The sequence below is a fragment of the Balaenoptera physalus genome, assembly GCF_965194825.1.
Source record: "Balaenoptera physalus genome assembly, chromosome: 13".
NCBI lineage: Eukaryota > Metazoa > Chordata > Mammalia > Artiodactyla > Balaenopteridae > Balaenoptera > Balaenoptera physalus.
In genome coordinates this window covers 73,602,114-74,548,005 of record NC_138892.1, presented here as the reverse complement: position 1 = coordinate 74,548,005, position 945,892 = coordinate 73,602,114, and the positions used below count along the sequence as shown (strand labels likewise).

The following is a 945,892-nucleotide window of genomic DNA, read 5'->3' as shown; positions in this document are numbered from 1 at the left end:
CTTCTTTATCCATTCGTCTGTTGATGGGCATTTAGGTTGCTTCCATGACCTGGCTATTGTAAATAGTGCTGCAATGAACATTCGAGTGCATGTGTCTATTTGAATTACGGTTTTCTCTGGGTATATGCCCAGTAGTGGGATTGCTGGGTCATATGGTAATTCTATTTTTAGTTTTTTAAGGAACCTCCATATTGTTCTCCATAGTGACTGTATCAATTTACATTCCCACCAACAGTGCAAGAGGGTTCCCTTTTCTCCACACCCTCTCCAGCATTTGTTGTTTGTAGATTTTCTGATGATGCCCATTCTAACTGGTATGAGGTGATACCTCATTGTAGCTTTGATTTGCATTTCTCTAATAATTAGTGATGTTGAGCATCTTTTCACGTGCTTCGTGGCCGTCTGTATGTCTTCTTTGGAGAAATGTCTATTTAGGTCTTCTGCCCATTTTTGGATTGGGGTGTTTGTTTCTTTAATATTGAGCTGAATGAGCTGTTTATATATTTTGGAGATTAATCCTTTGTCCGTTGATTCGTTTGCAAATATTTTCTCCCATTCTGAGGGTTGTCTTTTCGTCTTGTTTATGGTTTCCTTTGCTGCGCAAAAGCTTTGAAGTTTCATTAGGTCCCATTTGTTTATTTTTGTTTTTATTTCCATTACTCTAGGAGGTGGATCAAAAAAGATCTTGCTGTGATTTATGTCAATGAGTGTTCTTCCTATGTTTTCCTCTAAGAGTGTCACACTGTCCAGTCTTACATATAGGTCTCTAATCCATTTTGAGTTTATTTTTGTGTATGGTGTTAGGGAGTATTCTAATTTCATTCTTTTACATGTAGCTGTCCAGTTTTCCCATCACCACTTATTGAAGGGACTGTCTTTTCTCCATTGTATATCTTTGCCTCCTTTGTCATATATTAGTTGACCATAGGTGCATGGGTTTATCTCTGGGCTTTCTATCTTGTTCCATTGACCTATGTTTCTGTTTTTGTGCCAGTACCATATTGTCTTGATGACTGTAGCTTTGTAGTATAGTCTGAAGTCAGGGAGTCTGATTCCTCCAGCTCCTTTTTTTTCCCTCACGACTTCTTTGGCTATTCGGGGTCTTTTGTGTCTCCATACAAATTTCAAGATGATTTGTTCTAGCTCCGTAAAAAATGCCATTGGTGGGCTTCCCTGGTGGCGCAGTGGTTGAGAATCTGCCTGCCAATGCAGGGGACACAGGTTCGAGCCCTGGTCCGGGAAGATCCTACATGCCGTGGAGCAGCTAAGCCCGTGCGCCACAACTACTGAGCCTGCACGTCTGGAGCTTGTGCTCCACAATAAGAGAGGCCGCGATAGTGAGAGGCCTGCGCACCGCGATGAAGAGTGGCCCCCGCTCACCGCAACTAGAGAAAGCCCTCGCACAGAAATGAAGACCCAACACAGCCAAAAATAAATAAATAAATAAATAAATAAATAAGTAAAAAAAAAAAAAAAAACAGACCCAACACAGCCAAAAATAAAATAAATAAAATTAAAAAAAAAAATGCCATTGGTAATTTGATAGGGATTGCATTGAATCTGTAGATTGCTTTGGGTAGTAGAGTCATTTTCACAATATTGATCCTTCCAATCCAAGAACATGGTATATCTCTCCATCTGTTGGTATCATCTTTAATTTCTTTCATCAGTGTCTTATAGTTTTCTGCATACAGGTGTTTTGCTCCCTAGATAGGTTTATTCCTAGGTATTTTATTCTTTTTGTTGCAATGGTAAATGGGAGTGTTTCCATAATTTCTCTTTCAGATTTTTCATCCTTAGTGTATAGGATTGCAAGAGATTTCTGTGCATTAATTTTGTATCCTGCAACTTTACCATATTCATGAATTAGCTCTAGCAGTTTTCTGGTGGCAGTTTTAGGATTCTCTATGTATAGTATCATGTCATCTGCAAACAGTGACAGTTTTACTTCTTTTCCAATTTGTATTCCTTTTATTTCTTTTTCTTCTCTGATTGCGGTGGCTAGGACTTCCAGAACTATGTTGAATAAGAGTGGTGAGAGTGGACATCCTTGTCTCGTTCCTGATCTTAGAGGAAATGCTTTCAGTTTTTCACCATTGAGAATGATGTTTGCTGTGGGTTTGTCATATATGGCCTTTATTATGTTGAGGTAGGTCCCCTCTATGCCCACTTTCTGGAGGGTTTTTATCATAAATGGGTGTTGAATTTTGTCAAAATCTTTCTCTGCATCTATTGAGATGATCATATGGTTTTTATTCTTCAATTTGTTAATATGGTGTATCACATTGATTGATTTGCGTATATTGAAGAAGCCTTGCATCCCTGGGATAAATCCCACTTCATCGTGGTGTATGATCCTTTTAATGTGTTGTTGGATTCTGTTTGCTAGTATTTTGTTGAGGATTTTTGCATCTATATTCATCAGTGATATTGGTCTGTTATTTTCTTTTATTGTAGTGTCTTTGTCTGGTTTTGGTATCAGGGTGATGGTGGCCTCCTAGAATGAGTTTGGGAGTGTTCCTTCCTCTGCAATTTTTTGGAAGAGTTTGAGAAGGATGGGTGTTAGCTCTTCTCTAAATGTTTGATAGAATTCACCTGTGAAGCCATCTGGTCCTGGACTTTAGTTTGTTGGAAGATTTTTAATCACAGTTTCAATTTCATTACTTGTGATTGGTCTGTTCATATTTTCTGTTTCTTCCTGGTTCAGTCGTGGAAGGTTATACCTTTCTAAGAATTTGTCCATTTCTTCCAGGTTGTCCATTTTATTGGCATAGAGTTGTTTGTAGTAGTCTCTTAGGATGCTTTGTATTTCTGCAGTGTCTGTTGTAAATTCTCCGTTTTCATTTCTAATTTTATTGATTTGAGTCCTCTCCCTCTTTTTCTTGATGAGTCTGGCTAATGGCTTATCAATTTTGTGTATCCTCTCAAAGAACCAGCTTTTAGTTTTATTAATCTTGGCTATTGTTTTCTTTGTTTCTATTTCATTTATTTCTGGTCTGATCTTTATGATTTCTTTCTTTCTGCTCACTTTGGGGTTTTTTTGTTCTTCTTTCTCTAATTGCTTTAGGTGTAAGGTTAGGTTGTTTATTTGAGATTTTTCTTTTTTCTTCAGGTAGTCTTGTATAGCTATAAACTTCCCTCTTAGAACTGCTTTTGCTGCATCCCATAGGTTTTGGATCGTCGTGTTTTCATTATCATTTGTCTCTAGGTATTTTTTGATTTCCTCTTTGATTTCTTCAGTGATCTCTTGGTTATTTAGTAACGTATTGTTTAGCCTCCATGTGTTTGTGTTTCTTACGTTTTTTCCCCTGTAATTGATTTCTAATCTCATAGCATTGTGGTCAGAAAAGATGCTTGATATGATTTCAATTTTCTTAAATTTACTGAGGCTTGATTTGTGACCCAAGATGTGATCTATCCTGGAGAATGTTCCGTGCGCACTTGAGAAGAACGTATAATCTGCTGTTTTTGGATGGAATGTCCTATAAATATCAATTAAATCTATCTGGTCTATTGTGTCATTTAAAGCTTCTGTTTCCTTATTTATTTTCATTTTGGATAATCTGTCCATTGGTGTAAGTGAGGTGTTAAAGTCCCCCACTATTATTGTGTTACTGTCAGTTTCCTCTTTTATAGCTGTTAGCAGTTGCCTTATGTATTGAGGTGCTCCTATGTTGGGTGCATATATATTTATAATTGTTATATCTTCTTCTTGGATTGATCCCTTGATCATTATGTAGCTTCCTTCCTTGTCTCTTGTAACATTCTTTTTTTAAAAGTCTACTTTATCTGATATGAGTATTGCTACTCCAGCTTTCTTTTGATTTCCATTTGCATGGAATATTTTTTCCATGCCCTCGCTTTCAGTCTATATGTGTCCCTAGGTCTAAAGTGGGTCTCTTCTAGACAGCATATATATGGGTCTTGTTTTTGTATCCATTCAGCAAGCCTGTGTCTTTTGGTTGGAGCATTTAATCCATTCACGTTTAAGGTAATTATCGATATGTAGGTTCCTATGACCATTTTCTTAATTGTTTTGGGTTTGTTTTTGTAGATCCTTTTCTTCTCTTGTGTTTCCCACTTAGAGAAGTTCCTTTAGCATTTGTTGTAGAGCTGGTTTGGTGGTGCTGAATTCTCTTAGCTTTTGCTTGTCTGTAAAGCTTTTGATTTCTCCATCAAATCTAAATGAGATCCTTGCCAGGTAGAGTAATCTTGGTTGTAGGTTCTTCCCTTTCATCACTTTCAGTATATCATGCCACTCCCTTCTGGCTTGTAGAATTTCTGCTGAGAATTCAGGTGTTAACCTTATGGGAGTTCCCTTGTATGTTATTTGTCGTTTTTCCCTTGCTGCTTTCAATAATTTTTCTTTGTCTTTAATTTTTGCCACTTTGATTATTATGTGTCTCGGCGTGTTTCTCCTTGGGTTTATCCTGTATGGGACTCTCTGTGCTTCCTGGACTTGGGTGGCTATTTCCTTTCCCATGTTAGGGAAGTTTTCGACTATAATCTCTTCAAATATTTTCTTTGGTCCTTTCTCTCTCTCTTCTCCTTCTGGGACCCCTATAATGTGAATGTCTTTGCGTTTAATGTTGTCCCAGAGGTCTCTTAGGCTGTCTTCATTTCTTTTCATTCTTTTTACTTTAGTCTGTTCTGCAGCAGTGAATTCCATGATTCTGTCTTCCAGGTCACTTATCCGTTCTTCTGCCTCAGTTATTCTGCTATTGATTCCTTCTAGTGTAGTTTTCATTTCAGTTATTGTACTGGTCATCCCTGTTTGTTTGTTCTTTAATTCTTCTAGGGCTTTGTTAATCATTTCTTTCATCTTCTCAATCTTTTCCTCCATTCTTATTCCGAGGTCCTGGATCATCTTCACTATCATTATTCTGAATTCTTTTTCTGGAAGGTTGCCTATCTCCACTTCATTTAGTTGTTTTTCTGGGTTTTTTTCTTGTTCCTTCATCTGGTATATAGCCCTCTGCCTTTTCATCTTGTCTATCTTTCTGTAACTGTGGTTTTTGTTCCACAGGCTGCAGGATTGTAGTTTTTCTTGCTTCTGCTGTCTGCCCTCTGGTGGTTGAGGCTATCTAAGAGGCTTGATGGGAGGCTCTGGTGGTGGGTAGAGCTGACTGTTGCTGTGGAGGTCCGAGCTCTGTAAAACTTTAATCCACTTGACTCTTGATGGGTGGGGCTGGGTTCCCTCCCTGTTGGTTGTTTTGCCTGAGGCAACCCAACATTGAAGCCTACCTGGGCTCTTTGGTGGGGCTAATGGCAGACTCTGGGAAGGCTCACGCCAAGGAGTACTTCCCAGAAACTCCGCTGCCAGTGTCCTTGTCCCCATGGTGAAACAGAGCCACCCCCCGCCTCTGCAGGAGACCATCCAACACCAGCAGGTAGGTCTGGTTCAGTCTCCCCCAGGGTCACTGCTCCTTCCCCTGGGTCCCGATGCACACACTACTTTGTGTGTGCCCTCCACGAGTGGGGTCTCTGTTTCCCCCAGTCCTGTCTAAGTCCTGCAATCAATTCCCACTAGGCTTCAAAGTATGATCCTCTATGAATTCCTCTTCCCGTTGCCGGACCCCCAGGTTGGGAAGCCTGACGTGGGGCTCAGAACCTTCACTCCAGTGGGTGGACTTCTGTGGTATAAGTGTTCGCCAGTCTATGAGTCACCCACCCAGCAGTTATGGGATTTGATTTTACTCTGATTGCACCCCTCCTACCGTCTCACTGTGGCTTCTCCTCTGTCCTTGGACGTGGGGTATCCTCCTTGGTGAGGCCCAGTGTCTTCCTGTTGATGATTGTCCAGCAGCCAGTTGTGATTCTGGTGCTCTCACAAGAGGGAGTGAGAGCACGTCCTTCTACTCTGCCATCTTGGTTAATCCCCTAGGTCACGTCAGTTGGATGAAGCCCTCTTGTCTTCAGTCCACACCAATCACCATCCGTGTGCTCGTTGTCTGAGCTCTTGCACTCCCTTAAGCTCAGGCAGCTCTGCTGATTCCTGCCAAGCTTGCACAGAACTCTTTGCCAGGGCTGAAAGGCCCAGAGGCTAAAGTCCAGTCTGTCTAGGGGCACCACACAGTCTTTCCTCTCCAAGCTCTTCCCCAGGGTGCTTCAAGGGAGCTGGGCATGGGTCTCTGCTATGTGAAGAACAAACCAAAGACCATCATTCTTTCGCAATCTTAAAGAGTTTCTCTTTCTCTCTGCTTCTATCACCCCTCTCCCCACGCTTCTACTTCAGCCTCTGTTGGCCGTGGGCACCTCCACCAGTGGGCTGAGGAGAAGCGCCAGGGCACCCAGCATCTCTTGAAGATGCAAAACCAGTGCAGCACAGGACGATGGGAAACCCTCTTTCAGGACATGCAGACGCCGTCCCAAGATGAGTGGGGCAAAACCCCGGGTGCTGTGAAAGCCTCCACGGCCCTGGAGAAGAACCTGAGCCAGCCCCTTCTGGGCCTGCGCACCCCAGCCACTGCCACGCAGACACCCAGTTCTCTCCTTATAGACTTTTTGTTGCAAAGAAGTTTCAGGTGCTTTTGTAGTTGAATTTATCACTTCTTAAAAATGAATTTCAGCAAATCCTTTTTTTTCTCTTTTTTCTTAATTTTTCTCTAGGTTTTTTTTTCCTATGCTTCAAACTCTGAAGAGTCTGACGTTATTGACTCTTTTTCCCCCTTGATTTAATTATAAAAACCACTGCACACAATTCATTGAAAACTTAATTATAAACATTGCCTAGAGTAGTGCCATGTACATAAGCCCACCGAATAAATATTACTGAGTAACACTTTCAAATTCATATTCATCTTACACTTTTCCATTCTAGATTATCTAAATAATTCTTTTTTTAATTCAAAGCTTAAAATCAAAATTGATTTGTCATGTCCCACTACAGCAAGTCCCCTACGTATGAATGAATTCTGTTCCAAGAGTGTGTTGGTAAGTCCAATTTGTTCCTAAGTCCAACAAAGTTAGCCTAGGTACCCAACTAACACAATCAGCTATATAGTACTGTACTGTAATAGGTTTATAATACCTTTCACACAAATAATACATAAAAAACACAAAAAAATAAAGAAAACATTTTTAATCTTACAGTACAGTACCTTGAAAAGTACAGTAGTACAGTACAACAGCTGGAATACAGGGGCTGGCATCAAGTGAACAGGCAAGAAGAGTTACTGACTAGAAGGGAGAGGAGGTGGGAGATGGTAGAGCTGAAGGATCATCAGCAATAGGGGATGGAGGTCAAGCTGCAGTTTCACTCACACCTGATGTTGACAGCATAGGTTCCAGTTCTTGCTGGATTCAATTCCATCTACCCTCTTGAAAGAAAAGATCCAGTGATGTCTGGGTAGTAGCTCTTTTCTTCTTGTCATAGATGACACGGTAGCACTGGATTCAACTCTGAAAGGCTGCTGCAACCTTTGTGTCCCATTCTACATTCAGGTCCTGTGCCTCAAAAACTAACAGTGCCTCCTCAAATAAAGAACATCTGCTTGCCATTTCCTGTGTCGTGAATCTCTTCATGTGAATGCATGTTCGCATCTTTGAAAGCTCACAATTTGAAGGTTCGTATGTAGGGAACTTACTGTATTTGGAAAGAACCCTTTTGTTCAGTCCAGAAGCCCTAAATGTTTCCTAAGCACCAGTCAAAAGGGGTGTTTCCCAACTCTGAGTGACACCTGAATACATGTCATTCACAACAAAAGGAGAGTTTCAATGTGTTCAGGCGAGAGGTTGAATAGAGAATCTTTTTAGTAATGAACAGAAGTGACTTTAATTTGGAGTTCAATTAATTTAACCTGTTACCAGAACTCTGCAAAGTCTCCTTGCTTTCTGTTGCAAGCCATATCTGCAACAATTGCGTCACAAATAATTAAAGACAGCCATTGTTTCTGTACTCTTGATCAAATATCCAAACTCCTGGAATTACTCTTACAAAAATACATAGTTTGAATTTTCGTTATTAATAATGACATTTTGAGCTGCATAGGCAATTAGTGATACCATTTTTCAGTTTTGCTTCTAAAATTAAATCACTGTATTAAAGGCATATAGTTATTAAAAAATCTTCGTGGCAATAAGACTTACAAATGAAACTATAGGGGAACTGTGCATAAGAATATACAACTAAGAACTAAATAAGTCAAAACAGTTGCAAAATTTTTATAGGAACTCAGTATAGAATGGAATGAGGAAGTTAAACTGAATGACTTCTAATCTGATGCTTTACAATTTTTTTTTTAGTTCAAGGGGGCTTTATAGAAAGAACAGGATTTAGGATATATAAAGCGCTACTTGAGATTTGCACATATAGAAAGATACAAGGGAAAGCATCAGTTCGGTGTATAACCAAAAAGTACAAAGTGTGCTTCTCTGTGTGTGTTTGGAGGAGGAAGGTTGACTGGGGATTACATAAAGATGTTGGCATGTCATGGACACTTGTTGGACATAACTATAGAGGCTGGTGGCAAACAGTGGTTACTCAAAGCCTTGAGGTGGAAACCAAGATCAGAATCTGAGCTGACGCAAACTGAATAATATCTGGGAAGACAAATCCAATTATGTCACGCCCAGGTTTAAACTTCTTTTATAACTCCTCACTGTCTAAAAGTTAAGTCCAAACCCCATAACAAAGTCCTATGAGGCCTTTCATGCTATGGATACAAGTTACCTTACTATATTCATCTTCTAATCCTAGGAAAATCCATCCATTCCAAATTTGCCCCATGCCTTGTCCATGCTATGTTCTTTTATTCCTCCATATCTTTCCTGCATAGTTTGTATGTCTGTTTTTTTCCTTCTCAACAAACCATTTTTCAACCTTCTATTCATCAAATCCAACTTTAATGGCTCATCTTAGAAGGTTTTCACTATTATGAGAACATTTCCTCTTCCATTATTTTGTTACAGTGTTCATTCTGGTAGTAATTACTTTTTATGGATCTTCCTCCCCTCTATTAGAGCTACTCAGACTCAGAGACCACATCATATTCATGTTTGTATTTGTATTGATTTTGGACCCAAGTCATATGATAGAAAGAGCTCTGTATTCATAGTCATAATATTCCTGTTTAAAAAATAAATATCTGAGAAATTGGATTAATCCATGAGAAACTGTATTTATAAATTGGATTCTCCAGAGGTAAGCCTCAAAGGTAAGACCAACTGTCTTCTGCTAGGATAATGGTACAAGCCCTCCTCATTGTAATAACCTAATTTGATGTGATGTTATAGGCAAAATTCTGTAATGGAGTTATAATTGATTATTTATTCTTTTTTCCAACTTTATTGAGTTATAATTGACATATAACATTGTATAAGTTTAAGGTGTTGTGACATTGTGAATTATAATAAGAAATATATATTTGGTCTTTGTCCCTGCTTCTAACACAGAGTTCATAAAGTCCTTGGAATTGTCTAAGCAACAAGAGCATAAACGTGTCATTTGTTATGGTAATGAGGTGAATTTCAGAACATACTTAAGAATGGCGGCTGGTTGTCAGGAAAACCAACCCTGCAATTAGTGGACTGGAACATTCAGTCCCACCTTACTGACCTCAGGGAGGGGAGAGGAACTGGAAGTTGAATCAATAGCCAATGGCCTAATGATTTAATCAATTGTGCCTGTGTAATGAATGAAACCTCCATAAAAGCCCAGAAGGACGGCGTTCAGAGAGCTTTTGCAATAATGATCACATGGAGGTTTGAGGAGAGTGGTACACCCCTTCCCACATCCATTGCCCTATTAATTTCTTTCATCTGGCTATCCTGAATTGTAACCTTTTTATAATAAACTGGTGGTGTAGTAAGTGAAATGTTTCTCTGAGTTCTGTGAATCACTCTAAAAAATTAATCAAACCCAAGGAGGGAGTTTTTGGAAACTCAGATCTTATAGCTAGTTGGTCAGAAGCACAGGTGACAACGTGGACTTGAAACCAGTGTCTGGAGACAGGGTGTGAAATCTTGTAGGACTAAACCCTTAACCTGTAGAATCTGATACTATATCTGGGTAGATAGTGTCAGAATTTCAATAAATCACAGGACACCCAGCTGGTGTTCAAGAATTACTTGGTATGTGGGACCTCTCCCCCCAGACATTGGAACTGGGTGTTAAAATGATCAGAACTTTTAGATGTACAATGTGATTAATTGATACACATATATATTGTGAAATGTTTGCCATAATAATGTTAGTTAACACATCCTTTATCCCATATAATTACCATTTTGTTGTTATTATGAGAACATTAAATCTCTACTCTCACAGCAATATATTTTAAAAACTCTCCAATGATCTTTGGGTTTACAAAAGTTGTGATTATTTCATCTAATATTGAGAACATTCAATTATTCTATAAAAGATAAGAAAAAATGGTGAAATTCTTTAAAGTGTCAAGCATAGATAGTAAATAAACTATTAGTTTATGATATATGGTTGAAGCTCACAGAATGTGAACCTAGGGATGGCATAAGAGATATAGTGTGGTATAGATGTGTTAAATATAGCATGGTACAACATAGGTAAAGTCATAATATATAGGAAATGTCAAGAGTAAATTAATAATCTTAATACATGACAAAGATAGGTAGAATCAATAGAAAATATGATGGAAAAAATTGTTATTTAAAAATAGAGGGACTTTCCTGGTGGCACAGTGGTTAAGAATCCACCTGCCAATGCAGGGGACGTGGGTCCGATCCTTAGTCCGGGAAGATTCTACATGCCACAGAGCAACTAAGCCCGTGCGCCACAACTACTGAGCCCGTGTGCCACAACTACTGAAGCCTGTGTTCCTAGAGCCCATGTTCTGCAACAAGAGAAGCCACCACAATGAGAAGCCTGCACACTGCAACAAAGAGTAGCCCCCACTCGCCTCAACTAGAGAAAGCCCACACACATCAACAAAGACCCAATGCAGCCAAAAAATAAATTAATTAATTAATTTAAAAAAAATAGAAAGAAGTGTAAAAACCAATTAATGACCATGACAGCCTTGGGCAATGATAACACATATTATGATTCCATTACAGTCCCAAGTTTTTTCTTCTCAAACCAAGAAACACAAATAAAAACTATAGTGGCTCATCAGGTTAATTGGCCTGCATTTTCTGATAGAACAGTGTGTATCATTGCCCCAGACACCTCTCATCTGTGGCCCCCTTATTCAAACCTCAGCTGTGTTTCTCATAATCATATCATAAACTGGGAGACCTGATACAGCAAAGAGAGAGATAGGACATATGAATTTTGCAGAAGAGATTCAGGTAGTGTGGTATTCCCAACTCTTAACCTTTTCTAAGTGTGCTAACCTAGTCCATCTCTTTTATCTGGTTTCACACTGATGTTTTAAAATTATTTAATTAACTTTAATGTGAAGTTAATTTTTTTTCTATGAGTCTTTCTGTTCCATGGGAAACAGGGGTCTTTCTGACACCTGGGATAGCTTGTCTGGTAGTGTACTGGGAGGCTACCATTGAAACAAGGTAATTCCCTATGTGATAAATAAGACCGTAGGCTCTATTGGATTCTTTGGGATCATATTGTTCAGGTGAAATGAATGAATGACAGAATAAATGACACAAGCCAAGAAGATAATCTTTTCAATTAAGAGAAAAACATTTATGTTAGCTAAATATTTATGAAACATTTAAAATAAAAGTCAGTGTGTGTGGTATTAGAGAATGTTCTAATTTCATCCTTTTACAAGTAACTGTCCAGTTTTCTTGGCACCTCTTACTGAAGAGACTGTCTTTTCTCCATTGTATGTTCTTGCCTCCTTTGTCATAGATTAATTGATCATAGGTGTGTGTGTTTATTTCTGGGCTTTCTATCCTGTTCCATTGATCGATATGTCTGTTTTTGTGCCAATACCACACTGTTTTGATTACTGTAGCTTTGTAGTATAGTCTGAAGTCAGGAAGCCTGATTCCTTCAGCTCCATTTTTCTTTTTCAAGACTGCTTTGGCTATTTTGTGTTTCCGCACAAATTAAAAAATTTTTTTGTTCTAGTTCTGTGAAAAATGTCAATGGTAATTTATAGGGATTGCACTGATCTGTAGATTGCCTTGGGTAGTATAGTCATTTAGATAATACTGATTTTACCAATCTAAGAACAAAGGATACCTTTCCATCTGTTTGTGTCATATTCGATTTCTTTCATCACTGTGTTATAGTTTTCGGAGTACAGGTCTTTTGCCTCCTTTGGTAGATTTATTCCTAGATATTTTATTCTTCTTGTTACAATGGTAAATGGGACTGTTTCCTTAATTTCTCTTTCTGCTATTTCGTTGTTAGTGTATAGAAACGCAACATATTTCTGTGTATTAATTTTTGTATCCTGAAAGTTTACTGAATTCATTGATGAGCTCTAGTAGTTTTCTGGTAGCGTCTTTAGGATTTTTCTATGTCATCTGCAAACAGTGACAGTTTTACTTCTTACTTTCCAGTTTGGATTCCTTTTATTTCTTTTTCTTCTCTGATTGCTGTGGCTAGGACTTCCAAAACTAATGTTGAATAAAAGTGGCGAGAGTGGGCATCCTTGTCTTCTTCCTGATCTTAGAGGAAATGCCTTCAGCTTTTCATCATTGAGTATGATGTTAGCTCTGGATTTCTCATAGCTGACCTTTATTAAGTGGATTAAAGACCTAAATGTAAGACTGGATACTATAAAACTCCTAGAGGAAAATACAGACAGAACACTCTTTGACATATAGCAATACCTTTTCAAATTCATCTCCTAGAGTAATAGAAATAAAAACAAAAATAAACAAATGGGACCTAATTAAACTTAAAAGCTTATGCACAGCAAAAACAAACAAACAAAAAAACCAAAAAACCCATAAATAAAATGAAAAGACAACCTCCAGAATGGGAGAAAATATTTGCAAATGATGCAACTGACAAGGAATTAATCTCCCAAATATGCAAATAGATCATACAGATCAATAACAAAAAAACCCAAACAACCTTATCAAAAAATGGGTAGTAGTTCTAAATAGACATTTCTCCAAAGAAGACATAGAGATGGTCAAAAGGCACATGAAAAGATGCTCAACATTGCTAATTATCAAAGAAATGCAAATCAAAACTACAATGAAGTATCACCTCAGTCAGAATGGCCATCATCAAAAAGTCTACAAATCATAAATGCTGCAGAGTGTGGTGAAAAAGGAACCCTCCTACACTGTTTGTGGGAATGTAAATTGGTACAACCACTATGGAGCAAAGTATAGAGGATCCTTCGAAAATTAAATATAGAGCATCCATATGATCCTGCAATGCCACTCCTGGGTATATATCTGGGGAAAGCCATAATTCAAAGAGATACATGCACCCCAATATTTGTTGCAGCACTATTTACAATAGCCAAGACATGGAACCAACCTAAATGTCCATCGACAGATGCATTGATAAAGAAGACGTGGTACATATACACAATGGAATATTACTCAGCCATAAAAAAGAGTGAAATAATGCCATTTACATCAACATGGATGGACCTAGAGATTATCATCCTAAGTGAAATAAGCCAAAGACAAATATCATATGATATTGCTTATATGTGGAATCTAAAGAAAATTATATAAATGAACTTATATAAAAGCAGAAGTAAACACACAGACATAGAAAACAAACTTATGATTACCAAAGGGAAGTGGGGAAAGGGATAAATTAGAGTTTGGGATTAACATAACTACACTACTATATATAAAATAGATAACCAACAAGGACCTACTGTATAGCACAGGGAACTATACACAATATTTTGTAATAACCTGTAAGGGAAAAGAATCTGAAAAAAAATACTGTATATAACTGAATCACTTTGCTATACACCTGAAACTAAGGCAATACTTTAAATCAACTATACTTCAATTAAAAAAAAAAAATGTTGTGATTGAGGAAATAAGTTCCCTGCTAAATACTAAGAGCTATAAGCCTTAGTATGAAAACCTTCGAGGGAGGTGGTAGGATGGAGTGGGGAAACCTTAACCTAGGAGGTGGAATGTGAAATCTAATCCGGCTTCTGTCAATTCCTATATGATTTACTTGAGTGGCTTAACTTTACTGAGCCTCAGTTTCTTCACATAACAAATGAGTAAAAAGCCCAAGAGGGTATTTTGTAGATGTGATCAGCATTTACAATCGGTTGCCTTTAAGTAAAGGAGATTATCCTTGATTATGTGGGTGGGACTTATCTAATCTTTAACTAAAGGCCTTTAGGGTGAAAACTGAGGTTTCCCTGAAAAGAAAGAATTTTACCTCAAGACACAAAAAGCCTGCCCTACAAATTTCAAGCTTGGCAGTCCCCGTAATTGTGCAAGCCATGTCCCTAAAATCTATCTATCTCTATCCACCATCTATCTATCTATCATCTATCCTATTTATCTATATCTTATTAGTCTGTTTCTCTGGCTACACCTTTCCTGGTAGAATGCCACAGAAATAGGAAAAGAATTTGAAATCTTCAAAGTGCTGTGCAAATTTAAGATAATATCATTCCAAATATATCTCAAGTATGTACTTTAAATTGATGAATGCAAATATATGTTTCTGTAAAATTTCTGTCAAAGGACACTGTAAGTAGTACTTTGGACAGAAATGCCAGTTTCAAAAGGGAAGACAGTGAAGAATAGTTGAACAATGCTTATGAACAATTGTTTTAATTACCAATTTTGTGAATCTTAATATAATAGCAAAGGTTAAAAAGAGGGGAGGAAGAACAATGCCATCCTTTACTCCTCCTCATCATTTAACATACATAATTGAGTAAATTGTCTATTTTGATTTTAACAGAAAGCTTTTAGTCTCAGACTTTTCGGCCAAAAATGAAATTCACGTTATTCATTAATCTAAAAATACACAGAACTTTCCTCTTCACCACCATAAGCCCTTACACTTCTCTTTGCTCTTTGTTACACTATAAAACTTGTCATTTTGGTTAGTCCAGCCCAGACAAGCAGTGATTGCTCCACCTAAGTGAGTATATCCTCAAATAAAAACTCAACAATGTGTTCTCTTTGTTCTGCTGAGTTCACTGTGAACATGCTAGTCAAATCTCTCAACTCCTGATTGGTAATCTAGCTGATCAACCACTTAACATTGTTAACTAAGCATATCATTGTTGAAACATGCCTCTCCTATCATCATTCCTCCACTTTCCATAGCCTCATATCAGAATTAGTCTTATTTAAAGACGTAGCTCATTTTGGATTAAAGTAATCCTTCTTGTTTATAAGACTTGGTTCAATGATTTTAGCTTTACTCCAAAAATTAAGCCCACCTTCAAAGAGTGAAGTCTGACAAATAGTAAATTTTGAAAAATACAATTCAGAATTGGAAGGTTGTTTTCAAATAAGCATTTCTAAAATTATTTGTCACAGTGGCCTCAATAGATCAAGTAATCAAGCTAGATAATATACAGTGATCATGTGAAGGAGAATAATGAGTACTAGAATGTTTGTGTTTTGATAGGGTTATTTAAGAAAAATCAGCCTTATAGCCATACCTCATAATTTATTGATTTTAAAAGAATATATATTCTTTTTATACATCCCAAAGTGGTCTGTGTGCAATAAAGCACAGTTCACCTGTTAGACTTGGTTATGGGTATAACAAAAAAAAAATAAACAAATTGAATTCAAGCCAAATGTTAAATAACACTTTAGTGAACTTCACAACTATATTTAGAATTGAATTTTCTCTAGTCTTTTTATTTTTTGAACATTTTTATTGGAGTATAATTGCTTCACAATGGTGTGTTAGTTTCTGCTTTATAACAAAGTGAATCAGTTATACATATACATATGTTCCCATATCTCTTCCCTCTTGCATCTCCCTCCCTCCCACCCTCCCTATCCCACCCCTCTAGGTGGTCACAAAGCACCAAGCTGATCTCCCTGTGCTATGCAGCTGCTTCCCACCAGCTATCTATTTTACATTTGGTAGTGTATATATGTCCATGACACTCTCTCACCCAGTCACATCTCACCCCTCCCCCTCCCCATATCCTCAAGTCCATTCTCTAGTAGGTCTGTGTCTTTATTCCCGTCTTGCCACTAGGTTCTTCATGACCTTTTTTTTTTCCCCTTAGATTCCATATATATGTGTTAGCATACTGTATTTGTTTTTCTCTTTCTGACTTACTTCACTCTGTATGACAGACTCTAACTCCATCCACCTCATTACAAATACCTCCATTTCATTTCTTTTTATGGCTGAGTAATATTCCATTGTATATATGTGCCACATCTTCTTTATCCATTCATCCGATGATGGACACGTAGGTTGCTTCCATGTCCTGGCTATTGTAAATAGAGCTGCAATGAACATTTTGGTACATGACTCTTTTTGAATTATAGTTTTCTCAGGGTATATGCCCAGTAGTGGGATTGCTGGGTAATATGGTAGTTCTATTTTTAGTTTTTTAAGGAACCTCCATACTGTTCTCCATAGTGGCTGTATCAATTTACATTCCAACCAACAGTGCAAGAGGGTTCCCTTTTCTCCACACCCTGTCCAGCATTTATTGTTTCTAGATTTTTTGATGATGGCCATTCTGACTGGTGTGAGATGATACCTCATTGTAGTTTTGATTTGCATTTCTCTAATGATTAAGGATGTTGAGGATTCTTTCATGTGTCTGTTGGCCATCTGTATATCTTCTTTGGAGAAATGTCTATTTAGGTCTTCTGCCCATTTTTGGATTGGGTCGTTTGTTTTTTTGTTATTGAGCTGCATGAGCTGCTTGTAAATCTTGGAGATTAATCCTTTGTCAGTTGCTTCATTTGCAAATATTTTCTCCCATTCTGAGGGTTGTCATTTGGTCTTGTTTATGGTTTCCTTTGCTGTGCAAAAGCTTTTAAGTTTCATTAGGTCCCATTTGTTTATTTGTGTTTTTATTTCCATTTCTCTAGGGGCTGGGTCCAAAAGGATCTTGCTGTGATTTATGTCATAGAGTGTTCTGCCTATGTTTTCCTCTAAGAGTTTGATAGTGTCTGGCTTTACTCTTAGGTCTTTAATCCATTTTGAGTTTATTTTTGTGTATGGTGTCAGGGAGTGTTCTAATTTCATACTTTTACATGTACCTGTCCAATTTTCCCAACACCACTTACTGAAGAGGCTGTCTTTTCTCCACTGTATATGCTTGCCTCGTTTATCGAAGATAAGGTGACCATATGTGCGTGGGTTTATCTCTGTGCTTGCTATCCTGTTCCATTGATCTATATTTCTGTTTTTGTGCCAGTACCAAACTGTCTTGATTACTGTAGCTTGTAATATAGTCTGAAGTCAGGGAGCCTGATTCCTCCAGCTCCATTTTTCGTTCTCAAGACTGCTTTGGCTATTCGGGGTCTTTTTTCTCTCCATACAAATTGTGAAATTTTTTCTTCTAGTTCTGTGAAAAATGCCAGTGGTAGTTTAACAGGGATTGCACTGAATCTGTAGATTGCTTTGGGTAGTAGAGTCATTTTCACAATGTTGATTCTTCCAATCCAAGAACATGGTATATCTCTCCATCTACTTGTATCATCTTTAATTTCTTTCATCAGTGTCCTATAATTTTCTGCATACAGGTGTTTTGTCTCCTTAGGTAGGTTTATTCCTAGATATTTTATTCTTTTTGTTGCAATGGTAAACGGGAGTGTTTTCTTAATTTCACTTTCAGATTTTTCATCATTAGTATATAGGAATACAAGAGATTTCTGTGCATTAATTTTGTATCCTGCTACTTTACCAAATTCATTGATTAGCTCTAGTAGTTTTCTGGTAGCATCTTTAGGATTCTCTCTGTATAATATCATGTCATCTGCAAACAGTGACATCTTTACTTCTTCTTTTCCGATTTGGATTCCTTTTATTTCTTTTTCTTCTCTGATTGCTGTGGCTAACACTTCCAAAATTATGTTAAATAATAGTGGTGAGAGTGGGCAACCTTGTCTTGTTCCTGATCTTAGTGGAAATGGTTTCAGTTTTTCACCATTGAGGACAATGTTGGCTGTGGGTTTGTCATATATGGCCTTTATTATGTTGAGGAAAGTTCCCTCTATGCCTACTTTCTGCAGGGCTTTTATCATAAATGGGTGTTGAATTTTGTCGAAAGCTTTTTCTGCATCTATTGAGATAATCATATGGTTTTTCTCCTTCAATTTCTTAATATGGTGTATCACGTTGATTGATTTGCGTATATTAAAGAACCCTTGCATTCCTGGGATAAACCCCACTTGATCATGGTGTATGATTCTTTTAATGTGTTGTTGGATTCTGTTTGCTAGTATTTTGTTGAGGATTTTTGCATCTATGTTCAACAGTGATATTGGCCTGTAGTTTTCTTTCTTTGTGACATCTTTGTCTGATTTTGGTATCAGGGTGATGGTGGCCTCGTAGAATGAGTTTGGGAGTGTTCCTCCCTCTGCAATATTTTGGAAGAGTTTGAGAAGGATAGGTGTTAGCTCTTCTCTAAATGTTTGATAGAATTCGCCTGTGAAGCCATCTGGTCCTGGGCTTTTGTTTGTTGGAAGATTTTTAATCACAGTTTCAATTTCAGTGCTTGTGATTGGTCTGTTCATATTTTCTATTTCTTCCTGGTTCAGTCTCGGCAAGTTGTGCATTTCTAAGAATCTGTCCATTTCTTCCAGGTTGTCCATTTTATTGGCATAGAGTTGCTTGTAGTAATCTCTCATGATCGTTTGTATTTCTGCAGTATCAGTGGTTACTTCTCCTTTTTCTTTTTTTTTTTTTTTTTTTTTTAACATCTTTATTGAAGTATAATTGCCTTACAATGGTGTGTTAGCTTCTGCTTTATAACAAAGTGAATCAGTTATACATATACAATATGTTCCCATTTCTCTTCCCTCTTGCATCTCCCTCCCTACCACCCTCCCCATCCCATCCCTCTAGGTGGTCACAAAGCACCGAGCTGATCTCCCTGTGCTATGCGGCTGCTTCCCACTAGTTATCTATTTTACATTTGGTAGTGTATATATGTCCATGACACTCTCTTACCCTGTCACATCTCACCCCACCCCCTCCCCATATCCTCAAGTCCATTCTCTAGTAGGTCTGTGTCTTTATTCCCGTCTTGCCACTAGGTTCTTCATGGCCTTTTTTTTTTTTTTTTTTTTTCCCCTTAGATTCCGTATATATGTGTTAGCATACTGTATTTGTTTTTCTCTTTCTGACTTACTTCACTCTGTATGACAGACTCTAACTCCGTCCACCTCATTACAAATACCTCCATTTCATTTCTTTTTATGGCTGAGTAATATTCCATTGTATATATGTGCCACATCTTCTTTATCCATTCATCTGTCGATGGACATTTAGATTGCTTCCATGTCCTGGCTATTGTAAATAGAGCTGCAATGAACATTTTGGTACATGACTCTTTTTGACCTATGGTTTTCTCAGGGTATATGCCCAGTAGTGGGATTGCTGGGTCGTATGGTAGTTCTATTTGTAGTTTTTTAAGGAACCTCCATACTGTTCTCCATAGTGGCTGTATCAATTTACATTCCCACCAACAGTGCAAGAGTGTTCCCTTTCCTCCACATCCTCTCCAGCATTTATTGTTTCTAGATTTTTTGATGATGGCCATTCTGACCGGTGTGAGATGATATCTCATTGTAGTTTTGATTTGCATTTCTCTAATGATTAATGATGTTGAGCATTCTTTCATGTGTCTGTAGGCCATCTGTATATCTTCTTTGGAGAAATGTCTATTTAGGTCTTCTGCCCATTTTTGGATTGGGTTGTTCGTTTTTTTGTTATTGAGCTGCATGAGCTGCTTGTAAATCTTGGAGATTAATCCTTTGTCAGTTGCTTCATTTGCAAATATTTTCTCCCATTCTAATGGTTGTCTTTTGGTCTTGTTTATGGTTTCCTTTGCTGTGCAAAAGCTTTTAAGTTTCATTAGGTCCCATTTGTTTATTTGTGTTCTTATTTCCATTTCTCTGGGAGCTGGGTCAAAAAGAATCTTGCTGTGATGTATGTCATAGAGTGTTCTGCCTATGTTTTCCTCTAAGAGTTTGATAGTGTCTGCCCTTACACTTAGGTCTTTAATCCATTTTGAGTTTATTTTTGTGCATGGTGTCAGGGAGTGTTCTATTTTCATACTTTTACATGTACCTGTCCAATTTTCCCAGCACCACTTATTGAAGAGGCTGTCTTTTCTCCACTGTATATGCTTGCCTCCTTTATCAAAGATAAGGTGCCCATATGTGTGTGGGTTTATCTCTGGGCTTTCTATCCTGTTCCATTGATCTATATTTCTGTTTTTGTGCCAGTACCAAACTGTCTTGATTACTGAAGCTTTGTAATATAGTCTGAAGTCAGGGAGCCTGATTCCCCCAGCTCCATTTTTCGTTCTCAAGATTGCTTTGGCTATTCGGGGTCTTTTGTGTTTCCATACAAATTGTGAAATTGTTTGTTCTAGTTCTGTGAAAAATGCCAGTGGTAGTTTGATAGGGATTGCATTGAATCTGTAGATTGCTTTGGGTAGTAGAGTCATTTTCACATTGTTGATTCTTCCAATCCAGGAACATGGTATATCTCTCCATCTATTTGTATCATCTTTAATTTCTTTCATCAGTGTCTTATAATTTTCTGCATACAGGTCTTTTGTCTCCTTAGGTAGGTTTATTCCTAGATATTTTATTCTTTTTGTTGCAATGGTAAATGGGAGTGTTTTCTTAATTTCACTTTCAGATTTTTCGTCATTAGTGTATAGAAATGCAAGAGATTTCTGTGCATTAAGTTTGTATCCTGCTACTTTACCAAATTCATTGATTAGCTCTAGGAGTTTTCTGGTAGCATCTTTAGGATTCTCTATGTATAGTATCATGTCATCTGCAAATAGTGACAGCTTTACTTCTTCTTTTCCGATTTGGATTCCTTTTATTTCTTTGTCTTCTCTGATTGCTGTGGCTAACACTTCCAAAACTATGTTGAATAATAGTGGTGAGAGTGGGCAACCTTGTCTTGTTCCTGATCTTAGTGGAAATGGTTTCAGTTTTTCACCATTGAGGACAATGTTGGCTGTGGGTTTGTCATATATGGCCTTTATTATGTTGAGGAAAGTTCCCTCTATGCCTACTTTCTGCAGGGCTTTTATCATAAATGGGTGTTGAATTTTGTCGAAAGCTTTCTCTGCATCTATTGAGATGATCATATGGTTTTTCTCCTTCAGTTTGTTAATATGATGTATCACATTGATTGATTTGCGTATATTGAAGAATCCTTGCATTCCTGGGATAAACCCCACTTGATCATGGTGTAGGATCCTTTTAATGTGCTGTTGGATTCTGTTTGCTAGTATTTTGTTGAGGATTTTTGCATCTATGTTCATCAGTGATATTGGCCTGTAGTTTTCTTTCTTTGTGACATCTTTGTCTGGTTTTGGTATCAGGGTGATGGTGGCCTCGTAGAATGAGTTTGGGAGTGTTCCTCCCTCTGCAGTATTTTGGAAGAGTTTGAGAAGGATAGGTGTTAGCTCTTCTCTAAATGTTTGATAGAATTCACCTGTGAAGCCATCTGGTCCTGGGCTTTTGTTTGTTGGAAGGTTTTTAATCACAGTTTCAATTTCAGTGCTTGTGATTGGTCTCTTCATATTTTCTATTTCTTCCTGGTTCAGTCTCGGCAGTTTGTGCATTTCTAAGAATCTGTCCATTTCTTCCAGGTTGTCCATTTTATTGGCATAGAGTTGCTTGTAGTAATCTCTCATGATCTTTTGTATTTCTGCAGTGTCAGTGGTTACTTCTCCTTTTTCATTTCTAATTCTATTGATCTGAGTCTTCTCCCTTTTTCTCTTGATGAGTCTGGCTAATGGTTTATCAATTTTGTTTATCTTCTCAAAGAACCAGCTTTTAGTTTCATTGATTTTTGCTATTGTTTCCTTCATTTCTTTTTCATTTATTTCTGACCTGATCTTTATAATTTCTTTCCTTCTGCTGGCTTTGGGGTTTTTTTGTTCTTCTTTCTCTAATTGCTTTAGGTGCAAGGTTAGGTTGTTTATTCGAGATGTTTCCTGTTTCTTGAGGTAGGCTTGTATTGCTATAAACTTCCCTCTTAGCACTGCTTTTGCTGCATCCCATAGGTTTTGGATCGTCGTGTCTCCACTGTCATTTGTTTTTAGGTATTTTTTGATTTCCCCTTTGATTTCTTCAGTGATCACTTCGTTATTAAGTAGTGTAGTGTGTAGCCTCCATGTGTTTGTATTTTTTACAGATCTTTTCCTGTAATTGATATCTAGTCTCATAGCGTTGTGGTCGGAAAAGATACTTGATACGATTTCAATTTTCTTAAATTTACCAAGGCTTGATTTGTGACCCAAGATATGATCTATCCTGGAGAATGTTCCATGAGCACTTGAGAAAAATGTGTATTCTGTTGTTTTTGGGTGCAATGTCCTGTAAATATCAATTAAATCCATCTTGTTTAATGTATCATTTAAAGCTTGTGTTTCCTTATTTATTTTCATTTTGGATGATCTGTCCATTGGTGAAAGTGGGGTGTTAAAGTCCCCTACTATGATTGTGTTACTGTCGATTTCCCCTTTTATGGCTGTTAGTATTTGCCTTATGTATTGAGGTGCTCCTATGTTGGGTGCATAAATATTTACAATTGTTATACTTTCCTCTTGGATCGATCCCTTGATCATTATATAGTGTCCTTCTTTGTCTCTTGTAATAGTCTTTATTTTAAAGTCTATTTTGTCTGATATGAGAATTGCTTCTCCAGCTTTCTTTTGATTTCCATTTGCATGGAAAATCTTTCTCCATCCCCTCACTTTCAGTCTGTATGTGTCTCTAGGTCTGAAGTGGGTCTCTTGTAGACAACATATATATGGGTCTTGTTTTTGTATCCATTCAGCCAGTCTGTGTCTTCTGGTGGGAGCGTTTAATCCATTTACATTTAAGGTAATTATCGATATTTATGTTCCTATTCCCATTTTCTTAAATGTTTTGGGTTTGTTGTTGTAGGTGTTTCCCTTCTCTTGTGTTTCTTGCCTAGAGAAGTTCCTTTAGCATTTGTTGTAAAGCTGCTTTGTTGGTGCTGAATTCTCTCAGCTTTTGCTTGTCTGTAAAGGTTTTAATTTCTCCATCAAATCTGAATGAGATCCTTACTGGGTAGAGTAATCTTGGCTGTAGATTTTTCTCCTTCATCACTTTAAATATGTCCTGCCACTCCCTTCTGGCTTGCAGAGTTTCTGCTGAAAGATCAGATGTTAACCTTACGGGGATTCTCTTGTGTGTTATTTGTTGTTTTTCCCTTGCTGCTTTTAATATATTTTCCTTATATTTAATTTTTGATAGTTTGATTAATATGTGTGTTGGCGTGTTTCTCCTTGGATTTATCCTGTATGGGACTCTCTGTGCTTCCAGGACTTGTTTAACTATTTCCTTTCCCATATTAGGGAAGTTTTCAACTATAATCTCTTCAAATATATTCTCAGTCCCTTTCTTTTTGTCTTCTTCTTCTGGGACCCCTATAATTCGAATGTTGGTGCGTTTAATGTTGTCCCAGAGGTCTCTGAGACTGTCCTCAGTTCTTTTCATTCTTTTTTCCTTATTCTGCTCTGCAGTAGTTATTTCCACTATTTTATCTTCCAGGTCACTTATCCGTTCTTCTGCCTCACTTATTCTGCTATGGATCCCTTCTAGAGTATTTTTAATTTCATTTATTGTGTTGTTCATCCTTGCTTGGTTCCTCTTTAGTTCTTCTAGGTCCTTGTTAAATGTTTCTTGCATTTTGTCTATTCTATTTCCAAGATTTTGGATCATCTTTACTATCATTATTCTGAATTCTTTTTCAGGTAGACTGCCTATTTCCTCTTCATTTGTTAGGTCTGGTGTGTTTTTTCTCCTTCATCTGCTGTGTGTTCTTCTGTCTTCTCAATTTGCTTATCCTCCTGTGTTTGGGATCTCCTTTTCGCAGGCTGCAGGTTCATAGTGCCTGTTGTTTTTGGTATCTGTCCCCAGTGGCTAAGGTTGGTTCAGTAGGTTGTGTAGGTTTCCTGGTGGAGGGGACTAGTGCTGTGTTCTGGTGGATGAGGTTGGATCTTGTCTTTCTGGTGGGCAAGTCCACGTCTGGTGGTGTGTTTTGGGGTGTCTGTGGCCTTACTATGATTTTAGGCAGCCTCTCTGCTCATGGATGGGGCTGTGTTCCTGTCTTGCTAGTTGTTTGGCATGGGGTGTCCAGCAGTGTAGCTTGCTGGTCATTGAATAAAGCTGGGTCTTGGTGTTGAGATGGAGATCTCTGGGAGATTTTCGCCTTTCAGTATTACGTGAAGCTGGGAGGTCTCTTGTGGACCAGTGTCCTGAAGTTGGCTCTCCCACCTTAGAGGCACAGCCCTGATGCCTTCCTGGAGCACCAAGAGCCTTTCATCCACACAGCTCAGAATAAAAGGGAGAAAAAATAGAATGAACAAAAGAAAGAAGATAAAATAAAATAAAGTTATTAAAATAAAAAATAAAAGATTATTAAGAAAAAAAGAAAAAAAAATTTAAAGTAAAAAAAACCCGAAAAACAAAAAATCAGGCTCACAGAACCCTAGCACAAATGGTGAAAGCAAAGCCATACACAAAAAATTTCACACAGAAGCATACACATAACCCCTCACAAAAAGAGGAAAAGGGGAAAAAATAATATATCTCGCTCCCAAAGTCCACCTCCTCAATTTTGGATGATTCGTTGTCTATTCAGGTATTCCACAGATGCATGTACATCAAGTTGTTTGTGGAGCTTTAATCCACTGCTTCTGAGGCTGCTGGGAGAAATTTCCCTTTCTCTTCTTTGTTTGCATGGCTCCCGTGGTTCAGCTTTGGATTTGGACCCACCTCTGCGTGTAGGTCGCCTGAGGGCGTCTGTTCTTCGCTCACACAGGACGGGGTTAAAGGAGCAGCTGATTTGGGGGCTCTGGCTCACTGAGGCTGTGGGGAGGGAGGGGTACAGATGCGGCGTGAGCCTGCGGCGGCAGAGGCCGGTGTGATGTTGTAGCAGCCTGAGGTGCGCCATGCGTTCTCCCAGGGAAGCTGTCCCTGGATCACGGGACCCTGGCAGTGGCGGCCTGCACAGGCTCCCAGGAGGGGTGGTGTGGATAGTGACCTGTGCTCACGCACAGACTTCTTGGTGGCGGCAGCAGCAGCCTTAGCATCCCATGCCCGTCTCTGGGGTCCGCGCTAATAGCTGCGGCTCGTGCCCGTCCCTAGTGCTCCTTTAAGCAGCGCTCTTAATCCCCTCTCCTTGCGCACCAGCAAACAGAGAGGCAAGAAAAAGTCTCTTGTCTCTTTGGCAGGTCCAGACATTTTCCCGGACTCCCTCCTGGCTAGCCGTGGCGCACTAGCCCCCTTCAGGCTGTGTTCACAGTGCCAACCCCAGTCCTCTCCCTGGGGTCCGACCTCTGAAGCCCGAGCCTCGGCTCCCAGCCCCTGACCGCCCCGGTGGGTGAGCAGACAAGCCTCTCGGGCTGGTGAGTGCTGGTCGGCACTGATCCTCTGTGCGGGAATCTCTCTGCTTTGCCCTCCGTATCCCTGTTGCTATGCTCTCCTCCATGGCTCCGAAGCTTCCCCCCTCTGCCACCCGCAGTCTCCGCCTGCGAAGGGGCTTCCTAGTGTGTGGAAACCTTTCCTCCTTCACAGCTCCCTCCCACTGGTGCAGGTCCCGTCCCTATTCTTTTGTCTCTGTTGTTTATTTTTTCTTTTGCCCTACCCAGGTACGTGGGGAGTTTCTTGCCTTTTGGGAGGTCTGACGTCTTCTGGCAGCATTCAGTGGGTGTTCTATAGGAGCAGTTCCACGTGTAGATGTATTTCTGATGTATCTGTGGGGAGGAAGGTGATCCCTGCGTCTTAGTCTTCTGCCATCTTCTCCTCTCTCCCTCTTCTCTAGTCTTTATGAAACACTCATTACATGGAATTATCATAAAAATAAGACTGTATTCTGTTGCAAAAAATAATAAAATACTGTCTTCATAGGTCTTTTCTATCTTTGTTTTTGGTTCTTGATTCTAAACATCCTTCCTTGAATTACCAAGCCTGTTAGTGTCTCATCTCAAAAAATATTATTTCTCACTGTCAAGCTTTTCCCATAATATAGGTTCTTCTGAGTAAAATGTTGATACACTTTGAAAATCTTGTAGCAGACAGAATTTTTTTAATTTTTTTTATAATTTTAAATTATAATTTGTAGAAATGTTAAAAATATTTAATTTTTGGCTAAATTCCAATAGGTCTTCCTTAATTACATATTATTATTATTTTGGGGGGGGGAATTTTTTTTTTTATTCAAACAGAAAGTCACAAAAATTATAATCATCCCCATCAGTGCACTCAGTCCCATGTAATTAATTTTTTGTTTTCATCCTGATCTTTTGTTAGCACTTTTATGAATTCATTAGTTTTCCATTAGAGTTCTGAAAATGTTTATTCATTCAGTTCAGCAGTATAGTCAGTTACCAGAAACCTGTACTTGTCAGAGTCTTTTCAATGAACTCCTTGAAGATGAAACCCTTTTATAGGAACAGTTTTGTGAAAGCATCAGAGTACACGCAGAACTGTCTGTAAATGACAAAAGACTTAAAAATGACCACGGTTAAAGATTTGACGAAAATTCATAATAATGCAATTGACAAGGAAATTTAATTATTTCTGAGATATACATTTTAAAGTAATAACTAGAATTATTACATATAACATTATACCAGAACATGTAAGATTTTTAGAAATTTCATGTAATGTCTAAAACATTTCTATTAACGTATTTCCATACAAATAACCCAAAGAAAGTTTTTTCTTTGCTTTTTTTGTTTGTTTGTTTTTTTATACTGCAGGTTCTTATTAGTCATCAATTTTATACACATCAGTGTATACATGTCAATCCCAATCGCCCAATTCAGCACACCACCATCCGCAACCTATTGAGGTTTCCCCCCCTTGGTGTCCATACGTCTGTTCTCTACATCTCTGTCTCAACTTCTGCCCTGCAAACCGGTTTATCTGTACCATTTTTCTACGTTCCACATACATGCGTTAATATATGATATTTGTTTTTCTCTTTCTGACTTACTTCACTCTGTATGACAGTCTCTAGATCCATCCACATCTCAACAAATGACTCAATTTCGTTCTTTTTTATGGCTGAGTAATATTCCATTGTATATATATACCACATCTTCTTTATCCATTCATCTGTCGATGGGCATTTAGGTTGCTTCCATGACCTGGTTATTGTAAATAGTGCTGCAATGAACATTGGGGTGCATGTGTCTTTTTGAATTATGGTTTTCTCTGGGTATATGCCCAGTAGTGGGATTGTGGGATCATAAGGTAATTCTATTTTTAGTTTTTTAAGGAACCTCCATACTGTTCTCCATAGTGGCTGTATCAATTTACATTCCCACCAACAGTGCAGGAGGGTTCCCTTTTCTCCATACCCTCTCCAGCATTTGTTGTTTGTAGGTTTTCTGAAGATGCCCATTCTAACTGGTGTGAGGTGATACCACATTGTAGTTTTGATTTGCATTTCTCTAATAATTAGTGATGTTGATCAGCTTTTCATGTGCTTCTTGGCCATCTGTATGTCTTCTTTGGAGAAATGTCTATTTAGCTCTTCTGCCCATTTTTGGATTGGGTTGTTTGTTTCTTTAATGTTGAGCTGCATGAGCTGTTTATATATTTTGGAGATTGATCCTTTGTCCGGTGATTCATTTGCAAATATTTTCTCCCATTCTGAGGGTTGTCTTTTCATTAACTCTAGGAGGTGGATCAAAAAAGATCTTGCTGTGAGTTATATCAAAGAGTGTTCTTCTTATGTTTTCCTGTAAGATTTTTATAGTGTTCAGACGTACATTTAGGTCTTGAATCCATTTTGAGTTTATTTTTGTGTATGGTGTTAAGGAGTGTTCTAATTTCATTCTTCTACATGTAGCTGTCCAGTTTTCCCAGCACCACTTATTGAAGAGGCTGTGTTTTCTCCATTGTATACCCCTGCCTCCTTTGTCATAGATTAGTTGACCATGGGTTCGTGGGTTTATCTCTGGGCTTTCTATCTTGTTCCATTGATCTATGTTTCTGTTTTTGTGCCACTACCATATTGTCCTGATTACTGTAGCTTTGTAGTATAGTCTGAAGTCAGGGAGCCTGATTCCTCCTGCTCCGTTTTTTTCCCTCAAGTCTCCTTTGGCTATTCAGGGTCTTTTGTGTCTCCATACAAATTTTAAGATTTTTTATTCTAGTTCTGTAAAAAATGCCATTGGTAATTTGATAGGGATTGCATTGAATCTATAGATTGCTTTAGGTAGTATAGTCATTTTCACAATATTGATTCTTCCAATTCAGTAACATGGTATATCTCTCTTTCTGTTGGTATCATCTTTAATTTCTTTCATCAGTGTCTTATAGTTTTCTGCATACAGGTCTTTTATTTCCCTAGGTAGGTTTATTCCTAGGTATTTTATTCTTTTTGTTGCAGTGGTAAATTGGAGTGTTTCCATAACTTCACTTTCAGATTTTTCATCATTAGTGTATAGGAATGTGAGAGATTTCTGTGCATTAATTTTGTATCCTGCAACTTTACCAAATTCATTGATTAGCTCCAGTAGTTTTCTGGTGGCATTTTTAGGATTCTGTATGTATAGTATCATGTCATCTGCAAACAGTGACAGTTTTACTTCTTATTTTCCAACTTGTATTCCTTTTATTCTTTTTCTTCTCTGATTGCCGTGGCTAGGACTTCCAAAACTATGTTGAATAATAGTGGTGAGAGTGGACATCTTTGTCTCGTTGCTGATCTTAGAGAAAATGCTTTCAGTTTTTTACTATTGAGAATGATATTTGCTGTGGTTTATCGTGTATGGCCTTTATTATGTTGAGCTATGCCCACTTTCTGGAGAGTTTTTATCAAAAATGGGTGTCGAATTTTCTCAATAGCTTTTCCTGCATCTATTGAGATGATCATATGGTTTTTATTCTTCAATTTGTTAATATGGTGTATCACATTGATTGATTTGCATATATTGAAGAATCCTTGCATCCCTGGGATAAATTCCACTTGATCCTGGTGTATGATCCTTTTAATGTGTTGTTGGATTCTGTTTACTAGTATTTTGTTGAGGATTTTTGCATCTATATTCATCAGTGATATTGGTCTGTAATTTTCTTTTTTTGTAGTGTCTTTGTCTGGTTTTGGTATCAGGGTGATGGTGGCCTCATAGAAGGAGCTGGGGATTGTTTCTTCCTCTGCAATTTTTTGGAAGAGTTTGAGAAGGATGGGTGTTAGCTCTTCTCTAAATGTTTGATAGAATTCACCTGTGAAGCTATCTGGTCCTGCACTTCTGTTTGTTGGAAGATTTTTAATCACAGTTTCAACTTCATTACTTGTGATTGGTCTGTTCATATTTTCTGTTTCTTCCTGGTTCAGTCTTGGAAGGTTATACCTTTGTAAGAATTTGTCCATTTCTTCCAGGTTGTCCATTTTATTGGCATATAGTTGCTTGTAGTAGTCTCTTGGGATGCTGTATTTCTGCAATGTCAGTTGTAACTTCTCCTTTTTCATTTCTAATTTTATTGATTTGAGTCCTCTCCCTCTTTTTCTTGATGAGTCTGGCTAATGGTTTATCAATTTTGTTTATCTTCTCAAAGAACCAGCTTTTAGTTTTATTGATCTTTGCTATTGTTTTCTTTCTTTCTTTCTATTTCATTGATTTTTGCTCTGATCTTTATGGTTTCTTTCTTTCTGCTAACTTTGGGTTTTGTTTGTTCATCTTGCTCTAGTCCCTTTAGGTGTAAGGTTAGATTGTTTACTTGAGATTTTTGTTGTTTCTTGAGGTAGGCTTGTATAGCTATAAACTTCCCTCTTAGAACTGCTTTTGCTGCATCCCATAGGTTTTGGATCGTTGTGTTTTCATTGTCATTTGTCTCTAGGTATTTTTTGATTTCCTCTTTTGATTTTTTCAGTGATCTCTTGGTTATTTAGTAACGTATTGTTTAGCCTCCATGTGTTTGTGTTTCTTAAGTTTTTTTCCCTGTAATTGATTTCTAATCTCATAGCATTGTGGTCAGAAATATGCGTGATATGATTTCAGTTTTCTTAAATTTACTGAGGCTTGATTTGTGACCCAAGATGTGATCTATCCTGGAGAATATTCCGTGTGCACTTGAGAAAAAGTGTAATGTCCTGTTTTTGGATGTAATGTCTTATAAATGTCAGTTATATCTATCTGGTCTATTGTGTCATTTAAAGCTTCTGTTTCCTTATTTATTTTCATTTTGGATGATCTGTCCTTTGGTGTAAGTGAGGTGTTAAAGTTCCCCACTATTATTGTGTTAGTGTTGATTTCCCCTTTTATAACTGTTAGCAGTTGCCTTATGTATTGAGGTGTTCCTATGTTGGGTGCATATATATTTATAATTGTTATATCTTCTTGGATTGATCCCTTGATCATTTTGTAGTGTCCTTCCTTGTCTCTTGTAACATTCTTTATTTTAAAGTCTACTTTATCTGATATGAGTATTGCTACTCCAGCTTTCTTTTGATTTCCATTTGCATGGAATATCTTTTTCCATCCCCTCACTTTCAGTCTGTATGTGTCCCTAGGTCTGAAGTGGGTCTCTTGTACACAGCATATATATGGGTCTTGTTTTTGTATCCATTCAGCAAGCCTTTGTCTTTTGGTTGGAGCATTTAATCCATTCACGTTTGAGGTAATTATCGATATGTATGTTCCTATGACCATTTTCTTAATATTTTTGGGTTTGTTTTTGGAGATCCTTTTCTTCTCTTGTGTTTCCCACTTAGAGAAGTTCCTTTAGCATTTGTTGTAGAGCTGGTTTGGTGGTGCTGAATTCTCTTAGCTTTTGCTTGTCTGTAAAGCTTTTGATTTCTCCATCAAATCTGAATGAGATTCTTGCCAGGTAGAGTAATCTTGGTTGTAGGTTCTTCCCTTTCATCACTTTAAGTATATCATGCCTCTCCCTTCTGGCTTGTAGAGTTTCTGCTGAGAAATCAGCTGGTAACCTTATGGGAGTTCCCCTGTATATTATTTGTTGTTTTTCCCTTGCTGCTTTCAATACTTTTCTTCGTCTTTAATTTTTGCCAATTTGATTACTATTTGTCTCGGCATGTTTCTCCTTGGGTTTATCCTGTATGGGACTCTCTGCGCTTCCTGGACTTGGGTGGCTATTTCCTTTCCCATGTTAGGGAAGCTTTTGACTATAATCCCTTTAAATATTTTCTCTGGTCCTTTCTCTCTCTCTTCTCCTTCTGGGACCCTTATAAAGCGAATGTTGTTATGTTTAATGTTGTCCCAGAGGTCTCTTAGCCTGTCTTCATTTCTTTTCATTCTTTTCTCTTTATTCTTTTCTGCAGCAGTGAATTCCACCATTCTGTCTTCCAGGTCACTTATCCGTTCTTCTGCCTCAGTTATTCTGCTATTGATTCCTTCTAGTGTAGTTTTCATTTCAGTTATTGTATTGTTCATCTCTGTTTGTTTGTTCTTTAATTCTTCTAGGTCTTTGGTAAACATTTCTTGCATCTTGTTGATCTTTGCCTCCATTGTTTTTCTGAGGTCCTGGATCATCTTCACTCTCATTATTCTGAATTCTTTTTCTGGAAGGTTGCCTATTTGCACTTCATTTAGTTGTTTTTCTGGGATTTTATCTTGTTCCTTCATCTGGTACATAGCCCTCTGCCTTTTCATCTTGTCTATCTTTCTGTGAATGTGGTTTTTGTTCCACAGTCCACAGGATTGTATTTCTTCTTGCTCCTGCTCTCTGCTCTCTGGTGGATGTGGCTATCTACATATTATTTTTAAATGTTATAAAAACTGTTAAGATATATTGAGATATACCTCAATTCACCTCTTCATTTTGCTATATAGCCACATTCTCTGTATCTTTTCTCCAATGAGCTCAAACACTCTGATAAAAAATATATTCTAAGGATAGCAACAAGAATTATTTTGCCTCCATAAAAAAAAATGCTCAACATTTCTAATTATTAGAGAAATGTAAATCAAAACTACAATGAAGTTTTACTTTACACCATTCAGAATGGCCATCAAAAAGTCTACAAATATTGAATGCTGGAGAAGGTGTGGAGAAAAAGGAACCCTCCTACACTGTTGGTGGGAATGTAAATTGTTACAGTGACAATGGGGAATAGTACGGAGGTTCCTTTAAAAACTAAGAATAGAACTACCATATGACCCAGCAATCCCACTGCTGGGCATACACCGAGAGAAAACCATAATTCAAAAAGATGCATGCACCCCAATATTTATTGCTGCACTATTTACAACAGCCAAGACATAGAAGCAACCTAAATGTTCATTAACAGATGAAGTGATAAAGAAGATGTGGCATATATATATATGAGGGTAATATTCCATATATATATAATGGAATATTACTCAGCCATAAAAAGAATGAAATAATGTCATTTACAGCAACATAGATAGACCTAAAGATTATCATACTAAGTGAAGCAAGCCAGAGAATGACAAATATCAGATGATATCACTTATATGTGGAATCTAGAAAAAAAATACAAATGGACTTATTTACAAAATGTAATAGACCCACAAACATAGAAAACAAATTTATGGTTATCAAAAGGGAAGGGGGGAGAGGGATAAATTAGGAGATTGGGATTAATATATACACATTACTGTATATAAAATAGATAACCAACAAGTACCTACGGTATAGCACAGGGAACTAGACTCAGTATTTTGTAATAGCCTATAATGGAAAATTCTGAAGAAGAATATATATATATATATATATATATAAAAATCACTGTGCTATACACCTGAAACTGACACAATGTTGTAAATCAATTATACTTTGTTTAAAAAGAATAAAGTATACATTAAAAAAAGAATAATTTTCCCTGGGTATTTGCAGGGTTTTGCTGGCTTGTTTTTGCTTTGCTTTTGCTTTTACAAATTTCTGGAAATCTGAAGTTTCTGGATTATGTATGAACTGTTAGAATTAAGATTTATGAGGATGGGGGTTATGTTCTTCCCTGCTGAACTTTCAGCATTTCATCTTGAGCTCTGTAAATATCTAAATTAGAGAATGAAGTAAAGGGAAAAAATATATTATTTTTTGTTCAAAGCTTGGTCTGATTATATATGAAGGCCTAGAATTCATAAACTGCCTTTATCTTTCTTTTACTGCCTCTTCTATAGAATTAACAGGATATCTCCAGAGCCATGGATTACTGCAGGGTCCCTCTGTGAAATGTCTTTGCTTCTCTTCCCTTTCTTGTTAGATGTGCTCCTAGAGGGCTTTAAGTTACTGATTAGGGGATGAGGTTCCAGAGTTTATAGAACAAACTTTGAAGGCAGCTTTGTTGCTCATTTCAAATGTGACATTGGGCATGTTACTAAACCTCTCCCAATGTTCGATTTCCTGTAAAATGGGGATAGTAATAATTCCTATCGCAGAAGGCTATAGAGGGTGATAAATGAGATAATTCATCTAAAACATTTAGTGCTGCTTGGCACCAAAGGAATCACTCAATAAATATTAGGTATTATCATTATTATTACTAGTACTATAATTATATGTCTATTTAACTGTAAGTTCCATGAGAGCAATAACCATTATTTTTTAAGCTTCATACCTAGCATAGTATTTGGTACATGTTTGTTGAACTGAACTATGTTTATGATCTACAGAGAGAAATGTGAAGAATAAATATTCTTCATTTTTCCTGATCTCTTGGATGGGGAAGTGTAGGGAGGAAACAATAAGTTTGGCCTATTGAACCATAATTGCTGACTGCCTGATCTATATTTCTAAACTAAAAGTTAAATTCCCAAATATTTAAAGCTGGGGAAATTGCCTTATAACATCAAAGTGAGAAAACTTAAATTTGAGCAAAAGCCAAGCAAGGATACTTGCATGCCTATGATCTGTTTTTCCTTGCATATACTTCCTAGTTTTAAAAGCAATACAGGTGAAGTAAGAGATGATCAGGAAGAGAGAGGATGAAGTGCCAAAGAAACGTGTTTATTTACTTTATTTCACCCTGTTATTACGTTGAGGGAATATTCCAATTGTCTTTGTAGCGAAGTAATTTCCCCACCCAGAAAGAAAACTATCACAAGGTGATTCTTCCACCATGGCTAGGTGCCAATCTTTCCACATTACTTGGAAGAAGTTTCAAGAAAGTTTCCTTAAAGAAACCCACTGTGTAAATGCATGATAATAATGAGTTGTAAGTTCATTAGAACTTCTTCCCCACTCACGAATTGTGAATTCCTTGCCAAATCAACCTTTATTTGCACAACTGCACGTTTTAAATAGCACATACTAAGTGCCATAAGTGGGGATAGTGATATTTTAAAATTCTCAATACAATTGGAATACTGATTTTTCTGAATTCCTTATGCAGCATAATAAAAGAATTTAAAATCTCATATATAGTCCACTTTGAGTACCCTCTTAGAGCTGTCAGCCCAGAACTCAACTGATAAAGTGATTCCACCTGACTAAAGTGGAGCCCATTAAAACATTACATCATGCTGTACACACTGAGCCAAGAAAGGATCTTCTCATATGGTACCTCCATGAGCAGCTTGTCCAGTGAATATTTCAATGACTCAAGCAGTAATGATTCTACTCTTGCTTGAGAAAATATTTTGTAAGCCACTTATCTTGGTCTTAGGATATTGAGACACAATGACTCTTCGAGCTGCACAAAACATTTGTGATCACCAAGTCCAACCCTCTTGTTTTTGAAGCTTATCCGGGATCTAGTTGGTGGAAGAACTGGAACTAAAGCCCAGGTTTTCTGTTCTTTTCACTCCTTGACACTGATTCCTATTTATTTAATGTAAAAATAAGTGAGTTTATTTATATCACTTCTATTCCTTCTGTAATATAATTAAGTGTGTATTTTCCAAGCAATTGTTTTCACATAAGAAAGTTCTTCAATTTCATATTTATGTTTTTGATGATATAGTATTTCTTCAGTTTTTAAAATATGTAAAAAAGTTAGAATTTTTCTCTTTCAGATAAATTGTCATTTGATAAAAATTTATTACATTTAAGTTCTTTAAAATACTAAAACTAAGTGAAATTAGTGCTACTCAGTGAAATGTCAGTTACTGATTGAGGGAATGTAGCCTAGGACCCATATTTTAAAGTAAGACTTAGGTATAAACATATGGACACGAATGAATATCTACTTTTTTACAACATTGCAGGTAACTGTTTCATTGTGTAGTAAACTAACAATCCCATTCTTTTCCAGTGACTATACTAGCAAAGCAAATATAATTTGAAGTTATAATTTCATTTCTCTTAAGCAGTCTGTGAAAACTTAGGTATTAAAATTCTTAAGATTGTCCATATAGAGTCAAATATTTTCCACGTGACTCTTATGGCATGAAATTCATGAGGGTCACATGTCCTTAACTGCTTTAGGGAGCACAGCCCCTGAGATGACTCTGTTTCTCTCAGAATTCTATAGGGCTTTTCCCTTATGAACAGCATCTGACTCCTCAACCCAAGGGACAAAAATCTCACTGGCTAAAACATCCAGGGAATTATTTGTCTTCTTTATCACCATCATCAAACAAGTTCTCCTCTTAGAATAGTATCAAACCCAGACTACATCAACCCCCTGTAACCTAGAGTGACATATCTAGGGTTTGGAGTCAGAACAGAACTGCGTTTAAATGCTGACTGCCATTTAATAGCTGTGTCACTGTGGGAAAATTAAGGAATCTTGCAGTGCCACAGTTTACTAATGTGTTTAGAAGACAATAATTCCTACTTTTCAAGGTGTATGTAAATAAAGTAATGTGTATAATCTGCCACCCAATAATGCCTAAAACGTAGTTGGTTCTGAATAAGTTTTACAACTTATATTATTGCCCTTTATACAACAAGTAATCCCTGCCTTCTAAGTCTTCAGGTACTTAAAGATCCTCATATTTCAAATGACCAAAACTAATGCTGATCATTAGGTGGCCATATTTTCTCAATATTTCTTTCTAGGCTATTTTATCTTCTTTTTAACACTTAGCTATCACATTTCTGGCATGTGCTCATTATGGTAAGACTTTTTAGTCTAGTGCTTTCCCTCTGTGGAAGACCAGAATCCTTAATTATGTACTTTCCCCTTAGCCACAAAGCCAGGAATTTTGGAGCTCCTTAAGAGGATTAATTCAACTTGCTATCTTTGTCATAAATTAATTGACAATATGTGCGTGGGTTTATTTCTGGGCTCTCTATTTTTTCCATTGGTCTATGTGTCTGTGTTTGTGCCAATACCATACTGTTTTGATGACTATACCTTTACAGTATAGTTCGAAGTCAGGGAGTGTGATACCTCCAGCCTTGTTCTTCTTTCTCAAGGTTGCTTTGTATATTTGAGGTCTTCTGTGGTTCCACTACAATTTTTAGAATTCCTTGTTCTAGTTCTGTGAAAAATGTCATGGGTATTTTAATAGGAGCTGCACTGAATCTGTAGATTGTTTTGGGTAGTATGGGCATTTTAACAATATTAATTCTTCCAATCCAAGAACACAGTATATCTTTCTATTTATTTCTGTCATCTTCAATTTCTTTCGTCAGTGCCTTATAGTTTTCAGAATATGGGTCTTTCACCTCCTTGGTTAAATTTACTCTTAGGTATTTTATTCTTTTTGATGGAATTGTAAGTGAATTTTTTCTTAATTTCTCTTTCTGATAGTTATTCTTGTATAAAAATGCAACTGATTTCTTTATATTTACTTCGGGTGAAACAGGTGAAAGGGATTAAAAGATACCAGTTATAAAATAAATGTCATACTGGAATGTAATGTACAGCACAGGGGAAATACTCAATAATATTGTAATAACTGCATGGTGTGTAATGTATTAAAATATCAAATCACTGTTGTACACCTGCAACTATACTTTAATAAAAACAAAAACAAAACAAACAAAACCTGATACCATTTTTGCACCAAAGCTGCCTTTATTTTAGACTGCTGAACTGAGGGCTGTTTTATCAGCAAATCAATGGCAAATCTGGATGTGGAAGCCAACAAGCTAGAATACCAGCTCTTTGTGACACTGAAAGAACACTTCCATTGACTGATTTCTTCTTCTATGGAGTTTCAACAATACCTTAGTGAGAATCTGCCTAGAGACAGGAGCACCTTCCTGTACTTCGATATGATGCATCCGCACACTCACAGACAATTCTGGATTGGCCTTAACTGAAGAAATGGGAAGCCGGGCACTCTACTTAAGAATGGCAAGTCAACCTAATTAATAATTGCACTTACTCCTAGCTTTCCTACAGCAATAGCTCTTTGTCTGTATTACTTAACCACTGAATATTTATGGTGTCGGTTTTTCTGCTTAGAAATAACTAGCTAATATTTATCAAATCCAATTTAGTTTTATTAGGTAACTTAATTTTGTCTAATTTTCCAGATCATTAGCATAATAAATAATCTGGCTCTAATTTCAATATATTTCCCCTTGGCACATAAATGGAAATGTCTCCATATTCTTCAGCACTTAGTGATTTTTGTTTGTTTGTTTGTTTGTTTCCTCATGGATGTTGAAAGGAAGAGAAAATAAACCCTTAAATTAATAAATGCTTATGTGATTTACTTTAATAATTCAGTTTTGTGCCAAAGCCCAGAATAAATTATCCTTTATAAACAATCTCTAAAACTATGAATTTAATGTTTTAATAGTTGAATGATATTAATGAGTGATGAAGAGAGATTTGAATAGAGAAAAATTATCAAAATTATCAAATGCAATATTTATGTATATAACTATTACCTAGGTGTGTGTATATGTGTGTGTGTATGTAAAATACACTGTTGAGGTAAATTTTGAATTGAAGCAAAATTTAATCCTATGATATAGACTGCTTATGGAGATACTATACTTATGAGGGTTTACATATCATTTTCTTGGCATTTTGAATTTGGGCTCCTCAATAATTAAAAATATTTTCCCTCCCAGTATAAGCTCAGTTATTTTTAAGTGTGTATTTTTTAAATGGAGGAGATAAATAGAAAAATAAACCAAATACTGTCCTGTTCAACCATCATTATTTATTACCTCAGATCTTCAGCTTGATGAGCATTTTTGCTTTATAAAATCTGTCAATCACTCTAAAGTGTTTATCTGCAGGTTTGGAATAAGGAAAATTTAATCTGAAAATAACCCAGTTCATCCTCAACAATTTGGAGGTTCTGAATTACCTATCCTAATATACAATTTCAGTTCATAATATTGGTACATATTTAATAACAAATATGTGGAATTCCTGTGGCTGTTTATTCTTTGTGATAAAATTCAAGATAGATTGTACTATAAATTTTTTTTTGATTATTAATAAATATCGAGGGTGAGAAAAAAAGTATTAAGTTGAAATAGAGTTTTTAAAAACTTATGTTTGCTCTCATTTAATGCTATCAAACTGTTGAGACATTACCAAGAACATGTTTTTCTAGCTAGTAAGCTATGTTCAGAAATGTTTTCCAGTTTAATACAAATACATGCATTCAGAAAAGGAAATTGCTGTGTCAGGTGTTTTTAGGTCCCAGGCAGATTGTTTCCTGTTTTGGAAATCACTGTGCCCAGTCATTCAGAGCTAAGATGATTCTATTTGCCCTCTAAAAGGCGAATTGGCTAGCTCAGTGAGAATGACTTCCAAATATTTCAGTGGAATTGAAGCTTAGTGTGTAAGACTCACTAGATACGTAAATATAAAACCATTTTGCTCTTTTCCTATAAATTGAAAATCTGCATTTTTATATTCTGTGATTTTTTACTTCTTCCATACTTAGTATCTTCATACCAAAAGAATTTTGACTTTGAATTTAAATTTTAATCTATGCTATCAATCTTATGAAATCTCTTTTAGTAAGATGAAACGTAAGTTTATAGTTACAGGAAATTCTTGGCTACTCACATTGATAGAGACTCAAAGTTTTGGAGGTCACATTTTAGTCAGTAACCCAGTTTCCCAATCATGTTTTCTATATAATCTGTTATTAATAAGCAAATTAATTGATGTAACTTTTCTATTACTCCCTACTTTTACTATATAATTTGCTTTGTACACTCAACACTCTAAACTTCTTTCCTTTGGTAAATGCATTATATATTTTTTTTTTGTAGAAATTTTCCTCTGACCACCTTTTTCTAGTAGGAGCTGCCAATTACTACCCAGTCACCTCTAGTTGTAGTGATTGGACCAAGCCAGGCTAATAGCAAGCATTCCCCAAGATTTTTCTAATTTAATCAGGGAAGGGACATGTGTAAGGAGATATTTGTTTACTAGATGCATTAACTAATTTGGGAATTTTCTGTGATCATTTATTATTTAGTGCTTTTATAAATTGATAACAAATTTCCTCCTTACATAACAAAACTAGAAAGAAACACATTGTTATATTTGCACCTTTTGTTAATATGGAATTTAACATTTTTAGGTAACCAAACATGTTTTATTTTATTGCCACTAAGTGTGTAAAGTTTTCTTGCTGCAGTGTTTGATTAATGCTCTCAATAATACATTACACTAATACTTTCCAAGTTTTGAGCATTTGTTCACTTACTTTTGCCAAGTAGTAGGTCATGTGCTTCAACTCTGCAATGATAGAAAATGGCAATTATTTTGCTGAGTTAATTGTGGAAAGTAATAATTCCTACCTAATAAGCAGAATTCAGTGACAAGGAGACTATTTCCTCACTTCCTTGCTTTGTTTAAGGCTCAGGACTACCTACTGAGTGGGTGAAGTTAGAAAAGCTATTTGCAATTGCTTTTAAAAAGAAAAAAATAATTTATGCACCTGTTGCACAGCTGTAGTGACAGCCTAACAGGGACAAAGCATGCAGGAAGTGTGCTCAGTAGTTATTTCTCTCACATGAGGTGCAAATGCTTTGCTGTTTTAAGAATTCACATGCAAAGCTTGAGGCTAACAATATCCTCAATGAATTTTTCTGTGAGAGAGTCTATTCTGCCTTTCATCTTTAATTTGTGGAAAGTAATAAAGTGTAGCTGATTTGCAAAGGTATTCATAGGATAACTTCATAAAAGAGCTCATAGAATGAAAAAAATTTTAAGGGAAAAATGAGAGAAAAACAGAAAGAGAAAGTGAATTTTGAGCCACTTCCATCATCATGGAAAGTTCTATTGAACAGTATCACTCTGGAGAGATTCCATTTTTATAAAAATACAGTTTCAAATAGAGCTTTGGATAAAATTATTAGATTCATTCCCAGTTTTATTTTCTCTTAGATCTTAAGATTTGTCTATCAAAAATAGAACAAAACCCAAAAATCATGATATGTTTTTACACTGGAATATTACTGAGCAATGCAAATGAACAAATTATAGGTACACACAAATATGGATAAACCTTTTTTTTTTTTTTTTAAAAAAATTATTTATTTATTTATTTGGTTGCACCAGGTCTTAGTTGAGGCACACGGGATCTTCGTTGCCGTGTGCAGGATCTTCATTGTGGCATATGAGATTTTTGTTTTTTTGTTTTTTTTTTTTTTTTTTTATGAAAGAAGCAATTTTATTAGATGAACTCATTTATTTGACACATTAAATCAGGCAAAGAAAAACATATGCACTGCATAAAAAGAATCACATTCTCATACTACTTGAACACATAGCAGTGGTCAAAAATAACGAATTGTGGAACGGATCTCAGGACTTAATGCAAAAAAACACCCTGTATAGAAAACCTTCAGGCTTCTAACTTCACTGAATCCAGTACTAAACGTGCCTCCTTATATTCCTCAGCTTCTTCCAAGTCTTTTTCACTCTCTAATAACTGCAGAAGATCAGTATATGCAGCTTCCAACCTGCGCTGGCAATCTGGGATCATCATCCGGGACTCTTGCAGGATCTCTGCCTGCTTTTTAATAGCATAATTTTCACCATCTTCGGCTTTCCTTTTTTCAATCTTTTCTTCTTGTTGTTTTGCTTCTTTCTCATACATCATTTTTTCTTTGACCAATCGCTTCACCACGCCGGTTTTGATCTTGATCTGCCTCACGTGAGGATCAGCCATGGTCCCTCGAGCGCCGCGGGAATCGAGATTTTTGTTTTTTAGTTGTGGCGGCATGCAGGATCTTTAGTTGTGGCATGTGAACTCTTAGCTGTAGCATGTGGGATCTAGTTCCCTGACCAGGGATCGAACCCAGGCCCCCTACATTGGGAGCATGGAGTCTTAGCCACTGGACCACCAGGGAAGTCCCTGGATAAACCTTATAATTGTAACATTGACCAAAAGATTTAAGATACAAAAGAAAACTATTAGTATATATCCTTTTACCTAAAGTTCAGAAAGAGGGATGTATACACAGTTGGTAAAAACAACTATAACAAAATCAAGGAAGGGATTATTATAAAGTCATCATAATGGTTATGGGCAGAAGGCAGAGGGAGGAGGATATACTCTAGAAAGCATACATGGGTGGGCTTGTAGGTTGCCAGCAATGTTCTATTTCCTACCTTGTGTGGCAGTAACATCTGCGTTTTTCTATAAACTCTCTTGAATGTGTTATATTTTGCAGTAAAAATAAGTTAAAAATCACTGTCATAGTTAGTTGAAACTGCCTACTTTTTTAAAGATATAAAATAATTTTTAAACTGATACACTGAGGGATCATTTGTAACTGCATGAAGTGTACAGATTTTTAGTATGCAAGCTACAATGTTACCTTTTAGTGATGAGAGGAAATCCTTCATTTAAAAAATGTTGGCAGTAGATTATGGTAAACATACTTAAATAGAAATAAGATGTTATTTCTTGTTCCCTGGCAGTTTACATAAATTGGATGGCATATTTTTATTCTATAAGTGTCCAGATGCTATAAATATCTTTACTAAGTTTGCTGTAATTTTCTTCTAGACGTCATGTCAAATAAAAGATTAATTGAGGTGTTTATGGATTTAAAAGTTGATACTGATTCAGTTGGAAGCATTAATTAAGAACAAGTTAGCACAAAAAATTCTCCTACTATCACTAAATCCCCATTAGACTCAAAATTTTCAGTTGAAAATGCTTCACATATTCAAAATAATCTCTTGTGCTACAAAATGTAAGGCTTTGGAGGCTTCATCCTCAGATAATTGTACAGCAAGAAGGCTGATTTGCACTCAGTTATTCCTATAACCCGAAGTGGTTATTTATAAGGAGATGAACCTGAATATATATGAGAACCCATGATTTGGAGCCTAACTACCCTTCCAACTTAATTCCTTGCTCCTCTACACTTCCCACTATGAGCTGATGAATATTAAGCTACTTGATGTTTTGTATGTCCATGCCTTCAACTGTAGTGTGAAGATTCCTTCGGTTACATGTTAGAAAAGTCAATTCAAGCTAGGTTAGGAGAAAGTAAATTTAAAAAAAAGTTTGAAAAAGATATTAAATACTTACTGTACAATTCCAAATCAAAAGTAGTAAATATTACTAAAATTTGATGATGTGGTTCCCACTGCATGGACTGACCCCACGCAAAAATACCTGCAATAGTTGTGGTTGGGCCTTACAGCCAGTCATACTGGGAGGCCAGCCCAGTACACAAGCATACATGTAGTATTCATAGCCCAGCCACAACAAGAGGGTACATGCAGCCCAAACAGGGGACACTTCTGGAGTACTGGGTCCCACATAAAGCCACTCTTTCAAGACTGGGAGATGTAGCTAATCTACCTAATATATAGAAACAAACACAAAAAAAGAGCTAGCTAAAATGAAGATACAAAGGAATAATTTCCAAGAGAAAGGACAAGCCAAAACCTCAGAAAAAAAAAACTAAACAAGACAAAGATAAACAAGCTACCAGAAAAAGAGTTTAAAATGGTCATAAGGATAGTAGCTGAACTCAGAAGAAGAATGGAGGAATACAGTGAGAACTTCAACAAAGAGATAGAAAATGTAAGAAAGAATCAATGACAGCTGAAGGATACAGTAACTGAAATTAAAAAATATATACTAGAGGGAATCAACAGCAGATTAGATGATGAAGAAAACATATTAGTAATCTGGAAGACAGGGTAGTAGAAATCACCCAAGTGGAATAGCACACAGAAAATAGGTTTTTGAAAAGTGAGACTAGCTTAAGGGATTTGTAGTACAACATCAAGTGTACTAACATTCATATTATAGGGGTCCCACAAGGAGAAGAGAGAGAGAAAGGGACAGAAAACCTATTTGAAGACATAATGGTTTAAAGCTTTCCTAACCTGATGAAAGAAGTAGACATCCAAGATCAGGAAACACAGAAGTCCCAAACAAGGTGAACTCGAAGAGATTCACACTAAGACACATTATAATTAAAATGTCAAAAGTTAGAGACAGAGAATCTTAAAAGGAGCAAGAGAAAAACATATAGTTATATAAAGGGGAGACACCAAAACACTATGAGCTGAATTTTCAGCAGAAAATTTATAGGCCAGAAGGGAGTGACACAACATATTCAAAGTGCTGAAAGAAAAAAAACTCACAAAGGAGAATACTCTATCCAGCAAAGTTATCATTCAGAACTGAAGGAGAGATAAAAGTGTTTCCCAGACAAACAAAAGCTAAAAAAATTTTATCACCACAAACCACTCCCCTTACAAGAAATATAATGTACTTGTTCAAACTGAAAAGAAGAACAAAAGCTAGATATACAATAAGTATGAAAGAAAAAAAGTTCACTGATTAAGGCAAACATATTGTAAAGTTATCGATCAAATACCTATATAGCTACAAGGCTAAAAGAAAAAAGTAATACAGTTATCTACATCCACAATAATTAGTTAAGGATACACAAACAAAAAGATGTAAAATATAGCATGAAAAACATAACGCATAGTGGGAGGAGTAAAAATGTAGTGCTTTTAGAATTCACTCAAGCTTAAGCAATGATCAACTTAAAATAGACTGACATATACATAGGTTGTTATATAAAAACCTCATGGTAACCACAAACCAAGAACAAATAATAGGTAAACAAAAATGAAAGAGAAAGGAATCCAAATATAGCACTAAAGAAAGTATAAAGAAAGTAATCAAATTGAAAGGGTAGAGAGCAAGAGAAAAAGAAAGGAATAGGGAACTACAAAAACTACCAGAAAACAAGTAACAAAATGGCAATAAATACATACCTCTTAATAATCACTTTAAATGTTTATGGACTAAATGTGCTAATCAAAATACATAGGGTGGCTGATTGGATAAAAAACAATACCCATCTATATGCTGCTTACAGGAGATTCACATCAGAGCTAAAGACACACACAGACTGAAAGTTAGGGGATGGAAAAAGATATTTCATTCAAATGGAAACAGAAAGAAACCTGGGTGGCAATACTTATTTCAGACAAAATAGACTTTGATACAAAGACTGTAACAAAAGACAAAGAAGGGTATTACATAATGATGAATCAACCAACAGAAAGATATACTACTTATAAGTATATGCATCATAGGAGCACCTAAATATGTAAAGCAAATATTAACAGACTTAAAAGATGAAATGGACAATAATAAAATAGTAGTAGGAGACTTTAACACCCCACTTACATCAATGGATAGGTTATCTAGACAGAAAATCAATAAGGAAACATTGGCCTTAATGACACATTAGAGCATATGACTTAATATATATGTATAGAACATTCCATCCCAAAGCAGAAGAATACACATTCTTTTCAAGTGCACATGGAACATTCTCCAGAATACATCACATGTTAGGTCAAAATACAAGTCTCAATACATTTAAAAAGACTGAAATCATATCAAGCATCTTATCTAACCACTACAGTATGAGACTAGAAATCAAATACAGGAAAAAAATAGGATAAAACACACAATCATTTGGAGTATAAACAACTTGCTACTAAACAACAAATAGGTCGCTAAAGATATCATTGAGGAAATAAAACAATACATTGTGACAAATAAATATGGAAACACAATGTTCCAAAATCTATGGGATGTAGCAAAAGCAGTTCTAGGAGGAAAGTTCATGTAATACAGGCTTACCAGAGGAAATAAGAAAAATCTCAAATAACAGTATAACCTTACTTCTAATGGAACTAGAAAAAGAAGAAGAAACAAAACTAAATGTTTGTAGAAGAAAGAAAATATTAAAGATCAGAGAGAAATAAATGAAATACAGACTAAAAAACAACAGAAAAGATTAATAAAACTAAGATCTGGTTCTTTGACAATATTAACTAGATTGACAAACCTTTAGCTACATTCATCAAGAAAAAAGAGAGGGCCCAAATAAATAAATTCAGAAATGAAAGAGAGGTTGCAACTGACATCACAGAAATGCAAAGGATCATAAGAGATTGCTATGAACAATTATATGCCAACAAATTGGACAACCTGGAAGAAATGGGTAAATTCCTAGAAACATACAGTCTTTGAGGACTCAATCAGGAAGAAATAAAAAATCTGAACAAACCAATCATTAATAATGAAATTGAATCATTAATCAAAAATTCTCAACAAAAAAAAAGTCATGAACCAGACAGCTTCACAGGTGAACTGTACATTTAAAAAAGAGTTAATATCTATCTTATCCAACTATTTCAAAAAATTAAAGATAAGGGAATGCTTTCAGCCTCGTGCTATGAGGCCAATATCACCCTGATACCTAAACCAGACAAAGACAGTACAACAAAAAAGAAAAAGAAAAAGTAAAAGAAATTTACAGGCCAATATCACTGACGAACATAGATGTAAAAGTTCTCAACAAAATACTAGCAAACCAAATTCAACAATACTTTAGAAATATCATACACCATGGTCAAGTGGGATTTATCCCAGTGGCTCAAGGATGGTTCAATATCTGCAAATTGATCAACGTGATATAATACATTAAAGTGAAAGATAACAAATCATAAGATCATCTCAAGATACAGAAAAAGCATTTGATAAAATTCACATCCATTTATGATAAAAACTCTCAGCAAAGTGGGTATAGAGGAAACATGCTGCAACATAATATAAGCCATATAAGCTAAACACACAACAAACAGCATATTCAACATGAAAAGCTGACAGCATTTTCTCTAAGATCAGGGAGAGGACAAGGATGCTTACTCTTGCCACTTTTATTCAAAATATTATTGGAAGTCCTAGCTATAATAATGAGACAAAAAAAGAAATAAAAGAATTCAAAATTGGAAAGGGAGAAGTAAAACTGTCACTGTCTGCAGATAACATAAAACTATATATAGAACACCCCAAAGATGCCCCCTATTAAAACTAATAAATGAATTCAGTAAGTTATAGAATGCAAAATTATTATATAAAAATCTGTTGCCTTTCTATACACTGTCAATGATCTGTAACACGATACTCTTTTTAAAAATTCCATTTAAATTGCATCAAAAGAATAAAATACCTAGGAATAAATTTAACCAAGGTATATGAAGACCTGAAAACTCTAAGACTGATGAATTAAATTAAAGATGATGCAAATAAATTGAAAGATATATTGTGCTCATAGATTGGAAGAATTAATATTGCTGAAATGCCCATGCTACCCAAAGCAACCTACAGATTCAATGCAACCCTTATAAAAATACCCATGGCATTTTTTTTAAAGAAATAGAGAAAATAATTCTAAAATTTGTATGGAAACACAGAAGACCCCAAATAGCCAAAACAATCTTGAGAAAGAAGAACAAAGCTAGAAATACCACAATCCCTGATTTCAAACCATACTTTAAAGCTATAATAATCAAATTAGTATGGTATGGGCACAAAAACAGACACATAGATCAACGGAGCAAAATAGAGAGCCCAGAAGTAAACTCATGCTTATATAATCATTTAAACTATGACAAAGGAGGCAAGAATATATGATGGGGAAAAGACAACCTCTCTTAAATAAATATTGTTGGGAAAACTGGACAGCTACACACAAAAGAATCAAACTAGACCACTTTCTTACACCATAACAAAAGTACACTCAAAGTGGATTAAAACCTTAAAAATATAAGACATGAAACCATAAAATATTTATCCTAGAATAAAACATAGAAAACACTTTGACATTATTCTTAGTAGTATTTTTTTTTTTAACCTCTCTCCTCAGGCAAGGGAAACAAAAAGCAAAAATATATAAATGGGACTCCTTAAATGAAAAAGCTTTTGCACAGTGTAGGAAACCATGAACATAACAAAAAAGCAACCTACTGAATGGGAGAAGATATTTGCAAATGATATATCTGATAAGGGAACAATATCTAAAATTTATTTTAAAAATTTATACAACTCAAAATCAAACAAACAATTCAATTAATAAATGGGCAGAGGACCTGAATAGTCATTTTTCCAGAAGACATACAGTTGGCCAACAGACACATGAAAAGAAGCTCAACATCACTAATCAATTTTCAGGGAAGTGCAAGTGAAAACCACAATAAGATACCACCTCACACCTGTCAGAATGGCTATCATCAAAAAAAAAAAAAAAAAAAGAAAGAAAAAAATGGTCAGAAGAACCTAGAGGCAAGATGGGAATAAAGATGCAGACCTACTAGAGAATGGACTTGAGTATAAGGGGAGGCGGAAGGGTAAGCTGGGACAAAGTGAGAGAGTGGCATGGACATATATACACTACCAAACATAAAATAGGTAGCTAGTGGGAAGCAGCTGCATAGCACAGGGAGATCAGCTCTGTGCTTTGTGACCACCTAGAGGGGTGGGATAGGGAGGGTGGGAGGGAGGGAGACGCAAGAGGAAAGAGATATGGGGACATATGTATATGTATAACTGATTCACTTTGTTATAAAACAGAAACAAACACACCATTGTAAAGCAATTATACTCCAATAAAGATGTTAAAAAAAAAAAGACAACAAATAACAAGAGTGATAAAGATGTGGAGAAAAGGGAACCATTGCGCACTGTTGGTGGGAACGTAAATTGGTATCGCCATTATGAAAATCAGTATGGAGGTTCCTCAAAAAATAGAAAAATATAACTATCATGTGATTCAGCAAATCCACTACTGAGTATTTACCCAAAGAAAACAAAAACACTAATTAGAAAGGATATATGCACCTCTGTGTTCATTGCAGCACTCTTTACAATAGCCAGGATATGGAATCAACCTAAGTGTCTATTGATACATGAATGGATAAAGAAGATGTGGTATATATATATATATACACACACAATGGAATATTACTCAGCCATAAAATTTTGAAATCTTGTCGTTTTCAGCAACATGGATGGACCTAGAGGGTATTATGCCAAGTTAAATTAATCAGACAAAGACAAATACCACATCATTCCCCTTATTTGTGGAACATAGAAAACAAAACAAACAAAAAAACTGAAACAGAAACATACTCATGGAGACAGAGAACAAACTGGTGATTGCCAGAGGGAAGGGTGTTAGGGGTTTGGGAGAAATGGGTGAAAGGAATTAAGAGGTACAAACTTCCAGTTATAATGTCACAGGGATTAATAAGTTTTTATGGTAATAGATGGTCACTAGACTTATTATGGTCATAATTATGTAATGTGTTTTAATGTCAAATCACTTTGCTGTAAACCTAAAATTAAGATAATATTGCAGGTCAACTATACTTCAATAAAAAGAAAAAAATTTGGCTTTGGATATTCACAAATTTTATGTATACTTCATGGGTAATTTTTTCTTCACGAGATGATACCATTTATATTGCTCTTCCAATGGTTTTTTTCATTTAATGAACAACATTCCAAGACATTATTAAAGAGTAAATTAGATGAATTCCTCGTTTTGTAATGGCTGCATTGTGTAGTTTGACATATAACATATTTACAGTTTTAAACAAGAATTTATGGACATTATACTGGGACTATCTCATGCAAAATTCAAGGTAAACTCAAACAACCATCAGGGAGAATAGAGGAAACAAGGCAACTCTGCAGCTGGAATCCTTTGACATTCCTTCTAGAGCTGTGTGATTATTATGTCTCTCAGGTAAAATTCCTCGAAGAGTATTGGGCTGGTCTAGCTGGAGTCAGGTACTACACTTTGTCCAATGAGGTTTGACCAAGGGGTCAGGATCACATAGAAAATAATGTGGCTGCCAACAACCAATACCTGAGGTGGGATGCAGAGCCTGTCTTGATTTTGTCTTTCTGGTGTTTATCCAGTGTCTTACCATCTCCATAGAAAGAGTTGTGACAAAGTATCTCTCTGTAATAAGTTGTCCTCCCCTAATTTTTCCCCTTTACTTCAGTGTTTTACTGATATCATGTGCTAAATTAAAAGATTATTTGTGTGACAGGCCCTGAAATTCAGGTTCAGAGTAGGCCAGCCCTGTGGAGCAGCAATGAGAGGAGGGAAAGGAAGCCTGTATGAGACCTGAGTCATAGATCCTTGCTTTCTGTATCCAATACACCCTCCCCCACTTGCTTTGTCTAGCTCCCAACCTGCATGTCCAGCTGCTTACCAATACCTTCATCTAGACATACAATGGATACTTCAAATCAGCATTTCCAACACTGAATCAGCCTTCTTTTCACAGACTTCTACTTGTTCTGGCTTACCTCAATTAATAGCATCTCCAGACAACTCCTTCCTCACTCTACTTTCCAATGTCACCAATTCCTGTCAGTTCTTCCTTTATGGCCTCTCAAATCACTCCACTTTTCTCCAGTCCATTGGCACTGCCCTAGTTTAGGCTACCATATTCTCTAGTCTGGACAACTGCAATCTCTAACTCATCTAATTTCTCTCTTGCTTCCAGTCATGCTCCCTACAATCAGTTCTCAACCCCGCAGCAAGTGACAACAAAATTTTTCTTGCAACTATTTTCTCTTCAGAATAAAACCTGGAGTCCTTAGCATAGCTTGACACAGGATAGCATTGCTCAGTCAGCTAGGCATTCCACAAATTGCCAGCTTCTTCCATCTTAGCCTCTATCTTCCTTCCTTATTACCCTTTTTCTCTATTTTCTTTTAGCTCCCTGATTTCTTGCCTATAGAGCAATGATTCTGAGCCTTGACTGCACATTAGAAAACTCACCTGGAGAACTTTAAAAAATCCTATCACCCTGGTCATCCCAGGCCAAGTAAATCAGAACCTCTGGGGGAGGGACCCAGGGATCAATACATTTTTAAAGCTTCCCAGATGATTACAACGTGCATCCAAGTTTGCAAGCCTCTGCATCTTGCTTATGTTTTCTTCCTCTACCTGACCCAATCCCTATCCCCACTTTGTTTATTCTCTCTCTCCCTCCCAAAGCTGCCTAGCTCCTACTCGTCCTATAGATCTTAGCTTATAACATGGGTGTACTGGGAAACCTTTCTTAACCACAAGGAATAAATTATGTGAATAGATGCAGAATTTTGAACAATGAAACTCTCAAGATCTTTAAATTCATATCTATAAATTATCGTTTGGACCATTTGATATCTATGTAATAAATATTTTGCAGAATTAACTGTGTTTATCAGGCCAACAATATACATTCCTTAATTTATTACCAACTGTCAGAGTTTGTGCTAGATGATTTGTCTACATTATTTCATTTAATCCTTTCAACAATCTTAAGGAAGTATTCAAATCCCATTTTACTGCTGAGAAAACTGAAGCTTGGACAATTTAATACATTTCCCAAATAAACACTAAAGCTAAAGTCTAGATACCAATACAAGTCATAAAAAAGCAGAATATAAAATATTCCCCAGTCTAAGTTTTTTAAAAAATCAAAGTACTGTATAGTAGCAGAAACATAATTTGCAGATACGTATTTTGAGTTTCAACTTTTCTAAAAATTTAAATGCCACAGAATAAGTCAATTTTCATTATAGCATAAAATTAATCAGACACAGTTAGTTGTTACATATTTTACAAAATATAATCTGTTGATCAAGTTACCTGGTTTTTTTCCTGAACATCCCTTTTTTATAAAACTCCTGGCAATGAAGTTGATGCATTATTGAGATAAATTGTATGTCATTTTTAAATGAATTATGTCTTTCTGTTGGTTTGAGTGCTATAAAAAAAAAAATCACACTACTGTGAATAAAAAGTTTTGAAATCCTTTAAACAATAAACTTTTTTGAAATGTATGTTTTTTAAATGTTAGATGCTGATGGAAAAAACTACTCAGCGGCATAGCAGAAGAAGAATAAAAATGCCTAAATATCAGCTAATGATTTTATGACATACACCAGTGTGTCTGATAAACACAAGATTCAGATAAGGGAAATGTCAACTTAGTTTATTTTGCTTTAAATTAGGAAACAGTTCCTTTACAGTTCTAATGTATACTTAATGGGGAGCCTTGTAAAAACAACAGTTAGGAATAAAAGCTTAAAACAAGATTTTTAGCAGTTTTAATGTTTCAGAGATCTTTGTATCTACTGCATGGTTAATAAACATTAAGGTTTCAGAACCAGAACATATACCTCACCCTTTTTATTCACTACCACTTCCTCTCTCCTCTCCTCTTCTCCCCTCCCCTTAACTCTCATAATCTCTCTTTATTTTTTCCAGCTTGCTCTGTGTGCTTACCTCCTGTATAATTACCATAAATAATCAGCAATGTAGGACCCGTGTGGTACAAATGGCACACCTTGATTGTGTTGTCAGCAACTACTTCAAGTGGTGGCAGTCTAAACATTTGTACTCTTCTTGTCACAATGTCTCATGTTTAAGTATTTCATCACAAGTAATTCTTTTAAAATCCAGTAGGTAAAATATCTGTATGTCTCTCCATGGTTAATACCTGACCCAAAAGCCACCTTCCCCTATCCATTGAAGTGTTGATTGGCCAAAACACTTGACTCTACATGCCTGGAAGGGGTGTTACCTACAGCTCAGAATGATTCCTTCAAATTAAAAACAAAACACACAAAAAACACAATTGTTCTTCCCTATTAAGAACTGAGCAGGGGAAAACAGAGGGTTTGTTTAGCTGTAAAACAAGTAAAACCAGGGCTATGTTACCTTCTACTCTGCCAAGGCTAAAGTAGGGCCATGACTTCAGGGATTACAAGATTCCAGGAAGGGAACAATCTGGCACTTTCTTGAGCCAGTTATTAATGTGACAGATAAAAAAATAACAGAGATTCCCAGTAAATAATAAAATACGCAGGAAAATCCCTTATTATTTGTTTCTTTGCCCATTCCCTGTCTTCATTGCCAGACTCAAGATTCTGGCGTTACTATTTCCTCTCCTTGTGCTCTGTTGAGTATTCTGTGGGTCTTCCCAACCACAAGACAATTTTTCATCTTCATTCTTCCCAAAGAAAGTGTGAGTTTCTTTAGCATGTAATAATGAATTCCCAGTTTTGAAGAGGTAGAAAACACTAATTTCCAAATCACTAGTACTACTCCGCACCCTCCTCCATCCCCACACACATATGGGGCCCAAGATGTGCAAAAGGACAAAATTATACTGTTAGATAGTACTTTATAAACCAGTCAGATTCCCTAACTCAAAAGTGAAGAAATTGTGGGTGAGAGAATTCATTTGCTCAAATTCACACTAGTTACTGGCTAACTAGAATAAGATTTAGAGTTCCAGTCGAACATATTTCCTAACTATTTATCTTAGTAAACTAATTTTGTTTACAAAATTTTATGACATCTTTTAATATAGTTGGAGACACCTGGGTCATCACAAAACTCGGGGTGGGATCACTGCCAAAGAGAAGCATAGGATTTAATTGAAATTTAAAAAAATTCAATTTTGTGCTGTTCTTATTCACAAGCTTCACTGATGCCAGATTTTTTTTCCTTCAGTGTCTGGGTTTTGTTGGCAGAAAAAATTACTCCCCTGGGTAATCTGTTTCTTTTCATAAATTTGTAATGCAATTTCAACTGTTGCATTTTCTTGTATTTTCCTTTGATTTGTCATTGTCATCCTTTCCAGTATTGACTAACCATTGCACACTGTTTTCTTTCTTTTTTTAATTTTAAAATTTAAAATTAAAAAAAATTTTTTTAATTTATTTATTTTTGGCTGCTTTGGGTCTTCGTTGCTGCAGGTGGGCTTTCTCTAGTTGTGGCGAGTGGGGGTTACTCTTCGTTGCAGTACACAGGCTTCTCATTGCAGTGGCTTCTCTTGTTGCAGAGCATGGGTTCTAGGCACGCGGGCTTCAGTAGCTGTGACCCGCAGGCTCAGTAGTTGTGGCTCACGGGCTCTAGAGTGCAGGCTCAGTAGTTGTGGCGCACAGGCTTAGTTGCTCCGCAGCATGTAGGATCTTCCTGGACCAGGGATGGAACCCGTGTCCCCTGCATTGGCAGGAGGATTCTTAACCACTGTGCAACCAGGAAAGCCCGCACACCCTGTTTTCAAACAAGATGGTACAGCTTCTCCAGAGAAACTACTGAGAAACTTGAGGAAGATTACCTGCTTATCTAAGGTAATTGCCTCTTAACTCTCTGTTTTTTGTAGCTCTTCTTCTTGACCCAGGTAGGTGGCTTCTGGAATAAACCAACTGGACCAAACCTGTTCCGAAAACCTGTCTTAAAAGGTCTTATATCAGCTTTGCTTCACACTCATTTGCCAAACATCAAATAGATCCCTTCTCCTCTTCCTTAGGTCTCCAATGACCAGCTGATTTAGATGTAGACTTCATGAAGTCCAGGCATAATTGTTCTTACTTTGAAGCATTTAGTTCAATGACATATCTATGATGTATCTATGTTAAGTGCTAGCTCTGTAAGCACATGTGGTGAGTGCTTCCCAAACGCAATTCCAATATACAATTCCAGATTCTCCAGTATCCAGGACACCCAACAGGCGCTACAACATATTACTTAGCTGCAGCCTGTGCTCTGGATCATGATACTTCTTCAATCCCAACCAGACCTTTACACTGGAAACTATAGGTATCGTTTTCCCTACTTTTAAATTTAGATATAACTAAAACATTGCATGCTTATATTTCAGACTGTGAGTTCCTTAAGGACAATGACTATAAAGCATTTAACTTTGACTTCCCAGTGACTAAAAGCCTGATGTTTTATGGGTATTTAATAAATGATGAATCAATAAATGAATGAATAAATAAGAAATGAATAAATGTGCTTTAAATCCCTCCCATACAAAGATAATGCTATTGATACTATACATTAATTAAGGCCAATTTTCTCTTCTGTGATAATTGTTTCTTTGCCCTTTCCCTACCGCAGCTCCCTTTCTTCATCTCCACCTCAAAAGGAGCTATCCCTTTTCTGCTATGGTCCAACATTGTAGGGAACTGCGAGGCTTGTAGAAGATGCTGGTCTCATATATCAAAATAATAATTTGACATGACCCAATAAATTATTGGATATTAATTAGGGACAATAATCAGAATTCCAATCTGTAAGCAAAACTAACATTCTTCATTAACAGATTATCTGGGGCCTGAACATTGAAAGGGGGCACACCATTTCAAAGTTGGGGAAGCTAGACTGGAACTCAGTTAGGAAAGGAATTGGAAGCAGAGTAAGAAGGAGTTATAATACCAACTGGTGTGAAAATAGATGGGAACTTCTAAATGCAACCACAGAGGCAACTCTTATCTTCCCCACCCCCTGCAAGGAGATTGGATTGTTGATGGTTACTCAGCAACCACACTCTTTTGCACATACCCATCTCAGTGACTTCTCATTTTTTCCCTTTTAGAACTGCCTTTGGTATTCATTTATTACTCACATTTCAGATATCAGCAAATGTACAGTTTGTTCTGAAATCTGAACCCTACTCAAGATGGTCCATCTGCTACAGAGAGTTCTGTGTCTCTGACCACACAGACTAAGGACAATAGCTATGGAAGAGTATTTTAAATGTGCAAATCCTTCACTGCTGAGTTCTACTTCTAGAAATTTAATCTAAGGAAATATTCAGAAATGTGCTCACACTGATTTCTCATTATTTATAATGTCAAAAAACTGTAAATAATCTTAAATAAAGTTATACACTAGAAATTGGTTTAGTAAATTATGATACCTCCATACAATCAAATACTTTCAACTAAAAATCGTCATGATGCCATATTAACATTTTTATTATCATGAAAACCTGATTATCATATATTCTTTTAAAATGCATACTATTTAGTTATTTTATTACATATGTAAGTATGCACATGAAAAAGTCCTAGAAGGATAAAAGTAAAATGTTAACAGTGGTTATCTTTGGGTGGTAAGATTATAGTAAGCATTAATAACTTTGTAGTTTTTTGGCATTTTCCTAGGTTTCTGATTTGGAAATATATTATTTTGTAACTAAAGCATTAATTTAAAAAAATAGAACAGGCAAAAGAGGAGATTAACTATTTGTTGGGAATTCAAGAGCAATGAAATTTCTCCCTTGTCTTCAAAATTATCTCTGCAATAAGCTTATTGATGTCTAAAATTTAAATTTAGAGACTCATTTCTTTGTTCTTACTATCTTTTGATATCTTTCAATATCTATATTGAAAATATATCTAAAAGGCAAAACATTCATTCCACTAAGCATTTATACAGATAGGAAGCCAATGCTTTTTAAGCTGTGTCTGTGAAATCAATTTATTAGATCTTAGCTTGAATATAAAATAAATTAAATGGAGTAGAATAGAAAATATCTGAGTTTATCCTTCCTAATAAAGGAAGGTATTATTTCAGGATACTTTAACTTCAGTTATATATGTGTGTATTGGGACATGAGGTAAAATGTATTCTTTATGGAAGGACATGGTTGATCAGTTTGAAATTCACTGTGATAGTGTAAACGCATAGACTAGATCTTCTCCTGAAATGTGTTTTTGATTGTGGCAGAAGATATTTGTGAAAGGGCACTGGATGTTTCAAGTGGTTAAATGGGAAATTCTTAGGTTTTAAGAATGCAGAAAGGGAGATGAGAGCATCAAAGGACACAATTCATTCTGTGGCTGTCTTTAGCTTCCTTTGGCTCACCTGGGGAAACTAAAATATAGCACAGAGCCCCATTTAGCAGTTGTAGTGGATAGAACTTTTATAGTTACTAAAGTTTAGGAATATAGGATCAGTGTAACTCATTGAGCTCTTTAAGATCTTACTATCTGTTGGTGTCTACTATTTGTTGGTACTTGTTCTGTGGTGTGAAAGTGAAACCATACGCCTCAGGTTAGGATTTGAACCCAAGGGCTGGGACTCAAACCCAGCCAAAATCCAGATTGGGATTTGAACCCATGGTCTTTTCATTAGAATTGTTCACCTGATGTCAGGGCTTACTGAGGCTCAGGTTCCCTGTGTTTCACTGCAGAAGGAATTCAGCAAGAGGCAAAGTGATAGGCAAGAAGTAGATTTATTAATATAGGATGCTTGTGAGAGATGCAAGTGAGCAGGCAAGGGGGCTCTGCCCCAAGAATTAAGTAGGCTACATTTTTATAATCAAAAGAAAGTGGGGAGGGGAAGAAGACCAACTTCTTCCTCATTCTTTGAGTAAATGTCAGGCTTACATCATTAGCTCCTCCTCAGCATCAGGCAGGAGAGTGTTTGACCCTATAAGGTCAAACTAGGACTGTCATGGCACTTATTCAAATCAGCAGACGAGTGGTACTATATACTAAAATATGTTAAGTCATCTCAGGTTTCAGTATAATGAGAGTCTTCCTTCTACTTTGGAATGTCACCTTTCCCTTGGTTATTCCTATCCTTGGTTCTAAGGATCATTATCTTGCTGGACTCAACTAGCAGAATGCAGGCCTCATTTTTTCACTTAATGGCCTGGGGCCTACCTCATGCTTTTATTAATGGCTTTATAGATAAGCAAGCCTGCTTTGTTCCACAACGTTCTGATAGTTTTCTTGAGCGATCATTAATGTACAGTGGTTTCCCAAAGTTCCCTAAGGTTCCCCCTCTATGTATAATCCCCTAATGGGATTTCTGAAACTACCTGTGTAACTGTCCTACTCTATCCCTATCAAAAGTGGTACTAATCTGCATAAACCACATTTATGGTAACTGAATGATCAAATATATTAATATACTTCCAAATAACATAAGGAAGAGACTGTAGTGCCTTCTTTGACCTTCTAGAATCCAAGAATCTAAACAGTTTGGGAAGTCAAAGTTTATCTTGACTTCTTATTCTGCACCAGTTCATGGATTTGCATCCTTTCTTGGATATTCTTTGTTGCTATACAGTCCAGAACTTCTCATCTGAGCAAGGGAATCTGGGGAAAAATACAGTAAATTGTCATGATTTTATGTGTTGCCTCCTCAATAGATATTTGCATTCAAAAGAGGACCTAGTACTGTTGAGAAAGATCTTTAGCACAGAAAAATGAGTCCAATCTGTGACAGGCCAGGAATATAACTGTAGTGGATATTTCTCATGCTTTGACCTTTGTAATCTTTTGACATCCTCCCCCAAGGTAGACATCTAAGCCACAGCCAGGTGACCTTAGCTCTGCTAATCACATGCATTCAGATGAGACTTTCAGTTGGAAGAGAGTAATGTGAGGAGGCAGGCATTGTATTAAATACATTTTTCTAGTGAAGGTGGTTGCAGCAGCATATAGTTTTCAGGGGAGCAGTCGTAGAGTCCTTGGTATCTAGTTCCCAAGGTCAGTGGTGTGAGTTGGGTTTTCTGTGCCCAGTAGGAGAGCAATGGGATCTTGGCTGTAGTGGTTCTGCAACGTGATTTGGGCTCTGTTTCTGGCTGCATTGTTTACAAACCTGACTTTCTGGCCGTCGTAGAAATCTGTGCCATTTCTAGTATCTCTTAACATGTTTCTTCTGCTTAAATTAGTTAGAATGAGTTTTGTTGTTTGTGACTAAAAACTTCAATTGGTTACTGTCTTCCTTCAAATCATATTATGTAAACAAAGGTGGGCAGGCCTTCCCTGGTGGCGCAGTGGTTGAGTATCTGCCTGCCAATGCAGGGCACACGGGTTCGAGCCCTCGTCTGGGAAGATCCCACATGCCGCGGAGCAACAAAGCCTGTGAGCCACAATTACTGAGCCTGCGCATCTGGAGCCTGTGCTCCGCAAGAAGAGAGGCCGCGATAGTGAGAGGCCCGCGCACCGCGATGAAGAGTGGCCCCCACTCGCGCAACTGGAGAAAGCCCTCGCACAGAAACGAAGACCCAACACAGCCAAAAATAAATAAATAAATAAATAAATTTATTAAAAAAAAAAAAAAAAAAAACAAAGGTGGGCAAACTATGGGAAAATCCACCGGTGATGTCAGGTGGTTCTTCCATGTACGTTGTCTAATACTTACCTACGTCTATTTTCTTTTTAGGAAGGAAAGAAAACAACTGATGGAAATCTATTATTTAACTTTTAGTTATTTATATAAGTGATGTTTGGTTAGAGTTCTTAAAGGTGAATTACTGAAGACTAGGATGAAGGCCTTGAGATATAAGTCAACTCTTCCTTTTGACATTTGCTGGAATGACTACTTTTTTTCATCTTTTGCTCTACTAGGAAGAACTTGTATTATTGAATTTACACTAATTAATGGATTCTGTTCATGTGTACAAGAAATAAAGTAAAAGAGTTATAAAGTAGATAAGTAGATAAAAAATTAAAATATGACATCCTTTTATTCATTCATTATAGTCTTTAAACTATAAAACATTAAACATTAAAAGCAAAATAAAAATTTCAAAGTTGTTTTCACTTTTGTATTGACCCAGTCTATCTGATAAATAATACAAAAGTATAATTTAATGTAATGCTTAGCACATAGAGATCAACAAATACTTTTAACTAAAAGAATAAATGGCTTAGTAAGGAGAACTGAAGGTCATGCAATTTTCATTAATTCAATCGGCTTTACAATCACAACAGCCAAACTTGCTGCACCATTGCTTCAAGAATTCTGTTGAATTCACATATTGGGAGGAGCATAATGAAAACCAAACATTCAGGTCATTAAAATGTTACACAGAAAAGACAATTTTAAAGTTTTTATTCTATATGCATTAGTGTGTGTTTCCTTTTTTAAAAGTATTTTTACTTTTAATTCTGAAAGATGAAGCTAACCATTTAGGAATTGTCGTATTACCTTTTTCTTATAATTTGCTAAGTGGAAGAGTTTTTGAGATTAGGCTTAAGTCTTCTAAGGCCCAATAGAGCAGATTAGTAAATATCAGTGACTAACATTTGAACTTTAATCATGATTATGATGGTTTAAGTTTTTATTAGCCACTTCTACTATAACTCTCATCAGCAAAGAATCTGAGTTTTGGTGCCATTTATGAAGAAAAATGGCTTTTTTGGCTTCAACATTGCAATACACAGAATGAAAGCATTGTGTGTACCATGAGACTTTTTAGGTACATGTCAAATTAGTGTAACTGTTAATTACATTTGGAAAAATGGGAGGAAAGTATAGATTGAAAATTCTGACCTGGAGTAGGCTGACAGTGAAAATAATTAAATAAAGTAAAATACATCTTGTCAACTCAAAAACTATCTATTTTCAAGGTTTTCTGGGTTAGAGGGCATTTTTTAAATTGCTTTCAACAAATGTTTTTGAAATGTTTGCAAAACTACTTGGAGGGCTTCCCTGGTGGCGCAGTGGTTGAGAATCTGCCTGCTAATGCAGGGGACACGGGTTCGAGCCCTGGTCTGGGAAGATCCCACATGCCACGGAGCAACTGGGCCCGTGAGCCACAACTGCTGAGCCTGCGCGTCTGGAGCCTGTGCCCCGCAACGGGAGGGGCCGCGATAGTGAAAGGCCCGCGCACCGCGATGAAGAGCGGTCTCCGCACCGCGATGAAGAGTGGCCCCCGCTTGCCGCAACTAGAGAAAGCCCTCGCACGAACCGAAGACCCAACACAGCCAAAAATAAAATAAATAAATAAATAAATAAAGTAGCTATTAAAAAAAAAAAAATGGATTAAAAAAAAAAAAAAAAAAAACTACTTGGAGAAGCTGAGCTAATGTTTCTTAAGCAAGGAGCTGGAAGGAAAAGAAGGGTGGTAGCAGGTTCCTGAAGTAAAACACTTCTGCCCAGAGTCAAGTTTATGGTGGCATTAAAGAGCAAAACTCTGGAGCTGGACAGATTTGGTCTCTGTGTTATTTAATCTCTCTATTTTTCAGTTTCCATATTATTAAATGCACTTACCCTTCAGGATTTTAAGTGTTAAATTAAAAGTACTTTGCATAGTACATAGAATATAATAAACTCCATAATAAATGGTGATGATGTGGTAACAATAAAGGTAATGATAATGCTATTTTGAGGGAAGCAGGCAAGAGGAGGGCAGTGTTTTCTATATGTGCTTGTCAATTCTCATGCTGCACATAGACCTACTAAAGCAGAACTTCAGGGCTTGGGACCTAAAAATATATATTTTTAAAAATCCCCTGGTGACTGTATTAATAGGTTAACTTTGACGACCACTGGAATTTAGTAAAGGTTGCTGACATCTTATCGACTTTTGTGGTGTGAAGAAAACTGCAATCAAGAAAAGAACTCATACTTCTTTACACCTATGTGAATCTCTAGATGTGTTATGAAACTACCTTACAGCTACACAAAAAGCTTGTGTGCTAGCTTAAATAATCTCTTCAATTAAAAAGTAAGTAAATAAACAGATCTTAACATTCTTAAGACCAATAAACACACTGAAAAAGCAAATAGCTAAGCCTATGTTGATTCATAAATAATATCTCTGACCAGTGAAGATATCAGCTGTAGGTGGTTTAGAACTCAAGTGAGACCCGAGGCAGAGTTTACAAACGTTATTTTCCTTCATATTCCTAATAGTTGTCTTCTAATCCTATTCTAGAAAGCTCAGTGTCACCATGGGGCTGCAATCCTAATTCTGACCCCATAGTTTTCTTCTCTGACAGATAAGGTGGACCCATGGACAGTTCTCTGCATCCTTAAGTGGATAAGACCAAGCTCTGGGGGTAAAAAGTGTTGGTGAGGATGTGGAGAAAAAGGAACCCTTGTGCACTGTTGGTGAGAATGTAAATTTGGGCAGCCACTATGGAAAACAGTATGGAGGCTCCTCCAAAAATTAAAAATAGAATTACGATAGACTCCAGCAATCCCACTTCTGGGTATATATCCAAAGGTATTAAAATTAGGATTTCAAAAAGATACCTGAACTCCCATATTTATTGCAACATTATTCACAATAGCCAATATATAGAAACAACATGTGTCCATCAAAAGATGGATAAAGAATATGTAGTATATACATTGAAATATATACAATGAAATATTATTCAACTGTGAGAAAGAAGGAAATCCTGCCCTTTGCAACAACTTGTATGCATCTTGAGGACATTATGCTAAGTGAAATAAGTCAGACAGAGAAAGACAAATACTGTATAATATCCATTATATGTGGAATCTCAAAAAGCCAAATTCATAGAAAGAGAGAGTAAAGTAGTGGTTACCATGGCTGGGGGTGGGGAAAATGGGGAGATGTCAGTTAAAGGGTACAAACTTCCAATTATAAGATTAACACAGGATTAAATATACAGGATTATATTTAATTACATAATTAAATATATTAAATCCTGTATATTAAATATGCAGGATTATATTTATATTATGCTGTATATTTAATTCTCAGAATATATAAGATTTTCTGTGCATATAAGATTTTATATGCACAGAAAAATGCTTATCTATAATCTATGCTTATAGTTAATAATGCTGTATTATATACTTGGAAGTTGCTAAGAGACATCTTAAAAATTCTCACCACAAAAAAGAAACAGCAAGGGGCTTCCCTGGTGGCGCAGTGGTTGGGAATCTGCCTGTCAATGCAGGGGACACGGGTTCGAGCCCTGGTCTGGGAAGATCCCACATGCCGCGGGGCAACTGGGCCCGTGAGCCACAATTACTGAGCCTGCGCGTCTGGAACCTGTGCTCCGCAACAAGAGAGGCCGCGATAGTGAAAGGACCGCGCACCGCGATGAAGAGTGGCCCCCGCTTGCCACAACTAGAGAAAGCCCTCGCACAGAAACGAAAGACCCAACACAGCCATAAATAAATAAATAAAAATTAAAAAAAAAGAAAAAGAAACAGTAAATATGTGACAGGACCGAGGTGTTAGCTAATGATACAGTGGTACAGATTTTGCAATATATAAATGTATCAAATCAACACATTGTACACCTTAACCTTACACAATGTTATATATCTATTTCTCAATAAAGCTGGGAAGAAAGGACTAAATTCTGAGATATCAATGAATGTTTACTGGACTGTAAAATAAAGAAAGCAAATGAAATTGCTTCACTTATTTAAAATGACTGTGAAGATTTACTGAAGTCCATGCATTTGCTCCCAATTTTGAGTCCATGCAATGCATTTATTTTAGGTACTTTTGGAATAATTTATATTGTCTGAACTCAAGTCAGTCACATGTTCTGAGATATATTCTACATAGGAGCATTACCTACTGTGATATACTCAAGCTTACCGCTCAGAGAAAAATGTCCTTTTAAAACATAATTTTAAAAGGATAAATCTGACTTCTGGAAGATTGAGAGGGAACTAGACAATGACCCTTTAGCAGCACGTTTTGGTGAGCATCAAAGGCAAGACAATAACATTAATAATGTAACATTTGTATAACACTTTACAATTTAGAAAAGGCTTTGCAAATGCTGTTTTACATTTTGAGTTTTGAGAACCCTTATTTTATTTAGTTTGACTTCTGTCGTCAAAAAGAAAAGGAAAAGAGAGCAACATTAAGGAATTACCTGCCCAAATATACAGGTATTAACTGCTGGAGTTGGATCTTTAGTTTCAATGCTCTATTGACTAAATGATGTTCATGACTTCAAGTCCAATATTTGCATTGTAAAAAGTTTATATGATCACAGTTTGTATGTAGTAGAGAAATACTAGCTTATCAACTTTTGGTGTTGATTCTAAAATTAAGGATGATAGTTCCTTTACAGAGGTTTTACTAATTGGGTCAAGGAACTAACTTATTGAATCCTCAACTAGGAGATAACTTTGTATCACAATTCATAGTGTTTCATAATATCCTCTGTGTCCACATAGAAATTTCATTGGTTTCAACAATTTTTTCTCAACAGGTAGTTAGAAAAAGAAAACTACCATATTAAGCACACAGATATATTGCAGAGATTCTTGTATGAGGAATAAGATTCCAAAATTAAAAGGGTAATAATAAAATTCTCATTGAATTAATTGCATAGAATGAGACTCAGATCCAATAATAATTACATAGTGTTTTAATAACACTTTATAATCACTAACTAGATAATTCAAATATCTTCCCTACAAAGTAGTGTGAATATTATCTTTATGGTTTAGAATTATCATTTCTGATTAAATGTTTTTATAAAAATCGTGCCACATCATTTTATTTATAGCTTGTTTCTTCTCGCTAATTTAAAGAACTTAACTTAGACATTAATTAAGCCGTCATGATTCTGTAGCCATGTGTTAATTTTCTGATATGTATGGAGGGGAATAAAGGAGAGGCATAGATAAAATAATGAGATTTACACTATAGGATATGTATACATATACAAATGTGTGTGTGTGCACCTATGCTAGATTGTGAAAACACACATATACACACATATACATACCCTGGGTAATTCATAAAGTCTCTCAGAATGTACTATTAACCATTTTAAATGGAAATCATTGGGAGCTGAAAGGGAGGCATGAAAAAATATTTGTAGAAATGAACTAAAGAAGAGGTAGCAGCTTTCCTAACCTGAACTAGATACAACAGCAAAATATTTTTGGTTTTGTTCTATTGTTGGCGTACTCTTTTAGCTCCAGCAAACTTTTCTGATAATGATACCTAACCAAAGACGGCAGCATATATTTTAAGAGCACTGGTTTTGGAGTTCAAAGACCTGGTATTTAAGGCCCAGTTCTACCATGTAACCTTAGGGAAACACCTTGACCATCATTTTCATCATATGTAAAATGAAACTAATTATCTAATTAGTGATTATAGAGTGTTAGGTGAAATGGTATGAAGTAAATCAAAACTGAAAGGGACTCAAAATCATGCTTATGACAGTTGATTAGAAAATAGTAAGCAATCACTGCAATTCCCTTGGCTTTTTAGATGGAGCATATATTTCAACTAAACTTGAATGTAATTTAACTGTAATATTGTTTAAGCTTATAGTAGAAATGTGCATTTTCTAGATTCAGGACACAAATTCTTTTCCTTAATTAAAAAAAATTATGCCTTGTTTAAAATCTCCAACAATACAGTGCAAAACACACTCTTGAGTGCTTGTCTGTTCCCACAGAATTTCCTCTCAGAGAATTTAACTTCTGTCTTCAATTTTCAGAATGAGTGGAGAAAATTTAACTTTATATGACATTTCCTTTCCTTTTATTTTTCAAATTATGAGAGGTTTCAAACTTACAAAAAGTAATAATAGTAGCAAATACTCATATCAGTGGCTAGGCACCAGGTTTGGTTCTCAAGCATTTTACATGTATTGAGTCATTAGATTTTCACAGTAACACTTTGAGGCAAATACATCAATTCTCCTCATTTTACAAGTGAAAAAAGTGAGGTTCGATGTTAGGTAGCTAATAAACAGCAGAACTGGGATGTGAATGCAGGTCACTTGACTCTGCAGTCTGGGTCTTAACCCTGTCACAATACTATCTACTTTGTAAAAAGAGAAACTAAGCCTCAAAATATGATAACTGTTAAATTTTGCCATGTTTTCTCCAGATTACTTTCTTCTTTGGGTGGCAGTAAGAAGATGATAAACAGAACAGAGGTAGTTGACCCCCATCTTGTGCCCCTTTCCAAATTCAATGTCTTCCACAGAGCGTTTCCGTAGAGCCAATATTAGTCAGGAAACTAGTAGTTTCTTCATCAGTGGCACAGTGTGTCTTTGAAAATTTAAGCCTGAAAATGCCATAAGTATATTAGAAAATTTGGTTTAAAAAGTTTAATTACTAGTTAGACGTTAAAAAAAATCATTAAGGTGTTTTTCAATTTTTGGTGGACAATTTGTTCTTCATTAGAAACATTTACCTTCCATTATACTAGAAGAAAATAGAAAGAACTGTATAAAATTCAGAACCAATTCAACCTGATTTTATCACAATTCAGTCATTATAATAAACTCCTTATCCAACATTCTTCTTTCCAAAGTGTGCATTCTCTTATGGGTTTCACTGTGGTACTCAATAGCAAGACTTTTATTATCAGTGTTTTTGCATAATTTAGATAGTGAATTTAAGAGTTAAGATTTAAGAATTTCCACAGGGAGAGATTAAGATGGTGGGGTAAAAGGATATGGAGGTCACCTCTTCCCATGAACACATCAAAAATACATCTACATGTAGAACAATTCTCATTGAAAACTAACTGGAAACTGGCAGAAGGACTCTTGTACAACCAAGGCTGAAAGAAAGATACACATGTAATTGGAATGAGAAGACCTGTGCCCCTGGGAGGAGACTCAGAGGAATAGGTAGATTGCATGAGTGAACACCTGCTCTGGAGAGTGAAAGTGTTGAGCCACAGACTGGGCATCCCAGTCCTGAGGCCCTATGCATAGTAGACAAGCCCCTTTGGCTGGTTGGAGAACTGCTGGAACAGACAGAAATGCTGGAGAATCAGGGACTCCACTAGAGAGGAGTGTGCAGGTGCTGGATGACCTCAAGCAAGGCAGAGAGGGATCTGCCCTAGCAGCTGCTAGGTTTCCCAAGAAACTGCTTCACCATGCTCCCCAGCCCAAGGTGAGTGAATGCCCAGACCCCACTCACTCCATGCCACAGTGCAACACTGGATCTAGGGTGACTGGGACCTGGGAAAAGACATGACCTTGGGACACAGAGGTAACCTGGTCTTCAGGCAGAGCCCAGGTGGGGCAGCAGTGGTCATTGTTGGCATTTACTCAAGTGGTACCCTAGAAGCAGCCCAGACTTCTGATGATGAAAAGCTGAAAACTTCCCTGCTAAATTCAGGAACAAGACAAGGATGCCCACTCTCACTGCTTCTATTTGACAAAGTATTGGAAGTACTAGCCACAGCAGTCAGACAAGAAAAAGAAATAAAATGTATCCAAATTGGAAGAGAAGAATCAAAAGTGTCACTATTTGCAGATGACATGCTACTCTACATAGAGAACCCTAAATTCTCCACACAAAAACTACTAGAACTAATAAATGATTTCAACAAGGTAGCAGGATACAAGTAATATACAGAAATCAGTTGTGTTTCTATACATTAATAATGAGATATCAGAAAGAGAACATAAAAAAAAAAACAAACCCAATCCAGTTTCATCAGAAGAAAGAAAGAAAGAAAGAAAGAAAGAAAGAAAGAAAGAAAGAAAGAAAGAAAGAAAGAAAGAAAGGAAACTAGGAATTAACTGAACCAAGAAAGTGAAAGACCTATACTCTGAAAACTATAAAACATTGATGAAGGAAATTGAAGATAATACAAAGAAATGGAAAGATAACCTGTGCTCTTGGACTGAAAGGATTAATATTGTTAAAATGGCAATACTACCCAAAGCAATCTACAAATTTAACAAGATTCCTATCAAAATACCCATGATATTTTTCACAGAACTAGAACAAACAATCCTAAAATTCATTCCAAGACCCCCATTGATTGCCCAAGTGATCTTGTGAAAAAAGAACAAAATTAGAGGTTATCACTCTCCCAGACTTTATATTACATAGCTACAGTAAACAGAACAGCAAGATACTGGCACAATAACAGACATATAAATCAGTAGAACAAAACAGAGAGCCCAGAAATAAACCCATGCTCCTGTGGTAAATTAATCTATGACAGAGGAGGGAAGAATATACAGTGGAGAAAAGAGAGTCTCTTCAATAAGTGGTGCTGGGAAAACTGGGAAGCTACTTGTAAAACAATGAGATTTGAACATTCCCTCACACTAAATACAAAAATAAACTCAAAATGGTTTAAAGACCAAATGTAAGACATGAAAATATTAAACTCCTAGAAGAGAACACAGGCAGAACTATAATTGAAACAAATAGTAGAAAAGGACAAAATGACAAAGCTAACCTACAGAATGGGAGAAAAGATTTACAAATGATGTGACTGACACGGGTTAATATCCAAAATATACAAATAGCTCATACAATTCAGTATCAAAGAAGAAACAATACAATAAAAAAATGGGCAGAAGATTTGACTAAACATTTTTGCAAAGAAGACATACAGATGGCCAACAGGCACATGACATGATGCTCATTGCTAATTTTTAGAGAAATACAAATCAAAACCACAATGAAATGTCACCTCACACCTGTCAAAATGACTATCATCCAAAAGACCACAATAACAAATGTTGGAGAGGATGTAGAGAAAAAGGAACACTTGTACACTGTTTGTGAGAATGTAAATTTGTGCAGCCACTATGGAAAACAGTATGGAGATTCCTCCAAAAACTAAAGACAGAATTATCATATGATTCAGCAATTCTACTCATGGATATATATCTGAAGAAGACAAAAACACTAATTCAAAAAGATACATACACCACAATGTTCATAGCAGCACTGTTTACAATAATCAAGACATGGGAGCAAACCAAGTGCTCATCAACAGAGGAATGGATAAAGAAAATGTGGTATTTATATACAATGGAATACTACTCAGCCATAAGAAAGAATGAAATACTACCATTTGCAGCAATGTCGATGGATGTAGAGAATATTATGCTTAGTCAGGTAAGTCAGACAGAGAAAGACAAATACTGTATGTTTTCACTTATATGTGGAATCTAAAATATAATACAAATGAATGTTATGCAAAACAGAAACAGACACACAGATATAGAAAACAAACTTACGGTTACCAAAGGGGATAAGGGGATAAGGAAGGGGAGAGGGACAAATTAGGAGTATGAGATCAACAGATACAAACTACTCTGTATAAGTAGTATAGATAAGTAATAAGGAAATATTGTATAGCACAGGGAATTATAGCCATTATCTTGTAATAACTTGTGATGGAGTATAATCTGACAAAATACTGAGTCACTATACTGTACACCTAAAACTAATATACTATTGTAAATCAACTATACTTCAAAAAAATAAATAAAACATAATAAAATACACAGAGAATTTAATATCTCATATTTTTATATAGCAAATTGTTTTCCCTACATTAGGAAAAATTCATATTTTTCTTACTGCCCAGCTCCTCCTTTAGGATAGGATTTTTATGATTTGTTGAGGTCTAATTGTCCATTTTTCTTAGTGCTTTTAAAAGTCTTGGCAATGTATTTTTAGCACTTTGAAAAGTTAAAGCAAAGTTTTATCTGGCTGTTTAATGGTTAGTATAATATCTACAATCCAGTGATTTCTGAATGTGAGCTAAAAGTTTCCCTTTTTGACAAGATATATTCAAGCTCCATTTAAAGCACATATTTAAGTCATTTAACAAACATCTATCAAGCTCCAGTTCCAGGCATTCCATTCCAGTGGGAGATTTTGTATTTTATTGGATTTGTCATCTCTGTCTTAAGTGTCCATAAAAATGGATTATTTTCATACATTAAAATGAAGCTACTGACCTTGTTTAAGAGAGTGTGCTCATGAAATGGCATTTGAATACAAAGGATGTGCTTGCCTGAGCTATTAGTACTCTTTAATCTGTTATAAATCAGTTTTTTCTCTCATGAAAAATGCTTCATTTAGGGATCCAACAAAAAGGTAATGAAGTCAGATAAATTTATCAGCCACTATTAAAGCTCCAACTCAGGTCTTTAATATTTTAAAACAGATGTCCTGTTATCTTATTAAGCAAGCAATCTAATTTCTATATATTTTGATATGAAATAAAAACAAAATAAAAGAACTTCTACTTATACATTCCCTTCTTGAGGTCTTAGAATAATTAAGATATTTTATAGAAAGATTCTTGTATAATTACTACTGTCAAATTAGTATTTTATATCAAATGTGAGACTGACAAAGATGCGCATTTTAAAATAGGTTGTTCAGTCTAGCCACAGTACATGCTTTTACAACAATGTGAGTAAATATGATTATTTTATACTAAAAGTAATGCATGCTGAAATAAAGAATGGTAATATAAGCCAATGCTTTGGGACACTATAATGAACTGAATGTTTTTGTCTCATCTAAAACTCATATGTTGAAATTACAACCCCCCCACCCCCACCCCCCAGTGTGATGCTGTTAGGAAGTGAGGCCTCTGGGAGGTGATTAGGTCATAAGGGAAAGGGAACAGTACCATTATAAAAGAGTTCTCAGAGAACTCCCTTGTCCCTTACACCATGTGAGAGCACAGCAAGAAGACATCTGTCTATGAAATGAAAAGTGAGTTCTCACCAGACACTGAATCTGGGGGGAACTTGACCTTGGACTTCTCAGCCTAGAGAATTGTCAGAAATAAATTTCCATTGTTTATAAGCCACTCAGTCTATGATATTTTTGTTATAGCAGCCCAAACAGAATAAGACAGACAGGATTTACAGTAAAATTAAACAAATAAATTGACTTAAACTATTGCTCTACTCAATAGCATTTATGAGGATATTTGTGACCTGATGCAGTTATATAAATCTTTTGTTTCAACTAGTGGGGAAAACACTCCACAAATTAATCTAAATATTAATTTATGTCAAAAGTAATTTTTAAGTATGAAGCTATTATAGTAAATATTAATGTGACTATCAGTGAAGAATAGAACAATTTTCTGGATAATGAATGCAAACCACTTTGAGGTGAATTGGTTATTAGTCTTTTCTTTTAGGTCAATAGAAGTCACAGAATTATTTATCATATCTCATACAACTTTGTCTATAGAAGCCTAACTAAAAATTCTTTTTTTCAATTCTAATATTTTTTAGGTATAGTTGATTTAAATATTATTTACAATATTATATTAGTTTCAGGTGTTTTATAGTGATTCCAAATTTTTATGTATTATACTCCATCATAAATTATCACAAGATAATGGCTATAATTCCCTGTGCAAAATAAGCATGTTGCTTAAGCAAACAAAAAACATGGATAAGCAAAATAACCATGTTGCTTATCTGTTTTATACATAGCAGTTTGTACCCCTATCTTGCCTGTCCCTGTTTTCCTCTCCCCAGTGATAACCACTAGGTTTTTTTTTCTCTATATCTGTGAGTCTATTTCTGTTTTGTTATATTCATTCGTTTTATTTTTTAGATTCCACATCTAAGTGATAATATACAGTATTTGTCACTCTGTGTCTGACATTCCATGAAGCATAATACCCTGTGTGTCCATCCATGTTGTTGCAAATAGCAAAATTTCATTTCTTTTTATGGCTGAATAGTATCCCATTGTTATATATACCAGATCTTTTTATCCATTCAGCTCTTAATGAACACTTAGGTTGCTTCCATATATCTTGGTTATTATAAATAATTCTGCTATGAACATTGGGGTGCATGTATCTTTTCAAATTAGTGTTTTCATTTTCTTCAGATGTATTATATATAGTTATACTAATTTATAATACCACCAACAGTGCACGTGTTCCTTTCTCTCTACATTTTTGCCAACACTTTTTATTTGTTGTATTTTTGATAATAGCCATTCTGACAGGTGTGAGGTAATATCTCACTGTGATTTTGATTTATATTTCCCTGATGATTAGTGATGTTGAGCATCATTACACATGTCTTTTGGCCATCACTATGTATTCTTTGGAAAAATGTCTATTCAGATTCTCAGCCCACTTTTAAATCAAGTTTTTTTTTAGGTTGTTTTTTTGATGTTGAGTTGTATGAGTTCTTTGTATATTTTGGATTTTAACCCCTTATCAGATATAACATTTGAAAATATCTCCTCCCATTCAGTAGGCAGCCTTTTCATTCCATTTGTGGTTTCTTTCACTGTGCAAAAGCTATTTTTTTAATGAAGTTCCATTTGTTTATTTTTGCTTTTTTTACCTTGCCTGAGAAAACATATCCAAAAAATATTGCTAAGACCGATGTCAAAGGCTGTACTGCTTATGTTTTCTTCTAAGAGTTTTATAGTATCCAGTCTTACATTTAAGTCTTTAATTCATTTTGAGGTGGCTTTTGTTGTTGTTTTTATATACTGTGTGAGAAAGTAGTCCAGTTTTATTCTTTTGCATGTAACTTTCCAGTTTTTCCAAAACCATTTATTGAAGAAGCTGTCTTTTCCCCATTGTATAGCCTTGCCTCTTCTGTCACAGATTAACTGTCCGTATAAGCGTGGCTATATTTCTATATTCTCTTTCTGTTCCATTGATCTATGTGTCTGTTTTCATGCCAGTTCCGTACTGCCATGATTATTTTAGCTTTGTAATATAGTTTAAAATCAGAGAACATGATATCTCTAGCTTTTTTCTTCTTTCTCAAAATTGCTTCGGCTCTGGGGTCTTTTGTGGTTCCATACAAATTTTAGGATTATTTGTTCTAGTTCTGTGAAAATGCCATTTTTATTTTGATAGAGATTTCATTGAATCTGTAGATTGCTTTGGGTAGTATGGTTATTTTAACAATATTAATTCTCCTAATCCATGACCACGGTATGTTTTCCCATTTGTTTGTGTCATCTTTGATTTCTTTCATCAAAGTTTTATGATTTTCAGAGTTAAAGTCTTTAACATCCTTGGTTAGGTTTGTTCTTAGGTATTATTCTTTTTGATGCAGTTGTAAATGGGATTTTTTTTTTGTTTTCTTAATTTCTTAAATAGTTTGTTAGTAGTATATAGAAGTGCAACAGATTTCTGTATATTAATTTTGTATCCTGAATTTTCCCTGATTTCATTTATAGGTTCTAATAGCTTTTTGGTAGCAACTTTATGGTTTTTATATATAGTATCATGTCATCTGCAACAATAACACTCTTCCTTTTTCCTTTCTAATTTGGATACCTTTAATTTCTTTTTCTTGTTTGATTGCTGTGGCTTAGACTTCCAATACTATGTTGAATAAAAGTGGCAAGAGTGGGCATCCTTGTTCCTGATCTTAGAGGAAATGCTTTCAGCTTTTCACCATTAAGTATGATTTTGGCTGCAGGTTTGTCATATATAGTCTTTATAATAATGAGGTATATTCTTTCTATACCCACTTTGTAGAGAGGTGTTCTCATAAATGGATGTTGAATTTTGTTAAAAACTTTCTCTGCATCTATTGTGATGGTCATATTAGTTTTATGCATCAAGTTGTTAATGTGGGGTATCACACTGTTTCATTTGTAGCTATTAAACCATCCTTCTATCCTCAGGATAAATCCCATGGCGTATGATTCTTTTAACCTACTGTTTAATTGGTTTGCTAATATTTTGTTGAGGATTTTTGCATCTATGCTAATCAGTGATATTGGCCTGTATTTTCTTTTTTTAAATTGTCGTTGTCTGGTTTTGGTATTAGGATGATTCTGCCTTGTAGGATGAGTTTAGAAGCATTATTTCCTCTTCAATTTTTTGAAATAGTTTGAGAAGAATAGTGTTTCTTCTTCTTTAAATGTTTAGTAAAATTCACTTGAGAAGTTGTCTCATCCTGGACTTTTCTTTGTTGGGACTTTTTTTTTTTACTGACTCAATTTCATTACTAGTAATTGGTCTGTTCATATTTTCTATTTCTTCCTCATTCAGTCTTGGGAGATTATACATTTCTAGGAATTTTTCCATTTCTTCCATGTTGCCCATTTTATTGGTGTATAACTCTTCATAGTAATCTTTTATGATCCTTTGTATTTCAGTTATGTCAGTTTCATTTCTGATTTTATTAATTTGTACCCTTTCCTTTTTTCTTCATTAATATGGTTAAAAGTTTACGAATTTTGTTTATCTTTCCAAAGAACTACATCTTAGTTTCATTGATGTTTTCTACTTTAATTTTAGTCTCTATTTTATTTATACTTGCTTTGATATTCATTATTTCTTTCCTTCTACTAACTTTGGGTTTGTTTTTTCTTTTTATAATTCATTTAGCTGTAAAGTTTAGATTGTTTATTTAAGAATTTGTATTGTTTCCTGAGGTAGTTTTGCATTGCTATGACCTTCCCTGTTAGAACTGCTTTTGCTGCAAGCCATAGATTTTGGAACATTGTGTTTCCATTTTCATGTCTCCAAGTATTTTTTTATTTCCTCTTTTGTTTCTTCATTGACCATTGGTTGTGTAGAAGAATATTGAGTAACCTCCAAGTGTTTGTGTTTTTTACAGATTTTTTTTTTCATGTGGGTAATTTCTAGTCTCATACTTTGTGGTTGGAAAAGATGTCTGATATGATTTCAATCTTCTTAAATGTATTGAGACTTCTTTTGTGCCCTAGTGTGAGATCTATGCTGAAGAATATTCCATGTGCATTTGAAAAGAATGTGTATTCTGCTGTTTTGGGTGAAATATTTTGTATGTATCTATTAATTCCATCTGGCCAAATGTGTCATTTAAGGCCAATGTTTCCTTATTGATTTTCTGTCTGAATAATCTGTCCATTGATGTAACTGAGGTGTTAAAGTCCCCTACTATTATTGTATTACTGTAAATCTTTCTCTTTATGTTTGTTAATATTTGTTTTATGTATTTAGGTGTGCCCATGTTGGGTGAATACATATTTATAACTGTTATATCTTCCTGTTGGTCAGTCTCTTTATCATTATGTAATGCCCTTCTTTGTCTCTAGGTACAGTCTTTGTTTTATCTGATATAAGTATTGCTATGTCAGCTTTCTTTTCATTTCCATTTGCATTCGATATATTTTTCTGTCTCCTCATTTTCAGCTTATGTGTGTCTTTAGATCAGTCTCTTGTAGGCAGCATATATATTTTTCTTGTTTTTGTTTTTTTTAATCCATTCAGCCAGGCTACATCTTTTGATTGGAGCATTTAATCCATTTACATTTAAATTAATTATTGATGTGTATGTACTATGGTCATTTTTTGGTTTTGTAGTTATTTTTTTATTCTTTCTTCTTTTCTTTTGCTTTCTTGTGATTTGATTATTATTCTTTATTGTTATGTTTGTTATATATTTTAAATTGATGATCTCATTTTGAACACATTCAAACCACTCTACATTTTTACATCTTTCTGTTTTGTGTATCCCTTAACTACTTATTGTGAATATAGATGCTTGCTTTTTAACTCTCCCACTAGTTTTATAAGTGGTTGATCTGCTACCTTAACTATATGTTTTTCTTTACCAATGAGATTTTTTCCTTTCATAATTTTTATGTTTGTAATTGTGGTCTTTTCTAGTCTGCTTAGAGGAATTCCTTTAACATTTCATTTAAAGCTTGTTTACTGGTGCTAAACCCTTTTCCATTTTGCTTGTCTGTGAAAAATTTTTTCCTTTTCAAATCTGAATGATAAACATGCCTGGTAGAGTATTCTTCATTGTAGGGTTTTTTCCTTTCATTACTTTGAATATTATGCCACTTCCTTCTGGTCTGCAGAGTTTCACCTGAAAAGTTAGCTAATATTCTTATGAGCATTCTTTGGGCTTCCTTAAAGGTTCTTTTTCCCTTGCTCCCTTTAAGATTTTCTTTTTCTTTTTAATTTTTGCCATTTTTATTATAATATGTCTTGGTGTGGACCTCTTTGTGTTCATCTAGTTTGGTACTCTCTATGCTTCCTAGATCTGGCTTGGACCCTTGCTTCTTGGAGAGATACTCTGCAATTTGTTATTGTTCTTCTGTTTGTGCACTGCCTACCCAGGGGGGTGGGTCTTGACTCTAGTGTGTTTCCAACCCACCTACCTGTCTCATTGTGGTTCCTGTCTATATCTTTAGTTGTAGAAAATCTTTTCTTCTAGTCTCAGGTTACTCTCATAGCTAGTTGCTCTGTAAGTAGCTGTAATTTGGGATTTTTTGTTTTTGTTTTGGGGACTTTTTGGGGGGGTAAATAGTTGTAATTTTGGTGTGTCCATGGGAGGGGTTGAGTTCAGTGTCTTCCTACTCCACCATATTGACCACCCCCTCTCTCCATGTATGATTTTAACTAGCATTTACTTACTACACATTAGGGAATAATCTGAAGATGAACTGTACATTAGTCCATAACTTCAAGATGTTGACAATTTAGAGGCTGAATTTATGGAAAAACAAGCAGTTATTGGTTAGCTCCTTTTTCATATGGAGAAACAATGGTAACTAGGATAGGCATGGTCCCTTTCCTCACAGACGTTACATTCTATTGAAAGATTCAGGCAGTAAATGTATATATAAATAAAAAAAAATAATTACAGCTTGTGATAATTGCTGAAGGGGAAATGAATAGTGTGTTGTTAAAGAAATAAAAAGGCAGATATTTTAGATGTAGTCAAGGCATGATGCTGTGTCCTGTGAGACATGGACCCAAATATGAAAAAGAGATAGCTATGATCTCCAGGAGTTACTATCTAGTGAAAGGCATACATTAAATATACAATTAACTACATGTGACATAATCAAATAAAACCATAAAAGAGATAAAATTATGTAATTTAGAAATGAAAAATCACTAAATAATTCTGATTGTAGTTAATCAGGAAAAGAATTTATGGACAAAATAATGCTGAGTTGGGTTTTGAAGGATAACTATGCTTCTGCTGATAGAATAATGAGTAACAAAAACAATATGACAAAAAGCAGAGAAGGGTGAAATACACTCCAGATCCAGGAGATGGTGACCAGTTTAATATGATAGAAGCAAAGGGAGTGAAGGTATGTGGAGAGATAAAATAGAGATGTCATAGTAAATGGAACTTAAACCATATTAGAATGAAAAGCAATTTTTATATATCTAATTAAGGAAGGAAGAAACAACCCTACCCAGTTTTGAGGAGAAGAAAATATAGTATACTTCTTGATGCTTTATTCTATGTGAATATGTTTCTTGTGAAAATTAAGAACGTCCTTGAAATCTATTATTTATCTAGATTGTCCAGGGCACTGTGAGTCCTACCTAATCCCTTTTCAAGGAAGAGAAGGAAAATAAATTTTCTTAGTAATACATTCTTTAGGCAGAGTATGAAATAGAAGAGGGCATTTATAATTAAGAGTAATATTGTTACACAAAATATATGCATTTTAGAGTGTCTTAAAAATTATTCTTAGAGTGGTGAAGTTCTTTGCGAAAATTATAACATCTCAGCCATTGTATGGAAAATCAAATTGAAGTGGTTATTGTATTGATGCATAACTAGACTTTCCTAAAGACAGAAAAAGAAGAGCAGTTTATTTTGTGGGGTTCAAGCATGACAGAAAGATCAACATGAGGAAGCTTTGAAAGAGTTGAATACTGTCAATTGTATTTTTAAACACTACCTAGTTTATGCAGGAGTTTTAAAATCTGGGCTCCATTAATGGGCATCAGGGGTCAGCAGAACTCCTTAAATCAAAAAACAATATATTTACATCTGCATTCCTCTTTTTAATCAGATTATTAAGGGGAGTGGGAGGTCTCATCCACCAGAGGGCAGACCGCAGAAGCAAGAACTAAAATCCTGCAGCCTGTGGAACAAAAACCACGTTCACAGACAGATAGACAAGATGAAAAGGCAGAGGGTTATATACCAGATGAAGGAACAAGAAAAAAACCCAGAAAAACAACTAAGTGAAGTGGAGATAGGCAACCTTCCAGAAATAGAATTCAGAATAATGATAGTGAAGATGATCCAGGACCTCGGAAAAACAATGGAGGCAAAGATGGAGAAGATGCAAGAAATGTTTAACAAAGACCTAGAAGAATTAAAAAACAAACAAACAGAGATGACCAATACAATAACTGAAATGAAAACTACACTAGAAGGAATCAATAGCAGAATAACTGAGGCAGAAGAACGGATAAGTGACCTGGAAGACAGAAGGGTGGAATTCACTGCTGTGGAACAGCATAAAGAAAAAAGAATGAAAAGAAATGAAGACAGCCTAAGAGACCTCTGGGGCAACATTAAATGCAACAACATTTGCATTATAGGGGTCCCAGAAGGAGAAGAGAGAGAGAAAGGACCAGAGAAAATATTTGAAGAGATTATAGTCAAAAAATTCCCTAACATGAGAAAGGAAATAGCCACCAAAGTCCAGGAAGTGCAGTGAGTCCCATACAGGATAAACCCAAGGAGAAACAAACCGAGACACATAGTAATCAAATTGGCAAAAATTAAAGACAAAGAAAAATTATTGAAAGCAGCAAGGGAAAAATGACAAATAAGACACAAGGGAACTCCCATAAGGTTAACAGCTGATTTCTCAGTGGAAACTCTACCAGCCAGAAGGGAGTGGCATGATATACTTAAAGTGATGAAAGGGAAGAACCTACAACAAAGATTACGTTACTCGGCAAGGATCTCATTCAGATTCAATGGAGAAATCAAAAGCTTTACAAACAAGCAAAAGCTAAGAGAATTCAACACCACCAAACCAGCTCTACAACAAATGTTAAAGGAACTTCTCTAAGTGGGAAACACAAGAGAAGAAAAGGACCAACAAAAAAACCCCCAAACAATTAAGAAAATGGTCATAGGAACATACATATCGATAATTACCTTAGCATAAATGGATTAAATGCTCCAACCAAAAGACACAGCCTTGCTGAATGGATACAAAAACAAGACCCATATATATGCTGTCTACAAGAGACCCACTTCAGACCTAGGGACACATACAGACTGAAAGTGAGGGGATGGAAAAAGATATTCCATGCAAATGGAAATCAAAAGAAAGCTGGAGTAGCTATACTCATATCAGATAAAATAGACTTTAAAATAAAGAATGTTACAAGAGACAAGGAAGGACACTACATAATGATCAAGGGATCAATCCAAGAAGAAGATATAACAATTATAAATATATATGCACCCAACATAGGAGCACCTCAATACATAAGGAAACTGCTAACAGCTATAAAAGAGGAAATCGACAGTAACACAGTAATAATGGGGGACTTTAACACCGCCCTTACACCAATGGACAGATCATCCAAACAGAAAATTAATAAGGAAACAGAAGCTTTAAATGACACAATAGACCAGATAGATTCAATTGATATTTATAGGACATTCCATCCAAAAACAGCAGATTACATGCTCTTCTCAAGTGTGCATGGAACATTCTCCAGGATAAATCACATCTTGGATCACAAATCAAGCCTCACTAAATTTAAGAAAATTGAAATCATATCAAGCATCTTTTCTGACCACAATGCTATGAGATTAGAAATCAATTACAGGGGAAAAAACGTAAAAAACACAAACACATGGAGGCTAAACAATACGTTACTAAATAACCAAGAGATCACTGAAGATATCCAAGAGGAAATCAAAAAATACCTAGAGACAAATGACAATGAAAACAGGACGATCCAAAGCCTATGGGATGGCAGCAAAAGCAGTTCTAAGAGAGAAGTTTATAGCTGTAGAAGCCTACCTCAAGAAACAAGAAAAATCTCAAGTAAACAATCTAATCCTACACGTAAAGGAACTGGAGAAAGAAGAACAAACAAAACCCAAAGTTAGCAAAAGGAAAGAAATCATAAAGATCAGAGTGGAAATAAATGAAATAGAAACAAGGAAAACAATAGCAAAGATCAATAAAACTAAAAGCTGGTTCTTTGAGAAGATAAACAAAATTGATAAACCATTAGCCAGACTCATCAAGAAAAAGAGGGAGAGGACTCAAATCAATAAAATTAGAAATGAAAAAGGAGAAGTTACAACAGACACCGCAGAAATACAAAGCATCCTAAGAGACTACTACAAGCAACTCTATGCCAATAAATGGACAACCTGGAAGAAATGGACAAATTCTTAGAAAGGTATAATCTTCCACGACTGAACCAGGAAGAAACAGAAAATATGAACTGACCAATCACAAGTAATGAAATTGAAACTGTGATTAAAAGTCTTCCAACAAACAAAAGCCCAGGACCAGATGGCTTCACAGGTGAATTCTATCAAACATTTACAGAAGAGCTAACATCCATCCTTCTCAAACTCTTCCAAAAACTTGCAGAGGAAGGAACACTCCCAAACTCATTCTATGAGACCACCATCACCCTGATACCAAAACCCTACAAAGAGCCTACAAAAAAAGAAAATAACAGACCAATATCACTGATGAATATAGATTCAAAAATCCTCAACAAAATACTAGCAAACAGAATCGAAAAACACATTAAAAGGATCATACACCATGATCAAGTGGGATTTATCCCAGGGATGCAAGGATTCTTCAATATATGCAAATGAATCAATGTGATACGCCATATTAACAAATTGAAGAATAAAAACAATATGATCATCTCAATAGATGCAGAAAAAGCTTTTGACAAAATTCAACACCCATTTATGATAAAAACTCTCCAGAAAGTGGGCCTAGAGGGAACCTATCTCAACATAATAAAGGCCATATATGGCAAACCCACAGCAAACATCATTCTCAATGGTGAAAAACTGAAAGCTTTTCCTCTAAGATCAGGAATGAGACAAGGATGTCCACTCTCACCACTATTATTCAACATAGCTTTGGAAGTCCTAGCCATGGCAATCAGAGAAGAAAAAGAAATAAAGGGAATACAAATTGGAAAAGAAGAAGTAAAACTGTCACTGTTTGCAGAGGACATGATAGTATACATAGAGAATCCGAAAGATACCACAAGAAAACTACTAGAGTTAATCAATGAATTTTGTATAGTTGCAGTATACAAAATTAATGCACAGAAAACTTTTGCATTCCTATGCCCTAATGATGAAAAATCTGAAAGAGAAATTATGGAAACACTCCCATTTACCATTGCAACAAAAAGAATAAAATACCTAGGAATAAACCTACCTAGGGAGACAAAAGACCTGTATGCAGAAAACTATAAGACACAGCTGAAAGAAATTAAACATGATACCAACAGATTGAGAGATATACCATGTTCTTGGATTGGAAGAATCAACATTGTGAAAATGACTATACTACCCAAAGCAATCTACAGATTCAAAGCAATCCCTATCAAATTACCAATGGCAGTTTTAATGGAACTAGAACAAATCATCTTAAAATCTGTATGGAGACACAAAAGACCCTGAATAGCTAAAGCAGTCGTGAGTGAAAAAAACAGAGCTGGAGGAATCAGACTCCCTGACTCAGACTATACTACAAAGCTACAGTACTCAAGACAATATGGTAGTGGCACAAAAACAGAAATCTAGATCAATGGAACAAGATAGAAAGCTCACACACCTATGGTCAACTAATCTATGACAAAGGAGGCAAAGATATACAATGGAGAAAAGACAGTCTCTTCAATAAGTGGCGCTGGGAAAACTGGACAGCTACATGTAAAAGAATGAAATTAGAACACTCCCTAACACCATACACAAAAATAAACTCAAAATGGATTAGAGACCTAAATGTAAGACCAGACACTATAAAACTCTTAGAGGAAAACATAGGAAGAACACTCTTTGACATAAATCACAGCAAGATATTTTTTGATCCACCTCCTAGAGTAATGGAAATAAAAACAAAAATAAACAAATGGGACCTAATGAAACTTAAAAGTTTTTGCACAGCCAAGGAAACCATAAACAAGACAAATAGACAACCCTCATAATGGAGAAAATATTTGCAAACGAATCAGTGGACAAAGGATTAATCTCCAAAATATATAAACAGCTCATGCAGCTCAGTATTAAAGAAACAAACAACCCAATCCAAAAATGGGCAGAAGACCTAAATAGACATTTCTCCAAAGAAGACATACAGATGGCCAAGAAGCACATGAAAAGCTGATCAACATCACTAATTATTAGAGAAATGCAAATCAAAACTACAATGTGGTATCACCTCACACCAGTTAGAATGGGCATCATGCGAAAGTCTACAAACATCAAATGCTGGAGAGGGTGTGGAGAAAAGGGAACTCTCCTGCACTCTTGGTGGGAATGTAAATTGATACAGCCACTATGGAGAACAGTAAGGAGTGTCCTTAAAAAACTAAAAATAGAATTACCATATGGTCCCACAATCCCACTACTGGGCATATACCCAGAGAAAACCATAATTCAAAAAGACACATGCACCCCAGTGTTCATTGCAGCACTATTTACAATAGCCAGCTCATGGAAGCAACCTAAATGCCCATCGACAGATGAATGGATAAAGAAGATGTGGTACATATATACAATGGAATATTACTCAGCCATAAAAAGGAACGAAGTTGACTCACTTGTTGAGACGTGGCTGGATCTAGAGACTGTCATACAGAGTGAAGTAAGTCAGAAAGAGAAAAACAAATATCATATATTAACGCATGTATGTGGAACCTAGAAAAATGGAACAGATGAACCGGTTTGCAGGGCAGAAGTTGAGACACAGATGTCGAGACCAAACATATGGACACCAAGGGGGGGAAAACTGCTGTGGGGTGGGGATGATGGTGTTCTGAATTGAGCGATTGGGATTGACATGTATACAATGATGTGTATAAAATTGATGACTAATAAGAACCTGCAGTATAAAAAACCAACCAACAAACAAAAACAACTAATAGTTAACTTTCTTTGGGTTATTTGTATGGAAATATGTTAATATAAATGTTTCAGTCATTATATGAAATTTCTAAAAATCTTATATGTTCTGGTATAATTTTATAAGTCAAAATTCTAGTTATTACTTTAAAATGTATGTCTCAGAAATAACTAAATTTCCTTCTCAATTGCATTACTATGAACTTTCATCAAATCTTTAACCATGGTCATTTTTAAGTCTTTTGTCATTTACGGACAGTTTTGGGTGTACTCTTATGCTTTTGCAAAAATAAAATGGTTTCATCTTCAAGGAATTTATGGAAAAGACTCTGACAAGTACAGGTTTCTGTAACTGGTAACTGACTATACTGCTGAACTGAATGAGTAAGCATTTTCTGAACTCTAATGGAAAACTGATGAATTCATAAAAATGCTAACAAAAGATCAAGATAAAAAAAATTAATTACATGGGACTGAGTGAACTGATGAGGATGAGTATAATTTTAGTGACTTTCTGTTTGAATAAAAAAAAAAATCCCACAAGGATTCAGAGGCAAAAAATATACAAATCAATTTTCACTGCAAAGTAAAGGACCTGTTACAGTGAAGAATTACTGCACTGAATGTCAGTATTATGACATAGTATGAGTGTGTTTCATGTTTGGTAATTGCAATCATTGTTGCTTTTGTTGTGGTCATCCTTGTACAATGCTTGGTGTCAGTTTATTTATCTCTTGTAAAAATAAAATACAGTGTGTGTGTGTGAAAAAAAAAATCTTGTATCCTGCAGCTTTGCTGAATTAAAAAAAAAAAAAAAGGAGGTGGTGTTTCCTAACAATGTCCATTGTTGGTATGTTGGATGGGATAATACTTCTTTGTGTGGAATAGTTCCAGGTTTTGAAGGACATATACCATTCTCCTAGAAGCCTGTCACTTATATATCAGTAGCAAACCCTTAGTCTTTGTGACAACCCAAAACAATCCCAATATTTCTAAACACTCCCTACAGCTCCTCATATTGAAAATCATGGATATTATATTATCCCAAAGAAGAGTAAGAAGCATTGCTTTCCAAAGCTTTTATTGCTTCATTTTTTGAAGAGCTTTCTTGCTTATGAGATGATATTTTTACAGAAAACAAAGGGATGGGACTGGAAATCTCAATTAAGTGTATTAACCGCTCTTGTGGGAGTATCTGAGAAAGAGAAGCAGAATAGCTGAAAGAATGTGGTATTCTGAATAAGATATCTAAGTTTAGTTTAGAAGTTCAAGTAGTTCCAGATGATGACAAGTTCACCTGTAGCCATGGAAGTGGATGGCTTATGCAGGTAGAGGTGAATATCATCAGAGATGAAGATGCCAAGGCACAAAATGGCCACGTTTTTGGATGATTAATTCACATGTACATTGAAAAGATTCAGAATGATGGCAGGACTTGGGACAAAGAAGAAACTATGTGAGGTAATAGAGATTTAAAAAGGGACATGTGAAAAGATATTTGTCACCTCCCGTAGTCAGGAAGAAGCAAATTAGAAAATAATAGGGTATTATTTTTCACCAGTTTGGTAAACATTAAAAGATTGATAATGTTCTGTACTGGGAGTTGAGCAGGCAAACAGATATTCTTATGTATCCCTGAAGGGAGTGCTACTATCTTTTTGATTAGACATTTGAAAATATCTATTAATTCTCCTGGCCCATTTTTGAGAAGTTATTCTGCAGGAACTTAGTTACAAATCTGTTTTTTTAGTTACAATTAACATAAAATTTTATATTATTTTCAGGTGTACAACATAATGTTTCAATATATTTAATCATTATGAAATGATCACCACAATATAATTCAGTTACCATTTACCACCACACAAAGTTGTTACAGTTTATTGACTATATTACCTGTGTGTACATTACATCCCCATGAATTATTTATTTTTATAGCTGGAAATTTGTATGCCTTAATCCTCTTTACCTATTTCATCCATCCCCCTATCCCTCTCCCCTCTGGCAACCACCAGTTTATTCTCTGTATCTATGAGTCTTTTTTCCATTTTGTTCTGTTTATTCATTTGTTTTGTTTCTTAGACTTCACATATAAGTGAAATCATACAATGTTTTTCTCTTATTTCACTTAGCATAATACCCTCCAGATCCATCCATGTTGCCTCAAAAGCAAGATTTTATTCTTTTTTATGGCTGAATAATATTCCATTGTGGTGTGTGTGTGTGTGTGTATATATATATATATATATATATATATATAGCTAGCACATCTTCCTTATGCATTTATCTATTGATGGATACTTAGGTTGCTTCAATATCTTGGCTATCATAAATAATGCTGCAGTGAATATAGGGATGTATGTATATTTCCAAATTAGTGGGGTTTTTGTTTTGTTTTGTTTTGTTTTCTTCAGGTAAATTCCCCAAAGTGGAATTACTGGATCATATGATAATATATCTTTAGTTTTTTTGAGGAATCTCCATACTGTTTCCACAGTGGTTGCACCAATTTACAATCCCACTAACACTCACAAAGATTTCCTTTTCTCTACATCCTCTTCAGAACTTGTTTTATGTCTTTTTGATAGTAGCCATCCTGACAGTTGTGGGATGGTGTCTCATTGTGGTTTTGATTTGCATTTCCCTGATGACTAGTGATGTTGAGCACATTTTCATGTGCTTGTTCACCATCTATATGTATTCTTTGGTGACTATTCAGATCCTCTGCCCATTTTTTATTTATTTATTTTTTTTTGGAGGTTGAGCTGTATGTATTTATTTATATATTTTGGATATCATCCTCCTATCAGATATATCATTTGCAAATGTCTTTCTTCATTCTGTAGGTTGCCTTTTCATTTTGTTGGTAGTATCCTCTGGTGTGCAAAAGGTTTTTAGTTTGATGTAGTCCTTTTAGTTTATTTTTGCTTTTTGTTGACCTTGCCCAAGGAGACAAATTATTTTAAATGTTGCCAAGATTGATGTCAAAGAGGCTACTGCCTATATTTTCTTCTAGTTTTATGGTTTCATTTAAATCTCTCATCCATTTTTGAGTTTATGTTTTGTATGGTGTGAGAAAGTTGTCCAGTTTTATTCTTTGCATGTAGTTGTCCAGTTTTTTCAACAACATGTGTTGAACAGACTGTCTTTTCCTCATGGTATATGCTTGCCTCTCTTGATGTAGATTAATTGACCATATGAGCATAAGTTTATTTCTGGGCTTTCTATTCCGTTCCATTGGTTTATGTGTCTGTGTTTGTGTCAGTACCATATTGTTTTGATGACTGTAGCTTTGTAGTATAATTTGAAGTCAGGGAGTGTGATACCTCCAGCTCTGTTCTTCTTTCTCAAGATTGCTTTGGATATTCAAGGTCTTTTGTTGTTCCATTACATATTTTAGGATTGTTTGTTCTAGTTCTGTGAAAAATGCCATGGGTATTTTGATAGGAGTTACACTGAATCTGTAGTTTGCTTTGGGTAGTATGGGCTTTTTAACAGTATTAATTCTTCCAACCCAAGAACACAGGATATCGTTCCATTTATTTGTGTCATCTTCAACTTCTTTCTTATAGTTTTCAGAGTACAGATCTTTCACCTCCTTGGTTAAATTTATTCCTAGGTATTGTATTCTTTCTGATGCATTATAAATGATATTGTTCTCTTGATTTCTCTTTCTGATAGTTTGCTATAAGTGCGTAGAAATGCATCATATTTCTGTAAATTAAATTTTTATCCTGCAACTTCACCAAATTGATTTATTAGTTCTAAGAGCTTTTTGGTTGGGTACAAATCTTTTTATAGCAGTGTTAAAAAATTGGTAACAATATATTTATCAATTGTGGGACAGTGCATTGATAGTATGGAATAATATGCTCCTACTAAAATGAACATTAGAAATAAGTGATTTAAGAGCAAATATCTATAATAAGTAAGAATTTTTTGCAGTTACAGAATTATATGTGGAGTAAGCAATAAAAAGGAAATAAATCCTGTATATATTGGTATGAAAGTAGAGAAAGGTTTGGAGATTACCCACCAATTTGATCACATGGGATATATTATGGGATAGGACTAAATGGAAAAGATAGAAATTATTAATGCTTTCCTTATACACTTTGATTTTTTTGACTTGTCAGTACTACTTTTGCTTTTAAAAATAAAATTATCATAATAAATAAAACATTTTCTTCAAAGGAAATTAAAATCTTATAAGAGGATAAAAGAAGTATACAAATAGCATCAAGAAGCAGAACAATTGATGGGCCTTGAAAGATCAATAAATAATCTATTGAGGGCATAGTCTAAGGAAAGACCTCCATGAATTTTTTCTCATGCTTAATAATCTTTAAACAAAAAAAAAAAATTCAAAATTCTAAGTTAGATAGTCAAGTAGACAATGTACGAGCAAGATCTACCTTACAGAAAATTTTTTTCTTTATATGTGTTAGGAGTTCCTTCAAACATTAAGAAAAAAAGTGCTTCAGAAAGCAATAAGCTCTAGATTTTGACAAGCAGTATTTAGAATTTAACAGGCACTCCATGGTACATGTTTCATTGCCTGAGACATATCCTTAAAACTATTCACTTTGTCTAGATATTGCCTAGAAACAGTGTATTGTTTTACTAAATACAGCCCATCCCTAGCCTTTGGCTATAGATACAGTATTTTCATGACAGTATTACATGTCATGAAAATGATAAAGAAAAATAAGAAATAGCAGGCATATGTGAGAGATGAAAGCTATTATCTCTCTTAACCCAAGGTCATGAAGAATTCCTGCATATGAATATTATGTTTTGCAGAACTGGAATATACAAACTACTTCTTTAGCCCAAATTGTCATGGTGTTGCTGGGTTGTTGGGGTTTTTTTCCCTTCATCTATTTAAGCTAATGCATCATGTTTGGAACTACAAACCTGGGTGTCATCAATGAACTCCACCCCTCATTTCCAGTTCCACAAGAACCATAAGTAGGTGGATAGGTGTGTGTTAGGGTGGTAGCCCTGTCACATCCATCTATCATATCCTTGCTCATCCAGTTGTTGAGCCAACAGGAAATTGCAACCCTATAAGGAATAAAGGAAAACATCCACTTAATCTTCAATGTTTCCAACTTCACTGGATATTAAGGGAATCAAATTCCAACTCTACAGCTTCTAATTGTATGATTTGAACACGTTATTTTATCTTCTAAGCTTCAACTTCTTTGCCTATGAAATAGTGATTGTATCCTCTTTGTAGAGCTTTTGTGAACATTAAGTGAGAAAATACATAAGTTCCTGGTGCAATGTCTGCTTAGAAAATATTGACTCATCTCCTCATCTACCTATTTTACTTACCTGACTTCTTATTTAAATTTTCTCTCACTCTCTAGTTCACTTGCTTTCTGTTCTTCCTGACCCTTTTCCTTCTCTAAATGCATATTCTTTCTCTGGAACAATTGTGATTCTTTTTCTCCCTTAATATTGCACTCCTTTTAAATTTTAGCCACTAGAGGGATAAATAATAAGATATAATTCCACTCATCCTGATCTCACTGGGATCAGAGGATAAAATCAAAGAATCAAAGAAGAATCAAATAACTACAGAATGTTGACGAGATATTAGAAAATATCTAATAAAACACGTAATATTAAATGGACTAGGTATTTAAACAAATATGAACAGTAAACGTTATAGTTTTCAAATCATTACCTCTACAATATATATAGTTAAAAAACTAAATTTTATTTTGCCTTGAAATTTTCCTCTAAGCCATTTTCTGAAAAAAAAAGACAAAAGACAAATGTGAGGGCAGAAAACTTTTAGCAACAAAGCCAGTTTGCAGGTTGTTCAATTCAAGTAATTTAAAGTCCAAAATAAATCCATACATTCAATTAAAAATGTATAATCTCTACTGCACAGCAAAGGAAACCATAAAAAAAAACCCAAAAGACAACACTCAGAATGGGAAAAAATATTTGCAAATGAAGCAACTGACAAGGTATTAATCTCCAAAACATACAAACAGCTCATGCAGCTCAACATCAAAAAAATAAATAACCCAATCAAAAAATTGGTGTAAGATCTAAATATACATTTCTCCAAAGAAGACATACAGATGGCCAAAAAGCACATGAAAATATGCTCAACATCATTAATCATAGAAATATGCAAATCAAAACTACAATGAGGTATCACCTCACACTGGTCAGAATGGCCATCATCAAAAAATCTGCAAACATCAAATGCTGGAGAGAGTGTGGAGAAAAGGGAACCCTCCTACACTGTTTGTGGGAATGTAAATTGATACAGACACAATGGAGAACAGTATGGAGGTTCCTTAAAAAAGTAAAAATAGAACTACCGTATGGCCCAGCAATCCCACTCCTGGGCATATACCCAGAGAAAACCATAATTCAAAAAGATACATGCACCCCGATGTTCATTGCAACACTATTTACAATAGCCAGGACATGGAAGCAACCTAAGTGTCCATCATCAGATGAATGGATAAAGAAGATGTGGTACATATATACAATGGAGTATTACTCAGCAATAAAAATAACAAAATAATACCATTTGCAGCAACATGGATGGACCTAGAAATTGTCATACTAAGTGAAATAAGCCAGACAGAGAAAAACAAATATCACATGATATTGCTTTCATGTGGAATCTGAAGAAAGGGTACAAATGAACTTATTTACAAAACAGAAGTAGAGTCACAGATGAAGAAAACACACTTATGGTTATCAGGGAATAAGGGGGGAGAGGTATAAATTGGGAGATTGGGAATGACATATACACACTACTATATAAAAAATAGGTAACTAATAAGAACCTGCTGTATAGCACAAGGGTAATGGTCTAAATGGGAAAAGAATCTAAACAACAAAAAAAAGAGTGGGTATATATATATAAAATATCAAATACCCTATATGATTAAAAGTACCAATTAAAAATGTAAACAGTAAAGAAATGACGAATTCATGTAAAATATCCAATCCAGAAGTTACACTTTATATTTATTCACCTACTTTTCACACATACAGCAGAGCCTTATTTCTGGATGCTACTTTGTATTTTTGTTTGTTATTTGTTCATTATTCTCTTATTTAAAAAAATGTTGCTCTGATAATTTGAGGACAATCTAGGCCTCACATAGTTTTACCACAGGAATGCTGCTGGCAGTGAGAGTCCTGTCTGTACCTTAGAGCTGCACTGGAGAGGACCAAACAGTTGGAGGCTCCAAGATTAACATTCCATCAAGATGGAAGTGTTCAAATATATTCTCGTGCTTAAGTTATATTTTAAGAAAAGGCACTTACATGTTTGTCCATATAATTCTGTGTATAATTGGCAATATTTAACATTTTAAACAACAGTTATAAAATGGTAATAAGTACATACCTATCAATAATTGTTTTAAATGAAAATGAACTAAATTCTTCATTCAAAAGACATAGGATGGATGAGTGAATTAAAAAAAACAGACCCATCTATATGCTGTCTACAAGACACTTGCTTAAGATGTAACGACACACACACGTTGGAAGTGAAGGGATGGAAAAGGGTGCCTCATACAAATGGAAACCAAAAGAAAGTTGGGGTAGCTATACTTACAACAGACAAAATAGACGTTAAAATAAAAGGCTTAATGGGAGACAAAGATGGGCATTACATAATGATAAAGGGGTCATGACAAGAAGATATAACATTTGTAAATATTTATGCACCCAATATAAGAGCACCTATATAAATAAAGCAAATATTAGCACATTTAAATGGAGAAATTGGCAGCAATACAATAATAGTAGGGACTTTAATCCCCCACTTACATCAATGGATAGATCATCCAGGCAGAAAATCAATAAGAAAACTGTGGCCTTAAATGAGTTTTACACCAAGGAACTTACTAGATATATACAGAAAATCCTATCCAAAATCAGTAGAATACATTCTTGTCAAATGCACATGGAACATTCTCCAGGGTAAATCATATGTTAAGCCACAAAACACATCTCAATAAATTTGAGAATGTTGAAGTAATATCAAGCACTTTTCCCAATCATAATGGTATGAAACAAGAAATCAATTACAAGAAAAAAAATTTTTAAATCACAAATATGTTAATATAAACACCATGTTACTGAACAACCAGTGGACAATGAAGAAATCAAAGAGGAAATTTAAAAATTCCTTAATACAATAAAAATGAAAATAAAACATACCAAAATCTGTGGGGATGAAGCAAAACCTGTTCTAAGAGGCAAGTTCATACTGATACAGGCCTAGCTCAAGAAGCAAGAAAAATCTCAAACAATCTAACTTTACATGTAAAGGACCTAGAAAAAGAAAAATAACTGAAGCACAAATTTAGTAGAAGGAAAGAAATAATAAAGGTCCAAGCAGAAATAAACAAAAGAGAGACTAATAAGACAATAGGGGAAAATCAGTGAAACCAAGAACTTGTTCATTGAAAAGATAAACAAAATTATCAATCCTTTAGCTACACTCACTAAGAAAAAAGCCAGGGCCTTTTTTATAGAAATTAGAAATGAAAGATGAGAAGTTATAACCAACACCACAGAAATAAAAGAATCATGAGACTGCTATGAAAAAGTATACACCAACAGATTAGACAACCTTCTAAAATGGATAAATTTCTAGAAACATATAATCTTGCAATACTTCATCAGGAAGAAATAGAAAATCTGAATAGCTCTATTACTTGTAAGGAGATTAAAGCAGTAATCAAAATCCTACCAACAAACAAAAGTCCAGGACCAGATGGCTTTAAATGGTGAGTTCTACCAAACAATCAAAGAAGATTTAATACTTCTCAAACTCTTCTAAAAAATTGAAGAGGAAACACTTTTGAACTCATTTTATGAGGCCAGCTTTACTCTAATATCAAAACCAGGCAAGGACACTACAAAAAAAAAAAGAAAATTACAAGCCACTATCACTGATGAACATGGATGCAAGAATCCTCAACTATTAGCACACTGAATCCAACAATACATTAAAATAATCATACATCATGATCAAGTGGGATTTGTTCCAGTGATGGTTCAACATCTGCAAATCAATCAATGTGATACATATTAACAAACTGAAGAATAAAAATCATATTATCATCTCAATAGATGCAGAAAATTTTTTTGGCAAAATTCAACACCCATTTACAATAAAAATTCTCAACAATGTTGGCTTAGAGGGAACATAACTACATCATAAAGGCCATATATGACAAGTCTATAGCTAACATCATACTCAATAGGGAAAAACTGGAAGGATTTCCTGGAAGATTAGGAAGAAGACAAGGATGTCCACTTTTACCACTTTCACTCCACATAGTATTGGAAGTCCTGGCCACAGCAATCAAACAAGAAAAAGAAATAAAAACATCCAAATTAGAAAGTAAGAAGTAAAACTGTCACTGTTTGCAGATGACATTATTTTACATATAGAAAACCTTAAAGACCCCACCAAAAAAAAACTTATAACAAATGAACAAACTCAGTAGAGTTTCAGGGTGCAAAATCAATATACAAAAATTTGTTCCACTTCTATACACTAACAGCAAACTATCAGAAAGAGAATTAAGAAAACAATCCCATTTATAATTGCATCAAAACATTAACCAATAATTTTAACAAAGGAGGTAAAAGACCTGTACACTAAAATTTATAAGACATTGATGAAAGGAATTAAAGAAGACACAAATAAACGGAAAGCTATTCTGTGTTTATGGATTGGAAGAATTGGTATCATTAAAATAGCCATACTTCTCAAAGAAATCTGCAGATTCAATGCAACCCCTATCAAAATTCCAATGTCCTTTTTCACAGAACCATTAAAAAACACTCCTAAAATTTGTATGAAACCGCAAAAGACTCCAAATAGCCAAAGTAGTCTTGAGGCAGAACAAAGATGGAGGCATTACACTTCTTGATTTCATGACTTTACAAAGCTATAGTCATCAAACAGTATGGTATTGATATAAAAACAGATATATAGACCAATGGAATAAAATAGAGAACCCAGAAAGAAACCCACGCATATATAGTCAATTAATTTATGACAAAGGAGTGCAGATTGTGTAATGGTGAAAGGATAGTCTCTTTACTAAATGGTGTTGGTAAAACTGGACAGCCACATACAAAGAATAAAATTAGACTACTGTCTTACACCATACACAAAAGATCACTCCAAATTGATTAAGGACTTGAATACAAAACCTGAAACCATAAAAGTCCTAGAGGAATACATAGGTGGTAAACACCTTGGCATCAATCTTGGCAACGTTTTTTTGGGGGATCTGACTCCAAAAGTAAAGGTAACAAAAGCAAAAGTAAATAGTAGGATTACATCAAACTAAAAAGTTTCTGCACAGGAAATAAAACCATCAACAAAATTAAAAGGCAGAATGGGAGAAAATATTTTTGCAATTAGATATTTGAGAAGAGGTTAATATCCAAAAATATATTTTAAAATTTATACAATTCAACAATGAAAAAACAATACAATTTAAAAAGGGGTAGAGGAATAAACATATTTCTAAAGAAAACATACAGTTGGCCATCAGGCACATGAAAAGATGCTCAACGTCACTAACCATTAGGGAAATGCAAATCAATACCACAATGAAATATCACCTCACACGTGTCAGAATTGCCATTGTCAAGTAGATAAGAAATAGTAAGTAATGGCAAAGACGTAGAGAAAGGGAATCCTTGTGCCCTGTTGGGGTGCAGCTATTATGGAAAACATTATGGAGTTTCTTCAAAAAGTTAAAAATAGAACTACTACGTGATCCAGCAATTTCACTTCTGGGTATATATCTAAAGAAAACAAAAACACGAATTCAAAAGGATATGTGCACCCCTTTGTTCATTGCAGTATTGTTTACAATAGTTAGGATATGGAAACAACCTAAGTGTCCATCAATTGATGTATGGATAAAGAAGATGTGAAAGACCCTGTGACAAGAAGGTATGTTTCCCATTTCAGGGAATGAAAGAAGAACTTGGAGCAAAGAAGGCATTATTCAAGAAGAGGCTCTGGAAGGAGAGAATCCAGATTGTTCAGGGTTTTATAGGCCAAATTAAGATTTTAGTTTTTCCCAAGAGTTACTGAAAGTCATTGAGAGAAGAACAATAGGATTAGAGTTGCATTAGGAAAATCACTCTGACTATTGTGACTAGAGTGGATGGGCCCAAGAGAAATGTGTGCCCATGTGTAGCATGACACATGTAGAAAAATGTTCATAGCAGTTTACTGTTCTTAACGGCCATAAACTAGAAACAGACCAAATGTTCATCAAGAGTAGAACGAATAAGTAAATTGTCACTTATGTATACAATGGATTTCTATGTAAAATGGGAATCAACAGACTAAGACTGAACACTACTATGTGGATGAACTTAAAGCACATAATGTTTTATAAAAGCCAGACACAGAAAGACACATACAGTGTCATTCTATTTGCATAAAATTAAAAGCAGGCAAGACTAATGTGTGGTGCTAGAAGTTAGGATAGTAGTTATACTACGAGTGGTGAAAGAGGGAATAGTTATTAGAAGGGAGCATTAGGTGGGCTTCAGTGCTGGCAATGCCCTATTTATTAGGTGGTGGTTAAACAGGTGTTGGATTTGTGACAATGTATTTCACCGTATATTCACACTTCGTGCAATTTTCAGTATATGTACACTGGAAAAAACATTTTTAAACTTTTTAAAAGAATAGATTGAATTATTAAGAGTTATTGAATGGATACAATGAGATTGGTTGGGAAGCAATGGCAGTAATCCAAGTGAGAGAAATGATTTCTCCTTGAACATTGCTAATGTGAAGATGGAAAGGAGACTTATTTGAGAGTTATTATTTAGGCGGCAAAATGAATAGAATTTGGTGCTGAATTAGATATGGACTGTGAGGAATGAGGAACTAACAAGGAGTATTCCTTGGAGCAACTGATTTTGGAAACAAAAGAAGCAGTCCTCTGTTTGTGAGAAGGGACAAGGGGTAGAACAAATGAGCTGTGAGAAAAGGCGAAGGAGGTAGGGTTGCATTTGTTCAGAGAGCAGAGACAGAGTTGTGGAGACTGAGAGAGTGAATGATCTAAAGAAATATGATAGGATTGCAGAGTGCTACTGAATCATCATAACTTTCTAGTGAACATTTTACTGTGAAGGGTGACTTGCTCCATCAACACTCAGCTGTTCCTGTCCAGGCATGAAGAGAACCAGTGATTAGGATCACATATGATTGGAGTTTTGCTGGATGGGTGTGATCAATATTGTTTTCAGGTAATATGATAAGTCAAAATAAATCAGTAAGAGGTTGGGGTACATTCCAACTTTCCATCCTCATCATAATGAAAGAGGATTTTCAATGAGCATCTATTCAAGTGTTCCCTGGGAATATGGAAATTCACTTGAGAAGGTAACAGAGATGAGGGAAGCCAGTGTGATGAAGGTCATAGGTCTCCAGAATTACTATTCCTCTCCTCTCTAAACATACCTTCCATTGTCACTACAACCACAGTCACATATTACTGTTTTTCCTTCTTATCTTTCTCTTTATTGTTCTTTTTCTACAAGTCCATTTCTCTTCCTCATGTCCTCTTCCCTTTAGGGGATTGTATGGAAGAAATAAAAGAAGTGGATCTGCCAAAATTGTGTTGGGATGCTGGCAGACTTGGGACTGGAGAAACTAAGTTGAGAGGAAGATTAGTGTTTTAACTTTTTGGACACATCAGTTTATACATAATTTTAGGCTTTAGTAACCAGTGGACCCATTGCAAAGACCCAATGCAAAGTCTATATGATTTAAGTGATATGCCAACTAGCATTTGGACACTAGGCAAAATTGCAAAAGAAAGCATTTTTACCTTTTTTTATGTGCCTATCTCCCTTTTTCTTTTGCCAATAGCTAATTTATTCATTCAGTTATTCAGTCATTTATTCCACAAACATATTGAGTAACTACTGATGTATAGTAATATATCAGACACTAAGCTAGTTGTCTTCTAACAAGTCAGACCTGGGGGGGGTCTCTTAATCCAAAAGGACCACCCCTCCCTCCTAAATTAGCCCTCTCTTTTCCATGACTAAATCAAAACCAACCATTTCCTGAGGGATGCTGATTAGATTTTTATTTAGATAACTCATACAAGTATATGCATAAATGGTAATAACTATAAGCATATGCCAGGCTCTCTCCTGAGCACTTTATAAGTATGAATACATTTAATCTTCACAACATACTATGAGGTAAGTAGTATTATTATCTCTATTTTATTTTATTTTTATTTTTTTAATTTTTTTTCACACACACACACTGTATTTTATTTTTACAAGAGATAAATAGACTGACACCAAGCATTGTACGTGGATGACCACAACAAAAGCAACAATGATTGCAATTACCAAACATGAAGCACGCTCATACTATGTCATAATACTGACATTCAGTCCAGTAATCCTCCACTGTAACAGTTCCTTTACTTTGCAGTGAAAATTGATTTGTATATTCTTTGCCTCTGAGTCCTTGTGGGATTTTTTTTTAATTCAAACAGAAAGTCACAAAAATTATACTCATCCTCATCAGTTCACTCAGTCCCATGTAATTAATTTTTTTTTTCATCTTGATCTTTTGTTAGCACTTTTATGAGTTCATCAGTTTTTCACTAGAGTTCTGAAAATGTTTATTCATTCAGTTCAGCAGTACAGGCAGTTACCAGAAACCTGTGCTTGTGAGAGTCTTTTCCATGAATTTCTTGAAGATGAAACCCTTTTATAGGAACATATTTGCAAAAGCATCAGAGTACACCCAGAACTGTCTGTAAATGAAAAAGACTTAAAAATGACCGCGGTTAAAGATTTGATGATAGTTCATAATAATACAGTTGACAAGAAAATTAGTTATTTCTGAGATATACATTTTAAAGTAATAACTAGGATTGTGACTTATAACATTATACCAGAACATATAAGATTTTTAGAAATTTCATGTAATGTCTGAAATATTTATATTAACATATTTCCATACAAATAACCCAATGAAAGTTTAGTATTAGTTGTTTTGTTTGTTTGTTTTATTATACTGCAGGTTCTTATTAGTCATCAGTTTTATACACATCAGTGTATACATGTCAATCACAGTCGCCCAATTCAGCACACCACCATCCCCACCCCACCGCAGTTTCCCCACCTTGGTGTCCATATGTCTGTTCTCTACATCTGTGTCTCAACTTCTGCCCTGCAAACCGGCTCATCTGTACCATTTTTCTAGGTTCCACATACATGCGTTAATATACGATATTTATTTTTCTCTTTCTGACTTACTTCACTCTGTATGACAGTCTCTAGATCCCTCCACGTCTCAACAAGTGACTCAACTTCGTTCCTTTTTATGGCTGAGTAATATTCCATTGTATATATGTGCCACAACTTCTTTATCCATTCATCTGTTGATGGGCATTTAGGTTGCTTCCATGACCTGGCTATTGTAAATAGTGCTGTAATGAACATTGGGGTGCATGTGTCTTTTGGGATTATGGATTTCTCTGGGTATATGCCCAGTAGTGGGATTGCTGGGTCATATGGTAATTCTATTTTTAGCTTTTTAAAGAACCTCCATATTGTTCTCCATAGTGGCTGTATCAATTTACATTCCCACCAACAGTGCAAGAGGGTTCCCTTTTCTCCACACCCTCTCCAGCATTTGATGTTTGTAGACTTTCGCATGATGCCCATTCTAACTGGTGTGAGGTGATACCTCATTGTAGCTTTGATTTGCATTTCTCTAATAATTAGTGATGTTGAGCATCTTTTCATGTGCTTCGTGGCCGTCTGTATGTCTTCCTTGGAGAAATGTCTATTTAGGTCTTCTGCCCATTTTTGGATTGGGGTGTTTGTTTCTTTAATATTGAGCTGTTTATATATTTTAGAGATTAATCCTTTGTCCGTTGATTCGTTTGCAAATATTTTCTCCCATTCTGAGGGTTGTCTTTTCGTCTTGTTTATGGTTTCCTTTGCTGTGCAAAAGCTTTGAAGTTTCATTAGGTCCCATTTGTTTATTTTTGTTTTTATTTCCATTACTCTAGGAGGTGGATCAAAAAAGATCTTGCTGTGATTTATGTCAAAGAGTGTTCTTCCTATGTTTTCCTCTAAGAGTTTTACAGTGTCCAGTCTTACATTTAGGTCTCTAATCCACTTTGAGTTTACTTTTGTGTATAGTGTTAGGGAGTATTCTAATTTCATTCTTTTACATGCAGCTGTCCAGTTTTCCCAGCACCACTTATTGAAGAGACTGTCTTTTCTCCATTGTATATCTTTGCCTCCTTTGTCATAGATTAGTTGACCATAGGTGCGTGGGTTTATCTCTGGGCTTTCTATCTTGTTCCATTGATCTATGTTTCTGTTTTTGTGCCAGTACCATATTGTCTTGATTACTGTAGCTTTGTAGTATAGTCTGAAGTCAGGGAGTCTGATTCCTCCAGCTCCGTTTTTTTCCCTCAAGACTGCTTTGGCTATTCGGAGTCTTTTGTGTCTCCATACAAATTTTAAGATGATTTGTTCTAGCTCCGTAAAAACTGCCATTGGTAACTTGATAGGGATTGCATTGAATCTGTAGATTGCTTTGGGTAGAAGAGTCATTTTCACAATGTTGATTCTTCCAATCCAAGAACATGGTGTATCTCTCCATCTGCTGGTATCATCTTTAATTTCTTTCATCAGTGTCTTATAGTTTTCTGCATACAGGTCTTTTGTCTCCCTAGGTAGGTTTATTCCTAGGTATTTTATTCTTTTTGTTGCAATGGTAAATGGGAGTGTTTCTATAATTTCTCTTTCAGATTTTTCATTATTAGTGTATAGGAATGCAAGAGACTTCTGTGCATTAATTTTGTATCCTGCAACTTTACCATATTCATTAATTAGCTCTAGCAGTTTTCTGGTGGCAGTTTTAGGATTCTCTATGTATAGTATCATGTCATCTGCAAAAAGTGACAGTTTTACTTTTCTTTTCCAATATGTATTCCTTTTATTTCTTTTTCTTCTCTGATTGCCGTGGCTAGGACTTCCAGAACTATGTTGAATAATAGTGGTGAGTGTGGACATCCTTGTCTCGTTCCTGATCTTAGAGGAAATCCTTTCAGTTTTTCACCATTGAGAATGACGTTTGCTGTGGGTTTGTCATATATGGCCTTTACTATGTTGAGGTAGGTTCCCTCTATGCCCACTTTCTGGAGAGTTTTTATCATAAATGGGTGTTGAATTTTGTCAAAAGCTTTTTCTGCATCTATTGAGATGATCATATTGTTTTTATTCTTCAATTTGTTAATATGGTGTATCACATTGATTGATTTATGTATATTGAAGAATCCTTGCATCTCTGGGATAAATCCCACTTGATCGTGGTGTATGATCCTTTTAATGTGTTGTTGGATTCTGTTTGCTAGTATTTTGTTGAGGATTTTTGTATCTATATTCATCAGTGATATTGGTCTGTAATTTTCTTTTTTTGTAGGATCTTTGTCGGGTTTTGGTATCAGGGTGATGGTGGCCTCATAGAATGAGTTTGGGAGTGTTCCTTCCTCTGCAATTTTTTGGAAGAGTTTGAGAAGGATAGGTGTTAGCTCTTCTCTAAATGTTTGATAGAATTCACCTGTGAAGCCATCTGGTCCTGGACTTTTGTTTGTTGGAAGATTTTTAATCACAGTTTCAATTTCATTACTTGTAATTTGTCTGTTCATATTTTCTGTTTCTTCCTGGTTCAGTCGTGGAAGGTTATACCTTTCTAAGAATTTGTCCATTTCTTCCACGTTGTCCATTTTATTGGCATAGAGTTGCTTGTAGTAGTCTCTTAGGATGCTTTGTATTTCTGCGGTGTCTGTTGTAACTTCTCCTTTTTCATTTCTAATTTTATTGGTTTGAGTCCTCTCGCTCTTTTTCTTGATGAATCTGGTTAATGGCTTATCAATTTTGTTTATCTTCTCAAAGAACCAGCTTTTAGTTTTATTGATCTTTGCTATTGTTTTCTTTGTTTCTATTTGATTTATTTCCACTCTGATCTTTATGATTTCTTTCCTTCTGCTAACTTTGGGTTTTGTTTGTTCTTCTTTCTCTAGTTTCTTCAGGTGTAAGGTTAGATTGTTTACTTGAGATTTTTCTTGTTTCTTTAGGCAGGCTTGTATAGCTATAAACTTCCCTCTTAGAACTGCTTTTGCTGCATCCCATAGGTTTTGGGTCGTCGTGTTTTCATTGTCATTTTTTCTCTAGGTATTTTTTGATTTCCTCTTGGATTTCTTCAGTGATCTCATGGTTATTTAGTAACGTATTGTTTAGCCTCCATGTGTTTGTGTTTTCTACGTTTTTTCCCCTGTAATTGATTTCTAATCTCATAGCATTGTGGTCAGAAAAGATGCTTGATATGATTTCAATTTTCTTAAATTTACTGAGGCTTGATTTGTGACCCAAGATGTGATCTATCCTGGAGAATGTTCCGTGCGCACTTGAGAAGAACGTGTAATCTGCTGTTTTTGGATGGAATGTCCTATAAATATCAATTAAATCTATCTGGTCTATTGTGTCATTTAAAGCTTCTGTTTCCTTATTAATTTTCATTTTGGATGATCTGTCCTTTGGTGTAAGTGAGGTGTTAAGGTCCCCCACTATTTTTGTGTTACTGTCGATTTCCTCTTTTATAGCTGTTAGCAGTTTCCTTATGTATTGAGGTGCTCCTATGTTGGGTGCATACATATTTATAACTGTTATATCTTCTTCTTGGATTGATCCCTTGATCATTATGTAGTGTCCTTCCTTGTCTCTTGTAACATTCTTTATTTTAAAGTCTATTTTATCTGATATGAGTATTGCTACTCCAGCTTTCTTTTGATTTCCATTTGCATGGAATATCTTTTTCCATCCCCTCACTTTCAGTCTGTATGTATCCCTAGGTCTGAAGTGGGTCTCTTGTACACAGCATATATATGGGTCTTATTTTTGCATCCATTCAGCAAGCCTGTGTCTTTTGGTTGGAGCATTTAATCCATTCATGTTGAAGGTAATTATTGATTTGTATGTTCCTATGACCATTTTCTTAATTGTTTTGGGTTTGTTTTTGTAGGTCCTTTTCTTCTCTTGTGTTTCCCACTTAGAAAAGTTCCTTTAGCATTTGTTGTAGAGCTGGTTTGTTGGTGCTGAATTCTCTTAGCTTTTGCTTGTCTGTAAAGCTTTTGATTTCTCCATCAAATCTAAATGAGATCCTTGCCAGGTAGAGTAATCTTGGTTGTAGGTTCTTCCCTTTCATCACTTTCAGTATATCATGCCACTCCCTTCTGGCTTGTAGAATTTCTGCTGAGAATTCAGGTGTTAACCTTATGGGAGTTCCCTTGTATGTTATTTGTCGTTTTTCCCTTGCTGCTTTCAATAATTTTTCTTTGTCTTTAATTTTTGCCACTTTGATTATTATGTGTCTCGGCGTGTTTCTCCTTGGGTTTATCCTGTATGGGACTCTCTGTGCTTCCTGGACTTGGGTGGCTATTTCCTTTCCCATGTTAGGGAAGTTTTCGACTATAATCTCTTCAAATATTTTCTTTGGTCCTTTCTCTCTCTCTTCTCCTTCTGGGACCCCTATAATGTGAATGTCTTTGCGTTTAATGTTGTCCCAGAGGTCTCTTAGGCTGTCTTCATTTCTTTTCATTCTTTTTACTTTAGTCTGTTCTGCAGCAGTGAATTCCATGATTCTGTCTTCCAGGTCACTTATCCGTTCTTCTGCCTCAGTTATTCTGCTATTGATTCCTTCTAGTGTAGTTTTCATTTCAGTTATTGTACTGGTCATCTCTGTTTGTTTGTTCTTTAATTCTTCTAGGGCTTTGTTAATCATTTCTTTCATCTTCTCAATCTTTTCCTCCATTCTTATTCCGAGGTCCTGGATCATCTTCACTATCATTATTCTGAATTCTTTTTCTGGAAGGTTGCCTATCTCCACTTCATTTAGTTGTTTTTCTGGGTTTTTTTCTTGTTCCTTCATCTGGTATATAGCCCTCTGCCTTTTCATCTTGTCTATCTTTCTGTAACTGTGGTTTTTGTTCCACAGGCTGCAGGATTTTAGTTTTTCTTGCTTCTGCTGTCTGCCCTCTGGTGGTTGAGGCTATCTAAGAAGCTTGATGGGAGGCTCTTGTGGTGGGTAGAGCTGACTGTTCCTGTGGCGGTCAGAGCTCCGTAAAACTTTAATCCACTTGACTATTGATGGGTGGGGCTGGGCTCCCTCCCTGTTGATTGTTTTGCCTGAGGCAACCCAGCACTGGAGCCTACCTGGGCTCTTTGGTGAGGCTAATGGCAGACTCTGGGAGGGTTCACGCCAAGGAGTACTTCCCAGAACCTCCGCTGCCAGTGTCCTTGTCCCCACGGTGAAACAGAGCCAGCCCCTGCCTCTGCAAGACACCCTCCAACACTAGCAGGTAGGTCTGATTCAGTCTCCCCCAGGATCACTGCTCCTTCCCCCAGGTCCCAATGCGCACACTATTCCATGTGCGCCCTGCAAGAGTGGGGTCTCTGTTTCCCCCAGTCCTGTCGAAGTCCTGCAATCAATTCCCACTAGGCTTCAAAGTCTGATTCTCTATGAATTCCTCCTCTCATTGCCGGACCCCCAGGTTGGGAAGCCTGACGTGGGGCTCAGAACCTTCACTCCAGTAGGTGGACTTCTGTGGTATAAATGTTCGCTAGTCTGTGAGTCAATCACCCAGCAGTTATGGGATTTGATTTTACTCTGATTGCGCCCCTCCTACCATCTCACTGTAGCTTCTCCTCTGTCCTTGGACGTGGGGTATCCTCCTTGGTGAAGTCCAGTGTCTTCCTGTTGATGATTGTCCAGCAGCCAGTTGTGATTCTGGTGCTCTCGCAAGTGGGAGTGAGAGCACGTCCTTCTACTCTGCCATCTTGGTTAATCTCTATCTCTATTTTAAAAATGAGAAACCCAAGGGATGGAGAGATTAAGTAACATGGTCATCAGGGAGGTGGCAGAGGCAGGATTCAACAAAACAGTCTTTCTCCAAAGTCTGTTTTCCTAATGTCACTGCTCAGGTTCAGCTGCTCGCCACTTGAAAGCCAATACTCAAGAGATGAAAGGGAAAAGGAAAAAGCTACTTTTTTTCAGGAAGCCAGAAACCTGGGGAGAATGTGCACTCATGTCCAAAAACCACCTCCAAATATTCTGCTCAGCCATGAAAGTTTTTAAAGGGAGAATCATCTGGGGAGGGGGGTCAGAGCCATTGTTACCTTCCACTGTGTGCAGATTTTCTTCTGATTGGTTGGTGGTGAGGTAACCAGGGCAGTGTTCCAGGACCCTTGTGCTCAGTCTGAAGTTATCATCCTCCACCTGGTTGGGGGCCTTTTCTCCTTCAGAAGAATTCAAAGGTATTCTGTTATATATATTCCTTGAGGAGAAACCAGGACCCTGCCCCATGGCTGCACTACTCTTTCTTGACTGCTCCTCTTTGTTTCTGCATTCCCTCCCTTCTCTGATAAGCAGCTGTTTGAATCTGCCCTTTGGAACTCAGGGAAGGTCAGGGAGGCTGAACGAACCTTATTTCCTACAAAAAAGAAACAGGGGACACGGAAAGAATTTATACCTGGGAGGACCCCACAGGGTCCTGCTGCATTTCACAAATCACTGCCCAACATAGCCTACACCTGAGGCTTGCTGTGAGGCGAGAAGAAGTGCTGCATTCTAATAGACTCTGTTATGGGTTGGAATTGAATTGCTTTAGCCTTTGAATTCACCCTTTTGTTCTTACCATCAGGAGTCTAGTGGTCGTTAGGGTGAAGTTGTTCAGTTGCTATTGAATTTTATGTAAACATTAAAGAAAGCAAAAGTCTATTCATGTCTCTAATTTGGAGAAAGACCTCTTTATGGTCATTGGGATTGATAATAATGAGGGTATAGGATCTACGAATTCCTAGGCCTATTGTATCTGACTTGAGGGGTGTTGACACCTACCCAGAGAAGTAGAAAGAGGAAGGATATACACTTGTGGGATCTCAGAAAGAAAGAAAACATGGAGCTAGGTGATCCAATTAGACAGTTAATGTGATATCTAATTTCTACTGAATCAGCAAATTATGTGGAACATTTATAATCAGCATCCTGTTGGGAAGACTGAGACCAGTGTATTACTTCTTAACTTATTCTAGAGAAAAGGAAAGAAGGTGGATGAAACAAATAGTATGAAATCCCACGATGCTCAAGTTTTTTCAGCAGAAAAGAAAAAAAATACACATTATAGTTTTACCTAGCAGTATGGGTTTAGTTTATGCAGATATGAAGGAGAGAATGCACTTCTTTTTATATCTCTTCCTCAGTGATTTCACTCATTCTCATTAATTCATTTTCATTCTTTCATTCATTCATTTTTGTTCTTTTGCGCTATTTTTATTCATTTGTTTACTCATCCATTTATGCACCTATTGAACAAATACTTTTTAAATGTCCTCCAACTGCCATGTATTGTTCTAGGTGCTATAGATATTGCCATAAATAATACAAGCAAATTCCTGGTCCAGAGTTCACAGTCTATGGAGGGCATAGGTAGTAGACAGAGAGAAACAACTAAGAAATTAATGAATAAGATAAATGGAGAAATGAGTTTCATAAATAAAACTGATGTGATAGAGAGAAACTTGTTGGGGGGTTATTTTAGATTATGTGACAAATGAATAAAATTGAATAAAAGGTAGCATGTGATAAATGTGATGACAGGATTTTAAATAAAGTGCTCTGTAAGCATTAAAAAAGAAAGAGTTTTGTTTAACTGGAAATAATTTAAGACATCCTTAAAGCTAGATAGAGTTTTGGTAGATGAAGTTGGTGGAAAAAAGACATTCCTCATTTGAGAAAGAAAATGAATAAAGGAGGAAATAAAAGGGAACACCTGCCATGTATAGCCAAAGGAATGAGGTGCAGAAGGATGGATGAGGGGTAAGGGGAGACAGCTTTTGGAAGCAAAGGAAACAGACTGCAGTCCTAAACATCATGAAACAAGTTTTAATTAAAAAATTCTTCAGGCAAAGGACTTGAATAGACATTTCTCCAAAGAGGATATACAAATGACAAAGAAGCATGTGAAAAAATGCTCAACATTACCAATAATCAGAGAGATGCAAATCAAAACCACAATGACACATAACCTCACATCTGTTGGAATGACTATCATCAAAAAGACAAGTGATAACCAACAAGTGTTGGTTAGGATGTGGAGAAAGAGAATCCCTGTGCATTGTTGGAGGGAATGTAAATGGGTACAGCCATCATGGAAAATAGAATGGAGGTTTCTCAAAAATTAAAGCAGAACTACCATATGAACCAACAATCTCATACCTGGATATATATTCAAAATAATTGAAAGCAAGGTCTTGAGATATTTGCACACCCATGTTCACAGCAGCACTATACACAATATCCAAGAGGAATAAGTAACCTATTCTTTCAACAGATGAAAAGATAAACGAAAGGTGGTAATACATACAATGGAATATTATTCAGCCTTCAAAAGGAAGGAAATCTTTTCACAAGCCACAATATGGATTAAACTTGAGGACGTTTTGCTAAATGAAATGAGCCAGTTTAAAAAAGACAAATTCTGTATGATTCTACTTAGATGATGTATCTAACATTGGCAAATTCATGAAAGTAGAATAATGGTTACCAGGGGCTGGGGGGAGGGGGAAAGAGGAGTTATTGATAAAATTTCAGATTTATAAGATAAAAAATACTAGAAATCTGTTTCACAACAATGTGAATGTAGTTAACTCTACTGAAAAATACACTTGAAAATGGTTAAGATGGTAAACTTTAAACTTTATGTTTTTTTATCACAATAAAAGTAACTCTTCAGTTACTTTAGTTCTCAAAATCGTTATGCTGCTTTTGTATTAAACTATTAAACTTCTAAGGTGTGTGTGTGTGTGTTAGGTTGCAGGAAAATATATGTATCTGTTTGGATCTACATTAACCTCATTTATCTAAACCCCACTTACATGGATCTTGGAAACTTTTCCCATATTGAGCAACAAGCTGTCCTAAACAAGGGGACTTTGATTATTGTTTCAACAGTTTTTATTACTCTTGAATTATCAATATCTGTGTTGCAAAAGTTCCCATTACATTAGTTTCCCAACAAAATGTCATCTGATTATAGGACTTCTTTTGCCTCACCCTGTGTGAGTTCTGACACATTTCTAGTGTAAACTTGTCTAACTTTATACATCTGCATAATGTCTAGACCCAATACTTTTTAAGTATTAAGTTTAATATATTCAATATGTAAAAATTAAATAATATATTTGATATATAAGGTTGTCTCCTCTTTTATACAGATCAAACTGTAATTAAATGATAGATCCAAGTGAATATCATTTAGTGTTTAATATTTTATTGCCTCATTGATGCCTTATCTATTTTATAGGCATTAAATTACAAAAAAATACATAAGGTGAATACTTAATCATCATATCACCTACATTAGAACACAAGTACAGAAATAAAGCATATAATTTTAAATATGTTTAACTCTGGAACCCTTGTCTATTTACTTTTATAATTATTGGGGATTTTTTGGTTGTTTTTGTTTTGCTTTGTGTTTTGTTTTTAGAACTTTTCTGCTGTAGTTATCTTCATTTTGTGTTAACACGAGAGAGATGCTTTTCGTTGTACAAAACTGGCTCACTTTACATGATCTGAACTTGAGAAGCTCATATTTCTCAGGTTTCAAGACAACATGCTAAATGTATGGGAGCACCTACTGGTGAAGGATGATATAGTCCTACAGACTGGTTTTATTGGACCTTGTAATTTAGACCAAGTTGGAGGGCATGAGGCTTATGAAGCCCTTAAGTGTATAATCAAGGGAATTCTGCTGCCAAAAAATGTTTATTGCTTAAATATTGCAAGAGAGTGGTCTTAGGCAAGAAATACAAGAACTGAGAAGACACTATAAAACAAATATACCATTTAGATGGGACCACAATATCTAACAGGCATAAAATTGTTTAGTATTGAGGTACTAAAAGGTTTCATGAGGGCTGAGATAAGGTTTGTCTCCTTCACTTCTGAATCCCTAGCATGGTAACTGGTACCTTGAATGTGTCAATAAATATTTAATGAATTAATAAATGTTAACCGATTTGGAATTTCTTCCTCAAAATATCTGAAAATTTGCCTTCTGTTCTCCTTCTCCCATAGGACCATATCCATCGTTTATAATAAAAACAAGGAAAAATATAATTTGTGTGATAAATTTCTTTTTTTGGATGAAAAAAAAATGCTTCTTTTTGGTTAACCAGAAACCCTGAGCCAGTTAAAAAATATACTACAACTTTAGAGTTAAAAACTGCAATAATGAAAAATGACCTAAACTAATCAAAAGGAAGGTGATGGGGAGTTGCAAAGGCTTTGTAATCGAATATTTCTAGGTTCAAATTTCAGCTCCATAGCTTAGTAGCTGCATTAGGTTGGATGAATTGCTTAACTTCTCTGTTCTCACTTTCCTTTTTTATTAGAGTTTTGTGAAGATTTAATGAGTCAATGTATATGCAATGCTTTGTGCCTACTTGGTAAATAATAAATAGCAGCTATTGAATTTTTCTCTGAATGAACGTACTCATTTTCCTAATTTTCAGTGGACTGTAAGCTTCTTGGGAGAGGGACCATATTTTATTCATTCCTAGAACATAGCACAGTGTCTGGCATAAGTTGGTACTTAATAAATAAATGTGTTGAATTAATAAAGAAAATAAATATTTAAACAACTATTTGGTGACTACTGTGCACAGTACTTGACAAAATTGTGCATGATACAACTTGTAACTGAGTTGTATGTAGACACCCAACAGAATCATTTAAAATATAGAAAGAGGATATTTTCTATCACTGGAATAATCTGTAATTCCTTTGATTAATCAAGTTTTTTCATGATGATTTAGGAACTCACAAGTAATGCTGAGCTCAAATAACTGCATACTGGATGGAGACTATATTATAATGTATTCACACCATAACCACATTGTAGCTTAGTCACATAGTGATTTTTACCATTAAGGACATTTTTCTCATTTGCTTTCATTAATACAACTACTACTCAACCCCTGCTTAAAAGTATAGATAATTGGTTTTGAAAATTTCACAGTAAAAACTGTAAAGCCGTTTTGTACTTGGTAATCAGGAAAGGCACCAGCAATGAAGAAGGGATGCTTTTAATAAAAATATTTTATACATCCACCTGAAAGTTCTCATGTGGCAAACATTACAACTCTTAATCATACCTAAATGTAAATCATCAGACCTGTAAATACTCTGGGTTATGTGAAAGTACTTTACACTTCTAAATGAAAATAATTTTGCCCATAAAGTAGTTATATCAAAGACATCTCTTTTAATCGATAGTTTAATAACCATTACCATTTTATGCGTATCTCAGAAGTGTGTAACATTCTCTGGATTGGTGTTCCAATGTGTAACAAATTTTTCTAGGCTTATGGAATCAAAAAAATATTCCAAACAGGTTTTAATAAGCTAAAACTATTGCCAAATATGAAATTATATTTGGAATCAAAGTCTCAAAAAAAACTAACATGTTCATTTATACCTTTACTGGAAGAACAAAATTTGACACAAAAACTAAATTACTATCAAGGGAAAACCATTCCCATTGGAAACAAATGTAAACTCGGGTTGAATTTCAAGATATATCATTCTCTTTGAGATTAATGGAGAAAGATTTTTACACATTATCTTGTCGACAAGAATGCACACTATTTAGACTCATGCTTGGCATTATATGCTGTAGAAATGTAACGCAACATTTTCATAGAATGCAACTTATTTTCCAAGTTTATAAGTTAACAAAAAAAAGCACATTTAAAAATCGAGCTCTATAAACTTACAGCTTTTTTTGACCAAAACAAAACAAAACAAACGGAAGTCAAAATAATTGGGGCAAATAGATAACATGGTAAAACTTGTTTGAAAATTGAAATATTCTTTCTTTTTCCTTTCCTCATCTATATTCAAAGATGGCTACTTCATTTCTCAATCTTGTTCACATTTTTCACAAAATATAACTATAAAAATAGTAAAATATGGTATACTCATTGGACCATTTTATAAACAGTTAAATGAAATATAAATACAAATTCAAATTAAAGATTTTTTCCCCCTGCAAGTTAGAGGATATTGGTCATGGAAGAAAATTCAGAAAAAAAAAAAAAAAAAAAAAAAAAAAGGCACAAAAAAGCACATGCAAAACATGTTTCTCTTAGAGCTTTAACATTTAAACTGCAGTGTGTATAGCTTTTAATACAGAATTTTAAACATCCTTGAATCCTGTACATTATAAATAATGAGTTTTTTACTTCAGCCAGTTGGTAGGATATATTAAATAAGGGCTAATTAAAACTCTAATATTTGTTTTGGCATTCTTTTCAAAGTTTCAAAACACAATATATTGGTTCCTAAATGCTTTATTTTTCAAATTAAGAAAATTAAGGCATAAAAATTATGTACATATTTCAAATGAAGACTTTTCATTTTCTTCTTATAACTTTAAAAATTAACTTAAGCTACTTGCCCCAGAATTTTCTCTACAGCCATATAAACTGAATAACTCCTAATATAGAACTTAGATTAATGAATAATTTTTATCAAGTTTAAGTTTTGGTTCCATGCATTTTTTTTTTAAACCTTTGATGTCTGCCTCACTTTTCTAATAGGAAGTAGTAGTAACTGACAAATGAATAAATGAACAGCTAATGATACTAACAGAAAAACTTAGATGTACTGGTTTTGATTTTATATTACATTCCTTCACATAAGGTGGTTACATTTATTGATAATTAAAAGTGTCTTAGCATGGAAGAATTGAAAATATGAAAATGTCATGATTCTATTACATGTTCTATTACAGGCATCATGAATGACATCCAGGTACTCTACCAGCTGAAAAAGTCTGAGAATCACTGACTTAGCATCTATTATGGCTGTGTCTAAATATGCAAATAAAATCCTAAACCACTAATAACAGCATTCCCATTTTCCCTGGCCTATCAACATGGTGGCATAGGCAGTAGGAAATTAAAATGGTAGTCCTGGCTTTCATACTTCCAACTCCAAGGCAATTGAATATATAAGATTTATTTCATATGACTATTCCATATAGATTCTTTCTCATTATGTTCAATAAATATTAAATTGATTTATAACGCAATTCCTCTTCTGAATGCTGGTTGTAGGGGTACATTAATATTGCGTATAAGTGCATAGCTGCTGAAAGATTTGCTAACTTTCCTGCCCTATTTTAAACCACAGATCAATAACCTTTCCATTTTGTACTTAAATTTCCATACCTTGTAAACAATAATCAAATAACAATAACACTAACATTACTAAATTTATTCTCTTTTCAACATCTCATCTAACTTTTATTGCTATTATAGCCCAGTTGAATTTCAAGGATAATAATGAAAATAGCACTGAACCAGGGAAACAGGGGAAATTCATTTGACCCCTGGATCTGCCCCTAAATAAACTGCATGATTAGGGCAAATCTGAGTGTCAATTTTCTCAAAAGCAAACTAGGAAAAAAAATATTTGCCTCAAAAGTTTGCCACAGGATTAAAATTAATTGATGTAAGTGAGGATTGTAAATTATAAAGTACTATTCCAATGTATGTTATTACTACTATCATTTTGAAAATCCCTCTATTCTATTATAGCACTGCTATTTTCAAAATGTGGTGGACTCCTCCTTTGGGGACAAAAACAAGCTAAGTATTTCTGGACAGAATTTGCAATAAATAATCCTTCCAAGTAAAGTAACAGGCTGAGACAAACATTGTTTGGATACTGCTTTTCTGTATTGGCAATTCTCTTTTTAAAATGAAAGTTTATTAACAAATATGTAAGAGTCTCATTAAAATGAATTTATGTGCCCACGAGATGCTCAAAATCTAAAATTAAAAATAGGATATTTTATACATATAAAAGAAGTATAGCCATGCTTTTTTCTTTCAACCCCTGCCATTAAAAGAATTTCTTTCGTATTGAAATTATCAAACTGTTAGCGGTTTTGTACACAGGTTTTAGTTGACCACTAGCAATAAAGGAACATGAATTCTAGCTGTTAAATCTAAAAACCATAAATGGACAGAAATGTTACTCAAACTTCTAATTTTCTGCACCTTGTTTCAACCCAAACACTGCTCTTAAGTTGTCCATTCTCAAGATATGTCCCATGTTTGTTAAGAATTTCAGACACAACACATACACATTAGCAAATCTAGTATTCATCATGAATTTACCTAGAAAATCCTGTTTTACATGTGAATTAGGCTTTCACTAGGAATTAGTATAAGCCATAATGACTAATCTTACATAATGCATTTGTTTATTTTCTTCTGAAAAGTCAGATCTTATATTTCCTTGATGCTAAAATCTTATAAAACATTTCTTGCTGTCTTTTTTTCCTCTCTGCTTAGCTTAACACAATACATGCCCTATAACAGTGTCTCTGAGCCTTTAACTAAAAATTAACTTTTAAAACATGTCAAAATAAGTTAGGATGTCTCATCTTCATTTTTTATTGTTTTCAGCACCGAGTCTTCTCCCAAAATTTTACATAGTTCATTGAGTCTCTGCTGCATTTTGGGAATTCCAGCTAGCTGAGATTCTAGCTTTTGTTTTTCTTCACTTAGTGTTAAACGAATAGCAGTGTCCAATTGTTCAAAGCGCCAACCTCCTTCACCATCAAACTGTAATAAATGAGTGTGGTATTTCCTGCATAATCAAAATGAAATAATATTATTAGCAATAATTACAAAAAGCCATTTTAGTTATAGATTTATCATTCTAATTGATATCCAAAGGCAAATTTTAAGTAAGCTGCCTATTTTACATTTGATTTTCAAGAATCCCTCAAAAGGTAAAGTATTGTGATTTTTTTTTACTCCAGAAGTCATTAGTCTAGCCTCTAGGAAATTCTATTGCTTGTATTAAATTTATTTTATATTCTGAGTATACGTGAATTGCAAAGGAAGACATACTGTTGCATCTATTTATATTCATAGTCCAGTATGAATAAATATCAAAGCATACTTAGAATGGGAATAATGAAAGGAAGCAGAGGGAAGAAAGTAAAAATTTAAAAGGCTATTAAAAAAATAACTAAGAAAAATAAAGGAAATACAATACCAATTCATTAGTACACTATCCTTTGGGAATGAGTTAGTCAAGTAAAAATTTCTCAAAAATTAAAGTTTTAAAACATTAAAAAAAAATGAACTGATAGAAATCTTCAGCTATCAATACTTCCATGCTTTCAAATAACTTAATCTCTTTTCTCATGGCTCAAGTTCATAATTAGGAACTTCAGAGAGGCATGGAGATGACTTTATTGATGAGACAGAAGGCAATTCACCTTCTCCTAAATGAAGGCTAAGGACACCAATCTCTGGGAATTGTAGGGTGTGTGTAAAGAGGGTAATCTGGCAGAGCTGTCCTTGCATGGCTGAGCCACTGCATTTTGTCACTATGCTGAAGAGGCACATGTTCTTATGTGTCCTCAGTTTTTGTCTTTCTCTTACAGTTTTTCTCACTTCCTGCTCTTTTTTAAGCTGTCATCAGTCATTATTTACTATGATCAGTGGGGGTATATCAAGTAGCTTTTACCTCCATTTTTAAACTGAGATATGATTCATATACCATAAATTCATCCTTTTAAAATGTAAAATTCAATGATTTTTGGTATATTTACAAGCTCATGCAACCATCAGCACTATCCAATTCCAGAATATTTTCTTCACCCCAAAAAGAAACCTCATACACATTAGCAGTCCCTCTCAACTTCTCCTTCTGCTCAGCCCTTGCCAACCACCAATCTCCTTTATGTCTCCATGGATTTTTCTGTTCTGGACATTTCATATATATGGACTCATACAAAATGTGGCTTTTTGTGACTGACTTCTTCCACCCAACAAAATGACTTCAAAGTTCATCTAGTTGTAGTGTTAGTACTTAATTCATTTTTATGGCTGAATAATATTCCATTGTATTACACATTTTATCCATTCACCAATTTATAGAAATTTGGGTTTCATCCCATTTTGTATGGATGGTTTTAACATGCTGTAAGATGGGGAAACTAAACTAAGTTAAACTATGTCTAAAAGAGTAAATATCACTCTCAATCTGAAGGCTGAAGTTCATGTGTTTGATAACATATGACAGAGAATCTTTTCCATATGCTTTTGAGTGACTATCTTTAGGGTTTTAAGTTTTCCAAAAATTTGACCTCACAATGGGTGGGACCTGACAAAAATTAAATTGAAAACAATGTATTCCTACATCAAGGGAAAAAATTTAAATGTGACAAAAGTGCTATTAAAATATGAGAGCTAAAACAAAAGTAATGGAAAAACAAAAGAAGGATGGTGATATAAGAAAGAGAAAAAATAGTAAAAAAAAATCATTTTGTTTATTTCATTCTCAACTTCTCTTGGGCTTTCCTAACCTTGGATCTACAACCAGGAGCAATTTTAGAACACAGTAGTTCAGATCTTGAGCAACTTCCATCTTCAATTTATATTGGAGGTTTGGCTCATCACTCTGGTCCTACAATATTATTTGGTTTTTACATGGGGGAAGAAACTGTATAGGTGTTTCATGACCTGATATTCAAAGGTGTGTTCTATATTATGGGCTAAAATAATATTTCAGAGTTTATCTTAGTCAGAGGAATTTAAAAGAAACCACTATTTTAACAGAGGCTCTTTGGAAATAATCTGCAGACATTCTACACAAATAAGATAAAGCACTGGATAGTGATAATTATAAAATTGTAATTTTATTCAAGAATCACATAATTTAATAAGCTTCTATAATTTTTGACCTCTTCAGATACTGGTATTGATTTTCATCTTTACAATCAACAATTACCCATTTGCTGTTATGCAGGAAAATATAATACATATTTTTCCTCTTCTGAAATCTTTTCAGGGAAAATAAGAATTTCATGTAGGAAGAAAGGATAATCAGAAATAATAGATTTCTACAACCTAAAATAACTAAACCAGTTCATAAAGCAGAACTAATGCACTTTTCAGTTTACGGGGAAATATACTATGGGTAGCTGCAATTAAAAACATGTTTTTCTTGTTAGAAAGTATAAAATTAGATTTTATTATTTGTTTAAAAAATTGTCCACTACCCACCTATTTGAATGGCCAAAATCCAGAACACTGACAACACCAAATGTAAAGCTGTGGACCAATAGGAACTCTCTTTCATTGCTGGTTGTAATGAAAAATGGTAGAGCTACTTTGGAAGACAGTTTTGCAGTTTCTTACAAAACTAATCATACATTTAACAGTACGATCCAGTAACTGAACACCTTGATATTTACCCAAAGGACTTGAGAGAACTCATGTCCACACAAAAACCTGCATATGAATGTTTATAACAGCTTTATTCATAATTGCTAAAACTTGGAGGCAACCAAATGTCCTTCAGTAGGTGAATGGATAAACAAACTGTGTACATCAAAACAGTGGAATATTATTCAGCACTAAAACGAAATGAGCTAGCAAGCTGTGAAAAGATATGGAAGAAAATTAAATGACTATCATCACCAAGTTAAAGAAACCAATTTGAAAAGGCCACATACTGTATGGTTTCAGGTATATGACATTCTGGAAAAGGAAAAACTGTGAAAACATTAAAGATGAGTGGTTTCTAGGTGTTGGGGAGGGAGGGATAAATAAGCAGAGCACAGAGGATTTTTAGAGCAGTGAAAATATTCTATATAATACTATAATGATAGATACATGCAATTATAAATTTGTCCAAACCCATAGACTGCACAACACTAAGTGTACCCTAATGTAAATTATGGACTTTGGATGATAATGATGTGTCAGTATAGGTTCATCAATTGTAACAATTATACCACTCTGGTGGGGGATGTTGATAATGGGGGAGGCTATGCATGTGTGGGCAGAGAGTATAGGCATACTTCTGTTCCTTTCAATTTTTCTGTGAACCTAAAACTAAAAAAAAGTCTTAAAAACAACAATAACAACAACAAAAACCTCTTTGTTCTTAAATTAAGAAAAAAAATGGCTGAATATGCTTCCAATGTCTCTTTAGGCTACTTGAATAGGAACTAAATGACAGGAAGGCATAATAAACCCATTGATAGAAGTCAGAAAAACACCAGGACTAAGAGCCAGAAAGGACTCAAGAGTTCTTCTGGCCTGGTTCCACAGGCATATGTCATAACTGTCTTAAACCAGTTCCTGTTGGTTTTATCCAAGGGGAAATCAGAGCAATCACACTCATTGACATGGACTCTACCTCATCCTGGACTAGATCCAGACTGCCTCTGGGGAGACTGGCAAATCAGGGTCCTAACACTCCAGATGCTAATTAATTCTTTAACAACAGAGAGACAAACTACAAAATTCCATAGAAAGGGTCACTTCATGAAATTCTCTATTTTCAGGTAAATTATCTGAGGAAAGAAAGATATGAAAAATCTGAATGTTTAAATAAAGTATGAAATAGATTATTATCTTCTCTATAGAAGTAGAATTCAGTCAAAGAAGTTTGAACAATTAAAGCCTGATGTGCACGGAATGCTCAGCTTACTCACAATTTTAAAGTAAACATTTCTATAAGGTAAAGGGTCTGGAAAGGCTTCAAAGACCCAAAGGCTTTAACTCAAATAAAGCTTGCTACTTAGTCTAGGTATGAAGTTGTGTATATAATGACAGCTTTGGCATAAATGTGATCAGCCACATGCCAAAAAATGCTCCAGTCAGAGAGAGAGGAAGAATCCTTCCTGTCCCTTGGGAAATAGGAGGCCAAAGCATATAGAGTCCATTATATAGTTACTAACATGTCAAAGGAAAAGATTTTGATTTATGAAATAGAAATGCGAATGTAGAGAGTAGAATGTAGTGTGAATGAAAAAGTGTTTTTATGATATATGCATGAGATACATTTTGAGTTCCTTATAATACATAGAGCAATATAGTAGAGTATAGGGAGTATGATCATAGTAAATTATTTTTCTCATTTTTCTAGCTCTCAGTTTCTTCATCTGTATAATGGGAAAAATTAGACTACCTGTACTCTATAGCGTTGTTATTAGGCTTAAATAAAATGAGCCTGGAATAGAATAGGTGCTGAATCTGCATTAGCAACTATTATTATGATGATGAATCAATAAAAGAGTAGGGGAATGATAAAAATGGTATTGTAATTTTTTAAAAAGGGAAAACCCCATTAGGCTTTTTTTTTTTCTTCTGCCCATTTTTGGATTGGGTTGTTTGTTTTTTTAATATTGAGCTGCATGAGCTGTTTATATATTTTGGAGATTAATCCTTTGTCCATTGATTCGTTTGCAAATTTCTTCTCCCATTCTGAGGGTTGTCTTTTCGTCTTGTTTGTAGTTTCCTTTGGTTTGCAAAAGCTTTTAAGTTTCATTAGGTCCCATTTGTTAATTTTTGTTTTTATTTCCATTACTTTAGGAGGTGGATCAAAAAAGATCTTGCTGTGATTTATGTCAAAGAGCGCTCTTCCTATGTTTTCCTCTAAGAGTTTTACAGTGTCTGGTCTTACATTTAGGTCTCGACTCCATTTAGAGTTTATTTTTGTGTATGGTGTTAGGGAGTGTTCTAATTTCATTCTTTTACATGTAGTTGTCCAGTTTTCCCAGCACCACTTATTGAAGAGACAGTCTTTTCTCCATTGTATATCCTTGCCTCCTTTGTCATAGATTAGTTGACCATAGGTGCGTGGGTTTATCTCTGGGCTTTCTATCCTGTTCCATTGATATGTATTTCTGTTTTTCTGCCAGTACCATATTGTCTTGATTACTGTAGCTTTGTAATATAGTCTGAAGTCAGGGAGTCTGATTCCTCCAGCTCCGTTTTTCCTCTCAAGACCGTTTTGGCTATTTGGGGTCTTTTGTGCCTCCATACAAATTTTAAGATTTTTTTGTTCTAGTTCAGTGCTTGTGATTGGTTGGTTCATATTTTCTATTTCTTCCTGGTTCAGTCTTGGAAGCTTATACCTTTCTAAGAATTTGTCTGTTTCTTCCAGGCTGTCCATTTTATTGGCATAGAGTTGCTTGTAGTAGTCTCTTGGGATGCTTTGTATTTCTGCAGTGTCAGTTGTAACTTCTCCTGTTTCATTTCTAATTTTATTGATTTGAGTCCTCTCCCTCTTTTTCTTGATGAGTCTGGCTAATGGTTTATCTATTTTGTTTATCTTCTCAAGGCACCAGCTTTTAGTTTTATTGATCTTTGCTATTGTCTTCTTTGTTTCTATTTCATTTATTTCTGCTCTGATCTTTATGATGTCTTTCCTTCTACTAACTTTTGGTTTTGTTTGTTCTTCTTTCTCTAGTTCCTTTAGGTGTAAGGTTAGGTTGTTTATTTGAGATGTTTGTTGTTTCTTGAGGTAGGATTGTATTGCTATAAACTTCCCTCTTAGAATTGCTTTTGCTGCATCCCATAGGTTTTAGATTGTCGTGTTTTCATTGTCATTTGTCTCTAGGTATTTTTTGATTTCCTCTTTGATTTCTTCAGTGATCTCTTGGTTATTTAGTATCGTATTGTTTAGCCTCCATGTGTTTGCGTTTTTTACGGTTTTTTTCCTGTAATTCATTTCTAATCTCATAGCGTTGTGGTCAGAAAAGATGCTTGATATGATTTCAATTTTCTTAAATTTACTGAGGCTTGATTTGTGACCCAAGATGTGATCTATCCTGGAGAATGTTCGTGCGCACTTGAGAAGAAACTGTAATCAGCTGTTTTGGGATGGAATGTCCTATAAATATCAATTAAATCTATCTGGTCTTTTGTGTCATTTAAAGCTTGTATTCCCTTATTTTCTGTTTCGATGATCTGTCCATTGGTGTGAGGTGTTAAAGTCCCCCACTATTTTTGTGTTACTGTCGATTTCCTCTTTTACAGCTGTTAGCAGTTGCCTTATGTATTGAGGTGCTCCTATGTTGGGTGCATATACGTTTATAATTGTTTTATCTTCTTCTTGGATTGATCCCTTGATCATTATATAGTGTCCTTCCTTGTCTCTTGTAACATTCTTTATTTTAAAGTCTATTTTATCTGATATGAGTATTGCTACTCCAGATTTCTTTTGATTTCCATTTGTATGGAATATCTTTTTCCATCCCCTCTCTTTCAGTCTGTACATGTCCCTAGGTCTGAAGTGGGTCTCTTGTAGATAGCATATATGTGGGTCTTGTTTTTGTATCCATTCAGTGAGCCTGTGGCTTTTGGTTGGAGCACTTAATCCATTCATGTTTAAGGTAGTTATTGATATGTAAATTCCTATTACCATTTTCTTAATTGTTTTGGGTTGTTTTTGTAGGTCCTTTTCTTCTCTTGTGTTTCCCACTTAGAGAAGTTCCTTTAGCATTTGTTGTAGAGTTGGTTTGGTGGTGTTGAATTCTCTTAGCTTTTGCTCGTCTGAAAAGCTTTTGATTTCTCCATCGAATCTGAATGAGATCCTTGCTGGGTAGAGTAATCTTGGTTGTAGGTTATTCCCTTTCATTACTTTAAATATGTCAAGCCACTCCCTTCTGGCTTGTAGAGTTTCTGTTGAGAAATCAGCTGTTAAACTTATGGGAGTTCCCCTGTATGTTATATGTCGTTCTTCCCTTGCTGCTTTCAATAATTTTTCTTTGTCTTTAATTTTTGCCAATTTGATTACTATGTGTCTCAGAGTGTTTCTCCTTGGGTTTATCCTGTATGGGACTCACTGTGCTTCCTGGACTTGGGTGGCTATTTCCTTTCCCATGTTAGGGAAGTTTTTGACTGTAATCTCTTCAAATACTTTCTCACATCCTTTCACTCTCTCTTCTCCTTCTGGGACCCCCATAATGCGAATATTGTTGTGTTTAATGTTGTCCCAGAGGCCTCAGGCTGTCTTCATTTCTTTTCACTCTTTTTTCTTTATTCTGTTCTGCAGCAGTGAATTGCACCATTCTGTCTTCCAGGTCACTTATCCGTTCTTCTGCCTCAGTTATTCTGCTATTGATTCCTTCTAGTGTATTTTTTATTTCAGTTATTGTACTGTTCATCTCTGTTTGTTTGTTCTTTAATTCTTCTAGGTCTTTGTTAAACATTTCTTGCATCTTCTCGATCTTTGCCTCCATCCTTTTTCCAAGGTCCTGGATCATCTTCACTATCATTATTCTGAATTCTTTTTCTGGAAGGTTGCCTATCTCCACTTCATTTAGTTGTTTTTCTGGGGTTTTATCTTGTTCCTTCATCTGGTACATAGCCCTCTGCTTTTTCATCTTGTCTATCTGTCTGTGAACATGGTTTTTGTTCCAGGCTGCAGGATTGTAGTTTTTCTTGCTTCTGCTGTCTGCCCTCTGCTGGATGAGGCTATCTAAGAGGCTTGTGCAAGTTTCCTGATGGGAGGGCCCATTAGGTTTTATGAAATATTATTTATAAAACATTTTTGTTCATTTTTCCTTAAAACAAAGCAAAAAAAAAAAGCTTTTTCTTTCCTGTGCTTTCTCCAACTTAATCATATGGAGGGATATCAAGTTGTGATATTTCTTTTTCCTGGATTTTTAAAAAAGAACTAAAAAGATGATGTAAATTATATAAATATATTCTTTCCCAGTGTATGCTATGGAATAATGACTGTTTCAGTTTAAAAAACTCACTGGAGTTTTCTACTTCTTTTCAGAATTATTGGAATGTGATGATAATTTTCAAAAAATTCATTGTTATAATGTTAGGTTTGGGGTACCTTTTGTTCTTCCATTACTGTTATATTAGTTCTCATATTTTAATAGCAGTGTTTTCACATTTCAATTTTTCCCTTGACACAGAAATACATTGTTTTCAATTTAATTTTGGTCAGGCCCCACCCATTGGGCAGTCAAATTTTTGGAAACCTTAAAACCCTAAAGATAGTTACTCAAAAGTATACAGAAAAGATCACTAATCTCTGTCATATGCTATCAAATACATGAACTTCATCCTTTAGCTTCAGAGCGATTTTACTCTTTTAGACATAGTTTAACGTTAACAGAAATACAGGCAGAAAATAACTGATATGTCTTATGCTCTATAGTAAAAAGTTTGGCAAAGTTATTCTTTCAGAAATATAAAGAAAAATCATCTATCATAAATGAGCATTAGAAACACTTACCAAAGAGAAGGCCTGTGTGTTATAGAAAGTAAGGAAATTCCAGTCCCTTTCGCAGCCTGAAATATCTTTCCTTCAACATCAATGCTGACAGCGCTGGTGCATTCATCCAGCAATGCATATTTTGGTCTTAAAAATAAGCACAAATACATTAAAATTTTTCATTTTGAATTATAATTCTTTCTTTGGGTAATATGAGCTGCAATGTTAACAATTTTAAAGGAGCAAAAGAGAATAATGACAATATTAAAGGTGATAAATAATAAAGCAAAAAAGCAGTCATTACCCCTCTTTGGACTAGAATTTCATATTCTTCTTAGATTTTACTTTTTAAATTAATTTTTATTGGAGTATAGTTGCTTTACAATGTTGTATTAGTTTCTGCTGTACAGCAAAGTGAATCAGCCATATGTATATATATATCTCCTCTTTTTTGGATCTCCTTCCCATTTAGGTCACCACAGAGCACTGAGCAGAGTTTCTTGAGCGATACAGTAGGTTCTCATTAGTTATCTATTTTATACATAGTATCAATAATGTATATATGTCAATCCCAATCTCCCAATTTATCCCATCCCCCTTTTCCCCCTTGGTGTCCATATATTTGTTCTCTACATCTCTTCTTAGATTTTAAAATAGATTTTTTGATACCTGCTCATAATACAATATGCTTTATTGCAGATGGGTGAATAATGAATATGAGGCAGAGGAAAAATGAGACAGCTTACTGAATGCACTTTCCTGGAGCATGCAGGTTCATTCTTGGTGACAAGGTTCTGACTAATTAACATGAAAAATACATTACACATAGTAGCTAACTATCAAACAGGTCACAACCCTGTTGGCAAACATTTATTGAGAAGATAATTTTATCAACAATGTGAGTACCTAATCACAATTAATGGAATTTCATTGATCCAAGACCCTGCAAAAGTAAGTATGCTTAATCTGACAAATTTAGAGTAGGCATTTAACCTAGTAACTTTGAGACCATTTTCTTAAGGAAAAAAATCAGTAAATAGTTTTCTGATTGTACTCAATAATTTTTTTTCCTAGCTCAATTTTTACTCTGGAAATGACTGTCTACTACTATCAGAGGCACCTACCATTTGCCACCATTTCCTTCTGATAACTCTCTCCCTTTCATTTTCACCCCACAGGACTTTATCTTTTTTCCCCTTTCTCTGTCTTCTTTCAAGCCTGTCTAGACTTATTTGGTACTCAGTAGCATGACTTAGTTTTGTTAATGGGACCAAAGGTCAACTCATGCACTGTCATTTATTGTTTATTTCAGGGTTGAAAATCAGTACCAAGTATTTACCAGGACAACTTCCGCTGAAGAAATTCTGATATTTTAGAATAAATGACAATGAAAGTCCACGACCAGATGGCTTCACAGGAGAATTCTACCAAACATACAAAGAAGAACTTACACTGATCCACCCCAAACTCTTCCAAAAAGTTGAAGAGGAGAGAACACTCCCAAAGACATTCTAATGAAGCCACCATCACCGTGATACCAAAAGCAGACAAAGACACCACCAAAAAAGAAAATTACAGGCCAACAACTTTGGTGAATGTAGACACAAAAATTCTCAAAAAAGTTAGCAAACCAAATACAACACATAAAAAAGATCATACACCACAACCAAGTGGGATTCATTCCAAGTTCACAAGGATGGTTCAACATAAGCAAATCAATCAATGAGATACACCACATCAGCAAAAGAAAAGATAAAACCACATGATCATCTTGAAAAATGCAGAAAAAGCATTTGACAATATTCAACATCCATTCATGATAAAAACTCTTACCACAGTGGGTAAAGAGGGAACATATCTCCACATAATAGAAGCTATTTATGACAAACCCACAGCCAATATAATAGTCAACAGAACAGTGCAAAGCTGAAAGCCTTCCCACGAAAATCTGGAACAAGATAAGGATGCCCACTCTCCCTCTTCTATTCAATATAGTAGTGGAAGTCCTAGCCATAGCAAGCAGGCAAGAAAAAGAAATAAAAGGTATCCAAATTGGAAGAGAAGAACTGAAATGAATTCAGCAAGGCAGCAGATTACAAGATTAATATACAGAAATGGGTTGTATTTCTTACACTAACAATGAAATATCAGAAAGGGAATGCAAACAAACAATCCCTTTCAAAATCACATCAAAAAATAAAATAAAATACTCAGGAATAAACTTCACCAGGAGGTGAAAGACTTATATGCTGAGAACTACAAAACATTAATAAAGGAAATTGAAGATAATTCAAAGAAATGGAAAGGTATACCACGTTCTTGGATTGGAAGAATTAATACTGTTAAAATGGCCATAGTACACAAAGCAATCTACAGATTTAATGTGATCCCTAACAAATTACCCATGACATTTTTCACAGAACTAGATCAAATAATTCTAAAATTTATATGGAACCATGGAAGACCCAGAATTGCCAAACAATCCTGAGGAAGAAGAACAGAGCAGGAGGCATAACCCTCCCAGACTTCAGACAATATTACAAAGCTACGGTAATCAAAACAATGTGGTATTGGCACAAAAACAGACATATGGATCAATGGAATAGAGAGCCCAGAAATAAACCCACACGCCTATGGACAATTAATCTTTGACAAAGGAGGCAAGAATACACAATGGGGAAAAGACAGTCTCTTCAGCAAGTGGTATTGGGAAAGTTGGACAGCTGCATGTAAATAAATGAAGTTAGAACACACCCTCACACCATACACAAAAATAAACTCAAAATGGCTTAAAAACTTAAATATAAGGCAAGACACCATAAAACTCCTAAAAGAGAATGCAGGCAAAACATTCTCTGACATAAATCGTACCAATGTTTTCTTAGGTCAATGTCCCAAGGCAATAGAAATAAAAGCAAAAATAAACAAATGGGACCTAAGCAAACTTGTAAGCTTTTGCACAGCAAAGGAAACCATAAGCAAAACGAAAAGACAACCTATAGACTGGGAGAAACTATTTGAAAATGATGTGACTGACAAGGGCATAATTTGCAAAATATACAAACAGCTCCTACAATTCAATAACAGCAACAATAAAAAAAAAAAAACCCAATTGAAAAATGGGCAGAAGACCTACATAGACAATTCTCCAAATAAAACACACATATAGCCAAAGGGCACATGGAAAGATGTTCATCATTCCTAACAATTAGAGAAATGCAAATCAAAACTATAATGTGGTACCACCTCACACCAGTCAGAATGGCTATCATCAAAAAGTCTATAAATAATAAATGCTGGAGAGGTTGTGAAGAAAAGGGAACCATTTTACACTGTTGGTAAGAATGTAAATTGTTACAGCCACTATGGAAAACAGTATTAAGGTTCCTCAAAAAAACTAAAAATAGAGTTGCCATATGATCCAGCAATCCCACTCCTGGGCATATACCCAGATAAAGCTATAATTTGCAAAGATACATGCACTTCTATATTCATAGCAGCACTATTTACAATAGCCAAGACATGGAAGAAACCTAAATGTCCATAGACAGATGAATGTATAAAAATGAGTATACACACACACACACACACACACACACACACACACACACACTGGAATATTACTCAGCCATAAAAAAGGCTGAAATAAGGCCATTGGCAGCAACATGGATGCAACTAGAGATATCATATGGATATATGTGGAATCTAAAATATGACACAAATGAACCTATCTGTGAAACAAACAGACTCATGGACATACAGAACAGACTTATGGTTGCCAAGGGGGAGGGGGAGGTTGGGGTTAGCAGATGTAAGCTATTATATATGGAATGGATAAACAAAAAGATCCTACTGTATAGCACAGTGAACTATGTTCAGTATCCTATGACAAACCATAGGAGAGGAATTTTTTAAAAAAGAATGTGTGTGTGTGTATATATATATATATATATATATATATATGTTATATATTTATAACCAAATTACTTTGCTGTACAGGAATAATTAACACAACATTGTAAATCAACTATACTTCAATAAAAAGTACATTGTAAAAAATAAAATAAATGACAATGAAAAGATACAAATTGAAACAAGTATTAATTTCTCATTCAGCATAAATAATTATTTAGCCCTGCAAACTGTTTTTCTATGATGGACTTGCTTATCAATAAGGTCCTGTTACCTACTGGGGGGGCAGGTATAGTCAGGGATAATAGATACAGGAGTCAAAGCCAACTTTAACACTCCATTTGACTTTAATATCAACTCTCTATGCAAAGAATTAAAAGATCATGGCAGGTTCCCCTTGACAACAGAAATAGTTTTGCTGGTTAGTTTTGGTTACTGTTGTGGTTTAAGTATTAAGCTTTATTTCTTTGTCTCAGAGTTGATTTCTGTTTGTGGATGATTTTCTTAAGTGGAAACGAGGGAGAAGAAAAGGAAGTATAAAACACAGAGGTTTGTAGTAAAATTTTCCTTTTTCTATAAATCTCTTTTCAGTAATTAATTTACTTATCGTATTCTGTCTTATTTTTTAGAGTACATTGAGCTAAACAGAAGAGATGCAATTTTAGAATTAGAAAAATAGTATATTTCTTACCATCCATTGTCATAGCAAACCCTAGCCTATCAGACGTAAGATGTATCAAACACTTTGTTTTCTTGGTGGGAAGGGTTGTGTGTGTGTGTGTCTGTGTGTACACATATGTAAGTATATTAAGCAATGGCTGTATGCTGAAACTGATATAATGAAGTAAAACATTAGGTAACATTGTTTCTCAGATTTTCCTTCCATTCTCGTTTGGTGCATCATCAGAAGAGTGAGCCTTGAGAAGGATCTAGTCTATTACCCATAAGAAGGGACTTTTCTGGTGAGTCTTTAAACATTAAAATTAAAATCCTCTCGGTCAAGGCCTGTTGGACCAGAGTCTGGCTTGGCACAACCATGTGGCTCACAGGGTCTTGGTGCTCTGGCTGGGTGTCAGGCCTGAGCGTCTGAGGTGGGAGAGCCGAGTTCAGGACATTGAACCACCAGAGACCCCCAGGCCCCACATAATATCAGTTGGTGAAAGCACTCCCAGAGATCTCCATATAAACGCTAAGACCGAGCTCCACTCAAGGACCAGCAAGCTCCAGTGCTGGACACCACATGCCAAATAAATAGCAAGACAGGAACACAACACCACTCATTAGCAGAGAGGCGGCCTAAAATCATAATAACTTCACAGACATCCCAAAACACATCACTGGACGCGGTCCTGCCCACCAGAAAGACAAGATCCAGCCTCATCCACCAGAACACAGGCACCAGTCCCCCCCACCAGGAAGCCCACACAACCCACTAAACCAACCTTACCCACTGGGGGCAGACACCAAGAACAACGGGAACTACGAACCTGCAGCCTATGAAAAGGAGACCCCAAACAAAGTAAGTTAAGCAAAATGAGAAGACAGAGAAATATGCAGCAGATGAAGGAGCAAGGTAAAAACCGACCAGACCAAACAATGAAGAGGAAATAGGGAGTCTGCCTAAAAAAGAATTCAGAGTAATGATAGTAAAGATGATCCAAAATCTTGGAAATAGAATGGAGAAAATACAAGAAACGTTTAACAAGGACCAAGAAGAACTAAAGAGCGAACAAACAATGGCAAACAACACAATAAATGAAATTTAAAGTTCTCTAGAAGGAATCAATAGCAGAATAACTGAGGCAGAAGAATGGATAAGTGACTTGGAATATAAAATAGTGTAAATAACTACTGCAGAGGAGAATAAAGACAAAAGAACGAAAAGAATTAAGGACAGTCTCAGAGACCTCTGGGACAACATTAAATGCACCAACATTCAAATTATATGTGTCCCAGAAGAAGAAGAGAAAAAGAAACAGAAAACATTTGAAGAGATTATAGTTGAAAACTTCCCTAATATGGGAAAGGAAATTGTCAATCAAGTCCAGGAAGTGCAGAGAGTCCCATACAGGATAAATCCAATGAGAAACACGCCAAGACACATACGAATCAAACTATCAAAAATTAAATACAAAGAAAAAATATTAAAAGCAGCAAGGGAAAAGCAACAAATAACATACAAGGGAATCCCCATAAGGTTAACAGCTGATCTTTCAGCAGAAACTCTTCAAGCCAGAAGGGAGTGGCAGGACATATTTAAAGTGATGAAAGGGAAAAACCTACAACCAAGATTACTTTACCCAGCATGGATCTCATTCAGATTCAACGGAGGAATTAAAAGCTTTACAGGCAAGCAAAAGCTAAGAGAATTCAGCACCACCAAACCAGCTATACAACAAATGTTAAAGGAAATTCTCTAGGCAGGAAACACAAGAGAAGGAAAAGACCTACAATAACAAACCCAAAACAATTAAGAAAATGGTAACAGGAACATACATATCGATAACTACCTTAAATGTAAATGGATTAAATGCTCCAACCAAAAGACACAGACTGGTTGAATGGAAACAAAAACAAAACCCGTATATATGCTGTGTACAAGAGACCCACTTGAGACCTAGGGACACATACAGACTGAAACTGAGGGGACGGAAAGAGATATTCCATGCAAATGGAAACCAAAAGAAAGCTGGAGTAGCAATTCTCGTAACAGACAAAAAAGACTTTAAAATAAAGACAAGAGAGAAAGAAGGACACCTCATAATGATCAAGGGATCAATCCAAGAAGAATATAACGACTGTAAATATTAATGCACCCAACATAGGAGTATCTCAATATATGAGGCAAATGCTAACAGCTATAAAAGGGGAAATTGACAGTAACACAATAATAGTAGGGGACTTTGATACCCCACTTTCACCTATGGACAGATCATCCAAAATGAAAATAAATAAGGAAACATAAGCTTTAAATGACACATTAAACAAGATGGACTTAATTGATATTTATAGGACATTCCATCCAAAACAACAGAATACACTTTCTTCTCAAGTGCTCATGGAACATTCTCCAGGATACATCATATCTTGGGTCACAAATCAAGCCTTGGTAAATTTAAGAAAATTGAAATCATAGCAAATATTTTTCTGACCACAACACTATGAGACTAGACATCAATTACAGGAAAAAAACTGTCAAAAATACAAACATATGGAGGCTAAACAATGCACTACTAAATAACCAAGAGGTCACTGAAGAAATCAAAGAGGAAATCAAAAAATACCTAGAAACAAATGACAATGAAAACACGACCGCCCAAAAGCTATGGGTTGCAGCAAAAGCAGTTCTAAGAGGGAAGTTTATAGCAATACAATCCTACCTCAAGAAACAAGAAACATCTCAAATATACAAGCTAATCTTACACCTAAAGCAATTAGAGAAAGAAGAAGAAATAAACCCAAAAGTTAGCAGAAGGAAAGAAATCATACACATCAGATCAGAAAGAAATGAAAAAGAAATGAAGGAAACAGTAGCAAAGATCAATAAAACTAAAAGCTGGTTCTTGGAGAAGATAAAGAAAATTGATAAACCATTAGCCAGACTCATGAAGAAAAAGAGGGATAAGACTCAAATCAACAGAATTGGAAATGAAACAGAGAAGTAACAACTGACACTGCAGAAATAAAAAAGATCATGAGAGATTACTACAAGCAACTATATGCCAATAAAATGGACAACCTGGAAGAAATGGGCAAGTTCTTAGGAAATCACAACCTTCTGAGACTGAACCAGGAAGAAATAGAAAATATAAACAGACCAATCACAAGCACTGAAAATGAAACTGTGATTAAAAATCTTTCAACAAACAAAAGGCTGGGACCAGATGGCTTCATAGGTGAATTCTATCAAACAGTTAGAGAAGAGCTAACACCTATCCTCCTCAAACTCTGCCAAAATATAGCAGAGGGAGGAACACTCTCAAACTCATTCAACGAGGCCACCATCACCCTGATATCGATACCAGACAAAGATGTCACAAAAAAGAAAACTATAGGCCAACATCACTGATGAACATAGATGCAAAAATCTTCAACAAAATACTAGCAAACAGAATTCAACAGCACATTAAAAGGATCACACACCACGATCAAGGGGGGGGTTATCGCAGGAATGCAAGGATTCTTCAATATACACAAATCAATCAATGTGATAAAACATATTAACAAACTGAAGGAGAAAAATCATATGATCTTCCCAATAGATGCAGCAAAAGCTTTCGACAAAATTCAATACCCATTTATGATAAAAACCCTTCAGAACGTAGGCATACAGGGAACTTACCTCAACATAATAAAGGCCATATATGACAAACCCACAGCAAACATCATTCCCAAAGGTGAAAAACTGAAACCATTTCCACTAAGATCAGGAACAAGAAAATATGCCCACTCTCACCATTATTATTCAACATAGTTTTGGAAGTATTAGCTACAGCAATCAGAGAAGAAAAAGAAATAAAAGGAATCCAAATTGGTAAAGAAGAAGTAAAACTGTCACTGTTTGCAGATGACATGATACTATACATAGAGAATCCTAAAGATGACACCAGAAAACTAGAAGGAGTAATCAGTGAATTTGGTAAAATAGCAGGATACAAATTAATGCACAGAAATCTCTTGCATTCCTATACACTAATGACGAAAAATCTGAAAGAGAAATTAAGGAAACAGTCCCATTTACCATTGCAACAAAAATAATAAATACCTAGGAATAAACCTACCTAAAGAGACAAAAGACCTGTATGCAGAAAACTATAAGACACTGATGCAAGAAATCAAAGATGATACAAACAGATGGAGAGATATACCATGTTCTTGGATTGGAGGAATCAACATTGTGAAAATGACTCTACTACCCAAAGCAATCTACAGATTCAATGCAATCCCTATCGAACTACCAATGGCATTTTTCACAGAACTAGAACAAAAAGTTTCACAATTTGTACGGAAACACAAAAGACCCCAAATAGCCAAAGCAATCTTGAGAAAGAAAAACGGAGCTGAAGGAATCAGGCTCTCTGACTTCAGACTATACTACAAAGCTACAGTAATCAAAACAGTATGTTACTGGCACAAAAATAGAACTATAGATCTATGGAACAGGATAGAAAGCCCAGAGATAAACACACGCACATATGGTCACCTTATCTTTGAGAAAAGAGGCAAGAATATAAAATGGAGAAAAGACAGCCTCTTCAATAAGTGGTGCTGGGAAAACTGGAAAACCAAATGTAAAAGAATGAAATTAGAACACTCCCTAACACCATACACAAAAATAAATTCAAAATGCATTAAAGACCTAAATGTAAGGCCAGACACTGTAAAACTCTGAGAGGAAAGCATAGGCAGAACACTCTATGACATAAATCACAGCAAGATCCTTTTTGACCCACCTCCTAGAGAAATGGAAATAAAAACAAAAATAAACAAATGGGACCTAAGTAAACTTAAAAGCTTTTGCATAGCGAAGGAAAGCATAAACATGACAAAAAGACAACCCTCAGAATGGGAGAAAATATTTGCAAACAAAGCAACTGACAAAGGATTAATCTCCAAAATATACAAGCAGCTAATGCAGCTCAATATCAAAACAACAAACAACCCCATCCAAAAATAGGCAGAAGACCTAAATAGACATTTCTCCAAAGAAGATATACAGATTGCTAACAAACACATGAAAGAATGCTCACCATCACTAATCATTAGGGAAATGCAAAATCAAAATTACAATGATGTATCACCTTACGACGGTCAGAACGGCCATCATCAAAAAATCTACAAACAATAAGTGCTGGAGAGGGTATGGAGAAAAGGGAACCCTCTTGCACTTTTGGTGGGAATGTAAATTGATACAGCCACTATGGAGAACAGTATGGAGTTCCTTAAAAAACTAAAAATAGTACTACCATAAGACCCTGCAATACCACTACTGGGCATATACCCTGAGAAAACCATAATTCAAAAAGAGTTATGTACCACAATGCTCATTGCAGCACTATTTACAATAGCCATGACATGGAAGCAATCTAAGTGTCCATTGATAGATGAATGGTTAAAGAAGATGTACTACATATATACAATGGAATATTACTCAGCCATAAAAAGAAATGAAAATGAGTTATTTGCAGCAAGGTGGATGGACCTAGAGTCTGTCATACAGAGTGAAGTAAGTCACAAAGAGAAAAACAAGTACTGTATGCTAACACATATATATGGAGTCTAAAAAAAAAAAAAGGTTCTGACATACCTAAGGGCAGGACAGGAATAAAGATGCAGATGTAGAGAATGGACTTGAGGACACAGGCAAGGGGAAGGGTAAGCTGGGACGAAGTGAGAGAGTGGTATGGACATATATACACTACCAACTGTAAAATAGCTAGCTAGTGGGAAGCAGCCACATAGCACAGGGAGATCAGCTCGGTGCTTTGTGTCCACCTAGAGGGGTGGGATAGGGAGGGTGGGAAGGAGATGCAAGAGAGAGGGGATATGGGGATGTATGTATACATATAACTGATTCACTTTGTTATACAGCAGAAACTAGCACAACATTGTAAAGCAATTATACTCCAATAAAGTTGTTAAAAAAAAAAGAAAAAGTACCCCCCCAAAATAAAAATAATAAAAATAGTAATCCTTTCAAAAAAATTAAAATCCTCTCAAAAAGAGTATACAATTTTGATACTCAATACTCCTTGCCAAAGTTCTCCATTTTAGTTAGCGCAAGTGCTCCACATTACAACTCAAATCTTGTTATTAATCCTTTGAGAATGAGGGGAGGCACTTTCTCATTATTATACGTTTCCTTCACTCGATTTTTTAAAAATTTTACTTTTAAAAAAAATTCATTTATTTTATTTATTTATTTTTGGGTGCATTGGGTGTTTGTTGCTGTGTGTGGGCTTTCTCTAGTTGTGGCGACCTGGGGCTACTCTTCGTTGCGGTGTGCGGGCTTCTCATTGCAGTGGCTTCTTTCATTGTGGAGCACAGGCTCTAGGCATGCAGGATTCAGTAGTTGTGGCAGGTGGGCTCAGTAGTTGTGGCTTGCAGGCTCTAGAGGGCAGGCTCAGTAGTTGTAGTGCACGGGCTTAGTTGCTCCACAGCATGTGGGATCTTCCCACACCAGGGCTCGAACCTGTGTCCCCTGCATTGGCAGGTGGATTCTTAACCACTGTGCCACCAGGGAAGCCCTATTTTTACTTTTTGTTGAAGTACAGTTGATTTTCAATGTTGTGTTGATCATTGCTGTACAGCAAAGTGATTCAGATATATATATACACACGCACACATTTTTTTTTTTCCCCTCCTCAGCCATGCTGTGTAGCATGTGGGATCTTAGTTCCTTGACCAGGGATTGAACCTGCACCCCCTGCATTGGAAGCGTGGAGTCTTAACCACTGGACTGCCAGGGAAGTCCCTATACATTCTTTTTTGATATTCTTTTTCATTATGGTTTATCACAGGATATTGAATATAGTTCTCTGTACTATATAGTAGGAACTTGTTGTTTATCCATTCTATATATAAAGCTTACATCTGCTAACCCCAACTTCCCACTCCATCCCTCCCCCAAGCCCCTCCCCCTTGGCAACTACCAGTCTGTTCTTTCTGTCTATGAGTCTGTTTCCATTTCATAGAGGAGTTCATTTGTGTGATATTTTAGATTTCACATATAAATGACATCATATGGTATTTGTCTTTCTCTTTCTGACTTACTTCCCTTAGTATGGTAATCTCTAGTTGCATCCATGTCGCTGTGAATGGCATTATTTCATTCTTTTTTATGGCTGAGTAGTAGTCCATTGTATATATGTACCACATCTTCTTAATCCATTCATCTGTTGATGGACATTTAGGTTGTTTCCATGTCTTGGCTATTGTGAATAGTGCTGCTATGAACATAGGGGCTCATGTATCTTTTTGAATTATAGTTTTGTCCAGATATATGCCCAGGAGTGGGATTGCTGAATCATATGGTAATTCTATTTTTAGTTTTCTGAGGAACCTCCATACTGTTTTCCACAGTGGCTGCACCAACTTACATTCCCACCAACAGTGCAGGTCCTTCACTGGATTTAGCATTTCTATTTCATTTTATTTTTTTTCCAATAAATTCTGCTTTTCAACTTGCTCATCTTCCCTCATCTTTCTGTGGAGCACTAAATTCTTTCCACTGTTATAACTTTATTTTCATTCAGTATCACATTATATCCAAAATATTTTAGATACAAAAGTTTCAAGTATTTAGTTTAAATTATATGTACTTAAAATCTCTTTAGGTTAGCATCTTTTATTAATGCCTGTTGTTTTTTCTTACAGAGCTTATCTTATTAACACACTGACATAGTGAGAAATTTATGATCATACCTTACATTACATCATATTACATTTCACCAATTATGCTAGGGATCATATTACTGAGTATTTATGGACGATGCTCAAACAGATTCAGGGTAATAGTGGGTAACAGCTGGTCATAAACGTCACACTGTAAAGTTTACTCTTGAATCTCACCAAATCATCTCAAAAAGGTCATTCCAAAATGCACTTCACTAAAAATTCTGAGTTCACAAATTTTGGTTCATACTTCTTTAGCTTGCCATATTCTTGAACTAACCGTGTCATTATTACAAATACCATGTTATTACACAATATTTTTTCATTAATAAAATCCAGGTATAACACAAAAATAATACATATTTGTATGATTTAATTTATATGAAATTGTAGAACAGGAGAAGTAATTTATCAAGATAGAAATCAGAACAGAAATTGTCTATGGAGAGATTTGACTGGAAAGGGGCATGAGAGACTTTCTATGGTGATGGAAACATTCTTTATGTTAATTGGGATATTGGTTACATAATGTATATACATTTGTCAAAAGTCATAGAATTGTATACTTAAATACATTTATGTATGTGGTACATAAATTTATAATAATAATAACACTAACGATAATACTAATAAATAAACCCTGGCTAGCTATTACATAATAGTACACATAATAGCATACAAAATAAAAAGAGGGATATAGGGAATTCCCTGGCAGTCCAGTGGTTAGGACTCTGTGCTTTCACTGCCACGGGCCTGGATTCGATCCTTAGTCAGGGAACTAAGATCCTTCAAGCCGTGTGGTGTGGCCAAAAAAAAAGAAGAGGGATATATAAACTGCAATATACTTTATGAAAGTAGTTACATTAAAAAATAACAACCAACTTTTGTATACCAAAATAGAGAAAAAAATTATACCAAAATTTTATGTTACAGGTAGTGAGACAACAGATTTTTTCTTATTTTTACTCATCTAATTTTCTACTTTTATAATATAAACATATAATTATATTTAATAAAGTTGTTTAAATTATTTTTTTAATGATAAATATTTTGTGTTATATTCTCACCAAAAAGGCTGAACCTAAATATAATCAAGCTTTTAGCTCTAATTTCCAGTTTACAAGACAAATAGGAGACTGAGGAAAGAGGTAAAGGGATCTCATGAGGAAGCAATCAGATCAATCTAGAAAGGACAACATTCTTACAGGACAACTGACCCAGTTTCTTTAACAAGTCAATGGCATAAAAGATGGGGGAAGGGGACAGAGGCAGGGAGAAGAAGAGACTCTTTAAATTAAAAAATAATTAAGAGATATATAACAACAAAATTCAGTATATAAAATTTGTTTGGATCTTGGTTTGAACAAACCAAGCATAAAAAGATATTTTTGAGACAATCAGGGAAAATGAATATGAACCAGGTATTACATGATTTTAAATGATTATTATCAAATTTTTAGTTATGATTATGATATATTGTGTAAGAAAATATCCTAATATTTCAGAGATTGATGCCAAAGTATTTAATGAAAAAATTCCATGATTTTGGATTTGCTTTAAAATGCTTCATAAATAAAAAATAGATAAATCAAGTGCTGTATTAAATCAGTGTGATAAGAATATGGGGTTCATCTTACAATTTTCTCTCTTAGATGAAGTTTTAATGGTTTTTCCATAATAAAAGATTTTTAAAAAATTGGTAGCCAACTTGCTGCTAAGTGTTTAATGAGGCTTACTTGATAATTTTTTTGTGTGTGGTCTTTATCAGCTTTTAAAAGTTCCCTATGAAGGTATTATTGCTTCCACTGCAGCTTCTTCAAGAGAATGGCATATGCCCCAGCTTATGGTCTGTTCAGGCATTCATGCACATAACTCTTGGGCTTTTTTGCCCAAGATATAAGTATTAAAAGTGAGTAACAACTCAGGTTCTCATTGCCAGAGGCTTAACGTAAAAAAAAAGGGAATTTATTTTTCACAGAAGAATAGGACAAAAAAGAGAAACAAATCAGAATAGCTTTAATATTTCTTTCCAATGTCTTATGTTTGGTACCTTGAATTCAAAAGGCTATGAAGCTGGTTGCAAATAGAAAAGTTTTATCAAGAGAAATTTTTTCCTGCATCTCTTTATTTCTGACTCCATTAAGACTTAGGCTGGTTGGTTCCTTTTTCCATTGGATATGCCTCTGATTTTCAAGGAGGAGAGCACTACTAAGTTTTATAGGCTACTGAGCGGTTAGAAAGTTAATTTAGTTTGAATTTAATAATTTAATTGAGAAGTATTACTGAATGTCTACCTCCTGTGTTCACAACAGTATAACAGTGGTTATGTATTCTTCACATTTTAAAATTAGTAATAATCCTACTTTCAAACTTAGGACATATAAAAATTTAATTTTGTCATCTAACATTACTCAACATAAAAAAAATTTTAAAAATACTTGGAGATTTCTGTCACATTAAAAAAATAACTTAGGAAATTAAAAAACTGTAAATTCTAAGCACTAGTTTTTCAGAAAAATATTTTCAGGCTAAAGATGAGGGCACGGAATCCTAGCCAAACATTTTTTGGTTACAACAATGGAATAGTCATTACTTGAGTATAATATACTTACCTATGATAAAACATGCGAGCCATGCCCATTCTTTGCTTTTCCCCTCCTGACAGGACATCTTTCCAGTCCATAACAGCATCCCATCCTTTAAAATATATATAAGTATATATTTTATAAGGCATCTTTTAACTAAAGAGAGCATATTTTACAGTTTTTATCTAGACAAGTGATTCCTAGCAAGTTTAAGTTATTAACACAAAGAACCTGATATTTCTCAGAAATGCTTGGATAAGCTAGAGAGCCTTATTTTTAAGCATTTTATTTTAGATTTGATATTTTTTACCAGTAATAATTACTTACATTGACAAAACGTCTTCTAAGAATTCCAAATACTGACACTCTGAAAATATCTTTGTTTCTGAATATCTCCAAAGAGTTGATAGACTTAATTTGGAGAGTGGTGGGAGAAAAGATCAACAGATTTGCATAGGCTTATTGCAAAGTCTACAAAGGGTATGACAGGAGCTAACTTAAATGGTTTCCATCTGCCTGGCACTTTATATGAGTTTTCTCATTATATATTTCACAACCTTATTAGGTAGCTATTATTAGTTTTATTTTATAAGTCCATAAGCTGAAATTCATGGAGAAATTGATATATCAAATTTTACACAGCTATATATTAGAGTTAGGATTTATATGCAGGTCTATTTATATGCAGGACTTTTCTGTTGGCTATTTATTCAAAAAGCAAGCCTTCTATTTTTTAAAAAAATAGGTTAGGTCAATACATACTGATATAGAAACGTACCTAGAATATTTTTTACATGGAAAACCAAATTGCAGAATTTTGTGTGTGTTTGTATACAGTTGACCCTTGAACAACACAGACTGAACTGTGAAATACTTAAACATGTATTTTTTTCAATAGTAAAACTACAGTACTATACAATTTGCAGTTGGTTTAATCCACAAATGCAGAACGGCAGATATGGAGGAACCTTGGTTAGAGACAGCCTACTATAAGTTATATGCAGATTTTTGATTGCAGATTTTTCGATTGCCTGCTAAAACTTTTGAGTTTAGTGGAACAAAGGACATGATTTATTTAAATATGTAAAATTAAAGTTTCCTTTGACTCAAATACTTTTCTCTTTTGCCTTCTCAGTTGGCAGGGGGAAAATTTTTTAAGCCCAGAACACTTCTCTACTGTATAGCAATCTGAATCTATTTTTCAAATCCTCACTTATGTTTCATAAATGCTATACAATTAAGTCATAGAGAAAATTTTCTTTCTACAATTTTCACTAGAAGCAAGAACACATATACATATATAAATTATGATTGCATTTCTGTAAATAAACACACATACACAACCTCTCTGGGAATAGAATTATGAGACTTTTACTTTCTAAGCTATACATTTTTATAATATTTGAAAATTTTATTATTTTAAAATTATTTTTATGGCTTTTCTTAATTTTGTAATAAGAAAAAAACGTTACTTAGAAACAAAACCATGCGGCCTATTAGGAAGACAGCCATATCAAGTATTTTTCTGAAGTGGGAATATCATAAAATGGAGCAGACTAGGCAAAGCCTTATTTTCAAAGAGGAAAATGACTGTCAAAACTTCACATACACACCACACACACACACACGACATTTCCAAATCCCAAAGTATTCAAGGCTTAATTTTTCCATTTGGAAAAAAATCCAGGCTCTTTGCTTTCTTTATTCTTCCTCAGCTGAATTTTCATCTTTATTAAAATTTCTAAATAAACTTGGTCAAAGGGAAAGGAAATAAGAAGTAGAGTTTCATTGTTTCTTGTGCCCTGGATTGAAAATAAGATTTTCCCTGTTTCCCAATGATACTCCCCAGTAGGGACCAGTGTTCATTCTTGGGCAAACTTCCAGGAATTTTCTATCTATTTAAAAACATAATTTTATATTAGGAAAAAAATCTCTAAATGCCATGTGGTTCAAAGTTCTTGCTTCTAGTGAAAACTGTTGAAATAAAATTTTCTCTATGACTTAACTTTATAGCATTTATGAAACATAAGTGAGGATTTGACAAATAGGTTCAGGTTGCTACACAGTGGAGAAAAATTCTGGGCTTAAAAAAATTTCCCCCCTCAACTGAGAATGCACAAGACAAAAGTATTTGGGTCAAAGGAAGCTTTAATATTATGTATTTAAATAAATCATGTCCTTTGTTCCACTAAACCCAAAAGTATTAGTAGGCAATATTTCATGATCAGAGAACATATAAATCAAAACTCTGAGTCATAATATCATCTCTGATGTTGAAATAGTGAGAATAAATTAGCTAAGAAGTGAACAGTTTTCCTGCTTCCTAAAGATGAACAAACTGCTTTAGTTCACGTCTGTTCATTAACACTTCTACTCCTTTCTATTTTGTAATCTCTTTGATGGAATAAAACATAGTTTTAAAATCCATCTTTTACTAAAGCCAAGAATATCTCTAAGCAAAGTATTAGCTAATCTTACTAGAACTTCAGCAGGCTTCTTCCAGAGTAAGTGATGTCCTTGCAAATTTAAATGCTTTCCTGCTTTGCTTTAAAACAAGTTTCATGTTTTAAGGACTAGGCAAGTAAAGTGGGTTTCCTTAGCTTTTTTTTTTTTTTTATGTGTAAGGATATAGCAAGTCTTATTAGCATCTAAGAAGCTAAGATAGCATAGAGCAGTGGCATAGCCTAATATAGAATATTGACTTTCAAGTCCCATCTGTGTTTGAATCCCTGTCCCACGACTTGCTGAGGGCCCTGGGGAAACTACTAAACTTCTGAATTTCATCTGTAAAAGGGAGTTGGTAAAACCCACATCATCAGGCAGTCACAAATATTAAACAGGATGACACTGTAAATTGCTTAATATGTTATATTCTGCAGAGTAAGTACTCAATAAACCATAACAATTACTATTACATTATTAAGGAAAATTCTGAAAAACAGTTCCAGAATTTCTTTTGACTTCTAAAAGGATAGAATATCTCATGTTTATTATAAATTTCTATTCAGATTGTTCGATTTCAAACTTACCCAAAATTAACAGGCAGCTATTATTCAGCCACAGTGTTTTAAAACTGGGGAAAAGTTCACCATATGAAACAAAAAGAAAACCTGCTTTCCATATTTATAGCACTTATGAATTATGATATTATAAACACAATAAAATAAATAGAATAATGCCTCTTTTGCCTAACTCATTTGCTTATTGTAAGGATCAATAAAATAATACATGTGAACTTTCTATATAAAATATCAAGTACCATCACACAAAGACAAAATATCATGGTATCAATATCAAGTAGTTCTATTACCTTTAGCAACTGATTCTTGCACATTTACTATGTGCCACTGTTTTAAATACTTTACATACAGTCTAACTTAATCTTCACAGAATCTTTATAAGGTAGATATTTATCCCCACTTTACAGGTGAAGATACAGAGAACAGAGCTATTTAAGATTTTTTTTTTCAACGTCTTTATTAGAGTATAATTGCTTTACAATGTGTTAGTTTCTGCTGTTTAAGAAAGTGAATCAGCTATACGTATACATATATCTCCATATCTCCTCCTTCTTGTGTCTCCCTCCCAGCCTCCCTATCCCACCCCTCTAGATGGACACAAAGCAGTGAGCTGATCTCACTGGGCTATGTGGCTACTTCTCACTAGCTATCTATTTTACATTTGGTAGTGTATATATGTCCATGCCACTCTCTAACTTCATCCCAGCTTACCCTTCCCCCTCCCCGTGTCCTCAAGTCCATTCTCTACGTCTGCATCTTTATTCCTGTCTGGCCCCTAGGTTCTTCAGAACCAATTTATATATGTGTTAGCATATGGTATTTGTTTTTCTCTTTCTGACTTAAGTCACTATGTATGACAGTTTGTAGGTCTATCTACCTCACTACAAATAACTCAATTTCGTTTCTTTTTATGGCTGAGTAATATTCCATTGTATATATGTGTCACATCTTCTTTATCCATTCATCTGTTGATGGACAATTAGGTTGCTTCCATGTCCTGGCTATCATAAATAGTGATGCTATGAACGTTGTGGTACATGACTCTTTCTGAATTATGGTTTTCTCAGGGTATATGCCCAGGAGTGGGATTGCTGGGTCATATGGTAGCTCTATTTTTAGTTTTTTAAGGAACCTACATACTGTTCTCCATAGTGGCTATATCAAGTTACATTCCCACCAACAGTGCAAGAGGTTTCCCTTTTCTCCACACCCTCTCCAGCATTTACTGTTTATAGATTTTTTGATGATGGCCATTCTGACGAGTGTGAGGTGATACCTCATTGGAGTTTTGATTTGCATTTATCTAATGATTAGTGATGTTGAGCATCTATTCATGTGTTTGTTGGCAAACTGTATGTCTTCTTTAGAGAAATGTCTATTTGGGTATTCTGCCCATTTTTGGATTGGGTTGTTTATTTTTGATATTGACTGCATGAGCTGCTTGTATATTTTGGAGATTAATCCTTTGTCAGTTGCTTCATTTGCAAATATCTTCTCCCATTCTGAGGGTTGTCTTTTCGTCATGTTTATGGTTTCCTTTGCTGTGCAAAAGCTTTTAAGTTTCATTAGGTCCCGTTTATTTATTTTTGTTTTTATTTCCATTTCTCTAGGAGGTGGGTCAAAAAAATCTTGCTGTGATTTATGTCATAGAGAGTTCTGCCTATGTTTACCTCTAAGAGTTTCATAGTGTCTGGTCTTACATTTAGGTCTTTAATCCATTTTGAGTTTATTTTTGTGTATGGTGTTAGGGAGTGTTCTAATTTCATTCTGTTATATGTAACTGTCCAGTATTCCCAGCACCACTTATTGAAGAGGCTGTCTTTTCTCCATTGGATATTCTTGCCTCCTTTATCAAAGATAAGGTGACCATATGAGTGTGGGTTTATCTCTGGGCTTTCTATCCTGTTCCATTAATCTATATTTCTATTTTTCTGCCAGCACCATACTATCTTGATTACTGTAGATTTGTAGTATAGTCTAAAATCAGGGAGCCTGAATCCCCCAGCTCCATTTTTCTTTCTCACGATTGCTTTGGCTATTTGGGGTCTTTTGTGTTTCCATAAAATTGTGAATTTTTTTGTTCTAGTTCTGTAAAAAATGCCATTGGTAATTTGATAGGGACTGCATTGAATCTGTAGATTGCTTTGGGTAGTATAGTCATTTTCACAATGTTGATTCTTCCAAACCAAGAACATGGTGTATCTCGGTAGTATAGTCATTCTCACAATGTTGATTCTTCCAAACCAAGAACATGGTGTATCTCTCCACCTGTTTGTATCATCTTTAATTTCTTTCCTCAGTGTCTTATAGTTTTTTGCATACAGGTCTTTGTCTCCTTAGGTAGGTTTATTCCTAGGTATTTTATTCTATTTGTTGCAGTGGTAAATGGGAGTGTTTCCTTAATTTCTCTTTCAGATTTTTCATCATTAGTATATAGGAATGCAAGAGATTTCTGTGCATTAATTTTGTATCCTGCTACTTTACCAAATTCATTGATAAGTCCTAGTGGTTTTCTGGTAGCATCTTTAGGATTCTCTATATATAGTATCATGTCATCTGCAAACAGTGACAGTTTTACTTCTTCTTTTCTGATTTGGATTCCTTTTATTTCTTTTTCTTCTCTGATTGCCGTGGCTAAAACTTCTAAAACTATTCTAAATAATAGTGGTGAGAGTGGGCAACCTTGTCTTGTTCCTGATCTTAGTGCAAATGGTTTCAGTTTTTCACCATTGGGAATGATGTTTGCTGTGGGTTTGTCATATATGGCCTTTATTATGTTGATGTAATTTCCCTCTATGTCTACTTTTTGGAGGGTTTTTATCATAAATGGGTGTTGAATTTTGTCAAAAGCTTTTTTTTCATCTATTGAGATGATCATATAGTTTTTCTCCTTCAATTTGTTAATATGGTGTATCACGTTGATTGATTTGCGTATATTGAAGAATCCTTGCATTCCTGCGATAACCCCCCCCTTGATCGTGGTGTGTGATCCTTTTAATGTGCTGTTGAATTCTGTTTGCTAGTATTTTGTTGAAGATTTTTGCATCTATGTTCATCAGTGATGTTGGCCTATAGTTTTCTTTTTTGTGACATCTTTGTCTGGTATCGATATCAGGGTGATGGTGGCCTCGTTGAACGAGTTTGAGAGTGTTCCTCCCTCTGCTATATTTTGGCAGAGTTTGAGGAGGATAGGTGTTAGCTCTTCTCTAACTGTTTGATAGAATTCGCCTATGAAGCCATCTGGTCCCAGCCTTTTGTTTGTTGAAAGATTTTTAATCACAGTTTCATTTTCAGTGCTTGTGATTGGTCTGTTTATATTTTCTATTTCTTCCTGGTTCAGTCTCAGAAGGTTGTGATTTCCTAAGAACTTGCCCATTTCTTCCAGGTTGTCCATTTTATTGGCATATAGTTGCTTGTAGTAATCTCTCATGATCTTTTTTATTTCTGCAGTGTCAGTTGTTACTTCTCTGTTTCATTTCCAATTCTGTTGATTTGAGTCTTATCCCTCTTTTTCTTCATGAGTCTGGCTAATGGTTTATCAATTTTCTTTATCTTCTCCAAGAACCAGCTTTTAGTTTTATTGATCTTTGCTACTGTTTCCTTCATTTCTTTTTCATTTCTTTCTGATCTGATGTGTATGATTTCTTTCCTTCTGCTAACTTTTGGGTTTATTTCTTCTTCTTTCTCTAATTGCTTTAGGTGTAAGATTAGCTTGTATATTTGAGATGTTTCTTGTTTCTTGAGGTAGGATTGTATTGCTATAAACTTCCCTCTTAGAACTGCTTTTGCTGCAACCCATAGCTTTTGGGCGGTCGTGTTTTCATTGTCATTTGTTTCTAGGTATTTTTTGATTTCCTCTTTGATTTCTTCAGTGACCTCTTGGTTATTTAGTAGTGCATTGTTTAGCCTCCATATGTTTGTATTTTTGACAGTTTTTTTCCTGTAATTGATGTCTAGTCTCATAGTGTTGTGGTCAGAAAAATATTTGCTATGATTTCAATTTTCTTAAATTTACCAAGGCTTGATTTGTGACCCAAGATATGATGTATCCTGGAGAATGTTCCATGAGCACTTGAGAAGAAAGTGTATTCTGTTGTTTTGGATGGAATGTCCTATAAATATCAATTAAGTCCATCTTGTTTAATGTGTCATTTAAAGCTTATGTTTCCTTATTTATTTTCATTTTGGATGATCTGTCCATAGGTGAAAGTGGGGTATCAAAGTCCCCTACTATTATTGTGTTACTGTCAATTTCCCCTTTTATAGCTGTTAGCATTTGCCTCATATATTGAGATACTCCTATGTTGGGTGCATTAATATTTACAGTCGTTATATTCTTCTTGGATTGATCCCTTGATCATTATGAGGTGTCCTTCTTTCTCTCTTGTCTTTATTTTAAAGTCTTTTTTGTCTGTTACGAGAATTGCTACTCCAGCTTTCTTTTGGTTTCCATTTGCATGGAATATCTCTTTCCGTCCCCTCAGTTTCAGTCTGTATGTGTCCCTAGGTCTCAAGTGGGTCTCTTGTACACAGCATATATACGGGTTTTGTTTTTGTTTCCATTCAACCAGTCTGTGTCTTTTGGTTGGAGCATTTAATCCATTTACATTTAAGGTAGTTATCGATATGTATGTTCCTGTTACCATTTTCTTAATTGTTTTGGGTTTGTTATTGTAGGTCTTTTCCTTCTCTTGTGTTTCCTGCCTAGAGAATTTCCTTTAACATTTGTTGTATAGCTGGTTTGGTGGTGCTGAATTCTCTTAGCTTTTGCTTGCCTGTAAAGCTTTTAATTCCTCCGTTGAATCTGAATGAGATCCATGCTGGGTAAAGTAATCTTGGTTGTAGGTTTTTCCCTTTCATCACTTTAAATATGTCCTGCCACTCCCTTCTGGCTTGAAGAGTTTCTGCTGAAAGATCAGCTGTTAACCTTATGGGGATTCCCTTGTATGTTATTTGTTGCTTTTCCCTTGCTGCTTTTAATATTTTTTCTTTGTATTTAATTTTTGATAGTTTGATTCGTATGTGTCTTGGCGTGTTTCTCATTGGATTTATCCTGTATGGGACTCTCTGCACTTCCTGGACTTGATTGACAATTTCCTTTCCCATATTAGGGAAGTTTTCAACTATAATCTCTTCAAATGTTTTCTGTTTCTTTTTCTCTTCTTCTTCTGGGACACATATAATTTGAATGTTGGTGCATTTAATGTTGTCCCAGAGGTCTCTGAGACTGTCCTTAATTCTTTTCGTTCTTTTGTCTTTATTCTCCTCTGCAGTAGTTATTTACACTATTTTATATTCCAAGTCACTTATCCATTCTTCTGCCTCAGTTATTCTGCTATTGATTCCTTCTAGAGAACTTTAAATTTCATTTATTGTGTTGTTTGCCATTGTTTGTTCGCTCTTTAGTTCTTCTAGGTCCTTGTTAAACGTTTCTTGTATTTTCTCCATTCTGTTTCCAAGATTTTGGATCATCTTTACTATCATTACTCTGAATTCTTTTTTAGGTAGACTCCCTTTTTCCTCTTCATTTGTTTGTTCTGGTGGGTTTTTTACCTTGCTCCTTCATCTGCTGTATATTTCTCTGTCTTCTCATTTTGCTTAACTTACTGTGTTTGTGGTCTCCTTTTCACAGGCTGCAGGTTCATAGTTCCCATTGTTTTTTGTTGTCTGCCCCCAGTGGGTAAGGTTGGTTCAGTGGGTTGTGTAGGCTTCCTGGTGGAGGGGACTAGGCCTGTGTTCTGGTGATGAGGCTGCATCTTGTCTTTCTGGTGGGCAGGACTGCGTCCAGTGGTGTGCTTTGGGGTGCCTGTGAACTTATGATTTTAGGCAGCCTCTCTGCTAATGGGTGGGGTGGTGTTTCTGTCTTGCTAGTTATTTGGCATGCAGTGTCCAGCACTGGAGCTTTCTGGTCCTTGAGTAGAGCTGGGTCTTAGCGTTTATATGGAGATTTCTGGGAGCGCTTTCACTGACTGATATTAAGTGGGGCTGGGAGGTCTCTGGTGGTCCAATGTCCTGAACTCGGCTCTCCCACCTCAGAGGCTCAGGCGTGACACCCAACCGGTGCACTGAGACCCTGTCAGCCACACGGCCAAGTACGTGGGGAGTTTCTTGCCTTTTGGGAAGTCTGAGGTCTTCTGCCAGCGTTCAGTAGGTGTTCTGTAGGAGGTGTTCCGCATGTAGATGTATTTTTGATGTATTTGTGGGGAAGAAGGTGACCTCCACGTCTTACTCCTCTGCCATCTTGAAGGTCCCCCAGCTATTTAAGACTTGATTCCAGAACTCTGACTTTGAAGCGTACATTCCTAATTACTGTACTACCCTGCTTCTTTTGATAATGTTAATGGGCTAAAAAATAATACATAAAACCCATGCAAAATTTAACCTAGAATTCTAGCTTGCTATTTCATTAGTTTTTCTAGGCTATCAAATTATATTTTTATCAAGTTATTTGAAAGTAATTTTGTTTTTTTGAAAGTAATTCTCTTTTGAGCTAATATGTATAACTGTTTTTCCTACTTTTTCAAAAGTATGTTTTATGTTGAAATACTACAGTACAGAAGTTTCTATATTTTATCTAATTCTCTATTTGTTGCTTTAGAGAAAAAAATGTATTGGTAAGACTGTGGGTCTGAAAATAAATAAGTTCTGTGATACCTACTTCTCAAATTATTACATTTAATGTAAGCTGAGAGCTTGACAGAAGAATATTTCTGTCATGAACTTTACATACATTTAGATTGACTATGGCCTCAGGGACACATGTACATTAAAATATGACCAAAAAAAAAAAACTGTTTTCAAATGCTAGCAGCAGATTTAGTAAAAAGCTTAGTGTGCTGCATGAAATATAACATAAGCAGAAAAGAGCATGTTAATAATGGAAAAGCAACAAAAGCTGTAAACGCCATCTTTACTTGCGTGCTTATGTTCCAACAACAGCATACATTCAAATTAAACCCAAGTTTATTTGTTAAAAATTAATTTAAATACATGAAAAAAACACAAATTATAGACTTTACCTCCTTCTCTTTGAACTATATGGTAGAGGTGAACATTATGTAGGATACAGTCTAGATCGTGGTCTGTATAGCCTTTATCATGCATGTCATCCACTGAATCTGGATAAATGACTTGATCCCGAAGACTTCCAAGAGACATGTACGGCCTGTAAAACACCAAGAACACAAGAATCTTAGTACAAAATCAGTTTCGTTTACTCAGTGTGACATCCTGGTGGTCTGAAAACTCCAGAGCAGACTTTAAATATCATATTTCTAGGATTATATTTATTACCTGGTGATGAGTATTTCTCAGGCATGGCAGGATAAAACGCTGTTATATTCATGTAAAAACATATAGAGACATAGCCACAAGAAAAGTTCCTACAAGAAATACTTGGATGTTTTCAGCACAGAAATACATACTTGTTCTGTTGTATTTTATAATTGTTGCTTCTGTATTTCATCTAAAACTATTTGGGTTAAACATAAAATTTGAGGTTTTGACCCAGCAATGTGAACAAACAAAACTTAAAAAATATCATTCACAGTAAGAGAAATGCACGTTAAAACTATACTGAGTTTCTTACTTAGCACATTGGTAGAAGTTTAAAAGCTTGACAACTCACTCAATTGGTAAGTCTATGGAGACACAAGGTACTTTCATACAATGTGAAAATGCAAAATGGTACAACCCTTTGGAGAGGATTCTACAAACCAATATATCATCTGGTCTTTGACCCACTTCTAGGAATTTATTTTAAAGATATACTTCCAAAAATACACCACCATCAACAAAAAAATGTGTAAAGTTATCCATTACAGCATTCTTTGTAACTGCAAAACATTGAGAACCTAAATGCGCATACAAAGGAGACTGACTGAATAAACTATAGAACCTGCACTGTGCAGCTATAAAACAGGATGTGGAAGATCTCTATGAATTGATATAGGGTGATTTACATAATATATTGTTAAGTTGAAAAGTAAAGTGCAAAGTAGATATATAGCTGGGTTTCTCAACAGTGGTATTATGGAGATATTAAATCAGATAATTCTTTGTCACTGAGGTATATCCTGTGTATTACAGGATGTTTAGCAGAACACTTGATCTCTATGCTCCAGATGCTACTAGCATCCACTGCAGCAGTGACAAAAAAAAAAAAAGTCTCCAAATATTATTTTGTCCCTTTAGAGGACAAAACCATCCCCATTTGATAGAACCACTAATATGTAGTATACCACTTCTATGTAAAGTGAAAGCAAAATAAGAAAATATACATCTGTCTGCTTATATTTACAAAAGGAAACAGTAAACCAGAAACTAATGAAATCAGTTACCTATAGGAGATGGGAGGAACAAGGCAGAATAGATAAGGGAGGGAAAGACCTCTTTAAGAATACTTTCTATATAGTTTTTACTCTTAGAATCATGTTAAAGTGTTATTATTTTTTTAAAAATTTAACCAGTAAAACGAAGGAAGAAACCCTAAAATTGAATACAAACAGAAACAAATTAACTGAAAAGTATATCAAATGAATAACATAACCACATAAAACAGGGAGGAGGGACTGATCCAAGTAACTTTCAAATTTGGTTACATAATTTCAGTTGAAAACCAAAAGAACCACAAAGAAACCTTAAAACTAATTGTTCATGTTTCTTGTTGCTATAGGTGTAGCAATTCTGAAACTATGTTGTAGGATTGACCAAGTAAGTAAACATTTTAATAACGTTACGAGGTAAGGCTCTCACTGTGGAAGAAGGAAGATACAAATATGAAATGTGGGAAGGGGAGAAAAATATACTGTAATGTTTAATTTGAATTAGAGTATCAGCATGAATTCATAATTTTTTGAACAAAAATCTATTTCCTCGTTCTGTGTACATTTGCTGCATCCTGATACTATCCTTTGAGAAGGTCACAACAGCATTTAGGAAGTATAGCGGGTTGAATTGTGGACCTCAAAGATATGTCCAAGTCCTAACCCCTATTATTTGTGAATGTGACCTTATTTAGAAAAAAAAAAAGGTGTTTGCAGATGTAATTAAGTTAAGGATCTTGAGATAAGATTATCCTGGATTAACCAGATGGGTCTTAAATCCAATAAACACCTTTAAAGAAGAGGAAAAACACAGGCAGGAAAGTCATGTGAAGACAGAGGCAGAGATTGGAGTTATGCTGTCACAAGCCAAGGAACGCCGGGCACCACTGGAAGCTGGAAGAGGTAAGAAAAAATTCTCCCCTTGAGCTTCCAGAAGGAGGGTGACCCTGCCAACACCTTGATTTTGGATTCCTGGCCTCTAGATCTGTGAGAAAATAAATTTCTGTTGTTTCAGACCAGCAAGTTTTTGGTTTCAGTAGATCTCGGAAACTAATGCAGGTAGTATTATTGCAAGAAAATGTGTAAACTGTATTGTATCATTAGAAAGCTATCAGATAAACCCAAATTGTGGGACTTTATGAATATACAACAACAACAGTCCTGCACTCATTACAAATATCAATATCATAAAAAACAAAGAAAGGCTAAGGAATTCTTTCACGTTAAAAGAAACTAGAGCAACATGGCAACTAAAATACAATGTATGATGATGGACTGAGAAAAACAAGTTATTATAAAGAATAGTATTATGACAATTGGAAAAATTTGAATGTGGAAAGTTGTTGGAGGAGGTAATCAAGAGGACTTCACTGCCAGTTGACCTGTGAGCTGGACCCAGGCAATCTGACGCTCCAACCCCCTTCCCTGACCTTGGAATGTATGCTCAACCCACAGTTCCCACAGTTGCCAACTATTTTCAAGAACACAGACTTGAGGGAGCAATGTGGTGTTGAGACCATACGGATGGTATACATGAGCGAACCCCATTAAAGCCTCTATATAAACTTTTAAGATTCTGGTGGATAGAAGTGGAGAGGCTCATCTTGAGGCTGCCCATGACAAGCCTCAAATGTAAATTCCCTTGCTTATTAAACCTGCCATCCACCAATCTGGAGTGGTCTGCCTCTTTCTTCTGTCTCTTCTTGCCCTCTGTGTACAAGGGCCGGTTTGAGAACCAACAAAAGTATGTTCAGATAATATTATATCAATGTTAATTTTCATGAATTTGATCATCATACTATGTCTATGTTAGAGACTATTCTTGCTCTTTGAAAATACTGTTCCTCATTGAGTAACATGGGTTTGAACTGCATGGGTCCACTTATACATGGGGTTTTTTTAATAGGAAATATTACAGTACTTCACAGTCTGTGGTTGGTTGAATCTGCAGATGTGGAACCATAGAAATAAAGGGCCGACTATAAATTATTCATGATTTTCAACTGTGCTGGGGTCAGTGCCTCTAACCTCTGGATTGCTCAAGGGTCAACTGTACACCCTAAAGAAGTTAGGGGTGAAGATTTATTTACAGCAACTTACTTAAAAAAAAAAGGTGTGTGTGTGTAGAGAGAGAGACAATTAAAGGTTTTAAATACAAACTGCGTTTGTAGATTAATTCTCTATCTATTTTCCCATAACATGCAAATGATTTAGTTGAAGGATAGATAGCACAAAAATTTATTTTATAACAGATTTAACTAACATTTGAAAATCAAAATATTTATATTTCAGTTATACATATATGCATTCATGTTATAAGGTTTGCAATGGAGTCTTTGCAAACATAAGGAATCTCTAGTCATATTTTTAAAATTGAGATATAATTCACATTATAAAATTCACCCTTTTAAAGTGTAAAATTCAATGATTTTCAGTATATTTACAAACTCATGTAAATATCACCAGTATCTAATTCCAGAACATTTTCTTCACCCCCAAAAGAAACTCCATACCTAAGAGCAGGCACTCCTAGTTCTTCCCTCCTCCCAAGCCCTGGCAATCACTAATCTACTTTCTGTATCTGTGGATTTGCCTATTCTGGAAATTTCACATATTTTCATATGTATGGAATCACACAATATGTGGTCTTCTTTCTGTCAGCATAATATCTTCAGGTTCACCTATGTTGTAGCATGTAGCAGTATTTCATTCCTTTTAATATCTGAATTAAATTCCATTGTATGGATACACCATATTTTGTTAATCTGGATATTTCAGTTGTTTCCACTATTTGGTTATTATGAATAGTGGGCATACACCTAGTAGTGGGGCATATGGTAACTCTGTTTAACTTTTTGAGGAACTGACCAATTGTTTTCCCAAGTGGCTGCACCATTTCTAGGCACTTTTCTTCTACCATGTTCCGTATGTCTTCTCCTGCTCTCTGATTTCTTTCCCTCTCCAGTCTAACCATATATTTTTTAAAAACAGAATTAGGACACAAAGTTATTTGTTTATTTCCATCATTTTAAGCATTTATATAATGTGGTATTATCTTAAATTAATATCTGGTAATAATAACAGTAGCATAAAACAGATACTGACCATCAGGACCAGTGAACAATTTTTTAGTCAGTATTCTGAGACTACTAAGAAGAAATACAAGGAAATATTGGGAGTCAGTACTTTAGCTAACTTACAAAGTGATGCCAGTTCCAACTTAATGTAAATCAGAAGTTTAGATATCCTTAGCATAAACCCCAAATATAATTCAATCCACAGAACAGCCATGACACAATACATAACTGAGACTGCAATAATTAAAATACATCTGAACATTCATTTCAATGGTGTTTCTACAGGATTCCATCATAAGACTTGATTAACTGGAAATATTTGATGAAATTATATTTTATATCTACATTTTGGGGAAGACAGTATAGAGTCATGGTTGTGATAATGGGCTTTGGAGAGATGGTTCTGGACTGGAATCCCAATCTCACCATTTACTAGCAATGTGACCCAAATTCTGAGCTATAGTTACGTCATTTGTAAAGTAACTCACTTTATTGCATTTGTTATGAGGATTAAATGAAGCAGTAGGTTTTCATAAAGCAATGTAGAGCACTTAGTACAGTACTACAGGTACATAGTAGGCATTCAATAAACCATTATGGAGACAAAAAAGTTCATTTCAACTTAGGTTTACGTTATCTACCTATGTGAAAGGGCAATATCTTAAAAAAGAGCATAAGTTTGTTTTCTATGACTGTGTGTCTGTTTGTGTTCTGTAAATAAGTTCATTTGGAAACAAACTTATGGTTACCAAAGGGGGAAGGGGAAAGTGAGGGATAAATTAGGAGTTTGGGATTAGCAGATACAAGCTACTATATATAAAATAGATAAACAGTAAGGTCCTACCGTACAGTACAGGGAACTATATTCAACATCTTGTAATAACCTATATGGGAAAAGAATATGCCACACACCTACAGTCAGTTTATCTTCGATGAAGGAGGCAAGAATATACAATGGGAAAAGGACAGTCTTTCAGCAAGTCGTATTGGGAAAGTTGGAGAGCCACATGTAAATAAATGAAGTTAGGACACATCCTCTCACTGTACACAAAAATAAACTCAAAATGGTTTAAAGACTTAAACATAAGACATGACACCATAAAACTCCTAAAACAGAACATAGGCAAAACATTCTCTGACATAAATTGTACCAATGTTTTCTTAGGTCAGTCTCCCAAGGCAATAAAAATTAAAACAAAAATAAACAAATGGGACCTAATCAAACTTACAAGCTTTTGCATAGCAAAGGAAACAATAAACAAAACGAAAAGACAACCAACAGAATGGCAGAAAATATTTGCAAATGATGTGACTGACAAAGGCTTAATTTCCAAAATATACAAACAGTTCATTGAACTCAAATACAAAACCAAACAAACCCTATCCAAAAATGGCCAGAAGACGTAAATAGACATTTCTCCAAAGAAGACATACAGATGGCCAATAGGCACATGAAAAGATGCTCAACGTCACTAATTATTAGAGAAATGCAAATCAAAACTACAATGGGGTACCCCCTCACACCAATCAGAATGGCCATCGTTAAAAAGTCTACAAATAACAAGTGCTGAAGAGGATGTGGAGAAAAGGGAACCCTCCTACACGGTTGGTGAGAATGTAATTTGGTGCAGCCACTGTGGAAAACAGTATGGAGGTTCCTTAAAAAACTAAAAATAGAATTACCATATGACCCAGCAATCCCACTACTGGGCACATACCCAGAGAAAACCATAATTCAAAAAGACACATGCACCCCAATATTCATTGCAGCACTGTTTACAATAGCCAGGTCATGGAAGCAACCTAAGTGTCCATCATCAGATGAATGGATAAAGAAGATGTGGTACATATATACAATGGAATATTACTCAGCCATAAAAAGGAACGAAATTGGGTCATTTGTAGAAACGTGGATGGATCTAGAGACTGTCATACAGAGTGAAGTAAATCAGAAAGAGAAAAACAAATATCATATATTAATGCATATATGTGGAATCTAGAAAAATGCTACAGATGAACTGGTTTGCAGGGCAGAAATAGAGACACAGATGTGGAGGACAAACGTATGGACACCAACAGGGGAAAGTGGAGCAGGGGGGCGTGGTGGTGGTGGTGGTGTGATGAACTGGGAGATTGAAATTGACATATATAAATTAATATGTATAAAATGGATAACTAATAAGAAACTGCTGTATAAAAAAATAAAATAAAATTCAAAAAATCAAAAAAAAAAAAAAGATACATGAACCCCTATGTTCATAGCAGCACTATTCACAATAGCCAAGACTTGGAAACACCCTAAATGTCCATTGACAGATGAATGGATAAAGATGTGGTGTATTTATTCCATGGAATACTACTCAGTCATAAAAAAATAATGAAATAATGCCATTTGCAGCAACATGGATGCAACTAGAGTTTATCATACTAAGTGAAGTAAGTCAGAAAGAGAAAGACAAATACCATATGATGTCACTTATATGTGGAATCTAAAATATGACACAAATGAACCCCTCTATGAAATGGAAACAGACTCACAGACATAGATAACAGATTGGTGGTTGCCAAGGGGGAGGGGTTTGGGGGAGGGATGGAGTGGGAGGTTGGGATTAGCAGATGTAAGCTTTTACATATAGAATGGATAAACAACAAGGTCCTACTGTATAGCACAGAGAACTATATTCAATATCTTATGAAAAACCATAATGGGAAAGAATATAAAAAGAATGTATAGATATGTATGAATGTGTGTGTGTGTGTGTGTGTGTGTATATGTATATATACATATATATATCTGAATCACTTTGCTGTACAGCAGTAATTAACACTGTAAATCAACTATAGGTCAATTAAAAAAAGAATATGAAAAAGAATATATATGTAACTGAATCACTTTGCTATACACCAGAAATTAACATAACATTGTAGCTCAACTATACTTCAATTTAAAAAAAAAAAGAAAAAAGCAGATACAAAACAATTTCTATTTAGCCAGCTAAAAGACATGTGGTTTTATTCCCATAGTAAATTTTTATTATTCTCAACATGATTAATAAATAATAAATACATAATTACCTAGATTTTAGAGAGTATATTCTGTTAAACACTTAAGTATCTCGTTTATCCAGAAATATTTCATTTAGTAACTGGAGCACCACTTAGTTCACTGTAGCAATTTATGGGACCTCAAAGGTATCAATATGCATAAGGCTGCCAAATGTTTTCTTTGTAAAAGGAATTTGAAGAAGCAAAACTTTGTAACTTCTAATTGGGAGATTGGGATTGACACATATACACTATTGATACTACGTATAAAATATACAACTAATGAGAACATACTGTATAGCACAGGGAACTCTATTTAATCCACTGTGATGACCTAAATGGGAAGGGAATCCAAAAAAGAGGGGATATGTGTATATGTATAGCTGATTCATTTTGCTGTACAGTAGAAACTAACACAACACTGTAAAGCAACTATACTCCAATAAAAATTAATTAAAAAAACTTTGTAACTTCGGGACTTCCCTGGTGGTGCAGTGGTTAAGAATCCGCCTGCCAATGAAGGGGACAGGGGTTCCAGCCCTGGTCCGGGAAGATCCCACATGCCGCGGAGCAACTAAGCCCGTGTGCCACAACTACTGAGCCTGCGCTCTAGAGCCCGCGAGTCACGACTACTGAAGCCCGCGTGACACAACTACTGAAGCCTGTGCACCTAGAGCCCGTGCTCCGCAACAAGAGAAGCCACCACACCGAGAAGCCTGTGTACCGCAACAAAGAGTAGCCCCACTTGCCACAACTAGAGAAAGCCCACACACAGCAGCGAAGACCCAACGCGGCCAAAAATAAATAAATAAGTAACTAAGTAAGTAAGTAAGTAAATAAATAAACAAATAAAATTTATTTTAAAAACTTTGTAACTTCTTTAAAAGATTCATTTAATATTATTTATGCCTTCTTTATGACTTCTGAAATCTGTCAATTCTCTTTGATGAACAGATATGAAAATTTATCTCATAAAAACTCTTAATTATAATTTTGTTTTGCAATGCTTAATTTCTTATTGTGTTTATAAGCCTAATAATATGTTGAATATGCATTCTCAAAATTTAAAAAAAGTAAAAACAGAACTTAAAAGAAGACACTCTGGGCTTCCCTGGTGGCGCAGTGGTTGAGAATCTGCCTGCCAATGCAGGGGACACGGGTTCGAGCCCTGGTCTGGGAAGATCCCACATCCCACAGAGCAACTAGGCCCATGAGCCACGATTACTGAGCCTGCGCGTCTGGAGCCTGTGCTCCGCAACAAGAGAGGCCGCGATAATGGGGGGCCTGCACACTGCGATGAAGAGTGGCCCCCACTTGCCGCAACTAGAGAAAGCCCTCGCACAGAAACGAAGACCCAACACAGCCATAAGTAAATAAATAAATAAATAAAAATTTAAAAAAAAAATGTTAAAAAAAAAAAAAGACACTCTTAGCTACTAAGTTTTAAAAAATTCAATCAGGATGAGATTTAAATTAAATGTCTACATAATTTGTTATTTGATTTACTGTTACTCAAAATGATTTAATAGAATATGAAAATTGCTATTTTGAAAATTTATGTGAAGGGAATATTGATGAAATTATACACAAATATTTCATAAAAGTATATATTCATTAAGGACCCAAAAAATATTGCTTTATTAAAGTTCCATTTTTTTCTCAATTGTTTTATGATCATGTGAAATGGTAAAAATAACACATTCTATATGTGTTTATTGAGGTACATAGCAACTAAGGATACTCTAATAATAGATTTTATTAATATAATTATTTAAAAATACTACTATAAAGTTACAACTGAATTCTCTGGAAAGGCTATATCAAGGAAATTGGGTTGATGTTGAATCTATTTGAAAGCACAAAAAAATGGAGGACCCTATATCCAATGTTTATACGATTAGTTTGCATGTGATCCTTTTTCCTGCTCATAGGCCTGGAATTTAACATTTTAAGTTAGCTCAAGTTTCTCTAGTGCTACCACAGTCATACATAATTGATAAGCACTTAAAGTACTCTTTACTAAACTTTCCTTTCTAGATATATAGGCCTATTCAGATTATCTTCTAAATAATTCAGGTAGATCAATTACCATGTCACTTGCTCTGGCCCATTACCATGTCACTTGCTCTGGCCCATTCTTTTGTTGTTTGTAGTCCAAACAACAAAAGAAATAGATTGCTTACAATTAGTAGATATCAAAAAGAAACACTATCTAGTTTAAATTTACTTTCTCTAAGTAAAATCCAGAATTACCTCTATTTGTTGTGGAAAAGATATTGGAATAAAGCTATAGGTATCATACTATAATTTAGATTATCATTATTTAAGCAATTATCAAAATTTCCTTTGTAATCTGAAATTAGTTTGAATGCATCTATATTTAAAATTGTTAATTATAATAGTAAAATTAAAGTAAAATTATTAGAGATCAAATCCACTCCCAGGGATTATGGCTTTTTACAGTTATATTACAATGTCTCAGGGTACTTCTATAATTTGTATTATACTGCCTACTTTTCTATATTAAATATCTGACAATATATGATTCTTGGCAAAATGTATTGACATTTATTAGGGTTTATACTATTCTCTATTTTTCTCTTTAATAGAGACAAAGTATGAAGAAGAAAGCATTGAGAAATGTTAGCTCTATACTTGAAGTCTGTGGAATGATCACCCAAAATGCTAAATATTTCATAGTCATCTAGAATTTAATTGTGAACAATATTGATAAAAATTTTATAGCAATACTCATGTATTTAAGGCATGAGATGTGTTAGGTTTAAGAATAAGGTACAGGAGAGTAGGGGCAAGATGGCGGAAGAGTAAGACGTGGAGATCACCTTCCTTCCCACAGATACAGTAGAAATACATCTACACATGGAACTGCTCCTACAGAACACCCACTGAACACTGGCAGAAGACGTCAGACCTCCCAAAAGGCAAGAAAATCCCCATGTACTTGGGTAGGGCAAAAGAAAAAAGAAATAACAGAGACAAAAGAATAGGGATGGAACATGCACCAATGGGAGGGAGCTGTGAAGGAGGAAAGGTTTCCACACACTAGGAAGCCACTTCATGGGCAGAGACTGCGGGTGGCAGAGGGGGGGAAGCTTCGGAGCCACAGAGGAGAGCGCAGCCACAGGGGTGCGGAGGGCAAAGCGGAGAGATTCCCGCATGGAGGATCAGTGCTGAGTAGCACTCGCCAGCCCGAGAGGCTTGTCTGCTCAGCCGCCGGGGCGGGTGGGGGCTGGGAGCTGAGGCTCGGGCTTCGGTGCTAGCCGGGAGGGAGTCCGGGAAAAGTCTGCAGCCGCCGAAGAGGCAAGAGACTTTTTCTTGCCTCTTTGTTTTGTGGCGCGCAAGGAGAGGGGATTCAGAGCGTCGCCTTAACGAACTCCAGAGACGGGCGTAAGCCGCGTCTATCAGTGAGGACCCCAGAGGCGGGCGCGAGCCACGGCTATCAGCACGGATCCCACAGCAACAGGGGCGCAGAGGGAAAAAGGGAGAGATTCCCGCACAGAGGCTTGGCGCCGAGCAGTACTCACCAGCCCGAGAGGCTTGTCTGCTCACCTGCCAGGGTGGGCGGGGGCTGGGAGCCGAGGCTCGGGCTTCGGTCAGATTGCAGGGAGAGGACTGGGGCTGGTGGCATGAACACAGCCTGAAGGGGTTAGCACACCACAGCTAGCCGGGAGGGAGCCCGAGAAAAAGTCTGCTGCCGCTGAAGAGGCAAGAGACTTTTTCTTGCCTCTTTGTTTCATGGCACGCAAGGAGAGGGGATTCAGAGCGCCACCTAAACGAACTCCAGAGATGGGCGTGAGCCGTGGCTAACAGCGTGGACCCCAGAGAGAGGCGTGAGCCGCGGTTATCAGCGTGGACCCGAGACAGGCAGGAGATGCTAAGGCTGCTGCTGCCGCCACCAAGAAGCCTGTGTGCGAGCAGAGGTCACTCCCCACACCGCCCCTCCCGGGAGCTGGTGCAGCTCGCCACTGCCAGGCTCCGGTGATCCGGGGACAACTTCCCCGGGAGAACGCACGGCGCGCCTCAGGCTGCGGCAACGTCACAATGGCCTCTGCCACCGCAGGCTCATCCCGCATCTGTACCCCTCACTGCCCCCGGCCTGAGTGAGCCAGAGCCCCCGAAACAGCTGCTCCTTTAACCCCGTTCTGTCTGGGCGGGGAACGGACGCCCTCAGGTGACCTACATGCAGAGGCGGGTCCAAATCCAAAGCTGAACCCCGGGAGCTGTATGAACAAAGAAGAGAAAGGGAAATCTCTCGCAGCAGCCTCAGAAGCAGCGGATTAAAGCTCCACAAACAACTTGATGTGCCTGCATCTGTTGAATACCCGAATAGACAACGAATCATCCCAAATTCAGGAGGTGGACTTTGGGAGCAGGATATATTAATTTTTCACCTTTTTCTTTTTTTGTGAGTGTATATGTGTATGCTTCTGTGTGAGATTTTGTCTGTATAGCTTTGCTTTCACCATTAGTCCTAGGGTTAGGTCCGTCCGTTGTTTTTGTTTGTTTGTTTGTTTGTTTTACTTAAAAACATTTTTTTTCCTAATAAATGTTTTCTTAATTTTTTTTCCTTATTTTCTATTTTTAGAAATTAAAAATAATTTTTAGTAAGTTTTTTTCATATTTTTTATTTTAAAAAATTAAAAAAATTTTTTCTTAATAAATTTTTTTCTTAATAATTTTTTTATTTTTTATTATAAAAAATTAATAAATCTTTTTTTAAAAATTAAAAACAATTTTTTTCTGAATACATTTACTCTTAATTTTTTTCTTATTTTTTATTATAATAGCTTTATTTTATTTTATTTTATCCTCTTTCTTTCTTTCTATTTTTTTCTCCCTTATATTCTGAGCTGTGTGGATGAAAGTCTCTTGGTGCTCCAGCCAGGCATCAGGGCTGTGCCTCTGAGGTGGGAGAGCCAACTTCAGGACACTGGTTCACAAGAGACCTCCCAGTTCCACGTAATACCAAACTGCGAAAATCTCACAGAGATCTCTATCTCAACATCAAGACCCAGCTTCACTCAATGACCAGCAAGCTACAGTGCTGGACACCCTATGCCAAACAACTAGCAAGACAGGAACACAGCCCCATCCATGAGCAGAGAGGCTGCCTAAAATCATAATAAGGCCACAGACACCCCAAAATACACCACCAGACGTGGACGTGCCCACCAGAAAGACAAGATCCAACCTCATCCACCAGAACACAGGCACTAGTCCCCTCCACTAGGAAGCATACACAACACACTAAACCAACCTTAGCCACTGGGGACAGATACCAAAACAATGGGAACTACGAACCGGCAGCCTGTGAAAAGGAGACCCCAAACACAGTAAGATAAGCAAAATGAGATGACAAAAAAACACACAGCAGGTGAAGGAGCAGGGTCAAAACACCCCAGACCTAACAAATGAAGAGGAAATAGGCAGTCTACCTGAAAAAGAATTCAGAATAATGATAGTAAAGATGATCCAAAATCTTGGAAATAGAATAGACAAAATGCAAGAAACATTTAACAAGGATGTAGAAGAACTAAAGAGGAACCAAGCAACGATGAAAAACACAATAAATGAAATTAAAAATACTCTAGACGGGATCAATAGCAGAATAACTGAGGCAGAAGAAAGGAAAAGTGACCTGGAAGATAAAATAGTGGAAATAACTACTGCAGAGCAGAATAAAGAAAAAAGAATGAAAAGAACTGAGGACAGTCTCAGAGACCTCTGGGACAACATTAAACACACCAACATTCGAATTATAGGGGTCCCAGAAGAAGAAGAGAAAAAGAAAGGGACTGAGAAAATATTTGAAGAGATTATAGTTGAAAACTTCCCTAATATGGGAAAGGAAATAGTTAATCAAGTCCTGGAAGCACAGAGAGTCCCATACAGGATAAATCCAAGGAGAAACACGCCAAGACACATATTACTCAAACTATCGAAAATTAAATATAAAGAAAACATATTAAAAGCAGCAAGGGAGGGCGGGACGAGAGAAGATGGCGGAAGAGTAAGATGCGGAGATCACCTTCCTTCCCACAGATACACTAGAAATACATCTACACATGGAACTGCTCCTACAGAACACCCACTGAACGCTGGCAGAAAACGTCCGACCTCCAAAAAGGCAAGAAACTCCCCCCGTACTTGGGTAGGGCAAAAGAAAAAAGAAATAACAGAGACAAAAGAATAGGGATGGCACCTGCACCAGTGGGAGGGAGCTGTGAAGGAGGAAAGATTTCCACGCACTAGGAAGCCCCTTCGCGGGCAGAGACTGTGGGTGGCAGAGAGGGGAAGCTTCGGAGCCACAGAGGAGAGCGCAGCCACAGGGGTGCGGAGGGCAAAGAGGAGAGTTTCCCGCACGGAGGAGCGGTTCCGAACAGCACTCACCAGCCCAAGAGGCTTGTCTGCTCCCCCGCCGGGGCGGGCGGGGCTGGGAGCTGAGGCTCAGCTTCGGTCGGATCACAGGGAGAGGACTGGGGTTGGCGGCGTGAACACAGCCTGAAGGGGTTAGTGCACCACAGCTAGCCGGGAGGGAGACCAGGATAAAGTCTGCAGCTGCCAAAGAGGCAAGAGACTTTTTCTTACCTCTTTGTTTCCTGGTGCGTGAGGAGAGGGGATTAAGAGCGCCGCCTAAACGAACTCCAGAGACAGGCGCGAGCCGCGGCGATCAGCGCGGATCCCACAGCAACAGGGGCGCAGAGGAAAAAAAGGAGAGACTCCCGCACAGAGGCTCGGCGCTGAGCAGCACTCAGCAGCCCGAGAGGCTTGTCTGCTCCCCCACCGGGGCGGGCGGGTCTGGGAGCTGAGGCTGGGCTTCGGTCGGATCGCAGGGAGAGGACTGGGGTTGGCAGCGTTAACACAGCCTGAAGGGGTTGGCGCACCACAGCTGGCTGGGAGGGAGACCGGGAAAAGGTCTGCAGCTGCCGAAGAGGCAAGAGACTTTTTCTTGCCTCTTTGTTTCGCTGCGCGCAAGGAGAGGGGATTCAGAGTGCCGCCTAAACGAACTCCAGAGAAGGGCGCGAGCTGTGGCGATCAGTGCGGACCCCAGAGACGGGCGTGAGACACTGGGGCTGCTGCTGACGCCTCCAAAAATCCTGTGTGCGAGCACAGGTCACTCTCCACACCGCCCCTCCCGGGAGCCTGTGCAGCCCGCCACTGCCAGGGTCCCGTGATCCGGGGACAACTTCCCCGGGAGAACACACGGTGCACCTCAGGCTGGTGCAACGTCACGCCGGCCTCGGCCGCCGCAGGCTCACCCTGCCTCCTCTGTACCCCTCCCTCCCCACGGCCTGGGTGAGCCAGAGCCCCCGAAGCAGCTGCTGCTTTAACCCCGTCCTGTCTGGGTGGGGAATAGACGCCCTCAGGCGACCTACACGCAGAGGCGGGTCCAAATCCAAAGCTGAACCCCAGGACCTGTGCGAACAGGGAAGAGAAGGGGAAATCTCTCCCAGCAGCCTCAGAAGCAGCGGATTAAAACTCCACAAACAACTTGATGTGCCTGCATCTGCTGAATAACTGAATAGACAACGAATCATCCCAAATTCAGGAGGTGGACTTTGGGAGCAGGATATATTAATCTTTCCCCTTTTCCTTTTTTTTGTGAGTTTATATGTATATGCTTCTGGGTGAGATTTTGTCTGTATAGCTTTGCTTTACAATAGCTTTATTTTACTTCACTATATTATAGCCTCTTTCTTTCTTTCTTTCTATTTTGTCTCCCTTTTACTCTGAGCTGTGTGGACGAAAGGCTCTTGGTGCTCCAGCCCGGCAGCAGGGCCGTGCCTCTGAGGTGGGAGAGCCAACTTCAGGACACTGGTCCACAAGAGACCTCCCAGCTCCACGTAATACCAAACGGCAAAAATCTCTCAGAGATCTCCATCTCAACATCAAGACCCAGCTTCACTCAACGACCAGCAAGCTACAGTGCTGGACACCCTATGCCAAACAACTAGCAAGACAGGAACACAGCCTCATCCATGAGCAGAGAGGCTGCCTAAAATCATAATAAGGCCACAGACACCCCAAAATACACCACCAGACGTGGACGTGCCCACCAGAAAGACAAGATCCAGCCTCATCCACCAGAGCTCAGGCACTTGTTCCCTCCACCAGGAAGCCTACACAACCCACTGAACCAACCTTAGCCACTGGGGACAGATACCAAAAACAATGGGAACTACAAACCTGCAGCCTGTGAAAAGGAGACCCCAAACACAGTAAGATAAGCAAAATGAGACGACAGAAAAACACACAGCAGATGAAGGAGCAGGGTCAAAACACACCAGACCTAACAAATGTAGAGTAATCAGGCAGTCTACCTGAAAAAGAATTCAAAATAATGATAGTAAACATGATCCAGAATCTTGGAAATAGGATAGACAAAATGCAAGAAACATTTCAGAAGGACGTAGAAGAACTAAAGAGGAACCAAGCAATGATGAAAAGCACAATAAATGAAATTAAAAATACTCTAGATGGGATCAACAGCAGAATAACTGAGGCAGAAGAAAGGATAAGTGACCTGGAAGATAAAATGGTGGAAATAACTACTGCAGAGCAGGATAAAGAAAAAAGAATGAAAAGAACGGAGGACAGTCTCAGAGACCTCTGGGACAACATTAAACACACCAACATTCGAATTATAGGGGTCCCAGAAGAAGAAGAGAAAAAGAAAGGGACTGAGAAAATATTTGAAGAGATTATAGTTGAAAACTTCCTTAATATGGGAAAGGAAATAGTTAATCAAGTCCTGGAAGCACAGAGAGTCCCATACAGGATAAACCCAAGGAGAAACACGCCAAGACACATATTAATCAAACTGTCAAAAATTAAATATAAGGAAAACATATTAAAGGCAGCAAGGGAAAAAAAACAAATAACACACAAGGGAATCCGCATAAGGTTAACATCTGATCTTTCAGCAGAAACTCTGCAAGCCAGAAGGGAGTGGCAGGATATACTTAAAGTGATGAAGGAGAAAAACCTACAACCAAGATTACTCTACCCAGCAAGGATCTCATTCAGATTCGATGGAGAAATTAAAACCTTTACAGACAAGCAAAAGCTGAGAGAGTTCAGCACCACCAAACCAGCTTTACAACAAATGCTAAAGGAACTTCTCTAGGCAAGAAACACAAGAGAAGGAAAACACCTACAATAACAAACACAAAACATTTAAGAAAATGGGAATAGGAACATACATATCGATAATTACCTTGAATGTAAATGGATTAAATGCTCCCACCAAAAGACACAGACTGGCTGAATGGATACAAAAACAAGACCCATATATATGCTGTCTACAAGAGACCCACTTCAGACCTAGAGACACATACAGACTGAAAGTGAGGGGATGGAAAAAGATATTCCATGCAAATGGCAATCAAAAGAAAGCTGGAGTAGCAATTCTCATATCAGACAAAATAGACTTTAAAATAAAGACTATTACAAGAGACAAAGAAGGACACTATATAATGATCAAGGGATCGATCCAAGAGGAAGGTATAACAATTGTAAATATTTATGCACCCAACATAGGAGCACCTCAATACATAAGGCAAATACTAACAGCCATAAAAGGGGAAATCGACAGCAACACAATCATAGTAGGGGACTTTAACACCCCACTTTCACCAATGGACAGATCATCCAAAATGAAAATAAATAAGGAAACACAAGCTTTAAATGATACATTAAACAAGATGGACTTAATTGATATTTATAGGACATTCCACCCAAAAACAACAGAATACACATTTTTCTCAAGTGCTCATGGAACATTCTCCAGGATAGATCATATCTTGGGTCACAAATCAAGCCTTGGTAAATTTAAGAAAATTGAAATCGTATCAAGTATCTATTCCGACCACAACGCTATGAGACTAGATATCAATTACAGGAAAAGATCTGTAAAAAATACAACACATGGAGGCTACACAATACATTACTTAATAACGAAGTGATTACTGAAGAAATCAAAGGGGAAATCAAAAAATACCTAGAAACAAATGACAATGGAGATACGATGACCCAAAACCTATGGGATGCAGCAAAAGCAGTTCTAAGAGGGAAGTTTATAGCAATATAAGGCTACCTCAAGAAACAGGAAACATCTCGAATAAAGAACCTAACGTTGCACCTAAAGCAACTAGAGAAAGAAGAACAAAAAAACCCCAAAGCCAGCAGAAGGAAAGAAATTATAAAGATCAGATCAGAAATAAATGAAAAAGAAATGAAGGAAACAATAGCAAAAATCAATGTAACTAAAAGCTGGTTCTTTGAGAAGATAAACAAAATTGATAAACCATTAGCCAGACTCATCAAGAGAAAAAGGGAGAAGACTCAGATCAACAGAATTAGAAATGAAAAAGGAGAAGTAACCACTGACACTGCAGAAATACAAAAGATCATGAGAGATTACTACAAGCAACTCTATGCCAATAAAATGGACAACCTGGAAGAAATGGACAGATTCTTAGAAATGCACAAACTGCCGAGACTGAACCAGGAAGAAATAGAAAATATGAACAGACCAATCACAAGCACTGAAATTGAAACTGTGATTAAAAACCTTCCAACAAACAAAAGCCCAGGACCAGATGGCTTCACAGGTGAATTCTATCAAACATTTAGAGAAGAGCTAACACCTATCCTTCTCAAACTCTTCCAAAATATTGCAGAGGGAGGAACACTCCCAAACTCATTCTACGAGGCCACCATCACCCTGATACCAAAACCAGACAAAGATGTCACAAAGAAAGAAAACTACAGGCCAATATCACTGATGAACATAGATGCAAAAATCCTCAACAAAATACTAGCAAACAGAATCCAACAGCACATTAAAAGGATCATACACCATGATCAAGTGGGGTTTATCCCAGGAATGCAAGGATTCTTCAATATATGCAAATCAATCAATGTGATACACCATATTAACAAATTGAAGGAGAAAAACCATATGATCATCTCAATAGATGCAGAGAAAGCTTTCGACAAAATTCAACACCCATTTATGATAAAAGCCCTGCAGAAAGTAGGCATAGAGGGAACTTTCCTCAACATAATAAAGGCCATATATGACAAACCCACAGCAAACATTGTCCTCAATGGTGAAAAACTGAAACCATTTCTAGTAAGATCAGGAACAAGGCAAGGTTGCCCACTCTCACCACTATTATTCAACATAGTTTTGGAATTGTTAGCCACAGCAATCAGAGAAGACAAAGAAATAAAAGGAAACCAAATCGGAAAAGAAGAAGTAAAGCTGTCACTATTTGCAGATGACATGATACTATACATAGAGAATCCTAAAGATGCTACCAGAAAACTCCTAGAGCTAATCAATGAATTTGGTAAAGTAGCAGGATACAAAATTAATGCACAGAAATCTCTTGCATTTCTATACACTAATGACGAAGAATCTGAAAGTGAAATTAAGAAAACACTCCCATTTACCATTGCAACAAAAAGAATAAAATATCTAGGAATAAACCTACCTAAGGAGACAAAACCTGTATGCAGAAAATTATAAGACACTGATGAAAGAAATTAAAGATGATACAAATAGATGGAGAGATATACCATGTTCTTGCATTGGAAGAATCAACATTGTGAAAATGACTCTACTACCCAAAGCAATCTACAGATTCAATGCAATCCCTATCAAACTACCACTGGCATTTTTCACAGAACTAGAACAAAAAATTTCACAATTTGTATGGAAACACAAAAGACCCCGAATAGCCAAAGCAATCTTGAGAACGAAAAATGGAGCTGGGGGAATCAGGCTCCCTGACTTCAGTCTATATTACAAAGCTTCAGTAATCAAGACAGTTTGGTACTGGCACAAAAACAGAAATATACATCAATGGAACAGGATAGAAAGCCCAGAGATAAACCCACACACATATGGTCACCTTATCTTTGATAAAGGAGGCAAGCATATACAGTGGAGAAAAGACAGCCTCTTCAATAAGTGGTGCTGGGAAAATTGGACAGGTACATGTAAATGTATGAAATTAGAACACTCCCTGACACCGTGCACAAAAATAAACTCAAAATGGATCAAAGACCTAAATATAAGGCCAGACACTATGTTAGAGGAAAACATAGGCAGAACACTCTATGACATACATCACAGCAAGATTCTTTTTGACCCAGCTCCCAGAGAAATGGAAATAAGAACACAAATAAACAAATGGGACCTAATGAAACTTAAAAGCTTTTGCACAGCAAAGGAAACCATAAACAAGACCAAAAGAGAACCCTCAGAATGGGAGAAAATATTTGCACATGAAGCAACTGAAAAGGATTAATCCCCAAGATTTACAAGCAGCTCATGCAGCTCAATAACAAAAAAACAAACAACCCAATCCAAAAATGGGTAGAAGACCTAAATAGACATTTCTCCAAAGAAGATATACAGATGGCAAACAGACACATGAAAGAATGCTCAACATCCTTAATCATTAGAGAAATGCAAATCAAACCTACAATGAGGTATCATCTCACACCAGTCAGAATGGCCATCATCAAAAAATCTAGAAACAATAAATGCTGGAGAGGGTGTGGAGAAAAGGGAACCCTCTTGCACTGTGGGTGGGAATGTAAATTGATACAGCCACTATGGAGTACAGTATGGAGGTTCCTTAAAAAACTACAAATAGAACTACCATACGACCCAGCAATCCCACTACTGGGCATATACACTGAGAAAACCATAGGTCAAAAAGAGTCATGTACCAAAATGTTCATTGCAGCTCTATTTACAATAGCCAGGAAATGGAAGCAACCAAAGTGTCCATCATCGGATGAATGGATAAAGAAGATGTGGCACATATATACAATGGAATATTATTCAGCCATAAAAAGAAATGAAATGGAGGTATTTGTAATGAGGTGGATGGAGTTAGAGTCTGTCATACAGAGTGAAGTAAGTCAGAAAGAGAAAAACAAATACAGTATGCTAACACAATATGGAATCTAAGGAAAAAAAAAAAAAAGGTCATGAAGAACCTAGTGGCAAGATGGGAATAAAGACACAGACCTACTAAAGAATGGACTTGAGAATATGGGGAGGGGGAGGGGTGAGATGTGACAGGGTGAGAGAGTGTCATGGACATATATACACTACCAAATGTAAAATAGCTAGCTAGTGGGAAGCAGCCGCATAGCAGGGAGATCAGCTTGGTGCTTTGTGACCACCTAGAGGTGTGGGATAGAGAGGGTGGGAGGGAGGGAGATGCAAGAGGGAAGAGATATGGGAACATATGTATATGTATAACTGATTCACTTTGTTTTAAAGCAGAAACTAACACACCATTGTAAAGCAATTATACTTCAATAAAGATGTTTAAAAAAAAAAAAGAATAAGGTACAGCTAAGTATTGCTGTGTTACCATAGTAATAAGTTAGCAATCTGAAAGCCATAAAATCTAGCTATTCATAATTTATATAAATGTACATTCTGGAACCAATCATGTCATCAGAATTTTTTCATGAACAGCAACAACTAGATTTGAGTCCTCAATGTGTAAGTCATTCATAATAGTCTTAAAATAAATATGTAGCAAAAAAGAAGAAATTCCCAACTGAAAAGATATATTTACCATTACTGAAATTACATTTCTAAGATAGGATATTTCTAGGTACCAAAGGAGATATGTGCACAGCCTTTTAAGAGCAGGGACTTTGTTTATTTCCAAGTAGTAATAAAAATACTGTTAGTGTAATAATCAAAGTACTCCCAAACTGGGAAGAATGCAAACTTTTTAAAAGTCAACTTTGTTGTATTTATCATTATATTAGATTACTGTATGAAATTCCTGATATTTGACCTTTCGACCTACAAAAATTGCAATTCTATTTGGTTTAACCTAATAATTGACTCATAAAATAATGAAAACTTTTATATGCAAAGGAAGATTTTTTCCATTATCATTTTTATCAATTAGCCTATAAAAGAGTTAAATATGAAAAAAATGCATCCTTAACATTTTTCCAAGTGATAAATAAAAATTAAAGCAAAAAATAAAAAGCTACAGGAAATCGGTTTTATATTTATAGATCTTTTAGAGATTTTTAAAAACTGAACTGTACCAATTAATACACAGGAGGTACTAAAATGTATAGTTGGTCATTCTGAGCCAATTGCCCAAAGATACTTATGCAAAGTTTACTTGATTTGAACCTAATAGTCAGAAAGCAAAGGAATACAAGTGAATTAGCTATAGCAATACTACTGAGCCTTATTCATGGCTAAAATAATTTCTTTTAAAAAAGATATGTTAAGTGACAAATATTTATTGCCATCACAAAGAAGATTTTGTGACATATCTAGTGCAAGCAAGAAAATAGTTTGCTTCCTAATTAGTATAAGAAGCCAGACCAATTTGGCAGTAGAAACCAAATCAGTGGAGATGTTCATTCACTCATTTATTAAATCATTCATCAGACATTCATTGCACAGTTACAATATGCCAATAGGTATACTACAGACTTAGTAGAATACCCCGCAGTGCTGTACAGAGTGTTATACAGAGACATGCCCTTTCTAGCTTATATTCTATAAAGATTTATTCAACAGTGACTCAAAAAGGGCAAAATCTGTTCCAGTGACAACTCCCTCTCCTCAAGTTCAGATTTGTCTAATTTGCGGGCAACAAGATCAGTGTATGTATAACCTTTTAGGTATGGGGCTCCATGAGTATGCCTGGATTAAGCCATATTACATTTTTCCTTTACTACAGTGCCCTTTCAGACCAACATTCCACTCAGGCTAGCCTGCATCTTACTTAAGTAAATATACTCCTTGTCCTTCAGAGGCTCTCCCTATCTTGTTTTGGCACCTAGAGATTCATCAAAAAGAAACAAAAAGTCCGAAAGCTAGAGACTCAATAGAAAACAGTCATCAAGATATCTAAAGTAGCACGACCCCATATTCTTATGTATGTCCTTTTCCAGATCACACCCTCATTTTTTAATCTGAGATCTTAGGCAAAAAGAAGAAAAGTAAGGATCACACCAAAAATTCTTTACTGACTATGAGGGCACCCTCTCTTCCATGGAGAAAGGAGGCAAATTAGGTCTTCTAACCTCCTTTCTGGTCTCATGTGCTTTCTGGTTCCTTAATAGGCATTATCTAGTTTTAAATGTGTGGATTAAACAATGCTGTTATATAACATAGTTCTCTTATCCCTCCAAAGAGGAAATCCTGGATTTGGAAGGCATTCATAAAGAAACAATTCAAAAGAAAGTTCATATTTTAAAATATCTACAGAACTTATTTGACACAGGCATGTCTTAGCATGCAGTACAGTTGTGGCAATGCTACTGTTACTAGTGTTATTTAAGTATTCTGTCCATTCTGCTGAACTTCCTAACACAAAACACAGTCTTTGTTGCAAAAGATAATCTCTTCTTTTGACAACTTAAAGGGTAAATAATAATTTTTTATGCCATAATGCATCATGAAAATTAAGATTTGCTTATTTTACTTTTCTTCAAGAAGTCTGATTTAAAACTATGGGTATATTTTTGAGAGATTATTTTATATTTTACAGAGAAATGGATTTTAGAAGAATAGGAAAGAACAGAGAACATATTCTAATTTGAAAGTGATTTGAACATAGTTTAATTTAAATGAATTTCACTTTTACACAAGAATATAGCTTCTTTCACATTAACATAAATGAATGACAGCCAAGTATCTGTGCAAAACTTTATGCTAAAATTGGCTTGGATTGCCCTGTACCCCAAGCATTATAAGGACCTCTGCTTCCAAACAATAGCTTGATATTAGTACAGATTCAGCATACCAAGCAAACAACCTTAACTGGTGATACTCACTTTCAAGGGCAGGCAGGAGAGTAGTAATTTTTCAGAAACATGTACCCTGCTGCTAGCAGTAAGCAAGACAAAGTGACTTTAGACTCAGACACACCAAAGTTCAAATGCTGGCTCCAAAATTTATCACTGGAATGACTTCAACCTCTCTAAGTTTTCTCATCTATAAAATAGGGATACTAACACCAAGTTTATGGGTTGTCATACAGATAAATCAGAAACATGTAATATATGTAAGCAGTGACTAATACATAGTAATTGCTTGTGTTAGTAGTAATAGACCAGAGATGCTCAGCCCTTGCTCAAGATGCCCTAGGATCCACCAATTATCTCAAGAGGTCATAAGATTGTCAAAATAAAAATCAATATTAATTCACCTTATTTAAGAAACACATAACCTATATCATTAAAGGGATGTGTGGAAATGCCATCAAAGAAAACAATGGATTACATGTTGGCACTTCTAAAAGATGAGATTTCATGTCATAAGCTCTTCTAAGAGAAACAGTTGAAGAATATAGAAATTTTTGGAAGTGAATGCAAACTATAAAAGAATGATAGTTTGTTATTCCCCATAAATTTGGGACAGTGTTAGAGAATCTTTTTATTTTATTAATTAAGATTAATTAAGACTGTCTGAGAAAATATTTTAAGGTCAAACAGTAGGGCTTTTTTTTTCTGCCTGAGGTATATATTTTTAATAAGATTATTTTATTAACCTGCAATAAGAGGCAGTGAATACAGAGGATTTGTACCCAAAGATTTAGTGAACTCTGACCCTGGCTTTAAACTGGTGTGCAACTCTAAGTATTAAAGTTTATAATCCCTTTGAACTCAAATTTAATCATTTAAAATAATCTATTTAGCATGACATGCAGAGAGTAATCAATAGGTACCGTTCATATGTTAAAAGATAGAAGTAATATTATCTATATTTAATTCTCTGTACAATCTAATTAGTCATGCTATTATTCCTGTGTACAACCAAATTTAGGATTTTAATGTTGTATTTTATTTAAAACTATGATTCATAACTACTTTATCTATTAAGCAGCATTTACATTTAGTCTAGAAGATTCAGTAACATGATAGTTGAATATACTACCTTGTGAATGAAGCAGTTAGTAAATAAATACTGAGCTGATAAATAATATGTTATTTATAATTTCAGAATATCTTCTGACCCAAAAAAAAATGAGTGTTGTAGAAACAAGTTACTGTCTTCTTTTGTTATGTTTTTCAAGAAGCACTAACAGACTAAAATTTAACCTGTTAAGACTATGTCATTTATTCAAAAAGAGGAGACGAGCTTCTTAGGTGGATACTGGGGAAAGGGCAGACCCCCAAAGTTCTACAGAACTTTAAAAAGTAATTCAAAGAACTTCAGCTGAAAGAACATCTTAGCAATGATTAAGGACCTAGGGGATGGATGCTATTACCTTCAGTATGTACCAATGACATAATATTAATAATAAATAATTGCTTTCCTCAGCTTGGTGTATTAGAAGGAGGGTGGATAGAACAGCCCTGCTTAGAAGGAAGTATCCAAAAAACAAAAACAGAAGACTCATGCTTACTTGAATCGGTGGCATTTCTGCTCTACTTAGACATTTGAGAAACATCCAATTTATGACAATTGTTAAAATTCTAACTTTCAAAACCCAGGTCAAGTGACATGCTGTTCTACAATATTTTTTCTCATTTTGAATATTTCTATAGCATTTCTTATCTTTCTTGAGGCATTTATTCTGGGTTTTATAGGACATAGTTGCATGTTTTTGTTTATAACCAAATTAGACACAAACACACATTGAGAGTGACTGTGTCTTTATTTATTCACTATCCTCTAAAGCATCTTCTAGCAGGGCATTAATAAACACTGATTTAAAAAAAAAAGAGTAGAGCATTGACAAAGAATAAAGTACAGTAATTTTCCCAAGATATGAAATACAATATCCCTACTATTCTACCCCCATTTTTTTCTTTTATTTTTTTCCTTGTTTTAAAAAATGTTTACTCAAATTTAATTCAATCCTTATAATCCTTTCACTTTCTTAACCTTTTACTTCTCAAACTTCAAAGTCAAGTATGGGCAGAAATGTGTACAAATTATCTTTTCATGCAAATTTGTGGGAAGTCTGAATCTATTTTAGATCTGTTGGCCTTAGTGTAAGTATTTGGGCATAAAGTTTACAGTAGTAAGAAGATCATGGTTAAAATTTCTGTCCCTAGATATTTCTACCAAGAAAGGGTAGTGACAGCAGGAGCTTTGGGAACAGAATTACATGGTGGGCTGTTGCCAAACTGGAGACCGTTGCTGGGGAGAAGAGAAATATGTGATGTATACAACTGATACCCTGGAGAGTTTTTTTTTAAAGTAGCACAAAGGAACCCAAGATTTTGCTGCCTTTTGTCAGTAAACAACTATTATCTCCTGTCTTGCTTCCTGCCCTCCCTTCCATCCTCCATCCCCTTCTTCTTTGTTTCCTTCTTCCCTACTTCCCTTCCTCTCCTTCATGCTCTGTTTCCCCAACCCCCACCAAATGTTTCAATTTCCCATTTTGGTAAGTGTTAGCATATAATAGTATTTTGTTAGCAAGTGAACTAAACAAATTAAAGATTGGGGTTCAGGGATTCCCTGGTGGTCCAGTGGTTAAGAATCCATCTTGCAATGCAGGGGACGCCAGTTTGATCCCTGGTCGGGGAATTAAAATCCCACATGCCGCGGGACAACTAAGCCCGCAAGCTGCAACTACTGAGCTCATGCTCTCTGTAGCCCGCGCACAGCAACAAAGAGCCCGCGCGCCACAACTAAGACCAGACGCAGCCAAAAAAGAAAAAAAAGAAAAAATGATTGGGCTTCAGAGTCTTTAATGGCTGAAGACAGAGATGTAGTAGGGAATTACTAAATGACTAATGAGCCATAAATTTGTGGATTAGTGAAAGCTAGAGCAGGAGATCATAAATCAACCTTTAAGTGGTTAAGACAAAGTGCACCAAGAACTGACAAAAGAAATTCAGGATCTGTATTCAAGTGTAAGAATTTTCCTGAGGGTCAGATGGCTAATACAGTAGGGAACAATGAGTTTCAACTATCAGTTTAAAGAGTGTAGTCACATTGCTCAGGAAATTCAGTCTCAAACAGCCTAAGCTTGCCAAAATAGTTTAAGAACTATCTGAGCAAAACTAAGAATTTTACCATCTACCATCCCAAATAACTTTTTATTTGTATTCTTGAACCAAGGCCCAGATTTTATTTTATCTGGTTCTCATTATTAACATTGCTGAAGTATCAGAAGATATTAACTGGGGAAATATGGAGGTGATTTCACAATTTCTCAGGAATTCAGGTTTCCCAACTTGAAACTGAGCCATAGCGGCTCTTCAAATTCTCTGAAAATTTCATTATTATTAAAAATTATTATTTTATTATTATTAAAAAGTTCATTATTATTTAAATTATTAAAAAAATCAGCAGTCCCAATATACTTAATCAGAACATTTTTTCCCTCGGTTTACTTTTTTTTCTGTACACTACATGACATTATTAGAAATCCACTTTAACAAAACCCACTCCTTTTTTCCCCATAAAAATAACAATTAATTTACATTTGATCATTGCATAAAGAGATTGATCCTCTACCAAGAAGTCTTTTAGTCACGAAAAGTGAAAACAGGGGGATTATTATAAAGGTCTGTTTGTGACTTATGAAGTTGATTCTGTAGGTACATAAGACTCAATTCTATATTTAATTTACAGGTTTTTTTCTGCCAAACTAGTACTTAACCTATATTCTATTGCTATAAATTAATGCAATAAGATACTAGATAATATTCATTAATAAGAATATCCTAAAAAGAAAAGTTTAAGATTATCTACTGACAAATATTTTGAAATAGGTTGTAGCAGCTTTCTTTTTTTTTTTAACTTTTTATTTTATATTGGAGTATAGCCAATCAACAATGTTGTGATAGTTTCAGGTGCACAGCAAAGCGACTCAGCCATACATATACATGTATCCATTCTCCCCCAAACTCCCCTCCCGTCTATGTAGCAGCTTTCTTTTAAATCATAAAGACACATAAGATTATTTTTAAACTTTTTTGAAAAAATCAATAGCTTTTAGAATACTAGACGTAAATACTATATTTACGCTCTCCTAGTTTACATATACATTTAAATAAATTTTATGCTCTTTTGCAAGATATTGGTCCTATAGGATTTTAAACAAATACAAATTTTCATGTTTCTAGAAGCTTTATAATCAAGATAAAATGACTTTTAACATTAATTATTTTAAAAAATTAAGCCTTAAAAAATAGACTTTCATTCTCATTTTTCTTAACTAAGGTGTAGTTGACCTTTTGCCTAGGCAACAGTAAACTTCATAATTAAGAAAAAGTTTCCTAGTGATTTATGTTTGTTGCAAAATAACATAGTTAGGTCTCCTGAGGGCAAAGACTAGAATTTTTGCACTTCTTTTTTCTTTTTTTTTCCACTTTTAAAAACTGTGGTAAAATACATGTAAAATAAAATTTACCATATTAACCATTCTTAAGTGTACAGCTCAGTGATATTTTTTCCAGGTTTACTGAGATAAAATTGACATATAACATGGTGTAAGTTCAAGTTATAAACATGTTGATTTGATATACTTACATATAGCAAAATAATTATCACCGTACTGTTACCTGACACTTATATTACTCACATAATTACCACTTTTTTTTTGTGGTGAGAACATTGGTCTACTCTCTTAACAACTACCAGTATATAATGTGTTATTAACTCTAATCACAATGGTGTGTATTAAATTCCCTGAACTTATTCAACTTCTAACTGTAAGTTTGTACTCTGGACCAACATCTCCCCATTCCCCCCACTCTCCAGCTCCTGGTAACCACCATTCTACTCTGTTTCTACAAGTTCAGCTTTTTTAGATTCCACATATAGGTGATATCAATACAGTATTTATCTTTCTCTGTCAGACTTATTTCACTTATGTTGTCACAAATGTCAGGATTTCCTTTTTCATGGCTTAAGAATATTCCATTGTGTATACATACATTCCACATCTCTTTCTAGTCATCTGTTGACAGACATTTAGGTTGTTTTCATATTTTGGCTATTGTGAATCATGCCTCAATGAACATGGGAGTTTAGAACATACAGTAGTTCTATTTTTAATTTTTTGAGGAAACTCCATACTGCTTTCCATAGTGGCTCCACCAACTTACATTCTCACCAGGAGTTCATAGGGGTTCCCTTTTCTCTACATCCTTGCCAACACCTGTTATTTCTTATCTTTTGAGATTAACCACTCTGACAGGTGTGAGGTGATACCTCATTGTGGTTTTGACTTGCATTTCCCTGATGATTAGTGACGTTGAGCACCTCTTCATGTACCTGTTGGACAATCTGTATATCTTCTTTGGAAAAATGTCTATTAAGATCCTCTGCCCATTTTTAAACTGTACTGTTTGCTTGTTTGTTTGTTTTCCTATTGAGTTGTATGAACTCCTTATATATTGTGGATATTGACCTCTTATCAGATATAAGACTTGCAAATATTTCCTCCCATTCCATTGGTTGGCTTTTCATTTTGTTGATGGTTTCCTTCACTGTGTAGAAGATTTTTAGTTTGATGTAGTTCCACCTGCTGATTTTTGCTTTTATTGTTTGTGCTTTTGGTGTCATATCCAAAAAATCATTGCCCAGACCAATGTCAAGGAGTTTTTCCTATGCCTTAAGAGTTTTATGGTTTCTGGTCTTACATTTAAGTCTTTAATCCATTTCAAGTTCAGTTTTGTGAGTGGTGTAAAACAGAAGAAGTCCAATTTCATTTTTCTGCATGTGGTTATCCAATTTTGCCAATACCATTTATTGAAGAGATTATCCTTGAGTAGTCTTGACTCTCTTGGCAAATATTAATTGACCATATGCAGGCATTTATTTCTGGGCCCTCTATTCTCTTCCATTGGTTTATGTCTATTTTTATACTAGTACCATACTGTTTTGATGACTATAGCTTTGTAACAGAGTTTGAAAACAGGAAGTGTGATGCCTCCAACCATGTTCTTCTTTCTCATGATTGCTTTGACTATTCAGGGTCTTTTGTACTTCCACAAAAATTTTAGGATCGTTTTTTCTATTTCTGTGGAAAATGCCATTGGAATTTTGATAGGAATTGCATTGAATCTATAGATGGCTTAGTGCAGTATGGACATTTTAATATTAATTATTTCAATCCATGAGTATGGGATATCCTTCCAATTGTTTGTGTCTTCTTTAGTTTCTTTCCTCAAAGTCTTATAGTTTTCAGTGTATAGATCTTTCACTTCCTTGGTTAAATTTATTCCTAAGTACTTTATTGTTTTTGATGCTATTGTAAATGGAATAGTTTTTCTTTATTTCTTTTCAGATAGTTTGTTGTTAGTGTATAGAAACACAATTGATTTCTGTATGTTGATTTTGTATCCTTCAACTTTACTGAATTCATTGATTTGTTCTAAATGTTTTTGGTGAAGTCTTTAGGATTTTCTACATGAAAGATCATATTATCTGCAAAGACAATTTTACTTCTTCCCTTCTGGTTTGAATGCATTTATTTCTTTGTCTTGCCTGATTGCTCTATCTAAGATTTCCAGTACTTTGTTGAATGAGAATGGTCAGATGGGCACCCTTGTCTTGTTCCTGATCTTAGAGGGAAAGCTTTCATTCTTTCACCATTGAATGTGATATTAACTCTGAGTTTGTCAAATGTGGCCATTATTATGTTGAAGTATGTTCCTTCTAGATCCAGTTTGTTGAGAGTTAATATTATGAAAGGATATTGCATTTTGTCAATTCTTTTTCTGCATCTATTGAGATGATCATATGATAATTGTTTTTCATTCTATTAATGTGGTGTATCATATTTATTGATTTGCAATGTTCAACCATCTTTGCATCCCAGGGATAGGCTAAAGGCTCATCAATATTATCTTTACAAATAATCAGTTCTTAGTTTTATCGATCTTTTCTATTGGTTTTCTGGTTTCTATTTCATTTATTTCTGCTCTTCTCTTTATTATTTCCTTCCTTCTGCAATCTTTGGACTTTATTTTTTCTTCTTTTTCTAGTTCCTTTGAGATGTAAAGTTAGGTTTACTTGAGATCTCTTTTCTTCTTAACTTATTGCTATAAATATCCCTCTGAGAACTGCTGTTGCCACATCACATAGGTTTTCATATATTGTGTTTCCATTTTCATTTCTTTCAAGATATTTTAATTTCTTTTTTGATTTCTTCTTTGATCCACTGGTTGCTCAAGAGTGTGTTGTTTAATTTCCACCTATTCGTAAAATTTTCAGCTTTCCTCCTGTTATTGATTGCAAGTTTCATGTTGTTATAATGGGAAAAATACTTGGTATGATTTCAATCTTCTTAAATTTGCTAAGACTTATTTTGTGTCCTATCATATAATATTCCTAGAGAATGTTCCGTGCATGATTGAGAAGAATTGTATTCTGCTGCCATTGGATGGAATGTCTGTATATGTCTACTAAGTCCATTTGGTCTAAATATTGGTTCAAGTCCAATATTTCCCTGTTGATTTTCTGTCTGGATGATCTACCCACTGTTGAAAGTGGGGTACTGAAGTCCCTAACTATTAATTTATTGCTGTCTGTCTCCCTTCAGATCTGTTAATATTTGCTTAATATATTAAGATGCTCTGATGCTGAGTGTACATATATTACAACTGTTATATCTTCTTGATGAATTGACCCCATTTTCATTATATAATGACCTTCTTTGTCTCTTTTTAGCAATTTTGGCTTAAAATCTAATTTTTCTGATATAAGTATAGCTATCCCTGCTCTCTTTTGGTTTCCATTTAGATGGAATAACTTTTTCTATCCCTTCACTTTCAATCTATGTGTGTCTTTAAAGCTGAAGTGAGTGTCTTCTTATAGCCAGCATATAGTTGGGTCTTGTTTTTTCATCCATCCAGCCATTCTATGTCTTTTGGTTGGAGAAGTCAATATATTTACATTTAGACTAGTTATTGACAGGTAAGGATTTACTAATGCCAACTTACTGTTTTCTGGTTGTTTTGTCTCTTGTTCCTTTCTTCCTCTCGTGTAGCCTTCCTTTGTGAATTGGTGATTTTCTGTAGTGGTATGCTCTGATTTCCTTCTCTTTATCTATTGTGCATCTACTCTAGGTTTTTGCTTTCTAGTTCCTATGAGGCGTATATAAAACATCTTGCAAGTTTTACTCTCCCCCTTTTATGTTTTTAATGTCATAATTTTTATATTGTGTATTCATTAATAAATTGTACTAGTTATAGTTATTTTAATACTCTCATCCTTTAACTTTTATACTAAGAGTTAGATGGTTAACACACCACCATAATACAGTATTAGAGTATTATGAATTTGACTATATATTTACATTTACCAGGGTTGTATATTTTCATATGTTTTCCTGTTACTAATTAGCAGCCTTTCATTTCAATTTGAAGAACTCCTTTCAGAATTTCTTGTAAGGCAGCTCTAATGAACATGAATTCCCTCAGCTTTTGTCTGGGAAAATATTTCTCCTTCATTTCTGAAGGATAACTTTGCTGATTATGCACTTTCTTATGTCTGAGAAATGTCTTTCATTGCTCAGTGTATAGCTATATTCAAGAACTGTATCTATATTATAAATGAAATCTAAAATAGCAAAAAATAAAAAATTTATGTATATAATTTTATTTGCATTAAAAGAGTAGATTCTATGATGTAACAGAATATTTTCCTCATGATTTTATGCTTTAAAACCTAAATAAGAAATTAAAATCGGTTTACTTAATGCATTAATGTCTGAAACTTAAACTTTGGCAGTAATATTTAGTTTTCAGATCCAGAACATTTCCCAAAAGGATTCTAAAGCACAGACAAAGAGACAATGATTCTGCTGTCACAGATGTTATCTATTTTGTGTTAAATATAAGTATTCATAGCACTGCTCACATCCAATATTTTTTTACTGCCAATACAGTTCTTCATCCTTCTACACTTCAGATAGCTTCCTACTACTCTGATAGGTCTTACTTTAAAGAAAAAGCCACACAAAGCCTCATCTGCATAACTACAATATATGATCTAAAAATTAGTCCAGTGGGCAGGACTGTACAAACAATTTCTGACAAAGGAAAAAGAGGAAGAGAGATGTGATAGCATCATACTTGATGTAACTTTTATATTTGCTCTTGTAATATAATTTCAGCATAGGTGCTCTATTAGGTTCCACAGAATAGTCCTCTAACACAGTAGGAGTACTTTTGTGATGTCGACCTAACCCAGGGTGATGACAGATGGAAAAATTACTGGGTCAGATGAATTTAATTTTAATTTTCTTTAAATTTAATTTTCTGTCACCCACAATAAATATTCCAAATTTTCAAGTATAACTTTCTGTTTAGACATCTGTAAATTGTTATGAAGGAAGATAGTTAAAAACTTCAGAAGAAAAATGTTCCTTTTAAATATTTCTATGCTTACTTTTACACTCATTATTAGAGTAAAATATTTTTAATTAAGGTAGTTTCAAATCATTAATTAATTATATAACAGAATTGTGATAAAGATTATTTCACAGAGGCTCTTAAAATATAATTGAACAATTTTAGAACATATGAATGTATGCAGCTTGATGGAAAGACTAGTATACTATCCAAGAACTATTAATTTTTTTGTGAGAAGAGATAATCTGACATCTAAGGCAATATACTTACTCTTTGGACTAGCCTGTTACTCCTTGAGACTAACATCTATAGTCTTTGAGTGTTCATTACAATGATGTGAAAATGAAAAGAATTGTTATTATCCTGGAAACTATTATAATCAAAGCAGTAAGAAAACTTTTTAGGATAATTTTCATTTCATTAACTGTATCTCTCAATAAAAACATGCTTAAAGATTACCTACAGAAGAGTTTAAGGAATCAAGATAATTCAAAAGCAAAAGGAAATTGTTCATTGTGATTTAAAAAACTTTACCTACCTTTGTGGAATATAGAACATATGTTGTGGAGGTGGTTTATATAGGATTCCTTCATACACAGGCCAGAGCCCACTTAAAATTCTGAAGAGAGAACTTTTCCCACAACCATTGGGACCAGTTATCAAAAGATGCATTCCTTCTTCTACCTAAGGTAAGAAATAAAATTAGAAATTACAATATGTAAAAATGGTTTCATTTGGCAGCATTTAAAAGGGATTTTTTTTTGAAACTTTCAAACACATGATAACCTAGGATGGGCAAGGAATCAAAGAAAAATATATCGGGATTGAGACCATCAAATTTGGCTTTTGACTATGCTCTGATGCTAAAAGCATCATAAAATAATCCAATTCCAAAGAAATGGATCTTCTTCGAATGAGCACTGACTTCCCAAAATTTTCATTGAGGTCTTGCCATCACATACTACACAAATACGTAGGAACATAACCACGTGGAAATAAGAAATTGTAAAATTTTAATTTAAATGAAAATAGATTAAATTTATTTTATTTATATTAATATTTGATTAAATTTACTTCAATTAAGATACAACTTTGTTGTATTTGTAAGTTGGAGTTCTACGAGTCAGCTGGGTTGTTTAATTCAGTAGTCTGAAATGTTACAGAAATCACAAAAACCCATAATGAGAGACATAAAATGATTCTAATTTTGGTTTATTCACAGATGGAGAAAATACGTTTATGAAATTAAGACAGAGAAAAGCAAGAAGACTGTAATTTAGTCTTATGTCTAGGGATGAATTAAGTTATTTATCAATTGTTGATTGGATGATTCTCTTAGAATCTTTCAGCTTATTTATCATTTAAATTTAAACAGTTATATTTTATGACTTCTTATTCCACCTAATAGGATCAGGAAGTTGGCAATGTGCTATTTAAAAGGTATTGTAAGGGTCAAGAAAAAGGAACATTATTTAAAAATCTGATTTACTTCTAAGAACAAATGATATTTTATAATCAGTGACTAAAAAATGAATATAGTATGAAAGTACAAGAGGCAGAAATTTACAGTATGTCTGTATATGTAGCTTTGTACAGTATAGATACAAATATCTAAGGTCCATGATGTAGAATACATTATGTTGAAAACTCAAAGGTGAAAGAGCATTACATTACTTGTATTATGTCACTATAAGGAACCATATCCATGTATATCCATTACTCATTTGCTGTGTATAACATAAGCTAAAATCTTTTTGCTGAAAGAAGGTGGTAGGGAGAGGAAGGGAGGAAGGGAAGGAAAAAAAGGTTGATATGAAGGTTAGATACAAGAACTAAGAATGTATGTAATAAATAAATGTAAAGCAAAAATGGTTCAGATTTATATTCTGAGTAATTAGTCATTTCCTCAGCAAACATTGATTGAATATCTAAATGTGCTTGACATTCTTCTAGGCACAGAAGATACAGTGCTGCTCAAGACAAAGTCCCTGTTCTTGTGGAGCTTACATTTCAATGGCAAAGACAGCAATAAACACATGAACAAAAAATTAACTAGTCATAAATGCTATTATGAAAGCAAAAAAGGAAGATGTGTTAGGGAAAGATGGTGGCATTGTGAGGTTGGCAGGGGAAAGGGGCTTCTTTTGATTAGATGGTCAGGAAAGTCCTCTTTGAGGAGATACCATTTTGCTTTAGCCTGGTGACAAGAAGCAACAAGTAAGATCTGGTGGAAGAGCATTCCAGGCAATAAAGATAGCTACCACAAGGACATAAGACAGGAGCAAGCTTGAGTCTATAAAATCTGATCACAGATATTTTTTTCTCCCTAATTGTAGGCAAACTGAAATGCCATTTTGATACAGTAAAATTTAAAAAAAATCCTGGGAAGAACCCAGAAAGGGTTTTGTGATTTGCTCTGCTCTTTCAGTAGAGAGAGGATTAAGAAAGTGTAATTCTGTAGAAGCATAAACACTTTTCAAATGATTTTTTAAAGGTATGTGCCATGGCAAAAGGTATATAAACAAAATATTTAATAGGGTCATTCTCTACTAGGAATTCTCAGAAATTTAACACATTTTGAGTCGTAATAGAAGACTTTTCTACATTCATATTATTTTTTAGCATAAGTTTTCTGATGTTTAGTAAACAGTGAGTGTGAGGCAAAAGAATTCCCACATTTACTGAAATTTTCTTCTCCAAATGGTTTTTTAATTCCAAAAGGTTAGCATAAGAACAAGAATGTTTTCCTCTAGAAACCTGTTTATTTATCAATCCATGCAGAGGAAACAAAATTTTCTATTATACTTTGGGGACCTGAGACTTTAAATAAAACTCCCTGTCTGACTCAGAAATAAATAATTATCATAAAAGTATACTATATTAACATATACCTTTGTAGAACCTCAAAATTTATGACACTTTCACTAGATTATTTTAAAATTCATTTTATATAAAAATATACTGAGCTCTGAATTTTTTCACAGAAAGAGTGTTATGTGTCCACAATAATGTATTTAGTTAGTAGGTGGCAGAATTCAAGACTCTCCCTCTATTTAATAAATGGAGCAACAAGAATTGATATTATGAAACTTAACCTGATGAAAAACCTCTATACAAAGTCATACATTATAAATTGCTAAAGTATTAGCAAATAGTTAAATATCCCATGTAGGCCTCTTCAAAGGCTTTATTTTAAATCTACTTAAGATTATGATGCATCATTAGCACCTTATTGCTACTTTATAGGTCCATAAATGGAAAAATAGATCCCAACCAAATTGTAGTTAAAACACAATTTCTCTTACGTTTATTAACACAGAATTTCTCCCTGTTCAGTACTTCTCATCCTCTTCCAGCAGGCTTATGCACTTTCAAATACATCTTTAATAATTAAACCTAGACTAAGGTCCATATTAAAATCATTAAATGCACATATACGGTCATGTTTCTAATTCTGTTATCAAGTCCAATCATGTCATTGTTTGAACTAAGCACAGATCACTACACTTGTCAGCAAATTATTTTGTACTTGAATTCCAAAATGTGTGTTTGAATTTTACAATACTTTAAATCAGGGTCTCAGATTTATTAGCTATTTTTTTACCTTAGTTTTTGTAATCAAGACAGAGTATTAAATAACAAATAACTATTATTCTCAACGGAATTAAAAGCTAAATTCCAATTCATGAATCTTCTGATCATTTTTTCCTAAGAGAAGATGTGATTATTGAAAATATAAATTAAATTTAGAGAATGTAAACTTGCTGATGACCTCTTCTCTCATATTTTAGTAAATATATAACAATATAGGCTTGTATTTTTTGAGTAACTCCTATAAGGAAAAAAAATAAAACGTATTTCCAGATATTAATTTCTGAAGAAATTTCCTATTGTTCCCAAAAGTTACTTTGTATAGGCTCTCAGTGTACTCTAATTTTGATTTTCAACCAGGCCATAAAGCAGTAGAAATCAAATTTTTCTTTCTCTCTGCTTTCTGAGGAAGTAACTGCATCTGTAATTGAGCCTCTATGCATACCTTTCTTGATTTCCCCTCCTTTCCATATGCTCCTCCAAGTATTTAATATAAGGTACATGAATTCTGAGTTGTTTTGAATTATTGTGTTGGCAACAATCAGAAGATTCTTGAATATCATCTTACTTTGAAGTTTAGCTTGGAAGCCACCACTTCTCCCGTTGGTGTAATTATGGGAACATTTTCACAAATAATTCCATGATCCACATCAATAACTTTTCCTATAAGTTAAGGAAGAGTTTAAGTTTCAAAAGCTATCATGTGTTATTGCTAATTAAATAACTTAAAGTATAATGTAGCATAACAGATAAATTCACTATAAAGATAATTCACATTAATGAATCATAGAAATAAATGTAAATATAGATATCTATATCTAAAGCAAAGTCTAATGTAAATTTGCACATTTTGACATATCTATTTGGAAAATCTCAGAAATATTATTTTACTATAATATGATGTTAATATCATAATGAGAGCAAAGCTAAACTCTATCTGGTATAACCCAGCCACACTGTTTATAACTACTTATTTCTCTAAATTAAACTTTCCTATAGAAAAAAAACACAGTTGCAAAAAGGAAATTAAGACATAGAACTATAATTTTTAAAACTATAATAACCAAACCAAATGATAGAATGATGGAGAACAATATGACATTAGCTCTAATTCTGTTATTTGAATTTTAAATGCAAACAATTCATTCTGCCATATGTGCAGTTTCTAAAAATAATTCTAGACATTTTGTCCTAAATAAAAGTAGCATAATATTTTTTATGGTAATATTAGTCACTACTCCTCAAAATGCAGCACTGACTTTAGGAATAACTGTTTAAATAACTAAATGTTGGTTCCTTACATCTGTTCAAAGCTATCTTCTAAAAAACTTTGGTTCTGTTGATAAACATTTAAATATAGAAAAAATACAAAAACATATGAGTTTAATACCTTTGATTTCCAGTGTCTCACTGAGGGGTAATTCTACGTTAGCTCCACTCTTGCTATGGTTTTCAGACTCTTGCAAGACAGCAGTTCTCTTATAAATGCCTCTTTTTACTTCATCAAAGACCCAAAACATGTTGTATACTCGAGCAGTATAGCCTGCTAATTCAGTTATCTAAAACCAACATAGGGAGAAAAAATAGTATACTCGAGACAGACTTTTAAACAAATATGCAATAATATAAACTTCTTGATTTAATGTTAAAGATCCTATTTTATTATACCTGAAAAGTAGATAGTACATCTGATAACTAAAACCAGTAACACTAAAAAACTTACCAAGAAAGCAGCATAGCAAGTCAACAGCTTAAGTTTGATTGGAATTAAAAAAACACATAAAAATTATTCATTCAAGTCAGGGTTCAAAGTGAAATGTAAAAACTTCAGAATATTAGTGAGACTTAAAAATCTTTCAAACAATTTTCTGATTTGGCCCCTGTTTGCATGAAAATTTGATTTCCAGAAATTAGAAGTTTTGTGAAAAGCTTAAATCCATTCAGTGAAATAATGATTCTTTATTTTGATATCTTTTTTCAATTAAAAATAGAAGATTTTAAGTAGAAGAAAAATGCATATTTTTCTTATTATGAAATGACATTTCTGAGTCAAACTGATTGTCACAATTCCTAAGTTTGGCCAGAGAAAATACCCCTGCAGGTGGATACCAATATTGGGCGTGAGCTCAGTGAAAAGCTTTAAATCCTTTTCAGTCCAAATCCCACAAAATTCAGTTTCTTTTCAAGCCAAACATGATTTATATGCCCAAAGAAAAATATTAAATATGACTTTTTTTCTAGATGAGATTATAAGATGAGATAAATCTCTGCTTTAGTTCAAAAGGCTCAATAGAGTGGTATCTTGCTCCTATTCTGCCAGTTGTCCAATTTAGGTTGAATCTCTGCTGCTTTTCTATTAAAGGAACACCTTGTTATCAAGGTGACTCATCTGAAAGATGACTCATGTCCTGTCAAGACCATCTTTCTCAGTGAAAAGGAAGCAACAAAAACCATTCTCTTACAGAACTGTTTAGTAGGAAATTGGTATCAATAAGCAAGGCATGTCACTAATAAATGTCTCTTAAACAATAAACTATGGACTAATACATTACCAACATTGTGTAAGATTTTTGTGTGTGCAAAACTTAAACAGTGAATGAGCAGGTATTATTGTTAAAAGCCTTCTACCACATGTCTCTACTGTGTGAGAGGTCTATAATTAGATTAGTATTTCATTTCTATATATTAATGTTATAGCTATTATATAGGATAATTTCTAAAATCTTATCTAGAAGAATCTCTTGAGTTCCCAAGTAGAGGAAAACAGAACTAAGGATTAACAAAATATGGATCCGAAAGAAACCTAAGTAAATATAGTTGCATTAAAAAAATCCGAAACAAATGTGGAGGTCAATTAAAGAAAGGCAGGAGGCATTGAGTTAGTAGACCAGGATGCAGGGATGAATGGGCAAAGAGTGTCAAAAAAAAAAAAAAAAATGAGAATGTGACTGTGGACAAATTACTTTGGGATATAAGACAAGGGGGTTTGTCTAAAAAGAAACCTTGTTCCCTCTAGAGCTAGTGGAGAATCCATGATGCTTTCATGTGCTTTCACAGGAGTAATAAGATTCTTTAGAAGTGAAAGTTCTATGATTCAATGCACATACAGGCAAAATAAAACAAAATGCAATCATTTCTTGTGTTGGAGACAATCTAGAAAAAAGAACTGATATTCTCTCTGTGACTTAGATAGCAAAGTGTTTGAATGTGAGATATATAAAATTTTGATTTCTCATTTAATTTTAATAATAAGTAATTTATTAGCTGAAAAAGCTATCCCCAAAACTGTGTCTCCAGATTATCAAAATTACTATTTGAAAAAAAAGTTTTAATTGAGTTGTCTTGCTTTGTGGCCCTAAACAACTGGTTTTACCTTTTTAAAAAAAAAACAATTCAATAAATCAGTTGTTAAATGAGATTGAAAAGTTTTGTCAGCAAATCACAAACTTTGCAACTATTTAATATAATTTATTCAAGGATAAGTTAATAGGTAGCTAAATTTATAATGATGCTCTGGCAATTTATATTGATGCAAAAGCCACAAGAGTATTAATAGTGAGAATGACTGTCCATGGGAATATTATTTAATATCTGAATTGAATAAAGTGATTTTTAATATTAACCCTGTGCTATCTGTAGGTCTTATTACCATTCTCTCAGCAAATATTTACTGACCATATACAATGTTCCAAGCATTAAAATAGATATTAGGAATGTAAAGATGAATAAGATAGTTCCTGCTTTCCACTCAGGGTCTTATGCAAAAGATAGACAATTATAATGTGGTAAAGCACCAGATGTACTATGAACACAGAGAAGGAAGACCCAGACTCTTCAGGGAAGTCAGAAAGAAAGTGGAATCACAAGATGGTTTTTTATACGTGGTTGGTAAGGCTTGACTTGTCCTGAAGTATAAGTAAAAGTTTGCAAGGTATATAAGTAATATTATTGGCTAACACTTATTAAAGTGCTTATGATCACAACAACTCAACAAAGTCATCACTATCATTATCCCCATTTTACAGATCAAGAAACAGACACAAACAGGTCAAGTTCATATAATTTGTAAATACTGGAGCAAGAATTTAAACTTAGGCACTCTGGCTCCAAAATCCATACCACCTTTGGTATTTTAGTAAAATTTAAGAGCAAATTTGGTAAAATTTGGTATTTTAGTATTTAGTAAAATTTGGTATTTTAGTAAAATTTAAGAGCAAATATGTCGTACTATAGACAGAAAAAGGAGTTGACAATTGAGAGTATAAAAATTGAAAGGTATTAGCAGCAATAGACTTGGGAGTTGTTGTCCTTTATCTTGATTATACTCTTAGCAAATTTTGGTAGAGAAAAGATGTTTCCAAAATAATAAACATATGTGGTAATTTACATTTTTGCGTGATTTTCATATATCTTATTTTAATCAAATTGATAACAAGAAATGCAAGTACCTCTTTGTATGAAGACATAATCCTTTCAATAGCATCAGCTCCAGAGGCCAATAAATTTCGAGCAGTGGTAAACGCTTCTGTCCGCTCACTAACCATAGCTTGCTTTCGATCATCCTCTAAATCTAAAAGCAAATTACAAAACTGTCGAATTTTTTAAGTAACTAAGTGTTTTGTTTTGTACTATGAGACTGTGACTAAAACAACCGTATGAAAACTTTTCATTAGTATCAGCAATTTCCTAGGAATTAATGAATTATTTAAAAAATAGTGTTTGTACCAGATTTTATTTAAATTTTCCTTTGTCTTATTATTTTTCTAGAAGGAGAGTTAGAAGAATTAAATCTATAGGAATTAAGACTATTTTCATTTAGCATTCTTTCAACCCTTACCAAAGTCAACGTCCTGCCCTTATTAGAGCTAGGTAATAAAATACTACTGATTCAGTCAATAAAATACCATTAACTAGAATCTAAGCAAATATTTCTAGTGTGATTTCTTTAATAGAAATGCAAAGTAGCTGACCCTCATACTAGCTCTGTCTACCTGTTTCAATTTTCACCCTCCAGTTTAGCAACACCCCAACCATGCAATATTCTGCTTATTCTCTGGTATTTGCATATATAATATTTTCTGACCTTAATATACTTTCTTTTTTGCCAAGCTCTTTCTTAAAGAGTTAGCTCTTTAGTACAGGTTTCCCTGGAAACCCTTGTCTGGCTTTTCCAGTGGACTATAAGTTCTTTAAGGGGCAAGACTGTATTTTATTCATTATTCCTAGTACTCACCAGAGTGTCTAGAACACAGTACTCCTTAATGTGTATTGAATGGATGGATGGATAGATAGATAAATATCCTAAATTGCTGTCAATGCAGAATTATGGTTAAGAGCCAGAAGTCAGACTAGGTTAGAGTCCAGACTCTACTACTTATTGGCAAGTAGTAAGGTTAGTAGAGCAAGCCACTAATCTTCTCCATGCTACTTTCTCATGTGTAAATGAGGGAAATAATAGTACTATCTCAAACAATTCTATCTCAGAGGGTTGTTGTGAGATTTAAAGGGGAAATACAAACAAAGTGTTAGCCTAATCCATGGTTTACAATAATTGTTCTTAAATGTTAGGTGTTATTATTTTCTCTAAGTGTTATTGTTATTATTGCATATCTACTCCATTTAGTATTATTCTTCAAAATTATTCTCTCCAGGTCATTACTTTAATCTTGGCATCAATTTGATTCTCTATCTGGTATTTCTATGGACTATCACCAAAATTCTAAATTGAAAGCTGCAAATTAATGAAGAAATTAGAATAATATAAATAGCCATGGGCCCACTTTGCTATTTATTTTGCTTGGATTTATCTCAGTGAAAACGGTTTTTTTTTTTTTTCTCCATGACATGCAAATATTTAACATGTGCCCTGCTATAACTACCAGATACTTTCACCTTTACTTGCTCATAGACAGCTCAGCTGAGTTTGAAAGGGATCCATGCATAATATAAGGTAAAATTCACTCAGCAGATATTTACTGAACAGCTGGATTTACAAGAAATTAGGCAAGGTGTTACCAGATATGCAAGGATTAAATGTAATTTTCAGATTCTTTCCTTAGGAAGCTTACAGTTTGATAGGAGAAAGAAGACAAGTTCCCAAATAACAATGCAGGGCAGCCTATGAGGAGAGTTAATATGACACATTTGAAGGATGCAAAAATAATTTCTTGCTGCAAGAGACAAGAAATGCTTCATGGAGGAGTAGACTGAGAGTGAGGCCTTGAAGACTGCATACAATTTTAAAAGATCACAAGTACAGCATAAGCAATGTCTCAAAGAAGGGAAATTTCAAGCAATGCCAATTGAATAATAACCTGGTCAAGTTACAGTATGGGTTGGTGTTAAGCACTGATTTTACTCAAGTATCAGAAAAACCATGAGTTCATGGGGACCTCCTAGCTCGAGAGTTAAGTACTGCTCCAGAGAACTATCTTTAGTTCCCTTGAAGTTAGTCTGTTTCCTTGAAGAATGAAAAAAGAAAGGCTTTGAGTGTTAGTATAAGTGATGAGAGAAAGACCTGAATGGCTAAATAGGCTGGGAACAGAATGTAGATATTCTTAAACACATTTAAATGTGTGAAAAATTTAGATAGCCACAAAAAATTAACAAAGGATTCTCAGCAAGCTACCAAAATAGTGATTGCGGTATCAGTTAAAGTGCTAAAAATAGTTTTGGCTCAGAGAATCTGGCTGATGATCTAAAATAATTATGGGATTTTATGAATTTGGGTTAAAAGGGGTTTGAATAATAGCTTTCACTGATAGCCTCTGTTAAGAAGAAATAACACTGATCATAAGCAAGAAGAACTACAATACTGCAGCTTGCGAAACAAAAACCACATTCACAGAAAGACAGACAAAATGAAAAGGCAGAGGACTATGTACCAGATGAAGGAACAAGATAAAACCCCAGAAAAACAACTAAATGAAGTGGAGATAGGCAACCTACCAGAAAAAGAATTCAGAATAATGACAGTGAAGATGATCCAGGACCTCGGAAAAGAATGGAGGCAAAGATCGAGAAGATACAAGAAATGTTTAACAAAGACCTAGAAGAATTAAAGAACAAACACCTAGAAGAACTAAAGAACAAACAAAGAGAGATGAATAGTACAATAACTGAAATGAAAAATACACTAGAAGGAATCAATAGCAGAATAACTGAGGCAGAAGAACGGATAAGTGACCTGGAAGACAGCATGCTGGAATTAACTGCCATGGAACAGAAAAAAGAAAAAAGAATGGAAAGAAATGAAGACAACCTAAGAGACCTCTGGGACAACATTAAACGCAACAACAGTCGCATTATAGGGGTACCAGAAGGAGGAGAGAGAGAAAGGACCCGAGAAAATATTTGAAGAGATTATAGTTGAAAACTTCTCTAACATGGAAAAGGAAATAGCCACCCGAGTCCAGGAAGCATAGACAGTCTCAGGAAAACCCCAAGGAGAAAAACGCTGAACACATAGTCACCAAATTGAAAAAAATAAAGACAAAGAAAAATTATTAAAAGCTACAAGGGAAAAATGACAACTAACATACAAGGGAACTCCCATAAGGTTAACAGCTGATTTCTCAGCAGAAACTCTACAAGCCAGAAGGGAGTAGCATGATGTATTTAAAGTAATGAAAGGGAAGAACCTACAACCAAGACTACTCTACCTGGCAAGGATCTCATTCAGATTTGACAGAGAAAGCAAAAGCTTTACAGACACGCAAAAGCTAAGAGAATTCAGCACCACCAAACCAGCTCTACAACAAATGCTAAAGAAACTTCTCTAAGCAGAAAACACAAGAGAAGGAAAGGACCTACAAAAACACACCCAAAATAATTAAGAAAATGGTAATAGGAACATACATATTGATTATTACCTTAAATGAGAATGGATTAAAGTTCCAACCAAAACACAGGCTCACTGAATGGATACAAAAACAAGACCCATATATATGCTGTCTACAAGAGACCGACTTCAGACCTAGGGACACATACAGATGGAAAGTGAGGGGATGGAAAAAGATAGTCCATGCAAATAGTAATCAAAAGAAAGTTGGAGTACCTATGCTCATATCAGATAAAATAGACTTTAAAATAGTTTTACAAGAGACAAGGAAGGACACTACATAATGATCAAGGGATCAATCCAAGAAGAAGATAAAACAATTATAAATATATATGCACCCAAAACAGGAGCACTTCAATACATAAGGCAAATGCTAATGACTATAATAGAGGAAATCAACAGTAACACAATAATAGTGGGGGACTTTAACACCTTACTTACACCAAAGGACAGATCATCCAAAATGAAAATAAATAAGGAAACAGAAGCTTTAAATGACACAATAGACCAGATAGCTTTAATTGATATTTATAGGACATTCCATCCAAAAACAGCAGATTACACTTTCTTCTCAAGTGCACACAGAACATTCTCAAGGATAGATCACACTTTGGGTCACAAATCAAGCCTTGGTAAATCTAAGAAATTTGAAATAATATCAAGCATCTTTTCTGACCACAATGCTATGAGATTAGAAATGAATTACAGGGAAAAAAACGTAAAAAACACAAACACAAGGAGGCCAAACCATATGTTACTAAATGACAAAGAGATCACTGAAGAAATCAAAGAGGAAATCAAAAACTACCTAGAGACAAATTACAACAGAAATACAATGATCTAAAACCTATGGGATGCAGCAAAAGCAGTCCTAAGAGGGAAGTTTATAGCAATACAAGACTACCTCAGGAAACAAGAACAATCTCAAATAAACAATCTAACTTTACACCTAAGGAACTAGAGAAAGAACAAACAAAACCCAAAGTTAGTAGAAGGAAAGAAATCATAAAGATCAGATCAGAAATAAATGAAATAGAAACAAAGAAAACAATAGCAAAGATCAATAAAACTAAAAGCTGGTTCTTTGAGAAGATAAACACACTTGATAAATGTTTAGCCAGACTCATCAAGAAAAAGAGGGAGAGGACTCAAATCAATAAAATTAGAAATGAAAAAGGAGAAGTTACAATGGACACTGCAGAAATACAAAGCATCCTAAGAGACTACTACAAGCAACTCTATGCCAATAAAATGGACAACCTGGAAGAAATGGACAAACTCCTAGAAAGGTATAACCTTCCAAGACTGAACCAGGAAGGAAAAGAAAATATGAACAGATCAATCACAAGTAATGAAATTGAAACTATGATTACAAATCTTCCAACAAACAAAAGTCCAGGACCAGATGGCTTCAAATGTGAATTCTATCAAACATTTAGAGAAGAGCTAACACCCATGCTTCTCAAACTCTTCCAAAAATTGCAGAGGAAGGAACACTCCCAAACTCACTCTATGAGGCCACCATCACCCTGACACCAAAACCAGACAAAGACACTACAATAAAAGAAAATTACAGACCAATATCACTCATGAATATAGATGCAAATATCCTCAACAAAATACTATCAAACAGAATATAAAAACACATTAAAAGGATCATACACCATGATCAAGTGGGATTTATCCCAGGAATGCAAGGATTCTTAAATATACACAAATCAATCAATGTGATACACCATATTAACAAACTGAAGAATAAACACCATATGATCATTTCAATAGATGCAGAAAATGCTTTTGACATAATTCAACACCCATTTATGATAAAAACTCTACAGAAAGTGGGCTGAGAGGGAACCTACCTCAACATAACAAAGGCCGTATATGACAAACCCAGAGCAAACATCATTCTCAATGGTGAAAAACTGAAAGCATTTCCACTAAGATCTGGAAAAAGACAAGGATGTCCACTATTATTCAACATAGTTTTGGAAGTCCTAGCCACAGCAATCAGAGAAGAAAAAGAAATAAAAGAAATACAAATTGGAAAAGAAGAAGTAAAACTGTCACTTTTTGCAGATGACATGATACTATACAGAGAGAATCCTAAAGATGCCACCAGAAAACTACTAGAGCTAATCAATAAATTTGGTAAAGTTTCAGGATACAAAATTAACACACAGAAATCTCTTGCATTCTTATACACTAACAATGAAAGATCAGAAAGAGAAATTAAGGAAACAATCCCATTCACCATTGCAACAAAAAGAATAAAATACCTGGGAATAAACCTACCTAAGGAGGTAAAGATCTGTACTCAGAAAACTATAAAACACTGATGAAACAAATCAAAGTGGACATATATACACTACCAAATGTAAAATAGCTAGTGGGAAGCAGCCGCATAGCACAGGGAGATCAGTTCGGTGCTTTGTGACCACCTACAGGGGTGGGATAGGGAGGGTGGGAAGTAGACATAAGAGGGAGGAGATATGGGGACATATGTATATGTATAGCTGATTCACTGTGTTATAAAGCAGAAACTAACACACCATTGTAAAGCAATTATACTCTAATAAAGGTGTTAAAAAAAAAAAGATGGGGGCTTCCCTGGTGGCGCAGTGGTTGAGAACCTGCCTGCCAATGCAGGGGATACGGGTTCGAGCCCTGGTCTGGGAAGATCCCATATGCCGTGGAGCAACTGGGCCCGTGAGCCACAATTACTGAGCCTGCGCGTCTGGAGCCTGTGCTCCGCAACAAGAGAGGCCACGATAATGAGAGGCCCACACACCGCGATGAAGAATGGCCCCCACTTGCCGCAACTAGAGAAAGCCCTCACACAGAAACGAAGACCCAACACAGCCATAAAAATAAATAAATAAATAAACCCAAAGTTTAAAAAAAAAAAAAAAAGATGACACAAACAGATGGAGAGATATACCATGTTCTTGGACTGGAAGACTCAATATTGTGAAAATGACTATAGTACCCAAAGCAACCTACAGATTCAATGCAATCCCTATCAAATTACCAGTGGCATTTTTCACAGAACTAGAACAAAAAATTTCACAATTTGTATGGAAACACAAAAGATCTCCAATAGTGAAAGCAATCTTGAGAAAGAAAAACAGAGCTGGAGGAATCAGGCTCCCTGACTTCAGACTATACTACAAAGCTACAGTAATCAAGACAGTATGGTACTGGCACAAAAACAGAAATATAGATCAATTGAAAAGGATAGAAAGCCCAGAGATAAACCCACGCACATATGGTCAACTAATCTATGACAAAGGAGGCAAGGATATACAATGGAGAAAAGATTGTCTCTTTAATAAGTGGTGCTGGGAAAACTGGACAGCTACATGTAAAAGAATGAAACTAGAACACTTCCTAACACCATACACAGAAATAAAGTCAAAATGGATTAAAGACCTAAATGTAAAGCCAGACGGTAGAAAACTCTTAGAGGAAAACATAGGAAGAACACTGTTTGACATAAATCACAGCAAGATCTTTTTTGACCCACCACGTAGAGTAATGGAAAAAACCCAAAAATAAACAAGTGAGACCTACTGAAACTTAAAAGCTTTTGCAAAGAAAAGGAAACTATAAACAAGACAAAAAGACAATCCTCAGAATGGGAGAATATATTTGCAAACAAATCAATGGACAAAGGATTAATCTCCAAAATATATAAACAGCTCATGCAGCTCAATATTAAAAAGAGAAACAACACAATCAAAAAGTGGGCAGAAGACCTAGACAGACATTTCTGTAAAGAAGACATACAGATGGCCAAGAGGCACATGAAAAGCTGCTCAACATCACTAATTATTAGAGAAATGCAAATCAAAACTACAATGAGGTATCAACCTCACACTGGTTAGAGTGGCCATCATCAAAAAATCCAAACGATAAATGCTGGAGTGGGTGTTGAGAAAAGGGAACCGGCTTGCACTGTTGGTGGGAACATAAATTGATACAGCCACTATGGAGAACAGTATGGAGGTTCCTTAAAAAACTAAAACTAGAACTACCATACGATCCAGCAATCTCACTGCTGGGCATATACCCAGAAAAAACCATAATTCAAAAAGACACATGCACCCCAGTGTTCATTGCAGCACTCTTTACAATAGCCAGGTCATGGAAGCAACCTAAATGCCCATTGATAGATGAATGAATAAAGAAGATGTGGTACACATATACAATGGAATGTTACTCAGCCACAAAAGGAATGAAAATGGGTCATTTGTAGAGACATGGATGAACCTAGAGACTGTCATACACAGTGAAGCAAGTCAAAAAGAGAAAAACAAATATCGTCTATTAAGGTATGTATGTGGAATCTAGAAAAATGGTACAGACGAACCGGTTTGCAAGGAAGAAATAGAGACACAGGTGTAGAGAACAAACTTATGGGCACCATGGTGGGAAAGCCCAGGGGTTGTGGTGGGATGAATTCGGAGATTGGGATTGACATATATACACTAATATGTAGAAAACAGATAACTAATAAGAACCTGCTGTATAAAAATAAATAAATAAAATAAAATTTAAAAAAAGAAATAACACTAGCACAGATGGACTGGTGTTCTGTATGGCATGGTAACTTCTATGTTGCTTTGGCAGATTATTATCTACTGGGCTTTCTCCATGTTTTTAAAATTATGAATTTGTAACAAAATTACAAATAGCTCTGGAAAGACTTCATTTGACTTATTCTACTGGTTTTTCTTTGGCAGGTAGTTTGAGAACAGTGCAAGAGTATTTTGTCATGCACACATTAGCAAATAACTTCTATGACAAGGCAAGATTCCTTAGTGTCAGAGATATAAATTCATGACCTAAAGCACTCGCCTATTTTGTATCCTAGGTAAACACATTTCATTTTCCTCACCAAATATTTAAAATATTTTTTCAAAAGTTCCACATTTAAGGATTTAATAGTTAACATATCTGCTCATTTTACTGCTAGTTTTCATCACTGCTAATAATAAGTATGTATTGAAACATAGTCACATCCGTTGCTATTTCACTGAAAAGATGAGAAAGAATTTTATAACTCAGGTTTAAGTCTATTAATTTTTAAAAGTTAAAAAAAGTAGGCTATTCTTTTGTACTTTTATCCTTTGCTTTTATAATCTGAGTTTATTTAATTTCATTTACATGTTACCTTTGTCATCTTAACAAATCTCAGCAAAAACTATAGCCTTACTCTACTTCATACCATATATAAATATCAACTCTAAATAGATTGATGTTATCAATGTGAAATGAAAAACCAATAAATTTCTAAAAGATAAAATTGGAGAGTATCTTTATGACCTTGGGTTAGACAAATGTTTCTTAAACAGGACATAAAACCATTAACCACAAAGAAAATGATTGATAAATTGAACTATATTAAAATGATAACTTCTCTTGGACACTGTTAAGAGACTGAAAAACGAAGAATCAAGTGGGAAAAGATATTTGAGATTTTTGTGTGTGTGTGTCTGACAAAAGACTTATTACAGAATACATAACAGCTCTCACAAATCAATTAGAAAAAAAGATAAGCTAATTTAAAATTAATCAAAAAAATTATCAGCACTTCATAAGAACAGCTATCCAAATGGCCAATAAATGAATAAAAAGTGCTTAATCTCATTAGCCATCAAAGAAATGAAAACTAAGACCACAGTAAAGTACCACTATACACTCACCATATGCCTAAGATGAAAAATGCCTAAACGAAAAAGACTGACGTCAAACATTGACAAAGATGTGGAGCGACTAGAATGCTCATGCGTACTATACGATACTATTTATAGAAGATTCAAAAACCAGCAAATATTAATGAATGGTCAGTAAAATAATTATCTTTGCTGTGGCATGGCAAGGGCAGGAGTAAGTGGAGTTGGGGTGGGGGGCTAATGATGAGGATAGGACTGGGAAGGGGTATGGAGGCTTCTGGGATGAAGGTAAGGTTCTATTTCTTCTGAGTTGTAATTATGTATATGTCTTAACTTGCTGACAATTGGTTGAGTGGTGCACTAATGATTGTGTCTTGTTCACATATGTGTTATACTTTAAAAATCATAACTACATATATGCATAGCTACTTACAGCTAAAAGTATGTCTTTGATATATATTGATAATTACTGTTATTGGTCGACAGGAGAGTAATCATATCTAAACTGACCTATAATATAACATTTTATTTGAATAATTTGACATTGGAATATGAGACATACTAATGCAGCAGGAGCTATGGATCTAATCTTGTTGCAGGTACATTTTGAGAATACAAACATCACCCATGTTACTAGGGTGATGGGTAGAATATAGTTCTATTCCTAAGAACAGTATCTCTCAGTTGCTACTTCTGATGTGCCACCTCACACTAGCAGATTACCAACACTGGCAGTGCCAGTGGCTTAGGTGCTCTCTTCCCTACTCGTTAGGTGTCTGTAATAAGGTCTGGCAGGAGAGACCTATAAGTAGCTTTCCCTGGCCTTGCCCAGAACTGCTCTTGATATAAAGAGAAGAAAAGTGAAAGTGGCCTATAACATTAAACAACTGAGATTATAGCTCCCAAGTAACTATTTTCTTCACATAATTTCAGTCTTTCTCTTAATATGAAGCAAATAAAGGGGTAATGTCCTCTATAAAGATAATAGAGATGATACAAAATTAACCATTTCAATACCCTTTTCAACCATTTGGTCCCATGATTACTTGGTCTCAAATAAGTTAAGTCCCTTATAGAATAAGTTCCAATACAGCTAATATAGAGGCAGCATAGTGAAGGGAAAAAAAGCAATGCACAAGGAATTACATAATGTCTTCTATCCTTAGTGCTTCCACTAACCATTTGTGTGACCTTAGGCAGACCTGGGGCTCCAGACTAGATCACCTGTAAGCTCCTCTTCTGACGTGAAAATGACATGATACCATATGCAGTTTTGTAATGTGAACTTGAATATAAATATTCAAACAAATATTCAAACAATTTATGTAGGCTATTCCTCCTATTTGCATCTTTACCTCCAACTTCCTAATCACTTTCAAATGCCTTGCTCTTTTAACAATAATCAGGCCAGCAAACATCTATTGAGCATTTCCTATGATGCAGGCATTGCTCTAAATTCTACACGTGGGATCTTCCTTAATCTTCATAACAACCCTGCTATAATTTCCCCCATCTTGGAAATGGGGAAACTGAAGTACAAAAAGGTTAAATGATTTGTCCAAAGTCACAGCCCAGTAAGCAAAAGAGCCAGCATTTGAACCCAGGCAATCTGATACCAGAGCCCACATAGTAAGAATGTAATAAATATTAACCGTTGCTTCCACCTAAATTCTTACTATTTGCCATGGACTGTTTCAAGGCACATTAAATACATTATTTATAATTTCATAACAATTCTGTAAAATTCTGTAAAATATATACATTCCTATAGTATATATAGGAATATATATTCCTATAGTTAAGAAAGGAAAACTGAAGCATATAAAGTTTCTGTAACTTTCTTAAGGATGGATAACTACTAACTAGCAGAGTCAAGATTTGAACAGTGGCCTGTTTCTTCCTTTACTCTTCTCTTTCTTTCCTCTTTTCTGCTTTTTCTCCCTTTTCTCTTTGCCATCCCTCTCTTACTCATCCATTTCTTTCCATCTATTTTTGCATTAAAATATGTACTATCATGTGCTTAATTTACCTCTAATGTAAGAGACAACTCAGGGCGTAAGTATAAATTAAGATTGAAGACTAGATTAGGATAGATAGTATTTAATTCCAAGACCTAAAGCCTCAAAGATAATATCATTATCTAAAAAAAAAATCAATTATTTTGTCTGAGTAAAATGATAACTTAATGTTTTCATGTGGTATGTCATCATCATCACAGTAACCTTAGAAATTACAGAAGATATTGAAGCATACTCTCTTAATATTATCATATGAATTCATTTTATTCTTCTATGAAATTCTTATATTGCTTTTCTTTTTATAAAATTTTCTTTTGAAAAGAAGCTTTAAGAATTATTTTGTTTCACTTGCATCAATGTGATTATTAGCACAATTTCAATCTAAAATTTTAATGCTGTTTCTTTAATTTACTATTGTATTTTCAAAATTTGTAGGATTTATTTTTAAATATCTTATTACATCACCTACAGAAGATTGTTAGATTGTTTGCATACATTGTTTACTTCTTACTGGTCTCTGTGGGGTTAATTTGTCACCATTAATAGCTGCATTTTCTCTGTTCTATGTTGAATACTCCAGGGTTTTCTAATAAGACCAGTTCTTCCAAAGACTAACAGAACAACACCATAATTTTGTCATTGGGGTAGTTTCTAATATACATTATACATGAAACTTTTAAAATATCCATAAACTGATGGATAGATATTCACTATGAATATCTGACAATTTTGTTAAATTTCTTAGTAAAACTAATCTAAAGACCATACATTTTTGTCTTTTTTTTCTCTAATACCCTTTTGAAAAAGCAATTTATTTTATTTCATTATGAAAGGATTAAATCTAAAAATACTAACAATGCCTTTTTCAATAGAAGCTTTTTAAAATGATTAAAACGAATTTTGAAAACATTGAATAAACAGATAAAATTCAGTTTTCCTAGTGGTCTAAATACACTATTAGACAGTTGAGTTGCAGAGTACATTTGGTATATGTATAGCACTTACCACAAGGGATTGACAAATCCTACTTTGCCAAAATGAACAATTTTAGGTTAAGAATGACTCAAATTTGACAGGTGTTTTTGTGAGAATTGGTAAAGCATTAAAGCACTGTTTTAAATATTAAAGCATATGGTAATTTTTTCCTTTTTATTGGATGACTTCAAACAAATAACTATTAATACTTAATTCTACACCAAAAGTAACTGTAAAATAGTGTGAATTCTGTTACATTTTTCTTAGTGTTGCCTTTTGTTTTCTAGGCAATAATTGTCACCATGTCAATGTTCTTGATACATGCTCTTGATACATTATTCTACTAAATCCTCACCACCCTACTCTGAAGTAGCCTTTCTGATTCTCATTTTACAGATGAGGAAACTGAGGTTTAGACAGTTTAATTAACATGACTAAAAGGACACAGACAGAAAGAGGGAAAGCAGAGTTGAGCAAAGCTCTGTCTCATCACAAAGCCCATGTTTTTGTCTAGCTCCTTCAACACTAAGACCAATTTTGGCCAAGTGGTTTTTAAAGAGGAGCGGGAATATTTTACTTCGGAAAAAGAGAGGAAAATGCTGCTTCTTTAATTAATCCCCTTCTGTCCTGCCAATTAAGACCCAAACTCCCATCTCAAGTATTACATAACATTTTAATATTGTCCTCCTTGTCTTTATCTTTCTTAGTTGTTCCAAAGGATGAAAAATGTTGATAAAAAAAACCACTGGGACAGTGATAGGATAGAATTAGACACCTGCAACTTTACAACCCCTATCCTCACAATACCACCAAATAGGAGGTTTTCTATATTACCTACAAGTAGAGGAGACCTTGTTCCATGGCATGAAGCTCTCCCTGAAACAGTATTATTAGTTGTCTAATGTAGTCAACCAACTATTCAAATCACAAATCAGGGAAGATCTAGTTATAGAATATTTATAGACTAAATGCATGCTATGTGCAGAACTGAAATTTACAACACATGGGGAGACTTTCTATTATACTCTTTTTGAAGGTATTAATTTGTGTTGAGTTGAACTGTAAACTAGAGAATCATTCTATATTAGGCAGTATAATTAAAATTGCTCACGATCAACTCCCAAAAACACTACATCAGAGATTTCTGAAATATCACAGAACTGGAAAGGTCTTTTGAGTCACTTCTTTCATACTGCTGGTCTTATTACTGGATGTTGCAAAGTCTGCCATTGTTTCTGACCATTAAGGACTATAGAATGATGGCTACACAATTCACTGACATAACTCCAGCAGTGACACCTTAAAGAGAAATAATCAGAAACATATATTTAATATTAAGCATAAATGCCATTACCACCATCTGCAAAGCCAGTTGCAGTGATAATAGGTAGAGCCACCATAATTAGTCCACTGCTGCTCCAAACATACTTCATCAAGAACTGCTCTATCATGATGTACCACAAACGTTTGGATAAAATGAGGTTCATCTGATTTGCTAAAGCTTTGTAACTTTTCTGGAGTTGCTTCATTTCTACCTATGGAGAGAAAAAGAGATACGAATTAACCTAGTATGAACTATAAAAATAAATAACGTATGCTTGAGAACTTTCTTTAAAGATAATTACATATTATTTTGTTTTACTTAGTATACTATTATCTGTGATTCTAACAATCAGTAAATACAGATTAATGTCAGAATTAGTCATTATTTAGTTGTAATCACACCTGTATTATTTTTTAAATGTCTGATATTCAGTAAATATAATGTTAAATATACATATATACAAGTGATTTATACTTATGTTTTCAAATTTATATGTATAAGATGTTAAAATTAAATGATATTCCGTAAGACATGAATAAACAGAACCTTATCCTTTTTGATTACAGCAAAAATATCTGAAAATAAACACATGACATGTATATGTGTAATTAGACTCCACTTTTGAACTAACTCAATTTACTAGGTTTTGTCTTAAATGCAAAAAGCCTACCACATGCTATAATTTATATCACTGAGCTCAGTGATTCAAGAATGACATAAATATGATTACTACAACATATTAAGCCAATTTTCAAGTGGGAATAGAAGTCCTAAATTTGCTTTAAATTTTCTTCTTCAGATTGGTACTACTATAAAATTTCTTTTTTTGTTGTTATTGATGATGTTTCAAAATTAAATAATTCTGCTTCGTAATTATAATACCATTTCAACTTTAGAATAACTTACTATTTCATTTGCCAAGTCATTTGTATTACGATTTCAGATGCATCACCTTAAAAAGTCTTTAATGTACTGCAAGTTTATGTAATCAGGTTAACTATTTAAGGGACCTGTTTAATGTTGAAAATCTTTAATATTTAAAAATAACATTCTGGAACTCCTTTTTTCCTCTTCATCTCTAATCTTAGCTTTTCCCTCTAAGCTAGACAAAATTTTATTTCACTACCTTTTTTTATTTGTGTCAAAATATGGTACTGAACATTAAGAGTAATGGAAATGCCATTTGTAAGCCACTCTCCTGCACTTCTTAGAACTGAGGAACTCCATCATGGACCAGGCATGCAAAATTGTCACACCTGTCTTTCATACGAAAGCACATTTTTTTCTCTTGAAAAACAAACAAACAAACAATGCCATCCTAAATTTTCCATCTCAGTGGAAGTATGTTTACTTAGTTTCCAAACATATATTTTCTTCAACGTTCTAGGACCATCTACTTAGGATTTCAGTTTTAAGAAAATGCTTTAGAGATAATTCTGAGCATATTTGGATAACTGAGACTAAGTAGACTTTTTTAGAATGCTGAAAATGTTATTTTCATGAAACTTTAGAAAAGTTTGCACTCTACATATAATTCTTTAACAGCTTGTGATTAAAAAGGGTAATGAAGCATATATTTTAATACAGGTTTGAATGTCATAAGAATCTAAAACCCTAAAGAAGTGGGTCCATCAACAGTACAACAGATGGTATCTAGCACTGCAGTGGCAGCTTGAACAGTCTCACATTTCACCCGTCACCTTAATTTCTTTCTTACCTTATGTCCTCTGTAGAAGGCAATTTCTTCAACATTGGCTATAATTCTGGAGTGCACATACCGCAAATAGCCTTTCCTATGAGCTTCTTCAGCCACCAATTTACCAAATTTGGGAGAGCAGGCTTTTAACACTTTAGCAGTGGCATATACCACAAGGCCTGCTAAAAGGGTGGGCCCAATTGGGCTTGCTCCTCTGGATGTAGCAGTCTTGATGAGTGTATAGGAAGTCAGGATTACATCTAAAATAGGTTTGGTCAGATTGGAATACAAGTGAGCCACAGACTGAGAGAACATCATAATATCCTCAGTAAGAGACTGGTCAGGGTTTGCCAGCCTCCCATCCATATTGATCACCTTATAATAAGTCTGATTTGTAAAATAGGTTTCATAGGCATGGTCGACTAGGCGAGTTCTGAAGGCCAAGGCCAATTTGCCCTCTAGGTACCTTATTGCACTGTTGACAAAGGTGGCAGGGATGGCTATCATAAGCCACTTGATTAATTTGATGATGAAAGTCCGAGGCTTCTTTTCCACAATGCTTTTCACGATTTTTCCATCCAAACCAGCTACATAGATAGACAGAAAGGTTCTTGAGATTAGAGCTACTGAGTGGAGGCAGAGCCATCCTGTCTCAGTGGTCACAAGTTTTGGGAAGAGAATTTTCCGAAGTTCTAGTAGCTGTTTGAAAAAATCTGCATTCACTCCAGGCGAAGGTTTTTTACAAGTGGCCTCGGTGCAATGCAGTATTTCTCTGTTCTCTGCAGCCGGGTAAGCTTCTTTTTTCTTCCAGTGGCCAGATTGCTTTAAACGCTTGCCAATGATGGGACAGAGGGTTTTCAGAGCATAGGCTGCAGCCACCACGCAGGCAGCCCTTTTAGCAGTCCTCGATCTGGTCCATTTCACTCGATCAGCTGCTGCATTTAGCATATGTATCATTTTCCCAGTTACCCAAACCGGCTTCAGAAAGAATTGGTTTTAAAAGATCATGCTCCCCGGGAATCCCAAGCAAATGTTTCAGAAAGTTCTACAGCGTTCCATAGTCTGCAGCGTTTCTCCTCTTCTGTTTTTTGTTTTTATTTTTTAAGATTTTGTTCTGTGACATGCAGCACAGCACAGACTCCACTGCGTCTACTGGGGATGATTCCCTCAGAAGCTCAAGCTGCACCAAGCAGCCCCAAGCTCCTCCCTCTCAGGCCCCTCATTGGCTGTAGGGGCGACGGGACCCCTGGAATCCTCGCTGCTTTCCTTTGAACCTTAAAAATGAAGAGAGAGCAAAACGAATTACATCCTTAAACAGTTCAGAGAGTTAAATGTCTATTTTTGGAGAGGTCGAATCAGGGCAGCTGCTGGCGACAAAACCTGCCCTAGCGACTGAGCATGCTCAGCGTCACTTAGAAACCCACAGAAGTTTCAGAAAATACATCACTTCTCTAAGGTTTTAGTAGATAACACAGAGGAAGAGCAAAAAGAAAGTGAGATTTCTAAGAGCTAAAAAACGAATGAGGGAGGAGGAACTGGGGAGATGAGAGAAGAGGGACACGAAGACCAACATATAATGAAAAGGGTATGGAATGAATCTGAAAGGGAGAGAGACGAAAGTGACAAATGGGAGGGGCACTGGAAAAAAACAAAGTATCAAGTACTTGGATCTGTTTTTCGGCACTCCTCCCTCCCCCATTAAATTTTTTTTTCCGTCTCTGTAATTTCACATGAAGTCCCAGAACCTATCAGACAAGTTGAGCCTATTTTTTTGTAAATAAATAGGAGATAAGTCTTCTGTATAATAGAAAATAATTCTTTGCTATGCGTCCATTCCAAAGTTTACTTGTCCTTATAATGAAAACCTTCCAGCCCCATAACTGCTATTTTTAGCAATAGAGATCTGATGCATTGGTGATTATTTACAAGGTGACTATTAAATAAATGAGAGCAGTGTTTCACTTCTACCACCCCCTTGTGTCCTTTAGAGTTGTTACTAGGAGGTATGTTACTTTATAATCAAAAGTTAACCATTTGGGAATCAAACAGGAGTTAGATGGTAGAAATAGCTTCTTCAGGATCTTACGTCATTTTGCAAGAGTTTCTTGTCTTTTGTAAGCTTTTGCTTTGTTTGTTTTGTTTAGGTTTACAGATAATCTACTGGCTACTTCCCATTTCCATTTTGATTACTTGATAAAAATCAAAAGTGTTTAAAAAAATTCTCTACATCCCTAATGGAGAATTTAACTGCTAAACAGTCAAGCAAAATTTTGATATTTTAAAAAATGTAAAAGGCATGTTTTTAGGCAAAGATGAGTTATTCTCAAAAATGCAAAAACATTTTTGTTTCTCCACTGCCCCCGTTCCCCCATACACAACATACACACACATTTCTAGTCAGTTGGAAGCCTGGGAAGATATGCATTAAACTGGAAGAGAGGTTGGCAAATTACAACCCAACCAGTGGGCCACATTTGTCCCACCACCTATTTTTATATAGCCCATGAGCTAAGAATAGTTTTTATATTCAAAATATGGCTGAAAATATATCAAAAGAAGAATAATATTTTGTGACATGTGAAAATTATATGAAATTTTTATTTGTGTCCATAAATGAAGTTTTATTGGAACACAGCCATACCCACTTATTTACTTATTGTCTTTCAAGCCACACCCATTTATTTACTTCTTGGCTTTCAAGCCACAGTGGCAGAACTGGGTAGATGAAATAGAGCCCAAAGTATTCATTATCTGGCCTCTGGAGAAGTTTGCCAAACCCTGTGCTAGAATATAAAACTTGCCTCAGTGTTGTGATTTTCATTATTCAGTTTACGGTGAATAAAGAACTACCCTCACTTTTAATAGTAACCATATTCTTAAACTTTCCAAACTCCTTCTTTTCCAGGTACCTATATGAGTTCCAAGAATCATCACAGATCTCTTTTCATTTGTTTGCATTCAATTCAGCAGATTTACTAATACATGAGTAGCAAATTCATGCAAGATTCTTTGATAGCTGGCCGTATTAGCACAGTAATCTATCATTTCATCAAGACTTTCTAAGTCTGTACATAGAGATCATAGTGTCATAGTGGTTATTTTCAAAAAAATTTTTGTTCCTAGTCTCATGCTTCTCATGTGTCAAAATAAGGCTGCCTTACATGTATAAATTTTAATTCTTTATGTCACATCTCCTGACTATGATAGGACATGTGGAGGGTCAGGATAAACTTAACTGGGGGTGATAGGAGGATGTTCAGTTGGCAGAACATGATACACAGAGGGATGCATGGGTCAGAAAGCAGCTGGCAGTCAAGGGAAGTGGCCTGCATCACTGGCATAGGACAACAAGATCAGGGGAGGAGCAGGGCAGTGGGAAATCTAGAAGCAAAGAAAATTAGAGACCTAAATATGCAGGCCTAAATATGTAGGCAGGTCAGTTTACCAACTGGTAATGAAGCTGGGGTACAGGAAAAAGCTTTTAAAGCCTGGAGTGAAAGCCTTGTTAGACTGAGGAACTCGGTATAAAGAAAATGATCAAGAAGAGAAATTTGGTTGCCAGAAATGTGATAGAAGGAAGGTTGAAGTCCAGTTACTAGAACAAGGGAAAAGGTCTATATAAGATTTAACTTGTTGTTAAGCCACTAAAGTACAGGCCTAACTATCAGCACTTAAATTCCACTCCCACCCTTCATCCCACCCTGCCCCCAAGGGTCAGGATTGATTTGAGCATCTGAGACTAGGCTCAAGCCTTCAGGAAAGGCAGAGATGATAGAAAACCAGATAGGTAATTCCAGTTGGAAATATATGCCATTTAAATAAGAAACTATGAATGTCAAAGTACTTCTTTCATTTTTTTATACTGGCATGATGCAATTAAAGCAACGATAATGTTAATTTGAGTTCCAAACTAGAGAAAAGTGAGGTGGAAAAAAAAAAATCACTGCTTACTATAGTAAACATAGTTCAGTCTAATTTCCACTCAACTTGTCAAGTTTACATGTTTTTATATGGGGAAGTATTAAAATTTTCTTAAGAGGGGAGAAATAATCTTAGACAAAGATATTGAAAGTAAATAAAAATTAAAAATAAGCAATAATTATTAAATTACTCTGTTCTCAAGTGAGATACTCTCAATGTCTGTGTCAAAGTGGATACTACCAATGTCCATGGAAGAGTAGGATTAAATACATTTTATATATGTTAGAGAACATATACATATATTTACATATATTAGGAAAACTATATGATTTATAAACTATAAAACGTAAGTAATTTTTTATAATAAAGAGATCTACATATACAGATATGTAAATAAAAATATATATCATGTAGATAATATAAGCTTGTGTGTTTAGATAGTAAATCACCAGAAAGTAAATAATTTTTAGTAATAAAGATAAATTAAGGTTTAAGAATTTTGGATGGATTTCCTTTTCAACAAATGCTAAATAATATTTTATCACTGCTGTATTTCTTTCTTGAACAGTTTCCTGACCCAAGAGGTTACCTAATTGCCCTCTGGCCCTAAAACAGCTCAGTCTTTGACTCTTATTATCTATCAGTCATGCTAGCCTTATTCATGTGAGGCATAACATTGATGATGAGATCTTAGGTCAACATTTCAGCTGTTACAAATAACTACCTAATAACTAGTCTAATTTTTTAGTACTTCACTGAATTTTTGTTATAAAAATCAGTATTTATATGATTACACAAGATATCTATCCTGGGACATAATCCTATTTTAGGTACTATTTCCTAATGACAACAGAAAATGTATTATATTTGAAATTATGAGATATTCCCCAGGTTAAAATGTGGAAAACAATAATGACAATTGGGAAAAAAAAAGTATTTTGTGCATTTGTTTGGGATAAGAGAGTCCTAGTTTCTAACCAAAATATCATAGAACACTTTGTAAGATAAATTTTTGTAAGGATATACAAACATAATACGGATATGAACAGCAAAACCCAATTTTTGTTTTGAGGTTTTTTTTCAGTAAGGAGTTTAAAGTCTTTGGGCCTTTACAGCTAAATTAAGTTTTGATGAAGTTCTCTCAAAAAATAACAAAATATACAGAATAATCAATTACTATAGTGCAATGTTTCTAATAGACAACTGTTTACAGAATATTAAAACTACAAGTGAAAGATTTTAAAGGATTTGGAGAAAGAGTGGTAAGTGGGAAAGGAAATATTATCTTTAGGATTATAGATCTATAACGTTGTCCTCTCTTTGTCTCCACCAAGTCTGGTCTTTGACCTGAAAGAAGAGGCTGAAACCAATACAGAACTAAATAAAATTATGGTGCAGGTGGTTTGAAACACTAACCCTGTGGCCACAATCCGATATTTCATTTACTTAGGTTTCCCTTGCCTGAGCTGTAAAATCTGTGCTCTTCCTCCTTGAGGCGGGCTGACTGCTTTCCCAGAGCTTCGCTTGCGGCTCTGTCAGGATACGTTCTCCGCAGAAACCGCAAAGGCTGTCGGGAGGCCCGGAAGCAGCCTACCCCAGGCCACAGAGGCTGTCGGGAGGCTGGGTCATACTCTCTGGAGCCGAGAAGGGGCCATTTGAGGCGTAAGAACCTGTCGCTCAGCCCAAGACGAAGAAGTCAGAGCAACAGCCTGTCGCGACCCCGGTGTCTTCTTGCTCCGAAGTTTTGAGGAGATGAATTGGGTCGGGGGATCCCGGTGAGTTGTACTGCTGGAGCCTGAGACTGTAGCATTTGAGTCCCTGGACATTCATTCCCGTAATGGCGCCTCTTCCGTTAGCCCTGGAGGGGAGTGCACAGACTTAGCTGGAAAGAACTTGTCAGGAGTGCGTCTTTCAATCGTTATCTAAGATGGGAGATCCTAGCACCAAGTCTCTATTCCTAAACCAGAAGCAATCCAGCTTCTTCCCGCTGTGTTTCCAAAGGCTTCACGGGTGGGGCTACTTTCCATGCGGTTCTCTGCTCGCCGTGTGTCCCGCGTCCTCCTCTAATGAGCACCTGAGCCCTTTTCTGCCTTCTTCCCGCCCTGCCCCTCTTTCTTGGGAGGGGTTTCTTTTGGGTCAATATATAATCTTTGCATGAATTTGCGAAGTATTATGGAAGAGGACATTCCTTGAGGCCCTTAAATACATTGATGGGGGTGGGCACTATCAACCATAAAAATCCAATATAGTTTGTTTTAAAGTGAGGTAAAATAAATAGTTTTTACTTTAATAACTTACAGAGAATTTACAATGTACTTTGTATTTAGGAGTAATCACATAAAACATAATGGGTTGGCAATTTAGTTTTATATAACGTATTCATTGCTATTGACCTTGGAGTCCATTAGGATGGAAATCATGTGGGCCTATAATTTCATTTGATCAAATTCCTTGATGAAAAAAATTGTTTTGATTGAAACTCTAAGCCATTAAATACAATTTTTTTTCACAAGTAGACCGAGGAGAGTGGTATATGGTTAGAATATAACACATTTAAATTCTAACGAATTTGTAAGAGGAAAGACAATTTTTGTATTCACCAAATATTGTAACTGTGCCCAATAATTTTAGCAGGCACATTTATCCTGTTGAAGAATATGTTAGCATTTTATTTTAGAAATTTATCTTGATTAATCCTGGCTAGTGTTCTACCATCAAACTTCCACTTTGGAGAAAAGTGAAAATTCATTTACAGGCTTCACAAGATTTAGTTGATATATGATTATAATTTCATACAATTTGATTATAATATTTTCTAAAATGTGAATATTAAATGAGTTATGAAGTCATTTTACAAATGCTTAAGCATTTAATGTGTTACATTTTAAGCATGAAAATGTAAAAGTGCTATTCTTATTCTGTTATATATCTCAAACTTCTGGTTATTCAGGGAGTAATATTTTAGTTGCTATTGGGAGGATGTAAAAGCAGTAAACCACAGGAAACGTGTAGTCAAAGACTGTGTTTCTCAAAGTGAGGTAGTGCTGTACCTGGAGGTATTAGGTACCAGGGGGCTTAAGAAACCACAGAAGAAACATGACACATCTCCTTGGAGCATCAGATCTCCTCGGAGATCAGAGAAAAATATATTTTAAAATTTAAACTAACATGGATACATTATAGAGAAAAATACAAAACTCTTGTGAAATTTTAAGATACAATATGTAATTTAAAATAAATTTTCTTGTGTATGGTGGGGGTGCAGGGGGGTGAATGGGCTCCTTAGGGTCAAACTGCAGATTTGTAATGAAAAGATGAGTACCTCCACTTTCTACTATAACAGTTGGCAAGATTAGTTGATCATGGCATCTGATCATGAGACCCTAAAGGGCCTCAGAATCCCAGACAATGCTTAGTAATCACTAGCAGCTGATTGGAGCTACTATAGAATAGAAATTTAATTCTTATCCCAGACCATCCTGGAGTACTTGTTTCTTCCCCTCTGATGTTAGGATGGTTTTGTGGTTGAAAATTTTGGGAACTGTTAGGAACTTAAAATATAGACAAGTGAAATAACTGGAGAACATTTACAGAGTCCCCTCAGAACAACTCCCTTATAACATTCAACATTAAGTATTCAACAAGTATGTTTTTACATGCCTACATGTTTAGGACATTGTTAAGCTGTATGGGGGGATTCAGAAGTGAAAAGATATAATTTTGGCCCACAAAAAGAATATATGGTAGAATGGTGAGATTAGAATTAGGTAAATGACTATAATACTAGATAAATAGCACTTAATATATAACAAGCACTGTTCTAAGTGCTTTTTGTATATTATTAGCTGATTTACTCTTAACAAGAACCCTATGAGGTATGTACAGATGTTATCCCTATTTTACTGGTGGGGAAACCATTAAAGTTAAATGACTCACCCAAGGTCACCTAGCTAATCAGTGACAGAGGATTAGAGAACAATGTGCTTAACCACTACACAGTGCTATATAGAAACGTGTATTGTAAAAGTGGCCTGTGGATAAATAAAGGGCTGCGGATATTTAGAGAATTGAGAAACAGGAAATTATGTTAAGCCTTGAAGGATAGCAGAACAAACACCACAGAGAAGCAGTGAAATACAGGTTCTTAAAAGTTGAAAAGGATGTGAGATAAATAATTGATCAAGTTGGAGACCTAACCTTTAGGAAGAGTTCTTAGAAGAGATGGATTGGGAGGGGAGGTATTAAAGAACTTGAAAGGATTATTTTGCAGACAGTGTGTGGGGGGGTCTGCATAAGGACAGGAAAACACTTAAGGGACTATACATTTTTGTCAAGGGAATGAATGAAGCAGGCTATAGCAAGTTTACATTTTGGTCATAACAACTTGATTGTATACATTAAACTGAAGGAGAGTATTCTTGTATATTAAATGGAACCTGATGTATGTTAAGTTTAATTACAGAATCATCTAATAGGAGCATCTTTATAGTTCCAAAGGTCTCTACAGTTTTTCTTGGCATTTGACTTTTTGCTGCTCTTCAGTTTAGAGACTCTACCAGTTATACATAAAATGCCTTTTGTGAGGGAAAGGGCTAGGGAAGAAGTAAGCTTCCCTTATTTTCCTTTTTAAATTACTTAACTTGGTTTGCCTTTAGTGTTATGGTTTGTGGACATCTTTGCAAGATGTCATAACATTTCATTTCAAACAAAGTCTCATTTAGGGTAAAGATATTTGATCTAAGCTGAAACTAATTTATACATCTCTGATAGCAGTTCCCAATCTACTGTCCCTGAAACTTGCTAATCAGTGATAATGTCAGGTTTTTCAATTTAAGGACTGTTCTAAAATTATATTCCTCTTACTTTTTTTTTTTTTTTTTTTAAAGATTTATTTATTGATTGATTGATCTACTGCCATGCTGGGTCCTCGCCTCTGCGCGAGGGCCCTCCCCAGTCGCGGCAAGCGGGGGCCACTCCTCACCGCGGTGCGCAGGCCTCCCACCGTCGCGGCCTCTCCCGCCGCGGAGCACAGGCTCCAGACGCACAGGCCCAGCAGCTGTGGCTCACGGGCCCAGCCGCTCCGCGGCATGTGGGATCCTCCCAGACCAGGGCTCGAACCCGTGTCCCCCGCACTAGCAGGCAGATTCCCAACCACTGCGCCACCAGGGAAGCCCCTCTTACTTTTTTTGATTTTAAAGTGCCTCACCCCCTTTAAGTCCTCTCTTGACAAAATTAAAATATCAGTAATTTGTCAGTCTTACCAATTAAAAAAATTATTTTTATTTGGGAATCATTGACCTAGAACTCTAATTTTTGTTTTATACTTTTTACAAGTCACTGCTGAGACCCTGTATTTTCCTAGTCAGGTTAAGGTGTAAATTTGAGAGAGGTCAGGTATAAGCACTGATGTTTTAAAATTTGGAAAAGGTTCTCTTTTATTTTCCTTATTTATTGATTGGTGACTTGTTTCACCAAATTCATAGCCACCTCAGAAATGAGGGTGGTAGGATAGAGGAGAGAAGTAGAATGTAAAGATGTAACCAGTCTTTGGGCCAGAATATGCTATTCAGAATGAGATCGCCTTTTTATAACTTAGATTGAAGAATGTGACCAGTGTCATAAGAAAGACACAGATTAAAATCTTGTTTAAATTTAGGTGAGGTAGAGGTTTGCATTTGTAAATGTAGGCCTAAAATGTTCACCTGTGCAAAACATTTGTTGAATGCTATGCACCAGGTGCTGTGCCAGGTCGAGGTACAAAATAACCGAAATTTAGTCTCTTTCTGATAGATTTATAGTTTATCGGGGGGAGGGGGAATATGACATGCTATTAAGCTTGAAAATGTTTAAGGTCAGAGGCCAAAATATGTGGTTTAAAAAATAAATACTGTGAATAATAGTAGAACATAGGATAGTTTTAGATAGGGTTTGGCAAATCAGAAACAAGTATGAAAGAAAGTTCAGATGGAGAAAGACAAAGAAGAAAATAAACATTACATAAGTAATTGGAGATAAGATTATATATTTAAATATTTTTAAATGTGTGTGGTATTTGCTTGACAGGTTGAAAGACAGACTGAGAAGTTGAAATTTGATCTGTTATTGAGGACTCATTCAAATTCAGAAGTAATGCAATGAAAGTGGTATTTTATGACCATTTGTGATATTAGTGGTGTGTAGGTTGGAATATAGCAGGGAAAGACTCCAAGATAGGAATACTAGTTAGGATTCTGCTTGGGGGGGGTAAAAAACAACTAATACTAATTTTCATTTTCTGATATGACTGTATATTCTCCAAATCAAATCAATACCAGTGCTAACTCATTTTAGGTACTGTGGGCTATGTGAATTTGGGTTAATTGCTAAACCTCTGTACAGGGGCAGATCCATGTTGTAAGGAGCCCTCTTTATGGAAAAAGAATACAAAATTGTGACTACAAAATTATGTACAGGGCTTGGAAAGGGCGTGCATATTCAGGTGAAGTGCCCTGAAGCTTAAGCTTTACAATAAATTGTCTTCACAGTAAATTAGCCTCTGTCTCTATACATCTCTTTCTTCATCTGTTAAATGGGGATAATACTTAAATGTACAGTGAACATCAGCTCAGTTGCTTGGGACAGTCATGGTTTATGCCTGTGGTCCTGGTGGCATGCCCAGTTCAGCTTTGGTCTTGGAGTTTTTTTGTTTTGTTTTGGTTTTATTTTTAATTGAAGTATAGTTAATTTACAATGTTGTGTTAGTTTCTGGTATACAGCAAAGTGATGATTCAGTTACACACATATATATACACACACACATATTCTTTTTCATATTCTTTTCCATTGTGGTTTATTATAGGATATTGAATATAGTTCCCTGTGCTATACAGTAGGACCTTGCTGTTTATTTTATCAGCACTTGCTGATAAAATTAAGTGTGCTGGGACTTGAGCAGCTTGGGGCAACTAACTTGCTGCATTGGGTGGGAAGTATTTAATGCTGCTATCCTTGCTGGCCGCTTGTTGTACCAGCTAGTTGTGCCATTGCATGCTAAGGTCGGAGAGATTTGTCCAGCCACCATGGCTGGGGTTGGGAAATTTTAGATTAGGTGTCAGTAAAATATCTATAAGAAATTGGGGCCTTTCAGTCCTGTGATAGAACATACAAAGAGTAGTAGGACTGTTGCTGCTATAGTGGTTTTGCCAACAATTATTTTCTTTTTTTCTATTTTTTGGTAATGCTTTTGTAATCTTTTTGGCAGCAGGGAGCTCAAATAAAGAAAAATAAATACTTAATGATAAATTAAGTTCTGATATTTTGTTTTTCAGTTAAGTTGATGTGAATCTGTAACTTGTGTACAAGATGTGTGCCAACATTTATCATCTCTCATGGTTATGTCATTGACCACATGAAAATCTGAAGCCACAAACCTACTGAAAAGCATCAGGATTTACTTTCAGATATAGTAGTTATTTTAAGGCGATTATAGCTGCAGACAGTAATTTGACACATGGAATTGAAGAACATTAAAGATAAAATTACTTCTGCAATAATAATATGAATACAAATTTGATGTGTCATAGCATCATGGGTAAAACAGGGTTCTTACTAAATTATGTACCTATGTAGCCAAGATATACCTGGAATTGGTTGTGGTTTACATATATTTCATAGTTGCATCCAAAGAGGCTTTATATTTTACCAAACAGAAGCTGCAGTTGTCACAGTTTCAAACAATTTTATATATGCACAGTTAATGTAACTGAATTACAGTGTTTTTGAGACAATACTAATGTTGAATACAAAAAGAATACTTCGGCATATCATTAAAAGCTTTCTCTCTTTGCTGCCTTTCCTTAATTGAATTTCATGAACATTTGAGTCCTTTAAGAATTACTTTATAAATCAGTCTGTTTGTCCTACATTGTTATTGAACATTTTTATAAGCAAGTCCTCTAAATTTTGATGACATTTTTTTCAAAAACAGTTGGAAATTTTTATTCAAAGTAGTCCCTAAATGGAGGGAAAAAACCAACTTTTGAAGGTTTTAGTGAATTATAATTATTGAAAATAATGTTTTTAAAACTTAATTGTGAATAGCCTGAAATATACACCTATGTTGGGGTATCATTCACATTCTAAAATCTCTTCCACTGTGTGACTCAAGAGATGGCAGCTCATGCTTATCATTACAGCCTGTAACTGTGAAACATTGTTTTCTGTGTGAAAATACTATAAGAATTCAGTCTCTTAAGAACTTACTTTTAATTAGCCTCTGTATTCTGAGTATTAGATGGATTTCTGCCTGTTGATTTGCCAAATTTTTTCACAATACTTTACCTTTTGTAATTCATACATCTAAAAACTTTTTTCTTGTATTACAAGAGAAGAATTTATTTAAAGCTATAATATTCTAAAATATATCATTACTATTCTTAACACATCAGGTAGACCTGCTTTAGTTTTGTGGAAAGCCAATGTAAGTACTTTTTCTAGGCTAGTTACTGCCCTGAATCTTAATAAGTCTGCTAGCTAGCAGTGCTAGATTATGATGTTTTCGGTTAATATTAATTTCGGTGTAACACGAACCATAAAATATTATTTTTCATTTTTTAGTTTTTGCTCTATTAATTTTATTTACATTTTCCACTTTTAATTACACATAAGGTATTATAAAATTTTAACAATCTAGAAACAGTTTCTCTTGCATGGTATCATGCCACTGAAAAAAATAAACTAAGCAGCAAACTAAAAAGCAAAACAAAATAAAAGAAACAAAAAAGAACAATTTAAGACTAACTGACAATTAAGGCATAAGACACCCATAGTTTTTAATCCCTAATGTAGTTTCAATATATCCTGCATATTCCATGTAAAATGTACTTCAGTATTCTTTTTGATATTACTTTGACAGCCTTATTACTTTTGTCTTTTTTTTTTTGAAAGAAAGTATTTCTTTAACATTTCCTTTAAATCTTTTCCTATTAGAAAGAATTGCAAGGGGCAGAATGCCTTGATACATTTCTGTAGTCAGCATGGTTCATTTTTTTTTTTTAACATCTTTATTGGGGTATAATTGCTTTACAATGGTATGTTAGTTTCTGCTGTATGACAAAGTGAATCAGCTATACATATACATATATCCCCATATCTCCTCCATCTTGCCTCTCCCTCCCACCCTCCCTATCCCAACCCTCCCTGTGTTACGCAACTGCTTCCCACTAGTTATCTGTCTTACATTTGGTAGTGTATATATGTCCATGCCACTTTCTCACTATGTCCCATCTTACCCTTCCCCCTCCCCATGTCCTCAAGTCCATTCTCTGTGTCTGCGTCTTTATTCCTGTCCTGCCCCTAGGTTCTGCAGAAACTTTTTTTTTTTTAACATTCCATACATCTGTGTCAACATGTGGTATTTGTTTTTCTCTTTCTGACTTCACTCTGTATGACAGTCTCTAGGTCCATCCACCTCACTACAAATAACTCAACTTTGTTTCTTTTTATGACTGAGTAATATTCCATTGTATATATGTGCCACATCTTCTTTATCCATTCATCTGTCGATGGACACTTAGGTTGCTTCCATGTCCTAGCTATTGAAAATAGAGCTACAATGAATATTGAGGTACATGACACTTTTTGAATTATGGTTTTCTCAGGGTGTATGCCCAGTAGTGGGATTGCTGGGTAGTATGGTAGTTATATTTTTAGTTTTTTAAGGAACCTCCATACTGTTCTCCATAGTGGTTGTATCAATTTACATTCCCACCCACAGTGCAAGAGTGTTCCCTTTTCTCCACACCCTCTCCAGCATTTGTTGTTTGTGGATTTTTTGTTGATGGCCATTCTGACTGGTGTGAGTGGATACCTCATTACAGTTTTGATTTGTATTTCTCTAATGATTAGTGATGTTGAACATCCTTTCATGTGTTTGTTGGCAATCTGTATATCTTCTTTGGAGAAATGTCTATTTAGGTCTTCTGCCCATTTTTGGATTGGGTTGTTTCTTTTTTTGATACTGAGCTTCATGAGCTGGTTGTAAATTTAGGAGATTAATCCTTTGTCAGTTGCTTCATTTACAAATATTTTCTCCCATTCTGAGGGTTGTCTTTTCATCTTATGGTTTCCTTTGCTGTGCAAAAGATTTTAAGTTTCATTAGGTTCCATTTGTTTATTTTTGTTTTTATTTCCATTTCTCTAGGAGGTGGGTCAAAAAGGATCTTGCTGTGATTTATGTCATAGAGTGTTCTGCCTATGTTTTCCTCTAAGAGTTTTATCATGTCTGGCCTTACATTTAGGTCTTTAATCCATTTTGAGTTTATTTTTGTGTATGGGGTTAGGGAGTGTTCTAATTTCATACTTTTACATGTACCTGTCCAGTTTTCCCAGCACCACTTATTGAAGAGGCTGTCTTTTCTCCATTGTATATGCTTGCCTCCTATATCAAAGATAAGGTGACCATATGTGCGTGTGTTTATCTCTGGGCTTTCTATCCGGTTCCATTGATCTATATTTCTGTTTTTGTGCCAGTACCATACTGTCTTGATTACTATAGCTTTGTAGTATTGTCTGAAGTCAGAGAGTATGATTTTTCCAGCTCTGTTTTTCTTTCTCAAGATTGCTTTCGCTATTGGGAATCTTTTGTGTTTCCATACAAACTGTGAATTTTTTTGTTCTAGTTTTGTGAAAAATGCCATTGGTAGTTTGAGATGGATTGCATTGAATCTGTAGATTGCTTTGGGTAGTAGAGTCATTTTCACAATGTTGATTCTTCCAATCCAAGGACATGGTATATCTCTCCATCTATTTGTATCATCTTTAATTTTTTTCATCAGTGTCATAGTTTTCTGCATACAGGTCTTTTGTCTCCTTAGGTAGGTTTATTCATAGGTATTTGATTCTTTTTGTTGCAATGGTAAATGGGAGTGTTTCCTTAATTTCTCTTTCAGATTTTTCATCATGAGTGTATAGGAATGTGAGAGATTTCTGTGCATTAATTTTGTATCCTGCTACTTTACCAAATTCACTGATTAGTCCTAGTAATTTTCTGGTAGCATCATTAGGATTCTCTATGTAGAGTATCATGTCATCTGAAAACAGTGACAATTTTACTTCTTCTTTTCTGATTTGGATTCCTTTTATTTCTTTTTCTTCTCTGATTGCTGTGGCTAACACTTCCAAAACTATGTTGAATAATAGTGGTGAGAGTGGGCAACCTTGTCTTGTTCCTGTTCTTAGTGGAATGGTTTCAGTTTTTCACCATTGAGAATGATGTTGGCTGTGGGTTTGTCATATATGGCCTTTATTATGTTGAGGTAAGTTCCCTTATGCCTACGTTCTGGAGGGTTTTTTATCATAAATGGGTGTTGAATTTTGTCGAAAGCTTTATCTGCATCTGTTGAGATGATCATACGGTTTTTCTCCTTCAATTTGTTAATATTTTGTATCACAGTGATTGATTGCATATATTGAAGAATCCTTGCATTCCTGGGATAAACCCCACTTGATCATGGTGTATGATCCTTTTAATGTGTTGTTCGATTCTGTTTGCTAGTATTTTGTTGAGGATTTTTGCATCTATGTTCATCAGTGATATTGGCTTGTAGTTTTCTTTCTTTGTGACATCTTTGTCTGGTTTTGGTATTAGGATGATGGCCTTGTAGAATGAGTTGGGGAGTGTTCCTCTCTCTGCTATATTTTGGAAGAGTTTTGAGAAGGATCGGTGTTAGCTCTTTTGTAAATGTATGATAGAATTTGCCTGTGAATCCATCTGGCCCTGGGCTTTTGTTCGTTGGAAGATCTTTAATCACAGTTTCAATTTCATTACTTGTGATTGGTCTGTTTATATTTTGTATTTTTCCTGGTTCAGGTTGTGCTTTTCTAAGAATTTCTCCATTTTTTCCAGGTTGTCCATTTAATTGGCATATAGTTGCTTATACTAATCTCTCATGATCCTTTGTATTTCTGCAGTGTCAGTTGTTACTTCTCCTTTTTGATTTCCAATTCTGTTGATTTGAGTCTTATCCCTTTTTTTCTTGATGAGTCTGGCTATGGTTTATCAATTTTGTTTATCTTCTCCAAGAACCAGCTTTTGGTTTTATTGATCTTTGCTATTGTTTCCTTCATTTCTTTTTCATTTATTTCTGATCTGATTTTTATGATTTCTTTCCTTCTGCTAACTTTGGGGTTTTTTTGTTCTTCTTTCTCTAATTGCTTTAGGTATAAGGTTAGGTTGTTTATTTGAGATGTTTCTTGTTTCTTGAGGTAGGATTGTATTGCTATAAACCTTTCTCTTAGAACTGCTTTTGCTGCATCCCATAGGTTTTGGGCTATCATGTTTTCATTGTCATTTGTTTCTAGGTATTTTTTGATTTCCTGTTTGATTTCTTCAGTGAACTTTTGTTTATTTAGTAGTGTATTGTTTAGCCTCCATTTGTTTGTATTTTTTACTGTTTTTTTCCTGTAATTGATATCTACTCTCATAGTGTTGTGGTCGGAAAAGATACTTGATATGATTTCAATTTTCTTAAATTTACCAAGGTTAGATTTGTCACCCAGGATATGATCTATCCTGGAGAAAGTTCCATGAGCCCTTGAGACGAAAGTGTATTCTGTTGTTTTTGGATGGAATGTCCTATAAATATCAATTAAGTCCATCTTGTTTAATGTGTCATTTAAAGCTTGTGTTTCCTTATTTATTTTCATTTTGGATGATCTGTCCATAGGTGAAAGTGGGGTGTCAAAGTCCCCTACTATTATTGTGTTACTGTTGATTTCCAGTTTTATGGCTGTTAGCATTTGCCTTCTGTATTGAGGTGTTCCTATGTTGGGTGCATAAATATTTAAAATTGTTATATCTTCTTCTTGGATTGATCCCTTGATCATTATGTAGTGTCCTTCTTTGTCTCTTGAAATAGTCTTTTTTTCTTTCTTCAATTTTATTTTTTTTACATGTATATTGGAATATAATTGCTTTACAATGGTTTGTTAGTTTCTGCTTTATAACACAGTGAATCAGCTATACATTTACATATATCCCCATATCTCCTCCCTCTTGTGTCTCCCTCCCACTCTCCCCATCCCACCTCTTGTAATAGTCTTTATTTTAAAGTCTATTTTGTCTGATATGAGAATTGCTACTCCAGCTTTCTTTTGATTTCCATTTGCATGGAATATATCTTTCCATCCTCTCACTTTCAGTCTGTATGTGTCCCTAGGTCTGAAGTGGGTCTGTTGTACACAGTATACATACGGGTTTTGTTTTTGTATTCATTCTACCAGTCTTTGTCTTTTGGTTTGAGCATTTAATCCATTTACATTTAAGGTAGTTACCGATATGTATGTTCCTATTATCATTTTCTTAATTGTTTTGGGTTTGTTTTTGAAGGTCTTTTCCTTCTCTTGTGTTTCCTGCCTAGAGAAGCTCCTTTAGCATTTGTTGTAAAGCTGGTTTGGTGGTGCTGAGTTCTCTTAGCTTTTGCTTGTTTGTAAAGCTTTTAATTTCTCCTTCGAATCTGAATGAGATCCTTGCTGGGTAGAGTAATCTTGGTTGTAGGTTTTCCTCTTTCATCACTTTAAATATGTCCTGCCACTCCCTTCTGGCTTGCAGAGTTTCTGCTGAAAGATCAGCTGTTAGCCTTATGGGGATTCCCTTGTATATTATTTGTTGCTTTTCCCCTACTGCTTTTAATATTTTTTCTTTGTTTTAATTTTTGATAGTTTGATTGAAATTGTCTTGGCATGTTTCTCCTTGAATTTATCCTGTATGGGACTCTCTGCACTTCCTGACTTGATTGACAATTTCCTTTCCCATATTAGGGAAGTTTTCAACTATAATCTCTTCAAATATTTTCTCAGTCCCTTATTTTTTTCCTCTTCTTCTTCTGGGACCCCTATAATTTGAATGTTGGTGCGTTTAATGTTGTCCCAGAGGTCTCTGAGACTGTCCTCAATTCTTTTCATTCTGTTTTCTTTATTCTGCTCTGCAGTAGTTATTTCTACTATTTTATCTTCTAGGTCACTTATACATTCCTCTGCCTCAGTTATTCCGCTATTGATTCCTTCTAGAGATTTTTGATTTCATTTATTGTGTTGTTCATCATTGTTTTTGTGCTCTTTAGTTCTTCCCGGTCCTTGTTAAACGTGTCTTGTATTTTCTTCATTGTATTTCCAAAATTTTATAACATCTTTTCTACCATTACTCTGAACTCTTTTTCATGTAGACTGCCTATTTCCTCTTCATTTGTTTGTTCTGGTGGGTTATTACCTTGCTTCTTCATCTGCTGTGTATTTCTCTGTCTTCTCATTTTGCTTAACTTACTGTGTCTGGGATCTCCTTTTCACAGGCTGAAGGTTCATAGTTCCCGTTATTTTTGGTGTCTGCCTCCAGTGGGTAAGGTTTTTTCATTGTGTTGTGTAGGCTTCCTGGTGGAGGGGACTGGTGCCTGTGTTCTGGTCAATGAGGCTGGATCTTGTCTTTCTGGTGGGCAGGACCACGTCTGGTGGTGTGTTATGGGGCGTTTGTGAACTTACTATGATTTTAGGCAGCCTCTCTGCTAATGAATGGGGTTGTGTTCCTGTCTTACTAGTTGTTTGACCTAGGGTGTCCAGCACTGTAGCTTGCTGGTTGTTGAGTGGAGCTGGGTCTTAGCGTTGAGATGGGGATCTACGGGAGAGCTCTTGCCATTTGATATTATGTGGGGCCAGGAGGTCTCTGGTGGACCAATGTCCTGAACTCGGGTCTCCCACCAAAGAGGCTCAGGCCTGACACCCGGCCGGAGCACCAAGACCCTGTCAGCCACACAGTTCTGAAGAAAAAGGAGAAAAAAAGAAAGAAAGAAAGAAAAAAATAAATAAAATAACATAATTAAAAACTATATGTTATTGAAGATTAAAAGAAATAGAAAAGTAATTTAAAAAAAGAAAGAAAAATAAGAGCGCAACCAAACCAAAAAACAAATCTACCAATGATAACAAGCACTAAAAACTATACTAAAAAAAAAAAAAAAAGAATAGACAGAACCCTAGGACAAATGGTAAAAGCAAAGCTATACAGACAAAATCACACAAAGAAGCATATGCATACACACTCACAAAAAGAGGAAAAGGAAAAAATATATATGCATTTATATATATTAAAAAAAAGGGAAGAGAACAACCAAATCAATAAACAAATCTACCAATGATAATAAGCTCTAAATAATAAATTAAGATAAATATAAAATCAGAAACAAATTAGATGCAGAAAGCAAACCCCAAGTCTACAGTTGCTCCCAAAGTTCACCACCTCAATTTTGGGATGCTTTGTTATGTATTCAGGTATTCCGCAGATGCAGGGTACATCAAGTTGATTGTGGAGATTTAATCCACTGCTACTGAGGCTGCTGGGAGAAATTTCCCTTTCTCTTCTTTGTTCTCACAGCTCCTGGTGTTCAGCTTTGGATTTGGCCTTGCCTCTGTGTGTAGGTTGCCTGAGGGCATCTGTTCCCTGCCCAGACAGGACAAGGTTAAAGTAGCAGCTGATTAGGGGGCTCTGGCTCACTCAGGCTGGGGGAATGGTGGAGTACGGAATGTGGGGTGAGCCTGTGGCAGGCAGAGGCCGGCGTAACGTTGCAACAGCCTGAAGCATGCCATGTGTTCTCCCGAGGATGTTGTCCCTGGATAACAGGACCCTGGCAGTGGCGGGCTGCACAGGCTCCCGGGAGGGGAGGTGTGGATAGTGACCTGTGCTTGCACACAGGCTTCTTGGTGGCTACAGCAGTACCGTTAGTGTTTCATGCCTGTCCCTGGTGTCTGCGCTGATAACCGTGCCTCACACCCGTCTCAGGAGCTCGTTTAGGTGGTGCTCTGAATCCCCCCTCCTTGTGCACCCTGAAACAATGGTCTCTTGCCTCTTAGGCAGGTCCAGACTTTTTCCCGGGCTCCCTTCTGGCTAGCTGTGGCACACTAGCCCCTTTCAGGCTGTGTTCATGCAGCCAACCTCAGTCCTTTCCCTGGGTTCTGACCTCCAAAGCCTGAGCCTCATCTCCCAGCCCCTACCCTCCCTGGCAGGTGAGCAGACAAGCCTCTCAGGTTGGTGAGTGCTGGTTAGCACCGATCCTCTGTGTGGGAATCTCTGCGCTTTGCCCTCTGCACTCCTGTTGCTGCGCTCTCCTCTGTGGCTCTGAAGCTTCCCCCCGCCCACTCCCCACCCCTGTCTCCACCAGTGAAGGGGCTTCCTAGTGTGTGGAAACTTTTCCTCCTTCACAGCTCCCTCCCAGAGGTGTAGGTCCTGTACCTATTCTTTTGTTTCTGTTTTTTCTTTTTTCTTTTGCCGTACCCAGGTACGTGGGGAGTTTCTTGCCTTTTGGGAAGTCTGAGGTCTTCTGCAGGCATTCAGTAGGTGTTCTGTAGGAGTTATTTCACATGTAGATGTATTTCTGATGTATTTGTGGGGAGGAAGCTGATCTCCATGTCTTACTCCTCCGCCATCTTGAAGGTCCCTCCCAGCATGGTTTTATTTCTTTCTGTATCTGTCTCTCTCTGCCCCTCCCTCACTCTCTCCCTTACTGTTTTCCCCTTTTTTCCCTACCTTCCCTCAATTAACCTTTTTTACACCTCTCTGTTTTACTTTATTCTTTTTGCTTAACAAAAAATAATGTAACAAATATCTATATTCTTTCTTCATATAATTGGTAACTTGTAGTGTTTTATGAAAAGGTTATGACCTACTGATTTTCTTTTTAGTATGTAGCTATAATGGCAACTAATAGTGTTCATTCAGGCATTTATTGAAAGAGATGGTTACAGTATGTGACTTTAAAAATCCATTTTCTAGAATGAAATAATAATTGTTAAAAGGATGAGCCTCATTCCCATTTCCCCACTCCCAATTCTCTGGTAGTTAAAATTTCAAGGCAATATTAGAAAAACTCTTAAAGTTATTTTTTATAAAGTACATATAAATTTCATGAAGAAACTGGCATTTGAACGGGGTCTTGAAGGTCCTGAAAGTTTTGAATAAAAATGGTGGAAGAAGTATCTATATATGAAGAAGAGTAGTATATATTTTATTTTTTTAAACATCTTTACTGGAGTGTAATTGCTTTACAATGTGTTAGTTTCTGCTGTATAACAAAGTGAATCAGTTATATGTATACATATATCCCCGTATCCCCTCCCTCTTGCTTCTCCCTCCTACCCTCTCTATCCCACCCCTCTAGGTGGTCACAAAGCACCAAGCTGATCTCCCTGTGCTATGCAGCTGCTTCCCACTAGCTATCTATTTTACATTTGGTAGTGTATATATGTCAGTGCTACTCTCTCACTTCCTCCCAGCTTACCCTTCCCTGCCGAGTCCTCAAGTCCATTCTATGCATCTGTGTCTTTATTCCTGTCTTGCCCCTAGGTTCTTCAGAACCATTTTTTTTTTAGATTCCATATATATGTGTTAGCATATGGCATTTGTTTTTCCTTTTCTGACTTAGAGAAGCATATATCTTAATTTGGTTGGGTGTTGGAATACATGAAGTGGAAGAATGGAAAACAAGGTTGAAATCTTAGTGATGGACAGGCTATGGAAGTCCTGTCCCTAAGTAATAATCAGTGCTGCATTTTATTGTGCTTACCATTATAGTAAAATATATTGGAGAATATTTGCATAAAATCCAGGAGACTTTAAAATATAAGTATGGTAGTTAAGTACATATTTAATATTGCAGTAGTCAAAGTAGCTAATGACTTCTGGGGATTCATATTTTATATATGGCAGGGTGTTTTAATTATGTGGACTTTTTCTTTTTTGTTAGATATAAAATTCCACGTAGTTTCCCCCATTATTTAGGGGTATGTTCTCCCATTTTTTCTATCTTTATTTTTCTCTAGCTTTATTGAGTTAATAATTGACAAATATAAGATATTTAAAGTGTACAACATGATGATTTCATATATGTGTACATTGTGAAAGTAATCCCCTCTTCAAGTTAATAACTATATCCATCACCTCACAGATTTTTTTTGAATTTTATTTTATTTATTTTTTATACAGCAGGTTCTTATTAGTTATCTATTTTGTACATGTTAGTTTGTATATGTCAATTGTCAATCCCAATCTCCCAATTCATCCCACCAACAACAACACCCCCCACCACCTTCCCCCCTTGGTGTCCATACGTTTGTTCTCTACATCTGTGTATATATTTCTGCCCTGCAAACCAGTTCATCTGTACCGTTTTTCTATGTTCCACATATATTCATTAATATACGATATTTGTTTTTTATATTTTTGCCTTAATTCACTCTGTATGACAGTCTCTAGATCCATCCACGTCTCTACAAATTACCCAATTTTGTTCCTTATTATGGTTGAATAATATTCCATTGTATATATGTACCACATCTTTTTTATCCATTCATCTGTCAGTGGACATTTAGGTTGTTTCCATGACCTGGCTATTGTGAACAGTGCTGCAGTGAACATTCAGTGCACGTGTCTTTCTGAATTATGGTTTATTTTGGGTATATGCCCAGTAGTAGGATTGCTGGATCATATGGTAGTTCTATTTTTAGTTTTTTTAAGGAAACTCCATACTGTTCTCCATAGTGGCTGTATCAACTTATATTCCCACCAACAGTGCAAGAGGGTTCCATTTTCTCCACACCCTCTCCAGCATTTGTTGTTTGTAGATTTTATGATGATGCCCATTCTAACTGGTGTGACTTGATTCCTCATTGTAGTTTTGATTTGCATTTCTTTAATAATTAGTGATGTTGAGCAGCTTTTCATGTGCCAGTTGCCCATCTGTATGTCTTCTTTGGAAAAATATCTGTTTAGGTCTTCTGCCCATTTTTTGATTGGGTTGTTTCTTTTATTAATATTGAGCTGCATGAGCTATTTATATATTTTGGAGATTAATCCTTTGACCGTTGCTTCGTTTCCAAATATTTTCTCCCATTCTGAGGGTTGTCTTTTCGTCTTGTTTGTAGTTTCCTTTGGTTTGCAAAAGCTTTTAAGTTTCATTAGGTCCCATTTGTTAATTTTTGTTTTTATTTCCATTATTCTAGGAGGTGGATCAAAAAAGATCTTGCTGTGATTTATGTCAAAGAGTGTTCTTCCTATGTTTTCCTCTAAGAGTTTTATAGTGTCCAGTCTTACATTTAGGTCTCGACTCCATTTAGAGTTTATTTTTGTGTATGGTGTTAGGGAGTGTTCTAATTTCATTCTTTTACATGTAGCTGTCCAGTTTTCCCAGCACCACTTATTGAAGAGGCTGTCTTTTCTCCATTGTATATCCTTGCCTCCTTTGTCAAAGATTAGTTGACCATAGGTGTGTGGGTTTATCTCTGGGCTTTCTATCCTGTTCCATTGATCTATGTTTCTTCTTTTGTGCCAGTACCATATTGGCCTGATTACTGTAGCTTTGTAGTATAGTCTGAATCAGGGAGTCTGATTCCTCCAGCTCCGTTTTTTTCCCTCAAGACTTCATTGGCTATTCGGGTCTTTTGTGTCTCCATACAAATTTTAAGATTTTTTGTTCCAGTTCTGTAAAAAATGCCACTGGTAATTTGATAGGGATTGCATTGAATTTGTAGATTGTTTTGGGTAGTATAGTCATTTTCACAATATTGATTCTTCCAATCCAAGAACATGGTATATCTCTCCATCTGTTTGTGTCATCTTTGATTTCTTTCATTAGTGTCTTATAGTTTTCTGCATACAGGTCTTTTGTCTCCCTAGGTAAGTTTATTCCTAGGTATTTTATTCTTTTTTTTGCAAGTGTGAATGGGATTGTTTCCTTAATTTCTCTTTCTGATTTTTGTTGTTAGTGTATAGGAATTCAAATGATTTCTGTGCATTAATTTTGTACCCTGCAAATTTACCAAATTCATTGATTAGCTCTAGAAATTTTCTGGTGACATCTTCGGGATTCTCTATGTGTAGAATCATGTCATGTGCAAACAGTGACAGTTTTACTTCTTCTTTTCCAATTTGTATTCCTTTTATTTCTTTTTCTTCTCTGACTGCCATGGCTAAGACTTCCAAAACTATGTTGAATAATAGTGGACATCCTTGTCTTGTTCCAGATCTTAGTGGAAATGCTTTAGTTTTTCACCTTTGAGAACGATGTTTGCTGTTGGTTTGTGGTATATGACCTTTATTATGTTGAGGTAGGTTCCCTCTCTGCCCACTTTCTGTAGAGTTTTTATCATAAATGGGTGTTGAATTATGTCAAAAGCTTTTTCTGCATCTATTGAGATGATCATACTGGTTTTATTCTTCAATTTGTTAATATGGTGTATCACATTGATTGATTTGCATATATTTAAGAGTCCTTGCATCCCTGTGATAAATCCCACTTGATCATGCTGTATGATCCTTTTACTGAGTTGTTGTATTCTGTTTGCTAGTATTTTGTTGCAGATTTTTGCATCTATATACATCAGTGATATTGGTCTGTAATTTTCTTTTTTTGTAGTATCTCTGTCTGGTTTTGGTGTCAGGGTGATGGTGGCCTCATAGAATGAGTTTGGGAGTGTTCCTTCCTCTGCAATTTTTGGAAGAGTTTGAGAAGCATGGGTGTTAGCTATTCTCTAAAAGTTTGATAGAATTCACACTTGAAGCCACCTGGTCCTGGACTTTTGTTTGCTGGAAGATTTGTAATCACAGTTTCAATTTCATTACTTGTGATTGGTCTGTTCATATTTTCTAGTTCTTCCTCATTCAGTCTTGGAAGGTTATACCTTTCTAAGAACTTGTCCATTTTTCCAGGTTGTCCATTTTATTGGCATAAAGTTCCTTGTAGTAGTCTCTTACGATGCTTTGTATTTCTGCAGTGTCCATCGTAACTTCTCCTTTTTCATTTCTAATTTTCTTGATTTGAGTCCTCTCTCTCTTTTACTTGATGAGTCTGGCTAAAGGTTTATCAAGTTTATTTATCTTCTCAAAGAACCAGCTTTTAGTTTTATTGATCTTTGCTATTGTTTACTTTGTTTCTATTTCATTTATTTCTGATCTGATCTTTATGATTTCTTTCCTTCTGCTAACTTTGGGTTTTGTTTGTTCTTTCTCTAGTTCCTTTAGGTGTAAGGTTAGATTGTTTACTTGAGATTTTTCTTGTTTCTTGAGGTAGTCTTGTATTGCTATAAACTTCCCTCTTAGGACTGCTTTTGCTGCATCCCATAGGTTTTGGATTGTCATATTTCTGGTGTAATTTGTCTCTAGGTATTTTCTGATGTCCTCTTTGATTTCTTCAGTGATCTCTTGGTTATTTAGTAATGTATTGTTTAGCCTCCATGTGTTCGTGTTTTTTCGGTTTTTTCCCTGTAATTGATTTCTAATCTCCTAGCGTTGTGGTCGGAAAAGATGCTTGATATGATTTCAAATTTCTTAGATTTACCGAGGCTTGATTTGTGACCCAAGATGTGATCTATCCTGGAGAATGTTCTGTGTGCACTTGAGAAGAAAGTGTAATTTGCTGTGTTTGCATGGAATGTCCTATAAATATCAATTAAAGCTATCTGGTCTATTGTGTCATTTAAAGCTTGTGTTTCCATATTAATTTTCTGTCTGGATGATCTGTCCATTGGTGTAAACGAGGTGTTATAGTCCCCTACTATTATTGTGTTACTGTCGATTCCCTCTTTTATAGCTGTTAGCATTTGCCTTATGTATTGAGGCGCTGCTATGTTGGGTGCATATATGTTTATAATTGTTTTATTTTCTTCTTGGATTGATCCCTTGATCATTATGTAGTGTTCTTCCTTGTCTCTTGTAACATTCTTTATTTTAAAGTCTATTTTATCTGATATGAGTATAGCTATTCCAGATTTCTTTTGATTTCCATTTCTGTGGAATATCTTTTTCCATCCCCTCTCTTTCAGTCTGTATGTGTCCCTAGGTCTGAAGTGGATCTCTTGTAGACAGCATATATGTGAGTCTTGTTTTTGTATCCATTCAGTGAGCCTGTGTCTTTTGGTTGGAGCATTTAATCCATTCATGTTTAAGGTAATTATTGATATGTATGTTCCTATTACCATTTTCTTAATTTTGGGGGGTTTGTTTTTGTAGGGCCTTTTCTTCTCTTGTGTTCCCCACTTATAGAAGTTCCTTTAGCATTTGTTGTAGAGCTGGTTTGGTGGTGCTGAATTCTCTTAACTTTTGCTTGTCTGTAAAACTTTTGATTTCTCCATCGAATCTTAATGAGATCCTTGCAGGGTAGGGTAATCTTGGTTGTAGGTTCTTCCCTTTCATCACTTTAAGTATATGATGCCACTCCCTTCTGGCTTGTAGAGTTTCTGCTGAGAAATCAGCTGTTAACCTTTTGGGGGTTCCCTTGTATGTTATTTGTCCTTTTTCCTTTGTTCCTTTCAATAATTTTTCTTTGTCTTTAATTTTTCTCAGTTTGATTACTGTGCATCTCAGCATGTTTTTCCTTGGTTTATCCTGTATGGGACTCACTGTGCTTCCTGGACTTGGTTGGCTATTTCCTTTCCCCTGTTCGTGAAGTTTTCAACTATAATCTTTTCAAATATTTTCTCAGGTCCTTTCTCTCTCTTTTCTCTTTCTGGGATCTCTATAATGTGAATGTTGTTATGTTTAATGTTGTCCCAGAGGTCTCTTAGGCTGTCTTCATTTCTTTTCATTCTTTTTTCTCTTTCCTGTTTCGTGGCAGTGAATTCCACCATTCTGTCTTCCAGGTCATTTATCTGTTTTTCTGCCTCAGTTATTCTGCTATTGATTCCTTGTAGTGTATTTTTCATTTCAATTATTGTATTGTTCATTTCTGTTGGTTAATTCTTTAATTCTTCTAGGTGTTTGTTCTTTAATTCTACTAGGTCTTTGTTAAACATTTCTTGCATCCTCTCAATCTTGGCCTCCATTTTTTTTCTGAGGTCGTGGATCATCTTTACGATCATTATTCTGAATTCTTTTTCTGGAAGGGTGCCTATCTCCACTTCTTTTAGTTGTTTTTCTGGGGTTTTATCTTGTTCCTTTATTTGGTACATAGTCCTTCGCATTTTCATTTTGTCTATCTTTCTGTGAATGTGGTTTTCTTTCCACAGCCTGCAGAATGGTAGTTCTTCTTGCTTCTGCTATCTGTCCTCTGGTGGATGAGGCTATGTAAGAGGCTTGTGCAAGCTTCCTGATGGGAGGGACTGGTGGTGGGTAGAGCTGGGTGTTGCTCTGGTGGGCAGAGCTCAGTAAAACTTTAATCTGCTTGTCTGCTGTTGGGTGTGGCTGGGTTCCTTCCCTGTTGGTTGTTTGGCCTGAGGCAACCCAGCAATGGAGCCTACCCGGCTCTTTGGTGGGGTTAACTGCAGACTCTGGGAGGGCTCATGCTAAGGAGTACTTCCCAGAACTTCTGCTGCCAGTGTCCTTGTCCCCACGGTGAGCCACAGTCACCCCCCGCCTCTGCAGGAGACCCTCCAACACTAGCAGGTAGGTCTGGTTCAGTCTCCTATGGGGTCACTGTTCCTTCTCCTGGGTCCTGATGCGCACACTACTTTGTGTGTGCCCTCCAAGAGTGGACTCTCTGTTTCCCCCAGTCCTGTCAAAGTCATACAATCAAATCCCGCTAGCCTTCAAAGTCTGATTCTCTAGGAATTCCTCCTCCCGTTTCTGGACCCCCAGGTTGGGAAGCCTGACATGTGGCTCAGAACCTTCACTCCAGTTGGTGGACTTCTGTGGTATAAGTGTTCTCCAGTTTGTTAGTCACCCACCCAGCAGTTATGGGATTTGATTTCATTGTGGTTGTGCCCCTCCTACCATCTCATTGCAGCTTCTTCTTTGTCTTTGGATGTGGGGTATCTTTTTTGGTGAGTTCCAGTGTCTTCCTGTCTATGATTGTTCAGCAGTTAGTTGTTCTTCTGGTGTTCTCGCAAGAAGGAGTGAGCACATGTCCTTCTAATCTGCCATCTTGAACCAATCTCTTTTTTTTTTGTTTGTTTTTGGTGAAAGCATTTAAGTTCTTCTCTCTTAGCAAATTTCAGTTATACAGTACAATGTTATCAACTATAGTTACCATGGTATACAGTAGATCCTCAGACTGTAGTCATCTTGTAACTGAAAATCTGTACCATTTTTACAGAGCTTTCCCTATTTCCCCCACCCTTCAGCAACCACTTTTCTATTCTCTGTTTCTGAGTTTGAACTCTTTGTTTAGATTCCACATATAAGTGTTACCATGTGGTATTTGTCTTTCTCTGGATCATTTTACTTATGATAATGCTCTTCAAGTTCATCCATATTATTGCAAATGACATGATTTCATTCTTTTTAAAGGCTGAATGACTTTCCATTGTGTATATATATACCACATTTTCTTGATCCATTCTTTCATTGATGAACACTTAGGTTGTTTTTGTATCTTGGCTAGAGTTAATAATGCCGCTATGAACATGTGACTAGAGCTATCACTTTGAGATATGGATTTCTCTTTGGATATATACCCAGAAGTGGTATTGCTGGATCATGTGGTAGTTCTATTTTTAATTTCTTGAGGAAACTCCATATTGTTTTCCATAGTGGCTGCATCAATTTACATTCCTACCAACAGTTTACAGGGGTTTCTTTTTCTCCACATCCTCCCCAGCATTTATCTTTTTTATTTTTGATAAAAGTAATCCTAACTGGTGTGTGGTGATAAATCATTGTGGTTTTGATTTGCATTTTCTTGATAATTGGTGATATTGAGCACTCTTTCATGTACCTGTTGGCCATTTGTATGTCTTCTTTGGAAAAATGTCTATTTAGGTCCTTTGCCAATCTTTAAGTTGGGTTATTTGGTTTTTTGCTATTGAGTAGTATGAGCTCCTTACATATTTTAGATATTGACCCCTTATCAGATATAAGATTTGCAAATATTTCTTCCCATTCCATAGGTTGCCTTTTCATTTTGTTGATGCTTTCCTTTACTGCGCAGAAGCTTTCTAGTTTGATGTAGTCTTACTTACTAATTTTTGCTTTTGTTCCTTATCCTTTTGGTGCCATATCCAAAAAATCACTACCAACACCAATATCAAGGAGTTTTTTTCTCTGTTTTCTTCCAGGAATCTTATGGTTTTAGGTCTCACATTCCAGTGTTTAATTCATTTTGAGTTAATTTTTGTGTATGGTGTAAAATAGTAGTTTAATTTTATTCTTTTGCACATGGCTGTGTAGTTTTCCCAACACCATTTATTGAAGAGACTATCCTTTCCTTATTGTATATTCTTGATTGTCATAAATTAATTGACCATATGTATGTACGTTTATCTCTGGGCTGTCTATTCTGTTCCATTTGTCTATGTGCCTACTTTTATGCCAGTACCATACTGTTTGATTACCATAGCTTTGTAATGTTGTTGGAAATCAAGCAGTGTAATGCCTCCAGCTTTGTTCTTTCTCAAGATTGTCTTGGCTATTTGGGGTCTTTTGTGGTTCCATACAAATTTTAGGATTATTCCATTTCTGTAAAAGCTTTCACTGGAATTTTGATGGGGATTGCATTGAATCTGCAGATCACTTTGAGTAGTATGGACATTTAAATGATATTAATTATTACAGTCCATGAGCACTGAATATCTTCCTATTTAGCTGTGATTTTTTCAATTTCTGTCATCAGTGTCTAATAGTTTTTAGTATGCAGATATTTCATCTCCTTGGTTAAATTTATTAAGTATTTTATTCTCTTTGCTGCCATTGTAAATGGGATTGTTTTCTTAATTTTTCTTTCTGATAGATCGTTGTTAATGCATAGAAATACAAGTGATTTTTGTACATTGATATTGTATCCTGAAACATTACTGAATTTTTTAGTTGTAACAGTTTTTGGTGGAATCTTTAGGGTTTTCTATCTATAATATCATGTTATCTGCAAATAAAGACAATTTTACTTGTTCCTTTCTATTTTGGATGCCTTTTATTTCTTTTTCTTGACCAACTGCTCTGGCTAGTATTTCCTTACTGTGTTGAATGAAAGTGGTGAGATTGGGTGCCCTTGTTCCTGATCTTAGAGGAAAAGGTTTTAGTGTTTCACCATTGAATATTAGCTGTGGGTTGGAGTGGTAGATATGGAGTCCAAACCCTTTGCTCCTCAGGGAGAAGCTAGGAGTTGGGGGTTCTCTCCCAACTGTATGGCAATGTGCTAGGGTAGGGTTTATGGTAACAGTGTGTCTCAGCCTTTCCTATTCATTTTAATGTGGAAATTTTATCATTTGTCCAATGTGAAGGAGTCACTCACCTAGTTTCTGGATCTCTTTCATAGGGAATACTCCAAGTGTAGCTGTACATTGGGTGTGTCTGTGTGAAGAGGGAAGCTTAGGAACCTCTTATATTGCCACTGTAAGGGAGCAAAATCTTCCACCTCAAAATGTCTCTTTGGCATGCGGATTATTTCAAGCTGAAAACATTCTAGGCCCAAAAGACTCAGGAAGAAACATTGACCTTCCTCCTAATTGCCTAAAAGAATTCAGATAGACGACCTTTTTCCAGAACAGAGCTATCATCAGAGATATCTACAAATATCGCCTAGGTGTGGTGTGGGAAAATTGGCAGGACCTACAGATCAGAGTCCACTCTGTGTCCCATTGTCTGCATGGCCCAGCAAACATTTATGTACCAAACATTTGCTTTTCCATCTCCATATGAATTGCCTTTCTCCCCTTTGAAGTCCCAAACCACTACTCACAACATCCTCTTTCATCTTTAGCTGAAGATGGTATTAAAGGTGAGGACTTTAGCCATTTTGGTGAGTTACTCAGTTTTCCTGGATCTCTGTCATGTATACATGTTATTAAACTTTTGCTTGGTTTCCTCCTGTTAACGTGTCTCATGTCAATTTAATTCTTAGACCAGTTATAAGACCCTGGAAGGGCAGAGGAAAATTTCTTCTTCTCTGACACAATCTTGGTTAACCCTTGGGGGCAAAAACTAACTTTGCTCTCTTATTTTAATGTTAATCTAAGCAAAACCATTAGAAGCAACTATTAGGAATATATATATATATATATATATATATATATATATATACTTCCAACATGCACACACAAAAATATATACATGCACATCCATACCTGACATAGCCAACTAAAAAAATCACTTTTTGATTGTCAACTATTTTAACTTTATTGTACAACATCTCTTTAGTGGACTTTGTACCCTTTGGCAGCCCAACATCTGAGCACCTTTTCTAAGCCTTAGGTATTTCTCACTTTATGAATTTTGATGATGGGCACAGCCCACTTACCTCTATAGAATCTGGAAAAAAAAAAAAAAAAACCCAGATACCTGTTTCAACCTGTTTTGCTGCTCGTGAATGGGCATATGATCTAAGCTCAGACCTTGATGTACTTGTCCTGTACCTTGAATCAGAGGTTAGTGACCCAAACAAATAAGACCTACAGGGCATCTATTGTAGTTGCAGGCAGTTGTAGGATCTGCAGCAGCATTGAGTTTTCAGGGTTAGTAATGCCAGTGATGCCAGAAGAAGTTGTTGTTCATTGTCCAGGTGTAGAAATGGTGCAGTCAGTGGTGTCCAGTGTTCACCAGTGCCAGCAGTGGTGTCTTTATGAGACTAATCATGGCATAATTTTGACTGTGACCCCACAGCTGCCTCAACTTCCTTGTTCTTGCCAGTTGCCAAATCTGCTTCCTCAGCCCTCTTGGCAGGTCTATTGGCTATCCAATTTCCCCCTTTTTTTTTATATCAATACTCAAAGAGAATTTATTTATTTTTTATTTTTATTTTTTTTAACATCTTTATTGGAGTATAATTGCTTTACAATGGTGTGTTAGTTTCTGCTTTATAACAAAGTGAATCAGTTATACATATACATATATCCCCATATCTCTTCCCTCTTGTGTCTCCCTCCCTCCCACCCTCCCTATCCCACCCCTCTAGGTGGTCACAAAGCACCGAGCTGATCTCCCTGTGCTATGCGGCTGCTTCCCACTAGCTAGCTATTTTACATTTGGTAGTGTATATATGTCCATGCCACTCTCTCACTTTGTCCCAGCTTACCCTTCCCCCTCCCCAAGTCCTCAAGTCCATTCTCTAGTAGGTCTGCATCTTTATTCCCGTCTTGCCCCTAGGTTCTTCATGAACTTTTTTTTTTTAGATTCCATATATAGTGTTAGCATAAGGTATTTGTTTTTCTCTTTCTGACTTACTTTACTATGTATGACAGTTTCTAGGTCTATCCACCTCACTACAAATAACTCAATTTCATTTCTTTTTATGGTTGAGTAATATTCCATTGTATATATGTGCCACATCTTCTTTATCCATTCATCTGTCGATGGACACTTAGGTTGCTTCCCTGTCCTGGTTATTGTAAATAGAGCTGCAATGAACATTGTGGTACATGACTCTTTTTGAATAATTGTTTTCTCAGGGTATATGCCCAGTAGCAGGATTGCTGGGTGTATGGTAGTTCTATTTTTAGTTTTTTAAGGAACCTCCATACTGTTCTCTATAGTGGCTGTATCAATTTACATTTCCACCAACAATGCAACAGGATTCCCTTTTCTCCACACACTCTCCAGCACTTATTGTTTGTAGATTTTTTGATGATGGCCATTCTGACCAGTGTGAGATGATATCTCATTGTTGTTTTATCCAATTTCCTTTTAATTTATTTTCTGTTTAAATTAACCAAAGATGCTTTCATTTCTTTTAACTAAGAATACTAAATGATGCAATATTCTTCTTTAATATAGGTAATTGAAAGTGACTATATCCAGTAAAACATTTAGACATAGAATACTTACTGTTTACTAGCATCGGGTGCCTTAATAATAGTCTAAAAAGTTCGGTTTAAGAAATTACCTTTGACTTTTACATCAGGATCCTTTTTTACTTTCACTGTGGTTTAGTGATTAGTAAGCTGATCTAGCAATTGGTCTTGAATTCCTAATTAATTTTTTCTTAGGCAAATAGGAACAGGGATTATGTAGTACATAGAATTTGGTGAAAGTCATAAGATAATGTCCTGGATAATGGAAAATCAGCCTGGAATAAGTTCAGTTGATTTATGCATATATTAAGACTGTAGAGAGGACTGGGGTTGGTGGCGTGAACACAGCCTGAAGGGGTTAGTGCACCACAGCTAGCCGGGAGGGAGTCTGGGGAAAAAGTCTGCAGCTGCCGAAGAGGAAAGAGACTTTTTCTTCCCTCTTTGTTTCCTGGTGCACGAGGAGAGGGGATTCAGAGCGCCGCCTAAACGAACTTCAGAGAAGGGCGCGAGCCGCAGCTATCAGCGCGGACCCCACAGCAACAGGGGCACAGAGGAAAAAATGGAGAGACTCCCGCACAGAGGCTAGGCGCCGAGCAGCGCTCACCAGCCCGAGAGGCTTGTCTGCTCACCCGCCGGGGCGGGCGGGGCTGGGAGCTGAGGCTAGGCTTTGGTCGGATCGCAGGGAGAGGACTGGGGCTGGCAGCGTGAACACAGCCTGAAGGGGTTAGCGCACCACAGCTGGCTGGGAGGGAGACCGGGAAAAAGTCTGCAGCTGCCAAAGAGGCAAGCGACTTTTTCTTGCCTCTTTGTTTCACGGCACGCAAGGAGAGGGGATTCAGAGCGCCGCCTAAACAAACTCCAGAGACTGGCACAAGCCGCGGTGATCAGCGCGGACCCCAGAGATGGGCGTGAGACGCTGGGGCTGCTGCTGCCGCCTCCATAAAGCCTGTGTGTGAGCACAGGTCACTCTCCACACCGCCCCTCCCGGGAGCCTGTGCAGCCCGCCACTGCCAGGGTCCCGTGATCCAGGGACAACTTCCCCGGGAGAACGCACTGCGCGCCTCAGGCTGGTGCAACGTCACGCCGGCCTCGGTGCCGCAGGCTCGCCCCGCCTCCTCTGTAAACCTCCCTCCCCGCGGCCTGAGTGAGCCAGAGCCCCCGAAGCAGCTGCTCCTTTAACCCCGTCCTGTCTGGGCGGGGAATAGACGCCCTCAGGCGACCTACACGCAGAGGCGGGTCCAAATCCAAAGCTGAACCCCAGGACCTGTGAGAACAGGGAAGAGAAGGGGAAATCTCTCCCAGCAGCCTCAGAAGCAGCGGATTAAAACTCCACAAACAACTTGATGTGCCTGCATCTGTTGAATACCTGAATAGACAACGAATCATCCCAAATTCAGGAGGTGGACTTTGGGAGCAGGATATATTAATTTTTCCCCTTTTTCTTTTTTTTGTGAGTGTATATGTACATGCTTCTGGGTGAGATTTTGTCTGTATAGCTTTGCTTTACAATAGCTTTATTTTACTTCACTATATTATAGCCTCTTTCTTTCTTTCTTTCTTTCTATTTTTTCTCCCTTTTACTCTGAGCCGTGTGGACGAAAGGCTCTTGGTGCTCCAGCCAGGCATCAGGGCCGTGCCTCTGAGGTGGGAGAGCCAACTTCAGGACACTGGTCCACAAGAGACCTCCAAGCTCCACATAATACCAAACGGCAAAATTCTCTCAGAGATCTCCATCTCAACATCAAGACCCAGCTTCACTCAACGACCAGCAAGCTACAGTGCTGGACACCCTATGCCAAACAACTAGCAAGACAGGAACACAGCCCCATCCATGAGCAGAGAGGCTGCCTAAAATCATAATAAGGCCACAGACACCCCAAAATACACCACCAGACGTGGACGTGCCCACCAGAAAGACAAGATCCAGCCTCATCCACCAGAGCTCAGGCACTAGTTCCCTCCACCAGGAAGCCTACACAACCCACTGAACCAACCTTAGACACTGGGGACAGATACCAAAAACAACGGGAACTACGAACCTGCAGCCTGTGAAAAGGAGACCCCAAACACAGTAAGATAAGCAAAATGAGACGACAGAAAAACACACAGCAGATGAAGGAGCAGGGTCAAAATACACCAGACTTAACAAATGAAGAGGAAATAGGTAGTCTACCTGAAAAAGAATTCAGAATAATGATACTAAGGATGATCCAAAATCTTGGAAATAGAATAGACAAAATGCAAAAAACATTTAACAAGGATGTAGAAGAACTAAAGAGGAACCAGGCAATGATGAAAAACACAATAAATGAAATTAAAAATACTCTAGATGGGATCAATAGCAGAATAACTGAGGCAGAAGAAAGGAAAAGTGACCTGGAAGATAAAATGGTGGAAATAACTACTACAGAGCAGGATAAAGAAAAAAGAATGAAAAGAACTGAGGACAGTCTCAGAGACCTCTGGGACAACATTAAACACACCAACATTCGAATTATAGGGATCCCAGAAGAAGAAGAGAAAAAGAAAGGGACTGAGAAAATATTTGAAGAGATTATAGTTGAAAACTTCCCTAATATGGGAAAGGAAATAGTTAATCAAGTCCTGGAAGCACAGAGAGTCCCATACAGGATAAACCCAAGGAGAAACAGGCCAAGACACATATTAATCAAACTGTCAAAAATTAAATATAAGGAAAACATATTAAAGGTAGCAAGGGAAAAACAACAAATAACACACAAGGGAATCCCCATAAGGTTAACATCTGATCTTTCAGCAGAAACTCTGCAAGCCAGAAGGGAGTGGCAGGATATACTTAAAGTGATGAAGGAGAAAAACCTACAACCAAGATTACTCTACCCAGCAAGGATCTCATTCAGATTCTATGGAGAAATTAAAACCCTTACAGACAAGCAAAAGCTGAGAGAGTTCAGCACCACCAAACCAGCTTTACAACAAATGCTAAAGGAACTTCTCTAGGCAAGAAACACGAGAGAAGGAAAACACCTACAATAACAAACTCAAAACATTTAAGAAAATGGGAATAGGAACATACATATCGATAATTACCTTGAATGTAAATGGATTAAATGCTCCCACCAAAAGACACAGGCTGGCTGAATGGATACAAAAACAAGACCCATATATATGCTGTCTACAAGAGACCCACTTCAGACCTAGAGACACATACAGACTGAAAGTGAGGGGATGGAAAAAGATATTTCATGCAAATGGCAATCAAAAGAAAGCTGGAGTAGCAATTCTCATATCAGACAAAATAGACTTTAAAATAAAGACTATTACAAGAGACAAAGAAGGACACTATATAATGATCAAGGGATCGATACAAGAGGAAGGTATAACAATTGTAAATATTTATGCACCCAACATAGGAGCACCTCAATACATAAGGCAAATACTAACAGCCATAAAAGGGGAAATTGACAGCAACACAATTATAGTAGGGGACTTTAACACCCCAGTTTCACCAATGGACAGATCATCCAAAATGAAAATAAATAAGGAAGCACAAGCTTTAAATGATACATTAAACAATATGGACTTAATTGATATTTATAGGACATTCCACCCAAAAACAACAGAATACACATTTTTCTCAAGTGCTCATGGAACATTCTCCAGGATAGATCATATCTTGGGTCACAAATCAAGCCTTGGTAAATTTAAGAAAATTGAAATCGTATCAAGTATCTATTCCGACCACAACGCTATGAGACTAGATATCAATTACAGGAAAAGATCTGTAAAAAATACAACACATGGAGGCTACACAATACATTACTTAATAACGAAGTGATCACTGAAGAAATCAAAGGGGAAATCAAAAAATACCTAGAAACAAATGACAATGGAGATACGACGACCCAAAACCTATGGGACGCAGCAAAAGCAGTGCTAAGAGGGAAGTTTATAGCAATACAAGCCTACCTCAAGAAACAGGAAACATCTCGAATAAACAACCTAACCTTGCACCTAAAGCAATTAGAGAAAGAAGAACAAAAAAACCCCAAAGCCAGCAGAAGGAAAGAAATTATAAAGATCAGGTCAGAAATAAATGAAAAAGAAATGAAGGAAACAATAGTAAAAATCAATGAAACTAAAAGCTGGTTCTTTGAGAAGATAAACAAAATTGATAAACCATTAGCCAAACTCATCAAGAGAAAAAGGGAGAAGACTCAGATCAACAGAATTAGAAATGAAAAAGGAGAAGTAACCACTGACACTGCAGAAATACAAAAGATCATGAGAGATTACTACAAGCAACTCTATGCCAATAAAATGGACAACCTGGAAGAAATGGACAGATTTTTAGAAATGCACAAACTGCCGAGACTGAACCAGGAAGAAATAGAAAATATGAACAGACCAATCACAAGCACTGAAATTGAAACTGTGATTAAAAACCTTCCAACAAACAAAAGCCCAGGACCAGATGGCTTCACAGGTGAATTCTATCAAACATTTAGAGAAGAGCTAACACCTATCCTTCTCAAACTCTTCCAAAATATTGCAGAGGGAGGAACACTCCCAAACTCATTCTACGAGGCCACCATCACCCTGATACCAAAACCAGACAAAGATGTCACAAAGAAAGAAAACTACAGGCCAATATCACTGATGAACATAGATGCAAAAATCCTCAACAAAGTACTAGCAAACAGAATCCAACAGCACATTAAAAGGATCATACACCATGATCAAGTGGGGTTCATCCCAGGAATGCAAGGATTCTTCAGTATACGCAAATCAATCAATGTGATACACCATATTAACAAATTGAAGGAGAAAAACCATATGATCATCTCAATAGATGCAGAGAAAGCTTTCGACAAAATTCAACACCCAATTATGATAAAAGCCCTGCAGAAAGTAGGCATAGAGGGAACTTTCCTAAACATAATAAAGGCCATATATGACAAACCCACAGCCAACATTGTCCTCAATGGTGAAAAACTGAAACGATTTCCACTAAGATCAGGAACAAGACAAGGTTGCCCACTCTCACCACTATTATTCAACATAGTTTTGGAAGTGTTAGCCACAGCAATCAGAGAAGACAAAGAAATAAAAGGAATCGAAATCGGAAAAGAAGAAGTAAAGCTGTCACTATTTGCAGATGACATGATACTATACATAGAGAATCCTAAAGATGCTACCAGAAAACTCCTAGAGCTAATCAATGAATTTGGTAAAGTAGCAGGATACAAAATTAATGCACAGAAATCTCTTGCATTTCTATACACTAATGACAAAAATTCTGAAAGTGAAATTAAGAAAACAGTCCCATTTACCATTGCAAGAAAAAGAATAAAATATCTAGGAATAAACCTACCTAAGGAGACAAAAGACCTGTATGCAGAAAATTATAAGACACTGATGAAAGAAATTAAAGATGATACAAATAGATGGAGAGATATACCATGTTCCTGGATTGGAAGAATCAACATTGTGAAAATGACTCTACTACCCAAAGCAATCTACAGATTCAATGCAATCCCTATCAAACTACCACTGGCATTTTTCACAGAACTAGAACAAACAATTTCACAATTTGTATGGAAACACAAAAGACCCCGAATAGCCAAAGCAATCTTGAGAACGAAAAATGGAGCTGGGGGAATCAAGCTCCCTGACTTCAGACTATATTACAAAGCTTCAGGAATCAAGACAGTTTGGTACTGGCACAAAAACAGAAATATAGATCAATGGAACAGGATAGAAAGCCCAGAGATAAACCCACACACATATGGTCACCTTATCTTTGATAAAGGAGGCAAGCATATACAGTGGAGAAAAGACAGCCTCTTCAATAAGTGGTGCTGGGAAAATTGGACAGGTACATGTAAAAGTATGAAATTAGGACACTCCCTGACACCATGCAGAAAAATAAACTCAAAATGGATGAAAGACCTAAGTGTAAGGGCAGACACTATCAAACTCTTAGAGGAAAACATAGGCAGAACACTCTATGACATACATCACAGCAAGATTCTTTTTGACCCAGCTCCCAGAGAAATGGAAATAAGAACACAAATAAACAAATGGGACCTAATGAAACTTAAAAGCTTTTGCACAGCAAAGGAAACCATAAACAAGACAAAAAGACAACCCTCAGAATGGGAGAAAATATTTGCAAATGAATCAACTGACAAAGGATTAATCTCCAAGATTTACAAGCAGCTCATGCAGCTCAATAACAAAAAAACGAACAACCCAATCCAAAAATGGGCGGAAGACCTAAATAGACATTTCTCCAAAGAAGATATACAGATGGCCTACAGACACATGAAACAATGCTCAACATCATTAATCATTAGAGAAATGCAAATCAAAACTAAATGAGATATCATCTCACACCAGTCAGAATGGCCATCATCAAAAAATCTAGAAACAATAAATGCTGGAGAGGATGTGGAGGAAAGGGAACCCTCTTGCACTGTTGGTGGGAATGTAAATTGATACAGCCACTATGGAGAACAGTATGGAGGTTCCTTAAAAAACTACAAATAGAACTACCATACGACCCAGCAATCCCACTACTGGGCATATACCCTGAGAAAACCATAGGTCAAAAAGAGTCATGTACCAAAATGTTCATTGCAGCTCTATTTACAATAGCCAGGACATGGAAGCAACCTAAATGTCCATCGACAGATGAATGGATAAAGAAGATGTGGCACATATATACAATGGAATATTACTCAGCCATAAAAAGAAATGAAATGGAGGTATTTGTAATGAGGTGGATGGAGTTAGAGTCTGTCATACAGAGTGAAGTAAGTCAGAAAGAGAAAAACAAATACAGTATGCTAACACATATGTACGGAATCTAAGGGGAAAAAAAAAAAAAAGGCCATGAAGAACCTAGTGGCAAGACGGAATAAAGACACAGACCTACTAGAGAATGGACTTGAGGATATGGGGAGGGGGTGAGGTGAGATGTGACAGGGTAAGAGAGTGTCATGGACATATATACACTACCAAATGTAAAATAGATAACTAGTGGGAAGCAGCCGCATAGCACAGGGAGATCAGCTTGGTGCTTTGTGACCACCTAGAGGGGTGGAATGGGGAGGGTGGGAGGGAGGGAGATGCAAGAGGGAAGAGAAATGGGAACATATTGTATATGTATAACTGATTCACTTTGTTATAAAGCAGAAGCTAACACACCATTGTAAGGCAATTATACTTCAATAAAGATGTTTAAAAAAAAAAAAAAAGACTGTATTTAAACTTTCACTTATCCCTAATTCTGTTGATCTTTATAATGTGGGAACTGCTTATACAATTGATATTTCTTTTTTCTCTTTATAATCTGGATTGTTTAGTGTTATTGCAGCTTCTATCACTTCTTACATTTCTGACTTTGGAAAGTCACTTTTCTCTCTGTGCCAAAGTTTTTTAAGTTTTTAAATGATGGAGAATAAACTAATCCCAAAGGTCCTCTCTAGCCTTAGCATTTAATGAGTTAATGAAGTGTAATTTGTTTCCTTTTTCTTTTGTAAAGTTTGAATACCAACAGTACACTTATGCTGCATGGAGCAGAATAGATTGGATTTATTGTTCAGTGACCTCAAAATAGTCAATTTAAGACATACTATTGGGAAATATGTTAAAGAACAAGTTCAGTAAGTGGCAGAGGACTTCCCTGGTGGTGCAGTGGTTAAGAATCCACCTGCCAATGCAGGGGACACGTGTATGATCCCTGGTGCAGGAAGATCCCACATGCAACAGAGTAGCTAAGCCCATACGCCACAACTACTGAGCCTGTGCTCTAGAGTCCGTGAGCAACAACTACTGAGCCCGTGTGCCACAACTACTGAAGCCCACCCGCCCTAGAGCCCATGCTCCGCAGCAAGGAAAGCCACTGCAATTAGAACCCTGCGCACCACAACGCAGAGTAGCCCCCGCTCACTGCAAATAGAGAAGAGCCTGCGCACAGCAACGAAGACCCAACACAGCCAAAAATAAATAAATTTATTAAAAAAAAATGAAGTGTCAGAGTCTGGGGATATTCAGTAACTGTCATTCATGTAGTTTATGAAAAGCATTTGGAAAACTGAACAGCTTTGTATATTCACAGTTGGTATACTTGGCAGGCAGTAAAAGGCACTGGTTAAAAATTTTAAAGCTAGATTTCTTGGATTTGAATCCTGGTTCTACCACTTATTAGCAGTATGACCTTGGGCAAATTACTTAACTTCTCTGTGTCTTAGTTTCTTCATCAGTAAAATGGGGATAAAAATAGAACTTACCTTATAGAGTTGCTATGAAGATTAAATGAGTTTATACATGTAAAGATTCTGGAGTATCTAGAATGGTACAAGATTTATGGTACTCATTATTAGCAATTTTATTTTCATGTTATTATTACATAATCGCATATAGCTAAAATACATTTTGTTATTTTACTTATAATTCTTGCACAAATCTTGAATTTGAGAGCATAGTTTCATGTATATCCAAAAGATATATTGTGTAGATCTGACTATATTATCAATGTTTTATAGCGTTCTGCTATTATTAATAGAGCAAATATTTTATAACTGTTAAATACCGCATTACCATTGGGATTCAGTGCAGTTTTTGGCACAAAGATTATGTGGTTTGAAGCACATCCATAATGAATACCTGTTTTTTAAAGAAGTTGTGAGGTTTCAGGTACACATAGCTGATATATTAAGGTAACTGAAGTTGCTCTAATAATAAACTTAACATTTCCTTAGATCCTATGTAGATTTTGATCTTCTCTCTATTCCATGTTGATTTCAGTAGAATATTGAAATACAAAGAAAGGCAAAGAAAACAGCAGTGTTGACCAAGAATATTGCTATCAGATGAGAATGTTTCAGTGATACATTCTTTCCAGTGCATTTATTTCTCTACTTATCTTGTTTTTTATAACAGGTTTATTTTATGCTTAATTATTCATCATAGGTCTAGAGTCTTTTTTATTAGTTCTTGTATTTTCTATCTGGGAAAATTTTGTGAAGCAGTATATATACTTTACAAATAATTTAAGAACATTTTCACAGTTGTCACTACACTTTTAGATTTTAATTCCAAGTCTTCAATTCAGCTAAAATGGCAATTGTTTTAGAGACTATTTCTTTAATCATTATATGTTTTATCATGCTTCCCTTTTCAGGACCAGAGTTCTGATCAAGCAGGAAAGGAGAAAGCAAAAGGTAAAGAAAATATATTTTTATTGTGTCTCATAGCCTTATGAGAACAGTGATCTTTTGGAGCAATTTTCCAAGGTTAATAAATTCACCTGAGTGAAACTGGAAGACCATCTTTCTTTAGTCTTCTTCCTTCTTGTAAATAGCTTAATTAGCTACCCATTTTGCTCAGGCAGAGAGTTAAGGATCATGATGATTCTTGTTGTCATCTAGTTCCAATATATCCCAAGTCTGATCACTTCTCACTAACTGTACTGTTAGCCCCCGATCCACATCGTTATCTTTTATTGCCCAGAGTACTATAATGACCTTATAACCTATTTCCTACCTTTTTTAGTGTTTTTTTAAAATTATTACATTGATTGTATTACATAGTAAAGTTGAGCATTTATATGCCTTGCAACTGAGCAGTATATATCCCAGAGAAACTTCCACAAGTGTACTTTATGTACATGCTTGTTTGAATCGTTGTTGTTAAGTAGCAAACAAAAAAGAAAGAGAGAAGGAGAAAGAGAGGAAGAAGAAGGACAGGGTACAGGGGAGAGAAAAGGGAGCACCCAAACATTCAGGAGCAGTAGAATGGTTAAGCAAATTGTGGCCTACCCAGGTAATGGTATAGCCATGAACTGTATCATCAGAATGTAATTAATGTAGATGAATCTCAAAAACAGAACGTTGAGCAAGCGCAGCAACTCACAGAAGAATACAAGCAGTGAGATTCCATTTACAAAAAGTTCCAAAACAGTAAAAATATGTTCAAAGGTGGTAAAATTTAAAGAAAAGCAAGGGAGTGATTATGATGTAAGCAGGATATTTGTTAACTCAGTGAAATGATACCTTATTGTAAGTTTAACTTGTATTTTCTTGATTACTAATGAAGCTGCCTATCTTTTCATTCAGGTTTTCTGTTTTTTGGGGTTTTTTTTTAACATCTTTATTGGAGTCTAATTGCTTTACAATGGTGTATTAGTTTCTGTTTTATAACAGAGTGAATCAGCTATACATATACATATATCCCCATATCTCTTCCCTCTTGTGTCTCCAGGTTTTCTGTTTCATGAGGTGCTTTTCCAAGTATTTAAAATTTTTTTTCTTTGGGTTCTTTGTCTTTTTCTTATTGTGTCTTTATACATTTAGGAATTCTTTGTCAGTTATATGTGTACTCCATAGCTTTTATTTTTACTTTCTTAATGATATCTTTGAAGGAAAGTTCTTACTTATAATGTCATTGAATTTATCAAAAAAATTTTTTGCTTTTTCTTTTACTCTTTTGTATTCTATTCTTCACACAGCAGTTAGTATGATTCTTTTTAAAACACAAACCAGAATTTATCATTTCCTTGCTTAAAAGCCTCAATTATTTTTCATTGCTTTTAGAATAAATCTGATTTAAACATATCTAAAAGGACCTGAAGATTCTGCATCCAGCCTGCTTCTCTGACCTTATTTTTTACTACTCGCCCTATTGTTCATTGTATTTCAACCACACTGAGCTTCCTTCTGCCACTCTTCTTCCCTTTCTCTGGAATATTCTCCCTTGAGATAGTTTTATGTCTGGCTTGTCAATCTTGGGTCTCAGCTAAAGTATCTCTTAGACTGGCTTTCTCTGATCACTACATCTAAATAGCTCCCCACCCTCCAGTTACTCTCTCTTCAGTACTCTCTCTTATTCATCACTCTTTTCAAAGTCTGGTATTTTCTTATATATTTCTTGATTCTGTTCTCTTCCCCCACCCCCTATTAACATATATTCATAAAAAAGGGATCTTATCACTTTTATTCATTCTGTATCTCCTGTGCCTAGAATTGTGTGTAACATAGGCACTCAATAACTAAATAATCTATGAATGTAATCTGTACCCAGACTATTTTTCAAAAAATAATCTAACTCTATTTGGATCATTCTTTTGAATATTTATAAGAAAGAAAAAGACTCACGGCCCTTTCCCAAAGTGTTGATCTCTAGTCATGTCACTTTCTTATTCTTTGAAAATTTCATGCCTTCCTTTGTCTCCTCAAGCCTGTCTTCCCCAACCCTGTTCTTTATCCCTTCATACTCATTAGATGACCTTGTCTCATATTTCAAAGGAAATAGAAACTATCAGATGAGAATTATCTGAAATTTCTATCACCAGTTCTATAAATCATCTTATATCTTCAGCCATCTTCTCTTTCCTTCCTGTAACTAAGAAAGTAGTTTCCTTTTGTCAAGGTCTCTCTATCTGTGATCTGGATTCCATTTACTTCTGCTTTCTCAGGGACCTCACTGCATCAATTACTTCACCCCTTTCTTGTATCTTCAGCCATTCTGGGTCAACTGGAGGTTTTGCATCGATATCATACATACTCAATTCTCTCCTGTTGAAACAAGTAAAAGCTCTCTCTGGATCCTTTCCCTTTTCTGCTATGGCCCATCCCTCTTATCTCCTGTTTGCTTCTCAGTACACTCCACTATACAGCTCTTGCTAATGCTGAAATTAAACTTCATGTTGTTCAATTCCAAGGATGTTTTTCAGTCCAACCTACTTTAGTATGTCATTATCTCCTGCAGTTTGCCATTACCTCCATCTTTTCTTTTTGTAGGTGTGTGAGATATAAACAAACCATTCAACACTTCATAAAGTGGACAGTCTCCATTTGGAGAACCGCACACCCCCTTTATCTCGAAACAAGCTCTTACCTTGCTTTCTTCAACACGTTGTCCAGATTCTATTCCTGTCTCTCTAGCTGCTTCTTTTAAATGGCTATTATCAAGTTAAAAATTGATTATTTCCTGAGGTTTTCTAACTATCTTCTAATTATTTTCTATTTGTCTCTACCAAATGAAACTTGATAGAAAAATTGAGCCTAACCTTGTCAGGTAAATCAGTCACATACCTTTGTTCTTTCTGGGAACACAAAGATTAGAGGCTATCATGATATCTAGAGTATGAGGATCCATTCTCTTCAGCACAGTGTCCCCTGAAATAAAGACTTACTTGCTTTGTAGATAGTCGTTGTACTGTTCTTCCTTATTCCTAGAACCTTATATTTCTATACTCTGGCTTACTCTTGACTCATCCATCTACCTTAGAAATAATTTCATAAGAAACCTTCCCTCTCCTTCTCTGCCTGACCTCCCACCACCTACCCATAGGTTGACTACCCTTTTGGGGTAGATCCTATAACATCTCCTATCACATTGTGTTGTAATTATTTGTGTCATTGTCTCTCTCACCATAGTCTTATTCATCACAAAGTATACTGCCTTAAGAAATAACATCTTAATTCTAAAATATCATCAATTATAAGATCCATAGTCAGTTTTTTCAAGGGGAAAAAATATTTACATCCTGAAGGTACTGTCATTTCATTGCTGAACCATACTGTGATCTTTTCTAAGACATTTAAGTCCAATTTGGGATTGCAAATCACTGAAACAAATTATAAACAGATATGTTTATCTATTGTTAATTTTGCATAACAACATGACATTTACTTTGTTGCTTGAGAACTGGTAAGTTTCTTACAATTCTTACAAGTTTTTTACAATCTTAAGTCTAAGTCTACAGTGTAAAAGTCTATTATAATTAATGGTATTCTGAAAGGTTAATGTGAAAGAGCTTTAATTTCTTGGAAAAGCGATACTTCCTCTTTAGTTTTTTTGCCATCTTGGACCTTCCTCATTTTTGATATCTCACATTTATAATAACGTTTATGGCCGTGTATTATGAATTATTAATTTAAGAGAAGATGTTTTCACAATTTGTTATAGTGTTAGTACATAGTAGTTGCTCAATAAATAAATTTTAAATAAATGCCTTTGAACTTGGTAAATTAAGGATATAATCTGAAAGAAAAGAATGAAGATAAGGAAGAATAATTAAGTTCAAACAACCAAGAAGAAAATAAATGCTGGATGAAAAAAGATAATTATGTACAAGTCTGGTTTAAAAAAAAAATGTAGTCATGGAGGTATAACAAAGGGAATTAAATTGCCTTTGGCTGCAGATTATTTCTCACATAGCTGCTTTCCCCCCCCCCTTCTCATCTCAGTTGACTTTTAATGGCACCCAGCTGAGAATATCTTTAAGGATTTTTATATCTATAGAATAGCACACTTTGTAGAAAAACAAATTTTTAGCCTGTCAGATTTGTTTTATCAGATTTTTAAAAACTTTCTACATTCAGATAATTTTTGATACCTGTGAATGGCTTTATAAAGTTCTGTTTTAAAAGTATTACATTTAACAAAAGAAAGATTATAAGAGGCTGTGAAATTTAGACTCTTTAGGCAAACTGCAAGTTATCATGATTGATTTTAATTTGTAAACATATAAAGTGTGTGTCACAAGAATATAAAAATATCAAGTCAATTATTTGATTGTATTATTGCTTTTTATTATTTTTGATTCTGCCTGAAACCATATAGTTGCTGCAATAACTTTTTATTTATAATTACTTTAGGAATATTTTGAAAAGAAAAGGTTAAAATCAAAAATGGAATTACTGGGAGTTTCATCCCCTGTCAAAAATTCTACTGTCAGTTTAGACCTCCTTAACCTGTATATGGTAAATCAGATATCTTGCCAGAAGAAAACACCTGGTAAGTAAGTTTTTCTAATACCATTTTGTTTTGATTCTGATGTGATTATAAGATTTAGTTCTCTAATAAGTGTAATATTAGAACTCAAAGGATGTGGAAAGTAAACTAATTTTAAAACTTGGTTGCCTGGTTAAATAAGATTTGTTAATTTTTGCTTAAAATCTGTTGTTTAATCCATTTACTTTTATTTTTAGGTTAAGTGTTATATAAAATTAATTTTATAAGGTATAGTTAGACTTATTACAGTGCAGCTGTTTCAGTTATTACATTATTCTGTCTAGGCAGATAGTTATCAAAGTTTAGCTAAAGAGCAGGAAATAAATGTATTTACTATCTTATACTATTTAGAGAATTTGTTTGAAAGGAAGAGCTGAAAGGATTTTCGTCTCAATGATCAGTTTCCTATCTCGCAATATGAATAATTTCTTAGGCATTCCTGGGGTATTAACTATGGTCGTCTAATAATTCAAAATAAAGTTCCTTTTGGCATGTACTTTGATTCTTTAAGTAAATAAAAAGTTTAATCAGAGTATTTTTTTCCTCTCTGAAGGGAACTTGTGTCTGATATTTAATTTTTAAAATAAATGCTAAAATGAGAGCTTAAAGAAATAAGAGAGTTCATAAATGATGGATAGAAATTGATCATACTGTTCTTAGTATCCCCTCTTTTCCTTTCTCTGCCGTTTTTGTTTCTCCCTCCACAGATGGCATTTTACACAAGTAAAAAACTTCTACTGTAGTAAAAGTAAATACGTTATTCATGGACTTTGGGAATAAAAGCTTTTGTTGTAAATCTGTTTGTTGAATTTACCTTTTATTTTCTTCACATATAATACAGTGTTATCAACTATAGTCACCACATTTTACACTAGATCTTCAGACCTTAATCATCATACAGCTCAAAGTTTGTGCCCTTTTACCAACCTCTCCCTATTTCCCCTACTTTCCAATCCCCAGCCCCTGGAAACCACTTTTCTACTCTGTGTTTCTATGAGTTTGACATTTTTTTTTTTTAAGATTCTACATGTAAGTGATACCATGCCATAGTTGTCTTTCTCTGTCTGGCTTATTTCACTTAGCATAATGTCTTCAAGGTCCATTCATGTTGTCACAAATGGCAGGATTTTCTTCTTTCTCAGGGCTGAAGAATATTTTATTTTATGTATGTACCACATCTTCTTTATCCATTCATCCATTGACAGACATTTAGGTTGTTTCTATATCTTGGCTATTATGAATAATGCTTCAGTGAACATGGGAGTGCAGATATGTCTTCGAGATCCTTTTTTCATTTCATTTGGCTATATATCCTGGAAGGGGGATTGCTGAATCATGTGGTAGTTCTACTTTTAATTTTTTGAGGAACCTCCATTCTGTTCTCCATAGTGGCCACACCAACTTATATTCCCACCAACAGTGCACAAGGGTTCCCTTTTCTCCACATTCTTGTTAACACTTGTTATCTCTTCTCTTTTTGGTAATAGTCCATCTGACAGGTATGAGAAGATGTCTTATTGTGGTTTTGATTTGCATTTCCCTGATGATTAGTGATGTTGAGCACCTGTTGGCCATTTGTATGTCTTCTTTGGGAAAATGTCTATTCAGGTCCTCTGCCCATTTTAAAATTAGATTGTGTATTTTTTTGCTAATGAGTTATGTGAGTTCTTTATATATGGTGGATATTAACCCCTTATTAGATACATGATTTGCAAATATTTTCTCCCATTCCATAGGTTGCCTTTTCATTTTGTTGATGGTTTCTTTTGCTGTGCAGCAGCTTTTTAGTTTAATGTGGTCTCACTTGTTTATATTTGCTTTAGTTGCTTTTGTTTTGGTGTCAAATCCAAAAAATCATTGCCAAGATGGATGTCAAGGAGCTTACCCTTTATGTTTTCTTCTAGGAGGTTTATGGTTTCGAGTCTTATAATTTTTACTTTTTTTTTTTTGGCCACACTATGTGGCATGCAGGATCTTAGTTCCCAGACCAGGGATCGAACCCTTGCCCCCTGCATTGGGAGTGCGGAGTCTTAACCACTGGAACACCAGAGAAGTCCCTCGGGTCTTATAATTAAGGCTTTAATCCATTTTGAGTTGATTTTTGTGTATGGTGTAAGATAAGGTCCCAGTTTTGTTCTCTTGCATGTGCTGTCCGATGATGAATTTATCTTTATGTATTTTCTTTCTCCCTTACTTTCTTTTCACTTATGCATTCAACATATGTTTACTGAATACCTACCATAAGTATTGTGTTGGATGCTGGGAATAGAATAGAAAGTGACAAGGTTGGGACACGATACCCCAAAATATGACACCTTGGCATTTTGAATATTTTAAGCTGAAGGAATTTGAGAAGCAGCATGTGCAGGAAGGATTCTCATGTGAGAGGTACCCTATACCTGGAGGAAAGGAGCATCTTTATCTCCAAGACAGAGGGGCACTGAGAGGAATCTAAATGAACAGGACTGCTGTTTCCCCCAGTTTACTACACTTTGCTCATACCCTTTTTTTGTCCTGTCACATTCTTCATGACTTTCCATTGTTCATCAAACCTAGCATTAAAATGCTCAGGTTTAAACACTTCTTTGGGTCTTCATTTTCTTTTGAAGTTTTCTATGTAAAACTTATATTAAATAAGTTTGTATGCTTTCCTCTTGTTAATCCCTGTTTTGTTACAGGGTCCCCAGCTGGGAGTTTAGAAAGGTAGAGGATAGAGATATTTTTACTCTCCTACAAAAGCAAGACTTTATTAGTGAGGACTCATGGCTGCAAACAACAGACATTTAAAAATATATACTTATTTAATGTTATGAACTGAATGTTTGTGTCCACCCCCCCTCCAAACTCATATGTTGAAATCTTAATACCTAATGTGATGATTCAGGAGGGACATTTAGGAGGTGATAATGTCATGAGGATGGAGCCCTCATAGATAGCATTGTACCCTTATTAAAGAGACCCCAGAGAGCTCTCTCTCCCTTTCTACCATCTGAAGGCACAGTGAGAAGATGGCTCTCTGTGAAACAGGAAGCAGGCCCTCACCAGACACCACATCTGCCAGTGCCTTGATCTTGGACTTCGCAGCCTCCAGACTGAGAAATAAATTACTGTTGTTTATAATCCACCCAGACTATGGTATTCTGTTACAGCAGCCTTGAATGGACCAAGCCACTTAACTAAAAGGAAGGGCTGTGGTGCAGCTGGGCCTCAGAGACTGCTTAAATCAGGGACTTGAATACAGCCAAGATTCTTTCTCACTTCAGATATTAGCTTCATTCTCTCAGACTGTCTTAATCATTGAGGCTTAAAACATTACCTTAAAACACTAATATTGCTCATCTCTCCTAGTTTTGCTACCAGGGAAATACTGAGGTTTGTTTCTCTGGTTCTGAACTTTAAAAAATTCCACTGGAGGGATGTTGCCTTGCCCTACTGGTGCCAGGGCCCAGCACTGGAACAATTACTTATTTTTTAAACTTTTTATTTTATACTGGAGTATAGCCAATTAACAATGTTGTGATAGTTTCAGGTGCACAGCAAAGCGACTCAAACCTACATATACATATATCCATTCTCCCCCAGGCTCCCGTCCCATCCACACTGCCATGCAACAATTACTTATAACCAGAGGGAACAATTATTAATTCTTCTTGGGTCAGATGGGTACCCATTATTTTTTCCAGAAAGGCAGGGTTTTATAACATAGAAAGTCTCCACTAGAACTACATAGTTGGTGCATGTGTAAAAGCATTTCACAGAAAAAAAGAGTTGTCAAAAGTACTGAACGGACAAAATAGAGACTTCTTCTATAAAGAGAGACAAGGATTCTGCTCTATAAAGTTTAAAAATCTAGTGAGAGAAATAGAGTTAATCAAGTACTACAAACTATGGTAAGTGCTATAATAGAGGACTTATATAGTGCTATGGGAATGTATCAGACAACATCTGATATAGTCTGGGGGTCAGGGAAGTCTTGGAGGAAGAAAAAAATAGAAGTGAATAAGTAGAGCCCCTTTCAGGAGGAATATATAAGATGATGAAGAAAAAGAGATGATTTGACTTACTATGATAGTATTGTAATGACTTCTAGCATATATATCAATAGAATGTAGGTGGTTTCAGTAAATTTCTAAAATGTACATTTATTTAATGAACATAGTATATCAAACAATGCTTTTAAAAGATTTTATTATTCTTATAATTTTTTATAAATTGTAATTGTAATTTTTTTCATTATAGAAACTGTGAGAAAACCAATCCACGTGAATATGAATAGAGACATAAAAATGCCTCTAAGAAAGCATGATATAGAACTTCCAATGTCGCCTCACTGTGTACCGTCTAACCTCTGCATTGATGATGTAGAAAACAAGTAGGTTTTAGCTAAGTTGTATATTATTAGGTATTTAAATGGATTATTATCAACACTCTTTTATTCATTGGAAAATGTACAAAGGATTTATCCTTCTAAGCTTCAGTTTTTATTTGTTCAGCTGTTATAATATTATTAAACTATTAAGACCTTTATCAAATGACCAAATGTCCACGCTAAGTTTTTTGTACACAGTTTCACTTTCTTTATCATAAAAATGTCTCTCTTATAATAATATAATTTTTAGAAAACTCAGTAATATTATGACCCTGGAATGAAGAGAGTTACTAAGAATTCCATATGTTTTCAAGTATTTGTGTAGAACCGTATGAATTTTAAGTAGATATAAAAAGATGGTCAATTTTATTGCCAGCTATATTTTTAACCTTAAAATTTTATTTTTGTTAGTATATACTCTCAAAGACTAAGCAGCAAGGAAGAATTTGATCCAGTTCAGGTGAGGTTTTTTTTTTAATTTTATTAATTATTTTGACAATTGTGACATGCCACTAAATGATATAAATTTTTCAAATACTGGAGAAAATTATAGTCCTTAAAATTATTCTTTTAAAAGTTTTTAATGTAAGGAACCTATACCTTAAGAATATTTTAACTGATTGCTTATGAGAAACAATTTGGAGTTCTGGTAAGGTAGACTAGGCCTACGTGTGCATAACATTTGATTCTGCTTGTTACTGACAAACTACAAAGGATAATTCATTTGGAGATTCCTACTTTGGGTTCATGTGATCATCGAGCAATTCATCTCTTCAAACATAGTGATCAGATTATTTTATTTTACATCAAATTGTGATTTTCAATATTCACATTGTTCCTAAGGTTATTTTTTAAAGTATTGCAAATGATTATTTTTTAGCAAATAAATTATTTTTAATTTAAACATTTTTATTTTTTTAAATTGAAGTATAGTTGATTTGCATGTCATGTTAGTTTCAGGTGTACAGCACAGTGATTCAGTTATATATATATATGTATATATGTGTATATATATATATTCTCTTTCAGATTCTTTTCCCTCATAGGTTATTACAAAATATTGAGTGTATTTTTCTGTGCTATACAGTAGGACTTGTTGATTATCCATTCTGTATATACTAGTGTTTATACATTAATTCCAACTTCTTAATTTATCCCCCCCTCCCTTTCCACTTTGGTAACTGTAAGTTTGTTTTCTATGTCTGTGGGCCTATTTCTGTTTTGTAGATAAGTTCATTTGTGTCTTTTTTTTTTAATTCCACACATAAGCTATATCTTATGATATTTGTCTCTCTCTGTCTGACTTCACTTAGTCTGGTAATCTCTAGGTCTATCCATGTTGCTGCAAAAGACATTATTTCATTCTTTTTTATGGCTGAGTAATATTCCATTGTAACTATAAACCACATCTTCTTTATCCATTCATCTATTGGTAGACGTTTAGGTTGCTTCCACATCTTAGCTATTGTAAATAGTGCTGCAAAGAACGTTTGGGTGCATGTAGCTTTTCGAATTATGGTTTTCCCCAGATACATGCCCAGGAGTAGGATTGCAGGATCATATGGTAGCTCTATTTTTAGTTTTTAAGGAACCTTCATACTGTTCTCCAAAGTGGCTGTACCAATTTACATTCCCACCAACAGTGTGTAGAAGGGTTCCCTTTTCTCCACACCCTCTCCAGTATTTATTGTTTGTAGACTTTTTAATGGCCATTCTGACCAGTGTTGGGGTGATGCCTCATTGTAGTTTTGATTTTCATTTCTCAAATAATTAGCAATGTTGAGCATCTTTTCATGTGTCTTTTGTCTACCTGTATGTCTTCTTTGGAGAAATGTCTATTTAGATCTACTACCAAGTTTTTGATAGGTTATTTGTTTTTTTGCTATTGAGCTGTATGAGCTGTTCGTATATTTTGGAAATTAATCCCTTGTCAGTCGCATCACTTGCAAATATTTTCTCCCATTCTGTAGGTTGTCTTTTGATTTTTTTATGGTTTCCTTTGCTGCAAAAGCGTTTAAGTTTAATTAGATCCCATTTGTTTATTTTTGTTTTTATTTCCATTATTCCAAGAGATGGATCCAAAAAGATATCACTGTGATTTATGTCAAAGAGTGTTCTGCCTATGTTTTCCTCTAGGAGTTTTATAGTATCCAATCTTACATTTAGGTCTTTAATCCATTTTGAGTTTATTTTTTACATTGTATTAGAGAATGTTCTAATTTAATTCTTTTACATGTAGCTATCCAGGTTCCCCAGCACCACTTATTGAAGAGACTGTCTTTTCTCCCTTTGTCATAGATTAATTAGCCATAGGTGCCTGAGCTTTCTATCCTGTTCCATTGATCTATATGTCTGTTTTTGTGCCAGTATCATATGTTTTGATTACTGTAGCTTTGTAGTCTGAAGTCAGGGAGCCTGATTACTCCAGCTCTGTTTTTCTTTCTCAAGATTGCTTTGGCAGTTTGGGGTCTTTTGTGTTTCCATACAGATTTTAAAAATTTTGTTCTAATTCTGTGAAAAATTCCATTGGTAATTTGGTAGGGATGACATTGAATCTGTAGATTGCCTTGGACAGTGCAGTCATTTTAACAACATTAATTCTTCCAATCCAGGAACACGGTGTATCTTTCCAACTGTTTGTGTCACCTTCAGTTTCTTTCATCAGTGTCTTATAGTTTTCAGGTACAGGTCTTTTGCCTCCTTAGGTCAGTTTATTCCTAGATATTTTAATCTTTGTGATGCGATGGTAAATGGGATTGTTTCCTTAATTTCTCTTTCTGATCTTTCATTGTTAGCATATAGAAATGGAACAGATTTCTATGTATTAATTTTGTATCCTGCAGCTTTACCGAATTCACTGATGAGCTCTAGTAGTTTTCTGGTAGCATCTTTAGAATTTTCTATGTATAGTGTCATGTCATGTGCAGTGACAGTTTTACTTCCTGTTTTCCAGTTTGGATTCCTTTTATTTCTTTTTCTTCTATGATTGCCATGGCTAGGACTTCTAAAACTGTGTTGAATAAATATCATATGATATAGCATATGTTTGGAACTTTAAAAAAAAGACAGAAACTGTGTCCACAAGAGTGGACATTCTTGTCTTGTTCCTGATCTTAGAGGAAATGCTTTCAGCTTTTCACTGTTGAGTATGATGTTATCTGTGGGTTTGTCATATATGGCCATTATTATGTTGAGGTATGTTCCCTCTATGACCACTTTTTGGAGAGTTTTTATCATAAAGGGTTGTTGAATTTTATCAAAAGCTTTTTCTGTATTTGTTGAGATGATCATATGGTTTTTATTCTTCAGTTTGTTAATGTGGTGTATCACGCTGATTAATTTGTGGATATTGAAAAATCCTTGCATCCCTGGTATAAATCCCGCTTGATCATAGTGTATGATCCTTTTAATGTGTTGTTGGATTCGATTTGCCAATATTTTGTTGAGGATTTTTGTATCCAAGTTCATCAGTGATATTGGCCTGTAATTTTCTTTTTTGGAGGTATCTTTGGTTTCTGTATCAGGGTGATGGTGGCCTCATAGAATGAGTTCAAAGTGTTCCTTTCTCTGCAATTTTTTGGAATGGTTTCGGAAGGGTAGATGTTAACTCTTCTCTAAATATTTGGCAAAATTCTCCTGTTAAGTCATCTGGTCCTGGACTTTTGTTTGTTGGGAGTTTTTAAATCACAGATTCAATTTCAGTACTTATGATTGGTCTGTCATATTTTCTATTTCTTCTTGGTTCAGTCTTGGGAGATTGTATCTGTCTAAGAATTTGTACATTCCTTCTAGGTTGTCCATTTTCTTGGCATATAGTTGTTTGTAGCAGTCTCTTTTGGTCCTTTGTATTTCTGTGGTGTTGGTTGTAACTTCTTTTTCATTGCTCATTTTATTGCTTTGGGTGCTCTCCCCTTTTTCTTTATGAGTCTGGCTAAAGGTTTATCAATTTTGTTTAGCTTTTCAAAGGACCAACTTTTAATTCCATTGATCTTTTCTATTGTTTTCTTGGTCTCTATCCCATTTATTTCTGCTCTGATCTTTATGATTTTTTTTCCTTCTACTAACTTTGGGTTTTGTTTGTTCTTCGCTCTGTAGTTGCTTCAGGTGTAAGGTTAGGTTGTTTGAGGTTTTTCTTGTTTTCTGAAGTAAGCTTGTATCACTATACACTTCCCTCTTAGAACTACTTTTAGCAAATAAAATTTTAATCAATTAGAAAATGCACAGATTGTGATTAAAGCTTGAAATATTAAGGTCTAAGGCTATATTATTACCCTTTTTTTCCTTTGAATTGCTAAAGTTATACTAGAGAAAGGTAACAACAGTGATACTAAAATCTCTTGGAAATCTTTTCACCTGTAATGTGGGTTAATGAAACTCAGGTTTCCCGTCTTTAGGAGATGGCATGTAGGAGAATGGGGCTTGAGGATGGAGGGGACCAAGTGTGATAAAGGCAAATGAAAAGGAACTCTTAAGTATAATCTTAGTTGATAACCTCTCTTGTCTTAATAAGTCTTGTCCATTACTGATGGGCTTGCCTTTCCTTGGGACTTTTTCTGCAACCCATGACCTTTTTGCACTTCTATTTTCACTTTTATCTTCTCTGGTTTTTACATTTTGACAAATCAAATGATTGTATCTTCTTTCATATAGTCATCACAAGTCATGGACTCATATAGAATGCTTGAACCTCAATTCAACAGAACAGAAAACTGCAGTTTCACTCCACCATCTTTTTCAGCTGAATTATCTTCCAATAGAAATATTACAGAACTAAATTTCATTCCCAGAATAGCACCTAGTCTTCAGAAAGTTGCATATGAAGAGAAGCAGAATGAACAGGTATCTTTGGATCACGAGTTCTTAGCATTTTGATATTATTATATTTTTATGATATATTCTTTTCTCTTTTTATAGATTTAAAAATATTAGTTGTGAATTGCTATAGATATAGCTAAAATAAGATATAAATTAAGTGTAATAGTTCCTCAAAGGTCAAAAACTTAATTCTCTGCACTGTAGAAGATTATGAATCCAAAAACTGGAGTGTTCTTTAAAAATCTTTGAAAAAAATCATTTTTTATAAAATTGATAGTGAAATTGAAAATCGTTCAGTGTGTTATATAGTAGTATGATTGTAATCACAGTAAATAGCTAGTTGGTGATGTCATGGTGGCCCGGTAGACATGTTATGGAAAGGCTCTTGTGAATAGCAGTACATAATCTCAGTGATATCATAGTAGCCTGTTAAAGTATGAGTTGTGATGGCTTGATTCTTTTTACAATTTGTCAGATGACAACTGGTTATATGCACTTCAATTATAATTATACAAATATATTTATATAGAGATGTATAGTGCTAAAATATTGTTCAATCATTGTGTGCTCTAAAGTAAAAATATGAAAATGTCCAAAATTTAAAATTCTGAAATATATCTGCCATAGAACATACCAAGAAATGATTTTTTATTAAATTTATATAGAGTTTAAAAATAAAATTATTAAAGATTACTAATGTATAATGATAGGAAAATGATTATATAAACACTGTCTTATTAACAGGAATATTTAGTTTTGAATTTCTCCCATTTTTAGCATGCAGTAGTTTTATGCCATATTTATGTATTTATTATTTTTAAATTAATTTATAATTATAAATTTATAAATTATAGTTATATATCATGCTATATTATAGTTACATATAATATATAACATGATTCAATTTTATTAAAGTATGTTTTCTGTTTTTCAGAAAAGAGAAAATGAAGTATTATGTTTCAGTGATATGTGTTAGCCTTATTAATTTGAGGACCCAATAATTTTTGAAAGATGCAGTGAAAAACATCCAATTACCCATTCAGTTTGTATTTTACAAGACTAAAACTTGCATCCTAGATCAGCTTATAACTCATCCTTATTCTGTTAAATAGTTTATAGGCTAGAGAATGAAATGCTCTGTAATCTCCTACTTATAGACTGCAGGTTAGTGATTATCTCCAGAGGGGTAAATAATGTTATTCTTAATAGGACAGAAGAGAAAAAGAGAGTTTAATGTCCCTGTCCAGGGCATATTGTCACATTGTGACCTTTTAATGAAGTATTTAATAGTTTATTTGGAGGGATTTCAAGAAAAGTGAGAAGAATTAAAATGAAATTATATGATACAAAAGAAAATGAGTTGAAAAAAACATGTTAGAAGAAAAAGTGGTCTGGGGCTCACTTCTCACTTCCCTAGAGAAGTAGTATTTGAGCCCATATATAATATACCCTTCTCTTTTGATTTGTTTATTTGTTTCTCACTTCAAGGGATGCACCTTTGTCTCTGCACCTCTGACACTGTCTCTCTGAGGCTGAGATGTGAGATGTATTATTAGACTTTATTTTCAGCTCTCCCTCACTTCAGACCTTTTTTTTTTTAAGACTTTCAGTATCTCTTTTTGTCTCCCCCTCTTTTTTTCCTATTTCTGTCACTGATTGTCTTTGGACTTGTCATTTCTATGTTTGATGACTTGTAGATAAATATATACTACAGATATAAACTATTATTGCTGGATAGATTAGTGCTGAGCCAATACAATATCTTATATTTATATGGTACTTTCCACATTAATAAATGGATTATCTCAACTGCTTTTCACAACAGTCTTCCAACACTTTCCCCATTTTGTATTCAATGATATTGGTATTTGGAAATATTAAAGTAGCAGTCTAAAATTACTCAGTAAATGGAAAAACTGAGATAAGTACAGCTGTTTTCTTGGGAGAGATCATGTATTTTTTGTCAGAGAAATTTAACTTTTATTTACTCAATACCCTGGTGTACTGGGTATTTTTTTAATCTTTTTTTTTAATCTCTGAGAAAATGTTTAGCTCACCATAGTATCAACCCTGTTATTTCAATAATTACTCAAATACTGATATTGCTTTCATTGTTATAACAGTATTTATTTTGTTTTCAATTAAGACACAATTACTTTCTTTTAGACTAAAATAATACATTTTTGTATATCTATGTTCACTTAAATGGCATTGTGATAAATAATTTAACTTGTATATATGTACATTTACCACTTTGGCAGGCTCTTCCTTTCTTTTTGCAGCTCAGTAGTGTTGATTATTCTAATTCCTTGGTTTCTAAATTAAATGAAAGTCAAGATACTTTCAGTCCATCATATGAAATAGCACAATTTGGACCATTACTTGAAAGATTAAACAGGTAAGCAAAGATGTTGAACATAATAAAGAACCTGTAGCATTCTTTCCTTGAATTATTAATTTGACTTTTAATAGATACAAATATTTTTTGTTAGAAATGTAAGCAGACCTAAATATTACTTCTAGAAAAAAAAACACTATCAGTAAAATGTAGCATTTCACTAAAACACTTGTAAGTAATTATTTTCTAATGTGCACATTTACCTTTCATTTATTTATTTTAAAACATATTTGGGGCCAAGGTGTTTTGTACCTGTTTTATAATCTCCATGAATTACTAGTTTCTTTTGCTGTGTCATAATCATATTAATTTCTTTTTCATATTTATGATAGTTGATCAGTGTCTTATTTTTATTTTCTAGATGTCTGTGTATAAACCCTAGTTATTTGTTTTAAATCCATTGAACTTGTCAAACCAGTTTGAATTACTCTTGGTAATTGTGGTGAGAAACCTTGACTCTGTAATCCTACCCCAGTCTTCTTCATGTTAGTAAACGGCAACACTATTCACTCAGCTGCTTAAGCCAAAATAAAAATTGTCCTTGATTCCTTCCTTTTCTTCACCTTCCAATATACATTTCACCAACAAAGTATTGTCATTTCTGTATTCTAATAAACTTTAAAATTATATACTTACATTTTCATCTCAAAGGGTTCCATCCCAGTCTAAGCAACCACTGCTTCTTGCCTGGAGAATTGTAATAGCCACAAAACAGTTCTTTTTGTTTTCTCTTTGTCCTGAGATAAATTTTTTTTACAACTTTATTAATGTATAATCAACGTACAACAAAGTGAACTTACCTAAAATGTGCACTTCAGTAAGTTTTGACCTGTGTTAAAAATAATGAACTTATTTATCATCTCCAGTAGTTTCTTGGGCACCTTTGTAATCGCTTCTTCTGGTCACTTCACATCCCTTACTCCCGTTCCAAGACAACTGCTGATCTGCTTTCTGTCACTATTGATTAGTCTTTAAGTGGCATCATACAATATGTTCTCCCTTTTTTTCGTTTAGCTTTTTTCACTCGGCATAATTATTTTGAGATTCATCTATATTGTTTATTGTATGTATCAATAAGTCTGTTTCTTTTTATTGCTGAGTAGTATTCCATTGTATGGACATAGCACAATTTATTCATCTGTTGATGGACATTTGGGTGTTTTTCTCCCAGTTTTGGCAATTCCAAATAAAGCTACTATGAACATTGATGCTGAAATCTTTGTTTGGACATATGCTTTCATTTATTTTGGATAAATATCTACAAGTGGAATAGCTGGGTCATATGGTAGGTGTATGTTTAACTTTTCAAGAAACTGACAAACTGTTTTCCCAAGTGATCTGTGTCATTTTTACATTCCCATGAGCAATGAGTGAGAGTTCCATTTGCAACACATACTTGACAACACTTGGTACAATCAGTTTTTTTAAATTTACACTTTAAATTTAGAATTTTTAAATTCTAGTCAACATGTAGTGGTGTCTCATTGGGGTTTTAATTTTGCATTTCCCTAATGACTAATGATGTTGGCATCTTTTCATGTGCTTACTAGCCATTTATGTATCTTTGGTAAAATGCTTACCCTTTTCATTTTCTTAATAGTGTCTTTTTGACACCAAACTTTTTTATGAAGGTTTTAATTTTGATGAAATCAAATTTATTAATATTTTTATTTATGAATCATGCATATGGTGGCAAAGTTAACAAATCTTTGCCTAAGACAAGGCCAGGAAGATTGTCTCTTATGTTTTCTTCTGTCTTGTAGTTTTCAATCTAATATTGTTGAGTTAATTTTTATGTATGGTGTGAGGTAAGGATCTAATTTCATCATTTGCATTTGTGGAAAGAGAAGAAAAACTTTTCCCCACTGAGTGCTTTGAGACTTTTGTTGAACATTAATTGACCAAAAATATGGTTTTTTCCCCTGTAATCTCAATTCTGTTTTATTTATCAATCATGTCTATCTTTGTTTGTCACACTGTATACTAAAGCTTTAGTATAAGTTTTGAAATTGGGACTTGTATTAGTCCTCCAATTTGTTCTTCTTTTTCAAAAATGTTTTAGCTTGTCTTAGCTCTTTGCATTTTCATATAAGTTTTAGGATCAACCAGTCCGTTTCTGGGGAAAAAAAGTTTAATTGGATTTTTATAGGGATTGTGTTGAATCTATAGATCAATATGGGAGAAATTTTAACATTTTAACAATAAAATTTAACAATTTTAACAAAGTGATTCTTCCAATCCATGAGCATGAAATGTTTCTCCTAATCGATTTTCTTGTATGTCATAGCAGCTTTATTCTTAATAGCCCCAAACTTGAACTAACCCAGAAGTCCATTAAGAATAGAATATTATATAATATTCATATAATGGAATAGTACACGGAAAAGAAAAAGAATGGACTGCTACAATATGTAATAGCAAGCAAGAACATGAATAAATCTCAACACAAAAAGAGAACCATTGTATAATTCAATTTAAGTGAAGCTCAAAGACAGGCTAAAATAATGTGTAGCAACAGTAATCAGAATGGTGGTTACTTTTCAGAGGTATGGACTTGGAGGGACATGAGAGAACCTTCCAGTGTGTTTGAAGTGTGGTTTTCTTTCTCTCCAGCTTTAATGACATATAACTGACAAATAAAAATTGTATATATTTAAAATGTTCACTGTGATGATTTAATATACATACACATTTTGAAATGATTACCACAATCAAGCTAATTAACACATCCATCACCTCACATAGTTACCATTATTGTATGTGTGGTAAGACCACTTAAGATCTACTCTGTTAACAAATTTCCAGTGTAAATATAGTATTAAGAACTGTAGTCACCATGCTGTACACTAGATCCCCAGAACTTATTCATCTTATAACTAGAAATTTGTACCCTTTGACCAATATTTCCCATTTCTCCCACTTCTCAGCCCCTGGCAACCACCATTCTACTCTCTGCATTTTTGAGTTTGGCTTTTTAGATTCTACATATAAGTAAGATCATACAGTGTTTGTCTTTCTGTGTCTGACTTTTCACTTAGCAAAATATCCTCCGTGTTCTTTCATGTTATCACAAATAGAAGGATTTTCTTTTTATGGCTGAATAATATTCCATTGTATTTAATCTTCTTTAATTTTTCTCAGTAATTTACAGTAGTTTTCAGTGTATAAGCCTCATGGTTATATTGTTAAATTTATTCCTACATATTTAATTCTTTTTATGCTGTTGTGATTGGAATTATTTTCTTTTTTTAAGTTTTATTGAAGTATAGTTGATTTATACTGTGTTAATTTCTGCTGTACAGCAAAGTGACTCGGTTATACACACACAAACATATATATGTATATATATATATACACACACACACATACATATATATTCTTTTTCATATTCTTTTCCATTATGGTTTATCACAGGATATTGAATATAGTTCCCTGTTCTGTACAGTAGGACCTTGTTGTTTATCCATCCTATATATAATAGTTTGCATCTACTAATCCCAAACTCCCAATCCTTCCCTCCCCCCCAGCACCCCCTTGGCAACCACAAATCTGTTCTCTATGTCTGTGAGTCTGTTTCTGTTTCATAGATATGTTCATTTGTGTCATATTTTAGATTCCACATATAAGTGATATCATATGGTATGTCTCTCTCTTTCTGACTTACTTCGCTTAGTGTGATAATCTCTAGGTCCATCCATGTTGCTGCAAGTGGCATTATTTTATTCTTTTTTATGGCTGACTGATATTCCATTATATATATATATCTTAATCCATTCATCCATCAATGGGCATTTAGGTTGTTTCCATGTCTTGGCTATTGTAAATAGTGCTGCTATGAATATAGGGGTGCAGGTATCTTTTTGAATTATATTTTTTTCTGGGTATATGCCCAGGAGTGGGATTGCTGGATCATATGGCAACTCTATTTTTAGGTTTTTTGAGGAACCTCCATACTGTCTTCCAGAGTGGCTGTACCAAATTGCATTCCTACCAAAAGCGTAGGAGGGTTCCCTTTTCTCCACAACCTCTCCAGCATTTATTTGTAGCCTTTTTAATGATGGCCATTCTGACTGGTGTGAGGTTATACTTCATTGTAGTTTTGATTTGCATTTCGCTAAGAATTAGCAATTTTGAGCATATTTTCATGTGCCTATCGGCCATATGTATGTCTTCTTTGGAGAATTGTCTATTTAGGTCTTCTGCCCATTTTTTGATTGGGTTATTTTTTTTTTGTTACTGAATTGTAGGAGCTGTTTGTATATTTTGGAAATTAAGCCCTTGTCCATTGTATCATTTGCAAGTATTTTCTCCTAATCCATAGGTTGTCTTTTCATTTTGCTTATGGTTTCCTTTGCTGTGCAAAAGCTTACAAGTTTGATTAGGTCCCATTTGTTTATTTTTGCTTTTATTTCTATTGCCTTGGGAGACTGACCTAAGAAAACGCTGGTACAATTTTTGTCAGAGAATGTTTTAACTATGTTCTCTACTAGGAGTTTTACAGTGTCTTGTCTTATATTTAAGTCTTTAAGCCATTTTGAGTTTATTTTTGTGTATGGTGTGAAGGTGTGTTCTAACTTCATTTATTTACATGCAGATGTCCAAATTTCCCAATACCACTTGCTGAAAAGACTGTCTTTTATTGTGTATTCTTGCCTCCTTTGTCAAAGATTAATTGTCCATAAGCATGTGGGTTTATTTCTGGGTTCTCTATTCTGTTCCATTGATCCGTATGTCTGTTTTTGTGCCAATACCACACTGTTTTGATTACTGTAGCTTTGTAGTATTGTCTGAAGTCTGGGAGGGTCATGCCTCCTGCTCTGTTCATTTTCCTCAGGATTGTTTGGGCAATTCTGGGTCTCCCATGGTTCCATATAAATTTTAGGATTATTTGTTCTAGTTCTGTGAAAAATGTCATGGGTAATTTGATAGGGGTCACATTAAATCTGTAGATTGCTTTGGGTAGTGTGGCCATTTTAACAGTATTAATTCTTCCATTCCAAGAACATGGGATATCTTTCCATTTCTTTGCATTACTTTCAAGATTTCCTTTATTAATGTTTTGTGGTTCTCAACATATGTCTTTCACCTCCTTGGTGAGGTTGATTCCTAAGTTGTTTTTTTTTTTTTTTTTGATGTGATTTTAAAAGGTATTGATTTTTTTACATTCTCTTTCTGATATTTCATTGTTAGTATAAAGAAATCCAACTGATTTCTGTATGTTAATCTTGTATCCTGCTACCTTGCTGAATTTATTTATCAATTCTAGTAGTTTTTGTATGGAGTCTTTAGGGTTTTCTATATATAATATCATGTCATCTGCATATAATGACAATTTTACCTCTTCCCTACCAATTTGAATACCTTTTATTTCTTTTTCTTATCTGATTGCTGTGGCTAGGACTTCCAATACTACGTTGAAGAGAAGTGATGAGTGTGGGCATCCTTGTCTTGTTCCAGATTTTAGCGGGAAGGCTTTCAGCTTTTCACCATTGAGTATTATATTGGCTGTGGGTTTGTCATAAAACTATTTTATTATGTTGAGATATGTTCCTTCTATACCCACTTTCATAAGGGTTTTTATCATTAATGGATGTTGAATTTTATCAGATGCTTTTTCTGAATCTATTGAGATGATCATGTGGTTTTTATCTTTTCTTTGGTTGACGTGGTGTATCACATTGATTAATTTGCATATGTTGAACCATCCTTGTGACCCTGGGATGAATCCAACTAGGTCATGGTGTATGATCTTTTTTATGTGTTGTTGGATTTGGTTTGCTAATGTTTTGTTGAAAATTTTTGCATCTATAGTCATCAAAGATATTGGCCTGTAATTTTCTTTTTACTAAAAAACCAATGGGTCAACGATGAAATCAGGAAGAAATTTTAAAATGCCTTGAGGCAAATGACAATGAAAACACAACCAAACAAAATGTATGGGATGCAGTAAAAGCAGTTCTTAAAGGGAAGTTCCATAGCAGTACAGGTCTTCTTTAAGAAACAAGACAAATGTCAAATAAACAACCTAACCCACCACCTAAAAGGATTAGAAAAAGAAAAACAAACAAAACCTAAAGTTAGCAGAATGAAGCAGATAATAAAAATCAGAGAGGAAATAAATAAAATAGAGATTAAAAACAATAGAAAAAAATCAGTATAACCAAGAGTTGCTTCTTTGAAAGGGTAAACAAAATTGACAAACCTCTGGCCAGGCTCACAAAGAAAAGAGAGAAGACCCAAATAAAGAAAATAAGAAATGAAAGGAGAAATCATAACTGATACCACAGAAATACAAAAATCCATAAGAGATTACTATGAACAATTATATGCCAACAAATTTGACAACCTAGAAGAAATGGACAACTTTCTAGAAACATACAGCTTGCCAAGACTGAGTCAAGAAGAAATAGATAACTTGAACAGACCGATCACTAGAAATGAAACAGAATCTGTAATAAAAAAAACAAAAACAAAAAACAACTCCATTCAAACATAAGTCCAGGACCAGATGGCTTCACAGGTGAATTCTACCAAACATACAAAGAAGAACTTGTACTGATCCTTCTCAAACTCTTCCAAAAGATTGAAGAGGAAGGAACACTCCCAAAGACATTCTGTGAAGCCATCACCATCACTCTGATACCAAAACCAGAAAAAGACACTACCAAAAAGAAAATTACAGGCCAATATCTTTGCAATTATTTTGTTAATATTATTTTTGGATTATTCATTGCTTGTATATAGTTATACAATTTTGTATATTGAAATTGTATCCTTTGACCTTGCCGTATTATTAGTTCTACTAGTAGTTTTATGAGTTCTTTAGGATTTTCACCATATTGGATTATGCTGTCTATAAATATAGATATTTTTACCTTTCCCCTTTCAATCTGAATGCCTTTTGCTTTGTTGCCTGACTGCAGTGACTTGAACCTCTAATACAGTGCTGAATAGCAGTGGCAAGAGTGGGCGTGTTTACATTGTTCTGAGTCTTAGGGAAAAAGCATTTAACCTTTCATTATTAAGAATGATATTAGCTTTAGGTTTTTTTGTAAGTGCCCTTTGTCAGGTTGCCCTCTATTCCTAGTTTATTGAAAGTTTTTATCATGGATTTTTGTCAAATGCTCATTCTGTGTCCCTTGAGATTATCATGTAGTTTTTTTTCTTTATTCTATTAATATATATAATATATTACCTTATTTTCAAATGTTAAACCACCTTGCCTTCCTGCGGTAAAGGCTGCTTAATCATGTTACATAACCCATTTCATAAAATGCTGGATTTATTTTGCTAATTTTTTAATGATTTTTACATCTATACTCATGAGAAATATTGGTCTGAATTTTTCTTTTCTTGTGATGTCTTTGTCTGGCTTTGGTAACAGAGTAATACTCCTGGCTTCATAGAACAAGTTGGAAAGCGTTTCCTCCTCTATTTAATGGAAGAATTTGTGGAGGATTGGTTATTTCTTCTTTAAGTATTTTTGCACCTTGGCTTTTCTTAGTGGGAAGACTTTTAACTAATAATTCTTTTTATTTTTAGTTGTTATAGGTCTAATCAGATTTTTAAATTTCTTCTTGAGTACTTTGTGTTAATGTGCGTTTTTATAGGAATTTATCCATTTCATCTAAGTTGTATAATTTGTTTGCATAAAGTTGTGCATAGTATTCCCTTGAAGTCCTTTTAATTTCTATAAGGTAAGTGTTGATATCCTTGTTTAACCTGTTTAATTCCAGATCTGTGTCTTTTCTACTTTTTTTCTTGGTCAGTATAACTAAAGATCTGCTAATTTTATTTGCTAAGTTTTGAGTTTCATCAATTTTCTCTATTTTTTTTCTATTCCATTGATTTCTGCCCTATTGTTTATGATTTTCTTTTTCTACTTACTTTGGATTTAGTTTGGCCTCCTTTTTTTCCTAGTTTCTTAAGGTGTATGCTTAACTTATTGATTTGATATTTTTCTTCTCTTTTAATATAGACATTAAAAGCTGTAAAGCAGTGCTTAGAGGTCAACCAATGATTAGTTGGAGGTTGTGTTTAAACACCTTGAGCTAATAAGACTTCCTCCTGGGCATAAGACCTTACATTCAGCCAGGTATGAGTGGATACCTCACATTCAGCCAGGATGAGTGTTATTTTTCAAAGACATTTTGAAAAATGTCTTTGAGTGGCATTGTTTCCAACTAGAAGTTTGCTGTCATTCTTATCTTAATATCTGTGTATATATAATATATAATTTTCTTTGTTTTTAAGATTCTTTTATCGTGGATTCTCTACCACAGATTTTTTACGGTGGATTTCTCTCCATTAGGATTAAGATGTTTGTTTTCTATTTCTTGTGTTTGGACTGTGTTGAGCGTCTTGGATCTGTGGACTTCTTACTGTTTTTACAAAATTTGGAAAAAATTCAGTCATTAATTTTTCAAATATTTTTTACATATTTTTTCTGATTGCTCTCTCCTGTATGTGCTCACAGCCTTATACATGTTTGCAGCTTTCCAGACCACCAGGGATGGCTGAGAGTTTATGAAAGCCTATTTGTTTTCTAGATTTCTCCATGAAATTTCTGGATCATTTTTTGCTTTCTCCAAGTATTATTAGATATAACTCTGTTTTTTGTTTTTCAGCAATTGCTTTAGATTTTATAGTATATATTTAATTTATCATGGACTGTCTTCAAGTTATATTATGCCAATTCAAATATAATATGAGACTTATAATGGTATGCTTCTATTTCTTTCCTTTAGCCTTTGTGTTTGTTGTATTCATACATTTTACTTATATATATGTTATAAATCCATTATTGTTCTTTTTGTTTTAGAGAGAGTTAAAAAATAAGTAAGCAATTTTTTATATTTAGTTCAAATTTATCATTTTTGGTGGTCTTCATTATTTTGTGCAGATCTAGATTTACATCTGGTGACATTTTGCTTCTGTTTAAAAGGCTTTCTTTAACATTTTTTATAGTGTGGGTCTGCTGGTGATTAATTCATCTCTTGTATATTTTTAAGTCTTTATTGTTCTCTTCTTTTTGAAAAATGTCTTTGAGTACCATTGTTTCCAACTAGAAGTTTGCTGTCATTCTTATCTTAATATCTGTGTATATATAATGTACAATTTTCTCTGTTTTTAAGATTTTTCATCATGGATTCTCTACCACAGATTTTCTACTGTGGATTTCTCTCCATTAGGATTAGGATGTTTGTTTCCTATTTCTTGTGTTTGGGCTGTGTTGAGCGTCTTGGATCTGTGGACTTATTGTTTTTACGAAATTTGGAAAATATTCAGTCATTAATTTTTCTAATATTTTTTCTGATTCTTCTCCTGTCTTCTTTGGGATCCCAAAAAATATGTAAAGTAGTCCAACTGAAGTTTTGTAACAGTTTGCTGATGCTCTATTTATTTTCCATTTTTTCCCTCTCCTTTCATTTTATATATATTGTTAGACCTTCAAATTCACTAATTGTATTTTCTTTGGTATCTAATACTGGTAAACTTATTCAGTGTATTTTTCATCTCTAGAAGTTTGATTTAACTCTTCTTTTTATTTTCCTTGTATCTATTCAACATGCTCAATCTTTCCTTTAGCTTCTTGAATATAGGGAATATAGTTAGGATAACTCTTTTAATGTCTTTATCTATAAATTATATCATTTTGTGTCATTTCTTAGTCTATTTCTAATAACTGATTTTCCTCCTCATTACAGATTGTAACTTTCTGCTTCTTTGCATTCTTGCGAATTTTGTTTAGATTCTCTACATTGTGAATTATCTTTTTGGTTTCTGGAAATCTTGTATTCCTATAGATCATCTTAAGCTTTGTTCTGGGATACAGTTTAGTTACTTGGAAGTAGTATGATTTTATTGAGGGTTGCTTTAAACTTTGTTAAGCAGGACCAGATACACCTTCAGTCTATGGTTAATTTGCCCTCTGCTGAGGCTATACTCTTCTGAGTCCTCTCCAATTTCCTTTGAATTACAAGGTTTTCCACTCTGGTTGATGAGAACACAAAATTTTCCCATCCTTGTGTGAGTTCCTGGAATTGTTCCATCTTCTCATGTTGGGTGGTTCTTTTCCCAGCCTTGACTAATTGCTTCATATGTATGTGCTGGTCAGTACTTGGTTAAAGATTTGAGAACTCTGTAGATCTCTGGAGCTTCCTCTTTTTGAAACACCCTCCTTCATGGTACTCTGCCCTGGGAACTCTATTTTCTGTAGTCTCCCTGAACCCCCAGCCCTATTTCCTCAAGAAGGGTAATCTGTGGGCTCTGACTAGGTTTCCCCTCCAAGTATTCAAGTATTCTGTGGCTTGGATACACTCTCAAGGTAGTAAGCTAGGAGCAGTTATAGGGTTCATTTGATTTGTTTTCTCTTTCTCAGGGATCATTATCCTGTTCTACCTGATGGCCCATGTCTGAAAATCATTGTCTCATGTATTTTGTCTAGTTTTTTAATTTGGTCAGTTGGGAAGATAAATCTGGTCCTTTTTGCTTCATTTGGGTAGTCAGAAGACCTGAAATTCATATTCACCCAGCAATCAGACTGATATTTTCCAAGGCAGAAAGCAGTCGATTTTACTTTTGTACTTGGAACCTTTCAATGTTTCTTATTGCTCTTTTCAGAAATAAAGCTCTGCATGATTTTTGGCCCTTTTGTACCTTTTAAGCCTTAAGTCATAAGTTTTCTTTTACTGATTCTAATCTAGCTTTATTCCTCTCCTTTTCATTTCCCAAACATGCTGCAGACCTTGCATTTGTTATTATTCCATTCCCAGGGTGTGCTTACTCCTTTCCTCACATGTCTAACCATTCTGTACTTTTAGCTTATTTATCACTTCCTAATTAGGGACTTTCCTGACCAAACTATCTGAAACAGGACCTCCAACATGTTATTCCATCACGTGATTTTGTAGCACCTATAAAGGCACTATAATTATCTTTATCTGTTTAATTCTTTATTTCTTTTATTCATTGTACTTATTAATGGTTAATTATCTTATTTGTTTAATATATTTGTTCACTAGAATATAAGCTGTATTGTCTCCTTACCACATAATAGGCATACATTAAATATCTGTTGAATACTCTTTATTAGATAACAAATTTATCCCTATTTTGGTACATAATTTTCATGAATTTTATATTTATCTATAGGAAAAATTAAATTGTTAAAGAAACTGGATGGATTTGTCTTAATAAGACTTTTAAATTTTTAGCATCATTTCTCTCATCTGTACAAGTAACAATTCTTCCCAACATTTGGTCCCCAACTCAAATGCCACCTGCCTGATTTTTCTCAATCAAAAGAATTTCTTCTTTCTATGTACTATAGTAACAATTTACTGTAGGATAGCACTTTTCACTTTCTAATTTTTTCTTGCCTCTTCTAGACTATTTCTTGTGAGCAATGACTGTGCACTATACACTTCTGTATTGCCCACATCTTTTGAGTTAGTGATTATCCTGAGTCTGAATGCTTAAGATACCCTTTTAAAATGATGATTTACATTTTGTAGTATGCTTTCTAACTTACTGAGTGCTTTTAAATTTATTTTCTCATTTAGAGTTATAGAAATTTCTCTGGTGTTAATGGTGTATGTTATTGCATACTATAGGTTATGCCTTTTGGTAATAACAGAGTAGCATTTTTCTGCCCAAAATACCAATAAGACCCATATTGAGAAATAATGTAGAATCATGATCTGTGTGCATTCATGGACAAAACATCTCTCTCTCTCCTTAATACCAAACTGAAATATTTTATCTCTCTGTCCCCAACACATGGCACACTGCCTAGAACAGAGTAGGTGTACTTGCTCATTAAATATTTAATAAATTAATTATAAATAAAATTGGAACTCAATCAGAGTTTCAGCAGTCTATGTTTTTCTAAATTTCCTTGGTACCTCCAATCTCTGGAACAAAACCAACCCCAAGTAAATTTGTAAATAGTCAAAGGCAACAAAATTCATAATACCTTGATTTCTAATTACTTTCCATGATAACTTTGATTCTTTAATACAAGTTGGATATAACTTAGAATTATGATTTATAATAATTTATAATAATTATGCATTAGAAGGGAATTTGCAAGCTATCTTGTCTAACATTTTCATCTAATCCATCTTATCTCTTGGCTTTATTACTTACGTATGCATTTGTAGTTATATTGCTCTTCCTTGGGAACTTCAGAGATAGTTTGTTAGGCTGAGTTCCTTGTTAGGTTGAGAAATATCTGATTTAATGTTCTCATAACAATTTTATTTGACATTTTAACACTAAGGGTAATTATTTTCTCTGAGCAGTCTTCACAGTGTCTTTCTCTGGTTAAATGGAGTGGCATTTAGGTACAGTGTTTGCCTAGGTAATTCTCTAGACATTATTATGGAAGACATACTATAGATTGGTCATATTTTGTTTTGTTAATAAAACAGTAAATTGAACCACATACTAGTTTTTCATGTTGCAGTACTAAACTAAGTGTAGATTATTTTTATACTCACTAAGGTATTAGAAGAGGATATTAGACAAATTTCCCCCCAAAGCAGTATTATTTATTTAAATTTTAAAAATGTAAACATGGTCTACTTAAATGTTAGCAGCTACTCAGTATGTTCTGTAAGAATTTAACTTCACGTGTTTCTAAATGAGAATGCTCTATGCTTTTCTTGCTAAATATATTTTTATTTATCCTAAAGTCCAGAAAATAGAAATTTCCTTACTAGGAGACCTGCTATAGTTGTAGGTGAATATTGTGGAAGCATGGATGAAAGAAGACAGTCAGACTTCATTACTGAAAAAAATTCATTACAACATATTTGGGGAGAAAATAGAAAAAAGTTTTCTAATGAAGATATGAACCAGCAAACCCCAAGCCTTCTATCAGATAATTGTGACTCTTTTATTAGTGAAAATATGATCAACTTATTAAACATAGATCAACAGAAGATAAAGAAAACCTTTGACAAGTGTGGTTATGACAGTGCAGTCATTAGTTCTGATAAAAACCATTTCACTGATAGATGCATTAGAAGTACTTTTACAGATCCAGAGTTGACTTCTAGTAATTCTACTTTTAATAGATCAAGTTTTCCAGAAAAGTGTCGACCAAACAAGAATTGTCAGAAAGAGTACAACAATAATGAAAGAAATAATTTTAGTACATCTTTTGAGAAGGATTGTTACCCAGCCAGCTCTGATAAAAAAGGTTGGTGTTATAGATGGAAAGTGTAATAATCTACTGGGGCCTTTTGTTTGTTTGTTTTCAGTTTTAATGAATATCCGTATGTGTGTGTGTGTGTGTGTGTTTGGAGGAACATGAAATTAAAAATAGAATGACATTCTACTATATGACATTGTGGACCAGTGGCATCCCTCTATATGGGTCATGCTAATAAGCTTCAAATTAAAAAATAGAAATTGTCTATGCTAAAGTTTTATTTCAGTGCATACTTTTATTTTTAAAGGAAAATTTGAAAGTGATTACCAAGAGAAGACATCCCAGAAAAAAACCCAGAAATATTCAGTGAACCATATGTAAGTTTTTAGGTAAATTTGGGGAATGCAAATTGGGACCTAATATAATACATGTTTAAGGATTAAACTGATACAAAGTGAGGTAAGCATAATGCTGTCTGAGGGTGGGCAGACTGGCCTCAAAAATCAATTGTCAGACCTTGGTAATATCACCCTAGTTGAGAGTTTGGTCCTCATATTCACCAGTGCAAAAATATCTTCTTATCTGAATCATAGTGTTAATTAGATTTGAGAAAACTGACTTATGTGTTCAGGAAATTTATTTACCCACCAGAATGTCAATTTATTAATTTACAATAAGAAATAGAAGGGTGACATATATAGGAATGCTTACTGGCATAATTTTCTTACTGAATATTTTCTACCTTTTGGCAGCTTGCCATGGGAAGGTTGCTTGGTTAATACAGAATCAGAACAAGGGAGTAATAGAATTCAAATGTTAATGTCATAAACAAGCATATCAACAATTTATGGGACTGACATTATAGGAAATTAAAGAAAACTTGTAGTTTCAGAATATGCCTAACTTTCTCAGTAATAATTATGATTTAATCAAATCTTTGTAATTGAAAATCATGAATTAGAATAGATTTTTATTTTGGAAGTACTTTCTTATGGAAATATGTAAAATATCTATTAATACAAAGAATTATTAGATGCCATTTTTATGGCATTGGCACAACAAATTAAAAAATAGATTCACCGCTTATTTAATAAAATCAACAACTTAGGTTCTTTGTTGTCAAACCTCCAAATATTCAGAAACTTATGAATGAAAAACAGGATGTTAAAACTTGAATTTTAAAACATATTTTATGAAAGTGATTTAGAATATGGCTTCCAAACCTGTGTGTGTGAAGATCCTCATCACTTGAGGGTTTTTTTTTTCCTAATAAATTTATTTATTTATTTATTTATTTATTTATTTATTTATTTATTTATTTATTTATTTTTGGCTGCATTGGGTCTTCATTGCTGCACGTGGGCTTTCTCTAGTTGCGGTGAGCAGGGGCTTCTCTTCATTGCGGTGCACAGGCTTCTCATTGTGGTGGCTTCTCGTTGCAGAGCATGGGCTCTAGGCATGAGGGCTTCAGTAGTTGTGGCTTGTGGCTCTAAAGTGCAAGCTTAGTAGTTGTGGCGCATGGGCTTAGTTGCTCCGTGGCATGTGGGATATTCCTGGACCAGGGATCGAACCCATGTCCCCTGCATTGGCAGGTGGATTCTTAACCACTGCACCACCAGAGAAGCCCAAGGGGTGATTTTAAAATACAAAATATCAAGTTTGACCTACACAAAATAAATAGGCTCCTTAAGATAGAGCTTATGAATCCTTATCTTTTAAAAAACTTCTCTTATAATTCTGACCTTTAACCAACTTTGGGAATCATAATTTAGAACAATAATTTTCAGAGAGAATAAAACACACGCTAATACTTTCTTATTTAAAACCCTTAGGGGTAATATCCCTTTGGAAGAATTGTGTTCTAAGCAATCATGGGACTTTGGAATTGGTGAGGTAAAGTACATCTTACATTATCTTTCCAATTAAGTAAGTTGTATTATCATGTCTTATTTTAGTATTTGAAATTTACTTTAAGGTTAGCTCTTTCTGAAAATTTTCTTTTTAGGGTAACTTTTTTTTAATATATTTTTTTACTCTGGGGAAATTATAGCTTAGATTGAGAAATAAAATTAACAACATTTCAGAAACTGTAATGTGCCTTATTTTAGTCAAACCAATATAGATGCATTTAAAGTTCTTTCTATAAGTCCTATAAAATTTATTCCAAGATGAAATTTCTTTAGGTTTAATTGTGTTACAGGTGAAAATAGTTATATATTTAAGAATACTAAAACATATATAAACATTGGTTACCTAAGTTGTAATCCCTGCTCATAATAAGGGTGTATGATTCAGTCATTCAAAAAACAATACACATTTTTTTCAAGAGCGCATGGGACATTCTCTAGGATAGGACACATACTAGGACATGAAACAATAAACAGTTAAGGAATAAGCACAAAGATGTAAAATATAACATAAAAAACCCCACAAAATGTAAGAGAAGGGAGTAAAAAATGTAGATATTTTAAAATGTGTTTGAAATTAAATGACTATCAGTTTAAAACAAGTACAGTAAGTCCCCTACATATGAACCTTCAAGTTGAGAACTTTCAAAGATGTGAATATGCATTCACGTGTCCAATCACATAAATTAGTTCATGTGTCTGGCATGCATTGTCACATGCATGCGTCTTCTAAAAGTGGTTGTGCTTTTGTGTACTTTACTCTACAGTACTGTATAGAGTATAGTAGTACAGTGTCTTTATTTCAAGCCCAGGATGTCTGGAAGCAAGCGTAAAAGCAGTGGTGATGTAGCTGGTACTGCTAAGAAGCACCAAGCAATAACAATAGAATTGGAAGCCCAAAGAAAGGATGAAGAGAGAAAAGAGGAAGAAGAAGTAACTGAAGAACTAAAGAGATTCACAATGCAGGGAATTTGGTAAGGGGACTTTCTTTATTTGAGGAGGCACTGTTAGTTTTTGAGGCACAGGACCTGAACTTAGTACATGAAAGTTGCAGCAGCCGTTCAGAATGCAATCCAGTGCTACTGTGTCATCTATGATGAGAAAAAAAGAGCTACTACCCCCCAGACATCACTGGATCTTTTGTTCAAGAGGGTAGATAGAATTGAATCCAGCAAGGAACCAGAACTTTTGTCATCAACGTCAGGCATGTATAAAATTGCAGCTTGCCCTCCATCTCTCATTGCTGATGATCCTTCAGCTCTACCATCTCCCACCTCCTCTCCCTCCTCCAGTCAGTAATTCTTCTTGCCTGTTCACTCAATGCCAGCCCCTGTATGCCAGCTGTTGTACTGTACTACTGTACTTTTCAAGGTACTGTACTGTAAGATTAAAAATGTTTTCTTTACTTTTGTGTTTGTTGGCTTTTTATGTATTGTTTCTGTGAAAAGTATTATAAACCTATTACAGTACAGTACTATATAGCTGATTGTGTTAGTTGGGTACCCAGGCTAACTTTGTTGGACTTACAAACAAATTGGACTTATGAACGCGCTCTCAGAACAGAACTCATTCGTATGTAGGGGACTTACTGTAGATATAATTATGGGTCAACATATGTGATCCTCATGGAAACCACAAGTCAAAAGCCTATAATAGCTACACAAAAAGCAAATAGCAAGGAAACCAAGGAATTACTAAAGAAACTCATGAAACCACAATGGTAGAAACAAAAAGAAAAAATGAACAGAGAAGAACTACAGAAACAACTGGAAAACAAGTGATAAAGTGGCAATAAGTACATACCTATCAATAATTACTTTAAATGTCAGTGTTCGATCAAAAGACATAGGGTGGCTGATTGGGTAAAAACCAAGACCCTCAATATGCTGCTTACAGGAGACTCACTTTAGGGCAAAAGACACGTACAGAGTAAAAGTGAGGGGATGGAAAATGATATTTCATGCAAATGGAAACAACAAGAAAGTGGGAGTAGCAATACTCATATCAGACAAAAGAGACTTCACAACAAAGGATATAACAAAAGACAAAGAAGGGTATTATATAATGATAAAGGGATCAAACAAGAAGAGAATATTATACTTGTTAACATATTTGCACCCAAAACAGGAGCACCTAAATATATAAATCAAATACTAACACTTAAAGGAAGAAAGGGACAATAATACAATAATAGTAGGGGACTTTAACACCTAACTGACATCAATGGACAGATTATCCATACAGAAAATCAATAAAGGAATAGTGGTCTTAAGGACACACTAGACCAGTTAAACTTAGTAGATATCTATAGGACAATACATCCAAAAACAACAGAATACACATTCCTTTCAATTGAACACAGAACATTCTCCAGGATAAATCACATACTAGACCACAAAACAAGCCTCAACAAATTTAAGAGGGTAGAAATTGCATCAAGCATTTTTTTCAGAACACAACTGTATGAAACTAGAAGTCAACTACAGAAAGAAAAATAGGAAAAGAACAAACACATGAAGACTAAATGACATGCTACTGAAAAGCAAATGGATCAACAATGAAATCAAAGAGGAAATCAGAAAGTACCTTGAGACAAATAAAAATGGAAACAAAACTTTTCAAAATACATGGGATGTTGTAAAGTCAGTTCTAAGAAGGAAGTTTATAGCGATATAGGACTTCCTCAGGAAACAAGAAAAATCTCAAACAGCCTACCACCTAAAAGAATTAGAAAAAGAAAAACAGAGATCAAAGTCAGCAGAAGGAAGGAAATAATAAAGATCAGAGAGAAAATAGAGATTAAAAAAATGGAAAAGATCAATTAAACTAAGAGCTGTTTTTCTGAAAAGATAAACAAAATTGATAAACATTTAGCTGGGTTCACCAAGAAGGAAAGAGAGAAGACTGAAATAAAATAAGAAATGAAACAGGAGAAATAAAAACTGATACCACAGAGATACAAAGAAATATAAGAGAATTCTCTGAGCAGTTATATGCCAACAAATTGGACAACCTCGAAGAAAGGACAAATTTCTAGAAACATACAGCCTGCCAAGACTGAGTCCAGAAGAAACAACTTTAACAGACCAATCACTAGGAGTGAAATAAAATCTGTAACTTGAAAAACTCCCTACAAAGAAAAGTCCAGGGCAAGATGGCTTCACAGGGGAATTTTACCAAACATATAAAGAAGAACTAATACCTATCCTTCTCAAACTATTCCAAAAAATGGAAGAGTAGGTAACACTCCCAAATTCATTCTACAAGGCCACCATTACACTGATACCAAAACCAGACAAAGTCAGTACAAAAAAGAAAATTACAGGCCAAATATTTTTCATGAATATAGATGGCAAAATCCTCAACACAATATTAGCAAGCTAAATCCAACAGTATATAAACAGGATCATACATCATAATCAAGCTGGATTCATTCCAGGGTCAAAAGGATGGTTCAACATTTGCAGATCAACCAATGTGGTATATCACATTAGCAAAAGGAAAGATAAAAATCACATGATCTTCTCAATATATGCAGAAAAAGCATTTGATAAAATTCAACATCCATTCATGGTAAAAACTCTCATCAAAGTGGGTATAGAGGGAAAATATTTCAACATAATAAAGCCTATTTGTGACAAACCTATGGCCAATGTCATACTCAATGGTGAAAAACTGAAAGCCATCTCACTAAATTCAGGAACAAGATAGGGATGTTCACTCTTGCTGCTTTGATTTACCATAGTACTGGAAGCTCTAGCCACAGAAGTCAGACAAGAAAAAGAAATGAAAGTTATCCAAATTGGAAGGAAAAAGGTAAAATGGTCATTAGTTGCAGATGACATGATACTTTATATAGAGACTCTAAAGTCTCACACAAAAACTACTGGAACTAATAAATGAATGCAGCAAGGTGGCAGGATACAAGAGAAAGTTTTTAAAAATCCCATTTAAAACTCACACCAAAAAGAATAAAATACCTCGGAATAAACTTAAGAAGATGAGAGACCTATACGCTGAAAGCTATAAAACGTTGATGAAGGAAATTGAACATAATACAAAGAAATGTAAAGATATCACATTTGTGGCTTTGAAGAATTAATATTGTTAAAATGACCATACCACCCAAAGCAATCTACAGATTTCATGTAATCCCTATCAAACACTCATGACATTTCTCACAGGACTAGACCAAATAATCCTAAAATTTATATGGAACCACAGAAGACCCTGAGTTGCCAAAGCAATCTTGAGAAGAAGAACAAAGCCAGAGGAATTACCCTCTCAGACTTCAGAGAATACAACAAAACTGAAGTATTCAAAACAGCATAGTACTGGCACAAAAACAGACACATAGATAAATGGAACAGAATAGAGAGCCCAGAAAGAAACCCACAAAACTATGGTAAATTCATCTATGACAGAAGAGGCAAGAATATACAATGGAGAAAAGAGAGTCTCTTCAACAAGTGGTGCTGGCCCAACTAGACAGCTACACATAAAATAATGAGATTAGAATATTTCTTCACACCATATTTAAAAATAAACTCAAAATGTTTAAGACCTAAATGTAAGACATGAAACAATAAAACTCCTGGAAGAGAACATAGGCAGAACACCCTTTGACATAAATTTTAGCAATATTTTGGGAAGTCTGTCTCCTAAGGCAAAAGAAATAAAATCAACAATAAATAAATGGGACCTAATTAAATTTAAAAGCTTTTCCACAGCAAATAAAACCATTGGCAAAACGAAAAGCCAACCAGCAGAATGGGAGAAAATATTTAGAAATGATGCAATCAACAAGGGATTAATATCAAAAAATATGTAAACAGCTCATACAACTCAGTATCAAAAAAAACCAAATAACCAATCAAAAAATGATCAAAGACCTGAACAGACTTTTTTTCCAAAGAAGACATACAGATGGCCAACAGGCCCATGAAAAGATGCTCAACATCACTAATTATTAGAGAAATGCAAATCAAAACAGCAATGAGATATTACCTCACACCTGTCAGAATGGCTATCATCAAAAAGTCTACAAATAACAAATGTTGGAGAGGATGTGGAGAAAAGGGGACACTTGTACACTGTTGGTGAGAATGTAAATTGGTGCAGCCACTATGGAAAACAGTATGGAAGTTCCTTAAAAAACTAAAAATAGAGTTAACATATGATCCAGCAATCCCACTTTAGTATATATATCAGGAGAAAAAGAAAACACTAATTTGCAAAGTTACATGTGCCCCAAAATTTATAGCAGCCCTATTTGTACTAGCCAAGACATGGAAGCAACCCTAGTGTCCATCAACAAAGTAATGAATAAAGAAGATGTGGGATGGATATATATATATATATAAACACACACACACACAGTGGAATATTACTTAGCCATTTGCAGCAATGTTGATGGCCTTATGGCCCTAGAGGATATTATGCTTACTGAAATAAGTCAGGCAGAGAAAGAAAAATAGTGTATGATATCATTTATGTGTAGAATCTAAAACATAATACATATGAATGCATATGCAAAACAGAAATTGACTCACAGATATAGAAAACAAACTTATGGTTACCAGTGGGGATAGGAAAGCAGGGAGGAACAAATTAGGGCTGTGGGGTTAAGAGATACAAACGACTAAGTATAAAATAGATAAGCAACAAGGATGTATTGTATAGCACAGGTAATTAGCACCATTATCTTGTAATAACTTATAACGGAGTATAATCTGCAAAAATACTGAATTACTATGCTGTACACCTAAACTAAATAATATTGTAAATCAACTATAGTTCCATTAAAAATTGCTTTCCAAGATTCTGTTAGATTTCAGTAATTAATACAGTAAATAAAATCAGAATAAACAAAACTGAATTATGTATTAATAATTTTCCTTTTGTTTGCTAATCAGTGAAAATAAATATTGTTTACCATCAAAAAAGAGAGAGAATGAGCTGCTAGAGAGATTTGGGAGTTCTCAAAGAATGGTGTCATAGGAAAGAAAAATGGGAGAGATTTTCAAGGAAGGGAATGTGGTCAATAATATTAGATGCTATCCTGTTACTCCTTTAAATAACTCATATTTCCTAAATAAGAATAATATAGATATATCCTCTTAAAGAAAGAATCATGAGCAGGTTAGAATCCTTAAAAAACAATCTCTACATCTATGGCAGCTTGAATGTGTCAGAAAAGAAAATAAGCTCACTGGTGGAACCTGAAGGGTATCAGGTGCTATGAGTTCTTTAGGTAGAGCAGGCATCAGCTTTTAATTTGTGATGCCTAGACAGGGCTAAAGGCATAGTGGAACCCTGGCTAAAATCTTAAATTTTACAAGAGAGACCAAGGCAGGAGTCACAATAAGAGAGGAAGAAAGGGATTGGAGCAGTAGAGGAGCTGAGCTATACCTGCCTACTGGTTGGGAAAGTTTGGGACAGGTAATTCCTACTGAGGCAGAATTAATGAAGAGATAGCAAACAAGCAAACCAAAACCAAAAATCAAACCAAACAAAAACTCCTCTTGCTTGGCAGATAGTAGGGTATGGGTAATTAGGGGTGTTCCAAGATCCTTTTGTTGGATGTGGAATGGAATAGGAAAGAAGAACATCTTGGGGGATATAATTTTTTTTTTTTCCGGTTTTCCCAATGAGTTTTATTTGGGCAGACCTGGGGACAGGGAGGGCCTGCATCTAAACGAAGGTGTTGGGCCTATTAGTGGTGAGGTGTCGCTTGTGCTGGCAACAGAGAACCTGGTAGGGCAGTGGGAACTTGATCTTGGAGTCGTGGAACTGCTTGACTGCTGGTCGACAGCACTTGCTGGCTGCGATCTCTTCTGCTTTTGTGATCTGGATCGAGTGGGCCCAGGCGCGGTGCCAGGCGCCCATGTCTTGGTAGCACTGGGTGACTGCACTGGCTGTGGTCAGGTCCCGGTACTCTCAGTGCTGTGGAAGTCATAGCACAGCCAGAAGCCAAAGTTCTTCACCCACAGGGGAGATTTCTCCAGCACCTGTCTACAGTAGACAATTTCCCCTGAATACTCTCTCATCTTCTTCAGCTGAGACACAAAGTACCAGAAGCAGGACTTGGCAACATGATTAGGTGCAAAGATTTGCATGCAGTAGAGGGGAGACATGCCGCATTTGGGGGTCAGCAGGCAATGCCCGACCACCTTGTACTCTGGAAGTGTGCCCGAGGCCTTCATGGCGCTCTATCCATGCTCGCTGCCACCCTCGAAAAGGAAACTACTTTATTATTTTTATGGAGGTATAATTGACATATAACAGTTATTTAAAGTTTACAACATAGTGATTCGATATGTGTACCCACTGTGAAAAGATCGCCACAGTAAGTCTAGTTAACATGGATCACCACACAGTTACAAATTCTTTTTCTTTGGATGAGAAATTTTGATATACTCTCTAGAAACTTTCAAATATAAAATACAGTATTATTAACTATAGTTGCCATCCTGTACATTACATCCCCAGGACTTATTTATTTTATAATTGGAAGTTTCTACATTTTTACCACCTCCCCTAATTTTGCCCATATCCCACCCCCCAACTCTAGCAACCACTAATCTATTCTATTTATGAATTTTTTTTCAGATTACATGTATAAGTGAGATCATATGGTATTTTTCTTTCTCTGCCTGACTTATTTCACTTAGCATGATGCCCTCAAGGTCCATCCATGTTGTTGCAGTTGGCAGGATTTCCTTACTTTTTATGGCTGAATAGTATTCCATTGTGTGTGTGTGTGTGTGTGTATATATATATACCACATCTTCTTTATTCATCCATTGATGGACACGTAGGTTGTTTCCATGTCTTGGCTATTGTAAGTAATGCTTCAGTGAACATGGTGGTGAGGATAATCTTTTTGAGTTAGTGTCTTCTTTTCCTTGGAAAAATACCAGAAGTGGAATTGCTGGATCATATGGTAGTTCTATTTTTAATTTTTTCTTCCAGTTTTATTGAGATATAATTGACATACAGCATGTATGAGTTTAAGGTATACGTCATAATGATTTGACTTACATACATCATGAAATGATTAGCACAATAAGTACAGTGAACATCAATCATCTCATATAGATACAAAATTAAAGAAATAGAAAAAAATTCCTTGTGATGAGAACTCAGGATTTACCCTATTTTTAATTTTTTTGAGGAAACCCCATTCTATTTTTCGATAGCAGCTGAACAATTTACATTCCCACCAACAGTGCACCCGGGTTCCCTTTTCTCCACATCCTTGCCAAGGCTTGTTTTTGCTTATGTTTTTGATGCTAGCTATTCTCACAGATGTGGTTTTGATTTGAATTTCCTTGATAATTCATTTTTTTAAGCATCTTTTTCTGTACCTGTTGGTTGCCTGTAGATCTTCTTTGGAAAAATGTCTGTTCAGGTTGTCTGCCCATTTTTTAGTGGGATTGTTGTTTTTTCACTTTGAGTTATATGAGTTATTTATATATTTTGGCTATTAACCCCTTATCAGATATATGATTTACAAATATTTTCTTCCATTCAATAGGTTAGCTTTTCAATTTTTTGATGGCTTCCTCTTCTGTGAAAAGCTTTTCAGTTCGATGTAGTCCCACTTGTTTATATTTGCTTTAGTTGCCTTTGCTTTTGGTGTCAAATTCAAAAAATCATTGCCAAGATGTATGTCAAAGATTTTGCCACTTGTGTATTTTTCTAGTATTTTGGTTTCAGGTCTTATATTCAAGTCTTTAATCCATTTTGAGTTAATTTTTATGTATGATATAAGATAGGGGTCCATTTTTCATTCCTTTGTGTGTGGCTGTTCAGTTTTCCCAGCACCATTTATTGAAAAGACTGTCCTTTCTCCATTGTATATTCCTGGCTCCTTTGTCATAAATTAATTGACCAAATATATATGGGTTTATTTCTGGGCTTTCTTTTCTGTTCCATTGGTCTATGTGTCTGTTTTTATGTCAATGTCATACTGTTTTGATGACTATAACTTTAATATTGAGATTATGAAATATGATGCCTCCAGCTCTGTTCTTTTTTCTCAATATTGTCTTCGCCATTTGGGTTTTGTTGTGGTTCCATACCAATTTTATGATTGTTTTTCTATTTCTGTGAAAAATATCATTGGAATTTTCACAGGGATTGCACTGAATATGCAGATGACTCTGACTAGAATGGGCATTTTAACAATATTAATTATTCCAATCCGTTATCATGGACTATCTTCCCATTTATTTGTGTCTTCAGTTTCCTTTATTAATGTGCTATAGTTTATAGTGTACAGGTATTTCACTTCTTTGGTTAAGCCTATTTCTAGGTATTTTATTCTTTTTGATACAATTGTAAATAAGGTTGTCTCCTTAATTTCTTATTCTGATAGTTCATTATTAGTGTATAGAAATGCAACTTATTTTTGTATATGGTTATGTATCCTTTACCCAAATTTATTTATTGTACAGTGTTTTTGGCAGCAGTGGAATCTTTAGCATTTTCTATATATAATATTATGTTATAAGCAGATAAAGATAATTTTAATTGTTCCTTTCAGTTTTGAATGCTTTTTATTTCTTTTTCTTTTCTTTTTCTTGTCCATTGGCTCTAACAAATATTACCAATATTATGTTGAATAAAAGTGGTGAGAGTGGGCATCTTTCTCTTGTTCCTGATCTTGGAGAAAAAACTTTCAGCTTTTCATCATTGAATGTGATATTAGCTGTAAGCTTGTCATACATGGCCTTTATTATGTTGAGGTACACTGTCTTTATACCCTTTTGTTACAGATTTTTAGACATAGATGGATGTGAATTTTTGCAAATGCTTTTTCTGCATTCATATCAATGATTATATGATTTTTACCCTTCATTTTGTTAATATGGTATATCTCGTTGACTGATTTGTGTTATGTTGAACCATCCTTATCCTTGGAATAAATCCTACTTGATCATGCTGTATGATTCGTTTAATGTTTTGTTGAATTCAGTTTGTTAATATTTTGTTGAGGATTTTTGAATCTATGTTCATCAGGGTTATTGGCCTGTAATTTTCTTTTCTTGTTGTGTTCTTGTCTGGTTTTTGTATCAAGGTAATGCTGGTTTTATAAAAGGAGTTTTGAAGTGTTTCTTCATCTTCTTTTTTTTGGAAGAGTTTGAGAAGGATTTATATTAACTTTCTTTAAATATTTGGTAGAATTCATCAGTGAAGTCATTGGTCCTAGACTTGTTTGTTGGGAAGTATTTGATTACTGATTTGATCTTCTTACTAATTATCAGTCTGTTGATATTTTCTATTTCTTCATGGATTAGTCTTGTAGGTTGTAGTTTCTAGGAATTTTCCATAAATTCTAGGTTGTCCACTTTGTTGGTGTTCAGAGTACTGTCTTATGATCACTTGTATTTCTGTGGTGTCAGTTGTAGTGTCTCCTCTTTCATTTATGATTTTATTATTTGAGTCCTCTTTTTTTGTTGCTGTTGGGTCTAAATAAGTTTGTTAATTTTGTTATATCTTTTCAAGAAAGCAGTTCTTAGTTTTATTAATCTTTTCTATTATCTTTTTATTTTCTATTTTATTTATTTCTGCTCTGAAATTTGTTATTTTATTTCATCTACTATCCGTAGGCTCAGTTCGTTCTCTTTCTAGTTCCTTGAGGTGTAAAGTTACTTTGTTTATTTGAGATCTTTTGTTTATTGATGTAGGCATTTATCACCATGAATTTCCCTTTTAAAACTGTTTTTGCTACATCCCTTAAGTCTTGTTATGTTGTTATTTCCATTTTCATTTGTCTCAAGATATTTTTTCTCTTTTGATTTCTTCTTTAACCCGTGATTGTTCAGGAGCATTTTGTTTAATCTCCACATATTTGAATTTTCCAGGTTTCCTCTTGTAATTGATTTCTAGTTTAATACCATTGTAGTTGGAAAACATGCTTGATATTATTTCAGTCGTCAAAAAGAATTTGAGACTTGTTTGTTTTTTGATATTGAGCTCCGTGAGCTGTTTGTATATTTTGGAGATTAATCATTTGTCTGTTGTTTCATTTGCAAATATTTAGTCCCATTCTGAAGGTTGTCATTTCATCTTGTTTATGGTTTCCTTTGCTGTGGAAAAGCTTTTAAGTTTAATTAGGTCCCATTTGTTTATTTTTATTTTCATTGCCCTAGGAGGTGGGTCAAAAAAGATCTTTCTGTGATTTATGTCAAAGAGCATTTTTCCTATGTTTTCCTCTAAGAGTTTTATAGTGTCCAGTCTTACATTTAAGTCTTTAATCTGTTTTGAGTTTATTTTTGTGTATGGTGTTAGGGAGCATTCTAATTTCATTCTTTTACATGTAGCTGTCCAGTTTTCCCAACACAACTAACTGAAGAGGCTGTCTTTTCTCCATTGTATGTTCTTCCCTCCTTTGTCATAAATTAGGTGACTATATGTGCATGGGTTTATCTCTGGTCTTTCTATCCTTTGCCATTGATCTATGTTTCTGTTTTTGTGCCAGTACCATATTGTCTTGATTACTGTAGCTTTGTAGTATAGTTTGAAGTCAGGGAGCCAAATTCCTTCAGCTTTGTTTTTCTTTCTCAAGATTGCTTTGGATATTCAGGGTCTTTTGTGTTTCCACATGAATTGTAAAATGTTTTGTTCTAATTCTGTGAAGAATGCCATTGGTAATTTGATAGAGATTGCATTGAATCTGTAGGTTGCTTTGGGTAGTATAGTCATTTTCACAATATTGAGTCTTCCAATCCAAGAACATAGTATATTTCTCCATCTGTTTATGTCATCTTTGATTTCTTTCATCAGTGTTTTGTAGTTTTCTGAGTACAAGTCTTTCACCTCCTTATGTAGGGTTTTATGTTTTTCTTTTTTTAATAAATTTATTGATTGATTGATTTTTGGAAGCATTGGGTCTTCGTTGCTGTGCATGGGCTTTCTCTAGTTGCGGAGAGTGGGGGCTACTCTTCGTTGAGGTGCGCAGGCTTCTCATTATGGTGGCTTCTCTTGTTGTGGAGAGAACACATGGGCTATAGGTGCACAGGCTTCAATAGTTGTGGCACATGGGCTCAGTAGTTGTGGCTCACAGGCTTTGTTGCTCTGCGGCATGTGGGATCTGCCCGGAGCAGGGCTCTAACCCGTGTCCCCTGCATTGGCAGGTGGATTCTTAACCACTGTACCACCAGGGAAGTCTCCCTTAGGTAGGTTTATTCCTAGGTATTTTATTCCTTTTGTTACAATGTTAAGTGGGATAGTTTCCTTAATTTCTCTTTCTGATTTTTCATTGTTAGTGTATAGGAATGCAAGAGATTTCTGTGCATTTATTTTGTATCCTGCAACCTTACCAAATTCATTGATTAGTTCTAGTAGTTTTCTGGTGGCATCTTTAGGATTTTCTATGTATAGTATCTTATCATCTGCAAACAGTGAAAGTTTTACTTCTTCTTTTCCAATTTGTATTCCTTTAATTTCTTTTTCTTCTCTGATTGCCGTGGCTAGGTCTTCCAAAACTAGTTTGAATAAGAATGGTGAGATTGGACATCCTTGTCTTGTTCCTGATCTTAGTGGAAACACTTTCAGTTGTTTACCATTGAGTATGATGTTTGCTGTGGGTTTGTCATGTATGGCTTGTATTATGTTGAGGTAGTTTCTGTCTATGCCCACTTTCTGGAGAGTTTTTATCATAACTTGGTGTTGAGTTTTGTCAAAAGCTTTTTCTGCATCTATTGAGATGATCATATGTTTTTTTTTTTTAATTTGTTAATATGGTGTATCACACTTGTTGATTTGCATATATTGAAGAATCCTTGCATCCCTGGGATAAATCCCACTTGATCATGGTGTATGATCCTTTTAATATGTTGTTGGATTCTGTTTGCTAGTATTTTGTTCAGGATTTTTACATCTATGTTCATCAGTGATATTGGTCTATAATTTTTTTTGTTTGGTATCTTTTTCTGATTTTGGTATCAGGGTGATGGTAGCTTCGTAGAATGAATTTGGGGGTGTTCCTCCCTCTGCAATATTTTGGAAGAGTTTGAGAAGGATAGTTGTTAGGTTTTTTCTAAATGTTTGATAGAATTCGCCTGTGAAGCCATCTGGTCCTGGACTTCTGTTTGTTGGAAGATTTTTAATTACAGTTTCAATTTCATTACTTGTGATAGGTCTGTTTATACTTTCTAATTCTTCCATGTTCAGTCTTGGAAAATTGTAGCTTTCCAAGAATTTGTCCATTTCTTTGTGACTGTCCATTTTCTTGGCATATAGTTGTTTGTAGTAGTCTCTTATAATCCTTTGTAGTTTTGTGGTGTCAGTTGTGATTTCTCCTTTTTCATTTCTCATTTTATTGATTTGCGACCTCTCCCTTTTTCTCCTGGTGAGTCTGGCCAAGGGTTCAATTGTGTTTATCTTCTCAAAGAACCAGCTTTAGTTTTATTGATCTTTGCTGATGTTTTCTTCGTTTCTATTTCATTTATTTCTGCTCTGATCTTTATGATTTCTTTCCTTCTACTGTCCTGGGTTTTCTTTGTTCTTCTTTCTCTAGTTGCTTTAGGTGTAGGGTAGATTGTGTATTTGAGATTTTTCTTGTTTCTTGAGGTGAAATTGAATTGCTATAAACTTCCCTCTCAGAACTGCTTTTGCTGCATTTCAGAGGTTTTAAGGGACATGTTTTCATTTTCATTTGTTTCTGTGTATTTTTTAATTTCTTCTTTGATTTTTCAGTGATATCTTGGTGATTTCCTACTGCACTGTTTAGCCTCCATGTATTTGTGTTTTTTGTAGTCTTTTTCCTGTAATTGATTTCCAGTCTCATAGCATTGTGGTCAGAAAAGATGCTTGATACAATTTCAATTTTCTTAAATTTTCTGAGGCTTGATTTGTGACCCAAGATATGATCTATTCTGGAGAATGTTCCATTTGCACTTGAGAAGAAAGTGTATTCTGCCACTTTTGGGTGGAATGTTCTATAAATAATAATTAAACCTATCTAGTTTATTGTGTCATTTAAACCTTGTGTTTCCATATTTATTTTCTCTTTGGATGATCTGTCCATTGGTGTAAGTGGGGTGTTAAAGTCCCCTACTATTATTGTATTACTGTCTATTTCCCCTTTCATGGTTGTTAGCATTTGCCTTATGTATTGTTGTGCTCCTTTGTTGGGTACATAAACATTTATAATTGTTATATCTTTTTCTTGGATTGATCTCTTGATCATTAGGTAATGTCCTTCCTTATCTCTTGTAACAGTCTTTATTTTAAAGACTATGTTATCTGATATGAGTATTGCTACTCCAGCTTTCTTTTTATTTCCCTTTGCATGGAATATCTATTTCCATCCCTTCATTTTCAGTCAGTATGTGTCCCTCGTTCTGAAGTGGGTCTCTTGAAGACAGTATATATATGGGTCTTGTTTTTGTATCCATTCAGCCAGTCTGTATCTTTTGGTTGGGACATTTAATCCATGTACATTCAAGGTTATTATTGATATGTATGTTCCTATTACCATTTTCTTAATTGTTTTGGGTTTGTTTTTGTGGGTCTTTTTCTTCTCTTGTGTTTCCCATCTAGAAAAGTTTCTTTAGCATTTGTTGTAAAGCTGGTTTGGTGGTGCTGAATTCTATTAGCTTTTTCTTGTCTGAAAAGCTTTTGACTTCTCCATTGAATCTGAATGAGATCCTTGCTGGGTGGAGTAATCTTGGTTGTAGGTTTTTCTCTTTCATCACTTTAAGTATATCCTGCCACTCCCTCTGGCCTGCAGAGTTTCTGCTGAAAAATCAGCTGATAACCTTATGGGGACTCCTTTGTATGTTATTTTTTTGTTTTTCCCTTGCTGCTTTTAATATTTTTTTCTTTGAATTTAATTTTTGTTAGATTGATTAATATGTGTCTTGGTGTGTTTGTCCTAGGGTGTATCCTTTATGGGACTCTGTGCTTCCTGGACTTGGGTGACTATTTCCTTTCCCATATTAGGGAAGTTTTCCACCATAATCTCTTCAAATATTTTCTCAGTCCCTTTGTTTTTCTCTTCTTCTTCTGGGACCCCTATAATTCAAATGTTGGTGCGTTTAGTGTTGCCCCAGAGGTCTCTGAGATTATCTTCAATTCTTTTCATTCTTTTTTCATTATTCTGCTCCTTGGCAGTTATTTCCACCATTTTGTCTTCCAGCTCACTTATTTGTTCTTCTGCCTTGGTTATTCATCCCTTCCATTGTATTTTTCATTTCAGTTATTGTGTTGCTCATCTCTGTTTGTTTGTTCTTTAGTTCTTCTAGATCTTTGTTAAACATTTCTTGTGTTTTCTCAATCCGTGCCTCCATTCTATTTCTGAGATTCTGGATCATCTTTACTATCATTACTTTGAATTCTTTTTCAGGTAGATTCCCTATTTTCTCTTCATTTATTGGTCCTGTAAGTTTTTACCTTGCTCCTTCATCTGTGACATATTTTTTTGCCGTCTCATTTTTTTTTTCTTTATGGGTGGGATTGTGTTCCTGTCTTAGTGGTTGTTTGGCCTGAGGCTTCCAACAGTGGAGTTTGTAGGCTGTTGAGTAGAGCTGCGTCTTGGTACAGAGATGAGGACCTCTGGGAGACCTCACTCCAATGAATATTCCCTGGGGACTGCAGTTCTCTGTTAGTCCAGTGGTTTGGACTCAGAGCTCCCATCACAGGAGCTTCAGCCCAACCCCTGGCTCATGAACGAAGATCCTTTTAGAGAAATGGTATGCATCCAAATTTTAAGCCTCTCTGTCCAGAAGTTCCTTAACTTCAGACAAGTTCTTTAATCTGGAGAGCCACTTGCCAGGCGCTTCCCAGACCCCCTCTCTGTGACCGCCAAACTTCTTTTTCCTCCAGACCCTTTAAACTGCCTCTAGGTATTTTTCTGATTTCCTCTTTCTATTGGTTGTTTAGTAGGATATTGTTTAGACTCTATGTGTTTGTGTTTTTTTACAGTGTTTTTCTTCTGGTTGATTTCTAATCTCATAGTGCTGTGGTCAGAAAAGATGCTTGATATGATTTCAATTTTTTTAAATTTCCTGAGGCTCACTTTGTGGCCCAGTGATCAATCCTGGAGAATGTTTCATGTGCACTTGAGAGGAATGTGTATTCTTCTGCTTTTGGATGGGATGCTCTGTAAATATCAGTTAAGTCTACCTGGTCTAATGTGTCATTTAAGGCCTGTGTTTCCTTATTGATTTTGTGTCTGAATGATCTGCCCACTGATGAAATTGGGGTGTTAAAGTCCCCCAATAATATTGTGTTCCTGTCGATTTCTCCCTTTATGGCTGTTAATATTTGTCTTATATATTGAGGTACTCTTATTTGGGTGCATATATATTTACAATTGTTGTATCTTCTTCTTGGATTGTTCCCTTGATCATTATGTAATGTCTTTCTTTGTCTCTTGTAAAGTCTTTATTTTAAAGTGTATTTTGTCTGATATGAGTATTGTGACTCCAGCTTTCTTTTGATTTTCATTTGCATGGAACACTTTTTCCATCCCCTAATTTTCAGTCTGTATGTGTCCCTAGATCTAAAGTGGGTCTCTTGTAGACAGAAGATATATGGGTCTTGTATTTGTATCCATTCAGCCAGTCTCTGTCTTTTGGATGGAGCAATTAATCTGTTTACATTTAAAGTAATTATTGATATATATGTATTTATTGCCATTTTGTTAATAGTTTTGTGTTTGTTTTTGTTAGTCTTTTTTCTTCCCTTCCTCTTTTGTTCTCTTCTCTTGTGATTTGATGGCTAACTGTAGTGTTGTGTTTGGGATGCTTTTTCTGCTTTATGTGTGTGTCTACTGTAGATTTTCAGTTTGCAGTTACCATGAGGTTTTGATATAGCAGTCTATATATAAGTAAGATTGTTTTAAGTTGCTTGTCTTTTCATTTCAAATGTCTTTCCAATATCCTGCATTTGTGCTCTCCTCTTCTCACAATTGCTGGTTTTGATACCATATTTTGTACAGATGATTTCCTACATTTACTGTTTGTTTGCCTTTACCAATGAGCTTTTCCATTCGTAATTTTCCCGTTTTTAGTTGTGGCTTGTTCTTTTCTGCTTAGAGAAGTTCCTTTAGCGTTTGTTGCAAAGCTCATCTGGTGGTGCTGAATTCTCTTAGCTTTTTCTTCTCTGTAAAGCTTTTGATTTCTCCATTGAATCTGAATTAAAGCCTTGCTCAGTAGAGTATTCTTGGTTGTAGGTTTTTCCCTTTCATCACTTTAATATATTGTGCCACTCCCTTCTCGCCTGCAGAGTTTCTGCTGAGAAATCAGCTGTTAACCTTATGGGAGTTCCCTTGTATGTTATTTGTTGCTTTTCCCTTGTTGCTTTTAGTATTTTTTCTTTATCTTTAATTTTTGTCAATTTGATTACTGTGTCTCGGCGTATTTCTAATTGGGTTTATCCTGCCTGGGACTCTCTGTGCTTCCTGGACTTGGGTGGCTATTTCCTTTCCCATGTTAAGGAAGTTTTCAACTATAATCTCTTCAAATATTTTCTCGGGTCCTTTCTCTCTCTCTTCTCCTTCTGGGACCCCTATAATACAAATGTTGGTGCATTTAATGTTGTCCCAGAGATCTTTTTGGCAGTCTTCATTTCTTCTCATTCTTTTTTCTTTTTTCTGTTCTGCAGCAGTGATTTCCACCATTCTGTCTTCCAAGTCACTTATTCGTTCTTCTGCCTCAGTTATTCTGCTATTGATTCCTTCTAGTCTATTTTTCATTTCAGTTATTGTATTGTTCATCCCTGTTTGTTTGTTCATAATTCTTCTAAGTCTTTGTTAAACATTTCTTTTTTTTTTTAACATCTTTATTGAAGTATAATTGCCTTACAATGGTGTGTTAGCTTCTGCTTTATAACAAAGTGAATCAGTTATACATATACAATATGTTCCCATTTCTCTTCCCTCTTGCATCTCCCTCCCTCCCACCCTCCCCATCCCACCCCTCTAGGTGGTCACAAAGCACCAAGCTGATCTCCCTGTGCTATGCGGCTGCTTCCCACTAGTTATCTATTTTACATTTGGTAGTGTATATATGTCCATGACACTCTCTTACCCTGTCACATCGCACCCCACCCCCTCCCCATATCCTCAAGTCCATTCTCTAGTAGGTCTGTGTCTTTATTCCCGTCTTGCCACTAGGTTCTTCATGGCCTTTTTTTTTTTTTTCCCCTTAGATTCCGTATATATGTGTTAGCATACTGTATTTGTTTTTCTCTTTCTGACTTACTTCACTCTGTATGACAGACTCTAACTCCATCCACCTCATTACAAATACCTCCATTTCATTTCTTTTTATAGCTGAGTAATATTCCATTGTATATATGTGCCACATCTTCTTTATCCATTCATCTGTCGATGGACATTTAGGTTGCTTCCATGTCCTGGCTATTGTAAATAGAGCTGCAATGAACATTTTGGTACATGACTCTTTTTGACCTATGGTTTTCTCAGGGTATATGCCCAGTATTGGGATTGCTGGGTCGTATGGTAGTTCTATTTGTAGTTTTTTAAGGAACCTCCATACTGTTCTCCATAGTGGCTGTATCAGTTTACATTCCCACCAACAGTGCAAGAGTGTTCCCTTTCCTCCACACCCTCTCCAGCATTTATTGTTTCTAGATTTTATGATGATGGCCATTCTGACCGGTGTGAGATGATATCTCATTGTAGTTTTGATTTGCATTTCTCTAATGATTAATGATGTTGAGCATTCTTTCATGTGTCTGTAGGCCATCTGTATATCTTCTTTGGAGAAATGTCTATTTAGGTCTTCTGCCCATTTTTGGATTGGGTTGTTCGTTTTTTTGTTATTGAGCTGCATGAGCTGCTTGTAAATCTTGGAGATTAATCCTTTGTCAGTTGCTTCATTTGCAAATATTTTCTCCCATTCTGAGGGTTGTCTTTTTGTCTTGTTTATGGTTTCCTTTGCTGTGCAAAAGCTTTTAAGTTTCATTAGGTCCCATTTGTTTATTTGTGTTCTTATTTCCATTTCTCTGGGAGCTGGGTCTAAAAGAATCTTGCTGTGATGTATGTCATAGAGTGTTCTGCCTATGTTTTCCTCTAAGAGTTTGATAGTGTCTGCCCTTACACTTAGGTCTTTAATCCATTTTGAGTTTATTTTTGTGCATGGTGTCAGGGAGTGTTCTAATTTCATACTTTTACATGTACCTGTCCAATTTTCCCAGCACCACTTATTGAAGAGGCTGTCTTTTCTCCACTGTATATGCTTGCCTCCTTTATCAAAGATAAGGTGACCATATGTGTGTGGGTTTATCTCTGGGCTTTCTATCCTGTTCCATTGATCTATATTTCTGTTTTTGTGCCAGTACCAAACTGTCTTGATTACTGAAGCTTTGTAATATAGTCTGAAGTCAGGGAGCCTGATTCCCCCAGCTCCATTTTTCGTTCTCAAGATTGCTTTGGCTATTCGGGGTCTTTTGTGTTTCCATACAAATTGTGAAATTTTTTGTTCTAGTTCTGTGAAAAATGCCAGTGGTAGTTTGATAGGGATTGCATTGAATCTGTAGATTGCTTTGGGTAGTAGAGTCATTTTCACAATGTTGATTCTTCCAATCCAGGAACATGGTATATCTCTCCATCTATTTGTATCATCTTTAATTTCTTTCATCAGTGTCTTATAATTTTCTGCATACAGGTCTTTTGTCTCCTTAGGTAGGTTTATTCCTAGATATTTTATTCTTTTTGTTGAAATGGTAAATGGGAGTGTTTTCTTAATTTCACTTTCAGATTTTTCGTCATTAGTGTATAGAAATGCAAGAGATTTCTGTGCATTAATTTTGTATCCTGCTACTTTACCAAATTCATTGATTAGCTCTAGGAGTTTTCTGGTAGCATCTTTAGGATTCTCTATGTATAGTATCATGTCATCTGCAAATAGTGACAGCTTTACTTCTTCTTTTCCGATTTCGATTCCTTTTATTTCTTTGTCTTCTCTGATTGCTGTGGCTAACACTTCCAAAACTATGTTGAATAATAGTGGTGAGAGTGGGCAACCTTGTCTTGTTCCTGATCTTAGTGGAAATGGTTTCAGGTTTTCACCATTGAGGACAATGTTGGCTGTGGGTTTGTCATATATGGCCTTTATTATGTTGAGGAAAGTTCCCTCTATGCCTACTTTCTGCAGGGCTTTTATCATAAATGGGTGTTGAATTTTGTCGAAAGCTGTCTCTGCATCTATTGAGATGATCATAAGGTTTTTCTCCTTCAATTTGTTAATATGATGTATCACATTGATTGATTTGCGTATATTGGAGAATCCTTGCATTCCTGGAATAAACCCCACTTGATCATGGTGTATGATCCTTTTAATGTGCTGTTGGATTCTGTTTGCTAGTATTTTGTTGAGGATTTTTGCATCTATGTTCATCAGTGATATTGGCCTGTAGTTTTCTTTCTTTGTGATATCTTTGTCTGGTTTTGGTATCAGGGTGATGGTGGCCTCGTAGAATGAGTTTGGGAGTGTTCCTCCCTCTGCAATATTTTGGAAGAGTTTGAGAAGGATAGGTGTTAGCTCTTCTCTAAATGTTTGATAGAATTCACCTGTGAAGCCATCTGGTCCTGGACTTTTGTTTGTTGGAAGGTTTTTAATCACAGTTTCAATTTCAGTGCTTGTGATTGTTCTGTTTATATTTTCTATTTCTTCCTGGTTCAGTCTCGGCAGTTTGTGCATTTCTAAGAATCTGTCCATTTCTTGCAGGTTGTCCATTTTATTGGCATAGAGTTGTTTGTAGTATTCTCTCATGATCTTTTGTATTTCTGCAGTGTCAGTGGTTACTTCTCCTTTTTCATTTCTAATTCTATTGATCTGAGTCTTCTCCCTTTTTCTCTTGATGAGTCTGGCTAATGGTTTATCAATTTTGTTTATCTTCTCAAAGAACCAGCTTTTAGTTTCATTGATTTTTGCTATTGTTTCCTTCATTTCTTTTTCATTTATTTCTGACCTGATCTTTATAATTTCTTTCCTTCTGCTGGCTTTGGGGTTTTTTGTTCTTCTTTCTCTAATTGCTTTAGGTGCAAGGTTAGGTTGTGTATTCGAGATGTTTCCTTTTTCTTGAGGTAGGCTTGTATTGCTATAAACTTCCCTCTTAGCAATGTTTTTGCTGCGTCCCATAGGTTTTGGGTTGTCGTATCTCCATTGTCATTTGTGTCTAGGTATTTTTTGATTTCCCCTTTGATTTCTTCAGTAATCACTTCGTTATTAAGTAATGTATTGTGTAGCCTCCATGTGTTTGTATTTTTTACAGATCTTTTCCTGTAATTGATATCTAGTCTCATAGCGTTGTGTTCGGAAAAGATACTTGATACGATTTCAATTTTCTTAAATTTACCAAGGCTTGATTTGTGACCCAAGATATGATCTATCCTGGAGAATGTTCCATGAGCACTTGAGAAAAATGTGTATTCTGTTGTTTTTGGGTGGAATGTCCTATAAATATCAATTAAGTCCATCTTGTTTAATGTATCATTTAAAGCTTGTGTTTCCTTATTTATTTTCATTTTGGATGATCTGTCCATTGGTGAAAGTGGGGTGTTAAAATCCCCTACTATGATTGTGTTGCTGTTGATTTCCCCTTTTATGGCTGTTAGTATTTGCCTTATGTATTGAGGTGCTCCTATGCTGGGTGCATAAATATTTACAATTGTTATACCTTCTTCTTGGATCGATCCCTTGATCATTATATAGTGTCCTTCTTTGTCTCTTTTAATAGTCTTTATTTTAAAGTCTATTTTGTCTGATATGAGAATTGCTACTCCAGCTTTCTTTTGATTTCCATTTGCATGGAATATCTTTTTCCATCCCCTCACTTTCAGTCTGTATGTGTCTCTAGGTCTGAAGTGAGTCTCTTGTAGACAGCATATATATGGGTCTTGTTTTTGTATCCATTCAGCCAGTCTGTGTCTTTTGGTGGGAGCATTTAATCCATTTACATTCAAGGTAATTATCGATATGTATGTTCCTATTCCCATTTTCTTAAATGTTTTGGGTTTGTTATTGTAGGTGTTTTCCTTCTCTTGTGTTTCTTGCCTAGAAAAGTTCCTTTAGCATTTGTTGTAAAGCTGGTTTGGTGGTGCTGAACTCTCTCAGCTTTTGCTTGTCTGTAAAGGTTTTAATTTCTCCATCGAATCTGAATGAGATCCTTGCTGGGTAGTGTAATCTTGGTTTTAGGTTTTTCTCCTTCATCACTCTAAGTATATCCTGCCACTCCCTTCTGGCTTGCAGAGTTTCTGCTGAAAGATCAGATGTTAACCTTATGGGGATTCCCTTGTGTGTTATTTGTTGTTTTTCCCTTGCTGCCTTTGTTTTGCTTATATTTAATTTTTGACAGTTTGATTAATATGTGTCTTGGCGTGTTTCTCCTTGGGTTTATCCTGTATGGGACTCTCTGTGCTGCCAGGACTTGATTAACTATTTCCTTTCCCATATTAGGGAAGTTTTCAACTATAATCTCTTCAAATATTTTCTCAGTCCCTTTCTTTTTCTCTTCTTCTGGGATCCCTATAATTCGAATGTTGGTGCGTTTAATGTTGTCCCAGAGGTCTCTGAGACTGTCCTCAGTTCTTTTCATTCTTTTTTCTTTATTCTGCTCTGTAGTAGTTATTTCCACCATTTTATCTTCCAGGTCACTTTTCCTTTCTTCTGCCTCAGTTATTCTGCTATTGATCCCATCTAGAGTATTTTTAATTTCATTTATTGTGTTTTTCATCATTGCTTGGTTCCTCTTTAGTTCTTCTACGTCCTTGTTAAATGTTTCTTGCATTTTGTCTATTCTATTTCCAAGATTTTGGATCATCCTTACTATCATTATTCTGAATTCTTTTTCAGGTAGACTACCTATTTCCTCTTCATTTGTTAAGTCTTGTGTGTTTTGACCCTGCTCCTTCATCTGCTGTGTGTTTTTCTGTCGTCTCATTTTGCTTATCTTACTGTGTTTGGGGTCTCCTTTTCACAGGCTGCAGTTTTGTAGTTCCCGTTGTTTTTGGTATCTGTCCCCAGTGTCTAAGGTTGGTTCAGTGGGTTGTGTAGGCTTCCTGGTGGAGGGAACTAGTGCCTGAGCTCTGGTGGATGAGGTTGGATCTTGTCTTTCTGATGGGCACATCCACGTCTGGTGGTGTATTTTGGGGTGTCTGTGGCCTTATTATGATTTTAGGCAGCCTCTCTGCTGATGGATGGGGCTGTGTTCCTGTCTTGCTAGTTGTTTGGCATAGGGTGTCCAGCACTGTAGCTTGCTGGTCGTTGAGTGAAGCTGGGTCTTGATGTTGAGATGGAGATCTCTGAGAGATTTTTGCCATTTGGTATTACGTGGAGCTGGGAGGTCTCTTGTGGACCAGTGCCCTGAAGTTGGCTCTCCCACCTCAGAGGCACGGCCCTGATGCCTGGCTGGAGCACCAAGAGCCTTTCGTCCACACGGCTCAGAGTAAAAGGGAGAAAAAAATAGAAAGAAAGAAAGAAAGAGGCTATAATATAGTGAAGTAAAATAAAGCTATTGTAAAGCAAAGCTATACAGACAAAATCTCACCCAGAAGCATATACATATACACTCACAAATAAAAGGAAAAGGGGAAAAATTAATATATCCTGCTCCCAAAGTCCACCTCCTGAATTTGGGATGATTCGTTGTCTATTCAGGTATTCAACAGATGCAGGCACATCAAGTTGTTTGTGGAGTTTTAATCCGCTGCTTCTGAGGCTGCTGGGAGAGATTTCCCCTTCTCTTCCCTGTTCTCACAGGTCCTGGGGTTCAGCTTTGGATTTGGACCCGCCTCTGCGTGTAGGTCGCCTGAGGGCGTCTATTCCCCGCCCAGACAGGACGGGGTTAAAGGAGCAGCTGCTTCGGGGGCTCTGGCTCACCCAGGCCGCGGGGAGGGAGGTTTACAGAGGAGGCGGGGCGAGCCTGCGGCGGCCGAGGCCGGCGTGACGTTGCACCAGCCTGAGGCGGGCAGTGCGTTCTCCCGGGGAACTTGTCCCCGGATCACGGGACCCTGGCAGTGGCGGGCTGCACAGGCTACCGGGAGGGGTGGTGTGGAGAGTGACCTGTGCTCACACACAGGCCTTTTGGAGGCGGCAACAGCAGCCCCAGCGTCTCATGCCCGTCTCTGGGGTCTGCGCTGATCGCCGCGGCTCACGCCCTTCTCTGGAGTTTGTTTAGGCGGCGCTCTGAATCCCCTCTCCTTGCGTGCCGCGAAACAAAGAGGCAAGAAAAAGTCTCTTGCCTCTTCGGCAGCTGCAGACCTTTTCCCGGTCTCCCTCCCAGCCAGCTGTGGTGCGCCAACCCCTTCAGGCTGTGTTCATGCCGCCAGCCCCAGTCCTCTCCCTGCGATCCGACCGAAGCCCGAGCCTCAGCTCCCAGCCCCGCCCGCCCCAGCGGGCGAGCAGACAAGCCTCTCGGGCTGGTAAACGCTGCTCGGCGCCGAGCCTCTGTGCGGGAGTCTCTCCGTTTTTTCCTCTGCACCCCTGTTGCTGTGGGGTCTGCACTGATCGCCGCGGCTCGCGCCCTTCTCTGCTCCTGTTAAACATTTCTTGAACCTTCTCAATCCTTGCCTCCATTCTTTTTCCAGCATCTTGTATCATCTTCACTATCAGTATTCTGAATTCTTTTTCCAGCAGATTGCCTATCTCCACTTCTCTTAGTTGTTTTTCTGGGGTTTTATCTTGTTCCTTCATCTGGGAGGTATTCCTCTGCCTTCTCATTTTGTCTAACTTTCTGTGATGGTGGTTTCTGTTCCACATGCTGCGGATTGTAGTTCTTGCTTCTGTCTGTCCTCTGGTGGTTGAGGGTGTGTAAGAGGTTGTGCAGGTTTCCTGATAAAGGGACTCCACTGGTGAGTGGAGCTTGGTCTTGTCCCTCTGGTGGGCAGGGCCATGCTGAAGAAAACTTTAAGCAGCCTATCTGCTGATGGGTGGGGCTGTGTTCCTGCCCTGTTTGTTGTTTGTCCTGGGGCACCCAACACTTTTGGATGAGGCTAATGGCAGCCTCCGGGAGGGCTTACACTAAATGAATACTCCCCAGAACTGCCACTGCCAGTGTCTTTGTCCCCACATTGAGCCACAGCCACCCCCCGCCTCTGCAGGATACCCTCCAATATTAGCAGGTAGGTCTGGCCCTGTCTTTTATGAGGTCACTGCTTTTTTTCCCCTGGGTTCTGGTCCACACAGAACCTTCTGTGCCCCCTTCAAGAGTGGAGTCTCTGTTTCCTCCAGTCCCATGGATTTTCTGTGATCAAACCCCACAGGCTTTCAAAGCCAGATTCTCTGGGGGCTCCTCCTCCCATTGCTGGACCCCCAGGCTGGGAAGACTGACATGGGGCTCAGGACTTTCACTCCTGTGAGAGGGCCTCTGTGGCACAATTGCTCTCCAATCCATGAGTCACCCACCTGGCTGGTATGATATTTGATCTTATCGTGATTGTGCCCTTCCTAACGTCTCATTGTGGCTTCTTCTTTGTCTTAGGCTTTAGGGTATCTTTTCTGGTAAGTTCTAGCATTTTTCTGTCCATGGTTGTTCAGCAATTAGTTGTGATTTTGGTGTTTCCATAGGAAGGGATGAGTCCACATTCTTCTACTTCACCATCTTGAGCTCAAGATAAAAGCTCTACATTTTTATTTCCCTCCCCCATTTTGTTTTTGATGTCACGTCTTACTTCTTCTTATCTTGTGTATCTATTAACAAGTTACTGTAGTTGTTATTTTTACTACTTTTGTCTTTTAACTTTCAAACTAGTATTATAAGTGATTAACGACCCTTACAACATTAGATTATTCTAAAGTTTACATATTTACCTTTACCAGTGAGATTTATACTTTCACATATTTTCCTGTTACTAACTACTGTTATTCTGTTTTGTCTTAAAGAAGTTCTTTTAACATTTCTTTTAAAGCCAGTCTAGTGGTGAAAAACTCCTTTAGTTTTTGCCTTTCTGGAAAACTCTTTATCTCTTCTTCTAATCTGAAGAACAAATTTGCCAGGTAGAGTATTGTTGGTTGGTAGCTTTTTGTTTTTTTTTCTTCCTGCAATTTGAATATATTTTGCCACTCCTTTCTGGACTGCAAAGTTTATGCTGAAAAACCTGCTGAGAGTCTTATGAGGGTTCCTTTATACTTAACAAGTTGTTTTTCTCTTGCTGCTTTTAAGACTGTCTCCTTGTTTTTATCTTTTGATAAGTTAATTATAATGTGTCCTGGTGAGAGTCTCTTTGGATTCATCTTATTTGGAACTTTATTGTCTTCTTGGATCTGGAGGTATGTTTCCTTCCCCACGTTAGGGAATTTATTGGCCATAATTTTTTCAAACCAATTTTCTGCCCTTTTTTCTTCTTCTTTTCATTTTTGGACCCCTATAATGTAAATAATGGTCCACTTGATATTGTCCCATAAGTCCCTTATGCTATTTTCACTCTTTTTCATTCCTTTATCTTTTTTGCTACTCTCATTTGATGAATTCCTTTGCCTTATTTTGAGTCTTCTGATCACTTATTCAGCTTAATCTGGTCTCTGTTGAACCTTTCTATTGTATTTTTTGGTTCCGTTATTGTATTCTTCAGCTCTGATTTCTGTTTGGTATTTTCTTATATTTTCTGTTTCTTTGTTGAAATTCTCACTTAGCTCATATGCTGATCACCTGACCTCAGCGAGCAGTTTTATGACTGTTATTTTGTAAGATATACACTAAATTGCTTATCTGCATTTCATTAAGGTCTTCTTCTGAGGCTTTATCTTTTTCTTTCGTCTGGAAAATATTCTTCTGTTTCTTCATTTTCCTTGACACTCTTTGTTGGTTTTTATGCATTAGAGAAAACAGCTACCTCTCCTAGTCTTGAAGGAGTGGCCACATGCAGGGGATGATCACTATGTTTTGACCTCACCCTAGGTCTTTGTTGTCTCTCAAACCTTTGTGATTGTCCAAGCAACCTAGTTCATTTTTAGTGGCTCCCAGTTGAGGGTGTGCCAAAACCACCAGGTTCCTAAAGGGGAAGATCTCAGTCAAAACATAGATTTAGTCTGATTGGAAGCTGGACCCTCAGCAAACAGCTTTTAAAGTACACAAATATACCTCTTCCATGAGAAAACTTTCAGATGGGAATTTCTTTCTGCTCCCTCTGCTCTGAGACCTGATGTGATAGCCAGTTGAGAACTGTTTCTTTGTTTGCTACCATCCCATTGAACCTGTGAAAATAAGCGCTGCTGACCACCAGAGCCAGGCTGTCAAGGGATGTGTCCTTTGGGCAGCAGCCTCAAAAGTCAGGGTGCCAGATGTGTGCACAAACTCTTTTCTGGGAGATACCAATGTCAACTGAAAAGAATGCACAACCTAAAAATTGAGAATTATGTTTTATTCAGCAGGCATACTGAGGACTTAAGCCCAGGGGACAGCCTCTCAGATAGCTCTGAGGAACTGTTCCTTAGGGGTAAAGGAAGAGCCAGGATATATAGGAGTTTTTGCAAAAACAAACAGATTGTCAGAACATCAAAGGATTACTGTTAATTAAAGAAAAACCAGACATCTCAAGTTAATAATATAGCACTTTTCTATGTGTGGGAAGATGCAAGTATCTGGGCTCATTGAAATCATTCCTTTGATATGCACCTTAACTGTCTAGGTCCAGTATCCTGTTTTCTCCATCCTGAATCCCTCAGGGTGCACCTGTGGTGCAGGGGGTTGGGGAGGCTGCAGTAGCTGATGGCTTGATGGCTGCAACATCCTTTGTTTACTGATTTAACAAGTGACATTCTTTGTGACAACCTAGAATAAGACAGAGGGAAAGGGCAAAGATGGCACCTGCTGGTCTCTGTGGTCTTTGAAAAGTATTTCAGTCTGTCTCTAAATGTGTGTCAAATAAGAAGCCTGTTCCTGAGGCTGAAGATTTAAGATAAGCAAATAAGCCTCTCTCACGGAAACATTCGGGGTATGTTTCAGTCTGCTACCTCTGTGCTGTGCCCTGGGGGAATAACTGGTTAAGAATTCTTTCTCCATTTGTTATAGTGCTATAGGACCTACAGATGTAAGACCCATTGGCTACCAGAGCAAGGCAAACAAGGGGTGGAAACCACAAAAACTGGGGCACAGATGTGTGTACAGGCTCATCTCTGGGAACAAGGCAGAGAGAGAGCATGAAGATAGTGCCTAGACTCTGAGATCTCTGGAGAGGATTACAGTCTGCTCTTAGATATGAGTTTAATTAGAAGCCTTCTGTTCAGGCCACATCTATGATGTTAAACTAATAGGCTTCTTTCACAGAAAGATTGGGTATGTCAGTGGGCTATTTCTGCTCTAGGCCCTGGGGAGTAGTCTTGTGGAGCTTGTGCAAACACTTTGAGAACTGTTTCTCAGTTTCCTATAGTCTTGTGGATCTCATGGACAAAGGCTTCACTGGCTTTCAAATCTTGATGTTTGGGAGGCTCATCTCTCAGTTGCAGGTCTTAGAAGTTCAGGAACCAAATATAAGGTTCGAACCATTAGCTCTTCATGGAGAAACTTGTAGTAAGTTCCTTCCTGATTGTGGGTTGCTGCACCTGGAGTGGGGGTTATGGTGTCTCAGCATAATCTGAGATTGAGTCTGTCCTACCTGTCCTACCTGCTTCAATGTGGGTTTTTTCTAATTTGGCCAATGTGTGGGAGGCTCTTGGCTAGTTGAGGGTTTTTTTGGGGGGCAGGGGAGGTTCTTTTAGAAGAAATTGTTCTGTGTGTAGCTGTAGATTAAGTGTGTCCATGGGAGAAGGTGAGTTCAGGATCCCTCTACATTGCCATCTTTAACTGAAACTTATTTAATTTTAAAATAGTAGAGGAATACAGTTTAAATATGATAGTTTAAAATGGGAGGATAATCACTAGAGAAATGCAGACACATGGAAGAACTTCAGAATGCAAAAGGGTGGGGATGTCACACTAGGAAACCTGATCAAGGTGGGAAAAAATGAGAACACTTCTACATAAACAATAAATGTAAAATGTAAGGAATGAATGAATCCTGCTTAGCAATATATTAAATTTTATTAGAGGATTGGTGTTTCTTATCAAGATTAGAGGAATATCAAATTGAGGAGACGAATATCTCTACATATTTTTTAAGAAACATGTAGAACATAATAATAAAGGTTGAAAATAAAAAGATAGCAAAAGATATATATATATATAAAGAAAATATATAGTATTAGGGACAGTATAAATGCAATAAATGCCCATTTAGAGAAGAGAAGAAGAGAATATAGAAAGTTATTGATCCATACCAATAATGAAATCCTGCTGAGCAGGCATTGTGAAGGCTTGCTGAACCTACAGAATGGGGGAAATTCCTTGAATAATTCAGTTTTTTTTTCTATTTGGGCTGCTCTTTTTCTGTTTTTCTCTCTCAAAAGATCTGAAGTTGGCATTGTAGTATATGTCTACCTTGGGGTCTATGTAGCTTTCTCAGCTTGTGGGTTCCTGGTACAAGTTTGAGACTTGAATGTTTTAAGTATTGAGCATACAATACTTTTTTATATATATATACAGCAGGTTCTTATTAGTCATCCATTTTATACACATCAGTGTATACATGTCAATCCCAATCTCCCAATTCATCACACCCCCACCCCCACCCCCTGCTGCTTTCCCCTTTTGGTGTCCATACGTTTGTTCTCTACATCTGTGTCTAAATTTCTGCCCTGCAAACCGGTTCATCTGTACCATTTTTCTAGATTCCACATATATGCGTTAATATACAATATTTGTTTTTCTCTTTCTGACTTACTTCACTCTATATGACAGTCTCTAGATGCATCCACATCCCTACAAATGACCCAATTTCGTTACTTTTTATGGCTGACTAATATTCCATTGTATATATGTACCACAACTTCTTTATCCATTCGTTTGTTGATGGGCATTTAGGTTGCTTCCATGACCTGGCTATTGTAAATAGTGCTGCAATGAACACTGGGGTGCATGTGTCTTTTTGAGTGATGGTTTTCTCAGGGTATATGCCCAGTAGTAAGATTGCTGGGTCATATGGTAGTTCTCTTTTTAGTTTCGTAAGGAACCTCCATACTGTTCTCCATAGTGGCTATATCAATTTACATTCCCAACAACAGTGCAAGAGAGTTCACTTTTCTCCACACCCTCTCCAGCATTTGTTGTTTGTAGATTTTCTGATGATGCCCATTCTAACTGGTGTGAGGTGATACCTCATTGTAGCTTTGATTTGCATTTCTCTAATAATCAGTGATGTTGAGCAGCTTTTCATGTGCTTCTTGGCCATCTGTATGTCTTCTTTGGAGAAATGTCTATTTAGGTCTTCTGCCCATTTTTGGATTGGGTTGTTTGTTTTTTTAATATTGAGTTGCATGAGCTGTTTGTATATTTTAGAGATTAATCCTTTGTCCGTTGATTCGTTTGCAAATATTTTCTCCCATTCTGATGGTTGTCTTTTCGTCTTGTTTGTAGTTTCCTTTGCTTTGCAAAAGCTTTGAAGTTTCATTAGGTCCCATTTGTTTATTTTTGTTTTTGTTTCCATTACTCTAGGAGGTGGATCAAGATCTTGCTGTGATTTATGTCAAAGTGTGTTCTTCCTATGTTTTCCTGTAAGAGTTTTATAGTGTCTGGTCTTACATTTAGGTCTCAAATCCATTTTGAGTTTATTTTTGTGTATGGTGTTAGGGAGTATTCTAATTTCATTCTTTTACATGTAGCTGTTCAGTTTTCCCAGCACCACTTATTGAAGAGACTGCCTTTTCTTCATTGTATATCCTTGCCTCCTTTGTCATAGATTGACCATAGGTGGGTGGGTTTATCTCTGGGCTTTCTATCCTGTTCCATTGATCTATAATTCTGTTTTTGTGTCAGTACCATGTTGTCTTGATTACTGTAGCTTTGTAGTATAGTCTGAAGTCAGGGAGTCTGATTTCTCCAGCTCCATTTTTTTCCCTCAAGACCTCTTTGGCTATTCGGGGTCTTTTGTGTCTCCATACAAATTTTAAGATTTTTTGTTCTAGTTCTTTAAAAAATGCCATCGGTAATTTGATAAGGATTGCATTGAATCTGTAGATTGCTTTGGGTAGTATAGTCATTTTCACAATATTGATTCTTCCAATCCAAGAACATGGTATATCTCTCCATCTGTTGGTATCATCTTTAATTTCTTTCATCAGTGTCTTATAGTTTTCTGCATACAGGTCTTTTGTCTCCCTAGGTAGGTTTATTCCTAGGTATTTTATTCCTTTTGTTGCAATGGTAAATGGGAGTGTTTCCTTAATTTCTCTTTCAGATTTTTTCATCATTAGTGTATAGGAATGCAAGAGATTTCTGTGCATTAATTTTGTATCCTGCAACTTTACCAAATTCATTGATTAGCTCTAGTAGTTTTCTGGTGGCATCTTTAGGATTCTCTATGTATAGTATTATGTCATCTGCAAACAGTGACAGTTTTACTTCCTCTTTTCCAATTTGTATTCCTTTTTATTTCTTTTTCTTCTCTGATTGCCGTTGCTAGGACTTCCAAAACTATATTGAATAGTGGTGAGAGTGGACATCCTTGTCTTGTTCCTGATCTTAGAGGAAATGCTTTCAGTTTTTCACAGTTGAGAATGATGTTTGCTGTGGGTTTGTTTTCTGATTTGGATTCCTTTTCTTTCTTTTTCCTCTCTGATTGCTGTGGCTGAAACTTCCAAAACTATGTTGAATAATAGTGGTGAGAGTGGGCAACCTTGTCTTGTTCCTGATCTTAGAAGAAATGGTTTCAGCTTTTCACCATTGAGAACAATGTTGGCTGTGAGTTTGTCATATATGGCCTTTATTATGTTGAGGTAGGTTCCCTCTAGGCCCACTTTCTGGAGAGTTTTTATCATAAATGGGTATTGAATTTTGTCAAAAGCTTTTTCTGCATCTATTGAGATGATCATATGGTTTTTATTCTTCAATTTGTTAATATGGTGTATCACATTGATTCATTTGCATATATTGAAGAATTCTTGCATCCCTGGGATAAATCCCACTTGATCATGGTGCATGATCCTTTTAATGTGTTGTTGGATTCTGTTTGCCAGTATTTTTTGAGGATTTTTGTGTCTATATTCATCAGTGATATTGGTCTGTAATTTTGTTTTTTTTGTAGTATCTTTGTCTGGTTTTGGTATCAGGGTGATGGTGGCCTCATAGAATGAGTTTGGGAGTGTTCCTTCCTCTGCAATTTTTTGGAAGAGTTTGAGACGGATGTGTATTAGCTCTTCTGTAAATGTTTGATAGAATTCACCTGTGAAGCCATCTGGTCCTGGGCTTTTGTTTGTTGGAAGATTTTTAATAACCGTTTCAATTTCATTACTTGTGATGGGTCAGTTCATATTTTCTGTTTCTTCCTGGTTCAGTCTTGGAAGGTTATACCTTTCTAAGAATTTGTCCATTTCTTGCAGGTTGTCCATTTTATTGGCATAGAGTTGCTTGTAGTAGTCTCTTAGGATGCTTTATATTTTTGTGGTGTCTTTTGTAATTTCTCCTTTTTCATTTCTAATTTTATTGATTTGAGTCCTCTCCCTCTTTTTCTTGATGAATCTGGCTAATGGTTTGTCAAATTTATCTTCTCAAAGAACCACATTTTAGTTTTATTGATCTTTGCTATTGTTTTCTTTGTTTCTATTTCATTTATTTCTCCTCTCATCTTTATGATTTCTTTCCTTCTGCTAACTTTGGGTTTTGTTTGTTCTTCTTTCTCTAGTTCCTTTAGGTGTAAGGTTAGATTGTTTATTTGAGATCTTTCTTGTTTCTTGAGGTAGGCTTGTATAGCTATAAGCTTCCCCCTTAGAACTGCTTTTTCTTCATCCCATGGGTTTTTGGGTCATCGTGTTTTCATTGTCATTTTTCTCTAGGTATTTTTTGATTTCCTCTTTGAGTTCTTCAGTGATCTCTTGGTTATTTAGTAGTGTATTGTTTAGCCTCCATGTGTTTGTGTTTTTTACAGTTTTTCCCCTGTAATTCATTTCTAATCTTGTAGCGTTTTGGTCAGAAAAGATGCTTGATATGATTTCAATTTTCTTAAATTTACTGAGCCTTGATTTGTGACCCAAGATGTGATCTATCCTGGAGAATGCTCTGTGCGCACTTGAGAAGAAAGTGTAATCTGCTGTTTTGGGATAGAATGTCCTATAAATATCAATTAAATCCATCTGTTCTATTGTGTCATGTAAAGCTTGTGTTTCCTTATTAATTTTCTCTTTGGATTATGTGTCCATTGGTGTAAGTGAGGTGTTAAAGTCCCCCACTATTATTCTGTTACTGTCGATTTCATCTTTCATAGCTGTTAGCAGTTGCCTTATCTTCTTCTTGGATGGATCCCTTGATCTTTATGTAGTGTCCTTCCTTGTCTCTTGTAACATTCTTTATTTTAAAGTCTATTTTGTCTGATATGAGTATTGCTACTCCTGCTTTCTTTTGATTTCCATTTGCAGGGAATATCTTTTTCCATCCTCTCAGTTTCAGTCTGAATGTGTCCCTAGGTCTGAAGTGGGCCTCTTGTAGACAGCATAAATATGGTTCTTGTTTTTGTATCCATTCAGCGAGCCTGTGTCTTTTGGTTGGAGCATTTAATCCATTCCCGTTTAAGGTAATTATCAATATGTAAGTTCCTATTACCATTTTCTTAATTGTTTTGGGTTTGTTTTTGTAGGTCCTTTTCTTCTCTTGTGTTTTCCACTTAGAGAAGTTCCTTTAGCATTTGTTGTAGAGCTGGTTTGGTGTTGCTCAATTCTCTTAGCTTTTGCTTGTCTGTAAAGCTTTTGATTTCCCCATCAAATCTGAATGAGGTCCTTGCCGGGTAGAGTAATCTTGGTTGTAGGTTCTTCCCTTTCATCACTTTAAATATGTGATGCCACTCCCTTCTGGCTTGTAGAGTTTCTGCTGAGAAATCAGCTGTTAACCTTATGGGAGCTCCCTTGTATGTTATTTGTCCTTTTTCCCTTGCTGCTTTCAATACTTTGTCTTTAATTTTTGCCACTTTGATTACTATGTATCTCCGTGTGTTTCTCCTTGTGTTTTTCCTGTATGGGACTCTCTACACTTCATGGACCTGGGTGGCTATTTCCTTTCCCATGTTAGGGAAGTTTTCAACTATAATCTCTTCAAATATTTTCTCTGGTCCTTTCTCTCTCTCTTCTCCTTCTGGGACCCCTATAATGCAAATGCTGTTGAGTTTATTGTTGTCCCAGAGGTCCCTTAGGCTGTCCTCATTTCTTTTCATTCTTTTTTCTTTATTCTGTTACTCAGCAGTGAATTCCACCATTCTGTCTTCCAGGTCACTTATCCCTTCTTCTGCCTCAGTTATTCTGCTTTTGATTCCTTCTAGCGTATTTTTCATTTCAGTTATTGTATTGTTCATCTCTGTTTGTTTGTTCTTTAATTCTTCTAGATCTTTGTTAAGCATTTCTTGCATCTTCTCGATCTTTGCCTCCATCCTTTTTCCGAACTCATGGATCATCTTCACTATCATTATTCTGAATTCTTTTCCTGGAAGGTTGCCTATCTCCACTTCATTTTGTTGTTTTTCTGGGATTTTATCTTGTTCCTTCATCCGGTACATAGCCCTCTGCCTTTTCATCTTGTCTATCTTTCTGTGAATGTGGTTTTTGTTCCCCAGGCTGCAGGATTGTAGTTCTTCTTGCTTCTGCTGTCTGCCCTCTGAACATACAATACTTTTTAAATGGTTGAATAATGGGGTTGGAGAAGAGGCTCTGCTCTATAAAGTTATTCAGGACCCCTAGCTGGTAGGGACTCTGCTGTCTTTTAACTGGTAGCTTTCCATGTTTGCACTGTATGTTGAAATCAGAGGGAAAAGGAAGTGGAGGATTATGCAGAAAATTTTTATAGACCAAGAATGGTAGTGATCTGCACCATATTTGCCAATGACCAGAACTTAAATCACTTGTTCAAACCAGCTGCAAGGGGGGCTAGGAAATGTAGTTTAGCTGTATGCCTAAGAGGAAGGGGAAACAGGTTTGATTGAGCAGCCAGACAGTTTCTCTTTTATACTACCTATCAATCTAAAAAACTATATCCCACCAACAGAGAATATTTATTTTCTATGGATCCGTGGTACATTTATAAACATAATTCATATATAGTAATAAGCCATAAAGAAACTCTAAGATATTTATCTATGGAGAGATTCATAGCCACATTCTCTAGTAAAAAATCATTAAAGTTGTAATCAACAGCAACAACGAAAGTGTTTAACCTCCCTTACCTTCTTGGAAATTAAGAAATGCTGTGGGTTTAACAAAGAAAAAGAAAAAAAAGAAAAAAATCGAAAGAAAATGCAAATTACATAGAAATTGATGAAAATCAAAGCCAGTGGTGTGTTATACAGAAAATTTATACCTCTAAGAGCTTTTATTATTTAGAAAACCTGAAAGTAAATGAACTGATATCCAACTTAAGAAATTAGAAAGAGAATAGCAGAATAGATTTTCAAATTGCTTTAATATCTTTGTCTTTTTTCAACTACATTTGCTAAGGTTACCTGAAGCCTTTCCTTTTTTCAATAATTTATTTCTTGGTAAATGTCTATTCTGTTGCTTGCTGTTTCTAAACCAATTTAAATTTTATTTCATTTTATTGTTCATCACAGGCAAATTTTTCTTTGTGATTTTAAAATCATCTTAGTGGAATTAAAGTAATATGAAAGAAGAATGCTATAAGATGAATTGGTGTGGTTAAAAAGGAACTATAAGTAGGTATTATTTTATATACTTTGGAGTTGTTAAAATTTTGTTTTTCTTCTAGATTCTGAGGGAAGAAAGAGGAATGTGTTCTTTAAAAGGCAGGATAACATCTACTAAGAAAACCGGTCAGTATAACTATAAGTGAATTTTATTCTTTTAAAAAACAACATTTTAACAGAAATTAGTTAAATTTTAAGGTTTTTTTAGAGTTTTGCAAGCAAATATATTTTATAAGTATCTTAGAATATATTAATAATGCAATTGGCTCTTTAAAATTAATTTTATCTTCTATAAAATGTTATACATGATGAATATATATAATATATATATACAACTTACTGAATAATAAACAGATACCTTTGTACTTAGTTTGTATAGTAGTTTAAGAAATAATACATAATTAGTACTTTTGAATATCTTCCCAATTGCATTGCCTATCCTGCCCCCTAGTGGTAACTCTTTTCCTGAATTTGTTTTTTGTGATAGCACATATAGACTTTTCCAATTGCTTGATTTTGAGCTTTCTGCAACAAATTGAGTCAAACTCTATACATTTTTCTGCAACTTACTTTTTGTTCACCCAGTAATATGTTTTGAGGTTCAATCACCCTGACACTTGTGACTCTAATACAGTTCATCATTTGTTTTCTCCTATATAGCCTTCTATTGTGTGAATGTAGCACAATCTATGTATGCATTTTCTGACAAAGATTATTTGAGTTGTTTGTAATATTTTGCTATGATAAACAATGCTACTTTGACAATTTTTGACATTTCTCCTGGCACACATGTATAAAAGTTTCTTCTAGGATATAATTCTAGAAGTAGAATTGGCTAGTTCATATGATATGCACTCTTCTAACTCTTCTTCTAATGCAAAATTGTTTTCCAAAGTAGATGTGCCAGTTTAAACTCCCACTAGCAATAGGTAAAGAGTCTTAGCTGTTACATATTCTCACTAACACTGGGTCAGCTTTTTATCATTGTTGGCAATGTGATATCTCATTTCAATTTCAATTTATATTTCCCATTATTGATTAGGCTCATTGGCCACCCATATTTCATCTGTGAAATGTCTTTCATGTCTATTGTCCATGTTTCTTTTAGGAAGTTTGGCTTTCTTTATGGGATGTGTCTTTTGTATATCTATGTCCTTTATACCTTTTATATATCCTAGATTCAAATTGCTTGTAGACTCCTGTGTAGCAGATATTTCATATTTGAGTAGCAGATATTTCATATTTGAGTGGTCTTTTTATTCTATATTTTCTTTTTATTGACAGTACTTTCTGGCACTTTTTAGATATTTTGTGATAGAATGATTCTTCAGCATATCTAGTCTGTTGGGATACCTAGAAATCTTTATGGACTTTTTCCATTTTTACTTAATTTAACTTTTTTAATATGTAAAGCATCAATTTGGTTTCTATCCCTCTCCTGTCTGCCCTATTTCCTTCTGCCTCATATGAGTAGCTATTTTTTGTTGGTTTACTGTTTATCATTCCAGTGGACTTTTTTTCTAAATAAAGCCTGATGTGTATAAATGCACATATATGTGTGTCTTAGTTCCCTGCCCTTTTCACTCTAAATGTAATGTAGGATATTTTATTTAATACATATATTTTATAGATTAATTAAATGGATTTATTTAATAAATTTTCTGTAGATTTCCTCATATTAGTAGTGGACATTTATTCATCCTTTATTTATGCCCATTTAGTAATTCATTATGTGTATGATCTATAGTTTACTCAGTCAGTGCCCTGTTGGTGGACATTTAGGTTGTTTCAAGTATCTCTTTCTTACAAACAATGTGCAGTGAACAACTTTGAGCACATATTTCTTAATTGTGGAGGTACATTTTCAGGGTAATTTCTAGAAGTGGGATTGCTGAATCAAAGAAGAGATATATTGTGGGTTTTTTTTTTTTTGATAGTTATTGCCAAAATTTGATTTTCATAGAAATTGCCAAATTCCCCATTGCATCATTTTGTAATCCTACCAGAAATGTGCTTTTTATTCCACAGCCTCACCAACAGGGATTGTGGTCAAACTTAGGAATTTTTGTGAATCTTATAAAGATATATAGATAGAAGTTTCAGTTTGCACTTCTTTTTCTATGAGTGCAGTTGAGCATCTTTTAAAAATGTGTAATGGCTATTTGTGATTTTTTTTCTGTGAACTCTCCATTCATGTCCTTAGACCCATTGAGTTTTTACATATTTTTCTTGATATTTAAGAGCTCTTTCTATATTAATATTAAAGAGATTTAGGTCTTTGTAATGTGTCACAAATATTTTCTCCTAGTTTATTATTAATTTTTGATTTGTTTTGTCTGTTTTTACTATGCTTATGGTGTCTCCTGCTTTGCAAAAGGCTTAACATTTTTTATGTAGCTAATATTATCAATCTTTTCTTTTATACCTTTGGATTTAATTAGAAAGACTCTTTACACTCCCTGGTTACAAATGAATTCACTTATATTTTCTTCTAGTGTTAGTATGATTTTATATTTATGCACTTAGAGTTTATCCTGATTTAGGAGTTTATCCTGATTCAAGTTTTTAAAAATGCATCTTTTCCCTAGGTATTTGTAATACTACCTTTTTATGTATCAACTTTCCATATATACTTCAGTCTGTTCTGGGGCTTTCTTTACCATTCCATTGATCTTTCCTAATCTTCATGTGCTAATATCACATTACTTTTATTATGATTACTTTATGCTATGTTTAATTTCTAAGAGTTACACCTCCCTTTACACTTTTTAAAGAATGTTTCTGGCTATTTTTGATTAATTTTACATGTAAACTTTAAAATCAACTTGTGTAACTTCAAGGAAATGGTTTTTTTTTTTCGGGGGGCGCACACTGCTTGGCATGTGGGATCTTAGTTCCCTGACCAGGGATCAAACCTGTGCCCCCTCCAGTGGAAGCACGGAGTCTTAACCACTGGACACCGGGGAAGTCCCGCCAAGGAAATGTTCCAATTTTTATTAGAAAAGTACTAAATGTATACATTAATTAAGTGTGAATTGTCATCCTAATGATGTTGAGTAGCCCTATATAAGAATAAGGATGCCTTTTTATTAATTCAGTCTAATTGTATATCTTTAATAGTTGTTAAAAACGCCTTTATGCACTTTAATGTTTTCCTCAAGCAGATTCTGCATGTCCTTTACTAGATTTAGCTATAGGTACTTTTCGTTGTTTTTGTTGCTACTTTAGTGTGAATGTACACCCCATGTTTCTACATTAAGTAAGAGTCTGGATTTTGGACTTAGGCACCTGTGTGTTGATTGTTTTGTTGAGAGTTTTTTTAGAGGTGATTTTGAGGCAATTAGTAATTTGGGGAAGAGTGGTTATTGACATCTGTGGAAATGATTATTATCTTTCCCTCATATATCTTTTTTTGTACCCCAAAACACATAACATAAAATTCACCCTTCCAACAATTTCAAAGGGTACAGTATACCTCTCCTTCCCCCCAGCCTCTGACAACCACTATTCTGTTTCTATGAGTTTGAATATAAGTGTAATCATACAATATACAAATATTGTATGTAATCATACAATATTTATCTTTTTGTGACATTTCACTTAGCGTAATGTCTTCAAGATTCATCCATGTTGTAGCATACAACAGGATTTCCTTCTTTTATAATGCTGAATAATACTCCATAGTATGTGTAAACCACATTTTCTGTATCCATTCTTTTGTCGATAGACATTTAGGTTGCTTCCACCTCTTGGCTATTATAATTCTGCAATGAACATGGGTGTGCAAATATCTCTTCAAGATTCTGTTTTCAATTCTTTTGGATATATCCCTAGAAATGGGATTGCTGGATCATATGGAAGTTCTGTTTTTAAATTTTTGAAGAACAATTCATACTGTTTTCCATATCAGCTGCACCATTCTACATTCCCACGAATAGTGCACCAGGGTTCCAACTCCTCCAAATCAGTGCCAACACATTATTTTCTGGTTTTTTTTTTCAATAAGTAGCCATCTTAATGGGTGTGAGGTGATATCTCATTGTGGTGTAGATCTTTTAAAATGGTGAATCTTGCTAATGGATTTTGTGATATGGACCATTCTAGCATTCCTAAAATAAATCCCACCAAGTCATGATGAATTATGATTAAGTTTGCTATTCTATTTAATTTTTAATTTTTTTTGTTTTTTAATTTTAAATTTAAAAGTTTTAATACTTATATACAATTTTTGCATTGATCCTATAAGTGAGATTGGCCTATAATATGTATGTGTGTGTGTACGTGCATGTGTAATCTTTCTCAGATTTTGAAATTAGTGTTATGTCAGATTCACAAAAATTCTTTAAGTTCATACACATAAAAATTAAGGCTATTTGAAAGCTTTCTTGAAATTTGAATCACTTGCCTCTTCAACGCAGTCCCACTGTTTTATTGCAGATCCTCATCACTTCATAACTTGATTATTGAGTTAATCTCCTAACAATCTGCTTTCATATAGTTTCACCCTTCTTTAATTAATCCCCAATAGATGCCTTGGTAGACAGTCCAAAATTAATTTTGTATTAAAGTGCACCTCTACACTTTCTTTTCCCCCATCCCATATGCTATTTTTCATCTTGTCTTTTGGGAAATTGTTTATTCATCTTCCAAAACCCATTCTTTATCTTGTGCTTTCTCTATTACTCTTCACTAAATCTTTTTTCCCTAGAGCTCATCACACTTAGGCCTCTACCACTTTTGTACCTTCTATGACTTCTATTGTTGGGCCTAATTTTGTGACTATTTTTAAAAAATAAATGTATGTCTTTTTCTCCATCTCAAGAGTCTGAATACTTTGAGCTTTATGGCCACATATTCCTAAAAACTACTAAGTGACTTACATAAGGTAATTACTCAATAAGTGTTGAATTTACATTTTAATCTACATATCCTTTCTTACACTGTTAGAGGTAAGACATTCATTTAACAGACATTTGTCTTCTCTACTAATAACTATGGGTTTACTATACTTATGAACTGAATGAACCTTGTTGTTGGGGAATGCCCTTAGATCATGTTGTTAGTAAAATCCTACTGTTCACTTTTTTCTCTGCTTTCCACTGTTGAGGAGAACCTGCTTTGTGAGGGTATAAATTCCTTCTAGAATGATGAACTAAAGGTAACTGAATTTACCTAAGAAGTTCTCTCTACCTCTCAGCTGACTGATGGTTAGATTCTGTTACAGAAGGCATCAGATCTGATCTGAGGTATGAATAGTAGTCATGGTCTGTTATGTATGGGAGGACAGTGATTTAATATGTGTTGTTGCACCACATTCCATTACCTTTTTCTTTTTCTTTTTTTTTTTTTTTTTTGGATAGCAAATTCATTTTCACAAACAAGAGGAATGGTTGAAGCTACTGTTGATCTATAGTATTTATGCATTCTAGGGAGTCATGACCTACTTTTCAGGCCCTTTTTTAAACTTTACTTGTAATCATAAGAGAACACATTAGGCAGATAATGAAAGAATAACATACTGGATGCTTTGAGTTGAGTTTTTTTGCATACAGCTTTTTAAAAAATAAATTTAACAGTGTCACAGTCACCATCAAATTTCAATAGATTATATATCTTTTTATATTATTTTGAATTCATAAATGGCTTTAAAATTCTATAGTTATGAAATCATATTAAAGGTTAAATACAGTTTTGATTGTGTGATAAAACTTCATTTACTCAATTAGCAAATATCTGGTACCTTAACTTATTTCTCCTTCCTATAGATTGACACTTTAAATTATTTGCTCATAAAAAATGGTTTATTGTATTGGAAAAAAATCAATTCAATTTCCTCTGTTCTCCTTTCTTCCCTTACGTTACGTACCCTCATTTTACTTGTAGATACACATCTTTTACATGTAGAATAATTCCATAATACCCTGTCAAAAATGCAAGCTGCCACATATCAAAAATTTTAACTTTTAAAATGCTCTGTAGTATGTTAGCTAAACTTATTTACCAGCAGCTATCTTCTGCCTATGTACATATTAATAGGTACCATTCTTCACAAATTAAATCTTTATTTTCAGATCTTGATTCTTCACAGAGTAGTCAGTCTACCAGTTGCTCCCCAAGGCCAGCAGATAGTTGTTTCAGTTCTAGTTCAGAGATGGTAAGTTATGCTCTTTTTTTTTTGCTTGTTAATGTATGCTATACTAATTTAGAATGATTTGTATTTCTCATAATTTACCTTTTCATTCTGAAAAAAATAGTTGAGATAATAGTGAAAATAAATGTAAATGTAAACAAAAATGTGAAAATATTAAAAATGTAAGAAGAATGTAAATTAAAATGTAAGTGAGCATCATTCATTCATATTTATGAGATGATGAATATGTTCATTGTTATTTACAAAACCCACTCTTATTGAGATGTATGTGTATCTGATAAATGCATTCTTCTTTTAAAAGAGTTTTTAAAAGAACCCATTCACAATAATTGAAAACCTAAAACAACCAATAATACACACAAAAAGAAAGTCTCAAGACTTATGTGAAGAAAACTATAAAATATTATAATCTGAATAATTGGAGTGATATTTAATGCTGAGTGGGAACTGTAATCTGAATAATTGGAATGGCATATTCTGAGAGAGTTTCTCACAAATCACATGTTTAAATGGAATTCTCCACTAATTCTTCCATCTTCATTTCATCTACCTTTTGTCTCTAGCTCACCGTCCAAACTGCTCTTGCTGAGGAAGGACACCAATGACCTCTAATGATGCCAAATTCATTGGACAATTTTCAGTTTTTATTTTACAAGAATTTCTAACAATATTAGTAGAAATTATTATTTTCTTTTCTTGAAACATTTTCTTCTCTTTGCTTTTGTGATACACACTATCTTAGTTCCCTGCATACCTCTCTGAATGCTACTTTATGCCTTTGCCTACTTCTCTCCCACCTTTCCCTGTATATAAATGTTGTAATGTTTAGGGTTTGCTTCAGGAGCCTTTTCTTCTCTTAACCTACACTCCAAACTCTAGATGATGTTACATACTCCATTGGTTTTTTTTATACTATTACCTGGTTGATGACAATTCTCAACTTTATGACTTTAGCTTAGATCCTTAATTAGGTGTCCAATTTCTTATTGGATATCTTCTTGGATATTTCACAAAAAACTGAACACTCCTGATCTCCCCATATCAGTTTTTCTGATAGTTCCCATATTAGTAGATACCTTTTCTATCCACTCAGTTGTTCATGCCAGAAACTTTAGTTTGGCATTTCTTTCTGTCTCATCTGCCTTCCTTAACCATATTCATTTCATCACTTGATCCAATCAATTCTACCTCCAAAATAAATTGCATATTTATCTACTTCTCACCTAGGGTACTAGGTGTCAGTACCCTAATCTAAGGTACCATCATCTTGTTCTTAAACTATTATGGTTGTTGGCCAAGAGATCTCTCTACTTCCACTCTTGCCCCACTTTTTCTCTAGTTAACAGTCATCATGGTCTTTTGAAAACTTAAACTGAATGATGTTATTTCTATGTTTATTCAATGGATTCCTGTTTTACTTTAGAATCTAAACTGCTTTCAGTAGTGACAGGCCATGTGTGATCTAGCCCCTGGCTATATCTCCAACTTCTAGTATTCCTCTCTCACCACACTTTACACATACTGACATTCCACTTCCTTAGCTTATTGTCTCTTTTCTGCTTCAGCACATTTATATATTCTGTTTCTTACCTTACTGTTATTCATCCTTTAGGTCTCAGCTTAAATATGTCACTTATTTTGAAAACCCCTCCTTGGCTTTTCAATTTAAATTAGTTATGCTCTTGAAGTGCTTCCTGCTTGCTCTTCATAATGCTTTTTTCAACTTGTAATTACATATGCTTGTGTGTAATTATTTGATTAACGTCATTTCCACACATAAGAGTGTGTGCTGTAGAGAGCAGCAAATATGTCTGCTTCACTCACATTGCAGGTGCTGAGTATTTATTTCTTGAATAAATAAATGTACTGATCCTATTTTCTCTAATTTATGCCCAGCCAGTTTTAATGCTGTTTCTTGGGCTTACTTTTCTTATTTTAGTGCCAATCAGCTGAGGCCTATATCTCATTTTAGGTTTTTTTATGTTAACTTTCCTTTTTATTTTTAGCTAGAATAATCAATACTTCTATATATGATTTTTATTAAAACAGTATTTTGGTTAGTTCAGTAATTAAAAGATAAATTTTTCTTGAAGTTGAAAAATTCAAGCTACTAAATTGAAACCTAGACCTATTAAGAGTTCTTAAAATTTGATTTTTTATATAACAGTTTTGATATTTATTGCTGTTTAACCTTTCTTTTGTCTATTTGATCTCCTGTTAGCTGATACCATTCTTAATGAATCTTTTTTGAGACTGAGCCCGTGAAAGATACAATATAGATATTTTTTGACTTAATGACTCAATGAGTGAATATTAAAACAAATTATATGTGTTAGCTTTTTCTTTCAAAGTTATACTTCTACTTCACTCTTTTTAAGTAGTTGAAGAGTATATGTTGTATTTCATTTCCTCTCTGTGAAAAGGTAGTAGGGTGATGTCACCTATGAGTATGAAGACTAATAATAGACAAAAATCTTCTCTTTTTTGTGCTTTTGCATCTTTAATATAAGGATTATTATTATCATTTCATGCTATTTTAAAATCCGTAACCTTGATTTTAAAAAAAAATTAAAAATCTAGGTTGATTTGCCACCTGCCAAAGTCTCTTCTTTTTTTGAAATTTTCTATAATGTGAATTTTAAGAATGTCTGCTTTGAAGTGATTAAATGATTTTTTTTTAAATTTAAGCATCATTAACAGCAAAATTACTAAATTTCTTTTAGCCATCTGAAGATGAAGATCAAATTGAAGGTTCAAATAGGAGATCCATCAAACCAAAGAAATAACTACTAATTTTTATTTAGAAAGCATGGAGAAACTTCCATGTGATAGGATTATTAAAAACAATGCCAAAAAAAAAAAAAAGAGAGAGAAAAAAACAATGCCAAATTCCATAAACAAAATGAGAATTTTAACCAGTTCTCAATGAATAGTAATATAGATCAGTTTCCACAGTCTCTGTAATTCAGCACATATATTGCAAAACATAACCAATAATAATTGCATTCTACAGGTTGCAAGGTGTGATGCATGGATACAAACGGAGAGTGGACCTGTAATGGAAGAAAAATTAGATGCTGCCATACAATGTGATATAATTTCAAAATGTAAATGTAGAAAAGATGTGTCTTCTTTTTGTAACGTAGAAAAGTGCAATGAAAATATTAAGGCAGATACCACTGGAGGGCAGGAAATCCTTAAAAACAACTAATATTCTAAAACCTCAGCCTGAGATTTTGCATTTGGTTTAATGTTTAGAATTTTATTAACATAATAAAGAATGAGAATATTTTCATAGCTAAGCAACTAAGTGGAAGTATTCAGAAGATGTATTTTTTAATTTAATAATATTAATTTATGCTTTAATTTCCCATAGGTATTTTTAATAGCTTTAGTATGTCAAAGTTTTTTAGAAAATAATATGTATGTAAATTTACTATCTATCATTCTTATGGTGATTATTCATTACATTATGATATGCTGCTGTTTATGGATTAAAAATATGTTTAATTACTTCCTTCTTTGTTGCATTTATTTTAAAATTTAGTGCTGTTGCATCTTTCGGCAAAAATGTTCTCTCCCAAGAGCTTAAGACAGAAAATAATACTAAATAATACTAAATATGTTTTATAACTTAATTATAAGAATTTTCTTAGCTATTTCTCTTATTATACCATCATTAAAAATTCTGGCACTAATTTTTAGATAAAGTATTTTTTTCTAATTTGGAGAACATTTTTTCTTGGTGCTTATATTAATTCAGAGGAATGGGTTTTCTCTTCAAGATTAAAAAAAAATGTTTTAATGCTTTTGTAAAAGAATTGATCAACCTTGGAAAATAATTTATGTTTACTAATTTTAATATTACATAAGATTTTCATAAATATTGCATCAGAATTTCTCATTTGTAAAATATAGGCTTTGTTTCTAACATAACACATTTTTTTTTTTGTCAAGATTTTAAATGTTCACACTAGTCATTTTAGAAAATGGACATTTGTATGGGTATATTACAAAGTGACCAGCAGGGGGCATTCTGATATCTAACTGTAACAAAAATAAAATTTTTAGGAGTTTCTGTTAAAGGATGATTAGATGCTGCATTTTTACATGTACACATATCACTCAATAGTTTGTTTTACAGAGGTGATCTGAAACATAACAATTTAGAAACACCAATAGCTAATATTTAAACAGTAGCAATCTTTAGGTTTTTAGCTAGTTTTAGGAAGCTCTCTTTGCTGCCTCAGAGAGAGCACAATGAACTCTAAAATAATTTTCTTAAAGTAGGGTAATCATCTCATGAAAGGGTAATATAATTATCTGATGTACACTGATAGTTTTTCAAAAGGCCAGACTTTCATCCTGATATTCAATAAAAAGTATTCCATAGTGGATTGATTGCCCTGAGCATTGCTTTGTAAAATATGACATATTGTAGTAATGAAGACCTATATATGGAAAAGAAGACTGTACTGGTGATACTAGAATAAGATTGAGCTTTGAATCTTGGGTTGTTTCAAATATCATGTAAACTGATTTTTTTCCCCAAATACAAATCAAAGTCTAGCAGTTATTAAAAGCACATTCATTACAAAAGTTCACACCTAGTTACATTTTTATCAATATCGTAATGTGGCAGTTAAGATTAGTAAGGTAAAGAAAAATATAGGGGCTATTTAGTGTAATGACTGCACACAATGATAGCAGGGTAAGGTTCAGTGTAGTAAAGAATTTAAACTTGCCCCAAAAGAGATCTGGTTTTTTACCCTTGACTTTTGTGAGGTAATCTCTAAGCTCTTGGAGTGTCATGGCTGATAGAAGTGTCTTTGTTTGCCTTGGGACCTTGGGCCAAGCCAGATAGTTAACAGTGCGATTTAGGATGGGACTTTGAGTCAAGCAATATCAGCTCAACTTCCTAAGGGGCCAGAAACTGAAATCAGCCATGTGGGCTGTCAGTCATGCCACTGTGATAGAGCCAGAGTAAAGGCTCTGGACACCAAGGCTCAGGTGAGCTTCCCTGGTTGGCAGTCCTGTGTGTTGTCACACATTGATACCAGGAAAATAACACTGTCGATGACTTGTAGAAGACTGGAAGCTCTGTATTACTTTCTTAGACTCTGTACTAAGTGCCTCTTACCTGGGCTGATTTTAATGTCTCTTTTCCTTGTAATAAACTGTAACTGTGAATATAACAGCTTTCAGTGAGTTCTGAGTCCTTCCAACAAATTATCAAATCTGAAGGTGCTCTTGGAACCCCTGAATTTTTATAAACTGCTCCCTAACATTGTAGTTGCTAACTCTTTAGGGAAATAAATATATTTGGATAGGAAAGTGAGTACAGATTTACAAAATAAAGAGGACATATCTTATATAACAGAATAGATTATAACATACTTCTCAAAATACTAGTTTAGAGTTTCTCTTGGTGAAACAATTTAATGAAAAAAATTAACTGAGGTAAACATAGCTTTCTTCCATATTTGCAATTTAAGGTTTATGGAACAAAGTAGTCCTAGCTAAGTTTCAGCCAAATGAAACAAAATGGAAAACTTAATGATTCTGCACACACTTATAATATAAACTGTCAATCACAGTGACTTCAAATAAAATACTGTACATCCAATAATGGCTATTGTATATAATATCGATCTGGAGTTTGTGTTTAACAGTTTGTGAAAAGCTGCCACCTGAAATAATATGAAGCTATATTTAGGGGTAGTCTCATGTAATTTACTTTTACAGCACATCGTAATTGTAAGTTATTTGTGTAATTTCTTGTTTAATGTTTATTTTCCCCATGACACCATATATAGCAGTATGGCAAATGTCAGTACTCTGTTCACATTACCTTGGCACTTTCCATTTCAATACATGCCAACCTGATTTCCAACTGCCAGCACATTTGACTCATTCCCTGAGGGGTTTCTCCTGGCTGCAGATACCTGTTTGGCCTATGTACAGGCAGGCAGGAAGTACCAGGGTATTAATACTGTCTGAAAGTGGTCTTTTTAGAGCAATGACTGATGGTAGATGGTGAATAAACACCCCAGTTCCCTTGCCTCTTGAGCAGGATAATGTCCTCAGAAGTGTGTTCTACACCACTGCTTAAAGTGTGATCCACTGACTTGTAACATCAACATCACCATTGCTTGAGAGTTGGTTAGAAATGCAAATTCTTAGAATCCACTCTAAAATTACTGTATCAAAATCTCTTGGAGTGGGGCCAAAGAATCTGTGCTTAAATAGGTGATGTTTATACATTCTGAAGTTGGAGAAACACTGTTCTTCCAGAGTTCTTCAGAAGTATTATGCTTCAGTTGCTTTCAATGGTAACTTGCTTGATAGTAAGCCCTTTGTTAGCTTCCTTCTTTTCCTGTTTCACTTCTTCAATTCCATACCAGTGTTTCTTGAGATCACACCCCAAACATATTACATGCACTTAAATTCTTGGCTTATGATTTGCTTCTGAGGTAATCCATACTGACAAGTTAAGGACCATGACAAATAGCTGAATGAATCGTCTTTATTGGTGTCACTCAAATGTTAACATTAATAATTTTCTGGTTTTACAATTCTCTTGTACCAGTTTTCTATTTCTGCCACCTGCTGAAAACTCAGTAAATGGGACTAGAAGCATATAGACACAAGTGAAGAGAGAATTAGTGAAATGAAATATTCATCATAATAAATTATCCAGATGCAGGAGCGAAAAAGAAATAGAAAATATGAAAGTGAGTGAGTTAAACAGTAACAAGGATATAATGAGAAACTCCAACATATATTTAATTGAAGTATCAATAGTAGAGGAGAGAAATGGGATTTTGAAGAGATAATGGCTGAGAATTTTCCAGAATTCATCAATCACATTAATCCACAATTCAAGGAGGCCAACAGATTCCAAGTAGCATAAATAATGTGACATCCATGTCTAGACCCAGCATAATGAAATGGCAAACCTCAAAGACAAAGAAGATGTTGAAAGCAACTGGAGAGAAAATGATGACCTTCCTAGAAGGATGACAACACTGTTAGGTTATTTTTAAAAGCAATAATGAATGCCAAAAGACTGTAAAAATACCATCCAAATCCTGATAGAAAAATAACAAGTCACTCTAGAATTGTGTTTCCAGCCCTACAGATCTAGCACTGACACCACCATACTAGCCAATACTAGTATGAAGGACCCAATTTTGTAGGCTACAGCAATTTATATTTTAGCTTTTTGAATACAGGTAGTGCTTTCTCTTTGTGGAAAAAGTTTCTAATTTTTTCACTGTTTGGTTTTTAACCCATATGCACAATTTTTCCACTGCTTCTATTTTTTTAGGCCCTCTTCTTATTGACTGTGCAACACTTGAAGTTGTTCCAGCGATGGACTTTATTTATCTTTTCAGTGTTTTCTCTGATGGTCTGCAATGTATATTCCTTTATGCCTGTTGCTGAGGAGCTACCACATGTTCTCTCATTCCTTTAAAATTACTTTATTATTTCAAACTTCTCTTTAATACTTAAAGCTTTACTTTTATATGCACTGCTTGGCCTTTTTGAATCAAGATATTTAGATCTGTTTTGAATGTTGATATCTATATCTATCTGTTTATATAGATATCCACAAATATGAAAACTTAAAAGATAAAACAGTGAATTAAGGTAACTGCTAAGTTTTTAATGGATGTGTGTTCATTTTGTGTATACCTCTATGGTTCAGTTCAAATGGGTGCAGTTTTCTGCATTCACCTAGTGTTTCTTGTGGATGCAATTGAATATCAGTCAGTGCAAACTTCACATCATGCTCCCCAGGACCTGGGTCCTGGGTCCACCCACCCATGGGCCAGCACTACTCCCAGGACATCCTGGGCCCTGGCCTGCCTACCAGCAGGTTGACACCAGCTCCAAGACACTTTGGAACCCTCAGCAATGCACACCAGGATCCAGCCCCAATCACAAGTGAGCCGACACCAGCTTTAGGATACCCTGGACCCTGAAGCCAGCCATGTCAGGAGCCAGTCCCCCCTACCAGCAGATTGATACTAGATCCAGGAACCCCAGCTTCACAACCACCCACCCCAGAACTTGACTCCACCTACCAATAGGCCAACACTAGCCCTGGGACCCCCTGAGGCTCCACAGCCATCCATCTCATGACCTGGCCCCACTCACCAGTGGCCAGCAGCCTCTGTGCAAGACAGGTTCTGGCCACCAACTGGACCAGGAATCAACCAAAACTGCTAGATAGTCCATAATAGTCAGTCCACCACCACAGAAGGACACATGCAGCCTACCTAGGGGGCACCCCAGAGCATATAGCTCTGGTAACCAGATGGGAGTGCACTGCTGGGAAGCATAGGACATCTCCTACAAAAGGTCCCTTCTCCAAGATTGGAAAATGTAACCAACCTACCAAATACATTGATATAAAAACAGCAAATTAGGCAAAATGAGGTGACAGAGGAATAAGCTCCAAAAAAAAGGAACAAGGTAAAACCCAGAAGAGAAACTAAGTGAAGTGGAGATAAGCAATCTACCTGATAAAGGGTTCAAGGGAATGACTGTAAAGATGTGCAAAAACTCAGGAGAACATTGGATGAACAGAATAAGAATTTAGAAATCTTCAACAAAGAGAAAATACAAAGAAGAACCAAACAGAGTGAAGAAAATAATAACTGAAATTTCAAAATACACTGGAAGGAACAAATAGTAGATTAGATGATACAGAGGAACGGATCAGTGAACTGGAAGACAGAATAGTGGAAATGATTGAAGTTGAACAGAAAAAAGAATAAAAAGAAATGAGGACAGTTTACTACCATTCACATTATAAGGCGGTCTCAGAAGGAGAAGAGAGAGAGTAGGGGCAGAGGACATATTTGAAGACACAAAAGATGAAAATGTCCCTAAGCTGGAAGAGAAAACAAACATCCAGGTTAAGAAGCACAGAGTGTCCCATACAGGATCAAACCAAAGAGTACCAGACCAAGGCACATTGCAGTTAAAATGTCAGAAATTAAAGAGGGAGTATTAAAAAGCAGCAAGGGAAAAGCAACAAGTTACATAAAAGGAAACTCTCATAAAGCTATCTGCTGACTTTTAAGAAGAAATTCTGCAGGTGAGAAGGGACTGGTACAATATATTTAATGAGATGAAAGGCAAAAAGCTACAACCAAGAATACACACCCAGCAATGCTTTCATTCAGATTTGATAGAGGGATAAAGAGTTTCACGGACAAGCAAAAGCTAAAAGAGTTCGGCACCACCAAACCAGATTTACAACAAATGTTAAAGGGACTTCTCTAATTGAAAAAGAAAAGGCCACAACTAGAAACAGGAAAATTACAAAAGAAAAAATCTCATTGGTAAAGGCAATGTATAGTAAAGGCAGTAAATCAACCACATATAAGCTAGTAAGAAGGTTAAAAGACAAATGTAGTCAAATCAAATATATATCCACAATAACTAGTTAAGGTATACGCAAAAGAAAAAGATGTAAAATATGAGGTCAAAACCAATAAATGTTGTGGGAGGATAAAAATACAGTGTTGTTAAAATTCATTTGAACTTGAGAGATCAGAAACTTAAAATAATGTATACCTCATGACAATTACAAACCAAAAATCTATAATGATAAATACACACAAAATAGAAAGGAATCCAAACATAACACTAAAGATAGTCATCTAATCGTAAAAGAAGAGAACAAAAGAACAAAAGAACAAAAAATAACTACAAAACAACCCCAAAACTATTAACAAAATGGCAATCAGTACATATATATCAATAATTACTATAAATTTATATGAACAATATGCTCCAATCCCAATATATAGACTGGCTAAATGGATACAAAATCAAGACCCATATATATGCTGCTTATAAGAGACTGACTTTAGATCTAAAGCTACACACAGACTGAAACTGAAAGGATGGAAAAAGATATTCCATGAAAATGGAAATCAAAAGAAAGCTGGTGCATCAATACTTATATCGACAAAATATACTTTAAAACAAAGACTGTAACAAGAGACAAAGAAGGACATTGCATAATGATAAAGGGATTGATCCAAGAAGAAGATATAACAATTGCAAATATATATGCACCCAACAGAGGACCACCTAAATACATAAAGCAAATATTAACAGACATAAAGAGAGAAATTGACAGTAACACAATAATAGTAAGGGACTTTAACAGCCCACTTACATCAATGGACAGATCATCTAGACAGAAAATCAACAAGGAAACACTGGCCTTAAATGACCCATTAAGACCAGATGAATTTAATAGATGATAGATAAGTAGATTATAGATATAGATAGAACATTCCATCCAAAAGCAGCAGATTACACATTCTTTTCACGTGCATGTTGAAAATTCTCCAGGATATGTCACATGCTAGACCACAAAACCAGTCTCAGTAAATTTAAGAAAATTGAGACAATATCAAGCAACTTTTCTAACCACAACACTATGAGACTAGAAATCAACTACAAGAAAAAAATCTGCAAAAAACACAAACACATGGAGGCTAAACAATAAGCTACTAAACCAATGGATCACTGAAGAAATGAAAGAATAAATAAAAGAATATGGGAGACATATGAAAATGAAAACACAATGGTCCAAAATCTATGGGACACAGCAAAGGTGGTTCTAAGGGAGAAATTTATAAATAGTGATACAAACCTACCTCAAGAAACAAAAAATCTCAAATAGAAAATCTAACTTTATACCCAAAGGAACTAGAAAAAGAAGAACAAGTGAAACCTAAAGTTAGTAGAATGAAAGAAATCATAAATATCAGAGCAGAAATAAATAAAATAGAGACTAAAAAAATAGAAAAGATCAATGAATCTAAGAGCTGGGGAATACCAAGCATACAAATAACTTATGCATATTTTGCTCAAACAATTCCAAAAAATTGAAGAGGAGAGAACAGTCCCAAATTCATTTTATGAAGCCACCATCACCCTGATACTAAAACCAGAAAAAGACACTGCCAAAAAAAAATTATAGGCCAATATCTTTGATGAATATAGATGAAAAATTCTTAACAAAATATTAGCAAACCAAATCCAAGAATACTTAGAAAAAGATCATACACCATGACTAAGTTGGATTCATTCCAGGGTCACAAGAACGGTTTGACATAAAAAAATCAATGTGATACACCACATTAACAAAAACATGATCATCTCAATAGACTCAGAAAAAAAATTTTTGATAAAATTCAACATCCATTTATGATAAAAATTCTCACTAAAGTGGGTATAGAGGGGACATACCTCAACATAATAAAAGCCATCTACAGCAAACCACAGTGAACATAATTTAATGGTGAAAAGCTGATAGCTTTCCGACTAAATTCAGTAGCAAGACTAAGATGCCCACTGTCACCATTTCTATTCAACATAGTATTTGAAGTCCTATCCATAGCAGCCTAACAAGAAAAAGAAATAAAAGGTATCCTAAATTGGAAGGGAAGGGGTAAAACTGTCACTCTTTGCAGTTGACATGGTACTCTATATAGAGAACCCTAAAGTCTCCACACAAAAACTAATAAATCAATTCATCAAGGTAGCAGGATACAAGATTAATATAAATAAATCTGTTCCATTTCTTTTCACTAACAATACAATATCAAAAAGAGAAAGTAAAAAATAATTCCATTTAAAATCCCATCAAAAAAAATAAAATAAAATACCTAGGAGTAACTTAACCAGAGAGGTGAAAGTCCTATACACTAAGCACTATATAACATTGATAAAGGAAACTGAAGATAATTAAAAGAAATGGAAAGATATCCTGTTCTCTTGGATTGGAAGAATGAATATTGTTAAAATGGCCATACTACCCAAAGCAATCTACAGATTTAATGTGATCCCTATGACGTTTTTCACAGAACTAGGACAAATAATCCTAAAATTTATATGGACCCACAGAAGACCCAGAATTGCGAAAGCAATCCTGAGAAGAAGGACAAAGCTGGAGGCATAACCCTCCCAGACTTCAGACAATACTACAAAGCTTCAGTAATCCAAGCAGCATGGTATTGGCACAAAAACAGATGTATGGATCAATGAAGCAGAATACAGAGCCCAGAGATAAATCCACGCACCTATGGTCAATTAATCTACAACAAAGTAGGCAAGAATATACAATGGATAAGACAGTCTCTTTAACAAGTTGTTCTCAGAAAGCTGGAAAGCTACATGTCAATCAATGAAATTAGAAAACTCTTTCACACAATATGCATAAAAAAACTAAATGTGGCTTAAAGACTTAATATGAGACATGACACCATAAAACTTCTAGAAGGGAACGTAGGCAAAATATTCTCTGACATAAATCGTAGCAGTATTTTCTTAGATCAGACTCCCATGGCAAAAGAAATAAAAGCAAAAATAAACAAATGGGACCTAATCAAACTTAAAAGCTTTTGAACAGCAAAGGAAACTATCAACAAAACAAAAAGACAACCTATGAAGTGGGAGTAAATATTTGCAGATGTTGTGACTGACAAGGCATTATATCCAAAATATAAAAATAACTTATACAACTCAATATCGAGAAAACAAACAACACTATCAAAAAAATGGGAAGGAGACCTGAATAGACATTTCTGCAAAGAAGACATACAGATATCCAACAGGCATGTGAAAAGATGCTCAACATTGCAAATCAAAACCACAGTGAGATATCACCTCACATCTGTCAGAATGGCTATCATCAGAAAGTCTACAAATAACAAATGTTGGAGAGGATGTGGAGAAAAGGGAACCCTTATACACTGTTGGTGGGAATATAAATTTGGTGCAGCCACTGTGGAAAAATAGTAGGGGAGTTCCTCAAAAAACTTAGAACTACCATATGATCCAGCAATTTCACTCCTGGGTATATATCTGAAGAAAATGAAAACACTAATTTGAAAAGATATATACACCCCAATGTTCATAGAAATATTATTTACAACAGCCAAGATATGGATGCAACCTAAGTATCCATCAACAGGTGAATGCATAAAGAAGATGTGAGATATATAGATATAGATATAGATATATAGATATATATAGATATACACCCCAATACAATGGAATACTACTCAGCCATAAGAAAGAATGAAAATTTGCCATTTGAAACAACATGGATGGACCTGGAGGGTATTATGCTTAGTGAAATAAGTCAGATAGAGAAAGACAAATACTGTATATATTTTATATGTGGAATCTAAAAAATAAAACTAATGAATATAACAAAAAAGAAACAGACTCTCAGATAGAGAACAAACTAGTGGTTGCTAGTAGGGAGAGGGAAGGAGGGAGGGGCAAGATGGGACAGAGGATTAAGAGGTATAAACTACCATGTATAAAATAAATAAGCTACAAGGATACATTGTATAGCACAGGGAATGTAGCCAATACTCTATAATATATAAACTATGAGTGGAGTGTAATCTATAAAAATTTTGGGTCACTATGTTATACTCTTGAAACTAACAAAATATTATAAATCACCTATACTCAATAAAAGAAATAAAATTTAAACTGTCATTTGCCTAACAGTTATTTGAAAAAAATAATTTAAAAATGGGCAAAGCACCTGAAGACATTTTTTTCAAGGAAAACATACAGATGGCCAACAAACACATTAAAAGATCCTTGACATACAGAATGGCCATCATCAAAAAATCTGCAAACAATAAATGCTGGAGAGGGTGTGGAGAAAAGGGAACCCTCCTACACAGTTGCTGGGAGTGTAAATTGGTGTAGCCACTATGGAAAACAGTATGGAGTTTCCTCAAAAAACTAAAAATATAGTTGCTGTATTATCCAGCAATCCCACTCCTCAGCATATATCCCAAGAAAACCATAAAACTATAATGCAAAAATATACATGCCTCCCAATGTTCATTGCAGCACTATTTACAATAGCCAAGACATGGAAACAACCTAAATATCCATAGACAGATGAATGGATAAAGAAGATGTGGTACATATATACAATGGAATACTACTCAGCCATAAAAAAGAATGAAATAATGCCATTTGCAGCAACATAAATGGACCTAGAGATTATCATACTAAGTGAAGTAAGTCAGAAAGAGAAAGACAAATGCCATATGATATCACTTATATGTAACATCTAAAATATGACACAAATGAACTTATCTGTGAAAAGGAAACACTCACAGACATAGAGAACAGACTTCTGGTTGCCAAGGGGGTTGGGGGTGCAGAACGAGTGGATTGGGAGTTTGGGATTAACAGATGCAAGCTACTATATAAAGAATGGATGAACAACAAGGTGCTACTGTATAGCACAGGGAATTCAGTATTCTGTGATAAACTATAATGAAAAAGAATATGAAAAAGAATATATATATATATAGATATATAGATATACATATATATGTATGTATAACTGAATCACTTTGATGCACAGTAGAAATTAACACATTGTAAATCAACTATACTTCAATAAAATAAATTTTTAAAAAAGATGATTGACATCACTAATCATTCTGGAAATGCAAATCAAAACCACATGCTATCTCCTCAAACATGGCATAGTGGCTATTATAAAGTAGATAACAAACAGCAAGCATTGGAAAATTGTGGAAAAAAAGGGAACACCTGTGCACTATTAATGGGAATGTAAATTGTGCAGCCACTCTGGAAAATAGTATGGAGATTCCTCAAAAAAAATTAAAAATAGAATGACCATAAAATCTAGCTATTTCACTCCTGGGTATTTAGCTGAAGAAAATGAGAACACTAATTAGAAAAGATGTATGTACACCTGTGTTCTTTGCAGCATTACTTACAATAGCCAAGATATGAAAGCAAACTTAGTGCCCACCAATAGATGGATCTATATAGAAGACGTGATATATACATACAATGGAATATTACCAGCCATAAAAAAGAATGAAATCTCACCATTTGTGGGCTTCCCTGGTGGTGCAGCGGTTGAGAGTCTGCCTGCCAGAGCAGAGGACACGGGTTCGAGCCCTGGTCTGGGAGGATCCCGTGTGCCGCGGAGCGGCTGGGCCCGTGAGCCACAACTGCTGAGCCTGCGCGTCTGGGGCCTGTGCTCCGCAACAGGAGAGGCCACGAGAGGGAGAAGCCCACGCACCGCGATGAAGAGTGGCCCCCCCTTGCCAAGACTAGAGAGGGCCCTCTCACAGAAACGAAGACCCAACACAGCCAAAAATAAGTAAATAAATTAATTAATTAAAAAAAAAAAGAAAAAAATAAAATCTCACCATTTGTGACAGCATAGATGGACCTGGAGCATATTATGCTAAGTGAAATAAGTCAGACAGAGAAAGACAAATAATGTATGATTTCATTTGTATGTGGGATCCAAAAAACAAATGAACAAATGTAACAAAACGACAGAGAAGAAACACATGATTGCCAGAAGGGAAGTGGGTGCAGGGAGGAGAGAAACAGGTGATGGAGATTAACAGGTAGAAAATTCCAGGTGCAAAATATGAGTCATATGTATGAAATGTACAGATGGGGAAGATTCAATAAGTATGTAATATCTTTGTATGGTGACCTATTGTAATTTGACTTATCATGATGATCATCTTGAAATATATAGAAATATTAAATCATTATGTTATGTAACGGGGAACAAACAAACTCATAGAAAAGAGATCAGCTTTATGGCGACCAGAGACTGGGGTTGCAGGGAGGGGGACTTGGATGAAGGCAGTTAAAAGGTACAAACCTCCAATTATAAGATAAAAAAGTACCAGGGAGGTAACATACAACATGATAAATATAAGTAACACTGTTGTATGTTACATATGAAAGTTAAGAGAGTAAATCCAAAGAGCTTTCATCACACGGAAAATTTTTTCTATTTCTTTAATTTTGTATCTATATGAGATGATGGATGTTCACTAAACTTATTATGTTAATCATTTCATGAGGTCTGTAAGTCATATCGTATGCTGTACTCCTTAAACTTATGTAGTGCTGTATGTCAGTTATATCTCCATAAAACTGGAAGAAAAAAAAAAAAGAAATTCATGTCATTCTCAAATTGTCCCCTAATATATCACATGGGAACAAATTTGCCTTGTCAAAACAATTGTTGTAGCAAAATTGACTCTATTTTCCCCAAGACAGAAGGGTCTTTTTGTTTTCTTAATGGTGTCTTTTGAAGAACAAACGTTTTAAATGTTAATAAAATCTAATTTATCTTTTTCAAAAAATCATGGTCACTAAAATTCTCTTCTGTGTTTCTTTCTAGAAGTTTTATATTTTAAGTTCTTACATTTACGTTTATAATTCATTGCCAGCTAAATTTTTTGGTATAAGATAATGTTGTAAGGGTTTTGTTGGTGTTGTTGTTTGTATATAGATAGACATTCAATTGCTCCAGTAGCATTTTTTCAAAAGACAATTTTCCCCTGTTGAATTGACATTACAACCGTCTCAAAAATTACTTGACCGAGAGGCTTCCCTGGTGGCTCAGTGGGTAAGAATCTGCCTACAAATTCAGGGGACACGGGTTAGAGCCCTGGCCTGGGAAGATCCCACATGACATGGAGCAACTAAGCCTGTGCACCACAACTATTGAGCCTGCGCTCTAGAGCACGTGTGCCACAACTAATGAAACCCGCATGCCTACAGCCCATGCTCCACAACAAGAGAAGTCACTGCAATGAGGAGCCCTTGCACTGCAATGAAGAGTAGCCCCCACTCGCCACAACCAGAGAAAGCCTGCATACAGCAACGAAGACCCAACACAGCCAAAAATAAAAATAAAATAAAAATAAATTAAACAAAAATTAATTGACCAAAATCACCTGGAGGGGGCACCTTCAAGATGGCAGAGGAGTAAGACGTGGAGATCACCTTCCTCCCCACAAATACATCAAAAATACATCTACATGTGGAACAACTCCTACAGAACACCTACTGAACGCTGGCAGAAGACCTCAGACTTCCCAAAAGGCAAGAAACTCCCCATGTACCTGGGTAGGGCAAAAGAAAAAAAGGAAAAACAGAGACAAAAGAATAGGGATGGGACTGCACCTCGGGGAGGGAGCTGTGAAGGAGGAAAAGTTTCCACACACTAGGAAGCCCCTTCACTGGTGGAAATTGGGGGTGGGCGGGGGGAAAGCTTCAGAGCCATGTCGGAGAGCACAGCAACAGGGGTGCAGAGGGCAAAGTGGAGAGATTCCTGCACAGAGGATCAGTGCCGACCAGCACTCACCAGCCTGAGAGGCTTGTCTGCTCACCTGCCGGGATGGGTGGGGGCTGGGAGCTGAGGCTCAGGCTTCAGAGGTCAGATCCCAGGGAGAGGACTGGGGTTGGCTACGTGAACACAGCCTGAAGGGGGTTAGTGCACCACAGCTAGCTGGGAGGGAGTCCAGGAAAAAGCCTGGACCTGCCTAAGAGGCAACAGACCGTAATTCAGGGTGCACGAGGAGAGGGGATTCAGAGAACTGCCTAAATGAGTTCCAGAGACGGGCGTGAGCTGCGGCTATCAGCGCGGACACCAGAAACGGGCATGAAATGCTAAGGCTGCTGTTGCAGCCACGAAGAAGCCTGTGTACAAGCACAGGTCACTCTCCACACCTCCCCTCCCAGGAGCCTGTGCAGCCCGCCACTGCCAGGATCCCATGATCCAGGGACAACTTCTCCAGGAGAACACACAGTGCGCCTCAGGCTGTTTCAACATCACACTGGCCTCTGCCACCTGTAGCCTCACCCCGCATTCTGTACCCCTCCCTCCCCCGAACTTGAGTGACCCAGAGACCCTTAATAAGCTGCTATATTAACCCCATACTGTCTGGGGTGGAACAGACGCCCTCAGGCGACCTACATGCAGAGGCAGGGCCAAATCCAAAGCTGAACCCCAGGAGCTGTGTGAACAAAGAAGAGAAAGGGAACTTTCTCCCAGCAGCCTCAGGAGCAGCGGATTAAATCTCCACAATCAACTTGATGTACCCTGCATCTCTGAAATACCTGAATAGACAATGAACCATCCCAAAATTGAGGTGGTGAACTTTGGGAGCAACTGTAGACTTGGGGTTTGCTTTCTGCATCTAATTTGTTTCTGGTTTTATTTTTATCATACTTTAGTATTTAGAGCTTATTATCATTGGTAGATTTGTTTATTGATATGGTTGCTCTCTTCCTTTTTTTATTTTATATATATATTTTTTTTTCTTTTTTTTTCCTTTTTCTCTTTTTGTGAGTATGTGTATGCTTCTTTGTGTGATTTTGTCTGTATAGCTTTTCCTTTCCCATTTGTCCTAGGGTTCTGACTGTCCGTTTTTTGTTTTTGTTTTTTACTATAGTTTTTAGAGCTTGTTATCATTGGAGGATTTGTTTCTTGGTTTGGTTGCTCTCTTCTTTCTTTCATTCTTTCATTTTTTTTCTTACTTTTTTATTTTTAGTAATTTTTTTCAATTTTAATAACTTTATTTTATATTATTTTTTATTCTTTCTTTTTCTCCCTTTTCTTCTGAGCTGTTTGGCTGACAGGGTCTTGGTGCTCTGGCCAGGTGTCAGGTCTGAGCTGCTGAGGTAGGAGAGCTGAGTTCAGCACATTGGTCCACTGGAGACCTCCCAGCCCTATGTAATATCAAACAGCAAAAGCTATCCCAGCGATCTCCATCTCAACACTAAGACCCAACTCCACTCAATGAGCACAAGCTACAGTGCTGGACACCCTATGGCAAACAACTAGCAAGACAGGAACACAAACCCACCCATTAGCAGAGAGGCTGCCTAAAATCATAGTAAGTTCACAGACACCCCAAAACTCACCACTGGACATGGTCCTGCCCACCAGAAAGACAAGATCCAGCCTCATCCACTAGAACACAGGTACTAGTCCCTTCCACCAGGAAGCCTACACAACCCACGGAACAAACCTTACCCACTTGAGCAGACACCAAAAACAATGGGAATTACAAACGTGCAGCCAACAAAATGGAGACCCCAAACACAGTAAGTTAAGCAAAATGAGAAGACAGAGAAATACACAGCAGATGAAGAAGCAAGGTAATAACCCACCAGAACAAACAAATGAAGAGGAAATAGGCAGTCTACATGAAAAAGAGTTCAGAGTAATGGTAGAAAAGATGTTATAAAATTTTGGAAATACAATGAAGAAAATACAAGAAACGTTTAACAAGGACCTACAAGAACTAAAGAGCAAGCAAACAATGATGAACAACACAATAAATGAAATAAAAATTCTCTAGAAGGAATCAATAGCAGAATAACTGAGGCAGAAGAACGGATAAGTGACTTGGAAGATAAAAGAGTGGAAATAGCTACTGCAGAGCAGAATAAAGAAAAAAGAATGAAAAGAATTGAGGACAATTTCAGAGACCTCTGGGACCACATTAAACATACCAACATTCGAAATATAGGGATCCCAGAAGAAGAGAAAAAACTGGAACTGAGAAAATATTTGAAGAGATTATACTTGAAAACTTCCCTAATATGGGTAAGGAAATAATCAAGTCCAGGAAACGCACAGAGTCCCGTACAGGATAAATCCAAGGAGAAACACTCCAAGAAACGTATTAATGAAACTATCAAAAATTTAATACAAAGAAAAAATAATAAAAAGCAGCAAGGGAAAAGCAACAAGTAACATACAAGGGAATCCCTATAAGGTTAACAGGTGATCTTTCAGCAGAAACTCTGCAAGCAAGAAGGGAGTGGCAGGACATATTTTAAATGATGAAAGGGAAAAACCTACAACCAAGATTACTCTAACCAGCAAGAATCTCATTCAGATTCGATGGAGAAATTAAAACATTTACAGATAAGCAAAAGCTAAGAGAATTCAGCACCACCAAACCAGCTCTACAACAAATTCTAAAGGAACTTCTCTAGGCAGGAAAAACAAGAGAAGGAAAAGACTTACAATAACAAACTCAAAACAATTAAGAAAATGGTAATAGGAACATACATATCGATAACTACCTTAAATGTAAATGGATTAAATGCTCCAAGCAAAGACATAAACTGCCTGAATGGATACAAAAACAAGACCTGTATATATGCTGTCTACAAGAGACCCACTTTAGACCTAGGGACACATACAGATCGAAAGTGAGTGGATGGAAAAAGATACTCCATGCAAATGGAAATCAAAAGAAAGCTGGAGTAGCAATTCTCATATCAGACAAAATACACGTTAAAATAAAGACTATTACAAGAAACAAAGAAGGACATTACATAATGAACAAAGGATCAAGCCAAGAAGAAGTTATAACAATTGTAAATATTTACGCACCCAACATAGGAGCACCTCAATACATAAGGCAAATGCTAACAGCCATAAAAGGGGAAATCGACAGTAACACAATCATAGTAGGGGACTTTAACACCCCACTTTCACCAATGGACAGATCACCCAAAATGAAAATAAATAAGGAAACACAAGCTTTACATGATACATTAAACACGATGGACTTAATTGATATTTATAGGACATTCCATCCAAAAAAAAGCAGATTACCCTTTCTTCTCAAGTGCTCATGGAACAGTCTCCAGGATACAACATATCTTGGTCACAAACCAAGCCTTGGTAAATTTAAGAAAATTGAAATCATATCAAGTATCTTTTCCGACGACAACTCTATGAGACTAGATATCAATTACAGGAAAAAATCTGTAAAAAATATAAACACATGGAGGCTAAACAATACAATACTTAATAACTAAGAGATCACTGAAGAAATCAAAGAGGAAATCAAAAATACCTAGAAACAAATGACAATGAAAACACGATGGCCCAAAACCTATGGGATGCAAAAAAAAGCAGTTCTAAGATGGAAGTTTATATCAATACAATCCTACCTCAAGAAACAAGAATCATCTCAAATAAACAACCTAACCTTACACCTACAGCAATTACAGAAAGAAGGACAAAAAAAAAAAAAAAACACCCCAAGTTAGCAGAAGGAAAGAAATCATAAAAATCAGATCAGAAATAAATGAAGAAGAAATGAAGGAAATGATAGCAAGGATCAGTAAAACTAAAAGCTGGTTCTTTGAGAAGATAAACAAAATTGATAAACCATTAGCCAGACGCATCAATAAAAAAAGGGATAAGACTCAAATCAACAGTATTGGAAATGAAACAGAGAAGTAACAACTGACACTGCAGAAATAAAAAGGATAATGAGAGAGTACTGCAAGCAACTACGTGCCAATAAAATGGACAACCTGGAAAAAATGGACAAATTCTTAGAAAAGCACAGCCTTCTGAGACTGAACCAGGAAGAAATAGAAAATATAAACAGAACAATCACAAGCACTGAAATTGAAACTGTTATTAAAAATCTTCCAACAAACAAAAGCCCAGGACCAGATGGCTTCACAGGTGAATTCTATCAAACATTTAGAGAAGAGCTAACACCTATCCTTCTCAAACTCTTCCAAAATATAGCAGAGGGAGGAACACTCCCAAACTCATTCTACGAGGCCACCATCACCCTGACACCAAAACCAGACAAAGATGTCACAAAAAAAGAAAACTGCAGGCCAATTTCACTGATGAACATACATGCAAAAATCCTCAACAAAATACTAGGAAACAGAATCCAACAGCACATTTAAAGGATCATACACCATGATCAAGTGGGGTTTATTCCAGGAATACAAGGATTCTTCAGTGTACGCAAATCAATCAGTGTGATACACCATATTAACAAGTTGAAGGAGAAAAACCATATGATCATCTCAATAGATGCAGAAAAAGCTTTTGACAAAATTCAACACCCATTTATGACAAAAACCTTCCAGAAAGGGCATAGAGGAAACTTACCTCAACATAATAAAGGCCATATATGACAAACCCACAGTCAACATTGTCCTCAATGGTGAAAAACTGAAACCATTTCCACTAAGATCAGGAACAAGACAAGGTTGCCCACTCTCACCACTGTTATTCAACATAGTTTTGGAAGTGTTAGCCACAGCAATTAGAGAAGAAAAAGAAATAAAGGAATCCAAATCAGAAAAGAAGAAGTAAAGCTGTCACTGTTTGCAGATGACGTGATACTATATATAGAGAATCCTAAAGATGCTACCAGAAAACTACTAGAGCTAATCAGTGAATTTGGTAAAGTAGCAGGATACAAAATTAATGCACAGAAATCTCTTGCATTCCTATACACTAATGATGAAAAATCTGAAAGTGAAATTAAGAAAACACTCCCATTTACCATTGCAACAAAAAGAATAAAATATCTAGGAATAAACCTACCTAAGGAAACAAAAGACCTGTATGCAGAAAATTATAAGACACTGATGAAAGAAATCAAAGATGATACAAATAGATGGAGAGATATACCATGTTCTTGGATTGGAAGAATCAACATTGTGAAAATGACTCTACTACCCAAAGCAATCTACAGATTCAATGCAATCCCTATCAAACTACCACTGGCATTTTTCACAGAACTAGAACAAAAAATTTCACAATTTGTATGGAAACACAAAAGACCCCGAATAGCCAAAGCAATCTTGAGAACCAAAAATAGAGCTGGAGGAATCAGGTTCCCTGACTTCAGACTATATTACAAAGCTACAGTAATCAAGACAGTTTGGTACTGGCACAAAAACAGAAACATAGATCAATGGAACAGCATAGAAAGCCCAGAGATAAACCCACGCACATATGGTCACCTTATCTTTGATAAAGGAGGCGAGCATATACAGTGGAGAAAAGACAGCCTCTTCAATAAGTGGTGCTGGGAAAACTGGACAGGTACATGTAAAAGTATGAAATTAGAACACTCCCTAACACCATACACAAAAATAAACTCAAAATGGATTAAAGACCTAAATGTAAGGCCAGACACTATGGAACTCTTAGAGGAAAACATAGGCAGAACACTCTATGACATAAATCACAGCAAGATCCTTTTTGACCCAACTCCTAGAGAAATGGAAATAAAAACACAAATAAACAAATGGGACCTAATGAAACTGAAAAGCTTTTGCACAGCAAAGGAAACCATAAACAAGACGAAAAGACAACCCTCAGAATGGGAGAAAATATTTGCAAATGAAACAACTGACAAAGGATTAATCTCCAAGATTTACAAGCAGCTCATGCAACTCAATAACAAAAAAACGAACAACCCAATCCAAAAATGGGCAGAAGACCTAAATAGACATTTCTCCAAAGAAGATATACAGATTGCCAAGAGACACATGAAAGAATGCTCAACATCATCAATCATTAGAGAAATGCAAATCAAAACTACAATGAGATATCATCTCACACCGGTCAGAATGGCCATCATCAAAAAGTCTAGAAACAATAAATGCTGGAGAGGGTGTGGAAAAAAGGGAACACTCCTGCCCTGTTGGTGGGAATGTAAATTGATACAGCCACTATGGAGAACAGTATGGAGGTTCCTTTAAAAACTACAAATAGAACTACCATACGACCCAGCAATCCCACTACTGGGCATATACCCTGAGAAAACCATAATTCAAAAAGAGTCATGTACCGAAATGTTCATTGCAGCTCTATTTACAATAGACAGGACATGGAAGCAACCTAAGTGTCCATCATCGGATGAATAGATAAAGAAGATGTGGCACATATATACAATGGAATATTACTCAGCCATAAAAAGAAACGAAGTGGAGTTATTTGTAGTGAGGTGGATGGAATTAGATTCTGTCATAGAGAGTGAAGTAAGTCAGAAAGAGAAAAACAAATACAGTATGCTAACACATATATATGGAATCTAAGGGAAAAAAAAAAGGTCATGAAGAACCTAGTGGCAAGATGGGAATAAAGACACAGACCTACTAGAGAATGGACTTGAGGATATGGGGAGGGGAAAGGGTAAGATGTGACAGGGTGAGAGAGTGGCACGGACATATATACTCTACCAAATGTAAAATAGATAGCTAGTGGGAAGCAGCCGCATAGCACAGGGAGATCAGCTCGGTGCTTTGTGACCACCTAGAGGGGTGGGATAGGGAGGGTGGGAGGGAGGGAGACGCAAGAGGGAAGAGATATGGGAACATATGTATATGTATAACTGGTTCACTTTGTTATAAAGCAGAAGCTAACACACCATTGTAAAGCAATTATACTCCAATAAAGATGTTAAAAAAAAAAAAGAAGGTAGATCAAAAAAGAAGTGTTGTTTGAAAAAACAAAGTACAATGAGTGCAAAAATGTTCTTTTCCTATCATAACGTAATTATACTGAAACTTTATTACGTTTCATATTAGTCATTTCTAATCTATCTTTAGTAATTGATAATAAGGAACTACTTCATTTTACATAAGATCAGATTCAAGTGTTATTATTTTCCTGAGCTGCTTTTACTTGAAAATAAGTTCATCTGACTTTACAGAAAGTGACCCCCACAAAAAAATTAAGTGACATATCCTAAATTATTTCATAAGATCTCTGAGTAATGATTTATTTGTTCAATACCCATGAAGGTGATATATTTTAATTTCTTTTTTTGATGTTTTAATTATTTATTGCCAGTTAAGTGCCCATGTTATTTATATTAGTGTTGACCAGATTCCACTGAGTCTCAAAAGTAACTAAATATTAATTATTAATAATGAGTTATGGCAATTATATTTCTATAGCCCATACACTGAAGATGATGTATCACTGTAAATAAGAAAACCATTCAAAGACAGAAGATGATAGCCAGACCTGGAATTTCAATAAATGTTCTTTGTTTTTATTTTTTTCCTATTTATTTATTTATTTTATTTTTCTGTTTTGTAAATATATGTTCATTTGTATCATTTCTTTTTAGATTCTGCATATAAGTGATATCATATACTTCACTCAGTGACAATCTCTAGGTCTGTCCATGTTGCTGCAAATGGCAGGATTTCATTCTTTTTTATGGCTGAGTAATATTCCGTTGTATATATGTTCCACAACTTTATCCATTTCTCTGTCGATGGACATTTAAGTTGCTTCCATGTCTTGGCTATTGTAAACAATGAATGCAATGAAAAATGCGGTGCATTTAGCCTTTTGGACCATGTTTTTCTCCAGATATATGCCCAGGAGAAGGATTGCAGGGTCATATGGTAGCTCTATTTTTAGTTTTTTAAGGAACCTCTACTGTTCTCCATAGTGGCTGTACCAATTTACATTCCCACCAACAGTATAGGAGGGTCCCCTTCTCTCCACACCCTCTCCAGCATTTATTCTTTGTGGATTTTTTGTTGATAGCCATTTTGACTGGTGTGAGGTGATATCTCATTGTAGTTTTGATCTGCATTTCTCTAATCATTAGTGATATTGAACATCTTTTCATTGGCCATCCATATGTCTTCTTTGGAGAAATGTCTATTTAGGTCTTCTGCCCATTTTTTGATTGGGTTGTTTATTTTGATGATATTAAGCCACTTGAGCTGTTTGTAAATTTTGGAGTCTAATCCCTTGTCATTCACATCATTTGCAGATATTTTCTCCCAGTCTGTAGGTGGTCTTTTCATTCTATTTATGGTTTCCTTTGCTGTGAGAAAGCTTTTGAGCTTAATTAGATTCCATTTGTTTATTTTTGTTTTTATTTCCATTATTCTGGGAGACAGATCAGAAAAGACATTGCTGCAATTTATGTCAGAGAGTGTTCTGCCTATGTTTTCCTCTAGGAGTTTTATAGTGTCTGGTCTCACATTTAGGTTTTTAACCCATTTTTAGCTTGTTTTTGTGTATGGTGTTAGAGAATGATCTAATTTCATTTTTTTGCATGTAGCTGTCCAGTTTTCCCAGCATCATTTGTTGAAGAGACTGTGTTTCCACCATTGTATAGTCTTGTCTCCTTTGTCGTAGATTAACTGACCATAGGTGTGTGGGTTTATTTCTGGCCTTTCTATCCTGTTCCATTGATCTATAGTTCTATTTTTGTGCCAGTACCATACTGTTTTGATGAATATAGCTTTGTAGTATAGTCTAAGGTCAGGGAGCCTGATTCCTCCAGCTCCATTTTTCTTTCTCAAGATTGCTTTGGCTACTCGAGGTCTTTGGTGTCCCCATACAAATTTTAAGATTTTTTCTTCTAGTTCTATGAAAAATGCCATTGGTAATTTGATACGGATTGGATTGAATCTATAGATTGCCTTGGGTAGTATAGTCATTTTGACAATATTTATTCTTCCAATCCAAGAACATGGTATATATTTCCATCTGTTTGTGTCTTTGATTTCTTTCATCAGTGCCTTGTATTTTTTGGAGTACAGGTCTTTTGTCTCCTTAGGCAGGTTTATTCCTATGTATTTTATTCTTTTTGATGCCATGGTAAATGGGATTGTTTCTTGAACTTCTCTTTCTGATCTTGCATTGTCAGTGTATAGAAATGCAACAGATTTTTGTGTATTAATTTTATATCCTTCAATTTTATCAGATTCATTGATGAGTTCTAGTCGTTTTCTGGTAGCGTCTTTAGGATCTTCTATGTATAGTATCATGTCATCTGCAAACAGTGACAGTTTTACTTCTTGTTTTCCAATTTGGGTTCCTTGTATTTCTTTTTATTCTCTGATTGCCATGGCTAGGACTTCCAAAACTTTGTTGAATAAAAGTGGTGAGCATGGGCATCCTTGTCTTGTTCCTGATCTTAGAGGAAATGCTTTCATCTTTTCACTGTTGAGTATGATGCTAGCTGTAGGTTTGTTGAATATGGCCTTTATTATGCTGAGGTAGGTTCACTCTATGCCCACTTTCTGGAAAGTTTTTATCATAAATGGATGTTGAATTTGTCAAAAGTTTTTTTCTGCATCTATTGAGATGTTCATATTGTTTTTATTCTTCAATTTGTTGATGTGGTACATCACTCTGATTGATTTACCGATACTGAAAAATCCTTGCATCCCTGGGATAAATCCCACTTGATCATGTTGTATGATCCTTTTAATGTATTGTTGGATTCGAACTGCTAGTATCTTGTTGAGGATTTTTGCATCTATGTTCATCAGTGATATTGGCCTGTAATTTTCTTTTTTAGTGGTATCTTTTTCTCGTTTCTTTATCAGGATGACAGTGGCCCCATAGAATGAGTTTGGAAGTTTTCCTTCCTCTGAAATTTTTTGGAACACTTTCATCAGGTTAAGTGTTAGTTCTTCTCTAAATGTTTGATAGAATTCGCCTGTGAAGCCATCAGGTCCTTGACTTCTGTTTGCTGGGAGTTTTTAAATTACAGTTTCAATTTCAGTGCTTGTATTGGTCTGTTCATTTTTTCTAATTTTTCCTGGCTCAGTCTTGGGAGACTGTACCTTTCTAAGAAGTTGTCCATTTCTTTCAGGTTGTCCATTTTATTGGCATACAGTTGCATATAGTAGTCTCTTATGATCCTTTGTATTTCTGTGGTGTCAGTTGTAACTTCTTTTTTGTTTCTAATTTTATTGATGTGAGTCCTATCCCTTTTTTTCTTGATGAGTCTGGCTAAAGTTTTATCAATTTTGTTTATCTTTCCAAAGAACCATCTTTTAGTTTCATTGATCTTTGCTATTGTCTTCTTTGTCTCTATTTCATTTATTTCTGCTCTGATCTTTATGATTTCTTTCCTTCTACTAACTTTCGGTTTTGTTTGTTCTTCTTTCTCTAGTTACTTTAGGTGTAAGGTTGGGTTGTTTATTTGAGATTTTTCTTGTTTCCTGAGGTAAGATTGTATTGCTATATACTTTCCTCTTAGAACTGCTTTTGCTGTATTCCATAGGTTTTGGATCATTGTGCTTTCATTTTCATTTGTCTCTAGGTATTTTCTGATTTCCTCTTTGATTTCTTCAGTGATCCATTGGTTGTTTAGTAGCATATTGTTTAGCCTCCATGTGTTTGTGTTTATTATAGTTTTTTTCTTGTAGTTTATTTCTAATCTCATAGCATTGTGGTTGGAAAAGATGCTTAATATGATTTCAAATTTCTTAAATTTACTGAGGCTCGTTTTGTGGCCTAGGATGTGGTCATTCCTGGAGAATGTTCTGTGTGCATGTGAGAATAATGTCTATTCTTCTGCTTTTGAGTGGAGAGCTCTATAAATATCAATTAAGTCCATCTGTTCTAATGTGTCATTTAAGACCTGTGTTTCCGTATTGATTTTTCTGTCTGGATGATCTCTCCATTGACCAAAGTGGGGTGTTAAAGCCCCCCACTATTATTGTGTTAGTGTCAATTTCCCCCTTTATGACTGTTAGTATTTGCCTTATGTAGTTAGGTGCTCATAAGTTGGGTGCATATATGTTTACAATTATTATATCTTCTTCCTGGATTGATCCCTTGATTGCTATGTAGTGTCCTTCTTTGTCTATTATAACAGTCTTTATTTTTAAGTTTATTTTGCCTGATATGAGTATTGCTACTCCAGCTTTCTTTCAATTTCCCTTTGCATGGAATACCTTCTTCCATCCCCTCATTTTCAGTCTGTATGTGTCCCTAGGTCTGAGGTGGATCTCTTGTAGACAGCATATAAACGGGTCTTGTTTTCATATCCATTCAGCCAGTCTGTTTTTTTTTTGGTTGGAGCATTTAACCCATTTACATTTAAGGTAATTATTGGTATGTGTGTTCCTATTGCCATTTTCTTAATTGTTTTGGGTTTGTTTTTGTGGGTCTTTTTTCTTTCCTTCCTCTTTTGTTCTCTTCTCTTGTGGTTTGATGACCATCTTTAGTGTTGTTTGGGGGTTGTTTTTTCTTTTTTTGTGTGTATCTATTGTAGTTTTTGGGTTTGCTGTTCCTATGAGGTTTTGATATAGCAGTATCTATATGAGCAAGGTTGGTTTAAGTTGCTAGTCTCTTTCCCACCTAGAGGAGCTCCTTTAGCATTTGTTGCAAAGCTGGTCTGGTGGTCCTGAATTCTCTTAGCTTTTGCTTGTCTGTAAAGCTTTTGATTTTTCCATCAAATCTGAATAAGAGGCTTGCTGGATAGAATATTCTTGGTTGTAGGTTCTTCCCTTTCATCTCTTTAAATATATCTTGTCATTCCCTTCTGGCTTGCAGAGTTTCTGCTGAGAAATCAGCTGTTAAGTTGATGGGAGTTCCTGTATATGTTATTTGTTGTTTTTCCCTTGTTGCTTTTAATAATTTTTCTTTGTCTTTAACTTTTGTCCATTTGATTACTATGTGTCTTGTCATGTTTCTCCTTGGGTTTATTCTGCCTGGGACTCTCTGCTCTTCCTGGACTTGGGTGGTTTTTTCTTTTCCCATGTTAGGGATTTTTTCCACTATAATCTCTTCAAATAATTTCTTGGGTCCTTTCTCTCTCGTCTCCTTCTGGGAACCCTATAATGCAAATGTTGGTGCATTTTTGTTTTTCCAGTGGTCTCTTAGGCTGTCTTCATTTTTTTTCATTCTTTTTTCTTTACTCTGTCCTGTGGCAGTGATTTCCACCATTCTGTCTTCCAAGTCACTTATTCCTTCTTCTGCCTCAGTTATTATGCTATTGATTCCTTCTAGTGTAGTTTTCATTTCAGTTATTATATTGTTCATCTCTGTTTGTTTGTTCTTTAATTCTTCTAGGTCTTTGTTAAACATTTCTTGCATCTTCTCGATCCTTGCCTCCATTCTTTTTCCAACGTCCTGGATCATCTTCACTATCATTATTCTGAATCCTTTTTCTGGAATATTGCCTATCTCCACTTCATGTAGTTGTTTTTCTGGGGTTTTCTCTTGTTTCTTCATCTTGGACATAATCCTCTGCCTTTTCATTTTGTCTGTCTTTCTGTGATTGTGGTGTTCATTCCATAGACTGCAGGACTGTAGTTATTCTTGCTTCTACTGTCAGCCCTCTGGTGGATGAGGCTATCTAAGAGTCTTGTACAAGCTTCCTGATGGGAGGCACTGGTGGTGGGTAGAGCTGGGTGCTGCTCTGGTGGGCAGAACTCAATAAAACTATAATCCACTTGTTTACTGATGGGTAGGGCTGTGTGTCCTCCCTGTTGGTTGTTTGGCCTGAGGCGACCCAGCACTGGAGCCTACAGGCTTTTTGGTGGGGCTAATGGAGGACTCCAGGAGGGCTCACACTAAGGAGTACTTCCCAGAACTTTTGCTGCCTTTGTCCTTGTTCCTGCGGTGAGCCAGACACCCACCTGCCTCTGCAGGAGACCCTCCAGCACAAGCAGGTAGGTCTGGTTCAGTCTTCTATGGGGTCACTACTCCTTCCCCCTGGGTCCTGGTGTGCACAAGACTTTGTGTGTGCCCTGCAAGAGTGGAGTCTCTGTTTCCCCCAATCCTATCAAAGTCCTGCAATCAAATCCTGATGGCCTTCAAAGTCTGATTCTCTGGGGAGTCCTCCTCCCATTGCTAGACCCCCAGGTTGGAAAACCCAAGGTTGGGCTCAGAACCTTCACTCCAGTGGGTAGACTTCTCTGGTATAATTGTTCTCCAGTTTGTGAGTCACCCACCCAGCAGTTATGGGATTTGATTTTATCGTGATTGCACCCCTCCTACCGTCTAATTGTGGCTTCTCCTTTGTCTTTGGATGTGGGGTATCTTTTTTGGTGAGTTCCAGTGTCTTCCTGTCAATGATTGTTCAGCGGTTAGTTGTGACTCTGGTGCTCTCACAAGAAGGAGTGAGCGCACGTCCTTCTCCTCCCCATCTTGAACCAATCTCCAGTAGATGTCTTAATCTAGAAGTCTTTATTCAATTTCACTGCAATATGTAGAATAGTTTTTGATATATTATATACAATGCTTAGAATAGTGTGTATCTCACAATAGGTGCCTTTTAAATTTTTGTTGAAGAAATGACTCAAGGGATCAATGGTACAATAAAATTTTAAAAAACAATAGCAAGATGAGTTTCTCCCTCCAAGGACCATTACTTTTTCCCATAACCAAAGAACTGAATATCTTTCTTGTTAATTGATATCTTCTAATCCTCCTGATCAACCCAAAGAACTAAAAAGTGTGGTAATAGTTCTTATTATTAGGACTCTATTTTTCAGTAGATTTGGTCACTTTGCAATTACTGGAATTACATTGAGATGGACATGTTTTTAGGATGGATTATGTTTGTTTTTATTTACCATTTTGTAGATATATACAAGCCATCCAACTTTCAAGGCCTTATGTAACCAACAGTTCCTTCCTTGCTGTCACACCAAGCCTACTCCTTTCACAGCCCATTATCAATATGTGCTCTACACAGCATATGTCATCTTCACCTAATTAGTCCATAATATTATTGAACTGGGGTGAGCATTTGTAGCCCAAGAGAGTTTTGAGTTTCTCCAAACCCTATGATGCTAGAATCCACAATGTAGTAGGAAGAAACCAGACTTTTTATTTAAATCTATGAGATTCTATTAACCTCTACTGATCTATTATTAAATACTCTTTAATGACATTAACCTTCATATTTTTATTAAATGAAATAAAAAGATGTTGGAAATTCCCTGGTGGTCCAGTGGTTGGGACTCCATGCTCTCACTGCCTGGTTCAATCCATGGTCAGGGGACTAAGATGTGGGGTGTGGAATAAAAACAAAAACAAAGCAAAACACAGGAATTTTGAAAAATAAATAAATAAATAAAAATTTTTAAGGTGATGTTATTATGAACCTTTTCCATGGTAAAATGGCTGATGAAAGAGCTCTTTACAACTAACAGTAAGGTTGAGGTAGGAGTGCTATTGCAGAATAGGTATAACTTGTTGTATTTATAACTAAAAGGTCATATTTATCTTTTTTCTCCTCTGCAATGTGGTGAAGTCAATGTTTACAACCAGTCCATACATTTACAGACAGCCAGTTAATTTTCTGGTCTCACTAGGATGGCTATACGTATACTTGAACATATACTTTTGAACATGTACACATTAAAAAATCCTGTAGGGTGAAAAAGCATGAGAAGTGTTTTCCAGAATTCTTTATTCTTATTAAAGTATAATTAATATAAAATATATTAGTTTCAGGTATACAACAGTGATTCAATGTCTGTATACATTATCAGATGATCATCACAATAAATTTAGTCACCATCCATCCCTATAAATAGTTAATACAACAAAAAAAGTTAATACAATATTATTGACTGCATTCACCATGGTTTACATTAGATTTCCCATGGCCCATTCTCTTTATAACTGGAAATTTGTACCACCCAATCCCCATCATCCATTTTGCCCACCCCGAAACCCTGCTCCCTTCTGGCAACCACCGGTCTGTTCTCTGTATCTATGAGCCTGGTTTTGTTTGTCCATTTGTTTTGTTTTTTATATTTTGCATATATGTGAAATCATACAGTATTTGTCTTTCTCTATCTGACTCATTTCACTTAACATAATACCATCAAGTTCCATCCATGTTGTTGCAGATGGCAAGATTTCATTCTTTTTTATGGCTAAAATTTTGCATATTCTTTATCCATTCATTCATTGACAAACACTGTTTGTATCCCTATTGTAACATTTGGCTATTGTAAATAATGCTGCAGTGAACATAAGGGTATGTATATCTTTACAATGAGTGTTTTTTATTTCTTCAGATAAACCCCTAGAAGTAGAATTGCTGAATTTTATGGTAGTTCTATTTTTAATTTTTTGAGGAATCTTTAAACTGTTTTCCTTAGTGGCTGCATGAATTTACATTCCCTCCAACAGTTTACAAGTGTTTCCTTTTCTCCACATCCTTGCCAACACTTACTGTCTTTTTGATAATAGCCATTTTGACAGGTGTGAGGAGATATTTTATCATGGTTTTGGTTTCATTTCCCTGATGACTAGTGAAGCTGAGCATCTTTTCATGTGCCTGTTGGCCATTTATATGTCTTCTTTTGACAAAGGTCTATTCAGGTGCTCTGCCCATTTTTAACTGGATTTTTTTTTATGTTGAATTGCATAAGTTCCTTATATACTTTGAATATTTGCCCCTTATCAGATGTATGATTTGCAAATATCTTCTCCCATTCAGTAGGCAGCCTTTTCATTTTGTTGATGTTTATTCTTCACTGTGTAAAAGCTTGTTAGTTTGATATAATCCCATTTTTAATTTTCACTTTTGCCTTTGCCTGTGGAATCAGATTCAAAAAAATATCACTAAAATCAACGTCAAGAAGGTTACTGCCTATGTTTTCTTTGAGGAAATTTATGGTCTCAGGTCTTACATTCAAGGCTTTAATCCATTTTGAGTTAATTTTTTATATGGTGTAAAATAATGGTCCAGTTTTATTCTTTTGCATGAAGCTGTCCACTTTTCTCAACATCATTGTTGAAGAGACGACAAATCTCTTTTCCCTGTTATATATTCTTGCTTCCTTTGTCATAGATTAATTGACCATATAAGAATAGGTTTATTTCTGAGCTCTCTATTCTGCTCTATTGATCTCTGTCTATTTTTGTGCCAGTACCATACTGTTTTGCTTACTATAGCTTTGTGGTATATTTTGAAATCAGGGAGCATTAGTCCTCTGGATTTGTTCTTCTTTCTCAATTTGCTTTGGCTACTTGGGGTCTTTGGTGTTTCTATATATATTTTAGGATTTTTTTTAGTTCTGTGAAAAATATCATTGGTATTTTGATAGGGGTTATATTGAATCCATAGATTTCTTTGGGTAGTAGAGGCATTTGAAAATATTAATTTTTCCAATCCAAGAACATTGTTTATGTTTTTATTTATTTGTGTCTTCTTCAATTTTCTTCATCAATGTCTTATAGTTTTCATAGTACAAATTTTTCACCTCCTTAGTTAAATTTATTCCTAGGTATTTTATTTTTTGTTGTGATTGTAAATGGAATTGTTTTCTTAGATTTTCTTTCTGAAAGTTTGTTATTAGTGTATAGAAAAGTAATAACATATTAATTCTGTGTCTTTCATCTTTACTGAATTTATTAGTTCTAACAGCTTTTTGATGGAGTCTTTAGAGTTTCTTGTGCATAGTATCATGTCATCTGCAAATAGTGACAATTTTACTTCTTCCTTTCCAGTTGGTGCCATTTATTATTTTTTTCTTGCCTAATTGCTGTGGCTAGAATCTTTTTTTGTTTTTCTTTCTTCCTTTTTTTTTTTGCTGCAAGGATATGTCTTTTTTTTTGGGGGGGGGGGTGCTGTTTGTCTTTATTTTTAACCTTGCCAAGGAATCCAGCAATACAGATTTTAATTGTCTGGCACAGTCACTGACCAGAGCAATTTTCTCTGGGCTCAAAAAATTTGGGTGACATTTTGAGCAAATTTACTATCTCTTTTCTTTCAGGGTAAAAAATATTCTTTCTACCCATCATGACATGGTGCTGTCCTGGGAACTCCATCAAAGCACAGACTCACTAATCAAGTTTCTTTGCATAGGATTAAGATGGAAATGTTCATTTTTAAAAAATACAATCCACGTTTTCTTAAAATCTGTTGACATTATTCCATAGGAGGAGTGGGGAATCCAGTGTTACATGGAGATCATTGATCCCAGGGTGCGCAGACAGGGAGATAGCATTCAGGCTTGTTATAGTTGTTTGGTTTGGAATTTTTTTGTTCTTGCAGATCTGATCCTTCTTTATCCACTTGGTGCCTAGGGTTGGGGTTGGAGTAGGAGGGGGAAGTGAGCAGTCCTCTGACTGAGGGAGGCGATGGAGTGGAGGCCTTTGTTTTAAGACCACATTCTGATTATGTGGTTAGAATTTCCAATACTGTGTTGAATGACAGTGGTGAGAGTTGGCATCTTGTCTTGTTCCTGATCTTAGAGGAAAAGGTTTCAGCTTTTCACCATTGAGTATGATAGCTGTGTGTTTGTCATAAATGGCATTTATTATGTTGATGCATATACCACTATGTTGAGAATTTTTATCATAAATGGATATGAAACTTTTTCAAATGCTTTTTATGCATCTGTTGAAAGGATTATATGATTTTTGTCTTTTATTTTGTTAATGTGGTGTATCACATTGGTTGATTTGCAGATGTTGAACCATCCTTGCAGCCCTGGAATAAATCCTACTTGTTCATGGTGTATGATCCTTTTAATGCATTGTTGAATTCAGTTTGCTAATATTTTGTTGAGGATTTTTGCATCTGTACTTATCAGGCATATTGGCCTGTAATTTTTTTTAATGTGTGTGGTGTCTTTGGTTTTGGTATCAGGGTGATGCTGGCTTTGTAAAATGAATTTGAAAGCAATCTCTCTTATTCAGTTTTTTTTGAATAGCTTGAGAAGGATAGGTATTAAATCTTCTTTGAATATTTGGTAGAATTCACCAGTGAAGCTGTCTAATCCTAGACATTTGTTGAGAATTTTTTGATTACTGATTCAATCTCATTACTAGTAATTGGTCTATTTAGGTTTTCTATTTCATCATGATTCATGGAATTGGAAGATTGTAAATTTCTAGGAACTTATCCATTTCTTCCTGGTTGTCCAATTTGTTGGTGTATAATTGTTCATAGTAGTCTCATAATCATTTGTATTTCTGTGGTATAAGTTATAATGTCTCCTCTTTTATTTCCAATTTTATTTATTTGGCCCATCTCCTTTTTTTTCTTGCTGAGTCTGGCTAAACGTTTGTCAGTTTTGTTTATTGTTTTAAAAAACAGCTCTTAGTTTCATTGATATTTTTTAAGTTTTTAGTCTCTATTTCATTTATTTCCACTCGGATCTTTATTATTTCCTTCCTTCTACTAATTTTGGGTTTTGTTTCTTCTTCTTTTTCTAGTTCCTTTAAGTATAAGATTAGATTGTTTGAATTTTTTATTGTCTTTTGAGGTGGGCTTGTAATGCTATAATCTCCCTTCTTAGAACTGATTTTGGTGCATTCCATAGACTTTGGAATGTTGTGTTTCCATTTTCATTTGTCTCCAGGTAATTTTTGATTCTCAACTTGATTTCTTCAGTTACCAATTTGTTGTTCAGTAGCATGTTGTTTAGTCTCTTTGTGTTTGTGTTTTTCCTTGTGTTTTACAAGTTTTCTTCTTGTAATTGATTTGTACTTTCATATCACTGAGGTTGGAAAAGATGCTTGCTATGATTTCAATGTTCTTAAATTTATTGAGACTTGTTTTATGACCTAACATGTGATCTATCCTGGATAATGTTCCATGTGCACATGAAAAAAAAATGTGCATTTTTATGCTTTCAGATGGAATGTTCTCTATATATCTATTAAATTCATCTGCTTTTAATGTGTTGTTTAAGGCTAGTGTTTTCTTATTGATTTTTTGTCTGGAAGACCTATCCATTGATGTAAATGGGGTATTAAAGCCTCCTATTATTGCTGTGAATTTCTCCCTTTATGTGTGTTAATATCTGCTTTATATATATTTAGGTGCTCCTATGTTGGGTGCATAAATATGTACAAATGTTATTTCTTCTTGTTGGACTGATTCTTTATCATTATGTTATGTTGTTCTCTGTCATTGTTAGAGTCTTTGTTTTAAGGCCTATTTTGCCCAATAGGCCTAGTATTTTGCCTAGTACTGTTACCCCAGCTTTTTTTTGGTTTCCATTTTCATGGAATATCTTTTTCCATCCTTTCCGTTTCAGTCTCTGTGTGTGTTTTTATCTGTAGTGAGTCTCTTATAGGCAGCATATATATGGGTCTTGTTTTTTTTTTATCCATTTAGCCATGCTTTGTCTTTTGATTGGAGCATTTAGTCAATTTACATTGAAAATAATTGTTGTTAGGTATGTACTTATTGCCATTTTATTCCTTGTTTTCTGATTGTTTTTGTAGCTCTTCTCTGTTTCTTTCTTCTTCTCTTGTTCTCTTCCCTTGTGGTTTGATGACTTACTTTAGTGCTTTGTTTAGATTTCTTTCTTATTATTTTTTTTGTGTGTATCTGTTATAGGTTTTTGGTTTATAGTTACCATGTGATGTGTATATGTGTTTGTAGTTACTATGAGATGTGTATATATATATGTGTATATGAGATGTATATATATGTGTGTATATGAGATGCATATATATATATGAGAGAGAGAGCAGTCTATTTTGACAGTCAAGTTAGAACACATTTCAAAAACGCTATATTTTTACTCTTCTCCACATTGTTTCCATTGTCTTATTTTACAACTTTAATTTTGTGCATTTCTTAACTAATTATTGTAGTTAAAGTTGATTTAACTAATTTTGTCTTTTGACCTTCATGCTAGCTTTATAAGTGGTTGATCCACTACCTTTAGTTTGTTTGCCTTTACTATTGAGGATTTTTTCTTGCATATATTTTTTTATTTCTAGTTATAGCCTTTTGTTTCAGCTTAGAGAAGTAAGTCCCTTTAACATTTCTTGTAAGGCTGGTTTAGTGGCGATGAACTCTTTTAGGCTTTGCTTGTCTGGGAAACTCTTATCTCTCCTTCAACTCTGTATGACAACCTAGCTGTGTAGAGTATTCTTGGTTGGAGTTTTTTTTCCTTTCTGTCTTTTGTCCTGCAAAGTTTCTGCTGACAAATCAGCTAATAGTCTTATGGTGGTTCCCTTGTACATAACTGGTTGTTTTTCTCTTGCTGCTTTTAGATTTTTCCTTTATCTTTAATTTTCAATATTTTAATTATGTTTCTTGGTGTGGATCTCATTGGATTCATCTTGTTTAAAGCTCTCTTTGCTTCCTGGACCTGGATATCTTTTTTCTTTCCCAGGTTAGGGAAGTTTTCAGCCAGAATTTCTTCAAATAAGTTTTCTGCCAATTTTATTTCCTATGGCAGATTTCCTATGGTGAAAGTGGAATTAGGAATTAGAATATGTGTGAATTATATTGCTTTCCAAAATGTTTGCATCAAATTAGTAGGAGATAGGTATCCATTTTCACTAAAACAATGTTGTAATTTGTTGTAATTTTTAATGTCCTTTTTTGTTTGTATGTTAGTTTTGTTTTGATTTGGGGGGGCACTTCGCCAAGCAAAAGTGAAAATATTAAGGTTTTATTTAGTTTGCATCTTGGGTTCACTTGCAAAGATAACTTGTGTTAGAAATATGAATTGCCAGATGGAATCAGTGAGACCCTTATTTTGCTGTAGAAGTAATATAGTGAAAAAGAAAGAAAGTGAGATTTGGAGTTGAAACAACTATATCTGCTAATAAAATACAATTTTCTTGTTTTTTTTAAGAAGGTTATTTTTTCTCTTTTCAAAAAATTTTTTTTTCTTCCCCTAAACTAAGGGATGTTTAAAATCCAGCTATTCAATGATTTTTTTTATAATAAAATTAAAGGCATGTAAAAGGAAATCATCTGATTTATGTTGTCTGAATGAACTAAAAAATTTAATGTAACATGAGTAGTTGTTTCATGAACAAAAGTGCTCCTTTACATTCTTAAACATCTTTAATTTATAGAAAGCATTTCAAGTTCTTTCAAAATTCATTTTTATAGTTCTCCCTGGAAAGTTATTTGTCTTATGCATTTAGAACTTTCATTAGATTTACATCTCTCTTATTCTGTCCTTCCAACTGGACTTTGAGCTTCTCATGGGTTACATCCTTCCCTTTATAAGAATACCTTACATAGGACCTACTATAATCCTGGGGACATACAAACATTTGAATAGAATTCAATCGGCCTGATCATCATCTTATTAGGGAATATGATTAGAATGTTATATCTCCATTTTGCTGAGGAGAATCAGTATTACTGGGGACAGAGGAATTTTATCACATGATTCATTTCATAGGGCTTGGGGTATGGAGTGATGGTAGAGTGACAATGTTTTCTGATCTGTGCTCAGCTGGATGCTTTTTTATAAAAGGCCACTCTCTCAGGTTACTTTCCACAGTTAAACATCTTTTCTTTTAAGAGAGAGAGGAAGAGGCCATGTAACTGCCAGTTATACCTAAGCTATGTTTATTAAGTGTGTTGATATATGATCTCCAACATCTAGCAATTTGAGGGCTTCCCTGTTGACACCTTCAGGTTACCTGAGATTCCTGATTAAACCTCAAAAATAAAGGTAATATATATTTTTGTTTTCTGAAGTTACAGCTGTCTTGGAGCTCAGGGACTTCCCTGCCTGTGACCACCTCTGAAAAGGCTTCAGTGTCTTCTGGTCACTTGCCCAGTAGTTCCTCCTGGTATGAAAAAGGTCTCTTAAAGTGTATAAGAAGGTATTGTGTCTACCTCAGCTGAAGCAATCCTAACTGTATATTATAGAGCCGAGGAAGCTTGTTTCTGGTCTGGCATGTAAGGAGCTTGGGAGTTATACCACCACCCTAATAACAAGTAAAAAGCTGAACAAACTGAAAATCAACAACTCTTCCATATGAGAAGTGAGGTCACAGGGCAAATTGCTGCCCCCTAAACTAAAGACAGGAGGACACAGAGAATCACAACTTAAGCAAAAAGTCAAGAGCAGAAACCTCTATGGGAAGCAGTGCCAAGGTGAGAAAACTAAATTGTAATTGATAGAAGCTCAGTGTGGAAAAGTGTGAGAGTTAAAAATTCCAGGATGTCACAGTCATACTGAGGCTTCCATACACTTTTTTGAGCTTTACTTCTAAGAGCTCTACGAGGTTCTGACAGTGGAGATTGGGGAAAATCTCTCAGGCTTCTGGCAGGAGGAAGAAAAAGGAAGCATTTTGAAATAGGCCAGAGCATTCTGTTCTTAACAAGGTCAAGAGAAACTGAGTTACTACAGCCTAACCTGCTGGAGCTTTATCAGAATCTAATTGACCTGGAGGAAGGGAAATACCCATCTCTAGTTCCCTATAGTCATCTTGTTCCACTTAAGGGAAAAAAAAAAAAAACGTGAGAACTTGTGAAGTTCATAGCCCAGGGGCACAGGCTCACTAAAATACTGAGACTTAATCACAGAACTATAGAACACTTCTCCTCCACCCACACCCTATGTCTGTATCACTAAAGGCCTATTTATTGGAGTTCCTTTTATCCAGTATGTCAAGTCCAGCTTTCAACAAAAAATTACGAGGCATACTAAGAGGTAAAAAACACAGCTTGAAGAGTCAGAACAGCATCAGAATCAGATTCAGATATGCCAATGATGTTGAAATTATCAAACTGAGAATTTGTTGTAACTATGATTAATTTGCTAAAGACTCTAATGGAAAAAGTAGACAATATGCAAGAGCAGAGGGGTAATGTAAGCAGAGAGATGAGAGTTCTAAGAAAGAATCTATTCTTTCAATAAAAGAAATGCTAAAGCTCAAAAACATTTTGACAAAAAAAAAAAAACATTTTGACAGAAATGAAGACTGACTTTGATGGGTTCATTAATAGATTGGAAACGGCTCAGAAAAGAATCCCTGAACTTGAGAATATGTCAACAGAAACTTTCAAAACTAAAATCAAAGAGAAAAAAAGACTTAAAAAATTGAACAGAATATCCAAGAATTGTGGGACAATTCCAAAAGGTGTAACATACATGTAATGGAAATATCAGAAGGAGAAGAAAGAAATAGAAGAAATATTTGAAGCAATAATGACTGAGAATTTCCTCAAATTTATGTCAGATAACAGATCAATGATCTAGGAAGCTCAGATAAATGCCAAAAAACCTACACTTAGGCATGTCATATTCAAACTGCAGAAAATCAAAAATAAAGAAAAAAATCTTGAAGGAAGCCAGAGGAAAAAAACACCTTACTTATGGAGGAGAAATATTAGAATTACATCTGATTTCTCAGAAACCAGGTAAGTAGGAAGAGAGTGGAGTGAAATATTTAAAGTGTTGAGAGAAAAAAACAACAACAGAAACACACCAACCTTGAATTCTGGATCCTGTAAAATTATCCTTCAAAAGTGAAGAAGAAATAGATCTTCTCAGATGAAAATTGAGGGAATTTGTTGCCATAAGACCTGACTTGCAAGAAATGTTAAAAGAAGTTCTTCAGAGAGAAAGAAAATGATGTAGGTCAGAAACTTGGCAACAACAAAAAGAATGAGTGAAGGTAAATTTAAAACTTTTATTTTTCTTATTCATAATTGATTGAACAAATAGTTTATTCAAAATAATAACAACACGGCATTCAATGTATAACTTACGTACAAGTGAAATGAATGAGAGCAGAAATAAAAGGAACAGAAATGAGAAATTAGGAATATTTTGTTATTATATGGTACTTATTCTACCTGTGAAGGAGTATAGTGTTATTTGAAATGGACTTATATTAGTTGCACACACATATTGCAAACTCTAGGGCAACCACTTTAAAAAAGTGAGGAAAAAAGTATAATTGATACACTAAGAACAAAGAGGAATGGGATCATATAATATGTTCAATTAAAACCCCAAAGGGCAGAAAAAGTAGAAAAAATAGGAACACAGAACAAAGGCAACAAATAGAAAAGAGTAACAAATATGATAGATATTACATCACTTTAAATGTCAGTGGTCTAAATACACCAATTAAAAAGTGGATTGTCACAGTGGATAAAAAAACAAGACCCAACAATATGTTGCCTTCAAGAAACCCACTTTAAATATAAAGACACATATAGATTAAAAGTAAAGGGATGGAGAAAGAAATACCAAGCTAACACTAATTAAAAGAAGCTGGAGTAGCTATATTCATTTCAGACAGAGAACAGTTTAGAGCAAGGAAACTTATTAGGATTCTGAAGGTTAATTCATAAATGTAAATTTGGGCATGTTTTCAGAAATTACTGATCATTTTTGACTTTAACTAAATCCTAATCCTTTCACATTTGACTCTAAATTATACTGTCAGTTTTATCCAGTAGTTATGTTTTAGTTCCTAAATCCATAACCAGAGACCCTGCAGGAAGAAAATAGTACAAAAAATTTCAGATAGAGGCAGGTATCAATTTTTCCATGATAAAGCTCATTGTAAAAAACAACAACAACAACAATAAAGGGAAGTGGTTAAAAGTGACAGAAACTGACCTGGGTCTAAGTTCAGACTCTACAAGTTATGCTACTGAATATGTCACATTACTTCCTGTGACTCAATTATTTCCTCATTCATAAAGTTGTGGTAATAACAGTCTTTTTTGTACAGGGTTTTTGTGAGGATAGAATAAAATGATGTATGCAAAGTATCTGTCATATGAGTTGTTGTCTATAAAGAAAACATAGAAATAGATTAATTTATTATAAAACACACAAATTCCACCCCAACCTTGCTATCCTAATATTTAATAATTTTGTTATTATCAATAGATTTCCCCTTCTTTTAACAGGAATCATAACAAACAAAATTTATCATCCAAATGTATTTATGTGAATACACATGCATTCATATACCACACGGAATTTGCTGTTTGATTATAACAGCTTTCCTATACAGAGGTTCATTTTCAAACCATGCTTGTTGATATTGTCCGGGTGCCATGGTGTCATTTTCATCATTATTTTAGCCCAGAAAAATCTTCCACTCTTTCTTTGTGGACCAAAGGAGCACCTGTGATGCATGCATCCATTTATTCTTCAAATATTTATTGAGCACATATTATATGCTAGGTGTTGTATGAGGTGCTGGAGAGTCAGTGGTAAATAATACAAGTTCCCTGCTCTCATGCTGTGTATAGTCTATTGGGAGAAACAGACAAGAAATAAGAAAAATAATTTTCAAATAGTGATAAACACTCGGAAGAAAATAAAACAAGGTTACCTGATAATGTCATGGGGAGGAAGGGAGTAATTAAGTTGTATAATCAAGGTAGGCCTCAGAGATGATTTTGAGCTGACATTTGAATAACAAAAAAGAATTAGATGCACAAATAGGGTGATGAGCATACCAGGCAAAGGTAAAACCATGTGCAACACCCCTGAAGTGTCAGTGACCTAGCTTTATGAATTCCTAAGTAACTTGAAGATAAATCCGCTCAATTAGTTCAATATTCAGTAGATGAGCTTACCATTTGAAAGAACATGCTGACTCCTTTTTAAAGTGATGATTTCAAAATTCTAATGCAATGGTTCTCACACAATCATGTGCTTAAGAATCACCTGGAGAGTTTGTTAAATTACAGTTTCCTGATCTAAAAGAGTTGAACTTATAAAAACAGAGAGTAGAATAGTGGTTACCAGAGACCCGGGGTTAGAGGAATTGGGGAGATGATTAAGGTTACAAACTTGGAATTAGTGGACAAATAAGGCCTGGTGAGCTTTATAGACAATATTGTATTATAAACTTCAAAGCTGCTAAGAGACTAGATTTTTTTTTTTTTTTTTTAAGAGACTAGATCTTAATTGTTCTCACCACAAAAAAAGAAACGTTATGTGATATGATAGAAGTATTACCTAACTCTATGGTGGTACTTCTATTGTAATATATAAATGTATCAAATCAATACATTGTATACCTTAAACTTACACAGTGTTACATATGTCAATTATATTTAAAAAAACGTTTCCTGGGCTGCAATTCCAGAGATTCTGATTCAGTAGGTCGGGTAAAGTCCACAGATTTGCATTTGTAATAAACTCACAGGTGATGCTAACGCTACTAGTCTGGGGACAACACTTTGAGAACCACTGCTCTATCAGATCTGTCTTGTGAGTTTAATATCTATTTGACAAAAGTAAAGCATGCCAATATTTTCTTTCATGTAAAAAATTTACTTACCATGCATGGTGATCATCTGAAATTAAGTTTTGTAAGTGTAGTGGAAAAGTGCATGAAATACTGGAGGTAAAAAATACCTCCAATGTTTCATGTTGAATTCATAGCATCTATAATAATATGAGTTTAATTTCAATATAGCCTGTTGGTAAAAGGGTTAATGTCAGTTGTCATTCAGAGAGGATTTCAAAATTATTTTTTAAATGCTGAAAAGAATTTAAATGATAATTAACTGAGGGGTTTTTTAAAATTATTTTTTCATGGCTGGGAGATCACATAAATAGAAATTATATATTACATCCTGTTAATCTGGAGAAAATGAGAAGGTTGTGTTCTTATCAGCTGTGCCATTCAGGAGGATGCTAATGGAAAAGAGGTGGAGAAAGGAAGAGGGCTATCAGGTTAGTCAGCGAGATCCGCTCAAACAATTCTGGTCAGCAGAGAGCTTGGCTGTTGCGCTCACACAGCCTTCATGACGTGTCAAAGAAGCCCATGTGCTCCTGTCCCTATGCACATCATGACCTTAGCATCAGGGATAGCATATGGGCGATGACACTAAGAACAGCCAACAGTTATCCAGCACTTACTATGTGCCATTCCTCTAAGTGCTTTACATGACTAACCAATGTGACCCCTCCCTGCCACAACACATATATGAGGTAGATAGTAACATCTCCATTTTATAGATAAGAAGGTGAGGCAAAGAGTAACTCAGTGATTTAGGGTACCAGGCAGTAAGTGGAAACGCTGGGATCCAAACCTAGATAATTTGTATCAGTCTGACCTCTTAAACAATGTGTTATACAGATCTTCCTCATTCTGATGGGGTTACATCCTGACAAACCAATCCTAAATTGAAAATACACTTAATACTAACCTACTGAAATCATTGCTTAGCCCAGCCTACCTCAAATGTGCTCAGAATACTTACATTAGCCTGCAGTTGGGCAAAATCATTTAACACAAAGCCTGTATTACAATAAAATGTTGAATATCTCATGTAATTTATTTAATACTGTTTTGAAAGTGAAAACAGAATGGTTGTGTGGGTATGGGATGGTTATAAGCGTATCAGTTGTTCACCCTGGTGACAGCGTGCCTGACTGGGAGCTGTGGCTGCTGCCCTGCCCAGCATCACAAGAGAGACTATCATACCACATGTGGCTAGCCCAGGAAAAGATCAAAATTAAAAATTCAAAGTACAGCTTCTACTAAATATGAATCACTTTCACATTATCTTATAGTTGAAAAATTAAGTTGTACCACTTTAAGTTGGAAACCATTTGTATACTGCTTCATATTTGGAAAAGAATCCCCAAATTAAAGGTTTTCAAGATTTGTGTCTATAGTCTAGGTTAAAATGAGGTATCTGATTCTTTTTCTTCACACCCTTTAAGTTATAATACAGCAATAACATGATGTCTATTTTTTAATCTTTCTGCCTGGATCTGACAAGAAGACATTCCAAATGAGGATCAAGAGAGAAAGAGTGTGGTGTAGTCACTGCAGAGAAAAATTTTGTACACACTTCCTAGTGTGTGATCTTGGGCAAATCACCAAAATGTTCTGAACTTAAGTTTTAGTATCCACAAAAGTATGACAACATTTACCCCACAAGATTAGACAATTAAATGAAGACTTTTCTGACCACCGATACAGATATGAACTGCACTATTCAGGTGTTCAGATGAGTGGACACTTTATGCATAACTTATGGGATTTTCAAGGGTCATTTTGACTGTAGGATTTTTGCCTTACCTGCTGACATCAGAATCCTTGCTTAAGATGCAACTCCATTGTAAGCCTTTGAGTGACAGTGGATCTAGTGTCTTCAGAGGATCTCCTCAGACTAGTTCTATAGTTGGGCTCAGGATGGCACACCCTAACTATGGAGATAAGTCTGATGGCTGCCCAGATCAAACAATAAAATAATGCTTACTAATAAAATCTACAGTTGGGGCAGAATGGCAATGGAGAGCAGCAGAATTCCAAAAGAACTGCCAACTGGTCATCCAGCAGGTATTTTGTTTTCATTTACAAAGCAACAACTGTAAACAATTTTTGTCAATCTGACACAATGGTTCATGTCAACATCTGGTTCTGACAACAATAAGAAATAATATTTCAAGGATTTCTGAGTACTTCATTTCAAAGTTTTATATTTAGAATAACTCCTTGCAATAATTTTTAGGTATTATAAAATATTTTCAAAGGTAGTTAAGTTTAACCATGGTCAAAAAGAGGTAAAATATCATTAAAATGAGTAGCATTGCATAAATATCTAGAGGTAGGTAATCTTTGTAAGTGCTTTTACTTTGTAACCTAGATCCTAAAATCCAAGGAAAAGAATTGGATAAAATACAAAACTGCAAGGGAGATAAATGAGTAGTGAATTGTCTTAACTTTTATTTGACTATTTTCATTTACAGTTCTGGCACTGACACTTTTTTTAAAAAAAGATTTAAATTTTATGTAAAGATTGAACTTCAATAAAATAACTTAAAAAACATTTACATATACATCACTAAATCTCCATAAAATATACAATACTTTTGATACAACTATAGGCTACAATGACTTTGAAGGAAATGATACGTATTCATAATTTTTAAGAGCTATTCCATGTGTCACATGTAGGAATAAATATTTATATTGGATTTGCTAAGACATGTGGAGTATTAAACACTATATAACATGCACTCTCAGAAATTAAAATATACTTTTGAAAACATATTTTAAAAGCATAAAACTGTGTTTTCATTTAATCTAGATGTACATTAGAGCTTTTAAATAGAAATTTGAACATTTATTACAAATAAAAGATACTATAACATCAAGTGAGATATAGTCCAAAAGCTGCTAGGAACCAGTTTGGACATGTAGAATATAAATTTCAACTTTGGCTAGAGATAAGTATCATTTTTTTTAAACCTCAAATGAGAAGGAATAATGTTAAATTTGCTAAAATTTTAAAACTTGACAAAATATTGGTGGTTTTTAATTTTTAGTACTTGTAAGCTATATTTCTTTTTCCCATTTATATAGATATGATAAAATCAAATGCATGGACTTAACTGTCTAAAATCAAAACCTGAATATTACTGCTAAATGAAGGTATATATTTAACATTCCATAGACCAAATCACTCAAGTGCAACAGACTGTGTTTTATACATACAAAGTAAAGATTTATAAGAATTATATTGTTTTACACTCACAAGAAAATTATGAGATAAAATTCTTTCATGTACTTCTGAACATCATTAACACTTACAAAATAACTCTCTGATGATTATTGGCACATGAAAATCTCCTTCTCTAAGAGATGATGTTTAAGAGAGTTGGTAGCAGTAAGCTGTTTGGCATTTTAAAATGATTGCTATTTCTAGAAAATAGCAGCAATATTGCTCACCCAGAAGAACTGAAAATTGATACATTGCTACAACCTGAATCACTTCATCAAATTAGCTTAACATTACTGTACATGAGGCTAAGAAAATGAATAGAAAGTGACAGAAAACAGGATGTTAAAACTAATGCAGAGAACAGTTCTGAGTCTTTTAATAGGCAGAAGCTACACATGAGCTGTAAATTTTACCCACAATTCAATACATTTTGGTATAACGCACATATTATGAATTCTCTGCTTCTGGCATGGTATGTCATTCTTTTATTCGTAGTTAGTGAAAATGTCTGAATTTGGCAACTTAAGACATGATACAACAACTGTATAAATGTCAGTTGTTAGGTACTTAGTATAATTTGAGATATTATAACTAAGAGAATAGTAAAAAAATCTGATTATAACAAAAATCTTATTTTATTGTTCTTAATTACTGTGCTGATGAAATAAAGTCAAAACAATTTTCCCACTCCCCTTACTGTATTACAGTATTTGTAAAATATATTAGTGTCATTAAACTAATGAGACTAGTGAGACTTTCTTAGATAACATGTGAAGAGTATTTTCTAGAATATCCTCCCCCCAAGATCTATGGATTATTATAGTACATTTCAGTTTTACTTTCTGATATAAAAGGAAAAGGATAAGTTGTCAACTTATATTTTTCCTGTTAATTCTTCCTCTATATAACTGATTTTGAAATTATAGTAAACAATTTCTAAATTCTCTGCTTTAAAAGATTTCCCATTTTAGAGTGAATAACTTAAGAAATAATATTTAGACTCTTTTATATTAAAATGGTTCAGTGGGAAAATAAAAATATGGAAAGCACTTGATAGCATTACACTCATAGCATTTTCCATATGGGAACTAACTACTGCATATGACTGGGAACAAAATTTCAAATGGAAATATTACCTTTTAAATCTAGTTTTAATTTAGATCTTTTACATATACATTAAAAATCATGTTTTGGGCCATTATTGACTAAGGTGCAACAATCAAAATTATAAGAAATTTTATATTTAAGAAAAATATTAATACCAAATCTTTAAAATCTGACATCACATTCAGCCCTATGTGTTCAGATGCAGATGAAATGTTACATTCTCTTAAATCTAGTGCAGATCTCACCAGCCATCCAGCTAAGCCTCAGTAAGGGTTATGACTGTCTTCCCTATATTTTCCTAAATCACAATATACCTCTATTAAATTTGCAGCATGTTTAGAAGGAAACATATAATTTCAGCTAAAAGCATGATTCTTAATGTGTTTTAATATGGTAGGTCAAATCATACCATATATAAATTGTTCTACAAAATATATATTTGATGATATTTCAAATGGAATGTATTCAAGTTGATAGTGGTAGCCAAAGATGCTTGATAACTTAAAAGGTGCATAATACTAAAAAACCTGCAAAATTCAAACATTTAATTTTTAATATACTATAAATGTTCACTGAATCTAAAAATAATACCCTAATTGTATAAGGTTCCTTTTCAAGTAGTTGTTATTAAAAAATTATAAATAATTCTTATACTGTGCCTCTCTGTCTTATACTTCAAAGATATGGAATATTATCTTTATCACTATATAAATAACAAGTAGTCCTTTATAGAAGGAATTGAGGAGAATAGAGGAAGAGAACTGTGGCTATTTTTCCCTGTTATTATGTGCATTTATGGATATAAAGTTGAAAACACCACTTGCTTATGTCAAGGAGAACAGGCTATGTTCTGCTTTAGGAAATAATGAGCCCAGGTGCTCCTTTAATAAAGTTACTGTGCATTCAGCTCAGCTGAGTATAAGCATATAGTTAAGGCTATGTATACAATAAAGAGAAGAATTGAGGCAATTATTTGGATAAATCAGGAAAACAAACTTCTAAAGAGATCACTTTATGGGTCTAAATATTTTTTCTCCACATTATATTCTGATATATATTACCACACAATAGTTCATTTTCCACTTCACTTTACCTGTGTGAAATATTATACAGATAAGAAATTTCTTATGGGAAAAGAAATATTGATAGAATAATAACTTTCTCTATCAAAGCACATCTGTTTTCTGGGGAAAATCAAAATCAATATCCCCTTAGAAATCAATTGCCAAAGTGCCTAATTCAAGGAAAGAAGCTCTCTAATTTTTTTTAATTACATGAAATTATCAAAGGGAGATAACTCTTTTTTGGCTGAAGGATTTTTAGGTTTAGAGAATGAACCTCCTTGGCTACATTCTCAGCTGTGATCATTGTGATAAGAACAAGCAAGAGAGACCAAACCATCTCGGAGACTGGCAGAAACATACTGAATTTAGAGACAGCCACTTTTTCACTCCAAAGAGTACCTTATTAGATATTTAGGGCTATTTTAAAATGCATCAAATGTACGCACTCTTAACTGACCACAGAAGAGTCATTCATATTTCCACTGGAACTAGCAAGTAATTTTGTGAGTGATTTTGTACATACTATATAGTTCTTAACATATGAGTGAAAATTGGAGTTCATTGATGAATGAGCATAAAAACCAATGAACACTTTGAAAAGATATTGTAGAAATGTAGTAAGTCAACATTTCTTGAAGACGTATTATATGAGAACCATTAACCTGTTCCAGTAGAAAATCCCAATTTTTAGACAAGGAGGAAAAAAATCCAAGCCAAGCATGAGACAAAGGAAACACCCACAGGCAAATCTATGTATCTTTTTACATAGAATGCCAGGTAAAATGAGAAAGGGTGTGCAAAATAAAAACCAGTTTATGCTCTTAGAATTAAAAGAAAAAAAAGATGAGTATCGTAAGTAACAAAATGTGACAATTCCCTTAGGAAGAGTTAATAAAAAGTTAAGAAAAATAGAAGTCCCACTACTTAATTAAACAAACATCAGTAACAGCAGGATTATTTCTGCCACCGATTTTCTTCCTTCCTTTCTTGTTTCAGAAATTATTTGATTAAAAGAAGGGGAAAAATAGTCTGCTAGAAGTTATTTATATCACACAAATGAAGGCACAAATAGTAGGACTCCAGAGTGGATGAGTGAAGGCATGGTGAATATCAGGTGATTTTGGCATGAACAAAAACTGACCCTGAAACACAGTTGAAGATCTAGTGCTATTTTGTGTTTACAGTTGCACACTTAAGTGACTAACTCAGGGTTAAAAATCTTTAAGGTCCATAAAAATCTTTTCTTTCTTACTTTCTAGCAATAAAATATACTTATCAAAACTTGCTAGCTAATCTGTGCAAATGTATACTTCTCACTGATGCAAAAAATATGTAGGAAAATAAACCCTAAAAGACCTGCTTTTCATAATGTTCAAATGATCCTATACAGAGGCAGCTTCTGAAGAACTTTCCAGATTTGAATTGGAGAGAGAAACCAAAATGTGGGATCCAAAGGATAAAAGGACAGCTGTGCCCCTGTAGGACGCACTTTTGAATTTGTTGATGAACGCTTAAATGGAGTTTACTTTCTAATAGCTGATCACAGGTAAGCTCCATGTCCTTAGGAGAATTTAGGGCCAACAGGCCATGCTTTGACAGAAAATACCCTTGGACCATACTTCAGAATCCTTTGCTGTAAGTATATCACATATATATGATTTGGCTAGATTAGCACTGACTCAATTGCCACTAATAATTATATATAGTCTTAGGAAAAAAGGATTATCAAGGAAGTCACTGGGTACAATATTCATTTTAAACTATCTCAGGAAGGAATTATACACATTTGCTCAATAACTATTAGTTTAAAATCTCTGTAGATTTTTTTTTTACATCTCTGCTTGTGAAAAAAAATGTCATTGTGATTGTATCTTCCTTGGAATCAAATATTCTAGAATATGAAGTCATTCAAAACTAGACTGTGGAAAGAACCAGATTAAAAGCAGGGCAGTGAGGTCACCAATTGCTGTTCTTCTCTCCCAAGTTTGTTTAAATGACTAAATATATCAGCAGCTGACAATTATTCCACATCAGAAGCGTCATTGTCAGAAAGATGATAGTTACTTCCTTTCACCCGAATATATTCAATATATCTCCCTTCATCAGAATCTGAAGTACCACATGTACATAGCCTGTTATCAAAGAGTGATTCAATTTCCTCTAATTTTTTCCCTTTGGTCTCAGGAAGACAGCCGTAGATGAAAAGGAGACCCACAGCAGCGAATCCAGCATAGAGGAAGAAGGCTCCTGCAATGGGAAATAATATATATGTATAGGTTTACATTGGAAAGGGTACTTGATCTTAACTTTTCTTTCTGGTCAATCATGCATGACTGTGGTCTGAGATGGAACCAAAAAATTGCTTCCAACCTCGTTTATTCTAATTGTTCTAATGCTGTGAATATAATGCAATTTGTCTTTCTAAACTCAAGTCATGTAATCAAACTCAAGAAGAATGACAGACCAGGCTCAGATATAACTTCTGCTTTGAAGTCTTTCCTCACTTCCCTGGTTAGAGTTAATTGTGTTTTCATGAAACTCTGCTGAGGTAAAGTGGTATATAACAACCAAGAAGTATTATAATTATGTGAATATATTTGTCTGTCTTGTCTACTAGACTGGAGGCACTTTGAGGGAGAAATTAACTTCTCATTTGTCTTGTATTTCCAGAACCACATTCAATGACGATATTGCTGAATTCATGGGTCAATGCCCAAAGTCTGGGAGTCAACTTTGAGTTTTCTTTTACTCTCCCACCCAATACCCACTCTGTTAGAAAATCCTGTTGGATCTACCTTCAATCACAATCCAAAGATGACCACCTCTCACCATTCCTGGATATCTCTGGTCTTAAAAGACAAATGGCTGGAGAAAGGATATCAGATTGGGAGTTGGAAGATCTGGTTTAAGTCTTGCTATGTGACTTCCAGATAGTCATTTAACCTCCTCCCTGGACCTCAGTTTCCTCATTAAGTAAAATAAGATCATTTCTCAGCTCCTATTTAAATTTATGGTTTAAATTATAATTCTGTAGGTTTTACAACCCAAATCAGGACCAGGTATAGGAAAGATGGTTATGAGATGCTTGAGGAGGAGACCAGCAAAAGTGGTCTCCTCAATGACAGAGTCTATGGCTTGTCTTTGGGTTCCTAGTACAGTGCGGACACATTGGAGTGTTTAGAGAATGAACGTTCTCTTGTTGACTGCCAGATGGAACACACTGGATAGCAGATCTGAAATAAAGGGCTATACTAGACATCATGAAGACATATTTGAAAGTCAAGCTATAAGCTAAATAGTACAGCAATTAAAGAACTGAATAGTATTTCTCAGTTCTGCTGAATCATTACAGAATATGGAAAAACATTACTAAAACTACTTTCTTAAAGTAGTTTTTAGGCCTATAAAGTAGTTTAGTAGGCCTATAAGTAACCATTTCAGTACTATCCACAGAAACATTTCTTGGGAAGACTCAAGGAAAACTACAGAGGAAAAATGCTGCTGAATTGGCCACTCCAAAGCATCTGCTCTTTGGAATGAGGAGCCATGAGAAAATAAAAGGGAAACAGAGGTAAACTATGAGACATTAGGAAAAATATGAAAGGGCTGACTAAACCAAGACATAATTTGTTAGATTAAATCATCAGAAGCTATATAATTCTTAAGGAGTGGGACCTGCATAAATCAAATTCTTTCTTTAATAAAAATACAATTCCATTTACAAATATAAATAAATAAAATTACTTCATTTCAGTGTGGTTTACATTAAACACTTACTACAAGTTTATATATTTTTATGTCTTATACTTGATAAATAATCAGAAAATAATAATAGGTCATCTGGAATGAATAGCTGAGTGTTATAGTGAGAGAAAGGCACCATGTCTCTGTAGAGAGTGTAGGTCTGAAAGTCACTAAGTGATGCAGGCCGAATCCTTGAGCAGTTTCTTGAATTGTCTTGACCTTAGTTTCCTGATCTGACAGGGAAAATAAATTCTGCCTGGCTAAACTGCAAAGAATAGAAACAATGTATGTTATAGTCCTGTTAGAATTTTGGATGTTAGTTGCTCAAAAGAGTGATAGACAGCATTATTAAATTCTACTAAATGACTAGGGAAGAATAGTTGCTAGTAAGATCAGCATGACTAATAAATTGGTAATGTTTTCATCTAAAGGGTGATACTGACAAGCTAGCTCTTGGAGAATGTGGAATTTTGAGAAAAAAATGATAGGAGATGAAGTCCTGTGTTCTGAATACAGATAAACAAAATTGTGGACATAAGAAGAGAAATGGAATCTTCAGTGGGGAGGGGCAAAGAAAGGATGGTAATCATGTTGATGATACAGAAAAAAATAAGTGTGGAGTGTAAAACATTTTAGACCAAATCAGGACACTAAACTCTAAAATATCTAACATAGTAAATATAGTCTGGCTTTATAAAATATAATATTGAGAAATATTCATCATCTTTCACAATTTAGGTGCAGTGGCATGATTAGAAGTAACAAATCAAATCTGCTAGCACTAAACTCATACAGTCAAAAACAATTAGATGGATTACGAAGATTCTTAAAGGCCATGAAGTTTCTTGTGTGTGAACCAGATTCCCAAAGCCAAATGACATTAAGGAAATTCTATTCCTTTTATAAAAATCTGAGTAATCTAAAGAAGGCAAATGTCAAAATTGCATACATGGGCTTCACTGGTGAGACCTGTGGTTAAGCCACAGAGGTGAGGTGTAGGCAGGCCTGGGAGGCTGTGACCTGCTCCATGTAATGGGCAAGTCAATTATGTAACTCACTTTCTTAATTATGCCCCCTTGGAATGAAAATGAAAAAAATGTCTGTAACAAGTCTGTCAGGATTGTTAAAGAGTGCAGATATTCCTCAGCTTTATTCTAAAGGAAATAAATCTTATTAGAATCCTATATTAAATTTCAGATTAAAACAAATATTTAATTGAAACATATAAAATGAGGAATTAAAGACCATGTTTGATTGAATTTCAGTACTTCAACACAGGAACTTTAATAATAATGCTCACCAAGGGATCTATTTAGTCACATGTGTTATAAATAAAGTGATATACTGGTGACATTTTAATGATAATATTTAGTAATAAACATTACTGAATGGGGTCCAAGGCAGACCTTTCTAGGCAGTATAGTTTAGGAAGGAATCAAAACCTGAGGTCTCCAGAATGGCCGCCATCAAAAAGTCTACAAACAATAAATGCTGGAGAGGGTGTGGAGAAAAGGGAACACTCCTGCACTGTTGGTGGGAATGTAAATTGATACAGCCACTATGGAGAACAGTATGGAGGTTCCTTAAAAAACTAAAAATAGAACTACCATACGACCCAGCAATCCCACTACTGGGCATATACCCTGAGAAAACCATAATTCAAAAAACGTTATGTACCACAATGTGCATTGCAGCGCTATTTACAATAGCCAGGACATGGAAGCAACCTAAGTGTCCATTGACAGATGAATGGATAAAGAAGATGTGGCACATATATACAATGGAATATTACTCAGACATGAAAAGAAACGAAATTGAGTTATTTGTAGTGAGGTGGATAGACCTACAGTTTGTCAAACAGAGTTTAGTAAGTCAGAAAAAGAAAAACAAATACTGTATGCTAACACATATACATGGAACCTAAAAAAAAGGTTCTGAAGAACCTAGGGGCAGGACAGGAATAAAGGTGCAGATGTAGAGAATGGACTTGAGGACATGGGGAGGGGGAAGGGTAAGCTGGGACAAAGTGAGAGAGTGGCATGGACATATATACACTACTAAATGTAGAATGGATGGCTGGTGGGACACAGCTGCATAGCACAGGGAGATCAGCTCGGTGCTTTGTGATCACCTAGAGGGTTGGGATAGGGAGAATGGGAGGGAGACGTAAGAGGGAGGGGATATGGGGATATGTGTATATATATGGCTGATTCACTTTGTTATACAGCAGAAGCTAACGCACCATTGTAGAGCAATTATACTTCAATAAAGATGTTGGAAAACAAACAAACAAACAAAAAATACTTGAGGTCTTATGAAACAATAAAAAAGGAAGTAAAAGAAGACATGAATATTTCCAGAGAAATACATCATTATGGTGCATATTTGTTAAATCAGGAATATAAACATATACCTTACATAAATCAGTAACCTATAGATTAAAATATAGAGCAATAAACAGAGAAAATCTAACCTGAGCTGAGATATTGTTCCACTAGTGAGGACCTAATGGACAGTGTGCTGACATGATAGAAGCTTGGCTTAATGCAAAGCAAAAAGCTTCTTCTAAGGAGATATTTTTGAAAGTAGCCTGGCTATGCCATATTTAAATTTTGTTTCTGTTGCCTCATGTTTTTCTGACAGAATGTATTCAAGGAAGAGGTGCTTTGCTATCAAAAGTCTTACCACATAGACTTTTATTATTTGGTCTATGACTTTCTATTAAAAAATGCTTTCTCAAGATATTAGTCTATATTTAGGTCTTCAAATATTTACGTGTTCTTAAGAACCAGAAAATATGGATAAATATTTATTGTGTTCATATTTATGCTGTTAGGAAGATAAGCTTACAAATTTATGTAAAACATTTTAATTGTCAAATGGGATAAGGCTGAATATACTAAATATATATCCAGTTTAAAATGCTAGTGCGTTCCCTTTCCAAGAAAATAAATATTTCTAAATGTCCCAAATGGTGATCGGCAGAGAGAGGAGTTTTATAAAGATAAAAAAAGCATTAGATAAATAGTTTTAAATAGAAGTAAATATCAATTCAGCATGTTCAGAAGAGAGGAGGAATAGACTTTTATAATGTTTCCTCATATTCACCATTCAGCCAAAAGTTCATCCGTGTATTTATTCATTTGACAAATACTTCTGAGTGCTTATTAAGTGAATAGGATGCCCTGGAGGGCACTGGGAATATAATGGTGAACAAAGCATAATCCTGGCCTAAGCGCAAGGGATTTATGGTCCAGTAGTGAGGGGTGGGGTAGGGGAGCTGACAAATAAACCTGTTCTTACAAAAAGGAATTATAAGTAGCCAGAACATGGGATGAGGTGAGATGAGGTGAGAGATGGGGGAGGGGATCAGAGAATGGTCTAAGCAACAGGCATTCAATATACAATCACAGAGGCTCATGAGAAGATTAGAATGAAAACCTCCTATTTCATCATTTAGAATCCAATCACAGCTATACACTCATACAATGAAGAAATCCTCTTGCTAAAAAGCCAAAATCATTTCATTTTAGCAAAGATAAACTTGAAGTAGCTTCCCAAAGTTTTTTCCTAACTCAGTCACTTCTCAAGATTGTTTTCTTCGAGTTACGGTCTCCACACATTTTCACTTGAACACTTCTGCCACATTTATAGTTTTGGCAGTGGTAAGCGCTGGTCTCCGTGGATCCTGAAATGCTTTGGCCTGAACAGCACAGATGATAGAGTGGAAGGCATAACTCATAGCACAACATTTGGGGGAGCTACTTTAACACTACTTCCACTCTTGGATACCACTCCATCCTGTTATGAGACATCTTCAAGCATTAGCCCTAGACTCCTGCAGTTTTCTACCATTCTCTGTTTATGTTTTTTCATTAAACTAAAGGCCTTGTTGTTTAGATTTCCAACTGGGGAGATGGGTGGGAGATGTTTGGGTTTGAAGTGTAGGTGGGTGTGTGAAGGCTATAAGCAATACTGCTTAGGAAAGGAGAGTTCCTCTTATTTTTTCCCAGAAACATTTCCAAGGGCTGTGGGGAATAAGAAAGCCATATAGAGACATTTATAATAGCAAAAATATAACCATCTAATCTTTCAATCACAAATGATAGCATATCTAAAAATAGAGTAGGAAAATAAAAATGAAACTATAGCTGGAAAAAATATTCTCTTACCATAGTATGTAAGATACTCTGCTGTGTGTAAAAATGTCAATGAAACCAGAACATTGAAAATCCAATTTATTCCAGATGAACATGCATTTCCTGTACTTCTTGCCCAAAGGGGATATATTTCAGAATTCACAGTCCAAGGCATTGGTCCCATTCCTGAGAAATACAAAATGAATTTCAGTAAATGTAGTAAGAAATTTAAAAGCGTAGTTTTTCTCCTTTAAATAGAGACAATTTAATTAATACAACAATAATAACAACAAAGCCTTTGTTTACCAGGTGCGAAGAAAACAAGATATAAAATAAGGCCCAGAAGTGCAGTCCAGGAGTATGGAGTAGGGCAGAAATTGTAAGCCCAAAATACTTCTTCTGTTTTGAATTTGGTTTCATTTTCACACCTGAAAAATAATACAATATAAATATTAACTTAGGGTTTTAGGGTATAGTTGCAGAAATTCAGTGTGATCATCTAGAAGGTATTTGGAAGTTCCTTAATGTCATTAAGGAAAAGAATCCAAGATGTTTCTCTTGAAAAATAATTTAAGATTTAAATAGGAGGATTAGATATGTAAGCTCACATAAAACTTTTTAGAGCTGAATATAATTCAAGAACAACAACACATTGTGCATTCAACTCAACAGCAAAAAAACAATCCGAATGAAAAATGGGCAGAGGATCTGAATAGACATTTTTCGAAATAAGACATACAGATGGCCAACAAGCACATGAAAAGGTGCACAACATCACTATTCATCAGGTAAATGCAAATCAAAACCACAACGAGATATCGTCTAACATCTGTTAGAATGACTATCATCAAAAAGACAAGAAATAAAAAGTGTTGGCGAGGATGTGGAGAGAAGGGAACCCTCATGCATTGTTGGTGTGAATGTAAATTGGTGCAGCCACTATGGAAAACAGCGTGGAGATTCTTCAAAAACTTAAAAATAGAACTACCATACGATCCAGCAATTCTACTTCTGGGTATTTTTCAGAAGTAAACAAAAACACTAACTTGAAAAAGTATCTGCACTCCCATGTTCACAGCAGCATTATTTTCAATAGCCGAGACATGGAATCAACCTAAGTATCCATCAATGGATGAATGGATAAAAAAAAATGTGGTGTGTATATATAGTATACACATATATATAGTATTCAGCCATTAAAAGATGGAAATCTTGCCATTTGAGACAGCATGGATGGACCTTGAGGACATTATGCTTAGTGAAATAAATCAGAAAAAGACAAATACTATATGATCTCACTTATATGTGTAATATTAAAAAAAACAAAAACAAAAAAGAGCTCATGGATACAGAGAACAGATTGGTGGTTGCCAGGGGTGAGGGGTAATGTGAGGTGAAAATGGGTCAAAAGGTACAAATTTCCAGTTATATAATAAATGAGTCATGAGGATGTAATATATGCCACGGTAGGTATAGTTAATAATACTGTATTGCATAAGAGAGTAGATCTTAAAAGTTATCATAAGAAATAAAATGTAAATATGTGTGGTGACGGATGTTAGCTAGACTTATTGTGTTGATTTCCCAATATATTCAAATATTGAATCATTGTGTTATACACCTGAAAGTAATATAATGTTGTATATGTCAAAATATACCTAAAAAAAAAAATTGTGTTTCATACCCATTTCATACGTCAGACATGATTTCCAGTTAGTCCTTGAAGGCTGCAGCAACAGTTTAAAACCACTGAGAGTAAGTAGGTTGTGGTAGAAAGCTTTAGATTTTGCAGTTAGGACACTATTCAAATTCCAGAACCAGCTTTTTTTCATCTGTAAAATGGGGTATAATGCTTAACAGGTAATTTTAGGGATTAGAAGGGTCACCTGGAAAGGGGTGATAGGGGAACGTGGGCAGGGAGCAATGCTTATTTCTTATTCAAACTAACCCTTTACTTTCCTGTTGTGTGTACTTCCTTCTCTATCAGTCACTCCCTGCTGACTTTGCTTCCTAGTTCTACAGTGAAGCAAAGTCTCCTATTGTTCTAGACTGATTCTCAAGTTGAACTTCCAATTCTTTACCTTAATTGAAATCTGAATTGCACCTGAAGACATGATCAGCCTGAAAAACTTTCTTATCCTTTACTGTCATTTTTTTTAGGCTATTGTTTTCTCTCTACCAACCTCTATTATTGAACCTTGACATCTAAGCCCTGTTATTATTGCTGTGTTTATGACCTCCATCGTAACACCCCATCTGACTTGATGCCTGGTCAGTCATCTTCTCCATCCCTCTCATCCTCTGTCACATTCATTTATGTCTACTTCTGGCCTGTCTGATAACTTGGCTTCATAGTTCCTTATTTAACCTCTGAAACTGTGGAAAGGGCATTATAATTAGCTTGATTTGGGACTATTTTACTTCAAAATTTTACTGTTTTACTTCTCAAACTTAGAGCATTCCATTTCTGATTACAAGCACTTTATTTCTTCATTTCTGGTAGCTTGTTCCACACCCAAATTACAATCTTTAGATTCTACACTCCTCTCAGTATTCATTCACATCACTGCTTAGACCATGCCAATACTGTCTTCGCTGACCTCTAGAATCCATCTTTCATTCCTCCATGCTTGCCTGTCATTCTCACAGTTTCAGTTCCCAACCCTGAGCGGGACCATTAACTTCCTTTAATAACTGCTTTTCAGAAGCTGGGCAAAATTATGAAACCATGCTGCTGAGTTCTATTAAAAGTTCATGCTATTTCTTCTCATTTGGGTTCCTAATTATGCTTATTTTTATCCTTTATTGTCTTCTGTACTGAATTTTCTGCTTATTTCAGAGTAGACATTGAATAAACCTTTTGTCAACTGTTGCCTCAATTAATTAAAATATTTCTTACTATCCTCTAGTCATGAAATCTTTCCCTCTCTTTCTGGGTATGAAGAACTTGCCTCCATCTTTAAGACAATTGAGGACTTTCAATTTGAATACGCTCAGTTTTTCTCTACTGGACCTCTACTTTTCTATATTTTATTTTAGATTCTTCTCCTACCTAGAATGGTAACATGTCCCTTTCTAAGGTCTGCCCTTCCTATTAGTGGTCCTGCATCTCATTCTCCTTCTGTCTCCTCTGGGGTCATGTTCCATCAGTAGTCAATTCTCTTTATGCGATCTTTAGTTTCTTCCTACTTGAGCCTACCCTTCTGTTTACAACACAAAAAATTACTCCTATTAAAATCTTTCATCCCTCTCATATTACTACTACTAGCTCATCTGAAATTACAAAGAAGTTTATACTAGTGAGCTCTGTATCCTTACTATCCACTCTTTCCTACACAAGCCCATTTCCCCACCTACTCAGACACCTGCCCGATTCTTACTCAGTCTCTATTTTTTTCCGAATCTGCTCACCCCAGAATCGATGACCTCCTAATCCCCAAATGCACTTATCTTGCCTTAATTCTGAGGCTCTTTGATTACCCTGTGGTGGTTGATATTGCTGAAAACCCTCCTTCCTTCTCTTTCCCCTTTGCTTTTATATCTATATATCCATCTCAACTCTCTGATACATATGTCTTCATTGCTTTTTAAAATGCTTCTTCCTCCCCTCAGCCTCTAAACATAGGTGTTCTCTAAGGTTCTGGTTTGGAGCTTATACCCTCTCCCTTAATCATCTCATCTAATTTTAGGGACTTTTGATCTCCACATGGATGCTCCCTGACAGGGAGCCTACCCTTGACCATTTCCTCAAGCTCCATTTAATAGAATTTATATATCTGCTGAATATCCATATCTAGATTTCCTGCTATGGCTACAATGGAATGCATTGTCTACTGCAGGAGGTAGAGTGAGGCTGTTCTGAGTTCAACTCATGACTCTACCACTTATAAGCTCATTCATTCAAAAATTTATATAATGAACACTTTTATATGTGTCAGACATTATAGATAGAGCTATGAACAAAATAACCCTTTGCACTTATGGAAACGAGGGTTTAGTGGGCACAGGCACAGTCCTGTTTTCTGATCTGTAAAATAGGGGAAAGGACTATTGTCATAGGCTGTTGGCAACATTAAATGTGATTATGCGTGCTGAGTGCTTAGCACACTGCCTGGCATGTAGTGTACGCACAATAAATATTACTTTAATAGTGCTTCTCACGACGTTTCTCTGAGTTGAAATGGAGTTGAAAATAGTTGAAATCTTGGAGTTATCGTCAATAGTTTCTTATCCATCTCTCTTTAAATTCTCTATACTTTTAGGTCCAAGTAAAGAAGGGTGGCCACAACTATGAGCTCTGGGACTGCCATCCTACTTTCAAATCTAGGTTAGGACACTCAGATTTGAAGCTCATATGTATGTGATCTAGGCACTTAACTTTTAAAAGCCTGTATCCCCACCTGTGAAATAAGGATTTTCCTGGCACCTACGTCAAAGAGATATTTTGAGGCATATATGAGTTAATGTATGCAAAGAATTTCAAAAGAAATCATAATTATATTTCCTAGATGTAATTTCTTGAATCTAACTCTTCCTCTCTATGTGCATTCATACCACCCTAATTCAGACTCTTGAGTGTTTGTTTCACCAACTGTATCTGTCTGTGGCAGACTCTAGAGTAGACACTCTATGACCCATGTTTCCTGATGTTCATGCTCTTGGATCATCCTCTCCCCTTAAGTGTGGGGGTGACCTTTGACTTGTTGGTTAGAAACCAACAGAATATGGCAAAAGTGACAGGACACATGTGATTAAGATTACAGTGCTATTTAGCTGAAGTCTCTCACTCCCTTGCTGGCTTTCAAAAAGCAAGCTGCCACGTTACGGAATGCCAGTGTTGGAATGCTCATGGCAAGAACTGAGAGAAGTCTTTAGGAGCTGAGGGTAGCCTTTGGTTGACAGCTAGCAAGAAATTGAGTCCTTGATACAAAAGTTACTGAATTCTGCTAACAAAAACAAATCCTTTCCTAGTTGAGCCTCAGATGAAATCACAGCCCCAGTCAACACTTTGATTGTAGCCTTGTGAGACCCTAAGCAGGGGACCTAGCTAAGCTGTGCCTAGACTCCTGACCCACAGAAAATGATATCATAAATGTTGGTTGTTTTAAGCTGTTAAGTTTGTGGTAACATTGTTATGCAGCAATAGAAAACAAATACAGTTTCTGAATTATTTTTCCTGCTTCTAGCATTCCTTTCTTCAAACTACTACCCCATCAAGTTGAGCTCTTTAGAGCATTGTTCTTGCCACCTCATTGCTCAAAAACTCTCACCCTCCTTATTCCAAATGCCTATGAAATGGGGCCTGCAAAATTTGGCTGTAGCCTACCTTATCCGGTACTGTTGTATACAATCTCTTTCTCCAACTAAACTAAACTACTTATTTTCTGAATCTACCTTCCAGACCCAGCATCTTCTATGCATGCCATTTCCTCTAACTGAAAGCAAATTCTCACTCCTGATCTCCACCATCAAAATCTACCTCAGTCCTCAAGGCTAGTACAGATGCCACCCATTCACCTGTCTGAAATATTCTCTCCCTCCTCTCAATGCCTTTTCATTTTTCTCATCTATATTGTTATCACATAGTGCTCTGTATTATGCTGTCTGAATATACTCCCTCTTCTACTGTCCTGAGCTCTCATCCCAGGCAGCGTAGCACAAAGGTTAAGGACACAGGGTCTAGAGTCAGGCTGCATGGTTTTGAATCTCAGTTCTGCCATGTACCCACTGTTTAACTTTGGGCAAGTTACTTAACCTCTTTGTACCTTGGTTTTCTAATCCGTAAAATGGGAGTCCCTAATAATAGACTTGTTACAAAGATTAATTGCTCAGCACAAAGAAAGCAAGTTATCTAAGTGTTTGCCAAAGAATAGTCATTTTTGTGTCTCCCTTCTAAAAATCTCAACCTCTAGTCCATAATAGTACTCTGTATAGAGAAAAATGCTCATTGAATGATGAATGAAGCATACATTTGTTTAATAGTGAGTAGTAAACAGCATTAGAAATCCCCTGATCAATAATCCTCCACCTTCACTTCCCACTAGTCAAATAGTCTTTTGGGTTGTGAACATCTTAAAATGAGAAAATAGGATAGAAAGTGGGAGAGGGGAGGGGAATGATGGGAGAAAGGGATGGAGGGGGAAGAAAGGGAAAAGACAGGCTGCTGTGGAGAGAAATGCTTACAGATAATCAAATCACTAAAATTCACTAAAAAATTCTATTTACTATTTACACTGATTATTATCAAAGTTCCTTGCATGATCGCTTGCTGGAACAATGGAAAGCAGGATATTTTCAGGTACACTCTGTGCTTGCTGTGATGTAGCTTTTAACCATCTGGACACACACATTTATATGCATAAAAGGCTAACGCCTCTTCATCCTCATGCTGATTTTAGGAAAGCACTGCAGGCATGGACCTGGCAGAGTTACATACCCAGCAATACGTAGACAGCTAATGACTAAGAATGTGACATCACACATGACCTTCAAAATATAAACGCTAGAAATTCCAACTAAAAAATAAAAAATGTATATTCCAAGTGTTATTGCAAAATACTTTCATGTTTTCCTGGCTTAGTGACTGCTGGTGGAAGAACACAATGCTCTGGGGAAAGAACAAAAATACTCTGACATCAGTGTGTGGGTTGGGATAAGAAAAAGTCATGCTCTCTGATAGGGCGCCTTCTCACCACATCCTAGAGCAAAACCAGAAAATAATTACAATAATGGCAGCTGTGCAGATAGTGCTGCAGTGGACAAAGCAGAAGAATCATATGCAAACAGGCAAAATAGGTCTCATTTTGGCAGAGTGAGAGAACTACTCTTTACTAGCAGACTAGACTAACACCTGATATGTAGACCAAAAAAATGATTAGTTCCCTGTTTCAGCCATGGAGCCCACAGTGCTTCCCTTAATAATGCAGCTAGAAATTAACAGCCTTCTTTGAAGGTAGAACAATCCTCCCTTGCCTACTCAACACCCACCCCAAAATCAGTTCATACATAGAGCTATTTCTGCCTATTTTTTGGTGTTACTTCTCCATCAGATCTCTAAAGAGTTTTGAACCAAAGAAATAACCAAAGGAACTAAGTGGTGCAATTGCTCTTGCCACAATTAACCATAAGGAACTTATTCTTTGCTTCCTACACAGGACATGCTTTTTGTTTTGTTCCTTTATTTACTATGATGGAATTATTTAAGTGCTTCATGTTCATGTATGGGGGATGGGTGAAAATACAACTTGTATTTATAGCACAAAACTTCTAATTTTATCTATCCAATCCTAATCATTGAGAAACCTACAGAACTTTGCCACCTTCCCAAAAGAGTTTATAAAAGACCTGGGGTTTTGGAGAAGGGAAGGGACAGGTTACTACGATTTGTGTGACACATCTACCATTCTTCTACTGTGTTTACTGCACATGCTTTACTTGTCAATTCATTACGTAGAAGTGTGAGTGAAGCATGATTTCATCTCCAATTCCTGATGCAGGACTGTGGTTTCTTTGAACAAGATCATTAAGCTATCACCTCAAAACCAAATGGATACTGCTAAGGGTTAAATTTAATAGTTCTTTATCTATAGGAATTTATGATCTGATTACACATTTATAGTCTGATGTTGGTGGTAGAGAGGTACCTAGAAAAGGATAGAGTATCTCCCCAGGAAAGGACACCTTCACTTTTGTCTGAGGAGAAATAAAGAAACACAATGCCAATCAATCAGAGGACTAGGATGATATAAATTTATAAATAACCCTAGCCATGAGAAATTTCAAATCAGCAAAGCAACCAGAAAAAGTTACTCTTACAAACGTGAATCATTACTACACAGACAGTGTAATTTCTGTTCACTAGTATAATTCCTGTATAATAAACTAACATGAAATAAACTTATGTCAAGCATAAGTTGAACTGCAACATAGCATTTAAACTCTAACATATCTGTAGTTGAATAATTTTAGGAAAGTATGGCTCCTGAGCTTGCAGTATGCAGACCATGATGAACATCTTGGCCTTGGATAATTTTCTATTGTCAAGCCTTTTCCCCCGTTTTCATGTTTTACGTTTTTCCTGCAGAGGACTGTCACATAAAGGCAAGTTGAAAAAAATCACCTCTTTTGTTAATTACTATTATTTTCTGGTGAAAATAAAACCTTTAGAATTATTGAGATGATTAAACATGGACATCGGTAAATTTCAAAAGCACTAGAAATTTGGAACTAAAAGCCATTTTTATTGAATAATAAAGAATAAAGTTTTATTTATATATAAATCACTGAATATAAACCATATACCAGTATGTTGGCTAGCTTATATGTCCTAAATATGTGAAAAAGATGGACAGAATATGAGTGGGCAAGCAAATGAAAATAATAATAATACTTAAAGCTGATGAAGATACAGTGGTATTGGTATAGTCTCTAATTCTGGTAAGAATTTAAGTTAGTATAACTTCCTCTTGGGATGAAATCTGGCAGTTTTATGTAAGAATATTCACACCCAAATATTCCTGACCCAAAGTTTCATTCCTAAAATTTATCCTTAGAAAATGATCTAAATGGAAAAATATTATATGCTGAAAGATATACTTTCACTGTACTTTTATTTATCACAAGCATAACATAGTTAAATAATTAGAAAAATTGCTGATATACTACAATGGAGGGTAGTTAAGTCAATTAAGGTACCACAACTGAATAGAATAAAGGAGCCATTAAAATAATAGTTATAAAGTAAGCTGGGCCAAGCCACAAAGGATGGTCTGGGTTTGAAGATTGGTCAAAATGTCTTAGATTTAACTTCAGTTACTTTCATTTTGGTATCAAACTGGCAAACAAACAGTACAATGGATGCACAATTAAGGACCCAAGTAAGAGGACATGGTCCCCTGTTGCCTGTCTGGCCCCTCCCAGACTTGTCTCTGAAGTTCTGTGCTCAATGTAGAGTAAAGAATCTGCCAAGTCAGAGGAGCCCTGAACTCTGCCTTGGAGAGAGCTCACATTAGCATTCAGGGTTCAACTCCATTTCTGTGTAAGAAAAATTTTCCACTGTATTACTTAATAAGAAAATACTTCATTCTTTTTCTTACTGCATCATCACACCTACCTGGTCATGGTCTACTTTGTAAAGATTACCTGGGAACATGGAAAATGCCATGAAGTTGGCAGTATAGGGGATATCAAACTCAAAATATTATCTAGGATATAAGGTTATATGGGTAAGAGTAAATGGAAAGATGGAAAATTGGGGGGAAAGTAAATCTATTAAGATGATGATTGTTTTCACTTTTGAATTTATAGTTGTGATAGTGTCACTCTGACAAGGTGGGAAAACCTTTAGTGACTCGTAGACAACTAATCTTGGGATTCTTCTTCCATTTTTTTTCACTCTAAAATTTTTCCCATAGTAAAGGCAGACATTAAAGTTATTAGCTATTCTTCTGCTTCGACTGGCACTGAAAGGAAGGGAAATCTTGCCTTTGAATTACATACCTTCTCCATCACGCTGTTACCCAAAAGGGTTCAAAAGCTTTGGTTTGCATATTTATATGCCATGGTCATCACTACACTGCTTCCTTTCTCAGGAGTCTCACAGGGCCTGCCTCTATCCACAGCTTAGGGGTCTCCCATGTGCAAATGGTAATGCTCTGTCCCACAAAATGCCTGCCTAGCTCTAACTATGTTTGACACCAAGGCTGTCAATAGCCTTGGCATAGGGTGGATGCTTTATACCAGAGAATGTTGAGAAACGATTTATATTTTCTCTCTCTCAGGAAGACAGAATATGAAATATCTGAAGAGGATAGAGCAATACAGAAGTGGAAAGACTCAGAGAGAGAAGAATAGGCAGAGGTCATAAGAAGGGTCATGTAGCTGATAGCCATGGGGGACATGCAGAAGAGAGAGGCCAAGAGCAGACAGCTACCAGTCTGATGATTAGTATTCTAGATATCCATGAAGCAGGGCTGGGTAGAAGTTGAGACTTTTTTCTTTCTCATTTCCCCCCTTACTTTTCTATGCAACTTTACCATAAAACTTCCATTAACTGAGGAAATCAAGTGTGTCTCTGTTCTTCTCAACATGAGAAGTTCTAACAAGATAAAGGCTAAGTTCTATGATCTACTGATCCTGATTCTAAATCTATAAAATTCCACAGGTCCTCAAAAGAGTGTACAGAGTGTATCACAATGGCCATACAGATCCATTCCTGCAACAAGGTTTTTTCAAACATCACAACATTTCCCCATGTAGTCACTGTGGGAGGTGTTACACTTATTCTAATTATGCTGTATTATATTGCTCATATTTTCTAGAATTCCTTTGGGAATCATATTCAGAATCTGCTTCTTTGTCAGTCAAGAAAATCAACCTTTTTTTTTTCTTTTACTTTCTACTTCAGGCTCTCTTCCTTTCCTTTCCTTCCCTCTTTTTTTTATTTCTTGCTATCGTGAGGCAATCATGAGGAATTCTGAAGTACTGGGTGGAAAGAAGAGACTGAACCAATGGAGTGGAGGTAGGGAAACAGTGTAATGGAAATAACAGCAACAAACACAGAGAAAAAGTGCATTTGTGTGTTATGGGCTCTAGACCAGTGAGAAATGAGAGGGATGATGCTAAATGGGGTTTGCTGAAGGCACCCTTCTCCAATCATCAGTATATAAGCTGAGAGCCACTTGTTGTGATATCTTAAATGATGTTCATTACCTGGCACAATGTATACATTCGTCAAATAAATGAATGAAGAAAAGGCTTAATATGTTCAATAGAGTTATTCTGCTGGTTACTACTGATTTAATAATTTAATAACAATTTAATAATCTTAATAATTAAAAACAAATTTTCAAATAAAAAATACTAAAGCAAGTAAAATTAGTAATACAATTTATATATTATATATATAAAGGGTTAGGATTGGTCCTCATGTGATTGTGCTGTGACAAGGATCTCAGGATGGGGAGTTATACCACCCCTCTCAAGTTTCAATCAGAGACTTGAGGTTTTTCCACACTGAAGGATTCTCTCTCCTACCTGACTTCTTTTACTGCTCCCGTTTTACTTGGGGACCTTTCTCCAGTGAGGACACAGCACCTCTATCTTCCTTCTTCCTTCCCTGGGCTTCACAGGCCAGTACTCAGTACAACATTTTACACATAAGCAATGCTCAATTAATGTTTGTTAAATAAAACAATAAAAATAATCAGTTCTCATTAAGCTGGTCTTTGATCATCTGACACTCATTTCTTATATTGTAATTTAATTTCACCAATTAAATTACAATACTATTTTACAATTATATTGTAAGCATTAGAGAAGACAGATATATTTGTCATTAAAATTTTTTAAATTCTAAGAAGGTTACTGCTACTTACTTAAAAGAGTTATTGCCTGTGGTAGTACATGTTTCCATACCATAGGCATTGCAAAATCCATCTGTATCATTTCAAACCACACCAAGACTCTGATCTGATTTTCTTTCCACTGCAAGAATGCTTGCACAGGATCCCTCACTTGTTTTTATTTGCAGGTGCATGGGAATGAATGTAGCTGATATTGCTGTAGGCTATCTTGATACAAACAATGGTATAATTTGTTCTTGGATTCTTTTCAATCCATGCTACAGCTGCCTTCCATCAAGTGTGAGTTCTATGGCTTCTTTATGAAAATTGTGCTCCCAACAGAAATGTCCTTGAATAACTGTAAATCTTCACTTGATGAAACTGACTAATATTTGTATAAAGTATTACACTATACAATATACCTTAATATACATTAACTCATTTAATTCTCATAATAATCCAAAGCAATAGCACCATTCTTCCCATTTTGCATATGCTACAAGCCTTTTTAAAATACAGTGATTTTCCCAAGATTACACAGCAGAGGTAACAAAGATTTGAAATTCAGTGTTATCTGTTTCCTTCACCTTCAACATAATCATCCCACCAGTTAACGTATATACGAAAACCTCTCTCTCGGGGTACTTAACTTTTTGTGGAATTTAAATGGAAAAAGAATTGAGATGAAAACTCTGCTTGAAATCTCCCCTAAGTCAGTGTTCTGCCTTAATGTCGGGAGTAAAGTCAGTCATTTAAACCTCCATCTAAAATGAGGAGAATAAAATGCTTCCTAAAGAGCATTAGGAATTAAAATAAGCAGCATCATGGCAAACCTGGGCCTCTGTGTGTTGTACATTCTCTTTTGACTCAGCATCCATTTTTTCTCCAAAGCACAAAACAATAATTAGAAGAAAAAGAATGCTTATATAAGCTGGACACTAAAATATCATATAACAATCTCAATAACTGGCTAACTCATTTGAGGACAACACTACAAATGTATGACAAGGAAAACAGTCATTCTAATATTATAAGATGGCAGTATAGCAGTCTTTAAGTAATACATATTCTAAAACACAAAGCTACCTAATGACTTTGTCTGATACAGTTACAAGGAATTTAAATAAAGTTTTCCCAGAAGTTTCTTGGAGGATGATGAAAATACATATGGAATGTCTCAGCAATTACTTAAAAAGAAATAGTGCCATTAGTTATTGACTTAAAAATTTTGTAAATAATGAGATGGAAAGTCAATATAATAAAACTGTAAGACAGTTTCACATTATTTTATCTCAAATTACTGCTAAAGTGAAAATGTAATAGCTTAACAAATTAAGCATTATAACTGCAATTGCCTGTTTTCTCACTTCCTGATTTGTAATAGAAATTTCTGAAACACCTTTTATCAGCAATGAAACAGAACTATAAAACAGAAAAGATGCGTCTCAATCGTTCTAAGCAAAGGATGGTTTTTCTACCATTTCGGTGAATACAGCTAAACAGGTCCATTGAAATCCACCATATCCTTCCTTCTGATCTGTTCCTGGCACTGGAGCAAAGCAAACTGTGTCATACTCACCATCACACTCATCCTCCTAAAAACAGCTGTGGCTTCAAGCTGGGGGAGGCCCCTGCACCAGCCTTACCTGGCACCTCCTCCACTTCACTACCATCAATCACCCCTGTGCCTCCAACCCCAGCCCAGAGGCAGGTTCACAGTTGGGGCTCATTAAATATTTGTTAAATGAACTACTTTATTTCCAAAACAATTTTATGTTAAGGATAGAATGAATTAGCAATGTAATGTATCTTTTATTCTTTGTGTGAATTTTCATATATTTTGATAATCTACAGCAGGTATTTAAAGCTACATAAATTTTAACTCCAAGTAATTACTCATTTGATTATTATTTCAACAAATAAATGTCTGTGTGTTCTAGGCATGAGAATAAGCATTAGAATAGATGAAATTAAATATTAAATCATTCTATCATTCAACAATCATTTACTACAAGCTAAGTGCCAACTGAAATTATTAGAAACACAGCCAAAAAGAAATTGTCAGGTGAAGTGAGATGGGAGTTTTTATATTTCCCAACACACACACACACATACCATAAAAGAAATATTTGTGGAAATCTGTGGTATTTTTATTCACAGAGAGAGAAAAGGGTCTGGTAGCAATGGACAAAAGTGGAGGGTGGGCTTGGGTAGGACTCTGACGTATCTTGAAGGAGGGGACTTAGGCACATTTGCCTGTATTTGTAGGGTTGTTTAGGCGATCATCTCTAATGCCTGGTAATGAGGACTATTCTGGGCAAGTGAATAAGCAATGGACAATCTGAGATTATGGGTGTCGCATGAACATGTGAACTGAGAATTACTCAATGTTTGGGTTCTATCTTGGATCCTAGATAAACTTGTACTCTGTGGGGTTAGGGTAACCATGGTCATGGAATTATGCCTAGAAATAAGGCCAAGGTCTTAGCAGATACAGACAAATTTTAGGGTGAAAAGCATATACTCAAACTTAAGGAAGGCTTGCTATGCTTTTATTACAAAGTAAAAGGTAGTCTCCTATTGAGAAAACCTTGAATTTACCTTGGGAGAAGTTTTCCCAGAAGGACCCTTGGAGCTAGTAATATGTCTCAAACTTCTTTCACTTAAGGGAAAGGAGGTTCCAAAGCATCTGAAATACATTCTCAGCAGATACTGGTATATACAGAGAGAACACAAAATTCAGCGGTGGGTCCTCAGGGATAGTTAGATCAGTCTGGCTACCCTAATCACACCTAGAAAACCCAGTGTCACAAAATTTAGGAGTTGGGGCAACTTCAGACAAAGAATGTTAAATATGGGCTCAACCCTGGTGAGTGGATCATTTTTGCACTATCTTTACCGTATGTGGAGTGTGGAGTGTGGGAGATAGCTCATGGGCCTCTCTCTCTCCTATAACAGGTAAAAGACTATTCTCCCTGGAAAGTGAGTGCTACTTAAATTTAAGATTGCAGTAAATGGGCTACCCTGAGCTCCTTTTTGTCCCACTTGTGTTTGTTCTTGGCTTAGTACCTATAATAGCAGGAACATTTTTATATGAGTCAAATCATAGCCACAATTAAATTTTCTGTAAATGTTTTTTCTTTTAAAAAAGTTAAAATTAGGGCCCTGTAATGTAGTAAAACAATGTAATCAACCTAGATGTTAAGATAAACGTCTGATCCATATACCAGGAATGACTCAATCTGGTTAAAAGCTACAGAGGAAATGAAGATGGATTTGGGCATGTGGCCAGTTTTACACAGAGTTTGTTTAACAGAAACAAACTTTGCAATAGAGCAGACCAGGGTTTGAATTCTAGCTCAACTACTTACTAGCTTCCACCAATGACTTTAAGCAAGTTATTTAACCTACCTGAGGCTTGCTACCTTTCTTTAAAAATGCTTAGCATGTAATGAAATTATTATTATTATGAAAATAACAGTAATTATTCTTGCTATTAATAAAATGCATGTATTCAGCAGGCCTGGGCTCCAAAGACAAAGAAGAATATTTTTTCCTTCTATAAAGTTCTATACATTACAATACTCCCTTGTGGATATGATGTGTTTCCTAAAGGAGAAGGAAGTAACGTCATCTGGATTCCTAGGACATTATTTTTTTCTTCAGCTTATTTTATGTATTTATGCCAGTCACAAGCTTTTTGTTAGTCTTTTAATAAACTGTTATACTTCCTTAGCTTTCTCTTTTGTTCTTATTGAAACAATTTTTCCCTTCATTCAATCATGAATGAACTTATTGGTATTTCTATACAGTAATGTAAGCATTGTCTTTCAGACCATTATGATAAATTTTAGGATGAAAATGAATAAATAGCAAGGGTAAGAGACAAGAGAAGGTGGCCTGTGAATAAATAGACGAATCATGATGCAAAGTGAATGGAAATATTTGAGAGACTTAGCTCATATTTCTTCTTTGTCTAAAAATATAAAAGGGCGAATTCACCAAGTTTATTGATGATAAACTGATATTTGCTAGCCATGAATCGACCAAGAGAGGAGAGGTATTGTTACTCACTAAATGTACAATACAAGTTTACTGGTACTAAGATAATATGTGATACTGTTACATGTGATAGGGTTCATTCATCATAGAAATTTGACCGAAGCATGAGAATATATTCTAAGAACAATGACATAGTAATCAAAATAATATTCTATTACATACTTGCTGAAGTATATAAAAAAAGTTTTCCACTTCTAGGAGACTTATGTACATTGAAATGAACTAATCATAACTTTCTATATGTGCAAAAGAATTAGAAAGCATCTAGAACGTTCCTAAAAATACTCAAGCTTGCCTGTTAGGTCTGTAGTGATATAATGCTGCTTATGTTTTTGATAAGCACAATTAGCAGAATGCTGACCTCTATTAGAAAGTAGCTCAACAATCAAAGCTGCCCTGCAACCTGAATGTCCAAACTTCTACTTGAATTACTCATCTACATGTATCCTTTCATCATTAAATAAATATTTTGGTGTACTTCCTTAGAGCTCTTTTCCCACACATATTTAAAAATCTAGTTTTTGTGTGTGTGTGTGCAAATAAAATTAGGTTCATGATATAGTTGTTTTATAGCCTGTCTTAATTTATTAAAATTTATCATACATACAAGGAACTTCTTATAAGATATTTATGTATACTTTAAAGAACAATAATAAGATAATCACTGATATACTCAACAACCAGGTTAAGAACTACATCATTATCAGACTGCAGAAGCTGTCCGTGGGCCACTTTCTGATTGTATCCCCTCCCTTGGCCCACAGATAATCACTATCATTAATTCTGTGATAATTACGCTGTCTCTCTATTATGATCCTATTTATACACTCATTCCTAAAAAATAAATTTCTTGGTTGTGCCTGATTTTGAATTTAATATAATGGGATTATATGCTTTCTCTTATGACTTGCTTCATTCTTTAATATTATGCTTTTGAGATTTGTCCATGGTGATTCCTTTAGCTTATAGCTGATTTTCAGTGCTCTATAGTATATAGTTGTATAAAAATACCAGTTTATCCATTCAATTGTTTTTTTCCAGTTTTAAAAATTTGCATATAATGCTGCTATGAATATATTTTTAACGTGTCTCCTGGTGCATGTGTCTAAGAGTTTCTCTATTAAATACAGGGAAGTAGAATTGTGGGATGATAGGTATATACAAAGTCAACTTCATAGATAACACAAATCGTGTCCTAAGGAGTTGTACCAGTTTAGATTCTCCCCAGCAGTAGACAAGGGATAGCTCTGCACGGAACCTAAACAGTTTTTTTTTTTTTTTAAAAACATCTGCTAATCTGATAGATGAAATGGTAATCCATTATAGTTTTAATTTGCATTTCCTTAATTAAGAGCTAGAAGTATTATAATTATGTGAATATATTTGTCTATCTTGTCTACTAGACTGGAGGCACTTGAGGGAGAAATTTCCTTTTTATTTATCTTGTATTTCCAGAACCACATTCAATGTGATATATATATATATATATAAAACAAATCTAATATCTGAAACCTCTGCAGGCAATTACTGCTGTTGTGTGTTTCTTTGATTCCCATTCATGGTGCCTAGTACCCTTGGATGTTTTGTGATTTGCTCTGTGAACTGCTTGTTTTCCTTGGAATTTTATCTATGGGAATGATTTGAGGCTTTGATTGAGGTTGATATTTCCAGATAGGATTTACATTTGCTTCTGCTAGACCCGCAGGAGCTGCTGTAAAACCAGGACCACTTTAGATTAAGTCCTCAGCTGGAGGTCTTACAGACACAGGGAGCATGAAGCCACACATAAGGGCTGACTTCTGGTTTTAAATTCTTGGGGTGGAGTGGTTTCCCCTCCTATCCACCTGAGGGCTGAGAAAGGAAAGTTTCCTTGTACTTTTCTGCAAGGGAACATTTTTTTTTTTCTTTTATAACAGTTTTATCGAAGTATAATTCACATGCCATAAAATTCATCATTTTGCAGTATATACTTCAATGATTTTTAAGTGTATTCACATAGTTGTGCCACCATCATCACTATCTAATTTTGGAACATTTTCATCACCCCAAAAAGAACCCCCATCCTCGTTAGCAGTCTCCCCAATCCTTCTTCCTTCTAGCCACTGACAACCATAATTCTACTTTCTGTCTCTAGATTTGCCCATTATGGACATTTCATGGAATCGTATAGTATGTGGCCTTTTATAACTGGCTTCTTTCACTTAAAATAATGTTTTCAAGGTTATACATGGAAACTCATATTTCATTCCCTCTCAAATGCAGAGTGTAGCCCTTGACATCCTAACTTTACCTCAGTGTGACCAAGTTACTAAGTTTTAGCCATTGGAACGTGAGCAGAAATAATGTATGTGACTTCTAGGTCATTTTCTTAAAAGAAAGCTGCTTGCTCTCCCTTTCCTTTTTCCCCATTCCCATGGGCTGGCGCAAAGTGATGGTGATGGTGAGTTGGCTGAAACTATGTAGAAGGTATTATTCTTCAAATTAACAGAGAAAGAGAGTGGAGACCTAGGTGCCTGACCATGTTTTGGTGCATAGTCACAAGGTTTAGTATCTCTGGAATATTGAAATTGACTGAAATAAACCTTATTTAGATAGATCTTTTGGTTACAACAGTTTAACCTGTATGCTAAATAACATAATTAGAATGTAGCATCATTTATTTTATCATTTGCTAACTGGATATTATTCCGATATTTTTAATAATAATAATGCTGCCATGAACATATATGTCCTTAAATTACTCTCCAGTTATTTCCTTATAACACATTTCTAGAAGTAGGGTTGCTAATCATGGGTTGAGGACATCATTAAGTCTCTCGATAGGTATTCACAAATTTCCATTTAGAAAGATGATTTGTTTTATTCTTGACAGTACAGTAGAGTGCTTTTTGATCATTTTTTAAAACTTAAAACAAAACAAAAAAAACCTAAAAAGTGCTATTTGATAACGTGCTTAGGGTAAATAATAGTAACTAATGAATAGTGAAAACTATTCATTTTATTATTTGTATAAGTTCTGATGCTAAGAAAATAACACATATCTCTTCAAGGGATGTAAAGTAAGCATGTGATCATCCCTAAGCCCTTCAACTGGGAAACAATGGTAAAAATTGTATTATGTTTGCAATATAGTTATCTTTAAGTACATTAAAAAATGCTAACGTTTTCAGCATACACTGAACTTATTTTGGATTTCTGACTTGCATTTCCTGACCTATAATTATAATGGTATTTTCCCATTTCAGCTCAATATTTTCTCATTTATGTTGTGGTTCTGTAGCAGAAAATGGTTTTCTGTTTTCATAAACAATAGCAATATGTAAAAAATATGTAAGTGGTGATTTGACACAAAATGAGGAACTAATCCAATAACCCATCTCCTCTTAGCTAAATATTTCAATCCGTTTCACATAGATGATGAGGACAGTTGCCTAATTTTTGTTGTCTCGTATTGGTAGCTTTTATGCTGTGAGAATGATAAACATAAATCAGATAATTTAACCATAGTCCCAGATACAAGCGTGCTCTAAAATAAAAAAGTTAATGGATACATGTTATATGCCAGTTATGGTAAACACAGACATACATAGACACAGACTGAAAAGCATACATTCTGCCTATATGAATATAAAAGCTATTGTTTTGATTAAAATCTACTTCACACATGACTTCTATTTGGAGTTATGGGAAACAGCCTGCAAGATGTCCCCCAATGATCCCACTTCCTGGTACTCATGCCTTTGTGTATTTCCCACTGAAAACGGTTACCTGTGTAACTAATATTGTGGAATGATAGAGTATGATTTCTGAAGCTAGTTCATGAAAGATATTGTGACTCCTGCCTGACTGTCTCTTGGATCATTTGTTCTGGGGAAGCCAGATGCCATGTCACGGGAACACTCAATCAGCCGGACGGGGAGTTACACATGAAAAGAAGCTAGGCATGACTGACAACAACCGGCATTATCTTGTCAGGCACATGAGTGAATCGCTTTGGAAGTGGATCCTTTAACTCTAGTTAAGACTTCAGATGAGAGCAGTCTATGAGCAACACTGAGCTAGAATTTCTCAGCTAGGCTATTTCTGGACTGCTGACCCATAGAAACTGTATGGCACAATAAATGTTTATTGTTTGATGCCGCTAAATTTGGGATTTTTATTACATAGAAATAGATTACTAATATAAGGGCTTTTGAATATAAAATGAGGATCAATTAACCTGAATAAGAAATTGAAAGGCAAAAGGAGAAACCTTAATAGTAAATTAAAATCTATATTCCCAAGTAACTTTTTTTTTTTTACAACTTTATTGGAGTATAATTGCTTTACAATGGTATGTTAGTTTCTGCTTTATAACAAAGTGAATCAGCTATACATATACATATATCCCCATATCTCTTCCCTCTTGCATCTTCCGCCCTCCCACCCTCCGTATCCCACCCCTCTAGGTGGTCACAAAGCAGCGAGCTGATCTCCCTGGACTAGGCGGCTGCTTCTCACTAGCTATCGATTTTAGATTTGGTAGTGTATATATGTCCATGCCACTCCCTCACTTTGTCCCAGCTTACCCTTCCCCCTCCCCGTGTCCTCAAGTCCATTTTCTAGTAGGTCTGCATCTTTACTCCTGTCTTGCCCCTAGGTTCTTCAGAACCATTTTTTTTTGATTCCATATATGTGTTAGCATATGGTATTGGTTTTTCTCTTTCTGACTTACTTCAGTCTGTATGACAGACTCTAGGTCCATCCACCTCACTACAAATAACTTAATTTCGTTTTCTTTTTATGGCTGAGTAATACTCCATTGTATATATGTGCCACATCTTCTTTATCCATTCATCTGTTGATGGACACTTAGGCTACTTCATGTCCTGGCTATTGTAAATAGAGCTGCAATGAACATTGTGGTCCATGACTCTTTTTCAATTATGGTTTTCTCAGGGTATATGCCCAGTAGTGGGATTGCTGTGTCATATGGTAGTTCTATTTTTAGTTTTTTAAGGAACTTCCATACTGTTCTCCATAGTGGCTGTATCAATTTACATTCCCACCAACAGTGCAAGAGGGTTCCCTTTTCTCCACACCCTGTCCAGCATTTATTGTTTGTAGATTTTTTGATGATGGCCATTCTGACTGGTGTGAGGTGATACCTCATTGTAGTTTAGATTTGCATTTCTCTAATGATTAATGATGTTGAGCATTCTTTCATGTATTTGTTAGCAATCTGTATATCTTCTTTGGAGAAATGTCTATTTAGGTTTTCTGCCCATTTTTGTATAGGGTTGTTTGTTTTTTTGATATTGAGCTGCATGAGCTGCTTGTAAATTTCGGAGATTAATCTTTTGTCAGTTGCTTCATTTAAAAATAGTTTCTCCCATTCTGAGGGTTTTCTTTTTGTCTTGTTTATGGTTTCCTTTGCTATGCAAAACTTTTCAGTTTCATTAGGTTCCATTTGTTTATTTTTGTTTTTATTTCCATTTCTCTAGGAGGTGGGTCAAAAAGGATCTTGCTGTGATTTATGTCATAGAGTGTTCTGCCTATGTTTTCCTCTAAGAGTTTTTAGTGTCTGGCCTTACATTTAGGGCTTTAATCCATTTTGAGTTTATTCCATTGTATGTTCTTGCCTCTTTTATCAAAAATTAGGTGACCATATGTGCGTGGGTTTATTTCTGGGCTTTCCATCCTGTTCCATTGATCTATATTTCTATTTTTGTGCCAGTACCATACTGTCTTGATTACTGTATCTTTGTAGTATAGTCTGAAGCCATGGAGCCTGATTCCTCCAGCTCTGTTTTTCTTTCTCAAGATTGCTTTGGCTATTAGGGGTCTTTTGTGTTTCCATACAAATTGTGAAATTTTTTGTTCTAGTTCTGTGAAAAATTCCAGTGGTAGTTTGATAGGGATTGCATTGAATCTGTAGATTGCTTTGGGTAGCACAGTCATTTTCACAAGGTTGATTCTTCCAATCCAAGAACATGGCATATCTCTCCATCCACTTGTATCATCTTTAATTTCTTTCATCAGTGTCTTATAGTTTTCTGCATACAGGTCTTTTATCTCCTAACATAGGTTTTTTCCTAGGTATTTTATTCTTTTTTTTTTACAATGGTATATGGGGGTGTTCCCTTAATTTCACTTAAAGATTTTTCATCATTAGTGTATAGGAATGCAAGAGATTTCTGTGCATTAATTTTGTATCCTGCTACTTTACCAAATTCATTGATTAGCTCTAGTATTCTTCTGGTATCGTCTTTAGGATTCTCTATGTATAGTATTATCATGTCATCTGCAAACAGTGACAGCTTTACTTCTTCTTTCCTATTTGGATTCCTTTTATTTCTTTTTCTTCTCTGACTGCTGTGGCTAAAACTTCCAAAACGATGTTGAATAATAGTGGTGAGAGTGGGCAACCTTGTCTTGTTCCTGATCTTAGTGGAAATGGTTTCAGTTTTTCACCATTGAGGACGATTTTGGCTGTGGGTTTGTCATATATGGCCTTTATTATGTTGAGGTAAGTTCTCTCTATGCCCTTTCTGGAGGGTTTTTATCATAAATGGGGGCCGAATTTTGTCAAAAGCTTTTTCTGCATCTATTGAGATGATCATATGGTTTTTCTCTTCCAATTTGTTAATATGGTGTATCATATTGATTGATTTGCGTATACTGAAGAATCCTTGCATTCCTGGGATAAACCTCACTTGATCATGGTGTATGATCCTTTTAATGTGCTGTTGGATTCTGTTTGCTAGTATTTTGTTGAAGATTTTTGCATCTATGTTCATCAGTGATATTGGCCTGTAGTTTTCTTTTTTTGTGACATCTTTGTCTGGTTTTGGTATCAGGGTGATGGTGTCCTTGTAGAATGAGTTTGGGAGTGTTCCTCCCTCCATCGTACTTTGGAAGAGTTTGAGAAGGCTAGGTGTTAGCTCTTCTCTAAATGTTTGAGAGAATTCACCTGTGAAGCCATCTGGTCCTGGGCTTTTGTTTGTTGGAAGATTTTTAATCACAGTTTCAAGTTCAGTGCTTGTGATTTGTCTGTTTATATATTCTATTTCTTCCTGGTTCAGTCTCAGAAGGTTGTGCTTTTCTAAGAATTTGTCCATTTCTTCGAAGTTGTCCATTTTATTGGCATAGAGTTGCTTGTAGTAATCTCTCATGATCCTTTGTATTTCTGCAGTGTCAGTTGTTACTTCTCCTTTTTCATTTCTAATTCTATTGATTTGAGTCTTCTCCCTTTTTTTCTTGATGAGTCTGGCTAACGGTTTATCAATTTTGTTTATATTCTCAAAGAACCAGCTTTTAGTTTTATTGATCTTTGCTATTGTTTCCTTCATTTCTTTTTCATTTATTTCTGATCTGATTTTTATGATTTCTCTCCTTCTGCTAACTTTGGGGATTTTTTGTTCTTCTTTCTCTAATTGCTTTAGGTGTAAGGTTAGGTTGTTTATTTGAGATGTTTCTTGTTCCTTGAGGTAGGATTGTATTGTTACAAACTTCCCTCTTAGAACTGCTTTTGCTGCATCCCATAGGTTTTGGGTCATCCTGTTTTCATTGTCATTTGTTTCTAGGTATTTTTTAATTTCCTCATTGATTTCTTCAGTTATCTCTTGGTTATTTAGTAGCGTATTGTTTAGCCCCCGTGTGTTTGTATTTTTTACAGAGTTTTTACTGTAATTGATATCTAGTCTCATGACATTGTGTTCGGAAAAGATACTTTATATGAATTCAATTTTCTTAAATTTACCAAGGCTTGATTTGTGACCGAAGATACGATGTATCCTGGAGAATGTTCCATGAGCACTTGAGAAGATAGTGTATTCTGTTCTTTTTGGATGGAATGTCCTATAAATATAAATTAATTCCATCTTGTTTAATGTATCATGTAAAGCTTGTGTTTCCTTATTTATTTTCATTTTGGGTGATCTGTCCATTGGTGAAAGTGGGGTGTTAAAGTCCCCTACTATGATTGTGTTACTGTCGATTTCCCCTTTTATGGCTGTTAGCATTTGCCTTATGTATTGAGGTGCTCTTATGTTGGGTGCAGAAATATTTACAATTGTTATATCGTCTTCTTGGATTGATCCCTTGATCATTATATAGTGTCCTTCTTTCTCTCTTGTGATAGTCTTTATTTTAAAGTCTATTTTGTCTGATATGAGAATTGCTACTCCAGCTTTCTTTTGATTTCCATTTGCATGGAATATGTTTTTCCATCCCCTCACTTTCAGCCTGTATGTGTCCCTAGGTCAGAAGTGGGTCTCTTTTAGACAGCATATATACAGGTCTTGTTTTTGTATCTATTTGGCCAGTCTATGTCTTTTGGTTGGAGCATTTAATCCATTTACATTTAAGGTAATTATCAATATGTATGTTCCTATTATGATTTTCTTAATTGTTTTGGGTTTGTTATCATAAGTCTTTTTCTTCTCTTGTGTTTCCTGGCTAGAGAAGTTCCTTTAGGATTTGCTGTAAAGCTGGTTTGGTGGTGCTGTATTCTCTTAGCTTTTGCTTGTCTGTAAAGGTTTTAATTTCTCCGTTGAATCTGAATGAGATCCTTGCTGGGTAGAGTAATCTTGGTTGTAGGTTTTTCCCTTTCATCACTTTAAATATGTCCTGCCGCTCCCTTCTTGCTTGCAGAGTTTCTGCTGAAAGGTCAGCTATTAACCTTATGGGGATTCCCTTGTATGTTATTTGTTGTTTTTCCCTTGCTGAATTTAATATTTTTTCTTTGTATTTAACTTTTGATAGTTTGATTATTAGGTGTCTTGGTGTGTTTCTTCTTGGATTTATCCTGTATAGGACTCTCTGTGCTTCCTGGACTTGTTAACTATTTCCTTTCCCATATTAGGGAAGTTTTCAACTATAATCTCTTCAAATATTTTCTCAGTCCCTTTCTTTTTCTATTCTTCTTCTGGGACCCCTGTAATTAGAATGTTGTTGTGTTTAATGTTGTCCCAGAGGTCTCTGAGAGTGTCCTCAATTCTTTTCATTCTTTTTTCTTTATTCTACTCTGCAGTAGTTATTTCCACTATTTTATCTTCCAGGTTACTTATCCGTTCTTCTGCCTCAGTTATTCTGCTATTGATTCCTTCTAGAGAATTTTAAATTTCACTTATTGTGTTGTTCATCATTGTTTGTTTGCTCTTTAGTTCTTCTAGGTCCTTGTTAAACATTTCTTGTATTTTCTCCATTCTATTTCCAAGATTTTGATTCATCTTTATTATCATTACTGTGAATTCTTTTTCAGGTAGACTGCCTATTTCCTCTTCATTTGTTTCGTCTGGTGGTTTTTTACCTTGCTCCTTCATCTGCTGTGTGTTTCTCTGTTTATCATTTTGCCTAATGTACTGTGTTTGGGGTCTCCTTTTTGCAGGCTGCAGGTTCATAGTTCCCGTTGTTTTTGGTGTCTGCCCCTAGTGGGTAAGGTTGGTTCAGTGGGTTGTGTAGGCTTCCTGGTGGAGGGGACTAGTGCCTGTGTTCTGGTGGATGTGGCTGGATCTTGTCTTTCTGGTGGGCAGGTCCACGTCTGGTGGTGTGTTTTGGGGTGTCTATGACCTTATTATGATTTTAGGCAGCCTGCTAATGGGTGGGATTGTGTTCCTGTCTTGCTAGTTGTTTGGCATAGGGTGTCCAGCACTGTATATCTTGCTGGTCATTGAGTGGAGCTGGGTCTTGGCATTGAGATGGAGATATCTGAGAGATTTTTGCCATTTGATATTACGTGGTGCTAGGAGGTCTCTGGTGGACCAATGTCCTGAACTTGGCTCTCCCACCTCAGAGGCACAGGCCTGAGACCCGGCCAAAGCACCAAGACCCTGTCAACCACGTGGCTCAGAACAAAAGGGAGAAAAAAAGAAAGAAAGAAAGAAAGAAAAAAGAAAGTTATTAAAATAAAAAATAATTATTAAAAAAAAGAATTAAAACGTAATTAAAAAAAAAGAAAAAAAGGAAGAAAGAAGAGAGCAACCAAACCAAGAAACAAATCCACCAATGATAACAAGTGCTAAAAATATACTAAAAAAAACCCCAGAAAAACAAAAAACCAGAATATGGACAGACAGAACCCTAGGACAAATGGTAAAAGCAAAGCTATACAAACAAAATCACACACAGAAGCATACACATACACACTCACAAAGAGAAAAAGGAAAAAAAAAAAATTGCTTCTCCCAAAGTTCACTGCATCAATTTGGGATGATTCGTTGTCTATTCAGGTATTCTAGAGATGTGGGTTACATGAAGTTGATTGTGGAGATTTAATCCACTGCTTCCGGGGCTGCTAGGAGAGATTTCCCTTTCTCTTTGTTCGCACAGCTCCTGGGTTTCAGCTTTGGATTTGGCCCCACCTCTGAGTGTAGGTTGCCTGAGGGTGTCTGTTCTTTGCTCAGACAGGACGGGGTTAAATGAGCAGCTGATTAGGGGGCTCTGGCTAACTCAGGACGGGTGGAGGGAGGGTTACGGAATGTGGGGCAAGCCTGTGGTGGCAGAGGCTGGTGTGACATTGCACCAGCCTGAGGCACCCCGTGTGTTCTCCCGGGGAAGTTGTCCCTGGATCACGGGATCCTGGCAGTGGCGGGCTACACAGGCTTCCGGGAGGGGAGGTGTGGATAGTGACCTGTGCTTGCACACAGGCTTCTTGGTGGCTGTAGCAGCAGCCTTAGTGTCTCTTGCCCGTCTCTGGTTTCCATGCTGATAGCCACGGCTCGCGTCATCTCTGGAGCTCGTTTAGGCAGTGCTCTTAATCCCCTTTCCTCTCGCACCACGAAACAAAGAGGTAAGAAAAAGTCTCTTGCCTCTTTGGCAGTTCCAGACTTTTTCCCGGACTCCCTCCCGGCTAGCTGTGGCGCACTAGCCCCCTTCAGGCTGTGTTCACGCATCCAACGCCAGTCCTCTCCCTGGGATCTGACCTCTGAAGCCCGAGCCTCAGCTCTCAGCCCCAACCCACCACAGCAGGTGAGTAGACAAGCCTCTCAGGCTGGTGAGGGCTGGTCAGCACCGATCCTCTGTGCGGGAATCTCTCCGCTTTGCCCTCTGCACCCCTGCTGCTGTGCTCTCCTCCATAGCTCCAAAGCTTACCCCACGCCACCCTCCATCTCCACCAGTGAAGGGGCTTCCTAGTGTGTGGAAACTTTTCCTCCTTCACAGCTCCATCCCACTAGTGCAGGTACCATCCCTATTCTTTCGTCTCTGTTTTTTCTTTCTTCTTTTGCCCTACCCAGGTACGTGGGGGAGTTTCTTGCCTTTTGGGAGGTCTGAGGTCTTCTGCCAGCGTTCAGTAGGTGTTCTGTAGGAGTTGTTCCACATGTAGATGTATTTCTGTTGTATTTGTGGGGAGGAAGGTGATCTCCACATCTTACTGTTCCACCATCTTGAAGGTCTCCCCAAGTAACTTTTAATTCATCAAAAATTTACAAGATACTATTATGAATAAGAACCCTTTAACTCTGTCAGCTGTAGAACCAGTGCTTCACTCCTAAGTAGGCCATCTAGCCTGTGTTCAGCCTCTTTGCAAGGTACATGAATAAGCCTCCCAGGAATATTCTAGGCTAGTGCTAAGGCAGAGGAGAGACTCATGGGACACATCAGCTCCATTCAAGGTTTTCCTAAGTTTTTAGAACATTTCCATGACACCTTTGTATAAACATAAAAATCTCTCACACCCCTTTATACTAAATGAAGTTCAAAATACTTTATAAATGGTCTCCAAAATAAATCAAGGTAATGAAACAAAGGTACTGCCTCTCTTCAAACTATATGCAGTCTCATCACCCTTATCCCCCATTCCCACCTCAAGAAAGGTACAACCACCTGGAAAATCAGTGTTGTACTTTAATTTTGAACATTAGCACCCCCAAGGTACACTTTTACAGGGACATACACAGAGTAATCTCAAGATTACAGTAAAAATAAGTTTCATTTCCATGGCCACTGGCTGAGTAAGGCAAATAAAGGAAACAAATATGACAGCTCAAAACAAAAATCTGAAATATAGCTAGTAGGTGGGTCAAAAAGATTGGAAAAATCAAGGCTACAGATTGGTCTGTACAACTAATAGCAATTCAAAAGGTGGAGACTGGATATCAGTGAAATGCAGCAACTGAGTGCATTTTGAAGGCCAATTATAAAAAAACATGCACAGAGACAAAGAGGAATAATGCCTTCCCATTACTAAAGTTTGACAATTGAGGAGGATTTGCTGAACCATGAGTTCACATTATCCAGAAAGAAACTTGGTAGACCTTTCAGTTCACTGGTCCAGAGAGAATCAAATTTATAACAGTATAATTTGTAACCTGTCAGAATCCTTAGAGTAAGAATTTGTTCCCGATCTGCATTGAAGCAATTGTTACATACAAAATATGTAATGAAGATAGATCAGCTTTTTCTTCAATTCCATGAAAAACAGATCCTTGCTAAGAAAACATACACAATACTTATCGTGTATTTAGTTGGAACTATTCCAATCTTCTTAGTACATGGAGAAATCAGGGCAACTCTAAAACTGCCGCTGAGCTTCCCACACCAGTCATACATCTTCAAACCCTTGGCATTTTTGCAGAGAGGTAATTGGTACTGACATGTTCTGAATAAGAACTGTAAACAAAAGAAAAATTTGTGGCTAAATTCCCTTTTGAAAATATTGATAATATAAATAGGAATGCAAGTTATGCTGAGTAAGATTTTGCAGACCCATTTCCCAGAGGGGGCTCTGTGGGTAGCAGAGTCATAAACAGAGAAGTTCCCTCAGAGATGATGACAATGTACTTGAGAGGGCTGACCTTCTGGCTAGCCTGATTCCCACTGGCACAAAGGTAGGATTCAAAATTGGTAGCATTCCATTACAAGATTATTTAAAAGTCAGGTAGTTGATCCCATAACTGACTCCCATCTATCCCCAATATCTTCTTTTGTCTTTAGCTGGAGATGTTACTTAAGTGAGGGGTTGGACCATTTTAGGGAGTTACTCAGTTTTCCTGGGTATCTTCCATGTTACAAGGAGGTATACATGTTATTAAATTTGTTTTGTTTTGTTTTTTAAGTCAGGTAGTTGAATAAAAAGATGACTAGAATAGGAAAATTCACTGAAGGTACTAGTGCTGAGAGAAAGAAGATTTAATTGGGAGTCAGCTGACTTATTCTCTTGTCCCAGCTTGGCCATTAATTAGTTGGCTTTGTGAGTCTAAGCAAATCATCTAAAATGTCTGAGATTCAGTTTCCTCATCTGTATAATGAAAGAACTAGACTAGGATCTAGGAATTACTAGTTTGTGGAAAATCAATATTGTGCTGAGGAAAATTCTCAGGCTGCTTGGACCCCATTAGGAAAGGAGACTGTAACCAGATAGTAATGTCTGCCAGGGCAAGACATGGTGAAGGAATGGCTGGAGAAGGGCACAGTCACTACTCTTGGACTCAATCATCCTTAAGGGCACTTGCAACTATAACTTTCTATCATTTATTCATTGAACATAACTAACCAGAAAACCCATGGTAGGTTATTTCAAGAGCTTAGTAATGAACAGAAAGAAAATCCTTTATTGTTAAAGGTTGTTAATTTGCAGAGGTAATAATGACTATATTAAAGAAATTCATGTTCAGTTAAAAAAGAAAAGTAAACTTAATGGTAGGTACTAGGTTGCATAGATAAAAATTCAAGATCATGACCAGAATATGGTTATGCATTTCACAGGCGTGAAGCAATATTATACCTATCAATCACAGGTATAATATCCAGCACTTCATTAAAATGCCTTGTACTTTGCCTGTTACCTCACTGTAAAACTCTAAATAGCTAGAGCAGCATTTTAAAAAAACATTGTAGGCTTTACCACCTAAATTTGAAAAGAAAATGGATTAAAAAATAGAGCTGTCAATTTACTGTCACATTTTTAATCCATGGTTTTTCTGCTGCTATTGGGGAGATCATTAACCTATTTCTCAATTATGAATTAACAAAAGCTTAGTTAAAATGTACATTTATCAAACAACAAACTAGAAAATATTTTAAGTGATTTTAGTCTAGAATAATTTACACATTCATAAAAATATTTTAAAGTACATTCTGATAAAGTTGTAAAATCATACAAGTATAGGAAAACCACAGAAGTTAATGAATTCAAATTCATTTCCTCTTGTAAGGCTTGGTACTAAGTTATCTGACCATAATGGATTGACTGTCCTTGGATCAAAAAAAACATGATGAAATCTAGCAGTAAGAGAATATGCTAATGATAAATTTCAATATCACTGACATTTTCAAGACAATAAAACCTGCTTAAGTCCATATGATAGTTTTGAGCTTTACTTGAACTCTGAAAAGAATAAAATAAAATTGCTATTCAAAAAAACATAAGTAAAATTTGCCCTCACAAGTTCTTGGGAACCTTGGTAACATTAACCTTTTTTTTTTTTTTTTGTAATAAACAACATCACCAAACATCATTTCGTATTAGATGAACAAAAACATAAATCATTTAAGGTCTCTCTTTTTCTTGGGTCCTAGAATCCATCTTCAAGCATCTGAATGGGAAGAATATTTTTCTTGCTTCTAAGCTAATCTTTTAAAATTCTGATTGTGGGTTTACTTTTATATCTATCAAATATATATGTTGTTTGAGATTTTCTGGCTTTAGGGATAGGGTAAGTCATTCTAGAATATCTCTGGCCTTAAAGTAGATTGTTTTTGTAACACTGAAAATAATGGACTAAGTTATTCACTCATAAAAGAAAATATTTATGGGGCCAGGCAAAATTCTATGCTACAGCAGTGAACAATATGGAAGTCCCTGTTTGCAAAGATTTTATATTCTAGCAGTTGGAGATAGGCAATAAATAAGTAAGCAAATAATTTCAGATAATGGTAATTGTCATGAAGAAAGAAATACCAGAGTGAAAAACATAGAGAAAAACTAAGTGGAAATGGGCATTCGATTGGCTAGTCAGGGAAAGTGGGGCCAGCTTCTTCATTGTATGACATGTGTGATTGTACAGGCCCATGCTTAGGAGAGCTTGTTTAATGCTCTGCTGTCACTGTCTTGAAGTTTTTAATAAAGGATCTTAAATTTTCATTTTACACTGAGCCTCACATGTCCCTGGTCTTGCAGAGAAGTGAGACCTGAAGGGCAAGAAGGAGTGAGAGCTCTGTGATAATGGTGGAGGGACATTCTACAAGAGGGAACAGCAACAAAATCTTGACGTGTTTGAGAAACAGAAGACTAAGAAAACGGATGCATGGAACTGAGAGAAATGCAGTGGCAGCAGGTGAGGCCAGAGAAGTAGGTAAGGGCCAGTTCATATACGGTCTTGTAGGAGATTAGATTTTATCTAGTACAAGGATCGTGTATTTGATAAAATTGTATAAGAAGGAAATTTCACTCAGTGGCAGAGGGACACAAGAAAGCTTGTCCATATACACATATTTATATATGATTACATCTACAAGCCAAATATCACATCAGATTGAGATTTCTTGGTATAAACTGAATGATTTAGGAATGCCCAATTAGAGAAATTAACATAAAAATATGTACTAGGACAGTAAAGCCCACTAGAAGGGCAACTCAACCAGTATGGAGTAATCCAAGATAATTACATTTGAAAAGAAGTCTCAATGTAGGTATCTTCCATGGGCCCTCTGGGATACTAAAGTGACAGAAATGTCTAAATTTATTTGTAAAAGTGTTCAGAAAAGAGGAGTAACATACAGCTCCCTCCAACTGAAATATAGGACATAGGGCAGCCACTCTAGGTGCCCTTTTAAGGGACCAACCTGCAGGTTGGTGACAGCCCTGCACAGTACATAACAGAAGCAAATGGAAAAAATTTCTGGAAGAACAATCTCAATACACAGGATTTCCAAGATAAAGCCATGTTGAAAATAAACTTATGCTACAATTATACAGAGCACATAAGGAAAAAAATCTACTGTGATCAATTGCTAGTAGATAACAATAAATCACAGATTCACAGCTGCAAAAAACTTTAAACTGTAAAACTCATCTACAAGCAAAAATAAAGAATAATTAAATGATTAAAAGAAGATATCTAAGATATAAATAAAACACCATAAAATATTCATATTTGAAAAAGAATCAAATATAATTTAAAATATATAGTCATTGGAAAGAAATCCTTCAATAGATGTGCTAATCATCAGATTAGATACCAGTGAAGAAAATTAGAGAACTGGATGATCTGAGAAAATGTCCCAGAACATGGCACTAAAAAAGACATGAAATAAGAGACAAAGAAGGCAGAACGTGAAGGCCAACATGCATCTCACTGGAATTCCAGAAGGACAGAAGAGAGAGAATTTGGGGAGAGAAACAATATTTTGAGATATAATGCTGGGAACTTTTCGTAAGTGATGAGAAACAAGACTCTTAATATTCAGAAAGTACAATGATCACTTAGCAGGATAAGTAAAATTAAATTCACATCAAGGTACATTATTTGAACTACAGAATACTAAAGACAAGCAACAGGGCTTAAAGCATCCAAAGAAAGCAAAGAATACTTAAAAATGAATGATAACTACCCTGGCAGCTGGCTATTCAGAAGACTAAGAAATGACATTTTCAAAGTATTGTGAGGAAAAAAACCCTAAATCTAGATTTCTATGTCCAGGTTATTATCAATAAACAGTGATGCAAAAATAAGTAAAATTTCAGACAACTCTTGGTAGAGTTGTCTCTCAATACTCTTGCAGAAAAGGCTTCTAAAGGATACAGTAGAAAGAAGAAATATATATACATATTTCTTCTTACATATATTCATATATTTATGAATATAAGTTTAGCAAAAACAGAAGGAAAAAAAATATAGAACAAGAAATTATGAGGGGGTGGCCAAGATGGTAGAGAAGGAAGACCCTGAAATAATCTCCCCTCATGGACACACCAAAATTACAGCTACTTACAGAGCAATTATCTATGAGAATGACCTAGAGACTACCAGGAAAGATTTTCCACAGCTAAAAACATAAAGAAGGAACCACAATGACATGGGTAGTAGGGACAAAGATGGGGTATAATCAGGACTCCCATGTGGGTGACCCACAAATGGGAGGAATATCACAATCATAGAGGTCCTCCTCAGAGAGTCATGGGTCTGAGCCCCACATTGGGTTCCTTAGCCTGGGGGCCCTGCACCAGGAAGACAAACTCCCAGAAGGTCTGGCTCTAAAAGCCAGTGGGGCTTATGTTCAGAAGAGCTTTAGGACTACAAGACAGAGACTCCATTATTAAGGGCGTGTGCAAAAATCTCACATGCTCTGACTCCCAGCACAGAGAGGCCTGCGTCAGGCCCACCTGCTGATATTGGAGAGCCACACAGAGAGGCAGGAGGCAATTGGGACTTCCCTTGGGGAAGGAGATGCTGGCGTCAGCCATTTTGGAGAGCTTATTCTACTGCGATAACACTGGCACTGGCAAGTGCTATTTGGGCATCTTCCCTCTAGCCTATTAGCACTGGGGACCTGGCCCAATGTCAGCACCAGCACTGAGGTGCTGATGCAGAAAGCCTGGCAGGGACCTGGCCCAATATAAGAGCAGAACTGCAGTCACCACATGAGCCAACCAGGCAGGGCTGGTTCCCAGCCTCCCACATGCCCACAGTAGTCATGTCCCCCACCCCACAACAGAAGGGCACATACAACCCCCTTATAAGGTACCCCAGGAGCATATAGTTGAACAGAGGGGACTGTGCTGCTGGGCCACATAGGAGGTCTCCTATATAAGATCACTTCTCCAAGATTGGGAAATGTTAACGACCTGCCTAACATATAGAAATAAACACAGAGAACTGAGCAAAATGAGGAGACAGAGAAATACATTCCAAATGAAGGAACAAGAAATAACCTCAGAAAATGAGCTACAGAAAATGGAGATAAGCAATCTACCCAATAAAGAGTTCAAGGTAATGATCATAAAGATGCTCAATGAACCTGGGAGAAGAATGGATGAACACAGTGAGAATTTCAACAGAGTTACAAAATATGAAGAAGAACCAAACAGCTGAAGAATGCAATAACTGAAATTAAAAGTACACTAGAAGGACTCATCAGTAGATTAGATATTACAGAGAAACAGATAAGTGATCTAGAAGACAGAGTAGTGGAAATCACCCAAACTGAAGAGAAAAAAAAAAAAGAATTAAAAAAATGAAGATAAGTTTAAGAGACTTTGGAGACAATAACTGCTATACCTAAATTTATATTTTAGGGATCCCATAGGAGAGATAGGAGAAGAGAGGGAGAAAGAAGCAGAGAAACTATCTGAAGAAAGAACAGCTGAAAATTTCCCTAACCTGGCAAGGAAACAGACATCCAGGTCATGGAAGTAAAGAGAGTTCCAAACAAGATCAACCCAAAGAGGTCGATACCAAGGCACGTTGAATAAAATGTGTGAATAAAATGGCAAAAATTAAATATATAGAGAGAACCTTAGGAAAGCAGCAAGAGAAAAGTAACTAGTTAAGTAGAAGGAAACTCCCAAAAGACTACCAGCTGACTTTACAGCAGAAACTTTGAAGCCAGAAGAGTGGCAAGATATACTCAAAGTAATCAAAGGAAAAAACCTCTGAAAAGAATACTCTATCTGGCTAAGTTATCATTCAGATTTGAAGAAGAGATAAAGAGTTTTACAGACAGGCAAAAGCTAAAAGAATTCAGTACCACTGAACCAGCTTTACAAGAAATGTTAAAGAGACTTCTCTAAGTGGAAAAGAAAAGGCCACAACTAGAAATATAAAAATTATAAAAGGAAAAATCTCATTGCCAAAAGAAAACATACAGTAAAGGTAGCAAATCAAAAACTCATAAAGCTAGAAGGGGCTTTCCTGCTGGTGCAGTGGTTGAGAATCAGCTGTCAATGCAGGGGACATGGGTTCAAGCCCTGGTCCAGGAAGATCCCACATGCCATGGAGTAACTAAGCCCACGAGCCACAACTACTGAGCCCGTGTGCCACAACTATTGAACCTGTGCATCTAGAGCCTGTGTTCCACAACAAGAGAAGCCACCGCAATAAGAAGCCCATGCACCACAGCAAAGAGCAGCCCCCGCTCGCCGCAATTAGAGAAAGCCCACGCGCAGCAATGAATACCCAATGCAGCCAAAAATAAATAAATAAAATAAATTTATTAAAAAAACACATAAAGCTAGAAGGAATGTTAAAATCATCTATATCCACAATAAAAGGTTGAGATGCACAAAAACAAAAAGATGTAAAATATGATGTCAAAAATATTAGATGTTGGGGGGTAGTAAATATGTAAGGTGGTAAGAATGTGCTTGAATTTAAGAGATTATCAACTTAAAATAATATATTTATGTGTATATGTGTATATTTGTGTATTACATACATAGTTATATATAGTTATATATGAACTTCATGGTAATAACAAACCAAAAACCTATAATAGGTACACACACAAAAAAAGAGAAAGGAATTCAAGCATAACATTCAAGATTGTCATCAAATTACAAAGGAAGAGAGCAAAAGCAAAAGGAGCCAAAAAAATTAATAAATAAAACTACAAAACAACCAGAAAAAATTAACAAAAGAGCAATAAGTACATACCAAACAATAACTACTTTAAATTTAAATGGATAATATGCTCCAATCCAAAGATATAGACTGGCTGAATGGATACAAAAACAAGACTTGCATATTTGCTGCTTACAAGAGACTGACTTCAGATCTAAAGGCACACAGAAAGTGAAATTGAAAGGATGGAAAAAGATATTCGATGAAAATGGAAATCAAAAGAAAGCTGGGTTATCAATACTTGTATCAGACAAAACAGACTTTAAAACAAAGACTGTAACAAGAGACAAAGAAGGACGTTACATAATGATAAAGGGATCAAACCAAGAAGGAAATATAACAATTGCAAATATATATTCACCCAGTGTAGGAGCACCTAAATACATAAAGCAAAAAGAAACAAACATAAAGGGGGAAATTGACAGTAAGACAATAATAGTTGGGGGGACTAACATGCCACATATATCAATGGAAAGATGATCCAGACAGAAAATCAATAAAGAAATACTGGCAGTAAACAGCACATTAGACCAGATGGATTTAATAGATATATAGAAAACATTCCATGCAAAACAGGCAGAATACACATTTTTTAAAAAGTGCACAAGGAACATTCTTCAGGATAGATGACATGCTAGGCCACAAAACAAGTCTCAAAATTTAAGAATATTAAAATTTAAAAAAAAGAATATTAAAATTACATTAAATATATTTTCTGACCATAAATGTATTGACTATAAATCAACTAACAGAAAAAAACTACAAAAACCAAACATGTGGAGTCTAAATAATATGCTACTAAACAACCAATGGATCACTGACAAAATCAAAGAGTAAATTAAAAAATATCTAGAGACAAATAAAAATAGATAAAAACAATCCAAAATATACCATATGTAACAAAACCAGTTCTAAGCTTATAGTGATAAAAGCCTACCTCAGAAAATAAGAAAAATCACAACTAAACAATCTAATCTTACACCTAAAGGGACTAGAAGAAGAAAAACAAAAAATCCAACATTAGTAGAAAGAAAGAAATAATAAAGATCAGAGCAGAAATAAAATAAATAGAGACTAGAAAAACAATAGAAAAGATCAATGAAACCAAGAGACGGTCTCTAGTAAATATAAACAAAATTGGGAAAAATTTAGCCAGACACATCAATAAAAAAAGAGAGAGGGCTCAGATCAATAAAATCATAAATGAAAGAGAAGTTACAATCAACATCACAGAAATACAAAGGATCATAAAAGGTTACTGTGAACAATTATATGCCAATGAAATGGACAACCTAGAGGAAATGGATAAATTCCTAGAAGTCTACAATCCCCCAAGATTGACTCGGGAAGAAATAGAAAATATGAACAGACTAATTACCAGCAAAGAAGTTGAATGAGTAATCAAAAAACTCCCAAAAAACAAAAGTCCAGGCCATATGACTTCAGAGGTGAATTCTACAAAACACTTAAAGAAGAGTTAACACCTATCCTTCTTAAACTATTCCAAAAAAGTGAAGAGGAAGGAACAGTTGTGAACTCATTGTACAAGGCCAGCATCATCTTGATAGCAAAAGCAGACAAAGACACTACAAAAAAAAAATCACTGATGAAAATAGATGCCAAAATCTTCAACAAAATATTAGCAAACCTAATTCAACAATACATTAAAAGGATCATACACCATGATTAAGTGGGATTAATCCTAGGGATGCAAGGATGGTTCAATATTTACAAATCCATCAATGTGAAACCCCACATTAGCAAAAAGAAGAATAAAAATCATATGATCATCTCAACAGATGCAAAAAAACTTTTTGGCAAAATTCAAAATCTATTTATGATACAAACTGTCAAAAAAGTGGGTACAGAGGGAACATACCTCAATATAATAAAGGCCATATATGACAAACCGACAGCCAACTTCATATTCAACAGTGAAAAGCTGAAAGCATTTCCTCTAAGATCAAAGAGATGATAAGCATGCCCATTCTGGCCACTTTTATTCAACATAGTATTGGAATTCCTAGCCACAGCAATCAGACAAGAATACAAAATAAAAGGAATCTAAAAGAGAAGGGGAGAAGTAAGACAGTCATTGTTCACAGATGACATGATACACTACATGGAAAACCCAAAAGACGCTACCAAAAACTATTAGAACAAATAAGTGAATTCAGTAATGTTGTAGGATACAAAGTTAATACTTGTACTCTGAAAACGATATGACATTAATGAAAGAAACTGAAGATGACACAAACAAATGGAAAGACATATCATGCTCATGGACTGGAAGAATAATATTGTTAAAATGTCACTACTACCCCAGGCAACCTACAGATTCAATGCAATGCCTATGAAAATACCAAATGCATTTTTTTTTCACAAAACTGAACAAGTAATTCTAAAGTTTTTATGGAAACACAAAGACTCAATAGCCAAAGAAAAAAGCTGGAGGTATCATGCTGCCTGATTTCAAACTATACTAAAAAGCTGTAGTCATCAAAACAGTGTGGTACTAGCACAGCAACAGACACATAGATCAAAGGAACAGAAATGAGAGCACAGAAATAAACCCATACATACATGGTCAATTAATCTACAACAAAGAATGTAAGATTATACAATGGGGAAAAGTCACTCTCCAATAAATGGTGTTAAGAAAACTGGACATCTACATGCAAAAGAATCAAACTGAATTACTTTCTCACACAATGTACAAAAATAAACTCAAATGGATAAAGACTTGAAAGTAGGAACTGAAACCATTAAAATCCTAGATGAACACATAGGCAGTGGGCTCTCTGACATCAGACTTAGGAATGTTTTTTTTGGATCTGTCTCCTCAGGCAAGAGAAACAAAAGCAAAAATACATAAATGGGACTATATCCAAATAAAAAGCTTTTGCACAGTGAAGGAAACTATCAACTAAATAAAAAAGCCATCTACAGAATGGGAGGAGATATATGCAAATGATACACTTGATAAGAGGTTAATAACCAAAATATATAAAGAATTCATACAACTCAACATCAAAAAAACAAACCATGCAATTAAAATATGGATAGATGACCTGCATAGACATTTTTCCAAAGAAGACATACAGATGGGCAGCAGGCATACAAAAAGATACTCAGCATCACTAATCATCAGGGAGATGCAAATCAAAACCACAATGAGCTATCACTTCACACCTGTCAGAAAGACTATTATTAAAAAGGCCATAAATAACAAGTATTGGCAAGGATTTAGAGAAAAGGGAACCCTCACGCACTGTTGGTGGGAATGTAAATTGGTGCAGCCACTGTGGAAAACACTATGGAGGTTCCTCAAAAGATTCAAAATAGAACTACCATATGATCCATGAATTTCATTTCTGGGTGTTCACCCAAAGAAAACAAAAATAGTAATTCAAAAAGATAAATGTACCCCAATGTTCACTGTAGCATTACTTACAACAGCTTAGATATGGAAGCAACCTAAGTGCCCACAGATAGATGAATGGATAAAAAAGATGTTATACACACACACAATGAAATATTACTCAGCCATAAAAAATTGAAATCTTGCCTTTTGTGACAACATGGATGGACCTGGAGGGTATTATGCTAAGTGAAATAAGTCAGACAGAGAAAGACAAATACCATGTGACCTCACTTATATGTGTGATCTAAAAACAAAAACAGACAATGAAAACAGACTCATAGGTACAGAAAACAAACAGGTGGTTGTCAGAAGGGAAGCAGGTAGAGGGTGTTGGGAAAAATAGGTGAAGGGAATTAAGAGGTAGAAACCTCCAGTTAGAAAATAAATAAGCCATGGGGATGTAATATACAGCATAAGGAATATGGTCAATACTATTGTAATAACTTTGTATGGGGACAGATGACTACTAGACTTATGGTGATCATTTCATAATGCATGCAAATGTCAAATCATTAAGTACACCTGAAACTAATATAAAATTGTACATCAACTATATTTTATTAAAAAAGAAAGAAATTATGAACAGAAAACTGGTTTGCATGTGGATAAATGTAAACAAGCAGTGATTTGATGAAAAGGCACTGGTTAGAATGTTGGGAAAAAAATACTATGTTTGCTATTCAGAAGACATACCTAAATATATGGATGCAGATAGTTGAAATAATAATGAAGAAAAAGATATAACAAACAAAATTAACAAAAAGAAAACTGGTGAAACTACACAATAATAGACATGGATTTTAAGGCAAAAATAGTTATCAGGAATAAATGATTCATAATAATAAAAGGTTCATTTCATCAGAAAAATATAATAGTTCTCATCTTGTAAACACCTGATTAAATATGCTTCAAGCTATGTAGAGCAACACTAGGATTTCAAATAAAACTGAGAACTTCACAATCATGAGGATAGAATTCAACATTCATTCTCGAAAACTCCTAGGTTAATAATAATTATTATCTGTCAAAACCAATTTACTTATCATTCTCATGTTATAAACATATGCTTGCTTTAGTATTCCCTGATTCCTCTGCTCCTAGGTTGTTCTGCCACTTTTGCTAATGCAGTGTAACATAAAGGGGACACAGACTGGTTAATTAATTTACTCAACAAATATTTACTGCTTGACTCCTAGGCTCCAGGCATTTTTCTAGTCTGTGGTGTCAGAAAAGGTCTCTACTCTCATGGAGCTTACATTCTAGGTGGGCACACAGAAAACAAACAGATAAACATACAAATATGTTTGTATTTACATGTTAAATATAAACATAGTATTATAAATACTAAAAAGGGAAACAAAACAGAGTGAGAAGTACAAGGAGTAGGGCAGGGGTACTTTGCTATTTTTATAGGGCTCTCAGTTAAGGGCTCTAATGTAAGGTGATGATTGAGCAGAGATGGAAGAGAGCACTCCCTGTAGGTATCTGAAGAGAGGCAAGTGTGAAACCCAAAGACGGAAGCCTGCTCAGTACCTGCAAGAACAGAGGCTGCAGCAAAGTGAGCAAGGAAGACTGCATTGGGAGGCCAGGTCAGAGAAGTGTGTGTTCCATGTGCTCAGAGTGTGTAGGACTTTGTAGGGGTGGTTTTTATTCCAAGTGACATGGGAAGCCATGAGAGCGTTCTGAACAGAATAGTAGTGTGAACTGGCTTCCAGTTTAAAGGGTCACTGTGGCAGTTTTGTGGAGAACATAGTACAGGGGAGGCTGTGCAGGTGCTGGGGCTAACGCAGGCAGATGAGTTAGGAGGCTTCTAAAGTAATCCAGGGGAGAGAGGACAGTAGCTGGAAACAAGGGTACAAGAAGTGGAAGGGATGGGAAGAAGTAGGATTCTGGGTCTATTGTGAAGAGGGCCCACAGGATAAATGATGAGCCTTTTCCAGGCAGCAGCAGCCACCCACATTATACTCTTTCTTTCAGGTTCTTAATGCCTCTGATTTGTTGTTCTTTTCACAGTCCTAACCCCCATAGGCTATTGGCCTGAAAAAACTGTATTGAAAAACTGATCTATTGCAACATGTGTAAAAAAAAAAAAAAAAAAAAAGCTTTGAAGAAGTTGTAAATACTGTTAAAAGCTCTCATTAAAAAATCTGTTCTTTGAAAAATGCTATTGGTATTTTGATAGGGATTGCAATGAATCTGAGATTGTCTTGGGTAGTATGGTCATTTTAACAATACTAATTTTTTCTAATTCATGAACACAGTATACCTTTCCATCTGTTTGTGTCATCTTCAATTTCTTTCATCAGTGTTCTAGTAGGTTTTGAGTACAACAGGTCTTTTACCTCCTTAGGTAAGTCTATTCTTAGATTAAGTTTATTCTTTTTGATGCAATGGTAAATGATATTGTTTCCTTAAATTCTCTTTCTGATAGCTCATTGTTACTGTATAGCAGTGCAACAGATTTCTGTACATTGATCCTGTATCCTGCAACTTTACCAAATTCACTGATGAGCTCTAGTGGTTTTTTGGTATCATCTTTAGGATTTTCTGTGTATAGTACCATGTCACCTGCAAACAGTGACAGTTTTACTTCTCCCTTTGCAACCTGGATTCCTTTTATTTTTCTTGTCTGACCACTGTTGGCTAAAACTTCTAAGACTATGTTGAATAAAAGTGGCAAGAGTGGGCATCCTTGTCTTGCTTCTGATCTTAGAGGAAATGCTTTCAGCTTTTCAACACTGAGTGTCATGTTTGCCATTAGCTTATCATATATGGTCTTTATTATGCTGAATTATGTTCCCTTTATACCCACCTTCTGGAGACGTTTTATCATAAATCGATGTTGAATTTTGTCAAAAGCTTTTCCTGCATCTATTGAGATGATCATATGGTTTTTATTCTCCAAATTGTTAATGTGATGTATCACATTGACTGATTTGTGGATACTGAACCATCCTTGCATCCATGAGATAAATCTCACTTGATCACGGTGTATATTTTTAATGTATTGTTGGATTGAGTTTGATAATATTTTGCTGAGGATTTTTATGTCTATGTTCATCAGTGATATTGACCTGTAATCTTTTTGTATGTGTTTGATATCTTTCTCTGGTTTTGGTATCGGGGTGATTCTGGCCTCTTAGAATGCATTCAGAAGCATTCCTTCCTCTGCCATTTTTTGGTATAGTCTGAGAACGATAGATGTTAATTCTCCTCTAAATGTTTGGTAGAATTCACCTGTGAAGCCATTTGGTCCTGTACTTTCATTTGTTGGGAGTTTTTATTACTGGTCAATTTCAGTACTGGTAATGGGTCTGTTCATATTTTCTATTTCTTCTTGGTTCAGTCTCGGGAGACTGTACATTTCTAGGAATTTGTCCATTTCTTATAGGTTATCCATTTTATTGGCATATAGTTGTTTGCAGTAATCAATTTGTATGGAAACACAAAACACCCTAAATAGTGAAAACAATCTTGAGAAAAAAGAACAGAGCTAGAGGTATCACCCTCTCTGACTTCAGACTATACTACAGAACTATAGTAATCTAAATAGTATGGTACTGGCAGAAAAACAGACACATAGATCATTGGAACATAACAGAGAGCTCAGAAATAAACCCACACACTTATGGCCAGTTAATCAATGACAAAGGAGGCAAGAATATACAATGGAGAAAAGACAGTCTCTTCAATAAGTGATGCTGGGAAAACTGGAAAGCTACACATAAAAGAATGAGACTAGAACACTTCCTCACACCATATACAAAAGTAAACTGAAAATGGATTAAAAACCTAAATGTAAGACCAGAAACCATAAAAATTGTAGGAGAAAACATAGGCAAAACACTTTGACATAAATCATAGTACTATTCTTTTGGATTTGTCCCCTAAGGCAAAGGAAACAAAAGCAAAAATAAACAAATGGGACCTAATTAAACTTAAAAGCTTTTGCATAGCACTAGAAACCACTGACAAAATGTAAAGACAACATACTGAATGCAAGAATATATTTGCAAATGATATGAGTGATAAGGGGTTAATATCCAAAAATACAAATAGTTCAAATAACTCAATATCAAAAACCAAACAATCTGATTAAAAAATTGGCTAGAAGACCTTTTTCCAAAGAAGACATACAGATGGCCTACAGGCCCATGAAAAGGTGCTCAACATCACTAATCATCAGGGAAATACAAATAAAAAAACATGAGATATCGCCTCACACCTGTCAGAACAGCTATCATCAAAAAGACCACAAATAACAAATGTTGGGAAGGATGTGGAGAAAAGGGAACCCTTGTATACTTTCGGTATGAATGTAGTTTGGTGTAGCCACTGTGGAAAACAGTATGGAGGTTCTTCAAAACCTAAAAATAGAACTACCATATGATCCAGCAATTCTACTCCTGGGTATTTATCTGAAGAAAATGAAAACTAACTAACTTGAGAAGATACATGCATCTCAGTGTTATTAGCAGCATTATTTACAATAGTCAACATATGGAAGCAATCTAAGTGTCCATCAATGATGAATGGATAAAGAAGATGTGGTATATATATGTACAACTGGATACTACTCAGCCATAAAAAAGAATGGAATTTTGCTGTTTGCAACAACATGGATGAACTTGGATGGTATTATGCTTAGTGAAATAAGTCAGGTAGAGAAAGTCAAATACTGTATGATATGACTTATGTGTGAAGTCTAAAAATAACACAAACTAGTAAATACAACAAAAAAGAAACAGACTGACAGATATAGAGAAAAAACTAGTGGTTACCAGTGCAAAGAGAGAAGAGGGGAGAGGCAAGATAGGGGTAGGGAATTAAGAGGTGCAAACAAGTATGTGTAAAATAAATGAAATACAATGATATACTGTACAGCATAGGGAATATAGCCAATATTTTATAATAACTATAAATGGAGTATACTATTCAAAAATTGTGAATCACTATGTTGTACACCTAAAACTTATATAATATTGTAAATCAACTATACCTCAATAAAAATCTATTCTACATAAACAATCTGTTCATTAAAAGGCAAAGGGAAGTAAAGGGAGTTTGGGGGGTGGCACCTCCTCAGTAACTCAGGTACCCAGGACACTGGATCTGAGTGGGCAATTCAGTCAAGGTCTTAGACAAATGACAGAGAAAGAGGAGTTACCTGGCCTTTTCTTCACTTTTGTTTGCTGAACGGAAAAAAGGAAGATAGCTGAATGGACATTTTAGAAACATAGGCAGAAAGCAGAAAGCTGTGGGGAGAATTCACCTAGTTTCATGTGTAAATGGGTAAATCAGCAAGAGACAATTAATGGTTGGTGTATTCATTAAACACTTTTCTTAGCTATAGCAGCTTGCCTGAAATTTTTACAACTTTCTTTCTGATATTGGCTGCTGCCTGAGAAAGCTTAGAGTGACAAAATCTTAGCTACAGCAGAACAGATTATTTAAAATCACAAGATCATTTGTATATGAATGCATAAAACAGGCTCCTGAGAATGTAATTTCAAAATCAAAAAATTAATAAAAATGTGTTGAGAAGTTTATATTTTAGAGTTGATTTCCCTGATCTTGCCTGAAACCCCTGAAGCTGAACTATCAGACCAAAAGCTCTCAATCCTTTTGAAAATGAAATGAAGGATATGTCGGAACCATACCTTTGTCCAACAAAGTGTAAGGTATTCTTAAGGGAAATATCTAATTGACGCTAGGTGCCTGATGAATTACCCTTTTCCAGGACAAAAGGGTACTCTGTCTTTTTCCCCTAAATGCTACTGGATACATTTCGCCTAGGCTCCAATTAGAAGCGACACAGGATGCTGACTGCATTTATCATTACCTGCATATTATAAAATGTCCATAAAAAGGCATGTTTTCAGTTGAGATAAAATCTAATCTGAGACAGATCTAGGTGATAGATAAATGAAATAGTACTGTGCTTGAAAAGCTATAACTTCTTCAAGAAAACTTCCTTATAGTTCAACTCAGGAAAAAGATCTCAAGGGTACTTTAGACAGTATACAAGCGGTCAACATCATAATTTTTGAAAATTCTCCTAAGTGCTTAAATTACATATGGGAAACAATTTAGTTGTTATAAGTTTTGTCATGTAATAATGAAATCAAGATATTTGAAAATAACTTTTTAGCATTTAAAATGGGAAACAACCCAGATGTCCTTCAATTGGTGAATGGTTAAAAATGATACATTCAGTTCTATGCAATACGAGTTAGCAATACAAAGGAACAAACTACTGATATATCAATACAAACCTCTAGAGAATTATGTTGATAAAAAAGCCAGCCCCCGAAGGTTACATACTTTATGATAAAATTTATTGAACATTCTTGAAATGACAAAATTATCGTAATAGAAATCATAGTGTTTGTCAGGGGTAAAGGCCAGGGGTGGAGAGGTTTGAGGGGAGGGGAGTGGAGGAAAGTGAATATCACTATAACAGAGCAATATCTGGGATCCTTGTGGTGATGGAACTGTACGTCGACTGTGCTGGTGGATATGCAGGTGTACAACTGTGATGAAATACACACACACATACAAGTAAAACTTGGGAAACCTAAATAAGATCAGTGGGTCAATATCCAGGTTGTGATACTGTAGTACAGGTATGCAAAATGTTATCACTGAGGGAAACTGGGTAAGGAGTACATGGGATCTCTTTCCATTTTTTTTTTAAATTGAGGTAAAATTGGCTTATAACATTACATAATTTTCATGTGAACAGTATAATTTGAATTCTTGTACACACTACAGTGTACTCAGCACTAAAAGGCTAATAATAATATTGCATTCCACTGATTTTAGTAATAGTATCCTTTGCTGTACAGAAGCTTTTCAGTTTAATGGCAGTCCCATTTGTTTATTTTCACTTTTGTTTCCCTTGCCAGTATCCAAAAAGACACTACCAAGACCAATGTCAAAGTGTACTGCCTACGATTTGTTCTAGGAGTTTTATGGTTTCAGGTCTTACATTCAAGTATTTAATCCATTTGATTCATTTTTAATCCATGGCGTAAGATAGTGACCTAGCTTTATTATTTTTTGTGTGGCTGTCCAGTTTTCCCAACATCATTTATTGAAGAGACTTTCCTTTCCCTAGTGTATGTTTTGGGTAATTTTTTGTAGATTAGTTGTCCATGTATTTGTGGGTTTATTTCTGGGCTCTCACTTCTGTTCCATTGATCTGTGTGTCTGTTTTTCTGCCAGTATCATGCTGCTTTGATGACTGTAGCTTTGTAGTATACCTTAAAATCAGAGAGCATGGTACTTCCAGATTTGTTCTTTTTTCTCAGGATTGCTTTGGTTATTCAGGGTCTTCTGTGGTTACAAACAAATTTTAGAATTTTTTGTTCTGTATTTGTGGAAAATGTCATTGGGATTTTGATAGGGATTGCTTTGAATCTGTAGATTGCATTAGGTAATATGGACATTTTAACAATGTTAATTCTTCCAATCCATAAGCATGAAGTATCTTTCCATTTCTTTGTGTCTTCAATTTCTTTCAACAATGGGTTATAGCTTTCAGTGTACAGGTCTTTCACCTACTTGGTTAAATTTTTCCTAGGTATTTTATTCTTTTTGTAGTGGATGAAAATGGGATCATTTTCTTAATTTCTCTTTCTGCTAGTTCATTGTAAGTGTATAGAAACACAACAAATATTTTTGTACATTAATTTTGTACCCTGAAACTTTATTATATTGGTTTATTATTTCTAATAATTTTTTGTGGGTGTCTTTAGGGTTTTCCACATCTAAAATCATTTCATGCACAAATAGTGACAGTTTTACTTCTTTATTTCTAATTTGGATGCCATGTATTTCTTTTTCTTGACTAATTGCTCGGCTAGGACTTCCAATACTATGTTGAATAAGAGTGGACAGAGTGGGGATCCTTGTCTTGTTCCTGATCTTAGAGGAATAGGTTTCAGCTTTTCATCATTGAGTATGATGTTAGCTGTGGGTTTGTCATGTATGGCCTTTATTATGTTGAGGTACCTTCCTTCTATACCCATTTTATTGGAAGTTTTTATCATAAATGAATGTTGAAGCTTGTCAAATGCATCTTTTGAGATGATCACATCATATGATTTTTACCCTTCAGTTTGTTAATGTGGTCTATCACACTGACTGACTGGCAGATGTTAAACCATCCTTGCATCCCTGGAATAAATCCCACTTGATCTTCATGCATGGTCCTTTTAATGTATTGTTTATTTGGTTGCTACTATCTTGTTTAGTATTTTTTCATCTATGTTCAAGATATATTAGGCTGCAACTTCTTTTCAGGGGTATTCCTTGTCTTGTTTTGTTATTAGGGTAATATAGGCCTCATAAAATCATTTAGGAAGCATTGCCTCTTCTTCAGTTTTTTGGAAGAGTTTGAGAAGGACAGGTATTAAATCTTTTTTTAATTTGTTTGGTAGAATTCATCAGTGCAGCCCTCTGGTCCTGGACTTTTATGTTTTGGGAGCTTTTTGATCTTACTAATGACTTGTCTGTTCAGATTTTCTATTTCTTCATGATTCTGTCATGGACAGTTGTATGATTTTAAGAATGTATCCATTTCTTCCAGATTGTTCACTCTGTTGGCATGTAGCTGTTCATAGCAGTTTCTTATAATCCTTTTATTTCTGTGGAATCCATTGTAACTTCTCCTCTTTCATTTCTGGTTTTATTTATTTGAGGCTTCTCTCTTTTTTTTTTCTTAGTGAGTCTAGCTAACATTTGTCAATTTTGTTTATCATTTTGAAAAACCAGCTCTTAGTTTCATTGATCTTTTGTTTTTTCAGTCTTCACTTCGTTTATTTCCACTCTTATTTTTATTATTTCCTTCCTTTCGACTGACTTTGGGCTTCATTTCTTCTTCTTTTTCTAGTTCCATTAGGTGTAAGCTAAGATTTGTGTATTTGAGATTTATCTCTTTTTTTGTGATGGGCCTATATTGCTATAAAAGTACCACTTTTGCTGCTTCCCATAGATTTTGGTGGGTCATATTTTCATTTTCATTTGTCTTGAGGTATTTTTTTAATCCTCCTTTGATTTTTTCTATGACCCAATAGTTGTTCAGTAGCTGCTGTTTATTTTCCACGTATCTGATTTTTTTCAACTTTCTTCTTATTGCTGATTTCTAGTTTCTTACTGTTGTGTTCAGAAAAGATGTTTGATATGATTTCAAACTTTTTAAATTTACTGAGACCTGTTTTGTGGCCTAGCATGTGATCTATTCTGGAGAATGTTCCATGTGCACTTGAGAATGTGTATTCTGCTGCTCTTGGACGGAATGTACTGTATATACGTATTAAGTCCATCTGATCCACTGTTTCCTTTAAGGCTGATATTTCCTTGCTAACTTTCTGTCAGGATTATCTATCCATTGTTGTAAATGGTGTGTTAAAGGTCCCTACTAGTATTGCTGCCAATTGCTACCCTTAGGTCTGTTAATAATTGCTTTATACATTTTGGTGCTCCTATGTTAAGTGCATATATGTTAATAAATGTCATGTCTTCTTAATATATTGACCCCTTTGCTATTATATAATATCCATCTTTGTCTCTTGATACCTCTTTTGGCATGAAGTCTTTTCTGTCTGATATGAGTATGGTTACACCTGCTTTCTGTTGGTTACCATATACTTGGGGAATCATCTATCACTTTACTTCCAGCCTGTTTGTCTTTAGAGCTGAGATGAGTCTCCTGGGGGAAGCATATATTAGTTGGATCTTGTTTTTCAATCCATCCAGCCATTCTGTGTATTTTGATTGGTGAATTCAATCTATTTACATTTAGGGTGATTACTGATAGATGAGGACTTAGTACTGCCATTTATCTTTTGTTTTCTGGTTCTCAATATCTCCATTGTTTATTTGTCCTTGTGTTTCTGTCTGCTATTTTAATTTGGTGGCTTTCTATAATTTTTTTCTATTTTTTAATTTTTTTATGTTTTGTGTCTATTCTACATTTTTGTTTTGTGGTTACCACGAGGTTTGTAATAAAACCTTTAATAGATAAAATAGTCCTTTTTCTGCTGATATCATTTATCTTCATTTGCCTATACAGGTTGCATCCTTTTCTTCTTCCCCTTTGCTTTTGTTGTCACAGATTGCCCCCTTTTATGTCGCAAGTTTGTTACCAAATCAAAGTAGCTATAGTTATTTTTAATGCTTTCTTCCCCTTTAACATTTATGACATAATTCTTTAACAACCTATTCTGATATAGAGTTGCAATTTTCTGATTCTGTCTGTCTATTTATCACCTTACTCAAGTTTTGTGTACTTTTGCAATTTCATTTCAGGTAGAAAAGCTCCTTTCAACATTTCTTGTTAGGTAGGTTCTAGTGGTGATGAACTCCCTCAGCTTTTGTTTGTCTTGGGAAAGCCTTTACTTCTCCTTCATATCTGAATGATAACTTTGCTGGATAGAGTATTCTTGGCTGACATGTTTTTTATCTTTCAATATTTTAAGTATGTCATTTCATTCTGGTCTGTAGAATTTCTTCTGAGAAATGTGCTGATAGCCTAGTGAGATATCAGCCTAATTGGTGCCTTTTTTTCCCCCCTAGCTGCCTTTAAAATTCTTTCCTTATGACTGACTTTTTAATATAATGTGTTTTGGAGAAGGTCTTTCTGCATTTAGATAATTAGGTGTTCTATTAGCTTTGTTGATTTGCATATATAGTTCCATCCTCAGGTTTGGAAAATTCTCAGATGTTATTTCTTTAAATAAACTCTCTGCTACCTTCTCTCTCTCTTCTTCTTCTGGGATACTCATTAACTTTATGTTGCCTTTTCTAATGGTGTGGAATAGTTACTGTAGAGTTTTTTTTCATTAAAAAAAATCTTAATTCTCTCTCCTATTTAAATCATTTCTAGATTTCTATCTTCAAGTTTGCTAATTCTCTCTTCAATATGGTCAGCTCTACTTCCAATGCTTTCTAATGAATTCTTCATCTCATTTAGTGAGTTTTTCAGCTCCACAATTTCTGTTTGGTTCTTTATTAGAGCTTTGATCTCTAGTAAAGTATTCCTTCTGTTCATTAATTTTATTCCTGAGCTCACTGAACTGCCTTTCTGAGTTTTCTTTTAGCTCACTGAGTTTCTTCATGACAACTATTTTGAATTCTCTGTCAGTTAGATATCAACATTATGTGACTTTGGTTTCAGATGTTTTATCATTTTCTTTTTGTGATACTGTGTTATTGTGGTTTTTCATGGTGCTTGATGAGTTGTTCCTCTGCTGGTGTATTTGATGTAGCAAACAACTTTCTTATTCAGGCAAAGCTTTGATTTTAACAATTGAAAGATTGGCAATTCGAGATCTTTGTTTTGTTTTTCAGTAGGTGGCACTATAGCCCAAGTTTCTGATATCTCTCACCTGAGGTGCTTCTGGCTATATTGGAGAATCAGCACTTTCCACCCTCTACCGCCTCTGCCAGAGGTGTCCCTGGTGCCTTTGTCTTTGTTGCTTGTTCCTCCAGGGTTCCTGGTGCCTTGCTGCTGCTGCTGTTAATGGTGTTGGTGTCACCACCAGGGGCATGGTGATGGAAGGCACCTCTGATGTGTCTGGGGTCACCTGGGTCATGGGCACCATCACCATGTTGGAGGAAGGGAGAAGGTGGTGGGGAGAGCTGGGGTCAGGGATGCCTCCACTGCATCCAAGGTTGTTAGGTTTGTGGGTACAACCACTGTAACAGGGTGGCCTGAGTTACATCACTGTGGCTAGAGGGCCCAAGCTTACAGGACCTGCCACCTCTGCCCAGTTCCCTGCCTGTGGGTGCTGCTGTGACTGGGAGGCTGGAGTCATGTGCACCACCTCCACTGCTGTTACTGGGTTGTCTGGGGATGTGGCCTCAGCCACTGTGGTCAGGGACCAGGATTGTGGGCACAATCCCATGTTCAGATGCACAGATGTATGGATCTCTCCAGCATCTTGCTGTGTTGGGTGGAGGAACCCTTGTAGAGTTACGGATGTTTAACTAGATGTAGATTGAAGGGGAGAGACAAAGGAACCATCCCATAATGCTATGATGCTAATATCACTCACCCTTAATTTCTTAAAGCTGCCTGTAAATCTAAAATTATTTAAAATTAAAAGGTTAAAAAGTTTTAAATAAAGCATGGCTATAAGACATGATAAATGTATGAGCTTGGCTAATCATTCACTTTCAAGGGTAAACTGATAAAGTTATTCAGAATTTGGCTTTTAATAACTACCAGGAGAATCTTGCAGTAGCTCATGGTGTCACCAAATGCTGCTTGCTAAAAGGAGAATCAGTCTGCCCTTTGAAAACAGCTAGAAAAACGTAATTTTGTATCTTAGGATCTGCTTTTGGTCACTAGAGATTCGTTTTGCTTTTCTAGAATTTCAAATAAAGACAACTATACATTATATATTGCTTTGTGTCTAGATTCTTCTGCCCAATATAGTGTTTTGAAATTCTACCAAGGTATTGGATATACCAGTCATTCATTTTGTTTATTTCTGAGTGGTATTCAACTGTTAGGGTATATCATAGTTTGTTTATCCATTCACCTATTGATGTAATCTTTGGAGTAGTTTCCAGTTTTGTCTATGATGAATGAGGCTGCTATGAACAATAACATATAAATCTTTCTTGGACACATGTTTTTATCACACTTGAGTAAATACGTAGTAGTTGGATTACTGGATTGTACAGAAAACGTATGATAAGCTTTATACGAAACTTCCCAGCTGATTTCCAAAGTGTTTGTACCAGTTTACATTCCTACAAACATGCTTTGCAACCTCACTAACACTTGGTAGTGGTCAGTCTTTTTCATTTTAGCTATTCTAGTGGTTAGCTGTGGCGTGGCATGTCACAGTGATTTTTATTTGCATTTCTCTGATGACTAACAATGTTAAACATCTCATTATGTGCTTATTTGCCCTCTCTATATTGTGTTTGGTAAAGTGTCTGTTCAAATCTTTTGGTCTTTATTTGGGTTATTGTTTCCTTGTTTATCTTATTATTAAGTTGTAAAAATTCTTTATCCATAAAGTTCTTTGTCAGATACATGTATTGCAAATATTTACTTCTGGTCTGTAAATATTACTTCTAGTCTGTATGCTTTTCACTCTTTTAACAGTGTCTTTCAGAGTAGATGATTTTAATTTTGATGAACTCTAATATATCAAAAAATTTTCTCTTTTATTGTCTGTGCTTTTTGAGTCCTACCTTCCTAAAAATTATTTGCCTATCTTGAAGTCACAAAGACTTCCTCCTACGTTTTCCTATAGAAGTTTTATGATTCTAAGTTTTACATTTAGGTCTATGATCCATTTTGAGTTATTTATTGTTTATGGTGTGAGGTAAGGATTGAGGTCCATTTCTCCCTGATTCAGATAGCCAATTTTTCTAGTGCCATTTGTTGAAAAGAATATCCTTTCCTCATTGAATTAACTTTGTATCTCTGTTAAAAATCAACTGGTCATACATGTATGGATTTATTTCTAGACTCTATTCTGTTTCATTCATGTGTATGTCTGTTCTACCAATATCACATTGTCTTGATTACTGTAATTTTATAGTAAGTCTTGAAATCCTTCAAGCCAAATCTTCATTGTTCTTCTTTTTCAAAACGTTTTGGCCACTCCACTTCTTTTGCATTTCTGTATAAACCTTAGAATCGACTGGCCATTTTTACAGAATAAGCTGTTAGGATTTTGATTGGTATTATTTGAATGTATAGATCAATTTGGAGAAAACTGACATCTTAACAATACTGAATCTTCCAATTCATGAGCCTGTTATATCTCTCTACTTAGTTAGATCGTCAGTTCATTCAGCAACATTCTGTAGTTTTCAGTGTAGTGGTCTTGACATTTCTTGTTCTATTTATCTTTAAGAATTTATACATTTTGGTGTTATTATAATTAGCTTTGTTTTTAAAACACATTTCACTTGCCAGTTGTTAAGTATTAGAAATAAAACTTATTGTTGTATATTGACCTTTTTAAGAACTTGCTAACCTCACTTATTTGTTCTAGTAGCTTTTGTGTAAAAATGGTGTCATCTGAAAATAGAATACATGTTCTTTTCCAACCTGTATGCTTTTTCTTGCCTTATTATACCAGATAAAACTTCCAATAAAATGTTGCATGGAAGTAGTAATAGACATTCTAACCTTGTTCCCAAGGTTAGAGGGAAAATTTTCAGTTTTCACCATTAAGTATGATGTTAGCTGTAGGCCTTTCCCACAAATGTCCTTTATCAGTTTGAGGAAGTTTCCTTCTAATACTATCCTTCTGAGAGTTTTTATCACAAATGGGTGTTGAATTTTGTCAAAAACTTTTTCTGTATATATTGAGATGATCATATGTGCTTTTACCTTTATTTTATTAGTATGATGAACTACATCAACCGATTTCAGAGGATAAATCAATCTAGCATTCCTTTATATTGCTGTATTCAATTTGAGAATTTCTGTATCTATATATATGAGGGATATTAGGATATTGTTCTATAATTCTCCTTTTTTTGGTAGTTTTTGTATGGCTTTGGTACCAAGATGATACCAATCTTAAGTTCCCCTGCCCTCCACTTCCCCTGCTACTTTCTGAAAGAGTTTATGTAAGATTGGCATTATTTCTTCCTTAAATATCTGGTATCATTCACCAAGGAAGCCATCTGGGTTTGGGTTTTCTTTGTGGGGAGGTTTTTAATTACAAATTTGATTTTTAAAATAGATATAAGATGATTTAAGTTTTTAATTTTTGTGTGTGTTTTGGTAATTTGTATCTTCAAAGATTTTGTCCACTTCATCTAAGTCTTCTCTTTTAATTCTAATAGTAATGAGTTATATATTCTCTATCTTTTTTCCCCTTGATGAATCTAGGTATAGTTAATCAACTTTATTGCTCTCTTTAAAAATAGCTTTTGATTGCATTTACTTTACTGCTTTATCTACTGTCCTGTATTCTATTTTATTGATTTCTGTGTATCCTTTCTTTTCTTCTACTTACTATGGGTTTTATTTGCTCTTCATTTCCTAGCTTCATAATTGGAAGTTGTTAGATTATTGATTTGAGACCTTTCTTATTTTCTAATATAATTATTTTAAACTAACATTTGCCCTAAGCATTGCTTTAAGCTGCATCCCAAGATTTTTGATGTATTTTCATTTTCACTGGGTTAAAAATATTTTCTAATTTACTTTGTGAGTTCTTCCTTACACTATGGGCTACCTGGCAGTGTGCTGTTTAATTTCTAAATATGTGGAAATTTTTGTGAAAACTTTTTTTTTTTACTGATTTCTAAGTTAATTTTACTGTGGTCAGAAAATGCACTTTATATGAATTCACTTATTTAACATGTTGAGACTTGTTTTATAACCCAGAATATTGTAGATCTTAGTAATGTTCCATGTTCATTTGAGAAGAGTATGTATTCTGCTGTTGTTGGGTGGAATGTTCTGCAAATATCCAGTCGGTTAGGTCCTGTTGGTTGACAGTACTGTTCAAGTCTTCCATGTCTTTAGTATTTTTTGTCTGTTTGTACTATCAACTACGCAGACAGTGGTGGAAAACTCTCCAATTATAATTGTAGATTCAGTTTTTGCTTTATGCAGTTTTAAGCTTTCCTATTAGAGATATATACACTTAAGATTTTTATATCTTTTTGATGAATTGGCCCTTTTATTATGAAGTGTCTCTCTTTATCTCTAATAATATTCCCATCCCTTTACTTCTAACCCATAATTGTCTTTATATTTAAATTGCTTTTTCTCCCCTAGACAGCAAATAGTTAAGTATTGTTTTTTTAAAATCCACTTGGACAATTTCTGTTTTTTATTTATTTGAGTTTCTAGACAACTTACATTTAATTTGTCAATATAGTTGGTTTAAATCTACCACCTGTTTGTCTTGTATTTCTCCCATCTGACCTTCATTACTCCTCCTATTCTTTTTTTAGGATTTCTGCTGCCATAACTGCATATGTTTTCATATTCCATTTTATCTCTTCTATTTGCTTCTTAGCTATCACTTTTGTTTTAGTTTTTAGTCATTAATCTAGGCCATCATTTATTTTGATATAATATGAACATTTTCTTTTACTACAAATATGTTCATATATACTCAAAAGACAACCAATATAATTAATTTGATATACCCATAATAAACCTTCAACAACTATAAATACATTTGTTTCATCTAAACACCCACTAACTCTCCTCTCTTAGATTATTTAGACGCAAATTCCAGACATCATATTACAGGCATACCTCATTTTCTTATTCTTTACAGATATTGCATTTTTTAGAAATCAAAGGTTTGTAGCAACTCTGTATTGTCAGATGGTCAGCATTTTTTAACAATAAAGTATTTTTCAAATTAAGATATCTACACTGTTTTTGTAGACATAATGCTATTGCATATTTAACAGACTGCAGTATAGCATAAACATAACTTTTATATGTACTGGGAAACCAAAAAATTCGTGTGACTCGCTTTATTGTGATATTTGCTTTACTGCAATGATCTGGAACCAAACCTGCAATATCTCAAAGGTATGCCTATATTTCATCTGTAACTATTTCAGTATGTATCTCTGCAAGGACTTTTAAAAATGTAAAAGCAATATAATTAGTGCATTTAAAAAATTAACAATAAATTCTTAATAGCATTAAATATCCAATCACTGTTCAGATTTCTCTGGTTGAACTGTTAAAAGATTTTTTTTTTCACAGTTTATTTGAATTGAGATTCAAATAAGGTCATTCCTTGTAATTGTTTGTTTTTATTGGGGTGGTGGGAATGAAAGAGATTCAGGGAGATTTAAAAACACTGCTGCTATCATTACCATCTTTGAATCCCATCATGACTTCCATTTGATTTAAAATTTAAAATAATAATTAAGAGATTTAATTTGTAATATTAATTAAACAAAACTCCTACACTACATACATTTTTTGAATTAGGGTCTCCATTTTATATTGAAGAATGTCAATCTTGGAAATTCTCTAATGCCTACCCTCACAAATCTTAGGTAACTCCATATTTTAAAAGTCTCAATTTTGGACAATATCCAGTATGAGTGATTTCCTATTGCTTCATTAATATTATATTGCCAAATTCTGTAAGGCCATAATCACAACTTTCAGGAGGAGGAAAACTGCTCAAGAATATTCTCTTAAATTTTGCCTGCACAATGTTGTTTATTTCTTTATGACAATTAGGGGTTAAATTAACTTAAAATGTGAAGACTAGGGACAAGACTCCAAAATATTAACCAACCATTCTGATGTAGACTGTACTTCTGGAGTTGTAATGTCATTACTTCACCGCTCAAGGCAATGAGCTACAGATATAGACAGCAGTTGATAGTTTATGAGGAATAAGCTCACTGATGACATTTAATGAATTATTTATAATTTCCTCAGCGTACATTTTTTTTTTACCAGCCTAAACTTTTTACAAGTAGAGGGTAAAGTGGAAACATCTATTACTTTAAGAAAAACACAAGGCTTGAGCTGATTTTATTATGTCATCAAATAACATACTGTCTTACTAAAGAAATTTAATAAAAATTCTGATAATACTAAGCATTGGTATAATTGTATAAGTATAATGAAAATGAATTGATGAAAGTTCTTATAAACTTAAGAATGCATTTGTAGGAAAATGAACTCTTTTATCTCAAAATACTTGCATGCTTAATAAAGAAATTTTTAATTTTACATTTGCCAATTAGGTATGCAATTCCAGTTTGCAAAGTTAGTTAAATCAGGAAGTTATCTTAGATTGTGGAAGTTATCTATAGATTGTGGAAATGAGATTTACAATCAGGTCTTTTTAATCAAGTGTACATATTCTTTTCACATATATTTTCATTTGACTTTTTCAATGATCTTGCATGGCAAGTAAAATCCTTCTTGCCATTTTAAAGATAAGCAAACTGATAACAAGACAGGTAAAATAAATGACCCAATGGCACACTGTGGTCAGCTACTGAGTCCAGATAAAAATCAAAGTCTTCTGACTCCATGTAGTGCATTCTTTCTGCTATACCAGAGGTCAATTCATTTTAGACTTTTGAAAAAAACTTCCGGAATCCCATATACTCAACTATGAGTCAGAAATAGAAAAAGAGACAATAGAATAAGGCTTAGAATCCTGTGAGCTGTGGTGGATATGATAATGGTCTGGCCTTTATTGTTAACTATTGTCATTTCTACTACAAGTTTCTCAAAAAAGTCTGGCCTTGTCTATATTACACAAAATCATCCAGAAGAATAAAATTGACAGATTCTTTGTCAAAACACCTATAGAGGACTGGTGGCTGGAGCACTGTCATTTTCCTTATTACTATTCTTTCAACAATTTTCACACATACTGAGAGATTTCTATGTGCCAGGCATAATGCCTGGCAGATAGAACAACACTGTCTAACTTTGCCCTTGAGAAGTTTCCAGTTTGAGGATAGTCAGAGGAAAACAGGTATATAAGTTGCCATAATGCAACATAAGGAAATAGTTATAGATTATTGATAAAGTACTAGAGAGCAGCTGTACTTAAGGCATTGAGAATAGGGTGTTTTGGAGTAATAGCTGAAAAGTATCTTAATATATGCTAGCTGTAATGAAATAACTTCCTATATTTCCAGTCTGAGAAAAATAATTAACTACTATTTTACAATAGTTGATAAATTATATCACAGGCCACCACTCTGTAAGAGATTTTTGAGAGTTTTCTGTAAGGCCACACTTTTTATATATTTTATGTATAAAACAAATGTAGCCAAGAAACTGGAGAAGTAAAATAATCTTTTAATGTTTACACTTCAGAATCAGTGGGTGATATTATAAATCCAGAGTTTTCTGAAATATTTTCCCTTTTGTTCAGAGAAATATTTTTTGTTCAAGAAATTCAATTAGATGTTCAAGTATTAACCAGTTAGCCATACTGTAGATCCTACAGTGTTCACAAAATTCTAACTATAACATTTAAATCCATGAGGTATACAGTGTGTCCTAGAGTGATACTGAAGTTTGAAATAGTTTCACTTGAATTTGCCTCTTCCTCTTAAAATTTTAGTGAACTGATTGTTTGTTTCTGGGTTGGGTCTATGCTTTATTGTCACGCTTCTCAAATTAGCACATGTGCTACAGAATAAAAGCACATTTCCAAAGAACAAAAATTTTCCTTTTTTTACTGATGGGATGAAGGATGAGAGGTGGTAGGTTGGTGTTGTCTAGAAAAATTAATGGATAAGTAGTAACAATTATAATACTAAACTGAACGTGGCTATACTTTAGAATATAAAGGAGAATTCATATAAATTTAAAAAAACACTAGATTAAAAACCAAACAAATACAAACAAATAAACCTGCCCTCTCATGCGTCTCTTTGGACTATGCTGCCAGAACCTCTATCCATTGGCTTTTATTCTACTTAGCCCTTAGGGATAAGTTTGTGAAAAGCAACGCTTTATTGAATTCAGAATAATTCTGAATATTATTATTTTTAAGAGTTTGAAAGACTTTAATAAAAAAAGGCATAGAGGATCAGATGCTTTGAACATGTTTTATATCCAATAACACTAGGTGTGCCTATCATTTCTCTTATCTTGGGCAAGTATATTATTATTCCAGTGTCGTTTGGGTCATTTCCAATTTTAGAAAGACAACAGCCACAAACGCCTTGAAGGGGGGAAAAGAATATGTAGGTAGTGAGTGACTTTCTCCTTCTCTTTTCAAAACAGCACACATAGAATATCTCATTCAATTTTTTGAGTTGGAAGATAAAAGAAGAATGAATGGTACTGGGAAAACACTAACTTCTTTGACCATCTCACTCAGGAGTACTGAAAACAAATTCATAAGGGCTAGAAAGTGTCTTTCCAAAAACTCAGATTAATTCACAACCAGTTTTATGTCACTCATTTCAGGAGTGGTGTGTATGTGTGGGGTGGGATGGAGGAGGTCATCAGTCAAGGTTACACTGCTGCTACAAATCACAAGTAAATTCACGGGGTGATCAGCTCTATTCCTATTTCAATTTAGGATGGGCTCTGCCAGCTTCCAATTTTGGATTACATGCTCCACAAATTTAGGCTCACAATAATTTATACTCTATCACCTCCTCATCTAAAGCAGAAAACAATACCTTGCCTGAAATGAAATAGCTGCACTACAGGACATGAAAAATTTATAGAAACCAGTTGAGAAAAGAAACTGATGATTGCTGAGGGGTTTAATGAAACAAAGATATAGTACCCTTCATCTACATTCAAAAAAAAGTTATTTGTACACAGTAGATATAATAAAATTAATGCTATACATACTATCTCATCTTTAGTTTTTGTATATGTTAAATATATACTTAAGAAATTTCTATACCCAATGTATTCAATATACAGCTACTAAATACTAAATCCGTAAGAAAAATTCAAAGCTGTCAATCTTATGAGGACTTTATCAACATCTAGAGCAATTCTGCTTACTTCAAAGGCAGTTCTTTGCCCAGGCAAGAGAGATCTGCAAATAAGAAAAAACTCACTACAGAGAAGACTGACTATGTCCACAGTGTGTTTCCTGAGCTGCCTTCCTGGAACTTGTCTACCTTTGCCCTTTTTATCTCCAGATTCTTCTCTACTTTATCATTCCAATTTGGATATCTTTATGATAACATCTTCCAGCTCTTTATCCTCTCCCCATACTCCTAATTTACTTCCTGCATTATACTCTGCTGCTGAGCTTTCTTGAGCTGCTCCTATGACCCAACTGACATACTTAAGAGTGTGATCCCCCTTCACAGTTATGCCAAATAAATGAAACCAGAATACGTCATGCCAAAATAGCCTTTTCCATATAAGAATTATTTTGATCTAAAGGCAATTAAAAAGCAGCAAAAGCAGGAAAGCTCTCTGCCCTTCTCCTATGTGCCTAAAAGCAGGACATAAATATAGAAAGATGTCCCTCCTTCCTTCTCGAAAAATCACAGGAACAACTTTAGGCTCTTATCAGCCTGGAGATGGCACCAGAGGAATCTATGTAACAGACTTTACCAACTAGCCTTGATCTCCCATTCCTTTCCCATATATTTGCCTTCCTACAATTTGCCACCTCTAGGGACTCAAGGTCCTTTGCTTTTGCCTTGTCACTTTCTAAAATTTATTGTTCTTTGTTGAAAATGCTACATAAGCCTGAATTCTGAGCCACCTCTTTGAGTTATTCATTCCTGAGCTTCTCACATTAACATGTATATATGAGATATAGATGTTAATAAACTCCTGTTTGTTTTCTCTGGTTAGTCTGTCTTGTTACAGAGCCTAGCCGAGAACCTAGGATGGATAGAGGAAGAATTTTCTCCCCTATGTGAATTCTCAGAGCTTGCCTCCCTCCTGGCTCAGGGCAGACAGAAATAATCACATAGAAATTCTCAGGCTTAAATAAGCAGCAGTACTAAATATGTTTCCTGGTTTAATTGTAAAAGATATAGACTATTTCCTTCTTAATTTCTATTTAAAGGAGCAAAGTTGTAACACTATATCTAGAATTATTTGCTAAATGTTCACTGCTCCCAAGATATCAGATATCTTACAAATCAATGAAGAACTTAGAATAATAGCTTTGTTAACAAGGAAGAGGATGTTCTGGGCAATAATACATCTTTGCTGAACTCTGATGTTACTAAAAGTGGCTTCTGTGACATTGCCGAAGACAAGGACATTTCTGTGCTTCGTAATCACCTTTGAAATTCTTTTTCAAGTCTGTCTAACTGTCCTACTTGATCTCTCCCAATTTTTAAGAATACTAAACTTTGCAATCCTATTTTAGGTTATAGGCAAAGTTATTAGTTAATGTTTGTTGAATAAATAGGCAGAATATATATAGATAATAAGTTTCATACATGTTTTCCCCCACATGACAACTACAGTCTGAATGCACAGATGTAGAAAAGAGTTTCAGATGTTATTGAAATATAAAATGTTGACTTAACTCTGTTCTGCCCTTTCCTTCATCCCTAGATTCTCTTGAGCAGAATTCTGATCTCCTGTTTCCTAAGCCAAATAATTAAAAAGTAACAATAGGTCTGCATGATCAACTACTTCCTAAAAGCTCAATGCTAAAACAAGTAAGATGATTTTCCATTACTAATCAGTTTTCAGTCAACCAGCATGCACCCACAAGGAACAAAATCAGTACAGTTATCTGAACAATAGTTTCCCATCCCTGATGCTTCAAAAGTTTGGATAGCTCTAATATTTTAATAAATGGGATTCCATGCATCACACATCAATCTCATTTTTAAGCTTTCAATGAAATTTTCATCAAGAATAATAAAGAACATTCACTGCAGTGTTATTCACAAGAGCCAAGACACTGAAACGACCCAAGTGTCTGTCCATGGATGTATGGACAAAGAAAACATGGTTTTATGTATGTGTGTGTATACACACACACACACACAATGGAATATTATTCAACCATAAAAAGAGGAATATCCTGCTATTTGTGACAAAATGGATGAACCAGGAGAGCATTATGCTAAGTGAAATAAATCAGACACAGAAAGACAAATACTGTATGATCTCACTTATATGTGGAATCTAAAAAGTCAAGCTCATAGAACCAGAGAGTAGAATGGAGGTTGTCAAGGTCCGGGGGATGCAAGAAATAGAGAGACGTTGGTCAAGGGGCACAAACTTTCACTTATAAGATGAGTAAGTTCTGGGGACCTAATGTACACCATAGTGATTACAGTTAACAATACAGAATTTTATATTTGAAATTTGCTGAGAGAGTAAATCTTAAATGTTCTCACCACACACAAACACAGAAAAGGTAACTATGTGAAGTGCTGGGTGTGATAACTAACTTGATGATGGTAGGCATTTCACGATGTATATGTATGTTAAATCACCATGTTATACACCTTAAGAAAATCATATTGTACAACCTAAATATAAACAACTTTTATTTGTCAATCATATCTCAATAAAGCTGGAAAAAATAATAATAAAGAATAATATATGCTATATCTTCATGAGGCTTAAAAGCTCATAAAATTAATTAATGATTTATTAATGGGTTTACAGTTTAGAGACATTTTCCTTAGTTATGTCATAGAAAGTTCAAGTAAGTTACCATGATAGGGCGTATTCACCATTATTTTAAAATATACTTAAGGTGGGAACACATAATTTTATAAATATTTACAGTCTATACTTTATATCTGAAATACTCTGCCTCATAGCTTGCCATAAACATTTATTCCTCAAGCCTTCCATTATTTGAAATTGCTAAAAGCCAGGTTTGGTTTTTAAAACTCATTCCATATTTGCACATGCTACAACACATTTTCACACACCTTCTCTCCCAAATGGCCTTGACCTTAAGTAGTATACATGGTAAATACTTTTCTTTTTTTACGTATTTGTAAAAAGAAACATTCATTTATTTACAATTACTTTAAAATTTGCTTGCATAAATGTTTCTATCTGTCCTAGATTATAAGTCTTGAGGTAATGTCTGTGTCTTTTTATCAATAAATACATTTTTTTTGGTTTTCACATTAGAAAAATATTTATAAGCCTTGTAAATCATCACATACATCACATACAAAGGACAAAGCAGAAAAGAGGGAAGATAAGATCCAATATGCAGAATATTGTAGAAAGATCACAGAGCTCTTTAGAGGCAGAGCTGAGTCTGAATTTCTGCTCTGCTGCTTATTTTGTGACTTCAGTCAAGTTTCCTAACATCCCTGGCCTTATTTTTTTCCCTACCTCAGCGGATAGTAATGAGGACTAAGCTAATGTATATAAAATACTTGGTGGAGTTACTGGAACGTATAAAGTTTCCAGTAATGGTAGTAACTGCAGTTTATCATCATTGTTGTAGACATTATTTTTGTCTTCCTCTCATTATTGGAGCTGGTTATTCAGCATCCTAAGGCCTTTTTCATCTCTTCACCCTTCACCTTCCTTTTGACCCCTGTTCTTTACTGCAGAACTCTTTTTCCTGCTCTTCTCATGAGTGCCCTAAGCTTCAGATACCACCCTTTCATCGTTAACTCCCAAACTGATATCTCCAGTCTGGCTTCCTAGTCTACATCTCCAGTTAAATGCTGAAATGTTGTTTCAAATTTAACATGTCTAAAACTAATTTATGTCTCTCATAATCTTTCCCACATCAGTAGGAGTGGTGGACAAGAAGCCACAAGTGCACAGAGAACTAGGCCAGGCTTAGGTACACGAAGATCCCCTAAATCTCTCAGCCTTCAGCTCCTGACCCTGTAAAATTCCTCCGGGATGGGGAGAGCCTTGCTCACACAGACTTTATATCTCATGTGTACTGCTGGTGTCCAAATCCTGGCCATGGCAGTCACTGCCATTACCTTGTTACTGGTGAGTCCTGGCATTGAATAGGAAGACTTCTAGATATTTCTGGGTTTTAATTCCGGTCCCTTCCTAAGTCCATAACTTTGTCTAAGTCACAGCCCTGCTCTGTGGCTTGGTTTCCTCACTTGTAACACAAGGGTGAAGATACTAACACTAAGGTAACCATATAATTTTAGTGCAAACCAGGACACTTTTGAGAATGAAAGGGAGCTGTTAATAATTATGATTAGAGTCACAAGCATACCATGACTATCCTGGGCCAACCAGGAAGTACAGTGGCCCTAGCTATCACTCAAATCCCTTCCTGCATTTCTAATAGTTGAAATAAATACATTTTTAATAGCATATAGCACAATATCAAATTTCAATGTTATAAAATGACTTCAGAAAAAAAAAACCTCTTTGTATTTCCAGTTACAAATAGATAGAATTTAAACATGAATAGAATTTAAATTCTGTTACAAAAAGCCAACCTACCAATAATTAAACGTAAAAATATTAACATATATGAATTTGTACATGCATAACAGGTTTATTTCCAACCTTTTCCCCATACTCATATATCAAATAAATAAATAACGACAAAAAGGGAAAAAAAATTTATTTTTTAGAGGGTTCCAGGGCACATGTGCCTCTGAAATGAAAATAAAGTTGGTTAATACTTTGGAACTATTTACTTTAAAACTAAATTCTTAGATGACATGGGGAGCACTTATCATAACAGATGACAAGTGATGATACAGTGAACAGTGTTATAATGAATTCTTCCCAGAAATCACAGGGATAGAGTATTGTGCTCTCAGTTTCCAGGTTGCCATTTTGGTATTATTTTGAAACAGTAAGAATTCTGATTGGTTCTGGTTCATGAATGTCTATGCAAATTCCAAGTGATAAAACATGCAGTTGTTACTGTACAAACTGTAGAAGTTGTAAACCCAGATAATAACTAATGGAAAACCAATTTCGTTCACTTTTTTCTGAAGCTAGCACTGAAACCATGAGAGTAGGAAGGACTTGAGTGCTAAATTATGTGTACTGAGGCAGCAGCTCTTTAATGTGAGTAACTGGATTTTAGTTCACACCTGCTATCTAGCAAGAAACTTCCTGAGAGTATTTGGATTTCTAATGCTATCCTTCTTTCTGTATCTTAGCAATGCATATAGTCTTCCCTTTAAATGTCTTTATTAAAAAATATAACAACATTTTAAACTGCAGATACCATTACTCTATATATCCCTTATATTAATAAATTTCCAAATGCCTTGCCTTACCTTCTACCCATGCTTTTAAAAATTCTTCCCTCCTTTTTCTATCAGAATTTTACCTTCTAAACCCAAAGCCATTCACGTTAGCCCCTACTTAAAAACCTAACAGCTCCTACCACGTATAGCAATATCCTTCAAAGTTAAGGCATTTGGTAACCACCATGTCTTTCTTTTTCCTGTATTATTATTTGTTTAATAGTTTTTTAAAATGAGCTTCCTTTTATAGCGTAAGTAAATTTTGTGCCACTTGCACAGTGGAATGCAGTTCATCTTGCTTTATCAGTCAGAAGAGAATAGGTTATGCAGAGGTAACAAAAGAGCCCCAAATGCCAGTGCCATAAACTGGGTTAATTTATTGCTCATGCTACTGGTTCATTGAGGTTAGTCGTGATTCTGCTCCACATTTTCTTTACTCTGTGACCAAAGCTAATGGAACACCTTCTATACTGGGACATTGACAACTTTACTGCAGAGGGAAAAGAGGATATGGCCAATCATTGCTCTTAAAGCTTCAGTTTAGAAATGACACAGATTGGTTCCACTTTCATTTCCTTGGCCAGAGCAAGGCATGTGGATAAGACTGAATGGGCCAGGGAAATCTAATCCTTTCCTAGCGAGTGCAGCAGATAGTTTGAACAATAATAGAATCAAACACACTTATCAAAAATAGAAGATAATTAAAATAAAATGGAATGAAAACAAAATGTTATTAATTTCTAGTTAGATAATATTTCCTACCAAGTGTTAAAATTTTGCCAACTGATTTTCTTCTTAATATATTTAGAATATTTGAAAGAGAACTATATCTCTCTATATGATATAATTCATATCCACATCCAGGTATAACATAAAGTCATTCACCAAAAATCATTACCAGTATGATTTCCACACCTATGAAAATACATCTACAAAAGTCAAAATAGAACTCCTAAATAAGGCTCTCTGAAACTCTGATCCAACTCACATTTCCAGTATCAGCTCCAGCCATGCATTTTCCTTCCTCTTGTTCCCACTGCTCCCTATGCCCCCTTTTTGACAAATCCCAACCTCCCCAGACTTCATCTCTGCGGTACCACACCTTCTGTTGTTTAATTGCACCATTACTTGATGAACCAAGACTCACTTCTGTTATATTTACCAAGCACATGCAATTCATGCCTCGGCCCTTATTCTCATACAAAAAGTCTTACAGTCTTCTTTAGTGAGAAATAACTCACAGACTACTTTTCAGATGAAGTATAAACTGAAGAGTAATTTAAAAAATGTAAAAGGAAAAGGAAGTGACTAGAAATGTAAGGTTTTGGCCTAAGATGAAGGGTAGTCAAAACATTATGAACATTACTACTTAGATAAAACTGTTAAAATGTGTTTATTTATTATAATTAAATGTCAATGAAGAAATTGGACAAACTAACATGGAGGAGGGAGATAAATTATTCAGAAATGTTTTGCTCTTTTCTGATTTGTACACTTTGCAACATAAATAGCACCAGAATCTGCAATATAGATAATCACTAAATCCAAGAAAGTCTTAGTTTCTGGACTTGAAAAAAGAGGCTTGCCATCTCTGAAATTATTTATGGATAGATAAAACTTACAAATATATACTATACAGCTACAGATCTTAAAGGGATTAATCTAACATAATGATTTCTATTCAAGCAAAAGCATGAAGAAAAGTGTAATTTAAAAAGCAAAATTGTGAGGCTACCATCACCTTGATACGAAAACCAGACAAAGGTATCACATAAAAAAGAAAATTACAGGCCAATATCACTGATGAACATAGATGCAAAAATTCTCAACAAAATACTAGCAAACCAAATGCAACTATACATTAAAAGGATCATACACCATGATCAAGTGGGATTTATCCCAGGGATGCAAGGATTATTCAATATCCACAAATCAATCAATGTGATACACCACATTAACAAAATGAAGAATAAAAACCATATGATCATCTCAAATAGATGCAGAAAAAGCTTTTGATAAAATTCAACATCCATTTATGGCAAAAACTCACCAGAAAGTGGGCATAGAGGGAACATACCTCAACATAATAAAGGCCATATATGACAAACCCACAGATAACATCATAGTCAATGGTGAAGAGCTGAAAGCATCTCCTGTAAGATCAGGAACAAGACAAGGATGTCCACTCTCGTCACTTTTATTCAACATAGTTTGGGAATTCTCAGCCATAGCAATCAGAGAAGAAAAGGAATCCAAATTGAAAAGGAAGATGTAAAACTGTCACTATTTGCAGATGACACGATACTATACATAGAAAATTCTAAAGGCACCAGCAGAAAACTACCAGAGCTCATCAATGAATTAGGTAAAGATTCAGGATACAAAATTAATATACAGAAATATGCTGCATTTCTATACACTAACAATGAAATATCAGAAAGAGAAACTATGGAAACAATCCCACTTACTATCACATCAGAAAGACAAAAAGCTAGGAATAAACCTCCCTAAGGAGGCAAAAGACCTGTACTCTTAAAACTATAAAATGCTGATGAAAGATACTGAAGACCACATGAACAGGTGGAAAGATACACCGTGTTCTTGGATTGGACAAATCAACATTGTTAAAATGACCATACTACCCAAGGCAATCTACAGATTCAGTGTAATCCCTATTAAATTACCAATGGCATTTTTCACAGAACAGGAACAAAAACTTTAAAAATTTTTATGGAAACACAAAAGACATCGAATAGCCAAAACAATCTTGAGAAAGAAGAATGGAGCTGGAGGAATCACACCCCCTGACTTCAGACTATACTACAAAGCTACAGTCATCAAAACAGTATGGTACTGGCACAAAAACAGACACATAGATCAATGGAACAGGATAGAAAGCCCAGAAATACACCCACATGCTTATGGTCAATTAATCTACAACAAAGGAGGCAAGAATACGCATTAGAGAAAAGGCAGTCTCTTCAATAAGTGGTGCTGGGAAAACTGGACAGCTACATGTAAAAGAATGAAATTAGAACATTCTCTAACACCATATACAAAAATAAACTCAAAATAGATTAAAGACCTAAATGTAAGACAGGATACTATAAAACTCCTAGAGGAAAACATAGGCAGGACACTCTTTGACATAAATTGCAGCAATATTTTTTTGGCTCTGTCTCCTAGAGTACTGGAAACAAAACCAAAAATAAACAAATGGGATATAATTAAACTTAAAAGCTTTTGCACAGTAAAGGGAACTATAAATAAAACGAGAAGATAATCTATGGAATAGGAGAACATATTTGCAAATGATGTGACTGACATGGGATTAATTTCCAAAATATACAAACAGCTCATGAAGCTCAATATCAAAAAACAAACAACCCAATCAAAAAATAGGCAGAAGACCTAAACAGGCATTTCTACACAGAAGACATACAGATGGACAACAGGCACATGAAAAGATGCTCAACATTACTAATTATTAGAGAAATGCAAATCAAACCAGAATGAGGTATCACCTCACACCAGTCAGAATGGTCATCATTTAAAAGTCTACAAACAATAAATGCTCTGAGAGGGTGTGGAGAAAAGGGAACCCTCCTACATTGTTGGTGGGAATGTAAACTGGTGCAACCATTATGGAGAACAGTAGTTCCTTAAAAAACTGAAAATAGAGTTGCCATATGATCCAGCAATCCCACTCCTGGGAGTATGTCCAAAGAAAACTCTAAGTTGAAAAGATAAACGCACCCCAATGTTCATAGTGGCACTATTTACAATAGCCAAGACAAGGAAGCAAACTAAATGTCCACTGACAGATGAATGGATAAAGAAGATGTGGTATATATACACAATAGCATACTACTCAGCCATAAAAAAAGAGTGAAATAATGCCATTTTCAGCAACATGGATGGACCTAGAGATTATCATAGTCAGTGAAGTACACCAGACACAGAAAGACAAATATCATATCACTTTTATGTGGAATCTAAAAAAGTGATACAAATGAACTTATTTACAAAACAGAAAGAGACTCACAGATGTAGAAAACAAACTTATGGCTACCAAAGGGGAACTTGGGGTTAACAGATACAGACTACTACATATAAAATAGATAAACAACAAGGACCTACTCTATAGCACAGGGAACTATATTCAGTATCTTGTAATAACCTATAATGGAAAAGAATCTGAAAAAGAATATATATATATATGTACAATTGAATCACTTTTCTCTACACCTGAAAGATTACAAATCAACTCTACCTCAATAAAAAAATAAAAATTATAAAAATTTAAAAAAGCAAAATTGATTAAAAGTATCCTATGTTAGATTCTCTATTACTTCTCTCTATATATAAAATATATGCTAGCAAAAATTAATTTTGAACTATACTGTTATTAGTTTAGGAGCAGAGCTTGAGGATTTTAAATCCCTAATATGAATAACTAATAAAAATATCAATCTTGTACATGAATAATTAAGATACTGATATAGTTTGTTAATGATAAAATAAATTCCTTTTTCTAAATGCAAAACTGATATATGTCTTTAAAAATTAAAAAAGAAGAGGTGATAAAGGGAAAATCCCCTTTTTACTATTTGGCCTACTTCTGTAATACATCTGATCTTATACTGTCACCATAGATATATTGCTTCCCTAGCATACCAATGAATGTTTGGAGGAAATTTGCTGAATACTTCTTCCAATAATTATCAAAAAGTATTTTTCATGTAGTATGACCACAAGCAGTATGCAGTATGCATATTTGGAGTACATGGTTAATTTTTATTTTTAAACTTTCGTAGTGTTTTAATGAGTACCAAGTAAACATTTAAGATTGTTTACTAAAAATCACATCATTCTCATTTTTCCTTTAGAATGAATGTAGAAGATATCACTAAAATGAAATAATGGGAACATCATATCCTCTCATTTGGAACTTTGTTACTTTCAAACCCTTATATATTTTCTGGTGATGGCAGACTTTTCCCTTTTTTTTTTTTTTTTTTTTTAAAGGTTTTTTTTTTTTTTTTTTAACTTTCGGTTTATTTATTTATTTACTTATTTATTTATGGCTGTGTTGGGTCTTCGTTTCTGTGCGAGGGCTTTCTCTAGTTGCGGCAAGCGGGGGCCACTCTTCATCGCCGTGCGCGGGCCTCTCATTATCACGGCCTCTCTTGTTGCGGAGCACAGGCTCCAGACGCGCAGGCTCAGTAGTTGTGGCTCATGGGCCCAGTTGCTCCTCGGCATGTGGGATCCTCCCAGACCAGGGCTCGAACCCGTGTCCCCTGCATTGGCAGGCAGACTCTCAACCACTGCGCCACCAGGGAAGCCCAGACTTTTCCCTTTTTGTTATTTAATGATTATTGACTGAATGGTAAGGCACTGAGGCATTTAAAATACTGCAGGATACAGACATTGGAATTTATAATCTAATAAAAGAGAAGATAAATCCAAACTCAAATCACTATCACATAAGACAGTATAATTATCATAAGTTATACAGGTAAGTGCTAGAGGGGACAACAGGGGATATAATAAGCATTGTTCTCTGGGGCTAATCAGAGAGATTGCAAAGAAAAAGTGATACCTAATCTGGGCAAAACATGATGCTTAGAAGTCAGAGTCAGAGATTCAAAAGAGGGAGAAGGAGGGTAAATCCTAGGCAGAAAGCACAGCATGAGGAAAGGCAAAGAGATCAGAAATCATAATGGATATTAGGGTGACAGCAGGGGGTTTCGATTGACTAGACTTCTGTGTGGGAGAGTGGTGGGTAGCTGGGAAGACAGGCTGGTGTTGTATCAGAGGGCAGCTTTGAGAAAAATATCTGCTGAATGAATACAATAAACCAGACGTTCAGTGCAAGTTAGAACAATGAATTGCCAAATAAGGATCTATCTGGCTATTTTGGTGTGTCTAATTACAGAGTGAAAATGTTGTATTATAGGAAACAAATACTGGATCAGCACATTAAGAAAGTATCCCTAATTAACAATACTTTTAAAGAGTCAGGATATTTGAAGTACCAGAATAGATTATTTTTGTTTTTGTGTGTATAGAAAGCCGGGAGAGATGGAGGTGCATGAATAGACACAGATAAATAAATAGAAAGTATTCTAATGCACTTATCTGTTAGGAAGTGCTTATTCTAGTCTAGAAAATGTGTTATTGACAAATGTAAGAAAAATAAAAATTATTACAGGATATTTACTACTTATATGTGTGCAGAACATTACATTTTTATGAGTGTCTTCAGAAATACTCATTTAAAGTTCATAAAAACCATACTGCTGTGGATAAAAGGGAACCCTCAAATGTTGGTGGGAATGTAAATTGGTGCAGCCACTTTGGAAAACAGTATGAAGGTTTCTTAAAACACTAAAAATAGAGCTACCACATGATCAAGCAATCCCACTCCTGGGTACATATCCAGAAAAAATGAAAACTCTAATTCGAAAAGATATATGTACCCCAGTGTTCATAGCAGCACTATTTATAATAGCTAAGACACAGAAGCAACCTAAATGTCCATTGACAGATGAATGGATAGAGAAGATGTGTGTGTGTGTGTGTGTGTGTGTGTGTGTCTATAGATATATATATACACACATACACACGCATATATATATATACATATATATATATCTATAGACACACACACACACAATGGAATATTGTATGTTATATTGTATATTAGGAGTATGAGATTAACAGACACAAACTACTATACATAAAATAGACAAGCAACAAGGATTTACTGTATAGCACAGGGAATTATATTCAATATCTTGAATAACCTATAATGGAATATTACCTGAAAAAAATAACTGAATCACTGTGCTATACATCTTAAACTAACACAGTATTGTAAATCAACTATACTTCAATAAAAACAAATAAAAACCATATTATTCAACACAGCAATTATATTATTCCCATTTTAAAGATGAAGACTGGGGCTCAGAGAGGCCCAGGCTATCCCAGTGACAATGATGAGGGAAATGGTAAAAGCTCAAATTTGAAACCGACTCAAAAATGTGCATCTTTCTTCTACCCAATTGTTGCTACCCTAAAAGCAATGGACTTACTGGCTTTTTGACTTTGAGAAAGTAATTCAGACCCTCTAAGCCTCACTGTCTTCATCTGTACAATGGGAATAAAAATCACACTTCACAGAGGTATCAAGCTGGCTCTGGAAAGTTATGTTTTTTCTAGAAAACTGTCTATTATATTTGTTTCCAAATGCACTGGACAGCATTATTCATAATATTCTCTTATGAATTTTAAAATCTTTACTATCTTTATATGTCCTTTTTTCTCATTCTAAATACTGTCTGTGCCTTCTCTCTCTTCTTAACCAGTATTGCCAGAGGTTTCTCCATTAAATTTGTCTTCTCTAAGAACCAACTTTTGTTTTTGGATCTTCTCTAGTATTTCTTTGCTTTGCATTATTTTTTCCTCTTGTCTTTTAATTTCCATCCTCTGCTTACTCTACAGGCTAACTCTGTATTCTAGCTCTCACTTCTTGTGGATCTTGTCAGTCACTAATTTCAGTGTCCTGGTTTCCATTATGATTCCTTCTTAACCCATTAATTAATTTGAAGATTTTTTTTAAGTTTACAGACTAAAGTAAAAGACGTGATAAATATCTTTCTATTGCTTTGCAGTGTTATCACTGAAAAGACATTTTACACAATACTGATTATCTGGATTTACTTAGAATTTATTGGAATTTACATTTATATAAATTTATTCTTTGTGCTTGAATATGGTAAATCTTCATAGTGTTTTATGTTTGCTTGAAAAGAATGAAGTTCTCTGTGTGTTAGGTTCATTATTTAACTCTTACATCAAGCTTGTTATTAAGTTTTCCAAATTCGCTAACCTCTGCTATTTTTTGTCTTCTTGATTGAGCACTTATCTAATTTTTTCCACTCCTTTATTTCCAACTTTTCAATGATTGTCTCTTGTAAACAGCATATAACTGCATTAAAAAAATCTAGTGCGAGGAACTTTGTCTTTCATAGGTATGTTTAATTGAGTTATTTTCACTCTAATAACAGGTACATTTACATGTAACTAATTTTGCTGGGTTTTTTTTTGGTGGTTTCTCTTAACCATGTTTTTTTCCTGTAATTTTCCCCTTTTCCTGTCTTTATTAGTTTGATTGATTCTCTTTTTTCTCTCTGTACTAGTATATATCTTTAAGAGATTATACTTATATTTTTAACACCTATATTTAACAAGTTGCAAAACTAATTATAATCTCCATTTCCTTCTGAAAACAAACAAAAGAATATAGAGGGCTTTTTTTTTCCCCCAAAGTTCCCATACCACATTCTATGTTATTTATCCAGAAATTTAGCTTTCCAAGTTTTTTATTTTTTTTACAAAATTTACTTAAGTATAACATTTGTTATATATGTATATATACATGTATATATATACACACACGCACATACATACCCATATACTGCACAAATCATGTGTGCAGCTTTCAGTATAATTGAAAAAATTATACTATTTCCTTTTTTTCTTTTAAACATATTAAAGTCTCTTAAAATTTTTTTTTTTGGTAATACAAGGTTCTTTAGGTATTCATTCTTCCATCTGTCACACTTGGTGGCTTCCTTTCCTTCATAAATTGATGTAGTTTAAAATTTTTGACTATCTCATATTTGCTTTCCATGGAAGTCTCATGTTGTCCTGGATTCTGACAATTGCATGTTTCTTTCTGAGTTAGCTCTATAGATGTCTCCAGTTTGGGACACACTTTTTTTTTTTTCACTCTTCATGTTTCTCCTATGGTTCCCCCTTCACAAAGGCAGTGTGAAATTAGAAGCCATATTTCCCCACAGCAAATGCTCCTGGTTTTGATTTCTCATGTGTGACGCTATTTCTATTCAAGGTCCCAAGTGGGCCACAGAGAATTTAGCAGCTTGCCTAGCCCAGGGCAACAGCTTTTCCTGTCTCTATTTCAGAGCCTTAGGTAGTCCATCATAGCTCCAGAGTCAAGACCTGCACCTTTGTCTTCTCAGCACCTAAAATACTAGCCTCTCACCCTTTAGGCCGGCTTCTGATATTCCCATGGGCTGCTAGGTTTCCACATGGGCTCACTGCTCTCATTCTCATTGGTGGCACGTGGGCATTTCTCTCAAGTTCAGCTGTGAATTAAACCTGTATTTGCCTGTGTGGGGGAGGCATGTGGGAGGTACAGAGGACGATGGACGGGAGGAGGTTTTCTATCAGCTAAGTGTACTATATTTTCTAGACGTATGTTAAATGATTTTAACACGGATTTTCCTTCTTAAAAGTTTTAATTGTAAAGTACACATTACATAAAAGTTACCATCTTAACTAACCATTTTAAATTTTAATCATTTTTTATTGTACAGTTCAGTAGTGTTAAGCATATTCACCTTAGTGTGCAAGCAACCTCCAAAACTCATTCCATTTCCAAAACTGAAACTCCGTACCCATTAAACAAACTCCTTATTCCCTTCTTGCCCCTGTCTGTGGCAACCACCATTCTTCTTCCTGTCTCTATAAACCTGACTACTCTAGGTACCTCATATTAGTGGAGTCATACGGTATTTGTTCATTTCACTTATCATCATGTCTTCAAGGTTCATTCATGTTGTAGTAGCCAGAATTTCTTTCCTTTAAGTATGAATAATATATCATTGTTTGTATATACAGTTTGTTTATCCATTCATCTGTCAAATAACACTCGAGTTGCTTCCATCTTTTAGCTATTATGAATAATGCTGCTATGAACATGGGTATTCAAATATAACTTCAAGACCTTGTTTTCAATTCTTTTGGACATATACCCAGAAATGGAATTGTTAAATGATATATAATTCTGTCTTAAAATACTGTTTTCCATACTGGTTGCACCATTTCACATTCCTATCCACAGTGCATACAGTTTCGAATTTTTCCACATCCTTCACAACAATTGTTGTTTTGTTTTTGTTGTTGTTTTTTATCCTAAGGGGTCTGAGGTAATAACTCATTGTAGTTTTGACTTGCATTTCCCTAATGATTAGTGATGCTGAACCGTTTTTCATGTACTTGGTCATTTGTATATCTCTTTTGAGAACTAAATGATTTTAAAAAATCTTTTGATTGAAATATAACTACATAGATATAGAAAAGCATGCTGATTGACTTAAAGTTTTGTTTCCAACTAATTATAGTTGATTATATGGACAAATGGTTTTCATTATGTTGAGATAATTCAGAGTACATCAAAATCAGCATACTATCCCCATCATGAATGGTATTATCATTTTACCTCGTGTCTTTTCAGGAAAGAGCTACAATTAGAGATCTCAGTTTCTGTCTATGAATTGCCTCAATACTTGACCCTAAAACATCTAGAAATAGTATATCTCAAATATGAATCCAAGGTAATGGTAGATTTTACCCTGAAAATTCCATTCTAGGTAACTGCATAAAACCTGTCAACCAACTAATAAACAAAAATATAGTGAATGCTATTTTACCTACAAATGGAAAATCTGTCGTAGGAATTTTTCATGGTTAACACATCCTGCATTTTTTGCTTCCTTTCTAGAACAGATTGAGGCAACCCACCACAGTGGCCAAGCTAGGAGGAGGGTTGTTGCTTAGCACAGAGAAGAGTGAGAAAACCTGTTTTTTTTTTCAGGGGGGCGGGCAGTAAAGAATTTGAGGTTATTCTAAGAATAGTCCACAAACATGAAAGTTCTTTGTATATTTTGTTTAGTTCTTTGTATTTTTCCTACCTGGGTATTATCTGTTTTCACTTTTCTCTAGTAGTGTGTGTAACCAAGGAATAATGGTACAAAAATATAAATAAAATCTAAGAATAAGTTGAAATGAAAGAAGTAATACACATTTCTATTAAAAAGTTGTACAATTTGTCATTTGCAAAAAGAACAAGATTCTTATTTTGAGACCTCTGACCTCTAGACCTTCTACTAAGGAAGAGAGAAACATCTAATTTTAGCGTCCCTTTACCATCAGTAGACATTTCCCTTAAGTTTGTATATTAATTCTATGAAATACAGGAAACTACATACACAGATTTCATAATGTTCATAATTCTTGACTAGTAACTTTCAGGTTTTTTCTATTGAAAAAAATCATAAGGATTAAAGCTGTAAACTATTACATCTAAAAATATTTAATCAATTAACTTCCTAATAAAGCTTGACTGATGAAAAGTATGCGCTGGGTGTTTTTAAAAGAAGCTCTTTCATGTTTTCATTTTAAGTAATAATTGCATTTCTTTTACATATTTCTTTTTAATCAGTGTATTTAAAATGTGGTCTGGATTTTCACTCAACTACCATATAATTTATTTCCACTTCTTTGGAGTAATTCCCTAATAAAATGATTAACGACAACAGCATAATGATTAATAATGACATATTATACTTCATGGCTCCTAGGAGATACAAGCATTTTATTACAGATTTCATTGCCTTCATCAGTATTAGGAGACAGAATGAGAGGATACTACTCTTTTTATGAGAATTTAAAACACAAAAGAGGTTAAAGCCATGTCAAATAATACTTACATGTTTTTGTGTCCATGAATATGAATATTAGTTCATATTTGTTCTATACTAATATTTCTTTTATGTGCCTACTATAAACCAATGTGATCTGTCAAAAAGAGAAAGGTTTATACTTTCTCATACATGCCTATAATTACCAACTTTATCCTTACTTTGTTTAATTTCTCTGACTTCCAGGAAAGTACTAAAAGAATAAAAGAATTTAAAGTGATAGTAATTCATTTTGACTTGACAATTTTCTGTCTTTCACTTAAGTTTGGGAGTTTGGAAATTATTAGTATAATTTAAAAATACCCAACAGGAGAAACTGCCTTGGCAATATTTAGAAATACCTGCCTCAAGATCCAAACTCCTGTAGCTTATTAGGACAACGCTGGGTCTGAAATTTGGATTTCCTGAAGTCTAGGCTAGAGTTTATATTCTAAGTTTGTGAAACGTACAGTTGCAATGTTGTCTACCCACACTCATCAGAATATGCTGCAAAGTAATGTAGTTATAAAGACCAGTTTCAAAGATTCTTTAAAAGAAGACCAATTTAAAAGAAGTAGAGTCATTGAGTGTAAGTGCAGTCATTCTGTAAGTTTAAAAATAAGACTCATTCTGAAATTTTATTGTATATTCTTATGGTATATACTGAGCTACATACCTGCCCCAGGCTGCCTCGTTTGTAGATGCTTTATTAACTGGAACACAGGAGGAGTCACTGACAGCTGATTTATTCATCTTATAGCAGAAACCGCAGTCTGGATCCAACATACATTCATTACAGTAACTGTAAAATGAAACGAGTTGTAGTTATGTTAGCAGAGACAATTGCTGCTCAGTCAGTACACAATATGTGCTCCCCTGCATTTTCCACTTTACTTTGCAGTAAGCTTGGGGCCATGGCACTTGTTTTGGCCATGGCAAATGACATGTGCTGAGACAGGTGAGAGCTGGCTGGTCTCTTCCATCTCTCCCTCCTCTGGTTGCAGCAACTCTGGAAACTACTTTGAGATGGAGGAGGATTGGATGTGCAACATTGGATTTAGAAGAACCCCTGTCTACCTACAGCAAATATACTTTTGTTTTCCTAAGCCACTGAGATTTGTTACTGGAGCATGGACTGGTCCATCTTGAACCAGCTTGCCTGGTTCCCAACTGTATCAAAGCATTTATTTCTCTTAAATGTCTCCATCATGTACCATATCTTCTAAAAAATGGAATTTTCCCCTAATATATATTATGAAATAGAAAATTCAAAGAATGAAAAAAATTATATCTAGAGAAAAAAGTTAAAAAATAAAAATGCCACCACCCAAATAATGGTCACTGTTAACATCTTGGTGGACATCTGTATTTTTAATAAATATATATTGAAAATCAACTATGTTGTGTGCTTAATTAAAAGAAGTTGTAACCTTTCAAAATTGTATAATTTTTTTTTTTATTTTTTAGGCTGCACCATGTGGCATGTGGGATCTCAGTTCCCCGACCAGGGATCAAACGCAGGACCCTGCATTGGGAGCACAGAGTCTTAACCACTGGACCACCAGGGAAGTCCCTAAATTTTTTTTTAAAAAGAGAAAAGAAAAAAAAAGTTGGTGTAGGGAAAAAGGCTAACTTTTCTCTAAGTTAATTACATCCACTGATTGGATTACAGAGCCATAACCAATTAATCATTGCTCACCTAACAGCAGTATCCTAAATGCAGGAAAATTTTAAAGAGGCAAAATCCTTTAGAGGGCAGGGTTTTCCAACATAAGCCTACAGCGTGCTTGTAGAATGAGTTTTCTCACTGTCATGCTATTTGCCAGACAAACCTGGAGCACTTTATACATAGCAGGCACACACAAGGTATGGAGACCCTAAGGTGAATAAGCTAAAGTCCCTTCACCTTGATAGATAAAAGGCAACGATAAGAAATAGCTACACCAGTAAATAATGGTAATATGATAGAAAACAGTTAAGAACTACTCTAAGCACAGAGACCTGATTATTCGCCTGTAAGAGTGGGGGATAATTTCAGAAACGATATTTGAACTGGATCATAAGAGAAATTTACCCAGCAAAGAGGTAGACAGAAGGACATTTCAGAGAACTGCTTGTTCTTGAGTTGGCCAAAAAGTTCATTCGGGTTTTTCCATAACATCTCACAGAAAAAACCTGAACGAACTCCATACATAATTAAAGAACAGTCAATACAGACTTATTAAATATCTACTGTGTACAAGTAATTACACAGTGGGGTGTGGGAGAAAAACAGGGTAAGAACTACCACAAGTTACCCAAAGAAGACATGAATCCTCAAAACCAAAATACTTCTTTGATACATTTAGCTAAATGGAAAAAAACTGGCGTTGTTTAAAAATTAGATTATTGCCATTTCAGCCTCTGTCTGTAAACCTTTCCTTTGCAAATAGTCTATTTTTAATGAGACTTCAATCGTATTCTAAAAGCAAAAAAGAGGTCTTTCAAAGCCTACCAAAAGATCAATACACTTTAGAAAGGTGATACAGTATTGTGAATCTAAAATTTCCCACACTGGTGATAAGCAAAATAAAACAATAGAAAGCATAAGAAGTACTCCGAGCTTCTGGCTTTGAGAACTAGACTAGGCTAATTTGGAAAGGAAGATCATTCCTACTAATATTTTGTTTATTTATTTGTTTGTTTGCTTTTTTATTCTGTCCATATGAGGTAGAATTAACAACTTTGATTGTTTCAATGACTTTAAATGATACTTATTTGGGAAATGTCAATTCATCCATTTGTAGAGAAGTGACTCTCTACTTAATTTCTCAAAAAATACTTATTTCCTATAAAAGGCCAAAAAACTTAATGATAAAGACTAATAGTTACCAAGAACCTACTGTATGTGCATGTCAGACATACAAGGTGTTACCCATAATGCTCTGCCTCTCTATCACCATTCAAGCATCCAACTCTGACCACAACCTTCCATTCTTCCAGCTTTCTTCCTAAATGATCCCTGCTCTGCCATGATCATTCATGCAACAAATACAAATATTTTACACTTACTCTGTGCCAGGCACTATTCCAGGGGCTGGGACTCATTAGCGAACAAAACAGTTTCTCTGCCCTCATGAAGCCGATTTGTATATTAGACCTCCTGGTGACCTCCAGTTAAGTGATCTATTTGCTCCCTATTCCTTAGCTTTTTCTTTCTTTAGTTCTGTCCTTAACTAGCTTATTGACCATGACCCATCATTTCAACATCCTAAATTTCCCTGCCTATTTATCTTCTCATTTCACCCATCTAGCTATATATGAACACAAACATTTGCCTTTTCTGTGCCTTCACCCACCTACCCAAATGCAGTTGAAGGAATTACACAACACGGAGATCAGTAGTTCCTCTGTAACACACTACTACCAGCCTCAAAAGGATCCTCAACAGCCTGAAATTCTCAATAGTTTTCTCTAGTAAACTCTATAGGAGGACTATTTTAACCATTCTACACAAAAACTATTCCTCAAATCTCCAATGCTCCATTTCCCTTTACTCTCTGCAAATGACCTCAACTTCAGCTTTACAGAGAAAACAGATGAAAGTGGTAAAGATGGGAAATTTATAATCTTATAGCAAACATATAAACCATTCTACTTTCCTATGCTCCAGTTATGAAGAGAAGCCATTCTTCTCAGCTGAGGTCAACTTCTCCATCTGGGCTTTCATCCCATTCCATCTCCTCAGGTCATCTCAAACCTGATTATTGCTCCTTCTTTCTCTTAAGATAAAAGATTAGATTTTTGATTGTGATATTTTTCTCCTTTTAATGTAGGCATTTATAGCTATAAATTTCCCCCTAAGCACTGCTTTAATTGCATCCCATATTTGGTGTGTTATGTCTTCATTTTCATTCATCTCAAAGTATTTTGTAATTTCCCTTGTCATTTCATCTTTGATCCATTAGCAATTGAGGAGTGCATTATTTAATTTTCATATACTTGTGAATTTCCCAGATTTCTTTGTTAGTGATTTGTGATTTCTAATTTCACTCCACTGTGATCAGAGAACATACTCTGTATTATTTCAATCCTTTTAAAATTTACCAAGGCTCGCTTTGTGGCCTAGCATATGATCTGTCCTGGAGAATGTTCCTTGTACATTTATGAAGAATGTGTTATTCTGTTGTTGTTGAGTGAAGTGTTCTCTAGATGTCTGTTAGATCTAGATGGTTTATATTCAATATACTAATCTTAAAGCATCTTGGCCCCTTGGTTTCTATCAGCCTTCACCTCCCCTTAACTTCCTCCACATCCTGGTAATTGTCATTATCTTGAAGAGGGGTCAGCAAACCATAGCCCTTGAGACAAATACAGACCACCCCCTGTTTTTGTAAATAAAGTTTTACTGAAACATAGCCATGCCCATTTGTTTACTTATCTATGAATACCTTCAACTTCAAGGGCAGAGTTGAGAAGTCTAACAGAATCCATATGGCCTGCAAAGCCACAGACATTTACTATCTTACCCTTTACAGGAAGTCTGCTGATCCCTGATCTTAATCACAAACACAGATTTCTTATTCCTTTCCTTCAAGATCTCTTACTTCTTTACTCCTAGGATAACTGTTCTTCTGTCTCAGAGATCTTCCACACTCCTTTTTTCCTGATGCTTCACTAACTTCATGGCTTTGCATCCTTCTCTGTCAGACTTTCATGGTAAACGACTTTAACCACTTTCACCAGACCCTCAACGTTTTTGTATTTAGGTTCTCCTATAAAGTCAACCTATAAACTTTTATGTTTGTTTCTTTCTATGTTTTTACTTTCTACATCTAAGTTGCTCTTTACTGGTGGAGAATTAACATAACCAGGCATATTGGTGAAACTCCACAATCACAGTATTCAACTGCAGCTGGATCCTCACTGCTGAGAGGAAACTTTTACCTGTCCCTAATCAGTGATTTTCCCCACTCCCACAACTGATATCCCAAATGCCCACAACTCTCCTACAATCCCAATCCTTATTCCCTCCTACAAATCTTTTTGAAAATGGCCTTGCCTTGCTTCCCAGTGAAAACTGAAGAGATTAGGAATGAACTTTTTCAACTTTAAACTCAGACGTGAACAAAGATATCTATAGCCACATCTATCCTGGCCTGTTTTCCTCCAGGCTCTGAAAAAGAATTGCTCAAAGGTCATGCTTCTATCAGAGCTTTTAATCTTACTCCCCTTGGTCTTCACTAGGACCAACACTTTGTCCCATTGGTTATTTTCTTCTCTTTATACTTTTAGACCTCTCCTAGAACATACCCCATAGTTTATGTGCAGGCTCTGGCCTTTCTCATATTAAAAAAGCATGAAAAACTTTCTTTTGTACTACTTCACACCAGTTCATAGGAGTCGGTCAGTGAAAAGAGGCCAAATATTAAAAAGAATTCAATTTCCTTGCCATCTCAGGGAGTGGGCCACTATTGGGAACTGATTGGCCAACTGATCTGGCCTTGGAGCCTCTCAGGCTTCTGAAGGCAAAGTATGATTCCCTACCACTCCCTTATCCTTGACCTGGAATATTTGTTTTTCATCATTTGGACTATTTTATGGCAAAATTCTCCCAAATGTAACATTTCTAACTTCAACTTGACATTTAGAACATAACACAAAACTTTAAATATCCTGGGGAATCTGCTAATTGACCTTTTACAGAGAGCATATATCATAACTGTGGCTTTAACAAATAGTGTTGAAAAAAGGAACAACTTCTAGAAGTGGCTATTTTTTATTCATGATTTGCTCTTTAAGGCTTTCTTGAACATGACCTGATAAATTTACATGAGATTTTCTAAATATAAAATTTGAGAATTTAAATATTCTGTTACTAAATATATTGTTACTAAATCAATGCTCATAAGAACATTCTAAGCATAGATTAAAATATTTTTTTGTGAAAAGCAGACTGGTATATTAGGCCCTATTTGTCCCCTTTCACAGTATGACCTGGTGAGTTCTAAATTTTGGACTTCAAGTTTGCCATCCCAAGAGCACATGATCTCTAAGAACCCACCCAGTTGCAAGATTCTACATGAAAGAAAAAGAAATACATATACTCTCACTCTAAATTCACACAAACTTTAATAGTGTAAAACATATTAGGATGCTGTAACATCTCACAAATATTTACTCTTACATACTTATTTCAAGGGCAGAATTATTAGTGTGCCTTACTTTAAGAAATTCTAAAGTTACAAAGGAAACGAATTAAGAAAGCATTTACAAAAGGGCTATGTTTTATCAAAGGAATTGCTGAATTAATTACATAAAATGGTGATCCCTCTCTTTTGATACAAAATATTTTAAGCTTCAGACAAGTCAGTATATAGTACAGTTGATGGTGATGGCCTTCCTCTCTGCTCTGTGCACACCTCTATTGTAGAACTTACAATGTTCTTTACTGACTGGTTTGCAAGGACCTGAGGGAAAAGGCCGTGCTTATGAACTCTGCAAATGCAGCACCCCAGTGTAGGCTAGATACCCAACCCAATGCATGTTTATTGAATGAATCAAAGCATGGTAGCTCTATAAATCAAGGCACACTGTAGGTTCATTAATCTGTTTCTGCTCATTAATAGAAAATAATTTTGGGGGGTGGGTAGCTTGGAGTGAATATCTGAGTCATTTTTTGGAATAAAATTAAAAGAAGGTAAAACCTAGTGTCAGATGGTACTTTAAGCTAAGCCCAGTTTTTAAATTGTCAGAGGCTAAAGCTGCCATTTGCAAACATTTAATCCACAACCTAAATGGAACTGGTTAGTAATTTTGATAACTCACTTTCAGAAACAGCAGCTGCAAGGGCCAATTTCCTTGAAGCCCAAAGAAAAGAGCCACACAGAGAGAGGGCTCTTTTTACATCATAGCCTGCAAAATTTCATAGTAAAAGGACATTATGATATTTAGAGAGAAATTGTGGTAAATAAGTGTGCCCAGAATGCATGCTGTTGTTCTTGACTGTGGATACTTTCAATTGGGGAGAATATACAATAGCCAATGTTCTACTAGGGGATGAAACTGCTGGGGAAACTAGCAGAGCATACTAGAAACTCTACTAGGAAACTGGAAAATATATAATCCAGACAAAAACTACAATTAGAACCAAACAGTTCTTTTCTTGCTACTTTCAAGGAAGGAAGATTTAACTTTTTAATCTCTGACATTTCTTTTTAGAAAGGGAGAAAAATAACTATTCAGATATTTAGAAAAAAACTGGTTCTAAAATCTTAAAATATTTCCAATTAAAGTAAAAAAGAGTAGAATAAAAGGTGGCTTAGTGTCTAAGGGAGAGAAAGGATGGCCTATTTTCATTCAGTCAATCTTTTACATGTTTCACATGGCACTCAGGGTCTTAACCAAATGTGCCCTCTTCTCTCTCCTGAGAAAATCTTTTAAAAATTGATTTCAGTTAATTTCAAACATTTTAAGTTTCTACTCTGTGAAGTCGAGTGTGAATCTGGCCCTATAGAAAACAGTCTATTTGTTTTTAAGTATGTCTCCTTAAATCCAATAAGATAAGAACATTAAGAACAGTGGTCTTAAAATGCCTGTCTTGGCATGGCCTAAATTAAAAAAACAATCAGTTGTGGTAAATGCAGGTGTTAGGACAATCCATTGCCACAGGTCCACTTTCATTCTCTGTGGGTAACTGTTCACTTATTCATTCCTTATGCATGAGTTTAATACCCTACTTTGTGTAATTATGTCACTCTGTTTCCGAGACAGCTATTCTAAATTTTCTCTACTCCTTACTGTGCCCTCCTTACTCCTAACTGTCCCCATTGCCTTCAAGTAGGCAACCTGGAATCCAGTTTACTCTTACTGGGGGGACAGCTTGCCTTGCTTGTAGCTCTCTGCAGGGCCAGATTTCTTCACGAGTTTTGCAAAGAGAACTCCAGGACACCTGCCTTCTTTCTCAGCCAGACAGTAGATGTCAGGGGACTCCCCCTCCTCATTTGGACTGTGAAAGTAGGGAACTTGTGAGAATTTTTTAAAAAATAAGAAATTCTGGGGGACTTAAGTAAATCGTTGGAAATTAATTTAAAAAGCTAGGGACTATTGGTGCTGATTTTATGAAGTAAGTCATGCCTCACCACTTCATGAAAACTGCCCTAACAGAGATTGCTGGTGATCTTCTCATTGTTAACTCTGGGTGTTTTTCTTTCCTAAACTTATCATTCTATGATAAAATTTCCTAAACATTTTCCCTCTTTCCTAAAATTTTCTCATTCCTTGACACCATGCCCTTTATGTTTCTTCCACCTCTCAGACTGATGCATCTTTTTTTTCTCCTTGGTTCTGTTCTTGGCAATCTTCTTTCATTACTCTGTATAACTTTTGCTGGGAAACATCAGCAGTACACAACCATTATTATCAGTGATACACGGAGACTCCATGACCTGTTTCTCTAGTTTGTTTCTCCTCCCTAAGTGCAAGACCCATATTTCCACCACCCAATTTTCTGAATGTTCACAAGTACCTAAAACTCCACCTTTGACTTTCCCCTCAAAGCTTTCCTACTGCTCTTCTGTGTCTCACAATTTAATAACCTGAGTATGATCTGAGACCACTCACATTTAAATAGTTACAACTCCATCATGTCTATCTCCAAAGCATGTGTAGTTTCTCTACTCTCCATTCTCACCACTTCTCACTGGGACTTTGACTTGAACTTGCCACCTCTCACCTGAACTCTTCCAATAGTCTTCTACTGAGTCTTCCTGCTTCTAGACTCCTTCCACTTCATCTTCTACATTGTCCTAAATCTAACCTGATCCAAACTCTCTCTTGTTTAAATCCTGCAATAGCTTTCCATTGCCTATAGGATGAAGACCAATCTTATTATGGCATGATCTAGTCCCTTCTTGTCAATCTTTTGTGCTATTTCTCCACAGATGTCATGGGTTGTAGCCATTCCATACAAACTGCAGGATTCAGAATATGACATGTTCTTATGTTTTTCCTCATAATGTTTTCTCTGTCTGGACTATTACTTTGCACCTTTGTTTTCCTACACATTTGCCTCGAGACTCATATTTGGCATCACCTCCTCTGTGAAACTCAGACCCCAGCAGAATTAGATGTATCACTATGTTATCAGAGGATCACAAAAGTCTATTATTATTACTGCCCATCCCACCATTTCTCTAAGGGTTTGTGATATGTTTGCCTTCCCTTAATGCACTGTGACCTTTTCAAGGTAGAGACTTTTGTCTTGTACATCTTTTATTCCTAGTGATTTCCATGTTGCCTGATAGATAAGTGTTCAATAAATACCTGTTGTGTAAATAAAGGGATGAATGGATGTCACTTATATTGACAACAGATTTGGTAGTTCTCCCTGCAGTTCCATTAGAGAAGTGACATCTCATTCACCACATCTTGGTCCATGAGATCATAGGGTTGAAGCTTGAAATCAAGCTATGAATTGTTCCTTACAATTCATGGCTCTCAGATCAAATCCACATATAATTTGCTGCAACCTTTTGGAACACAGTCATATTTCTCATCACTTCCCCTTAGAAACTGAGGCTGAAAAAGCAGTGGATTCCTGAGTTAGAGGCAAAAAGTAATTCACAGCAGTGAGGCTTGCTGATTAAAAGCAAGCACAGGCTCTTGCTCTTCGGTGGTATTAAATAAGGAAAGTTTAGCTGATTTGTCAGAGTGGATTTCTTTTTTTAAAAAAAAAATTTTTATTAGTACTTTAGGCTCTAATTTCTAGTCACTGATTGTCTAACCTTCTTTTATGAATTCTTGGATTTGTTCTCCTATTTTATCTCAGAAAAGTACACCAATAAACTCTCTAAAGGGGAGGGAGGTAGAAGAAGAGAGTTCTATCTGCCAAGCCCATCACCTTCAATAGGGCTAAGTGCTTTCCTATTATACTACATAAAGCTTTGGTCAACATACTTAAAAACAAAACCCTCAATTCCAACTTTGCAAATATAAGATGACATGTATATGCATGTGTTTATATACGTACATATGTGTATTTATGTAAGTAAATCTGCATGTGTGTGTGTGTGTGTGTGTGTATATATATATATATGCACACGTATTTAAATACAAATTTTTCAGTCTATAAGTTGAGAGTAAAATCAGATTTACAATACTATTCGGTAATCAACACATAGGCACCCAAATACAATCTAATTAGTGTGCAACATGTCACCTTCAAAGGAAAAAAACAGTAATTCATCTTCTCTGGTGACAGTATATGTTATTCATTTTTGATGGGACAGAAAAATATTAGAAGAAACATTAAGAGATTGGAATTTTTAGGTTTGCCAACAGACCAAGTCAATTAGCATTTGTAGATTTGAAGAGAATTGTGGAGGGTGTGTTTTATTGTGGCGCTATCACAGAGCTCACCACATGCAGAACACTGTACATGTGCTTAGTTAATCCTTACATGGGCTTTATGAGAGATGCTTTACTTTCCTTTTTGTTAGATGAGAAACCTGACATTTAGAGAGATTAAGCTATCTAAGCAAGGTCACACAGCTAAAATGTGGCAGAGCCGGAATTCAGACCTAAGTGTATTGACTCCAAATGCCCAGATTTTTATAAGTTTATTTAAAGTGAAATAGGCTAAAAGTTTTAAAGGAAATATGCTAAAATTAAAATTGGAAAGAAAAGAATAACTACAGCTTCTATAGCAGTGTAAAATTTACAAAGCACTTTCACATACACTGTGTCATCTGGTCTTTCCAACAAGTTGGTGAGGTATGCATTAAAATTCCTACTTTACAGATGAGAAAACCAAAGCTCAGAAAAGCAAGCCTTGCTCATGTCCCTAATGCAGGTTCTCTGACTCCAAACGCAAGTTTTACTCTACTTAGCCTTTAATTTGTTGAAATTTAAAGTTATTCTTGTGAGAAAATTGATTAGCATATTGAAGATACTGACATTGTGATAGATAAAATAAATACTTATTGTGCATAGATGATTTGGAATCTTCTGTTGTCTTGTGTAGAGAGCATACGAAGCAGTGGTTACACTCCCAGGAAAATGAAGGCAGAGAGGTCAACACAATTTGGAAAAGTGGTGACCACTATGGCACATACTTTTGTTTTAATTAAAATTTTTTATTGAGAAAAAACTCACATAATATAAAATTTACTATTTTAACCATTTTAGAGTTTACAATTCAGTAATTTTTATTATATTCAGAGTTGTGCAACCATCACCACTATCCAATTCCAGAAAATTTCCAACACCCAAAATAAACCTCATATCTCCCAATTTCCACCTCTCACCATTTCATGGCAACCACTAAACTACCGCATGTCTCAACAGATTTCTGTATATAAATGCAATCATATAATATGTGGTCTTCTGTTTCTGGCTTCTTTCAATATGATGTTTTCAAGGTTCATCCAAATTTTAGTACTTCATTCTTTTCTATAGCTGTGTAATATTTCATTGTGTGGATATACCACATTTTGTTTATCCATTCATCAGTTGATGGAACAATTGGGTTATTTCTACTTTTTGGCTATTATGAATAATGCTGCTAGAAACATTTGTGTACAAGGTTTTATGTGAACGTTTTAAAAAATTCTTTTGAGTATATGCCTAGGAGTGGAATTGCTGGGTCCCATGGTAGATAACTCTATGTTTAATGCTTTGAAAACTGACAAACTGTTTCATGCATGTCAAACATGTTTCATGTTCTGATATTTAATCTTCAACCAATTGTACTGGTACAGGCATAGTCTTGAATGTCATCAATTTTTCCAGAGCAGTAGTCAACTGAAGAATTTTGTCATTTTTAATGGGTACCACCAAAAAACAAGATGTTTTCAAGATAACAGTGCTATCAATCAGCAGAAAGAAAATTCTTTACACCTTTCTGCAGAAAGAATGATAGGGAATCTTGGCCAATAAAAGCAGCAAATAAATTGTGGGAAGATACAAGTAATGTTCACCAATGTCTAGTTGCCCTCCATTTCAAGGTTTATGGAGGATTATAATTCCCTACCCTCTTGAAGTTAGGAGCAGCCAAGTGACTAGCTGTGGTCATATATTGTGAGTAAGTAATAGTGGTAGGTCACTATTTATCTCTGCGATGAATCCTAAAGCCTTGAGGTAAGAGGTGGCATCATAAAATGTTGGAACTTCCATTAGCCTAGGTTCCTGAGACATGAGCAGAGCCTTTGTTGCTTTAAACCACTAATATTTTGGTGTTTTTCTTTCTTTGTGTGTGTGTTATAAGGTAATGCCTTTCCTAGCCTGACTGCTATAACAGCTGAAATTATTTATGTATCATCCTGGTTATCAGCTACAGTAATACGATTATTGACACGTGATTTTATCGAAGAGTTACAAACTGATCACTATTTTGTTGACAGATACTTTATATTAAGTCACATAGTTTTACCAAAATAATAATAAATAAAAATAATGTAAGAACACAGTTTTGTTTGGGGCTCATCATTACCATTTGAAGACTTTTATATAAGCCTTATTTTATGTATTTGTGATTGTATTTGTATAAACACTGTCCCTAAAAAGCTGTATAACACACTCCTAAGATACGCATTTAACTAATCACACCACCAGATATGAGTTGCTGATTTCTGCATAGTGCTCCTAACACTAGCTCTTCTACTTATTGAGAACTTTCCAATATTTCAAGGTCTAGGTCTCTTGTTAACTTTCACTGTTTGGAGTATAAAAAGTGAAATGTGAATATATAGTATAGTATCTGCATTCTTCGTGAATACATGGTTATATTGACTTTCATATATTTTCTTTAGGTCAACATGAAAAAATAGGTTGTTTTAAAATAACAATATTTTTTTTATCCATCTGTGCAAACACTTCTTAAAACTGCCTCTCTTTGGGGGACCCATTTTTGTTTGTTCATTTGCTTTGATAATTCACAATTATATTTTAAGTATTACCCAAGTATCTCCTTATGCAGCAAGAAAGAAACTTGGTGATCAAGCCTGTTTTATATTTTTCATCAAACCCTACAATACCTGGCACTATGTTTAACATACTGGCAAGTGCTTCACACAGAGAAAACAAAATCAAGAGGTAAAATACATTTTGGTTTATTTCGCTTTGCTTATCAGCTCTTCCATGGTTGCTTGGAGGACTTTTTGATTTTCATAGGAAATGATATGTTTGAACGTGAAGGACAAAGTGAGTTTTACTTGGAGAGTGAGAGAAACAATCAGCCCTGAAGCCCCAGAATGATGCTTGATTTGGAAGCTGCGCTGCTTCATGGAGATGAAATGAGGTGGCCTGGACGTCATCTCTCTGGACATGATTATGTCCTTTGATGCCTGCAACTCTAGTGTGATCATGTGCTCTTTCCAACCAAAACCTGCCTCACTGACAGCATTTTACAAAATAAAAAGAATTCAAAGTGGATGAAACCAATAGGAACCAGTAAAGTGATGTCAGGGTTTGGGTCAAAATACTAATACCAGCACACAGTGATTCTTCCTCTCTAAGGAAAATATTCAGATTCACACATATCATACATCTCTCCATAACTAAAGAAGGAAGATAAGAAGAGAACAGCTTTCATAGTCTTTTTTTTTTTTTTCTCATCTGAGTGTATAGGTACAGTCTAATTTGCCCAAAAGGTATTTCTTTGTGAGTGCAACTCATCTCTTTGTTTCTTTTCTTAAATTACTTTCTCCATATTTATCTATCTGTGTAACAGAGGCCTAAAAAACAACACTCACCACAAACCAACTAAACAAAATAAAAACTACAATTAAACTTGCATCAGATACTCAAATTCAAAACTATGTGGTTAAGGCCACTCTGCTCTAAGGAAACCAAAGGTAGTGAATCATTTAAAACACTTAAGAATGATTTCACTTTATGTTAAGCACTTGCTTTTATAGCAAAGATGTTCTATGATGATACTGCTAACAGCAGAAAAAGAATTTTCTGAGCAGAGTAAATACATGCAAATGAAAATAAATGAACGAAATAAAAATAAATCTTCTTTAAGTCCCAAATAGACTACCACTCACAAAAATGGTTTCTTAGAGAAAGAATCTCAATTACACTGAATGAGTGAAAATACACCAACATAGGTATTTTTAGACCTACTGGCTTTTGATCATCAGGAATTACTGTCCACTTCCCAAAGAGTGTGTAACACCTGTCAGTAGAAGCATCCTGCTTCTTAACTGGTAAATTTCAGAATGATAAGTGTAGTGCTAGCTGGGCTCTTACTTAAAGCTAGTTTTACTGTCTGCTAAGCCATATGATCTTCTAAACTTCTTCACTCAACTTATTTAAGCCTCGGTGTCATTGGTAACATGGGGGAAATAATACCATCTACCTCCGTTTTGCTGAAGGATAAAAGAGAGAATCCATGTAAGCCTTAGCACAGCAGTTGGCACATCGTGACTATACGATAAATGGTAGCTGACATGATTACTCCTTTTGAATAGACGAGCAAACCACACAACAAAGAGCAGCTATTTCACTGGTTTCCAAGGCCAAACGAAATGCAATAAATGAAGAGACTGTAATGATTCTTCCTCCCTTGCAAAGCTGGAGGTACATTATCTAATGTGGCCATATTTCTTGCCACCTGCAAAGCTGACCTTAGACTTCCAGTCACTATAAAGAGAACGAAACCAAAAAAAGTAAGTAGCTAGAGCCCTATTTAATCAGTTAATTCATCCTTCCTGCTGTCAAGCAGAACCACCTATTCATGTCCCATAAAGTTAACTCCAGTACTGTTGTGTCAAAGATTGTTAGTGTTCTATCCCTAGATTCCTTCTTTGCTTCCTCCTTTGTAAGAGAATTCTGATTCTTAACTGGGAACACTGTGCCCCTTGTCCCTTCCTCTCCCAACCACTGAAGAAAAGAATACATTTCCCAGTTTCCATTAAAACTAGATATGACCAGGGGACTAATTCTGACTTGTGAGAAGTATTGTGTGGGATTTCAGGAAGGCTTCAATTCAAAGGGAGCTGATTCAGCCAGGAAGCATTGCTCCTTCTACATTTTGTCCTTCTGGCCTGTGTCACAGACATGACTGTGGTGCTCCTGCAGCCATCCTGGACCTTCCTCATGAACTTGTGAAGAATACTTATATGGGTACAGCAAAAAGACAGGTGCCTGGATCCCAGATGACACTAGGTATAGCACAATGATTCCAAATCCCTGCCTTTGAATTTATCTTACATGAGCAAGAAAGAAACTCCTTTCTTGTTTAAGAGTTATTTTGGGTTCTTTTGTTATCCACAGCCAAACACAATTCCTCACTGATAGAAAAGTACTTATTCAAATGCTTAAAACATATTTTTGCTAATTTCTATATATATATTCTGAAATATCAGCTTCTACCCAAGTCGCAACATCTCTGAAGATATGAGACTTGAGTATGGGTTCAAAATGTAAATAAAAGCCATTCTAAGATATTGCCAACTCCTGACAAGGGGCTATATCTCATGTTTTGTTTTCTTAACAGCTGTCACAACACTTGGTAAATGGTCAGTAATGGAGGCCAAATGAAAGAATAAAAAGTGGGAAAAAAAATCCCTAATAGTGTCTCTGTGTACCTATAATTGCATATTTGTAATTCTGGATCTTCTCAGTGATGCAGTCAATGTCTAGTGGTGAATGGGGCATTTACCAAGCATGCTGGTTCCTTCAAGTTACTTGGACACCAAGAAAGGTGACCTAAAAGTCTCTAAGAGTTAATGCTTCACCCAGTTAATTGCACTCACCCCAGAATGGCTGAGCCTTCATGGCTGGCCTCTTATCTGTGAGACTCCAGCTTGGTGACGATGAGGGCAATGAGTGCTCTAGCTTGTCACGGTTATTTTGCTTTGTGATTCTGTTTTTTGAGGTGCTTATGACTGCATCTATCTTACTTCAGCACCTCTCTGAGATGGTAAATTGTTCCTCTGTGACTCTTCCTTATAGGGTAATGGAGCAATTAAGCTTCTTTTTTAGTGCTACAATTTCTGTTGCTCCGATTTCTCTCTGACGGAATAATTACCATGTGTGTCCCTCTTGGAGTCTCAAAGATTCATATTTATTTGAGTTTCATTTATGTGTAAATTTCTTAGCTTTTTCTACTGTATGTTCAATTTGTTGCCTTTATTTTTTAATACTTTAATCCTCAAAGATCTTGTAGACCCTAACTTTCAGAATTATATGGCCATTCCCCTCTTTTCTTTCCTGGTTAGATTTCAAAGCTCTGTTTACTTTTTTTTTTTTTTTAAATTCTCTCAGAGGGGTATTTTTCTTCTGTTTTGTTATTAATATATCAATATATAATTAATATAACAGTAATATATATAAATTTATTTTAGACCTGCAGTTTAAAATCTATAGATTTTTGTGTCTTTCCACATCTTCCTTGATAACTCAATTCAAATTGAGTTTATCAGGACAAAATAGACAAGTGCTGAAAGCTCAGTGCAAGAATCCAATCAAACAGCAATGAAGCATTATCAGTGTTATCACCAGGCCTGAGGAGCAGTTTAGAGTACTGCAATGGACTTGTTTGAAAACCTTGAATTAGCTGAGGTAGGCATAAGACCGATGGAAAAATTTCTTATTGAATTTCAGATCAGTTTATGTAATTATTACAGTTACAGAGGAAAAATACATGTCAACACCATAGTCATGCACACATCAGTCTCAATACTTGGCTAAATCAGTAAACAAATACATTATATAAGACATGATTTTAGCTGCTAGGTATATAAAGAAGAAAGCAGAGAGGAAAAAAAGAAAAAAAAAAAAACAGGAAACATAATTCCTCCTTTCAAGTTACAAATTTCCATTTGGAAAGACAAGCCACAAAAACTGGGCAGTTAAGTAACATTAACATTAACTTGTAAATAATAAGTCATTCCAGTCACCAAGACCTGACAAGAGCCCATCCCTTCACTTCAGGTCTCAATTTAGACCCAAAGGTTTGCTCTTCTGCCATCTCCACTTTGCTGCCAGAGTGGCCTCTGTAAAACACATATCTGATAATAATATTCTTAATAGCTTCACATAATTTTTTTTTAAATGAGAGAGTCCAAAATCTTATTACCTTTATACATGACTTTTTTTTTTCCACAGAAAATGTCTGAAATGAATTTTTTTTCTTTTAAAATCTTTACTGGAGTATAATTGCCTTACAATGGTGTGTTAGTTTCTGCTTTATAACAAAGTGAATCAGCTCTACATATACATACATCCCCATATCTCCTCCCTCTTGTGTCTCCCTCCCACCCTCCCTATCCCACCCCTCTAGGTGGTCACAAAGCACTGAGTTGATCTCCCTGTGCTATGTGGCTGCTTCCCACTAGCTATCGGTTTTACATTTGGTAGTGTATATATGTCCATGCCACTCTCTCATTTTGCCCCAGCTTACCCTTCCCCCTCCCCGTGTCCTCAAGTCCATTCTCTAGTAGGTCTGCTTCTCTATTCCTGTCCTGCCCCTAGATTCTTCATGACCATTTTTTTTTTTTCGATTCCATATATATGTGTTAGCATACAGTATTTGTTTTTCTTTTTCTGACTTACTTCACTCTGTATGACAGACTCTAGGTCCATCCACCTCACTACAAATAACTCAATTTCGTTTCTTTTTATGGCTGAGTAATATTCCATTGTATATATGTGCCACATCTTCTTTATCCATTCATCTGTCGATGGAAAATTAGGTTGCTTCCGTGTCCTGGCTATTGTAAATAGAGCTGTAATGAACATTGTGGTACATGACTCTTTTTGAATTATGGTTTTCTCAGGGTATATGCCCAGTAGTGGGATTGCTGGGTCATATGGTAGTTCTATTTTTAGTTTTTTAAGGAACCTCCATACTGTTCTCCATAGTGGCTGTATCAATTTACACTCCCACCAACAGTGCAAGAGGGTTCCCTTTTCTCCACACCCTCTCCAGCATTTATTGTTTGTAGATTTTTTTACACATGACTTCTTATAATTTAAATTCCCAACAGTCTCTTCAGGTTTTATTTCTTGCCATTTCCTACTTCTGTTTAGAGATCACCACATGTCTCCTGAATGGAATTATAGGCAGCATCTCATTTCTGAAAATTTGTCTGAAATTCAGCATCTGAAAGTAGGAGAGGTATCTGCTACAGAAGAACTACCATAGAGCCTTCCCTGGGAAGTGTCTCCTTTCCAGGTCTCTGCCTCTCTGCCACAGGGCTGGGAAAGATGGTTGGAAAGCCCCTGCTCTTTGAACTTCTGAACTAGCCTGTGACAGACACCTGGAGCAGGTGTTGTCAAGGCTGCTGGGGGTGGGGAGTGGGGCGTCTCTATCCTCACTATCCTCCACAGCCTCAGCAGCAGAGACCACCATGGGGGCGAGGCCTTGGCTGTTCTCCTCTACAAACCCAGGTGACCCTGGTAAAGCTCGCCACATGCCTAACTGTCTAATAGAGGCAGGGGATGGGAGGGTGATTGGGCCAGGCCCTGGGAACTGATGCTCACTGGTGACGCTGACCCTGACTGGCAAGTGAGCCCTTCTGCTTGGAAAAGAAAGGGAAAGGGACAGGAGACAGTTGTAGATCCTCTGAGTTGGGCTGATGCAGCTCTGCTAAGCTCAGCATAAGCACTTTTGAGAACCTTCAGGACCCCCTTACATGGCTTAGCCTTTTCTCTTACTCTCAGTGCTCCCATACCAGAAATTAAAATTACTGTTCCACAGAACATCTCCAAAAAATTAGGCATATAAGGCACATAGTTCAATGAAATGGAAAATATGAATTTTGTGAAATCGAGTATCTGAAACTAGAGAATATCCTGTACTTGTAGTTTCTAGAAAATATTAAGCTTTCTCCTGTTTCTGTACACACGCTATTTCCTCTGTCTGGGATGCTGTCTTCCTCTGCTTATTCCATCTAACTCCAACCAGTTCCTCACTGCCCAGCATTGGGAAGCCTTCTATAATAAGGAGTAATTACTTTAAAACATAATTAGATGAATGGCTCTTTAAAATACTGAGTTCCTCTACTGCAGTGATATATTTTTCAACAATCTAGGGATTAAGTAAAATAAGGTGGCCTATAGACATTAGTAGAATAGATATTAAAAAAGTACAACACTCTAACTCCTCTTGTAATTCTTCTGTAGTTGAACTGAAAATGGCACTCTCAGTTTGCATAAGAATGTAAGACCACTTTGGTAGACACATTTGCAAGATGAAAAGCAGTAATATTAAATTTAGCCTGTTTAGATTTCTGAAGTTTATTTTTATAATTTATAGCAAGCCATCACACACATACATTATACACTTATATAATATGAAAGATGAAAATAAAGTTAACAAATAGTTATAACTGTGTAAACATTAGTACGTGTTAACTGCCAAGAATTTATACGTTCATTTACTAGTGGTTTTTCTATAATACAACACACAATTGTATAGCATATATGAGTAAGGATAATATACTTTCTTGCTGAATTTGAATACACAGGCCAAGATTTGAGGGATTTATTGTTTTGAGGGATAAATTACTATCTTAAATTTCAAATATTTATTATTTTACACTAAAATTCTGTGAAGATATCTAACTGACATAGTCACAAATCAATTTCACAATGATAAAAATTAAAAAGCAGGAAGAACTAAATATTTAGGTCCCACAAAGTTAAACATTTATATAAATACTAATCAATTTAAATAAAATAAAGATTTCCTTTGCTTTCAAAATGAATGAACTAGAAAATGCTAATAAGTTCTCTCAATGAAATAATTTTTATTCCTGATTTGATAAGACTAATCAGCATGCATTTATCATATAAAAATCAAAATCAAACAAAAGAAAGGGGAATAAGAAGCTTAAAAAATTAAATTCTGACCCTCATCTGGGCTACTGGCAATGACTTTATGATTCATTGATAATTATAAAAATGAGCAGTACATTTTTAACCTCTGTGAAGGGTGGAAACTTTATTATCTACCAGCAAGTTGGTTGTAATGTACAACATCATTTCAAAAAATTTTGTTCTATGATGAAATTAGCATAGAATTTACATAATGATCAATGTTAATTGCCAAGGAGTAACAGGTTTCCACAAAAACTGGTAACTATGCAATTTAGATGCACATGGAGAAAAATGCCAGTTACTCTAGATGTATCAAGTGAAAAGCAGGGGAATAAAGGACTGATTTGTATTATCAGCTACTTAATAATATGGCATGCTCAAGATATGCTGAGCTTTGAGTATCAATCAGTATAAATTAAGTACCCCTACACAGTTTAAAATAAATTTTCAAAGTTTACCTTCCAAAAATGATAGAATCATCTATTTCACTGTCAAGAACACTGTCACAGGACTGGATAATGTATTCCTTTTTAAAATATAGGACAAAATAGGGATGATATTCTAGAGTGGATTGACTTGAAATGTGAATAAAATTCCAGGTTGATTTTATTTACTCATTGTAATGATCAGAGCTCTAGAATGAGAATAAAAGTCCTTGAGTTTAGGAGATACACGTTTTCCCCTTTACCTCTTTGTGTTACTTCAGATCTAAATGGATAAGTTCAGAAGAGCTTTTCTCAAAAGTCTTTTGAGTTCAAGAGGGAGTAAAAATGATATTTCAAATAAAAGTATAAGTGACAGCAAATACTGTTCTTATTATGGGACTGCTGTACTTAACTGGAAAGCAAGGGAAAGGCTCTCCTGATTTATATCTTTGAAATTGTGTTCTAAGAAGTAAGCTACAGTGAGATTTCAGAGTCCCAGACTCCTGTTACATAAGTACTATCCTAACCACATGTAAAGCATCTGTTCTTGTATGTCATTCATCCAATCACCCAGCCCTGTTACGCCCCTCCAAAATATCTCTTGAGTCTCTACTGCCACTGTCAAGGCTGCATTATTTTCTTACCTAGGCTACTGATTTCTTTTATCTGATCTCCTTTCACTGCCCTTTGTCCTGCTCTAATCAGCTCTCCTAAGCAGCCAGAGTGATCTTTTAGAAACACAAATCTGATTAAATCATTCTTATCTTATCATTCTTTAAAGGCTTCTCAGTATTCTGATGCTGTCTAAAATTCTCATGGTTTATGAGGGTCCCAGTGTGGTCTGTCACTGGCCTGCCATCCAGTCTATCTTTGTGCTGTTCTCTTGCTCATGCTTAGGGCCTGTACACATGATGTCCCCTCTTCCTGGAATGCTCTTCCCCCACTCTTTGCAAACCTAAAATAAAAAGCTTTCTTTTTTGTCTTTAAGGCTTCCCAAAAAGCACTTCTTGACTGTGGAAAATAAGGTTTGAGTAGGGGATCTTGCCACTGTGGGGGCCTGGCAGGTCCTCGGTCAAAAGCCCAGGCATCAAGATAAAAAGGTCATGAGGAACTCAATGAATATGTCCCATAAGTGGTCAACTTCCACCATCCTCCTATCCAGATGTCAAATTCGGTACTGGGTATTTAAGTGCTAGCAAAAGACATGTACAATTATTTGGAGATAAAGGTACATGATAAGGTTATGTGGGCTTTTTGTTTCAAATCTCATTTTCCCTTTCAACTAATTTAATTACATCTATCTTTAAGTCTGTGGATATTATTCAACAGATATAGCATATTTTCTTCCATAGTTTTATTAATATTAACCTCAAGGCCTATCAGGCCAAAAAAAATTAAAATATGTTATTTTTAAAGGAAATCAGTAAGTTTTAGAAAACAAAATTCAACAAAAGTAAAAGTCTCATTCACAGTATAACACTATATTCATAGTCAAGTTGCTAAGAATTATTAGAAACAAACACATTATCAGTCAGCAGGATGCCAAATACTGAAAAAAAAGGGGGGGGGTAATAAGGTTTCTGCACATTTCTAAGGTCAGATAAGAGTTTTATGATTGAATCTAACAGTCTCATAGTGCTAATGCCAATGACATGTGCTCAATCACACAAGGTTGGCAAAAGGAGAAGAAAAGTGTAGTGAATGCAAAATTATTTTTTATTGTAAATGAACTTTGACGAGACTAACTATAATTAGTTAGGAATATACAGTTTCTCAAAACTAGTGTCACCACCATAGGGAGGTCTATAGATGAAGGAACGGTTTGTCAACCTGGATATTTGGAAACTTCATTTAGAGAGGGAAATATGAAAATATTACTCTATAGAAAAAGAGCCACATTGATTATTTTTGTACTCTTGGTTTAATAATGTTCAAGAAGAAAAAAAAAGGAAAGAAAGAAAGCTGGCAGTTACGCAGTTAAAAAATACTGAAGCGGGCTTCCCTGCTGGTGCAGTGGTTAAGAATCCACCTGCCAATGCAGGGGCCACGGGTTTGAGCCCTGGTCCAGGAAGAACCCACATGCCACGTAGCAACTAAGCCCGTGCGTCACGACTACTGAGCCTGTGCTCTAGAGCCCGCAAGCCACAACTACTGAAGCCCGTGTGCCTAGAGCCCATGCTCGGCAACAAGAGAAGCCACTGCAATGAGAAGCCCGCGCATCGCAACGAAGAGGAGCCCGCGCTCGCTGCAAGTAGAGAATGCCCATGCACAGCAACGAAGACCCAACACAGCCGAAAATAAATAAATAAAATAAATAAATTAAAAAAAAAAATACTGAAGCGTATGGCAGTGGTTCTTAATTAAACATGTACTGGAATCACCTATTCTCCACTGTCCTGGTGAGGCAGATCTGTGGGAGTGAGGGACGGGCAGCTTTAAGTGCCTCCTCAGATGGTTCTAGGTAAGACTCTCAAATGAAAAATATTAATAGCAAAAAGAGCAGTGAATTAGAGGCAGAGTCCCTTTAGTCAATTTCTCTTTCAATTACCCCAACTCATTTCCATGATATATTCTACCTGGTTGCTCATAGTTAATCAATTACTTATTTTTAATTCCTGTTGATTTTTCTCTCTTAGATATATCTAGAATCTGTCTACCTATTTATCTTGAGTATCACCTTCATAGTCCAGGCAGTTATCAATCTCTCTCATAGACAATTCTAATAATCAGTCCGCCTATATCAACATGTGCTCTCTGTGCCCCAGAGAGAAAATTTAGAATAGAAAATCTGGTCAAGTCACGACTTAAAACTGCTTAAAATTAAAACACTACTTAATACTGCTTAAAACTCCTCTTCTTCAAAAGATGGGAAATATTTCTACCCATCATCACAATCTCATCTCTTATAATAGGTTTATGGATTATAACAATGGCTATAATATTTATTGAGTGCTTATTATGTGCTGAGCACTGTTTTAGGTGCTTTCCATATATTAATTCATCCTTACTACAATCCTATGAATAGGTGTTCCAAAATATTTTTTAAATGCATGCATGCATGAATGAATGAATTAGTGGCAATGTGATGAAAGCCCTAGGACAAGAGTACCTTGCAATTCTACAGCTGTATACTTTAAGACATATGTTTACTTTGAAGGGTTTGAATATAATGAGATCATACTTACAAATAATAAAAAGTCAAAAGATTCGAGGGAAGTGTTACATAGGAAATGTTTAAATCCTCAAAGCTTGGATAGCTCTCATAAGAAAATATGTTTATTAGTAATTTGAGAGCATGGAGCCTAAGGCCGTATTAGGAGTATGCATGTGTATTCTTATATGGATATATGATTCAGATGATACCCCCACTAGAGTTATTTCTCCTAGCCTTAGTTGGCACCCTGTGACTGTACACAGTTTTAGCTGCAAGAAAGTGGATCTGAAAGATGTTCTTTAATACATTTGGTTCACAAAATCTAACCAGGACTTGGAACAAAATATCATCAATTAAAAAATTAAAAATTCTAAAAAGGGTAAGTTCTTATTAGAAATTATTTAGGGTAGTCAATGTCTTGGGTCCAAAGTCATTAGTGAGCCCCAACCTACAATACTTTTGGTTCTAACCTACCTGGTGATGCCACACAATCAATATTTATTGAATTAAAATAAAGAACAACGATTTTTCCTGAACCATTCACTTTCTTAAATATTCTACTCTAGTCAGAATGCATTACATACTAGTCACTGTAGAATATAGATTTCTACAAGTGGAGGTGCTGAATCGAGGGGGTCTATGTATTTAAGTTTTATTAGGTGAAAGTATATTAATTTCCAAAATGGAGAAAAATTTACACTCCCACCAATAGTATACAATGTTCTTAAGATACAGGGAGGGGGAAGGGTAAGCTGGGACAAAGTGAGAGAGTGGCATGGACATATATACACTACCAAATGTAAAATAGATAGCTAGTGGGAAGCAGCCACATAGCACAGGGAGATCAGCTCGGTGTTTTGTGACCACCTAGAGGGGTGGGATAGGGAGGGTGGAGGTGAGGGAGATGCAACAGGGAAGAGATATGGGGATATATGTATATGTATAGCTGATTCACTTTGTTATAAAGCAGAAACTAACACACCATTGTAAAGCAATTATACTCCAATAAAGATGTTAAACAAAAAAAAAGATCGGGCTTCCCGGTGGCGCAGCGGTTAAGAATCCACCTGCCAATGCAGGGGACACGGGTTTGAGCCCTGGTCCGGGAAGATCCCACATGCTGCAGAGCAACTAAGCCCGGGCGCTACAACTACTGAGCCTGCACTCTAGGGCCCGCAAGCCACAGCTACTGAGCCCATGCACAACTACTGAAGCCTGCGCACCTAGAGCCCATGCTCCACAACAAGAGAAGCCACTGCAATGAGAAGCCCGTCGACACAACTAGAGAAAGCCCATGCACAGCAATGAAGACCCAATGCAGCCAAAAATAAATAAATAAAAAAAAAAAAAAAAAAAAAAAAGATAGATACTAAACCATCTCTCCTTTGTTATAAAGCAGAAACTAACACACCATTGTAAAGCAATTATACTCCAATAAAGATGTTAAAAAAAAAAAAAGATAGATACTAAACCATCTCTTCCTTTAAATCTGTTTTCTTTTTTCAATTTTGCTATATGGATCATTCCAAGAGGAAAACATACCACCTATACTTACAGCATGAACATTACTCATCCTAAGGTCAGGCAAACATAACTGTTTCATGTTTATCTCCTTTTTAATTTTTATTTTTCTTCCAGTCTTATTGAGATATAACTGACATAAAGCATTGTATAGTTTAAGGTTTACAGTATAATGATTTGACTTATATACATCGTGAAATGAGTATCAGAGTAAGTTTAGTGAACATCCATCATCTCGTATAGATACAAAATTAAAGAAATAAAATAAATCTTTTTCTTGTGATGAGAACTCAGGATTTACTCTCTTAACAACTTTCATAAATGTTGTATATTGTATGTTTCATGTTTATTGTAAAGAGATGAGAAATGTGTATAGGTAGTTTTAACAACAACAAAATCAGTAAGGGAACTGTAGATATATTTTATAAAATCACTCAGACTATAAATACATGTTATCAAATTCTCACAAAGCCTAATATGTTACTCTGAAAGAAAGCACAAAGGAAATAAGTGTTTTGCATACTCAGTGACTCCCAGAGGACATCTAAAATTTGGTTCTGTTTTCAAAAATTGCTGCCCATTTTTGTGATAAGAAAAAATTAGGTTGTACCACTTCTCTCACTCCACTACAACTTTATATTATATTGGTAGGTGATAGTATCTTATTGTCACTTACCTATATTGGTAGGTAGATGATAATAACTTAGATGGATCAGGAGGATTAATAGATTGATGACCATAAGTTGCTGTGCAGTGAACTATACTATGGCAATAAATATTTTTATTTAAATTTTAAAAGTCGATGTCAGGAAAACTATTTCATTATGTAAATCATTAAAAAGTTAGTTATTCCTTTCCTATATCAGAACTTCATAAAAATTTTTTTCATATTCTCTGGCTGACTTTCTGCCTTTAGTTGACCTGACAGTGTATCAATCTTATTCTGAATCTAAATTGCTGTATCTAAATCATACATCAGATCTAGAGGGTATTCTAAGTTGTTCAAACAATAGTAATTTTTTAATAATTTGTTAGAGGTAACTGTGTTAAAAAACATTTAACTTAAAATATCTGTCAAGAAAAACAAAATTAGAGCATGCAGAATTCTAGCAATGGTCTGTCATCTTTCTAGCAGTTGAGGTGAGATGTCCAAAGAAAGTAAAGATCACTACATCCAGAAATAGTCTACACTAAGGATAACTTCTTTTAAGACACCTTTCAATCTCCTTTAGAACATAAAGACTGTTAAAAAAAAAAAACAGTAAAGCGATAAACATATAAACTATTCATTTCCAAAGGCAAGTGGATATCATAAATTGCAACCAGAAAGACATAATAATATATGTCTTCCTCATTGTTGTAATGAGAAGGCACCATAAATTCTGTTCAATGAGAAGCTCCTAGTGATTCCAAGTGGAATTTAGTATATCAGTGTAATGTTTTGTAATTTCACATAGGAGTATCTGACTTAATAAATCATTTACCCATTGATTTGAGACTTAGGTCTGGTTAGTTGTAGCTGAAGGAATATCATTTTTTGTTTTTAAAGCTATTCTATCCATATATTTTAAAGGGGTCATTAGCCTTTCCAGCCACTAAACTGAAGTAAAAAACTTTGAAACTCTCCTGACAAATTTATTAATTGATCTGTTCAATCATTCAATCTTTAATTAATTCACTTGCTCATTCTTCAGTCCATCTGTCAGCCCATGTATGCATCCATCCATTTCTCCATCTATCAATCTATCACGTAGGGTGTAAACTGTTAAACTTACTGAGCTCTTAAACCTGCAGCTGACCGTTAAAACACTCTCTTCTACCAACTCTTTCCACTTTTTATTGCTCTGCAAGAAACCTAGTAGTCAGAGGAAACATTATTTTCTGCTTAAATGAATGAGGTGATACCTGTGGAACACAGTGAAGATTAATTGCTAGAATATCCAGATGATAAACAACTGTATCAGACCTGTACATCATGGAAAAGTTTAATTACTGATGAAAGTTCTTTATTTCATCTAGAATGTAGATATCACTGAGTCATATACGATATAAAATAGTTTCACAGTATTCCTGCTTAGATTCTGTATCAATATATATACTTTCAACTTCCAGAGAAACATCACCAAAATTGTGTCTAATAACTCACTTTTCCTTAAGCATGCATTTACACATGCTGTTCTTTGTATATGCTCTTCCTCCTCCTGGTGGTCCCTCCCTAACACCTTTCCCATTTTCTTCCTTTCCACCATTAAGTCTGGATACCTAGCAAGCTCCTACTCACCTTTCCTATTTTAGGAAAGTTATAAGCAAAACAAAAAAGTTACCACAGTTAGGTTAAGGAAAGGGACCATTATAAAATCTCACCTGTATCTTGTGCAAGAAGTGTTCTGATCTAAAGGAGCTATTGGATTAAAAGTGATGGGTGGAGAAACCTGGGCTGATAGCAGAAATCCCAAAGCAAGAATAATGAGTGCTACGGTGGTACCTAAAAAAAAAAAAAAAAAAAAAAAAAAGGAAAGAAAAAAAAAGTTTTACATCAGAAAAGAATTGACAACATTCTTCCAAAGCGGACTGGGTTTGGCAAGACATATCTCTAAAAAAATACCTTGATCTTCATTGGATTAAAAAAAAAAATGATCCTTATACATATATATTGTCATAAAAACTCACTAGCATATTCACTGTGAGAAATGACAAGAGTAAAATTCAAATCAAATACATTTGCTAGCCAAGCAGTAGGTTGGTTAATAACTTTCTAAACAAACACCATCTTGCATTGCTGTCTCAAAATCAATTAATGTAACCAATATTATTGAGTGCCTAACATGTTAGAAGTATGAAAGGCAACAGATTTACACCAAGTGTTCCTTTCATTACCAAGAAAATTGTTCTAATGTCAATCAATCTGCAAAGACCCAAATAAGTAAACTAAAAAGTAACAAACTAAATATTTCAAAAGCAGTTGAAAGAGTATTTCTCATTAAAAAGGAGTGGCATTTGGTAAAGACTTAAAATGTCAGAAATGACATAACACATATATTCAGTTGTCTTTCCTGTTGGCACTTGGAAGTGGAATATTTGTCTTTGATTTTAAGGTACAGAATGTGATTATATGTATCACTTAAAAAGCTCATTTTTGAGTCCCTGATAGAAATACTGATAGTAAATAAGAAAGTTTTCAAATTTCTGACTATTGTTCCAGCCATTGTGAAGATTAAAAAAAGGGTCATGGGAAGAAAGGAGAAAGAAAATATGGCTGCATTTGTTTGTACAATTTATTAGAACGAGGCAACATGTTTAAAATATGGAATTCAGGGAGGTCATTTATGTAGCAGTAAAGTTTCTATTAGATAAATGGGAAAGTAATTTAAGAATGACCAAAAATATTTTTTAAATGGACAAAAGAACAACTTTGGGAGGCACTGTGAAAGTGTAATTGGATTACATAATAGGTTTGTGTTTAAGATAGAGGGGATGTGTCAAGTTAAGCACTGTGGTTAAGTCCTAGCTCTGCTGTTTCTTGACTCAGTGATCTTGGGCAAAACACAAGACCTTTCCAAAATTCTATTCTTTCTGCTGAAACTGGGGCTTAGTGAGAATACTCACCTTGCAGAATTGCAGTGAATTTTAAATATCACAATACATTTGAAAGATTTTTATAATGCTAAAAAATGTTAATTATTGTACTATAATTATCATTAGAAACAGCAGCAGCAGCATATTTTTAAAACTCTAGAAAAAAGTTGAAAAAGGGGGAGGAGGCTTGAAGAAAAGATCAAAAGCCATTTTACCACACCAGGATGAAGAGGCATGAATCTAAAATCACAGTTCATTTTCCCCTTGTTGGCTTAAAATTCAAACCAGAACTAGGAATAGTTTGAGGTATTATTTTCTCAAAAATCTACCAAGCCATGAATTGGGAAACAAAACAGAAGTCTGTCTCTTAGAAAGAGAAAAGATATATTAGGCCTGTAAATAAAAATTATCCCTCTCTCCTCAAACAAAGCAAAATAAACCATGAGTTTTACTGTTACTTTGTCTATGAAAGAAGCTGCGTCCCTAAGTATTTTCCCAAATTACCTCCATAGAATATTGTCATGGGACAGGTAAGATTTGTTTCAACCTGGAAAAGTTGATACTTTTGGATGTGATGGAAAGATGATACTCTTCTTTCATAACACTACTTAAATAACTTGTCTGTGATAAACTGTAAACTCTTAGATAGTATACCTAACACATACTAATATATGTTCAATTCTAGTGCCTGGCATAGAGCAGATCCCATAGAACCACAGATTTTTGCAATACTGGCTATTTTTGAAGAAAACAACAAAACATGTTAAGACTATTCAGTTGAGGTCATGGGGTTAGTATGGGACAAATATCCTAGATGAGAGTTCTGCAGTATTGATATTATATCTCGTGGATCCATCTCTAAAAAAGTCCAACCAACTTGCAAAATTTGGGGGAAAACCCATTTTGGATACAAAAAATCCCTAAATAGTTGAAGGTTTATCCTTCTTAAACACAAATTTATTTTTATTTTGACCCATTGGGGATGGAAATCTTTTAAAAGTCAGTATCATTCCTTTACTTTATTACATATAGTAGTGTTTCTCAATCCTGGCTTCCTTTGGAAAGCAAATCTTTAGAATGTACCTCAACCTCTGAATCAGAGTCTCCAGAAAATGGGGATCCGATAACATGACTCCACAGGTGACTGTGATACCCAGACAGGGTAAAAATCCTTATGAGACGATAAACTCCTTAAGGGAAGGGAATGGTGTCTTATGTAACTTTATTTATGGAATAAATTTTTAAAATGATCACCTCGCCCGTCATATACTCATATATCTTTAAGGCTTAAAACTACTTGAATTATCTATTTCCTTTAATTTAACAAATTACAGATGTCTTATCAGTCATTTGTTAGTATTTAAAGTTGTTATAGTTGTTGTCAATGATCCATTATTGCAACCTAGATTTGAGTCCAATACAGGAAGGCCTTGTATGAAAGGATCTTCTCCACTGTACTGGGTAGGTTGGGGACATTCTTTATATTTTAAGAGAAGAGTCCCTCTTAACCAAGTATACTGTCACATTTTGGAATTCTGATACCATTTTCCTAGTTAAAGTGTTCTCCATAGGAGGTGAAGTGTGTTGGATAAAAACATCTGATGAAATAAGTTACCTTAATTACCTGGTACAGGGTTTGGATTATTAGTAAATACTCAGAAAAAAATAATTTCCCTCCCTAAGACTCTAACAGAGCACACTTTTTGTGTGTAAGTATCACCTGCACATACTCCAGACCTCATCTTCAGAGATTCTAATTTAGTTGATCTGGGGTTGGGTCCCAAGAATTCACAATTTAAAATAAGTATCCCTGGCAACTCTGATGAAGACAGCCTGTGAGTAATGTTTTAGGAAATATTCCACTACCAAAATATCTGGCAGAAAATAACACAGTGTTTCTGGCTTTCTGATTTATAAGCAATAAAACTACATAGATATAAGCCTTCCTCTATTAAAAGGATCAAGAGGTTGTCATTAAATTCGTAATATTTACAAGAAAGACCAGTTCTCTTAGGGAGCTTTGAAAATATTAAAAGTCAGAACACCACAAAATGTCCTACGTTTAAAATTATTCATGGACTATATATTTTACATTTCTTTGTATAAAGAGTTTCTTTGTCCCGGTTTAACTAAGTACAGTTTATTTGTAGTAATTTTTAAAGAACAAGTTCCTATTGAAAAAGTTATTTTGATTTTTTTTTTTACTATTTTTCACCCAATATAATAAAATAAATCATAATAAAAACACAAAATAGGGAATAAAACTGAATCAAAAGTTAAAAAATTCTATTAGGTGAAAAATAGTGAAAAAACATATCAAATTAATTTCTTTAAAATTTTATAAATAAATAAAATCTTAAAAAAATTTTTTGGTGCTAATTCTTTAAAAAGTACTACAAATAAACTGTATTTAGCTAGACCCAGACAAAGAAATTCTTTATACAAAGAAATACAAAATATACAGTCCATGAATAATTTAAAGGTAGGACATTTTGTGGCTTTTAATATTTTCAAAGCTTGCTAACAGAACTGGTCTTTCTTGTTAATATTACAAATTTAATGACAACCTCTTAATTCTGCAGGAAAGAAAAGTGCCTCCAGGTTGCTCATAAAGGCAGTCCCTGGAATCTCTTGGTCTTTCCCCCAAGTTTTAATACTTTCTTTTAATAGTCAGGGACGGGCTCTGGAAATCCTTGGGGCAGAGGACCTACGTGGCAGGGTGAAACATGACATCAGCAAGAGGAGTTCAGGAAAGTTCCTGGATTCTGATGCAAGTTGATTTTACATTATGGTTAAAACAACAAAGAATCACTCTTTGGCAGTAACACTACTGTGATAGCAAAATGCTTTGGGCATTTTACTGTCTGTGTCAGGCACTGTTTGAAATGTTATACATGTATAAATGTGTTTAGTCTTCATTACAACCCTATGAAGTGGAGACTATAATTAACCCCGATTTACAAATGAGAAAATAGAACCTTGCTCAATATCACACAATTCAAACCCAAACAGTCTGGCTTTATATCTATAATGCCTCAAAATCCTGGAATACAACAAACGAAGGGATAGAGGTTGCTAGTAAAAGCATTTTCCCCCATCTCAAAAATCAGCATTTTTCTCCAAATCTCAAAACCCAAATCCCAAATTCAAGACCTGAAATTCTATTTAAAAAATAGGCCTCTTGAGGTAGCAATATACTAAGGCCCTGTCAAATGTGTCCATTTAAAAAATTTTAAAGCAGCTATTACCTCTTCTTAGAGTTGACCTGAACCTCAGGCGTCGGCAAATCCAATTTTCAACCCACTGTAGGAATTTGTTTCTAGCACATCACTGCCTGATGGCCATCTACCCTTTTGTTGAGAGTTTACCGTCCTAATGAGGCAGCCCAATTCATTGTTGGATAGCTCTGATTATTAGGAATATTTTTCTTATATTAAGTAAAAAATCTATGTCCTCATAACAGCTACCATCTGTGAGAATAAGATATCTATTAGGTGTCTCTTTAGTCTTTTTTCTGGGCCTAAACACTTCTGGATCCTTGAACAGGTTTATAAATATATGGTTTTTAACCCTCACTTGTCCCTCACCTTTCCTCACTTACCCTCCCACTTCCCTATATACATTGGTTGTTGCGATTACCTTTGCCTTTTAATCAGACAGTCTTCCCCCTACCTTCCCCTCAGTGCTGATACTGCAGTTCAACTTACATTATTGAATTCAAGGCTTCCACTCAAGGCAAGAACAGAGGGCGGAAGCATTCCACTCTTCCTTCTGGAGTTAAGGGTCGGAGGGAGTATGTGCTCTTAATAACTGAGTATGAAACTCCAAATGTATTTTCTCATCAAAATCTGGGACAACTGCCTTGAGCAGTTCTATTAGATCAGTGTTTTAGGTACAATTTAGTTAAAATAGAATTTAGTTAATGCAGGCCTGGAAACTTTACATTTTAATATAAAAATGTATTCTTACTCTAAATAAACTTATAAAGGAGTTATTAGAGGACAGCTAATTGATAAGTAGGAATCTGCTTGTATATTTGAAAAAGATTAGAAAATTATATGATGCAAACATGTGAAGACAATGACAGAGATGGGTCTCATTTTGGCAAGTGAAACGGCCCTTGCATTACAGAGAAATAATAAATGAAACGGGTGGGATTTAAAGACAAAAGATACTTGAATGTGAGAAGGGTTTTTCTTATTTAGTTATCATAGGAAACATACTTAACCAACCAGAATTTACACTAGGATTTAGGCCTCGTTCAAACACAAAAAGAGTCTGTCCCTGCTTTGTGAAGAAATTATATGGTTCTAATGTTCCACTGTTGAAAGAACTTTGAAAAAAAATGCTCCAAATTTACTTCCACATTATCCCAAATTTAAAAAAAAACTATGTTAAAAAGTGAGTTTATGAATACCAAGTTTTCTTTTTCATTTTGTACCTTTGAGCAAAACTCAAAATAATAACAGCAAAATGCTACCCTCAGTAGGTTCAAATTGTTATCACAATTCTAATTTCTAGTTATATACCATAATAAGTTCTTATTAAAAAAATTTTTCAGAGGAACTCTATTATTTAGCTATGAAAACTATATCAGAAGTGGTATTGGTACTGTATTTTAAAAGGTTAACTTGCCATCATTAGAGAAAAGTTTATAACTGAATTCTTCGGCACCTACCTGCTAAACTACCAAACGTAAGCTTTCTGCGACCCACTTTCTCAACAAGCCAGACACCCACAAGTGTGAAAATGAAATTTGTGAAGGCTGTAACTGAAGCCAGCCATATTGCAAGTCTATCATCTTCAACACCAGACATCTGCAGAATGGTTGCACTGTAGTACCTGGGAGGCAAGAATAAAACAATTGTTGTTAGTTATTCAAAGAAACAGTTATTCATATAGAAAAATATCTACCCGACTAAAACAGACCAGGAATAACTATAAATAACACCAAGTTAAGATGGGAATTCATGCAAACTATTTAAAGGATCACAATATAGAGACTGTATTCAGATGAATTCATTTTTAACTTTGTATCAGTAAGAAGAAATACTCAAGCAAGTGAATAGAGGACTGAAGCCTTTAAAAGTTGAATGTACCCCACACCTAGGGACAGTTGACAGCTGGTAGTTTCACTAAAACTACCAGGGATAAAGCTCCAAATCCATGGAATGAATCAGAAGTCACCATACGCTGTAAATTTAGTACTTAAAAGAATAAAGAGAACTGCTACATATACTAAAGAAAATGTGATATAATGGCAAAAATCTGGTACAAGTAAAGAACTTCTTCAAAGACACAAGGAGTAAGAATATATCAGTTTATCTGGCATCTGGTAAGGAGATAAGAAACTTACATGATGTACACAAAGAATGCCTTTGTGGTTCCTAGAAAGGTATACTCTTTGGTAAGTCTCCAGCACAATGTGCCCAGTTAGGTTCTATAGACTCATTTTGTTCCAAATAAATACACTGGAAACTGGCTCTAAAAAATCATAATGCCAACTTGTTGATGCAAAATGGGAGATATGTCTGGTATGTTTAAAGTGACAGGTTTCTCACAGGACATTTTTTTTCTGGGGGAAACATCAGGAGCTGTATCAGAAGATTACTTTATAATGGCCCTTAAAACAAAGGAAGCAAAATACTCCTGGCAAATCATCTATGAAATGTGACAAAATTATAATCCTGAAGATACATTCTGAACCATGGCTTTGCCTAGCTTTTAAGCCATTCCAAAACAACAAGTTAACGTTACCAAAATCCAACAGTTGGCATCTGAGCAATGTATTCAATCAAGCTGGATATTTCCATAGTTACAATTTACAGTTTCTGGATATTAGTCAACTTTTTCATAATATTTCAAAAATAAAATCTGTTTGAATACATTTAAGTCTCATTGATTCATCAATGGCTACTGTCTACTATTTTTTAAATTCTTATTTTATTTTTTAAAATTTTTATTGGAGTGTAGTTGATTTACAATGTTGTGTTAGTTTCTGTTGTGTTAGTTTAACAAGGTGAATCAGTTATACATATACATATATCCATTCTTTTTTAGATTCTTTTCCCATATAGGTCATTACAGAGTATTGAGTAGAGTTCCCTGTGCTATACAGTAGGTCCTTATTAGTTATCTATTTTACATACAGTAGCGTGTATATGTCAATCCCAATCTCCCCATTTATCCCTTCCCCCCCTTTCTCCACTGGTAACTATAGTTTGTTTTCTACATTTGTGACTCTATTTCTGTTTTGAAAATAAGTTCATTTGTACCATTTTTTTTAGATTCCACATATAAGCAATATCATATGATATTTGTGTTTGTCTGACTCAGTATGACAATTCTAGGTCCATCCATGTTGCTGCAAATGGCATTACTTTGTTTTTTTTATGGCTGAGTAACATTCCATTGCATATATGTACCACATCTTTTTTATCCATTCCTCTGTTGATGGACATTTAGGTTGTTTCCATATCTTGGCTATTGTAAATAGTGCTGCATTGAATATAGGGGTGCATGTATCTTTTTGAATTATAATTTCTTTTGGATATGCTCAAGAGTGGGATTGCTGGATAATGTTGGGCAGGGCCATGTCGAGGGGTGCGTTTTGAGGTAGCTATGAGCTCAGTATGACTTTAGGCAGCCTGTCTGCTAATGGGTGGAGCTATGTTCCTGTCTTGCTGGTTGTTTGGCCTGAGGCATTCCAGCTCTGGAGCCTGTAGGCTGTTGGATGGGGCTGCATCTTGGTGCTGAAATGGGGACCTCCAGGAGAGCTCACGCAGATCAGTGTTTCCTGGGGCCTCTGCCACCAGTGTCCTTGCCCCCACAGTGAGCTACAGCTGACCCCCACCTCCTCAGGATACCCTCCAAGACCCCTAGTTAGGTGTAGCCCCGGTTCCTATGGAGGTATTGCTTTGTGCTAGGTCCCAGTGCACCTGAGACCTTTGTGCACCCTCCGAGAGTGGAGTCTCTGTTTCTCCCTGAGTGTGGAGCTCCTGCACTCAGGCACTGCTGGCCTTCAAAGCCAAATGCTCTGTGGGTTCTTCCTCCTGATGCCTGACCCTCAGACTGTCTTGGAGGGCTATTTTTATGTGGGAACATCCCTGTGTAGGCTGTGTGGGTTTAATATTTTTTGGTGTGAGTGCTGTTTTTAGTATGGATGTCTGCTACCTCTCACCTCAGTGCATGCTGGCTGTTATCCCCTTGATAGGAGGTGTGACTGTTGTTGTGGTGACCAGAGCCTGCACTGGATATTGAGCGGGGCCTCCCCTTTGCTCTGTGGTTGTCACTGTCCTGTCAGGGGCAGGGCCTACTCCCTAGTGTTGGAGATCTGTTTCTGGAGATCTGTTTCCCAGATCTGTTTCTGAGCTGTGTTTCTGAGCTGTGGTATGAGGTAGGCAGGACTGGAGCACCCTCACTGGGAGAGAAGCCTTTCAGTTTTTCTCTTCTGGAGCTGTTCACCTGTAAGTGTACTCTGTTGTGTCACTTTTCACCCGTTGTGTGGTCTCACAAATTACACTGTTGTTGGAAATGCTCTCAGCCCCATCTTAACCATGGGTATGCTGGCAATTGGCCCTGGTGTCTCTAAGGCATTGTTTTCACTAGGCCTCCAGTGCAGATCCACCAAAGTCAGGTCCCAGGACTGCAGTAATCGTGCACCTGCACCCGCTGGCGGAGTTATGGAGGCACCTCAGACTCTGGCCTGGCCCAATCCCCACCTGTACGTGCCCACAAAGCCCACAGCTGCCAAAGCTAGACCTGTCTCAGCTGCAGTAGCGCTCTTCCATTCGGATGTTCTACAGGTGCTGAATCTACAAAGCCGGCAGCGGGGCTGTAAATCCGTGGTTCCCGCAGCCACAAGAAGAGATTTCAGCTCTTCTTTATTAGATGCATGGCCTCTGGGGCTTAGCTGTGGTTTCAGCCCCACCTCTGTGTGTGGGCCTCTCACCAGAGTCTGCTCCAGAGGCTACCCAGGAGAACCGGCGCCCACCCAGGCAGGCGGGGGCGGAGGCGGAGACAGGCGGGTCATGGGAGCCTGTTCAGGTGGGAGCCCCTCCTAGTGCCTGCGGAGGCTGGGGCCTGCACGTAGGCAACGCGGCTGCAATGGTGGCCCCGCCCCTTGCGTGCCACTCAACAATGGCGCCCTGCCTCTATGGCAGCCCAAGCTTCTAACGTGAACATTCCCAGTTGTGGAGCTCCTCACTCCCGTCCCTTCAGGCTGTCTCTTGTCAGCTAACAGCTGTCCACTCCCTGGGTCTACTCTCCAAACCCCACGTTCCAGCACCCAGCCCCCGTGCACCACTGTGGACGCTTGTCTCAGGCTGAGGCACGCAAAGCTGTGGCAGGGACCATCTGTGTACCTCTCACTCTGTCCTACCTGCCACAGACCAGTTGCCGCGCTCTCCCCTGAGCCCCCGAAGCTACCCTTCTGTCCCAGCTGATCTCCCCGCTGGTGAGGGGGCTTCCTCGGTGCGGGAACTTCTTCTCCAGCTCCGCACCAGGGGTGCAGGTTCCGTCCCGTTTCTTCTTTTCTTTTTTTATTTCTTTCATCCTACCTGACTGCATGGGGATTTTACTGGTCCTTTTAGGTGTCCAAGGTCCTCTGCTAGTGTTCAGCAGGTGCTCTGTGAGAGTTGTTCCATTTGTAGATGTATTCTTGATGTACTTGTGCGGAGAGGTGAACTCCACGTCCTCCTATTCTGCCACCTTCAGTAGTGATTTTTAAAAAGTCTGTTTTTTAAATTAATGATGATCTTCTTATGTAAAATGGTAACACCAACATGGACTCATTCATCTTAATAAAAAGTGTTTTCCTTTTTTAAAGTGGTAAACTAATAACTTACTATGCAGCGTGAAGGATGTATTTTACTGATCACACTAAAAGTTATGCTAACCATTTTAAGATTTTGAATTCTGACAGCTGTTATAAAAAGAGAAACTCCCAGTGAAACCTCTCCCATCATTGTGACAATTGTGAACATTTTGCAGTCAGACTGTAAAGTGATAATAAAGATTATGAAAACAATTCAGCCCATATGAATGGTACTATACAGTTTCCAAGTGCTACTCCATACATTATCTCATTTTCATAAAGACCTGGGCAGCAAGGTCATACCTGTATGTAACCACTGAGAAACTCACATAAATCTAGAAAGGCAGAAAACAGAAATGCTGAGAGAAAATTTAAAGCCAAAAGAATTTGATACTTGTCATGCTATTCTATTACATTTTAGAATCTTCTCAATGTTTTAGGAATAACAACAGATACACTGCACAGAGTAATGCTTCCAAATAGAGCGAGAATAAACTAAACAAAACAGATATATTACAAAAGGCCCCCCCCTCTCTATTTGGGGATGCAGAACCTACAGACACTGAGGGCTGACTGTACTTTGTCATTTTATATGAGGGACTTCAGCATCCACTGATTTGAGTATCCATGGAGGTCCTTGAACCAATCTCCCGTGGGTACCGAGAGACAACTGTATTTCGATGTTTTCGTTTTTGACACAATAAAATCATGAAATTACAGGTGTTAAATTAATGGCTAGAAATGGGAGTGGTATCAAACAAAATAAGTTGGTCAGTTTATTTTATTTATTTATTTAGTGATTTTTAACAAAATATTTATTTATTTAGGCTGTGCCAGGTGTTAGTTGCAGCATGCATGCGGGATCTAGTTTTCCGACCAGGGATCGAACCCGGGCCCCTTGCATTGGGAGTGCAGGGTCTTACCCACTAGACCACCAGGGAAGTCCCCAGAATTTTATTTAAAATGAAAAATGTGTCCTAGGTATGTAAAATAATTTCTTTTATGGTACTTAATTTATAGAGGACTATAAGTAAAGAGTGGCCTGGGAATCAGAAACTGTCATTCTAAAGGCATCTCTGTGGTGTGCTGGCCAGGTCAGGTAACATAAGCATTTGTTCACTTAATATTTATGTATTGAGGACATACTATTAAGCTATGTGAGTTACTGAGAGCCCACAGATATGTTATTAGATCCAGTTGTTGCCCTAAAGAAACTCACAGTTTAGTATAAGACAATGAAACGGAAAGAAATAATTTTAATATCGCAAGGTATACAAATCACAATGTGGCATAAAGGACAGACCAAATAATTTTCTTTGATGTATAAAGTTCCTTGACTTTCCAGTAAATTTAATGTTTGAGTTGAGTTTTGAAGAATTCATAGGGGTTTGCCAGCAGGTGTGATGATCTGGGAGGACATTGGTGGTAAAGGAAATGACACGTACGAACGAAAAAGTACAAAATACTATGCTGGGCTCATAGACCAAAAGTATGTTACCGTGGCTGAACATAAGAAGGTCCATAGGAAAGAGAAGTATGACATAAGGCTGTAGCAGAAGGTTTTGTTATAGAGGGGTCTTGATTGCCATGCTACACGTTTGGTTTTTATTCTGTAGGCAATGGAGAACCATGAAATGGACTTTAAAGAGAAGTAACACAATTAAGTCTGTTCTGTGAAAAGATCACTCTAACTACAGCAAACTGGGCAGACAGGATGCAGACGGAAACAAGGGTATATTTCTTTAAAGCATTTTCAGGTCATTATACTGGAAACAGGACCCTGTAGATGTTCTGTATTAATGTGAAACAGTGAGAGCAAAGGCTGGAATTCAATGATGGCCTTATATCCTCCTGTCATCAAGAGTTGCAACTTCAACCCACACTAAATCTTTTTCTGGATGGAGTGTCTTGAGTTTTCATCCTCATTTTTCTTTCTAAAACATTGGTAAATGTATTAGGTTTTACTGCTGCCATAAATTACCACAAACTTAATGGCTTAAATCAACATAAATTTATTTTCTAACAGGTCTATCAGTCAGAAATCTGACACAGGTTTCATTGGGTGTCAAAAATCAAAGATGCCAGCTGGAGAGGCTCCAGGGGAAATAGATTTCTTTGCTTTTTTTGGCTTTTGCAAGTCTCCCACATGCCCTGGCTTGAGGGTCCCCCTTCCTCAATATTCAAAGCCAACAAAGGCAGGTCCAGTCCCTCTCAGGTCCTTTCACTCTGATATTCCCTTCTGCTTCCTCTACATTTAAAGACCTTTGTGATTACACTACCCCAGATAACCAGGATAATCTCCTTATTTTAAGGTAAATTGATGAGCAGATTTAATTCGATCTGCAACCTTAATTTCCCTTTGCCATGTAATGTAAAATATTCACAGGTTGTTTACAACATGTACATCTTTGGAGGGGATTGTTCTAGTACATAAAGGTGCTAATAAACAGTAAAATAAGCAAAAGGCCAACAGTTAGAATGAGAAGGGGAGGAATGAAGATAAGGATATTCACTTAAAGGGTAATCAGTTCCAGAAGAATTTAGACAATAACTATATTCCCTTTCATAGGACTCTTTCAAGGGCAGGGGATGACATATCTAGGTCAGAATAATTCATGAACCTAGTTTTTAAAAGTCAGGTCATGGAGTGGTGAAAAGACACATTTAATTTACATTTTAAAATGTGTGAATTGCAATGTTTTTGTAAATGATGCTATCAGCCAACCATTTATGTAATAGGCTACCACTGTACTTAGTCTGAGCCTTTATGTAGTAGTTTAAATTTGCACAAAGCAAACAGAGTTTTCGTCATAAGAGAACAATATGAACAACTAAAAAAGGTTTTCTTTCCTTTTTAGACTCAAAGGAGGGATGCCTTCTCTTTTCAAAATCATTTTATACTATCTATCTGACAAACTATCATCATCTTCAAAGATTCCCTGGGTAACCTTTGGTTATCTCACACATACTATCTGTTCCCCAGAGTGAATATGAAAGGCCTGAAGGCAGTGTGTTCTCACAGAAGACCAACTTCACAAATCTCTATAGATGTGTAAGAACAGAAACAGCCAGATTGTATGTATATCGCTATCTTAGAGATTATGTGAGAGGCAGCTTCCAGTTCTGAATTTTAAATTTGAATAAAACAAAATAGCTCTGGAAAACATGTAGGCTTTGCTAATAGCAATCTATCCTAATGATGACTTTTAACTAGCAATAAAAGCATAAACATGAGCACTTTATATGCTGAGCAAAATACATATGTTATGTTCCTATTTGAATAAAGCATTTCATAGGAATTTCTGAAAAAGTTATTTTTTTCAGCTTCTTGAAGCCACAGCCTGTCTTTTTCACTATTGCTAATATAAGTGTTAATTTAACAGCAAGAAGTAGGTACCCAATAATTGTTTGTTAAATTTATTGAACTTATCTACCACCAACTTTTAAAAAGGAATTAAGAATATTTATAATAAAAAACATGACAGAATTGCTAAAATAAAAATAAAAGACTGAGAAGAGAGAGTAGGAGGGATAAAAGATAAAGATAACTATATGAAAACTTTGGCTGCATAATCACTATAAGCTATCTCTAAAATTTCTGGCAGCCAAGGCAAAATAGTAAATGATTGTTTTAACTGTCTGACAAAAAAAAAAAAAAAAAATTCATAATGAAACTAAACTTTTTTGGGCAGGAAATTATAAAGAATTTAATTTCATGAGTAAAAGAGGTATGGAATATACTCTTCCTGACACTGTCAGCCAGTCTAAATACAACAAATTAACAGATGAAATTTAGTCATAATTATTTAAATTCATGTGGCACAAAGGTGATATGTACTAGCAGTGCTGCGGATAGTTTCCAAATACAAACCTTGTCTTACTCAATAGCCTTACAGGTTACGTTCACACTTGGGAGAACGACCAAGTTAAATGAGAAGATTGGAACTTACGGAGCACAGCTGAAGGACTATAAACCCTGAAAGATTCCCATTATCTAAGTTATGTTGTTTGATTCTTTTGGCCCCTATTTGTATCATATGCCAGAATACACTGACTACAGATTTAAGATGCTATTCTAATAGAAGATGTTCTTTTAATGGAAAATATTATATTTTCCTACTGGGATGGTGTTTATACAGTCAAAAACATGGGTAACTATGGTAACTACATCAATAGCTTTAAGAGAAGACTATTTCACCCAAATAAAAATATCTTAAAAACAGTTTACAAAATAATTAAACTTTTTGAATCTATTTTATGTATTTGGTATATTGAAAAATCTTCTTTGTGTATTATTAGACGCAAACCATAAAGCCAAAAATAGACGTTAGAAAAGTAGAAATTAGGATTTCATTTATATCATACATGTGTTTAAGCTAATATACTAGTTTATTGTTGTCATACTATTCTTAAATCAGGCAATGATCCAAAAATTATAGTAATCCTCAGAAAGCATAATTACTTACCACATTTAATATATTACAAGACAGTTTTCATAATTTAAATGATTTTATTAATCTTTTGGGAAGAAAAAAGTAAAAATGTGCCAAAGGAAATTAGGGATTTCTACAGACCCTCAGGGTACCCAATGTGACTGGTACTCCATCTCAGAGACCAGTCCCTCACCCTGGCTTCACATGACTGGAAACCTCAGGAGAAATAACTGATCTCACCCAGCTTAACCACATCATTAACCTTCCCCTGTGCATCACTAAGAACAATGATAGAAGCTCTCTAATCTGACCTCCAATTCATCAATATGCCAGATTAACCTATTAATTCTTTCTATAAAATATATGGCCACAGGGCATTGAACATTTGGGACTTCATGCAGGCTCACATTCCCCATTTGTTGAATGTATGTGTATCAAATCAGGTGTGTTTGTTCCCAAACCTGTTTATGCCTGTCATTATAATTATGTAATTTAATCAAATAATACCTAAATTAATAAAATATAAGATGCTAAAAGAGAGTTACATTAAAAACAAAACTGTATGCTTTTAAAAAGTCAATAATGGTTAAATTATTTTAAAAAAATCTGTGGGCAACACAACCACAAAAAAATTGGGGATAAGATGTAAAAGTCTAAGAAGATTCTGCCCTTAGGATTCTTCTCATATGTCTTTCAGTTCTTGTTCTATTTGAAATAAACTAAACCTGGAATTCATAGATGACAATATTGAGTGTGGTTTATGAAAGAAAAACAATTTGGAAGTTCAAGCAGTGGATGTGATGAATTATTGTACAACTAAAAATAAAATGTTGAAGGTATATATGTATCATTTCCTCATAACTGTCTGTTTCAGTTAACTAAGCAAGAGCCGATCTTCATCATGTCAGTTAAGAGGGTTTCCACCTTTCCTCACCATATCTCACAACCCTACTTATTTCAGCAACAAGCAGCAATCCAAGGCTTTCAGGTCACCTATTTCCAGCTGGTCACTTACTTCCATATTAACCTGTAGATTCAGTAATTTGCCTCAATCTTCCTCTTGTCCCAGCCCTCCCACACTCTTTCCCTGGGCCCTGTTAACTAAGTCTGGACATGAGGGTACCACCTTCTTACAGCTTGGATCTAGAGTCCAGGCTGTTTTTCTCTCACATCCTATAAACTCAAGGAGACCTGAAGAGGAGGAGAGGGTAGCAAGGGGAATAAATGAACTACAGCATCCTCTAACCCTCCTTTTTCAGTTGTTGGCCTATTTCTGGTCACTCCTCATTCAGTGGCAATTTCAGTACCTGCCTCACAATTTCTTCTCCACTTCTACCTCTGTGTCATGATTCTTTGTAAGAGTAGCGTCAACATGGTCCACCCATAAAACACCTAGTCTCTTAACTGCTTCACTTCTAAAATCCTTCAATTATCCTAGTCTCTGACCAGCACCACCTGGTCACAGCTCGCTTACTTGAATTCCTCCACCCACACAATTCTTCACTCTTGTGGAGACTTTTACGCAATACATTCTACCTCTTTTTGGTTATCCATCATCACCCATTTCTGCTTCTTTCCTATAACTGTACTTAGAGTCTTAAGTAGTTTAGATTTCCCAATCCGGTGGTTCTCAGGTATTGGTGTGCTACAGAATGACCTGGAGGACCTGTTAAAACACAAATTGCTAGGCCCCACTCTGAATTTTTGATTCAGTAGGTCTAAGACCAAGAATTTGCACTTCCAACAAGTTTCCAGGTGATGCTGACACTGCTTTGAAAACTTACTCCCCAAACCATTATTATAACCATTTTCTTTTTACCATTCTCAAATTCCCTGGCCTAGTCCCCCTTTGTAATATTCATGCCATAAAATCCAACTCTGTCGACTTACATTTAGCTATTCTTCCACTCTGCAATTACACCTAGCAGCTGAAAGGTTCTAGAGAGAAACACACAAATTGACCTCACATGAAATTCCCTAAGGTGCAAACTCTACAGCTCTCAAAAGGATGATTTCATAGTATCTCCCTTCTTTCCACTGTTCCAGTCTAAATAGCCTCAGGTGAAATCTCGCCTAATATTCACTGAGAAAGTGTGAACAATCAGAGAGGTACAACCTCATCTTACCACCACCAAATCTATCAACCTACCTGATCAATTCTACATTAATTCATGGAAAATCAACTAGCATTCAAATATTTCTCTTCTAGATTCCTTCTTCAATATTTGCTGCTTGAATTATTAATCTTTTCATCTGCTATTCCTCAGCAATTTATGTGTACCTCTCTTACAATACATACCACTTCCCTTCTGGTACTGGAGTTAACTTACCTTTTTAAAGTGTATAATTCAGTGGTTTTTAGTATACCTATGACTAAATTTAAATCCCTTAATTAAAATAATGTTCACAATAAAGTATTAAAGCAACCCAGAGGGTTTAAAGAAATAAAAATGTTTCTGGAGTAGGGTGAGAGGGAAGGGTAGAGTTTCAATACACTCCTCACCACCATGCATTCCTGATTCAGCTGCACTCCTTTCCACTCCACTGGCCAGCCTGGTACCCGGGTACGCTCAAGGCTAGGGAAGAGAACCTTAAAAGTGACTGTCTGACTTGTGAGCCTTTTTACTCAAACAATGACAAATTTTCTCTTTAGCTCCAAGTTGTATACGTATAACACCTCATTAAAGCAAACAAGAGGCAAAAAGGTGATGGTCTATTTAAAATTTTTCTCAGGGGGTCTAAGAGCCTGAGTGAGAAAAAAGGGCAGGTCATGTCATTTACTTTATGAAAAAACAGCTTTTGGCACTATCAAAAGGGTATAAAATGGTATTTTATTTTAAGCTACAAGGCACTCAAAAGTTTGTTTGTAAGCAAAAGTTTACAAGAACTTTCATTCTATGTAAAAGCAACATTTCACAGCATGGTCAACAAAACTGTGATTATGCAAAGATATGTAGTTTTATGCACATTATTTATAACTGTAAATCTCTGCAGAATCACAGATTGGGAAAACAGACCAAAAATATGGAGGATGAAGTAAAAAAAAAGAAAAAACAAAACGCAAAATTATTTAGAGAGCAGAATCTCAACTATTAAAATTAATCACAGAAAAATAAGACAAATAAATACACCAAAATGTTAAGATACACTAAATCAAAAATTTTAGATGCCTTTTCTTCTTTATAGGTTTCCACTTTTCCATAATAAACATATGCTATTTAAAAGTATTAAAATTTTGTAGATTAGAATGTCATACATTGTATTCAGGCACCATAAACCTCCAACTCTGTGAACTAAATCCAATATTATTTTAAGTAAAACAAACATGAAATAATAATCATGAGGAACTAATATATGTCTGTTTCTCTTCAGATAAAGCCACTTACAACTTGTTTTTTCTTTGCCAAATTTAGTATTTTCTTAGATGAAATGATATATTTTTTTATGTCTTAGTGCCCAAAACACCACAAATAAGACACTGTAATAAACTTGTAACTTATCTATTTAATTCAACAAAAATTTACATGATAATAGTAATAGATGTTTTAGTGGCAGATAAGTATATAATGGCTGAATGTCTCAATTATATGCAATTAAAATATATTTATTCGAGGCGTACTATGTGCTAGAGACAGTGGGATATAAAAAGACAAGTAATATCTGGGACTGTTTGGGGAGGGCAGGGTCTCTCATTCCACTGAGGGAAACTGCCATACATATAAAAAATTACATCCCAATGGGCCAAGTTTTATGGGAGCTGTAAGATTAAAGTGCTATTCAAACATAAAGGCAGTGATCAACTCCACCCAACAGTCCAAATTGTTAATCAGTGATTCCAATTAGCCATATTACCGCATCTCATATTCCAACATTGAAAAAAATACAAAAGGTCAAGGAATTTAGGGTGCTAGTTACCACAAGACTTAGTCTGGGACAGCCTTTGAAACCAGCTCAAGGATCATGCACAGAGAGAAGAAGAAAGGACTTGTGAGACTATAAATCATAATCAGAATGACAAATACCTATTTGGTTCACTGACTAGAAAAACTGTAGTGGCAGAGATGGATGTTATAGCCAGGAAGGAAATTCTTGATTTTGATTTCATAGGAGATGGCAATGATCTGAATGTGACTACATTTAAGGTGAGCCTTTGATGCAGGGGATCCATGATAAATGGAAACGGAGCTCCATCCACTGGTGCTCATGAAGCCAAAGAGTTGAGTGAGGAAGAAGGCATACTGGAAGGAAAAGATGCTATAAAGGTCAACAGGATTGCTCACTTCTCAAAGAGTGAGAACAACACACTGCCTGGCTGTACTTGAAATTCCCTAATATGCTCACTCTTCCACTCTCCAAAATGATGAGTCCATCTCCTGAGGAAGAGTGGGCTTGTGGAGCAAGAGAAGGCAGCAGAAGTAGAATGCAATTCTGTGAACAAGGTACCAGAGAATTCCGTCACCTATCATGTAAAAAGTATACAGATAATTTTCTTTGTTTCCCTATTTCCTGCTATACTGTGGATGAAGGAATTGCATGGCGTGACTTAACTGTTCTAGATATGAAAACCAATACCTATAAGTTTAGATGATTACAATAAACTTTCTATGAAAAGATAAATATTAATGGATAGTATAGTCACCACAAGGACCCAGAGAGAAGTTCTCTCTGACCTTAGTAAGGAGGAGTTCTTGTGCTTCTCTGGGATAATTGATTTTTTTCAATCTTAGGGACACTGTGAAACATGTATTGTCTATATTGTATTGGCTGCTAAAACATTTAGAGTAACACGATTCTCAAACTGTAGTGTGAATAAAAATCAATCTGGAGATTGTAACAAACACAAGATTCTAAGTTGTCCATCCTCTTTGCTCATCCCCACCCACTCACCACTGCCCAGAATTGATTCATTTTAAGAGATTCTAACTTAGGGGGTTCCAAGAACACTTTGAAAATGATAGGCTTTGTGACCTAGTTCATACAGACACTACTCTACAGCAAGTTTCTTTTACAGAAATCATCTTATCTTGTCCTACTTTGTCCTCTTTCCTAAATCACTATCTTTAAAGATTGTACCTACTGCCTCTCTATATGTTTATTTAAGTCCTCTTAAACTTTTTCTGGAATAAGGAAGGGTTGAAGTGAATAAAGACTTTTGAATTAGTATGAATAAATCTTATTTTTCCCTTTCCAAATATTGGGGAAAGAAAGCTGATCAATTTTTTAACAGCAGAGGAACAAGTTGAGCTGTAACAGCCTTGGGCAAAAAACACTGCAAAGAGAGGGCTCCCACACCAGTGTATTATTAAACAGTAAATTAGGCTGACTTGATGCAGGCACGTTGACAGCACTGTGCCCTTTGATGTTCAAAGAAAGACCTAAAACTGCACTTGGTTCATTTCAAGTGCATGCAGGCAGCACCAGGACATGCTTGTTCAATTATTAGTGGAAGTGCAGGACCTTTCACCAATGACAGAAAAAATTCTGCCTATGTGTACACATGAAGTTTGACCTCAAGAAGAAAAAGCAATTATCAGTGAGTCAGCATACATTTATTGAGGTGATACATCATGAAAGACATTCATTTTAATGTTTAAATACTATAGAAAAGCATTGAATCATCTTGTTAATTCTGAAAAACCAGAATTAGGAAAATACTTTTGAGTTAAATATTTTTGTGTGTCTGAATTGACTGGATTGCCTTAATTCTCCACTTTCTTTTAAATATGTAGAATTGGTTCTATAAATGCCCTTTTCATTTCTTGTTTTTTATGATGAAAACCTAAAGCTGCTTCATAAGAAACATGGAAGAGAAAAACAACAAGAATAATGGCTAACATTTATTAGCATTTTCTGAGTCTATGAAACTCAATTTTAGAGTTGGAGCTGATGGCACAACTTCTCTCCTGATAAAAGTGGAAAAGGAGAAATAACATCTATTGAGCATTTACCATATGCCAAGTAGTAGCCAGATGTGATTTACCCATATTATATCATTCAATCATCACACTTTATGAAAATGTAAACTCAATAAGAGTCAATAATAACCATTTTTAGGGTATAATTAACTCAACATAAAGCTCTCCATTCTCACACATACTCAGGAACCCAAAGAGACTGTTATGGAAATTCTTACTCAGTTTATTCACTCTATGCACAGCGCAAAACATAAACCCTATGTGCACATTTACAACTTTACAATTTTTTTCTGCATGAAAACTATTTTCATTTTCTGCAGCTAGAGTCTTTTGTATTGTTTAACACTTTTGCTGCCAAATAAATTGTCGTTAATTCATAAAATATAAAAATCATAAAATTACACTTAGTTAGAAAGAGACCTTCAGAGATGGGCCAATGGATGGGCAGCCAGCCTGTTACAAGAGATATCCCAGAAGCATGCTGCCCCTTAAGGGGGATATAGAGCACTAGCTTGTCCCAGAAGCCCAAAGCCAACTAAACTCTCCTCTCCACTGGGAACTCTGGAATCAATTAAAATAAACTTAAATAACAGACTTAAAGGGGAATATAAATAACAAAAAGAGCATCTTTACAAACGTAGGAGAAAAAGGAGAAGTAGAGTTACTCACACATTCTGTCTATTATGGTGATGGTGGGGCAAGGAACTATTGGATACTGAACAGGAGTTTTGTTTTGTTTTGTTTTTTAAACACTGGAGATTAGACTTCCTTCTCCTTCCAGCTGCTTCTATTTTAATGACCTGACTGTGCTTGAGGATTACTTACTTATTCCAGTTCTATGAGAAAGCAACCTGCTATTCTGTTGTGAAGACTATTGTTATATTTTAACTAAATCTGTGTGTGTGTGTGTGTGTGTGTGTGTTTTGATTTCTAGAAGTTCTTTCTTCTTGGCAAGGAAGGCACAGAAGTGACGGTATTACTACAGAGAGGAAAGAGCATGGACCTGGAGCCAAGAAGTATGTGCTTATTCTTGTCACTGTATGAGGCCCCTCTTCTGTTTTGCCTTCCCCTTATTGATTAAATAAGGCAGAAGCCAGAGGGGTATGGTGTGAACAGACCAGTGATCAACAACTCTTTTCCTTCTAATTTCAGGAACCTTCAAAAAATGGGTTTGCCCCTGCTCTGTACCCTACATCCCAGACTCACTCGCAGCCTTGTGATGGATTGCCTGGAAACTCTATGGAACTGATCTGGCAGATATCAACTAATGAATCGATTGGGCTGACTTAGTAAAAACCCCTGGAGAATCCATGTTCCTCTGGAGAAGTAGCAGAGCCATGTAAGTAGGCTGCCTCAAATGCCCAAGTTCTGCTGCTTGTCTAGTTCATGGGAGAAAATGCTTACGTACTTAACCGTTCTAGGTTCTTTACTTAAAACATACAATTTAGCGACGTACTTACAATTAGTGACAGTATGCAAAACTTATCCTGTTTTTGAATATTTATCCTTTATCAGACAGGACAGAATTGCAAGAGGGCACTGAACTAACTTTTCATGATCCCTTTTTAAATATGATGTTAACAGTGGCATAACAGGCAAAGAAGTTCAACATAGAGATCCCTTTGAATATAGACAGTATTTTCTTCCGTATGGAATTCTTATAATCAAAATTTTATAATATAATACTACTTGATGAGACTTAGCTTTATATCCTGACTCATATAGCTATAATCTCATACAGTTATGATCTGCTTATATCTGAATAAAAACAACTAAAATTATTCCAGGATTTCAAATAACCATAAACACTGAACTATTTTTCTTCTGAATGGTTCAAAGTGTTTACTTTTCAAAAATACAAATGAAAACTCTCCCTATATTGAACGATATAACTTAAAATGTTAGCCATGATACTGTGGTTTTAGAAATATTTACAAACTAGATGAAGGGATTGCTCTTATTTTTACTAAAAGCAAACCAGATGTTGGCTTACGTTATCATGTCATACTATTCACTTTAAAGTTTATTAGGCCTATCTTTTTGCAGATCATACATATCTGACTGCTCACTTATTTATCATTTATAATTCCAATTCAAATCTCAAAATTTGTTATCAATCTCATATTTGTTGCTAAATTTTTCATTATGTATTTCTAAATTATTACCTTATTTTCTCAGGATGCTATATATTTCTCTTAAAATTTAAAGTACTGGCAGATTCTTGTGCTTTTTTATATTAAATGAGAAATTTTAACATACATTAATACAAGTATATGCTTCCTCTCAAACAAGTTATTCTATATTTTATAATTATTAGAGTGTGAATGTACTTTACACCCCCACACACTATTATACACTTCAAGTGAGTACAGGCAGAGTTTATGCTTTAGTGGTGAAAAATATTTTACTTTAAGTTCTAAACCCTCATTTGTTCTTATTATCCCATATGATTATTTCAACTAAAAAATAAATATAATTATTCATATCTTTATCTGCTTCCGCTTCCAACTTGTCTCTGGCTAATAATATTTTTTATTTCTATAATAAGTTAAAATTGCTACATGTGAGTAGAAACTCTACAATCTGTAAAATAATCCCAGTCACCAGTATTAAGTATTATATGTCTGTATCACTTTTTTAGTATGAAATCATGCAATTATTAGTATACAAAATCTTGAGTCATATGTAATGAATAAGTAAGGAGAATATTATTCAGTTTACAGGAAAATGTTGGCCATCTGTTTACCTTAAAAAAACAGATGTAATTGAAAACTCATGTAGTTCATTAGAGCATCATTATTATTATACAACATGGTTTATGAAACTGAAAAAAATTAAAACCACATTGTGCCTGGCAGAGTAATGGCCTTCCAAAGGTGTCCATGTCCTAATGTCCAGAATCTGTGAAAATGTTATTTACTTTACACAGTAAAGGAAAATTAAGGTTGCAGATGGAATTAAGGTTGACCTTGAGATAGGGAAATGATAGTTGATTATTCAGGTGGGCCCAACATAATCACCAGAGTCTTAAAAGTGAAAGATGGAGGCAGAGAAGAGACAGAGAGACATGTGACTAAGAAGGAGGTCAAAGTGATGTGATGTGAGGATTCAACTCACCATTGCTGGCTTTGAAGATGGATTTTTGGGTGGAGGACGGGAGGGGGCATGGGTTGCCTTTAGAAGTTGGACAGGCAAGGAAATGGATTCTTCCCTACGCATTCCAGAATGGAATGCAGTCTTGCTGACATCTTGATCTCAGCCCATTGAGACCCCTGTCACATTTCTGACATAGAGGATTTAAGATAATAAATTTGTAGGATTTTTATAAGTCACTAAATTTGTGGGGTTTTGCAGCAGCAACAGAAAACTAATACATTGATACCCTACCATTATGAGATTGGTTAAACAAACTATGGCCTAGCTATACAAAATAATTCTATAAACTATTAAAAACATTTAAAAATGATAAGTAATAACATGGAAAATAGTAACATCCTACTCTTAAGTAAAAAACTAATAAATGGGTATATATGACATGATTTTAATTCTGTAAGTCAAAGTATATACACATAACATAAAAAGGGAAATGTCATCTCTGAGAGATGGGATTATGAAAAATTTAAATATATTTCTTTTTACTTTTTCATGTTAATGATGAATTTTATTACATACATATTCTTAAAAAACAAATGGTAACAGACAAATGTTGGGAACCTAAATTACTAAGTCCCTCAAAGTTTCAAAAGTACTTTTTCAGATCTAATTTGAAGATGCATATAAGAAGCTTCTTCTCTTGGAAAACTTCACCAACCATTCCCCATCCCCATCACCCTTTCCATTAAGCACTAAGCTCCCATCTATGCACTGTGATTACTATTAACATGGCATCTTCGCATTGTAGGATAACTGCTTCTTTATTTCTGTGACTCCTCCATTGAACTCTCAATAACCTTAAGGAAGGCACCCTATTTTGCTCATGATTGCATATTCCTATCCATTCACAGAGCTTGGCTCATGAGTAAAATCATTAATAGTTTAGGTCAGAGAAGATGGGGGGTTTATAATTTATTTTAAGAAAGCATATGAACACCTCTGATATACTTACTCAACCCTACTGCTTCTTCAGTTAATGAATTATAGGAGCAATGAAAGTATGTTACTTCATGAGTTCTATAGTGAAGATTAAGACAGGAATTTGAAAATAATGGATATTTTCTGCAGGCCTATTTTACTGCCAACAGTCCTCAAGGTTTGCAATTCTGCATCTTAGAAACCTGGAGGCTTAGAGAGGTTAAGAACTTGCCTGAGGTTAGTGGTAGGGATGGGTTCAGATAAGGACTCATTCCCCTAAATCACACTGCTGCTTAAATCTATATGGGTTCAAGATTTATCTATAGCCCTTCCTAGTCACTCAGCTGAGACAATCTGTCTCCTTTACTGTGAAATTACCATTTTTATAAGTGGTCTCATCATCATCATTATTGCCTATGGTTCTGCTTTTTTTTTAAAAAAAAAGATAGGTTTGTAAAGATACAGGAGGAAAATAATCCTTATCTTGGGAAATATGTTTATCTCAATAATGAATATGGTTTTGTTAGTAGGTTTAATCAAGCCTATTAATTCTCTCCTGTGGAGAAGAGCAGACTTAACTTCTGTTCTCAAAAATTTGCAAACCATCAGGGAGCATGCATTTTATTGTAGTTTATGTTTCCACTTCTGCACCACATAGTATACCATTTATATTGTAAGTAATAAAAGGAGCCTGAGCTGAGAGAAAGCCATGGTTACATTTCTGTAACTATTAAGGCTGTCTCTTACCCCATCTATATCATTAGTCTGCATGTCTTGGAGCAGGTTGGCAAGGGCACATTTCCTTATCCTTTCACTGGTTGGGTCACAGGGATACATATGCTGGCTTGTGCATGTCTTTACTCCTCCCTGAGGGGATCCATGATACTGTTTGGCCCGGCCACAGGAGCTGCCATTGGTGCTATTCTATAACAGATTTCACTGGATAAGCTCTAGATTGCTTATGATTTTATCACTGTGCCTTGATCTGTAGACTGTTGAGGCTTAACTTTAGTCAAGAGGAAGACACTTTAGAAAAAACATTGCTATCCTCATTTTAATTTTCATTGGTTTCTTGTTTTTTTTTTTTAAATGATAATTTGAGTGCATTAAACAATAAACCTATTTCTTTGAGCAGATTCTCATGAATCTGCCTTTCATCTCGACCACAGAAAATAGCGATTAATGAATATCGATAGTAGCCTGGTCAATTAATTTGGACCTAGTTGGTTTTCTTTAAAAACAAACAAGAAGGGCTTCCCTGGTGGCGCAGTGGTTGAGAATCTGCCTGCCAATGCAGGGGACAAGGGTTCGAGCCCTGGTCTGGAAGGATCCCACGTGCCGCGGAGCAACTGGGCCCGTGAGCCACAATTACTGAGCCTGCGCGTCTGGAGCCTGTGTTCCGCAACAAGAGAGGCCGCGATAGCGAGAGGCCCGCGCACCGCGATGAAGAGTGGCCCCCGCTTGCCGCAACTAGAGAAAGCCCTCGCACAGAGACGAAGACCCAACACAGCCATAAATAAATAAATAAATAAATAAAACCAAAAGCCAACTAATTATTAAAAACAAACAAACAAACAAACAAGAAGTATCATATTTGTTCCAAACTGGTAATAGAAAAACTCTCTGTAACAGAGAGGATAAAAATTTGTCCCTAACATGAGTATAGACCTAAGTTTAAAAGCAGAGGTCAAATCAGCCAAAGTTCTACTAGATTTTCTGCCTTTTACATAAGCCAAAATTGTAGAGCATCATGAAGTTTGCAAAGAAAGCAAATCCTGACATTTATACTGATACTCGGCCAAAGCTTATATTGAAAAATAAAATTAAAAATTTTAACTACATTCTAATTTTGATATTACAATCTGAATTCAAGTTACTCAATTCAATTAATTGAATTCAATCTCCATATTATTGAAATGAAAACCATGATAATGTACTCTTTGCATATTCTCTACTGAGAAAGACAGTACAAAACATTAAATAAGAGAAACCAATGAGGGTTACAGAGAATAAGAAAGTGAAACCATATAAGTCATACCATTTAAGTTAGGCTGGCCAATTCTCTACGAAAATACCTGATGGCATTTTAAACAGATGGTTGTCTTCTTCCAATAATTTATTTTATCTGTATCTATTTTATAGAAAATAAAATATTTATTTGAAAATTTACAGCTCTTTTCTACTAAAAATAAAATTTAGGGTTAATTTAAAAGTAAGAAGTCAGATTCCAAATAGAAAAACTAATCTTTTGTACAATAAATAATATGTGCTTTTTTGGGGGGGACAGGGTTTGTTTATGGGAGGAGTCCTGGACCTGGTTTTAAAGTCTTCATTTTCAAGTTATTTATTTAACTAACCTTAAAAGAAACATATTTTCTGCAATTTATTTTAAGCATAAAAAATAATGTCTTCAGATTCTGTTAATAATTGAAAACATAAAAAGTCAATCCATTCTTTTTGTTAAACAATAAATTAATTTTTACAACTGATAAATGTGTTAGTAGGGAGTAACATAAATATTGAAAAAATTGACATGTACAATATTTCAAAAGGCAAAGCAATTTACTTTTAAATGTTTTAGTACACTTGGTAGGCAGTTGGTACATTATGGTAAATGTTTAGTACATTTTAATAAATGTTTTTGCAAGCATTTAGCAAGCATGGTCATACCAGCATTCTACTAGCTACAGTACCATATCACTAGGTCTTTGCATATAGCAGGAGCTCTATTAACTAAATTGAAAATGAAGGACTCTGAAAGTCTTGATTTGTCTTCAATTGCTATCAGTAAAAAATACGGCCATCACAGCTTTTGAGTTAAAAACTTTATTTTGCTTTACTTTGTTTAATTCTAATTCACCGAATACTAGTTATCCACATTTTCAATCTGATTAACAGAACATTCATGAACATGATGAATAAAAGTAGATTACAACAAGATTTTTGTAGAATTTTTTCTCTGAGCTATAATCAACATTCAGACACGTAAGTCACTAAACCTTTAAGGAAAACATTTGCTTGATATAAGAAAAGAATGTCAAGAAGAGGTAAAATTAGCCTTCAAGTCTACAAAAATAATTTGTCCTGCTGAATTGATTTAGCTTGGATATTGGCATGGTTAAACCCAGACCATATTTGAAACAGATTAAAAATTCTAACACTGAACTTATTAAAGGGCAAAATAAAATGAAACCGATCTTTTTGTGTTACTTCAAAGGTATATATTTTAGAATCAGGGTAAACAACTACAGCAGACATCAGCAATCATTAAGTTCAAGGTCAATCCAAAGGGCTAGCTAGGCTCATGGGAGAATACTGGCCTTCGGTGGCAATAAAAAATACAAGTAAAACAAATGTAAAGATTAGGGAAGAAAGCAGGGAGATGCAACAAAGATAAAGAGAGAAAAAGCAAGCAAAAAGGGAAAGAAAGGAAAAGGAAGGTAAGACAAAAAAGAAGAAGAAATGGAGATGAAACCACAGAGTACTAACAATAACTGTCCAAGCTACTGCTACACAGAAAGCTGGTGAGCAAACCCTACTATACCTGTACTTAAAATGCACTCTAGGACCATGACCTAAATCCTGCAGGAAAGAGAAGGAACCACAACCAGCAGTAGCAGAACACTAAGTAATAGGTGGTGAGTGGGTCTGCCACTCTTGGATGCACCTTAGGATGTACTAAACTGCAGAAGTTACAGGTATTTTTCAAAGAAAAATACGATTTCCAGAAGAAAATAATAGTGCTCAACAGCGTTTAAATATGTCCAAAGTTTTCTTAGAAATTGAAGACTTCAGATATTATTCAGTATATCCCAGTAAAACACCTTGTACTTCATATTTATTAGTTTTTCATATAATCAAAAGCTTGTAAAGTTATATACACTTTTATTGAAAAACAAATTATTTTGCCAATAGTGAGTTAAAATATTTGCAACTTTTATAATTGTTACAATCAAGTTACATGCATGAAAAAACCCATGTCCTTTTTTTTTTTTTTTAACTGGAATTTCAACTTGCTACATGGTGGAGTGCATATGTAATATATGTCTTCACTTATCTTATTTTAACCAAAAAGATGGGATAGCAAAAGAAAAAAAAAAAATGAAGAAGAGACAATTTCTAACCCTTAGTTCAGTGCTTACTTTCACGAGGGCAAGCAACTGATATTAATTGTTATTTCTGTATCAGTATTCCTGTGAATAAAGAGACCTCTGGAGTAAGAGACATATTATGCCTTTTGGCCAATCTTTCTGCGACCCTATCCTTCCATCCATTAAAAGAAAGGATGGTGACAACTGATATCTATATAATACACACATTTAAAACAAAGAGACTAGCTCAAACCCTTTATTATTTTTTATTGTTAATTTTTAAAAATTGAAGTACAGCTGATTTGTAATATAGTGTTAGTTTTAGGTATATAGCATAATGACTCAGTATTCTTGCAGATTAAATTCCATTATAGGTTATTACAATGTATTGAATATAATTCCCTGTGCTATATAGTCTGTCATTGGTCCTTATCTATTTTAAATATAGTAGTTTGTATCTGTTAATCCCATATCCTTAATTTGTCCCTCCCCTGACTTTTACTCTTCCTTTGCTAACCACAATTTTGTTGTCTATGAGTCTCTCTCTGTTTTGCATATACATTCATTTTTATTATTTTTTAGATTCCACTATTCCTCTATGTATATAAGTGATATTACATAGGATTTGTCTTTGTCTAACTTACTTCACTAAAGCATAATATCTTCTAGGTCCACCCATGTTGCTGCAAGTGGCAGTATTTCATTCTTGTTTAATGGCTGAGTAATATTTCACTGTATATATACCACATCTTCTTAATCCAATTGTCTGTTGATGGACATTTAGGTTATTCCCGTATGTTGGCTATTGTAAATAATGCTGCTGTGAACACTGGGGTGCATGTATCTTTTCAAATTAGTGTTTTTGTTTTTTTCTGGATATATACCCAGGAGTAGCACTGCTGGGTCATATGGTAGTTCTATTTTTAGTTTTTTGAGGAACCTCCATACTGTTTTCCAGAGTGTCTGCACCAATTTACATCCCTACTAACAGTGTACAAGGGTCCACATTTCTCTGCATCCTTGTCAGCATTTGCTATTTGTGGTCTTTTTGATAACAGCCATTCTGACAGGTGTGAGGTAATCAAGCACTTTGAAAGAACACGGTTATATGTCTGCCAGTCTTCAAAGACAGACTTCAAGCTATGCCCAAATAGGGCTCCCAATTTCAGAATCTCATCCCTCTGCTTAACAGACAGCTGTTATAACAATCAATTGCCTACCACAAGTATGAGGAAAAGATATAACAATTACACTGCTATAACTAGTAGGATGGAGATGTTTTACTGTTTCTACAAGGAACTGCTATTAGACTACAGCCTTTAATTCAAGAGTTAGGCAGCACTGGCCCAAAAGAGCATTGTGTGATGATGGAAATGTTTTATATTTGCTTGTCCAATATGAAAGAGACACCAACCACCTGTGGTTATTGAATACTGGAAATGTGGCAAGTGCTACTGAGGAAGTGAATTTTAGATTTTACTTAATTTCAAACTAATTTTCATTAAAATGCATGTGGCCATTCTATTCCACAGAGCTATTCTATTGACAGCACAGAGTTAGAGAATCTGTAACTAAAGGCCCAAATGAAGTTAATATCTCCAGTTTATAAAAATTAGAAAACACAATATTAAAAAAAAAAATCATTCCACAGAGGGCAATCAAGATGGCGAGTAAGAGGACGTGGAGCTCACATCCCCCCCACAAACACAACAAAAATACATCTACATATGGAACAATCCTCACTGAAAACTAATTGGAAACTGGCAGAACGACTCCTATACAACCAAGGCTGTAAGAAAGATACATATGTTCTTGGATAGGAGGGGAAGAACAGTGATTAGGTTGGGACCTGTGCCCCTGGGAGGGGACTGAGAGGAGAAGGGAGATTACATGAATGGACACTCACCATGGGGAATGAGCAGGTTGAGCCATAGACTGTGCATTCCAGTCCTGGGGTCCTACAAGGAGGAGACAAGCCCCCTTGGGTGGTTGGAGGACTGCTGGGTCAGACAGAAAGGCTGGAGAAACCTGGACGGTGCTCACAAGGGGCGCACAAACTAGCCCGAGGCAGGGTGCAGAGAGGTCTGCCCTAGCAGCAGTCAGCTTTCCTGTGACAGACTCACTGTGGGCTCCAGTCTGAGCTGAGCAAGTGCTCCAGCCCTGCTCACTCCACACCACAGTGCAGCACAGGATCTGGGGCTGCCAGGACCAGGGGAAAGACTCAACCTGGTCCCAAGGTGGAGCCTGGGTGGGATAGCAGTGGCCATTGTTGGTGCTTACTCAGGCAGAGACTCATAAGCATCCCAGATCCCTGATGGTGCCTGCTGTACCACAGCTAATCCCCAGACATGAGCTGAGAGTCCACATGGGTTCCCACCCGGCCTGCAGAGTGGTTCCACAACAGTGGGGGAGCAGTGAAGGCTGGGAGCAGTGATAAGCTGTGAGAGACAAAGGGGTCTTGCATGTAAGGCTGCATCTGAGCAGAGCCACAGACGCCTACACTGGCAGCTCCTCGGATCTCTGTTGGTGAACAGGCCTCACTTGTTTCAGCATTCCCCTTCTCTGGGGCAAAGGTCCCAGTGCAGGGAGAGGGAAAAACACACACTTAAAGGGAACAGAGCCAGCTCAAGCCTGAACCTCAGGGCTTCTGCTCCAGCAACTTAGAATCTAGTGGTAAGCAACTTAGATTGGGTGGTGAGCAGAAAAGTCTAGCCTCATATCTGCAGCCTGTTCTAGCCCGTCCATCTCCAGCCCCACCACTACCAAGGTGACTGCTGCCAGCACACCCAGAGGAAAGACGACTGCATCCATGTTAAACCCAGCTCTCCCATCAAAGGCATTGGGCACATGCAGTCTGTATAGATACAGTACCACACAACAATACCCCTTTAAGGCTGTAATAAGTAACTGTTTCACCTAAATTCATAGAGGTAGAGAAAGTTAAAGCAAAATGAAAAGGCAGAGGAACTACTCTTAATTGAAAGAGCAAAAGAAAAATCCCTGAAAAAATAAATAATGAAACAGAAATAAACAGTTTACCAGATAAAGAATTCAAAACATTGCTGTAAGAATGTTAACTGAATTAGGGAAAAGAATTGATCTAAACACTGAATATTTTAACAAGGAACCAGAAAATATAAAAAAAAATCAGAAATGGATAATTCAACAGCTGAAATTAAAAAAACACACAGTAAAAGGAATGAATAGCAGACTCAGTGATACAGAAGAATGCATAAGTGATCTAGATGGAATGATGGAAATCTCCCAATCAGAACAGAGGAAAGAAAAGGAAACTTTCAAAAATGAAAGCAATTTAAGAGATCACTGAAATAACATAAAGCATTCTGACATTCACATTATAGGGGTTCCAGTAGGAGAAGAGAAAAGGAAGGGGATAGAAAAGGTATTTGAGGAAATTATGGCTGATAACTTCCTAAACCTGAAGAAAGAAACAGATATCCAGGTACAGGAAGCTCAGAGGATCCCAAACTAGATGAACTCAAACAGACCCACTCTAAGACACATCAGAATTAACATAGCAAATGTTAAATATAAAGAGAGAATTCTAAAGGCAGCAATAGAAAAAAAAAAAAAAGACACATACACAGGGATCCCTATGAGACTATCAGTTGATTTCTCTGCAGAAACTTTTCAGGCCAGAAGGTAGTGGCATAATATATTCAAAGTGTTAAGGCAAAAATCCTGCAACCTAGGATACTCTACCAAGCAAGATTATCATTTAGAACAGGAGGGGAGATAAAGAACTTCTCAGACAAGGACAAACTAAAAGAATTCATCAATACTAAACCTACCCTAAGAAAAATGTAGAAGAGCCTTCTCTAAATGGAAAGGAAGTATGAATCTATAGGAAAGGGAAAATTCCACAAAGAAAGGAAAATATATATTAAGAATTGAAGACCAACCAATTAAGTAAGCCAGGGCATAGATTAAAAGACAAAAAACTGTAAAAGAAACAATAACTACAGTAAACAGTTAAGGGATAACCATAAAGATGTAAAATATAACATCAGAAACACAAAATGTGGGAGAAGGGAGTAAAAAATGTAGATCTTTTAGAATATGTTTGAACATAAATGACTACCAGTTTAAAACAAGTAGATATAATTATAGGTCAACATATATGAACCCCACGGTAACCACAAATCAAAAAACCTAAAATAGATACACAAAACACAAAAAAGAAATGAACACAAGCATACTACTAGAGAAAATCATCAAACCACAAGGGAAGAAGTAAAAAGAAGAAGAAATGAACAGAAACAGAAAAGAACTATAAAAACAACTAGAAAAGTTATAAAATGATGATAAGTACATACCTACCAATAACTTTATTTATTAACATCTTTATTGGAGTATAATTGCCTTACAATGGTGTGTTAGTTTCTGCTTTATAACAAAGTGAATCAGCTATACATATACATATATCCCCATATCTCTTCCCTCTTGCATCTCCCTCCCACTCTCCCTATCCCACCCCTCTAGGTGGTCACAAAGCACTGAGCTGATCTCCCTGTGCTATGCGGCTGCTTCCCACTAGCTATATATTTTCATTTGGCAGTGTATATATGTCCATGTCACTCTCTCAGTTCATCCCAGCTTGCCCTTCCCCCTCCCTATGTCCTCAAGTCCATTCTCTACATCTGCACCTTTATTCCTGTCCTTCCCCTAGGTTCTTCAGAATCATTTTTTTTTTTTTTTAGATTCCATATATATGTGTTAACATACGGTATTTGTTTTTCTCTTTCTGACTTATTTAACTCTGTATGACAGTCTCTAGGTCCTTCCACCTCACTACAAATAACTCAATTTTGTTTCTTTTTATGGCTGAGTAATATTCCATTGTATATATGTGCCACATCGTCTTTATCCATTCATCTGTCAATGGACACTTAGGTTGCTTCCATGTCCTGGCTATTGTAAATAGAGCTGCAATGAACACTGTGGTACATGACTCTTTTTGAATTATGGTTTTCTCAGGGTATATACCCAGTAGTGGGATTGCTGGGTCATATGGTAGTTCTATTTTTAGTTTTTTAAGCAACCTCCATACTGTTCTCCATAGTGGCTCTATCAGTTTACATTCCTACCAACAGTGCAAGAGGGTTCCCTTTTCTCCACACCCTCTCCAGCATTTACTGTTTGTAGATGTTTTGATGATGGCCATTCTGACTGGTGTGAGGCGATACCTCACTGTAGTTTTGATTTGCATTTCTCTAATGATTAGTGATGTTGAGCATCCTTTCATGTGTTTGTTGGCAATCTGTATATCTTCTTTGGAGAAATGTCTATTTAGGTCTTCTGCCTATTTTTGGATTTTTTTTTTTTTTTTTTTGATATTGAGCTGCATGAGCTGCTTGTAAATTTTGTAGATTAATCCTTTGTCAGTTGCTTCATTTGAAAACATTTTCTCCCATTCTGAGGGTTGTCTTTTAGTCCAATAGCTACTTTAAATGTCAATGGACTAAATGCTCTGATCAAAAGTCACTGGGTGGCTGTTTGGATAAAATAACAAGACCTCAATATGCTTCCTACAAGAGACTCACTTCAGGACTAAAAATACATACAGACTGAAAGAGAGAGGATGGAACAAGCTAATTCCTGAAAATAGAAATGAATAGAGAGCAGGGGTAGCAAAACTCATATACAAAAAAATAGACTTATACAAAGGCTATAACAAAAGACAAAGAAGGGCTTTATATAATGACAAAGGGATCAAAACAAGAAGAGGATATTACATTTGTTAACATATTTGCACCCCCTACAAAAGCATCTAAATATTATAAACAAATACTAACAGACCTAAGGGGAGAAATTAACAACAGTTCAATAATATTAGGGAACTTTAACACCATATAGACATCAATGAACAGATCATCCATACAGAAAATGAATCATGCAACAGTGATTATAAATGACCCAAGAGACGAGCTGGACTTAAAAGATTAACGTCTATGGGACATTATATCCATAAACAGCAGAATACACATTCTTTTCAAGTGAACATGGATCATTCTCCAGGATAGATCACATGCTAGGCCACAAAAAAGTCTCAACAAATTTAAGGGGATAGAAATTATATCATACATTTTTTCTAACTACAATGGTATGAAACTAAAAATCAATTAGAAAAAGAAAAATGGGAGAAGAAAAAACATGTGGAAACTGAACAATATGCTACTAAAATCCAACAAGTCAATGACGAAATCAAAGAGGAAATCAGAAAATACCTCGAGAAAATGAAAATACAAACACAACACTTCAAAATCTATGGGATACAGCAAAGTAGTTCCAAGAAGGAAGTTTATAGCAATACAGTCCTTTCTCAAGAAACAAGAAAAATCTCAAACAAACAACCTAACTTAGCACCTGAAGGAATTAGAAAAAGAAGAACAAACAAAGCCCAAAGTCTGCAGAAGGAAGGAAATAATAAAGATCGAGAGGAAATAAATAGAATAGAGATTAAAAAAAAACAATAGGAAAGATCAAGAGCTGGTTTTTGATAAACGTTTAGACAGGCTCACCAAGAAGAAAACAGAGAGGATGCAAATAAACAAAATAAGTAATGAAAGAGGAGCAATAACAACCAATACCACAGAGATAAAAAAATCATGAGAGTACTATGAACAGATATATACTAACAAATTGGACAACCTAGAAGAAATGGATAAATTTCTAGAAACATACAACCTTCCAAGACTGAATCAAGAAGAAAGAGATAATCTGAATGAAATCATCAGTAGTAGTAAAATTAAATTTGTAATAAAAAAACCTCCCAGCATATATATATAATGGAATATTACTCAGTGATAAAAAAGTGTGAACTAATGCTATCTGCAGCAACAGGGATGGACCTAAAGATTATCATACTAAGTGAAGTAAGTCAGATAGAGAAAGACAAAAATTATATAATGTCACTTATACGTGTAATCCAAAAAAATGAGACAAATAAACTTATTTATAAAACAGAAATAGACTCATAGACATAGAAAACAAACATATGGTTACCAAAGAGGAGAGCAAGGGGTGGGAGAAGGAGAAATTAGGAGTTTAGAATTAACAGATATACACTACTATATAAAAAATAGATAAACAAAAAGGATATAGCATAGGGAACTGTATTCGATATATTGTAATAACCTAAATGGAAAAGAATCTGAAAACCGAAACACTCTGCTGTAAACCTGAAACTAATGCAACACTGTAAAAAAAACAAAGCAATACTTCAATTAAAAAAAAAATAAAGACAAAGGAAAGAAAAACAAAACAAAACAGAAAACCTCCCAGCAAACAAAAGTCCAGTACCGGTTGGCTTCACAGGGGAATTCTACCAAACACAAAAAGAAGAACTAATACCAATCCTTCTCAATCTGTTCCAAAAAACTGAAGAGGAGGGAACACACTTAAGTTTATTCCATGAGGCCACTGTTACCCTGATAACACAATCAGACAAAGACACTACAAAAAAAAAAAAAAAAGAAGAAAATAAAAAAGAAAATTAAGGACCAATATCTTTTATGAATATAGATGTAAAAATACTCAACAAAATATTAGCTAACTGAATCAACAACACATAAAAAGGATCATACACCATGTTCAAGTTAAATTTATTCCAGGGTCACAAGGATGGCTCAATATTTGCAAATAAATCAATGTGACACACCACATTAACAAAAGGAAGAATAAAATTCACATGATCATGTCAAAAGATGGAGAAAAAGTATTTGACAAAAGGCAACATCCACTCATGACACAAATGGGAACATACTGCAACGTAATAATGGCCATTTATGCCAAACCCACAGCTAACATCATACTCAACTGTGAAAAGCTGAAAGTCGTTCCTCTAAATTACAAATAAATCAAGGATACCCACTCTCATCACTTTTATTTAAGATAGTGTTGGAAGTCCTAGCCATGGAAATCAGACAAGAAAAAGAAATAAAATACATCCAAATTGGAAGGGAAGAAGTAAAACTATCACTATTTGCTAACAGCAAGATATTTTATAAGGAAAACCTAAAACTATTAGAATTAATAAATGAACTCAGCAAAGTTGCAGGATACTAAAGGTATATACAAAAATCTGTTGCTTTTCTTGACTCTAGTAATGAAATATCAGAAAGAGAGGGTGAAAAAAACAAGCAATCCAGCTTAAAATCATATCAATACCTAGGAATAAATTTAGGCTAGGAGTTGAAAGACCTATATATTGAAAAGTATAAAACACTGATAAAAAAAATTGAAGATGATACAAAGAAATGGAAAGATATCCTGTGCTATCAGATTGAAAGTATTAACATTGTTAAAATGACCACACTAACTAAAAACAATCAGCAGATTTAGTGGAATCTGAATCAAAATACCCATGAAATCTTTCACAGAACTAGAAAAAGTAATCCTAAAATGCATATGAAACCATAAAAGATCTCGAATTGTCAAAGCATTCTTGAGAAAAAAGAACAAAGCTGGAGGTATCATGCTCCCAGACTTCAGAATATACTACAAAGCTTTGGTAATTAAAATAGCATTGTAGTGGCACAAAAACAGATACATGGACCAATGGAACAGAATAGAGAGCCCAGAAATAAACCCACATATTTATGGCCAATTAATCTATGACAAAGTAGGCAAGAATATACAACGAAGAATAGACAGTCTCTTCAATAAGTGGTATATATATATATATTATATCATTTATATGTATGTGGAATCTTATACATACACAATAGAATATTATTCAGTCATAAAAAAGAATGAAATTTTGCCATTTGCAGCAACATGGATGGACTTGGAGGGTATTATGTTTAAGGAAATAATGGAGATGGAGACAGACAAATATTGTATGTTATCACTTACATGTGGAATCTAAAAAAAAAAAACTAGTGAATGTAACAATAAAGAAACAGACTCACAGATACAGAGAACAAACCAGTGGTTACCTGGGGGGAGACGGAAGTGGGGAGGGGCAGTATAGGGGTAGGGGATTAAGAGGTACAAACTACAATTAGTAGAGTTTGTACCACTATGTATAAAATAAATAAGCTACAAGGATATATTTTATAACACAGGGTATATAGCCAATAGTTTATAATAACTATAAATGAAGTATAACCTTTAAAAATTGTGAATCACTATGTTGTACACCTGAAACTTATATAATATTGTATATCAACTGTGCCTCGGTTAAAAAAAAATCAAAAATAGCAAGGAACTGGTACAAAACCAGACCCATAGATGAATGGAATGAAATAGAAAGCCCAGAAATAAATCCACACACCTATGGTCAATTAATCTCTGATGAAGTAGGCAAGAATATACAATGGAGGAAACACAGTCTCTTCAACAAGTGGTGCTGGGAAAACTGGACAGCTACATGTAAAAGAATGAGATTAGAACACTTCCTCACACTATATACAAAAGTAAACTCAGAATGGATTAAAAACTTAAATGTAAGATCTGACACCATAAAATTCCTAAAAGAGAACAGAGGCAGAACCCTCTTTGATATAAATTGTAGCAATTTTTTTGGGACTTGTCTCCTAAGGCAAAGGAAATAAAAGCAAAACTAAATAAGTAGGCCTGAATTAAAAGCTTTTGCATAGCACTGGAAACCGTAGACAAAATGAAAAGACAGCCTATGGAATGAGAGAAAATATTTGTAAATGACATGACTCATAAGGGGTTAATATCCAAAATATATAAACAGCTCATACAACTACACAACAAAAAACCAAACAACCCAATCAAAAAATGGGCACAAGACCTGAATAGATATTTTTTCAAAGATATACAGATGGCTAACACATGAAAAGATGCTCAGTGTTGTTAATTATTAGAGAAATGCAAATCAAAACAATAATGAAGTATCACCTCACACCTGTCAGAATGGCTATCAAAAAGTCTACAGATAACAAATGTCAGAGAGGATGTGGAGAAAAGTGAACCCTTGTACACTGCTGGGGGGAATGTAAATTGGTGAAGTCACTGTGAAAAACAGTATGGAGGTTCCTCAGAAAACTAAAAGAAAACTGCCATATGACACAAGCAATTCCACTTGTGGGTATAAAACCAGAAAAAACAAAAACAGTAAGTCGAAAATATACATGCACTCCAATGTTCACAGTAGCACTATTTACACTAGCCAAAACATGGAAACAACCCAAGTGCCCATGAACAGATGAATGGATAAAGAAGTGTGGCATATATACATACAATAGATATTCATCATAAAAAAGAGTGAAACTCTGGCATTTGCAGCAATGTGGATGGATATAGAAAATATTATACTTAGTGAAATAAGTCAGATAGAGAAAGACAAATACAGTGTGTTATCATTTATGTGGAATCTTAAAAAGTAATACAAGTGAATGTATTTGTAAAACAAAAACTGACTCTCAGATATAGAAAAGAAACTATTGGTTACCAATTGGGAGAGCAAAAGGGGAGGGCAAATTAGGGGTTTGGGATTAAGAGATACAAAGTACTATTTACAAAATAGATAAGCAACAAGGATATATTGTATAGCACAGGGAATTATATCCATTATCTTGTAATAACTTAATGGAGTATAATCTGTAAAAATAATGAATCACTATGCTGTACACCTGAAATATAGTTTTGTATATTAAAAATACTTCAACAAAAGAAATCACTCTAACCTATTTCACCTATATTGTTATTTACTTTTTTGTTATAGTCTTCTAAAAGTTTTTGTGTACAAATATATTCATAAATCACAAAATATATCCATGCATATATAAACTAAATATATACAAATATAATATTTTAGACAAAATCTAATGGCTGTTAAGAATTATACTACATTAATACATGTAATTTTATTATGTGCCTGGCACATGGTAAACACTTTATAGACATCATCTGTTATTACTAATGACTTACTAGTACACGGTTATATTGAGGTGGAATTAAACAGTTCGTCATTGTTGAAAGTTTAGGTTTTTGTTCCTATTTTTGTTCTTGAAAAAGCCCTGTGGTGAACATATTTGTACATATGTTTTTCTACATGCAGGAATATTCCCTTAGGAAAAAATTCTAGAATTGAATTTAATGGGTCAAATGTCTCCTTTTCAGACTGCGATAACTATTATCAAATTACTTCACAGAAAAGAAACAATGAAAGACAAAGCTCTTTTGAAAATATTAGATAAGGCTTACAAACCCTATGCCTATATAATTAGGGTGAAGAGATAATGGTGATGGTGATGATACAGTGGAGATGATTAGGCTCTAAAGGTCTCATAATTTTCTTTCAAAATCCTTTGTTTTACCCTTTAAAATACAGTAAATAGTATTTGTATGTCCCTTTGAAGATTGACATACCACATTCTGCCCCTCAAGAGCTCCATGTTGCTTCCTGTGGATTTAGCAGCCCTTCAGAGTTAGCAAGGTGGATTATTTTGTGCATTTAGCATCTTACCTGGACTCTCTGACTTGACAAACTGAGAACAGGGAAAGCACAGCTAACTGGCCGGCCATGAAGAACTGAGGAGGCAGACCTACACCTCAAGTCTCTATGATGTCTTTTCAAGACATTTAAGAGGCATCAGCTATTTTTCAAGCATTGGAGATACAGAGATGAGCAAGTGCTGGCCCTCAAGAAGAATATAATATCAGGAAAGAGCCATGTGGCTGACAGAGTCTTGATGCTCCAGCCGGGTGTCAGGACTGAGTCTCTGAGGAAGGAGAGCTGAGTTCAGGACATTGGCCCACCAGAGACCTCCCGGCCCCATGTAATATCAAATGGCAAAAGCTCTTTCAGAGATCTCCATCTTAACGCTAAGACCCAGCTCCACTCAATGACCAGCAAGCTACAGTGATGGACACCCTATGCCAAACAACTAGCAAGACAGGAACACAACACCACGCATTGGCAGAGAGGCTGCCTAAAATAATAATAAGTTCACAGACACCCCAAAACAAAGTGGTCCTGCCCACCAGAAAGACAAGATCCAGCCACATCCACCAGAACACAAGCACTAGTCCCTCCACCAGGAAGCCTACACAACCCAATGAACCACACTTAACCGCTGGGGGCAGACACCAAAAACAATGGGAACTATGAACCTGCAGCCTGCAGAAAGGAGACCCCAAACACAGTAAGTTAAGAAAAATGAGAAGACAGAGAAACACACAGCAGATGAAGGAGCAAGGTAAAAACCCACCAGATCAAACAAATGAAGAGGAAATAGGCAGTCTACCTGAAAAAGAATTCAGAGTAATGAGGGAAAAGATGATCCAATATCTTGGAAATAGAATGGAGAAAATACAAGAAACGTTTAACAAGGACCTAGAAGAACTAAACAACAAACAAACAATGATAAACACAATAAATGAAATTAAAAATTATTTAGAAGGAATCAATAGCAGAATAACTGAGGCAGAAGAACAGATAAGTGACCTGGAAGATAAAATAGTGGAAATAACTACTGCAGAGCAGAATAAAGAAAAAACAATGGAAAGAATTGAGGACAGTCTCAGAGTCCTCTGGGACAACAATAGATGCACCAACATTCGAATTATACGGGTCCCAGAAGAAGAAGAGAAAAAGAAAGGAACTCAGAAAATATTTGAAGAGATTATAGTTGAAAACTTCCCTAATATGGGAAAGGAAATAGTCAATCAAGTCCAGGAAGCACAGAGACTCCCACACAGGATAAATCCAAGGAGAAACATGCCAAGAAACATATTAATCAAACTATTAAAAATTAAATATAAGGAAAACATATTAAAGGCAGCAAGGGAAAAACAGCAAATAACACACAAGGGAATCCCCATAAGGTTAACAGCTGATCTTTCAGCAGAAACTCTTCAAGCCAGAAGGGAGTGGCAGGACATATTTAAAGTGATGAAAGGGGGAAACCTACAACCAAGATTGCTCTATCCAGCAAGGATCTCATTCAGATTTGACAGAGAAATTAAAACCTTTACAGACAAGAAAAGCTAAGAGAATTCAGCACCACCAAACTAGCTTTACAACAAATGCTAGAGGAACTTCTCTAGGCAGGAAACACAAGAGAAGGAAAAGACTTAAAATAACAAACCCAAAACAATTAAGAAAATGGTAATAGGAACACACATATCGATAACTACCTTAAATGTAAATGGATTAAATGCTCCCACCAAAAGACAGACTGGCTGAATGGATACAAAAACAAGACCCATATATATGCTGTCTACAAGAGACCCACTTCAGACCTAGAGACACATACAGACTGAAAGTGAGGGGATGGAAAAAGATATTCCATGCAAATGGATAGCAAAAGACAGCTGGAGTAGCAATTCTCATATCAGACAAAACAGACTTTAAAATAAAGACTATTACAAGAGACAAAGAAGGACATTACATAACGATCAAGGGATAAATCCAATAAGACGATATAACAGTTGTAAATATTTATGCACCCAACATAGGAGCACCTCAATATTTAAGGCAAATGCTAACAGCCATAAAAGGGGAAATCGACAGTAACACAATCATAGTAGGGGACTTTAACACCCCACTTTCACCAATGGACAGATCATCCAAAATGAAAATGAATAAGGAAACCCGGGCTTTAAATGATACATTAAACAAGATGGACTTAATTGATATTCATAGGACATTCCCTCCAAAAACAACAGAATACACTTTCTTCTCAAGTGCTCATGGAACATTCTCCAGGATAGATCATACCTTGGGTCACAAATCAAGCCTTGGTAAAACTAAGAAAACTGAAATCGTATCAAGTATCTTTTCCGACCACAACGCTATGAGACTAGATATGAATTACAGGAAAAAAATCTGTAAAAAGTATAAACACATGGAGGCTAAACAATACATTACCAAATAACTAAGAAATCACTGAAGAAATCAGAGAGGAAATCAAAAAATACCTAGAAACAAATGACAATGAAAACAGGATGACACCAAACCTATGGGATGCAGCAAAAGCAGTTCTAAGAGGGAAGTTTATAGCAATACAATCCTACCTGAAGAAACAAGAAACATCTCAAATAAACAACCTACCCTTACACCTAACGCAATTAGAGAAAGAAGGACAAAAAACCTCCAATGTTAGCAGAAGGAAAGAAATCATAAAGATCAGATCAGAAATAAATGAAAAAGAAATGAAGGAAACAATAGCAAAGATCAATAAAACTAAAAGCTGGTTCTCTGAGAAGATAAACAAAATTGATAAACCATTAGCAAGTTCATCAAGAAAAAAAGGGAGAAGGCTCAAATCAATAGAATTAGAAAGGAAAAAGGAGAAGTAACAACTGACACTGCAGAAATACAAAGAATCATGTGAGATTACTACAAGCAACTATATACCAATAAAATGGACAACCTGGAAGAAATGGACAAATTCTTAGAAAAGCACAACCTTCCGAAACTGAAGCAGGAAGAAATAGAAAATATAAACAGACCAATGACAAGCACTGAAATTGAAACGGTGATTAAAAATCTTCCAACAACAAAAAAAGCCCAGGACTAGACGGCTTCACAGGCAAATTATATCAAACATTTAGAGAAGATCCAAGACCTATCCTTCTCAAACTCTTCCAAAATATAGCAGAGGGAGGAACACTCCCAAACTCATTCTACGAGGTCACCATCACCCTGATACCAAAACCAGAAAAAGATGCCACAGAGAAAGAAAACTAAAGTCCAGTATCACTGATGAACATAGATGCAATAATCCTCAACAAAACACTAACAAACAGAATCCAACAGCACATTAAAAGGATCATAAACCATGATCAACTGGGATTTATCCCAGGAATGCAAGGATTCTTCAATATACGCAAATCAATCAATGTGATAAACCATATTAACAAAGTGTAGGACAAAAACTATATGATCATGTCAATAGATGCAGAAAAATCTTTCGACAAAATTCAACACTGATTTATGATAAAAACCCTCCAGAAAGTAGGCATAGAGGGAACTTATCTCAACATAATGAAGGCCATATATGACAAACCCACAGCCAACATCGTTCTCAATGGTGAAAAACTGAAACCATTGCCACTAAGATCAGGAACAAGACACGGTTGTCTACTCTCACCACTATTACTCAACATAGTTTTGGAAGTTTTAGCCACAGCAATCAGAGAAGAAGAAGAAATAAAAGGAATACAAATCAGAAAAGAAAAAGTAAAGCTGTCACTGTTTTCAGATGCCATGACACTATACATAGAGAATCCCAAAGCTGCTACCAGGAAACTACTAGATATAATCAATGAATTTGATAAAGTAGCAGGATATAAAATTAATGCACTGAAACCTCTTGCATTCCTATACACTAATGATGAAAAATCTGAAAGAGAAATTAAGGAAACACTCCCCTTTACTATTGCAACAAAAAGGATAAAATATCTAGGAATAAACCTACTTAAGGAGACAAAAGACCTGTATGCAGAAAACTATAAGACACTGATGAAAGAAATTAAAGATGATACAAACAGATGGAGAGATATACCATGTTCTTGGATTGGAAGAGTCAACATTATGAAAATGACTATACTACCCAAAGCAATCTACAGATTCAGTGCAATCCCTCTCAAACTACCAATGGCATTTTCACAGAACTAGAACAAAAAATTTCACAATTTGTATGGAAACACAGAAGACTTTGAATAGCCAAAGCAATTTGGAGAAAGAAAAACGGAGCTGGAGGAATCAGGCTCCCTCACTTCAGACTATACTACAAATCTACAGTAATCAAGACAATATGGTACTGGCACGAAAACAGGAATATAGATCAATGGAACAGGATAGAAAGCCCAGAGATAAACACATACACATATGGTCACCTTATCTTTGATAAAAGAGGCAAGAATGTACAATGGAGAAAAGACAGCCTCTTCAATAAGTGGTGCTGGGAAAACTGGACAGCTACATGTAAAAGAATGAAATTAGAACACTCCTTAACACCACACACAAAAATAAACTCAAAATGGATTAAAGATCTAAATGTAAGGCCAGACATGATAAAACTCTTAGAGGAAAACATAGGCAGAACACTCTATGACATACATCACAGCAAGATCCTTTTTGACCCACTTCCTAGAGAAATGGAAATAAAAACAAAAATAAACAAATGGGACCTAATGAAACTTAAAAGCTTTTACACAGCAAAGGAAACCATAAACAAGATGAAAAGACAACCCTCAAAATGGGAGAAAATATTTGCAAACGAAGCAACTAGACAAAGGATTAATCTCCAAAATATACAGGCAGCTCATACAGCTCAATATCAAAAAAACAAACAACCCAATCCAAAAATGGGCAAAAGATCTAAATAGATATTTCTCCAAAGAAGATATACAGACTGCCAACAAACACATGAAAGGATGCTCAACATCACTAATCATTAGAGAAATGCAAATCAAAACTACAATGAGGTATCACCTCACACCAGTCAGAATGGCCATCATCAAAAAATCTACAAACAGTAAATGCTGGAGAGGGTGTGGAGAAAAGGGAACCGTCTTGCACTGTTGGTGGGAATGTAAATTGATACAGCCACTATGGAGAACAGTATGGAGGTTCCTTAAAAAACTAAAAATAGAACTACCGTATGACCCAGCAATCCCACTACTGGGCATATACCCTGAGAAAACCATAATTCAAAAAGAGTCATGTACCACAATGTTCACTGCAGCTCTATTTACAATAGCCAGAACAGGGAAGCAACCTAAGTGTTCATTGACAGATGAATAAAGAAGATGTGGCATATATATACAATGGAATATTACTCAGCCATAAAAAGAAACGAAATTGAGTTATTTGTAGTGAGGTGGATGGTCTTAGAGACTGTCATACAAGTAAGTCAGAAAGAGAAAAACAAATACTGTATGCTAACACATATATATGGAATCTAAAAAAAAAAAAAAAAAATTGTTCTGAAGAACCTAGGGCCAGGACAGGAATAAAGACACAGACGTAGAGAATGGACTTGAGGACATGGGGAGGGGGGAAGGGTAAGCTCGGACAAAGTGAGGGAGTGGCATGGACATATATACACTACCAAATGTAAAATAGATAGCTAGTGGGAAGCAGCCACACAGTACAGGGAGATCAGCTTGGGGCTTTGTGTCCACCTAGAAGGGTGGATAGAAAGGGTAGGAGGGAGTTGTAAGATGGAGGAGATATGGGGATATATGTTCATGTATAGCTGATTCACTTTGTTATACAGCAGAAACTAACACACCATTGTAAAGCAATTATACTCCAATAAAGATGTTAAAAAAAAAAAAAAATAAAGAGCTCCATGTTGTATTCAGGTTTGTTTCCTCTATCACTGAACAGATTACTATTTCCTTAACTAGACCCCAGGCAAAGTATAATAGCTGACTTGTCCTTAGGTCTATTTTATATGAAACATATGTATCTTTAAATTAAGGATTCCCACACAAGTCAGCATTATATTCACATTATTAGATATACAGGTAATTGAGACATCATGAGAAAACAGCAGATTGTAATTTCCCATTTTACTACTCAATCTGGGACATATGTTCATGGACTGGAACTTTAGTCACCCACACAATTTATATCTCTTGGATTATTCTCTTTCAGCATGAACAAGTTAAATGTATAAATGGTGTGACTTTGCTGTATAGGATATTTAACACATTCTTCATCTTTGTGTATAAAATGAAAGACGGAAGAAAAAGGAGGGTGAGAAAGAAAACAAATGAGTGAAAAAAATGTGTGTATGCACATGAGAGAGAACTATTTTTAAACTGAAATGTGTCCTTTTCTCCCCCTACCAGTGTGCAGTATTATTTCAATGCTCTGTTTATCCTGCTTGTAATGAATTAAACAGTGGTATATCCTTGGTACACACCATAGAAGGTCTATGTTGTTTTTAAGCTCTGCCAGGTGTACTTAAATTAAAATAATAAGAGAGAAGAAATATTCTTTTTTGTACCAAAGTGAACCCTAGAAAAAGATGTGTCTAAATTAGGCTTAGCATGTCAGAGGCAGAGGTTACCATTTTCTTGCACTGCCTTGTAACTCATGTATCCCATAGAGTCATCTTCATTTACCTTATAGGCTAATAGAAAGAATAAAATATAATGGGATTTATATAATTTTACATTTACATAATTTATGTAATTTTAGTTATCTACTCTGAATGAGATGACTGACACAGCAGTTTCATGTTCAAACTCAAAAGAAATAAGCAACTGGGAAATGAATTCCCTTAAGAATTCAATGTCTTATTCTGCATCTTATTCCCTATTGAGTTGCATACAAAAGGTTGACCACATTCTGGGAAACATTTGTTCATAAAAAACTAATTTCCTTTCTTCAAGGCGATGGAAAGTTAAAATTACTGTGCTTAGTAGACAAGTAATAAGGCGAAGAGACAGAATTAAAAGGCCATAGGAATACAGTAATTAACTTAATTTGAATCCAGTTAGCCAATCTAGGTGGAAAAATAGGCTGAAAATCTAAATTGATATGATAGGCATAGGCTTAATTACTTAGAGAAAGTCTGAATAATATTCTGAACCTGAAATATGGCATTCATCTCATTAATCTAGGTATAGGACTTAACTGGAATAGAATAAAAGGATTTCAGACTGATCTATGTGATCAGCCCTTTAATCAAAAAAGTGTATTGGATAGATTAGCTACTTTGGGCAGAATTTTTTCAAAAGGCACAAAAATATTGAAGACACAGTTATAAAATTTATCATGTGTACCAGGGATTTTAAAAATTTGATATATGAATATATTGGTTAGTTAACACATCCTTCACCTTACATAGTTACAATTGTGTGTGTGTGTGGTGAGAAATTTCAAGGCCTATTCTCTTAGCAACTTTCAAATATACAATACAGTATTGTTAACTATGGTCACCTTGTTGTACATTACATCCCCAGAATGTACTTATCTTATAACTGGAAGTTTGGTTTTTTAGATTCCACATATATGTGAGATCATGTAGTATTTGTCTTTCTCTGACTTATTTCACTTAGCATAATGTCCTCAAGGTTCAGCCACACTGTTGCAAATGACAGGATTTCTTTCTAATTTAAGGCTGAATAATATCCTACTGTATATGTGTGCATAAGTCTGTGTGTGTATATATATATACATTAGTGTTTGGATATATATATATATATGTGTGTGTGTGTGTGTGTGTGTGTGTGTGTGTGTGTAATTTTCAGTAACCATTTATCTGTTGACCAACACTTAGTCTGATGAACTAAGTGTCTGATGACACTATTTCCATGTCTTGGTTATTGCAGATAATGCTGCAATGAACATGAGAGTGCACACATCTCTTAGAGATATTTCATCTCCTTTGGAAGTATACCCAGAAATGAAATTGCTAGATCATATGCTGGTCCTATTTTTAATTTCTTGAGGAAATGCCATACTGTTTTCCTCAGTGGGTGTACCAACCTACATTCCCATCAACAGTGTACAAGGGTTCCCTTTTCTCCACATCCTTGCCAACACTTGTTATCTCTTGTGTTTTTAATAATAGCCTTCATAACAGTGTAATGCAATATCTCATGGTGGTTTTGATTTGGATTTCTTTGATGATAAGTGATGTTGAGTGTCTTTTCATGTAACTGTAAGCCATTTGTATATCTTCTTTGGAAAATGTCTATTCAACTCCTTTGCCTATTTTTTAATCAGATTATTATTATTTTTTTGCTATTGAGTTGTATGAGTTCCTTATAAATTTTGGATATTAAGGCCTTATCAGATGTATAGTTTGAAAATATTTTTTTCTCCTGTTCCATAGGTTGCCTTTTCTTTTTGTTGATCATTTCTTTTGCTTTGCAGAAGACTTTCAGTTTGATATAACCACTCTTGTTTATTTTTGTTTTTGTTTTTTGTTGCTTGTGCTTTTGGTGTCATATCCACAAAATCATTGCCAACACCAGCATCAAGGAGCTTTTTCCTCATGTTTTCTTCTAGGATTTTTATGGTTTCAGGTCTTACATGTAAGTTTTTAACCAACTTTGAGCTAATTTCTGTGAGTGGTGTAAGTTAGGCATCCTTTCATTATTTTGCATGTAAATACCCAGTTTTTCCAGCAGTATTTATTGAAGAGACTACCTTTTCTTCAGTAAGTATTCTTGGCTCCCTTGTCAAGTATAAGTTGACTATATATGTATGGGTTTGTTCCTGGAATCTCTATTCTGCTCCATTGTTCTGTGTCTGTTTTTATGCCCATACCATATTGTTTTGATTACTATAGCTTTGTAATATAGTTTGAAATCAAGAAGTGTGATGCCTTCAGCTTTGTTCTTCTTTCTCAAGATTGCTTTGGCTATTCAGGGTCTTTTGTTGTTCCATACAAATTTTATGGTTGTTTTTATAATTTTGTAAAAAAATGCCATTGGAATCTTGATAGGGAATGAATTGAATCCATAGATGACTTTGGATATTATGAATATCTTAACAACATTAATTCTTCCAATTCATAAACACAAGCTATCTTTCTATTTATTTGTGTCTTCTTCAATATCTTTCACCAATGTCTTAGAGTTTTCAGTATACTCAGAGATTTCGGTATCTCTTTCACCTCCTTGGTTAAATTTATTCTAAGTTTTTAATTCTTTTTGATGCTACTGTAAACAGAATTGTTTTATTTATTTATTTTTCAGATAATTCATTTTTAGTGTATAGAAATGCTACTTATTTTTGTATGTTCATTTTGTGTTCTGCAATTTTATGGAATTTGTCTATTAGTTCTAGCAGTTTTTGTTGGACTTTTTGGGATTGTTTTAATATATGTAATATTATGTCATCTGCAAACAGAAACCATTTTACTTCTTCTTTTCCAATTTGGATAGCTTTTATTTCTTTTTCTTGCCTGATTGTGCTGGCTAAAACTTCCAGTATTATGTTAAATAGGAGTGGTGATAGTGGGCATATTTGTCTTGTTCCTGATCATAGAAGAAAGTGTCATTTGAGCTGAGCATCAAACCAAAACAAGTTCTATCCCAGAATTGTTCAGTTATGAGAATCAATAAATTCCAATTTAGCTTAAGTTTCCCATCACTCAACACTAATGGGCATGGAGGTGGAAAAAACAGGGTAGACTGAATGCCTCTTATATTGTCAGAGGAAGTGAAGAAAAGGTACTTCAAACTGGACCAATATCTCTTGGAGTCTCATATTTGGACTTATGGACAATAAATAAGATACTGCTATCCATCAGATCTCCTGCTGTTACATATTAGTTTGAAATTCAGATTCTGCCTTTGTTGGGGGGGGGTCCCTACAACCATCCTCAGTCTCAATGATTCAGTGGACAGTCTCACAGAACCAAGAAGTTGTTATATTTATGATTACAATGTACTACAGCAAAAGGATTCAAAGTAAAACGCAGCAAGGGAAAGGCCTATTACAGTGAAATCTTTAGGAAACCAGGTGCAAACTTCCAAGAGTCTTAACAGTTTAGTTACACAGGACATACTTAATTTCTTCAGTAATGAGTTGTCACAGCACCTGTGAAATGTCTACCAGGGAAGATCATTAAAGAATGAGTGCCCAGGGTATTTTATTGGGGGACAGTCACATAGGCTGGAGGATCTTGCCCTTGTAACAGAGCCCCCTCACTGATGATGCAGTGCAGGTGGCTTTGGAGGCTGTTAAATTTACGGCCTGTGTCATTCCTTTATTTACTCCCTAAATTGCAGCTGTTTGTGTTTTTTATATTTTCTATATTTCCTTGGTTCTTTAAAAACGAATGATAGAAATAGTTATTTGCTTTAAATTTTTTTTGTAACATGTACAAAATTTCCAGCCTCTCTGAAGGAAAACGGATATTCAGTATAAAACACATTGTAAAAATAGTTTAGACATAGTACACAGTGAGCCACTCCTGCCATTTAGAGAAAGTTTTAAATCAGTCTAGGAAACTTTATTATTCAAGTTCCCAAACACCAGCCAAAGGCCAACCTTAAAAGCCAGTGTTCCTAAGGATAGCAGTCTTAGACCTGCTATGTTGACTCTTCCCTGCACGCTATCTTTCTTTTAGGATATTTCAAGACTTCGAGTTGAATACTCCTCCAACTGCTGCCCACCACATGCTGTGGAGACTTGTTTGCTACACTGGACATCATAGATATTGCAGATGAATTCAATGTCCTACAATTTGCCCTCTTCTGATAGAAGGATGGATCTCATTTCAAGCTCCAGCCTTTCTTTATATGCCCTGCTCTGCTGCAGCCACGTAAACTAGACTACAAACCACTGGAGATCAGGTCAATGCTCTATTTATTTTTGTATCCAGAGTTCTTAGCCCTTCATACTTCTTTAAAACATATTTTTTGGATGAATACCTACCTCCCAAGATGTAAACCTGCCATGCCCCTGAACTAATGGATCTTCCACACTGTCTTTTTGTTGTGTTGCTATCCTTTGAATGTATGTGCACATGTTCATAGACACATAAAAGGCATGACACTTTCTGACACAGACATACAGTTTAGGCAAACTAACCAAGTGTCAGCAGTAGAATGGCTGCTTCAGTTGCCGGAGCTAAAACTAGTTTACCACTTCAGCTACAAAGTCACTAAATTAACTTGAAGAACACAAATGTGCCCATAGCAAAGGGCTTATGATCATATGAACAATTTTAAAATCAAAATTTTAAAATCAGAGTAACCTGCTGATCTTACCAGGAACAACAGTTAAAATGGAAATATATTTTGTTTTTTACTGCATTCTGAACATTGTATTGAAGAAAAGTGGTGAGCATTTAGGTGGCTAGGAAATCTACCTAGAAAATACCCTGCATTCAGCATTGCTGTCTTGCTGCTCTGGCTGCTCTCCACAGATCCCAGATGTAATATGCTCATAAGCAGCCTGTAATACTGTTCATCCAAGCTGCACAGTGTGTTGTGAGACTGGCAATCTCCCTCTGTGGGAAGCAAGGCTGCAGATGACTAGCTGAAAATAAAACGAAACTCAAGGCTGAATGTATCATCATGATTTTAATTAAGTTTATAGAAGAGTTGCTTCATTTTGTGGCATCTTGCCCCGTTTCTTATTTACAATACTATCTCTAAGTAAATAAGGCATTTTGAATCAAAGTACAGTAAACATATATGAGTGAATTTTCCTCATTTTAAGTCTTACAAATGTTGCTGATTTTAATTTAGAATGCTATCTTTAAGACACCTAATACCTATAAATATTAATATTCTAAAGTATACTGCAGAATCACAGAGCTCGAGAAACCTCAGGAAGCAACTGTGTATATCCTTTTAACCTAAAGAGAAAAGGTCTGCTCCAAATTCAAACAGACGCTCATATGGCACTAGTCTTTTATTATATGAAAATACTCTCTTAAAAAATTTCCTTACCCCCGTGGGTAACTCATTCCATTACCTCTCATGGATGAGATATTCCTTGAATTTTTTTTATCAATATGTCTTTGGCTGTGATGAATAATAATTTCTGTTAGGTTAAATTATATCTGGCTTTAATATATTTATAATTTTACTTCTCAAGTGAAAACAAACAGCTGATTAAAAAGATTCTTATAAGCTGAAAAGCATCCAAAATCCTAAAAACACTTCAACTTTACTGCTACAGACAAACCTGTTTGTGATAAAATTCATATGTTAGTTAGATAAGCTCTAATTCTTGCATATAAAGAACTGTGGTTTGTTTTCAATTGAGACCGTTTTACAAGGCACACCTTTCTATTGGCTTTTATACCCCCAGTCCTCAATCCCTGAGGGCAATAACTCCAATTCTCATATTCTATCTTAAGGAAAGAAATTGAGGCTATGGGCAAATTACTACCTGAAACTCTATTTAAATAACTAAAGCAAGCTTGTTAACTAAATTTCATCAGAGGTAACTGTCACAACTCCTACTGTTTATGAGGATTAAATTTATATGTACATACTCGCACATATTAGATATGTAAATCAGGAGATAACTCTCCCCAGTGTTTTATCTAATCTGGAAGAAATAGTTTCTTTTCATCAGTTTCTGTGATCGTTAAGCCTGTTTTTGTTCTGCTGGGTCTCTGCTCTGTTCTATGTTGCTGGGCAACCAAGAGGATGAGGATGGAGTGGTGGCAGAGAATTTCACTTTCATTATTCAGGCCAAATAAATATTAAATCAATTACTGAAATTCTTATTAAAGTGAGAGCTACTTAAACGTAGGGGGCTCATATGTCTTCTGTGATTATTTTAAATTACAAGTTGATAAAGTGGAGATGATTGCATTAATGTTTTTTCCCCTCTTTTCCTTGAAGTATGAAAGTAGGCAAAACCATTATGAGGGAAGACAAAATAGGTAAGATAAAATTTGTTTTGCAGTGTCCATTAGGAAGTAAAAATGTATATTTACTTGATTCATTTTATAAATAGAAAAGTCAATTTTTTTTGTCTCTTAGATTTCTCCATTGTATATACTGAGCTATTTCTAAGCAGGAACTAAGCAAATTAACACATAAATCAAGGTAAATGAATAGAAGTCATTATATTTATATGCTATTAATGCTTAATTTATTGTTGTTATTGCATTTTAGTAACCCTTTGCAATTTTCTTGATAAGTAAAATAATATATGAATCTTATAAACAGGAAAGCTATTCTATTTTATTGGCTCTAACAAGTATGGGTATGTATTTAGTCATTAAAATATCTACATATTCATGAAAATCCATCAAGATATAAAATATTGAAAGAGAACATACTTGTATTATTTATAAACACAGTGAGCAAATTTAAATTGATTATGCTGATTTCCTTATTTAATTTTCTCAGTTGAGAAACAGAAAATATTTGTTCACTGAGTTTACAAGCTGATCTCTAGTTTACAAGATTCCAAAAATCTATTTGTGTGGTCCTCAGGATGAGTTTTCTCATAAAACAAAAGGAAGTTAGAGGCCCTGGCCTCTCACAAAACCCTATTAAATCCATAATGTACCTGATATATAATACTAATAGAATATAGGACCCATCCATAACAGAGTGATATTTTAGTGGGATAGTGTGTTAAATGATCCAGTTTTGAGTGCTAAAATTACCCATCCCCTGCACGTTGTCTTGGAAATAGAATCAGGCACATCTCACTCACCAATCTTCTGTAGAAAACTCTCTGCCTGTAAAATAGAAAGCTCTAAAGGTCTGGAAAGTATCTGGGCTAGATGCTCATCCTGGGAGTAATTTCTCTTTTACATGTATTTGCCTATCTGATTGTTTATCCACTGATTCTAACTCTACTTCAGCTCAAGTGCTCTCTCTCCTTCCCTAGGTACTAGAAAGAGAATGGAACCTTGGAGTCTACACTCCCAATCCACCCATTCTCTTTCCCTGATCATTCCACCTTTACAGCCACACCTTCAAAAGTTTCAGTGTGTTGGAGCCATGGTGGGAGCCACATGGGAACCACAAAGGAAGCAAGGGGGAGCTGCAAAATTTATGAATCACAAGAACTGTACAGACCATCTATTACAGGGATTGGAGATTGAGGGGCATCTTTCTTCTTAAATTTCTCTTCTCAATTTATTCCAACAACAGTGAGAAAAACAGATAAAGTTGCATGAAGGTGATATAGATTCTAATGGTGAAGCTTGAAATGTGAACATTCTCCTGTTATTTCTACCCATTGTTGGACACCCTAATGTTTCTAATAGTAAATTCCCCTCAGACCACCACAAAGACTTATATGCTTGCTTTGGGATTATAGGTAAAGGGAAAACTGTATATGGCTGCATTCCTTTCCTCAAAACACAAGGAGGAAGAGAAACCTGGAGTTGACACAACAGATTGTATTAATGGAGGAAAAGAGAGGAGAAGAGACAGAAGGAAAGAGGGAGGGAAGGGAAAGAAAACCAGGGTGTGGCTGAGGAGAATGAGATGAAGGTCAAGGGGTGGATGCCGGGGATGCAAAAATACCAGGATGGTGGTTTTAGAGGTGAGTTTTATGGGAGTGAGGAGGTGTTTCCTTGACTTCACTTTCATCCTAATATCCAGATCAGTACTTCTTGCACCACAACTGCTGTGAGGCCTTGACTGCAGGGGTAAAGCAAAAAGCAAAATGGGTTTGCTATCTGGAAGGACCAGAAAAACAGACTTTGTATGTATGAAGAAGATGGAAGGAAATTCTATGGGGCAATTCAGAACAGGTGTGTAGCTGATAACAGGGCCTGAACAGTTATTTATAAGTGAAGGATACAGACAAGTCAGAGATGGACTATATCAAGATAAGATTTGAAAATTAGTAAGTATTAAGAGAGGTTTTTTTTTTTTTAATGACTATATTAAAAAGGGAGTAATTCATGGGGGTAGAGACAAGTAGTACTCACAAGACATCTAGTGACACACATATATTTTCCATGTTTGGAAACCTCTAGGATAGAGATTAACGACAGAGGAAGAAAATTAATATTTTGTACTAATCAATTTTCAAATAAAGATAAAAGGATTATAATAAGATCTTTCTATCATACACTGCTGTGAGGTCTAAATTTATAATATTTCTCAATCATATAATTCCTTTTAAGTCATTTCTTCTTATTTCTAAATTCTATTTTAAATATGCTTTTCTTTTCTGAAATTAGTTTTACAGAATGAGAGGAATGGCATTTACAACAGGACTAACAAATTTACCCAATGACAAAATATGAATAGCTTGTATCTGTCAATAATGTGGCAAAAAAAATTTGCCAACGAATTTTTAAAACTTGATGCTCTTTGTTTTGCCTACCATGAATATTTCAGAAGAATGTGTTAACCTTCAACATATTGCTATAATATTGCTGAATACTCATTACATTCATACAGTCCTGATATAATATGTCCAAAGCCACAAAAAAACCCAAAAATCAATGTTGACTCTATGAATAAATTTATTTTATCTTTTTAAAGAGATATTCAAAGACAATTTATTCAATCTTTCTGAGTACAAGTTGTTCAAATTGTGCTAATAAAAAATACTTAGGGAATTTCATTGAAAATTAAATGAGAAAATGTAGGCAATTTGTACAGCGTGGGTACTCAACAAATACCAGTTCTCTTCTCACTTCTTTCCTTTCAGGGTATTTTTTTTTTTTTTTGAGGAGGAGGTTAAGTAACATAGAGAATGTCTCCCTAATACATAGGGAATCCATAAATGTTTGGCTCTCTCCACCCTCCCTTGCCACAACTCCAGGTTACAGTAAAAAAAAATAAATAAATAAATCATAGATGTTTGAAATAAAAGGCAAGTTAAAAGGAGCTCTGGTATTTTACCACACACACACACACACACACACACACACACACACACACACAGACACACACACAGACACAAATGCGAGAGGAGGGAAGGAGCTCTGGCCTACTATTCTATCTGGGGGTAGTTAAGGTACTACAATTTCCCCCCTTTTAGGGAGGGCCTTTAGATCCACTAGGGTTATGTGGCTTTCTCAAGAGCTCCTGGAAGAGGAAGGACTATACCCTCATTACCTGTCTCCCTGTGCAGTAATGTCCACTGTGTCACATATATTGTATATACATTTCCTTCCTGAATAATTAATGACATTAGCAATCCTGGAAATTGATATTTATTATTACATGAGTATTTCAATTTTTAATAATTGCTATATTTAAATAAATATATGTATATTTTTATAATTTAACCATTTCTTTGAGGCAAATGGTCTTTTAGTCTATACTTATGGAAAGTATGTATTTATGCTCTAACCACCCATATGGTATAGTTAATACTTGGATAAATGTCAAGTGATTTTTTTTTTAAGGATACAACCATTATCAAGCCACCAATGTGTTATAGGTGATATTTTTGTAAGTCTGAGGTAATTTTTTCAGATATAATCACTGACTGGCTTCAATACATAAATACAATTTGGAATACTAATATGCCTGCCTCCTGTTAGGTAGATATTCTCTTCTGTTCTCTTGCACTCCATCTGTTATGGCAGAGGAAAATCAACAACCTCGGGAACCCACAGAACACGTCTGATAGCTGCAGGACTCAAATCCTTAGTTTAACAAATTGTCATTCACTAAGACTTCCTGCCAGGAAAAACTACTACAACCTGGTGGGGCTGTGTGTGTGAGCATGATTGTGTGTGAGTGGTTTAATTAATAAGTTTGGCTTATTAAGGGAAGAACAAAATGCCCAACCTTTTTCATTTTAATAGGAATTGGTATTTCATTAATATTTCATGAGCTTCTATTTAGAGCACATGGCAAGGGTGAATATGTTCAAATTTTGGCCTTGGCAAGAACATGACTAAATTTAGCTTAAAACAACAATAGAATTTTGGTTTTTATTAATGTCTGCTTTTAATTTACTGAGCTGCCTTTAGAACATCACTGTTGTTCTGATACTTTCTTTCACTTACTGACATTATTTTAAAGTCAAATCTTTTGCTGTTTGGTGACTTAATATAAGTATTATTGTAGGTATATAACCTGTTTTGCTGTTGTTTTAGGATACTGTTACCTCATCCTGTTGTCTCCCTTTGTGATAATTAGATTTAATAAAAATTAGGGAATAAAAGGAAAAAAGCACAAGAGGATTTATTAAATGGGGGGTTTAATATAACCCTTACCCTTTCTTGGCATTTGTTCCAGCCTCCAATTTATACTATGTTTCAATGTAAGAACAGTACCCAAAATTCACAGGCTTCCCTGACACCGCCCCTTTTTTTTCAGTTACTACTAGACAAAAGTCCATTTCCACTGCCTTCTGCAGTCTTGGCACCCTTCCCTGAAATAGGGTCTGAGAATTTCTGAGTACCAAGGAAATTACTGAGCTGTAAACTAAGATAAAATCCAATACTAAAGTCTTTTACATGGAAATTTAAAGAAGAGTCAAGGACAGTGGGTAGTGTGTCCAAAAATTAGGGCTACATAGACAGGAACAGGGAATGGTCTCAATCAAAGGTGTGCAAGACAAACTGCCAGGCAGGACAATACACTGTCAGATGGACAATATGGCTTGGTCACTTGCAGCTGCTCTTTAAGAGAGATTCCTGTCTCCACTTCTTTGAAATTCAGGACTGGTTCTGAGTCTCTGACTAGAGAACACTTATTCCTGACTCCTGTAATGAGCTGGAAGTGGGAGGTGGTCCAGCCTCCTGAAACCATGTAGAAAAGGGTCACTCAGTGATCCTCAGCCTCTCCTCTGAGTCCCCTTTTCCCACAATGCTCAGCTCTCCTAGGAGTTTAGCAGATAAAACCATCCTAAGATTCTGATAATTTCTAGGCTAATAGGCCACATATATAATTAAATTTCATAGCTTTTCTCTTTTAACTTAAGAATGTGTTTGATAATCATCTGTGAAAACTCTCTCGGCATTAATTCCCATTTGCATTTGCATCCCAAAACAATAGTAAATAATAATAATAAATGATAATAAATTCTATGAGGACTACCAATTCTGGACAAGATGAAGAACTACCATGGGCTGATGGATTCCTTTCCCAGCCAAATCTCAGAGCTATTACAGGTAATATTCAGTTTTGAGGTTTTCAGAACCTTACTTAGAAAATAAAACAACAGCTAAAGCAATAAAAACAACCACAAACAATAAACCCTGGGGAATAGGAAGAAATTGTCCTAACATGGTAGGTAAAGTTATAATCTAAAGAGAAAGAGTCAAAAGCCAAAGACTTGGGATGGATTGGGAATGGCTCTCTAACTGGCCTTTTTTCTCTACTGGAATTCCCTGATTAAAATATCACGTGCCCAGTCATACTGATGTGACAAGAAAGGAATACCTCCTGCTCAGTATCATCCAGAAACAGCAGGGTAACATCAAGGCAGCTCTGGAGCTCTGTTGGAGTGTAGAGCTTTTACCAGAGACTGACTGCTGACCAGGCCCCTAGTGTTCTCTACCCCTCTTTTCTGTACCTTGTGTAAACTCCAGAGGGCAGATATTTTTATTGGCTTTGTTTCCTTCCTCAGACCTAGGATAATACCTGTTACAAAACAAGTAACCACTAAATAGCTGCTGAATGAACAGGGGAAACAAAAAGAATGGTCTGAGATGTGACCACAGATGCATAGCCTAGGAAGAGGTACTAGTCTCAGACAATGAATCACATAATTACAGATACTCTGAAGATATCTTGCAGGATGTTCTGTAACAAGAAGAAAAATGAATTTTAGACAAAGCAAAGAGATAAGGGAATCAATGGCAAGTAATAACTAGTAAATTTATTGCTAACAGAATAAGCATAAAAAATATAGAACAAAAACTCTAAAACATTCCAACATGAAGGAAGGGAGGTCATAGTAGAGAAGTGAGTTGAGAGACTGCTAAGATTCTTGTTGAGGGAGAAGACAGGGATACAAATTTTACACATTAGAAGGGAAAAAACAAGTATAATGAATCTTAAAAAGTTAGAGATAACAAAAGAAAAAATAGAATTTGTAACTCTCTAACAAAAAAAATGAAGTCTGAGTTGTCAACATAATAGAAGGTAGGAAAGGAGGAAAAATTAAGAAAACATGATGGATAAAAACATGAAATAAGATGGCAGAAATAAAGTCTCCATACAATAACAAAGACAATAAGAATACATTTCTCAAACTCAATGATCAAAAGACTCAGATCAGATTTACAAAAAATCTAGCATTAAACTGTCCACAAAAGGCAAAGAATGGTTGATGGAGAAGATGGAAAAAAAATACATAAAGTAAATGTTAACCAAATGAAAGATTAAATAGCAGTTTAAATACTAGAGCAAGCAATTTAAGAAGAAAAGAAACATACTTTGCTACTAAATATAGTGTATTAATAAGACATAATCATAAATATATACCCATCTGAAATGAAACCACTAACAGAACAGGTACAATTTTTCACTGGAAATTTTAATACAGATTTCTTAGAAATGGATCGATCATGCAGAAAAAAAGAAGCAAATGCACAGTAAATGTGAATTACACCGTTAACAGGCTCAATCTAAAAATATAAATATAGTAAAACTTTACCCAACAAACTAAATGCTCATTTTCTCCAAGATCATATGAATGTTTTATGCATTAGACCAAAAGGACCTCTCAACAAATTCCAAAAAATTAATGTATGCATCATGATTTCTATATAAATTTCAAAACTTTAATAATAAAAGAAAAGCTAAAATAAGGTCAAGAAACTAAATAGTTAAATGAATGATCTCATAGCTAAATGAAGTGGAAGTAACAAGACAAATTATACAATGCTTAAGAGCTGAATGACAGTGAAAGTTCCACATGTCAAAGGCTGTGTGAGATGCATCTAAAGCACTAGGAAGAAATGCAGAGATTTAAATAGTTTTTCACATAAAACAAAACAGTGATAACATACGAGCTAAGCATTCTACTTGAGAAATTAAGAAATGGAATGTCTGCTTGCAACAATGGTGGAATAACAGGTACTGAATTTACCCTACTATGCTAAACAATCAGAAAATCAAGTGACATATAAGAAACTAGGGTTTTGAGACTTTGGACACCAGTCAGCACAGGACAGAGAACACTGAGAGAAGGGGGGACAATGAGGTGACCTCTACAGATGTCACAGCTAGCTTCCAGACTGTAGCACAAGGGAACTCAGAGTAGTGGAGAGGAGGGTTGCACAGAGGAAAGAGTACTCCAGAGGTCTGCCATCAGTTCTCCTGAAGCCTTTGGTAAGTAATGCTCAGTGCATATGTATGGAGAAACTACTGAGGCTGGACAAAGAACCACCAAATGAGCAAGTGGAAAAAAATCCCCCAGAGCTCACATGGGGTCAGGAATAGTTTGTATACACACCAGCCAGAATGGACACACAGGGCACTGAGTAAAGTCCTTAGCATGGCATTACCTCAATAGTGTGCACACTGAAACTAGTTCTGGAACTTTCCCAACAAAATTTAAAAGCAAGCCTTGAAAAGGACAATGTTATTTACAAGTAACTGAACTATGTCCTGTCAGAATCTATGAGGGGTCTATTTTACCCTCTTTGTAAGCTGAAAGTTAACTTGTTATTGTTTCTTGGATGCTGGCAGAAGACACAGACTACTATGTCAGAGACAAAGGATTTTGTTACACAAGGAAGAGTAAGCAGCATGAATATCATATTACTTGGCAATGGTTCTCCCTTGAACACGAAGTCCCTTGGTGGCAAACACAAGTGGACCTATACAGTTGTCTGCACATGCAGAGGGTTAAATTATAGGAGATAAACACTGACCTTGGTAGAATGTGTCACTTTTAAAGCAAGTGGGAGTAAGTTTGTTAAACACTGACCTTGGTAGAATGCGCTACTTTTAAAGCAAGTGGGAGTAAGTTTGTTGTTTGTCTGAGGAAAGATGTTATCTATTTCTCAAGGCTGTTCACTGCAAATACCACCCTGTGAAATGGCCCTATAGGTGGTAAAGAATATATAAAAACTCTTAGAACTCAGTAACAACAAGACAAACAACTCAATAAAATAAGGGCATAAGATTTGACCAAATGTTTCATCTAAAAAGGTTTATAGATGGCAGAACCAACATCCTGGGGAAAGAATGTCATAGTTCAGGAATCCAGACCAAGATGGTAACACAGGAGGCTTCTGAATTTCCCTCCTCCCATGGACACATCAAATGTACAGCTAAGAAATGGAGCAATTCCCTGAGAGAATTCCAGAAACTAGCTGAGTGACTCCTATACATCAGATGACTGAGAAAATATGCACATCATCAAAACTGATAGGAAAGGCTAAAATACACCCCACCCTTGGCACAGCACCATAATCAAGAGGGAACCCTCAACTTCCAGCTTCTCTCTGAGAAGTGATGGGTTTGGACTACACATCAAGTGCCCCAACTTTTAAGGCTACCATCCAAGGGATGGACCCCCCAAATGAACTAGCTCTGAAAGCCAGTGGGGCTTGCATTCACAAGTCCCACAGGACTATAGCAAACAAAGAATCAGTTGTTAATGGATGCATGAACACTTGCTGTGGCTATTCCCCCAGGGCTCAGCAAAGAGGGAGCAGGCAAAAATGCTCAACTCTCAGTCTTTCCCTGGAAGAGGTCTGACTACATACTTTACCAGCTGCTCCCTGAGGGCTTGACTTTTAATCAACCTGCATCTAGATGCTGACTGTCTTCCTCCTCTTTGGGCTACTGATGGGTCTTGGCACACCCTCTACTACTGGGAGACACTAAGAACAAAGATGGTGGCTCAGACATCACAAAGGTTTATTAGAGGGAACCAGAAGCTCAGGCCAGGTTGATCTGCAAGTTTCATCTCCTACACAAGACCAGTCTGTCAAAACTGGGAAAGGTGACTTCTATCTAACGTGTAAAAACCAACATGGAGAGTCAAGGACAATGAAGAAACAGGAATATGTCCCAAACAAAACAACAAGATAAAGCTCCAAAAACTGATCATAATGAAAAGGAGATAAGTGACTTATTGGATAGAGAATTCAAAATAATGATAATAAAGATGCTCACTGAGGTCAGGAGAGCAATGCATGAACAAAGTCAGAATTTAAACTAAGTGAAAGAAAACACAAATGCCAAACAGAAATCAAAGAGCTGAAGAACACAATAGCTAAAGTGAAAAATTCAGTACAAGGATTCAACAACAAACTAGGTCTAGTGAAAAAAGGATAAGAGAACATGAAGGCTGGGCAGTGGAATTCACCCAATCAAAGGCGAAAAAAGAAAAAAAGAATAAAAAAGAGTGAAGATAGGTTAAGAGACTTATGGGACATGATCAAGTATACCAATACCTACATGATAGGGATCCCAGAAGAGAAAAAAAAAGCAGAAAGATTATATAAATAAGTAATTGCTGAAAACTTCCCTGAACTTAGAAAAGAACCAGACATAAAGCTCCAGGAAGCCCAGAGAATTCTAAATAAGATGAATCTAAAGACATCCACAAAGATACACTATAACTAAGTTGTCAAAAGCTAAAGACAAGGAGAGAATCTTAAAAGCAGCAAGAGAAAAGCAATTTGTTACATACAAGGGAAGCCCCATAAGACTATCAGTGGATTTTTCAGCAGATACTTTGCAGGCCAGAAAAGAATAGAATGATATATTCAAAGTACCAAAAGAAAAAAAAAAAACAAAACCTGCCAACCAAGAATCCCCTACCCAGCAAAGTTGTCCTTCAGAAACAAAAGAGAAATAAAGAGTTTCCAAACAAATGAAAGATGAAACAGTTCATTGCCATTAGACCAGCCTTACAGGAAATGTTAAAGGAGGTTCTTTAAGCAGAAATGAAAGGATGCTAAAGTATAAAACTCAATGGTAAAACTAAACATATAGTTAAATCCTATATAATGAGATTTATAATGGTGGTGGGGAAATCACTTATAACTCTAGTGTAAAGGATAAAAGACAAAAGTATTAAATATAACTATAACTATAATAATTTGTTGATAGATACACAATATAAAAAGATATAAAGTATGACACCAAAAGCATAAAATTTGGGAGGAGCAAAGGTAAAAATGTAGAGCTTTATTATTCATTTGAAGTTAAGTTGTTACCAACTTAAAATAGACTTTTATAGGATGTTTTATGTAAGCCTTTCAGTAACCACAAAGCGAAAACCCACAATAGATACAGTAAGATACAGAGAAAGGAATCAAAGCATACCACTGAAGAAAATCATCAAAACAAAGGAAGAGAGTAAGAGAGTAAGAACAAAGAAAGGAACTACAAAACGGCCATTAAAAATGAACAAAATGGCAATAGTAACTCATTACCTGCCAATAATTACTTTAAATGTAAAGGAACTAAATTCTCAAGTCAAAAGACATAGAGTGGCTGAATAGATAAAATAATAAAACATAACTATATGTTACCTATAAGAGATTCACCTCAGCTTAAGGACACACACAGATTAAAGGTGAAGGGATGAAAAAAGATGTTCTATGAAAATGGGAACCAAAAGAAAATAGGGTAGTGGACAAGAGAGATTGTAAGCCAGAACTGTAACAAGAGACAAAGGTTATTATATAATGATAAAGGGGTCAATTCATCAAGAGGATATAACGTTTGTAAATATTTATATACCTAACATGGGAGCACCTGAACACATAAAGCAAATATTAACAGATCTAAAGAAAGAAATAGACAGCAATACAATAATAGTAGGAGACTTCATTACCCCATTCTCAAAAATGCATAGATTATCCAGAAAGAAAATCAATAAAGAAATATTGGATACACACTACATGTTATACCACACTGACTTAACAGATATATATGGAATGTTCCATCCAACAGCAGCATACACATTCTTATCAAGTGTACATTCTGCAGGATAGATCATATGTTAGGCCACAAAACAAGTATTAATAAATTTAGGAGGAATGAAAGCACATCAAGCATCTTTTCTGACCACAACTGTATAAACGTGAAATCAATTATAAGAGGAAAACTAGAAAATTCACAAGTATACAGAGATTAAACAACACTTTTCTGAACAACCAATTTCAAAGAAGAAATCAAAAATGTCTTAATACAAAGGATTAAAGATGATACAAACAGATGGAGAGAGAAATCATGTTCTTGGATTGGAAGAATCAATAATGTGAAAATGACTATACTACCCAAAGCAATCTACAGATTCAATGCAATCCCTACCAAACTACCACTGGCATTTTTTACAGAACTAGAACAAAAAATCTTAAAATTTGTATGGAGACACAAAAGACCTAGAATAGCCAAAGCAGTCTTGAGGGAAAAAAACGGAGCTGGAGGAATCAGACTCCATGACTTCAGACTATACTACAAAGCTACAGTAATCAAGACAATAGGGTACTGGCACAAAAACAGGAATATAGATCAATGGAACAGGATAGAAAGCCCAGAGATAAACCCATGCACATATGGCCAACTAATCTATGACAAAAGGAGGCAAGGATATACAATGGAGAAAAGACAGTCTCTTCAATAAGTGGTGCTGGGAAAACTGGACAGCTACATGTAAAAGAATGAAATTAGAACACTCCCTAACACCATACACAAAAATAAACTCAAAATGGATTAGAGACCTACATGTAAGACTGGACACTATAAAACTCTTAGAGGAAAACATAGGAAGAACCCTCTATGACATAAATCACAGCAACATCTTTTTTGATCCACCTCCTAGAGTAATGGAGATTAAAAACAAAAATAAACAAATGGGACCTAATGAAACTTCAAAGCTTTTGCAAACCAAAGGAAACTACAAACAAGACAAAAAGACAACCCTCAGAATGGGAGAAAATATTTGCAAATGAATCAACAGACAAAAGATTAATCTCCAAAATAAACAGCTAATGCAGCTCAATATTAAAAAAACAAACAACCCAATCAAAAAATGGTCAGAAGACCTAAATAGACATTTTTCCAAAGAAGTCATACAAATGGCCAATAGGCACATGAAAACCTGCTCAACATCACTAATTATTACAGAAATGCAAATCAAAACTACAATGAGGAATCATGTCACACCAGTTAGAATAGGCATCATCAGAAAATGTACAAACAACAAATGCTGGAGAGGGTGTGGAGAAAAGGGAACTCTTTTGCACTGTTGGTGGGAATATAAAATTGATACAGCCACTATGGAGAACAGTATGGAGGTTCCTCAAAAAACTAAAAATAGAATTACCATATGACCCAGCAATCCCACTACTGGGCATATACCCAGAGGAAACCATAATTCAAAAAGACACATGCACCCCAGTGTTCACTGCAGCACTATTTACAATAGTCAGGTCATGGAAGCAACCTAAATGCCCATCGACAGATGAATGGATAAAGATGTGGTACATATACACAATGGAATATTACTCAGCCATAAAAAGGAACGAAATTGGGTTATTTGTAGAGATGTGGATGAATCTAGAGACTGTCGTACAGAGTGAAGTAAGTCAGAAAGAGAAAAACATATATTGTATATTAATGCGTATATGTGGAACCTAGAAAAATGGTACATATGAACCGGTTTGCAGGGCAGAAATTGAGACACAGATGTAGAGAACAAACGTATGGACACCAAAGTGGGAAAGCGGTGGGGGGGGGGGTGGGGGCGTGGTGGTGTGATGAATTGGGAGATTGGGATTGACATATATACACTAATATGTATAAAATGGATAACTAGTAAGAAACTGCTGTATAAAAAAATAAATAAAATTCGAAAATTCAAAAAAAAAAAAAACTAAAAGGAAACATCTTATGCATGACCTGAACATCCTAGACAAGAAGTAGATTGATGCTGCATTTTATTTTACCCAATAGATATATTCTATCAGAATGTAATTTTTGTATATAACATGTTTACAAATTGAATTAAAATTTTTTCTTTTTTACAAAAAAAAAAAAAAAAGACAAAGGAAAATGGAAGCACAACATACCAAAACTTATGGGGTGTACCAAAAGCAGTTCTAAAAAGGAAGTTTATAGCAATAAGTGCTTACATTAAGGAAAAAAATTTTCAAAAAACATAACTTTACACCTCAAGGAACTCTAATAGCAAATGAAGATTAATGTAAGTAGAAGGCAGAAAATAAAGATCAGAGTAGAAATAAATGAAATAGCAACTAAAAAGACAATAGAAAAGATCAATAAAACTAAGAGATGGTCCTTTGAAAAGAAATGCTGGTTGACAAATATTTTGTTAGACTCACTAAGAAAAAAAGGAGACAGATAAAATCAGAAACGAAACAGAAGACATTACAACTGATAACACAAACATACTAAGGATCATAATAAACTACTGTAAACAGTTTTACACCAACAAATTAGATAACTTGGGAGACAGGGACAAATTGCTAGAAACATATAACCTACTAAGACTGGATCATGAAGAAATAGGAAATTTGAGCAGACCACTTACTAGTAAGGAGATTGAATCAGTAATCAGAAATCTCTAAACAAAGAAAAGCCCAGGACCAGATGGCTTGAATGGCAGATTCTACCAACATTTAAAGAAGAATCAATGCCTATCTTTCCAACACTCTTCCAAAAAATAAAAAAAGGAGGAAACACTTCCAAACTCATTTCATGAGGCCAGCATTACTCTGACACCAAAGACAAACAAAGGCATTATAAGAAAAGAAAGTTACAGGTCAATATCCCAGATGAGCATAGATGTAAAAGTGCTCAACAAAATATTAGCAAACCTAGTTCAAGAGCACATTATAAGGATCATACAAAATTAATCAAGCATGATGTATTTCAGGAATGCACACAAATCAATTTGAAACACCACATTAATAAAATGAAGGATAAAAATCACATGAAAATCTCAATAGACACAGAAAAGCACTTGACAAAATTCAGTATGTTATCACAATAAAAAATCTCGACAAATTGTGTGTAGAAAGAATGTACCTCAACATAATAAATGCCATATATGACCAACCTACAGCTAACATCACGCAAAACAGTGAAAAGCTTAAAGCTTTTCCTCTAACATCAGGAACAAGAAAAGAATGCCCACTCTAGCCACCTTTATTCAATAGCACTGGAAATCCTAGCCAGAGTATTAAGCAAAAAAAAAAATTTTAAAGGCATCCAAATGGGAAAGAAAGAAATAAAACTGTTTTCATTTTCAGATGACATATTATATTTAAAAAAACCTTTAAGGCTCCAGTAAAACAATGCTAGAACTAATAAAGGAATTCAGTCAAGTTGCAGGATACAAAATTGATGTATACAAAAATCAGTTGAGTTTCCACATACTAACTCTGAACTATTGGAAAGAGAAATTAAGAAAATAATTACAATTAAAATAGTACCTTGCACTCATCTTGGCCTGAGATGAGAGCAGTGAGTGTGCATACACACACCCACGGGAAGAGCTCCTCGTCCACCAGGAATGCGCTGCTCCAGCAGAACAGATGAACACAAAAAGCAAAGATCAGTTGGAGAATTTCTGTGTATCACAGAAGGATTCACTAGAGCAACTGAGTATCTTAAATCTCAGAACACTGTCAATTTTATGTATCCATTAAAGAAATAATGTTTCACAGTAAGTTAAGCAAAATGGGAAGACAGAGAAATATGCAGCAGATGAAGGAGCAAGGTAAAAACCCACTAGACCAAACAAATGAGGAGAAAACAGGCAGTCTACTTGAAAAAGAATTCAGAATAATGAGCGTAAAGATGAGCTGAAACCTTGGAAATAGAATGGAGAAAATATAAAAAAGTTTAATAAGAACTAGAAGAACTAAAGAGCAAATAATGATGAACAACACTATAAATGAAATTAAAAATTCCCTAGAAGGAATCAATAGCAGAATAACTAAGGCAGAAGAATGGATAAGTGACCTGGAAGATAAAAAAGTGGAAATAACTACCGCAGAGAAGAATAAAGAAAAAAGAATGAAAAGAATTGAGGACAGTCTAAGAAATCTCTGGGACAATATGAAATGCACCAACATTAGAATTATAGGGGTCTCAGAAGAAAAGAAAAAGAAAGAGTCTGAGAAAATATGTGAAGAGATTACAGTTTAAAACTTCCCTAACATAGGAAAGGAAATAGTCAATCAAGGCCAGGAAGTGCAGAGAGCCCCATACAGGAAAACTCCATGGAGAAACACGCCAAGACATATATTAATCAAACTATCAAAAATTAAATACAAAGAAAAATTATTAAAAGCAGCAAGGGAAAAGCAACAAATAACATACAAGGGAATTCTCATAAGGTTAACAGCTGATCTTTCAGCAGAAACTCTGCAAGCCAGAAGGGAGTGGCAGGACATAATTAAAGTGATGAAAGGGAAAGACCTACAACCAAGATTACTCCACCCAGCACGGATCTCATTCAGATTCGATGGAGAAATTAAAAACTTTACAGACAAGCAAAAGCTAAGAGAATTCAGCAACAGAAAACCAGTTTTACAACAAATCCTAAAGGAATTTCTCTAAGTGGGAAACATTTCTCTAAGTGGGAAACACAATGCTAAAGGAAAAGACCTACAAAAACAAACCCAAAACAATTAAGAAAATGGTAATAGGAACATACATATCGATAATTACCTTAAATGTAAATGGATTAAATTATCCAGCCAAGACACAGATTGGCTGAAAGGATACAAAAACAAGACCCGTATACATGCTGTCTATAAAGACCCACTTCAGACCTAGGGACACATACAGACTGAAAGTGAGGGGATGGAAAAAGATATTCCATGCAAATGGAAATTTAAAAAAAGCTGGAGTAGCAATTCTCATATCAGACAAAATAGACTTTAAAATAAAGACTATTACAAGAGACAAAGAAGGACACTACATAACGATCAAGGGATCAATCCAATAAGAAGATATAACAATTGTAAATATTTCTGCACCCAACATAGGAGCACCTCAATACATAAGGCAAATGCTAAGAGCCATAAAAGGGGAAATGGACAGCAACACAATCATAGTAGGGGACTTTAACACCCCACTTTCACCAATGGACAGATCATCCAAAATGAAAATAAATAAGGAAACATAAGCTTTAAATAATACATTAAACAAGATGGACTTAATTTATATTTATAGGATATTCCATCCAAAAACAACAGAATACACTTTCTTCTCAAGTGCTCATGGAACATTCTCCAGGATACATCATATCTTGGGTCACAAATCAAGCCTTGGTAAATTTAAGAAAATTGAAATCATAGCAAGTATCTTTTCTGACCACAGCGCTATGAGACTAGATATCAATTACAGTAAAAACCCTGTAAAAAATACAAACACACGGAGGCTAAACAATACATTACTAAATAACCAAGAGATGACTGAAGAAATCAATGAGGAAATAAAAAATAAGTAGAAACAAATGACAATGAAAACATGACGACCCAAAACCTATGGGATGCAGCAAAAGCAGTTCTAAGAGGGAAGTTTATAGCAACACAATCCTACCTCAAGAAACAAGAAACAAGAAACATCTCAAATAAACAAGCTAACCATACACCTAAAGCAATCAGAGAAAGAAGAACAAAAAAACCCCAAAGGTAGCAGAAGGAAAGGATTCATAAAGATCAGATAAGAAATAAATGAAAACGAAAAGAATGAAACAATAGCAAAGATAATAAAACTAAGTGTTGGTTCTTTGAGAAGATAAACAAAATTGATAAACCACTAGGCAGACTCAACAAGAAAAAAAGGGAGGACTCAAATCAACACAATTAGAAAGGAAAAAGGAGAAGGAACAACTGACCCTGCAGAAATACAAAGAATCATGAGGGATTACTACAAGCAACTATATGCCAATAAAATGGACAACCTGGAAGAAATGGACAAATTCTTACCACAACCTTCTGAGCTGAACCAGGGAGAAAAGAAAATATAAATAGACCAATCTGAAGTTGGTCTGAAATTCACTGAAATTCAAACAGTGATTAATAATCTTGCAACAAACAAAAGCCCAGGACCAGATGGCTTCACAGGCGAATTCTATCAAATGTTTAGAGAAGAGCTAACACTTATCCTTCTCAAACTCTTGCAAAATATAGCAGAGGGAGGGACACTCCCAAACTCATTCTACGAGGCCACCATCACCCTGATAACAAAACCAGACAAAGATGTCACAAAGAAAGAAAACTACAGGCCAGTTTCACTGATGAACATACATGCAAAAATCCTCAACAAAATGCTAGCAAACAGAATCCAACAGCACATTAAAAGGATCATACACTATGATCAAGTGGGTTTTATCCCAGGAATGCAAGGATTCTTCAATATGCCAATCAATCAACGTGATACACCATATTAACAAATTGGAGGAGAAAAACCATATGATCATCTCAATAGATGCAGAGAAAGCTTTTGACAAAATTCAACACTGATTTATGATAAAAACCCTCCAGAAAGTAGGCATAGAAGGAACTTACTTCAACATAATACAGGCCATATATGACAAATCCACAGGCAACATCGTTCTCAATGGTGAAAAACTGAAACCATTTCCACTAAGATCAGGAACAAGACAAGGCTGTCCACTCTCACCACTATTACTCAACATCGTTTTGGAAGTTTTAGCCACAGCAATCAGAGAAGAAAAAGAAATAAAAGGAATCCAAATTGGAAAAGAAGAAGTAAAGCTGTCACTGTTTGCAGATGACATGATACTATACTATACTATAGAGAATCCTAAAGATGCTACCAGAAAACTACTAGAGCTAATCAATGAATTTGGTAAACTAGCAGAATACAAAATTAATGCGCAGAAATCTCCTGCATTCCTATACACTAATGATGAAAAATCTGAAAGAGAAATTAAGGAAACACTCCCATTTACCATTGCAACAAAAAGAATAAAATACCTAGGAATACACCTACTTAAGGAGAGAAAAGACCTGTGTGTAGAAAACTGTAAGACACTGATGAAAGAAATTAAAGATGATACAGATGGAAACAGATGGAGAGATATACCATGTTCTTGGATTGGAAGAATCAACATTGTGAAAATGACTATACGACCCAAAGCAATATACAGATTCAATGCAATCCCTCTTAAACTACCAATGGCATTTTTCACAGAAGTAGAACAAAAAATTTCACAAAAGACCCCAAATAGCCAAAGCAATCTTGAGAAAGAAATGCAGAGCTGGAGGAATCAGACTCCCTGACTTCAGACTATACTACACAGCTACAGTAATCAAGACATTATGGTACTGGCACAAAAACAGAAATAAAGATCAATGGAACTGGATAGAAAGCCGAGAGATAAACCCATGCACATATGGTCACTTTATCTTTGATAAAGGAGGCAAGAATATACAATGGAAAATAGACAGCCTCTTCAATAAGTGGTGCTGGGAAAACTGGACAGCTACACGGAAAAGAATGAAATTAGAACACTTCCTAACACCACACACAAAAATAAACTCAAAATGGATTGAAGACCTAAATGTAAGGCCAGACATTATAAATTCGTAGAGGAAAACATAGGAAGAACAATGTTTGATGTAAATCACAGCAAGATCCTTTTTGACGCACCTCCTAGAGAAATGGAAAAAAACAAAAATAAACAAATGGGACCTAATGAAACTTAAAAGCTTTTGCACAGCAACGGAAACCATAAACAAGACGAAAAGACAACCCTCAGAATGGGAGAAAATATTTGCAAGCAAAGCAACTGACAAAGGATTCATCTCCAGAATACACAAGCAGCTCATGCAGCTCAATATTAAAAAGCAAACCACCTAATCCAAAAATGGACAGAAGACCTAACAGACATTTCTCCAAAGAGGATATACAGATTGCAAACAAACACATGAAAGGATGCTCAACATCACTAATCATTAGAGAAATGTGAATCAAAACTACAATGAGGTATCACCTCACACCAGTCAGAATGGCCATCATCAAAAAATCTACAAACAATAAATGCTGGACAGGGTGTGGAGAAAAGGGAACTGTCTTGCACTGTTGGTGGGAATGTAAATTGATACAGCCACTATGGAGAACAGTATTTAGGTTCCTTAAAAAACTAAAAATAGAACTACCATACGACCCAGCAATCCCACTACTGGGCATATACCCTAAGAAAATCATAATCAAAAAGAGACATGCACCACAATGTTCACTGCAGCGCTATTTACAATAGCCAGGACATGGAAGCAACCTAGATGTCCACTGACAGATGAATGGATAAAGAAGATGTGGCACATATATACAATGGAATATTACTCAGCCATAAAAAGAAATGAAATTGAGTTATTTGTAGTGAGGTGGAAGGACCTAGAGTCTGTCATACAGAGTGAAGTTCTTCATAAAGAGAAAAACAAATACTGTATGCTAACCCATATGTATGGACTCTAAAAAAAAGAAAAAAATGGTTCTGATGAACCTAGGGGCAGGACAGGAATAAAGTCACAGATGTAGAGAATGGACTTGAGGACACGGGGAGGGGGAAGGGTAAGCTGGGACGAAGTGAGAGAGTAGCATTAACATATATACACTACCAAATATAAAATAGCTAGTGGGAATCAACTATATAGCACAGGGAGATCAGCTTGGTGCTTGTGACCACCTATAGGCGTTGGATAGGAAGGGTGGGAGGGAGGCACAAGAGCGAGGGGATATTGGGATATATGTATACGTACAGCTGATTCACTTTGTTATACAGCAGAAACTAACACAACATTGTAAAGCAATTATACTCCAATAAAGATGTTAAAATAAATAAGTAAATAAAATAAAATAGTAGCAAAAGAACAAAATACTTAGCACTAAATTTAACCAAGGAGGTGAAAGATCTGTACACTTAAAACTCTAATACATTAGTTAAAAAATTAAAGACACATATAAATGGAAAGATATTACACACTCACAGACTGGAAGAATTAATATTGTTAAAATGTCCATAATAGCAAAAACAATCTACAGATTAAGTACAATACCTATCAAAATTCCAATGACATTTTTCACAGAAGTAGAACATAAAAAATTCTAAAATTTGTATGGAACCACAAAAGACTCCAAATAGCCAAAGCAATCTTGAAAACGAAAAACAAAGCTGGAGGCATCATGCTCTGTGATTTCAAACTATATTACAAAGCTGCAGTAATAAAAATAATATGGTATTGGCATTAAAATCAAACACATAGGTCAATGGAACAGAACAGAGTCCAGAAATAAATCCATGCATATATGGTCAATTATATTTCAACAAAGAAACCAAAATTATGCAATGGGGAAAGGATAAATAGCACTAAGGAAACTAGATATCCACACAAAAGACTAGATTGCTATCTTATACATAAAAATCAACTCAAAATGGATTAAAGATTTGATCATAAGATTGTTAAACACTAAACTCCCAGAAGAAAATATAGGGAAAAAGCTTATTGACATTGATCTTACCAGTGATTTTTTGGATTTGAAACCAAAACCAAGGTGGCAAAAGCAAAAATCAACAAGTGGGACGACAACAAACTAAAAAGTTTCTGCACAGCAAAAGAAAGAATCAACAAAATGAAAAGGCAACCTGTGGAATGGGAGGAAATCTTTCCAAACCACATATACTATTTGTAATTTCCAAAATATAAAAGATAGAATGCAATAGCAAAAAACAACCCAATTAAAAAAGGACATAGGTACTGAATAGACAGTTTTGCAAAGAAGATTTACATGGCCAACAGGGACATGAAAGTTGCTCAACATCAATAATCCTCAGGGAAATGCAAATCGAAATCACAATGAGTTGTCACTTCACACCTGTTAGGATGGTTATTATCAATAAGATAAGAGATAACAAATGGTGGGAAGATGTGGAGAAAATAGAGTTGCCATACACTGTTTTAGGAATGTAAACTGGTACAGACATTATGGAAAATAGTATTCCTGGTCTGAGTATTGAGGGCATTTCTCAAGAATAAAAAATAGAACTATCATGTGATACAGCAATTCTAATTCTGGATATATAACTGAAGGAAACAAAATCACTATCTCAAATAGATATCTGTACTCCCATGTTCACTTAAGCATTATTCAGAATAGCCAAGACATTCACTAGATACTCAGGTTGTTTCCATGTCTTAGAAAATAATAAATAAATATGTGAGGTGATGGATGTGTTAATTGATGGGGGTAAAAACTCTTTCACAATGTATATGTTTACCAAATCCTTATGTCAGGTACTTTAAATATATTACAATTTTATTTCTCAATTATACTTTTATAAAGTTGAAAAAAGATATATGGATGGCAAATAAACACGTAAAGGAATATCGAACATCATTTAGTCATTAGGGAAATGCAAATGAAAACCACAGTGAGATTCCAGTTCACCTCTACTAGAATGGTTAAAATTACCAAGGCTGACTATACCAAACATTGGCAGGATATGGAAGAACCAGAACTCTCATGGAGATGCAAAATGTTACAGCCACTTGGGAAAACAATTTGGCAATTTCTCAAAATGTTAAAATTACACCATATGACCCAATAGTTCTATTTCTAACTATTTACCCAGGAAAAGTGAAAATATATGTCTACACAATGATTTGTATATATACATTAACAGCAGCTTTATTTGTAATGGCAAAAACTGGAATAGATTAAAATCTTCATCAACAAACAAATAATCTTAAAAAGTATATCTATGATGGAATATTACCTAGCAATAAAAGGAAAAAATGACTTATATATACAACATAAGTGAGATTCAAAAGTCTTATACTAACTGAAAGAACCAGACACAAAAGACTCCATACTGTATGATTATTCCATTTATATGAAATTCTAGAAAAGGCAAGCCTATAGTTACAAAATCAACTGAGTAGCTGTCAGGGGTAAGGGGCAGGGTGATAAATTGACTCCAAAGTGTCATGAGAAAGCTTTTGGGGGTAACAGAACCATTTTTTATTATGATTGTATACATTTGTCAAAACTCAAAACTTGTTTACTTAAAATGGTAAATTTTATTTTATATAAACCATACCTCACTAGAGTTGAATAGCCTCCCTCTAAGTGGAATGATTAACAAAACCAAAAATTGACTCTTTGAAAAGATTTATAAGATAGACAAACCTCTGGTAAGACAGATCAAAAGGAATAGACAGAAAATATAAATTAACCATAGAGTGAATCTATGGGTAACTACTATCATGAAGTATTACACAGATTAAGCACAAAATAGATGAATGAATATTATGAACAAGTATAAGCCAATGACTTGAATACCTGAATGGAATAGATCCATTCTGAAAACCAAAAACCAAAAAAAAAAAAAAGTGAAACGGAAAATATGATGAGTTCAGTAATTTTTTAAGAAGTTGAAACAGTATCTAAAACCTTATACCACCATCCTCCCCCACCTCCCAATAAAAAACTGTTTCATGTCCAAATCATTTTCAGGACTATCTTATAAATGTTTATTATCAAACAATTATAATAAAAACTCAGAAAACAAGATATCAAGGAGAACTTCGATAACTCAATAAAGAATAGCTATCAAATTCTATAGGAAACACCATACTTAGTGAAGGAACTTTAGACATTCCCTTTAAGTCTGGGGCAAGGATGCCTGTTTTTCCATTTATGTTCAGCAGTATCATAGTCCTGGCTCATCAAATCAACCTATAAATTTTCTTAACTTTTCTCTACACCAAAAATAAACAAGTTGAACATGTGAAAGAAAATGAGATAACATTTGCAATAAGAAGAAAAACATCTGGGAATCAACCTAACAAAGAATGCACTGGATCTTCATAGGAATATTTAATAAATCCTATTAAGGGTGCAGAAGAATAAAGTTCCATGTTATAATCATGCCTATGTACATATACATACTTATGATATAGATAGCATAACAAACCAGTGGGAAATGACAGACTATATGTTAAGTGGAGAATGAAAAATTGACTCAGTATATAGAATTGAATTCCCAACCTTACATTACCAAAAAAAATCCAAAAGAATATAAGAACTAAATGCATAAGATAAAACTATAAACTAATAGAAGGAAATGTAAGAAAATATCTTTGTGACTTTATTAAAAAGCAGAATATCTTACATATCTAAAGTGCACAAATTATGAGGGAAAAAATTGTTGACTACATCAACAAAGGACAACACAGAATTAACACGTAGGTGATAGACTTGGAACAAAAGACTTCAAGGGATTGATATATGCAATACATAAGATACACCTTCAAGTCAGACAGAAAAAGCCAGGAAGACCAATAGAGAAATGGGTAAAGGATATGGATGGTCATGCATGGAAAAGGAATTTTCAATAAATAATAATTTTAATAATCAGAGTAAAGTTAAATCTAAAATATTAGGTAAAAATATATACCTGCCAGATTGCCAAAATTTATAAAGTTGCATAATATAAAGTGTTAGGAGGGGTGGGAGTTGGGAATGGTGACACTTACACAAATACTTATAATGAATATGGATGAAGTCATATGTGAGAATAATATGAAAAGACTTGGCAAAGTTAAGAATAATATCCTAGGACTTCCCTAGTGGCACAGTGGTTAAGAACCTGCCTGCCAAAGCAAGGGACACGGGTTCGAGCCCCGGTCCGGGAAGATCCCACATGCCGCAGAGCAACTAAGCCCATGCGCCACAACTACTGAGCCTGTGCTTTAGAGCCTGCAAGCCACAACTCCTGAAGCCTGTGAGCCTAGAGCCCGTACTCCACACCAAGAGAAGCCACTGCAATGAGAAGCCCACGCACCGCAAAGAAGAGTAGCCTCTGCTCGCTGCAACTAGAGAAAGCCCGTGCTCAGCAACGAAGACCCAACACAGCCAAAAATAAATAAATAAATAAATAAATAAATACATTTATTTATTTAAAAAAAAAAAAAGCCTTAAAATGATTGACCTGAAGTTGAGGTAAAAATTATTAAAAAAAAAAAAAGAAGAAGAAGAATATCCTAGAACTCATAAACTCCATTCCAGGATATATATTAATACCTCAGAAATATGCTCATAGAAATTAATATGGAGATATGTAACAGGAAGTTCATCCACGATTGTCTATAAAAGCTAAGAGATGGAGGCACCAAGGTTCTCTATCAGTAGGAAAATGGATACATTAAATGTGTTACATAAATATGCTAGGATAAAATACAGCAGTTGAAGTATTAATAATGCATATAACAACCTAACATTAAGGGGGAAAGTTAGAGAACAAGATTTCTAGGACAATACCACAAAACAAAATTAATCAAAATAAGAATTTAGTAGATTGAAAGAATATATATTAAATACACTGAGTATTAAATACATAGGTACATTGAGTTCCTATAGAGAAGGAAAGATGGGGGGTGGATAATAAAAAACAGAAGAATGGCAATGATAACGTGCAAAAACCTAAGAAACTAGGACAAGGCCTTGGTTATGTTTTATATTGGCATAAAAACCAGTAAGAGCTAATATAAAATTTTCAGTTAAGGTAATCACATTGACAAATGAATTAACAGTGACATGAAAAGAATGAAGCAAAGTCAAGAGCAATGTTGTCATTGGGCAGACAATAATAGTGATGCATAAGACAGTCATATAAACACCCTCACAAGGAAGTAAAATACACATAGGGGAAGGTCAGATACCAGATTCAGTCACAAAGGCAAATCATGGCTGAAGAGTTAAAAGTATATGGATCCCTTCTGAAAGGAAAGTTGAACATAGAAGTTTTGAAAAAAACTAGCCCATCAATTTTCAGTGAGTAAAAGATATAACATTTATTGTCATCTTTCACAGGGAACTTAAAAGTAGTCAGTGATGAAAGGGAATTTTTGAGTATTACATATAAAGAAAGCACAAAATTCTAGGGTTAAAAATATCAAGACCAAGTTGGTTCATCAAAATGACAACCTGACAACCGAGCACATTGCTGACTTAAAAATAGCTGCAGAATCCAAAATGTCCAAACATTAATCACAGTCATCATGAAGAAATTTTGAAGCTTAAGAATATATGTGACATAAAGAGCTCAATGATTGACTCCATCATGACAAATATGATTCACAGCACATTTTCTAAGAAAAAGTTAAAAAAATAATCAAGAAGGCTTGATCACATACCTTAATTCAAAAGACATAGAATGTCTTCTAAATGCCTTTTATTCCTGCCTATTTCCAACAATCTAACCATCCTCAAAGGACAAAGATCCACCACCACTGAGAATATTTAAAAGAACTTGCCTTAGGAATTGATAAGCAAGTTAAAAAGGAAAAATTTTTTTTAAAAACAGCAATCTTCTTTGATTCCTAAGGTGACTACTATGAAGGGACAACATTAAGAAGTATAAATTATGTATGATTTTTAAGTTCCATTATGGCACAGATAAATCTCAAGTAAGGCAGTACATAATAAAGAACATAACTGAACATAATCAGCTGCCAAAATGTACTGCATTTTTCTTTTGCTCTCAGTTGTCTGGAGGAAATTTTCTGAGAAATTGAGGCCAGCAGTGCTTCCCCTTACACAAATAAAAAACATAGATCTCCCTGTTTACTGCTAAGGAAAGTGAAAGTGAGAGCAAAACTAATTTCTTCCTACTACTGCTAAAATCTTAATTCTGAAAATGGAAATCTCAGCTGCTAGCTTAATTATACATACTATTTGTATCCCAATATCACACACATCGACATTCTAAAACTAAATGGTATTAATAACGAAGGTTAATTATTATTTTTTCATGTGAGGAGAAAAACACTTTTAAAATTAGTCATGTTTTCCAGAAATGTTCCCTTGGAACACAGACCTCACCAGGCAGCCAGGTCAGCTTTGGCTCGCACCATCATTATATATTAAAAACATCAAGAGCACAGCAATAACCTGACTCCTACAAGAATTTGAAGTTCATGTGTTTACGTAATTAATGAACTTAGTATCTCTATCCTCCTAATTCTGTAGTCATGGTCCTGGGGAAGGAGTATAATTTAAATAATCAAAGTGGAAACAGAGACAGTTCTTCTCCTGGGGTATGCACAGGTACTAGCAATTTCATCTTCTTCCCTAACATATAGGACAGGGAAAACACAGCTTTATTCATTCTCCACCTTGGATGACCTCATGAGATTTCAAGAATCCTCTTTCTTAATTACACCAGTAAAATACGTCACATTTCACATACTCATCAACAAATAGTTATTGAACACCTGCTATGGGTCATCCACTATGCTGGTAGCAAAACCAAACATGGTCCCTCTGTTCCCGGAGGTTCTGGTTTAGGGTAGGATACATACATCAATCAAATACATACAAATAAGTTAGAATGTGATGATGACTCCAGAGAAGCATATGGAGCTTTGAGAATACGACCTAATCAGAGTGGTCAGAAGAGTCTTTCCTGAGGAAGGGATGATTAAATAGAGTTCTTAAGAGTTAACTCAGAAAAAAGGGAAAGGAAGGCTATTTATTCAGAAGACACAGCATGTACAAAGGTCTCTGGTAACACAAATGCCCATGTGGCTGAAAAGCAAAGCAGCCTTTTCCTCTTCCTTTCCCTTCTCCTCTATTATTCACTTTATCTTAATTTTATTTCTTCCCTAATCTGTTTCCAAAGATGAAAAAAATAGCTTAAGTGCAAAAAACAAACAAAAAAACCTTAATTGAAAAAAAACCTTAATTGTCAATGAGGAAATGTACATAAAAATATCAATTAAACACTCATTTAGTATCTACCATGCAAAGCCCTTAGGATTAAGAAACACGGTCACTACAACATTCATATATCCAGCGTACAAGAAAGTTCACACTGTCTGTAACTTTTAGTGTTCACACCCCCAGGATCACAACCTTGTCCTAGGCAGTATAAAATCCCAGGAGTTAATATGGTACATCTTCTTTGAGCTTGAACTTAACTCAAGTTTTTGAGGAAGTGGAGCAAATTAAAATAAACATGAACATGTAGCAGAATGGAATATAGGATTTCAATTTTTGTGTGTGGTGGGGGAAATATACACAAGAGTCTTCATGGAGAACTACTTCAGGCAAGATCCTCAGGGATATTCAGGAGTCTACACTGACATTATTTTCTGTGAAAAGCATGAAAAGATCTGCTTGACATGTTGAGCGAACAACAAAACATGCCACATATTGAAAAAAGAATAAATAGCATACCTGTGCTACCCAATTCACTCTATATGAGTAAAGAATCTTGGCTCCTACTTAACGAAGGCCTGCACTCTCTCCATTTTCCTGTTGTGATAAACATTCACACACTAATCCCTCCCTCTTTTTTGCATAGAGAAGCCAGACAATGAAGGGGTTGAAGGGAGAAGAAGACACAGGCAGCTTAAAAGACAGGGGAAGTAACTAGGTTCTAATTTCAAGTTCTAGGATCCTCCTTGACAAGACACATCATTTCCAGTGCTTGGATGCTATGAAAGTTTCTGTTGTATCCTTTCAATGATGTTACTCTTTTTTTCTTCACTTAGTTGAAGTGGGTTTTACTTCAACACAAATCAGAGACATGTCTGGAAAACAAAATCTTTACGTTCTTTATTATATTAGCTACTTCCCCTCATTCCTTAAGCATACCAAAGCCTCTCCTGTTTTATAACAAACCCAGACAAAACAACCAATCAAATAAAACTGTGTACTAGGTTGAACAGTGTTTCCACACAACTTCGGAATGTGACCTTATTTGGAAATAGGGTCTCTGCAGATGTAGTTAGTTAAGGTTAGGCCATACTGGCATAGGGTAGGCTCTAAATCCAATGACTGGTGTCTTTATAAGAAAAATGAAAGGGGGATTTAGATACAGACAGAGAAATACACAGGAAAGAAGAGCATGTGACAATGGAGGCAGAGATTGGAGTGATGTGTCTAGAAGGCCAAGAATGGCCAGCAACCACTGGAAGTTGGAAGAGGCAAGGAAGGATTCTTCTCTAGAGCCTCCAGTGGGAACATGACCCAGCAGACATCTTGAGTTCAGGCTTCCGGCCTTCAGACCTGCGAGAGAATGTTTCATTTGTTTTAAGCCACCCCATTTTTGGTACTTTGTTACGGCAGCCTTAGAAAATGAATACAACCTTCTTAATCCAACGTCTAGGGTGACCACACATATTGATTTGTACCTGTTGTCCAGGACAAATTATCATTGACATCCCTTTCCATTCTCAAAAGCATCCCCATTTGGATGACAAATTATGGTCACTCCACACATCCTGTATGTTAACTACTGCTCTCTCTCCACTGAAGCCAGGTTTCTTCAAAGAGATGCATTCTCCTCAGAAATTTATTTATTATCCTTTCATTCTAGCAGTGAAGAATAATTAACAAATTTGAAACTGTTTTTTGGTTTTACTTTTATTCTCAAGATTAATCACTTTCTTCCACCTTTTTATTGTGAGAATTTTTAGAATTCTACAGAAAAATTTAAAATGTAGCACAATAAACATCAGTTTGTTCTTTACCAGATCGAGATGACAAATGGCCCAGGGGCCAAATTTGGCCTGCCACTTGTTTTTGTATAGCCCACCAAATAAGAATGAAAACAATTTAAAAATTAAGAAAGTGTCAATTGCTATTCTTTATTGTAAACATTCTTTATCTATGACTAATTAATCATTTATCAATTACCAGGATGGAAAACTCAGTATTTTCACCATTTTCTCATTGTTCAGACTTGCAATGCCTTTCTACTTTGTCTCCTTATATATAGTCTCTCCACTACCTATTTATCTTGTCCACTTATGCCAGGTCAACTGTCTCAAATGAGGATCTTGTCAGTCTCTTATTCAGAACCCTGTAACAGCATCTCACTACCTACAAAATAAAGTTCACTTCTCCTTTGTCTCAAAGCACTCTATAGCCTATTTCCACTACTAGATTCTCACATGAACTTTGAAGTCGTCACACTCTTGAAAAAAATGTGTTTACCTCTAAAACTTGAACTCTTCTGCTCAAATGGAAACACTTTACCTACTCAAGAGCATCACTCAGCAATCTTCCTTCTTTCTCCTGCATCATTTGTTTTCTCTCTACTGGAACATTCCCATCAACCAAAAAACATGCAACTTGCTTGACTCCACTTCCCCCTTTTAAAAAAAAAAAAGGCAACTCAAAAGACTTGGCTGTACTCATTGTGATTCTTTTGCTCTTATTCTTCTAATTAGGTTTTTGATTGCCCCACCCTATCTCAAGGTCACCAACATCCTCCATGTTTTAAGTGTAATAGCCAATTCTTAGTCCTTCCATTAATCGGCTTATCAGCAACATCTGACACAGCTGATTACTCCCTCCTCCCTTAAATCAGCTTTTCCCCCCTACTAGGTTTGCATGAGACAGCACTTTCTAGGCTGCTCCTTCTCCTTGGTTGGATCCATCAAATGCAAAGTGCCACAGGAACATCCTTGTATCTATTCTTGTCTTTTAGCTTCTTTGTTGATTCCACCCAGTTTCAGGACTTTAAATACCATCTACCCACTGCTGACTTCTAGGTTCATATCCCCAGCCTGGACAGCTTCCCTGAACTCCTTTCCCCATTTATACATGAATATATAGGCTACTGAAACTTCATGTGAGCTCCTCATCCTTCCCCAAATTGACTGAATGCAGAGTCCTCTGCATTTCAGCTCCTATAACTAATCCCTTTTACTTCTCTGACCTCATTTCCCTCACCCACTCACTGCCAGCCTTACTGGCCTCCTTGGTGCTCTTCTAACATGCCAGGCGCTTCTTAGAGTCTTGGCATGTTTTCTCTCCTCCACTTGGAATGCCCTTCCCCCAGACATACTCATGGCCTATTCCTTCAATTCTTTTATGACTTATTTTCAATTGTTACCTTCACAGTGAGGCCTCCCCTTAACACTTTAAAATTCAACCTCCTCTCTACCCCAGCCCCCATATAATCCCTTCCATTTTATTTTTCTCTACAGTATTTGCTTTCTAAAATATTACATAATTGCTTTATGTTGCTTATTATCTATCTTCCATTAGAATTTAAACTCCATGAAGGCAGCAAATTTGTGTGTTTTGTTCCCAAGGAATCCCCAGTGCCTAGAATACTACCTGATGTATAGTAGGTGCTCAAAAAGACGTTATATTCTTTAATTGAAAGGACCTTATCTACTTTATTTTGCTGTACTCCAGTGTTTTTATATATATATATATATATATATATATATATATATACCATGTGCACTAATTATATTTGAGTAGAATTAAATTATTCACTAAAGTGAAAGATGAACATTATTTTAATATTTAACTCACATAGCTTACATCATCAGATGCTATGCTCTGAGACACTTCACTATACTGGCTTTTTATTCTTTCTTTTTAAAACAAAACAAAAACAAAAAACAGCTTTATTGAGGTAAAATAACAAACAAATTTTGTATATATTTAAGGAGTATAACTTGATATCTTGATATACATATACATTGTGAAACAATCACCACAGTCAAGCTAACTAATATATCACTTTACATAGTTACCATTGTCTGTCCTCTTGCTTTCCTACATAAAAATTATTTGACTAATTAGAACCCTTTCCTGATTAACAAGAACTTTTTTCACATCTTAACCTCTAAAATAAAGAATTTAATTCAAATAAAATAATTTTATATCAGACATTAATCCCCCCATGCAAATTTTACAGTTAGTCCTAAATAAGGTCAAGGAAGCTTCTATTCAACCTTTGACAGGGAAGAGCCAAATCTTGACTGCACATTGGATCTGTTTCTTTTACTTTAACATTTGCTTTCTGATGCTTTTGTTCACCAAAAGGATACTGTCTATACATAATATCTGCCTCGGGGAACCCTGACCCTCTGCCTGAATGTTAAACCAAAGTGCCTTTGTTCAGGCAAACATCCAGATGCTGTCCACCTGTGGATGGCTACAAGAAAGAAGAAATTAACACATCCCCTCCCAGAGGCTGGCCACTCCAGGTGATGTCTGCAAAACTTATGGCCTTTTTACTTTACTTCCTTATCTCCTCTCCCTCTCTATGCTATAAAAGAAACTGGCATCCAAACCCTGATAAGATGGTTATTTTGAGACTTTAGTCTGCCATCTTCTCAGTCTGCCGGCTTTCCGAATAAAGTTGTATTCTTTGCCTCAACACCTTGTCTCCGATTCGTTGGCCTGTCGTGCAGCGAGCAGACCGAGCTTGGACTTGGTAACATTTATCCTGAGCAATGACTATGAATATTAGAAAGCTGACTTCATGGTACAGTAAATCATCATTCATGAGAAACAAATATACAATTATTTTTACCATATTTTATATGTATCTACAAAATAGGATGGATGGTGAGTGCGCATGTGCACAGGATTTTAGAAAGAGTTAAAGAAAAACTTTTTAGTTATAACCAGACCTGAAGTTTCTAGATGCTTGCAGATTATGAATATTTTAATGTGGAAGAATATAAACTGTATATGTGATAAATATTCTTCTTGGCTAATGCTGAAGTAAAATGCTACAATGAAAAAAATCCCTTAGTATTTCAATATTAAAAGAGATATAACTGTGATTATGGATAACTACATCACAGATGACCTTATTGATATCTTTGTATCTTGTTTCATGCTAAGGTAAATAAAGGTACCTTATGAAAGAAAAATAATCAAGATGAACTGATACTTTTAACAATATATTACATTACTCCTTTTTTTGTTTTTCAAGAATGTTTACTCATATGTGTAAAATTTCTCTATGATACTGTCAACAACAAATTGGCACTTGCCAGCTACCTCTACAAGGATTAAATCATGAGCTGCTGCAGCTGCTGATTTTCAACACCACCTGAAAGGAGTTCATGGTGGAGAGCAGAAATGAGGCCCTCTGTGCTCTGGGAAAACTGGCAGAACAGGTCTTCAGATAGATATTTTCAGGAGCCGTTTTTGAGCCCAATTCTTGTATCTCCTCATATCTAGAAAAACACTAAAATCCTTCCTGGTGATAACTGCTCCTCGTGACTAGCAGAAACCTTGTGCAAAAAAATATGTGCTTGATTGTATGTACTCCCCCTTCACCAAAATAACATATATACTGACTTTCCCCCTTACTTCTTTGGAGCAGTTTCTCAGAACTATCTGAAATGCTGTCTCCCGGCTATAGTCCTCATTTTGCCCCAAATAAAACCTGACTCACAACTCTCACGTTGTGCATTTTTTTAAGTCGATAGTACATAATACAGTAATTAAAAAAAAATCTATCAACCCACAGGTTTCAAAGTATAGTTATCCTAACATGTTCCAAGAAAACTGTGTAAATAAGATAATGTTTTAGACCATAATATAAAATCTTAAAAGTATAAACATACATAAACATAACAAAGAAAATCTACAAGTGCCTAATATTTTATAAACTTCATTAAAAAACAGCAATTTTTACCTTACCTGGTGGTCATATATTAATGTAAATCACCATTGCTTTAATTAGATTTTATTTATCTAAAGAGAATTCTTCCCACATGTTCCCATATTTTGTGATGATGATTAGATGTGAAAAGCTCTACAGTGCATTCTTTCTCATTCCCCAAAGCTATTATATTAAAGCTATTATATTAAATTTCAAATATTATATTAAATTTCAAATGATTTTACCTAAACCATACTTGGCACCTTGATACACTTATTATCTCTGAATAACATTATTTTAATCAGCTTTGTTACTTAAGAGTTCAGCTGTGAAATATTAGCAAACTGATCCTTGGTAAAAGGAGTCTCAGCTGGCCTGTGCTCATCAAGGAAAATGCACCTTCTTATATTCCTCATCATCCAAGACACGTTCTAAGATGCTCGCACTACAACATATTTAAAAGCAAACCCTTCCCATACTTATAGAGTGTATGGATATATATATATATTTTTTTTTAACCTTTTTTTCTGTATGTAACTAGAATCAGCCATATCCTACATGTATGTATGTATAATATATAATAAGAGGCTATGAATTTCTACATATTAATTATCTCCTAGGAAACCTAGCACATTAGTTAAGAACATGCTTAACCAATTCCTCTTACTGGTTAATGGCTTATACTACGGAAAAAGGCAAGTTAGGATAAGGTTGGCTAGTGGTAGAGAGAACTGTACAAGAGTTCTTCTTAACCTCTGTACTTCTTCATAACCTCTATACTGCTGAGAACTGGGGTATAAACCTAAAAACTGAACAGAACACAACGGCAGAATATATCCTGGCTTCTTCCTTCATTTAACAAAGCACTCTGGTCAACAATCATTTATAAACACAGTATAGTTGAGTAGTTAAGAGCTCTGGGGTGAAGTTCAGGCTCTGAATCTCAGCTATACTGATCACTGCTCTAAGACCTCAGGCGAAACAGGTCACTGAGCTCCAGCTTCCTTATCTGTAAAATCAGCATAGTAATCAAACCAACCATACAAAGGTATTGTGAGGATTAAAGAAAGTCATCTATGCAAAGCATTCTGGCACAAAAACACAACTGAATAGACCTTAACTATCATTAGAATGCCTACTAAATGCCAGGTACTATGCCAAAAGCTAGGGACAGATAATTGAAGGAAAGCCGGTTCCTGCCCTCATTAGCTGGTGTAAATAATAAGCAGGCCTAAACAACATTGGAACTAAGCATTTCAGTACTTTGTATAAAATTTTTTGCAAAGAGTAGTTCAAATACAGAAAACCACAAGTCTGATAGGATTAAGGGTGATACTGAAATGTAAACCAAAAACAACTGAAACATAACTGACTGATTTTGGCTTTATGTATAGGATTTCTAACTGGGATATTTAGCACTGGGATTGAAATGGAGCAGGAGCCTGTGGGGCCCTCTCCAGTACAAATCCTTTCCTTGTCCGCTGCTTCTTGTTTGTAGGAAATAGGCTTCATTCAGCCTTCCTGACCTCCCCTGAGTTCCAAAGGGCAGATTCAAACAGTTGCTAGTCAGGGAAGGGAGGGAATGCAGAAAATAAGGAGGGGTGGTCAAGAAACAATACTACAGCCTTGGGGCAAGGTCCTGGTTCTTACTGAAGGAAGAATATACTTAACAGTACCTTTGAGTTCTCCTGCAGGAACTAAGGCCCCCACCCAGGAGGAGGATGGTAACTACAGGCTGAGCACAAGAGTCCTGGAACGCTGCCCTGTTACCTCACAACAATCAATCAGAAGAAAGTCACAGACCCTGTAGGTCTCATCCCAAATTTTGCCTATAAAAGCTTCTCCCTGAAAACCATTGGGGAGTTCAGGGTTTTGGGGGGCACAAGCCACTCGACTCCTTGCATGGCTCTACAACCTTTCTCTGCTCCGAACTCCAAAGTTTCAATTTGTTTGGCCTCACTGTGCGTCAGGCACATGATCTTGCGTTTGGTAACAGGATTGCCTATATAAGAGCTGCAAAAGGGGTAATTTTCAAGTGTTAGAATTGAGTTTTGTGCATAATCTCTGGTGTTCGCCTTAGAAGATTAGCTTGTTTTCAGGTGCCTGAATTTCCCTCTTTCTGGTCCTGGAAAATGATAATCTTCAGTTATTAATAACATCTTGTAGAGTCTTTCTGAAGCAGGAGGTTCCTCTTAGTTCAAAGAAGCCACTGACAAAGAAAGGGAGATCTCTCCTGCCCTGCTGTCACATTTCCCCCATTTCAGGAGCCTTCAGTGTGTTTTAAGTATGCAGGAATGTATCCCAGCCATCCTGGCATAGGAAAGTCACCAGGGAGCTTCTAGCACCTCTAGTTGCTTATATTGAGTACACTGTTCTCAAGTGATACACATTACTGCTTATGAGTCCATGACTGATGACCAACAAAATATTCTACAATGGGTATCAGTGCAGGGCATAAGTATTACCATATTTTTGTATTCTATTTTAGTTTGGCAATTCACAATTCTGATTTGGCCATGAGGCAGCATCTAAGAGTAACATACCTGCATTGAAGTAACCCCAACTGATTATATTGGAAATGATAGTAATCCTTGTATGTGTGTCTTAAACATTCTAGCTAAGGGAAAAGGAAAATTAATTTAAATTACTACATCAAAATTAGAATGCATTTCATGTGCCAATAGACTAATTCAAATAACAGGTAAAGTAATATTGAAATCAACCTTTCAATAAGGTAAAGCCACTTAACCTAAATATAACAATAAATATTATTTATAACATATCATATTATTTATAAATACATTTTGTTTATATTTTATTTTTATTAAAAATACCTCAATAAATAAACTAGACATTATCAGAGACTGAGGGAAAGCAGAAATGGGGAATTATTGCTTAATGGGTATACATTTTCTGTTTGGGGTGATGAAAAGTTCTAGCAGTAGATAGTGGTGATGGCTGTACAACATGTGAATGTAATTAATGCCACTGAACTGTACATTTAAAAATGGTAAAAATGGTAAATTTTGTTAGATATATTTTACCACAATAAAAATACACTAAAAAAGAAGCAAAAATGGAAAAACTACAAAAAACAAAAATACTTTACAAATCTTTTAGCACCTCAGTATCTGTTCTGTCTCCCTCAAAGCACATTTTACCTGTTTATGAGGTAAAATTAGCATAAGCACATCCTTTTTTATAAACACATAAGACATGTAAATAATACAAATGTGGGAAAAGAATTAAAACCAAAAACATGCTATTATTTTCATTTATCCACTAAAGCTATAATAATTCTATTTTTTTGTGAAGGCTTTTATACTTAAAGCTCCAAAATTACTTGTATTGAATATAGCTTATCAAGGTAAATAACAAAAACAAAATAGAATTAAGAAGTGTTATTTTAAAATGACTTTCTTTCATTTCTCTTCTGAATACATTAATAATGTAAACTCTTAAACAAATATAATTAATGTTTGCACAAAATATCCTACAGTCTTTAACTGTCAGAAAACCCAAAACATTCTTGAAAACAAAATGTTTAAACTTGTTAAAATGAAGACTTTTACCAAATATTCAAGCATAAGAGATATCCAGGTTTTTATTTTGATGTCAGTAAGTTATGTGGGAAGCTGAATTAGTCATTTAGCAAGTTGAAAGGCCTTCGCCTTTTTCTGACTCCACAGAGATACTAATTATGAAGAACAAGTTTCTTTGTCTGTCTATGTTAATACACTGCAGAAAATCTGCCAAGGACTGTTCCTTTAAAAACATTCTTCAACGTTTGTTAATATCACCATACATATTACGGAATATGATATGTAATATACTACATGAATGAAAAGGTCAGCTTTCATATATATATATATATATATATATACAGATATATTATTTGCATTTGTAATATCAACCTAAAACAAGTCAGAAAGTAATAAGATGAGTTGAATGAGTGTATTTTACTTCAATCTTTCAACTTCTGTCATTTATCTTTTACCACTGAATGTCAATCTTTAAAAAAAGAAAGTAGCCATAGTAATACATGTCAATGACCGCATTTACTTATACCAGCTGAGCATGTACAATGACAGCACATTAGTACTTTTCGTTCGTATATTTAAAAAAATTAAACAAGAGAAGTACTTTTGAAATAAGGGTAAAGAAATATTCAAAAGTCTACAAGCTATGGTTTGGAAATTTTATAATTTTTCATGGCTTAATTTCTTTTAGATAAATTATTTTGGTTTTTATTATTAAAAAAGTCACACAAGTATCTAATAATACTAGTTCCCTATATCACTTCTAACTCATTTCTGAGGTCATTGCCACTTTACTTTCAGTTGTTATTTACTTCTATATCTGTCTGTATGTTGATGTTTTTTGATAAAAAGTTTTCAGCAATTCCTATCCATTATTCCCTTAATCATCGGGATTTAGCACCCTGTTACTATTCCTACTACCACCCACACAAACACCTTGTTCATATTCCTATCCTCCCAATACCGTTACAATAGTCCCCCCTTATCCATGGGGGATACGTTCCAAGACCCCCATTGGATGCCTGAAACCACAGATAGTGCCAAACCCCACATATACTACATTTTTTTCCAAACATACCTATGATAAAGTTTAATTTATAAATCGGCCACAGTAAGAGATTAACAACAATAACAATAAAATAGAACAATTATAACAGTATACTATAATAAAAGTTATGTGAATGTGGTCTCCCTCTTTCTCTCAAAATATCTCACTGTATAAATTCTATGCCTTTTCATCTTAACTAAGCACTCATCACACATTGAGGCCATAACTTCTGCAGTTTAAGGTGTGAAAGCAAAACTAGCATAAATTTCATTCTCTCTTCACAATTTAATGGATAGAAGATTCATTCTTACCACAGATCTTAGCAACCTTGGCAAAAGACTTTTTTCTTTCCTTATCAAGTCAAGAACTTTCACCTTTCCACTTAAAGGAAGCAGTTTATGACTATTCTTTGGTATATCCAAATTGCCAGCATTATTACTCTTGTGCTTTGGAGCCTTTATCAAGTAAAATAAGTGTTGCTTGAATACAAGTACTGTGATACTTCAACAATCGCTATGATTACTGATTTTCATCTTCCTCAAGAAGAACCTTCAGAAACCTTGTTACACTCAAATCAGGAGACTTCAATAGCTTCCTCTTAATAATGGAACAGCCAGACAGAAGATAAGTAAGGAAACAGAGAACTTAACACAACTAGACCTAACAGACATATACAAAATTGTCTCCTTAAGTGCACACAAAACATTTTCCAGAATAGACCATGTGTTTTTAGGCCATTAATTAAAGTCTCAATAGATTTAAAAATACATATCATATAAAGTATCTTCTCTGACCACAATGGGATGGAGTTAGAAATCAATAACAGAAGTAAAACTGGAAAATTCACAAATTTGTGGAAATAAAACAACATAATCTTAAACAATCAATAGATCAAAAAAGAAAAATCACAATGGAAATTGGAAAATATGTAAAGACTAATAAAAACAAAAACACAACATACAAAACTTATGGGATGCAGCAAAAGCAGTGTTAAGGGGAAAATTTATAGCCATAAGCCCTTACATTAAAAAATAAGAGAGATCTCAAATCAACAACCTAACTTTACAATTTAAGGAACTAGAAAAAGAGGAATAAACTAAACCCAAAGCTAGCAGTAGGAAGGAAATAATTGAGATTAGAGGTAAACAAAGTAAAGAAAAGAAAAATAATGCAGTCAAAAGTTGGTCCTGGACTTCCCTGGTGGTGCAGAGGTTAATAATCTGCCTGCCAATGCAGGGGACATGGGCTCAAGCCCTGGTCCAGGAAGATCCCACATGCCGCAGAGCAAGTAAGCATGTGCGCCACAACTACTGAGCCTGTGCTCTAGAGCCTGCGAGCCACAACTACTGAGCCCACATGCCACAACTGCTGAAGCCTGTGTGCCTAGAGCCCGTGCTCCGCAACAAGAGAAGCCACCGCAATGAGAAGCCCGTGCACTGCAACGAAGAGTAGCCTCCACTCGCCACAACTAGAGAAAAGCCTGCGCGCAGCAGCAAAGATCCAATGCAGCCAAAAATAAATACATAAATTTTTAAAAAAAGCAATAGAAGAATTAAAAAAAAGAAGTTGGTTCTTTGAAAAGATCAATAAATTTGACAAATCTTTAGCTAGATGGACTAAATAAAAAAGAGAAGACTCAAGTACTAAAATCAGAAATGAAAGTGGGGACATTACTACAGATACTACAGAAATAAAAAGGATTATAAGAGAGTACTATGAACAATTATATCCAATAAATTGGATAAACTACATGTAATGGACTACATCTAATTCCAAGAAACACAAAACTTACTAAGACTAAATTATGAAGAAACAGAACATCTGAATAAACCTACAATTATTAAGGTGTTTGAATCAGTAGTCAAAAATCTTCCAACAAAGAAAAGCCCTGGATTAGATGGCTTCACTAGTGAATTCTACCAAACATTTAAACAACTACTATCAATCCTTTCCAAACTTTTCCAAAAAATTGAAGAGGAAGGAACACTTTCTAACTCATTCAATGAGGTCAGCATTACCCAGACACCAAAGCCAGACAGACATTATAAAATTAAAGACCAACATTCTTTATGAACAAACTAGCAAACCAAATTTAGCAGCATATTAAAAGGATTATACATCATGAACAAGTGGGATTTATTATGGGAATGTAAGGATGGTTCAACATATGAAAATCAATCAATGCAATACGTCGTATCAACAAAAGGAAAAAATCACATGATCACATCTTAACTGATGAAGAAAAAGCATTTGATAAAATTCAACACCCTTTTGTGATAAAGACAGTCAACAAACCAGGAATAGAAGAAAACTACCTCAATATAATAAAAGCAATATAAGAAAAACCCATAGTAAACATTATACTCAATGGTGAAAGACTAAATGCTTTTCCTCCAAGATCAGGAACAAGACAAGGATGCCCATTTTCCACTTCGATTGCCTCACATAATCTGAGGCTATCTTTACTCAAAAAAAACCTTTTTTCTTTCTCTTCTTGCAATTAGGCAAGAAAAATAAAGGAGAAGTAAAATGATCTCTGTTAGCAGATAACATGGTCTTTTATGCCAAAACCCCTAAAGTTTCTATAAAAATTCTGCCAGAAGTAATAAACAAATTCAGCAAAGTAGCAGGATATAAAGCCAACAGACAAAAATCAGTTGCATTTCTATACAATGACAATGAACAATCTCAGAGGAAATAAAGAAAATAATTCCATGTACAACAGCATCAAAAAAAATAAAATACTTAGAAATTAACTTAAGCAAGGAGGTGAAAGACTCGTACAAAGAAAACTACAATTTTTTCTAAAAGAAATTAAGGAAGACATAAATACATGGAAACACATCCCATGTTCATGGATTGGAGGACTTAATATTGCTAAGATGTCAATACTATCCAAAGTGTTCTACAGATTCAATGCAATTCCTACAAATGTCTCAGGGATTTTTTTTCAGAAATAGAAATAGAAAATTCATATGGAATTTTGACAGTCTTTTCAACAAATGGTTCTGGGAAAACTGGATATCTAAATGCAAAAGAAAGGAATTGGATCCTTACCTAACACCACATTCAAAAATTAACTCAATATGGGTCAAAGATCTAAATGTAAGACCTAAAATTATAAAACTCTTAGAAGAAAACACAGGACAAAATCTTCATGAAATGATTTCTTATATATAACACCAGAGGCACAGGCAACAAAAGAAAAAAATACACAAATTAGATTTCTTAAAAATTTTGTGCATCAAAAGACAATATCAACAGAGTAACAAAGTAGCCCACAGAATGGGAGAAAATTTTGCAAATCACATATCCTATAAGAGATTAATAGCCACAATACATAGAATACTCTTAAAACTAAATAACAAAAAACAGATTGTTGAGTCCATAAATCTGTAAATTTGTATCTCCTAACAAATTTCAGAGGCTTTTCTGCCAGTACTTTTTCTATTTCTTTTTTCTGCTCCATTATTGCACTCTCTCCATCTGAGACTCCATTTTTCTTCTGAAATTGCCTCACATAATCTGAGGCTATCTTTACTCAAAAAAAAACCTTTTTTCTTTCTCTTCTTCAGATTTTTATTGTCTTCATTCTGATATTAAAGCCATCTAGTAAACACTTTACTTCTGGTACTTTATTTTTCAGTTGTAAAATTTGCATTTGGTTATTCTTCATAGTTTCTTGAGATTCCCTTTCTTTTCATTCATTACAAACATATCATCTTACATCTCTTGGAGCATAGTTATGACCCACGCTTTAAAATTGTTATCTAATGACTCCAACATCTGGGTCATTCTGGGGTTGCCTATGGAATAATTAATGAAAACAAAACCAAAACAACCATTACTTTAGAAAAGCTGCATTTTAATTAGATTCTTAACATGGAGGATTCAATGATTTAATAAAATAAAATAAAATGCATATTTCTTTCCCTCTAAGATGCTTCAGTTTTATTAAATGGAAAGATGAATGATAAATTAATTGAATATGAAAAAAACTGTCTAAAGCATTTAAAACCAAATCAACTAATAGCACATTTAAGTCACATCAATATTTACCAATCTTTCATAGCAGTACAGAGTTTAATAAAAAATAAATAATTTTCCTATTTTATTTAAGTTAACCACATTAATTTCTTTAGTGACTCTCACCTAGTTGTTAGGATATCCTATGCAGTCCTTTAAGAAAGGGATAGATTCCAAAATACAAAAGGAGCCTATTGCTTCAACTGGGCATGGATTTGATGCACTTCTTTATTTGGTCGGTTAAATATTTATAATACTGAAACAAAGGTTGTTCGGAATTTATTGGAAAAATTCAAATAATGTGCAGAACATTAAAGCAGTGAGAAATAAAATGTCCCTCAAAACACAATAAATTCATCCTCAGTCATTAAAATATGTGAATAATAGTAATCCTTTTTATTTAAGTAATTCTTTCCACTCAAAGACAAGGAAGATTTTATTAAATAGTGACTGATAACTATTTTGAGGAAGTGAATAATAACCCTTTAGTCAGTTTTTAAGAATATCCTACATGTACGTTTCAGGTTTAGAGGCTTGGTAAGTTTCAAAGACATATGTTATAACGAGTGCTCTCAGGAAACATTATAGATACTTTACTTATGAGGAATTTCAAAAATTCAAACATATTTATATGGTTCTGACATTTATAAAAGTGGGAGCCGAGAGATGAACTGCATGGTCAGCATTCTATAATAAATGAGTGAGACATGTAATATTGTTTTGTAAACTGCTCTTAAGTATTTTGACATATCTTTCCCTGGTATTTTAACAGCCATATCATCATTTCAATAGATAATAAATCTTTACAATTTTATAAACTGTATATATTTCTAACTTTAAATGTGAAGAATTCTTATAGGTTTCATTTATAGAGAAAATTCTCTTCCTGATGCTACTTGATTGAGAAAGGCTGCTCAGCTGATGGAGCAATCCATCAAGGTGTCAGTACATAATTAATAGTACCTTTAGAACCAATGCATTTAGTTTGTTCACATACAAATTAAACAGTAATAGATTGTGTACTAAGCATTTTAAAGAGATAAGATTCCTGTCAGCCAAATATCTATAGTTCTTGTATTAAATGTACTAAGCATTTTAAAGAGATAAGATTCCTGTCAGCCAAATATCTATAGTTCTTGTATTAAAATCAAATGGCGTGGTGCTTCTGAGTCGAGAAATAATGTTTCTCTCTCATTCTCTTTATGAAATGCTCCATTACATTTTGTCCATTTTATAGAATTTTTTAAAATCTTGAATTTCACAAGTTTACTTCTACCTTTGATCCCTGATACCAAAATACTTGTAGAGTTTAATATTTTCTTCTAGGTATAGAATAATGATCAATGTACGAAGTAAACTAATTGAAAACTGGTGAGGCATATGAATTAAAAAGTTTCGTGGAAAAAGTATAAACATATTAATCAAAGCATATCCTTGCCTTTTTCTCCCCCAAATGTCATTTAAAATATAAAATCTTTACTATACAATAAGTTAGTTCAGGATTACATGGGCTATTAAAGTTAATAAATGTTTTATATTTCAAAGAAGCATATTCATTATATCTGGCCTACATCTAATTAGAATGTATCTTTTCTAAAAGAATAACACCAAACAAGAAAAGAATATTGCATTTGCTATTGTTACCCTCAAAGCTGTTTTTCAAAATCAATATGCAATGCTATAGAAACTTGGCTAAATTTTGTTTCATATTCAAAATTTTTATTTTAAGGGACATTCAGAAAAGCTAAAGGATATACTTTAATTTGATGAATTTATTAAGCTTCAGTATGTTCAAAGCACTGTGCTGATATACAAAACATGACTGTTTTATTTTAACATTTATTGAGCTCCTATGGAAGTTTGGAATACAAAAATAAACGGTACATACCCTTGAAGTCCCTGAAATAAGTAATTAAATAAATTAAACTTCAAGTTAACTGGACACACAAACATTAAAGTATAAATTAAAACGTATTTGTAATTGTAAGCTTAGTATCAAATGCATATATTGTTGAAAAATGAATTAAATTTCCAGTAACAAGAGCCTGGTATATGTTTAAGAATTTATTACTTACATTACTTCATTTTGATTCTCTCCTATAGCAACATTATTTCTAAAAGGGAAACAATGTTTTAACACAACAACATCTATTTCAAAGATCAAACAATGATATTTCACACATCAGAAAAAAAATTTAATGTCACAGAGCACTAAGTTTTGATATGCTTTGATAAGCCCAGTTTCTGCTTACTAATTCGAGTAAAAAATCTTACTCAGACTAAAAAAGTCTATAAAGTAAATCCATGCTATTTCTTTCTCTTTTTTTAATTGAAGTATAGTTGATTTACAATGCTATTTCTAATATGTAAATTTACTGATTTAATTTGAGAGCCTGCCAATCCTTCATGCAGGCTCTGACTGCACTTTCTGTGTAAGTGGTGGTACCAAGAGTGCTTCTTCTAATAAAAGAGCAATACATAAAATAGAACCAAAATGCTAGATTCTCTACTATACAGGTGATGAGAGTTAAGATTTTTAAATCTTAAAAATTTTGAAGATATATTAAATACAGAACCAATTTTTATAGTGAAATAGTTGTTTATTTTTGTTTTGCATTACTTTCCTTTTTTAATTGAAGTATGTTGATTTACAATATCATGTTACTTTCAGGTGTACAGCACAGCGATTCAGTTATACACACAAACACACACACGCATTCTTCTTCAAATTCTCTTCCCTTATAGGTCATTACAAAACACTGAGTGTAGTTCCCTGAGCTATACAGTAGGTCCTTTTAGGTTATCTATGTGCTATATAGTAGTGTATATATGTTAATCCTAACCTCCTAATTTATCCCTCCTCCTACCACCCATCCCCCTTTGATAATATAAATCTGTTTTCTATGTTGATGAGTTTCTCTGTGTTTTGGAAATAAGTTCATTTGTATCTTTTTTTTTTTTTTAGATTCCATATATAAGTGATATCGTATGATATGAATCTTTCTCTGTCTGGCTTACTTCACCGAGTACGATAATCTCTAGGTCCACTCATGTTGCTACAAATGGCATTATTACATTTTTTATGGCTAAATTGTATTCCATTGTATATATATATATATATATATATATATACCACATCTTCTTTATCCATTCATCTATTAATGGACATTTAGGTGACTTCCATGTCTTGGTTATTGTAGTGATGCAGTGAACACTGGGGTGCATGTATGTTTTCAAATTATGGTTTTCTCCAGATATATGCCCAGGAGTGGGATTGCAGGATCATATGGTAGCTCTATTTTTAGTTTTTTAAGGAACCCCATACTGTTGCCCATAGTGGCTGTAGCTGTACCAATTTACATTCCCACCAACAGGGTGGGTAGGAGGGTTCCTTTTTCTCTACACCCTCTCCAGGATTTATTATTTGTAAGCTTTTTGATGATGGCCATTCTGACCAGTGTGAGGTCATACCTCTTTGTAGTTTAGATTTGCATTTCTCTAATAATTAGCAATGTTGAGCATCTTTTTATGTGCCTTGTGGCCATCTGTATATCTTCTCTGGAGAAATATTTAGAACTTCTGCTCAATTTTTGATTGGGTTGTTTGCTTTTTTGATTTGAGCTGTATGAGCTGTTTGTATATTTTGGAGAATAATCCCTTGTCGGTTGCACTGTTTGCAAATATTTTCTCCCATTCTGTAGGTTGTCTTTTTGTTTTGTTTATGGTTTCTTTTGCTGTGCAGCAAAAGTTTTTAAGTTTAATTAGGTCTGATTTGTTTATTTATTTCCATTACTCTAGCAGACGGATCCAAAAAGATATTGCTGCAATTTATGTGAAAGAGTGTCCTGCCTATGTTTTCTTCTAGGAGTTTTATAGTATTTGGTCTTACAGTTAGGTCTTTAATCCATTTTGAGTTTACTTTTGTGTATGGTGTTAGAGAATATTCTAATTTCATTCTTTCACATGTAGCTGTCCAGTTTTCCCAGCACCACTTACTGAAGAGACTGTTTTTTCTCCAATGCATATTCTTGCCTCCTTTGTCACAGATTAATTGAGATCAGGAACAAGACAAGGATGTTCACTCTCACCACTTTTATTCAACATAGTTTTCGAAGCTCTAGCCATGACAGAGAAGAAAAAGAAATAAAAGGGATCCAAATTGGAAAAGAAGAGGTAAAACTCTCACTGTTTGCAGATGACATAATACTACACACAGAAAATCCTAAAGATGCTACCAGAATGTTACTAGAGTTCATCAATGAATTCAGTAAAGTTGCAGGATACAAAATTAATACACAGAAATCTGTTGCATTTCTATACACTAACAATGAAAGATTAGAAAGAGAAATTTAGAAAACAGTCCCATTTACCATTGCATCAAAAAAAAAACAAAAAACCTAGCAATAAACCTACCTAAGGAGGCAAAAGATCTGTACTACAAAAACTATAAAATGCTGATGAAAGAAACTGAAGCTGACAGAAACAGATGGAAAGATATACCATGTTCCTGGATTGGAAGAAGCAAAATTGTCAAAATGACCATTCTACTAAAGGCAATCTACAGATTCAATGCAATTCCTATGAAATTACCAATGGCATTTTTCACAGAAGTAGAATAAAATATCTTTAAATTTGTTTGGAAACACAAAAGACCTTGAATAGCCAAAGCAATCTTGAGAAAGAAAAACAGAGCTGGAGGAATCAGACTCCCTGACTTCCGACTACACTACAAAGCTGCAGTAATCAAAATAGTATGGTACTGGCACAAAAACAGAAATATAGATCAATGGAACAGGATATGGTCCTCTAATCTATGACAGAACTAATATTTTAAAACAACATGTATTTTACTTCAGAGAAGCATTTCAATTATGAACTCAACTATATTTTGCCTTAATATTTTAAAATACTTATGTCCAGTTAAACCCAGTACCTTTATTTCCTCAACTTGTCCACTAAAACTACTATAAAATAAGTTAAAAGTTTTAAAAACTATGCAAAGATAAAGAACATTAGACTAGAAGTTTCAGACTGATCAGAGATTAGACATGTGATGACTTGCTTAAAACATCAGAACATATGGGAGTGGGGGAGCAAGGGATGAGTTACATGACAGAACTCCAGAAAAGTCCAAGGATTGGAGGTACTAGATATTTCAGACACTGACTGAAAACAAGTTGAGAGGCTTTATAACAATCAGTTAGAGCCCCTCGTCTCCCTCCCAGATCTCTCACCCTACCCACACCTGGAAGGAGGCAGAGGTTTAATGTCTAGAGACTGAGCAACCAAGCTTGCAGATTTGAGGAGAACAGGTACAATGAAGGCCAGCTGGAAGGCATGGTCTGAAAATGAGAGTCTATGGCTTGAAAATTCTGAGGGAGAACAACAATTAAGTCTGGGGGCAGAATAGAGATTTTCACAGTCTCAGTGTTTTTTTACTTCCCATTGAGCTTTTCACAGTCAACTACTGCATTGTAAGGCTAAAGAGAGGAAATGAGATCCAGGAAACAGGGAAGCTAATGAGAAGAGAAGTAAAGAGAATTCCTACAGCTGTGCCTGGACAGCATCCTGATGGGGGGATGGGGCAGGCAGGATAATGGAGGCTCCAGGAGGAGGATCAGCAAGGAAGGCAAGGCGTGGGGAAGCAGAAGTACAAGGATGGATTTCCTGATGTTTCTTATTAGGTTTAACCAACAAGAGAGGGGTTTCGCAGTTCCACTGAGGAGTGTGCAGACAGGATTAATGAGGGGTACACAGAACACTGAGCAAATTAAAGGAGGAGGCAATTATTTACAATAGGGGAGGAAAAAATGTTGGTACGCATGTATCAATCAGTTCACCAGGCCAGGCTCAGGCAGAGTAAGGTAGAGAAAGATGGAGGTGTCACCTGAGTAGCAAACAGAAGATGTGCAGCACAACAGAAGTACACATACTCAAAGCGCACTGAGTTGCTCAGTTGGAAACAATGTTTCTGTGGTCACAATGCTGAAAACAGTGAACATTAGTTAATCACAAAACTTGAGATATAATTATAAAGGTGGGGGGAATTGTGTGAATGTGAATGTGAATGTGAATGGAGGTGGTTGGAAGAAGTATCTTCTGTAATGGAAAGTCAATACAGAATTGCAAACATTGAAATCAATAAAAATTATATAAATATTATTTACTTAGAAATACAGATAGTGTTAATATGGAAAGAAATATCTAAAAGACGTGAAAGTAATTGTCCTTGGAGAGTAGAACTTGAGGTAAAGGATGAGGGACAGGGACAACTGCTTTTCATGGTAAACCTTATACTACCTTCACTCTTGTATATGTAATACCACAATAAAAATTAAACTCAAAATATAAAATATGAATAACGTTAAAATGAGTCTGTGACTTTTTTAACCCACCACGTAAATGACCCAGATTCAAGAGCATAGTTTATTGTTTATTGAAAATACTTTAAAATCAGGAAAATAGGAAAACTTGTTTTACTGTGCTTTAATAGATCAGTCTTCAAATCAGTCAAGTCTTCAAAATCAAATAGAATTTGATTCATATTCTACTATCAAAATAACCAGCTAACCAATATTTTTCACCTGGTTGTTGAAACATTATATACATGGAACCTAAGATACCAGTATAATTTTAATAACCAAATTAATTCATAAATTGGTTTTCTAATGAACTTGTGGGAACAAATGATTACTATACGATCTATGCTGAGAAGCCCTAATCGTTTCAGATTTTTTGGTTTTAGAAATCATTTGAATTATCAACTAATATATCCATATTAGAGATAACCATTTATATACAAACATACTAACAATTGATACATGGGAATGATCTTGTGCACCTTTCACCTCTAACACTGTCAGAACAATTATAAGCATCATCTACTTCCTTCTTCCCCTACCAGGGGCAAGACAAACACCCTACAATAACCAGAGTTCTCATCACTACAACCAGCTGCCCTTGCCAATGCCTTTGCTGTTGCCACTCCCTCTCCTGTGCACCCATTCTCCTGCTGACAGGGTCTGGTACCTACTTACACCCACACCTGTACCTGGGCCTCCTGACCATCTGTGTTCTCTCATTCTACTCCCGTCTGGAACTGGTGCCACAGGAATTCTGGGGCTGAGGGAAAATACACTTGGAATCTTGAGTTGTAACTTGGAAGTTTTCCTACAACAGCAATGATATGATTGTTTCAGCACTTCAGATATGGTAAGGCATAAGGGGATTCTGTATAACAGTTTAACATAGCCACATAGTTAACCACCGGGAAATTTCCAACTGAATTTTAAATCCTTAGAAGATAACCAATTAGTAAGTTTGAGGTACACTCTGTAAAGATTAGTGAAAGAAAGAAATACTCTCCCACAAAAAAACAGCCAGAACATAAATACCTACAATTGTAAATACTTATCTAAATTTACTTGTTTGCATTTTACCCTAATTACAAAAATGTTATTATAGATTTAATTTATTGTATATTATTCTGTATTATTATACTATAGATTTATTGAGGTCCAATCATGGAGTCCTCATTTTGTTACTCATGAAGCTATTCTTCTCTTTACTGATTGTTGCAAAGATTCATCTCACTGAACTGCAAACTGACCCTGTGCAATACAATTTGGCAATCCAGTTCGTTCATTTGGGATAAACCCAAAGTCTATATAAAAACCTTTCTTCCATGCTGTTCTCAGTTCTGTGTTTTAATGGAATGAGGGATATACGGGAGTGATTTTGATTTTACTATATATTACTCCAATACTTCTCCAACTACGAGGTTTGCCAATTCAGAGATTTGGGTAAAGAGGAAAATAGAAAAGGAATTTTTTCTCAGTTGTTTAATAAATTTACTAAGGATTTGGAAAAGTCAGGCACTTCAAATAAAGGTAGCATGCAGTATGACTACATTTCTTGACTATTAAAGCAAAATAAATAAATGCTCCAACATTTGACCCACCAAGACACTTAGTTCCCCATCTTTCAAAACTTCAGCAAGACTTTACTATAAAGAAACAGCAAAGGGCACATGATCATCAGTGACATCATTTGGTTCTAAAGAAGGGAAACAGAACAAGCATTTGTCCAAATTTCCAATGCTACCAATATTTTCTGAGTGTCTACTGTATGCTGAGCAAAAGTTAAAGGTGAATAAGACAGATGAGGGCTCTACTCTCATGAGCTTATTAACAAACAAGTAAAGAAAGAGGATAATTTTAGGCAGTGATAAATACTATGAAGAAAATAAATGGAGAGATATAACAGTGAAGGGAGGAGGTCAAATAGGGTCAAGGCCTACCTGAGGTGTTGACATTTTAATTTAGACACAAGTGACAAGGAACCGCCACTGGGAAGATCTAGAGAAAGATCTTTCCAGGCAGAAGGAAAAGCAACTGCAAAGTCTCTAAGGTGGGAAACAAACATAGAGAGCTTGAGAAACAAATGAAAGGAAAAAAGCCATTGTGCTTGAAACCTGGTGAGTGCTGGGGTGAGTAGCAGGAGATGAGGATGGTAAACAAGATGTGAGCCCAAAGAGCAGAGTCACAGGAACATGGTGAAAAGCTGGGCTGACTTTAAGTGTGATGGAAAGCTACCAGAAGTTTCTGAGTAATGGAGAGTTAAGATCTTAATTCTGGCTGCTCTGTGGAGAATGGTTTATGGAGGGTAAACATGGAAACAGAAAGACCAGTTAGGAGACTGACAATTGCAATAAATGAGACAATAGTGGCTAGTGTGGCTGGTAGTAGTGGAGATGAAGATAAGGGGAAGGATATACACTACCATAGTGCTGAAGTTCCCAAACTTGTTTGCTTCATGGAGCCCTTCGTGTCTGAGTAATTTTTTTCAGCACCTCTAAGCCAAAAGAAATACCTAATGGTTCTGTTTATTAAAGTAAAACTACTTAATACTGGTAGTCTGAGCATGTAGTGTTTCCCTCACACATTTAATTTAAAATATCCCTCGGCTCCCCTGTAAGGAGTGTCTCATGCCTCTGCACAGTTTGAAAATCATGGTTTTGGGGCTAAGACTTACTGGAGAACTGGATTGGGAAGTAAAAAGAGAAGAAAATCAACAATGACTCCTGGGTTTTGGGCCTGAGCAACTGGATAGATGGGAGCACTGCTCACTGAGATGGGTAAGAATGAAGGAAAACACAACCACCCTGGAAGGTAGATTATATCCCATTTGTAAATAAGAAAGCTGAGACTTCGAGTGGCTGTGTAAGTCATGCAAGGTAGCACAACTGGTCAGGAAACATGGTAAAATTTGACTCCAGATCTGTCTGATGCCAAATAAAATAATAATGTAATAAATAATGAGCTGCTGTAAGTTAGTCACCTTAGAGTACATTAAATATGGTATCTCATTTAATTCTAACAACATTGTTAGATAGATCTGTCTGATTCCAACGTCACCTACAGCACATTCCCTCTTAGGTGATAAAAATGATTGTAAAGTGTTGGCAAATGGTAGTCTCATCCACTTAGTCTCAAAAAACATTTTTTTTAATGTGGAATGAAGGTCTTGAGGGTAGAAGATGAAACTGAACATTTTACAAATATCCACAGCTTTGCTGTAATGATTAGACTATACTGCTATTCCTAAAATCAGAGCAATCTAAATTATCTGCCCTCATTTTTATCCAGCCTTGAACAGGACATACATGCGAAAGTTCTAAGTAGACTATTAATTGAATGTTGATTTCTTAGGGCAGGTGGCACAACCTTAACTGTCTTGATGGTGTCCAGCCATGGAGAGTAGCAGGGAATGTGGGGAACTGGAGAGGACATATAGGCTCCAAGAGGCAATGCAGTCCCCTTGAAATCCGGACTTTAGTGTGAAATTTAACAAGTGCAAAAATTCTGTCCTTTCCAAAGAAAACATGTCTCGGGGCTAAATTTAGTCCTTGTAAATAGTCTTAGATACAGAATTAAACTTCTCCAACAAAGTTATGACAAGTGACTGAGGGGAGAACCTTAAGGAAGTTGAAGAAGATCATCAGAAGAATCCAGGGGGAGACTGTTAATTCTATGCAGGAAACTGTAGTTAAAATCACATAGTTAAATATACTCTATACGTTTTCTATTTTCTGGTACTGTGTGTTTTTACAGAAATGGAAACAGGAGCACCTTATATTTCGTTCTGTATATTTTAATCTGCCCAGTAAAAAATAATCTTATCAAAATAAATGAAGATGTTCCAGCAGGGAACACTGTTCATTTTTCTCCCTGCCATGAATGACATGTCATTAGACTATTTGTCTCTGCATCTAGCAGCTTAATAGCATTTGAAATCCTGTAATTCTATCAGCCACAGGAAGTACTATCACAAATGTGGACAGAAGTCACTACCTTAGCTCTTCAGTTGCCCTAAGAAGGAACCAAGAGCTCTGTCTTCAGAATTTTTGTCATGGGACCTTCAGTGTTGAAACCCAAACTAAACTTAAAGAGTATCTAACCAATATTATACATTAGTAGAAATGTCATTATAGCTTGTCACTAATTCTAAAGATAAGAACTCATCTGGCAGTGGTTTTGAAAAATCCTGTTCTCAAATCTTGAATGTCATTGGTTTTGTTTTCCTGAGGTCATAACTGCAAACTAGTTAAGGAAGACACTCACATAGTCAGACAGAAACAGACCCAGCATAACACGATACTATGACCGTGGTGATGAACAGAATAAAAACAGAACAGTCAGTAGGAACAAAAATCTAGCTGGCTCTCCCTGGGAGTACTTTGAGGGGGGCCAATTTTATTATTTGTATAGTCTTTCTGGGGAAATAAAAAAATAAATCTGCAGTTTTATAAAGCATAAATGTTAAATAAAGCACAAACAAATAAAGCACAATAATTGTTATGACAGATATCTACTCAGAGTGCTATAGGAGGCTAAAGGAGGATCGTCTGAATTAGTTCCTGAGTGTAGGGAGATGGCATGTGACCTGAGTTGGGAGAATGGTATGTATGAAGGCCCTGAGGCTTCAATTAATCATCACCTAAAGCAGAGGACGTTCCACATAGCAGGAGGCAAAAGCATGTGAGAAGTGGTCGGACACAGGACAGTGCAGAGATGGACAAAAGTCAGACCACGAAGGGCTCTAGACTTTGAGCTCTGCTGAACGCTATGCCTACCATTAAATGATTTTAAGTCAAGATGGGGTAGGATTTGACTTTGTTTCGGAAAGTTCACACGCAGAGATAAGAAGGATGAAATGAGGGACGTGAGATTTATTGCAGAAAAATTCTCTGTGCGTCTCCTCCTATGGTATTGCCCAGCTGTCTGGCCTCAAATCCTCCCTCACAAAGGGAGGTTCACTTTGATTTTTCTCTCTTAGGAATTAGGAATTGAGACAATTCCAGTCAATCTTTTGTGACGCTTGAACTTAGAAGTATATCCAAGGTTATGGTGGCAGAGTGTGATCATATATGAGCAAAACCAGAGAAAGATCTCAAAGAGAAAGAAGGAAGAGAATGCATATAGCCAGAGAGAAACAAGAACACAATACCACGTGGACACAGAGGCTGCGTTTCTGGTTTCAGCCCTGATGAAATAAAAATTTAGATTTTAAGGCAAGACAAGAAAAAATTTAAATGTAAAGTTTTTCTCTGCCCATTTTGGCCTCTACCCTTCCTTCTAGTGTACATCTACATTATGCCTTAACCAGACCTCCCCAATAGGAGAAATACCGGCTCAACCACATAGATCAATTTTTCCCCTTCTGGCACCAGTGATGTAGCTCCTTAGAAGGTAACACTTCTTTCTCAATCCTGTAAGGGGTCACAATGACCCACTATTTTCCTTGTAGGTGCATACATCTTTGGTGAACTTTATGCATGTCCAATGCCAATTTATCATTTCCCTTAAAGATAACAATTGGTGCAGAACAGACTAGTCAGACAACCTGAGGAGATACTGGGCCAAACCTACTGGAAGTTCTTGGCTTAAATATTTACTTATGACCTACTAGCTATATTACTTCTATTCTGCCTATTTTATAAGATTATTGTTTCTTGCATTACCAAATGTGTGACTGAGCATCAGATAAAATTAATGATGATTAGGTAACTTGAAACGATTGATCAAATATATAGTTCTATAAGATCAATGATTGTAATAATACTGTAACTCTAGATATGGGAAGAAGCAATGAGAGGGAACCATTTCCTGGATCATAACAGACTAGTAAAGCAGTGGTCCAGAGGCTTTGGCTACTGGTAACAGGGCCTAGTCCAGTAATAGCACATTGAGTGACCTATCAATGGAATCCTTGCCTGATCTGGGAATGAGCGTTCCTAGCACTGTGGGACAAACTGGTCACAAAATGCCTCCCAAACCTTGGTCAAAATTAAGACTGAAAGGGAAGGGATTGTAAAATAAAGAATGTTGCCCACCACTTCTACAAGAATCAAGTCATTAATCACTGCAGTCGCTGACCTACAATATACCCAGAAAGGAATTCCAGGCAAAGATCAGGATGAGGTAAAAGTGACAGAACTGCCCCTCAGATAGTTAGATATTTTCAGGAGAAATTTTTATGAACCTGATTCTTGTGTCTTCCCATACCTATAAAAGCACTAAAACCATTAACTAAGGTGTCTATTCCTAGTGACTAGCAGTGACCTTCTACTGAGATGTGTGCTTGGTTGCATGTACTCCCTTCACCAAAATCACACATATATTGGCCTCCCCCCTTACCTCTTCAGAAGATTCTCAGAGCTCTCTGAGAGACTGTCTCCCAGGTTATAATCCTCAGGTTGGCACAAATAAAGAAAATTTCCATTTCTTTCTTAGATTTGACTATTGATTGATTTTTTTGTTGACAGCCTCTTGGTAGGTGCAGCTGTATTTCTTGACTTCAGTCCCTGTGCCCTTACTGTAAACTGCCCTGATTTTTCTTAAGTTAGGTTGGAGTAAAATTCAAATACTTGCAAATACAATGAGCCCTAACTAAAGCAGGGCCTAAACTCGGACAGATAATGAAAATGAAGAGAATAGGAAGGATATAAAAGGTGTTAAGGGAGTAAAGTTAAGGAAATTGCAACTGGTTGCATTTGGATGTCTTGGCTCCCCAGCCATAGTCTTGGGCACCCACTAGTCATACCCTTCACTGAGATGGGGATAATAGGAGGAGGGGCAGAATTGGTGAGAAACAATAGGGATTCAGTTTTGTGCATGTAGAGATTGATGAGAGTAGGATATCCAAATAAAAATGCCCAGCAGTTGAATATGACTGTGCATCTCAGAGGAGTTCTGATCTGGAAATGTAGGCTAAGCCACCTCTTCCATGTAGCTGGGCATTGAAACTATGGAAGTGAACAAAATCTCCCAGTAGAGTTGTAAGCCAAGGCCTGCGGAGCACCAGCCTTAAAGTATAAATTGAGAAGAAAAAGTCATGAAGGAGACTCAAGATGAAATGCTATGATGTGCCAATAAGGGAAAATTTTTAAAGAGAACGCTGGCCAAGTGAGGACATCCCAGATGCCTGACTAATTGAGAGGATAACAAATGTGAGTGTGAGAAGAGGAGAACCAAACTCCCCAACATCCTCTAAGTACCTCCTGTGTGGCAGACATTTCATGCCTCACTTCATCTTCAAAGCAACCTTTCAAGACAGGTGACAGTATATCCTTTTAAAGATAAGGGAAAAGACCAAAGTTCCCTGGGGATGGGCTATGTCATATTGTGTTTATCTAGTCCCTGGAGGAGTGCCTTCCACCGATTTGTTTAAAGAATGAACATTTTTACAATTTTGTAATAGTCTACCTGGAACTAACTGGACTGGTTACTCTCAAACTCTCATATGATTTGGGGGGCAAGGTTCTGCTTTAGGGACACAGCAGGCCTATTTCCTGGGGCACATCCCTGGATTTCATGCTGTTATTTCAACTCATTAACAGCATCTTCATTTCTTCTGCTTACCTTTCAGCAAAACATATCAGTCAGAGAAAGGGCAGTCAAGGAAACCATATTTTCATATCACCAAAGATGTCCTGAGGAACCCAAATCTTAGTTGCTGATACTTTACAAACCAGTGGAGATAAATTTCGATTAATTATCACAGAACCTTAAATTCACATCTGACTTGGAAAACATGCCGAAAGGATTTGACTATCTTTTGATGTAAACCACAAGTCGTGCCACCCAGGGTATACTTAGTCACAGATCCCCCACTTCCTAAGGAGGCATTATTAGCTCTTATTGTTCAAAAGTCATTGAGGTCTTTTCTGGTTCGCTTATATGTGGAATCTAGAAAAATGATACAGATGAACTTATTTGCAAAGCAGAAATAGAGTCACAGATGTAGAGAACAAACTTATGGTTACCAAGGAGGGAAGAGGGGATGCGATGAGTTGGGAGATTGGGACTGACATACATACACTACTATGTATAAAATAGATAACTAATGAGAACCTACTGTATAGCACAGGGAACTCTACTCAGTGTTCTGTGGTGACCTAAATGGGAAGGAAATCTAAAAAAGAGTGGATATATATGTATACGTATGACTGACTCACTTTGCTGTACAGCAAGAAACTAACACAACACTGTAAAGCAACTATACTCCAATAACAATTAATTAAAAATAAAATTCATTGAAGTCTTTTCTCCCTGACTTAAGAGGTAAAGAATGTATCTAACACTGAAGCAGACAACACTCCTACCACATTTATAAGTTAGAAGAAAAACACTATTTTGACTTCTTTCTATATTTTGAAAATTAGAGACAAGTATGAAAAAAAGGGTATTACAACAATTTTGCTTCTACAAAGGATGCTTCAAATGCTGGACTGATGGATAGGTTTGGGCCAAAGAGAATGAATCAACTATGGAATGGCCCTGCTTTCCACAAATGCTCTGGAATTTCTAAGCTGCAACACACAGTGAGCAGAAGGGAAGTTAACATGGTCTCAGTTCCCCTCTTGGGCATGAACCATACAGGATATTTCATTTAATCACAAGAAGCACAGGAGGTATTTTTCCTGATTTTCAGATCACTGAGGCTCTGAGAAGTTAAGAAGCTTGTGGAGTTTACACAGCTAGCAAGCGTGATGGGTTTCAATTTAAATTCAGATCTAACACCATAGGTTGTGTTAATATTTGATGTACCATGTTTCTACCCCCAAAATGACTACATATAAAGAAAAATTTTAAAATAACAAAAAGTTGTTTATATGTTCCCTCTTTATTTTCGAGGTAGAATTAGTCACTCATTTTTTCTGTGTTCATATAGCATATTAATTTGTTTTTTTATAATACTGCATTATAATTATTTGGTCTGTCTGCTTAGGTAGAATATAGACTTCTCAAAGACAAGAATTTTAGTTTCCAAATATTTGAAGCTCTATCAACAATATAGTAAATACTGGTTGAAGAATAAATAAATGAATACTTTAGCAGATGTAGTTTTAAGATTCCTATTACAGGACACAATTATTTGTGAATTATAAAAAGAAAACAAAAGATTATAATATTCAAGAAAATATACTCTCACCATCTCTTATGAAACTCCCGTTTTGTTTACATTTTTCTTTTTATATTAAAATCAATCTCCTGATAACTTTTCACTCAAGAAAGGTTTAAAGTATTTCAAACACAAATGTTTGAGCTTCCACTTTCACTTGAAACTCCATTTTTCCTCAATCAAATGTACATTAAAGTCCATCTATTTCACTTTATAGGTAATTAGAATGAAGGCAGTTACCTGGCATGCCCAAAGTTCCATGGTGGAGACAGATCTTGAAACTAATTATCCTGATTCCTGGGTCAATATTCTTCCCAGCACTCTAAACTCATCTTTCAAAAGAGTGAACCATGAAACTGAACATTTTCTCATTCAATCAATGACTTTCACCCAATGAGCACAAATGACTAAAATACACTCATCTTGAAACATTCCAATGAGATAAGCATATTATCTTTCAATAGCTTTTTGGATTATGTTCTGAGCCCTACTGAGGATGCAGAGAGAGGAGAAGGCTCACATTAGTGAGTTAGTATTTTGGTCCACTCATGCTGCCTGCTGAGAACCTCAGAGAGAGTAAAATGTCACCTCTGGTTCAGACTTACAACATAAGAGAGCATAAATCCTTATTCTTTTCTTCTTATTTCCTGTCACCTTTATTTTTCTCTGCATTTACCACCATCTGGCCTGCTTGTTGTGCCATGTTTCCTGATTGCATGGTAAGTTTTTACACTAGGAGAGCTTGTTGGGGATAAAATATGAGAATGGAACAGATTCAGAAATATTGCACTTATGAAATTAAATTAATTAAATATGATTAACAAATATCATACCATCAGCCTGGCCTGCCCAAGAACTCTAGATCAGAATGTAGAGCAAAGGCCTCAGCTGGGTACCAGTAGATTAAATAGTTTGATGAGTTTTATGATTCTTGAGATGGATGCAATTTTATTAGCACAGAGTGGTTTTGGACTTTTATCCTTGGGTGGTAGTGAATTTCATTAACTTTTATTTGTTGACTTATATTACCCCCAAACAAGCTTTAAAGATTCAGCCCTGGGCATTTCAGGTGTTTTACAACTGAAGGGTAGCCCAGGTGACCTAGAGTCAGAAAATCAGCATTCTACCCTCAGCTCTAAAATTTATTGTGTGAGTGGACAAGTCACTTTAACTCATTAAGCCTTTGCTGCCTTGGCTTGAGAATAAACAGAACTGCCCTGCCTACTTGACAGGATTTTTATAAAGAACAAGGGAGATCATGTCTATGAAAATATTTTATAGTGTTAGATATATATATATAAAACAGTAAACATTTTTGTTTTTATCATGACAATAATAAATAATTACACCATTAGACAGGCTAAGAGTTTTGTCCTATTTTTCCTTTTCTGTTAATATTTATTGAGCTAACACATGCTAGAGTAGTACTGGTATTAATGCTCAATAATGATACCTATTAAGATTATTATTGCAAGGGCATATTTTCCGAAATATTTTCTATTATATCTTATAAATACAATAGAAGTGACCCACTGGGGATTAAGGTAAAGCAGTTATAGAGGTAAGAATGATCTGCCCAGCCAATATAATTGCCTATTTCCCACCCCTACTTTAAGTTAGTAGAAAAGGTAAGAGTAAGAAGAGATGAAGCTGGGAGCATTAACCTAAAAGAAGAGTAGCTTAAAAATAAAGGACTGGTATGGAGTGTCCAAAAGAAGTTTACACACCCACAGTTCCTTTTACCTGAAGATGACATAAAAATATTAAAATTCTGGATTTCCTTCTCTTTACTGCGGATTTTCTGTGTAACCTTAAAATAAGCCATTGAACCTCTTGGTCTTCCCAGGTAAAAATCTGATACCTTCCACCTGTCCAAGATGAACTGATTTTATGTTTATCAACACATATCAAAATATAGCTTATTTTAAGTTCCTCAAAAGAAGCAAGATGCTATCAAACCCAGATGGAACCAGTTGTTTTCTTTCTTTCTCTTTTTTTTCTTTCTCTCTCCCTCCCTCCCTACCTGCCTACCTACCTAATTACTCACCCATACACATTTTGGTTGTGGTAATAATAATGTGGGAAGGATCCATTTATTAATAAAATAAAAATTCTTAGTCAGAAAATTGAAAATTATTGACACTATAACTAGGGTTTAGAATAGATCACATGAGAATTTCTTAAGAGAGCTGTCTTCACATTAACCATCATCATCTTCATCTATCATTACTCTCCCTTTTATTTTGACAGATGTGGAAATATTTTATTGGTCTGTGAGGCAGTGCAATAATATAGCAGGAATTTATTAGGAAAACAGAACTCCATTTGCTCTGTTCTTTCTCTCTTGTGAATAGAGAATAATCTATTCAGCTGCATGTTTGAAATTATTCAGTGATCAGAGTCATAACAGAAAATTGCCTCTTCTAAAAGTTAAGTGTACTGTCTGAAGTATGTAATCGTTTTAAGATCTTAGAAGTCCTATGCACAATGGGATAGAAGAGGATGATAAGGTATGAGTTAGGATATAAACATAAGTTATACAAATAAAAGATACTTAAATACACTCACACCACATATATTTTTTTTTCATGGTAGAGAATGAAAAAACTAAATATTCCAAGAAGTAAATCTATTTCCTTAACTGAGACAGAACATTAAATAATTCATGTAGATAGAAATAAAGATCCTATGAGGGAGAAAAGAGAAAACTAAACATGGTAAGATTACATAATACAATTTTAAGGATGATTTATCTTTCAATATTTTCCCATATGATCTTTCTATGAACTTTTCTTGGCAAAAAATAGAATTCAAAATACCTCATATTTCAGGTTCACACAAACTTGGGGTGAAAGATGGATTTCATAAAAAACATTTCAACTTCTACAGATTATTGAGTAGAACAAACAAAGAAGATTTTCAGAAATAGGGCATATTTTAATTTAGGTTGATAAACTAGATTTTCACATAGGGTTATTACTGCATTGCATTATTTGAAAGCTTGGTGCTAGTCTTGTTACAATTCCATATCATCACCACACTGAGGACAGTGGACGTGCCTCAGAAAAGTCATGGTGTGCCACATCCAGAAACAAAAATGCTGGGCACCATACCAACAGATGGGCCTAAATAGAGCTGATAAAGGTGAGGAAAAAAATGAAAGTAAATGTTAGAGGGAAGGAGGAGAAAACCAATATTAAAAATGTAGTCCAGGAAGCTGAAGTCCAACAAGAATTACCATCAGAGTCAAATTCACAAATGGCGTGGATGTATTCAAGGTGGAGTTTCTTAGCAAATTCCAATTTAATCTAATCGGTCATTGGGCCCTAGCCATTATTTTAACTAATTCACTCTTCTCAAATTACCGTGGAATAATTCATTATAACCCAAGTAATTTTAAAGGAAAATATCAAGACTCCTAAATACAAATGGTTTACTACGTAGAATTTAATTTTACACAATTTGTATTTTTCTAATGAATAATTTTAACCAACAGGTAGTGGGGGAAAGCTTCTAAGATTTAGGAGCTTTTCACCCAACAACCAGATTCTCAGCAAAAATCGTGGCTTTTCTCTAACCCACATTCTATCACCTAGCATCTTAAAAGTCCCCCCTTGGAATAGTCCTACATAGACCTTATGATAATTTGAAATTCTGTATTAAACTGTGAGTTTATTTAATGTGTTGTTTCCTCCACCAGCCTGTATGCTCTGTAGGGCCAAGGACCATGTCTACTTTATTCACTGCTATGTACCTAGTACAAAATAGACCATCAAAAATGGGTTTAATATTGAATGAATGAAACATGGTAGAACCCCCACTATTCCCCCTGTTCCATCCACAACACACATATAACTTTGGGAATTAGTCTGAAAACTAGAAAACAGGGAACTTGTGTGTCTTCCCTACTTCTCTGCTCCCACTCAATCTCTGGCCCACTGTACTCTGGTTGTAAAAAACATACTTCTATTAATGTTATTATCACATTGCATTGTAACTGACTGCCCTAAAAGGAAATGAACTAGTTATCTGTGTGTCCATTAATCTCTAATAATGCCAGGTGATTTCCTTTTGTTTTACTTTTTAATGTGAATCAAGAAATAGCTTATGAAAATGATACAGTCAGTAGCTCAGAATATAGGGACATATTGGATGGCATAAAAGAGAAATCGTGTGAAATCAAATAAAGTCAATAATTACAACAAACAAAATGTCACTTCCTTCTAGTTACAATTTTACAGGATTTAAAAAATTGTTAAGTTAAGTATCTTCCAAAAGGAGAATTCTACACATTTAATAAAAACAAATCACCAAGAGTCCTACTCTTTTTTTTCCATATAAAATAATTCCTTCACAATCTTTTCAGTAAAAAGCCAGAAAGAAATACATACATGATGGTGTTAATGCCTGAGAGCTGTTGGAACATTTGTAGGCCACAACCCACAATTAAAGCTCGGCGAGTTGGGGGATAACTCAGCATTCTGCAGATCACAGGTCCAGCTTTTATAAAAAAGAAAGAAAAAGAAGGACATGTCTATTATTTTTAGCTCCCAGAGTAATTATTCCCATTAGGATAAATTTCCCCAAATCTCTGTGAAATCAACATGACTGGGCATTTAAAAATAGAACATATGTACTTTTACAGAAACCTGGGCACAATATATTTTTGAAAACAGTACATATTTGAGTTAAAACTATAAAATCAACAAGAGAGAATTCAAGTTAAAGCAATTTATGGATACTAGAAAGATCTACATAACTGTAACGGCCACAGATTATTCTTCCTTAAATCCCTACGAGCTGTATTAACCACTCTTTGTTCTTCTGCTTCCTGGGCAATTAATTACTATTTAAAATCCATTCAATGTGGGACTACTTACAAAGTCACTGGAAAAATTGCTTTAATCAACTGAAAGAATGGCATTCATTAAAAACAATTAAACAAGTAACAGAATTCATTACAATTTATTTGGCTAAAGTAACAAAATTCATTCCAGTCTATTTAATTCAAGTTAAGGAATTTGGGGGTGATATCAGAATTGGTTATGACTGTAATGGATATTATTAATAAAAATTACCCAAAAGGTAAAAAAAAGGATGAAATTTATGTCTATTTTATATAGGTATATATGTATGATATTTCTAGATATTTTTAATAGTTCCCTAAGAGGTATTCAATGATCATTTCAAAATATAAATGGGCTTTCAAAATGGTGCAGATCCCTTGGTCCCTATATCAGAACTCTAGATCAATTCTGAAAAGCTGTAGATCTGAACCACTGAGGCCTTAAGTAAGATGACTAACCAATTGATGCCTGTTGTCTGGGCATAATTACCTAAAGTGCCCCTTCTATTCTCAGAAGTGCTTGTTATGCCTTCACCTTAGCCTTAAGAGGCATTCTATATAGTGTCCTTATGGGACCAGAGTTGACTCCTAGGACCTACAGTATAGCCTGGGATCACTGGGATGTTAATTGCTTCATTAGCAGCATTTTTCCTGGAGGCAATTTTCATTAGTGAACCCTAAACCAAGTCAAGTAAATTAAATTCTGAGGAAATTTCACCATTTCAGAATCTTTTGGAAATCTAATATTCCAGTTCACAGAAATGGAATATGGAATAGAACGTGTTATTGTCTCAGCAATAAAAGTTAATACAGGATGTAATTAGAACTGAACATTACTGGGGTGAGGATATTCATCTCTACACAGGTATGATTACAATCACATGAAGACTTGATTTACTGCAAACAATTTTGTCTCTAAATGCTAAGACTGGACACACCCATTTAGAAAGCAGGGTGAGAGTATTATAAATGTCAAAATGTTTTAGATGCAAGTAAAGTGGTATTAAAACCTAGTATATCAGAAAGGTTATATGAAATAGGTAGACTTTGTGACAATATTGAAATATACCTAGATCAGTTCTCTGAAAGATAAGCAGACTCATCTGCAAATTTAGATATCTATGAATGAGCCACAAAATAAGAACTGTGCACAGCATCATATAAACATCTATTTCCATAAATCAAAATATTCAAATAAAAGATTATAATTTACCTTATATACCATGGAAAAATTTAAAAATGACATCTATGATGTTATAACAAAACAAAACAAAAAACACCCAAACCCTTTTTTCAGCTTTTAAGAAACTCCACAGATGAGAAACTGGCCTTCTGCAAGAAATCTATCATAATCTTTGGATAGCTGTATCTACTTTCACTATTAAACTGTTCCATGGTTTGATAGACAGATTAGGTAATACTGATTTTGGAGGGCAGAAAAATAAAGAGAAAATTATGACAAATTTGGATTAAAGTTTGACTTGTCAAAATATCAAAAGATAAATTATCACATAAACATCACATATTTATTTCCTAGTTTTAAAAAATCTGGGCTTTGAAAAAAAAAAAAAATCTGGGCTTTGAAAAAAGGAGCTGGAGGAATCAGGCTCCCTGACTTCAGACTATACTACAAAGCTACAGTAGTCAAAACAGTATGGAACTGGCACAAAAACTGAAATACAGATCAGTGGAACAGGATAGAAAGTCCAGAGAAAAACCCAAGCACCTATGGTCACCTAGTCTATGACAAAGGAGGCAAGAATATACAATGGAGAAAAGACAAATCTTTTCAATAAGTGGCGCTGAGAAAACTGGACAGCTACCTGTAAAAGAATGAAATTAGAACACTCCCTAACACCATACACAAAATAAACTCAAAATGGATTAAAGACCTAAATGTAAAGCCAGATATTATAAAACTCTTAGAGGAAAACATAGGCAGAACACTCTTTGACATAAATTGAAGCAAGATCTTTTTTAATCCACCTTCTAGAGTAATAAAAATAAAAACAAAAATAAGAAATGGGACCTGATTAAACTTAAAAGCTTTTGCACAGCAAAGGAAACCATAAACAAAATGAAAAGGCAACCCACATAATGAGAGAAGATATTTGCAAAAGAAGCAGCTTACAAGGGATTAATCTCCAAAATATACAAATAGCTCATGCAGCTCAATATAAAAAAACCCAAACAACTCATCAAAAAGTGGGTGGAAGATCTAAATAGACATTTCTCCAAAGAAGACATACAGATGGCCAAAAAGCACATGAAAAGATTCTCAACATCACTAATTATTAGAGAAATGCAAATCAAAACTACAATGAGGTATCACCTCACACCGGTCAGAATGGCCAACATCAAAAAATCTACAAACAATAAATGCTGGAGAGGGTGTGGAGAAAAGGGAGCCCTCCTATGCTGTTGGTGGCAATGTAAATGGGTACAACTATTATGGAGAACAGTATGGAGGCTCCTTAAAAAACTAAAAATAGAGCTACCATATGATCCTGCAGTCCCACTCCTGGGCATGTATCTGGAGAAAACCATAATTTGAAAACATACATGCACCCCAATGTTAACTGCAGCACTATTTACGATAGCCAGGACACGGAAGCAACCTAAATGTTCATTGACAGAGGAATGGATAAAGAAGATGTGGTATATATATACAATGGAATATTACTCAGCCATAAAACAGAATGAAATAATGTCATTTGCAGCAACATGGATGGACCTAGAGATTGTCATACTGAGTGAAGTAAGTCAGACAGAGAAACACAAATATCTTATGATATCACTTATATGTGCAATCTAAAAGAAAATGGTACAAATGAACTTATTTACAAAACAGAAATATAGTCTCAGATGTAGAAAACAAACTTATGGTTACCAAGGGGGAAAGCAGTGGGGGAGGGGAGGGATATACTGGGAGATTGGGATTGACATATACACACTATTATATATAAAAGAGATAACTAAGAAGGACCTACTGAATAGTATAGGGAACTCTTTTCAATACTCTAATGACCTACATGGGAAAAGAATCTAAAAGAGAGTGGATATATGTATATGTGTAACTGATTCACTTTGCTGTACAGCAGAAACTAACACAATATTTTAAATCAACTATACTCCAATAAAAATTTAAAAAAAACAACATGGTTACATCTAAAAAAACTCTGGGTTTTGGACTTTCTTTTGGACTTCCTGTAAAAAATAAACAATGGTAGTTCCTTTATAAGACTGGATTGTTTTTTTTAAAGATAAATTTTGGTCACAGCAGCTGCATATCTGATTATGCATAAACAAAAGTAAAAAATTTCCTTTTATTAAAATCATAAACCTAGCTTTATTAGGCAGTAAAACTAACTTAACAAATGCAAACCATTAATCTTTATATCACAGAAGCTGAGGCGAAGACAAATTCAAATACATGAATTGGTTGAATGTTCATAAGTGAAAATTTAAAATGTCATGCTCTACTTATTACATTTCTTTTGACTTTTGTAATTAAAAACATTTTTATGTATACAACCATTTCACACTTTATTTTTAACAAAACATCTGTGTCTTTGAAATACAGAAATTCCCACACAATAAAAACTAAAACCTCTAGATAGCAAAAGCAAAATGGAAATGCAGAACTCAAAATATAACACATAATAAAACAATAGAGGCAAAAACCGCAAATGGGTTCATCTTTTCCATCATTCTGGACACCTCATACTAAGTAACTTTCACAATGGTTGTCCAGGTGTGGCAGGTGCTCTGGTGACTCTGGTGGCAGGGCTGAAAAGGACAGTGCAACAAGTGCAACCACTCCTGTGGACAGGATGTCTGTGAGGAAGCTGAGTCTACAAAAGTTTCTCCAGGTATGATTAAAAATGTACTAGAACACACTTCGTATAAAAGTCCAGCTCCTGACTTCCACTTCCAGCCAAGATGGAGTAACAGTTATCAGATTTACCTCCAACATGAAACAACTAAAAAGTCAGGCAAAACTGCATGAAACAGTAGTTCTCATGATAATGGGACAAAGAATAGTGACCCCTGATATTCAGGAAGCAAATGAGATGAACCCTCCAAATGCCCCAGCCTAAGCCTGGAAAAAAGTATCCAGGCTATAGCACAAGGAGGGGAAAGCAGGCAGACGGTGGTGGTCTCCTTGAGTTGAAAAGATGCAGCTCAGGATCCAGGTGGCTAGAGTTCACAGGGCAGCGTGCTGGAGAGGAGAGAGACTCACGGAGAGGACACTGGAGATCTGCAGGGCTCCTTGACTTTTCAGTTGAATACTGATCAGTGGATGTGTGTGAGGAAACTACCCAGTCAGGGGAAAGAGCCACAGGAAAGGACGAAAGAAATGAACCCCAGGAATTTACACAGGACTGAGAGTGAAAAACCTAGAGCATAAGGAAGAATATTCAGAAGGGTTTTTACCTCAGTAATGGTATAAATTTAGTCCTGGATTAAACATTACTTGGGCACCATCTAAACAGTTTAAATGAAAGACCCAAATGCTTCCAAGTAACTGAATAGCATCCCACAACTAAGTTCAACAGTAAGATAAAATTGATAATGTCTGGCATACCATATAAAATTACGAGGCATGCAAAAAGGCAGGAAAGTACAACTTGTAATGATAAAGGGATTAATTCAGCAAGAGGATATAACAATCCTAAATGTCTCTGCACCTAATAAAAGCTTCAAAATATATGAAACAAAAAACACAACTGCAAGGGAAAATAGAAAAACCCACAATTATACTTGGATATTTCATCACTTCTTTCTGAGTAACAGTAAAAGTAGGCTGATAATCAGCAAAGATACAGAAGACATCAACAGCACTATCAACAAACTTGACCTGACATTTAGACAATACCCTACAGACCAAATGTTCTTTCCAAGAGTAAATGCATGGTAAATGTCTTGGAACATTTACTGAGATAGATTATATTATATTCTGAGCTCTAAATTCAGTCTCAATTAACTTAAAAGGATTAAAGTCATACAAAGAATGTTCTTTGATCATAATAAAATTAATATACAAATCAATAAACTGAAAGATAACTGGAAAATTCCCTCCAGATCAGAAACTGAATAACATATTTCCATGGATCAAAGAAAGAATGGGAAATGAGAAAGTATTCTGAACTGAAAGAATATGAAAATGCATCATATGAAAATTTGTGGAATGGAGCTAAAGTATAACAGAGGAAAATTTATAGCAATGACCTTGGCTTCCACCTTACAAAACCAGAAGAAGAGTGACAAAGGAAACCTCAAAAAAGCACAAGATAAAAAAATAAGAAAGATCAGAATGGAAATCCATTAAATAGATAAGGAGACAATTGAGAAAAAACATTAATGAAACCAAAATCTGGTTCTTTGAAAACATCAATAAAATTGATAAAGTTTGAGCAAGACTATGGAAGGCTGAATAATGGCCCCTCAAAAGATACATACCTGCTAATCCCTGGAACTTGTTAATGTTACCTTAGATGTCAAAAAAAAAGACTGTGCAGATGTGATTAAGTTAAGGATTTCTGATATGGGAAGATTATCCTGGATTATTTGGGTTGGCCCTAAATGCAATCACATGTATCCCTATAAGAGGGAGGCAGAGGGAGATCCAGGACAGAATGGGAGAAGGCAATGTGACCATGAATGCAGATACTGAATTGATGTAGCCATAAGCCAAGGAATAATGGAGGGAGGGAGGGAGGGAAAAAGGGAGAGAGGGAGGGAGGGAGGGAGAAAGGGAGAGAGGGAGGGAGGGAGAAAGGGAGAGAGGGAAGGAGGGAGGGAGGGAGAAAGGGAGAGAGGGAAGGAGGGAGGGAGGGAGGGAGAAAGGGGGGAAGGGGAGAGAAGGAAGGAGGGAGGGAGGAGGAGGGGAGAGGGGGAGGGAGAGGTCTGTTTTCTTCTTCATGAGAGAGGGTTCCACTCTCATGACCTCATCTAAACCAATTGTCTCCCAAAAGCTCCATCTCCAAACACCGTCACTTTGGGCATTAGGGCTTCAACATATGAATTTTGGGGAGACACAAACATTCAGTCCATAACACCAAGAGTATTAGGCATCTGTTCAAATCTCAATGAATTTTCTAATATTTTGATACCTCTTCATGCCTTATAAACCATTTTTCATCATCATAAGAGTGCTACCAAGTAAGAAAGAACAGGTAATATTATTGAGGAAAGAAGTACATAGAGACCAGGTAACTTTCCAAAGGTCACAAACTATTAAGTATGTAGAGCTAGGACTTGAGCTAACTTCTGTTCATGCCATAAATGACACGAAATTTTATATGTATACTTAAATGAGCTGATTTTCCTTAGCATAAAAAGAAAATCAACAATTATGAATAGTATGAGTAACAAAACACAAAACTAAAGCACTTTCAAGCTACAGGAATACACATTCTCTGTGTTCATCATGACTCGATCCCTCCATCTCTTTTTTTTCTCTTATCTTTTTTATGGCCTCACTTGCCACTATCGCCAGTCTTTACTCTCGAGTTATCTATCTCAAATCATTCATTTCAATCTGTTCTTTTCTCCAATCCTATATCCAGGGAGTTAAACATTGTTTACAAATAATTAGGAAAATAGACCTGGTTTCGTGGCAAGTTAAGGGTTTCTGTGAGTCAGGCCCTCCATGCTACCTGAGGAGTGCCATTCATCTCGAGATGGCTCTCAATTACATTCTCAACCACATCCATTTCAAACACTCCTCCTTGGACTTCCATTGTTCTCTGCAGCCTTTCAGACCAAGTATTCCCTAGCTCACTTAGCATACTTGAAGCACCGACCATCAGCCTACTCTTTGCTAGGTACAGAAACATGAAGAGGCCCTGCCCTGAAAGAGCTCATAAAATCAGAGTGGGGAGGGAATCACGCACAGAAACAAAATGAGTTGCACCACAAAAATCTAAGGGCTCTAACAGAGGTACATGTAAAGTATTATCAGACTGAGGAATAGGGAAGAACCCAGAAAGGGTGTGCCAGCTCAAGGTCATATAAAAGAGAAGTCATCATGTCTCACCCCAAACCCTATGGTACCTAATTTCACATTAAGTCAGGATAAAAAAATGTGGCATTTGGCTATTCATTCCCTCTTCCTAATTTCCATATCCAATGAGTTGCCAAATTCTAATGAAAATTAATGTATATATACCTGACTTCTTTCCACAAAATGTCAGAAAAAACTTCTCTTGCTTTTGCATCCGTGCCCTCCCCAGCTCTCTACTGCCCTGCTGGGCTCTCATCTGGGGGCTCTCATCCGTGTCCTTGGTGAGACCGCATGGCAGTGGACAGTACTTGCGCAGGCCGCCATTGAAATTCCAGCTCCCCCACTCAGCTGCCATGAGGTTTTGCCCATGTTATTCAATCTTGCTAAGCCTCTATCTCCTCCTTGGTTAAGTGGACATAGTAGTAGTACTTGTCATTATGAAGATTAGAGATAGTAAACTTCCAGGCATACACTATGTGTAATGGTTAATTTGTGTGTCAGCTTTACTGGGTTACAGGGTGCCCAGATATTTGATTAAACATTACTTCTGGATGTGTCTATAAGGGTATCTGGATAAGATTAACATTTGAATCGGTAGACTGAGTAAAGCAGACTGCCCTCTCCAATGTGGTTGGGCCTCATACAATCCATGAGGACCTAAAATACAACAAAAAGAGGAGGAAGGGAAGGTCTGTTCTCTCAGTCTGCCTATTATAGAGCTGGGACATTGGTTTTCTCCTGCCCTCTGACTAGGACTTTCACCATCAGCTCTCCTGGGTCTCCAGCTTGCCAAGGGCAGAGCAGACTGTCTTATCAGCCTCCATTATCACGTGAGCCCATTCCCCATAATAAATAAATCTCATAGGAGATATATATATATATACACATATTAGATATAAATATAGATATAGATACAGATATAGATATAGACATAGATGTCCTATTGGTTCTATTTCTTTGGAAAACCCTGACTAATACTAACTCACACGTTATGTATTCAATAACAATGCCTTGTTTGTGTATGGTCTCCACATCTCCAGTCTCTACTGAATCAATCCAGCCTCTCCACATTGCTTCCATCCTGTCTACTAAAGCATAACACTGATCACTTTCTTCACTGACCTGTTCAAAACTTTTGATAACAGACCCATCAGGGTCTACTTCATGAAAGGCACACTCCTGCCTTTCAAGACTTATCTCACACTACTTCTTCTCTAACACACATGGCTTCAACAATCTTTGGGTAGCCTGTTTTACACAAAGAAGCCTCATATTTTTACATTTCTGTCTCGTATAATGTTCCTGTTCTATGAGGTCGCCCCTGATCCCAAAAGAAGATATTCTCTCATCAGAATGATGGTGTCAGTTTCATACTTCTCTTATGTTCTCACTGATGGCTAATTTGTTTTACAGGTTATGTAGCTGATGTCTCTTCCATACTGGATTATGATCTTTATACTGGATTATGTGGGGTGAATGGCCCAGGTTTTATCTCTGTTTTGTCATTTTGCTTCCCATTGTACTTAGCTTAGGGTCATGCAAATAGAAGAGATTCAATAAATATCTGTTTAATGAACATGAAGAAGAAAAGAAGAAGGAAAGGGAAGAAGGGAGAAAGAAACACCGGAGCAAATAATGGTTACTGAGATCAAGAATGAAGCAATCTGAATACACTGCAAGTTGCTAAACAATGTTGTGATTAATTATAAACTACCACTAAGATCTTGAGCACAGCCATGCTGTTTTCCTCTTCAATATGCAGCAGATGATGTTTGTGATTACAAGCTGGTGCTTGGCACATGTTCTGTTCGGAAGAATGGACTGCTGCTATTGATAAATTCAACCCCATGTGGTTCAATCATTCCTTCACAGTCTGGCATTTATACCAATACATTCTGAAATCCTTCTAAAGAATCAATTTGCCAAGATGTTGTGTTGGGCTGATGGTCTATAGCTGCCTGTTTGTGAGCTGATCATGGTACAGTATGCACTGACTCAGTAATCTAGCCATTATTATTCCAGGTTGCTAAAGTAAAGACTGTTTTCTGTGATAGGGCTTAATGTTACTAAAATACTGTTTTTCAAAAACCTACTCTTGTTACTACCAAGAATTCTTCTTAAATTCTAAAAATATTTCCTTCATCAAAGGTATCTACATAAACAAAAGCCATCATAAAATATATCCCCTAGCCAAGCAATTCTCAAACAAGAGATCTCTGAACTTCATAACAGCCATGGGAGTGTGGTGTGTTGCTGAGGGGAAGAATGTTAAGAATTACTACTTTAGAAAACCTTTCTTGAGCAAAGTGAAGTATCTTTTTTTTTTAAAGAAATGAGTAATTCTTAGTAAATAAATAAATGAGTAGTCCTTAAACCATTATATTCTTAACATTAATACTGTCTTTAGCAAAGCAATTTTTAAATGAAAGGACACATACTTTTAACCTGATGGTATTCTGAGAGTATTTTCATAACAAGTTGTCATTCTTAGTGATATAAAGTTTCTCACTTACCTAACTTTTCAATAGATATTAAACACTAAGATATAAGACAGTGTATGACTTGCATCTGCTAAAGGCTATACAACCATAAGCAGTGTTGAACAGTATAAAGAGTAAGAGTCTCCAAAACAGGAAAACCCAGATTCAAATCCAGCTCAGCTATGTAGAAGCTGTGTGACCCTGGGCGGGTTCCTTACCCTTTCTGAGCCTCGCATGCCTCATATGAGATAACATCTACTTCACAATTGTATTCTGATAATTAAAGGTGGTAATACATGTGAAGTATATTGCACCAAAACTCAAATAATGATGCTATGATTTCATCTATCAGCTCTGTAGAATTTCTCCGTAGTTGAATACAATTTGAAAGTTTTGAATAAAAAACAACTGTCAGTAAATTACATAGGGTTTCCTTCTATGTAAACAAAGAGATTTCATTCTTAAGGTCCCATAAAATAATTCAAAAAGCTTCATTAACATAAAAATAGATTAATTTTATAGTTATAATTTCTATATCTTTTATAATTAACAGAACACTCCTACACAGATGATTGATAAACACAAGGTGATAAATCAATAGGAATTATACTTCAGCCTCCTGTAATAAATGGCAGTTCTATCAAATTCATTTATATATACTGCCAAACTATTCATACAAATACAGATAAATTAGAATGATCTTATCCCCTGACTTCATTTTAGATCACATGTAGCCTTCCTAGAATCTAAGTATTTCTACATTACTATCAGTTAAACATTTTAAGATATATGAACTATGTTTCTAAACATTAATCATTTGCTTGGTTAAAAAAGTATGTATTTATATGGATATTTGAATTCTATATGTATATTTGGACATATTCGATTAACATGATTTTTTTTTAGATTCAAGCATTCAACAAATAAGTACTATTGAGAATAAAGATGAAAATCTAACCATGATTCATGTATTTCATACTGTTCTTTCTTGCTATATTTAGCTTTACATGTGATAGTTACTATGAATAAATATACCAAAAAGATAAAAACCAGGCCGAATTAAAGGGTCCATGATCTTACAGTGGGGCAGAATATCTAAAATCACGTTTGTTCCACCAGATTCTGGAAGCAAGACTGCTGCAAACATATGTGGTACCTTGAAATATAATATCTTAAAGGAAAGAGACTGTGTTTTCTGTCAGCATGATTCTTGGAAAACCATATTTATTTCAAAAATATCCAGGAATGAGAAACAAAAAAGAACCAAAACAAATTTATAAGGATATATATATATATATATATATATATATACATATTTTCTAATTCCAAAGCAGTTCTCCTGTCACAACTCTCTTCCAACTTTTCAATTACATCTTATAAAGAAAAAAGATAAATAAAAATAAAAATAATTGTCTCCTACCTGTGAAAAAAATATGTGATAGTTATTAAATATAGAGTAAGAAATAAAGATGTTCTGAGGTGTGGCCAAGATGGTGGAGTAGGAAGACCCTGAGCTTACCTCCTCCCATGGGCACACCAAAATCACAACTATTTACAGAGTAACTATTAAAGAGAAAGACTGGAAGACTAGAAAAAAAGATGCTCTACAACTGAAGAAATGAAGAAGAAACCACAACAAGATGGTAAGAGGGGCAGAGACGTATAGTCAAGACCCATACCCCAGGGTGAACATCCCACAAATGGGAGGATAATTACAATTGCAGAGGTTCTCCCCAAGAAGTGAGGGGTCTGAGGTCCACATTGGGCTCCCCAGTCAGGAAGTCCTACACTCAGAAGATGAGCCCCCAGAGTGTTTCACTTTGAAGGCCAGCAAACTTTAATTTTTGGAGAGCCAGAGGCTTGTGGGAAATAAAAGACTCCACTCTTATAGGGTGCACACAAAATCTCACATGCTCTGGGACCCAGGGCAGAAGCAGTAATTTGACAGGTGCCTGGGTCAGACCTACCTGCTGATCTTAGAGAGCATTCCAGAGAGGCAGGAGGCAACTGGAGCTCACACTGGGGACACAGACCCTGGCAGCAGCCATTTCTGGGAGCTTCTTCTACCACAAGGACACTACTGCAGGCAAGCACCATTTTGGAATCCTCCCTCAGCTTATTAGATCCAGGACATGGCACCACCTACCAGCCTGTTACCACCTGTACTGGGATGCCTCAGGCCAAGCATCTACCCAGGCAAGGACACAGCATCTACCCACCAGACCTGTTGACTTAAGACCCCCTGAGCCCTCAGCTGTCCTGGGACATGGCCTTGTCCACCAGAGGGTCCAGGACACAGCCCTGCACACCAGGTGATAAACTAGGCCCAGGACCCATACAGCCCTCCAGCTAGAGACCCCAGGATGCAGTTCAGCCCATCAGTGGGCCTATACTAGACACAGGACCAGCTTTACCCACCAGTGGGCAGGCACCAGCCCCAGGATAGCAGAGACCCAGGCCCAACCCACCAGCAGGCCACACATCAATTCTGGGACCCCAAGGGCCCTACAGCCAGAGACCCCAGGATATGCCTTGCCCAACAACGGGCAGGCACTAGTCCCAGGTCAAGGTCTCACCTATCAATGGGTGGGCACCAGCTGTGGAATCCCCTGGGCTCTGACCCCACCCACCAGTGGGTGAACATGAGCCCCAGGACAACCACGGACCTGCAGCCTATCAGTACCCAGGTCACAAAACAGCAGGCAGGCACCAGAGCAGGGAACTCTTGAACCCTGGCCCCACTCACCAGCATGCCAACACCAACTCTGGGACACCTTGGGTCCCTCAGTAAGCCACCCTAAGATTCCTCCCCTCCCCACCATTGGGCAAACACAAGCTTCAGGACACCCTGGACTCTGCAGCCAGCTATGTAAGGAGCTAGCATCACCCATCAGCAGGCTGACACTAGATCTGGGACCCCTGGCACAACTATCCATCCCAGATACCAGCACTGCTTAACAGTGGGCCAGCACTAGACCTGGCCCCACTCACTAGCAGCCAACAGCTTCCACACAAGGAAGGGCCTGGCAACCAACCAGGTCAGAAGCCAGACACACTTACCAGAACACCCACAGTTCTAAGCTCGTCATGACAGAATGACCCACATAGCCCACATGGGGGGCACCCATAGAGCATATAGTTCTAATGACCAGAGCAGAGTAAGCTGCTGGGACACATAGGATGTCTCCTACAAAAGGTAACTTCTCCAAGGCTGGGAAACATAATCAACTTATTAAAATACATAGAAATAAAAACAGGAGCTTAGGCAAAATGAGGTAACAGACAAATACGTTCCAAAGAAAAGAACAAAATAAAGCCCCAGAAGAAATACTAAGTGAAGTGAAGATAAGAAATCTACCCAATAAACAGTTTAAGGTCATGATTATAAAGCTGTTCCAAGAACTCAAGAGAAGATTGGATGAACAGAGTAAGAGGTTAGAAGCTTTTAAAAGAGTTAGAAAATACAAAGAAGAACCAAAAACTGATGACGACTACAATAACTGAAATAAAAAATACACCAGAATGAATCAACAGTAGATTAGATGATATCAGCGAATGGAAGACAGAGTACTGGAAAACACTGAAGACGAACAGAAGAAGGTAAAAGAAGAAAAGAAAATGAGGACAGTTTAAGAGACCTCAGTGACAGCATCAAGTGTACTAATATTCACGTTACAGGGAGAAGGAGAAAGCGAGAGAAAGGGGCAGAGAATATATTTGAAGATATAATAGCTGAAAACTTCACTAACCTGAGAAAGGAAACAGATGTCCAGGTCCGGGAAGCACATACAGTCCCAAACAGAATCAGTACAAGGAAGAACACACCAAGACACATTGTAATTAAATGGCAAAAATCCAAGATAATAAGAGAATATTAAAAGCAGCAAGGGACTGTCTCTATTGCTGCTGCTACTGCTGCTGCTGCCGCCACTGCCACCACTGCTACTGCTGCCGGCAGAGCTGCTGGGAGTGGGCATCTCCTGTCTGGGATACCCACCATTGCGGCATCTCCTGCACACCCTGGCCCCAAACGGACCTGCCAGCCCCAGGGAACAAAAGTGGAGCCCCCCCTGTCCTCTCCTGCTGAAGCCAGAGGATGACTTGAGAGGGCTGAGTGGAGAGTGTGGTCCTCAGCGGCGGGCGGGGAAGGAGACCTTCAAAATGGTGGAGGAGTAAGACGTGGAAATCACCTTCCTCCCCACAAATACATCAAAATACATCTACCTGTGGAACAACTCCTACAGAACACCTACTGAACATAGTAGAAGACCTCAGACTTCCCAAAAGGCAAGAAACTCCCCACGTACCTGGGCAGGGAAAAAGAAAAAAGAAAAAATGGAGACAAAAGAACAGGGACAGGACCTGCACCTCTGGGAGGGAGCTGTGAAGGAGGAAAAGTTTCCAAACACTAAGAAGCCCCTTCACTGCCGGGGATGAGGGGTGGGTGGGGGGAAAGCTTCAGAGCCACAGAGGAGAGCGCAGCAACAGGGGTGCGGAGGGCAAAGCGGAGAGATTCCCGCACAGAGGATCAGTGCCGACCAGCACTCACCAGCCTGAGAGGCTTGTCTGCTCCTCGCCGGGGTGGGTGGGGGCTGGGAGATGAGTCCTGGGGCTTCAGAGGTCAGATCCCAGGGAGAGGACTGGGGTTGGCTGTGTGAACACAGCCTGAAGGGGGCTAGTGAACCACAGCTAGCCAGGATAGAGTCCGGGAAAAAGTCTGCACTTGCCTCAGAGGTAAGAGACCATTGTTTTGGGGTGCACAAGAGGAGGGGATTCCTTCCCCGTCTGCCCACAGAAGGCAGAGCATGGCCTAAACAAGCTCCAGAGATGGATGTGAGCCATGGCTATCAGCTCGGACCCCAGAGACAGGCATGAAACAATAATGCTGTCACGGCTGCCACCAAGAATCCTGTGTGCAAACACAGTTCACTACCCACACCACACCCCTCGGTGAACCTGTGCAGCCCACCACTGCCAGGGTCCCAAGATCCAGGGACAACCAACTTCCCCAGGAGAACACACGGCGTGCATCAGGCTGTTGCAATGTCACACTTGCCTCTGCCACTGCAGCCTAGCCTGCATTCCAATTATGACTACCATACCCCTCCCTCTCTCCAGCCCGAGCGAGCAAGAGAGCCCTAATTAGCCACTGTTTTAACCCCCTCCTGTCTGGGCAGAGAACAGATGCCTGAGGGTGGCCTACACACAAAGGCAAGGTCAAAACCAAAGCTGAAACCCAGGAGCTGTGTGAACAAAGAAGAGAAAGGGAAATTTCTCCGTGCAGCTTCAGGAGCAGCAGATTAAATCCCTACAATCAACTTGATGAACCCTGCATCTGTGGAATACCTGAATAGACAACAAATGCTCCCAATATTGAGGCGGTGGACTTTGGGAGCAACTGTAGACTCGGGGTTTGCTTTCTGCATTTGATTTGTTTCTGGTTTTTAGGTTTATCTTAGATTAGCTTTTAGTACTTGTTCTCATTGGTGGATTTGTTTATTGGTTTGGTGGTTTTCTTCTTTTTTTTCTTTTTTATTTTTTTTCTTTTATTCTTTTTTTATATAAAAAAAATTTTTTTTCCTTTTTTCTCTTTTTGTGAGTGTGTATGGTATGTTTCTTTGTGTGATATTCTCTGTTTAGCTTTGCTTTTACCATTTGTCCTAGGGTTCTGACTGTTCCGTTTTGTTGTTGTTGTGGTTTGTTTTCTTTTTATGGGTGTGTGTGTGTGTATGTTTCTTTGTGTGATTTTGTTAGTTTAGCTTTACTTTTACCATTTGGTTTGGAGCTCCATCTGTTCATTTTGTTTGTTTGTTTGTTTGTTTTCCTTTATTTCTTTCTTTTCTGCTGAGACGTGTGGCTGACAGGGTCTTAGTGCTCTGGTCGGGTGTCTGGCCTGAGCCTCCAAGGTGGGAGAGCCAGGTCCAGGACATTGGACCACCAGAGGCCTCCCGGTCCCACGTATTATCAATCGGCAAGAGATCTCCCAGAGATCTCCGTCTCAACACTAAGACCCAGCTCCACCCAACGGCCAGCAAGCTCCACTGCTGGACGTCCCATGCCAAACAACTAGCAAGACAGGAACACAACCCCAACCATTAGCAGAGAGGCTGCCTAAAGTCATACTAAGTTAACATATACCCCAAAACACACTACCAGACGTGGCCCTCCCTACCAGAAGAACAAGATTCACCCCATCCACTAGAACACAGGCAACAGTCGCTTCCACTAGGAAGCCAACACAAGCCACTGAACCAATCTCACCCATTGCGGGCTGACAACAAAAACAACGGAAATTACAAACCTGGAGCCAGCGAAAAGGAGACCCCAAACACAGTAAGTTAAACAGACTGAGAAGACACAGAAATATGCAGCACATGAAGGAGCAAGGTAAAAACCTACAGACTAAACAAATGAAGAGGAAATAGGTAGTCTACCTGAAAAAGAATTCAGAGTAATGATAGTAAAGATGATCCAAGATCTTCGTAATAGGATGGAGAAAATACAAGAAACGTTTAACAAGGACACAGAAGAACAAAAGAGCAAACAAACAATGATGAACAGCACAATAAATGAAATTAAAATTCTCTAGAAGGAATCAACATCAAAATAACTGAGGGAGAAGAGTGGATAAGTGACCTGGAATATAAAATAGTGGAAATAACTGCCACAGAGAAGAATAAAGAAAAAAAGAATGGAAAGAATTGGGGACAGTCTCAGAGATCTCTGGGACAACACTAAACGCACCAACATTCGAATAATAGGGGTCGCAGAATAAGAAGAGGAAAATAAAACGTCTGACAAAATATATGAAGAGATTATAGTTGAAAACTTCCCTAAAGCGGAAAGGAAAATAGTCAATCAAGTCCAGGAAGCACAGAGTCCCATACAGAATAAATCCAAGGATAAACACACCAACACACATATTAATCCAACTATCAAAAATTAAATACAAAGAAAAAATATTAAAAGCAGAAAGGGAAAAGCAACAAATAACATACAATGGACTCCCCAAAAGGTTAACGGCTGATCTTTCAGCAGAAAAACTGCAAACTAGAAGGGAGTGGAAGGACATATTTAAAATGATGAAAGCGAAAAACTTACAAGATTACTCTACCCAGCAAGGAACTCATGCAGATTCGACGGAGAAATTAAAACCTTTGCAGACAAGCAAAAGTTAAGAGAATTCAGCACCACCAAACCAGCTTTACAACAAATGCTAAAGGAACTTCTCTAGCCAGGAAACATGAGAGAAGGAAAACACTTACAATAACAAATCCAAAACAATTAAGAAAAATGGTAATAGGAACATACATATCAATAATTACCTTAAATGTAAATGGATTACATGCTCCAACCAAAGACATAGACTGGCTGAACGGATACAAAAATAAGACTCATATATATGCTGTCTACAAGAGACCCACTTCAGACCTAGGGACACATACAGACTGAAAGTGACGGGATGGAAAAAGATATTCCATGCAAATGGAAATCAAAAGAAAGCTGGAGTAGCAATTCTCATAGCAGACAAAATAGACTTTACAATAAAGACTATTACAAGACATAAAGAAGGACATTACATAATGATCAAGGGATCAATCCAAGAAGTTATAACAATTGTAAATATTTATGCACCCAACATAGGAGCACCTCAATACATAAGGCAAATGCTAACAGCCATAAAAGGGGAAATCGACAGTAACACAATCATAGTTGAGGACTTTAACAGCCCACTTTCACTGATGGACAGATCATCCAAAATGAAATTAACAGAGAAACACAAGCTTTAAATGACACATTAAACCAGATGGACTTAACTGATATTTATTGCACATTCCATCCAAAAACAACAGAATACACTTTCTTCTCAACTGCTCATGGAACATTCTCCAGGACAGATCATATCTTGGGTCACAAATCAAGCCTTGACAAATTTAATAAAATTGAAATCATACCAAGTATCTTTTCCGACCACAATGCTATGAGACTAGATATCAATTAAAGGAAAAAAACTGTAAAAAATACAAACACATGGAGGCTAAACAATACACTACTAAATGACCAAGAGATCACTGAAGAAATCAAAGAGGAAATCAAAAAATACCTAGAAAAAAATGACAATGAAAATATGATGACTCAAAACCTATGGGGTGCAGCAAAAGGAATTCTAACAGGGAAGTTTATAGCAATACAATCCTACCTCAATAAACAAGAAACATCTCAAACAACCTAACCTTACACCTAAAGCAATTAGAGAAAAATAACAAAGAAAACCCAAAGTAAGCAGAAGGAAAGAAACCATAAAGATCAGATCAGAAATAAACGAAAAAGAAATCAAGGAAACAACAGCAAAGATCAATAAAACTAAAAGCTGGTTCTTTGACAAAATAAACAAAATTGATAAACCACTAGCCAGACTCATTAAGAAAAACAGGGAGAAGACGCACATCAACAGAATTAGAAAGGAAAAAGGAGAAGGAACAGCTGACCCTGAAGAAATACAAAGAATCACAAGGGATTACTACAAGCAACTATATGCCAATAAAATGGACAACCTGGAAGAAATGGACAAATTCTTAGAAAAGCACAAACTTCAGAGACTAAACCAGGAAGAAACAAAAAATATGAACAGCCCAATCACAAGCACTGAAATTGAAACTGTGATTAAAAATCTTCCAACAAACAAAAGCCCAGGACAAGATGCCTTCACAGGTGAATTCTATCAAACATTTACAGAAGAGCTAACACCTAGCCTTCTCAAACTCTTCCAAAATATAATGGAGGGAGAAACACTCCCAAACTCATTCTATGAGGCCACCATCACCCTGATACCAAAACCAGACAATGATGTCACAAAAAAAGAAAACTACAGACCAATATCACTGATGAACATACATGAAAAAATCCTCAACAAAATACTACCAAACAGAATCCAACAGCACATTAAAAGGATCATACACCATGATCAAGTGGGGTTTATCCTTGGAATGCAAAGATTCTTCAGTATACGCAAATCAATCAACGTGATTCACCATATTAACATATTGAAGGAGAAAAACCATATTATAATCTCAATAGATGCAGAAAAATTTTTCGACAAAATTCAACACCCATTTATGATAAAAACTCTCCAGAAATGGGCATAGAGGGAACCTACCTCAACATGATAAAGGCCATATATGACAAACCCACAGCCAAAATCATTTCATTTTCAATGGTGAAAAACTGAAACCATTTCCTCTAAGATCAGGAAGAAGACAAGGTTGTGCACTCTCACCACTATTATTCAACATAGTTTTGGAAGTGTTAGTCACGGTAATCAGGAAGAAAATGAAATAAAATGAATCCAAACTGTAAAAGAAGAAGTAAAACTGTGAATGTTTGCAGATGACATGATACTATACATAGAGAATCTTAAAGATGCTACCAGAAAATTACTGGAGCTAATGAATGAATTTGGTAAAGTAGTGGGATACAAAATTAATGCACAGAAATCTCTTGCTATCCTATATACTGACAAAAAATCTGAAAGAAAGATTAAGGAAACACTCCCATTTATCATTGCAACAAAAAGAATAAAATACCTAGGAATAAACCTACCTAAGGAGACCAAAGACCTGTATGCAGAAAACTGTAAGACACTGATGAAAGAAATTAAAGATGATACAAACAGATGGAGAGCTATAGCATGTTCTTGGTTAGAAGAAGCAACGTTGTGAAAATGACTATACTACCCAAAGCAATCTACCAATTCAATGCAATCCCTATCAACCATCAATGGCATTTTTCACAGAACCAGAACAAAAAATTTTACAATTTGTATGGAAATACAAAAGACCCCGAATAGCCAAAGCAGTCTTGAGAAAGAAAAACGGAGCTGGAGGAATCAGGCTCCCTCACTTCAGACTATACTACAAAGCTACAGTAATCAAGACAGTATGGTACTGGTACAAAAACAGAAATAAAGATCAATGGAAAAGGATAGAAAGCCCCGAGATAAACCCACACATAGGGTCATCTTATCTTTGACAAAGGAGGCAAGAATATACAATGGAGAAAAGACAGCCTCTTCAATAAGTGGTGCTGGGAAAACTGGACAGCTACATGTAAAAGAATGAAATTAGAACACTCCCTAACACCATACACAAAAATAAACTCAAAATGGATTAAAGACCTAAATGTAAGGCCAGACACTAGAAAACTCTTAGAGGAAAACACAAGCAGAACACTCTATGACATACACCACAGCAAGATCCTTTTTGACCCACCTCCTAGAGAAATGGAAATAAAAAGAAAAATAAACAAATGGGACCTAATGAAACTTAAAACCTTTTGCACAGCAAAGGAAAACATAAACAAGATGAAAAGACAATCCTCAGAATGGGAGAAAATATTTGCAAATGATGTAACTGACAAAGGATTAATCTCCAAAATATACAGGCAGCTCATGAAGCTCAATATCAAAAAAAAAAAAAAAAGAAACAACCCATTCCAAAAATGGGTGGAAGACCTAAATAGACATTTCTCCACAGAAGACATACAGATTGCCAACAAACACATATGCTCAACATTACTAATCATTAGAGAAATGCAAATCAGAACCACAATGAGGTATCACCTCACTCCGGTCAGAATGGCCATCATCAACAAATCTACAAGCAATAAATTCTGGAGAGGGTGTGGAGAAAAGAGAACCCTTTTGCACTGTTGGTGGAAATGTAAATTGATACAGCCACTATGGAGAACAGTATGGAGGTTCCTTCAAGAACTAAAAGTAGAACAACCACATGACCCAGCAAACCCACTACTGGGCATATACCCTGAGAAAACCATAATTCAAAAAGAGTCATGTACCACAATGTTCATTGCAGGACTATTTACAATAGCCAGGACATGGAAGCAACCTAAGTGTCCATCGACAGATGAATGGATAAAGATGTGCCACATATATACAATGGAATATTACTCAGCCATAAAATGAAACAAAATTGAGTTATTTGTAGTGAGGTGGATGGACCTAGAGTCTGTCATACAGAGTGAAGTAAGTCAGAAATAGAAAAACAAATACCATATACTAACACATATATATGGAATCTAAAAAAAAAAAAAAAAATGGTCCTGATGAACCTAGGGGCAGGACAGTAATAAAGATGCAGACGTAGAGAATGGACTTGAGGACGTGGGAGGGGGAACGGTAAGGTGGGACAAAGTGAGACAGTAGCATTGACATACATACACAACCAAGTATAGAATAGATAGATAGTGGGAAGCAGCTGCATAGCACAGGGAGATCAGCTCAGTGCTTTGTGACCACCTAGAGGGGTGGGATAGGGAGGATGGGAGGGAGGCACAAGAGTGAGGGGATATGGGGATATATGTATACATATAGCTGATTCACTTTGTTATACAGCAGAAACTAACAGAACATTGTAAAGCAATTATACTCCAATAAAGATGTTTAAAAAAATTTATTACATGCCAAAAAATAAAATAAAATAAAATAAAAAATAAAAGCAGCATGGGAAGAGCCACAGGTTATATATAACAGAACCCCCTTAAGGCTATCAGATGACTTTTCAGGAGAAACACTGCAGGCCAGAAGGGAGTGGCATGATATATTTAAAGGGATGAAAGGGAAAACTTAAAACCAAGAATACTTCACCTGGCAAGGTTTTCATTCAGATTTTATGGAGAGATAAAAGTTTTACAGAGAAGCAACAGCTGAAAGAGTTCAGCACCACAAAACCAGTTTTACAACCGATATTAAACGGACTACTCTAAGTGAAAAAGGCCACAACTAGAACCTGGAATATTACAAAAAGAAAATTCTCTCTGGTAAAGGCAATACACAGTTAAGTTGGTAAATCAAGCACATATAACCTAGTAGGAAAGTTAAAAGACAAAAGTAGTAAAATCATCTGTATCTGCAATAAGTAGTTATATATACATATTATATATAATATATATTTATATAAATTATATAAATGTATATATTTATATATTTATAAACATTATTTATATTATATTTATATATATATAAAATGTTGCTGATCTATTAAGTTTAAATGCATTTTAAGAACCCTGCATTTTTATTAATATATAATTATATATATAATTATATATATAATTATATTATATATAATTATATATAATTAATTATATGTATACAATTAATTATATATTATATAAAAATATATATATTTATATATATTATACACATGCATTTGAACTTAATAGATCAGCAACTTTATACATATATACAGAGAGAGAGAGAGAGAGAGAGATTGCTATATACAGAAACTGATTTCAGATCTAAAGATCAACATAGACTGAAAGTTCGGAGATAGAAAAAGGTATTACATGCAAATGCAAATGAAAAGAAAGCCAGGTTATCAATACTTGTATCAGACAAAATAGACTTTAAAACAAAGACTGTAACAAGAGGCAAAGAAGGACATTACAATATGATCAAGGGATCAATCCAAGAATAGGACATAACAATTGCAAATATATATTCATCCAACACAGAAGCACCTAAACACAGAAAGCAAATATTGACAGTCATAATGGAAGAAACTGACAGTAACACAACAATAGTAGGGAACATTAACACCTCACTTACATCAATGAACAGATCGTCCAGACAGAAAATCAATAATGAATAACTGGCCTTACATGACACATTACACCAGATGGATTTATGTGTGTGTGTGGTGTGTGGTGTGTGTGTGTGTGTGTGTGTGTGTGTGTGTGTGTGTGTGTAACATTCCATCCAAAACAGCAAGTTACACATTCTTTTCAAAGGCAAATGAAACATTTTCCAGCAGGATATAACACTTGAAAGGTAATAATCAAGTCTCAGTAAATTAAAATAACTGAAATCATACCAAGCATCTTTTCTTAACACAGTGATATTAGACTAGAAGGAAAAATCAACTACAAGAAAAAAATGCAAAGAAACACAAACACGTGGAGGCTAAACAATATGCTATTAAACAAACAATGGATTACTGAAGAAATCAAAGAAGAATCAGAAAGTAATGTAAGGCAAATGAAAACGAAAACACAAAGATCCAAAATTTATGGGATGCAGCAAAAGCAGTTCTAAGAGAGAAGATTAGATCTATACAAGCTTACCTCAGGAAAAAAGAAAAATCTTAAATAAATGATATAACCTTAACACCTAAAGGAACTACATAAAGAACAAACAAAATCCAAAGGTAGTAGTAGGAAAAAAATGATAAAGTTCAGAGCAGAAGTAAATGAAATAGAGACCATGAAAAACAATAGCAAAGATCAATGAAACAGAGCTGGTTCTATGAATAGATAAACAAAATTGATAAACATTTAGACAGACTCATCAAGAAAAAAAAGTGAAAAGGCCCAAATCAGGAAAATCAGAAATGAAAAAAGGAAAGTTACAATTGACACCACAGAAATGCAAAGGATCATAAGAGATTTCTATGAACATTTATATGCCAATAAAATGGACAAATTCCTAGAAATGTATAATCTTCCAAGACTTAACCAAGGAAGAAAAAGAAAATATGAACAGACCAATTATCAGTAATGAAACTGAATCAGTAATAAAGAAATTCCCAACAAACAAAAATCCAGAATCAGATGGCTTCACAGGTGAATTTTACCAAATATTTAGAGAAGAGTTAACACCTATCCTTCTCAAACTACTCCAAAAAACTGCAGAGGAAGGAACCACTTCTGAACTCATTCTAAGAAGCCAGTGTCACCCTGATACCAAAACCAGACAAAGGTATTACAACAAAAAGAAAATTACATACCAATATCACTGATGAACACAGATGCAAAAATCCTCAACGAAGTATTAGCAAACCAAATTCAACAATATATTAAGAGGATCATACAGCATGATCAAGTGTTATTTATCCCAGGCATGCAAGGAGGGTTCAATATTCATAAATCAATCAATGTGATACACCACAATAACAAATTGAAGAATATAAATCTTATGATCATCTCAATAGATGCAGAAAAAGTTTTGACAAAATCCAACAACATTTATGATAAAAACCCTCAACAAAGTGGATTTACAGGGAATATATCTCAACATAATAAAGGCCATACATGACAAGCCCACAGCTAACATCATACTCAATGGTGAAAAACTGAAACCATTTCCTCTAATATCAGGAACAAGACAAGGATGCCTACTTTCACTACTTTTATTCAACATATTATTGGAAGTCCTAGCCACAGCATTAAGACAAGAAAAGGAATCCAAATTGGAAAGAAAAGTAAAACCGTCACTGTTTGTAGATGACCTGATAGTATACATAGAAAATCCTGAACACCACCAAAAAAGTACTAGAGCTCATCAATAAATTTGGTAAAGTTGCAGGATACTAAATTAATATACAGAAATCTGTTGCATTTCTATACACTAAGAGCAAACTATCAGAAAGAGAAATTAAGAAAACAACCCTATTCACAATCACATCAAAAAGAATAAAATACCTGGCATAAATCTAACTAAGGAGGTAAAAGAACTGTACTCAGAAAACTATAAGACATTAATGAAATAAACTGAAGACTACACAAACAGATGGAATGAGATACTGTGTCCAGTTTGGAAGAATTAATATTGTTAAAATGACCACACTACCCAAGGTAATCTACAGATTCAATGCGATCCCTATCAAAACACCAATAGCATTCTTTATAGAACTAGAACAAATAATTCTAAAATTATATGGAAACACAAAAGACCCCAAATAGCCCAAAGAGTCTTGATAAAGAACAAAGCTGGAGATATCATGCTCCCTGATTTCAAACTCTATTACAAAGCTACAGTAATCAGAAAAGTCTGGTACTGGCACAAATACAGACCCATAGATCAACTGAGTAGAATAGAGAGACTAGAAATGAATCCACACCTATATGGGCAATGAATGTATGACAAAGGAAGCAAGAATATGCAGTGGGGAAAAGACACCCTCTTCAGTAAATGGTGTTGGGAAAACTAGACAGCTACATGTAAAAGAATCAAACTGGACTACTCTTCCACACCATGCACAAAAATAAATTAAAAGTGCCTTAAAGACTTAACTGTAAGACCTGAAATCATAAAACTACTACTAGAAGAAAACATAGGCAAGTAAGCTTTTTGCCATAGGTCTTATTAATATTTTTTTTTGGATATGTCTCCTCAGGTAAGGGAAACAAATGGGACTACATCAAACTAAAAAGCTTTTTCACAGCTAAGGAAACTATCAACAAAATGAAAAGGCCACCTGTTGACTGGGAGAAGATATATGCAAATGATATATCTGATAAGGGGTTAATATCCAAATATACAAAGAACTCATGCAACTCAACATCAAAAAAACAAACAACCCAATTAAAATATGGGCAGAGGATCTGAACAGACATTTTTCCAAAAGGATATACAGATGGGCAAAAGACACATGAAAAGATGATCAACATCACTAACCAGTAGGGAAATGCAAATCAAAACCACAATGAGATATCACCTCATACATGTCAGAATGGCAATTATCAAAAAGACAAAAAATAACAAGTATTGGTAAGGATGTGGATAAAAGGAACCCTTGTGCACTGTTGGTGGGAATGTAAACTGTTGCAGCCACTATGGAATACAGTATGGAGATTCCTAGGAAATTAAAAATAGAAGTACCATGTGATCCAGCAATTCCACTTCTGGGTATTTATCCAAACAGAACAAATAATAATTAGAGAAGATATATGCATCCCTTGTTCATTCCAGTATTATTTCCAATAGCCAAAGTGTGGAAGCAACCTACATGCCCATTGACAGATGAATGAATAAAGAAGATGTGGTATATATATGTATATATGGAATATTACTCAGCCTACTCAGCCATCAAAAAAAAAGAAAGAAATCTTGCCATTTGTGACAATATGGATGGACCTAGAGGGTATTATGCTAAGTGAAATACAGACAGAGAAAGACAAAACTGTATGATTTTGCTTACATGTTATATCTACAAAAACAAAAGAAATGAACAAACATAACAAAACAGAAACGGAGTTATAGATATAAGGAATAAACAGGTGCTTGCCAGGGGGAGGGAGCTGGGAGTAAGAAAGGAATAGGTAAGGAAGATCTGGAGGTATAAACTTCCAGTTACAAAACACATGAGTCAAGAGGATGAAATGTACAGGATGAGGAATACAGTCAGTAATTATGTAATATTTTTGTACGATGACATCTGTAACTAGAGTTATGCTGGTGATCATTTTGAAATGTACAGAAATAGTGAATCACTATGCTGTGTAATAGGAATTAACATAGTGTTGTAGGTCAATTAAACTTTCAAAGACAAACAAACAACAAACTCATAGAAAAAGAGATTAGATTTGTGGTTACCAGAGACAGGGGGTTGGGGGGGAGGATTAGATGAAGGCAGTCAAAAGGTATAAAGTTCTAGTTATAAGATACATAAGTACTAGGGATGTACTGTACAACGTGATAAATATAATTAACTCTGCTGTGTGTTATATATGAAAGTTGTTAAGAGAGTAAATCCTAAGAGCTCTCATCACAGGGAAATTTTTTTCTATTTAACTCTGTATCTATATGAGATGATGGATATTCACTAGACCTATTGTAGTTATTTCATGATGTATGTAAATCAAATCATTGTGCTGTACACCTTGAACTTACACAGTGCTATATGTCAATTATATCTCAATAAAACTGGAAGAAAATATCAAAAAAAGAAATAAAGATATTCTGTAAAAAGAACTTAGTGCTAAGTTCTCCAAAATAGAATGATCTTTAAATAGAGCTTTGGGTTCATGGAAAAGAAGAGTTGATTAAAAATATGGATTTTCCAGTACTCTCATCTTTCACTTATAGGTTTAACTCCTAAAATAAATAAAACTTATGTCAGAATGTAAATGCTGCTGAAAAAGGAACAAAGCAATAACCTTATCTTCCATTTGTTCAGGTATGCTAGGACACGTGAGATTTAAAATGTCTTTACCACACCATGAACACAACAGACAGATCCTACAAGGGAGCTCCATAAATGTGTTTGGTTCCTAAATGCAAGAGAGTTGGTACACAGGATCCGGAAGGCCACAAGGTCGATGATGGATTCTAGAATGTATTTTGCTCACAGTGTCATTCAAGAAACATCCTATATCATAGTATATAAATAAAACAAATCTCTCTTCTTAGGGATGCTTTTATTCATGGCATCTCAGCAATTAAGGTCTTTCCGCCAAAGCTCTGCACGGCTGCTGAGCTTGCTTTGAGTTAGTAAAGGATACCAGTCACTTTGGCAGACCTAGAGAAAAGGTTGATCTATACAGCAAGTATGAATCAAACCCTGGATTTCCATAGAAAAATACACTATATATGCCATTTAGTCTTCTCGTCTTTATTTACAAAATTTCAGAAGAAAACAATCACCAGTAAAATGTTCCATACAAATGAGAAATATAATCATTATATTTCCCAAATCTAATAACTTAAATAACAGTAAGACCAGTTAACTGGCATAAACACAGCTTCATTTATTCCAGAAGGATATGCTAAGAACAATACAGTACCACAATAATCACTTTAACTTTCTTTTCCACAAAACATTTTATGGCCTAAAGTGATCAACTAAACACCCCCTCCTCATGTGATCAATACCTAAGGCAAATCAATATTGAAAAGGAAGTTTATGCACATTAACAAGCTGGTATATTAGTTTTAGTTTTAAAAAGCTATTGGATTTCCATAATGAATCAATCTTTTTATTGTTTGTCTGCTAACAACTCATCCTGTTACTTTTAGCAAAGCTGAAAGAACAAAATGAGATAACTAGAAAAGGTGGAGAGATTGATAAATCTGGGTGAGTTCAAAATACTTTTAAAAACCACTTATAAATCTGGGTTAGAATGAAGTAATCTTCTAAATTAACACGAAACAAACAAGAATTTCAAAAATAAATTTTCACAAATTTCTACTTATAAATACAGTGATATATATCTCTATCCATCCATCCATCCATCCATCCATCCATCCATCCATCCATCCATCCATCCATCTATATGAGGGGGCTCAGCTTTGTAAATCTATGGTTTAGGTTTATTCATATATTATAAAGATTGGTTCAGAAATTTCAGTGACCTTTTACGCAGAGCGTAATTTTCAGTGTTATTGGTCTATGAGGGCGGTTTCCTTCAAGGTCACAACTTTATTTTAAGATAAATCTATGACATATTACTACCTGAAACATAACTCATCACTCAATGAAACCCAATAAAATAGTACTACACCCAAAGGAAAGCAAAGGGAAACTAAAGCTCTCAAATAACATTTAGGAGTGATTAATATTATTTTATTAACTTTAGGCACATAGCATATCTCTGAGTACCCAGGGCTACTTAGGCATCTGGAGAAATGTCTTTTGAATTCTCCTTGCCCAGTTGTTATACACAGCAGGATAACACATAAAAGCAACATTAAAAGCTATCCTGTGCTATGGTGGTCAAAATGGATTTAGTAAAAATGCTGAAGGGATGATCAGCAGGAGTTTTGTTTAAATCAAATCTTGGACATGAGAGGTACGCTAGCATAATACAGCATCTACGGGAAACGGGGCTTTCCTGTACACTACAAGGGTGTTGAAATTGTTAAAATCTTCCTTTTTCCCTCATATGTACATACATGTACACACAGACATATGTATGTTTATGGATATATAAATATATATGTGTGTGTATATGTATGTGTATATATTATTTACACACACACAGACACACACACACACACACACACACACAGAGATTTTGCAATTCAATGATCACCATTACAGAATCTCTTATTACTTACAGAAATTTAGTTCCTCATCCCCCTTTTTGACTTCTTCTCCACTCCTACTTAGATGAGGAAAATGAGGTATCATTAAAGATATAAATAAATTTTTTCAAATTGCTACAACAATTCTGTTCCTTCTTCCTTGCTTTTGTTTAATTCATAGGCACATGCCCACAAGACTAAAACTTCTGAAAAACCATGGCAGAATTTCAGCAGAGAACAATTGGCAGCAGGAAATGGGAGAAGTGAGTTCCACATGTCCTGCTCTAGAAACTGTATGGCAAGAATAAGAAAAAAAATAATATTGGTGTTCGATTAGCACAGCCAGCAGAGCCTGCTAGCCTGAAAACAGATACACACAATGAGCATCCCTGCTGATCACACCTTCGGTATTTTCACTAAATCCATTTTGATGACCATAGCACAAGATAGCTTTTAATGCTGCTTTTATGTATTAAGCTACTGTGTTTAACAACTGGGCTAAGAGAATTCGAAAGACATTTCTCCAGATGTCCTTGCTTTTAGATGTCTGTGGGTATCTAACCTTATTTCCTTGATATTTTTAACTTGTGATTGTTTTCCATTAGGCAGATTCTTCCAATCTTTTAACATGACACAACCTTAATTTTACTTGATGTGGTTTAAGAAGCTCTTCTAGATAAATATGGCTCTCTAGGGATGAGGTCAGTACTGCAAATCTACATATGGCCGTTTTATTTTGAGGCATGTCTGTAGTTACCATATGGTCAATAGCAGTCTGTGAAGGGAGTCAGGATGTGTCTATTTAAAATACTGACTGAAATTTGAGTTTCTACTTAGAAATGCTTTGATCCTTCTACTTTTTCTGAATGCTGAAACTTAGTCTTTTAAAAATGCAACCTGCTCACTGTACCACAAAATTCAATTACAAAATAAAACTCATTTCTATGTATTTTTCAGTTATGCATATATAAAAAAGCAGAGCATTATATTCATTATCAGAGATGCGGAAATGATTCTAATCTCGATACTCAATTTGTTTATGGTTTACTTAGACTATATCCTTGTATGGCTCGTGATCATTTGAATACAAAATTTAATTAGGGGTGAAGCAATGTGTGGCCGAATGCTTTTCAGGGATGTTCTAGAACATCCTGTCCTCTGAGGTCCCTTAAAACAAAAAGATTCTAAGACTCTGTTAAATGAAACTATTTTAGCAACATTTATGTTAAAAAATATATGGCTCTTCATGTGAAATATAGCCATGATGTAGCTGTTACGTAGGAGTATAAACAAATGTTGTATTTGAGTGAGGTCTGTAGCTATTATGAATTATTCCCATTCATTATTCATCAAGTTACTATAAATGTTTTAGGAAAATAGTGAAAAGTCATTTTTTCATCACTCTCCTAAAAACTACTCTTCATAAATATTCTATTTAGCCTATTAGTATAAAGCTTTCACTTTACTGCTATATATCCATTTGGTATTTTAAGGAAAAAGCAACACATCTGTGGGGGAATTGAGTGGTTCTAAAGGGACAAAGCAAACTAAATTATTCCTGATAAAACAAAAAACTGACATTTAAAACCAGGAAATGGCATTTTCATAACCTCAAAAATATCTGTTCTAAAATGATGTTTTGACTTAAAGAGAGTCATGACTTAAATAGAATCCCCATCCACACATACTTTCAACTCACTTTGCAGATTACCTCAAATCTTCAAGCAATTCAGAAGCCATGTGATGTAAATTCCTGTAACTTACTTAGCTCCTTTCCAATACAAAGTTCCTCAATACCATTACCTGTTTCTCTTCCCCTTCCAGCTCACTGAAAGTAATCCTTTCCTCCCTGAGCCTCCATTTATATGGTCCTGTCTCCTTCCTCCTCTGAGATCTTGGACATCATTATTCCCCTTTCTTCCCTTTCAATCAATTCCTCTATCCCAATTATGCCAAACTATAATTTTATCATTTGTGAAAGAATATCTACACATGCTTTCTCGATTTCTGCCACTGTAAGCTCCCCCACCCCCATCCCTCACCATTCTACTGAAACAACTCTCTCAAAAGGTCATTAATGATATTCTAATTGCTAATTCTAATAATGAAGTAGTCATTCTCTTTGAACTCCTTACATTTCATGTTATGTCCAGTTCTTTTGCAAAACTCTCTTATCCTTTGCTTTCTCTTGACACTACAGAATTTTGTTTCTCCTCTAACATTTCTTTGTTTTATTTCATTGACCCCTGCTGGATCCTTTTCTTCTTTCATCCTTCATGTAGGCATTCTCCAAGTTTCTTCCCCAAGTCCTTTAAATTCTATTGTAGCCAGTCTTTTTTACTTCTAAAACACCATCTTTTAATTTAAAAAAATTTTAAAATGCACACACACAAAATTTTTACTGATAATTCCATACTTTTTGAACACCAAAGTACTATATTAATATAATAAGTACCCTGATATTTCAAGAACTAACTTTATAAACCACATTACTGCATTTGCTGTCCTAGAGGACATTTTCTCCTATCCACACTGGGTATCTCCTATATGAAGCCTCATGTAAGAAAATATGTAAATGCCAGTGAAAGTATGCGGGGGACACGAGTTTGAGCCCTGGCCCGGGAAGATCCCACATACCGTAGAGCAACTAAGCCCATGTGCCACAACTACTGAGCCTGCGCTCTAGAGCCCGCGAGCCACAACTACTGAAGCCTGCACACCTAGAGCCTGTGCTCCGCAACAAGAGAAGCCACCACGACAAGAAGCCTGCACACCGCAAAGAAGAGTAGCCTCCGCTTGCCACAACTAGAGAAGGCCTGCATGCAGCAACAAAGACCCAATGCAGCCAAAAATAAGTTAATTAAAAAAAAAATTTGTTGCGTTTGCTGTCCTGGAGGACATTTTCTCTTATCCACACTGGGTATCCCCTATATGAAGCCTCATGTAAGAAAATATGTAAATGCCAGTGAAAGTATCATTCCATTTTTCTTCCTCGTGGACAGTGAGAATCATGTACCTGATTGTATTATTCTTCCTGTTATGGCCGATAGGAGGCTCAGAATCAAGTACGCAACCAATCGTTACTGTTTATGCCTCTATGGTCAATAATATATATCTACACATTAGTTGTCCCCCTGGTATTGACTTTCTCTTCTAATTTTCAATTTCCCATATCATTATGTTTTTATTTTTATTTTAGCTCCATTTATTTAATATATTTACCATAAGTTTCCCCAAATCATTTAGGGAATAAGACATAACAAAACAAGCAAACAAATAAAACAGAACAACTGTAGGTACTCAGCAAATTCAAAATCAAATTCATTAAATAACTCACAGTTATACACACAAAAACAAATAAATATGATATCCCTGCTCTGTGTCCCTTTTTGGGGATAAAAGGTATAAAAAAAAAAGTCTTTCTAGAACTATCAGCTCATTTTTTGTTTCTCTGCTCCTTATATACTACTTTGGGTTGATCAACAAATATGCTTGTCAAATGGCCTCAGACTATCCCCTACTTCCATTTCATACTTTGTGACCAATTATCAAACTAATGAGCAGCCATAATCATTTCACTCCCTTCTTCAAGATATAATTTCAGTGTTTCCCCTGATGCTTAGAGACTCCTTATTATGGTGCTCAAAATAGTTTCAAATCTAACTCCCATAATATAACCACACTGAACCTGTCACCACTCAGTAACACATACACTGCCACCCCTCTATGCCTTATTCCAAGTTCTTCATCTTCCTGGAGTGCTTAAACCAGTCGCAAATCTCCTCCTCCCAAATCCTACCCATCCCTTGAGGTCCAGCTCAAATAATATCTTATCCATGGAGTCCTTCTCTAATGTGGCACAAATGTCAGAATTATTTGCTTGCTCCTATTTTTCACACTCCTCTCATATCTCTTATATTTTGACTTGCACGATGACCATTTTTATACATATCTTTATCTATCAGGTGTTTAAGCTCCTTAACAGCTTAGTTCATGTGTTATAGATATATCTGTCTCCTTGGTGTGGCTTACAGCACGTGCTCAACGAGAGATTACTGAACTGAATTATTAAAAAGAATTTGGTTTATATAAAACATTTCCTTTAAATGGTTTTCATCTAATAAACATTTATTTCTTTTAAGGTCTAACATTAACAAATAATTTTAAATGTGGTAACCTTTGTCAAAAGGTACAAGAAGCTTATTAACCATAAGCTTTTCCATCATTTCAGAATTGGCTTGCATCATGTCAGCATCTCTGGGTGGATGAAAATCTCTATGCTATAGATTCTTATGGCAGTGAGTAAATAAATAGGTGGTTCCTCTCATTACCTTATGACTTACTACATATACTATATATAGCTATAAATTATAATTATAATTTATATTAGGCGTTTGGAACAATATACATGTCTACAATGAAAAATGAAGATATTGTGTATGTATAAAGGTTGACTGTGATGCCCTACTTCTTAGGAAATCATCTGATAAAAACACAGTGAAAAACTGAAGGAATAAAATACGTTGTTCATTGGGACCTTTCATTCACACCTCACTGGTCAACTGAAATCTGTAAGAATCATATGGTAGAAACAGAGGAACAGCATTTATGGCTAAAGTAGGGCAGAGAACATAGTCCATAAAGTCTAAAGCCCTTCTGTTGGGAAACATATCTCCCAGGATCCTGCTGCCCAAGAATGCAGTTTATGCAGATATTGGTTAATTAACATGACTCATCCATTATAATTACTGCACTTGCTAATGACCTTGGTTCTTATTTTACTGAGAAAAGAGAAGCAATTAGAGGAGAACTAATTCATCTTCTCACCACCACAAAGGCAATCTCCCTGTATCTTGACCCATGTGTATACTCTGCCATCTCCTCAGTACAAGGCTAGCCTCCCTACTTAAGATCTGAATCCTAGCCCTTCGAGCCCACAGAGAATATAATTATATTCCCTCTATCCCAACATCAGTTTTCCCTGTCAATTGGATCCTTCCCATTAGCACATAATCTCGATGTAGTTAACATCCACAGTAAAATAAACTGAAATGTCAACTTTCTGAAAATCCACATCATCCTCCAGTTCATGCCTAATTTTTCTGACCTAGTTTACAGAAAATCTCCTTAAGAGTCATCTTACATCTCTGCTTCCTTACCTCCTGCTCTCTTCTCAACCTCATTCTCAGCAGGCTTTCATGCCCACCAACCCATTGAAATTGTTCTTGTCAAGGTCTCCAGCTACCTCCACTTTGCATATTCAATGATCAATCCTAAGCTATGAGCAACACAGAAAACAGCTGTTTTCCCTTCCTTCCTGAAACACTTCCATCACTAACTTCCAGAAGCCACTTTCTCCTAGATTTACTCCTCCATCACTGGATGGCTCTGCTCAGTCTCCTCTGCTGGATCCACATTTTGGGATGCCCTAAGGCCCAGATCCTTTCTTTTCTCTCCATGTATGCATTCTCCATGGATCTCCTCCAATCCCACGACTCCCAAATTAACATTGCCATGCCAACCTCACCTCTGAGCTCCAAACTTACACATTCATCTTTTTACCCCACATCTGCATTTGAATATATAATCATCACCTCACATGATACTATCCAAAACAGTACTCTTGATTCCCAAGCAATTTACTTCTTTAGCATTCCTCTTTCCACGAAATAAAACCTCCATTCACCCAGCTGCTTAAGCAACTAGAGGCATCTCTCCCTCACACCTGTCAATAAAATGTATACACTTAGGCTGCTTTTTTCTCCATAGCACAATATATTTGTTTTCTAGGGTATTGTTTCTCTCCCTCACCAGACAAGTTTCTATGCGGGTGGGGTCCTCGACTCTAATGCCTATCCCCCAAACAGTCCATGCCTTGCATATTTGTTGAGAGAATTCTTTTGCTTCAAAAACTACAACTGCTTTTGATTCAAGGCATATTTCCATACCATTCTGTCCGATCTTTCCAGTATCAGTCAGTGGAAAAAGCACGTATTCTGGAATTATAGATATGCCTGAGTTTCTGTATGAGCTCTGCTCTACTACCCCACCCCCACCAGCATCATTATCCTTGTCAATGACATCATTTATTCAGCACTTACTATATTCCACAAACTATGTTAACTTCCTCATACACATCATTTAATTATAACAACAAATATATGAGGCAAGTGTTATCATTCCTGTTTCATGAATCACAGAAATGCTAACTGGTATACCCAGAATTTAGTTGAGGATCTGATTCCAAAGCTCCTCCTCTTAATCCATATGTTCTCCTACAACCCCAGTTCAACAAATTGCCCAAGGCCTCCTGCATAGTTATGAATGGCACAGAGAGGACTCAGGCCATATCTGACCCCAACTCATGTTCTTACTGTGCTGATATAATCAGTGTCCTCACCTATAGAGCAGGGTGATGACGACACAAATCAAGATGATGATGTATGCACACTGCCTGGACAAGGTATGCAGTCATCAGCTACTAGCCCCCTGTCCTGAGTTCTGACACTTGTATGCACTAGACTGCATTTTCAAAAGCTTCACATTATTTCCAGAAGTTTTTAGTCCCTGTATTATCTTCCAGTATTTTTGAAGCACCTCTTCATTGAGAATCTAAGTGTAAATGCTACAAAATTATTTTACAAGATACGTTCAAACTTATTAAAGTACCATATTATATAGCAATTTGTACAATTTTAGAAAAATGGCATGGAACAATGACAAACATCACTGAAAACGACTGCCTTTAAACTATCTGAGAAGTTTCACAATATGAATTCTGATAAATTACACTCTACATTTTCTTTGTAAACTTTTACATAATTTTTCACAGAAAACTTAGTGGCAAAATCCATTTCTGTTGTCAACATTTCCTAAATGTCAAATTAATCAAATGTTTTGTGTTCAAGCACTTTTACGTGTTATAACCGAAGTATAGCTCAATTTTACTTTGCTATTCAGAAATTGTAAATTTCATAGTAGCATCAAAAAGCATGCATCCTTTCTCTCCAAGATTTTTCTTTTATGTCACATAACCAAATACTTTTGCTACGCCTGGAAAGGGCTGAACTACTGCTCACCATGGAGATCCTTTTAACCCATGCCTCCAGTTTAGACAGACATTTAACAGACAGATTTGGAGAGCACATTTCATGTAGGCAAACTATATACTTTCTGTTAAACAGTAAGTGTTAAAAATTAAGGTAGAGGAAAAAATTTATCCCCTCCACCTGGCTTACACTTTGTTAATTTGCTATGGAATAGGAAGAAGATAATGCCCCAAGGAGGGGACCGAGAAAGGTTTGTACCTCCTAATATTAAACCAATACAGCAATTTTAACTACACACATCCTATCTGCATTTTGAATTTCCATACAAAAATAAGCCCATGTAATAAGCTTTATTCAAGTGACTACTTGGACAATGCCTATATTTTTACTATATTTGTGCCACGGAAAGGTAGTGAAATTTTTCTAAATTTCTCCCTGATAGATTCCATTAATTTTAATTGAAGCTTCCCATTCCCTGCTTATCTTTGGCAGATAAAACAGTTTAGAAATTGCAGCCAAATATAAGATTTCCCAAGAGGAATCTGAAAATAAGTTATAAGTATTCAAGTAAGCCACCTGTCTGAAGATTTACTTATTTGATCAGAATAGCTTTCCAAACTTCAAACAACCCATGCACAGAACAGATGTAGCTCTTTATACACAACTGTTTTTATTTCATTTTCTATTAACATGCATCACAAATGCATACAGCAACTCCAAAGAGTCAAAGTATATAAATATTCAACAAAGCATATTTCTTATAAATCCTGAGTCATAAATAAAGGTCAAACCATGTTCTTAAATTTGAACATTCTAAATAATTATATGTACTAACAGCAGACTAGGAGTGCTCCCTTCTAAGTTAAGTATCCAAATATAACAACTCATACATCATCAGAACAATGACACCATTCAGAAATGTGAATCACACAGTTGTCACAGGTGTCAGCTTTGCTCAGGAGTGCATCTTCTTGTCTTCTAATAGGGCTGAAAACAGACCTTGAAATAGCTGCTCCCTTAAAAAATAGTCTCAGGTACCCATTATGACCACACCAAAGTAAGTTCTTTCTAGTTACCATCAAATGCAATTTATCATCATCATCAGGACTGTAATAACTGCTAGGCTCAAAGATAAATTGGACATGTTCCTTATCCTCAAGAAACCTACACTGTAGATGGCACTGATCACAGTAGGCTAAGGTAAGAGCTATCAAAGGTGAATGAAAGACCTAAGAGTTGAAAACAGAAAAGAGCTATTCTAGCTGAAGTAGACTCTATATGAACACCTATATAATACGTAATCCCATTTATTATTTTTAAAGTGATTATTTATTAGTTCCATGATTCATTTCAAGTTATAATCATTAACTTTCATAAATGCAATTTATGGTGTTTCCTATGTATAACAGTGTTTTAACTTTAAATCAGAAATATATCATTTGAGCGTGGAGGACCAAACTGACTTACCTTATCAAATATTTTATATAAGAACCTTTCATTGTATATTTTCCATCTACCAAAGCCCAAACTCCCATCTTTCTAGACACTTACATCTCTTGAAGCTTTCTAGCCTTATCATTAGATGAAGAATAAAACCTACTTCTAGAAAAACTTTAGTCTGTGGTCTTTCTCTACCCCTAATCCTACTATTGCTACCTCATGTAATATACTAACATGTTTTACTAAAAATTAAATTTTAAAAAATCAGAAAGGAAAGCATGAAAACAATGTATATATTTTAAGCCAATGACTGGATTTCATTAGGTTTGATGCCTATGGTAAAACTGGGGGCTGAAGGGATTAGAGAGAGGAAGGTTGGCATGGACTAATATTTATTTAATTCCTACTAGATTCAAGCTCTATGCAAATTAATCTGCACTGCTACCTAAGAGATTTGTAATATTAATCTCATTTGGCAGATTAGAAAACAAAGGCTCAGAGAGGCAAAGTAATTTTTTAAAGATCAAAGAACTAGTAAATGCTAAGGTCAATGCCTATCTGACTTCAAAGTCCCAAAAAGTCCCTAATCTTTCCACATATCAAACTGTTTCTCTAATTTCTTTCAGACATTGAACAGCAACTGAGGCAAACAGAACTTCATTCATGATTACAGAGATTGTTTTGTCTCAATCTTCACTTTCCCTAGAAGAAAAAGCGGCCCTCTCTAAAAAGAAGTACAGCCTTTTACTATTCTTATTACATTAAAAATGGTTATGGAAGAAGCATTTCATATGTCATTAGTAGAAATGGGGCTTGCAGATTGAGATGAATGACGTATACAGTACAGAGCATCTATAGCAGCCCAGAAGAAAGTTTTCTGTTATATGTAGACCATTTCAGGCTTACTCTTCTTGACTTGTTCTGCAATAGTGCTGGCCTTTTTTTTTTCTTACATGTTGAACCATTAGGAATTTTTCAAAAAAGTTAATAAATATTTGCTTTCAAGTAAAAAAAAAAAAAGTTATGAAGTAATGTGGCTCATTTTTGAAGAAACATATCAGAACTTCAAAATCTGTTTCCTTCAAAGTCACCTTGGGAAGGAAATTATACAATCATTTCAGTGATGATGTTACAGATCAAAGTATTTCTGAAAATCTTCTAGAACCATCTTCAGCACCAGTGGCACACTATGAATATCCTCAGTGGTCACAAAGTTTCATCCTTTGCAAAAGAATTTGGCTTTTGAGAGTGGAGTCATCCAAAGGCAAGCCTTATTGATAAGATGGCTTGTTTAGTTGAGTAAAAGCATTTGAGATGAAAAAGAGGTGCCAATAAATTAACAAGCTATGCCAAGCTATTGTGTATTCTTCACCTGCTTTAAATACCCACCCCTCTTCTATCTAAATTATCTTTCATAAGCACATGTTTGTTTTCTTTATAGTTCTTATTACTACTTTTAAAAGTATTTACTGTGTGTTTTTATTAATATTGTCTCCCCTACTACATTATAAACTTTTGAGCTCAATAACCATGTGATTTTGTCACCACAGTATATCTGGCATCTAGAGAGAACTGATACAAGAGCAAGAATACAGTAAATTTTTGTTGAGTGAGTGAATGAAACATTGGTTTGTGACTCAAGAACTGGCTCTCAAGGTAATTCTAATAAAAGTAGAACTCTTCTGAGCAGCAAATGGCAGTATCACTAAAGTATAGTCCTTCTCCCTCAAAATGAGAGAATAGGTAAATTCTTCTTGGTTGATTAAGAAATTTTTACTTTTAGAGTCATACTCTCTCTTTAATAAACTGTTCACAAAACAGTATAATAAAGCAATAATAAATGTAATATTTTATAAATTAGGAGTTTAATGAAAAAGAGATATAGGAATAATTTTTTGATCTAATTTTTGTTTCTACCCAATTTAAATGTAAATTTCTGGTACATAAACTATGAATCAATATGCTATACTATATATATAAAGAAAGTAAATTATTAGAAAACCATTACTACCACTGATTATAAAGGTTTAATGCAGAAATGTTTGGGTTATTAACAACCAGTAAATAATCCCATTTATTATTTTTAAAGTGATTATTTTAAAATCAAACCATTTACTTCTTTAATAATGTTTCATAAAAAGTAGCCAATAGTTTCAGTTAATTTTTCAAGTGGCTGATGTCCTTGTTGACTAAAACTTGAGAGTATTCTATAGGGATTGAAAGATGTTTGTTAACATCTTTATGGTTTTGAAAGTAGCAAAGCAAACAGCTCTTAAACAAATAGCTTTTCAGGTGCTCATTAACTGCCAGAGATTTGCTGTCATATATCTTTGCAAAGATGGAAGAAGCATTCTATAGGATGTCACTGGGGAAATCACAAAGAAGTTTGACAATAATTTTTAAGCTCTTCAAAAGCAAGAACATCAAAACTAGAATACCAAATCCACCAACTTGCTTCTTCAACCTGTAGTTAGTTTACTTATATGTTTGGGGGAGCACTGTATGGAAACAATTTTTATAATAATAATAATATACAGTTAATGTTGATAATCTGGAAAGTTCCAAAAAATGAAAAACAGGGGAGACAATCTCCAGAGTCATAGTCTAGAAGAAACTACTCTTATTATGGTCTTGTTTCTCTTCCTGGTGCTTTATTGTGTATACTGCTCATCCTGCTGTTTGTTGCTTATTATCAGATGGCTTGATAAAAATTCCCATAGCTTCCCTTTACTTTTATTCCTCACAGCTGCTTATTTCCTTTTTCTGAAATTACCAGGTTAGCTATTAATTGCATTCTTTGAGGCATATTACCATTGCTTGTTGATAAAAATGAAATAAAATTATTCATGGGAGGTAAAAATGGTTAGGGAAAGTATTAAAGAACTGACCAAAATGATTATTAATTCACAGTGTGTCTTTTGATAATTTCCTTTTGAAGTGTCAAAAAGATAAATGAAAGGTGTAAAAATGCTCCAGAAGCTAAGAAACAAGGTTAAGTATTTGATACATAGACGAGTTGTAGACCAGAAGATTACTTTTAGGAAACCATAAAACAACACACTGACATGTGAAGAAACATCTAAAGTCTGGGTGCTAAAAGGAAATGTTTACAAAACCCAGCAGTGGTCCTATACCTTATAATCCACCCACAAAAATGTCAGACTTAGGATCATAGGCAGCTTGACCAACCAAAAATTAAACAAATCCCTCAGTTTTTTAGTTTCCTTGTAGTAGGGTGGTTCTTTTACCACTTTTCATGCTACCGTATCATGGCTCCCCTCATCAATGTCATCGCATGAATATAAAGAATTTTTTCAATGTACACTTATCCTCTAGAGATACTAACCATGCTTGTTGGCTACATTTTCAACCAATTCCAGTGAGAATTACTGATTTAGCTGAGTCTTCAATTAATGAAGTGCCTTCTGATATAATGAACCAGTATATTGCTTCTCAAACTATCTGCGATGGACCAAATTAAAAAAATTTTTCAACTTGCTGCAGACTGACATTTTGTTAAATACAAAAAAATGAATTACTAGGAAAATGAAATTTCAAAAAGACACACAAAATACAAGCAATTTTCATTAGATTCCACAGACATAAAATTACTCTGTCCAATGCTATAAAAGCTTCTAAATGCTTATTCTCGATTTCTGTATTTAACCCATAGTAGATTAAAAAAGGGGGTGGTGAATTAAAGACAGGCACCAGTTTATGGGCCTCACTTTAGGTCACACTGATCAAGCTGACCAATTTCAAAGAGCATAAATCTTAGGCATATATATGGTGCTTGCCAACAGGTTGCAGGTCTGGGTTTACATGAAGTTTTTTTCCTTCAGGGTTTCTAAGGCACTGGTCTTGATTAAAGTTGCCACGTCAGACTTCCATGAACAAAATATTTAAATGTCAAAAAGATGCAGTCTCTGCCCTCAAGGATCTTAACCTAAACAGACAGATATGCAACAAACAATGACAAAATAATGAAGTAAGTGCTATAACTGAGACATGTATAAAGATCATGGTCTCAGATACCATCTATACACCAATGATTCCCAAATTCACATCACCAAATTTACCCTGTCTCCTTAACCGAAAATTTACTCATCTAGCTGTCTGCTGAATTTCTTCTTTGGATGACTAAAGGCATCTCAAACTAAGTGTGTTGAATGCAAACTCCTAATTCCCCTCCCCCAAATAATAATAATAACAACCTGCTGCTTTCACTGTCTCTCTCAATTAATGGCTACCCTATCTTCTAAAATGCTCAAGCCAAAAAATGTCAGGTCATCTTAATTCCTCTATTTCTCTTATAACCCATTTCCAGTGCATCAGCAAATACTGTCAATTCTACACTCCACCACTTCTCACCCCTCACCCCACCCCCAGCAATCACCTAGGCCTAGACCTCTTGTTTCTGGGTTATTCCAGTGGCCTTCAATTTAAGGGACCTGATTCAACCATTGTCTCACCATTGTCTCTCCACTGTCTATTCTGAGCACAGGAGCCAGATGAACCTTTCTAAACCCAAGTCAGTTGCGTTAGTTCTCTGCTCAAAACCCTCCAGTGGCTTCCCTTCTCATTCAGAAAAAAGCCTAAATCCTTTTAGTCCCTACATAACCTGCTCTTCTTTCTGACCTTACCTCCTAAAACTTTCCAGGTCATTGTACTTTAGCCATGCTGGCCCAGATATCTGCATGGCTCACTCTCCTAACTTACTTTAGCCTTTTGAACACATGCCACCTTTCTGACCTTCTTGGAACAACCTATTAAAAAAGTGCAACCACTTTGCCTCACTGTCATCTACCATCCTTCATCTGCTCATTAATTTTTATCACCATCGCTCTTTATTAACACCTGTTATTCATATGTTTATGTGTTCATTGGTCACCTCTCGCCACTAGGAAGAAAACTTTAAGAAGGTTTCCTTTTGTTCACTGCTAAATCGTCAGTGCCCAGAACTGTACCTGGTATGTAATAGGCATTCAAAAAATATTTTCTGAATGAATGAATAATCAAAGTTGGATACCTTGCTCCAGTTGTTTATGGGGAGTATCAGGGACAGATTTACACAAACCAGATGACACTGAAACTAAGTCTTGAAAGATTCAAGCTTGTCTGATGTGGAAAGGGCTAAAAATATCATTGTCATATGCACAACATTTTCCACAAAATTTTGAAGCAGAAAAATATATTGTAGGAAAGACTATTAACTTTCCAACTGAGAAAAACCCCAGGAAAGAAATTAATCCCCATGATCCAGAAAAGAATCAGGGTACAGATTAGCAATAAGAAAATTACCACAGTTCTCATGAAATTTTACAGATAAGAAATTACTATAAAATATATTAAGCTCCTGAATAATATAAACGTACTCCCAGTAATCTGTTTATTATTGCCTTGACTTTTTTTTTTTGCTGTAAGATTTCCATTTTATTCTCCTAGAATTTTCCCTATATGATAGGACTATAGCTCTGATTTTTAAAAAGGAAACCAGGACTTCCCTGCTGGCGCAGTGGTTGAGAATCTGCCTGCCAATGCACGGGACATGGGTTCTAGCCCTGGTCCAGGAAGATCCCACATGCCGCAGAGCAACTAAGCCCATGCGCCACAACTGCTGAGCCTGCGCTCTAGAGCCCGCAAGCCACAACTACTGAACCCACGTGCCACAATTACTGAAGCCTATGCGACAACAGAAGCCACTGCAATGAGAAGCCTGCACACCGCAACTAAGAATAGCCCTCACTCGCCACAACTAGAGAAAACCTGCACACGGCAACAAAGACCCAATGCAGCCAAAAGTAAATAAATAAAATAAATAATAAAAAAGGAAACCAAGGAGAAGAAAAAAGTATTCAATATGTAGCACTTCAGAGTTCTGTGGAAAATCTATTCTACTGACACCTATGCCATGTACCCTAAAATCATATTTCTCAAATATTACCTCATTTTACCTCATATTTTCTTGCTTATTTCTTACATTCTCATTAGAAAATGAATTCCTTCAAACAGAGTAGGGACTTGTCTATCTTTCCCACAGTACCCCTAGGGTCTGATAGGTGCCAACCACACAGAGCAATCAATAAATGCTCAATGAATAAATTAAAATAAATAAATATTTATTGAATAAATAAAATTCAAGTAATAAATAAATGAATGGTTCACACAAGGAGTTAAGACTTTAACTTCCAGCACGTATTTTAGCAGGACATTTTCTCCTGAGTAAGAGGTCTTCTCCTTAACGACATCATCAAAAGTACAAGTAGAATTGTGTCCACACTTGCATTTCTGGCTTTACCACCTCTGGGAATAGTATCTCAGCACATATTAGAGAAGCATAAAGTGTGGGAAAAGTTGCTCTGATGATATAGTGCTTGGAGAAACAGGACCAAAGAAGGCAAAGGGATTCTTGCAACCTTGGTTTCAGGGTGGCAACTAGGTATCTCTGCCTCACAGAGGTGACACTTGGGGCCTTCTGTCATCCTCTTGTGGCAGCTGTGCTTGGGACACTTCAATGTATTACTACCCATACTTAATGTATGCATTATATAACATGATCACAGTTTAAAAATTTAAGCAATGCCAATTGTCTCTATAATAAAACCTTTAGTAAAAGCCAAAATAGTATTGCTCCTTAAATCTCTAAACTCCCACACACACACTCAAATTAGTCTCAATTGTATTAAATTTACAAACCTAAGCATCAAGGCCTAAATCTTCTCTATTTTTTCCATCACTGCAGCATCCATTTCTCCCTCCCTCCACCTCATCTTCTGCTGCCCGCCATCAAAATTCACTCATTCATTCATTTATGCATTCATTTAGTTATACATTTCATGAATGGCTATTAGCATCATTCAAAAGACGTTTTTGTGTTTATAACACATGTGAAATAATGTTTCACTGGTTGATGAAGGAACCCCAAGGCCTGCTAATTCCCTGTCAATCATTGCAGGTAGTAATCAACAGTGCCTTCTGTATTGGTTCAGACAGCTGCCCGGGAACCATCTTTCTTTCCTGGTTCAGGTCTCCTCAGGCTGTGGCAGCTCCCTAATTGGCTTTGTGAACAAAAAGCACTTCACCACTGCCTTCCCCACCCACTTTAGGGACCTTCTCTCAGCCTCTCCTCCCCCCACACCAGCCAGAGAAGCCAGATACCTGGAAAGCTCACTGATGGTCAGTGATCTGGAGAAAGCTGTAAAACCTGCCATAACTGCTGTTTCTCTCTTTTTAAATTGCCTGCAGGGTAACAGTGGGTGCACCTTATTCAGACCTTAAGTGTAATCAAAGTGAAAAAAGGGGAAAAAGAATGCCTAGAGAATATTTGGGCTTACCAACCAGGATGTGTGAGGTAGAAGGGGCTGGCAACTTTTAATTTTTCCATCAAAAACAAACAAAAAAAACCAATTACACTCTTCTATCACCATTTCATACAGAAAAGAATTTTAAAAGTAGAAAGAATATGATCTTAGCATAAGGTGAAGTACTTCCAAAGAAAGACCCTTAGGCAACCTTACACCAAGACACATGAAAAAATAATAGCATGGTGAATGGGACATTTTTTAATTGCCCTGAATTGATAGTGTTGAAAGCTGTGGTAGATCAACAGCAATTAAGTAACCTATATTCTAAAAAGGGCTCCCATGTGAGAAGAGATGGGTTGTTCCTTGTCTCCTAAGCCAACAGATAAGGGATCAAGAAAATCATTTATCTTTATAGATGATTTTAAGATAGGAGGTGCCTGCATGAATGGGGGAGTCCAGCATCTCACTGCCTAGCTGGACATGTGTTTATGAGGTATCCTTGCTGATCTGCCCCCTGTGTGTATTTGAAAAGAAGGAGGGAGATGTGGAGAGTAATGGCAGCAGGAGTAGTAGGTGGGAAGTAGGAGAGGGGAGAGTAGGGGAGTCGAATGGAGTAGCCTGAACAACTGTCATGTGGCAGAACAACAGTGATGCTTTGAGCTCATCTTAGATGAAGGGCAAGACTTTAATTCAGATATGAAATTGAAGTTTTACATCAAATGGACTTATAAAAAATGGGGAACAGAATTTGAGAACTCTGCTTACCTATGAGAAAAGGCAGTTCTAAAAAACACAGCTGGGCTCAATGAGTAAAGAAAAATAAACTATTTTTATGTTGGAAATCTTTGAAGTTAAGACTATATAATGAACCCGATGTAAAATACTTAGTTTTCTAAGTTGGCTGCAAATCAAGGAAAACCTCTCTATGGATCAACACAGGTCCACGTGTAGCTTTTGGGAAAGACTTGATCTAATCCAAGCTTTCATTTCACACATGAGGAAAATGGTGTTCAGCTCACACTTAAGGACCCAGGTGATTATGCTTTCTACCCTTAACCTTTTTTCCATCTGAATATGTCATGGATAACACCAGTTGCCCCTAGTAGGGGCTAGCTGGTTAGCAAACTCAATACTGGGCAGGAGAATAATAGAATAATATTTTATAGAGGCAGTAGGCAGAAAGATGTAAATTCCACCGCCCCCCCACTCATTGGTTGTAGCCATTTTTTTTTTTTTACTCATGCTTCAGCTTTCCTTCCATTTTCCTCTTGCTCTCTTTTCCCATCTTCACCCATCACTCTTCTTTTTATCTCCTTTCCTAGCTAGGGTCAATTACAGCAAATGGCAGAGTGACAGTTAAAAAAGGAAGAGACATCATTTCAGATTCTTGTCATCTGAAAGCCATTATTTTCTAATAGATATGTCATTATTATTATTATTAACAGGTTAATATCATTATATTTTACATTTTAGACCACCAAAATTAAGTGATAAGATTAAATGACCATAAAAATATATAAAAGTACAAAATCATAGTTTCCATTTTAAACATGTGCTAAAGCTGACAAAATCAAATTACTATCAATTTCTCATAAACAGAAATTGGTGCTCAGTTGGTGTTATTTTTCTTAGCTTAAACATAATGAAATTTATCATTTAGTTCACAAAGCATTTTTCAAATTGCCAACCTAAAGGTTTAAAATTCACAGATGTGTGTACAACAGTTACATATACATGCATATATGTATAATATATTTACAGTACATTGTCCTCCTGTCTTTTAAGGAAAAAAACTGAAGATACATCTTATTTTATAAATATGAACAAGTAATTACGCATCTAAGAGGAATATCCTTATAATAATAAAGATTTTAATTTTCAAGCATAAAACAGAATTGATTTCATCTCCTTATCCCAGTAACCATCAATTCAAGATTACATAAATAGCAATGACTATTTAAAACCTATTACTACTGATGAAACTTTCCAATAATTTGAAAGTTTTTTATCATCACTACTCAATTTTTCATGCTCATCTTCTATGACTATCCTTTTTAGAAGCTAATAAATGTAAGAGGCATGCTTTTAGTAGGAACCATGAAGAGAAACAATGTAATCTGGGTACCATTTCTCAGATGCTGTTTGAGAAATGCAGAGCAAGTCCCTGATGGCTTTCCTTCTGCATCCTCCACGTGAGTCAGTTGCTAGGAAACGTCAAAGAGGGATTCAGTATTAGGTGTGGGGAACAAAGAGCTAGCTTAATCGTTATCTGAACACTAACGTATAACCTTCTTTAACTGTTGCCTACCTTAGGAAGCTAAAGATTACAGGTGATGTTTTGCAGAGAAACAGACTTTGAGTCGTACCCTTTAACTATTTTAAACAGACTCTATTACCTACTGAAATAAGAAGTAACAGCTGTAGATACCTTAAAATATTTTTTTCAGCCAGGAGTTGCACCCATCCTGCTATCCAAACTTACAGATGATAAGAACTAATCTCTTCATTGCTTCAAGCTGTATTTTGATACTGCTACACATATATATGTGTATGCACATTAACCTTTGTGTACACACACACACGATACACAAGAAATGAAAAAGAATAAGAAAGAAAGCACACACATCACCACTACCACAATAAAATACTTGGCTCAGAATAACCAGAGGAGAAACAACTAGAAACAACTTAAGGGAAAACACACACATACACACACACACACACTGCACACACAGGCACATGTGCACACATACGCTCACATACACATCAAATGCATTTCTCAGTCCTTGGGGCTTGGTTTACTTGGGCCTAAGGAAAAATAAAAGAGCTCTGAATGGGGAGCTGGGAAACATGAGATCCATTAATTCACTGTGTGACTCTGAAAAAGTGTCTTAACTTCTCTGGGAACCATTTCCCAGAAAATTAAGAGAATAATGCTAGCATAAGTAGGTTTTGGGGGGGATGGGATGAAATGATGCATGTGCAAGCATTTTAAAATTGTATAGCACCATACATGAAAAGGGAGTATTGTTATCTTATTTATAAAATGGCCAATTCAGTGAATAGACATGTGAATAGGACTCAATATTTGAAAATCAAAATTAAGCCAACTAAAAATCATTAATGGATGAGGTTTTTTCCAAAATTTCATACATAAATTAGACTGTTTCACTGATATTAACATCAAAACACTTGGTGTGATTTACTAATATGGGAAAGCAATGATTCAAAACAAAAAAAAACACAAGAAAGAATTTACCTTGTGCATGTCTCTAAAAAGGTTTTAAGTCATTTGCATTAATTCCTCCATAATTTCAAAGTAGAACAGTATATCAAACTATGAAAGATGTAAAAGTAAGCTTTTAAATAAACTATCTAAAATAATGACCTCTTCGTCTTTTCCATGCTAAAAGTAGCTTTGCCATCACTTCTAACTTCAAGAGAATGAACTTACAAGCTGCAGGATCTGTGACCCTCTACTAAACTCAAATTGAAACTGAATTTACATGTCGGTTATGCACCCTCTTTAGGGTGTTTCTTACAATCCCAGTGGCCAACATATACGCAAGGAATTCCAGCACTTGGGATCTGGGGGACTCCATGTATTGGTTTGCCAAGTCTGCCACAACAAAATACCAGAGACTGAGTAGCTTAAAGAACAGATATGTATTTTCTCACAGTTCTGGAGGCTGGAAGTCCAAGATCAAGGTGTGAGCATGTTTGGCTTCTCCAGAGGCCTCTCCTCTTGGCTTGTAGATGCTGCCTTTTCACTGTGTCCTCACATGGTCTTTCCTCCCTGCACATGCACCCCTGGTGTCTCTTCCTCTTCTTATAAGGACACCATGGTGAATTAGGACCCACCAATGTGACCTCATTTAATCTTAATTACCTCTGTAAAGGCCCTATTGCCAAAATACAGTCACTTCTAAGGTAGTAGGGGTTAGGATGTCATAAATTGTGGAGAGGCACACTTTAGTTCATAACATTCCACTTCTAATTGATCTCAGTGGAACCCTAAGCACTAAGAAAGGTAACCAGATAACCAGCTCGAGACACAGGCTGCAAAGCATTCCCTATTGCCCAAAAACTCCAGGTCCTTATCAAGAAAGAAAAAAACAAGGGAGGGCATGGCCATTCAGGAGAAATTATGTTAATATACATAAATATCAACATGGCTGAGGAAATAAAAGTCTCTTGGACTCACAAACTGAAAGGATAAACACTGGTATGTTCAACTGTTTTCAGAAAGTTTCCTCAACCCTAACTGCAGACTCTGGCATTTACTTAAGCTGGGCCTTCTACTAAAAGAACCTCATTGCTAAAATGCAAACTGGCAGTCAACAATGGGGAGGGGATACAAATGACAAGCCATTATGTGATGACTTTGCAAATTTTCTTTCAAAGGAACTATAAAAATCATTAAAAACAGTTCCTGAATATTTCTAAAATTTATTTGGAGTAAAAACTCAGATTGTAAACACATTTTCACTATTTCAGCCTGAGCTCTAATCTCATCTAAAAAATTAACGTCACAGAACACTGTCTTACACAAAAAATAATATCTTATATTTTTACAGTTTTTACCATCCCCTAACATTTTCTCACTTCACCCTCATAATGACTCTGTGAGATAGAGAAGGCGGGAAAAGATGAGGATAATGAAACTGAGTGACATTAAATGACTTGCCCAAGGTCACAAACTAATAACCAAGGGAATAAGAACAAGAATGCAGGTCTTCTGACTTCTAAGTCAGCACTATTTATTTTTGGGACTTAATGACATTCAGGGCATTGAAACTACAATCTCGCAAATTGCTCTTTATTTAGCACCACCGGGCTGTAAAAGTCTACAAATAAAATTAGATTTGCTGAAATTCTGCACATAATCACAAAATGAATTTAGTCTGAAATAAAAATAATTCTGACCACTTCTTCAACAAATATAACATTTTAAAGATATCTATCATCTTAGATTTTAAAAGTAGCATTTTTTATGAGAATTTATTTCACTATGCCAAATAACTAGGTAAACATAATAAAAATTCAAAGCAACAAAAGGAATTTCCATAATTAATAATACAAGGCAGAATTTAACCTAGTAGATCTTATTTATCTACTATACACATTTTCACTAGTCTATAAACATTCCTCCTGCTAACTGAAATTAATGACAACAATTGAACTACTGGAAAATTAGACTTTGATCTGGAAAATTTGACTTTGATTAGGTCAAAGAAAATGTCCTTAATTAGGATGAAGGGAAAACAAACTATCAAATATCAACTACAATAAAATTTGTTTTATTGAGCACTTATTATATGCTTATTATTAGCCTGCTAAGTGCTTTGTGTGCATTATATTGCTCAATCCTCACAACCATTCTATGAAGCGGGTACTACTTCATACCCATTTTTCAAACCCATTTCACTCTACTGCCTTGATTCTGAACACAAAGAATAACGCGATATCACCTATCACAAGTGAAAGCAGGAGAAGAAATGGGCATATAGAGCCACAAAAATAAACCTAACTTTCTAAACAGCATGCACTATTAATAAAATTAATGAATGAGATAATGGAATTTCCTCTGAAAGTCTCAAAAAAAAGAAGTATTTATTCTTTCATGCAACAAAACTGTTGAGTCATAAACCATAAATCAGGCACTCTCATAGCTCCTTAAGACTCTAAGAATAATATGACACAATCCCTTCACTTGAAAAGTTCAAAGTCTACAAAGGAAGGTAAACATACAGAAGAGATTTTAAAAGGTATTAATATGAGTAATGGCATAGACTAGAGTTACAAAAATGCCATATGAAGGGGTTTCATGATGCTGGTTTTCACTCTCCTTGCAAGCCAGTGCCATGTAATATTCTGTTATTTGGGAAAAAGTAAATTTCTGATGGGCCAAAATTATGTGGACCAAACACACAAATTTTTGATAGTTATACTATCTAAATAATAAATGAAGGTGAATTTTATGGTATATGAATTTCATCGTGATAAAAAAATTTTAAACAAGAATGAATGAATTGTATATCCTTCAGAATTTTACTCAACATGTTATATTTAAATGATCTTTAAGCATAACATGAAAGAGAGAATTCAAGTTAAAATCTTTTAAAGACTCTGTTGATGAGACCTTCAAGATGGTGGAGGAGTAAGACGTGGAGATCACCTTCCTCCCCACAAATACATCAGAAATACATCTACATGTGGAACAACTCCTACAGAACACCTATTGAACACTGGCAGAAGACCTCAGACCTCCCAAAAGGCAAGAAACTCCCCACGTACATGGGCAGGGCAGAAGAAAAAAGAAAAAACAGAGACAAAAGAATAGGGACGGGACCTGCACCTCAGGGAGGGAGCTGTGAAGGAGGAAATGTTTCCACACACTAGGAAGACCCTTCACTGGTGGAGACGGGGTGTGCAAGTGGGAAGCTTCAGAGCCATGGAGGAGAGTGCAGCCACAGGGGTGCAGAGGGCAAAGCAGAGAAATTCCTGCACAGAGGATCACTGCTGACCAGCACCCACCAGCCTGAGAGGCTTGTCTGCTCACCTGCTGGGACGGGTGTGGGCTGGGAAGTGAGGCTCAGGCTTCGGAGGTCGGATCCCAGGGAGAGGACTGGGGTTGGCTGAGTGAACACAGCCTGAAGAGGCTAGTGCACCACAGCTAGCAGGGAGGGAGTCTGGGAAAAAGTGTGGAACTGCCTAAGAGGCAAGAGACCACTGTTTTGGGCTGCGCGAGGAGAGGGGATTCAGAGCACCGCCTAAATGAGCTCCAGAGACGGGCGTGAGCCACAGCTATCAGCGCGGACACCAGGGACAGGCATGAAATGCTAAGGCTGCTGCTGCCGGCACCAAGAAGCCTGTGTGCAAGCACAGGTCACTATCCACACTTCCCCTCCTGGGAGCCTGTCCAGCCCACCACTGCCAGGGCCCTGTTATCCAGGGACAACTTCCCCGGGAGAACGCACGGCATGCCTTAGGCTGTTACAACATCACTCTGGCCTCTGCCACCGCAGGCTCGCCCTGTATTCTGTACCCCTCCTTCCCCCCAGCCTGAGTGAGCCAGAGCCCCCTAATCAGCTGCTGCTTTAACCCCATCCTGTCTGGACGGGAACAGACAACCTCAGGAGACCTACACGCAGAGGCGGGGCCAATCCAAAGCTGAACCTCAGGAGCTGTGAGAACAAAGAAGAGGAAGGGAATTTTCTCCCAGCAGCCTCAGGAGCAGCGGATTAAATCTCCACAGTCAACTTGATGTAGCCTACACCTGTGGAATACCTGAATAGACAACAGATCATCCCAAAATTCAGGCAGTGGACTTTAGGAGCAACTGTAGACTTGGGGTTTGCTGTATGCAACTGACTGGTTTCTGATTTTATGTTTATCTTAGTTTAGTATTTAGAGTTTATTATCATTGGTAGATTTGTTTATTGATGGTTGCTCTCTTCCTTTTTTCTTTATATATAGATATATATATATTTTTTTTCCTTTTTCTCTTTTTGTGAGTGTGTATGTGTATGCTTCTTTGGTGATTTTGTCTGTATAGCTTTGCTTTTACAATTTGTCCCAGGATTCTGTCTGTCCGTTTTTTTTTTTGTTTGTTTTGTTTTTAGTATAGTTCTTAGTGCTTGTTACCATTGCTGGATTTGTTTTTTGGTTTGGTTGCTCTCTTCTTTCTTCCTTTCCTTTTTCTTTACTTTCTAATTTTTTTAATTTTTAATAATATTTTAAATTATTTTTTTTTATTTTAATAACTTTATTTCTTTTTCTTTATTTTTTTCTTCCTTTCTTTTTTTGTCCCTTTTTTTCTGAGCCGTGTGGCTGACAGGGTCTTTGTGCTCCAGCCAGGTATCAGGCCTGTGCCTCTGAAGTGGGAGAACCAAGTTCAGACCATTGGTCCACCAGAGACCTCCTGGCTCCACGTAATATCAAATGGTGAAAGCTCTCCCACAGATCTCAATGCTAAGACCCAGCTCCACTCAATGACCAGCAAGCTACAGCTCTGGACACCCTATGCCAAAAAACTAGCAAGACAGGAATACAAACCCACCCATTGGCACAGAGGGTGCCTAAAATCATAATAAGGTCACAGACACCCCAAAACACACCACCAGACGTGGTCCTGCCCACCACAAAGACAAGATCCAGCCTCATCCACCAGAACACAGGCACTAGTTCCCTCCACCAGGAAGCCTACACAACCCACTGAACCAACCTCAGCCACTGGGGGCCGTACCAAAAACAATGGGAACTACGAACCTGCAGCCTGAGAAAAGGAGACCCCAAACACAGTAAGTTAAGCAAAATGAGAAGGCAGAGAAACACACAGCAGATGAAGGAGCAAGGTAAAAACCTACCAGACCAAATAAAAGAACAGGAAATAGGCAGTCTACCTGAAAAAGAATTCAGAGTAATGATAGTAAAGATGATCCAAAATCTTGGAAATAGAATGGAGAAAATACAAGAAACGTTTAACAAGGACCTGGAAGAACTAAAGAGCAAACAAACAATGATGAACAACACAATAAATGAAATTAAAAATTCTCTAGAAGGAATCAATAGCAAAGTAACTGAGGCAGAAGAATGGATAAGTGACCTGGAAGATAAAAGAGTGGAAATGACTACTGCAGAGCAGAATAAAGAGAAAAGAATGAAAAGAATTGAGGACAGTCTCAGGGAACTCTCGGACAATATAAAACGCACCAACATTCGAATTATAGGGGTCCCAGAAGAAGAAAAGAAAAAGAAAGGGACTGACAAAATATGTGAAGAGATTAGAGTTGAAAACTTCCCTAATATGGGAAATAGTCAATCAAGTCCAGGATGCGCAGAGAGTCTCATACAGGATAAATCCAAGGAGAAACATGCCAAGACACATATTAATCAAACAATCAAAAATTAAATACAAAGAAAAAATATTAAAAGCAGCAAGGGAAAAACAACACATAACATACAAAGGAATCCCCATAAGGTTAACAGGTGATCTTTCAGCAGAAACTCTGCAAGCTGGAAGGGAGTGGCAAGACATATTTTAAGTGATGAAAGGGAAAGATCTATGACCAAGATTACTCTACAGAGCAAGGATCTCATTCAGAGTCGATGGAGAAATTAAACCTTTACAGACAAGCAAAACCTAAGAGAATTCAGCACCACCATACCAGCTTTACAACAAATGCTAAAGAAACTTCTCTAGGCAGGAAACACAAGAGAAGGAAAAGACCTACAACAAAAACCTAAAACAATTAAGAAAATGGTAATAGGAACATACATATCGATAACTACCTTAAATGTAAATGGATTACATGCTCCAACCAAAAGACATAGACTGGTTGAACGGATACAAAACCAATACTCGTATATATGCTGTCTACAAGAGACCCACTTCAGACCTAGGGACACATACAGACTGCAAGTGAGGGGATGGAAAAAGATATTCCATGCAAATGGCAATCAAAAGAAAGCTGGAGTAGCAATTCTCATATCAGAAAAAATAGACTTTAAAATAAAGACTATTATAAGAGACAAAGAAGGACACTACATAATGATCAAGGGACCAATCCAAGAAGAAGATATAACAATTGTAAATATTTATGCACCCAACATAGGAGCACCTCAATACATAAGGCAAATGCTAAGAGCCATAAACGGGGAAATTGACAGTAACACAATCATAGTAGGGGACTTTAACACCCCACTTTCACCAATGGACAGATAATCTGAAAAGAAAATAAATAGGGAAACACAAGCTTTACATGATATATTAAACAAGATGGACTTAACTGATATTTATAGGGCATTCCATCCAAAAGCAACAGAATACACTTTCTTCTCCAGTGCTCATGGAATATTCTCCAGGTTGGATCATATCTTGGGTCACAAATCAAGCCTTGGTAAATTTAAGAAAACTGAAATCGTATGAAGTATCTTTTCCGATCACAACACTATGAGACTAGATATCAATTACAGGAAAAAATCTGTAAAAAATATAAACACATGGAGGTTAAACAATACACTACTTAATAACCAAGAGATCATTGAAGGAATCAAAGAGGAAATTTAAAAAAAACCTAGAAACAAATGACAGTGAAAACACCACGACCCAAAACCTATGGGATGCAGCAAAAGCAGTTCGAAGAGGGAAGTTTATAGCAATACAATCCTAACAAGAGAAACAAGAAACATCTCAAACAAACAACCTAACTTTATACCTAAAGCAATTAGAGAAAGAAGAACAAAAAAACTTCAAAGTTAGCAGAAGGAAAGAAATAATAAAGATCAGATCAGAAATAAATGAAAAAGAAATGAAGGAAACAATAGCAAAGATCAATAAAACTAAAAGCTGGTTCTTTGAGAAGATAAACAAAATTGATAAACCATTAGCCAGATGCATCAAGAAAAAGAGGGAGAAGACTCAAATCAATAGAATTAGAAATGAAAAAGGAGAAGTAACAACTGACACTGCAGAAATACAATGGATCATGAGGGATTACTACAAGCAACTATATGCCAATAAAATGGACAAGCTGGAACAAATGGACAAATTCTTACAAAAGCACAACTTTCTGAGACTGAACCAGTAAGAAATAGAAAATATAAACAGACCAATCACAAGCACTGAAATTGAGACAGTGATTAAAAATCTTCCATCAAACCAAAGCCCAGGACCAGATGGCTTCACAGGCGAATTCTATCAAAAACTTACAGAAGAGCTAACACCTATCCTTCTCAAACTTTTCCAAAATACAGCAGAGGGAGGAACACTCCCAAATTCATTCTATGAGGCCGCCATCACCCTGATACCAAACCAGACAAAGATGCCACAAAGAAAGAAAACTACAGGCCAATATCACTGATGAACATAAATGCAACAATCCTCAACAAATTACTAGCAAACAGAATCTAAAATCACATTAAAAGGATCATACACCATGATCAAGTGGAGTTTATCCCAGGAATGCAAGGATTCTCCAATATATGCAAATCAATCAATGTGATAGACCATATTAACAAATTTAAGGAGAAAAACCATATGATCATCTCAATAGATGCAGAGAAAGCTTTCGAGAAAATTCCACACGCATTTATGATAAAAACCCTCCAGAAAGTAGGCATAGAGGGAACTCACCTCAACATAATAAAGGCCATATATGACAAACCCATAGCCAACATCATTCTCAATGGTGAAGAACTGAAACCATTTCCTCTACGATCAGGAACAGGACAAGGTTGTCCACTCTCACCACTATTATTCAACATAGTTTTGGAAGTTTTAGCCACAGCAAACAGAGAAGAAAAAGAAATAAAAGGAATCCAAATCGGAAAAGAAGTAAAACTGTCACTGTTTGCAGATGGCATGATACTATACATAGAGAATCCTAAAGATGCTACCAGAAAACTACTAGAGCCAATCAATGAATCTGGTAAAGTTGCAGGATACAAAATTAACGCACAGAAATCTCTTGCATTCCTGTAGACTAATGAGGAAAAATCTGAAAGAGAAATTAAGGAAACACTACCATATACCATTCCAACAAAAATAATAAAATACCTAGGAATAAACCTACCTAAGGAGACAAAAGACCTGTATGCAGAAAACTATAAGACATTGATGAAAGAAATTAAAGATGATACAAACAGATGGAGAGATATACCATATCCTTGGATTGGAAGAATCAACACTGTGAAAATGACTATACTACCCAAAGCAATCTACAGATTCAATGCAATCCCTATCAAACTACCAATGGCATTTTTCACAGAACTAGAAGAAAAAATTTCACAGTTTGTATGGAAACACAAAAGACCCCGAAGAGCCAAAGCAATCTTGAGAAAGAAAAACGGAGCTGGAGGAATCAAGCTCCCGGACTTCAGACTATACTACAAAGCTACAGTAATCAACACAGTATGGTACTGGCACAAAAACACAAATATAGATCAATGGAACAGGATAGAAAGTCCAGAGATAAATCCATGGACATATGGTTAACTTTATTTTTGATAAAGGAGACAAAAGTATACAATGGAGAAAAGACAGCCTCTTCAATAAGTGGTGCTGGGAAAACTGGACAGCTACATGTAAAAGAATGAAATTAGAACACTCCCTAACACCATAAACAAATAAACTCCAGATGGATTAGAGACCTAAATGTTAAGGCCAGACACTATAAAACTCTTAGAGGAAAACATAGGCAGAACACTCTATGACATAAATCACAGCAAGATCTTTTTTGACCCACCTCCTAGAGAAATGGAAATAAAAACAAAAATAAACAAATGGGACCTAATGAAACTTAAAAGCTTTTGCACAGCAAAGGAAAACATAAAAAAGACGAAAAGACAACCCTCAAAATGGGGGAAAATATTTGCAAATGAAGCAACTGACAAAGGATTAATCTCCAAAATTTACAAGCAGCTCATGCAGCTCAATATCAAAAAAACAAACAACCCAATCCAAAAATGGGCAGAAGACTTAAATAGACATTTCTCCAAAGAAGATATGCAGATTGCCAAAAAACACATGAAAGGATGTTCAACATGACTAATCATTAGAGAAATGCAAATCAAAACTACAATGAGGTATCACCTCACACTGGTCAGAATGGCCATCATCAAAAAAATCTAAAAACATTAAATGCTGGAGAGGGTGTCTAGAAAAGGGAACCCTCTTGCACTGTTGGTGGGAATGTCAATTGATACAGCCACTGTGGAGAACAGTATTTAGGTTCCTTAAAAAACTAAAAATAGAACTACCATATGACCCAGCAATCCCACTACTGGGCATATACCCTGAGAAAACCATAATTCAAAAAGAGTCATGTACCACAATGTTCATTGCAGCACTATTTACAATAGCCAGGACAGGGAAGCAACCTAAGTGTCCATTGAGAGATGAATGGTTAAAGAAGATGTGGCACATATATACAATGGAATATTACTCAGCCATAAAAAGAAACGAAATTGAGTTATTTGTAGTGAGGTGGATGGACCCAGAGACTGTCATACAGCGTGAAGTAAGTCAAAAAGAGAAAAACAAATACCATATGCTAGCACACATATATGGAATCTAAAACAAACAAACAAAAAAAATGGTTCTGAAGAACCTAGGGGCAGGACAGGAATAAAGATGCAGACGTAGAGAAGGGACTTGAGGACACGGGGAGGGGAAGGGTAAGCTGGGACGAAGTGAGAGAGTGGCATGGACTTATATACATTACCAAATGCAAAATAGATAGCGAGTGTGAAGCAGCTGCATAGCACAGGGATATCAGCTCGGTGCTTTGTGACCACCTAGAGGGGTGGGATAAGGAGGGTGGGAGGAAGACGCAAGAGGGAGGGGATATGGGGATATATGTATATGTATAGCTGATTCACTTTGTTATAAAGCAGAAACTAACACACTATTGCAAAGCAATTATACTCCAATAAAGATGTTAAAAAAAAAAAAAAAGCCTGTTGATCAGTTACATAGCTACATAGCAAGGTCTCCTCCGTAAGAGTCAGTAGAGCAAATCAGACTTCCTGTTTCAGTAATAAGAAAAGGTGTACTTCTTCCAAACAAGTATACATTTTCATCTAATGAGCATCATAGATGTAATAAGTGATCATGCTGCCCCCCCTTTTCCCTGACTGTTAGCATTTTTTAAAGTGACATTTTAGTTTTTCATAACTACCTTATTACACACATACATACAAAAATTTAAAGAGAATTTCAGAAATACATAAAAGCAAATATAAATAACAAAAAAAAAGTGATAAAACATCAGTTAGAGAGACCCTGGTTCTTATTTAAGTCCTGTGGCTAAGTGACTCAGTAGATTAGCAATAAAAGAAACATGATCCTGATAAGCACTTATGAAAGAGTTACATAAAGTTGTGGATGGAATATTATGTTAGTAACCTTCCAATAATGCCCATGCAAGGACATTACTGTCCTTTCACACAAAGTATTCGTTTGATCACTCAGATATATTACACAGTATGTTCTTCCAAGGTGATCTCCTCTCCAGCGGGCCAGCCAGTGCTCCCCAAGCTCCCAGAAACATAGCAACTCAGGATAAAATCTGGTATGCTCAAGGTCTGTGAGGGTAAAATGATGCTTTCTTTTGACTTACAACTGCCTACATATATGCCTAAGTCCCCCTTTCACATCCACATACTGAAGTTGCCGTCTTTCTTGACGTGGGCCAGAGGCACTGATGTGCAGCAGCCTGCTTTCGTCATCAACAATGACAAAAGCAGCCTGCTTTAGTTTTCTGTGGAAAAGCTATATCCACAGAATCAGTCATGGTGGACATTTTCGCCTAAGGGTGTGGTTATCAACATAGGGACAGAAGAAGAGGACCTCTTAGGACACAGAGAACTTCTACAACACATCCATTGAGGACATGTCCCTCAATGTTGCTGCCTACATTTCAGAGGCCTGTGAGGCCCAGTCAGGGTCCAATTCTGGGACTGAGGAAGAACTGGAGTAGGGGGGTAGGAAACCCAGGGATAGACACTTTTGTCATATTATTGTCTTTTAAAAAAATGAATGAATGAATATAATTTTTGAGTCCAAAAACTTTAAAAATTAAATGTTATATGGAGCATTGATCTGATCCAAAGGAATGTTTCAATGTCCATAGTTCATTAAGATGCATTTATTAAGATAAAATTCAATCATTACACTGCACTAAACAAGGTTGTTACTGAGACTAGAGATGTAACATGTATAATTGTTAATAAGGCTCAATATTTTTGCATTTTTCTATCTATTTTGAGGTCAGAGCTAGATTCATGTCTTTATATAGAGTTTACATTCAGTAAATACTACAATATATAGGTAGAAATAACGTATTTCCAAAGTTTATTTATTGTATAAACTGAAGGCTGTTTTTCAATAAACCATACTTAAAAACAAAAAGTAAAGCAAAACAAACAAAAACATTTACATTTTTACTAGATAATTTAAAGTACCTAGTCTGAAATCCTCTTGTCCACATTTATTCACTCATCCACCTTCAGTTCATATTATTTCATCAAAATAAGATATTTTCCGAGAAAAGCACTATTTTGAACAATCTAAACATCTAAACAATCTAAAATGAAACAATGTATGGAATAATAGCCATTTATTTGCCTTATTCTATTTTACTAACCAACACTCACAGACATTCATTTCATACTAAATAAACCACAAGTTTGTGGAATGAGTCTCCTTATTAAATTTATTTTCAGTTAGAATACTTGAAAATAGTTGTCAAATACAAGTAAACAGTTGACATTTTTATGAGGTGCCCAATCATACAAATCATGATGGCTCTTAATATGGTATGACATCATCAAAAAAGTAAATATATGTTAGCAATTTCAAGCATAAACTTTCTGGAGGCTTTTTGTAACTGCTAAGCAAAGAAAGTTGGAAATTTTTAATTCCTTGTAGCAAAAAGTATTATAGCTTCTTTTTATTATTGATTTATTTATACCTGCCTTTACTCCAAAAAAAAAGAAAAAGTATTTAAAGCAGTTAACTTGTTTGTGACTTACAAATCAAATTATTTGCTCTTTTAGCACTTCATATATGAGAGTATTTTACCTGGAAATTGCCCAGAGGGCCCATTATATTTTAAAAACAAGTACTGTTGATCCTTGAACAACACTGGGGTTAATCTGCATATAACTTATAATCAGCTCAATGTATCCTTGGTTCCTCTGTATCCGTGGATTCAACGAATCACGAACCATGCATTACTGTAGTATTTACCATTGAAATATATCCTCACATAAATCCACCTGCTCAGTTCAAACCCATGTTGTTCAAGTGTCAACAGTAATTCTACTGCTTTTTTAATGAGTGAATCTCTGATACTAGTTCAAAGAACTCTAAATTCTGACAGCTCTTAATAATATCTTTTACTGTCAGTCTAACAGGCAATTCTAGTAAGGTTTTATTAAAAATAAAGACACAGACCTACTAGAGAATGGACTTGAGGATACGGGGAGGGGGAAGGGTAAGCTGGGACAAAGTGAGAGAGTAGCATGGACATATATACACTACCAAACGTAAAATAGATAGTTAGTGGGAAGCAGCCTCATAGCACAGGGAGATCAGCTCTGTGCTTTGTGACCACCTAGAAGGGTGGGATAGGGAGGGTGGGAGGGAGGGAGACGCAAGAGGGAAGAGATATGGGGACATATGTATATGTATAACTGATTCACTTTGTTATAAAGCAGAAACTAACACACCATTGTAAAGCAATTATACTCCAATAAAGATGTTAAAAAAAATGTTATCTTATTATTTACGAGTAGTAACCCATTGGCAACATAAAATGAGTCATTACTAAAGAATTACAATTACCAGAGGACACTGTTTTAGACTCTTCTGATGATGAAAACACAATTAACTATACCTATAAAACATCTCAGAAGACTGCTTTACAATGAACAATTTCAGGCTAACATAACGAAAATCACTAGTTACACCATCAGATGAAATGGCTTTCTGGAAGGTGGATATTGGGGTTAGAGATATTTCTGTTTCTATGTCTCATATTATAGATTCTGAAATTGTTCTTCAAAGATGGCCACCTACTTAATACAAGTTAGAATCCATTCATTCTGCAATCTCTCATATCAGTATTTGTTATTGATATTGCAGTGCTAGCTTCCGAAGAAACTAATGGATATCTTCTAGGACCAAGGAAGAGAGAGATGAAAACATCAGTTAACCAAATAATGAATGGGAGTTGACAGTAAGAACCAAACTTAAAAGTCAAAGTTGCCCTGTAGGAAAATACCTATAAGGGTTATTGAATCCTTAAGTCTAAGCCTTGGGCACACTGCACAGTGGGGTAGCTAATTCTAAGACTCCCACTAAGGTGAATTTTGAAGGGGCTAAACAACATCCCAAATCCCTGATATGCCTTAACGCTTGATATAAAAATGCGAATCTTCCCGAAAGAGAAACCTTCAATAAGTGTTGGGAATTTACTTTAAGAAATGCACCGAATCTATAATTCCTCAGCTCCCAGAGTGGTGAAGTTAGGAACGTGTTTTCACAGCAGACCAGGAGGTCCCCTTACAAAAGCTTATTGGCAGGGATGTGAAACAAGATCTCTGAAATAAAAATATGCACACTGAAGAAAGAAAGCACCTAGGCTAGTGACCTGTGCCCTACATCACTATTTGAGAGCTTGCGGGGGGGAAAAAAGGCTCAATACAGCTGAACGTATGGCTGCTGCAGAATCAAAATCTGCCTCTGGACCAGCAATTGTGATTTGTAAAGCAATAGGAGAGCCTGAGCATGTGAACCAAAAAGAGCTGTAACCTGGTGTGGTACCAGAGGCATGTGCCCCCCTACAAAAGATTCCCATGACTTAATCCCTGGAATCTTCATACATACAGCCTTCTTTATCTTATATCTATCATCTGTTATCTTTTTTGTTACATTACATGGCAAACAGAACTTCCAGATGTGATTAAGGTGATGACAGATTTCTTTCAATAAGACAGTTAAGGGTTTCAGTGATTGAACTTAAAGAATAAATTTAAATGATGTGCTCTTTTGGCTCTCTGAGCAACACCTGCTGGTTGGCAAAAACAAGCATCTTATGAAAAGCGGCAAAAAGGGAGCCAAGAAGAAAGGTCGATCCATTTTCTAAGAAAAACTGCTATGGTATGAAAGCACCAGCTATGTTTGATATAAGAAATATTGGGAAAACACTAGTCACAAGAACTCAAGGAACCAAAAGTGATCTGGTGGCCTCAAGGGTTTCTGAAATGAGATTTACTAATTGCAGAATGAAGAATTTGCACTTAGAAAATTCACCCTAATTACTGAGAATGTTTAAAAACTACCTGACTAATTTCCATAGCATGAATCTTACTCATGACAAGATGTGCTCCATGATCAAAAACATAGCAGATATGAATGAAGCTCATGTTGATGTCAAGACTACTGATGGTTATTTGCTTTTTCTGTTCTGCATTGGTTTTACTAAAAAAACACAAAAATCAGATTGAGAAGACCTCTTATGGTCACCATCAACAGGTCCACCAAATCCAGACGAAGATGGAAATCATGAGCTCAAGGTGCAGACAGATGACTTGAAAGAAGCAGTCAACAAAGTGATTCCAGATAGCACTGAAAAAGATATGGAAAAGGGTAATCTACTTAATCCCCACCCCCGCCCCCATGATGTAGTCATTAACAAAGTAAAAATGCTGAAGAAGCTCAATTTGAATTGGGAAAACTCATGGAGCTTCACCGTGAAGGCAGTGGTTCTGGAAAAGTTACTGGGGATGAGATAGGTGTTAAGGTTGACCAAGCTGAAAGATATGAGCCATCAGTTCAAGAATCTCTTTAAAATCCAGTCTTTTAATGGTGACAAATAAAAAGTCTTATTTGCAAAAAAAAAAATTAATGATGTGACCAAATTTATAATTCCAAGTTTGTAGAGCAATTCAAATAATTTCAAATCAATAATGGGAACTCATTATTTAAAACAATCCCACTGTTGAGTTCTCTATAAACTTAGTTTCTCATACATAAAACTTACTTAATATGAGGTAAAACTGAACATTGAATCAAATGTCTATTTTTTTTTCCAACAGAGCAGATAATAAGTTTGAAGCATATATGCTGGCTAGACCTAAGTCATACCCAAGTCTTAGAATTAATCCATCTTCCCAAAGACATATTAGGGAAATGGTGAAAAACCTTGGACCTTTCAACGGCATTCAACATACAAGTCAAGCTGGAAATTACATTTGATAATTCTCTATTTTATGCCAATCAATGTGCTCAGTTCCCTACATACTTCATTTCATTTAACCCTCACTTCAGCAAGGTAGCTATTGCTATTCCTATTGCCAAGTTTACCTAGGCAATAAGGGAAAGAGCTCTTACTCAAACCTGGTCTATCGCCATACAAGAACATGATGAAGACATCTTATCTTCATTCATAAATATTAAATTGGAAAATACTTTAGTAGAGATCCTGAAAGTCCATGAGTTGGCAATATTATTCCATGAAATGATCAACCTCTCAATCTACCTCTGCTTTCTTTTCTCCTTCTCCCTTCATAGCCTATTTGTCTCTCTCTGGATTTCAATATAGTTCCATATAAAAAAGAAAAAAAAGTTTAAAAAAGAGTAGAATTCCTTGTAGTAGTTGTTCAATACACAAGCTTTAGAACCAACTCATCACAAATATTGGCCTTCCTTATTTTACTATATTTTAATTAAATTAAGTATATTTTTAAAAATCTTCCTAAATGTATAAATTCTCAAAATTCCCTTTAAGCAAGACAGAGACAGAAACAGACAGAAACTAGGGTTAGATCAATTCTAGTATTTTTGTCCTAACCATCTTCATCCTCTTCTCTTTCTCAGGTGTCATGTCTCTTCTCCCCTTTGTTCTCATTCCATGTACATTACCATTATTACCATTACTATTTAGAAATATCAGTACGAACTCAGGTTTAGTCTAATATAGATATACATGGTTACATATAGAAATATTTATAGATATGTATATCTACCTGAAATTGTATATGCACATATATTTCCTTGCTCTCAGCTGAGCGGGCCTAAAAGCAATAATACTTACATGGCAATGAGCACAGCAAGTGCCAGACCTTGGTTTCTAATACTGTTCTCCAACTGGAGTTGAGTCAGAAATTAAGGAAATGCTAAAAACAAAAATAATGACAGGAGTAGATCAGAGGGACATAAGGGCCAACTAAAAGAGCTAGCAGAGGCGAAGGCTGAATAATTTATGCAGCAAAATATATTGGATTATAACCCAAAGTATAAAGTAAATATCCATGAGCCCATAGTGATGTATATGTGATGAATAAATAAATAGATGGAGAAAAAGAAACAAATTTCCCATGTGAAAGAATTCCAAAAAATTATGTAGATACCTGTCCTCAAAGAGGTGAAGATAACGCCCAAACTTTGAGTGAGGGCTATGCTGTGAGTTTTTTTCAAAGAGTACAGTAAAGAAGGTTGCGCGCTGGAAGGGGAGAAGAGTAACTGCACCATACATCAGCAGTGACAAGTCATGTTGATAAGTATGCACTCTTGATATGATGTTATGAAAATGGCACTTTATCTTTATGGTCTTCCTTCCAAAAGCCCCCAGTCTCAGTCTAACCATGAGGAAAAACTCAGATAAATCCCAGTTGAGGGACTTACTACAAAATATATGACCAATATTCCTCATATCTGAGGGTCAACAAAATCAAGGAAGGTCTGAGAAATTCACAGTCCAAAAGAGCCTAAGGTGACATGATAGCTAAATGTAATGTGTTATCATGGATAGGATCCCGGAACAGAAAAAAAGGACATTAAGTAAAACTAACAAAATATGAATAGTGAGGTTTAGACTGAGAGATCACGATGGCAGAGTAAGAGGACAAGAAGCTTACTTCCCCCAACAAACACATCAAAAATACATCTACATGTGGAATAATTCTCATGGAAAACTAACTGGAAACTGGCAGAAGGACTCCTGTACAACCAAGGCTGTAAGAAAGATACACATGTAATCGGGTATCATGGGAAGAAAAGCATCAGATTGGGACCTGTGACCCTGGGAGGGGACTCAAAAGGAAAGGGAGATAATATGGGCAGACATGCTGAGGAGTGAGTGGATAGAACCAGACTGGGCTTCCCAGTCCTGGGGTCCTATGCAGAGGAGACAAACCCCCTTGACAACCTGGAGAACTGCTGGGACAGAGAGAAAGGCTGGAGAAGCCTAGATTCCACTTGTGAGGAGTGCTGGCTTGCCCCCAGTTAGGGCAGAGAGAGGTCTGTCCTAACTGCTGCCTCCTCACCATGCTCCCCAGTCTGAGCCTAGTGAATGCTCCAGCCCCACCCACCCCAGGCCACAGCCTAGCACTAGATCTGGGGCAGGCACAACAGGGGAAAAGACACAATCATGGGCTGCATCTGAGTGGAACCACAGACATCTGCACAGGCAGGGCATCAGACCTCTGTAAGCACACAAGCCCCACTTGCTTCAGCACTCCCCTCCTTTGAGGCAAAAGTCCCAGTGTAGGGAGAAGGAAAAACACACACTTAAAGGGAACACAGTCAGCTTGAACCAGACCCTCAGGGCTTCTGCTCCAGCAAATTGGAAACAAGTCCCACTCCTGACAGGGTAGTGATGGCCACTGAGCAGATAAGAAGTCCTGCCTCACACCATGAGCAGGCTCTAGCTAGCTCCCTTATCTCCAGCCTCACCACCTACCAAGGTGATAGGTGCCAGCACACCCTGAGGAAAGACATGATTGTGTCCGCATCAAATGCAGCCCTCCCACCAGAGTCACTGGGTACACGCAGTCTGCCTAGGGATGCTCCCATGAATGAACACCCCTTCAAGATCACAATACGTAATTGTTTCAACTAAAATCATAGAGACAGAGAAACTTAAGTTAAAAAAAAAAAACAAAAAAAAGCAGAGTCAAACAGAGTAAGAGAAACATAAGTTATGAAACAGAAATAAACAATTTACCAGACAAAGAATTCAAAACATTGGTAATAAAAAATGTTAACTGAATTAGGGAGAGAATTGTTTTAAACACAGATCATTTTAACAAAGGACTATAAGATATAAAAAGACCCAACCAAAAATAGGTAATTCAATATATGAGATAGGAAAACTCTAAAAGCAATCAATAGCAGACTAAATGACACAGGGGAACACACAAGTGATCTGGAAGATAGAATAACGGAAATCACCCAATCAGAACAGCAGACGGAAAGGCAAAGGCAAAAAAACAAGGGCAACATACGAGATCTCAGGGATAACATCAAATGTGCAAACAGTCACATGATAGGAGTTCCAAAAGGAGAAGAGAGAGACAAGGGTATCAAAAATGTATTTGAAGAAATTACGGCTGAAAACTTCCCAAACCTAAAGAAGGAAACAATTAGCCATGTACAGGAAACACAGAGGGTCCCAAACAAGCTGAAGGTCACAAACACACACACCAAGACATATCATAATTAAAATGTCAAAAGTTAAAGATAGAGAGAATTCTAAAGGCAGCAAGAGAAACAGAGAGTCATATACAAAGGAATCCCCATAAGGCTATACACTGATTTCTCTGCAAATACTTTTCAGGACGGAAGGGCATGGCATGATATATTCAAAGTGCTGAAAGGGAGAAAAATGCAACCTAGGATACTCTACACAGCAAGACTATCATTTAGAATAGAAGGAGACAAAGAATTTCTCCAACAAGGAAAAACTAAAAGAATTCAGCAATACTAAACCTACCATAAAAGAAATGTTGAAGGGTCTTCTCTAAATGGAAAAGTAGTAAGAATCTACAGGAAAGGGACAATTCCAATAAGAAAGGCAAATATATAGTAAGGATTGAGGATCACTTAAATAAGCCAGTACATATATTAAAAGACAAAAAAGCAACTATAACTACAATAAACAGTAAAGTGATAAGAATGAAGATGTAAAATATGACACTAAAAACACAAAATGTGGGAGAGGGGAGTAAAAAATATAGATCTTTTAGAATGTGTTTGAATTTATGACAATCAGTTTAGATCAAGTAGATATAATTAAGGATCAAGATATATGAACCCCATGGTAACCACAAAAATACAAAAAGAAAGGAACCCAAGCTTACTACTAAAGAAAATCACCAAACCACAAGAGGAGAAATAAAAAGAAGAAATGAACAGAGATGAACTATAAAAACAACTGGAAAACAAGGAATAAAATGGCCATAAGTACATACCTACCAATAATTACTTTAAATGTCAATGGACTAAATGCTCCAATCAAGACACGGGACAGCTGATTTGATTTTAAAAAAAAAAAGACCCTTCAAAATGCTGCCCACAAGAGACTCACTTCAGGGCTAAGGACACACACACAGACTGAAAGTGAAGGGGATGGAAAGATATTTCATGTAAATGGAAACAACAAGAGAGTAGGGGTAGCCATACTTGTATCAGACAAAAAAGACTTTAAAACAAGGCTATAACAAAGGGCATTAAAATATACATACCCAATACTGGAGCACCTAAATGTGTAAAACAATACTAACAGACATAAAGAGAGAAATTGACAATACAATAATAGTAGGGGACTTTAACACCCCACTGACATCACTGGACAGATCATCCAGATAGAAAATCAATAAGGCAACAGTAATCTTAAATGACACAAAAGACCGGTTGGACTTAAATATCTAACGAACATTACCTCCAAAAACAATAAAATATACATTCTTTTCAAGTGCACATGGAACTTTCTCCAGGATAGTTCACATACTTGGCCATAAAACAAGCCTCAACAAATTTACAAGGAGAAAAATTATACCAAGCATTTTTTTCCTACCACCGTGGTATGAAACTAGAGATCAACTACAGAAAGAACTATGGGAAAAGAACAAACATGTACACTAAACAGTATGCTACTGATGATGAAATCAAAGAGGAAATCAGAAAATACTTTGAGACAAATGAAAATGGAAACATAACTTTCCAAAATCTATGGATTCAGTAAAAACAGTTTTAAAAGGGAAGTTCATAGTGATAATAGGCCTTCCTCAAGAAACAAGAAAAATCTCAAATAAAGAATCTAACCTACCACCTAAAATAATCAGAAAGAAGAAAAACAAAGTCAGCAGAAAGAAGAAAATAATAAAGATCAGAGAGGAAATAAAATAGAGATTAAAAAAAAATTTAAAAATATCCATGAAACCAAGATCTGGTTTTTTTTGAAAAGATAAACAAAATTGATAAATCTGTAGCCAAACACAGAAAGAAGAAAAAAAGAAAGGTATCCAAATTTGAAGGAAACAGGTAAAACTCTCACTATTTGCAGATGACATACTTTATATAGAGAACCCAAAAGTCTCCACTCAAAAATTATTAGAACTAATAAATAAATTCAGCAAGGCAGCAGGATACAAGATTAATATACAGAAATCTGTTGTCATTCTATACACTAATAATGAACTAGCAGAAAGAGAAAGTTTAAAAAATCCCGTTTAAATTCGCACCAAAAAGAATAATATACCTAGAAATCAACTTAACCAAGGAGGTGAAAGACCTATACTCTGAAAACTCTAAAACACTGATGAAGAAAATTGAAAATGATACAAAAAACAAAAAGATATCCTGTGCTCTTGGACTGGAAGAATTAATATTGTCAAAGTGGCCACTTTACCCAAAAGGATGATTCAAGAAATAAAAGTTGATATAAACATATTTCTTTACATTTGAAGGTGAACATATTCTAAGAGAGTAAAGTGTTTACTCTGTAGAAGGATGATGAGAGGTAACAAAGTTTGGGCACTGTCATTCTTTTGCATTATAAATCTTTAGGATTATTTGATTTTTAAAAAGCTTTGGGTATCTATTGCCTTCATATTTTTTAAGGTAAAGATAAAACTTTTAAAAGTAATATGTGTTAAGAAAATTGACATAACCTTACAGAGAGATCAAATAATTTGTTTTTAAGTGGCAGAATCAGAATTAGAAACCAGGCCACACGAGTTCAGTCCACATGCTTGGCTTTATGCTTTACCTTTTTACGTGGTTGAATGAAAAAATAAAATAGAATTACTGTGATATAGAAAACAATGAATGGCAGGTATTGTTATAACTATATACCAATGTAAATTTTTTAAATCAAAGAATTTCTTGCTGAAAAGCAACTTGTTACTTTTAACAAAACTCTACTTTCCCCCATTCTTTCCCTTCTTCAACAGAAAGAATGTGCTAACTGGCAAAGTAACTGATATCCAGGACCATCCACAAAGGCATGAATGTGAGATTTTTGACATCCTTTATAGATCATGTATCAATCCCTCCAGAAATATGTGTAATTGATATAGTGTGCTTCTAAATTATCTTCTCTCAAAGAAAAATTTAAATAGCTAATTTTATTGAACAACAAACTGTGTATTGCATTGATAGTTTCAATTTTAAATGGAAATTCTCTCCACCCAAATTTATTACTGGAAACTTTACAGCCGAATAACAAGGTTTTATCTGTCCTTTTCTCCTCCATTTTTTTTCAGAATGCCAACTTTCTCTACCTCACACCCATTAGGATGACTATTATCATAAAAACAGAAAACACCCAGTGTTAGTGAGAACATGGAGAATTTGGAACCCCTGTGCACTGTTGGTGGCAATGTAAAACGGTACAGTCACTATGCAAAACAGTCTGGCAGTTCATCAAAAAATTAAGTATAGACTTACCACATGACCCAGAAATTCCACTTCTGGGTATACACTCAAAAGAACTGAAAGTAGGGACTCAAACAGATATTTGTACACCCATATTCAAAGTAGCACTATTCACAATAGCCAAAAGGTAGAAGCAATCAACAGATGAATGGATAAGCAAAATGTGGTGTGTGTGTTTGTGTGTGTCTATGTGTACATGTATATATAATGGTATATTATTAGTTATATTATACATAAGTTAGCAAATATATATAATAGAATAATACTCAGCCTTAAAAAGGAAGTAAATTGTGGCACATGCCACTCATGGATGAACCTCAAGAACATTATTCTAAGTGAATTAAGCCAGACAGAAAAGATAAATACCATATGATTCCACTTAAATGAGGTACCTAGGGTAGTCAAATTCATAGAGACAAGGGCTGGGGAGGAAGGAATGGGAAGTTAATGGGTACAGGGTTTCCGACGTATGAGATGAAAAGTTACAGAGATGAATGGTGGTGATGGTAGCACAATGTTATGAATGTACTTAATACTACTGAAATGTAACTTAAAAATGATTTAAGATGGTAGTATTATATTGTATGTATTTAACCACAAAAAAGTTTTTTATTCCAATTTTCTAAGTTAAATAATCCTTTGGTAAATATTGGCTAACCCTAATTTATCTATAATCATTTACCATTGTTTCTAGCAAAAGTGTGTGTTTTTCAACAAATTAGCAAAAGGAAATTAGGGTGGAAAATATTCACCTTTTGGGATTTTAAAAATCACTGAAGAAGTAAAGAGAAAAAAAGAAAGCCTATAGCTATGGTATGAAGAGATCTCTAAACTGAAGTGATCTGACTATAGTTCACAGGACAGGTGAAGGAAGAGTGAAATTTACTTGAGGTCTTGCCATGTGGGCAAAAACAAATCCCTCATGTAGAGATACGACTACACTTTAATAGTGGTAGTGGGCATATGGGGGCTCCTAGTAATTCTGAATGATAGCTTGCAAAGGCAATGTGGGTATGTAGCCAGAAGGGTGGGTGGGTATGGTATGATCACTTAAACTGAAAGGACAACTCAGAAAGTGAAACCTTCACTGCCTCAAAGAGCAATACCTAGACCTGCAGTGGTTCTCAAAGGACAGCACAAAAGAGTAATATCAGAATCACCTGAAAACCTGTTAGAAAAGCAAATTCTTGGGCTCTGCCTCAGGCCAGACCTACTGACTCAGATTGCTGGGCAAGCTCTCTCTGCAGGTGATTCAGATGTACAATAGTTAAGAGCCATTGTTCTAAACTATATTAAGTACCATGTAACCACCAAAGACTATTTTAAGTCCCTGGCTCTCTACATTGACTGCACATTAGCATCACCTGGAAGCTTCTGAGGTTGGGCCCCACTTCAGAAAGTCTGATTTAATAGTTGCTTACTTATTCGTTTAGATTCCTAGTATTCCTATGTTCAGCCACGGCGGAGAATCACGTCTTTAAATGTCTCAATCAAACTGGTTTAAAAATTTAAGAAAGAAAAACAGTGTATTAATGTTTTAAGTCGCAAAATACTCATCTTTTTTTGCCAAGTAAATGTAAATTAATAACTAAAACAACTACAGAGTCAGCTAATACTTAGGCAAAATACAAAGTTGAAATCAACAAAACAGGTTTAACAGTTAAAAATAAAAAACGAAAAGGGTTTTATTAAACAAGTCAATTGTGAAAAACATAAGACTGGAAAAATTATTTTTCTAAAAAGAAATTTTGAAATACATAAGCTCTAACAGAGTGGTAAGAAAAATTGACTTTGCAACTCAGGTACAGGTGGGCAAAAGTTTTTGGCTCTGTCATCCATCAGCTGTAACATTTTGGTTAATTTCATTTTTCTTTCCTAAGCTTCCACTTCTCTTCCACTATAAAATAGTCAATACTATGAGCCTATATCAAAGCGAGGTTGCGACGATTAAATAAATAAAACATGTAAAGTACTTAGTACAATAACTGGCACATATTTATGCTAAGTGTGGGCTTATAACTAAGAAGAAAATCATACTAAAATGAAAATACAGCAACAAAACAATGTGTAAGTTCTAAGAGTCTGGTAAAACATCTCTGTGATATTCTAAGCTAAGAAAAAAGTATAAAAACAACAGCAATATTAAAACTTTAGGGGAGTTCTCCCTATCTTATGTGGAGGCAGCGAGTATAGCTGTGGACGTTGCATTCAACTTCCTTACCTCCTGTCAATGGAAGCAACCCGTTGTTCACTCAGGCCTCTCTAGGGATTAAGTGCTTCACAAGAGTTTAAAAATGCATGCCGGCAGTTGTGCTAGACAGTGTTCAAATATGGATAACGAATTCTTACTCTCTTTGATACCAAGATAATATTCTTAATTTCTTCATTAAGTTAACCATTACTAATGAAAAGGAGGGATTTCCCTGGTGGTCCAGTAGTAGAGAATCCGCCTTACAATGCAGGGGACGCGAGTTCGATCCTTGGTCAGGGAACTAAGATCCCACATGCTGCGGGGCAACTAAGCCTGTGTGCCACAACTACTGAGCTCACGAGGTGCCTCAACTAGAGCCCGCGTGCCACAAACTACAGAGCCCTCATGCTCTGGAACCCACGCGCTACAACTACAGAGCCCATGCGCCCTGGAGCCTGCACACCACAACTAGAGAAGAGAAAATCCACACGCCACAACTAGAGATAAGCCCGTGCACCACAATGCAACAAAAGATCCCGCATGCCTCAACAAGATCCCGCGTGCCGCAACTAAGACCCAACGCTGCCAAAAATAAATAAATAAATAAATAAATAAATAAATAATAAATCTTAAAAATAATGAAAAGGAAATCCCATTTGAGAATCTATAATGCTAGTAGATGCATATTTACTGCTGATTTTTCCAGTTTGCAGCAGTGAGCCATTAGTTAGTTCTTATAACAAAAATGAGTCAGATATTCTAATTAGCAAACAAACACATGTGTACAATTATTCATGTACTTTCTTTCTTTTCACTAAACTTGACCCAGTATAAGAATTTCTTGAAACTACTAAACCATGCCCACACCCCACTCCGTGTGTGAGAAGCAGTCAGTGTGCAGGCACACAGGCACATGCTGGGGCGGGGAACAGTCATTTGTTCATTTTGCTGTTAGAAATAGAGCTGATGGAATTACCAATAATTTTCATTTTTTTCCTCAATAGTTTAGGATATTTTTCAAATTTTCCATAATAAGCCTGTATTATTTTCAACATATGAAAAATTTAAGCATAGGGCCTAATCAATAACAGAAAGTCAATAAATAGTTCATGAATAAATGAAAGTAACAGTATAAATGTTCTACACCTTGGTAAGTTTTTTTGACAACTTGAGAAAAAATAAAAGCAGACAAAATTAACTGTGATTGTCCACCAAAAACTATTTTACCTACAATTATGCTTGAAAGCAACTGAAAGATTTTTTTTTTAATCATTAGTATTTAAAAATTAAACATAACTCTAAAACTAGACTCTCATGATTTTTAAATGATGGTGGGCAAGGGGTAGCCCTATATAGACATTGAAGAGTGGATATGGCTCTAACGAGATAAGCTTTGTTTTGAATTCTTAGCTCCACTACTTCCTAATAGTGTGACCCTTGCGAATGTTACTTCTTTCTCAATTTTTACAACTATAAAATGAGAATAATATTTTCATGTTCCTAGGCTTGCTGTAAGAATTAAAGGGAAAAACACAGGCACAACACCTCACACATAGAAGCCATTAAATATGAGTGGTGGTAATTATTCAGGTGAAGAAACACTATCCAAATAAGATAGGAGGCAATCAGCCCCTAGTTTTCATACCATACATGTGTGCCTTATTTATGGTACATTTATAGCACACAATGGGTTTTAAAGGAAAACCTAGATTTTAAATCTAAGCATTTTCCACTTCTGAGGTAATTCAACAATATCTGACTATCCCAAATGTTAAACCAATGTAGGTGTAATTCTGAAAGAATCAGTCACTCAAAACATTTCAAGAAAGTATTTTACTAATTTTTTTTTTATAAATTTCATTCTTTCTTTCTGTTTTCTTTTTAAACCCCACATTTGTTTATTTATTTATTTATTTATTTTTTTGGCTGTGTTGGGTCTTCGTTTCTGTGCGAGGGCTTTCTCTAGTTGCGGCAAGCGGGGGCCACTCTTCATCGCGGTGCACGGGCCTCTCACTATCGTGGCCTCTCTTGTTGCGGAGCACAGGCTCCAGATGTGCAGGCTCAGTAGTTGTGGCTCACGGGCCTAGTTGCTCCACGGCATGTGGGATCTTCCCAGACCAGGGCTCGAACCCGTGTCCCCTGCATTAGCAGGCAGATTCTCAACCACTGCGCCACCAGGGAAGCCCTACTAATTTTTTAAAAAAATTTTAGACTGAACATAGTAACATGCCTGCTAAAATGATTCCTTATTATAATGTATTTTGTTGACTGAAACTTTGTTACTAAAAGCAGAAGTGATAGAAGACCCAAAAGGATTTTACTAAGGTATCAAAAGCAGGGGGAGTAGAAGGAAGCTCCAGGGTAAAAATATTAAATATTAAGAGTATGGAGAAATAAATTAATCCTTTATATCATATGGTGATACCTAAGATACGTTAGATTTCTAAAAGGCTACGATTCTATGACTTTTGTCCTATATACTATGTAGCTAAGAAAGAATCTCCCACTAAAACAAATGAATCAAGACAACACTGTAATACTATGATATAGATGGTCCACAGGTCTACTTTCTAGGAACTTATCCTAGGGAAACATATGTACATGTGCAAAAGAAAACATATAAAGGATGTTCATTACAACATTGATACCAAAAATGTAATGTCCGTTAACAATGACACAGAAAAATAAAATGAGGTATAATCATACCTGGGATATCATATAGCAGCTAAAAGAAATGAACTAGATTTATATAAGATCTGACTCAAATTGACTGAACTTGTCTAAAGAAACCAATCAAGTAACTAAACAATACACACAGTATGATACCAGAACTCTAAAAAAAATCTGTAGAGGTGTGTGGGTGTGTTTCTGTATGTAGGGGTGTGTCCTTGTCTGAAAGGATACATTTCAAGTCTGTATTAGATGGGCAAAGAGGAATTTAGCTTTATCTCTAAAGTTCTAACTTTTTAAAAGGAGGGTATATTTATATACTACTTGTTAAATTAAACTACTTTTTTAAAAAGTTCCTGATGTCTTTGATCATAAATGTTAAATCCTTTGTTTTACTAGCCAAATAAGATGTTTATGCCTAAATTGTTCAACAATGTCTGCAAAATTGTGACGACTGATGGAAGATAAAATATTATGTGGTGTAACAAAGATGTGTTACACTGGGTATAACAAAAAGTACCAAGGGTTGATTTATATTAAAGAGGTTGTCCACTGTCTTTTTTCAACAAGCTTAGGATTAAGAGACCCAGAACTCTGCTCCAAGTCAGGGACACGAGTCCTAACAAGACAATACCAAGTTAAAAGCCACCCTGAAAATCACAGACTAACAAATAAATGTCTCTCACCTCAGCTCAAACAGTATTTTGAAATTAACTGATTTGATGACACTTCCGATCATATTACTTATACTTGCTCAACTCTTAAAGAATGTGACACATTACCTCTAATCTATACAGGCACATGGAAAGTTCAAGAAATAAAATATATGAACTAAAAAGGAAGCAAGCAGCTCTTGAATCTGGCAAGAGACAGACCTTATGTTGGTGTTTATGGAATCAAAAACTAAAGGAGTATCTTCTTAAGATATAAGGTGGTGGTAAGTAAGGAAAATTATTCATAGACATCACTGAGCTGAGAGTTGTTTGGCTCTACAAGTGACCAAAGTAGAATATCTAAATATATTCTTTATTTCCACCAGAAAATACAGTAGAAAGCCTGTTGTCTGATACACTGATTATTAGGAAAATCATCTTAAGTTACATTCCTAAATAAAACAATTCATACCATTCCAAAATACATAAATGTCATTCTGCAATCTTGTGATGTGGGTCAGGCCTTTTTCTGAGCATGGATCGGTTAGCTAAAGTAGTCTTTCTTGCAAAAACCACAGATGTAGTTGTCTATAGTCTCCATAAATGGTTATGCAAATTCAACACAGAATCTAATTCTAATGATTCTCTCCCAAATCTTTTAGTCATCTTGCCTACAGTTAATTCAAGGGCAATTTTCTTTAGTGACACCTTTATTGAATCTTTCCAAAGCATTCAACTTAGATTTTCACTGAAATCTCTCTTTTTTTATATTTTTCTTTCCCTAAATTTCTGTAATAGTTGATTACATTGCATAATGACAGCAACCAGCACAATGGCGTAAACAGATTTGGGAACAAACTCAAGGACTTGGTAAACTGACAGCCCAACAGGTGGCAGCAGAAATACAAAGGTGTCCTGGAAAGTCATCCACCAACTGTCAGTGTGGTGTGTTTTAGAGAAGGTCTAATGAGGGTCAGGAGCCTGCCAGTTAACTGGGTTAAGTGTGAGAAGTGGAGAGAGTATCTCTGTACTGCTCCTTGTGGCAATGTTAGATTACATTCAATAATCACCATATTCATTCTTCAGTCTGTATATGGGAAGGAACACAACAACCTCAGATCCTGGCTATACCCACTGGTTCAACAACCACTGAGTAACCTCGCTGGTGCAGTACCAAGTATGTTAGAGATACAAATAATGAGTTATGCAGGGTTTTTCAACCTCAGAAGTGTATAAATTGGGGGCTCCTTTGCTGTGGGGGCTGTCCTGTGCATTTGGAGGACATCCCACTACGACCAGATGCCAGTAGCAGCTTCCCCTGAGCAGGGACAACTGAAAATGTCTCCAGACATTGCTTAATGTCCACTAGAGGGCAAAATTGCTCCTGGCTGAGAACCATTGCGGTTAGGGTGAACATGGAGCTTTCGGTTTCTAGTAAATTTTGTTGGGACTCTGAACTCCACACTGAGGATCTTTGTTGCCTTTTCTGAAATTCAGAGAAGTATCTATCAATGGCCAGGACTGGCCATTTGAAGGGCCAAGGGAAAAATGAAAATGTGAGCCCCTCATTCAAAAATTAAGAATTTCAAGGCAGCAACAAGTAGAGCATTAAACCAAGCACAGGGCCCTTTTGAGTGCAGGGCCCCAGGCAACTGCAGAAGGTTGCACATCCACGAAGCTAGCCCTGCTGATGGCACCTAGTCATGGGCAGGGCAGGACTTATGATTTGGGATTCCTGATGCTGTGTTTCCTAAACTTAGAGTCATGTTAAGATCTATTATATCCCAACGAGGAAGGTCTCGAATTTTCCTTTATCACATTTTTCCGTTAATATTCCCTATATTTCACAAAAATATATCACATATAATAGTAAATTCACGTCTTGTCTCGATATTTTAGAAATCAGACTTTTCAACACAAACCTACTGAATGACATTGACAGTTCAAATTATAGGACCAGGAAATCATTTGTGTTTTATTGGAAACAACCATGAGGAGCTCATAATATTTTACTGGTAGCATCTGTCTCCTTTCTTTGAATGCTAGAGAAGATATTAGTGATGTTCTTTTGCCATTTGGGAACATATACTCTTTCTTCAAAATTTATCTTTGGCAATGGATTCATTCTTTAAGTGATTAGTGTTTTGACTCCAGGTGTAGAAATTAGCGTTGTTTCAGTATAATCAAGGGAGATATAACCACTTACTATAAAATATCAGAACGTGTGTTAATGAAAGATATGATGTTTATGTTTTTCTGTCGCACGTGTGTGACCACAATGAACCTAAAAATCTAGCTTTAATATCATCAGTTTGGTCTTACCTGCTAAAGATCACTAGGACATACTTGACTCTACCTTTTCCTTTCCTTTGTTTTTTTTTAACATTCTTCCAAATGTAACTAAACAAGGCAAAAGTATTTCTGTTACGGATAAGGTGGCTTCCAAAACACAGGTCAGTACGTTGGTTCAGTAATGTTTAAAACAACAAATCACAATCTTCCGAACAAGTGATTGAAATCCAATTTTACCATTCCAGAATAGAAAGTGTCATAGGAAGTCACACTTCAGCAGCCAGAGACAGCACACCTCTGAAACCAGGACCAAATGACAATGCTGTTAAAAGCAATTGCTAGGGAACGTTTGACAGAAGATGTCACTTCTAAATCCATGCTTTCCAGTTTCTAAGTTCAAGGGTGTTGGAAGAAAAACTCCTCTAAAGATATTTCTATCATCCTTCAGACATAAGGAGGCACTGGCAAAGTATATATAGTGGCAGCTACAGAAAAAAATAGTTTTAAAAATTTGTATAATCAAAAGATATATACAAAGGACAGTTTCTAAGGAACTATTTGCAAAAATGTGTCAATGAAAAAATTAATAGTCAATCTAAGAAAGAAATGGAAAATTTTACTCAAGCCAACCTGAGGGTTACAAACTGGGAGACAGTCTCTCAGAGAGCTCTGAGAATTGTTCCAAAGAGGTAAAAGGGGAGGCCAGTATATGTGTGATTTTGGTGAAGGGGGTACATGCAACCAAGCACACATCTTGGTAGAAGGTCACTGCTAGTCACTAGGAACAGACATCTTAGTTAATGGTTTTAGTGCTTTTATAGGTATGGGAAGACAGAAGAATCAGGTTCATAAAAATTTCTCCTGAAAATATCTAACTATCTGAGGGGCAGTTCTGTCAGTATTCCCAGAGTAGAGTGCCTCATCCTGATCTTCACCCTGAATTCCTTTTAGGATGTACTGTAGGTCAGTGACTGCAGTAGCTAATGACTTAATTCTTACAGAACTGGATGGTGGGCAACATTTTTATTTTACAATCCCTTCCCTTTCAGTCTTAATTTTTTTTTTTTCAGTCTTAATTTTGACCTAGGTTTGGGTGGCATTTCATGACCAATTTGTCCACAGCACTAGGAATGCTCATTCCCAGATCAGGCAAGGATTTCACTGATAGGTCACTCAATGTGCCATTACTGGACTAGGCCCTGTTACCAGTAGCCAAAAGCCTCTGGACTGCCCATCTTACTAGTCTGTTACGGTCCAGGAAATGGTTCCCTCTCATTGCTTCTTCCCATATCTAGAGTTACACTATTACAGTCATTGACCTTATAGAACTATTTATTTGATCAATCGTTTCAAATCACCTAATCATCATTCATTTTATCTGAGGCTCAGTCATACATTTGGTAATGCAAGAAACTTATCTTATAAAATAGGCAGAATAGAAGTAATATACCCAGTAACATTAGTAGGTCATAAGTAAGTATTTAAGCTAAGAACTTCCAGTAGGTGCAGCAGCCAGTATCTCCCCCAGGCAATCTGACCAGTCTGTTCTGCATCAACCACTATCTTCAAGAGAACTGACATATTGGCATTGGACATAAAGTTCACCAAAGCTGTCTACATGTACAAGGTGAGTGGTGTGTCATCATGACCTTTTTATATAATTGAGAAAGGAGGAGAAATATTGATCTTTATGGTTGAGCAGGCATTTCTGCTATTGGGGAGGTCTGCTTAAGGCATAATGAAGATGCACAATGCACTAGAGGGCAGGAGGGAGGCAAAAATGGGCAGAGAAAAAAATTATGTTTAAATTTTTCTTGTCTTCTCTTAAAATTTGAATTTTTATTTAACCAGAGAGTACCACAAATCACCAAGTTTTATTAAATGATGAAAGAAAAAAAAAAAACGAGTAAAAATGAACTATTTTCTACAAAGGCTGAAGGAGATCTAAAACTTACAGTAGAGTAGAAAAGGGAAGGATTAATGTTAAGGGCAGAGAATCTTGTTTATCACCCTCTTCCCCATGCCTAGAATGTTGCAGGCACTCAAAAAAATATGTATTAAATGAATGAAATCAGTTGTCACCTCCAATGATAAGTGAAAAAAGACAGGTGTTTTCAAAAAGATAGTAGAATAAATTGGCTCATAGTGGATTAGATTCTGACTTCTCATTCCTTATATGAAACCTTTTAGAAATGCAAGAGGTGTGCAAACTTAATTACTTTTAGCACACCCTTGGTTACTTTGTTGGTATGCTGACCTCAATAATAATAAACACTTTGTACAGAGCTTATAATGTATTAAGCAGTATTCATATAGATGTATACATTAAATCAATCAATATTCAAAATAACTATTTGAGACAGACATGATAACTATCTCCAGGATACAAAAGAGGAAACTGAAGCACAAAGAGGTCAACTAAATTGTCTAATGTTGCACAGCTGCAATTAAGACCCAGGTGTTCTATTTCTAGAGAGTTCACGTTCTTAACCTCTTTACCACAGAAGTATAAAGCAATCTACAGGACAAAACACTATGATGAAAAGCACTGCTTTCCTATCTCACTCATAGTAAATATATCATTATTTCACAAATCTAGGGAAAAATTAAACTTTATGTTGCCAATCAAATATAAGGTTATCCTTTGCCAAATTTTATGGTTTGTCTTTTCAGTGTAGGGGTGGAGCTGAAGATCTTTTTGTTTGTTTTTCACTATGGTCTATGACTTCCTTTGCTTCTTTTAACCTATCTTTTAAACAGTCTTTCTCACAAAATGAATTATAGCAAGAATTTGTACATTTTATCCTCAGTTGTAATTCAGAGACCATTGTGAATTGCAGTTTATTCTCCGAAAGGAACCACTGTAAACAAATACTGAGGGAACTCCAGAGGCCTCTGGTACTTTCGAAGAAGCACATCAGATGAGATCAGCAGGGTCTCCTAGTTGGTCTCTGCTCCCTCTCAGCCCACCTAGTCTGGTGGATTGCTTAGGCTTAAAAGATCAGGATGCATAATAAAAGAGAATATTATATGTAAACATGATGTTTGAAGGAAATGTCTTCTTTTTTTATGCTTAACCCTTATAAAATTAAGAAAACCAGTGAGGGTCTTCCTAAAATAGCTACAATGGTAGCTGTGTCTTCCACAAATTTATCTCTTAATAACTGCTACCGAAGCCCTTAGAGCCACCATCAGTTCCCAGAGATTTTAAGGCAGGCAGCTCTCTAGACATAAAACACTGAATGTATAACCAATACCAATGTCAGAAAACTTGTAGATTCATGAAACCACTGCAAAGTATGGGTCTTAAGAGACTGACCAGGAGGTCATAATAGATAAAGCTGCTCATTCCACAATGAATAATTTCAAAAAGTTGCCTGGAACCTTTAAATCTTACTACTCCTTCTGTATTGAGTTCAGAGATGTTAAGTAACTTACGGAAGTCACAAGCATCAAAGCTAGGCCTTGAATCCACTCAATTCTGCCATTTTGCAAAGCTGATCCCACTATATAATGAACTCATTATCCTAAACCTATAACGGTAAGCCACTCAGACATTTTACATTTATATTTCGCATAATGAAAATAACTTCATTATAATTTGACTGTGGGCATGCTCTTTTGGGGCTTACTTCACCAATGTACAAAACAAAGGATGAGGAATCCACTCTAATGAGCTCTTACTCTCTGTAGCCCCGCAGCAAAAGGCACTGTACATACTCCGTCCTAGTCATGCCTCACAACAACTGTGTAGTGCAGACTTCACCTGATTTTAAAGCCAAAGAGATTTAATACTTAGAAAGGAAATTAAGTATTTTCCTCATGTTTACACAGATAGCAAATGGTCAGGCTTATATTTAAACAAAACCATATAATTTCAACAGAAATGAGAAAATACAGTCTATTGAGACATAAATGTTCATATATATCTAGAACATATCTATACTCAAATATTATATAACACCAATTTCCTGCTTCCTTGTTTAGATGTTTAATCTTATCTAGTAAAGTATAAAAGCTCCTGGAAACAGGAAGCTTTGTTTTTAAAAACTTTGCATACCACACTGCGTTTAATACTATAACCTGCAAGTAGTGAACTGATAAACATGTGTCAAATAATGAATGAATATGTATGTCTGGCCCAGAGGTAAGAAAAATTCACCAAAGAACTGTGTGTCTGATATGCCAATTAAGTGCAAGATACAAAATGCTAACAACTGTGGAGATCTCTAGCTCCCACTAATTTACCTAAGTAGGGAAACTGTCTATCCCTCTATAAAAGGGGAAGATTTTACGACTTAGCAAACTAGTACACCAAAACATCAAGTTGAGAGACAATTCCCCTAAGAATTCCATACAAATATTCCATTTCAGTAATTTAAAATCAAGTGTTAGACTCATCCAGCTTACAAAAGACATTCCTAAGTTACCACCTTCCTATACAAAATATAAGCTATATTAGATCCAGCCAAATTTTATCCATTATCCACACCAGCAGCACTGGCTTCCTTGAACTTACCAAGTACCATCCCACCCCAGGGATCTTCTTAACAACGACCAGTAGGTCCCCCTCCCAGACCACTCTTCCTGGAGACATGCATGTGGCTGGCTCCCTCACTTCCTCAGGACTCCGCTCAGAGGGCACCTCAACAAAGAGGCCACTCCTCACCTTTCTAACCCACAGGCTCCTAACACTCTCTCTCCCCTACACACTGTACGTTTCCACATCACACTTACCACTCCTCGGTATGTTATATATTCCTTTACTGTCTGTATTCCTTCACCAGAATGTCAATCCATGAAGGCAGAGTCTGTGCTGTGGTCACTGCTGTAATCTTAGCAGTAAGAACAGAGTCTGGTGTTTGATAGGTGCTCAATTTTTGTTAAGTGAATAAATTAATGAATGTAGTGAAAGTTCTGCTGCCAATGGGTATGCAAGTTTGCCACTTACTATAGGTTCTGTTCTAATTTTACCAATTCTCCAAACTTTAAAATACACAGGAAATAGCAAACTAAGTATAAAAGAGTCATCACTTCTTTATAGAAATTCAGAAGAATTTTGACATCATATATATTTTGGTAAACTGTATTTTTTGAGATAATCTTTGTATCTATTTGTGGACCTGTACTTCCTTTTGAAAAATGATTGTATGTCCTAAACTCCCCTGTCTCAAGTTTTCAAGGGACACACCAAGTTTTGAATAATGAAATGTAGCAAATAAAACCTTCTTTCTTACTTACTTAAAGCCTTTTGATTTGTTGACTAAATAGCCTTCATTGTTTAAAGGATCATTAAAAGAAACAAAAATGTATCACATGATAGACTACCCTCACTGATACTACTGGAAACCATGCAAACTGCATTCTGAATCAATGCACTTACTTTGTGTACTTCCAAGGGCTACATAAGTATAATATTAACAGATAAGATTATTGAAAGCTTTGTATGATTTAATAAGAATCTTATCTGATTCCCCTGTGTATTACTGTGTCTACACAACCCCACTGTCATCTGCCCCTATCTCTGTATTTTTGTGACCACCCATTGGAATAGTCTCCCATTCCTCCTCAGAACATTTCAATTTTATTGACAGTAGTTGGCAGTCTGTTCTTTACTTATTTTGCCAGTTAGTGATTGTTTCTTTTAGTTAGAAATAAGGTCTATCAGAATAGGGACCTTGTCTATTTTATTCAGTATGACGGGCTATAAAGTATGATGGTTAAGAGATGATTACTTAGAACAAATCTTGGCTCTGCCACTTACCAGCTGAATTAAGTAATTCAGCAAATTACTTAATCCCTCTGAGTCTGTTTCTTCATCTGTGAAATGGGGATCCTAATAGTATTTACCTCTGTTGCCGTGATAATTATACTGGTTAGACACATAATGGACTTAGAATAATATTTGGCACATAGAAAGTGCTCAACAAATATTAGCCATCATTATTGTAAAACCCCGTATCCTGGCACCTAGCATAGTACTCGAAACATGGTACGTAGCCAAACAATGATTGTGGATAAATGAATTATTCTAACCTTACAAAACTCTGAGTTCTTAACTGCCTCTCTTCTATTATAGTTGATAGTCAATAAATAAAGTGTGATCAACCTTTACTTAAAAAACAAAACTCTGATTTGAATCAGAAAAAGTATGAACAATTATCTTTGGGAACTCATTTTAACATGGCAGGAACCATAAATAAATGAACTGATACTAGGCAGAAAAAGAGTTTCATTTTGTTCAATTCCAGCTACTAAAATGATGTGATAATATGTTACAGTTCAAGAAAGATTGTCAAAGAAATTGAATAGCCTGTGTTTCTTTATAAACAAATACAGTATGTATATGAAACTGTAATACAACAAATACTTTTAAAAGCAAATCTTAAAGCATGGAAATAATACTTTTCTTATCATACAAAAATCTTAAAATTCATTGAATTACAGGTTAATGATTAAGAATATGTATCTGAACTAAGGTCTGAATTCTGACTTTTGCCACTTATTAGACAAGGAGACCTATGTTTTCTAAGCCTAATTTTCTCATCTCTAAAATAATATAATAACAATAATAACAACTTCTACTACTACTATTTCACAGGATTGTAGAATTAAAGGATGCAATAATACCATGTAAAGTGCTATACACACTGCACAGCACATAGTAAATGCTCAAAAATGATCATTATTTTTTATTAATTTCAAACAAATTGCTAACAGATAAATTAAAATCAGAATATTCATGATTGCTTTTCAAACTTCCTCTTTAAAAACAATAAGAATTTAAGTGATACTATTCTCTTTGCTGCCAAAAAAGTCACCTGTATAGGTAAGCAGCAATTGCCATTATTCCATATGAGGATACAGAACTCATATTCTAAAACACACTATTTTAAAAAAACACTACTCCAGAAAGCTGAATGAATGTTCAACAGGATTATTAAGCATAAAATAGAAGAATCTACAGAATTATTACATTAATGATGCCAACTGTATTTCATTAACTCTTGAGAAATGAATAGACACCCTGATGACAAGCTGTTTCAAAAAGTAAAATTAGGGCTTCCCTGGTGGCGCAGTGGTTGAGAATCTGCCTGCCAATGCAGGGCACACGGGTTCGAGCCCTGGTCTGGGAGGATCCCACATGCCGCAGAGGAACTCGGCCCGTGAGCCACAATTACTGAGCCTGCGCGTCTGGAGCCTGTGCTCGGCAACGAGAGGCCGCGATAGTGAGAGGCCCGTGCACCGCGATGAAGAGTGGCCCCCGCTTGCCACAACTAGAGAAAGCCCTCGCACAGAAACGAAGACCCAACACAGCCATACATACATACATACATAAAAAGAATGTAAGCACACAAGAATATCATTAAAAAAAATAAAAAAAATAAAAATTTAAAAAAAAAAGTAAAATTAAAACATTTTTCACAGAACATTTTTGAGGAATATGAGTTTCCAATTACTTCCTGAAGTGGGTACATCTAAATATATACTAGTTAATGAGAGTAGCAGAAACAAAACAAACACCAAATTTCACACCTAAAGTTCTGACTACAATTCTACTGTCAAAACTGTCATTTGTTTTAAGAGTGCCAAAACCACTGTAGCCATGGCTAGTGAAAAAATATCTGGATTTCAGAAGGCTCACCCTTCACAGTAGAAGATTCTACACTTGAAGTCTGCATACCTATAAGCACCTACTCTGAATTATAATCTGTTCCCCATAGTTATTAACAAAAGCCTAATTCATTCATTTGTAAGTGGTATTTCCAGATTTGGACATGAACAGGGTCTTTTTAAAAATTAATTGTAAAATAATAATAAATCACATAAGATTTTATAACTTTTATATTTGAAATTCCATTTTACTCATACATGTTTGACCTCAAAAAGTTTAAGTTTTTTAATTGGGCCCAACATGTTAGAGACCAAAAGAAAATACTAACTCCTCACACACAAATAAATTCCAAGTGGTTTGGTAAAATCCACAATGAGATTTTAAATATATACATCTGCCCCTGAAAACAGGGTCATTCAACAAATAATCATGTGTGCTGAATTACATCTCCTCTTCACCAACCACTGGGGCTCCCTGGAGCTTCAAGATGACTGAGTCACACACAAGGAAGCCTTCTCATGCTGTAATAACTCCATTTCCTCCTCCAAATCCCAGGGTCAAAGATAAGACTTCACCATCCACTCCTCCCATGTGAGTGGAAAATCAATCAGAGAAACATTAAGTACCTTGTTGATGTAGGGCAGGGACTGTATCTGGTGGCAGGGATGCAAAGATAAATAAGGATGAGTCACTAGTGGGACAGGGACGGGAAGATGAAACGTCAGCTGCCGCAGAGATGCATTACTGAGGTTCTGGAGGGGCGCAGAGAGGTAGGCACTGCCCTCCCCCATTCTGAGGTAAGACCTGCCTTCACCCTTCCTCAGAACTCTTATTTACCTGCACTGTAAAACCCCAGGTTTTTTCCCTCTTCTTTGAGAAGTTCATTGTCAGTGAACCTCCCTGTTGGAACAGCCTGAAAAAAATCACCTCAACTGTCCAATGCATTTTGTCTTCCACAAAGGGTATCATCTTGCTTTGACTGTAATCCAAGGAAAGGGAGTGACAGTTTCTGTTCATGTGTGAACAAGGGGGTCAAGCCGTTTCGAAAGGGCAGCTAGGCAAAGCCTCTCTGAGCAGTGGTCTCATAAAGGTTTATTGCTTCTATTACCCAGAAGCTTCCCTGAAACGCTACCTTTTTGGTTCTGTGACTATGCACCACGTGCACAGTTACACACAGACACACTCTCACACAACTTTACCACCTGCATAGAAAGCAAAGGAGACACACCCACTAGTGAATATTATGTTGAAGAGGCTTCAATGCACATTTTTAAAGTAGAATCCCTAATTTAAAATAGTCGTAAGAGTAAAAACTGAGGCAACTGATAAAATAAGACATTTTTAATGACTGATTAAGAAGGGGTCAGCAAACCATAACCCATAGCAAATTTGGTCAGCTTCCTATTTTTGTAAATAATAAAATATAACAGGTACAAAATAATAAGCTTTTGTGTTTTATTGGCACAAGCCACACTCATTCCTTCACAGACTGTCTCCGGCTGCATTCATGTGGCAACAGCAGGCTGAGTAGTTCCAACAGAGACCACGTGGCCACAAAGCCAAGTATTAACTATCTGGCCCTTACAGAAAAAGTTTGGTACTCCTGGAATAAGGCATCAAAATAAAAATCATTCTACCAACAATGAGAACAGCACCAAGCCTATTACATTAAAAGCACAATTAAAATATCCCTATTAGGGCTTCCCTGGTGGCGCAGTGGTTGAGAATCTGCCTGCCAATGCAGGGGACACGGGTTCGAGCCCTGATCTGGGAAGATCCCACATGCCGCAGAGCAACTAGGCCCGTGAGCCACAACAACTGAGCCTGCACATCTGGAGCCTGTGCCCCGCAACGGGAGAGGCCGCAACAGTGAAAGGCCCGCACACCGCAATGAAGAGTGACCCCCAATTGCCGCAACTGGAGAAAGCCCTCGCACAGAAATGAAGACCCAACACAGCCAAAAATAAATAAATAAATAAATTTATTTTAAAAAAAAAAATCCCTATTAGTACCTTTTTAAAATTTCTTTCAGATGAAACATGATTTTACCTAATCTGTAGACTTTCTACTCTTGTACAACCCAATAAAAACAATACTAGCATCTACTGGACTAAGCAGAAAGAAATGTCCAAGTACTTCTACATCTGTCTTTTTCAAAATAAGTTCACACAAGTAAACTGAATGATGAATCACGTTAAATTTGCTAATGGAGAGTAGTATCAAAAGGTCTTCTTGGGCTTCCCTGGTGGCGCAGTGGTTGAGAGTCCGCCTGCCAATGCAGGGCACACGGGTTCGAGCCCTGGTCTGGGAGGATCCCACATGCCGTGGAGCAACTGGGCCCGTGAGCCACAACTGCTGAGCGTGCGCGTCTGGAGCCTGTGCTCCGCAACAGGAGAGGCCGCGACGGTGACAGGCCCGTGCACCGCGATGAAGAGTGGCCCCCACTTGCCGCAACTGGAGAGAGCCCTCGCACAGAAACGAAGACCCAACACAGCCATAAGTAAACAAAAAATAAATTTAAAAAAAAAAAAAAAAAAAAAAGGTCTTCTTAGCATAGAAAATCCCTACTATGTTACTAGCCCTCAAATTTAATATATTCTTTTTGTGAGGCAATATTTACATTTTCTTTGCATAATGCACTGGCTGGATTAAATAGTGAAGCTCAGGAACTCCACCCAGACCATCTCAGGGTGTGTTCCACTCTACCCCACCTCCAACCTAGTCATCAACTCCCTGCCCTGAGAATCAGGAGGCTCTCAGTCAATGGGGGTGGCTTCTTCCTTTTGATGATGATGGAGTCTTGGCTCTAGTGAAATAAACTGGAAAGGAAAACTGAAAGCATATTTTAAAGAAAGTTTAATAACAAGTTAAGAAATGTTTTTCTGAGAAGGAAAGGGACATGATGTTGTCTGTGTGTTGGGATGATAACCCTTGGAGGCCTTTGGGAAAGTGAATGAAGAGGGGGAGATGCCAGAAGCAAGAAGACCAGTGGAAGCCATTGTTAGCTATTACCCAAGCAGAGAAGATGAACAGAAGAAACCCAAGGCAGGCAATGACATCAAGAGTGGAGAAGAGGGAATTGATGGGAAATATGCTCTCAAGGTGAAAGCAAGTGAATTAAATTAACTTGCCAACTGACTCTGAGGGTTGTCTTGTTTATGTATTTTCAGGTTGTTTTGTGTTCTTTCCTTTAGAAAAGGAAGACATTCTTAAGGAAATTTAAAAAGTTCTAAGCTTCTTAAGAGCAAGGACCAAGTCTAATTTATTTTTACAGCATCTACATCCAAACTGCATAGCACAGAAGTGGCATGATATTCACAGTTGGCCAAGTGGAATAAGGAAAGGCTTGAGAGGTGGTGGCGTGGGGCTCAGATCCTGCCTCTTTCACTTCCTAGATGTTTGACTTTGACAGCTGTTCATTTATTCAGTACAATATGGATGATAATGTCTAATTTTTAGGGTTATTTTAAGAATCAGAGAGAATGTGTGTGTGTGTGCGCACACAAGAAACATTTACAGAACTAGGCATTCAGTAAATAGTTATTGCTACTGTCATTTTCACACTATTATTATTTAAATATGAATAAGACAGCAGTATAAAAGGTCTTTGCTTTATGCAAAGCTGGTTTTAAAAGTCTCTGGGTCTCAGACTTCCCTGGTGGCACAGTAGTTAAGAATCTGCCTGCCAATGCAGGGGACACGGGTTCGAGCCCTGGTCTGGGAAGATCCCACATGCCACGGAGCAATTTACCCTGTGTGCCACAACTACTGAGCCTGCGCTCTAGAGGCCGCGAGCCACAACTACTGAGCCCACCTGCCAAAACTACTAAAGCCTGCGTGCCTAGAGCCTGTGCTCCATAACAAGAGAAGCCACCGCAATGAGAAGTCCACACACTGCAACGAAGAGCAGCCCCCACTCGCCGCAACTAGAGGAAGCCCGCACACAGCAATGAAGACCCAACGCAGCCAAAAAAAAAAAAGGTCTCTGGGTCTCCTCCAACCCCTAGAAAAGAACATTTATTGGGCTCTATCTTTTAAAAAAAAAGTATTTTGAAGGTTTATTCTAAGACATGCAGTGGGAATCATTTTCAAAGAAATATCTTGAAAAATTCAGGGAGGAGACAACTATACGAAAAATGTGAGACAATTCTACAGCAATTTATTATTGATGTAGCTTCAGAAACCTAGTATTTTTCTCCTCAGTCTATTCTGCCAAGCACACATCTCCTTATCAAAGGCTACTACATTTCAAGCAATACAGATGCTGATAAGTAAGTTAACTGAAATGTAAACACCTGTGGTAAGTGTTCACTAAGATTAAAAATTAAATAATTTGTTAAAAATACTTCATTTAATTAGTTAAATTCGTTAAAGTTAACTTATTAAAAATCACTCTCATTGGGTAAACCAAAGGGTTTACAGGGCTTGATGTACAGTGGTAATAGGAGGAGAAAATTAATGTTATTTGCCTACTCTATCTACCAATACAAACTGAATTTAAAATGTTAGAAAAGGGGGACGTTCAAGATGGCGGAGCAGTAAGATGTGGAGATCACCTTACTCTCCACAAATACAACATAAATACATCTACATGTGGAACAACTTCTATAAAACACCTACTGAACGCTGGCAGAAGACCTCAGACTTCCCAACAGGCAAGAAACTCCCCACGTACCTGGGTAGGGCAAAAGAAAAAAGACACGACAGAGACAAAAGAATAAGGACAGGACCTGCACCTCTGGGAGGGAGCTGTGAAGAAGGAAAAGTTTCCACACACTAGGAAGCCCCTTCACTGGTGGAGACGGGCTGGCGGGAGGGAAGCTTTGGAGCCACGGAGGAGAGCACAGCAACAGGGGTGCAGAGGGCAAAGCTGAGAGATTCCCGCACAGAGGATTGGTGCCGACCAGCACTCACCAGCCTCAGAGGCTTCTCTGCTCACCCGCTGGGGTGGGTGGGGGCTGGGAACTGAGGCTCGGGCTTCGGAGGTCAGATCCCAGGGAGAGGACTGGGGTTGGCTGCGTGAACACTGCCTGAAGGGGGCTAGTGCACCACAGCTAGCCAGGAGGGAGTCTGGGAAAAACTCTGGAACTGCCTAAGAGGCAAGAGATGATTGTTTCGGGGTGCGCGAGGAAAGGGGATTCAGAGCACTGCCTAAACAAGCTCCAGAGACAGGCGCGAGCCACGGCTATCAGCGCAGACCCCAGAGACGGGCATGAGACGCTAGGGCTGCTGCTGCAGCCACCAAGAAGCCTGTGTGCAAGCACAGGTCACTATCCACACTTCCCCTCCCGGGAGCCTGTGCAGCCCACCACTGCCAGGGTCCCGTGATCCAGGGACAACTTCCCCAGGAGAACACACGGCGTACCTCAGGCTGTTACAACATCACTCTGGCCTCTGCCGCCGCAGGTTCGCCCCGCATTCCGTATCCCTCCCTCCCCCGCCTGAGTGAGCCAGAGCCACCTAATCAGCTGCTTCTTTAACCCCATCCAGACAGGATGGAACAGACGCCCTCAGGAGACCTACATGCAGAGGCGGGGCCAAATTCAAAGCTGAACCCCAGGAGCTGCGTGAACAAAGAAGAGGAAGGGAATTTTCTCCCAGCAGCCTCAGGAGCAGCGGATTAAATCTCCACAATCAACTTGATGTACCCTGCATCTCCGGAATACCTGAATAGACAACAAATCATCCCAAACTGAAGCGGTGGACTTTGGGAGCAACTATAGACTTGGGGTTTGCTTTCTGCATCTAATTTGTTTCTGGATTTATGTTTATCTTAGTTTAGTATTTAGATTTAATTATCATTGGTAGATTTGTTTATTGATTTGGTTGCACTCTTCCTTTTTTTTTTATATATAGACATATTTTTTTTTCCTTTGTCGCTTTTTGTGAGTGTGTATGTGTATGCTTCTTTGTGTGATTTTGTCTGTATAGCTTTGCTTTAACTATTTGGCCTCGGGTTTTGTCTCTCTTTTTTTTTTTTTAAGTATAGTTTTTAGCACTTGTTATCATAGGTGGATTGGTTTTTTGGTTTGGTTACTCTCTTCTTTCTTTCTTTTCTATTTTTTTATTACTTTTTAATTTTTTTATTTTTAATAATTTTTTTATTTTTTACTTTAATGACTTTCTTTCATTTATTTATTTATTTTTCATTCTTGTGTTCTTTCTTTTTCTCACACTTTTCTTCTAAGCCGTGTGGCTGACAGGGTCTTGGTGTTCCAGCCGGGTGTCAGGCCTGTGCCTCTGAGGTGGGAGAGCCGAGTTCGAGACACTGGTCCACCAGAGACCTCCCGGCTCCACATAACATCAAACGGTGAAAGCTCTCCCAGATATCTCCATCTCGACGCTAAGACCGAGCTCCACTCAACAAACAGCAAGCTACAGTGCTGGACACCCTGTGCCAAACAACTAGCAAGACAGGAACATAACCCCACTGATTAGCAGAGAGGCTGCCTAAAATCATAATAAGGTCAGAGACACCCCCAAAACACACCACTGGATGTGGACCTGCCCACCAGAAAGATAAGATCCAGCCTCATCCACCAGAACACAGGCACCAGTCCCCTCCACCAAGAAGCCTACACAACCCACTGAACCAACCTTAGACACTGGGGCTGACACCAAAAACAATGGGAAGTACGAACCTGCAACCAGCGAAAAGGAGACCCAAACACAGTAAGTTAAGCAAAATGAGAAGACACACACAAAGCAGATGAAGGAGCAAGGCAAAAACCCACCAGACTAAACAAATGAAGAGGAAATAGGCAGGCTACTGGAAAAAGAATTCAGAGTAATGATAGTAAAGATGATCCAAAATCTTGGGAATAAAATGGAGAAAATACAAGAAACGTTTAACAAGGACCTAGAAGAACTAAAGAGCAAACAAACAATAAAAATGAACAACACAAAAAATAAAATTAAAAACTGTCTAGAAGGAATCGATAGCAGAATAGCTGAGGCAGAAGAACGGATAAGTGACCTGTAAGAAAAAATAGTAGAAATAACTATCGCAGAGCAGAATAAAGAAAAAGGAATGAAAAGAATTGAGGACAGTCTCAGAGACCTCGGGGACAACATTAAACGCACCAACACTCAAATTATAGGGGTCTCAGAAGAAGAAGAGAAAAAGAAAAGGACTGAGAAAATATTTGAAGAGATTATAGTTGAAAACTTCCCTAATATGGGAAAGGAAATAGTCAATCAAGTCCAGGAAGCAAAGAGACTCCCATACAGGATAAATCCAAGGAGAAACATGCCAAGACACATATTAATCAAACTCTCAAAAATAAAATACAAAGAAAACATATTAAAAGCAGCAAGGGAAAAACAACAAATAACACACAAGGGAATCCCCATAAGGGTAACAGCTGATCTTTCAGCAGAAACTCTAAAAGCCAGAAAGGAGGGGTAGGACATATTTAAAGTGATGAAAGGGAAAAACGTACAACTAAGATTACTCTACCCAGCAAAGATCTCATTCAAATTCGACGGAGAAATTAAAACCTTTACAGACAAGCAAAACCTAAGAGAATTCAGCACCACCAAACCAGCTTTACAACAAATGCTAAAGGAATTTCTCTAGGCAGGAAACACAAAAGAAGAAAAAGACTTACAATAAAAACCCAAAACAATTAAGAAAATGGGAATAGGAACATACATATCGATAATTACCTTAAATGTAAGTGGATTAAGTGCTCCAAACAAAAGACACAGACTGGCTGAACAGATACAAAAACAAGACCTGTATATATGCTGTCTACAAGAGACCCACTTCAGACCTAGGAATACATACAGACTGAAAGTGAGGGGATGGAAAAAGATATTCCATGCAAATGGAAATCAAAAGAAAGCTGGAGTAGCAATTCTCATATCAGACAAAATGGACTTTAAAATAAAGACTATTACAAGAGACAAAGAAGGACACTACATAATGATTAAGTGATCAATCCAAGAAGAATGTATAACAATTGTAAATATTTATGCACCCAACATAGGAGCACCTCAATATATAAGGCAAATGCTAAAAGCCAAAAAAGGGGAAACTGACAGTAACACAATAATACTAGGGGACTTTAACACCCTACTTTCACTAAAGGACATATCATCCAAAATGAAAATAAATAAGGAAACACAAGCTTTAAATAATACATTAAACAAGATGGACTGAATGGATATTTATAGGACATTCCATCCAAAAACAAAAGAATACACTTTCTTCTCAAGTGCTCATAGAACATTCTCTAGGATAGATCATATCTTGGGTCACAAATCAAGCCTTGGTAAACTTAAGAAAACTGAAATCGTATCAAGTATCTTTTCCAACCACAATGCTATGAGACTAGATATCAATTATGGAAAAAAATCTGTTAAAAAAAAAAAAAACACATGGATGCTAAAAAATACACTACTAAATAACCAAGATATCACTGAAGAAATCCATGAGGAAATCAAAAAATACCTAGAAACAAATGACAATGAAAACACGACGACCCAAAACCTATGCGATGCAGCAAAAGCAGTGATAAGAGGGAAGTTTATAGCAATACAATCCTACTTCAAGAAACAAGAAGCATCTCAAATAAACAACCTAACCTTACACCTGAAGCAATTAGAGAAAGAAGAACAAAAAAACCCAAAGTTAGCAGAAGGAAAGAAATCATAAAGATCAGATCAGAAATAAATGAAAAAGAAATGAAGGAAACAATAGCAAAGATCAATAAAACAAAAATTTGGATCCATGAGAAGATAAAGAAAATTGATAAACCATTAGCCAGGCTCATCAAGAAAAAAAGGGAGAAGACTCAAATCAACAGAATTAGAAATGAAAAAGGAGAAGTAACAACTCACAATGCAGAAATGCAAAGGATCATGAGAGATTACTACAAGCAACTATATTCCAATAAAATGGACAACCTGGAAGAAATGGACAAATTCTTAGAAAAGCACAACTTTCCGAGACTGAACCAGGAAGAAATAGAAAATATGAACAGACCAATCACAAGCAATGAAATTGAAACTGTGATTAAAAATCTTCCAACAAACAAAAGCCCAGGACCAGATGGCTTCACAGGTGAATTCTACCATACACTTAGAGAAGAGCTAACACCTATCCTTCTCAAACTCTTCCAAAATATATCAGAGGGAGGAACACTGCCAAACTCATTCTACGAGGACACCATCACCCAGATGCCAAAACCAGACAAAGATGTCACAAGGAAAGAAAACTACAGGCCAAGATTCCTTATGAACATAGATGCAAAAATCATCAACAAAATACTAGCAAACAGAATCCAACAGCACTTTAAAAGGATCATACACCATGATCAAGTGGGGTTTATCCCAGGGATGCAAGGATTCTTCAATATACACAAATAAATCAATGTGATAAACCATATTAACAGATTGAAGGAGAACAACCATATGATCATCTCAATAGATGCAGAGAAAGCATTCGATAGTATTCAACACCCATTTATGATAAAAACCCTGAAGGAAGTAGGCATAGAGGGAACTTGCCTCAACATAATAAAGGCCATATATGACAAACCCACAGCCAATATGGTTCTCAATGGCGAAAAACTGAAACCATTTCCACTAAAATCAGGAACAAGACAACGATGCCCACTCTCACCACTACTATACAACATAGTTTTGGAAGTGTTAGCCACAGCAATCAGAGAAGAAAAAGAAATAAAAGGAATCCAAATCAGAAAAGAAGAAGTAAAGCTGTCACTGTTTGCAGATGACATGATACTATACATAGAAAATCCTAAAGATGCTACCAGAAAACTTCTAGAGCTAATCAATGAATTTGGTAAAGTAGTAGGATACAAAACTAATGCACAGAAATCTGTTGCCTTCCTATACACTAATGATGAAAAATCTGAAAGAGAAATTAAGGAAACACTCCCATTTATCATTGCAACAAAAATAATAAAATACCTAGGAATAAGCCTACCTAAGGGGACAAAAGACCTGTATGCAGAAAACTATAAGACACTGGTGAAAGAAATGAAAGATGATGCAAATAGATGGAGAGATATACCATGTTCTTGGATTGGAAGAATCAACATTGTGAAAATGACTAAACTACCCAAAGCAATCTACAGATTCAATGCAATCCCTATCAAACTACCAATGGCATTTTCACAGAACTAGAACAAAAAATTTCACAGTTTGTATGGAAACACAAAAGACCCTGAAGAGCCAAAGCAATCTCGAGAAAGAAAAACGGAGCTGGAGAAATCAGGCGCCCTGACTTCTGACTATACTACAAAGCTACAGTAATCAACACAGTATGGTACTGGAACAAAAACAGAAATATAGATCAATGGAACAGGATAGAAAGAGCAAAGATAAACCCACGCACATATGGTCACCTTATTTTTGATTAAGGAGGCAAGAATATACAATGGAGAAAAGACAGCCTCTTCAAAAGTGGTGCTGGGTAAACTGGACAGCTACATGTAAAACAATGAAATTAGAACACTCCGTAATACCATACACAAAAATAAACTCAAAATGGATTAAAGACGTAAATGTAAGGCCAGACACTATAAAATTCTTAGAGGAAAACATAGGCAGAACACTGTACGACATAAATCACAGCAAGATGCTTTTTGACCCAGCTCCTAGAGAAATGGAAATAAAAACGAAAATAAACAAATGGGACATAATGAAACTTAAAAGCTTTTGTACAGCAAAGGAAACCATAAACAAGAGGAAAAGACAACCCTCAAAATGGGAGAAAATATTTGCAAATGAAGCAAGTGACAAAGGATTAATCTCCAAAATTTACAAGCAGCTCATGCAGCTCAGTATCAAAAAAACAAACAACCCAATCCAAAAATGGGCAGAAGACCTAAACAGACATTTCTCCAAAGAAGATATACAGATTGCCAACAAACACATGAAAGGATGCTCAACATCACTAATCATTAGAGAAATGCAAATCAAATCTACAATGAGGTATCCCCTCACACTAGTCAGAATGGCTATCATCAAAAAATCTACAAACAATAAATGCTGGAGAGGGTGTGGAGAAAAGGGAACCCTCTTGCACTGTTGGTGGGAATGTAAATTGATATAGCCACTATGGAGAACAGCATGGAGGTTTCTTAAAAAACTAAAAATACAACTACCATGTGACCCAGCAATCCCACTACTGGGCATATGCCCTGAAAAAACCATAATTCAAAAAGAGTCATGTACCACAATGTTCACTGCAGCTCTATTTACGATAGCCAGGACATGGAAGCAACCTAAGTGTCCACTGACAGATGAATGGATAAAGACGATGTGGCACATATATACAATGGAATATTACTCAGCCATAAAAGGAAACGAAATTGAGTTATTTGTAGTGAGGTGGATGGACCCAGAGTCTGTCCTACAGAGTGAAGTAAGTCAGAAAGAGAAAAACCAATACCGTATGCTAACACACATATATGGAATCTAAAAAAAAAAAGCAAAAAAATGGTTCTGAAGGACCTAGTGGCAGGACAGGAATAAAGACGCAGACGTAGATAATGGACTTGAGGACACGGGGTTGGGGAAGGGTAAGCTGGGACGAAGTGAGAGAGTGGCATGGGCATATATACACTACCAAATGTAAAACAGATAGCTAGTGAGAAGCAGCCACATAGCACAGGCAGATCAGCTCGGTGCTTTGTGACCACCTAAAGGGGTGGGATAGGGAAGGTGGGAGGGAGACGCAAGAGGGAGGAGATATGGGGATATATGTGTATGTATAGCTGATTCACTTTGTTATAAAGCAGAAACTAACACACCATTGTAAAGCAATTATACTCCAATAAAGATGTTAAAAAAAATAAAACGATAGAAAAAATTAAGAGTAATTCCTCGATCTTTGAGAAACATTCGAGAAGATCTCTTCTGATATTTGTTAATAGGTAAGGTTCTTCAGATATCACACGACATGGTTATTAATACTGTGATTCTAGAGCCCATCAATGGAACTTTCCTTTTATCACTAAAAAGTCCCAACATTCAAGAGTGGTTCATGTGCCTTCCCCTTTGAGATGGAGAAAATTGGGTTTTCTTCAGAATATTCCTCTAACCTTCTCCACACCTTAGGTAACCTTTAAAGGGCACAACAACTTGCCTTTTCTCAAGGAAAAAAATCCAGACCAGAGTTTTATTTACAAACCAGACTGTCACTTGTGTTGAATGATGGGTTTAGTGTTAAGTTGGAAATGAACTACCCTAAAGCAGCAACTCAAGAACTATATTCCTTTTGAAATGTACTTTGTTGGGTTTTCTCCTCCTATTTGTATTAAATACAGAAAAACCTCACAATGTGTAGGAGTAAAAAAGAAAAATTTGACACAATCAAAACTCCTTTAGCATGGATTTTTTTAATGAAATATGGATTTAAGTACATCGTAGCAAGAAAGCAGAAGGATGAACCATGAAGTACTACCTATCAACTTCCTAAGACAATCTGGATTTTCAATACAAATTAGTGAAAATGGCTTGAAAGGCTACAGGTAATGTGAAAAGTACTTCCTTCTCCTGTGATTTGCTGAGTGGAAAATCTTCTCTATGCCATTCTTTATCTCTTTGTCTAAGAACTATTCTAATTCTGCTTATGATTTTAAAAATTCTCTGGGGTTTAGAAAATCCAAAGCAACCTTTATTTAAAGCCATGTTGAATTAAATAGAGGTTCTTTTAAATAAGTCATGATGCCTAAAAAAGTAAGTTTAACTAAAATCTGAGGAACTTCCCTGGTGGTCCAGTGATAAAGAATTCACCTTCCAATGTAGGGGATGCAGATTCAATCCCTGGTTGGGGAACTAAGATCCCACATGCCACGGGGCAACTAAGCCTAAGCACCATACCTACTGAGCTCGGGCACCTTAATGAGAGAGCCTGCATGCCGCAAACTACAGAGCCCATGCGCTCTGGAGCCCACATGCCACAACTAGAGAAGAGAAAACCCGCACACCACAACTAGAGAGAAGCCCACACGCTGCAATGAAGATCCCGTGTGCCACAACTAATACCGGACACAGCCATCAAAATTAAAAAAAAAAAAAAAAAAGACATATATATTGTTTTAATAATCCTTCAGCTTACAGCTTGTTAACACAAGGATAGAAAATTAAAGCAGCTTTTTACTTGACCTTTTATCTTAATCTACCCTTTACCATAGGAGATATGTATAACAACCTCACACATTGACAATTTGGGCAATTTTGTGGCAACCTCAAGAATATTAGATATAGATATGTTTTCTTGGCCTACATGTGGAAAATTGGTTGTCATCTTGCTGAGAAACAATTTGTTAATATCTATTTCAAGTTCACCCAGTAAATAGCATACATGCAATTATTTTGGGTCAGAAAGCACTGTACTATCACACGAAGAAAACATAAGCAAAACTACCAGAAATATTAGGAAAAATGACACTTTGCTCTAAGTGCAGCAGATGTCACCTGTAATGAGCATTCCACTGCAATGTCACTAGGCTGGAATTAGATTTCTAAAGAAACTTTTGGAAGGATTTCTATCAAAATCGATGATATATATCTACCCTTTCTGACCTCTCTGCAGAACATGATTTGTTGAAATGACCACAGACAATATCAGTTCACAGGAAAAGAAACTGACTTATGAGGATATGAGTCTTGATGACCTAATTGTAAAATTACTGGAGGAAAAAAAGAGAGATGCAGCTGTTCTTTCCTGTACACCATAGATGTGACCCCCAAAGAGCTAGAGGTAAATCAAACCAGGTTTTAAAAAACAAACTCACAGGAGGGTCTTGAATAAATTTTCTACCCTACAACATTCTTCCTTTCCAGGCTAGAGATTAAACTACCCAACAAAGGGAAAACAAAGAGCCAACATTCTCCCAGATTACTGAATTGATTTGTTGATACAATTAAACAATGCAAATCTTCTTGATGTAAATGTTTCTGCAAAGATTATAAACTGCATAGGTAACCCTGAATGCACTACAGTAGTGACTAGCAACCAGTAGACCTGGATCTAATTTCAGTTTAAAGCTTTAGTTAGTGCCTCTAGGCTGCTACTTCTCACATATACCTAAATATTAAGATTTTAGTGCCCAAAGGGTAGGGCCAGCTTTCTCAGTGATAGTTTTACATGAAATAAATCAATTTTGGAAGTATCTGTGATTTAGGTGACTTAGGTAATATTAACTGTAAAATATATATATATAAATAGATAGGACACACAAAAAAGCTTTTTCCTTAAAAGAAAGTCCATATACAGTTTTAAATTCCTGAGAATGACCATGTGCTGTAAACAGATGAACAGATTTGCAGGAGGCTGCCCCTGCCACCCGAGGTCTGGACTCAGTCTCCCCCTTGCGTGGCTCCCTTTATCAATCTGTTGTTGCACTGAAGTTGCCCTGACAGCTCCAAGCTCCCAAAACACTTTCCGTGGTCTTTTTGTAATGGTTCTAACATCAACATCTGCATATTTCTCTAGGGAGAAAAAGCTTTCTTTGTTTACATTTTCCCTCCAATGATCCTGCCTTAATCCCCCACTGCAGAGCCCAGAAGGGAGTGGCAGAGATGGTGCCTTATTTCATACTTTCCCTGAGCCCTGCCTAAGGGGTTCTTCTGCTAAGCATGTCAGCAACGGCCTTCACTCTCCTTTGACACCACTCTAGATAAATACCTGTTCTCTGGTGCTGGATAAGAAATTGAAAAAGTTAAGAAAAAAAATGTTTTTTATTATGTGTGGTGATGGATATTAAGTAAACTTATTGTGGTGATCATTTCACAGTATGTACATATATCAAATCATTATGTTGTACACCTGAAACTAATATAAAGTTATATGTCAATTATACCTCCATTTAAAAAAAAAAAAAAATGAAGAGATCTTGTCCATAATGGTGGAGTAGGAAGACCCTAAGCTCACCTCATCTCACGGGCACACCAAAATTACAACCATTTACAGAGCACCTATTGATGAGAAAGACCAGAACCTACCAGAAAAAAAAATATTATACAACTAAAGATATAAAGAAGAAACCACAATGAGATGGATAGGAGAGGCAGAGGTATAGTCAAGACCCACACCTCCAGGTGGGCAACCCACAAATGGGAGGATAATTACAATTGCAGAGGGTCCTTCACTGGGAAAACAAGCCCCCAGAATATTTGGCTTTGAAGGCCAGTAGGACTTACATTCAGGACAGCCAGAGGGCTGTGGAATGTAGAGACTCAACTCTTAAAGGGCACACACACCACATGCTCAGAGACCTAAGGCAGAAACAGTAATTTTAAAGGACCCTGGGTCAGATGCAGGCTGATCTTGGAGACTCTCCAGAAGAAGTAGGAGGCAACTGGAACTCACCCTGGGGACACAGACACTGGCAGTATCCATTTTGGGGAGCTTGTTCTACCACATGGACAGTGGTGCTAGCAAGCCCTCCCTCTAGCTTATCAGCCTAGGGACCTGGCCCTGCCCACTAGGCTATAAGCACCTATACTGGGACGCCTCAGGCCAAGCAACTAGCCTGGAGGGGAAACAGCCCCCCAAAAGCAGGAAAGCTGCCTTAAGATCCCTTGAGCCCACAGCCACCCCTGGACATGGCCGTGTCCACCAGAGGGCCTAGGACCGAGGACCACACATCAGTGCACAGACACTAGACTTGGGACCCTCAGGGCTATCAGCTGACTTTTCACTGCAAACCCTGCAGGCCAGAAGGGAGTGTCACAACATATTTAAAGTGATGAAAGGGAAAAACCTATATCAAAGATTACCTACCCAGGAAGGCTTTCATTCAGATTTGATGGAGAGATCAAAAGGTTTACAGATAAGCAAAAGCTAAAAGAGTTCAGCACCACCATAACTCCTTTACGAGAAATGTTCAAGGAACTTCTCTAAGCAAAAAAGAAAAGGCCACAACTAGAAACATGAAAATTACTAAAAGAAAAAGCTCATTGGTAAAGGCAAAAATACAGTAAAGGTAGTAAATCAACCATGTACAAAGTCAGTAAAAAGGTTAAAAGGCAAAAGTAGTAAAATCATCTGTATCTGCAATAAGTAGTTAAGGAATACACAAAACAAAAATATGTAAAATACGACGTCAAAAAAAGTAATCCTGGGAAAGGGGAATAAAATGCAGGATTATTAAATAGCATTTGAAATTAAGAGATCAGCAGCTTAAAATAATCATATATATATATGAATACATATATTGGTATAAATATACCTCATGGTAACCACAAACCAGAAACCTATAATAGATACAAACAAAAAAGAGAAAGGAATCAAAGCATAACACTAAAGACAGTCACCAAATAACAAGGGCATAGAACAAAAGAAGAGGAAATAAACAAAAAATAACTACAAAACTACCCCAAAACAATTTTTAAATGGCAGTAAGTACATACCTAACAATAATTACTTTAAATGTAAATAGACTACACGCTCCCATGAAAGGACATAGAGTGGCTGAATGGATACAAAAACAAACCCATATATATGCTATCTACAGTGGACTCACTTCAGATCTAAGACACACACAGACTGAAGTGAGGGGATGGAAAAAGAAATCAAAGGAGAAAAAAAAAAAATACCTGGAGACAAATGAAAACAAAACACAATAATCCAAAATCTATAGGATGTAGGAGAAGCAGTTCTAAGAAGGAAGTTTATAGTGATACAAGCCAACCTCAGGAAATGAGAAAAATCTCAAATGAATAACCTAACCTTACCCCTAAGGAACTAGAAAAAGAACAAACAAAACCCAAAGTTAGTAGAAGGAAAGAAATCAAAGACCAGAGTAGAAATAAATAAAATAGGAACTAAAAAAACAATAGAAGAGATCACTGAGATGAAGAGCCAGTTCTTTAAAAAGATAAACAAAATTGATAAACCTTAAGCCGGACTGACCAACAAAAAAAGAGAGAGGACCCAAATCGATTAAATCAGAAATGTAAAAAGGAATACTTACAACCGACACCACAGAAGTACAAAGGATCATATGAACAATTATATGCCAATAAAATGAATAATCTAGAAGAAATGGACAAACTCCTAGAAATGTACAATCTCCCAAAACTGAACCAGAAAGAAATAGAAAATATGAACAGACTGATTACCAGTAATGAAATTGAATCAATAATCAAAACTCTCAACAAATAAATGTCCAGAAACAGATGGTTTCACAAGTGAATTCTATCAAACATCTAGAGAAGAGTTAACATGTATCCTTCTTGAACTATTCCTAAAAATTGCAGAGGAAGGAATGCTTCCAAACTCATTCTACGAGGCCAGCATCACCCTGATACCAAAAACAGACAGAAATATCAAAAACAAGAAAAACAATTACAGGCCATTATCACTGATGAACATAGATGGAAAAATCCTCAACAAAATAACAGCAAACCAAATTCAGCAATACATTAAAAGAATCATACACCATGATCAAGTGGGATTTATCCCAGAGATGGCTCAATACCCACAAATCAATTAATGTGATAAACCACATTAACAAAATGAAGAATAAAAATCATATGATTATCTCAATAGATGCAGAAAAATCTTTTGATAAAATTCAACATCTGTTTATGATAAAAACTCTCCACAACGTGGGTACAGAGAGAACATACCTCAACATAATAAAACCAAATATGAAAAACCCACAGCTAACATCATACTCAGCAGTGAAATTTGAAAGGATTCCTATAAGATCAGGAAGAAGACAAGAATACCCTCTCTCACCACTTTTATTCAGCATAGAATTGGAAGTCCCAGCCACAGCAGACAAGAAAAAGAAATAAAAGGAATCCAAATTTGAAAGGAAGAAGTAAAACTGTCACTGTTTGCAGATGACATGGTACTATACGTAGAAAATCTTAAAGCTGCCGCTGAAAAAGCACTAGAGCTCATCAATTAATACAGTAAAGTTGCAGGATACAAATTTAATATATAGAAATATGTTGCATTTCTATACACTAAAAATGAAATATCAGAAAGAGAAATGTTTTAAAAATCCCATTTACCATCACATCCAAAATTATAAAATACCTAGGGAATAAATTTAACTACGGAAATAAAATAACTGTACTCAGAAAACTATAAAACGCTGTGAAAGAAATGGAAGAGGACACAAACTGATGCAAAGATATACCATGTTGATGGATAGGAAGAATTAATATTGTTAAAATGACCATACTACCCAAGACAGTCTACAGAGTCAATGCAATCCCTATCAAACTACTAGTGGCATACTTCACAGAAATAAAACAAGTAATTTTAAAATTTGTATGGAAACACGAAGACCCTGAAAAGCCACAACAATCTTGAGAAAAATAACAGAGCTGGAGGTATCATGCTTCCTGACTTCAGACTATACTACAAAGTCATCAAAACAGTATGGTACTGGCCCAAAAACCGACACATAGATCAATGGAACAGAATAGAGTGAAATAAACTCACACATTTATGGTCAGTCAATCTATGACACAGGAGGCAAGAATACACAATGCGGAAAAGACAGTCTCTTCAATAAATGGTGCTGGGAAAACCGGACAGCTACATGTAAAAGAATAAAATTAGAACATTTTCTCACACCATATACAAAAATAAACTCAAAATGGATTAAAGACTTAAATGTAAGACTGGAAACCATAAGACTTCTAAAAGAAAGCATAGAACACTCTTTGACATAAATCAAAGCAATGTTTTTTGGATCTGTCACCTTAGGCAATTGGGACCTATTTAAAAGCTTTTGCACAGCAAAGGAAACCATCGAAAAAATGAAAAGACAACACACAGAATGAGAGAAAATATTTGCAAATGATATGACCCATAAGGGATTAATATCCAAAAATATAAATAGCTCATACAACTCAATATCAAAAAACAACCCAATTAAAACATGGGTCAAAGACATGAATAGACGCTTTTCCAAAGAAGACACAGAGATGACCAACAGGCACATGAAAAGATGCTCAACATCACTAATCATCAGAAAAATGGAAAGCAAAACCACAATGAGGTATCACCTCTCACCTATCAGAATGGCTATCATCAAAAAGACCACAAAAAAAAAAAAAAAAAGACCACAAATAACAAATGTTGGCGAAGATGTGGAAAAAAAGGGAACACTTCTACACTGTTGGTGGGAATGTAAATTGGTGCAGCCACTGTGGAAAACAGTATGGAGGTTCCTTAAAAATCTAAAAATAGAACTACCATATGATCCAGCAATTTCACTTCCGGATATTTACCCGAAGAAAACCAAAACACTAATTCAAAAAGATAAATGCACCCCTGTGTTCACTGTAGCATTATTAACAATAGCCTAGACTTGGAAGCAGCCTAAGTGCGCATGTACATACAAGTCATGACTCTATTCCACATCTATGCAACATGAAATAAACCAGTAAGATAAACCATAAGAGATAAGCAACAAAATGTTAGAAATGGTATATTATTTTGTACTCAAATGTGCTTTTAATTCTTAAAGTAGTAATTGTGTCTCTACTAATTCCAAGCTTTGGCTTGGCAACCTGGGATAAATAAAGATGTATAGTTAGTTATTACTGAAATGTCTTTAAACTCTGGTACATGTACATGTATATATATAATCAAAATGTTCCAAGAAAATTAATCTGGTAACTTAACGATACATATAATTTTGCATTTGCTGTTCCCTCTGCCTGGAACAGTCTTCCCTTTAGTTCTCTACATTGCTGATTCTTTATCACCATTCAAACTCACCTCTTCAGAGAAGCGTTTCCTAATCATCCCACCTAAAGTAGCCCCTCTTCAGTCCCTCTATAAATATGTTATTATCCTGTTTGTTTCCTTCAAAGCAATTACCACAATTTGTAGTTATCTGGTAATTATTTACTCTTTTATTTATCAGTTGTGTGCCTCTTCCCAGTGGGCCAGAACCTTGTCTATCTACTTACTGCCACATCCCCACATTTATTGGTGTCACTCAATAAATGAAAGACTCTTGTACAGTATTTAGAATTTTTATTTTATTATTTTTAATTTTTTTTATTTTTGGCTGTGTCGGGTCTTAGTTGCACGCAGGATCTTCATTGCAGCATGTGGGCTTCTCTCTAGTTGTGGCGCACGGCCTCCAGAGCGCATGGGCTCTGTAGTTTGCAGCACATGGGGGGCTCTCTAGTTGAGGCGCATGGGCTCAGTAGTTGTGTCACGCGGGCTTAGTTGCCCTGCGGCATGTGGGATCTTAGTTCCCTGACCAGGGATCAAACCTGTGTCCCATGCATTGAAAGGCGTATTCTTTACCACTGGACCACCTGGGAAGTCCCAGTATTTAGAAATTTTAAAACAGGCATTTCTCACAGGCTTTTAAAACTAAAAAATCAGACTGTGGAGCTGTTATAATCTGGTTCTCTTTTCTTACAAACCTAATAGAAAACTGAGGTTCAGTGCTCCCCCCAAAATCCTTTTAGGATTACAAGTTTGGAATGGAGCCAGGACAAGTCTTTCATTTTCCTGTCTCCCAGTTCCGAGAGCTTTCCCAACCAAGCTGTCGTTTCTTCCAGTCTCACTTTATTAGTCCTACAGGATGTATAAACAGTGTTGAATACAAATGAAAATTGTTTGCTTCTTTTCCCATAAACTGCCTTTTTTCCCCTATAGTGGAGAAATCACATGCTAAAGAGGTCGACTTTTATGTCATGTGCAGAAGAAGAGATGAAATCCCATTATAACCCAATCCTGTTCCACAGCATGGCCTATAAGCCTCACTTCTCCTGCAGACCTGGTCAGAGAAGCCACCATATTCACTACATAAAGTCATAAAGTCTGTTTTGAAACAGGAAGCAAATAAGTCCCATATACACTGACATTTCACACATCAAAAAAATTAATACATAGTTCAGCAGCTATGCCTATTTTCCTCAAAGAGGTCAAATTTAAACTCAAGTGACCAAGGAAAAAAATCCTACAAATAGAGGAGGGTCACATAACCAAGTACCATAATAGTCACAAGTCACAAATCCACTGGAAACTCTGAGAGAAGGACATCGTTCACTGATCTGGAATCAGACCTATTTGGCTCACAGGTAGCAGGTAACTAAGCCACCATGTCTGATGATAAAACATTTCTGCCAAAAGGAAAGTTGGTCATATTAAACAACTATTTTCTACCCTCCTGGAATAGCTGAGTATTTTATGGTGCCTAGGACAAGGTTCGTCCCTCCAAGCAACTGCCCTCCACTACTCAGAGTTCCTGGGCTTGATGTCATGGCTCAAAATTCACCTCATCAGAATCCATGGACAGATTAACACAGGTCACTCTCTAACCCTCCAACACAATGGCTGACTGTTCTCTGAGCCAGAACATTTTTGTTATTTCAAAATTAGCTGTTTCTTAATGTGTAATTGTCCATCTAGCCTATCTTTTCAAATGTAAAGTGACTGAGGGCAGGACCTTCTGGTTTGTAACACAAGTCCTAGCACTACTCTCTATTTTCCAACTGACCTGACATGAAAACGATGCAATAAAATTCATACTGTGCAGAATATGTTTTACTGTGGTCAAATTTATCAGTCACAAAAATGAAGTCCCAAATTACTGGTGCTTGTGTAACCCTGGCAAAACTGTCTGTGTGCATTCATGCCATAATGCTATTAATTCTTTACCTTTATAAAAGAACATAAGATTAGTTTTAAAATTAAGCAAGATGACAGTACTCAAATAATACAAATCCAGAAATGGAAAAATTATTAATCCTATTAGTTACAAAGTTTACAATATTTACCCAAGCATAAGACAAATTAGGATTCAGTGGATAATATTATGGTGTTAAGATTTGTGGCACTTTGTCTTTGAAGTGATATCTGCCTTTAATTTTTCTATCAATGTGTAATGCATAACAAATAAATTTTATGTATATAATTTAAAAAAAAAGATTTGTGCCAAATGTGCATATAAAGCAATATGAGAAAATAGGTAAATAGCTAACTATTTTATCTATATCCAATAGGTATAGGTAAAATAGTGCCCTACTTAGTTCCCAAAGACGTCTAATAAAAACTAAAGCAGACACAGATAACTGTAATCCTATCTACCTCGTTTCTAAAAACCCATTTGGTTACACATTCCAAATAGTCATGAGACTCAAACAGCGTGCGTCGTCAACAACTGCATGGCTAGACCAGTCAGACAACTTTTTAAGTAGTCAAAGTGAAGCTACATGTTCAATGCTTTGTAGTAAAGTCAGTGGTATCCCTACTCCTAAACAAGAGGTGTTTTTTATTAAGTTGTTGTTTCTATCCTTAACATAAATTAATAAAAACTTATGTTCTGAGTAGTATTTAATATAACCTAATACTCTGAAAAGATTTCCACTCACACATTATTAGCACATGGGTTTCAAGTATACTGATTACATGCAATTACATTACATTACTGATTACAATATGAAACAACCTCGTATTTCGTTCAAGCAGCTGCTGAGAGGAATTTAGACAGAAGCATGAAAGAAGTTATTTGTAATTTAAATAGACACTTAAAAGTGTATTTTAAAAATTAACACAATCTTGAACTCACTAAGTGAATTAATTTTGTTAAAGCAAAATTCTCTTTAATACTTGCACTAATGTGCAGAGTATCGGAAATGCTGACAATGCCAGGCACATGGTATATACTCAGAAACTTTTTGCTAAAAATGACTTTCACCTAGAGTGGGCTCACAATTATCTAGGGGCTTTGGTCTGAGCAAGGAGGTAATAAGATCACACTGTGTATGTAAATATCATGTACTGTGTATATGTAAGTCAAACCATGTGTGGCTACCACAGTGACCAGTTTCTGCAGAGTGTTCATTCTACTGCTTCTTCAGCTCTACCAAAAGATACTAAGAGTGAGTGAACAGACCTTCCAAGACTTGTGTATGACATATATCAATAAAGCGTTGTGTGTGTTTTTGGCATTTTCTCAGGTGTGAAAAATAATTTGACTAATATAAGTAAGCATCTCCATTGAACAACCAATTAATGTAGAGGCAGAAGGAAGGTTGAGAGAAAATGAAACAATTTTGGGAAATGTGAATCCAGCAGGGAATCGTAAAATGTCTACCTTTTCCCATCATTCCCATCTGGCAAATTGCTTACCCAAGTCAGACTGTCAAGATTACAGATCTTGCCTGAGAATTTTTAAATCCCTACATGATTTATTCTCTGAAAATAAATTCACCAACATAAATTAACCAGAACCATGCTTTTTTGTTTTCTGACATGGTTAAATTGTGATTAGACAATTAAACATTTTAATGAGAACAGGGAAATGCAAAATTATTCCATAAATAGTATATGAAGGTATTCTTAATCTTTATAAAAATTAGTATGGAAATTAATGTAACACATGTAAACAAGGTATTTAATTTTACTAAAGTGATTTATTTTGACAATAGTTCAAACTGAATTTTTATTTAATATAGAAGGTCAATAATACATACTTATCTTTATATATTAAATATTTATATGTAAAATATACATATACTCAAAAAATGTCCCCACACTCAAAATGACAACTATGTCAATTATATCTGACTTAAAAGAAATTACAAAAATAAAAATAGTAATTATTTGAGGACAGTGGCATTATGGCAGTGTTTTCTTCATTCTTTTATAACATTATTATATTGCTTTTAATATTAAAATATATTTATTTTGGTTTAGTTATACATATTAAACCACTTCATCATTTAGAGACATTAAATAATACTAAAAGAATATAATTTATAAGTAAAACTATTATGTAGTTTTAAAATTCATATATGTATAAAATCCACATACCTGAGCCAACCTCTTTTTCCTCTTCTTCAATGTTGTTTTTGATGCTATCATACTCCTCATCAATGGTCTGGTTACCACGCATCTGAGATAAAATTCTACGGGCCTTTTGAGTCTGTCCTTTCTGAATAAGCCATCGAGGGCTTTCAGGTAAAAAGAGAAAGCCAAAAAACTGTATAACTGCTGGAATTGCTGCAAGTCCCAGCATGTACCTGCAATAAGAAATCAATACATTGTTGTAAAATGTGGTCTTATTAGCATTGAGTATGAATAAAAGGTTTGTGTTCACCACATTAGGAATAACATATAATGGTAAAAATTAGAATGATTTTCTTTTCATCGTATGTGCATGTGTGTGTCACCAGAAAAGATATTTTTATACTGTAGTGAAAAATTGAAAAATGAGAAAAATCTGATTCTTCTTTATCTCTCCCACAAATTACAATGAAAAAGAATGGACAAAAGTCACGATCATTTTGGATAGGCATTCTGAACCAAACACAACATGCAAAACACCAAAATCACCATTTCTATCTAATACTAATATAATATAATTCTGTAATTTACAATATAAAAATGGGGTTAAGACAATACTCTCTGATATCTGTTTAAAAGATATATTTTTCATTAAAATAAATGCTCAGATTTATTTCTTTACAGTATTTCTTCTCTGTAAATGATTAGTTATGATTTCATTTTGCCATCAAGCATCATTTTTTTTTAGACAAAAAAGCCCTTTACTTAACAAAAAAAGGGGGGGTGGAGGGTGAGTTAGGAAAGCACATAGCAGCCGATAGCAGAAAAAAGATGAAGTCAGATGCTAATAATCATTATTAAAATGACTAGAAATATGAAAAAGCTGCTAATGTTTTAAGTTGTCATCTTCTTCAAATGTCTATTCTTAATGACTGGCAAAATTCTAAATAACAAATAAGCATAGCACTTTAAATCTACCAGAGAAATAACAAAAATAGCAATATGAGTATATCAATATCAAAGATCTCTCCAAATTATTCTGACCACTGGACTAATCTCCTAATACCTCTAGGCCTCAATCTATTTAAACTGAGTTAGATTACATAAACTTCAAGGTCTCTTTAAATTGGTGGCTTCTATGAATCTAGGACACCTGGATGTTTTCTATTGATCCAAGTTCCCAGAATATTTTCCATGGTAGATTTATGGTGGTAGAGCTCAGAAGGCCAGTCCTGATTACATAACAACCTATACTCACTGGTATTCATAAATCAACGAGAATTCACCTGACTCAATACACTTTTCAAAGCTGTTCTAACTTTTAAGCCATGCTAAACCTAAAGTATAGCAGTCCTGAAGACACATATCTTGTGAATAAGTCTATTATTTTCCAGGCAATTTCATTTTACTTCCAAAAAGAGTAGAAAAACAAAACACAATTGCTACATGGGTGTTAAGAGTACCTCCTACCCAAACAGTAGCTATAAATACACTCAGAAAAATTAAGATTTAGAAAGTGAACAAAGTGTTTATGAATGACTAAAGGAATCACTTGGCCTACAATATTAAAGGAAATCTTATTAGACATGTTTTATACTTTAATCCATGAGTACTGATAATTACACCAATACTTAATCACTCCTTCCTCTGCTCACCTAGAAAACATTTTTAACCTCTATTTATGTCATTATACCTTGTATTATAATAAATTACTTACCTATTTCACTTGATTGCATATTTAACTTTATATTCAACATAGCACCTTATAAAGTATCTTGCACAGTAGGCATTTAGTAAATTTTTTTTGTTTTATGAAATGATACAAAAACAGCTATATATATCGAAACTGTCTATATAAACTAAACAGAAAACTGTTTCGCACTCATATAGTAACATTTTATGCAGCAACTCTACTGGATCATTTAGCTCTGCAAAGTTACTTACACAGAAATTCTTTCCAATGAAACTATTTGTTACTCTAGATATAACCAGAACTTTTCTTCTGTTTGTTACTCTAGATATGACCAGACCTTTTCTTCTGAAGACTCATCTGATGAGAACTAGAGAGATCAGCTCACACAAATGAATATTTCTGGCCTCTTTCCCTTAAGATGTTAACTTGTATAACCAAATCTTAACGTGTGTTTTAATGCTATAAATGAATGAAATTTCTATTCAGTGTGTTCTCTCTTAAAAAATTTAAGAAAAAAGGTTATCCTACATTGCCAATTATTCAAAAGAAAAGCAATAAAAAGGTAGAAACCAAATATATTGGATTAGGAAATAAATAAGAAAAGTACTAAAGATGAAAGCCTTTACTTTTCATTTCTCTATACCTTTTTTGATCTTTCCTTCTGTCTTCCAAACCCCCTTAGTGATGAATTAAGATTAAAGGGGTGCACTGACTACTTCAAAGAAGCACTGAAATGAATATAGAAACTGAATCATTTTTAGACCCGAAGATGCTCACATAATACTTTGCACTTTACTACTATTTAATCCCAGAACATAATATTTTTTAAAAATTAAAAGAAAAAAGAAAAGAAGGGAAGAAAAGGGAAAATACAAAAAGAAAAATGCAAAGATACATATTAGCCTGTTTTTTTAAGTGAGCTGTAGAAGACAGAATACTTTAGCCCTCCAGCCTTCTGAAATCTCTAAGTCCCAAGAGTCTAGGTCTGACATTTACAATTCAATGCCTTAATACTAGGGTAGGAAAAAGGAACTCACACTCTATTGCCAAACTTTAAGGATATTAAAGCCTGTTTTCAGAGACTAGTCAAGATCAAACATGTTTTATACATTTACATCCTAAGATTTCTAAAAGTAAAACAAAGGAGCTTATTTTACTATATTTTAATTATCTTTCATGATAAAAATATTTTGATAGAAATAAATTACCATGGCTTTGTAGAGACCAAATACACAAGAGATCAGGTAACTGTGGTTTATGATGGAGAGAGGGTAGGAGCAGACGTGGGTCATACTTCACCTCTGGACATATTAACCACAAAACCCTGATCAGGTTACATAACATTTTAATGCACAGATGACAGTGTCCATTTCATTGAGCTGTTGGGAGAATTAAGTGAGATCATTCTTTCGGTACCTAAGCACAAAGAGAAAGCTCAGCAAAAAATGTTTTTACCTCCCTGACCTTCTCCCCTCTCAACTAATTAAATGCAACTTTTCTATCCCAGCTATATCATCCACCCAAACTTTTAGTAGGCAGCAGTAACCAGTTTCTTTCTTGAGGAAAAACTGTTCCTCCAATGATATGCATACTGGAGAATAAGAAGAATAAATAAGAGTTTGCTTTGCTGTGATACTGATGAAAATTTTAACATGAGACTAAGAGAGGAGGAACTCTATAGGCTAGTTAAGGCACGATTACAGACTTACCAAGAGTCCTGTAAATCCAAGGAAACCAGGAACCAGATGAATGACAAGAGTACACTGACAAACCAGGCAGGCAATCCCCAAACAGACAAGCAGCCCCCTATTGACATGGGGGATCTCATAATTATAAGCCAAATCAAGGGTTCTAAACCCTGGCTGCACATTAGAATCACCCAGGAGACTTTTAAAACACACCAGTGTCCAGGGCCCACCTACCCTGGGGATTTTGACTAATTGCTCTGGGCTTCAAGCTCAGGGAATTCTATTTTCTTAAAAGCTCCCCAGGTGCCATCAAGGCTGAGAACCACTGATCTAAGTGTTTTAAAAATCCAGGGGGTGAAAGTGAACAATAAGCACCCAAGGTCCACCTTAGAGCAAACGCCATTTACCTTCTGGAGGCCAGAGAGCACATCAAGCTGACAGAAGGGGAAAGGAGGTTGACTCAATCAAAAATGCCAAGCCTTCATGAGTTCTAAAAATTTTTAGAATATTCTTTAGCATCATGATCACTCACAGAAAGATACCTTTTAAAACTTTCTAAACTGAAGTTAACAAATGAGCTATTTTCTGGTACAACTAGCAGTACCAGCGCCTGCCTACCAGAAAACTAAGGAGGGGACCTCAAATAGTAAGCAATACTTTCAAATTGTGTGTTTGGGCCACCTATCAACAAAGGAGACAAGTCGGGCTTCTTCACCTCAGATTAAGCCTTCCCAGTGTCAGGAACTGAAACTCTGTAAACCAAACATCCCTCATTCCTGGGTGCCTGCCCTCCCCACTGTGGCTGAGCAGACCTGCTGAGCTGCTGCCATCAGACGGCCTGTGCCTCACACAAAACCAAACAAGTCCTTCATTGAACTGAACAATTTACAATCATTCTTGTTTTAAAGGAATCATATTGCTCTAACCTATGAAACAAAAGACCAGTATCTTTGAATAGATGGCGATTTAAGACACAGAATTTTGCAGTTCATAATTGCCCCTCTCTGAACTGATGATAACATGGTTATCTGAAAACAGTCAACAGATAAACATGTTTCTTATCTCTAGTAGTTCCACAGCGGTGATGATTATGTTCCAAATACATAAAAATCTACTTGAAGGTCAAACTCAGCTTAAACAGCAAAAGGAATAGCTAACACATAGCACTAGTTACTATGTGCCAAGCACTGTTCAAAAGAATTAAAATACTTTAACTCATTAATCTTCGCAACATCCCTATAAGGTAGGAACCATTATTATTACCATTTTAAAGACAAAGAAATGAGGCACAAAGAAGATACAGAACTAGGATGCGGTGGAACCAGGATTAAAACCCAGGATCCCTATAATAAATGTTTATTGTAAGTCAAGCTATAATAAATGTTTCATGATTACTTGATAATAATTCTGCAGAACTCATAAAAGGGGGCATAAATTTACCTCAGCCTCATGTTTAAGGATCGCTTTAGAAGTCTGTTGTTCACACATCTCTGTGAAATGCAGTAAAGCCCTGTGGCGATAACAGGGGAAAGGGCTGCTGGGTGCAGCCCCTCCCAATCTCGCCAAACCCTGCGTAGCACCTGACACTTAGCACCCACTGGGCTAGGGAACTGCAAACTGGATTTAACAACACAGACCCGGTCGTGGCAAATGGGATATTCTATTATCCTCAACACCAGAGTGCTTCTATGAAAACAGTTGACTATTAGTTAAAAGAAAATATATCATTTGTAAGGGTAAACTTGCAGTGCTCACTTTGAACACTGTGCCAAAATGAATTTTGATCTCATTTTTCTTTAACATACACTGGTAAACTTTTCATATAGGAAAAATTTAGATAATAACACAATAGATAGTTTAAAATATGATTGAGAGCAAAAAATTTGGACTTGAGATTTGATCCTTTTAAAATGTTTTATATGACAGAAGTGATAGATCTAAAGTCACTTTTCTCTACACTTTGTTTTCCAATGTCTGCCTTCCAGAGGCTGCCCCAAAAGGAATTGTGCTGGATTGAGGAATTGTATCCTACATCACGTTCTGTTTACTTCTCTTCTCCCCTCTATTCTTTTTCCTCCTTAAATTCTCAAATGATGGGAAGAGGTTGCCAATGCCTTATAATGCAAGAGCTATACGATTTATGGTTTTACTTGTAAGTCAAGCTGTAACAGAAAGACTATCATAGCTAAGGGAACTGTATTACAAAATATTATATTTAAAACAAATTGTATAAAATTATTTTTATGGCTCTTGAGGTGCTGAATTCTATTAAGGGAAGACATTTTCACTCTGAGAAGCACAGTAAAGATTTTTTGGACACTGCAGTCATTTAGCCAAATATCCTCCTAATAGGCCATGACAGCATTAATGTGCAGTTCAATAATCACTTCCTTACCTGTCTCTAGACCTCGTGTTGTTAAAAGTATACATTTTTAAGCCAAATTCTCATGTTACATTTTTCTAGTCCTAGAGGATCTTGATATTTTTCAAAACAGTAAGATGAGCTCAGTCACAATCTCTGAAACTGTCCTGGGTACAGGGAGGGTTTTTAGCAATATTCTCTAATAATATCTAATACTGTCTTATAATAAACTGAAAAAAAATCAAATGACAAATCTGTATTTGTTATTCCAATAGTTTTACCTCCATCCTCTATCTTCTAGCTTGCATTCTGTTTATATCTATTTGCTATTAATTTGCAAATCAAGAATGGTTAGCCCATTCTAAGAGCACAAATCAATTAGAGGAATACTGTATCATAAATACTAAGCATAATGCTATGCTTTATTCTTTAAAACTCTACAGTTTCAAATTGGTATTCTTTTACATATAACTGTGAAATAAACTTTAAACCTTTTTTTCCTGAAACATTTTATTGAAAATAGAAAGGGTTAGCAGTTAGAATAAGTAAATTCTTTGAAAATGTTACTTTTTGAAGATTTACTGTGTTTGCTTTGAAAGCTAAGGCTGAACTTGCCATCTGAGATGTTTCCAGCTGTTTACCCAGCAAACATCTGAATGTAAGTTAAGTACCAAACTCTAAGCCAATCATTAAGCAATTGAGCATCATGAATGAACTTAACCAGAGACAGTGCATTACTGTATAAATCCGAAAACATCTCCCCAAGCTCACCTTTCCAATGATCTCTATCATTATACACTTTTTAAGTTTCCCCTTAAAATGGCATAACCCCATCCCTTCAAATCACATCCAAGAACACCGTCCTTCAGCCCTATATCTAGAGCTACCCAACTTCGTTGTTAAAGAGTCCTACGGATTTTGAGTTTTTTCATAAACTTTAAGTAATAATCACATGAGTAATGCATTTACTCCTAGATCCCTATTCTTGGATTTACAAAAGAAACAGCCACCTTTAAATATCAATGATAAAATAATTATTCGATAGTCATCAAACATGAATTGTGATTTATATATGTTCCTACTTAATGCAAGTTTTAAATGCAAGAAGATAACACTGAATTTAACTACCTGCTATAGTTACAACAACTTACTTGATAATATATTTAAAAATTTTTCTTCATCACTCACAGATCCATTTCAATAGATAAGAAATTAAAATAAGAAAATACTGCCTAAAAAAGGCTACAAATGAACTTACCTACAAAACCGAAATAGAGTTACAGATGTAGAAAATAAACTTATGCTTACCGGGGGGTAAGGGGTGGGGGAGGGATGAATTGGAAGACTGGGATTGACACATACACACTATGATATATAAAATAGATAACTAATAAGGACCTACTGTATAGCACTGGGAACTCTACTCAATACTCTGTAATGGCTTATACAGGAAAAGAATATAAAAAAGAGCAGATATATGTATTTGTACAACAGATTCATTTTGCTGTACACTGAAACTAACACACATTGTAAATGAATTATACCCCAATAAAAATTTAAAAAAAAAAAAGAAAATACTGCCTAATTGAGACCTCAGGCTAATAAGTTAATTTTCCTCTGCCATTAAGGGCCATGTAGAATATCAACATCAGTGACTGATACACTTGAAAATCTGATGGCAGTTAGAGAGCAAACAGGAGACACACAGCTGGGGGTACATAATAAAAAAAAAAAAATCAATGTGTCAAGTTGGATTCTTTCAAGTAAAAAGGTGATGTGATACATCACCAGCAAATGAGCAATTTTTATGTTACCTAGTAAATGAGTCTATGTAAACTACTAAAAAATTCATAGCCATAGATGTAAACATATATATAAGCCAAAGAAAATATTAACTCTATCTACATAGTTAGGGGAAAATCTCTCAAAGTAATTTGATATCAGTACATAAGGCAAATGGCTTGGCTGAGGTTATTTAGTGCTGTGGTCATAGCAGAAGTAGCAAGATATACTTGCTTTAATAGAATAAGATTAGATGCTATTTAAATAAATGAATGTGGTATTTTGCAGAGATATTAGATAGTTTTAAACAACATGGCAAAATGCATTAAGATGTACAAAATTCACAGTACGAGTGCTGAAAATAATGCACGCACAACCATACCTATATACACATCATTTTTTTTCAAACTCTGAATATCTTCCATATGCAAAGCTCTGTGTTTGGGATTCTGGAGATACAGAAATGACTAAGAGATATTCCCTTGCTTCAAGAAGCTCATACCTAGTAATCATGGAACAAAATTGGATTATGTAATTGCTATGACTGAGATTTAGGCACAGTGTAAGAGTAAGGAGAAAAGTTATTTCAACAGAGGATATTAGAAAAAGTGTCATGGCAGAAACAACATTTAAACTATCACTGACCATTGCAGAAAAGGAATATAATGGAGGGAGCCAACATAAGGTTGAAATTAACTTCTTTTTAGGCAAAATTTGCATATAATAAAATGAGATCCAGGGTGTACCATTCTATGAGTATATATATATGTGTGTGTGTGTGTATATATATATATATATATATATATATATCCTTGTAAGTACCATCCCAATCAAGAAACAGAACTTTCCATCCCAGAAAGTTCCCTCATACCTTACCCCCTTCCAGTCAATCCCCACTGCCTTAGACAATCACTGATCGAATTTCAGTCCCCATAGCTAATTTTGCATATTGATGAACTTCATACGGAATCTTAGAGACCATACTTCTTTGTATCTAGCTTCTTTCAATCTTGTTTTTGAGATACATCCATTCTTTCTGACCCACCGATTTATTTATCAATCCTTACCAGTCTCATTGTTTTAGCTTTATAGTAAGTCTTGAAATCAGATAGTGAATCGTCCAACTTGTTCTTCAAGATGGTTTTGGCAATTCTAGGTCCTTTACTTTTCTGTAAAAATTTTAGAATCTACTTTTCCTTTTCAGTGAATTTGAATGAATGTAAGTGGTGATAGCCAACATCTTTGTCTTGAATTCCATCAGAAGGGAAAGCATTCAGGCTTTCCCCATTGAGTATAAAGCTGGCTGCAGGTTTTTTTGTAGATGCCCTTTATTAAATTCAAGAAGTGCTCTTCCATTCTAGTTTGCAGAAAGGTTTTATCATAAATAAAGGTTATTCTGTCAAATGTTTTCCTGCATATATTGAGATAAATCCTTTAGGTTTTCCTCCTTTAAATAATTTCAACATGGTGACTTGCACAAATTAATTTTCATATGGTAAACAAACTGACTTTTCTGAGAAAACTGCCTTGGTCAGTTTATATAAAAGGATTTATTATTCTTTTATATATTATTGGGTTTGATCTTACTACTATTTTAAGGATACTTCAAACTGTGTCTAGAATTTTCTTTGCTTGTAACAACTTAAGCCACTTCCAGAACTAACAAGCCATGAATCCGAACCACTGTCTTTCCCAGTGTACTGGAATCTCCATTACTACCAAAAGTGCAGCCCATCCAGGTCACTGCTGGTCTTTAACAGTCTCAGAAGGACAGAAACAAAATTAAGTAAAGTGTATTCAGTGGCAATTTCACGAAGAAGAGCCTCATTCAATTTGTTATAGGAATGGGTAGACCTTAGGTATAATATCTAACATAAAACGTATTGGAGTCTGTTATGATATACTTTAACATTTAACATGTAGTTATGAATTATTGAGAATCTGTGTCACTATTGAATGTACTAAAAAAAAACTGGACAATTAAATGAGGCATGACTAATTTCAGAAAAAAAAAAAAAAAAAGCCACAATATTAGCTATGCTGACCTCAAAACTCAGCCGGGAAGTACTCCTTCTACCTCTATTTTCTTAAAGCTTTTGTTTAAGCTTGGAGCTATTTATTCTCTAAATGTTTTATTTAATTCACCAGTGAAACCATCTGGGCCTGAAGTTAGCTTTTCAGGTAGGTTACTAGCAATGATTCGACTTAATAAATATAGGAATATTCAGATTTTCCATTTTACCTTGTGTTTTTAGTAGAGTTGTGATTTTCAATCAATATGTCCATTCCATCTAAGTTGTTGACTTTATTGGCACAAAGTTTTTCAAAGTATTCCCTCACTATCCTTATTATGTCCATAGAAATGATGTGCTTTTACTCCTGATATTGATAATTTGTGCTTTATCTTTTTAAATTGCTCATAATCAGTTTACCAATTTTATTAATAATTCCAAAGAACCAACATTATTTTTCTATTGTTTGTCTGCTTTGTATTACATTGGCTTCTATTCTTCATTATTTAATACCTTTTGTTTCATTTGGTTTTAATATGCTCATATTTTTCTAGCTTAACATGAAACTTAGATCATTTGACTTCTCTAATAAAATCACTTTAGCTATATATTATGCTCTAAGCACAGTTGAAGCTGCATTCTACAAATTTTGATATATTTTATTTTCTTTGAACTCAAAACTGTTTTCTAATTTTCCTTCTGACATATTCTTAAATCCATGAGTTATTTAGAACATGCTGCTTTAATTTCCAAATATTTGAAGCTTTTCTGGCTATTTTATTGATGTCTAATTTAATTCTGCTATTGTCAGAGGACATATTCTATAAGAGTCATTTTTTAAATTTATTAACATTTATTTTATGATTCAGGATATGGCCAATTTTACAGAATGTCTGATGTGAATTTGAAAAAGAATGTGTATGATGCAGCTGTTGGGTGTAGCTATCCACAAATGTCAATTATGCCTAGGCAATTAAGAGTGTTTTCCAGTTTTTCTACATTTTTTGTCTAGTTGTCCTATCAGTTGCTAAGAAAAGAGTTAAAAATTTTCCCAATATGAGTCTGAATTTGTCTATTTCTTCCTTTAGTTCTGTAATTTTTAAATTGTGATAAAGTATACAAAATAAAATTTCCCATTTTAATCATATTTAAGTGTATAGATCTGTAGCATTAAGTACATTCACAATGTTGTACAACCACCATCTGTTAACTTTTGTTTATGCATTTTGAAGTAAACTATACATTCTTTATCATTTTTAATTCTGATGAATTGACTCTTTTATCATTATGAAATGTCCCTCTTCATCTCTGGTAATACCACTTGTCTTAAAGTTTACTTTCTGTGATTATTAATATAGCACACAAGCTTTCTTATACTTACTGTTTGCATAGTCTATCTTTTGCCATCCTTTCACTTTTAACCTATCTATAGCATTTTACTTAAAGTGTATCTCTTTTACACAATATAAATCTGTGCCATGCTTTTTGTACACAATGATACTTTTTTACATTTAATGTAACTGTTGCTGTAATTGGATTTTAAGTCTACCATTTTGCTATCTGCTTTCTATTTGTCCCATCTGCTATTTATTTTTTTCTTTCTTCTTTTTTTAAAATTATTTATTTATTTATTTATTTTTGGCTGTATTGGGTCGTTATTGCTACGTGCGGGCTTTCTCTAATTGTGGCAAGCAGGGGCTACTATTCGTTGCAGCGTGCGGGCTTCTCATTGCCGTGGCTTCTCTTGTTGTGGAGCACAGGCTCTAGGCCCATGGGCTTCAGTAGTTGTGGCACGTGGGCTCAGCAGCTGTGGCACAGAGTACAGGCTCAGTAGTTGTGGCGCACGGGCTTAGTTGCTCCACGGCATGTGAGATCTTCCTGGACCAGGGTTTGAACCTGTGTCCCCTGCATTGGCAGGCGGATTTTTAACCACTGCACCATCAGGGAAGTCCCTATTTATTTTTTTCTTGCCTTTGTTCAGATTATCCAAATATCTTAAGTATTTCATGTTAATTCTTATAATGGCTTCTTAGCTGTATCCTTTTGTAATCTATTCCAGTGATTGTTCTCGGGATAAAACATGCATCTTAACTTATCAGTCTACCTAGAGATAACACTGTAACTCTTCACAAACATGTATAATTCTATTTACTGACCCCAATTTTTCTGCTATTGTCATCATATATTTTATAACTTATATATATTATAAATTGCACAATAAATTTAAATGTAAACAGTCATATGTCTTTCAAAAAATGGACAGAAGAAAAAAACAAATTCCTTTATATTTGGTCTCTTATTGATAGCCACTACTTTTCCTCCCTACTGTAGATGGATGAGCTTTCATCTAGTGTCATTTCCCTTCAGTCTGAAAATTTTCCTTAGTATTTCTTATAATGCAGGAGGTCTAGTGGTGACAATTTGTCCTAACTTTAGATTATTTGAAAATGTCTTTATAAGCATAATCTTGAGGTTTGCCTATACTGACCAATTTTTCTTTCAATTATGGGTCACATTTTCTGTTTATTTGCATATCTAATAATTTTTTTTTTAAGAAATTCACGTTCTTTTATTTATTTATTTATTTATTTATGACTGTGTTGAGTCTTCGTTTCTGTGCGAGGGCTTTCTCTAATTACAGCAAGTGGGGACCACTCTTCATCGCGGTGCGCGGGCCTCTCACCATCGCGGCCTCTCTTGTTGCGGAGCACAGGCTCCAGACGCACAGGCTCAGTAATTGTGGCTCACGGGCCCAGTTGCTCCGTGGCATGTGGGATCTTCCCAGACCAGGGCTCGAACCCGTGTCCCCTGCATTGGCAGGCAGATTCTCAACCACTGCGCCACCAGGGAAGCCCTATCTAATAATTTTTAATGTGTTTTGAGTATTGTGGATAAACTCTGGAGACTCTAGATTTTGTTCTCTTCTGAAGAACACTCACTTTTTTATTAGGCACCTTATATCTGTGGAAGCTTGGTTTTACACTTGGCTAGTGTAAATCTGTTTTCAGTTTTGGCTTGTCTTAGGGGAAATTCCTTAATCATGCAACAAGTCTTTACTCCTAAGGCTGGTGCTTCTATGATTTCCGTGGAAGCTCAAGCTCTTGGCCCCTCTAACCTGGCAGGTTTCAAATTCCAAATATGTCCTTCCTCCTATGGGCAGGAAATAAAATCTGTCTCATCTTTCACCATCTTCTAACTGTTGCTTTCTGCAGGCTCCATGGAATCTCCCCTGTAATATTCACAGTTCAGGGATCTGTAAAACATTTGTAGCAAATTAATATTCAGATTTGGTGGCTTCCTCCTTTCTGGGTCATTCTTTTCCTGGATTTTACCCCTCAAATTTCAGCTGCTCTGGCCATCCCAAACTCTAGCCACTTATACCACAAGCCAATAAAACTGTAGTTTTCTGCTTAAGTTCTCGCTGCCCAGCATCATAGATTGAGGGCTGCCCTCAGAGAAAAAGTCATAGGTGTAGATCTCACCATGAACTGTTCCCTTCAAGGATCAAATCCCCCTTTAGTTTCTTGGTGCTGGAGCTCTCCAGTGTTTTAAACATTTTTTTTTTTAATTCTGTCTATGACTTATAATGGTTACCTTCAGGGGAGGTTAGTCTTATGCCAATCAGTCTCATTAGCAAACTATATTAACTTTTCACCTGGAAAATTCAGATAGTTGAACGTGGGGGCGATTTTTATTGCCAGCTTTATGCAGGATAGAGACCCAACCTAAGATTTTTCTGGAGATAACAGCAAACAATACCTAGGAACATTTAAGAGTCTATAAGTATGTTCACACCTACTAAAACTCATTTGATCCTCACAGTAACACTGTACAGTTGCTGAAGCATTAGCTAATGAGCATGTCAGTGCTTAAATAAAGCAATGCATGTGTTGTTAAAGCAAGTCTCAAATCTCTTCCGTCCACTACACCTTTATGATAAACAGTCATATATATATCTTGTATCTTAATTCTGTCAAATTACAAATATTTTCAGTAGTAAGATATTTACTTGTTAACCAAATCCATCTATCTTAAAATGGCCAACGTCATAAATTATAAGAGTACTTTCCCCAGCATAAATTTGTTTAGAAATAACACCCTCTTTTAAATATGATTCTGAAAATCATCATATTGGCATGATTTTTAAATTGCAAAATATTACGGGGGAGAGAAGCTCATAAATTTTTTCATCTAAAGTAATGTTGATTTTTTTTTAATTATTTTCTAAGACTGTCAATAAACAAACCTGAACTCAATGTACTGTTAGAGAGTGCAATGGATTTAAAGTTCTATTCATACCTGTTAAGACTAGCCTTCCCACTTCACTCTCAAACTCCCAAATAGTAATCATTGGCCCTCCCAGTAGCCACTCTAAACTTCTCCCCATTGCCCAAATATGACTGGCTCTTTTACACTATAGGGCCTTTGAAAATTATATTTCACCTAGAGTTTCCCTCTCCCGCACTCTGCCTCGAACTCTTTTATTCATAAAAGACTCAGCTCAAATATTATTCCATTTGTGAAGCTAAGTTATTTATTCCCCGAGAGCTCCCATAACACTATCATTTACTTAACACGCTGACGAAAAGTCTCTCCTTCATTAGTCTGTGAGGTGCTTGATTGCTTAAGGACAGGTACATTTCTTATTGATCTTTCTATCTCTAGTATCAAGTACAACAGGAGTATGTAGTAGTGCCTAACAATTTTTTTGAATGACTGAATGATTTCCATACTCCAAAAAATTATACTCCAAAAAAAATAAAACCATGTGCCATATTGTGAAGCAATTATACTCAAATAAAAATGTTAACTGGGCTTCCCAGGTGGCGCAGTGGTTGAGAATCTGCCTGCCAATGCAGAGGACATGGGTTCGAGCCCTGGTCTGGGAAGATCCCACATGCCGCGGAGCGGCTAGGCCCGTGAGCCACAACTACTGAGCCTGCGCATCTGGAGCCTGTGCTCCGCAGCCAGAGAGGCCGCGATAGTGAGAGGCCCGCGCACTGCGATGAAGAGTGGCCCCCACTTGCCGCAACTAGAGAAAGCCCTCGCACAGAAACGAAGACCCAACACAGCAAAAATAAATAAATAAATAAATAAATAAATAAATAAATAAATAAATAAATAAATAAAAATTTAAAAAAAAATGTTAACTGATGTCTCCAAGAGTATCACGTCAGTACCTCACACCAATATTCTGGCAGTACTCTCACAATAGGTTCCCTAAACCCACCCAAGAGCCAACAGTTCCAATAAATTCTGGACCTCACTGTCACGTTAATCACTGGCTAACATTATGGCATGAACTGCTTAAAAAGTAATAGATTCCCTTTGTCTGTAGATAAAATTTCAAAGATAAAATTCTCCAGCCTAGAATTCATAGACCTCTACAATCGGGCTCCAATCTACCATGTACATCTTAACTTCAGTTTCAAGCCTCCTGATCCTGCCCTCATCCATCCTACTCTCTGTCCTCATTTTCACCTCAGTCCACATGAATCCTGCCAATTCTTCAAAGCTCAGCACAAGTCTCACATTGTCCATGAATTAGCCTGGTGATACTCCAGAAAAATATCTAATATAGAGGTAACTAGCACTAATACCTTGTGCTTTTCATTCAATACTTGTATTACCTCAAATTTTCCTTCTTCAGGTGAAAAAAGAAAAAGAAAACAAAAGAACATCATGTGAACGATGAAACATGCAAAAATACCCAGTATACTTTGCAAATAGCTGTATATAGTCTAGTGAGGTGGAATAAGATAACTGTAATTTAAAAAAATTAAACCTGAGAATTAGTAAAAGTCAATATAAAGGAGAATTTAGCCCTTCTATAGATATACCATTCTTTTTAATATAAATCACATGATGATTTATGTAATTATAAACAGAGGAACACTCATTGGAAAATCAGCTCTATCCAAGAGAGAAGAGCAAAGAATGTCCTGGGGCCCAGAGAGGTACATTATTTTGAGGGATGTAAATTTTCATAGGCTCAGAAACCAGTTTTCTTTCTCTGATTTTTATGCTCAGTAAGAAATACTTACAATTAATAATTTAGTTTTTCAGCTACCTGCAAAGATATCTATTCCCCAGCATAAATTAATGAATTGGTATTTTGGTTTATAATCAATATCTTTTTACTTTGGTTAAGAGTCTCTTCCCTGGAGCCCAGTCAATTTCAGCTAAGTTCAATAAACATTTAGTAAGCCTTTACTATGTTCCAGACCCTTTCCTAGACCTAAAAATGAGTACAAGGTCAACGACATTAAAAAGCTCCAAAGTGAATTAGAAGAAATAGACAAAATAAGCAACTGGTTCAAAAAAATAGTGATGCCACGTACAAAGTATTATGAAAAGGCAAAGGAACAGTTTCACATGATATACAAGCAAAAGATTTAAAAGAGGAACAAGAACTGAACCAGTAAAGCAGGACAGAGTAGAAAGACATTATAGGCAAAGTGAGCAGAAGGAAAAAAACAAACATGAAAAAGCAAGATGTGACTAGTGTATGCAGTTTATAGACGTAAACCTATGTTGTATAAAGAAGGAAGGAAGGAAGTAATAATGAATTTAAAAATCTAGGAAAGCAGGCACGGATTGGATAATGAAAGACACTACAAGCCATGATGAAGAGACTGATTTTTTTTTCCTGTAGGAAATGGGGAGTCTTGGAAGCATTTTAGCAGTGGCATGTCCAGATAAGTGTTTTAGACCGATAATGGTGATGGCGAAGTTCACTTTACTATATGTTTATAGAGTGCCAGGCTTTAACTCGGCAATTAAAAAAAGAACACCATGTGCCACATTGTGAAGCAATTATACTCCAATAAAAACGTTAAAAAAAAAAAAAAAGAAAGAAAGAAAACCTTTCTTTGCCTGAGGTGTAGTGAGTAAACCTCACTATGTTCAATAAGCACAATTCAAAAATACTAGCACAGAAAAGGGCAAACAGTGATAAAACGTCATGTAGGTGTTAACTACCAAAATAACTCTGTCATCTTTATAAGCACTATAATATATTAGGTAAAAATAAAATCTTTCTCAAAATTATTAGTCATCAGGGAAATGGAAATCAAAATCACAACAAGATGCCACTTCATACCCACTAAGATGACTATAATTGAAAAAGAGAGATAATAAATGTTTACTAGGATATGGAAAAACTGGAACTCATACATTGCTGAATGGGAATGTGAAATAGTGTAGCCACTTTGGAGAAAAGTCTTGCAGTTCCTCCAAAGGTAAACATAGTTACCATATGACCTAGCAATTCTACTCCTAGGTATACACCCAAGAGAACTGAAAATATATGCCCACCCTGAAACTTGTACACAAATGTTCAGAGCAGCATTATTTTTAATAGCCAAAAAAGTGGAAACCACTCAAATGTCCATCAACAGATGAATGGCTAAACAAAATGTGGTATATCCACATTACTTGCCAATAAAAAGAAATGAAGTACTGACACATGCTACAACATGGATGAACCTTAAAAACATGCTAAGTGAAAGAAGCCAGTCACAATGGACCACATATTGATACATGAAATACCCAGAATAGGCAACTCTATGAGGAAAAAAAGCAGATTAATAGTTCTAGAGCTGGGAGGAGCTGGGAAGTTGGATGATGATAGCTATGGGGTACAAGTTTTCTTTTCGGGGTAATAAAAATGTTCAAAATTTGATTGTAGTGATGACTGCACAACTCTGTAAACATACTGAAAGCCACTGAATTGTACATTTTAAATGGGTGAATTGAATGGTGTATGAATTATATTTCAATAAAGTTATTTTTACAAACTTAATCTTTACTGATATTTTCAAAATCCTTATTTCCTCTTTCCTCATGGAGCCCAATGATATTCTTCCCAGTATAGTAGTATTATGACACTACAGTGCTACAAAAGTATCAGCAGGCAATCTTCTACTGGCAATTTTTTCTAGAAAAGCTTATCTTTCAACAGTTCAGCAAAAAACAATTTATTTCTATGACATCCAAACAATAAGAGAACAGAAGTTTTGACCCATCTGACACAAAAGGTGATTTAGTCTTTCATCAACCTCAACATCTAAGAAGTTTTTCTGTCAGTTTCATCTTCTGTATATCTTAATCTGATCACTATCATAAAAATTATCAGTAATCATATTTTAGATTATAAACACTTAGAAGCAGAATGAGGAAAAAGGTGGTTACATGTCAAGTAAAAACAACTGGCTCTAATCTACGCCACATAATAACCATGTGGTCTCAGGCAAATATTTAACTTCTCTGAGCATTTCTTTAATCTACAAACAGGGAATAATACTAGTTCCACCAGCCTCTCAAGGTTTTGGTGAAGATCAAATGATATTCACTAACAGACTCTAAAACTGTTCATCAGTGTAAAGTGAACTAGTTAATCTGGGACACTAGGTATATGGTATGACATCAAATGTTAGTAGCTTAAAGTAGAGTTTCAGAGCAATAAAGGTCAAAAAGGCAAATAAAAAAGAAACAAAATGTTAACATATTCAAACTCTTGGAATGTAAGGAACATTTTACTTTATGATACATGAAAATATGAGTATGAGAAAGCAATTTTATATGAAACATCTAAAACCACATTTCCTTAGAACTTTTGGAATACATGGCCACAAAATGATGAATTATCTATTGTTATAATCATGAGTAAGCTATAATTGCTGATAATTCTAATGTTGATGCTTAGGTAATACTCCAATTTTCACTTGCTTGTAACCACACTCCTATGAGTCCAGGAGTCAGATGAGGTAAACACACAGCTAAGGACGCTGAAAAATAGAAGAAAATAGTACACAGAAAATTCACCTGTAAGAAAAAAAGTAGACATATTTGCATGTATACACAAATAAACATGTATTTGTACAAAAATTAAGTGGATTCAAAGTGATCTGATATGTTAATGCACTGGTCTGAATACTAGCCCAAGTTTGTTTTCCATCCTCTTATTTTATTTTTTCACCCCTGGGTTCTCCAATATTATGGGAAAAATTCACACAGGTATGCTACTTCACTTTATCGCAAATATCTGCCTCCAACATAAGCTGGGATCTCATGGTTATTTGGAAAATCGTTTTTGTCTTCAGTCTTTTCCTTCTTGTACTTTCTATGGTAGATATAAGCATTTAACTTTTTTTTTTCTCTAGGCCTCTGCCCTAGTACCTCCAAGCCCCAACTTTACTGGTTAAGAAACCAGAGGTCATAGAAGGTGTTACCTTCAACTTCCCTTACAATTTACCTCTAGTAGCACCCATCTTTTATGCATTCATCAGAATAGTAAATAATAACGTGATTCATCATTTATTGAGTATTTGCCATGTGCCAAACACTGTGCTGAGTACTTTATATACAATAATTAATTTAGATCCCACAATAACCTTACAAGATAAGCATCTTTGGTCACATTTTTTACAATGACAAAAGTGAATCTCAGGGGAACTACGTAACTTGTCCAAAATTTGTAGCTAATTACTCATAGAAAACAGATTTAAATACAGCTCTGTCTATCACTATGTCACCCTGCCTCTCAAAAGTGTTCTAATGCCTATCCTAAGACCTCCACTTCTGCACAGGGATACCACATTCATAAATTATTTTCACTACTGTATCTTTCTTTCTTTCCTAACCCAGTACTGAGAAAAGGTACCTAAATTGCTATATTTAAGTGGTGTTGGGAAAACTGGACAGCCACAAGCAAAAGAATGAATCTTATACCATACACAAAAATTAACTCAAAATGGATTAAAAACTTGAACATAAGACCTGAAATCATAACACTCCTAGAAGAAAACATAGGCAGTAAACTCCTTGAGATAGGTCTTGGAGATAAATTTTGAATCTGAGAACAAAAGTAAAAGCAACAAAAGCAAAAATAAATAAGTGGGACTATATCATACTAAAAAGCTTTTGCACAACAAAGGAAACCATCAACAAAATGAAAAGGCAACCTACTGAATGGGAGAAAATATTTGCAAATCACATATTTGATAAGGGGTTAATATCCAAAATATATAAAGATTTCATACAAACTCAATAGCAAAAGAGCAAACAATCTGATTAAAAAATGAGCAGAGCATCTGAATAGACATGTTTTCCAAAGAAGACATTCAGATGGCCAACAGGTACATGAAAAGATGCTCAAAATCACTAATCATCAAGAAAATGCAAATCAAAACCACAATGAGATATCACCTCACACCTGTTAGGATGGCTATCATCAAAAAGACAAGAGATAACAACTGTTGGTGAGGATGTGGAGAAAAGGGAACCCTTGTGCATTGTTGGTGGGATTGTAAAATGGTGCAGCCACTGTGGAAAACAGTATGGAGGTTCCTCAAAAAATTAAAAACAGAACTACCATAATATCCAGCAATTCTACTTCTGTATATTTATCTGAAGAAAATGAAAACACTAATTCAAAAAGATATGTATGTCTGTATTCCCATGTTCATTGCAGCATTATTTACAATAGCCAAGATTTGGAAACAACCTAATTGTCCAACATTGATGGAGGAATTGATAAAGAAAATGTGGTATATACACACAATGGAATATTATTCAGTCATAAAAAAGAGTGAAATCTTGCCATTTGCAACAACATGGATGGACCTCGAGGGCACTATGCTATGTGAAATAAGACAGACAGATAAAGACAAACACTCTATGAGCTTTCTTATACAGAAATCTTATAGATTTCTGGAATCTAACAGAAAAAGCAAAATAAAAAAGCAAACAAACAAAAACCCAAGCTCATATATACAGAGAACAGACTAGGGGTTTCCAGAAGTGGTGGGTGGGGGATGGGGGAAATGGGTAAACTCTCTTTTTAGTTTAAATAAATTGCTTAATTTTTAAAATTAATAAAATAAATACATAAATAAAAATAAATTGTGATACTTGGATTAAAAACATGACTTATGTAATTTATATGTTTTCACTTAAAAACAGATTTTTAATAAAAGCAGATATATATTTCTATATTGGTTACATTAATAAAATTCCTTAACAAAATGTAAATAGATAAGTTAGATCTTAAAGCTATATGGGGCTGAAAGATTAACTGACTTCCATTGACCTTCCAGGAAAAACTCAAAATATCAGGTTATGCTTGTAACAAGTTATCATCTCCCTCTTTCTGTTCTTCTACAGAGTGGAAAAGAAAGATGAAGTTGTTGCCTCTTCAATTTTTCAGTAATTTCTCACTATTTCAGAGATTCATTCCTTCAGAGGTAGAAAGTGGTTTAGCAACATGTGCAGACACAGCTAATGTTTTAAAGAAATGTGTCCTCTCTTCAGTGGTCCTGACAAACATACACCCTAACTGCCTTCACTGAGTTTTCTCACATGACTTTTAACAAAACTTCATCAGTCTAAGTCTTCTATAGCTTCGATTTATTGTGCTACTTACATACATAAGTTTAATTCCCTACATCCACATAGCAGCAAACCCTTTTTCTTCAGCTGTTAAGAATTAACCTCAATACTTTAAGCACCATGCTAACACACCAGAGTCTGTCTTGTGGAATATTTTATCTCCAGCACCTATACAGAGTATAGGGAAATTTTATTAAAATTTAAAACCCTGGAAGGGTTACATGAATCTGTTGTTTTGAATACCATGAAGTATATCAAAATCCAGAGCCCATAATATCTTTAAGCTTTAACATAAGATCAGTTTGTTTTACAATATTAGGTTTGAAAATATTTTAAAGCAGTTTTTAAAACATTTTTCTCATCTCTTTTGATTCAAAGTAAGCCAAATAATGATCATAAATAATTTGTGTATTTTAAGTTTTACATATATATCATCTTTTTATATAACTAAACCTGTACCTTTAAAGACTGAGTTTTCTTTCATTCAGATTAGAATGTAGCTACCTAAATCTAAAAAAGGATGTTAGTTATATCTGCAGTTCATAAACAGCTTGTCAATCACTGATACAATTCAAAAACTCCACGCATATTTATTGCTGCATTCATTTTAAACAAATATTGCAAAATATTACACTCACTGTGAGCAATGTCACGTAAATGCTAAAACACCCTGTAAATATCAATTGTTAACGGTAGGTTCCTTGTCTAACATTAAAATAAATATCAGCTTCTTGTCCACTTTCGATTTTGCTGAATGCCATCATATAAATTAGCTATAATGATTCAAAATACCCTATATTTTTTCTATCATTTCTCAATTTTTCTTCCATCCCCTAAATAGTCATAATTCATTTGAAAATTAAATGTAAGAACTATTTACAGACCTCCATCCATCTTTCTGGAGATAACTGAAGGCTCCATCAACAACACTTGCAAAGAACTGCCCTCCCGTGATGAAGAGGGTATTAATGGTGACTAATCGACCTCTTAAATTGGGGGGTGAGACCTCAGCGATGTACACTGGCACTGTCATAGAAGCAATGCCTATAAAGGAACAATAAAAAGTAAACATTAGACATTTATTCAAGATTTCTGTTGTCATAGATATTAAGACAGATTAAGACATACACACACATATACAAGCTTAGTTTTCTACTTTAAACAAAGGTTTACCACATATTTAAAGATTTTGTTTATAAGTAGTGACTACTGCAGATAAGATGTGAGATACCAATCTCTGAGTATCATTTTTCATATTATCACTTGAAAGCCTACGAATGAAAGTACCCCTAGAGATCTCAGATAACTTCAGAATGCATGTCAGTATGCTTTATAACTTTTTGAAGACTAAAAATAGGAAAATGCTCTCTAGATAGAATATAATTATTGAAATATTGTTGGTCCATATGGAAATGTAATCAGACAATGGTGAGAATAAAAAATTATCCCCAAATACATATTAACTATTCAAAGTCATCATTTCCAGTAGACACACCAAAACTCCTAACTGGTTTACTAATTAGATGTCTATACATTAAATCACCTTACTCAACTGGCTAGATGTACATTTCAGAAACAGCTTACAATGGATAGTACCTTGAGAATTTACAGTCTTCAAAACCAGATGATCTTAACCATAAAATAGATGGTTTTGTGGATAACGTGTATTTGGTTACATCTGCTTTAAACTTGTTCTATATAAAATTAATACAGCATAATCTATGGTAGCAATTCTCAAACTTCACTGATCACTAGAGTCACTTGTGTGGCTTTTTTTAAAAATGAAGATGCTACAGACTCAATGCAATCCCTATCAAACTACCAATGGCATTTTTCACAGAACTAGAACAAAAAATTTCACAATTTGTATAGAAACACAAAAGACCCCAAATGGACAAAGCAATCTTGAGAAAGAAAAACGGAGCTGGAGGAATCAGGCTCCCTGACTTCAGGCTATACTACAAAGCTACAGTAATCAACACAGTATGGTACTGGCACAAAAACACAAATATAGATCAATGGAACAAGATAGAAAGCCCAGAGATAAACCCACGCACATATGGTCACCTTATCTTTGATAAAGGAGGCAAGAGTATGCAATGGAGAAAAGACAGCCTCTTCAATAAGTGGTGCTGGGAAAACTGGACAGCTACATGTAAAAGAATGAAATTAGAACACTCCCTGACACCATACACAAAAATAAACTCAAAATGGGTTAAAGACCTAAATGTAAGGCCAGACACTATCAAACTCTTAGAGGAAAACATAGGCATAACACTCTATGACATAAATCACAGCAAGATCCTTTTTGACCCACCTCCTAGAGAAATGGAAATAAAAACAAAAATAAACAAATGGGACCTAATGAAACTTAATAACTTTTACACAGCAAAGGAAACTGTAAACAAGATGAAAAGACAACCCTCAGAATGGGAGAAAGTATTTGCAAATGAAGCAAGTGACAAAGGATTAATCTCCAAAATATACAAGCAGCTCCTGCAGCTCAATATCAAAAAAACAAACAACCCAATCCAAAAATAGGCAGAAGACCTAAATAGATATTTCTCCAAAGAAGATATACAGATTGCCAACAAACACATGAAAGGATGCTCAACATCACTAATCATTAAAGAAATGCCAATCAAAACTACAATGAGGTATCACTTCACACCGGTCAGAATGGCCATCATCAAAAAATCTACAAACAATAAATGCTGGAGGGGGTGTGGTGAAAAGGGAACCCTTTTGCACTGTTGGTGGGAATGTAAATTGATACAGCCACTATGGAGAACAGTATGCAGGTTCCTTAAAAAACTAAAAATAGAACTACCATATGACCCAGCAATCCCACTACTGGGCATATGCCCTGAGAAAACCGTAACTGAAAAAGAGTCATTTACCACAATGTTCATTGCAGCACTATTTACAATAGCCAGGACATGGAAGCAACCTAAGTGTCCATCGACAGATGAATGGATAAAGAAGATGTGGCACATATATACAATGGAATACTACTTAGCCATAAAAAGAAACGAAATTGAGTTATTTGTAGTGAGGTGGATGGACCTAGAGACTGTTATACAGAATGAAGTAAGTCAGAAAGAGAAAAAGAAATACCATATGCTAACACATATATATGGAATCTAAAAATAAAAATCGTTCTGAAGAAGCTAGGGGCAGGACAGGAATAAAGACACAGACGTGGAGAATGGACCTGAGGACACAGGGAGGGGGAAGGGTAAGCTGGGATGAAGTGAGAGAGTGGCATGGACATATATGTACTACAAATTATATTATATACAAATGTAAAATAGATCGCTAGTGGGAATCAGCTGAATAGCACAGGGAGATCAGCTTGGTGCTTTGTGTCCACCTAGATGGGTGGGATAGGGAGGGTGGGAGGGAGACGAAAGAGGGAAGAGATATGGGGATATATGTATATGTATAGCTGATTCACTTTGTTATGCAGCAGAAAGTAACACACCATTGTAAAGCAATTATACTCCAATAAAGATGTTTTATAAATAAATAAATAAATAAATAAATAAAAATAAAATGAAGATCCATTCACCTCTCCCACCCAAACCTATTAAGTAGAAAACTACAGAGGCGGGAGATGAGCCTGTCTTTTAAAAATCCTCCAGGTGATCCTGATGCTCACCACATATTTTAAAAACTACAGTTCTATGGTATACAACTTTGAGCCAATCCTAAATTATTTCTTAAGAGAAAATCTTTGCCCTGCTGGCCATATCTAGCTCACTTCCCAGTGGCACTTCCAATTTCCAGATATGTCTGGTTATTTAACATAAATCTAACATCTAATCAACAGTCAGCAAAAGCATAGTGTAAAAAATTAAGGATTATCTAAAGTAATTTAATCTTTTTATATTTGTAGATACTATAAACAGATACCCAGTTTAAGCAAGAACATCAATGGGTTGCATAATAGACCCATGTAGAATTGTTTTTAATGAATTGATCTTTATGATGTCAAAAAATAGCCTGCTGCTATTGAAGGTATCAGCACTAAGAAATCCTGTGGCTGTGTTTTCTGTACAAGGGCTGAAAAGTTGCCATTTACCATTTACCACATTCCAACAAAGGAGAAACTCCTCTCTAGTCTCAGCAGCTGCAATAGTTGTGCTTCTCAATAACTGACTTGTGTTTGTTTATGGGTACTATAAATCACATAGCCGTCTTTTATCTCCCTTTTTATGTAGAAGTCAGAGAGGCACACTTCTACCAAGTGTTTTGGACTTCATGGTATTTATTCTGTGAACTAAATTCCTTCCTGATGCCACAATCATCTACAATTTCATCTATTTAAAATATTTTTTTGCTATTTATTTGCTTTGTTCAAAGGTAGAACAAATAAACAGATCAAGAAGATTTATTTAAATCGTACATATATCTACTTCTGGAATATTCATTGTATTGTTGTAAAACTACCGGTAAGCATTTATTGAGTTTGCACACAAGTCAGACCATTAAGTCTCAGAACTATATACTCTGTATTTTCTACCAATGTTATTTGCTACTATAGTGCTTGTCGGTATATGGTGATGGTGAAAAAAAATCATATGATTTTATGAGTTTCATAAAATAATAAGCAAATGTTAGTAGACAAACTATGAATAGTCGTTATAATTGAATCATCACCTAAACTGCTGAAAGTTTCCATCTGACTGCTAATCAATTTAATAGCACAGACTACTCTAAATCGACTTTCATTTAACTTGGAAAGAGGAAACATTAGCTGCAAATGTTGACCTGTTAACTGTATATTCTTTTTAGTTCTTTTATGATTAGAACATCTCAATAAACTTTCAAAATCAGATAACAGTAACTGATTAGATTTCTTTTTCTGCTTTGGTCTGGCTGTAATTCAGTTGCTCTCTTTAGCCAGAGATCTTTACTCAGCCACCTAGCAGGGGATTTGAGCATGGGAAATCAGCACTGTAGTTTTAGGCAGCACAAGTTTTTCACAAAGCCCTTAGATTTTACTTGATAGCAAATGCAGAGATGTCCTCAGGCCCTTATAAATGTTGATTATTAAAAATAAATACCAGAACACTGAAAAGTAAATGGCAAATGGAAAAGACTAAAAAACTATAAAAAGACTCACTGGATTTAGAGTTGGAAAGAATCCCAAAATATCTGTCCAAGTGCTCACACTGACTTAATGCTGTTACAATTGCCTACATCCTATTAGATATTACAGATGGACTGATTATTTAATCGTCAGAACATCCCTATAAAGGACATATAATTATCCCCACTTTACAGAAAAGGACCTTACCCCAGGTCATACAGGTAAGTAGAAACAGAATTGGAATCAGACAAAGATTCCAGAACTCAATTTTGAAAGCACTATGACTACAGTGACTGTCCCACAGAGGGAGGTAGGCTCCGGAAACAGTGGGTTTAAATTCCAGCCTTGCCACTTACCAGCTGGTTAAGTCTGGACAACTTATTTAACCTTTCTGGGTCTCTAGTTCATTTATAAATTGGAAGAATAAAAGTAACTCCTTCATAGGAGCTGAGATGATGCAATGAGTTAGTAGCATGAAAGAACTTAAAATTGTGCCTAGCATACAGAAAATAATCAGTAATGTCAGCAGTTATTTTTATTATTACAATACCTCTACTTATGAGTATGCCAACTTTTTTGATTCAGTGTGACCTTGTTAGGTGCTGGGATTATCAAGATGAGAAGTAAACAAAAATACTGCCCCTGCTATAAAGGAAGCCACATACAGCCTTACTCACAAAAACATGCAATCAAATAATTTCAGAATACCATGGTAAGGGACACAGTGCAGCTACACATTGGTTTCTATTTTGAGGTGCTGACAATGATTAGGTGGTAGCTAGGAAGGGCTGGGAAGACAATTCTGCAAAGAAGAGCATGAGCTTAAAAAATATGAAATCACATTTTCTCAGGGCTAAACAGAGCGTGAAGCAGAATATGTATGGAGATGAGAGACAGACAAAGCCCAAATCATGGAAGAAGTATCCTTTAATCAGCAAGTGTTCAACTAATACTTGATCTGAGCTGGGCACTGTGCTAACCACGAGGGATGAAGTGCTACACAAGAGAGCACTTCATCCCTCGTGGAGCTTAGGATCTACTGTGCAAAATGTGTGGGAACAAGTAATTAGATTTCAAGTGCAATGGGTCTCATCAAAGAGACTGGGCCCAGCCTGAGGAGTCAGAGAAACCTTGGATGAGGAGGTTGGGGGACAGGGTGGAGGGTGAGGAGGGTGAAAGATACTTTATACAACCAGACCAGCTTAGACAAAGGCCTTGAGGCAGGAAGAAATGCATCCTGTTGAGGAAGGGACTATTTTTAGAGACATAAGCAGAGACCAACCAGAGTATACAGGATCTTAGAGGCCACAATTAAGGGCTTGGGACTCAGAAACCTTTGAACAGTGTAAAGGAGGAAAAGGCATGATCAGATTCATGTTTTTAAAGGATCATACTGGTTGGAGTACAGAAAACATATTGCCGGGGAACAAGGAGTTCACTGGCAGCAGTAGATATGGAGTAAAATGGAGAGACCCTAGAAGTATGTATTCAGTATCGAGGCTGAAGAGAACATGAATGGAACTGTGAAGGAGAGGAAAAATTTGAGGATGACGTTCAGATGTCCGGAATAAGCAACTAGAAGCACGATAGATACATTGTATGAAGATATTAGAGGAGAAGCAAATTTGTGTGGAAGATAGTAAGGTCAAGTTTTAGACAGGCTGAGTCAGAGGTGCTCTGTGAAATATACAAGTAGAGAACAAGTAGAACACTCCACAAGTATGCTGGGAACATAAATTATTTACATGTAAATATTCCCAGCCCCCTCTTTTCTCCTACCCAAATAAGAGCCTTTGCCACACTAACTAACCTTTCCTTCCTCTCTCATCCTCAAGGGAGAATCTGGTGTTTGCCGCCTAGTTCTTGGGCTGTTATCATGCTAGGCAAAAAAGGATAGAGAAGAAAACATGGGCCAAAGATCTGGTTTGTGAGACGTTCAAATGAAAAAAGACTGCAGGAAGTTGTGAATGAGAGTCTCAGGCTCAGTATGGAAAAATGGGAGCCCATAACACAGGGACTGACTGAGGTTTGACTGGGGGCGGGAGTGGATAAAAGATTTTTTGAAATATTGCTGAATTATAACCTCCATGCTATTATATCCTTCGAGACTCAAGTAAGGAGTAGTATTACTATTTAATTACTTTTAGTTGCTGGACTGTATTTCTTTAAATGCAATTCCAAACTGAGACTGGACTGGGCCCAGTGGAGCCTGGGAGTTATACAAATACCTGGAGCTCAAAAGATGGTTCTGTGTGGATGGTACATATAACGGAAACCATGGGAAGGATGAGATTTCCCAGCAATGGAACCCGAGAAGAATGCCTAGAACTGAGTCCTGAAAAATTCCAATATTTAAGAAGGAAGAAAGAAAAGAAGTGACCAGCAAGCATCTACCTTACCCTTGAATACTATGTTATTTTCTACAATCTTTTTATGTTACCATTTTGTATTTCATGTAAGGTCATCCTTTCAATAGGTAGGTGGGACAGGTATCATTCACTATCCCCTTAGAAAAGGTAAAGAACCCCAGCCTCAGAGGCAGACAATAAGAAGTTTTCAGAAAGTCCCATAGCAAGTTAACATCAAAGTGGATCTCATAGACTCACATCCCCTAATCTTTGTAACGTGTCACTGGAAGACGGACTGCCATGCCTGTTTCAAATGTGACCCTTTGGAAATTTCTCAGGAACATTTTATTTTTGGCCCTATTACCTTAGTGAGCACGTATGAACTTCAAGGGGCAGAAGAGTCTGATCTCTTCCCTGCTCCTACTACCTGCTATGTGACTTACTGCCAGCAGGTGTCATGTTAAAGAGCTCAGATGAATTAGTAAGAAAAATGAGAACTGAATGTGATTAACTGTATAATTTCAAGCTAGACAAGTTTAAAGTCTCCTTTCATAAAACTGCCTTATGAAAATGGAGAACTATAAAAGAATGCCGATGATCAGGAAGAGTAGTAGTAGGCTCCATGTTCACTACTTACATTTGTCCAATATGCATATGTTAAGCACAGGCCCTGTTAACTCACTTTGCTGTCAATAAAACAACCTGGCAAGCCATCACTTGTGGATTTCTAAACATGATGTCTACTCTGGAAAAACCTTCAACATTAAGGCTATGTTACCCCAAAATCTCCATTCCACTTTGGGGAAACAACAAAGCTCACTATTCTTATGAAAGACAGTTAAGTAATATTGTATGAGATCCTGCAAATTAAGAACTAAGTGCTTCACAAATGGATGTAATTAATGATATTTAAAGTTTAGGAGTATTCTATAAAGAGCTTTTGATTTCTGCCCTATTCAAATCACTAATTAAATAAAATAAATGTCTCATAAAGAAAGAACAAATTCTTAATTATCCATACTAAACTCATGAATTGAAATTAACATAAACAATGTAGTGGTACAAGTTCTTGTTAATACCTTATTAGAGTAAATACAACCACAAAAACCTGTGTTGGTATTGTTTCTGAATATTTTTTAAAAGTTTGATTTCTAACAAAATAAGGAGGTCTACATCAATGAAAACTCATTATCATGTTTAGCTTGAGGAGCCTCACCAGAAAACTGTACCTCAGGTACTACAGCGCAACCCAATTCACACATTCTCATACTGCCAAGCTGATTCACCATAAATGGCACAAAATGCTCTTGAGCTCAAAAGTTGGCTTTCAAAATCTGCTGGAAGCCCTTTTAAAGCCCTGAGTCAGAAGTATAAATAATTTCATAACCAAATAGCATTAGAAAATCCTGTTGCGATGGGTGAATTCCCATGAATCACAGCAGCCTCTCAGCATGATAAGCCAGGCAGCAACTAATTAGCTTCTTAGAAGCACATGAAGCTACCTTTTAATAATAATGCTTCTTGAACAAGAATGATTATGAGGTCCTAATTTCATTTTGTAAATTATTGCTCTATGATCTCTAAAGAAAAAATTTTAATAAAAATAATCTGTCCATACAAACAGTATCCCTCACTGTAGTTGTTTCAGTTTGGCTGTCCTGCCCAGGACTGGTATGTCTGCATTCTTCTAAATAATCAAGTATCTACATTTACCAGATTATTAACACCTTAGAATACAGTTTTTGTTTTTGTTTCTTTTCTGAACAATAAGGCTTAAGGCACATAAAAACTGCTGGGCAACTTCAAAGAGCAGTAAGCCCCAAAGTGATGAAAATATATACAACACCAAGCGCCTGTAACAGAAGATCCAGGTTATGAGAAAGATTCTATCTATGGGGATAACTAGCAGAGTTCATGTTCTACAGTGTTAAAAACCTCCTAACAAGGCATTACAAACATATCACCATCATTTCAACTCTGTAAAGTCTCTCACAACCTAAATGGCCTCTTCCTTTTTTATTACTTGAGAATATTCTATTGATCTGCCAATGTCCTTTTTTACTGGTAACATCTCAGTAGAGCCTGTATCACATTGTTTCTCAAAGCAGGACTACAAGCCCTTTAATGGAATGTTCATATCTCATGTATCTTCTGAACTATAATTGGTCTACATGTCAAGCACAGACCTGGGCTTAACGGTTGTCGCTTAATACTATGGGATGCATACACAAAACCATATCCTTTTAAGTTAGTCTTAATAGATTGGTTTTATACTAAATATGTTATTTATTAGGGAAAATTTGGAAACTACAAGTAAGAAGTAAGGTAATTAAGAATCCCCTTTAAGCACACCACCCGTAGATAACCACTATTAAAATTTGGTTATAACTTGCAGTATTTTTTCCATAAGTCTTTAAAGGTAACTTTAACTCATTATACTGCAAATATTTTCATTCTAACTATTCTTTTCCATTAAGGAGTTTCAAACTTCTTACATAAGCTAGGCAGGTACCATAAATATAGAAGCTGACTGAGCATAAAAGCTGCTTACTAACAACTAAGGTACAATACACTATAGGCCAATGAAAACAGCCAAACAAAACACATCCCTATGTAGCCATATACAACACTCTTGATACCGGTTTAGCACCCTTATAGTACAAAATCATTTTAAGTAACAGTATAACATTCCACTATTCAGATAAGGTGAAAAAAGATGTGTTGCTGGAACACACAGATGTAACCAAGGAAGGAAAATAACAGAGAAGGAAAAAATTTCTTTATGGGGAGAGATAGCAAATACAGAAATTACTAGATATGTAAGAAATTTCTTACAATAGAGTTTCGAGGTTATAAAAGAAAGAGAGCTGTATGAAATGCTGCAAAAGCAGAAGCAGTATGCTTTTACACCTGACAAATGGAATGCACAAAGGTTAATAAGAAATCAATACCTTTTCATCAAGGCAGTGAATTTAGCAGACAGCAAAGTAAGTGGTGCTTTGTCATATTTAGCTCTATGTGACATCTAGAGGTAAATGTTCTAAGGACAACAACAATGTGGACCTAAACTGAAGCTAAAAGTCTGTGAATCGCCTGCATATAGACTGTAATTGAATAGGAACAGATAAAATACTTAAGAAATATATACAGAGTAAGATAAGCTCAGGGCTAGAAGTTACCTATAGAAATATTCATCCAATAGATATAAAGGGTTGAGGAGTAAAATAGAAGGAACTATTAAAGAAAATATTAAAGTAGCAAAATAATAAATGAACACACCCTTCAAAAAATGTTTAAGCTGTTCTTCAATATGGGGTTGGGCCTTACCTAAAACGCAGGAAGAGAGCCAGGAGGAGGAAAATGGTTTAAGTAAAAAGACAACAGAATAGAATTAAACAGGGAAATGGGTAGGGTACAGAAGGGTTGCAAGAATACTAAAAATTTAATAGCAGAATATATAAATAATTACAGAAGTAAACACCATATTGGAGGCAGTAAATAATAGAGATAAATATGTGTGAAATTTGAACCAGTGTGGAACATCAATTTGAGATGTTCTCCAAGAACGGAAAGCATAAGTTCCAGTTCAAGATGGCAACCTAAGAAGATTCTGAACTCACCTCTTCTCACAGACACGCCAAATCTACAGCTATTTACGGAACAATTGCCTCTGAAAAAAAACCTAAACACCGGCAGAGCAACCGCTTCACATCAGGCAAATGAGAGGCAAACAACATCCAGCACCCCAACTTTTAAGATGGGTCCCTGAGAGATGAGCTCCCAAAACATCTAGCTTTGAAGACCAGTAGGACTCACACCCATGAGACCAACGAGGCTGGGATGAACTGAGGAATGGCTCCTAAAGGGCCAGTGCACAGACGCATCCACCCAGGTCCCAGTGGAGAAGCAGCCCTCTGAAAAATGACCAGACTTTATACAAAAGAGACTCATTTTCGACTTTTAAATAAAGTGTTGGTCTGAGGGGCAGGGGCCTCCTGGGATACTCTATGGATATGCAGGCTAGTGGGTGCCATCGTCCTGCTCTCTCTCTGCCTTGCTAAACCTGGCAGGCACCATCTCCCCACCACAACACTTTATTTTCCCTTTCCCCCGGGTGCCATCTTTATGCTCCAGCCAGTGGGTGCCATCTTGCACACTCTCATCTGCCTTGCTAAAGCCAGTGGGTACCATCTTTTTCTTTTTCTTTTGTTTCTTTTATTTTCCATTGTTTTCCTTTTCTCAGCAGGTGCCATCTTTGCATTCCCCCTCTGCCATGCTCCAGAGCTCCAGTATTTCCCAGAGGGAAACTTCTACACGTATCTGGAGCCTGTTTTCACCCATGACCTGTTTTTTGTAGCTGCCACCCAGGGGATGCCCCTTGATTTCCTGAAGCGCCTGGCTCTGGAGGCCAGTGGGCTTTTGTCCCTTGGTCCCCTAGGATTGTAACAATTGGAGAGACAGTTCTTGGCAGACTGCCACTCTCAGTGCCCTGCACAGATAGCAGACTAAAACACACCCTAATCCTTCTCAGAAATAAGCCTAGCTGCCTGTCCAGGAGCTTTGGCCTGAGGGGCTGGTTTCTGGTTTGGCACACTTATAGGGCCTACAGAGGGGCTGTCAGTGAACAAAGGCTGGTGAATGCAATCTTTGCACTCTCCTTCTCTCTCACTCCAGCTCATCAGCATCTTACAGAATGGAGCTTATGCACTTGTCTGACACCCTGATTTGTGTGGCTACAGCCAGGGAACAAACACACCTATGACACCTGGCTCTGGTGGCCAGTGGGGCTTAGCTCGCAGGTCCCACAGGACTGTAACCAACATAGAAAGAGGTCTTAAACAGCTCCCACCCCCAGGGCACAGGAAGAGGCAACAGACTCAAGAGCTCACCTTTCTGTGAAAGAGGACTATTACCGTGCCACCACAGCAGCAACATGAGGGGTAGGCTTCTAACTAAACACACATCTAAGGTCTGACTGTAAACCTTTCCTGAGACCTTGGAGGGAGGTTACTAACTTCACATTCTCCCTCTGCAGCACTCCAGAGCACCAGAATCTCTCCAAGGGGAGCTCTTATACATATCTGGTTCCCCTGTTTTTATGACTGGTGCCTTGGTTTTTATGGCTGCTGCCTACGAGATACCCCTTGATCACCTGGTTCTGGTGGCCAGGAGGGCTTATGTTCCTAGGTCCCACAGGACTGAAACAATCAGAAAGACAGTACTTGGCAGGCTACCACCCCCAGAGCACAACAGAGATAGCAGACTAAAACACACCCCTAGTCTTTTGGTGAAAGAAGCCTCCTTGCTAGTCATGGAGGTTCAGCCACAGGGGCAGGCTTCAGCCTTGGCACACAGCTAGAAGCTATGGAGGTATGCTCAGGGATAGCAGAATGGGGACCAACATTTCTGTACTCCACCTCTGCCTCGCTAAGCTCATCAATATCTCCCAGAAAGGAGTTAGTACACTTGTCTGAAGCCCTGATTTTTGTGACTGCTACCCAGGTGACACTGCCAGATCACCCTCAGAGAGCCCTCAGAGCTTAAACTTGCAGACCCACATGACTATATATTTGCACTCTTTAAAAGCCATGGCCTGAGCATCTGCCTTCCAATCAACCTGAATCTAGATGCTGATCGAGATCTTCCCCTTTGGGACACTGACTGGTCTTGGCACACCCTCAATTACCAGGAGCTACTAAAAATAAAATAGGCTGCTTGGACAATCACAAAGGTTTGAAAAACAACCAAGAGCTACAGCAGGGATGAATGATAAGGTTCATCTCCTATACAAGGACAAATACTGTATTCAAGACTGAGAGAGGGAGTTGCTTCATTTAATACACAGAAACCAACACAGAGAATGAAGCAAAAAAAAAAAAAGAAAAGAAAGAAACTGAGTAATATGTTTCCAGAGACAGAATAACATAAAACCTCATTAAAGAAAAAAAACCTTAATGAAAGGGAGATAAGTAATTGACCTGATAAAGAATTAAAAAGTAATGGTCACAAAATTGCTCACCTAACCTGAGAAAACAATGGATGAACACAGTGACAATTTCAACAAAGACAGAAAACATCAGAAAGTACCAAACAGAACTAACAGAGATGAGGAAAACAATAGCTGAACTTAAAAATACACTAGAGGGGTTCAATAGCAGACTGGATGAAGTAGAAGAATGAATCAGTGAGTTGGAAGATAGAGCAATGGAACTCACCCAGACAGAGCAGAAAAATGAGGAAAGAATTTTTTAAAATGAAATTACAGGACTTACAAGACAACATCAAGTGAACTAACATTCACATTATAGGAGTCACAGAAGGAGAGGAGAGAAAGGAGCAGAAAACTTCATTGAACAAATAGTGCCTGAAAACTTCCCTAACTTCACGAAAAAAATAGACAACCAGATTCAGAAAGCTCAGAGACTACCAAATAAGATGAACCAAAAGAGACACAAAACACAGCATGTTATAATTTTAAAATGTTAAAAGTTAACGACAAGGTGAGAATCTTAAAAGCAGCAAGAGAAAAACAACTTGTTACATGTAAGAGAAACTCCATAAGACTATCAGCAGATTTTTCAGCAGAAACTTTGCAGGCCAGAAGGGAGTGGCATGATACACCCAAAGTGATGAAAGAGAAAAACTTCCAACCAAGAATTCTCAAACTGCCAAAGTTATCATTCATAATTGAAGGAGAGACAGAGAGTTTTCCAGATAAGCAAAAGCTAAAAAAAGTTCATCACCACTAAACTGGCCTTACAAGAAATGTTAAAAAGGCTTTTTTAAGCTGAAAAGAAAGGGCACTAATTAGTAACAAGAAACATATGAAAGTATGAGTCTCACTAGTAAAGGTAACTATACAGTAAAGGTAGCATATATATCACCTATGAAACGAATATAAAGGTTAAAAAGCAAAAGTAGGGCTTCCCTGGCGGCGCAGTGGTTGAGAGTCTGCCTGCCAATGCAGGGGACACGGGTTCAAGCCCTGGTCTGGGAAGATCCCGCGTGCCGCGGAGCAACTAGGCCCGTGAGCCACAATTACTGAGCCTGCGCATCTGGAGCTTGTGTTCCGCAACAAGAGAGGCCGCGATAGTGAGAGGCCGGCGCACTGCGATGAAGAGTGGTCCCCACTTGCGATAACTAGAGAAAGCCCTCGCACAGAAACGAAGACCCAACACAGCCATAAATAAATAAATAAATAAATAAATGGATTATCACGTTTTAAAAAAAAAAAAAAGCAAAAGTAGTAAAATAACTGTAACTACAATAATTAGTAAGGGATACAAAATATAAAGAGATGTAAAATGTGACATCAAAAATAAAATGTGTGAGGGAGAGTAAAAATGTAGAACTTTAGAATGCATTAAAAGTTAAGTTGTCATCCACATAAAATAGACTGTTCTACATATAAATTGTTATATGTAAGGCTCATGGTAACCACCAAGCAAAAACCTGTAGTTGATACACAAAAGATGAGAAAGGAATCTAAGCATCCCCCTAAGGAAAGTCATCAAACCACAAAGAAAGAGAACAAAAGAAGAAAAAAGAAACAGGAAGTACAAAACAGCCAAAACAATTTAGAAAATGGAAATAAGCACACCTATCAATAATTACTTTAAATGGAAATGGACTACAGGTTCCAATGAAAAGATAGAGTGACTGAATGGATTTAAAAAAAAAAAAGCAAGATTCGTACGTATACTGCCTATAAGAGATTCACTTCAGATGTAAGGACAGACATAGATTAGAATTGAAAGTATGGTAAAAGATATTCCATGAAAATGGAAACCAAAATAAACCTGGAGTAACTATACTTATATCACACAAAAAAGATTTTAAAACAAAGACTGTAATAAAAGATAAAGAAGGACATTAAATATTGATAAAGTGGTCATTTCAAGAAGAGAATATCACATTTGTAAATATTTATGTACCCAAAAAAGGAGCAACTAAATATATAAAGCAATATTCACACACCTAAAGGAAGTAATAGACAGTAACACAATAATACTGGGGGGATTTAATAACCCACTTACATCCAGAAAGAAAATCAGTAAGACTATATTGGCCTTAAAGGATACCTTGGACTACATGGCCTAGTCCAAGGTATACAGATACATACAGAACATTCCACAAAAAGGCAACAAAATTCACATTTTTCTCAAGTGCAAATGAAACATTCTCCAGGACAGATCATACGTAAGGCCACAAACAAATCTAAACAAATTTAAGGAGACTGAAATCATATCAAGTACTTTTACAACCAAAGTGGTATGAAACTACTAATCAAATACAAAAAGAAAATGAAAGAGTCACAAATATGTAGAGACTAAACAACACACTACTAAACAACCAAAGGGTTAACAAAGAAATCAAAAGTGAAATAAAAAAATACCTGTAACAAAGAAAAATAAAAATATAACATACCAAAACTTATGGGGTTCAGCAAAAGCATTTCTAAGAGAGAATTTCAGAGTAATAAATGCCTACTTCAAAAAACAAGAAAAATTTTAAATAAACAGCCTAGCCTTACACCTAATGGAACTAGGAAAAGAATAAACACAGCCCAAAGATAGTAGATGGAAGGAAATAACAAAGATCAGAGATCAGAAATAGAAGACAACAGAAAAAAATCAATGAAACCAACAGCTGATTCTTTAAAAAGATAAACAAAATTGACAAACCTTTAGCTAGACTAAGCAAGAAAAAAATAAATAATTTTTTTTATTTTTTACTCAAATAAATAAAATCAGAAATAAAAGAAGAAACCTTTCAACTGATACCACAGAAATGAAACAGATCATAAGAAACCACACAAAATTATATGCCAATAAACTGTACAACAAAGAAGAATTTGGTAAATTCCTAGAAACATACAATCTTCTAAAACTGGATCATGGAGAAATAGAAAATGTGAAGAGACAGATTACTGGTAATGAGATTGAATCAGTAATTTAAAAACTCCCTACAAAGACCATAACCAGATGGCTTCACTGGTGAATTCTACCAAACATGAAAGAATTAATACCTGTCCTTCTCAAACTCTTACGAAAACAGAAGAGGAAGGAACACTTCAAATTCATTTTACAAGCCCAGTAGTACCCTGATACCAAAACAATGTAAAAATACTACAAAAAAAATACATATAATAAGTATATATATGTAATAAGTACATACAATGAACATGTATTAGTAAAATACATATGCACACTGAAATCAGAGGCTAATATCCCTGAAAAACATAGAGGCAAAAAACCTCCACAAAACATTAGCAAGCCAAATTCAACAATACATTAAAAGGATCAGGGACTTCCCTCGTGGCGCAGTTGTTAATAATCCACCTGCCAATGCAGGGGACATGGGTTTGAGCCCTGGTTTAGGAAAATCCCACATGCCGCGGAATAACTAAGCCCATGTGCCACAACTGCTGAGCCTGTGCTCTGGAGCCCGTGAGCCACAACTACTGAAGCCCGCGTGTCACACTCCTGAAGCCTGTGCACCTACAGCCCGTGCTCCGCACAAGAGAAGCCACTGCAATGAGAAGCCCATGCACTGCAACAAAGAGTAGTCCCTGCTCGTCACAACTAGAGAAAGCCCGCACACAGCAACGAAGACCCAATGCAGCCAAAAATAAATGAATAAAAATAAATAAATAAATAAATTTATATATTAAAAAAAAGGATCATACATCGTGATCAAGTGGGATTTATCCCAGGGATGCAAGGATGGTTAAATATCCACAAATCAACAACATGATACAACATATTAATAAAATGAAGGATACAAATCATATAATCATCTCAATATGTGCAGAAAGCTTTTGATAAAATTCAAGAGCCATTAATGATAAAAATTCCCTCCAAACTGAATACAGAGGAAACATACCTCAACATAATAAAGACCATATATGAAAAGCCCACAAAATACATATGCAATAATAAAAAGCTGACAGCTTTTCATCTAAGATCAGGGGGAGTTCCCTGGTGGCCTATTGGTTAGGATTCCAGGCTTTCACTGCTGTGGCCTGGGTTCAATCCCCAGTTGGGGAACTGAGATCCCACAAGTTGCACAGCACAGCGAAAAAAAAAAAAAATCTAAGATCAGGAACAAGACAAGGATGCTCCCTCTCTCCACTTTCATTCAAAATAGTATTGGAATTCCTAGCCACAGCAATTAGGCAAAAGAAGTAAAAAATTAAAAATTAAATAAAAAATAAAAGGCATCCAAATTGGAAAGGAACAAGTAAAGCAGTCACTATTTGTAAATGACACAGTACGATATATAGAAAATCCTTAAAGACTCCACCAAGAAAACTGTGAACTAATAAATGAATTCAGTAAAACTGCAGGATACAAAATCAATATACAGAAATCTGTTGCATTTCTATAGACTAATAATGAATTATCAGAAAGAGAATTAAGAAAACAATCTCATTTAAAATTGCATCAAAAAGCATAAAATACCTAAGAATAAATTTAACCTGGGAGGTGAAAGAGCTCTACACTGATAAATATAAAATACTGATGAAATAAAATGAAGATGATGCAAATAAATGGAAAGATATTCTGTGCTCATGGACTAGAAGAATGAATATGTTTTTAGAGAATTATAGTTGATGTACAATATTGTGTAAGTTTCAGGTGTACAGAAAAGTGATTCAGTTATATATATTTTTTTCAGATTATTTTCCATTATACATTATCACAAGAAATTCATATAGTTCCCTATGCTACGTAGTAAATCATTGCTGCTTATCTATTTTAAGTATAGTAGTTTAATAACTGTTAACACCATACTGCTAATTTATCTGCCTCCCTCCCTTTCCTCTTTGATAACCGTAAGTTTGTTTTCTATGTCTGTGAGTCAGTTTTTGTTTTCTACATAGATTCATTTGTATTATTTTTTATATCCCACATATAAGTGATAATCATATACTATTTGTTTTCTCTAACTACTACACTTAGTATGATATTTGTTAAGTCCATCCACGTTGCTGCAGATGGCAATATTCCAGTCTTTTTTATGGCTGAGTAATATTCCACTACATATATGTGTATGCATATTTGTGTGTATAGACATATATACCCATTTATCACTTCTTCTTAAACCAATCGTCTGTTGATGGGCGCTTGGGTTGTTTCCATGCACTGGCTATTGTAAATAGGGCTGCATTGGAGTGCATCCACCTTTTAGAATTATAGTTTTCTCCAATATATGCCCAGGAGTGGGATTACAGGACCATGTGGTAACTCTATTTTTAGGTTTTTAAGGAACCTCCATACTGTTCTCCATAGTGGCTGTACCAATTTACATCCCCACTAAGAATGCACGAGGGGCTCCATTTTTTCAGCATCATCTCCACCATTTATTATTTGTAGACATTTTGATGATAGCCTTCTGGTTCCACAGTGATACCTCACTGTGGTTTTGACCTGAATTTCTCTAATAATTAGTAATGTTGACATCTTTTCATGTGCCTGTTGGCCATCTGTATGTCTTCTTTGGAAAAAATTACTATTGAGATCCTCTGCCTATATTTTAATAGGATTGATTCTTTCTTTGATATTGAGTTATATGAGCTGTTTGTTTTGAATATTAACCCTTTGTCAGTTGCATCATTTGTAAATATTTTCTCCCATTTCATACTTTGTCCTTTTTTGTTTTGTTGATTGTTTCCTTCACTGTGCAAAAGCTTTTCATTTAATTAGTTCCCATTTGTTTATTTTTGCTTTTATTTCTTTTGCCTTGGGAGAGTTATCCAAGAAAATACTGCTATGATTTATGCGCTAGGATGTTCTGTCTCTGTTCTCTTCTAGGAGTTTTATGGTGTCACGTCTTATATTTAGGTCTTTGAAACATTTTGAGTTTATTTTTGTATATGGTGTGAGTGAGTGTTCTAACTTCATTAAAGCACTCATAGCTGTCCAGGTTTCCCAACGCCACTTGCTGAAGACACTGTCTTTTCTCCATTGTATATTCTTGCCTTCTTTGTTGTAGATTAACTGACTGTAGGTATGTTGGTTTATTTCTGGGATCTATATTCTGTTTCACCGATCTATATGTCTGTTTTTGTGCCAATACCATGCTGTTTTGATTACTGTAGCCTTGTAGTATTGTCTGAAGTCTGGAAGAGTTATGCCTCCTGCTTTGTGCTTTTTCCTAAGAATTGCTTTGGCAATTCTGGATCTTTTGTGGTTCCACATAAATTTTAAGATTATTTGTTTAGTTCTGTGAAAAATGCAATGTGTATTTTCACAGGGATCACATAAAACTGTAGATTGCTTTGGGTAGTATGTTCATTTTAACAATATTAATTTTTCCAATCAAAAATATCTTTCCATTTCTTTGAATCATCTTCAATTCCCTTTAACAATGTTTTAGGGACTTCCCTGGTGGTGCAGTGGTTAGGAGTCCGCCTGCCAATGCAGGGGAGATGGGTTCGATCCCTGCTTTGGGAAGATCCCACATGCCACAGAGCAACTAAGCCTGTGCACCACAACTACTGAGCCTGCGCTCTAGAGCCCTTGAGCCACAACTACTGAGCCCAAGCACCACAACTACTGAGTCCACATGCTGCAACTACTGAAGCCCACATGCCTATAACCCATACTCCACAACAAGAGAAGCCACCACAATGAGAAGCCTGTGCACCACAATGAAGAGTAGCCCCCACTCGCTGCAACTAGAGGAAGACTGTGTGCAGCAATGAAGACCCAAGGCAGCCAAAAAAATAAATTAAAAAAAAAAAGAACAAGGTTTTATAGTTTTCAGCATATAGGTCTTTTACCTCCTTGATTAAGTATATTCCTAGAGTTTTTTTTTTTTTTTTTTGGTTTGCTAATATCTTGTTGAGGGTTTTTGCATCTATATACATCAAAGATATTGGTCTGTAATTTTCTTTTTTTGTAGTGTTATTTGTCTGGTTTTGGTATCAGGATGATGGTGACTTCATAGAATGAATTTGGGACTGTTCTCTCCTCTTCAATTTTTTTGAATAGTTTGATAGGATAGGTGTAAGTTTTTCTTTATATGTTTTGTAGAATTCCCCAGTGAAGCCATCTGGTCCTGGACTTTTGTTTGCAGGGAGTGTTTGTTACAGATTCTATTTCACTTCTAGTGATTGGTCTATTCCAATTATCTGTTTCTTCTTTACTCAGTTTTGGCAGGCTGTATGTTTCTAGAAACTTGTCCATTTCTTCTAGGTTTTCCATATTGTTGGCATATAACTGTTCATAATTATTTTTTCTGGTATTTTGTATTTCACAGCATTGGTTGTAATTCTCCTCTTTCATTTCTTATTTTGTTTATTTGGGTGCTCTCTCTTTACTTCTTGGTGAGCCTGGCCAGAGGTTTGTCAATTTTGTTTATCCTTTCAAAAAAACAGCTCTTAGTCTTATTGATTTTTTTCTATTTATTTTAATCTCTATTTTACTTATTTCCTCTCTGATCTTTATTATTTCCTTCCTTCTGCTGATTTTGGGTTTTTTGTTCTTGTTCTAATTCTTTTAGGTGGTAGGTTAGGTTTTTTTATTTGAGATTTTTCTTGTTTCTTAAGGAAGGCCTGTATTGCTATAAACATCCCTCTTAGAAGAACTTTTGCTACATCCCATAGATTTTGAGATTGTGTTTTTATTGTTGTTTGTCCCAAGGTATTTTCTGATTTCCACTTTGATTTCATCATTGACCCACTGGTTTTTTTAGGAGCATGTTATTTAGTCTCCATGTGATAGCTTTTGTTTCCCATTTTTCTTTCTGTGGTTGATTTCTAGTTTCATACCATCGTGGTCAGAAAAGATGCTTGAAATAATTTCTATCCTCTTAAACATTAATATGTTGAGGTTGTTTTGTAGCCTAGTATACGGTCTAACCTAGAGAATTTTCCATGCAAGCTTGAAAAAAATGTGTATTCTGTTTTTCTTGGATGTAGTGTCCTGTAGATATCAAGCAAGTCCAAATGGTCTATTGTGTCATTTAGGATCTCTGTTGCCTTATCGATTTTCTGTCTGGAAGATCTTTCCATTGATGAGAGTGGGGTGCAAAAAGTTTCCTACTATTATTGTATTCCTGTCAATTTCTCCTTTAATGTCTGTTAGTATTTCTTTTATATATTTAGGTGCTCCTACATTGGGTGCATATATGTTAACAAGTGTAATATCCTTTTCTTGTATTTATCCCTTTATCACTGTATAATGCCCTTGTGTTTTGTTACAGACTTTATTTGAAAGTCTATTTTCTCTGATATGAGTATTGCTACCCTCACTTTCTTGTCATTTCCATTTGCATAAAAATATGTTTTTCGATCCCCTCACTTTGTGTCTTTAGCCCTGAAGTGAGTCTCTTTCAGGCTCTTGTATTCTATCTTGTATTGTAGGTTCTTTTTTTCTTATCCAGTCTGCAACTCTATGTCTTTTGATAGGAGCATTTAGTACATTAACATTTAAAGTAATTATTTATAGGTATGTACTTACTGCCACTTTAAACCTTGTTTTCCAGTTGATTTTGTAGTTCTTTGTTCATTTCTTCTTTTTGCTTTTCCTTTTGTGGTTTGAAAGTTTTCTTTTGTATTATGGTGGAGTTCCTTTCTTTTCGGTTTTTGTGTATCTATTGTACGTTTTTGATTTGTGGCTACCCTGGTTTTCAATTATGTTAACCCAAACTATATCTACTTGCTTTAGACTTACAGTCATATAAGTTCAAACACATTCTAAAAGATCTGTATTTTTTACTCCCCTCCCCTACATTTTGTGATTTTGATGTCCTATTTACATCTTCATGTTTACCCTTTTGCTGTTAATTTAAGTCATAATCACTTTCACAAAATTTTTGGATTGTTTTTTGTAATGTACAGATTATGTACTGGCTTATTTAAGTGATCTTCAATCCTTTTATGTATTTTCATTTCCTATTGTGATTTTCCCTTTCCTATAGATTCTTGCTTCTTTTCTATTTAGAGAAGACCTTTCAATAATTCTGTAGGTTAGGTTAAGTATTTCTGTATTCTTGTAGTTTTTTCTTGTCTGTGAAATTCTTTCTCTCTACTTCTATTCTAAATGATAATCTTGCTGGGTAGAGTATCCTAGGTTGCAGGTTTTTCCCTTTTGGGACTTTGAATGTATCATGACACTCCCTTCTGGCCTGCAAATTTTCTGTAGAGAAATCAGCTGATAGTCTTATGGGGGTTCCCTTGTAACTGGCTCTTTGTTTCTCTCTTGCTGCTTTTAGAATCCTCTCTTAACCTTTAACTTTTTCCATTTTATTTATGATATGTCTTAGTGTGGGTCTGTTTGGGTTCATCTTGTTTGGGACCCTCTGTGCTTCCTGTACCTGGATATCTGTTTCCTTCTTTAGGTTTGGGAAATTTTTGGCCATAATTTCCTCAAATATATTTTCAATCCCTTTCTCTCTCTTCTCCCTCTGGAACCCCTATTATGTGTAGGTTGGCACACTTTATATTATCGCATAGATCTCGTATGTTGCTTTCTTTTTTTTTTTTCATTTGTCTTTCTGTCTGCTGTTCTGATTGGGCGATTTCCATTATTCTGTCTTACAGATCACTTAGTCATTCTTCTGCATTACTTAGTCTGCTATTCATTGCTCCTAGATTGGTTTTTGTTTGACAATTGAGTTGTCTATTTTTGATTGGTTCATCTTTATAGTTTTTACTTCCTTGTACAGTGATCTCCATTTCATATCAATAAACTTTCTTAATTCCTTTAGCACTTTTATTACCTCCTTTGTGAACTTGGGGTCTAGTAGACTAGTGAGATCTGTTTCACTATTCTTTCATGGAATTTCTCTCGTTCTCTTCATTAGGAGTAGTTCCTCTGCTTTTTCACTTTACTTAATTTTCATAGTTATCCACTATGGTCTTAAAGTGTTGTTTTTATGTAGGAGCATCCCTGTGTAGACTGTGTGAATCCAATATTTTTGGTGCAAGGGCATTTTTTGGCATGGATGCCAGGCACACATTTCCTCAGAGTGTGTTGGCCATTATCCCCTTGAGCGTGGGTGTGATTGATGTTCTGGTGTCCAGAGTCTGCACTGGATTTTAGGTGCAGCCTCCTTTTTTGTTCCTTGGCTGTCCCAGTCCTGTCAGGGGTGAGATCTACTCTCGAGTTGTTGGAGTAGAAGCCCTGAGGGTTGGGGTTGATAAGGCTCCCTTGCCCTTAAGTGCATGCTCTCTCCCAAAGGAGGTGAGTGCTGAAGCAAGCGAGGCCGCCTGTGTGGTCACAGCAAACCTATGCGCTACCCTTGCAGGCATCCATGGTTCTGCCCAGAAGCAGCCCAAGTTCATGTTCCTTTCTCAGCTGTGTTCATCTCAGACCTAGTGCTAGGCCGGTGCTGGGGCCTGAGGTGCTGTGACTGTAGGAATTGAGATGGTTGTGCTGCAACATGGGACCTGGGCTGTCTCTGTGGGAGGGCTCTCCCAGGACCTGTCCACCCCCAATGTGGTTTCAAGCTTCAGTGTTAGGTGAGTGGAACCACAGCATTCCCACAGGGAAAGAAACCACTACATACTTCTCCCCAGGGGCTGTCCACCAGAAATATGTGATTCTGTGACACCACCTAGTGGGCATGCAAACAAAGTTCACCATTGCCAGACCCACCTCCAACCCACCCACCATGCACAGGCTTACAATGGGCTCCAATGGCAGACCCATACCCCACTATGCACATGCTGACCATGGGCTCTGAGGGTAGGCCCAGACCCCACCTTAGGTCCCTCAGGGCTGTTTCTGGGCAGCTAGACTGATTCCTCTCCCAGGGCCTGTCGACCTGAGACTCAGCACTTAGCCACTGTGCATACTAGCAGCACCGCCTGGTGACCATTTTGGGCTGGGAAGTGCTGTGAGGTGGCAGCCATCAGCACTGGTCGCTCTCCACCCTGACTGCTAGCAAGCCAGCATGCATGCACTCCTCATAAGCAGAGTCCAGGCCCCTCTAGCCCCTCTATCTTTCTTAGCAGACCTCCTAGGAGGCAGGGGCGGTTCCAAGGGTGAGGGCTTGCATGGCTGGACCCTCCCTCCTTCACAGATTCCTCCAAGAGGTGCAGGTCTTGTCCTCTTCATTTTCTTTCTATCCTACCAATTCTTGCAGCTCTGACTGTATGGGATCTTCTGCCAATTTCCAGTTGGTTTTCTGTGAGAGTTTTTCCACATGTGAGTGTATTTTTGATCTGTTTGCAGGGTGGGGGGTGGTAAACTCCATATCCTCCTACTCTGCCATCTTGATTCACCTTTTAAAGAATTAATATTTTTAAAATGCCCACAACTACTCAAAACAGTCTACAGATTCACTGCAATCCCCATTAAAATTCCATTGGCATTTTTCACAGAACTAAAACAAATAACTTTTTACTTTGTATGGAAACACTAAAGACCTCAAATACCAAAAGCAATCTTGAGAAAGAAGAACAAAGCTGGAGGCATCAGGTTCCCTGATTTCAAACTCTATTACAAAGCTACAGTAATCAAAACAGTAAGGTACTGGCATAAAAAGAGACAAGTGGAAACCAAGTGAACAGAACAGAGAGTCCAAAAATAAACCCACTCATATATGGTCAACTAATTTATGAGAATGGAGTCAAGAATATACAATAGGGAAAGGCTAAATTCATTCAGTAAATGGTGCTGGGAAAACTGGAGAGGAACATGCAAAAAAATAGAACTAGACCACTATTTTACAATACATAAAACTTAACTCAAAATACATTAAAGACTTGAATGTAAGACCTGAAACCATAAAACTCCTAAAAGAAAACATAGATGGTATGCACCTTCATATTGGCCTTAGCAATAATTTTTTGGATTTGACACCAAAAGCAAAGGCAATAAGAGCAAAAATTAACAAATGGAACTTCATCAAACTAAAAAGCTTCTGCATAGCAAAGGAAACCATCAACAAAAATGAAAAGGCAACCTACTGAATGGGAGAAGGGATTTGCAAATCATATATCTGATGAGGGGTTAATATCCAAAATATATAAAGAACTCATACAGCTCACCAGCAAAAAGAGTAAACAATCCAATTAAAAAATGGGCAGAGGACCTGAATAGTAATATTTTCCAAAGAAGACATATAGATGGCCAACAGGAACATGAAAAGAAATCAGGGAAATACAAATCAAAACCACAATGAGATATCCCCTCACACCAGTTAGAATGGCAATTATGAAAAAGACAAGAGACAACAACTGCTGGCGAGGATGTGGATAAAAGGGAACCCTTGTGCACTGTTGGTAGGAATGTAAACTGGTGCAGCTACTATGGAATACAGTTTACATGTTCTTCAAAAAATTAAAATAGAACTACTATAATCGGGTAATTCCACTTCTGGGTATTTATCCAAAAACACTAACTGGAAAAGATATAGGCATCCCCATGTTCACTGCAGGATTATTTACAATAGCCAAGAAATGGAAACAACCTAAATGTTCATGGATGAATGAATAAAGAAAATGTGATATGTTTATACAATGAAATATTATTCAGCCATAAAAAGAATGAAATCTTGCCATTTGTGACAAGATGGATGGACTTGAGGGTATTATACTAAGTAAAATAACTCAGACAGATTAAGACAAATACTATATAATCTCACTTATATGTAGAATCTTAAAAAAAAAAACCAAAAAACCCGCCAAGTTTCATAGATGCAGAGAATAGATTAGTGGTTGCCAGGGTCAATGGCTGGGAGTGGGAGAAATGGGTGAAAGGAATCAAAAGGTACAAACTTTCAGTTATAAAAAAAAATAAGTCATGTGGATGTAATGTACATGTAATGTACATGCTATAGTTACATGTAATGTTAACTATAGCATAGCATGTTGACTATAGTTAATACTTTATCACATACTTGAAAGTTGCTTAAACACTAAATCTTAAAAGTTATCATCAGAAGGGAAAAAAAATTTTGTGTGTATGTATGGTCATGGATTTCAACTAGAGTTACTGTGGTGATCATTTTGCAGTATGTATAAATATCAAATAATTACGTTGTACTCCTGATACTAATTATACCTCAGTTATAAGGTCAATTATACTTCAATTTAAAAATGGAAGGACTTCCCTGGTGGCACAGTGGTTAGGAACCTGCCTGCCAATGCAGGGGACATGGGTTCGATCTCTGGTCCAGGAAGATCCCACATGCCACAGAGCAACTGAACCCGTGAGCCACAACTACTGAGCTTGCATGCCACAACTACTGAAGCCCGCATGCCTAGAGCCAGTGCTCCACAACAAGAGAAGCCATCACAATGAGAAGCCCACGCACCGCAATGAAGAGTAGCCCCAGCTTACCGCAACTAGAGAAAAGCCCGTGTGCAGCAACGAAGACCCAACGCAGCCAAAAATAAATAAATAAATAATAAATAAATAAATAAATATTTAATTGAAAAAAATAAAAATGGAAATCAAAGGAAATTAAAATGATAAAAGATATTTTTGAAAAAGAAACCATTATAAAAAAAGTAAATGGGCCCAGGGGTAGGTAGTAACAGCTAGAGACATCCTGGGAAATGTTCTGATTTCCAAGGTTAACAAAAATTGATCAGTTTTCTTATGGACAGGGCAGAAAGAAAAAAAAAAAAAGCTTACACACAAAGTAATAAAAACCAGGCAATATGAAATGCCATATAGCAACAACTGCAACATTTAAGGAGAAAAATATTGTTATCCAAGCATTTTATGCCTTGCCAAGTTGTCTTTCAGGAGTGAGCATGTGAAAGCCAGTCTCAAGTAGGAAAAATCTCAGAAAATAAATCACCACTTTACTACTTTTGAAACAACCTCTAAACTAACCCGAAGATTAACAACAACAAAAACTTTACGAATAGGAAAGTTTTAGTATAAGCGGCTCAGAGGATCTGCCCCTCACTTAGTTTGGACTACAGAAATCGAGCTGAATAAGGATACCACTGAGTGCTCACTCAACTATTCTTCCTATGGCTCATCTCTTTCCCCAGTTCTAGTAACACACTTCTTCAGCTACATAGAAAGAATTTTTGGCTTGTCTGATAACTATTGATACTTCAAAGCAATTAACTGCCCTTTTCCTGTTCCAGCACTTGGTAACAATCACTAAACATTTTACCTGGTGAGAACGCTAAGCTTGAGTAATTATTAAATTAAAATTTCTTTTTTTTTTTAATGTTCATGAGACATAGATTCATAGAGCAACATAATGTCCATCTTCATTACCAAAGATCTCTCTTAATGATTTCCTGTGTCTCTAAAAAGTAGACTGAATGACCCTGGCTTTTGAGTTTTTTTCAAGTGGTAAAAATCATATAAGCCACCCACCAAAAGATATTATCTTTCCCAATCTCTTCTAATATTATCTTTCTACCTAGGCCATATGAACATCGTTATGCTGCTTATACTCAAAAATCAATATAAGTAGTAAATTCTTAACCAAGTAAAAATGCATAGGAAAAAGGTACATTTTTTTAAGATCTACAGTGATACACACTTCTCCAGACGCCTCAATGATAATCCATGGTAATCATGGGAGTCTATTATAAATTTTTAATTTTTTGATGAGGAACATAGCCAACTTTGCTTCCACTTCCTCTTATTGCAGTACTATAAAATAGGGAATTATTTTCTACATGTACACGTTTTGTGTTATTGTCCAAGACACTTTTGAAATAGAAAATGGAAGTTTGTTAAAGAGCAATGGTAAGAATTAGAGCCACACTAAAATTAAACAGAGTCTGCTTCTAGGAGCTCTAGTTCTGTATCATCTAGCTTTAAGGAAGCTAAATCTCACTAATGATAAAAGGGAATAGAGTGAAGGAGAGGGAAGATCTTTATGTTCTCTTTAACACAGAGTCAAGATTATTTTAATAGATATAACCAACTTCATAATTTGTCCTTTAGTGTATCAGGAATGCACACATAATGCTAATATCATTTGGTTGATTCTTTGAAATTGTAAGAACCAATCACAGTGAAACATATATCAATGCTTTACAATACTTTTTTCTTGGAGGGTCTAAAGAGAGTATACGGATCCTTAACATTTATAAAAGGCAATAAGCAAGATACCACAACTAACACTGTTAGAAACAGACTCCAAGTGATATGACAAATAATGAACAAGCCAAATGACTATGAAAAGAGCTGGCTTTAGAGAGAGGTGATTAAAATGAACCCCTTATTACTCTCCATGGCTTATAAACATCTTTTCACTCTACTTGTACATCTAATGGCAGCTCTAAGTCAACAGAGCCTAGCTCTGGCACAAATTATGTGGCATTAACTCTGAAATTGTCACTTATTTCTGTTCCAGCAGCTTTGTGACACTGACAGGCCAGAACAGAAGCAGTGATTTCCAATTCTTTAACAAATGATGAGGTAAGATGACTTTTACCACTGCTGCTACTCACATTTTACTTTAACGATTTAATTGTAAAATTACCTAGTTCATTGTCTTATTCTTTTTTAATTATATTTTGCAAAATCTCTTATCTATAAGTATGTCAATGGCATATTCCAATGGGCTCTTATTTATATAAAGTCAATCTCCTATTCAAGAGAAGGCAGAGTAGGTACAAAGACCTATGATAGATAGATACAGAGGACAGACAGATGTGGAAGGATGATGAGTAGGTGACAAAAAAAAAGATATATAACTAAATATCATTTAAATCCATTTTCAAAGGACTAATTTCAACTTGATGAAAACTTTTAAATGGGTAACTTTAAATGCAAAAAATTAAAAACTCCTTTTATTAACATTTGCCTTGGAAAAGTTGGAAAAGGTCCCCCAAGTCCTGAGGTTTCTTTTCTTCAGGTATGTCCCAACTTTAAGCCTGTGTTTTTCTTCATATTTATGGGAGGGGATCAGAAACATAAGAAGGGAAATTCCCATACATAACTAGTTTCTTCTGAAATACAAAGTTGAAAGCAAGAAATACCACAGTATTTGGCCATCTCCAATGTTCTAATTAACATCAGAAATTCTTTGTTAAATGACAGCTAACATCTTGCCAGCAACAATGGAACCCAAAAGACAGTAAAATGGTATTTTCATTTTCATTGTGCTGAGAGAATATAACTATCAATCTAGGTTTCTACTCCAACAGAAAAAAATCCCTTTTCAGAACAAAGGCGAGGCTTGGATGAAGGTAGTCAAAAGGTACAAACTTCCAGTTATAATTAAGTATAATATATATAACCTAAATATAAATATAATGAACACTGCTGTGTGTTATATATGAAAGTTGTTAAGAGAGTAAACCCTAAGATTTCTCATCACAAGGAAAACATTTTTTCTATTTCTTTAATGTTTTATCTATACGAGATGATGGATGTTCACTAGACTTACTGTGATAATCGTTTCATGATATACATCAAATCATTATGCTGTACACCTTAAACATACACAGAGATGTATGAAGAAAAAAAAGAAAAAAGAAAAATGATAACTTAAAATAAAAAACTACCTGAGGAGAGCCTCAGAGTGATTATTCACATCTACTTCTCCTCTCCAACCTAGCACGAGGGAGGATTTCCCTGCTCTGTGCATGACAGATTGGCAAGCTGTGAGGTGAAGTGATATGCATTCATTTAACTCCTGGTACAAACCCTCCAGCATCTTCTTCCAATACAACAGCTACCAGGAAGCCTATGTGTCTCAGATGGTACAGCTCTATGACAGTGGAGCCTCCACCAGCCCGGATCCATGACAGACTGTGAGAAACAGTTTGACACATTACACATGTAGAGTGAGAGATAAATAAAAGTTTATTATGTTAATTTTTTAAAAAAGAATAAAAGCAAAATTCCTAAATAAGGAAATTCCAAAAGTGTATTTCTTTGGGGACCCAATCGCAGTGGCGGGGTGGGGGGGGCGGTTCTCCACACTAAAAAACAATTCTTGGACACCAACAGGATGTCTCAGAATTCAACTCAGTTCAACTCAATTCTAACATCATCTGCCCAGAGACAGCATCAGATTCCACAGGTTGCGGGCTCAGTCCTACAAGACCACCCCCTGCACACATCCCCAATTTCAAATGCCAGTTGCAAGTCTAGGCTGTGCTTCTGATCAACTGGCTACAAACTGGAGGTTCCAGGGACCCCCCCCCCTCCAACTCAGGATGCCAATTGCAAATCCAGGTTGTTACCTGTACCTCTGACTGACTGGCTATAAATCAGAGGTTCCCACAACTTCTTCCTAGGGTTCGATTCATTTGCTACAGCAGCACACAGAGCTCAAAGAAAATTTTTTACTTATTAGATCACCAGTTTATTATAAAAGGTTATAACACAGGAACAGCCAGATGGAGGAGATGCACAGGTCAAGGAATGGGGAAAGGATGCAGAGCTTCCATGCCCTCTTCAGGAGCCACTCTCCCAGCACCTCCACATGTTACCTAACCTGGAAGCTCTCTGAACCCTGTCCTTTTGGGTTTTTAATGGAAGCTTCATTCCATAGGCATGATTGATTAAATCACTGGCCACTGGCGACTTTATCACCCTCCTCCCCAGAGGTCAGGGAGTGGAAATGAAAGTTCCAACCCTCTAATCACAAGGTTGGCTCCACTGGCAACCAGCCCCATCCTTATGTGCTTTCCAAAAGTCACCTCCTTAACATAACAAATGGCACATTTATTACTCTCAACATTTAGGAAATTTCAAAGGTTTTCAAGCTGTGTGATCCAAGAACTGTGGATGAAGACCAAATATACATGAGAAATATATCCTGGTCACCTGAATGACCAAATATATATTTCCCATAAATCATAATATCACAGTATTTCAGACAGAAAGTGATCTCAAATAGATGATGCAAGAAAAATGCAAGAAGGAATGAAAGGCATAGAATGTGGTAAATACATATGAAAATCTAAAGAAGAAAACAAAACAAAACAACATTAGCAATATCTTGTGGTATATAAATGCAACCTCAGGAAGGAAATCAAAATACATGAAAAAATGGAATTAAAGTTGGGAGGAGGTTAAAAGGAGTTAATGTGCTGTTAAGTTGTTTATGTTATTGAGGAGGAAGATAAAGATACTGTGTAACTTCAGACTCTGTTACGTTAAATATGCATAAGTAAAATTTCAATGGCAACTACTAAAACATACATGCAAACAAAATATAACTTCCAAACTAGTTGAAAGAAAGTTTCATGAGAAAAAAATATACATACAGGGCAATTCAAAGAGGAGAGAAAAAGAAGCACAAATAAGTTGGGGATGCAAACTCAGATATAAATACAATTACATCAATAATCATAATATGTGTAAATGGATCAAATGTACCAAGTAAAAAGAAGATCAATCAGCCTGGATTTAAAGCAATCTGTCTGGATTTAAAATTTATACTTTATTTTTGTACCGAAAAAACATAAGTTAAAAGGATAGGATTAAGACTGAAAGCAAAAGAATAGAAAAGATAAATGAGGAAAAATCTAAACAAAAAAAAGCTGAAGTAGCCATATTCATCCAGACAAAATAAACATTAAAGCAAAAACATTACTAAAGACCAAACAGGTCATTTGCTAATGATAAAGGGTTCAATTCACCTGTTAAACTGTATATGGGAGATGCAAGAGGGAGGAGATATGGGGATATATGTATATGTATAGCTGATTCAATTTGTTATAAAGCAGAAACTAACACACCATTGTAAAGCAATTATACTCCAATAAAGATGTTAAAAAAAACTGTATATGACCTTATAATATGGTTTCAAAACATAGAGATCAGAAGATGACAGAAATATATGAAGAAACAGACAAATCCACAAAAATCATAGTGGGAGTAAAGCAATTATACTCCAATAAAGACGTTAAAAAAAAAATCATAGTGGGTGACAGTAACACATCTAAAATCAGTAATTGATAGATGTAGGAAATAAGTGTTCTGTGAAAAATACAGACGAGGTGAACAATACAATTAAAGTGGACCTACATCCACTTTATGAACTTTACATTCAACAAGTGAAGATATCAATACATATTATTGTTACAAGCACAAAAGAAGCATTTATAAAAACTATCTTCTAGTCCATGAAACAGTCCTCACCATGTATCACAGGGTCAAAATGATATGGATCACGATTTCCAACCTCAAAGCAATTACACAGGAAACTTAAAAAAAAAATGCTGAGATGAATGGACACACTCCTAAAAAAAATTATTCAGGAATAATTAGAAAACCTGAATAGTCCTGTAACCATTAAAGAAACAAGATCAATGGTCAAAAAAATTTGCCATAAGGAAAACATCAAGTCTAGATGGTTTTATTTAAGTAGTTCTACCAAACTTTCAAGAAACAAATTGTGTTGGGAGACTCTTCTCTGTGGATCTCTTGGGTTTTGCATGTCTTACAAATAGGCACTGACTGCTTTGTTCCATACTGTCTTTTCAAGGATGTTTAGTATAGCAAACAGTCTTGTAAGACAGACAGAGTACCTCTCTTCAGAGCAAAGGGCAGTTTTGAATACAGCATTAAAGATATAGATAGCATCTCCCACCAAAGCAGAAGGCAGGCATGCTTACTGCCCATTACAAAGGTTGAATTCCTTAAGCTCAGGGATCCTGTCCTGAAACACAATCCACTGTGTGTGCAAGTGTTATCCGGTTCTCTTCACATCACCATGCAGGAATTGGGGCTCAGGGAATAGGTGCAAAAATGCTGATTCTCTGGGTATTGCTGTGCATAAAAAACTGCCCTTCATCTCTGACCCAGGAAACTTGTGTCTTCTACCAGAATCCATAAAACCATGGCAGGTTAACTTTTAGCTTACAAGAAGAATAAAACCTCACACCCTTCACAGCTCCTGACATGCTTAAACCCAAAAAGGTCAGCATAAGTCCTATAGCACAAATGAGCAAATGAAAAAAGAAAAATCCTAAGAATGTATAACAAACCAAACCTAGCAGTCCACCACTGTATAAAAATGTATCATGCTATCCCGGGAACCAAGATTAGCCTCCAAATACAATATCAATTAATGTAAGCCATCAAAGAAGTGTAACATGCTTCTAGCAACAGATATAGAAAATGTGCTAGATAAAATTCAACATCCATTAATAATTAAAAATAAAAATGAAGAGCAAACAAAGAATTAAATGAGGACTACATTAATTTGATAAAGGGTATCCACAAAAAAATCTGTAACAAACAGCATACTTAAGAAGAAATGATTAAAGCATTTTATCTGAAATTGGAAAGAAAACTTCTAGTCAACACTGGTTCTAACCAATGGAATAAGACAAGAAAATATGTATAAGATTTGAAAAGGGAAAAAGTCATTATTCACAAGTAATATAATTGTGTATTTTTTTAAATCCCCAAAATACTTCAGATACATTATTGGAATTTAATAAAAGGGTTTAACAATATCACTGGATTTTAAAAAGTACTTAAAAATCTATTATATATCTACACACTAGCAATGGCTGAAAATAAAATTTTAAAATATACCATTAACAACAGCATCAACAAATATAAAACATCTAGCTTCAAGGACAGATCTTCAACTTACAATGAGGTTATGTCCCGATAAACCCATTGTAAGTTGAAAACATCTTAGGTCAAAAATGCATTCAATATGCCTAACCTACCAAAGGTCATATTTTAAATGTGCTCAGAACACTTATATTAGCCTATGTTGGGCAAAATCATCTAACACAAAGCCTATTTTATAATAAAGTGTTGAATATCTCATGTAATTTTTTTTAATACTGTACTGAAAATAAAAACAGAATGGTTGTATAGGTACAGAATGGTTGTAAGTATATCAGTTGTTTCCCCTCATGATTGCATGGTTGACTGGGAGCTGTGGCTTGCCACCCTGCCCACCATCACAAGAGTATCATACCACATACTGCTAGCCTGGGAAAAGATCAAAATTCAAAGCAGTTCTCTACTGAATGCCATTGCTTTCACACTATTGTAAACTCAAAAAAAAAAAAAAAAAGACTTTTAAGGAGAAAATTATATGACTTTATTTTTACAACATTAAAGAATATCTCAATATTGATGCATAAACCATATTCATGGATTAGAAAACTCAGTATTATAAAGATGCTAATTCTTTCCAAATTGATATATAGATTCAGAACATTCTAAATCAAAATTCCAACAAGCTTACGGGACTTTTTTTAACTTGATAAGCTGAAAATAAAAATGGAAATTTGCAAGTTGACACTTTGATGGAAATCAAGAAACCAAGAATAGTCACTATACTCTTGAGAACAAATAAAGAACTTGTCCCCCCATGTGTCAAGATTAACTATAATGCTATTATAACCACATAGTACATACAGACCAACAGAACAGAAGAGAACACTCAGAATGAGACACAATCATACATCAACACTTGATATATAGCAGAGGACATATTGTAGGTCAAGAGGAAAAGATGGGCCTTTTAACAAATCATGGTGAGATAACTGGCCATCAACATGTTAAAAAATGAAATTGAACCCCTACCTCTCACTATTATCAATGCAAGCTGAGTTAAAGAAATGCATTCCAAAATCAAACCTACAAAGTTTGTAATGAGGCTACTATTTTGTAATGAGAAGATCTGCAAATCTTCAGGATAACCTATGCTAGCTGATGATAGACGGTAGCACCCTGACCAGAAATTGAGATTACTATAGTACAGATTCACAAAAAAACACTAAATTTCTTGTTTTCTTACTTTTGTAGCATCAGAAAGAGAAAGCAAAAGATCCACAGCTTGTAAATATGGAGATGGTATAAAGAAGAAAATATTGCATATTGATAACACAAAACAGAAAGAAAAAAAGCATATCTGATTTTATATATTTGAGGATTTTCAGAAAAAAATGAGAAAAAGATGTTTGTAATTAAAAACAAAATTAAGAAGTCAACTCTAAACTATTTTAGGAGTAAGTTCAGAATAAAAACTGATGGCTAAACTAAACTTTACTGCAATCTTTCATATTCGTAGAAAAAAATTACACTGGGTTGGCATGTTTTTAAAAAGTACTAAGCTGTTAGGGGAAAAAAAAACTTAGAGTTTAAGATAAACATTCAAATTCATCTTGAGCAGGAAAAAATTTTCCTAAAATCTTTTTGAGTATTATACTAACATTATTAGACACTAAATTTAGAGAAAAGTCTCCCTTTTGAAAACATGAATTATATATCCTGCTTTATCTATCTTTATGGAAACTTAGTGATTGGTGAAAGAGTAAGAAGTCACCGTATCTCTTTTTTTAAAATGACATTTACTGAAAAAGTTAATAGCTAGCTAGTGAAATGCAGATAAAATTACCATTTTCCAGTATCTATTTTATAATTGATGAAAGATATTCTTTCATCAATCTCTCTAAACAACTTTTTATTTTATCCCAAGGAATGGGATAAATCTATACATTTCAATTACTAAAAAATCTCTTAGTGAAGTTTTGTAGATTATTGATTGTTCCACCATTTGTAACATCTCAATTTTAAAGCCAAAAGAGAGAGAGAAAATTCAGTTCCAGGACTACTCTCTGGAATTTTTACAAACTGTCCCAATATTTACTTGAAATCTAAATTTGCTTCCCCTTTGATAAACAGTAGAAAAAGGAAATATTCCTGCCAACAATTCATTTGAAGCATGATGTCTATATACCTAAATTAGTATAAAACTGAAAAAAAAAAAAAAAACCAGCTTCTGTTTCTCTGTTCAGAATCACACAGCAGCTGTGAAAAGGGTTTTATTCTTCCACTTCTAAGTCAGTACATCAAAACTCTTGCCCAAGAGCCTTCCAGAAAGTCCTACACTAATTGTAGAATTGCCATAGCGATGAAATGACAATAGCCACACGCATTCATCTGGATTACCAAGCATGAGCTATTTATAACTGGAGGAATGATTCCAACCAGAAAGTCAAAGAGGAGAGATTAATTAATTAAGGTGTGCAACTCCAAAAAATGTTATCGACAACTTCACCTTGTTTTATTCAGCTTACCTCATAAAAATAATGACTGTAATTTCATGAACTAGTTTGTTACCTTTTGATAAAACCAAACATCATTGCTTATGCAGCAAATATCAAACATTGGGTTACTTTTCTCTAGTGGTTTTTGTGTGAAAAAAATCTTCAGTATCAATTATAAATATACGTTAAAGTATCAGGTCCATTTCTCACAACTGAGTGGTCTTAAATTTTTAACATGTAAGTTTCAAAAAAAAAAATAAATAAATAATAAATGTTATTTTGCTGCATTTCAACTTAAATAAAAATACCTAGGGTGAAGCAATTATCTATTGATGAAAGAAGGAAGGAAAGAATAAATATGACAATAATTCTAAAAAAGCTAATGGACTCCCACAGCGCAAGGAATTTCTTTTCATGATCAAGAGAATCTCACTCCAAGGTAAGTGTCCCACAGCTTTCTGCCTTATTAAAATTACCAAAATTGGAATCCATTATAAGCTTGTTATATCTCATAATAATATCTCAGTATATTAAGTTTCCATTATAACAAACATAGCAAAATATTTAATCAAGGCTATTAATATTCCATCAAGGATGTTACTTGAGGCTATTGTAAAATACTAAAGTGTTAGCAGTGAAAATCAACAGGAGAAATCATGGTGAATCATTAGTCATATTGTTAGAAACCCTTCAAAAATCTGTATTTTGATGGTTAATTTAGTAAATCAAAACTCATTAAATTTCAATATAAAATTATTTCAAAGAAAAATTTAAACTTTTTTCTTAAAACCAAGTAATATAGATTAAAATAAAAACTTTAAAAACATAAACACTGATATCATTATAATTAAATGACACAACAAAACAATGCCTTATTTTTTAATTTATAATTCATTCAGCAAATATTGTGGATGGTCTATACTGATGATACCATGATGTCATAACACTCAATCTTGAAAAGTTTAAAGTCTAGCTACTAAAAACTAAGTGGAGCACTAATATTTAAGTAAGACCAAAAAAATTAAAATGAAGGAAACTCTAGTCCATGGTAGGCTACATGAACAGGATTATCAACATGAAAATAAATCGCTGAGATAATACAATAATTATAGATCCTTCTGGCTATTTTATTAACATACTCAGATCTCTCTGCCACCCTTCAAAACCTGAATGTTTAAAAAATGTTGTTAGCTGTCTACTAGGATTCTATAAAAATTCTATATGGCACAGACACCTTATAACTTCTCCATTGCAACCTGAAGTGACCTGAAGAGCCAAATTATCTTAAAAGGATAGGAATATTTGATTGTGATACGATATTACAAAATTTGACCACAGTGGAGGCAAGGTAAATCAGGAGATAAACAATAATAATTTCTTGAACACCTACTATGAGCCTGGTTTTACATACATGCTTTCATTTTAATTCTCACAACTGCACTTTGGAATAGATATAGTTAGCCCAATTATACAACAAACTAAAGAATCAGAAGCCTGAATGAAGTAAACAAAATACCCAAGGTCACACAGCTAGTAAGTGGCAAGACTGTCTGATCTGAATATTCATGCTTATGTAGCCCAAGAGTCTCTCTAAAACTATTTATATTTGGCCCACTTTTCAAAAAATAGTTTTAAGAAACTTACACATGAAAAACAATTTAAGAAAGTGCATGCATGTACACACACACAAAAAAAAAAAAAAATTAAAAGGAGCCATCTAATGGATGTAACTAAATGCAGACATTTGAGATTAATTATTTATTAAAGTAACTTTGAGTCCATAAAACCAGTCTCCAGGTAAAGAGGTCTGGCCAGAAAGTTTTAGGCCTGTATCTAATAATATTTAAAGCAGTGACTAGAAAGACAAGCTGTACTGAATATAATATTCAGGTAATGGACCTAAAGTCAGCCATAAAACAAACCCATAGGCATTTCTTCCAATCGTGCTTGCCTAAAATATAACTACTCTAAAGGAAAAGTGAATGTTATATGAGTGTCTAGTCAAAAAAATAACATGCACTCTTTTAAGAAATGACAGAGTAGCAAAGGCTTTCAGCTCCCTTAAACTCTACCTAACGAACATTCACTGTGAGAAGATGACCCAACATGTTTTAGAAGTAGAACTAAGATATAAAGGAGCAATAATAATCACTCATTCAGAAAATATCGAACATGTACTATAATGAGATGCTATGCCTACACATAAAGATAAATAAAATACAAGGAGCCTGTAATATAGCTGGAGACACAAAACAATTAATAATAATGCATAATAGTATGTGTGAAATGAATGTTAACTATAAGAAGCGCTCCTAAATTCATAGGAGGGGAAGATCACTTTGGATTTATCAGGCAGTTTCAAAGAACTAGGCTTGAAGTAAAAAGGAGGTAACTCAACGAAAGGAAAATTATTACATCTTAATGAATAATTATATCACAGTCACATAACTGTCAAAAGCTAAATCCCAAAGTTGAATTTAAAAAAAGCTTTTCTCTAGAATCATGAGACTTAACAATCCTAAAGACTTAATTTTAATATTCCTAAGGAAATTAATTTAAACTAGCTACTAAAGCAAATCACATAGTGATATATGGAGAGAGCCAAGTATTTGGATTTCACTAACAGACAATATTCAATTTACAGCTCTGCCACTTACATTTCCTATGTATGTGACCACTGTCAAAATATTTAACCATCTATAAAATGCGGGTGATAATCTTAACTCAAGAGGTTTAGAATTCAATTAGATAATATACAAGAGAAAGCAGAAGTGCTAATTTTATTATCTAAATTCTTTACAATCAAATTCTTAGTCTAAATTAAATAAGCTGTTCTGTTTTTTGTATCTAAGAACTTTCTTTGAAAGAACTTTAATATTTAATAATGAGCAGGGTCTGTTATTTAAATATAGTAAACATGGTAATATAAATAATAATCCTTTTTTAACTAGCTTCTTTTATTTACACAGAAGTATTAATTCTTTGGAATCATTGGTAATTTATAGTATCAGACTACTGTCTCTCTAAACATACAACTTTCTATTCTTTTTTCTTCTTTATTCTACTAATACTATTTAGTAGTACTAATTTATTACATGTCTATTCAGGTCACCAGTAGGTTGCTGGTAATATGTAGGACTGAAGAAACTGCTTATTAAGGCAAAAATGTTTCTGCATATATTCTTTTCTCTCTACAACCTTTATTTTACTTACTCAAAGAATATTTGTCATTATATCAATTTTTTCATTGATTTTCTCTCTTCTTTACCCTTCTTCACTGTTTAGCCTCAAACACAGGTTGATTCTAATAAAAGTTGTTTGTTCTTACCATGTTGAACAAATATTCTGTTGCACAAAAAGTTTAACCTTCTGAATTGTAGGCATTTTTCATAAATTTAAAAATAATTATGAAACTACTCCACAAATAGGTATATATAATGAATAACTATCAAATTAATTCACTTCATCTAAGTACTCTGTTTTTTTTTTTCCAAAAGTGAAATGACCCAAAGACAGGACTAGGAAGAAAGGGCTAGGAAGTACCTGAGTAACCAAAAGTTGACCACAGGGCACGCCTGCAAGGAACTGAGGGACTGGTGAACAAATGACTTATGACCATCCATGTTTAGGAATGTCTAAACATAAATGGGCAGAGGAAGACAGTCTTTTTACACATTTATGTTTCTTAATGGATAAGATGATTACATACTTCGTAATTATAATAAGAGTCATAAAGACAAAGTATAAGGAAAAGCTGGTATAAGTTGGCAAATATTAGGTATGTAATATCTGTTGAAGGGAAAAGAGAGGGAGGCAAGGGAGAAAACTCTTTATGGTATCCATTAGCAGAAATATTATATTCAGAAAAGTGCATACAGTATAATGAAAGAAATTGAATACTATACTTATTCATTTAATGTTTCTGAACAATCCTTTTGATGACATTCAGTAATAAAGTTAATTCCCTTTTGTATCCCTTCAATAAGATGAAATATTAATTTTGTAAATGATGTGGATTTTGCATGTCAAGAAATATAAAGAAATAAGTCAGAGAAAAAAGAAAAGTCTCCCGAATCATGGTGTCCAACACAATAGCTAACATTTCTGTAATAGTACATTTTATTTTAATCCATTAGCAACTACTAAATTACAAGTGTGTACATCATACTCAATGGTGAAAAACTGAAAGCATTTCCTCTAAGGTCAGGAACAAGACAAGAATATCCACTCTGGCCACTTTTACTCAACATAGTTTTGGAAGTCCTAGCCACAGCAATCAGATAAGAAAGAAATAAAAGAAATCCAAATTGGAAAAGTAGAAGTAAAACTCTCACTGTTTGCAGATGACATGATACTATACATAGAAAATTCTAAAGAGGCTACCAGAAAGTGAGCTCATCAATGAATTTGGTAAAGTCACAGGATACAAAATTAATATGCAGAAATCTTTCTATATGCTAATAAGATCAGAAAGAGAAATTAAGGAAACAATCCCATTTACCATCGCATCAAAAAGGATAAAATACCTCGCAATAAACCTACCTAAGGAGGCAAGAGACCTATACTCCGAAAACTATAAGACACTGATGAAAAACTGAAGATGACACAAACAGATGTAAAGATATACCATGTCCTTGGACTGGAAGAATCAATATTGTTAAAATGACTATACTACCCAAGGCAATCTATGGAGTCAGTGCTACCCCTATCAAATTAAGAATGGCATTTTTCACAGAACTAGAACAAAAATGTTAAAAATTTGTATGGAAACACAAAAGGCCCAAATAGCCAAAGCAGTCTTGAGAAAGAAAAACGGAGCTAGAGGAATCATGCTCCCTGACTTCAGAAAATATTACAAGGCTACAGTAATCAAAACAGTGTAGTACTGGCACAAAAACATACATATAGACTGATGGAACAGGATAGAAAGCCCAGATATAAACCCACAAACCTTTGATCAATTAATCTACGACAAAGGAGGCAAGAATATACAATGGAGAAAAGATAGTCTCTTCAATAAGTGGTGCTGGGAAAACTAGACAGCTACATGTAAAAGAATGAAATTAGAACATTCTCTAACACCACATACAAAAATAAACTCAATATGAATTAAAGACCTAAATGTAAGGCCAGGTACTATAAAACTAGAGGAAAAGATAGGCAGAACACTCTTTGACATAAATAGCAGCAATATCTTTTTGGCTCCGTCTCCTAGAGTAGTGGAAATAAAAACAAAAATAAACAAGTGGGACCTAATTAAACTCAAGAGCATTTGCACAGCAAAGGAAACCATAAACAAAATGAAAAAACAACAGGGAGAAAATATTTGCAAATAATACTACCAACAAGGGATTAACTTCCAAAATATATAAACAGCTCATACAGCTCAATATATTTTTTTTAAAAATCAAAAAATAGGAAGATCTAAATAGACATCTGTCCAAAGAAGACATACAGATGGCCAACAGGCACATGAAAAAATGCTCAACATTGCTAATTATTAGAGAAATGCCAATCAAAACTACAAGATATCTCACACAGGTCAGAATGGCCATCATCAAAAAGTCTACAAATAATAAATGCTGGAGAGGGTATGGAGAAAAAGGAACCCTGCTACACTGTTGGTGGAAATGTAAATTGGTACAGCCACTATGGAGAACAGTAGGGAGGTTCCTTAAAAAAATAAAAATAGAGTTACCATATGATCCATAGATCCCACTCCTGGGCATATATCCCAAGAAAGCCATAATTCAAAAAGATACATTCACCCCAATGTTCACTGCAGCACTATTTACAATAGCCAAGACATGGAAGCAACCTAAATGTCCATCGATAGATGAATGTATGAAGAAGATATGGTATATATATACAACGGGATATTACTCAGCCATAAAAAAAGAATGAAATAATGCCATTTGCAGTAACACGGATGGATGTAGAGATTATCATACTAAGTGAAGCCAGACAGGGAAAGACAAATATCATACGATATCATTTATATGTAGAATCTAAAAAAGGAAAAAAAATACAATTGAGCTTATTTACAAAACAGAAATAGAGCCACAGACACAGAAAACAAACTTATGGTTACCAACGTGGCGGGGGGAAAGGTGGGATGTGGGGAGGGATAAATTAGGAGTTTGGGATTAACATATACACACTACTATATATGAAATAGATGACCAACAAGGACCTACTGTATAGCACAGAGAACTATATTCAGTACTTTGTAATAACCTATAAGGGAAAAGGATTTGAAAAAGAATATGTGTTTATACGTATATATATACACCCGCACACACAAACACACATATATATAACTGGAATCACTTTGCTGTACACCTGAAACTAACACAACATTGTAAATCAACTACACTTTAATTTAAAAGAAAAAAAAAGTGCCTAGAGGTGCTATCTTGCTACCATGGAAATGCAGAATATATGAATTAATTAGTACTGTGATGAGAAGAGGGGAGAATGGTGCCTACCTTCCACAGAAAGAAGTTTCTTTCAATAGTTTCTTATCCATTTAACAAACACCCCATGTTTTAAAACCTCCTAATAATTTGCCATTTAAACTTTTGTTCAGATAAGGCATCAGTCACATTATTTACTTGCTATGACTTTTTAAATTTTGCATTTCATCAATAGGTTTCACATTAAATCATTATTGTGCACTACTAATTTTATACTGCTCATTATTTCTTAAGTGTAATCAGTTTAAGAGAGCTATTTGTAATTATTGTAAGAGAACTATTATTAATATGGTTCCCTTCCATAAGAGAAGGTTTATAAACAAATTCTTGATTGAAGGGTTCCAAACACCAAAGCTATTATAAATCAAGGTGGTAAGAACATACCCTCAGGAAGGCATGAGTGGAATCTGATGTAAACTAATCAGTCGTATTAGTATTAGTTTGAACAACAAGTTTTTTTTTTTTTTAAAGATTTATTGATTGATTGATTGATTGATTGATTGCTATGTTGGGTCTTCGTTTCTGTGCTAGGGCTTTCTCTAGTTGCGGCAAGCGGGGGCCACTCTTCATCGCGGTGCGCGGGCCTCTCACTATCGTGGCCTCTCTTGTTGCAGAGCACAGGCTCCAGACACGCAGGCTCAGTAATTGTGGCTCACGGGCCTAGTTGCTCCGCGGCATGTGGGATCTTCCCAGACCAGGGCTCGAACCCGTGTCCCCTGCATTAGCAGGCAGATTCTCAACCACTGCGCCACCAGGGAAGCCCAACAAGTATTTTAATAGAATGCCAACTGGTCTGTATGAAACCTAGGATGAGAAAAAAACGCCAAAGTGGAAGACTTGTCCATGTGTCTCTGGCATTGAAAAGGTAAAGAACTCCCTGAAAAAACAGTGGAAGAGTACTTGACTTGGTAGATTTCTCTCCAGATTCGAAATAAATGGGAAATGAAAATTTAAATATCACGAACTATATTCTAGGTATGCTACTAACTCTTTGTGCTTACTGCAAGTTCACCAAGCATCTTTCCATAAAGGTGAGTGGGTTGGAAGAGAGACAAAACAAAAACAACAAAATGCTGACCAGCTAAACTGAGCACTTCAATCCACCTGGCACTTATTCTTCTCTAATTTCACAAAAGGCATCTGGTTCTTCCTCCATCTGTGCTGGGTTGAATTGGTGGGAAACAGCACTCCTAAACCTAATCAACTCAATAAAAACTGGGAAAAACCAACTTTATAGACTTGAAAATTGAGGGCCAGCACCTGGACATTAGTGACCCCAGTAAAGTTACACCATCCAACGAGGTCCTGTTTGAACAGCCACTATAGATCTTTCCTTAATTGTCAATCTTCTCAATCTCTATTCAAAATATTTTTCTTTAGTTGTGATCATAATAGGTACTCCTTTTCTTTTCTGTGCATCCTTTCTTTCCCCAGAATTTTATTTTTTATTCCTAACAATCTAAAATCATAAAATCTATTTGGAGTTTTACATTTGGCAAAACACTTCCACATTATCATCTAATTGATGCTTAGGACCACCTTCTGAAACAGGCAGGACCAGTTATGAGCCAATTTTCTTATGTGGAAACTGATGACCAAACAGGATACATACAGTGACTCAATGTATGGGTGACAGCAGTGGTTCTCAACTGGGGACAATTCCCCCCACATCTAACAACTGGGGAACATTTGGCAGTATCTGGAGAAACTCTGACTGTTGCAACTGGGGGCAGGAGGTTGTTACTGGTATCAAGTTTGTACAGGTCACAGATGGTGCTAAATATCAAACAATGCACAAGATAGTTCCTTATAACAAAGAATTATCCAGCCTAATATATCATACTGCCAAGACTGAAAAATCCAGTTAGGAAGAAAGAAATGAGGCCTCTCTCTGCCATTTATTAGCTTAAAACTTTATTTAACATCTCCAAGTTTCAGTTCCCTCATTTGTATAAAAGGGAATAAACTTAATTATTTTTAAATTTATATTATATAAAATTTGCCCCTTTTGGTGTATAGTTCCATGAATTTTGATAAATGTACAGTAATGTAACTATCACCACAATCAAGATGCAGAAGACTTCCATCACCATAAAGCTTTCCCTCATGCTATCTGCAGTCAAATAGCAGCCCCACACCTACTGACTTAGGTTTTGACATCCCTATAGTTTTACCTTCTCTACAGTGTCATATAAATATTATACAACATGTAGTCTTTGAGTCTGATTTATTCACTTAATTCATTTGAGATTCAAATATGTTATGGTGGTGCATATATCAGTACTTCATACCTTTTTATTGCAGAGTAACAGTCCACTGTATGGAAATACCACTGTTCATTCACCATTTGAAGGCATTCCAGTTGTTATCAGTTTTTGGTGATTATGAATAAAGCTGCTATAAACATTTGTATAAAGAGTTTTGTGTGAATAAGTTTTCATTTTCCTTGTGTAAATATCTACTAGTGGGATGACTGTATGGTACGTGTGTATTTAAATTAGATGGGCTGTATGGTAAGTGAATATCTAAATTAGAATGAACTGCCAAGCTGCTTTACAAAATGGCTCCACTATGTTGCATTCAAAACAGCAATATATGAGAGTTCCAGTTGCACCCTATACTCACTTGAACTTGGTATTGTCAGATTTCTATTTTAGCCATTCTAATAGGTGTATAGTGGTATCCAGTGTGGTTTTAATTTGCATTTCTCTAATAACTAATGATATAGAGCATCGGTTTAAAAATTATTATTCTTTACAGCAGTTTTAAGTTTACTGAAAAACTGGGCAGAAAGTACAGAAGTTCCCATATACCCCCTTTCACTTCCTGATCCCCTATCCCCCTAACCAGTTTCCCCATTATTAACATCTTAGATTAATGTGGTGCGTTTGTTACAATTGATGAGCCAATATTCACACATTATTATTGATTAAAGTCTTGTAATTTACATGTGGGTTCACTTTTGTGTTGTATATTCTAAGAGTTTTGGCAAATGTAAAATGGTAAGTATCTACCATCACAGAATCACATAGAACAGTCTCACTGCCCTGACAATCTCCTGTGCCCTGTCTATTCATTCCTCTCTCCCACCTTCCCCCCAAACTCCTGGCAATCTTTTTACTGTCCCCATAGTTTTACCTTTTCCAGAATGTCACATAGTTGGAATAATACAGTATGCAGCCTTTTCAGATTGGCTTCTTTCATTTAGTAATATGTTTAAATGCATATTCCTTGATTTTGTGTGTGTGTGGCTTGATAGCTCATTTCTTTTTAGCAGTGAGTAATATGTATCGACTGTATAAATGTATCACAGTTTATTTATCCATTCACTTATTGAAGGACATCTAAGAAAAATGTCCTTGTTTTGAAGCTACTTCATCTGATATTAACAGACACTCAATTTTCTTTTACTTAGTGTTAGCATGATATATCTTTTCCCATTCTGTTAGCTTTTAACCTATATTTACCATTATATTTAATGTCACCTTTTTTTTGTAGAAAGTACACAGATTTCCTTTTAAGTCAATCTGACAACCTGTGTCTTTTAATTGATGTATTTAGACCATTTACATTTAATATAATTTTATAATTAATTTATTATTTGTTTTCTGTTTATACACTCTGCTTCTTGTTCTTCTGTTCCTCTTTATTGCCTTGTTTTGGATTTTTTGACTGTTTTTCAATATTCCATTTTAATTTATATATTGGGTCATTTGGCAGTAACACTTGGTATTATCTTTTTAGTATGTGCTGTAAGGGTTACAGTATACATCCTTAACTTTTTGGTCTACTTAAAAATCATATTTTACCACTTTCAGTGAAATGCAGAAGACTCACAACAATAGAGAACCCTTCACCTCCCCCTTGGTAATAGGAGTCACATATATTAAACTACATACACTGAAAAAGCATCAGACAATGCCATGAATTTTGTTTTGAACACCACACATAATTTAAAGAACTTAAAAGGAGAAAAACAGAATACTATATTTACCCAGTTATTTACTATTTCTGTTGCTCTTCCTTCATTCCTGATGTTCTAAGTTTCCTTGTGGTATCATTTCCCTTCAGTCTGAAAATTTTCTTAATATTTTAGGTTAGAGCTGCTAGCAATAAATATTCTTAATTTTCCTTTATTGAGAATGCTTTTCTTTTGCTTTCATTCCTGAAAGATATATTTTCACTAGATATCAAATTCTGGGTTGACAGTTTTCTCTTTCAGCACTTCACAGGTTTTCTTCCACTGTCTTCTGGCTTCCATGATTTCTGATGAGAAAACCACAATCATTAGAGTCCCTAGTGTATACTGGAGGTGCAGGGCTGGGGTGGGGGGGGGGTGGTTCTCACTGCCTTCAAGGTTTTTTATCTTTGATTTTCAACAGTTGGATTGTAATATATCTAAGTATGGCCTTCTTTGAATTGACACTGCTTGAAGTTCACTGAGTTTCTTGAATCTGTAAGTTTATACCTTTCACCAAATTTGAGAAGTTTTCAGCTGTTACTTCAATTTTTTTTTTTTCCTGAATCCAACTTTTTCTCCTCTCCTCTTGGGATTCTGATGTCATAAATTTTAGACCCTCTAATATTGTCCCACAGGTCCCTTAGGCTTTAATTAAAATCTTGCTCCTCTTCTTTTGGATAATTTCTATTGTTTGAATAATTTCTACTGATCTATCTTAAGTTCACTGACTCTTCTGTTTTCTCCCTTCTGCTAAAACGCCTGTGCAAAGTTTTTGTTTTTGTTTTTAATTTCAGATATTGTATTTTTCAGTTCTAAAATACCCATTTGGTTCTTTTTTACAGTTTCTTTTTTTTTTTTTTTTTGCTGAGAACCTCTATATTTCCATTCAAGAGTATTCACTTTTATCTCTTAGATCATAGTTATAAAAGCTGTTTTAAATTCTTTGTCTGATAAACCCATCATCTGGGTCATCTTGCAATTAGCATTTGTTGATTTTTCCTTTGAGAATTGGTCAGAGCTCTCTGGTTCTTTGTATGTCAAGTAATTTTGGGTTATATTCTAGATATACTTAATATTATATGTTGTGAGTCTCTGGGTACTGTTAAAATCCTTTAGCAAATGTAGATTACTTTTTTCGTGTGTTTGTTTGAGTAATCTAGTCAGTCAACCCAGTTAGGTTCAGAATACAGATTCTGCCCTGCCTTCTGTAGGAAATAGCTCCATATCAAATCAGTTTTCAACAGCCTATGCTATTTGGGTTATTTAGGCAATAGTCTGGGACTTGAATGGTAGTTTATACCATAAACTTTGTTATGCCCCTTTGGGCATAACTGATCGGTGCATATGCAGCTTAGGGGTGAACTTGGGACTTGTGTTGATTTACACACAAATTACAAGCTCCCCCTTCTTTTCAGCTCTCTCTTCACCAAAATTTCCCTGACACTCTCTTGCTCCCAGGGTCCCCTTTTCACAATCTATTGTCTAGAAGTCCAGGATTTCCCTCAGAACTTTAATCTTTTACACTGGCATGCAGTTCCAGATATTTGGGACTGCCCTTGGGCAAAGTAGCAAGAGAAACTAGAGAGAAAAGTAACAGTAATTTCCCCACACACTCTCTAGAGACCAAAGACCCCTTTCCTGGTTCCTCTAGGCAGAAAGTGGGCTCTATCTCAGCATCTTGGTGCCTGCACCATTGCCACTACCACTGCAGCAGCATAGCTTTGTGACCGGAGCTGGCCTGAAAGCAGGGCAAGGAGAGGAAAGAAAGAAAAAAGTCCACCCACAGGAGATTAAGGACAAAAAAACAAATAGTAAATTCACTGCCATACCAGTTAGGCTTCAAATTTTGACCTCCCTCCCCAATTTGCCTGCTATCATTTACTTTTCAGAGTCCTCAACTGTGTTCTGCATCATTTCCAGACTTTTTTTTTTTTTTGGCTGTGTTGGGTCTTCGTTTCTGTGCGAGGGCTTTCTCTAGTTGAGGCAAGCAGGGGCCACTCTTCAGTACAGTGCACAGGCCTCTCACTATCACGGCCTCTCTTGTTGTGGAGCACAGGCTCCAGACGCGCAGGCTCAGTAGTTGTGGCTCACGGGCCGGGCCTAGCTGCTCCGCGGCATGTGGGATCTTCCCAGACCAGGGCTCGAACCCGTGTCCCCTGCATTGGCAGGCAGATTCTCAACCACTGCGCCACCAGGGAAGCCCCATTTCCAGACTTTTTAACTGTAATCAGTGGAGAGACAGGATGTAGAGGACTTACTACTCCATTTTAACCAGCACTAGATATCACTCACCATATTTTAAAATGCAGTTGTTTTCCTTTACGGCATATAGTATAGATACAAATATGGATTTGGGAGTTAGTAAAAGGTATTCCAACAATATTAGTAACAATTAAGTATTCAGAATATTGGACATTAGACCAAATGCTTTTAACTGATACATTTATTGAAGAAGTGCACATCTCGCAAGGTAACGGCAAAACGTCAATGTATTCTAAGATACTGTAAAAATAATCAAATAGGAAACTCCAGACCTGGGTCATGCTTTCTTCTCCATCTTTAATACTTACAAATACTTCAAACTACAAGCACTGGGCTCTCAAGTACTTACCTGTGTGTTCTATCCACCAAAAACTACTTTGAAACCGTGTCAGTTGGCTTAGAATTGTGTGGTCTATGAAAACACAAAGCCACTTTTCAATGCAACAGTTTTCCATTTAAAAACACTTTCAAAGACTGTACTCTTCAGCTTCAACAAGATGCCTTAAATAACAAGAAATACACAAATAGCCAGCAAAGCAAGCTTCTCAAAGCACTGGCTCAAAAAACAAAATTTAACGTAAATGAGGTCATTCAATTGAAGAGCTATCCAGAACTGAGTACCAATTCCTAGTGGAGGGAAACAGCAGTCTGTTAAAAGCTAAAATGATTTAGGATGAATGCAAAAAAATATACCATAGGGCAGGCTTGGACTTAAAGCCTCATTTTCATAATGAACTTAAGTTATCTATGTAGCATCTTGTAATTTTATGAGACTAGGATTGAGCTCTCTCTCCCGTTAAGGCCTGATATGCTCTGCTTCTGTGTCCATTTCGCATTGAGAAAGGGGCCTGGAAGGTGGCAGATCATCTCAGTACTCATTTTTCTTTCCTCTCACCTGGTCAATGAAGTGCCTATGTTAAAAGAAACTCTGCCTAGAATCTGATGAAACTCTCTTACTTTATAGAAGAGAAAGCAAGCTCAGAGGGGTTAAGTGACTTGTCAAAAATCACATATTTAAGTAAAAGACAAAAGCAAGACCATAACACAGGATTTCCAATTTCATATGCCAAGTTCCCTCCACTCCACTACTCCATGCTGCCTTCCAAGCGAGGGTGAAACGTGGGAAACTTCTGAACCAATGCCACCTGGGAGATGCTAATCAGGGCACCAATAGCAGATACATTGGCAGTCGAAATGCAGGTGGCCCGGGTGATGTTTTTCTTAATCTCCCTGTTCCCACCTGATATCATCTTTCCGAAAAACAATTTAATTTGAAGACATCTGATTTTATCTATTCATAAAAATAAATAAAAGTAAACACATTGCCATGAGAAAAGGAAGTGTGGTCTTTTCTTTTGATGGCATATATTTTCTTAACCTGTGGTCACCAATAACATGGCAAAACCAAACCTGAACTGATAAACAAAAGAGGCTCACAAACAAGAAGTTACATGTCTAGTCTCATGTTTTATTCCTATGGGTAAGAAATATTTCGTTTTTCCCACTGGTGAAAAATACCACACTGTTTTCCTTACTACCTCAACAGCAGAAGGTATTCCAAACAATTCAGTCTTAAAAGCCAAACAGTTAGAAACTAAGAGGAAAGAACAATGGAGGGAGGCACTGTTGCCTCTTGCCCACAAGCAGAAAGACTTGTAACAAGATTGTGGCACACATAACTGCCAGGACACAATTGATGGGCAGTGTAATCAGGTGTGCCTCTAAAGCTACGGACAGATCCTAGTTGTTCCCTTGACCTAACACTGCAACATGTTTCTGGAGAAATCACCAAGTTGAGGGACTGACCTATCAAGCTAGACTTCTCTCATGTTGTTACCAAAGGTCAGTCTCAGGACATAAGTTTCACTACCTCATCCCAAGAGACATAATGAGGCCTTGAGACAGAACATCACAATCAACCCTTGAAAACGCATCTTCCCTCCCAACTGCTGCCTTAGCTCTGACGGTGAAGACAGACAATATGTCCTCAGTTTGATTTCATCAGACACCAGGTTGTTTGCTCTTGTTACTGGTGATGCAATCACACACACACCCCCTCATCAAACTTCCATGCCCCTCACTACCACCTTTGGCTGCAGTTCCATTCAGAAAGGATTCATCAAAGACCTACAGGCAAAGAGTAAATAATTTGTTGAAAATAAAGGCTAATCATCTAATTCGATTTCCAAAGGCCCCTGATCACTGGCGCTAAGACTCTGAAACTACTGCTAAAGAGTATTATCTATAGCTTTAGAATGTAACATGTCTATAGTACTTACTAAATCTCTTACCCTTTCTTTGTCTCTCCACTCTCTTCCACTCTTCAGTCCTTAAGTGGCCATATTAGTTGTATAATACTTTAGAATTAAATATCAGAACAGTTTAACCTTTAAATTAAAAAAAAAAAAAAAGTAAGCTTTTAGATCCCTGTGGCCTTCAAATGACCTTCTTTCCCTAGAAGAAAATTACTTCCAGGAGAAAAATTTCCACTCATATGTCCTTCCTTCTGTTCTTTCTCCTTCCAATGCTCTCATTCACTTATTCTACAAGCGTTTACAAAATGCCTACTATGTGCCAGCAGCTGTGATACACCCTTGGTTGGATGCAAAAATAATAAAACATTGACCCTGTCTTTAAGGAACATACATCTCATAAGGGAGCAGAGTAAGCCAACACTACTAGACATTTATATGTACCAGTTACTCTTATATAATGCTACCTAATTTAATACTCATAAAACCACTATGAAGTGGGTACTATTTTCCCTATAGCTAATGCTAACAACTCAGAAGGGGCTGGTAAAATATATAAGTTCATGGAACAAGTCACATTACAATCAGTATCAATATCATTTATACTATCCCACTGAGGAAGATACATGGTAGACTTATTAAAATCAAAATGAAATGCTAATAGCTAACACTTACTATATATTTACTATATGCTAGGCACTATCCTAAGACCTTTGTACAGTTTGTCTCATTTACTTTTCAAGCCAACTCTGTGAGACAGGTATTCTTATTACCAGCTTGAAGCAGCATGGTGCAGTGGTTAAGAGACCAGACTCTGTGGTTAAACCACTGGCTTCAAATCTCACCTCCACAACTTACTAAATGCATGTCCTTCAGAAAGTTATTCAATATCCTGTGTCTGAGATCCTATTTTATAAAATGAGAAATAACATTATTGTATGCTATGAAGATTAAATGAGTTGATACATTAGAATACTTTGAACAATGCCTAGGGGAAGAAACATATTTCAGGAAGAGGAAACAGCTCAAGTCAGATGAATTGGGAAACTACATGACTCCACTTAAAATGAGGTAGCTAAAATAGTCAAACCCATAGAGGTAGAGAGCAAACTGGTGGTTTCCGGGGGCTGTGCAGAGGGAGGAATGGGGAGATGCTAACCATTGGGCATAAAGTTTCACTTAAGCACAATGAATAAGTTCTACGGATCTGCTGTACAACATTGTACCTATAGTTATCAACACAATACCATACACTGAAAAATTTAAGAGTAGATATCTTAAGTGCTTTTATCAGAATAAAACTTTTTAAAATAAAAACTAAAAGCCTACAGACAGAAAGAGTATTACAATTTCTTCCTAACCTGCCAGGTTTTTTCTTCCACTGTACTTTACCAAAGTTTTGTATGAAGGAAGGAAGGGAGGGAGGAAGAGAGATATTCATTTTTTTAGTGGCTTGAAAACGTGTTTAAAGTAAAAGGAATTAAGTATTAGGAATCAAGTAAAAGTAATCAGTGGTATAACATTTCTTTTAGGACACGAAGCTCAAAAGCGGAAGAGTTAAAGATAATAAGCACCACAGTGTGGGCAGTTCTTACTCAAAAAAAACAACAACGACGACAAAAAAAAACCTGCTTGGTAGAACGTGAATATTTTACTAATATCTAAACTGAAGAAGATGACATTTAAACACTGATTTTGCAAGACCACTTTATTTTAAAACTGCTATCTTTCTGACTGACCTCAAATCACATATAAACAGAATTACAAGGTAGAAGAAACTGCATCTGACTAGCCAGTCAACTGTTCGGGGGTAAGACTCATAGGTTCTTCAGAATACTTTCTGAACCCAATAATCAACAATGGCTGCCTTTTAAGGACAGGTAATTACCTAAACTGCTGTCACAGCTCCATAAGTTCTATATGGATGGGATTTGGGGGGTGTTACTCAGGGTGAAGAAGAGCTAGGGGCCTTGTCTTGAAATATTGTTGACACAGCAAGTATACTATGGGACTCCCTGGTTGCTCAGTGGTTAAGAATCCACCTGCCAATGCAGGGGACACGGGTTGGATCCCTGGTCCAGGAAGATCCCACATGCTGTGGAGCAACTAAGCCCGTGCACCACAACTACCGAGCCTGTGCTCTAGAGCCCGTGAGCCACAACTACTGAGCCCATGCACCAAAACTACTGAAGCCCACCCACTCTAGGGCCCGCATGCCGCAACTACTGATCCCACGTGGTGCAACTACTGAAGCCTGTGTGCCTAGATCCCATGTTCCGCAACAAGAGAAGCCACCACAATGAGAAGCCCACACACAGCAACGAAGAGTAGCCCCCACTCGCCACAACTAGAGAAAGCCTGCGCGCAACAAAGACCCAACACCGACAAAAAAGTATACTATGTATGTGGTATATTACAGATCAATAAACAAAGAAATTCTAAAGATGGTTTTATTCACACTTTACCTAAGATCGAGAAACACCAACCTTTTTATCAGAGTAAAAACACCAATGTATAATGAGCATGGAGGAGGGAAGAAAATGAGGGGATAGGGAGGGGTGGGGACCTAAGCTCCAGGAAAGGCATGTGACAAAACAGTTGGCTTTCATTTTTACAAGGTAAGAATTTCTTTGGCGAAATATTTTTTAACAACAACAAAACTGAAGATGAACGTGTAATATTGAGCCCACACCTACTAGTTTTGAGAGCCTATGAATCTTTGAATATCTGTTCTAAAGAACTCAATTACAACTCAAGTAAGTGTGGAAATAATTTCTAGTTTTCAGAAATTGGTAAATTTACCAAAAAGTGCTTAAGATCACAAGATTATTTGCAAGCCAATCACCTCAAGAACACTAAATAATTGATTTTCTTAAGAGGAATCATGCAAGTGGCAGAATGAATCATTTAGTCAAGAGAGAATTAAGGAATTCCATGGAGGATGCCAGAGACATATGGCTTGCAGAGTTGCCTTCTTCATATTCTACCAATTCTCTTTATAAAAAGAACAACAGGAAATAATGTTCTTGATTTCATAAAAACAGGCTCAAACTATATTCAAGAAGAATAAATTTGACAACTTATAACACAGGAGCCAAAAGTAATAAAATAAAATGACTCAGGTGTTGTCAGTGAGTCAAACAACATTTACTAAACACTAATAGGAAGTTACAAAAAGGGGACAGTGTCTCCCCTCTTAAGCAGTATGCAATATTAGCTGATTTATTCCATTTCAGAGGACAAGTTCCCTTGCAGATTTGACAAAACCATTTCTCCGCTGTAATCATCAAAGAAGCCCTTTGAATTTTAGAATCAGGTGGGACTACGGCGGTCCTCCAGTCCAGCTGTGAATACAATGCAGACTTCTCCTTCAGGTTTTAAAGAGGCCTCTCTGTCCGGTAAGCAGACTGCCTACTTGGACAGACTCCTATAGTCTCCCTACTGGACATACACTGGAGGACTCTGTCTCACTGTTGGCCAGGTCTAAGTGTGGGTCAAGAGGAAATACTGCAAACATATCTGAAATGTAAAAGATAGTATAAAGATATTATAAGCATATTACCTGTGACTTAATTTTTCTCAATTTTTCAGAGCATTCCAGTATCTTGAAAATATTTTGAATATTAACTCTGTTATTGAGCATAACAGTGATTTGGCTTACTCTGGGCTCCCCAGATTTGATAAGCATGGAGCACGAAGGACTGAGCTTTGGGTTGTACCCTGTTAGTGACCTCCTTCTGGGCCTACTCTTCAACCCTGATAGAGCATCCAACGAAGCCTCATCTTTTTTAGTGGCAAATTTCAGAGATTACTTGTTATCGTTATCCCCCACAGGTTTAATAAAGTTTATTTTGTTCACCACCAAGTACAAAGTAAATGTTCTACAAATATGTTAAATGAAAGGAAGTATGTCAAATTCTTTATCTGTAGAATTTCCCTAATCTACCAACCCAACAATGCTTTCAAAGAAAAAAAAAATGAGGTTAGTTTAATAATACATATTCCTACTGAACCCACAAAAGGTCTTAGTAATCGTCAGACTGTTTTCTAAGTGCTTCCAAATCTTCACTTTAATATTTTAGAATTTTGCTAGAAATTAATGTCATGTCTGTTGATCTATAATTCCAAGAACTCATTCCCTCTTGAACTATTCACTGTCTGCCTCTATGTCTTATCTCTGGATACCTCATCTTCATGACTGCTTAGAAATAGAAAAATTTACTGACAGTGGCTTTTAGTTCACATCAACAAATTCTTTTAATCCAAGTTGGGTTAAGTCCACTAGTTGTTCACTTAGAATAAAAGATAACTATTAACCACAGCAGTGGCTATCTATATGCAAATCTTTAATGCTTATCAACAAGTAGAATTCTGAATGCTTAATACATATAAATGTGTATTTGAAAATGGTGTTAAATTTAGAAAAATATTAATTTTGAAAATGCTCCAGAACAAAATCTCTTACATGGATGAAGTTTAAATAAATGACTGTGTAATTACCAAATGAATATCACAAAATTATGTGTTTCTTTTCCAACATTCATGTTTTTCTTAATCAGGTTAAGAAACTCAGTTTTTCAAAATGAGTTCTTACTTCCTGGATCTCAGTATCTGCTTATTCACAATAAATAATGTCCTTTCTATTTGTGGCTATTTTATATTGCCTTATGAAAAAGAAAATGAAGTTACTACCATAGAATCTTTAGTAAGAGATTCTTGGTAAAGATGTACACATGTAGATATTTTGTTATATAAAATAAGATCCCTGAATTCCACTTTATGTATCATACTTTGTGCAGTAAGTTAAATATTGACAATAAATTCATCCATCTAAATGTCATTAGATTCTATAAATTTTACTTATGTTGACACTGTTACAATATTAAAGTCTCATTTATTTATTCCTGTTTATTTCACAGGATAAGAAGAAAATCTGATCTAAAAACAAAAGCATATTATTAGAATCTTTTGTTGTATTTTTGTATACCGTAACAATAGCCTACACTTCAATTAAAGTTGAAACTGGCCAACTACTGACAACAAAGAGTAATGACATTTCATGTATTAATATAGTAAATCCATTTCTTTCTATCCAGCCCTAAAGTTTAAGGTTCAAATCACACTATGGAAATTTCAAAATTTCTCCATTTAGCTATGAATTATGGATGTGAAACTATGTAAATAGGTAGCCTATTTGTACTCATACTAATATGCAAATTATAGGCCTACAAAAGATTTTCATTACTAACATGCCAGTAACACTTAATGAGCATAACCTAGTTCTATTCACCAATCCAATAGGTATTGATGTCTAGCTACAACAGAAAGAAAACGGGAGGAAAAATTCTGATCAGTCAATCAAACACAGGTGCCAGGACTCAGCTAGACCACCGAGATTTAAAAAGGGGTTAGGGGTGGGCAAAAGACATGGTCTCTGTACTTCTAAAATTTACAGTATGATAGAAAAAACAGCTATGTAAAAACACAATTACAACAACAACAATATTATTAGTTAATTTTTATTGAGCATTTACTAAGCACTAGGAACTATGCTAAGCTTTTAATAGAAAATACCTTATCAATTTGCCAACACAAAGAACTCTATGAAGTAAATTCTTTGTGAATCTGACTTGCTAGCTCCAGGTAGATTTTATCTGTGCTACTGTGCCTCACATATTTTTCTATTACCATCTGGATCAATGAAATATGAATATCACATATGTTAATAGAAGAGGTATAGAGAAAGGCATAAGAAAGTGTGTCTGGGATGCAGGGACTTTTTCATAGTTATTAAGGGTTAAAGCGGTTTACAAAATTAAAAACTAGAATGGTAAACTGGAAAATCTGGCTTGAGCCAGGTCTTCATAACATAATTTATTTTGTTTGACAGTTTAAGTTTCTACATTTATCTGAAGCACTTATATTCAAACAAAAGTTTAAAATGTAATCTAAGACTAGTATTTTAATTATCACAAATTGGAGTAATGATCATGCCACTTCACTGCTATGAAGAGTTACAAACTGGCTTCACTTGAAACACAGCCCCACTTTTCATACCCAGATTTAAAATCTAAATCATTTAAGGATCAGAGCAAATTCAAGATCATGATACTTATTTTTTAAATTCCATACATTTAATACCCTCTTTTAACATTTATCACATCATAATACACTTACATATATGTTTTGTCCCCTAAATTTATAAGCAAACCCATAAGTGGAAAATAGTGTCTTTTATGAAATTCAGATTGAGCACTAAGAAGAGACCAAGAGAAGATTTCAAATTCCATATCCAGTATGGATCTTTCTCCAGGAGAAAGATTCAATGAACTTTGAAAACTGGAGTCATCACAGAGATGATTGAAGGTCAGGGAAAAGAGACCAGGTCTCTTTTATAGTCTGAGTGAAATATGACTCTCCAACACTCCTTCCCATCTTATTTTAATTCTGGGTTCAACTATAAAGGTGCAACTATTTGAATCATAATCTTTTTTCCCACCAATCTCCGTGTGAGGAAAGATAAGAGACATTAGAGTATTAGTACCATCTGAAAAGGACATGCATCACGTAATAAATTTGCATGCCAGTTGATTTCACCATTGTATGTCAATGTAGTTACTGTAAATTCATCCCTGAGACTCTGTCATTTTTCATACATGAATCAACTTCTATTTTTTTTGGACTCGCAAGACTGATGAAGAGATCCGCTTTTGTCCCAAGTACTGAGAACAATATAAGACTTGTAAATGTCTTAATTGAACCTAAAATTAATGTTTTTTCCCAACTACTTTAAAAAGTTTGAAACCGCAGACTTGAGTCAGAAGCAACCCTAGAGAACATTACCTCCACCCACTGCACACACTTCTTACAATATCCCTGATGCACAGATAATCCAATCTCAGCTCAAAAATTACTCACCAGGGTTACACAGTTTTAGTTTTTATCTACTCATTAAGCATTTACTGAATGTCTGCTGTGTGCCAGATTCTATACTATGTACTCATGGAACAGGAGTAAACAAAACAGAAAAATAAAAACCTGCCTTCATGAAGATTACATCCTAGTGGAGGGAAAGAATATGTAACATAAATATCAGTTAGTGAAAAGTATCATAGAGAAAAATAAAACAAGGAGAAAAAATAGAGCAAAAAAATAAGAAATTTTTAAAAAGAGAATAGGCAATGCCAGTGGGAGGCGCTGAAACTTTAAACAGAGAGATTAAGGAAGAAATCACTAAGAGACATTTTAGGAAATGCAAAGATGAGGGACTGAAGTGGGTATCTGGGGAGTGCTTTCTTAGCAGAGGAAACAGCCCTTGCAAAGGCCTGGGAGGATGACTTGTTTGTTCCTGGAGGCCAGGGTGGCTGCAGCAGGAGTAGGGAGAAGAACTAAGATCACAGGAGGAGAGGGGAAAGGCAAGAACACTACAGCACTGCAGGCCACTGGCTTTTTACTCTGAGCGAGATGGGGAGCTACTAAGGGCAGCACTATGAGTAGTAGTGAACTGGCATAATCCTATTTACATAAGAATCATTCTGGCTGTCATGTGGAGAAAAGGTAGCAAAAGGGTCAAGAAAAAGACAAAGTGAAGTATTAGGAGAGTTTGCAATGCTCCAAGTGAGAGATGGCATTTTGGATCAGGGTGAATAGCAGTGGAAGTGATGAGAAACAGAGTCTAGATATAATTAGAAGCTAATTACAGTTATATAAGCTATAAGAATATAGATTCAGAGGATTTCCTGGCAGATTGAATGTGGGGCATGAGAGTCAAGGACAACTCCAAGGCTTTTGACCCAAACACCAGGAAGGATGCCCTTACCTGGTATGTGGAAGATGGTGGGCAAAGCAGGAACCTGGGTGAGAAGCCGTGGACAGGAGTCTAGAGATCTGGAGAGAGGTCTGGGCTGAGATCTAGATTTGGGAGTTTTCAGCACACAGAAGGCATCCCAATGAGATGGGATGAGATCACCCGCAGTGTGAATGCAAACACAGAGGAAGAGAGCTCCAAGGAGTGATCCCTGGGGCTTGCCAAAGTTAAAAAGGTGTGGGAGATGAGGAAGAATCTGCAAAGGCCATTGAGAACGAACAGCCTAAGGAAAATCCAGGACAGTGTGGTGTCCAAGAAGCCAACAAAAGTACTTCACAAAGTCATGATTTCCTGTGTCAAATGCCTTTGACAGGTCAAATAGGATGAGGACTGAAAATTGCCCTTGGACTGAGCAACACAGAGGGCATGGAATCTTGACAAGAGCAACGTTGGTAGAATTGTAAGGGCAAAATCCTGCCTGGGAAGGGGGTCACAAAAAAATGGAAAGAGAGGAACTGAAGAGAAGGAATGCCATAGGCAACTGTTTTGTGTAAAAAAAGGAGATAAATGTGATAGTAACTGAAAGATGAAGTGAGGTAGAAAGTTGTTTTTTTTTTTTCAGATTGCAAAAATAACAGCATGCTTATGGGAATGATCCAGAAGAAAGAGAAATTTATAAAAGAAAGGGGGAAATAGCTGGAATGATAGCTTTGAATAGGAGAGAAGGGATGAGCTCTCAGACACAAGTAGAGGGGCTGGCTTTGGCCAGGAGCACGAACAGTGGAAGACAGAACCTCTGGACAGTGTAGGCAGTGACCTCTGAGGAAACATGAAGGAGATGAGGGAGTTTGGGGATGGACACCATCATTCTGATTGTTTCTATTTTTCATAGTGATAAAGTAAGCAAGATTCTTTCCTGGGATTCATTAAAAAAGAAGAAAAAAGGTAAAAAAAAATGTGCATGATACATCATGAGGTCTTGCTAATTTATGCAGTGAGTTAAAAATTGGGAGAAAAAAATACAACCATGCCACTTTCATATGATTAGTCTTTATACTTTTGTCATCATTTCTTAAAAAGTTCATTCCATAAAATAAAGGTAAAATTTCATTTGTAAAAATATTCTATTGCTGGAGTCTTTTGTTATATATGTGTCTGTATATTTTAAAACAAAAATCTGAAATCCACGTACAGTTATCATGACAAATATAAAGGAAATAGTAAAAAAATGAAATATAAAGTCCATTTTGTCATAGGTAAATTATATATACAATTTTATGCCTTCTTCCAAATTCTACGTCCAGCCATAACTTTTTAGATAACTGTAACCAGTGTATCCACACAACTAGGTTCTATTCTTTGGATTTATTATTTGTGGATTTATATGTATCTCAGGTCCACGTTTTCATTTTAACAGCAATGCAATGTTCCTCTTTATACCATGGTCTACATAATCATTTCCCAGTCACTAGGAACTTGGAGATTTCCCAAGTTTTTAAAACATTGCATTGTATACATCTATAAATATCTTTATGCAAAATGAGTTTTTCTTTTATTTCTTTATATTGTAATCCCTAAAGCTAAAGTTCCAGATCAAAGAATATCTGATCAAAGTGAACCCCAAGAGCATACACCTCACCGGATTAACTTCCACATTCTAAGTATTTACTTTGGTATCTAAAATATATGAGTAATTCTAAATAGGTTTGTTGAATTCATGAGCAAAAGAATTAATGCATGAAACATGACAAATATGCCTGGCTATTATCTAGAATATTCTCTAAAGAAAATTATCCCAATATATTTTAAAGCAGAAAAATCTCTTCCTAGGGTACAACCCTGAGTGTTTTCTAATTTGCTAATTTACTAAGTACAATGTTATCTTAATTTTCACTTCTAATTTTTAACAAGGTTTAACACTTTCCCAAGAGTTTATTCACTAATTACATTTTCTCTTGCTGTAAATAGTCTACTTAATATGCTTTGGGCATAAGTATATTTAGTTTTAGATAATATTTTTCCAATCTGTCATTTGCTTTTAAAACCTGATTGGAGGTTTTAAAAATTATAATGTAAAGAACGATGTCACTGACACAGATAAAAGAAAATCACTCCATTCCTATTTTTTTAATTTTGATGACATTTATTTTAACACTTTTTTTATTGAGGTATAGTTGATTTACAATTATTATTTCAGGTGTACAACACAGTGATTCAAAATTTTTATAGATTATACTCCATTTGGAGTTATTATAAAATATTGGCTATATTCCCTGTAATGTACAATATATCCTTGTAGCTTATCTATTTTATACATAGTAGTTTGAGCCTCTTAATCCCCTCTTAATTAAGAATCCTCTTAATCCGATCTTGCCCCTCCCGGCTTCTCTCTCCCTACAAGTAACCATTAGTTTGATCTCTGTTTCTATTTTGTTATATTCACTTATTTCTTAGATTCCACTAATAAGGGATAACATACAGTATTTATCTTTGTCTGATTTATTTCACTAAGCATAATACCCTTCAGGTCCATACATGGTGTTGCAAATGGCAAAATTTCATTCTTTCTTATGGCTGAGTAGTATCCCATTGTACATATATACCACATCTTCTTTAACCATTCAGCTGTCAATGAACACTTAGAATACTTCCATATACTGGCTATTATAAATAATGCTGCTATGAACATTGAGGTACATGTATCTTTTCGAACTAGTGTTTTCGTTTTCTTCAGATATACACCCAGGAGTGAAACTGATGGATCATATGAAAGTTCTATTTTTAGTTTTTAAATGACTCTCCATACTGTTTTCCATAGTGACTGCACCAATTTACATTTGCACCAACAGTATACAAGGGTTCCCTTTTCTCCACATCCTCGCCAACTTTTGTAATTTGTGGTCTTTTTGATGATAGCCATCCTGACAGGTGTGGGTGATATCTCATTGTGGTTTTGATTTGCATTTCTCTGATGATTACCGATGTTGAGCATCTTTCCATGTGCCTGTTGGCCATCTGTATGTCTTCTTTGGAAAAAGGTCTATTCAGGTCTTCTGCCCATTTTTAATTGGGTTTTTTTTTTTTTTTTGATATTGAGTTGTAGGAGCTGTTTATGTATTTTGGAATACTAACCCCTTATTGGTCATATAATTTGCAAATAATTTCTCCCATTCAGTATGTTGTCTTTTTGTTTTGTTGATGGTTTCCTTTGCTGTTCAAAAGATTTTAAGTTTAATTAGGTTTCATTAGTTTATTTTTCCTTTTATTTCCTCTGCCCTAGGAAACAGATACAAAAAAACACTGGTACGATTCATGTCGAAGAGTGTTCTGCCTACATTTTCTTCTAGTTTTATGGTTTCTGGTCTTACATTTAGGCCTTTAATCCATTTCAAGTTTATTTTTGTACATGGTGTGAGAAAATGTTCTAATTTCATTCTTTTACATGTAGCTATCCAGTTTTCCCAACACCACTTATTGAAGAGATGGTCTTTTCTCAAGAGACTGTTTTCTTGCCTCCTTTGTCATAGATTAACTGAACACAAGTGTGTAGGTTTATTTCTTGGCTCTTTATTCTGTTTCATTGATCTTCGTGCCTGTTTCTGTGCCAGTTCTGGATGGTTTTGATGACTGTAGCTTCGTAGTATAGTCTGAGGTCAGGCAGTACGATACCTCCAGCTCTGTTTTTTTTCTCAAGATTGCTTTGGGTATTCAGGGTCTTTTGTGTTTCCATACAAATTTTAAAATTATTTGTTCTAGTTCTGTAAAAATTGCCGTTGGTATTTTGATAGGGATTGCAATGTATCTGTAGATATCCTTGGGTAGCATGGTCATTTTAACAATATTAATTCTTTTAAACACATTATATCTTTCCATCTGTTTGTGTCATCTTCAATTTCTTTCATCAGTGTCTTATAGTTTTCTGAGTATGTGTCTTTTACCTCCTTAGGCTTCCTAGGTATTTTCTTTTTGATGTGATGCTAAATGGAATTGTTTTCTTAATTTATCTTTCTGTTAGTTCATTATTAGTGTATAGAAAAGCAACAGATTTCTGTATATTAATCTTGTACCCTGCAACTTTACTGAATTCGTTGATGAGCCATTACTAGTTTTTTGGTGGCATCTTTAGGATTTTCTATGTATAGTAACATGTCATCTGCAAACAGTAATAGTTTTATTTCTTTTCCAATTTGGATTTCTTTTATTTCTTTCTTGTCCGATTGCTGTGGCTAGGACTTCCAATACTATATTGAATAAAAGTGGTGAGAGTGGGCATCCTCGTCTCATTCCTGATCTTAGAGGAAATGCTTTCAGCTTTTCACTGTTGAGTATGATGTTAGCTGTGGGTTTGTCATATATGGCCTTTATTATGTTGAAGTATGTTCCCTCTATACCCACTTTGTGGAGAGTTTTTATCATACATGAATGTTGAATTTTGTCAAAAGCTTTTTCTGCATCTATTGAGATGATCAAATGATTTTTATTCTCCAATTTGTTAATGTTTCTATTTTTTTAAACTTAGATTCTTAAACCAATATGGTATTAATGAGAATATAAGATCAAATTGCATTTACATTATTTTTCTTCATATTGTGTTTTTCTCAGTTGTTTTTCATAATTCTTTCTTTTCCCTATTATCTTATCTGACTGGTTCAATACGAAACTCTTACAAATAGTTGGATCTACTGCTGAAGTTTTTATTCTGTTCTGTTCACCTCTTTTCTGCTTTTAATAATATATTATTATACCACATAAAACATATATATTATGTATTTTATATACACGTATATGTATACATACACATGTACTAACCTAGGAAATATGATTATAACTATACTTAGCTTTCACAGTCAAAAACTGCTTTTATCACATAGTGGAGAGGTAAGGCACACATTGGTTCTTGATCAGAAACCTGGATTTGAATCTCAGCACTGTTACTAACAGTACTAATTTACCTAACCTCTTTGCACTCCTTTAATTCACTCTTAAACTAAGGAAAGTACTAACCTTCTTGGTTAATGAGTGAATGCACATAAAAAACATACACACATAGGCATAAAGAATGGGCTTTGTTTTAGGACCTACTGTATTTTGACTTTTTACAATACTCTATTAAGCTACCTTTAAGTAAGCATCATATCCCAAGCAATGAAGATTATGAATTTTCACAGATAAAGGGTATTCAAGGAAAAATGACAAACTGTTAGAATTCTATGTTCTTTGCAGTACGGGATGAATTTTAACTTAAAAAATCATTTAAAAAGGACAAACAAGTAGAGGAAGGAATAGTAAACTCCTAAAAATTCTAAATATTTTCCTAACATAGGAATGAATATAATGATTTTATAAGAATTTTTATAATGAAAGAATTTACAAGAATTATAAGACTTTATAAGAATATAATGAAAGATTTTGTAAGGTTTTATAAGAATTTTATAAGAAACAAGCTTGCTTTCAAGAGACATGACCAAGGACTTGAACAGTTTTGGGCTTTGTGTGTTTTTTGTACATTTTCTGGCCTCACCAACTTCACTGCCAGGTGGGCAGGAGGGGCCCTGCATGGCCTCTGATATAGTCCAGATACACATATTATCTTACCTACAAGATCACGGAGGGCCATGTTACACTGACTATACTTATGCATCCAAAAATAGTGGAGAGAGGAGTTCTAGAAGCCATTTTCTTTATGATTTTATAGTAAATATTAGAATTAGGTAGACACAGCAGTACTGCTTCAAATTTTATGCTGATGTTAATTTCTAATAATGACTATATTTCAAGAAACTTTGATATCTACTGTTAGACATGGTTGCAACTTATTTTCAGTCACTGTATTTTTCTTTCAAAACTACAAGCAGTTGCTAAGCAAACATTAAATGGTTAATGTTTAGTCCTTAAAAACCATGCACAGCATTTTCGTTCACAATTTTCTTGCTATGTTGTACAGAATGAGTTCCTGACATGGAGTCATAAACTAGGCCCAAAAACATGATAATGAAGTTTTATATGAAAGTTTCCATTATTAAAATTCTTTTTATTCCAAAACTATTATTTTTCAAGTTTTACTAACACTATTCATTCTTTGCCTCTAAAAAGGCAGATATATCTTTTCCACTGAGAACTGAACTATTTTGTCTGTAAGTAGGCACATAAAATACTACATTACAAGACAGAGCTAATATCACAGCTCCAACTGGTTCCTTACTACTAGCTCTAACAAACAGGTTCACATTTTTACTTTCTTATTCAACCCCTCCACCTAGCCAAGAAAATCTGCCTACTTTCCTCAATGCTTTACATTTATCACTGCCCCCTTCCCCAACCAGAAATGTACCCTTCTCTCAGATAACCAATTTTTGTAACTTTCTTCAAGACCCAGTTCAAAACTTCATCTGTCTTGCTGGAAAATAAATTTTACATAATATAACTGAACACTTGAAAGAAAGAATACTGCCCCACTTTTAAACTACTCATTCTTTCAAGTTTGACTGTTCGATTTATATTATGGAATTTTTACTCATCTGTTACTAGTTATGATAAACATAAAAATCTAAGGATAATTTAATTCCATTGATTACAAAAGGTGTTAAAGCGATGATCAAGAACTACCATTTATTGATAGCCAGACAGTTTTACATGAATTAGCTCATTTAATTTCTACAACAATGCTATTTTCTAAGCGCTATCATAACACTCATTTTAAAGACATGGAAATTGAGGCACACAGTGGTAAATGCCCAAGGTTACACATCTTATGTGTGAATGTTTAACAAACACTGATGCTTTACTTTGCCAGGCACTTTAAAAGCACTTTTATAAATATGAACTCATTTAATCCTCTTAACTACCCTAGGAGGCAGGTCTTATCACTATTCTACAGATGAGGAAACTGAAGGACAAGACTTGACATAATCACCCAAGTAGTAAGTGGCCAGCCAGGGTGTGAGCCCAGGCAGTGTGAATCCAGAGGGCTCAAGCTTCACCACCATGTAGTCCCATTTCTGAATTAACAGTGAAGCAATTAAGTATGTACCTGAGCCTTCTAGTGTTCAACTACAGTAATGTTCTTTTGGGTATTACTTTTACGTACTCATTAGTTTGCTACATATTTAAGAGCTTAATATATAAACAGTGTGTAACTCAGCACAGTAAAAGACACAAATACTATTAATACCTAATTACCTAACCCCATGAGTTTCTATTCTACCAGGGGAGATGAGTCACAGCCAAAAAGATATATACATTGTAAGGAATAACGCAGTTAAAGGCCATGAGTTGCTTCAGAGAAAGTGCCAATATTTAGCAGAGGCCAACTGAGAAAGCTTTCACGATAAAGCTGAACCTGGAAGGATGAGTAAACATCCTATAGATACTTCTATTGTAGGATTAAGAACATGTTACTGTGCTCTCATGTTTGTCTCTCCCCCACTAGACTTAGGTCTCTGAAGAACAGCGACTAGTTTTATCTTTCTCTCTCCAACACCCAACAAAGTCATCACTCAGTAAATAGCTCTGGGACAAGGGGTAGAGAGAATGTTATAGAAAAGCTCATTCCAAACAGAGAGAACATCAGGAACTTAAAGGGAAAAGCAGCAGTTTTTAATTTTAGTTGCTGTATCACAGGCAATACCTCTGTGCTCTCCAACTCCAGGGAGCCCCACTTTCGCTATATTCCATGTGAATATACCTCAAGGGTGAATACAGTGTGCATGAGCCCCCTGGAGTTGTGCAACACAGCAGCTCTGATTATAGGCATCCCTGTTCACAAGCTCTTAGCAAAGGAAACAGATGTCCTAACCTCTAAGCTTTGCTTTTCTCATTGTCATTCCTTGACATGCTGTGGCCATGTTCTTGAAAAACTCATTTAAAAATTTTATATTTTAAAATTAACTTTCACAATAATATATCATGGTAAAAAACAATTACGCTATTTTCAGGGAGAAGCGACAGAGTTACAAAACAGTTGAGCATGGACAGACTCTGAAGCCAGACCTCTTGGGAGCTATCTCTGGCTCCACCACTCAGGAGCTTTGTGACCATGTGAAAGTTACTTCATCTCTTTTCACCTAAATATCCTCTTCTTTAAAAGAAGATACAGGCATACCTCCAAGACGTTGCAGGTTCAGTTCCAGACCGCCACAATGAAGCAAATATTGCAATAAAGCAAAGCAGCAGTAAGTCTAAAAGCTCAATGTACTACTTTAAGTAAAAAACACTTTATTGCTAAAAATACTGACCATCATCTGAGCCTCCAACAAGTCGTAATCTTTTGCAATGGTAACAGAGATCATTGATCACAAATCATCGTAACAAATATAATAAAAATTTAAAAGTTTGAAATACTGCAACAATTACCAAAATGTGACACAGGGACATGAAGCGAGCAAATGCTCTTGGAGAAATGGTGCTGACAGACTTGCTCAATGCAGGATTGCTACAAAACTTCAATTTGTAAAAAGCACAATTATCTGTGAGGCACAATAAAATGAGGTATGCCTGTAATAGTATTAGCTCACTGGGTTATTATGAAAATTATGGGAATATAAGCAAAATGTTTAGAAGAGTGTCTGGCATAGAGTAAGCACTGAATAAATGTTAGGTATCACTTCCAGGGTGCTGGTCGCTAAATCGATTGCCAATTCACATTCTGCCTTGAAGCGACTGGGGAGACTCCCCCTGGCACAGAGCAGGGAGATGCTGAAATCAGTACAGAAGGATGCTGGTGCCACCATGATGCCACTGTGCACTGTGGCACTGGGGACCCCATCACACTGCTCAGCCTTGTTGTGAAATGAGGCTTCTGCTGTGTGGCTTTCAAAACATATTCCAGACCACATAATTCCAAACAATGGTGCTAATATTTAATAAAAGGCCTAAGTATGGAACATGCAGTACTCCCTCCCAACTTGAGTCTAGACGTATCTGTAAAACTTGGCTATTTTTTTCTCTATACATCCAAGGAAGTTAAAGTTTAAATATACAAAATGTTTTGGGGTTTTCTACTGAGTACATATTTTCTCCAGACAATGAAAGTCTTCTCTATAGAAGTGTTGCTTACTCTTTACTCTGAAGGACAAAGAAAAGAGAAAGGTAAGAAAATGAAAAGAGTTACAGACAGGAAGGATGGGAAGGATGTATAAAGGAACCAAGTTCAATCAGGAAGAAAAAAGAAAAATAGTTTATGTGCTTTTGAGTAAAGATGGCAAAGACTGCTTGCTATTTGAGATCTACCAGCAGGTTCTATATCATTAAAGGTGTTAAAGCCAAAGACATTAGTGTGAATCAGTCAACTCAGACTGTGTTCTTACTCTGAGCTTAAGACACAGAAGAGAGAAGTATGGATGGATAAAAAAGAGAAATGTTTTATAGAGAAGTCACATGAACAACTTCATAGAACTCACATTAACACTTATGTCATCTCACTGACAACTCACTCAAGGAGCGCAATGCAATACTACTAGGCAAACATAATTAGGTCATAACTCCCACTATAACTCTACAATGTCAATGCCACCAGATATAAAAGTGTGGAGGTAGCTGGGTGGGGCAGTGCACACAAACTGTTAACACGTATGAAACAAGGAAACAGAAGTCAAAGAAGTCAAATGAAGTTTTACTTTACATGTCAGTTTCATACCAGTAGAGAGCAAAAATCCAATACAGAAATCCTGCTTTAAAAGAAGATAAAACCGTGCCACATCTTCTTTATCCATTCATCTGTCGATGGACACTTAGGTGGCACATAAATACAATAGAATATTACTCAGCCATAAAAAGAAACGAAATTGAGTTATTTGTAGTGAGGTGGATGGACCTAGGGACTGTCAAACAGAGTGAAGTCAGAAAGAGAAAAACAAATACCATATGCTAACATATATATATGGAATCTAAAAAAAAAAAAAAAAAATTGTTTCTGAAGAACTTAGGGGCAGGACAGGAATAAAGACACAGACATAGAGAATGGACTTGAGGACACAGGGAGGGGGAAGGGTAAGCTGAGATGAAGTGAGAGAGTAGCACCAACATATATACACTACCAAATGTAAAATAGATAGCTAGTGGGAAGCAGCCGCATAGCACAGGGAGATCAACTCAGTGCTCTGTGACCACCTAGAGGGGTGGGATAGGGAGGGTGGGAGGGAGATGCATGATGGAGGGGATATGGGAATATATGTATACATATAGCTGATTGTTATACAGCAGAAACTAACATAGCATTGTAAAGCAACTATACTCCAATAAAGATGTTAAGAAAATAATTATTCGGATAACAAACAAAAAAAGATAAAACTGAAAGAAATTATGGAGGGTGGGGAAGGGAACAAACTTGGTTGCAAAAAGAAAAAAATCAGCACTAGCTGATTAACTATTTAAAAATCTGTCTGATTCTATGATTACCTTAAATGAAATTCTTTATTGATATTAAACTCAGTATTGAGATTGTATTCAGAAAGTATGACTTTCTGATCAGACAAGATTTTACAATTGCTTTGCATTAAAGGATAAAAATTCAAAGTGCTGATACATTTTTGAAAAATATTACTCAACAGGCTATAACATACCAACTAAAAGCTGCAATAAGCAGCTACAAACTGTGTTCCAGTAGAGGGAGTACCGCAACAGAGGCCGACAGAGGAGAAACTGGTATAAATCTAAGATTAATTCAGCAAACCCAGTGCTGTATAAATTAACATGTCAATTCTCAGTAAACGTTTTGGATACTGGTAAATATCTGAATTTAGACCCTTTTTAATATGCCCCACACAGGCGCTAAATCACCACTTACAATGAGCAGTAAATGCCAACACTGTGGGAAAAAGGTAGAAATTACATTGCGTGCTTTTTGGCTATGGACATGCTAACAATGATAACAGTATAGCATTCTTATACTCTGCCCTGTCACAACAACCTTGTGTGTGTGTTATGCATGAGAGACACAAGGTCCCAGACAATAATCACATGAAGCAAAACATGCAAATTCACACTCCTTCAATCCTTTTGTACCTAACCACACCTAAAAACTTTGATTGTAGGTACAATTTTGCTGAGCACTTACAAAATCTAACTGTGTAAAAGACATGAAAATAAGATTCTCTATAGAATATAATAAATTCTGAGCTTGCAAATTTGTGTCCTATTTGAAATTAGAGTCTTCAGGTTTAAAAAGCTTGGTGTCAGAAGTAGTAGGGCAGGAACAATGGCAAAAGTCTGGTCCCAGGACTCAAGTCAAGGATAAGAGACAGGAGGAACCAAAGGAACCTCTGGTGAAACCAAAACCTGAAATATGCCATTTTCAAAATGGGTACTCAATAAGCTGATTTTGTTGTAACTAGTCAAGGAAACTGAACTCTTAAATTAAAACAAATACAAACACCCCCGATTTCTTATGCTTCTGTTACATGAATCATTTAATATAATTATACATTCTAATTATAGATTGAACAATTATACTCTACTGCTTGATATCTTTATATTTTTCAAAGATTTCTGTTGAAGGGAGCACTGACTCTTCCTATTCCAGTAATTCATGACCACATATTTTAGCCACCTGGTAGTAACCACTCCGCGAAGGATTTCTCATACTACAAAATTGAAAGAGGCAAGGTGTGAAAGGAAAATCAAAATGGAGTCAGTACTGCTAAAAGAGCTCTCTTAAACAGAGCTGGGACGCCATTAAGAAAGTGCATTTCTCAGCCTGTATGGAATCTGACCTTTGGACCTGAAGTCACCCAGAACACCTGCCAGAAACTCAAGATACTTATTGGACCCCTACTCTAAAACAACTCATGATTCCTTTAGATATTTTCCAGCTTGCATCAGAGAAAATCACAATTCTTACCAGGCAACTTTTAGCAACCTCGTGACTCTCTGTCTTTACCTGACTCTTTCCCTTCCTTGGAACACTCTTTCAGGGTTACCTGAATCTGTATCTCCCGAATCACAATTCTTAAGACCCCAAATAAACTCTTTTCTTATTTGCAGCCTCCTGATTTTTTTTTTTTTTTTTGCGGGGGGTGGGGGTTTGACAAAAGGTTGAAGAAAGTAAGAGTTTAAAAGCAGAATGGTTTAAAGAAGGAAAAAAAAAATTCAAGGGATGTTTAATCTGATCATATCATTTACAACTGAAATCTCCAAAGACTGTCCCCGCGTAGGCAAGGCCAAATAAACCCTATTCAGCCTAATCCACACCTCTCCCCGCAAAAAATCATTCCAGTTTCATGGCTGACCCATCATCACCCTTCAGTCACTTTTTGCTTCATATACTGCTTTTACTTTTTGCTGCCTTTACTCTTGCTGTTAACTTAAATGCCCAGTAATTCAAAGAGCGAAAGACTCCGAGGTTTTGTTTTTTTAATTCTGATTTTGCACCAGTGACTTTGTCATTTAACTGCTGCACCTTGTTTTACTGCATACCTTGTTTCATTGAGCTTTGAAGATACTGCATTTTTTTACAGATTGAAGGTCTGTGGTAACCCCGCAGAGAGCAGGTCTATTGGCACCATTTTTCCAGCAGCACTTGCTCACTTGTTCATGTCTCTGGGTCACATTTTAGTAATTTTCACAATATTTCAAGCTCTTTCATTATTACTATAATTGTTATGGTGATCTGTGATCAGTGATCTTTGATGTTACTAATGTAATTATTTTGGGGCACCACAAACCGCATGCATATAAGATGGGAACTTAATCAAAAAATGTTGTGTTTGTTCTGACTGCTCCAGGAACCAACAGCTTCCCAGCCCCTCTCCCCCTGTCCTCAGGCCTCCCTATTTCCCTGAGAGGCAACAATATTTAAATTAAGCCAATTAATATCCCTACTTTTAATAGTCTCTAAGTGTTAAAGTGAAAAAAGTCACAGGTCTCTCACTTTAAATGAAAAGCTAGAAATGATTAAGCTTAATGAGGAAGGCATGTCTCAAGCCAAGACAGGCCACTAGCTAGGCCTCTTGCACCAGTTAGCCAAGTTGTGATGATGGCAAAGTTGAAGGAAATTACAAGTACTACTCCAGCAATACACAAATGATAAGAAAGCAAAATAGCCCTATTGCTAATACAGAGAAAGTTATAGTGGTCTGACAGATCAAACCAGCTACGACATTTCCTTAAGCCAAAGCCTAGTCCAGAGCAAGGGCCTAACTCTCTTCAATTCTACGAAGGCTAAGAGAGGTGAGGAAGCTGCAAAAGAAAAGTCTAAAGCTAGCAGAGGTTGGTTCATGAGGTTTAAGGAAAGAACTCCATACATAAAAGTACAGGGGAAGCAGCAAGAGCTGATGTTGAAGCTGCAGCAAGTTACCAAGAAGATCTAGTAAAGATAATTAATGAAGGTGGCTACAACTAAACAACAGATTTTCAACATAGACAAAACAGCCTTATGTTGGAAGAAGATCCCTTCTAGGACTTCCATAGATAGAGAGAGGTCAATGCCTGGCTCCAATGCTCATTTACCATTCTAAAAATCCCTGGGCCCTTAAGAATTAGGCTAAATCTACCCTGTCTGTGCTCTATGTATGGAACAAAGCCTGGATGGCAGCAAGTCTGTTTACAACACAGTTTACTGAATATTTTAAGCCCTCTATTGAGACCTACTGCTCAGAAGATTCCTTTCAAAATATTACTGCTCATTGACAATGCACCTGGTTATCCAAGAATTCTGATGGAGATGTATGAGATTGATGTTGTTTTCATGCCTGCTAACATAATATCCACTCTGCAGCTCATGGATCAAGGAGTAATTTCAACTTGCAAGTCTTATTATTTAAGAAATACCTGTGTAAGGCTATAGCTGCCATATATAGTGATTTCTCTGATGGATACGGGCAAAGTCAATTGAAAACCTTCTGAAGGATTCACCGCTCCAGATACCATTAAGAACATTAGTGATTCATAGTAAGAGGTCTATTTTGCAACATTAACAAGAGTTTGGAAGAAGTTGATTCTAATGATGACTTTGAGGAGTTCAAAACTTCAGTGGAGGAAGTAACTGCAGATGTGGTAGAAACAGCAAGCGAACCAGAATTAGAAGTGGAGCCTGCAGATGTGACTGAATTGCTGCAATCTCATGATAAAACTTTCACGGATAAGGAGATGGTTCTTACGGATAAGCAAAGAAAGTAGTTTCTCAAAAAGAAATCTACTCCTGGTGAAGATGCTGTGAAGACTGTTGAAGTGGCAGCAACGGATTTAGAATACTATCAATACATAAAGTTAGTTGATAAATCAGTGGCAGTGTTTGAGAGGATTGATTCCAATTTTGAAAGAAGTTCTAACTATAGGTAAAATGCTATCCAAACAGCATCACGTGCTACAGAGAAATCATTTGTGAAAGAAAGTCAACTGATGCAGCAAACTTCAGTGTTGTCTTATTTTAAGAAATTGCCACAGTTACCCAGGCTTCAGCAACCACCACCTTGATCAGTCAGTAGCCATCAATATGGAGGCAAGACCCTCCACCCCCAAAGATTACTAGCTGAAGACTCACACGATGGTTAACAATTTTTAGCAGTATTTTTAAACTAAGGTACGTACATTTTTTTTTAGACATAATACTATTTGTACACAATAGACTACAGTATAGTGTAAATATAACTTTTTATGCACTGGAAGTTTGTGTAACTCACTTTATTGCAATAGTCACTTTATTTCGGTGGTGTAGAACCAAACCCACAATATCTATGAGGTATGCATCCAGCAAAAGGAGACCTGTTTCTAGAGCTAAAAGGATTAAATGAGATAACCTATATAAAGTAACAGCAGGGTTCCTAGTCCATACTAAAGCACCAATAATATTTCGTTTCATGGCTCTCTGTAAATCTGCTGAACTCCTACTCATCCTTCAAACCCCATTTTAAATATCTGTTTCTACAAAACCGGCTTAATTATGTGTCTATTTTCTTCCCCCCCAAAAATGCGATTGCCTATTCTCCTGTGTTTCCCATGGCACTTAGAGAAACCTCTATTGTATTTTAATTGCTTTTTTTTTAAATTAATTATTTATTTTGGCTGCGTTGGGTCTTCGTTGCTACACACGGGCTTGCTCTAGTTGCAGCGAGCGGGGGCTACTCTTTGTTGCGGTGCACGGGCTTCTCATTGTGGTGGCTTCTCTTGTTGCGGAGCACAGGCTCTAGGCGCGTGGGCTTCAGTAGTTGCAGCACGCGGGCTCACAGGCTCTAGAGTGTAGGCTCAGTAGTTGTTGCGCATGGGCTTAGTTGCTCCGCAGCATGTGGGATCTTCCGGGACCAGGGCTAGAACCCTGCATTGGCAGGTGGATTCTTAACCACTGCGCCACCAGGGAAGTCCCTAATTTCTTGTTGCTGGCCTTTCTGTTCCATTAGAGTATGCACACCTCCAGGGTGGGATTTTTATCTAATTACTGCCTACTCCGAAACTGACACAATCAATAATGGAAGCTTAATTTGCATTTGTTAAACAAATAAATGATTTCATTAAACTATTACAAACTAAAACCCTTAGATGGCCTTTCAAATATTTCATGATACCCTTAAAAAAATAATAACAATCCTAACTTAGAGCGATACCCTATCAGCAGTGGAATTTTTTAATGTTTCTGCTTACTATTCACTCATTTATTCTACAAGTACAACCAGTGCCTCCTACGGGCTGGGAGTACTGTACATTAGTGAACAAAATGAATAAAAAACTCTGTCCTCCCGGCCCTTATATTTACCACAGGTAAATCTGTGGAAGTAAGAAATTACCATTGCAAACTTGTCTGAAAACTATACCAGAAGACACATTTTGTTATTCTTCAACATTTACTAAATATCAAAAGAACGACAACAACAACAAAAACTCCTGACCACACATAAAATTTAACTACTTAAAACAGCATGAAATAAACTCAGATTTAGTGTACTCAACAAGCAAAACTGATTTTGTATCCCTAAAAAAATGCTCATGTTAGGACCCATTTCCTTGTAGCTAAAAATATTTGTGACTTCTTTTTTTGAATGGTTAGTAATCTTTGTGAGTTTTAAGAGTTCTATGTGTACAATTACATGCATCACATAGATCCTAATTTGAAAGGTGATGATGTTTAATGTGGCTTATTTGAAAACCTGTTTATGACCTTAAAACATTCTTCACTTTTTAAGTAAGGAGGGCTTTTTACGAAATTTTGTATCAGGGCTTCTAGTCTAAGGGGTGCTCTCCCTGGAAATGAGACAGGCCGTTAGCTAAAAAAAATTTAACTAATTTTTTATCAGGACCACGTCTCAACTGGCTGCACTATCAGGCAAGCAGCCCAGGTGCCACAGACACAGATGCAGTTCTTGCACACCAACCTTTCCAATCTAACCTCCGGCTTCATCCTCTTTGCTTCATCCACCTGCTTCCCCACGTATGGCCTATGGTTTCCTTTCTTTACTCATTCCCTGGCTTAGAAGGTCCTTTCCTTACTTCTACTGTCAAAATACTACTCATCAACATACCATTTCCATCTGGAAGAGCTTAGGCTTTCTTCTGTTGGGAGTAATGGTACCCTCTTTTAATTCATCCGCCCTCACTGTGATCCTTTCTTATGGAGATGAGCAAGTTCTACCTTGCTTTAGTCCTGCCCTGCCACTCTCACTGAAATATAAATGCTCCTCACTGTTCTGCTCACAACATCTGGAAAGGGCCCTTACACACAACAGCGGGTTAATTTTCCTATCAGATATAAGAGTAAACATAATACCCAAATATCCAATACTTGCCATAGCTAAACACTAGGAAACTTCATTTAGAGATCTCTGCAAAACAGTATTGAATTCCAAAATCACAAATAAGATTCAGTCTTACTGAACAAATCTTGCTACCTAAAATTACATTATTTCAATGTCCGAAGAAACAAAAAAGGTAGTCTGCTATACCAGGCAGAGAATTCTGAGAAAATAATCCTGAAGGCACAGGTAGTTCCTGTACAGAGAGGTTTCATTTCAGCTGTACTTTTTGGTCATTTTGGACTTTAATGCACCAACTCAACATTTTACTGAGAGGCTTGTCCTGCTTCCCAATTAACAGTGCGATACACAAACAAAAAGCAAGTCAGTAATAATCGATTTTGGATATAAAAGTGCAGTGAGTTGGGTTTTAGGCCCATGGTTCCTACATGTGGAGTTGTATAAATGGGGCTCTCTCCCCCATAGAGCCTACAGAGAAGAGGCAAAAAGCATAAAGGTCAAACAAGTGGTGAATGGACAGATCATCAGGAGCCCAAGATTTAAAGGGCTCTTTCATCAATCCCTAGCCATAGGGAAGAAATACTTCAACAGCACCCTAAAGGAAACAAAAAAACTGAATTATGAAAGGCAACATTAAAAAAGCAACAGTGGCGTGTCTTAGAAAAATTACTAGCGAGATTTAAGTCTCAACCCCCTACTTTGTCTCAAAAGTGTTTTCTAATAATACTAAGCACATTCCAAATAGCTTCCATCTGCCAAGAACTTACCAACTGCACCTCCCCTGCTCAGCAACCAGGGTGAAAAATCAATGCCAAGGAAACCTAAATCCCTTCATTTTGGAAGTAAATTGCGAACATCTACCTTGCTAGGCATTTATCCACAGGGCGAGTAGTTCCTAAATGAATTTAGGAAGTGAACATAACCTAAGGGAAAGCAGGAGAGGCAAAACAAAGAGGAGAGTGGGTGAATATAGATTTAAAGGAAAAAGTCAGAGAAACAGAAAAGGCAAGAATTTATTTGGGAAGAAAATGAAAAGCAAAGGGCAATACAAAAAGTAACAACAAAAGAGGAGAAAAAATAATACTCCACCCTAAAGATAAATGACTAGAGAAGGAAAGTGAAGAGTAGCAAAAAATAGAGTCCAGATGACTTGATTAACTTTAAAAATTATCTTACTGTGACTTTTAAGACTGATTGGGTTCGGAGTTTGGAATCCTAGGAAAGGAAACGGTCTAGCAATGGAGAAACAAAGTGAGACAATGCTGAAAAGTAAAGAGACCCTCCTTCCTAAGCTCTAGATAGGCATCAGGTAGGGCTGGATCAAGGAAAACGCTGGTGATACGCGGGGCTCCCGGAAGGGCTCAGAGAGGCAACAATCACGCGGATTCACTTGTCTGTGGGAAATCGAAGATTACTCGTGGGCTCGGGACAGACTACAGAGAACCCCCACCCCCACCCTAGGGGGAGCCTGCGAGGCCGGACTAACAAACAGATGGGCTCTCAGAGCAGGAGCAAGAGACGCGGAGTATTCTCGGGAGCCGGCCAGACCCGACGGGGACCCCGAAGGGGCAAAAGGAACGCAGCGACTAGGGTCAAGGGCGGTGTCGCCAGGGGCCCCCCGGGCGCCCTTCGCCAAGCCGGAACTCACCGATGCCGAGCCCTACAACCAGGCGGCCGGCGAGCAGCGTCTCCTTGTTGTTCGCCGCAGCCAGCACCGTGGAGCCGGCGGTGAAGAGGGCACTGGCCAGCAGGATGGCGGCGCGGCGGCCGAAGACGCCGTTGAGGGCCCCGCCAGCCAGCGCCGAGACTGCGGCCGCCCCCACCGTGCTGGACACGAGCAGCTCCTGCCACAGCGCGTCCAGGCTGAGCTGCCGCTTGAGCAGCAGCATGGCCCCCGACACCACCCCGGTGTCATAGCCGAACAGGAAGCCGCCCAGCGCGGAGAAGACTGCCACCACGTACACGAAGGCGGGGGTCTCGTCCTGCTGGAACTGCCTCCGCGCCGCGCGCTCCAGGTCCCCGACGCCGCCGCCGCCCGAGCCCTGCAGGCTGGCGCTGGACTCGGCGGCCGCCAGGAGGCTGCGCTCCCCAGCCGTGCTCGCCGCGTCCGGCTCCTGCTGCTTCCTGCGCCGCTCGCCCATCAGGCTGCTCAGGCTCCGCAGCGTGTACTCCACATTCTCGCTCGCCTTGCGGGACATAGGGCAGGGGCCCGGGGCTGCCCGGGGGGACGAGGCTCCGCGGGCCGGCGGTCTCGGAGGGCTAGACAGCCCGAGCGGGCACAAGGAACCGCTGCCGCCGCCTTCCTCCTCCCGGCTCCCGCTCCGACTGCCACGGCAGCAGCCGCCGCCGCCGCGGCCGCTCCGGGGAGAAAGTTGCTGCCCGCCGAGCCCCGGCGCTGCGGAGTTGGAGCCTGGCGGGTCTCACTCGAGACTCACGCCCCGCGCCTGCCGAGCTGGCGCTGCGGAGCGAGCGGGAGGTGGGGCCGCGGGTCACGTGCAGCCCCAGCCGGCAGGGCCGGGCCGGAGACGCTCCGCCCCCTCCCCGGGCGGGGCCAACCTGAGCCCTCCCCGATCCCTAAAACCCACCCACCCACCACCCCCCCACCACCCCCCCCCCCCCGGTCGATCGCGACCTCCGACCTAGGCTCCTTCTTACGTGGCTCTCGCATCCTTACAGCTTTAAGCCCCCTAGTTTCGGGGCCGCAGCTGGGTAGCAAGCCAATGTTTGAATGCCGGCTACTAGGCTTTCAGACTCGGAGAAACCGCCTACGATGATTGCACGGTTTGGAAAGGCAAGGAGAGAATCTCTTATAAAAGCCTGAGGATGGCCAAGCCTGGAAAGGGCCTAGGAAAAAATATCCTGTTATGGCATATAGCAAGTACTCTTCCTTACTTTTATAATATTGTGACAAAAATGGGTCTGTTCTGGAGCAATTAAGTTTCTTATCGCCAGTCCCTCCTCAACTTATGCTTATTTTAAAGGCACGGTACATCTTATTTCTTTGAGGACAGAGATAACGAATCTCCCCAGGTGAATCCCAAACTTCCTTCCAGGGATCCCTGATGTGTAAAAGAAAATTCACATTTATACATTACACTCCTGTATCACCAAGGCGCTGCCACTGGTACAAAGTAAACCCAATATTTGATGTGATTTAACGTTTAAGAGGAAATCTCCACCTAACTCCCCCAACATACTCACTAAAAGGAAGGATGTCTTCTCCCCTGAGAAGTCTGCACTGTTGCCTTCCATTTGCAGGGGCAATTTTAACTGCTTCATTTGCTTGAAACAAAGCAAAGATGACATTACTTGCCACCAGTTTTTTAAACTGTTGAGTTAATTGCCGGTTGTTTTTTTCCTCACTTTGAAGTCAGTAGTAAATCATTTTATACAGCTCCACTTTAGAAGAGAAACTTTGTCCCTCTGATTTGCTTTCATTCTTCAGGCTCAGGGCAGGAGGTAAAGCATCATATAATTTTGTTCCTTATCATTTCAGTGCTCTTTTATTTTCCTTATTTGAGCAAAAGTCTTAGTCTGAGGCCTATTTTTTTCATGCAGCCTAAAACTTGTTCTTATTAAAGAAAAGGATTTTGTCGTTTCGTTTTCAATAAAAATTTATATTAGAATTTGTCAAAATTGCTTTCCTTTGGATTATCAGTCATGATTATCTCCATAATATAACACTTTCCTTAACAGCACCAAGGAAAAATGAACTAATGGGCTTAGAGGACTTAACTGTTTAAACTTATTGTGTGGCTTTAAAGTAAGGTTCTCTCATAATTCCCAGGGATCAATTAAACAGAGAGAGCTTTTAGCTCTGGAGCAATGAACTCTAATATTCAGGCTACAGAAAAAGATTCAGGTAAGAGAGCGCCCTTTTCCATGCCTGCTGTAATAAAACCGCGCCACCTGGTGGTGAGCCGGTTCATCGCTTTTGAAGAGCAGGGCTCTTCTACCAGATGAGAATCAGCTGGTACTGTTGACAGTTCCCTCTTGCTGAGATGAAACAAACTTCCTTTTACTCCTGTCAGGAACACCTTGGCTCCTGAGCATCCTTGCTGGAAATTCAGCTTTTGTGTCACAGAACGCTAAACTACTTAAAATGGTTCCACTCCAAATCATCACGGCACCTAAATACCTACGATCAGGTTACATCTGAAAAGAAATGTGACATGAAAAAAAGGGATCAGAGAGCTCAACAGAGTTCTTTCCAGCCCTTGGAGGGAGCCAAGTTCATTTTAACACTACAGCGTGAGTCCAAAGTATAGTTCCCTGAAGCCTGCCCCAACCGCAGATTATGATGAAATGGAAAGCTAAGGATCAAAAGACATGAGTCCTATCAGTATCACTGTTTTACTGTACAACTTTTGACAACCACTAAATTAGTCTGTTCTTTGTTTTCTTATTTGCAGAGCAGATATTGGTACAGCAATGACTCATTTACTAGAAATGAAAAATAATTTTAAAATATACCTAGTTGCTATTGCACAGTAAATAATAATTCTAAGCATCATTATTGGCTTGCAAGGTGAATTTGAAAACCCAAGTTTTAAGTACATTTGCTTTACAACCTCCAGGAAGAGGGAAAGAAGTGAGAGAGTGGTTTTAGCTGTACTGCTACAGATCCCTTTCCATTCATCTCTCCCACCATAACAGTTCCCTTTCTCCGGAGATAACCACACCTATCACTTTGAAACGTATCTTTCCAGAACTTTCTGTATGCATTTATATGTACACAGTAAAACACAAAGTTTGTTTTACTATTGTTTAGATCACAAAGAAAGAAAACCCAAATCCGACTGGTTTAAGCCAAAATTATGGTGGAGAGGGAGGATTTATTGACTCTTGTCTCTGAAAAGCTTTCAACAGGCTGATTTCAAGTACAGCTGAATATGGGCCTCAAAAACCAGGATGTCACCAAGAGCTCCATCTCTCCATTCTGCTTCTTGCTACTTGCGCTCCACTCTCAAATTCCATGTGGTAGCCAAGTGACTACAGCAGGTTCCAAGGTCTATTTCCTATTCTACTCATATCTGATGGCCAATTAGTGCCCATATCTTGAACTATTAATAGAAGTAAACCATGTGGGCTTCGAGTGTGTTTGGGGGGCATTCCCATAAGAAATCTGGGGTACTTTTTTGCCGGAAGACAGGCAAATAAATCCTGGGCAATAAAACCAACAGATTTGAGTTACCAAAGTAACTAGTAAAGTAACATGGCATAAAAGGCAAGTAAAGCGTTTCAGGAAGGAGGGGCTGGCTAAGAGAACCAAATATATTGCATAGAGATCAAAGAGAATAAAAACTCATATGAAATCATTGAACTTGACTATTAGAAAGTCAATGGTGAAGACCTAATGTACACCATGGTGACTAGAGTTAATAGTTAATATATTGTATACTTGAAACTTGCTAATAGAATATATCTTAAATGTTCTCACCACAAAAAAGGTAATCTGTGAGGTGATTAATATGCTAATTAGCTTGATTGTGGTAATCATTTCACAGTGTATGCGTATATCAAAACATCACATTGTATACCTTAACAATATACATTTTTAATTTGTCAGTCATACAACAATAAAGCTGGGGGGGAGAAGAGAGAAAAAAAAGTCGATGGTGACTGCTGAGAATCAGAATATTGTTTTGATGGTATTTTGCTGGTATTACATTCAGAAACCAAGTAGTAATGCCAGAATCCTGCCTTATTGATCTTTCTTCCTTTCTGTACATATAATAGACAATAGCAGCATCAAAATAAATATATTATTAGTAGGTACAAAGGTAGCGGGTCCCATGGCTTAGTTATGAGGTTTAATATGTGCTTAGTACTTCCCCCCAAATCTTGCCTTTGACTTGTTGTAAGGAAGAAGAGATGGAATGGGAGGCAAGAATGGAAGGTAAGAAAACAGGATGGTCAGCATGCCCAATGGGCAATGCCCTATCTAGATCTGCTTACTACATGGAGACATGGAGCAGGAAATACAAGAAAGCATGAGGCATGGATGATATTTTAACACACATTGACCCTGCCCACTAATAACCATGCCCAACTGGGAACAGAACTTGCGACACAACATAATATCACCTCCTCCTCTTTTGGGTGGGGAGGGTTGCAGCTCCTCTTCCTCCTCAGAGACTTTTAGGAGAGCAATGTCAATTAACAGAAAATAGTGGAAATAGCAACTGTAGGTTGCATTTTCTAGAAGTCTCTTGGTAAATGCAATGAAGGAGAGAATAGTTTAAAGAGATATCAGGATCAAGAGAAAGGGTAGAGGGGTTAGGCATGACAAATTTATTCATATACTGAAGTGAAAAGAATATATTGACAAGTCAGGATCCTGCATGATTGATAGAGCAAAGTCTCAAAGGAGGCAGGGAGGAAATGAGCAAGATAATTAAGAGAGAGGCTAACCCAGCCATAGGGAAGAGGAGGAACACTTCTTCCTCTAAAAGAGAAGGCAAGCAAAAAAAAAAAAAAAAAGCAGGAAAGAAGAACATGGTATTAATAACAAAAATACAGTGTTGACCTTGGTAGCTTTTAACTGAGGGACTGGCAAGTATCTACACTATTAGCACTCAATTCTGGGTGCTGTTGTTGGCCCAAGGACTTTTACTAGGCTAGCTCTTATAGTTAATTAATAGCATAAGTAATAGTATAATCACTAACAAAAGTTATAAAAGTAGAAAAAGAAAGCTTTCATGAAATGGATAATAGGGGGATGGGGGATGGAGTGAACCTAGATGTTGTAAGCAGGAACACCCAAGTTCACATCTTCAATCTGCTACTTCCTTGACTGTATGACCACTTACTTATTTTCTCTAAACTTCAGGTTTCTCTTCTGTAAAAGGAGGATAATAATACTGTATCAGTAGTTAGATGGTTTCAATCTGAGTAACAGGAAATCCATACTGAAACTGCCTTATACACTACAGAAGTGTATTATTACATAAATCTGAATGTCCAGAAGTGGCAGCATCAGGAATGGTATGATCAGTCTTTGAAAAATGGTGTCAAAGATCCAGATTCTGTCCTTTTCTCCACTCTGCTATTCTTAATGTATTAGTTTTGCCCTCTGCTGGCTTCTATAAGAGGGCTCTAACATTTCCAGGTACCATTTTCTAATGTATACAGAAAAGTACAGTACTTAGTCCCTATTCTCAAACGCAATATATTCCAAGCAGTAAAAGACCAACATGACTATGTTTAGATATACCTAATAATACAAAGCATAGTATACCAAATTGGAGCTAGAAACAAAAATTCCAGTGGAACTCAACTTTGATTGCAGAGTGTCAAAATATTATTTATTGACCCAAATGAGTAGCTGCAAATGATAACTGTTAAAAAAATAACAGAAAGGAAAAAAAAAAACAAATCTTGACTTGCAACTTCAAGAAATCTCTTAATTAAACAGGATGCAAAAATCTGAAATGAGAGTAGTGGGAAGTATTTGTTTCAAAGTAGAATCACTAATGAAATTAGTAACAACTCACCCTCTTTAATTGAGAAATTATTAACTTGGTATGACACTGGTTCTTCAGCCAGTTTCAGTCGTTTGACTAGTAATGGAAAATACTTTCAAATGTATCTTGTAACATGAAGAGCTCCTCACTAATGATTTTGTTTTTAAAAAGTCAGTAGGTTTTCTTTTGCATTTTGAATCCAAATTGTAAACTCACTTGTAATAGTGATTCTGTCTGAAGCAGAGTCACTATGTTGTAAGCATGGTAATAGGGTGACTCTGCTTTGCCAAACTGAGTGAACTTACCATGTTAAAACTAAGTAAATATCCAGCTGAAACAATTAATTTATATTTTGTAGTTGGAATTATTTAGATAAAATAATAAATTCCTATTTCCTTATACATTCCTCTTAACTCAGGAGAACCAAAAACTTTTAATTTAATAATACAAATTATGTAACTCACTGACCATATAAGTTGCACAGCATTAACAAGCACTGCTTTGAAGGATGCTTTTGTTTTCCCAGCCAGTAGTACTTGCACATGCAAAATATGACTGTTTAAACAAACTTATGCAAAAAATATTTCAGGAAGAGTGGTCAATCTCAATGTTTCCAAAAAAACAGTATTGTAATTTCCTCTCAGATTCTCTCTCACAATTTTTACAGTGTACAGCATTGAACATTTTTATATCTCAAATACACTAAATGACAATTCAGTAACACTGAACTTGCTTTTATATCTGATTTTCATGCTGAGTCAGTAAGTATGGGACAGAGAGTCTTTATGGTGGAAATAGGAGCATTCATTACAGTAAGTCCCCTACATATGAACCTTCAAGTTGTGAACATTCAAAGATGCAAACCTGCATTCCATCAACATCAGGCATGAGTGAAACTGCAGCTTGCCCTCTGTCTCCTATTGCTGACGTTCCTTCATCTCTACCATCTCACACCTCCTCTCCCTCCTCCAGTCAGTAACTTTTCTTGCCTGTTCACTCGATGCCAGCCCCTGTATGCCAGCTGTTGTACTGTACTACTGTACTTTTCAAGGTACTGTACTATAAGATTAAAAATATTTTCTTTTTTTCTTTGTGGGTTTTTTTTTTTTTAATTTTTTTACTTTTGGCTGCGTTGGGTCTTTGTTGTTGTGCGCGGCTTTTCTCTAGTTGCGGTGAGCGGGGGCTACTCTTTGTTGCGGTGCGCGGACTTCTCACTGCGGTGGCTTCTCCCATTGCAGAGCACGGGCTCTAGGCTCTGGGGCTTCAGTTGGGGCTTGCGGGCTCCGGAGCGCAGGCTCAGTAGTTGTGGCGCACGGGTGAAAAGTATTATAAACCTATTACACTACAGTACTATATAGCCAATTATGTTGGGTACCTAGGCTAACTTTGTTGGACTTACAAACAAATTGGACTTATGAACGTGCTCTCGGAACAGAACTCGTTCATATGTAGGGAACTTATTGTACTCTCTTCCTGTGATTTTTCTAAACTGAGACTCCTAGAAAACATGTCTTCATAAGTGCAATTAGAGATGTTTTATCTACAGGTCAGCCCATAGTTAAAGAAAAGTGTCCTTAGTAAATGAGAGCAGGGCCTGTGTTTTCTCTGTTCACCATTATATCCCCTGAGTCGAACACATTGCTGGCACATAAGTATTTATTGAATGAATGAATGAATGAGTGAGTGAGGGATATCAGTCTGCATGGAATCTGTTTGGCTCAGGTCTGTAAGTCATCACTTTCCATACCTATGCATAATATGATGAAATAACAAGTTGAGATAATACAAATTATGTGTATAACATGCCACCTGACCCAAACCCTAAATATAGCTCAAGCAGTGTCAGATTTTCACTGATCAAACAAGCATGCTTTTTCTTAAGAAATACACAGCATAGCCTATAGATGTTAACAGAAATAAATGCAATATTTCTTGGGCATTGAACTTTATGAAAAGCACTTTACTTTGCACTGTCTTCAATTGTCCTCATTCCCAATAGGAAAACACTGCAGACCCATATAGAAAAATAGCTGATCATTTAAATCATTATGTACCAAATTATTGAAAGAGACAAAATTCTGGTTAAGAAGAGAAGAGAGATCAATGGACTGAAATTTAAATTTAAAAAAATAAAATGGTATTTATTTTCTCCAGTTCAAAGGTATAACATAAAAAAACAAAGTTGTTGCAATAGAATTATTCCTATTCCTAATTGCTACCAAAATTGTTGATGAAATGTCAACTGATCAAACTAAAGAGTAAATAATATCATTTTGCTTTTGGGTTTTACAATATACTTAGTTTTTTTCATTTTTCTGGTCTATTAGTGATTACAGTCTATTTCATCATTAATTTGGGGACCCCTAGGTTGCAAGTGGCAAAGCACAATCTCTGTGTGCTACCTCTTAACTAATAGACATCTTACCCAGCTACTAACCAGACATAATCACCCTGCTTATCACTATGTGGTTTTGCATACTATTCTAATGAAAAATTGTCAAATAGAAGAAAAATTGCATAAATTCCAAAATATAGAATAGGAATACATACAAAATCTTTTAAAAGAAAATTTTGACAATTTTCAAGCTGAAAGCTAAGTCAATATACATATCAATCAATGGTCTGTCATCTTAGAAAATTACTCTGAATTCTATGGAGAACAAGAAAGGGATGGAAATACTTTAGCAGCTCTTCCCAATACCAAAAGGAAAAAGAAAGCTTCCAAGTGCAAAAAAGCATTCCTTAGATTGCACCATTTGAAGATCTAAGATAATTTCATTATTTTCTCTAAATCATCGAATTGTTATAAGAGATGCTTGGATGAGTACAGAAAAATTCAGTTAATACGTTATTGCCACTGGCTAATGATGACAGCTATTCATCAGGGAGTGATCTGGTAAGAAAATAATAATGTAATAGTGCACTGACAAGAAAAGCAAAGTCAATTTCTTCTGTAGGATCTTTGTTTTGTGAAATTGCCATGAAATTTTCATGCAGCAACCCTGAGGTAATCATATATATTAAAAATACCCTGAGGCTATTTTTCATAGACCTACAGGCTAAGTGAAGACTCAGCTTTCAATTATCATCCTAATGGATGAGAAACTCACAGTGTGAATAATAAGGGGGAAAAGCAGTCAACTATATATACTCATAATTATAAACATTAAAAAAATAATGCTTCAGATTTCTGTTACAGTTTAGGTATGAAGAAAAACTGCTTTGTGTCTTTTGTTTTTAAAAACGTATGGCCTTTTAAATTTTTTCTTTTTAAAATTATCTTCTAATACAACCCAATTTTTTTTAACCTCCCTAAATTGTAGTAGACATCTATTATACTTTGTGATCTTGTACATTTGGACACGCTTTCTCTGGGGAATTGCCTGTATTATGAGTCTCACTTTGTCAAAATAGAATCCAGACGTTCCCTTTCCCAGCATTCCTTGGAGTTAGGGGCAGGTATATCACCCAAGGTCAGCCAGTCAAAGACATCTGCACAAGACTTTGATTGGAAGAGAATAACATGAAGAGGGAGGCTCTCTATGAAGTCTATTCTACTGAGGGTGGCAAAGACTGGCAGAGGGAAGCCATACAGCCTTGAAAAAGTGGCAGCAGGAGTACTAGTGGGGGCATACTATGTCCAAAGTTGGCAGTGGATGATGTGGTGTCTTCACCCAGCAGCAGCAGAAGAGTCTCCACTGAGCAACCAGTGGAGTAATTAAGATGTGGTTGGACGCATCGCCTCCAGGTATGATTATCTGGCTCTTGCAAAATTCTTTGACTTCATTTATATCAATATATAATATACAATAGCCATAGTACAAAAAACTTCAATCCATAAAAAGGTGAAAAAAAAGGAAAAAGGTAATGAAGAACAGGGAAAGATAGAAAAATAGCAAAATGGTCAATTTAATCCCAATCATATCAGTAATCACATAGAAGGTAAATAGTCTAAGCATACCAATTAAAAGGCAAAGATGATCAGATTAGATATAAAACACAGAATTCAACTCTATGCTGCCTACAAGAAACCAACTTTAAATATAAAGGATACATTAAATATTGTTATATTTATTTATTATATATTAAGTATAAAAGAATAGACAAAGATACATCATGCTAACACTAGCCAAAAGAAAGCTGGATATATTAATACACACAAATAAGATAATGATAGAGGTGTCTATTCATCAGATTACATAATCTTAAAAGTTTAAGCATCTGAAAACAGAGCTTCAAGGGACTTCCCTGGCGGTCCAATGGTTGAGACCCCGTGCTTCCACTGCAGGGGGCACGGGTTCCATTCCTGGTTGGGGAACTAAGATCCCACATGCCACACAGCCAAAAAAAAAACAAGAAAAAAACCCCAGAACTTCAAAATAAATGATAGAGATACAAGAAAAGTAGATAAAACCACAATTACAGTCAGATTCAATACTCATTTTTCCATGATTGATAGAAGTAGTACACAGAAAATAGGATATAACAAAGATGTAAAAGATTTGAAAAACACTATCAACCATATTAACATAATTGACACTTAGAGAACACTCCATCCAACAACAATAGAATACACATCCCTTTCAAGTACACGTGAAACAATTACCCGAGTTAGACCATAACTTGGGCTTTGAAACTAGTGTTAATAAATTTAGAGTGATTCAAGACATTAGTATATTTTCTGTTCACATGGAATTAAATTGAAATCAATACCAGAGAGCCCCCAAACATTTAGAAACTAAATAGTACATATATAAATAATCCATGTATCAAAGAAGGAATCAAAAGGGAGATTAGAAAATATTTTGAACTGAAAGAAAATATACACACAACAGACCAAAATTTGTGGGATCCCACTGAAGCAACTCTTAGGAGATATGCATAGCCTATAATAGAAACAAAAAAAGATTGCAAATCAATGACTTCAGTTTCAAACTTCAAATACAGGAAAAGGAAGAGCAAATGAAAATTTAAGTAGAGGAAAGGAAATAATAAAGGTCAAAGTGGAAATCAGTGAAATGGAAAACAGAAAAACAATAGGGAAATATCAATAAAACTAAAAGCTTGTTCTTTAAAAAGATTAATAAAATTAATAATCCTCTCATTAGATTGATCAAGGAAAAAATATAGAATACACAAATTACCAGTATCAGGAATGAGTGAGGTTATATCACTACACATTCCACAAATATTAAATAATAATAAGGGAATAGGATAAACAATTCATGCCAAAAAAATTTGATGAAATGGACATATTCCTTGAAATAGAAAAAAAAAAAACCTACCAAATCTCATTCAAAAAGAAATAAATAATCTGAATAGCCTTATATTTATTAAGAAACTTATAGTTTAAAACCTTCCCATGAGGAAAATTCCAGGCCCTGTTGGCTTCACAGGTAAAGTCTACCAAACATTTAAGGAGGAAATAATATGATCCATACTAACTCTTAGAAAATCAAAGAGGAGGAGAAAGTCAGCATTATCCTGATTCCAAAACCAAAGACATTTTAAGAAAACTGCAAAACTCTCATATACATAGATGCAAAATTTCTAAAAAAAATTTTAACAAATTAAATCAAACAGTGTATTAAAAGGATAATACATCATGACTAAGTGGAGTTAGTCCTAAGAATGCAAGGTTGGTTTCACATTTAAAAAAATCAGTCAATATAATTCATTATATTAAAAACTTATTTTAAGAAATTCGTATGATCATCTCAACAGATGCAGAAAAAAATTTTGAAAAATACAGCATTCATTTGTGATTTAAATAAAAACCCTCAACAAGCTAAGAATAGAAGACTTTCTCAACTTAATAAAAGGCATCTACAACTAACATCATATTTACTGATGAAAGGCTGGAACACTTTATTCTTGGTGTCAGGGGCAAACTAAAGATTTTCACTCTCACCAATTCTATTCAATACAGTACTGGAGGTTCTAGCCAAACAATAAAGCAAGACAAAGAAATAAAATAATAATAGTAAAACAAAGTTCACCCAGAGTGTAAAAAAAGTAATCAAACTGTCTTTATTCGCAGATGACATATTGGTCTCTAGAAAATCCAAAGGACTCTACAAAAGGTCTACTAGAACCAATAAGTGAGTTTAGCAAGGTTATAAGATATACTGTCATAAACAAAAATCAGTTGTATTTCTAAATACGAGCAACAATCAAAAATTGGAATAAAAATACTATTTACAATTGCATCAAAAAATATTAGATACTTCAGGATGAATCTTACAAAAGATGTGAAAAACCTATACACTGAGAAAAACTATAAAACGTTGCTAGGAAAAATTAAAGACCTAAACAAATGGAGATATATGCTACCTTCATGGGTTGAAAAATTCAGTATTACTAAGGTGTTAATTCTCCCCAAATTGATCCATAGATTAAACACAATCCCATTCAAAATTCGAACAGGCTTTTCTTGAAGAAATTGACAAAATGATTTAAAATTTTATATGGAAATGCAAGGAGATGAAATATCCAAAACAACTTTAAAATGAAAAAGTTGGAGGACTAACAAACATGCTTTAGTTGGCCAGTTAAAATCAAGGACTACTTGTTTTCAAGCTGTATTATAAAGCTATATTAATCAAGGTAGTGTGGCATTGATGTAAAGACAGACAAATATAACAGTGTAATAGCATAGAGTCCAGAAATAGATCCACATATGTATGCACATCTGGTTTTCAACACAGTGAAAGGCAATTGAGTGGAGAAAGGACAGCTGGAACATTTGGTTTCCCATACGCAAAAAACAGTGAACTTGAATTCATACCTTTCAGCAGACACAAAAATTAATTCAAAATGGAACATTTACCTAAATGTAAGAACTGAAAACTAAAAATCTTCTAGAAGAAAACCGAGGAGAAACTTTTTGTTGCCTTAAGTTAGGCAGAGTTCTTAAATACGCAATCAAAAGCACAATGTGTAGAAGAACAAATTGATAAATTAGTTTTCATCAAAATTGGAAATTTCTCATGTCAAAAGTTACTTTTTGTTTTAAGTAAACTTGTTATTTTGAGATAATGGTAGATTCATATGCATTGTAAGAAATAACACAAAGAGATCCTAGGTATCCTCCACCCAGTTTCCCCCAACGGTAACATTTTGCAAAACTTCGGTACAATATCACAACCAGGATATTGTTGCTGATAATAGTCAAGATACAGAACGTTTCCCACACAAGGATCTCTTATGTTGTCCTTTTAGAGCCATACTGACTTCCCTCCAGTCCTCACATCCTCCTTAACCTTGAAGACCACTAATCTGTTCTCCATTTCTGTAATCTTGTCATGTTATTTAAATGAAATCACACAGTATGTAAACTCTTGATATTGGCTTTTTTCACTCAGCATAATTCTCTGGATATTCATACAAGTTGTTGCATGTATCAATCTTTCCTCCCTTTTTCTTACTGTGTTATATTCCATGGTATGGTATACCATGGTATATTTAATCATTCACTCATTGAAGAACATCTGGGTTGTTTCCAGTTTTGGCCTATTATAAATAAAGCTACTATAAACATTTGTGTACAAGTTGTTGTATGAACAGAAATTTTCATCTCTCTAAGATAAATGACCAAGAGTATAATCGCTGGGTTATATGGTAGTTGCGTGTTTAGTTTTTCAAGAAACTACCAAAATGATTTCTAGAGCGATTGTACCATTTTACATTCCCACCAGCAATACATTAATCCTCCAGATCCAGAATCTCCAGATCCTCATCAACATTTGGTGTTGTTACTTTGTTTCCTTTTAGCCATTCTTATAGATGCATAGTGATATCTCATTGTGGTTTCAGTGTGCATTTTCTTTTTCCTTTCTTTTCTTCTTCTCCTCCTTTTCCTCCTCTGCCTCCTTCTTCTTCTTTCTTTTTTTTTAACTACAACATATTTTATTTCACTGGGAAAATCTGTGTAAAGAACCAAATCTGGTTCCTATGAAGAAAACATCCCCCACAGCTTAAATAAAGGTGAAGGGGGGGAGCGGTATGAGTGTGCTGCATTGGGCTAGCTCTATCACTACCTTACCTCTTGCTCTGAGGCCCTGTGTAACGGCAATCACACATGCCCAAGAGAATTCTCTGCTGGGCTCTCTCTCTTTTTTTTTTTTTATAATTTTTTTTTCTTTTGGCTGTGCCATGAGGCTTGTGGGGATCGACCAGGAATTGAACCCACACTCTTGGCAGTGAAAGTGCAGAGTCCTAACCACTGGACTGCCAGGGAATTCACTCTGTTGGGCTCTCTGATAAGGCCTGGAGGGCAGCTGTGACATCTGCTCTCTGGCCCATAGACACTGAAATCCTGAGAGCTGCCATGGTAGTTATCAAAAATGTGTGAATAAACAGAATTCAGAAGGGACTGCATTGGTGTTTTCAGGTAGCCACATACAGGCAAGAACACTTCAACTAGGAAGGAAGATATATAATTTAACAAAAAAAATAGTTGTAGTAAGTTGAGAAATATCTAAATCCTTTGGAGCCAAGACCTGCCCCTTATTTCCATTCACAGTGCCACTGAATAAGCCCAGAACTGACAGGGGAGCAGTGAGGTGGTGCCTCCCTGATGGGCCATTTGAGTCATCTACTGCATAAACAGAAGAGGAAACATCCAAGGAGTAGAAGAGGAGATTTTTCATTTGCTCATTTTGTGATAGGATGGAGGGAATTGCCTGGAAGTGAAAGAAGCAAAACTTTTAGTCCTGAGTTTGTTCCAACTCCTCACAAAAGCTAAGACAGATTTTCGAAAACTTGGACCAATGTCCCACGTTCTTGAGGACCAGTGTTAACAAGTGGCTGATCCGAAAGCTTTGTTGCCATGAAATCAGTGTGGCTTATATTCTTTTTTTCATTTTCCCCTCTCAATACTAGTAGACAAGGTGTTGAGTTGGGGAAATACCAAATAATTGAGGTGAAAAAGAAAGGTCAACAGAGAGGACACTACACCAGCTTCTTGGCTCTAAAGAAGCTCTTGAGGTGATGACGTATATGCCAGATGCCAGTGAAGCTGAGGCTGATGGTCTGACTGATGGATCACCACAGGACCCCCTGCTTGGTGCTCTCCCTGCTCAGACCAAACCTCTCACTGCCAGCAGTCACCGGGCCCCAACAACTGCCAACACCAGCCCTCTGCTCACAATTAACATTTTCTTAAAGGCTATTGACGTTCAACTCTTTCTGTGTCCTAATTTGCCATCTCTATATCATCTTCAGTGAAATATCTCTTCATGTTCTTTGCCCATTTTCTAATGGATTGTTCTTTTTACTCTTGAGAATTCTTTATATCTTCTAGATAATAGTCTGTTTTATTGTTGTTGGATATGTGGAGAACAAATATTTTCTCCAAGTCTGTAGTTTGATTTTTTTATCCTTTTAACAGAGAGCTTGGCAAAGCAAAGTTTTCAGTTTTAGTCAAATCGGATTTATTTATTTTGTCTTCTAGGGATTATGTGTTTGGTTTTGAGTCTAAGAATTTTTTTCCTGGCCCTAGACCCCAAAGATTTTCTCTTAGTTTTTTTTTCTAAAAGTGTTATGGAATAAAACATACAGTGTTACACTTAATCCAGTGACCCATTTTAAGTTAATGTGTGTATAAGATGTGTGACTTAGGTCAATATTGATTTTTTTTGCTCATGGATGTCCATTTACTCCAGCATCATTTTGTTGACAAGACATCTTTCTTCCACTGAATTACTTTTGCTCTTTTGTCAAAAATTAATTGGGCTATTTGTGGTGTCTGGGTGTCTATCCCTCCCCCAGTACCACACAGTCTTAACTATTGCCACTATCTAATGTGTCAAAATTGGGTAAACAGATTCTTCCCAATTTATGTTTCTTTTTTGAAATTGTTTTAGCTATTCTAGTTCCTTTCCATTTCCATTTAAAATTTAGGACAATCTTGTATATATCTACAAAAATGCTGAGATTTTGATAAGAATTGTGTTAAACTTGTATATCAGTTTAGAGAGAATTGATGTCTTTATAGTGTTGAGTATGTTGAGTGTTCATATCCAGGAATGGTCTGTCTTTCCATTTATTTAACTTCTTTGATTTCTTTCATTAGCATTCCAGAGATTGTAAATGGTATATATTTACAATTTTGGCATTAACATTTTTATCACTAGTATATAGAATTATAATTGATTTTTATATTTTTATTTTTTATCATGTAACCTTGCTGAAGTTAATGTTCTTTTATCGAAAGGCAACTTTAAGAGTATAAGAAGATTAAGTTACAGACTAGAAAATATTTGCAAATTTTATGTCTGATAGAAGACTCGTACCCAGAATAAAACACTCTTGAAATTAAATAATAAACAACTCAATTAAAAGGTGAACAAAATAACCTGAAAAACATTCACCAAAGACTATATGTGTAGATAGCAAATGTGCATATGAAGTGATGCTTAATACCCACTGGTCATTAGGGAAATGTACATTAAAACCCTGATGAGGTATTACTACATACCTAATAGAATGGCTAAAAGTAAACCTACTGATCATATCAAGAGTTGACAAGGATGTGGAAGCACTGGAACATTCATCTGCAGGTAGGAATGTATAATGATACAACCACTTTTGAAAATAGTGAGACATTTTCTTTAAAAAGTTAAAAATACACTTAGTATACAATCCAGTCATTCCACTCCTAGGTATTTCTTTGAAGATGAAAGCATATGTACATACAACATTTTGTTAATGTTCATAGAAGCTTTACTAGTAGTAGACAAAAAAATGAAAACAATCCAAATCTCCATCACAGATGATTAGACAAACTGTGGTATATCTATACATGGAAAACTAATCAGAAATAAAAAGTAATGAACTATTGGTACATGTAGCAACATAGATGATCTCAAAATAATTGTGCTGAGTGAAACAAGCCAGACAAAACAGTATACCCTGTAAAATTTCATTTATATAATGTTATATTAAATGCAAATTAATCTATAATAAATGAAAGCAGATACTGGTTGTCTTAGAATGGCATTGGGGATAGGGGAAGAGTAGGAAGAGATGTGCTGTAGGAAGCAGTTGAAATGGATGGTTATGTTCATTACCTCGACTGTGGTGATGGTTTTTCAGGTGTATACATATGTCAAAACTTACCAAATTATACACCTTAAATATATATAGTTTATTGAGTGTCAATTACACCTTAATAAATCTGTTTTTAAGAGCTTATATTTTAAGAGCTTACATTTATATGCCTTGGTTAAAAAAAAAGAAAATATTTTTTCTATTTTATATGCTGAGTTTATTATTATTTTTTAAGCATATAAAATATTTTGTACATGAGAATGGGAAGGTTAGGGAAAAGATGGAAAGGGCTTGGGTGTCTGATGTCATCATGAAGATGCTGTATCAGCTATTTTCTGCCCAGCTATGTGTTCCTCATACATGAAAAAATTAAAAGCACCAATGTTTAAGAAACTACTCATCTTAAAAATTTTGTTGTTGTTGTTGTTACAAGCAGTTTAACTCAAATCCTAAGAAGTTGTACCTGAATAGTCATCCTAAGCCATTAAAACATTAAAAATAGAATTGCATATCACATCTATAAGTTGTGTGTCCTGTAAATTAGGAAATCTATATTTTAAATGTAGGACTCCTTCCAGATCAAAGGTAGCCAGAAAATACAAGTACATATTTTAAGTGTTTACAAAGTATGAAACCCAATCATGTGATATAAACAACCCAGGTAGGGCTATGACACTTCTATCAGTAGGCAGAAGAATCAGATATCTGTAAGTGGAACCCAGTGATGTGATTTACTGTAAATCACATTGATATAGGAGTACAAGTAATGCTAAACCTGTCCCATCAGTCTCTGATAACAATCTAGTCAGCATCAGAGCCAAAAGCTCTGATTGTGAAACCAAACAGAAGTTGGGCTGAAATTCAAGTGGGATGACATAATTATTTCCTTATCAAGGAAGCATCTCTCAACTATTAAAAGATTTAGAACTAAATACAGAAAAGTTAAAAAGAATCAGAAGCATCATATTAACATTTCTATGTTACAGAATCTGAGGATATTAGGAATGTCCTTCTAATGAAAAAAAGAAATTAGCCTTTTAGAGCAACATACGTCAAGCATTTCATTCAATTTAAAATGAGTAATTTAGCGATTCATTTAGACTTTTGATTTTAAACTAAGCCTTTATTAAATGCATACACTGAAACATTTAAGAGAACTTAAGAACCAAATTATTCAGAAGTTTAATATCGTTATAAGAATTAATTTTATACTTCAGAGGATTTTAAGTCATAAATCAAAGGATTTAAGAAGGAAATTGAATATTGTGTATTTATAGGTATAGTTTAAAATACTTTAAAATATTAAATGGGACCAATCAAACATTATTCAGGAAATGCTAAACTAAACTATAAGTAGGTTTGTATGTTCAACTTAAAATTTTAAAGAAGAACCTTGCTAAATTGAATATCAAATTTTAATATAAAAAGAAATCCTTGGATGATCTCTTGCATTGAAAAACTGTTTTTAAGGGTATACAAATCTCACATTTAATAAGACCTTCCTGTTTTTTTTTTTTTGAACTTTGTCCCACATCCCTACTGCCTCTTAAGTTCTTACATTTTTAGCTTACAAATTATCCAGTCACAGAGTTTTCAAGAACATAATTCTCAAAATTGTAGAAAACTGTCCTATATATATACCTGTGTGTTTCTTCTATTAGACTCTGAATTTCATCAAAGCAAGGATTGCTTCTTTTTCTTTATCTTCTGTGGACTTGGTAGTAAGCTTGGCACTCAATTGTTTCTCAATAGGTACTCAACAGGAGTTCAGTAATAACTGTTGAACAAACTCACTTGTTTTTCTTAAATAGAGCTCTTCCTCAGCCCTTGTACACAATGAATCCCAATATGAGGACCCTTGACTCTTGTTATGAACATTTCTTCATGGGAGTCTTTTGGCTGCTTAGCACCTGACTCTTCCTTTTTTTTTTTTTTTCTAGGACAAAACTATAGTTCAGTTTTTATTTTCTACATAATCTCAGCCTAGAATATAAATTCCATGAGACCAGAGACCTTAGTCATAAGTATTTCCTAGGTTTCGGTCTCACCTATATGTGTCCCCGGCCTGGTCTGGGAGAGCAGCAAATTCACTGGACAAGGGCTCTTCTCTTATGGCTCTAATGATCTAGTGAGGACTTCACCAAGCAAGAGGCTATCAATCACACCCGCCTTCAAAGCCTAAGTCTCTGCAGAAGGGCAGATGGGGAGGAGTCTCCTAAAGCCACTGGCTTCCAGGGTACAGGAAGTCCTGAAGTTCAGAGGCTCGAGCCCAGAGGCCACCAGGTGCTGACTCTTCCTCTGATGTTTGGAAAATCTGCTACTCTGCTAGTCTTGGTGGAGGCCTCTAACTACAGAAACCAAAAAGGCCAGATTGCTGACAGCTTTACCATGGGCTTGTGGTCTAAGCTAAGCCAGGATTTCCAAAAAATAGGGGAAAACATAGCATATTTGCAAAAGGCAACCTTAGAACAGATGTTTGTCTACCTATCGCACTGTATTTTACATCATATTATTTATATGTATTGCTTATTAATTCATTAATCAATTAAGTCATTCATTCCACCATACTTTATTTTGTGCTTACTGCATGCTAAGTACCATAGTAGGTCTTGGGCTCATAACAGTAAAAAGGAAAGGCACAGTCCTTTCCCTCATTGTGCTTAATTTCTAGCTTTGAAATGAATTTCTAGTCTTAAAAGTAAAATAATGGCAAGTTTTGAAATGCACTCTGCAGAAAAAAAATATAAAGATAGCCGACATAGAAAATAGTGGCAGTCAGTAGCCATAAGTCTAAGCACTGGGGTACTTAGACTTTAATTTCTTTTTTAAGGCTCTTTACTAGGGATCATAAAGGGCCAAGATAATATTTTAAGCTAAGACTAAAGGATGAGAAAGAACTGGTCATGCAGAGAAGGAAGACCATTTGTAGCAGAAGAAACAGGATGATCAGAGGATCTGAAGTTAAGCAGAGTTTGTCATGTTCAAATTAATGAAAGATCATATGACCAGAACACATGGTATGGTAGGGGGAAGGTGATGGGGAATAAGATGATTTGGGAGAAGTAACAGGGACAAGATCCATAGGGTCTTGCAGAATGAGTGTTCTCTACTGATAAACTTTCAATAAATTTTTTGTTGCTCCTCCTTGATGTTTTTCTCTCTTCCCCTGATTTTTTGAATTCTAGAATATGATGCCAGATCATTCATTTAGTCTTGAATATTCTTGCATGGTATTCTGCTCTTGCTAGCACTTTAATTGTTATTGTATAGTAATTACAAATATTCATTTCTTTCTACTTCAAAATAACCCATGCAACTTAAATTTTTATTGTTAATTCTGCTGTCACCAACTTCTCTGGGGCTTTTAAATGCCTGTTTCTAATGTTATTGATAATATTAACCATTCAACTGGAAGTAAGCAATATGAAAAATAAATCAAAAGGCAATTATTTACATTGCTTAATTAAATTAGATTCTCTTTTTATACTCTGCCATTCTTCACAAAGCTGTTCAGGAGATAAGCAAAAGGAAAGCAGTGAGGCTTTCCTAGTTACCAGCAGGGATCCTCCAGCCAAACTTCTCTTACCTCAAGGCTGGGAGGAAATCTACACATATCTTTTTCTCTTGTTCCCCTTCATTTGTTTAAGTAGTTGAATGACCCAATAATGCTTTCAGGTTTAAACATGTTTAAACATTTTCTTTGCTGCTAGTTGTCTAATCTGTTACTGAGAAAAAAATGCCCAAGCAGATGTTCAGAGAAATGATGTTTCCTAGGTATTGAAAAGGAAAATGCTGATCTGCATGTTACCATGGATTTAGTGTCTGCTCACTGTTGCCTTCCTTCACGGCAGGTAAAGAACAGTCTAATTATCTGAAAAAAGCAACGCTTCATCTGTTGTTGTAATGCTACAGAGATTCTATGATGAAAATCATGAATTTCTTTTTTTAAGTATCTTAGGAAAGAACAAAATTCACTCACGAGAAAACTCTTTATAAGAAGAAAATACTATATTTTAAGCATTCTATCAATAACACTATGTATTTGGTGAGAAAAGACAATCACTGATGTTTTCTGCAGTTGTTCTTCCTAAGAACAAGAATTTAAAGCCAGATGTTTTTATTTCCTACTATCTTAGGCACTGCTATTTTCACATGTAGAATTCCTATTAACTTGAAAGGTAGCACCGAATCCAGGATAAATCTGTGTGTAAGGAGAAAATAAGGATTGTCACTACAGTTGTCGATAAAATATACATATATACATTGCAGCCCTATCTTTTGTCTTCAATATTACAGCTTTTGTACATGTGAAAGAGGAAAGTGCATGTTGACTAATAAATTGCTATTAAAAAAATACATCTACAGGTAAATAAATAAATAAATAAAACCATACCAGTGGCTATGAAATGAAAAGTATAAATGTCCCTCTTCCTTCTCCCCCACCCCTCCTCCCCTCCTAGTTCTACCAGGACCACCCTCTAGAAGCAGAGGTTTCTACTTTTAGTTATTTTGGTTGTTACCATTAAGGTTGAATTTACTTTGTAGCTACAGAAATTTTAACTTCAGGGTCCTCCAGGTGCATAAGTCTCTCCCAACACCCAGGGAGTGGCCCAGAAGTGGATCCAGATTATGTGGGGCCTAAAATGTATACATTTGGGAAGACACATCTGTAAGAAAATAAATGCAAAATTACATATACAAAATTGCTAGGGCTCCCCTAATGCCTTTCAAGGAGTCCTTGCAGGTGAAGATTCCAGAAGGATTAAGGATTAAACTTCATTAGTTTCAAGGTCAGTAGGTCCCTGGTTGTCATTTTTAGATTTAGCAACAACATTAGACAGTATCTGTTGATTACCTACTCAGAAGCATGAGGACATTTAGTGTACTTACCCTACCTCCCAATTTCTCTTTCCCCCACTTACCTTCTGGTTTTTATAGTTGTGTTATTGTGTTATTATATTGATAGCTAAGGTTTATGACAGTCACTAAAATTATCTTTCTAATCCTTTGTAGAATCATTCCAAAAACCAATCAACAGTAATACAATATTACTATATAAATGATATTTTCTGTTGAACCAAGTAATATGGTTAGATGCCTAAAGAAATATATGTAACCTTGTATCATTAAATTTTCTTACTCTAAGGGAAATCTTCCAAGCATCTTGAACTTATGATATTCTTATTTTTTTTCAAATTTTGTTCTTAACTTCTTATGGGTAAGACTTAGCTGGCCTGTTTCTTATATCCTGTTTCCCTTTTTTGGTATTTCTTTACACACTGCCTGGATTAACTCCTCATATAATTTTTTATGCAGTTTTGTAGGAGGTAGAGTTTGTGAATGTCCTTCAAAATTGAATGACTTCACGGACTATTGTTAGTTGCAGAAAATGTTCTTTATGGAAAAATTTCAAGAACCTGTTTAATTTAGTTATCAGGTATATACTTTACCATAATAACATGTCTTTAAGAAGAGTTTCAAAGAAAATTATAGGAAGGAAGGAAAGCATGGTAGGCATAAGGAGGTAATGTTTAATTTGTCTCAAGGTAAATGAGACCAATCTGAGATGAAATCACCTTTTGTAATTGCTAAAAAGCATGCATTTATATGGCTAAAAGCAAAGAGGAAACAGTAGATGTCATGCTATTCAACCGGAACTATTTTCTAAAAATCTAAACTTTTCCTAAAAGGTTTTTCTTCCTTTTTGTTTTCTCAGTATTCAGGCTGAGAACAACCATGCTTTGTGAACAACCAACAAATGCTCTTAATTCATATCTCAGAAGAACTAAAGAGGTATGATAAGCACTTCCTCAACGATTCAATATACTAAAAGTAATCACCCTTTCCTATTGAGGCTTGTGTGTGTGTGTGTGTGTGTGTGTGTGTGTGTGTGTGTGTGTGTGTGAGAAATAAATTGTTTATACTCTGGAAGCCTAGGAAAATAGTTCATTCTACTACAACTTTAGAAACTCTACAAAGTAATACATTTACAGTGTCTAATAAGAGATTATATTTTCTTCCTGCCAATTTGCTTAATATTTTCAATAATCATTAATGCTGGTAAAAGATGAGAATACCACTCTATATAACTTTTAAAATATTTGTGCAAAAAACATGTTCATGACTCATTCATAATTCTATGGGAATCCAATAATCCCAACTCTTTTCCCCACATAGAAGAGAGTGGGTTTTAGTAAACACAAGCAGACATGACCAGCATGATTGTTTTTTATGAACTTATTGTTAGTCTGAATAGCTGTCCAGTAGAGAATGGTGTTTTTGCCATAGTCATGAGTGGGTTGAGGCAGGATATAAGGAGATGGCTTTGGCTTTCTGTTTTGCCATTCCCTGATCTTCATGTTCATTTCCTACCCCTGGTTTACCTGACTTCTTATCCCTTACCATTGTGTCCATTCTAGCATGTTTTTAAAGTCTATCCATCAATTTAGTACATAGCCCTGTGCTAGGTCATGTGAGGGAAGCCAAAGAATAATGATAGTAATGCCCAAATAGTTTACACTCGAGCTAGGGAGGCAGGATTAATCCCGGTGGGATTAGAGAACATTGATGCTGAACTTTGTGGTGTGGACTGTTGATTCAATAGGTATTTAGAGAAAGAAATGATCACTTTTGGTTGCAATTGCATATAATTTAGGGTTCTTTGATGGCTACCAATAGGAGCTGACTGCCTAATGTAAGAAAAAAATTTTTAATTGGAAAGATATAATGATATCCTTACAAAAGCTACAGGAAGACTAAAGAGCTGCCCATAAAATGACAGAATCCAAAGGCTAAGCTGCCAGAATTGCTTAGCTGTCTTGTAAGAATGCTGCCCCAGAGTAAATATGCTTTGTCTATTCTTTCATGTCATGTCACTTCACTCACATATCAAAATCTCAGGAGAGAAAATGTGACTGTTCTTACTTAAGTCAAATGACAACTCCTTGACTATGGTAGACCAGGGCACCTTGATTTTCAACCCACAAAGACTGTATGTGGACTTCTGCTTTTGCCTGTGATGGAAGAGGCAATGATGGAATAATACAAAAGCCAGCTGTTTGAAAGCAACTGTCTGTGAATTACCCCTTAGCTCTTCATTACACCTCTGTTCTTAACTTGGACTCACAAAATGACAATCCAATGAAGGCAAATCTAAATAGATTTCCTACAATATTTACACCTATAAAATGAATGATTTCTTTTGTTATTCCAGATGATGGTTTGAAGGCAACAGGTTTGAACTGGAATTCTGGCTTAGGTGTTTAGAAACTGTTTGACTTTGGGTAAGTTGCTTCCTATAACTCCTCAGTTTCCTACCTTACAGATTATTGTGGGGATTAAGGCCAATTCACAGAAGAGCCGATCACAACAGATGTACAAAATAAATGAAAGCATTTGCATTATTAATGAATAAGCAAATGCATCCAGAATAGACATAACTGATGAGGTAGATAAGACTCCACTTTTCTGTTAAATAAGCTTTCTTATGCTTCTGTCCACACTAGGTAAAAATTATTAATCCAACATATTTCCTTCAAATCTTTATTGAATGAGAAAAAGTATAAATTATTTTAAATAGTATAAAAAACAATCACGGGAATTAGAGTTTTCTAGAATGGTTCATGGGAAGAAATTTTCATGTAACATAACCTTGTATTTTGAGACCTGTTCAACCACCTGTTTTTGTTTAGCTTTGTTTTTTGTATTTTAAGGTAATGGTTTGAAGTCAAGTTTACAAAAGTATAACACATCACCAGCTGCTAATTAGACTGTTTTTGACCTTGATCACTGTTCTGTTACCACATTCAATGTTATATTCTGAGTATCTTATTGGTAACCTGTACATTGTTATGTTTGAACACTTATAGCCCTGAAATCTAACAAAAGGCAAAGAAAGCCATTTTGTATTCGTAGTGGTAATTATTTCTGATTTTTACCATGAGGAGCTAGGGTTCTGACTACAAAATGAAGGCAAGGAGATAAGTAACTGGGACCTACAGAGTGCCTAGGGGATGCCCCCTGGATGTCTCTTGGTGCTATCATGGCCAGTGAAAATTATAGATGGAAGATTGCAGCAACCACAGACTGCCAAGCACAAGGAAATCAATGGCACAGAACCTTTGGGGATAAAAGTCTGGGTCACCTCAGAAGGAAAACAACATAAATCAGCCAGACCTAAGCTGAGACAATTCTAAATTTGGTAATGGATGAGGGAGATAAATAATGTCTATTGTGGCCTTGGAATCAGGTATAGCGTTGGGGATGGCAGCTTGTTTCACTAACGTTCTTACATTCAGTCTCTGCAAAGATTCCAGCTGGCCACCATATTGAAAGGAATTCTGTAACTGACTGGACTTTATGGAAGGAAAAAGGAATGTGGGTGGTAGGCACAGGGAATAGACTATTGGAACAACTCTTGTGAATCTCTTCTAATCCTTTTATTCTGATCTTAGCTGTGGAGACTAGTTCCCCTGAAGACTTCAACCAGATGCATTCAGGTGAAACCTGACAGCACATTGCCTCAGGCCAATGCTGAGCACCTCTTACTTTCTGCTGGAGGGCTTCTATTAGCCAAGTCATTAGATACCACAGAATTCTCTCAGCATTCATGCTCCTGAACTAAGAAGTCCAGAGGTGTTAATGCCCTGTGGTCTAGCCTTTATCAGTGGAGAAAGGAGGTGATTGATAAATGCTTTCTCTTTTGCTCCCCCAGTGAATTGTTCTGAGATGCATTTTGCTCGTGCAGGATTGAACTCCTTGTCATCCAAAAGTGGGTAGCCAACTCAGTGTGCATTCCTCTGCTGGCTTTCTCTTCTCCATTTTTATTCTCTCTGACTCTCAATGTTGTTCCCTGGAATCATGTTCCTAAAACATTGCAGTTATCCCTAGGTATCTCTTGTGGATTGGTTCTAGGACTCTTGTGGATAACAAGATCCACGAATGTTCAGGTCCTTTATATAAAATGGTGTACTATTTGAATTTAATCTACTTACATCCTCCCTTATACTTTAAATCATCTCTAGATTACTTTTAATACTTAATACAATGTATTGGGTTGGCCAAAAAGTTCATTTGGGTTTTTCCATAAGCTGTTACAGAAAAATGCTACATAAATAGTTGCCAGTGCATAGCAAATTCAAGTTTTGCTTTTTTGGAACTTTCTGGAACTTAAAAAAATATTTTTGATCCACAGTTAGTCAAATCTGCAGATGCAGAGGATGTGGATACAGAAGGCAGACTATACTCTCAAATATGCTTTTCTCTCAGTTGCTACTTTTGAAAGAACCTGGACTGAGACAAGAATATAATTTGTATTTATTTAAATCCTATTAGAGACTTACTGTGATTCAAGGTATGCTTTATTCTTCTTACTTACTTTTAAACTGATAAACTTCCTTATTCACATATAAAATGAATAAATCTGGACTATTTTAAGGAAAATATCTGACATATTTCATCTATAAATATATTAATATGTATCTCATATATAAGGTCTTTAAAAAATGTAACTACAGTCCGATTATCACGTTCCTAAAATTAACAATATTTTCTTCATATTATCTAATACCTAATACGTGTTTAGTTTTCCTTAATTGTGTAATAAATGTCTTTTTTATAGTTAGTTTACTGGAGTCAGGATTATAACAAGGTCGTACAACTCTCTTAATCTATAGCAGTTCTTTTCTTTCTTTCTTTTTTTTTCTTTCTTTCTTTCTTTCTACCTTCCTTCCTTCCTTCCTTCCTTCCTTTCTTTCTTTCTTTCTTTCTTCTTTATTTTTTTTCTTTTCTTTCTTTCATTTATTTACTGAAAAATTGGATAATTTGTTCTGTAGAATTTCCCACGTACTGGGTTTGGCTGATTATTTCCTCAAGGTTTACTTTAAATATCAACCCTTATTAAAAAATGTAAGCATCATTTCTAAAAGTTTGCTCTGCAAAATGTGTGTTACTGATTATCTGGGAATGGTTTCTGTCTCTGCTTCCTTGTGCTGACTTTTCTGATTTCTGACTTGAGTGCTCTGCATTCTCCATCTGCTGAGGCAAAGGAAAACTCATTTCCTGTTCACTTGGAGGAAAGAGTGACTTCTTTATTGTGTCTATGCTGAAAATGTATTTCTACGTTGAGTTGTGTTTGGTTATTTACATCATACCTCATTCCATAATGACTTGAGGGGTTATACAAACCTACATACAAATCAAGAATTTTAAAATAATGTATTAAAGAATTAAGGGCAAAAAGAATACTAAGGTAGGAAAAATAAATATAAAATTTAAGGTGTGACTCTGAATGATGGTAACCAAGACGCTTCATATAAAACACAATTGGTCATTCTGTATGATTGTAACATATCAATGGTAGTACTATTTACCAGGGTTTATAACAGTACCTGACCCACAGGAGGAATCAAAAACTAGTTGCTGACTTTTTAACTATTTATGCTCAGTCACACAGTCTCCATATGTGACCGGCAGAAGCTATGTAAGCCATACAGACAATTTAAAACATAAATTCTATTATGTATGCATTCTTAGTATAGTCCTACTGTGAATTAAATATGAAGACATTGAGAGTAGATAGCATGTAAGAATAAGTTCAGTAGGTTTCAAAGATTTAGGTTCAAGGGTAAGATAGGACAGAAAGTTACTTCTAAAGCCTGGAAATAACAGTTACTGCTTTTCCTCCATTAAAGAGAAGATATATTTATAAGAGCATTGCAATGCATTGCAAGAATAAGGAGTAACTTCAAAATAAAGTAGTGACTTGACATTTTACCTTAACAACTGGGAAAAATACTTCATAGAAGCAATTTGGAGCTAAAGGTCATCCATAGAAGTGATTGGAATACTTCTGATTAGAGCTACATATTTCTCTGAATGATACCTATGTATTTTAAAATAGAAAACAATAATTTAAAGCTCATTTAAAAGTATTATAAAACCCAAGACAGACCATTTTTAAAATTGAAAACAAAACTGACTGAAACACAATGAAAATATTTTTAAAATATTCAAAAAAAAAATAGGATTTTGATTTTTAGACACAGTAAAATGCAGAAACACAGTTTTGTTTCTTGTTAGAACCATTGAGGATTCAGGAGGATTAAATAAAATAGACATACCAACAAATGTTTCGCAGGAGAAAATTAACTTGAAAGTACTTTTAAATTTAAATTGCTATGTGAATGTAAAATTATTACTCAGTCTTACTCTGTACTTAGCATTGACAGGCACTGAAGGCAAGGAAAAAATAAGCAAACAGATAAACCAACCATAGCTTTTGGATCTTGCCTGAGAGTGGCTGACAGGAACTCCCTGTCATTATAACAGTGTAATCAATGTTTCTGGAAGTCTCTTGTCCTTTTGTTTCACAATTTGGATCAAGTTATTCTGGTGGCCAGAGATTTTTATATTCATGCACACACAAATGCCTACCAACTGAATGTTAAGTCAAGCTCAAATATTTTTTCCACTAGAGTATACATATGTGACAGTTTGCAAAAATTAGGAAAAATAAAACTATAAAATTTAATTAAATGACTTCTGTAGTATACTAAACCTTCTTGTTTAAGAATCAACCAAACTGAAACCCAATTATTTAGTGGATTCAATTCAAAGCATTTTGAGTAGCAGGGTAATAATTCTGGGTTCTTGTGTTAGAAGAATAACCAATATATGGTCAGCCATATATTTAAGTCAGAACGAGTTTAGTTGATTAAATTTATTCCTGTATTCATTACAACAAACTTTTCATTCAACAAACTTTTATTACTCACTATTACAGCCAAACACTTTACTTAGTTCTAGGACTGTAGAGGCAAGTGAAGCACATTCCTTTCCCTCAAGAGCTGACAATTTAGGGACTTCTGTGGTGGTGCAGAATCAGTGGTTAAGAATCCGCCTGCCATTGCAGGGGACATGGGTTCGAGCCCTGGGCCATGAAGATCCCATATGCTGTGGAGCAACTAAGCCTGTGCACCACAACTACTGAGCCTGTACTCTAGAGCCCGTGAGCCACAGCTACTGAGCCCACGTGCCACAACTACTGAAGCCTGCGCATCTAAAGCCCATGCTCTGCAACAAGAGAAGCCACCGCAATGAGAAGCCTGCACACTGCAACGAAGAGTAGCCCCCTCTTGCCGCAACTAGAGAAAGCCCGCGCGCAGCAACAAAAACCCAATGCAGCCAAAAATAAATTAATTAATTAATTTTTTTTAAACTACTAAAAATTAATAAGGAAAACATTTAAAAAAAAAAAAGAGTCGACAATTTAGTAGAGGAAATAAAAGCAAATCTAGGATTACAATTTACTCTGATATGAGCCAAATTAGAAAGATGCATGTAGAGACAGCTATAGGTGAACAAATGGGGGGACATCAAAGTTGGCCTGGGGTTATGCCTGGGATATTTATGGATATTTAAGTAAAGGGGTGACATGACCAGATTTAAATACTAGAAAGATGAGTCTGAAACAGTGTGGGGAATCAAACTGACTGATAAGGCAACTGGTTAGAAGCTATTGCAGTAAGCCAGTTCTGAGCATGAAGCACAGCATGGTGAGGGAGAACAGAGTAGTGGGAGAACATGGCAGGACCTGGTGACTGGTGCCATGTGGGAGAGGAAGGAGAAGAAGCCAAGGGTAGTGCTCAGACTTGAACAACTGGGTGAATGGTGGCACCCTTCACTGAGAGAGAAAGCATCTAAGGAGGGGGAATATTGAGGAGAAAATGAGGAACTGAATTTTGTAATTGAGTTTGAGATATGCTATCCAATTATAGATGTTTTGTAAGGAATTGGATACATGGAAAACATCAGTATTTAAGAGGACAGAAAAGGAAGAGTCCACAAGAGAAACTGCAAAGGAGTGAGAAATGTGGAGAACTGTGACAGCTAGTGTTACACAGGCCAGTGCAAGGGAGTTTCAAGGGTAAAGATCCATGAAACCATCAAAGGCCAAGAGAGGGCAAGTAGGAAGACAAAAACATATCCATTGGCCTTAATGGCCTCAGCATGGGCAATTTCAGTAGATGCAACCTTCCAGTAGATTAAGGAGGGAATCATGGTGAGAAAGTGGAGAGGGGATGTCAGTTTCTCTTTAAAGAAATTTGGTTAAAAAGTGCAGTAGAGATCTTAAATACTAACTAAGTGGGAACATGAGGGATAAGAAAAAGGATTTTTATTTTTTATTTTTTTCTTTACAAAGTGTGGAAATACTGAGGGGAAAGAACCTATAAACTTTGAAGATAAAGTCATAGATGAAAAAATCATTGATAGCAAGCCCTTAAGGACCTAGAGGGGGTGGATAAAAGACCCATGCATAAAGGAGGAAGAACATGAAAAGAGGAAAAACTGAGGAAATTCTGGCTTAATTGGATAATTCTCTTAGTCAAGTGGGTAGCTATGTTTTGACCTCTCTGATATGGTCAGGTAGACATGGCCTTGGAGTTTGATGTCTTGTCAAGAGAGAAGAAACAGTAGCAGCTGGTACCAAAATAAAAAACACAGTGCACAGGTTAATGATTATTTTAAAATATCTCGTAGCAACTTCTGTCTAATACTTCCAAAGAACTATCAATAATCTTAACCATTAAAGAAAAACACTGTCATTTTTCCTTAACGAAAATGTATTCTCACCACAGCTGCTATTATCTTATCAACATCTGTCCATGCCTTATGGAAAACTTTGTTTTTCAAATGAAACTAGAAAAACAAGCCTGACATTTAATATACTTAATATGCAATCTGTCTCATGATGCGTCAATGAATTTATTTTCAATATGAAATCTAGATGAACATTTTTCCATAATTCAAAAAGAGACATGTACCACAATGTTCATTACAGCTCTATTTACAACAGCCAGGACACGGAAGCAACCTAAGTGTCCATTGACAGATGAATGGATACAGAAGATGTGGCACATATATACAATGGAATATTATTCAGCCATAAAAAGAAACAAAATTGAACTATTTGTAGTGAGGTGGATGGACCTAGAGTCTGTCATACAGAGTGAAGTAAGTCAGAAAGAGAAAAACAAATACCATATGCTAACACATATATATATGGAATCTAAAAAAAAAAAAAAAAGAAAAGAAAATGGTTCTGAAGAACCTAGGAGTAGGACAGGAAAAAATACGCAGACATAGAGAATGGACTTGAGGACACAGGGAGGGGGAAGGGTAAGCTGGGATGAAGTGAGAGAGTGGCATGGACATATATACACTACCAAATGTAGAATGGATGGCTGGTGGGAAGCAGCTGCATAGCACAGGGAGATCAGCTCGGTGCATTGTGACCACCTAGCGGGGTGGGATAGGGACGGTGGGAGGGAGAGGAAAGAGGGAGGGGATATGGCGATATACGTATACATATAGCTGATTCACTTTGTTATACAGCAGAAACTAACACAACATTGTAAAGCAATTATACTCCAATAAAGACATTTAAAAAAAAAAAAGAAGGGGCTTCCCTGGTGGCGCAGTGGTTAAGAATCCGCCTGCCAACGCAGGGGACACGGGTTTGAGCCCTGGTCAGGGAAGATCCCACATGCCACAGGAGCAACTAAACCCACGTGCTACAACTAACTACTGAAGCCAACGCGCCTAGATCCCATGCTCCACAAGAGAGGCCACCACAATGGGAAGCCTGCGCAACGAAGAGAAGAGTAGCCCCCGCTCGCTGCAACTAGAGAAAGCCCGCACACAGTAATGAAGACCCAAAGCAGCCATAAATAAATAAATTATTTTTTAAAAAAGGAAATTACAAGTGTAAATATATTTTAAATATGATTCCATAAATAATAATGTCATGAATTTATGAATAGGATTACTAGTTTAGCTGAAGACTTATGATAACATTCTTTATTAGAACTGTGATTTTACTTTAATAATGAAAAGTACTTTGTAGATTTGATTATATGTTTGAATTTTCTATCGAGTTATGTATATAAAAGTTACTTGCTATGATGGTTTCACAATGATGTGAATACACTTAATGCCACTGAACTCTACACTTAAAAATGGTTAAAATGGTAAATTTATGTTATGTATATTTTACCACAATAAAAAAGTCACTTACTATACAATTTAATACTCTTTAGGCTGAACAATTTTTTACTGTGAAAATAAAATATAAATAGTGAATTAAATATTTTGATGTTGCAGTGAAAGGGCATTTGAGTGTTAAATAGTATTTGAGTGCATTAGAGAAAGGGCAGAGAAAAATAAATGTCCCTACCCACCTCTATTACCCTCTGTTTCTGTACTTTAAGAAAATAATTTTTTAAATTATGCTAAAACCCCTTGTAGCTAACGAGGTCCATAACTTTAAAAGAATGTAGTTTTTCACAAATCAGTCAAGGAAGATATGAAAGGAAGCACAGGAGTTAAACTAGAGACTCACTCCATCCCTTTTCTTGGAAGCTTTTCTGTCTTTGTTATTCTGGAAGGTAACCTGGTTGTCAAGAATACACATTTGACACACTTAAGATTTGAAAACCATATACTTGAACTATGGAGTTTGTCTTAGTCCATTCTGGCTGATAGACCTAAAAAACTACATAACTACAGACACATTAGCAGTCACTCCATTCCAAGCCCCCACCTATCAACATAGGAAAATGTTGATTTACTTTCTGTTTTTGTAGATCGATTCTGGACATTTCATACAAATAGTATCATGTAATATGTACTCAGACTGGCCTCTTTCACTTAGTATAATGTTTTCAAGGTTCATCTGTGTAGTAGTATGCATCAGTACTTCATATCTTTTCATTGTTAAATAATGTTCCATTTCTGGATATGCCACATTTTTTAAAACCATTAAGCTGCTGAAGGACATTTGGGTTATTGCTACTCTGGCTATTACAAATAATGCTGCCATGAATATTAATGGACAAGTTTTTTCATGGATATATGTTTTCACTTTGGGTGAGAGGTGTAGTGATTCCTAGGAGTGGAATGCTGAACTCTATGCTTAACTTTTTGATGAATTGCCAGACTCTTTGCCAAAGGGGTTGCACCATTTTATATCACTACCAGCAATGTGAGAGTGTTCTAATTCCTCTATATTCTTGCTAACGATTGTTATTTTCTTTTGGTCTTTATTTTGGCCATCCTAGTCAGCTGGAAGTAGCATCTTATTGTGATTTTGATTTACATATCTTTAAGGCAGATGATTTTGAGCATCTTTTCATGTGTTTACTGGTCATTTGCCCATTTTCTTTGAAGAAATATATATTTACATTATTTGTCAATTTTATTTTTTTTATTTTTTTATTTGTCAATTTTAAATTGGGCTGTCTTATTGTTGCATTTTATTTTTTTATTATTATTGCATTTTAATAATTATTTATAGAGAGATACCAGTTCTTTATCCCATATTTTTTTTGCATATATTTCCCCCCATTCTGTGGGTTGTCTTTTCATTTTCTTGATGGTATCCTTTGAAGCACAAAATATTTCATGTTGATGAAGTCCAATTTGTCAATTTTTTCTTTTGTTGTTTGTGCCTATGTTGTCAAATTTAAGAAGACTCTGCATAACCCAAGGTACATGAAGATTTACTCCTATATTTTCTTCTAAGAGTTTTATAGTTTTAGCTCATAAACGTAAGCCTATGAGCCATTTTGAATTATTTTTGTGTATATTGTGGGGAAGGCATCCAACTTCATTTTCTGTATATAGATCTCCAGATATCTTGGTATCATTTGTTGAAAAAACTCTTCTTTCAAGCATAGCTCTTACTTTTCAATATTTTTTTGGCTTCTCTGAGTCCCTTAAATTTCTATATGAATTTTAGGATCAGCTTGTCAATTTCTGCAAAAAAGCCAGACGGAGTTTTGAGAGGATTCTGATTGAATCTGTACATCAGTTTGAGGAATACTCTCATCTTAACAATATTAAGTTTTCTGAACCATGAACATGGGATGTCCTCCTATTTATTTATGCTTTGTAGTCTTCAGTAGGTACAAGTCTTACATTTCTTTCATTAAACTTATTTCTAAGCATTTTATTCTTTCTGAGGCCGTTGTAAATGGAACTGCCTCATTAGTTTAATTTTCATATTGAACATTGCTAACATATAGAAATGCAATTGATTTTTGTATATTGATACTGTAACTAAGTAAATATAGAACATTTAGTTTATTCTACTTTTTGAGGTTTTTTATAAAGTTACATGTTTTTATGACCATCTGCATAATCATGATCCTTAGAAATTTGAATGATCTGAATGATGATTTAGCAGATTGCCCAACTGACTTTCATATAAATCCAGCATCTACTAATGCCTTACATTGGAAAGTAGCATGTTGATTTAGAAGAAGGGTTTCCAAAACTGACAGCTCTTGAGAAATACCTGGGGAATTTTTTAATATACATTGTCTCTTTTTATTTTAGACTGACTGAATCAGAATTTTGGGGGAAGAGCTTAAATTCTTTACTTTAAAAATATCCTAAGTTAATTTGGTGCAGTCTACCTGTGAACTTGCAATTAAGAAGTACTATATTATGCTTCTATAAGGCAAACATTCTTGTGAATTCACCTTGATGGGCCTACTTGCATGTAGTTTTTATTAATTCATTCAAAAATTTTCCACTGTAGTGAACAAAATCAAATTTCAGGTTACATGGAGCTGACATACTAGCGTGGGGGAAGTTAGACAATAACAAATAAGTGGCAAAAAGCAAGCCAAGGGTTTAAAGAATGACAGAACCACAATTGTAGAGTGTGGTCAAGGGAGGCCCTTCCTGTCAGGTGATATTGAAACAGAAACCTGAATGAAAAGGAGAAAATGACCCATGGAAATCTCTAAGGAAAAAAAATGCTCTGTGCAGAAAGAATAGAGAGTGTAAAGACCCACTGAGAAGGACCTTACTTGAAATGTCCAAGAATAAGGTGGTCACTAGATTTGAGGAAGGTGAGAAACTGAGAAAGTAGTAAGAAATGAGACTGGAAAGGTCAGAACACACCACGTTATTCTGCATGAGATGAGAAGTTCACGTAGTTTTGTACAGAAGGGTAACATGATCTGATTTAGAGTGTTAGGGGGAGAAAAGATTATAGAAGGGCTAGTAGGAAGCTGTGGCAATTGTCTTGTTGTATACTTCTCAATGTGTAGTCTAAGGAACTCCAGGGAAATACTGAGAACCTTTCAGGAATCCATGAAGTTAAGACTATTTTCTTGATAAGTAAGATGTTATTTGCCTTTTTCACTGTGTTGACATATGCACTGATGGTGGAAAAGCAGTGATGTGTAATACTGCTGTCACCTTAGCATGAATCAAGACAGTGGCACCAAACTCTACTAGAAGTCACTGTATTCTCTACAACCACAACTGTGCACATTAAAAAAAAAAAAAAAGGTCTGTATATCCTTGATGTAGTAATAGAAATTATAATGTTATTAAATCTCAACCTTTGAGAATACGTCTTGTTAATAATTCCGCGTGATGAAATGAGAAGCACACATAAAGCTCTTCTGCTGTTTATGAAGGTATAATGGTTTTCTTGAAGAAAAGCATTTGTGCAAGTGAGTTGCAGGTTGAACAAGCCACCTTTTTTTTAACGAAACAGAAGATCATTAAAAGAATGTTGTCAAACTATATCTATTCAGATTTGGGTATTGGGCAAATATTTTCTTGAAAATGCACAAAGTGGGTTTGCGACGTCAAGGAAAACAATTGACAGTATAGGTTGCCAATGATAAACTTTGAATTTTAAAGGAAGAATTAAATTTTGGAAAATGTGTGTCTCTCAGCATGAAGTTAATGTTTCCCAATAGTTCAAACATTTTAAGGAGACTGGTGGTGATATGTAAAACTATGTCGCAGGAGACCTTCAAGATGGCAGAGGAGTTAAGACGTGGAGATCACCTTTCTCCCTAGAAATACATCAGAAATACATCTACATGTGCAACAACTCCTACAGAACACCTACTGAAAGCTGGCAGAAGACCTCAGACTTCCCAAAAGACAAGAAACTCCCCACATACCAGGGTAGGGCAAAAGAAAAAAGAAAAAACAGAGACAAAAGAATAAGGATGGCACCTGTACCTCTGGGAGGGAGCTGTGAAGGAGGAAAAGTTTCCACACACTAAGAAGCCCCTTCACTGGCAGAGAAGGGGGGTGGCGGGGGGAAGCTTCAGAGCCAAGGAGGAGAGTGCAGCAACAGGGGTGCAGAGGGCAAAGCAGAGAGATTCCCGCATAGAGGATCAGTGCTGACCAACCCTCACCAGCCTGAGAAGCTTGTCTGCTCACCCACCGGGGTGGGTGGGGGCTGGGAGCTGAGGCTCGGGCTTTGGAGGTCAGACCCCAGGGATAGGACTGGGGTTGGCTGTGTGAACACAGCCTGAAGGGGCTAGTGTGCCACAGCTAGTCAGGAGGGAGTCCAGGAAAAAGTCTGGACGTGCCTAAGAGGCAAGAGACCATTGTTTTTGGGTGTGCGAGGAGAGGGAATTCCGAGCACCACCGGAACGAGCTCCAGAGATAGATGCGAGCAGTGGTTATCAGCGTGGACACCAGAGACTGACATGAAACGCTAAGACTGCTGCTGCAGCAACCAAGAAGCCTTTGTGCAAGCACAGGTCACTATCCACACCTCCCCTCCCAGGAGCCCATGCAGCCCGTCACTGCGAGGGTCCCGTGATCCAGGGACAACATCCCTGGGAGAACACATGGTACGCCTCAGGCTGTCACAACATAACACCGGTCTCTGCAGCCTGTAGCCTCGTCCTGCATTCCATGCCCCTCCATGCCCCCCACCTGAGTGAGCCAGAGCCCCCTAATCAGCTGTTCCTGTAACCCTGTCCTGTCTGGGAGGGAACAGACGCCCTCAGGAGACCTACATGCAGAGGTGGGGCCAAATCCAAAGCTGAACCCCAGGAGCTGTGTGAACAAAGAGGAGAAAGGGAACTTTCTCCCAGCAGCCTCAGGAGCAGTGGATTAAATCTTCACAATCAACTTGATGTACCCTGCATCTCTGGAATACCTGAATAGACAACGAATCATCCCAAAACTGAGGCGATGGACTTTGGGAGCAACTGTAGACTTGGGATTTGTTTTCTGCATCTAATTTGTTTCTGGTTTTATGTTTATCTTAGTTTAGTATTTAGAGTTTATTATCATTGGTAGATTTATTTATTGATGGTTGCTCTCTTCCTCCTTTTTTTTTATATATAGATTTTTAAATATATTTCCTTTTTCCCTTTTCGTGAGTGTGTATGTGTATGCTTCTTTGTGTGATTTTGTCTGAATAGCTTTGCTCTTACCATTTTTTCTAGGGTTCTGTCTGTCCTATTTTCTGTGTGTGTGTTTTTTAAAGTATAGTTTTTAGCGCTTGTTATCATTGGTGGATTTGTTTTTTGGTTTGGTTGCTCTCTTCTTTCCTTCTTTCCTTTCTTTTCTTTTTGTTTTACTTAAAATTTTTTTTATTTTTAATAATTTTTACATTTTTTAATTTTAATTATTTTATTTTTTTTCCTTTTTCTTTTTTTCTCCTTTACCTTCTGAGCCACGTGGCAGACAGGGTCTTGGTGCTCCAGCCGGGTGTCAGGCCTCTGCCTTTAGGTGGGAGAGCCGAGTTCAGGACATTGGTCCACCAGACACCTCCTGGCTACACACATTATCAAATGGTGAAAGCTCTCCCACAGATCTCCATCTCAAAGCTAAGACCCAGCTCAACTCAACGACCAGCAACATACAGTGCTGGACACCCTGTGCCAAACAACTATCAAGACAGGAACACAACACCACCCATTAGCAGAGAGGCTGCCTAAAATCATAATAAGGTCACAAACACCCCAAAACATACCACTGGACGTGGTCCTTCCCACCAGAAAGACAGGATGCAGCCTCATCCACCAGAACACAGGCACTAGTCCCCTCCACGAGGAAGCCTACACAACCCACTGAACCAACTTTAGCCACTGGGGACAGACACCAAAAACAACGAGAACTACGAACCTGCAGCCTGCGACAAGGATACCCCAAACACAGTAAGTTAAGCAAAATGAGAAGACAGAGAAATATACAGCAGATGAAGGAGCAAGGTAAAAACCCACCAGGCCAAACAAATGAGGAGGAAATAAGCCATCTACCTGAAAAAGAATTGAGAATAATGATAGTAAAGATGATCCAAAATCTTGGAAATAGGATGGAGAAAATACAAGAAACGTTTCAAAAGGACCTAGAAGAACTAAAGAGCAAACAAACGATGATGAACAACACAATGAAATTTAAAATTCTCTAGAAGGAATCAATGGCAGAATAACTGAGGAAGAAGAACGGATAATGACCTGGAAGATAAAATAGTGGAAATAGTTACTACAGAGCAGAATAAAGAAAAAAGAATGAAAAGAATTGAGGACAGTCTTAGAGACCTCGGGGACAACATTAAACATAACAACATTCTAATTATAGAGGTCCCAGAAGAAGAAGAGAAAAAGAAACGGACTGAGAAAATATTTGAAGAGATTATAGTTGAAAACTTCCCTAACATGGGAGTGGGAATAGTCAATCAAGTCCAGGAAGTGCACAGAGTCCCATACAGGATAAATCCAAAGAGAAACTCGCCAAGACACATATTAATCAAACTATCAAAAATTAAACACAAAGAAAACATATTAAAAGCAGCAAGGGAAAAACAACAAATAACACACAAGGGAATCCCCATAAGGTTAACAGCTAATCTTTCAACAGAAACTCTGCAAGCCAGGAGGGAGTGGCAGGACATATTTAAAGTGATGAAAGGGAAAAACCTACAACCAAGATTATGCCACCCAGAAAGAATCTCATTCAGATTCGATGGAGAAATTAAAACCTTCACAGACAAGCAAAAGCTAAGAGAATTCAGCACCACCAAACCAGCTTTACAACAAATGTTAAAGGAACTTCTCTAGGCAGGAAACACAAGTAAAGGAAAAGACCTACAAAAATAAACCCAAAACATTTAAGAAAATGGTAATAGGAACATACATATTGATAACTACCTTAAATGTAAATGGATTAAATGCTCCAACCAAAACACATAGACTGTCTGAATGGATACAAAAATAAGACCTGTATATATGCTTTCTACAAGAGACCCACTTCAGACCTAGGGACACATGCAGACTGAAAGTGAGGAGATGGAAAAAGATATTCCATGCAAATGGAAATCAAAAGAAATCTGAAGTAGCAATTCTCATATCAGACAAAATAGACATTAAAATAAAAACTATCACAAGAGACAAAGAAGGACACTACATAATGATCAAGGGATCAATCAAAGAAGAAGATATAACAATTGGAAATATTTATGCACCCAACATAGGAGCACCTCAATACATAAGGCAAATACTAACAGCCATAAAAGGGGAAATCGAAAGTAACAGAATCATAGTAGAGGACTTTAACACACCACTTTCACCAATGGACAGATCATCCAAAGAGAAAATAAATAAGGAAACACAAGCTTTAAATGATACAATAAACAAGTTGGACTTTAGATATTTATAGGACATTCCATCCAAAACAAACAGAATACACTTTCTTCTCAAGTGCTCATAGAAATTTCTCCAGGATAGATCATATCTTTGGTCACAAATCAAGCTTTTGTAAATTTAAGAAAATTGAAATCGTATCAAGTATCTGTTCCAACCACAACGTTATGAGACTAGATACCAATTACAGTAAAAACTCTGTAAAAAATACAAACACATAGGCGCTAAACATTACACTACTAAATAACCAAGAGATCACTGAAGAAATCAAACAGGAAATCAAAAAATACCTAGAAACAAATGACAATGAAAACACGGTGACCCAAAACCTATGGGATGCAGCAAAAGCAGTTCTAAGAGGGAAGTTTATAGCAACACAATCTTACCTCAAGTAACAAGAAACATCTCAAACAAACAACCTAACCTTACACCTAAAGCAATTAGAGAAAGAAGAACAAAAATCCCCAAAGTTAGCAGAAGGAAAGAAATCATAAAGATCAGATCAGAAATAAATGAAAAAGAAATGAAGGAAACAATAACACAGATCAATAAACCTAAAAGCTGGTTCTTTGAGAAGATAAACAAAATTGAGAAACCATTAACCAGACTCATCAAGAAAAAAAGGGAGAAGACTCAAATAAATAGAATTAGAAAGGAAAAAGGAGAAGTAACAACTGACACTGCAGAAATACAAAGGATCAGGAGAGATTACTACAAGCAACCGTATGCCAATAAAATGGACAACCTGGAAGAAATGGACAAATTCTTAGAAAAGCACAACCTGCCGAGGCTGAACCAGGAAGAAATAGAAAATATAAAGAGACCAATCACAAGCACTGAAATTGAAACTGTGATTAAAAATCATCCAACAAACAAAAATCCAGGACCAGATGGCTTCACAGGTGAATTCTCTCAAACATTTAGAGAAGAGCTAACACCTATTCTTCTCAAACTCTTCCAAAATGTAGCAGAGGGAGGAACACTCCCAAACTCATTCTATGAGGGCACCGTCACCCAGATGCCAAAACCAGACAAAGATGTCACAAAGAAAGAAAACTACAGGCCAATATCACTGATGAACATAGATGCAAAAATCCTCAACAAGATACTAGCAAACAGAATCCAACAGCACATTAAAAGGATCATACACCATGATCAAGTGGGGTTTATCCCAGGAATGCAAGGATTCTTCAATATACGCAAGTCAATGTGATACACCATATTAAAAATTGAAGGAGGGCTTCCATGGTGGCACAGTGGTTGAGAATCTGCCTGCCAATGCAGGGGACACGGGTTCGAGCCCTGGTCTGGGAAGATCCCACATGCCGCGGAGTGACTAGGCCCGTGAGCCACAACTACTGAGCCTGCGCGTCTGGAGCCTGTGCTCCGCAAGAAGAGAGGCCGCAATAGTGAGAGGCCCGCGCACCACGATGAAGAGTGGCCCCCGCTCGCCGCAGCTAGAGAAAGCCCTCGCACAGAAACGAAGACCCAACACAGCCATAAATGAATAAAATAAAATTTAAAAAAAAGAAACAAAGTAAAGTCATTAAAAAAAAAAAAATTGAAGGAGAAAAACCATATGATCATCTCAATAGATGCAGAAAAAGCTTTTGACAAAATTCAACACACATTTATGATAAAAACCCTCCAGAAAGTAGGCATAGAGAGAACTTACCTAAACATAATAAAGGCCATATATGACACTCCCACAGCCAACATCATTCTCAATGGTGAAAAACTGAAACCATTTCCTCTAAGATCAGGAACAAGACAAGGTTGCCCACTCTCACCACTATTATTCGACATAGTCTTGGAAGTTCTAGCCATGGCAATCAGAGAAGTAAAAGAAATAAAAGGAATCCCAATTGGAAAACAAGAAGTAAAACTGTCATTGTTTGCAGATGACATGATACTATACATAGAGAATCCTAAAGATGCCACCAGAAAACTACTAGAGCTAATCAATGAATTTGGTAACGTTGCAGGATACAAAATTAATGCACAGAAATCTCTTGCATTCCTATACACTAATGATGGAAAATCTGAAAGAGAAATTATGGAAACACTCCCATTTACCATTCCAACAGAAAGAATAAAATACCTAGGAATAAACCTACCTAAGGAGACAAAATACCTGTATGCAGAAAACTATAAGATACTGATGAAAGAAATTAAAGATGATACAAACAGATAGAGAGGTATACCATGTTCTTGGATTGGAAGAACCAACATTGTAAAAAAGACTATACTTCCCAAAGCAATCTACAGATTCAATGTAATCTCTGTCAAACTACCACTGGCATTTTTCACAGAATTAGAACAGAAAATTGCACAATTTATATGGAAACACAAAAGACCCCGAAGAGCCACAGCAATCTTTAGAAAGAAAAACGGAGCTGGAGAACTTAGGCTCCCTGACTTCAGACTATACTACAAAGCTACAGTAATCAAGACGGTATGGTACTGGCCCAAAAGCAGAAATATAGATCAATGGAACAGGATAGAAAGCCCAGAGATAAACCCATGCACATATGGTCACCTTATTTTTGATGAATGAGACAAGAATATGCAATGGAGAAAAGACAGCCTCTTCAACAAGTGGTGCTGGGAAAACTGGACAACTACATGTAAAAGAATGAAATTAGAACACTCCCTAACACCATACACAAAAATAAACTCAAAATGGATTAAAGACATAAATATAAGGCCAGACACTATAAAACTCTTAGATGAAAACAAACATAGGCAGAACCCACTATGCCATAAATCACAGCAAGATCCTTTTTGACCCACCTTCTAGAGAAATGGAAATAGAAACAAAAATAAACCAATGGGACCTAATGAAACTTAACAGGTTTTGCACAATGAAGGAGACCATAAACAAGACGAAAAGACAACCCTCAGAATGGGAGAAAATATTTGCAAATGAAACAACTGACCAAGGATTAATCTTCACAATATACAAGCAGCTCATGCAGCTCAATATCAAAAAAACAAACAACCCAATCCAAAAATGGGCAGAAGACCTAAACAGACATTTCTCCAAAGAAGATATACATGTTGCCAACAAACACATGAAAGAAGGCTCAACATCATTAATCATTAGAGAAATACAAATCAAAACTACAATGAGATTTCACCTCACACCAGTCAGAATAGCCATCATCACAAAATCTACAAACAATAAATGCTGGAGAGTGTGTGGAGAAAAAGGAACCCTCTTTCACTGTTGGTGGGAATGTAAATTGATTCAGCTACTATAAAACAGTATGGCGCTTCCTTGAAAAACTAAAAATAGAACTACCATATGACCCAGCAATCCCACTACTGGGCATATACCCTGAGAAAACTGAAATTCAAAAAGAGTCATGTACCACAATGTTCATTGCAGTTCTATTTACAATAGCCAGGACATGGAAGCCACCTAAGTGTCCATCGACAGATGAATGGATAAAGAAGATGTGGCACATATATACAATGGAATATTACTCAGTCATAAAAAGAAACGAAATTGAGTTATTTGTAGTGAGGTGGATGGACCTAGAGACTGTCATACAGAGTGAAGTAAGTCAGAAAGAGAGAAACAAATACCGTATACTAACACATATATATGGAATCTAAAAAAGAAAAGAAAAGAAAATGGTTCTGAAGAGCCTAGGGGCAGGGCAGTAATAAAGATGCAGATGTAGAGAATGGACTTGAGGACACAGGGAAGGGGAAGGGGAAGCTGGGACGAAGTGAAAGAGTGGCATGCACATATATATACTACCAAATGTAAAATAGATAGCTAGTGGGAAGCAGCTGCATAGCACAGGGAGATCACCTAGGTGCTTTGTGACCACCTAGAAGGGTGGGGTAAGGAGGGTGGGAGGGAGACGCAAGAGGGAGGAGATATGTCGATATATGTATATGTATAGCTGATTCACATTGTTATAAAGTAGAAACTAACACACCATTGTAAAGCAATTATAGTCCAATAAAGATGTTAGAAAAAATAAAAAATAGAACTATGTCGTTCTTCCAATTTTTAAATAATATAGTTATTTGGTGGAGATCATGATAGTGAAATTGAAAGATGTAGAGCCCACCTCCACTCATAAAAACACCAAAAATACAATCCAACAGAGCAAAGACGAGGCCCCGTTCAACATTAAGTGCAGGCTCTGGTCCCCACAATACCAATCACAACCCCAATCAAGGGGATAATGGCCAGCACATCCTGAGGACAGATGTGGCAGTCATACATACCAAAAGCAACCACAAATATTGGACTCACACAGGTTCCTCAGGTATGCTCCCACCTAAAAACTGCTCTTCAAGACCACAGTGGATAACTGTTTCTCCTAAATTTATAGAGTCAGGGAAATAGAAAGAAAATGAAGAAAAGGGAACCACTCCCAGTTTAAAGAACAACAAAATCCTCCTCAAAGAACAAATAATGAAACAGACCTCTCCAGTCTATTAGACCCCAAGTTCAAAAAGGAGGCAATAAAAATGCTGATGAATTAAGAAAGGTTATCAGTAGAAATGCAGATAACAGTAACAAGGAACTAGAAACTGTAAATAAGAGCCAATCAAAGTTGGGCAACTCACTTGTTGGGGTGAAAACTGAGCTAAAGGTGATAAACAGCAAACTAAATAATAATAATAAGAGTGTTATAAAGCAGAAACTAACACAGCATTGTAAAGCAATTATACTCCAATAAAGATGTTAAAGAAAAATAAGAAGAGTGAATAAGTGATCTAGAAGATAGAATAGTGGAAATTAATCAGAACAGCAGACAGAAAGCCAAATGAAAAAAAATGAAAGCAGTATAGGAGACCTATGGGATAATATAAAGTGTGCCAATGTATGTATAAAGGGGATCCAGAGGAGAAGCTAGAGAGAAGGGGATTGGAAATGTATTTGTAGAAATTATGGCCAAAAATTTCCTAAACCTAAAGAAGGAAGCAGATATCCAGGTACAGGAAACACAGAGGGTCCCAAACAAAATGAACCCAAACAGACCCATACGAAGACATATCATAAATAAAATCAAAAAATTTAAAGATTAAGAGAGGATTCTAAAAGCAGCAAGAGAAAACCAAAGAGCCAGTTACAAGGGAACCCCCATGAGACTATCAGCTGATTTCTCTAAAGAAAATTTGCAGGCCAGAAGGGAGTGTCATGATATCTTCAAAGTCCTGAAAGGGAAAAACCTGCAACCCAGGATACTCTACCCAGCAAGATTATCATTTAGAGTATAAGGAGAGAGAAAGAATTCCACAGACAAGCAAAAACTACAAGAATACAGCAGTACTAAATCTAACCTAAAGAAATATTGAAAGGTCTTCTCAAAACCAGGGTAGCCACAAATCAAAATATACAGTAGATTCACAAAAACCAAAAAGAAGAGAACTCAAGCATAAATAATACAAAAGAAAACAACTAAACCACAAAGGAAAAAGAAACAGAAAAAGAAAGGAACAAAAAAGAAATATAAAAGCAACTGGAAAAAAAGTTTACAATGGCAATAAATACATACCTATCAGTAATTAGCTTAAATGTCAATGGTCTAAATGCTCCAGTCTAAAGACACAGAGCAGCAGATTAGAGCCAACAATATGCTGCCTATAAGAGACCCACTTTAGGGTGAAGGACACACAGATTGCAAGTGAGGAAATTGAAAAAAGATATTTCATGCAAACAGAAATGACAGGAATGTGGTAGTAGTGATACTCACATGAGACAAAATAGACTTAAAACAAAGGCCCTAAAGAAAGGTAAAGAATGACACTATATAATGATATAAGGATCAATACAAGAGGAGAAAAAAAAAATACAAGAGGAGATATTACACTCATTAATACGTATGAACCTAATATAGGAGCACCTAAGTATAAAACAAATACTAACAGACATAAAGGGAGAAACTGATGAGAATACAATAATAGTAGGAGACATTAACACCTCACTCACATCAATGGACAGATCTTCCAGACAAAAAATTAATAAGGCAAAAGAGATCCTAAATGACACAATAGAACATTTAGACTTAATTGATATTTTCAGGACATTACAGCCAAAAAAAACCCCAGAATACACATTCTTTTCAAGGGCACAAGGAACATTCTCTAGGATAGACCACATACTAGGACACAAAACAAACTTCAACAAATTTAAGAGTATAGAAATTATTTCAAGCATCTTTTCTGACCACAATGATATTAAACTAGACGTCAACCACAGAAAGAGATATGAGAAAAAAATGATTACATGGTGACTAAACAACATGATACTAAATAACCAATGGGCCAAAGATGAAATCAAAGAGGAAATTTTAAAATACCTTGAGAAAAATGACAGTGAAAAAAATTACAAAATCTATGGGATGCAGCAAAATCAGTCCTAAGAGGGACCTGTATACTAATACATGCTTCCTCAAAAACAAGAAAAATCTCAAATAAACAATGTAACCTACTACCTAAAAGAATTAGAAAGAGAGGAACAAACAAAAGTTAAAGTCAGCAGAAGGAAGGAAACAATAGGATCAGAGCAGAGATAAATAAGATAGAGATTAAAAAACAATAGAAAAGGTCAATAAAAGCAAGAACTGTTCTTTTGAAAGGAAAAACAAAACTGACAAACCTCTGGCCAGGCTCACCAAGAAGAAAAGAAAGAGGACCCAAATAACAAAATAAGAAATGAAAGAGGAGAAATAACAACTGATACCACAGAAATATAAAAAACCATAAGAGGCTACTATGAACAATTATACATCAACGAATCTGACAACCTAGAAGAAATGGACAAGTTTCTAGAAATATATGGCCCACCAAAACTGAATCAAGAAGAAATAGATGATTCGAAGACAACAATCACTCGAAGTGAAATAGAATCTGTAATTTAAAAAATCTCCCTGAAAACAGAAGTCCAGGACCAGATGGTTTCACTGGGGAATTCTACCAAATATACAAAGAAGAACTTATACCAATTCTTCCCAAACTCTTCCAAAAGACTGAAGAGGAAGGAACACTCCCAAATTCATTCTACAAAGCCAACATCACCCTGATAGCAAAACCAGACAAAGATACTACCAGAAAAGAAAATTACAAGTTCAATATCTTTGATGAATATAGACGTAAAAATCCTCAACAAAATATTAGCAAACCAAATCCAGCAACACATAAGGAGGGTCATACACCATGATCAAGTTGGATTATCCCAGATTCACAAGGATGGTTCAACATAGCAAATCAATCAACGTGATATACCACAGCAACAAAAGAAAAGACAAAAACCACATGATCATCTCAATAGATGCAGAAAAAGCATTTGATAAAATTCAGAATACATTCATGATAAAAAAACTCTCACCAAAGTAGATAGATGGAACATATCTCAGCATAGTAAAAGCTATTTATGAGAGAGGATCAAGATGGTGGAGGGTAGGACATGGAGTTCATCTTCTCCCCACAGATGCATCAGAAATGCATCTACATGTGGAACATCTCTCACAGAACATCTACTGAACAGTGGAAGAAGACTTCAGACTTCCAAAAGGGCAAGAAAATCTCCACGTAACTGGGCAGGACAAAAGAAAAAAAGAGAGAAAGGAATGGGATGGGACCTGCACCCCTGGGAGGGAGCTGTGAAAGAGGAAAGGTTTCCACACACAGGAAAGTCCCCTCTCTGGCAGGGAGATCAGCCAGGACAGAGGGGGAGTTTCAGAGCCCAGAGAAGACAGCAACAGGTTTGCGGAGGACAAAGCAGAGAGAGACCTACACAAATGATTTGTGCCAACCAGCACTCCCCAGCCTGAGATGTTTGTCTGTTGGGGCTGCCAGGGGCTGGGTGCTGAGGGTCAGGCTTCAGAGGTCAGACCCTGAGGAGAGGATGGGGGTTGGCTGCATGAAGACAGCCTGAGAGGGCTAGGATGTGGTGTGCCACAACTAGGGAGTATGGGAAGAAGCCTGGGCCTGTCAGAGAGGCAAGGTGCAATTGTTAGGGGGCACACGTGGAGACGAGTGGGCCCACCATAGGAGCTTCTTTCTCTATGAACTCTCAGGTAACAGGGCACTGCCTACATGAATTACGGGGGCAGGTGTGAGCTGCCGCTGCCATCTCAGACTCCAGAGGCAGGCGTGAACTGCTCTCACTGAGGGTCCTGTGGTGGGTGCAGCTCACTACCCTCACCACCCCGGGAGTACATGCAGCCAGTCGCCTCCACCAAGGGAACCACAACCCGGAGCCAACCACTGCACCTGCCTTTCTGGGAGCGTGCACATGAGCTGTGCACCTGCACACCCCCTATCAAGGGGATAACCACCAGCACATGCTGAGGAAAGAGACGGCAAGCATCCAAACCAAAAACAGCCCTCATGCCAAAAAAATATTAAACCCACACAAGCTACACAGGGATGCTCCCACATATAAATAGTTCTCCAAGACTACAGTAGATATTTGTTTCTCCTAAACTCACAGAGTAAGAGAAATATAAGCAGAATGAAGAATCAGAGGAACCACTTGCAGTTAAAAGACCAAGAGAATTCCCCTGAAGGAACAAAAAATGAAACAGACCTCTTCAGTCTAATAGACACCGAGTTCAAAAAGGAGGTAAAGAAAATACTGAAGAAAGGCTATTGACAGAAATGCAGATTGATGTAAAAAGGAACTAGAAACTATAAGGAAGAGTCAAGAAAAATTAGAAAACTCATTTGCTGAGGTGAAAGCTGAGCTCAAGGCAATGAATAGCAGAATGAACATGCAGAAAAAAAGAATAAGTGACCTGGAAGATAGAATAATGGAAATTACCCAATCGAAAGAGCAGACAGAAAACCAAATGAAAAAAATAATGAAAGCAATATAAGAGACATATAGGATAATATAAAGTGAGCCAATCTATGCATAATAGGGATTCCAGAAGGAGAAGAAAGAGAAAAGAGGATTGAAAATGTATCTGAAGAAATTATGGCTGAAAACTTCCCAAACCTAAAAAGAAAACTGATATCCAGATGCAGGAAGCACAGAGGGTCCAAAACAAGATGAACCCAAACAGACCTACACCAAGACATATTATAATAAAAAATGGCAAAATTTAAAGATAAAGGGAGGTTTCTAAAGGCAGCAAGAGAAAAACAAAGAGTTAATTACAAGGGAACCCCCATAAGGCTATCAGCTGATTTCTCTACAGAAATACTGCAGGCCAGAAGGGAGTGGCAAAATATATTCAAAGTTTGAAAGAGAAAAATCTGCAATCTAGAAACTACCCAGCAAGATTATCATTTAGAATAAGAGGAGAAATAAAGAATTTCTCAGACAAGCAAAAACTAAAAGAATACAGCAATAGTAAACTTATCCTAAAAGAAATATTGAAAGGTCATCTCTAAATAGAAAATAAGCAAGAAGATATAGGAAAGAGGAAATCAAAATTGGAAAGTAAATCAGTTAAATAAACAAGTATACAGATCAAAAAAAAATAACCTATCTATGAAAACAATGATAAACTCATGGAACAGCAAAAGGATAAACATGAAGATGTAAAGAGGGACATCAAAATCATCAAATGTGGGGAAGAAGAGTAAGAAAATGCAGATTCTTTTTTTAAGAATGTTTTTGAGCTTATATGACTATCAGTCTAAAGCAAGCAGATATAGGAAGGGGTTAATATACTTGAAAAACAGGGTAACCAAATATACTTGAAAAACAGGGTAACCACAAATCAAAAACATAAAATAGATTTATAAAAACCAAAAAGAAGAGAACACAAGCATAAAATAAAAGGAAACCATCAAACCACAAAAAGAAAAAAAAAAGAGAAAGAATGGAATATAGAAGAAACAAAGAATCAACTAGAAAACAAGGTTTGAAATGACAATAAATACTTATGTATCAATAATTACCTTAAATGTCAATGGACTGAATGCTCCAATTAAAGACATAGAGGGGCAGACTGGATTAAAAAAACAAGAGTCTACAATATGCTGCCTACAAGAGACCCACCTTAGCACAAAGGACACACATAGATTGAAAGTGAAAGGATGGAAAAAGATATTCCAGGCAAATGGAAATGACAAGAAAGCAGGAGTTGTAATACTCATATCAGACAAAATAAACTTCAAGGTAAAGAATATAAAGAAAAATAAAGAAGGACACTATATAATGATAAAAGGATCAATACAGGAAGAAGATATTACACTCATCAACTTATATGCACTTAATATAGGAGCACCTATATACATAAAACAAATGCTAACAGACATGAAAGGAGAAATCAATGAAAATACAATAATAGTAGGAGACTTGAACACCCCACTCACATCAATGGACAGATCTTCCAGACAGAGAATCAATAAGGCAACAGAGATCCTAAATGACACAATAGAACAGTTAGACTTGATATTTTCAGGACATTACATCCATGAAAAACAGAGCACACCTTCTTTTCAAGCTCACATGGAACATTCTCTAGGATTGACCACATACTAGGACACAAAACTAACCTCAACAAATTTAAGAGTATAGAAATTATTTCAAGCATTTTCTCTGACCACAATGGCATGAAACTAGAAATCAACCACAGGAAAAGAAAAGAGAAAAAATGACTACATGGAGACTAAAAAACATACTACTAAAAAAACAGTGGGTCAATGAGGAAATCAAAAAGGAAATTAAAAAATACCTTGAGACAAACGACAATGAAAATAATTACAAAATCTATGGGATGCAGAAAAGGCAGTACTTAGAGGGAAGTTCATAGCCATACAGGCTTCCTCAAAAAACAAGAAAAATCTCAAGTCAACAACCTAACCTACCACCTAAAAGAATTAGAAAAAGAAGAACAAACAAAACCTAAAGTCAGTAGAAGGAAGGAAATAATAAAGATCAGGAAGGAAATAAATAAATAGAGATTAAAAACAATAGAAAAAACTCAATAAAACCAAGAGCTGTTTCTTTGAAAGGGTAAACAAAATTGACAAACTTCTGGCCAGGCTCACCAAGAAGAAAAAGGAGAGAACCCAAATAACAAAATAAGAAATGAAAAAGGAGAAATCTCAACTGATACCACAGAAATGCATAAAACCATAAGATAATACTATGAACAATTATATATCAACAAATTTGACAACCTAGAAGAAATGGACAACTTTTTAGAAACATACAGCCCACCAAAATTGAATCAAGAAGAAATAGATGATTTGAACAGACCAATCACTAGAAGTAAATTAGACGCTGTAATTAAAAAAAAAGTTCCCTACAAACAAAAGTCCAGGACCAGATGGCTTCACAGGTGAATTCTACCAAACATACAAAGAACTTATACTGATTCTTCTCAAACTCTTCCAAAAGATTGAAGAAGAGGGAACACTCCCAGAGACATTCTATGAAGCCACAGTCACCCTGATACAAAAACCAGAAAAAGACACCACCACCACCAAAAAAATAAAATTACAGGCCAATATTTTTGATGAATATAGATGCAAAAATTCTCAACAAAATATTAGCAAACTGAATCCAACAACATATAAAAAAGATCATACAGAATGACCAAGTGGGATTCATCCCAAGTTCACGAGGATGGTTCAACTTTGCAAATAAATCAATGTAATACACCACATTAACAAAAGAAGAGTCAAAAACCACATGATCATCTCAATAGATGTAGAAAAAGCATTTGACAAAATTCAATATTCATTCATGATAAAAATTCTTACCAAAGCGGGAATAGAGGGAACTTATTTCAACATAGTAAAAGCCATTTATGACAAACCCACAGCCAATATAATACTCAACAGTGAAAAGCTAAAATCCTTCCAGATAAAATCTGGAACAAGACAAGGATGCCCACTCTCACCACTTCTATTCAACATAATATTGGAAGTCCTAGCCACAGTAATCAGATAAGAAAAAGAAATAAAACATATCCAAATTGGAAGGGAAGAGGTAAAATTGTCACTATATGCAGATTTCATAATACTATATATACAAAACCCTCAGGACTCCACACAAAGACTACTAATAAATAAATTCAGCAAAGTAACAGGATACAAGATTGACATTCAAAGATTGGTTGCATTTCTTTACGCTAAAAATGAAATATCAGAAAGGGAATGTTAAAAAAAAAACCTTTTAAAATAGCACCAAAAAACCCCACAAAACCCTAAGAATAAACTTGACCAAGTAGATGAAAGACTTATATGCTGAAAACTATAAAACATTAATAAAAGAAATGAAAAAGGTTTCAAAGAAATAGAAAGCTAGCCCATGCTCTTGGATTAGAAGAATTATTATTGTTAAAATGGCAGTACTACCCAAAGCAATCTACAGATTTAACGTGATCCCTATCAAAATACCCAAGACATTTTTCACAGAACTAGAATAAATAACCCTAAAATTTACATGCTACCATAAAAGGCATATAATTTCCAAAGCAATCTTGGGGGGGGGGGGAACAAAGCAGTAAGCATAACTCTCCCAGACTTCAGATAATACTACAAAGCTACAGTTATCAAAACAGTGTGCTATTGGCACAAAAACAGACAAACAGATAAATGGAACAGAATAGAGAACCCAGAAACAAACCCACACACCTATGGTCAATTAATCTTTGACAAAGGAGGAAAGAATATAAAATGAGAAAAAGACAGTGTCTCCAGCAAGTGGTGCTGGGAAACTTAGACAGCCACATGTGAATCAATGAAGTTAGAACATACCCTCACACCATGCACAAAAAGAAACTCAAAATGGCTTAAAGACTTAAACATAAGACATGACACCACAGAACTCCTAGAAGAGAGCATAAGCAAAACATTCTCTGATATAAATCATACCAATGTTTTATTAGGTCAGTCCCCCAAGGCAATAGAAATAAAAACAAAAATAAACAAATGGGACCTAATCAAAGTTACAAGCTTTTGCTCAGCAAAGGAAACCATAAAAACAAAGAAAACAAACAAAACTGAAAAAACAACCTATGAATGGGGAGAAAATATTTGCAAATGATGCGACAGACAAGGGCTTAACCTCCAAAATATACAAACAGCTAATACAATTCAACAACAACAACAACAAAAACCAAACAGCCCAATATAAAAATGGGCAGAAGACCTTAAGAGACATTTATCCAAAGAACACATACAGATGGCAACGAGGCACATGAAACGATGTTCGGCATCACTAATTATTACAGAAATGCAAATCAAAACTACAATGAGGTACCTCCTCACACCAGTCAGAATGGCCATCATTAAAAAGTCTACAAATAACAAATGCTGGACAGACTGTGGAGAAAAGGGAACATTCCTACACTGTTAGTGGGAATGTAAGTTGGTGCAGCCACTATGGAAAACAGTGTGGAGGTTCCTCAGAAAACTAAAAAGAGAATTACTGAAAACAGAAAACTAAAAACAGCAATCCCACTCCTGGGCCTATACTCAGACAAAACTATAATTCAACAAGATATATGCACCTCTATGTTCATAGCAGCACTATTCACAATAGCCAAAACATGGAAACAACCTAAATGTCCATCAACAGATGAATGGATAAAGAAGATGTGGTATGTAAATACAATGGACTCCTACTCACCCATAAAAAAGAATGAAATGATGCCATTTGCAGCAACGTGGATGCAACTAGAGATTATCATCTTAAGTGAAGTAAGTCAGAAAGAGAAAGACAAATACCACATGATATCACTTATATTTGGAATCTAAAATATGTCACAAATGAACCTATCTACAAAACAGAAACAGACTGAAACAGACTCACAGACATAAAGAACAGATCTGTGCGGATTTGAGCCCTGGTCTGGGAAGATCCCACATGCTGTGGAGCAACTGGGCCTGTGAGCCACAACTGCTGAGCCTGTGCGTCTGGAGCCTGTGCCCTGCAACGGGAGGGGCCGTGATAGTGAGAGGCCCGCGCACTGCGATGAAGAGTGGCCCCCACACCACGATGAAGAGTGGCCCCCGCTTGCCGCAACTAGAGAAAGCCCTCGCACGAAACGAAGACCCAACACAGCTAAAAATAAATAAATAAATAAATAAATAAATAGAGTAGCTATTAATTTTTTTAAAAAAACAAAAAAAACCCCAAGATTATTGGGCTTCACCCTCAGAGTCTCTGACTCTGTAGATCTGGGGTGGGGACAATACTTTAAAAAAAAAAAAAAAAAGAACAGATCTGTGGTTGCCAAGGGGGCGGGGTGTGAGGAGGGAAGGACTGGGAGTGTGAGATTAGCAGATGTAAACTATTATGTTTAGGATGGATAAACAACAAGGTTCTACTGAATAGCACAGGGAACTATATTCAATATCCTGTGATAAACCATAATGGAAAAGAATATTAAAAAAAGAGAATGTCTCTATGTGTATAACTGAGTCACTTTGCTGTACAGCAGAGATTGGCACAACATTGTAAATCAACTATACTTCAATAAAAAAAATAAAATTAAAAAAAAGCTATTTATGACAAATCCACAGCCAACATAATACTGAACAGTGAAAAGCTGAAAGCCTTCCTGCTAAAATCTGGAACAATACCAAGATGCCTACTCTCACCACCTCTATTCAACATAGTATTGGAAGTTCTAGTCACAGCAATCAGACAAGAAAAAGAAATAAAACCTATCTAAATTGGAAGGGAAGAGGTAAAATTGTCATTATATGCAGATAACCCCAAAGACTCTACACAAAAACTACTAGAACTGATAAACAAATTCAGGAAGTTAGTAAGATACAAGATTAACATACAGAAATCTACTGAATTTCTTTACACTAACAATGAAATATCAGAAAGAGAAAGTAAAAAAAAGAATCCCTTTTAAAGTTGCATCAAAAAAATAAAATAAAATACTTAGAAAAAAACCTTACCAAGAAGGTGAAAGACATATATGCTGAGAACTATAAAACATTGATAAAGGAAATTGAAGGGGATTCAAAGAAATGGAAAGATATCCCATGCTCCTGGATTGAAAGCATTAATATTGTTAAAATGCCCATACTACCCAAAGCAATCTACAGATTTAATGTGATCCCTATCAAATTACCCATGACATTTTTCAAAGAACTAGAACAAATAATCCTAAAATTTATATGGAACCACAAAAGACCCAGAATTACCAAAGCAATTGTGAGGGAAAAAAAAAAAAAAAAACAACAAAGCAGTAAGCATAACCCACCCAGACTTCAGACAATACTACAAAGCTACAGTAATCAAAACTGCGTGGTATTGGCACAAAAACTGACACATGGATCAATGGAACAGAAGAGAAGGCCCAGAAATATACCCACACAACTATGGTCAATTAATATTTAACAAAGGAGGCAAGTATATACAATGGAAAAAAAGACAGTCTCTCTGGCAAGTAGTGCTGGGAAAGCTGGACAGCCACACGTAAATCAATGAAGTTAGAACACTCCCTTGCACCATACACAAAAATAAACTCAAAATGGCTGATGTAAATACTAGACGACATCATAAAACTCATTCATAGACTAGAACAGAGACAAAATATTTTTGGACATAAATCATAGCAATATTTTCTTAGGTCACTCTCCCAAGGCGACAGGAATGAAAGTGAAAATAAGCAAATGGAACATAATTAAATTCAAAGCTTTTGCATAGTGAAGGAAACAATCAAGAAAACAAAACAAAAACTATGGAATGGGAGAAATATTTGCAAATGATGCAACTGTCAAGGAGTTAATATCCAAAATAAACAAACAGCTCATACAACTCAATATCAAAAAAATCAAACAGCCCAATCAAAAAATGGGCAGAAGGTTTCAATAGACATTTCTCCAAAGAAGACACACAGATGGCCAACAAACACATGAAAAGATGCTCAACATCACTAATTATTAGAGAAATGCAAATCAAAACTACAATGAGATACCACCTCACACCTGTCAGAATGGTCATAATTAAAAAGTCTACAAATAACAAATGCTGGACAGGCTGTGGAGAAAAGGGAACGCTTCTACACTGTTGGTGGGAATGTAAGTTGGTGTAGCCACTATGGAAAACATTGTGGAGGTTCCTCAGAAAGCTAAAAATAGAATTACCATATGATCCAGCGATCCCACTCCTGGGTCTATGTCTGGAGAAAATTCTAATTTGAAAAGATACATTCATTGTAATGTTCATAGCAGCACTATTTACAATAGCCAAGACATGGCAGCAACCTAAATATCCATTGACAGATGAATGGATAAAGAAGATGTGGTATATATATATAATGGAATCCTACTCAGCCATAAAAAAGAATGAAATAATGCCATTTGTAGCAACATGGATGAGAGATTATCATACTAAGTGAAGTAAGTCAGTCAGAGAAAGACAAATATCATATGATATCACTTATGTGGGGAATCTAAAATACGGCACAAATGAACCTATCTACAAAACAGAAAGAAACTCACAGCCATAGGAAAAAAACATAGTTACCAATGGGGAAAGGGAGGAGGAGGAATAAATTAGGAGCTTTGGATTAACAGATACACACTAATACATAAAAAGTTAACAGCAAGTTCCTACCGTATAGCACAGGGAACTATATTCAATACCTTGTAATAACCTACAGTGGAAAAGAATCAGGAAAATATATATATAAAAATACATATATATGTATTAGAATCACTTTTCTGTACACTAGAAACTAAAACAACATTGTAAATCAATTCTTCAGTAGCAAATATCATTCATAAATCTTATGTTAACATGTTACAGTTTATTATTGTTATTTTTCAAAGGGCTAATAAATTAAAACAGGCTTTCAGAAGGACAAATATTGTATGATTCAACCTATACCATGACTCTAAAATAGTCAAACGTTTTCATTCTTTTACATGTAGTTGTCCAGTTTTCCCAGTACCACTTATTGAAGAGACTGTCTTTTCTCCATTGTGTATGCTTGCTTCCTTTGTTGTAAATTGACTGACTATAGTTGTGTGGGTTTATTTCTGGGCCCTCTATACTGTTCCATTGAGCTATGTGTCTGCTCTTGTGTCAGTACCATACAGTTTTTATTACTGTAGCTTTGTATTATAATCTAAAGTCAAGGAGCATGATTCCTCAAGCTCTATTCTTCCTTCTCATTATTGTTTTGGTTATTGGAGGTCTTTTGTGTTTCTATACAAAATTTAAAATTATTTGTTTTAGTTCTGCAAAAAAATGCCATTTGTATTTTGATAGGGATTGCATTGAATCTGTAGATTGACCTGGGTAGTATGGTCATTTAATAATATTAATTTTTCCAATCCAAGAACTCAGTATATCTTTCCATCTGTTTGTGTCATCTTCAATTTCTTTCATCAGTGTCTTATAGATTTTGAGTACAGATCTTATACTTCTTTAGGTAGATTTATTCCAGGTATTTTATTCTTTTTGATGTGATCATAAATGGGATTGTTTCCTTAATTTCTCTTTCTGATATTTCATTGTTAGTGTATAGAAATGCAACAGATTTCTGTGTCTTAATTTTGTATCCTGCAACTTTACCAAATTCATTGTCTAACACCATACTAAAAACCTAAGTGAATTAAAGACCTAAATGTAAGACCACATACTATAAAACTCCTAGAGGAAAATATAGGCAGAACACTCTTTGACATAAATTGCAGCAATATTTTTTTGGATCTGTCTCCTAAGTAAATGAAATAAAAGCAAAACAAAGAAATGGGACATAATTAAACTTAAAAGCTTTTTAACAGCAAAGGAAACCATGGACTAAACCAAAGGACAACCTATTGAATGGAAGATGATATTTGCAAATGATATGACTGATAAGGGATTAATATTCAGCATATAAAAACAGCTCATACAACTCAACATCAAGAAAACAAAAAACCTAATTAAAAAATGGGCATTACTGAATAGACCTTTTTCCAAAGAGGAAATGCAGGTGGCTAACAGGCACTTGAAAAGACATGGAGGGCATCATTCTAAGTGAAATAAGTCAGACAGAGAAAGACAAAGACTGTATGATATCACTTATACATGGAATCTAAAATACAATAAATTAGTGAATATAACAAAAAAGAAGCATACTCACAGATATAGAGAACAAACTAGTCATTACCAGTGGGGAGAGGAAAGGGGGAGGGACTCTAGGGCTAGGGGATTAAGAGATACAAACTATTAGGTATAAAATAACCTACAAGGTTATATTGTACAACATGGGAACTGTAGCCAATAATTTATAATAACTATAAATAGAGTATAACCTTTAAAAATAGTGAATCACTATATTGTACATCTGTAGCTTACGTAATATTGTACAGCAGCTCTACTTCAATTAAAAATAAAATAAAATAGACACATAGAAGTAGAGAGTGCAATGGTGTTGCCAGGGGCGGGGTGTGTGTGGGGGTGTAGCAATGTAGAGCTGCTAATCAACTCGTATAAAGTTCCAGTTACTCAAGGTGATTAAGTTCTAGAGCTCTGCTGTATAACATTGTGCCTATAGTAACAATACAGCATTGCATGCTTTAAAATGTGTTGAGGGTTGATCTCATGTTAAGTGTTCTTACCACTGTAAAAAAGAAAAGAAAAGAAAACAAAAATCATGGGCTTTCGTGTTAGAAATACCAGAGTCAAAGTCACTTTGTGTGTCCTTGGGAGATTTATTTAATCTCTCTGAGATTTATTTATTTATTTATTTCAGATATATTTAATCTGAAAAAAATATTGCTGCAATTTATGTCAAATCTCTCTCTCTGAGATTTATTTAATCTCTCAGTTTCCTTATCTGCTATGAGGAAAATACCCACAAATCTTGTAGGCTTGTTGTGCACATTAAATTAAATGAGGCAACTTATTCAGGGAACACATTACAGTTCTAAGGATATAAATGCACATTATAAAGTTCTCCTTATTTAAGTATTCCTTCTTTTCAAGATTCTTTAAGTTTTAGTCCAGCATTCTGTCAAACATTGGAACAAAGTGTCTGCATTATGGTGTTTTAGATATGCCTTTTCTATGCTACGGCATATTATAATATGTTCTCTTAACATTTATGGAGATTATTTATCTCATATGTGTTAGGGACAAATGAAAAGGACAAAGTAATGTCTAACGTATGAAAGAGATTTCATTAAAGTCAAAATCTCAAAATGTGGGAGAACAAAATTTAAAACCTTTACTATCAAGTATTAAATCACTGATGGAAAGAGAGACATTCATTCATTCCTTTGAGATGAATTCACTGAGTTCATACTGAGTCAGATACTACTAGGTGCTAGTAATCCAGAACTGGACGATAAAATGTTCACCTCCAAATAATTTATGGTTGCTCAGGGAGAACCAAAAATTCAAATAAGCCAATACAATGATATAGGTACCATGATAGAAAGGTCTAGAATAGAGAGAAAGTATGAAAGATAAAGTAGTTAATTTGCCTGTGGGAGATGAATGGCAGTCAGAGGAGTTTTCCTAGAACAGGTGATGTTGGGCTGTACCTGAAAACACAGTATGTATTTGCCTGGTGGATAATGGCAGTGGGGCTTAGAGTAGAGCATTCTAAGGAAAGACAACAAAGTGAGCAAAGCCACAGAGGTGTGAAATAGCATGACATGCTTTAGGAGATGCTGGAATTTCCATATAATTGGAAGAGGATATGAAAATAGGAAGTGACAAGAAATAAGCTGTAGCTTGATCACGGAGAGCTCCATATATTTGTGAGTGAGCCACTAAAAGATAAAGACCCATATCTACTCCCTCACTTCCATCCAAAATCCATCTAAGATATATTTCCAGGAATAGTAGTTCAAATTTCAAAAGTGATTTTTAGATGAAATTAAGGAAGGTCTTTAAAATTACCTAAAACCCACAAAATAGCTTCTTCAAAAGATGCTTGGGTATAGTGGGGAAATTTCCAAACACTGAATTTGAATTTATCTTTGTGCCTCCGAGTGCTTTTTCTGGCAGTTACATCATGAACATCTGCTTGAATTATCTTAGTTCTTATGAAATTTTGCTTATCCACAGAGAGAAACACATATTGTTGGCCCAAGTCCAATATGCACTTTCTTCCCTAGGCTTTGAAAAAAATAGCAAAAAGGAGTTATTAAATTGCTGAATAACTTAAGAGACTTAAAAAATATCACTGAAAGATGTCCAGGGTTGAGAATTTGGAAATATTTATAAATTCCATATACAGTGAGGAATGAGGATAATAGTGATATAATTTTTGAAACTTTTTCCATTGAATAAGAGTCTAATCTTTATAACAAATGAAAGAAAACAAAAACAAAATCAGCAACAAAATAAAGTATAGAAAAATATGTAACTATTATCCTTACACATGAAAAGGTTTGTAAAGGCCTCAGTGAAGTACAATAAGTTGAACTGAAGTACAATAAGTTGAACTGAATATACTTAGCAGGAGAGCTCAGTAACACATGTCAAATGTTATAAAGAAGAAAAGGGTATCATGGAAAAAGAAAAGACAAGTTGATATAAGATGCTGTCTTATGCCCCTTTGAAGTATTCCTTTAGATCCTGTATCACTGGATCAGTGGCATACTGAGATGAGAACTAGAAACATCAAGGTTTATTATTGTGGGGGAAAAATCCCCCGAGAATACTGAGTACCTAATTAAAATGGTATCTGAAATAGATATTAGAGGTAGGCATACCAGTCACTTCAAAAATAAATGGTAGATGGTCATCCATTTAGTTATTTACCATTTATCCATTTATTCATTCATAAATCTTCTTTAAAGTATTATGGAGTGCTTACTATAGGTCGGTTTCTGGCTTGAGTAATTTGTTATATTTTTTGCTATTTTAGATTATATCTTCTTTAAAATTCCATTTTATAATACTCCATGCTGGTTTATAAAAATGAAATACCTAGGTATAAATCTAATAAAAAATTTATGTGGTCTTTTTGAAGAACATTATAATACTTGTTAAAGACAACTCCAAATGGATACACATAGACTAAAATATTCAAAATGCTAAAATACTAAAAGACTCAATAGGTTTTCTTGCAGCGAATGATAAGATGATTCTAAATATACACATAGAAGATCAAAGGGTTAAAAACAGATAAGAACTTCCTGAAGAATATTGGAAGCATGTTTTATCAAATATAAAAAGTTAGTGTGTGTTGGTTAGTGGTTATTGTAGCTGCCTTCCAAATATAAAAAGTTATATAGCTTAGTAACTAATGAAGAATTAACTCAAGGGTGTACAAATTGACCAATAAAATAGAATAAGGAGTCCAGAATCAGATCCACATATAAGTGGAAAATTTATTTATGGCAGAGCTACTCTTGCAGATAACTGTAGATAAAAAGGACTTTTCAAATAAATTATGCTGGAAAAACTGATTATGCAAATGAAAAATATTGAAATTTAAATGCTATCTTACATATATAATTGTTAATTATCTGTACTGCGCAACATATTAGCCCAACACTTAGGGCTAATAAATAACACATTTATTTCACACAGTTTCTGCAAATTAGAAGTTCAAGAGCAGCTTATTTGGTAGTTCTGTCTCAGAGTCTCTCATGAGGTTGCAGTCAAAATGTTAACCAGGTGCTTCAGTCTTCTGAAAGCAAGACTGAGACAGGAGGACCCACTTCAGAGATGACTTATTCATATGGCTGTTGTCAAACAGTTTCTTACTGGCTCTTGGCTAGGGAGAGTTCAGCCCCTACCCACATGGACTACTCCACGGGGCTGCCTGAGTATCCTCACAACATGGCAGCTGTTTTCTCCTATAGTTAGTGATATAAGAGAGAGCAAAATGGAGACTGCAATGCCTTTTATTATCTAGACTCAGAGGTCAAAAACCATTATTTCCACATCTAGTATTTATTACACAGGTTAGCCTTATTCATTGTGGGGAGATAATACACAAGGGTAAGAATAACAGAGGCAGGGATTATTGGAGGCCATCTTGGAAACTGGCTACCACATATACACAGAAAAATTATAGGTGAATTAAATAATTCTATAATACTTTTGAAAGACAGTCTATGAGAATCCTTAGTATCTCACAGCAAAGATTCTCAAGCAAGAAACAAACTACTCAAATTATAAAGGAAAAGATTGATAAATTCAATTATATTAAAAATAAAACATCTATTTATCAAAAATGCATATAGAAAGTGAAAAACAAGTCAAAATAGAAGATATTTGAAACAAATTTAATTTAAAATTATTAATATCCAGAATATACAAAGAACAGCAAACCAACACTAAAAAGTTACCCAAAAGAAAAATGGGCAAAATATTTGAGAAAGCTCCTCACAGAAAAAAAGAATGGTCTAAAAACATTAAAATATAATCAGCTTCATTAGTAATCAAGAAACTGCAAATTATAGCCAAAGTGTGATATCATTACATGCCCATTTGATCTGTAAAAACTAAGAAATAATGAGTTTATCAATTTATGATGATGTAGAGCTATGGGAAAACCTTATGTATGGCTGGCAGAAGTGTAAAGTGTCCAACCATTCTGGATCACAATTTGGCATTATGTACTATAGTTGAGAATGTGTATACCTAGTGACCCAGAAATTTCTCTTCTAGAGAAAATCTTACATATATGCACCAGGAAACATGCACAAGTATCTTTGTAGAATCGCTGTAATAGCCAAAAAAAAAAAAAAAAACTGGAAACAACTCAAATGACCAACAGTAGAATGGATACAGAAATGACACTTACACAGTGGAATCCTATTCAGCTGTGGGTGTGTAAGGCTGAAAGTGTAAGACTGAAGGAAGATTGAAAAACAACCAAACAAACAAACAAGTTAGAGACACTATAGCAAATTTAAATGTCCATCAGTAAGGAGTGGGAGGTTGAAGACATAGGAGAGACAGGTGGAACGGACATTTCTTCATTAGACATGGGGGAGTAGATAAGAGTGAGTATGTATTTATTTAAAAATACTTATTGTGTACCCACTCTATGCCAGGGCCTGTTGATACAAAGGATGAAGGTAGCTTTGAGAATTGGGTCATAGGTATTTGATGGAAAGTCTGTATAAAAGCTTTCTTTTTCTTTCTGAATATGGGGTGGAGGGTCATTTCCTAAGGGTGAGGGAAAAGCTTGGGGCTTGAGATTGAAAGAGAGTGAAGATTTTAAATTGTGTGGAAACAGGAGAGCAAACTAATGAAGGAAACAAAGCAGTTGAATTGGGCAGTGTTGAAAATCCAGTTAAGGTTGTTGAATTTGTAGCCAGAATTCCCAGTTGTACAATTTTCACCAGCATTGCATAGTGCAGATATATTGTTTTAGGGGTTTTTTTCCCTAGCAGGTGGTGACAAAAGGATAACAGGGTTGAAGAATTTAGGACAGTGATAAGACGTTGTTTGAAATGACAGACTATGGATGCCGGTGAGTCTGATTGCTAATTAAACTTCTGAAGCAGAGTTTACCATTTATGTGTATCCAGAAATCAAGTAATGTAATATAGGTATCTGATGAGGAATCTTATTTAAAATTACAAAGGCTGTGAAGTTAAAACTCCACTAGAAGGAAACTGATCAATGAGAGGCAGGAGATGGAAAGGGTCCCGCAGATATATTTTGATCTCTTCCAGCCCCTGACTATTTGGAGATGCAAAAAATTCCACAGGTCCTGCAATACAAGTTATGTTTTCTTGTGAAACTACAGCCAGGTCAGTAATACACCCCCTTATATTTTCTTTTCTTCCTTGCTTCACTTTCCTTTTTACCTCATTCTTGCTTCCCTGGAATTTCACTTCCTGATAAAACAGCAGGGAAGCTTTATTCAGGCTCTGTGTGTTTCTGTTTGTTTGTTTTTTGTTTTTTTGTTTTTTTAAGGTGCTCAGAGGAAGACAAAATGAATTTCTCTGCTGAATTTGGAGTTCTTCGTGGCAATTCAGGATGGCGAGGGCAGGGAAGAGACTAGATAGAAGTGGGAAGATGAATAAGGAGCCAAAGAGATGGTATGAGGCTGAGGGTCTATATGCAGTGAGGTAGCAATGAAAAATCCCTGGTAGTGGGTGGGATGGCTGAAGTATTTTGAACTAGGATGTCTATTATTCAATTTAAGATGACGATATTTCTTCCAGGTAAATTCTCTCCTATCCCTTTTCTCCCCCAAATTTAGTACATTATATTACATAATATGTCTTATTATTTTTTAAATTTTGTGGTACTATAATAAATGACTGAATTTCATATCTGGGTTAATATGACCTGGAACAGAAAGGATAGCTGAAAAGGTGAAAAGGTAAACTAATTCAAAGAGCAGAAAGCCAGAAGCCAGAAGAACAAAGAAAATGTAAGACCTAGATAATTTTCAGAAAACTTGAGAAAAGTTTTGTGCTGACATGAGTCATGGAATGGGATGATGGAGGAAATTTTATTCAGACATTAAGGGGACTGGCGATCCCACATGACATCTAGGGTACAGATAATATACACTTCATCAGGCAGTGTCCCTCACAGAGGCATGTACTGCAGTGATACTGATTTTTAGCTGTCTCTTTTTATGCATTTATATGCAGAAGTCTTTTTCTGAAAAAAAGAAGGTACATTTATTTTCTTTAATCAATAATTTATGGAACTATGTATTGATATTAGAATTAAATTATTATGGATGCTACTTCAGATATGAGATTTTGTTGCTATGACTGTCAATACTTGGGAATTGCTATTTGAGACAATTTATTCAGTCCTGTGCTCAGTTTTATTAGGAATGCCATAAGCTCTTCATGAAAATCTTTATGTTCATAAGGCAATAGTTGGTTGTTCCATGCTAATCTATTATAAGCAGTGTGGAAATCTGTTATAGGTAGGGTTAAAAAAAAAAGTATGCCTACTAAAAGGACTATAAATGTTGGAAAATGTATTTCTTCTTATTCTGGTAGAAATTTCTACTTCATGATTTATTAAACAATAATTTTCAAGAATACAATCACATACATTTACTATGAATAGAAAAATTGACAAAAATCCTTCCAAAATCTTTCATAAGTCATATTTTATTCATGCCAATTAAGTTCGCAGATACCTAGCATTTTCTAAATCAGAATGACAGTTAAAGCTGCCTGTCATTTCTAGCATGATTCAAAATATCTCATATAAAAGTGAATTATGAGCAATGTATACAGTATACTTGCTGGCCTAATACCATTAAATTTTTTGCATATCAACGGTTAAAACTGAACTATGGGGCTTCCCTGGTGGCGCAGTGGTTGAGAGTCTGCCTGCCAATGCAGGGGACACGGGCTCGAGCCCTGCTCTGGGAAGATCCCACATGCCGCGGAGCAACTAGGCCCGTGAGCCACAACTACTGAGCCTGCGCGTCTGGAGCCTGTGCTCCGCAACAAGAGAGGCCGCGATAATGAGAGGCCCGCGCACAGCGATGAAGAGTGGCCCCCGCTTGCCGCAACTAGAGAAAGTCCTCGCACAGAAACGAAGACCCAACACAGCCATAAATAAATAAGTAAATAAATAAATAAACCCAAAGTTTAAAAAAAAAAACAAAAAACTGAACTATGCTTTTCAACACCTAAATGTGATACAACAAACCAGCTCTGGCTGGTATTTCATGGCACATATTACAATAACAGATCATCCAATTTAGACAGAAAAGAATTATTGTTCCATTCTTCCAAATGGGTTGTACCAATTAATTCTGTTCAACTTCATATAACAGACTGCAGTAGCTTAACTTAATAGGAGCTCACTTCCCCCACATAACAAGAAGTCTGGAGGTAGGTAGTCTAAAGCTGGTGCAGTTGCTTAGAGAACTCATTAAACCAGGATCCTTCTAATCATCCTCCTCTGCCATCTTTAGTATATGGTTATTATCCACTTGTTCACAAGATAGCTGCTCCGCCTCCAGATATCATGTGTCTCAGATGGAAGAGAACAGAATGAAGAGCAAAATATGTGTTTTATTGGGAAAACAATAGCCTTCCCATATTATACTCTACCCAGGAAGCTTCCTCTTATATCTTGTAAATCTAGATTGCAGGTGAACCTAGGTTAGAGAAAGTCTGGGGAGAAGAATTTTTAAGCTGGGCACACTGCTACCCCTAAAGTTTGAGGAATAAAGAAGAGTTGAATAAATATTAAATAGGTAATCAGCAGGATCTGCCATATGGGTCAAAAAACTTGACTTACAGAAAATGATACTGCAACATCATTATGTCACCAAAGTACACTGGTAGCAGCCTAAAAGGCAAACATTATTCAGTAATATAAAACATGTTACCAAAAAAGATTCAGTGATTAAGAGGAAGTAAGATTCAAGAGTTTTAAACAATTCTCACAAAAGGCTAGAATAAACCATTTGGTATTAGGTTAGTGTCAGAGACTTTAGTATGAATTCCTATATCTATCTACCTAACCATTCATCTATCATCTGTCTACAGATGGAGAGATACAGAAATAATTATATGCATATGTTTATACGTACATATGTTTCCTAGTTCTATGAGCATACTGAGTGCCCAGATCTTGGTTTCTAAATACCATTTGCCAATAAAAACAATCAGAGCTCCTTGGAAAAATAGTTGATTCTAGGGCTGGGTCAATAGAAATACCAGGAAATACTAGATGAACCTGGAGCATCTTATAATGCCAGAAAGTAAGGAAGTGCTTAAGAAAACAAAAGAATGGGGGCATGTCAAAAGGCCACGGGAACAAATTTGAAAGAGATCCCAATGGCCAAAGCTGGAAAATGTGGGCAACAAAATAAATAGTATTGGATTATAACCCAAAGTATAAAATATACATTAGTCCGTACTGATATAAAGAAATAACTGAATAAACAAATAAATGGAAAAGAAGAGACAAACCTTCCTTATAGAAAATTCCAAATAGCATATGCAAATACTCCCCCCTTCAGGAGGTGGAGCTTAATTCTCCCCACCTTCAGTGTGGGCTGGACATAGTGATCCCTTCCAAAGAATTGTGAAAAGAAAAAATGGAAAAACCAGCAATGTTATAATGGAAAAACTTTGCAAGCACAATCTTAACCTAGTGATCAAGGTTATCTTACCAGTGATAAGTCATGCTGATATCATGAACCTCTGATTTGATGTTATGAGAAGGACACTGCCACCTTTTCAGTATTCTACACACTCACCCACCCACACACACACACACACACACGAACCCTAACTCCAGTCTAATCATGAGAAAAACATCAGACAAAACCAAATTTGAAGACAATCTACAAAATACAAATTCCTCAAAACTGTCAAGGTCATGAAAAACAGGGAAAATCTGAGAGACTGTCATAGATCAGAGAAGACTAAGGAGGTATGACCACTAAATGCAAAGTGATATCCTGGATGAAAATCTGGGATAGAGAAAAACATTAGTGGAAAAATGGAATAAATTTGGGGGTTTAGTTAACAGTAATGTGCCAATATTAGTGTCTAAATTTTGACAAATGTAACATGGTAATGTAAGATGTTAACATGAGGGGAAACTGGGTGAAGGGTATATAAAAATTCTCTATACTATCTTTGCAGTTCTTCTGTAAATCTAAAATTATTCTAAAATAAGTTTTTAAATATCCTCACATAGTTACAATTGGAAATGATAATAGCCTACTAATGAGACACTATGACATTATGAACTTATAACTAATGGTCTTCAAAACATCTCACGATGGATAACCACAAATTGCTTAAGATACCTATAGTTATTGCATTAATACCAGACTGGTTCAAGTTCCAGATCCTAAGGAAACAGAAGCCAAAGTGTAAAAAGATATTTAATTTGAACTTTTCACTAAAAAGTATTTCCAAGGAGATTTCTGGATGACTGTAACCTTTCCAAGGTCAAGTGAAAGCTGCCAGCAGGTGCAATTCATCTTTCTATTGTCTTCTTCAAAATTAGCATATTCATGATTAGGAACTTATGTTTGTAAAAGAAATTTTTATCAAATCCTATAAATTATTTTCCCCCACAAAATAGAATTACCTTGAAAAATCCCATTCAAAAAAATTGCTTCTACTTAAGAACATACATTTTTAGAGCAGCAGCTTTGGCAATCAGCTAAGATTAGCATAGGAAATCAGTACATCAGAATTTTAATCTTGCTTTGTCACTCATTCTTTCAATGACCTTTAAAAGTTTACTTAACATGTTCCTTGGCCACCAAATGAGGTTAATGAAATTCTCTAGGTTAAAAAACAAAAACAGGAGAAACAATTACATAATCATCAAAAAGCAACTTAAAATAAAAGTGTTAAATAAAAATATCTGTTGTGGAAAGACATCATACCACTTTGTGGTGATCAAAGAGATATTTATTTTCTTCAGTTTCCTATTTATTAACAGCAAAGTTGGATGGCAGTAACGAAAAAGGTAGCATTTCTACTGAGAAACAGAACAAAATGCAGTGATGAATGAAATAAAGTTAATCTTAAACCACCTACCCCCAAAAAGATCCACTCAAAATGTTTTCTTTTTTCATGTAGAGAAGCTTCTTCCAGAAACCCAGTATGAATTTAAACATACTAGGTTACAATTAGCATAAGAGCCACTGAGCTTCAACCTTTAAAACTTTCAAGAAAAGAATAGTCTTTTGAGTGTCAGCTAAGAAATTAAGAGAAAAGAATCTCTCCAAAATATATCAGCATCCTTCTTTTAGTCTCTGATTCTGGATTAACTTTTGGGAGGTGTTTGAGTCCTTTGAAATCAAGGAATGCAAGCACAAGGCTTATGTGCAGGAACTGGAATGTATGATTCTGAAGAGCTGTGCAATTTTAGAGAACTTATTCATTGTGCATTTTGCCACTTCACAGAGGTCCACAAGGGGGCACTCTTTTGCTGAGATTTTCTACACATTTTAAGGTAAAAACAGATTTTATGATAAGGATATTTGGCACCAATAAATAGATATGCACGTTTAATTTCTCATGGTTATTTCAGTTGCATTATCTTAGTCAGTTTCTTCCTTTGCTATGTTTCTACAGGTGATTCTTTTTTTTAACTGTGGTGAAATACGCATAACATAAAATTTGCCATTTTAACCATTTTAAAGTGTAAAGTTCAGTAGCATTAAGTACATTCACATTGTTGTGCAACCATCATCACCATCCATATGCATAACTTCTTCATCTTTCCAAACTGAAACTCTGTACATATTAAACAAGCCCACTTCCCCCTCTCTCTAACCCCTGGCTACCACCAGACTTTCTGTCTACAAATTTGACTACTCTAGGTATATGTATAAGGGGACTCATATAGCATTTGTCCCTTTGTGACTCATGTATTTCACCTTGCATAATTCTTTGAAGTTCATACATGTTCTAGATGATTCTTAAACGGTCTGTCTCTAACCTTACTAAGTACCAAAGCTTTACCAAAAGCTGTGTTAAATGAGGCATATGTCATTGGCACTTCTGTGTTTGTGCCAGATTGTATCAATCTGTTACAATTTTTTTTTCTGTTTGTCCATATCCCTCAACTTCCTTACTCAATATTATTTGATGAGTCAAATTCAGAGCAACCTTCTTTACTAAATTCATCATAGAAATTCATGCTTTACTGTGATCTTTAATTCTCATTTAAAGGACTTGTCATCCCACATTTGCAGGTGACCGTAGTTGCAACTTTTGTACAAGGTCAGTTCTGACAAGCCAGCCAGGGCTTCAAGTAGTTTTCAATCTGCTGCCTCCATGCTGTGACTGGGAGTAAACAAGTCTATGCTTGCATGCTTTAACCACAGAGCCTTGGTTCTCTTACAGTCCTCCAGTAAGCCCCACCGGTTTTGAAGCAAGGTAAGGAGGCTTGTTTTCCTGGTGTCTGACCCCAGGGCTGGGATGCCTAATATGTGGCTTGAACCCATCGCTCCCCGGGGAGGATCCCTGAGGCTGTGATATCCCCCCCTCCACTCCTGTGTTCCCCAACAGACACAGTGCAGATCCCAACCAGATCCCTTCTCATCCCTTCCTACCAGACTCTGTGTGGATCTTTCTTTACAGCCTTGGTTGCTGAAGATCCGTCCTGCTAGTCCCCAGGTTGATTTCAGCAAGTGTCAATATACAGTGGTAGATTTGATGTGTTTGTGAGGGGAGGTGAGCCCAGCATCCTCCTACTCCTTCCTCTTGATCCCTTTCTTGGCAGTACATAGTTTGATATTGTTCTTAGTAATATTTTTGGGATATATGTCTCCTTAGGCATGGGAAACAAAAGGAAAAATAAGCAAATTGGATTACATTAAACTAAAAAGCTTTTGCACAGTGAAGGAAACTGTCAACAAAATGAGAAGGCCATCTACTGAATGGGAGAAGATATTTGTAAATGATATACCCCATAAGAGGTTAATACCCAGGGAATCCCCTGGTAGTCCAGTGGTTAGGACATGGCACTTTCACTACCGGGGCCCGGGTTCAATCCCTGGTCAGGGAACTAAGATCCTGCAAGCTGCATGACACTGAAAAAAAAAAATAGAGAGAGAAAGAAAGGTTAATATCCAAAATATGCAGAGAACTCATATAATTCAACATCAAAAAACAAACAACCCAATTAAAAAATGGGTACAGGACCTGAATAGACATTTTTCCAAAGAAGACATACAGCTGACCAACAAGCACATGAAAAGATGCTAAATATCGCTAATCATCAGGGAAATGCAAGTCAAAACCACAATAACACTTCACATGTGTCAGAATGGCTAGCATCAAAATGACAACAAATAACAAGGGTTTGCGAGGTTGTGGAGAAGAGGGAAAACTTGTGCCCCGTTGGTGGGAATGTAAATTGGTGCAGCCACTGTGGAAAACAGTATGGAGATTTTTTTAAAAATTAAAATCCAGCAATTTCATTCCTGAGTATTTAACTAATTCAAAAAGATATATTCACCCCTATGGCATTGCAGTATTATTTAAAATAGCCAAGATACGGAAGCAATCTAAATGCCCATCAATAGATAAATGGTTTAAGAGGCTTTTCCTTAGAAGAATATTTAAACCATGGCTCAAAGCTCAAATTAGGCAGAGTTCCTCATACTTCATAAATTTTTGTTTTATTTTGTTTCCTTAATCTTTTATTCTATATAATAGCTAGAATCTGGTTTAAAGGCTCAAATGAGAGTTTTAGATGGAAATAAAAACCTTTATTTCTTAATCTCTATATTATATGTGGTTATGTTCTGGGACAGGTGAATTTACTGAAAGCTTAGGACAGCCATTCCAAAGATAAAGAAAAGAGAATTTTAAAGGGACTGAATAGTTGGTGATCTAGATAAAGTTTTAAAATTTGCAAGTTTGACTTTACAGTTCCATTGAATGTAGGATGATCCCTTCTTCTGAAGATATTAAGTTATTTTGGGACTTAATAGATTTAATCTATTAATAAGTTCAGATTTTCTGGACCGTTGAATAATAATAATAATTGCTATGATGTGTTTAATCTATGTGTGGTGCAATTACATGGATATTATGTGCATTGTCTCATGTACTCTTCACAGTGACCCTGCAACATAGTTTCAAGAAAACTGAAGACCCTACAGGTTAACTTGGTAGTTTGTATATAATTGAAGAATTATAATACAAGCCAAGGCAGTCTCACGCCATACTGGTTCTGTGCTCTTAAAATACACATGTTATGTATATTTATGTCATATTATGTGTATTTTACTACAGTACATCCTGCTCCCTCCCTGAAGGAATCCTTAATTTAAGCAGAAAGGTTTTTACTCATCCTATTTTTGCAACTAATGAACTTTTATGATTTTGGCAAAGCATTTGACCTGCATTCTGATCTATGCAATGAGGGTCTTGGATTAAATGATTTCTCAGGTCTCTTTTCCTTTCTTTTGGCAAGGGAGAGTCCTCTTGCTGAGTGAAGTCATTTTTCTTTGAATGGCTGGCAGAGTGGTTTTGGCTCACCTGTAATGCACAGTTTAGCAGAGGCAGTAGAGGATAAAGTCTGTCTCACTCCACAAGCCAAGAAGGAGCAGGTGGGGTCGATTTCTTGTGTTCTGGGGGAAGCTATTTGTCAGTGATAACCTAGATAACTTTGGATAGGTGCAACAACAGCATATGGTATGTTTAGATGCTAATTGCTGCCTCATCTGTGAGCACTTCAGTTTTTATTTTACGCACAAGCCTGGTGAATATAAAAATAAAGGTAAATTTTGAAAAACCTGAATTAACAACCTGAAATTATATCTCTTCTCTTTCTGGTTAAATTATATCTCTTCTCTTTCTGTTGTTAGCTGAAAATGTTCTACTAGTGTTTTGCTCGTTTAAGATAGAAGAGGTAGAATGAAGATGCTTGATAATGTAGTTACTGTGCAACCTTACCGTTTCTATGTACACAGGTGATACATAGGGAGTGATAAAGTATGCGCAAGCAGTGAGCACATGGAAGATATTTCTCATGTGACAGAGCTAGAGTCTGAGATCTGGAATTGGAGAATCTATAGGTAAGAAAGAAGTGCGGCAAATTACAAAGGCCTCTATTGAGAGCAAGAATATGGGGCTTATATTACATAGCTGGATGGGCAGAAGCTCACCAGAAATGGCCTTGACTTCAAGAAAGGGAGACAAACATATGGTCCTTTGAAGCAGGATTTGCTTTAACCAAATTTCAGGGAAGATTAAAAAAAAAAAAGAAAGGAAACTAAGAGTATGGTATGCTCTGCTCTTATTTAATGAGCCTTGCCTAATTTAATTCTTACAGCAATTTGGTAAAGTAAGTGGTACTAATTTCATTGCATAAGTGAGAAAATGGAGACTTAAGAGATGTTCAGTAGTTTAAGTCCAGTATTTTTGTCATTATATTATGCCTGGTAGGTGATCATTCACACTTATTGTTTCTTTCATATTATTAGTATTCTCTTTTATGAATTCAACAGAGGAAGACTATTCTGTTGTGAATTTTTTTTGTATTTGTACTAAATATGAGGGATTTAACTCTGACCCTTCCTGGTGAGCTTACTGAATTCCAGAACAAGCTACATACTAATTTTATTGCAAATATTGCTTTCATAAAGAATTTCCTCAAAGCATCACAATAATTTAAATCGGGAAATTGTGCATAGTCAAGGAAAAAGACAATTACAAGTTACTTAAAGTGGTCTTTACAATTTAGCCAGTTCAATTTCTGACTCATAGATTGAAGGCCAAGATGGCGTGGCCCCACTGAGGGAGTTCTTGGTGTGTCTCTGTATAGCCTGACTGAGGGCAGGTGAGATTTCTTTTGGAAGGTGTTGTATTATGTTCTCTGGAGTTAGAATAAAAGGAGAGTGATTATTTAGCATCATAGAGTTAGAGCTAGATAAGTGCAATGTTACATGGAACATAGAGTGTTCTAATCTCGTGTCACAATAATAATGAGGATGATGGTTTACATATTGTATGATGTCTGTATGGCTTTCACATACCCCAACACAGTTCATTATCACTACCACCCAGCGAGGCAAGCAGAGCATATCCCCCACTTTCCCCCATTTTATAGAAAATTCAAACAATCAAAAGGAATGAGGCTTAGAGACATTAGATGGCTTACCTGAGGTCACATGGATGCAAGAGGGTGAATCAGCAGTCAGCTTTATCTTCTGGTTTTTCCTTGTCCCTTTGCTGTTAGAATCATTGGTGTTAAAATCATCTTCATTCTCCTCATTTCTCATCTGCAACTTACCTCTCCCAGAAATTCTTTTTAATTTTGTTGTAGGGAACTTGGGCCAATGATAGTAAATTTATAGTTACCTGAAATTTGGTGAAGTAGGCTATGTTTTTTAAATGAACGATATGCAAATAAACATAGACTTCTGCATCAATTTCAAACACTTGAACACATCTTTCAGCAAAATCTTGGGTGAGAATTCTCTTACAGAACTCAAAGGAATTACGAAGTAATTATTCCACAATTGTCCAACTGAGCACAACAAAACACATACTGAGTGACAATTTATGTGCAAATCACAGAATAGGTACTGTGGGAGGTAAAATAAATAAATAAAATAAAATATTGTCTCTACCCATCAGTGGTTTATTAATTATGGGGAAAAAGAACACCATATTCTTTACTTTTTATTCTTTATTCTGTCTATTGTTCCATTAAGGATTCAAGAAACTCACAATAATATACTTTAAATAAGTATAAAATAAAATAAAATGAAATAAAATAAAATAAGATCCTCAATCATTCAGCTTTCTAAGGTTTCCGCTATTTATTTATTTATTTATTTTTATTGACGTATAATTGACTTGCAATATTATATTAGTTTCAGGTTTATAACACAGTGATTCAATATTTTTTATACATTACAAAATGATCACCATGATAAGTCTAGTTACAATCTGTCACTGTACAAAGTAATTACAGTATTATTGACTATATATATTCCCTATGCTGTGTATTACATCCCTGTGGCTTATTTTTTTGTAATGGGAGGTTTGTACCTCCCTCTCCTATTTCACTCATCCTTCAACCGCTTTCTCTCTGGCAACCACCAGTTTGTTCTCTGTATCTATGAGTCTGTTTCTTTTTTGCTATGTTTGTTTTGTTTTTTATATTCCACACATGTGAAATCATTTGGTATTTGTCTATCTCTGTCTGATTTATTTCACTTAGCATAATACCCTCTAGGTCCATTTATGCTATCCCAAATGGCAAGATTTCATTCTTTTTTTATGGCTGAGTAATATTGTGTGTATATATAGTGTGCATATATATATATATATACACATATATACATATAAACATTATATATATATATATATATATCACGTCTTCTTTATCCATTCATCTATAGGTGGACACTTAAGTTACTTCCATATCTTGGCTATTTTACATAATGCTGCTATGAACATAGGGGTGCATATATCTTATTGAATTAATGTTTTTGTTTTCTTCAAAAAAGTCCAGAAGTGGAATTGCTGGATCGTATGGTAGTTCTATTTTTAATTTTTGAGGAACCTCCATACTATTTTCCATAGTGCCTGTACCGATTTACATTCACAACAACAGTGCAAAGGGGTTCCCTTTTCTCTACATCCTTGCCAACACTTGTTATTTCTTGCCTTTTTGATAATAACCATTATGACAGTGTTCAGGATACCTCATTATGATTTTATTTGCATTTCCCTGGTGATTAGTGGTGTTAAGAATGTTTTCATGTACCTGTTGGCCATCTGTATTCTTCTTTGGAAAATAATTCTTTGTTGTAGTTCTGTGAAAAATGTCATTGTTATCTTGATGGAATTGCATTGAATCCATAGATTGCCTTGAGTAGTATGGTTACTGTAACAATATAAATTCTTCCAATCTATGAACACAGTATATCTTTCCCTTTGTTTGTGTCATCTTCAATTTCTTTCATCAATGTCTTATTGTTTTCTGAGTATGTCTTTTACCTCCTTGGCTAGATTTATTCCTAGGCATTTTATTCTTTTTGATGTAGTTGTAAATGGGATTATTTTTTTAATTACACTTTCCAATAGTTGTTAGTGTAGAGAAAAGCAACAGATTTCTGTATATTAATTTTATATTCTGCAACTTTACTGAATTCATTTGTTAGTTCTAATAGTTTTTTTGGTGGCATCCTTAGGATTATCTGTCTGTCTGTCTATCTATCTATCTATCTATCTATCTATCTATCTATCTATCTATCTATCTATCTGTCTGTCTGTCTGTCTGTCTGTCTGTCTGTCTATCTATCATATCATCTGCAAACAGTGACAGTTTTACTTCTTTCTTTCCAGTTTGGATGACTTTTATTTCCTTTTCTTGCCTAATTGATGTGGCTAGGACTTTCAATACTATATTGAATAAAAGTGGTGAGAGTGGGCATCTTTGCCTTGTTCCTATTCTTAGAGGAAATGCTTTCAGTTTTTTCCCATCAAGTATGATGTTGGCTGTAGGTTTGTCATATATGACCTTGATTATGTTGAGGTATATTCCCTCTATATTCACTTTGTTGAGAGATTTTATCATGAATGGGTGTCGAATTTTGTCAAAAAAATTGAGATGATGATTGTATGATTTTTAGTCTTCAGGTAGTTAAGTTGGTATATCATATTGATTGATTTGTGGATATTGAACCATCCTTGTATTCGTAGGGTAAATCCCCCTTGTGTATGATCCTTTTAATGTATTGTAGTATTCAGCTTGCTAATATTTTGTTGAGGATTTTTGCATCTATGTTCATTAAGGATTTTTTTTTTTTGCTTGTGGTGTCTGTCTGGTTTTGGTATCAGGGTGATACTGATGCTTTAGAATGAGTTTGGAAGCATTGTTTCACCTTCAATTTTTGGCAATAGTTTGAGAAGAATAGGCATTAACTCTTCTTTAAATGTTTGATAAAATTCCCCTGTGAAGCCATCTGTTCCTGGACTTTCATTTGTTGGGAGTTTTTTTTTTTTCACTGATTCAATATTATTACTCGTAATTGGTTTGTTCATAATTTATGCTTCTTCCTGATTCACTCTTGGGAAATTGTACATTTCTAGGAATTTATTTCTTCTAGGTTGTTCATTTTATTGTACATAATTGTTCATTGTAATCTCTTACGACCTTTTGTATTTCTGTAATGCTGGTTGTAACTTCTCCTTTTTCATTTCTGATTTTATTGATTTGGGCCCTCTCTTTTTCTTGATAAGTCTGGCTAAATGCTTATTAATTTTGTTTACCTTTTAAAAGAACCAGTTCTTGGTTTCATTGATCTTTTTCAGTGTTTTTTAGTCTCTATTTCATTTATTTCTGCTCTAATGTTTAATATTTCCCTTCTTTCACTAACTTTGGGTTTTATTTGTTCTTTTTCTAGTTCATTTGGTATAACATTAAGTAGCTTATTTAAGATTTTTCTTGTTTCCTGAAGTAGGTTTGTATTGCTGTAAACTTCCCTCTTAGAATTGTCTTGCTGTGTCCCATAGATTTTGGATCCTTTTGGTCCATTTTCATTTGTCTTCAGAAAATTCTTAATTTTTTTAAAAGATTTCTTCAGTGACCCATTGATTGTTTAGTAGCATACTGTTTAGCCTCCATGCGTTTGTGTTTTTTGCAGTTTTTTTCTTGTAACTGATTTCTAGTCTCATACCATTTGGTCAGAAAAGATGCTTGATATTGATTTCAATCTTGAATTTATTGAGACTTGTTTCATGGCCTAGCTTGTGATCTATTCTGGAGAATATTTCAAGTGCACTTGAAAAGATAGTGTATTCTGCTGCTTTTGAGTGGAATATTCAATATATATCTATTAAGTTCATCTGGTGTAATGTTGTTTAAGGCCAATGTTTCCTTATTGATTTCCATCTAGATGATCTATCCATTGATGTAAATGTAAGTGGGGTGTTAAAATTCCTTACTATTATTATGTTACTGTCAATTTTTCCCTTCACATCTGTTAATATTTATTGTATTTATTTAGGTGCTCCTCTATTGGATGCATATATATTTATGTATTATATGTTCTTGTTGGATTGATCCCTGTATCATTATATAATGTCCTTCTTTGTCTTTTGTTACAGACTTTGTTTTAAAGTTTATGTTGTCTGATACAAGTATTGCTAACCAGGTTTCTCTTCATTTACATTTAAATGGAATACATTTTCCATCTCCTCACTTTCAGTATGTGTATGTCTTCAGATCTGAAGTGAGTCTTTTGTAGGCAGCATGCACATATGGGTCTTGTTTTTTTATCCATGCAGCCACTCTATGTCTTTTGATTGGAGCATTAATCCATTTATGTTTAAAGTAATTATTGATAGGTAGGTAGTTATTGCAATTTTGTAGTTGTTTTGGGGTTGTTTTGTAGTTCTTTTTGTTTCTTTTTTTCTCTCTTTTCTTGTGATTTGATGGCTATCTTTAGTGTCATGTTTGGATTCCTTTCTCTTTTTTGTGTTTGTATCTATTATAGATTTTTCATTGTTGTTACCATGAGGTTTATATGTAAGAAATATATTTTTTGTTTGGTTTTGTTTATATATATTATATTTTGTTTTGAGTGTGCATACTTGTATGTATAAACATAAATTTTATCTACACTTACATAGATATATATACCTGTAAGTATATATGTATATATATACTTTATTATTTAAGTTGATGATCTTTTAAATTCAAATGCATTCTAATAACCCCGCATTTTTATCTCCCACCTTCATGTTTAATGTTTTTGACATCATTTTTTACATCTTTTTGTTTCATGTATCCCTTAACTACTTATTGTGAATATAGATGATTTTACTACTTTTGTCTTTCAACCTTCCTACTAGCTTTAGGTAGCTGATCTACTACCTTTACTGTACATTTGCCTTTACCAATGACATTTTCCCTTTTTAATATTCATATTTCTAGCTGTAGCCTTTTCTATTCTGCTTAGAGAGGTCCCTTTAACATTTCTTGTAAAGCCGGTTTAGTGGTGCTGGATTCTTTTAGCTTTTGCTTGTCTGTGAAACCCTTTATCTCTCCTTCAAATCCGAATGATAGTCTTACCTGGTAGAGTATTCTTGGTTGTAGGTTTTTTACTTTCATTTCTTTGAATATATAGTGCCTCTTCCTTCTGACTTTCTGCTGAGAAGTCAGCCAACAATCTTATGTAGTTTCCTTGCATATAACTAGTTGCTTTTCCTTTGCTGCTTTTAATATTCTGTCTAGTTTTTAGTCATTTTAATTAAAGTGTGCCTTAGTGTGGGCCTCTTTGGGTTCATCTTGCTTGGGACTCTCTGTGCTTGCTGAACCTGCATGTCTGTTTCCTTTCCCAGGTTAGAGAAGTTTTCAGCTATTATTTCTTCAAACAAATTCTCTGCTGATTTCTCTTTCTTCTCTTTCTGGGATCCCTATAATGTGAATATTAGTATGCTTGATGTTGTCTAAGAGATCACTTAAGCTGTCCTCATTTTCTCTATTTCTCTTTTTGTTTTTTGTTGTTGTTGTTGTTTTATCTTTTTTTTTTTTTTTTTTGTCAGCTTGGGTGATTTCCACTATTCTGTCTTCTGGTTTGTTGATCTGTTATTCTGTACCTCTAATCTACAGTTGATCAGTTGATTCTTCCTAGTGTATTTTTTATTTCAGTTATTATATCCTTTATCTCTGTTTATTTCGTTTTTATATTTCCTAACTCTTTGTTAAACTTCTCACTGTGTTCTTCCATTCTTCCCCTGAGATTTTTGAGCATCTTTATGATCATTATCTTGAACTCTATCAAGTAGATTCCTTATTTCCATTTCATTTAGTTCTTCTTCTGAGATTTTGCCTTATTCCTTTGTTTGGAACCTAGTCCTATGTCTATTCATTTTGCTTAATTCTCTGTGCTTATTTCAATGTATTGTGTAGGTCCTTTATATTTCCCAATCTTGCAGAAGTGTCCTTATGTAGGAAACGTTCTGTGGGGCCCAGCAGCACACTCCCCTCTGGTCACTAGAGCTATAAGCTCTAGGGGTTCCTCCTATGTGAGCTCCTTGAGCCCTTCTGTTGTGGTAAGGCCAACTACTGTGGGCATGCAGCTGGGTGTGGTTGGGTCCTGACAGTTGAGTGCCTGGCCCACTGTGGGCCTGGGGGTCCTGGGGCTGGTGGTTCCAGGGTTAGTGTTGGACTGCTGGTAGGCAGGTAAGCCACTGGTGCTAATAGCTTAGAGGGAGGACCCCAAAATGGTCCTTGCCAGCACCAATGTCCTCATGGTAGAAGGAGATCCCAAAAATGTTTGCTGCCAGCTTCTCCATCCCCAGGAGGATTCCTCATTGCCCCTTACCTCTCTGAGGGGGCTCTACAAGATCAACAAGTGGGTATAACCAAGGCTCTTTTCAAATTACTGCATCATGCCTGGGACCAGAGTGCATGAGATTTTGCACTTGCACATTAATATTGCAGTCTCTGTTTCTTACTGCCCTCCAGCTCTCCCATACACAAACCCTGCTGGCCTTCAAAGCCAGACATTCTGTGGGCTCATATTTCTGGTGCAGGACCTCCCAGGATGTGGGATATGAGGTTCAGACCCCTTGCTCCCTGGGGAGAACCTCTGCAATTGTGATTATCCTCCCATTTTGGTGTCTTGACTATACCACTTCTGTGCCCCTCCTACACATCTCACTGTGGTTCCTTCCTTATATCTTTAGCTGTGGGAAATATTTTCTTTTAGTTTTCAGGTGTTTCTCATAATAGATTGTTGCTCTGTAAATAGTTGTAATTTATGTGCCTATGGAAGGGGGTGAGCTCAGGGTCTTCCTGCTCTGCCTTCTTGTCCACACATCCCCTCAGTAGAATTCCTCTCTTTAAAAAGTAATGACCAAATATAAATTCTTTTTTTTTAGCCAAGTGACTTTTGACTAGTGCCATACCCACAACATTTCTGAGAATTCACAGGGAAAATTTCAATGTCTTGATGAACATCTATCAGTTTTTCCTAACTCTTGCTGAAGTTTCTTTAGTCAATCACTTCTGACACTCATTCTTGCTTCTACAAGATATTCCAAATCTCTTAGATTCACTGTATTGTAAAATAGTGTCAACACAATACCGATGTTATTTTTGTATCACTTATATATTGCCACAATAATGATATGCAACAAAAGCTACAAACCTCAGTGACATACAACAATATATATGTTTTGCCCATATGTGGTGGGTGGTTAGCTAGGTGCTTTTGCTGATCTCATTTGGGCTTGTTCTCATGTCCAGGAGTCAACTGGCTGTCATCCACTTTGGTAAGACCTTGCCTATGACAATTGTGGAGGCTTGCCTGTGTTTTACATGCCTCTTGTTCCAGCAGGCTAGCTGGCACATGTTTTCATGGCAATGGAAGACGGCAAGGACAGGCCAGCGCAGGTGCTTTTCAAGATCTGTTTGCATCATCTTATCTAACCTCCCATGGCCCAAAGCCAGTCAGAGGGCTAAGCCTAGCATCAGAGTGCAAAAGGACATGGATATAAGGATAAATTCATAAAATAGTTAAAGGCTGTGAGAAGACTACATTTCTGTCATTTTGAAAAATCACCACATAGTGAAAAAAAAAGTGAGAATTATGGTTAGGAATTAACTTGAGTTCTTCATTTCCAAAAGTAATTATTTATGAGTTATCTGAAATGACATAGAAGAGTTCAAATGCCCTGTTTCAATTTTGGAAAATGCCTAAAGTGATATTTTGAACTTAAAAATAATTTGAATGCAATAAGTTTATTTTAATATTCAAAATAATAGAAGAGATGATGTTTTGCTTTATTTTGTTTTGTTATTGTTATTTTTGAAAGAACAGCTGATGTTGGATCTAAGAATGAATATAAATTACATTGTGTTCAGCTTATTAGCTCTTTTAATAGAACACTGAAATTACATATTGGGAACATGTGGGAATATTCTTATAATATGTGGTTAAGAATCTCCAATTATATTTAGGAAATGCATATAGAAAGCAAAATTAAAGTACATCTAGGGAAAAAACATTACAAAATCTATTTCCAAAACACTGTGTGGCCCTTTTCTCCTTCTAACTATAAAGAAAAGCTGTTTCTATAATCACTTGTACATAAAGAAATACATCTGTTCTACTACCCACTTTTTCTCATTTTTGCTTTAAAAATCTGTTACTCAGTAACGTAGATATTATAATGTAATGATTTTATAGTGGAATTGAGAATATTTTTTATTCTTAATTTTATTGAAGTGAATTTTGATTTAAAAAATAATTTAAAGAAGACATAGAATAAAACCATCTAAAATATAATTTATTTATTCTTTTCTGAATATTTGAAATTTTCATAAGATAGAAAAATCAGAAATGGGACAGGAAAACTATTTCCTCAAACAAAAGAAGTCAAGTTATGGCAATACTGTCCCTGGTTGCCTTGCTAATTTTCTTGAAGTTATGTCATAATTAACCTTCCCTGAACACCAGTGATGTCTATTTAATTTTAAAAACCCATTTAGGTATTTATTATAAAATATGAAGGACACTATTGGACATAATGTGCCCAGTGATAGGCATTCTTAGTGATTTATATCTCTTAGACATTTTTATAGACCCATTTTATATTTACTGTAGAGAATTTAGAAAATGTCAGCAAGAAAGAAGAAAATAGGGACTTCCCTGGTGGTCCAGTGGTTAAGACTCTGCACTCCCAATGCAGGGGGCCTGGGTTCAATCCCTGATCAGGGAACTAGATCCCGCATGCCACAGTTAAATATCCCATATGCCTCAAAAAAGATCTGCAACTAAGACCCGGCGCAGCCAAATAAATACTAAATAAATATTTTTTTAAAATGAAAAAAGAAAGGAAGAAGAAAATAAAAAATCACCTGGAATCCCACATGAGGGAGCAGGAGTATATACTTCCAGTTTTTCTGTGCATATACTCACATATTCATTAGTACACATTTTTACAGGAGTGAAGTCATATGCTGTTTTGCAAATTTCTTTTTTCACTTTACAATATTTTGTGAATATTTTCTATTTTATTACATGTTTTTCTGCTATGTAATTTTAATTGTAGCATAGTGTCTACTTTATGAATGTACCAAAATTTTAGACAGTTTATTGTTGGACATTTGGATTGTTTGTATTTTGTCCTATTATGAACTCATTTATGATAAATATTTTTCCAGCTAAGTAAAATTGCTGAGAGTTCTAAGGGCAGCTTATTTTTTGTTTTACTTTAAAATCTGCCTATTCTGTTTTTCTTCCTTTTCCTAATTATGTTTGTAGTAAATATTTTTGGTCTTGTTTTTGTTCTGTTTTTTTTTTCTTTAGTTTCCTGGAATAGGTATAAGAACATGTCACTGAATTTTGCACATAAAGAATTAGTGCCTTTTTTCTGCACTCATGGTTCTCTCTGAATCTCAGTAAAGTTTTCTTCAGTTGTACATTTAATTATTTCTGCTGTTGCATTTGTTCTGATCTTCCCTTTAGAATTACGAACATCAATATATTCATTGTCATCCATATCTGTCATCTTCTGAACTTCTCAAGAATGTTCTCTACAGCCATGTCATGCAGTATGTTGTGTTTAGACCAGCCATAGTGGAGCTTGTTAGAAATTCACAATCTCAGACCCCAGACTCTGCATTTTAACAAGAACCTCAGGTGATTCCCATACTCACTGAAGTGTGAGAAACACACTCTATAACACTGATTACATTTTCTTCAATGTAAATCCTGCTTTTTCTGGTCTTCAGTGTAGATTTTAATTTAGTCATTATATTGTGCTCTTCCTTGCAGAAATTTTCTAATCTCAACATTTAGTCTGCCTGAGCCTCTATAACAAAATGCCATAGAATGGGTATTAATTAAATAACAGAAGTGTATTTTCTCAAAGTTATGGAGGCTAGAAATCCAAGTTCAAGGTGACAGCATGGTTGGTTTCTGATGAGGCCGCCTCCTTCTGGCTGGTGGCCTCCTTCTCACTGTGTCCTCACATAGTCTTTCTTCTGTACACATGCACAGACAGTGAAAGCAAGCTCTCTGATGTTTCTTCTTATAAGGACACTAATTCTATTGGATCAGGGCACCATGCTTATGACCTCAGTTAACCTTAATTACTTCCTTAGAGGCCCCATCTCCACATAAGCCATATGGGGGTTAGGGCTTCAATATATGATTTTGGGGAGGACACAAACATTCAGACCATAACACTCAGGATTTTTCTTTTTCATCCTACTGTGTTCACCCTCCTATTTCTTCTCATTCTGTTACTTTTTTTATCTCATAGTGTTGCTTTAGTTTTCTCTATTACTTTTCCCTTTCTTTTCATAGATAAGTATTTTAATCAATCTTTCTTTTTTTAATTGAGATATAACTGGCATGTAACTTTATATTCGTTTCAGGGGTACAACACAATGATTCGATACATATTGTGAAATGATCACCACAATAATTTTTTAATAATTGTAATGCACACAGTTACAATTTTTTTTTCTTTTGATGAGGACTTTAGGATCTCTCTTAGCAACTTTCAAATATACAATACAGTGTTATTAACTATAGTCACTGTGATGTATATTACATCCTTATGACTTATTTACTGTAGACTGGAAGTTTGTATCTTTGATCTCCTTTACCCATTTTGCCCACTCCTCACACCCCCTTTCCTGTCCCCCCTCCTCTGACAATCACCAGTCTGTTTTATGTATCCATGAGTTCAGTTCTTTTTTTTTTTAATTTCACATATAAATAAAATCATATGGTATATGTCTTTCTCTGAATTAGTTCGCTAAGCATAATACCCTCAGGGTCCATCCATGTTGTTGCAAATGGCAAGATTTTCTTACTACTCTTTCTTATATAGCTGCATTCACTCGCCCTTCCCCCAGAGGTCTATATTTTTATGTCTTACTAATACCCACACAAAGAGATTCAGTCCTAAGTTTCAATGCTTTACATCATCACTTCCTAGTTAAAAATTTACTTTACATCAATCTCTCCTACACCACCCACAAAATTCAAGCTAAATTGATTAAATTTTGTGTTGATAAAAGCAAACAAGAAAGGATTAGTGTCAAAATATAAAATTTTATTCATTCAAGAATACAAAATTTTCTTCAAAATAAATATGCATTAGCAGTAAAGTAAATTTACTCTAGGACAACCAATTTAACACATTGATTTTCTCTTTCATTATAGCTTATATATCATAAATTAACCTCTGATGAAGTGATCACAAGACCAGTATATTCTTAGCTGGTTTCTACACATGATGTTGGAGTTTTTCACATGAAGACAGAAATTGGAGAGCAGCTAGTCATTCTTTCTAGATTTATAATATATGAGTGAATACATGAAATTTGGAAAAAATGGCCAGAATATTAAGAGCTAATATTTCTCTAAGGAAACAAAAAAGCTTATTCTAAGGATATAAAGATAAAAAGCCAGAATTGTAATAACAGACAAATTATGGAAATATTTATACGAACTTACAAAGTCGTGTTTTTTAAAAGAATTATCTCATTTTGGTGAGGAAGGAAATTATCTTTAAAAAAAAGTTGTCACACGTGAAAGAAGGAAGTGTATAAACAAATAAGGAAAATAAAGAAAATGGATTTCTATTTATTTCAACCATGTTGTAGCTCTCACATGCTCGTTATTTTACTTGAAAGGACCCCTGACCTTAAACTGCTGATTCAGTTAAAAGAATTAACAAAAAGAAAAAGAGAGGTGGTGGGGTACAGGATCAAGAATAAAGGGAAGATTTTTTTCCACTTTTTCCCCCTACTTGAACTTAATTCAAAAAAGCAGAATAAATTGCTCGAAATTAGAGCTGTGAACCATTAGAACTAATACATTTAGTAAAAAGGTTCTTAATTTACTGAATATATCAGTAATCTTTCATCTGATCAATTACATTGGTCATAATCAATTATTACATTTATTGAATTATTCATAATCTATCATTAAATACAATGTGAAGAATCATCTAATATATAAAACTTATTTGGCAGTGTTTGGTAAATCTCTTTATGCACACGCCAATGAGATCTGTGAAAAATATAGCACTTTGTTAGCAAAACTATTTACAAATACAAGCTTTGTCATCTATGGCAATGGATGCGGTTTATGGTTCATCTTGTCTCTATTCTGTATGATTAACTCTCAGATCAGCTTCTTTCAAACTTCTGCTTGAACTTTGAGTTTCTCTCTCTCCTCTCTTCCTCCTTACCCCTCCCATTTTTAGAAAAAGGATACTGTAACACTAACAATAACGATGAAAAACAGAAGAAAAAGTGACATCTGTAGGTAATTTTTCAATTAAAAAATGGTGATATTTATTCATTTTTGTCTTTATAGGGTAAAGTAATTTAAATCCTTATAAATCTAAGTAAATTTATAATTACCTGTATCCTAAGATGACACATAAAAAAAGTAGACTTGAAATTAATTGTGTGTGACTTATTCCCCACCCCAAACCCTGCCCCACTCTCCATTTTGATTTACAGCTAACATTTTTAAAACACAGAAATAATATTTTGTCAAGTCAAAGGATTTAAAAGGCAGAAAATGAAAACCAGTAATTCCTCTTCCCAAGCACCAGGCTGTTTAATTTCCTGGAGGCAACCACAATCAACAATTTGTTTTTGTTCTGTTGTGGTTATGTTTATACTTACATATGGTAGTCATTTACCTCAATTTCTTGCTGCATTTATCTGTTATGAGGTATGAGGAATTTAGTTCACTTGCACTTTCACTTTCCGAATTGTTATTTATAGCATCAATATTAGTTCTCCTTGAAATAATACACTTGAACTCCCTATTTATATTGATTTATGCAATATCTACCACCTTCTGCCATTAAAGATGAAGAAATGAACACACTTTGCCCTTCCTTCCAGTTCTCGTCTTTGATTATCTTTTAGTTATATTATTATTTTAGTTGTGAAAAATTATAATGTTTACACTTTAACTGTAATCATTATTCATATGCTCACATTATAAGTATTGCCTATTTGGCTTCAATTTATATTGTGGAAGAATTAATTCACTGTAATACTCATAGTGTGGTGTGATTAGAGTCAAAGAAAAGAGAAAATATAAAATCATTTAATATATATTTTTATCATTTAAATTTTACCATTTAAAGGAAAATCTGCAAGCATCTGAATATAACAGATCCTGTTTTTTTTTTTTATTAATTAATTTATTTATTTATGGCTGTGTTGGGTCTTCGTTTCTGTGCGAGGGCTTTCTCCAGCTGTGGCAAGCGGGGGCCACTCTTCATCGTGGTGCGCGGGCCTCTCACTGTCGCGGCCTCTCTTGTTGCGGAGCACAGGCTCCAGACGCGCAGGCTCAGTAGTTGTGGCTCACGGGCCCAGTTGCTCCGCGGCATGTGGGATCCTCCCAGACCAGGGCTCGAACCCGTGTTCCCTGCATTGGCAAGCAGATTCTCAACCACTGCGCCACCAGGGAAGCCCAACAGATCCTGTTTTAATATTTTCTAGCTTTCTTCACTTTCATTCACAGGAGCTGGCATTTCTTAGGCACCACTTTGCTTTGTTTTGGGGTTATAGATTTTATTTTTCTGTAGTCCACTCTGGAGTATTTTCATTTATAGTATATGGGCGTTATATTCTCTAAGTTTTTGCATGTAAAAAATTCTTCAATTTTTTCTCATATTGGATTGATAATTTGGATGAATAGAGAATTCTAAGTTTAAATAATTTTTCTCAGAACCTATCTGATGAGGTATACTTCTCTTGGTTTCTTAGTTCTTTTACTTCCCTAATGATCTTGTCCTCCACATCATGCCAATCACTCACTTCCACGGTCTTGGCTTAGACATTGTCATTACCAACTCTACCCTGTCATAATCTCAGACATCCCACTCTCCCACCACCACTGTCTTCCGAGCTAAAAATCTGCACCCCAAATTCCTAAATCCTAATGGACCTCTAATCCATTGATTCTACCACCTTTCTACTGTTCATCATTTCTGTCTTGTCCTTGCATTTTATTACCCATTTTAGATTCCATGGTTTATCATAACATATCTCTTGTCTTGCTTTCCCTCCAGTTACTCTGGCAAAACCCCAACTATAGGTCAAACTGAACTCCCTTTCTATTCATTGTCTGTCCCTTAGCAGCTGAATGTGGCTGTCAGTTTAAATTCATGATCACTAAGAGGGCCTCTGTGTGGCTCTGCAGTCTACTATATTTCCCTAGTTCATGACCCCCCACTCTTCCACTCTCCAAAACAACTCTTTCACTCCTTTGTTTCTCTTTATAAACCTTCAGTTCCATTTGTTGGCCTCACTTTCAGGTGGTGACTATGCTGATGACACTTTCCTCCTATTTTTCAGGACTGCTGTGTTTTTGTTTGTTTATTTGTTTGTTTTTGGCTGCATTGGGTCTTCGTTGCTGCACGCAGGCTTTCTCTAGTTGTGGCGAGTGGGGGCTACTCTTTGGGGGCTACTCTTTGCTGCGGTTCACGGGCTTCTCATTGCGGTGGCTTCTCTTATTGCGGAGCACAGGCTCTAGGCACACGGGCTCAGTAGTTGTGGTTCGCAGGCTCTAGAGTGCAGGCTCAGTAGTTGTGGTGCATGGGCTTAGTTTTTCCACAGCATGTGGGATCTTCCTGGACCAGGGCTCAAACCCGTGTCCCCTGCACTGGCAGGTGGATTCTTAACCATTGTGCTACCAGGGAAGTCCCAGGACTGTGGGGTTTTATTCTTTGGAAACCTTCTCTTCCATTTCTTCTGAGATCTTGTGCGCACCCGCATGTGAGAAGGGGAGGGGTGGGGGGGAGCACCAGATGGATATATCGGTCTCTTCTACTCAATACTTTTATTGCCCTATGGATTTTCATTTGCTTCATAGTTTACTCCATTTTCTTGTAAAAATAATTCATGATATATATTTTTGCCATAACTTTTCAGGGCACAAAATGTAATATTTTTACAAAACCTCTGATTTTACCTTATGAGCATGATGGGAAATGCTAGATCCAAGAATCCTAAACAAACAAACAAAAAGGAATATAGATGCTTCATTTACTTATTCACCATACTTCTGAGTGCCAACCAAGTTACATACATAATGCAAACTCTGAGACTGCAGGGATAAATGAACAACAACAGAAAGTTTCAAATCTCAAAGCCTAATAAGAACCTCTCAACCTAGGACATCAAAGCATTCATGTTTAATCACTATTGTACTAATGGTGAAAGTAAGAACAGGCTTATATGCTGAACAGCAATAAAATTGTGAGAAAAAAAATTTCAGGATATACAGGGCTGTTAAGTAAGTTTGTTGAAAAAATTGGGGGAAATATTTGAGAATGAGATAAATTATCTGTTACTATAATTTTAGGTTTTTGTTAAACTTTCTTTATAATAAGTAAGAGATAAAGTAAGAAATACTATTGTGGTTTAAAAACATGTCCCCACTGTATTTTGATACACCTCCTTCAAAAGATGGAGCCTAACTTCCCTTCCCTTGAATGTGAGCTGGACTCTGACTGGCTTCTAACAACTAGAAAGTGGTGGAAATGACACTGCGTGACATTGTGGATATGACTTTGCTTTCTTTTAGATCGTTGGCTCTGGAGGAATCCAGCCACCGGTTGTGTCATGGGGACCCTCAGACAGCCTGTGGAGAGGCTCACATGGTGAGGAACTGAGGACTCCTGCCAAAAACAATCAACAACTTGGCAGCCAAGTGACTGGAAGTGGCATCTCCAGTCCAGTCAGGCCTTCAGATGACTGCAGCCCCTGTCATCTCTGATTGCAACCTCGTGACAGACCCTAGGCAAGACTGCCCAGCTAATCTGTTCCCAAATTTCCTCACCCACAGAAACTGTGAAGATAATAAAAGTTTACTGTTTTAAGTTACTTAGTTTGGGGCTAATTTATTGTGCTGCAATAAATAACTGTATATAAGTGGAGGTTTGTTAAATCAGAAACTGAAAGAAAGAAATAAAAATTAAATTCTAGTACCCAGACAGCAATTCTAAAAGCTTGTGATACTAGTTACTTTTCACATCATAATTTAATTCCTTCATTATTTTTTCCTGTGCAAAATTGCTTGTGGAACAACTCAAGTGTTAATGAAAGATATATATAATTTTCATTAAAAAAGCATAGTTTTATTATAGGTTTTAGATAAAACTGGACTGTATAATTTATTCTGAGCACCTTCCCGCAACTTCTTTGTTAGTTTATGTTAATTTATCCTCATAAGATTATTAGGGTGCTAACTAAAAGGTACTCAGAAAACAACTGCCATGAAAGAGTTCTGACATTGCACAGTGGATAGACTTATTTACATTTGTACAATACACCTACTATGAAATATAATTGTTTGAATAATTAGAATTTGTGTAAGTTTCCTTACAAATAACTTTAAAGGTATAAGTAAGGCTTGATTCCAAAATTAGGGTCTTCCTAATCTGCCTCTTCCCAACTAAGAAAAACTGCATAGTGTACATTGGTGAATAAGGAAATATCAGAATATGGACAATGGCCAGGACCTGGTGGTTTTCTGAAGGACTTGGACAATGACCAGTTTCAGTTTTGTAATAAAGTACATGGAGTTTTCTTTTAAATGGACATTTGTACAATAAAGTGCTTTCAAGAATTTCTTTGATCTGAGAAATGGCACACACCTATGCATGTGGTTATTTGTTATATTTTCAACAGAATACTGGGCAAATATACTTTTTTACTTGGGATTTCCACAAAGATTTTAAAAGAGTTTTCTGAAGAGGTTTTAGGTACATTATAAAAGCCCTTGTAAGAAAAGTATGAAATTAAAGAACAACTAGTTGAAATACCTACATTAAAAAAAAATGTTGCTTAAAACTAGTGACAGGTCTTCCCTGGTAGCACAGTGGTTGAGAATCCGCCTGCCAATGCAGGGGACACGGGTTCAATCCCTGGTCCAGGAAGATCCCACATGCCGTGGAGCAACTAAGCTCATGTGCCACAACTACTGAGCCTGTGCTCTAGAGCCCGTGAACCACAACTACTGAGCCCGCGTGCTGCAACTACTGAAGCCCGCGTGCCTAGAGTCCATGCTCCACAATGAGAGAAGCCACTGCAATGAGAAGCCCGCACACCACAACGAAGAGTAGCCCCCGCTCGCCGCAACTAGAGAAAGCCCACATGCAGCAACGAAGACCCAACACAGCCAAAAATAAATAAATAAATAAATAAATAAAATAAATTAAAAAAAAAAACTGGTGACAATTTTATTTAGATCATTATTCCCCAATAATTTAAATAATTTTATATAAATATATATGCATATGTATATATCACGGTCACAAGGTCAAAGAAAAGTCAGATTTGAAAGACAGGTAGTCATTCTAGAAAGAGTAGCAACATGAAGCAAAAATGAAGGAAACCTTATTGATGGTAGTAAAAGAAGTACAAGCATTCCTTAGGAGAAATGTTGATAGTTTAGATGGCAAGCTGGGAGAAAAGAAAAAGATACAAGATGCACATATCTGCTTGTTTTAATAGAAGGAGCTCAAAGGAGGAGACAAATTTATTTGTGCCTAGATCAGGAAGTTTGACTGGGCATCCCCAAATCAAACAAGGTTTGTAAAGGCAATATTGTGTAATGGTTAAGACTGTGGCCTCTGGAGCCACAGTGCCAGGGTTTGAACCTCAGCTGTTGTTCTTATTTTTTGTCTTTGTGCCTTAGTTTTCTGCTCTATAAAATAGGAGTAATAAAATCTCATAGGATTCTTGAAAGGATTAAGTGTGATAAAATTGATAAAGACTTTAGAACAGCATTTAAACATATAGTAAGCACTCTATAATATGAGCTATTATTACATTATTATGGATATTAACAACACTAATAAAAATAAAAGGCAAGATCTCAAGGAACAAAGTAGAATGACTTCCCTGAAGGAACCCAGATCAAAAAACCTATTGAGAGTTGTCCTCTCATGGTATAGTACACATGAAAGGTTTAGTGTTGGGTTAAACCAACTCCTGGGGGACTAAGGGAGCTAACCCGTTGCAAAGAATGATAGCTCAAGCCAAGGGCACCAGAGAGCCACCTATACTGATATGGAAGAGAAACAGAATTAGAAAGGGAAGAATATTGAGCTTCAATTTTATTGAACTTAAATTTACCAACTGAAGGAGACTTTAACTTTGGATTTTAATTTCTTTCTGGGAATTTAATAATGGAAGCAGGACTTTCATTTTCAAAATTGGAGCTGAGGATATTCTAGTTCATAATGAATCTCTGGTATTTGAAGACTAGTGGTTGAGCATACTTTGACCTAGGAAATAGAAAAGAAAATGAATTTCTTGCTTAGGGTATACTATGCTTGTATAGTTAAATAATTAAAATCTCATTCTGACCAATTTCAGAGATCACTGGGGCCCATTGTTGAATTCCCCAGTTCACTGGTCCAGGGAGACACAAAGGAAAGTCTTTTGTAGAAGTTTTATCCTCTCTTATCCCATTGGGCAAAAGCTTTTTTTCTCCACTTGAGGGAGAGTTGAAAATAAGGAACACTTCCAGACCTTCTTTCCAACCCATTTCTTATTCTTCCCTGTGTTAGTTTCTTAATGCTGCCATACAAAGTACCACACACTGAGTGGCTTACAACAATAGGAAATCATTCTCTCTCAGTTCTGGGGGCTAGAATTCTGAAATCAAGGAGTTGGTAGGGTCATGCTCCCTTCTGAAGTCTGTAGAGAAGCATCCTTTCATTCTTCTTCCTAGGTTCTGGTGGCTGCTGGCAAACCTTGCTCTCTTGACTTGCAGCTGCACAACTCTGGTCTCAACCTCCGCCTCCATCTTCACATGACCTTCTCTCTACGTATGCGTGTGTGTGTGTGTGTGTGTGTGTCTATGACCAAATTTCCCTCTTCTTATAAGGACACTAGTCATTGGATTAGGTCATACCCTAAACCAGTATGACTTCATCTTAAATTGATCACATCTGCAAAAACCCTATTTCCAAATAAGATCACATTCACAGGAACTGGGGGGTGGGGGGGAGGGTTAAGAATTGAACGTATCTTTTTCTTGGGGGGCGCACAATTCAACCCACTACACTTCCAAAGCAAGGAGATGATAATTCTGATTCCTTAGAACTTGTCATTCGTTGATGCACATTTAATAGTGGACAGGTTCTTTTGCCTTAAGGTTGGGGCTTAAAAATATACCATGCTCATTTATTTCCTGCATCCAGGCATATGTGGCTTTGTTTGGCTGAGAGGTATTTATACCTAATAGGCCTACCCACGCAAGAGAGGGAATCTCTCTTTTCTGACTCAGTTACAACTTTTCCTGCAACTGGGTAGGTAATTCAGGTGGGGCCTACACCGTAGAATCAGCTGCCTTCAGGTCAGAGGGAAGAGAATAGAAAGTATCACTTTAGCTTCAAATCTAAACTGCATTGTCCAACACATTACCAGAAACACCAAATTTAGAGGGATTAAAGCATGCACATCCAGTTTAATCAAGTAATACTTCATTCCCCATTTAGGTTGTGATCCTGTATATATTCAGTACTCAATATGTAGTTGGTTCCTGTCTTATTTCTCTGGCATCTCTTCTGTAGAAACTCTAAGATAACAGGATGGCCACCTGAAAATCTATTTCATGGTGTATTTGATCAGCCCTACTTACACAGGGAATAAGACTTCTAGAGAGGAAAGACAAGAGTTATGTTTGGAGAGTGTCTCACGTGAGTAGAGAGCTCACTTGAGTAAAGAGAACAAAATGAAACACACATATGTAAAATTAGATATAATATATATAATACACAGGTCTATTGTTTATTATATACGCAATACATATATATTACAAATACATTTATATATACACATGACTAGGTAATACCAGGTAGTGATAAATGCTATGAAGAACAATTAATCAGAGAAAGACTATAGAGAATGCTTAAGGAGTACCATTCAGAAAAAATGATCAAGGAACCATTCATGGAGAAGGTGACATTTGAGCAGAGAGCTGAATACAATGAATTAGCAGCCATGGTAAGATATTGAGGAAGACCATTCCAGACCGAGGGAATAACAAGCAAAAATGGCTGCAAGTGGGAACATACATAGATGCCCTATATGAAGGTCAGAGCAACCTGAGAGACATGAACAAGGGGAAGAAGGGTTAGAAATGAGACCAGAGAGGGACTCAGGGTCTGGAGCATTTGGCCTTGTACAGCCTGACGAGGACTTTCTACTCCATTCTAAATGTGATGATTCCTGACATCGTTTGAACAAAGAGGTGATATTTCATGATTGAAGTTTTGAAGGCTCACCCTGGCACGATGTGGAGAAGAAAATGTAGGGAGGCAAGGGCAGAAGCAGGAAACCAAGTAGGTGACTGCCGCAGTAGTCCAGATGGAGAGATGATGCTGAGAAGTCAGATTTAGAAGATATTTAAACATGCTTGCTGATGATCACATGTGGGATGAGAGACAGAGACAAGTATCAGTTGACTCCAAGTACTGGATGTACCATTAAGAAAAAATCCTTGTGCATTATACTGGGTTGAATAGTGTCCCCCAACAATTCATGCCATCTGGAACTTCAGAATGTGCCCTTATTTGGAAATAGGGTCTTTATAGATGCAACCAAGTTATGATGAGGTCAAACTGGATTAGGATGGGCCCTAATCCAATGACATGTCCTTATAGAAGAGGGAATTTGGACACAGAGACCTATACACAGAGGGGAGAAGGCAATGTGGAGATGAAGGCAGAGATTAGAGTGATGCAGCTGCAAGTCAAGAATTGCTGGCTACCATCAGAAGCTAGGAAGAGACAAGGGAGGAGACTTCAGAGAGAGCATGACTCTGTTGACACCTTAATTTCATATTTCTAGCTTCCAGAACTGAGAGAGAATAACTTTCTGTTGTTTTAAACTATTCAGTTTGTGGTAATTTGTTAAGGCAGTCCTAGAAAACTAGTATACTAACTAAGGTTGAATACTGGTATTTTGTTTTAATTTGCATTCTTTGAGTGCTAAGAACATATTCCCATAAGACTGCTGAAAAGTAGTTCCTCTTTTTAGTTTTCTTTTCATATCCTTAGCCTTCTTACTGTTGGGTGTCTTTGTGTTTTCTTATTGATTTGTCTTAGATCTTTTATAAGATTTTTAACTCATTTACGTTTTCTACTAATAAGGTAGAGTAGGTGTGGTAATCTTTTGCAATCTTGTCAGACATTCTCTTCTTTATTTAAGCACAGATTTACAAAAAAAAAAAAAAAAAAGAAATGGTTATTTTGAAAGGGAATTTTAAAGAATTTTTTTCCAAAACCAGAATTGCTCATTTTACCTGCATGTTATTACAGTATTGGAATGTATATGTGCAAAGGTATTGCTTTCAGTAGAATAAACAAAATATAAAAGATTACTATGAAATATGTATTCTTTAATACACTACTTGCATATGAATTTTACCTCTTCATAGAAAAAGCCAGGCTTTTCTGGTGCTTTTGTTCTATAGGAGGAAGAGGCAGAAGAGAAGAGGGAACATAAAAATTATTGGCTTAAAAAAAAAAATTATTGGCTTAGTATAATTACTGAATTCAAATTGAGAAAATTTTTTGAATAAACTCTGAATTTAATAAAATAAATACAAAGTTTTTAATGTGTAGTACATGGTATGCATTTTGAAGCTATCTCTTTTAAAATTGGTGTTTAATGTTTTAAGTGTAAAGATCATATTTCTTGTTTTTTCCTGATTACCTACATTAAACTAGAACTGATTCCAACTACTTATTCATTCATCAAGTTTAACTTTTAAATATGCCTTTGTAAATATCCTTGGGTTTTTTTCTGCATGTGTATACTGTTTTTTCCAAATTAAGTAAATGTATAATTTATACATGGATTGTTATAAAAGGCTACTTAAAAACTGATAATGTTGAGAAAGATTATCCAAAACTGAAAAATAAGGCATAAGTGTGCTTCCACCGTCATACCAAAGTATTGTCTAATCAGCCTGCTTAAGGGCATTTTAGAGATTGCAATTGTTTGTCTAACTTTTTACTGTTAATTGGACCCAGACTTTGCAAAGTTAGATGTTCCTTTGTCAAAGACTGTTAAGTTGCGATTTATTTTTGTCTGGCAGTGAATCAAATGATGTCTTTCTAGTAGAAAAGATAACCTTAAAGGTTATGGTTTTATTATGCTGAAGAATTTTAATCAGTGTTTTAGTCCTTTGGGGCTGCTATAACAAAATACCACATCTGGGTACCTTATAAAGCAACAGAATTTATTTCTCACAGTCTGGAGGCTGAAATTCTGAGATCATGGTTGGGTGAGGATTCTCTTCTAGGTCATATGGCAGAAGGAGCTAGGGATCTGTCAGAAGTCCCTTTTATAAATCACTAATCCTACACATGAGGGTTCCACCTTCATGATCTAAGCACAGCCAAAAGCCACATACCATTACCTTTGGGAGTTGAGATTTCAATGTACAGATTTTGGGGGGACACAAACATTCATACCATAGCATTTAGCATTTAAAAATCTAACTTCGCAATCTTTTTTTTTTTCAGTATTCTTTCTTCCATTGACCATATTTACTAGTCTCTCCTTCCCTCTTTGGAACCAGCTTTACCATTCTACTTGTTCCCTGATTAAGTAGTTAAATATCTTTAACATATGCTCAACCCTTTATTTTTATGAGAGTTTGTTTTTAACTCTTTGAGATTAATACTTTGACAAAAATGAGAACCCATAGTAGTATATACTGTGGTTAAACCCCAACTGCCCCCTCCATATAAATTTAGTACATACATGATGTATCTGGTATAATATATAATTAAATTTTAGAAAATTAGACTGCTGTAATGGCAGTAATTTGAAAATATTGTTAAAGAATTTTTATCTTCATTGACTCTTTGAAGACAGGTAGGGTAATTAGAGAATGAGAATAAAGTAGGTAGCAAGAGGGAGGCATTTAGACTTTTCTATTCTTATAGGACATTTTACATGTTCTCAATACTTGTAGGGGAGAAAAACTTGCCACCCCAAAATGACTCTATGGAATGCAGATTATTTTGAGCTGAAAACAATCAAGGCTCAAAGGAGTCAGAAAAAAACTTTGATCTTCTCCCTAATGGCCTAAAAGAATGTCAACAGAGGACATATTCCAGGAAGGGAGCTATCACCGTAGATAACTATAGTATGAACTAAGTGTGTAGACAGGAAGGAACCTAACAATGTTGCTTGTTAAAACTCTTCTGTGCCCAATTGTCTCTTTGTACCCCAACAAACATTTGTTTAACAAACATTTGCTTACCAAACATTTGCTTTTCCATTTTCATGTGAATTTCCCTCCTCCCCTTTGAAGTCCAAACCACTACCCCCAACATCCTCTTTTGTCTTTAGCTGAAGACGGTATTTAAGGTGAAGGTTTCAGTCATTTTGGTAAGCTACACAGTTTTCCTGGGTCTCTCCTATGTATACATGCTATGAAAATTTTGTTTGATTTTCTCCTATTAATCTGTCTCATGTCAATTTAATTATTAGACCAGCTAGAAGAACCTAGAAGGGTAGAGGAAAATTTCCCCTTCCCCAACAGTTGGCAATGAGGATGGGCTGTAACTTTACTGACTGGACATTACTCTTGCCAAGACTGCTGCAGTTAAGAGCTTAGGGGAGTTTGTCATAAGGGTAAGAGGGTCTTTAAAAAAAATTTAAAAAGGGACTTCCGTGGTGGTCCAGTCCAGTGGTTGGGACTCCACTGTAGGGAGCCTGGGTTCAATCCCTGGTCAGGGAACTAAGATCCCACATGCCACACAGCGTGGCCAAAAAAAAAAAGGTAAGTGATCTTGGTCCATAAGGGGTCTTTGTTGTCTCAAACGCTATTGTTTTACTAGTGATGTAACAAAAAGTCTTTACCCTCTTTGACAATTTTGGGGAGTAAACTTTCTGGATCTTGTGAAGGCTGTACCCTTTGCATTCTCCTGTGGGGACACCTTTTTTGTCTTACTGGTTTCAGTCACTGTTAAGACTCTATTCATCAATGGCCAGACAGTGGATCCTTCAAATTGGAAAAACTTCTTAATTGGTAAATTTTCTACAGAGCTCTCATCATAAACAGCTGTTTTACTGGTACGTATAGAAGGATCAAATTATAAGGTGGATACAAAGAAATATAACCTGTGGTGCTCCAAGGACGATGGTGCTTCAAGGACAAAGGACAACCCTGCCTGAAAAAGTTTCAGCGTTACATCCCCTACCAGACTCTTAATCGCTCTCCCCACCATGTTGCAATGGTTACGAAATTCCTGAGCCCACCTGGGCGATGCCCACCTGGGTGACAGGATCTGTCCCAAATACAGAAAGGCATATGCCCTGTCCCACTCCCACCCTATAGAAGGAAGGTATATGTGCCTCGACCAATCAGTAAACGAAATTTTCACCTTGGTCCATTCCTTTGTTTTCTGGCTAAAAAAACTGATCAATAGCACATGTTTGGGCTCGACTCTCCCAGACTACTAGGAAGTCAGCCAGCTCTTCGGGCAGTGACACTTCGCTCTAATAAATTCTATCTTCTTTACATTCTGCCTTGTGTCTGGAAATTCTTCTCCAACCTGCATTCGCACCACAGCATAACCCTTAACCTTAAACCCTTAGTTTAAAAAAAAATGGTTTGGGAAGCTTTATTAAATTTGTGGCCTCAGCTTCCCCTTATGCTAATAAAAACAGATGCTAATAGAAAACATTGTGTTAATTAACAAAAGAATGGAAAGAAGCCAAGGGAAAAGTCAAGGAACTCTTCCAAACAAGGTAAAACTTTTTAAAGTGTTATTAAGGAATAAGGTAAATAAAACAAATATTGAAAGTGTTGCAGGAAGGGGAACCCCTTACAGGGCCCAAGAATGGGCTCCTGTCTAACCTCAGAAATGAATTGTCCAAGGAGATACATTTGCTGAAAAGCAAGAGACTTTATTGGGATGGGGCGCCGGGACGGAGAGCGGTAGGGTAAGGGAACCCAGGAGAATTGCAATGCCACATGGCTTGCAGTCTCAGATTCTATGGTAATGAGGTTAGTTTCTAGGTTGTCTCTGGCCAGTCATTCTGACTTAGGGTCCTTCCTGGTGGTGCACGCATCGCTCAGCCAAGACAGATTCCGGCAAGAAGGAGTCTGGGAGGTTGGTAGGATGTATGGACTGGCGTCTCCTCTCTCCTTTTGACCTTTCCCGAATTCTTCTGTTTGGTAGTAAGCTTGTCAGTTCCGAATTCCTTACCGGGACCTTCTGTTGTAAGATAACTCATGCAAGTGGTTTCTATCATGCCTGGCCGGGGCAGGCGGTTTCAGTCAGTGGTTCCCCTAACAAAATGGTGAAGTAAAGAGAAATCAGATAGGGAAGAATCACGGGACTCAACCCAGCAGGATGGAAATCTTTAGATGGTTATTAAGAAATGGGATAAATAAAATAGAAAACGATGTGATTAAAACAAAGATTTTAATTCAGCACTATCTAAGGTTGGATGGGCCAAAGGGACCTGTTATTTGTCCCCCCAGTATTAAAGGGCTCCAAATAAGTCTGTTTTATTTATCCCAGTTTGGAGAAATTTAAAAGACTGGAAGAAAAAAAATCACACTGGGAAACCTGACCAGCAATTTCTTGGGCCAACAGTTAGGCTGATTAATCAAGTTAAAGGTTAATAAAAGGACCTGGGTTCCCTGGCTTATCCCCTCAGTTGGGACCTAAAGCCTTTTATATAGGAATGGATTAAATGGCTGGGAAGTAGAAAGAAAGTTTCTGGGACTCTTTGTAAGAGTGAGACTTATGGGTCTTAACGGACTCTATGGTTAAAGGTATAAGAGTTAATAAAATTGAGATGAAAATTTATAAGAAAATTGTTGTATTTGAATGGGTTATAGATAAGATGGTTACATGTCCTTTTGCCTGATTGTAGTGTGGGGATGGACATTGTGTCTCACTGGGGAATACTTCCCCCGCCTGGTATTGTAAGACAGCAATATAAATCCATCCTTCAGGCAATGTTAATTGAACATGCTAAAGGAAACCAGTAGGATTGTCTGAGACCACACCGTGTGAGATGGACACTGGGCGCTGATATTCTGGGTCTAATAGAAGCAATAATGGAGGATTTTTACCCCTAGAGTGAATTGGTATGGGTTGAATTGTGTACTCTGAAAGAGTACACAATTTATTGACTACCTTGTACAGACTTTTTTTTTTAAACATCTTTATTGGAGTATAATTGCTTTACAATGGTGTGTTAATTTCTGCTTTATAACAAAGTGAGTCAGCTATACATATACATATATCCCCATATCTCCTCCCTCCTGCGTCTCCCTCCCACCCTCCCTATCCCACACCTCTAGGTGGTCACAAAGTGCAGAGCTGCTCTCCCTGTGCTATACGGTTGCTTCCCACTAGCTATCTATTTTACATTTGGTAGTATATATAAGTCCATGCCACTCTCTCAGACTTTTTAAAGCCTGATTCATTGAACCCTGAAGTTCTAGAACATAGAAATTTTTTTATTTCCATTTTAGTTAGAAATCTTCTCCCTGATATAAGAAGGCACATTTGAAAAAATATAGTTGGATGGGCAGATCAGCCTTTTGATATCATTTAGGTGGCAGCCCAGTTCTCTGGGGAATTGAAGGCAACTGTCTTTGTCTTGCAAATCTCTACAAAATCAGAAATTAAATACAGCCAACAATGGCCTGAGAGTAAGCCTGGTTTACTCAACAGGGCAAAACCTGAAATCGAAAGAAAGAAAAAGAGAAAGCGGTCTTTTAAAAGTACAAACTGCTGGAAAGGCTCCCTTGCCCAAAATCTAATTCACAGCCTCCGTAAGGATTTATCAAGGAAAAATACAAATCTTAAAAATCTTTTTCACAGATAGTAAAAAAGACTTAGCCATCTGAGCAAATAAACTTTGCTTACTCCAATAGTTATTTATAAACTAGTGAGTTTTGTATTATACCTGATTCATGACTAAAGTTTTAAAATGAAAGCTGTGAGATCTCTGGCTGTGTCTGTCTCTATGTCTATGTGTGTACATTATAGATATGGTATTTTTCTACCTCCAAATAATATTATCAAAATTAATTTGTAAAGGAGCTCTATTTAATTGGCTTAATAGAACATACTTATGAATTAAATACTGGTAAATGTAGTAGAAACTAACCCAAATGTTTTTCAAGTTCACATGATCTAGAATTAATCTTTAGTAAATAAAAGTAAGTTTAAGTTATTGGTTTAATTAAAATAGGCATGTCTTCAGAGGTATCATCGTTAAATGTAAAACTTGTATTCTACCCAGGTTGACTACAAGTCAAATAAGTTCATGTTATCTCTGCTACAAAACTTGTCAGCCAAAAAAAAAAAAAAAACTTGGTATGATGAAATTTCCATAAGTAATTATATAAATGTAAATGGGAAAAGGGATTTTAGGTTAACTCTCTAAGAATAATTATGCTTCATGGTATGTGACCTTAAAAATAGTTTCCCCAAATCTTTTTGGTAACTTGAAATTTAGAGTTTTGCTAAGTTAATTTAAATGATGAGAATTTATTAAATGTCTAGATTATTTCTAAATAAGATAAAATACTGAAACATTAATTGCTAAACAATTCTAAGTTTACCTATTTTTGTCTTATTACAGAAAAACTAAAGATATGTAGGTTTATTAGTAAATGAGTCTTGTACCACATTGAAAAAACATAGTTATACTATGAGAAAATGTACACGTCTAGAAATTATGAAATGTATTCATTTTTGCCAGTCATAAAAATTACTGGTATAACAAACAGTTCACAATTGCAAAGTTTTAGATTTCACTAAAAACTAAGGTTTCTAAGGGTTAAAAATTCTAGTTAATACATGTCATTGAAACTACTAAAACTAACAAGGAAATGTCTTTGTATGTAAGGAAATTTTTTTTAAACTGTATAAGGAATCAAAATGCATTTTGTTAAGGAAAAGAAAGTAAGTTTGTTCTAAAGAGAGAGAGAGAAAGGGAAAGCATAGGATAAAATCTGAATGTAAAACGGAAGTCATAGAGTCAAAGAGTTTTGTGCGTGGTCAGGACTGGCTAAGATTAGAATAAATTTAATTGAGTAAATGAATTTTAATGTTAAAAGTAAATTGGTACAAAACTAGAATTTTATTTTCTCTGTCTGTCAAGAGGACAAAGTTTTCTTGTAATATTGATCTGCTTTTGATAACAGATTGTAAAACTTTCTTTACCTTTTAAGTAATCTGTTGTATAATAACTTCTGTATTTGCCTTTGAAATCTTTTATTGTCACTTTGCTTAAGTGAATAAGTATTGTTTCACAGTGAACTGTGGTTCTATTTGACAAAGTGTTTTAAAACCTTTTGATATCACTGAAAAACCCCCAAATCAAATTCTAAATGAAGTTTTTTTAGCTCTTGCTAACTTTGGGACGTTCAGAGGGCCCCTTAAACATCTCAAACATCTTAAACATCTCAAAGCCTAAACTAATTAGGCTTATTTGGTATGTAAAATTACATGGGAAACATTGTCAAATGAGAGATGATAAAACTTCTCAGGTTTTATTGTGTGTGTAAATATTATTTATATCAATGTTCTAGAAATTACATGAAATTCCTAAAATCTGGATATGTCCTGGTATAATTTTATCAGTCATAAATCTAGTTATTATCTTAAAGTGTTGTGTGTCACAGAATTAACCAAATTTCTTTGTCAATTTAATTGTAATCAGACCTTTAACCATGCCATTTTAAGACTTTTGTCATTTTAGATAGTTATTCTTTGACCCTTTGGAAAAAATGCTTCTTCTTGAAGAAGATTCATAGAAAGGACTTTATGACATCAAGCTTTCTTTTTTTTTTTATAGTAATCTTTTATTTATTTATTTATTTATTTAATATTTATTTTTGGCTGTGTTGGGTCTTCGTTTCTGTGCGAGGGCTTTCTCTAGTTGCGGCTAGCGGGGGCCACTCTTCATCACGGTGCGTGGGCCTCTTCACTATCGCGGCCTCTCTTGTTGCGGAGCACAGGCTCCAGACGCGCAGGCTCAGTAGTTGTGGCTCACGGGCCTAGTTGCTCCACAGCATGTGGAATCTTCCCAGACCAGGGCTCGAACCCGTGTCCCCTGCATTAGCAGGCAGATTCTCAACCACTGCGCCACCAGGGAAGCCCCTGCATCAAGCTTTCTGATAACATTTAGTTTATACTACTGAACTGGGTTAGAAATTACAGAACTCAAATGGAAAACCTGATGGTTTCATAAAACTCCTAACAGAAGATCAAGCTCAACAACAATTAATTACATGGAACTGAATGAACTGATGAATATGATTATATTTTTTATGACTTTTTGTCTGAAATGTTACCAGCTTTTTATTTTGTTTTCCAGATATAAGGAAACTTTTCCTCTTACGCCAACTGTGACTTCAGTCATTTGGTAAATTTTATCTTTGTAAGCAGAATTGAAATATTTATCTTTTTCTCCCTACCTGATTCCTCCAGAATTTGGAAACTTGGTGAGTATTCTTATTTTCATGGCAATATCATTATTTACATAAGTTCACTAAGAACCTGTTCTCCTTATAACAGGACATACTTGGAAATATTGATTATATTACCATAGCTTTGACTGGAATGCCATATTTGAGAATATGCATAGAATCAGATATGACCAGACAACTTTAAGAAACTAATATTGACTTTATGGAGCCATAACGCCCTTTGAGAAAGCAATCTGGTGGTACCTTGCTTACAGATTACTCAGAAACCTTACCAGGTGAATAAGGAAGGTAACTTCCTGGCAAATGCAGGGACTTCAGCATATTTGGGGGACCCCAAGAAGAGGAATTCACCCAAATCTATAGGTATTACAAATGAGTCTGATGGCAAGTTCTTGGTGTGGCTTCCTGGCCTCAAGAGGCATTTAAAAGTTCAATTTGAGATTATTTGTGAAAAGTACCCACAAAGCAGATTTAAGAAAATGTATGGTCAATTGCTATTCTTGCTGGACTTATGGAAATAGACCAAGTTTAATGAAACTAAACTTATTTTGCAAATAAATTAGTCTTAATTTGGCTATCTTTCATATCATTGATAGCCAAATTGAAGGTGATTTTTAAAAAGAAAGAGTATTTTTTGCTTCAGCAGAAACTATAGTACACAGTTGTGGATACTAGGTTCTTGTTCTGTTAATCATCTTTGAAGTTTTGTTTTTCCACCTGTAAATTGGACTGGATCCTGAATTCTTCTAGTTTCCTCAAATATTTGGCTACAACTCTCCAAACTAAAGTTTCCAGTTTTCTCTCACTTTTCACGTAGAATTACTGAGGATCAAAGCTGCTGTTTTCCTGAAGATCTGCAAAATTAAGCTGAACACCTTTATATAAACTTAAGAGAGATCACCAAAATAGCCCATGTTTAGACAATTCTCATGCCTGTTGCTGTGTAAGTCACTTAGAAAGTTTGACTAATAGTCAATGACATCATCAGAGACATTTTGTTGCCGAGATACCGTCTTTCCTGTGCACCGATGCCAAACAAATATGGAGACAGAGATTTTGGAGGAAGAGAGAGATGGCTTTATTTTTCTGCCAGGCAGAAGGGAAGACACAGCAGGCTAGCGCCTCAAGAACTGTGTCCCCCGCCTCCTTCGGGAATCGGAGAAGATTTTATATGTGGGGTTCACAGTTCGGGGTATATGATAAGAATCAAAGTAGTGAAGGTCTTGCATTCTTCTTCTTTCTGCATTATTTCAAAATAGTCACACTCAGGCAGCCCGGCAATTCGGTTCGTTTGCCTCTGGGTATCGGCCTGGGACCTTTTTTCTGAAATGCAAATGCTACAGGGTCTGATTTGCTACAAGGGAGTGCAGGACGTAATTCACATAGCTTTAAAGAGTAATAGGTTAGCTTTGTGAAGTACAAATCTAGTTACAGACACTACAGATTAGTAACAGTTAAAAAAAAACTAGGAGTGATTAACTCTTTCAGTCCAGGTTATGTTTCTTCTCTAGCCTGTTCACTGTTCCCTTTATTTTCCTTGTTCTCAGGAGAGGGAAGACTTTATTTCTATTTGCTGCAACAATTCCAAAGTGCAAAAGATGCTTTGACCTTGACATCTAGAAATCTTCTTGACTCACTGACCCCTAGGCCCAGAAACTGGCTCATAATTTGCTCCAATCATTAACCTTTGTTTTTCTTTTGTATCCATTAGAAATGCCTCTTACAAAATACCTAACTGCTTGCACCTTATAAGCCTAACTTTGAGAGCCCACCTGCATCACCACCTACTGAAATGAGTAACTGAACTGATCTATTGTCAGTACTAAGAGACTGGTTTAATGAGATGGAACAGTCTATCAACTCATCTTCTGGACTGTGAAACTTCTTAAAAGAAGTTTCAAAGGAAAGACTGTAGGGGAACAAACCTTGCCATCCCAAAATGTTTCTTTGGCATGCAGATTATTTTGAGCCAAAAACAATCAAGGCTCAAAACCTCAGGAAGATACTTTGACCTTCCCCGTAACTGCCTAAAAGAATGTAAATAGAGGACCTATTCCAGGAAGGAAGCTATTATCATAATAGCTAGTATGAACTAGGTGTGTAGGTGGAAGAACCTAGCAAAGTCTGTTAAAATTCCACTGTGTCCCACTGTCTCTGCATAACCAAGCAAACATCTGTTTATCAGACATTTGCTTTTCCATTTCCATGTGAATTGCCCTCCTGCAATTAGAGGTCCAAATCACTAACCCCAACATCCCTTTTTTGTCCTTAGCTGAAGATGGTATTGAATATGAAGGTTTCTGCCATTTTGGTAAGTTACTTAGATTTCCTGGGTCACTCCTAAGTATACATGTTATTAGATTTTTGTTTGATTTTCTCCTGTTAGTCTATCTCATGTCATTTAATTCTTAGACCACCCAGAAGAACCTAGAAGGGTAGAGAGAAATTTCTTCCTCCCTGACTATACTTTCAGAGATTTGATCCCACTAGCTCTTTTTTCTACATAGTTATCTCAGAGCTTCTGGTGTTTGTTTCCTTGATGTGAATGTATTCCAAGCATACCTCTTACCTTTTTCGCTCATAGACACCATCGATGGTTACAAATATTAACTCCAAATTATGAGGTAAGTACTCTTTTTAACATACTTGTTTTACAAATACGTATGAAAAGTTGTCACTCACTGCAGCCATCAAACTAGTAATTGAGAAGCAGAGATTTGAACGCAGACTGGTTGAGACCAGAATTTCACCTACTCAATCTCACTCAAGCCTAGCTGACTCTCCATTGTGGCTTTGGAAATAGCACTTACTCGCTTGGCTGCCAGGAGGGACAATTGAGGTCCAGGAGGTTCAAGCATTTTGCCCAAAGGTAACTAGCCAACTAGTAGTAATTGGGATTATTTTGCTACTTCACAATAAAAAAAAAGTCAAGGAAAAAAGAAAAGCTAGGATATACAAAGGGAGCGAGGTATTGTTGTGAAAATTGAGCAAAAACAGGAAGAGAGGAAATTAGAGGGAAAATGTTAACAAAGGTGAGTTTGCATATTGAAACTTGCCTGAGGTAGAATTGACTGAATTGTGCATAAATAAAGGTAGAGGGAAAGACTAAATACAGAGATAAGACTGAGGGGAAAAAACAAAATTGTGAAAGTGCCTTTCTCTTAGACAGTTCTCTGGGGTGGATGGATATTGTGTGACAAACTTAACCCAGCACAGCTGAGTTATTGTCTAGAGAAGCTGCACAGCAAAGACTAGAGAAAAGTCAGCAGTGAGTGTCAATGATAAAATGTTGCCTGCCGTATCAGTAGACAGAGGATGTTGCAGCCATCAAGCCATCACATTGTAGTGCTGCCCACCCCCCACATGGTGAGCCCTGAGGAAACTCAGGATGGGAACAGGATGCCTGCCATCAAGTAGTCAGGCACTGCAGCCACCCCCAAAGATACACCCTGAGGAGACTTAGGATGGGAAAACACAGGATACTGACCCCAGCTAGCTGAGGTGTATATCAAAGGAATGATTTCAGTGAGCCCAGACTCTTGCATCTTCCCATATATATAAAAGTGCTAGATTCCTTAACTTGAGATGTCTGGTTTTCTTTAATTAACAGTAATCTTTTGATGTTCTGACTACCTGGTCTTTGTTGCAAAAACTCCTAAATACCGTGGCTCCCATCTTACCTCTTCAGAACAGTCTCTCAGAGGTTTAAAAAAAAGCCTTTCTTTTTACCTCTCCCTTAGCTGCCTGAAGAATTTAGATAAAGGTCCTGTTCCCAGAATAGAGATATCACCAGAGATATCTGCAATTAATATGGGCTAAGTGTGGTGGGAGGGAAACTTCACAGGGCCTAGAGCTTTATCAGAGTGCACTCTGAGTCCCATTGTCTTTAGATGATCCAATAAACATTTGTTTACCAAACATTTGCTTTTCTATCTTCTTGTAAATTGCCTTCCTCCCCTTTGAGGTCCAAACCACTATCCCCAACACTCTCTTTTTTCTTTAGCTGAAGATGGTATTCAGGGTGAGGATTTCGGCCATTTTAGCAAGTTTCTCAGTTTTCCTGGATCTCTCCCATGTATACATGTTATTAAGCTTCTGTTTGATATTCTCCTGTTAACCTGTCTGAAGTCAATTTAATTCTTAGACCAGTCAGAAGAACCTAGACGGATACAGGAAAATTTCTTCCCCTGCAACAGTTAAAACTAGGTAAAGGGTATGCAGGCATTCATTATATTATTCTTCAACTTTTCTGTAAGCTTGACTTTTTTTTAGACAAATAGAACAATAAAAAACAGTATATTGAGTAGGAAATACTACTTTAAGTTCTGCATTATGCTCTATATCCAGAATTATAGTCTTGAATGTTATTGTTTTTAGATCAGTGATTAGTCCATAATATTGTCTTATTTGTAAACATTTTCTCATGTCGAAATATTCTTTATAATTTTGATAATAGCTATTTTTAAATGTAACATATATATTATATGTTAGGAATTTTACATTTATTATCATTATCCCCATAACAATCCTGAAAGGTAAATGTTATTTTTTCCATTTTTCAGATAAGAAAAGAAAGGCTCAAACATGTTATTATTGCCCTTGGTCACATGCAACTATAAATGTTGGTGCTGTGATTTATGCCCAAGTGTGTCAGAATTCAAACTCTATGCTCTTTCCTTCTATCACCTGCTTCCAGGGCTAAGAGATTCATTTGTTGATGGGGGGGAGAGCCATTTATGCCAATTAAAACTTATTAAAATGATACTCATGCAAAATGAGGAAAATAAATGAATTCTATTGCTTTATCTGTTTCTCAAAGTTGTCAAAGTATGACTCCCTCTCCAAAAACCTTCAAAATGCAGGTTCATTGTCTTATTCAGGTGGCTTATCATAAGCAAGAGTTAATGTATCAGGACTTTCCTGGTGGTCCAGTGGTAAAGAATCCACCTTACAACGTAGGGTACTCAGGCTTGATCCCTGGTCAGGGAACTAAGATCCCACATGCCGTGGGGCAACTAAGCCCATGCACCACAACTACTGAACTCTGTACCTCAACGAGAGAGCCTGAGTGCCACAAATTACAGAGAACACATGCCCTGAAGCCTGCGCGCCACAACTAGAGAGAGAAAACCCGCATGCCACAACTAGAGAGAAGCCTGCACACCACAATAAAGATACCATGTGCCACAACTAAGACCCGACGCAGCCAAAAATAAATAAAATAAATAATAAACCTTAAAAAATAAAAAAAAAATAAAAGAGCCAGTGCTTTCTAAAAAAAAAGAGTTAATGTATCAACTGCATGTTTGACAGCACTATTTTAAAACATACTGGCATTTGGCTGTTACTTCAAGTTCCCAAATTTTTCCATTTTAAAGTATTCATATTCTTATCAATAAGTGGCACTTTCTTCCTGTAAGGCAAAGCATCAGTCATTCATGCAACAAATATTTATTGAGTACTTCATGAGTGCTTAGCATACCATGTATGCATTTTACTGGAAATCCTATTGCAAACTTAACCACATTTTGCTTCTGTTGAAGATAGTAACATTACATGATTTTTTTCCCTCATGATTTTAAAGTTTTTTGACATTAGCAAAACTATTATAGAATAGTTATATAGTGGACTATATTTTTCTTTTTTAAAATTGGAATATAGTTGATTTACAATATTATATTAGCTTCAGGTGTAAAACACAGTGATTCAATATTTTTATACATTATATTCCATTTAAAGTTATAAAATTTTGGTTATATTCCCTGTTCTGTGTATTACACCTTTGTATTTTATTTATTTTATATCTAGTAGTTTGTACCTCTTAATCCTCTTCCCTTATCTTGCCCCTCCCCCAAGCCCTCCCCCTACTGGTAACCAATAGTTTGTTCTCTGTATCTGTGAGTCTGTTTCTGTTTTGTTATATTCATTTGTTTTATTTTTTAGATTCTACAAATTAGTGAAAATATACAGTATTTGTCTTTCTCTGTCTGACTTCCTTCATTAAGCGCAATACCCTCAAGTCCATCCATGTTGTTATAAATGGCAAAATTTCATTCTTTTTTTATGGCTGAGCAATACTCCACTGTGTGTATATATATATATATATATATATATATATATATATATATATATATACACACACAGATATATATACCACCTCTTCTTTATCCATTCATCTGTTGATGGACTCTTAGGTTGGTTTCATATCTTAGCTATTGTAAGTAATGCTGCTGTGAACATTAGGGTGTATATATCTTTAGGAATTAGTGAGTTTTTGTTGTTGTTGTTGTTTTTCAGACATATACCCAGTAGTAGAATTGTTGAATCATATGGTAGTTCTATTTTTAAGTTTTTGAGAAACCTTTATAATGTTTTCCATAGTGGCCATACCAATTTACATTCCCACCAAGAGTGAACTAGGGTTCCCTTTTCTCCAAATCCTAGCCAACATTTGTTATTGTGGTCTTTTTGATGATAGCCATTCTGACAGATATGAAGTAATATGTAATTGTAGTTTTGATTTGAAGTTCCCTGATGATTAGTGACATTGAGCATCTTCTCCTGTGCCTGTTGGCCATCTGTATGTCTTCTTTGGAAAAATGTCTATTCCCATCTTGTGCCCATTTTTAAATCAGGTTGCTTGTTTTTTATATTGAGACATAAATATAAATCCTTTATCAGACATATCATTTGCAAATATCTTCTTCCATTCAGTAAGTTGTCTTTTTGTTTTGTTAATAGTTTCCTTTATTGTGCAAAAGCTTTTAATTTAATTAGGTCACATTTGTTTATTTTGGCTTTTGTTTCTGCTGCCTGAGGAGACAGATTCCCCCAAAACTATTGCCAGGGATTATGCCAAAGAGTGTATTGCCTAGGCTTTCTTCTAGGAGTTTTATGGTTTCCAGCCTTACATTTAGGTCTTTAATTCATTTTTAGTTTTTCTTTTTTAATATGGTATGAGAAAATGTTTTAAGTTTATTTTTTTACATGTAGTTGTCCAGTTTTCCCAATGCCACTGATTGAAGAGACTGTCTTGTCCTCTTTATATATTTTTGCCTCCTTTTTCATAGGTTAATTGACCATATGTGTTTATTTCTTGCCTCTCTATTTTGTTCTACTGATTTATGTGTCTGTTTTGTGCCAGTACCATACTGTTTTAATTACGGTAGCTTTGTATTACAGTCTGAAGTCAGGGAGCATGATATCTCTAGCTTTCCTCTTTGTTCTCAAGATTAATTTGGCTATTTGGGGACTTCTGTAATTCCATACAAATTTTAGGATGATTTGTTCTAGTTCTGTGAAAAATATGGGTATTTTGATAGAGATTGCATTACATCTGTAGATTGTGTTGGGTTGTATGCATTTTTAAACAATATTAATTCTTCCAATTCATGAACATGGGATATCTTTCCATTTATTTGTATCATCTTCAATTTCCTTCATCAGTGTCTTATAGTTTTAATATTATAGGTCTTTCACCTCCTTGGTTAAGTTTATTCTTAGGTATCTTATTCTTTTTGATAAAATTGCATATGGGATTGTTTCCTTAATTTCCCATTCTGATGGTTCATTGTTACTATATGAAAACACAACAGATTTCTGTATATTAATTTTGTATCCTGCAACTTTACTGAATTCACTTATTAGCTCTAATCATTTTTTTGTGGAGACTTTAGGGTTTTCTATATATAGTATTATGCCATCTGCAAATAGTGACAGTTTTATTTCCTCCCTTCCAATTTGGATGACTTTTATTTGTTTTTCTTGTCTGATTGTTGTGGATAAGACTTCCAATACTGTGTTAAATAGAAATGGTGAGAGCAGGCATCCTTGAATTGTTTCTGATTTTAGAGGAAAAGCTTTCAGTTTTTCACCATTGAGTATAATATTAGCTGTGGATTTGTCATAAATGACCTTTATTATGTTGAGATATGTTCCCTCTATACCGACTTTGTTGAGAGTTTTTACCATGAATGAGTGTCGAATTTTGTCAAATGCTTTTTCTACCTCTATTGAGGTGATCATGTGATTTTTATCCCTCATTTTGTTAGTGTGGTGTAACACATTGATTTGTGGATATTGAACCATCCTTGCATCCTTGGAATAAACCAAGTTTGATTATGGTATATGATCCTTTTAATATATTGTTGGATTCCGTTTGCTAATATTTGTTTGAGGATTTTTTTGCATCTATATTCATGAGAGATATTAGCCTGTAATTATCTTTCTTTGTAGTATCTTTGTCTGATTTTGATATCAGGATAATGGTGGTCTTGTAAAATGAATTTGGGGATGTACCTTCCTCTTCAATTTTTGGGAATAGGTTGAGAAAGACAGATAGTAACTCTTCTTTATATGTTTGGAAGAATTCCCCTGTAAAGTCATCCAGTCCTAGGCTTTTGTTGCAGGGAGTTTTTTTTTTTTTAAAGTTCAATTTCAGTACTACTGATCATTCTGTTCAGATTGTCTGTTTCTGCGTTGTTCACTCTTGGAGGGTGTATGTTTCTAGATATTTGTCCGTTTCTTCTATATTGTCCAATTTGTTGACCTATAACTGTCTGTAGTATACTCTTATGATTTTTTGTATCTCTGTGATATGAGTTGTTTTTTTTCTCCTCTTTCATTTCTTATTTTTTTTATTTGGGCTCTCTCTCTTTTCTTTTTTTTTTATTTTAATTTTATTTATTTTATTTATTTTTGGCTGTGTTGGGTCTTTGTTTCTGTGCGAGGGCTTTCACTAGTTGCAGCGAGCGGGGGCCACTCTTCATCGCGATGTGCGGGCCTCTCACTATCGCGGCCTCTCGTGTTGCAGAGCACAGGCTCCAGACGCGCAGGCTCGGTAATTGTGGCGCATGGGCCTACTTGCTCCGCGGCATGTGGGATCTTCCCAGACCAGGGCTCAAACCCATGTTCCCTGCATTGACAGGCAGACTCTCAACCACTGTGCCACCAGGGAAGCCCCTCTCTCTCTTTTCTTGATGAGCTTGGCTAAAGGTTTATCAATTTTGTGCATCTTTTTAAAAAAACAGCTCTTTGTTTTATTCATCTTTTATATTGTTTTTAGAATCTATTTTATTTATTTTTCTCTCTGATCGTTATCATGTCCTCCTTCTGCTGGCATTGGGCTTTGTTTTTTCTTCTTTTGATAATTCATTTAGATGGTACATTAGGTTGTTTGAGATTTTCTTGTTTTTTGAGGTATGCCTGTATCACTATAAACTGCCCTCTTAGAACTGCTTTTGCTGGGTCCTAAATATTTTGGAAAGTTTTAAAATTTTTTCTGAAATTTTTGTCTGAAAGTATTTTCTGATTTTCTCTTTGATTTGTTGTTGTTGTTGTTGACCCATTGATTTTTAGTAGCATGGTGTTTAGTATTCAGGTGTTTGTGTTTTCCCCACTTTTCTTCCTGTAATTGATTTCTCATTTCATACTGTTGTGGTCAGAAAAGATACTTGGAATACTTTCAATTCCCTCAAATCTTTTGAGAAGTGTTTCACGGCCCAGAACATGATCTGTCTTGGAGAATGTCCCATGTGCACTTGAAAAGAATGTGTATTCTGCTGTTATTGGATGGAATGTCCTGTACATACCTATTAAGTCTAACTATTCTAATGTGTCCATTAAGGTCATTGTTTCTTTATTGATTTTCTCTCTGGGTGATCTATCCATGCATGGGTTAAAGTCCGCTACTATTATTGTATTATTATCAGTTTCTCCCTTTATGTCTGTTTATGTTTGTTTTATATATTTAGATGCTCCTATATTAGGTGCACATATATGTTCACAAATGTTATATACTCTTCTTGTATTGATCCTTTTGTCATTATATAATGCCCTTCTTTGTCTTTCTTTATGCCTTTGTTTTAAAGTCTATTTTTTCTGACATGAGTATTGCTACCCCACTTTCTTGTCATTTCCATTTGCATGAAATATCTTTTTCCATCCCCTCAATTTCAGTCTGTGTGTGTCTTTAGCACTGAAGTGAGTCCCTCTTAGGCAGCATATTGCAGGTTCTTGGGGGGTTTTTTTGTTTTTTTTTAATCCAATTAGCCACTATTTGTCTTTGATTGAAGCATTTAGTCCTTTAACATTTAAAGAGATTTTTGGCCTTGAACCAAGATGGCAGAGTAGAAGGACGTGCTCTCACTCTCTCTTGTGAGAACACCAGAATCACAACTAGCTGCTGGACAATCATCGACAGAAGGACACTGGAACTCACCAAAAAAGATACCCGACATCCAAAGACAAAGGAGAGACCACAATGAGACTGTAGGAGGGGCGCAATCACAGTAAAATCAAGTCCCATAACTGCTGGGTGGATGACTCACAGACTGGAGAACACTTATACCACAGAAGCCCACCCACTGGAGTAAAGGTTCTGAGCCCCACATCAGGCTTCACAACCTGGGGGTCCAGCAACAGGAGGAGGAGTTCCTAGAGAATCAGACTTTGAAGGCTAGTGGGATTTGATTGCAGGACTTCGACAGGACTGGGGGAAACAGAGACTCCTCTCTTGGAGGGCACACACAAACTAGTGTGCACATCAGGACCCAGGGGAAAGAGCAGTGATGCCAGGGGAGACTGAAACAGACCTACCTGCTAGTTTTGGAGGGTCTCCTGCAGAGGCAGGGTGTGGCTGTGGCTCACCATGGAGACAAGAACACTGCAGCAGAAGTTCTGGGAAGTACTCTTTGGCGTGAGCCCTCCCAGAGTCTGCCATTAGCCCAACAAAGAGCCAAGGTAGGCTCCAGTGTTGGGTTGCCTCGGGCCAAACAACCAGCAGGGAGGGAACCTAGCCCCACCCATGAGCAATCAAGGTGATTAAAGTTTTACTGAGCTCTGCCCACAAGAGCAACAGTCAGCTCTACCCACCACAAGTACCTCCCATCAGGAATCTTGCACAAGCCTCTTAGATAGCCACATCCCCCAGAGGGCAGACAGCAGAAGCAAGAAGACCTACAATTCTGCAGCCTGTGGAACAAAAACCACATTCAAAGAAAGATGGACAAGATGAAAAGGCAGAGGGTTATGTACCAGATGAAGGAACAAGATAAAACCCCAGAAAAACAACTAAATGAAGTAGAGATAGGCAACCTTCCAGAAAAAGAATTCAGAATAATGAGAGTGAAGATGATCCAGGACCTCGGAAAAAGAATGGAGGCAAAGATCGAGAAGATGCAAGAAATGCTTAACAAAGACCTAGAAGAATTAAAGAACAAACAAACAGAGATGAACAATACAATAACTGAAATGAAAACTACACTAGAGGGAATCAATAGCAGAATAACTGAGGCAGAAGAATGGATAAGTGACCTGGAAGACAGAATGGTGGAATTCACTGCTGCAGAACAGAATAAAGAAAAAAGAATGAAAAGAAATGAAGACAGCCTAAGAGACCTCTGGGACAACATTAAAGGCAACAACATTCGCATTATAGGGGTCCCAGAAGGAGAAGAGAGAGAGAAAAGACCTGAGAAGTTATTTGAAGAGATTATAGTTGAAAACTTCCCTAACATGGGAAAGGAAATAGCCACCCAAGTCCAGGAAGTGCAGCGAGTCCCATACAGGATAAACCTACGGAGAAACACACCGAGACACATAGTAATCAAATTGGCAAAAATTAAAGACAAAGAAAAATTATTGAAAGCAGCAAGGGAAAAAGGACAAATAACATACAAAAGAACTTCCATAAGGTTAACAGCTGATTTCTCAGCAGAAACTCTACAAGCCAGAAGGGAGTGGCATGATATACTTACAGTGATGAAAGGGAAGAACCTACAACCAAGATTACCCTACCCTGCAAGGATCTCATTCAGATTGGATGGAGAAATCAAAAGCTTTACAGACAAGCAAATGATAAGAGAATTCAACACCACCAAACCAGCTCACAACAAATGCTAAAGGAACTTCTCTAAGTGGGAAACAGAGAAGAAAAGGGCCTACAAAAACAAACCCAAAACAATTAAGAAAATGGTCATAGGAACATACATATTGATAATTACCTTAAACGTGAATGGATTAAATGCTCCAACCAAAAGACACAGGTTCGCTGAATGGATACAAAAATAAGAACCATATATATGCTGTCTACAAGAGACCCACTTCAGACCTAGGAACACATACAGACTGAAAGTGAGGAGATGGAAAAAGATATTCCATGCAAATGGAAATCAAAAGAAAGCTGGAGTAGCAATACTCATATCAGATAAAATAGACTTTAAAATAAAGAATGTTACAAGAGACAAGGAAGGACAATACATAATGATCAAGGGATCAATCCAAGAAGAAGATATAACAATTATAAATATATATGCACCCAACATGGGAGCACCTCAATACATAAGGCAACTGCTAACAGCTATAAAAGAGGAAATCGACAGTAACACAATAATAGTGGGGGACTTTAACACCTCACTTACACCAATGGACAGATCATCCAAAATGAAAATAAATAAGAAAAGAGAAGCTTTAAATGACACAATAGACCAGATAGATTTAATTGATATTTATAGGACATTCCGTCTAAAAACAGCAGATTACACTTTCTTCTGAAGTGCTCACGGAACATTCTCCAGGATAGATCACATCCTGGGTCACAAATCAAGCCTCAGTAAATTTAAGAAAATTGAAAACATATCAAGCATCTTTTCTGACCACAATGCTATGAGATTAGAAATGAATTACAGGGGAAAAAACGTAAAAATCCCAAACACATGCATGCTAAACAATACGTTACTAAATAACCAAGAGGTCACTGAAGAAGTCAAAGAGGAAATCAAAAAATACCTAGAGACAAATAACAATGAAAACACGAGAATCCAAAACCTATGGAATTCAGCAAAAGCAGTTCTAAGAGGGAAGTTTATACCTATACAAGCCTACCTCAAGAAACAAGAAAAATCTCAAATAAACTGTCTAACCTACAGCCTCTTCAATAAGTGGTGCTGGGAAAATTGGACAGGTACATGTAAAAGTATGAAATTAGAACACTCCTTGACACCATACACAAAAATAAATTCAAAATGGATTAAAGACCTAAGTGTAAAGCCAGACACTATCAAACTCTTAGAGGAAAACATAGGCAGAGCACTCTATGACATAAATCACAGCCAGATCCTTTTTGACCCAGCCCCTAGAGAAATGGAAATAAAAACACAAATAAACAAATGGGACCTGATGAAACTTAAAAGCTTTTGCACAGCAAAGGAAACCATAAACAAGACCAAAAGACAACCCTCAGAATGGGAGAAAATATTTGCAAATGAAGCAACTGACAAAGGATTAATCTCCAAGATTTACAAGCAGCTCATGCAGCTCAATAACAAAAAAACAAACAACCCAATCCAAAAATGGGCAGCAGACCTAAATAGACATTTCTCCAAAGAAGATATACAGATGGCCAACAGACACATGAAAGAATGCTCAACATCATTAATCATTAGAGAAATGCAAATCAAAACTACAATGAGGTATCATCTCACACCGGTCAGAATGGCCATCATCAAAAAATCTACAAACAATAAATGCTGGAGAGGGTGTGGAGAAAAGGGAACCCTCTTGCACTGTTCATGGGAATGTAAATTGATACAGCCACTATGGAGAACAGTATGGAGGTTCCTTAAAAAACTACAAATAGAACTACCATATGACCCAGCAATCCCACTACTGGGCATATACCCTGAGAAAACCATAGTTCAAAAATAGTCATGTACCAAAATGTTCATTGCAGCTCTATTTACAATAGCCAGGACATGGAAGCAACCTAAGTGTCCATCATCGGATGAATGGATAAAGAAGATGTGGCACATATATACAATGGAATATTACTCAGCCATAAAAAGAAATGAAATGGAGGTATTTGTAATGAGGTGGATGGAGTTAGAGTCTGTCATACAGAGTGAAATAAGTCAGAAAGAGAAAAACAAATACAGTAGGCTAACACATATATATGGAATCTAAGGAAAAAAAAAAAAAAGTCATGAAGAACCTAATGGCAAGATGGGAATAAAAACACAGACCTACTAAAGAATGGACTTGAGGATATGGGGAGGGGGAGGGGTGAGATGTGATAGGGTGAGAGAGTGTCATGGACATATATACACTACCAAATGTAAAATAGATAGCTAGTGGGAAGCAGCCGCATAGCACAGGGAGATCAGCTCAGTGCTTTGTGACCACCTGGGGGGGTGGGATGGGGAGGGTGGGAGGGAGGGAGATGCGGGAGGGAGGAGATATGGGAACGTGTGTATATGTGTAGCTGATTCACTTTGTTATAAAGCGGAAACTAACACACTATTGTGAAGCAATTATACTTCAATAAAGATGTTTTAAAAAAAAAGAAAAGAAAAGAAAAAAAAAACCAATCTAACTTACACCTGAAGGAACTAGAGAAAGAAGAACAAACAAAACCCAAAGTTAGCAGAAGGGAAGAAATCATAAAGATCAGAGCAGAAATCAATGAAATAGAAACAAAGAAAACAATAGCAAAGATAAATAAAACTAAAAGCTTGTTCTTTGAGAAGATAAACAAAATTGATAAACCATTAGCCAGACTCATCAAGAAAAAGAGGGAGAGGACTCAAATCAATAAAATTAGAAATGAAAAAGAAGAAGTTACAACAGACACTGCAGAAATACAAAGCATCCCAAGAGACTACTACAAGCAACTGTATGCCAATAAAATGGACAACGTGGAAGAAATGGAGAAATTCTTAGAAAGGTATAACCTTCCAAGACTGAACCAGGAAGAAAGAGAAAATATGAACAGACCAATCACAAGTAATGAAATTGAACCTGTGATTAAAAGTCTTCCAACAAACAAAAGCCCAGAACCAGATTGCTTCACAGGTTAATTCTATCAAAGATTTAGAGAAGAGCTAACACCCATCCTTCTCAACCTCTTCCAAAATATTGCAGAGGAAGGAACACTCCCAGACTCATTCTATGAGGCCACCATCACCCTGATACGAAAATCAGACAAAGATACTACAAAAAAAGAAAATTACAGACCAATATCACTGATGAATATAGAGACAAAAATCCTCAACACAATAGTAGCAAACAGAATCCAACAGCACATTAAAAGGATCATACACCATGACCAAGTGGGATTTATCCCAGGGATGCAAGGATTCTTCAATATATGCAAATCAATCAATGATACACCATATTAACAAATTGAAGAATAAAAACAATATGATCATCTCAATAGATGCAGAAAAAGCTTTTGACAAAATTCAACACCCATTTATGATAAAAACTCTCCAGAAAGTGGGTATAGAGGGAACCTACCTCAATATAATAAAGGCCATATACGACAAACCCACAGCAAACATCATTCTCAATGGTGAAAAACTGAAAGCATTTCCTCTAAGATCAGGAACAATACAAGGATGTTCACTCTCAACACTATTATTCAACATAGTTTTGGAAATCCTAGCCATGGCAATCAGAGAAGAAAAAGAAATAAAAGAAATACAAATTGGAAAAGAAGAAGTAAAACTGTCACTGTTTGCAGATGACATGATAGTATACATAGAGAATGCTAGAGATGCCACCAGAAAACTACTAGAGCTAATCAATGAATTTGGTAAAGTTGCAGGATACAAAATTAATGCACAGAAATCTCTTGCATTCTTATACACTAACGATGAAAAATCTGAAAGAGAAATTAAGGAAACACTCCCATTTACCATTGCAACGAAAAGAATAAAATACCTAGGAATAAACCTACCTAGGGTGACAAAAGACCTGTATGCAGATAACTATAAGATACTGATGAAAGAAATGAAAGATGATACCACCAGATGGAGAGATATACCATGCTCTTGGATTAGAAGAATCAATATTGTGAAAATGACTATACTAACCAAAGCAATCTACAGATTCAATACAATTCCTATCAAATTACCAATGACATTTTTTATGGAACTAGAACAAAAAATCTTAAAATTTGTATGGAGACACAAAAGACCCCAAATAGCAAAAGCAGTCTTGAGGGAAAAAAAACGGAGCTGGAGGAATCAGACTCCCTGACTTCAGACTATACTACAAAGCTACAGTAATCAAGACAATATGGTACTGGCACAAAAACAGAAACATAGATCAATGCAACCAGATAGAAAGCCCAGAGATAAACCCACGCCCCTATGGTCAACTAATCTATGACAAAGGAGACAGGATATACAATGGAGGAAAGACAGTCTCTTCAATAAGTGGTGTTGGGAAAACTGGACAGCTACATGTAAAAGAATGAAATTAGAACACTCCTTAACACCATACACAAAAATAAACTCAAAATAGATTAAAGACCTAAATGTAAGGCCAGACACTATCAAACTCTTAGAGGAAAACATAGGCAGAACACTCTATGACATAAATCACAGCAAGATCCTTTTTGACGCACCTCCTAGAGAAATGGAAATAAAAACAAAAATAAACAAATGGGACCTCATGAAACTTAAAAGCTTTTGCAGAGCAAAGGAATCCATAAACAAGACGAAAAGACAACCCTCAGAATGGGAGAAAATATTTGCAAATGAAACAACTGACAAAGGATTAATCTCCAAAATATACAAGCAGCTCATGCAGCTGAATATCAAAAAAACAAACAACCCAATCCAAAAATGGGCAGAAGACCTAAATAGGCTTTTCTCCAAAGAAGATATACAGATTGCCAACAAACACATGAAAGAATGCTCAACATCACTAATCATTAGAGAAATGCAAAATCAAAACTACAATGAGGTATCACCTCACACTGGTCAGAATGGACATTATCAAAAAATCTACAAACAATAAAAGTGCTGGAGAGTGTGTGGACAAAAGGGAACCCTCTTGCACTGTTGATGGGTATGTAAATTGATACAGCCACTATGGAGAACAGTATGGAGGTTCCTTAAAAAACTAAAAATAAAACTACCATATGACCCGGCAATCCCACTACTGGGCATATACCCAGAGAAAACCATAATTCAAGAAGAGTCATGTACTGCAATGTTCACTGCATCACTATTTACAATAGCCAGGACATGGAAGCAACCTAAGTGTCTATCAACAGATGAATGGATAAAGAAGATGAGGCACATATATACAATGGAATATTACTCAGCCATAAAAAGAAACAAAATTGAGTTACTTATAGTGAGGTGGATGGACCTAGAGTCTGTCATACAGAGTGAAGTAAGTCAGAAAGAGAAAAACAAATGCTGTATGCTAACACATATATATGGAATCTAAAAAAAAAAAAAAAAAGGTTCTGGAGAACCTAGGGGCAGAACAGGAATAAAGACCCAGATGTAGCGAATGGACTTGAGGACACGGGGAGGGGGAAGGGTAAGCTGGGACAAAGTGAGAGAGTGGCATGGACTAATATATACTACCAAATGTAAAATAGATAGCTAGTGGGAAGAAGCTGTATAGCCCAGGGAGATCAGCTTGGTGCTTTGTGACCACCTAGAGGGGTGGAATAGGGAGGGTGGGAGGGAGATGCAAGAGGGAGGAGATATGGGGATGTATGTATATGTATAGCTGATTCACTTTGTTATAAAGCGGAGACTAACACACCATTGTGGAGCAATTATACTCCAATAAAGACGTTTAAAAAAAAATGTATATTCTCAAAAAAATCAAAAACAAAAACAAAGAAACAACAGGCCCAGGGGTTGAGCTCATTTTGCCACAGATCCTTATCCCTTTAAACACACAGTTAGTCTCAATGGCTGAATATGACTCAACCTGTATTTGCAATAACTTATTTTTCCCCCTTTGGGACATGAATTGTTAACTCTACTTTTAAAGTGGTGAGAGTCTTGCTTCTTCTTTCCCTCCATTCTGTACATCTCAGGAGCATCAGACAGTAACATTCTTAGAGGGTAAACTTGTGAAGGGAAATTTAAAGGCAAACATTCACTCTAGGAAAAGGCAGAGCAATGATAGCTTTTGCTTCCAAGGTTATAATGGCTTTGCCAAGAGTAAGAAGTGTCACAGAGACCCACTAAAAATTGGGAAATAGGTTGTTTCTCTTAAGGCATGTCCTTGCCTACCTTTCCATGACCTTCCTTCATGCTGTAGGAAAAAAGCTTCCAGATGAGCTTTAAAGTCTGGCATAGATTCATCTTTCTTTTGCTTGTTTGAATAATAGACCAATCAGTGTGCAAGGAACTCTAGGAATAGCTTTTAAAATATTGGCTGCTATTTCATGATTTTTTCTGGTTCATAAGGGGACTATGTTGGAGACTGATATCAATATCACTCTTGAGGTTATGCCATTCTGCTTCCTGCACCTCTTTTTGGCTTCACCACGTCCTACCAGCATGTGCAGAAGGTGGTAAAGATTTGCCAGTCTGGGGTCCTAGGCCCTGATGAAGATTAAATTCTTTAGAAAACTTTTGGGGATCCTCTCTGGGTTTAGGAAATTCTTTAACTGTGGCCCTTGGTTTGGTCTTTGACCCAAAGGTGAAAGATACCTGAAGGTGGTTACCCAAGATGTAGCCTTATTTTAAAAGATAACTGTTTTGGGACTTCTCTGGTGGCTCAGCAGTTAAGAATCCACCTGCCAATGCAAGGGACACGGGTTCAAGCCCTCGTCCAGGAAGATCCCACATGCCTCAGAGCAACTAAGCCTGTGCACCACAACTACTGAGTCTGCGCGCTAGAGGAACAACTACTGAAGCCTGGACACCCGTGCTCCGCAACAAGAGAAGCCACTGAACTGAGAAGCCTGCGCACCACAACAAAGAGTAACCCCTGCTTGCCGCAAATAGAGAAAGACCGTGTGCAGCAACGAAGAACCAATGCAGCCAAAAATTAAAAAAAGAAAGAAATGAAAAAGATAACTTTAATATTCTCTGTAGAGTAGAAAGGCAATTTAGATAGAGGATTAGTAGATGTGAGTGCTCAGGTAAAGAAAGGTAGAGGGGAGTAGTAGGAGTCATATTAGTCTTATAGCCTTTTTTGGAGGTACCTCATGTGTCTTCAATTTTTTAATAGCCTTTTGCAATGAATACTACATTGAAGCTATTTTGGAATCTTGAAGACTTTTGGGGCTTTCTGCAGGCCAATTAAAATTGGTATCCCACTCTCTTTGTTTGATTTGGGAACCGTTGCTTTCCAGTGTACACCTTTAGTAAGATTTTGCCATTATTATTGATATCTACAGCTTCCAGGACCATATTTCTTAAAAATAAGGTGTGCTGGAAGGTGGAGCATTGAATTATTTGGATCTTGAAGATCCTATTTCTCTAGATAAGCCTTGGGTGTCTCAGAATTAAATTAACCTAAGAGGGGTGTGCCCCTGGGTTGAGAGTTTTGTGGTGTTTTACAGGGTACCAAATTATCCTAGCATGAGAGTCTTAGATTTAGTGGTGAGTACTCTAACAGCTTCTACAGGCTTGATCCATACCCACCAGTTTTGCAACTTTGGCTTCTGAGACTCCCATTAACAATAGATCTAGGGACTTCCCTGGTGGTCCAGTGGTTAAGACTTTGCTTTCCAATGCAGTGGGTGAGGGTTCAATCCCTGGTTGGCAAGCTAAGATCCCACATGCCTTGTGGCCAAAAACCAAAACATAAAAAACAGAAGCAATATTGTAACAAATTCAATAAAAGACTTCAAAAATTGTCCACATCAAAAAAAACCTTTAAAAATAATAGATCTATTATTCCTTTACCTCATGTGCGCATTAACAGTAACCAACAGTAACTGAGGAAGCAGAACTGTGGACCCCAGCAATAACCAAAGAAACAGTACTGTGGCTTGGCCAAGGGCTAGGGACTGGAGTTCCAGGTGGACTGGTTTGCCAGCTCAAGCTGACCTGCTAAGCCCTGGACAGCAATTGTGGACTAACGAAGCTCTAAGGACTGGTACTCTGATAGAGCCTCCTGTCAGTCTAGGCTGACCTGTTAACCTTGGACTGCAAAGTCAGTAATAGTGAGAGCATGGATTAAGATCCTAGAGGAACTTACCTATGGCTTTTAGAAATAGCAAGGAAGACAGGACCCAAAGGATTCAGTGGCTACCAACACCTGCATTTCTCGTTGTCTCTGAAACTTCGGATTCCATCGCCACCCACAAAACTGTGAAAAAAAATTCAGCTGAGTAAATTGTGAAGATTCAGGGATTCATGAATTGGGCAGCATCCCATCTAGCAGATAGAAAGGAGTCTGAAGAGCTATAAAAGGCAAGAGATTTTATAGGCAGAAGGGAGCAGGAACAAGGAAGCTTTACTAGGCTAAAAAGCAGAGTGGTTATCCAAAGTTTATTTTTCTGATAGGGGATGGCAGGGGTCTATTTGGCAGTTTACCTAACCAATACTGACCAGGTGATTCCTGATTGACTGGCTTAAGATTCTATGCCTGAGAGAACCAAAACTGTGATTATGTTAAGTCTCAGTTTGGTGACACAGGCCTTCCCATAAATGACTCCATTTTGAGCCTGCAGTCTTGTTTTTAACAGGACTTAGTAGGTATCTAGGTTGTATAATTTTAGAAAGTCCAGGAGAGTGGCCCTGGCTCTCATTATCTCCCACATGAAAGAATAATGATGTAAAACTCCTAGAAGAGAACACAGGCGAAACATTCTCTGACATAAATCGTACCAATGTCAGTCTACCAAGGCAATAGAAATAAAAGCAAAAAAAATAAAAGCAAAAAATAAAAGCAATAGAAACACAAATGGGACCTAATCAAACTTATAAGCCTTTGCACAGCAAAGGAAACCATAAACAAAACAAAAAGACAAGCTACACACTGGGAGAAAATATTTGCAAATAATGTGACTGAAAAGGGATTAATTTCCAAAATATTCAAATAGCTTACACAACTCAATAATGAAAAAAAATCCAATAAAAAAATGGACAGAAGACCTAAATAGACATTTCTCCAAAGAAGACAGACAGATGGTCAATAGGCACATGAAAAGATGCTCAACATCACTAATTATTAGAGAATACAAATCAAAACTACAATGAGGTATCACCTCACACTGGCCAGAATGGCCATCATTAAAATATCTACAAATAACAAATTTGCAAACAATAAATGTTGGAGAGGGTGTGGAGAAAAGGGAACCCTTCCAATGTTGGTGAGAATGTAAATTGGTACAGCCACTATGGAGAACAGTATGGAGATTCCTCAAAAAACTAAAAATAGAGTTGCCATGTGATCCAGCAATCCCATTCTGGGCATATACCCAGACAAAACTATAATTCAAAAAGATACATGCACCCCTATATTCATTGCAGCACTATTTACAATAGCCAAGACGTGGAAGCAACCTAAATGTCCATCAACAAATGAATGGATAAAGAAGATGTGGTGTGCAATATTACTCAGCCATAAAAAAGAATAAAATAATGCCATTTGCAGCAACATGGATGGACCCAGAGATTATCATATTAAGTGAAGTAAGCCAGACAGAGAAAGACAAATATCATATGATATCGCTTATATGTGGAATCCTAAAAAAAAAAAAAAAAAATGATATGAATGAGCTTATTTACAAAACAGAAATAGACCCAGAGACATAGAAAACAAACTTATGGTTTACCAAAGGGGAAAGTCTTGGGGGAGGGATAAATTAGGATATTAGGATTAACCTATTCACACTACCATAGATAAAGTGGATAACCTAAAAGGACCTCCTGTATAGCACAGGGAACTATACTCAATATTTTGTAATAACCTATGAGTCTGAAAAAGAATATATATATATATATACGTACATATATATATATATATATATATATATATATATATATATATAAACTGAATCACTTTGCTGTACACCTGAAACTAACACAACATTGTAAATCAGCTGTGCTTCAATTAAAATATATTTATAAAATTAAAAAAAAATAAATAAATAAATCCATGGAGGAGGTAAGACATACAGTTATTGTTCTTTTCACCTTAGAATAAATTATTTCATCTGTTTTCTAACTCAGGACTGCAAAGCAAGAATGAGTTGGACAGGCCTGAAAGGGGTTCCATTGTAGGCATCACTTGCCAGCCAGGGAGCAGTATGAGAACTCTAAATGGAGTCAAAGAGAGGTGGTTGGAGAGAGAAATAAGGCCTAGTCCTAGCTCTGTTATTACCAGCAGGGTGTCACTTCACCTCTCAAGGTCTCAATTCCCTGCTTTTTAATAAGGGGATTGGATTAGAATGACTTCTAATTTCCTATATAGTCCTGATGTTCTATCAAGTCTGTCCCCTCTATTCTAAAACTCAGTGATTGATGAGGGAGTCTACATGTGTCCTGTATAAACCTATTATCATACTATGAACTTTGATTTCACCTTATTTCATCTTTTCAGACTAAACAGTCTTAGGTATTTTCTCATACAGAAGCTACTTTACCCCCTATATTACTCTAGTTATCTGTTCTCTCACTTCTCCAGATTTGTTAAGTCATCTTTAAAGTTTCTTGACCCATAACTTCTTTTCACTCTCTTAGAGACAAGATGCATATTAAAGTAACTAAACAAGGCAAGCTTCCTGTTTCACAATTTGCTTCCTTCCTAAAAGTAACTGGTGTTTTTCTTTTGACCAAAGAGCACCCTACACTGATATTTTCAAAGCCTAATGAGACTCTTATTTTTGCTAAGGGATGAGTCACAGTCACATAGTCATTGTCATATTAGTAGAGTATTATTAGTAGAGTATTAGAGGATTAGTAGAGTATTAGAGGATTAGTAGAGTATTAGAGGATTATTTTTATCTCAATAGGTTATGTTACTTTTGTCCCTACTGAACATTATCTTTGTTTTGTTTTGTTTGTGTTTTGTTTTTTTGGTCAGCCATGACTCATGGCTTATGGGATAGGATCTCAGTTCCCCAATCAGGGACTGAAACTGGGCCAGTTGTGAAAGCCTGGAATCCTAACCACTAGGCCACCAGGGAACTCTCTGAACCTTATCTAATACTTTAATGCCTAGCTGCATTGCACAGCTCATGGATACTGTTCTTGCTATCTTTTAGGCACTGTCATATTTTCAAGTAGAAAACAAGAGGAACAGAGCTCCTTCTTCAAATTAAATAGTGTCTTTTCATCTTTCTTCTTACTTCATGCTCAAGAATATAAATCTCAGCAGAATCTATAAGAGGGTCTGGACAGCAAACAGGATTATATCTTCCAATGTGAGCTTTAGTGCTTGAACATTGATATGTACAAGTGTGGTGAATGGTGTTGGTGGTTCTGGAACTGGACAGGGACTTTATATGAGTAGTCTTGACCCTGCTACATCTAATTCATGAATCACATGTGATCCCTGTCCCTGTCCTAATGCTCTACTTCTGTAGAGGGAAAACTATCCGTACTAGAGAGTGGGAGGGACATCTATAACTTTCACCTCTGTAAAGACATTCCTGATGCCACCCTGATATGTTTTCTATTCCAAAGCATTCTCATCATACTCTTTGTCACTGTTTACTCCTCTTTCAACATCTTTTTGTAAGGTCAGTAGAAAAATAAGATTTAGATCTGTAATCTGCATTGTATCCTTAAATATTTTTTAAAAATAAGTGGGACATGAATCTAGAGATGGGTGTGAAAGAAATGTTCAAATCAATTGGCCCATTTTTATTAAAAACAATTTAGCAGGGCACCTACATTGGTCATGAGACCTTCCCTAATTCAGTAAATATTTAGTGAGTCCTTAATATATTACAAACACTTTTCTATTTGAACAGGCCAACATGGGGGCTCTTTTGGGGGCAAATTTGTCAAAATGGCAAATAGTTAACAAGTACATATAATTACATATAAGAAAGTAATAAACTTTAAGAATTGAAGATACAGAGAAATTGACTTCGAGGCAAGTAATAACAATAGGAAAGTCATATTGCCAATCACTTTATATATATTAACTTTTAATCTCATAACAATCCGTGTTAGTTTTCTAAAGTTGCCATAACAAAATACCACAGCCTGGGTGGCTTAAACAACAGAAATTATTTTTCTCACAGTCCTGGAGTCTAGAAGTGAGAGATCAAAGTGTCAACATGTTTTCTCCTGAGACTTCTCTACTTGGCTTGCAGATGGTTGCCTTCTTTTCCTCTGTACACAAATCCTTGGTGTCTCTCTGTGTGTCCTAATCTCCTCTTGTAAACACATCAGTCTGATTGGATTAGGGTCTCCTCTAACTATCCCATTTCAATTTTACCTTTTTAAAGATCTTATCTCCAAATACAGTCACATTCTGTGGTATGGGGTCCAGAGTGGGTGGGTGTTAGGGCTCCAACACATGAATTTAGCCTGTGTAACAAATCCTTTGAGGTAGGTACAATTATTATCTCCACAGATGAGACTCAGAGAGGTTAAGTAACTTGCCTGGGGTTTGAACTTCAAGAGCTATGCATTTAATTACCATGTTCATGTTTAAGAAGACAATCAACTAAGGAAATTAGGAGGTAAGTTATTGGAAATCAGTAAAACTGAGATGCATCCTTCAGCCAAAAACACATGGCATGGATTCAGATGGTCTGAATTCAAGTCCCTACTTTCCTCCTTACAAGTTGTGTAAGGTTAAGACTGTTAACCACACTGAGATTTTTTTCTCCCGTCTTCTCTTACCCTCCAAAATAATCCCAATGCTCTCTAAAATTTTCTTTCATTAACAACAATAACGAAGAATCTTGGCAGTAATCTGTTAAACATTTCTTTACACACTAATGAGTTGCAGGCCACATTTGAAAAACAGTGCATCATGCAGCTTTTGTGGCCAAATGTAAAATCTTCTCAATTAGTGGTCCTAACTCAGAGTTTTGCAGTTCTGTAGTCTTCGGTTACCTAAAGACAACTCATAAGAAGGAAGTTACATTCTCTTAATGAAAAGAAACACATACAATATGATGACTATGATGCATTAATTTTATTCTTGCTCTGCTGAGTGCTGCTCACCTGTCCTCTCCTCCTGTGTCCCAACAGAGTGGGCACACACGAATTAAGAGCAAAATGATTGGAGATCAGCTTTTTCATGACACTGTCCCTACATGGGTGAATGCTGCTGGGTCCCCTACCTCCCATCATGGTTTGAACTTACTTAACCTTCTAGGCACAGGAAGAGACCTGGGAGAATTACAGGCTTCTCATGTAGGGTATTGCACATGGCATTAATCACCTCAAGACAGGAAATAGAACTTGTAATCTTGCAAGGGTGCACACACACATGCACACAATGCTTGTACAGGTGTAAAAGAGCCAAAAACAGAGAGAGAGAAAAAATTAGCTCCAAGAAATAATATCACTTATGGGCAATGATCTTAATACATTAACTTGGCCAGTAAACAAACTAGTTTGTAAACAAACTAGCTAGTGTATATCAGTTTCTCACCTATCTTCTCAATCAAGTAAATCTCTCCTCTTCTCTTGGGAAAGAGCTAGTAAAAGGGTGGAGAGAATGATGGCGGCTTCCTCCCCAGAACATCCTCAAGGGCACTTAAGTATGGAATGAAAATCTCTAGCACTCCCTGAGAAGTCAGAACTATTTGTGATAGTACCTATTTTATGACCCAAGAAAGGAATGTAAGGAGAAGAGACAAGTTCCCTCTACACTTGTCACCTAGCATTTTTACATATTCTTTTATGTGTGCCACAAAATCAAAGAAATACTAAAACTTCATAAACCGAAGAAGACTAATTATCACCAAAAATTAAAACACAGTGTAGTATGCCCCTGAGGGAATATATCAGAATCTCCTTTAGGTCAAGGATGGAAGAGGTGTAGTTTGAAAACTCCCCTAGTAATTCTGAAAAGTCCCTTCAGTGCTTTTCCATCCCTCTCCCTCTACACGCACAAATTGAGAACCAAGCAAGATTTCAAACAAGAGGAGAAGAGTGCCAAGAACAAGCCCTAGGGAATACTAATATTTGTGACTTAAGCAGATGAAAATAATCTTATAAAATAGACCAAGGACCTTCTAGAAAATTGGGAGAATGCCAAGAGAGGATGGACTCCTAGAAGCCAAAAGCATAGATTGTTTCAAGATAGAAAGAGTAAGTTAACAACATTAAATGCTGCTGATTGGTCAGTAACATTGATATATTATTATTTTTAATGATAATAATGTACAAGGTGCTTTGTATGTGTTATCCATTTGATCTCTCAAGGACTGCATGAGGTAAAAATGAAAATTAGAAGTGTTAAATAACTTGCTGGTATTTAAATTCAGGTCTGTATGATTCCAAAGCCTGCCCTGTCTCCAAGCTGTTCTCAGGTTGTTGGTGGTTTTGATAGAATGTGGGGCATGGAAGGGAGAGCACTCTGATGATACTGTTAATGGGAATTAAGGGGAGGTAGGCAGTGAGGACACCGAAGCTTAACTGTGACAAAAAATGAAAGAGATGGAACCAGAAAGGGGAAATAGAGTCCAGCTTATGCTTCATGTTGTTTATAAGATGCAGTTTTGTGTAGTGATTAAGATCTCTTAATCAAGCATGCTTAAACATGCTCTTCATCCAGACTGGGCTGGTTGGAATCCCAGGCTGCTCATCAGCTGGGTATTACTCAATCTCGCAGGGCCTCTGCATGCTCACCTCACAGGGCATTTGTGAGAATAAAAGGGGAGCTGATATGTGGAAAGTACTTAGGAAGTGTTATTATTTTAAAAGTTTATATGCTGAGAGAAGGGAGGAAGTGAAGAGGAAAACTCTGGTAACAATTCTGTGATTCTATGATTCTATGATTAGGTATCTAAATAGATCTTACCTAGGAGAAAAGGCTAGATATAGGCTAAAGATATAATTGATAAAGAAGCAGCAATCACTCCTGTTAGCCAGTGTCTTAGTCTGTTCAGGCTGCTTTAACAGAATACCATTATTCTGAGTGGCTTAAGCAACAGAAATTTACTTCTTACAGTTCTGGAGGCTGGGAAGTCCAAGATTCAGTGTCTGAAGAAAGCCTGTTTCCTGGTTCTCAGACAGCATCTTCTTGCTTGTCTTCACATGGCAGAGGGAGAAAAGGAGCTCTCTGGGGTCTCCTCTGTGAGGGCGCTAATCCCATTCAAGAGGGCTCCACCTTCATGATCTAATCACCTTCCAAAGGCCACACCTTCTAATACCATCACATTGGGGATTAGGTTTCAACATATGAGTTCAAACAATGTATAGCAGCCAGGAGAGGGAATGTTTGGTCATTTTTGTGAATTGGACAAATTTCATGTTTTGGTATGTGTTCACACATGATTGCATAGTGTTCTAGTTTTTGTCTTGATCTGTCACAGTCACAGAGTGGCCTTCTCTGATGTTAATGTTCTATGAAATTTTAGGCTGCATAAACAGCAAGGCCTAGTTGTGAGAGCAGGTCAGCTCTTGGCATCACCAAGGCCTAGCTGAGTGTTATTTTTGGATTTGGCCTCTTCCCATTATGGGGTCCAAATTCTAAGTGGTTCTTGACACTCACTAATAATTTAAAGGTTGACATACTGCAGAATGTTTTAGAGGATTTAAACCTTATAACTTTAAGACATAATTGATAGATTACTGTTTAAAAATATAAAAATTTAATCTACTAGTTAAGGTGTGCCCTCTAAAAAATTAATTTTTAATCTCTCAATGTAGGATTTCTATTTTACCTTAAGAAAATTTCCCAGAAATTTTCATCTCTTTTACCCAGAGTAGTTACAATCAGAAAACCTTTTAGAGAAAATGTTCATCTAAAATTGAAATAGTTTGCACCAGGAACAAAATCTAGTAAGACAGGCCATGATGGATATTATAGCTCAAATATGAAGTCATAATTCTCTTTTACTTTAATGCTGAGTTAATATGCACTGATATAATAATGGGTAAGATGTTCAAGTTCTTCTTTTTATATATATATAAATTTTGCCAGAGTTAGAAATAACTACTTGATACAGTGGCTTGAGCCTTCTTTGCATATTTTTTCCATAATACATCTTTAATATTGCTAAATTGCAAAGGTCACATATTTTGGATAAGTTTTTTCAGTTATATTCTACATATTTTTTTTTTGAGCACTAACCATAGGAAAAACAGTATGCTAGGTGCTGATGCCCAATTTCATATTTCTTATTTTAAACCAATTCAAAGTGCCCTCAGTTTTGGACTTCTTGCTTCTGTTATAGAGCTATGGAGAGATAGATACAGATGTTATTTGAAAATATCTCTTTGAGAAGAAAGTAGTAAATCTTAAACTGTTGTTGAATGGCAGTCAGTAATCAGAACAAAAAATACAGTTTCTTCCCCTTAGATACTGATGAAATTGTAACAGCCTATTTAGAAATGTTGCAATGCTCATATTTTACTTTTCTTAACTTTTATCCCAAAGATCTTAAAATAAGTCAAAAACACCACAGAGATTTTACTTTTGGAAGAGTCTCCTGGCAAGAGGATGTGGATGCTCTGGAAAGAATAAGTCATCTCTTTTGACATTGGTACCAGTCAGTGAGTGGTGAGACACTGGTGAGGTTCCAGTCAGCAAATTCAAAGGCTTCCTCAACTTTGCTAATGATCAATGTGACTCTCAGCAAATGCTCTCTTCAGTGAGTTTTATATTCTTAAAGTAAATTTCAAGCACTATATATAGTAGTTTTAAAAGATACATTGTTGGAAATAAAATATTAAAATAATTAGTATCATTCAGTAACTTTTTCTTGGAATCATAGAATTTTTGAAGTGGAGGAATGTCACCATTATTGTAATAAGATAAATATCATTTGTTGAGTGTCAATCGTGTGTCATGGATACATTTGATCATTAGTATTGAATTTTAACACTTGTTATTTAGAGGTTAACATGGAAAGATCTAAAGAAAGGAAAATAATAAAGAAAGAAAAATAAACTGCCTGAAGTTAAAAAAAAAAGAGAGAGATAGTAAATGGTGAAACTGGAGTTAGAAACCAGATGTTTGACTCCAAAGCTTATGGTGTTAATCATCATAGTCATAAAGTTTAATATTTTTGATATTAAAATATCAAAATATTTGATAGTACCTACTATAGGCCAAGCACAGTTCTAATGCTTTACATACATTTTATCATTTAATCCTCACAACAGCCCTGAGAAATAGATACTATTTCATAGGCACCCAGAGGTTGAGCATGATTGGCCTGATAATCATAGACCTAGTAACCAGCTCATTATTATGCCTCACTGACTCTCTGGTTGAATAGCAAAGTTAACTTCAAGGACTTTTAACCCACCCCACATCTGATGCCTGAAGTCTATCTCTGACTTTCTAAGAGAAAGAATGTCTAGTTGACATTTCCAGGGGTAGTAAATTACAACTTCCTAAGGCAACCTAGTCCATCTCTGGACTATCTGTCCTCCTTGAGTTTATATCCATTGATCAGAATTTTACGTCTTAGGACAATATAAAGAAAATCACATACCTCTTCTAATTTGCAACTGAAGGCAGAGTTAGACTTTTTTTCCACATGGAAAAAAGGATGTGTGGAGTCACAACATGAATTTAAGTGTCTTTAGCATATTTATATTAACTAAGATTTATAAGCTTCCTCTATGCATCGTGTATTTTATTATCTCTTTTTTTAGATTCTATTTATACTCTTTTAAAGAACTTTAAAACGTCCCTTCCACTCAAAAAGTATTTTTTCATAAAAACTTTCAAAACACAAATAAGCCCAAATATATAAAAACCTCAAAATTAATAATTATCAAAGTTCTGCCACGTATACTTCATCCATCACTTTTCCCTTTTCTTTCATGTTGCTGAAATATTTTAAAGCAAATAATAGTATGTTATTCCACCCCTACATATAAATTTCTAAAATTATAGATATTTCCTTATATAACCACAATATGTTATTTCCATTTTGAAAAGGTGAAGATGATTTTAGAAAAGATTGCTTCGAAGAGGCTTAAACTCCACATTTCGGGAGGAAGGTGCGTTATGTTTTCAAACATTTTATTAGTAGTTATTTACGTTTTTTTCATTTCTAAGTGAATCAGCAGCTTAGAAATCTTATTACTGAATCATTCCTTTTTTAAATGTTGAAATTGCTCGAAGAACATAGGATTTTTAGAGCTGTATATCATTTACGAATAGCTTGCTTTTTCTTCTGAATGAGCAACATGAGAGAAATAAAGTTTAAAATAGCTTGTGGCTCACACAGGAAGTGTAGGGCATAAAGTTAATTGTGTAAAATATTACCCATATTTTTTAAAAAGAGAACAAATGAAAAAGAAACCCAAAGAACTGCTTTTAATTTTCTAACTTTTAGGTCCTATATTTTTCTTCCAGAAGTTTTGTTTTGGGCATTTTGTTAAATTTTACAAGTTTGTTTTAGTCTTTTTTTCCTAATGTGTCATTTCCTTTAATTGTAAAAATAATCAGATGCCTATACTACAGAAGAGTTTTAATGAGAAAAAAAAAGAGAGATAAAAATCACCCACAAATGCCAACATCCAGAAATAACTAGATAACCAATGTTTATGTTAGATAGATTTAGGTAGATATATTAAGTATTTTTATATATTTTGGACATTAGGGTTTTTTCTTTTTTCTTTTTCTTATTTGCTATCATAAATACCATTTTTTAAAAGCTTTATTGAGATATAATTCACATACCATACAATTCATCCATATAAAGTACGCAATTCAATGGTTTTTAGTATATTTACAAATATGTGTAACCATCACCACAGTCAATTTTAGAATATTTTAATCATCTTTAAAGAAACTCTGTGCCCTTTAGTTACCCCCTCCTTGTCCACCCATCCCATTTCTTCCCCGCCCCCTAACTTTAAGCAACCATCACTACCTTACTTGGTTTTTTGTGACCGGCTTCTTTCATTTCACATAATGTTTTCAAGGATCATCCATGGTATAGCATGTGTTAGAACTTTATTCCATTGGTTACACCATCTTTTGTTCATCTTTTTATCAGTTGATAGTATATGCAATGTTTAATAATGAGTAACATTATACATATCTTCATGTTCTATTATTTTTGTTTTATTTGATATGAGAATTTTAGAAGTGGAATTACTTGCATAAAGGGTATGAGTTCTTTCAGGGCTTTTAACACAAACTATCAAGTATTCTCAAGTTTATAGAAAAAAATTGATATCTCAGTTTCTGGTTCAACTTATATTTCTTTGATTACTTGGGAGGATGAGCAATCTTTCATGTTCTTTGATTAATATTTTATTAATTTTAGTGCATTTTGCCTAATTTTATTTTGTGATGCCATTTTTTTCTTAATTGGTTATAAGAGCTTTGTACAAAATGAGGATCTCACCTTTGCACATATGCTGTTCCGTCTCCATGTATAAATTTTGCTCATTTTTCGGTTCACAGTTTAATTGCCCCATCTCCCAGCTATCTTCCCTAAGACCTCAGTTCAGGTTAAGTGTCCCCTACTCTCTTCTGCCTTGCCTGCTTACAAGGAATTATTCAATTGACCTTTTTGCTGGTTTGGCTATGTGCAGGAGAACTGGAGAGCTCCCAGACAGGGCTGTACATGTTTCTTGCCCAGGGGCACCAGTTGAGGAGAACAAGTGGAGCCTGAGATCATTCCACAATTTGCAACCAACTGGGGACACCTTTTTCTCCAGTTCTTCCCATAGATGTAACTTTTGGGTAGCAGCAGCCACGGGGACTGAATCTGTGCTGTTTGCCATTGCATCTTCAATTCCTACACAGTATTGGCCAGAATTTAATAAATGTTTGTTGAAGGAAAGAAAGGAGAAAAGGAAAGAAGAAAAGTTATTAACTTTTTACTCACTATATATTTTGCAAATATAGTCCCTCTGTTTGTCCTTTGCCAAGTAAAATTTTAGTGTATTTGTATGCACAGGATTTAAACATTTAAAAATTTCATTTGAATGTAATATTCTCCTTTATGGTAGAGTTTTAAAAAATTTATACTCAGAAAACACTTCTACATTTTGTTTTTTATTTAGTCTCATAATCCATCTAGAATTTATTGTGATGTTTATTCTAATGTGATAAACTTGATAATCTCATCCAATAACTTGAGTTTCTTCAGAGCTATTTAAAAATTTATTTCTTCCCTGTTGATTCATAACGTTTCCCTGATAAGTACTAAGTTCTCATATACACTAAGCTCTGTTTTAGATTTATCAATTCTGCATCATTGTTTAACAATATTTGCAACAATTATCTACTCTTCTATTGTTTTTGCCTTGCAAAATACTTTAATGTCTAATAGGACAAATCTTCTCTCATAATTTCTTTTTCAAAATTTTCTCAGTTTTTTTCACAAACTTGCCTTTGTACATGAATTTTTAAAATATTATGTTTAATTCCACTAATGATAAAACCAGTGACATTTTAATTTGGATTATAATTTGAGATGAATTAAAAATCTTTATAGATCTTTATTATATTTACTTTTCATCCAGAAACATAGAATATCCATTTATTTCAATTCATCATGTATTTTAATAATTGTTAGGATGTCTTCTGTGTGTATTTGTGTGTTTAATAGACCCTGCACACATTTCTTGTTAGGACAGTCCCTAGGGTGTTTTTGGGAGGGAGGGGTTAATTTATTGTTTTTTAAATGAAACTATTTATGTAAACCCATTTTTTCCCTATTGAGTTTATGAACTCTACTGTTGTTATATTGCAAACTATCTTTTTAACATAAAGCTTACATTTTATCACTTTAGTGAACTAATTTTAAAAGATTTGTAATCACTCACTTAGGTTTTATAGACTCATAAATATATCACTTGCAAATAATGAAGCTCTTTCAAATAGCCACTTTTTTGTTGTTTCAGTTTATCTTATGCTTTACCCCAAATTTCCAAAAAGCATGCTAACTAATGATAGCAGTTTGCCTCATTAGACATTGAACTATGATCCTGATGGCAAATAATAAGAAATTCTGAGTTCCTTGAGGGCAGAGCTCATGCTTTTCTTTTTGAATCTTCAGCACCTATCACAATACCTAGAATAAGGGAGGTGCACTATAAATATTTATTTCATTAATAAGCTTGTTTATGTGAATAGGAATGTCTCTAAGCTTTGATCCACATTAAAGGTACATCTGTCTCTTCATTAATTTATGTTTGTTTTTTAAGTGATGTTTACTAAAATGCTTCGTAATTACAAGAGTAGAAATTGTCAGCAATGATAGTTAAATATTTCTAGAGGATTAGTCCCACTAAAATAAGAATAATCTGTATGTTCTTCTTTAGGATCAACTTTATTGTAGGAATTTATGCCAATAAAAAGAAATCTACTAAGTGCTTATTCATACAAGTATGCTTTGTTATGGTGTATTCAGTCTACAATAATGTAATCTGTTCTAATATGGACGTAAAGAGTTGTATGGGGCTTCCCTGGTGGCGCAGTGGTTGAGAGTCTGCCTGCCAATGCAGGGGACACGGGTTCGAGCCCTGGTCTGGGAGGATCCCACATGCCGCGGAGCAACTGAGCCCGTGAGCCACAACTACTGAGCCTGCGTGACTGGAGCCTGTGCTCTGCAACAAGAGAGGCCGCGATAGTGACAGGCCCGCACACCGCGATGAAGAGTGGCCCCCACTTGCCACAACTAGAGAAAGCCCTGGCACAGAAACGAAGGCCCAACACAGCCAAAAATAAATAAATAAAAATTTTAAATAATACAAAAAAAAATTGTATGTCTTTTCCAAATGACACAGGTATATAAACCTTAGTTTTTCTGGGAACTATGACAGACTTTATAAATAACAACAACCACTACAACCATTTTAAGCATATTTCAGATAATGTTTTAGATATTTTATCCATGTTAATGTATTATTGTTAATTTCATCAAAGGATTGGGATGAATAAAATTTGAGTTTTTCTAGTATTTTTTTAATGTCCCTTTTGTAAACTGTCTTCAAGGGATTCATATTCTTCTTTATTAATTGATAATCTTTAAATATATCTATTTTAGACACGTGTGGTAGAGACACATTGTGACTAGTATATTATTTTGATCTCTTTTTTTACAACCTTATTTCAGGATATTTGTTGAGTTTGGTTTAATCAGAAGCTCTGTATTTTAATTTAACTTCAGAAAGAATGCTCCTTTCCAATAAAACTCAAATGCATATAATATTCTAATAGTCTAATTTATTTTTGTACAGCATTAATCTCTAATATAAGTCTAATTTAGCAATTTATTTGCTTACTTTTAAAAATAATTAATTAATTTTTAATAATTTTTATTGGAGTATAGTTCACTTACAATGTTGTGTTAGTTTCAGGTGCACAACAAAGTGAATCTATATCTATATCTATCTATCTATCTATATATATTCATTCTTTTTCAGATTCTTTTCCCATATAGGTTACCACAGAATATTGAGTAGAGCTCCCTGTGCTATACTTGTTTTTTTTTTTTTTTGGCCACACCCTGGGGCTTGCGGGATCTTAGTTCCCCGACCAGGGATCTAACCTGCACCCTTGTCAGTGAAAGCACAGAGTCCTACCCACTGGACCACCAGGGAATTCCCTTGCTTATTTTTCTATAGATATAAACCCTTGACTTCCAGTTATTTTGCCTAGAGTTTCTAAAGCTTACAACTTTGTTGGAATGAAAAATTTTTTGCCCATTGCTTATTAATGTAAGAGGTCACAAAGACACACTTTCCTCAAACTCTGGCTTTAAATGTATCTCACATTAAAAGAGTCACAGTGAAGTCCGGAGTAATTGTGGATTAAAGCTCTGATTCTCCTGTGTCACACAGCAATGCTGCATCATTAAAGGTTTAGTCTTGTCTCTTATCCTGGAAGATGACCAGAGTGTGTGATGGCTCCCACCTCATTGATACAATTGAAATCAAACAGTTGGTAAGTTATGTCAGTGACTCCAACCAAACTGCAAACTTATTGGCTTTCAAAGGGATTGAAACTCATAAAGCATCTACGGCCCTGCAGGCCCTTCACACAGTGTGCCTAGTTTACTCACAGAAGACCAGATTATGTGGCAGTAGGTATTAGACACCACTGTGTAATATCAGCTTATGTCATGAGGACCTGGTGGACAGCACTACCGGATATTACAGAGCAGGGAAAATATGGCATTTTATATAAACTCTGTAGCAGCCCATATCATGGGTCCCAAATAGAGTTCACCCAAGCTGATAAAGTTCAAACATAACAAAGTAGTAGATAAATTATCAAGCTAAATGAGCTCAAAAGCATATCACCTTATAAACTAATTTTACTCTCTAGTTGGCTATGAGCTTATTGTGTAGGTTGACTTTTTTCCAATTTGCTTTCCACTAAGGCGTACAAAAAACAGTTTGAGATATTTTTTTGGATCCATTGTCTGCTCTCAAATGTTTGTAACTTTCATTAAATTTTAAGCTACAACTCCATTACACATAAACTCAGCTGAATAACAATGGTTTGTTCATCCAACTGCCTTGAACAGGTAGAGCATCCACCAGAATCTTTCCAGGCTTTGGAAAATAAAAAAAAATTAGCTATCTTTAAGGCAACACTCCTTGCATTTGAACCAGTAACTACAAAGTTAATGTTTAAGGTGTTTTAAATTTTCCAAATGCTGATGACATAGTTGAAAGAAGATTTTTAAAAATATAATCATATAAAATTTTCATTTTAGGAGGGCTCAGATTACCCTACCCTTGAGCAAACCACCCATTAGTGTCTAGCTCCACATTGCCTGGGCCTGTGTAGTTCTGGGTGAGTTGTAAAACTTCTGTCTAATCTGGTAAATCAGTTAATCTGGTTAGTTTTTGAAGGTAGGCTCATTTTCAGAACTGAAATATTAAACCTAAAATGAAAGTAGAACCAAATTTCCCCTTCCTTATTTTAAACAGAAGTGGACCTGAGCTGCCGCAATCATGGGGGTGTTTGATATTGCAACAAAGGAAGTGAAACAGAGATAAAAGAGTCCTATGCAAGGAGGGGCCATCTTCAGGTAATAGCCAGATTGGAAATGGCCTTTTTCTGGTTACAAACATTTGCAACTCGGAACTTCTCTTATTGCCTATTGCATGGCACAGCTCTTACACAAATGGAAATACTAAGAACAAATTTACACATCAGAGACGTTATTCCTGCTGAACCAGTAGTTGTAGCTAGTGTATATGCAAAGGCAATGGGATAAAGAACACTTTAGAAACCTGATGAAAATTTGTAGATATGAAAAGTTGGAGCAATCAATTAAACACCCAAGTCCTTTAACACTGTTTTCAGTTACTTGGACCTTGGTGGCCTCTATGGACTCATTCATTCTCGCCACTCCCCACCTTAAACTCCATGTTTATCTTACTTTCATCAGTAGTCAGTGTACTCTCTCCTCTCCAGATCTGTTGCTAAAGGAACATTTTCTTGTCTGACTCTCTAAGTCTGAGTTAAGTGGTCTCCTATATCTCTCCTATTTATCTTACTTTATCATTATTCTTAGCGTACTGTATTTAATTCCACTTACTAGTTTACCATACTGCTAGGCTGCATACGTTGGCATATCTGTCCTGTTCACCATTTTATCCCAAATTCCTGGCACTTAGAAGTCCTTCAATAAGTATTTGTTGAATGAATGAGTTCATTTCTTTGGTGCAGAAGCACCAAAGAAATTTTACATTTAAAATTTAAAAAGTCTTAATAGCAGGATCAAATCTCAGATGGCACACACAATTGTGCAAATATTATCATTATCTTCATTTTGTTTAAATTAGCTGAATTCTAACTCCAAGCTGCTGTTCCACTGGATGGTAGGACATTCGATCTCTGTCATTTAGGGTCTGGATCTTCCTTGCAGTTGCACAGAATCAGAGAGTTTTATATGTGGTCCAGGAAATGGCTGAATGGGCTCCAGGGCCCTTCCGGTCCTGCTCCTAGTGCAAGGCTACAGAAGTCTCACCCATCTCTGCTTTTGGTCTGCACAGGGTTTCGTGGATCTGAGCTGCTTCTGGGAAGCTCCTGACCAGAGCCCAGCCTTCTGAGTTATACCTGGAAGAAATTTGCTTTAAAGCCTGATCACTGTACTGTCTCCCCAGCTCTCCCACCCCTCAATTTGGACATTTAATTTGGATCTTAGGGAAATTTTACCTCCCCCACTCCTTTTCCTTTTATCCTCCAAATAACACCTTCTCACTTTTCATTGGCACTTAATCTCTTAAAAAGAGTAGGCCTTAGGATAATAAAAAGGAGGGAAGGAATCTTCTCTCTGAGCCCCATAAATCTTGGACAAGAAACACAAAAGGCATGAATAACCAGTTAGAAATTGGAAGTGGAAGGAAAAATACTGAGAGTAAAAATCCAAAATAATTTCAAACAATGGTGATAATAACAAAAGTCTGCTACCTCTTGACTCACGTAGGTGATGGTTTGCGCTATATGGTCCAGGATATAAATAATGTTAGATACCGAATTAGAGATAATGCAGATGGACAAAGAAGATTAGAACATTTCCCTCAGGTACAAGCTAAGGTGGGCAACAATTTCTAGAAAGCAACATCTGGAAATTAAAATCCAAACACACTGTGTTTTATTTAAAGTTATTTTCTCTCTCTTTCCCTTTCATATATTACAATAAGTTTATATATGTGTTTATGTGTACACATGCATACATAATAAATTTTATATAACTATAATAATATATATTTTTATAATGTAATAATTATATAATATATATCAATATAATATGTACATTGTATGGCATATAATATGTACTATATATGATATATATACAATTATATATTATAATTATATATTATATAATAAACATGCAATTTGTACTATATACATTATATGCTATATACATATGTGTATATATGCATACATATGCATCTATTTATATGATAAGCTTGTATATAATAGACAAATATATAATAAGCTTAGGAATGAGTATTCTAAGAGGACAACGGAACTAGGGAGACAGGGTTATTTCAAAAACAATGGATCAAAATTCCCCATTGGGTGAGGTATTTCTGAGAACAGCACAGTATTTGTTATGTAGATTGTCCTCTAGTCTGAGGCATAGAATGAGAGGATTACAGAAATCAGGTAAATAAAATCACTATCATTAACATCATTTGTGGGGCATTCATTGCATATGGAGGGCATCAGCAGTTTTGGTTTCAGCAGAATCTGGCTACAATAGAAGGACATGGCTGCTGTTTTCATGGGACTGGAGATAGTCTCCCGGGCTCAGGCAGCAGAGGTCCATGTGCCCTCAGCATGTGGTTAGCAGTAGTTGTCTTGCTTTTGCTGAGGTAGAAACAGGGGCAATCCCCCATTCACAATTAAAAATGGCAATCCCCCATTTTTAATTCAGGGATATCAACTATATCCCTGAATTAAAAAAAAGTGGCTAAGGGTTTTATAGTATCTGGTCTTACATTTAGGTCTTTAATCCATTTTGAGTTTATTTTTGTGTATGGTATTAAAGAATGTTCTAATTTCCTTTTTTTACATGTAGCTGTCCAGTTTTCTCAGCACCATTTATTGAAGAGACTGTCTTTCCTTCATGTTATAGTCTTTCCTCCTTTGTTGTAGATTAATTGGCCATAGGTGTGTGGGTTTATTTCTGGACTTTCTATCCTGTTCCATGGTTCTATATTTCTGTTTTTGTGCCAGTACCATACTGTTTTGATGTCTTGTAGCTTTGTAATATAGTCTGAAGTCAGGGAGCCTGATTTCTCCAGCTCCATTCTTCTTTCTCAAGATTGCTTTGGAAAACATAGGCAGAACACTCTCTGACGTGAATCACAGCAATATCTTTTTCAATCCATCTCCCAGAGTAATGGAAATAAAAACAAAAATAAACAAATGGGACCTAATTAAACTTAAAATATTTTGCACATCAAAGGAAACCATAAACAAAATGAAAAGACAACCCACAGAATGGGAGAAAATATTTGCAAATGATGAGACCAACAAGGGATTAGTCTCCAAAATTTACAAACAGCTCCTGCAGCTCAATATCAAAAAAACAAACAACCCAATCAAAAAATGGGCAGAAGACCTAAAGAGACATTTCTCCAAAGAAGATATACAGATGGCCAAGAGACACATGAAAAGATGCTTAACGTTGCTAATTATTAGAGAAATGCAAAATCAAAACTACAGTGAGATATCACCTCACACCAGCCAGAATGGCCATCATCAAAAAATTTGCAAACAATAAATGTTGGAGAGGGTGTGGAGGAAAGGGAACCCTCCTACAATGTTGGTGGGAATGTAAATTGGTATAGCCACTATGGAGAACAGTATAGAGGTTCCTTAAAAAACTAAAAATAGAGCTACCATATGATCCAGCATTCCCACTTTTGGGCATATATCCAGAGAAAAACTTGATTCGGAAGTATACATGCACCCCAATGTTCATTGAAGCACTGTTTACAGTAGCCAAGACATGGAAGCAACCTAAATATCCATTGGCAGATGAATGGATAAAGAAGATGTGGTACATATATACAGTGGAATATAGCTCAGCCATTAAAAGGGCTAGATTGGGAGTTTGGGATTGACATGTACGCACTGCTAAATTCAAAATAAAATGCATTTCCATGAAAAAAAATTTCCCTTATTGGAAAAAAAATGGCTAAACTCTGGGGACACAGGAGTGAGAATAACTCATGGACTATCATGCAGTTTATAATCTAATCAAGGAAGAGAAGAAAAAAATTAAGTTAGTTCCTACTTGGTAGTCAAAAGAATACTTTGGGGGCACATGTGATATACATCCTGGGGACTCCAGGCATATTTGGAAGATCATGAAGGACCTGATGTTGGCCCAGAGCAGGGGGTGACAGCTCCAGAGAACTGCTGTTTGTCTGCTGTGACTCTCTGTGGATCCCTAGTCTCGTTTGGCCAATAAAATATAGGTTACATTTTATGATGTGTAAATTAAGTGTGTAGGAACCCAAATTTAGTTCTCAATTTTTGAAAAAGTCTTCTCATTTTGTGGACTGTAAATCGTGAGTCAAAGTCAAAGAGACTTACCTGAGGTTTTAATATGCTTTCAGCCAAAGCAAACCCTACCAACCATTGCAATGATGATCTGGGCCCCAGACCTGCCATGTCACTGGGGGTTTCTCCCTTTCTGTCTCTACATAGTGACTTTTCACAGCCCATTTCTTCCTGGTGAGAATCGCCTCCAGTTACACAGTTATGTGTTTGAATCCCAGCTCCACGTCTTACTTAGGCAATTTATAACTTCTCTAAAACTATTTCTTGAAAAATAGGAGTAATAGCTGTGTCTTAGGATTGCTGAGCTTAAACACGTTACACATGCAAAATGTCCACAATAAAGTAGGATTCATAGGTGCTCAGGAAATTTTGTGTCCCTTTATTTCTAGTGACCCATCCACCCTTTTATTTCCTATGTAGCCATCTGTGACAAGAAAGTTTTCCTGCCCTACATAAGCATTGCTCAACGCCAAGGAAAATGGCTTTAAACTTTGCTCAGGATGTTTTCATAATGTTTTTGAGCCAGAAGTATGAAGAAATACCCGACACGGGAGGAGCACAGTCACTCTCTCATGGCTAGCTCTACATCTACTGGCTGTAGTTTCTCTTTCACTTTCTTCTCTGCTGTTGCAAGTGCTCTGGGCATTAAGATCTTAGCTTTTTAAAGCTTTTTTACTCCTCTTTGGGATCATTTATAGACAGACTGTGTGTGTGTGTGTGTGTGTATGTGTGAATGCATAACAATAAAAAATCTGATTTAGCTTTTGCAGCCAGTAGAACTTCTGTTACTGCTTTCACCTTCTCTATTTCTCTTTTTAACTTTTTTAAATTGAAGTATAGTTGATTTACAATGTTGTGTTACTTTCAGGTGTACAGCAAATTGATTCAGTTTTTCCCTTATAGCTTATTACAAAATACTGAGTGTAGTTCCCTGTGCTATACAGTAGGTCCTTGTTGGTTTTCTATTTTATATATAGTAGTGTGTATATGTCAATCTCAAACTCCTAATTTATCCTCCTACCCCCGCCCCCCACCTTTCCCCTTTGGTAACTCTAAGTTTGTTTTCTATGTCTGTGGGTTTATTTCTGTTTTGTACATACGTTCATCTGTATCATTTTTTTTAAGACTCCACATATAGGCAATGTCATATATTTGTCTTTCTCTGTCTTACTTCACTTAGTGTGATAAACTCTAGCTCCATCCATGTTGCTGCAAATGGCATTATTTCATTCTTTTTTATGGCTGAGTAATATTCCAACTTCTCTATTTCTCTTACCCTTGCCAGGTCACTATTACAGAATATGATGAAATGTGTATTTTGTATTGTATGGATCCCCTGTGATTTTCTTTCTTAGTATTCTAAAGACCTTGTGTCTAAGACCTTGCTATATTCCTAAAGGACGTAATACCTTTTGATGATAAAATCCTACTCTGGATGTTTATATTAACTTATTATTTATTATTTTTTATCATTGAGACATCTTTCAGTTGCAATATTTGTACTAGTTGAATAGAAATGTCCTCTATCATTCTCTTCTGTTTATTCTTCATATCAGAAAAATAAAGGTGATAATTCCTTGAGGTCTTCTCTGATTTTCTTTTCAAGCAACACTATTTCCTTTTTAAAAGATTTTTTTAGTACCTTAATACTATTTTCTATGGTAAATATAGCACAAGAGTTTTTGGTTAATCTTTGTCAATTGTTCAATAATTGGATTGAGTTGCAGAAGAAATTTGTCACAAGAGACTGACATAGCTACGTATACTTTCTATTCTGTTCTATTCTATTATTCCCTCTGCAAACTTTTCATCTTGGCAGCATTTGGCAGTAGACACTGCAGGGAAAGGAGCTAAACTCACTTGTTCATAACCATCTTCCTAGTAGGTAGTAGGTTATCAATACATATATACTGAACGAGTAAATGAAGGAATGAATTGATGTGCCTTTAAAGAAGAAGATGATTGTCAATACATCAGAAGTTTTATTCTATTTTTTGTCAAAAATTTTCCCTTTCTGATTCTTTTGGAATTGCCTTAAACTGTTTTCTGTATCTTGTTGTGATACTTCCAACTCTATTTTTCCTAGTTTAGCTCTGGTTTTGGAGGTGTCCCATAACTGATACTGGAAAGTTTAAAAAGAATATATGAAATTCAAGACAGAGGAAAACAGGAACAGTCTGGTTGGCTGTCCTCCAAGAGGTCTTCTCCCAGAGAGCATGGCAAACCTGGCATGGTCCCCTGTGCCCCTGGACTTGATGGCCCAGATACCTGGCCTATATAGACAACACATTCACATTGAACTTGTTCAAGGGCATTCACACAAACCAAACTTACCCTTCCAAGTAGTCTAAAGCAAAAATGTTAATGTACTGATTACAATAAGAAATATAACTGCCATGAGGACCAGAATACACATATCATCCTGCATAGTACATTTCTTCCCTGTAATCATAACAACAAACATAGTAATGACTAAAAATTTTTGAGAAAATTACAGGGAAGTCAACTTATAAACACTAGTTGTTTGCTGAGCATGAAATCAGAAAAGTGACTAGATGATTTAAATGTTTAGAAGCAACAGGCTACCTAGTTAAGGTATTCTTCCATTCAATACAAATTGAAAACTTTCTTTCTTCTAATCCCCAACTCCAACATGTTCCCATCCTTCACCCTCACAGATGACCTCACACACAGCCCTCCATTACAATGGGAACTCTTCTTATTTCCTGTTATTCCACCTACAAACTTACCTGCCTCCTGTTCCCCTTCCTCCTTCCTTTAGGTTACTCCAAAACCTCTCTGAGGTTAATTCCAACCCTGCTATTTGTACTCCAGATCTTATGTGCACAGGGCTTCCACTTGGAGTTCATTCCATAAATTATCTCCTCCTGGCCTTTCCTTTTATGTTTCTGTATCATAAAACAATACAGAATGCCCCACTCTTGATGCCACCCCAACACCACCTCCAGGATATATGCTTTCTTTGCTAGACTCCTGCCCCCTGTGGTCTGGCTTCAACCCACACTACTCTCCTGGTACGGCTTTTGGTAAGGGAACCCCCAATCTCTCTGCCGGGAATGTTGAGACATGGTGGCACACTTGCCCCTTGAGCTCATTGTCTCCTTGATCTCTTACTGATCATTCTCAATGGGTTTTCCTCCTATATCTTTGGCTGTTCTTTCTTAATCACCTTTTTTGGACTCCTCCTTTCCAGTCCCAAGTGTTTTTTTGTCCTATAGGAGATTTCATTTTTCCTTCTGGATGATTTATTATTTTTAAGTTGGAGGCAAACCTAAAAAATGTGGAGGCCCACATTTTCCTCTTAGCTCTTGACCTATAGATATGACCCCTTACCACTTGTATGTACCACAGACGTAATATCTATGATTCCAAAACTGAGCTTGCCACTGGGCCCTGCTCCATCTCTGTTGGTTCTTGGCTTGATGAATGATACCACCATCACTTAATAGTTAAGTTTCATACTTCTTCCTTTTCACCTTCATATCAAACCAATAACCAAGTTCAGTTCATTCTGTGACTGAAATTTCTTTCAAATCCATTGCTGTTTTCCATCTTTACTGCTATGGCCTCGTCATTCAGGTCACCACCATCTCTCTCTTGGATTCCTTCAAGAGCATCCAAACACAATCTTATTTTCCTCCAATTTAGTCCTTTCAATTTCTTTTCCCACCCTAAAGAATACCCCGTCCATAGTGATCACTTGAAAGCACAAATCTTCACATGTCACTATTTTAAGCAAAACTCTGCAGTGGCCACCCTGTTTTCCTTATGTAAAAGCCAAAGTCCCTAACATGACTTACAATGCCCTTCATGATGTGATTTTGGCTTACCTTCCCTGCTTTATCTCCCTCCTGTCTTGCAGTCATGCTGTAATGCAGCTACCAGATCTGCCTTGAGGACTGAAGCTTTATTCTGCTAGCTCCTGGGACTACTGTTGGCAGACAGCCCTCAGCTGCCATCCCTTTTCAGAACTGCCTTAGCTAAAGAGAATTCTCTCACACAAGGTCATGCCACTCCCCATTCCCAGAAATACCTCTATCCATTGACTGGTCCACATGGAGGAATAAAGACCTGGTCCCATTATCTCAACTTGGAACCACTCTGAGGGCCATCTCAGCTCCAGAGTCCCTGGTAGGTTTGGCTGAGCCCTCTGCTGACACTGTATCACAGCCCAACTTCTCTCTCTGCTCAACCTTATTTCCTTCCCTCCTTTCCATACTCCATAGTAAAGAGTGCTCTCTAATAATCCCTCCCCACCCCACACTAACCTCTGTCTCAGAATCTGCTTCCTGAAAAATCCAACCTGCATCAACTCTGTTTTGCACTCCTGGCTCTATTCATACTGAATATTGTTGAATTTCTAGAATGCTTGTCTTGCTCTCTGTCACCTCCAGGCCTGTGCTTTCCAGATTAGAAGAAAGGCTTCTCTCATTTTATTTTCCTATTCCAAAAATTCCTTTTTCAATGTACTATCATTGTAACATACACATACCTCATTATAGCACTTATCACTCAACACTATAACACCCCTGGATTGTAAACTCTGTGTTTACTTTCATATCCCCAGTGCCTGGCACATAACAGAGGCTCAATAAACAATTAAGTTCATTCATTCATTCATTCATAATAGGGTAGCTTCATCAGAAGGTCCAAAATCCAATGATCAAGACGCACTCTCCAACAGTGCAGTCTACTTTTTTTTTTTTTTTGATGTGGACCATTTTTTAAAGTCTTTATTGAATTTGTTGCAACTTTACTTCTGTTTTATGTCTTGGTTTTTTTGGCCACGAGGCATGTGGGATCTGAGCTCCCCCACCAGGGATTGAACCCTCACCCCCTGCATTGGAAGGCAAAGTCTTGACCGCTGGACCACCAGGGAAGTCCCATTGTGCAGTCTGCTTTTGCTCCACTTCACTACTAAAGGTTGTCTTAATAAGAACCTCTCCTGGTTGGCCATTACTCAAGTTTGCCTATTATGTTCTTTATCTGTGTTTTCATGGTTGACCACCAATCCCCTTCACATAAATATATTTGTTCTTTAGATATGTTAATGTATTTAACCAGTTAAGTATAGTGTTACCAGCCTGGGTGCAGTTGTGTCTCTTCGAAGTGATTTTAATATATTATTTTTGGCCTCATCTGCTTTTGTTGATTTTATGCTTCATTTTTTCCCCAAGTTCTTGTGGAGGTTGGTAACTCTCCCCTATAGTTCCCATGTTCTGGTGGCCAATAACAGCAAGCCCGTGTATTAACATTTTTCTCTCTTGGCTTTTTCTGGTTTACAATAAAACAAATACATTTTCCAACTGTTGGTTGCAACTTATGTTTTTTAGCGGGATTCTTGCTTGTCCATGGGAAGAAACACTAATTTTGGGGAAAAGGTGACACTAATGGAGAGATAATAAGAGGCAAGAAGTAGATTCAGAATGCTCTTTCAGATACTTGAAATATGAAAAATAACACCTCATTAATATCTGGAAAATACCTGAAGACTAACTGCACATGTAAAGCACTCGTTCCCCTTTGCATTCCTGTTCAGTGAGCACAGCACTCGGGCTTCAGGGCTTGTCCTGCACAGAACACTTGTCAGTAGGGTCTCCCAGTTACCCACACCAGAGTGCACTTCTCAGTCCTTCCTGCTCTTACCTCACTGGTAAACACTTCCCCTTTTACACACTTGCCTCCATTCTTCCCTTTCCTCCTCTCACCCCTCCCGGTACCTGCTGGGTCTCTTCTTCCACTTTCACTGTGTTGTTCTGCTTCATAATTTTTTGAATATCTGTCTCACTAGACTGTGAACTACTTCAGGGTAGAGATTGTGTCTTCTGGGTCCCTAACACACGAGCAGAGCTCAAACACAGTAGATGCACAATAGTTACTGACTTAATAACTGAATATCCTAGAATATGTTTATTTTTATAGTCCAAATTTGCCTTCTTATTAATCTCAAAAATCACTCTAAACTAATTAAGCAATCAAATGTTTAAATAGTCTAGAAAGATATATGCTTCTTATGATAGATTTAAATAAAATCATTCACTTATGATAGTCATCTAAATTTTTTGGAAACTCTAGTACTAGTGGTGAAAGATATGGTTGATATATATCTCTTCATTTGGAACTTAAGCTTGCATGTGCTTTTATTTTATAACTACCCTTGGCAGGGATATGAAACTATGTTCTAAAGATACCATTTAATTATTGAGTTGTAAAAATAATGTTTCTCCTAAAAAGAAATTTCAAGTTATTTTTTTCCTATGAAAAAAATAAATTATTATTCATAGTACTTAATCTCTACTGAAAAAATAATATTAAGAACAAGAAAAAGGATGCATCATTTAATTTTTCTTGTTCTTAATATTATTTTTTCAGTAGAGATTAAGTACTATGAATAATAATTTATTTTTTTCAATTCAAGAAATATTTTTGACTACCTATAATATGCCCAGCAACATAAAGGCAATGATTTTTGGTGAAATAGACATTGAATTGGTTTTCTATGGCACTGCTTTTATTTTTCTATAATACTCTTAATATACATACATACGTCTAAAAATTTTAAACTAGAATATAGTATTAGCATAAATTTGGAGACTGATTTCCTGAGCAAACCAAGCATGAAGACTGTGGATACTCTGCTGTTCTAATCTCAGAGTAACTTGGATTTAATGAGAGATTATTTCAACTGATAGGGGAAGAATATCACATCACAAGCACAGCTGTAATTTTTATCTCTAGTTCAGAAACCAGAAACAAAAAGTTGCTTTCTGTATATATAAAGCATAGATGATAAAAGGTAAGTGCAGTTTCAGTGAGTAGACAGCCTTTCTCTGGTTTAATGAAACTCACATGGAACAACAAAATGGTGGAAAAAGTTTGGACTGAGAGTCTGAGACTGTCATACAGTTCAGTTCTGCCTTTTAGTGATGACTTGGAAAGATTATTTTACTCCTCTGGTCTTCCATTTACATTCATTCAGTTATTCATCCAAGTGACAGATATTCATGGAATGGCTACTCTGTGCCAGAAACTGTTTTGTAGTGTGGGTATAGAACAAAACTCAAGATGCTCTCATGGAATTTGTAGCCATCAATGTAGTATTTCTGAGAACAGGCTTACATTACTTGGATTATTGTTTTTGGGCTATGAAGACTTTTGAATTATAGCATATATCCAGGGAGTCTGCTACAATTCAGTTTGAATTTTCCTGTTTGGCTTGTGCCATGTAAAATATTTTATATTTATTAGTGTGGTAAGTTATATTCTCCAAATAAGTTTTCTACTTATAAACTTTGTATTTTATAAATTTCTTTGCCTTATTTCTTATTATAATACATTATTTGCTGTGAAAAATTTGAAAAATACATGAAGCATAAAAATCACTTATAATTCTATGACCTCACAAGAACCCCTCTTACACATGTGTTTATCTTATCTACTTTCAGTAGTTTATTAGGCATGTACTTTTTTGGTTATTTTTGCAAAATTTGGATCAAAATTCTGTAACTTTATGTCCAACTTTTATGTATTATGAATAATTTATTATTTCCTCATATACTAACTCCCAAACAAATTTCAAGGACTTCTTTGCCAATTTGATGAATAAAAGGAATTCATCTATTTTTTTATTACTTTGAGCACCAGTGAAGTTGAAAATACATTTATTTTTATTATGAAGTAAGTTAGGAGTACAGAGCGTAGATAACAATGTAATGAACATCCATGTATACAATAATAAGTTTAAGAAAAAAAATTACAGATACAATTCTAGCCTTCAGTGTATTCTTCCTGGATGCATTTCTACTTTCCTCTCCCCAGAGGTTAACCACTAGCTAGAATTTATTAGTCCCATGCATAATTTTTATACTTTTACTATGGAACTTTGCATGTTTAGTATTAGAGTATTGATATCCCAGTAGGATATATATACTACTGGAACTTTTAAAATGGTATTATAGTTTTTTGCTGTTTAGTCATGTTGATACATGAAGGTCTAGTTCAATAATTTTCACAGATTTATATGTCTATTACATGAATATATGAAATGTAAGTGTTGATGGATAGTCAAGTGGTTTTCGTTTTCATTACAAGCAAAAAATGCCGAACTGAACATTTTAATACGAATTTCCTATGCATATGTGAGACTGTCTCTAAGGAATATCCTTGGAGAGAAAGTGCTGGGTCACAGAATACTTATATCTTCAGCTCTACTAGATACTTCCATACTGCTTTCCAAAGTGATTTTTCTGATTTATACTCTCACCAGTAGTGTATAAGTGTTCTAGTTCCTCCATATCCCAGCCAATCACTGGCATTATCAAACTTTACATTTTTGGTTAATCTGAGGGGTGTGAAATCATATCTCATTATGGCTTTAATTTGCACTTCTATTTTTAGTGGGGTTGGGCATCAGGTTTAAATGGCATTTTCTCTTCTGTAAATGCCTGTTATATCTTTTGTTATATAAAAACTAGCCTGTCTTTTATGATTTATGATAGTTCTTTTTACCTTTTCATATTAATATTTTCTTGGTTATATGCATTGCAAAAATTTTTCAGCCTGTGGTCATCTTTTAACTTTGTTGATGGAGTCTTTGTATGAAGTTTTAAATTTTAATGTACTTTAATTTAACAATCTTTTCCTTTATGGACTGTGATGATTATGTCTTGTCTTTCCGTATCTTAAGGTCTTCAAAAGGTCATTTCCCCCTCAAAACATTCAAAACATTTAGTTACATTTTTCATATAAAATTGTTCAATCCAACATGGAATTTATTTTTTAATATGGCATGAGGTAAGGGTATGATTTGCGGTTTTTTCTACAACCAATGGTCTCAGATTCATTTATCAAATAATCTATTATTTTCCCACTGGTACACAATGCTACATCTCTCATATAATTTCCATATATATAAGGGTATGTTTCTGGGTTCTAACTCTTTCATTGATTTTTTTTGCACAGTACCAGAAA

At 35.8% G+C, this 945,892-nt stretch overlaps 3 protein-coding genes, 3 long non-coding RNA genes and 3 pseudogenes across 13 annotated transcripts; 5 read left to right on the top strand and 4 right to left on the bottom strand.

Annotated features, from left to right (window-relative positions):
* Positions 1-5,568: 5,568 nt before the first annotated feature.
* Positions 5,569-880,960, top strand: LOC309640502. The gene is made up of 2 exons (XR_014252271.1): positions 5,569-5,884; positions 879,061-880,960. It is a non-coding gene; the product is annotated as an uncharacterized lncRNA (long non-coding RNA).
* LOC309640497 (tubulin-specific chaperone A pseudogene) lies at positions 40,544-41,090 on the bottom strand (annotated as a pseudogene). Its single transcript has one exon. The product of its transcript is annotated as a tubulin-specific chaperone A pseudogene (transcript).
* Positions 48,160-59,810, top strand: LOC309640500. The gene is made up of 2 exons (XR_014252269.1): positions 48,160-57,794; positions 58,119-59,810. It is a non-coding gene; the product is annotated as an uncharacterized lncRNA (long non-coding RNA).
* Positions 106,776-208,214, bottom strand: ABCD2 (ATP binding cassette subfamily D member 2). 3 transcript variants are annotated; one of them, XM_082419248.1, is made up of 10 exons: positions 199,456-208,214; positions 197,769-197,949; positions 184,352-184,473; positions 181,294-181,462; positions 180,472-180,566; positions 176,851-176,996; positions 143,524-143,669; positions 133,512-133,596; positions 118,615-118,740; positions 106,776-110,196 (listed from the first exon to the last, which is right to left on the bottom strand). In XM_082419248.1, the coding sequence occupies exons 1-10, from the start codon at positions 200,389-200,391 to the stop codon at positions 109,977-109,979; spliced, it is 2,226 nt and encodes a 741-aa protein (XP_082275374.1). In that variant the 5' UTR covers positions 200,392-208,214; the 3' UTR covers positions 106,776-109,976. The 3 variants fall into 3 exon arrangements, with proteins under 3 accessions (XP_082275374.1, XP_082275376.1, XP_082275375.1); XM_082419249.1 differs by lacking the exons at positions 106,776-110,196; positions 118,615-118,740 and adding an exon at positions 123,291-131,685; XM_082419250.1 differs by lacking the exons at positions 184,352-184,473; positions 197,769-197,949; positions 199,456-208,214 and adding an exon at positions 181,627-184,018.
* REDIC1 (regulator of DNA class I crossover intermediates 1) lies at positions 239,272-324,870 on the top strand. Its single transcript, XM_082419254.1, is given in 14 exon segments — positions 239,272-241,235; positions 245,676-245,814; positions 250,051-250,183; positions 250,592-250,640; positions 257,278-257,393; positions 270,092-270,600; positions 270,860-270,929; positions 272,385-272,445; positions 308,211-308,274; positions 314,220-314,302; positions 317,023-317,068; positions 317,071-317,171; positions 317,174-317,256; positions 317,258-324,870. Coding segments are annotated over 14 exon segments (1,773 nt in total). The 5' UTR covers positions 239,272-241,169; the 3' UTR covers positions 317,511-324,870.
* On the bottom strand, positions 279,085-290,204 carry LOC309640496 (large ribosomal subunit protein eL20 pseudogene; annotated as a pseudogene). The gene has a single exon. The product of its transcript is annotated as a large ribosomal subunit protein eL20 pseudogene (transcript).
* Positions 337,996-471,274, top strand: LOC309640499. Its single transcript, XR_014252268.1, has 2 exons — positions 337,996-338,441; positions 470,827-471,274. It is a non-coding gene; the product is annotated as an uncharacterized lncRNA (long non-coding RNA).
* On the bottom strand, positions 348,329-795,772 carry SLC2A13 (solute carrier family 2 member 13). Of its 3 annotated transcripts, none has more exons than XM_082419253.1 (10): positions 794,877-795,770; positions 718,318-718,477; positions 696,533-696,741; positions 587,539-587,647; positions 479,689-479,852; positions 473,799-473,919; positions 447,202-447,327; positions 371,285-371,406; positions 371,012-371,164; positions 348,329-351,915 (listed from the first exon to the last, which is right to left on the bottom strand). In XM_082419253.1, the coding sequence occupies exons 1-10, from the start codon at positions 795,424-795,426 to the stop codon at positions 351,902-351,904; spliced, it is 1,728 nt and encodes a 575-aa protein (XP_082275379.1). In that variant the 5' UTR covers positions 795,427-795,770; the 3' UTR covers positions 348,329-351,901. The 3 variants fall into 3 exon arrangements, with proteins under 3 accessions (XP_082275379.1, XP_082275378.1, XP_082275377.1); XM_082419252.1 differs by lacking the exon at positions 348,329-351,915 and adding an exon at positions 354,389-356,704 and having other exon boundaries at positions 794,877-795,772; XM_082419251.1 differs by lacking the exon at positions 348,329-351,915 and adding an exon at positions 357,511-365,342.
* Positions 648,370-652,978, top strand: LOC309640494 (small ribosomal subunit protein eS1 pseudogene; annotated as a pseudogene). The gene has a single exon. The product of its transcript is annotated as a small ribosomal subunit protein eS1 pseudogene (transcript).
* Positions 880,961-945,892: the final 64,932 nt, after the last annotated feature.

Bases quoted from the DNA above. Each gene is read 5' to 3' on its own strand.
- ABCD2 (XM_082419248.1), bottom strand. From the start codon at position 200,391: ATGATACATATGCTAAATGCAGCAGCTGATCGAGTGAAATGGACCAGA. The intron at 184,474-197,768 runs GTAATGGCATTT...ATTTGCTTTTAG, and splicing joins AACTGGCTTTGCAGATGGTG to ATTTAGAGGATGATCGAAAG. The intron at 180,567-181,293 runs GTATTAAACTCA...CTTAACTTATAG, and splicing joins TGAGACACTGGAAATCAAAG to GAAAAGTTATTGATGTGGAT.
- SLC2A13 (XM_082419251.1), bottom strand. From the start codon at position 795,426: ATGTCCCGCAAGGCGAGCGAGAATGTGGAGTACACGCTGCGGAGCCTG. The intron at 696,742-718,317 runs GTCTGTAAATAG...TTCTTATTGCAG, and splicing joins CTCCAGAAAGATGGATGGAG to GTACATGCTGGGACTTGCAG. The intron at 365,343-371,011 runs GTAAGAGAATAT...TTCCCATTGCAG, and splicing joins AGAGTATCTTACATACTATG to GAGCCTTCTTCCTCTATGCT.